Source organism: Lissotriton helveticus, chromosome 6 (assembly GCF_964261635.1).
Source record: "Lissotriton helveticus chromosome 6, aLisHel1.1, whole genome shotgun sequence".
Lineage (NCBI taxonomy): Eukaryota > Metazoa > Chordata > Amphibia > Caudata > Salamandridae > Lissotriton > Lissotriton helveticus.
Window position 1 is genome coordinate 1614916172 of NC_136067.1, and position 1153433 is coordinate 1616069604.

The 1153433-nt window shown below is 44.2% G+C and overlaps 1 protein-coding gene across 3 annotated transcripts; it reads left to right on the plus strand.

The window, feature by feature from the left end:
- Positions 1-437751: 437751 nt before the first annotated feature.
- On the plus strand, positions 437752-953800 carry SPRED2 (sprouty related EVH1 domain containing 2). 3 transcript variants are annotated; one of them, XM_078649408.1, is made up of 7 exons: positions 437752-438125; positions 563176-563350; positions 587503-587671; positions 638799-638863; positions 718791-718937; positions 741892-742050; positions 952607-953800. In XM_078649408.1, the coding sequence occupies exons 1-7, from the start codon at positions 438100-438102 to the stop codon at positions 952643-952645; spliced, it is 780 nt and encodes a 259-aa protein (XP_078505534.1). In that variant the 5' UTR covers positions 437752-438099; the 3' UTR covers positions 952646-953800. The 3 variants fall into 3 exon arrangements, with proteins under 3 accessions (XP_078505534.1, XP_078505533.1, XP_078505532.1); XM_078649407.1 differs by having other exon boundaries at positions 952611-953800; XM_078649406.1 differs by lacking the exon at positions 952607-953800 and having other exon boundaries at positions 741892-758259.
- Positions 953801-1153433: the final 199633 nt, after the last annotated feature.

A 1153433-nucleotide genomic window follows, 5' to 3' on the forward strand; every position in this document is an offset into this window, starting at 1 on the left:
ATCATATGGTGTGGGAGATATGATTCCGCCCCTCAGAAGCGAGCTTCGTGGGGTCCGTGGTGTTCCCGGCACCAGCCTCCTAGTCCTGGACAGCAAAAAATGGTTGCTGCCGACCAGAGACACATTTATGCCCTCCTGCTGCTGAGCCAAGCTTGAGCAGGGGAAGGCAGAACAATAGGCATCATGTCACAGGGAGGTGTGACCACCTCCCAGACAGGATTTAGTGTATTAGGCCTGGGTGGGTGCGCTTGCCAGCGACTGAAATTATGCATGAGGGGCAAATTTGGTGTCCCTGTGCATAGTCCAGTTCAAACCAGCCTTGGGAGCCATTGGCTTCCGCTCTGGCGTGAAACTGGGCAAAGGACATGGGGAGTAAACTCCCCACTGTCCAGACCCTCCCCTGGGAGGGTCCCCTGAATCTGTCCAACACTCTACCGTGGGTTCAAAAGGGCTTAACTGGCTGTAGGAACCGAGATTCGATGTGGACAAGATTCTGAACCAGAAACGACAGACCTTCGCTCGTCTGGACACTCTGGACTTCACGGGACTTAGTTTGGGCCCAACTTTGTCTCCCTCTCAGTCCAAAGCATCGTCTGTGCCCGTGCACCATACAGGCTCGGTGCAGGCCCTGTGGGGCATCAACGACAACTGAAGATATCTCCCTTGAGGTGAAGGAGTCACTCCCCTGCGGGGGCGGAGCTAGCCACGCTGGAAAATGGCCGCACTGTAGGCGAGCTCTTCCAACCGAGACAACATCCTGAAATAATCCTGTGTCACTGAACTACTAATATGCTGCTAAACTAAAAAAAACTGCATACAGGAGATATTCTGTTAACGTTTGCTGTATCGTTACCTGCCAAATAACCGTCTGGGAGGTTGCGGTGAGAAAGATCTGGTCTCGCTGTGAGGTGGAGCTGGCTGAATCGCACCGGACGTCGCGCTGCTGATCCCACGCAAGTCTGCGGTGTCATCGGCCCGTTGTAGGCCTGAGGGGGAAAGCGTTGCAGCAAGGATCAGTGAGTGACGGGAGAACGCGGGGGCTGGTCCGCGACCCGACGTCCTCCATCCGCGTTTGCTGTTGCCCCTGAGTTTCTCGTGGCTGAGAGCGGAGGCAGCGGAACGTGGGCCCCCGCGGCCACCCCCTCCGAGGAGCGACCAGCTGTGCGGGCAGGACCGGCACCGCGCCCGTGAGGTGGTGGGAGCTGCGACGGCGGTGATCAGACCCCGCTGTCAGCTCAGCAGCACACCGGCATAGAGGCCCTAATTAAAAGAGCAGACACCCGGGGCGCATACCGGGAGCGATGGTGGAACAGCGCGGCGGCCAGAACTGACCCACGTTATATGGTGCACAGTCAATCTATTGGCCCCTAAGCTGAGACTGTGCAAAGGCCATTGCTGGAACGTAAGTAAAGTGGCCTGAAGCGTGGCTTCCTGCATAATTGCTCCCTTCGGTCTTGGTGGTGCTCCACAGCCTGCATTGACAGTATAGCACAGAGGTGCAGCACATTTATGGCTGCCTAGCCCATACAGCAGAAGAAGCGGTGCTGTACCTCAGCTGCAATCTGGTGGCTGCATAATAGGACTGTAAATAAGAAGTGAGACTGCTGCCTCGCCACTCTCTACAGTCTTTCTGCGCATATTTCGACAACAGATTGCCTGCTGTGCTGGTTTTCCACTGCACCATCAGTGCGGAACGCCCAAAACTGCTCTGCTTTGCTCTGGATTGCTTCAACATCAAGCATCATTAACATATTAACGGAGGTGGTGAATATAAAGGAGCAGTGCTCGCTTCGCTGTGTGACATTGCTGGTGCCGTTTGACCTGCCCTCCACAAGTAATTGGGTAATGGGGAAGCCGGACAAGCACCAACCTAAACTGAACTTTGAACAGCAGCGGAAGGTTCCAGAAATGAACTCTGAAGCACCTGAATGCAGCCAAACAAACACTGCAGTCACGGCGGGATCGGATACGATGGTGGACTTCCAATCAATGTTTACGACCATACAATCAACCTTATCTAACATAGACGGGAAAATAGACTCCCTAACGTACCGTGTGGACCGAATGTCCGAACGTCTGGATAAACACACCGAACGTATGGACATGGCTGAGCGTCGTATATCGGACGAGGAAGACTCACATCAGCAATTGGATCGGAAACAGACTAAAGCAGACAAGACTCTACAGACTCTGGTAGGTAAAACAGAAGATTTAAAAGCAAGATCGCGACGTTGCAACATACGCATTATGGGAGTGGCGGAATCAACACATACAGGAAACATGGAACGATACATTGAGACACTATTAACCACACTACTGGGCAGAGACACCTTCTCCGAAGTATTCATAGTGGAACGGGCCCACAGGTCCCTGGCGCCGCCGCCTGCTCCCGGTGCGCGGCCTCGTCCCATAATCGCCAACATTTTGAACTATAGAGACAGGGATGCCGCACTTCGCAAGGCCCGGGAGCTGGGGAACCTAACTCACGAGGGAATGACAATATCTCTGTACCCGGACTTTACATCCCAAGTTCAAGAGGCATGAAAGAAGTTCAGGGATGTAAAAAAGAAATAGAGAGAGAACAATATTTCCTACGCCATGTTGTATCCCGCTCGTTTGAAAATAAATGAAGATGGAAAGAGCACCATATGCAATGATCCCAAAGAAGTAATCAAATTCCTACAATTGCACCATCTGCATGTTCTCCGCCGCAAATCTCCACGAGGACAGAACACCGAACAAGACCGCACCTCCGATGTCGAATAATGTCAATACTGATCAACAAGGTGCAAAAAGCAGCAGGAACTAAGACAGCACTAACTGGCAGGACTCCTACTACTTTCTATTTACGCCTACTAAATTGTCTAGGGCTGCTCAGAAACACATCAGATATGTAAGTAGCGTTAAATATATAACTGATGCAGATTGTTATGTTACAGATAATATCAGGATTTAGGGAACTTCAAAGTGCAGGTAATTGAAACGTTATGAGTAGGATGTGACACGTAACTGTTATACTTTTTAGAAGTATGTAATGTTGGATCGGTCCCCCAGCTATACCATTACTGGGGTTGTTAGCTGGCAGCTACCGTCTCCCTGTGTTTGTTAGTCACCGGGGAGGGGTTGGGGGGAGTTTCACACTTGTTAACAGTCAATAGGAATTGTCTTTGCCAAAGTTGGGTTGGCGAAGTGGGTGGGGGAAGGGAGACGCAGGGATTTTGTAAAATTCAAGAACACATGCTCGTTGCATACTGATATCTATACAATTGCGTGCGCACCATTGTTACGTAACGTCTACACAAGTGGCACAGAACAGTCCCAAGACTATGCTACATCAGACCGATTGTACATGACTGGGGATACAGGTCTCACATAGTGCGTCCGAACTTGCACCGGTACGATTTTTAACCTGGAATGTTAGAGGCTTAAACAGCCCCAAGAAGATCAGACAAGTATTGGCCTACCTTGATAGACACCATGTTGATATAGCCCTACTCCAAGAAACACACTTGTTACCACACAAGGCTGAAAGATTGAGCTTCAGATGGGCAGAACACACGGCGTCTGCAACTTACTCCTCCTATGAACGGGGTATGTCAACCCTAATTTGCAAGGGCATCCATTTTCTGTTAGATCAAAAACTCACTGACCCGCAGGGACGATTTGTCATTATTACAGGCACACTACGGGGCACCAAGGTTGGTATCATTAATGTATATAGTCCAAATACGGATGACCCTGACTTCTTTCAGAAACTGTTCACTGCCATGCGCACCTTGCCACCTCTGGAGATGATATGGGGGGGGCGACTTGAACCTTACATTAGACTCTGGGAAAGACAGATCTCCAAATACCACAGAGTACCACAAACGAGCAGTTTCTGTCCTAATGAATGGCATGACGGAGTTTTGCTTGTGCAATATATGGCGAATGCGACATCCCACTGCATTAGAGAGCACACACTCGTCAACAGTCCATAATAGTTGGTCCAGACTGGACTACTGGCTTCTCACTGAACATACCTCTACTTGGACTAAGGACGTGAGACATCTTCCAAAGACCCTCTCGGATCACAAACCGGTCCTCCTAGCCCTACTGATCCCGACATACACACCTCCACCATTTGTATGGCGCTTCAATGCAACAGCACTGTTAGATCCCATTTACAAAGAGACAATACATCGCGCAATAGAAGACTACTTTGTAGACAATACACACTCAGTAGATAGCGCATGGATGTTATGGGAGGCATTTAAGGCGACGCTGCGAGGCATCTGCATCAGCACAAACGCTGGTATATTAAAGGATATCAGAACCCAATTGAATAATTTCGAGGATAGAATAAAGACACTGGAGGCAGATTACGAGATCACCCACAATGCACTCACACTAGGTGACTTGCAGGATGAGATCAGCAGATACAATGGACTCGCAGACGATGAAATAAAATACATTAGCCGCCGTTATTTAGCGCGTAGGCTGGGTGAAGGTGGCAGACCTGGCCGAGTACTGGCACAAAAAATACGTACTGAACATAAACAGCACACTGTTGCACAGCTAGTGGACAGCAGTGGACAGATACATTATGACACCCAGGGTATACTGTCGACCTTTGCGGACACCTATAGTGATGTTTACAGCACACAACATAAGGTACCAGAGTCCGAAATATTACAATATGTTGAAGATATTGCGCTGGTATGGTTATCGGATTCACACCGTGAATACCTAGCCCAACCCATAACAGAGGAGGAAGTACAGTTAGTCGTAAAATCATTACCCAATGGAAGGTCACCTGACCCTGATGGCTTCACTGGAGAATTTTATAAAGCATATTCGGATCTTTTGATCCCGCACATGCTTGAGATGTACGATGAGGCCTATAACAATAAAATCCTTCCTCCGACGCTGCGCGAGGCGCTTATTGTAGCTCTGTTGAAGCCAGACAAAAATCCGAACAAAGTGGAATCCTACAGGCCCCTCTCACTAATAAATACAGACGTTAAGGTATTGGCAAAAATCATTGCTACAAGGTTGCAACCACTTATGTCCACTATAGTTCTGCCTGATCAATCAGGATTGCCCTCCTATATACCAGTCCTACTGCCCGTGTCAAGGTAAATCGACACATATCAGACATAATATCAATACAACGTGGCACCAGACAAGGCTGTCCACTGTTCCCCACTGCTTTTCTCTATAGCTTTGGAGCCATTAGCTTGCAAAATACGACAGAATTATGCACACACGGCACTCTGTTTCAATCTCAGGCCAATTAGCATATCATTATATGCAGATGATATGGTGTTATACTTAAGAGACCCGGAAGATAATCTGTCACCACTTCTGCGAGAATACTTAAAATTCGGGCAACACTCGGGATTGCAAATCAACTGGGATAAGTCAGCAATACTACCACTGACAGTAAATACAAAAGCACCGACTCTGGAATTCCCCCTTATATGGCAGGAAGATCCGATTAAATATCTCGGAATATGGGTGCACAGGGAGGCGGGCCCAGTACTTAGATCCAACTATGGTGTTGTAGTGGTTCGCATGGAGGTGCAAATAAAGAGGTGGATTACTCTCCCTCTTTCATTAGCAGATCGAATATCGTTAATAAAAATGGTACTATTACCCAAGCTTCTATATTTATTTAATAATATACCAATACCGCCGCCTGCACCAATCTTTAATAGAATACGAATGGCCTTCGTCATACTAATATGGGCTGCAAAGCAGGCACGAATCAGTCTGAAAACTATGACACTCCTATACACTGCAGGTGGCTTCGCAGTCCCGGATATTTACTTATATTATTTATGTGCCCAGGCACAATATGCTTACTATTGGTACCATCCAGTAAAATACCTACCACACCTTGCAGTGGAAGATTGTGATGCGGATCTGATACCGCTACCTAATATACTTCTACATGTGAGCATTCACCTATCAACACGAGAAATCAACACATAACGTACAACATCACAGGCATGGCAGCGCATCAGTCACTTAGCGAACAGGACTCCAATATACACTCCGAACCTACCGCTAGCAAACCACCCTGCTATATCCGTCACAAAAGAACAGAATAGTATGTTGGTGCTGGAACAGGTGGGTATAACGCAAATGGGCGATCTATATCCTAATGGAACCTTCATATCCCCTGATAATCTGTCGTATATTAGGAACCAATCGCTGCTATTTAGATTCACTTATCATAGGCTAAGAGCGGCTGTCAGGGAATTGTACCCCTCATTCCTCATGGAACCCCCTAGCCTTCTATCAGTACAGACACTGATAGCCGAAACCACGCACTCCCACATTGTTTCACGACAGTATAAAATGGTACAAATGGAAATAGGAGCTGATACCTACAAAGCACGCGACAGTTGGAACAGAGTATTAGATAATCCACTGACGGATGAAGGCTGGGTCTCTTGCTGTACACTTATCACGCTGCTCACGCCTAACGACAATCTTCGCATCATCCACTTTAAATATCTACATCAAACTTATCACACCCCAGCAAAACTATGTAAATATGGACTACGAGACAATGCACACTGTAATAGATGTGGTACTGACCAGGCAGACTTTATAAACCTTGCATGGAATTGTAGCAAAGTACAGAAATTCTGGGAGGATGTAATTTATCATTTGGGGATGATGGTGTCGGGTGCATTGTCATGCACGCCCCAGCTCTGCTTGTTGGGTCTTGGCATACCTGTGAGATCAATGAAAAAGAAGCTGATAGCCATACTGTTATTGCTTGCGAAACGCAGGATTGCGATGCACTGGGACAGCAAAATATCCCCTACTCTTACAAGTTGAATTTAAATGCTGTTTACTGTAGAGATAACTTTCTGCTCTATACAGAAGAACTACCAACTAACTCTAAGCCATCGGACATTTGGGAACCTTTGACAAGATATTTGCGTGAACGTCCAGACATACTTAAAATCTAATCACTAAGCCAAATGCTTAATTGTTCAGACCGACATTGATGTACTGAGTGCATTGTTCTACTATGTATTATTGGATACTGTGTTATATTGACTCCCTCACTGTAATGTAACCCAAGGGAACGACATTGTTGTGATCACCAATGTGTAGAATTGTCTGAACTTTCAATAAAAACTCTTAGTAAAAAAAAAAAAAAGGAGTCACTCCCCTGCATCTGCAGGCACCACATCTCTGCTGCTCCTGAGCTCCTATGGACTCTGAAGGTTCCAGCAACACAGAAGGTGGGTCGCTACATCCTGCAAGGTCTGAGTTGCCCTCTTACCAAGCTTGAGGCCAGAATCCCTCGTGGGGGATGCAATACCTATACTCCTGTGCCCCGCATTCATTTGCAAGTGCATATGCTTGTTGGCATTTCCCGAGCAAGTGCATTGGGCTCCGAGTAGTCCCAACCTCTGGTACTATTTCCTACCAAGAGCTCCAGCCTCCTCACACTGATTTTTCCATGGGCTGCTGTTTGGTGAAATTGTTTGAGGTCCTCTCACGACTCCTGTGCCTCTGGCCTGTGAGTCCACTTGAGGGTCAAGTTAACTTTTCTTGGGTCCCCCTGATTTCTCCAGGCCTGCCTTGGCTCCACTTTCTTTGGTGAGTCTCCTGGACCTTGCTTGTTCAAACTGTAACCTTCTTTGACCTTCTGCATGGGTTGCCGTTGCCAAGGCTTGTTGGTGCTCCTGACGGACACCGACCCCTCAGCACTCAACATCCTTTGTGGGACAACTCATATCTAGTTTCTGGTCATTCTCAACATCTCCTGGTCCCCGTGGCTGCAGAGTTGAGAACCCCCTCAACGCACCTGAAGCACCTGACACGGGTGGGCATTCGTCTACCGAGCCCTGGTCACTCCTGAGTGACCCAGATTCTGTCCCCTCTGCGTTCAGGTACCAGAATCGACCTTTGGATTCCAATGGACACTTTTTTCCTTCCAGCAGTGGCTGTTCTTGGAAGTCTTCCACTGAGTTCGACTGTGGTTTCCAACGCCACTTCAGACCTATACATCCGGCTCCCCTGGGATAGGTAACTCTGGTACTACAGTATTCATGGGTGGGATGGCTCTCAAAACTCCTAGGTTCCACAGGGTGTGTTCAAAGTCCACTGGGAAGGATCCTTAAACTTTAAAACTTCAACCGCAACTCTTCCATAAAATTGTATGGAGAACGTGGTCGTGTTCCCACACGGCACCCGTCCTCCGTGGGGTCCCTACTTATTCACCTTGGGTGGTTCCTTGGGGTTCCAGTGATTCTATGTCCTCTAGACACTGTATTGACTCAAGTCGTAGTTCTTATACCACTATTTTAGTATATGGTTTGGTCCCCTCCCAGGGGCCGACTGTGTATTTGTGCTCCTTACTATTGTTTCTGTGCTACAGTATTGTGTGCTTTGAGAGTATCTTTGTGTAGAAGATACTGTGTCATTCTAGAGAGTGTTATATTAATAAATACTAATTTTTATAACTACTGTGTGGTCCTGCTTTCATTTTACCAATACGATAAGGTTGCATTCTGGTAAAACAAGCTGCTTAACATTCCTTCAAGACTAAGCCTGAAGGCTGCTCTCCACAGCAACCACTTGGATAGCTTTCTAAAGTTATCTTTAACCACTTAAATCAACTTAAGGGTTGTTTGAAATGGTGCAAGGTGCCCACTTTAAATAGTGGACAGCAGATATCAGGCCAACTTCTCACACCTAGGAAGTGCAGGATTTGGCTGCTGTCCGGGGCACCTAGATCTAAGCCATCTAAGGCTTGCAGTGTCAGCCTCACCTTCACTCTCTTGCTCCTAATGAGCAACATGTAGGAGAGCTGTATGACTCTTATCTCACTTCTAAGAGCAGTTGAAGACTGGCCTTCTGACCCCCAGTCACTGGTGACTTTTTGTTTTCATGCCAGGAGCGTTTAACTGGAACGGCAGCATCTTGGAGGTGCGTGTGAGGTCAGGTGAGATATCCCAATTTCACCATGTGATGCAAATAGGAGGCCTAATGTAACTCGCTGTTGACAAAACCCCACATTATTTACTTTAGAAGCATATATTAAGGTTCTAAATGGTATCTTCAATGACCATCTCTCTTAGATGTTACTAGAATAACTGAACACAGAAATGTAAACTGTCCTCATGGCACCTGCAGTACCTTGTCAATTGCAGGCTGCTTAGCCATTAAACTTGGGGTGTCTGGGTTTGGTATTTCAATTTTGTTATATGGCTGTGTGAGAGGGACGGGCGGAAAAAGAAGCTAGGAGGTCTTATGCGTGGATCTATTTTGGCGCATTTATTTAAATCTTGGTGCACAAACAGCACAATAAACACAGGTGGGCCTTGCAGGTGTTGGTGTTAGGATGGTGCTAATCTTCCTCTGCCGGTTTTCCTCCTCTCCAAGTGGGTGGTGTTCACGTTCCTCCGGGTAGCGTGGAAAGAGAAGAGACAGAGGCGGTAAGTATATCTGTCACGGTTTGTAGATTTGGCAAAAGAGTACCATCACCAAGGTGGCATGGAACACCGGGTGCACTCAAGATAAGGGTAGTGCAGGGGTTGGGAAGAGATTGTGCTACAAATTAAGGGGGAATAGAAATGTGCAGGAGTCTTAGCTCGTTCCTTACTTCAGGACACGAGCACAAACACAGGACTGCAAGAGTTACGGTCGGTCTAGGAAGCAACAATAAGAATAGTCACCAGTCGGGACTATAACACGCAAAGTCAGGGCTAACACGCTTTAAGGTTGAACCCGCTTCTTTTCAAAGTAAACGAATTACAGAGGGACAGACAGTCAGGGCTACCAAACGTGACGATGCGCCTGCTCCCCTCCCCAAAATAGGTTTAGTATTACGTTTGTTTTATTGAGAAGAAAAATAAAAAGAAAAATATCGGGCATGGGAAAAACAACATTCAAATTCGCCTACAACCCCACGGGCCGGCGTAAAAGAAGCAATTGCACAGCAAGGCAAAAGTCCCAAGGGGTGTTAGAAATTAAACACAGCAAGCCGCCTACAACCCTCACAGGGCCGGCCGCATCTTTAAGCAAGGAGCAAGGCGGTAAGAGGTAGCCTTTAAACAGTCGTATCAAGAAGGCCATCATAGCCACCCATCTTAGCCAAATCCATGAGGCAACCCCTCAAACCGTCACGTGGAAGGACACCAGCATTGAATTCCTCCCACCGGCCCCGGGCGCGCATGCAAACTTGTCAATCATTACCAACAAGAAAAGGAGCCCCAAAAGAAAGAACCCATCCTTCCAAACAAGCCCAACCCATTACCCCTACCCACCCCCTGTCCCCCCCTTCCCCCCACCCCATGGTCCATGTCCACCGCCAACTGTTTATTATTTATTTATTTATTTATTTATTTATTATAGTGTTTTATATAGCGCGAACAAGACCCGTGGGTATCAGAGCGCTTAACATCAAGAATGGTTACACATTGGCAGTAAAATAACAATTATAGAATTATAGAACAAAACCTATAAGAAGTAGAAGAACTTATGGCTAAGGGGGGTGCATAAATATATATATTCCAAACGCGTGTGCAATTAACAGTAAACGGTGGCTAAGGCTTAGCTTATCCCTATCTATATAGATAAATAAGAAGAGGTAGAAGTTATATAGTTTCTGCTATCACATAGTTATCGGTACATCTAGTAGGAGATGGCAGTGAGGACAAAGTTCAGTTCAGGTATGTGGGTGGAGACATTCACTTATCGGTAATATCGTTCATGAAGATGGCCGCCCTTCATCTGACTAAAAATATTCGTCCCAGAGTTCCGTTGGCTTCCCTAATCAAGGTACATCCTCAACATATGGCTTTTCAATTCCCGTTTGAATTGAACAATATTTTGAATCTTCCTGATGCTTGGAGGGAGAGAGTTCCAGACTCTAGGGGCAGCCCCAGAGAATGATCGGTCATAAGACTTTTTCTTTCGGAAGATGGCTGGCCGCAACAATAACTCCTTGGCACTTCTAGTTGGTCTGTTTCCTCCCGATAGCTTGATTTTCTTGGCTAGATATCTTGGTGTATTATAGTGCACCGCTTTGTGGGTAATGCATGCTATCCTCATTTGAATTCTAGCCTCGTACGGTAGCCAATTTAGTGCTTTTAGGTGAGGAGAAATATGATCAAATTTCCTAGACCCCGTGATGAGTCTTGCCGCTGCGTTGAGACAGGCTTTTAGTGGTGCTGTAGATGTTTTTGGTAGGCCTGCTAATGTGGAGCAACCATATTCGATCCTTGATATAACTAGTGATTGAATAGCCAGTTTTAAATCTGCTTCCGAGATGAATGGTTTTAATTTTCTTAAGTAACTCAGGTGGAAGCGGGCACTTTTCGCCATTGAATTAATATGGGCTTTCATGTCGAGATTTTCATCTAACGTAATTCCTAGTGATTTAGCTGAGTTGACTAGCGTTGGGGTGCTGTTTAGTGCCGTCAGCCGTTTGGTCCATTCCTTTATTTCAGAGTTGCTCCTTGGTGGTGAAATTAGCAAGAATTCTGTTTTATGGGCATTTAGTTTCAGATGGTTAGAGGTTAACCATTCCAAAGCCATCTTTAGTGTCTCATTCATTAGGTCAATGTCCTCAAGATTGGCAATCTTCAAGTATATTTGCGTGTCGTCTGCATACATGTGGTAGGAAATCTTTGAGTTCCGTAGCATGTCTGTAAGAGGTTCGACATATAGGTTGAATAGATCTGGGGATAGCGTTGAGCCTTGCGGGACCCCAATTGTATTAGGACATGAGGGTGAGATTGCTTGGTTAACCAGGAATCGCTGTGTTCTGTTGCGTAGGAAAGAATTAAACCATTTCAGCACATTTCCGGACAATCCCATCCTGACCTGTAGTCTGGACAGTAATGCTTCATGATTTACCGTGTCAAATGCAGCTGATAGGTCTAAAAGAATCAGTAGGCAAGCTTGCTTTTGGTCTAGGGCTTGTAGCGCATCATCGACAATGTGCAGGATTGCTGTTTCCGTGCTATGCCCTGCTCTGAAGCCTGATTGGCATTCGTCTAGTAAGGAGAACTTGGTAATGTGTTGATTCAATTGGCTCTGCATGCATTTCTCAATAAGTTTGGCCAATAAAGGGATGTTCGTTACTGGACGATAGTTATTCGGATCTGTTGTGTCTGCAGTCGGTTTTTTGATTATTGGCACTACTTGTCCTGTTTTTAGGCAGTCTGGGGGGATCCCTTGTGCAAGAGACGCGTTTATTATTTTGGTCCAGATTGGGACCAGGATGTGGCTGATTTCTCTTACACACTTTGCCGGTAAAGGGTCATGATAATGGTTGTTCGGTCTAATTTCCGAGAGCATTTTAGCGATCTCGACCTGGTCATATAGTTCAAATGTGTCCCAATTCGCTTTATTTTTTGCCTTCCTCCTCTCTGTTGTCATAGGGGCCGCGTTTGTCGGCATATGTTGGGTCGGGAGGATAGCCGCGGCATTTGAGAGCTCTACCTCTAGCGATTTGGTCTTTTCTGTGAAAAATGAGGAGAATTCCTCGCCGCTTAATGGAGTCTTTGAATGTTCTTGTGCCGATTTGGCCAGTTTGTCTGATTGTTGTTTTAAGATCTCGAAGAGTTTTCGTGGTCTGTTTTTGGCATTGTTAAGTTCTGCTCTTATATATTCTTTCTTGGAATTGATTATCTTTTTGTTATAGTGCCTTCTGGTGGTCCTAAGGGCTTTTAGCTCAGGGGAGGAAGGGTGTCGTCTCCAGTTTCTTTCGGCCGTTCTCAATTTGCGCCTTTCCTCATTCAGTGCTCCATTGAACCAAGGATTTTTTGATTTTTCTGCGACTCTTTTCAGTTTTAGTGGCATGGTGTCATTGACAATATTTCCAATTGAGGTTAGGTAGTGATCAGTCAACTCGTTTACATTCTGCATGTCGTCAGGTGACTTTAAATCTTTCTCGCACCTTTCAACCAGTAACTCAATATTCGCCTCTTTGGTATCTCGTATCGCTTTTTTGGACCTGGGGGATTGTACAGTCCTACCCTTTTTCACTGAAGGAATCACGAATGTTATGGCGTAATGGTCCGACCAATCACAAGGATCAATAGCGAGTATAGATGTCTCTTTCTTATTTGCAATAATCCAGTCTAAGGTCGCTCCTTGCGCATGTGTGGGTTGGGTGCAAGATTGTGTAAGGTTTAGTTCTGCGAGGAACTCTTTAAGCAGGTTAACCGTTTTGTCATTTGCGTCGTCCCAGTGTAGATTAAAGTCTCCTAGGAAAATGTTGTTGGCATCAGAATCGTAGTTGGTCGTAATGATCTCTATTAGTTGCTCTGTAAACTTTGCGTTATCTCCTGGTGGATGGTAAAACGCATGCAGGTTGCATTACTGGTTGCTTGATGATCTTATATTCAGACCCAAGTATTCACAATATTCAAAGGGGTCGGCTCGGATTTGGTTGACTTCTATCTCTGATCGGTGAATGCAGGCTATACCTCCTCCTACTTTCCTTGGCCTATCTAATCTCACAATGTTATATTGCGGTGGTACTAAGAGATCAATGGCGGGCGATGATGATTCATTGAGCCATGTTTCCGTAAGTATTGCTAGGTCAATTTCCTTATTGAGGATGAGGGCTGCTATGTCTGAAGCATGTTTAGTTGCCGAACGACAATTGAGTAGAAGGCAACTCAGAGGTTTTTCAGAGTTACTGGGGTCCAAATTTTCGGATTCCGTTGCTGTTAATTGGATATGTTGTAGGTTGCGGTGGATTGCTTTCCTATCATTCTTTCTGGATGTTCTGTTAGCATCTATTGGTACTGTTTTGATTCTCTCAGCACTCCCCCGTCCCAGTTGTTCATATGTTCGGAGTAAGGCTAGGGTTTCTTCATTTGAAAGGGGATTTGTCCTGTCTGGTCTACTGAGCCTGTTTTTTTTAGACTGGGCCATCTCGTCATTCCATCTTTGTGTGGATAGTACCAAATTCTGAATATGCGAGACCTTTGAGTGCGTGCTTACTGTCATCTCCCACATTTTATCAATTACTTTTGATATTTCCAGCGAGCCTTGTGCCAGGTTGTCTACTATTTTCAGGAGCTCCTTAATTTCTTTCAGGTTTCGAGGTGATTTCTTAACGAGGATTGATCTGTTAGACCAAGTTTTGCATTTTGCTCTTCTCCGTAATTGATTTGTTCTCACTCCCACAATTCTTTCCTTTGTATCCTTCGTTTGATTTCCACTTTCGACATTATATGAGAGGTCACGAGTATTATCACTGTTGGGTGGTGTTATTAGTGGATTTGTGGGTGCGGATCTATAAGACTCCTGTTTTGTATTCGATTGAGGTGGCGGGTCAGCAAGTGACTCGTTAGGTGCTGAGGTACCCTCTTCCAGTACATTCACCCCGAGTAGTGGTGACATCAACTCTACTCTTTGTACCTGGTCCTGTTCTTCGTTTGCTGGATTGGTAGATCTCTCTGTCCCTTCTGTCTCTTTCTCTTGTGTTGCCATCACAGTTTCAGTGATACCTCCAGAGCAGGAATTTTGAGTGTAATGACCCCCCCGTTTGGTTGGCGTCTCTAATGGTAGTATCATTGTTGTCAGGAGAGGCATCAACTGGGGTCTTGGGTAGTTGGTGTCTTGGTCTATCTAGGGATTCTTTTAATATTAGGAAAGACTTTTCAAATTCCTCAAGGTCTCTATTGGCCGCTTGTATCAGCACTATTCCCGTTTTATATAAAGTGATGCATAGTTCTGCATTGCACCTTTTTGAAGGTGAGGTCAGTAGTTTTGTGCCATGCGGAATGTTTTTCATACCTTTTATGGGCAGCAATTCTGTGAGGGCATTACGCCATTTAGCAGTTTTATGCGTGTAGAAAATTAGGTCATTAATTATAGAGCCTTTCACTCTATCAAAATAAGGGTCTGCGAACAATATGTCCGGGTTTTTTCTCAGAGTGTTATGTTTGAACTTTTTGGCAGCATTTTTGGATAACATAGAAGGATATTTTATGCTCTGTGCATTGGAACCTGACATCCCTCTGTTAACCTGCCAACCACTCCCACTCCATCCCAATCATCACAACCCGTGCCCACCTACCCTGTGTCCGCAAGGCGCAGCAGCCGGAGATATCTGGGGCAAGTAACCTCCAAAAATTCAGAGGCCAGCAAAGACAGGAATGGTTGCCACAACTCCGCATATTTAGCACCATCCCCTGCTCTGGACAACAAGAGTTTCTCCATACCGAGCACAATCCAGAGGCGGTGGAGCCACCCATGGTATGTGGGGACTTGGGTCGAGCGCCAGAGTGCCAATATATTCTGCATCGCTGAGCCCAGGGCACTAGCTATCAATTGGCCCCTACGAGACCGTAGCGGGTAAGTCAAGGGATTGGGGAGGGTCAGAAGAACATACGAAGGGAAACGAGGAATTTCTGTGTCAAAGTGGTAATCTACATCATCCAGAATCTGTTTCCAGTATCCCGTGAGCAGTGTGTAGTCCCATAGCAAATGCACTAACGTGCCCACCTGACCGCAGCCACGCCAACACATGGCGTCCTTGGCAGGATCCGTCTCGTGAAGGCGCTCAGGGGTGTAGTACCAATAGGTCGCGACTTTGGTGAGGGTGTCAGTGAGCCCCATGTGGTACGCTGAATGCCGCGCTCTATAATATATCCCCTCCCACTCTTTGTGAGTAAATGTCCTCCCCAATTCCCGCTCCCATCGCACTCTGCCAGCGCTGTAGGTATAAGTGTGTTTGCTCAGGAGCATCTTGTAATGATCTGAAATCACTTGCTTATCCGTCTGGCGAGTAATCAACCACCGCTCATACGGCGTAAGGTGTCTATTTGCCGATGGGCGCACCTGACCACTGAGAGCCTAGTGCCGCACCTGCAGGTAACGGAGCCTCTCCGATTCCGGCAACCCGAACTCCTGGCAGAACTGCACAAATGGAATAACCCCCTCTTGGTTGTACATGTGATAGAGGACCCGGCAGCCAGAGGGCTTCCACCTAGCGAAGGCCACCTCGTCCAACCCCGGCTGGAAGTCCGGGTTCCCCACAATAGGGGTAAGGGGGGACGGGAGAGTCGTGAGTTTGTGGCTCACATTCGTACGATCCCAGATCTCTAGCGGGACTCTCGTAACCCAGGAGGCGTACAGAGTAGGAGTTCTGTGTCTTTTATGCAGGAAAGGGATCTCTTGTAGGGTTCTACCGGCAACGGCTTGATCTTGGAATAACCAATGCTTCCCCGACTCCCACCTGCTCCACTCCACCAGAAATCGTAGTTGCGCTGCCTGGATGTACTCCGCCAAATCGGGGTTTCCCGATCCCGCCCTGTTCAGGAGCCAGCATCGCCAGACGCAGCTTCAGACGGGGCTTCCTCCCATGCCAAATGAACTGCGACAGCTCAGATTGAACCTGTTTTATCCAGCCCAAACGGGGCCAGAGCGGGATTGTGTGGAAGAGATACAGGATCTGGGGAAGGACCGTCATTGACCGCCGCCACCCTGCCAAGCCAAGATAGCGGGTAGTGCCTCCATTGCCCCAATTCACGCATAATTTTCAGTCGCAATTGGGAGTAATTGATAGTCACGGATGCCGCCGGAGAGGGGGCCAGCTGTATCCCGAGGTAAGGTACCGCCTCCTCAGCCCACTGAATGGGGAACGACTCCTGCAAGAAGGCATGGGTGGATTTCGCAAGGGACAGGTCTAGGGCCACCGATTTAGTCATAGTGACCTTAAACCCCGATACACGACCAAAGTTCGTCAGATCCTCAAAACACGCCGGCAAGGACTCCCTCGGGTTAGAAAGCGAGATCAGAACATTGTCTGCGTACAAGCTGATGGTATGTACGTCGCCCCCAAATTTGATCCCCTGCACCCTCTGATCTAATCGAAGAAGTTGCGCAAGGGGTTCCATGTAGAGGGCAAATAGCAGGGGAGACAAAGGGCACCCCTGCCTAGTACCCCTTTCGATAGCAAATCGGGGAGATGTGACCCCCTTGACCCGGACCGTGGTTGTAGGGAACTTGTAGCAATTCTTCACCCGAGCACGGAATTTCGGACCAATACCTGCTTTCGCCAGGACCTTCTCGAGATAAGCCCAGTGGACCCGGTCAAACGCCTTCTCGGCATCTATGGCCAACAACATGTACTCCCCCTCCGTGTGTGCAGCCTTTTCTAGGAGATGAAAGGCCCGCTTAGTATTGTCGGAGGTCTGGTGCTCCGGGATGAACCCGGACTGGTCCGGATCCACCAGGCATCCCATGTATGGGCCCAGGCGGGCGGCCCGAATCCCGGTACAGAGCTTGAGGTCCACGGTAAGCAGGGAGATAGGTCGGTATGCCCTACATTTCGTGCGATCCTTCCCTGGCTTGGGTATCACAGCAACAGAGGCCTCCAATAGGTCCCCAGGGATCGCACCTTGCTCCGAAAAGGAGGTAGATAGGCGTGCAAGTATCGGGGCGACTTGGACACAGAAGGTCTTCTAAAAATTCACCGGGAAGCCGTCTGGGCCAGGGGCCTTCGCTACTTTAAGACGGGCAGTGGCCGAGATGACCTCTTCTGATCGTATATCCCTCTCGAGACACTCCACTTGATCTTGCACTAGGGCCGGGAGGGGGACAGAAGCCAGAAAGTCGATTTCCACCCCGTCAGCCAGGGGATCCGTGGAATAAAGGTCCACATAGAAGTAGCTAAAGGAGCTGGCGATCTCATAATCCTCCGTGACCCGCGTGCCATCCACTCTAATGATCTCCCGGACCGTCCGTTGCTGCGTCATCTCCCGCAACTTGTGTGCCAGCAGTCGCCCACATCTGTCTCCCCAAGTGTAATACGCATGACTAAGCCGCAGGGCCGCGAACTTCGCCCGATCTAAGTCTAGCGCCGCCAATTGCTGCAGTGCCGCCTTCAGCTGTCTCCATATTCTCTGGGCACCAGTTCTCCTGTGCATCTGTTCCAGTTCCCTGGTCTGTCGAGTGAGTTTGTCTCTCTTAGCCTGGCACTCTACGTTCTCTGCTACTGAAATGGCTCCCCCCTGAGAACCGCCTTAAGTGCAGCCCACTGCATGGCAAGCGTAGTGTCAGCATTATCGTTATGCAAAAGGAAGTCTGCAACTACGCGCTGCATCTTAGCAACCACCTTCTCCCTGTGTAGCAATGTTTCCCGCATTCTCCAAACCCTGCGTGATCGCTGTGGCGCCGGCAAGGAGAGGACCAATGTCCCTGGGGCGTGATCAGAAAGTGAGGCAGTTCCATTGTCTACCTTGGCTACAAGCGCCTGAATAGGTGTGGATGCAAGCAGATAATCTAAACGCGTGTAGGACTTATGTGCATTGGAGTAATAAGCGTAATCCCTCTCACCAGGGTGAAATCTGTGCCAAAGGTCTTGGAGGCCCAGCTCAGCCAAATGTTCTAACCCCTCCGAGGAAAGAGCCCCCACCTGGGAAGTGCGCTGACATGACCTGTCTAGGGCATTATCAAAAACAATGTTCAAGTCACCCCCTAGCACTATATACCTGTTGGCTGCTGTCGTAATCTCTGTGAGCGCCCTATGGAAGAACTTTTCCTGTCCCTCGTTGGGGCCTTATACCGTGCCAATTGTGAATGTGGAGTCCCCCGTGGAGAATCTGTAGGCTAACAGTCTCCCCTTAATCGCCGCAGTTTTATGTAACACCTTGCCCCCAAATTTCTGGCCCACTAAGATTGCAACCCCGGCCGTTTTGTTGGGGCTCGAAGAGAAGAATTGGGAGGGGAACTTACGAGAGCGAAGGCAATGACAATCTGTAGTGTAGTTCCTATCTTCCCAATAGGCTCTGCGCATTGGAATAATACCTACAGCAGTAAAGGCCTAGGCCAGACGTTAACTAGGTCTACTACTGTCGATACTAGACTTGCCAGCGTAGCTCAGAGTTCGCTAGAAACTTTCTCGAATGTTCAAGGAGGAATTAACTTCCCTGATTAGACAAGAAGGGATTTAGTTTCTGACAACCATAGAACATGACAACTTTGCTCTCCCCTAATCAAGAGTCAATCTCGAGAATCGTGTGAACAAAAGGCAATTTATTTTACTCAGTCAGTACGTGCATTCTTAGTCTCATCAGAATGTAGAGAAAAGGAAGAGACGGGCGTGTTCAATAAAAGATGGTATTTATTGATCAGTCTCTTTTCTCATACAAGAGAAATGGATCGATATTATTGCAATACTTATAGCTAAGTAAGTGCATACATTAAAAGCAATAGTATAAAATAATACTGTAAAAACATTGATATGGTTTCTAAGCCATATGATGTTTAAAATGAATAAAATATATTTACATACACACATACATTTGACTAAACGTACTCAACTGGTGTTTCTAGATACGCCTACCCCGTGTACCTGACCTAAGCCTAATACGTGGGCGGGAATAGAAAGTTACAGTTTAAGTTAAGTTTGTTTTTGTCAAGTGAATAACTAAAGAATTCTCTGTGAGGGGTTATTCAGTTCTGTACCTGGAATTTAGGATGAATGAGGAATGGTATCTCTCTCTCTGGTCTCGATATTCCAGGCTGCCTGCGAGGGCTACCCGGAAACGCCGGTGCTGGATTCTCGGCAGGAGAAAGCAGCGCGTCTCAGCGCGTCAGGAAGGCGGGGCTGCTGCCAGCGGGGTCTGCTCTGCTCTCGGCTTCGGCAAGTATGGCTGCTCCGTCTCGTCACCACGCGTGTGTTTGCATATGGCAAGATCTGTAATATTTATACCTTTAAGGTGCTGAGATTGACGTAAGGATGGACATAGATACGTCAATAAAGATGTCATACGACTTGCTCGTTAGCACATTCTTTTACTAAAGTTCTCGGTGAAATCAAAACAATGGCCGCAGGGTTTTGCCCAGGTTGTCATAGGTTTGATTTGTTATGAGAACTCCGTATGCCTTATCAGGGGCTGGAGGAATATCGCTTGTCTAATTAGATCGCAAGCGTTATGACCTAATCAGATAACACGTTCCTGTGCCGTAGTGTGACTGCGTCAGATAACGGTATCTGCATCATGGGGGTTTTCTGCCTCATGGGCTGACTGCTAGTTAACTTGTTGGTTTGTTTAACTAGAATAGGGTCAGGAATAGGGGGATCGATTCAGGACCTATAGGAATACATGACACCCACTCCACGCTAACTATGGACATATTTACTAATCTAGGCATAGTATAACATAGTACAACATACTATAGAGTAGTGTGTATACCTTACCACCCCAAAATACATAAATGCATTTTGAAATTTTCAAATATACTGAAAAATTGCAGACATATATATTGTATGCACTCAAGCTGTAGAAAAATGCCAAAGTAACTGCATTTGTATACATTATTGCTTATTTGGTATATGAGAATTACACATGAAATGGTTTCTGACAGAAAAAAGTTTCGAGACCATTCCATCACAGAATAAAATATCTTTATGAACATGCCAGCGGGCAGCTAATGTCTATAAGCTATCTAAAATTTTGAAACCTTAGTTCTCTAAGAATAGTTCTTACTTTAAGCAGAAGATAGTGTCCCGAAAAATATGCAAAAATATTTGGGGCTGCTGAAAAAACTGCTGTCCGTGAACTGGAGCGAAAATGTTCATGTGACATTATTTTTAAAGTTGAAGGCCGAATTCAGGGAACGCCGTGTGCGAGCTTGCTCAAAAGTCTCTATTTCTGTTCTGGTGAGAACATCATATCATTTAGGCTTTCGAAAAAACTGTCAACAGCTTCCTGGGAAAGTTCCACTAACTCGGAAATAGGTGTAATCATGCATTCTTGTGCATGATTGTCTCCATTGACATTCTGATTTGCATTACTGACAGAAGGTCGTACCTGTTCGATGCTGCTTTCATCTTGAACTTCACTACCCATCAATCGCAGTGGTGAAGCTTCCACGAATGCCGTCATCAGGATTGGTAGCCTTTGAGGGCAGCACAAAGCATGAACCTTAATCGGGCTCAACAATGTTTCTGCATCCATCGGCGCATCCGATTGTAGCGTCAGACAGGTGTCTAACACGCATTCTTCTCCGCATAGCAGACACCTCAATACAGGTAAAACACATCTTTGCCACATTGGTCGAAATGATAGAAACCAAGTCATGTTCAGGTCTCTAAGCCGGGAGAGTCCCAGGATTTTTGATATCCGGTCCCGGTATCCAATGGCTAGGATTGTTTCTTCCCTTGTCGCAAGAGTTTTGTCTGTGACATGGGTTGCCATAACGAAAAATAAGGACTAAGAATAGGATTCCTGCAATTAGTCCCAGGATCAGGGGAAGTCCGCCAAAAATCGAATGGACGAAATCTGGAAAAATACCCAGTATGGCTTTGAATGGTGTTAATGCCATCGAAAATACTGTCTTAAATACCCCTGAGATCCCATTGGTATCAGAAATATTTAAGATTTCACTTAGGATTTCCGCGAAATGTACGGGGGAATTAGTTGATAATAATGTATGTATCTCTGCAGTCGTCCTTGCGACTTGTAGATCATACGTTTCTTTTGATGACGAGAGCCTGGTAGGCGTCTGAAGAAGGACTGTTTTCATTCTGCTTAAAGTATCTATTCGAATAGAAGTAATTTTCAAATCGGGCCATGCCCTTGCCTCCCTGTCTGGAAAGGAGCTGGGGAACAATGTGCGTCCACAGCACTTGACCTTCGCAGTAGTAGTTACTAGATAAGGAGTCCCGGGCATAAGACTACAACATCTGCGGTCTACAATAAGAATGTAACTCCCATTATAGAGTCTTTGAAAGAATGGTTCTATTTCTGTTGCAGGTGCGCCTTGCTGGTGACATGAAAGGTTGTATGAATTCCCTTCACAGGCTCCATGCAAACTAATTCCGTTACACAGAAGCGTGCCGCTTAGTGACATCGCACAATTGTTGCCACTAAGAAACACTTTCTGTCCTTTATTACTGACACATGCATGTGAATAGGGCAGGTTCCATGTTGTTTTAAGGTACCCCTTTCCCAATTTCTCGTACATGCCAGCCTGTATATATTTTTGGCAGTATTGAAACCTGAAGGTTGAGATTGGAATATTTATGATTCCGTGTATTATCCATTCACTGACAGGTCGTTCTGACATTGTCATTGGTAATCTTTCTAGTTTTTCAATGCTCAAGATTGTATAATCAGCACCCTTTTGTGCCATACCGATTTGTCTATCAGTAAGGTTAAAGATTTGGAATAGTGACGTTGTGTTGATTAGACGCCAAGGCACATAGCCTGAACGCAGATTTTGTAACGTCCAGCCAAGCTGTACAATAGAACGCAATTGTGACTGACCATGTTGTAATAACAGTAAGTCTTGCGATAATATATCGATTGCTGACGACACAATGCTGTCCAATGAAAAAATTCTGGAGGACAGAGTCATTAACCCATTGTCCACTACAGAAAGTGATTTTTCCAAATTAATACGGTCAATTTCCCGTATTCTCTCTGCTGTTTCAATTTGATTAACCTTCCAGGCCTCATTGTATGCTGCATATACAGAGGCTGCTATGAAACGCTTTTGACGCTGTTTGCGTGGTCCCAAAGTGAAATCACGCAAGTCAGCACCATCAGTAAGTAAAGTCAGGTGTTGCTTAATTTCAGGCAGTGTGGAAGTTTGTAGCCATTGAAGGCATAATTTGCCCACACTGTAGGTGGTAATTATCCCTGGGTGATGTCTTTGGGGATATCTAGGGTCTGGCCTGGTCATTTTGAAACCCTGTGTTTTGTTCAGGAATCTGTCTTGACAGTTATTAGCATCTGTGGGCCAGATCAACCACTGTTTCCAATCAGGATATGTTCTGTTTTGGTTTAATATATGGTTTACGTCTATCTCTTCATCTGTATCAGAGTTATTGCTAAACATTATTGGCTTTGGAATAGACGGTTTATTTAAATCTTTGATTTTGGCTAAGCCAAGACAGGTGGTCTGTTGAACAGTGTCATTTAAAAATATCATTTGTTCTGGGATCATGCAGGCTCTAAACAAAGCTTCTATACCCTGTACTTGCCATTCTTTTGTACCCCAAACACTTTTCAATTCAACATTTTTGTCCCAATAATCAAATCCAAAAGTATTCATTTGTTCAAAAAATGAGTCTGAATATAACAATTTTGTGTTGGTTATCATGGTTTTGGTTCCTGTCTTGTTTGACAATTTAAAATAAAATGCTTCAGCATTACTTGTGTTAAAACCTGAAAAATATGAATATTTGTCGTAAACGGTTCTTGAGCTCCCTTTTGGAGGTGTTGCACAATGTTCCCATTGATTATAATTTAAAACATTTCTAGGTTGTGCAGATCTGTGTAAAAAATGGTTACCATAGTGGTTATAGCAATACATACTATCATAATTTGTAGAACCCTGCAAATAATCATGTTTGGTAAATTTAGCAGACATTACTAAGTCAGACATCATGTTGTTCATGCTTTCGAAGTCCCAATCATCAGCAAATGAGTTTGGTTTTGCAAAGTCACTCAATGAGATCTTAATTTGGTGTGGATATTTCAGGATCTCGACCGGACCATAAATTTCATAGTCAGTGTTGTCCCAGGCTACCCCACCAGGTATCGGATTGGCTGTGAAGTTGGCAGAAGAAAGTTCTCTTTTCTCGACGTGTGAAGATGTGTGTGGTTTGAGGATCAAGTTGATTTTCTGACTTGCTGTGTCCATTTTAGCATATTTTCCCTCAATGAAGCGTCCCAAAGTAAGTACCATGATGAGCCAAAGTATGAGGATAAATGCACCAAAACCCACCCAAAATTCAATCCATGGAGAAATCAGATATGTTTCTTTCAGTTGTCTCAAAAGTTCCTTAGCTTTGTCTTTAAAGGTTTTTGATGATGGCTGTGTCTTTGATTCACTGAAGCCTTCAGAGGAATCATCGAAGTTTATGAAGTAGCCGGATGCAGTTCTGTCAATTGTTCCAATTGGTTCAGGATTTATGTTTCTTGCATTGTCACTTGGTACTTCATTATAGATTGGTGTGTCTCTGCTAAATGTTTTTATTTGGGTTTTCAGAGGTCTGAGTTCTATTGCATTGTTGCATAGTCCTTGTTGTTCTTCTGTAGGCGTGTCGAATGTGATGAGCCTCTGTACTGGTAGCAAACCTTGGTGTTCTGCTACTTATTGGGAGTCCACTTGGCCTACTGTTTGTTATCGGCCACATGTTGTGGTTTTACCAGGTCGATTGATACAACTCGGTTCTCCTTTTTACCAGCAAGTGGCGGTAGTACAACTGATCTTGTCCCGTTGACAGACAAGACAGGAACTGCTTTTCTGTAAGAAGGCCCAAATTCCTTCTTTACCGCGATCTTCTCCCTGACTAGATCCCCGACTTTAGGAATCCAGACAGGTCTTGCTGGGACAGGTGGTGGTTCTTCAGTGGTTGTTGGCTGTTGTTTCAACTTAATGTTGCTCAGGTCTTTTCTTGTTTTGTTTAAGTCCTGCAAAATAGCCAAACGGTCTTTGATATCAAAGGTTTTTTCTTTCACCACTGAAGTCTGACTATCAATGTCAGAGATCATCATCCTAGTTCCAAATAATAATTCGTACGCACTGAATCCCTTCAGAGAATTTCTTGGCAAGTTATTGAGACTACGTTGGACACTTATTAGATGTTTGACCCACCCAGCTCCCGAACCTAATATCCTTTCTGTTATAGATTGCTTTATGCCTTGGTTTTTTCTTTACACCATCCCGTACCCTCAGGAAGGAAGTGAGAAGATTCCCGCTGGGCTGTGCTCATTTGATCATGTTTCCCCTCAGGCTTGAGGGCTAGAGTGGAGACAATGGTCAAACGTAGCATGCGCTTAGCGTATATGCCATTTAGACTCGCAAATCTTTATATAACAGTCCGGACGTCAGCCGAGTGCTGGTGATCTACATTATAAGTGGAACTAGCCTGTATATGTTAATCGCAACCCTTCCTTTTTACTCCTGATTTTTCCTGGAGTAGAACGACGAGGTATTAAACTGTTTCTCTCCCCACTGCGATCTCTGTTGCAGTTTGGGCAGTTTTTTACAAACATGGTATGACGCAGGCTCATGCCTGGCCACCAGTACCGTGATTGTAATTCTTCCAGAGAATCTTTTAGTTTAAGGTGTCTGAGACCCTCGCCCATGTGTGCGTCTGCGATTAACAAGTTTCTCCTGTCCATGTTTGGAATCACCCTATCCCCCACTCCAGGGATTCGAGCAAAAGGGACGGAGTTTGCATCGATTATGTATGTATAATTGAGTCAGTGAGTGTGTCACGTGAGTCTTTGGTAGTTCTTTTTGTAAAAGAGCTATTTGTTCCCAGAGCAGTTTCTGCTTTATTGGTGCATCTGTGTCATCTTTGTAACCGTTTTGAATCCATGTCTGCAAATCTTTGTTATATGATTTGACGCAGTAATATGAATCGGACACTATAAGTGTCGGGAATTCGCGATCCGCATTATCTAGCGCCATTTTTAATGCTATTATTTCAGTTTGTTGTTCTGAATTAGTTTCTACTGAGTGTGATTTTGTTAATAGAGGTTTTAGTTTACCTCCGCGCCACACTTCTTTTGTAATCTCACATGTGGGGTTGTATGCCTGTTCTCCCCAAACGGAGGGTTGAGCATGTCCGTCTGTATAGATTACACAGGCGTAATGTCGTAGAGGCAGAATGTCGATTGGCAGAGGATATGTTTCTTCATATTCTAGATTTTTTAATTCTTCTAGTTCTGGATCAAAGTAGTAGTACACTTTGTCCGTTGTGATTGAATTCACCCATTGTATCCATTCCGGATTCAATGCTGTTGTTGGTAAATTACACGGTGTTGTTAGTGCCTCAAAGGCCGATTTTGCTGTTCTGACTGTGATATGTCTACCGTCTGCTTGATCTCTTTCTCTAGCTATTGCGGTTTGAACTGCATGAACAATTTTTTCTTTGTTGCTGAATTTCTGTTCAGCCTCTGTGTACAAGTGTGATTTGAATGCAATCGGTACCTTTTCTCCCTCATTAGAGGTCAGGTATGTGAATCCGCATCTCCCTGGGATGACTCGAATCACAAGATTGCGTGTGTTATCACGTGTTTCTAATTTTGTTTTAATTAGCATGTCTGTTTGTAAGGATCTCAAAATTTCTGTGTGTATTTGAGTCCAATTGGATCTTTTATAATCTGGTTTAATTAGATCATAAAGGGGTTTGACCCTTTCTGCGTAATTTGCAATGTATGTTCTTCCGAAATTTAGGAAGCCTAGAATTGACTGTAAGTTTTTTAGTGTTCTAGGTGCTTGGAGTACGGCACATTTCTCTAGGAAATTGTCAGCCAGGCTTTTGCCTTCACTTGATAATTCATATCCTAAGAACAGGACTGTCAGATGGGCAATTCTGGACTTTTTAAAGTTGAATTTGTAACCCTCTGCAGCGAACCCAAGTATTATGGTGTTCACTCTTTTCAAGTGAGTATCCAAGTCATCATCTGTTAAGTAAATGTCATCGACATAAGATAATGCTTCATCATCATATAGTTCAAGTAATTCTGTTACTCTCGCTGAGAATACCCCCGGGCTGTTCTTGTACCCCTGGGCTAACCGACAGAATTGCTTTTGAGTGCCATTTACTGAGAATGCAGTTAAATATCTGCTCTCTGGTGCTATGTTTTGACAAAAGAATCCATTGGAGATGTCCAAGGTTGTTTTGTATTTTTTGCGCACTATGTTATTCATTAGTGCAGCACTGTGTGAGTTTTGCACTGCAAAAGTTTTGCAACATGTGTTAAGGTGTCGGTAATCCAAAACTAGACGATATGAATTGTCTGGTTTGGAGACCGGAAACAAGGGATTGTTCATTTGTGAGGTGCAAGTTTCAATCACCCCCTGGTATTCTAGCTGATCTAGTATTTCATTTACCTGTTTTTTTAGCTTCTTGCTTAATTGGGTACTGCCTTTGTGCAGTAGGTTGTGATTTTAACTGGATTTTGTGAGGAGGGGAGTCCTCATCCCATCCTACCTGATTTTTATATAAAGCAGGTGCTAGAGCCACTGCCCACTTTCTAGCAAGTGTGTATTTTTTATGAATTGGAATTTGATTTGAGAAGGCAGGCATAATTACTTCTTCGCCATGAGGGCACTCCCTGACAAACTCTGGTGGCCAGTCTTTTTCAGCTAGAAGGATATCATAGCCCTTGGAGAGATTATCCCAAAATAGTCCCCTTATTTTCCTAGTCTTATCTCCCTCTATACGTAATGTTATTTCGTATATTTTGTGAGGTTTGCTAACTCTGGTGTCTGCAGTTTCCACTTGAAGATATTCATTCGTGTCCACTGTCTCCAGATGATTCATAAGGACTTTGCGAGCTATGCTCACTTCTGCTGCGCTGTCTAGCATTGTCTGAGCCCACTCTCCGTTTTTCAGTTGTGTCCTCAGTATTCTCGGCATTGTTAACTACCTTGATACTGGCTACCTTCTTTTTTGGAAATTGTAATTTCTTTTTTAGTTGAGCAGGTTCCTTGTCTTTGGACTTGGCGTGCTCTTCTCTTTGTTCTGATCGTCCTCTTCTTTCCGATTTCTGCGAGGAAGTCTGAAAAGATTGAGAGGGACGCGTATCAATGTCTTGATATCTATCAGGCTTTTTTATATTATCCCTATTTCTAAGGTTATATCTTTTCCCTGAGGGGTCACTCTGGGGTGACCTGTGTCTCTGGTTCGGAGATTTCTCCCTTCGCCTAGGAGACCTTCCTCTGGACTGGAATTTCTTTTCTTTAGGATTGGATTTTTTGTTTCCATCCCAGTTCTTTTTTGGTGAATTATTATTAAAAAATATTTTTTCAGGACTTTCAGTCAGTTGCGGTTTTACTGGTATTCCACCTAAACTGTCCCTACCTAGTTCCTCATAGGATTTTTCTATGATTCTGGCAATTTCAGCTGGTTGGTCTGCTATATCTGTCTCCTTTAACCTCTGGCGGATCGCCACGTTTGCTGCTTCACCTTTTATGTTGGCTAATAATATAGCCGAGACCTGCTTGAAGTCTTTCAGTAATTTCATACCAAGAGTTAAAGCGGGCTCTGGACCGTATTCGTCTTGAATTTGTTTTAGCACATCTGGTATTACCGAAATGGATGGAACACCGTGCGTTTTTGTGTAGATGGAAGCAAAGACTGTACCCCAAGTGTCACAGTCCTCAATGTGTGGTGCGATTCCCATTGGAAGACAGATAGTCAGAATCCTGTGTTTTTCTAATGGGGTGGTGTCAGGAAACACCGCCTCTATTTGGGTAATTTTCTGTGCCAACCAGAATGGTATTTGTTCCCGTTTAGCCGGTACTTTACCTAGGCAGGACTGGATGTTCTGTGGTGTAATTTTATTTGTGTTCCCCTGGTGAGGGGGTCAGCTGTGGGAGTTTAATCGCTGGCTGAATTGTTGAAGTCCGCATCACATACTGAACTAATTGTCTATGAATTTTTATTAATTGTTTTAGCTGTGTTAACAGCTCTGCTGCAGACATCCCATTGATGTCTGGATGTGGTGTGTATCCGGCTAGGACCGGCCACGTTGCTCCTGGTCTACCTAAAGGACCGAGCCTGGTGATGTGATTATTATGTTTCAGGGCGCCATCAAATAAGAGCAAATGCTCTTGGAATTTGAGTGGTACTTCCACCTCCTCGAAAGGAGTGTACATTTCAGGAGGTTCCTCTATTTTGTAATAGTGGAAGTACTTTGTTACAGCATTTGCTGCTGGAAAATGTATCCATGAATAGTATACCTCTGTCTGCCGATATTCGTGTGCCTCAATTACGAATATGACTGTGCCACCTCTAGGTGTCAGTCCATTTTCTATAAGTTTTAAGGTTATAGATTTCCTTTTGATGACCGGGATGAGTATTATCTCCGGGTCAGCATTTTGTAGTGCAGTATCAGCTTCTGCTATGTCAGCTGCTAATCTAACTGCCTCTCTTTCTTCATCACTTTCTGACATTTTACTGTCAGGATGGTTATTTTGTTTGTTTGCAGATCAGGTTTCTTATGGAAAAAAAGATTAGATGCACAATATTTTGGAACTGTTTATCCTTCAACGTTGACTAAACCAAGTACCATACATAGGAGTTTCCTCCTGCGAGGTTTGGCGGATATTACCTTTCACCCACTCCAGACGTCTTTGGAGTATTGTGGAAAAAGGGGTCTGAGTGAGAAAGCCCGACTGAGTTACTCTAAATGTCTTACGTTAGTTTTATCGCCCTTTCCAAACGCGTTGGGCGCCATGTAGTGTAGTTCCTATCTTCCCAATAGGCTCTGCGCATTGGAATAATACCTACAGCAGTAAAGGCCTAGGCCAGACGTTAACTAGGTCTACTACTGTCGATACTAGACTTAAAGTTTTGGGTTTGCCAGCGTAGCTCAGAGTTCGCTAGAAACTTTCTCGAATGTTCAAGGAGGAATTAACTTCCCTGATTAGACAAGAAGGGATTTAGTTTCTGACAACCATAGAACATGACAACTTTGCTCTCCCCTAATCAAGAGTCAATCTCGAGAGTCGTGTGAACAAAAGGCAATTTATTTTACTCAGTCAGTACGTGCATTCTTAGTCTCATCAGAATGTAGAGAAAAGGAAGAGACGGGCGTGTTCAATAAAAGATGGTATTTATTGATCAGTCTCTTTTCTCATACAAGAGAAATGGATCGATATTATTGCAATACTTATAGCTAAGTAAAGTGCATACATTAAAAGCAATAGTATAAAATAATACTGTAAAAACATTGATATGGTTTCTAAGCCATATGATGTTTAAAATGAATAAAATATATTTACATACACATATACATTTGACTAAACGTACTCAACTGGTGTTTCTAGATACGCCTACCCCGTGTACCTGACCTAAGCCTAATACGTGGGCGGGAATAGAAAGTTACAGTTTAAGTTAAGTTTGTTTTTGCCAAGTGAATAACTAAAGAATTCTCTGTGAGGGGTTATTCAGTTCTGTACCTGGAATTTAGGATGAATGAGGAATGGTATCTCTCTCTCTGGTCTCGATATTCCAGGCTGCCTGCGAGGGCTACCCGGAAACGCCGGTGCTGGATTCTCGGCAGGAGAAAGCAGCGCGTCTCAGCGCGTCAGGAAGGCGGGGCTGCTGCCAGCGGGGTCTGCTCTGCTCTCGGCTTCGGCAAGTATGGCTGCTCCGTCTCGTCACCACGCGTGTGTTTGCATATGGCAAGATCGGTAATATTTATACCTTTAAGGTGCCGAGATTGACGTAAGGATGGACATAGATACGTCAATAAAGATGTCATACGACTTGCTCGTTAGCACATTCTTTTACTAAAGTTCTCGGTGAAATCAAAACAATGGCCGCAGGGTTTTGCCCAGGTTGTCATAGGTTTGATTTGTTATGAGAACTCCGTATGCCTTATCAGGGGCTGGAGGAATATCGCTTGTCTAATTAGATCGCAAGCGTTATGACCTAATCAGATAACACGTTCCTGTGCCGTAGTGTGACTGCGTCAGATAACGGTATCTGCATCATGGGGGTTTTCTGCCTCATGGGCTGACTGCTAGTTAACTTGTTGGTTTGTTTAACTAGAATAGGGTCAGGAATAGGGGGATCGATTCAGGACCTATAGGAATACATGACAAATCTTTGGGAAAGAGGTGTTTCTCCTGTAGGAGGCAAATGTCGGCCTGGGATTGCTCCAAACATAACAGGACTGCATTACGCTTGACTGGGTTGTTCAGCCCTCGAACATTAAGTGTAAGTATCGTAAGATCCCTGACAGGCATTTAACGAGTGGAACACCAAACCAGCCTTGTAGAAGCCATAGAAACATACGGTGTTGCATCATGTAAACACAATCCCACACAAGGGCCCCCAGAGTAGAGACAAAACATAGACCCAATCCCTCGGTGGACCATGAACCATTCCCCCCCCCCTCTCCCACCCCAACCCCCAGAACCCCCCAAACAACAGACGCACAATGAGTCCATCATCTACAGATGATAGGGAAAGTGTGAAATGGGGTAGTACACCAAACCTTCCATTGGCCTCCCTCCCGCCAACGGCCAGGCAGTCAAACCCGGGAGTCATGGCTCGACCAGGAGCTTGACATGTCAATCCTTGGGGGTCGAGCTACCATCTGCAGCCACCGCCTCCACCGCAGACCTTAGACCTTCTGCTATTTCGGTCGCTGGAGGTTTCTTCACTCTCCGTCGTCTCCGCTGTTGTCGCCATCTTGGCTTGGAGTCGTCCAGCTCCGGCCCGGTCTCATGTCTTTCATCCTCCTCGGCGGGCTGTTAGATACCCAACAAACGGCAGGCCTCCGCGACGGAGCGGAGCTGGTATTGCTTGTTATCCAGCCTGAAGATCAAGCGAAATGTGTGACCCCAACTGTAAGGTATCTTCTGCTGTTGCAAGTGGGCCGTGACCGGTTTGAAGAGATGACGCTTGTGCAACGCGAGGGCTGTCAAGTCCTGATACAGCAATGGCGAGTGACCTTGGAATGAGAGTGGATGCATCTGTCGCGCTTTCTGCAATACCTCGTCCTTCGTTCGATCGTCCTGGATGCAGACCTGGATGTCCGGCGGCGGAGTCGGCGACACCCTCGGAGGACCGGCACGATGTGCCCTGTCAAAGCGCAGTTCAGATTCCAATGGGTGCCCCAGGACGTGATTGAAGAGTTCCCGCGTGAACCGAAACAGGTCCTTGTTATTCTCCGACATTGCAACATTCCGAATGCGGATATTATACCTCCAAGAGCGGTTCTCCAGGTCTTCAATGTGCAGTTGGAGGTCAATTTGCTGATCATGGAGGTGTATAATCTCTTGTTGTAGGGCGGCAAGTTCAGTGTCCCTATTGTCACTCTTGCCCTCCAAGTCTGCCACCCGCTCACCGATCCCATCCACGTCCCTTCTCACCTCCCTGATCTCGCCAGCAAACTCCGTTTTCAAAGCGTGGATGTCTTCCCTTAGGGTCGTGAAGAGGGATTCCAGGAACGCTTTCGTGATGGGCTCCGAGCTAGCCTCCGCCTCCGGACCCATCTGGACCGCAGCCGGCGCCATTGCGCCTTGTTGGTGGGCTGTTTGGGCTTTCGCGAAGAGCTCCTTTACCGTTTTCTCCCTGCGGCCTCTGGCAGTAGACATTGCCCGTCGGTCACCTCGGTGCCCACCGCCGGCGCCACTTTCGTCACCCACTACTCCGTGCACGCAAGTATGGCCAGGTGCGGGCCGCAATGGGGTAGCCCTCAGCGCCACCTACTCCATCAATTTGTCCAATGCGGAATGCCTCCAGCAGCGCCTCTCCCATTCCGAACCGTGCCCTGAGTGACCCCACGACCGGCAATGCAGCTCCACCTCAGCACCAGACCCCTTCCAGGCCGCCGCCAGCCGCAGGCCCAGTATGCGCCGCTCCTCACCGCTTAGTCCTCCTGCAGGCTGCCACGCCTCACCGCATCAGTGCGCTTCCCAGGCCTCAGGCCTACTATCCAGCAAAACCACCGCTCTTCACAGGCCTGCCTCCAGTGACAGACTTCTGTGCCCTTGCCGCCACTGGTCTAAGCCATCACCTCAGCCAGGTGTCCGAGCTCACCTCAGCGTTCGGTTCGTCCTCTGCGATGTCGCGGAGAGACCAATTCCACCTGTCAGGCCCTCAACCGCACCTGCATTCCCTGCGGTACCGTAGCGTCCTGCGGCCTTCTTCAAGATGGTGCTGCGGCCCTCTCCGGCACGGCCCTGCCGCAGCGCTCAGGCAACCACCGCCAGCTCGCTGTCCGCGCCCCAACACGGGGGGCTCCTCCTCACTTGAGGGATGCCCTGCCCCTCGCACTCCCAGCAGCAAAGTGTGCGGTCGGAATATCTCACCGGGGTAGCGCCGGGGGGCCTCTCTCTCCCAGCCGGGCCCTCGCCCGTATGCGTTGATGCTGCAGCTCCACACCGCGCCTCTCAAGGCGGCGCCGCACCGGCCTCCTTTGCCGCTCCGCCGCTGCTCGGGTCTGGCCACTGCTCACTCGTATCTGCACTCCTCAAGTGCTCTGGCCGCCTATGGCGGCCCGGACCCACCAGCCGACTTCTCCCGGCCCACCGAAGTCTGCCGCTCGGCGTTTACACAACCAGGCCACGCCGGGCCTCCAGCCGCGGTCCCGTGGGGGAGGGGCACGTCTCTGGCTACGAGCGCTGCCCTGCTCGGCCCTCACGCTTCAATCCTCCCGACCGGCCCCTCTGGCCCGATCCGCTATGTCCACAGTCCGGTCCGTCCACTAGCCCGAGTCAGCGGGCCGGGAAACAACCAGAACCGGTGCTAGAAGACGGCCGTCGGTGGGAGCAGAGGATCCACACGTCTGCTCACGGCGCCATCTTGGCCACGCCCCCCTAAAAAAGTTTAAAGGCAAAATGTAAATCCCTGTGCCCGTTCTCCCGCTAATGTTATCTCCATCCCCCTACCCCCTTGCCCTGTTCACGTACCGCGAAATCCATAAATCTCCAGAGTTACGACGGCATACAGGCGTCCTCTGGGGGCGTTCACCAATCCTCCGACCAGGCCTCTGCTTCACCGGTGATGACGTTGTCCTCGTCTTCGGAAAAGGTGCTGATCTCGGGTCGGTCCTAGGTCGGTCCAGTCTTCTTTTGCTGCAAGCTTTCCTGGTCCCTCTTGTCCGGGTTTGGCGTGTCGTCCTCCTCGCTCCTGGCGTCTTCTGGGTTCTGGCCTTCTCCCGCCAGATCCACCTTTTCCGTTCTCCAGACCTCCTCCCATTGGTCGGCTGGGTGTTCCTGCACAAGAGGAGCTCGGGTTAGTTAACCCTTTCTTGGCTGGCGCTGCGGATGGCAATACGTCCGGAGAAGCCCGTCTGGGTTCTAACATGGGGGTAAAGGCTGGCTCCTCCTCACATCCCCCTTCCCTAACTTTCTTGCTAGCAAGAAAAGGCTTGAGCGGGTATCTGGATAGATAATCAGCATTTGTTTGTTCTTTTCCTTTTCGATGTTGAGTCTGGAACCGGTAGGGCTGGAGTGCCAAGAACCATCTTAGTATCCTATCGGTGTGTCCTTTTTTTTTCTTTTTAGCCAACCATTCTAGTGGGGCGTGATCTGCATATAGGGTGAACTCTCGGCCTTCTAAATAATACCTAAGAGTTTTCGATATCAGCGTATCTTTTTTCTCGTGGGAACAATTTTTTGCTTATATATAGTATAGGTCTCTCGTGCCCCTGGGTATCTATCTGAGACAATACCGCCCCCAGACCAGCGTCCCAGGCATCTGTTTGTAATACAAAAGGCTTAGAGTATTCAGGACTGAGTAGGACCGGTCGGGAAGTGAGGGCCTGTTTTAATTGCATGAAGGCTTTTTTAAGGGCGGGAGAGGGTTGCCTTAACTTTTGTTCGGTCTTTGTCTCTTTTCTTAAGAGATCGGTCATGGGTGAAGCCAGTTATGAAAAGTTGGGTATAAATCTTCTATAATACCCTAGAACCCCGAGAAAAGCTCTCAAGTCTTTCTTTGTCTGGGGAAATGGGATAGAAGTGAAGGCTGCCATCTATTCTACCTGTGGCTTTATATACCCCTCTCCAAGAAGGTACCCTAGATATCTCACTGAGCGAGCTGCTAGTTTGCTTTTAGCCGGAATTATAGTTAGTCCACTGTCTTTCAGTGCCTGTACAACTTTGGTGAGGTGAGACAGATGTTCCTCCCATGATGCACTATGGATGACTATATCAGCAATGTATGCTGCTGCGAAGTCTGCACAGGGCCTCAACACCTGATTCATTAACCTTTGAAAGGTGGCTGGGGCCACATGCAGACCGAAAGGCAATACTGTAAAATGGTACAACTCACTCGGTGTAGAGAACGCCGTTTTTTCTCGAACTTGTGGTTTCAGGGGCACCTGCCAATACCCCTTGCATAAATCTAAGGTGCTGATGTACCGTGCTGTGCCCAGCGGTTCCACCATTTCATCGACTCTCGGGCGGGGGTAGCAGTCAAATTGAGAGATTTTATTAATCTCCCTTAAGTTGATGCAGAATCTGATGGACCCGTCAGGCTTAGGCACTAGAACTATGGGTGAGTTCCACTCACTATTAGAGGGCTCAATAATGCCCACATGTAACATATTCTGAACCTCCTGTTCTATGGCTTACCTGCGTGACTCAGGGATACGGTACGGCCTTAGTTTCACTTTCTTGCCTGGGGTTGTGGTGATGGCATGTTCTATAAGGGGGGTTTTTCCCAGTACGAGGGAAAATACCTTCGAGAGAGGTTTTCATCTAATCTTTAATTCCTGTCTTTGTTTGACTGGCAAATCGCAGTCGATACTTTGTTGGAATAGACATGTTGGTTCTGGAGGAACCCCTAATAGAACAGGAATTGCTCCTTCCCATTTTTTTAGGAAATTGATATGGTATATCTGAGTATGTGTTTTCTTGTTGGGATCTAGTTCTAGCTGATAGGTCACTGGAGTAACCTTTTCTACAACTCGATAAGGACCCTGCCACTGTCCTAGCAATTTGTGATCAGAAGAGGGTATCATTAATAGAGCAAAATTGTTTACCTCTAAGTTACGCTCTTTAGCTTTTTTGTCATATTTAGCCGCTTGTGCGGCTTGGGCCTGTTCCATGTGGGAGGCAATAATATTGCGGATTTGTCCTAGATGGGTTTTTAGATTAAGGATATATTCTGGGATGGGTTTTACTCACTCAGGGTCTTCTTCCCATTCTTCCCATTCTTCTTTAATCATGTCCAGTAGGGTGCGAGGCTGGCATCCGTATAGCAATTCGAAGGGGGAGTACCCCGTGCTTCTCTGGGTTTTGCACCGAATGGCAAAAAGAGCCAAAGGGAGCATATCTTCCCACTTACGAGACTCAAGATCCAACAGCTTTTTTAAAGTGGTCTTTAACGTAGCGTTGTATCTTTCCACTAACCCATCAGTCTGGTAAGCTGCTGTTCTAATCTGTTTGATGTTTAACATAGACAGACTTGTTTCAAGAGTCGAGAAATGAAGGGAGTCCCTTGATCGGTAATAATTTCTTTGTGGAACCCTACCCTAGAGAATATGTTGATCATTGCTTTGGCAATTTGAACAGCATTGGGTTGACGCAAGGCTACTGCTTCAGGGAAACGTGTGGCGTAATCTACTAACACCAGAACAAACCTACATCCACTGCGGGAAGGAAGCAAGGGACCTATTATGTCCATTCCTACCCTCGAAAAAGGCTCTTGAATCAGTGGCAAAGGTTTTCAAGGAACTTTCGGGGGTTAAGCCCTGCTGTTTTTTTGGCATATGGGACATTCTTTACGGTACTGACATACCTGTTGATAAATACCTGGCCAGTAGAACTTCTCTAAGATAGTTTTTTCAGTTTTCTCCTCGCCAAAATGCCCACCCAATAGGTGACTATGTGCCAAGAATAACACCTTCTCTCTATATTGTTGGGGAACCAATAGCTGAGGTGGCATATTCCTCTGCCCTACCCGGTATAGTAGTCCCTTTTTGGAAATAAACTGAGGACCTACTTGATTTGGGTCTTCCTCCTCCGTGACTTTGTTCCAAGCCTCTCGTAAGGTGGGATCTTCTCTTTGGGCAGAAAAGAATCCTCGATCATATTGCCAAATGGGTGGTTCGGTCTTACGGGTTAGGGCTACTCTGGTCCAGTCTGTCTCTTTTTTCTCGTTTTTTCTGTTTTCCACTTTTCTTCTGCTTGCCCTCTGGAAACCCCTGTTCTGGCTCCTGTGCGAAAGGAGCAGTGCTGCTCCACTCCTCCCCTTCTGTCCAAGTCTCTCTCACTAGTTTTGATATATGGGGGTAATCATTCCGTAATACCAGGACTTCTGGCAGTTTGGGGACAAGACCTACCCGCAGGGGATGGATATCTATGGTCGGGTCATGCTGTATCTGAACTTCGGTGGCAGGATAGGTTTGAATATCCCCATGTACACATTGTATATTAACATGACCCACAGGTTGCGGGATGCCTCCGGGTATGGCTTGGGGTTGTACTACACTTTGTAAACAACCGGTATCTATCAGGGCCTGTCTTTTCTCACCATTAACTAGTACCTCTTTGTGATAGGGAAAACTAGAGCCGGATGGACTATAATAGTAGGTACGAGTGAGGCCAACCTCCATGGGCTCTTCCTTCTGTGGACATACTCTGGCTATGTGTCCAAAAGTTCCAGAGTTATAACACTGAGGTCCTGGTTGAGTCGTTGCCCTGACAGGGACTGGCATGGGACTGGGTAAAAGGGTGACAGTTTCTGGTTTAGTGAAGGGTGGTTTAGGCGGTCGGATAGGGGTGTTCCCAGGTCATTTCCAATGAGGTTCATCTCGTACTTTTTGTAGTTCTTGCACCCTATAAAAGGCACCGGCTATTTCAATGGCCCTTTCCAGAGTCAGGCCTGTATGTTGGCATACCCATTTCTGTATATGGGGTTATAAAGAACTCAAATACTGTTCCAAATATATTTTTTCCATGATGTCTTCTTTAGTGGCTGTTTGGGGTTTCAGCCATCTGCCTATCATATCCCTAATACGATAAGCCAGAGCCCTGGGGGTTTCTTGTGGCCCCTCCTTAATTTGTCTCAGTTCGATACGGTAGGTGTCCTCATCTATCCCCAGTCTTTCCAGTATAATCTTCTTCACATCTTCGTATGAGGTAAGTCCTTGGGGGTTAACTGCCTGGTAGGCTGCCTGCAAATCCCCTGAAAGCAGGGGACCCAGATACTGACCCCATTTATCTAGGGACCATCCAGCAGCTCTAGCCATTCCCTCCAAATTAGAAAAGAAAACATCAGGATCTTCTCCCTCGACCTACTTCTGCAAAACAACTGAGGGTAAGCCTGTATGTCCTCGAGGTTGACTAAGTGTATCAGCCAACTTCCCTATAACATTTTCCTGGGCTTGGTTCTGGGCTGAGAGGGTTTTGTGGAGTTTTTCCCAGTTTTCCTTGTCCTTCCGCCATTTTTTGAATCCCAGCCTTCATTTTACCAGATCCCACTTCTGACACCAGATGTGAGAGCGACGGATGGAAAAAGAAGCTAGGAGGTCTTTTGCGTGGATCTATTTTGGCGTATTTATTTAAATCTTGGTGCACAAACAGCAAAATAAACACAGGTGGGCCTTGCGGGTGTTGGTGTCAGGATGGTGCTGATCTTCCTCTGCCGGTTTTCCTCCTCTCCAGGTGGGTGGTGTTGACGTTCCCCCGGGTGGCGTAGATAGAGAAGAGACAGAGGCGGTAAGTATATCTGTCACGGTTTGTAGATTTGGCAAAAGAGTACTCCTAGATGGGTTCTACCTTTGCTCCTAGCCTAGCCTGTATTTTCATGGCCACTTTTGAAGACCAATGCATCCATTCAGCACACAATCCCTATGTTCAGAACATAACTCTCTGGCGCAGGTATATCGATGATATACTGGTCCTATGGCGAGGGGACCGGGAGAGCTGAGACGCCTTCTGTGCCTGGATTAATCATCAAAATCCTTTTCTAAAGTTTACAGGTACAGTCTCAGACTCGACAATACCATTCTTGGATTTAACTATTTGTCTGGACCAAGAAGGACTGAACACCTCCTTGTATCTCAAGGAGACAGATAGGAACAGTCTTCTCCTTTACAAAAGCCACCACCCCAGATCCCTGAGGGATAACCTGCCCTTCGGCCAGTTTCTCAGGATCCGCAGAATCTGTACTACTAACTCCGACTACAAAAAAGAGTCTGTTCTGCTCCAACACAAACTACAGGATAGAGGGTATCCGACTAGACTGATTCACAACTCACACAAAAGGGCCCTTAATAACCCTAGAGAGGTCCTTTTGGAGACACATCACAAAGAACCTGATAACCTGATCACTTGCGTGACTTGCTTCACTAAAAATTCAGCATTTATGAAAAAGACTGTGAACAGACACTGGGGGTTATTGAACACAGGGGGCTTAGACATCCCACGTCCCCGTTTTGCCTTCAAACGCACGTCCAACCTTAAAGATGCCCTGATTCACACACGCCCTAAAAAACAAACGACCTCTGGCCAAAGTACCCTGTGGAGGCTTCCACCAGTAGTTGGTCACTATCAGTGCGGGGGCTGTGTGGTATGTCCACAGACAGTACAATGCAAGGAAATCAAACTATCAGATACATTCACCTGGTACATGAACAAACACACAAATTGTAATAGCCCTAGATGTATCTACATGCTGATCTGTCCTTGCGGAAAAAATTACATCGGCATGACTATGGGCAGGTTAAGTTAAGGATAATGGAGCATAAGAGCAACATCCGGTGCTCGAGAACACATACAAGACTTTATGAACACTATGTCCAACATGGCCACCAGGCGGATAGCATCAAATGGTTAGTGCTCGAATCTCACCCATCAATTACACAACAAGCTCTGTTCAGGATTGAACAGCGATGGATACACCGCCTCCAATTAGATACACTGTGCCTAAATGACTCCGTCCCTTGGGCATCTCTGTCTAGGTGATCCTTAACTGCTTTACTAGGTTTTACTTCACTTCACTGCTAGACAACCATTAGTTTCCAAAATCTGTCCTCTATCCCTGGTGAGGGGTTTTAGGCTGATACAGTCTGCTTATCCGTGATCAGCACCCTGTTTGTGAGGTTTACACACTACACTATGATCTTCAGTGTGAAGACAACCTCCTCAATACCCATGTATTCGTCTTGCAGAGTCACTGGTGAAAAATAACTATAATGGCAGCATCATGTGACACAATGTCCTCGTACACGAGAGTAGAGAGATACTTGGGTCCTATTCACCACCCCCTGTTAAAATGGCCACCGCATTTACCCTTCTGACACTAGCAGCCTCCAACGACACGCACACACCGTTCCTACGCATGCGCAGACATGAGTGCCGGGAACCACGCCCACTGGCAGAGTCCTCTATGCGGAAGTACCGGCAGCTTATAACTCCGGTTGCATCGTGAAACCGGGACCGGCTGTTCCGCGCTACCTCTGGAGCGCGATGCGTGTGGGTAGGTTTTCGAGCCCTGGCTGCACTGACTAGAGGTAAGCAGTGTGTCTGTCTGTTTGTGAAGTGGGAGGTCGGTGTTGGTATGCAGGCTTCCTTGCATCTCATTGGTGGTGCTCAACCACGCTCTTCAAAGGTCTACTCGAGGAATCGACATGCCCTCGCAATACCCACTCCGAGATCGGCTGGCTGTCTGTGTAAGTGACTCCCCATGGGTGGGGTAGGACGAGACATAGGGGAGTGCGAGGGAGTTTTGTCAACATTTCCCACATCCCCTCGTCAACCTAATGGGGCGATAATGACATGGTCTTTGCCTTGTTCGATGTTGGGCGAGCCACCTTGCATTCCCCGGTTGTCCGCCTATTTGCACTTCATGAGTTGCACTAAGAGGCCATCCATTCAGGACATCCCTTCTGCTTTTTTGGGGGGTTTTGTTTTGTTTGGCTCGCAATGACCCTGGAAGTAGGGGTGAGCACTAATCATGAGTATGCCTTGACACCCAGTATCCAGACATCGTTGCACCAGCCACTATTTTAGTGGCTTCCTCAACGTAGTGTTTTCTTTCTCTGTCTCTCTCCCTGCCCCCCTTCCCAATTCTAAGCCGGCACACTGTGCGCGTGTGTCCCTCTCTTTTTCAGGCATCGTACCTTATTGTGCCGCCCCACAGGAACAGACTGCGGGGCCCATTAGGGACACTCCTTGGGTAAGGATTAGCCCTTGCATTTTATACTTTATGACATCTTCATTCTAGTTATGTGTGTTTGTATTCTGCTAAAATTGCATAGTTACGATCATGGGCACATACTTCAGAGATGCCCTGTGACTGTGTTTCCTATTTCTTTTGTGTGTATTTTGGAGAGCTGTGGTGATCAATTGTTGATGTGATTACGCCACTATCAATGTCCGGCTTACCTCTACACATCTCTTCTAGGTCATCCCGCTAGAGCAGGACCTTCTGGCCTGCCCCCATACTGACCCAGAGAGGTTGTATCTTTTATTTTATTTTCTTCCCTGTTCTTTTCACTGTGTAGTACTGAGCACCGTAGGTCCTGAAGAATTGCCAGTTGGGCAAGAAACATGTCGACCTTATTAGAGGGTTGAGGTAGTTCGCTGTGCCCCTTACAGTCCCTATCTCCCCTCCCACCTTTTTAATCAAGGGAGTCAGCCACGTGAATAAAGGTCTTTGTGAACTGACCCACCTTTTTTAATCACTATTCCCTCACGACTACACTTCCACTTGACCCCTCACACGCACTCAACCATTGGCTGGAACAAAAGAACTCCAACAAAGAGCGCCTATGTGGCGCCCGTCGGACATTGCAGTGCCAGTCTGACGAGGAGCAGGAGACCAATGATGAAGCATGACATCTAGCTTACTGGGTGTGTGAGGTCTTCTAGTTCCTACAAGGGAACACCCTGTTCCCTGCCCTTGCTCTCCCTCTCCGAATGCACACACTTTATAATCTTTCCCCTGGGGAACTTTGTACCTTTTGTGGTATAAAAGAGTACTATCACCAAGGTGGCAGGGAACACCGGGTGCACTCAAGATAAGGGTAGTGCAGGGGTTGGGAAGAGATTGTGCTACAAATTAAGGGGGAATAAAAATGTGCAGAAGTCCTAACTCGTTCCTTACTTCAGGACACGAGCACATACACAGGACTGCAACAGTTACGGTCGGTCTGGGATGCAACAATAAGAATAGTCACCAGTCGGGACTGTAACACGCAAAGTCAGGGCTAACACGCTTTAAGGTTGCACCCGCTTCTTTTCAAAGTAAAAGAATTACAGAGGGAAAGACAGTCAGGGCTACCAAACATGACGGTGCGCCCGCTCCTCTCCCCAAAATAAGTTTAAAGGCAAAACGTAAATCCCCGTGCCCGTACTCCCACAAATGTTATCTCCCTCCCCCAACCCCCTTGCCCTGTTCACGTACCGCGAAAGCCATAACTCTCCAGAGTTACGGTGGCATACAGGCGTCCACCGTGGGTGCCCACCAATCCTTCGACCAGGCCTCTGCTTCACTGGTGACGACGTCGTCCTCGTCTTCAGAAAAGGCGCTGATCTCGGGTCGGTCCTTGTTCGGTCCAGTCTTCTTTTGCTTCAAGCTTTCCTGGTCCCTCTTGTCCGGGTTCGGCGTGTCGTCCTCCTCCCTCCTGGCGTTTTTCGGGTTCTGGCCTTCTCACGCCAGGTCTGCCTTTTCCGTTCTCCAGACCTCCTCCCATTGGTCGGCTGGTTGTTCCTGCACGTAAGAGGAGCTCGGGTTAGTTAACCCTTTCTTGACTGGCGCTGCGGATAGCAATACGTCCGGAGAATCCCGTTGGGGTTCTAAAATGGGGGTGAAGGCGGGTTCCTCCTCACAGGCTCGTGGTGATAAAGAGCTCTTTACTGAGCCACGAAGGGACTCTCATTTTGCAAAGCAAGCCATTTAATGTTATGCCAGTGGGATGTTTCAGCAAATTTCTAATGTCATTTCTTGAATCTTGTGCTGTAATAGATAAAATTTGAACTCCCCTTTTTCAAAATGTTTCGCGTCACATTTTCTTTAAATATATGCGGTAACGTAATGCACTATTTGACCCTATTTGTTTTTTTAAACCTTGCCGGGGTGACACAACCCCTGGACACTCTTCTTTCACTTTGGCATGCTTGCTGTACTCACTTGCTCCTTCAACCTTGATGTCATCATTTCACCTACCACTTTTAGAATCCACCAACCACCACTGTTTTAGACTGAAGTAAATGACGGGCCTTTATTGTCCTTCATTGTCTGATGTGGACAGTATTACTCCAAGACCTACTGCTGAGGTGTCCATTTGTGATGAAAAGGGTGCAAGAAGTCTGGGCATGCCAAAACTACAGAAGTACAGATGAGATGCTTCAAAATGTGATGTGAAAAGCTTGTATGGTGGTACAATCGGAAGACGGTACATTAGTGGGGTGTTTTTTATGCAGAAAATCGGTTAGCATGGCAGCCACGGTGGAAAAACTCAAGATACTTTTCCAGTAGTTCTCTATCAACCTTAAAAAGAAATTCAAAACTTTTTTTAATGGGACTCAGAAAAGAGAAATGGCTTCTGTTATGATAACTTTTGGTTAATGAATTAACTACCTAAAGCGTCCCTAGGTACTATAACTGCCTCGACTCTAGTAAGCTTTTCTTGGTGTTAGCATGCAAGCCATCTTCGTGAAGGGTATCAAATAGTGCTTCAAGATGCCAGAGTAGGTGGTATAACTATGTCATCTATATATGCCACTGCTTAAGTGGTAATGATTGGTAGGTCTGTTCAGCCTTTCATGTCTCAGATTGGTTTATTAATCCTGATTTCTCAAAAGGACACACATACATACTGTTCATACTGTTCTTTTTTTAATTTTTTTTTATCATTTTTTTTTGTCCTTTTTTTTATTAACTTTATTTATGAAATTTTAAGATACAGTACAGTGTCAAAGAGTGCATTTACTTGTACACACGTCAATCCATAATCCACACTACGTGCATAAATTAGGCGACCAGAATCAGTTATGTAACATATTAGAGGACTCGCTGAGCCCGGCATCCCATGTTGCTATAGCGCGCAATTCAGTTTTCGATATTTTGCACCAATAAAGCATTGCCACAATAGGAGACAGTTTACTAGTGAGCAGGGTCGAGGTGAATAGTGCAATATAATCCATTTAAAGCAGACATATCAGCAGAACAGTCAAATCCGTGCGCGCCAGTATAGCTACACAGTACCAGACAGGACGGTGCCCCAGACCACCCGCCACAACTCCGGTTCCCATACTCTGCATCTAGGATATAATCATGCACTGGAGTACATTTGAATGAAGGCTGTCCATGTGTCTTCTAAGTGGCCACCTCTGCAGTGGCATCCTCATTCTCTTGTAGTAGGTAACATTGCAATGGGGCCCATATATCCCTGGGCCGTGACGCTAGTGGTAACAATTCGGAGTATGTATTTAATTGTTCCTGACAATAAGTAAGGTCACGGATCCAATCTTTGAATTTGGGGGCTCTGCCCCTACCCCACCTACATGCAACCCTTCGTTTGGCTATCAAATGGGCCAAAGCAACACATTTGCGGTGTGCCGCCTGTAGGGGTTCCACATATCCCAGAAGAGCCAAAGTAGGGGAGGGGTCCAACTCAATATTGACCATCCGGGATAATGCTGCAAATACCCGGTCCCAGTATCGCCGGACCTCTGCGCACCCCCAAGCTAGATGCAGAAAATCAGCCCCCGGGGCCTGGCATCTGTCACAGTTGTCGGTGAGTCGGAGTTTAAATCTAAACATCCGAACAGGAGTGTAGTACAGACGGTGTAAGAATTTGTAGTGTATTATTCTATATCTACTGCTAGCAGAGATGCGCTCCGTTTGCTGGAGACAGAAGTCCCATTGCCTGTCTGAAAGTGGTGTTTCTAATTCCTGGTCCCAGCGTAGTCTAGCTGCAAGTGGTAGGTAGTCAATTTGTGTGTGTACTGCTCTACATAATGTCGATACCAGTTTGCAAGGGGTGTCAGTTTGCAGCAAAAGTTGCAGCGGGGCGAAGGTCGGGGGCTCATGTGGAAAGTCAGGGGTAAGGGTCTTCAGCCCTTGGCGCAGTCTAAGATATAGGAAGACATCCAGAGGAGACGGCTGTATGCCTTCATAGAGGTGCTCCATAGTGCGAAACGTCCCATCCTGGTATAGGTCTCCCCATGTTACGACCCGTATATTGTGGATCAGCCTGCGAAATCCCGCTTCTTGTAATGATGGCATACTGAGGTGGTAAGCCAGAGGCAATAGAGGCGCATATAGCAGGCCCGCCCCTAACTTATTGGCCAGGCGGGACCATGCAGTAACTGTGCTCATCACTGTCGTGGGCGTCTTATCCCTGCCTGGTATCAAGGCGTAAAATGCACCCTCTATGGGGATCGGATGAGCGAGCCAGTGCTCTGCCGCTAGTTGAGGCATGTACCTGGGTTGATGCACCCAATAATATGCATAGTGAGCTTGGGCTGCTTGGTAATATAATTCAAAGTCTGGTATGCCAAACCCTCCCCTACTATAGGGCCTGGTCATGGTGTCCCATCGGAGTCGAGGCGTCTTCCCACCCCAGACAAGTCTAATGAGTTCCGTCCGAAGTTGCTGAAAGAAATATCTGCCAGGGTAAAAAGGGATATTTAAGAATAGGTATAACAGTTGGGGGAGGATAACCATTTTTATTAAGGACACCCTACCAGCCATAGAGAGTGGCAGTGTGATCCATCTCGTTATATTATCGGTAATGCGATTCATCGTGGTGCCATAGTTGGCCCTAAGCAATTCATCTCTGTCCCTCTCTATGTTGATACCTAAATATTTAAAATCCCCCTCGCACCAAGTGATGGGGTAATCCAGTGTGAACTTCGCAGTGGATGCAGTGAGTGGAAATATGCATGATTTACTCCAATTGATTTGTCCCCCGGGGAGCCTACCAAACCGTATAAACTCTCTAAGAATTGGGTTTAAATTCACGCTCGGGTCACGCACATATAATGTGATATCGTCTGCATACATTGATATTAATATTTGCCTCTGAAAGCAGCGCAGAGCACTGTCGTTGTTATGTTGCCGTAGTTTTGCAGCCAAGGGTTCAGTTGCTATAGCAAATAAAAGTGGTGATAGTGGGCACCCCTGCCTAGTTCCTCTGGAAAGAGGAAATTCTGAGGAAAGTTTGAAATTAATTAATACTCGAGCCACAGGACGGTCATATAGGAGCTGTATCCACGATATGAATATCGCCGGGAAGCCCATCCGCTCCAGGACCCGGAACACATAGTCCCATTCCAAGGAGTCAAAGGCTTTGGTGGCGTCAAGGAAGACGGCCGCCATTGGCTGATCATCGTGTACCGAGTTGAGGACAGAAAAAAAAATACGCAAATTGTGTGAAGTAGCTCTGCCCGGAACGAAACCTGACTGGTCGGGTAGTATCAGTGTAGGAAGCAAGAGGCTGATGCAAGTGGAAATCAATTTAGCCAGTATTTTAACATCGCAGTTCAACAGGGAAAAGGGCCGGTAAGAATCACATTTGTTTGCAGGTTTCCCTGGCTTAAGTAGCAAAGTAATCAGTGCCATTCGCATAGATGGTGGCAGGTGCCCCACTTCAAGGGCGTCCTCGTAGACTTCCCGCAGGACCAGGGCCATAAACTCTATGTATGTCTTATAAAATTCTATCGGGATCCCGTCGAGCCCTGTGGCTTTCCCCGACTGCATGCTCATGATTGCATCACGCACCTCGTCCAGCTCGAAAGGGGCACTGAGAAATGCTCTCTGCGCATCACTAAGCCAACCAAGGGAAACATCGGCCAGATAATCCTGTAATTGGAGGTCTCCCGCCCTAGTAGAAGTGTATAACAAACTGTAGTGTTGCACAAATGAATTGAGGATGCGTGTAGTGTCTATCAGCCGTGCCCCCTCCGGGCTTTCAAGTTCTAGAATGACATTAGAGGTCCTTGCCAGTTTAATTGTAGCGGCCAACGCCTTTCCCGGTCTCTCGCCCTCGCCATAACGGCGAGCAGCCCAGTATTTGCCCCGAAATTTCGTTTCCCTAGCGGCTTCGTCCGTGTATTCTGAGATTTTTTTCACTTATTGTCGAGAGGATAGCATCATCCGGCCCTGTGGCCAATGACGTTTCAAGGCGCTTAAGTTCGGCCTCAAGTGTTGACAATCGTGTCATGATGCTCTTCAAAACCCCGGAGCCCTTAGCAATGCAATATCCTCTCAAAGTCACCTTGAATGCGTCCCAGATCGTTTCTACATCATTAACCGAATCTTTATTTCTCTTAAAAAAGTCTAAACACTCAGTGCGTAGTTCTTCCTGAAAGGCCACGTCTAGTAGCATCGTAGCTTGCATACGCCAAGCAGTCGTAGGAGGGCCTAAGTCTTTCGAGAGTAGGGTGATTTTTACAGGAGAGTGATCAGAATATGTCCTGGGGAGGTGCTGTGAGCCAACAAGGGAGGTGTAAAGTTGAGGCGTTAGAAATATATAGTCGAGCCGTGCCCATGACCGTGCTTGTGCCGTGAAGTGTGTACCCTCCCGCACGTCAGCATGTAAAAGCCTCCAGGCGTCCACCATATTATGATCTGTTAGCGCCAACCGCAGTGCTGCCCCTGCCTTCGTGTAATGGTGAGGGGAAGGGTGCGATCGATCTATTATCGGGTTTAGGGTAGTGTTGAAGTCACCCCCCCAAATGATATGTTGCGGGCCTGTTCCCACTATTGCCGCCCACAGGTCCGTGAAGAAATGGGGATCGTCAATGTTGGGGCCGTAACAGCACACTAGTGTTACTGCAATGTGTCCTAGTCTACCCCACATTATGCAGTATCGCCCTTGGGGGTCTATTTTGGTGCCAACCAGAGCAAAGGGAGTACCCCTCTTTACCAGGATTGCTGCGCCTCTAGCATATGTTGAGTAGGATGCAAAGACCGTGTGAATCGCCCATTTCTTGGCGAATGTCTGGGAAGGCTGCACCTTAAAGTGGGTTTCTTGTAGAAAGGCTATGTGCACAGAGTGGCGGTCTAAATATGATAATATCTGACGTCGCTTCCTATGGTCACCCAAACCTCTCACATTCAATGTCAAAACGTTTAAATCAGTGTCCCCCATAAGCAATACAATGGTTTATCATAAAGCGTCTCATTCGGTGCTGGCCCAGGAGTCAACACTCTGGCCCTTAACCCAACATATATGCCAATGCAGCATCGTGGAGCATTATTCGTGTGTACGAAATGCGTCGCGAGAATACATTCCCACAGAGTATTTTTACGAAATCCCATCGGATCTAGGTGTAGCAACTCTCTGACAGTCCTAACAGCGAACCTCTTACCACAGTCCTTAAACAAACAGTCCCTCCCTCCCAGCCCTTTAAACAACCCCGATACAGTAAAGGCAGAAGGCCCAAGCACCTTATCAAATGATACTACATGGGATCCTACCCTACTCAGAACAGGGGATACATCAGTGTCATTAGGAGTAAACATGGCAAACGAAACCTGCGAATATTGTTTCCCACTGCCAACGATTAATAGGTTACAGTCATCTACTGAGGACCATTCATATTCACGCACACTTGTCAGCAATACCATAAAAACACTGCTGGGAGCACAAGGCCTCAGTTCTAGCATTACCAACATTTCCCCACCCACCTCCCACTGAAGCAACCCCAACGTGCCAGAGTCCCCAACCCACCCTCCACCCCAAACAATTAGCAACCACCCCAACAACTGCAGTGCAGTAAACATGTCCAAAGGGGTCTACCCTGTAGGGGTCAACCAGGGAGACACAAAGCCACCCCCCACACCTTGCCCTTCGTCCTATGCAACCTCAAGCGGGCACAATGAAGGGAAGGGGGTGGTGCCTGTAATACTTTACCACCAACAGTACAGTCTGTGTCCATAGTCCACTCGATCAGCAGCGGTGAGCATGCCAAATTAAAGTAATCTTATTGGCCCTTCGGCCAGTGCCAGCGAGCCATTCAAGCCTACCACCAATCAGACCTCTCGCCTAGCCATCTCCATTCATCGAGTGTGCCTCGCTCTGTTCTTCGTCATCGTTCCTTTTATTACCAGCTCGTGTATGTCGTAGAGTTTTCAAAAAATCCTGCACCTGCTGCGGATTGGTGAAGAAATGCTGCTTTGCCTGGTGGGTCACTCTGAGCTTGGCAGGATACAGTAATGCGTAGTCGATTTGCAGTGCCCTTAGTTTCTTCTTGACATCAAGGAACTTGCGTCGCTGTTCCTGCACGCTGGGCGTGAAATCCGGGTAAATAGAAAAGCGGACACCATAGCAAGATAGGTTTTGGTTTGTGCGTGCCGCTCTCAGGGCAGTATCCCGGTCTCTATAGTTTAAAAGCCGCGCAATAATTGGTCTTGGTGGGGCTCCAGGCTGGGGCTGAGGGCCAAGTGATCTGTGCGCTCGTTCAACTATGAATTGTTTGGAGAACGCGTCGGGACCAACCGCTGCAAGTAGTATCCGTTCCACATATTCCTCCATTCGCCCTGTGTTGGTGGATTCGGGCACACCTACGATGCGTATGTTGTTGCGGCGGCTGCGTGCTTCCAACTCCTCATTTTTGGCAGCTATGACTCTGAGGACATTGTCCATCCGTGACAGTTGTGCGGTGTGGGAGGCCGTGGTGTCGTCATTGTCAGATATTCTCCGTTCCGTTGCTGTGATGCGCTCTTCATGGACATCAATCTTCTGTGCAATGGCGTCCATTCTTGACGAGATCCGGTCTACCTTGTCTACTATTGTGGCAAACCCCTGTCTCATCTCTTGCATCAATTGCTGTATGTCCGCTGGAGGGGAGCTAGAGCTTGCCCCGGAGTTCACTGGGCTGTGGGCCCCTCCTGTGTCCGGCCCATTGCGCAATCCTTTTTTGGAGGCAGCTGAATCTAATGATAACTTCGATTGCCTATTATCAGGTTTACCCATTGTGGAATACGTAATATCTCGCGTTGGATAAATGAGGCGCACAGATCAGGGCTGCAGCCGAGAGAGGTCAGATGTAGGCGCACATGAGCCCAGTGCAGGAATATAGGGTGCATCCTCAACTGTCGCGTCACTCCTAGCAGACGATGCCCACTTCGGCGTGCAGGCGGGTTTGGAGCCACAACACTCTGTTTGCAGCAAAGGAAGATCAATGTCACATAATCCCAAGGGGTGCCAAGCAAGGAGGCCTCCAATGCGCTAGTTCTCAGCTCCAGGCGGTAATTGAAGCCCAGGTGTGGGGGTATATGTGCCAGTGGAGGGTTCAACGTTGCAGTGTAGCTGCGTTCACAGGAAGCGGGCACTTCAGCCAACAATGCCAGCTATGTTTGTGCACAGCAACGCGGTATTAGAGACGGGCCAGCGGGACACATAGCGCGCAATCTCCCGATGCATACAAGTCCGATCCCGCCTTGAAGCGCAATCCAATCAGTCCATTCAGTGTTGTGGGGCGTCACGTCCTTGCCCTTCAGTCAGGAGACCTGCCTGGGACAGTTCTCTTCTGTATGCAGCCCACAGCTTGAGGCTCAGAGTCGCATCTCACAGGCACACTTCAGTAGCACACATCATACTGTCCACGTTTGTACCAGATCACAGGTCTGCGCTGTGCCCAGCACCTCTTCACTCGAGGAAGCCTTGTTACCGCCCTCTGCCGTGTCCTCTCAATTGCTGCTAGCCCACTTCACTCTGGGCTCAAGTAGCGCCAGCGGACGAAGACAGCGTAATATGCCGCAGGGCCGGTCCCTTCCACTTCGGGCCGAGGCCAACCCTTCGTCTTGGTCCAACCTCGCACCCCGGTCACAGGTTGACACGGGCCGCGCAATGGAGGCGTCCGCTTCTCCCAGGGCAGTCGGGTGGATCAGGCGCAGTCCTCCCTCCTCGCAGTAGGTAACGGGAGGGGGGGGAAGCCAGGCCTCGCATCCAGTCAGCAAGCCTCCCAGCCCGGTGCGATCTCCCGCAGGCCCCGCATTTCACCGGGTCGCCGCTCAGCACCAATCCGGCACACACGTTTTTCAGGAGTGCAACGTCGGTTGTATATCCCGCAACGCCTGTGCCCTCTTCCAGCTACTCAGCGAATCGCGGGTGCATTGGCGCCTCATCCGCCGCGGCCTTCACGCCTCGTTGTCCGCCTCGGGCTAGCGTAGCTACAGGTCCCAGGCAGCGCGCACACACAAGCTCCAGCAGTGCTCTCGGTCTTCCACCTCTGCGGGCGTATCTTCACGGCGGAATGTCCGAACGCTCTCAGATTTTCACCGAGTCTGCAGACCGGTACAACACACAGCTGTGCAGCGTTTCAAGGAGTTTGGTGTCGGTGGTAAAGGATCATGAGCGGATCAATGAAACAGGCAGCAGGAGCCTCACTACAGTGCGGCCATTCTGCGTGTGCGCCCCCTAGCGCCTCCACTGTTCATACTGTTCTTGGTTGATTGTGCCACCAACTACCTGAACATTATATGACTTTTTCATTCATGTGTACATAAAGGAGACCCTTGACAAGTTAATATCTATTTTGTGATTATTGCCTTCGAGAAAAACAATGGTTGTTGCCGTAATATAGCAAAGTGGCAACATTTTCAGGTAGTTGGGGGCACAATCAACAGGATGCATGTATGTATGTCCTTCTGTGGATAGCACTAGGAGGCCTACCAAATCCATCCCCACTCTTTGGAAAGGAATGCCAGTGATAGAGAAATAATGTAGAGAGGTTTATTAGATCAGTAGAGGAATTTGTATTTCATTTACTAACCTTATTTTGGTTCAAAGAACCATAAAAGAGCATAATTGCAGCCAGCTCAGTCATAGATAAAATACATGGTCGCTAATAAATGTGAAGTTAATTTAAAAAAATATCAATATTAAATATAGTGCAAAATACAATAAAATACACAAATTATAAGGAAAAAGCTTCTAAATAAAACACAATTCCAAATAAAAGTACACATTACATTACAGCACATGAATAAAAAACTATTTTTAAACATACTGCATCTGTTAATTATTGAAACACAGATGAGTACCACTCTACTTAGATGAATTCCTATGGAGCAAAAACACAGAGACCCTAAAATTGCACTCTGTGGGGGGTCCGCCATGTCAGACATACTGGCACATGCATCAACATTGGAGTTTGCGATTCCTTAATTGCGAAAAATAAGGAAACGCAATTAAGGAATCGCAAACTGCAATGCATCAAGAAATGGCTAAATAAATGGCGATTTCTTAAAATTCCTTAATTGCGATTCTCAATTTAAGAATCGCAATTAAGGAATCCCTTCCCATTCATTCCTATGGGCCTAGAGGCCCATAGGAATGAATGGGAAGACATTCTCATTTTGCGAATCGCAATTAAGGGATCGCAAAATGAGAATGCAATTTCAAGGGTGCAGGGGGGGGTCCAAAGGACACCCTGTTGCACCCCTGAAATTTGCCATTAAGTACATTTTTCACACACACATTCCCCAAGGGCATGTGTGTGTGTAAAATGGCACTTTGAAAAATGCACTTTTGTGCATTTTTAAAAGTTTTCGCAAATTACCATGAAGGTCAACTTCATGGTAATTTGCACCCCTTATTTGCGAATTCGCTAATTTTAAAAGTATGATGCATTGCATTTAAGGAATCTCAATTTGAGATTCCTTAAATGCAATCGCAATTTAAGAAATCGCAATTTTGCGATTTCTTAAATTGCGAGAACAGCAAAATGCATACGGCATCCCAAAAATGGAAATTGCATTCGCAAACGGCCGAATTTTGCGATTCGCACTGTTTGCGAATGCAATTTCCTTTGATGCATGTGCCCGATAGTGTCTTAAAGTAGGCACTGGCTTGAAGCTGCTAAACCATTGTCTAGTGTAGATACGTGTAAAGTGCACAGTGCATAAAATCAGAGTACCTTGAAATCAATAAAACCTTGAAACATTTCAAGCATCTAATGCCACGCAAGGGATAGGAATTACATACAGCTTTTACTCTAAAGTGCCACAATATGCATGAGAAAAAACAATGGAACCTGTGCATGCGTTGATTCCCACACTATCGCTTTATGGTTTCTCAAGCTAATTATCAAGTGCCAGGCTCAAGGTCCTAGACATAGCCATGCATAGCACAAACAAACATAGGAATCTTTTTTACACGCACCATATTGTAAACAAGTATCTAGAGACAGCAAAAACAATAGGTTGGTGCGTGTCAGATTTCAAAATTCTACGTGCCACATGGCTATGTGATCTTCCTAAGTTTCTGCACAGTTGTACCGGCCAGTTGGACCTACGTTTTTTTATTGACTTGGCAAGAGAATAGGACATGGGCTTCTGTTTCCTTAGCTCTGCCACAGGATGGACATTTCTGTGACAGGTCATGGCCCTCACCTCTCCAATTATTGCTAAATGAGTGCAGAGGAAGTGATCCATGCCTGAACAGAGTGTACAGCTTCCTAGCTAGGGCAGGTTGAACTATGTCTAAAAAATCATCCAAGCTGATCAGGAGGAAAGTTAGCTTATACCTCTTATAGCATTTCACAAGTTCCTCTTTGGGCATCAACGAGCAGGCCACCGCATGATCATCCCAGAAGCTCGATTTGCCAATACTATTTAGAGTATCCTTGATGTAATGGAGCTATGGCAACCTTCTCACCCCAAATAGCCCTGTAATCTCCTTGCGGGCTAATCTATATGAAGTCAGCTCAGGAGTGGCCCAGATTCTCCTCCAAAAGAGAAGAGGTCTAAGTCCAATTCTATCCGAAATAGGTCTAATTCCTAGATCTAATCAGAGCAGAACTAATGGAGTACTAGGGGGAGACTCACTAACTACCTAATGAAGTTATTCTCAATCTGTACAATGTCTTTTACAGATTTGTGTCCCCAAAGCTCGGCCCATACATGGTAGCACCCAGGGCTTGTGATTTATAAACCTTGACGGTAGGGCTAATAGGCTTGTAAAAAGACCCCCTATGTACCCTGGCTAGCCCATCTGTTAGTTGTGCTAGTTTAAGTCTTTGCTTGCCAATGTGGAACAAGTCCATATTCTCGCTAAGGGTTAGCCCTTGATACTCAAAGTAGATACCCTCTCAAAGGGAAATCCATTCAAACTAGGCTTTGGATGTGTGGAATGAAATGGATTAAAGGCCATAAATTTAGTTTTAGTAATATTGATGTCTAATCCCCTTAGCTTGCAAAAGGCATTAAAATTGTCTAGTATCCTTTGGATGCCCACTGGAGGTTTTGAAAGGAGAAGAGTATCATCTGCAAACATCAATGCCGGTACATTGCTAGAGGCAATCCTAGGGACATCGTTGTTATTAACGTTGTTTAATGTATCCATAAGGCCATTAATATACAAACAAAATAATGTTGGGCCAACACGCATCTTTGCCGAAGTCTCCTTCTAACAGTAAAGGGTTCGGAAAGCTCCCCCAAATTAACACAGTGGACCTGTGCAAAATTATTCTCATGGAGTCTCTTAATTATGTGGCACGGATATGAAGGAACCCCCATGTCAACCAGTACTGACCAAAGCTTATCTCTCAGGACTAAGTCAATAGCTGACTTTAAACCTACATATATCAAATAGACTCTGCCGCCCTCCAGAATAACAGTTTTCCAATATAGAAGTTGTAGTCTAAAAACTTGATCTACAGTGGATGTGTGTTGTCTACATCCTGCTTGGAAGGGGCTAAGGACCTTATGCTCCTCCAGCCCCTCCTATAGTCTTTCCAATAAAACCCAGGAAAAATCTTTTTGCATCGTTTCTATCAAAATGATAGGTCTATAATTACCTGGTAACATTGGGAAACCTTTCTTCCTAACAGGTATCATTTTTGCCCCTGCCCACGAAGGATAGGCATTCCCTCCTCAATGGCATTGAAGATCACCCACAAATAAAATATGACCCAATCCTCAGGTCCAGAAAGATTGAGGACCCCAGTTATTTTGTCAATACATGGTGCCTTGTGGGGGTGATTTTGCTATTGGCTCTAAGCATTTCTGTCAAAGTTATCGCGGGATCACCCTTCTGCCCAGAGGAGGACAGCTGCCTACTAGAGGGGGCCATATCAATGCCCACGTGTACTTCCTTTCCCTCCTGGGCACCATGCAGTGACTGGTAATGCTCATTCCACAGGTCAGCATCGATATTATGCCGTATGTTGGCTCTACCCACGCAGTTCCTGTATGTGACTATGTTCCAAAATGTTTTAGGGTCCTTACCCTTAGTGGCCTGGGTATGACAATGCCACTTTGCTAGATCCCACTCTATTTTCGCAGAGCTAATGGCATTTCTATCGGCAACCCTCATAGTTCGAATCCTACAGCTACTCTTAGTCTTTAGTGCTTCTATTAAGGCTAGTTTAGCATCTCTACACTGCTTGTTAAACCATGAGGAGATATTCTTCCTGTGGCCTCTAGTCCGCACTTCTATAAAAAAAAAAATAGGTCCTTTAGTTTACCAGCTAGTGATGTATAAACCTCAACCACCTAGGCAGGGAAACAGACTTTACCATCAGGTGAAATAACTTTGCTTGTCTGTCAAGGATTTATCCACCGCCTTATACAGGGTATCACATATGGGGCCGGCTGCACTGCAGTTCAATGTATTCTATGGCTGGATAAAGACAATCGTAATCTACCATCCAACTGGTCACTACGTGTTTCTAATGCACTTCTAGCGGGTAAAACTAAGTCAAGGGACAGAGCGTTATCCTCGCTATTGTATCTGGGAAATATTTCCAGGTCTATAACCAGGGGCCACAGGCTTATGTCCACAAGGATGTAATCAAGCAGGGATGAGCACCCTATCCAGTTAAACCTATGGGACCCCTGGTTATCTGACTTAGTCCGCCCATTGCCGGCTCGTATGGAATGATTGAAAGATAAGAGCATTAATTTGAAGAGCCAGAGGGGACCCTTCTTTTACCAGGGGGTATATACAACACTGGAATAACCTACAACCTATCCTCATCACACTGGGTGCACCATAATTGACATCCAAAGGCTCGAAGTGGCAGTTGTAGTCACTCCCTACCACTTTAATAGATAATTGGTCCACAACAGGCGATTCATGACTGATGCCCACTTGTGTAGAGTAGACATTAACCAGATATTAAATTTTGGGAGCAAAAGTTAATAAGACACACAGAATATCATCAGAGGCAGTCTCCACCATCTTGACCATGCAACCCAGATGAGTGGCTAACCCCGTGGTCAGCCCTCCTGACAGTCTGCCCCTCCCCACTGCAACAGCAACCTTTGTAAAGCCTGCATAGCCTGGGTGCCGAGCTTCCTACCAGGTTTTTTGTAATAAACAAACATCCAAGAAGCAGGTGTTAAAAAATACTGCTCTTATATTGATCAAATCCTATCTGAAAAACAGGTGTCAATATGTTCAGATTGGTGACTCCTGCTCTGAGCAGTTTTCACTTCCTTGTGGAGTACCGCAGGGCTCAGCATTGAGCCCTACATTGTTCAATCTATATGTTGCCCCCCTAGCGGACATTATCAAGCAGTTTGGTTATTTTTTGGTCTCCTACACGGACGACACCCAAATAGTGGTGTCCATCACAAACAACTCAGAGGAAACCGCGGAATGTTTTAGTCAATGTATGACCCAAATTGACCAATGGATGACAGCAAACTGCCTAAAGCTCAATGGGAGCAAAACTGAAGTGCTCTTGTTAGGATCTGACACCTCCATCTGTACACAGAACTGGTGGCCTTCAATTCAAATATGGGATCACTCCCGACTCCAGTCTGTAAGGTGCGGAACCTGTGCTTCATTCTTGATGATAGACTTACGTTTCAACATCAGGTCAGCAAGGTTTCCACATCGGTCTTTTTCATACTGAAAGCAATTATCATTCCCTGTGAAGCAGTAAAAACCCTGGTAACAGCATTAGCACTGACCAGACTTGATTATTGCATTGCTCTGTACATTGGCCTTCAGAAGCAATATATGATCAAACTACAACGGGCACAAAATGCAGCTGCCAGAATGCTGCTGGACATTGCCAAATTCCAGCCTATTGCCCATGGCGTAAAGAAACTTCACTGGCTTCCCATGATAAAAAGGACAGAATTCAAATCCCTTTGTTTTGTTTACAAGGCTCTGCAGGGAACTGGACCAAGGTTTCTGAGACAATATTTTACTTGGTACCAGCCTGATAGAAACCTTTGTACATCTCAGAGTAAACTTCTTCAGACACCCAAATATAAGAAAGCACGTTGGGTAGGAAGAAGCTTCATTCTGGATACAGTGAAACAGTGGAATTTATTCCCAATAGAGATCAAGAACAGCCCAACATTTCTTACTTTCAGGAAATTACTGAAAACCTGGCTATTTGCTAGCTAAATTTCACTTTCCTAATCCAGATGTAGGTTGACTATCCGCTGAGTGCCTAGACGCCCCTGGGCAATTGTGCGCTATATAAATCCTAAAATAAAATAAATACAAATCAAATCATACTGGTCAAGGAATAACCCCCAGTCACTAGAATCCAATTTACTCTTCAATCCAGCAACATTCCAAGACACCACCTTAAAGGATTTTGGAGTTTCCTGAGTTCCTGATGTTATCACATAAGGCTCCTCCCCTTGTATAGGCATCTGGCTCAGTTCCCTGTTTCAAAAGAGATTGCGCTGCGCAAGAGTTCTCCAAAACCTTGGTCACACCCCTTCCTATTATTAGCCTTAGCTTCAAGATGATGTTCTACAGGAGGGAACTATTGACAAGGATAGTGAAGATCTAAAGGACCTCCTGCCAGCTTATAGGCCTGAACTTCATCCCACCATTCATCACCCAGCAAAGTAGACCTGAAAATATGGGGCTGATTCTGGTTTGGAAAGTTAAAGAAAATAGTGGATTTTCCATGTTCACGTAACACCCTGCACGGAAATCACCCTCAGATAGCCTAGGGGCCTTACCCACCCTGTACCTAGAATGTCAATCCACTACTCCAGCACGTCAAATCTATTGCCTACAGGTATCATGTAGGAGGAGGCACAGGGCACTTGGTGGACAGAACGTCCTGACTTGTGAGTTAAATTCAGAAGATTTGGGGCCTGCTGGCGAAGTTCACCTTGAGGTGATGGTCGATTGAAATACCCAAGTGGTAGGAGCGTTATGGCTGAGCCCAGTTCCTGCACAGATAATTCACCTGCCAAAAGATCGTAAGCCAACTTTGAATTCCTAAAGTTAATGATAACACTGTCTATGGGGCCCTTCCCAATCCAGTTCACCCTACGATTCAAGGGAATGCAGCCAGCCCTATCAGGGTGAAAGTGCGTATATCTGGTAAGCCAATGCAGACATTTATTTGTTAAATCCTCATGGGATTATCTCTGGCCCATTTTCTTTTTAAATTTCTTTATTGATTTTTGCAAATTAACAACCAAGATGTTGCACATCATTCAGATAAGAGAGGTATAAGAGGCATAGTTACATCACCAACAATTTGAGTGGTTAAATATTCCATAGTCAGCTGAACATCGCAGGTATACATGTATTGCCAGGTCACAGTAGTGGTAATCTGGGAACATGCAGGTACATTTCACATAGAACATTAGTCAAGCTAATGTGGTGATCAAGTAGGGGCTTCGCTCAGTAGTTTCTGGCTCTATAGACCATAGGTAGGCACAGAAAGGTGACCAAAACATACCTGGGGCGCAAGGCGAGAGGCTGGAGATGTGCATAATCGTCACATACTCTCTCACACCGGCTCATGCTCCCAAGCCAGTTGGAGACAGCAGGCAGGCGAGGACTTCACCAATGCAGTGCTATCTCCCATTTACCCGGCAACAGTGGCAGGGGAACCAGCCGGTGATTAGAACATGGGATATCGAGGGTGTAGCCCTGCAGTGCCACCAGGGGATCAGGCACGATTTCAATGATATGTGCAAACACTGCTACCCAATGGGCATGTAGAGTTGGGCAGTCCAAGTGAGGTGTGTGAAGTCAGTTCCCTCCCCTTGCACTTCATGCAGTTGTCGGATCTAGTGTGGTCAAATGTTGCAATAGCCGCTGGCGATAGGTAGTAGCAGTGCAAAAATGTAAAGTGTAAGAGTTTGTGTCTTTGACTAATTGATATGTGCTGTGTTTGCCAGAAACCGGTCCTAGGAAGCTTGAATCCAGTCCAGGGAAGGCATGGCTTGGCAATTCGGGCTTGACTGTTCCCATGAGGCACAGGGTCAGACTGATTTGCATATGGCCATGTCTGAACTGGGGTGGAAGAGTGGGCTAAAGAACGGGGATGGATCAAACCCAGATCTGTTGACTGGGTGTGAGTGTTTGATTGGTTCAGAGACTCCGTCCATCACCACCACCCCCTTTTGTAGTGCCGTGTTTGTGTGCAACAGCATGTCCAAATTTTGTCTGTTATCGTCACCCCTAGTTCTGCAGCCCATATCTCCCACACCTTTCCAGTAGTGTAAGTCTTCAGTGTGATATACGCTCAATATATTCTTGCGGTCATATGGGCTCTCCAGTACTTAAAATGGTCAGTGTTAAAGGAGAGAAGTCTTCAGGAGGTAATGGGTAGGTGGGTACCATCAATCACAAAGTGTCATGGAGGCGTCTAAGAATGAAACTGTACATGTATGATACGTCCTCTTCCCATGGGCCCTCCACCAAAGACACAACGTGCCCTTCCTTTGGGGGACAGGTCCCCCATAGTGAATAAGCCATGTCGATGTAGTGTACAGTGAACTAGTTACTCCTGGGTGAGCGGGAGCCAAGGATTGTCATTTATCAGAATAGCAGTATAGTATTGGGGGCCACCCCCCAACGCAAGCACCGTCATGTCCAGAACGTGTTGGATACTGTCTCTATGTCTTCAGTGTCTAGTAGTATGCCCTGGGGGAAAATCTGTGCAATAGTCCCTCCAGCATTGCCCGTTCTGGGTGCAGGTATGGTATCCGGGCATCTGGGTGGTACCAGCGATATGTGTAGTGGCACTAGGCTTCTAAGTAGTAAAGGTGTAAATCCAGAACCCCAAGACCTCCACGTTCCAGGGGGAGTGTGAGTGTATCCCACCAAATACGGGGGCGAGCTCCCCCCCAGATCAGTTGTATTAGAACAGAAGAAGGTTTATGGGAGCGGTACAGGGATGTTAGTAAAGAGGTACAGGAAACGGGGCAGGACAATACTTTTTATTATGGCCACTTATCCATTCATGGATGGATAGAGGTAGTCAGATCCAACAATTCACCTGCGAATTAAAATCAGCCATTGCCGGGCCAAAATTGCCCTGTAGAATTTGTCACTATGGTTATGTATGCCCAAGTATTTTGTACCATCCATGGCCCACCTAAATGGGAAGTCCGCCGATGGTGGGTGAGTATCCTCCATCAGTGAAAACAGTGGAAACTGTTCCGATTTAGCCCAGTTTATGCAAGAGAGTTCACCAAAGAGCGCTATTCCCTGCATGAGTGGGGGAAGGTTAAGGTGAGGGTCTTAGATAAATAACAGTTTGTCATCCGCATATAGTGACATCAGTAGGGCCCATGGATAAGCTGTAGTCAGTCCGAATGAGGTCGCACACTGCTCGTCCCATCAGCGTGTGACCCCGGAGCATGATGGTCGATGTGGTCGGTATCAGTGGGTGCGCTTCTACCCGAGTTTAGAGTCTTGAGGGTGTTCACTGGTGTGCTTGCCATCCCTGGGCACGTGTTTCACGTTCATTAACGCTCATCAGCAGGGATTAGGCGTGTGCACGGGGTTGCTGCGTAGGCTGCCGAAAATATTCATAGGTCCAGATACCTCTTAAGGCGCGCAGGTGCGTTGTCTCGAGGTCGTCACCTCCACCGGCTCAAGGGAGCCTGTATAAATAGTAAGTCCGAATGAGGTTGCACACTGCTCGTCCCATCAGCGTGTGACCCCGGAGCATGATGGTCGATGTGGTCGGTATCAGCGGGTGCGCTTCTACCCAAGTTTAGAGTCTTGAGGGTGTTCACTGGTGTGCCTGCCATCCCTGGACACGTGTTTCGCGTTCATTAGCGCTCATCAGCAGGGATAAGGCGTGTGCACGGGGTTGCTGCGTGGGCTGCCGAAAATATTCATAGGTCGAGATACCTCTTAAGGCGCGCTGGTGCGTTGTCTCAAGGTCGTCACCTCCACCGGCTCAAGGGAGCCTGTATAAATAGTAAGTCCGAATGAGGTCGCACACTGCTTGTCCCATCAGCGTGTGACCCCGGAGCATGATGGTCGATGTAGTCGGTATCAGTGGGTGCGCTTCTACCCGAGTTTAGAGTCTTGAGGGTGTTCACTGGTGTGCTTGCCATCCCTGGACACGTGTTTCGCGTTCATTAACACTCATCAGCAGGGATTAGGCGCGTGCACAGGGTTGCTGCGTGGGCTTCCGGAAATATTCATAGGTCCAGATACCTCTCAAGGCGCGCAGGTGCGTTGTCTCAAGGTCGTCACCTCCACCGGCTCAAGGGAGCCTGTATAAATAGTAAGTCCGAATGAGGTCGCACACTGCTCGTCCCATCAGCGTGTGACCCCGGAGCATGATGGTCGATGTAGTCGGTATCAGTGGGTGCGCTTCTACCCGAGTTTAGAGTCTTGAGGGTGTTCACTGGTGTGCTTGCCATCCCTGGACACGTGTTTCGCGTTCATTAACGCTCATCAGCAGGGATTAGGCGCGTGCACAGGGTTGCTGCGTGGGCTGCCGGAAATATTCATAGGTCCAGATACCTCTTAAGGCCCGCAGGTGCGTTGTCTCGAGGTCGTCACCTCCACCGGCTCAAGGGAGCCTGTATAAATAGTAAGTCCGAATGAGGTCGCACACTGCTCGTCCCATCAGCGTGTGACCCCGGAGCATGATGGTCGATGTGGTCGGTATCAGCGGGTGCACTTCTACCCGAGTTTAGAGTCTTGAGGGTGTTCACTGGTGTGCTTGCCATCCCTGGACACGTGTTTCGCGTTCATTAACGCTCATCAGCAGGGATTAGGCGTGTGCACGGGGTTGCTGCGTAGGCTGCCGAAAATATTCATAGGTCCAGATACCTCTTAAGACGCGCAGGTGCGTTGTCTCGAGGTCGTCACCTCCACCGGCTCAAGGGAGCCTGTATAAATAGTAAGTCCGAATGAGGTCGCACACTGCTCGTCCCATCAGCGTGTGACCCCGGAGCATGATGGTCGATGTGGTCGGTATCAGCGGGTGCACTTCTACCCGAGTTTAGAGTCTTGAGGGTGTTCACTGGTGTGCTTGCCATCCCTGGACACGTGTTTCGCGTTCATTAACGCTCATAAGCAGGGATAAGGCGTGTGCACGGGGTTGCTGCGTGGGCTGCCGAAAATATTCATAGGTCCAGATACCTCTTAAGGCGCGCAGGTGCGTTGTCTCGAGGTCGTCACCTCCACCGGCTCAAGGGAGCCTGTATAATTAGTATGTCCGAATGAGGTCGCACACTGCTCGTCCCATCAGCGTGTGACCCAGGAGCATAATGGTCGATGTAGTCGGTATCAGCGGGTGCGCTTCTACCCGAGCAGTGTGCGACCTCATTCAGACTTACTATTTATACAGGCTCCCTTGAGCCGGTGGAGGTGACGACCTCGAGACATGCATCAATCGCTTGTTTGGCTTCATCCAAAGTTAGTGGTACACACAGAAATTGCCTCTGGTCGTCTAGCAGCCATACCACCGCAATATCTGCGAGATAAGAAGCTATTGTATTGGGGTCAGAGAAGGCATGAGGTGCATACCGTTGCTGGTAATATGACCGAAATCTAGCCATGATGCGTTCCCCAGCTGTGACAGTCACTCCATCTGTAGTTCAGAGCTCCGCCACGTAGTTAAGTGATCTATTGGGGAGTAGTATGTGTGCAAGGGTGTGCCCAGGTCTCTACCCCTCCCCATAGCGACACGCCTGAGCTTGTTTACCCATGTATGCGATTTCTCTGTCTGCTAAGTCCCGATATTCGGCCAGTAGCTCCGCTTGTTTATGCAAACGGTGATCACTGTTGGTTTTTGGCGCAAGCTCCAGATCTTGTTTTTCCCCTTCAACTCTGCCAAGCTGTGTGCGGATGTCACTAAGGATTCCCACATACTTCGAGATACATACCCCCGAACATATGCCCTAAATGCCTCCCACAGGAAAGCTTGTGTAGACAGCCTTAATCTCGAAGTATTCAAGGAGGGAGTTTTTCAGTTCGCTACGGAACACCTGGTCCCGGAGCGTATCACCATAAAATCACCAGTTGTATTCAAGGCCACATCCACGTGGGATTCAGAGTTTCAAAAGGACTGGGTTTTGGTCTGAGAGTGTCTGTGTGAGCACAGTGATCTCAGACACCCGCATGTGGACCGCGGCCAACATGAACCAGTAATCTAACCACGACCAAACTGAGTGGAGCACCGAGTAGAATGTGAAGCCAGGGGTGGTGGGGTGATGGGTCCGCCATGTGTCATATAGTGCAATAGGTATCAATGATATGTCAAATATCTCCCTAGCCTGGGGTTTATCTGTTGGTTGTGTGCTAGTGGAGTCAGTTTGCAGGCAACGTGGCATGTTAAGGTCCCCGCCAATTATCAGATGGTCCACTACAAAACCATCCAGCCGGGTATAAAGGTCACTAAAGAAATCAGGGTCATCATTGTTTGGAGCATAGATGTTTGTGAACTGGATGCTTTTTTCCCCCGATTGTTCCGTGCAGTAACAGATATCTGCCTCCTGGGTCTGAGTAGTGGGAATGACAGAGGAAAGGTATTGCTCTGTGAATTAGAATACAGGTACCTCTGGAGTATGAGCTATAACAGGAAAAATAGTGGTGCATGCCCCAATTCTTGGCGAATGTGTGCTCGGAACTCAGGAGAAGGTGTGTCTCTTGAAGGAGGCAATTTTAATGGAGTGCCTATTAGGATAGAACAGTACTTGTTTCCCTTTTCGCTGGTTATTAATACCATGTATGTTCCATGAGATGACTGATAGGTCAATCGTTTTATCCATACTATGAAGCAGATTCATAGAGGTGTGTCTCAGGCCGGAAACCTGAGCAATATGTGGCAATGAGGACATTGTATATAAAAACGTGAGGTGCATCGTCAGTTAACTTATCAACCCCAATAGAGTAATTCTCCAACAGTTCCCCACCCTCCTCCCACACCAGATTTGAGAACATCCTGTGAATCCCATTTAACCAGTTAAGAAAAAGAAAATATAACCCCAAGTAATAGGAGTTGGTGAACACCATGAAAGTGTGGTGACAACACGGACATCGGCAGTCCTAAAAAGAACAGGTGTTTAAGCTAGTATAATGCGGTCGTCGCTGTAGGGTGTAATAACTTTAGTTGGGTGTAATATCATGAGAAACAGTGTCTGGCATACGTGTCCACATCTGCAACATCTCTCACCTCTCGACACAAAGTCAGGCATTTCATGTTGCATCGTCCTGAGAGGTCAATGGAGGGCTCTCACATCTCCTTGGTCCAGCACGTCAGCTGGTCACAGGGGTTCTAGTATGGATAGATTTACAGAAGGTCTCTGCAGTGCCGGGGTATCCAGGATCTTCACTCGCCCCTCGTATTCCACCCTCAAGCGTGCCAGGTAGATCATGGAATAGTGAACCCCTTGCTTATGAAGTACATTTTTCACATCGTTTTATATCCTCCTAGCTTTGTGTCCAGTTGGGGTGAAGTCTGGAAACATAGAAATGGTCGATCCCTGGTAGTGCAAGGGCCCCTTTTCCCGTGCCAGCTGAAGTGCGATATCTCTGTCTCTATATTTGAGGAGGTGGACTATAAGATATCATGGAGGTGCTCCTTCGGGGGGGGGGGGGTGCTGCCCTAGGGAGCGATGTGCCTGCTCCCCAGCAAAGGTCGTCGAGAAGCTGGATCTCTCGAAAAGGAGTCAATCAATGAAGTCCTCTGGTCGCCACATTTTGGTGGTTTGTGCTATACTAGAAATGCAGTTGTTGTTTCGTCTGGAGCGGGCCTCCAAATCTTCATTTTTGATTGCGACCTCTTTCAGTATCCACTCCATTTTATCTAGACATTTTTGTAGTGTTGTGGTGTTGTCCTCTATGCTAGAGATTCTTTCCTCTGCCTCATTAATTCGGGGCCCCTGCTTATCCATCCGCTTACCCAATGTGTCTGTGCTGCCTGCCAGTGTGCCAAACCATACCTCCATAGCACCGAAACCACCCTTAGTTCAGTTATTACTGCAGATATATCGCACATGGGTGCTACCATGGTATCGCAGCTATGAGCCTCTTCAGAACCAGACTGGGTACACCGAGTTCTGGTAGTACCAGCGTGGTCAATCCACATACCTGTTTCACTCGGGCCAGGTGAGTCGGCAGGGAGCAGGTCTTGGCTGGTGTTAGGTGGCTCGTCACTCCCGCACAGGGTCTGGCTGCTTCTGGCTGCTTCTCTCTGGCAGGCCTTGGTCTTTTCCCTCTTCTCAGACCACGGTCTAACAGGGCTGTGCCGGGGTCTTCAGGGAGGGGGGCCCGTTCCCGCAGCTCAGTGTAGTGACGGAGAGGGGTGGGTGCCAGCAACCGACGAGGCTGGGTGACCTCTGCCGCAGGCTCACCTGCGGCCCCTGGGACCGTGGGGCCTCCGAGGCTGTGTTGGCCATGCAAGCCTACTTTTCCCCTTTCCTTTAAATGAGGGCATATGAGTCCTGGCCAGGCACCGTTTTCACAGTCTTCAGGTCCTTAGCTTCCAAGCTACTTGTGCAAACCAAAATGTAAAGGCTTCAGCAACGGCATACTGCAAGTAGGGATCCGCCGAGCCAGATCCTCACAAGTGTGTGACCATCTTGGTGGCAGTCATGGCCATGCCCCTTCCAGCCCATTTTTAACTCTGGAACCCCATAGAGGATCACAACATAGGGGCATGAAGTGGGAAAGCGAATTGATAATTGAGGGTTTTACAACATCAACCTTGGTAGCCTTGGTGGGAGCTCCTTCTGGTCAACTTGTAGACCTGCCCCTGCCACTGACTACCAACTACGGGCCCCTCGGGCATGTAACATTTGATTCCATTGCACCACTGCGATTTCTAGCACGATTACCCCTCCCCTTTGCATTCATTTTATTGACCCATGGAGTATTGACGGGGAGACAAAGTCAGTTTGGCTGCATGTATCCTCTGTACCCTTTGACCCCCAGATTCTACACTGAGAACATCCCCACACAATTGTCCCAGCATGTCCAGGTGAGCTATTAGGGGAGTGTGTTTATCAAGAACGACGGATTTAACCTGTGCATAAATACCCCTTACTAGGCACGATACCCAGAGAGCCTGGGCGGCATCTCCACCATCTCTCCCAGCACATACGGGGCCTACATCAGCATTCATGGAACATGAGGCTGCAGAATCTTCACTAGTACTTTTGGTAGACTTGGGAGTGAGGCACGAATTGTACTTCCTCTTAACAGCCAGGTTAGACCTCGCACTCCTTCCCTCTGTCTGGGGACAGTCATTGTCCAGACCCCACCATGGGCCATCATCTCCATGTTGGTCAGGGGCCAAGGGAATCCCATTGGTAGACTGCTCAAGGCTAAGGGATAGAACAGACTGAGGTCCCGTTGTGGTACAATGCACCTGATAGAGCGCGGGTTCACCTGCCCGGAAATTTACCATACTCACCTGGGCCCATAAAAACATACACACTTTGAAACAGGTAAACCTACGCTTAATCAGTGATTAAATGTAACCTTTTTTAGGACCTATACCTTGACTTACCAATCCTAGTCACCGGTACCTAGAGTTCTAAGGGATCAAAGGAGTTAGGATAATAGGCAGTAAATAAACATTTGCACTCATAAAATAACCACAGACTCGAGAAAGATGTTAACGCTTTATCTAAATAATTTCTTTAACTGTCAATGACCATACTAGATTAATCAGAGCTTGGTCAATTAGAAAGAATAAAATCGAAGCAAGATGATGTGAAATTATCATGAAATGTTCTTTAAGCATTGAAACATAGGACGGGTAAGAAGAGGGAAACTGCTCAATGACATATCCCGCTCAGCTTTATATTTACCTAGAATGGTGTGAAGACCAACCCTGGCCAAGGGCTGGGATAAAGGACAGGACCCCCGATAGTGCAGGTGCCAACAGGATAGATAGAACAAGTGCAGACCAGAATCAGGATAAGTACGGACCAAATTTAATCAGGACAGGACCACCGCAGGTCAGGACCGGCACCCACAGCTAAAGTGCAATGCCAGCGTCACACCATACCAGTTATGAGGTCATGCTCTTCAATATTCAGAATTATGATCCCGCCCAATAATTTTATTTTCCCATGCACTTTTATTCCACCCGGCAGTGAATGTATCAATAAGAACTACAATGTAATATAACAATTCAGTTCAGCTTCCTCTCCAAGGGTCAAGCGGTAAGGTTCCCAAGTGGTTGTTGTGCAGTTTTGCGTACTTGCAGCTTTTGGGTAAGTGAAATATTTGTGTTGTATTTGCTCCAAATGAGTAATATTGTAATGTAGGAATTAATTTTTTTGTAAGTGGTCTCATAGTGGCAGCATGTTTAGTTAGTGTTTTGAGCAAGAACATCTTTGTGATGGGTTTTGCACTGTCTAATGTATTTTTTTCTCTTTTTTTAGTGGGTTATTGTTGATCCATACTGTGTCTGTGCAGAGTATGTGCTGTAACTGCTTCTTGCAAGTGAGTGGTATCGTTTTGCAGTGTATATGTATTTTTGAAACAGGTGAATTTTGTTCATTGCTTATTTTACATAGTGTTTGTTGTTGTTGACTTGTGTGACAAGTTACCTTTATTAGTAATCATTATGGCTAGCCGTAGAATGACTGCTCAGCAGGTGGTTGGAATGCTTCTTGAATCTACCTCTGAGCCGGATTATGACACTGACAGTGCGTCTGAGGGAGAGGAGGGAGGGGAAGATTCTGGTAGTGAGTTTGCTCTCCACATGGAATCATCGAATGATTAGGGTTCTCTCAGTGCAGATGAAGGGCCTGTTTTAGAGGAGGATACTGCTGTGCCGATGGTGCAAGAGGTATCTGGATTGCAGCCTGAGGCTTCTAGTCTTCCTACTGGAAGTGCTGGACTCTGAGTTGATCCTAACATGGTGCAGCCGGTGTTGCCTGCCTTAAGCGGTGATGCAGAGTGTATAGTGGATTGTGAATTTATTTTGCCTATACAGTATTTTCAGTTATTTATGGATGATGTGTTTTTGGGTGAGATTGTTGAGCAGACTAATTTGTATGCTGAACAGTTTTTGAGGGACAACAGTGACAAACTTAGGCCCCACTCTAGAGCTACCCGGTGGACTCCCACAAATCTGGAAGAGCTAAAGGAGTTTTGGGGTTTGACTTTATTGATGGGTTTGGTAAGGAAGCCGAATCTGGCTTCATATTGGTCTTCCAGTCCCTTGATGGCAACAGCCATATTTTCAGTTGTTATGACTCGTGATCGGTATTTACTTTTGCTACGCATGTTGCATTTTGTGGATAATTCTTTGGCGTTGCCACGTAGTCACCCTGACTGTGACCGTCTTTTTAAGATTCAGCCTGTTCTTGATCATTTTGTTGATCGTTTTTCAGAGATTTACATTCCAGGGAAAGAAATATCTATTGATGAGTCTTTGGTTTTGTTCAAGGGTCGTTTGGTTTTTAGGCAGTACACCCCTAGCAAGAGGGCACGCTATGGAATTAAACTGTATATGTTGTCTGAGAGTAAGACAGGATATGTTTTTAATTTTCGTGTGTACACTGGTAGAGATTCCACTATTGACCCCCCTGGTTGTCCGTCCACTTTTGGAGTGTCAGAGAAAATTGTGTGGGATCTTGCTAGAAGACTGTTCAACAGAGGCCACCATTTGTACCTTGATAACTTCTACACTGCTGTGCAATTGTTTAAGGAATTGTTTAAAGTGGACACTTTTGCATATGGCACAATCCGCTGTAACGGCAAAGGTTTTCCGAAGGAGATTGTTTGCAAGAAACTTCAGAGGGGTCAGTGCAGTTCCTTGCGTAGTGAAGAACTACTAGCTGTGAAATTTGTGGACAGGAGGGATGTGTACATGCTGACTACCATCCATGATGAGAGTACTTCACCTGTGCCTGTTTGGGGCAGGTTGCTGATGTGCACAAACCTGTGTGCATTCTGGACTACAATAAGCACATGGGTGGTGTTGACAGAGTAGATCAGAGGTTGGAACCTTACACTGCTATTCGGAAGGCTTATGTTTAGTATAAGAAGTTGGCCATCCATTTTTTCAACTTAGCAACTTTCAAAGCTTTTATTGTGTTCAAGGAGTGTTCTCCTGCGTCCAAGTTGCCATTTCTTCAGTTTCAGCACTCTGTGATATCTAGCCTTGTTGTTGTGGAACATGTAAGTGTTCCTAGATTTGGAGTGGTGGAGGATGTGGCTCGATTGAAAGATCGCCACTTTCCTGATTACATTTCTCCCACATCTACAAAAGACTTTCCCAACAGGAGATGGAGAGTCTGTTGGCGAAGAGGTATCCGGAAGGAGACTCGTCTTTTCTGCCCTGGGTGTCCTTCTAACCCTGGGCTGTGTGTGCCTGATTGTTATAGAGCTTACCACACAAAAAAGAAAGTTGGGGAGTATCCATGAGTGTTAAAATGAACTGCCAGGTCAGTGTTTTTTTTTAATTTGTATTCTGTTTTAAGGTTGGCATTTGTGCAATGTATTTAGTTACAGATTTTGTGCTACTAGATTTGTATCTATTTACAATTTGTTTGTGTTTGTTTTGTGTAAAAGAATTCAAAATGTGATTGCGGTGTGCGTAGGCTGGCGCTTGGCTGGCGGTGTGTGTGGAGTGGCAATTGGCTGGCGGTGTGCGTAGAGTGGTGCTTGGCTGGCGGTGTGCGTGGAGTGGCGCTTGGCTTGCGGTGTGCGTGGAGTGGCGCTTGGCTTGCGGTGTGCATGGAGTGGCGCTTTGCTGGCGGTGTGTGTGGAGAGGCGCTTGGCTGGCGGTGTGCGTGGAGTGGCGCTTGGCTGGCGGTGTGCGTGGAGTGGCGCTTGGCTTGCGGTGTGCGTGGAGTGGCGCTTGGCTTGTGGTGTGCATGGAGTGGCGCTTGGCTGGTGGTTTGCGTGGAGTGGCGCTTGGCTGGCGGTGTGCGTGGAGTGGTGCTTGGCTGGCGCTGTGCGTGGAGTGGCGCTTGGCTTGCGGTGTGCGTGGAGTGGCGCTTGGCTGGTGGTGTGCGTGGAGTGGCGCTTGGCTGGCGGTGTGCATGGCCTGGTGCTTGGATGGTGGTGTGGGTGAACTGGCGCTCGGCTGGCGGTGTGTGAGTAGTTACTTTCTGTTGGTCACTACAGACACTGCTAGCTGAGCGACACTCCACGCAGTCCATCATTTTGTGTAGTTGCTGTGTCAGGAATGTGGGCGTGTGAAAGTGATGGGCCTTGAATGGCGCTGTCTGCTGGTGTGAGTGTTGTAATGTGATGGGCCCGCGGCTGGCGGTGTGAATGTTTTGTATGTGTCACACGTATGAAAGGTGTATGAATGGCCTGTAAAGAGGTTGGTGCCTTGGTGTGACTTTACAGCTCACGAGCTGTGAGTCAATGGTTCAGTTTTTCATACTTTCAATTATTAGCAGTGCATTTCATTTTTGTGAAATAACTTGCTAATACAATTGTATATACTGAATCATCACTCACCCTCGTGCCAAATCCAACCAGTATGTGTGTGTGCTTGCGGATTAGATGGCTGTGCAGTACTATTTGTCTTTTTTGTCTTTCTGAAGCAGGGTGGACCTTGTCCCTTTTTGTGAATGTTGTAATGTGTTGCTTTTGCTCCCGGATGGTGTGAATGGTCTGGTGTGTATCAGGTATGAAAGGTGTGTGAATGGCCTGTAAAACAGTTGGTGCCTTGTCGTGACTTTACAGCTCACGAGTTGCGAGTCACTGGTTCGGTTTTTATGCATTTATTTATTGACAGAGCATTTTATTTCTGTGAAATATCTTGTTAATACATTTTATGTACTGAACCATCACTCGCCCTCGTGCCAAATCCAACCAGTATGTGTGTGTGTTTGAGGAATAGATAGCTGTGCTGGAATGTTTGACTCTTGAGTAACTCTGTTAAGATGTACATTACAGCTATAAATAACTGACTAAATGTAGATATTATTGTTAAACCATGGGACCATGGGAGTATATGATGATGTCTCTCTTGTGAATTCTAAGTTATTTTTTTATCCACAATGTCCTGCAAACTTGAAAATGTCTGTCACAATTTCCATGCAATATTGTCCCAAAAATCTCACGCTGTATAACTGAAAACATAATTAAGCCAAAACAATTTGGTTTTGCAAGAGAGGTCACCTGGGTTTTTGGTCCTGTGCTCGACAGCCATCTAGGGAAACCTATCAAACCCACACACTTCTGAAAACTAGAAACCTGGGGGCTTCCAAGGAGGTATGGCTTGCGTGGATTCCCCAACGTTCCCTTACCCAGAATCCCTTGCAAACCTCAATTTTCGCTGAAAAAATCAGTTTTTTCACACATTTTCGTGTGGGAAAGCGTGGCATCACTGGGCTCACACAAATTTCCTCCCACCCAGCGTTCCCCCAGGTCTCCCGATAAAAATGGGGCCTCACTTGTGTGGGAGGCCCAAGTACCCGTGACAGGCAAGGGCCCAAAACGTAGTGAGGCGACTTCAAAATTGCCTATGTCAAAACCACCTGCTTTTGCAAGTGGGGTCACCTGTGTTTTTGGCCCCGTGCTCGACGGCCATCTAGGGAAACCTAGCAAACTTTCACATTTCTGAATAGTAGACACCCGGGGGCTTCCAATAAGGTATGGCTTGAGTGGATCCCCCAACCTCCACTTACCCAGAATCCCTAGCAAACCTCGATTTTAGCTGAAAAAATCAGTTTTTTCATACATTTTTGTGTGTGAAAGTGTGGAATCACTGGGCTCACACACATTTCCTACCACCCAAGGTTCCCCCAGGTCTCCCAATAAAAATTATACCTCACTCGCGTGGGTGGGTCAAGTACCCACGACATGCAAGGGGCCAAACACTATTGAGGTAACATCAAAATGACCTATCACAAAACAACCTGGTGACCCCCCTTTTGCAAGGGGGGTCACCTGGGTTTTGTCCCCGGGCTCGGCGGCCATTTTGGGAAACTACCAAACCCAAGCATTTTTTTAAACTAGACACCGGGGAGAGTCCAGCGAGGTATGGCATGCGTGGGTCCCCCAACGTTTTCCTACCCAAAATTCCCTGCAAACCTCAAATTTAGGTAAAAAAACACTTTTTCCATACATTTTTACGTGGGATCTCCGTGCCGGCACAAATGTCCCCTTGTTCTCCCGAGTAAAATTATACCTCACTTGTGGGGGTGGGCCATAGGCCTGTGACTAGGAAGAGCCCAAAACATAGGGATTTAGAGTATAGCACCGAGAATTCGAAGCGCTACATTTTTTTAAAAATACGTTTTTAACCAGTTCTGCTTTGGACACCCACAAAAGTGAGGTATCATTTTACTCGGGACACTAAGGGGAACACTGTGGGGTTGGAAATTTGTGCCGACACGGTGACTCCACACATAAATATGTGGAAAATTTGTTTTTTTAGCTATATTTGAGGTTTGCATGTCATTCTACGTAGGAAAACGTTGGGGGATCCATGCAAGCCACACCTCATTGGACTCCCCCGAGTGTCTAGTTTTCAGAAATGTTTGGGTTTGGTACTTTCCCAAGATGGCCACCGAGCCCGGGCCAAAAACTCAGGTGCCCCCCCCAAAAAAAACAGGTAGTTTTGCTATAGGTAATTTTAAAGTCTCCACCATACGATTTGGGCATTTTCCTGTTGCAGCCACTATGCCTATCCACGCAAGTGAGGTACCATTTTCATCGGGAGACCAGGGAGAACGCTGGGTGGGAGGAAATTTGCGGATCCACGCAGATTCCACAACTTTACCACACAGAAATGTGTGAAAAAAGTGAATTGTTTAGCAAAATTTGAGATTTGCAGTGGATTCTGGGTGGGAGAATGATGAGGGCCCATGCAAGCCATACCTCGCTGGACTCCCCCGGGTGTCTAGTTTCCAGAAATGTGTGGGTTAGGTAAGTTTCCCTAGATGGCCGCCGAGCCCCAGGCCAAAAACTCATGGGAACCCCCTTGCAAAACCAGGTTGGTTTGTGATAGGTAATTTTGATGTCGCCTCATTAGGTTTTGGGCCCTTGCCTGTTGCGAGTCCTTGACCCACCCACGCAAGTGAGGTACCATTTTTATTGGGAGACCTGGGGGAATGCTGGGTGGGAAGAAATTTGTTGATCCACGCAGATTCCAGAACTTTCCACCCAAAAATGTCAGGAAAATGTATTTGTTTTGTCAATTTTTTAGGTCTGCAAGGGATTCTGGGTAACAGAACCTGGTGGGAGGCAGTCAAGTCACCCCATCCTGAATTCCCCTGGGTGTCTAGTTTTCAAAAATGTATAGGTTTGCTAGGTTTCCCTAGGTGCCAGCAGAGCTAGGGTTCAAACACTACAGCTAGGCACTTTGCCAAAAAAGGGTCATTTTTCACTGCGAAATTGAGGTGCGACCACGTTGCGTTTTGCGCCGTTTCCTGTCATAGGCACTAGGCCGACCCACACAAGTGAGGTACCATTTTTCTCAGAAGACTTTGGGGAACACGGGGTTGGTGGAAATGTGTTGATCCACGCAGATTCCAGAACTTTTCACCACAGAAATGTGAGGAAAATGCATTTTTTTTGTCAATTGTTTAGGTTTGCAAGGGATTCTGGGTAACAGAACCTGGTGGGAGGCAGTCACGTCACCCCATCCTGACTTTCCCTGGGTGTCTAGTTTTCAAAAATGTATAGGTTTGATAGGTTTCCCTAGGTGTCGGCAGAGCTAGGGTTAAAAAACTACAGCTAGGCACTTTGCCAAAAAAGGGTACGTTTTTCACTACGAAATTGAGGTGCGACCACGTTGTGTTTTGCACCATTTCCTGTCGCAGGCACTAGGCCGACCCACACAAGTGAGGTACCATTTTTCTCAGAAGACTTTCGTAAACGTGGGGTGGGTAGAAATTTGTTGATCCACGCAGATTCTAGAACTTTCCATCACAGAAATGTGAAGAAAAAGCGTTTGTTTGTCAATTTTATAGGTTTGCAAGGGATTCTGGGTAACAGAACCTGGTGGGAGGCAGTCAAGTCACCCCATCCTGAATTCCCCTGGGTGTCTAGTTTTCAAAAATGTATAGGTTTGCTAGGTTTTCCTAGGTGCCGGCAGAGCTAGGGGTCGAAAACTACACCTAGGCACTTTGCCAAAAAAGGGTCATTTTTCACTGCGAAATTGAGGTGCGACCACGTTGCGTTTTGCGCCGTTTCCTGTCATAGGCACTAGGCCGACCCACACAAGTGAGGTACCATTTTTCTCAGAAGACTTTGGGGAACACGGGGTTGGTGGAAATGTGTTGATCCACGCAGATTCCAGAACTTTTCACCACAGAAATGTGAGGAAAATGCATTTTTTTTGTCAACTGTTTAGGTTTGCAAGGGATTCTGGGTAACAGAACCTGGTGGGAGGCAGTCACGTCACCCCATCCTGACTTTCCCTGGGTGTCTAGTTTTCAAAAATGTATAGGTTTGATAGGTTTCCCTAGGTGTCGGCAGAGCTAGGGTTAAAAAACTACAGCTAGGCACTTTGCCAAAAAAGGGTACGTTTTTCACTACGAAATTGAGGTGCGACCACGTTGTGTTTTGCACCATTTCCTGTCGCAGGCACTAGGCCGACCCACACAAGTGAGGTACCATTTTTCTCAGAAGACTTTCGTAAACGTGGGGTGGGTAGAAATTTGTTGATCCACGCAGATTCTAGAACTTTCCATCACAGAAATGTGAAGAAAATGCGTTTGTTTGTCAATTTTATAGGTTTGCAAGGGATTCTGGGTAACAGAACCTGGTGGGAGGCAGTCAAGTCACCCCATCCTGAATTCCCCTGGGTGTCTAGTTTTCAAAAATGTATAGGTTTGCTAGGTTTTCCTAGGTGCCGGCAGAGCTAGGGGTCGAAAACTACACCTAGGCACTTTGCCAAAAAAGGGTCATTTTTCACTGAGAAAATTGAGGTGTGACCACGTTGTGTTTTGCGCCGTTTCCTGACGCAGGCACAAGGCCGACCCACACAAGTGAGGTACCATTTTTATTGGGAGACTTAGGGTAATTCAGATTTGTAAATCAACTGTTATTACCTGTTGATTTTTCATGTTTTTCTCCCTTGCAAATGAAAGACATTGTGTGAAAAAGCAGTCATTTTGAAAAATGACCTATAATTCTCATGCTAGTATGAGTATTCCCAATTTTGAAAATGTGCAAATATGTACTGTTTCTAAACTCTATAATTTGTACCTGTTTCAGAAATACATAGGTGTGTTTCATACCGATTTTGCCATGTATACATTTTCAAAGAATAATTGCTCTAAACCCGGTACATAACAAAATATCATTGCAAGTTGCTTTGCAGTTTTTGGCTCTGGGTTCGTCGTGTTCTTGGTAAACCTACAATTCCTATATATCCCTACAACAAGGAAGGTCCAGCAAATGTAACGCTATATTGCTTTCAAACAGCTGTCATAATTATAAGAAGTTGCAGGTGAAAAGGTTGACACAAAAGGCTGTTTTTTTCAACTATTTTTCAATTTTTCCAATATTTAACTGTTAGTTTCTATAAAGAAACCTTAATGTATTTAGACAAATGACCCCTTACTAAATTCAGAATTTTGTCTACTTTTCTAAAATGTATAGTTTTCCAGGATCCATTATTGCTTTCATACTCATTTTTACCATTAACTGGAAGGAGGTTGGAAGCATTAAAAATAGCAAAAATAGGCTATGTCCCAGAAAACTGCAAGTGCAAAATGTTGGTTCTCTGACAAAAGACTGTCATTCCCTGAAAGCTGGGAAAATGGTGATTTCAGCTCCACAAACCCTTTTTTGATAACATTTGCAGGGAAAACCCCAGAGGCTTTAATTTGCAGCCCGTTTTTCCCATTTTTGCGGAAAAAAACAAACATTTTACTGTATTTTGCTTAATTTCTGGGACCCCTCCAAGGGAATCCACAAACCCTGGGTACCGTTAGAATACCCATGATGTTGGAAGAAAAGGACGCAAAATTGGCGTGGATACCTTATGTGGTCAAAAAGTTACAGGGGCCTAAGCGCGCACCACCCCAAATAGCCAAAAAAAGGCTTAGCACAGGAGGGGAAAAGGCCTAGCAGCAAAGGGGTTACATTAATTCTATTTCTAGCTCCTCTAAAATATAAATCTCCCTCATCTGGTGCTTCTAAATCTACTCCAGGTTGCTTAAGATTAACTGCTTTCTCATGTGTATGTATATCTATTGGCTTAGGTGAATCTACTTGCTCACGTATAGTATTGTTATTCTGCATTTCTTTACTCATTAGGTAAGGTATAGCTAATGTCAATCCAAACCATACTATAACTACTATTACTATACTACATGTACATATTCTACAGCATGTCTTTAAACAATTTCTTTTCGGTCTTCCACTAACATTATAAGCAGCCATTTCTGACTAAGGAGATTGTATCCCCTCTTTGTAACTTTTCCACAGACTTTAACCTGTGTTTCTTTTCTCAAGTTGGTGTCACTTCTTCGTCAGTCTGATAAACAATCAGTTCGTCATCACTCAATTCTAGATTTTCAAAATCTTTAAGTATGACGTACGTCCACTCAGGTCCTCTGAACTTGTTATTTAGTCTTTTCAAAGTGGACTCCTCCTTCTGGGTTGCTCTGTGGATGGTCCAGCTTGGCTTGATATTTCATTTACTTGCTCTGGTTCTTAATTTATTGTTTTAAGGTGAAATTTCAGTCTTTTGACAAAACCAGGCCACTTATGTCCCTTTCTGAGTCTTTTAGCTGGCACTGTGCTTTGACTTTCTTCAAATGCTCTTTTATTTTCGTTCAATTATGGCACTACTTGTTCTCTGTCAATTTCTGAATTCCTCTCTATCTGACTTGGTTCAGGTCTTATTTTTGTTTCTTCTGCCTGGATACTAATCTGGCCTTGTTCAAGAGTATGCTGTATTTGACTTTGACTTTGTTCACCTTCTTCCTAAACACGTTTTTCTACCCCTATCTGGTCCTTCTCAGGTCTTTGGATTTCTTGATTGTCTTCTGCCTGAGCTTTCGCCCTAATACCTATCTTTCCCTCCTCAGACTCTGGAGTACTGGCTGGAGTTTCAAATATCTGAGTACACTGATCTTTCCTTATCTGGTCCTCCTCAGAATTACTTTTGTCTTGAATTTCTGTAATCTGAGTACATTCTGTCTATCTAGATATGTTTGACTTCTGGTTTTCACAAAGTCTGCAGGTATGTCGACTACTGAGACCCCTCAGCTGCGCAACCTTCAGCCTCTATTTCATCAGGTTCGGTCACCCTCTTGGTGTGACTCGCGTGAATTAAGTTTGGAATTCCCCTGCACTTTACAGCCGTGGTAGTAACTAATATCACTTGATGTGGCTCTCCCCACCTTGGTGCAAGGCAAAATTCTCGAGAATGTTCTTTTATCACTACCCAGTCACCTGGATTCAGGTCATGTGCAGGAGTTGATTGTCTGGCGACAGCGTCTTCCCCAACCTGATGAGAGATAGAACGCACTTGGTCAGCCAGTTCTTTGCAGTACTCGAGCACTAAATCATCAGATATATTCATCAGCTTGTGTCCTGGTACCCATGCCTGCCTCATTGCTCTTCCCATGAGTATTTCATGGGGACTCAAGCCTGTGTTTCAGTCTGGAATGCTTCTGAGTCCCATCAGAACAAGAGGTAAAGCATCAGGCCACTCCAATTGAGTAGATTCATACATCTTTCCCAATCGTGACTTGATTGTGCCATTCAGTTGTTCTACCACTCCAGAAGCCTCTGAATGGTATGCACAGTGCAGTTTTTGCTCAATTTGGAATGCTTCACAGATCAGACAAATTATTTCATTATTAAAATGAGACCCTCGGTCTGATTCAATCGTTACTGGAAAACCGAAACGTGGTATGAGTTCCCTCAGTAGTAACTTAGCTACAGTGATGCTATCATTCCTGCGGGTAGGATAGGCTTCCACCCATTTTGAAAACAGGCAGACAATCACTAGGACGTACTTCAGTCCTCGGCAAGGAGCTAATTGGATTAAATCAATCTGGAGTCGTATGAAGGGACCTTTCTGATCTTCCAATCTTTCCTGGCAACACTACAGTTCTCTTACCAGGATTCATTCTCTGGCATGTTATACACCTCTGGCAAAGACTCTCTGCTACATTCCTGAACCTCGCATTGAACCAACTCTGTCTGAACTGTCTAATCATCGCGTCTCTACCCATAAGTGAGCTTCCATGATACAACCTAGCCATAGGAGCAAGCATACAATCTGGTAACTCAGGTCTCCCATCAAGGTAAACAATAATACCATTCTCAGCCCTTCTCTGACATCCTATTTTCTCCCACTCTTCCTTTTCTTTCATTTCTGCCTCATTTAGCAAATCTCTCACTTATTCCCATGTTTTCACTCTTTCAAGCAACATAAGTTGGCAGCTGTTACCACGTGCATCGATTTTCTTATTTATTGACATCTTATGTTTGGCACAATGCTGGGCTAGTTGGTCAGCATATCGGTTACGTGCTGTCACTCTGTCATTTCCAGATTGGTGAGCAGCACACTTGTCCACAGCCACTTCTTTTGGTAATTGAATTGATTCCAGTAAGTTTTTTACATAATGCCCATTTTTAATAGGAGTACCTGAAGAAGTCAGAAACTCCCTTTGCATCCAAAGTTGGCCAAAGTTAGGCACAACCCCGTAACCATACTGACTGTCAGTGTATATGGTTACTTTCAAATTTTTCCCAAATTAGAAGGCTCTTGTCAATGCAACTAATTTGGCTACTTGTGCAGACTTGACTCCAGGTAAATAGGATGCTTCCACTGGACCCCACAAAGTACACACAGCATAAGCAGCACTTAATCCTCCTTCCTCATATCTCATGCATGAGCCATCCACAAACAGCTCATATTCAAAAGTCAACAATGGCTCTTCTTTTATGTCCGGTCGGGACTTTATACTGTATTTTGTGAGGTCGATGCAATTATTCTCGACTTCCCCTTTCACTTCTGCGAAGTGTGAATCAGGTAACAGTGTAGCTGGATTTAAAACAGTGCATCTGGCAATGGTCACATTCCCTGCACCTAGAAGAATTTGCTTATACTTAGTCAGCAGACTAGGAGTCAAATACTGAGTACGTGTTCTGGTTAACAGAATCACCACTGAGTGTGGAACATACACGGTTACAGGGTGTCCCTTAATGATGGATTCACTTTGCTCAAGGTAAGGTAAGGTAAATATTTATTTGTATATGATTAATTAAAATCTTAAAGTATAAAACACTTTGCTCAAGACTCATGCAAGTTGCAGCTACTGCTTTAAGACAACCTGGCAATACAGATGCCACTGGATCTAGTGTGGATGAAAAATATGCCACAGGACGTCTCATTAAACCATATGTTTGAGTCAGAACAGACAATGCACAATTGTCGCGTGCATCACAGAATAATGCAAACTCTTTTGAATAATCAGGCATCTCTAAGGCTGGAGCTGATCAGAGACAATCTTGCAGCTTCAAAAAGGCAGTCATGCTTTCGTCATCCCACTCTACTGGGTCTTTTGCTCTTTTCGTTGTCATCTGTATCAGAGGTTTAGCTAGGACTGCAAATCCCACAATTCACTGCCTGCAGTAACCTACAACGCTAAGAAACATTCTGATTTCTTTCTGTGTCTGAGGTAAATTCATGTTTCTGATTATTTTCATCCTTTCAGATGTAACTCTTCTGACACCTCTTTCTATCTGGTGCCCTAGATATTTTACTGATGTGGTGCAGAATTGCAATTTTTCAGGTGACACTTTATGCCCTCCTTCTGCCAAATGATTCAGCAATGCAATGGTATCAACAACACAATCTTTTCGAGTCTTAGACGCCACCAACAGGTCGTCTATATATTGCACCAGGACAGACTGGGCAAAATCAAAGATTCAAGACATTTAATATCTGATTGAAAATTGATGGACTCTCTGTGTACCCATGAGGGACACGGTTCCAAACGTAGACATCGTCGTCGAGCTTGAACGAGAAAAGATATTTGCTATCCGGATGTAATGGTATGGAGAAAAATGCATGGCACGAATCAATTACCGTGAACCATCCGGCCCCCCACGGTATCTGATACAGAATCACTGCAGGATTTGGCACAACTGGACAACATGGGACGACAATTTTATTAACTTTGAGGAGGTCTTGTACGACCCTATATTTCCCGCTCGGTTTCTTTATGCCAATTATGGGTGAATTACATGGACTGCTCATTATTTCTTGTAAAATGCCTTGTTCAAGCAAACGCTTTATTTCTGCTGCAACACCTGCTTTTATTTCTGGGCTCAATTTATATTGTCGAATGTTTGGGTAAACTGCACCTTCTTTCACTGTCACTTTTACTGGGTCAATATTTGCCATTGTAAATGTAAATGTAAAAGGCACCGTCAGTAACTATCTTCCTCAAAAAATGCGTCACTCAAAAGAAATTGTGATGTCACTGCGTCTCTCCTTCCACTTCCCTCCCAATTTGTGGTATCCACCTTGTAATTTGCTTGGTTCCCAGAATATGGCATAGGTGCAAGTGGTAACTGGTTCCGTATTACCTGTTGCTGTGGCTTCCTTGACACCCCATTTTGCGTCTATGGATTCAAATTATCGTTTTGTACAGGGTTACTCAATACAGCTTTACACTTGTTCCTCCAATGCCCCACTTTTCCGCACCCATGACAAGGAAATTTCTTATTGGCCTCCTCTCTTTTCATTCTACCTCTTGGTTTACCCCCATTTCCATCTCCTTGATTCTGATTATTTTCAATTGATTCAACTGAAGTTCCTGTTGCTCTGCTAATTTTACTTGTGCCCACGTTACCTTTTCTTTTAAATTCTTTTGTTTATTGTCAATTTCATCCCCATAATATTTTGCATACTTCAGTGTTTCATCTATCGGCTTGGCCTGCCAACAGATTTTATGATCTTTAATCATTTGCGAAATTTCTGGTTTTAACCCTGACACAAATCGATAAATAAAATGGGTCATGTCTTTCGTGTCAATGCTTTCCAAACCACTGTACTGCTTGAATACCTGTAAAAGGCGTTCATAATATGCATGTACTGATTCATCCTTATTTTGGGTAGTTCTTTCTATTCTTGTCCAGTCAGTTTCCTTTGGGGGTACCTGTCCTTTCAAGTACAGTATTACTTGATTATATTTTTTCATAACTTCATCTGACGGGGCTCCTGTCTTCGGGTCTCTAGGGTATTCATCATTAGGCCAGTCAACCGCTATCTTACATTCTGTCCATAGATCCACAGGAACCACAATGTCAAATAACCCATCTAAATCTTTTAGCAGCACTTTTGAGACTTTTACACATCTTTCAACCTGCCTGTACCACTCTATAGGTTTCTCTCTGAGTTTCGGAAAATCATTCGTAAATGACAAAATATCTTGTCGGGACCATGGAACATGCACATAACCTCCTCCGAGCACTTTTCTCATCGAGCACAACCTTTCCACTTTTTCTGGTTCTTTTAAAAAATATTCATTTGCAGTATTTTTCGCTTGGGCCTCCTCTTTTTTCTTTACCCATCTAGCTTTTCATTTGTCTAAATCACCCCACTTCTGCAAAAATTAGAGTAACTCCTTGATCTGCACTTTACGTCCTGACACATTCATGTTTCCTAAACGTTGTCAGAAAATTCAGCTCGGTAAGGTTTCTGTAAAACTTTAGATTTTCCGATATCAATTTCCATTTCAGAAGTCAAACTCATTAACTTTTCATGAAATGTTTTAGTATTGCGAGTGATACTTCGACATATAAATAACAATTCGTCCTCATTGAGAGTGTTTAACCTATCTAAACCCACATATCCAGCCATCATTTCTTCTAATTCAACGCTTAATTTAAAAATATCCAATACCTTTGGCTGTAATTTTGGTTTTTCTATTTCTCGGGACCATCTCTCTATTTCTTCTGGGGTTACTACAGTAGCACTTCTTGTACCTGAGGATGTTTCCACCCATACCTCTCTAGAAGTTCCAGGAGTGTTTTTCCTGACAGAATCATCCACCGGTTCCCTTATAGGTAAATCCATCAGGGAAATCACTGACTCGCATTCACTTGCTTGATCATCAACTATCAAATGTTCTTTTCTAGATTGCACTACAGGTGTAGTCAGAACAGGAGGTTTGGGACAGGACTGTTTTTCTCCATATAATGGAACAACGGGACCTATGGTTACCGGAATGGTTAAGGCTTCAGGACTCATATTTAACTGTGACATGTTCTGGATTAATTCACTTCTTTGTTTATTTATGGCTTCTCATTCCCTTTCCAGTAGCACTTTTTCTAACGAACCAAATGTGGTTTTAAGAACAGGGCGCTAGGGTTAACTCTACTTGCTTCTTCATGGTAAGGTGGCGGACTTTTCATTAACAAATCCTCCAAATAGTCATCTTCTGATTCACCACTAATCATTACATTTTTTGTTTTCTCTGTGCATTTGCTTCCTGACACTTCCTCTAAAGTCCGTACATGATATAATCCTTCTACTAACATAGGCTGTCTCCAATTCTTCATTTGTTTATCTCTTGTCTCTTTTGGAAATCTGGGATAAAAGTTACTCCAATTTCTGTCACTTCTGGGTCTATCTCGCTCGAAAGCCTCAGTTTCCCATTCCTCTATTGCTTCGTACTGAGTTAATCTAGGTCTGGGATCTAATTCATTCATGCGTGTTCTCAAATTGTACAAAACTCTACCATTAAAGGTACCATGTTCTGGAAATGCCAAAACACCATCATCTTTTGTGTACTCTGTCCAATTCGCTAACCACACACAGTTGTGGTAGCCCCTCTCTACCCTCATGTATGATGCAGGCGTATTTGGTGGAGGAATAATAATCCCTTCTCTAGTTTTAATCATTTTGTCCTTTTAAAGAAATTCTTAATTCTTTTAAATAGCTAAATTTTTCTCTCTCCTCTGTACATGATATAAGGTCTTCCCCTTATGTATTGCTTGTGCGCAAAACCGAAGTACCTCCTATCGGGTCTATTTCCTATAACTGTTGGATCTAAATGCCACATATACCTTGCACCAATAAATTTAATATGCAGCTGCACTCAATTGTTAACTAAATGCTTCACCAATACCAGCGCGTTTCTTATTTTCAAAAACCAATGAATGATTTGAATTCAAATAACTTTTGACCAATGATTGCGCTGCTTTTCTCGTGAGACAAGTTCTCACACTCCTGCACTCACCCCTCCTTTACAATTACCTCAGCTACACACCCGCTGTCTCAACCAATAACAGCGCAGCTCTGAGTGACATCAGCGCAGCTCCGCAACTGACTCCCTCTTTTGCAAGGTAATACGAGAACTTATTTATTTTCACTTTAAATGCAATACTTATTATTTAACAACATAAAAACATTCGCCACTGTGCCTAAATGACTAAATTCAAAGGAAAGATGATTTCTTTTACTGCGAGTAAATCCCTTCCGCTAACTCTTCATACACTGTGAGTAGATCCCTTCCGCCTACTCTTCACACAAGCATTAGAGAACCTGTTACTCCCTCTGGCTTACCCTTTCTAGGTGATATAAGGCCAAAGTTTCACCAACGATTTCCTTTGCTATCATTTATTCATACATTTATACAGAAAATACCTTATCACTGCTTCCAGTTTTACCTAACCATGCACTTACTTCCTTAGGCAAGTGACCTCATTGCAAAGTGGGTTCCATTTACCACCCGCTATTCTGCCCCCGGTTATTCCAAACAAACATAGAACAATACAAACGGGTTTTGGTTAATACATAAAATCAATGCAATTTCAAAATAATCAATACACGACTAACTACCTATCTTAACTAAACCCTAACCACTACTCTGCTACCAAAAGAAAATACTGATAGAGCGCGGGTTCACCTTTCCAGAAATTTACCATACTCACTTGGGCCCATAAAAACATACACACTTTGAAACAGGTAAACCTACGCCTAATCAGTGATTAAATGTAACCTTTTTTAGGACCTATACCTTGACTTACCAATCCTAGTCACCGGTACATAGAGTCCTAAGGGACCAAGGGAGTTAGCATAATAGGCAGTAAATAAACATTTGCACCCATAAAATAACCACAGACTCGAGAAAAATTTTAACACTTTATCTAAATTATTTCTTTAACTGTCAATGTCCATACTAGATTAATCAGAGCTTGATCAATTAGAAAGAATACAATCAAAGCAAGATTATGTGAAATTATCATGAAATGTTCTTTAAGCATTGAAACATCGGATGGGTAAGAAGAGGGAAACAGCTCAATGACATATCCTGCTCAGCTTTATATTTACCTAGAATGGTGTGAAGACCAACCCTGGCCACGGGCTGGGATACAGGACATGACGCCCGATAGTGCAAGTGCCAACAGGATAGAACAAGTGCAGACCAGAATTAGGATAAGTATGGACCAGGACAGGACCACCGCAGGTCAGGACCGGCACCCACAGCTAAAGTGCAACGGCAGCATCACACCCCTCTCTGCAGCTAACAGTCGGACCCCGATTGGGTTAGCGAATCTTCTCCCTCAGGAACCCCGATTGGGTTATCGATCTCCTTCCCAGACCCCTGAATGGGTTATCGAATCTTCTGACAGAGTGCTCCGCCAGCACCTCTGCTCTCGTTCGCCTATTGAGTGTGTTGGGTCAGTGACAGGTCAGCTATTCGGACAAGTCGGACAATCTAACTAGCTAATCCTACCTTAGTTATACCATTTTCCAGCCATGCTCTTCAATATTCAGAATTATGTTCCCACCCAATAATGATATTTTCCCATGCACTTTTATTCCGCTCGGCAGTGAATGTATCAATAAGAACTACAATGTAATATAACAATTCAGTTCAGCTTCCTCTCCAAGGGTCAAGAGGTAAGGTTCCCAAGAACATCTTCTAGCAAGTCAGAAGTTAGCCGGGTTTCAATGTCAGGGATTCAGGGATTTGAGCTTCTCTGCACAGGCGCAGTTCCTCCAAAGATGGAGTTCAGAAGTACAGGTCAGGCCCAAAGTACGATACATGCAAAGTAGAAGAGATTCAGTTTTAGAACAAGAAATAAATGAATGCACTGTATACCACTTATCTCTACTCTATTCCCTTTATTTTATTTTAACTATGGCATTAGTCATTAAGCAGAACGAACAACTTAGTAAAAGCAATAGTGCAAGCGTTAGCACGTTAACACACAAAGTAGCCATCTTAGTTCTAGTGCGCAGACGCAAGAATTTCCCACCAAGCAGAGAGCATACGTCATGTCACATGAGTATGACAGAGGCATGCGCAGAAAAGTTCCCGCGTTGCGGCGGCCATTTTGGGTTAATCGAGTTACAGTTAGTAAAAGCACATATGCAAGCTTCCCCAGCTTACTAGAAATGTCGTGTTTTGCATTGTTAATAAGACAAAACATGTTGGTTAATACATTACTTATTATTTTGAGAGGGTTGAGTCCAAGCAAGGCGCTTTACGTGCGAAACCTTGCTCCATCACACCTCAGTACTCCAGGAGAGCCGTCTCTACATTAGTTCAATCTCAGTAGCCCCCACCCCTTTTTGTAAAATCCTTTCGATTGAAGTGGGCTCTGGGGAGGGCACTGGCGACTGAGCCCTTCCTTGGCAATTATGCTTCCCCATGGTTAAACCAAAAGACATATTTACTTCATTCTAGTTTCAAGAAAGGTGGGCCCAAATCGGAGTGATCAATTATAGGGAGATACCTCAATCTTGCTCTGATAGAGCCCCCCCAGATCAGACAATGGGCTTAGTATGTGAAATTCAGGATGTTCAAGATATGTAACCACTCAAACCAGCAGTAGCTTTTACATGACTGGTCCAATGGAAAATAAAAGAGGCATGACCCAGTCCAACCTCCTCCGGCCACGAACGAAGTCCCACCCCAGATGGCCGCAAGTAAAGTCAAGGCCTCTACTGCTGTTAGCTGTTAGCACCCGCACTGCGGGAAGAGTTCAAGGCCCCCGCTGCTTCTCTCTCCACTCAGTCAAACATGGAGTCAGATAATAGTGTAAGTGGATCTGTAAGTCATTTCGGTAATTGGATTTTTTGAAAGCTCCAGGTGATGTTTACCTTTAGAATCTGGCAAATCAAATCGGAAGACGCATTCACAAAGTTGGACCAAGAAGGAAAGAGGTGAGAGAAGAGTGACAGGAACTTGCTTCTGTTAGTGACTTCCTACTGAGTTTTTCCTACATTTCGTATTTTGGCACTTTGGTGTATATTGACAGGATTCCTTTTCAAATGTTATTTCTTGTATTAGCATTATCCTTGTAAATTTTGTTAACCTTTGTACAGATTAATTTCTGCATCTTCTTATCGCACCTGTTGATTTCAGATATTGCTTTTCCTTTGTGTTAAGTAGATATTTTTATTAATTATTTTTCTTTTAATATATTTGTAAAATACTACAACGTCATTGATCATTTGGTTAGTGTGTGGAATGCTGTTTCCTAGGATACAGCAGTGCCTTGCTGTGTAAGGTTCTGTGAATGATGTACGAAGAAGTTCCAGTGAGAGTCACTTGGCTGCCGATTGGACAATGGCCTTGTTGCGGGTGGAAACCTACTGTTTCTGTGCAGTAATGTCATCTGAAACATAATCTGAAACAGAAATACTGCCAATATACTGTTCTACTTTCACAATGCTAACTTCGCTTGGTCATCTACCAATTTTGCTGATATGCGGTAGAAAAAATGCTGAAATTTTTTTTGTCAATTGCATCATATTGAGAGCAGAACATCCAATTCTCTGCTGTGAAAATATAGCAGAAACAACAGAAAAAAAGTCAACAAACACTCCTTTTAGTGCAAGGAAAACTTCACTTTAGCTCCATGGAAGGAAGAATGTGTGAACTCTCCGTGTATTTATCCATAGGGGTACATTTTCAATGACTGCACATTTTGGCTGAAATTCCACTGCAAACATAGCGACCGTTGATGCTGGAATTGGCTATTGACTGTAAACCATCTGGCTAATTTGAAATCCTGCTGGTGACATTTTGCTAATGCACTGCAATGCAGACAGATCTAAATGTGGTTTCTTTTTGCCCTTCTGGGATGGCTGAGATGCAAATCCACCAGCCAAGATCTAAGCTGGGCCATCTGTGTCAAACTGCATTTAGTGTGAAATCGACTGCTAAACTGTACTTAAGTCTTTATTTGAGTACATAAGTAGTAATATACTTTATTTAGACAATCAAGTCCATTAAAGTGCTCAGTATAAGAAACAAGGAGTTGTGTAAACATAAATAAGTTAAAATAACAATTGTGCAAATAAGCAGCGTCTCATGATGTACTACTATGTATAAAATTCGACTTCTGAGATAAAAGATAATGGCATTTCATTACAATTAATGCATCTGCATGATAAACAAATAAGTCAAGACCCTACGGCTGTAGCTAAAGTGCAATATTGTAAAGTGCTAGTACCTATAAATATAAAAGTACTTTGTGTCCTTTAGAGATGCAGTATAGACTATGTCATAAGTTGTCTCTGAGCAATATGTTCACCCATACAATAGTGTGCCCATATACTTAGCAGCCTGCTCTTTTTAATCCCCCGGTATTAGGCAGGCCTCTCGTAGGAGCCGTCCGGCTTCTGAAAGAACTTGCCAAACTGAGATAATTCCTTTGGTATCACTGTGGTGTATATTAGCTTTAGTGCCTCTTTGCATGTTCTTGTCCAATGCTGAAAGAGTATTGGCCTTTGGTACTTTCGCCTCTGTTGTAGCAGGCCTGCGCAGCAACATGCAATGCGAGCAGCTGATTCAGTGGGGTATTGCCATAGCCTACATTGCCTGTGCCTCTGTGTTAAGTTCATCCACTGCGCCCTGTATGCCCATACAGGCGTTGTTAAGAGCCTAAATGCCAGTATGTTTTTGAAGGCTTGTTTTCCAGTGGCTGATTTCAGGTCCGGTTGAGTATGTATGGCTTTTTGTGATGCAGAGAGCCCCTCTACTACTCTAATATTTCTGACTAGGTGTATATCATGTTCGCTTGAGGCCATCCTGTCATATTCCTTTAGCTTTTTATTTAATTGTGCTATAGTAATTGGGGGATGGTTCAAATTTTCTAGAAGCCATATTTAGGGGCTCATTAGGATGGCGGACGGAAGAGCCACCGCGGCCCTGGAGTAGGCGGAAAAAGCCTTTTCCGTGTCCGCCTGCCGCGGATACTCCGTCCGCCATATCAGGATAGGAAAACGTGTCAAATTTCCGTCCGTGACGGAAAAGCACGCACCGCCGTCGAACTACACAAGACCACGCGGCGACGGAACACATCCGGAGGCTCCGCCGTACGTACTGACGTCTAAGACCGTCCCCCAAATCAAGATGGCGGAAAATACACATAAAACCGCAGCGGAAATACAACCTGTCTGAACACGGCGGATTCCCCACAGTGAAGAAAAGAGACATAGCAGAGAGACCCACCACACGCTGCTCGCCACCATGGACCCAGCGCTACACGCTTTCCCGATGCTCTTCGCGAACCACCACGTCCTAGTCTTGGCCCACCATCGACGCAGGTAAGGCACAAACCATTGGCTGCATGGAGGGGAATACCTGCAAGGGTCGTGACGTAGGGAGGGGGAGTGTCATGTTACCCAAACCACTGATGAGAAGCAAATAGAAATACACATTTGTAGTACGCAAGCATGAATGACAACGACAAACCACGAGACTTGATAGACTACCTTTATTGCACATAATAGGGGTATAATCACAGTGTATGCGTGAGCATGGGCAAAGTGGGCACCAGAGCAGCTACATCAGAGGCAGCATGTGAGAGGGCAGAATGCAGTATCAGAACATCAACAGGGCATTGTGGAGTACAGAGCAGCTACATCAGAGGCAGCACATCAGAGGGCAGAATGCAGTATCAGAACATCAACAGGGTATTGTGGAGTACAGAGCAGGTCCATCAGAGGCAGCACGTGAGAGGGGACAAGTGCAACAACAGTCCATAGCACTGAACATGTCCATCAGAGGCAGCACGTGAGAGGGGCCAAGTGCATCAACTGTCCATAGCCCTGAACATGTCCATCAGAGGCAGCACATCAGAGGGCAGAATGCAGTATCAGAACATCAACAGGGCATTGTGGAGTACAGAGCAGGTACATCAGAGGCAGCATGTGAGAGGGCAGAATGCAGTATCAGAACATCAACAGGGCATTGTGGAGTACAGAGCAGCTACATCAGAGGCAGCACATCAGAGGGCAGAATGCAGTATCAGAACAGCAACAGGGCATTGTGGAGTACAGAGCAGCTACATCAGAGGCAGCACAAGTACGTGTCCCAACCAACCCGTCCCAGGGACCACAAGAGTGCAACGCAGTTCTCAATGGACACACCATGTGAAATAACATTTGAGTGAAGTGATCAGCACCTCACATCACAGAATATGGGGTACTGCGTGAACTACCTGCCTCGGACACACTGCCAGCACCAGCAACAGGAGTGTGAGACACAGCCACAGCCCGAGTGACACACACATGGGCCACGGACCCAGACACACTGCCAGCACCAGCAACAGGAGTGTGAGACACAGCCACAGCCCGAGTGACAGACACATGGGCCACGGACCCAGACACACTGCCAGCACCAGCAACAGGAGTGTGAGACACAGCCACAGCCCGAGTGACAGACACATGGGCCAAGGACCCAGACACACTGCCAGCACCAGCAACAGGAGTGTGAGACACAGCCACAGCCCGAGTGACAGACACATGGGCCACACACCCAGACACACTGCCAGCACCAGCAACAGGAATGTGAGACACAGCCACAGATGTAGTCACTGACACGTGACCCACTGACCCAGACAGACTGCCAGCACCAGAAACAGGAGTGTGCAACACAGCCACAGATCTACTCACTGACACGTGAGCCATAGACCCAGATACACTGCCAGGACCTGCAACAGGAGAGGGCACAACAGAGACTGTGCCACTACATGATGCATGACAGCCAACAACAGACACAGTGCCACTATCTGATACATGAGAGTCAACTGCACCTGCGCCACTGGGACCACTGAAATGATGAGCCACAGGGCTGTATGGGCCAGGAGGCAGGGTGGCCCTGGGAGCTTGGGATAGCTGACCTTGAGCGACATCGGGGTGGGCAGGTGTCAATGGTGTGTGTCTGCGTTTCTTAGGGATGTGTGAGTGCACCCTGGACAGGACAGGACTGCCAAGTGGTGGGGACTCTAAAGAATCATCACCCACCATAGGTGGAGCATCTGCAGCCGGGGATCGGGTTTCTGGGGATGTGCTGGAGCCTGCTTGTCGTTTGCTGTGTGCCTGCCGCCTGGACTCAGATTCATGTGTAATGGGGGATGCAACAACAGGGGACTCCCTCCTCTGCTTCTGACTGGGCTGGATGGGAGTGGAGGTATGGGGGGACTCCGCCGCGGAGACATCTGTTTGGCGTTCAGTTGAAAACATCAGCCTCAGTGCAGCCAGGGGTGAAGTATGCCTGTCCTTGATTGCGCCATTGTCCATGCTAGAAGCCTTGTCCGTAGGATGTGCCTTATCCTTAGGTGGAGTGTTGTCTCTGGATTTTGCCTGTGCCCTGGTCGCCGCCCTGTTCCTGCCAGCAGACTTGTCGTCTGTGGTGTACCTGTCTCCAGTAGACACCTGCTCTCTGTGTGTGTCCCTGGCCTTGGGAGATGGACCTTGCTCTGTTGTGTGCCTGTCCTTGGGAGTCTCCCTGCTCTTAGGAGGTGCCTTTGTCTTTTGACTGTCCTTGTCTTTGGGAGGGTCCCTTTCCTCTGTTGTGGGCCTGCCCTTGGGAGTCTCCCTGCTCTTAGGATGTGCCTTTGTCTTTTGACTGTCCTTGTCCTTGGGAGGGTCCCTTTCCTCTGTTGTGGGCCTGCCCTTGGGAGTCTCCCTGCTCTTAGGAGGTGCCTTTGTCTTTTGACTGTCCTTGTCCTTGGGAGGGTCCCTTTCCTCTGTTGTGGGCCTGCCCTTGGGAGTCTCCCTGCTCTTAGAAGGTGCCTTTGTCTTTTGACTGTCCTTGTCTTTGGGAGGGTCCCTTTCCTCTGTTGTGGGCCTGCCCTTGGGAGTCTCCCTGCTCTTAGGAGGTGCCTTTGTATTTTGACTGTCCTTGTCCTTGGGAGGGTCCCTTTCCTCTGTTGTGGGCCTGCCCTTGGGAGTCTCCCTGCTCTTAGGAGGTGCCTTTGTATTTTGACTGTCCTTGTCCTTGGGAGGGTCCCTTTCCTCTGTTGTGGGCCTGCCTTTGGGAGTCTCCCTGCTCTTAGGAGGGTCCTTTGTCTTCTGAGTGGCCTTGTCCAAGGGACTGTCCATGGACTTGTGAGTATCCCTTGCCTTGGGAGTACCTTTTGTGTTGAATGCCTGTGTAGCTCCTGAAGGCATGTCCCCCAACAACACTTGTGGATCGTGTGTGTGTACTCCAGTGTATCTGACGTTGTCTTCGTGAACAGATTTAGCTGATCTAGGGGATGGGGTCTGTGCCCTGCGTGCCCTGACGTGCTGCCTGACGCTGCTTCTAGTGCAATAACCTGTATTTGAGTCCTGCTCAGAATACTCACTACCCCCTGAGACATCCAGTGGTGTAGATGGGGAAACAGAAGTAGCACCCTGTCCATGCGACTGTACTATTGCGGATGACACACTGCTTGCCAATGACTGCACTGTCCTGTGTAGACCAGCAAGATCGCCATGCATCCCTTCCATGAATGCCACCACCTGCCCCAACTTCCTATCATGGTCTTGGAAAGCATTTGTCATATTGGTCTGCCCCACACACAGCTGTCGCAGCAGATCAACGGCCTCAGCACACAGTGCATTTTGGCTCACCGTGGCAGGGGCAGCGGTGCCTGCACCGAACGCCACTCTGCTCCCCCTACTCCTGCGGCCACGAACAGTACATGGTGCAGTTGGCGGAAGTGTGGGCCCTGTGTGCTGTCTTCCGACAGAAGGTGATGATTGCCCACTCCCAGTCTGTGACAACAGTGCAGGCTCACCAAGAGTTTCCGAAGATGAGGACGATGGTGTCTCCACATGCGAGTCCTCAGGGACGGTCCTGTCCCCCTCTCCGGCGCTGCCCTCCTCTGTGTCAGTCTGCGTGTGTGCGAAGTCTGACCCGGACTCATTTCCTCGACTAATCTCCTCCGTCTGTAGCTGAGTGTCCTCTGTCATAGCTGAAATGCACATAAAAGAGGTGTAAGTCATGGGCACACTCACGTACAGAAGGACAAGGATTGCCAAATTCCATAGCTGACAAAGTTATTGTAGCCCCCATCCTGCACACGGCCCACCTCTACCAGTCATCCTCACATTACATAAGCGTTGGTGGCCGTGACACATGTACAGCATGCGGACAGGGCAGGAGCACGTACATCTGCACACATTTCCTGCCATGGGGCCATGGACCACTAGGGGATGTGCTTCAACACTCAACTACTAAGCAAGTGGCGTGTCAACATGGCGAACCTGGATGTCAAATGACACCCACCCAATGGGACCAACATGGCATCACAGAGATACATACGCAACACGGAACTCAATACTGTGTCTGTGCACCAATACATGCATTGCACTCACAAGTTTCCTACACAGACAGTATGCTCACCGCTAGTTTGCTGTTGATCGACACTCAGATGTTCGGACAGTTCAGGATGCGTCACTGCAATGATACGGTGCATGAGAGGGGTCATGGAGCGTCGGGCCAGACGGGGCGTCCTTGGAATCATCCCCAGTGTCACTTCCGCTACATTCTTGCTCAGCCTGGAAATGTCGTCCCAGCATTTGTGGCAGTGTGTATGTCGTCTGTTGCACACCCCCAATGCCCGTACTTCCCGTGCAATGCTCCTCCACACGTCCTTGCGAAGGTGCAGCTTGACCTACCATGATGGGAGACAAAAGGGTGTAAGTCAGTGGACAGTTGGCCTGTCACACACATAGGGGCAACACGTATATGTCAGCAGCCATGCACAATCCGGAACATATGTCAAGCCCACACTACACAGCTAAGATTGGAGTAGGCATGATTATTTGGCCCCCTCATGCACACCAACATGTCCCACACTGCACTTACCACCCGTCCGGGTGCGCCGTAGAGGCGTCCATAGTTGTGGAGCACACCGTCCACGAGGACATCAAGCTCCGCGGCGCTGAAGGGACGAGACCGGATCTCTTTGCCTCTCGACATGGCAAGATCACGGAGTATGGCACTAGAGCAGCAGTCGGTGGTCAGCTCAGCAGCAGCAGCAGGTCGAGGTGATGGTCACAGGCAGCAGTCGGTGGTCAGCCCAGCAGCAGCAGCAGGTCGAGGTGATGGTCACAGGCAGCAGTCGGTGGTCAGCTCAGCAACAGCAGCAGGTCGAGGTGATGGTCACAGGCAGCAGTCGGTGGTCAGCTCAGCAGCAGCAGCAGGTCGAGGTGATGGTCACAGGCAGCAGTCGGTGGTCAGCTCAGCAGCAGCAGCAGGTCGAGGTGATGGTCACAGGCAGCAGTCGGTGGTCAGCTCAGCAGCAGCAGCAGGTCGAGGTGAACAGGCAGCACTGGTCCCCAGGGTAGGATGTGTGATTTTGGCCAACACACATATATAGGGCCCTCAGCACGTGTCAGTGGCATACGTCGCCAGCAATTGGTCAGCCCTGGAAGCGCGTTCGTGAAATGGGCCAATGACTGGCCCTGTTGTTGCGGTGCACTGCTTCCGCTACTTGCGATTGGGCATATGCGGACAGCGGCCCTCTTCCCATTGGCTGCATGTGCACGGACCGTCACGGGCACACATCGGCAACCGCACGTGCAAGCTTCAGGCACGGATGCTTCAGTTACAACAATGTTCTATCACTGGCGCCACCATGGCGGTGCACGTACTCAGGGGGGGAGGTGCAGGCCTATACACCCTTTAGATGTACTCAATGGACATGCCAGTTCATGTCCCCTCTTACAGTCACATTGCATCATCCACCGTACACAGGCCGGAGCGGCCGGGCCAAGGACGGCCGTGCCGGCCATGTACACAACCGCCTTGCCCGGCCATGTACACAACCGCCGTGCCTGGCCATGTACACAACCGCCGTGCCCGGCCATGTACACAACCGCCGTGCCAGGCCATGTACACAACCGCCGTGCCGGCCATGTACACAACCGCCGTCCTAGGCCCGGCCTGGCACGGCGGTTGTGTACATGGCCTGGCACGGCGGTTGTGTACATGGCCGGGCACGGCGGTTGTGTACATGGCCGGGCATGGCGGTTGTGTACATGGCCGGGCACGGCGGTTGTGTACATGGCCGGCACGGCGGTTGTGTACATGGCCGGGCATGGCGGTTGTGTACATGGCCGGGCACGGCGGTTGTGTACATGGCCGGGCACGGCGGTTGTGTACATGGCCGGGCACGGCGGTTGTGTACATGGCCGGCACGGCCGTCCTTGGCCCGGCCGGTGTACGGTGGATGATGCAATGTGACTGTAAGAGGGGACATGAACTGGCATGTCCATTTAGTACATCTAAAGGGTGTATAGGCCTGCACCTCCCCGCTGAGTACGTGCACCGCCATGGTGGCGCCAGTGATAGAACATTGTTCCAACTGAAGCATCCGTGCCTGAAGCTTGCACGTGCGGTTGCCGATGTGTGCCCGTGACGGTGTAGGGAAAGGTCATATGTCATACACTATTGCGTGTGTGTCCATACTATGCCCATCGGTGGGCACACAATGGGCAACAGATGTGCATTTGGACGTGTTGACGTCGGGTGTGACCCTACAGACGTTATTACATCTTCACAACTACACAGTACATCACGGCTGTATGGCCAAATTATGCATCTGTTGTCAGTGTGTGGTTCTGGCAAGGTGACTACAGTGGTGGTGGTACACATGCATTCAGTGTATGTGTTTTGGACGTTGTGTCACCATGCATGTAATTACCGTATGCACAACATTATTGGTGTTGGCATTGGTGCATGATGACATGGTGTGTGTGTATCATTATCGTTTGTGTGCATGCACTTGCATGTGTGTCTGTGATGTGGCTACTAAACATTAGGGTGAAGACACACGTATTGTCAGTAAGGTTCACATGTGACTACGTTGCGTTGACACACTTCCTGTTGCAAGTGCACTTTGTTAAAGGAGCACTCCGTATTGTATTGACTATCAAAGATGTCACACATATGACCATTCTCCCTAGAAAATGTGTTGTTGCTAATGTTGGCTCCCATGTGATGGAGTGGCACACTTATGCGTCGTTTGTAAGTTGACCCAAGTTACATTTCTCTCCCACACAGGAGGGCTCCAAATGTGCATCGGCCATACACTGTGCTGGAGGATATGGTTGACGAGGAGGTGATTAGGAAAATCCGGCTGGATCGACGTCGGTTGATGGAGCTTGTTGCCCAATTGTCTCCTCATCTGCAGCCACGTAGGACGTATCCTGGTTCGATTACACCCACTGCAAAGGTTATGGCGGCACTACATTTCTTTGCTACTGGCACCTTTCAGTACACAGTTGGATATGCCGGGGGGATGTCACAGTCCATGTTCAGCACGGTACTTCGGGATGTTTTAACAGCTATGATGCTGTACAAGAATGACTACATACATTTCCCACGGCCGGAAGAGTTGGCAGCAGTCAAAGCAGACTTCTATGCACTGGGCCACATACCACACGTTGTGGGTTCAATTGATGGCACACATATCGCTATCATTCCACCACGGGCACGTGAGAAGGTTTTTAGGAATCGCAAACACTTCCATTCGCTGAACGTGCAGGTGGTGTGCCTGGCAAACAACATCATCTCCCATGTGTGTGCAAGATTTTCTGGCTCCGCACATGACGCCCACATCATGCGGAGCAGCATTGTCCCCCAACTAATGGCAAATCTGCGACCCGGTCAAGCGTGGCTTGTTGGTGAGTGTGCAGTGGGGACTCTTGTGATCTCTGTGTGGCATGGGGTACCCACCATATCTTGTTGTGATGTTTGTGTCTGTCATCCCCCTACATAGGCGACTCGGCGTACCCAAACCGGCCCTGGCTCCTCAGTCCCATACGTAATCCTACTACAGCGGGTGAAATGCGCTACAATGATGCACATGGAAGGACACGGAGAGTGATCGAACGTACCTTTGGACTGCTAAAGTCTAGGTTTCGGTGCCTGGATAAGACCGGAGGGGCCCTGCCTTACTCACCAGGAAAAGTATGCAGGATCGTGATTGCCTGCTGCATGCTCCACAACCTGGCAGTACGTAATGACATTGAACTGCTCTTGGACCCTGAAGACGAAGAAGTTCCTCGGCCTCCCATCCCACCCATGTCGACTGATGAGGATAGTGGTGAGGAGGAAGGTGTGGACCAGAGGCGCCAGCTCATTGATCGCTACTTCCCTTGAATGTGAGTAACTACCTCTTGTGCCGGTTGACAATGCCTTATGTATGTTTGCTGGTGTTGTGTGGATGTGGGGTGCATCTGCTGTGTGTTCTTGTTTGTGATGGTTGCATATGTGTGTCTTCATTTCTTTGGACATACAAGTCTCCATGATGTGTGTCCTCTCATCCCATGCTTTAGTGATGAGTGTAGTTTGTGTAATGTTGCTGTGCAGTGTGTTGTGATGTGTGTGAATCTGTTTCCTGATGTGTGTTTGCTGTCTCTGATTTTCCCTAGGTCACTCCCGCAGCGCCATGATCATGTACGACTAGGATCCCTGAACCTGTTTACGTCTGTTTCTGAAGGCAATCATGTGAATAAACAAGGAGGCAAAACATCATTGAGTGTGTAAGTGAAATTTATTTACAGGTTGTGCTTTTGTGCTGGTGAATATTTACAAGTAAGTGGGGGGGGAGGGAGTTGGAGTTGAAGGTAATGGCAGATGAAATGTCCGTGCTGACACCACATTGGGGGGTGTCAGGCTAGTCCAGCAGACCAGTGGCAATGATTGTCTATGTGGGACAGGATACTTTGCAGGGTGAATGTCTGGCACAGGCAGTGACAAAGTCATTGGCGGCCCCTCTTGGAGCGTGTGGATGGCGCTCCAACACTGCTCTCACCCACTTCCAGCCTCAGGCGGCCCCTCCGTCTCTGAGGTGGAACAGAGTCAGCTGGGGGTGCAGGTTGTTCATGGGCCACATCCGTCGCCAGGGGCACAGGTGGTGGTGGCGGCGGTGGAGGCGGAGGTGACGGTGGCGGTGGAGGTGGAGGTGACGGTGGCGGTGGCGCTACGACAATTGGTGGAGGGGGGGGTTGTTCCGGGCAATCCATTCCCTCCACATTGTTGTCTGCTGGCCCATGATGTGCACTATCTGGCCAAGGTACCCGAGATTTCGCGCAACATGTTGGTGTTGTCCACTGAGTCCTGGTGTGCACGATCTGCATGTTCCTGGGAACGGTCGTATGATGCCTGGCACCTGGCAAGGGCTTGTAGGGACTCTGCCACAGGATGGGGTAGCTGTCCTTCCTCTGTACGGCGGAGTGTGGGTCGCCTGATTGCCTGATGTCCCGTCACCTCTCTCCTTTGTGGCCCACTCACCCTGCTTGGGTGTGAGGCCGATGGACCTGCGTCGTGCGCTGGGTTAGGCTGGGTAATTTACAACAAGGGGTGGTGAGGGACAGAGTCTCTGAATTAAGCAGAATACTCTCACCCAGTCAAGAGATCAGGGCTAGATCCAACACCGTTTTTTAGCTCATTGCACCATCCCAGTTTCAGAACCTGGCTGTATGCAAATTAGTCTGTTCCATTTTTTTCGGCTTGCTTGAATCCTGATGGTGCAATGAGCAAGGGACTCATGTCTGAGTATACCCTTCCACGCTTAGGGTGGACAAAATAATTTACAACAAGGGGTGGTGAGGGACAGAGTCTCTGAATTAAGCAGAATACTCTCACCCAGTCAAGAGATCAGGGCTAGATCCAACACCGTTTTTTAGCTCATTGCACCATCCCAGGTTAGGCTGGGTGGCACAGGCAGGAGTCGTGGTACTGGTGATACTGGTGGTACTGGTGGTACTGGTGGTACTGGTGGTACTGGTGGTGGTGGTGGTGGTGGTAGTGGGGACTCTGCAGATCACAGAGGCAGGTGTCGCTGGAGTCACACATGCGACGGTTGTCGGGCCCGGGAGTCCCTGTGAGCCAGATGGCCCTGGCTGTGTGCTTGGTCCCGCTCCATCCTCCGCACCGGAGCTGCCTGTGTCATCGTCACCAGAGAGTCCGGTATGTGTGGGAGGCGAGGCTTGCGGCCGGGTACTGGTTTCCCCAGTCAGTTCACGATCACCTGAGGGACAAGATAGAGCTGGTCAGTAATGTGGACATTACATGTTCATATAGATTTGTAGACATTTCTGTTTCCTGTCGCACACACCCCACACACCCCACCCTCCACCACCACCACCCTCCCCGTGAACATGGGGGCCTGTTGGGAGTTGTAGTTTGGACCTCTCACACACCCCACCCTCCACCACCACCACCCTCCCCGTGGACATGGGGGCCTGTTGGGAGTTGTAGTTTGGACCTCTCACACACCCCACCCTCCACCACCACCACCCTCCCCATGAACATGAGGGCCTGTTGGGAGTTGTAGTTTGGACCTCTCACACACCCCACCCTCCACCACCACCACCCTCCCCGTGAACATGGGGGCCTGTTGGGAGTTGTAGTTTGGACCTCTCACACACCCCACCCTCCACCACCAGCACCCTCCCCGTGAACATGGGGGCCTGTTGGGAGTTGTAGTTTGGACCTCTCACACACCCCACCCTCCACCACCACCACCCTCCCCGTGAACATGGGGGCCTGTTGGGAGTTGTAGTTTGGACCTCTCACACACCCCACCCACCCTCCCCGTGAACATGGGGGCCTGTTGGGAGTTGTAGTTTGGACCTCTCACACACCCCACCCTCCACCACCACCACCCTCCCCGTGAACATGGGGGCCTGTTGGGTGTTGTAGTTTGGACCTCTCACACACCCCACCCTCCACCACCACCACCCTCCCCGTGAACATGGGGGCCTGTTGGGAGTTGTAGTTTGGACCTCTCACACACCCCACCCTCCACCACCACCACCCTCCCCGTGGACGTGGGGGCCTGTTGGGAGTTGTAGTTTGGACCTCTCACACACCCCACCCTCCACCACCACCACCCTCCCCGTGAACATGGGGGCCTGTTGGGAGTTGTAGTTTGGACCTCTCACACACCCCACCCTCCACCACCACCACCCTCCCCGTGAACATGGGGGCCTGTTGGGAGTTGTAGTTTGGACCTCTCACACACCCCACCCTCCACCACCACCACCCTCCCCGTGAACATGGGGGCCTGTTGGGAGTTGTAGTTTGGACCTCTCACACACCCCACCCTCCACCACCACCACCCTCCCCGTGGACATGGGGGCCTGTTGGGAGTTGTAGTTTGGACCTCTCACACACCCCACGCTCCACCTCCTCCACCCTCCCCGTGAACATGGGGGCCTGTTGGTAGCCATGTACATGTTTGTGAGTAGGTGTCCGACGTGCATGGGTTGGGGCGTAGGTGATGTGTCTTCTCAGTTGTGTGAGCCTGACCATGTCGTACTGATCGTGGGGCTTGGTTTGTACTTACCAGCCTCTTCTCCTTCATCAAGTCCGTCTAGACTCTCTGGGTGAAGTATCACCAGCACCTTCTCCTCCCAATCGGTGAAGGGTATTGGCTCCGGGGGTGTTCCTCCGCCAGTATGATTGGCTCTTGCATAGTTTTTGGCGCGGATGCCTTTCACCCGGGTCTTCAGGTCATGCCACCGCCTCTGAATGTCATGCTTCGTCCTCGGCACGGTCCCTGACGCATTCACCCGAGTGACGATCCTGTCCCACATGTGGTTCTTTTGCGCCACGGACGTCTGCTGGACTTGGGCCCCGAAGATGTGGGGCTCAACACGGATGATTTCATCTACCATTACCTTCAACTCGGTCTCCGTGAATTTAGGTTTTTTTTTGGGTGCCATGGTGTGTGGTGCTCAGTGTGTGGGTTGAGTGAGTTGGGGGGTGCAGGTGTGTGGTGTGTGATGTGTAGGAATTGTGTGGTGGGTGTTTGTGTGGTGGGTGTGGTAGGGTGGTGGTTGTGTGTCTTCTATGTGAGTTAGCTGTATCTCGATTAGGGCCTCTTGCTAGCAGCAATGCTGTGATGCAAAGGATTGTGGTAGTGTGTGGGTGTCATTTTATAGTCGTGTCTCAATGGTTGTTGGCAGTCAGGTGGTAGGTGGGCGTGTTGACTAGTGTGCATTATTGGGTACTTGGGGCGTGTCATGGTGGCTTGTGCTTGGTGTTGGTGTATCGGGGGGCGTTGTCAATGTTCGTATGTTTGCTTTGGACTTGCGGTACACTTTCTGACATTTGTTTGACGTTAGGGATGTTGTGCGTGTTGGCCTTCCGCAGTGATGCACTGTTTATCGTTGCATTCTTTCCGCCGCGGACGTGGATGGCTGTGCGTTCCGTGGTACAGGCGGATTTATCCTAATTGTGGACACGGAATATTCACAGGTATGGCGGTACATGTGTTTTTTTCCGCAGTCATTTCCGTCCGCGGCGGTGGTTGTTCATTGGGCTCTGTTCGCCGCGGACGGAGTTAGATGTGTTCCGTCCACCGCGGACGGTGTTTGTTATGATCCGTCCGCCGCGGTCGGAGTTTCGTGACATGATTATCCTAATCCCAACCGCGGAATCTCCGCGGCGCAGCCGGGAGTAAAATTTCCCCAACCATGGCGGACAGTACCCATTTCCGTCCGCCATCCTAATCGACCCCTTAGTGTAGTTCTGTCCGAGCCAAGGTACTTCGTCCACTTGCTTTTTTTTGTCCACAAATATTGTATTTTGTGCTCTGTGCAGGGATTCTAGATCTACCCTGGTCACCAGGTGGTGGAACTAGTATATATATTTTGTACACTCAATGTCCATTCTCACCAGTACAGAATATTTTTCTGTATGTGGCTATATGGCTACACTTTAGTAGCTCGTTAAGCCTGCCAGGTGGCCATAATTTATTGCTGGTAGTAATTTTGCCCCTATTACTCTTCATTTCGCCTCTGCCAGGTGACTGTTTAGTTTATGGTATAGTTTAGATAGGTCATACGTGGCTTTGGCTGTTTTTCCTGCTAACGCAGTTGCCTCCAAGATGGGTTTTCCAGCATTTGCCAACCAGACTCCGAAGTATTTGTATTTGCTAGTGTGCCTATTTTCAGGGGGCTGAGCTGACGTTCAAGTTGGTAATTTTTGGTTCTGTGGCCGAAAATCAGGATTTTAGGTTTCTCGACGTTCATCTGCAGAACATTGTGTGCATTGTATGAGGGCAGTATGTCCAGGGCCCTCCTCATCCCAATGCAGGTTTGATCTAATAATACCAGATTGTCTTTATTTGCAAAAAAAGTAAACCAAATGCATGGGCATGAATATCACACTAAACAACAACAGCAGGATTAACATACTGTTCAAAATTAATTACTAGTCTATTAGGATAAAAGTAGGTCCTTAAAGCCTTGATTATTGGAAATATGTTTTTTTCCGGTTGTAGTTGTTTCTCAGTTTTATAGTATTTGGCACAAGGGCTGTATTACGTAAAGTGCTCTGGGGCTCTACTGGCATGTGCGCCTGCTTTCTACACCCTGGGGCACTTTGGCATTACAGAAGGGTCTGCAAACACTTGTGTGACCCCTTCTGTAGTACTGAGTGTACTAGTACAAATATAGTGCTGGCACAATCCTAAGGGGATGTTCCCTTGGAAACACTTAGTCTTTGCTCCTGTGTATATTCTGGACACGGGCGTAGATGCAAAGAGACTTTCAGGAGGCGCACTGACTGTGTGCCACAAAGAGGTGAAGCAAAATCAGTACACACACCCACCTGTTGCCCTCTAAAAAGGGGTCCTTTGGACCTCCCCTAGACATCCACATGGAGGCAGGTGTAGTCACTCAATTTACCCACCTGCAAGGTGATCTGTGTCTCTTTTGGTGAAGTAGACGGCATGCCACCTGCACAATGAAAGATAGAGGGGCTGCTTAAAACCCCTGCTCCGCGTTTCACTAATGCGCTGCCACCAGGGCAGCAGCAAGTGTGCATTACCTATAATAGAGCACACTGTCCCTGTTTGCATCTAGTGCCTCTAGTTAAATGTGTGCCTCAGCACAAACCTGGGCAGTGCACCCTACATGTAATGCAGCCCCCGGTACTTTCTATTTTAAAAGAAGAATGCTAAATGTGTACAATGGCTTTCATAGCACGAAGCAATTTAATGCAATGTTTGGTGGTTCTTTCAGAAGGCACCATGCAAAAAGACAGTTCTGAATATGAATGCAGAGTTAAGCAGCAAATGTGTATGCTGGGCATACATTAATAAACAAGCATTAGGAATGCATTAGGCCTCGGGTTTGTTTTAAGTTAGAGATAATGGCATTGTAAATGGCAATGTGTTTTAGGCACTCTGCACTACCACTTTGCACTCTGCACTACCAATCTGCACTCTGCACTCTCAATCTGCACTCTTCACTCTCAATCTACACTCTGCACTCTCAATCTGCACTCTGCACTACCAATCTGCACTCTGCACCACCAATATGCACTCTGCACTACCACTCTGTACTCTGCACTACCACTCTGCACTCTGCACTACCACTCTGCACTCTGCACTACCACTCTGCACTACCACTCTGCACTCTGCACTACCACTCTGCACTACCACTCTGCACTCTGCACTACCACTCTGCACTACCAATCTGCACTCTGCACTACCAATCTGCACTCTGCACTCTCAAACTGCACTCTGCACTACTACACTCACTCTCTATCTGCACTCTGCACTCTGCACTACCACTCTGCACTCTGCACTACCACTCTGCACTACCACTCTGCACTCTGCACTACCACTCTGCACTCTGCACTACCACTCTGCACTCTGCACTACCACTCTGCACTACCACTCTGCACTCTGCACTACCACTCTGCACTACCACTCTGCACTCTGCACTACCACTCTGCACTACCACTCTGCACTCTGCACTACCAATCTGCACTCTGCACTACCAATCTGCACTCTGCACTCTCAAACTGCACTCTGCACTACCACTCGCACTCTCAATCTGCACTCTGCACTCTGCACTACCACTCTGCACTCTGCACTACCACTCTGCGCTACCACTCTGCACTCTGCACTACCACTCTGCACTCTGCACTACCACTCTGCACTCTGCACTACCACTCTGCACTACCACTCTGCACTCTGCACTACCACTCTGCACTCTGCACTACCAATCTGCACTCTGCACTACCAATCTGCACTCTCAATCTGCACTCTGCACTACCACTCGCACTCTCAATCTGCACTCTGCACTCTGCACTCTCGCTCTGCACTACCACTCTGCACTACCACTCTGCACTCTGCACTACCACTCTGCACTCTGCACTACCACTCTGCACTCTGCACTACCAATCTGCACTCTGCACTACCAATCTGCACTCTGCACTACCAATCTGCACTCTGCACTCTCAATCTGCACTCTGCACTACCGCTCTGCACTACCACTCTGCACTCTGCACTACCACTCTGCACTCTGCACTACCACTCTGCACTACCACTCTGCACTCTGCACTACCACTCTGCACTACCAAACTGCACTCTGCACTACCAATCTGCACTCTGCACTCTCAATCTGCACTCTGCACTCTCAATCTGCACTCTGCACTACCACTCGCACTCTCAATCTGCACTCTGGACTCTGCACTCTGCACTACCACTCTGCACTACCACTCTGCACTCTGCACGAGCAGGGAGACTGTGTTCTCTCCTAGTGAGTGCCTGCAGCTGGCAAAAGCAAGGTGTGAAAAGCCCGGGTTTCATGGTTCGCTGGAAGGTGCACGTCTAGCAAGGTAAATTCACCATATTATTAAAGATGTGGTTGACGAAGACCCAGGTCATCAACATACATAATGTCCTGACTTTGAAGCGGATATCCATTTGAAAAAAAGAGAAGGTGTATTTATTTATCTCCCCTGTTATTCTTGTTTTTATGCTGCAGTTTGCAGCTAGGACATAATTCCCTGAGCTATTTCACCTGTAGTCTAAAACATGCGGGTTGTACAAGGCTCTAAGCAACAAACTCGCTATCCCACTAGTCTATGTTACACATAAATATGTGATCTACAAATATACGCTATATTCTGAAATAGGCATATTAATCATTTGAACTATTTTAACGTTCAAACCTACGGCCAGAGGTTACACACAGATCTCTCGAGCGCAATAACCACAGGTTGCATCTTGCCACTATTATACCCCAAGACTTCCAGGTCAGACAGTTGTTTGCAGCAGCTGGTTTATCCCCAAAGAACATTTAATGTAGTCTCTAACCATTACCGTAAGCCCCGGACAACTTTACATTTTGTCAGATTTTTTTTTTTTTTTTACAGCTGAGGGTATTACTGCAATACGTAGCGTGGCTGTCCTGAAGTCTTCTGCCCATGGTGCCGCCTTCTGACAATCGCCTTTACCCAATTGGTAGGTTCCTAGATCATATTTCCCCATTAACCGAAATAAAAAAGATGACTGAAAAACGAAGCATAAGAAGTCACGGTCACCTTCAAGGGGTGGAGCGTGTTAAGAACTTTCCTCAAACTTGTGTGGGGTGCAAACTGCTTCTAAAAAGCGTGCTAGCGGTCTTAAGCGAGATAATGATTTATTAAGCGGTGACGTTTTTGTTTAAGACAAGTTCTTGAACTACGAAGAAGAGGCAAGTCTCGTTGGTGGCCACAACTTTAGTATTTAAAAACCCTCCAGTCACACAGATGACGTTTCGTTGTCGGCAGGCCATTCCCTCAGATCTGCCCTCCTCTGAGCAGGTCATCCATCAACCGCAGCAGAAGAATAGCGCGCCGTCACCGACCAGCACTACGGAAACAAAGAGGCCACATCACGCCTCCCAGCTTTCACCGCCTGTTGCCAAGAGCCCTTTCATGCCTCCAACTGCACTCATTTAATAAACACAAACCGAAAAAAAAACACATCAATTGTACACTTCCCTTGCATGTCGCCTTTGTGATTTAAACACATGCATGCAAAACGGACCCTGTCAGAATTAAATTCAACTCGTAGAAAACTTTACTGCGAGAGACCATTTTGAATTCGGGACTATATAACAACTGAACTTGTATTCGAAACAGGCCGTGGTTGAAACATTAATCGAGCTGATGTAACCTACCTGAAATTACAAGTCATAAACTCATAACAGACGTGACAAAATGTTGTCTTTTCGCTATGACACTGATTCGCTATGCCTGTGTGCACGTGAGGAGGACACGCGCCCGACAAACGCACTGCTCTATGGTGAACGCGCTCACACCATCTGGAATGCATTACACGGCCACCCTGACAGCTCCTAATTAAGATTAATAAGTCTGCCGTGCACGTAACCACAGACAATATGCCATGAAACTGAAATAAATGACGGACGAAAAGTAAATATAGCCTATCACGTCAAGGCTACTAAATAGACAGCACAGCGAAGACGAATTACTAGGCAGATGCCATAAAAACGGCGGCGCGCACTAAGGAATGTGGCAGCCCAGACCCCTTTCAGAATTCTTTTTTTTCAAATACATAAGAGCTCGGAAGCTCCGCCCCCACTTCGTGGTGACGTAGGCCCGAGCCCTAAAAACTAGTTATGGTAATGCAGAACTATGAGAAATGATTACCCACCAGCAGCATTGCTGGCAGGATATTTAGACAGAATTTCAGACGTTGCAGAAATATTGGCATCAAAGGGTCTGTCATTATATGTGGACAATTTGATTATAGGAAATGGCTCAATGGAAAATAACCTAGGTCAAGACTGAGACCCTGGTGCTGATCAAGGAAGCAATCCTCTTTGAACAACCATTAGTCTCGGGAAAACCTCCAATCGCATCACAGAAGGCAAACAAAACAGGGAGTTCTATCAAGACCATACATGGTGTTGGTTGCCTATGTCGGCATAGTGATTTAGTGTGTCAAACAGCAGCCATCCATGCACAGGAAGACTTTCCCACTACACCCTACCCACTACTGGGTGGAATTAATGAGTCATCTAACAGACCACCTGTTTTTGTTCATCATAATTTATGCGTCTTTTCCCACAAATCTCAGCAACATCAAAAACTGCACAATCACTAAGATCAAATAAATGAAACCTCTGGAAATAAGCCATTATGAAACCTTCCTTGAAAGCTCTCCACTAGATTCCCTTGAAAGGAAGACGCAAGTCTGAAATCCTCTACACTATCCACAAGGCCTGCCGGGGCAAGCACGAGGCACATATGCAGAAGGTTGGAACCCATCACAACCATGAAAGAGTAGCAACTGATCAATACGAGCAATACGCTATAAGAGCAATAAGAGTAGCAACTGAGAAATACCAGATAGGCGATCCAACTCAGCATTCAGCTGGATTTTAGCTGCCCATTTAAATTTCTACCACAACATCACTTAGACATCTCAGCACTCTGAAGTAACCAGAAAGTCAAGCACAAATTTAAAGAAAACTCCTATATATATATAAAGGACAATGTATAGCAGCCAGGTAAATATGATGCCTTATTCTGCATAGGCTGTATCTGGACTGGGTCTGATAGGTTTATTCCTTGTGTGTCAGGTAATGTAAATAAAGTGGTGTAATCTTTGGTTTTAGAGCTATATCATGTGACCCTGTGTTGGAGCAGAGAAATGTCCCCAAAATGGCTCTGAAGAGCGTGCATCCTTGCCTCAAGTTCATAATACAAGTTCTGTTTTTTTTACCTCCACCTCTTCATACATGCCAATCACATGTGTGCAATGAAGGCACATGTTATGACTCGACTGATATGCAGAATGTGGCTCTGTGGTCTGGAGGGGTCCACCATGAGCACGTTCAGTAGTGAGTACGACGCCTGTCAGTTCGCCAGATTGTAGGGCTGTAGCAGACTGGCAGTGGTGGCAGTGATAAAGATTCCAATAGAAAGACAGACAAGGACATTCACCCAAACACTACTAGTTTGGTCAGGTGAGTATGAATGGGAGGAGGTTTACTCCCCTAAGGACACTGTGCCAACCATATCCTCCAAAACCTGCTATGGGAAAAAAAAAAATCTTACAAGTGAGTGAGATGCATCTCAGTGCAAGTGGACCCTAAAAGGGGGGATTCCTAACCATCCTCGGAAATCTGCATGTCAAAGGGGTGGCCAGAAGACATAAAGGAGGAGGAATTCATAGGGTCCTCTGAGTAGCAAAGCACTCTAAAGAGTTTTTTAAGATATAGAGCCCCCAATGGTCTGGATGTTATATAGTATGTGACGAGCAGGAGACCATGTAGAGGGGACCAAAGCATCTTAGAGATCCAGTAAATAAAAAGTGATTTCAGAAACATGGCACCCAATGTGGTATAAGATAGCAAATTTAAGGAGGAGCAATGCAATAAATGGCCCCATGGTGACCTTGTACATCTCTTAGTTCAAGAGACAGAGAACACAGAGCCCAGGATTTAAGAATCAGAAAGTGGGTACAGTAGTCTCAAAAAAACACACTTTGCCCTAGTAGTCCCTGGCACCGAACTGAACTACTTTGTGTGTAGACATTTTTCCTTACGAATGAGAAAAATGCCATTATGCACAGCCAATTTCGCCAATGACTGAAGTGGGCTGAGCCATTACTACCATGCTGTATCCAGCAGGGGGTGGATGAAAAATATGAATAACACAATTGTAGCCAAATGGATGAAGTAGACTTGCTGAAAGCCCCTGTAAGTAAGTATATTATACCTACAATCCAAAGGCTCTGTCTAACACCAGAGCTACACAAACATTGGCAAAGTACTTAAAGCTGGGCTTGACAAACGTGAAATTATTCTATTAATATTTTTACAAACATATAGAATATCTATACAAAAATATAGAAAATTGACAAACATGTAAAAATACAGGAGTGGCTCAGCAGCCCAGATACAGAAGCCCTATCACTACAGTGTCCTCCTTCTCAGGCAGTTGCGCAGATGTGATCAGGCAAGGTGTCATCACTACAGAAACACGCATTGGCAAAGTCAGTAGGTCTTGCCTATGCCAGAGCTATTGGCTTTACCAATGTATTTTATCCCTCTTGTACACCAGTGTGGCTCCTGCTCAGCATGGCTAAAAGACAGTGGCTTAGAGAAGAATGGCGAAGAGTGGAATAGAGTGGCAATGAGTGGAATAGAGTATTGAAGAGTAGAGGAAAGCAGCAAAGAGTGGAGTAGAGTGGCGCAGAGTAGCAAAGAGTACAGTAGAGGGGCGAAGAGTGAAATAGAGTGGTGAAGAGAGTCGTGAAGTGTTGTGGAGTGGAATAGAGTGGAGAGATGTAGAGTGGAGGAGAGTAGACTGGAATAAAGTGTAATAGAGTGGAGTGTTGTAGAGTGGAGTGTTGTAAAGTGTTGTGGAGTGGCATAGAGTGGAGTACTCGTAGAGTGGAATGGTGTAGAGTGGAGTAGAGTTGTAGATTGGAGTGGGGTGGCATAGAGTGGAGTAGAGTATAGTGGTAGCGAGTGGAGTGCCAAAGATTGAAGTAGAGTGGTGTGTCATGGAGTGTCAAGGACTGGGTTGTTGAGGAGAGGAGGAGAGTGGAGAGGCGTAGAGTGAAGGGGCGTAGAGCCAGCGAGGTAATAGCTTGATTCCAGGGATAGTGTGCACAGGAGCTACATCTGGGCATACACGTCCCACTTAGTGTGACACACACAATTGGACTAATGATGAAGCATGCCAACTAGGCTGGTGAATGGATGGTGTTTAGGCACACTAATAAAGGAACACGTTCTTTTTATTGAACTTTTATTTGAATATGTGAAAGAAAAAAAAGAGAGGCACGGATATGTTGTTGGTTAGTAAATATAGCCTTTTTAATAAGGTGCATAAAACTATTGAGGTATATCTTTTCATTAATATTTATAGCACACTGCCCATCTCCAACCAGTTATGTTAAACACAAGCCACAACTGAAATATTATCTTTTTGAATGGCCAGTCATGTTTAACAAATTTAACAGGAGCAAAGATAGGAAGCAGGAAGGGATAAAAACAGCATATGAGTCAGGCTTATGATTCATGGAAGATCGAGGCTTATCAATTGTGTGTCATCCGAACCTCGATTGAGAGAAAACCAAGAAGGAGATAATATGCAGCAAAAATTATACACAGCAGCTGCCAATTTATATGAGTCACAATAGGCCAATAAAACCAAAAAGTAAAGGAATGTTTGAGATGTTTCATGTAATCTAGGATTTCCCTCATCCTCAAAAAGTGGGATTGATTATAATCCTGTAAGGTATGTTAAAAGACTTAACTTTCAACCATAGATAATTTATTGGTCTTTACAAAAATAGATGCTAAAATAGGCTCGACCTGCAGTTTAAAGAATTCAAACGAGATACAGCCAACTTTAACTTTCAGTTCCTAGAGTTCAATACTCTAATTTATATTGTTAATTGTGTAACTATCACGTTGCAGAAAGAGTTTAGACAATTTTCTGCACCTACTAACACAGGCTGTAAATACAGAAGATATATTTTCTATAATCCACGATTTTCCGATGAGGGTGGAGAAGTTATTACACAGAGGGTGCCTTTGTTGCTTGAAATGCACAAAATAATTATTAACTGACTTATATGGTGTCTTTATTAACATATTACGGAATGAAGAAACGCCCGACTATTTCCAGTGTGAACTTTGGATTGCATCATGGTAATTCGGCCATTTTAGGTGATAACCTGAAACGAAGCTGTTACACTCCAAGCTGTTCATTTACACAGGAAGGATTTATGAGTCACTCTAGGTCTATAAGAACAAACAGGAAAGTAGTACAGATGTTTTATATAATCTATGTTTTGTTCATTATGACTAAATAAAAAAAATGTGGTTAACTGAACATACTCGTTTTAGACTGTGCTTTTTCATTGCTAGGTATGTAGGTCTCTTTAAAAGATGGTGGAAGAAGAGTGTACACAATTGTTTGAAAACAGGAGAATGTGCCCCATTGAATACAGGATGTAGGTGCAGATGATGACCTATCCTGAACTAATACGTCTCTAGAGAGTGGCCAATAAGAGGGCGGCTAGAGCCAGAGCTGCGGCCAATTGACTGGTGGTCGAAGCAGGTGGGCCATGACTGGTGTGCCGCTTTCCGACCTGTTCTCCTAGGTGTGCCAGACCCATTGTGCCCTGTTAAATGCTAAGATGATTGCTGGACCTAGTCAGCAGAAGAGTGGTGAAGGCTTCTCCGTATGAATTGCGGTGATGCATGGGGGTGTGGCACTGATCCATTCTGCACTCATGAGCAGCCCTGGGGATTGATTCTCTTGCTGGTTGATAGTTGTTGGCCTGGTAAAGGACTGGGTCCTGGTCCACCTGGCAGAGAGAGGGTTGTTTGAGGAAGCCTTGCCATGGAGTACAAAGTGGACTAAAAGGAACAGCCTGGCAAGAAATCATACTGGAAGTAGAGAAAGGGTGCTAAGGGCTGATTTGCACTGGGAACAGGATTGTAGCGTTTAATCAAAGCCACCCGCCCTTTTTTTCACTCCATAGCCCACCCGGATAGGGTTCACTGTGCCATCAGATTTGTAGAGATTTGTCCACAGACCCTTCCGTTGGGGCATGGTGTTCATGAAATATTGGCCAGGGCATAGCACTGAGAGGTTTAGCAGGAGCCTCCCTCCACTTCACTCTGGTTAACAGCAGATTTACTGATGTCGTTGGTGATCACCCGCCTGGTACACTGAAACAGATGGGGAGGCAGTCTTGCAGATTGTGAATGGGACTACTCCCCTTTCTCCTCTTTGCTGGTTGGGATGGTGAATAGATACCTCTAGGATGCTGGATGGTCTTGGTGCAGATCCCTTCCGCTTGCTGGAGGATCTTGGCAGGGGTCTAGGTGGAATCTCTGTGATTTATTGTTACACTTATTAGTCTTTCATGTTTTTCTGCTTTTTTGTCCAGTTCTCCCTTCTGGTGTATTCATGTTCTAAGGTTCCATGAAGGAAGGTGGAGCTATCTGTCTGCAGTGAATCAGTGTGGAGTAATCTAGAGAAGAGTGCCTAACTCAGGAAATTCAAGTTTTGAAGAGGGTAGAAAAGTGCTGCTCCACACCAGCAGTGTTGCCAGAAGTGATTTGGGGTTGGGGGATAGGGCGTGAGGGGGCGGGGGTTTGAGCAGCACACCAAGTTTATGTGGAGTTACCAGGGGCACACGTAAGGAAGGAGCTGCTTCCTTATTCTCAGGCTTCCACAAAGCAGCGTATTACCTCAAGAACCAGTACTACACTACGAAAGTCAGAAAGAAGGGTCCTTCCCATTGGTTTCAAAATATTAGTAGTAGGGAGGCGGCTGAGGTCATTCACCAAACATTTAAAAAATTGTGCCTACAAGAAGGACAACAGGGATCAAGGCTAAGTGGCACTGGTTCTGGGTCCTCATCACAGTCGATTTAAAATTATTTCCAATCTAAAGGAAAGGTGGTCACACACGCAAAGGAGGAAAATAAAGTTAGTCTTGTGAAGAGAAATAAAGGAGCAGTGACAACCACAGATGTACATTACCCTACTCTTTATCTTGCATCTAAGCCCAGAGATCGTCTGTGAAACAGTCCCAGCCCTAGGGGCTTCCCAACTATTTTGGCTGGCCAGCCTTTCATACCTGTAACTAACACCCAGGGCACATAGTGAAGAAACAGGCAATAATCTCTAAACGAGTAGAGTACTCCTGATCACTTCACCAAATTAGGACTTCTTCAAAAATACTTTTTAAGAATACAAGCTTCTGCTTCATGCTGGAAACGGCCTAGACAGTGACATACACATGTGGTTCCCTCAGTGTGTGTGTAGTGTGCGTGTGTGTTAGGAGCTTGACGTCAGGAGAAGAGAGCTGAATAGAGATGAGTGTGAGGGAGACATATGCTACATCTTTCAATTTAGTTGCATTTTAAAAATTCAAGAAAGTAGAATACAAGGGAATGCAGTTTGATGTGGCTTGCTTCATTATTATACTTTTTTTTAAATTAACATTAGGGAAACATTAGATTAAATATTTCTTAGAATTTCCAAGCACTTTTTGTGCATGGGAATATTAATAGAGGTGTGGATAGGGAAAAATATAGGTATAGGGATACAAATGGGGCTAATAACAGAGATAGAGACAGATATAGAGATAGAGACAGTTTGTGTGTAAGTGCAAGTGTTTACACCCACCGCACACCAGAAATTTCCAAGCAATTTTTATCCGTGGAATTATTAAAAAGCATATACAGATTTTCACCTATTTGGAATACATTGAGATTTCACAGTAGCCACAATAGGCAACTTTGTAGCATCTGCATCATGTTTGGCAGGTTATTGCAGGGTATCCACTGGGAGGGAAGAGAAAGAGAGAAATAAAAGGGGATAGAGGCAGAGACAGACATTGAGACAACGAAGGACACCGAGATAAATGATAAAGAGTCGGAGACAGTTTGTGTGTGAGTGTGTGTCTCTACTACCAACACAAACCAGAAAGCACTTTGATAGGCGTCAAGGCTGCTAGTGCTTCACGGCTGTCAATTCCAAATATCAAATGCTCTTTGGCATATATACTAAAGCTCTTAAAAGTAGCCTAAAACCTAAACAAGAAGGTTTGTGCCCTTATTCCCTCTTTGACAGAGCTCAAAACGCAAGTAACGCAAAATCCAGTTTCGCGAAAGGGCTTTCAGGAGCGCAATGTTTCCTTACATTGTTAATTAAGCTAGCTATTTCTCATCTAATGGATGCTTTGGGGGACTGAGGGCCTTTCTGACTGTTCCTCTAAATATATTATGTGCATTTTTATTGTTTCGCAGCCTAAGAGCCAGTTCCAAATGTTCCTTCTTTTCATTGGCAGAGACCGATGTTTTCCACGGCTTCCTCTCCTCTGGACATCGGCAGTGACATCCAGATGGTATCAGATGCAGAGCAGATGGAAAAACTCAAGGCAATGCATAAATACAATTCACTGTCCACCCAGTAAATACAGAACTAAAACACAAGAGGCCTGCACATTACTTTCATTAGGCACACATCACAAACAAAATGTTTCCAGCCTTGACAATTAATATGCACAGTCCCTGGAATTCAGCCATCTTCTTTTCTTTGTAGAAGCTTTTCCCCGAGGGGAAAGAAAACATGTGCTTCAGATTTGCAAATCCGGGGCCCAGCCTCCCCTATTTCACCTTTTTTGACTAGGTCTGACTGTTATCCTTTAAATATTTTAGAAGTCTGAATTTTACCCCGCACATTTCAGTCTGCAATGTATTATTTCTGAAAAAGCAAACAGAAGGAAGACATTGTAAGACATGTCAAATTCCAAGCCTTTGGAATGTTTGTGGGAGCTCAGGACCTTGTATAAAAAAGATATATCTACAGGGAACATCAGCTTTTACTTATTATGGGTGAGTCTGTCTTTCAGGTATTAAGATCTTTTTGCGGAACTCGTTTTTGAGTTTTCCCTAAGAGCTCAGAGGTGTTCAAGAGAGAAGTGATTGGTGGCTTGACTTTCATGGCCTGTGACTGGTGGAAAGGAAAGTTGACTAGTTACAAGTCTTCTCTAATGGATCAAGTTGTAGTATTTAGAGTTTAATGAGTTCAACAAAACACAACAAGGCAAATTCTATCTGATAAAGTAAAATGCCAACTAAAATCATTAGAACCTACCAGATAGCAATAACCAGTTCCAAAACCCAAAACCTGAAATCGATTGTTATTGTTTTCATAGCAGTTTACTCAATGTCTAAATTACCATATGCCTCCAACTAGAACCTCTAAAAAGTAGAAACGATAAGCAACTGGTCAAATGGAATTTCTATTGAGATTTTGATGGCAAATCGGAAGGATCCACCTTGCAGATGTTCCTTCTATTTATTTATTTTTGAAACATTTGTATTGTTTTCATCACATCAGCAAGTTGTATCAATCATATACACAGCAAATTTGGAACACATCTCAGGACATCAATATACAATTCTTCAATTAGTATACATAATCTATCCCTCTGATTGCCTATCAGTACCACTCTGTTCATTCCTACCTCCTCCCCTTCATTCCTCATCTCCATCCGATCCGTCACTGTCATTGTCCGCAGGTGGATCACAAATGTTCCCCCTGTAATCATTCAAAGCTCCCCAAATTTTGGACCACTTTCTGGGGCATCCTCTATTACTAAACACTGCCCGTTCAGTTATCATAGCCTCGTCCATGTTCATACTCCATGCTGAGAGATAAGGCACCTCCACCCCGCCCCATCTCTGTGCTATATTTCTTTTAGCTATCATTATTCCGAGCGTGACCCAAGTTTGTCCGTGGCGTGTAAGATCATTGGGTTCCCACACATGTAACAAACATCTGTGTGGGTCAGGTACAAGCGATACCCCCTGCACCTGTGACATAGTACGCATTACCTGGGCCCAGTATGTTGTTATTCTGGGACATTCCCATATTGTGTGGAAGAACGTACCTTCATCTCCACACCCACGGAGACAGAAGGGGTGGTCTATTCGTTGCATCTTGTGTAAAACTAGTCTGGTGTAATATGAACAGTGCAGAATTTTCAGTTGTGTTAGTCTAAGGCATGAGGGTATTCCCGCCTCCCTCAGGGATGCCAACGCTTCCTGCCACTCGGATTCATCCATCTCACCTAACTCCTGTATCCACTTAACTTTGAGTGGGCCTGTGGGTTCAGGTAGGTTGTTTATCAATTTCCGATATGTGAATGACGTAGCCTTCTTATGCATAAAATCTGTTAACAGTCTATCCTCCATAGGTGACGCCTCAGGAATATCCAAGCCAGGATGAATCACCGACATTAGGGCATGTCTAATTTGTATATATCTGTACCGTTCAGAGGGCGCCATATCGTATAACTGTTGGAGACGTTCAAACAACACCATTTCCCCACCCTGCCACAAGTCTCCCACTGTCGATATTCCTATGTCATCCCAGTGGGTGAAGCCCCTACTGTTTCGAAGCTTTCCCAGGTTTTTGTTGTCCCACAATGGAGGAAGTTGCGTCAGTACCCCCCTCCATCCCAATTTTGTCTGTGCTGCATGCCATATTACCAGCGTATGCCTTAGTGGGCCAAACATTGTCAGCGCCAATTTTTTGTCATAAAGGGGAGAGAGTATGGTGCTGGTGCCGAGTTGCGCCCTTATATGCTGGGTCAGAGTGTGGGACATGTAGCCAGTGATTGATTACTTTAAGCTGCGCTGCCCAGTAGTAGACCTTTACGTCAGGGAGCGCTATACCACCGTCATACCATCCCTTCACCAGCTTGACCTGGGCTATGCGCGGTGGCTTGTTACCCCATAGGAGGCTAGAGACCTGCGCTTTGATAGCTTTGAAGTAAGTAGGTTGTTTCGGATACGGTGTGTTTTCCAGAACATAGAGGAAGCGAGGCAGGGCCATTATCTTGAAAAGTGCCGGCTTTCCCAGCAGATTGAGTGGCAGCGTCTCCCAGTGGCGCACATCCCTCATAAGCCGGTTTCTTCTATTTTTGAACGACTTGGCATGGTTGTGGCATTCACTGTGTTTGAGATTTGCTCAGAAGCTGTAGCCTATCAGTTAGGTTAGCAGTTTTTTCCATAAGTAGCAATTTGGAGATAATGGTGAAATGTCCATAGTTTATGTGATGCTACCTGGTTGACTGATTATGTTTCTACTGCTTACTCTACCCTAGTTTGATTCTTCAGAAAGAATTGGAAGCTAAAGTAAATGATAACATGTTCAGGAGATGTGGTTGTAATTTCTGATACTGTCTGTCCTTCGATGATGGAGAATGGTAACCCTCTGGAATGCTCTCCTACACATTCGAAGAGCAATCGTGTACAAAAGGAGAGTACCTTGGACAAAATTGACCCTTTCACAGGTAGGAAACCCACTGCAATGGAGTGGAGGTGAAAAAATGGACAGGAAAAGTAGTCAATATTGTTATTGTATCTGGGTATTCCTAGGTAATCTTTAACCTTCTTATGTAACATTCCTGCTGTGTGCTTGAATTGATTCTTGCAGTCACTGATAATCTAATTTCCCCAGCAGCAACTTAATTGATGGTCTTGGTACACTACACTATATAACAGAGCTAAATAATGGGTGGTAAGAATCGCCCAATTGTCAGGGCTATACTCCTCAGAGTAAGAGTGTAGCAGGTTAGATTGACCTCCTGTTTTACTGAGTGCAGCATAAATACTTTACACATTGCTGCTAAGCCTGGCAGCTTTGTATAATCTTCCAGAGAGTTAATGCGGGTTTATTTAGTGACTTTAGTGATTTGCCCTAACAAGTATTATTTGAGGTGGGTTCTCATCCTTGTCAACTGATACTCCAATTTCTTACAAAGAAGTTCAAAAAAGTACATTTAAATATTTCACAAAACAGAACAAATTAGTATTTTTTCAATGACCCCAAACTCATCAGGAGAACCACCAATAGCAGTTTAATATTACATTTACATACTGAATCAACCTTGGTGACTCACTGATTTTAATACCTTTTCCTTAAAAATGGCTTTAAGTTAATGGTTTAGATATATAGCAGCAGTGGGTATAAAACAAAAACATATGCAGAGGAATCGGTGGGGGATCATTGTGTGGAAAGTGGAGAGGATTGGAAACAGCGTTTACAATGCTGTTTCCACAACGCATGGCTTTACAGCGCGATTGTTACAACGACAGCGAGTTACCACGCGTGCCCTTACGCCGCAAGTCATATCAACGACTTGCTGTAGGGGGCATGCAACACCAGGGAATGTGTTGGACTTTAAATCCAACACCTTCCCCGCTGTTGCACAAACTGGAGTAGGAATTGTAATTAATAATATTCCTAAGTCCAGTGCGCCCCCTACAGGAAGTCGTTGTTACGACTTGCGATGTAATGGCACGCATAGTAACAACGTGGTCGTTGTAATGATCGCGTTGTAAAGCCATGCGTAAAGAAGGTATGCGTGTGAATTGTCATACATTTGTAGAGGAACTTCTATTGTTAGTGCGATTGCACTCAATGGTTAACACTAATACCCCAAACTTGGTAGAGCTGTCACCACCCTCTAAGAGTAGATTTCCTATAGCACCGCTGGTTCTCCTTCAGTGGTATATTCGCTGTATGTCCCAAAAGGTCCAATTCAGCACTTTAACATATCTGGTAAGCATGAATCTGCATGTGTCCCAAGGTCATTCAGGTCAGGCATAACATCTGATTTCATACATACATACATACATATATGTGCGTGTGTGTATACATATATATACATAAATATATGCACATATATGTTATAACTTGTGCCCCGTACAAAACGTCCTATAACATACTCAATTCAGCACTTTAACATCTCTGGTAAGATCCATGAAAGATAAAACATACTAGAAAAAGAGCATCATTAAAGTTATAATTCATTAAAGGTAATATTGTGCATAGTCGCAAGGTCCAAGTGGATGTCAGTCGCATCTTGAGCTTCTTGATCTAAAAGAAGTACTCAGGAAATTCATGACAACAAAATGGGCATGGTCATTGGTCAAAAGCTGCAAATACATCAGTGCAACTCAGGCTTGATTATATTTCATAGCTTTTAAAAGGGGTCTAAGAAACAATCTCCTGGGGTGGCTAAAATATATACATAAGAGGATAAAGTGTAAGGTGTCCTGTGGAGATCCATCGTCGCAGCCACAGGGCCCTCTCATGTTTGCAGGTAAGAAGCCAGACGGGGATGCCAGGAGATGATGGAGCTGATTGAATCTAAATCAGGTTACTAAAAATCTATCAGAAGGGTTTTTAAGGGTAAATAGATAGTTCTCCATTCCCTGCACTGATTTTAACAAAACATGCTAGCTCATAGCGGGTTTCATAAGCTTAGTATTTTCGGTGGGAGCAACAGTGTGTTTAAGAAAAAGCTCCTTGACTATTCTCAGGTCCTGAGGCCTCACTGTGTCAAATGCCAGAAAAATATCTGCCCTACCAAGAGCCTTAAAGGACTCCTTTACATACGGTAGCTAGGGTATTTTAAGTGTATGATCTAGTAAAAAACAGTCTAAAATAATCAAGCGGTTAAATATGATCCCTAGACCATATCTTCACCCAACACAACAAGAGCTTCACTGCCAACAAATCCGCTATAGAACTACTAGTTCTTCATGTACGGTAAATGAGAGGATGCCCTGTGGGAGCTTCACAATTTGTCTCAAAAACTTATTTTGAGCGACTTGTAACTTGTTGGCTGCTGAATACCCCCAAACCTTGCTACTGTACAAAACCTTTGAGATACCTATAGACTGGTATAACTTTAAAATCATATTGGGGGACCAAGAACCCAATCTGTCGGCATAGTTGGCAATAGCTCCAGTAACTTTGTGCATGTCGCACAAATTTCCCTCCATCAGTTGTTTCCAATTGAGTTTTGCATCAAATAAAATAGTCAGGTAGGGGTAAGCAGGGACCTTTGCTAAGATGTGGACACCAGCTTTAAAAGTTTTTGTTGAGTCACCCGAGAGCCAACTTCCAAAACGTACAACTTTGTGAAATTGGCTGACATCTATGTACATTTATGTATTAATTGTAACTGTATAGATACTAGCAATATTATTCTGTGCTCAACACTAGAATATATAATGCCTTGTTTCAATTGCAATAGCATTGTTTTTAAAGAACTTTTATATTACAACTATAATAATAATAAACTGAAACATCATTACATATAATTGGGTTCAGAATTTTAGTTTTGCATGGTAGATGTGTGAATAGGGGAGTGGTTGGGTTGTAAGGAAATTTAATGTCAGGTGGGGGATACCACCCTGACTTTTTGTAACTGACCCTATCCCCTACATTTGCAAGGGTACTTCTCACATCTTGTGTGACATAAAAGAAACAAACCCATTGTTCAGAATTTGGAGGGCCATTGGTGTGCGGGCCATCAGCACCGCATAGTCAGCAAATAAAAGAACTGGCAATTTTTTCCTGCCCACTCGAGGGCATTCAGACTGTAATGAGGACAGGGTGGTTTCTAGCCCATTAATATAGATGGTAAATAAAAAAGGGGGAAAAAATGCAACCTTGGCAGACCCCCCTAGTGCAGTTAAAATACTCTGTGAAGGCCGCCCCCTGTGAATATCTGACTGTTGCTGAAGTGTGGGCATGAAGGTTAATTAGTAAAGTTATGGTAGCGGGCTCGACTCCCAAGGAACTAAGTAGATCCTACAATTTCTTGAGGTTCACCTCGTTAAAGGCAGGTGTAAAGTCCATGAAGCCTAAAAAAAGCACCAGGTTGAGCTTCTATGTATTTGGACACTATTAAATAGAGGTTAAGATATTGCTCAGTGGTTGATATTCCCGAAAAGAAACCAAACTGCCCCTCAGAGAGTTTTTGGTTCGTATCAGCCCAAGCAGAAAGCCTAGTTAGTAAAACCTGACCCAGAACCTTAACTGTGGAGCCAATGAGGGATTATGGGGGATAGCAGTAGGGTTTATCCTTATCCGCCTTCTTGAAAATCGGTATAAGGGTGGCACATGACCAAGAAGGCGGCATCCCTTTCCTTGATGCTGCATTTAACACCCTGTTAAAAACTGGGGCCCCACACGTCTATGTTGTCCTGGAAAAGATCAGGAGGGTCCAGGCGCCTTATTCTGGGATAATTCCTCCAAGGAGAACGTAACTGATGTATCACCCAGGCAAACTTCGTTCTCATCAAAGGGCCCTTCAATATGTCCGAAGTTGTATACCCTTTCAAAGTGATCAAACAATTGTTCCGGGGTAATGTGATGGCATAGTGCAGGCTTTGATGGCTCCACAATACAAGGCCTATTCATGACTTGTCAAAAGAGTGTACTATCCCGCAACTCACTCGCTTGGGCTAGTTTGTCCCATGCCTGTTTTTGTGGTAGATGCCTCCATTCTTTCAGTGCCCCCTGGTAATTATTACGGCAATTTGGGGGGACTGCTTCAGGGCTTTCTTCAGGAGGCGGAGGGCCTGTGAGCAGTCAGTGTCAAACCATTTCGAGTATTCAGGGGCAGGGGCAGCCATGGGCGCCATTAAGAAGTCAGCGACTGACTGGGCGATGAAAATAAATGAACTTCAAGTTTCTTCGCCAGAGGCTTAGGGGTCTAAGCAGGTTAGTATCTCCTGCTGTCGAAATTTTAAAAGGGTACGATTGAAAGCTATAGCATCTATCTGTGACCAACATAGAAGCCTCCCCTGGTCGGTTAAAGATAATGTGCCCAGTGAAATGCTAAGGTACTCCACCTGGTTCCTCATCCCTTCAAGCACTAAGGCCAAGAGGTTGTGATCGCTGAATGGGCTGTGTAGGATATTAAAAGAAATCGAAGGCCAAACCTAAGAGGCCGACACAAAATAGAATCAGTAATTGCTGCACTGCCCTTTCTTTTATAAATTGAAGTAATATAAGATTTAGGTTTATGTTATATTTAGCCTGTCTTCTTTCTACCTCTGGGGATTTCATGGTCACTCACATGATGTCACCACTAGAACCTTAGGTGACATCATGGAGTGTTTGGGGCTTAGCCTGGTGACAACTGGCAGTTGGAACCAGGCAGGCTGAGTGGCAAGCGAGACACTCCTGGTGGGTCTCTTTATATTAACATCTTGAAGACTTGACCTAAATGACCAACTTGAATAAAGTAACATAAATGAAAAAAAAAAAAAAAAAAAAGTTTCAGGGAAGAGTGTGTTCTCTTTTTGGTATGGTTGGTTACAAGTTAATGGCGTGTACAGTGAGTACCCGCGTAGTGTTGCGTTTGGACTGCTGTGAGCCACGTGGAGTATTTTCATGTGTCGTGAGTGGCGTGTGAGTGGCAAGTGTCGTATTATTGTGCACCTACAGGGTGGTGTGCATTTATGGCTTGTTGTTTTTGGGGTCAGGAGGGCCCTGTACAGTTTATTATAGGAGGAGTTGTTTTTCAAATTTGTATACATGGCTTGCATGTGTAATTGTGTGTTGGGAGTTATAAACTTCTTTACTCATATTTTTAAAGAAGTGTACCCTGTCTCTTTTATGGTTTTGGGATTATGAATGTATCCCAGTTATAGTTCACGGGGAGAGTTGTACCCCGTTACGGTATAGAGTCTGTTTTTAAAATTTAAGGGTGGTGAGTACCCCATTAGGAAATTGGGGGCGGAGCAATGGTTGCTCCAGGGTGCAGTTCATGGGGGAGTTGTACCCCATTGAGTGCCTCATTTAGGAAATTGGGGACGGAGCAATGGCTACTCCAAGGTGTAGTTCACGGGGAGGGTTGTACCCCATTACGGAGCAAAGTGGACTCCATTATTTTTCGTCTAATTAAGTTTGTGTTTGTGTTTCCCAAGGAAAGGGGATGGGACTTGGGACTAGTTGTGTTTGGGATGTGTTGTCGTTGACTTGTGTTTGTAACTGTTTGGGATGTGTTTGTTGTCCATCTGTGGAATGAATGCTATGTGTACTTTCATATGGATGTGTACACACAAGCTGATTTTATTTATTGTATTTCCATCTTGTTGATTTCCCTAAAGAAAGGAGATGTGTTATATTTAGCCTGTCTTCTTTCTACCTCTGGGGATTTCATGGTCACTCACATGATGTCACCACTAGAACCTTAGGTGACATCATGGAGTGTTTGGGGCTTAGCCTGGTGACAACTGGCAGTTGGAACCAGGCAGGCTGAGTGGCAAGCGAGTCACTCCTGGTGGGTCTTCTTTGTAACTTGACTTAACATCCTGAAGACTTGAATAAAGTAACCTACATGATACCAGGCTCCAGCATCTATTTACAACAGTTTATGTTTAGGGATTTATAGAGCGCATGGCTACCATTAGGCATCCCAGCGCTGTATGAGACACGACAGGGGAAATTCCAGCAGATAAGCTTAGGGAAACAGCCATGTTTTCAGTCTTTTTTAAAGGTAATTTTGTTCTCGATCATTCGCAACTCTGGGTCCATGCTGTTCCATAGCTTGGGTATCAGGTGTTTGAATGACCTCCCACCCCATCTCGATCTTTTAGTTCTGGTGGTGTTTTTCAGAAAATGTGATCCTGATCTGAGATATCGACAGGGTAAGTACTGTCAGTTCTCATACCAAAGAGGGGCCTTTCCCGTGCATAGCTCTGTGAGCCAGACAGAGGGACTTGAATTTGATCCTGGCTAGGACCGGAAGCCAGTGTAGCTCCCTGTTATGTCATGTTATGTTATTTGTACTTATAAAGCGCACTGCTACCCTGAGTTGTCCTGGCGCTGAGCACTGGTTACCTGGGAGACAATGAGCTGTTATTGAGAGAAGAACCAAGTTTTCAAGCCCTTGCGGAAGGAAATAAGATCTGGAGCATTTCTTAGTTGGAATGGGAACTTCTACCTCCCCAATTAGTTTTCTTAAACCTGGATCTTTGAACTAATTTAGAACCAGAAGACCGCAGGGTTCTGCTTGGATCGTACCATGTGAGTCTATGCTTAAGTAACTCCAGTCCAATCCCATTCACCGCTTTAAAGACCACACAGAGGGCCTTGAACCGTGATCTGAGTGGGACTGGGAGCCAATGTAATTTCCTCAGCTCTCCTCTGACCGAGGCAAATGTAGGCGTTTCCGACAGCAGTCTTACTGCCGCATTCTGGACCAGTTGCAACTTGTACATGTGTTGTTTCTGTACATTAAGATAGAGACCGTTGCAATAGTCCAGACAGGACAAAAGGGAGGCTCTAACTGACTGATGCCTTGGTATTTTCAGAAGCAGTCAGGCTGCTGCGTTCTGTACCACCTGTAGTCTGTCTGTGACATATTTGGGGAGCCCAAGTATAAGGAGTTGCAGTAGTCAAGCTTTGACACCACCAAGGCTTGAACCACTGTATTTCTTGAGTTTTCTGGAAGTAGGCTCAGAATTTTCCTGATCATTCGGAGCATCCCAAAGCAGGTGCTTGCCAATATTTTTGCTTGGATCTCCATTGTTAGGTTCTGGTCCAGCCACATCCCAATATTTTTTATGGAGTTTTTCGGGGGAGGCTGGGTACCCCATTTAGCTGGCCAGGGGATTTCCGAGCGAGGGCTGAAGTTGCTGCCTAGTATCATAAGCTCAGTTTTATCCCCATTCAGCTTGAGGCTGCGATCGGCCATCCAGGCTCCAATCTTTTCAAGGCAGGGGGTTAACTGTCTATGGTCTGAGTTGAGGGAGTCTGAGATTGAGACCACTAGTTGTGTGTCATCGGCGTATAACACAATGGAGAGACCGAACTCCTGTACTATGTGGGCAAGTGGGCTTAGGTATATATTAAAGAGGGTTGGACTCAGTGAAGATCCCTGAGGGACCCCCCATGGGGCTGAAAAGGAGTCTGAAAAGATTCTGGCTTCCATGCATTGGAAAGATCTACCATCCAGGAAAGAGGCCAGCCATTTGATGACTGTACCCCTGATCCCAATCCCCTTCAGTCTGTTGATCAGTACGGCGTGGTCTACCGTGTCAAAACCCGCGCTGAGATCCAGTAGCACAACTGCAGCAGATCTTCCCTGGTCTAAAATGCTTTTTAGTTTTTCGGTGACAACAAGCAAGGCTAACTCAGTACTGTGTTTTGGTCGAAATCCTATCTGTGTCTGATGTATGATACTAATGTCTTCTAGGAATTGCGAGATAGTGTGATTCACGTGTTTCTAAGCTATCTTGTCCAGGATGGGAAGTAAAGACATCAGACGGAAGTTTGCCAGAGAAGCAGGGTCAAGTTGGGGTTTTTTCAACAGAGGTTTTACCATGGCATGCTTCCACTCTTTAGGTACTGTCCCACTTTCCAAGGATAGGGAAATGAGGTGATAGAGTTGGGTCAGGACACTTTTCCCACCTTGAAAAAGAATATGAGGCGAAGCCAGATCTAGAGGGGACCCTGATTTGATGTTCTGTAGCAGGGACCCAACCTCTTCCTCACTCGGTTCGGGGAAAGTGAGCAGAGCAGGGGGGGAGTGAGTGGCTGGTGTTCTGTATTCCAGGGAGATACAGGGGAGATGTAGGGGGCTTCGGTGACTATTGGTGCAATACTGATGTTAGGGTGGAGTGAGTTATAAATGTTTTCTACCTTGCTCTTAAAAAAAGAGGCTAGCTCATCGCATCTCTCTTTTGAGCATTGGGAGACATTTGTGCTTGAGTCGATTATAGAGAGGGATTTTACCAATTTAACAGCTCCTTTGAAGAGCTGGAGGACTACTCGATTTTTCCTTTGAAAAAGGTAGCTTGCTCTTTCCTAATTTTCTCATGATATTTCTGGATAGCTAATTAGTAGGCTATTTTAAGCTCTGGGTCATACGATTTTCTCCAATTTTGTGCTAGCTTTTTACAGCTTTTCTTTTGAGCGACCAACTCACAGTTGAAACAGGATGATCTGTTGGAGTTTTTTGGATTTATTGGACCTGGTTTCTTGAAGTTCCGTTCTATGGATCTGCTTATCCAGGATACCCAGTTTTTATGGGCTTCTTTTAGATCTTTTGATTCTGGTGGGTAAGATGCCTCAAGGTCTGTTGTCCAGGCTTCGGGGGCCTGCCTTGGGCATTTATGTCCTAGTACAGGCAAAGTTTTTTTGGCTTTATAATGTGGGGTTTTAGAAACCGGATTGGGATGAAGAAGTGGTCTGCCCATGGCATGCATATGGGGGCTAGTGCTTCCAGTCTGGAGGCATTTGAAAAAATTTGGTCAAAAGTGTGGCCCTTTTCATGAGTGGGCCTGTTTACCAATTGTGTGAGTTGTAAGGCATCCAAGTCGGCTACACATCTCTTAGTCGAAGGATTAGAGTGGTAGTCCAGGTGGATGTTGAAGTCGCCTAGGACAGTGAAGGCACTTTTTACTATTATTAAGCTGGCCAAAATGTCTGGGGCAGCTTTTAAGAATGGTGTACATGACCCTGGTGGTCTGTATATGACACAGCCTGAGAAGGAGCAGGCTGGGGTGAGAGACAGTCTGAAGGCAAAGGCCTCACATTTGGCTATGTTGAGAGGGTTAATAACACAGGCTAGGTGAGATTTGCAAATAATAGCTACGCCCCCTCCTATTGCCCCGGTTCTATCATGCCGATAGATTTCAAAGCCCTGGGGAAGGGCTTTTACAAAGTCTGGGATAGAGCTTTCTCGGAGTCAGGTTTCCGTCAGAAAAAAAAACCTCCAGTTCTTCCTCTTCTATTAGAAGCCTGATTTCCATTGCGTGTTTAGGGAGGGATCTGCAATTCATTAGTCCCATCTTCCAATAATCAGTGTGGTCTGACTTTCCCCCTGTACCTTTTACCTGCAGCATCTTGGTCACAGCTGTGAATCCGCAGACCGAGCAGCTCAGGGGCGCAGAGGCGACCAGAGAGTGCTGGCAGGAGGGGCGTGCTCCTGTATTCAATGCCCAGAGCTCTTTGTTAGTATCTATTATAGGTTTTGGTGGAGACAGGGCGGTTTGGGCAGGGATCCTGGCACCTGGTCCAGTACTGGCATGGACGGGTGCAGACGGGCTTGCCTAAGGCGTGCCGGCGGTGCGCCCGCTGCGCGTCGGCGCCATCCTGGTCTTAAATGCAGACCCGGGGTGTGCCTTTGCGTGACAACTAGACTGCCAACTGTAAAAATGGCGTCCGCCTAGTAGCCTCCCGGAAATGAGTATTTCCAGCGTGTGCTTCTCCCTCCACTTAATCAGCGACAGGAGCTGCGGTGGACCAGGGAGAGTCTGGTGTAAGCGGTATGGAGGTATTTAGTGCAATGCTTTCATTTACAAATGAGTGATGTGCAGCATAAACAAATAAGTGCTACAAATTAAAACTTTTCAAAACGTGACAAGTTGACAAAGTGCAGCGTGCGCTAGCAGCAAAGTCAGAACAACAGGTGACAGCTTAGCTTAAAAACAATTTTAAAATGTCAGAGCAGCTAGTGTTAACCTTGTGGTTTTCAGAGTGCTTACATTCGGAAAATGCCTGTCTTGCTCAAAGACTTATATGAGTTAGTCAACTTATCTACGGTGAATTTGAGGTTATGAGTGTATACAAAACTGTTCAGTTCATCAGCTTCTAGGGAGTGCTCCATATGCATGCCTTCATTTGATCATGCAGGTTTGATAGCTATGCAAAGAGTGTGTTGTGTTTGGACATAAATGGCAATTAGCCCCTTCCATGCTCATGACGAGCTGAGCTCGTCATGCAGTACAGTGCTCCTGTGCTCATGACGAGCTGAGCTCGTCATGACCACACCCGTTTTTATTGCTGTCCAGCACAGCAGGAGAATCTCCCTGTCAGCGATGCGGTTAGAATACCCTACCAGGAAAATATTCTCATGGGTGAAGCCCTCTCGCCTCAATGAATCAATAGCACCACTTAAGACTGAGAAGTTTGAGGGCTGTTGCCTCCCCTTTTTGACAAAATAAAAATTAATTAATACCATGCAAAGAGATCTCCCAACTACCAGTTTAAGAACCTGAAACACTTTGGAGTCCCACTTTATTGTCTTCGCTGACCCGCACTGCTAAAGAGCTACAAAAATAATTAAGCCCCCACTCGCTCTTCCTGCTCTAAAACTCACTACCGGGCAGGAAAAGTTTTGAACCCCTCGAGAAAAAAGGTGTTCTCAACTTCCCACATTTCCTGCAGACAAATAATATTAAATGACTTAATAAACAAAATCCATCTTTCATCTAAAAACGTTGCCGATAGGATAGCCACATTCTATGAGACAAGGCTTAAATCTTTCCCAGTAGTGGAGTAGTGTGGCTCACTGGTTAGAGGCGGCAGGCCTGAGAGCAGAAGTCAGCCTGGGACCAGGGTTCAATTCCCGACGCGGCAGGGTCATGGACCTTGGTCAGCGGACTCGATAATTCTTGCTTCGGTGCTTACTCTAATCAGGGGTTCCACTCGGCAACTCTGGGCATTAGCTTGCCTAATCTCCACAACGGCCCCACCAATTCCGGGGATGCCTGGCTCCACCTTGGGGACTCCCAGCAAGGGACCATCCCACAGGGAAAGCCAGGACGGGTTCCCCAGAGTTATACAGCGCCGTGACGCCCCGTTGCTGGGGCAGCTGTGCGCTTTACAAGTATACTACATTTACATTTACATTTACATTTACCCTGGTTGTGGCTTGAAAAGGGGATTATAGAGCCTACTGGAGGCTCTGTGGTCCCTTGGGAAGGTGACCTACCGAATTGGTGATCTGAGGTTAAAAGGGGTGAAACCTGGGTATCTGGCACATCCTTTAAGGGCAGCCCTGGGAGAAGGCCCTGAGGTGTGCTTCTGTTGTCACTGTCTGGGAGTCAATCCAGATCACTGAGATCCGCTAGAGGAGGCATAACGGTTTAAAGGTGCCTGAAGCCCGCCCTGGGAACATTCTACCCCGCCACTGGCAAAAGGCTGAGCCCTATTTGAAATACTCTGAGAGGGTTTATAAAAGAAGCCCAGTTACAGTAGTTTAATTCCAGATTTGAGGAATTAAGTCTGAAAACGATCACACAATCTCCCTCAAAAAAATCCTGGGAAGGCCCTATCCAAGAAACCCTCCGGGCCATCGAAATGTACCTATGTTCTGCAGCATTATATCTAGTATGTTTGCATAACCAGTATGAGACCTTATTGATCAGTTGACGTGTGGTTTCCTGGTTGGGAGGAGCAAGCCCATGCACCCCTGTCAACACTAAAGTTTAAGGGCAACAAGCTGGGGGAAGGTTAATTATGGGTAAGAGGGACTGTTATTGACAAGTTGAGGAATTTGTGTAGCTACTTCGGGGGTGCATGTCGGGATATGCTGGCTAGGAAATGGTAAATCCTTATCAAAAGAATGAGAATCATTGGGCCAAGTGATTGCATTCTGACTCGTGGCTGCCGGTAGCATAGGTTTACAAATACAAGGCTGGCCACTGCTCGAGTGATCAGTGGAGGACAGTTCAATGGTCGTGGTTTGAATCTGCGGGAGTAAGGAAGGGGAAACTTTATTAATGGAGGGCAGAATTCTCTCAGATCTATCAAGCATATCTCTTGAGTCCACCACCAGTTTTGAAATTTTGTCCCAGAGTGGGGCCATTAGGCCAGTGAGTGTGTCTGTAATTTTTTGCATTAAGAGAGCCCAAAAGACCTCCATATCCTCAAGTGGTCTTCCTGCGTGTTCACCCCATGCCCCTTCTGAGTGTTTTGCGGGACATCACACTTTTTGGTTTTACGCTTCTGTTCAGGGGCAGGACGGATTACCTGGTCAGTGCTAGCGGGAGAGGCTAATGCGGCCATGCTGTTAGTGAGGCCAGAATGGGGAGCCTTGAGGACCCAATTAGGGGTGAGGGCATCTGGGCCTATCAGTGATACCTCTGACCCTGGCTCCTGAATATTTCGGAGAGCCAAGTGAGGGGTTTCCACGGATACTGGGGGAGTGAGCCTCCGGGACCCACAGAGACCCTCCTTTCTTTTAAGTTGTCCCCCACCGCTTTCGCTAAAAAGGAATCAATAGTTGAATAGTTTGACCCAAAGGGTGTCGGAGCAGGCATAACTTTCTTTTTCCCCATAGTGAATATGTCGCAGGGGACAGAGGCACCAAGCCGTAGCATTGTAAGACAGCTACTTACCATGGAAACATCTCTTGGGTCCTGCTACCCAATATGCTGATGTTGTTACCCCTACCCCACAAAGTTTGGATGATGGGGGCCTGCTAAAGAACCAAGAGAATAGGCCCAGTCTGGCCTCCTCTAGCAGCTGGAAGGCCACTTCCTGGAATGTCAAACATGCCACCAGGTGGAGGGAACGTCAGTAAGTGGCTCAAGCCGCAAGACGTTCTGGGGCTTGTGGTCTGCCCTCTCCACAATGTTTCTCTCAGCCCCCAAAGCAGAATTTCAAATGAGCGTCAAGGTGCAGGGAACATGAGTCAATGGCTCCAGCAGCAAGGAGTCCTTCAAGATATCTCAGTATGACCAACTCTCTGAGTTCTTTGTATGAAGCTGCTTTTCCTGCACTGCCTGGAGTAGTTGGAGTTGGCCGTGGATGTGAGGGCTCCCAAGACTCCTCACCAGGACTGATGAAAGACACGATTCCAGTGGAGTGGCTCGGCCACAAGCCACATTGGTGCCACCTTCTGTCCACAACCCACCGTCGCCCCAGGGAACGACTCTGAGACTGTCCACTGGAGGATTATCAGGGCTGTACCTGGCAAGCGACTGCGGGGTTAATGAGAGGGCATTAGCGCAACCAGCCGCTTCTGTGGCTTGACTTCCTCTCTGCTCTTCAGACTGCCGGGTTCTCCGAGGACCTGTGCGCAATGTTCTACATGCCTGTGAGGCAAGAACAGTTGGCACCTCACAGGGTCCTTTTACTCTGGCATCCTGCACACCTCTTGGTTCCTGTCTCCAGCACCCGAAGTCCGGCTTGGCTCGGCGGCTCTGTGGCTCCACAGTGTGATGACGTGCACAGTGTTTAAGGGCTCTACCATATCTATCTATCTTACAGGGACGTTATAGTTAGGCTCAGATTTCACACACACAAAACCATAGAAATTCAGCAGTTATATTAAGCTGAGCTAACTATAACTCGCACCCCTGCAATGCACTGCTTGTGGCCTCACATATTACACCACTTGTGACATGGTCTGTGGCATCAATCATGACATCGCTGATGACATCATCCATTGACTTTGAGTATTTTAAAAAAAGTTTATGAGTGTTAAATGTACATATCAAGGTGTATTGTTGAATCAGTGGGTGTATGATTGCCTGATTGGATGGTTCAGTGTGTGCGTGAGTAACTGTATAAGTGAATAATTAAGTGTCTCAGTGAATGTATGAGTGAGTGACTTGTTGTGTGAATGTCTGTATCTCTCTGTCAGTTGGTGTCTGAGTGGTTGTGTAGGTGTGTGAGTAGGTACGTGAGTTTCTGTATGGGTAAGTGATTGCTTATCTTAGAGTACGTGTACGGGTGTCTCAATGTCTGTGTGGGTAGATGAGGGGGTGTATAACTGCCTATATGGATGAGTGCTTGGGTGAGTCAGTGGCTTTATGGGTTAGTGAGTGTGTGTGTAAGTGGCTGTATGGGTGAGTGAGTATGTATATGGCTGTGTCAGTGAGTGAATGGATGTGTCAGTGGTATATGGGTGAGTAACTGTATATGTGAAAGGCAGTATAGGTGAGTGCTGGAGTATGAGTGACTGTATGTGTGACTGAGTAATTTCAAGAGTGGCCGAATCGGAGAGTGTGTGCTTGCGTCAGTGACTGTACAGGTGAGTGAGTATGTGTTATTATCTGTATGAATAAATGAGTGGGTGAGTGTATAACCAAATAGGTGAGTACATGTTGTGTGATTGACTCTATAGGTGAGTGAGTAGGTGTGTGAGTAGCTCTATGAGTGACTGACTGTGTGTGAGTGGCTGTATGGGTATAAGAGTGGATATATAAGTGGCTGTATTAGTGTTTGAGTTGGTATATGAGTGGCTGTTTGGGTAACTGAGTGGATGTGTGTGTAGACCTATGAATCAGTGAGTAGTTGTGTAAGTACTGGTATGGGTATGTCAATGATTTTGAGAATGTTAGTGTAGAAGTTGGAGTGGGTGTATTAAAGGTTATATTGGGGTGTGAGTGGGTGCATCAGAGATTCTGTAGATAATGTCATCAGTGATGTCACTGACCATGTGATGAGTGAGGTCATAAACAGTGCATTGAGAGGCGTGAGTTAGAGTTAGCTCAGCTAACTATAACTGCTGAATGTCTCTGGTTTTATGCATGTGAAATCTGAGCCTAACTATAACATCCCTGTAAGCTTTGTTTTTTCAGTGAATTTCTAAGGTTTTTTAAAATTATTTTTCCTAACTATAACAGCCCTGTAACCTTTGTTTTTTTCAGTGAATTTCTAAGGTTTTTTAACTCTAATTCCTAACTATAATGCCCCTGTAACCTTTGTTTTGTCTGTGAATTTTTATGGTTTATTAAGTAGCAATGGTGTTTGCAGAGTGGTGGAGATTCCCGCAGTGTAGGACTTACAGAAAGTACCAGGAGGGCTTCTTGGCCCCCAGGCTCCCTTAGCATCCAAGAGAACTTAATTCCCCAAACAGTAGTGTGCCAGGAGATGCGTTCGCAAAGTGGTGCAGAAAACTGGTGTGGCCTCTGAAGACCTCTGAGCAAACTCACTGTGTGGGACTATCTGGAGGTAACAGGAGGGGTAGTTGGCCCCCTATGACCCTGAGAAGCCAGGGGACTTCATCCCTCAACTAGCACTGTTCCTGGAGGCGCATTTGCAGAGTGGTGGAGTAAGGACGTCCTTGATGATTGCACATGTAGTACCTTTGTGATTCTAGGTGTGCCATTGCCATGGACACACAGCGCATAACGGGTGTTTTTGACAAAGCGTAAAATACACATTTGATATATTTTACATAAAGGTTCAGTGTAGCAATTTAGTAAGATACTAATTTAACTTTCCCCTTTTTATACATTTGTCGAAATAACTACATCAAAAATGCATTGTCCTTCTTCACTGCAACACCGAAGGTCACAATGATGACATCAGTAGTCACAAATACAAATGACAAAATGTAAAACAGATCTTTAAACATATTTTACACAAAGTTTGGGTCTAGCTGTTTGGTAACCAAATTGTTTAACTTTATTTTAACAAAACATTTAACAAAAACAACAATTTAAAAAAATATATTTCAACATCTGAATCACGAATGGAACAGAACTACAAAACACCCATAAAACTACCCAAACTCAACAGGAATCAAAAACTACTCCAAAAGTAGTACAATGCACACTCTGCGAAATAATCCACTCTAGAGGGACGAACAAAAAATATTCATGTGGGATGACGTCCATGGTCCATCATCTTAAAACCTAACATAGAAAACATCTCTAACTGTCAATCAAGTAGTGGGAAGCTGGAGGACCACCTACATCAGTGGCACCAGCAACAATTCCCACCCAGAAAGTACTTCAAGAGGTGCAGACTACTGCAATAGATATGGCTCCAGAGTTTTCAAGAATGGTCATGTACAAAATCAAAAACAAATATAAGCACACAAAAAACAGAAAATCATGTCACTGAGAAATAAAGAAATATCATTGGATATAACACTTTTCAACTAAAAAAATAAAAAGAACACACCCATTTATCTATCTTGAACTCATAGTGAGCAGATTTGCACAATGCACAATATGTCACAAGACTATGTCCATGCCTAACCATCTAAAACATACCAAAGCAATAGTGTAAAAGCAACAAGAAGGAAACACAAGGTAGAAAGACCTCGCCCTTTAATACCTGCCACAACAGCACTGGGGCAGAGAGTCCCTTGAGAGGTCCAATCTCATCTTCCTGATTTGACTCCACAGTTTTCCCGGATGGCATCATACTGCATGGATTGTGGAGTTGTAGTGAGCTCTGGAGAGCAGTCCATAAGAGCCCTTTGCAATGATGCAAAGATTCATAAATGTGAATTTTTTACTGTAAACTTTTGGCCCTTCATAGATTTTCTACATTTGCAGGCATTTTATTAGTTTACAAAATGGGTATCTAATAACTGTGTGTTGTTCATTTATTTTATTATCTTTTAATTTATTGTAACACTAGTTACATATAACTTGCTGTGTGGTTAGTCAAAGAGTTCCTCTACAAATAAATATACAGCTAACTTTTGAAAGTTATCATTATTTACTTTTTCACTTTTTAAATACAAGTCAACAATTGGTGTTTAAACCTTCCAGTGAATGCGTTGACAACATATACAAACACACTCTGGTTTTTTAGACCACACTGTGTAAAATTTTGTAATCTCTTCTTCAAAGCTATCAGATGTAATATCTTTGTCTTGTTCTACGACTCCTCATCTTAACAACTCTTCTTTTTCCCTAGAATCCTGCTGAAGACCAAAGAAACGAAACTGCACATCATCACAAACCTTTTCCACATCTGCCATAGTATCATACAAAAATGATCTATTCATTTCGCCTTAACATTAAGCAGGAGTTTTCATATTGTACAGCCTCCTAACTAAAGTACGCATTGTCGAGTGGTGTATAACTAACATCCCGAAATGATGAAAATTGCTTTGGCACACTTTGTTTGATAAACAAGCTAGGCAGTGTCCCTGCAAATTTGTATGCTTTCTAATCTTGCAAGGACCTAATCTTTGTAAAGTACTTATTTTCTATTTTAAACTTCGCCTTGGAAAGATATGTCGAGATTTCCTTAATATATCAATGAATTGCTGACAAACACTACTACAATTCCATTTTTATGCAGGCACCTGACGCCGCTTCCTTGTACCTGTTCTCCAATTACTTGTTCTACATTTGTAAGTACCATCACCTCCTTTGCTATAGGAGTGCAATTTTTCATTTCATAACATCAGCCTTGGTAATCAACAGCATAAACTAATCTATTATCCTGGAGATAGCTTTCTTCATTAAAAAAAGATTCTTTACAACAAGTATGTATGCATTCTCCACTACAAACTGTGCAAAAGTTACTATTCACTAATCTTTTTTCTGTTTTTGTCTCCTCAAGTACAATACCATTTTGTCAAGAATCTTCATTCTATTTATAATCAAAATAAAAACCTTCACCTTCAAAGCAAAGGACGTATTAACTACTCCCTCAACTCATTCTTTCTGTTTCACTGCATGTCTCCTTCTTTTATACTTCTTAATATTTCTCAGTAGATTTATATTTACTTAACATTCTAGTTCTGATTTCCTTAAACTGCTTCTGTCTGCTGGTTAAGGTGGAGTATACATCTTTGTTACATTCTTTCCTGTTCTTGTTATATAGATTTTGTCCATTGTTATTCTTTCACATTGTTTGAATTTTATTTTCATTATTTCATAATCCTATGAAATGTCCATTTATATTTTTTAAGAAATGAGTTTTCTCTCTTACCAATAGCTCTTTTTTCGTCCACCACTTTTTCTTCATTTTGCCCCTTTTGAGTATCAGTTCTGTACTCTACTTGCTTCTGTTCCATTTCCCTCCAAGCTTTTCTATGCAATCTGTCTGTAAATATGCAGATATTGTTTTGTAATTTCTTTTCTAGCCAATGTACCAGCTACTTTACTACTGGCTTACACATAATACAAAAATAGATTTTATGTTATATTGCAATTTTAAATCTACAAATCAACCTACCTACATAACTACAAGCACTTACTTCAATATACCAATCCCAAACCAAATTACAAAACTTAGGGGTCAATTAGGGGTCAATTAGGATGGCGGACGGACAGGGGCGGATGTCCCGTGCCTCAAATTAGGATGCACCCGCCAAAGTGGCGGGTGCATCCCGCATTTTTTACATTGCGGGGGCGGTGCTGAAAACACCGCCCGCTGCCATGCAAAAAATGTATGTTGTGCGTTTTAAAGCACAACATGACAGGCACCGCGCAGTGCCTGCCATGTTATATTCTGAAACGCGGGGGGTTCCATAGGTACCCCCCATGTGCACCCCCCCTTCACCCCGTGGGCCCGCAACGGGCCCCCAAAGCAAGGACCAAATGCCTTTTCGTGGCAGCATTGCCGCCACGGAAAGGCATTCCCCTTAGCCCATCCTAATATGGCTGGCAGTGTCTGATAGACACCACCACCATATTAGACCTTTTCCGCTGCGGTCGCCTTACGACCGAGGTGAAAAAGCGGCGGAGGGTCTTCCTGTCCGCCGCGGTCCCCCCGCCATTATAATATGGCGGGGGGGAAATAGGTGGCGGACGGGCAAGGATGGCGGATGGATCGCCACCGCCTGCATGGCGGTGGCGATCTGTCCGCCATCATAATTGACCCCTTAATGTACTACTTACCTTTTAATATTATAGTACCCTCTCCTACAACACAGATGCACCATATCTCAGTTCTCATTTATAAATGCTAAAAGACCACTTTATCCCTTATGTACTCAATTTAAAAATAAATATCAACCAAAGTGTAAAAGTACATATAGTGTTTCAATACTGTAAATCCAAAAACACAACATACGACCTATTTCTGTGTGTCTCTACCACTGTGTCACTAGTGGATTTAATGTTTCAATACTTTCAATACTTTTCTACTTAGATGTATTAGATTTAAATTTTGAGAAACATTCCATATAAAAATCTGCACATTAATGTGTATAACAGCATATAGCTCACTAATTCTGCTGAGTACATGCAACCATTGTGCGACAGGTTACATATATAATTCACAATATGAGTCTAAAAGAGTACATATTCCTCACTAAAACCTGTAAATGTATGTGTTTCTGGATTAGGACAACAATACTCACAGGATGAAAAAATTAGCGCATAGATGGTGCCTACATAATTCCCGCAGAATATAGGTAGTGCCTGCATGATTCCCAGAGTATAAATGAACTACATCAGTGGTTCCATATCTGCATAGTTCATGCCTGTGTATTGACGTAACTATATTGCTACTATCTGGGTGAGTGGATTAATGCTTGGTGTTGCCAGCGTAGTTCACTGAGTACATAATTAGTGTCTGTGTAATTGTAAGAGTGCATGTGTAGTACCTGGGTGATTGAATAAGCCTAAATATTACACTTGATATATAATTGCATACATGGCTCTCTAAAGGTATACATTGCTATGTTACTCAGCGTCCAAATGCATCAGTAAGTTTCTAAAACTGAAAACAATGCTCACCTTTTGAAAGCACAAAACCTTTTCCTAATGGCATACCTACATCATTTCACAAACATTTCTTGTTTTTTTAAAAGATATATTTAGAATTTCTCAAAGAAAAGTTACATGCCAAGTGAAGCTAGAGCACAAACTCTCAAAAGACATTCGGCACTATTAGCCCCTCCCCAATTTTAAACAGAGCATGTTGAAAGAAATGCACCACCCTCACTATATTCATGACATTTTCAACAGCCTTGAAGAACATAGATCACCATGTAAACATATATGTGATTTCTTAAAAGATATATACACCTTAAGACCATCTTCCCAAAAAGATAAAGTTCTCTGCATCTTTAAGTAAACTCAACAGCCTCATCGTATATATAACTATCTGCAACCAGAAAAAAATCTCACCTTCTAAACATATTTAAACCGATCATATCAGTTAAAAAACACATTGACAAATACTTCCTAATTCATACCTAAAAAGTATTACTACTTTACAATTTATAAACAGGCACAGCACATTTTCTTATGTTTTATTCATGACAACAGTACTCCTGTTTAATGATGTTACTAAAACTACCATGAATGCAAACTATATAGATGGATCTATTCTGCACATAATGCTTAGACATGTAAAACACTGTCATTGTTAAAGGCATTGCCATGGGGATTTTCAGCAGAACTAACATCTTAAACACATACCCTCTGTCAGATATAGTTTATCTGATATATTTTTTTCCACATCATTGTGATACTCTTTTTAATCAAACTCCTGTATACATCTTCATTTCTAATGTACATTTTTTATATAATTAAAAAGTTATATACATACCAATGAATTGATCTTATAGATTACAATATTCTTTTATCTCTTCTTGGATAGTTTTGACACTGTTAAGATTTGTAAAAACTAAGCACAAGAATGGAACACCACTCTCATAGAAAGCAACTATAAAATGGCAACCTCTTCAACGTTCCACTCTATCGTCATGAGAAAGGCAGCAAACGAAATCATGTCTTTCATTTTAGACTACTCAGCTCCACTTGTGAATTGTTAGCATCTGTTAACCCTTTCTCTCTCTTTCAAAACAAAGTTCCTGTTGGCGGGTTTTCACAATGTATTTACGATGATCGTGGCGAAATTGCAAAAACAAACAGGAGTTCAAAACTATATCTAGCTTCATTTTCTTTCAACTTAAATACTACACAACAGTTTAGTACATAGTCCTCTGTTGGAAAATAAAGCATGCCATTACTTAAATTCTGTTATCACTCCTCAACGTAAAAAAAAAAAAGTCTGTCTCTTTAACACCCTTCCCCAATACACTCTTAGGTCAGTGCTCCTAACAACCCAGTGGAACCAGTGGGTCACAAGTTCACAGTACATTCTAGCAGCAACATGCTACTTACAAATAAGATATAAGAGGCGTGGTTTACTCCACAGATTCAAAAGCATATCCATGACTGTACTACATTTATTTTTTAAACAACAGCCAATAATAAGACTACTTCCTAGGGCACGCAACACACTACCTAATTGTATTCAGTTTCATGCTGACAGCATCCAATGATATATATGGATGTATGACGTTACAACGCATACTTTTACAACGCATACCTTTACAACGCATTTTTTACAACACAACATCCATTACAACGCATTCCATTACAACGCAAGCCATTACAACGATTTTTTCAAAACTACCTTTACAACACATTCCATTACAACGCATACTACCTTTACAACGCATACCATTACAACGCATAACATTACATTGCATGTATGGTAAGTATTGGATAGTGTAGGGGTAGGGTTAAAAATTACTATTCTAACTCCAGGGGGGTGCAACAGAAGGGTAATTGTTGGATAGTGTAGGGGTAAAAATTACTATTCTAACTCCAGGGGGGTGCAACAGTAGGGTAAGTGTTGGATAGTGTAGGGGTAAAAATTACTATTCTAACTCCAGAGGGTGCAACAGTAGGGTAAGTGTTGGATAGTGTAAGGGTACTATGCGCTGTAATGTTATGCGTTGTAATGGTATGCGTTGTAATATGACATGTGTTGTAGTGGCATGCGTTGTAGTGTCATGCGGTGTAATGGTTGCGTTGTAATGGCACGCGATGTAATGGATGTTGCATTGTAAAAGTTTCGTTGTAATGGTAGTGCGTTGTAAAAGTTGCGTTGTAAAGGTTGTTTCCCGATATATACACATATATATATATATATATATATATATATATATCACCCGTGACCAAGGTGCGGCTGCACCAAAACGCGTCGGGTGGTTTTGACGATTTTGTTTGAATAAAACTTACCACGCACTATGGATCTGGGTTCAAGCTTGCTTCTTTGCAAAAATTAGCGCAAACAGTATTTGAGGATCGCCTCCTCGCCTGAGCCCGCCGTCGCAGTGAGGCTGGGAGACCGGCGAACTTTGTTGAAAAAAAATAAATATATATATATATATATATATATATAGGTATATATATATATATTACCTACTGGCGGTCGCCAGTAGGTATATATAGTTAGGATTTTTTCTCTATGGGATTTTTGAAAATTCTATGTCTAATAACTTTGGCGTTTGTGGACGGAATTGAATTTTCAGGAAAATGGCACATTTTGTTTCTGAGTAGCCCTTGAAAATTTGGGGGGGGTTCGTCAAGGGGGGGCCGAGAAAAAAGGGGGGTCCCAAAACGTGTTTTTAACATTGAGTTTTCCATAGGGCGGTTGGCCTCACTTTTAGCCCGAACGGCTGAATGGATTTGCACGAAACTTGGCAAAATTGTAGGGACTGGTAGCCCGATGTGCCTTTTGTAGGTCTCAATATATGTGCTACAGTGGATTTTGAGAAATTAACGTTTAAAAAAAGATATATATCTGTAACAGCGGACCGGGCAGCGCTCCGCTACGCGTACTTTTCGCGCAACGGAGCTTTGTGAAGCGAAGCTGATTGGTTCTCCGGCGTCTGTCAACATTCCAAACAGTCCGTAGCGGCCGCCATCTTGTCTCTCGGTAGGATCGAGAGACAAGAGGAGGCCAAAGCGAAGGGGCAAATGACCATAAGGGGGCATAGTACATTGTCGCTCACCCCCTAGGTTTGATGTGGAGGTTTTAAAAGGGCCCCGCGGGGCAAAAAAAAATAAAAATAATAATAATCGAACAGCTGAATGGATTTGCACGAAACTTGGCAAAATTGTAGGGACTGGTAGCCCGATGTGCCTTTGCTAGATCTCAATATATGTGCTCCAGTGGATTTTGAGAAATTAACGTTCAAAAAAAGGTATATATCTGTAACAGCGCACCGCTTCGCGTACTATTCGCGTTACGGAGCTTTGCGAAGCTGATTGGCTCTCCGGTGTCTGTAAACATTCCAAACAGTCCGTAGCGGCCGCCATCTTGTCTCTCGGTAGGATCGAACAGCTGAATGGATTTGCACGAAACTTGGCAAAATTGTAGGGACTGGTAGCCCGATGTGCCTTTGCTAGGTCTCAATATATGTGCTTCAGTGCATTTTGAGAAATTAACGTTCAGAAACAAGATATATATCTGTAACAGCGCTCCGCTTCGCGGAGATAAAATTATATGTGTATTACCTAGCTGTTGCTAACACCAGTTAGCGACGGCTAGTAGAAGATAGCGACCATCTTGGGCCCCACTTTGCATGTGAGTGATATTTATCACTAATGACATGCAAAGTGGGCATGCCAAGATGTTAGCGACTGGAAACAGTCGCTAACATCGCTATCTCCTATTATCAACTTTTGGAAATATTCGAGATAAGGGCGAATATCTCCAAAAGCTACCACCTGCCCTGAGCAGTTCTTAGCCATGTTATCCAATGGGAGGTGGATAACATGGCTAAGAGCATTAGCTCGGTAATGCATGAATATCGCTGAGTTTTCAGCGATATTAATGCATTGCGGTCGTTTTTTATCGTATTTCCGATAAACCTTGATAATAGCAAGGTTTATCTGCGATAATTTCTGACGGTAAAAAAATCGTTGCTAAGCATCGTTAGGGATAAATATCGCTTAACTTTGGTAATATGCCCCAACGTCTGTTAACGTTCGATTCGAAGGAAATCAGGAAGTGTTGAAAAACATTGTCTGCGCCATCTTGTCTTTTTTCAAATGCCACACTTTTGTCGTGCACGGCAGCCATTTTAGATGCCTTGACCAGACCCACTCTGTGCACGCTGTCGATCCTTAGCATGGCTCCCCACCCTCGCAAGCATCTCCCCCAGGCAGTGGTCACCCCCGCTCTCTGTCTTATGCATGGGTAATAAACCTCCCCCATCTGCGCTGCTGTTCCCTGAGAATCACACCCTGTGCCCGCCCGACACCTCCCTTTCGCCCTATTCACTACCGCACCCTCTGACACTCCTTTTCCTCTGTGTCCGATTGTCCAGGCTGGTCCTAGGGTATCAGCTAGCCCTGCAGATGTAGTTTATGGCCACAGCTGTAAAGAATCACCCCTCTTCAAAGGAGTTATAGTAGATCAAGGCCCACACTCGATGAGATCCGTCACAGCAGAAGCGTTGCTATTATCTGAAAACCATCCTGTATTGTGATTGGGGAGGGGACCGAGCCTGAAGCGGAAGATTCCAGGGATGACTCTTTGTACATCAAAGTTTTTACAATTATGTGTCACATTAAAAATATATAGCACTCCGACAAAGTAGTAAGATTATAAAACTTTAATAATATATAAATATATACAAGAAAACAAAAATAGTAATAACATATAAACATTTTTAGGGAAAAACAACGAAGTAGCGGTCGGCTGTGCGAATAGTCCCAACGCAGCACAACGTCCAGATTTCCGGCGTGGGGCGTCGCGGGGGGTGGGTCATCAGTAGCAAACTGTTGTGCGAATAGTTCCAAGGCAGCAGAACGCGCCGAAATCTAGATGACACGAAAGTGATGTCTAGTAAGTTGCCACCCAGCAAATAACGGCATGGGGCGTCGCGGGGGGTGGGTCATCAGTAGCAAACTGTTGCGCGAATAGTTCCAAGGCAGCAGAACGATGGCACCAAGGTGATGTCCAGTAAGTTGCCGCACTGGTTTTGGTATCCTACAATGCTGCTCCGAATAACGGCGTGGAGCGCCCCGGGGGAGGCGGCGTGAACGGGCCTCTCCAGGTGGAGTGTCATCTGTTGTAGTGGGGCGCCCCTTTACCGTTTCAGTTGCCATTCCGTCCGTTTTTGGTCCACTGTGTCAAAAGCCGCAATTCAGCTGAGTTGCGCCCACTCTTGCGGTGCAGCGATAGGCGGCTGTCACAGGACTCTCAAAATGGCGGCAGGCTGTTTCCTTTTTGGGCCTGGTCCACTGAAATGGCCCTGGGACACCTTGGAAATCGGACGCTTGTCTGCTAGGTCTTGGACCCCATTCTCGAAAGCGTCCCCTCCGCCTTGAGAATTCATCAAAAGTTTTGGGGGCTCCGACTCCTGCAGGCTTCTGGTGGGGAGCGGCTGCCATGATTGCTCGCGGAATGACCACGACTGAGCTACGAGATGGTGGTGCTTTCATGCTGACGCCAGCTTCAGTCTGAAACATCCAGAAACAAGGTGGGGCTTTCATCGTTTGGGAAAAAAAAAAAGTTTTCATCCTATGAAAAGTGTTGTTTTTAGGTCACATGATCAAGCCTTCCATCATTAGGAAACCAAAAGTAAAATGAACCAATGAAAAGTTTTATAAACAAGTCACATGACCTGTTATGCGGCATAGGGTGTAAAATGCGGAGAAAATACGTTGGCACGTGAGGCGGCGTCAGTAGCGGACCGATGTGCGAATAGGCCGAAGGCAACACAACGCGCCAAGATCCGGATGGCACCGAGGTGGTGTCCAGCAAGTTGCAGCACTGGTGTGGCCATCCTACAATGCTGAAAGTCGGCGTGGGGCGCCCCGTTGGCCTGTGAGTTTGCGTCAGTAGCGGACCGATGTGCGAATAGGCCGAAGGCAGCACAACGCGCCAAGATCCGGATGGCACCGAGGTGGTGTCTAGTAAGTTGCCGCACTGGTGTGGCTATCTAACAATGCTGAAAGTCGGCGTGGGGCGCCCCGTTGGCCTGTGAGTTTGCGTCAGTAGCGGACCGATGTGCGAATAGGCCGAAGGCAGCACAACGCGCCAAGATCCGGATGGCACCGAGGTGGTGTCTAGTAAGTTGCCACACTGGTGTGGCCATCCTACAATGCTGAAAGTCGGCGTGGGGCGCCCCGTTGGCCTGTGAGATGGCGTCAGTAGCGGACCGATGTGCGAATAGGCCGAAGGCAGCTCAACGCGCCAAGATCCGGATGGCACCGAGGTGGTGTCTAGTAAGTTGCCGCACTGGTGTGGCCATCCAACAATGCTGAAAGTCGGCGTGGGGCGCCCCGTTGGCCTGTGAGTTTGCGTCAGTAGCGGACCGATGTGCGAATAGGCCGAAGGCAGCACAACGCGCCAAGATCCGGATGGCACCGAGGTGGTGTCTAGTAAGTTGCCGCACTGGTGTGGCCATCCTACAATGCTGAAAGTCGGCGTGGGGCGCCCCGTTGGCCTGTGAGTTTGCGTCAGTAGCGGACCGATGTGCGAATAGGCCGAAGGCAGCACAACGCGCCAAGATCCGGATGTCACCGAGGTGGTGTCTAGTAAGTTGCCGCACTGGTGTGGCCATCCTACAATGCTGAAAGTCGGCGTGGGGCGCCCCGTTGGCCTGTGAGATGGCGTCAGTAGCGGACCGATGTGCGAATGGGGCCAAAGGCAGCGCAACAATATTTTCTGATTTGAAGACACCACAAGGCGCTGAGATGCCAAGATCCGGATGGCACCGAGGTGGTGTCTAGCAAGTTGTGGCACTGGTGTGGCCATCGTACAATGGTAAAAGTCGGCGTGGGGCGCCCTGTTGGCCTGTGAGATGGTGTCAGTAGCGGACTGATGTGTGAATGGGGCCAAAGGCAGCGCAACAATATTTTCTACTATATTTTCGGAGTAGAAGACACCACAAGGCGCTGAGATGCCAAGATCCGGATGGCACCGAGGTGATGTCTAAGTTGCGGACCGATGTGCGAATGGGGCCAAAGGTAGCGTAACAAGATTTTCTGTATGGAAGATACCACTAGGCGTTGAGATGCCAAGATTCGGATGGCACCGAGGTGATGTCTAGCAAGTTGTGCCACTGGTGTGGCCATCGTACAATGGTAAAAGTCGGCGTGGGGCGCCCTATTGGCCTGTGAGATGGTGTCAGTAGCGGACTGATGTGCGAATGGGGCCAAAGGCAGCGCAACAATATTTTCTGACTGACACCACAAGGCGCTGAGATGCCAAGATCCGGATGGCATCGAGGTGATGTCTAAGTTGCGGACTGATGTGCGAATGGGGCCAAAGGCAGCGTAACAATATTTTCTGTATGGAAGATACCACTAGGCGTTGAGATGCCAAGATTCGGATGGCACCGAGGTGATGTCTAGCAAGTTGGTGTGGTCATCCTACAATGCTGAAACTCGGCGTGGGTCACCCCATTAGCCTGTGAGATGGCGTCAGTAGCGGACCGATGTGCGAATAGGCCGAAGGCAGCACAACGCGCCAAGATCCGGATGTCACCGTGGTGGTTTCATAGTTGAGAGGTACTTCATCTGCAGTGGGGCGCCGAGATCCGGATGGCACCGAGGTGATGTCTAGCAAGTTGCTGTACTGGTGTGGTCATCCTACAATGCTGAAATGTAGTGGGGCGCCCATTTACCGTTTCAGTTGCCATTCAGCTGAGTTTCGGCTGCTCTTGATGCTACAGCGACAGGCGGCTGCAAGAGGACTCTCAAAATGGCGGCCTGTTCTTTGGATTTGGGCCTGGTCCACTAAAATTGTCCTGGGACACCTTAGAACTCGGACGCTCGATTTTTTTTTCCTTTCCTGTACATGCAAAAAAAGGTAAATGCCCGGTATGTTACACGCTTCATCTGCCACGATGAACTCTCCAGAGGAACCGAAAAAATATATAGTTGTGGTAACTATACCATGCATCGTCATATGGAGAGGTGGCACCAATTAATTATAGTGCTGCATAAAAGAGAGATTTGGAGGAGAACCCCTGACCTGCTAGTACATTCATCAAAGAAGTGGCACTGAGAGCTTCAGAGGCAAGGGAAACGGTCCCAAATATTTAGAAGAACTTTGGAAAGATTAAAATGACATGTTTAGATTGTGGTAAATTAATTTCATGTGGGCAGATGAGTGTTACTCTAATAAATACAGCATATGAACATCATTATAGTCGATGGTTGGTAGAGACATTTTGACTATATCCTGGACCTGCCCGTCCTCGCCCAAAATGGCGCCGGAATGAATGGGACTCGTAACTCCTTGTTGTGTACTGGTTGCAGAACCTTGAAATCACGAGATACGTATGCAGTTTTGAAGCACATGGCGGGCGGGGACGAGAATTGATTGAATATTTCGACATCCCTATTGATATTAAGTTCTGATGTGTTATTGATTACTGTACTGTTGAAAATTCGAATTAACGTCACCCATGGTACTTGCCCGCAAATGTATATCTAGATAATTTTATTGTAACTGGCCCTGTCGTATTTTAATTATAAAATGTACGTCCACCGATTCCGTAACTGTTAGACACCTTAGTTTTTGCAACCTAATGGCCCGCCCGTTACGTTCCTCTACAGTGTAAATGTCTATTCATCATATACGATTACAGTTTGCTCCGTGGCAGGCCCACGTGGTTATAGGCTCGTATTTGTATAATGAAATTTTCACAATAAAGGTTTTTAAAAGAAAACATGGTAGTAGTGTATACATTGGTAAAGTTTTTAATAATAGTCACTGTTTTAGAATCATTAAAAGGCAAGTGAAATAAAGCAGACCAATTACATGAAGGGTAAAAGGTATAATACGAAGGAACGCAGTAAAGATAAATGGTCAAGGGCTGTTGTGTTTTCTATTCCTGCAACATAAAGTGATCGATAAGAATCTCATATTCAGGCGTATCGGCGACTAAGACAGCAGGTCGACCCTCTTTTGCTCAACGGCTCCGTCATGGGACGAAGAAACGCTCTTTTTCTCGAAAAAAGAATATATTTTACTTGCAGGACAGTTGTAAAATTTCCGGGAAAGTACATTAGCCTGGAACATTATAACATCTATTTAAGAGAAAATAATGTTCGGAAGTAATTAAAAGCGTAATTTTTAGGTGATATGACCAAGGCTTTCATCATTAGAATAAGAAAAGTAAAATGAACCAATGAAAAGTTTTATTAACAAGTCACATGACTTGTTATGCTTACGTTACGCGCTGCGCGCCCCGGATGACTTCCGGATGCGCTAACGCGGCGCGTCATATGACGCATTACGCGACAACGCAGGTCCAGAATATAGTCAAAATGTCTCCACCAACCAGCGGTCGGAACACAACCCCTTTCAGCAGGCTAAATAGTTCTGTTAAATGACAACAGAAGGGACAGGCAACAAGAACCATCAGTCAAAGAGGGGAGGGCTAGTTCTTCTCTACCGGGTTACATTGGGGCGCTACCGGAACTGATCGAATTGGTAGTCTACAGTGTTTCTGGATGTTTCAGACCGAAGCTGGGGTTAGCATGAGAGCAGCACCATTTCGTAGCTCCGTTGTGGCCATTCCGCAACCAATCATGGCAGCCGCTCTTTATCGTTATTTTGGGCGGGGTGGGTGGCGGAGCCGAGCTGTTTTGCAGCCATCATTGTGTGGAGTTCAGTTCATCTCACTAGTTTTGTATTTGTCATGAGGGGTTGTTCCTAATGTTTCTATTTTAGCGAGGTCAAAAAGAGATCCCATTAGTGGCCTACTGATTTTGCTCGATTCTTTTTCTTTTTTTTTACACGATTTTTCGTTATCTGCAAAGACTAAACAGAGTATTGCGACTCTGTGTTTGTTTGTAAATAGAGAATGAACCAAAGAGAACTAATTCTAAAACAGTAAATACTTGGATAACAATCAATCAAATGGAGAGAGAAGCAGGCACGACGGATTACAACGGGGGCAAAGGCCTGCGTTAACTACCTTTCACTATCTGCAAAGAGAGAGTACTCCTAATAGAAATGAGGGGGGGGGGGGCACCATTCAAAGCAGATCAGTGTGCATAAACACGAAAATGTTTTCACTTACCACGTACTTGACATTCGACAGCTTATGATATTTGGTATTAAAAAACCATTGAAATTCACTGAAAAAACCATAGGTTATAGACCATATATAGTTAGGAATTAGCATTTACAAAACCTTGAAAATTCACTGAAAAAACCATAGGTTATAGACCATATATAGTTAGGAATTAGCATTTGAAAAACCTTATTTTACTCACACAAAACCATTGAAATTCCATATATAGTTAGTTGCATTAACTATATATCGCGCACCCGCAATCCACTGCTGATCATGTCACATATTACATCATTCATGACATGGTCAGTGACATCACTGATGACATCACTGATGACATCTCAAATGACATCACTGATGACATCACTGATGACATCTCAAATGACATCACTGATGACATCACTGATGACATCTCAAATGACATCACTGATGACATCACTGATGACATCTCATTTGACATTACTGATCACATCACTGATGACATCATTCATGTGATAATACGATGAACCTCTTCAGACTCTAATATAACCTTAGATACACTCAGTGTAAACAGACACTCATAGACTGTCACTCATCCATGGAGTTACTCAGACACTTAGTCAGTCATGCAAAGAATCAATCACACCTCCATTTCCTCAACTATACAGTTATACACACCTTACTTATTCAAACATATACTAAAACATATTTACTCACTTATACAATCCTGGATACAAGTTCACAATGATCCATACTGCCACTCACACATTCAGTGGCTCTTATGCACAGTTATTTATATATGTCAACTCTCACATGTACTGTGTTTTACATATGTACTTACTTTGACATGTAGCACTGAGATATCCATTCACTCACCAATACACTCATGCACACAGTCAACCGCCCATACAGCTGTTTCCACATGCACTTTTGAACCCATACATCTAGTCAATCAACTGCTCACACATCTATGCAGAGAGTCATACACCTCCCAGCCACCCACACACACACTCAGTCTCCCATACAAATGCTTGGGCAACCAATCAATAACCCATACAGTTAATCATATAGCTAATGATCAACACATGCAGCAGTTTACAGAACAACAGACATAATGATGCACAAATTAAGACAGTTTAGTCACTAACCCATGCACTCAGTGAGACACATTTAATCAGTCACTCATACAGTCAGCCATGCCCCTACTAAATCCTTCATCAAGACACTTATACATCCACTCATTCTTCAATATGTAAGACATATTTTAACTTTACAGAATTATACAGTCACTGGATGTAGTCATCAGTGATGTCATTTGAGATGTCATCAGTGATGTCATCAGTGATGTCATTTGAGATGTCATCAGTGATGTCACTGACCATGTCATGAATGATGTAATATGTGACATGATCAGCAGTGGATTGCGGGTGCGCGATATATAGTTAGTGCAACTAACTATATATGGAATTTCAATGGTTTTGTGTGAGTAAAATAAGGTTTTTCAAATGCTAATTCCTAACTATATATGGTCTATAACCTATGGTTTTTTCAGTGAATATATATATATATATATATATATATATATATATATATATATATATATATATATATATATATATATATATATATATATAGATAGATAGATAGATAGATAGATATACAGATATTACCTACTGGCGGTCGCCAGTAGGTATATATAGTTAGGATTTTTTCTCTATGGGATTTTTGAAAATTCTATGTCTAATAACTTTGGCGTTTGTGGACGGAATTGGCTGAAATTTTCAGGAAAATGGAACATTTTGTTTCTGAGCAGCCCCTGAAAATTTGGGGGGGTTTCGTCAAGGGGGGGCCGAGAAAAAAGGGGGGTCCCAAAACGTGTTTTTAACATTGAGTTTTCCATAGGGCGGTTGGCCTCACTTTTAGCCCGAACGGCTGAATGGATTTGCACGAAACTTGGCAAAATTGTAGGGACTGGTAGCCCCATGTGCCTTTGCTAGGTCTCAATATATGTGCTCCAGTGGAGTTTGAGAAATTAACGTTCAAAAAAAGATATATATCTGTAACAGCGGACCAGGCAGCGCTCCAGTTCGCGTACTTTTCGCGTTACGGAGCTTTGTGAAGCGAAGCTGATTGGTTCTCCGGCGTCTGTAAACATTCCAAACAGTCCGTAGCGGCCGCCATCTTGTCTCTCGGTAGGATCGAGAGACAAGAGGAGGCCAAAGCGAAGGGGCAAATGACCATAAGGGGGCATAGTAGATCCTCCCTGACCCCCTAGGTTTGATGTGGAGGTTTTAAAAGGGCCCCGCGGGGCAAAAAAAAAAAAAAATTATAATCGAACGGCTGAATGGATTTGCACGAAACTTGACAAAATTGTAGGGACTGGTAGCCCGATGTGCCTTTGCTAGGTCTCAATATATGTGCTCCAGTGGATTTTGAGAAATTAACATTCAAAAAAAGATATATATCTGTAACAGCGCTCCGCTTCGCGTACTTTTCGCGTTACGTAGCTTTGCGAAGCTGATTGGTTCTCCGGCGTCTGTAAACATTCCAAACAGTCCGTAGCGGCCGCCATCTTGTCTCTCGGTAGGATCGAGAGACAAGAGGAGGCCAAAGCGAAGGGGCAAATGACCATAAGGGGCATAGTAGATCCTCACTGACCTCTTAGGTTTGATGTACCATTTTGCCAAGTTTGGTGTAATTCCGTTCAGCCATTCAGGCTGTAGACGTATCTAAATGTCCTATGGAAAATTGCATGGGGAAAACACATTTGAAAGTGTTGAAATTTAGAACCAATTAAAATGTTACTTTGGTGTTGTATTTGTGTGTGATGAAAGTTAATTGGTTATGTATATATCAAAAATGAGAGGAAACCACAGCCATTTTGTGATACTACTGTCTGAGGTACATTTGTGAGGAATTTTTGGTGCTCAATTTCTGGTGTTTGATTTACACAGTACTAACACTTCTCCTACTTTCAAAAAGGTGAGTTGTTAATTTGTAAGGGGAACTATGTTGTACACTTTAAGATAATTTGAAAAATGTTTTCTGTTATTCATTTTCAGTCCTTCTGTTATACTAAATACTTGATAAAGTTAGTTTTATATTATGTATTACTAAAAACGATAAATGAAAGTGATTATTTTTTTCTGCAATTTACAGCAAGAAATTTCAAAATAAAATGGATCACAATGAAGAGACCGTGGCAATTTCTTTTGAATTATCCACTACATTTATTGAAATTGACAGCACCAATAATGAAATATTCTCACAAGGAGGAGATGACTTGAATGATTTTTTTGATCAATCTCTTGACGGCGAATTTATCGAATGTTTGGAGACCATAGAGTTACAAGAATCATCATTGCAGACTTTTCATGAGGAGATTTCTGATGAGATGATTGAAGAGGAAATTCCTGATGAGGACATGTTACTAGTTCTTTCAAATTATGAAAATTCAGAAGAATAAATTTATATTTAGAAATCAAAAATTGTTTGAGACATTATTCATTTTTATTTTTAATTTATGAGGTTGTAGCGAAGTGATTGTAGTATAAAAAAAGACTTATAGTATAGAGTGCAAAAATTGGTTCTTTTTGGAGGGGCAAAAAAAAATTATCGTTTTTTTGGTGGGGTGCGCCCGGTTAGCGTAACGGGAAGTGGACTGGGGAGCGTACTACAAGGAAAGAAGAATGATTGACTTTTAACTTATTGTATGTTTATAGACTTGTTTTTCTGCTGAGTGACGTGTCGGCCTATCTCCACGGGATGCAGTCCCTACCATCTCGGCGTTTAAGCCCAGGGGGACCGGTAGTGTGGGAGAGATAACGGGGCATATTATCAAGGGGGTTTATCTCCGCTTTTTTGGCTTTAAAAGCCAAGAAAGCGGAGATAAAATTATCTCCGTATTACGTAGCTGTCGCTAACACCAGTTAGCGACCGCTAGTAGGAGATAGCGACCATCTTGGGCTCCACTTTGCATGTCAGTGATATTTATCACTAATGACATGCAAAGTGGGCATGCCAAGATGTTAGCGACTGGAAACAGTCGCTAACATCGCTATCTCCTATTACCAACTTTTGGAGATATTCGCGCTAAGCGCGAATATCTCCAAAAAGTAACACCTGTCCTGAGCAGTTCTTAGCCATGTCATCCAATGGGAGGTGGATAACATGGCTAAGAGCATTAGCTCGGTAATGCATGAATATCGCTGACTTTTCAGCGATATTAATGCATTGCGGCCGTTTTTTATGGCATTTGCGATAAACCTTGATAATAGCAAGGTTTATCTGCGATAATTTCTGACGATGCTTAGCGGTAAAAAATTCGTTGCTAAGCATCGTTAGGGATAAATATCGCTTAACTTTGGTAATATGCCCCAACGTCTGTTAACGTTCGATTCGAAGGAAATGAGGAAGTGTTGAAAAACATTGTCTGCGCCATCTTGCCTTTTTTCAAATGCCACACTTTTGTCGTGCACGGCAGCCATTTTAGATGCCTTGACCAGACCCACTCTCTGCACGCTGTCGATCCGTAGCATGGCTCCCCACCCTCGCAAGCATCTTCCCCAGGCACTGGTCACCCCCGCTCTCTGTCTTATGCATGGGAAATAAACCTCCCCCCATCTGCGCTGCTCTTCCCTGAGAATCACACCCTGTGCCCGCCCGACACCTCCCTTTCGCCCTATTCACTACCGCACCCTCTGACACTCCTCTTCCTCTGTGTCCGATTGTCCAGGCCGGTCCCAGGCTATCAGCTAGCCCTGCAGATGTAGTTTATGGCCCCAGCTGTAAAGAATCACCCCTCTTCAAAGGAGTTATAGTAGATCAAGGCCCACACTCGATGAGATCTGTCACACCACACGCGTTCCTACTATCTGAAAACCATCCTGTATTGTGATTGGGGAGGGGACCGGGCCTGAAGCGGAAGATTCCAGGGATGACTCTTTGTACATCAAAGTTTTTACAATTATGTGTCACATTAAAAATATATAGCACTCCAACAAAGTAGTAGGAATATAAAACTTTAATAACTTATAAATATATACAACAAAACAAAAACAGTAAAAACATTTAAACAATGAAGAGACCGTGGTAATTTCTCTTGAATTATCCACTACATTTATTGAAATTGACAGCACCAATAATGAAATATTCTCACAAGGAGGAGATGACTTGAATGATTTTTTTGATCAATCTCTTGATGGCGAATTTATCGAATGTTTGGAGACCATAGAGTTACAAGAATCATCATTGCAGACTTTTCATGAGGAGATTCCTGATGAGATGATTGAAGAGGAAATTCCTGATGAGGACATGTTACTATTTCTTTCAAATTATGAAAATTCAGAAGATGTTGCCTGGGTGCCGCACTGATTTGGGTATCCGGCGTGGGGCATCCCGGGGGGTGGGTCGTCAGTAGCGGTCTGTTGTGCGAATAGTTCCAAGGCAGCAGAACGCGCTGAAATCTGGATGGCACCAAGGTGATGTCCAGTAAGTTGCCGCCCACCAAATAACGGCGTGGGGCGCCGCGGGGGGGGGGGAGGCAGTCCAAAGTTCCGTTAAAAGGGCAAAGGAAAGGATCGGTGGTTTGAACCATCAGTCAAAAAGGGGAGGGGGTGCAACAATTTTTCCTACCGGGTCACACTGTGCTTTCACCGGAACTGAGGTCTGCAGGATTCTAGTCATTCAAACTGAGGCTGGCGCCAGCATGGGAGCGCCGACGTCCCGCGGCTACAGTTTCGTCACTCCACGGGCGATCATGGCAGTCATTCCCCATCGGGGGTGTCTGCGGGGGTCGGGGACTCCCGCGGCTCCTCTAGAATCTTCAAGGTCGTGGAGGACTACGGTGGTGGAGTCAACCAGTGACCGGGCCATTTCTTTATGCTGGGCCCGCTCTTGCCAGGTCGACCGCCATTTTGAGAGTTCGGTAGCTACCGGCGATCGCGGGGTCAAATGAGCGGACGGGCTCCACCCTGCCGGGCGAGACGTTGCAGCATCGCCACAGTGGAAGAACCCTTTTCCGGGCGCCTGGAGCGCTGAGGGTGCAGCTGGGAAGGCCTGTTCGCACCGTCTCTCCCACCCAGTGCACCCCACGGCGTCTCGCTTGACATTTGTTATGGCCGGACCAGGCGATGAGGACGAGGGGGGGGGGTCGGAGGCATGTGCAAGACATCCCCCCCCAGTGTTGTCGCAGCCATTATAAAAGAAAGAAGAAATGTCCCGTCCGTCTTTGGGCCGGACCTCCGGTGGATGGCGGCCGGACGCCCTTTGCTCTGGCCCCATGAACGGGTTCCTTGGCTCATCCGGTGGGGCAGGCCTTGGCGTGTGGTGCCTCTCCTGGGCCTTTCGTGCAGTGGCCTCTCCACTCCCAGGCCCTCCATGGATGCTGGCCCAGACTGGGAGAGAGAGGGTCTAACCTGCAATTCTCCAGGGTTACCGCCACCGCGGCCAGATCCCGTCGGCCTCGGCCTCTGGTTGATGGTGGCCGGACTGGGAGAGAGAGGGGAGGGTCGAGGACACAGACATTCCCCCCCTTGCAACTCTCCAGGGTGGTCGTAGCAATCCCCCTGGACGGGTGCCATTGGCCTCGGCCTTTCCTCCAGCTACACCCTACATGATGATCTTCTGCCGACGGTTGGCAGCAGGACCCGCCTTATATGTGTTGCTTCCGGCTGGGCGTAGCCGGAAACCTGTTGCACTTTGGAAGTTTCCAGAATGGGGCGGATGTCTGCTGACTTGTATCTTTCCCAGTTTGCCGTTATTTGGCCGTGGCAGGCGGTGGGACAGACACGTTTTGGGGCAGTGAGGGGCGATGAAGCCTCGTTGCCTTGTGGCCGTTGCAATGTCACACTTGGTTTCTCTTACTGTTTTCAGGTTTCTTATTACGGGCTTACTTCTAACGTTTCTTGTTTATAGGACAATAATAGGTTTTATCATTACGTATTGTTATCGTTTCTTTGTTTGTTATTTAATAAAAAGTTCATCAGTGGCCTACTGATTTTCGTTTTCCTATTCCTTTCTTTCCAGGTTGTTTCATGCTAAAGTTTCTGTTAACAGGATACAGTGATCACTTCGTTATTATTGCATATGTCCTTTTCACTAGGGGTGCTCTCTGGTCGGGCCAGATGACCTATCTCTAGTAAATGGTCCGGGTGAAACAGGTGCATCAATCAGTGGGGAGTAGATAGGCATGACAGATTACAACGGGGGACAAAGGTCCGCATTACCTACCCTTTCACTACTTGCAAAGATTTTCCTACGTTTATTTGCAAACAGGGAATACCTCCAAAAAGAACCAATTCCCAAACAGTCAATGTTCGGGCAAACAATCAATCAATGAGGAACGAAATAGGCACGATGTGTTAAAGGTTTGCGTTACCTACCCTTCACTATCTGCAAAGGGAGAGAGAATATTCCTATTCTTCCCCGTTTGCAGGCAGAGAAGATCCTTAAGAGAACCAACTTCGAACAATTCAATGCTCGATTCAATCAATCAATCAATGGGGAGAAAAATAGGAATGACGGATTACAATGGGGACAAAAGTCTGCATTTACCTATCCTTCACTATCTGCAAAGACTAAACAGAGTATGGCGATTCTGTGCTTGTTTGCAAATGCTTGGATAACAATCAATCAAATGGAGAGAGAAGCAGGCACGACGGATTACAACGGGGGCAAAGGCCTGCGTTAACTAACCTTCACTATCTGGAAAGAGAGAGTACTCCTAATAGAAATGAGGGGGGGGGCAGCATTGAAAGCAGATCAGTGTGCATAAACACGAAAATGTTTTTTCTTACCACGTACTTGACAATCGACAGCTTATGATATTTGCTATTAAAAAACCATTGAAATTCACTGAAAAAACCATAGGTTATAGACCATATATAGTTAGGAATTAGCATTTACAAAACCTTGAAAATTCACTGAAAAAACCATAGGTTATAGACCATATATAGTTAGGAATTAGCATTTAAAAAACCTTATTTTACTCACACAAAACCATTGAAATTCCATATATAGTTAGTAGTACTAACTATATATCGCGCACCCGCAATCCACTGCTGATCATGTCACATATTACATCATTCATGACATGGTCAGTGACATCACTGATGACATCACTGATGACATCTCAAATGACATCACTGATGACATCACTGATGACATCTCAAATGACATCACTGATGACATCACTGATGACATCTCAAATGACATCACTGATGACAACATCCAGTGACTGTGTATTTCTGTAAAGTTAAAATATGTCTTACATATTGAAGAATGAGTGGATGTAGAAGTGTCTGGATGAAGGATTTAGTAGGTGCATGCCTGACTGTATGAGTGAGTGGTTAAATGTGTCTCACTGAGTGCATGGGTTAGTGACGAACTGTCTTAATTTGTGCATCATTATGTTTGTTGTTCTGTAAACTGCTGCATGTGTTGATCAGTAGCTATATGAGTAAGTATATGGGTTATTGATTGGTTGCTCAAGTATTTGTATGGGAGACTGAGTGTGTGTGTGGGTGGCTGGGAGGTGTATGACTCTGTGCATAGATGTGTGAGCAGTTGATTCACTAGATGTATGGGTTCAAAAGTGCATGTGGAAACAGCTGTATGGGTGGTTGACTGTGTGCATGAGTGCATTGGTGAGTGAATGGATATCTCAGTGCTACATGTCAAAGTAAGTACATATGTAAAACACAGTACATGTGAGAATTGGCATATATAAATAACTGTGCATAAGAGTCAGTGAATGTGTGAGTGGCTGTATGGATCATTGTGAACTTGTATCAGGGATTGTAAAAGAGAGTAAATATGTGTTAGTATATGTTTGAATAAGTAAGGTGTGTATAACTGTATAGTTGAGGAAATTGAGGTGTGATTGATTCTTTGCATGACTGACTAGGTGTGTAAGTAACTCCATGGATGAGTGACAGTCTGTGAGTGTCTGTTTACACTGAGTGTATCTAAGGTTATATTAGAGTCTGAAGAGGTTCATCGTATTATCACATGAATGATGTCATCAGTGATGTGATCAGTAATGTCAAATGAGATGTCATCAGTGATGTCATTTGAGATGTCATCAGTGATGTCATCAGTGATGTCATTTGAGATGTCATCAGTGATGTCATCAGTGATGTCATTTGAGATGTCATCAGTGATGTCATCAGTGATGTCATTTGAGATGTCATCAGTGATGTCATCAGTGATGTCACTGACCATGTCATGAATGATGTAATATGTGACATGATCAGCAGTGGATTGCGGGTGCGCGATATATAGTTAGTACTACTAACTATGTATGGAATTTCAATGGTTTTGTGTGAGTAAAATAAGGTTTTTTAAATGCTAATTCCTAACTATATATGGTCTATAACCTATGGTTTTTTCAGTGAATATATATATAGATATATATATGTATATATATATCTATATATATATATAGATAGATAGATATATATATATATATAGATAGATAGATAGATAGATAGATAGATAGATAGATAGATAGATAGATAGATAGATAGATAGATAGATAGATAGATAGATATAGATATATAGATATATATTTATATTTTAAAAAAACACAATTTTAACTGCTTTTCCTTTGGAAAACTAGCTCAATCAGTCCCAGCCTTCTCCTGACTGCTATTGCTCCTTCACTTCAAAATGCTTAGAGTATGTATTGTGTGCCACAGCTATCTCTATTGGACTAAAGAGGCTGCAAAAAGAGAGATATTGACAAAGACCTGGGTTTGTCAAAAGTGCAGATACTTGGTTTGGCCAGAGAGGGTTAAAGTTTCATCATTTGCTGGCTTTGGTTAAATCCATTGTGGATTCCCAAGCTCCTCAGATGGACTGTTTGCTCCTGCTGGTTAAGAATGTATTTTTTTCTTTTTTCATGCATCAAGTAAAATTGTGTATCTGCATATGCATGTTGTCATAATCTTACCAACCAATGTGATGTACCATGGACATGATAGGTCGGCAAAGTGGTTTGGATAAATGTAAGTATTACTGGCAACTGAAAATCAATAAAGTATGTGTTAAAAAAAAGTAATGTGGAGACGTATAAAGTGGAGTACAGTGCTGTAGAGTGGAGTGCCATAGAGTTAAGTGGCGTGTTATAGAGTGGCATAGAGTGGACTGGAGTTTTGTAAAGTAGAATGTAGTACCATGCATTGGAGTGTTGTGGAGGGGGTGTCGTCTCGTACAGTCTCAAATAGTCTCATACAGTGACATAGAGTGGAATAGAGTATTGTAGAGTGGAGTGGCAAAGAGCGGAGTACAGTGGACTAGACTGTCGTGGAGTGGAGTGTTGTACAGTACTGTGGAGGAGTGGAGAGTCACCAGCTGCTAAGAGGAGCCACACTGCAGGTGAAATAATACGATGTACCTTTTGATGAATTTGTGACTACAAAGGACATCATCCCCCTTTTTGAGCAGGAAACCAGAATCCCCTAAAGTCTATGGCTAATTGGCTATCATTCCATCTCAGGTAGGACTCATTCATGAATCTGGATCCTGTTTTTATCCAGTACGTTTTTATCTGAAAACTCCCTCCTGCGCCGAGTCCAACAGGAGGTGTAGAGCTGGGGAAGCAAGTGCGTGCAGTGTTGGTGTAGACGTTTGCAAAGCTACTTACCTGGAGTGCTGGGGGTCTCCTTGGCTGCCGAGACCACCGCCAAGAGTCAAGCTGAACGGACCGGGAGCGCTGAAGCGCTGACTGCCATACTATCGCCATTAGCGCCGCCGCCCCGGGACTGCGAATCCCGGCAGCCTCAGCGGCGGCAAGGTTTCACTGACGCCTGTGGAGCGCCAGGAGGCGCATAAAGATGCTCGAACCCCAGTGAGCGGGGGGAGCTTACCTGGAGTGCTGGGGTCTCGTTGGCTGCCGAGTCCACCGCCAAGAGTCACGCTGAACGGACTGGGAGCGCTGAAGCGCTGACTGCCATACTACCGCCATTAGCGCCGCCGCCGCGGGACTGCGAATCCCGGCAGCCTCAGCGGCGGCGCGGTTTCACTGACGCCTGTGGAGCGCCAGGAGGTGCATAAAGACGCTCGAACCCCCGCGTCGCGGGACGCCTGGCGAAGCCCGGGCAAAGGGCGGGCCCTCTTAGGCCCTCAGAGGCCAGAAGAGGCTGGGCTGGGCCGCCCCCCTAAGTCATCTATACCAGGTGAGGCTGACCTATTATTATTAACAATGGTGAAACGTAATATCAACAACGTGACACAAGTTCCTGATAGACCCTTAGTTCTCCAACCTTCTCTGGAAAGCATGTTGGAAAACGCTTTCAATATGGTAACTAACGAAATTGCGTACACCCAGAGGAGAATGTCAATGGGTCTCGCTGGTACACACCTTGAGTCACCTTTGGCAAATCCTAATATTGCCCAACCGCTCTCACCTGTGGTTATAGTTGTGAAACCATCCTTACCTGCTAATTTTTTCGAACTTTTGCCAGGGGGCAGTAGCCCCAATATTACTATTGACTCCTTACCAGATCCAGTTGTGCATACTGTAATTGCCCCCCTGACTTCAAGTAATAAGCCTAGAGGTGAGAAAAGGAAAAGAGGCGCCTCCAAACTAACAGTCAACAAGAGGAAGCAACCTCCTCGTAACAAGAGCCAGCCAACCCCACAGAGTATGTGGACCAAAGGGAATAAAGATTTAACGGGGGGGTGGCGCCGACATGAATGTGCCCACACTACACGACGAAGTGGCTCTCGCTGCATCCCCAACAAGTCATGCAAATGATGGCCACACCTCTGCCTGCACACAGACTGAGTCATTACTCAACAGCATCAGCCAACCAAAGACTAATGGGAATCTTATCGAGACTATTGTAGACACTATTTTTAAACAGATGGAAAGTCAAATGATCAAGCAATTTAATACTATTTTTAAAAGACAGGACAGGTTGGAAAATCTTGTAAAAAAGGAAGACGTAGAAAGGAAGGGGTTGATTAGTCTAGACCTATTGAGGGGAGATTGTTTATTTAAAGAAATAGAGTCTGCCTGTAAGGCCAACATGGGTGAAGGGCCGAAGACTCCCAGTTGTAGTATACCTACACCTATTGCTGCACCCAGGAGTAATACTGCAGGGAAAACCCCAACTGCCACGAAACCACAATACACCCCGGCCGTGGCAGCTGGGCCTTTCAGCACCACCAGCACGGTTAGTGCCAAGCGAAAGGGTGTCCCAACTCCAGCTATGCCCAAATCAGGGGCACTAACCACCACTGCCACTGCCCCTGACAAGGGGCCCGCTGTGACAATAAGGCCCATAAAATCTCAGGGACCTGCCCTGCATCTACCACCGGATGCTTGCCCATACGTCTTAGTCTTAGCAGGCGTCCCATCGCTTAAAGAAGGCCAAGGCGAGTCGTGTGTCCAGTTAAACAACAAATGTATAGATTGGCTATGCAAACACAAAGGGGTAGGCCATGACATTTCCAATGAAATCTTGTCAGCACGCCGAGTAAGTTGGGTTGGTCCTTTATTCAAGAATATTAACGGCGACTGCATTGTGATTAATTTCCGGCACCCTGGCACAGCCAAATACATTCTTAACAACAATAACCACCCTGGACCATCAACTGTTATAACCTCACTTCCATTGGCCTATTTTTATAGGCCCCCTCAGAGATCATTTAACCAAGCCCCACCACTTTTTCCCTTATTTAATAGATTTAGTGTTTTATCTGAGTTGAATAGTTTTGAATGACCGCTACCATCTACCCTCCTTGATACAACATCTAATGACCAGCCATATATAATTGATTCTATAGTTGAACCGCCAATTTGCCTCAATGCAATGGCGCCTAATGATTCAGGAGTATCCACATCACCAACTACAAGTCTAACATCTCCCCAGGGCATCAATATTTCTACATCCACTGATGACCTGACCATCCTGAGTTAGAACATTGCTGGTCTCAAAGCCAAAACACAAATTAAGGAGTGGACAGAGTGGGTTATCAATTTCGATGTCCTGATGTTCCAGGAGACCTGGTGTATTAGTCCACTACTTCAGGAAGGGTACAGCTGCTATAATCAGATTGTACCCACCCCGACCATGGGCCGCCCAAGTGGTGGACTATCTATTTGGACTAAGATTACGGCAGGAGTCAGAATTGAAACATTACCTGTTAATGATAAGAATTTTCAGGCATTGATATACATTAGTAGGATAAAGCTATGTCTAATCAACTTTTATAAAAAGATTTCACAACTCATCCCAACGCCAATTTTATAAGACTATTTGATTTTATTGACGAAATTGTTGATGGCCACAAATATGGTAATTTTTACGGCATTTGTATAGGGGGGGATTTTAATTCTCACATTTACCCAAGAACCCCTAGCTGCAAAAGAGGAGCAGAACTGCTTGACCACTTAGCTTTATGTGATTTAGTTAATGCCATGGAGATGGTAAATATCACTGGGACTGAAGAACCTGTGGCAACTTATGTAGAACGAGGATGTTCAACTACAATTGACTATGTATTCATATCCTCTTCCTTAGAAGAACTTTTACTAAAGGCTAAGGTTGTCAACGTCCCCTATAGTGATCACTATCCGATTTTAATTAGTCTTAAATCCATTAAAGGGCAGGGGAACAAGAAGGAAATTGGGGCCCAAAACTTAGTGGTATCCACAGATAAACTTAGGGTGGTCTGGCGGGGGGTGGATAACAAGGGAGTCTTAACTCGCACCATTCAAAAGCACCCCCAATTAGTGTCAGTTTGTCTATCCACCGACAGTCCCGAACATGTTATCATCGAGGCCTTTACGGGCCTCTGCAAGGCTATAAAAAAGGAGATCTCTAAACCAGCCCGAGTAACTAATCATACACAACCGAGGTGGTTCGATTCGTTATGTTCTAAAGCCTACAGGGAACTAAGGGCTGCTCTCACAGCGGTCCCACGAGATCAGTCTGCTGTGAGGAGACTGAGGGCTAGTTATAAGCATACTCTTAAAATAAGATCAGAGGAGTTAGTAAGAGATCATTGGGACTCTCTCGTGCGTTTTGCGTCTGAGGGATGTCACTGGGTTCTGGAGCGAAGTTAAGAGTCTAAGATCACTAGGAACAAATATCACCCCCATAAATTGCAATATTCCAGGGGATGTGTGGGTAGACCATTTCTCGAAAATCTATGAGGCCCCACCTGACCCCACGGACACTACCCCTCTATTAACTACATTGAATATTACTCTAATGGAGGTAGAAGATGCCATTTCAGAAAGCGCTGGGAGTCAAGTCAAGTCAAAAAAGTTTTATTTGTTTTGGTACTCAACTGAGGACCACAAATTTAAAAAACAGTTTTACATGAAGATAAAACGACAAAGATTAATATAATGTTAGAAAAGACTTTAGAAATTTCTAAAAATTATAACAAACCCATTCATTAGGTGGTTGTTTACACACTAGTAGCAGATTTTTTACTGTAGTAATTCTACATTTGCGGTATATCGGGGCAAGATATCTTAAGCGTGCTGTAACTATGTTTGGATGAGGACATACAAATAAAATATGCTCAATGTTCTGATCGCCTCCTTGACAGAGATTACATGTCGAAGATCCATCTAGTGACCATCTAGAGGAAAAGGTTAACACAGGTAAAATACCTAAGCGCAACATTGTTATTGCCCTTCTTGCACCATGCGTAAGGGAAAACCCTATATATGGCTGAACTTGCTTGTATTCCAATGTTTCAGCATAGAGTTTATATGACGATAACTTACTACAATGGGCAAAATCAAGATCGAAGCTCAACCTAGGTGTAAAGCATTTGAGATAGAGTTTCAATTGGGAAGCGGACCAGGTGAGTAAGATATCTTTAGCAAGATTAGCAATTTCAAATGCCTTTATCACATTCCTATGAAAGTTAAGCTTTGATGCGTCTGATTCAAATGTTTCAGTTTTTAGTAAAAAGCGCAGTGTTCCTTCCTTTGCATGTAAGATATTATAAGCCCATCTGATGATGTTGGCGACAGCTGTAGCATAAGAACTTGTTATTGAGAATTCTAGTCTTAGGGCTTGAACAGGTATTGATTTTGAAACCTTCAAGATTGTTTTCAAAATTTTCCCTTCATTTAGGTCCATGTAGGACCATTGCTTTATTGGAATATGCTCAGTAGCATAAGATAAAACCGGCGGAATTTTTACTTTGTACACTTTTAACAGTGAAGAGAAGTGCCTATTTCCTGTGGCAGAGTACAGTCTAGAAAGAGCCCCGGCATGTAATTCTGATTTTCTCTTTAAATTATTTATTTGTTTTATATTTTGTAAATTCTTTGAGAAAATCCTGCCGAGGTATATGTATTCGTCAACTTCTTCTACTTGCACCCCGCCAAGCTTCCAACAGTAATTAACACTTTGTTTCCTACCAGTAAACGCTACCACTTTGGTTTTTGTTAAGTTTGGAATTAGAGAGTGGACCTTTGAGTATTCGTTTAAAATGTCCAGGAGCTTTTGTAAACCAAAGGGCGTAAGGTCCAACATTACAATGTCGTCTGCGTAAAGCAGGGCGTGTACACTTTGTGAGGCAATCTTAGGAGGCAGACTAGAGCCTTGTTGCAGCTCGTATGGTAAATCGCTAAGGTATAGTGAAAATAATATCGGTGCTAAAAGGCACCCTTGTTTAAGCCCGTTAGCCGTTCTGATTATTTCAGTTAGTCCCTTGTCACCCCCCATTTGCACCTGTGACCAAGTATTGGTATGGAGATTAATTATGGTCTGCAGCAGATATTCCGGAATTCCCAATCTCCTTAACTTTTTCCACAGTGTAGGTCTATCTACGCGATCAAAAGCAGTAGAATAGTCAATGAACGCCGCGTACACTGGTTGCGAGTTTCGTATGATGTATTTGTCTAAAATAGTCTGAAGGATTGATATATTGTCAATAACAGAATGGTTTGACCGAAATCCTGCTTGGTACATAGGTATTATACACTGCGAGGATGCCCAGTCTTTTAATCTATCCAGTACCTCTGCTGCGAAGATTTTCCCTGTAGCGTCCATCAACGCTATTTGGCGGTAGTTGCCAGCTGTAGTTTTGCTCCCCTTTTTATAGATGGGAATTATAATGCTCCCCTGCCACGACTTTGGTATTCGCCCTGTTTTAAAAATATGATTAAAGAGAGATAGTAACATCTGACTCCACTCTTTAGGGGCAGTTTGCAAGACCTTGATCGGTATTTGGTCTGGACCTGACGCGGCGGTACTTCTAGCTTTTCTAATATGCATTTCTATGGAAAATGCTGTAGTATTTGCTATTGGAGTATTTTTCTTTTCCATAATGTTGTCAGTGACTTTTCTATCAGATTTAATTAAATTTACCTTATATAGGTCACTCAGATAGATTTGCCATTCCTGCGGAGGGACTGGTATGGCATGTGGTTTCTTTTTTGTGCCTGTCATTTTGGCAATTAAGGACCAATATTTTCGTTGATTGTATTTTTTAGCAGCAATTTGGATATCTACCCAGTTGTTGTCCTGCAACATTCTTTTGTGACTGTACTTCTCTCTTCTCAGTTGATTTTTTAGTTTGTTAATTTCTTGTTGGATTACAGGTGAAAATTTCAAGTATTGCCCACGAATGAGTTTGTTGCGCATTTTCGCAATCGTATTTATCCTGGTTATATTTTTATTATTCTTCTTGTTGTTTCTATTTGAGTCTTGTCTTATCCTATCTGAAAGAGCACTTTTAAGTTTATTAATGATACATTCAAAGTTTGTTATTAGATCGTCAGAATGATTGCTAGTTAAGAGTTGACTATTTGTGATCATTACGTTAATATTGTCCAATGTTGCTGAATTCCAAAAGATCCGCCTCTGAATGTTGTGAATTTCAATAGTGTCCTTGTGGGACAAAATTTGGCTTGTCGAGGCGGGATTGACCAACCAGCCGGTTTCTAAGTGTAAGAGGGCGTGGTCACTTTCGTCTGAGAAGTTGATACTCAAATGTGAAACGGTCTCCACTAACTCCCTGCCACAGATTATATAGTCGATAATTGATAGTGTTCCATTTCCTCGTCTTGTATAAGATGCCGGTATGTCTCCTTCCACGTTGCCATTCAGAATTGACCCATTTAAATTTGGCAAAAATGCTAATAACAGTTTTCCTCTCCTGTCCGAAGCTTTTCCTTTAGGAAATGTAGGGATGGACAATTCCAGTGTTTCTTCTTCATAGAGATTTGCCCATTTTAAGATCTCGACGTTTGAAATTTTTCCATTCAGATCACCCATGATTAAATATGACATATTTGGTCGGTCTTCGATTATCTGTGCAATTGCTTCCATGATGTCCACAAATATGGCATCTTGATTAGTGCCGGGGGGGGCGTACATGTTAAAGAGTAGAAAAGCCTTTTTTGGATCTAGATTATGTGTTTTCAGCGAAACCTTAATACACTGAAAATATTCGGAATTAGACTCAACAACTTCTTGGTCCCATAAGTATTCCTCGCTTAACAAAAGAGCCAGTCCACCCTTTGCGTGGTCCCGGTTTGAAGCTTTAGCAGGAATATCGTAGACGTAGTAACCCTTTTGATAGAAAGATTTTGTCGCCCAGGTTTCCTGCAAAGCCAGAATATCAGGTTGGTTTTTAGTAGATTCGATCATTTTATTTATTGTTTTTCCGGCCATGTTCCATGAAGTGATCTCCAAACCTTTGTTAAACAGTAGGATGTTGATGGTGAGATAATTTATTACTGTTTAATATTTCCGAGACCCAGGCCCAAGTCTGTATTGATTTTTTGTCCTCTATTACTTCTAGGTCTTGGCTCCAGACTTTTCTTTCACCTTTGTTCACGTGTATTTTCAAAGTATCCTTTCTTAAGAGAGTTGATCCTAGATCATCTAAAATAGGATTATTTTTATAACAATTATCATTGGTTGAATCCGAATTTTTGCCAAACGAGCGAGTGATCCTTGTGTTAAATTTAGATTTTGATTCCTTTGGTACTGATATTTCGGTAACATCGTAACCACATTTGTGCAATATTTCTTTTTCATTTAGAATAATCCCGGGGAGTACTGATGACCAGAATGATACCTTCGCTATTTTACAATTTTCTTTTGTGGGAAAGGTCACCAAATCAATTTCTTTGCTGGTTAGAGATTGTAAAGCGCTGGGAATAAAGCCCCTGGGCCCGATGGTCTATCCATTGATCAAATTAAATCGGAACCTGACTTTTGGGAGCCATTACTGTGTAATATTTTTAACAACTTATCCCACACTGCACCTCCAGTAACCTGGTCAAACAGCACTATCGTGCCTATTTTTAAAAAAGGCAGCAGATCGGACCCTGCCTGCTATCCTCCAATATCTTTAATAGACAACACCTTGAAGATTTTAGGCAGGGTTCTTTTTAACAGGATTAGAGTTTGGGCAGAAGATAATTCTATCCTACACCCATGCCAGCTAGGCTTAAGAAGCCACGTGGGTACTGTGGAGCAATGCCTAAACTTAAATCTATTAATGGCAAAGTACACTATTGCAAAAAAATCCCCCCTTTATTTAGGCTTTATGGATTTAAGTTCTGCTTTTGATTTTGTTAATCGTTCTCGTTTATGGTCAGTTTTGTTGAATTATGGTTTAGATGAATCTTTGGTTTATTTTTTGGCCCATCTGCATAGTGATTTCAGGGCCTGCGTTCGTTTGAATACCCTTGGTGAGGTCTCCAGTGACATTTTTATTGGCAGGGGGGTCAGACAGGGCTGTGTTCTGGCCCCCCTGCTTTTTATTTTGTATATAAACGAACTAAGCAGTTCTGTGTGTAAACTAACAACTGATATCCCGCTAATCAATGGTAAACCATTTCCCACCCTCCTCTACGCGGATGACGCGGTCCTTATGGCCCGCACACCGAATGCCCTGCGAATTTTAATTTCCGGCTTTGTTTCGTACATGGCAGACCTCGGTCTCTGCACAAATTTTAACAAATCATTTATAATGTGCTGTGGCCCAAAAAAACACAAGATTAATCAAATATTGATAGGGAATAATGTTTTAAAATGCACAAGCACTTTCCCATATCTAGGCCTGCTGTTCGCTGACTCTGGCTCATGGCAACCCCATATTGCTCTGGGCAAAGCCATAAACTCTGTAACCTCACTTCGCCAACCTCTACACGCTGAGGTCATTATATCACTGTTGCAAATTTATAAGACTCAATGCCTACCTACAGGAACCTATGGCGCCGAGGTGTGGGGCTACACGAACTGCACCAATATACAGACGATGGAGAATAAGTTCTGTAGAAAGATCTTGGGGGGGGGTATTTCTGCCCCAACTTTTGTGTGCCACCGAGAACTGAGCCTTAAGTATACAGAGGATTTTATAAAATCTAGACCCGCCCTGTTCTGGCTGAAAATATGGATGAATCCAGCTGCATTATTGACCCGTGACATCATTATGGATTGTCTAAAATGTGAGCGGGCCAGTCATATACCATGGCTCGGGGCGGTGGATATTTTGAGTTCCTGTGGCAGAACCCTTCCCCGAGTCGTGCGGAGGGAGAGCCCCAACGACTATCCAAGGATACCGACAGTGAGCCGCTAGAACCGGTAAGCCGTGGGGTAAACGACTAAGTCCAAAGACTTCCTGTCCCCGCTCGAGGGTGCGTGAGCCACGGAACGCTCACCCTCATTGTTGTTTAACCTCCGCTCGAGGTTGACGGAGAGAGAACTGCTCGTCCTTCCTTGTTTCCTTTTCACAGTCCCCGCTCGAGGGTTATCGAGCGGAAAGGAAGCCGAGAGCTTCTGAGAATTCTGTTGCAGTCCCAGCTCAAGGGTATTCGAGCAAGCGAGCCTCAGTCCCCGCTCGAGGGTTTATCGAGCGTGTGAGACGCTAAGGCTGCCAAACTTTGACGCTGTCCCCGCTCGAGGGTTTATCGAGCGTGTGAGACGCTAAGGCTGCCAAGACTTTGACGCTGTCCCCGCTCGAGGGTTTCGAGTGTGAGGACACGGTAGCATCAAGGAGCCCTCCTCCAACGCGTGCTTGCCCTCCGTTGGTGAGTGTCGGGACCGACACTCATGCGGAGGACGATCTGTGGAATTACATCACCAGATTCTAATCGAGTGGCATTGTCGGCCACTGCTTAGCACGGGGTCCTCTGTTGGGGAATGTCGGGACCGGCATTCGTGCAGAGGACGGTTGGAATATAGACCTTCCCAGGGCTGTTGCTACACCTTGATAGTTTGAGTGTTACTACGCGTGATTACCCACTTATTGCTTAATAAAGCTGATTACGACAACCTACCTCTCTGTCTTCTATTGTGGGCTAAGAAACGTGTGAAGCCGTAGCGCTGCCCCAATCCTGAGGAACCAGGGGATTACACGCAGGAATTATGTGGTAGTCCAAGTTGGAATATCTTCTATCCTGTCCCGAGGTGGCAATACAGCATCAGGTATTCCACCTGTAGCTGCTGCACCTATTTGTGTTAGCCAAGGAGAGGAGAGTGTCATACAGTGTAGTGTCATAGAGTGGAGTATTGTAGAGTGGCTTGTTGTACAGTGGCGTGTGGTACAGTGTGCAGATTGGAGTAGAGTGGCATAGTGGAAAGGGCTGTACAGTGGAGAAAGCTATTCTAGAGTAAAGTGGCTTGTCATATAGTACATTGCAGGGGCCCAGGCTACCTTAGGAAGAGACTTCGACCGTACCACCAAGAGCGGTTCTTAAGATCCAAGCTCCGACACTACCTTACTGTCCCATGCAGGGGGGTAGGTCTTTATCAGTGGGGCCTGCCAAACTGTGGAATGACTTGCCTCTCCACTTATGCATGCTGAACTTTGAGCAGGAGTTCAGAAAGACACTGAAAACCTGGCTCTTTAAGCAAAGGGATTAGGTGTCCAGTTCTTCTACCCTACTGTCTTCTACGCTTGTGCGGGCACACATCGCCCAAGGTAGCTGTGCACTTTATAAATGCCCTTTATTATTATTATTAGTTCCACACAGTGCCATGGAGTGTCTTAGAGGGGAGTAGAGCGGTGTACAGTGGAGGGTCATACAGTGGAGTAGAGTCTTCTAGAGTGGAGTGGCTAAGAGTGAAGTGGAGTGTCAAAGAGTATCGTGGAGTGTCGTAGAATGGAGTGGAGCATTGTAGAGTGTAGTGTTGTACAGTGGAGTGTCATGCAGTAGTATCGTTGAGTGGAGTGTCGTCGAGTGGAGTGTTGTTCAGTGTAGTGTCATGGAGTGGAGTGCCATTGAGTAGAGTGCCATTGAGTAGAGTGTTGTACAGTGGTATAGAGTGGAGTAAAGTGTTGTTGTAGAGTGGAGTGCCTTGTCATACAGTGGAGTAGTGTGTCGGACAGAGGAGTGAAGTAGCGTGTCATACAGTATAGTATAGTGCCATAGAGTAGAGGGCATTCAGTGAACTAGATTGTCATACAGTGATAAAAAAAGGGGAGTAGTAGAGTGTTGTAAAGCGGAGATGCATGGAGTGTCATAGAGTGGAGTGACGTTGAATGAAGTAAAGTGTCATGGAATGGAGTGGTGTTTCATAGAGCAGAGTGGCGTGGAGTACAGTAGAGTGTAGTGGCATAGCGTAGAGTTGAGTAAAATGTCATACACTGGAGTGGTTTGTCATACAGTGGAGTGGAGTGGCATGTTGTAGAGTGTCAGAAAGTGTCGTAGAGTATAGTAGAGTGTTATAGAGTGGAGTGGTAAAGAGTGGAGTAGAGTGGACCAATGTGTTGTACAGTGGAGTGTCATTGAATGGAGAGTCGCACAGTAGAGTGAAGAAGAGTGTCATACAGTGGCGTGTCATAGAGTCAAGTATCGTAGAGTAGTGAAGAATGGAGTACAGTGGCGTAGACTGGAGGGCCTTACAGTGAAGTACAGTGTTACATATTGTATTGTTGTAGAGTGGAGTGTCATGTTATAGAATACAGTGAAGTGGCACAGCGCAAAGTGGGTGTTGTAGAGTGGAGTATCGTAGAGTTCAGTGTCGTACAGTGGAGTGTAGTAGAGTGTCAGTAGCATAGAGTGGAGAGGAGTTTTGTAGTGGAGTGGCATAGAGTGGAGTAGAGTGCTGAAGAGTGGGTTATTGTTAAGAAGAGTAGAGTAGAGTGTGGTAGACTGGAGTGGTATAGAGTGTGGTAGAGGTGAGTGGTGTACAGTGGGGTTCACTGACACAACATCAATGTAATAAATATTGATGTAAAAAATACTGAGTAAAAAATATAGACAACAAAAATATCAACTCCTATACTTAAACAGATAAGTACAAAAATATCAACTAAAAAATATCGATGTAAAAAATATAGATATATAAAATATCCAATTTTATATAAATATAAAATAAAATAATATATATTAGATATTAAATTTAATTTTAACAAAAAAATAATTTAATATACATTATCATAAAATATAACAAATAAACTTAATAATAAAGATACACACAAACATAATTATTTATTCATATATATTTACTTTAAAACAATTAATAAACTAGTATTTTTAATAAATGTTAAAAGATCACATTTATATAAAAAATAAAAATCTATATCAATGATTTAAAATTAAAAAAACAAAAATATATCATAAATTAAAACATTAAACTATTAAAAAATATTTAAACTTACATTTCACAATGCAGTCAGTGCAACAGTAAGAATAGTGTTGGATAGCGGAGGGGTAAAAATAACTATTCCCACGTGGGGTGGAGTGGCATACAGGGAAATGAATAGAGTATTGTACAGTGGAGTAGTGTGTCGTACATTGGCATAAAGTGGAGTAGAGTTTCGTAGAGAGGTATAGACTGGAGTACAGAGCTGTACAGTGACGTGCCATAGAGTACAGTGTATTAGCATAGAGGGGCATGGAGTGGAGTAAAGTGGAGTAGAGTGAAATGGTATAGAGGAGAATGGAGTGTCGTACAGTGTTATGTTATAGAGTGGTGGAGTGGAATAGAGTCGAGTATGGTGTTGTACAGGGGAGTGGTATAGAGTAAAATGTGATAAGCAGAATGGCATAAACTGGCATTGACCATTGTAGACTGAAGTAGTGAAGTAGAGTGGAGTAGTGTGTCACAGAGTAAAGTAGAGTAAAGTGGAGTGAAGTCACATAGAGGGAGTTGGGTAGAGCATTGCAAAGTAGCATAAAGTTGAGTACAATGTCATACACTGGCATAGAATGGAGTAGAGTGCTATAGAGTACAGTGTAGGTGCACAGAGTGGAGTAGTGTTGTAGAGTGGAGCAGCATAGAGTGGAGTGTCTTACAGTGGATTAGAGTGGTATACACTACTGTAGTGTGCAGGGGGTACAAGTGTCATGGAGTGGCATGGAGTAGAGTGGAGTGGCCTAGAATAGAGTGGAGTAAACCGTCTTATAGTGCAGCTGTGTGTCATACAGTGGAGTGCAGTGGTGTGTTGTAGAGTATCAGAGCGTGTCATATAGTGGAGTAGCATAGAGTGGAGTAGAGCGTTGTGGAATTAAGTGGCATTTAGTAGAGCAGATCGTGGTAGAGTGTGGGAGACGGGAGTGGCATAGAGTGTGGCAGAGTTGAATGGCATAGACTGGGGTAGTGTGGAGTGGCGTAGAGTGGAAAAGTAACATAGAGTGAAGAATGTCTCATAGAGCAGAGTTGGGTAAAATGGAGTGGAGTGGCATACAGCAAAATGCATAGAGTGGTGTAGAGTGTCAAACAGTGGCATACACTGGAGTACAGTGTTGTACAGTGGAGTGCCATAAAGTGGAGTACAGTGTGAGAGAATGGAGGGGTGTAGAGTTCCGTAGAGTACAGTAGAGTGTAGTAGAGTGGAGTAGAATGAAGTGACGTAGAGTGGAGTGGCATGGAGTGGAGTGGCATGGAGGGGAGTGGCTTAGAGTGGAGTGTCATACAGTGTCATGTCATAGAGTGGAGTAGAGTGTTTTAAGTGGAGTGGCGTAAAGTAAAATATCGTAGAGTGTGGTAGAGTAGAGTGGCATAGTGCATCGTAGAGGTAATTGGCATGGAGTAGCGTACATTGGAGTGCCATACAGTAGAGTAGTGGAGTAGTGTGCCATAGAATAGAGTGGAGTAAAGTGGTGTGGACGGCAAAGAGAGAGTTGCGTAGAATTTCATAGTATGTCATAGACTGGCAGAGTGCAGTAGAGTATCGGACAGTAGCATAAAGTGGAGTCAATTGTCCTACAGTGGAGTGGTGTTCATATCATAGAGTGTTGTCGAGTGGCATACCATTGAATGGAGTAAAATGTCTTATAGTGGACCAGCGCGTCATACAGTGAAGTGGCATGTTGTAGAGTGTCGGAATGTGCAGGTGAGTGTTCTAGAATGAAGTGGTATAGAGTGATGTAGAGTGGAGTGACATATAGTGGAATAGAGCAGTAAAGCTGAATAGTGTGTCATGGAGTGGAGTAAAGTGGGGTGGCGTAGCATGCAGGGAGTTGCATAGAGTGGCAGAGAGTGGAGTAGAGTGTTGTACAGTGGAATAGACTGGAGTAAAGAGTGTGGTAGAGTGGAGAGACGTAGTGTGGAATAGAGTTTTGCAGAGTGGCGAGGCATATAGTGGAGAGTTGTCGAGTGAAATGTCATACAGTGTCATGTCATAGAGTGTCATATTGTTGAGTGTTGTGTCGTACAGTGTCATGGCGTAGACTGTCATGGTGTAGATTGGAGTGGAATAGCGTGAAGTGGAGTGGTGTACAATGGAGTGGCGTGTCTTGGAGTGGCATAGAGTGGAATAGCATATAGTAGAGTGCCGTAGAGTGGAGTGTTTATTCTAGAGTGCAGTGTTGCAGAGTGGCCTAGACATGAGTAGAGTGTCCTAGAGTGAAGGAGCATAGAGTGCAGTAGAGTGGCATGGAGTGGCGTGGTGTGTACAGTGGAGTGGCATGTTGTAGAGCGTAGTGGCATTTCATAAAGTTTCGTAGAGTGGAGTACGTTTCATACTGTGGAGGGTCATAGAGTGGAGCAGAGTGCTGTGACGTGGCATTGAGAATAGTGGCATGTCATACAGTAGAGTACAGTTGCATGTCATAGAATGACAAGCCATACAGTGTCTTAGAGAGAGGAGCAGAGATTGGAGTGGTGTAGAATGAAGTGGGATTTCGTAGAATGGAGTGGTGTAGAGTGGCATGTCATAGAGTGGTGAGAAAAATAACAAAGGTATCTGTAGAGTGCACGCCTCCTCCCGGAGGAGCATCTCAGCCTTATCAAGCAAGGACTGCCCAAAGAGCAGAGTAAGCAACTGAGCCACAGACTAGGCACTTAAAAGGTGGGTCTTTAAACCTTTTATGGAGAACCTTTCTGAGGCAGCAAGCCATAGACTGCACAGCAGTGAATTCCACAGTTTTGCCTCAAGAAAGTGAAGGATCTTCCTCCATGCCTAGCCCTATTGATCCTTGGAATGCAAAGGAGCCTCTGTGAGTTAGACCTGAGAGATCTATTCTGGTGGTAAGCCTTTAGTCTGCATCTCAGGTAAAGAAGCCCTCTGTCCTCAAAAGCTCTATAGGCGAATATTAGAACCCTGAAGCGGATGCGGCAGACCACAGGGAGCCACTGTAGCTGCCGAGGGTGATAAAACACCAATTGATGCATCGGAACCTTGAGAATGAGGTGCGCTGCAGCATTTTGGATTATCTGCAGTCGATGCAGAAGGTAATCTTAACAGTCCCAGTAAAGACTGTTGGCATAGTCCAATTTGGCAGTGAGAAGGGCATGGACAATCGACTTGCGGGAGACAACAGGCACCAAGTGTAGCATCCTTCTCAGAGATTCCAGCATGACAAAGCAGCTGACCGAGACCTCCTTTACCTGTGGTTCAAATGAGTCGAGTGGAGTTGTGAAGAGTGTCATACAGTGGCAGGAACTGTTGTAAAGTGGAGTGGCATGTTGTAGAGGGATCACTGAAATAATATCGACTGACAAAATATCGACTACCCAAAATATCGAGGAAAAAATATCTACAGACAAAATATCGAGTTTGTATGTACAAACAGGTAAGTACAAAAATATCGAGTACAAAATATTGTTTACAAAAATATAGTTGTAAAAAATATCGACTTTATTAAAAACAGTGTTAAATTAAATTAAAATTAAAAATTAATTACTAAAATATACTTAAAAATACTTAAATTAAATTATAATAATTAAATATTTAATGAAAGTTATAAAAAAATTTAACAATCATATTTGTTAAAACATATATATATATTAACATAATATAATTAAATAATATCCAATAATATTAACATACAATAACAAAATGTAAAAAATACTATTCCCAATCCAGTGGGTGCAACAGTGAGGAAAGCGTTGGATAGCGTAGGGGTAAAATATACTATTCCCACTCCAGTGGGTGCAACAGTAGGGAAAGCGTTGGATAGCGTAGGGGTAAAAATTACTATTCCCACTCCAGTGGGTGCAACAGTAGGGAAAGCGTTGGATAGTGTAGGGGTAAAAATTACTATTCCCACTCCAAAGAGTGCAACAGTAGGGAAAGCGTTGGTTAGCGTAGGGGTAAAAATTACTATTCCCACTCCAGTGGGTGCAACAGTAGGGAAAGCGTTGGATAGCGTAGGGGTAAAAATTACTATTTCCACTCCAGTAGGTGCAACAGTAGGGAAAGCGTTGGATAGCGTAGGGGTTAAAATTACTATTCCCACTCCAAAGAGTGCAACAGTAGGGAAAGCGTTGGATAGCGTAGGGGTAAAAATTACTATTCCCACTCCAGTGGGTGCAACAGCAGGGAAAGCGTTGGATAGTGTAGGGGTAAAAATGACTATTCCCACTTTATTTTATTTTATTTTATTTTATTTGCGGTTTTTATAGAGCGCAACACTCATCCCAAGGGATATCACGGCGCTTATACCAAATAGGGACGGCTGATGGCGGAAGCTGAGATGATAAAGATTGGGGAAGAGGTGGGTTTTCAACTTTTTCCGAAACTGGAGATAATTTGTAGTATGTCTCAGGTCAATGGGGAGCTCATTCCACCTTTTTGCTGCCAAGTAGGAAAAGGAGCGACCACCTGTTCTAACTTTGTAGATGCGTTTGGTCTTAGCCAAAGCTGATTGACAAGAGCGTAGGTTCCTAGTAGGGAGATAAAATTCGATCTTCCCTTGAAGAATTGTGGGGCCAGTCTTATGTAGAGCCCTATGGGCATGACTAAGCAATTTGAAGGCAGCCCCCTGACGCATCGGGAGCCAATGAAGTCTCTTTAAGCATTCCGATGCCGAGTCTAGTTTACCTTTGTTGCAAATGAGTTTGGCCGCCAGATTTTGCAAAACCTGTAAGCGAGAGAACAAATGTTCATTCATCCCTACAAATAGCGCATTGCCGTAGTCCAGGCGACTAACCAATAGGGCCTGTGTGACTGAGCGTCTGCAATCCAGGGGTATCCAAGGGAATATCCTGGCGAGAAGTTTTAAGATGGCAAAGCCCTTGCCACAAAGGGATCGAACATGATCCTTCATGGACAAGGCATCATACATGATGATTCCCAGGTTCCTGGCATGTTGTTTTGGAGTGGGGACCAGACCCAGTGAAGGTGGCCACCATGTGGCATCCCACACACGTTTGGCACCACCAAACAAGAGAATCTCAGATTTACCTGCATTCAACGTTAGGCAGTGAGCATGCATCCACTGGGCCATCTCGGAGAGGCAGTCATGTAACTTGGTTTTGGTTACATCAGGCCCCTCCTCCATGGCCACCATCAGCTGCGTGTCATACGCATAGGAGCAGATGCCAATGCCCCACTACCTTCCAATGTCGGCAAGAGATGACATATAGACATTGAAAAGAGTGGGGCTCAATGAGGCGCCCTCCAAAGAGTGCAACAGTAGGGAAAGCGTTGGATAACGTAGGGGTAAAAATTACTATTCCCACTCCAGTGGGTGCAACAGTAGGGAAAGCGTTGGATAGCGTAGGGGTAAAAATTACTATTCCCACTCCAGTGGGTGCAACAGTAGGGAAAGCGTTGGATAGCGTAGGGGTTAAAATTACTATTCCCACTCCAAAGAGTGCAACAGTAGGGAAAGCGTTGGATAGCGTAGGGGTAAAAATTACTATTCCCACTCCAGTGGGTGCAACAGTAGGGAAAGCGTTGGATAGCGTAGGGGTTTAAATTACTATTCCCACTCCAAAGAGTGCAACAGTAGGGAAAGCGTTGGATAGCGTAGGGGTTTAAATTACTATTCCCACTCCAAAGAGTACAGCAGTAGGGAAAGCATTGGATAGCGTAGAGGTAAAAATTACTATTCCCACTCCAGTGGGTGCAACAGTAGGGAAAGCGTTGGATAGCGTAGGGGTAAACATTACTATTCCCACTCCAGTGGGTGCAACAGTAGGGAAAGCGTTGGATAGCGTAGGGGTAAAAATTACTATTCCCACTCCAGCGGGTGCAACAGTAGGGAAAGCGTTGGATAGCGTAGGGGTAAAAATTACTATTCCCACTCCAGTGGGTGCATAGTAGGGAAAGCATTGGATAGCGTAGGGGTAAAAATTACTATTCCCACTCCAGTGGGTGCAACAGTAGGGAAAGCGTTGGATAGCGTAGGGGTTTAAATTACTATTCCCACTCCAAAGAGTGCAACAGTAGGGAAAGCGTTGGATAGCGTAGGGGTTTGAATTATTATTCCCACTCCAAAGAGTGCAACAGTAGGGAAAGCGTTGGATAGCGTAGGGGTTTAAATTACTATTCCCACTCCAGTGGGTGCAACAGTAGGGAAAATGTTGGATAGCGTAGGGGTTAGGATGTCGGTGCCCAGATACCGTTCCGGCAGATGTGCACTATACAAATGCACAGAGCATAACATATGGTCACCCTTGACATAGCCAACAGACCTTCCTGCTATAGTGATGGCATCAATGATATCATTTGAGACATCGTCAGTGATGTCATCAATGATGTCATTGCACGTCATGAGGGATGTAACATAGGCCGAAAATTTCAGTGTTTTTTAATTAACAATTGTATTTTTTAACTGATATTTTCACCTGTCACGTTATTTTAACTTTAGTTTTTTTCAGTGAATTTTTATGTTTTTTTAAAGTAAAGTAAGATAATAATAAAATAAGATCTAACTATAACATCACTTTAGCCTTTGTTTTTTGTAAAAACTAATATATATATTTTTTGCTTTTCATTATTTAGTGTTAATCCAGTCAGTCGTTTTCAAGAAATGTGGGTCGTGCTTGGGGTGTCATGAAGGGGTTTAAAAACAGGTATGTCTGGACGGATGGTACTACAGGAGTCGCACTGGAGTCCTGGCCAAAGGCTGCGCACAGCAGGGGTTGCCCACCCACAGCAGGAGATTTCCAGGCATGACCAGCTAGAGGAGGGGTGGGTTGGCTAAATGCTCAGGGAGTAGGTCATTTGCTGCAGGGTGTTAGGAGCAGGGTCAAAAGCCACGCACAGCAGGAGGTGGGATGCCTGCATAGGATTTGAGCACATGGCCTGGAAAGGAGCCAGAACTTGCTTCACACACCCCCAATATGCACAATCAAATGCAATGTGTAATGTGGTGTTAGTCACCCACAGCGAGCCTTTGGGCACATTGCCTGACCAGAGGTCTTTAGCCATGCACAGCTATCCAGAGTGGAGTCGAGAGCAGGCCTGCCCAAAGGCCAGGCCCTGTAGCAAGCTCTCCACTGGGCTTGCACAGCGGGGTTTAACCACCTACCTCTGTGAGCAAGGGGGTTAGCTGCCCACAGCAGGAGACTGAATAGAAGGCTTGTTTTGGCAAACCCCCTCCAGCGGGGAAGGCCACTGAGCCAGGCCCTTAGAACATTCTTTATGTGGCAGAGCATTCTATATACCCTTATAGAGTACTGTGGCAGACTAAAGTTCCATTCCCTTGTTACAGATCTTTGCCTTTAGCTTGGGCCTGTTGGACTAGATAGGTTCTTTAATGGCAAGTACAGTTGCTTGCCATTAAAGCCATTAAGGTCATATTAGCATTAAGAGAAAGACAACACAAACATTTGTGTTTTGTAAATCTTTTTCTGCAATAATATTTTTGGAGGAATTAAAAAGAAAAATAATGGCAACACAAATTGGATAATTTTCCTGATCAGTCACCATTACAGCACAATCCTTGCGTCCTTACATAGGAGTGGCTAATGTCCCTTTTTGCGCAGCAAGGACATCCACTGGAACAGTATCTCCAGCTTGGATAAGTGTGGCTCAGTGGTTAGAGGCGGCAGACCCGGAAGCTGAGATCAGCCGTGGACCAGGGTTCGATTCGGCGGGTCTCGGGCTCAAAAAATTCCACGGACTCGACAATTCTCGCTCCGGTGCCTACTTGACTCACGGGGTCAAACTCTGCGACTCTGGGCAATAGCTTGCTTAATCTCCACTACGGCCCCTCGCGGCGGGATGCCTGGCTTTCACCTTGTGAATACCCTGCCGGGGTATCTCTCACAGGGGAATACCAGGACGGGTTCCCTAAGCAAGCGCCTTGAGACCCCTGGGTGAATCGTGCGCTATATAAAAAATCGAAAAAAAAAAAAAAAAAAAAAAAATTGGATACAATGGAGAGACACAGAAGATTTGGAAGACCCATCTTCGTCATCACATCTCCCTGTTGCTACATTGAACTACAGGAGTGCCATGCTCTCTGGTGTTTCATCAACAGCAAATCCGGAAAGAAGCTTTTTTCCTCATTCCTGTGGTTACAGTCTCTTTGGTATAAACTGCAAGTTACAGTTTTGGCAGATAATATTTTCTCTCTTTTGGGGATAAAGAAGAACTCTCACAGTGTATATTGAGGAATGGTCATCTTGTCTACTTCTTCATTAGACCTTGATGTTTGCCTAGGACTCCTCCTGATGCCTTAATTTTCTTTCAATATGGTTAATCCCACCAAAAGTATGAGCAAAAGGAAGACGGGATGGACTAGATGTAAACTATTTCAAGTCCATTTCTGTAATGAAAGTCTTAAAGTGGGAACTACTTGCAGATTAATAAAGCCAGGGATATCAACCAACCAGAAAAAGCTTTCCGGAAAGTTGCAGGTTCCGCTGTACCGCTGCAAAGATTCTTTTTTTTAAACTGCAAAACAGCTTACTTATTTACACCGATGAGGAATCCTCTAAGCTCAAAATTGAAATAAAATTAACCCTTCAAAATTTTACAAAAAAAAAAATTTTACAAAAACATTAACCCTTCATCGCAAACACAACTTTTGAAAAGAGTTCCGGGTCACACAATACGCCCACAGAATCCAAAACAAGAAGTAAACCCCATGTGGGAATTCCATGGTACGTCCTCATTGGATCTATGCAGTCCCCAGCAGTACCACAGTCACATATGAGAAGTCAAAAATATATGAAATGAAAGTAGCCATTTGGTTGCCCGGGTCCAGAGACACTATTAAAAAAATAAGCCTACAACCTATAGAAAATTAATTTGAGGCTGTTTCTATTATCTGATTGGTGTTTAAGAGAAGCAATTTTGTGCAAATGTAATCCAAGTCCAACATGGCCTCAGAAAAATGGGGACATCAGGAAACACCAAGATTATCATTCACGAGGCTTATCACAGGTGCAACATCAGAAGATGGCTACATTATTGGCATTCTGTTTACTTCTGCACCACTCCAACAACCGAGACTTGAATGAATAATTGTATTGTATGATTACCTAAAATCATTTACAAAAGCGATGCATATTACGATCATGGTTAAAACAGTAGGTTGATTGAAGAAAAGCGTTTAAAAGCATTTAAAGTGCAGAGAGATTTAAAAGAGAGGGAAAAAAGAAAAAAAACCATATACATATACATCAGGTTGGACAGTCAGTGCCCTAGTGTCAGTTCATCTTAACTTATCGGGCTTGGTACCAAATCACCGATGGCCATAAGATGCTTTGTTTATTGTTTGCTCAATGAAAGTGGCAATGTTCATAACCATTGGAATTAGCAAAGTATCACTATTGATGCTATAGATGCTCATCGACGGACAGCATGTGGATTGTTATTATGCTGTTATTTTACTGTACTTTGCGTTTGACATAAGATCTTTCCAGCAGTAGCAAAGAACTTCCCGGCACGTGCCAGCTCCATTGGTACTGTTGTGGTATATATGTGTGTTAAGGCCTCCTTGCATGTTCTTACTTTATTTAGATTGAAAATTGCCCTTAGGTATTTGCACCTCGGACTTACCAACGCTGGACAACAACAGATGACATGCTCTGCTGATTCTGTGTGGTATTGACACAGTCGACACCCTCTATTTCTAGTTGGTATGGTTGACCAATGTGCCCTATAGTCCTTTATTGGTAGAGTCAGCAGCCTGGTCTTCAAGACATTTTGAAGAGAATATATCTACCCAGGCCGGCTTTCAGGTATGGTTGGCATCGAGTGGCTTCATGTGATTTTGCAAGGCCCTCTGTGCCACGGATAAATCTGATTGTATCTATGTACTGATGCCTTGAGATGGTCTTTCCCTATTTTTTTAACAGGTTTTTTTAGGCTAACTGTTGGCAGACTTAATATTTGATCAGCTGTCAGGCATAGGTGCCTAGCTCATCAACTGGTTTGATCCTTGAAAAGTATTTGGAGTGCTTCCCTTAGGGTACCAGGGCTAGCCTTGTTCACAAAGTGGTACAGCTTCACTATGTCTTTTTTACATTCTATGTCCATTGATGTTAAGTTAAACTCAAGTCTGATCAGTGTACGCCTTGTCGAGAATGGTAGCCTAAAAATGTTCCTGAAAGCCATGATATGTAGGTGATCCAATTTATCGGACAATAGGCCCGGGAAGGTCAGGTGGTCATAGCTGATTGTTGCAAATAGCTTGGCTCATATTACTCTTCAGATGCCCTCAGTTGAATGGCTCACAAGGTTCTGATGAATTTTGTATAGGGCATGTGTGACCTTAGCAGGTTTTGTCTCCAATGATTTGGCCTGAGATGTTGTTCTGCCGGTTTCTAAGAATTGTACACCCAAATAGGTATACTTATTTGCAGTTGCAATTCTTAGTGGGCCGATGTTCCAGCCCAGCAGGGATTTTTTTGGTTTATGTCCAAAGAACAATACCATGGTTTTATTTGCATTAGTTTGGAGATTATTTTCTGAGTTACATAAATGAAGAGTCTCCAATGCCCTTTTCATGCCTACTCTGGTTTGAACCAGGATAACAAGATCGTCCGTATATTGCATAATAGGTATTCTAAGGTGACCCAATTTAGGTGGAAAAATATTAGTTTTTGTGAGTGCATCTCCCAGGTCCGCGGTGTATAGGTTAAACAGTGTTGGCGAAATCACACAGCCCTGTTTTAACCCTTTATTCGTATAGATCTTGGCAGTTGCGTGTGACAGTGTGAGCTTCGTGCAGACCCATGTACCAGTATGGAGGGACTTAATGGCAGCCAGAAGTTTCCCTGGTATCCCCCACTTTGCAAGCTTTGCCCACAATATATTGCATCAAGGCCATCAAAGGCAGCACTGTAGTCAACGAAGATGGCTTATAGGCGTGGGTTTACCCCCTCTGTGGCTTTAGTTACCAGATATGATAATGCAATGGCGTTATCCATTGTTGATGAGTTCGCCCGGAATCCAGTCTGGTAGTATGGCATTATTTGATTGTCTATTATCCATTCCTCTAGCTCCTTCAGAAGGACTTTTGCATATGCCTTCCCATCCACGTCAAGTAGAGCAATTAGTCTGTAATTCTCAGGCTGTGAGATGTTGCCTTTCTTATAGATTGGTTGCAGAATGGAGCCTTTCCACGAGTCTGGTACTCCTGAGGCATTGAAGCAATAGTTGAATAAACAATGCATATGAGGTGCCCAAAAGGCCCGATCTTCAATAAAAACACTTCCCGGTAACCTGTTCGGTCCTGGGGCCCTGTCCTTCCTGAATGCATTGATGCAAGCTTCCATAATATTCAGGCTATTGTCTCCTCAGTGGCTGGCCGAGTTGCACAGGTCTCTCATGTTGAAGTCCCCGGTAATGATGCATTCATGTCCTGGGTTTTCATAGAGATATTCTCGAATTAGGCCGGTAACCATCCTTGAGCTCGCAGTTTCTGTGTTATTATTTGGGTTAATGTATAGGTTAATTAACGCAGTTGTAGTTGGAATTCCCTCTAGCCTTACCCCCTTTAGATAGACAATCTGGATGTCGGGTGAATTTGTGGGCCATTCCTCCATCTGAACTTGCAAATTCAAGTTTACATAGATTGATACCCCACCAATAGGTCTTCAAAATAAGTTTCTCTTACTTGCTAAGGTGTGAATTGCCTGGTAGCCTTTGATGGGTGTTGGTGATGTCATCCATGTTTCCTGTAAACATAGGATGTGCACCGAATTGAGAAGGCTTAAGGCCTCTTTATTTGCTAACGTTGATTTGAGGCCTGCGAAGTTCCAGTTTATAATTCTGAGCGTTGTTCTTGTTTTAACTGCTTCTGTGCTAGAGATTTGTCCTCCCTTTAGAGTGCAGAGCCATTGAGATCCAAGCCCAATCTTCTGCGGTAGTGCCCAGAGTCGCTCTTGTCTCCATGCATTGTCTGGTGGCTTCCCCCTTCAAAAGTTTGATTTTAACACTGTTATCCAAGTGTGAGCTCGGAATCGATCTTATGCCATTAGAATGCAATTGAGTGACGCTACTGCCGTTGATTTTTGCTGCCTCTGCAGTAGTATTTGAGGATACTTTTCAGTTGGAAGTGTATCTACGCGAATCCCCCAGCCACTGAGTACGTCTTTTTCTGCCATAATATTTTGAATGTCCTGCTTGTTGGTCCATTTAGTAAGTGTAGACTCCCTATGGCTTATGAACGGACAGTTTTTAAAATGCACCGCTTCAAGATGTTCTGATTTGAAGTAGGCCAATGAGGATAAGCCAGACAGAATATATAATATATTTGAGCGATTTAAGATGTCACCCTGGCCTCTTGTCTCGAATTCAGGTGTGAAAATCACTGTATGCTCTATTTCTGGCAGGTGTGCTTTTCCCGAGTTATTTCCATTTTGCACATTGCTTTCACTCTCATGTTCATTTGATTGGATATTAAGACCTATTTGGTTGTTGTTCCAGCAAGGTGTAGTTTGCGGCTTCCCATCGGAGGTGGCAAAGGAAAGTTCACAAGTCTGATGTTGATTGACCAACGGCATCTGCCATACCAGTGTCGGGTTCGAGGCTGCTTTGTTTTGTGTATTGTGTATTAGTTCCGTTACAAAAGGGCATTCTTTCATTGGGCTAGTTCCCTGCATAGATACGCTTATTTTCTTTTCTGCCTTTTCGCAAGGTTGTATTTCTGTGGTGTTGCGTCCTGATGATTGGCTTATCTTGTTTTCATTGTTCTTAAGTAATGCCTTTGCCTCCGAGCTTTCTGCTGTTTTGATGGCATTTATCATAACAGCTTTTGTAACCTCGGCGTACGATTGTGTTTGCGAATTGACGGCATTACAGGTTTTATGCTTTGTGGTGGTCACCTTGGCTGAACCCTCAATTGGGATTTCATTTAGAGGATTTGGTGCTGAGATTTCTGGACTAGTTCTTTACTGCAGAAGCCTCGAATGTGCTACTGTTTTTTTATTTAAAAATGGGATAGTACATCAGACCCTTGTCGGGGCTTATTGTGCCCTTATCACTCTGACCATTGTTTGTTCTGACTATATTCGGCTCTTACTTCATTTTTCGTAGGATTGCCATTGTACTTTTTCTTTTGTTAATTTTCAGAGATTTCTGAAGTTTTTTCTTTTGCCGTCTAGATAGTTGTCCTTCAATCGGTCTTTGATCTGATGTCCTGCCATCACCTCTGGCCTCTGCACTGGGTGTTGGGCTCCTGCACTTGTCCGCTAGTTTGTTATTGATTGTGCTTGATGTGCCCTCAATTGAGCTCCTGTATTTGTCCGCTGATTGTTTGTTGATTGTACTTGATGTGCCCTCTGTTCATTAAATGTTTTAACTTGCCTGGAGAGTAGGAGCCCTATTTCTGTCTTTATTTTACTTAGTGTTTCTCTTACTCGTGTTTGGCTACATTCTTTTAATAAGGTTTTTAATAGGTCAGGCAGTGAGGCTAATTTTTCCACTATTTCCTCATTGAGATTTTTTGTTGGGCTTGGGGTCCCCCCGTGGCCTGTTTCTCTAGTGAGCCACTGGTCTATTTTTGAGTTTATCGAGTCCACCTTTTTTGTTAATTGACAGGATACTTTGCGCAAGCATATGTATCAAGTCTACTAGTATCTCTCATTTATTCGATTGCCATGTGAGGGCCTTAACTGCTGCCAGAAGTGATGTATATATTGTATGTAGAATGGATTCTGAGCCATCTTTATTTATTGGGCTATGCGGGTCATACTGTATTCCGGATTGTTAGCCTGAGACAAATCCGATGAATTCCTCCATGATTTGCGAACTGGTTGAAAAGTTTAGGTCTAAGTTTGTTTTTAATGGCTCTGTTACATGTGTATCTGGGGTGCGGTGATCGACTAATTTTAGTTTTATATTTGAGCGTTGGCGTGGAGCAATTCTGTATTAGCCCCTGGCCACATGAGTTTACAGCACCTTCCAGAAACTCCCGGTGCTGCTCATTTGTATGGTGATTAAGAGCCTTTATTTCAGTCGTATTTTTGCTGCGGGTGTCTACCGGTGTTGATGGACCCTGTAGGTTGGTTGATAATTTGCTGTCGTTTAAGGCCGATGAAATCTCGATGATCTCAGTTTGCTCAACCCAATGTCCAGCTGTGATGAGATTTTTATTACATTCTTTATGTTGGTGGTTGGTATATGCGGAGTTGTTCCTGTCCATGGTCGATTCTACTAACTCTGCGAATCCTTCCATCTCGAGTACTATTGATTCACCCAGGGTGGTCTCGGCTGTTTGTTTTGAGACGAGTGGGGCTCTTCCCCCACAGTTGCCACTTCCTGACTGTGCCCTGGGCCGATGGTAATCTCCTCCTCCTCCTCCAGTTGCCTTTGGCAGTCGATTTTGGCTTCTGACTTTAGTCTTGTGAAATTTTTATGTAGAGGTGCACTCCCAATTGGGACATTGCCTGAGACTAGCGTATTCTTCACGCCTGTTATGGTACCCTGTTGCTGCCTTGCTTTTGTCTCCTTGTTGGCAGATCCAGTGCCCCTTATTTTTCTTGCGGGAATCTTGATGGTTGTCCTACGTGCCGTGAATGCCTTATGTGAGAGCTTCCAATTGATGTTAAATGCTGAGGCCTGTATCCTTACCCTACGTGCCCAATCTTTGGCCCGGTCACGTGATTTTTGTTGCCTTGTTTGGCTATAATCGTAACTGTGAAGGGTGCCCTTTTGGGCAGGCACTTGGGGAGGTGCTTAATGCTCCTGCTGTCCAGCCTGCCCAGATTGAAGGCTTAGAATCATTGGGTCCATTTTCGGCCTGCTTGGCTGGTTCGACTAGTTTTAGTGGTGAGTATGAGAGTATTGTAATTGTGATTGTTTATACTGTTGTTGGGCACCAGTGATAGTTGCGGTTTTATTCTTTTATTACAATTGTTGAACTTGACCTTGCTATCAGAGCTTTAGCTTGGCTTATGCTGACTTAACACCCCCAGCCGAGTGTTAGTACAGAAAAGCGACTTCCTTGTGACCTGCTTGCTTGTGTCCTCCTTCTTTATGTAATGGGCTCTGGCCACTATACCAGGAGGCAAGCAGGCGCGCCCGAGGCCCGAGCCCGAGGATGTTTCTCAGAGGATGCCGTGGCTCTCAGAGGGCCAGACGAGAGAGCCTCAGGCTAGTGGGCCCCCGCTGCAGTCTGTAGTCTACCATTTGAGGGACTGTTAGAAGGGCTTCCAACTGATGGAAAAGGGGTGGTTGAATGGTATAATGTTGAATGCTTGTGAAGGAAGTTGCTGCTCACAGCTTGCACGGACGCTTCTTCGCTGCTCTCACTATCTGCACCCCTGTCCCCCTGGGATACAAAGGATAGGCGGGTGGCCACAGTTGGGAATGGAGGGAGCGGGGAGCCACTCCTCACGCTGCTTTCATTCTCCGCAGCTCTCACCGATTGCCCACCAGTCAGCCAGGTGCCTCAGCTCTCACCACATTCACCATCTGCTGCCTGCCTGCAACCCCGCTGGCCCTCTGCGGGGCAAATACTCGGCGATGACAGGCAGCCGAGATAACAGCAGTCACAAGCAGGTATGGGGATGAACTAGGGTGTGAGGCCGGGGTCCGGGGCCAGGGAGCAAGCCGGGAGCAGCTGGGTGCCGCAAGGCGTGTGGCGTCTATCGCGCCTCGTTCAGCTGCCACAGGATGGCTCACTGTTGCTTCCCCCCGTGACAGTTGCCCGGTCACCTCTGTTAAGGGGGGCCAGGCTGAGGCCAAGCTGGGTGCCCGATTCTCTACCTGCGGGGGTCAGTCCAGTTACAGCTCACAGTTCACAGCCCACTGCGATGATCGTGTTGTTACCTTTAGTTCCGTCACTGCTCTCGTTTTCTTGCTCACTTGCTGCTGCTGCAGCATCCGCCAACTTCGCTCTGCGCCAGCACGCGGCAACACGGCAGCACGACAGCGCAGCTTCACAGCTTCAGTTTGAGCCTTTCTTCGATACCCGATTTCACGAAACGCCCGCGGTTCACGGGTCCGCGCTGCCGCTATTCTCTGCTGTGCACCGGCTATCCCGCTCCCACTTTCGCTGTGGGTTCTGCGCAAAATCTGGACTGGATTTAATCAGACCGAGACTTGGAAAAAAATTGTAATGTGGCAGTTTCTCAAACTTCCAGTTGGCCAATAAAAATAAGTGTGCATGAGGTTATCAGCACTTTGTGCAATCATGTGCTGCATAGAGGATAGGCTGGATATTATTCAATGGAAATCAGTGGATTTGGAAGCAATTGAGGGCTATACATTCCAACAACATAGCTCCTGCTGAGTTTAAGAGGAGTCAAGCAGCTGAAGGGCAACTGACTGCACTGCAGGAGCTGCGTCACAAAGGGAAAGAAAATGATGAGAAGAGGCAGCATATTGGAATATACTACAGGCACTGTAACAAAGTAGTGACCTGTGGAGGAAATAATAAAATAATATTTTCAATGGCAATGGAAAACCATCTCCACTTAAAACAAAAAGACAAAAAAAATGTTTTAAAAAAACTATAAACTTTAAAAAGCAATAGTTCTAAATTGTCAAGAAAAATTAAATTAAAAAAACGACCTAAATACAATGTGTGAGAAAAACACAGAAAAATAAAAAGCAGGTTGGTATAGATGGGGTCAGGTTGGATTAGAATGCTGTGCACAGCAAGAGGTTGGCAGGCTTTGGGCAGGTTGGGTGCTGGGCCTAGGCAGAGATCAGGCCCTGTGGTCAACACCTCAGCGCATGAGCAAAGGACGTGCTCAGCAGGGAGTAGAACGTCTGCTATGAGGTTGGTGCAGGGCCGGCCAGAGACCAGGATGTCCAGCCAACTCCCCGACTGCAGAGGGCTAAAGGATGAGCGGAGAGTATAATCAGAAATTCATGGGAAAACCCAAAGGTTAAAGTGTTGTTATAGTTAGATATGGTAATAAGATTTTACCTTAAGTTAAAATAAAAAAAAATCAGAAAAAAACAAGTTTAAGGGATTTTATACATTGGGGTTAAAATAAGGTAAAAACAAACGTTTAAAACAAACAAATGTTGAAATTCACCAGTTATAGTTTACCGAGCTAACTATAACTTGCACCCCACCATGCACTGTTTATGACCTTACGTATTACATCGGGTTGGCCAGCCACGGAGGGTTGAGCGCAGGGTCTGGCAACAGGTCATGCCTTGCAGCCAACCCCACGCCATGCAAGACCAAAGGCAGTGAAAGTCATACTTTACATTAAATAAACCTAGAAATTCGATTTAAAAACAAAGGTTAAAGTGATGTTACAATTAGTTATGTTAATAATATACTACATAACATGAATAAAACCTTAGAAATTCACCAGAAAAAGCAACGGTTAACATGACGTTAGAGTTAGATGAAAACGTAAGTTTAAACATTAAGATTTTAAACAAAGAAAAAAACTGAAATCCGCTAGTTATAGTTAACTGAAGTAACTACAGCCCATGACCTTGCCATTCACTATTATGACCTTCTGTATTAAATCACTCATGACATGTTGTATGACATCATTGAACACTTCACAGATGGCATATAAAATTACATCATTGATGACACCACTGTGCATGGCAGAGCGCAAGTAATAGTTACTTGAGTTAACTTTAATTAGTGAATTGCAGGGTTTTTTGTTTACAATGTGCTGCTTAAACTGACATTTTCACCTAAATATTTTATCATTTTAATCTTTGTTTTTTGAGTGAATATAAATATATATATGGAAACCAAGTCCTTCAATGAGCAAACCAGAGCCTACACGTCGCTTCACCATCAGGAACGGACCACCACAAAGGTAATTTATAAAGTGCAAATTTTATTTCATCTAAGTCACAACATGAAGCGTTTCGACCAGGTTGCCCCGGCCTTGATCACATGACATGTCAGGAAAAACCACGCCCTTAACAAGTGCAAAGTGCATTTAGCATATTCAACTCGCAATGAACAAAAAACATCGTAGTTTCACAATTAAACATTTCATTGTTGAAACCTCCTATATTAGGTAAGAAATCCGGGGCAAGTGCCCAAATTCTGCTTGTGAAGAGAGAATATGCAAACCATACTATAAGATATAGTGGGAAAGAGCAGCCTCATAATAAGTACACCCAGTGTAGTAATAATGAAGCGTAGCTAAATAAACAGCCTAACTTCTATTAAAACAATCTTAAAATCGGATGCGAATGTATTACAGCAATTTGAGCAAAGATAAAGAAGCAATATTTACGCCTGCTTATAAATATTACATATAATGAAGATTAAAGTTATAGAGTCAAATATAACAAAAATACCAAAATAAATATATGTATATATAAATAGAATAATCACAGTTTAGTTATTGTCAGGTACCTATTAATTTATAAAGTATATAAAATGGATTACAACCCCCTGCAAAAAAAAAATCCTTCAGTAAAACTAGAAAACTAGTAAAAACCAATTAAAAATTCCACAGTATAAAGCGGTTTCTCTAAAATCCATTACCTACAATAAATAAATAGGAAAGACCTAAAATCTAAATAATATATATACACACATAACTACAACTGATATTTAAATCCCGCACTTACAATCAATTCACATATCATATTTCATATTCAGAGCAGCATAAGAGAACAAAATAGACACAAAATTACAAAATTAATTTCATCTAATCATGTATAGCAGATTCAACTAAACCACATTTTATAAAAAGTGAACCAAATCTTCCCCTGAATTTAGCCCATTCGGTATTTTCGTGTCAAGCCGAACTATGTATTGACGCTCCAATTGGCGTACTCTTTTCTCCCTATTCCCACCACGGATGGATTTCGGGACGGAGTCAATAACATAGTATCTAAGATCCTCTAGTTTGTTCTGATGTACTAATTTAAAATGGCGGGCAACCGGATAGGTTGGGTCCGAGTTTACGATTGCCCGCAAGTGCTGGAGGATCCTATTAAAAACAGGGAGTTTTGTGCTGCCGACATAGGCAAGTTGACATGTGCACTCCAAAATATAAACCGCACACTCGGTTTTGCATGTGTAATAACCATTTATTTTGTTAGGCATGTTAGAAAAGGGATCCATAAAGAATTGTTTATTGACCCCAAACTTACATGCCCTGCATGAAGTACATTTTACAAAACCTTTCTTGTCAGTCAACCAATTTTTCTGATTGGTCACTTCAGGACTAGTTTTTACCAAAGCATCCCGCATTGAGGGTGCTCGTCTGAATGTGATTGTAGGTTGGTTTAAAAGCTCGGGGGATAATGTGTTATCAGTATGCAGGATGGGCCAATGTCTACTAACAATTTTCCTAATTGCCAGTTCCTGATTACTAAAAGTAGTAATCAATCTCACTGTAGGTTTTACACTTATCTGTTCAAGAGCCTCATCCGGCGTGACACTATCATTTAGTTTATCCAGGGCTGCTTGTAAATCCTTATGATTATACCCTCGGGCCATAAATCTCTTCTAGGATTCTTCTAAACAAATGTCTAAGTCCTCTTTCCTGCTACAAATCCTATGAATACGCAAAAATTCCCCATAGGGGATACTGTTTATGAGGTGTCTAGGGTGGGCACTGCTGGCATGGAGAATAGAATTCCCAGCTGTAGATTTACGATGTAACTTAGTAGATATGGTCTTATTCTCCACAAAAATTTCAATGTCCAAAAATTCCACCCTACTGTCACTAACCTGCGCTGTAAACTCCAAATTAAGAGAATTGATGTTTAGTTTGCTGACAAACTCAAGTGCCGACTCCTTTGAGCCCTTCCACACGACGAAGACGTCGTCGATGAATCTCCACCATCTGACGACATGTTCAGAAACGTCATCCGCGTGTGTCTGCAAGAGGACGTGCCTCTCCCACCAGCCAGCGTGCAAGCACGCATAGCTAGGAGAGAAACACGCCCCCATTGCGACACCCCGGAGTTGATGATAAAGTTCTTTATTAAAAATAAAAAAATTGTTAGCTAAAAATAATTCCGTCATGCGGAGCAACATTTTATTGTGTTCGTTGTAGCAAATGTTTCTGTCAGACAAAAAATGCTTAATAGCATTCAACCCATCCTGGTGGTTTATGCTAGTGTATAGGGAACAGATGTCCATCACTAACAAGTAATAGCCATCCTCCCATACCCCTTGTTTAAGTTACTCCAAAATATGGCCTGTGTCTCTAATAAATGAAGGCAGGTTAGAAACATAATCATGGAGGAAAAAATCAATATATTTGGACATTGACTCCAGCAGGCTACCTTGGGCGGAGATAATTGGACGTCCTGGCACTGGGGTAACTTGCTTGTGTACCTTAGGGAGTAGATACAGGGTTGGAGTAATTGGGTAATCGGTTCTTAAAAATTTTTACTCATCCTTATCTATTAGACATTCCCTTTTCCACTGTGACAATTCTTTGAATATTTGGTCTTTAACCTTTAATAAAATAGGGAAAGCTACCTGCTTGTAGCACTTATCATCATCAAGCTGTTTTCTTGCTTCCTCAAGGTATGCATCACGGGGCCAAAGAACAACATTCCCGCCTTTATCGGCCTTGTTAATTATGATATTCTTTTCTTTACCCAATTTATCCATCAGGCGGGAATATTGTTGCTTCCTATATTGGCCCTTCCTATTCATAGAAATACATTTTCTGTGGAGGGTTTTAAGGTCACTAATAACACAATCCCCAAAGATGTCTATGGCATCCCTTGCCATAACTGGCATAAATGTGGATGGTGGACGAAAAGGAGTAAGAGCAGCGCTAGAGGTTGAAATACCCATACCTATCAAAGTGTTAAGAACAACATCCTCATTCAAATCAGCTAAAACATTTGCTTTGCGAAGCGTAGTGACATCAGCTACCTGAAACAATGAACTTGGTTGGTTGGCTGCAGTAATAGATGTAGCTTTAGAGCTTGCTTTCTTTAGCTTATGGAACTTAACTCATTTCAACTTTCTGATAAATTTAAAAATGTCAATACGAGATTGGACATACTTTAAATTACTTTTTGGGCAGAAAGAAAGTCCCAAAGACAAAAGCTGAAGTTCTGCAGTATTTAATTCAAGTTCAGTCATATTAATAACAGTATTAGCAGTTGATGTAATCGCCGCATCTGACTGACTTTCCTGAATTATTAGTTTCTTTTGTTGAAGCCTCCGCGCCTTCCTCCTCTCTTTACGCTGTTGGTTGCGCCTACGACATTTTGGGGCTGTATTTGGGGTACTCTCGGTCTCAGGGTTTGACGGCGATCCTCTATCATAAACCCCAATTCCTCCGAGGGACTGAAGCTTTGGGGTTCTTGCATGTTTAAATGATGGTCAATCTCATTTGGAATATATTTATATACAAACACACAAACACATACACATACACATACATATATTATTTTTAAATATCAGTTTAAACTGACACCTAACTAAAATATATATATATATATATATATATATATATATATATATATATATAAATTACCTACTGGCGATCGCCAGTAGGTAGTTATAGTTAGGACCTAGTTTCCATAGGAAATCCACAACATTCTATTTGGAATTACTTTGGCGTCGGTGGACGAATCTTCGTGAATTTCTCCAAGAAAATGGCCTGCTCGGTTCCCCTCCTTCCCTGAAAGTTTGGGGGTGATTCGTCAAGTGGGGGCCGAGAAAAAGGGGGGTCCCAAAACGTTTTTTCCCATGCAATTTTCCATAGGAACCTTTAGCCAGGTTACAGCCTGCACGGCTGAAGGGAATTACACGAAATTTGGCAGAGAGGTAGAGTTCTGTTCGCAGATTATGCTTTTTGTTAAATGGTGTAAATCCGTTCAGTAGTTTCTGAGAAAATTGCAAGTAAAATCATAGCAATATCTAGAGACGGAGTTCAGCACGGGTACAGAAATCTGTTCAATTACGAGCGCGAGCTGCATGCTGATTGGCTGTGAACTGTCTGTCAACACTCGAAACCAGGAAGTGTTGGCGGCCATCTTGTGCCTCGCTAGAACCGAGTCACAAGAAAACAGTAAAACAAACGAGAAATAAGGGAAGGGGGTAGGCTATAAACATTCTGACCCTCTAGGCTTGCTTAGGGGGTCGTACATGGATGTACATGGATGTTTAGGCTCTATCTTTTATTTTTATTTTTTAAAGGAAAATCGCGGCGTACGCGTGTGGAAATACGTACAATTACGAGCAAGAGCTGCATGCTGATTGGCGGTCAATACTCCAAACCAGGAAGTGTTGGCAGCCATCTTGTTTGTCGGGAGAGCAGAGTCACAAGAAAACAGTAAAACAAAGTTGAGAAATAAGGAAAGAGGTCAGGGTAGAAACATTCTGACCCTACAGTCTTGGTCAGGGGGTGGTACATGGATCTTTATGCTCAATTTTTATTTTTTTTTAAATAAAAAATGGCGGGGTACTCGTGCAGTACTTGTACGCGGTGGAAAAGGTGGATAAAAAACTAGTAGTCCGTTTTATTCATTAGGTTCCAGGTTGGGCAAATTACGGGAGCAATTTTTTTGCATAATGGGGGCTTGTAAGGTGCCCCGAGCACTGGGGAAAGGCAATCCTCTGGTTTTATTTTTTAGTATGTGGGGGGGTCTTTTTAAAAAAAAATATGTTTTGAGCTCTCTCTCTCTCTCTCCCCGTACACGTCGCGGGGAACGCCACCTTTCTGGGGTAGTGATTTGTAAAATGACCTTACAGCTCCGGGTACCTACATTGTCTGGAGTTTTTTATTAATGTTGGGAGGGTGGGCTTGATAATACATCCTTGTTAATTCCCATAGAAGCCTATGTTCTGGTGTTAACATGGGCTTTTATGGGAAATAACAAGGCCATATTATCAAGCTCATTATTGCCGTTTTATCTGCAGTTTCCTGCCAACAAAACGGCGATAATTTTAACACCGGTCCTTGATTATATGCACCTAAGTTTACTGGTCAAAAAAACAGCAATGGGCCATATTATCAACAAAAGTCGATACATTATCGTCGCTTTTATTGGCAAGAAACTGCAGATAAAGCGGCGATAATGGGCTTGATAATATGCCCTTGTGAATAACCATAGCAGCCCAGGTTAACACCAAAACCTGGGCTGCTATGGGAATTTACAAGGGCCTATGGTTTTTTATTAATGTTGGGAGGGTGGGCTTGATAATACGTCCTCGTTAATCACCATAGAAGTCTATGTTCTGGTGTTAACATAGGCTTATATGGGAAATAACAAGGCCATATTATCAAGCTCATTATTGCCGTTTTATCGGCAGTTTTCTGCCAATAAAACTGCAATAATTTTAACACCGGTCCTTGAGAATATGCACCTAAGTTTACTGGTCAAAAAAAGAGCAATGGGCCATATTATCAACAAAAGTCGATACATTATCGTCGCTTTTATTGGCAAGAAACTGCAGATAAAGCGGTGATAATGGGCTTGATAATATGCCCTTGTGAATAACCATAGCAGCCCAGGTTAACACCAAAACCTGGGCTGCTATGGGAAGTTACAAGGGCCTATTATCAAGCACATTATCGGCGCTTTATCGGCAGTTTCCTGTCGATAAAAGCGGCGATAATGTATCGCCTTTTGTTGATAATATGCTCCTTCATTTTCATGATGTATGTAAAGCTTTCTTTTTTTTGTGTAGCAGTTGTACTCTCTTTCGAAGCCCACATTTTCTTTTTCTTCAAGTTCAACAAGCAAACCTTTCTTTATTTCAGGTAGTAAATCTGTCGCTTTCTATTCCCGGTTTGTGTGTGTCATCCGCTGCTGTACGTTTGTACAGTATTAATAATCATATTTTTTCTATATTTATTTGAAAGGTAGTGCCGAGGCGCCAAACGTTGATTACGTACTCCGTCCACTGCCATTTTAGTAGTTTTTCACCGTTGTTTTTATTATATCTGTTAGTTAGAACTCAGTAATTTTCAATCCTAGTCTTGAATATCTTACTATAGTATTTCAACATTATTTTTATTGTGGACTACTATGGGAATTTACAAGGGCATATTATCAAGCCAATTATCGCCGCTTTAGCGGTAGTTTCCTGCCGCTGAAACAGTGATAATTTATTCGCGGTTCTTAATAATATGCCCCTACAAGTTTTGGTAACTCTATGGTTTTACGTGTGCAGTGTGACTTGTACGTTCCAGTTCTGTTATAGTGCCGCGTTCAAGTGGTGTCTATATGGAAGTGCCTATTGCGTTACTGAGGCCCGTTATGCCGACTTATTTCTAATGCATTGCTATGAAGGCTTTGTAGAGCTAGGCCTCTGTGCTTACCTTGCGGCTAAACATTTCAGGCAGTTGGTGTCATAACTTGTTTTCAACAATTCTTATACACGTCCAAGCAGACAGCAGTGTCAAAGTTTAAGAGAGAAAGAGAAAAGATGTCACAGAGAGTGAGAGTGAGAAAGAGAAAGAAAACAACATTAAAACTGTGTCGCAGAGTCTGGAGTTGAGATTTTTTCTTGAACAGTCAGATGTAGATTTACTAGCTCCTTGCATCACTTTACCCATGTTAAAAGTGACTCAAAAGTGGCGTAATAAGGTTGTGGATCTGTTTGTCAGACTGTTGTAACCTATCTGTTGTCACTGCTTGGAGGTAATTATAGATTTTACAGAGAAGCTGCTGTACACTACGCACTCTGGGCCATAATATCAAGCCTGGGCGACTAAATTATCGCCACTTTATCGGAAGGAAAGTGTCGCTAAAGTGGCGATAATGGGTTTGATAATATGCTCTATGGAATTCCAATCGAAGCTCATGTTAGATGTCCTTCACATCTAACATGAGCTTCGATTGGAATTGCATAGAGCATATTATCAAACCCATTGTCGCCACTTTAGCTGTACTTTGCTGGCAATAATTTTGTCGCCAAGGCTTGATAATATGGCCCTCTCTCGTTTCACAAATAAAGCTAACACTACAGTTTTACGAGTGCAGTATACCTGGTACATTTCAGTTGTTATAGTGCCACGTTCAAGTGGTGTCTATATGGAAGTGTCTAATGCGTTACTGACACCCGTTATGCCGACTTATTTCTAATGCATTGCTAGGAAGGCTTTGTAGATCTAGGCTGCTGTGCTTACCTTGTATAAACAGTGCGGCCACCGGAGTTCACCACTCGACTTAAACTCTGCTTCTGTACGTCAAAGTATATTCAATACGTTGGAGACAATTCCATTGCTGTTGCTCAATAGGCCGTGGTTGCTTCTGAACGATGTTTGGTGAAGGAAACAAAAGGATATTTTGATTAGTCATCATAAACTGAGTTGCGTAACTACTATCAAAAGTGAATTTTAATGTGGGTTCTTAATATTCCGTAGTTAGACTGTTGCAGCTTCAGCAAACAAAGGAAGATCAATCACTTAATACAGGCCTGCGACGGCCTCGTGACGCAGAAAAAAAAATACTATCATGGACGCACAATTAATAATAATAGAGGCCTAAGCACGCGGCGTAGTACAGAAATACGACACAGAAATTTATGCACGCACAATTTTTAAAATTAGAGCTGTATAGGACCTTGTGACTTATAAAGAAATTTTTCAATTATGTAAGCACAATTTAAAACCATTGAAGGGTAGGAAAGCCATATGAAGGAGAAAAAAATAGCATTATGCATATACAATTTACAGTGGAGGCTGATGTTGTGACGTCTTCTCTTACCTTTGCTTCTGTCGTCTTTTGTCGTGTCTTCAAAGGCTGCGGTTTCGCTGAGTCTGGGGTGTTTTCGACAGTCTGTCCATCACCGCAGCACAGGCAGGCAAAAGAGAGCGTGCTCACGTCAGTGCCCGCATTACCAAACCAAGCCCAGGGCCGTCATTCGTAGCGTTTTCGCAGTCTGCAAGAATAACGGCCCTGGGGGACATCCCATTGGGTAATGCATTGGTTTCCAGGCTTAGTGATAGCAAGCATGCTAGGTGGTGGCATGTGGGTAGTGTGGGCGGGCGTGCACCGGGCATGTGCAAGTATGAGTGTGTGCACTAACAATTAACAACAGAGAGAGATGGGGGCCGTGTTATAATGTGCGCAGAGGCAGGCCCAGAATCGGGTCTGCAATGAGTGAACACTTCTAATCATTCTCCTTAGCGCGCCCTGAGCTCTGATTTGTCACTGAGAGGGTGATCGCACCATAGTTTGTGCTGCTTATCATACTCAGCGTGTACCCGCGCATACGGTACGAATATGCTTTGACGTTACAAGTCGCATTAAAGCTTCCGTGTGACGTCATGTACGGCGTTCTGTACGCGAAAGGGGGCAATGTTTCTACTTGGTTTAAAACATTTATTTATGTATTTAATGTTCATACTAAGGGCAGACATTTGGGATAATTATGAATTTTTTTGTAATACTTGTAATAATCATATATTACTTTTATAAAACAATTACACAAATCGCGATAGAACATCATGCGTTCTGGTATCGAAATAGCTGCGTAAGCACATCATAAGCATACGCAAAGGCATGTGACTTTAAAAGTAGAGATTTGATTGGTTCATAACTTTTCCTATTGCGACTGTTGAAAGTTCCGTCCCATTATAATTATTCGACTTTGAGTTTCTAAGAAGAAGCATTTCTTCTGAGAATCTTCTCAAATAGAAGGAAGATCACAATAATAAGAGCAATGGAGTCATCTTCCAGCAGTTCTTCAGAGAGAGATTTAATTCCTGAAGAACGTCCAAAGAAGAGGAAAGAAGCTCTAATTTGGAAGTTTTTTAATTTTCCAGAAGGACAAAAAAAGGTTAATGCTCCAAAAGTAACCTGTAAAATTTGCCAAACAACTCTTTCAAGGGGTGATCCATCTAAAAAATACTCCTTTGGCACAGCAAATATGGTGCGACACGTGAAGAACTTAAACGCCAAGAACTTTGCTCAAGCTGCAAGACGGAGGTTGCACGAGAATCCACCTGCTGCTACACCAAGCACATCAACTGCGGCAACAGCATTTTCAGCCAGCAGTCCACACCCACATATTGATTCTGACTTTGCTAAAGGTAAAATTCTATGCATTTATTGCGATAAACTTTTGTATTATGGGGAACAGTCTATAGACCTGATGAAACGCAGGATGCAGGATCATTGCTGTCCTCGACATTAGTTGTTTTTTTTTCATTCTTTTGTTCCGCTTGGAATTTGTTGAGAAAACCCAAAAAAAACTACAAAACTAAAAAAAACTAAAAAACAGTTCTTTTTAGAACTACCTTCACTGGTCAAAGAAAGAACTATATTTCTATGTTAGTGTGTAAAAGTTTGTCAGAATAAATGTGTAGTTTATAAATGAATGAATGAATATCTTACTAGTGTATGGAGAATGTGAAAGTGCAGAACTATAAGGAAGTGCTACAGCATAAATCTATAAGGTGTTTATCTATAGTATACTGTAGTATGTCTGAAGCACTTGAATGTAACATATGTACATAAATATGTTACAAGTCTATGCTTCAATTTGCGCTGCTGGTGAAACTGCCTGGGTGAATTTGTATGTGTTATGGGGCGGATTTACAATTCCCTTGTGCCTCTTTTACACAGCCGTTGCGTCACTTCTGTGACACAGCGGTGGTGCAAAAGATGTGCCATGGTGTGTGATACTAACAATGTGACGCATCTGGAGGGTGTATTACATTGTAAAGCGCTGCACCAGAAGAGGCTTTCTTGTGCAGAAGGGGGTGCAGCAACGAATCTGGAGGGTGTATTACATTGTAAAGCGCTGCACCAGAAGAGGCTTTCTTGTGCAGAAGGGGGTGCAGCAACGCCTCCTAAAAGTGACTGAGTGAAATGTATAACATTTCATTCAGTCACTTTTGAGCTTATGCTGCGTCAAAACCTTGCACATGCTTGAAGCAGGTGTAAGGATTGATACAGCATTGTGAGCATAGGGCCCCAAGAGCATTGGTGGAGCTGTGTTATACCTGCAACCGACGTCAAGCAATTATTAATCCAAAATTTCCTTTGCAATTTAGTTTTGTTATTATTTTATATTAAGAATATGAAATATAATCTAAAAAATAAAATAAATATAAATATTTATATTAAAAATATAAGAAATTAGTATAAAAAGAAAGACATAATAATTAATACATTTATCAATTATCATTTACAAAACCTTTGAAATTCACTGAAAAAAACATAGGTTTCACACACGTTATAGTTAGGAATTAGCATTTAAAAAACCTTGCAAATTCATTGAAAAAACCATAGGTTTCACACACGTTATAGTTAGGAATTAGCATTTAAAAAAGCTTAGACATTCATTGAAAAACACCATAGGTTTCACAGGTTATAGTTAGCTAAACATTTCTCTCATACAAAACCTTTGAAATTCCTCCGTTATAGTTAGCTCAGCTAACTATACCTTGCGCGCCTGCAATACACTGCTGATAACGTCACATATTACATCACTCATGACATGGTCAGTGACATCCCTCATGACATCACTGATGACATCTGAAATGACATCCCTGATGACATCACTGATGACATCATCCTTGTGGCAGACCTCCTCTCACTGTAATATAACCTTTGATTCACACGATCAAAAATAGAAAGTAAAATTTTCAAAAAAATGGAGATACCAATTGCAGTTAGAATAACCTATTCAGTAATTCCAAAATCTACATACACATCCACTCATTCACCAACAATTCTATATAGTCACTCATTCATGTACTCACTTATCATATGTACTCATACACCTATACATCCTGTTATACACCGACACTCATCTATAGAGTTACTCACACACATATTCACACATGCAAATAAACTAACAAATATCCATTTCCTTGCATATACAGCTATACACCCACCACTACACTAACTTCTACAGATTCGTACACATACTTACTCTCTTAAACAATCACTTATAGAAACTCATACTTATTTATACAGGAAGTCTTAGAATCTCTCGCTCTGACATATACTCACTTATATACATCAATACTCACATATACTAGTTTAAATCATATGTAGTTACTCATAAAGATACTATTGAGACAGTCATTCACTCACTAACACACCCATACACACACTCATCCACCCATACAGTCCTGCACACATGCTGTCTTCAAAGCACATACAAACAGTGAGTCAGTCATTCATGCATCCGTGCGCTAAGTAATACTCCCCACCGAACTATACAGACACTCATTTTTGTACTCAAAAAAGCAACTAATAACCCATATACACACTGATGTAGCTACTCACCAACCCATGCAGCCACTTATATACAAAGTGAGACACTGATACAGATATTTAAATATTTAAAGATTACTCGCTTATACACCTATTCACTTAAATATACTTATTAAGTCAGTTATACAATCAATTTTACACAAAAAAACATCCATTTAGATACTTATTTACCCATTTATTCTTCCATCGACGTTTAGATATACATATATAAAAAATATTTATTTTTCAGAAAGACACACATTCACTGGATGGTGTCATCAGTGATGTCATCAGGGATGTCATTTGAGATGTCATCAGTGATGTCATGAGTGATGTCACTGACCATGTCATGAGTAATGTAATATGTGACGTCATCAGCAGTGCATTGCGGGCACGCAAGTTATAGTTAGCTGAGCTAACTATAACGGAGGAATTTCAAAGGTTTTGTATGAGAGAAATGTTTAGCTAACTATAACGAGTGAAACCGATGGTTTTCTCTAGGAATTTCTAAGCTTTTATAAATGCTAATTCCTAACTATAACATGTGTGAAACCTATGGTTTTTTCAATGAATTTGCAAGATTTTTTAAATGCTAATTCCTAACTATAACGTGTGTGAAACCTATGGTTTTTTCAGTGAATATATATATATATATATATTCACTGAAAAAACCATAGGTTTCACACCAGTTATAGTTAACTGGAAGTTTTACTCGCATAAAACCATTGAAATTCCCACGTTATAGTTAGTTGGACTCACTAGAACTTGCGCGTGCAATGTACTGCTGATGACGTCACATATTACATCACTCATAACATGGTCAGTGACATCACTCATGACATCACTGATGACACCATCCAGTGAATGTGTGTCTTTCCGAGAAATAAATATGTGTTATATATGTATATGTAAAAGTTGATGGAAGAATAAATGTTTAAATAAGTGTTTAGATGTTTTTTTGTTTTTTTTAAATTGATTGGTTAACTGGCTTATTAAGTGTATCTTAGGCAATACATATATTAGTGAATAATGTTTAAATATTTAAATATAATGATTAGTGTTTCACTTTCTCTATAAGTGGCTGCATGGGTTGGTGAGTAGCTACATGTGTATGTATATGGGTTATTAGATGTTTGTTTTAGTATCAGTATGAGTGTTTGTATGGTTTGGTGGGGGTATTACTTAGCACATAGATGCATGAATAACTGACTCTCTGTATGTGTTTTGAAGACAGCATATGTGCAGGACTGTATGGGTGGATGAGTGTGTATATGTGTGTGTTAGTGAGTGAATGACTGTCTCACTAGTGTCTTTATCAGTAACTACATATCTTTTAATCTAGTATATGTGAATATTGATGTATGTAAGTGAGTATATGTGAGAGTATGAGATTGTAAGAGTTCCTGTTTAAATAAGTATGTGTTTCTATAAGTGATTGTTTAAGAGAGTAAGTATGTGTAAGTTTCCTTAGAAGTAAGGTGGTTGTGTGTGTATAGCTGTATATGCAAATAAATGGATGTTCAATAGTTTATTTGCATGTGTGAGTATGTGTGTGAGTAACTTTTGGATGACTGTCGGTGTGTAACAGGATGTATAGGTCTATCACTACATATGATGAGTGAGTATATGTATGAGTGACTATGTAGAACTGTTTGTGAATAAGTGGATGTGTATATAGATGGTGGAATTACTGAATTGGTTGTTGTAACTGATATGGGTATCTCCATTTTTTTGAAAATTTTAGTTTCTATTTTTGAATATGTGTTTCAAGGGTTACATTACAGTGAAAGGAGGTCTGTCACTGTGTCACAAGGATGGTGTCATCAGTGATGTCATGAGTGATGTCACTGACCATGTCAAGAGTGATGTAATATGTGACGTCATCAGCAGTGCATTGCACGCGCAAGTTATAGTGAGTCCAACTAACTATAACGTGGGAATTTCAATGGTTTTATGCGAGTAAAACTTCCAGCTAACTATAACTGGTGTGAAACCTATGTTTTTTTCAGTGAATTTAATAGGTTTTTAATGCTAATTCCTAACTATAACTGATGTGAAACCTATGGTTTTTTCAGTGAATTTCAATGGTTTTTTAATAGCAAATCTTTATAGGTATAAAAAATATTAAATTTTACAACGAATTTTATATTGTATAAGTATGTTAAAAAAAAAATTTGATTTTTTTTATTTTTAACCCTGGGGCGCTCCCGGGGCGCGTACCGGTGAACGCATGGGTAAGCGCTTCCCGGGAGCGCTATTCCCACGAACGAAAACAACATCGTGACGTATCGCGTAGACGCGTGATGCGTCATATGACGCACAGCGTAAGCGCACCCGGAAGCACACGAGCGCATACGATCGCGCAACGTCTTGATGCGCTTACGCTACGTGCCCGCGGGCACGCCCCGGAGCGCGACTATGGGCGCGCCCCGGGGCGCGTGGCGGAACCGCGTCGGGTCATGTGACCTGAAAATAACACTTTCTATTGGTGCAGAACAGTTTTGGTTTCCAAATGAGTAAAGCCCGGGTCATATGACCTGAAAATAACACTTCTCATTGGTTCAGGACAGTTTGTTTTTTCCAAATGATGAAAGACCCCACCTTTTTTTCTTATTCTGACTTTGTCCTTTGACTGAGGAAGACCTGTTTCAGCAATAGAGAGAATTATTTTGTACTTTCAAATGGCTACTGTAGCTGCAACAGCTGGAGCATCTGCACCACCACCACCTCCACCACCACCAAGAGGACCACCACAACAGTACATTGGTGGTCAGGAAGATGAGGAGGAGGAAGAGGAAGAGGAGGAGGGGAGAACATGGCTGCCTGAAGAAAATACCCCATACAAGCCAAGGCCACACATTGTATGGGAGTTTTGTTCATTCCCAGAGGGCAAGAAAAAAGTTAATGCGGCCAAGGTAACTTGTCGAATCTGTGGCATGGAACTCTCAAGGGGCAATCCAAACAAAAAATATTCCTTTGGTAATAATACCATGATTCGACATATGACCCGGAAGCATCCTAACAACTACTCTGCTGCAGAGATCAGGGAACTGGCCAGTAACCTCCCCCAGTATTCAAGGACCACCTCCAAAAGAAAGCAACCCAGTCCATCGGGACCAGAAACAACGGAGATGATGCCTTGTATTCAACCTCGATTTGCAAAATTTAGAATCACATGTATTGAATGTGGCAAGCTCATCTCCTATGGTGAAAAGAGCGTAAAGTTTGTTGTCCTTGCTGGTGACAATCACAATTGCCCCAAAGAAAAGTAATTTTTTCCATTTTTTGTTTTTTGCTCCAGTTGAGCCATTTTCAATTCCCTTTTTTTTGTTTCTCCCCATAAAAAATACAAAAAAAATATAAAACTGTTTTGAAAAGCCAAAAAAGTACAAAATGTTCAAAAAAAACATTACAAAAAATGTAAAACAACAAAAAGGAGAAAAAAACAGTTCTTTTTAGAACTACCTTTTATTTATAAAAATAAACCTATATTTTTAATGAATCTCTGTCAATCTCTGTCAATTTGTTTTTCTTAGGGTACGCGTACCGAGGCGCGCCCCCCAAAAAAATTGAAAAAAAAAAATTTAATGAAGGAGTTAGCATGAACACAAAGAGAGTAATGTTAAGAGAAAGAGAGCTACAGGATGAACACAGAGGGATTGTTTATTACATAGTAAAAAACAGAGAAGGTGTAATAGACTGAAAGTGAGAAAAGTAAAATGACTAAAGGAGCGAAAAAAGGGAAGATAGAGGAAGAAGACTAAAGTAGAGATAGTGGGAGAATGTGGAGAATGTGAGTGGGTGTTGAAAGAAATAGAAAGGACAGTAAAAAATTGAGAATGAAGGGTAGTGGCGTAACCGGGATAAATGAAGAACGGTGAAGGAGGGTAAGAAAAGACCAGTTAGTATAAGTAAAGAGGGGTGAAAGAGGGTGAAAAATTGAATTAGGATAATACATGGGGAGTGACAAAGAGAAAGGACAAAGAGAGTAAAGGAAACAGTACCTGAATGTGTTTGAGTGAAACAGCAAAGAAAGATAAGTAATGCAGTGTGTGTGACTTATAGGGAGTCAGTGGGTGTAGGTCGGGGTGTGGGTGTGTAAGGTGTGTCTGTGGTTGTGGCTGTGTGGGGTGTTTTGGTGTGGGTGGAGGTGAGGGTGTGTAAAGTATGTGTGAAGAGTGTATGGGTGTGGGGTGTATATGTGTGCGATGTATGTGTGTGTATGGAATGTGTGTGTGCATGTGAAGAGTGTGTGTGGGGGGATTTTTTGTGTGTATGAGGTGTGTGTGTGGTGTGTGTGTGGGGTGTATGTTAGAGGTTTGTGTATGTGTTGAGAGGGGGATGAGGTGTGTGTGTAGGAGTAAGGTAAATAATTAAGAAAAACAGAATGAGTGAAGAAGCAAAGGAAGGGAACAGAGGGTAAGTGAAGTAAAGAATAGGGATTGAAAGAAGTTGAATATGAGAGGGGAAATAGGGAAATTGGAGTAAACATGGAGAATAAGAATAAGTGAGGGAAGCAGAATAAAGACACAGGAATGAGGTTGGTTGAGAAAATATTAATGAGCTTAAAGCAAAGGGTGATGACAAAATACATTTTTATAGTCATACTTACCATATAATAAATGTAACTTTAATTAAATTTTTTTACTACACTTTGTATCTGTGAAAGAGAGAAGAAAAAATAAGTTATAATTAGTAAAATGTGTATTTTAAATTAAAAGATACAAATAAAGAGGTTAAAAATCATAACAGTGTATTTAGAAATAAAGTAAGAGTGAAGGACACAGAAAGGGAAATAAAGTAAGGTAGAAGGATCAAAAGAGAAAAAAAGAAATAGAATGAGAGCAAATTACTAAGAGTAAGGCATATAGATCCACTGACACAGAGGAAGGGAAGAACAGAGAAATAAACTGAAGGTAAGAAAGATACTAAAACAATGTGAGTTAGCAAAACTAAGTCAGAAAACAGTAGTAAGTAAAAAGATAATAACAGAGACGGAAAAGAGTCTAATTAAGGATGCATTTAGAAGATAACTGAGAGTAAGTGAAGAACAGTCAAAGTGAAGGGATGAAGGGAGAGAGGATAATATACAACGATTGAGGGAAATGGAGTGAGGAAGTTAGTAGACAGACACACTAAGAGAAAAACTGAGTGAGGTGGAGTACAATGAGTGACAAAAGGAAATGAGTAAGGGAGCAAAAAAAGGAGAGAGAGGAGAAGAGGACTAAAACAGTGGTACTGAGAGAAAATAATTTGGTGATGAAAGTAAAGAGAAGGACATTGAAAGAAAGGAAATGAGGGATAGTAATGAAACCAGAGTAAAAGAAATGGGATGAAGAACGATGAGAGAGGAGCAGTGAAGTTGTTGTAAAAGAAATGATAGAAGGTAGATAAACACAAGTGAACATAACACAAGGAGAGTGAGGCACTGAGGACATAGAGGTAGTGAACGAAAAATAGAGAGAAGAAGTCAAAAGAAAGGAGCAAACAAAGATAAGCGAGGGAGAGTGGGTGAGTTATAGTGATAGAGTGCGACAATACTGCTCAGTAAGTAAAGAGGAATTACTAAAAGAGCAAAAGAGGAAAAGACGGAAAAGGGAAGTAAAGCAGAGAGACTGAAAGCTGAAAAGTGGTGCAAGGGAGAGAGGGGATGCAGACAGTTGAAATGAGAATGAGGGGTTGTGAAAGAAGTGGAGTAAACGAATGGGTATGAAACAGAGTGAGAGAAAGGCAGTGTGAGTGAGTAAAGAGAGCTGAAAGAGAGAGGAAAATGGAAAGTGAGTGTCAGAGAATGGGAATACAATTTAATTTACACAATCCAAAGTATAGAATAACTTGTACAACATGTTACATAGTTTATTTTTGCTGTTCTCAGAATATATTGAATTTCACTTAAAACAGTGAGTTCAAATTACTCATCATATGACAGCGGGAAAAAAAAACCACAATCTAAAAGATTGTGTTTTAAAAAAAAACTTAGATACTGACAAATGACAAATGTACACTAATCTTTGATTGACTTACTTTTCCTTGAGGCCAAATAGTATATCATGGAGGTCCTTTTCTCGTTGCAAAGTACTCTGCTGTTCACTAAAAAATACATTTCATCGACTTTCTAGAAGAAAAGCTCCAAGAACATCTGAAATATTTTCATTATTTTCATATACTCCTTTTTTTCAGTCATGACTCTTTACTCATTCCTGTACCTTTCCTTTTGGCCAAATAGGGTCAGATGTATGAGTATATTTTCAAATTAATTCTAAGAAACTCTGAAATTACCTTTTTTCCGACGTTCTGAAAGAAAGGCTCATACAACATTTTCACAATATTTAAGTATTTGTAAAACCATCTCTGACTCACTCATGTTCATCATTTTGTATAATACTAATATCACTTACTATGAGATCCACTTACAGTACCTATATGACAAGTCAATTTTTTATATTACCTGGATCACTTTTACTCAGAATATATTTTTAAACAGCAAAATAACCTTTATTAACTGCTCCCGTCTTCAAAGGCCAATTACCTTTACTTAAATTTTGGTTGTAAAAACACTAGGTATGAATTTTTTAAGCCAAAAGGCAAATGTTGTTTGAAAGTCAAATGAGTGTCGTTACAGTGGGTCCAACCTTTACAACTTTTTAAATAGCATGTGTAATGCCCTGATGTTGTAGAAGGACCGTCATGAAAAATAATAGCTACAGTTGCAAAGGTTCTTCCTGATATTGATAACTGAGAACCAACGAAATTTTTAATAGAAGTTGTCAATTTAGTTCCATCAGGTCTACATCGTTGGAACATTAAAATGACATACTGACCATAATTTTGTAGAAATAATGTGGACAGCATTGTAGACTTACATTGGGTACACACCATATTGTGATCCGCTGCTTTAACTAGATTATTAAAAGGCACTGATTTGCAGTCTGGTAAAGTCAAATATATAAATCTTTCAGTGTCTATTCTAGTAGTACTTGATAAAGAACAGTTGTCGCAGTCATGCTGCCATTGATAAGAAAGGCTAAAAAGATTTTTTATATCTACACCTTCATCTTCCAATACATCAAACATATACATTAAAAATTCCTGACAATCCTGCTGAATATTCTGTGAAAATTGATTTTGACCAGAACATATGTCTAGAAGATTTCGAATTTCTGAAACACTTTCTATTTTTGCTCTATCACTGCTACATTTCTCAAACACGGAATTCAACAAACAACAGAATCTTTGATCCCGATTTTCAACAATCTGTTCTTGTATATTTTGAAGAAAAAAAACAACATTAACCACTACATTAGCATAGCAGTTGACACCAGAACTGTTTTCAAACTGAAATCCAACAACATCTTGAACAGAATCCTTTTTCTTTCTCCTTACAATTACAGTTTCATCTATTTTTTGTCTTTTTGCTACTACCTCACTGCAATTATTCTCATTTCTTCTTTTTCGGCCTACCACACGTTTTTCAAACAGAGGATATTGAGGCAAATGTGGAGCATACTCTCTTCTTAACCTATTGTATTCTTTAACACAATGTAGATCTGCACAAATCTTTGTTTCATCACACTCAATCAAGTACAATCCTGATAAAGTTCTGACTCGTGATAATGCCACATATGCCATACCCTCTTTAAACACAGAACTTCCAATGTTCACTAAAGCGCTATCTACACTTAAACCTTGAGATTTATGAATTGTCACCGCATATGCCAAACAAATAGGAAACTGTTTTCGGCGAACATATAAGTCTTTCACAAGCAAAAATCCAGCTGAACAACGACAAATTTGTTCTATTTCATCAATGCCATCAAATTTAATTTTTAAAATTTCAATTCCATCTCTATTTTTGTAATTCACAAAACCAACAACATGACCCATTGCTCCATTTACCAGACCTCTTTCAACATTTAAATTCCTTCTCAAAATGATACGACAATTTAAACACACATTCAGAGTCTTTTCAAAACCAGCAGTTTTAGATCTAGTTTTCTCTAATGAATCCAATTTTGATTTCAAATTTTCAGACAAAATAATTGTTGCTCCCATATGTTCAATTTTATCTATAGCTTCCAGTTTCACTATCTCTTCATTTTCTAACTTTAACATTTTGTTGTTGAACATGGAACATTCTTTCAGAGTTGGCATCAAACATATGCCAGATTTCTTCTAGTTAATTTTCTTAAAAATATACTCTGGAAGAATGTTTTCATTTGGGTACAAATTTGAAATTAATCGTCCATGTAAAGCTTCTTTCCCTTGCTGACTTACTTTTCCGATTCTTACATCTTGTAGAATACTTTTATAATCTTCATCCTTTGCCTGCCGCATATTTTGAAGCAGTTCTGCATATTTGAAGTTTAACCATATATTAACGTTTCCAATGCTTCCTAGGCACTTCCCAGTATCTTCATGCGTGAGCATTTTGAACACAGGTTGTCCTTTCACTGGAGTCAACTGCAGTAGATCTCCAAAAACAATAATATGTTTTCCTCCAAATAAGACATCATAGTCTGTTCTAAGAATTTCTTGCATTCTCAAATGCACAAAAGCAAGCATTATATTTGACACCATGCTTACTTCATCAATGATAAGAAGTTTCATTTTCTTCAGGACTCTCGAAACTTCGGAACACGCATCTCCAGATAGCTTGTGATATTGCAATTTGTTATCATGCTCCACTGGCAGCATCAGTAAACGATGTAAAGTAATCCCTTTAATGTTATGTGCTGCCAGCCCAGTTGGAGCAGTAGCAACACAAGATAGCGGTGATTCAGTCCTTTTCTGCAGATAAGTTGCAATTGCTTTAATCAGAAAACTTTTTCCAGTTCCCGCTTCTCCACTTACGTACAGTTGGACTGGTTTGAATGATGTACATGAGCACTCTTTTTTCTCATGAGTGAATCCATGTTCAATCTAATCTGTGACTTTGTCATATATCTGTTTCTGCTCAAGGTTTAGTTGTTTCACAACATCTTCTAAGTGAACTACATCATCGTGAGCTTGTTCCATAGCTCTTTCCACCTCATCCATGGCAGTGGCACCTTCATTTTGAATAATTGGTCCTCCAAGTGGATCCTGACTCAATGAAGCAGAACTCTGACTGTCATGAGAACTGTCTCTAGCAATCTCTGCAGCAATTCTGGCTTCTTGCTCTATTTCTTTGTTCAACATTTGCAGATAATTTGGAAAAACAGGACATTCTATGGTATCCTTGGTTGCATTAAAAGAATCTTCGTAACAGAGAAAATCTCCAAGTAGTTCCTCTTCTGTACGCCATGGCTTAAAAAGTTGCAAAAGAGCTAAATAGTAAAATTCCCTTTTCTCTGGATTTTCACAACTCAATTTTCGATGATTAATCAAATTGCCTTTTTTCTGTCTCACTAGACATCCTTCACACCCAATGATAGCATATATTCCATTGTTGATATCTTCTCTGATGGTTCTCTTATAAATATAGTTTTGCAGAACTTCATACAAACAACTGTTCTCAAGATGACTACTTCTATTTGGATAGTATGTATCCAACATGTTTGTCTTCAAAATATCTGTACTTTCTGGTTCTTTCTCCACCAAATACTCTATTTCTTGTACAGATTTCAAAACTCGATTTCGTGTTGCAGCAAGACCTAGACTCACCCAAATGATGGTTCTAGATTTGACATAGAGACTTGCTGATGACAATCGATCAGAACATTCATATGCTCCAATTTCTCGATGCGACAACATCTTCAGACTGTAACTGTATAATTTCTTGCTTAGACTCTTTTCATGTGAAATGTCCTCCCACATTTCCTTCAGTTCTGTCTTTTCTTTTTTTGTGATGTAAGACGTCACATATCGAGCCACAGCAATAGAGTTGTCAGCAACGAATTGAATATCCATGTTAGCATTCCACATGGACAAAATCACTGGGTTGTAGTCGTTGATGTACTTGGACTCTTTGTTTCTTTTTAAATTGTATGTATTTTTTGGTGACTTCCTCGTCACAGTATGTCGCAGAGAAGACATCAAATTATTTACTCTTCCTTTAGAAATCACTGGTCGTGGAAAGCTGAAACGACATTTTGTGTAGAACTTGTCCTTGTTTCTGAATTTTCGACAACAGTACTTTCTACAACGATGGGATTGAAAGCGTAAAACTTGTTGCCTTAAACTGTTTTCTTCGGTAGTTTTCGGAACAGCACATGTTGAATACTCTTCAATGAAGCTCATCACTGTCTCATCCGAATCTGTTCCAAATTTGGGTGCATCTTTAATCCACAACAACAAATGTATGTGAGGAGCACCTCTCGCTTGATACTCCTTTCTCCAAAAGAAATCCAAAACCTCTCCAAGGGGAGGATTTTTTTTGTTGGTAATAAAAGACATCATAGCTTCAAATCTATGATTGAAATATCTGCATACATTCACTGGATCCAAAGAACACAGTTCTCCAGGTGTTTTGAATTCTATATTTTGTATATTTGCATTTGCCTCTCGTAGAAATTGAAGTAAGTCGTCCCATGCATACTCGGCACAGCGAAGAGTGAGGAACCATGTAGGAGTTCCTAAGTTTCTTAGCATACATTTCAATTCCCCATGACGACGGTACCAATACTCGTTTGTACCACGCTGACATGCCATGAGATTGATTAAATGAGATTCCAAAATATTATCTTGCAGATTCACTTTCTCCATAAAGTCCCTCGCCGAAACATTTTGCAGATGAGCTCCACTTTTCAGTATATGGTTTACTGCATAAGAAAGCCCAGACAAGTCACTTTCATACAGTAAATGAAACAAATAGGGAATGCATTGACAAAACCTTGGATCTTCAGCATATAATCTTACAGTTCGATATTCAGATGCAGGAATTTGAAGTGGTCGATCGTCATATCGTCCACCTCGACCTGTTGGAAATAGCTGTGGAAAACAACGAGCTTCCAAACTTTCTTCCCATACACTAATGGGACTTCCTTTTGCTGATTTCATTTGAAACAATTCAATTGCATTCCCCATTACTTCTTTGGAATGCAAAGGATGAACAGTATAATGTTCATATATTTCTTCACTTCTAGACACATCAACTTTTTCAATTTGTCTGCCTGAACAATCACGGTCTTCATCTGCAGCTGTTTCCTCTGCTGCAACACATACATCTTTGTAATACTCATTGATTTTGACTAAATACAACGTTGCCTTTTTGACTTTCCTAACATCTACTAAATCTTGCCAGATTTTCTTACTCCTTGTCGGAACCCCATTAACTAGAATAACTAAAGGTTCCTCTTCTACTTTTTCTATACCAATTGTATCAATATTTTTTTTGAAATCTAGAGGCAAATAAACAACTCTTCCCTTTAATCCTCTCTGCAAATCTGTAGGAGGCAATTTCCCTATCTTAGGCTCCATGCAAACAATTGCATGAAAAGGATGGACACATTGAATCAAAATAGACTCATTTTTTTTGTTGAATATTTTTTTATTGTTACAAAATGCAGACATCAAGCCATTAGACAATGCTTGTACAGTGACTAGGCAACTCAACTGAGCATGTTTCATGTCCATTCTCTTGGATATGCATATTGTGAAAGAATCAACAGTCATATCTGACTTAATAACAGATCACAGCAGTCTACTTGGCAATAGTTACATATATAGTCCATATTACAACGGATAACAGAATCAACAGTGGTCGCTTGTCCACAGGAACTATCAACTGCTTCTACATATCTCTACTCCGGAGTGGCATCGTGAGAGCACTCATTACATCTTACAGGTAATAGCAGAGTTTCACGCATATATCCTTGGTATTATACATATTCAAATCTTACTCCTAGACTCAATAAAACAATGAGTGTCAACATATAACAAATCATAAAGACATAGAAACTGGAGACCATGTGCCCACAAATGAACAGAGTATACGTGTATATGCACCACTCTAAGGATAGGCGGTTTGGGGTGGTGGAAGCAAGTGTGTCCGGTATTATGCCATCGCAGGGGTTGATCGGAATTTCCTATAGGGAATGTGCCTGGGGGGGGCGGGGGCCAGCGCGGAGTAGAGGGGGGGAGGGGAAAGGGGGGGCAGAGCAAGAGCGAGGGCAGAGGGGAGGACAGCGGGGAGGGGGGGAGGGAGAAGGGGCTCTGGGGAGGAGTATGGTGGGGTTCGTGGGGAAGTCACTGGCGACAGAGTGATCAACGTCAGTTGGGCGCCTAAGTAATGCCCATTCGCTGTTGAATCAAAATAGACTCATATGTATTTAAATCCATCAATTCACGGGGAATGTCTACCAACTCCAGATTATTATGAACAGCTCTAGCAGGCATTCTGTTTTGATTTAATTTATCATAACAATATTTACAAATACGCTGATCAGAACTCAAATCAAAACAATTCTCCACCCACAAATAAGTTGCAAAATCCTTCCACTCATAATTATTCATCTTTTCACTTTTTACGTATAAATCAACTAATCTAGTTTGATGTTTATAATGACTTCGTCGACAACACACACAAGTAAAATTCGGACTTTCACTTGATTTCACCTTAAACCTGGTAATTTCCTGCTCAAACTTTTCTGTACTTGAAATCTGTACATTGTCTTCCACATTACCTTGAATTGCTGTGTCAATTTCTACACTGTCCTCTTTTTCACCAAAATAACAAATCTCAATTTCTTCACAAATCTTCTTCACATCTAATTCAGTTCCATGCAAAAGAGCACTGTTTAATTGTTTAAGCTTAAGTGCTGGACTTTTTGCATAATACAACATTCTCACTAATTTCCTCATTTTGGTATGATGCACTGCTAACATCCTAAAATGATGAAAAACACTCTGACAGACTTTTCTAGAAAGACAAGTCAGTGAATGCCCTTGCAAACCTGTGTTTTCTCTCACTCTGCAAGGATCTAAGTCTTGCAACAACTTCACTTTCTGCTTTAGACTTTTCTTACTATATGTACGTAAGAAATTACAAAACAAATCAATTGATTCCTGTCGCACACTACAAATACGACTACACTTCCAAGTGTACACTGGACCCTTAGTACGTCTCCCTAAAACTTCATCAGTTAACACCTCTTCTGGTTCTCTAGGCACAAGTTTCTCTTTTTCAATCGGACAACCGTCTTTCACTTCATACGCTCGACCACTGGTGTCAACTGCATGCACTAAATCATTCTCCTGGAAGTAACTCTCCTCATTAAAAAATGGCTCACAACTTGAACTGTGCATCCATTCTCCTGAAAAAACTTTACAAAAATTAGTCCGATTAATTACTCTTTTCCATCTACTGTTTGATTTGAAAACATCAATTGTCTTGTTAAGTGTCCTAATTCTATTGATTATTAAAATAAATAATTTTTTCTTAACTTCAAAAACCTGATCAACAATCTTCTCTACACTTTTCTTTTTCTTATAAAAAGCAGCTCTCTGTTTACCTTTCCTAATGTTTTTTAACAAATTTAAAACCACCCTATTGCGAAACATTCGTTTACGAATGTCTCTAAACTGATTCTGCCTTCTATTCCTATACATATCATTCTCTCCTGCTCCAGTTGTAGGATTCTTTGAGGTTCTCTCCTTCCTTTTCAAATTTACTCTCTCATTCTCTTTTTCTACATGCTGTCCAACATTTTTTTTTATCTACATATGTTCCGTAAGAAAGACTTAGTTGTCTTACCAGGAGCTTTGTTCCTGTTTTTTGAAGTATTTGTTGTGGAAGAGTGCTGTAATTCCGTTGCTGTTTTTGTTTTTTTGCGGTTATCATGTTTTCTTCTACTTTGCCTTGAGGGCATCTTTCCTTACTCTTGAAATCTTGATTTCAATCTGTGTTAAAGAAAAAAATAGCACATTATAGACCACTATTACCAAACAACAAAGCAATGACAAAAAGCAAACGCTCTATTCAGGGTTACAGATCAGGTGAGGATTCTCCAGGGGTGCAGAAGAGGTGAGGCCTGTATTGAAGAGTGTAGTGGAAGACAGCTTTGTCCACAGGTACAAAGAAGATGAGACCTGTGTCTAAGAGTGCAGTAGGGGATAGGCTTCATGAAGTCTAGTCCACTGCACTCTTATACACAGGCTTCACCACCTATGCTTCCCAGGAAAGGCCTCTCTCCCACTACAGTCTTGAACATAGGCCTCACCTCCTCTAACCCTGTGGACATGCCTCACCTCATCTGCACAATCTACTTCCTAATCTAAAGTAACACAGGTGACATTATTGTGAAAGGATGAAATATATGTATTTAATCATGCAGACATTATTTATTCCTTCTCAAAAATCTAAAACTCATTGATTTGCACCAAAATCGTTTTTTAAATAACATTTTAGACACTGCAGGGCCTATGTACAAGCATTCAGTGTCCATGAGTACAGGGGAGAGGACTGACCTCCTCTCACCCTTGGACAAGCCTTACCTCATCTGTGTCCTCTGGACAGGCCTCGATGTATTGAGTATAAATGATGGTAACTGGGTGCACATGAGGTGACGCATGTCCAAGGGTGTAAATAAGCTCAGGCCTGTCTAAGGATACAGATTAGTTGAAGTCTATTCAGGGTTGCAGATAAGGTAAGGATTGTCTAGGGGTGCAGGAGAGGTGAGGTCTGTATTGAAGAGTGTAGTGGAAGAGAGGTCTGTCCACGGGTACAAAGAAGGTGAGACCTGTGTTTAAGAGTGCAGTGGGGGATAGGCTTCATAAAGTCTAGTCCACTGCACTCTTAAACACAGGCCTCACCACCTATACTCCCCAGGAAAGGCCTCTCTCCCACTACAGTCTTGAACACAGACCTCACCTCCTCTGTCCCTCTTGACATGTTTCATTTCATCTGTACTATCTACTTTGTAATCTGAGGTAACACAGGTGACATGATTGTGAAAAGGTCAATTTTTTTATGTAATCATGCACACACTATTTATTCTTTCTCAAAAATGTAAAATACATTAATTTATCCCAAAAAAGTTTCAGTAGTGTAATGAAAAGCTTATACATATGACCTTTTCTCTGTTTTCAAATTTTATTCTAAAAAAGATTATGAGGCCTAAGCAGGAGTGCAGATGTGATGAAGCCTGTCCAGGGGAGCACAAAAGGTGAGGCCTCTGTCCAAGAGTGCAGTGGACAGGACTAAACTGGAGTAGTCTGCAAAAAAAGATGAGCCTCATTTATAAAGCCCTGCATCAGTTTTCCACTGCTGATGCGTCACTTTTTGTGACGCATCGGCGGCATAAAACATGTGCCTTGTTCCGCCATATTTAAAAAGTGACGCACGTAGGTAGATGCGTCACTTTTTAAACCTCTGCACCCATTATACCTCTGTCAGGTGTAATGTACACAGAGGGGTCATTTCTCCACAGAAAGCCTGGTAATAGTGACGCAGTGAAATCTATGAGATTTCACTGCATCACTTTTAGGACACTGTTACGTCAAAATCTTGCACCTGCCTCACAGCAGGCGTAAGACTGAGGCAAACGCTTTCACATGGGGCTTTCCCCATGTGAAAGGATGCATTGCTGGAGTTGCGTCATTTTTGTGACACACTCCAGCAATTCGTCACTTTTGCGCTTACAGATACATCAGAAATACTGACTTATCTGTAAGTCCTACAAACATGATGCGTCATACATTAAATATAATGCATCATTGGTGTCACAAGGAGTGCACAGTTAAAAGTGACGCATTGCTGTTTTCATAAATAAGGCTCTCAGTGTGCTTCCTAATCTGAGGTAACACAGGTGACATGATTGTGAAAGCTTCAAATTATTTTATTTAATCATGCACACCCTTTTTATTCTTTCTTAAAAATGTAAAAGCTATTAATTTGCCCCAAAATCAATTTTTCAATAACATTTTAGAAACACAGTGCAGGTCCTATGTACAATCATTCCATTTCAGTACTGAAAAGTCACTATTTTACAAAATACATTTCCTATCTCTTGCAAACATTCCTACCAAGCATTACCCAAAAAAATGAAACAAACCAACAACAAAGAAACTCAGTCTGCTTCCCAATCTGAGGTAAAACAGATAACATGTTTGTAAAAGATTCAAATATTTTTATATAATTATGCACACACTATTTATTCCTTCTTAAAAATGTTAAAGCCATGGATTTGCATTAAAATCGTTTTTCAATTACCATTTTAGGAACAGAACACAGGTCCTATGTACAAGCATTCATTTTCACTACTGAAAGCCATTAATTTGCCCTAAAATTGTTTTTTATTTAATATTTTATGAACAGAGCACAGATCCTATTTACAAGCATTCATTTTCACTACTAAAACCCATTGTTTTGCACTAAAATCGTTTTTCAATTAACATTTTAGAAACACAGCACAGATCCTATATACAAGCATTCATTTTCACTACTGAAACCCATTGATTTGCACTAAAATCGTTTTTCAATTCCCATTTTAGGAACAGAACACAGGTCCTATGTACAAGCATTCATTATTTTATGAACAGAGCACAGATCCTATTTACAAGCATTCATTTTCACTACTAAAACCCATTGTTTTGCACTAAAATCGTTTTTCAATTAACATTTTAGAAACACAGCACAGATCCTATATACAAGCATTCATTTTCACTACTGAAACCCATTGATTTGCACTAAAATCGTTTTTCAATTCCCATTTTAGGAACAGAACACAGGTCCTGTGTACAAGCATTCATTTTCACTACTGAAACCCATTGATTTACCCTAAAATTGATTTTTAAAATAACATTTTAGATACAGAGTGCAAGTCCTATGTACAACCATTCAACTTCACTACTGAAACGTCACTATTTCACAAAATACAAATCCTCTATTTTACAAATATAGAAACCATGCATTTTCAAAAAGCATCACACAAACCAACAGCAAAGAAAATCAATGTGCTTCTTAATCTGAACTCTCTATCTAAATGAATCATAACTCACCTTTACAAATGCTTTAGGAGATTCAGAACAGTGTCAGATACACACACCAATATTTCTTTAGCAGAGCAAAAGGTATGTTCTCCAGGCACTGCAACTATTAATGGCACAGAAAACCTCTAATTCTACACACATATTCCTCATGGTAACCAATCAATACTCTTCCCTCTCTATTTTCGAATCAACACCCTTCCCCCCCTCAGCCCTTTCTACCTGTTATCATAGCAACTCCCTCCTCACTGAGCTCCCAGGGTTAAAAGTTTATTCTACAATGTTGCAAATGAAATCAGCAAGCATGTTTGACCTCTCAATACACCAGCTTATCCACTGCAATCTTTCTTTAAATGACTTTTTCTTAACCATTCAAATTACTTCTTTCACATAACAGAACCACGCACCCTAACTTTCAGTTTTCAACTATCTGAATCCACCAATCATTGCTTGTGATTCAAGAGCACTGAAACTCTATATTTTTTTTGCAAACTCCTACTGTTCCAACTGCCATTTTATTCCTACACTTCATCTGACTGCACCAGAACCTCCTCTCACCATGTACTCTGTCTGGATTATTGGACATAGCTACATTCACTGGGCTCAGAGGTATGCAGCTACCAGAAATTTTCACAACCTTGATTTACCAAATGTGCACATAAAATGGATTGATCAGAAAAATGGTTAGGGGTTCTGCCCACTTAACCCTCCCGTACCTGAGCAGGAGACATCCAAAGATGAAGAAGTAACAAAAAAAGGTACTGAAGGGATCAATCCTTTTTTAATTTTCAAGCAAGAAACACCTAATTATCTTGCGATTCAAAAATAGAACATTGAAAACATATGTCGGTTAATTTATATACAAAAATATGAGCGGACATCTAGGGAGGCACAACAAACAACAGTCTATATACAAATTATCACATATACATCATATACAAATATACAAAACATGTACAAAGCAATCATTTATCTGTACCCTAAATTCAACATATATATACACCAATTTACATAGATGCCTCCTCTTAACTTGCAATGGAGTGCACAAAAAATGGTAGTCCCGAGAAAGAAGCACCAAGGGGTTAGAACATCAACCCAATCTCTAATTATATAGGTGCATAACAGACAGAAATCAAATCTTTTTATCAGTAATAACAGGGGACTCCATTCAAAAAAGGTGTCGACGCAGTCGCGGTCGCGTTTCAGCCAGATGATGTAGGCTTCATCAGGACATGGGTACTCTAATTTCGGGGGCCCTGGCAGAGCCTAAAGCCGGTGGAACCGGCTAGTCCAAAGGACCACCCACAAGGGTGGTGTGGGGGCCACTTCCTTTTCCCAGGTACTGCAACTAATATCTTTATGTCTCAAGTGTGTCCGCTCAGATAAGGGTGGGCTCCAGAAAACACGTAGCTAACAACACACGGTCTCACTAAATACAGCTGGCGACACGAACAAACAATGTTCACCACGGCGTCAGTCACTTCACCGGACAGGATTGGCCAAAGAGGATTGAGATGTCATCAATTGATACCATTGGTGAAAACCTTTTACCATCTGCCACACCCTGACCTCATACTTTTGCACTGTGGTGGAAATGACCTAGGCACTTTGACTGGGGTAGGTCTGGAGATGCTTTTAAAGGACACCTTTGGGCAATTGATGACAATTTTTCCACAAACTGCCATGGTATATTCCAATATATGCCAAAGACAGAAATGGAACTGGTCCAACCAATTTTGTCCACAATTTGAGAAAGCACGGAAACATGTGATTAAATCTGTTTCTGCTTACATGAGAGACTATGGAATGGGTTCAATATACAACAACAACTTGCGTTACAACATGCAAGATATCTACAGAGCAGATGGTGTGCACTTCTCAGATGAGGGGAATAGAATATTCCTCCTGAATTTAAGACTGTGCATTGGTACCTACTTGTAGGTACCTAAATCCGCCACAGAACCCAAAAGCTCTTTTCAGGGCTACCCTACCTCTGATCACTCCAAATGATTATCTTTTTCTAACTTTTTTCACTATTTTTCACCAAAGTACGCTCCCCGGTAAGCTTCCCGGTGCGCGTACCGGGCGATCCCCCCCGAAAAATTAAAACATTTTTTTTCCCGCCTATATGGGCCTCCTAAGACCCCCTCAGAAAACCTAGAGTGTCAGGGAGTGCCTACCATGACCCCTTATACCCATTCCCAACGTTGTTTCTCCTCCATTTTCTGTCTCAAATCTACAGAAACACACAATGGAGGACTCCCGTAGCGCTGCCGGTACGCGTACCGGGGCGCGCACCGGGAAGCGCTCCCGAAAATTTTTAAAAGTTCATTTACATAAAAACCACTGGAGACACTTTCACCAAATATAGAATAGGCCATACTACATACCAGTCTCTACCATTTTCCCAAATTTGGTGGAATTCAATTGAGCCATTTGGCCTGTAAACACATCTGAAGTGTTAGAATTTACATCCAATTAAAATGTTACTTTCATTTTCTACTATTATTTCATGACATTTGATTGGTTATGTACATGAATATATATATAAATAAAGAGAGGGAAACACAGCCATTTTGACTACTACTTCCTAAAGTACATTTCAAAAGGATTTTCACTGAGAACTTAAACTTCTTTTTCAAAGGTAAGATGTTATTTTGAAAACTGAAGTATGTTGTGCACTTTAAGTTAATTTGGAAAACATTTTCTGATAGTTATATACTATCCCTCTCTAATAGTTATAGATTGAGATAGGCTTCTCTGTTATAGTTATGGATGGAGTTAGGCTTGTCTCGTATAATTATGAATTTACTTAGGCTTTATGATATACACTATTTTATATTTCTACTTCCAGCCTGATACCATACACTGCCCAAAGATAACTTCACTGTTAAAAAATCAAAACTACCTGTCTGAACTTAAACCCAACAGTGCCCTATCTCTACTGATATATTTATTTTTTATGCAAATACAGCAAGAAAATGGAAGGAGAGCAGAATATTTCCTTCAAATTTGTTCTGGAAAACAACGCTGACATTTTTTTTTAAGATAATGAAGACTTAGATTTCATGGATGAATCACGGGACTATGAATTAGTTCAATGTGTAGAAGCAGTAGATTCGCTGATTGAAAATGAGGACATCTCCGATAATGTGTTGTTAGAAGTTCTGTTAAATTTGGAAAAAAATAAATGTATATTTAATAATCAAAAATTGTTCGAGACATTATTCATTTTTATATGTAATTCATAAACTAGTACCAAATTGATTATAATGTAAATTCAGAGTTATAGTATGCTGTGCAACTTTTTTATGTTACATAGTAATTTTGCTCATAGTTACTTCCTTTCTCCCACTATATTATCTCCAATGTGTATTTGACATCTCTTTTTCATCTCCTGCCTCCATGTTCTTTCTGCTTTCCTGACAGACTATGATATGGATTCCATATACCACAATAACTTCTGTAATAACATGCAAGATATCTACAGAGGAAACGGTGTACATTAAATTTAAGACTCAGCATTGGTACCTACATGTTGGTACTTAAATCACGAAACACAACACAACAACTCTATTCAGAGCTACCGTACCTCTAAGCACTTTAAATTATTATTTTAGTGTTTCACTGAGTTTTCCCCATGTGTTAGGGGGGGGATGTGTGGGGTATGTCTGTGAGGTGTGTGTGTGTGTGTGCGTGTGTGTGTGTGTGTCTGGGGGGATGAGGTGTATAGGTGTGTGTAGGTGTGTGGGGTATGTGGGTGTGGGTGTGTAAGGTGTGTGTGTGGGTGTGGGTGTGTGGGGTGTTTGGGTGTAGGTGGGGGTGTGGGTGTGTGAGATGTGTGTGGGGTGGGTGTGGGTATGTGAGATGTGTGTGGGGTGTGTGTGGGTGTGGGGGGTATGTGTGTAGGTGTGTGGGGTATGTGGGTGTGGGTGGGGATGTGGGTGTGTAAGGTGTGTGTGTGGGTGTGGGTGTGTGGGGTGTTTGGGTGTAGGTGGGGGTGTGGGTGTGTGAGATGTGTGTGGGGTGTGTGTGGGTGTGGGGGGTATGTGTGTAGGATATGTGTGTGTATGTGTGGGATGGGTGGGTGTGTCTGTGAGGTGTGTGTGTGTGGGGGTGTATGTATGGGATGTGTGGGGTGTGTCTGTGAGGTATCTGTGTGTGCGTATGTGTGTGTGTGTGTCGGGGGGGTGAGGTGTGTGTGTGAGTGTGGGTGTGTGGGATGTGTGGGTGTGGGTGTGGATGTGTAAGGTGTCGGTGTGGGGGTGTGGGGTGTTTGGGTGTGGGTGGAGATGTGCGTGTGTGAGGTGTGTGTGGGGAGTGTGTGGGTGTGGGGGTGTGGGGTTGTGTGCGTGTGGGTGTGTGTGGGACGTACTTGTAGGTACCTAAAACAGCCACAGAACCCAAAAGCTCTTTTCAGAGCTACCCTACCTGTAATCACTCAAAATGATTATTTTACACTATTATTTTCACTATTTTTCACCAAAGTACGCTCCCTGGCACTCCCCCCGCAAAAATCGAAAAAAAAGTAATTTTTTTTTCACCCGCGGGACCCTTTTATGGCCCCCACATCAAACCTATGGGGGCAGGGGGGGTCTACCCTGCCCCCTTTTGGTTATTTCCCCCTTTGTTTTTGCCACCTCTTGTGTCTCGATCCTACCGAGACACAAGATGGCGGCCGCTCCGGACTGTTTGGAATGTTTGCAGACACCCGAGAGCCAATCAGCTTTCCGTGCGCAAGTCGCGTGACGCGCCCGGAGCGCTCCCCGGTGCGCATACCGGGGCGCGGCTATAGATATATATATATTTTTTTTTTAACCTAAATTACTCAAAATCCTCTGCAGCACATATCTTGAGACATAGCAAAGGCACATCGGGCTACCAGTCCCTACAATTTTGCCAAGTTTGGTGAAAATCCATTCAGCCGTTCGAGCTAAAAGTGAGTCCGACCGCCCTATGGAAATTAACATGGGGAAAACACGTTTTGGGACCCCCCTTTTATCTCGGCCCCCGCTTGACGGATCCCCCCCAAACTTTTAGGGAAGGACCGGAGCGCCGCGAGGCAAAGTTGAGGAAAATGTCAGGCAGATTCCTCAACCGGCGCCAAAGTTATTGCCAATAGAATGTTGCGATTTCCCTATGGAAAACAATCCTAACTATAACTACCTACTGGCGACCGCCAGTAGGTAATATATATATATGTATATATATATACATATTTATATATACATATTTATATATATATATCTTCACACGCTGGTTCCAGGTTACCCGGCCATTGAGCGCTTCTTCGCTGTCACACGAAAAAAATGGGCGCACTCCCTCTGAATTCCACAGTTTGATTTATTATAATCTTTTTAGCATGAAAGCAAAACGATCTACGCATTTCGATGCTACAAGCATCTTGCTCACGATGTGTATTGATATGTCTAAGTAACACTTTTGAAACTACCAGACCCATAATGCATCTTTAAGTGCTAATAGGTGTTACTGGTATAAATTGTTGAAACCGAAGTAGGACAAATGTTTGTTACCGTGACCAAGACCTTGTTGGTCGAAACCCGTAGGTGAGGTGGAGCAGAGTGCTGTCAGAGGCATTGGCACATTGAAATAAACCTGCTGTTCATAATCTGGACGAGTGCAAGTACATTTCTTTAGTAGTGAATGTAAACTCGGGGGAAGTCCGTCCCCACAACTTGCACCGGCTGTGAGAAGCTGCGCCCTCCGTTATAGGACTAAGTTGGTGAGGAAATATATATATATATATATATATATATATATATATATCCACACCAATTACCTCCAAGATAACGAAGTAAGCCAGGACACACGGAGTTCGTTGCAAAATTTAATGGCAGAATGAAAAAGTGCGATGCGTTTCGCCGATAAGGCTACAAAAATGAGGAAAATGTCATGTGCCAAAGGTTCAGACAGAGAGGATATGGCAACAAAGTTATTGCCAAAGCAATTGAACGTAGCAATAACAAAACAAGAGAGGAACTATTAGTCCCTAAACCACCCCAAATGCAATCTGAAACCATTAGATTTATCACAACTTTCTCTGGCCAATCCAATGATGTGAGACAAGTATTTAAGAAACACTGGCATGTCTTAAATACGGATGACCACCTCAAAAAATATCTAGGTGATAATCCACAGATCACATTTAGGAAAGGCAGATCCTTACGTGACGAGCTTAGTTGCAATTATGTGACTGACAAGAAATCATCTGCTCAGGCCACATCTGTTGGATTTGTATGCTGTAAGAAATGCAAGGCATGCAAATTCAGCAGAGATTGCAAATCTCTCATCGTACCGGGCACAACTAGGGAATTTACCATCAAAAAGAAATTATCCTGCAATACCCCATACAGTGTATATGTGTTAATCTGCCCATGTAACAAGTGGTATGTGGGCAGTACTAAACATGAGGCTAAGAAGAGGGTGTTGGAACATCTGCGAGCGATACCGAATCACACCAAACAATACCCGGTCGCTAGACACTTCTTTGAGTGCCATATGCAGGACGAAACTAAATTACGTATGGTGGTAATTGATTGTGTGGATCTAGGGGTACGAGGTGGAAATCAGGAACTATCTATGAGGAAACTCGAGTCCAGATACATCATTGATTTTCAGTGCTTAGCCCCTGCGGGATTGAACATAAGTGAGGAACTGGCCGTCCATCTGTATGAAGAATAATATAAATATCTGAATTGAGTAAATTGAATATATGCTGTCTGTATTTTAATATTTTATGTCATTTTATTTCACCTATTTACACATAATCCTTCTTTTTCACAGATGTTATGAGGTATTGCTGGATACTATGAATTGATTGGAATCTGAATACATTCTCGTTGGGGACTTTCTCTTGAATTATGGTATACATGCCCACTTGGGCAAGGACTCCCTTTTGAACTGACATTGCAAGCCCACAGGGGCGATATTTGGGGCAATCGATACAACCCGTGTGCTCATCTGAGATCTGCCATTGGGGCGAATGTAATTGTACTTATATGCCCACTTGGGCTCAGTTCCGAGGGTTACACGTATTCAACGAGACTTATGTTGTTATCTTGTCTCCCAGCAACGGATATCCAATCATAGGGGGCCGTACATGCCTTTGCATTGAAGCGTCCAATGAGCGCTTAGATTACGGACTAGTGAAATACCACGTGATCGCTACTCGGTGCAATATATAAGAACAATGTTATACATGATTTAATATTGCAATTTATTTTCATATGCATTTAAATAATCGTGTTTGCAATTATATAAATGATCAAGTTGTTGTATATAACAAATTTGATGGGTAAAATCGCACTATGTAATCATTGCGCTCTAGTGGACAATCTATGAGTAATTATTACAATACTCGCATGCTTAGCCCCAGCACTATATTATGCTTTGTTTGTGTTATAAGAGATCCGGACACATGTTATTAACATAGTACAATATGGCGACCATGTAAAGGTTTCTGTGAACAATTGTTTTCACTGGGTGTGTTTTCAGCACTTTAAAAATGGCTGTCATTGTTTGGTTCGGCGAGCGTGAGCAAGCCTTATCGGCGAAACGCGTCGCACTTTTTCATTCTGCCATTAAATTTTGCAACGAACTCCGTGTGTCCTGGCTTACTTCGTTATCTTGGAGGTAATTGGTGTGGATTTGTAGGCATGTCGGTGGCCTAACCAGGACCGCGCCACGACAGCCCAAAGTGCACAGACCGGCATTGGAGGAGAGAGAATATATATATATATATATATATATATTACCTACTGGCGGTCGCCAGTAGGTAGTTATAGTTAGGACCTAGTTTCCATAGGAAATCCTCAACATTCTATTTGGATTAACTTTGGCCCTGGTGGATGAATCTTTGCGAATTTCTCAAAGAAGATGGCTCGGTCCGCTGCGCTCCTTCCCTGAAAGTTTGGGGGGGATTGGTGAAGTGGGGGCTGAGATAAAAGGGGGGTCCCAAAACGTGTTTTTTCCATGTTATTTTCCATAGGACGTTTAGACACGGCTACAGGTCGAACGGCTGAATGGATTTATAAGAAATTTGGCAAAACTGTAGAGTCCGGCTCGCAGATTACGCTTTTTTTGGAATGGTGTAAATCCGTTCAGTAGTTGCTGAGAAAATTAAAGTTAAAGTCAATTATATATCTATAAGCGCGGACGGGTGCGCGCACTCAAGCGGCTGCGCGCGAGCGGAATTTTTTTTTTGCTGCGTGACGTCTGTTAGTGTTCGATTCGAAGGAAATCAGGAAGTGTTGACCGCAATTTTGTCACTGCGAGTAAATATATTGTTCATTTCAAAGCGTTGGAACATGGAAAGGGGAGAAGGTAGAGATTGTTTTGCTGCGTAGGTTTTCTCAGGGTGTGCAGTAAGGTCCTTAAAGGCGAAAATATATATATATATTTTTTTAAAGTTGCGGGGTGCGCGCACTCGGGCGCGCACACCTATTTACAAGAGTGTGAAAATGGAGATAAATCAGAAGTTTGAGTGCTTTGATATAAGGTGGCTCTGAAAAGAGCCCTTGTGTTAATTGAGTTTTTTCTGCATTTATAAGTAAGTAGCGATGCAGAGCCGGATGTTGCAGAGGAAGATTCTGTTTCTGCCTTCCTTCTTACTTAGTTATGGTTTTTTCACTCCCACTCCAGGCTTTTAGTCTGTGGATGGAAATCCATGAACCTAGACTCACCTATGAAAATCATACTATTGATGCTTGACTGAGGCCAAGGAGATCAGAGTGCATGTGTGTGTAAGGTGATGTACCTCTGGGGAGATGATGTTACGTTTAAACGTAGCCCCTGAGTGCTTAGTTCGGTTCTGTTCTCTGTCACTGTTGTTGATTTAGAGCCCCAAATACAAAGGCTTGTTGTTGCTTGTGAATCCCCAAGTGTATATTTGCTCATACTGATCCATAACGCCCCGGCGTATCCATGTCGTAGGCCGCAAGAGTGGGCGAAACTCAGCTGGCCGAGCAAGACTTGGGGAGGGGGCAGGAGCCAAGAGGAAACAAGGAGGGGTTTTCATCATTTGGGACAAAAAATATTTCTAAACCAATGAAAAGTTTTATTAACAAGTCACATGACCTGTTATGCTTACGTTACGCGCTCCGCGCCGCACCCCGGATTGCTTCCGGGAAGCTGCGCTTCGCGCCTCGCGCACCGGAGCACTTCCGGGTGCGCTAACGCGGCGTGTCATATGACGCATTATGCAACAACGCGATACGTCGTTGGTGCTCCACCCGAACTGATCGAATTGGTAGTCTACAGTGTTTCTGGAAGTTTTATTTAATATTTTATGAACAGAGCACAGATCCTATTTACAAGCATTCATTTTCACTACTAAAACCCATTGTTTTGCACTAAAATCGTTTTTCAATTACCATTTTAGAAACACAGCACAGATCCTATATACAAGCATTCATTTTCACTACTGAAACCCATTGATTTGCACTAAAATCGTTTTTCAATTCCCATTTTAGGAACAGAACACAGGTCCTATGTACAAGCATTCATTATTTTATGAACAGAGCACAGATCCTATTTACAAGCATTCATTTTCACTACTAAAACCCATTGTTTTGCACTAAAATCGTTTTTCAATTAACATTTTAGAAACACAGCACAGATCCTATATACAAGCATTCATTTTCACTACTGAAACCCATTGATTTGCACTAAAATCGTTTTTCAATTCCCATTTTAGGAACAGAACACAGGTCCTGTGTACAAGCATTCATTTTCACTACAGAAACCCATTGATTTACCCTAAAATTGATTTTTAAAATAACATTTTAGATACAGAGTGCAAGTCCTATGTACAACCATTCAACTTCACTACTGAAACATCACTATTTCACAAAATACAAATCTTCTATTTTACAAATATAGAAACCATGCATTTTCAAAAAGCATCACACAAACCAACAGCAAAGAAAATCAATGTGCTTCTTAATCTGAACTCTCTATCTAAATGAATCATAACTCACCTTTACAAATGCTTTAGGAGATTCGGAACAGTGTCAGATACACACACCAATATTTCTTTAGCAGAGCAAAAGGTATGTTCTCCAGGCACTGCAACCATTAATGGCACAGAAAACCTCTGATTCTACACACATATTCCTCATGGTAACCAATCAAAACTCTTCCCTCTCTATTTTCGAATCAACACCCTTCCCTCCCTCCGCCCTTTCTACCTGTTATCATAGCAACTCCTTCCTCACTGAGCTCCCAGGGTTAAAAGTTTATTCTACAATGTTGCAAATGAAATCAGCAAGCATGTTTGACCTCTCAATACACCAGCTTATCCACTGCAATCTTTCTTTAAATGACTTTTTCTTAACCATTCAAATTACTTATTTCACATAACAGAACCACGCACCCTAACTTTCAGTTTTCAACTATCTGAATCCACCAATCATTGCTTGTGATTCAAGAGCACTGAAACTCTAAATTTTTTGCAAACTCCTACTGTTCCAACTGCCATTTTATTCCTACACTTCATCTGACTGCACCAGAACCTCCTCTCACCATGTACTCTGTCTGGATTATTGGACATAGCTACATTCACTGGGCTCAGAGGTATGCAGCTACCAGAAATTTTCACAACCTTGATTTACCAAATGTGCACATAAAATGGATTGATCAGAAAAATGGTTAGGGGTTCTGCCCACTTAACCCTCCCGTACCTGAGCAGGAGACATCCAAAGATGAAGAAGTAACAAAAAAAGGTACTGAAGGGATCAATCCTTTTTTAATTTTCAAGCAAGAAACACCTAATTATCTTGCGATTCAAAAATAGAACATTGAAAACATATGTCGGTTAATTTATATACACAAATATGAGCGGACATCTAGGGAGGCACAACAAACAACAGTCTATATACAAATTATCACATATACATCATATACAAATATACAAAACGTGTACAAAGCAATCATTTATCTGTACCCTAAATTCAACATATATATACACCAATTTACATAGATGCCTCCTCTTAACTTGCAATGGAGTGCACAAAAAATGGTAGTCCCGAGAGAGAAGCACCAAGGGGTTAGAACATCAACCCAATCTCTAATTATATAGGTGCATAACAGACAGAAATCAAATCTTTTTATCAGTAATAACAGGGGACTCCGTTCAAAAAAGGTGTCGACGCAGTCGCGGTCGCGTTTCAGCCAGATGATGTAGGCTTCATCAGGACATGGGTACTCTAATTTCGGGGGCCCTGGCCGAGCCTAAAGCCGGTGGAACCGGCTAGTCCAAAGGACCACCCACAAGGGTGGTGTGGGGGCCACTTCCTTTTCCCAGGTACTGCAACTAATATCTTTATGTCTCAAGTGTGTCCGCTCAGATAAGGGTGGGCTCCAGAAAACACGTAGCTAGCAACACACGGTCTCACTAAATACAGCTGGTGACACGAACAAACAATGTTCACCACGGCGTCAGTCACTTCACCGGAAAGGATTGGCCAAAGAGGATTGAGATGTCATCAATTGATACCATTGGTGAAAACCTTTTACCATCTGCCACACCCTGACCTCATAATTTTGCACTGTGGTGGAAATGACCTAGGCACTTTGACTGGGGTAGGTCTGGAGATGCTTTTAAAGGACACCTTTGGGCAATTGATGACAATTTTTCCACAAACTGCCATGGTATATTCCAATATATGCCAAAGACAGAAATGGAACTGGTCCAACCAATTTTGTCCACAATTTGAGAAAGCACGGAAACATGTGATTAAATCTGTTTCTGCTTACATGAGAGACTATGGAATGGGTTCAATATACAACAACAACTTGCGTTACAACATGCAAGATATCTACAGAGCAGATGGTGTGCACTTCTCAGATGAGGGGAATAGAATATTCCTCCTGAATTTAAGACTGTGCATTGGTACCTACTTGTAGGTACCTAAATCCGCCACAGAACCCAAAAGCTCTTTTCAGGGCTACCCTACCTCTGATCACTCCAAATGATTATCTGTTTCTAACTTTTTTCACTATTTTTCACCAAAGTACGCTCCCCGGTACGCTTCCCGGTGCGCGTACCGGGCGATCCCCCCCGAAAAATTAAAACATTTTTTTTCGCCTATATGGGCCTCCTAAGACCCCCTCAGAAAACCTAGAGTGTCAGGGAGTGCCTACCATGCCCCCTTATACCCATTCCCAACGTTGTTTCTCCTCCATTTTCTGTCTCAAATCTACAGAAACACACAATGGAGGACTCCCGTAGCGCTGCCGGTACGCGTACCGGGGCGCGCACCGGGAAGCGCTCCCAAAAAATTTTAAAAGTTAATTTACATAAAAACCACTGGAGACACTTTCACCAAATATAGAATAGGCCATACTACATACCAGTCTCTACCATTTTCCCAAATTTGGTGGAATTCCATTGAGCCATTTGGCCTGTAGCCCTCTCTAAATATCCTGAGGTGAATTACTTGACAAAAACACATCTGAAGTGTTAGAATTTACATCCAATTAAAATGTTACTTTCATTTTCTACTATTATTTCATGACATTTGATTGGTTATGTACATGAATATATATATAAATAAAGAGAGGGAAACACAGCCATTTTGACTACTACTTCCTAAAGTACATTTCAAAAGGATTTTCACTGAGAACTTAAACTTCTTTTTCAAAGGTAAGATGTTATTTTGAAAACTGAAGTATGTTGTGCACTTTAAGTTAATTTGGAAAACATTTTCTGATAGTTATATACTATCCCTCTGTAATAGTTATAGATTGAGATAGGCTTCTCTGTTATAGTTATGGATGGAGTTAGGCTTGTCTCGTATAATTATGAATTTACTTAGGCTTTATGATATACACTATTTTATATTTCTACTTCCAGCCTGATACCATACACTGCCCAAAGATAACTTCACTGTTAAAAAATCAAAACTACCTGTCTGAACTTAAACCCAACAGTGCCCTATCTCTACTGATATATTTATTTTTTATGCAAATACAGCAAGAAAATGGAAGGAGAGCAGAATATTTCCTTCAAATTTGTTCTGGAAAACAACGCTGACATTTTTTTTTAAGATAATGAAGACTTAGATTTCATGGATGAATCACGGGACTATGAATTAGTTCAATGTGTAGAAGCAGTAGATTCGCTGATTGAAAATGAGGACATCTCCGACAATGTGTTGTTAGAAGTTCTGTTAAATTTGGAAAAAAATAAATGTATATTTAATAATCAAAAATTGTTCGAGACATTATTCATTTTTATATGTAATTCATAAACTAGTACCAAATTGATTATAATGTAAATTCAGAGTTATAGTATGCTGTGCAACTTTTTTATGTTACATAGTAATTTTGCTCATAGTTACTTCCTTTCTCCCACTATATTATCTCCAATGTGTATTTGACATCTCTTTTTCATCTCCTGCCTCCATGTTCTTTCTGCTTTCCTGACAGACTATGATATGGATTCCATATACCACAATAACTTCTGTAATAACATGCAAGATATCTACAGAGGAAACGGTGTACATTAAATTTAAGACTCAGCATTGGTACCTACATGTTGGTACTTAAATCACGAAACACAACACAACAACTCTATTCAGAGCTACCCTACCTCTAAGCACTTTAAATTATTATTTTAGTGTTTCACTGAGTTTTCCCCATGTGTTAGGGGGGGATGTGTGGGGTGTGTCTGTGAGGTGTGTGTGTGTGTGCGCGTGTGTGTGTCTGGGGGGATGAGGTGTATAGGTGTGTGTAGGTGTGTGGGGTATGTGGGTGTGGGTGGGGATGTGGGTGTGTAAGGTGTGTGTGTGGGTGTGGGTGTGTGGGGTGTTTGGGTGTAGGTGGGGGTGTGGGTGTGTGAGATGTGTGTGGGGTGGGTGTGGGTGTGTGAGATGTGTGTGGGGTGTGTGTGGGTGTGGGGGGTATGTGTGTAGGTGTGTGGGGTATGTGGGTGTGGGTGGGGATGTGGGTGTGTAAGGTGTGTGTGTGGGTGTGGGTGTGTGGGGTGTTTGGGTGTAGGTGGGGGTGTGGGTGTGTGAGATGTGTGTGGGGTGTGTGTGGGTGTGGGGGGTATGTGTGTAGGATATGTGTGTGTATGTGTGGGATGGGTGGGTGTGTCTGTGAGGTGTGTGTGTGTGGGGGGGTGTATGTATGGGATGTGTGGGGTGTGTCTGTGAGGTATCTGTGTGTGCGTGTGTGTGTGTGTGTCGGGGGGGTGAGGTGTGTGTGTGAGTGTGGGTGTGTGGGATGTGTGGGTGTGGGTGTGGATGTGTAAGGTGTCGGTGTGGGGGTGTGGGGTGTTTGGGTGTGGGTGGAGGTGTGCGTGTGTGAGGTGTGTGTGGGGAGTGTGTGGGTGTGGGGGTGTGGGGTTGTGTGCGTGTGGGTGTGTGTGGGATGTACTTGTAGGTACCTAAAACAGCCACAGAACCCAAAAGCTCTTTTCAGAGCTACCCTACCTGTAATCACTCAAAATGATTATTTTACACTATTATTTTCACTATTTTTCACCAAAGTACGCTCCCTGGTACGCTCCCCGGTGCGCGTACCGGGCACTCCCCCCGCGAAAATCGAAAAAAAATAAAAAAAAATGTCACCCGCAGGACCCTTTTATGGCCCCCACATCAAACCTAGGGGGTCAGGGGGGGTCTACCCTGCCCCCTTTTGGTTATTTCCCCCTTTGTTTTTGCCCCCTCTTGTGTCTCGATCCTACCGAGACACAAGATGGCGGCCGCTCCGGACTGTTTGGAATGTTTGCAGACACCCGAGAGCCAATCAGCTTTCCGTGCGCAAGTCGCGTGACGCGCCCGGAGCGCTCCCCGGTGCGCGTACCGGGGCGCGGCTATAGATATATATATATTTTTTTGAACCTAAATTACTCAAAATCCTCTGCAGCACATATCTTGAGACATAGCAAAGGCACATCGGGCTACCAGTCCCTACAATTTTGCCAAGTTTGGTGAAAATCCATTCAGCCGTTCGAGCTAAAAGTGAGTCCGACCGCCCTATGGAAATTACCATGGGGAAAACACGTTTTAGGACCCCCCTTTTATCTCGGCCCCCGCTTGACAGATCCCCCCCAAACTTTTAGGGAAGGACCGGAGCGCCGCGAGGCAAAGTTGAGGAACATTTCAGGCAGATTCCTCAACCGGCGCCAAAGTTATTCCCAATAGAATGTTGCGATTTCCCTATGGAAAACAATCCTAATTATAACTACCTACTGGCGACCGCCAGTAGGTAATATATATATATATATTCACTGAAAAAACCATAGGTTATAGACCATATATAGTTAGGAATTAGCATTTAAAAAACCTTATTTTACTCACACAAAACCATTGAAATTCCATATATAGTTAGTTGCACTAACTATATATCGCGCACCCGCAATCCACTGCTGATCATGTCACATATTACATCATTCATGACATGGTCAGTGACATCACTGATGACATCACTGATGACATCTCAAATGACATCACTGATGACATCACTGATGACAACATCCAGTGACTGTATTTTTCTGTAAAGTTAAAATATGTCTTGAGTGGATGTATAAGTGTCTGGATGAAGGATTTAGTAGGTGCATGACTGACTGTATGAGTGAGTGATTAAATGTGTCTCACTGAATGCATGGGTTAGTGACTAAACTGTCTTAATTTGTGCATCATTATGTCTGTTGTTCTGTAAACTGCTGCATGTGTTGATCATTAGCTATACGAGAGGCTATATGTGTTATTAATTGGTTGCCCAAGTATTTCTATGGGAGATTGAGTTTGTGTGGGGGTGGCTGTAAGGTGTGTGACTCTATGCATAGATGTGTGAGCAGTTTATTCACTAGGTGTATGAGTTCAAGAGTGCATGTGGAAACAGCTACATGGGCAGTTGACTGTGTGCATGAGTGTATTGATGAGTGAATGGATATCTCAATGCTACATGTCATAGTAAGTACATATGTAAAACACAGTACATGTGAGAGTTGGCATATATAAATAACTGTGCATGAGAGCCACTGAATGAGTGAGTGGTTGTATCGATCATTGTGAACTTGTATCAGGGATTGTATAAGAGAGTAAATATGTGTTAGTATATGTTTCAATAAGTAAGGTGTGTTTAACTGTATAGTTGAAGAAATGGAGGTGAGATTGTTTCTTTGCATGACTGACTGGGTGTGTGAGTAACTCCATGGATGAGTGGCAGTGTGTGAGTGTCTGTTTACACTGAGTGTATCTAAGGTTATATTAGAGTCTGAAGAGGTTTATCGTATTAGCACAAGAATGATGTCAAATGAGATGTCATCAGTGATGTCATCAGTGATGTCATTTGAGATGTCATCAGTGATGTCATCAGTGATGTCACTGACCATGTCATGAATGATGTAATATGTGACATGATCAGCAGTGGATTGCGGGTGCGCGATATATAGTTAGTGCAACTAACTATATATGGAATTTCAATGGTTTTGTGTGAGTAAAATAAGGTTTTTTAAATGCTAATTCCTAACTATATATGGTCTATAACCTATGGTTTTTTCAGTGAATTTTCAAGGTTTTGTAAATGCTAATTCCTAACTATATATGGTCTATAACCTATGGTTTTTTCAGTGAATTTCAATGGTTTTTTAATAGCAAATATCATAAGCTGTCGAATGTCAAGTACGTGGTAAGTAAAAACATTTTCGTGTTTATGCACACTGATCTGCTTTGAATACTGCCCCCCACCCCTCATTTCTATTAGGAGTACTCTCTCTTTGCAGATAGTGAAGGGTAGTTAACGCAGCCCTTTGCCCCCTTTGTAATACGTCGTGCCTGCTTCTCTCTCCATTTGATTGATTGTTCTCTTTGGTTCATTCTCTATTTACAAACAAGCACAGAGTCGCAATACTCTGTTTAGTCTTTGCAGATAGCGAAAAATCGTGTAAAAAAACAAAAGGAATCGAGCAAAATCAGTAGGCCACTAATGGGATCTCTTTTTGACCTCGCTAAAATAGAAACATTAGGAACAACCTGTTGAAAATAGCAATGCGTATGTACATAAGCGGCGTTCATTTGTGTTCACAGTACCCCTTGTTGATTGTTTCAATCGAGCATTGAATTGTTCGAAGTTAATTCTCTTAAGGATCTTCTCTACCTGCAAACGAGGAAGAATAGGAATATTCTCTCTCCCTTTGCAGATAGTGAAGGGTAGGTAACGCAAGCCTTTAACACGTCGTACCTATTTCATTCCTCATTGATTGATTGATTGTCCGAACATTGACTGTTTGGGAATTAGTTCTTTTTGGAGGTATTCCCTGTTTGCATATAAACGTAGGAAAATCTTTGCAAGTAGTGAAAGGGTACGTAATGCGGACCTTTCTCCCCCGTTGTAATCTGTCATGCCTATCTACTCCCCACTGATTGATGCACCTTTTTCACCCGGACCATTTACTAGAGATACGTCATCTGGCCCGACCAGAGAGCACCCCTAGTGAAAAGGACATATGCAATAATAACAAAGTGATCACTGTATCCTGTTAACAGAAACTTTACCATGAAACAACCTGGAAAGAAAAAAATAGGAAAACGAAAATCAGTAGGCCACTGATGAACATGAACTTTTATTAAACAACAAACAAAGAAACGATAACATAACGTAATGATAAAACCTATTAATGTCCTAGAAACAAGAAAACGTTAAAGTATGCCAGTGGTGAGAGACCAGAAAAACAGTCCGAGAAACCAAATCACCCCTCGCTGTCCCAACTCATGCACTCTGAAAGTTCAAAGTTTTGAGGAGTGCTTGTAACATTGTCTGAAGCCTATTTGCAATTGCTTCATCTTCACTATTCTTAAAGTAAGTGGGGGCTGTTGTGATGCGGTGCCACCCTGAACCGCTTGACGGAGGCCCCCGAGGGACGGTGTCATGTCGCGGACTCGGAGGGGGCGCTTGGCTCCGGCCCCCTCCCCAAGTCGTGTTGCCCTGGTGTGGCCTGAGATCGCCCCCGACATAGGTGGCCGGCTCCCGGGGTCAAGCGGAACTTTTTTCCTTTTGGTGACTCTTCCATTCTTCACCTTGTCCCACAATCCGTTTCACCTAAAGACACGCTGTAGTGGGGCACCCCTTTTCCATTTCATTTGCCATTCAGCCCGCTTTTGCTACACTGTGCCTCTTCCGCTATTCAGCTGTTTACCGCCCGCTCTTTCGACTACAGCGTCTCGCTCACCATGTACTTGAGTTGCTCCCGCTCTTGCGGTGCAGCGATAGGCGGCTGCCACAGGACTCTCAAAATGGCGGCCATCTCTTCAGATTTGGGCGTGGTCCACTAAAATGGGCCTGCGACACCTTGGAACTCGGACGCTTGTCTGCTAGAGCTTGGGCTCCATTCTCGAAACCGTCCCCTCATCCTTGAAGATTCTACAAAAGTCTTGGGGGCCCCCGACTCCCGCAGGCTTCTGGTGGGGAGCGCCTAGCATGATTGCTCGTGGAATGGCCACGACGGAGCTACGAAATGGTGGTGCTCTCATGCTAACGCCAGCTTCAGTCTGAAACATCCAGAAACACTGTAGACTACCAATTCGATCAGTTCCGGTAGCGCTCCAACGTGACCCGGTAGAGAAGAACTTGCCCTCCCCTCTTTGACTGATGGTTCTTGTTGCCTGTCCCTTCTGTTGTCATTTAACAGAACTATTTAGCCTGCTGAAAGGGGTTGTGTGCCGTCCGCTGGTTGGTGGAGACATTTTCACTATATTCTGGACCTGCGTTGTCGCGTAATGCGTCATATGACGCGCCGCGTTAGAAAGTTTAATAAATTATTAAACACAATAAACAATCCTTAAAAAATAAAAAAAAATAAAAAATAATCAACAAAACCAACAATCAATTAACAACAGTATTTGAAAAGTCTATCATTCATTTTTCATTGCAGTACGCTGCCCAGAAAGCTTCCCGGTTCCCGGACCGGGCGCTACCCACGCAAAAAAACAAAAAAAAAATTTTTTTTTTTTGCCCCGCGGGGCCGTTTTAAAGCCTCCACATTAAACCTAGGGGGTCAGGGAGGATCTACTATGCCCCCTTATGGTTATTTGCCCCTTTGTTTTGGCCTCCTCTTGTCTCTCGATCCTACCGAGAGACAAGATGGCGGCAGCTACGGACTTTTTGGAATGTTGACAGACGCCAGAGAACCAATCAGCTTCGCTTCACAAAGCTCCGTTGCGCGAAAAGTACGCGTCCTGGAGCGCTGCCCGGTCCGCTGTTACAGATATATATCTTTTTTTAAACGTTAATTTCTCAAAATCCACTGGAGCACATATATTGAGACCTACAAAAGGCACATCGGGCTACCAGTCCCTACAATTTTGCCAAGTTTCGTGCAAATCCATTCAGCCGTTCGGGCTAAAAGTGAGGCCAACCGCCCTATGGAAATTAACATGGGAAAAACGCATTTTGGGACCCCCCTTTTTTCTCGGCCCCCCCTTGACGAACCCCCCCAAAATTTTCAGGGGCTGCTCAGAAACAAAATGTGCCATTTTCCTGAAAATTTCAGCCAATTCCGTCCACAAACGCCAAAGTTATTAGACATAGAATTTTCAAAAAACCCATAGGGAAAAAATCCTAACTATATATACCTACTGGCGACCGCCAGTAGGTAATATATATGTATATATATATATATATATATATATATATATATATATATATACATATTTATATATATATATCTTCACACGCTGGTTCCAGGTTACCCGGCCATTGAGTGCTCGTTGTGGGTGCGTAACCCTACGGCAGAACCACGCCGTTATATATTTCACGCTTCTTCGCTGTCACACGAAAAAATTGGGCGCACTCCCTCTGAATTCCACAGTTTGATTTATTATAATCTTTTTAGCATGAAAGCAAAAGGATCTACGCGTTTCGATGCTACAAGCATCTTGCTCACGATGTGTATTGATATGTCTAAGTAACACTTTTGAAACTACCAGACCCATAATGCATCTTTAAGTGCTAATAGGTGTTACTGGTATAAATTGTTGAAACCGAAGTAGGACAAATGTTTGTTACCGTGACCAAGACCTTGTTGTTCGAAACCCGTAGGTGAGGTGGAGCAGAGTGCTCTCAGAGGCATTGGCACATTGAAATAAACCTGCTATTCATAATCTGGACGAGTGCAAGTACATTTCTTTAGTGGTGAATGTAAACTCGGGGGAAGTCCGTCCCCACAACTTGCACCGGCTGTGAGAAGCTGCGCCCTCCGTTATAGGACTAAGTTGGTGAGGAAATATATATATATATATATTACCTACTGGCGGTCGCCAGTAGGTAGTTATAGTTAGGACCTAGTTTCCATAGGAAATCCTCAACATTCTATTTGGATTAACTTTGGCCCTGGTGGATGAATCTTTGCGAATTTCTCAAAGAAGATGGCTCGGTCCCCTGCGCTCCTTCCCTGAAAGGGGGGGATTGGTGAAGTGGGGGCTGAGATAAAAGGGGGGTCCCAAACGTGTTTTCTCCATGTTATTTTCCATAGGACGTTTAGACTCGGCTACAGGTCGAACGGCTGAATGGATTTATAAGAAATTTGGCAAAACTGTAGAGTCCGGCTCGCAGATTACGCTTTTTTTGGAATGGTGTAAATCCGTTCAGTAGTTGCTGAGAAAATTAAAGTTAAAGTCAATTATATATCTATAAGCGCGGACGGGTGCGCGCACTCAAGCGGCTGCACGCGAGCGGATTTTTTTTTTGCTGCGTGACGTCTGTTAACGTTCGATTCGAAGGAAATCAGGAAGTGTTGACCGCCATTTTGTCACTGCGAGTAAATATATTGTTCATTTCAAAGCGTTGGAACATGGAAAGGGGAGAAGGTAGAGATTGTTTTGCTGCGTAGGTTTTCTCAGGGTGTGCAGTAAGGTCCTTAAAGGCGAAAATATATATATATATTATTTTTAAGTTGCGGGGTGCGCGCACTCGGGCGCGCACACCTATTTACAAGAGTGTGAAAATGGAGATAAATCAGAAGTTTGAGTGCTTTGATATAAGGTGGCTCTGAAAAGAGCCCTTGTGTTAATTGAGTTTTTTCTGCATTTATAAGTAAGTAGCGATGCAGAGCCGGATGTTGCAGAGGAAGATTCTGTTTCTGCCTTCCTTCTTACTTAGTTATGGTTTTTTCACTCCCACTCCAGGCTTTTAGTCTGTGGATGGAAATCCATGAACCTAGACTCACCTATGAAAATCATACTATTGATGCTTGACTGAGGCCAAGCATTCTTCCGAAAGAAAAAAACTTATGACAGAGCGTTCTCAGGAGCGGCCCCCAGAATATGGAACTCACTCCCTCCAAACATCAGGAAGATCCAGAATCTGGTAACATTCAAACGGGAAGTGAAGAGCCTGCTGATGAACAGATACATTACTTAATGAAGATCACTGATCTTGGATCTGCTATAATACTGCCTTAGTACAGATCATGTACGCTATCAAAAGAGGAGGCTCAGACAATACTATAATGGAATATGTATCCTAGGATATGGGAATAACACAAAGTCAACAGGAATGGAGATTGGATTGAACAGAAGAACAATTATTTTTCATGAACCTATACAGTACTACCTCATACATGAACCTATACCATGCTACCTCATATTTGTTATATATACATGTCTTGTATTTTATTTAATCATAGCTCACTGACTTTTGCTAACGTCACATGTATTACGAATTTATATGTCATCTACCTCATATATATACATGCCTAGTACTTTATTTAATCATAGCTCACTCACTTTTGCTAACGTCACATGTGTTACGAATTTATATGTCATCTACCTCACTGCGATTGCTTGCTAACGACGTATACATATGTAACCGTGTTTCCTTTTACTACCTCATGTAAAGCGCTCTGATACCTACGGGTCTTGTTCGCGCTATACAAAACTTTATAATAAATAAATAAATAAATAAATAAATATGGAGATCAGAGTGCATGTGTGTGTAAGGTGATGTACCTCTGGGGAGATGATGTTACGTTTAAACGTAGCCCCTGAGTGCTTAGTTCGGTTCTGTTCTCTGTCACTGTTGTTGATTTAGAGCCCCAAATACAAAGGCTTGTTGTTGCTTGTGAATCCCCAAGTGTATATTTGCTCATACTGATCCATAACGCCCCGGCGTATCCATGTCGTAGGCCGCAAGAGTGGGCGAAACTCAGCTGGCCGAGCAAGACTTGGGGAGGGGGCAGGAGCCAAGAGGAAACAAGGAGGGGTTTTCATCATTTGGGACAAAAAATATTTCTAAACCAATGAAAAGTTTTATTAACAAGTCACATGACCTGTTATGCTTACGTTACGCGCTCCGCGCCGCACCCCGGATTGCTTCCGGGAAGCTGCGCTTCGCGCCTCGCGCACCGGAGCACTTCCGGGTGCGCTAACGTGGCGTGTCATATGACGCATTATGCAACAACGCGATACGTCGTTGGGGCTCCACCGGAACTGATCTAATTGGTAGTCTACAGTGTTTCTGGAAGTTTCAGACTGAAGCTGGCGTCAGCATGAGAGCACCCCGTGGCTACGTCGTGGCCATTCTGCGAGCAATCATGGCAGAAGCTCCCCACCGGAACTCTGCGGGAGTCGGGGGCCCCGGTGACTCTTATAGAATCTTCAAGGCTGATGGGACGCTTTTGGGAATGGGGCCAATGCCGTAGCAGTCAAGCGTCCGAGTTCCAGGGTTGTCCAGAGCCATCCTTGCAGGCCAGGCCCAAGTCTGTGGAGCCGACCGCCATTTCCTGAGCTCCGTGGCAGCTGCCTGTCGCTGTACCGCAAGAGTGGGTGCAATTCAGCCGGATGGCGGGTGAGACGCTGTAATAGCGAGAGCAGGCGTAATTCAGCTGGCCGAGCGAGGCAATGTGCCGCAGGAGCGGGCGCAACTCATCTTGTCGAGTGAAGCGCTGGGGTGCAGCTGAGAAACCTCCACCTGGGGAGGTGGGGGAGGCTCGTTCGCGCCCCCTCTCCCTTCCAGTGCACCCCACGCCGTCTCCTGGCGCAGGTATATGTGATGGTTGGACCAGGGCACCGCAGGACGTGTCTTTAGGTCAAACCCTCAACTATGGCACCCAACATCCAGGACTTATGCCATTTGTGGAAGGCAGTGACATCGAAGCATCTCAGGGACCAAGCATATCCAGAGTCCTTCCTACAGCCTCTTCGTTCCTTCTTACCTAGTTATGGTTTTTTCACTCCCACTCCAGGCTTTTAGTCTGTGGATGGCAAACTATGAACCTACACTCACCTATGAAAATCTTACTATTGATGCTTGACTGAGGACAAGGAGATCAGTGAAGCGCTGGGGTGTAGCTGAAAAACCTCCACCTGGGGAGGTGGGGGAGGCTCGTTCGCGCCGCCTCTCCCTTCCAGTGCACCCCACGCCGTCTCCTGGCGCAGGTATATGTGATGGTTGGACCAGGGCACCGCAGGACGTGTCTTTAGGGGTGTAGCTAAGAAACCTCCACCTGGGGAGGTGGGGGAGGCTCGTTCACGCCGCCTCTCCCTTCCAGTGCACCCCACGCCGTCTCCTGGTGGAGGTATATGTGATGGTTGGACCAGGGCACCGCAGGACGTGTCTTTAGGTCAAACCCTCAAGTATGGCACCGAACATCCAGGACTTATGCCATTTGTGGAAGGCAGTGACATCGAAGAATCTCAGGGACCAAGCATATCCAGAGTCCTCCCCGGGGTATTTGCACAACGGTCTTCCACCCCTAGGCCGCCAGCTATGCTACCTTGACAGGAACAGTGTCATGCATTTGAATCGATGTTGCAGCAGGCTGCCATGTAAATAGTTATTTAATGAAACGTTTTACCCTGTTACTTTGTTGGTGTGTTGTATATATTTATAATATTTGCATAGGGTTTGTCGTTATTTTGGGCGGGGTGGGCGGCGGAGCAAATTCACTGAAAAAACCATAGGTTATAGACCATATATAGTTAGGAATTAGCATTTACAAAACCTTGAAAATTCACTGAAAAAACCATAGGTTATAGACCATATATAGTTAAATATCTCAAGTCCATCTCTGCATTCGATGGAGATACAGGTCGTCGATCAGAAAATGTGCTGGCCACCTCTAATGGTAATAGCGTGGCCAGGGCTTTTGTCGATGCCTCTGCAAATTGCACAGGGTGCACTTGTTTGACATGCCGCACCATGGTATGTATGGAAAAGGAATATTTTTTTGTTGGATTTCCTCTTGAGAGAAACGAGTCACATATCGTGCAGGTTACTTTTGGTGCATTTACTTTCTTTTGACCTTCAGGATAAGTGAAAAATTGCCAGATGAAAGATTCTTTTTTTCTTCTTAAAGGTAGTCGATCATTTTGTTCAGATTCGGAAGATGAATGAGATACGGTAGCCATTTCACCAAAGTCTTCCGAAAAATGTAGGACGTTGTTCTCTCTTGAGAGTACAAAAGATAGTGAGGGAAGTGGGTGGAGTGCTGCGTGTAAATTCTAGAATAGAAACTAGTAAGAACCAATTGGAAGTGTTGTTTTCATGTTGCAGCAGGCTGCCATGTAAATAGTTATTTAATAAAACGTTTTACCCTGTTACTTTGCTGGTGTGTTGTATTTATTTATAATATTTGCATAGGGTTTGTCGTTATTTTGGGCGGGGTGGGCAGCGGAGCCGAGCTATCTTGCAGCCATCATGGCGTCGAGCTCGGTTTCTCTCACTAGTTTCATATTTCTCATGAGGGGTTGTTCCTAATGTTTCTATTTTAGCGAGGTCAAAAAGAGATCCTATCAGTGGCCTACTGATTTTGCTCGATTCCTTTTGTTTTTTCTAACGATTTTTAAGTTAAAGTTTGCTAGCACGATACAGCGGCTAGTCCGCATTTTATATATATGTCTTTTTTATTAGGGGTGTCCTCCGGTGGAGTCGGACGATCTACCTCTAATAAACGGTAAGTGTTCCTCTGAAGGAATGCGTCTTGAAAGTGGCTGACTGTAATGTATGATATTTCACTCAGTGACTTTCAGGCCCATGCTGTTTCAAAACTGTGCATGTGCTTGAAGCAGGCGTAGGTATTGACGCAGCATTGTGAATATAGTGCATTGGTGAGCCTTGCTGGAGCTGCATCACAGTTGCGATGCAACTCTAGCAATGTATTACTTTTTCAGCACAGATGTGTTACGCATGTATGGTGTTTTTGTACCATGGTGCGCCACATTTCAAATGTGGCACACCATGGGTAACGGAGCACTAGCATACTGTGGTGCACATTAACTGGTTCATATCTGAGTATGAAGTAGTTAACATAAATCTGCCCCATAGGTTACAAATCCGCGTTTAGTAGACTGTTTGGCCCTTGTAGTTTTATGTTTTTTCTGTTATTCTATGTAGGTATGTAATATTGCAATATTTTTGTCACGAAAAAGAAGCCATGAGTATTGGGTTTGTGAAAGATTGCAAGATTTTTTAAATTAAAAAGCAACAACCATGGCATTGTTTAATATAGTATTGTAAATACTTATCTTTAACAATGATGAGAGAGTAAAAAAAGGTTAACCTGATGTTTTAAGGTTATTCACAGGCTTCTTTAGAGGAAGTATTCTATATGATTGTAGTGTGGGTGTTTCACTTTTTTATAGGTAATAGAATGCATTCTGCAAGCATGTAGTACTCCTCCTGCTACAGCATAAATATTCTTCAGTGCTTATTTTCGTTTCGTAAGTGGTATTGAGACCGACACAGAACTTCAATGGATCGGAGGGGCTGTTCCTGTGCATCTGGAGGACTGCCAAGCCGTTGCAGCAGTGGGAGTGAGGCCTCTTACAGGGGCGAGGCGCAGCTCCTTTTGATGTTCAAATTGCAGATAACAGGGTAGAGATGTACGTGGAATTTATGGATGGTTGGTCACCCTAGAGTGTGCGCGGCGCCCCTAGCACCTCATTAAGGCACACAGGGGAGCCGCGTTGCACAGTTTGAGAATCAGAGACTTAGGAGATAAACCTTCATAATAGGAAGGCTTCTAAGTGATAAAAATCGCCGGTGCTCGGCGTTAAAAATATCACTGCTATCGGTGGAATTTTCCACGGTGTTAGTGCTTCAACAGAAATGGGAACACATATCTGATAGAAAAACCTGTAACAATCTCAGTATTTCACATTATCGCGTGAAAAGAAAGTCTTTCGAAAGATGTTGAACGTTGTTCTCTTTTGAGAGTAGAAAAGATAGTGAGAGAAGTGGGTGGAGTGCTCCGTGTAAATTGCAGAATAGAAACTACTAAGAACCAATTGGAAGTGTTGTTTTCAAGTCACATGACTTCACATGCGCGTCTCAGGACGTGTACGCGGTGATAGTATCTGGTCACGTACGCCATTTGGAAGTAGCGGTCTAATTCAGTGAAGTTTCAAAACGTGAAAAGGAGTAAATCGAAACACATCCGGATTTAATATATCTTCTGAGCTCGATTCAAGCATACAATTGTTAAAGTATAAAACCTTTTATATTTTTTTTTTAAAATACCAAGGTGTGTACATTCGGTCACGCACGAAAGTTTAAAAAGACATTCGGCTCCATTTAATGAAAATTTTCATAATAATAAAAAAGAAGCCTAGGTTTAGTTTCTTTGACGTAGTATAAGTTCTTTGATGGGTCTATGAAGAAATTTAATAAGTTGCAATTGCAAAGTTTTCACGAAATATATAGGCGGGTGCGCGCACACGGTCGCGCACGAACGAAAGCCAAAAAAGCGGAGATAAACCCCCTTTATAATATGCTCCTGGGGCTCTTTTTGGTAGAATGAGTTAGTTCTGAAAAGAACTTTTTTTTTTTTTTTTTTTAAAACAAGTGTTATGTTGTTTTTGATTTTTTTAACTTGCAACAACATTTTCATGTGTGACACAGGATCAAAATGAAATGAAGAAATTTATCTTTTCTTGGGGCATTTATGACTCTCAATTTTTAGTTTAGTAAGAATGAGGCTCTGCTCTCCGTACAGAAGAATTTCTCCACACTCGTTGCATTTCATGTGCACCTTTGCAAGATATGGTCTCAAGTCCATCACAGCACTCGATGGAGATACAGGTCGTCCACCAGAAGATGTGCTGGCCACCTCTGATGGTAATAGCGTGGCCAGGGCTCTTGTCGATGCCTGTGCAAATTCCACAGGGTGCACTTGTTTGACATGCTGCACCATGGTATGTATGGAAAAGGAATATTTTTTTCTTGGATTTCCTCTTGAGAGAACCGAATTGCATATCGTGCAGGTAACTTTTGGCGCATTTACTTTCTTTTGTTCTTCAGGATAAGTGAAAAATTGCCAAATAAAAGATTCCTTTTTTCTTTTTAAAGGTAGTCGCTCATTTCCTTCAGATTCGGAAGATGAATGCGGGGCGGCAGCCATTTCAGCAAAGTCTTCCGAAGGGTGTTGAACGTTGTTCTCTTTTGAGAGTAGAAAAGATAGTGAGAGAAGTGGGTGGAGTGCTCCGTGTAAATTGCAGAATAGAAACTACTAAGAACCAATTGGAAGTGTTGTTTTCAAGTCACATGACTTCACATGCGCGTCTCAGGACGTGTACGCGGTGATAGTATCTGGTCACGTACGCCATTTGGAAGTAGCGGTCTAATTCAGCGAAGTTTCAAAACGTGAAAAGGAGTAAATCCAAACATATCCGGATTTAATATATCTTCTGAGCTCGATTCAAGCATACAATTGTTAAAGTATAAAACCTTTTATTTATTTTTTTTAAATACCAAGGTGTGTACATTCGGTCACGCACGAAAGTTTAAAAAGACATTCGGCTCCATTTAATGAAAATTTTCATAATAATAAAAAAGAAGCCTAGGTTTAGTGTCTTTGACGTAGTATAAGTTCTTTGATGGGTCTATGAAGAAATTTAATAAGTTGCAATTGCAAAGTTTTCACGACATATATAGGCGGGTGCGCGCACACGGTCGCGCACGAATGAAAGCCAAAAAAGCGGAGATAAACCCCCTTTATAATATGCTCCTGGAGCTCTTTTTGGTAGAATGAGTTAGTTCTGAAAAGAACTTTTTTTTTTTTTTAAAACAAGTGTTATGTTGTTTTTGATTTTTTTTACTTGCAACAACATTTTCATGTGTGACACAGGATCAAAATGAAATGAAGAAATTTATCTTTTCTCGGGGCATTTATGACTCTCAATTTTTAGTTTAGTAAGAATGAGGCTCTGCTCTCCGTACAGAAGAATTTCTCCACACTCGTTGCATTTCATGTGCACCTTTGCAAGATATGGTCTCAAGTCCATCACAGCACTCGATGGAGATACAGGTCGTCCACCAGAAGATGTGCTGGCCACCTCTGATGGTAATAGCCTGGCCAGGGCTCTTGTCGATGCCTGTGCAAATTCCAGTGCTTAATTTGTGCCGGTGCTTGCCGGTGCTTAGCACCGGCACTTGTTTATCAGGGCCGGGTCTATACACGATATCAGCAGCTGCCTGCTCACAGAGTTCACTCCAGTCTCCCCAGTGGCAGCGAGAGATGATATCGCTCGTTACGGTGCTTAAAATATTTCAAATTGGGTCCCGCGGTCGTCCGCCCTATAATGAGACACACCTGCTGCCTCCGCTGACAATTAGGAAGTTAGTTAAAGCTTTCTGGCCGTCACTTTTACTCGCGCTTTAGCGAGCGTCAGTCAGGCAGCCAGGCTTTTATTTCACTGACACATGCGCACAGCGCATATGCCCTCAAATGAAACTTTGTTGGCTTACCTTGATCCAGGCTAGCCCTGGCCTGCCATTGTTCAGGGACTCCGTGCACCTCCCCAGAAGACTTAGGTCAGCCGTCAATTTAGATTGCAGCCACGGGCGCTTTAGCCTTCAACCCGATACTTGCAATCAATTGAAAAGTTCTCCTCCAATGTTATCGATGTAGGGGGCGTGCCAGTAAGCATGTGACCAGGCGTCATCAGCTCGGTGACTCTGTGAGGTCGAGTCACATACTCTGTACATGCTTTGGTGTGCGTGCACCGAGTCTGTTTGAATCCGCTCCCTCTTTCTCTTTCACTTTCCCTTTCTGACTCTCAGACAGTCGGAAGACAGAAGACACGATCCGGACATCGAGAGAGCTGGTCTGTCCTGCAGAGGGAGACTGCCTGAGCCTGTGTATTTTCCCTTCAAATCCAATCAAAAGCAAGTCGGGCTCCCAGTACCATCCATTGCCTCCTGCAGTCAGTCTCTCTCAGTTAGGTTTGCTAATTTTAACTTCAGTGAACAACGTGTACTTTGTTATTTCTTTATATTTTTGGATTACCAACACTCACAATGTGTCTGCTTGTGTGTGTTTATGTGATGGTGACACCGTGCTTGTGTGCCCTATCATAGATGTTACATATCCTGTTGCTTTCGTTTTCCTGCATGTCTAGAGTGACCCGCTCTTGCTCGTCCCTTCTCTATTTTCAGGTCACAGGCTCGGTAAAGGCACTGTTGCTGTTTCACGAACACGAGCTCTGCAGGAGAACCAGAGAGTGAATTACTGGGGGAATTTTGGCGGGTTAGCATTTAGCAGTAGCTTCTTTACTATATGTTTTAAAGACAGGGTAATATTCCCTATGGGCCTTTAAGGATCCTTAGAAGATGGGTGACTGATTTTAAAGTTGTTAGTAAAGTAACACAGTCTTTATGTCCATTTTATATTACTATTTACTAAGAGAATTATTAAAGGAGCACATTTTTATTAGATTTACAAAATGTTACATGCATTCCACAGCAGCTCCTGGTGCCTTAATTATGAAAACACAAAATTACCGCTTTAATTTCTTGTCAACTTACTGCATGTTAAAAAAAAAGCAAGTGAAATGCAGAACGGGGGAAACACGGTATCCGGTATGCACAGAGCTTTAAGTGGAAAGAAAGGGGGTTATCCAAGGAGCAAGGCACTGTGAATTAAGTATTACTAAGCTCAGTGTAATTGATAATGGTCTGCAGACTACCTGAATCGCTCCCTTCCACACCACTTTCCTCTGCACTCTCAATGTTGGATCTTCATATCTCTTCAGCACGGATTTCACTCTCCTTTTTCCCCTACGCACACAGCATACTCACTCTACTCACATGTGAACACAGCATTTTCTTTTCATTTGTTGCTGTACGTGTTTTTCATGTTGGGGGCTCACATCCTTCTGTTGTGGGCTGGGTCCCATGTAGGACAGAGAGGCCCGGGAATCTACACTAATTCTCTGCATGCTGACTCGATTGATTGATTGCTGGCAGTAAGGAGGACCCAGGAGGGCCAGTGTGGGTGGAGGCTGCTAGGGCATCTGTGTTTTAGTAGTTAAGCTAACTTGCTATATGGATACTGTTGATAAATAACATTGATGCTTCAATCAATCTGAGCTGCCTGCGCCCCCTGTCCTGTGGTGTACCAAGTCTGAAAACTTTGCACTCATGCAGCCTAAGGCTGCTCTGCATAGTTTTCAGCTGCCTGCCGTTAGTACACTCTGTAATTCAAGTTGACTTATAAGTTGTTGTTATAGATTTTCCATATTTTATATTATATTATATTGATTCGCATAGCGCACTAATCACCCAAGAGGGTATCCAGATGCTTGGGCAATGGGCAGGTGTGTAGGTGTGAGGTACTCAAGGTGTTTGTGTAAAGAGCCAGGTCTTCAGCTTCTTGCTGAACTCTAGAAGTGAGGAGGTGGCTCTGATGTGTCCTGCGCCCCCTGTCCTGTGGTGTACCAAGTCTGAAAACTTTGCACTCATGCAGCCTAAGGCTGCTCTGCATAGTTTTCAGCTGCCTGCCGTTAGTACACTTTAGTTCAGGCACTCTTAGTTTCTCATTGCTCAAATGGGTGTAATTTCTGATATTATTTGTATGTCTAAATTGCTTAATGCTCTCGTGAGAAAGTGTCACTCATAGTCGTTAAAATGTCACTCATAATTACACTGAACTTGTAAGAAATGTCACACTTAGCAATCTGAAACCTTGGCAGCTATGAACTTAAAGGCAGTCTCAGTAAAGTGTAGCCTGTGGTTCTGGTGTCTCGTCTCACTGCAGTCAGGCAGAAGCTATGAAGGTAAGATGTGTACAGGGGCAGTAACTATTTCTGCAACATGTAAGGAATAACCTTTTTTTTTTTTAAATAGTACTTAGTGCATTAGTAGTGGGACTTCATAGTACTTTTAAAAACTAACTCGGTGGTGCTCATTTTATTGACTTCAAAATTAAGTCATAGAATGAAAGAATCTCATGTTGTATTCACATCTTTGCTACTACGCACTAACTTACTGAGCTATATTACTGGCATTCTAGACTGAAATGTAATTCAGTGTAGAAGTGCAAGCGTCTTAATTGTTTCTTGTAGCAGCATTTTCCTGTTGTCGTTTTTATACTGGTAGTCAGCCTTGCGGTAGCTAGCATTGTCACAGGCACTATTATTATGTAAGAATCTGCTTGGAATGTAATTTATTTTCAAAATAGGGAGAGGAGAGGCCTGTGCTTGAAAAAGCATGTTTAATGAAAGAAATGATCCCTCTTGAAATGGGAGGAACAGGCTGGTGTTGTGGATGGAAGTTCATGGGCAGTCCAGAGAAATGGAGAGGCATTCCAGTCATGGGAATGTCACTGAAAGGCATATTATTAATGTAATATTACAACATACCTATTTCTTGTACAGGATCAGCAGGCTAGCAACACGTACGAGTATTCACGCTTTTAGCATGTCCCTGTGAGAGGCACCTGTTTAAGCAACACAGGCTCACTGGCCAGGGCGTGGGGGTGTAGAAAGCATAATATAAAGGTTGATAGTACAACTTGCCTCAAGCGGACCTGAGATCTTTTATTCAATCACTACACTTGGTGCATTTCTTCCTTCTCCCTCCTTTTTGTTCTTTAATTTCTTTTCCTGCTCCTTTCATACTTTCTTTAATTACTTTCTTTCTTGTCCTTAACACTTCCTTCTGCTTTTCTTCCATTTTCCTTTCTTCTTTCTAGTCATCCATCACACATCGTTTGCTTCCTTTTTCCCTCTATCCTTCATTTCTTCCACATTCTCTTTTTTTCCTCCTTTCATCCATTACTCATTTATTTCCTCAGACCAGTACTCCCCTTCCTGCATTTATTGTTGCCTTCCGTAATGTGTTTTTTCCTTCATCCCTTTCTTTCTTTCAAGCAGCACCGTACAAGTACATTCTCTTTAAGTTGGGAAGCTGCCTCACGTCCTTCTATTAACTTTCCTAAAGCTGCATTTTGACCTTTACTCACATTCTGTAATTCAAGTTGACTTATAAGTTGTTGTTATAGATTTTCCATATTTTATATTATATTATATTGATTCGCATAGCGCACTAATCACCCAAGAGGGTATCCAGATGCTTGGGCAATGGGCAGGTGTGTAGGTGTGAGGTACTCAAGGTGTTTGTGTAAAGAGCCAGGTCTTCAGCTTCTTGCTGAACTCTAGAAGTGAGGAGGTGGCTCTGATGTGTTGAGGCTTGTGGATGTGGATAGAGCAATAAAGGAAGTGGGTGGGGCCATTGGAGAAAGCGGGTGGAGCCATTGGAGAAAGTGGGCGGAGCCAGGGACGTGGGTGTGGCCTCCTAACAAATGGGAGCACCTGCACTTCATATTTTACAAATTAAGCACTGGCAAATTCCACAGGGTGCACTTGTTTGACATGCCGCACCATGGTATGTATGGAAAAGGAATATTTTTTTCTTGGATTTCCTCTTGAGAGAACCGAATTGCATATCGTGCAGGTAACTTTTGGCGCATTTACTTTCTTTTGTTCTTCAGGATAAGTGAAAAATTGCCAAATAAAAGATTCCTTTTTTCTTTTTAAAGGTAGTCGCTCATTTCCTTCAGATTCGGAAGATGAATGCGGGGCGGCAGCCATTTCAGCAAAGTCTTCCGAAGGGTGTTGAACGTTGTTCTCTTTTGAGAGTAGAAAAGATAGTGAGAGAAGTGGGTGGAGTGCTCCGTGTAAATTGCAGAATAGAAACTACTAAGAACCAATTGGAAGTGTTGTTTTCAAGTCACATGACTTCACATGCGCGTCTCAGGACGTGTACGCGGTGATAGTATCTGGTCACGTACGCCATTTGGAAGTAGCGGTCTAATTCAGCGAAGTTTCAAAACGTGAAAAGGAGTAAATCCAAACATATCCGGATTTAATATATCTTCTGAGCTCGATTCAAGCATACAATTGTTAAAGCATAAAACCTTTTATATTTTTTTTTAAAATACCAAGTGTGTACATTCGGTCACACACGAAAGTTTAAAAAGACATTCGGCTCCATTTAATGAAAATTTTCATAATATTAAAAAAGAAGCCTAGGTTTAGTCTCTTTGACGTATTATAAGTTCTTTGATGGGTCTATGAAGAAATTCAATAAGTTCAGATTGCAAAGTTTTCACGAAATATATAGGCGGGTGCGCGCAGTCGGTCGCGCACGAAAGCCTGGAAATGCGCTATCCATTTTATTGAGAACTGTTGCTGAGAGTGCGCACACCGGGTCGTGCACGAAAGTTTAGAAAGGTTATTTTTATTTACAGACAAATTTTAATGCGTTCAAAAAAGGCAAGGTACAGACTTTCTAATTCTGTATCGCTTTACAAGGAGTCTCTATGCAACTTGAACAGTGAAGAAAACGGCTTGTTTCCGAAAAAAATATTGCCAGAACTTTATTGACAAAAGTATAGGTTGCATACACGAGATATTTCTGAATTAGCATTTTAAAAACCAATGAAATTCACTGAAAAAACCATAGGTTTTACACACGTTATAGTTAGGAAGTAGCATTTACAAAACCTATGAAATTCACTAAAAAAACCATAGGTTTTACACACGTTATAGTTAGGAAGTTGCATTTACAAAACCTATGAAATTCACTGAAAAAACCATAGGTTTGACACCAGTTATAGTTAGCTGGAAATTTTACTGATATAAAACCAATGAAATTCCACGTTATAGTTAGTTGGACTCACTATAACTTGCGCGTGCAATGCACTGCTGATGACGTCACATATTACATCACTCATGACATGGTCAGTGACATCACTCATGACATAACTGATGACATCATCATTGTGACAGAGTGAGAGACCTCCTTTCACTGTAATGTAACCCTTGAAACACATATTCAAAAATAGAAGTTACAATTTTCAAAAAAATAAAGATACCCATACCAGTTACAACAACCAATTCAGTAATACCACCATCAATATACACATCCACTCATTCACCAACAGTTCTATACAGTCACTCATACATATACTTACTCATCATATGTAGTGATATATCTATACATCCTGTTACACACCGACAGTCATTCAAAAGTTATAGACACACATACTCACACATGCAAATAAACTATTGAACATCCATTTATTTGCATATACAGCTATACACATACTACCACTTTTCTTCTGAGGAAACTTACACATACTTACTCTCTTAAATAATCACTTATAGAAACACATACTAACTTAAACAGGAACTCTTACAATCCCTCACTCTCACATATACTCACTTATATACATCAATATTCACATATACTAGATTAAATTAAATTAAAACATATGTAGTTATTGACAAAGACACTAGTGAGACAGTCATTCACTCACTTACACACACATATACACACTCATCCACCCATACAGTCCTGCACATATGCTGTCTTCAAAACAGATACAAAGAGAGAGTTAGTCATTAATGCATTTTTGTGTTAAGTAATACCCCCACCAAACCATACAGACACTCATACTGATACTAAAAAAACATCTAATAACCCATATACATACACATGTAGCTACTCAACCAACCCATGCAGCCACTTATACTCAAAGTGAAACACTAATACATATATTTAAATATTTACTCACTAATATTTATTTATCAAAAAGACACACATTCACTGGATGGTGTCATCAGTGATGTCATGAGTGATGTCACTGACAATGTCATGAGTGATGTAATATGTGACGTCATCAGCAGTGCATTGCACGCGCAAGTTATAGTGAGTCCAACTAACTATAACGTGGAATTTCATTGGTTTTATATCAGTAAAATTTCCAGCTAACTATAACTGGTGTCAAAACTATGGTTTTTTCAGTGAATTTCATAGGTTTTGTAAATGCTACTTCCTAACTATAACGTGTGTAAAACCTATGTTTTTTTTTAGTGAATATATATATGTATATATATATATATATATATATATATATATATATATATATATATATATATATATATATATATATATATATATATATATATATATAAGGAAAACATTGATTTCTACATATATATGTGTGTGTATATATATATATATATATATGCACACATATATTTACATATATAAGTATTTTACTTTGCACGTTAGATGGTGTGTATTATTATTCACACTCACCCAATTATCTATCTATCTATCTACCTACCTATCTATCTATCTATCTATCTATATATATATATATATATTTCTCACAATATATATCATAATGTAGAATAACGCTCTGTTAAGGGAATCACACTGTAATTACTGTGTTACAAAATTCTTCATTGTAGTGGAACATGTGGTAAAGACTGACATTCCTCGATTTCAAAGATGGATGCCGTCGACCGACCACCAAAATACTGCTAATCTTGAAATGCTCACAAAGGCTGGGCCAGAAAATCAATACTTTTATGTATCCAGATATTATATCTCCTACTGACACCAAAAATATTTCCCCTTTAAGTGAAAAACGAAATTTCCAGGATAGGAGAATTAGCTATTGCTAACTTTCTTGTGCATTTGGTATTTACACAAATGAACAACTTTAATTTTATGCAATAATCCACGATTCACCAAAAGATTATCTTCAAATTATACCATCACAGACAGTCCAAGGTGGGATGGACTGGCAGGGCAGAGAGGTACTTGCAGCCAACGTAGAAGGCCCTAAACAAAGAGACATTTTCTGATTGGTTGAGGATAGACGATAAAAATCATTGAACAGGTTGCTATTTCAGTAATTCTTATAGACTGTTATCAACTCTTCAGAATGAGTGTCTCTTTTTGGACCCTTCTAACTGGCTGCTCGGAGCCCATTCAGAATTGTAATAGGCGGTTTGAATCACTTTGAACTGTTTGTAGTCTGGGAAGGGTCAAGACCTTGAGCATCTGCAATTTTCTTATGTGGACAAAAAGTTCACAATTTTTATAGTCTACCATTAAATCAGATTTTGCCATTTTACCTGTGCTTCACTCTATGGGTGAATTTAAAGAAATTGTGTATTCGGCAGTTCTTGCACTTTAGTACCAATGGTTGCCCAGCACTATTGCATGGCCCTGAATAAGGAGAGTAGCTCAATCCATAAAAGATTCAGTTCACCAATATGACAAGTAGTCATTTGTTTCTCTTTTGTATGAATGAGTGAGGTTTCTTATGTGTGACTGCTTCACTCAAGATTCACAAAGCTTTCCACAGTTTACTATTAAGATGTGATGTATTTAGAACCCACATCTTTGTACTTCTCATGTAGTTGGGGTGGGATTTAATGTTATTTTGATTCTCTTTCTCTCTAAAATATTCCTGTTGATAATCTATCACTTGTCTATTCATTTAATCTTGGGTTGGAAACCAGCTGAAACCAGCTGAGCAGGAGGGTTTGCTCTTCTAAAAACAGATAAGATACATTTTGCACTGTTTCTTACTTTTTGGGGTTGTGCAGAATATAACAAAAAAATGTTCTCCTGGCAACAGTCCATACACTTTTTGCAACAATGCCTTGTGTTTGTATAATAAGTGGAAGATTGAGACATCATTCACTTTCTTATAACAAATGCTGAACAAATAGTGCAAAACCTGTTTGACTAGTTTTTTGACAAATGTTATTCATGGATCAGTATTTTTGTTAAAAACGTAAATAAAATAAGTGTGTTATACATTTGTACATGAAATGTGTGGTTAGGCTTTTTCCTAGATCTGTGAAGTTCTATGGGTCACATAATAGTATCTAAAATCGGACTACCTTGGTCCTGCTAACCAGGATATGGGGTACAAGGTTGATGTAAAACGTATTTGACTCGCCAGAGTAGTTTGGAGATGTAAGCACGGCCTAGTTCATGGAGGGTGGCGTACAATCCTCATTGCAGTCACAATAAACCTGGAGTGTACAACCAGCATTTCAACTTTAAAACAGCAATAACAGTTTAATAACCCAGTACATTTTTCGAATAATTTAAATCAAAATAAATTATGATGGGCCAACATTTCTAACATATAACAGTATCAAGCTTCAACCTCTGATCTACTGTGCTCTTAGCGAGCGGTGTATTGTATCAATTGTATTCTATCTAGTTTCAGTTCAATAGATAGCTCTAGAGATGTCTTGAATGCAAAGATATTTTAATTTTAGGAGCCCATGAAAGTTTTTATGAAGTACCTTGTAGTAAATACACCAATTCAAGAAGTTTCCCAGGAGACAAAGACAACCGACCCTCAGACCGGAATGTATACTGCTTTATGGTAAGTTTTGTAGAACAACTGATATGCTAAAATGTTACAATCATAGTGATATTTAACTTGGATTAACATATTAAAGCTCACTGTGTCTTAGTGCCTGAAGTTGTTGGCAGAGTTGTAGTGGGCCCTTGGAGTACGCAGTATTTGTCAGTCATATTTGATCAATTCTAACTTCATTGGCATAACAAGGACTTTAGTTAGATCATTGTACAGATTCTCAGCTCAACACTTTAAAAAGCTATATCTCTTCAAATATTATGTCACAAACTCCTTTCCAAGGAATTAGCAGCACTCCAACAGTGAAAAGACTTTTTACTGTGCAAGAAAGCAGTAATGCATTTTGGCTTCCGAGAGCCTTTGTTAAGTTCTAAGTGTGCCCAAACACCTACAGAAAATATAAGCAAATTTGCATGAACATAAACAAAATAATTTAAAATAGAAAGGCAGAACATTGCATGCATATGAATCATTAGTCAAAGCCCCATTGTAACAAAAAAGCATGCCTTTCGTTATAATAATGATTAGTTAATCTCCAAACATGCAAATGTAATTCATAAAATTCATAAGATATAAGGGCAACATTATATTGTTTACTCTTCAGAAGTTGAATGAAGAACCATTGGAAGTAGAAGAAATACTAGGTGTATGAAACATCCTAATTACATACTTTCAAATAGAGCGTGCATAGTTTGTTTTTAGAAATATATTACATAAGTATATCAAAATCACGTAATATGATAATTAATTATAGTGGTAATCATAGACCGAGAGCCATAATTAATTTATAGATGCCAATCAAAGGACATTTATGATCAATCAATCAGTGCAATCTTCAGAATTCAAGTGTTACATACTTTGGTGAGTATCCCAAATGTGAAAACCAGAAACCCCATGACCACCATAATACCAAAGTGCAGTAGTGCAAAATCCTAGTTGTCAGGCAAATCATATACAACAATTAAAAACGCCTAATCAAATGGGAACATATGGGTTACCAAGGGCCAGTGCCCCATACAACATTAATAACTCTTCCTCTGTGGCTAAAGTAGTCACCTCATATATTTCAATGTGAATGCCCAACAAATCCATATTCTATCAACATAATACCCTTTGTAGGCAGAAAAACTGAAAAGGCGAATCAAGGATAGATAATCAAATACAGAAAACAGTCATAACCTAAAAGAGTCAAAAATAATAAAAACAGAAGTATAAGTGTGAAGGGTAAAGAAACATCATAGACAATGATATTCATTACAATGTCTTGCAACATGGTAAGCCCATCCACATTTCTAATGTCTCTCTGATGTTCAAGAATTCTTTACCGCAATCCTCCCTGCAGTAGACCTCTCCCACCTATTATGTAACCTGGGGCTGGTAGTCGCCAAAAGAGATATAACCAAACACTGGGGCACTCCCTACAATCACTCAGTGGAGGGCGAGAATGGACCTCGACATGGTCGCGGAAAAGGTGACATATAAGGCGAGAGGGTGCCATAAGAAATTCAATAAGATCTGGAGCCCCTGGCTGAGACACTACAGGTTTGAAATAAAGGGGGGGATCGACGAGGCCCAGGTATGAACTACATCATAGATGCCAGATGGGGTTGGGGGTTCTTCCTCTCCTTGGTCCGTATCTAGGGGCCGATTATGATGGCGGACGGACCTGAGTCCGTCCGCCACCATAGAGTAGGAGGGACCGTCCGCAGGGGCAGCGGCGGTCCCTCCGTGCAAATTAGGATGTGACCGCCAACCTGGCGGTCACATCCTGTATTTTTATCATTGCGGCGGGTGCTGCTTGAAGCAGCACCCGCCGCAATGATAAAAATGTAAGTTGTGCATTTGCATGCACAAAGCTGCAGGCACCGCGCGGTGCCTGCCGCTTTGCACAGGCAAATGCAGGGGGTACCATAGGTACCCCCCATGTGCACCCCCCACTCCCCTTCACCCCTGGGGGCCTGCAACGGGCCCCCAAACAAAAATCCGTATGCCTTTGCACGGCGGAAATGCCGCCGTGTAAAGGCATGTTCCTCCAGACATCCTAATACGACTGGCGGTGTCTGATAGACACTGCCAGCCATGTTAGTGCTTTTCCGCCGCGGACGGGAGGCGACCGCGGCGGAAAAGCTGAGGACTGAAAAACGATCCCCCAGCCATCCTAATCTGGCGGGGGGGTCTTTTTCAGTCCGCTGCGGTTTTCCCGCATCCTCCGGGCCGGCGGTGGCTTCCGCCGGCCCGGAGGATGCGGGAAAACCGCCATCGTAATCGGGCCCCAAGTGTGTGTACTTAATATGGAAAGCGGTTCTGTTTTGGCCAAGCTGGCTATAATCTGTACTTGTATCAACATTGTTTTGACTCACAGCATTGTGGTTACACGATGTTACATATCTCCTGTGTAAATCATGCATCTCGCTGTATTTTTCAAAATTAATACCAATAAAAACAGTTTAAAAAAAGAAAATAATTATTTTCTGCAATGGATATTTGGTCTGCCTATGTAAATTAATTTACATGGGCATTCCAAAACATACACCGAGTAATCAAGTAAGCAAGTACTATGATTAGGTATTTTCCTTTTTCTGTCTGTGGGTAAGATATACTCCCTCTGATTGATAGTATATTTACGGGTGGTTCGGTGTACACACATCTTGTCTGTGGGCACGCAGGGCTCGTGGATTTTACAGTCCTGGCTCTGCACTCTGCCAGTCTATGGGCACGTGGGCGGCGGGCACTGTCTACAGTCCTGGCTCTATGCACCTTGTCTGTGGGCACGCGGGGCTGGTGGAGACCGCAGTCCTGGCCGTGCACTCTGCCAGTCTATGGGCACACGAGGCGGCGGGCACTGTCTAATGGGTTCTGGCAGCTGTCACCATCTCAGATGTAATCGGTGTTGTTGCGGTTTTCCCACATCTGTGCCCGGGCTGCGGCTGGCAGGCACGCGCCTGCTGTTGCTGTCTGTAAGGTGTTCTAGTTATTGCTGTCAGAGAGGCGGAGTTGTGAGTAGTAGGTTTAAGGCGCTGCCACACTATGTGGTTATTTTGCAGTAACCAGTTGATCCACAGATCCCTACGAAACGCACTCAGTTGCCGCGTGAATTACGCTTCCTCTCGATGGGTGACGGGGCATGATGCTTCTCACCAAGACAGGACGTATTCCTTAAAACGCGTTGTTGGGTGCTGCTCACTACAGAGCATGCATGTTCCCTTTGCGTGTTCCTCAAGTTCAGAAAACTGTTTACTCTATTTCTTTAATAACAGTAGTCATTTGGTAAAAAAAAAGGCCCGCTAGAATCGCAGCTGATATGATGTCGGCTGTCTCCGCAGCCCTCTGATGTTCATGTACATTGCATGCGTAGTGCCGTCCGTGCAAGCGTAGCCTTGGATGGGAGGAGAAACCACTGGCAGTGTCGGTGGGCTTCACTCGGTGCACACCGGCACTCAGGGGTACATGGGCAGAGAAGGTGGAAAAAAGCCAGTGCTGGCTGCTTTGTGTGTATTTACAATGTGGGAAATATATTTACGCAATTGGCTGGTAAAAATCCATTGACTAAAAGTTCCCTTGTTGTAACAGTTGGAGGCCGGAGGGCATTAAGCTGTGGTTCTCACTAGGTGCTGCTTGCATCTGAATCCGGCTCCTTCACAACAAATGGAAGCTTCGGTTGGTTTGTTCGCCCTTCCTTGTCGTGCTTTTATTTGAGCTGGTTACCATGCCTTTATTCTCGTGTTCTCTTCTTACCACATGGGCAGATTGCGGGGCACACGCATTGCAGTAATGCCATACGTTGTTTTATGTTAATTATTCTGGTTTTCTTAGCTGTCGTGAGCGCGACTTTTATCACGCCCTGACTTTACAGCCATCACCACTTACTTTAAGAGAATTTGTAATTTCGTTTTTTCCATGACAGGTTCGGGCATACAAGTCCCAGCATGCTTCTTGTTGGCTGAATGACCTGGCGGTGGCTACGAGTCGTCTCCAGGAAGACTGGTAGTCATGGTACAGGTACTTGCACTGCCTTCCTTATACGACTGCCCAATCTTCATCCACCTTGTACCTGGGAGCTCTTAGTAAAGTGTAACAGCAAATTATAAGGCCCTTTTTCGCTTTTGCATTAGTGCATTTAGACACGAGGCGTCCTTTCTGCCGGACTAGAAACGACTCACACATTTTCCAAGTTCACGTTTACGCCCCTCTATCAATACCTGTATATTTATTAGTTTGAATTCTGACGTGCACCTGTTTTTTGTATTTAAAAGGACTACAAATACCAGAATGCCAATAAAAACCGTCCTTGGACCACATTCAATACTCAAGCACCGACCCGGCAAACCTGGGAGTGCTTGGAACGTAGTAATCACGCGGGGGAAGAGAGGCTGGGCTGCCAGACACTTGTATCCGCCATTCCGCCCATATATAACTGTAAAGATATCACATGAACAATTGGGACTTTGGAACCCGGACCTGTACTACGATTTCACTTTATTGATGGCAGACAACCTCCCCATTGTAGATTTATTTTATAAAGGATGCAAACCTTCACTAGCCATGCTTAATACACTGCGGACATGTACTGCCACATAGGTTGGTTGTTGAGAGTTCGCCTATTTTTAGGTCGAGGACCGAAGGCTGCGCTTGCGCAGTCTCCGGTGGGAGATTTAATGTTTTCACCAGTGTCAGTTCCCCTTCACCAGTGTCAGTTCCCCTTCACCAGTGTCTGTTCCCCTTTACAAGTGTTTGTTCCCCTTCACCAGTGTCTGTCGCTTAGTGTCCACCCCTCCCAAAAATCTGCCCTAACACCAGTTATCTTTCCCTCATACCAGTCTCTATCCCCATACATGTCCCTCCCTGTACATCTGTCGTCACCTACACAAGCGTCTGTTTGTGTCAGTTCCCCTTCACCAGTGTCTGCTGCTTAGTGTCTACCCCTCCCCCAATATCTGCCCTAACACCAGTATCTGTCCCTCATACCAGTACTATCCCCATACATGTCCCTCCCCAGACATCCGTCGCCACCTACACTTGTGTCTGGCTCCTGTCGCCAGTGTCTGTTCCACTTCACCAGTGTCTGTCGCTTAGTGTCCACCCCTCCCCAGTATCCGTCCCTCATACCAGTGTCTATCCCAATACATGTCCCTCCCATACATCCGTCGCCACCTACACTTGTGTATGTCTTGCACCACAAGTGCCCATCCTCACCACTGAGGTCTGCCCCAACACCATGTCCTTCCTTACACCAGTGAGAGTCTGCCTGTCTCCCTACGCTGGCACCAGTCCCTCAGCAAATGTTGCAGTTTCTGTCTCAGCAAGGAGGGAGCACATATTTGCAGACTGTAGACATGTGAATAGGTCAGCAGCTGTTAGGTGTCTGGGAACCACTAGGAATCCATTTCAGAAAGGGGCCAATGCCACCAGGAAGTCAACATTTTCCCTCTATATCCCTCCACCAGGCATGCCCTCCACAGACATTTAGGAGCAGTTAGAAGTGTGAGTGCATGGAAAGGAATGTGGGATCTGCCCCTTACGGACACCAACTGCTGTTGTCGGTATCAAATCTTCCCCGTTTTCCAAGAAGCAGACTCAGTTATAGGTGAGACTCTATGTGTGGGTGGCTCTGTGTGTGTGGGTGGCTCTGTGTGTGTGGGTGGCTCTGTGTGTGTGGGTGGCTCTGTGTGTGTGGGTGGCTCTGTGTGTGTGTGTGGCTCTGTGTGTGTGTGTGGCTCTGTGTGTGTGTGTGTGTAGCTCTATGTGTGTGTGGCTCTGTGTGGGTAGCTTTTTTTGTAGGTGGCTCTGTGTGGGTGGCTTTGTGTGGGTGTAAATGCAATAGGTCATGCATTTGCAAGCGATTAAGCTATTGGCATTGTAAATGACAATGCCATTTATTTAACGATTAAGCTATTGGCAATGTAAATGACAATGCAATTTATTTATGATTTAAAAAAAACAGTAATGAGCAAGGCCAATAGCTCTACCTCTAAAAATGCCGAGGCCATTGCATTGTAAATGCTTGTTAAGTGATACCCTGACTCTAGACCCTCTTTTGTTCTGGGTGAAGTGTTGGATGAACTTGGAGTTAACTCTAAACCATTTGGATTTTGCGGGAGTGCATGTCTCTTGACAAGGCAATGCGAATTCCCTGGTTAAGTTACATTAGAAGACGTCGGGAGGGGTTAGGGCAAGCAGTTTTATTTTTTAAACCTGAAACTATTGTTAAGAAAGATGTGGAATCAATTAGTTTAGCTTTTTTGACCCTTAGGAAAATGGAAAGGGATGTACAGGAGGTGCAGAAACCAAGTGTCCAGAAGTTTTTAATGCTTAAAACAACCCCACTTACGGATCCCTATCTTTTAGAGTCCTTATCTATACATGAGAGGTTTTTATTAACAAGGTTTCGGATGAATCTTTTTCACCTTCTGTTAGCAAGGCCCAAGTGCTTGCACCCTGTGGCTGCGACGGTCAGTCTCCACAGGATTTGCTGCACTTTATTTTCATATGTAGGTTTTATGAAAACCCCCAAGGCATTTCTTGGTTCCCATTTTAAAGAAATTGAATTTCATCCAGGCTCGCCCTGCTCTTTTTAGGTCTCGGGACCTATAAGCTGTGCAAAGCACAGCTTCCGGTCCGGAGAATTAATGTTTTTTAGTAGGCCTTCAGAACCCACCTCCCTGTACTGTCTGTCCTCCATTGGCTGGCTTCCTAAACAGAGGCCAGCCATTGGAGGAAAGAGCCGTCCGTCCAAATAAGCTCCGTCTTTTTCGGATTCGGGGGCGTGATTTTTTGCGTTCTTTAGCTGGTGACGTCGTCCGCCACTCAGGACAGCAAAACACGCCCCCGAATTCGAAAAATTCCCGAAGCTTGAGGCCGCCATTTTTTTCCCCGCATCAGCAGAGAAGGAGCGACTGTTTGCACCCCTGGGGAAGTAAGGGGAGCTCCGCGACATGCCTGCCGAACATAAGGTGTCTCCACAGCTGAGGAGAGGCAGGACGATTGCAGGTACGGAGCGGGAGCCAGGGCGCACAAGCAGCAGCCACACCACACCCGGTCCTGCAGCTCGCACAGCCTGCACTCCCCATGGCCACCAGCTCCGTGCTGAGCATGTCCTCCCGGCTGGGCCCGCAGCGTCTCTACCCGGGAATGCACCAGGAGGAGCCTCCCGTTTTCGCCCAGCTCTTTTCTTGTCTTGTTTTGCTCTGTGATGCAGTTCCTCCAGATTACAGGTAAGTGGGACAAGCTCTAGCGGGCTCAGTTACTGGTTCCCCACCTTCTGGCCCTCGCACTTGTGGTCTGCCCAGCGCTCCCACCCCCACCTTGTGACTTGATGCCCTGCTATAGCGGGCTCTGGGGTTTGTGCTATGCCATTTGGCGGCCCGTCTCTGTGTGCTCTGGCGGGGAGTGGTTCCATCCCTGCTCCCGGGGCGGCTGCCAGTTTTTCACTGTTGTACCTGAAAGCACGAGGATCCCCGGCCCCCTCTAATGTTGATATGTACAGTTGTGGCCTCGAGGCTCGGTTGGCTATCAACCGTGTTTGTTTGATATGAAAACACATATATTTGTGTTAGGTTGCCTGCCAGTCATTACATAGTGTGTTTAGGGGCGGACCGGTTCTGGCCTCTGGCCCGACTCGGCCTGCGGCTGCTTTTCCCGTTACGCAGGTTCCCGCCGCTCGTTGATTGCGTCTGTTTTTCCCTATGTCGGGGTGGGCACCTGTGATTTCCGCTCCTCCCCCCACGTCTAGTGGCATTTCTGCCCGGCTCTAGCGGGCTCTGGGGCATGGGGTTATCGTGACCACTCAGCCGTTCATCCTTCACAGGTAGATAAATAGATTGAGTTGGCTAACAATTAAACATCTGTTGTACTCGTGACCTTTTGAATTAGTAGCGGGACCGCTGGCGCTCACCTGGCGGAGTTGTTACTTGGTGGCAGGAGTGTAGGCAACGGTAATTTGTCTGCCTGCGGTTGCAATCTGTTTTTCACGAGTTGCGCTTACTACTGCTGTCCCACGGGAGCAGGGCTGCAATGCGTTTGGGAAGTTGCCTCGTTGTCGCTACTACGGTGTCTTTTGTGCCTCCCCATAACGCACATTACTCTCTTATTATTATCCAACGTTGGATGTTCACTGCCTCCAAGATTTGGGTTGTGTTTCAGCTGTTTCTACTATGATTACTGGTACTGTGTTGCGCCATGCTTCCGTACTTCTGTTTGTTGATGGCCCCTTGCTTCCTCGTATGCGCACCTCGTTGGTCTCCCGCAGCGCTGGTGGCTCAGTGGTCTGATGCATCCACTGTAGGGGCGGGCCTGTGTACAACCTCATAGTCACAGGTTCATATCCCAGCTTGTCTCGGCTGGGTCCTGGTGTCGCGCTGTCGCCTCCCCCCCCCCTCCCTCTGCCGCAGCTCTCCTCCGTCGCTCCACCGGGCCCCCACCCCTCCCTCCCTCTCCAGCGGTGTTGTGCTTATTCCCTCTGTCCTCGTGCTATTGAGGATTCCCTCTGTGTTGTTGAATGTTTAGTGTGCGTTCACCTGCCGATCTGACCCCCCCTCTTGTATTATTTTATTTATAGGTTTTTTCTGCGTGACCACTAGAACTACAGTCATTTGAATATGACCTCTCTGGAGCATGGTGGCTTCCGTAGATTGTTTCTGCGAAATCGCAGGAATTTTCCCTTTGTGCTAGTGGAGGGGTAGAGGATTCCAGACAAAGGAGTCTTGTGTTTTAGGATGCCTCCAATATCAGTTGCTATGAAGCCTGTTCACTCCTAGGCGCAGGCAGGCTGACCTCCGGTTTCTAGCGTGATTACATTGGCCCAAGGCTTTGGCAAGGTAAACTTACACCCTACCAGATCGTGGCATGGGTACTATGCAGTGTCTTGAAGTGGGATTTTTCGTTTGATCTGTAACTGATGCAAGGCAACCTGTATCAGGTTGATGTCCAACCAGCAAGGTCCAAAGATGATTTGCGCCGCATAGGCCCCAGCCCGTCACATTCAACGATGGTTTTAGCAGAGAGTCGGATTGTAATGGCATTGCGGTATCCAAGGTGCAATGTTGTGACTGTAATACACAGAGAAGTCTTGTTGTGGGTTGCGGTAAGGAATGTAGGATTCCTCCATTAGTTGTAGCAGGTGAAAGAAGACATTTTGGTGAGAACACTACTTTAAGATGAAATTTAGAGGTTTCACGCTTTTTGGATTGGTTCAGGAGTCCTTTTATTGATAGTGGGGAGCTGAACGGAAGGAACGTGAAGTTGATGGGCCTGGACCAGGATCTCCATTTGGACGCACTAAGGTGCAGTGTGTTTTGATGCTACTGTGTCTGACTGTGTGTTGGGCACACTCTGATTGGTTGCAGAACCCTTGATTTTTTGAGAAGTTTTAAGTATAACAGTGTTTATTTGGTGGTATTTTTTTTTAATCTTTGATTACTTTTTCGCCGAATGGTGCTTGTGCAACTTTAGCAAGGAGTTATGGAGTATCCAGGTTTGGTGCTTGCAAGCTTGATCTCATCTACTGGACTCAGGTTATGTACTAAACAGCAGCTCCTGCCAGGCACGTCCAAGGGTAATGGATGCATATTTTATCTTCCCAGTAGGAGGGCGCTGTAGCCTTAGAGTAACGAACAGTCAGAGAATGGCTGTAGATAATGAGGACTCTGCTCCCCAGCCTCCACTTGCACCGCCACCAGAGGTGCCAGTGCGTGATGTGGAAAGCAAGCGCTGGAAGTTCCTGGCTTGCTACCTCTGTTTCCATGGCTTCATGACGCAGCTGCAACCAGGAGAGAGCTTTATAACCCCGTATCTGCTGGGGACTGATTAAAATTTCACCAAAGAGGAGGTAAGAAAAGTTTGGAATTAGCCCACATTGTAGAACATTGAACCACTACAGCATTGCAGTTCACATAGACAATGCAATCCATTCTTTGTGTTGAGTCCAGAGGAAAGCGGAAACACAGATAAATGGATTTCTTTTAGAGAGATTACTATATAGTGACCGTCTGTTATAACTTACCTCACTTACAACCTGTGAGATCTTACACTGAGCTCTGTTGTAAGCGGCCCTCTGCCCTAAGATTTACTGAACACCTCATGAACAGTTGATTTGCACATTGTTTGCCATCTCAGTCTCATTGTTTACATCTTCAAATTTGTCGAAGGCTATTTTGTTGCATTAGTGAGAGTTTGCAGTAGGAGCTATGCATTTCCATGTGAGGAACGTCTGAATTGTTTTCTAGCTTCTCCTGCAAGCCAGTGAGATGTTATCACGCAGTTGCGTTCCAACATTCCATTTTGCTTCCAAATAATGTGGAAAATTGAGAATAATGCAAATGATTCACTAATAGCACAGGGTTTCATATTTTATAAGATTGTATACACAACTGTATAAATTGCCAGTATATAATATTCTTCAAGCAGTGGAAAAAAATAACTATTCCCCTACTGGTATTGCAACAGTGCATTGAATGTTGTAGTTGTTTTAGGATGAACCAGCCAATAGACCAACTTGTATGACCCTAGGCAGTGAGTCCCTTTTCCTGCAGCCAACGTTAGAAATAAAGAAAAAAATGCCCTTAAAGTGTTTGTGTATCTCGCTGCTAAACACCGAGCCAATTTTCCATCACGTTAAAGAGCAGAGGTCCGTTTACAATATGGGGATGTCCATTTCAAGCTGGGATGCACAATCTGCTTGAAACATTCTTTGTGTCTTGTTTGTGAAAGTGGGGGGAAAAACATGTACACTCTCTCACTCTCTCTCACTCTCTCTCACTCTCACACACTCTCTCTCTCTCTCACACTCTCTCTCAATCTCACTCTCTCTCTCTCAATCTCACTCTCTCTCTCTCACTCTCTCTCACACACTCTCACACACTCTCTTTCACACTCTCTTTCTCTCTCACACTCTCTTTCTCACACTCTCTCTCTCACACTCTCTCACACACACTCTCTCTCACACACTCTCTCACACACTCTCTCTCTCTCTCTCACACTCTCTCTCTCTCACACGCTCTCTCTCACACGCTCTCTCTCTCACACGCTCTCTCTCTCTCACATGCTCTCTCTCTCTCACACGCTCTGTCTCTCACACGCTCTGTCTCTCACACGCTCTCTCTCTCACACGCTCTCTCTCTCACACGCTCTCTCTCTCACACGCTCTCTCTCTCACACGCTCTGTCTCTCACACGCTCTCTCTCACACTCACACTCTCTCACATTCACTCTCTCTCACACACTCTCTCTCACACACACTCTCTCTCACACACTCTCTCTCTCTCTCTCACACTCTCTCTCTCTCACACGCTCTCTCTCACACGCTCTCTCTCTCACACGCTCTCTCTCTCACACGCTCTCTCTCTCTCACACGCTCTCTCTCTCACACGCTCTCTCTCTCTCACACGCTCTGTCTCTCACACGCTCTGTCTCTCACACGCTCTGTCTCTCACACGCTCTCTCTCACACTCACACTCTCTCACATTCACTCTCTCTCACACACTCTCTCTCACACACACTCTCTCTCACACACTCTCTCTCACACACACTCTACTACTCAACATTACTCACTCATAATTAGTCACTCTATATATACTACTCACTCTTTACTACTGAAACTAAAAATACACTTTGTATATGCAAGGGTGTGGCTGTGCATGTAAATGTGTGTGGCTCTAGAACTCTTTACTACTCACTCTCACTATTTAATACTCACTCTCACTTTTTACTACTCGCTCTCTAATACTCTCTTTACTAATAACTCTCCTACTCACTATCAACAACTCACTCTACTACTCTACTACTTACTCTGTGTGTGGGTGCTAATGCAGTAGGTCTCGCATATGCAAGCGATTAAGCTATTGCCAGTATAAATGACAATGCCATTTATTTATGATTAAAAAAAAAAAAGAAATGTCATGAGCAATGCCAATAGCTCTACCTTTAATAATGCCGAGACCATTGCATTGTAAATGCTTTTTTTATTTGCAGTTGTTGAAAGAGGATTGTCTATTTTTTATTGTGGGATATTTTAAATCAATTACAAAAACAGGGCCTGCTTGGATGCTTAGTTAGTGTCTGGATAACTAGGTTCTTGAGAAATTGTGAAGTTTTAGCTCACATTTCAAGGCCAAACATGTAAAGGGAGTATTGTCCCACACGGCAAATGTCTTTTATATATATATTGAATGCGGTCTTTTATCTTAACCTGTGTTTTTTATATACTGGGCTCTATACATCAAATAGTGGGGATCCCGCATATGGATTGCTATCTTATCATGTATTTTTTAATGTAACTGGGTTTTATGTCTTTGTGTGTTTTAACTTTCATAGTTTTATCGTATGAAACTGAATAAAGTTTATTTAAAGTGAAAGTCAAAGGGTCTGCTCTAAAGAATGGCCAGTTTTAATGCAGAATAATTTTAACTCTCTGGGACTGATTATCGAATGTCATTATAAACCTTACATTATGTTTTTTGTTACATGTGACATGGACTTATGACTCGTATGCATGCAAAATTAAACTTTTCTACTTTGAAGTACTTTGTTTGTGTTCATGACAATTTGCTTATATTTTCTGCAGTTATTTGGGCATAAGTACAACTTGACAAAGGCTCTTGTAAGCCGAAATGTGTATTTACTTTCTTGAACAATAAACGGTCTTTTCACTGTCCGAGGGATGATTGTTTCTTGGAAAGGAGTTTGTGGCATAATTGCATGAGGTGACCACGTACCATCACAGGCACTGGCACCCTTTGGTGGAGAAATTTGATGAAGTGTGGCACCATAGACGATCTCTTGAAATATGTAGGGAAAGACTCATTTTATGATATTTATAGACATTTGCAAAAGCCATAGATTAAAATATTCAATGTAAACATATATTTTAAATTGTCAAACTGAAATAAATATGTAGTATTGTATTTATTTAATATATTTATTTAAATATATTTAAAACATAATAAATATTTGATTTTAAAAAACGTTGTATCTTTTTTTTTAACTAAAATACCTCTGATCTTGTAATGTGAAATATTGAGACTTGCAGTAGTGACTTCTGATCTGCAGCCTCCTGACAAGAATGTCATCCCTCAATAATGACTCCAAGGTAAGGGTAATGCCTGGTAATTAACACAATGTAAATTAACTTTCCAGGCTCAAGTTACCTCTAACTTGTAGATCCAAATGTTGATGCTGGGACAACATGCAACCTACCAGTTTCCTTCCCTGTCAACAGTGCAAAACACATCTAAGACTGTACTCAATACTTATGGCAAGGATATGGGAAAGGGAGGTAGGGGTATGAAATAAAGCACACAGAAGACGAGTCACCGAATAGAAATAAACAATCACTTAGCTATTTGTAAAAAAAAAAAAAGCTTGGGGAAGGCCTATGTCACAGTAGTTACAGCAACTCTTAGAAGGCAAGGCAGAGTTCCACTACGTAAGTGCAAAGGGCAGTTCAATAACCCAATCGTAGTTTTACAATCCAAACAAGTAAATCTTACTCTCTCCAACTTACCAGTAGCCTGAGGCCTCTGAAAACAGTGCAGAAAGAGCCGCAATCAAAGCCCTTCCAACAGGCCAAAGTTCGTCTATGAGATTAAAGTAGAATAGGTAAACAAAACATGGTGCATGGACATGCCCTGCATGCTCTCATGGCCTGCCCTCTGGGCAGAATTCTTTCCAGTATACTAGGTGAAACAATCCTCCTCTAATGCGCCTGGAGCACAAAATGGCTTTCACTGTATATTCCACTTTACTATCTGCCTGTACTTGAGGAGCAGATGGTGGATGAGGTCTAGTGTTTTGTTATAGAAATTGAGCAATGAAACATGAAAAACGAGATGTACAGGGTGCACATCAGGCAGACTTTCTTAGCTGTCATTGGGTTGCTCATACGTTTGATGGCAAAACGACCTAAACAGTAGACTGTTATCTTTCTAGGTCCTTGCAACTGTAGGTTTTTGGTGGATAATCAAGCAAAATCTCCAGGTTGGTATTGAGATGCTGGTTGTAAGTGTTACTTTGACTGCTTTTGGTAAGCAATTTTGTTGGCTTGTTCCAAAATTACCTGGTAATGCTGATGGCGTTCTTTCCAAGAGGGTACCTGGTTCTCCCTCTGTACTGCAATTTAAATGGATTTCAGATGGTACCCAAAAAGCCAAAAGAGGGTTGAAATCCACGCAGCTGAATGAGTTGAAGCATTTTAAGCAAATTCAGCAAGACTAAAGGCCCAGTCAGTTTTTCAAGTGTCAAAAAACGTGTTCCATTTGTCCGTCTCACTACGGATGGCAGCCCAGTGGATGGTAGGCCAAGGACAAATGGATGTCAATGTCTAGAGATGTACATAATACATGCCAGAGCTTTGCCACAAACTGAGTCCAAATATTGGAGATTTTTGCAGCAGAAACCCTATGAAGTTATTCAGTGTGTTCTGACACTGCCTGTCACTCGGACAACATTCATCCCAGCAACTCTCCATTTAGTGAAGATTTCCGTCACCTTGGCTAAATGCTCACCTCCCCATTTTTGCCATATCTGCTTGCTCCTCAGTCACAATTTATCTGAATGTCCTGCCTCTAAGACAGAGAAACCATCAACAGTCAGTCTGTGATTTAGTTTCACTACTAAGGGCCCGATTCCGATCCTGTCCGGAAAGCCCTGTCTACGGCTCGGATCCGGAGCGCTTTCTGGATGAAACGTAATCCGGGCGTCTGAGCGAGTGAGTATGATGCGTCCTTAAACATACGTCTTGATTCGCTTGGACTCCCATTGAAGTCTATAGGAGCCTGCTTACAGACGCGTACACAGGCTCCCATTGCAGAAAATGGGTGGATGGGGAAAAGCGTACACCCTGTGGTGGGCTCCCCACTGAGTTCTCTGATTCAACTAGAAATATTGACCAAATCACTGCAATGGCCCCTATATACTGCAACAGTATGGCTATCTTGGATGAGTCTTTGGGGAATGCAGATGGTCAACACAAGAATTATTGAGTGAAATTGGTTAATGAGTATGATGAACTTCACATTATTACCATGGAAGCACTTGAGTGGGGCCTACAGGATAGAAGATAGAATTACCACTGTCAGAGCCAAAGCCTGGGTTATTGCACAATTTGAAATAGCAAAACAGGGCAGAGGGTTGGGTGTCAAGAGTTGACTTGATTGCAAGAGAGGTCTGGGAAGAGATCAGGGTGCAAACTTTCTTGGCAAAGATCAGCGATCTTCCCTGGGTTGGTACCATTCCAGTTCTGCCTTAAGGGACTAGTTCTATGGATGGAGGGTCTGTAAATCTGACTAAATACTAGCTAGAATGGCTATTGCAAGAAATGTCTTACTGTTGTGCACTAAGGCTGTACCCATGTTCTAAGCATTCAAAATGTGGTCAGTTAGTCCTGGATCCATGTCGTTTAGGCAGCAAAGTTCCATGGGCTTCACTTTCTGGCAATTTGAAGTTACAACCTGTTAGCTTAGGTTGAAAGCTTCTGGGACATCCCTAAGCTCCTATGTCTTTCGGGTCAGGTGGCACTTTGTGGTCTTCCGGCACTCACAAAGATCTGTAGTAATCATCACGTTTCGAGTACTTAAGAATTCATGGGACCCCCAGCCATTGCGAGCATATAAGTTCCCTGAAATCCGATCAGAAACAGTTCAGAAGTGGACCCCATTGTTTGTTAAAGTCCTTCCTTTACCCCCTAACCCCTTTAGACAGTTTTCCCTCCCCACCCACCACCACAAGCGTCCTATCCTTAGGTTTTCTTAAACATATGGTAATGTGTAATACCCAAAGCTAACCATAACCTCATTCTACCCTTTAAATGTGGCAAAATACTGAAAGATATTTTAAGTCCTAATGAAACAATACAATATGCACCAAGCATTGATGAGGAAACAAGGCTCCCTAGATGAGAAATAAGTTTTTTTTTAAATGTGACCAATGCAAATGATGTAATTATCCACTTGGAAAACAGTACATAGTTAAAGCCAAAAGAAGAACAAGGACATTTTAAACACTTGATCAGATCAATTGCAATTCTGTCTTTTGTGACTATATTATTACATGAGTATAGAGGAAAATGTATGTGGGATCTACTATTAAACCACTTAATGTAGTGGTTCGCCACTCACCTGAATAGCAGGTCTTCTACAGGGGCAATGGATGCTCCCCCGTCCTCCTGGGATACTTCTCTGCACTGTTGGATTGACACAGGAGCCCCGGCAGATGTCCCAAAAGGGTAGGAGAATAGGAAGAGAGAGCGAAAGAGAAGACACTGCCACTGACGCCTGGCCCAGCCGGGCACCTGATGCTTCGGGTGTTTAGATGGTCGCTGTCTGCATTGCCGATGGGAAGTCAGCTCTAAATGGGAGTAGAGAACAGGTATCAGTGATGCGTTGGCACTTATACAGTGACCAACATATAGCGGAAATTCAAGTGATAATCTACTTCACTCCACTGCTGTCTACACCACTCAACTGCAATCTATCCCACTCCACTATAATCTACCCCACTCCATTCCAATCTACCCCACTCCACTCTACCTCACTTCACCTCATTCTATCCCAATTCAGTATACCACACTCACGCACTCCAATCTACCCCACTCCAATCTACTACATTCCACTCCGATCTACCACACTCTATCCCAATCTACCCCACTGCAGTCTACCCAACCCCACTCCAATCTACCCCGTTGCAATCCAATCTACCCCACTTCATCCCAAGCTATCCCAATTCAAACTACTCCACTCCCCCACTCCAATCTACCCAACTCCAAACAACCTCAATCTAACCCCACTTCATTCTATTATACCCTACTATAATCCACCCAATCTGCACCCATTCGAAACGTTCCCACTCAACTCCAATCTACCCGATTCCACTCCAGTCTACCCCACTTCACTTCAGTCGACCCCAATCCACCATACTTCACCCAATCTATTTCAGTGCGCTCCAACCTGCCCAATATATCCCACTCCAGTATACCCAAACTACCCTACTCCAAACTACCCACACCAATCTACCCTAATCAACCCCCTCCAATCAAACCCAATCACCCCACTCCATTCTATCCCACTCTACCCCCACTCCACTCTATGCCAATCTACCCACTCCACTCTACCCAATCTACCCCAGTCCAATCTCCACTCCACGCCACTAACTTTGTAGCCATGCTGAACAGAAGCCACACTGGTGTGCATAATGGCTAAAACACTCTACCAAAGCCAATAGCTCTTGCATAGGCGAGACCTGTTGGCTTTGCCAATACTTGCTATGTTGTAATGTTGAGGGGGCAGGGAGAGAACTAGCCCCCTGCCAGCAACATTAAAAAAGAATTCAGTAAGTGTCCTGGGCCATTAAATTCATGATTCCAGGATAATTTATCATACTTTTTAAAAGCACTCAAAGCATGAGCTCTATAGTCCTCAGCTGGAGTGCAAGCTCCCATTCTGGTTGTTCTTGTGTTCAAACAAGTAATTGGTGCCAGAATATAAACCCCTCTTATGGAAGAAACCATTGCTTGACAATCCGTTTGATAGTGAGGTCAATCCGGGTCAGTACTCAATTCGTTCAACTTTGATGAATCTGCTTCTCCCGTGAACTTCCTAGTTTCCAGCATCGTGTTCCTGGGGCGTTTGATTAGCGTCCCTTGTTTGCTAAGATTCCAGTGGAGAGGCCGTTCCTGGGCGCATACTAGCTGCAGGTACCTTCGGTGGAGGCTGCCGGCTGCATATTCAGCTGTTGGTGTTTTTACCCCTTCACGCCAGAGCAGTGTCTTCTCACGGGACGCAGAGGTATGAGTCTTCCGTGCAACGCTTACGCTAGCCTTCCGATCTCGCTTCCTTCGCTTGTGTAGGAACAGGACAGAGGTGACTAGAACGAAAAGTGGGACTGTTGGCTGGTAGATAAGTATCCCACATAGCGTGTTTCTCACACTTTATGTTTCTTGTTTTGTTAAAACACTATTTGGAATGGTCCCTAATCAGTGATCTTTTCTTGTGATGTTTGGGGAATGATTGACCATACACTGCCATCCCCTTTCTTGCATACAGGGCTATATATACATAAGAACGGCAGTTCCCAGACACAGTGGATGTTTCCACTTCCTATGATGGATTTTCAGGGGCCTTCCAGAAATATTCAGCAACCTTTTTATTTAATCTATTCCCCTTTCTTTTCCCTGGAGCGTTTCCTTGCAAACAGTGGTTTACACGCACTCTTCTGAGTTAACACGACAGGGAGTGGTTGGACATACTTTACGCCATCACCCCCACTGGTGCATCCGGAAGGTCAGTGGAATCAGAGTCTGACAGACCTGACAGCTTCTATTGAGTCTGAGAAAGATTATGAGTATGTCTACAAATGTGTGTAAAAATCCTCTTTCATGTCCAGTCCACCTGGAATGTTGGTGTTTTATTCAATAATGCACCTGGACTCGAGTTGTCTTAAGGTTTTCTCTCTATCACCCCCTCTGATGTTAACAGGAGTAGCGTCCACTGCAACGTATGTTAAATCTTTCTTCTCACTCAAATGCTGTGCTTCGAAATACAGAGCTACTGAATATGTTCTATCCCTGTTTTTGATTGCTCGTAAGTGCTGGAGAATTCTCTTATGGACAGGGATCGTAGTACTGTCTACATACATTAATCTACAGGGACATTGTTGAATGTAGACTGCATGGTCTGTTTTGCAATGATCAGGGCCGGTCCTAGGCATGGGCGGTATGGGCAGCTGCCCAGGGCCTCGCGCTCAGGGGGCCCCGCCGCCGGCCCCGCAGAGTAGACCACAGAGCAGGTGGCCCGATATGAAATGCAGGAAAAGCGCTGCGCGCACTCGCACAGACAGTAAGGCACTTAGAGGGGCCTCACATCTTCCCTTTCGCCCGGGGCCTCAGAAGGCCTAGGACCGGCTCTGGCAATGATAATTCCCCATATGTGCGTCATAGTTTTTAAAAATGCTGATTTAAATTCCTATACATTTTTCCCATATTGGCATGCTTGCGTCTGCCACATTTCCTGAAACACAGACTATGGCTCAGCCAATTGGTTTTGACTGACTGGCTTGATGGTTTCAGGACTATTTTCTGCAACGGCTTCCCTCATTGATCTGGCTTTCCTAAAAGTAACATCTGGTTTATGTGGTGCGACTTTCCCTAATACAGAGTCATTTCTTATTAAATGCCAGTATTTCTGTATTATGGACCTCACATCACTTTCTTGCTTATTAAAAGCTGTGAATAGCCTAAAATGTGGGTCACATTTTTTTGCAGCTTTGCTGTTAAAGAGGAGTTGCTCTCTTAATTTAATCTTAGCTTTTTTGTAACCCATAGCTTGGAATCTCCACATGACATTTATTTGAACAACCAAGCACATCCATAAAATAACATACACATAGAACCTCTATTACTGCCTTCACTATGTTGACCGCCTTTGTTGGTTTGCCTCCTCTTTTCAGGAGGAATTATTTGGGGAGGAAAGTAAGTATTTACGGGCAAAAGATCAACATTGTTGGTATGTCCAGTGAGGCTATCATTGACATATACAGCTTCCCACCTGATGTTATCCTGGACATGGTTGCTGATTAGGAGCAGGAGCTGAATTCACCTACAGCCCACTCTTTGACTAGCCCTGCCTGTTTCAAAATACTGGCTGCACCCCAGTTCATGGCTAGTGGATATTTCCAGAAAGTCTCCTCTGACAACGTTGACATCTCACAGGCAACCATGGCGCTTGAATCAGGTACTTCGATGAATCAATAAAGAGTGCACCAATTTATTGCCATGCAACACTCACTGCAGGGGCGTAGCTAGAGCTTGTGGCGCCCGGGGCTATCCTTCAGCTTGCCGCCCCCATGACGTGGTGCTGGGGAAAAAGGACGGCAAGCACCTGAAAGAGGTTAGAGAGACACGTAGTATCGCTGCTAATAGTTACCTCAATCATGCAAATTACATGCACATACATGACACGGTCAAAGGCTAGACAGTCCCCGTCCCCAAAATAGTGCCGCCTGGGGCGGACCGCCCCCTCCTAGCTACACCGCTGAAGGAGAAACAGAAAAAAAAAAAAACTTACATCAGTTCTACCTACCTTGTTTGTGACATCTCACTCATAACATCACAGCTTGTTATGAGCCGCTAAAAGTAACCCTAGAGCTACCCCTAAGTTGATGCCCAAACACACCTCTCCACTTCCCACATTTCAAACCCTTGCATTCCAATACATTTACGTGACACCCATTCATAAATGAATTGTTGCCCAACAGGTAAGTCACCCCGGAACTTTACCTTCTAAATCAGCTTCCATAAACACCTCACGATTGAAATACAAGCCCCGACGTACTGCATGCTTTCCTAAACCTGTGCTTTTAACACCTGTGCTCACCTTCCTCCTTTTCGTAACCACCTCTGTTAACCTTCCTCTTCCATGCTGCGTTAGGCAGTAACATTTCCTTTCATGTACTTCATAATCATTAGTGATTTATTTAACGTTCTGACGTCTTTTCACAATAGTAACCTCCCCTTCATCTTACCCTGTTAACCTTGTAACAATCGAAGTGACCCGTCCTTCGTGATATTTGCCAAAATCTAAATCTACTACATATCCCAAAATACACTGCTTGTGCCCAGGTAAAATGCGTCGGTGCTTTATCTATCAAGCTGCATAATTTACACTTCCTCCCCCACTGCGCATCAAACCTAACTGCCCTGCCCAACCTAAGATGACATACAACATAGCTGCCCAAGGTTTCAGATTGCAAAGTGTGACATTTTCATAATTTCAGTGACATTTTGAGTGACATTTCAATGACTAGGAGTGACACTTTCTCACACACAAAATCAAGCAATGAAGACCAGGAAAACATAAATATCAAGAATTGCATCCAAAAAAGAACTATTTAAGAAACCATTTACGGAAACGGCAAGCATGTCTCAAAGCAAATTATACCGCATGTTTGTGTGCACACTGTTATGCAACAACAATTCTTTCACATTTCATCACCCTGTTTTGGAATCAAAATGTTTTATAGCTTTCGTGAACAAGAATTTTCAATTCAATAAGGCAAAGATTATTCATTCTCCTCTTTGCTTTATTCAAACAGCAGCCATGTAAACAAACACAGAATAACCATAGAGTTATGGTACAAAAAACTTCAAAACCCAGAGTTCCAACATGAATTACAACTTCCAGCATTAAGGCCCAATATCCAGACAGTGCCCTTGAGCCTCCATAAACAAGCCGATTTACGTAAGCACCTCCTCTCCTTGCTGCAAGTGATTATTCTGAAGTACTGACATTCTGAGATTTGTTAATCTATTTTACACATAGTTTGCCTTGTATCTAATACATTACCCAGATGCACACTTTCATTGACGCTTTCCTGCCGTTTGTGTTTGCTTCGCCCACTTATTTAATTCAATCCTGATTTTTATGCTCTCTTTGGAAACTGCCTGACTACAAAATACACGACTGCCTTTCTCTTCAACACCACAGACTAACTACCGCTTGCCCTGCCTTCGCGCCCAGAGACAGTTGTTAGGTGCATTCACGTGACCTCTCCATGTCACGTGAATGCCAATCCACTCAATCAATCAATCAATCAAATCATTTGTATAGCGCACTACTCACCCGGAGGGTCTCAAGGCGCTGGGGGGGGGGGGTCCGCTACTGCTCGAACAGCCAGGTCTTGAGCTGCTTCCTGAAGGCCAGGAGGTCTTGGGTCAGGCGGAGGTGGGTCGGGAGGGAGTTCCAAGTCTTGGTGGCCAGGTAGGAGAAGGACCTTCCTCCCGTGGTGACTCTTCGGATGCGGGGGACGGCGGCGAGGGTGTGGCTGGTCGATCGAAGCTGGCGTTTGGGAGCGTAGAAGTTGAGGCGGCTGTTGAGGTATCCTGGGCCTTGGTTGTGTAGGGCTTTGTGTGCGTGGGTGAGGAGCCGGAAGGTGATTCTCTTGTTGACCGGGAGCCAGTGCAGGTCTCTCAGGTGTCCGGAGATGTGGCTGCGGCAGGGGATGTCCAGGATGAGTCGTGCTGAGGTGTTCTGGATCCGCTGGAGTCTCTTCTGGAGTTTGGCGGTGGTTCCGGCGTAGAGGGAGTTGCCGTAGTCCAGACGGCTGGTGACGAGGGCTTGGGTGACCGTCTTCCTGGTCTCGATGGGGATCCATCGGAAGATCTTACGTAGCATGCGTAGGATGTTGAAGCACGACGAGGAGACGGCGTTGACTTGTCTGGTCATGGAGAGGGAGGAGTCCAGGATGAAGCCCAGGTTGCGTGCGTGGTCTGTGGGTTTGGGTGCGCTGCCCAGGGCGGGGGGCCACCAGGAGTCGTCCCAGGCGGAGGGTGATGATCCCAGGATGAGGACTTCCGTCTTGTCCGAGTTCAGTTTCAGGCGGCTGCTCGACATCCATTTGGCTACGTCTGTCATCCCTACGTGCAGGTTGGCTCTGGCGGTGGCGGGGTCGTTGGTGAGGGAGAGGATCAGCTGGGTGTTGTCGGCATAGGAGATGATGTTGAGGTTGTGCTGGCGTGCTATGGCTGCGAGGGGGCTCATGTAGACGTTGAAGAGTGTTGGGCTGAGCGAGGAGCCTTGAGGGACGCCGCAGATGACTTCGGTGGCCTCCGATCTGAACGGGGGGAGGCGGACTCTCTGTGTCCTTCCGGCGAGGAAGGAGCTGATCCACACCAGAGCCTTCTCCTGGATTCCGACGTTGCTGAGGCGCTGTACTAGGGTACGGTGGCAGACAGTGTCGAAGGCCGCGGAGAGGTCCAGGAGGATGAGGGCCGCTGTTTCTCCGTTGTCGAGCAGGGCTCGGATGTCATCGGTAGCTGCGATCAGGGTGGTCTCGGTGCTGTGGTTGGCCCAGAAGCCAGACTGCGAGAGGTCGAGGGAGCCGTTCGTCTCGAGGAAGGTGGCCAGTTGCTTGTTGACGGTCTTCTCGATGACTTTTGCCGGAAACGGGAGCAGCGAGATGGGGCGGTAGTTCTTGAGGTCGGTGGGGTCGGCTGATGGTTTCTTAAGTAGAGCGCTGAGTTCGGCGTGCTTCCAGCTCTCCGGGAAGGTGGCGGTGTCGAAGGAGGTGTTGATGATGTCCCGCAGGTGGTGTGCGATGACAGCGTCGGCCTTGTTAAAGACGTGGTGAGGGCAGGGGTCGGTCGGAGATCCGGAGTGGATGGAGTTAATCGTGCGGATGGTGTCTTCGGTGCTGATCTGGGTCCAGGCGCGGAGGGTGGGGGGCGCTGGTTCGGTCGTGGCGTGCGTCAGTTGGGTGCTGAAGCTGTTGTGTATGTCCGCGATCTTGTTGTGGAAGTAGGAGGCGAGGGAGTTGCAGAGGTCTTGCGAAGGGGTGATGTCGTTGTTTCCGGCGTTGGGGTTGGAGAGCTCTTTCACGATGTTGAAGAGTTCCTTGCTGTTGTGTGCGTTGATGTCCAGTCGTTCCTTGAATGCAGTTTTCTTGGTGGCGTGGATCAGTTGGTGGTGTTTTCGGGTGGCGAGCTTGAGGGCAGTCATGTTGTCCGATGTTGGGTCTCTGCGCCAGGTTTTCTCGAGTGCTCTGCAGTTCTTCTTGGAGCTCTTGAGTTCGTCGTTAAACCATGGGGCTCTCTTGCTGCCGGTTCTGCTCGGCGGGGTCTTCAGAGGGGCGAGGTCGCCTGCGCAGATGGTGATCCATTTCGTGAGGTTGGTGGCCGCTTGGCTCGGGTTTGTTGTGCTGGTGGGAGGGTTCTTGCTCAGGGAAGAGGCGAGCTGGTCTGCAGTGATCTTGTTCCAGCTTCTGCGGGGAACCTGTTGCTGGTGATGGTGGACCGTGGTCCTTCTGAAGCTGAAGTGGACTCAGCTGTGGTCCGTCCAGTGGAGTCCCGTGGCGTGGCTGAAGGCGATGTCCTTGCTGGAAGAGAAGACCGGGTCGAGTGTGTGTCCGGCGTAGTGGGTGGGTGTGGTCACCAGTTGCTTGAGTCCGAGGTTGGAGAGGTTGTCCAGCAGGGTGGTGGTGTTGCGGTCGTTGTTGTTCTCCAGGTGGAAGTTGAGGTCCCCGAGGAGGATGTAGTCGGCGGAGGGGAGGGCGTGTGGGCTGATGAAGTCGGCGATGTCTTCGCTGAATTGTGTGCGTGGTCCCGGGGGTCTGTAGATGAGGGTGCCTCTGAGGGTGGTCTTGGGGTTGACGTGGATCTGGAAGTGCAGGTGTTCGGCGGGTGCGAGTGTATCGTCGGTGTCGGTCATGATGCGGATGGTGTTCCTGTGGATGATGGCGATGCCTCCTCCTGTCTGGTTGACGCGGTCTCTCCGGATGATCTTGTAGCCCTCTGGGATGGCGATGGCGATGTCGGGCGCTGAGGAGGCGTTCATCCAGGTTTCCGTGAGGAAGGCGACGTCTGGGGCTGTGGTGTCGAGCAGGTTCCAGAGCTCGACGGCGTGTCTGTGAACGGAGCGGGTGTTGAGCAGGATGCACTTCAGGTGGGTGCTGCTGGAGTTTCGGCTTGGTGGGTGCTGGTGTGGCGTGGGTCCGGTTGCAGGTGAACTTGCAGGAGTGGCAGCTGAAGGGTCCGTGGGTGTGGCTCGGTAGCAGCCGGGGTTCGGCCAGTGTTGAGTGCGTTGAGTTCGTTGGCGTCGTAGGTCCGTCGGGTCGGCTTCCGACGGTGGGGGCCAGGGGTCCTGGCACTGGGCGCGGGCCAGGCGCGGACGGGCGCAGACGGGCTTATCTTTGGCGCACCTTCAGCGCTCATTCGGTGCTCCCGCTGCGCGCGTCCGCTGCGCGGTAGCTCTGGGGGCGTCATAAGTAAGGAGCCGGGTGGGCGGGTCAGCTGGGTGGCGGGAGCGGGGCGGCCAATGGGCTGGTGGTGGGCGGGGCCGCAGGGGGGCAGCGGCGGGAACCTCTGGCCGGCAGGCGGTGTCCCTGGGTCAAGCGTGGGAGGCGGGGGAGGTCCGGGCGGCCCACAGCGGCTGGGTCGCTCTGCAGCAATCAGGAGTCCGGCAGGAGGCAGGTAGCAGCAGCGGCAGGCGTGGGAAGCAGGGGGGTGACCCGGCCTCGTGAAAGGCGCAGTGGTCACTCCCTGGCTGACCCCGCGGACCCCTTAAGTAAGGAGCCGGGTGGGCGGGTCAGCTGGGTGGCAGGAGCGGGGCGGCCAATGGGCTGGTGGTGGGCGGGGCCGCAGGGGGCAGCGGCGGGAACCTCTGGCCGGCAGGCGGTGTCCCTGGGTCAAGCGTGGGAGGCGGGGGAGGTCCGGGCGGCCCAGCGGCGGCTGGGTCGCTCTGCAGCAATCAGGAGTCCGGCAGGAGGCAGGTAGCAGCAGCGGCAGGCGTGGGAAGCAGGGGGGTGACCCGGCCTCGTGAACGGCGCAGTGGTCACTCCCTGGCTGACCCCGTGGACCCCTTAAGTAAGGAGCCGGGTGGGCGGGTCAGCTGGGTGGCGGGAGCGGGGTGGCCAATGGGCTGGTGGTGGGCGGGGCCGCAGGGGGGCAGCGGCGGGAACCTCTGGCCGGCAGGCGGTGTCCCTGGGTCAAGCGTGGGAGGCGGGGGAGGTCCGGGCGGCCCACAGCGGCTGGGTCGCTCTGCAGCAATCAGGAGTCCGGCAGGAGGCAGGTAGCAGCAGCGGCAGGCGTGGGAAGCAGGGGGGTGACCCGGCCTCGTGAAAGGCGCAGTGGTCACTCCCTGGCTGACCCCGCGGACCCCTTAAGTAAGGAGCCGGGTGGGCGGGTCAGCTGGGTGGCGGGAGCGGGGCGGCCAATGGGCTGGTGGTGGGCGGGGCCGCAGGGGGCAGCGGCGGGAACCTCTGGCCGGCAGGCGGTGTCCCTGGGTCAAGCGTGGGAGGCGGGGGAGGTCCGGGCGGCCCAGCGGCGGCTGGGTCGCTCTGCAGCAATCAGGAGTCCGGCAGGAGGCAGGTAGCAGCAGCGGCAGGCGTGGGAAGCAGGGGGGTGACCCGGCCTCGTGAAAGGCGCAGTGCTTACACTTCAAACGGCGGCGCGACCGCCCTCAAAATAGTGCCGCCTGGGGCGGACCGCCCCCCTCGCCCCTCCCTAGCTACGCCAGTTGGAAGGTAGGGAATTTGATACCTTTGTCCACTTCCCTCGTGTGCTAGGTGCCATTGGCTGCACTCATGTGGCGCTTTAACGACCTTGCTGCAAAGTACACCTTTTCCACAACACACACCACTGGCATTTCATGAATGTGCAGGCTGACAGCAATGCCAGGGGATGTTTCAATGATGTGCATACTTCCTTTCCTGGAAACTCACATACAGTTTCATTTTCCAACAGTTGCCTAATGCATATCAATTGTTTGCTGGTGGTTTTGGTGTTATGTGGTTTATTTGTAATAACATCTCACAATGGGCCTACATTTGTATCTGAGAGTGACATATCAAACATAATCATCAATCACTATAACACAACCCCCAGACAGTAATCTGACAAGCATTGCATGTAAGTAGGCATGATGTAGTAGTATCCTCTCTCTCTTTTCCTATCTCCCCACACCCTCTAGACGTCCAACTACTTTATCCCAGCAGAGTTATAATAAGGCAGACATATGTACATACGTTATTATTAAATACAGTTTGGTGTTCCCATGTCACAATTTAAATGTCTTGACCATACCGGAGCTGGTGTACTCTCCAGACTTTGTGTTCAAGATTTTTGTAGACTGCTGTGTGTCGCACATCGTCATACAGCTGGGGTTTTATATACAGATGTAGACCCTGACTTAAGAGCCCCATCCGGAGACCAAGGGTGAGGCCCAGAATAGAGATCAGGTTATGCGGGTGCAGAATCGACTGGTAAACTAGTTTTGTTAATGAGCTACTCGTCTAATTACTGCATTTAAGTTGTTGGACAATACCTTGTCAATGATGAATGGTGTCCATTACCATAATGACCATAAATGCCATCCTTAGACAAATGTTTACTTTGCATTATATTTCCAACTAGCATGTTGTTTTTCTGTTTCCAAATATTTAAATAAGTATACTAACCAATAGTCAACCAAACTTCTCATGATACTAATGGTTTGGAGCACATATTATAAGTCCAAAAACAAGCTTACATATATTAGAGCCAGAAACCATCTGTGCTTACATTCTATTGTAATCTATTGTGCTTACATTCTATCTGTGTCCTTCCGGCGAGGAAGGAGCTGATCCACACCAGAGCCTTCTCCTGGATTCCGACGTTGCTGAGGCGCTGTACTAGGGTACGGTGGCAGACAGTGTCGAAGGCCGCGGAGAGGTCCAGGAGGATGAGGGCCGCTGTTTCTCCGTTGTCGAGCAGGGCTCGGATGTCATCGGTAGCTGCGATCAGGGTGGTCTCGGTGCTGTGGTTGGCCCAGAAGCCAGACTGCGAGAGGTCGAGGGAGCCGTTCGTCTCGAGGAAGGTGGCCAGTTGCTTGTTGACGGTCTTCTCGATGACTTTTGCCGGAAACGGGAGCAGCGAGATGGGGCGGTAGTTCTTGAGGTCGGTGGGGTCGGCTGATGGTTTCTTAAGTAGAGCGCTGAGTTCGGCGTGCTTCCAGCTCTCCGGGAAGGTGGCGGTGTCGAAGGAGGTGTTGATGATGTCCCGCAGGTGGTGTGCGATGACAGCGTCGGCCTTGTTGAAGACGTGGTGAGGGCAGGGGTCGGTCGGAGATCCGGAGTGGATGGAGTTAATCGTGCGGATGGTGTCTTCGGTGCTGATCTGGGTCCAGGCGCGGAGGGTGGTGGTGGGGGGCGCTGGTTCGGTCGTGGCGTGCGTCGGTTGGGTGCTGAAGCTGTTGTGTATGTCCGCGATCTTGTTGTGGAAGTAGGAGGCGAGGGAGTTGCAGAGGTCTTGCGAAGGGGTGATGTCGTTGTTTCCGGCGTTGGGGTTGGAGAGCTCTTTCACGATGTTGAAGAGTTCCTTGCTGTTGTGTGCGTTGATGTCCAGTCGTTCCTTGAATGCAGTTTTCTTGGTGGCGTGGATCAGTTGGTGGTGTTTTCGGGTGGCGAGCTTGAGGGCAGTCATGTTGTCCGATGTTGGGTCTCTGCGCCAGGTTTTCTCGAGTGCTCTGCAGTTCTTCTTGGAGCTCTTGAGTTCGTCGTTAAACCATGGGGCTCTCTTGCTGCCGGTTCTGCTCGGCGGGGTCTTCAGAGGGGCGAGGTCGCCTGCGCAGATGGTGATCCATTTCGTGAGGTTGGTGGCCGCTTGGCTCGGGTTTGTTGTGCTGGTGGGAGGGTTCTTGCTCAGGGAAGAGGCGAGCTGGTCTGCAGTGATCTTGTTCCAGCTTCTGCGGGGAACCTGTTGCTGGTGATGGTGGACCGTGGTCCTTCTGAAGCTGAAGTGGACTCAGCTGTGGTCCGTCCAGTGGAGTCCCGTGGCGTGGCTGAAGGCGATGTCCTTGCTGGAAGAGAAGACCGGGTCGAGTGTGTGTCCGGCGTAGTGGGTGGGTGTGGTCACCAGTTGCTTGAGTCCGAGGTTGGAGAGGTTGTCCAGCAGGGTGGTGGTGTTGCGGTCGTTGTTGTTCTCCAGGTGGAAGTTGAGGTCCCCGAGGAGGATGTAGTCGGCGGAGGGGAGGGCGTGTGGGCTGATGAAGTCGGCGATGTCTTCGCTGAATTGTGTGCGTGGTCCCGGGGGTCTGTAGATGAGGGTGCCTCTGAGGGTGGTCTTGGGGTTGACGTGGATCTGGAAGTGCAGGTGTTCGGCGGGTGCGAGTGTATCGTCGGTGTCGGTCATGATGCGGATGGTGTTCCTGTGGATGATGGCGATGCCTCCTCCTGTCTGGTTGACGCGGTCTCTCCGGATGATCTTGTAGCCCTCTGGGATGGCGATGGCGATGTCGGGCGCTGAGGAGGCGTTCATCCAGGTTTCCGTGAGGAAGGCGACGTCTGGGGCTGTGGTGTCGAGCAGGTTCCAGAGCTCGACGGCGTGTCTGTGAACGGAGCGGGTGTTGAGCAGGATGCACTTCAGGTGGGTGCTGCTGGAGTTTCGGCTTGGTGGGTGCTGGTGTGGCGTGGGTCCGGTTGCAGGTGAACTTGCAGGAGTGGCAGCTGAAGGGTCCGTGGGTGTGGCTCGGTAGCAGCCGGGGTTCGGCCAGTGTTGAGTGCGTTGAGTTCGTTGGCGTCGTAGGTCCGTCGGGTCGGCTTCTGACGGTGGGGGCCAGGGGTCCTGGCACTGGGCACGGGCCAGGCGCGGACGGGCGCAGACGGGCTTATCTTTGGCGCACCTTCAGCGCTCATTCGGTGCTCCCGCTGCGCGCGTCCGCTGCGCGGTAGCTCTGGGGGCGTCATAAGTAAGGAGCCGGGTGGGCGGGTCAGCTGGGTGGCGGGAGCGGGGCGGCCAATGGGCTGGTGGTGGGCGGGGCCGCAGGGGGGCAGCGGCGGGAACCTCTGGCCGGCAGGCGGTGTCCCTGGGTCAAGCGTGGGAGGCGGGGGAGGTCCGGGCGGCCCACAGCGGCTGGGTCGCTCTGCAGCAATCAGGAGTCCGGCAGGAGGCAGGTAGCAGCAGCGGCAGGCGTGGGAAGCAGGGGGGTGACCCGGCCTCGTGAAAGGCGCAGTGGTCACTCCCTGGCTGACCCCGCGGACCCCTTAAGTAAGGAGCCGGGTGGGCGGGTCAGCTGGGTGGCAGGAGCGGGGCGGCCAATGGGCTGGTGGTGGGCGGGGCCGCAGGGGGCAGCGGCGGGAACCTCTGGCTGGCAGGCGGTGTCCCTGGGTCAAGCGTGGGAGGCGGGGGAGGTCCGGGCGGCCCAGCGGCGGCTGGGTCGCTCTGCAGCAATCAGGAGTCCGGCAGGAGGCAGGTAGCAGCAGCGGCAGGCGTGGGAAGCAGGGGGGTGACCCGGCCTCGTGAACGGCGCAGTGGTCACTCCCTGGCTGACCCCGTGGACCCCTTAAGTAAGGAGCCGGGTGGGCGGGTCAGCTGGGTGGCGGGAGCGGGGTGGCCAATGGGCTGGTGGTGGGCGTGGCCGCAGGGGGGCAGCGGCGGGAACCTCTGGCCGGCAGGCGGTGTCCCTGGGTCAAGCGTGGGAGGCGGGGGAGGTCCGGGCGGCCCACAGCGGCTGGGTCGCTCTGCAGCAATCAGGAGTCCGGCAGGAGGCAGGTAGCAGCAGCGGCAGGCGTGGGAAGCAGGGGGGTGACCCGGCCTCGTGAAAGGCGCAGTGGTCACTCCCTGGCTGACCCCGCGGACCCCTTAAGTAAGGAGCCGGGTGGGCGGGTCAGCTGGGTGGCGGGAGCGGGGCGGCCAATGGGCTGGTGGTGGGCGGGGCCGCAGGGGGCAGCGGCGGGAACCTCTGGCCGGCAGGCGGTGTCCCTGGGTCAAGCGTGGGAGGCGGGGGAGGTCCGGGCGGCCCAGCGGCGGCTGGGTCGCTCTGCAGCAATCAGGAGTCCGGCAGGAGGCAGGTAGCAGCAGCGGCAGGCGTGGGAAGCAGGGGGGTGACCCGGCCTCGTGAAAGGCGCAGTGCTTACACTTCAAACGGCGGCGCGACCGCCCTCAAAATAGTGCCGCCTGGGGCGGACCGCCCCCCTCGCCCCTCCCTAGCTACGCCAGTTGGAAGGTAGGGAATTTGATACCTTTGTCCACTTCCCTCGTGTGCTAGGTGCCATTGGCTGCACTCATGTGGCGCTTTAACGACCTTGCTGCAAAGTACACCTTTTCCACAACACACACCACTGGCATTTCATGAATGTGCAGGCTGACAGCAATGCCAGGGGATGTTTCAATGATGTGCATACTTCCTTTCCTGGAAACTCACATACAGTTTCATTTTCCAACAGTTGCCTAATGCATATCAATTGTTTGCTGGTGGTTTTGGTGTTATGTGGTTTATTTGTAATAACATCTCACAATGGGCCTACATTTGTATCTGAGAGTGACATATCAAACATAATCATCAATCACTATAACACAACCCCCAGACAGTAATCTGACAAGCATTGCATGTAAGTAGGCATGATGTAGTAGTATCCTCTCTCTCTTTTCCTATCTCCCCACACCCTCTAGACGTCCAACTACTTTATCCCAGCAGAGTTATAATAAGGCAGACATATGTACATACGTTATTATTAAATACAGTTTGGTGTTCCCATGTCACAATTTAAATGTCTTGACCATACCGGAGCTGGTGTACTCTCCAGACTTTGTGTTCCAGATTTTTGTAGACTGCTGTGTGTCGCACATCGTCATACAGCTGGGGTTTTATATACAGATGTAGACCCTGACTTAAGAGCCCCATCCGGAGACCAAGGGTGAGGCCCAGAATAGAGATCAGGTTATGCGGGTGCAGAATCGACTGGTAAACTAGTTTTGTTAATGAGCTACTCGTCTAATTACTGCATTTAAGTTGTTGGACAATACCTTGTCAATGATGAATGGTGTCCATTACCATAATGACCATAAATGCCATCCTTAGACAAATGTTTACTTTGCATTATATTTCCAACTAGCATGTTGTTTTTCTGTTTCCAAATATTTAAATAAGTATACTAACCAATAGTCAACCAAACTTCTCATGATACTAATGGTTTGGAGCACATATTATAAGTCCAAAAACAAGCTTACATATATTAGAGCCAGAAACCATCTGTGCTTACATTCTATTACCCTTTCACATTTCTAGGTCTTGGACTACAGTACTGTGTCTCCATCCTACATGCTTAGTCTCTGCCCTGTGTGCAGAGGTTCTCTTCCACAAACAGAGCAGAGACTCCGCACTCGGGTGGAGACTCAGCACTCAGAGTGTAGATTTCCACCTAGTGCAAATAAACAAGAAATGACAAACAAGAATAGGAAGTCAGCCATGCTGTCCTAGGCACTCCTTCAAGAAGCATCCTACTCCATCATTTTGCTCCTTGCCACAATGTTGCCCCCAACAGGGCTGAGGGACTTCAAGAGAAGGTACTTGAAGAGAAGGTCTTTTTCATGGCATCACAGAGGAGGAGTCTTTGTCAAGTGCCCTCAGGTTTATGGGGTATCTAATACACAGCTGAGCAATGCAGCATGGGCCCACATCTAGCAGGACATCGCAACGTGATGCTGTGCAGATCGTGCAAGCTGTGCCTCAAGCGCTGGGAGAACATTTGTCACAGGGTCTGTATTAAAGCCTAGAGCCTTATGAGCTTGTCCTCCCAGCCACCTAAACAGCACACCGCATGATACCACTGTACTGGAAGGGCTTAAAACCTTCCTAGCCAACTCTCCATGCTCAGCTGAAAGAGTTTGATCAGCAGAAAGATGGTAAGTACATGTATGTTAGCATTTGGCACACAGGTGTCCGTGAGTTTTGAGAGTGCTGTTCTGTGATGAGTTCAGTGTCAGCTTTGTCATAACCTTACTTATTCAATTTAACATGTTTTGTAGTGGTGTGGCAGATTTGAAAGTTCATATTTAATAACATGCATGTTTATTCTTTGTTTTCCATGTCTTGACTATTAATCTCTTTTTGACATTATGGAAATGCTCCCATTGAAAAAAAAAACTACAAGTGGTGTTCAAAGAGCAGGTCCAAATATCATCTGGGTTTTCCCCTGTGCCTCCTTAACTCCTGAGTCTCCTGTTCCATCGGGCTTCCAACTACACCCGCGGCATCACTTCCTCCTCCCAGTGCTCACCCAGAAGAACTAGTCAAGCAACACTTCTACCCAGACACCCCACAACTGTTTTGTGCTGCCAATTGCTTCACCAGATTCGTCAAAGCCTACATTCAAGGAGGTCATGATGTCAATTGAAGAGCTTCAAGGGAAACCCAAGAAATCCATAGGGACCTGGGTAAATTGGCTATTTCTTATGAACAATAGTGCCTAAGAAGATAATTATTCATATATTTGTAGAGAAAAATTTGTTACAAAACAATGGATATATATACATAAAGTGACAGTGGGCTGCAAAACGTGCTCGGTGCTCAGGTGAAAGTGAGACGAATTGTGTGATGAGTGTATCGCAATCTATGACAATTGTGTGCAGCCTGTATATCTCAAATAATCATATTTGGTCAAGTCTGTGCACTTAAGTCAATGGCGTTTCGATCCTCAAAAAAGGTGAAATCATCACCAGGATTTGGGTAGAGTTAGCACGAGACAGTAAGAGATGAAATCCACATAAACTATGTACAATATCTAACTTTATTTTGATTGTATGACATTACAATGCATGCCTTTACTATACATCCTTTACCCGCAATGCCTTTACCACCCATATACCTTTATCATGCATCCTTTTACAATACAAGGTAATTATATATGAAGTGAAACCATACTTATTTGTACATATATATTTATACAAATATACTGAAAAAAACAAAGGTTACAGGGACGTTATAGTAAGGGTGACATTTTACCCACACAAAACCATAGAAATTCAGCAGTTATAGTTATACTTAGTTATACTTATGTTAAGAAACTATAACTTGTGGCCTAAAGTTACTTAGAGACACGAGTTATAGTATCTTCAGCTAAGTACAACTATAACTATAACTGCTGAACTTCTATGGTTTTGTGTGGGTAAAACGTCAACCCAACTATAACATCCCTGTAACCTTTGTTTTTTTCAGTGAACTTCTATGATTTTTTTAATGTAAAGTATTAGTCTGTAATGTTTTTTTTCTTCCAATTAGGCTTTGGATCCACATCCTTAGCTATGTATACATTTCTTTCTTCAATAGCTCCCAAACTAATGAACAGAATTACACACAAAGAAAAATCTAGACCAAGATCTACCTTTCTGCAAAATCTGGTGTAACTATGTTCCGCGCTTTGGGCTGTAAAAACTCCAAACTCCCCATATACATTGCATGGGGAAAATGCGTTTTGCCCCCCTTTTTCTCAGCCCCAGCTCAACTAACTTGGGTACTTGCCACACTCCACTCTACGTTATTATACTCTAAGCCACTCCATGTCACTTCCATATAAGCCACTTCAGTCTATACTATTACACTGTATGCCACTACACTGTACCTCACTCCACTCTACGCCAGTCCACTCCACGGTATTACACTCTACGACACTCAACTCCACCACGTCATTTTAATATATGCCACTCTACTCTAACCCACTGTATGCAACTCCCCACTACTCCACTCTACATCTCTACACTGTACAATATTTTGCTGTACACCACTCCACTCTACGACAATCCACTGCACACTATTACACTATACACCACTCCATTCTATGCCACTCCACATTACTGTGCTCTACACTACAACAGTCGACTATATTCCAGTATATGCCAGTCAACTATACATCACTACATTGTACGCCAGTAAGGTCAATGTAAATTCTACTCTACACCACTGCACTACATGCTACTCCACTGTATGCCACTTTAGTCTACGCCACTACATGTACTGTAATACACTCCACTTTACATCACTCCACTGTACCCTATTACACTTTACGCCACGCCACACTATGACCTTAGTTTCTACACTATTCTACCATATGCCACTCCACCGTACACCATTTCAGTGTACACCAGTGCATTGCACACTATTCTACTGTATGGCACTCCACTCTACGCCATGCCACCATACTCCACTACACCCCTCGACAATCAACTGTGCTAATACACTGTACACTACCCAATTCTATTACCACTACACTGTATGTTATTCCACTTTATGAAACTTCACTCTATGTCACTACACTGTAAGCTAGTAAACTCAACGGTATTCCACTCTATACCACTCCACTGTATGCCACTCTACTCTATGCCAATCCACAGTATGCTATTACACTGAATGCCACTACAGTCTACCCTACCCCATTACCCTTTATTCAGCGCCACTCTACAACACTTCACTCTACGGTATTCCAATCTACAACACTCCACTCTATGCTATGCCATTCCACTGTACTCCACTCCACTCTACACCCCTCTAGTCTACACTTTTCCACTGTACAGCACTATACTGGATCTCACTCCACTCTACACCACTCCATTATACTCTACCCTACTGTATACTACTTCCCTCTATGCTATTCCACTCTATGCCACTCCACTCTACCCCACTCCTGTGTACGCTATTCCTCTGTATGCCACTCTCCTGTACGTCACCCTACTGTATGCTTTTCCACTCTACGCCACTCCATTATGCACATTTCTACTGTATGCCACTCCACTCTACACCACTCCACTTTATGCTATTCCACTGTATACCACTACACTGTACCTCACTTGAATCTGCACCACTCCACTGTAAGCCACTCGTCTCTATGCTATTCCACTATACGCCACTTCACTCTACCCCACTCCAGTGTATGCTATACCACTGTATGCCACTCCACTGTATACCTCTCCACTCCACTCCAGTTTATGCTATTCCACTGTACCCTAGCCCACTCTACTACACTCCACTTTGCGCCAGTGCACTGTACACCACTGCACACTTTGCTATTTCACTGTGCGTTGCTCCATTTTAAGACACTCCACTGTACACCAGTTCACTCTCTGCTATTGCACTCTATGGCACTCCACTCTATGTCACTCTCTTATATGCTATTCCACTGTACACTACTGTACACTACTCTTCCTCACTTCCCCCTATGCCACTCCACTATACGCTATTCCACTATAAACCACTCCACTCAATGCCACTCCACACCACTCTACACCACTGCACAGTACACTATTACACAGTACACCACTCCACTCTATACCACTCTACCCTACACTACTACACTCTACACTATTCCACTATATGCCACTCCACTCTACGTCACTACACTGTATGCCAGTAAACTCACCATTATTCCACTGTACACCAATCCAGTTTACACTACCCTACTGTATGCCACTCCACTCTACGCGACTCTACTATATGCCACGCCACTCTAAGCCAATCTACAGTACACTATTACACTGTACACCACTACAGTCTACCCCACTTCTCTCTACTCCACTCCACTCTACAATATTCCAATCTACTAAACTCCAGTCTACACAACGCCACTGTACACCATTCCAGTCTGCACCATTTTAGACTACGCTACTCCACTGTGCACCAATATACTCTACCTCACTCCACTCTACGCCACTCCAATGTACTCTACTCCACTGAATGCCACTCCACTCTACGCTATTCCACTTTATGTCACTCCACTGTACCTCACTGGACTCCAAGCCATTCCACTGTCCACTACTCCACTGTATGCTGCTCCACTGTATGCTATTCCACTCTATGCCACTCCACTCAACACCACTCCAGTGTACACTATTCCACTGTATGACACTCCACTGTACGCCACTCCAATCCATGCGGCTCTACTGTATATTATTGCACAATATGCCACTTCAGGTCACTGTACTTTACACTGTTTCACTGCATTGTACATCACTCCACTGTATGATATTTCACTGTACACCACTTCACTGTATGCCACGCCAGTCTAAGCCACTCCACTATAAGTGTGTCTACTCTATGGCACTCCACTGTACGCCACTCTACTGTATGCTATTCCATTATACGCCCTCTACTCTACGCCACTCTACTCTACCCCGCTCCACTCTATGTCCCTCCACTGCATGCCACTCAAGTCTACGCTACTATACTGTACTCTACTCTACTCTAAGCTACTCCACTCTACGGTATTCCACTGTATGCAATTCTATTCTTGCGACTCCACTCTACGCTATTCCACTCTTCTTCACTCCACTATACACTATTCCAATCCACGCCATTTCACTCCACACTATTCCACTCTATGCCACTCCACTAAATGCTATTCTACTGTATGCCACTCAATTCAAGCGGACTACAACACTCCACTGTTTGCTATTCCACTCTACAACACTCCACTGTATGCCACTCCACTCTACAAAACTCTACTCCACTATATACTATTCCACTGTATGCAACTAGACTCTGTAACTCAACTCTATGCTATTCGACTCTATGCCACTCCATTCTATCCCACTCCTCTGTATGCTACTCCACTGTATGCTATTCCAATGTACATCACTCCACTTGAAGCCACTCCACTGTGCTAAATACCACTCTACGCTACTTCACTGTATGTTATTTGATTAAATGCTACTCTAATGTGCGCTATTCCATTTTATGCCACTTCACTGTACATCACTCCCCACGTCATGCCCCTATACACCACTCCACTGTACGCTATTCCACTGTATGACACTCCAGCCTGTACGCTATTCACTGTAGGCCACTCCACTCTACAGCACTTCACTATATGCCACTCCACTATACACCACTGCAGTCTACCTCACTCCACTCTACAACACTGATGTGTGTGCTATTCCACTAAAGATAACTCCATGCTACCCCACTCCACTGTATACTATTCCATTCTATGCCACTCCACTCTACTCTGCACCACTCAGCTGTATGCTTGTGCACTTCACTGTACACTACTCCATTCAATGTCACTCTTTTCTACGCCACTCTACTCCACATCACTCCACTGTACTCCGCTCAACAACACTATACTTCACTCAACAGCCTATGCCCCTCCATTATACCCCAGTACAATCTACAACAATGTACACCTGTCAGTGCCAGTGTACATCGCTCTACTTTACTCTATAGCTCTTTACAATACTCAACTCCTCTCGACATCATTCTTTTTTTTTTTTTTTTTATTGAACCAGATCCAGACAGACAATATAAACAGAATAAACAGAGACCTCTCGACATCATTCTATGCAACTCCTTCTTTGCCGCTCCAACCAGGTAATATACTCTATGAGACACTACACCACTGTACATCACTACTGCACTCTACGCCACTCTGTTGTATGCTACCCCATGCCACTCAGCAGGATGACAGTCTATTCCACTCTACCATACTGTACTGCACTCTACTCTACACCACCCCACTGTATAACACTGTAGTCCAATCTATGACCCTCTACTCCACCATACAACACACCAATCTAGTCCACTGGACCATGCACCACTCCACTCTAAAACTCTTTATTCAACTATAGACTATGCCACTCTACTCCATGCCACTGTACTCTAGAACATGTTACTCTACTCTATGCTACGCCACTTCACTGGACTCCACTGCACTCCATTGCACAATTCTTTACCTCACTCTATGGCACTGTACAACACGCCACTGTATACTTCCCCACTCAACTACACTCTGCAAATCTCTACTATACTCTGTGCCCCTATACTACACTGTATGCCACTCTGTGCCCCTACGCTAAACTGTACAACTCTCTACTTGATTTTCCAACACTCTACAACACACCACTCCTCTGTACTGTACAAAACGTCACCCAAATTTATAACACTTTACTCGACTTTACACTACGCCCACCCACTCTACTGCACTGCACACCACTGTACTATACAACAAGCCACAGCACTATATAATCATTTACTCCACTGTACGCTATGCATCTCCACTCTACTCTTCTCTATTCTACTCCACTGTACCCCACAACACTCCACTCTATGCTAGTCCACTACATGCCACTCTACTGTACCACACTCCACTCTACAACAAAGCAAGACAGTGCACTGTAAACACTCTCCTCCACTCCACTTTATCACACTCCACTTAAAGACACCTCGATGCAACAACAGTAAACTCTACAATTTAAAAACAGATATTTTTTTCTAAATGAAATTCAATCGTTAAAGTGTTGTTTTAGCTCGGAAAACGTTACTTATTCTTTCTGTACAAAACACAGTTAAAATGCACAAATATTGCAAATACTAAAGTTACATTTTTAAATTATTCATCACCATTACATTACTATAACTTTATTTATTCTTTAACTATAAACCAAAGTGAAACTACAGAAAAATGTTACTTTGTAAACTTATTCTTTAATTTATAATGTAGGCATCACCTTCAAATTAATATAACTTGAGCACCTCCATGCACACTGTATTCAACTAGATAGCCACACAACATAAACTATAACTCATGCCTACATGCACTGCTTATACCCTCATATATTATATCACTTATACCATTTAAAATAATAGTATTTACAATAATAGTTAGGACATCTCAAATAACATCTTTTGTGAGAATACAGTGCATGGTAGAGTGCCTAGTAAGGTAATGTGCATATGCCATGCTAATAGCGAGAGTCTTTGAGACTGTGCTCTTGTTCTGGGCGGTTCAAAATAAAAAAATGTTTATTAGAATCAATATTCTTTATTGCCGGATTTAACAAACTCCATAAAAGGCCATTTCAGAATAACACAATCAAAATAAATAAACATTTAAAAGTAACATTATAGTAAAATAGGACATAAACCACTCCTGACGTGTTGTGATGTAAGGCAGCCAAACTACATCAGGGTTCCTCAACATAAGGTAGGAGATAAAAGCAAGCACCTACATACTAAGGGGCAATCAGTCGATGAACAATCATCTAATTTTGACTGCATCTGAGAGAAAACTTGCCACGGAAAAACATAGAAAACTATCTGCCAGCAATTGTAAAAACATTAGGGCCAGGCCAACTTGGAAAGAACCATATGTTTTAAAAAGTGTAAGAATAAAAGCTCTGTGTGAGATCACATAAATCTCGCAAAACATTATAAATTATGGTGTGTCTAGAACAGAGATGGAATCACAGCCACAATGACTAAAGTTCGCCCCCCTATGGATGCCCCTTGGAGAGGCTAACAGCCAATGTAATTGGTTCAGTTTAAACCTTGTAAGCAGGAAACTGTGGTTCATTGTGCTGACCCTAATAAGATATGGTTCCATCCACTGGACTGTTTTTAGTGCGTAGTAGACTCCGACAGATGGTTTCAAAAGTTTCCAAGCCTCTCTATTCTGCTGGTGTGCTGCGGCAGACTCTTCTCACACCCAAGTCTGGTCCAATTTCACTATCAGATCTGGATGTTCAAATAGTTCTAGGTGGCCCAGGGATGAAAAAAAGGACTTAATGTACATAAACCAAGGGATTTTCAGGGCTTAGTCAAGGGATAAACAGTCCCTTACGATATTTAACTTCTTTTCAGGCTGCAGACAGACAGGGATCCATCGCAATAAGGGACGGAGAACTAGTGTGTCTTCTAAGTATTGGGCTCCTAGCTCTTGATGAACAACAAAGGTGGGTGTGCATTGAGGTATGCCCAGAAGCCATCTCAATTATTTATTGTCAGCTATCTGGAGTGCTGCAACATCTGTGTAGGCCCAAATGTCACTACCACAAGACAATACAGAAATGCATTTGGCCTGGTATATTTTGAGAAGAGTGAGCAGTGGTATCTTGCCCAATCATGTAGCATTCTTGGTGGCACCAGTCAGATCTAAGAACAGGTGTCGTCAAACTGGACTCGTAAATGGGAGATGGAATGGACCTTGGCCAACATATGGCCCTGGGCATAAAAGGTTTTGGCTCTTGACTGCTCAGCTCCTGTTACTATTATCAAGTACCTACTGTGATTAGTGTAAAAGTCCAGGAAGCTCATAAAGACGATGAAAGAATCAAATAACCATTGGAGGCCCACACCTGTTCTGGGTTTGAGCACAGAATCATCTAGATCCCTGCTTTATAATCCAGTAACAATGTATTTAAGAACTCCCATTTCTGGTCAACTCCACCCTGGTGGTATCATCCTATCAGGGTGTGGATTGGTGCCGGAGATGAAGCATGCCACTATCTAGTGTGTGAGGTGTCCACTCCAAAATCTTTGGATGTCCCCTGGAATTTACTCTTTCTATTTCAGCCTGGTTGCCATTTTGTGAAAAAAGGTTGTGCTAGGGAGGATGCAACTAGGTTCCCAACCCCCTCGCTCTCCCTTCATGATAGAATATACCCCACAGTGCTTATTAAAGGGATCAAAACAGGATTTGATGACAATGTTAGGATCAACTCCCATGGTTAACAGCATTGTTCATAGTTTATCATGATTACCTCTATCAAATGCTTGTGTTAAGTCCATGAAAAACATGTAGATGGTCCATGGTTTAGCAACTGTATACTTGGAGATCACTAGTTGCAAGTTCAGGCATTGATCGATGGTACTCAGGCCCTGATCTAAATACCACACTGCAAGTCTGTTAAAATGTGATTCACAACAGCCCAAATTAGGAGTCTGTTAAGGATTACCCTCGCAAGTATCTTCACAATGGAGCCTATTAACGAAATGTGTCAGCAAAATGTTGGGTCCGCCTTATTTCAGAAAAACGGCTCACCAATCTATGATTTGTATTATGAGAACAGAGCTGAGGTCTTTCTTGGGTGGTGAACAGTGGGCGATTGACCATGTTCCAAAATGAGCTACTGTCTGCCAGACAAGTGGTATTGTTCAACTGAACCTATGCCTCCTCTCTCCGAAAAGGTTTTTTGCGTTGATCTCATGTTTGTAATTTAAGTGACAGATCACTCACTGCTGTTTATCTCTAGGGGATGTCGTAAAAGCCTTAATTAGACTTACGTGAGCCCTGGCACAGGGGGGTGCCAAACAACCTATGGGCAGGTTTACTTAGACAGTCAAAGGGTGATGTACTCCACTCGTCAATCTATGAAAGGCTCTTAATTTGTCCATCCCTTCAACATCTGCCACTAGGCAAATGGTAATCTCACAGGTGCAGCTATTAAACAGCTTGGCTTGAAAGTATAGGGGGACTATATTTGCCCATTTCAATATATTTCTCTGAGCCACCACCAACACCTCCCCAAGAGCCTTACTTTGGGGACAGCCCCCCATCCAAGCACAACCCACTTCCACGCTGGTAGGTGTATGGTCACTAAAAATGATATCATGTACCTTTTGTTCACAAGCGGAGGTGAACAGGGGAGGAGATAAAGTCAATGAGGGTATTACACCTCTCCCTATAAAATGTAGGGGGAATAAGTGTGAATTCATGCTTAAAGAATATGTCTAGGGTAAAAGCCAGATCAAACTGATGGATACGTGAATCTAAAAGTTCTCCCTGGCAAGAATGTTCCATGTGCAGACCATGCCTATTCCAAGGACTGATGACAAGAGAGTGGTTGTTCAGGTGGTGGTGCAGGTGGTACAGTTGGTGCAGGTGGTATAGCTGTCTGTGTGTAATCTCCTGCATGCATTGGTCAGGAAGAATGACAATGGCATATTTAGCAAATTGTCTCTACCATCTTCATGGTCAAGGCATGGTGTCTTGCACTCTCTTCCTTAAGGGTTATTAGATGGTCATGCTGCATATTTGCCATGTCTTGGTAACATTTTGAAACATTTTCCAAGGCACAGATCTTGCCTGTCAATCAGTTCAGGGAGTTGCTTTAAGCCATATAGCAACTCCCTGAACTGATTGACAGGCAAGATCTGTGCCTTGGAAAATGTTTCAAAATGTTACCAAGGATATTTGTGCAATGGAGGCTACTCTGCATGAGATTGACCCTAAAGTTTAAGGTCAATCTCATGCAGAGTAGCCTCCATTGTACAAATATCCTGGTCCAAATCACTTTTTAGCTATTAGATTTGGCGTGGGGGATCTCTCGGAAAAATGCGCGAGTTGCTTGGCGTTTAGTAGCTCACAACGATTTTGATGGACCAGAAGTAGCTCTCACTACACAAAAGGTTGGAGACCCCTGCTTTAAGGTCAATCTCATGCAGAGTAGCCTCCATTGCACAAATATCCTGGTCCAAATCACTTTATTGCGAGTAAAACTGATCCTCCCTGTGGCTGACATTAGCTGATACAAACTCCCCTCCCCAAAGAAAAGTGTGGCCATCTCAAATTGCCATCAAGTTGACCAGCACAGAGAGGCTGGAACCTGGGAGTTTGTGGGGAGGAGAGTCATGAATGGAGGATACCCGCTCCTCACCAGGGATGTGTTAGCTCTCTCAGATGATTGAGAGAAGACCAGAGTTGCACCCTAATGGAAGGACTGTGTAAGAAATTGTTCTGAGAGAACTGTGATGTGAGAGCTGTGTGGACGTTAGTGCTGCATAAGCATACATAGCATATGTGGCTGCTTAGCTAATGTCTGTGGACTGGCAATCCTCAAAAGGGATTTAGAAGAAAAACTGCGGGCTGGCCTTGAAGTGGCCTTCTTTAAGATTTTATGTGAGGGCCAACAATGCCCTCCTCTTCCTCTAGGTCTTTGTCCTCCATGACTAGCTCCATTTCCTCTCCCTCCACTTCTTGGTGAAAAGTGCTGCTGCAGATATTGTTGCTTGGAGGAGGATCGGATTCTCACCTGGGATTGCCCACTGTCCTCCGCTTGTAGATGGTTCAACAACATCATCGGCTTAATGGCCCCACAACCTGGAAGATTTCAACAGATGAAATACATCATATCCCGTTTTGTTTCGAAATCACAACACACTACTCTCTTACATTGTTCGGCAAATAAAGTTAGTGCCAAGTGAGCTTATGTGAACACATGCTATTAAGGGTTGAGCCATGTATAAGCTTATGGTATATCAACAATGTAAACTCACCAGCTCCAGCCAGAGAGATTACTGTTTTAGAGATCCTCTGTGAGGTCAGCTGCCAGGATGTTCCCTGATGTACGAGTAAAAGATATTTTGAAGGTTGACACCAAGGGCTGTTGTATGACAGAAGCTCAATGTTAGAGAGGAAGCTACCCTTTTGACAGGAAAAGGATTGGGTCAACAATCTTATGAAAACAAAAAACTCTTTCTCCTGAGTTTGGCAAATGATTAGTAATGCTAAATTCCCATGGGGGCATTTACATCAGTGGGGGGGGGACTAAATTATTGCGTAGGTTACCAAATTTACACCTTAATATGTATCAGACCAAAAATTAGCATGAAAATATTGCAAACACAAAAATTAAAAGTTTCGTTCATTTATTTTAAAATAATTTAAAAATAATAACCACACATTATTACATCAAAGAAATGTTTTGCGCATTCAACTTTGCTGTTGGCCAGCTACATTAAAAACTCCAATTTTTTATAAAAAATGCTGTTAAGCACAGTTACACAAGTCTACATATACATCATATTTATTAAACATAAGGAACAAACTGTCGATGCGGCGTTTCGGTGCCTCGAATAATCTCGCACCTTCTTCAGGACTTGTTCATTTAAATCATATCTATAATAAACATGTCACAATACATTTCATTAGGTCCAACGTTTAATCTAACAAATGCACATTTATTCATTAACATTTTAACTGATATCCTAATATTTGGTAACCCCGCCACCTTGTGATCAGGATCTATTCCCTCAGTCCCCTGTATTACTAAGTTCCCACACCTTAGTGTTCCCGAGAGGGAGGACATAACTAGCGTGGTATATTTTTGTCGCTAGGATGAGGTGTCCTAAATTTACTTGTTGGACACTAATGATGTGGACTTTAAATAAATAAGGCAATCAGATCTCCGTCCCTTCTTTATTATAGAGTCCCACCCACAGGTACCTCTATGTTCTTACCCAGGTACATATTTCCTTCCTGGCACAATCTTCACGATTTTATGAGCAGGCTCTCTTCAGCTCTTGTGTTCTCCTAGGGAAGTTTTGTTTGCTTTCCTCTTTTTTATTCTAGAAGGAAACGCACCTTATTTTAGTTGCCCTGTTATTTGGACTATTTCCTCAATTTTGCCCTAGTATACTCCTATTTTTAACTTTTATTCTTTACCTTCTGTATCCGTTTTGCTGGAACTCCACCCGGGTTGATTAAAAATGGACCAACTTCAATCCTATGGAGACAAAAAAACATCTCTTTTTATAAGGGGTTGCCTTTCTATCACCTTTCTACGGTTTTTCGCAACTGTCTCTTAGCCTTCTCTCCTTATTTCTCTTAGAAGAAGGGGCTTACCGGTCCTATTTTCTTGGTGTCTTAAAAGGTTAGAAGGACGCCTGTGGGAGCTGCCCGTCGCTGTTTCTCTCACCACTTTGTCTAAAAGATAATTTTGCGTTTTAGACTATCTGGGCTTTAGTTTCCTTCTAATTGTCATTAACCTCTGTCCTAAAGGTCTTACCTTTTATTGGTGAAAAAGCCTGCTTTAAACTTGATTTCCTCCTTCTTTAGTGTGAAATCAAGGGTCACTCTGTTGGACTTTTATGGATTAGCTGCCAACTCTAGAAAGACCACAAACAGTATCAAAGATTACTGTTGGAGCAGTGTTCTATCCATGCTGCCTATATCCATTTAGGTAACAGACCCCTATCTTACTTACTTGTTTAGGGTAGCTGAACTGCGTGGCGTCCTCCTCCTTCCCGAGCTGTTTGGTAATGGTTTCCTCTCTCAGTACACCTGGTATAAGTACTCTCACTAATTAGCTAATTGCTCACACCTGGAAGCCCTGTTCAGCTCAAGGAGTGTGTACTTAGGAGTTTGATGTCCTCAGCGTGGTCGCCATCTTGTAATGGGTTAAATTCCCTTTCATTCTGTTACTAAGTCACCTGTAATTCATAATTGGGCTAACTTTCGTTCCTATCTCATTGGTCATTATTTGTCATGTTATTTATTCTCCATTCGGATCATAATGAGAAAAAGCGAAGATCTATATCATCAGTTCCTTGAATTCTCGCTATTGTTTATTTTGTACTAAGCACAAATGCATTCATTTGTATTGGCCTCGTGGTTGATTTATTGAGGACATTCAAATTCAATACCTTGTTTAATTCACCATTCTTATGCCTTTATTCCTGATGCTAAGAAGTCCCGATCGGCGTTTCCCGAACTTTTTAAACGGCCGCCATTTTGAATTGGGAAACTATCACACTGTATATCAAAATAGTTTTGCAGTGTTATCACGATCTATCTTCTTATTTGCTATTATTTGTATGACAGAAGCTGACAGTAGATAGAGACATACAAAGGGGAGTAAGTGTTCGTAAATCAAACAAGATGATTTTAGGTACATGTTTTCACTACTCATCTTGAGAGACAAACAAACTGTTTTTTTTTTTTTTTAAATAATTCAAACAAGGCCTACTCTTACATTGATTATTTTCAGGGACTATCAGGATGACATCAGAAATATGAAAACAAATATACTGACATACTGAGCACGTTGCCAACAGTGATGTACAAGAGAAAAGACATACAGCTACCCTATCAGTCATAAATAAAAATGTTAGCTTCCTATAACAAAGAGTAGAGACTGAATTTACCAATCTGTACCATCCGACTTTTGTGTGCTGCCAGTCCCAGAGTTCTAGCACTGCTAGGAAGAGAAGTTGATGTTGCAACAAGTGGTGCAGAGGACAACAATACAAGGATTTAAGATTAAAGGGAAAACTTTACTACATGTTAGTGCACCCATATACATAAGGATGCGTGATATGAATACAATTAAAAGACGTGGCAAAATACATATTGACATTTCTGATTTGGATATTGAAAACAAACGTGAATAATCCTCTATAGTTAATAAAAGAGATGACAAAATATACATTGCCATTTCTGTTTAATATACCAAGTGTAAGTGAGAACAATCCACTGTAGTATGTATAGAAGGCTGCCTTCCGGTTTCCCCTGAGGGATAAAGGAGGCAGACCATGACGTTGCTTGTCAGTTGTAGACACAAATCTAACTAGAAGGGCTGTCTTCTTCTCAGTGCATTTCCTTTTCCTCTTCAACACAGACTGAATTATGCAGTCTTCGAGATGCAGTGGTAGGTGTACGAGCTCAACGTTGAAGAGGAAAGAAGCAGATTCTATGGTGTGGGCAGTATTTATACATTCGATATGGAAGAGGTGTCCGTTGTGTTCGATCTCATTCAGGTGCATATCATTTTACTTTTACCTGCAGTGCAGACGTCTGCTATTCACTGTCAGGGAGGTCTCAGCATCGTAAGCGGTTATTCCTCCCTGAGTGTGGAGATGTCCCATTCAACACCATGCGAAGCCTCTCCCTCGTACGTGGAGCTTCTGTCATGAGTGTGGATTTTCCAGCAAAAGTATAAAATCAATTGTAAGTTATTGGTAGTAACTATACAGTTGTTAATTATGATTGTTTAGACTCCACGCCCTAAACTGAGGGGTGAAGAATGAAATGGTTCTTTTTTAATTTCAAAGATATTTTTATTAGAGTTTTGCACGAACAGGAAAGTACAGCTGAAGAAAAAACATATAGACAATGCAGGTGCAGGTCCTCTGCTATGGCGGAGGAGCGTTGCCCCACTGCTTTTAAGCAGGGTAAATAAGAGAAACATAAAATGATAATAACTTCAAGTTATTATCATTTTAAGCTTCCTGACATGTCCTGCTGCTTTGCGGCGGGCGGGTTTTTGGGGCTGCTCTGCTCCCCGAGCAGGGGAGGAGTGGTTTGCCCACTCCAAGGTGCGCAAGACCGTTTGGTCAGCCCTCTTGGGCCGCCCAAACCAGTCATGCGCACTCCACTGTTCTCCATGCAGGCTGCATTACAGCCTGCATGGAGAACATGCCCACCTCTACAGCCCCTGGCTTAGTGCCGTGTCACGGCGCTCAGACCAATCACAACACTGCCATTGCAGCGTTGTGATTGGCTTGGGGAGGGAGCCTGGCTGCCTGCTTCCTGTTCCTGTCGGAGGCAGGTGAATAGGAGCAGGAAAGACGCGGGACCCGTCGAAGAAAGTTTCATATTTAAAACAAAATATTTCGGCCCCCCAACGCAACACCACTTGCGACACCCCGTGCCCCCCACCACCTCATCACAAACCCCGCACCCCCGACCCACAAGCCATTCCAGCAGCTGCTGAGACAATCCAATCCATAGGATGGTACCAACATATTGTATAACATATGAGATGAGTGATGCTCATGTATCAATGGTGTGTATGTGTAAATGTATGAGTGTGGGGTAATGAAGTGGAATGGAACTGTTGTTTGTATGGGAGGGAGTGAAACTGTTTACTGAAGGAGGAGTGTGGGGTAGCCTGATTGGTAGCGAAACCGGTGGAGAGCGGGAGAGTCAAGGAAGAGAGAGACAAGATAGAGGAAGAGAAGAGATAGGGTAGACTAAAGTAGAGAAAGGTTGTGTAGAGGAGCAAATGGGAGGGTGGGGTGGATGGTGATGTGGGTGATGGGATTATTGGGGGAAGGGGTAAAGGAAGTGGCATCCACTACTACTACTTTAGAGATATGTTAGAAATAAAACTATGTATTTGAGCTGGATTTTATTTCCTTTCAATGCTGTTGTACCTTGGTATGTGTTTAGTGAGTTTATAGCCACTCTTTTGAACTGAAACCGTTCCCACCAGGTAGGGGAGCAGAGTTTGTATGCGTCCTTTCACTCGGAGACGATGACTTTGAGGCCAATTGAAACCAGGAAGTCCCATCAAAGGTGGTCCTCTTTGTTCAGGGCATATTTTAAATCTGGGGGAGGGTTCCTAATGTCTGTAAGATGGTATTACTAATGTCGAACCAGAATCGCTTACTGTAGGTACACTCTATTAACTTCTGCCTCAAGTCACCTGCTTCTTTCTCACAGCTCCAGCAGGTTTCTGAGGATCGAAGTTCAAGTGCACATAGTTTCGCCAGGGTTTAGTGGTCCATATAAACAATCCAGTATTGATATTGCATTAGTGATGGTGTGATTTTGTTAGAAGTAAGGCTCTTGAATACGGACTGCTAGTCTAGTGTCTCCTCCCGGGAGCAGTTTGAATCTGAGAGTAGAGATTCCCATTTATTTTGTATTGATTTGGTTGCAATGACGTTTGTAGGGGAGAGGAGAGACTACAGTTTGGATGCTAGGTGTCCACACTTGGTATGTGAATGTAGTGTGTTGGGTAGGTCGGGAGGATTTGGGGATTTGTGTTTGGTTATATTGTCTTAATCTTTAGAAAATGGAAGAAGTCTAGGTCGTTTAAGTCAAAATTCACTTTGAGTTGGGAGAAGGGTATAAGCATGGAGAGAGTACCAAGACCTCCTACCAAAAGTATACCTTTTTGTGCCCATTCCTCTTTAAACAGAGTTTTCCCTTCTAGTTTCAGATTTCGGTTGTGTCGTAGAGAGCCTGAGTGTGAGTACTTTATTTTATTTGCAAGTTTGTGGTCTATTTCACTCATGGCTTGTACTGTGCTTGTGTCAAGGTTTTATTCCAAACTCCCAGGATCGGCATGTTGCTCAAATGGGTCCACCTCTCAATCGATCCACTCTCTGATGCTATAATAGCACAGAGGGTTGGAATGATTAAGCGAGGGAAGGAAAGGATGGGGACAGCAGGGAGGGAGACCTACAACACAGAAAGCCACAATTAGAATATAGTACGAACTCCAATATCTTATCACCGTGATAAACAACCATATACTAAATGTGAAAACTACCTGTAAAGAAAAAGAACTTGGCATTGTACGAATATGCTTGTTTGTAATACCTTCTCAGCTGAAGGTTCTCTAAACATTAAAGGAAAACACCCTTCAATCAGTAGCTAAACATACCCTGAGTAAACTTCCACGCACACTCATGCTCACTCATTACCCACCACAATGTTGTAGGAACTTGCGTCACAGTGAGGGTTGAGTACGTGACACACACACACCACTATTCCCTGCTAGGAAAAGAAACAAAGAACCACATAAAGGTTTGACTGAGATAATCAAGACATTTCAATGTACATACTCCTATCGGCATTCAGCTCATGCCTATCACGTTTCTGACTGTTAAAGCACAGCCCGATATTTCTGTGGTCCTCCCACATAAAGTCACGTAACAAATACTTAATAGTTGTTGAAACAGATACAATTGCACATAGAATCTTATTAGAACTGTTGTAAGGCACTTTTGGGCACCCCCACCTGGGTGTAGCATTCAGGATACCCCCACAGGGTTCCTGGATATACTAGTACCGTGCAGAAAAGACTTTGACTCTCAAGAATGGTGACAGCGTCACCCTTACTGCCCATGGAGCATCGAACTCAAAACCAAGATTCCACCTCAAGATACCAAACTCCAACTCCGGCGTCCGTCTTCACTTGAATTCGAAGCACCAAACCAGCACCTCTGCCCTGCTTAAGTGGCTTCAGGGAATGCGCGTCATCAAAGCATCCGCCTGCCCCGAGCCAGGAAGGATCCTGGGTAATGTAGTTCCGAGACACGGCGATGTCATCATTCCGCATCGCCGTCTCTCGCATTGAGCCCCTAGGCACAGTGACTTAGGGAAGTGTGACAATACATCCCCCTCCCCGAAGAGGCTGGCGAAGACACGGTTTACCAGGAAACTTCCTATGGAACCTCTGAATCACCCTGAGCGCATATACACTCCTCGCTGGCTCCCATGAATTCTCCTCCAAGCTATACCTGTCAGGTTAGTAACCAATGTTCCACGGGAGCGAAGAAGAATCCCCACACCTCCAAGGCACAGAAGCAAGAATGCAAATAAAATACACACTCCTGTCTACTGTCCCCTAAAAGTATGAGGGAATTACCCTAGGAGTGTCCACCACTCTCCTCATACGAGGGGGTAAGCAGGGTATAGCAGGAGTAGTCGTAGGTGGTTGTCCAGGCTAGAAAACAAAATAGGCAGTACACATATATCATTCCTTCACTAACCTTCAAGCAGGAGTCATTGACATGCGTGATTATTCAGGTGTGCTTACCCCAATTGTAGATTAGGCAGGCTTTCTCGAGGAGTTCTAGTAATGGTAGCCAGGATAATGAGCCACGGGCTATGAGGAATAGAGCTCTCGAGGGACATACACACCAGACCAACACAAAAACAAAAATGGGGTATGTGAGGAGCACCGGCCGGCTGTTGTGGGCTGACACAGCGGAGCAGTACACACACACACGAGGAGAGACACCCGGCCCTCAAAGGATGTAAGGGCGGAGCGCTCACTCTCACAGGAAGGGTTTAAACAAACAAAGCACTCGCCATGTATTTCATTCATACAACAGAAGCGAGAAAAAGAATCCGAGCGAAATGACGCCCGCAAAATGCGTGAGAAAAGCAAGGGTAGTCGCGAGTAAACTCTCGCGTAGGAATTCAAGAAATGCCGAAGCTCGGCAAAGACGCTCTCACTCTCAAACAACCATCCAGCGGCAGCAGGGACAGGGGGATGAAGGCACGGAAGCGGGAAAGGGTTCAAGGAGACTTGCAGGTTTCCACAAGACACCACCGAACCTCGAGCCAGGAACCAGGAAGTGAAGAGGGGGCGTGGTACCGGAACAGTAAGCCAAGCAAAGGCTACGTTCTGCCGTGCCTCTTTTCACTGGTTAGGGAGCGTCTAAAAAGAACAGGCTGTTTGTTTGTAGGGACCTGGGTAAAAGACCACAGCTCAACAACCTCACATGTCAAGGCTATTGATTCCTAACAATACCCCTTCCATGATATTAGATACCACAAGGATGAGCCTCTCATTTTTTAATCCAGTATCTTAGATACCTCGTATTCGGGTTCACCTTCCACCCATAAGGGAGGAGGCCTTTTTTCACTGGGGTGTAGTAAGGTTTTAACAAGGAGACATGGAACACAGGGTGTATTCTCATGGTTTTGGGCAGTGCCAATCGTACAGAAGCAGGATTGATACATTTCATCACCTTGTAGGGTCCTAGATAGCGAGGATTGAAGATACTGTACTTGCAAAATTTAATATATCTTGTGGATAACCACACCACGTCGCCTGGTTTGTATGAAGGATTGTCCCTACGGTGTACATGGGCATGTTTCTTGTAGCGTGTTTTAGCCTTTTGTAGATTCAGCTGCGTCTATTTGATGGTGAGCTGTATTTCTTTCACCCTGTCACTTACTTCAGGCAGTTTATGATCCATCTTGGGATGAATCAAGGGCAGAAATCGAGGATGAAACCCATAATTACTATAAAATGGGGTATGTTTGGTGGATTGATAGATCGCACTGTTGTATGCAGTTTCGGCGACCCACAGGAGGTCCACCCATTCAAGCCATTTGAATGTACATACTCTGATCGGCATTCAGCTCATGCCTATCACGTTTCTGACTGTTAAAGCACAGCCCGATATTTCTGTTTTCCTACCACATAAAGTCACGTAACAAATACTTAATAGTTGTTGAAACAGATATAATTGCACATAGAATCGTTTTAGAACTGTTGTAAGGCACTTTTAGGCACCCCCACCTGGGTGTAGCATTCGGGATACCCCCACAGGATTTCTGAATATACTAGTACCGTGCAGAAACGACTTTGACTCTCAAGAATGGTGACAGCGTCACCCCTACCGGCCACGTAGCATCAAACTCAAAACCAAGATTCCACCTCAAGATGCCAAACTCCAACTCCGGCGTCGGACTTCACTTGAATACGAAGCACCAAACCAGCGCCTCCGCCCTGCTTAAGTGGCTTCAGGGAATGCGCATCATTAAAGCATGCGCCTGCCCCGAGCCAGGAAGGATCATGTGTAATGTAGTTCCGAGACACGGCGATGTCATTATACCGTATTGCCGTCTCTCGCATTGAGCCCCTACGCACAGCGACTTAGGGAAGTGTGACAATACATCCCCCTCCCCGAAGAGGCTGGCGAAGACACGGTTTACCAGGAAACTTCCTATGGAACCTCTGAATCACCCTGAGCGCATATACACTCCTCGCTGGCTCCCATGAATTCTCCTCCAAGCTATACCCCTTCCATGATATTAGATACCACAAGGATGAGCCTCTCATTTTTTAATCCAGTATCTTAGATACCTCGTATTTGGGTTCACCATCCACCCATAAGGGAGGAGGCCTTTTTTCACTGGGGTGTAGTAAGGTTTTAACAAGGAGACATGGAACACAGGGTGCATTCTCATGGTTTTGGGCAGTGCCAATCGTACAGAAGCAGGATTGATACATTTCATCACCTTGTAGGGTCCTAGATAGCGAGGATTGAAGATACTGTACTTGAGAAATTTAATATATCTTGTGGATAACCACACCACGTCGCCTGGTTTGTATGAAGGATTGTCCCTACGGTGTACATGGGCATGTTTCTTGTAGCGTGTTTTAGCCTTTTGTAGATTCAGCTGCGTCTTTTTGATGGTGAGCTGTATTTCTTTCACCCTGTCACTTACTTCAGGCAGTTTATGATCCATCTTGGGATGAATCAAGGGCAGAAATCGAGGATGAAACCCATAATTACTACAAAATGGGGTATGTTTGGTGGATTGATAGATTGCACTGTTGTATGCAGTTTCGGCGACCCACAGGAGGTCCACCCATTCAAGCCATTTGAATGTACATACTCTGATCGGCATTCAGCTCATGCCTATCACGTTTCTGACTGTTAAAGCACAGCCCGATATTTCTGTTTTCCTACCACATAAAGTCACGTAACAAATACTTAATAGTTGTTGAAACAGATATAATTGCACATAGAATCTTCTTAGAACTGTTGTAAGGCACTTTTGGGTACCCCCACCTGGGTGTAGCATTCGGGATACCCCCACAGGATTCCTGAATATACTAGTACCGTGCAGAAATGACTTTGACTCTCAAGAATGGTGACAGCGTCACCCCTACTGCCCACGTAGCATCGAACTCAAAACCAAGATTCCACCTCAAGATGCCAAACTCCAACTCCGGCGTCTGACTTCACTTGAATACGAAGCACCGAACCAACGCCTCCGCCCTGCTTAAGTGGCTTCAGGGAATGCGCGTCATTAAAGCATGCGCCTGCCCCGAGCTAGGAAGGATCATGTGTAATGTAGTTCCGAGACACGGCGATGTCTTTATACCGCATTGCCATCTCTCACATTGAGCCTCTACGCACTGCAACTTAGAGAAGTGTGACAGTTTGATAGGATGTTTGCAGAGTGGTTTGTTTTTATTTTCTTTACAGTTATAAGAGATACAAGGGAGAGTGGTTTAGCAAGTTCTTTTTCAAACGAGAGCCATGAAGGGGAGGAGCTAATAGAGGGTAGGAACTAGTGGCTGTTATGTTTCCCTAGGAAAGCGTGTCAATATCTCCTATAGTCTGGTAAGTTTATACCACCAGGTTTTTTGGGTAGCCTTTGTTTCGTCAGAGCAATTCTATGTTTTTTGGAGCACTGTAAGGTCTCCCTCCATGATAAACGTATATATTTTCACAAAGAAGGTGTCTGAAAGGTGCAATTATATCTGTTTATAGGGGACATTCTGACTAAAAAAATGTATAACGGGGGTGATCACCATTTTGATGGATTCTATGTTCTTCCGTATCATTTGATGAACGATGAACGAGGAAGACCACTTATCTAAACTTACATAGTTCTAATGATGAATGGGGTTAAGTACATCTTAAAGTTAGATTTTTTAGAAGTGCTCACCACCAAATTAAACTCCGTTAAGAGTCAAAAGCTCTAACAGCCTTTTCCAGAGGATGATGACACAACTCTTTGGGGCATCAAAAAATGTACACGTTTTACCAGGATGAGATACTTACTTTGCAATAACTATAGAAGAACACAACTTGGCATTGAAGAATGTGATAGAGTAACTGGGAAAAGCAGATATAACACTGAAGAAGAAGAAGTGCACATTTTTAGAGATGGCAGTGGAGTATCAGGAGTACACCATTAGGGCAGAACGCATAAAACCAAAGGTTGAATTGTTAAAGACTGTTAGCATTGCACCAGGCCCATATGACGAGGATCAAGTTAGATTGCACATGGGACTGGTGGACTATTAAGCAATGTTTATCTGTTCTTGGCCAAAAAGACAGCTTTTAAGAGAAATGCAGTGAAAAGACAAACATTTGGAATGGTCATTTAGGCAAGATATTGCTGTAAGTGATATTAAAAGAGATTTATGACAATAGCATTCTAACTAGCATGAAAGTGGATACCGGCGCACAGGTGTTGGGGCAGTGTTGTCACAATTTCATCCTGGTAGGCACAAAGTGGTAGCATTCACATCTCAATCTTTGATCACCACCAAGAGGAAATATTTTATCATGGTAAGGGAAACACTGGCTTCTACTTGTGCCTGTGAGCACTTCTGTCTGGGGCTTGAAGACAATGATACGTTCAGATCACAAACCTCTTATTAAGGTTTTGTCACTAGATGATGAATTGCTTTTCTCTGAGCACTTCGCTTGCCTCACTGCAAAGATGCTGGATTGTAATCTTGAGGTGGAATATATACCCGGTTGAAGTAACAAACAGATGGAATGTTTGTCTCATCTGCTTGTGGAGTGTTAGACCTGTCATCTTTAGGGCGGCCTTCCCCCGACTTTTTGCCTTTTGTCTCCCACTTTTTGTGTTATCTTTTTGATGACCTTAGGACTCTGAGCACTTTACTACTGCTATCTATCACTAAAGTGCATGTGCTTTTCCCCTAAAACATGGTGACATTGGTATATACCTGATTGGCATGTTTAGTTTACTTATAAGTCCTGTGTAAAGTGGTGTACTATACACCCAGGGCCTCTAAGCTAAATGCTACTAGTGGGCCTGCAGCAATGGTTGCAGCACCCACCCAAGTAGCCTTTCAAACCAGTCCTGCCATTGCAAGGTCTGTGGGTGCAATTTACTGCCAGTTCAACTTTGCATTTAAAACCGCTTGACAAGCCTTAAACTCCCCTTTTATTACACATAAGCAGGGGCACTGGAATTATGCAATTGTGAGGCAGCTGCGATTTTCGCATAGTTATAGATTTGCTGCCTTTGGCATATAATTCATCATCTTCCAATTAATTTGCAGATTTTAACAAAACATATATATATATATTACCTACTGGCGGTCGCCAGTAGGTATATATAGTTAGGATTTTTTCTCTATGGGATTTTTGAAAATTCTATGTCTAATAACTTTGGCGTTTGTGGACGGAATTGGCTGAAATTTTCAGGAAAATGGCACATTTTGTTTCTGAGCAGCCCTCGAAAATTTGGGGGGGTTCGTCAAGGGGGGGCCGAGAAAAAAGGGGGGTCCCAAAACGTGTTTTTAACATTGAGTTTTCCATAGGGCGGTTGGCCTCACTTTTAGACCGAACGGCTGAATGGATTTGCATGAAACTTGGCAAAATTGTAGGGACTGGTAGCCCGATGTGCCTTTTGTAGGTCTCAATATATGTGCTACAGTGGATTTTGAGAAATTAACGTTTAAAAAAAGATATATATCTGTAACAGCGGACCGGGCAGCGCTCCAGGACGCGTACTTTTCGCGCAACGGAGCTTTGTGAAGCGAAGCTGATTGGTTCTCCGGCGTCTGTCAACATTCCAAACAGTCCGTAGCGGCCGCCATCTTGTCTCTCGGTAGGATCGAGAGACAAGAGGAGGCGAAAGCGAAGGGGCAAATGACCATAAGGGGGAATAGTAGATCCTCGCTGACCCCCTAGGTTTGATGTGGAGGTTTTAAAAGGGCCCCGCGGGGCAAAAAAAAAAAATAATAATAATAATCGAACGGCTGAATGGATTTGCACGAAACTTGGTAAAATATTAGGGACTGGTAGCCCGATGTGCCTTTGCTAGGTCTCAATATATGTGCTCCAGTGGATTTTGAGAAATTAACGTTCAAAAAAAGATATATATCTGTAACAGCGCTCCGCTTCGCGTAACGGAGGTTTGCGACTCTGATTGGTCATTCTGTCACTGGGCTATAGTTGGGCTACATCTGGCTGATATTTGGGCTACATTTGTTTTTTTTCGTCTCTGGCGGCCATCTTTGGGCTACATTGGGCTACATTGGGCTTCATTGGGCTTCATTGGGCTACATTGGGCTACATTTGGGCTCCAACATATATATAGGCCAATGTAGCCCAATATATATTTTTCAAAGTTAATTTTCGTAAAAACCACTGGAGCATATATCTTGAGACATAGCAAAGGCACATCGGGCTACCAGTCCCTACAATTTTGCCAAGTTTCGTGGAAATCCATTCAGTCGTTCGAGCTAAAAGTGAGTCCAACCGCCCTATGGAAATGAAGGAAATGAATGGGTAATTTGTAATTAGCAAATAGCTCATCGCAAACTAGGAATGGTAAAGAATCGCTATTTATTCCTTAAAGTTCGCTATTTAGGAAATGCAAAAAACTTTGATGATACATATGGCGGTTCATCTCTAACAAGATAAGAAGCATAGGGATAGATTTATGATGACTGGCGCATCACCAGGGATGTGTTAGTCATTCTGTGCCGCTGTTCCGTCACCTATGGTGTGCTGCATTTACAATGCGGCGCATCATGGGGCAAAAACAGCACAGATGCGTGATGTATCTGTGCCGTAAAGGTGGCGCATTGCTGGAGTTGTATCGCAAGTGTGATGAAGCTCCAGCAAGGGTCGGGGGTGCCCCTGTCGCAGGGTTTCTGTTCTCACACAGAACTGTGGACAGAGGATTGGAACCTCGGCGAATTAGGGTGTCCCAAAACTCACCTTAGTAATCAAAAACCCCTTAGCAAGCTAGGTACAGTGTCACATTGGATATAACAAACTCTCAATGTTTAGACAATCCAGAATATGAACTTATAGTACCTCAGGATACGTGGAACTCATGAACACTCGGTCGTTATATATTTCTTAGAAACCAGAACATGGAGTTAAGAAGAACACATGTGTATTTGAAATGTTTATTTACTAATGCCGTCTTCTCAGGCGTAGTATCTTAGATAATACAAGTACACATATTATCAGTAGCAAAATTACCAGCATAGTTACTAGTACATAAAAAGCGAATGGTGACAGTATGTTAACATGCTGTAAATGAATAAGAGTTAGCAACACTTATAAGCAGCCGCGGGCCGTGGAGGGAGTTACGGTGGGGCAGGGAGGCGGGGAGGGGGAGGGGCAGGGTGGAGAGGGCTCCACCCTGCTTCTCCCCCTCCCCGCCTCCCTGCCTCACCGTAACTCCCTCCACGGCCCGCGGCTGCTTATATCTCACCCTCCCTAATACACATATTATATTATTTGCTAAGAAGGTCTCTTTGTGTTGGTTTAGGGCGTGCCCATACTTTAGTGTCTTAGATTTGAAGGAATCACATCAGCATACACCAGCTCTCTCTTCATGTGAACCGCATCAAGTGTTGTGTATGTGTGTTCGGCAAAGCAATATAAAACCCGCCTCATGCCCAGAATTGGCAGAAGTTGCACTTATGTTATGAGTATGAAGTCGTGGAGATCAGACCTCATAACAATTCTGTATTGTGTTGTTCTTGAAACTTTAGCACTCGCTGTACAGATATAGTTTAACAAGCAAAGCAGATAGTAGAGCAATAACATATTATTCTCATGTAAACCACGATGAACTACTAGGTTGAAAGCTAAAGCAACAACTAAGTGTCGTGTGCAGAAGTTGCAAAAAAGGAAAAATGGCGTTTAAACCGGTAATGAGCCCATGCTAACTTAACACGGTGTAAAGATATCCAGGACCTAGATGACACCTCCCCATGATCCGGAAACGAACTGAATAAGATAATAGAAGTGCCATCTCATGAGAGCAGATTGCAAGTTTATATGTGGACGGTCCGCAAGGTAAAGCATTAAAAACTAGGAAAATGTAATGCTAAAGAAAAATAAAACAGCCAAGTACTTTATCGAGTCTTAAGCCAATAGGCAAGGTAAATAATAAAAACTTGACAAATAAGTCAATGAATTGTCAATGAAATGCTAGTACTCAGCATATCAAACATGAAAAAGGTCTATGACATAACTGTGTATGCAAAATAAGCTGCAACAGCCTCCAATAGGAAGTCACCGTCTTCATCCGAAAACAGTTCAGCCATCCAATTTAAAAGCGGAAAAGAACATACGTGCTCTCCCAGCACCGGATCCTCTATCACCATCAGAGGACAGCTCGGTGGGTTTTCAAGAAAGCTCTGTTCCAAGAAAGACTGTGTTGCCGCCAGTAAATTCCAGGGACCAATTAGTCCATGCATCAATGCCACAGCCATAATCCTTTCGCCAGGACAAACCAACTCGTGAGTAATGATAGGAGTCATCAGCTGATTAAAGTCGACGTCAGGAGAAACCGGTCCGCAGAGACACAAATCAATGGCCCAATCGAAATCACAGGTCAGGCAGTGAAATACAGGCTGGACACAGGTGAAGTAGGAGAATCGAAAAGATAATCCATATGCCGTGCTTAATATCGCCAACGGCATTGTGCCATAATATTCTAGCATGCGATTGCGGAACAGTGTCAGCAGCTGCAGGGCGGGAGGTTGCATAGGAGGGACATCCATATTTAAAAATGTAAAAAAGCACAAGAGCGTCCGCTGGTAATGCAAGTAAAAATGGCAATCCACGAAGCAGAGTGGAAAAAATACAATGAAAGAAAGCAGGGATGACTCCAAAGATTTTCTCAAATGAAGTCACGAGACCACTGGTAACAACTTTAAAAAAGTGCGCCAGGGCCTTTGTGGAGGATGCGTTCGAGATAGTCCGAACCATCTTGCTGAAATGGAAAGGCAAATCTGAATTGAAAAGGGTCTGCACCTCTGTACGGGTGTTCGCTATGTGAAGCACGAAAGTTTCACGGGCCGAACTCAAGGCCACCTCTCTCTGAGACAAAAGAGCTCTTATTCTTGCCATGCCGTTGAAATCTGCTCCCAAGGTTGGTATTTGTGGCGAGATTGAAAACTCCCTATGTTCATGTGTGGGAGGAAATAGAACATTTCTGCAGCAAATAACCCGTTCACTTACTGTTACGATAAAAGGAATACTTTTAATTAACCCAGAACAATCTTCATTATTGAGCATCAAATAACTACCATTTTCCAACAACTTGAACGTGGGGATGATAGCAGGAACTGGCGTGCCTTGCAACACGCAAGCCATATTTGGTCGGTGTTTGTTGCATGAACCGTGTAACTGTATGTGCCTACACATTAGTGAATGATCTGGCGTCTCAGTGCATTCCTCTCCATTCAGATAAACTTCTTGATCATCTTTGAAACATCTGTATGTGTATGGAAGCGACCAGACCTCATGAAGAAAAGCACTACCTAAAGGTTCATAACGACCTATTGGTATATATTTCATACAATTTGAAAACTTATATAAAGCAAAAGGCAGCGTTATTAAACCGTGGATAAGGCACGTTGCCAAAAAACCCGCAATCCTCTGCTGATGATGTCACTGAGCATGTCATGAATGATGTAATATGTGACATCATCAGCAGTGGATTACGGGTAATAGTATCTCTAGTTTACTCCCCTATAGCTGTCTTTCTTTTAACATAAGTGTCTGTTTCCTTCCCTTATACTTACTGTTTTTGGTTCGCTTCCGGTTCGCGTACCGGCGAGCGAACTGGGAAGCGAACTAAGAGAAATAGAGGTTGGCACAGTTCCAAATATTGTACCAATTTTTTAATAACGGGGAGGTAGTTCTAAAAAGAACTTTTTTTTAATTGTTTTTGTTGTTTTATATTTTTTTTATTATTTTTCGGAATTTTTTTTTACTTTTTTTGAATTTTTCTGAACAGTTTTATATTTTTTTGGGTTTTTCTTGGAGGGGGCAATGAAAACGATTCATTGTAAAGGGCTCAACAGGAGCAACAAAACAAAAAAAAAGTATTTATTATTTTGGGCGTTTCGTACAAACTTGCATATGATAGTCAATAGCTCTGTTGATCAGAGTGATGCTTCTTTCTCCGTAGCAAATGAATCCATCGCAAAATACGCAGATGTGTTTTACTTCACCAAATTTCATTTGTATATTTGGCACCATCTCCCTGCCCTCTGGTCCCGTTACTTCCGGTACAACAGATCTTCTGGCCATAATAGGGAGATTATCTAGGTCGTTCCGAAACTGTGCAGCACTGTAGTTGTTAGGATGCCACCTAGTCATATGGCGATGCATTGTGTAGTTTCCGAAACTGTATTTTTTCTCGGTTCCTCTGGACAGTCTATCTTGACATATAAGGCAAGTTACGTATCTTGCATTTACTTTTTTCTGACCTTTGGGAATTTTAAAAAATTGCCAAATGAAGTTTTCTTTCCGGTGAGACGTCCTGGGCTGCTCAGGCAAAAACTGCCTCTCTTCGTGCTCGTCGTCCTGTTCCTCTTCTTCCTCTTCTTGTTGAATTATAACTTGAGCAGGTGGTCCACTCTTCCTTGGATGTGGTGGAGGTGGTGGGGAAGCACCAGCTGAAGCTACTAAAGAAGCCATTGCTCAGTGATCACAAAGGGTCTTTCTCTCACAATGATGAAAGTCAGAGTGAGGAAAGAAGGAGGGATTTTCATCATTTGGGAAAAACAAGAGTTCTCAACCAATGAAAAGTGTTCATTTTAGATTATATGACCTAGTCTTACATCATTAGGAAACCAAAAGTGAAATGAACCAATGAAAAGTGTTATTACCAAGTCACATGACCTGCTGTGTTTACGTTAAGCGCTTTGCAGGGCCTCCCGGTTTGCTTCCAGAAACCTGCGCTTTGCGACTCGCTTCGCGTACCAGTTCGCTAACGTAGCACGTCATATGACGTATCACGCGACAACGCGAAACGTCATGCGGACGGGAGGCGTCACGATGTTGTTTTCTAACGCGGCAGTTGCGGTAAAGAAACGTTTACCGGCTCGCGGTCTATTTCGCGGCATCAAGGTCAGCTAACGGGAAGCTTCCCGATTCGCGAAGCGGGAACGAAGAAAAAAAAATATTTTAAAAAAAAATTATTCATAAACATATAAAATATATTTTTGGATTTAAAGAAAAATACATTTTACAGCTACAGATATTAGCTGTTAAAAAACCAATGAAATTCACTGAAAAAACCATAGGTTATAGACCATATATAGTTAGGAATTAGCATTTACAAAACCTTGAAAATTCACTGAAAAAACCATAGGTTATAGACCATATATAGTTAGGAATTAGCATTTACAAAACCTTATTTTACTCACACAAAACCATTGAAATTCCATATATAGTTAGTTGCACTAACTATATATCGCGCACCCGCAATCCACTGCTGATGATGTCACATATTACATCATTCATGACATGGTCAGTGACATCACTGATGACATCACTGATGACATCTCAAATGACATCACTGATGACATCACTGATGACAACATCCAGTGACTGTATGTTTCTGTAAAGTTAAAATATGTCTTACATATTGAAGAATGAGTGGATGTATAAGTGTCTGGATGAAGGATTTAGTAGGTGCATGACTGACTGTATAAGTGAGTGATTAAATGTGTCTCACTGAGTGCATGGGTTAGTGACTAAACTGTTTTAAATTGTGCATCATTGTGTCTGTTGTTCTGTAATCTGATGCATGTGTTGATCATTAGCTATATGACTAACTATATGGGTTATTGATTGGTTGGCCAAGTATTTGTATGGGAGACTGAGTGTGTGTGTGGGTGTCTGGGAGGTGTAGGACTCTGTGCATAGATGTGTGAGCAGTTGATTCACTAGATGTATGGGTTCAAAAGTGCATGTGGAAACAGCTGTATGGGCGATTGACTGTGTGCATGAGTGTATTGGTGAGTGAATGGATATCTCAGTGCTACATGTCAAAGTAAGTACATATGTAAAACACAGTACATGTGATAGTTGACATATATAAATAACTGTGCATAAGAGCCAGTGAATGTGTGAGTGGCTGTATGGATTATTGTGAACTTGTATCAGGGATTGTATAACAGAGTAAATATGTGTTATTACATGTTTCAATAAGTAAGGTGTGTATAACTATATAGTTGAGGAAATGGAGGTGTGATTGATTCTTTGCAAGACTGACTAGGTGTGTGAGTAACTCCATGGATGAGTGACAGTCTGTGAGTGTCTGTTTACACTGAGTGTATCTAAGGTTATATTAGAGTCTGAAGAGGTTCATCGTATCATCACATGAATGATGTCATCAGTGATGTGATCAGTAATGTCAAATGAGATGTCATCAGTGATGTCATCAGTGATGTCATTTGAGATGTCATCAGTGATGTCATCAGTGATGTCACTGACCATGTCATGAATGATGTAATATGTGACATCATCAGCAGTGGATTGCGGGTGCGCGATATATAGTTAGTGCAACTAACTATATATGGAATTTCAATGGTTTTGTGTGAGTAAAATAAGGTTTTGTAAATGCTAATTCCTAACTATATATGGTCTATAACCTATGGTTTTTTCAGTGAATTTTCAAGGTTTTGTAAATGCTAATTCCTAACTATATATGGTCTATAACCTATGGTTTTTTCAGTGAATATATATATATATGCTTCTAGCACAAACGGTTCAAAAGTTGGTAAAACGGTGCACAGTCAAAATATCGATTCCAAATTATCGACCAACATTAATATCGAGTTAAAAATATCGAAGGTGAAGAATATCGAGGTCAAGAATATCGTTGGACAGAATATCGACCCTAAGGTAAGTAATATCGATTTTTTTAGATCGATGTAAGTAATATCGAAGTTAGTAATATCGATATCAATTATATCGATGTTATTAATTTCGATGTTACTAATATCGATATTTGTTTATGTATTTTATTATGTATTTTATATGTATGTGTTATATGTTTTTGTTACGTTTTTTATTTGTTTTGAATTATATGTGTACTATTTTTTATATATTAAAAATTTTATATTTAATTAAATTTTATGTTTTAGTACTGGAGCGGGTTGTGGGTTTATAGGGGAATAGGGTGGGAAGTAATTTAATTGTAATTAAGTAATTATTTATTTTTAATTGATATTGATAATTATTTTATTTATAATTACATATTAATTGGTAATTAATTATTTTAAATGCTAATTATTTTTTTATTGGCAATTAAATTAAATGTTTTAATTGCCAATTCATTTTTTATTGGTAATTAAGGTTTGTAATTGGTAATTACATTTTTTAATTGGTAATTACATTTTTTAATTGGTAATTAATTTTGTTAAATTGGTAATTGATATTTTTAATTGTTAATTACTTTTTATTAATTGGAAATTTATTTTATTAATTGATAAATAATTTTTCATTACATACAAAATGTTTGTTTACCATTTTTTAATAGTTAATACAATTTTAATTATTAATATGTGTTTTGTTTTGAAAAATATTTTAGTGTTCAATATTTATTATTTGTAATTTATATTTCTTAAATATTATTTATTGGTATTTATTGTTAATTTATTGTTAATTATTTATTTAATTGTAATTATGTTTTTAGTAACTATTAATGGGTATTTGCAAATGATGTAGAGTTATTTAAAATTTTAATTTTTAATTATTTTATTTACAATAATTATTTATAAGTATGTTATATTTAACATCTACGCTATCCAATGTTTTCCCTACTGTTGCACTCTCTGGAGTGGGTATAGTAATTTTTACCCCTTCGCTATCCAACGCTTTCCCTACTGTTGCACTCTCTGGAGTTGGAATAGTAATTTTTACCCCTATGCTATCCAACGTTTTCCCTACTGTTGCACTCTCTGGAGTTGGAATAGTAATTTTTACCTCTACGCTTATACAACGGTTTCTCTACTATTGTGCTCTCTAGAGCGGGAATGGTAATTTTAAGTTCTATGCTATCCAACATTTTTATTAATGTATTTTTTTTACTTATGGATTTCGAATAGTATTTTTATTCATTTTGTTATTTAATTTTTTTTGTATAAATTTAGATAATGTAGTATATAATTAATTTTAAAAATATTAAAGGTATATTTAATTTTATTAATTTATTAAGCATAATTCTTTACTTTTTTTATGTTTATGTTTTATGTTTGGAAATGTTTTTGTAATTTACAATATTTTGTTTTGTTTTGAAAAATATTTTAGTGTTCAATATTTATTAATTGTTAATTTATATTTCTTAAATAATATTTATTGGTATTTATTGTTAATTTATTGTTAATTATTTATTTAATTGTAATTATGTTTTTAGTAATTATTAATGGGTATTTTCAAATGATGTAGAGTTCTTTAAAAATTAGATTTTTAATTATTTTATTTATAAGTATGTTATATTTAACTTCTACGCTATCCAATGCTTTCCCTACTGTTGCACTCTCTGGAGTTGGAATAGTAATTTTTACCCCTACGCTATCCAACGCTTTCCCTACTGTTGCACTCTCTGGAGTTGGAATAGTAATTTTTACCCCTACGCTATCCAACGTTTTCCCTACTGTTGCACTGTTTGGAGTGGGAATAGTAATTTTTACCCCTACGCTATCCAACGCTTTCCCTACTGTTGCACTCTGGAGTTGGATTAGTAATTTTTACCCCTACGCTATCCAATGTTTTCCCTACTGTTGCACTCACTGGAGTGGGAATAGTAATTTTTACCCACCCGCTATCCAACACTTTCCCTACTGTTGTACTCTCTGGAGTTGGAATAGTAATTTTTACCCCCTACGCTATCCAATGTTTTCCCTACTGTTGCACTGTTTGGAGTTGGAATAGTAATTTTTAGCCCTATGCTATCCAACGTTTTCCCTACTGTTGCACTTTCTGGAGTTGGAATACTAATTTTTACCTCTACGCTTATACAACGGTTTCTCTACTATTGTGCTCTCTGGAGCGGGAATGATAATTTTAAGTTCTATGCTATCCAACATTTTTATTAATGTATTTTTTTTACTTATGGATTTTGAATAGTATTTTTATTTATTTAGTTATTTAATTTTTTTTGTATACATTTAGATAATGTAGTATATAATTAATTTAAAAAATATTAAAGGTATATTTAAGTTTTTTTAATTTATTAAACATAATTCTTTACTTTTTATTTATGTTTATGTTTTATGTTTGTAAATGTTTTTGTAATTTACAATATTTTGTATTAATGTATACACTATTAAAATAATTATTACAACGTATTGTGAAGTGCGTATATATTATATATTTTCTGTATATGTTTAATTAATGTATTATTATTATATATGTATTATTTATTCATTTTAAACATAATTAGATATTTGTAACTATGTTTATTTTATTTATTAGTGTTATTTACTTTATTTTACATTTATATTTTTACAGGAAAAAAACAATATTTTTAACATCGATATTTTTAACATCTATATATTTTTTTCGATATTTTTGTACTTACCATGTTGTAGATAGGATGTCGATATTCTTGCCTTTGATATTTCTGCATCGATATTCCTGTAGGTCGATGTTTTCAACGTCGATATTTTGTCAGTGATTCGGTAAAGCACAGTGATATGTTGCTATGCAGTGGAAGGCCCTGTGAAAAGGTTGACTGGCCACCTTTCTGTTGCTTATTGCTATATTTGGGTCAAAGTGGTACTACTGAGGTACAACTAATGCCCAGACAGTGTTAACAAGCTTAAAAATAACAAAATAATGTAGTTATGCTTTGACAAAATGTGCTGCATAATACCACATAATTTGCTTTTTCTTGCCGCAAAATTTACTCAACCCTGCAGGATAATTTGACCCTCACCTGCTGCAAAATTCCAGTGGCCCCGCACATAAGTCACCCCTAAAATATGCCCTAAGTGACTCTAAGGGCGGGGTGCTGTGTAACTAAAAGGCAGAACATGTACCTTTGAGTTTTATATGCCCTGGGAGTGACAAACAGCTAAATTCGTTTTTCACTTCTGTGAGGCCTAACTCTTCCATAGGCTAGCATTGGGAATTCCCTTCTATACTTTTAAGTAGAAATTACTAGGAAGAGAGGAGTAGCTTGATCATGTTTGGTATGGTCGGAATAGTAATGATGAATCCTCTTTAGTGGTAAAGTTGTATTTAACACTACTGTTTTAGAAATGGCACTTTTAGAAGGTGAATATAATTGGACTCACACACTCCAAATAGATTATAAATTGTGTACTAGTTCTCCTTCTCTTTGTGGTAAGTTGTTGGTGTGCAGGAAGGTATCGCCTTCTGACCATAGGCATGTCAGAATACTTGGAAGTTGCGATATCCTCATGAGGGAGCGCCCCTTACGTTCACTGCCAAAGTTCCCAAAGGAAGACAATATTCAACTTAGGTGCATTTATAGATACCAATTGTATTCAGGTATTCAATTTAGTAAATGTCCTTGGCTGGAGTTAATTATTCCAATGTAGCTTTGATGTATGTTCAATGCACAACATGTTCCTTGTAGATACATCATTTATGCTTTGTCTGTAACATGACTGATCATCATTAATTATTGGGTATATCCCCAATGCATTTTGGGCATACATCTGCCCTTTATCAGGGGGTAACTTCCTAAAAAAACAGATAATCTAAAATAAAAATGACTGCCTTGGTGTGGAGCTAGACCCCCACCAAATGTTTAGTGTATTACTATCTTATGTAGTTTCTTGTCATATATATCGGTAGCTGTAGTGTGCTCATGTAGGCTTTCATTCAATTGACATCTACATGTGATCACAGGGCAACCACGTGTATTTATATGTTACCATCAGTGGTGTAAGACGGAAAGGTGCATCATAGCATAATAGAACACATTACTGTAACAGGTTGTTGGACAGAGGACTATCCATGTAAACACTGTACTTGACTGTTCCAAGGAACTGCTGTTCTGCCTGATTTAGCCGCCCTGTTGCTTGCTCACCTGTGTCCTGCTACAAGGATCAGGAAAACACCCCCAAAGTGACCCCAAGAGCTTGTTGGTTTTCCCTGTTCTCCCGTGAGGTCTCAGGGATATTAAAGACCTCGCCCCCACAGGATCTACATATTTCCTTGAACTGCAGCACTACCCGAGTGTCGGGGGTTCAGTGTGCTGTCACTGTTTCAGTGGAGGCTTTGTGGTTCCATCATTGTCCTCTTGAACTGAGAACAAGCGCTTCATCTGTACGAGCGTGCCTGGGACCAGCCAACATCATTGAGGAGTAAGAGCAGTGTTTAATTGGAGCCCTAGTACCGTCTGACCAAGGGGAACCTTCCTTGGCGGTTCCATGATCACCTGTTGTAGGAAAGTAGGATTTGCTTCTTATGGTTACCCCCACTTTTTGCTAAATGTAATACTGTTTTTGACTAGTCTGACTAGGATCCTGCTAATCAGGACCCCAGTCTATCTGCTTTTTCCTTAAACTGTTATGCCATATACTTAGGTACACTCCAGATTGGATACTGGGGTACCCTTGTCAGTCCCTAGTATATGGTACACATGTACCCAGGGCATAGGTATCCCAGAGGTCTACCATGGGCTGAAGTATGTATTATGCCACCCATGAGAGGCCATTCAAAATGGAACTACAGGCCTCCCATTGCAGCCTGTGTATGTTGGTGCATGTACCACTTACGTGACATGTAGGTTTATTATATCTAAAAGTCACTGCACTTAAAACCTATAAGTCACCCCTATAGGAGGCCTTTACAATCCTGAAGACAGGGTACTTGATTCTAAGTGAGAGGGTCCACTGCATAAGCAGGACACCCCTGCAGCCTACAGAGCCCATTCTCCTGGGTTGTCAGTGAAGCAGCCATTTACGACATATAGAGGGGCATTAAGCGACTGCGTGATGACCAATTCTAAAATGGCTGAAACAAACCCTATTGTGTTTGGTGTCAAACATGTTGGAATCATACGTGTGGGAGGTATGATTCCACCTCTCAGAAGCGAGCTTCGTGGGGTCCCTGGTGTTCCTGGTACCAGTCTTCTAGTCCTGGACAGCACAAAATGGTTGCTGCTGACCAGAGACAAATTTCTGCCTTTCTGCTGTTGAGCCAAGCTCGAGCAGGGAAAGGCAGAACAATAGGCATCCTGTCACAGGGAGGTGTGACAACCTCCCAAACAAGATTTAGTGTATTAGGGCTGGGTGAGTGCGCTTGCCAGCGACTGAATGTCTGCATGTGGGGCACATTCGGTGTCCATGTGCATAGTCCAGTTCAATACAGTCCTGGGAGCCGTTGGCTCCCGCTCTGGGGCGAACCTGGACAAAGGACATGGGAGTAGCCTCCCCCTTGTCCAGACCCTCCCCCTGAATCTACCCAACCCTCTCCTGTGGGTACATAAGGGCTTACCTGGCTGTATATTCGACATGGACAAGTTTCTGCACAAGAAACCACTGAGCTTAGACCGTCTGGACACTCTGGACTTTGCCGGACTTCGTTTGGGCCAGACTTCATCTCCATCGCAGTCTGAAGCATCGTCTGTGCCCGTGCACCATACAGGATCTCGGTAGGACCTGTGGAGCATCAAGGACAACCAAAGATAATCTCCCTTGGAGTGAAGGAGTCACTCCCCTGCATTTGCAGGAACATCAACACTGCTGACCAAGCTCCTACGGACTCCGAAGGGTCCAGCAACACAGGAGGTGGGTTTCTATGTCCCGCAAGGCCTGACCTGCCCTCTTACCAAGTTTGAGGCCAGTGACCCTCGTGGGGGCTGCAATACCCGAACACCTGTGCACCGCGTGTATTTGCAAGTGCATGTTCTTGTTGGCAATTCCTGAACAAGTGCATTGGGCTCAAAGTAGCCCCAACCTCTGGCACCATTTCCTACCAAGATCTTCGACCTCCTCGCACTGAGTGCTCCGTGGGCTGTTTGGTGAAATCGCTCGAGATCCTCTCGCGACTCCTGTGCCTCTGGCCTGTGGGTCCAATTGAGGGTCAACTTTGCTTTTCTTGGGCTCTGCTGGTTGCTCCAAGCTCACCCTGACTCCCCTGTGTGTGGTGAGTCTCCTGGGCCTTGCTGGTCTGAATCATACACTGCCTTGAGCTTCTGCTTGTGTTGCCGTTGCCAAGGTTTGTTGATTCTCCAGCCAGACACAGACCCCTCAGGGCTCGACACCCTTCATGAGACAGCTTGCATCCAGCTCCTGGTCATCCTCGACATCTCCTGGTCCTCGAAGCTGCAGAGTCAAGGACTCCAACAACCAACCTGAAGCACCCAACATTGGCGGGCATTCGTCTACCGAGCCCCTGGTCACTCCCAAGTGACCCAGACCTGTGCCCTCTGCTTTCAGGTACTCCTCGACAAGAATCCACCTTTGTATTCCAGCTGATTGTTTTCCTACTTCCAGCAGCGGCTTTTCTTCGAAGTCCTCCATTGGGTTCAACTTCGGTTCCCAACGCCACTTCAGAACTTTGCTCCTGGCTTCCCTGGGAAAGGTAACTCGGGTACCTCAGTATCCACAGGTGGGGTGGCTCTCCAACCTTCTGTCTTCTACTGGGTTTCTTTGAAGTCCACTGGGAAGGGTCCTTAAACTCTAAAACTTCAACTGCAACTTTCCCATAGAGTTGAACAGAGCACGCGTTCGTGTACCCAGACTGCACCTGTCCTGCGTGTGGTCCCTATCTACTCACCTCTCCTTGGGGTCCCAGCAGCTCTACGTCCTCTCAACACTGTCTTGACTCGAGTTGTGGTTCTTATACCACTTATTTAGTATATGGTTTGGTCCCCCCATGGGCCCAGTGTGTATTAGTGCTATTTACTGGCATTTCTGTGCTTAAGTATTGAGTGCTTTGTGATTATATCCGGGTAAGAGATACTGTGTCGTACTAGATAGTGTTATATTAATAAATACATATTTTTATAACTACTGTGTGGTTCTCCTTTCATTTAACCAATACTATAAGATTACATTCTGGTAAAACCATCTGCTTAACATTCCTTCAAGACTAAGCCTGAAGGCTGCTCTCCAAAGCTACCACTTGAATAGCTTTCTAAGGTTATCGTTGACCAGACCAACTTCTCACATTGGTGTGCAGCAGTTGGGATTCAAGCCTGCATTGTTTTACCAGAGAGATCTTTGTATTGATTAACTTAAAAACCGCTAGTACTAGGTACATATAATATTAACTTAGAATAAGTAAGTACTACTGAACTTAGGGTTGAGCAAGCCATGGGTCTAGCACACCCTTTCTCCAACGTCAGAGAGTTTAAATCCCACTAGGTTAGGTATGTGCAACACTACACCACAATTAGTATGTCTGCTAAAGGTGATGCCAGTGGCTCTCTGCCTTCTAGATATAGTGAGCCTTCATTACAGGAACTGAAAGCCCTGTGTGCCTCTAGAAATTTGAAGACAGGGAGAAGTGCCAACACCCAAGGCCTGGTAGAGGTGTTACTTCTAGATGACTTAAGGATAACCCCTGTGTCAGATGAACAGGTGAGAGTGGGTGGGGCAGGGAATTAAGACAGGACAGGAGGTGACACATGTTATGACCTGGACTCTAACCCTGACAAGGGGGAACCTGATAGTTCCAACCTGGATAACTCAGATTTTCAAGAGGAGAATGGAGGAGGCAATGAGGGTCCCCTCTTTACTCCTCCTGGAAGAGGGCAATGTTTACCAAGGAGATCTATATCTCTCTCTGCAGAGTCTAATCACTAAGGACAGTCTGTAGAGACCTCTGTATCTAGCAAGAGGGACCACTCTTTTGATAGGGAGTACCAACTTTTTGAGCTTGAGAAAGCTAGGCTTAGGCTCAGGCAAGAGCAGTTGGCCCTTGACAAGGAGTCCCTGGAAGTCCAGAGAGCTAGAACAAAGTTGGGACTAGAGTCCCATGGTGGCAGCAACAGTGTCCCTAGAGTTAAGGAACATTCCTTTGATAATAGGAACCTGAGCAAGATTGTTCCTCTCTACCATATTGGGGATGACATCCATAAATAGACAACTGCTTTAGAGAGTGCCTGTAAAGTACAGAGGGTCCATCAAGATCAATGGGCAGCTCTCTTGTGGCTCCCGTTGCTGACAAAGGTAGAGATAAGCTCCTCACTGTTAGAGAAGAGGATGCTGACAATTACTCAGTTTTGAAGAGTGCTCTCATTGATGGGTTTGGCTTAACCACTGAACGGTACAGGATTAAGTTCAGAGAGACCCAGAAGGCACAGAATCAGGACTGGGTAGACTTTGTGGCTAGAGCTATTAAGGCTCTGGAAGGCTGGTTGCTTGGCAGCAAAGTATGTGATTTTGGTGGATTGTATAATTTGATTATGAGGGAGCAGATCCTTAATAATTGCCAAAATCAGGCATTGCATCAGTACCTGGTGGATTCTGATATGACTTCTCCCCAAGAACTGGGAAAGAAGACAGATAAGTGGGTCAGAACCAGCGTGAAGCAGCAAACCCGGAACTCTGGTGGTGACCAGAAAAAGATTCTAAAACTCCAGATAAGGACGGGGACAAGGGTAAAGATCAAAAACAGCCTTCATCAGGGCCTCAAAAACCTACATCTGGGTTGGAGTCACAATCCAACAAGGGAAAAGGCAAAAAGAAACCTTGGTGTTACTTTTGTAAGGTAAAGACCGACTGGACAAAATATGCTGATTGTCCAAAAGCCAAGGAAAATCCTCCTACCACCACGGCCCCTAAGGCATCTGCGCCCCCTAGCACAAGTACAAGTGGTGGTACCAGGAACAAGGGTAACCTTGGGCTCTGAGGTGGGTCCTGGCCTAGTCATAACTCCAGCTCAGGCTGTACTTTTCTGTGATGGTGGCGTGGATATTAACACCCTATTTGTCAGTCCCACTAATTTGGGCAAATACAGACAACAGCCTTTACTAAATAGTAATGAGGCCATGGCATACAGGGATACAGGTGCAAGTGTCATTATGGTAACAGCGGATCTTGAGGCCCCTGACCAAATCATACTTGGAGAAATGTACCAAGTGACCAATGCAAACAATATCAGGACTGACCATTCCTTGGCAGCTGTTAATTTCAGCTGGGGAGGGGTAACTGGCCCTAAGAAAGTTGTGGTTAGCTCAGACCTACCTGTAGAATGTTTGTTGGGCAATGATTTGGAAACTTCAGCTTGGGCTGAAGTGGTCTCATGCAGCAATGCTGGGCATCTCGTCAGATGTGTTTGCTGTGACCAGGTCACAGGCCAAACTGACAAACACTGAACAGGCCCTGGATCCTGGAACAATGGACCAGCGGCCTTCCAAGAGAAGGAGCAGGAGGGGTAAGGCTGAGTCTTCTCCCCAGACTCGAGTGAGGATCAGTCTCTTGAGGGAAATGATCTCAGTCACTGTGAAGGAACTCTCTCAGATGAACTTGAACCTGATCAGGTTGAGTTCTTGGGGACAGGGGGCTCGTCCAGGGCAGACTTGAGTTTGGAACAGCAAACCTGCCCCTTTCTTGAACCCCTCAGACAGCAAGCTGCTGCTGAGGCTGCTGGGAATGTCAGTGGATCCCACAGGATCTATTGGGATGAGGGACTCCCATACTCAGAGGGTAGAGACCCCAAGTCAGGTGCCACCTGGAGGTTGGTCATACCTCTGATGTTTAGGGGCTTCCTACTCACCTTGGCACAAGACATGCTCTCAGCAGGACACCTAGGCCTAAGTAAGACTTGGGACAGGCTTGTCCCTCGCTTTCAGTGGCCTCACATGTCTGAGGACACAAAGGAGTTTTGTCACTCCTATACCACCTTCCCAGCCAGTGGTAAGCCAGGTGGTTCCACAAAGGCCCTCTTATACCACTACCAGTGGTGGGGGTTCCCTTTGAGAGGGTTGGGATTGATATCATTGGTCCCATGAACCCTTCTACAGGATCTGGACACAGTTACATACTCGTGGTGGTGGACCATGTCAATAGGTATCCAGAAGCAATACCCCTTAGAACCACCACAGCCCCTATGGTGGCCAGGGCCCTCCTAGGAATCTTTTCCAGAGTGCTTTTCCCTAAGAAGGTCTTAACTGACAGAGGTACAAACTTTATGTCAAGTTATATAACTGCAATGTGGAAGGAGTGTGGAGTGAGCTATAAGTTCACCACACCCTATCACCCACAATGCAATGGGTTAGTTGAAAGGTTCAACAAAACCCTAAAGGGCATGATCAAGTTTGAGGCCAGTGCCCCTAGGGAAGGCTGCAATACCCGAACCCCTGTGCACCATGTGTATTTGCAAATGCAAGTGCTTGTTGGCAATTCCTGAACAAGTGCATTGGGCTCCGAGTAGCCTCCACCTCTGGCACCATTTTCTACCAAGATCGTCAACATCCTCGCACTGAGTGCTCCGTGGGCTGTTGTTTGGTGAAATCGCTTGAGGTCCTCTCACGATTCCTGTGCGCCGGGCCTGGTTGCTCCAGGCTTGCCCTGACTCCCCTGTGTGTGTCTCCTGGGCCTTGCTGGTCCGAATCGTATACTGCCTTGACCTTTTGCATGGGTTGCCCTTGCCAAGGCTTGTTGGTGCTCCAGCTGGACACTGACCCCTCAGCACTCAACATCCTTCGTGGGACAGCTCACAGCTGGCTCCTGGTTGTCCTCGACATCTCCTGGTCCCTGCAGTTGCAGAGTCAAAGACTCCATCAACCAACCTGAAGCACCCAACATCGGTGGGCATTCGTCTACCGAGCCCCTGTACACTCCCAAGTGACCCAGGCTCTGTTCTCTCTGCTGTCAGGTACTCTTCGACAAGAATCCACCTTTGGATTCCAGCTGACACTTTCCTCCCTGCCAGGTGCGGCCCTTCTTCGAAGTCCTCCATTGAGTTCGACTGCGGTTTCCGACTCCACTTCAGCCCTATGCACCCAGCTTCCCTGGGTTAGGTAACTTGGGTACCTCGGTATCCACGGGTGGGGTGGCTCTCCAACGTTCTGTCTTCCACGGTGTTTCTTCGAAGTCCACTGAAGAGGGTCCTTAAACTCTAAAACTTCAACCACAACTTTCCCATAGAGTTGTACAGAGCACGCTGTCGTGTTCCCACACTGGACCCGTGTTCCCTGGGGTCCTTATCTACTCACCTTGGGTGGTTTCTTGGGGGTCCCAGCAATTCTACGTCTCTTGAAACTGTCTTGTCTCTTGTCGTGGTTCTTATACCACTTATTAAGTATATGGTTTGGGCCCCCCCGGGGCTCACTGTGTATTAGTGCTATTTACTGTCAGTTCTGTGCTTAAGTATTGTGTGCTTTGTGATTATCTATGTGTAGGAGATACTGTATCGTACTAGATAGTGTTATATTAATAAATACATATTTTCATAACTACCGTGTGGTTCTCCTTTTGTTAAACCAATACTATAAGATTACATTCTGGTAAAACAAGCTGCTTTACATTCCTTCAAGACTACGCCAGAAGGCTGCTCTCCACAGCTACCACTTGGATAGCTTTCTAAGGTTATTGTAGACCTCTTAAATCACCATAAGGGTCTGGACTGGTGCAAGGTGCCCACTTTAGTTAGTGGACAGCATATACCAGAGTAACTTCTCACACCGGTGAAGTTTGAGCTCCTCTCTTCCCATGCTTGTCTATTTCAGTATCAGGACTGGTGGGGGCACAGAGGGCAGTCACGCTGTATGCCCGCGGCTAAGTACTCTTCCACTGCAGTATTCACACCAACCTGAGCAGTCCTAGAAATCACGCTGAGCTTCCCAAAGCTCAGTGCTTTAATTTCTGTCTGTAAACTGATTGGAGTGGTCTCAGAGGCCACGCTGCACCTCCCGCAGCTCAGTGGTTTCATTTCTGCCTTTAAACTGACCTGAGCGGTCGCACTGCAACTCTCACAGCTCACTGCTTTTACTTCTATGTTCAACTGACCCAAGCAGTCCTTGTCGTATCACGCTATTTCCCACACAGCAGAGCATACACCAGGTGTTAGGTTTACCTGGACTGGGCCCGTGCAGTCCCGGCGCATATATACTGCACTCCTAGCATTTTGAAAGAATCTCCTACTCACCTCCCGCCTTCTTTGAGATCACTGTGAAGCCGCCCCAGACTATGCCGTGAAGACAATCCTTGCAAGAACTTGCTGTTTTACCATAAAGGCTATTAAACGAGCCCAGCTGATTTTTAAAGCACTGCTTTCATGTACTTAAATTAAATACCTATTAATCTGTTGATTGGATATTTGTTATTTTTGTCTTATTTTTACCAAATAAATATCTGCTATTTGTCTAAACCTGTGTGGAATATTTTTGTAGTGTTTTCATTGTGTTGCTGTGGGTGTCTGTTACACAAATACTTTACACATTGCCTCTTGAGATAGGTCTGCCTGCTCTGCGCCAAGCTACCAGAGGGCAAGCACAGGTTATCTTTGGTGTGTATCTGACTTACCCTGACTCAAGTGGTGGGTTCTGCTTGACTTAGGTGCATACCCTAGTCAAGCAGAAGCCTGTTATGATGTAGTTACAATCTTGAATTTCCATATGTTGTGTTTGCATGGTTCAGTTTAGATTGTAAGGTGGATTGAATTCCATTAGGGTCAGTTTCTGCTGACACCATGGTGAGGACTGAAACCAGGTTGTGCCTGAAATAAAGCTTAAATGGAAATATCCTCTATTGGTGCATTGTGAGTGCTTTTCACCACAACATTTTGGCAACGAGGAAGATGCTGTGCAACATAAACTGCGGAGAGTACCTCTATCTGTGAGGGAAGGGGTCAAGGAGTTGCTCAGTGAAATGCTCAAGGAGGGTGTGATTGAACATGTGGAGTGTTTGAAGTGGATCTCTCCCGTGGTTATTACCCAAAAATCTGATGGTCATCTGAGGTTCTGTGTCGACTTGAGAGCCCTCACTCAAGAGAATGTTGTAGACACGTTTCCTCTTCCAAATATCAGTGAATGTTGGTATTGGTGAAGGGTGGTAATTTCCTCTCAAAATTGGATTTTAGGGGTGCTTACCATCAAATCAGATTGCAGGAGGAGTCCTAAAACTCACAATGTTTGTTACTACTGAAGAGACGTACCAATTCGCTCGTATGACGATCGGCCAAGCGTTAGCTGTGAGTGTGTTCCAGCGTGTGATGACAAAAGTGTTGGAGGGAGTGAGGGATGTAATTTACTGCCATGACAACATTTTGGTCATGGGTGAAACCATAGAACATCATAATGTCACTTTGATGAGGGTTCTAAAGAAACTGGAGGAATTTGGACTGACTTTGAATAAGGATAAATGTACATTTTTGACAGAGGAGATAGATTCTATATCCAGTGGTGGTGTTAGACCTAAACATTCTTTAGTGGATGCCATTATGAGGGCACCTGGTCCTACAGAGAAGGATCAATTACGACCTTTTCTTGGACTTATTGAATATTATGCAAAGTTTGTTTACAGGTTTGGGGATAAAACTAAGAGTTTGGGAAGACTGTTATGAAAAGGGGAGAGGTTTGTGTGGGGCAAGGATCAGAGGGTGTGTTTTGATGACATAAATATGGAAACTTGCAATCAATGCTGGAGTATTAGCTTTCTTTGATAACAGATTGAAGTCTATTCTAACTGAGGATGCAAGTGCCACCGGCATGGGAGTTGTTTTCCCAGATGCATAAAAAAAGAGAGACCTGTCGCTTTTGCTTCATGCACTCTGATGCCGGACGAAAGAAATTATTTGGTAAAGAATGGGAGGCATTAGCAGCTGCATGGGATGCAGAGTCAGGGGTGGGGAATTCCTATCTCCTGACGCCCGAGACATCTAGATTTCTTACAAGGGCAAGAGGTTTTAATTTCTATTTTGTCCAAAGGACAAGTAGACAGTGTTACGATAATTTGATACACAGCTGTTCAATCCTGTTGGTCACAGTCAGTTAATAAGTAGCTCTGCAAAGTTTATTGGCAGTGAAAGGGTCAATACAAAAGCTGGGGCCTGCACTTTAATTTCCCAAGAGCATAGGAACAACATGATGGAGCTGAGCTCAAAGTTGCAGCTCTGTATAAAACATCCAAAGCACTGTAGTCTTTTTGCTTTCTCCCCGAGGTTCATGTTTGGCTTCCAGGCTCTCCCCTGGTCCTTTCATTTTCTTCTAGCACAAAACGAACATGGAGCTTCTGCAGCTCCAGAACACTCACATCACTGGAATGTAATATTATCAGCCGGTTGGCTCCTGCTCTGACTTGAACCTTGTGACCTCCTGCTTTTTATTCTGTGCTTCACACTTAGGCCTCAATCTGCCCCAACTCCTCACCCTCAACTCCAAGGGCCTACGGTAAAGCACCATGCTTTCCCTTCTCATGCAGCTTTTGCACAACCCTCCTTTGCACTTTGCCTTTACTGTGCACCTTATGTTTCACCCGGTGCTAGAATTTGCTAATCCCCCTCGGCTGCCCTCTCTGACTGCCCTGACCCGCCCTCCTTGGCCTTGCATATCCTACATCATCCAGGGCTTACAATAACATTCAATAGTTTCCCCATGGGGAATTCATGCAGTCCTCGGGCACACTCTCATGTCTGTCCTTGCACTGGGCCTCTCGTCTCACTTCATGTGTGCACCAGGGGCATCTGAACACACTACTGTAGCAGCTACAGCAGCTGTAGAGTTCTTGATGGGCCTCTTCTTTCTGCAGGTCCAGACAAAGGTTCATAATTCACGTGAAAGGATATATACATGGATGAATGAGTGAAAGGATGGATGTAAGGATGAATGAGTGAAAGAATGGATTGATGAGTGCAAGGGTGAATGAATGGATGGGGTGAAAGTGGATGGACGAGTGATTGGATGAATGGTTGTATGAAAGGGTGGATTGATGGGTGAGAGAGAGTGGATGAATGGATGGTGGGTGGGTGGATGGACGGCTGGGTGAAAGGATGGATAGATTGATGGGTAGAAGGGTGGATAGTTGAGTGAAACAGTGAATGGAGGTATGAATGAAAGGGTGGATGGATATGAGTAAAAAGCAGGATGGAGGGGTGAAAGATGGAAGAGCAAAAGGATGAATGGAGGGACGAGTGAAAAGGTGAATGGATATGAGGGAAAAAAAGGATGGAGGGGTGAAAGATGGAAGAGCAAAAGGATGGATGGATGGAGGGATGAGTGAAAGGATGGGTATGAGTGAAAGGGTAGATCAATGTGACTGACCGCTGCTGCACAGACACGAGACGTGCCGGAACTCTGTGACCCTCGCCACCCCCCCCTCTCTCCCCCCCTACGCCCCCCCCCTGTCTGGCTGCCACCACACCCATGTCATTATTAGAACTTGGCTTCTCGCTCACCCGCTGTGGCCGAGAGCTCACCGCACTGTGCCCACGCCTACGCACTCACTCTCCCCCTGATTGCTCTCGACACCCGCCCCGTCGCCGCTGCCAGTTCGCTGCCCCCCCTCCCCTGAGCTTGCTGCCTACGGACCTCTCACCACGCACCACGCTGGCAACACTGCAGTTTTCTCATTCCCGCCCCGCTGTTACTCCACAGTTACACTTATGCCCATTGTTGTTTGATCATCGGTCATGTTCCCCGACCGAACCCTATATTGCTATAGACAGCGATATTCCACACACAGTGGCACGGCACCGGGACAACACATGCCTTAAGACATAAAGCACTCCCGACGAGATAGCTTCAGGTCCTCCCCTGTATATGCGCACTGCGCACCATGGCGAGGGCGTATCCCCCCCCTCCCTGACGCTGCAGGATTGACTATGGGCACAAACTTGCGCCACTGCTGTGTGCGCCCTCGTGACAACTGCTGAGAGACGCCATGGGCATTAGGCTGATGAACATTCCAACCCTGACTGTAATGACCATGCTCTGCCGTCGCCAGCGATGAGAGTTCATTTCCTTGCATTAGTGAGCTATACTACCATTCACACGCTCACTTCATAGCGACTCCCCGCATATGGAACTTTCAATCCCTCGGCAACCTATCCACACTATATTTAGTACTTGCCTCTGTCACTGCACACACTTAGTGGATATAGGTTGCTATCCGACTATTGCACACGTCACGGGCGCGCTGACGAGCCCACATGACTTATTGCAGAAAATGGGAAACTGTACGGACCTACTACTCCATTGTGCCAAATGCTACACTATGTCCGCATGTTCTCCTTACACTACGCCGCCGGACCCCCGCGTTGTCGGCTGAATGGCTGTGTCATCCTAAACAATACTCCCTGTTTAACAACCATTGCGGCCGGCCCTATGGGTTGTAGGCTAAAAGCTGTGTGAATACGTGATGGACTGTCTAGAACAATAAAGGTCTATAATAAAAATAAAAAAATGATGAGTGAAAGGGTGGATGGAGGGTTTGAAAGTGGATGGATGGATGAGCGAAAGGATGGATGGATTAGTGGAAGGAAGGAGGGATGGATGAGTTTGAATGATATATTTAGAGCTGGAAGGATAGGTTTGGCCAGGGGCATCGTGAACCCCTCTCTTTAGTGGAGAAGTGTGGCTCAATGGTTAGAGCGGCAGACCCTGATGCAGAGGTCTGGCCCGGGACCAGGGTTCAATTCCTGCCTTGGCTGGTCTCGGCAGATCTTGGGCTCATAATTCCTCGGACCTGATTTCTCGCCTCGGTGCCTACTCTAAGCATGGGTCCCACGCTGCAACTCTGGCCAATAGCTTGCTTAGTCTCCACAACGGCCCCTACAGCGCTAGGGATGCCTGGTTGCACCCTGGGGATGCCCAGGAGTGGACATTTCACGGGGAAAACCAGGAAGGGTTCCCTAGCGGTATGAGTATAGCGCCAGGACACTCAGGAGTATCAGTGCGCTTTACAAGTACGTCTACATTTACATTTACATTTACATATTTAGCAGCTACAGCGGGGGTGGAGCTCTTGATATGCCTCATCTGTCTGCAGCTCAGCAGTCAAAGGCCCATAATTAAAGTGTAATGGTGAGTGAGTGAAAGGATGGATGTGTGGGTGAAAGGGTGGATAGATGTGAGTGTAACCATGGCTTGCTATATGGATGAATGAGTGAAAGGATGGATGAGTGACGGGGATGGTGGATGGATGATGGATGTCTTGATGAAGGAAAGGGTGAAAAGATAAATGGGTTGCAGGGTGGATTGATTAATAAGCTAAAGGATATATGAGTGAAAGGGTAACATGATGGATGGAAAGGGTACATTGATGGATGAGTGGAAGGATGGGTGAGCGAAAGGATGGACCAATGGCTGAGATGGATGGATATGGTTGGGGATGGATGGGTAGGTTTGAATATGGATGGGCGGATGGGTGGATGGACAAACAGAATGGGGAAAGTCTGATGAAAGAGTGAATGGATGCCAATGTAAAGGTGAAATGCTAGATATCAGTGGGTGAATGAACAGATGAATGGGTAGATCTGCAAAAAAGAGGCAAAATAAAGAAATCACTAGTATTAGTAACCTTCTATATTATGAGCCTGACATAACCAGAGAGGCTATTATCCGAGCTCTTTTATGATGAGAGTGCTGCCATTATTTGACGGTGCACTACATGACACCAAAGGGACAGTGGATTTAGTTACAGGACAAGTAGATTTATGAAGCTACCTGTCCCATGGACAAGTAGATATTTTATTAAATTCCACACCCTTGAGAGTACTTTTGTATTTATTTATGGGGTTTTGTTTTGTGTTGCACATGGATCATGAGCTTCTGATGAAAATACTGTTGTCTGGTGGGTCAAGGAAAGGATCTGCTAGGCTAGCTAAATTAGCAGCTAGACTTCAAGAATATTTTTATACCTTGGAATTTGTACAGGGTTGGAAGAATGTACAAGCAGACTGTCTGTCTAGGCTGCTGTTCAATTGAGAAATTGTGGATGCCATGGCTGCCAAAAACTTTGAGTAGGAGGGTGCTGTGGTGCCCATACATAATGCAGTTCAGAGTGGTTTGGGAACTTTCACTATTGACCAGTGGGAGGAAGAAATGGAAATTGATGTTGTACTTAAGGAGGAGTGCAAGTTGATTCATTGTGGGGTGGCAAGGGAGAGCACATTGTCACAGGCTGTGCAGCTTACATTAAGACGAGTTATCTGAATCTTATCCTGAAGGGTGATCGCTGTGTTCCACCTGTGGGTTTGAGATGGAGGTTGTTTGACTTGAGGCATGAGGGTCATTTAGGCCAAGGTTTGACAAGTAAGAGACTCAAGGGGGAGTTTTGGTGGCCCGGCCTAGATGACCGGGGGAAATAGGTGGCCGGAGTGTCACTCCATCTGCAAGGAGAGTGAGAAGAGGTTGAAAGTGGGGTTTAAAGATGATGGAGGAGACTTTGGTGATCCAGGGAGGCCATGGCATACTTTATTGGTCCCATGATGGAGTTGTCTGTGGATCTAAGGTCTTCTGCCATTGTGGTTGATGTGCATTCTAAGTCAATTATTGTGAAGTTCATGAAAGATTTGACAATGGAAATCACCATCACCATCACTTTGGTGGAAGAAATCTTTAGGGAGGAAGGTGTTCCTGTGGTGTTGATAACCAACAAGGGTACCCAGCTAACTTCACATCAATGGTTAATTTCTTACAGAAGAATGGCATAAGACATGCCTGCAGCTCATTTTATAACCCCTAGGGTAATGGTTTAGCAGAAAGGGTCAACCAATTGGTGAAAGGCACAACTCAACTCGCTATTGCAAATCATTGTGATGAACGGTAGCCAGTATGTTGTGGCATATCGCACCACCATTCACAGTACCACACAGAAAGTCCCATCCAAGTTATGCTTGGCCATTTGCCAGGTACCAAGTTAGTTCCTGCTTGGTTGAAGGAATGGATTGAGAATGGCAAAAGTAGGAGAGGTAAATCTTGTGGTATGGGAAGCAGTAATGAAAGATTTAGCACTGGTGATTGGGTCAAGAAGAATTGAGAGAGGTCTTCCTAAATTTAAAGGTCCTTTCTGCATTGCTGCTGTAGGAAAATATGTTGTTACATTGGACAATGGTGAGAGGTGGAATTTTAGGAACATTGCATTGTACCAAAGGGGAGGATAATTTATAAGGGAGAGGGGATGATGGATGTTCAGCTGCAATGTTTAAGAAGGATGTGGAAATCAGAGGTGGTGGTTTGAATCATTGTGATGGTTCTTTCTTTGAAGAAAGTGGTGGTGGTTTTAGGTCCAAGAGCAGTTCCAGTGTTGATAGAACCCCTTTTTACCTTGAAGATTATATCAGATAAACAATTTTTCTTCCCCACTGGTCCCTTATATTTTATGTGGGGCATTTAGTGTATTTTATTAGTTAAGTTTCCTTTCTTTTCCCATTTCGTTTCTTCTTAGTAAAGGGAAGAAGATACGTTATGATGTAGTTACATGCTTGTATTTGCATATGTTCTGTTTGCATGGTTCAGCCTTAGAATGTAAGACGGAGTGAATTCCATTGGGGTCAGTTGCTGCTGACACCATGGTGAGGACCGACAATAAAGCCTACATGGAAATATCCTCTGTTAGTGCACCATGAGTGCTTTTCACCACAACGAAGCCCCATGCCTAACATGGAGAGGGATGCTTGAAGAGATTACATGAATTTCGAAGAGAATATGGCCCAAGTATGGGATGAGGTGGAGGATTTTGTGAGCCCAAACTCAGGAGAATAGTGGTTAGATCAGAGGCCAGAAACTGCACATTGGCCGGATCAAGAAAATCAGAAAAGGGGAGGACACAGGAGAGGTTGTTCCGAGCTAGTACTGAGACCATTCCTTGAAGTTCTGCAATAATTGTTTTTGCAAGGATGGATTCATTAGGCAGGGAGATAGATTTATTCCAGCCTCAACCCCTCCTCCTTTCATTTTCTTTACGTTTCTTACGTAGAGGGGAGGGATGTGTTGTAATTTCATATGTTGTACCGTTTATCTAGTTGACAGTTCCAGAAAAGAACACTATCTAGTGCAGAATTGCGATGTAGGCATTCCAGGTAAGTTGCTGTTAGCAGGCAGGGTGGCCACATATTTTCAAGGACATGTATAAAAAAGTGATTACATTTCCATCATGTCTTGAGCTATTGACTACAGTAGACATGAATCACTTCTTTATATGAGACTGTTCATGGCTGGTAAAAACTGACGGTGTGGGCGTATGATGCTTGATGTACTCGTATATATCGGTAGGTGTGCCATGTACTACGGGAGATGTGTGTGCGAGTATGTAGGATAATGTGAGTTTGGATGTATGATGTTAGTTAAATAGGCATATAATTACGGCTGTGTAGGTTTTCGAAAATGAGTTATCAGTTGGAGAGCATATCAGTCCTTCCCAAGTGATAAGTCTTAAAATCCTGTCAGGTTAAACCTTGGCTCAACTCCTGATATATATGGCACAGAACAGACATGCTTAACTTAAGAAATGTGTTAAGTACTTAGCAGTACCAAAACAATTAAAAAGTCAAAATACAACATAACCAAAATCCCACACCTAATTTTGAAAACCTCGAGTACACTTATTACGAAAAATGACACAGAAATAATTAAACTCTCATGAGGTTTTAAAACAAAAAGCACCAAGAAAAAGTAACGTGCCAATTAGAAGTCTCTGTTCGCGTTTGATGAGGACCTAGGCAAGATTGCAGGCTGACTGCTATGGAACAGTGATCGGATACTACAAGCGCATTATCCTGGTCAAAGTTTTTACCGTCTGCCCTGAATAGGGTGACTGATCTGATACCCTTACTCCCAGAGTCAGCACTTTGAAGTAAGCTTTTAGTGAACTGAGCAAACAGATTTACCACTGACAGAAAGCTGATAGTCTGCAAGACACAAAATAGGGTGGGCAGACAGAGGGTTTATCAACAGGGTACTCCGTCACATTTGTAAGGGAGTACCATGCCAACCAAAATCTAGGTCAGGTCCCTAGTCTCCTATTGGAGCTCAAAAGTCTCCAATGGGTCAAGCCTGGATGTTGAAATCCTCTCAACATTGAATACCTATTCCTCGAGGTTCAGCTGAAGCTCTGGAGGTCTTGGAAGATGAAAACATCTCTAAGTCCTACTTTTTCCAACTTTTTAGAGTAGCTCCTTTCGGTTTTTTCGAAGGCTCCCAGGATCTCTGGGACAGCACTAGGTCCAAGACTCACTTTAACAGAGGCTCACAGCAGAGGCCAATCAAAGTCCAGTTGTAACTGGCACTCCAAGGAAAAAAAGCCTCTTGCAGATATTGATGTCCCTGTAGTCCCATAGCGAGTCAGCCAACGGACCCTGGTGGTCTTGGGTATGTCAGCGCAAATCCCGTCCTTCAGGTCCCTACACAGGCCACAGACAGCATTTCTAGCCCTCTTCTGTTCTTCCACAGATGCTAGTGTGTTATGATGAATTACGTGTGAGATTCCACTTTTGTAGAAATCCCTAGTCAAAGGGTGGGGATGATTCCTGGACACTGTCATGAATGAATAAACGGATGCCAGTGTCGCCTCTCCCCCCTTTGTCACCACGTTTGCCTTATTGGAACCGTCCAACAGTAAACTATTCGCCTTCCGGCACTATATACTATAGCTCTATTAGAAGGTTAAATATGTCAATTGGGGATTAACCAATTTTACAATGTTTTTAGGGGTCAGAGTACACTGGGTACTCGTTAGCACTGCAGTGCTCCAGTGTGCAGAGTTAAAAAAAAAACAATCCCAGCAATCAAATATAAATTGGGGAGAATGACTCAGAAAGAGGCATTTTCGAACAGAGGGGATGTGATGGTGCGCCTGTCATCCCCTTTATTACCTGAGGACGCTGTAAATGTCATCTATTTGAGGGTATTATGGATTATGTTTATAATTGTGTAAACAATGTATAATTCTATGAATACTTTCTCTTGATAATTGTTAACTGTGCGGATGTGGCCAAATAATGATTGGTTTGTGGGTGTACTATGCTAGTTGCGAGTGTGTACTCTGGTGGCTGTTGGAATGTATGAAGGTATATATGTTGGCATATCATGGTGACCGTGGATGTAGGATGATGGGTGTGTGGGATTTTGAAGTTGGCTTCATGGTTGTTTGCTGGTAGGTGTTAGTGTGCGAACATGGTTGTGTGGTTGTGTGCTGGAGAGTGTTGGTGCATGCTGATCAGTATGCAGACATATAAAGGTATATATGCACCTATGAAGGTGGGACACAAAGGATATTGTGCCGGGGTTGTATTCATGATGTTGATTTTGTCAATGGTTATAGGTAGCCAGGGTTGTTGTATTTAATGATGTTTGATATTGTGTAACATTTTGATTGATTTGTGCCATTGCTGGAGTGACAGTTAAGGCTGACATAGGGGCCGATGAGGATGGTGGACGGATCGCCACCGCCATGCAGGCGGTGGCGATCCATCCGCCATCCGTGACTGACTGACACCTATTCCCCCCCCGCCATGTTACAATGGCGGGGGGAACCGGGGCGGACGGAAAAACCGTCACCGCCCGCCGCAATGTTAAAAATGCATGGCGGGACCACCACTCACATCACGGACGGTCCCGTTTCCACAGGGATGGCGGACGGGCAAAGTCCATCCGCCATCCTAATCGGCCCCTAAGTGTGGTGGAGTTGAGAAAATGAGATAAAGGTAGCACCTTAACTTGGGAAGTTCTTTGTTTATTTTTGTTGATGTAGTCACTATCAACTTATTTGTCAACCCTAACTCCATTTAACTTTATTTTTAAGGAATTTCCTTTATGTTTTTTAAAGTAAATCTGAAAAAGGTGCTTTACACATAATTGATCATGGGTCATATTTTATTGTTTTTCAAATTTTAGACTATTACTTACCTAACTTTGCTTTGACCACTTCTGTTGGGGAAACGTGATATTATCAAGTTGACATTTTGCAAGATCAATATGGCCGCATAGGTGATATTTGTGAAGGTTTGTATGTTGCCATATGCTGTTGGTGGTATGGAGGTATCACACTGTGTTTATAGGCCAATTATGTTGGTTGTGTGGATGTATAATTGTGTTTGTGTATGGATATGTTGATTTTGTTGGCTTATGATGAGGATTGTGTTTGAGAATGGTGGTGTGTACATTGGTGTGTGTGATGTTTAGTATGTTGGTATATGTGCTGGTGTATGATGGTCATTTTGAACCTGGGCATATGCAGCCCCTTTATGTGCCCATGCCTAAACTGCAAAGCCTCATTCTGCCACCTGTCACATGGCAGCCCTTGCGTGTCACTTTCCCCCTTTATCCTTTGCATGCTATCTGCATTTCCCATGCTGGCCCTCTGTCCCCCTGGCTCCCTGCAGCCTCTCTTTGTGCCCCCACCTATCCCTCTCTGTGTCCCTGTCCCATTTCTCTCTGTGCAGGTAACTATCTAGTGGTATACTTATTTTTTAAGGTTGTGTGAAAATATGCAAGTGGGTGTGTTGTCAAATGATGTGGTGCTGTGGAAAACAGTTACCACTTGGCATTCGGGTGCTAAAAGCCAAAAAATGCTTCAGGGGCAGGAAACAGGGCAGAGTACTTCTTCAATCGAAGAGTAAGAATGTCAATTGCTTTCTAAATTTAGGATGCTATTCTATCTGCTTAAAAGAGCATGGGAGGGCATTCCAAAGCTTGGCAGTAAATCAGCTTAAAGCTTATAAATCCCACCATGTTTTCTTAAAAGGGGCAAATGACAGATTATTGTCAGCCATGGAGAGTTTGGGAGTAGAATACAAATGGAATTGGCCTGGAGATGCCTTGGCCAAGTTTGTTTATGGCTTGATGAACAAGGCAGAGTGACTTGAAGTTGATCTGCTTGTTACTGGAAGCCAATAAGGTGTATCTCTTTAAAGGGTGGTGTGAGCCCTTCTTTGCAGTCCATAAATAAGTTGGACGGCCAAGTTATGGAGGAACAGCAACTTTTTAGCCTCCTTCTTAGGAGACCCCAGAAAGAGACTATTGCAATAGTCAAGACTTGAGAGAATGAGAGCTTGTTGAATTTTTTGGCATAGATTGTTAGTTGTGTGGACATATGATGGTGGTTCTTATCTTGGCATATGATGTCTAGTAGACTTATGATGATGAGTGTTTTGGGGGCATGATGGTGAGAGTGTTTGGGTATGATGGCTGGTCTATCTATTGGTATATGATGGTGGGTGTACCCCAGCCCACCTGCTGTTCCTCTATATGTCCCCTACCTCAGCTGTGCACGTTTTTGTGTTCCCTGACCCACAGCAGCACCACCATGCACCCGCTCCCCCTGCAGCCCATTTTGTCCACTGCATCACCCCTGCTGATTCTTGATGTGACACAGTCTGTGTAAAGAGGGTTGTTCTTTGCAGGTTATACACTTTACCAATACTGTTGGATGGGGTTAGTTTATATAAGCATGATGTGCTTACATAAGCATTGTATGTGTGAAAGTGTGTTAGTGTGTATATAGTAGGGATTATGCATTTATTTTACTGTTCAGAGTCTAACTGTATTGGCAAGTTTGTTGTTTTGTTCAATGGTTACATTATTGGTGATGCATATTCTAATGTGACTATAAAATGAAATAATAAAAGGCACATACATGCTGTTTAAATGTGTATGCTGGTTTTCTTTTCAAACAAACAAACTGCTAAAAATCTTTAATATCTCTTTCAAATAGTTTAGAACAGGCTGAATGGTTATGCAGTACATTCCGAAACAGTCAGCTAGACCACCTAAATGAAACAGAAACAAGAAGGAAGATCGATTAGAATTTTCTGCCTTTTACAGACTCCTCTTTACGTGAAATATACACAAGCATTTTAATTGGTTTCTGAGTTATTCTAACATTTTTATACTCACTTTTTAATATTGTTTAATATATTGTTACCAAATTATTACATTAGCCAAGATATGCTTTTTGTTTTAGTACTATTTGTGAAGGTTCTAACCACTCAAATTGTATTATTGAAATTTATGTTGATGACTTATGTTTTTGATTTTGAAAGCATTTACTAAAGGTGAGACAGTCCTTTTAAACGTATAATAAGTCACATTCTTGATTTTTATTGCCATGAATCTTTTTTTTGTTAAAGCGACCTGCTTTTTTTAATATTGTTTTTTATTTTTTGCAGACAACATCCAAATATTTTTTTTAATCATAGATGACATGTCAAATACTGTTTGCGAACACTTAAATGAGATCACACAACATATGATGAAAAGTAACCAATAGAGAAAAAATGTGTTTCAAAATAAGTTACATGATCTAAACTTTAATATGTTTAGATTGTGATATTATTACTTTAAACCTATTCTTGGCTAATGCATCTGCTTTTGTGGTTTAACCTCTTTACTGGGCATTTGTTTTAATGTATTCTTATTTATTACTGGAGTTCTGAAAAAGATGGCTTCCCATCATTGTTTTGAAGTGTAGAATCTAGGACATACCAAATTGTATTGGGCAGAGCAGTGTGCTCTAAGCAGAGTATCCCAAACTGTGGGTCGCGACCCACTGATGGGTGCAAGCTAATTTTTGGTGGGTCGTGAAAGTTTAAAAAAAAAATAAAGATTCCAATATATTCTGTATTTATCTTGTCACATTTGCTGCACTACAAAGGGAGAGGTCAAATGTCAAATTGCTGCTTATGCTTTTAATATGGGAATTGGTGTTTACAAACTCTTCTTACTTTGCAATCAGAGAGAGAAAAGTAAAGTAGAATATGTGACAATCATATTGGAGTAGAGAGAGTGTGAAAGTAAAGGCTGTAGGATGTCATGTTTTGTAACACACAACAAAATATAAATGCCTGTACATGAACTGTTCACAATTAGCAGTTAGGAAAGCAAAAATGAAGCACACATTTTTTTGTAATTCTGAAGTGTAAGGGAAACAAAGATGTTAATAGAATCAAAACAAATCAAGACACTTTACTTGGTGATGCACAAATTATAAATATCCAGTGAAACCTTATTCCTACACATTATCATTTGCACACAATATATTTTATAAGTGAAACTGTACATCTGTGCAAATTTAGTGTCCATTTCAATGGATGGAAAATGCACTGTCTGTAAATAACAGTGCACTACGACATGATGCTTTAGTTACATTTTATAACTGCATGCTTCATGTCCATTAATGCTAGGTGGGTCAGGATAGCCTGTTGTTCTAAAAAGTGGGTTGTGGTTTTAAAAAGTTAGGGAAGCAGTGATCTACAGCAAAACCTAGTGATGGATTTTTGGGTAGTGCAGGAGTTAAGGTGATGAAGTCTGGATTTCATTGAATGAGAAGGAAAGCATTGCTCCAACAGTATGGCTTGTGTCAGTGAGTAAAGTAGACATTTGTAAGTCCTTTCTTTGCAGTACACTTTCTACCCGATCCTCTAGTACCCCTGTATCAATTAGGACCACCAGTTCTGTTGAAAAATACAATATATCTTTGTATTATTGTACTGTTTACATTTTGTCTTTCAATGCTTGCCAACATTGCATTGTTTTAGCATGAAATTACCTTGGATACTTTTTATTAGTCCATTGGGTGTAGTGTATGTTTGTCTATTGTGAGCACCAAAAGTAAGGCAAGGTGGTTTGATACAAATTAAACTCCATCTGTTTCAGTGAGATGTTGTGTCAGAGAACATGAGAATATGATCCGACAAGCTGTGAGTTATACCTACAGAGTGCACAGATGTATGTTGTGTTTGTTTTTTGGTAGGAACTTTTGCACGAAAAACAAAAATGTGTTCAGCACAAAGTGAAACTCAATATGTCAAAGTGAAATGTTGTGTATATCAGGTAATTATGGTCTGTGAAGGCGTGGGCTTCAAGCACAGTGATATTGGAGGTCTGTGCTGTGTGTTCCTTGGGTGTGTTATACATTCATCATTAGTGAACATCACAAAAGTGTTTGATCCAAAGTACAACCGTATGTGCCTGTGTGAGGTATTCTGTGTGTCTGGCAACATATTATCATTGATTTTGCCCACACCAACCTCCTCATGTGTGTCTCCTGTATGTTTTGTTGGTCTGTTGTTCATGAATACCAAGAATGAAGCACACTGTTTGGTGCAAAATGACACTCCATCAGCCAGACTGATATGTTCGGTATGTCATGGGATGTATGATTATGGTTGACCAATGTGTCGGCTTTGCTGTGCTGATTACTGGATGTATGTTGCATGCCCCTTTTGTATATTGTTTGTCAATTGTTCATTAACAACAAAAATGGTGCAAAGTGTTTTAGTGCAAAGTAAACCTACATATGTCCATCTGTGCTGGGGGATGTTCTTGAGGGACTGGGCTTAGGTCTGACCTTTGGCCAAGCCCTGCAGTCAACCCTCATGGTGCGTGACCAAAGTCCATACGCTGTAGTGTAAGCATGCTTTCATATAAGGTGATGTTCATTAAAAAACAAGGCTGAAGTTAAGTTATGGTTAACTTTGGTTATAACACCGTAAGATAAGTAAAACAAAAAAATCTCAGATACTCACTTAAAAAGAAGATAGTTAAAAATACAATTACGTTTACAAATCAAAACCAAAAAAACACTGAAATTTGCAAGTTAGGGTTAGCTCCATAAACCATATCTTGTAAACCAGCTTTGCAAACCATAACTCGCACACTAAATGCAATTCTTATGATATCATAATATTTACGCCAATAAGTAACCACATCTAACAACACCTACAAGCACAAAGTAAGTAAATCGCAACACATACTAAAATCAATAAAGAATACTACATTCATGATCATCTCTTTCATAGTGTTAACTTAAGATGATATGCAATATTTTATGTAAGTATATTTATATTTGTAATTGCAACTGTCATATCTTTAGTATGGTCATAAGCATTGCATTTGGTGAGTGAGTTATTATTTGCATGGCAATGACTGTACATTAACTGTGGAAACGCCATATGATCGACGGGCAGTAGCCTCTAGGGGAGCTCCCAGAGCAGAAATCACTGTGTTCGTGAAGATCCCAGATATGCCCCATCCAAAAGCGGAGGTCCGGTAGGACTGGGAAGGATAGCAATAGATCTTAGAAGGAGCTGTGAATCACATTACGATGAGGACGATCGCCAAAGAAATGGATGACTAACGACAGGGTGAACGCAGACTGAGGGAAGCCATTTGCAGTGGGCATGGTATGTGCAACTGAGCAATCGAAGGGACTACTAGAGTTTGCATGGCACACTACCACTCCATTCAGCCCTGAAGTGTAGTGCTGCATACACTATACGTATGCGAACAAGGCAGTAACAATCTGCCGAAGGAAGAGCAGAATGAGCCCGCAGTAAATCTGGGGAACCTTCGGCACTCACCCCTCTGTCCCAGGAACATAGCGATACTGATGGAAGGTCTCCAAGTTGGAGTGAGATCTTCTAGGGAGCATAGTGGGTTTTTTGACTGAACTCTCCAATCGAGAGAAGACATCTAAAAGAGTGCCCTTTGACTTGCCCCTGAAATCAACTGAAAATAATGGTAATAGAAAGAGGACAAACAAACGAAAGAAAATTATGAAACAGAAAAGAAGACTAACATACATCATGGAGGCAGCCCCCTTAGAAAGGTAAGTTTGGCTGGCCACTGCAAGAAAAACTGAGAATGGGCGTGGTTATCTCATGCAATTTAAATTTTGTCTTACACATTTGCTGCCATCACTGTTACCCATATCTGCTTGCATCTTATTTTTTGGTTTACCTTTAATCCTTATATTTTGTGCTGACTATGGGGCATAGAGTCTTTATTTCCCTTTTGACTGGCTGACTTGAAGCTTTAAAGTTTCTATCCGAGGCTACCTAACCACTCTGCTGGGGTTAAAGACCCTCTTAATTACCGCTTGAGAGGAAGTTGAAACCTCTACCCAACCCCGGCAATGGTCTGGTCCCCTTGCATAACAGAAGGAATCCTACACAGTCTTCACTAACATAGAAATCTGTCGAACCACATCAATGCAGATATTTCTCCTTTGTCACCCTCAGGCATTATCTCAATCAAAATCAACTACCCACATTACTTATCCAAAAATAGAGGAAATACATTCACAACACTCTAAGGAGCTACACTGAAACTCTCATATCTGCCTCAAATTTCTGCCTCTCAAAAGGAGCCATTAGGACTGATCTAATATTCGAGAGGCGTGGCCTAGCAGAGGACCAGGATGGCCGCATTTAGCCCCGGAGCTACGCGGGTATTATTTTGGCCTTCATCACGCTTGACCAGCCTATTTCACAACGCTGCAGCATGAAGGGGCACACCTTATCACCCCTACCCGGAGAGCTGTTACTCGGCTTCATGAGCCTGTCCAACGAGGTTCAGCGGCTGGCAATGGTTGTGGCCTGACTCGGCCCTCAGAGGCCCCGTGACGATAAGGGTCATGGGCGTGCCTAAGGGCAGGGCTGCGACCGCGCCTGGCCACTCTGCTAAAATCGAAGTCCACTCGGCCTGTGTGGTTCCAACCTATGGCGCCTGGACCAGAGGACACGAATACATCAGAATAATCCTCCTACTTGCATACGCTGGACTGAACCTGCAATCGGCTGTGAGTTTTGTGGCGCACTCGCATCATGCTCCCAGATGGTTTCGAGGTCCACACAACTACTGCTGTGGAGCAGCGTCAGCCACAGGTGGCTCAATGAGTGCAGCACTATGTTTCCTTTATCTACCGAGCTCTCAACTGACATGTTGTACAGATCAGAACGGAACACCAACAGAAGTGATGTGCTACTGCATGGCCTCCTCTGCATGATTTCAAATACATTGCATCATAAAGCATTCTGACTGAACTTCTAGCGACCTGAACCAATTGACACAGTGATCTTACCTACCACTCCAAACTCCAACCCAGATTTATATGCCTTGTATACTGCTTCTAAGATGCCTCTTTGAGTGCTTTCAGTGCACAATTGTAAACTGATAACCAACTAACTTGCTAGCTGTTCCTGACTGAGTCAGACCCCAAGGAGCAAATAGATACTCCACTTATTGGCAGATCATCACTGCTATTAACGCCCACTCTCCAAGACCCCTCGATGTGGAGAAGATGAGGGCTCCCACGGAGGAACCTTGGACACTGCCGACCCAGACCCTCCAGCACCTGAGATCACAGCGACTATACTAGCTGAGCTGCGCACAGGGTTTAGATCAGTGGACACCCATTTGGACGCACTAGCTGCCCGTCTAGAGAGCATGCATGAAAGAGCTGAACAGCATGAAACAAGCATTTCTACCGCTGAACAACGCATATCGGACCTTGAAGACTCAGGCTCCTCTGCCACCAAATGTATTGATAAACTCGAGAGGATTATCAAACAAACTGCTGCAAAAGCTTGGTGGCGCCGAAACAATGTATGCATAGTGGGAATTGCACCAACCACCAACACCGGTCGTATGAGATCCTATGTAGAAAATCTCCTCACTGAACTTTTTGGCAGGGAAGATTTCTCATCCACATTCTCAATTGAAAGAGCCCATAGCCCCCTGATTGATAATAGCCAACCGTCTCAACTATCAAGATCGCAACACATTCTACGCCTTGCTCAGAAGAAAACTGCACTGCAGTATCAGGGTATGACAGTATCCTTGTTTCCTCATTTCACACCAATTGTGCAAGAAGTGTGCCGCAAGTTCACTGATGCTAAACTCCTTCTCCCGAAGGCTGACATAAAATACTCCATGCTATACCCGGCGTGACTAACTGCAATTAAAAGGTAAGGCTCATATATTTGATTCTCCTGTGGAAGCCATAGATTTCTGCAAGCAGATCCACATTGGACAGAACTCGTCAACCGACCATGGACTCGGCGACTCTCCTTTACACTCTCCAGTGATCCGATGAGGTAACGTTCATCCTGTCTCCAACTGCTTCCATGAACTGCTCATATACATGACCAAATACATGGCGCCGGGTCAATTACCGGAATAGGTTTGAGCATACCTGGTTGGCATTACACTGTCGCCAGTACAGACAGACACTGCCACAACTCCTCACAAGGCCTCCTTAATTACAATACTTTGTCCATGACAATAGCCGCTTCTCTTGAGTGTTGCCTTCCCCCACTTGACTGTTTGTTTGTTCTTATCATTGGTTGATTGTATCTTTGATGGGATTCACCGGTAGCGGGTTTTTAGCTATCCGATGAGGGTGGGGGAGTTGGGAGTTATTACGTTAAATCATTTTATTAATATTCTGAATTTTAAGCAAGGGAATGGATACACAAACAGTAGTTGCATTACCTGAAATACTTATGTCACCAACCTTATCCATACATTATATAGCCTTCTAAATGCCGGTGCCCAATGGTAATGTCGAGAATGTGACATTCAAATGCATAACTTGGAATGTACGGGGTTATCCAACCCACAGAAGAGGCGTTAAGTCTGGTCATACCTACCCAGACATGGCATACAGATACCTTATTTACAGGAAACTAACCTTGCCCCCCCCCCAGTTCCCTCAACCAGCACAACACCAATTGGGGTGAAAATCATTTACACTATAGCACGTACTCTAGAGTAGAATGCATTCTGATACACAGGGCAATCCCCTTTAGATTGTGGAGGATCCAGAGAGTCGCTACCTTTTGGCCTCTGGCACGGTGGCTAACACGACCCTCCTCTTGGCTAACATCTACACTCCCATTGTAGTGGCCCAGACTTCTTCACTGACATTTCCATGCATCTTAATTGAATGCAAACCCACACAATACTCATGGGGGATGATTTCAACCTCCCAATAGATCTTTCTGTAGATTCGACTGGCACAGGACTCATTACCAACCTTACTCCCTTCAGCCATTCTCTACATTCATTCAAGCTTCTCTCCTTGCAGATGCCTGACGCTCCAAACACTCATCCCGAGGAGTTACACTTTTCACTCTGCCCCCACGGATCCTGGTTGTGTCTAGACCACTGGTATCTCACCCCTAATTTGACACTAGCACCCACTGAAATCGAACACCTCCCCAGGACCCTATCGGACCATTCCATGGTGTTCCTCACTCTCCAGCTTCCCAAAGCCACACTGCCTCATGCAACTCCTCGCAAGCCCTACTTGATGTCGTTTTCCGGTCCGAAGTGAGAGATGCAATAATTAAAAATTTTCAACTCAACACAGGCTGTGTACAACACTACTCTACACTCTGGGATGTTTTTAAATCCTATATCAGAGGGGTGTGCAATGCCAAACATTCAGGGGTTTAACCATTCAGTGGTTGAACACTCTATTTGTGGAGAGCTGGTAACAGTCGAACAAGCATCGAAGGGTCTAGATATACAAATGCATACCAATAATTCCCCTTCACTGTTACACCAACGCTCTTCTTTGATGCAAGACTTTAATGTAATGTAGTGTATGTGTCTTGGTAAGCGCACTGCTGCCCTGAGGCGTCGTGGCGCTGTAGACCGCTGGGGAACCCGTCCTGGCTATCCCTGTGAGATGGTCCCTACTGGGTAGCTCCAAGGTGAAACCAGGCATTCCCGGCGAATGTGGGGGGCCGTTGTAGAGATGAGGCAAGCTAATGCCCAGAGTTTCCGAGTGTGATCCCTGGTTAGAGTAGGCACCGAGGCGAGAATTATTGAGTCCGCTGACCCTGGTCCACGACGCTGCCGCGTCGGGAATTGAACCCTGGTCCCGGGCCGTTCTCTGCTTCCGGGTCTGCCGCCTCTAACCTGTGAGCCACACCACTCCACTTTCATGATCTGGCAGCCTGGGAAGTCAACTATCTCAGTAAATATGCAAGGGCTCGTGCCTATGGTAAAGGGGCTAGACCGGGCTGAACATTGGCCGGACTCCTGCACCCCTCCTATCAGGCTTCATTAATCATGCGTTCAGCTTGACGATGGCTCCACTATCAACAGTAATGACTATGTAGTTGACACTTTTCTCAGCTATCATACTCAGCTGCACACATCGCGCTGCAATGCTGCTGCTGAAGCCGTTGCAAACTTCCTGGAGGACGTGGCCATGGTTTGGTTGGATACAGGACAGCAGCAATTTCTTGTTTCCCCTATTTCAAGCGATGAGATTATGCAGGTCATTGATGATCTGAGCTGCTTTACCAGAGCTTTCTATAAAGCCTACAAAACGATACTGGTCCCACACCTGCTTGAGGTCTACGCAGAATCAGTGATGCCTGGAAGCCTTCCCCCATCAATGCGCGAAGCCGTCATTACCTTGCTACTCAAACCAGGCAAACCCCCAGACACGTGCATCCCATACAGACCACTGTCATTTGAATCATGACAATAAAATATTAGCTAAGGTTCTTGCTACTCGCCTTTCTCTACTAATGGACAAAAAAATGTCCCCATTGCAATAGATGTTCATCTTGAATCGGTCCACAACAATAAACTTGTGGACTATATTCGCTAGCCTTGATCAAATCAACCCAGAGCTACCTGCTGTAGAAATTTTACTCGATGCCGAAAAAGCGTTACTCATTAGAATGGCCTTTCCTATTCACTGCATTGAGTAAACTTGTAGTCCCCAACAGTTTCCGAGAACTAGTCCACCTTCTCTATACTACCCCACGGGCTTGATTAAAAATCAATGGCAGCTTGACTGACCAATTCACATTGACCCATGGTACCAGGCAGCAATGCCTCGTGTCCCCCTTCTCTTCATAATAGCAATGGACCCCCTTGTATGATATTTCCAGGAGCGTCACTTGATGAGGGGCCTTCGATTCCATCATGGCCCCCTCTTAACCTCCCTCTATGCTGATGACATAATGCTATTTGTCACAGACCAAGAGACCAACCTACCACCCTTACTCTGCGAAATAGTCCGCTTCGGAGTACTCTCTGATCTCGCGATTAATTGGAATAAGTCCGAAATCTACCCCTTAGCAGATACCATAGCCACTTGTCCCTTTGAATTTCCCTTAAAATGGTGCCCCTACCCACACAATTATCTCAGCATCTACCGTCATCAACAAAGTTCTGAGGTTATACGCCTGAACTACGGCCCGCAACCGACAGGTTAACATCCCAAATGCAGCAATAGATTAAACTTTCATTATCCACTGCGGGTAGAGTAGCAATCATAAAAATGGTACTACCAGGTTTTCTAAACATATTCCTCAACATTCCGATAGTTTTGACTAACGCTTTTATTTGACATGCTATGTGGCGTGTTGACGCGCTTGGTATGGGCGGTAGGCAACCCAGTATCAATTGGCATACTTTGACTTTACCATATGAACACGGAGGGTTTGGCATCCCTGATTTTTATCTGTATTATTTAGTAGCACAAGAACTTTGCATACCACTGGTTTCATTATGATGCACGCCTGGAATTCCTGAAGCCAGAGTGGTCGCAGACTCACCCACTTCCCACAATCCTACCACAGGGTCTACCCAGAAAAGCTGATGAAATACAAACACTCCCAACCACTTACTGGGCCTGGGCCAAACTCCAACGATATCTGGGTTATGATCATTTATATTCCCCACAAATCCCTCTTGCTGACAATCCTTGGCTACCTATCACCACAGAAGCTCTTAGTAAGCGCACCTTATCCAGCTGTTGATTGCTAAGACTAGGTGACCTCTTTGCAAACACTGCCATGCATTCTGTCGCATCACTAGCAGAAAGGCACAATGTTTTATAGATTTATATTGCATCAATTACACAAAGCGCACCACAGTCCTGACTGCCCTGTCGGAGCCTTGCGATTTTCCATTGCTGTCACTAGTCATCACAACTACAGTTGGTTCTCATTTAGTCTTGCGGCTATACTGTGCAGCTCTCTCACTGAAACCTGTACCAGAGAGGGGGTGCGTGCAGCATGGGAAACTGATCTGGGTGGCCCCATACCTGACACGACATGGCACTTCTACCAGGAGCAAACCAGGTTTCAGACAATCACAGACATAAACTCCTGCACTTCTGATACCTCCATCGCGCCTACACCACCCCTTATTTGCTAGCTAAATTTTACCCCACTAACCCACAATGCTGCACCAGGTGTGCCATGGACCATGCAGACTTCACATCTGGCATGGAGCTGTGCGCCAATACTCACCTTCTGGAAGGAAGTGTTCTGCACGTTTATGCAGATGTTGAAACTAGAACTAGCCCAATCTCCACTTATAGGGCTGTTAGGTTACGTTAAACCACTTCTTGCAACACTATGAGTGACATTTATGGCAACGTTACAACCTCCCACTTCCAGGCCTAAAAGTATTTGGCAACCACTGCGTAGTTACTTATTGCTTCACTCACCTGACGATGAGATACCTGCCCGAGCATGAGATGCATTCTGACCCTTAAAATATTACATAAAATGGTCTCACAGAAGGTGTGACTGAATTGAGTCTCTCCTGTATAATCCCCCTCGCATAACCTCTACTTTCCAGACATTTGCCCTCTTTGTGTAGTTGTCAAGTTCTTCCCTTGTTGTTGCTTGATGTCCTGCCTCACATTCTCTCCTCAATGGCACTGTTCACCTCTGTACAAGTCCATCTTCGTTCCTTCTACTGTACTCTACAGGAATACACAATCAGATTGTAAATCATTACTCATAAAATACTCCTCCCTTGCTTTTACTTCACTTACGTAACGTTTCTTTTCGTGATGTTATAATTTTCTCAAAATAATAAAGAAATATTTAAAAATACATTTAAAAAAGACTGGTATAATATGCCACACGAAATGCACAGCAAAATAGAGGAATGCGTTTTACCCACTCAAGGCAATCATCACCCAATAGAGCATCCCCTACGGTCTTAAAATCCTAATACCACCCTCACCCTCACTCAAAGTGAAAGCCACCATCTTAATTTATAAAAATGACAACATCCTTATTCAAGCAACCTACAATGAACTGCAAGAATTTGACTCAATTTTTAGCGACCATAAAGACAAGTAGCAGCCTCAGATAAAACTACTAGTTACCCATCTAATATCCCGTCTCCTATCCATTACCCTAAAACGACCAACTCCGCGCTAAGAATCACAGCCAGTGACAGTCAGAGCCCTGCAGTCTACCATAGCCCCACAGTCACACCAGATTGACCCTACTACAATCATCCTTATCAGACCAAGGAGCAACTACTCAACAACAGGAAGTGGGTCAGTGCCCATAAAACATCCTCCTGACAAAGAGCAGGTGATAGAAGAAGAAATTCAGACAGATCCAGGAAATTTGCATACACTCACAAAGAACAATATTGGAATTTGTCCAAACCACCAAACCAGTAAACCAAATAAAACTCCACCACAGTAACTCTCAAAACAGTAACTAACCTGAAATGCATGCTGCACAATTGCAGATCAGCTTCTAAACACACAACTGATATTGCAGATGTGATCCTAGAGCATATTCTAAACATTTTCTTCCTAACTGAAACCTGGCTCAATCCAAAGGCAGCTCCAATACTAGACCTTCTCATTCCCCCAGATGTTGCCATCCGACATATAGACCGCACATTGAAGCGGAGAGGAGGTCTTGCTATAATTTACAGAAACACACTCACCGTAAATTCGCTACCTCTTGAAGACACATCATCGTTTGAACTCTTGGGAGCTGAAATCATGCTTGAAAAGAAACTTCTTGCAAAATCTCTCCTTCTATCTGCACTCAGTAGGGAAACAGCCGTTACATTGCAACTTTTACAACGCAATTCTATTACAACGCAACTTTTACAACGCTGGATCCATTACATCGCATGCCTTTACAACGCATGACATTACATAGCAGATGCTATTACAACGCATGCCATTACAACGTAAGAATAGGTAAGTATATAATTTTATTTTATATTTTATTTAACATTATTTAATTATTTTATTTAATATTAAAAATAAATAAATAAAATAATTTATGTTTTTTTATATAAGATTGGGTTTTGGGGTACAGGGGTATTTTTAGGTTTCAGCGTTGGGTTTGGGTTTTGGGGTACATGGGTATTTTTAGGTTTCAGGGTTGGGTTTGGGTTTTGGGGTACAGGGGTATTTTTAGGTTTCAGGGTTGGGTTTGGGTTTTGGGGTACAGGGGTATTTTTAGGTTTCAGGGTTGGGTTTGGGTTTTGGGGTACAGGGGTATTTTTAGGTTTCAGGGTTGGGTTTGGGTTTTGGGGTACAGGGGTATTTTTAGGTTTCAGGGTTGGGTTTGGGTTTTGGGGTACAAGGGTATTTTTAGGTTTCAGGGTTGGGTTTGGGTTTTGGGGTACAGGGGTATTTTTAGGTTTCAGGGTTGGGTTTAGGTTTTGGGGTACAGGGGTATTTTTAGGTTTCAGGGTTGGGTTTGGGTTTTGGGGTACAGGGGTATTTTTAGGTTTCAGGGTTGGGTTTGGGTTTTGGGGTACAGGGGTATTTTTAGGTTTCAGGGTTGGGTTTGGGTTTTGGGGTACAGGGGTATTTTTAGGTTTCAGGGCTGGGTTTGGGTTTTGGGGTACAGGGGTATTTTTAGGTTTCAGGGTTGGGTTTGGGTTTTGGGGTACAGGGGTATTTTTAGGTTTCAGGGTTGGGTTTGGGTTTTGGGGTGCAGGGCTATTTTTAGGTTTCAGGGCTGGGTTTGGGTTTTGGGGTACAGGGGTATTTTTAGGTTTCAGGGTTGGGTTTGGGTTTTGGGGAACAGGGGTATTTTTAGGTTTCAGGGTTGGGTTTGGGTTTTGGGGTACAGGGGTATTTTTAGGTTTCAGGGTTGGGTTTGGGTTTTGGGGTACAGGGGTATTTTTAGGTTTCAGGGCTGGGTTTGGGTTTTGGGGTACAGGGGTATTTTTAGGTTTCAGGGTTGGGTTTGGGTTTTGGGGTACAAGGGTATTTTTAGGGTTCAGGGCTGGGTTTGGGTTTTGGGATACAGGGGTATTTTTAGGGTTCAGGGCTGGGTTTGGGTTTTGGGGTACAGTTTTTTTTTAGGGTTTAGCTTTAAAATACAATCTTTTATTTTAATTTAAAAAATTAATTTTAATAATTTTATTATTTATTAAAAATAGTTCTTTATTATTAAAAGTTCTTTTAAAAATAAACTTAAAGTAATATATGTACTAAATAATTATTTAAAAACAATTTAATTTATTTAATTAATAAATTTAAATTACTTACATCTAAAAAAAAAAAATAATATACTTACCTATACTTACATTGTAATGGCATGCGTTGTAATAGCATCTGCTATGTAATGTTATGCGTTGTAAAGGCATGCGATGTAATGGATCCTGCGTTGTAAAAAATGCGTTATAACGGAGTGCGTTGTAATATATCGCGTTGTAACGTCATACATCCCACTCAGTAACCTGCTCCAGGGCTTGACATGATTCAAGCTTGTAATGGAGAAACCCACAACAAAGGTGAGGCACTTGACCTCATCATTGCTAAACCGGGATCAGTTAACTAGCTAAATATCACCCCAACTGACTGGTCTGACCACCATCAAATTATTTTCCAAATATCCACTAAAGAAACTAAAATCAAGGGTCAAGCAAGAAGTAAAGAAACATGGATAAGGAATTACAACCAGGCAAACAGAATAGAACTGATCAGCCTGTGCCAAACCTCCTTGGAACCTCGGACTGACCAAACATCGGTCTATGAACGTATGTATTTCTACAACAGCAGTATGGATAACATAGCCCAAAAGGCGGCTCCACTACGTCTAAAAAGGCAAAAGATAAAAACCATTCAGTACCTTGGTTCAATCAAAACACAAAGAAAGAAAGAAGACAATTAAGACATCTGGAACGACTTTGGAGAAAACCCCCAAATATCAACCATCTCGAACAGTTGAAAAGGCACTGAAATACATACAAAATGGCTATCTGGAATGTGAAAACAACAGCGAACAACTAAACAGAGTAAAGAACAGGCCCAGAAAACTCTTTGATATACTAAAAAAACAATCAGGAAACCTTGCAAAACCCACAAATGCAAAGAACTCGACCAACATATACAATGCCATCTCCACTTTCTTCAAAGACAAAATCGCAACCATAAGCAACTCTATCTCCAGCCAAGCTAGTACCCATCCTACAGAACTCACCAACCAAGCGTTCACAGAAACAGCAAGAATACTGAGCAGCACTCCCCCACGATGCCCCCCAAAACTGAGCCTTCTGGAAAGGTTTCAGATCTTTGTCTGAGGGGGAAATCCAAAAACACATCCAGTCAATTAAACCTACCACACATTTTGACAATCCCATTTCCTCCAACCTACTGAAAGTCTTCCACCAATACGTAACTCCCTTGTGGACGAAAATCATGAATTAATCTCTCCAACAAGGATTCCCTCCCAGAATGCTTGTAGATGGGTCAATTATCTCCCCTACTAAAACAATCAGGCACGGACAAAAAATCTTAAAACAACTTCCGACCAGTTTGGTTTTCCTGGGTAAATTGATAGAAAAATTAGCCCATCATCTGTTATTCGAATATATCAAGAATTTTGACCTATTAGATAAACACCAATCAGGCTTCAGGCCTTAACACAATACTAGGTCACCATTCCAAACACCCTAGATGATATACAAACATCTCTAGACCAAAACTTATCCTGTCTACTTATTCTTCTACATCTAGCAGCGCCAACACGGTCAGCTACAAATGCCTCAGAGAGACTCTTGAATTCAGAATGGGACTATCACCCTGTCTGATGTAGCAGATATTGACTGGGGCATTCCGTAAGATCTACAATCTCACCAACGCTTTTCAGTCAATGCATGGAACCACTCTCTGAAATCCTTAAACAATTAAAAACCTCATCCCACATGTATGCTTATGACACTCAGCTCTACATTAAACTCTCAACTCAAGAGGATATCCAGAGACTAGATGACACACAGAGGAAAACACTGGACTGGCTGTCACATAACCATCTAAAATTGAATCAGTTGAAACCCGAATTCATTCTTTTCTCCCCAACCCCTAGATCCCTACAACTGCAATCATTGTCTCTTCACCTCAACTCACTAACTGCATCCAAACCATCTGCAAATCCATTAAATCTCTAGGCATCACACTAGACTCAAAACTAAACATGCAAGCTCACACACAAGACACAACTAGAACCGCTAACCTACATCTGCATCTTCTAAGAAAACTAAAGACATTAATGCTGTCTGATGACCTTAAAACGGCGGTTCAATCACTGATGCTCTCAAGACTGGACAATGGCAATGCAACTCTCATAGATCTACATAAAGCCACCCTAGCCGCGATGCAAGCGACACTAAATGCAGCTACAAGACTTGTAACAGGCACACATCATTATGATCGCATATCACCATCACTCGGGACCCTCAACTGGCTCTGAATTGAAGCTAGAATCCAACTGAAGGTTGCATACATATCACACAAAGCGCTACACAATTCTGGGCCCAAATACATGGCAAAGAGGATCAAGCTATCAGAAGGCAGAAGGGATTCCAGAAGTGCTAAAGCACTCATATTGCAACCAGCCAAATAAAAAAAAAAAGTTCAATGCACAGCTGTACTTTCGCTGGATCTGCTCCAAAAATATGGAGCACCCTACAAACCTCAATGAAAGCAATTACCTCATCCTGGCTTTTCAAGAAGGAAATAAAGCCATACTTCTAGAAAAACTTGGGCCATTATAGATCTATTGAAAATGTAATTATCCTATTGCAATATACAACCTTGTGTCAAGTCAAGTCAATAAACTTTATTCGACTATATTTCATAGCCATAAAAGTACATAAAAATCACATTACAAAATAGACACATGTGAACCGATTATAAACATAGATAACAAAGATAAAAGAAGTGTATGCTTCATAAATATAAAACGTAAATGGAAATCATGTTAGCATAGTTCTACGCAAACATTACAAAATGTATGCACAATTACATTTCAAATCATATCAGAGTAAATGACCTTATAACAAAAAATAAAATCTTTAAGATCAAATCAAATCAATAGTATATCACATCAAAGTCTGGATATTGAGAACCCCTCACCCCGGAGCGATTTTGGCCCACCCAAAAGATAGTCTCTTCGATGATCTTGTATGGGGGTGAAGTGATTCTTTGGGATAAAAATCAGATAAGCCCCAGGTGTGTATGAGTCCATCTCCTAACTGTGGTTTCCAAGACTGGAGGTAAGGGACAACATTGCTGTTTATGAACTTTATCAGCACCAGATCACCGGATCTCTCTTTTCGAAGCGGACCCAACCATCCCACCCTTCTGACACATTGTATTCTACCGTCGATGTCAGGGGGTAGGGGTCTATTCTTTGTTAGCCAAAATAGTGCCTTATTTCTCAGCTCCTGTTCACTTTCAGTTTTTCCCTTTGTGAGTTCAGGTACCCCAGAAAGGACACCCACAAACGGGGAAGCCTCCGGTGGTAAATGGATGTGATTTGTTTTTCCTTGCGTGTTCCTTTTCTTGGGGAGTGGCCCTTTAGGAGGCGTGGTTACTTTGTTCAGCCCCGATTTAAAGGAACAGCTGTGTGTAGGTTTTATTTTGGTGGGAGCTTTCTCGCTGGATTGAGTTAGCATACCTGGTGTTGCCCGTCGGAGTTGAAGAACACTACTTTGTGGAGTTGGTAAAGGCTTTACAATGTCGCTTAAAGGTTGTGATTGATTAGGGTCTGCCATGTTTTTTAGGAGTAGCGAGTTTGTCATGGTCATTTCCTCTATTGCCGTGATCCTTTCCCCAAGATCATTCATTCTTTCTATTAAAGGGTGTAATGCGGCGTTAAACATAGATTGTATCTGAGCCAAGAGTGTTGGTGAAATTGGGGGTGCAAGCAATTTATTGTCCATAACTTGGGTGCCTGTATGTTTGTCCGCTGGTCGATTTCTTTCACCAGAAAGGTCCTGGGAGAATATTATGGGGCTCGTGTTACCTGTTTCAGGTGGGCAGAGGGGGGTACCCAAGAGCTTTCCATAGGGTGAGGATGATGAACTGAGGTGGGGGCTTGTGATGACTATAGGACAAAAGGAGGCATTGGTGTGCTCAGATGTCGACTTAACGGCCGCGTACTTGGATTTGCATAAACTATTAAGTTCCTCCAGGAATGATAGGTTTGGTGATGCGACGGCAGGCTGAGGGTGAGTGATGTCGCTATAGGAACAGTCAGTAGACAATCGATCTCGTGCTATTCTTACAGGATGTTGGACAGTAGACGGTGTTGTCTTGATTAAGTAATGGACCATCGTCCCCTTGGCCAGGTCCCTAGTCCCGGTACGAATTTTCGGGGCCCCCTTAGAAGACATGTTGTGAGTAGCAGCAGGTACCTACAGGGACTTGGAATGACTTAACACAAGGTGTCTTACCTATTTTAAATGCACGGCCAGGGGGGTGGCCCGTCCCTGTCCTCCTCGGTCCGATGAGGGCCGTAGAGGGCCCGCCCTTTGCCCAGCGACACCCGCGCGCGTCCCGCAACGCGGGAGAAGCCCTCTGCTCTTATGCGCCTCCGTGCGCTGTGGGCTGACGCTGCACCCGGCGTCCCCGGGAAGAAGCAGGGGACGCTGGGGAATGTAGTTTCCAGCCGCTCCTGCGGCGCTCAAATGCGGTAGTAATTACCGCGGGTCCCGTGCCTCTGGACCTCCACAGTGGACAACAGGAATCCCCGGCAGTGTGGTAAGACCCCCCGCTCCTCTGCAGTAGCCCCCTGCTCTTATGCGCCTCCGTGCGCTGTGGGCTGACGCTGCACCCGGCGTCCCCGGGAAGAAGCAGGGGACGCTGGGGAATGTAGTTTCCAGCCCCTCCTGCGGCGCTCAAATGCGGTAGTAATTACCGCGGGTCCCGTGCCTCTGGACCTCCACAGTGGACAACAGGAATCCCCGGCAGTGTGGTAAGACCCCCTTGTGTATACAATACAACCCCGTGATGGTAATGTTTGTGCTTTATAAAATATAATAAATAAATAAAATAAAAATTGCCCTTTTCAAAACCATACTTCACTTGGCGGGTAGACTAGTAATCTGAACAAAAAAATAGAACCACATTACCCCCATCTTTAAATACCTAAATTGACTCCCAATCCCAGCCAGAATCCAATTTAGGTTTTGCTTTATAGTAAACAAGACCTTGCATGAGAAAAATCTCAGACCAATCAAAGAGTCTGAGAGGTAAAGATTCACACCACATGGAAACCACCAAGCTGAAGACCACCTCAGCCAACAAACAATCTGTCTCTGGGGCTGGTACCTCAGCATGGAACTCTTTTACACCTGAACTGTAAAAGATAGAAAGATATCCTCTCACCATCTTTTCAATACTCAGTTTACAAACAATTCCTGGGATAACTCAGTGTTTTGAATCTTCCTTATATCATTCAGATCAACTTTTCTTTCTCTTTTTATGTTTCATGGTGGTTCTGTACTCTGTTTAAACTGTATGTAAAAGCAATTGCCATCTGTTTCCTTACCCGCATCTCTGCGGGCAGGGAAACAGACGACACCTCAGCTCTCAGCAAGCGGGAGCGCTTTACAGTTCCCGCTTGCTCTGACTTGGCAAAGCTTCTGCCAAATAAGAGCAAACTGTTAAGTCTAGGGGGTGGGCACCCCGGGACATAGCAGGAGCCGGCTCTGGGTGTTGGCGGTCCCCAGGGCCATTATTGGCTCCATGAGGGTGGCCCGCATGGCCCCCTCCTTTCTTCTATTTTCCCCGGGTATGTGGTGGTCCCCAGGGATCGGGGGTACCCGCAGCCTCCTATCATAATTATTAAAAAACACCCTGGGGAAGTTGTAGCCCCTGGGACTTGGGGGGATCCGCGCGCCCGGATCATAATTTAAAAGGCCCCAGGGAGGTTATGGTGCCCGGACTCCGGATTTGGCACACTCGGGAGTTTCCTTACCATGATGCGCATGAGCGCGTAATTTTTTTACCACTTTTGTGCAGCCCCCACCTCAAAATGTGTTTAAAAGCCCCGGGAGGTGAGGGGCCCCCTCATTAATTTGTCAGTTTTGCCTCAGGGAAGTGGTGGTCCCCGATGCTGTGGGGGAGCCCATACTTGCCCCTCCGCAATATTATGTAATTTTGTCACTAGGAGGTGGCAATACCCCGGGGCCGCATTGGCTCTCCACCTTTATTTAGTTTATTTACTATATTTAGCCCAAGGAGGTGGTAGACAACCCTAATATAATTAAAAGAAAGTGCCCCAGGGAGGTGGCGGTCCCCGGGGCTTTTATAAAGCCTCGGAGAGCAGCCCCTTCAGGCAACTTCAGTAAGTGCCATATACTGGGATTGCTGAGAGGAGTTTGGAGGCCCTGCCCCCATTCACCACAACTCTGAAAATGCACTTCCTGGCGCACTACTAGTTGGGGGATGAAGTCCCTTTGGCTCCTGCAGGTCCTTGGGGGCCAACAACCCCTCCTGTTACCTCCAGTTAGTTCCACACAGTGGAATTGCTGATAGGTCATCGGAGGCCCCACACCCTTTCTGCACGACTCTGCAAACACGCCTCCTGGTGCACTACTGGTTGGGGGATGAAGTCCCCTTGGATGCTGAGGTTCCCTAGTGACCAGGAGCCCCTCCTATTACCTCCAGTAAGTCCCATGCGGCGAGATTTGTGAGAGCTCTTCAGAGGCCTCAACCCCTTTCTCCACCACTCTGCAAACGTACCTGGGGCACTACTGGTTGGGGGATGAAGTCTCCTTGGATACTGAGGGTCCTTGGGGGCCAGGAACCTTTCATGTTACCTCCAGTAAGTCCCACACAGCAGGATTGTTGAGTGATCTTCAGAGGTCATGTCCCCTTTCTCCACAACTATGCAAACATGCCTCCCTGTGCACTACTAGTTGGGAGATGAAGTCCCCTTGGATACTGAGGGTCCTTGGGAGCCAAGAACCCCTCCTGTTACCTCCAGTAAGCGCCAGATTGAGGTATTGCTGAGAGCTAGTTGGAGGCCCGCCCCCTATCTCCACTGCTTTGCAAATGCGACTACAAGTTTTTTTTAAAACATAGAAATTCACTTAAAAAAAACCTAAAGCTTACGAGTGGGGTAATAGTTAGGAAATAGAATTAAAAAAATCTTAGAAATTCACTTAAAATCCAAAGGTTACAAGGACATTATAGATAAGGAAATAGAATTTAAAAAGATACAGAAATTCACTGAAAAAACAAAGGTTACAGGGGTGTTACCGTTATGCTCATATTTCACTCATACAAACTCTGTGAAATTCAGCAGTTATAGTTACGTGAGCTAACTATAACTTACGTCCCCACAATGCACTACTTATGACCTTGCATTTTACTTCACTCATGACGTGGTCCGTGATGTCACTGGTGACATCACTGATGACATCTCTGATGACATCATCCACAGAACCTCTCATATGCTCACTCACACACCCACACAACCACTGGCATACCAATTCACAGACCCATAACAGTACTCACACACCGAACCACTCCTCCATAGAACCACTCACACACCCACTCACTCAATCAGCCTTTCACAAAACGATTCACTCACCCATTCAGCCACTCATACAACCAATCACTTACAGCCACTCACACAGCAATACACGTACCCATATAGCCACTTATACACCCACTCACTCACCCATGCAGTCACTCATACAGCCACTCACTCACCCATACTGCCACTGACACACCCACTCACTCACCAACAGTTATTCACACACCCACTCACACAGCTACTCACATACCTACTTACACACCCATACACCCACTCACACACCCATATAGGCACTCACACACCCACAAAACAACTCACACGCTCACTCATACACCCGTACAACCACTCAGATACCCACTCACATACATACAACCACTGACACAACCACTCACTCACCTACAGACCTAGTCAGAAATCCCCTCACTAACCCATGCAGTCACCCATGCATGCACTCACACACCTATACAGTACCTCAAACACCGACTAACACACGGATACAAACAGTCACACACCCACTAATATCACACGTTAGAGATAGTATCACTCATCAGTAGTACAACTGGTATACTAATTTAACTTTTGTAGTAGTAAACATGTTTAATACCCATAAACTCTTAAAAACATTTGCACTCACTGGATGATGTCATCAGTAATGTCATCCACCATGCACTGAGTGAGAGAAATAGCAAGGGGCAGAGAGACCGAAAGGATACATGATGGGTAACTGTGTAATATGGCCTAATGCTGCCACTGAAGAGTTCAAGTGACAAAATAATCCATGAGGCCAGAAAATACATGGTTTCAAATGTTACCAGAACCCTGAGATGCAGATGTATGGCCATATTACACATTACTTATTACTTATTTTTATGAGATGAATATGAAATACTTGTAAATTTACTGGACAATGCTCTTTTGTTGTCTGCAGTAAAAGAAAGAAGAAAAACATTCCTAATTGTGCAGTTAAGCATGTACAATTTAGATGCAAGCACCCTATACAGTATTAATAAAAAACAACATTTGTGTACAGAAAGGAAAAGCTGTTCTCCTCAATGTACAGCTAACAATGGGCACTGATTACATTTAGAATGTTTAGGTTTTGTTTACATTTCAAGAATAACTTATGGATAAAACAATGGACAGTTGTCAGGGTCAGTGGAGGTATGTGGTCCTTATTATACAACTATGGATTTAATGCAGGTGCATCATAATTTGCAGTATAACACTTTAGGGGTGGGGGGGTAGGAGAGAGAGAGAGAGAGAGAGAGAGAGAGAGAGAGAGAGAACGTGTGTGTATGTGTGTAGACTATTTCTGTAAAGTTTGTTGGCTTTTGTACATTGTAGTCCAGATTTCGTAAGTAAAATATGTTAGTACAAGTCCTTCGCTTTATCTGATACAGCACTTAATCATTGAATGTGGACAGCCAAGGCTAGTACAGCCAGTTACCTCCATATCACTCACATTTCTTTATATATCTGGGATAGCTGACATATTATCTGCAAAATTTGTTTTCTACATTAATATTTTTAATGCATTACATTGCTATTCCCAACATTTCTAATTAGGTTATTAATTTTAAATTTGAATACCTTAATTTTTTTAACCAGTGTGTTTATTCAAGATGTCCATCTTTGTTCTTGGCTAAATATATGTGACCTGTCTAACATGTTGTGATATTATGGTTTATTTTCCTATATTTTGCCCTTTATCTGCACATCTGTGTTTCAGCAAAGGTAGAACCTGTGTTCACTTTTCACCAACGTGGTTACAGTTTGATGTCTGCCTGTTCTCCAGCTCAGACCTAAAATTGTAATCCTATATATTGTCTTATTCTCTACCTTCATCCTTTCCAGTCTCATATCTATGACTGCCTCACAGCAGTTCATTGTTGAATGGGTCTCTGCTCCTTCATGCTGAACTCATTAAAGATGGGCCCGCATCTACACTTACCACACCACCAATCTGTATGGTTCTGCCCACACATTCTGGCTCTGACAACATTGGCCTGAAACTTTGGTGTGCTTCTTAATGTCAGTTGCAGCTGGAATCATTTATAACTGACACAGTCATGGCACCCAGGGATAAAATTGTAAACAAAAGTGGGATATGATTAAATATGGTATTCCATACAACCAATGTAATATTCATCACACTAGTCCAAAGCACACTCGACTGACAAATTATTGGTTGGTTTCCTCCCTACTTCTTTCCCCTGAATAAAGTTTTAAATGTTGCCACGTGTAGCGTGTAATATCTACCTCCTCATACCTGTACCTCATCCTGTAGACACTAGGCTGGAAATGCATCAGATAAAGACAGGATTCAATCCACAATACTGCCCATATTCTTCAATGCTATCAATAGAACCTCCTCCAAGTCCTCATCGACTAAGTTCCTACTTGCAATCAACGTACATTCAGCCATACTCACCTAGTCACTCCTAAGCGTCCATAACACAAATTAAAGTTTAAATATATTAACTTACTAGAGCCCGTCCACTGGACCATGCTCATGCAGACTTTTGTGCAATCTACTCTTGATCATCTTTTTAAAGATTGTCTTAATAGAATGCCATAACGGCTCCACATCTCCCTGAGGTTGCCATCTAGAGACCTTCCTGCTCTATCCCAACACAATGGAATATAAATATGTATAATAAGTGCCAATTATCTCACCTGTGTCTTGCCATTGCCTTCACCCATCATCCACCAAGCCAACTACCTTCTTCATGTGTATTTCCGTCAATCTGGCACCACCCGGTGTTCCAGTGCTTTGCTGCTATGAACAACATTTCATGGATAAATGCTCCTGTTGCAATAAATACATGTTTCCTGCTACAAATGTACCACAGAATAATGAATCCTTTAAGTGCCAAGGTGTTCATATGCTCGAGGTTTACATTTATTTAGTCAAAATTCTCCATGACATCATATTTACCTCCTTCCAAGGCAACTGCACAAACTATCGTTTTTCAGTAAATCCATAACTTCATACTGATGCATCCACTAATATTAATATTAATTTAACTAAAAAGCTTTATTTTAAACAGACTTGCTTGATTCTCTTTCTGTTTCTCACATGGACAAACATAAATCTCAAACTACTAAACAGGGGCATGTTCTGGACGTCCTGTTTAGGGTAATAGCAAATATCAGTAGATTTTCAAAGAGGTTCAAATACTATTTATCGGGGACATCTAAAAATATGGATACCATAGGCATACATAGTGGTTCTGGCCTTCGTCTGCACTTATCTAGTGTATAACACTCAGGGCCTTACATTACTCACATTAAGGATATTTTATGGCACGACACGGAGGCCATATTGTGCAAATCTCCTTTATTACCACAGCTCAGTAGCAACAATTGAAGAATACAGAACTTCAATCAACATTCTGAATAAGTATAAAGTTCCTTAGAAACCATCTCTCATCCTTCTTTGTTGCTGCTGCTCAGAAAGATAAGTAGCTCTTCAATATACTCTGACTTACTTTGTTATTTACTTCCTATATGTTTATTTAATAGTATATTTACCTTCTATGGGAAATTACTAGTGGGAACCTCTCCCTGCAAAATCCCAGAGGGATGTAACTATCAATTTATTGTATGTCTTATATTAAGCTGACTTTGAGCCCCGTGGTATGCCTGTAATTTCTTAGCGCTTCCCTCTTTTTTTGGTGATCGGTTTCTTACACCCTTCACAAGAAAATGCCTCTCTCCGGTTCTTTCCCCTCTCAGACGCAATTGGATTATACTCTTTGTCACTCGCTTGCGTTGCGCTTCATCATGCCACGCGTCCCGCATTTACTTCTAATTTTCCGACCCCTCGATAACTTCACTCGGAAGGGGCCGGATTAGAGAAATTGACCTCAGCAACGGCCGACGCACGTGTTTTGCGTGCATAGCGGCCATTTTAGGTGATTGGGCACTCCGCATAGGATTTAGTTGAGCGGCCATTTTAGGATGTTGGGCTAAATTACTGTCTCGATCGAAGTGACAGTTTGCTGCTACACACTCTCGGACTTCAAGAAATAACAGCGTTTTTTCTGACGGAGATTATCAACAGAGTAAAATAACTCAACACCTTTGAGATTTAATCACAAAATGAATCTTTAACTCAATAAGTGGACATAATATTATTTTAAGTCCACAACTCAGAGTAAGACCTTAATATGTCAGACCCTATACCTAATATTGAGGGACAACTCGAAAAATGAGTTAATAAGGCCTTTGAGAAGGTCCTTGATTCCATTGATGAAAACATTAACAAGAGGCTTGAAGCCTTGACATCCCCGCGCCCTTCTACTAGCGGCAATCAGTCAGGAGCAGTTAAGGCTCCCAAAAAACGGGCAATTGGAGGAAAAGAACGCAAAGATTCTAAGAAACCTAAGACCACCTCCGCCCTTTCTCGCCCTCGGGCGGTGACAAGAATGGTGCCTCGGGCACCCCATTTGGGCAAGATGAAGGCCCAGAGCCCCCTATCAATATTGATACTGAAGACAGTTCAGACCCAGAGATAGATCTATCCTACTTGTCTGATTTTAACACGGACGAAGAAGAGGCGCAGACAAGGGGAACAGGGATCTCAGATGGGAGATCAAAGGTCCTAGACAAAAATATGGGCCTACTGGATCCTTTTGGAGATCTTATGTTCGACCCAATCTTAATTAAGCAGCCTTTGTCCCCCGAGTGGACTCCTTCCCAACATGTAGGAGACCATCTTTCCTTCTGGTTACGAAGGGAAATCCCACAAGAGGTCAGGGCTAGGCTTCGCTCAGAATGCCCCAGACCCTTCCTTCCTAATAAAATAGCCGCAACACCCGAGTTTGATCCTAAAGTGGTAGCCTTTATATCTAAGACTTCACGAGACCCTAGAAAGGGATTAGATAAAGGCCTCAGGTCTTGCCAAGACCGCCTACTGGACACGATTGGCCCCATAACAAAAATATTTGAAATGGCAGAATCAGCATATCTGGAGGACCGCCAAGTCGACCCAAAAGAACTGAGAGAGTGGGTTCAAAGGGCTATATGCCTTATTGGGAACGCCAATACGGCCTTATCCATAGAAAGAAGGAAAGGGGTCTTATTTAAGATCGACCCTAAACTAATCGAACTGGCAAAAAACGATGGGGGCCAGAATACTCAAGGCTTCCTTTTTGGCGATGAGTTTATTAAAGATATGGCCAGATACGTCGGAGCATTTAGCTCCATACAAAAATCACAAAAGGATATAAAGAGAGTGTTTCAAGATCGTGTTTTTACACGGGCCGGGAGAATGCGGGGTCGTTTCCCCGGCCGTGGAAACTCAAATTCAAGACCCTTCATGTCTCGTGGAGGCGGCAGGTTCAACAACAACAACTCCGGCAACTTTGGACAATTCTATCCCCAGAGGCAGAGAACTTGTGGAAGACCCTTCCGAGGCGAGAGAAGACAACGCTCTTTCTCCTCAGGTAAGAACCTTGTCAGACCCTTCAGATACCCCTCCAAAGGTGGGAGGGAGACTACTCCAGTTTGCTGGGAACTGGAAAAGTAAAAAAAAGTAAATTTTGCCATGTTCTGTGTCCCTACGCCTCATCCATCATATGTTATGTGTGCATGACCAATATGCATATGTTATTCCCCATGTCCGATTAATGACGCAATTACAGTTGTATCCACCTCTGATATGTCATTTTCCAGTCCTCGTGAATAATACGAATATCAGGCCTATGTAAAGTTATGTTGCCACGTTTCCCAGTGTGCACGTTATTTCATTATAAAGTCCCCGTTTCCAGGCCTCAAAAGGGCCCAGACCACAGATTCAGCTCCTGTCTCCTGAAAGCCTCGCTGAGGAGCGATACAGCCCCCACCTGTATCCTCGACCCTTCACTTACTTCCTGCCTCGCAGTGCCCGGTGCAGCTTGGCTCTGTCTCTGAGTCTGCCAAGAGTATGTTATGATTCCAGCTATCAGTTCAGTCCTCCTCTTCTGCATTCCTAAGCTACTGAACTGCATCAATAGTTTCCGTCATTGTCTAGCCTTCTCGTCTCCACGTTAGAGAAATACTGTATTAATGGTCATTTAATATTCTTCATCACGCACTACATGTAGAATAATGCATGGTCCAGTCTTAGAGTCAAGTCAGTTTTTCCCCTCATGACTCCTAGTTTATATCAACATGTTCCCTAAACATCAGATACCAGATAGGGTTTAGGTACATGTCGCTCCGACCCTCCAGACTTTAGTCTCTGCTCCTAGCACAGAGTTCGTAGCCCCCAGCTTCTCCTAGTAACACGTCATTGCCAGTTTTCGCGCACCATTAGGTTAGAGGTCCCGGCTCCTTAGGTAGCCCCCTCCAATGTTTCCGCCCCATTCATGACATATTCTGTTACGTTTGCATCACATGTCTAAGTATACTCCCAGTTACACCTCTTTTTACTGTTATCTTTCGCGACTGCTACGCGTCACGCCTTCTGCTCCACCCACTGTTACGCCTACTGCAATGTAATGCTATGTGTTTGCGCTATGTATATAAGTCAATGTATTGTTATTAAAAGTTAGCGCGCTCATCCCAGACCCGGCCCCAGCAGCTGCTGGGCCTCTTTTTCCCCTGCTGGGTCATCCTATGCAGGTTGTCCTGATCCTGTCCTTATGCTGTAATAAACCTGCAGATACTCCTACTACCTCGAATCTTGACTCTTATTTTATTGAGCTATCTGTTATTCATTCATTCATTTAAAAATAGATCCGGTATTATTTATTTATATACCACATAATGGCGCCCGAACAGGGACTTGCCCTTTCCCCACGCGTCGGTGAAGCCACGCCGACCCCCTGACCCTCTGCAGCCGTGACGGAACCATACCGGCCACGTGCAGATATTTCTGCTTCAAGTATCCCTCAGGCCCACGGAGGAGACGGAGGAGGCGGTCCAGCATCCGAACGAGACGGTGGAGGAACGCGGCGAGTCCCGACCAGAGCCCAAGCCGAGAGTCCAAGGTCCGAGGTATCCGGAGGCCCACCCGTAACTGAAGTCCGAAGTTCGTCGTCGTAGCAGTCCAGTCCCGTTCGAGGCCTTCCGTTCCGTGCTGCCCGGTGAGTACCATTGCTGGGGTAGTATCTAGACAGGACCAATCTAAATTGACTCCTGGTCCGTGGGTTGGTGGTGCCCAGACTCACAAACAAAGTGTTCACCTAGGTGGATACGGGTCTTGATGCGTCCCTTTTTGGGACCGGTATGTTCCGTACTGTTACAGCAGTGCATCCAGTAACTCTAGTCTGTTCCGTTCTCGAGAAAATCTGTTCTGTTTCTGTTTTCAGTATTTTCAGGTAATATTCTGTTCGAACTGTTATGTTATGATATTGTTTAATGTAATTCCAATGTCGTGGTATGCCTGAATTGTTTTTCCCACTTGTTATTGTTCTTCGTGTATTGTATTGTGTTCCGATTTAAGTTTACAATGCCGCTCTTTTCAAGATTACGTCAGTTAAAAACTAGAAAGGGTCTGTTAGAGGAAGCAGTTCCTGTCCCGCCTAGGGACAGTCCAGGTCATTTTATGTATCAGAAACATGGCATAAGCGCCATAATGTATCTGGATTTATGGGTAGAGTATACCAGACAGTTAGAAGAAAAGTATAGATGGCCCGTATCGGGTACATGGGATGCCGAATGTATCATGCGAGTAGAAGAAGCATTATGGAAAAAGAAAGCCAGACAGTCACAGAAAGATGCCATCGAGTTATGGCGTAAGGAAGCTCATAGAAGAACGGAAAAGGAAGTCAGAAAGTCAGAGTTAAGTAGAGAATCCCAAGAACGAGCCCAAGAAAGAGAATTAATCGAGATAGGTGAACAAGTCAAAACCGAACAGTCAGACAGACAGAGGCATGCCCTCATTAAGGGTATGTATCCTCTCCTTGCCGAAGGTTTGCCAAAAGCGACCCCAGAGGCATCCAGTAATTTCCCGCCGCCATTAGTTCCGACCAAGCTACGTCACAAACAGACCGCAGCTGATATTTTTATTTCGTCCTATTTGGACGACACAGTCCCAGAATATGCAAATCCTGTTCGCGCTCCGCCAGTCCCTGTAAATCAGGCACTTCCTGCTCCTCCAGACACCGGGGTGCCCTTAACAGCTCCCCCGGTCCAGTCCGCCATACAAGTCCAGCCCACGTTACAATTACCGACTCTGCCAGGACGAAGAATGTCAGTCGACGATTCCAGTTTAGGGGCCGCGGGAGGAGGTCTTCCTCAAACCCCGCCGCCACACAAGCGTTTATCAGCACTCGAATTACATGCTCAAGCATCACAGCGTACTCCTAAAAGTAATAAGTCTGTCACAGAAATCAGACAAGCCCTTGGCGAATGTGTCTATGATCCAGTCCCAGGCGAGTATAATATGGTTTTATATTCCGTACGTGTAAGGAGAGTGACCGAGTATCTAGTCACCTTACCGAATATGAAAGAAGATCTAGACAGAATATATCGTTTCATCCGTACAGGGGATGATCCAGAAAGTATTGGCGAGATTATGTCTCAAAGGAAAGCCGAGATTCAGCTCATGATATTAAAGTTCCTGATCAATTGTCTAATAAGAGAACAAGATTATCCGTCTAAAGATCCCGCCGAAATGAGAATCCTGACAAGGTGGAGTGATAATATAGCCGAGGGTAAGCACAAGACCGTCGGTGCCATGGAGAGTATGTACAAGAAAATTCGTAAAGAAATAATAAGGTTACACGAACAGCGTAAAGCAGCACAAGTAAGCGAGAAAGAAAGTATCTCTGATCCTGAAGAGGAAGACGAGAATTCCGCCAGAATAGCGTATGTAGGAAAATCTAGATTTCCAGATCGCCATTTACGTCTAGAACACAAGTCTATTTTTCATCATCCAGCACCAGAACAAGGTTCCCTAGAACAAGTATTTCAAGTTACCGATCACATTCTGAAATCACGAGTCGGTTACAGTGAGTTAAGTACCATGCATGAACAAGAACTAGTCCGATCAGCAGTCCGATGGATTACTGATTCTACCACTTTTCCAGACGAAATAGTGGCACAAATGTTTCTGAAACTGCCCCCAGCCGAGCAGCGACTGGTGGGTATGTATATGATTCAGCACCTCATTACTTTGTATGAGGGTCAACATTCTGACCCAGGTCCGTTGCATGATATCCTGAACGAGTTACTCCAGTATAGATGGAGAGGTCTAGGTACCGATTTAATTAGTGTCATTCTAGAACAGCGCCACAAATATAGAACGTTTCTGAACCCGCATTTCGTTCATGTCTCACCCCCAGAAAGTAAATCATTCTACATAGACAGACAGAATCCGTTACGAGAAGTCCACCCAGTCCAAGGGGCGGGTGGCGTAATGCAACGAGTGTTTGTATACACTCCGATATCAAAGATGGAACTTCTTGAAATGAAGAAATTAATTCCCTGTCATGACAAAGATCCAGCAGGGTTCCATAGAGAATTAAAAGACATGCTCCGTATGGGAGAATACACTTACCCAGATATCATTAAAATGTTAAAGGTCCTGTTACCCGCAGGGGTATATGAAAAGCTAAAGGAAAAAGAATGGGAGGTGGGAGAGAAAAAGATCGATTGGGCAGCTCTAGAAGCTGAAGACAAGGCACGAGTACCAGGTACCGGTCTTGGAGATAAATGTAAAGAATTACCAGAATTACTGATTCAAGTTTTACCCAGATTATTGACAACTAGAAAAGAAGACTGGGATGCAATCTCAGCCTGTAAACAGAAACAAGATGAAGATATTAGTGATTTTTATTCTAGATTTGAGAAATGTTTTAGTATTAACAGTGGTCTCAAGACAAGTAGTGAGTCATACCCTCACCTTTTCGTTACTAAATTAGTCGAGAATTCAAGTCCACAAATTAAAAATCGAGTTTTGAAAGTCGAAAGTACCTGGCAAGCAAATACCCCGTCCCAGATGCTCCAGATGCTCCAGTATCACCAGAATAGAATCAGGGAAGAGCAAGAACACGAGAGAAAACGTATGAAAGACACGAAAATGAAAGTGCTAGTTGCACAAACAGTTCCTCAAGACAGTCAGAAGAGGGGTCCGAATCAAGCCAGTCATCCTGCAGCTCCCGTTAAAGGGAACTGCAATTATTGTAAACAGCCAGGTCATTTTATAAACGAGTGTGCAGTTCTGAAACATAACATAGCTACTGGTAAGACTAAAGAAAGACCACGTCCGCCTAGACAAGAACAAGTTTCACAGATTCCTCAGTCACAGAATGCACAACAGACAGTTCCCGCACCGCAGCCTATTGCTGCAACACAGCATGTCACATCGCAGATGTACCAGTATGCGCAGTCTGAGTATCCAGAGTACCAGTCATATTCATGAAACAGCCTAGAGAGGGAGGTAGGCTTGCCTCTCATCGAGATACCTGTAGATCAAGAAGGTCCCTATGTTCACAGTCAAGTATTAGGGAAAGACAGAAAGTTTTTGATCGATACAGGGGCAAGTAGGACCACAATTAGTCACGCCGAAGTTCCAGGGGCTCCGCTCTCAGGCTCAAGAAATGTTTCCCTTGGATTTTCAGGAAAACCCATTATTAATGAGATATCAAAGCCAGTTACTCTAGAAGTAGGTCCATTGTCCCGTACTACTGATCTGTTACTTACTAAGTCATGTCCAGAAAATCTGTTAGGCATTAAGACACTGAAAGAGTTAGGTGCAGTTATTTGCTGTTCCCCAGAGGGAATACGTCTGTTCCTACGTGACTTTAAGGGTCACTATGTATTACGAGATTTTGATTCAAGATTGTCTAATGTTCCGCAGCATCTATGGGCGCAAGGTCCAACTGATGTAGGTTACATGCAAATCACACCCCATCGTGTGACTCTCAAACCAGGTGTAGTGTTACCCCGAATCAGACAGTACAGATTGCCACCTGAGGCTGTAGCAGCCTTATCCAAAATTATTGACGAGCTCATGGCTCAAGGAGTAGTTGTGGAAACTGACTCCAATGTATGTAATTCTCCGATCATTCCAGTCATGAAACGTACTGATCCGAATGCACCCCCAGTATATCGACTAGTGATTGATTTACGAGAGCTTAATAAATGTATTATTCCTCAGTACCCAGTTGTCCCAGATATTTCTTCCCTGTTAACTGCTATTGATTCCGAAGCCATGTTTTTCACTGTCATAGACCTCAAGAATGCATTTTTCAGTGTTCCAATTCATCCAGACAGCCAGTTTCTTTTCGGATTTTGTTTAAATGGAAGGAGCTATATGTTTACACGCGCTCCTCAAGGTTTCACAGAAAGTCCTAGTATTTACAGTCAAGCACTCAAGAGACAATTAGACAACATTCACATGCCAACTGACACTGCCCTGCTCCAGTATGTCGATGATCTACTGATCACAGCCCGTTCTGAACGTGACTGCGAGCGAGCATCCCTTACAGTTCTGTATTTTCTAGCCGAGATGGGGCACAAGGTGTCACCTTCGAAGCTTCAATTCTGTGTCCAGCAAGTGGTATACTTAGGACACTTGCTGTCCAAGAGGGGTAGGCAGTTGACACCAGACCGTATCCAGTTAATAGCGAGTCTTCCCCAGCCCAGAACCCAGAAGGAGGTACGTGCCTTTATCGGCCTTACTTCTTATTGTAGACAATGGATTCCCCAGTATGCATTTCTAGCCAAGCCACTGATACAGTTAACGACACAGGAGGCAGCCGTATCGACTGTCCTCCCTTGGACATCTGACCATACACTTAGTTTCAACGAGTTAAAGAAAGCTTTATGTCAAGCCCCAGTTCTAGCTACACCGAACTACAGTAAGCCTTTTACACTTTTCGTTACTGAACGCGAAGGTACAGCATTATCTGTTCTTACACAAGATCAAGCAGGACAATACAAGCCCTGTGCTTATTTTTCGAGCACATTAGATCCAGTCGCCCAGGCGTTGCCTGCGTGCCTCAAGTCAGTTGCAGCCACAGCACTAGCTATCAGACAAAGTGATTCCATAGTTTTAGGACATTCCCTGACAGTACAAGTTCCACATTCAGTAGAAGTTCTTTTAAACCGAACACAAACACAGCACTTGACAATTGCACGTTTAACAGGTTATGAATTGACACTGTTCCAGCCACACATAGAAATTAGACGCTGCAACGTTCTGAATCCTGCTACACTGTTACCATCAGTTAGTTCAAACCCAGACCCACATGATTGTGTGGAAGTAGTTAACATTACGACTAAGCCAAGACAAGACCTGACAGACATTCCGTTACCAGATTCCGACCTGACACTTTATGTGGATGGTTCATGTATGAGAACTGGTACAGGAGAACTAGTCGCCGCATATGCAGTGACTACTGACACTGAAGTTATTGAAACACACCGTATTGATACCCTGTCCGCTCAAGCAGCAGAGCTAGTCGCTCTGACACAAGCCTGTATACATGCCAAGAACCTGAAAGTTAATGTTTATACAGATTCACGTTACGCATTCGGAGTTGTACACGACTTCGGAGTGCTCTGGCAGGAGAGAGGTTTCATGACTTCTCATGGAACCAAGATTCAGCATGGTCTCCTTATTCAAGCCCTGTTAGATGCCATACATTTACCGACATCCATTGCTATCATGAAATGTAAAGCACATACGAAAGTTACTGACATTATTTCCCAAGGTAATGATCTAGCAGATCGCACAGCCAAGCTTACAGCACAGACTCCAGACATTCCAGGTAACATGACACATACTCCGGATTCGATTACATGTATGACAGTTAAGGACCCTACACAAGATGTCATAGATATCCAGTTACATGCTACTCCCGATGAAATCAAGAAATGGTCTGAACAAGGAGGGGTTCAGACAGATCAAGGATGGTTAACGAAGGGTAGAGCCACATGGTTTCTCCCCGATTCTATGGTTCAAGTCATTATCAATACCGCACATAGTCCAGCACATTTAGGAGAAAAAGCTATGTTAGATAGTATCCAGAACATTTGGTTCAATAAGCATTTACGAGCTGCAGCCAAGCAGAAAGTCCGCACCTGTATGATATGTTGTCAGTTTAATCCAGGTAAAAGTGTCCCGGTGGAACAAGGTGGTTTCCAGCCCCCTGACCACCCTTTTGAGGTCCTCCAGATGGATTATATTCAGATGGAGCGATGTCGAGGTTTCAAGTATGTCCTTGTAGTTGTATGCGCTTTGTCCAGGTGGACAGAAGCATATCCAGTCCCAGATTACACAGCCGCGACCACTGCCAAGCAGTTGGTTCGTGAATTCTTCCCTAGATATGGACTCCCTAGAGTCGTATATTCTGATAACGGCCAGCCATTCTCATCCGAACTCATGAAACACGTTTCCCTTTTGTTAGGGTACCAGTGGAAGTTCCATTGTGTACGCCATCCTGAAGCAGCCGGTCTCGTAGAGAGACATAATCAGACCCTGAAAATCCGTATTGCCAAAGTCTGTAAAGAAAAAGGTGTGGACTGGCTAGTAGCTCTGCCAGTTGCTCTGTTTTATATGCGCATGGTCGCACATTCCAGATCAGGTCTGTCCCCGTATGAGGTCGTATTCGGCCGCCCCCCTAACATGTGGGGTACTCCTAGACCCCGAAGTATTACCGATGTTTCATGTAATATGCTGACAGATTACCTAGCTTCCTTGATGTCTGCCCTCAACTCATGTCGTTCACAGGTTGCCGCCGCATTTCCAGACAATACCGAGGTGGCACCGCACGAGATCGTTCCAGGCTCCTTGGTGATGATCAGAAATTTTGACAGATCAAGTCCGCTGGAACCACGTTGGAAAGAGCCACGTCAGGTCCTCTTGACCACCCGTACTGCCGTCAAGTTGGAAGGCAGGAAGGGGTGGGTCCATCTTTCTCATGTAAAACTTTTCAATGGATTGAAACCAGTCTCCAAGAACATTTCCAAGGATTCCCAAGATTCTAAAGACTGCCAAAACATTGCTCTTAAGGACTGTCCCGCACAAGACATTATTACAACCCCTCCCTTGTTAGAGAAAACTCCGCAGCAGGAGTATAAGTTAAAGCTCAGGTCTAGTAAAATAAGTCAGTCAGTTTGATTGTATAAGTCCTCCCCTAGGTGAAACGGGTAGACTGTTTCTGACATGTATAAAATAGACCCCCATAGTGAGAGAGTCAGTCGAAGTTCAATCAGATGTATCGTTTTTCTGAGTTTCGTATTATTCATCAGCATTATGATTTCCTGCACCAGCTATGCGTTCTATCTGTATTGTCCAGTTCCTCATGTAAATATGTCTGCTAATACTACAGTAGAGCACACGTTTAGTGATCTGCCTCCTCACGAATATTCTTACCGCCTCGCTATGCGTAACAACACATTTATCCGTATGTTACATTACTCACACCAGACCAGCAATGCTACTAATTGTTGGGTGTGTGGTCGACTCCCCCCTTTCCAGACACCGAAGGGAGTTCTGCCACTGTTTCCTTATCCATTCTCACACAATGGTTCGTGTGGAGCATGGTCCACGTTAACGTCATCCTCAACAGATATGTCTTTTCTTAACAGTACATGTTTCCCAGACAAGCAAGGTTTCCCCCACAGAACAGGTTTAGATCTAGAAAATGAAGTATATAATTTAGGTAATTATTCGTCGAATTTCATGGTCCTGAATGTTCAGTCTGATACTACTCCAGACTTACCTGCTATTTCAGTACTACCAGTCAAAGGCGAATTATGTGTCCGTAATTATGGTTCTGTACATGTAGGTCATAGTGAATGTACTACTGTTATCCAGTATAGTGACAGTGGGAAATCTGTTTTCAAAGCTTCACGTCATTCTTATTTTATTTGTGGTCAGACCGCATATGTCCGTCTGCCCCTCGATTGGGAGGGAACCTGTTACATTGCTTTCCTACTGCCACCTGTTTTTCTAGCCCCATCTGATTATCACAGAAACACACATCTAGTACACATTAGACATAGAAGGGAGTCCCCAATTGTCGATTATACTGAAACTACTCTAGAACAGTATACAGATTTCAATAAAGGTTTCTTCTTCTTTGTAGGACCTGTCCAGAATAGTAAACTGATCCGTAGGTTAACAAGAACCCTTGAAGCTGTAGTAAATGAGACTGCCTCTGCTCTAGGTAACTTAACCGAAGAACAATCTGCTATGAGATTTGTCGTTTTGCAAAATCGTCTCGTCCTTGACGTCATACTGGCCGATAGGGGCGGGGCCTGTAGAGTCATCGGATCTAGTTGCTGCATTTTCATTCCAAATAACGCGCCGTCTGTTTATTCAGCTATAACCAGACTCCATAAAATTGCCCATCTGTTACATCAAGATCCAGGCACCTGGACATGGTCCGGTTGGTTCTGGAATATAATTTCCGCATGGGGATGGAAAGTCCTGTCCTTTCTAGGTATTGCAGTAGCGATTATATTTAGCTGCTGCCTCTGTATACAATGTGGCCCTGCGATTTGCAGCATGTGCGCTACCTCTTGTATTCCTAGTCCCAAGCCCCGTTCTAAATCCCGTTCCAGGATAATTCGAGACGAGCAAATGGTACTGTATGAAATGATAGATGGTATCATGAAAATTGATGTTTCCTGATGGAAACGTAGTGACAAGGAGGGAATGTGGAAAAGTAAATTTTGCCATGTTCTGTGTCCCTACGCCTCATCCATCATATGTTATGTGTGCATGACCAATATGCATATGTTATTCCCCATGTCCGATTAATGACGCAATTACAGTTGTATCCACCTCTGATATGTCATTTTCCAGTCCTCGTGAATAATACGAATATCAGGCCTATGTAAAGTTATGTTGCCACGTTTCCCAGTGTGCACGTTATTTCATTATAAAGTCCCCGTTTCCAGGCCTCAAAAGGGCCCAGACCACAGATTCAGCTCCTGTCTCCTGAAAGCCTCGCTGAGGAGCGATACAGCCCCCACCTGTATCCTCGACCCTTCACTTACTTCCTGCCTCGCAGTGCCCGGTGCAGCTTGGCTCTGTCTCTGAGTCTGCCAAGAGTATGTTATGATTCCAGCTATCAGTTCAGTCCTCCTCTTCTGCATTCCTAAGCTACTGAACTGCATCAATAGTTTCCGTCATTGTCTAGCCTTCTCGTCTCCACGTTAGAGAAATACTGTATTAATGGTCATTTAATATTCTTCATCACGCACTACATGTAGAATAATGCATGGTCCAGTCTTAGAGTCAAGTCAGTTTTTCCCCTCATGACTCCTAGTTTATATCAACATGTTCCCTAAACATCAGATACCAGATAGGGTTTAGGTACATGTCGCTCCGACCCTCCAGACTTTAGTCTCTGCTCCTAGCACAGAGTTCGTAGCCCCCAGCTTCTCCTAGTAACACGTCATTGCCAGTTTTCGCGCACCATTAGGTTAGAGGTCCCGGCTCCTTAGGTAGCCCCCTCCAATGTTTCCGCCCCATTCATGACATATTCTGTTACGTTTGCATCACATGTCTAAGTATACTCCCAGTTACACCTCTTTTTACTGTTATCTTTCGCGACTGCTACGCGTCACGCCTTCTGCTCCACCCACTGTTACGCCTACTGCAATGTAATGCTATGTGTTTGCGCTATGTATATAAGTCAATGTATTGTTATTAAAAGTTAGCGCGCTCATCCCAGACCCGGCCCCAGCAGCTGCTGGGCCTCTTTTTCCCCTGCTGGGTCATCCTATGCAGGTTGTCCTGATCCTGTCCTTATGCTGTAATAAACCTGCAGATACTCCTACTACCTCGAATCTTGACTCTTATTTTATTGAGCTATCTGTTATTCATTCATTCATTTAAAAATAGATCCGGTATTATTTATTTATATACCACACTTGGTAACCAAAGATCCTTGGGTCCTCAATACTGTGAGGGGTTACCAAATAGATTTTATAGACACTCCTCTTCAGATGAGAACACCCAGAGAAATCACCTTCTCTGGCAAGGACATGGCGTTAGTTTCTCAGGAGGTTCAAGAACTCTTAAAAAAGAGCTCTCATGTGAGTTTCCTCAGCAATATATTCCTTGTAGAAAAGAAAAACAAAGAACAAAGACCCGTGATACATCTGAAAGAACTCAATCAATGGGTGTTCTACCAACATTTCAAAATGGAGGGAATACACCTCCTATGAGACGTCCTGAGAAAAAGGGTCTGGTTGACAAGACTCGACCTGAAGGACGCATATCTGACGATACCAATCTGGAAACCCCATCAAAAATGTCTTCAATTTACATGGGAAGGCCGCTTGTACTAGTTTGCAGCCTCCCTTTCGGCCTTTCTTCCGCCCCCTGGTGTTTCACCAAAGTACTCCGACCCGTCGCAACTTGGCTGAGACAAAGGGGAGTGAGAATGATCATTTACCTCGACGATATCCTCATAATGGGTCAGTCGAGAAAGACTGTTTTACTTCACAAGGATCTCGCGATACGCATTTTACAACACTTGGGTTTTGTTATAAATATAAAGAAGTCATGTATAATTCCATCTCAGCAGACTCAATTTCTGGGTTTCTTGGTAGACACTGTCAAGACAGAACTTCGTCTTCCAAGTGACAAAGTGAGGAAAGTGAGGAAGGAACTCAGGAAAACTCTTCTTATGAAGGTTTTTTCCCTGAGATATTTGGCCAAAATCCTGGGTCTTCTTTCCTCCACGATTCAAGCGATTGTTCCGGGGCCACTACATTATCGGGCACTTCAGAGACTGAAAGCGAAACACTTGAGGTCCAACAGATCTTATTCCCAACTAATCTCATTAGACCAAGAGTCAAGAACCGAACTACTTTGGTGGCTGAAAAATGTAGAGGCATGGAATGGCAAGGCCATTTTTTGGGAATTACCAGACTTAATAATAGAATCAGATGTGAGTTTAGAAGGCAGGGGAGCGAGATGTGGGAACTCGTCAACAGGGGGTCGTTGGACCCAACAAGAAAAAGAACTGCATATCAACTGCTTAGAGTCACTAGCAGGTTCATTTGCGATTTGTTGTTTCACCCAAGATTCAATGAAATGCTGTGTAACTTTACGAATGGACAATGTGTCCGCAGTTCGTTATGTCAGCAAACCGGGGGATCCTCACTCCAAAGATCTGACAGACTTAGCGAAGGGCCTATGGAACTACTTTTTGAGCAAAGGTATTTCAGTTGTGGCGGAACATATTCCCGGACTGAACAACGAAGTAGCAGACTGGTACTCGAGAAATTTCAAGGACTCCAGCAACTGGAGACTGAACAGAGATGTATTTCTAACCATCCAATCGGGATGGGGTCCATTCAAAACAGACCTGTTTGCGGACCGTATAAACACCCAACTGAAAGAATTCTTCAGTTGGAGACCAGACCCTCAAGCTCTGAAGGTAGATGCCTTTTTGCAAGACTGGACAAACCTAGCACCTTATGCTTTCCCCCGTTCTCAATGCTCCCTCGCCTTCTCCTTCATGCTCGACGTTACAAACAGAGCATGGTCGTGATAACTCCTCTTTAGAGGTCTCAAGCTTGGTTTCCGATCATTTTGGAAATGAGCATAGATTTTCCCATTTTGATTCCTTCCTTCAATGACGGCATGGAATATTTCAGAAGACAATGGAGAGTCCCTGGGCTTTCGTCAAATGCTTTCAGACTCATTTCCGAATCATGGGCATCTGGCACAAGGAAAGCATATAGACTGCCATGGAACAAATGGTTTCGCTGGTGCATTCAACGATGTTACGATCCCATTTCAACTGATCTAGTCAATGTTATTAATTATCTTTCGGATCTCTTCACTTCAGTTCTGTCTTACAGAACTGTTAACGTTTATAGATTCGCGATCTCAGCCGGTCACTCCTTAATTAACGGAATATCAGTTGGACAGAACCTACTAACTAAAAAAATTATGAGAAGCATGAGGGTTTTGAACCCTCCTGGTCCCAAATATACCATCTTGTGGGATGTTACTCTTGTACTTAGAACTTTATCATCCTGGGGAGACAATTCTTCTCTTTCTCTTAAACGCATTTCTTTTAAAATTACTGTTTTATGGGGCGTGGCTACGGCGGCTGTCATGGCGGACGCGGCTTTGTAGAGCTCCGTCCCGCCGCATCACTTTCTTGCAATTTATCCTGCCTTCCCCTATGCCTGTGCCCACCCCGCGACATTGAAGGACGGCGGAAGGTGTCCGGCAGGTGTGAAGTGATTCCTGGCTGCGCCGGAGGTGCGGATAGGACGCGGCGGGCCCCGGGGCAGAGCGGCCTGTGCCGGCGGCTGCAGCCGGGACTTAAATTTTGGCGACGCCCGAGGAGTGAGCGGGGGGACAGCGGACGAGGAGGGGCGGCGGCGCTGCGGCCCGGCCCCACTTGGACCACAGACACTGCCGAGGGGCTGCTGGCGGAGCTCCAAGTCGGACCTAGTGGAGCCCCCTGGGGGACCGAAGAGCTGCCGAGAGGCTGCGGCCGTTGCGGAGCCATTCGCCTGACTGCTGGTGGCGGCGGGGACCCCGAGTGCGGCCTGGACCCAGAGACGCGACCCCGGTGGTGAGTGTACACTGGGGGCGCGAGGCGGCGAGTGTGCAGAGCGGAGGAGGGACCGTGGGGATTCTGGCGGTCGGGTCGGACCGCAGCTGACCTGGTCCCTGGGGTGTGGGTACGCCACCCTTGACCATAGGTGCTTGGTGGGTACCTGATCTGCTGCCATAGAGGCCCACGACTCGGCGGCCGACTCGAGCCGCGGCGTGCCCTCCCCCTTAGGAGCCCCCTTGCCGCGGAGCAGCGACTCGGGGCTTCGGAAACGTGGTGCGATACGCCACCCACGATACTGGCCTTCCTGACCACGCGGGGATATTCGGGGCGGCGCGGGGCCTAGTGATTGCGCTGCCGCGTCCTGACCATGGGCTTGTGGAGTTGTGTGGAGGCTCGAGGCGAGCTGCGGAGACATTTGGGGCCTGCACAACACGGTGAGGGAGGGCTGCCTGTCCCGGCACGCCAGACCGTGGAATACCTGACCGCGTGTGCCCGAAACTTCACGGGGGGTCTGACAGGTGGGCATGCCGGCGGGCGGCTGGCGGAGGGTCCCCCCGGGCCGCGGCGGTAAACCCTGGTGGATTGAGAGAGGCATTTTCCTACCGAGCAGACCCCCCCCGGCTGTGGACCATGACCAGAGGGGGAGGAGGCAGCGGATCCTCGAAACAAGGTACCCTCGATAAATTTACGGGGGCGGCTGGGGCCACCGGGAGCCCTCCGCCCCAGGGGCCGGACAATGCTGCGATATTAGCGGCAATCACTCAGTCTAGAGATGCCTTGGACGCCAAGATAGGGGCAGTCGGAGCTGATGTCACGCTGCTGCGCCAGGACCTACGAAACGCGGTGGAGCGCATCACCGAGGCCGGAACAAGGATCACCGGGGTGGAAGACGACGTGGCCATCTTGAAGAAGAAAGTCGCCGCCATGGAGGGGATCCAGAAAGGCCTGGCGCTTCGAGCGGAGGATGCCGAAGGACGGGCCCGGCACAACAACCTACGGTTCGTCGGTTTTCCGGAGGATTGTGAGAAAGGAAACATGGAGGCTTTCCTCACTCAATGGCTGGAGGGATGGTTGCCGCCGGAGTACCTCTCTCGCTGCTTTGTCGTTGAGCGGGCGCACAGGGCACTTGCTCCGAAGCCACCGGTTGGAGAGCGCCCACGACCGTTCATAGCCAAACTGCTTAACTATCATGATAGGGACACTATTTTAAAGCAAGCTCGGCTGAAGGAACCTCTCATGTGTGACAATCATCGGATTATGATATTCCCGGACTACACTAAGCTGGTACAGCGTCAACGGCAATCCTTCACAGAGGCCAAGGCTCGCTTGAGGGGACTCAAAATCCAGTATGCCCTCCTCTATCCGGCCCGCCTTAGAGTGATTTATCAATCTCGAACCATGTTCTTCAATTCTCCGGAAGAGGTGTTTACATGGACTGACGAGACGGTTCGGTTCGACCGCACACTCCACCGGCCCGGGACTCTGCTTCATCCTCCTCGACGGAGCCGCGGCAGACCCACAGACGCTCACGTAGTAGGAGCAACTGGCAATCCCGCTCCACTAAGGGGTCCCCGGCCAAGAAGACCGCAGCGGAGGAGACTGCTCCTGCGAACTCCCAGGAGACAGCTTCTTGAATGGAGAAGAGTCATGCGGTTCTTATTTGTGTTGGGTTGCGGAATGGACTCTGCAGGTGACTGGGAGTGGCCCGGCCTGAGATGTCGGATGATGGCCGAAGCACTGTTAACCTGCGTTACGGACTGGACAAATAGTTATGAGATGCGGGGTGGGACGGGGTTGGGGGGGATGGGGAGGCGGACTACTGCCCCAGGGTAACGGCAGTACAGTCGCCCACAGACGTTCCTTGCCCCCTAGTGGGGCTAGTTGGGGGTTGAGGGAGTGGTTAATGGGGATCCATTGGAGTGGGTGGCCGCTGACCTCCCGTTGGGGGTTAGGGCACTCCTGCACCGCGACAGATACTTCAAGGTTGTTGAGGTATAGGGGAGGGGGGAGGCCAGTTTTCCGGGAGTTGGGTTGGGGCTGGGTTCGGGGGTGGAGGGTGGGGGGATGCGTAATGTTTGGGTCCACAGGGGTAACTTGTTCACACCTGATGGTCCATCGGGTTTGATACATGTTCTATGGCTCAATGCACCCACATACACCCTGGCGATTGCTGCTCTATCTGGTTGATGGTGGCTAGAGGTTCTGCTTCGGAGCTCCCCAGAGCTGCGCTGCGCATTGTGAGTTGGAACGTGAGGGGCATGCTAGATAAAATTAAACGAGGCGCTGTGCTTCGACAGGGGAAAAAGGAGAAGGCTGATGTCCTACTGTTGCAGGAGACTCATCTCCTAGGTACCAAGACTCTGAGTTTGCAGCGATATGGGTATCATCAGGTGTTCCATGCTGGTTTTGTCCGGGGATCCCGGGGTGTGGCGGTCTTGGTTCACCGCAGGGTGTCCTATGTTCATTCTACGCATTGGATAGATGCCCAGGGCAGATATGTTTTTATCGAAGGAATGATTGATGGGGAACAGGTGGTCTTTGGTAGTGTGTACGCTCCCCCCACCCTGCAATGGTCTCTGGTGGAGAAGCTGTTCACTGTTTGGGCCGAGATTCCAGACGCGCTTGCGGTGATAGGAGGTGATTGGAATGACGTTATGGATGGAACCGTGGATCGCTACAGGCCGGACGGCAGACAGCTGGCGGCTGCTCCTACGAAACTGAATGATTTGGTGAGAGGCATGAGATGGATGGATGCCTGGCGCTATCAACACACACACAGTCGGGAATATACCTATGTTTCGGCGGTCCATCGGTCCTTCTCACGGTTAGACTACTTATTTGTCCCGTGCGCCATGATGGGAAGAGTGACATCGACGGCCATACTGCCACGTGGGCTCTCTGACCACTCCCCCGTTGTGATTGATATCCTCCTTGACAGGAGGCGGCAGCCGTTCCGATGGCGCCTCTCAACTTGGCACCTGGAGCAGGACGACTACCAGTCCCATATGCGGAAGGCCATCGCTCACTACTGGGGGACAACGAACGGTCGGATTCGGACGTGGTGACCCTCTGGGAGGCCATAAAGCCTACACTCAGGGGAGTGGATATAGCCTGGTGCGCGGGGGCCCGTAGGGCGCATGGGGAGGACCTGGAGCGGGCGGCGGGTCGCGTTCGCACTTTAGAGGCGCGATCCACGGAGACTGGGGCGGAGGAAGACATACGACGGCTACTGCAGGCGCAGAGCGATGCTGCTTCCCTACAACTTGAGGAGTCACGCCATATATGGCTTGCAACGCAGAGTAGAATATACCAATGGGGGGACAAGTCCAGCTCAATGTTGTATAGGCTGTGCCAGAGCGAGTTCCAAGCTCAGACGCTGCCGGCGCTGAGAGATGAGGTTGGGAATTCTATAACTGACCCAGGGGCCATTGCTGACAGTTTTGCGCGCTATTATGCAGCACAGTACGCCCCCAGAGACTCTCTCCCAGCGGAGGCTGTGGACAAATTTCTGGCGGACCTCCCACCACGGGGGATCTCCGATGAGGAGCGTGATAGTCCCGAGCTTCCTTTGTCCGCGGAGGAATTAGGTGAGGCACTCGGTGAGTTGAACGCCGGGAAGGCCCCAGGGCCGAACGGTTTCCCGTGCGAGTTTTTTCGGAAATACCATCTTCAGTTAGGGCCCCGTTTCAAGAGAGCATTGGATGCGGCTAGAGAGTTGGGTCAGCTGCCGCCGGATTGGAGGCACGCCGAGATCGTGGTGTTCTGCAAACCGGGAAGACCGCCGGAACGCCATGAATCGTACCGCCCTATCTCACTTCTGAATATCGAGGCAAGGATACTGGCGAAGGCACTCGCCAACTGTCTCCTCCCATTGATTACTGCCCTGGTCCACCCGGACCAGGCTGGCTTTATGCCACACAGGGCCACTAGACACAACATAAGACGGGCCCAGGTGGCCTTGGAGATGATGCGGGCCACAGGCTCCCAGGCGGCGCTTCTGTTGGCGGATATCGATAGAGCCTTTGATTCACTCAGCTGGGCCTATTTGGAGGCACTCCTACCCCGTCTAAATCTCGGCCCTCATTTCCTCTCGTATTTTCGGCTGCTATATACTGATTTGACTGCGTCTGTGCGGGTGGCCGGCGCAACTTCAGACGTCTTCCCCATCGGGCGGGGTACCCGACAGGGATGCCCGCTCTCACCGTACTTATTCGCGCTCGCGATGGAACCTCTTGCGGCATGGGTGCGAATAGACGAGCAGATGAAGGGATTCGAATGGGAGGCTGGGCCGTCAGACCGAATCGCGCTTTACGCGGACGACGTGCTGTTCTTTCTTACGGATCTCAACAGGTCAGGCCCAAGAGTTCTTGACATCATGAGGGTTTTTGGCGAGGTTTCAGGGCTTAATCTCAACGTAAAGAAATCCGTCTTGTGGACCCTAGGCAGCGGTGTGGCTCTGGGTACTTGGGCATCCACTTTACAGAGGGCGACAGGAGGCTTTAAATATCTTGGGGTCTTCCTGACAGATATCCCTGGAGTCTCGTGGGAGCGCAATATTGTTCCGGTCTGGGACAGGGTCCGGTCGGATATGAAAACATGGTCCCGTATGCCCTTGAACTTGTACGGCCGGTCGGCCATCTTTAAGATGGTTGCTCTCCCTCATCTGCTATATCAACTACAGAACCATCCCTATCCTGTCCCGCCACAATGGTTTCGCCAAGTTAACTCGGCGCTGGGCCGCTTCCTCTGGGCTGGGGGTGCAATTCGTGTGGCCCTCCGCACCTGTTTCCTCTCTACGTACTGCGGGGGCCTGGCGTCTTCGGACATCCTCTCCTACTATCAAGCGTCCCATTTATTGGTACTCAACGAATGGTGGTATGGGCATCGGAGTGATCCGGCGTATGCCCTGGAGAGGTACCTAATGGAACCAGATACTTTGCATACGTTGCTGTATTCGGCGGGGAAGAGGAAGAGGCTCCCGGTGGTCACACAGGTTGTCTTCCAGGTTTGGCGTCGAGCACTTAGTCGTATGGGATGGTGGAATAAGCTGACTAGGGAGACCCCGCTGTGGCAGAACGGCCGCCTGCCGGCCTTGTCGAATTTGCAGGGGTTTCGCGGCTGGGACTCGATCGGGATCTCGGCGCTGGCGCATGTCATGAGGGGCACGACCCTTAAATCCTTTCAGGAGCTGAGGGACGAATATGATATGCCACGTACCCAGTTCTTTAAATACCTGCAGTTCCGCCACGCTATCTCCCCAGCCTTGGAGGGGTTAGACTCCCTGCCGGAATTTAGTCCGCTTGAAGCTAAACTGTTTCTGGGAGACTTGACTGAAAAGAAAATATCCTGCATCTACCAATCCCTTGTTACTCATTGTTCGTCCTCCCTAGATGGCCTGCGGTCCAAGTGGGAGAGGGATGTTGGAGACATTGACGAGGAGGGGTTGTGGGAGGCCCTTGCGGCTCCAAGGGAGGCGGCCGTAGCCGTACGACTGCGCTTTATCCAATTTAAATACTTGCATTGGGCTTACTACATGAGAGAGAGGCTGTGGCGAGCCGGATTGATTGCCTCCCCTGATTGTCTGAGATGTGGCAGAGAGGTAGGTACGTTCCTTCATACCGTGTGGACCTGTGGGGCGCTGGGGAGATTTTGGAGGTGTATATGGGACTGTTTGGATGAGGTTCTGGGTTGGCAGCTCCCACGTACACCACAGCTAGGCCTCCTGCATGTTTTGGAGCAGGTGGGAGGCAACATCTATAAAAGGCACTTGTTACTCTTGGGCCTTACATTGGCCAAGAGGGATGTGGCCCGTGCCTGGAAAGACCCTAGGGCTCCCCCGATTGAGGTATGGAAACGGTTACTGTATGGGACTGGAACGCCCGGTGTTTGAGGCCCGTGGTTGCCCCAGAAAGCACTATAAAATTTGGAACAGGTGGGCGGATTACAGGGGACTGTGGCTGGAGCCGTCGCCGCATCAGGTGGCAACTGAAGACCAACTGTCCTGTGAACCGGGGTGAGGGTGTGAGTGCATTACCATTATTGTGTAGACTGATTTGCAAAGATCCAGGTAACCATTGTGAACAGGGCTAGGGTGGGACCCGGGAGGGGGTGGTTCTATGGGGTTGGGGCGGTTCGGGTAATTCAATGTTACTGTCTTATCCTGTTTGCAGTATTGATTGCTTTGCAGTACCTCTTGATTATATGCTCACAGCCCCTCCGGTGTTCGGAGTGCTGTGGATGTCTTGCAATCATATCTGAAATGTCAATAAAATCTAGTTCTGAAAAAAAAATTACTGTTTTATTATGTCTGGTATCTTTTCGAAGAACTTCAGACGTTAGAGCTTTAGATATTTCAAGCAGGGCTTTCCAACCCGAAGGAGTTTGTTTTTACCTCAAGAAAAGAACAAAGACTTTATCCTCTTCTATTTTTTACCCCTTTTCCCCTGGAAATGATAGACTTTGTGTGGTCAAATGTTTGAAAGAATATGAGAAAAGGACGAAACATTTAAGGATGAACGAATCCCAATTGTTAATTTCTTATAGATCTCCTCATAAAGGAGTGTCTTCCCCAACCTTAGCCAGATGGGTTAAGAATGTTATGCATGCAAGTGGGGTTGATGTATCTATTTTTGGTGCTCATTCCATCAGAGGTGCTTCATCCTCAAAGACCTTTTGTTTAGGAGGGGTATTACAAGATATCCTTAGGGCTGCAGATTGGTCTAATGATAGTATGTTTAGAGCTTGTTGATAATGTTCTTAGTGCACATTAAATGTGTTTCATGTTTGATCATTTTCTCTGTGCACTTTAAACTTGCATAATATGGCCTCCGTGTCGTGCCAAAAAATTTAGATTCTTCACAGCCAGCTGGACAGAAAATCTGGATTTTATTAAGGACACGGAGGCTAATATTATCCCTCCTCTTGTTTTTTAAACCCCTCCCTATTGTATGATTTTGCGTTGTTTACTTTTTTCTTTCAGAATAAAATCGATTCCTTTCTTCCGGACCTTTGTTTCGGAATTTGGATCTTCAACTTTTGATCCTCATGTTTATCCTCTTCACGTTGATCTTTCTTCGCTGTTGGACAAAGAAGGATGAGAGATGGTTTCTAAGGAACTTTATACTTATTCAGAATGTTGATTGAAGTTCTGTATTCTTCAATTGTTGCTACTGAGCTGTGGTAATAAAGGAGATTTGCATAATATTAGCCTCCGTGTCCTTAATAAAATCCAGATTTTCTGTCCAGCAGGCTGTGAAAAATCTAAATTCTCTTTCTGTTTCTCACATGGACAAACATAAATCTCAAACTACTAAACAGGGGCATGTTCTGGACGTCCTGTTTAGGGTAGTAGCAAATATCAGTAGATTTTCAAAGAGGTTCAAATACTATTTATTGGGGACATTTAAAAATATGGATACCATAGGCATACATAGTGGTTCTGGCCTTTGTCTCCACTTATCTAGTGTAAAACACTCAGGGCCTTACATTACTCACATTAAGGATATCCTGGTATTTTCAATGTTTTACCTCTAAAAGGGAGTTTATCACCCAGAATAGAATCCCCAATTAGGATACGAAATATTCCCACCACACCCAAGGCTTGTTAAGTGTGAACAGCCAAGACCTTTAACAAAATCATCTAAAACGTGTTGGATCGTTTGCAAACTTTTTTTATTACATGGGTTTTGTGTGCAGAACATCGATTCTAAAGGTTTTCACTGAGCAACTAAACTTTCCAAATTAGAGGACTTTTAACAATTAATCGAAAATGTTTTCACTGGAATCTACATCATATTTGATTTTAGTCACAAACTCACTTAATGCAGTATTAGCAATAAAAAAAAGCCATACATAGAATCTAAGTGAAATGATCAATTAGAAAAGCAACTGCAGACGTAGGTCCATGCAATATTTTGTACACTAATTAAATATTTTGGAACAATTATAGCAACATGTGAAGCACTCAGTTCTGTTAATGATCACACACAAGTGTACACGTGCAAAATGCTCAAACAACTATTTGAATGTACCAAAAGGAGTAAATCAGGACCAATCTGACAATAACAGCACATATAATATGTCCATATTCTATTTGTACAAGCCGGCGTTTCAACCAAGCGATAAATATTAGCGACGTTATCAAGACTGGCACTTCCGAGCAACTGTGCTGGAATTTCTCATATGATGATATAAAGGTCTGAGTTAAGCTTCGAGTTATTCTTGATTATTTGGGACTTTTTACTGGACGTGTGCTAACTAAATGATTAGAAGACACCTCCAGAAAATTCAGGTGCAGCAGATGTATGTGAGGAATCAAAGACTGGCATAAGCTCGAGAGAATCAGTAATGTTAAGAGATTCTTTTCAGGGCAGTAAAAACTGGCACTGTCTGCTTAATGTGGTTCCCATAACTGGGGTGGCTGGAGTGAAACTGGGAAGCCTTTCACCTATCACGTATGACATGAACATGTGCTAATTATACACATTAACTACCTTTTTATAGTAATCTTATGTTACGGGAGTATAAAATAATGCGCTACATATTTGTATGCATGTTCACTGAGAAAAGCCTTCTACACATAATTCTTGGCTGTTTTATTTTAGGTCTGTATTTACTTTGTACTGTAGGTTTCTTATTTTGGGTGTGCCTGTTTACTTGTGCTCCTATTCACTGGTACTGTTATAATTATTGCTACCTACTCCTGCCATTTGTTCCTACCTCACCGATTCCCGCTCACCGCACTCCAACCAACTTATGGAGGCCACTGTGCTGCCACGCCAAAAGCAAGCCCATGTGCGCCCATCATGGACCGCCCCCAGCGCCAAGAAACCTGACCCCCTGCATTCCCACATATATTCCACCACATATCTCCGTGACCTGGAGCCCGGACATGACAACAACTGCTGTCTGGCATCGCACCACAGAGGGACCTTTCCCTTGCACCTGCTGCCAGTTCACCATCACCCCAGCATTGCCCGCGACCACGGCAACCACAGACATGCCAGCCCCGTCGGCCGACTTCCCGTAACAACAGAGCTGCTTCCTGATTAATGCCAGATAGCTCTGCAAATATGCCACCGAAGTCTGGACACCATCTCTTCCAACATGACCTTCATTACAGTGACCTAGATCACTACCGAATATGCCTGTGGCATCACCACTGCAACACCCATTGGCTACAAGTTGAAACACCAGGACTGTGCCAACAAGCATGGAGGTGCATCAGCATCGTAAACAAGGATTCGATCATCTGCTCCATCACCAGCGACGAGACCACCACAATCATGGAACACATGAACTTCCAGCTCCGCACCAACGACAAAACCACCCTCAAAGGTACCCTTGCTTACAGACCGCTAGGATCACAAACTGACCTCAGCCACCCATTGCCAAATTCATCACCCTGCTCAGCATAGAATCCGAACACTACGTTTTCCTGGGAGACCTCAGCTTCCACCTGGGTGACCCCACTTTCACCAACTCTACTGTCCTACTGGTCCCCAACGCACAAAGCAGGACACACACTGGACGCCATCTTCACGTCTATCAACAGAATCAGATACAGCCACTACACGGAACTCCCCTTATCGGACCACTCCTTCGTACACTTCACCCTCACTGGACCCACTGGCACCACCCCCAACCATCACACCACCCCACTCCGGAGCTGGACCATGGTCACGCACCACTAGTGGATCACCGCACTCAGCATCACACAGACCAACACCACCACCAATTTGAACCAACCAAACATAAGAGAACTTCAACGCCTGGATCACCAGTGGTGCCGCCCGAGTCGCTCCCACTAGAACAGCCAAAATGCATGGATCCACCAAACATGCCAATTGTTACACCCCGGAACTCAGCATGTCGAAATGCAGATGCAAGCAACTGGAGAGAAAATGGTGCACCAGCAGAAACCATACTGACTGAGCCACCTTCAAGTCTGCCCTCAACAACTACCACCACCAATTTAAAGCCATGAAAAAGAAGCCCTGACCCGCTGGGTAGAGACCAGCACCAACCAAACCAGGAAATCTTCACCATTGTCAGAGAGTTCACCTGCCCATCAGCCACCAAAAACACATTTCCCTCCTCACAGCAACTCTGTGACACCCTCGCCGACCTCTTCCACAACAAGATAGCAACCTTCTACACAAACTTTGATCCCCAATCTACCGACATCCTCAAAATCCCAATGACCACTAACGCTGACCATACGATCACTGCATGGGAACAACTCAGCACACTGAACACTCTAATGAACTCCATCCACTCAAGTGCACCCACCGACCCATGCCCTAATCTCCGTAGAGACGAGATCAGCCAACAGCTCACCACTATCTTCAACACCTACATCACCTAGAAACACGCAGAGGTTTGACCTCTCCTCAAGAAACCCTTTGCAGACCCCCAGCGAGCTCCAGAAATACGGCCCATCTCACTGCTCCCATTTCCTGCCAGTGTCCTAGAGAAGGCCATCACCTTCAACTTAGCGAACACTTGGAAAGAAACAACCTGCTGGACCCCTCACAATCAGGATTCAGAGCTAAGCACAGAACTGAGACAGCCCTCATCACCACAAACATCTGCATCTTGCTGAACAGAGGTGAACCAGCCACACTGATCCTGCTCAACCTCGCCACAGCCTTTGACACCTTCTGCCACAACACACTAATCGATCGACGACGACAGATGGGAATCACGCACAACACAGTCAAACAGATGGCATCCTTTTCCATGGGTCACACCCACAGGACCTGTCTCCACCCCTTCACCTCACAACCCAAGCACGCCCACTGCGACATCCCTAAAGGTTCATCACTCTGCCTAGCCCTCTTCAACATCTACCTGACACCATTCGCCGACATTGTCAGATCCCATGACATCAACATCATCACTTACGCCGATGACACACAATTCGTCCTCTCGATGAAGACCAACTTTCACAACTGTACGAAGAACGTTGCAGCCTGGACGAAGAACAACTTCTTGAACATGGACAAAACTGAAAGTCCTGATCTTCGGCAGAATCACCGTACTCTGGAACGATTCCTGGTAGCCTTCAGAACTCAGACCGATCCCGTGCTAAAAGGCCACACCCTCAACCTCGCCATCATCCTGAACAGTGAATTATCCATGAAATATTAGGTCATCGCCGTCTCCTCGGCCTGATTCTCTGCATGCTCCACAAAGTCTACAAGTGGCTCCCCTTCAGCACCAGGAAAACGGTAACGCATGCCCTCATCTTCAGCCGGCTAGAGTACGGCAACACACTCTACGCAGTCACCACCACCAAAACATGAAAAGTCACCAGACTATCCAAAACGCAGCAGTCTGACTGATCCTCGACCTACCCAAGAGGACCCACGTAACCTAGCACTTGAAGGACCGCCACTGGCTTCCCATCCAGAAGAGATGCCAATTAAAGCTTCTGACCCACGCCTACAAAGACCTCCACTGGCTCGCCATCCAGAAGAGATGCCAATTCAAGCTTCTGACCCACGCCTACAAAGACCTACATGACCAAGGACCCACTTTCATGAACCATTGCCTCAATTTCCACCAACCTCCCAGGAACCTCCGCTCAGTTCATCTTGCCCTGGCACAGGCATCATGCAATCTGCTGCTGCCACTCCGGAGGACGCTCTTTCTCCCATCCGGCTGGAAAATCCTGGAATGCCCTCCCCTCCACCTCTGCACTTCACCCTTGCTGACTCATTTCAGGAAGGTACACAGGACCTGGCTCTTCAACTAAGACAACCTGTACAGCGCCTGGATACCCTTTTTAGTGATAAGCCACACTATGTAAATACCTGAATGATTAATTGACTGATTGAAGGTATAAAGCCCACCTCTTGGTTACCAATGATCATATGGAGGCTTTATGATATATGGAGCGGTACTTTTTGTTACTAAGGGCATTAAAGCTTATAGGTATCCCACCATAGACATTTGCAGAACAAATTGCGAAGGATGTAACCAACTATGATCAGGTATGTGGAGAGATTCGATATTTGTATTTAATCAGAGGGTATATACATTTACTATAGACTTAATTTTCATCCTATTACCATTCATCTGGGCTTATGCCAAAAAATCTTCATTGTAGCCTTACCTCATACAGTTGACAAGGAAATATGCTCAAAGGCAAAATCAGATATTCATTCTTGGACTATATGATCAAGAAGGCAGTAAATACATTCAATGTTATCTAAGTACCAACAAATGACTTCAAACATAGCCATTAGTAATATCTGAATTACCAGAAAGAATATGCTAGTGAGTGGCTACCGGCTCTCTAGCCAACTGGAGTGAGCTACTGATGTCAATGGACACATCGTTTTGAATTTCTGTTAGTAAGAGAAGTATGTACAACAGGCGCTTCAGGTGTTCGACTAGAACTTGACAAGTTTTAATCTTGGAAGAGCTGAGGTGATAAAAACAGGTAATGGGACTCATTTCAATGGTCATTAACTTTCAAGGCCGAAGATGTACTTTGCATGTTGCCACAAGCAGATAACACTGCTGTGGCCATAATAAAATAGCATGGTTTAAAGGTCTGTGGCTAGAATTTGAAAAAAAGAAAAACTAGCAAACGAGTACCATTTGCAAATCACTCAGGCTAGTACTCCAGAACTACCAAAATACCCCTCACTAATCCACATTTGCAGTCTGCCAGAACAGATGTTTGAGAAAGCCATATCCACTATACTTCCAGAAGCACCTTGGCCAACACCAAATTGTCATGCATGCAAAACAAATAATAACAGAAGAGCAAAAGCCAAGCTGACTGAACACTAACAGTAGAAAAGGCGTGCTTGTCCTTCTGGCATATATCTCAGAACAATCTAGTGATGGCGCGAGATTACCAGTTCAGGATAATTTCTAATACCATACTCACCTGGGCCCATAAACATACACACCTTAAACCGGTAATCTATTTTCCCTGCCTTTCAGAAATTTTATATTTTATACCTGAACACCATAACTTACAAATTCCTTGTCACTTTTACTTGTTTTTATCACTTAGGTGATTGGATCTGACTGTTAGAATAATAGGTAGCATAACAATTCACCTTATCATAAAATAACCGCAGACTGTTTTATGAGTCAAGTACCAATACAGAGCGGTTAAAGACTATCCAAGTAAGAAAATCACAATCAAAGAAACAATCTTTAGAGACTTAACAAAAATACTTTTAGGCATTGGTACCTGGGAAGGGTGAGAAAAGGAAACAGTGCAAGGACATACCACACAGATTTACATTTACCTAGAATGGTGCGAGGACCAACCCCTGACCAAGGGCTGGAAAGAAAGGGCTCCCGACCAAACAGGAGCCAACAGGTCAGGACAGATGCAGGACAGGCCAGGTAACCTCCGCTAAGTGCAACGCCAGCGTCACACCCCTCTCTGCAGCTACTCTCCTTCCCCTTCTCTTGGACAGAGTCTTCTCCTTCAGCAAACTCCCGATTCTTCTTTCAGAGTGCTCGACCAGCCCTCTGAGGTCTGCTGCATCCACAATTCTTCTTCAGCATACGTTGGGTCAGTGACAGGTCTGTGACAAGTCGGACAATCTAACTGACTAAACCTACCATAGTTATACCATTTCCCGGGTATGTACCACCCCCAATGTTGCAAATTTGTGTATTCCCTTTATTTGATTGGTCAGAAAGACAGGGAAAGGTCATCACACCATACCATTATGAAGTCATTTTACTTTATTTTAATTAAGCTAGATTCCCGCCCATAATTTTACTTTCCTTTGTTTTATTCCACCCAGCATTATTTCATTTTGTTTCATATACAATGTATAGCATTTTATTTTCTTCTCTTCCTTTCTCCGGGTCAGGAGGTGAGGTTCCCAGGCGCATCGCTGGTAAAATGGGACTTGGTAGGGTTTCAATGCCAATGAATTCAAGGCTTTCAAAGTTCCAGCGCGTATGCACCGCAAATCCAAGATGGAGAATAGAGACACCCTTCAGGCCAAAATACAAGCTATCAATAAAGTCAAAAAGAGACACGTTAGAATACAAAGATAAATTAATGTACTGTATACTACTTATGTCTACTCTAACCTCATTATTTTATTTTAACTATTGCATTGGAAATTAACAAGACACAAGAGGTTTAGTTTGAACGAAAGCATATGCATTAGCATGTGAAGTTTGAAGCAGCCATCTTAGATGCTACTGCACAGCTGCAAAGAATTCCCACCAAAAGCAAAGACGTCATACTACGTAGATACTGAAATGTTGTGTGGTGCAATTATTAGTACTTATAAATTATGTTCCAACTAATGCCACGATGAGGGTACTACAGTCATGTGCACAGTGAGAAATTACAATGAGTATCAACCATTAAAGAATCCAATCAACTGTTCTGGTGCTCAACTTCCAGTAGCCCACCGTCAAAGCCACTAAAACATAAATATTGAACACAAACAGAAGGATTAAGCATAAAATCATGCAGTTCAAAAAGACCAGTTCTTTTATTTTGTTATTTCATTCGATTTGATGAAGATATCCACCATGCAGATGTTCAAAATATTCAAAGCTTCCCCTAAATACTGAAATGTTGTGTGGTACAATTATTAGTACTTACAAAACATGTTGGTTAATAAGTTATATGTTATTTCGAGAGGGCTGAATTCAAGCAAGTTTCTTTTATGTATGAAGCCTTGCTCCATAAATCCCCGACTTGATGGCATTCTATGCTATCACTAATTTCTGGAACCAGATGCCAACTTTAGCAGTGTCCCAATTCAATTTCTTCTATTACTTTAGAGTTTCCTCTTTCTCTTTTCTTTTGGAAACCTTTCATTCTTTTGTAAATATCCCCTAACAGTTCTTCAAGTTGAATCTCATCATATTTTCTCTTCTTTCCCTTTTCATTCACTGCATACCACTTTCTATTTCTGCAGCATTTATACCAAATCATTATCATTAATACTAGTAGGGCTATTCCCATTATTGGCATCAGTATTCGACCTACAATACTTTTCCCAATTTTAGAAAACCAACTACCTACAGAGGAGAGACCATCAGTTAGTCTCTTCCATGCACCATTAACCTCCAGTGGTTTCAATTCTTCTTCCAAATTTGTGATATTTCTGACATATCTCCCAATTTCAATACTTTTGTCAGGTATGTAGGTGCAACAATATTGCGCCTTCAACATTTTACAGACTCCGCCCTCTTTTGCCAATAATATATCAAGAGCAAGTCGATTTTGTAAAACCATAGATCTTATTGCAACTAATTCTGTATTGATCAATAAAAATCCTCCAGCAGTGTCAGTCGATAAGCGATCAACAACTGTAGATAATTTACAAATTCATTGTGTATTCAGAATTACTCCCACTGAAGGTATCAATGCACTAAATATATCTCCTACGATTTCTGAAAAAATAGCTCTTTTCTGTCGTGTTAGTCCATTATTTTCTTCATTGCTTCCAGTGATTCTTTTCACTTGATATACCTTTGGGAATACTATTTCAAAATAGCAACTCCCATACCAATGATCAGGCAGCTTAAAATAGGCCTTGTTTCCACAAATATAATAGACTCCAGGAAGTACTAGATCAGTTCCCCTTTTTAGTCCCCAACCCCTAATTATCAAGAAATTGTTTTCACATTCACTGGAACCAATGAATACATTGTTATACTCTGTTTTTAACCTATGGAGACAGATTTTCCCCTTCTTTGCAAGATCCAGGGACATAGCAGCATGAGTCTTGCCAGTTGCAATAAAATCTTCCCTTTCAGCCCACTTAGGTATCTGAGGTTTCGGTTCAGTAGCCTTTCTATGGAAATCCATCCTCCTTTTCTCTACTAAATTCAAAAATATATTTTCTTCTTCATGTAAACTACATGTTAGATTATCTTTATGTCCTTCAGCTATATCTATTGTTTTTATTGTTAGAAAATATTTACCCATAAACTGTGAATCTCTACTGCTAAAGACAGGGTTCATGTTTCGTGTTCATGTTTCTGCGTAAAAAAAAGTCATAAAAAATCACATCTATGTTAGAATAATAATATTGTAACTTTCCAGTTCTATAAAACAAACTAGGTAAAATACTACATGAAATACCATATGTCAGTGGTAAATGATGATATGGCTACTGATGTCAGTAACTTCATACAAACATAACAATCACTAACTTCCATTGTTTCTACATAATGTACTAACAGATTAGCGAAAACATTTCGATCTGTCTCATTTCTAGTTATACTATGGTGTAAATCTGCCTCAACTGGTGCTTCTAATTCTACTCTACCCTTGCTTAAGGTTAGCTACCTTTCCATGTGTACTAGTATCATTCTGTTTATTTGCAGTCATTAAATAAGGTATCGCTGTTGTCAATCCTAGCCATGCTATGAGCACTATCAACATACTACATATGCATATTGTACAACATGTCTTTATGCAATTTCTTTTCGGGTTTCCAGTAGCTTCATTATCAGCCATTTCTGACTAAGGAGAATTAATCCCCTTTTTGAAAATGTTCACAATATATAGACTGTGAACTTAAATTTTCAAGTTGGTCTAACTTCTTCATCAATTTGATCAGCAATCAATTTTTCATCACTGTCTCCACTTATTTCCAGGTTCTCGAAATCTTCAAGAATTACATATGTCCATTCGGGACCTCTGAATTTATTATTCATTGTTTTGAAATGTGGACTTCTCCTTTTTGGTTTCTCTGTTGACGGTCCGGACTGACTTGTTATTTCATCTACTTGGTCTGGTTCTTCTTTTATTGTTTTACGGTGATATTTCAGTCTCTTGATAACACCAGGCCAAGTATCACCTTTTCTTTCTTTTAAGTGGCACTGTGCTTTTATTTTCTTCAAATGCTCTTTTGTTTTTGTTGTTCTGTGTCACACTTTGTTTATTTTCGTCTTCAGTTTTCCTCTCTATCTGACCTTGTCCAGGGCTTATTGCCTTTGCCGTTTCTGCCTGGATGGGCTCTTCTACACTAGTCTGGCCCTGTTCAGGAGTTTGCTTGCTATGACTTTGTTTTTCTTCTTCTTCCTGAACTTGTTTCTCTTTACCTGACTGGTCCTGCTCAGGTCTTATAATTTCTTGATTGTCTTCTGCCTGTGCGTTTTCTATAGTACCGATCTGTCTCTCCTCAGACTCAGTAGTGCTGTTTCTATTTTCTTCTGTCTGAGTGCATTTCTCTTTCCTTATCTGGTCCTCCTCAGAATCAAAGTTTGCTTTAGTTTCTGTAATCTGAGTGTGTTCTTCTATTCCTGTCTCTTTCTCACTATCTCTCTGACTGTCTAAATAAGTTTGGCTTCTTGTTCTCACTGTTATTTCAGGTATGTCTACTATAGGGATCCAGTCGTCCTGATGTGTGCTTGGTTGTTCATCATCAGCTACTTCAGGATCTAATTCTTGCGATCCTTCAGCTGTACAACATTCAGCCTCTGCTCCGTCAGGTTCAGTTCCTCTTTTGGTATGGCTAGCATGAATCTAATTAGGTATACCTGCACACTTTACAGCTGTGGTGGTAACCAATATTGCTTGATGTGGTTTTCCCCACCTTGGTGCTAGGCACGATTCTCAGGTATGATCTTTTATCACAACCCAATCACCTGCATTCAAATCATGTGCTTGAGTCGACTGTCTGGTCACAGCGTCTTCCCCAACCTGGTGAGAGTTAGAACACACTTGATCAGCCAACTCTTTGCAATACTCCAATACCAAATCATCAGATATATTTAACAGATTGTGTCCTGGCACACATGATTGCCTCATTGCCCTTCCCATGAGTATCTCATGGGGACTCAAGCCTGTATTTTTGTCTGGTATCAGGACAAGAGATAACGCATCAGGCCACTCCAATGGGGTGGATTCACACACCTTTCCCAGTCTTGATTTTTATTGTGCTATTCAGTTCTACCACTCCAGAAGCCTCTGGGTGGGTGCACAGTGCAGCTTTTGCTCCATTTTGAATGCTTCACAAATTAATAAAATTATTTATTTATTAATATAAGACCCTCGGCGTGATTCAATCGTTACTGGAAATCCGAATCTAGGAATGAGTACTCTCAACAGGAGTTTGGCCATAGTTAAACTGTCATTTCTCCGGGTTGGGTATTCCTCCACCCACTTGGAAAATAAACAAGCAATGACAAGTACATACTTTAATCTTCTACAAGCAGGCAACTGAATGAAATCAATCTGGAGTCTTACGAATGGACCCTCTGCTTTTCCAATCTTTCCAGGCCAAACTACAGTTTTCCTGCCTGGATTCATTTGTTGACAAATTAAGCATCACTGGCAAAGCCTCTCTGCAATGTTCCTAACTCTCGCGTTAAACCAATCCTGTCTAAACAGTCTTATCATTGCATCTCTGCCTATGTGTATGTCTCCGTGATACATTCTAGCCATGGGTGCACGCATACAGTCAGGTAAAACTGGTCTTCCATCTAGATAAACTATTACATCACCATCAGTTCTTCTCTGACACCCTATTTTCTCCCATTCTTCCTTCTCTTTGGGTTCTGCTTCATTTTGTAAACCTCTCACTTCCTCCCATGTTCCTATGCCACCTAGAAGCATAAGTTGGCAGCTGATTCCACATCCATCGATTTTCTTTTGTATTTAGCACAATGTTGAGCAACTTGGCCAGCATAATGATTACCAGCTGTCACTTATTGTTGTTTCCAGATTGGTGAGCAGCACACTTGACCACAGCCACTTCTTTTGGTAATTGAATTGCTTCAATTTCTTTTACAAAATGTCCATTTCAATAGGGATTCCTGAAGAAGTCATGAAATCCCTCTGCATCCAGAGTTGGCCAAAGTCATGCACAACCCCGAAACCATACTGACTGTCAGTGTAAATGGCTATTCTCCAATTTTGTACGCTTTGATTAAGGCTACCAATTCGGCTATTTGTGCAGACTTGACTCCTGGCAAATAGGATGCTTCGATTATTCCAGCCAAGGTACACACAACATAAGCAGCACTCAAACCTCCTTCCTCATGACGCATACATGGAGAAGTGTGGCTCACTGGTTAGAGGAGGCAGACCTGGAAGCAGAGGTCAGCCCGGGACCAGGGTTCAATTCCCGGCTCTGCAGGGTCTTGAGTCCTAAAATGTCCATGAACTCGACAATTCTCGCTCCGGTGCCTACTCGATTCACGGGTTCACACTCTGCGACTCTGGGCAATAGCTTGCTTAATCTCCACAATGGCCCCTCGTGGCGGGATGCCTGGCTTTCACCTTGCGGATACCCTGCCGGGGAATACCAGGACGGGTTCCCTAAGCAAGCGCTTAGAAACCGCTCGGTGATTTGCGCTATATAAATTCCTGTACATTTACATTTACAAACAGCTCATGTTCTGGATTCTTTAAAGGTTCTTCTTGTATATCTGGGCGTGGTTTAGTACTGTATTCAGTAAGGTCGAGACAATCATGTTCGACTTCATCCTTTACTTCTTCAAAGTGGGAATCAGGCAACAAGGTTGCAGGATTTAAAACAGTACATCTGACTATAGTCACATTTTCTGCACCTAGTATAACTCGCTCATACTTAGCCAGCCGACTAGGAGTAAGATAGTGTGTGGAAGTTTGTGTCAGCAAGATCACTACTGCATGTGGGACATACACTGTTACAGGGTGTCCCATTATAATGGACTCACGTTGTTCCGGACTCATGCAAGTTGCAGCTACAGACTTTAAGCACCCTGGTAATGCAGATGCCACTGGGTCCAAAGTGGCAGAGAAATACACGACAGGACGTCGTATTAGGCCAAGTCTCAGTGTCAAGACCAAGAGAGCACAATTGTCTCTTGCGTCAAAGAATAATGTGAATTCTTTAGAATAATTTGGCATACCTAACGCAGGGCTTCACCTAGACAGTCGCGTAATTACACAAAAGCTGTCATGCTTTCATCATACCATTCGACTGGATCCTTTGCTCTTCTTTTTCTTAATTGTATCAATGGTTTTGCTAGCACTGCAGATCCCACAATCCATTGTCTGCAATATCCTACAACTCAGAGAAACATCCTGAATTCTTTGTGAATTTGGGGTCATTTTATATTTTTGATTATTTTGATTCTTTCTAGTCACTCTTCTGACCCCTCTTTCTATTTGGTGTCCCAAATATTTGACCAAAGTGGTACAAAATTGTAGTTTCTCAGGTGACACTTTATGTCCACCTTCAGCCAAGTGATTCAGTAATGCAATGGAATCAACGATACAGTCATTTCGAGTTTTAGACGCGACTAATAAGTCGTCAATGTACTGCATCAAGACAGACTGTTTGGGCAGCACCAGAGATTCAAGACATTATTTCAAAATCTGATTCAAGATTGATGGACTTTCTGTGTACCCTTGAGGAACACGATTCCAAACATAAACATGCTCATCAAATTTAAATTTAAATAAAAACTGACTGTCTGGTTGCAATGGAATGGAGAAGAAGGCATGGAACAAATCGATTACAGTGAACCATCCTGCACTTCATGGTATCTGACATAAGATCACAGCTGGATTCGGTACTATTGGACAACATGATACAACAATTTTATTTATTTTGCGCAAATCTTGGACCACCCTATATTTGCCGTTTGGTTCCTTTATGCCAATTATAGGCGAATTACAAGGACTGCTCATTATTTCCTTTAATATTCCTTGTTCAACTAAACAGTTAATTTCTGCTGCAACACCTGCTTTTATTTCAGGGCTCATTTTGGATTGTCGAGTATTTGGATAAACTGCACTTTCCTTTACAGTCACCTTTACTGGGTCTACATTTGTCATTAGACCTACTTCTTTTCCGGTAAAATCCCATACTTCAGAATTTACAGTATTTTGGATTTCTTCTGGTAACTCATCTAGGGTCATCCTTTTAGTTGTGTAATTTACTGCAGTTCCTTGTCTGGCTAACATGATGTTGTACACTCCATCTTCATCAGGAGTCTGAATTGCAATGTAGTGTAGTTCCTATTATCCCAATAGGCTCTGCGCATTGGAATAATACCTTCAATAGTAAAGGCCTAGACCAGACGTTAACTAGGTCTACTACTGTCGATATTAGACTTAAAGTTTTGGGTTTGCCAGCTAGCTCAGAGTTCACTAGAAACTTTCTCGAATGTTCAGGAAGGAATTAACTTCCCTGATTAGACAAGAAGGGATTTAGTTTCTGACAACCATAGAACATGACAACTTTGCTCTCCCCTAATCAAGAGTGTATCTCGAGAGTCGTGTGAACAAAAGGCAATTTATTTTACTCAGTCAGTACGTGCATTCTTAGTCTCATCAGATTGTAGAGAAAAAGGAAGAGACGGGCGTGTTCAATAAAAAGGTGTTATTTATTGATCAGTCTCTTTTCTCATACAAGAGAAATGGATCGATATTATTACAATACTGATAGCTAAGTAAAGTGCATACATTAAAAGCAGAAGTATAAAATAATACTGTAAAAACATTGATATAGTTTCTAAGCCATAAGATGTTTTAAAATGAATAAAATATATTACATACACATATACATTTGACTAAACGTACTCAACTGGTGTTTCTAAATACGCCTACCCCGTGTACCTGACCTAAGCCTAATACGTGGGCGGGAATAGAAAGTTACAGTTTAAGTTAAGTTTGTTTTTGCCAAGTGACTGACTAAAGAATTCTCTGCGAGGGGTTATTCAGTTCTGTACCTGGAATTAAGGATGAATGAGGGATGGTATCTCTCTCTCTGGTCTCGATATTCCAGGCTGCCTGCGAGGGCTACCCGGAAGCGCCGGTGCTGGATTTCTCGGCAGGAGAAAGCAGCGCGTCTCGTTCTCAGCGCGTCAGGAAGGCGGGGCTGCGCCAGCGGGGTCTGCTCTGCTCTGGGCTTCGGCAAGTATGGCTGCTCCGTCTCGTCACCACCGCGTGTGTTTGCATAGGGCAATATCGGTAATATTTATACCTTTAAGGTGCCGAGATTGACGTAAGGATGGACATAGATACGTCAATAAGGATGTCATACGACTTGCTCGTTAGCACATTCTTTTGCTGAAGTTCTCGGTGAAATCAAAACAATGGCCGCAGGGTTTTGCCCAGGTTGTCATAGGTTTGATTTGTTATGAGAACTCCGTATGCCTTATCAGGGGCTGGAGGAATATCGCTTGTCTAATTAGATCGCAAGCGTTATGACCTAATCAGATAACACGTTCCTGTGCCGTAGTGTGACTGCGTCAGATAACGGTATCTGCATCATGGGGGTTTTCTGCCTCATGGGCTGACTGCTAGTTAACTTGTTGGTTTGTTTAACCAGAATAGGGTCAGGAATAGGGGGATCGATTCAGAACCTATAGGAATACATCACACCCACTCCACGCTAACTATGGACATATTTACTAATCTATGCATAGTAAAACATACTATAGAGTATAGTGTATACCTTACCACCCCAAAATACATAAATGCATCTTGAAATTTTTCTAATATACGGAAAAATTGCAATCATATGTATTGTATGCACTCAAGCTGTAGAATAATGCCAAAGTAATCACGCATTTGTATACATTATTGCTATTTGGTATATGAGAATTTACACATGAAATGGCTCTTAATACAGAAAAAAAGTTCGAGACCATTCCATCACACAATAAAATATTTATGAACGTACCAGCGGGCAGCTAATGTCTATAAGCTATCTAAAATTTAGAAACCTTAGTTCTCTAAGAATAGTTCTTACTTTAAGCAGAAGATAGTGTACCGAAAAATATGCAAAAATATTTTGGGGCTGCTGAAAAATTGCTGTCCGTGAACTGGATGTAAAATTGTTCATGTGACTTTATTTTTAAAGTTGAAGGCCGAATTCAGGGAACGCCGTGTGCGAGCTTGCTCAAAAGTCTCTATTTCTGCTCTGGTGAGAACATCATATCATTCAGGCTTTCGAAAAAACTGTCAACAGCTTCCTGGGAAAGTTCCACTAACTCGGAAAAAGGTGTAACCATGCATTCGTGCGCATGATTGTCTCCATTGACATTCTGATTTGGATTGCTGACAGAAGGTCGTACCTGATCGATGCTGCTTTCATCTTGAACTTCACTACCCCTTAATCGTAGTGGTGAAGCTTCCACGAATGCCGTCATCTGGATTGGTAGCCTTTGAGGGCAGCACAAAGCGTGAACCTTGATCGGGCTCAACAATGTTTCTGCATCCATTGGCGCATCCGATTGTAGCGTCAGACAGGTGTCTAACACGCATTCTTCTCCGCATAGCAGACACCTTAATACAGGTAAAACACATCTTTGCCACATTGGTCGAAATGATAGAAACCAAGTCATGTTCAGGTCTCTAAGCCGGGAGAGTCCCAGGATTTTTGATATCCGGTCCCGGTATCCAATGGCTAGGATTGTTTCTTCCCTTGTCGCAAGAGTTTTGTCTGTGACATGGGTTGCCATAACGAAAAATTAAGGACTAAGAATAGGATTCCTGCAATTAGTCCCAAGATCAGGGGAAGTCCGCCAAAAATCGAATGGACGAAATCTGGAAAAATACCCAGTATGGCTTTGAATGGTGTTAATGCCATCGAAAATACTGTCTTAAATACCTTTGAGACCCCATTGGTATCAGAAATATTTAAGATTTCATTCAGGATTTCTGCGAAATGTATGGGGGAATTAGTTGATAACAATGAATGTATCTCTGCAGTCGTCCTTGCGACTTGTAGATCATACGTTTCTTTTGATGACGTGAGCCTTGTAGGCGTCTGAAGAAGCACTGTTTTCATTCTGCTTAAAGTATCTATTCGAATAGAAGTAATTTTCAAATTGGGCCATGCCCTTGCCTCCCTGTCTGGAAAGGAGCTGGGGAACAATGAGCGTCCACAGCACTTGACCTTCGCAGTCGTAGTTACGAGATAAGGAGTCCCGGACATAAGACTACAACATCTGCGATCTACAATTAGAATGTAACTCCCATTATAGAGTCTTTGAAAGAATGGTTCTATCTCTGTTGCAGGTGCGCCTTGCTGGTGACATGAAAGGTTGTATGAATTCCCTTCACAGGCTCCATGCAAACTAATTCCGTTACACAGAAGCGTGCCGCTTAGTGACATCGCACAATTATTGCCACTAAGAAACACTTTCTGTCCTTTATTACTGACACATGCATGTGAATAGGGCAGGTTCCATGTTGTTTTAATGTACCCCTTTCCCAATTTCTCGTACATGCCAGCCTGTATATATTTTTGGCAGTATTGAAACCTGAAGGTTGAGATTGGAATATTTATTATCCCATGTATTATCCATTCACTGACAGGTCGTTCTGACATTGTCACTGGTAATCTTTCGAGTTTTTCAATGCTCAAGATTGTATAATCAGCACCCTTTTGTGCCATACTGATTTGTCTATCAGTAAGGTTAAAGATTTGGAATAGTGACGTTGTGTTGATTAAACGCCAAGGCACATAGCCTGAACGTAGATTTTGTAACGTCCAGCCAAGCTGTACAATAGAACGCAATTGAGACTGACCGTGTTGTAATAACAGTAAGTCTTGCGATAATATGTCGATTGCTGAAGACACAATGCTGTCCAAAGAAAAAATTCTGGAGGACAGAGTCATTAACCCATTGTCCACTACAGAAAGTGATTTTTCCAAATTAATACGGTCAATTTCCCGTATTCTCTCTGCTGTTTCAATTTGAGTAACCTTCCAGGCCTCATTGTATGCTGCATATACAGAGGCTGCTATGAAACTTTTTGACGCTGTTTGCGCGGTCCCATAATGAAATCACGCAAGTCAGCACCATCAGTAAGTAAAGTTAGGTGTTGCTTAATTTCTGTCAGTGTGGAAGTTTGTAGCCACTGAAGGCATAATTTGCCCACACTGTAGGTGGTTATTATCCCTGGGTGATGTCTTTGAGGATATCTAGGGTCTGGCCTGGTCATTTTGAACCCCTGTGTTTTGTTCAGGAATCTGTCTTGACAGTTATTAGTATCTGTGGGCCAGATCAACCACTGTTTCCAATCTGGATGTGTTCTGTTTTGGTTTAATACATAATTTACGTCTATCTCCTCATCTGTAGAGGTATTGCTGTACATTGTTGGCTTTGGAATAGACGGTTTATTTAAGTCTTTAATTTTGGCTAGGCCAAGACAGGTAGTTTGTTGAACAGTGTCATTTAAAAATATCATTTGTTCTGGGATCATGCAGGCTCTAAACAAAGATTCTATACCCTGCACTTGCCATTCTTTTGTAGCCCAAACACTTTTCAATTCAACATTTTTGTCCCAATAATCAAAACCAAAAGTATTCATTTTTGCAAAGAATGAGTCTGAATATATCAATTTTGTGTTTGTTATCATGGTCTTAGTTCCTGTCTTGTTTGACAATTTGAAATAAAATGCTTCAGCATTACTTGTGTTAAATCCTGAAAAGTATGAATATTTGTCATAGAAGGTTCTTGAGCTTCCTTTTGGAGGGGTTGCACAATGTTCCCATTGATTATAATTTAAAACATTTCTAGGTTGTGCAGATCTATGTAGAAAATGGTTACCATAGTGGTTATAACAGTACATACTATCATAATTTGCAGAACCCTGCAAATAATCATGTTTGGTAAATTTAGCAGACATTACTAAGTCAGACATCATATTATTAATGCTTTCGAAGTCCCAATCATCAGCAAATGAGCTTGGTTTTGCAAAGTCACTCAATGAGATCTTAATTTGGTGTGGATATTTCAGGATTTCGACCGGACCATAAATTTCATAGTCAGTGTTGTCCCAGGCTACCCCACCCGGTATCGGATTGGCTGTGAAGTTGACTGTAGAAAGTTCTCTTTTCTCGACGTGTGAAGATGTGTGTGGTTTGAGGATCAAGTTGATTTTCTGACTTGCTGTGTCCATTTTAGCATATTTTCCCTCAATGAAGCGTCCCAAAGTAAGTACCATGATGAGCCAGAGTATGAGGATAAATGCACCAAAACCCACCCAAAATTCGATCCATGGAGAAATCAGATATGTTTCTTTTAGTTGTTTCAAAAGTTCTTTAGCTTTATCTTTAAAAGTTTTTGATGATGGCTGTGTCTTTGATTCACTGAAGCCTTCAGAGGAATCATCGAAGTTTATGAAGTAGCCGGATGCAGTTCTGTCAATTGTTCCAATTGCTTCAGGATTACTGTTTCCTGCATTTTCGCTTGGTACTTCATTGTAGATTGGTGTGTCTCTGCTAAAAGTTTTTATTTGGGTTTTCAGAGGTCTAAGTTCTATTGCATTGTTGCATAGTCCTTGTTGTTCTTCTGTAGGCGTTTCGAATGTGATGAGCCTCTTCGTTAGGACCTCTGTACTGGTAGCAAACCTTGGTGTTCGGCTACTTATTGGGAGTCCACTTGGCCTACTGTTTGTTATCGGCCACATGATTGTGGTTTTACCAGGTCGATTGATACAACTCGGTTCTCCTTTTTACCAGCAAGTGGAGGTAGTACAACTGATCTTGTCCCGTTGATAGACAAGACAGGAACTGCTTTTCTGTAAGAAGGCCCAAATTCCTTCTTTACCGCGATCTTTTCCCTGACTAGATCCCCGACTTTTGGAATCCAGACAGGTCTTGCTGGGACAGGTGGTGGTTCTTCAGTGGTTGTTGGCTGTTGTTTCAACTTTATGTTGCTCAGGTCTTTTCTTGTTTTGTTTAAGTCCTGCAAAATAGCCAAACGGTCTTTGATATCAAAGCTTTTTTCTTTCACCACTGAAGTCTAACTATCAATGTCAGAGATCAACATCCTAGTTCCAAATAATAATTCGTACGCACTGAATCCCTTAAGAGAATTTCTTGGCAAGTTATTTAGACTACGTTGGACACTTATTAGATGTTTGACCCACCCAGCTCCCGAACCTAATATCCTTTCCGTTATAGATTGCTTTATGCCTTGGTTTTTTCTTTACACCATCCCGTATCCCTCAGGAAGGAAGTGAGAAGATTCCCGCTGTGCTATGCTCATTTGGCCACGTTTCCCATCAGGCTGGAGGGCTAGAGTGAAAACAATGGTCAAACGTAGCATGCTCTTAGCGTATATGCCATTTAGACTCGCAAATCTTTGTATAACAGTCCAGACGTCAGCCGAGTGCTGGTGATCTACATTATGAGTGGAAACTAGCCTGTATATGTTAATCGCAAGCCTTCCTTTTTACTCTTGATTTTTTCTGGAGTAAAACGACGAGGTATTAAACTGTTTCTCTCCCCACTGCGATCTCTGTTGCAGTTTGGGCAGTTTTTTACAAACATGGTGTGACGCAGGCTCATGCCTGGCCACCAGTACCGTGATTGTAATTCTTCCAGAGAATCTTTTAGTTTGAGGTGTCTGAGACCCTCGCCCATATGTGCGTCTGCGATTAACAAGTTTCTCCTGTCCATGTTTGGAATCACTCTATCCCCCACTCCAGGGATTCGAGCAAAAGGGACGGAGTTTGCATCGATTATGTATGTATAATTGAGTGGATAGTTGATCGGTAGCGCTGAGCAGTCGCCTTTTGATGACGTTTTCACCGCCAGCACTGTTTCACCGTCAATGTATTTTAATGTACGCTTTTTTCGAACTACGGGAGCCGATTTAGTGGCTGCCGCTGTGGCTGTCTCAGCCAATGAATTCCCTGCAACGTGAACGCCATCACGCTGATGACTCAGTGAGTGTGTCACGTGAGTCTTTGGTAGCTCTTTTTGTAAAAGAGCTATTTGTTCCCAGAGCAGTTTCTGCTTTATTGGTGCATCTGTGTCATCTTTGTAACCGTTCTGAATCCATGTCTGCAAATCCTTATTATATGATTTGACGCAGTAATATGAATCTGACACTATAAGTGTCGGGAATTCGCGATCCGCATTATCTAGCGCCATTTTCAATGCCAGTATTTCAGTTTGTTGTTCTGAATTAGTTTCTACTGAGTGTGTTTTTGTTAATAGAGGTTTTAGTTTACCTCCGCGCCACACTTCTTTTGTAATCCCACATGTGGGGTTGTATGCCTGTTCTCCCCAAACGGGGGGTTGAGCATGTCCGTCTGTATAAATTACACAGGCGTAATGTCGTAAAGGCAGAATGTCGATTGGCAGAGGGAATGTTCTTTCATATTCTAAATTTTCCATTTCTTCTAGTTCTGGATCAAAGTAATAGTATACTTTGTCCGTTGTGATTGAATTCACCCATTGTATCCATTCCGGATTCAATGTTGTTGTTGGTAAATTACACGGTGTTGTTAGTGCCTCAAAGGCTGATTCTGCTGTTCTGACTGTGATATGTCTACCGTCAGCTTGATCTTTTTCTCTAGCTATTGCGGTTTGAACTGCATGAACAATTTTTTCTTTGTTGCTGAATTTCTGTTCAGCTTCTGTGTACAAGTGTGATTTGAATGCAATTGGTACCTTTTCTCCCTCATTAGAGGTCAGGTATGTGAATCCGCATCTCCCTGGGATGACTCGAATCACAAGATTGCGTGTGTTATCACGTGTTTCTAATTTTGTTTTAATTAGCATGTCTGTTTGTTAGGATCTCAAAATTTCTGTGTGTATTTGAGTCCAATTGGATCTTTTAAAATCTGGTTTTATCAGATCATAAAGGGGTTTGACCCTTTCTGCGTAATTTGCAATGTATGTTCTTCCGAAATTTAGGAAGCCTAGAAACGACTGTAGGTTTTTTAGTGTTCTAGGTGCTTGGATTACGGCACATTTCTCTAGGAAATTGTCAGCCAGGCTTTTGCCTTCACTTGATAATTCATATCCTAAGAACAGGACTTTCAGATGGGCAATTCTGGATTTTTTAAAGTTGAATTTGTAACCCTCTGCTGCGAACCCAAGTATTATGGTGTTCACTCTCTTCAAGTGAGTCTCCAAGTCATCATCTGTTAAGTAAATGTCGTCGACATAAGATAATGCTTCATCATCATATATTTGTAGTAATTCTGTTACTCTCGCTGAGAATACTCCCGGGCTGTTCTTGTACCCCTGGGCTAACCGACAGAATTGTTTTTGAGTGCCATTTATTGAGAACGCAGACAAATATCTGCTCTCTGGTGCTATGTTTTGACAAAAGAATCCATTAGAGATGTCTAATGTTGTTTTGTATTTTTTGCGCACTATGTTATTCATTAGTGCAGCACTATGCGAATTTTGCACTGCAAAAGTTTTGCAACATGTGTTAAGGTGTCGGTAATCCAAAACTAGACGATATGAATTGTCTGGTTTGGAGACCGGAAACAAAGGGTTGTTCATTTGTGAGGTGCAAGTTTCAATCACCCCCTGGTATTCTAGCTGATCTAGTATTTCTTTTACCTGTTTTTTTGCTTCTTGCTTAATTGGGTACTGCCTTTGTGCAGTAGGTTGTGATTTTAACTGGATTTTGTGAGGAGGAGAGTCCTCATCCCATCCCACGTGATTTTTATATAAAGCAGGAGCTAGAGCCACTGCCCACTTTCTAGCAAGTGTGTATTTTTTATGAATTGGTATATGATTTGAGAAGGCAGGCATAATTACTTCTTCGCCATGAGGGCAATCCCTGACAAACTCTGGTGGCCAGTCTTTTTCAGCTAGAAGGATGTCATAGCCCTTGGAGAGATTATCCCAAAATAGTCCCCTTATTTTTCTAGTCTTATCTCCCTCTATACGTAATGTTATTTCGTATATTTTGTGAGGTTTGCTAACTCTGGTGTCCGCAGTTTCCACTTGAAGATATTCATTCGTGTCCACTGTCTCCAGATGATTCATAAGGACTTTGCGAGCTATGCTCACTTCTGCTGCGCTGTCTAGCATTGTCTGAGCCCATTCTCCGTTTTTCAGTTGTGTCCTCAGTATTCTCGGCATTGTTAACTACCTTGATACTGGCTACCTTCTTTTTTGGAAATTGTAATTTCTTTTTTAGCTGAGCAGGTTCCTTGTCTTTGGACTTGGCGTGCTCTTCTCTTTGTTCTGATCGTCCTCTTCTTTCCGATTTCTGCGAGGAAGTCTGAAAAGATTGAGAGGGACGTGTATCAATGTCTTGATATCTATCAGGCTTTTTTATATTATCCCTATTTCTAAGGTTATATCTTTTCCCAGAGGGGTCACTCTGGGGTGACCTGTGTCTTTGGTTCGGAGATTTCTCTCTTCGCCTAGGAGACCTTCCTCTGGACTGGAATTTCTTTTCTTTGGGATTGGATTGTTTGTTTCCATCCCAGCTCTTTTTCTGTGATGTTGAATTATTATTAAAAAATATTTTTTCAGGACTTTCAATCAGTTGTGGTTTTACTGGTATTCCACCTAAACTATCTCTACCTAGTTCCTCATAGGATTTTTCTATGATTCTGGCAATTTCAGCTGGTTGGTCTGCTATATCTGTCTCCTTTAACCTCTGGCGGATCGCCACATTTGCTGCTTCTCCCTTTATGTTGGCTAATAATATAGCTGAGACCTGCTTGAAGTCTTTTAGTAATTTCATACCAAGAGTTAAAGCGGGTTCTGGACCGTATTCGTCTTGAATTTGTTTTAGCACATCTGGTATTACCGAAATGGATGGAACACCGTGCGTTTTTGTGTAGATGGAAGCAAAGACTGTACCCCAAGTGTCACAGTCCTCAATGTGTGGTGCGATTCCCATTGGAAGACAGTCAGAATCCTGTGCTTTTCTAGCGGGGTGGTGTCTGGAAACACCGCCTCTATTTGGGTGATTTTCTGCGCTAGCCAGAATGGTATTTGTTCCCGTTTAGCCGGTACTTTACCTAGGCAGGACTGGATGTTCTGTGGTGTAATTTTATTTGTGTTCCCCTGGTGAGGGGTCAGCTGTGGGAGTTTAATCGCTGGCTGAATTGTTGAAGTCCGCATCACATACTGGACTAATTGTCTATGTATTTTTATTAATTGTTTTAGCTGTGTTAACAGGTTAGCTGCAGACATCCCGTCGATGTGGTGTGTATCCGGCTAGGACCGGCCACGTTGCTCCTGGTCTACCTAAGGGACCGAGCCTGGTGATGTGATTATTATGTTTTAGGGCGCCATCAAATAAGAGCAAATGCTCTTGAAATTTGAGTGGTACTTCCACCTCCTCGAAAGGAGTGTACGTTTCAGGAGGTTCCTCTATTTTGTAATAGTGGAAGTACTTTGTTACAGCATTTGCTGCTGGAAAATTTATCCATGAATAGTATACCTCTGTCTGCCGATATTCGTGTGCCTCAATTACGAATATGACTGTACCACCTCTAGGTGTCAGTCCATTTTCTATAAGTTTTAAGGTTATAGATTTTCTTTTAATGACCGGGATGAGTATTATATCCGGGTCAGCGTCTTGTAGTGCAGTATCAGCGGCTGCGAGTTCAGTTGCTAATCTAACTGTCTCTCTTTCATCATCACTGTCTACCATTTTACCGACAGGATGGTTATTTCTTTTGTTTGCAGATCAGGTTTCTTATGGAAACAAAGATTAGATGCACAATATTTTGGAACGGTTTATCCTTCAACGTTGACTATACCAAGAACCATACATAGGAGTTCCTCCTGCGAGGTTTGGCGGATATTTACCTTTCACCCACTCCAGACGTCTTTGGAGTATTATGGGGAAAAGGGGTCTGAGTGAGAAAGCACGACTGAGTTACTCTAAATGTCTTACGTTAGTTTTATCGCCCTTTCCAAACACGTTGGGCGCCATGTAGTGTAGTTCCTATTATCCCAATAGGCTCTGCGCATTGGAATAATACCTTCAATAGTAAAGGCCTAGACCAGACGTTAACTAGGTCTACTACTGTCGATATTAGACTTAAAGTTTTGGGTTTGCCAGCTAGCTCAGAGTTCAGTAGAAACTTTCTCGAATGTTCAGGAAGGAATTAACTTCCCTGATTAGACAAGAAGGGATTTAGTTTCTGACAACCATAGAACATGACAACTTTGCTCTCCCCTAATCAAGAGTGTATCTCGAGAGTCGTGTGAACAAAAGGCAATTTATTTTACTCAGTCAGTACGTGCATTCTTAGTCTCATCAGATTGTAGAGAAAAAGGAAGAGACGGGCGTGTTCAATAAAAAGGTGTTATTTATTGATCAGTCTCTTTTCTCATACAAGAGAAATGGATCGATATTATTGCAATACTTATAGCTAAGTAAAGTGCATACATTAAAAGCAGGAGTATAAAATAATACTGTAAAAACATTGATATGGTTTCTAAGCCATAAGATGTTTTAAAATGAATAAAATATATTACATACACATATACATTTGACTAAACGTACTCAACTGGTGTTTCTAAATATGCCTACCCCGTGTACCTGACCTAAGCCTAATACGTGGGCGGGAATAGAAAGTTACAGTTTAAGTTAAGTTTGTTTTTGCCAAGTGACTGACTAAAGAATTCTCTGCGAGGGGTTATTCAGTTCTGTACCTGGAATTAAGGATGAATGAGGGATGGTATCTCTCTCTCTGGTCTCGATATTCCAGGCTGCCTGCGAGGGCTACCCGGAAGCGCCGGTGCTGGATTTCTCTGCAGGAGAAAGCAGCGCGTCTCGTTCTCAGCGCGTCAGGAAGGCGGGGCTGCGCCAGCGGGGTCTGCTCTGCTCTGGGCTTCGGCAAGTATGGCTGCTCCGTCTCGTCACCACCGCGTGTGTTTGCATAGGGCAATATCGGTAATATTTATACCTTTAAGGTGCCGAGATTGACGTAAGGATGGACATAGATACGTCAATAAGGATGTCATACGACTTGCTCGTTAGCACATTCTTTTGCTGAAGTTCTCGGTGAAATCAAAACAATGGCCGCAGGGTTTTGCCCAGGTTGTCATAGGTTTGATTTGTTATGAGAACTCCGTATGCCTTATCAGGGGCTGGAGGAATATCGCTTGTCTAATTAGATCGCAAGCGTTATGACCTAATCAGATAACACGTTCCTGTGCCGTAGTGTGACTGCGTCAGATAACGGTATCTGCATCATGGGGGTTTTCTGCCTTATGGGCTGACTGCTAGTTAACTTGTTGGTTTGTTTAACCAGAATAGGGTCAGGAATAGGGGGATCGATTCAGAACCTATAGGAATACATCACAGCAACACCATACGTTGTGCAAAAAATTGTGCAATTCATTTTGCACAATAAATCTCTTCCTAGAAGGTTTACAGGGCTCGAGTCGCCAACGACAAACTTATGCATTTCTTTAAAGCTGCCAATACATACCTCCATTTGTTCGGTAATAGGGTTTCCTACTTTGTTTATTAGAAACGCTCACTACTTGGATTGCTTCTCCCGAGAGGGGTAGGTTTGGGACGTCTGCTGTTCTCACAGTAGAATGGGTAGCACCAGTGTCTAGCAAAAAGGTGATGTCATTTCCTTCAACCTTACCTTCAATGTAGGGACATGACTGATCTACCGGTAAGGATGCGCCAAGTACGCATTCCTTCCCCCTGCCCCTCTCAGGCACTGTCATAAATTGTCCTCATTAAAAAATGTATCCTGTAAAAGAAACTGCGGAGTTACCAAGTTTTTCTTACCCCTTCCCTCCCGGAATCCGGAATCCGGAATCCACACTGTACTTGGCTTGACTCACAAAAACTGGCATAGGTGCAGGTGGCAATTGATTCTGTATTACCTGTTGCGGCTGTCAAATACGAGGAGCCGATGCCTCATCCATGGATTATCATCTCTGGAATGAGCTATCAGGGAGAAACACGAGTGCCGCCGCGACTTATCTAAAGCACTCCATAGAAACTTTGGAGCTACAAGAAGCCTGGAAGAGCAATACCTCACACAATTTGTTCAAACAAATAGCAAATAAATCTGTAAGGACCATGTCTCTAATAGAGGACAAAGCCGCGTTAAGGAAAAGGGCACACGGTTGGACCGTCATCCAAAACTACACCAGCAGCTCATGCCAAAGCTACCTAGGAGTTGGTTTTACACGGTCTACAAAGGAGAAACTTATACAACTAAGGCTGGGCATCCTCCCATCTCAAATCCATCTTCCCCCGTGGAAACGGCCAAAAATGCCATCAAGTTGCCGATTATGTGGGAACACAAAAGAGGACATCCTTCACTTAATATGCATCTGCAAAGGTCTGGACAAGGAGCGCCGACAACATCTAAAGCCAACCCTAAAGAAACTGGGAATAAGGACATGCCGGCAGGCAGTCAAAGCATGCTTCGATGGAAAAAACATCTAACTAGCAAGTCATCTGGTGAAATTCCTGGAAAAAGCTGGTAAGAAGCAGAACGACAGAAGGGAGAGCCCGGAAGACACTAACCCACATAACACTTAACTCCGACTACTGCCCTAGCAAGCCTCTACCACAAACTCAAGCCACAATCACCATGGACAGATTACGAACTCCAAAGAATCTGTAAAGGCCGCAGGGAGCCTGAGAGCTTGCCTTTTATTCTTTCATTTTCTTCCTGTTCACATAATGATTAAGCATTTAGATAATCGAAAGCCTAATCGCCCTCTAACATATACTTTATTTATGTATTTTTTTTTTCTCTTTGCTCAAGTAAGTTCTTAAAACATTTTAAAGTTTATTTAACTGAAATGTCTGATAGTAACATTTTACTAAACAAAAGTTTTATTTTAAGTTCACCTACATGTAAATATGCTGATTGCAATGGTTTTAATTAACTGAGCAATAAAGAATTCTTCTTCTTCTGTTGCGGCTGTCTCATTCTGCGTCTGCGGATTTAAATTTTGAGTTTGGACATTATTATTCTGTATAAGTTTACTCGTTTTTCCTTTTTTTGTAAAAAAATTTTATTGAAGATTTTTTTTCCCCATTTTTCATTATATCATGAGCAGGGCACAGTAATTACAAAACAATGGAACAAAAAGATAAATACAATCAAAATCAAATATATATCTAAACAGGTTCTTAATATTTTAACAGTCGGTACCTAGCTTCCATCCAATAAAAGGACCCCATATTTGCATGCCCAGTTTCTTGCCCCTCCTTCCCTTCCTAGCATATATAGCTGTTTCCAGTTTTTGTATTGAGAATACTTTGCCTAACCATTGATTATATAATGGAGGATTGGGGTCAAGCCACGCGGAGGCTACTAACAATCTGTAGATCGCCATTGCTACAAATATAAAGTTTCTAAAGCTCGACTGCCCATCATTACTGATCCCTAGTAACATAGTAGCTGGTGTTAACTCTATTGTAATAGATAGTGCATTCTGTAAAAAATTCACGATATCCTGTTTCAACTTATTCAGATGTGGACATGTTGCAAAAATATGTAACTGATCAGCATCTGTACTGCCACATCTAAAACAAGTAGTGCCAGATAAACCACCCCACTGGGCAATCTTAGCAGGTGTATAATATAGGTGATAAAACATCTTATAATGTTGGGTCTGAAGAGACGAAGAACACAGCGTTTTGCTCCCCATTTCTAAAGACTCAGTGAAGATTTCCCTACCTATGTCTAAATCTATAGACCATTTTTCTGACCATTTCTCTAAATCATCTTTCTTTAAATTTGTCATTTCTAAATAAAACCTCTTGATAGTGCAGTCCCGTCCGCCCTCTATTAAATCCATCACCGTATTACTTTCAAAACCCAATGTACCCCCTTGTTTCTTTAATATACAGCTTCTTATTTGGAGATATTTAAAAAAATGTTTTGTATCCAACGCATATATAGTTTGCAATTCCTTGAATTGTAATATGCCTTGAAGTCCCATCATATCTCCAAATGTCTTTATCCCCCGCCTTTCCCATTCCTGAAAAACCACTCCGGAGAAAACCTCAATGGAAAGGGAAGGGTTGTCCTTTAGTCTAGTGTAAGCATTATATTTCCCAATTCCCAGCTTTTTAGCGAATCCTTTCCATATATTAAAAGCAGCCATTACTGTCTTAAATCGCGTTCTTTTGAAATAGCTTCCCTCTGTAAATCTCAAAAATACATTTTTAGCATTAGAGCCCAAAACCAAACCATAGATAGCAAGTGAACCAAGCTTAACCCACCCCTCCATTTCTGCGCCCCCAATCAAACCCGCCATACATTGCAATGCGGCCGCCCAATAATAGAGCTTTAAATCCGGTAGTGACCAACCACCTCTTTCCCGCGGAAGCGACATAAACCTCAGTGCCCTTCGCGTCTTACCTTTTGACCAGATAAAACGGTTAATCATTTGTTCACAGATTTTAAACCACTTATTGTCGACTAAAAGTGGGATTGCTCTAAAAACATACAGAAATTTTGGCAAAACCAACATTTTGATAATATTAACTCGTCCTACTAGTGAAAGGTGGAGATTCTCATATCGATCCAGGTCTTTCTTTACTTTGCCTATTATCGGGGCAATATTCTTTTCCACCAAGGAGTCAAGATCCGCTGATATATTAATACCTAGATAGATCCCGTCCTGAACCACTCGAGTATCATTACAGACAGTCAGAGAGTTTTTAATGATCTGTGTCTTTGAGGTGTTCAGGGCGTATCCTGAGACTCGCCCAAATCTATAAGCCTCAGCCTCTAGCAACTCAATAGCCTCCGTGGGGTTTGGTGTTATCACTGCCACATCATCAGCATAGGCAAGAATCTTACACGGTCCCAATAACGTATTTAATGGAGTAATATCTACACATGCCTCTATCCTGCGAATTAGTGGGTCCATGTACATGGCGAATAGTAACGGGGAGCAAGGGCACCCCTGGCGTGTACCTCTCTTGATTTGAAATTGACCCGTAACACCCCCATTTACTCTTAATGCCGCGACAGGATCCCTATACAAAGTCTGTAGAGCTTTAACAAAACCATCCCTAATCCCAGTTCTTGCTAAAGTGAGCCACAGATAGTCCCAGGAGACCCGATCGAACGCCTTCTCCGCGTCTAACAGCATTACGGCCATCGGGTCTCCTGTGACCTCGGCGGCATCAAACAGAGTTATTACTTTCCGGGTGTGGTGTGTCGTCCCTCTTCCGGGAATAAAACCGTGCTGATTACTACTAACTAGGGCGCCTATTATTCCTGCAAATCTTATTGCGAGGGCTTTTGAATATATTTTCGTATCATTGTTCATCAACGTGATTGGTCTATAAGACCCAGGCTCAGTCGCCAACTTCCCTTTTTTCAGTATTAGAACAATATCTGCTCCCCCCCAAGATTTTGGGATAGACTCCCCCATCTGGGCAGCATGTATCGTTCTAATTAGATTCAGCCCTAGACTCCCCCAAAATGTTTTATAAAACTCTAAGGGTAGTTGATCCGGGCCAGCAGCCTTTCCTGAGGGGAGATTGCCCATAGCTTCTTCAATTTCAGTGTAATCCAGAAGGTTCTCTAATCCTTCTGCTTCTTCGTTAGAAATCCTCTCGGCTGGTATATTCCGGAGATACTCACCTATCTCTTCAATATTGCTGGGGCTTAGATCATCATAGAGTGCTTGATAAAATTTCCTAAAGACTTCCCTAATTTCCTCTGAATCTGAGTGTAGCCTTCCATTTTCATCCCTAATCTCCCTCACTGTCCCATCTGCTGCTATCTGTCTAGTACGTGTGGCTAGAATATGTCCAACCTTTTCACTGAACTCATAACATCTCTCCCTTCTAATAGTATAATATTGGGCTGCCTTGTTTGCCACATCTTCCTCCGCTTCACTTTTTGCTTTCATCAGTTCTATAATTGGTTGTTCTGTCGGTTGACCTTTTATTACACATTCGTGGAGGGATTCCTCCGCCTCTAAAACAGCCCTCTCGATGTCATTATACCTAGTTCGTTCTAGTTTTCGTTTATAAACGCTGAAACTACATGTCTCGCCGCGAGCACCAGCCTTGAAGGCATCCCATATAACTCCCACTGGGGCGCTCCCACTATTGTTCTCAAAAAACTCACAGATCCATTTGGACATATGTTGTACATAATCGTTGTCCATAAGGAGCCGTCTTTCGAAGGTCCAAACCCTATTTACTCTAGTTTGGCTTACTAACTTCATTGTCAGCACTAAGGGGTTATGGTCGCTGAGGATACGTGGGAGCCTGTCAATTTCTACACTCGTCATTAAGTCATTAGATATCAGGAAATAGTCTAGACGGACACATATACGATGTGGTGCAGAATAATACGTAAAACCTGTTTGATCCGGTCTAATTCTTCCCCAGACATCTTGCAGGAAATTATTCTCTAAAAGTTCTATCAATGCCTTATGTACTCTTTTTTTCCTGCCTCTATAACTTCCAATCTGTCTTATCCCCAGCCCATCCGCCCCATTGATATTTAAATCGCCCCCTATAATAACCTGAGGGGGCCAACCTGCTAACTCAGCATCTAAGAACTGCAGGATTTCTGGATCATCTTGGGTTGAGCCATAGACTACAACCAAGGTGGTCCATACTCCCTCTATTAAAACTTCTACCATAGCCCATCTGCCCCATTGATCCTCTAATTTTTTACCAGTTACCACCTTTTTACTTCTTGAGAGAATGGCTACCCCTCTATTTTTCGTCCCTTGCTTAGACCTTGCCAATAAATGAAACCCTAATTGATTTAAACAAAACTCCTGGGAACTCATTATATGTGTTTCTTGCAAAAATATGTAGTCTACGTTCATTTGCCGCAATCAAACTGCTATCTTTTGTCTTTTTTGAGCCTCATTCATCCCACAAACATTCCATGTGAGGAATCTAATGGACATATCTGTATTTTAATAAGCTACCGATTGACTGCTCATTTATAATTACCAATCTGCCAGGCTTATTCTTGATTACTTCTATTTGGAGAACTCCTGTTTTGATGGTCTCGGTCCAATTCATTCCATACCCGACATCATACTTCCAATGTAATACTATTTCCTCATAAACCTGACCAGTTCCAAAGCCGGTGTGCCCTGCCCAGGCACCCCCCCTCCCCCACCCCAGACAGCCCTCCCACAGGAACCCACCCCCCCTACAGGCAAATAGGTCCAAGGGACCTATATCTGACCGTCGATGCCTACAGGATGTCGCGCCCTCACTCCCTCCGATTCTCATAAACCATAAATTCTCACCCGTGGTGCTCCCCCTGAATTATTGTTAAATCCCATATATTTCCAAAATCACCCAACACTATTGACTAGTGACCCCCCCAATACCCGCCTACCCCGTTCCCAACCCACATAAAGAGAAGTAAGTTATCTAAACACAACATCTACTTATTCAGCATTCCTTTTTTTTTTTTTTAAGGTTACCCGAACTGAATTAGTCACTTCCTTTTACTACTTCTTTCGAGTAACATCTCTAATAGCAACCACTTGGGAGTCATATTCTTCAGGGTCCTTGCGTTGTTCTTTCCGCTGACCTCTTGTCGCTCGCAAAAGACTAAGATACTCTTGTGCAACAATTTCAGAATAGAATATCTTAAAATTTCCATTTAAACCAACTTTCAATCGTGCCGGGAACATAAGATAAGCCTCACAGCCAACATTCTGAAATGGAGTAATCATCTGTCTCATCCGCCATCGTCTTTCCACCGTGGTATGGCAAAAGTCCGGGCGGGTAAAGAAAACAATGTCCTTATATGTGCGCTTTGCCTGAGGTTTTGCCTTGCTGATAATCTCCTCACGTAGTAAAAAATTTCCAATGTAAATCAGTATAGCACGAGGCTTATCATGTGAATCCTTCCGCCCCATCGGAAACCGGTGTGCCTGTTGTATCTCATGTTCCCAATCCCATGAAGCCATCTCTGGGAAAGCACCCTTCAGTAGTTCGACAACAAACCCCCGCACATCCCCCCCCTCTTTTCCTTCCTGCACCCCAAGTAGTCTAACGTTGTTGCGCCTTTGTCTATTTTCATATTCCTCCAGCTTCCAGAGCATATCCGCTGTTGTTTTATCCTGATCTCTCTTAGTTTCCTGTAATTTTGCAAAATCATCTTCTAATCTTCCCGTTCTGTCCTCCACATCTGATACTCTACCGACCACTTCTTCATACATTTTATTGATTTTATGAAGTGAAGACTGGATTTTTTTGTTCGCATGCTTTGCTCTTCTACTTGCTCTTTGGCTCTCAGCTCGAGCCTCGTCCTGGATCTGTTTTAAAGTAGAGAGCAGAACTTCAAAGTTAGAGGCACCACCCTCAGACCCTTGAAGACTAGCATCATGACTCCCAAAATTTGTGGTTACAGGACCACCCGTACATGTTACATGGCTTTCCAAAGTGTTATCCCAGTCGAGTTTCTTAGCGACTGATTTCACTGAGACACTGTGAGACACTCTGGCCAGGTTCCTTTTTCTCAAATTGCGTTTCGCTTTGCTCTTGTTTTTTGACATGGGATTTTTCAACTCTATGGCGGAGATCTTCTGTTTCAGTTTTGGGTTTTTCTGGACCGTCTCCTGCTCACCAGATCCCATGTCGCTATCCAAAGAGATTGAGGCGCTATCCGTGTCTGTCTCAATGTTGGTATCTGAGTCAGTACCCGCTTCAGAGCCTACTGATGTTTCCAGATCTGAACCCGAATCTGTACTGTTCTCGCTCTCCACCTCGTCCTCATCATCTGCTTCATCATTTCCAGTAAAGAACACATCCTCACTGGGGGAGGTCAGATTTGAGCCTGAGACAATTGGTGGTTTCTTGCCAGCTTTATAGACATTTTCCATATTTGTATTTGCGTTCACAGTTACCAATTGCCCCCCGGTTTTTCCAGAGTTAAGGGCTGACTCCTTATCTGCAGTTTCTTGTGTCAGCGCTACTATCTCGATGGTGTGCTCGCTCTTATCGCTGTTATTATGACCATCTACTTCAACACAAGCTTTGGCTGACTCGTGCACTGTCTCTTTAATTGGAGTCTCGAGATCGTCTACTCGCTCGGTCCCGCCCCCTGCCATGTCAAGAGAAAGCTCTGATGATCTCGAGGGATCTGTAACTTCATTCCGGCTGCCGGGCTCCACCGGACGGCTTGCACTCTCAATCACTCCCGCAAAGGAAACGGGCTGCCTCTCGCTGATTAATCTACACAGGGTCGCCAATGATGGAACTTCAACCATGTGACGCGAGGCTTGCTGAACACTCGGTAAGGGGGAGAAAGTCTCAATGATCGTAGTTTGCCGCAGCAGGGTTTCTCTCGCTACCGCCTCACCCAGGATAGCCTGCTCCTCACTACTTTTGCCCTTAAACAGAGCCGTCATCTTTTTCTTTTCAATTTCTTTTTCACGCATCTTCCGCAATTTGCTTTCTTTCGCGACCTCCCGTCTCTGTTGTGCTTTTGTTCTCACTTTGTCTCTTAAGTTTGAGGCGGAGACACCGAGATCATCAGTGGGTGCCTCTTCATCAACATTTCCACGCTTATTCAGAAGGTCACGATTCTTCTTAGGTGAACGTGGAAGTTTAGGGGCCATCTCTCTTAGTCTCTTCTTCCAATCAGACTGTACAGAGCTACCAGTCCGTGTATTAAAGAATGAGATAAGCTTAGATAAGGTCCTTTTCCTTAGCTGGGTCACATACTCTGTTCGTCCCGGCCAGAAAGAAAACACACCGAGCATTGCATCCAACAACCGATTAGTCTTGGTATTTCCCCCTTAGACCATCTGCAGGTTAGCCAGCCAGATAAAAACCAGGGATTTGAGCACTGAAAACTACCAGCATCGGGAGGAGAGTCAGGCACGACTTTCCTCTACAGCGTCTCAGCGGCCATCTTGCCCCACTGAGAAGTTTACTCGTTTTTCCAATGCCCCAATTTTCCGCACTCGTGACAGGGAAACTTTTTCTTAGCCTCTTCTTTGCTTATTCTCCCTCTGGGTTTGCCCCCACCACCTCTCACCTTGACCTTCCCCTCTTCCTTGATTATTTGCCTGTTGACTCAACTGAAGTTCCAGTTGTTCAGCTAATTTAACTTGAGCCCACATTACTTTTTCTTCTAATTTCTTTTGCCTGTTAACAATCTCATACCCACTGTATTTTGCATACTTGAGGATTTCATCTATAGGCTTTGCCTGCTAGCACAACTTATGCTCTTTAATCATTTGGGATATTTCTGGTTTTAGTCCAGACACAAAACGATATATAAAATGTGTCATGTCCTTATTATCAATGTTTTCTAGCCCACTATACTGTTTAAATACCTGCAAAAGGTGTTCATAATATGCATGTACAGATTCATCTTTGTCTTGGGTTGCTCTGTCTATTTTTGTCCAATCTGTTTCTTTTGGGGGAACCTTTCCCTTCAAAAAAGTTATTACCTGATGGTATTTTTTCATCACATCGTCTGATGGGGCTCCTGTCTTTGCATCTCTTGGGTACTCATCATTAGGCCCATCTACTCAAATTTTACATTCGGTCCATAAGTCAGCAGGAATAACTATGTCAAACAAGCCATCTAAATATTTTAGCAGTACTTTCGAAACTTTCACAAACCTTTCAACTTGCCTGAATCATTCTACTGGTTTCTCTCTAAGCTTTGGGAAGTCATTTGTGAATGATAACATATCCTGTTGGGACCATAGGACATGTACATAATCCCCTCCTGGAACTTCTCTCATTGGGCACAACCTTTCAACTTTTTCTGTTTCTTTCATTACATATTCAGAAGTTGTTCGATTCGCCTGTGCTTCTTCCTTTTTCTTTGTCCATCTGGCTTTCCATTTATCTAAGTCTCCCCATTTCTGTAATAATGACAATAATTCTTTGATCTGCAATTTTCTTCCTGACACATTCATGTTCTCTAAATCTTTGTTGGAAAATTCTGCCCTATATGGTTTTTGTAATACTTTTGATTTGCCTATGTCAATTCCCATTTCTGAGGCCAAATTCATTAATTTCTCATGGAATGTTTTTGTATTTTGGGTTATGCTTCTGCATATGAATAATAACTCTTCTTCACTAAAATAATTCAATCTCTCTAGCCCTACATTTCCAGCTACCATTTCTTCCAATTCTACCCTTAATTTAAAAATATCTAATACTTTTGGCTGTGATTTTGGTTTTTCTATGTCTCGTGTCCATCTTTCTATTTCTTCTGGGGTTACTACAGTGGCACTCTTTGTTCCTGTTGATGTTTCCATCTGTACATCTCTTGAGCTTCCAGGCGTAACTTTTCTAAATGAATCAGTTATTGGCTCTCTTGTGGGCAAATCCATTAGGGAAATTACTGACTCACACTCACTTGCCTGGTCATCAATTATTATGTTTTCTTTTCTGGGTTGCGTGATTGTAGTAGTCAGAACGGGAGTTTTAGGACTGGTGTGTTTATCTCCATATAAAGGAACAACTGGACCTATAGTCACTGGGATCGTTAGGGCTTCAGGACTCTTATGTAATTGGGTTCTTTTCTGAATTAATTCACTTCTATGTTTATTTATCGCTTCTCTTTCTTTTTCTTGCAACACTTTTTCTATAGTCGTCTCATGTACAATCTGTGGAACCAATGGTGTTTTTACAACTGGGGCGCTAGGGGTAATTCTAGTTGTTTCTTCCTGATAAGGTGGAGGTTTTTTCATTAATAGGTCTTCAAGATAATCCTCTTCTAAATCCCCATTACCAGTCATTAAATGCTTTGCTTTCTCTGTACATTTACTTCCTGTCGGTTCTTCTGTGGTAAATACAGGATATAATCCTTCCACTATCAGAGACGGTCTCCATTGTTTCATCTGCTTATCTCGAGTCTCTCTGGGAAATCTAGGATAAAATGTACTTACATTTCTGTCACATTGAGATCTGTCTCGCTCAAAAGCCTCAGTCTCCCACTCTTCTAAAGCTTCATACTGCGTTAATCCAGGTCTGGGTTCTAATTAGTTCATACGAGTTCGCAAATTGTGTAAAATTCTTCCATTAAAATGTTCCATATTCTGGAAATGTTAATATTCCATCAGCTTTTGTGTACTCTATCCAATTTTCTAACCACACACAAGTGTGGTAGCCTCTTTCTATCATCATGTATGATACGGGCGTTTTCAGAGTTGGAATAATATCACCTGCCCTTTTTTTTGAACGGGCTTATGCCTTTTAAAATAATTCTTAATTTTCTGCATAAATGACATTTTTCTCTTTTCTCCGTACATGATGTTCGGTCTTCTTCTAATGTACTGTTCGTGGGCAAAACCTATATATCTTCTATCTGGACGAGTCCCTATTATAGTTGGATAGGGGCTCCACATATAATCACCACTATCTATTAACACTGAAAATTCAATTTTTGCAGTTTAATGAATTGTTTACTTTTCAGAAATGCTTCTCCAATACCAGCACGTCTCTTATTTTAAAGACCAATCATTATTTAATTTACAGATACACTTTAACCAATGCTTGCGCAGCTTTTTCTGTGACGTGAGTTTCACTCTCTGTACTCACCCCTACTTTACAATATTACCTCAGCTACACACCCGCTGTCTCAACCAATACCAGCGCGGCTCTCAGTGACGTCAGTACAACCCCCGCGACTGACCCCCCCCCCCTTTGCAAGGTAATACGACAACACAATATCTTTCAATTTCAATTACGTATTTCATTAATTAACAACATAAAAACATTCGCTACTGTGCCTGATTGACTAAATTCAAAGAAAAGTCAAATTCTTTCGCAGCGAGTAAAACTTTCAGTTTACCCATCACACACTACGAGTAAATCTCTTCCGCTTACTCTTCACGCAAGCAAAAAGAACCTGCTACTCCTTCAGACTTACCCTTTCTAGGTGATATAAGACCAAAGTTTCACCAGCGAACTCCTTTGCTATGAATCACTCTCACTTTTATACGAGAAATAATCCCTAACTAGTGCTTCAAGTTTTACCTAACTATCTGCACTTACTTCATCAAGACCAGTAACCTCGCTGCAGTGTGGCTTCCATTTACCACCAGCTATTCAATATTCCCGGGGAATTCTGGACAACATGAAACAATACAAACGTGTTTTAGTTAATACATAAATCAATAAAAATACACAACTAAATGCCTATCTTAACTAAAACCTAACCATAGCTCTGCTACCAAAGAAATACTGATGGCGCGAGATTACCAGTTCAGGATATTTTCTAATACCATACTCACCTCGGCCCATAAACATACACACCTTAAACCGGTAATCTATTTTCCCTGCCTATCAGGAGTTTTATATTTTATACCTGAACACCATAACTTACCAATTCCTTGTCACTTTTACTTGTTTTAATCACTTAGGTGATTGGATCAGGCTCTTGGAAAAATAGGTAGCATAACAATTCACCTTATCATAAAATAACCACAGACTCGGGGGAAGTTTTAAACACTTTATCTATGGCCATGTCTGCACTGGGGTGGCGGAGTGCGCTAAAGAATGATGATGGATTAAACCCAGATCAGTTGACTGGGGGTGAGTGCTTGCAGTGTTCAACACTCCATCCATCATCCCCTTTGGTAATAATAGGTAGCATAACAATTCACCTTATCATAAAATAACCACAGCCTTGGGGAAGGTTTAAACACTTTATTTATGCAATATGTTGTGAGTCAAGTACCAATACAGAGCGGTTAGAGACTTTTCAAGTAGGAAAATAACGACCAAAGACAACATCTTTAGAGACTTAGCGAAAATACTTTTATACATTGGTACCTGGGAAGGGTGAGAAAAGGAAACAGTACAAGGACATACCACAGATTCATATTTACCTAGAATGGTGCGAGGACCAACCCCTGGCCAAGGGCTGGAAAGAAAGGGCTCCCGACTAAACGGGAGCCAACAGGTCAGGACTGATGCAGGACAGGACAGGTAGCCTCCGCTAAGTGCAACACCAGTGTCACACCCCTCTCTGCAGCTACTCTCGTTCCCCTTCTCTAGGACAGATTCTTCTCCTTCAGCAAACTCCTGATTCTTCTTTCAGAGTGCTCGACCAGTCCTCTGAGGTCTGCGGCAACCACGATTCTTCTTCAGCATACGTTGGGTCAGTGACAGGTCTGTGGCAAGTCGGACAATCTAACTGACTAAGCCTACCTTAGTTATACCCTTTCCAGGGTATGTACCACCCCCAATTTTGCAAATGTGTGTATTCCCTTTATTGGATTGGTCGAAAAGACGGGGAGAGGTCATCACACCATACCAGTATGAAGTAATTCTACTTTATTTTAATTAAGCTAGATTCCAGCCCATAATTTTACTTTCCCATGTTTTTATTCCACCCAGCATTATTTCATTTTGTTTTATATACAATGTATAACATTTTATTTTCTTCTCTTCCTTTCTCCGGGTCAGGAGGTGAGGTTCCCAGGCGCCTCACTGGTAAAATGGGACTTGGCAGGGTTTCAATTCCAAAGAATTCAAGGCTTTCAAAAGGTCCAGCGCGCATGCACCGCAAATCCAAGATGGAGAATAGAGACACCCTTCAGGCCCAAATACAAGCTATCAATAAAGTCAAAAAAGACACGTTAGAATACAAAAATAAATGAATGCACTTTATACTACTTATGTCTACTCTGACCCCATTATTTTATTTTAACTATTGCATTAGAAATTAGCAAGACACAAGAGGTTTAGTTTAAGCGAAAGCATATGCATTAGCATGTGAAGTTTGAAGCAGCCATCTTAGATGCTACTGCACAGCTGCAAAGAATTCCCACCAAAAGCAAAGTCGTCATACTACGTAGATGCATTAGACGCATGTGCAGAAGAGTTTCCGCGTTTTTGGCAGCCATTTTAAAACACTCGGGTTACTTGTTAGTAAAGCACATAGAAAAGCTTCGCCTAGATACTGAAATGTCATGTGGTGCAATTATTAGTACTTACAAAACATGTTGGTTAATAAGTTATATGTTATTTTGAGAGGGCTGAACCCAAGCAAGTTTCTTTTATGGATGAAATCTTGCTCAATCACTAGTACTTTCAAGGTGTAGAAATGAGAAATCTGAGACTGTTTTTACCCTATGTTGCTACAAGTAACAAAGAGTCATAGCAATCATGAACTTAGCATCTTCGAGCGATTGCAGTGTAATGAGAAAATTGCAACTACAGTAAATGTCACACTGAAATACTACATCTTGTGAACTCCATTTACAATGTTATTATGTTTGAATAAGGCATTTGCAAACTGCCAAGCTGAATACCCCCGCATCCAGTTTGGATGTCTATATTAAAATAACATCATTGACTTTTTTTGCCTCTTATATACCCGGCCTCGTTTCCATACCTGACACTGCAAAGCAAGGATTTTCAATTAAGCTATCCCAGCATCTGGTATCTCCACTGTTGTATGTTTTCGGAAGATCCCTTTCATTGTTCTCATGAGAACCCCAGGCACCTCTTGGTATTGTTATGTAAAGTTTCACTTTTTGTCATGTGTATGGTGCTTCAACTGTCTATGTGAAGAAAATGTATGGACATTTGGGGAAGAGCCATCATTAAATGCCAACTTATTGGTGAGGAGAGGCTCTGGCTCTCTGAGCTGTGAAATTGCTATATTGTTGTGTACTACACAGGATTTAAACTTCATGAGAGCTTGGAGGAATATTTTTCTTTCACAGAACCTGTTGTCTTTGGCCGGGAACTGTGTACTCAGCCTGAAATGAGAAGAGAGCATGACAGTGCTCCACATGACAGCTCAAGCTGCTGGTGCAACTGGTGTGGAGCAGGGCCCAGCACTCAACCCGCTGAGTAGTTTGGACAGCATTAGTTCAGTCTAAAAATGCTTATCTTCCCCCTACTTTGCTTTTTCATTTGGGTGTTTTAAAATACATTAATTTTTCATCTGGTAGCAAAGGAAGGGGCTAGACTGGGTGGGTTTAGAGAAGTCCTGCAAAGCAACAACTAGTGTATGTGCATGTAATGGTAAAGTGGAGAGGACTCTAGAACTAGTGTGGAAAGGTAATAATAGGCAAGAGTGGCAGACTCCTAGCACGGACTCTATACGGGGGAATGTGTGAGTGTGAAGGATGCTCACTGAACAGGCGTCCAAGCTGCTCTACCAGCCTCATAGTGTTAATTGGAGATTTTCCAAAAGTAAAAGGGTCAGTGTGCATGAGTAAAAGCAACTTTATCTCCTCCCTTTGAATGTATGAGATTACAATGACATACATTACCACACAGTAGGTTACAACGTGTTGTTACCACGCATGGCTTTACATCGCAAGTCGTTTCTACGACTTGCACTAGATGGCGCGCTGGATTTAGGAATAGTATAAATTACTATTCCTACTCCAGCTAGCGCAACAGTAGGGAATGTATTGGATTTAAAATCCAACACATTCCTTGGTGTTGCGCGCCATCTAGCGCAAGTCGTAGAAACGACTTGCGATGTAATGCCATGCGTGGTAACAACACGGACGATGTAACGTGCGCGTTGTTACCTACCCGCGTGGTATTGACAGCGTTTTAAACGCTGTTTCCCTCCTTCCATGGAATGAGTTGTCGCAGAAGGCTTGCAGACACCTTTAGTTTTCCTATGTGGAAATGAAGTAAAGAAATATAGGCTATGAAAGCTAAGCAAAAAGAGCCCATGGCTATGGGGACCCCTGCCCATGGTATGTACTACCAGTATTGAAAAAGCATGTGCAGATATCTGAAACAGTGAGGGGGAACTCACTAGGGATGACGGAAAGAGATCCTTTCCAGAATATGGTAACTTTGATCTATAATGCGTAAGCACTTTGAGACTATCTCAAAAATAAGGTCAATGTAAAACAATGGCTAACATTTTTGAATTGTTATGAAGAAGTTAAGAAGAGGTTGACGAAAACAAGGAGGATGGTGTTATGGATTTTCAAGTCTCCCAGCACTGGGGGCACCTGTAAGCATTGCTTGGAAACAGGGAGTCACAGCCAGTAAGAGGGGAACAAGGTAATAATGCGCAAGCATGTGCAGCAAGCAGGGCAAGACAATTAGTAGACCGCAAAGCACGGCATGTAAGACCTGAGGCCGACTGCACCACCCTGCATCCCTGCCCTGGACTTTGAGTCCATTCTTTTCTCACTAGGTGCAAGACAAAATGGGCCATTTGTCCAACCATTACCCAAGACAGCTTGAGGTGCAGTATAGGCCGTAGAGACTAAGAACTAGAAAGAAACATCATGATGATCAATGCTCTGCACCTAGTGATGTAGAGTAAGAGGAACCCCGCTCAGACTTCTCCTATGCCTCTTTACACAACATGCAGAATCAGATGTGCACCAGCAGTACTGCATGGTAAAATAAGAATTTAGCAGAGTTGGTTATAAAAAAAAAGTTGAATGAGTCTAAACTAATGTCTTTACAAATGCAATTGAGGGAGATTAGAGGGTAACGGGTGGTCAGGGAGAAGGGCGGGCAGGCAGGCCGAAATAATGTAAGGAGGAGAAGCGTTTTAACGTTGTCAGTTAGGACATTGGAAAAGGGATTGTCCCAACCTCGGGTATTCTTCCCCAAACCGAGTCTCCCAAGTTTACTCAGATCACACATAATTCATATCCAGATTACTAGGATAGCCCATGATGTGCTATGTATACCACACTCCTTGTCAATAAAAAGGGCCCATACATAAAATGTATGGTTACTGGCAAAACTACTTAATGGCTTATTGACATCGGCGTAAGTCTGTCTTGCATTACAACATCTGAACTTGGTTTGTGAAGGAGCAACCCATCTGCCAAAGTCTAAATCAGACCCTCAGTTGTTAAAAGATGGTGGGGGAGCTGACCCATAATTCTCCCTTCAAAATTTCCAGTTTCAACTGCTGCTCTACCACTGCAATTGAATGATGATATAGTTTTGCATCATTGAAGGCAATATTCATTGTTTATGCAGTTTCCATTCTCATTTCTGAGCTTCTTGCTCAGCTGCTCCACCGATGCCTGTCACCACCTGCAATTCAGACATTGGGTGTTTATGAAGGCACATCAAAGAAAATCTGCCCTGCAGGCACGGTAGAAGGGGTCCATTCAAGTACTGTTCACTAACAACACTGCTGTGAAGTGTCTTAACTCCCCAGCTGGGTGCACACCTCACACTGCAAGAGAGCACCTGCCCCTCCTGACACCGCTCCTGGCAAATGTTGTCTCCTACTGAGACAACTCATATTTGCATCTGCTGGAGAAGTACCGACAAGGCTTGAATCTTTCTTCATGTTGTATGTCCCCTCATCTGCCCACTAATGTTTGGAGGGCATGATTCCAGTGCCTCTTGACAAAGAAGCAACTTGCCTTCAGCTATACTTTCATGGGCATCGCATAAAGGAGCGTCATGTTTACCCAATGAAGACAACTATAAAACAGTGTTCTCCAATTTCTCTACAAAAGTATTATGACTGCTGCTATTCACCTTGCCAGTGCTGCCTGTGGCAGGACATGTGAGACAACTAACTGCAGCATCTTTGTGGGCTGTATTGAGTGTGACATTGTTCTCAACATTATTTTGATGTTTCCTCATTTAACACTTAAATTCCAGCAGGAGTCCTGTCATATTGTTGCTAGCTCAACAAAGAGTATGGAAAATACCTTATTTGAGGTAAATTGGCCAATGGCTCATTACCGAGAGACTGGTCCAGGACTTGCTACTCTAGCTATGTGGCTCAATTTATCGGTTACACTCTAGATTACTCCACCCATCGATAGAGACTGCCACATTCTATCTCTGAAACAATCTTCTTTTTCACCATACTCTTTCCCATGTATGGGGTGAAGCAAGCTATACATGAAGTCTGAATTACTGCTCATATACTGGAAGATGTGACAAATGTCACAACAATCTTTTTGGAACTATTTTATGATCAGTTACATCCTCAAAGGATTGTAATTTTACAAAACAGAATGTTTTTGGATTTTGACTCGGCTGCTAAGGCTGGTGTATGTATCATTGTGGGCTCTTAGTGTTGTACTTACATTCCCAGTACCTCACTCAGTAACAATAAAAAGATAGACTATATTAGAAATAGTGGCAAGGACCTAAACAAAGCCATGATGGGTTTGGTTTGGATAGAAGCAGCATTCAGCCCTAGTTTTTAGACCCAGCATCCTTGGCATGGTTTTCCTCCTATCTTTTTGCCTTCAGGTCTACTGTTTTGCTAGCCTTGGGACTCTGTGCATTTTGCCACTGCTAACAAGTGCTAAAGTGCTTATGCTCTCTTCTAGAAACATGATAGAATTGGCTTACACCCACTTGGCATATTTAATTTACTTGTAAGTCCCTAGTTTTGTGGCACTGAATGTGCCCAGTGCCTGTACATTAAATACTACTAGTGAGCCTTCAGCACTGACTGTGCTACCCACTTAAGTAGCACTTTAAAAATGTCTCACACCTGCCATTGCAGGGTATGTGCCATTTTAAACGGTTGTATGTCATTACAACGCGGGCTTTTACCCCGCATGCCATTACAACGCGAGGATTACAACGAAAGTCGTTACAACGACTTTCGCTGGAGGGCGCTGGATAGTGTAATCGTTTAATTTTCTATTCCAACTCCAGCCCACGTTGACAGTAGGGAAGGTGTTGGATAGAAAATTAAACTATTCCCTAACCAACAGCACCCTCCAGCGAAAGTTGTTGTAACAACTTTCGTTGTAATTCCCGCGTTGTAATGGCAGTGCGGGGTAATCCCCGCGTTGTCATGGCTGTTCTCCTTTTAAACTACCATTTCGACCAGGCAGAATAAACCTTTTGCTAGGCCCAACCCTTCCTTTTTAATACAAATACGTTAACCATAGGGTAGGCCCTGGACAGCCCGAGGGCAGGTTGCAGTGTATTTAAAAGGTTGGACATGTTCTTTTAAGTTTTACATGTCATGGCAGTGAAAAACTCTTACATTCGTTTTCCACTACTGCAAGACCTACCTCTCCCATAGGATAGCATTGGATTTACCTTATTCCATTTAATATGCTGTAATTTTCAAATGGGAAACAGTTCCTGTTTGGAGTATTTGGAATTGTAATGAAAAATCCTTACTTATGGCGAAGTCAGATTTTAAATTACAATTTTGAAAATGCCACTTTTAGAAAAGTTGGCATTTTCCTACCATAGCCATTTGGTACCTGCAGCTTGTCTTTGGGTAACATGACTGGGTGTAGTTGACAGTTGGACTTTGTGTATTCCTCATAGACAGCCAAACACAATAGAAAGTGTAAGTGTGCCTTGATGGGCCATCACTGGCATGATGGGAAGTAGGATCTGGTCCCAGCCCCACTTACACTTGAATAAGCTGTGTCCTGCCTCCACACAAAGGGTGGCATACCCCCTGTAGTTAGTCTGAGGGCAGGGTATATCGGGGATCAATTTGTATTTAACTGTCATTCAGAAAAAAATCAGGAACGATTACCAACTTGTAAAAATCCGAAACTTTGAGGTTATTGACATTTGTAAAATGTGTGAGGTCTCAGATTTCTCCAAATGTCTTAAAATTCACATGATAGTTCATCTTTAGTGAATATTGCCACTGATAAAAATGATATTTAGCCATTAGTGTACATAAATCTAAATATATTATAAAAAAGCCTATTATTCAATTCTACCGGAGTGCTTCTAGAAACCATTTCGGTATTTTTGTGTCTTGTGTTACAGTTAGGAAAAGGTGCAATGATTGCAAGAAAATTGGACTTTTCCAAGTGGTTTGTAAATCCAGTGATAGTAGAATGAAAATGAATACTGTCTCATTGGATGTGTGAAAAAGATTTAAAGAGTGTGATACTCTGACATTAAAGGCCCTTTATATATTGCTATAATTGATGGTGCATGGATTGGTGTGATGGCTGATTCTGGAACATGGATAACTATTGTGTCTATAAAATTCCTTGTGTGTGGTGGATCTGCACACCAGTATTCAATTGTGAGAATAGATTATGTGGATTTTTAAGAAATCTTAGCGTGCTTACTAGTGTGAGGGTTGTGTGCCTGACTCCCTCCTGAATAACAATCGTTTAAATATTAGCCCAGGGAGACCCTGAGCTACTAGAAGCACAGCTGCTAGGCATTAAGCCTCTGTAAATTCAATGGAGTTTTAACACGTGTATTTAGATTTCAGTATGTTCATTTATTTATCAAAGGTAGCATACTTTTCTCTTTAGCAGTAATCATCAAAATTATATTTGCACATGTTACAAAGGACGTTCATAATCAATGTCAAACAATAAGCACATGAAAATATTAACAAGACATATTTTCAATTCCTGTGAAATGGTGTTAACAGTTCATCAATAATTGATATTCAAAAAACAATAACCAGCATCCCAATGCATTTCGGGTTACGTAAAGAACCCTTCTTCAGGGGATTAATTATATACAATCGAAAAGTTCAATCTTCCTTGAGTGATTGGTCTCTCAAATTACAAATTCGACAGGATCTAAAAGACAACAACATACCAAACTACAATGAGTTTTTCATATGTACAAATGTTCATCACAAAAGAACATTCTGGAGTAAACATTCTGGAGTAAACACTGAGGAAAAAGAGCCACAAGTCCACGCCACCAGAAGTTAACACCCGTGACTTACAAAGCGGTCAATAAATATAAGCTACAAAAATGCAAACCGACTCATCAATGAAGAATAATGTGGTGATATTGTCACTAGCATGCTTTTGACGTCACGGTTTGTAGTCTTTTTCCCACCTCTGGGAGTGCAGCACGTCTAATCCACATTATTCTTCATTGATGAGTCGGTTTGCATTTTTGTAGCTTATATTTATTGACCGCTTTGTAAGTCACGGGTGTTAACTTCTGGTGGCGTGGACTTGTGGCTCTTTTTCCTCAGTGTTTACTCCAGAATGTTTACTCCAGAATGTTCTTTTGTGATGAACATTTGTACATATGAAAAACTCATTGTAGTTTGGTATGTTGTTGTCTTTTAGATCCTGTCGAATTTGTAATTTGAGAGACCAATCACTCAAGGAAGATTGAACTTTTCGATTGTATATAATTAATCCCCTGAAGAAGGGTTCTTTACGTAACCCGAAATGCATTGGGATGCTGGTTATTGTTTTTTGAATATCAATTATTGATGAACTGTTAACACCATTTCACAGGAATTGAAAATATGTCTTGTTAATATTTTCATGTGCTTATTGTTTGACATTGATTATGAACGTCCTTTGTAACATGTGCAAATATAATTTTGATGATTACTGCTAAAGAGAAAAGTATGCTACCTTTGATAAATAAATGAACATACTGAAATCTAAATACACGTGTTAAAACTCCATTGAATTTACAGAGGCTTAATGCCTAGCAGCTGTGCTTCTAGTAGCTCAGGGTCTCCCTGGGCTAATATTTAAACGATAACTATTGTGTCTGACATAACAATCTTTAAATATTGGCCAAAATACAACACTTTGTTGGACACTGGTGTTAATCCTAAAGCATTCAGTGGCCATGATAGTGACATGATTCGATTTTTTTGTTGGTGAGATTGAATGTTTAGGCAGAAAATCACAAGTTAAGATGTATGTTTAGAAGAAAGGACGTGATTTGCTGGGGTGGAACGATTTGGCACTTCTGAATTTAATGCTTATACCAGGTTCTGACACTCTTATTATACTTGGAGATTTGCCTATGTTGACTTGGAAGAAAATTTGGTTCAGAACATTAGCTCAAGATTGCCAAACTTTTAAGCAACAAAGTAAGAACTGTATAAGGATTTGATCATTAGATTAAGTTAAAAAAAATAACTGATGTTCAGCACATTGTTCACAAACTCAGGTTGTTACTTTTAAGTGTGTGAAATGATGTGAACACTTTACAGGATAATCTCTGCTCAGAAGGTATACCTACTGAATCATCTGAGTGGGTTCCACCTGTTGTTATGGCAAGAAAACAATATAAGAATTTTCGCCTGTGTGTAGACCTGCACAGAAGGAACAAAAATATTTTGGTAGACTGCCATCCTTTACATCAAATCCTGGAGATGTTAGCTAATTTAGGACTAAGAAGGTATTTTCTATCATAGATTTCCATTCATCTTACCACCAGATACAGTTGAACAAAGACAGGATTTTACAACATTCATAACACGATTTGGGGTACATGAATATCTCTGTTTACCTTTGGAATGGCATCAGCTGCCATTGTTTTTCAAAAACTGATGAGTCTTCTATTTGATAATTTTAAAAATGTACATGCATTCCAAGATGACATCCTGATTTTCACTGAAAATGCTGAGGAACATTTTGTTGTGCTTTAACAAGTTATACATATCCCTATGAAAATGTATGACGGTCAGACCCGAAAAGTTAAAGCTGTTTGTACAACAAGTTCATTATCATGGTCATTTGATTTCAGCCACAGAGTTACTGGCAGAACACTCAGCCCGGCTCAGTTCTGAATGAGACTACCTAGCCGTGTACTGTAAGTTATCAAATTAATCGTGGCATTAAACTGGACTTGATGCCAAAGTTGAATTTAATGTCACTATTAAAGAAAAGCAACTTTTAGAAATGTCTTCTCTGTGACCCAACCTGTCCAGTGGCCTCACATGGTTACTGTCCAACAGATAGCATTCTGCCCACCTTGGGAGTTGTGTGAACGACTCCCAGACTTAGGAACCTGCTACAGGGTGAGGTGTTACTTCCCATTCGCCGGAAGTCACTCAAGGTGTTAGCCCAAAAGGGGAGTTTCAAAGTCAACGCTGCCATTTGTGGGAAAATGGCGTTCACACTCCTGAGCTTTGTTCAGGCAGATGGGCCGGAGACAGGGACAGAGAGGGGAGACCAGTGCCCAAACCGGTTTTCCAATGGGCATGTAGCCTACAAATATCCATACCTATAGGGTGGGCTACCGAGCTCCTGACATCCTAGGAAGGGTCCCGACATCTTGAGACGGCACAGAATAGTGCATTCTGGGCTTGCTAGATGCCACACAGCCAGAAAGCCTTCACCAAGAGGGAGGAGACCTGATTGTCCATTGGCTATTGAACGCATCATCCCCCAAGGGAACTTCTGGGAATAAATATGGCACCCTGGCCCTCAGATCACATCGGAACTGGAACAACGACCGAAGAAGGACTGCCTTTTTGTCCCTGGACTGGACAAAGAGAGGCTGCACCGTCTGCTGGACTACACCTGCTGCACCTAGGGCTAGCAAATAGAAGACTGTGCCTGTGGCTCCTGGCTTGGGGAAAAGTCATGCCCAAGCCCTAGACCAAATGGAATGACTCAAGAGAACTGTGTACTTACCCCCTGAAACCGGTACCAGGGCCAGAACAACTGAAGTACACCATATTTGTATGTTGGTGGCCACTAAAGAAGATTCGCTATCAGCTGCAGATGGGCACCCCAAGAGACCACTCCATGACAGCCAAAATTTGCACCCGAGTCAGCGGGGCCCGGGTGGGACGTCTGAGTCCAGATTGTTCACCTACGAGGGACACCCGCCCCCATCAGAGGTTAACAATGGGACAGCTGTTGACTGAGACTGGTAGCTCAGCCACTGTTAGCCTTGCAATTTTGAGACCCCAAAATGTACTTCAATCAGTACGCCCACAAATCAATCAATCAGAGATAGTGTTAAACCTTAATTTCTTGAGCTAATGTGTCCCCAAATCAAGCCACCTTACCAGCACATACAAAAATCAAGGAATACATACAATTAATAGGGCCCAATCAATAAATCAGTTCTAGATTAGTTGAGAGTTTTATAACAAAATCAAAAAATAGGATGATACAGTCAATGCTATGAAAGCTCTCAATAAATTGAGGGTTTTCATACAGTATTTTTGTATATTAAATGAACAGAAAAACAGAATCGATGTGGTGTGATGGAAGTTTGCATTCTCAGCAAATTGGAGCACAGCTTAATTTAATGTCACATTGCCTTGGGGTGTGGCCTAAAAACATGCAAGCCAAAAATCTGTGCTTAGCATAGTGTGCCGCCTGACTGTTATTTTGCTAATTCTATCATTGTACCAAGATATATAATACTACAAGCAACATTGACATGCTCACTCTCTACAGTGCCCACCTGGCATCAACAAGCTCTGCCTCTTTTAAATGCCCAAAATAAAATATCTGTGTCTTTTAAATATCCAAAATAAATGAGTACCTTGCCATAGTGCATCAGGAGTCTGTAGTCAAAATACAGCTAGGAGATGCGCCATGAAAAGTTGCCTTGTGATTTAATATTATTTCTCTAACCACATATAAACTGGGATTTCAGTGAGCAAAAACGATTTCATAGAGCATTTTCTTTTTAGTTGAAATAACCATGTTGCGTCTTTGCAAAAGCGATAATTTTTTTGGCGTTGAAATGTGTACAATTATGCAAACGCTCTCAACGTTTATATTTATTCCCCAGTCATTTTATTATTTATGCAAATGTGTTCCCAGTTGTTGCAACTGAAATAAACCTCTCGTCATTATATCAACACTTTTTTTGGAGCGCTGCCGCTTCTCTATTTTCATGTTGATACCGGGAGGCAGCAGGCAGACTTTCAGATGGGCACTGTCAGCTTTTTTTATTAAGGACCTTGGAGGGGAGGGTAAAAATGGAGAGCCCAATAGGGACCCGTCTCAGCACCTGCTTTTTAGAACTGCCAGTGCTCACCGGCAGGACCCAACCCACTTAAAACCCTGGCCTAAGCTGTGTATCTAGGATTTCTTCAAAAGAAAAATGACCTATGTAAATAAGGACACAGCCTATTTTATATGAAATAGAATCCTGTGCCTGAGAAATACATTTAGTTTTACTGGACAAAAATAATTGAAATCAGTGGCAACAAGATATTTACATAGCACATTTAGCCAAGGCCATATGCAATAAAACACTTGACATGCAGGATGACATGTAAAAGGACAAAGGAAAGTAATGGCAAATGTAAAGGTGTACATGCAAAGCATACAAAAGGTAGGGTACGAGCCAATGTAGTTCGGGCATCTGGTGCTTCAAGGCCAGTTAATGATTTGTCATGGTGTGAGCAGTTACTCCTGTGTGGCGCCTTGAGTGGTCTTATATAGAATTTAAATAGAACATATTCCTCCCTCAGCAAATCAACAGTGAGAGACTGATAATGCAGAACCAGCAGGTCACCAAATGCCTTGCCACCTTAACCACCAGAAGACAAATTACCATGACTGGTTTGTGTGAAGGTGACATCACTCCTTTCACTGATGCACTTGCCATATCAGGGTATTATGCTCGTCAACCTTCAGCAAAGGTAAAGGAGCAGTCTACAAGCATAGCAGCTCAGAGCCTTGGCTTCAAAACCAGAAAAATGACAATTTGAACGTCAAGGTGCATAGCAAACGTTAAGCACTCAGTCGTTCACAAGTGCTGATGCATCTATATGCTCTTCCCATCTCTTTGGCATTGAAAGTAAGATCGGGCTGGACTCTGTGGCAATTAGGCAGGCCACGAAGGGCTGGTCTGCCATGTCAATGTATGGGCTCTTTTTGGTGGTTGTAAACCTAATTCATGATCTGCTGGGTCCGATTTTTCTGTTGATTTCCCCGATATTAAAACAAACAATGCGGGCAGCAAGTGCAAATCAATGCAGTCTTCCATACCGTGCACAAATACTCCTAAATCGTGTATTTACAAGGTCCAAAGTGAACCAAATTGCAAACATGGGCCAGATACTTATCTAAGTACTTTTATTTTGGTGCACGGGCCTATTCTCTGCCCACCCCGATTGAAAGAAAGAGAGAGCATTGTTTTTAAAACTGCCTCGCATTTGAATTATGGGTTTTAAAAAAAGGTGATAAAAGTGACGAAATATCAAAATGTTAGATAGAACTTGGGGCGTCTTCACCTCACACATGCAGCACTGGTATGTTGCCCCGGATCCCAAACTTGAAAAGTCTGCCGGGTGGCTATGAACCGCTTGAGTGGCTTGGAGACGGTGGGGTACGGCGGCGGCTGAATGCCTGTGCTGGAGTATGTCTATGCTATTGTAGTAGCTGTGCGTCCGCCGTTCGTCTAGTGACTGGTCTGGCAGCGCTGTGAGCTGTGGCAGGGGCGGGCGGCTGTCGGTGTCTGGTTTCTCCCCTCCCTCCAGTGCTGCAGCTTGGCAGCTGGTTGCTAGGATGACGTCATCGCTTCCGCCCCACTTCCTCTCCTCGGCGGTGAGAATCCAACATGGACTGAGGCTGCAGCCATGGGGCTCGGACGGGGCCACCGCCAGCCTCCCTCCCAGCTCCCCACTCGGCGCCTGTAAGCGGGAGCTCGCCGCAGAGGCGCTCTTACACGGCCGAGCTGCGCAGCTCTCTCTGGGACGGCCCTTCTTTTGCAGTTACACCTTGGTTTTCGTTTACTTTGGGACAACCCCCCCTCGACTTATCGCGGATAACTATTGAAACATAATAAAAAGTTGAGGAAGGTCCGAGAATGTGACCAAGAAGATGTGGAGCGCGGAGCCGCAGGGCGCTGCTGCGGGCCGCCGCTGAGGAGGAAAATGAACGAGGAGGAACAGCCGGAGGAGTGAGTTGGGGGCTCGGGCAGGGGTGGGTTGTGGGTGGGGGTAGGCGGTTGGTGCATGGGATTTCAGCCTGAGGGGCTCACGCGAGCTGCTGCACGCCCCCCTGCAGCCGTGTTTACTTCTGCAGGGCTCGCGCTGGCGGCTACACGTCAGTTGCTACCCAGGACTTAACGGGGTTGCCCCGGTCTCGGCAGGGACACCCTCCCCTGGCACGGACCATTTTAAGAGGGGGGGTGCTTTAGATTTTAGGTGTCAACAGCGTTCCCTTACACTTTGGAGTTTCTGAGCCTTCCCCGCCCCCCTGCATTGTCGAGCGTGCGGCGGCCGAGGCTCGGGACATCCCCCTCCCCCCCCCCCCGCGTCAAATGGAAGCGCAAGCGTCGGCCATTTTTTTTCCTAGAGTCGCCTTCATTTGCATACAGCGTTTTCCATTCATAAAAAAAAGAGCTGGCGTGCGCCGCTGTGAGGGAGGAGGGTGCGCTGCGTGGAGGAGTCCGCGGTCTGGCCCAGCCGTTGGGCAGAGAGGCCTGGCTAGGTGAGGGGGAGTTGCCAGCCGCCTATAGTATGAGCAGATGGCCTCTCTTCCTGCGCGCTCAGTCTCTTGGTAGGCAGGGTGAGGCCCAAGACTGCGCAGCCCCGAGCAGGCCTCCTAGTTGCAGCTGCGTGGGCCGCCTCGCTCTGAGCAGTCCTTGGAAATGTACTCGTTCACAATGCCCTTTAAAGCTCCTAGGACGAGAACGGACCACTCTTCTTCCACGCGAGCCCTCCAGCTTTCGCTGCGCCCCATGTTCCTTCTTAGTGAGATTTGGATAGTCATGAAATCCCAATATGGCAGTCTAAAGTGGGGCAGTAGGGTTTAACACCTATGTACTTTGCTTGAATAAGCACGTAGTTGTTTATTTCTAGATTCTTACCCTTTGTGAACCATGCTTTGTTGCTGGACTTTCTGTTAAAAATCACAACACTTTACATTGGTTTCTCCGAGTTTTAAACTGCTGCTCGGCCATGGGTCTGTTGCTCTTAAAGTGTCCGACGTGTTTCCCCTCTTCCAATATGGGAAAGAAGGCTGCAATATGCTTTTAATGCACATGTTAAGGAAAAAATGAAGTTCTTTTAAAAGCTATAAAAGTAGCAACATTAAAGTTTCTGTAGTTTTAGTACAAAGTAAGTGTGAAATGTGTATTGCTGAGACAACTTTTCATGTTGTCTATGCCCTTAATATTGTGCCATCCCCCTCATAGAACGTTAGAAAATGAATTTCAATCCCAAAGTGCATTGAGGAAACTGGATTTCTGAACTATTGGGAGAGCAAAGCAATAAGTAAACAGTCATGGATTCCAGTCTTCCTTGAGGAGGGGAGGGGGTCCTAATGGTAATATAACATAACGATCTATGTGGAACTATCAAATCCTCAGTAGCGTTATTAAAGCTACCATTTTCTGTAAATACTATGGAAGAACTCAACCAAAGGTTGTGTCGATACAGCAGCAATCTAGTAGGATATGATTTTTGTTTATTTTTAATAAACTTTTTTTGGTCCACACTGCCGTAAAGCATTTCCTGAAAACACAGATTAGATCTGTTTTGCCGCTTAAGCCTTTTTCCGGACGCCCTTGTTCTGTCGCTGTAATGTTAACCAACGCCAAGGATGGGCTATTGAGGTAATGACATGCAAATTCGCATGGCTATGTGATGCCCATCTTGAATGTAATGTCACTTTACAAGGTTGTTTTTTGTCTCTCCACCTTCGTGTGAACTCCTGGCGATTGCATAGTTAAGTTGTTACATTACTTGGTTATTCTTTTGTGCAGATGTGTTGACTTATTTCAATACCGAGGTTATGTTTATGAAATTAGTTGCAGTATAAGGAATCAAGTTTGGAGACGCATTTAATAATCGTTGAAAAATAAGCTGTCCTACATGGAATAGTTGGATCTATTTTTTATCAGACTTTACTTGAAAAGGTGGCGGTGTGTTATGGCCACGTCAAGAAGTAGTGATTAACTTGTTATGCCTGCTCTTTTGACATCCCATGGCATGTTTTCAAAAGTATGTAAAATAACTAACAGCAAAACCACAGGATACTCCAAGCGGGTTTTACTGACATAGTGGCGCCTTTTTAGGTTGAAGTACAGTACAGTGGTAAAACCTGGACCTCCCCAACAACACACATTTTTAAAGGCCCCTTCACATACAAGACTACTCGGAGCTTTTATAACACACAATAATCGTTTACTTCCTTTTTAGTGGCATTTTTGAAGACTAATGCCCACTGGCTCTATACCTTGGTCTGGAATCTTGTACAATTTTTTTTTTGTCTGAGTGATTTCGGGACGGATTTTAAATAATTGACTTTCTCCATTTTTGGGGGGGGGATGCAGCAGTGACTGTTTCCCCACTATTACCGCCCCTCTACCGCATTTGGGTTAGGTGGCTTATAGAGTTTCCTGGGTACTTTACAGGTTTTACCTGACATTGGTAGCATGATGGTTAAGGACCATTACTAATTGTAAATGTAAATTGCAAATTGATACTTGTATAGCGCACTACTCACCCGCAAGGGTCTCAAGGCGCATGTACGAATACCGCTGTGGAACTCATCCTGGCTTTCCCTGTGAGGTGTCCACTCCTGGGCGCCCCCAAGGTGGAGGCCAGGCATCCTTAGCGTTGTGGGGGCCGTTGTGGAGATTAAGCAAGCTATTGCCCAGAGTTGCAGAGTGGGACTCCATGATTGGAATAGGCACCGAGGCGAGAATTATCAGGTCCTTGGAATTTTGAGCCCAAGACCCGCCGAGGCGGGGAATTGAACCCTGGTCCCGGGCTAGACCTCTGCATCAGGGTCTGCCGCTCTAACCATTGAGCCACACTTCTCCAATTGGCAGCTGCCTCCACAGAAATGTTGGGTAGAAAGGGTATCAAATAAAAGTGAGGGGAAACAGGGTCTCAATCCCGGACAGCCTTTATCTTCTCAAGCTCCAATAGCTATATTTTCTATTGAGAGTATTGTTTCAAGCACCAGTGTCAATAAACATTTAACGGAGAACATTGACACACTCGCAGTTGGTGATTTGGAAATGTCCTCTCACATTGGAGCTTTCGTTCCCTCGGCCTTCTGTTAATAGCTGTACTGCTTGCTAGACAGGTAGAGCTCATTAATAGTGATGGGGCTCTGTAAACTCAAAGGCAGGCTGTGCTAACACAGGGCCCAAAGGCCAAGGGCCCATCTGCTGAAATGCCTGCTCAGTTAAAAATGCACACTGTCACAGCGATATTCTGGTTTAAATAACTAGTAGCCCGTAATGGAACATTTTAGGTCCTTAGATTGGTTATCTTTGCATGCTTGAATACTCTTTAAAACGGGGATCGAGCGGGTACCTTGGGAGACACTGGTAGCTGCTCACTTGTACCCTGGAAGTAACTCTCTGAAGCGTAACCCAGGAAAGTAGTTAGTTCAGAGGGTCTACTGTAGCCATATTTAAGAAGTTCACTTTGCAAGTAAAGGATGCTATTTTCTTTGAGTGTTACTCCAAATTGAAAATTGCATATTTGATTGAAAATAAATCATGTTTTTTGCTAAACTAACATGCTGATGTTTGAAATCAAACTGATTTGAAAATCCAAAACATATTTAATCTTCTCTTTGAATTATAGTTAATATCGAGTTATGGAGATTTATAGCCTTTAGTATTTCCTTTGTGTGGGTGAACACTTGCTTCTATTTCATTAGACATGTGGAGGCATTTAATTATGATAACATGTTTCCTGACAGTGCTGTTAGTAACCCTGTGGTTAGTGTTCTCATACAGTATTGAATTTTAAATATTTAGCAGCTAATACAGTGTATCCAGAGTATAGACTACCACAGTATCATGAAGTTGAGTATATAGAGGTAAGTGTGGTTTTGCTTTTTTAAGTCCACATCTGTTTATCCTGAAGATATACATATATTAAAGGTACACATATGTGGAGTCTAGAATACTTATCTATACATGTTCCTTCACAGCATTGTATTAGTCAATATCCTGATTATATTTTGGTATTGCTCAAATGTGGCATACATCTGGGTGTCCACTACTTTTAGTAATCTAACAAGGTATGACCATTTCTGTGACTGCCTCTTATGTAGTCTCCAATGCTACAATTTTCAAAGTCAGTAGATCAGTTCCATTTTAGCTCTCCTTAAAGAAAAGGTTCGAGACACTTACTTTAAAATGTTCTCTTCGAAATACACTTCTGGGCAACTACTATCATAAATATGTAGGGCATCTACGATTCGAAGCTCTAAAGTTTACAATTGAATTGTAAATATCATTAATAAGGTACTTTTTTATGTGGAAAGACACTTCCCTCGTTAAATAATTGTAGGTTACTCCCTGAAGCCCAGTTGGTAGTCACTACGTCATTAAGTCACAGGGAACCTTTGTTATTTAGCCTTTAAAGTGTTTATTTTGTAGGTTTGCTTTCCCTCTGTTTGAAAGCCACACATGAGTGACGGCCTCTAAGTTTTGATGCTTGAACAATAGTTTTGACCCCTGCATACCCTGGATGCATCCAAATGTTAGAACCTTTTTGAACCCTGAACTTTATCACTGTGATTTTCTGTATTCAGGCTGACTAGGCCTGAAGTCATCGCTGTTCCGGTTGTTCAAAACATTCTTGGCTTTTTGATGATCTTCACTTTTTAAGCAGTACGTGTATGTACACCTACAAAACCTTCTTTATTAGCATAGCTCTCCTGTTTCGTTTACTGTTACTGAGTGGTGTCCAGTATTCAATCCAAGAATGTGTGCTGACGCAAAAATATGCGGGGACTGGAGCGAGTTGGTCAAACCATAAGAACACATTATTCAAGAGCCATTAACAATAGAGGGAATTTTAAGGAAACGAAAATCATCTGAAATAAGTACATTTCAAAAATTCAAATGTATTTGCTTGCTGTTCATCTGGTTAAGAAACATTAGTCGTATAAAAATACAAAAAACGTCTTCTCTCCTGATTTGATACTATTACCATCCTTGTCGCTTTTGTTGGCATTATGCCAAAGTCATTTTGTGACCTTGTGCTCCTTTACAACAGGATCCTGGTGTACTCTGATACAGGATCCTTATGTGTGCTGATGTGGCGTCTTGCCAGCAGTATAACTGAGCGCTTACGGTTTGAGGCTGAGTGTTGGCATGTTATATTCTTGCAATTCATTAGGTTTTGTTCTCACCACTTCAATTTATGTACCCCTGAAATTCCCATTGAATGTTATTTTTTTTTGCAGAGCTTGTTCTTCGATTTCTTTGCCTAATTACTTACTTGGAAAACTGCACATGCATATTTTATTTTTGATGGGCATAGGGAATGTCCGGGCATTTTTGTAAACCTGTTATTGATTCTAGGTGGAAGAAAAAACGTAGTTTGGTACTGATTAATTGAATCTGGCCCAGAATACATGTAATGTATGCTTTTTGTTGTAGAATTATTTAATCAAGTATATGAGTATCTCTTGTCACATGTCATTAGTTAGGCATAGGATTTTTCATTTTTAAATGGCTTTAGTATTTTAGGTTCAGTGGGCATGAGTTTCCCTATTGTGATTGTGGTAATGTAAGAAACCTCTCACTTCGTTTTTTTGTCGAATGCTTATTGTCAGATGTTAAAATATTTTTTCACACTTAAGTTACATTTACGTGGTTGAAAATAAACTGCAGTACTATAGTCATGTTCATGATTCAGTTTAAAAATGGTGTAAATTTACCCTTATCAATGGAGCTTACTAATATAAAAATTCTACCTGAAGTTGAATTTCTGTAATCGCAAATTAATGATTACCGGAGAATATGTGACCGCTCGTGTGTGAACCACATGCAAAGGACTGTGATCACTTACAAAGTCTAACATATGTGAGTGTTTACCGCTAATTTGCTGGTGTCTTCTCATCCTTGTAACTCAAAAGTTTACTCCTGCCAAATGCAGGGGTAAATGCTATCCAGGTTTGAATGGTGCACAAGGGTATAAAATAAGCTATATTTCTGCTTGCAGAATTGTACAGCAGGTTCCACTTTTAAATGCAGATGCATTTTAGTATTCATAAAAATCTAGCTGTCACATACTAACTACCAAGACCTCTCCAGAATTGCAAAAGTAAGAATTTTGCCACAAATGCAGAACATACCTTACTTGCAGTACCAAATTGCTCATTTAAAAAAATGTGGGTTGAACTCTTAGATTTCAATTTCCTTTATCCTACTTATTGGTAACAGTACTACTGTAAATGGTTGACTACCTATTCTAAAGCTGTATTGATTAACTGTGACTAGTTGGATATCTCCATTTTGCCCCTTTTAATCTTCTATATGTTATGTTTACTGATGAGAGTAATACAGTGTTAACTCCTGTGGAATAAACAATATAAATAACGTGATTTTGAACCATGACTGTTTTCTGTTGGTATTGTAAAGTGTTTGACTTTTGGGTATATTCAATTGGATCCGTTGCATACTTCATGGTCTAATCTATTTTGAATTGGCTAAAGTGCATGTAGACTCTGCTTTATTGACAGCAAGAGTGACCGCAAAACTGAAAAAAGGTGTGTTTTTAGTTTCATCATATAGTCAATATAGTTACAGTAAATTAGAAATATGTAGTGGTAGTTACAGACTGAAGAAACGGTGTTCAGATAGGAGGAAAACATTTAATGTGCATCCAGTTTGAAGCCCACGTTTGCATCCAGTTTGAAGCCCAGTGGTTGGACATCGTTCCCCGGTGAAGGGTCCATTCAGAAGACTGAAGGATAGTCTTTTGACCTTCAGAGTTCAAATTCAAGTGGCGGCCTTTCATTTAATCCTGGGTAAGATACATGCCCAGAATTGATGAGAAGATTGATATCCAAGGAGGAAATTGGTGGCATCTGCGCACACTCACAGAAACACTGACAACAATCATGGGTAGTTGAACCTTAAATAAGACAGGTGAAAGGGAGGACTCTTGTGAAGCACCACAAAAGACAGTCTATGGACTAGAGGCATACATTGGTATGGGCACTGATCAAGTTATTTCTGACAATTAACATTTTATCAATGCCATCGTTAGGTTAGTGAGTCGCATCTCCATAACCTGTTTGAGGTAGTTAGCATGGTTGACATTTGTCAAATGCTGCTGTCCAGTCCAAAAAGGTTAGAGTGGCGATAATGCCACTGTCAGTGTTTCAGCCTGCGATGATTCAGCATTAATTTTAATTAGTTATTCAATGTGTCTGGAAGGGTGAAGTCGGCTTTTAAGCGATTCAGCCGCTTAAAAATATATTTTTTTCGCATAATTATCTTTACTCGTTTTCCCAATATTTTAAATTGGATGACCCAATAGCTCAGATGAACCCATGTGTACAATGTACTTTATTTTAAATGTAATTATGTGTAAAAAGCCGCAATGTCTCCATGTCTCCTTGATGCGTGGGAAAGAATAGTGCCCATAGTAAGCAAGTATTATAATCTTTGTATACCATCATTGAGTAGCAGCACAAAATGACTGATTTGCTCATCTAGTTATCTTATCTTTATTATTATTATAAGGGAAGGGTAGGGCAGTGGCTGCCCTGCACAAGTTAAGCATTCCGCTGTTAACACTATATGTCTCAAGGGAGGAAGAACCAAAGGGAACCTGTAAACTTCCTATCTCCTTAGAATGGGTGCAATTAATACATACGTTTACACATGAAACAAACCCGCTGGAGACACCCGCAGCTTCAGTCTCAGACCCCCACCGGTCCCTCCAGCTAGCTCTAACGCAGAAGTGCCACAAGAGAATCTGCCACTCCAGAGTCAATCCTGGGTAGTAGCCACGCAGAGAATTTCCCCCCTAGACAACACAGGAAATACCGCAGAGGCACACATCCCCGATTCTTCCTCCGCACACACACTACCATACCTTCACACCCTACTGAAGGAATAATGCCATCAACACGATCGATTCCAATAATTCTTGGATGGAAAGCTCCCTCCCCTCTCTTCTCCCTATAGTTTACCCCAGCAGTTGAAAAGTTTGCAAGTTTGTGTTGGATGACTCCGCCAACGATTTATTGGGAACTCATATAGGCACGACAACACCGGGAAGCCCACACAACAGCGAACAATTCACATACGACCAGAGGTGGCAAACTCCACCCGACCAGAACACAGAGTCGCTGCCGAGTTAAGAACAACGTGTAGCCCCCCCCGACAGTTTTTTACCATGGGCTATACCGTACTGACATTGTGAAACAGCAGAATGTACGTAGGCACGGACTAAACAGTTATAAAATCGTCAAACAGCAAAATGTACGCTGATGATCACGAGTACTTGCACTTCCTTGTAACTGTGTTTTAAAACATTGCACTAATGTACTGAGTCAAAATGTCATAACAAATGTTGAAACCCAATAAACAAATTTAAACAAAAAAAAAACACTTTAGGTCTCAATAGTGTTTAGCTCAAGAATACTTGAAAAATATATGATTGTTATGGGTCCTGCGAATTTTGGAAAGATCACTTGAAGTCCTATAGAAATTTTGATGTATATTGATCTTTATTTCCCGATTTGTTTCACTTCTTGTTTAATTAATTCATAACAATCATAGGCAATAATTCATTTGACTAAACAACGCATGTTTCATGAAATCAATGGCTTCATCAGGAATACATTTTTTTTTTACAATAAATACACATGACTTTGCAACCTGTAAGTTAACTATGCAGCAATTACCTGAAAAAATAAACAACTTGTTCACTCAAGCATACTGTGCAAATGATTCTCAATTGCGAAGACGCACGGCACTGTATAATTAAAAATGGCTCAAAGAGCTACAGTTGATTTAGTAGGCTCTATTATATACCCGAGTCAAGATAATTTAGTACTTAGTATACACATTCAAAGAGTAAGGGCCGACAGCCAAGTTGTAACCAAATGTTCAATGTCTTTTCTTCTCAAATTATTGTATTTTGGTTGTCTTAAATATCGAAGCATTTTTAGAACCTTGCAAAATAATTTACAACTTTTTAAAATGACACCAATCAGTGAAGTTGAAGAGGACATGTAAGTTTCATTTTTGAGAGAAATCTGAACGTTTCTGGCATCTTCAAATATGTTTCAGAGTATACATATTTCATAATATAATGACCTACTTATTTCACCTCTAGTGGCTATACTATCATCAGATGTTAGACACTGGTGATCTTTTGAAAAAATAGATTGCATATATTCAGGTGAATCTTATTAGATTGTGCACATTTCAGTCATCTTGCAATGGGATTTCCTTAATGGTAAACCCATTCCAAGAGCTCGCAGCATTCGCTGCTGGGAGCACTGGTATGGAGCCGATGCGCTGAACTCCCTTAACAGACGCTTCACCTGGTCTCCCCAGCTGCTTTTGCGGGAGGTGAGGCTCCTCCTTGTCTGCACGTCTTTCTGGGTATCACTTCTGGCAAAGCTCTTCAGATCCAGTGTTACCAGTGCGAGGAATTCCATCTGAACGACAGCCATCTCACTCCCTGAGTTCATTTTGAACTGTGCAGTGAATATCTAGGAGATGTGCCAGAAGAAAGTCTTCGAGAACAGCCAGGGCATGCCATGCATGTGATTTATTTTCCTGCTATTTTAGGCGGGGTGCACTACTTGTTGGTGGGGACTGCAATCCCCATATCTCATTGCCAGGCCCGGGAGGAGGGGCAACGCAAATTGTGCTTTTAACACCAAATGACTTCCGCAGGCCTCGCTACATCGTTGGTGGGGGCCTTCAGTCCCATATCTCATTGCCAGGCCTGGGAGTAGAGGCTGAGAAACATCGTCATGCTTTTTAGGGCCGAAAGACTCGCGCACGACATGCTACATAATTGGTGGGTACTGCACGCCCCATATCTCACTGCCAGGCCCGGTAGGAGGGGCTGAGCAACAGTATTGTGTTATTAAGCGCCAAAGGACTCCAGTGGGCGCCAGACACCCCAGGCCAAGAGCGGGCCCTTCTTCAGCCGGAAGAGGCTGGGCTGGGCCACCCCTCTTAGTTACTGGGCCTAACTTCATTATACAGTGAGCCAGTATTAGTGGAGGTTATATGGGGCACACCATTTTGGGAATCTTATCTTTTAAGTGGTGCCCTGATTATATTTCTTGGCATTAACTTTAAAACCAGCTGGGCTCTAAACCAGGAAGAACACGGGCAAACGTGAACTACCCGGGGCCAAAGATAATGCTAATGCCAGATCATCCAATGGTACCACGCTGGATTCCTTTTTGACTCGTGCATTTGGGGTGATTTCCAAAGCGATAGACCTCAGTAGAGATGCTTGTCTGTAGAAACCGGGAGGTCTTTAATTGCCCTTCGCCGAGCCAGTTAGGACATCAACCTTGCCAAGGGACTAGTGGCTCTTTCAGTCTACGTAGCCCACAGTGCAATGACTCTGAGCCCCAAGCTTATTTTCCACCTACTGAAGCGCTCAATGATTCAGTAATTTCTACTGTTGGTGACTGTGGGGCTTTTTCTAAAAGAATGTGCCAACTGGCAATTCCAGAGCCCGCGCACACAGAAATCCAGGCAAAAACACTATGGCCATCATCCAGCATCTTGGTCCGTCTCCACCATCTGCTAATTAAATTGGGACCATATTTTAGACTAGTTTAAATCAATGATCGCTATTTGTGTTACTCCACTGGTGGACTGGTTGCGAAGCCTGGAAAATGTTGTTCAGGAACTAATGAAGTTGCATGTTAACCAGAAGGCCTCTCTCGATTTCTTCCCATCTCTTAGCTTAATAGCAGCTTTGGGTCTGATTTCAGCTGTTAGCGCCCCTAGTTCGGCCACACATCTATCTCCAGTTGATGCGGTTTCTACAGATGTCCAGATCCCTAGCTCACAAGTTAGGGGGACTTTGGTGCCTCAGAGAAGGGAGGGGGGGCATCCACGAAGGGTTAAAGGGCCTGAATGTATCCCTTGATCAGAATATTAGATCCCATGCTCAACATGATATGAACCAGCCATGTTTAAATCTCCTCAAGAATGTTGTCCGTATGTTGCTGTCATAACGGGTTTACCAACCGTGACCTCCTCTATAGAGGAATCTACCTCCCAACTTAACAATAAGATGTGTCACTGACATCGCATTAAACATGCGGCTTTCCTCCGGGCGGCCCACCGCTATGCGGCGGACGCCCTCCTTCTCCAGGAGACCCACCTCCTAGGCACACAATGTGATTTCCTGGCCCGCTGTGGGTTCGCGATGGTCTGGCACTCTGGGTTTGCTCGCGGGTCCTGAGGGGTGGCAATTCTCCTCCGGAAAAGCTTGCCGTTCACCTTGACTCGGGCCACCACTGATTCCTAAGGTCGCTTTGTGGTGGTATCGGGTGTGTTAGAGGGGTGCCCCTTGAATATCCTGAGCCTGTATGTCCCGTCTGCTCTTCTCCTACCGACGCTCCGTTGCCTTACGGGCGTTCTTTCCACCCTTCCGAGAGGCTTGACTGTGGTGGGAGGGGACTTCAACGCCGTGCTGAACCCTCCTTGTGATACGTCCGGGACCCCCTCTGTCACTCGGATGGCCTCGGCCCTATCAGGACGGGCCTCTGCCCTGGGGCTGTGCGACACGTGGCGAGTTTGGAACCCCCGCAGGGTGCAATTCTCCCACACATCAGCCGCCCACCACACCCAGTCCCGTATCGACCTTCTTTCTCCCAGCTACTGACTGCCACTTGGTCTCCAGGGTAGCTATCTTACCCCGAGGGCTATCCGACCATTCCCCTGTCTCCCTCCGCCTTGGTTCGTCCCAAGCGGGTCCGCGAGCGGTGTGGCGCCTCAACGCCCGGTTTCTTCAAGACCCAGAGCTGGTGGACTCGCTGGAGCAGGAACTGACATTACTTTTCGGCTAACGTTCTGTCGCCTGGTACCCTGTGGGAGGCTGGCAAGGCCATAATCCACGGGGTGGCGAGGGGATTCGTGCATGCTAAGTGTGCGGACCGGCTGGCCCGTCTCGTTGAGCTGGAGTGCAGGGCGGAGCGGATGGAGGAGTAACGGGCACTCCTTGACCGCGGGGACCCCACCAAGCAACTCACGCTGATCCGCGAGGAAATCCGGCAGATCGGTGGACTCTGCCCAGATGTTGTGGCGCTCCTCAGTGGCGCGGGTTTACGGCTGGGGTGACAAAAATGGCAAGCTCCTCCACAATCTAGTCTCCTACCCCAGGGTCCACCGTATCATCCCAGAGATCCGGACGTCGGACAGCTCCCTGAAGACGACTTCGAAGGCCATAGCGGGTGTCTTCGCTCACTTCTACACGACCCTCTATGTACGGCAGCCGGCCGAGGCCTCCTTGGCCTCCCTGCTGGAGGAGACGGGTGCCCGGTTGCCCTCTCTGTCGCGGGAGTCCAGGGAGTCCCTAGATCGCCCCTTCACCTTAGAGGAGGTACTTAATGCCATTCCCCTCCTACATTCTGGCAAGACGCCTGGCCCTGACGGCTTCCCACAAGAATACTATGCCGCCTTCCGAGATACCCTTGCCCCCCACCTCTTGGCCCTCTTCCACCATGTGACAGACACTGGCTCCATTCCCTCCGAATCCGATCTGGCCACGATCGTGGTCATTCCCAAATCCCACCCGCCCCCGATGGCCTGTGCAGACTACCGCCCGATCTCTCTCATCAACTCGGAGATCAAACTTTACGCCACCATCTTAGCCCAGAGACTTAAACCTCTCTTGTCGGATCTGGTTCATCCAGACCACTGTGGCTTCATGCCCGCCAGGGGCACCCGTCACTGCATCAGGCGCCTCCATTTGGCCTTGGCTCACCGCGCTCGACTCCCCCCCCCCCCCCCCCCCCCCTCCTACCTGGCCCTCCTCTTCCTGGATTTTGAGAAGGCCTTTGACACGGTAGGCTGGGACTACTTACAGGATGTCCTGGCGGAAATGGGCTTCGGCCCTGTCTTCCGCTGTTTTGTTGGAGTTCTCTACGCCAGTCCCCGCGCCCGGGTGCTAGTGAATGGGGTGCTCTCCGAGGCCTTCCCGATTCGCAGAGGCACACGCCAGGGGTGTCCCCTCTCGCCCCTTTTGTTCGCGCTTGCGATGGAGCCCCTGGCCGTGATGATCCGCCATGATCCCCTTATCCGAGGATGGGCGTGGGATGAGAGCCACATCGATAAAATTGCCCTCTACGCTGATGACGTGGTTCTCTACCTGGCTGACCCAGCGACCTCGGGCCCCAAGAGCCTGCTATCCCTTGCGGCCTTCCATCGGGTCTCCGGCCTCCGACTTAACGCCCCCGAGTCTACGCTGGTCCTGCTGCACCCCTCCAGAGACTGCTTTGACTGGCAGTCAGACATTCCTCTACGGTGCCACTCAGTCAAATACCTTGGAATATGGGTAACTCTATTACCAGAGCTTGAGTGGGCATTGAATATCGCCCCCTTGGTTACCCGAATGAAGGCCGATCTCAAGCGGTGGCAGACGCTCCCACTTAACCCGCTAGGAAGAAGTGCGTTGTTTAAAATGATGGTCCCGCGCCTTCTCTATGTCCTACAGAACACTTCCATCCCCGTGCCTGGTTTCGTGAGATGGATGGGCACCTGACCCGCTTTCTATGGGGGAGAGGTCGGCAGCGCATGTCGTTGGCACGCACCCGTATCCCCCCTTACGATGGGGGGCTGGGGGTGACTCATCTCTTCCTCTACTACATTGCCTCTAAGCTCCTCGTTGTCCACGACTGGTATGCGGGCGGCTGGTCCGACCCAGCTTACCGGGTGGAGCTCGGAGAGATGGATTTCCCACAGATCCAGGCCCTCCTATATGGCAGCCCTGTGCCCCAATCCATGGCATCCGTCACTAGATCGGTCTTTACAGCGCGGCAAGCTGCTCTGGGCTACACGGATTGGGACTGTAAGCTCACCAGGCAAACACCCCTGTGGCATGGCACCTGGCTCCGGGAGGTGGCGGCATTGAACGGCTTTCGCAAATGGGATCTGGTGGGCGTCTCGGTCTTGGGAGACGTCTGGTTAGGGGATCACATCCGGGCCTTCGCGGACCTGCAGCGGAACCATGCCCTTTCCCATACCCAACCCTTTAAGTACCTGCAACTACGCCATGCGCTCCAGACCCCCCTCCCGGAATTCAGCCCGCTAGAGGCCCTGGTGATGATGGGGAATCTGGGGAGGGGTGTCCCGCATCTACCGCTCCCTAGTTAATAATGGCCCGCGTCCCTAGACACGCTGCGCACCTGCTGGGAGGGATGGGTGGGACCCTTAGAGGAGGTGGATTGGAGGTATGCCCTTATGGCGCCCAGAACCCTGACCACCTCAGCCCAACTCCGTTTGGTCCAGACTTATTACCTTCATGCGGCCTATCTCTCCCCTGACCGCCTCTTCCGAACCCGCCTGTGTCCTACTCCGGAATGCGCAAGGTGTAGTTTCGCACCCGTGGATTTTTACCATGTGGTGTGGCTCTGCCCTAGGCTGGCACAGTTTTGGAGGGGGGGGGGGGGGGGGGGTGGAACGGGAGCTCACGCGAGCCTTGGGGTGGGAGGTTCCTCACGAGCCGATAAGACTCCTCTTGGGGGTATTTGATGGTCTGGATGGCTATGGGGCGGACAGGCGCCTCCTTGGGACAGCGCTGGCAGTGGGGAAAAAGGGATATAGCAAGCCATTGGTCGCGACCTACGCCACCTACAGTGGGGAGGTGGAGGAGAGGGGTTGATTGGTGCGGGACCCAGGAGGAGGTCCTATTTGAGGCCAGGGGTGCAACGGACCTGTTCCACAAGATTTGGGGGGAATGGTTTAATCTAATACCACCATGATCGAAGCTATAATGTATGATCGCTGCCTTTCTCCTTGCCCCGAATATGGACTGGCATGTGAAGACCTGCTTTACACGATTTCTTTGTAATAATCTGTTGTGTGATCTGATTGAGCTACACCCAATGAACTCTGTCTGTTGTTTTAAGTTCCAAATAAAGTTGATTATCAAAAAAAAAGATTTCACTGACTGACCCATAATTCAAACTTAAACCGTAGTAAATATAATGGCATTCTGTTTGTGAGGGGAGTAGGGTGGGTTGGCCCCACTGTCAAGCATATTAGGGGGGATTGCATAGTGATGAATTGCAAACACCCAAATCTGGCCTGCCGCCTGATCTCAAGCAATGCTAGAAAGCATTCCTTGAACAAAGGCATTAATAGTCTCCTGTTAGTTTTTTTTATTTAAACATCTGCAACCCAGGATGCAGTCAGGGCGTCACAGACCCCCCACTAATGGCTTGTGAGCCTGCTAGACCAGTTGTTCCTATGTCTAATAGATTCCTCCTTCTGTCGGACCTGGATTGTAATGATTGACACCCAGAGGACCTAACTGTCCACAGATGTAGCTAAGATACCCATGCCCAGCCCTCCCATCAGAGTCTTGGTTCCATAGCAAGGGTCTATTTTAAGGCTTGTATGTTGGAACATCGCTGGTATTAGGGCCAACCATCTGGTCCAGAGCGGGTTGATTTTATTACTCACTTTGACATAGTTCTGCTACAAGAAACTTTGGCCCATGAGGATATTATTGGGATGGCTTTTGAGAGTTTCACTATTCCAGTCATTGCTTCATTGGGGCAGAGAGCCATTGTGTCATAATTCATGTCTCTAAGTTTGTTTCGATTTACCCATAACCGTAATAGGATCCAGATTTTGTGGACTATTTTACCCAATAAGTTTAATTTTTCTTATTAATTTTTATAACTCCGTCTATAATCTAGGCTTTCAGATAGAGGCACTTTTTCAAGTGCTGTCATTCTTGAAACTCATGCTTTTCAGTCATTTTAATTGTTTTAATGTTATATTAGGTGGAGGTTTTAATGCTAAACTGGGTTCTAATTCCACAGTGTCTGACACTGTTTTGCTAAGCGATATGCCAATCTTTACTAAATCACCTGATTTTAGTGGGTGGAGGCTGTATCAAGCCCTGTTCAACTCAGCCCCTCCAGTGTGGTGGAAATTGCCACTTGCTTTTGATGACTGGGGGCCTTAGTTCAACTATTGACTGTTTTTATATCTAAGAATGGAACGTTTTTCTCATTCAGTTGGTGGGGGGTTTGACCGAAAATTGTTATAGGGGCCATAACCCCATTGAGTTCATTGTCGGTCTACCTTACTGTTCCCCCTGGTATTACCGGCCTGTCCCAGAAAGACAAGGGCCTCAGGATAAAATGTAGAGTAATCCATATTCCGACCCTGATGCGTTCACTAATTGCTTCGAATGTAGGAATATTAGTTGATTGTCTTATAACTCTCAGCCTTATGCCCATTGATACCTTTGATGATCTTCAGACCTTAAACCATGGGTCCTCGCAAACATTCGCCCGGTGGCCGCAAAGTACTATCTATAGCATGCCAGAGGTCCGTATTGATGCCAACAGTGTGAGGGTCAGGGTGTTAAAAGGTGGGCATAGGGGTCGTGAAGCAGATACATGATGTGGACAGCAAACCAAGCCTTCATGTGACATCTGTCTGCCATCAACCCTCTTCTCAGGCACCAAGAGTGAAAGTCAAACCATTAACTTCTAATGTAAAACGTGAGAGGGAAAGTGATACTCAACTGATGGCTGAACTGCAAAATGTTAAACCAGAAAACCTGGTATCAGTCCTGGCTTCCCCACGTGTGATTCTAGGTAATTGGTTAAGTTCACTTTGCCTCTTGTTTCTTCATTACCACATATGTGAGCCCCTTAAAATACACAAGTTCAGGATGTGTGCTGGACAAAACCATCATTGGTGTGTTATTTAATAAACTATAATGTTGTTACAATTATGTAACAGTCAAGGCTACACCCAAGTTGCACCCTTATAAAAATGACGCCTTCTGGTTCACTAATGGCATTATTTTCAGAATGGAGCTGCATGAATGTTTCCAAGATCATGTAAAACTATTACAGCTAATAAATGCCTCTCAGTGCACCAATACAATCTGATCCACTAAGGTAAAACACTCATGCATGTTAAAAAATAACCTCTTTGCAAACTTAAATTCTTAATTCTTACCTTCTCCTTTTACTTTAATTTTTAGAGCATACTATAGCTGCTCAGACATTGCTGTTGGGCTGCTTGCTTTCTGCTCACTTCATCTGCAGTGTGCTTCATCCTGCATGAGCACTACCTCTAAACCAGTCAACCATAATGGAATAGAATTGCCCGAAGTGCATTCATGTTTTACCATTCCGTATTGTTGGTTCCAAATGTGGTGCCCATGCTGGAACCTTAAAACTGTGATATATTTTGTACAGTGCTGTTACAGGTGCAGCCTGCTGCTATGCCTAATTCTGTTCTTGCAAGCATGTTCCTGCTAAGCTTAAGCAGCTACATGTGTTCTTTTGTATAAGGTATCGCCTAAAACACCACAAGTGCTGTTCGGTGCAAAACATTTTTTCAACTTACATTAGGGTTTGATCCTGCCCATTGATTGGCAGTACGGTTTCCCCCCTTTGCTTGCTTCTCATTTGTTAGATTCTGTTGGCTTTATTTCTTCCTGTAATTGCCCCTCTCCTAAAGCATGGGTAAATTACTTGTATCTTCTCACTACTCGTTTTTTGGGAGTGTAAGCACCCTGAGAGTGCACATGTTTTCTAGTTTTCTCCCCGTATGCTTCTCTGCCCTGTCATTCTCTCTCACCCGTGTTCTTCTGTCCCCCCCACCTGTGGTCATGTTGCCCTCTGTTACTAATGTGCTTCTTTCCCCCTTCTCTCTTTTCCTTCTGTGCACCTACAATGTATGTAATACGTTAGTCTGAATATTTCTAGCCTCGTCTGGTACATTACAGTAAGGGGTTAATTTTCAAAAACAATTTCCTGCACTTGGGTTGGGACTGAGTGCCCAATAGCTTGAACGTTTCTGATACCTTTCTGGTTTCAGGACGAGTGTGCACCGGTCCTCTAGGTTGTTTGAAAGACTATGGTGTTGTTTTTATGGGATTGAAAAATGTTGGACCAGTACATAGACCAGGAGGTCGAAGTTAAAAAATGTTCTTCCCTAGATGAGGTTAGGGCTGTAGCCTCCTCTGTGTGTTGTGATCAGTTTTGAGAAAGCCAAGATTACCCATACCCATAAATAGGCTTTAGAGATATTAACCTATATGTTCGGGTCATTTTTAAGAATAGTCAGCACGTGCTGGCTGGAAGTCTGTGCCAAACGTAGTGGGGTCCTCTTAGGAGAGTGGTATACTGTCATGCTGGTGGAAACAGAGTATGGTTTGCTGGCACAATTCACAAATATGTAGTAACCGGCTGATATATAGTACGTCTTTTCATGAGTAAAGTGTATTTGTCTTCTGCTGTGCACGCTCTTTACAACTCTTCCTAAATTCAACCATTTTCTTGTATAATTATTTAACCATTCCCTGTCCTTAGACTTCTTGTGATTGATGTTAAGAAAATGTTTCTCCTTTTGTTTTCCCTTGATTGCAGATCGTATAATAATACACCAATATGATTTGCGTTGTATATCCCATTTTAGGGGGGAATTAAAGAACTCTGCTATTTCGAGTTCTCTATTCTTGTCTTGCTTCGAAGGTTCCTCCATCCCTAGATATCTTACAGTTTATGAGCCTCAACACGGCCATATCCCACTCATGCGTGCTTCTCGGATGTTTGAAGACAGAAATAAAAAAGTCACCCTGTGCTTTACAGTGGTTCATGCAGACATGTGTGGTATTGTAAATGATTCTTGGATGTACATTTTAGGTCTCCCCATCAACGGTAACGAGACTGCAATATTATATCACATAAAAACTATCTTCACAAAGTATTTGAGTCCAATCCTGAACCAGTTATTATGCATCCTGTCATTCTATTTTGGACATCATTTGTCCGATTTGACCACACCTCCACATCAACTTTTGCCCTGAAGCTGTACCAGCCATGCCGTGCAGTCACCAGAGCTCCTGCTCTGCATTCCACAGTCACACTCTGTACTTTCTTGTACTGCAGCGTCTCTCCCTGTGCCTTCCCTAGGTGAGTGATGCTACAATGCACAGGTTTCAAGTTTGCTACATACATAGCTGCGCTGTGCCTCCCCCCAATCATAGTATTTGGCACTTGGGTCGTAGAGGAGCACAATAGTGATGCACCTGCTGGATTCGAGATGTGGCCTGGACAGACATAACTGGTCTTGGGGAGACCCACAAAAGGAAGATTAAAATTCAGGGGAGCTGAACACTAGGTCACAAGCCAAAAATGTTACATTCTACTGTGCCGCTTACTACCTCTGGCTACGAGTAACCTGAACTACAGCTTTAGATGTTTGCAGCAAGTGGCCACACAGGATGTGATAGGTGTTTGGTCCTGAGGTGGCTTCAGCTCCTGTCAACTAACCAATTGCATATGCTGCGAGGCAAAGCAGTGAGCCTATCCTCCTATTACACGTGAGGATCCTGTGCCTTCAAAACCATAACGTGTTTCAAATCTGATGGAATAATTTTTCTCCCATTACTAGTAAAGTATAGAAATCTAGCAACTGTTGCTATTAAGTCTTGGGTCTTATATCCGAGTATTTGCTTTATGCAGCCATGTAAGATGCACAGGCACCCACTGTTAATTTCTGCAGTAGTTTTATCAAATTTTGTACCTAATGTGGGTGAGTCACTTTGTCCAGCTTTCCCACATTTTCTTTATTCCTTCTTAGTGACATCAGAGTCTGTGAGGTTAGAATGCACAGCAGCGGAACATACTCCTGTGAGCAATGACGATACAAAACTAATGATGTTTTCTGTGGCTTAGATTTTATATATGTAAGAGTTTGAGTGGGATAGGCAAACAAATATGACATGGCTTTCTGCCCAAACAATTTGTTCTGTCGATCCATAACTTGTGGTGTAGGATGTTAATACACGTATTCGTTTTTTTTAATCTTTTTAGTTGGTCAGGGGGTGAAGCAGCCTAAAGCATTGTAAAAAATATTTGAGAGCAGAAATTCTCCACGAAGTCCACTAAGTTTATTTTGAATAAAAAAAAATAAAGATGCCACTTTATGACATAGATTCTTGAGGCCTTTAGTTTTGAATACTTTGCAGCTGCCTCGTTTTGCCCAGTCCTGAGAGTATCTCTTCCCTGCTGTTTCATCACCTGACCCCAACAAAAAATATTTTGCCCACTGAAATCTTAATCCCTGTTGAAAGAAACTGGACGATGTCCCTGCCGTTCTGCCTTCTTCTAAATCTAGGAGATGAAGTTATTAACTTTTTACGCTGTTTTTTGCCGTTTCCGATCACTGCCAATAATGGATGTCCCTATAATCCAGAGCAATGGTAAATCCATTTACAGACCTCGAAAGAATGGAAGGTCGAGTGGGTCTTGATGGAATTCGACCTTCTTGTCACAGACTTCTCTGTCGCAAACATGTAAGTAAGGGTCAGGAAAGTGTTGGAATCGGCCACTGCCATGCTGTGTACTTTCTGATGGGTGGCAATTTTTTGTGATATATACAAAAAGTATTTCTCAGTGGGGCTCTCCGTATGTTCTTTGTCCAGTTTGATGGTATACAAGACCAGGCTAGCATTCTCATGCCAAACGAAAAACGTGCCAAACCAAGTACGTCCAGCACAGAGCATAGCACTAGTGACCTTGCAGGATTTTATAGGAGGGATAGAGACTATTCCCCCGCCCCTATACACACCATCCCACGTTCCTCTGTGCTGGTCCTGCAGAGAAAGCTTTGGAAATTGAAATCGCCGCTTCAGCCTGGACTGCACCAATAGCTGGTCTGACATTTCCCCGGTAAAAGCCACGTCCACTCCCGTTCTCCCTTACAGAGCAGTGAGTTTTGCAGATGCTTAAACGGGTTGGTTACTGTTGTGAATGTTACTGACACTGATCTGACAGACAGCGTGGCTTGTTATACAGCGGATCGGGATAGAATCATGAAGGGATCAAGAGGGAATTCTGACGGTGGCAGAAGGATTTTCTGTTCTCATGTTTTTACTGTATTGCAGTTATTTGAAACATTATGAAATGTATCGCAGGGCCGAAGGGCTCTATAAATATTCGTAATTTAACAGCAGTTTACGCATTCATAGTCGAACTTTTTTTAAAAATAGTTTTTATTAGCTCTCGTTGTTCATCGTGGTCTGCTGAATTGTGAAACTTGTGGCAAGATCAAACAGTAAATAAAGCAAGAGCGACCAATCGCGCAAACCACCATTGAGGCAAACAAATGTCGGTTTACAGATTTAGAAAGAGCCGCAGAGGAAGTCGGCCCAAGAGGTAAATAGTGGGGTGTAGCAAAGCTGACCTCCCACAGAGGCTGCCTTTGAGAGTGCCGTCCCCGCGCCCTCTCATCAAGCTTTGTTTCTCTCTGGGCGAGAGCTGTTCCAAACCACATGGACCCCTAATTACCAGGGTGCTCTGAAGTATGAACAGTAAGCCTTGTTTCACAAATGCACTGAGATGTCTAAACCTGCATTGGACAAAGAATAAGGGGGCAGGAGCAAGGCTTTCCAGGTTTCCTTAGTCCAAGTAAGAACAGCCACGAAAAAGCCACAAATTAGAGGTGCAAAACATGCTCTGCCAGGCTCGCGTTACTGCACGGAAGTTGTGCTAGTATGGAACAAACGGGCTGTCTGTGTTTAGGTAGATTAAAAACATACCGTAGAGGGACCGTCTCCTGTGTTTAGCCACGATTCTGGGGCAAAACCTGCTCTTTTATTTCGAATAAATGCATGCTTGAAGCCTCACACATAACAAGGGTAAGACAAGTACTTCAAATCTATTATGGGAGACTTCCTGCAAAGTTGTTTGGAATTACATGCTAAGAGTGTCAAAGCTGCATTACCAAGGTCTAGTAAATATCCTATAACTAGTAAAAGTTAATATGGACAAAGTAGTATAAAGATGACGGTACTGAGCAAGAGCGAGTGCAGGTGTTCTGTAAATCGAAAGTTATTTTGTTGTCAGTTCTCGTGCTGATCGTAAGGACAATCCAGCTACCGCATAAAACATCCCAATTCGTGCGAGCTCCATCGGAACTATGGTGGTGTATATGTGCCTTAAGGCCTCCTTGCATGCTCTTACGCCATGATGAATGAACATTGTTCTTTTATACAAACGCCTTGGGGACTGCAGAGCTGGACAACAAGAAATGACATGCTCCGCAGAATCTGTGGGGTATTGGTACAAACGGCATCTTGACCCCCTGCAAAGTTGTTGTTAAATCACTGTTCCACAACTTCTCACTTTACTGGTTGTTGTTTTTACTGCACATAACTGTGCAATTGTAAGGGTGAGGCACATATGGCACACAATTTTTGCCCATGTTCCTTTTGCGCCTCGATTATCGTGATAAATTTCAGCAAATTTAACACAGATTATAAAAAGTAGATACATTAATTAATTTGTAAGGTTTCAGACGTAAACATTGTTATTTAGAAGTGGTAAGATTACCTCTTGAAAGTCAGAGAAGATGCAGTTTAAAGCAATTGTTGGGTTAACACATGACTTCTACTAATGAGTGGACAGGGCAAAAGAGGGAGTGATTCAGGGATTGAGTAGTCCCAAGGGGAGGGTGGGCAGTAGTAAATTTTTAGGGGCAGAGCTGCATTCCGATAAAAAAGGTGAACAGTGCTGCTGAATATGGACGTCATGTACAGTTTTTTTTTTTGTGTTCTCAAACCAATCGGATTGTTTTTCATGAAATTGAGAGCGGGCAAGCTATCAAATGTGGACAGTGTCTTGTTGCAACATTGTCCTTGAAGTTGTACGCTCCTTCTGGCATTAGTAGCCATTTGCACCTCATGCAGCTTCACTCCCCGACCCCCCCTTAAAACCTTTTTTACTGAGGCCCCCCCTGACCCACTCAACTACCCCCCCACCCCACCCCCTAAAGCCCGGCCGACAATTCAGAATACATTTTTCATATTAGTGATAAAACGCAAGGGAAAAAAATCCATGTACATACAAATAACGAGATATTCCATTCAAAAGCTCAAATATAAACAGTAGGCAATTAATAAAATGGTGTGTAAATATTATGCCATAAAGTTACTCTAGTGCATATCGGCCTATAATCTGATAATACTATGTACGCAATGCACCAGCAAACCACCAAGACAACTATCATATTCCTGCTCTCATGTTGTTCCCCTGCTGTTACCCCTCTGACATAGAGGAAATCCAATCCATGAGAGGAGCCCACATCTGTAATCCTTTGTTCCTGGCTGATTTGCCTTTTCGTGCATACACTGCAATATCCATGTAATAAGTGGCTAAGAGGCGCACTAACCTTTGATGGAAAAAAGGAGAGCAATCCAGCCACGCAGATGCTAAACACAATCTCATTACTGTTGTTGCAAGAAACATGAATAACTGAACGAGACGTGGTACTAGATCGTTTTGTACCCCCAAGCAAAATGAGTTGGGGAATTATCACAGGTTTTAAACTCAATTTTGATTCAAAAAAATCACTAATTTCCTTTTGTAGGCCTACCAAGGAAGGATGCCATGCAAACATATGTATCACATCGGCACCAAACACTTGACATCGGGAGCAACGTGTACCTGTGAATCCACCCCACTTCACAATTTTTCCCAGGGTATAATATAGATTTAAACAGGTTTTAAAGTGCTGGAATTCCAAATTCACCAACATTTATATTGAGTGAGCAAAATCAAGAGAATCAATAAAAAACATTGTTCGCTGACTGCAGCGTCTCTTGGCCCCGACTAGCATGCGTATCAACGTCATCCTGCATCCGTCTATTCAAGACCTGATATAATAGCTCGATCAAGGTCTCCTTTCCAGTAATCATCTCTACAACCTCCTCCCTGGAAAACCCTGATGAACCTCCTCCTTTTTTCTTCTTCTTCAAAGGAAATCGTGGATCTGCAAGTATTTAATAAATTTGTATCCCTCAAAATTATGCTTAAGCCTAAGGTCCTCAAACGTGATTATACAGTTATCATAGAAAATATCTCCTAGTGAAAAAGGAACTTGTTTCTTCTATTGTGTGACGTGAGCATCCCCAAAAATATCCAGAAGAATGGGATTCCTTTGCAGCGGTGTATAAAAATTGAACTGACCAATACACACTTTTTCCGGACAACCGACCAGATTTTATATGCACAGCGAAGAGTCTTAAATCACACTCTTATAAAATAGCCAAATTCTATTTTCCGCAAAAGACACCCCCACGCCTCTTCCCCTATCAGTAGCTCATATGGGTAGGACAGTCTTTAGCTGCTGCCTCTGGATCTTCCTTGATGTGAAAAAAGATAGCTATCTGTTGGAGTGCAGCAGCCCAATAATATGATCTAAAGTTCGGAACATCCCATCCCCCTCGCTCTCTCAGAAGGGTCAAGTACTTCGGTGTAACTACTGCGAGGTCATCGGCATATCGATTTTAATTTCCCAACCATGAAAAACCTAATGACTGGATGAGTGGGTTAATCTCTATCGTCCTAATTATGGGGTCAATGTGGGGAGCAAATAATAATGGAGACCAAGGCCATCCCTGTCTAGTCCCCCGGTATATCATGACCGGTTCTGAATGCCACCATCAGTGAGATCTTAGCCCTTAGATTACAGTATAGCGCTTTAACTGACTTAATAAACACTGTCCCCACACCCATCTTTTCCATTACCGCCCAAAGATACTGCCAGGAGACCCTGTCAAGTGCTTTATCTGCCTCAAGAAGTATTAAAGCATTAGGGTCGCCTGCAGTTGTATCTGTATCGAAGAGGGTGATAACTCGATGAATATAAACCCTCGTATTCCTCCTGGGGATGAATCCATGCTGCATGGGGGATACTGTCTTGCTAATTACCTACGACAACCGCGTTACTAATATTTTAGGGTATATTTTGGCGTTGCTATTCATTAGTGTGATAGGCTGATAGGAACCTAATTCCTGTAAAGGTTTATTTTTCTTGGGAAAGACTAATATATTTGCCCAAGACTCGGTCAGGTCTGTGCCCTTCTGAATTTACAAGAAAACATCGAGCAAATATGATTCGATGCTAGCGGAAAAGCCTTATAAATCTTCCTGGGAATACGATCTGCTCCAACTGCTTTCCCTGAGGGTAGATTTGAGATAGCCATTAAGATTTCCTCCCACAGGAAGGGTTCATCTAGATACTCATAGTCCTCAACATCTAATTTTTTAAATAAGAAACCAAGTCAAGATACGACGACATATACCCAGTCACCATTCCTGCTCCTTCGGTATACAGCCGCTGATAAAACCTTTGAACGGCAACCTGTATTCCTTCTGGATCAGAGACCAACCCAGTATGAGGATCCAGAATTTCCCTGATCCGACTATGGTCTCTTCTGTTTAGTTCGAGTAGCTACTACATGCCTCACGCTTTCACTATATTCGTAAAAATTGTCTCCATACCATATATTTATCAGCAGCTTTTCTTGAAGAGATATCTATAATTGCTAATTTTGCAACCGCCACTTTAAGTTGCGCAGACTTGGTTTTGATTCCCGACATTAGTGCATCAATCAAGCTGGTCTCTGATAATGACCATAGTATTATATAATTCTAACAAGTGTGATTTTTCTTTCTTTTGTCGGGCCCAACTAAACCGAGATGTCTCGCCACGAATTCTGTCCTTAAGTATCCCAGATCACTCCAACAGGGGCACTGCCTAAATTGTTAGCCTTTATGACCTGGATCCATTCCCTCATATTATTGATGTATTCATCATTCGATAATACAGCCCGTTCAAAAGACCAGCTCAGAAATGGGTGAGATGGGAGATTCATTACTACCTCCGGACCCAGCAGATTTTGGTTACACATTAACCCAGGGAATTTTTTTATCCGACAGTCCCTCAACAACCTATGTGATATAAAAATGTATTCTAACCATACATGTATCTGGTGTGGTGAGGAATAAAATGTAAACTCTGTATCAGGGACACCTTTCTCAACCAAAACATCTATTAACCCATGGGCTAGATCCAAGTTTATCAAAGAGCTAAAGAATTTAGGTTCGCGGCCCTGGTAGTGTTATGACATTGGAATCAAACCTGCTTAAACCATCAAAATCAGGAGCCAGTACCCACTCAGATCATTGTCTTGAACCCCGCAAATTTGTTGCACTTCTGAATCCCAGTCCCAGTGGGAGAGGTCGGGAAAAGCCCCCTTCAGCAAGCCACGTATGAAGGATCTTAAGTCATTCCCCCCTCCACATTTTCTGTTAGACCTAATAAATGTAAGTTATTCCTGCACTGGCGGTTCTCAAAGACTTCTAGTTTCCACATCACGCCCACTGTTTGGGACTCATGCACATCATTATGATACTTCAAAGTTCCAACATCAGCCTCCAACACTACAGTCCGTTCCTCCACATAAGCAGTATTCTCAACTATTTCAGAACATGTTTAATTCACCTTACGGATTGCCCCCTGTAGTTTTTTGGGGAGCCAAATGGGCCCGCCGGTTCTCTGTCCGAGCTTCACCGTGCATCTATTTTAATGTAGTATGGATAATCTCAATGGAGAGTATATCTGAAATTTCTGAGCTGCCCACTGTCACTGTTTGAGCTGTGCTACCTGCACTAATTTTTATCCTCATCATGGATCTGTCTGGTGGCAGAGTAGTCCTACTTCAGTTTACAAGCAATGCTTGTGTCCCATTCTTGCCCTTTCCCACTGGCCCTGATTTTCTCTCTCCGCTTCTTGAGACCCCAAGTGTTTCATAGTGGTTGGTTTGCCCAGTCTGTTACTGACACTAACCACAGAAGCTCCTGAGACAGACTCCACATCAGTCAGTCCACCACTTGAACCTGAGAGATCAAAGTCATCCCTTGAGGAAAATAATTTATCCCTTAGCTCGGGGGACTCACAGTCCATCATAGAACGAAGCCTGCCCCTGGCCATGTCCGCTATTGTCAGATTTGAATCGGCACACAGAGGTGGGAGTTCACCGGTTGCATCCGCCATAACTTCCTCTAAAACTTCCAAATTTCTCCCTTCTGCCAGGCTACCCCGAGCCAGTGTGGCCACCAAGTTCATCCACTGCTCCCCAAGGGGTGCTGCATTCTCCAGCCCCTTCCAGTGGGCAACCTCCAACCTTCATGTTTATCTCCTCCCCAGAGCTTGCCCCTTTGGCACTAGTAAGGCAGTGCACTTACAGCTTCTATGAGGAGTATCTGTCTGCACTGCACTCGAAGATTCATTTGGCTCGGTGGGTGCAGGCATGGTCGCTAACTCTGATTCTTTCATGGGCTAGCCTCGAGCCCGTAGTAGCTACCGCAAAGATCTCCGGAGATGAAGGCTGCTTCTCTCTGGCCAGACCCGAGCAAGACTGCGATTCTTTCTGCGGCACATGCTTCTTATGATCAGCTCCTGGTCTGTGTTTTTCAGCTCGAGAACAGCCACATCCTTGTCTTTTTTTCCCTGCGGCAGCCCATCTGGGCTGAATCAATGTACACGCCGGCACCATGGCATCTGTTCTTTCCTACATTAGTTTATTCAACTTCGGCAGCATCCCCCAATGTAATGTAATGTAATGTAAAGGAGTTCTTATATAGTGCGACTGACAATTGTTATGGTGCTTGAGTCTGCGACTGATGATGCCAAGAAAACTGCTGGCCAGCCTTGTTACTGCTGCGGCAATCTCCTGGGATCCGCGGGACACTAATCGTCTTCAGGTACTTGCATCCTGCTTGCATTATCGTGTCAACCAGCCCCCACATGCCTTAGTTCCTTTAGCCAGTAGTCAAAACTGCTCTCTTCACCTTCATTCAGCTACTAGGCTGGAGCTGGAAGGAAGAGCTTATGCAGCGTACTAAACAAAAGCCATCTTGCTCCCCCAAAAATCGCCGCCCCCTTTTTAATTTTACTTTATATTTAAAAATAAAAAAAGTAAAAACAACCTTGTCTGATGACTTGCTCCAAATAAATTCTGACACCAAAATCACATTTTATATTTAAAAAAAAAAAGGGGTTAGATTAGAGTTGTAACCTTTTGATGATCATAATTTTAAAAAACCACACAAAAAACAGTTAACATCTCCATTGCTTTCCCCTCGGCTTTAAATGCTTGCCAAGCTGAGGGTCGTAGTAGTGATCAGTTGCTTGATCAGTGAGACTATCGCGCTTCAAAATAAGAAGAGCCACTCAAAAAGTATATAGGTGGTTTGAAAGCTGCTGTGTGCAAGAATTCTGTTGCTAAAGGCGCATCCACGTTTAGGCATCAAGAAGGCATAATGCATACTAAGGGAAAGTAAGAAAAACACTAGTTTTAGGGAATGAATTTAGCTCTTGCAGAACTGAAAATGTGTACTATTGATGTGTCAATTTCTAAATAAAATCTGAGTGCGTATATGAAGAACGAGCCTGAAGTAGAAACATGCAGATCATGCAGCATTTATGTAAAACGGAAGGCAGTGAAATAGACATAAAAAATAACATTAAAATATATTCCATTTTTTTACTATATTGCTCAGTACTTATAATAAAATTAAATGCTCTCAGCATTGACGTAATAATTACACTCACATAGCCTTTCCAGCACTCAATCAGTCAATCAATCAGGGGCTTGTAAAGCATGGCTACTCACTTGTGAGGATCTCAAGGCGCTTGGAAGCTGCTGGTCCCTCTGTGTGTAGGATCAGTCAAAGAGCCAGGTCTTGAGCTCCTTCTTGAATTGGGTAAGTGACGCGGATTGCCTGAGGTGGAGGGGTAGGGGGTTCCAGGTATTTGCGGCGAGGTAAAAGAATGAACTTCCTCCAGTTCTGGTCTTGTGAATCCTGGGGATGGAGGCTATAGCGAGTAGGGCGGAACGGAGTTGTCTGGCAGGTACATGGAATGCAAGGCAGTGGTTCAGCTATGCTGGTCCTTCCTCATGGAGAACTTTGTAGGCATGTGTGAGGAGCTAGAAGTTGATTCTCTTGTTGACTCTGAGCCAGTGGAGTTGTCGGAGGTGTTGCGTGATGTGGCTGCGGCAGGGAATGTCCAGGACCAGTCTGGCTGGGGCATTTTAGATATTCTGTAGTTTCTTGAGCTATTTCTGGATGACGCTGGTGTACACTTTGTTGCGGTAGTAAAGTCTGCTGGTGAAGAGTGCGCTGTTGACTATATATTTTGATTCTGTGGGGATCCACTTGAATGTCTTTCGCAGTAGGAGGAGTGTGTGGAAGCAGGCTATGGAAACTGAATTGATTTGGCTGTTCATTGTGAGCGATAAGTCCAGTATGATGCTGAGGTTGCGAGCGTGGTCTGTCTGGGTGGGATGGGGTTCTAGAGTGGCTGGCCACCAAGAGTTGTCCCAGGCTAAAGGGGAGGGTCCCAGGATAAGTACTTGGGTCTTGTCCGAATTGAGCTTGTTGCAGCTGTCTTTCATCCAGTTGTCAGTTCATTCTGCTGTGGCAGTTGGTTCTGGTGGTTGTGGGTTCATTGGTGAGGGAGAGGATAAGCTGGATGTCGCTGGTGTAGGAGACTATGTTGAGTCCATGGCTTCTGACAATTGCGGCGAGGGGGGCCATTTAGACGTTGAAGAGGGTGGGGCCCAGGGAGCACTCAACAACTGTTTCTTGGCTCTGCGGCAAATGGTCAAATAGCTTGTGTTTTAGTATAGAGCAGACTTCTCTACAGGGATGACTCACAGGAGGTGAGAACAGAAACTTGCTAAGGGTTTGTCGGGGTTCATATGTCATAGTGACCCTTCCTTGCCTTTGACCATTGTTAACTGTTTGTTCGTAACAAGTTGTCGAAGGCAACAGACAAGAATAATGTTGCAGGATGACATTGCCATTTCCATAGGGATTTATTTTCTTCCTTGCTTTGACGTAAATCTTGCTTTTTGATCCATTTAGCAATATTAAGTCATTTCTGCAATCGAGCCAGGTAAATTTAGTTTGAATTCGAAAGTTCAGTCACCAAAGAGTGTTGGAAAGCACCTGAAAGTTGATTTTGGATGCACAGGACATGGTGAAAAGGAGCAGATTGAATTGTTAAACCTACTTATGCTTTGCCTGGCTTTTCCATTTCATGGATTGTCTTGCAACCATGATTGCAAAAGACTTGGAGATTAAATAACAGTCTCATTTGTGTGTGTTCTCTTCGGGATCATCTATGGATGAATTGAGTCTTGCCTCTGAAAGCCTGCTGCTGAGCAGTACCACAAGGCAGAGCATGTCTCCTGGCAGTAGCATTGCCTCTGGAGTGACCTTGCAATTACATGTAAAACAGGACACCTGAAATGAGGAGGGTTTTTGAAAACAGCTCTTCCGCTTGTAAGCTCTTCAAGGCAAACTGTTTAGAGGTTAGACCAATGCAAATCTGTAATGTAACCGTTTCTCAGGTCTAATTTACAGGTATATAACTGCTCTGGTAAATGTACAGTTCTGTCCTACCACGTTATGTGGCTAACTTGAGCTACACACCCATATTAAGTCAGAAGGTCAAACACCATCCAGCTGTTAGAGGCTTGTTTATTTACTAGTAGTGCACTACATGCCTGCTGTTTTCAGGTTGCCTCAAAGAACGTTTTGAGGTACAGGCCAGTTGAACGGGGGAGCTTTCAGCTTCTTAAATGTTTTAAAGGCTTTTACATTTGTAGGTCCGTCTGCGCCCTGGGGTCAGGGACTATGCCGCTCTCACTAAAAACAAAGTATACTATAATGTGAGTCAACTCTATGCTCTTGTAGCTAGCTCCTGTCTCCACTCAGTTGACCCCAAATACCTGCTTGCAATGGCTGTAGTATTTGGTTTCAGTCTGATCCGAGTCAACCATCTCAGCATTCTGTTTTTATGGCTTGGCGTATGTTCCTGTTTCATTGTCATTCTCTAGTCGCTCTTCAACTATACATCTAATGTCAACGAATGGAATCAACACCTGATGTTCTCTTCCTTATCGAGACTTGGCTGCACGATAGCTCTGCTCTGCTCCCTACATTACTCAAGCATTACCTCTCTGTTACTTCATTAGCAGGCTCAACTGGACAGGGCACCTTTTACCCCCACAAGATCAAAGGCTGTCTTCATCTTGACACTCAGTCATACTTTCACCTTCTTCAGTACCCTAGTATACAGACCACCACGTCCGTATGCACATTTCTTGCAGGCCTTTCCCCGATGTGGTAGCAGGTTTAGCTGTGAACAGGGCCTATTTCACTGTACTTGGGGACTTTAATCTACATTTAGAGGATCCCAATAACGCTGCTTCTAAGACCCTGCTACATGATCTGGCATCCCTGCAAATGAGGCATCTGTTCAATGAGCCCATGCACGAGAAAGCAGTACCTTTGACTTAACATTTTGTAACGTCAGAAATCTTTATCATGAGTCCTATTCCTCTAAAATGGTCGGACCATCTCCTGCTCTCATTTTTTTGCCTATCCCAAAGTCCCACGCCCCAGTGCCTTCAGTTGGAACGGCACTGGTCGAAATCAAATGTGGAAGGCTGGTCAGTTGCATTACTGGCAGCGAGACCCCTTCTTACAGATATTTCCGTCCCTACCAGGGGTGTTACTGAATGGATTTTGAAGTCATTGCACATGGTCCTGCACGTAAGTTGGTGCAAGACAATTCAGTGGGAGAAGAAATCCCCATGGTTTAACGCCAACCTGCTCAACTGTAAACGGCTAGAAATAACTTGGAGAAAGTCTTACCACACCATCAGAATACCTAAGAATAGGAGTGCAATCAGATACTACGATGTGGAGATTAAAGCTGCTCAATCTGTCTATTTCACTACAAAAATTGAGCTAGCCGGCAACTCGCATAAGGAGATTTCTCGTATTCATAAGGACAACACAGAGCCCAGGTCTGCTGATCCGGTCTTAGAAGCTTCAACCTAACGCAGCAATGACCTGGCTCTTCTTTCTGAGGAATATATTAGATATCTGCTACGCCTTGCCTGATGACCCAGTCTCATTGAGGAGCGCTTAGGAAGTGAGCCCCATTTAAGGCAGCCGAAAGTAACCCTCTCGGCCTTTCCCAATCTTACCGATCGCTTTTTTCTGTGAACTCCTTAAGGGAGTTAAGTCAGGTTTCCCTTTGGACCCCGCTCCATACACATTTTGTGGATAGGCTCTGATAGCATTGCTCCCACCCAGGTGGATTTGCTTAATCTTTCTTACCAGAAGACAGGTCCCGCCCCAAAATTGAAGCATGCGGTGGTCAAGCCCGTTTTAATAGAGTCGGGGTCGGATCCTCTCGGCCTAGGTAACTATAGGCCAATCTCCCTGTTACCAGGTCTATCGAAGCTCCTGGAAAAGCATGTGAATCGCCACCCTTCTGCCTTCCTCGAGTCCCAGTTTTATCCTCCATGCTACTCAAATGGGGTTCAGGCCATATCTGCTGGCTGTGGTCGAGGAATTAAGATCTTTGTTGGACAAAGGAAGGCCAGCAGCCATCATTCTAATAGACCTCAGCACGGCCTTCAACACTGTAGACCATGCCACTCGTATCCATAGGAGATCAAAGGCAGGTTTTGTAGGCTGTGTCTTGAAATGGCTTTCCTCCTTTCATAAGGACAGAACTTTTCAAGTGCTTGACCACACTTGGTACTCTGACTTCCCCTGTTTTACATGTGCCCTTTACTGACATTGTTCTTTCCTTAGGGTTGTCATTGATCTCTTACACCAATGACACCTAATTGGTAATCTCTATTTCCCCCGATTGCACTTTGAATAGCCACAATCTGGCCCCTTGGCTTCAGGAGGTAGCCTGCTGGATGTCCAACTGTAAACTGAAGTTGAACAAAGATGAGCACTGAGGTTATGCTACTGGGCAATAACCTCCGCAAGAAAGTCTTCACTCTTGCCCCTGATTGTTTAGAGGGACTTCCCAGTCCTCAAGCGTGTTAAAAAGCATTGGAATGTGGTGAGACTCTAGTCTTACCATGAAGCACCAAGCAGAAAAACTTGCTGCCAAATGCTTTTGTGTTCTGAGATTACTCAGAAAAGTCTTAAATCTTCTTCCTTTCTTAGCCTAAAGCCTAATCTCTAAGGCCCTTATCTCGCGCTTCGACGATGGCAATGTCCTGTACCTTGGTTCATCAGATTATGTACATAAAAGGTTAGAGACCATCCAGAATGCAGCCGCAAGTCTTTTCATGAACCTCCCCAGACATCACTCTGTAACAAAAAAAAAATCCTGAAGATTCTGCACTGGCTCCCAGTGGAACAGAGGGTCCAGTTCAAGGTTTTATGCTTCTTGTATAGGTCACTTAACACGAAAAAGGTCCCGTTCTATTGAGTCCTTTTGCTATCCCTTATAACCGGGTAAGGTCGCTCAGAGCTTCTTCAGCTCACCTGCTACAGATTCTTGAGTTAAGCAGCTCTTGTTGTGTTAGTCGTTCTTTCTGACATCTGGCCCCCAAACTTTGGAATATTCTTCCCTTTGAACTGCGTCAACTTCCCAATTAACTTTTCCTTCCTTAAAGCTGTGAAGACCTGGCTTTTTTAGTGAGGTAGTTTAGGTGAACTGTTGATACCGTAGACTGTTCTGGTGCTAGGAGGCCTTTGGATAACCATTCACCTAACAAGTCATAAAGAATAGAATAGGTACATAAAATAACAATCATGAAATGAAGACAGAAGAACTACCTTTGATGTTTTAGGACTAGTCTTCGTCAAATGCATAGTTTGAAGGAATTGTTAAGTCATTATTGTGTTTACTTAGTCTTTTGAAGCATGGGTTGAGACTAGGTTTTCAGCAGATTACAATTCAAAACCATTTATTTGTTTTTTGTTTGACGTTTTCTATAGCTTCAAACGTGTCAATTGGGTTGCTTCACATTGTTGTGCCTTCTCATCATGCTTGATGTTGAATTCCTTTTTGAAGTTGAAAAGTATTACCATCCTGGGTTAGTTAGAGGAGGGTAATTTCTTTAATGATCTAGATTGATCTCTGGATTAGATCAGAAGTTTTCTTGTATTTGGATACTGTCCGCTACAAATGAGAGAATTGGCAGTGCTAAATCTGGTTGACTCCTTTTTTCCAGCTTCTCCTGTTGAAAGGTGTTGTAATTGGTCTATGGATCTGGAAGTCGGGCAACCAGCAGTGACTGCAAATGTATTTTTGGTAAAAAGAGATCGCACCTAGGTCTCGAGTGCTGCATGGGTGTGAGCCTCTTGTCAGCTTCGATAAGTCATTGTGGCCAAGGAAGTTGCAGGATCCTGTTTCTTTGTACCCTGAATATTCACAGCTCTGATCTACTGTTTTGTGTGCACAGAGCATCCCGTGGTCCAAATGGTTTTGAGGGACTTTGACAGATTTTTGAGGATTTTTTTGTGTGTACGCTGATTTTATCTTTTTGGGCAAAGCTTTGACAAGAAGGAAACAACTCAAATGGCTTTTTCGTAACGGAAAAAATGGTTGATATCCTGCTTGATCGGCTGCCCAACCCTAAAAGGGCCATGCTGAACTCTCCCGGCTTCTTCTCAGGGAGTTGCAGCGCAGGTATGACCTAGGAACAGGTCATGATTGTCATTCGAGGACTTTATTATTACGCTTGCATTCAGTTTATGGCGTGATTAGAAGTGTGAGCTAAGCAGGTTGTATGAAGATATAAAGGTCTTTCTTTTGTATGCAGGACTTGCATACAAACTTAAATGCCGTATTGAAACTGGTTGTCGTGAGGTAAGTCTAGTGTCAAACATTTGAATGAAAGGGTAGATGCGCTTAGGAGTACCCTATGAACAGGAAGAAATGGGATTTAGTGCTGATTGTTGACACCTACTTTGGGGAAGACAAAGAGTTGTTCTTAAATTGCATGGTCGCTGGAACCTGACTTAGCTCTGTGGATAGTACTAGTTGGATTATCAGCTGGTTGAGAGGGATGCGACCAGAAACTAGTCGGAGCAGCTGAGGCAGGTACTAGAAACCGGTTAACTATTGAGCTCTACTGGATGATATATTCAGTGACCACATGAGACTAGGATTGATGTGTCGCAGGCAAAGCTGTTGAGTATCTGTTGTCCTGAAATGTAATTAAGACATGACCTGTGACCTAGGAACTGTCCAATAAGAATTGAAAATCTTACCACTTTTAATAAAAAGAACCATAATTGGTAATAAGTTCAAAGTGGCAGGATTCTTACACAACTCTTTGGATAACTGCTGCACCCTAAAATGACACTTTTCCCTGTGGGAATTGGGTTCTGTCTCTTTGTAGCAACAGATCACACAGATTGACATTTGACAAGGCCCAATCGGAATACATAGGCTGCATGAATGACATTAACTGCAAGGCCAATCCGGGTTAAGTGATAGCAGATCCTCCATAGTATATGTTACTGTATGGCGCCCTAACAGAAGATGCATGGTTGGCTTTTGGAACACGATTGAGAAAATGGAGTGTACAAATGGGTTTTAAACTTGTGAAAACTCATTTCACTACTATGACCTCCCAAATAACACTTTCTAGACTCTTCCCTCGTATATCCCTCTATTATCCTATTCAATTCAACTCACCGATTTGCATGTCCACTGCTCAAATTAACTCCTATTTCCCTGTACAAAGCCACCACTAATCCGTAGTAAAAGTGCTTCAACGTCTTGTTAGGGGTATTAAGGGCTATATACATTTACAATTAAAAGTAGAGGGACAGCTGTCCCTTGTGTGTGCACATTACAAAGATGCTCCAGGCCATTTAGACATCTTCCCGGTGCACTCACTGTCACCGTTATCCTGCCATAATCCGGCTGCTCCTATAATTAAGTGAAATTACGACTAGTAAAAATTCAGAGTGCATGGTGGTGGGGGTGTTTTGGCATTTCCCAACTGCTCTCCCTAAACCATGCCACATTTGTACTGTTGTCGTACTATCCAGTACATCTGAGAGTCCCAAGGGATTCCCTTGCATATAAGTTCATGCATGTGCAGTGCCAGCTAGGCTATGTCCACATATGAGGCCCATTTATTTACACAAACGTTGAGGGGAATTTAGAACGTTTCATGACTCACTCTAGTTTATATTTTATTTCTAATAATTATATTAATATTGCTCTCAAATGACTACACACTGTTTTTTAACTATTTCAGGAGGTTGATCTGCCCTATTCTGGATTTCGACTTGTAAAATCTAATGACCGTGCAATTTAACATCAATCTGTTTCTTTAATATAGCAAAACTACATTATGTGAATACTTGTATCTTAAAAAAATGTCAATACTGTGGCTGTTAGCTTGCATTTAATAGTATTTCAACCAAATGCTGAAAACTGAATGCAATTTTGGTTGAAACTATTGAGTGCACTGAAAATAAGAAGATTAAACAGTGTGTTCTTATCTGTGCTTTTTTTCTTGCCATAAACTGTAATATTAGTCTAAGCACTGGTTACTCTCCATCAGGTTCCACCCTCCAACCCCTATCCTGCACCCATCAACACCGCTATGTTCCTGACTATTATTTCATTGTGTGAAAGGGGTACAAAATGTTCCAGAGACCAGTAATGTTCAGTAAGGTGAAGTTAACTGAACACCATCAAGTTTAGTTCCTTGTAACTTGCCGTGCTGTACATAAATCAGTGCTTGTGAGTCGAGTGCCTAAAATGTAATCAAAGGTATAACATTATGAAACATTTTTTGAACAATAGAATGAGGAAATAATAGGGCACAAGCCTGGCATAAAATCGAACCATTGTTTATACAAAGGAGGCTTTCTTTTTTTGGGTTGTTGCAATCTAAACTATGCAAGGTTTGTGAAATAACTTCAGACCTGATGTACGAAGCAATTTTGCTGCACAAGGGCTACCCATCACACAAAAAATTAGCAATCTTTATTACTATGTAATCAAAGACATAATGGGTCATGGTGGTGGTCAAATGTTGTTTTAAATGTTAAATACTATGAGTGTGCTCTGTCTATTTTATTTTCGAGAAGGCTTAAAAATGCAAAAAAAAATGCAATGAAAAACCTTTGTATAAAATACAGCCTTAATCCTGTAACCTCCAATAGAACCTACTTAACTGTTCCATATTGAACATGTGTGAAGGTGTTCAGGAATGACGTAGCCTATACAGCCGAGCATGTGAGGATTTGCTCAATGGAGGTCATCAGATACAGATGCTCTGAGTTCTATAAGACCATTGGCACACCTCACTACCGCGACACTGTCAAATTTTTGAAGGGGCCCTATCTATAGTTGACTGTTGCATCATTCCTTCTAAAGTTTAAACCACCGTAACTTATATGACAACTGCCCATCAACTGCTTTTTGCACTCGGATCTTTAGAAAAAGCAGGACAAACGGAATCTATGTAAACCTACAAATCGTCCGCTTCTTTATTTTTTACAGAAAGCATGTTTCGGTCAGGGTGCGTATGAGGCTTTGCTGCTTATTGGCTCTCTAATCTTACGGACTCTTCTGGGTTGCAAGATTGTAGGCCAAACATAGCACAGAGGCACTCGTATTTTTCACAGTGCATGACGTCCATGCCACTCAGGATAAGGGAGTACCTAAAGGCTGTCAATTTGTATGGTTGATCAGGAAATTCTGATCAGCTGCTTCTCCAAAGATGGGTTCACAGACCTTCTACCCTTCTCCTCCCACCCCAATCCGGGTTAGTTTTTATGCCTCCTTGATATATGGACCGAGGTGTATCCCTGTCACCTTTTCAAGCAGTTGAATTCCCAGTGTTGTGGGAGATTTTTGCTTTCCCCATTCTCTTTTATATATACACCCCAACTACAGTGAAAACCAATTGACTTATTTAGTTTTCAGACATTCTTGTATTTGACATTTAGCTCCTTCTACGGGTTTGCCATCAATCCTCTGAGTCCATCAATTAACTGAGGAAGTTGTCTAGCAGATGTCTCTGACTGAATGGTTGCCAACTTTCTTAACATGAATGCCAACAATTCAGATCTTTCATACGGGAGGAGAACCCCTCTTGTTAGGCTAAAAAGTGCTGGCAAAAATGTTTAGGAGGAAAAACGCCTCTAATCGCTAAAATAAAGACCTGTGTTCTTTGACAATGGTCCATCTTTTGAAGGCCAGTTTCAGAACGTTCTGTTTCTTGTAGCTGTGCCTGCAAGATAAAATTAATCCTATTCTCCCTAGCTTGATAACCATTGGTGCTTCTATTCTTATCCACGTTAACTACTGGAATGCCCTGTATATTGATACTCGATTGTCAGCCTCTGCAGGTTTGATCATGTCCTTGCAGATCTCCAGTCTCTACAATAGAAACACGTGAAGTCGCATATTCGGTTCAAGGTCTTGTTCTGTGTTCTCAGGACCGTCCTCATGACCACTATCTTGTTTTTCATGAAGTGGATGGTGGCATATGTGTAGATGTGGACTGTCTTATTGGGAGTCATGCACCTTTTCATTATTATCTCTGACTTTAAACTGCTCCTTGTGAGGGCAGAGTGTTCTGCATCATTGCACTACAACATTTTAATCGCCTCACCCCCCCCCCCGCCCCCCCACTGTACTTGTCTGCTTTTCTGATCACCTGCAATTCAACAAGACCTCTATTTTGCTAACTTGTCTGTGTTCATGGTTTCTGTTTTAATCCCTGCTAATGTTTCTTAGTACAAAGATACTCCTGGATGAAATTGTGCTCTTGAAATTATTTTGTGTGTAGAAACGTTTGATTCAGTAGACGTTGCTTCAAGAGCCAAACCACAAAGGAAGCCATACAAATAGTAGGTTGCACCTTCCCAGAAAAGTTTGTTACCTAATTTGCGAGTAAGTAAAGCTCTTCTATATATCATGCAGGAAAATACTGATGTGTGTGTGGTCCTGCAAGAGCGTTAACACTGGCAGAGTTTCTTTACAGGGGTATTTGTGTTTATTGCCTCTTTATTTTAGCTGGTTTAGTGACCATCTGCATGGAATTCTGAAGTAATGGGTATTTTAAGCAATAATCTCGTTTTTGTGAGAGGTCACATATGGTGCTTGTTTTAAAAGGGACAGGGAAGGTTCCTGATGCGCAGGGATGTTTTTTATTTTTTATTTGTGGATTCTTCTAGTTTTCCTTCCTGACCTATTTACTGGTCGAAGTTTATTTACAGCAATATATGGTCATTTTGTAGAATCGTAACATTAATTTTATTGCAAGACCGGAGACTCATATTCTGCTCTCTAAACTTGCTTTAATAAATAGCAGCAGCTAAGGCAGCCAGAAAACTACATGTCCCGTGAGGCCAAGGAACAAAAGGCAAATGGGAACAAAAAATAGAGTACCAATCAGGAATGAGTGACAACTATTGTACCTAACTCCAATGCAAGCAGTCTTCGTTCTTTTCTGCTCGCAGTGAAGATAAGCAGACTTTCATTTGCTATTATAAGTACTTAATTTTACAGTTTATGCGAATTGGCATTTGATTTTGAAACGCTTGCCTTAGCATTGTTCTGCTGCATTTTTCACCTGCTCTTCTTGCACTTTTGTACAGATCTCTACCACCCACCAGTCCTGTGGTCATGTCCACTATTTCCAGTGACACACCACAAATTGCCTTCAACTTTCTCCCCTTGATGCTCCGTTCAGCAGTTTTTCCTTAGATGGCAGGCTAGGGCTCTCCTTCGAACTCTTCTGGAGGACACACCTCTGGGTGCGACCTGGCCTTACTCCGCCTCTCATAGACCCCGTAACGGCGTGTCTCTTCAGTTTAGACTGGCATTGCTTGTTTTAGAACACACAAAATATTTATATATCACTTTCTTTCCTCCGTGTATTCAAACTATTCTTTCTCCTTTGAGGAAAATTATGAGAAGGATTTAAAGAATAATGTAACTGATTTTTTTACAATCATTTGTGGCATAGGCCGTTTTGGCTTACGTGACTAAAGTTACTAAAAGGTTTGAAAACACTGTTCTGATTTGGATGTTGCAATCCAGTTTAACCCTATTTGTGAGGGCAAGCAGAAAGTGCAAGGCCATGGTGACCCAAACATCTGCTCAGTCAGCAAAGAGCAATGCTAAAGATGTTTCTGTGCTATTGACTGGTGAGGAATCCTCACATGGGTTTGAGCACGATGTTCCTCCAAGGCCTTCTTGTAAGGAGCGGAATTCTTCTGCTACATGCGATAAGCACAAAAAGAAAGCAAAAATTATAGAGAACATCAATACCAATATTATTATTTCTAATATCCAAGATACAGATAATGACATGGGGGATAAGGATACTTACAAAGATCCTGATGCAGAGGATACAATGATCCTGATGCAGAGGATGATTCAGACTTCTGTTCTGGGACTCAAGCAAAGAATTCCAACGCGTTCTTAACTACTCATGATCCTTTTCACTCCAAACCAATTTTGGACACCGATGGTCACCCAGTGTTCAACACCAATCTCATCCATCACCTTAATTCGGCAGAGTGGCTTCCCTCAGATCATGTGAGGGAATATATTGCCGGCAAACTTAGTTTACCTTTGGATAAAGAAAACAAGGGCAAAACAAGGACCCAGACTTTCCCTTCCTTTTCATGTTGCCTCTACCTCTTCTATTGACTAAAACATTCTGACCCTTTTCTCCAAGTTTGGCAAGGACCATTGGAATGGCATGGACAAAGCCTAGTCCACTTGTTAAGATAAGTTGTTAGATATTATTGGTCCTATAGCACGCATTTACGTTATTGCTGAGACTGCCAAGTTGGATAAAGCGGACATTGACGCTGAAGAATTATCCATGTGCTTACATGGGGCTTTCTGTCTACTGGGAAATGCTAATTCCTCTACCTATGAACATTGCAAAGGTCTTTTTACTAAAACTTGACCCCAAACTCTCAAATTTTGCATCTGTGGATACGGGTCTCAAATCTGGTGGACTATTGTTTGGAGACTCTTTCATTAAGGAATGAGTAAATATGTTACTGCTTTCTCTTCTCTCGATAAAGCACAACAATACCTCAACGTTTTTTCCAACCAGGTTTTTGCCAGGGCCTATAGAAGCCAGAGCTGCTTTACCAGTCAATCTCACAGAAGCCAAGGATACAAAGGCTCCTACCCTTCATACTATCAAGACTTCTGACAACAGTTCTGACCTCAAGGGTCAAGAGGTTTCTGAGGTCTCAGCCAAAGAAACACCAGGTCTTCACACTCAGCAAGTAAGTCTTCCTACTGGTCCAGTTTCTCTAGGGGGTTGCTTAAAGTTTTTTCTAAGCAAATGACAGACTCTCACCTCCGATCATCCGGTATTCAACACTGTTCAAGGTTATGCCATAGAAATTTATGACACTCCTTTTCAATCTGCCCTTCCACTTCCTCTCAAGTTATCGGCCTGAATGTCCTCACTAATATCCCAAGAAATTACAAATCTCTTACCAAAGTGAGTAATTCAAATTAGTTATCCTTATCCATCAGTTTTTTAATGCTTGCTTTTCTTGGTCCAAAAGAAAAACAAAAGGATGAGACCGGGCATAACCCTCAGACAGTTCAGTCAGTTTGTCATTTTTCACCCTTTCCGAATGGAAACCATTCTGCAACTTTGAGATGCTCTTCAATTGGATTAGATGGCTCTTTTGGATCTTCAAGATGCCTATCTTACCATTCCTATTCATTACAACCACAGAAGGTTCCTCCATTTCCAATGGCAAGGAGAAACTTATCAGTTTTCTTCTTTCCCCTTTTGACTGTCTTCCGAACCATGGTGTTATACAAAACTCATGAAACCTGTTGTTTCCTTTCTCAGGTCACAGGTTATAAGAATAATCATGTACCTTGACGACATTCTCCTTTTGTATAAAAAACTGCAAACTCTCCACTCTCATATTCACATCACATGCTCTCCAGTCAAAGATGGGTTTTCCTATCAACAAAGACAAGCCAGTCCTAGTTCCCCCTCAACAAAAGGAGTTTCTATTTTTCCTCATAAATTCCATCGATTCAACACTTCCCTTTCCTCAAGCCAAAGTTCATGCAATAAAATCTGAACTTCTTCGCTCTCTGAGACTCTCCAGCAATTCCCTCAGATTTCTTGCAAGGATTGTCGGTCTGCTTTGCTCATTGTTTCAGGGCATTTTTCCGGGGCGCTTCATTATCGAGCTCTCCAGAGACAAAAAAATTAACAATTTCTTCAGAGGTCATGCCTATTCCGACTCCGTTCCCCAAGACCTGGCGTGCAGGCTAAAACTCCAATGATGGCTAGACCATTTAGAAGCCTGAAACTATCTTCACTTTGGCCCCAGATCTTGAATTGCAGTCTGCTGCAAGTCTGACAGGTTGTGGCGTCGGGTGTGGTCAAATATCGAAGGAAGGTACCTGGTGTCCACAGGGGTCCTCATTGCACATCAATTGTTTAGAGATGCTGGCCGGCTTCTTTGCAATAATACATTTTGCAAAAAAGCTGGAATTCAGTGCTCCTTTCTGCTCTGGATGGACAATCTTTCAGCAGTCCGTTACATAAATCACCTGGGCGGCACTAAGTCCAGACCTCCAGCGGAACCAACAAAAAGCTTCTGGGAATTTTGCCTACTTCACAAACTTTAAGGTCAGGCAGAATACTTATCTGGCCATCTCAATTCATTAGTAGATTGGCATTCTCCTCATCTTCACGACTACAGCGACTGAAGACTTCATCCTTCAGTCTTTGAAATGCTGTTTTGCAAATGGGGCTTTTTCTAAATTGATCTCTTTGCGTCCCGGCTGAATTCCCATCATCCCAAATTCTCAGTTGCATCCAGATCCCTTAGCATTAGCTAGACATGTTTTTCTCCAGGACTGGTCCCAAACCATCAATTATGCCTTTCTCACCTTCATCATGATCAACAGGCTCAAGTCTGTCGCCGGAAGGCTACACTGGTTGCGGTCGTTCCTGTCTGGCAGTCACAGTTATAATATCTTCCCCTCCTGGAATTGGCAACATAATTTCCCCTTCTCCTTCCCTCTTACCAGAACCACGTCCTGAACTTGAAAGGTCACAGCCACATCTGGTTCTGAATAATAGGCTCTTCCTAACAGTTTGGAAGTTCCACGGTGTTCCCAATCTTTTCCAGGCTTTTCGGCAGACGCTTCACCAGGGGTGTGGAATTTAATAAAATATCTACTTGTCCATGGGTCAGGTTGCTTCATAAATCTACTTGTCCCTTTGGGGTCAAGTAGTGCGGCGACAAATTATGGCAGCAATCTCATTATATAAGTGCTCTGATATAGCCTCTGTGATTATGCCAGGGCTCATACCATAGTAGTATTTGAATACTTGGAATCCTCTTATGTTGCCACGTTTCCGCAGATCTACATACTGGGGCTGAAGGTAGTGAGTGGTAAGCAATAGTTCCAGGGTTAGAATGTCCTTTCGAGTCTTTGCAAAGCTACTAACTTACATGTTTTAAGGGTTTTCAACAACTCTTCTGTAATCTTTTCCCACACTGGGAAATGTGGGAAATTTACTCCTGACAATGGCAGACCTACCCTTCTTCCAGAGTTGGTAAAAAAAAGTGGTTGGCGGGAAAGTGAACTTTGAAACACTCAGATTTTCGCATGAGCAAATCTACACATGCAAATTTGCTCATGCTAAAATGCATTTCACAAATATTTTCTAGGAGTACTATTTCTTGTCCTACTTCTATAAAATCTTGGTAATTCATGAAAGCCATATAGCTGCACTTAATGCAAGGACATATACCTTGGGTGCACTTATGAGACTTTCTTTAATAATTGGACCCCAAATTTGGTCTGGCATTAACCATGACCTTTTGCGTTTATTAAAATGATCCAGTATTGGGGTATCTTTCATTGATTCACATGCTTAGAATCATCCCCGCCGTCGAGGTGGGAGTATTGCGGTACAATAAAACATATACATAAGTCATAATAACATTATACCATAGGCTACAGTGTAAGGAAAAGTCACTACAATAGCCTATCTCAGTCTTTTTGTAAAAAGAACCAAACTTGGAAACCAGCCAATCAGGCAGCAGCATCCTCTAGAACCATCCCCACAGAGCGGCAAACTCTCAGATTTTCTACCGCACCTCATGTGTTAGGGAGTCTCCCTGAGCTCTGCTCAGTTTTTTCCTTTGGTCTGTATTTCTGAGAGAAGTATATGTCTGATTCTAAGAAGAGCTTATTTTTGGCCTGTTCTTCCTGTGGGAAGATACGACTTCACTTTGAGGACTCTCATAAAGAGTGTATTTATTGCTCTACCCAGCACACAAAGTCAAAGACTGCAGGATCTGCAGAACATTTCCTGCAAAGACTTTGAAGGATCGTGAAGGACACCTGCTGGTTTGGCTGGAGAAATTGAAATCATCTGAAAGGGTTTCTGAAGGTGAAGGAAGTCAAGTGTCCACCCCATCTCCAAGAAAAGAGATAGATCTGGAGATCCTCCTGAGAAAATGAGTAAGACCTTAAAAACTTAATCTTCTGAAGCAGGTCAGTCCTCCTCTCAAAAAGAGGAAAAGAAAGTCTCTTCTGAGGAGAAATCTAGAGATAAGGTGAAGGTTTCTCAGAAAACGACCTCAAAATCTCTTCAGGACCCTCCGTCGACAGCTAGAACATCGTCGTCGACGAGGAAATCACCTAAAAAGGTGAGTGGATCTTCAGCGTTGAAGAAAATTACACCGGCGCCGTAGACGAGAGTTTCTACGCTGTCGATAATTCACATCTCGTCGACGCCTGCTTCGTCGTCGAGGATCCCGGCGACTAAGATTCCACCGTCGTCGACGAGCATCCCGGCGGCGTCGAGCCCACCGTCGATGACGATGCCGTCGATTACCTCACCGTCTACTATCATTATTCCCTCGTCGGCGAGTCTACCGTCGACGACTACTTCAATCATGACGTCGACGATGTCTTTTCCGTCGACTACAACCATTATCACAACGTCGACGATGCCAACTGTTCAGCGGAATAGGAGTCACCTTCAACATATATTTCTGCTACTTTGAGGCATAAAAACCCCTCGCCTTTGCAGTTTAAGCCTATTCTGAGTTCTAAATTGTCGTCTAACAGGCAATTTTATCATGATGTGTCCCACATTTCACCTTTGCCTTCCAGCCATTATTTAGAGGAATCTGAAGATGTTGATGATCCTTATGGGCAGGCACGTGGCCCTTCACAGCTCAGGATAAAGTATCAGGAGGAGTATGAAGAGGAAGAGTACTTTGAACCATGTGAGTCGTTGAGAGAACCTCAAGAAGTTTTTCACCAAGCACCAATGGTTCAAATGCCAGCAGCTTTGCTACAGGACCTTACGGCAATGCTTAAGGACTATAATAGTCATTTTTCTCCGCCTCCAGCTCCGCAGCAAGTTTCTGCTCCTGTAGAGATGCAAACTGTTTCACCTGCAACACCAGTGTCTGAGCCCCAGGTAACAATACCTTCACAGCTGTTGCAAGACGATGACGATAACACGGTAGCAGAGGACGGAGAGATTCCTAATTCGCCCACTACCGTGGATGAATGGGACGAATATCTGATCCCAGATCCAGCTTCACCGATTCCACCGGCTGCAGACTATCCTCCTCAGGACATAGGAGGGTTTCATGCCATTATGGAGAGGGCACCTACAAGATTTCATCTAACTATGCCAGTGCAAAAGACGGAGTGTTTTTTGTATGATTTTAAAGACCTAAACAGAAAGACCACACGTTCTATTCCCATAATTGATCACATATGGGAAGAGGGAGTAAAGATCATGAAAACTCCATTCTCTATTCCTGCAATTCTGCCTCGGATTGACAAAAAGTACAAGGCGCCGGATGATGCTCCTTCCTGCCTTACAGGTCACCCACCCTAAAGCAGACTCTGTAATTTCCCAGGCAGCGCAAAGAAGATCTCGGAATCCTTCCAGTCCTATAACAGCTTCCCCTGACCGGGATGGGAGGCACCTGGATAACATAGGAAAGCATTTTATACCATGGCAGGCGTCTACGGTCCGTGCTACAAACTGTTTGGCCATTTTGAGTAGATGTGACCGACAATTGTGGTCAGATATGTCGCCATATATGGAATATTTGCCTGAGGACAAAAAGATAGAGGCAAGGAAGATCTTTATGGAAGGAGAAAGATCGGCTTATGAAATCATAGATATTTCTATGGATATAGCGCCTCTTGGTTTTCGTCAACTCGCCGGAGCAGCTACCTTAAGGCGTCAGGGCTGGCTTAAATCCATGAATTTTCGCCCTGAAATCCAAACTAAGATCCTCGATATGCCTTTTGATGGCGACCTCCTGTTTGGAAAACATATAGATGACGCTTTACAAGATATAAAATAGGACACAGATACTGCAAGATCGTTGGGTTCTTTACAGTATCGTAAAATGCTTTTTCGTGGAGCATGGGGCAGAGGATCCTACTCCTTTCGTGGGGGTTACCAAAAGTATCAGCAACAAGGTAACCAGGGTTGTTATGGATACAATTATCAACAGCAACAACAAAACTACAGAAATCCTCCGGCAGCTGCCTATAGGCAACAAGGCAAGAGACGTCAATCTCAGGGTAGAGATTCTGCCAGAAGGCAGTGACAATCCTGTTGCGCCTGCGCCAGATTCGCCACTACAGTTCAAAATTCCAAACATTTCACAGTATTTCGACAATTGGAAGAAAATAACCAAGGACAAATGGGTATTAGATATCATAAAATTTGGACACACCCTGGAGTTCACCACATGTCCCCCTCCCCATCCACCTCTAAAGAAAAATCCACCACATCTTGCTCTTCTCAGAAAAGAGGTGAAAGCTATGCTTTCAAAAGGGGCAATAGAGAGAGTTCCTCATTCTCAAATAGGAAAGGGATTCTATTCACGCTTTTTCCTGATAAAGAAAAAGTCCAGAGATTGGAGGCCAATCTTCGACTTCCGGATGCTGAACAAGTACCTTCAGAAGAAATCCTTTCACATGGTAACACTCCAGGAGATTCTTCAGCTTCTAGATCATGCAGATTTCATGACAACCCTGGACCTCCAGGATGCATACTTTCATATCCCAATTCATCCCAAGCATCGAAGATTTCTGAGATTCACGGTGGCAGGTGCACACTTCCAATTCAGAGTACTTCCCTTTGGCCTACGTTCGGCTCCACGAGTCTTTACCAAATTCTTAGCTCCGGTAGCAGCGCATATCAGGCTGCAAGGTGTTCAACTATTCCCATACCTGGACGACTGGCTAATAAAGGCTCCATCCTTTCGCAAGGCTTCTCTTGCAACAACAAAATGCCTGCAAGTGTTTCACTCGCTGGGTCTTTCTCTAAATGCCCAAAAGTCAAGCCTTTTTCCGTCTCAAGTAGTACAATTTCTGGGGGCAAAATTGGACACTCTTCAAGACAAGGCATTCTTGTCCGCAGACAGGATATCTCGCCTTCTATCTCTGGCATCAGAACTTCTCAAAAGAAAGCCTGCTTCAGTGAGAATGATCAAATCCTTCCTGGGGATGTTATCGTCAGCAATCCTGCTAGTACCTCAAGCACGGTTAAAAATGAGGCCACTTCAAGAGGAGCTGGACAGCTAGTGGCTCAAAATCTCGGGTTCGTTCGACGACATAGCGCAAGTGACTCCAGTTATGAAAGAAACGCTTTCTTGGTGAGGAGTTCCAAGAATGTCTCCGTAGGGCTCACTTTTCAACCTACAATTCCCGATTTATATCATCACTACAGATGCTTCCCTAGAAGGTTGGGGGGGCCCACCTTCAGGACCTCGGCATAAGAGGAAAGTGGTCTTCAGCAATGGCGAAAATGGACATCATTTTTCTGGAGCTTCGGGCAATTTCACTAGCCCTGCAATCTTTTCTTCCCCGACTGCAAGGATCTACAGTTCTCATCAGGACCGATAACACCACTTGTATGCATTATCTAAACAAGCAAGGTGGTACGAGGTCTCACATTCTGTCCCAAGAGGCTCAGAACATCTGGAAGTGGCTCCTCTTGCACAAAATAACAATGAAGGTGGAGCATCTACCAGAAGCACAGAACACCTGGGCAGATTCTCTCAGCAGAACAACAAAGTCTTCCCACGAGTGGGAACTGGATCAATCCGTGCTGGACAACATCTTTCAGAAGTGGGGCAAACTGAATCTGGATCTCTTTGCCACCAAGAGCAACCGGAAGTGCCTTTACTTCGCAAGCTGGGAACTGGAGAAGGGTTCTGGGGGAACGCATACATGATGAGGTGGACGGGAATCTTTGCATACACATTCCCTCCCTTTCCTCTAATCCCGAGACTTTTGCACAAAATGAAGAAGGAACCATGTTGCATGATTCTGATTGCACCGAAATGGCCGCGTCAACACTGGTTCACGGAACTTCTCCTTCTCTCCAAGTATAAGCCAGTCTGCCTTCCGATACAGCTGAATCTGCTATCAATGAGCGAAGGGCAGATTCTTCACCCTTGCTCAGCTCAACTGCAACTCCATGCTTGGTTCCTGGACTCACAGATTTCCAGGAAGTAGAACTTCCTCAGGAATGCAGGGACATTTTAGACAAAGCAAGAGCCCCTTCTACATTGCGGACCTATGCCCTAAAAAGGAAAAGATTCTGTCACTGGTGCTCTAATAATAATCTACATCCATTGGAATGTTCTCCTGATAAGGTGCTACCTTATTTGTTGTCACTCTCTAAGTCTGGTCTAAAATTTGCTTTGGTTAAATTGCATTTAGCCGCTATTTCTACATACAGAAGGTCTCCAGGGATGGCGTCACTTTGTTCTAATTGTCTCATTAAACAGTTCCTGAAGGGACTTTTCAGAACTTTCCCTCCTATTAAAGCTCCTCCTCCAGAATGGAGACTAAATGTAGTTCTACAGCAACTCATGAAACATCATTTTGAACCCATTCATAAGGCTGATATTAAATATCTCTCATGGAAGACAGCTTTACTGTTGGCACTCACCTCTTCCCGAAGAGTCAGTGAGTTGCAGGTGTTCACTATACGACAACCATATTTGAAATTCTCTAATGATTACGTCCTTTTGCGAACTAACCCCACATTCATACCTAAAGTTCCAACTTCATTTCATCTCAATGAGCCTGTAGTATTGCGGATTTTCTTCCCCAATCCGTCGTCTGCGGCAGAGAAGTCATTACATTCTTTGGATGTCAAAAGATGCCTAAAGTTCTACATATCTCGAACTGTGTCCTTCAGAAAATTGGATCAGTTATTTCTCTCGTATGGTGGCCCCAAAAAAGGATCAGCTAGCTCAAAGGCTACCATCTCAAAGTGGATTGCGTCTGCTATTCAGTTCTGCCGTTGCAAAGCAGGCCATCCATTGTCAAGCAAGCCAAAAGGTCATTCTACCAGAGCAGTGTCCTCTTCTACGGCATTGTTTACTGGTGTGCCCTTGGACAAGATTTGCCGAGCCGCAACCTGGAAAGGTGTACATACTTTCTCTCTGCATTATTGATTGGATCTGTCAACAGAAGCTGAGTCCGCAGTTGGACAAGCATTACTACGAAACCTTTTTAGATAAGTTAAGCCTGATGGCAAAAATGTGTTGTAACTAATGTTGTAAAAGTTCTCTATTTGATATGACCATTATTGTGTATGAGTGTGACTTGCTCTTTCTCACAATATAGAAATGTTTGTGAATGCTGCATTGGTTTGACATGGTATCTCTTGAACTTCTTATAATACCCACCATCCACTATGCATATAAGTGTTATTTACTGCTAGCTATTCTGATTCTAAGCATGTGAATCTATGAAAGATACCCCAATACTGGATAAGAAAACGAGTTACTTACCTGTATTTTCAGTTATCCAGTATTGGTATCTAAGCGTGTGAATCTATGAAAGATACCCCAATACTGGATAAGAAAACGAGTTACTTACCTGTATTTTCAGTTATCCAGTATTGGTATCTTTCATAGATTCACATGCGACCCACCCTCCTCCCCGGAGAGGCTTACCTTATCATAATGGTATACTACTATCACTAGTGCTACGAAAATCTGAGGGTTTGCCTCTCTGTGGGGATGGTTCTAGAGGGTGCTGCTGCCTGATTGGCTGGTTTCCAAGTTTGGTTCTTTTTACAAAAATACTGAGATAGGCTATTGTAGTGACTTTTCCGTACACTGTAGCCTATGGTATAATGTTATTATGACTATTATGTATATGTTTTATTGTACCGCGAGACTCCCACCTCGTCGGCGGGGATAATATAAGCATGTGGATCTATGAAAGATACTAATACTGGATAACTGAAGTTACAGGTAAGTAACTCCATTTTCTTCTGTCTGTCTCTCTCTATCGGCTGGCTTCACTGTGAGTGACCGCATTCTGCTCTTTCACAAGCAGCATATCGGAACACAAAGTAGTTTTGTTTAGTATCAGTAACTACTGTGGCAGTGTGTGCATTTTTGAGCCCAAAAACTATTTTTGCTTTTGCCAATGGTGTGGGCCCGGCAGCTCCCACATCAACAGGGTTTTACAAAAACCATGCCAAATCAATTCACACATTGACAAAACTAAAAAACTGACCACCAATTTAAGACCTACTGGTTTTGCAAATGCTTGTTTTTTTCCCATAATCTTATTGAAACTGGTTACACTGATTTTCCATTATGAAAATTTTTCGGAAATACTAGCATGCATAAACATAGGTTCCTAAATGATGCTGCAAAGAAATGGTACCTGCATTTTTACAGTAGTTTAGCTAAATGTTTTTTTCTGCTTTCATTTTTTGTGAACATTTTATTTTTAAAGCAAAGAATCATCAACCTTGCTTACAAGCTTCTGCAAATATGTGCATAAAATCAGAGAGCATTCTGAGAGCATTATACATAGCCTCATATTGCTAAGCGTTGAAAACGTGTGTACACATCTTTATACTGAACCACTGTCAGTAGTGCAGTAAGAGTTTATAACATTTACTTAGAGAGAGCGCACCCTGATAATAAAGGCTTTCAATTAATGAACCATAAATACAAGCTTGGACAGCATTAACATAAGGATAAAAGTTTTACCTTAACTGCAGACAGTGCCCTGCCCTTCCCTGATCCTTAATGTGAAACTGGCAGCCGAAGGTTCTGTGCCGCAGGGGGTTGGACCTACTTGTCCTCAGGACAAAATACACATGAAAACGTGTTGCCCTTGACCCCAAACAATATGTCGGGCTATAGGAATTCCACATCCCTGCTTCATGCTATATCAGCAAATCGTGGGCTCCAGGCACTACCATGGTTTACAAATCGGCCTGGTCTCTTTGGACTAGCTGGTGCATGGGAAAATCTGGTAATCCCTTTTTAACGGACATCTACTCTCATTACTAACTTCCTAGCATCCCAATTGGGTGCAGGTAAGACCTATCTTACTGTAAACCGTTATCGATCTGAAATTTACATGAATCATCCTTATATCAATGGAAAACCAGTTAAAGAACATCTACTCATCTTCCGATTATTAAAGCGAGTAACATTTTCTAATCTTCCTGTTCCAAAATATAGTGAATTATGGGATGTTAGCCTGGTTGTATGGTTGTTAATTTACTGGCCAGAGAATAATTGCCTTTCTCCATAAATGCTTTCAGCGAAAATGACAATGTTATTGTGTATAGTCTCCATCAAATGCTTATCTGATATTAAAGCTTCAGACATTTCTTCTTGCCTTTTTACTCCCACAGACATTCTCTTCAACATTAGCAAGCATACCAAAACAAATTTGAATATTGGGTTTTATCCTTATTTTCCCTATCAGCCAAACTATGGGGGCCTATTATGATTGCGGAATTTCCGCATCCTCCGGGCCGGCGGAAGCCACCGCCGGCCCGGAGGATGCGGAAAAACCGCAGCGGACCCACCAAAGACCCACCGCCGCATTAGGATGGCTGGTGGGTCCTGGTTTCTGTCCGCCGCTTTTCCGCCGCGGTTGGCTTACAACCGCGGCGGAAAAGCTCTAATATGGTGGCGGTGTCTCTCAGACACCGTCCGCCATATTAGGATTGCTGCCAAGATATGCTTTTCCGCGGCGGGTTTACCGCCGTTGAATAGCATACGGATCTTCACTGCAGGGGCCCGTTGCGGGCCCCCTAGGTGAAGGGGGGGCGGGGGGTGAACAGGGGGGTACCATATGGGGGGTACCTATGGTACCCCCCTGTATTTGTATGCAGAAAGCGGCAGGCACCGCGCGGTGCCTGCCACTTTCTACATACAAATGCAATGCATGCATTTTTAACATTGCTGCGGGTGCAGCTTGAAGCTGCACCCGCCGCAATGTTAAAAATAGAGGATGTGACCGCCAGGGTGGCGGTCACATCCTAATAGCACAGGAGGGAACGCCGCAGCCCATGCGGACGTTCCCTCATCCTCGGTGATCGCGGACGGACTCAAGTCCGTCCGCGATCATAATCGGCCCTTATGCGTGGGAAATTGTCAAAGCCTTTTGAACAAAAAACAGTACATAATAGAATGTCCTCTCAACCCAACTCCTCATTTCCTTCAGAACGCATCACAGATCCTATCACTTCTCCTACCCTTGCCTGTTGGGCTAAATGGATTATGTCCATAGACATTTTTGGAGCCCACTCCACTCAGGGGGTATGGCTTCCAAGGGTTTATGGGCTGGCTCTCGGTTAGAGAACATTCTAAGATCTGCTGACTGGTCTAATGATACAACCTTCCCAACCTTTTATTGTAAGCCTGTTATTACTGCATCTTGGTCAGTGATTGCTGTGCTATAAACAAGCATAATATGAGCCTCCTGTCTTGCCATAAAATTTAGATTTTCCTAGCAATTTATGATGGAAAGTCTAAATTTTACTAAAGAGACAGAGGCGAGTATTATCACACCACAGCAATGCAGGAACTCTGTGTTTTCCTGCCTTAACAGTTTCTTCAGCATCTGCAACATATAAAAAGTTCCTGCTTTCGAAGGCTGCCTCGTCTACACCTTTGTCGAAGATAACTGCTACCCACTCTGGTATTTTTATGTTCTCTGCTCACTATTGTTTTTCCTTTTGAATGGACTTTATTCAGGACAGTTTCACACTTATGTTAGTTGTTGCTACTGTATGTTCTATTTTTCCATTTTTTCTACTTATTCCTAACATCGTGCACAAGAAAAGAGGGCTGCTTGCAGTCAAGTTAGGTAGAATAGTCTGTCACTCATTCCTGATTGATACTTGTTACTTGGTACTCTGTTTTTCTTTGTTCCCATTGGCCTTTTGTTCCTTGGCCTCATGGGTAGTTTTGTAGTTGTCATGATTGCTGCTTATTATTAAAGCACGTTTAGAGACCACATAGTACTTGCCTCCGTGTCTTTAATAAAGTTAGACTTTCTGTCTTAAATTACTAGGACATTCTACTTTTTCCCTCTTTTATAGTAAAGACATTTCTTTATTTTAACGCTGATTTCTACCTTTGGCCAACTTCATAATTTGCAGAAGAGCATTGACTGGGGTCATAATGCTCTCAGAACACTGTTGACGATCCAAATACCCCCACTGCATTGCAGAACACTAAAAGTGCATGTGGTAGAATTATTCAGGTTCTACTTAAAATTCAGTTTAGTGCTCGTGCTCTCAGATATGATTGGCTAATGGAGTACTTAAGAAATTGACACCTTAACACTGTACAATGTGATATCAGAAATTGGATAGGTGCCTATGTGGCAAACCTCATATGAAAAGCGAGCATGCAGTGGTAACAGTGAAATTTACTGCCACTTATTCTGCATTTATGGTAAGGTAATGTTTATTTTTGCTTGATTAATTAAAATCTTTGCAAATGCAAAACAAAAAGATTCACATTGTACACAAATTATTAAGCTTAAAAACAATATTAAAAGGATTTCAGTAAAATATTCCCAGTTTGTGCAATTGGCTGTTCTGTAAAACCATACACATAAATTCCTATACTTCAAATAATGCAAGCTGGCAATAACTACCATTGATTTACAAGACTCAGCATAAACAAGTCCATTGTTCAGACTATCGGGCATTATTAATTTCAAATGCTAGTGCAACTATAGGCAGATATTAAGTTCGTTTAACATATAAAAAGCGTTTCCTAGCCTTTAGGAAATAAATAAAAGTGCTGGTACAACTGTAAAGTGTTATTGTTCATTTTTGATTTTTGGCAACTCCCTTTTGATGCCCATGTGCTCTTATTTTCTAGATACTTCAGATAACGACACTTTTTTGAGTCTCTTGGTTACCGTCTCGAAGAATTTTGTTAGCCGACAGTTAAGCTGAACGTCCACAGGGTTGAAGCAAAGCTTCACTGCCTGCCTGCAGGACCGGGTAGCATAATACCTGAAAAAGGGACGTAACAAGGTGCATCTTATTTCTTTTAAGTTGGGATAGTTACAGATTAATTGAATAATGTCCTACTTCCCGCTTCCTCTCCTTTCCCATGGTGGGAGGTGGGGATTGATCGCAATTACCCCCCAATCGCAGCTTTAGAAAATTTTCCTTCATTCTTATTTTGACTTCTGCACTCAAGTAGAATTGGGGTTTGAGCCTTGCGTAATCACTGAACACTATCCAGCCATGTGCCTTTTTTTAGTAAGAATTGCTTTATCTTCTAAAACAGATAGCAACGACGTTGTCTTTTTGACTGCTTTTTTTGAAGGAAAGATGATCTGTTGGTACGGCCTAGAGTTCAGACAGACCCAGTAGCTCAATGGAGTCAAACAGGTAATCCCTGGCTGAGCATTTTCCTTGGCGAAGTAAGGCATTCCAGGGGTGGGAGTTTAGGCATCCTGCCTCTGCACTAGGGATTTTATGCCAACCTTACACATAAGCACTCCTTCTTTCCACCGTTTGTCTTTGGACCCCAAATTCCAGCCGTATTTGAGCAGGGGAGACATATTTTGGTAGATGGAAAATTCCTGTTCGAGGCATATGGGCTGCAGATTACACACTGTGCATAGATCGCCACCTAGTGTTGGGCCAGGATGTTTGCAGTTTGTTTTTGTCCTGAAAAGTTCTTTGGAAGTCACGAGATAGGTGACTCCTCCTTTGGACAACATTGCGCATGGGCATCGGCTCCATCCTCAAATTTTTTTTTCCGCCATCGGGCTTGGGTGCGTTTCCTGCGCTCCGGTTTAGAACCGAATTTCCTTTGGCGCGCATTCCTCACCCAGTTCGACGGTATTGTTTTGATCGTGGGCCCCATCGTCGCGACTCTTCACGACTTCGAAGTCTTAGATACCGGTCGTCGACAAAGGCCTTCGGGCCTACCAAGGCCTTACTATCTGGCTCATGGAAAGGACGCCATTCAAGAAGTGTCCTCAATGTGGGTCGAAGTTTCCCCACACCGATCTTCATGAGGTGTGCAACCTTTGCCTCTCCCCGGAGCACGAGGCCAAAGACTGTTCTGCTTGCGACTCCTTCTGCTCCAAGAAGACGATTCGGGACCCACGAGCTCGAAGAGCCATGCCTCCCTCGTCAGCTTCGATCCCGGACGACATCTTTGAAGAGTATGAGTAATAAAGGGGTTGGCCCTTAAGTACTCGGGGACCTGGGTCCATGAAGCAGTACAGAGAAAATTGGATCCGAGTAATGATTTATTTAATGTCTAATAACATTCGAAACTTTGTTTTAAAGCACAATCACCATTAACTTTAATTCAATTGAAAATGAAGTTATATGCAAAATTTCTTTAAAAAAACTCTCATCGTATTTATTCATACAGAGTTATTAATTGGTCATTTTACGATTAGTTTGTCATCACGTGTAACCAAGTTACTTCAATGTAATAGTTGAGTCATTACATTTTAGAGTGCTCTCGTGAGGAAAGGAAAGGATGTGTATAGGGAGTGAGGGACAGGGTAAAGGTGCTGTGACATATTGAAAACATCATATTAAAAGAACGCCTTTACAAACAAAATTATGAGAAAAAGTTCCCGAATAACATCACACATAGGTTCAAATCAATTCCATAAGTTGGATCCTATGGTGTTTGGAATTGGCGTAGTTCTACTTTTCGACCCCCGTAAAAGTTAAAGGGTTAGTTCAAGCCTCATGCTGGGGTCTTCATCAGGAAGGTAACTGGGAGAGCATCAATAGACGATAGCTGTCTGTACCGTCTTCATAGAAAGGGCCGTGGTGGGCTCCTCGGGTTTTTGGGCGGTATTCATCTTGGCCAGTTATGGAGCATCTGCTTAAACGAATTTGACAGGTTCGCTGCTCGTGTCCCGTACTGTGAATTGAATCCTTCTCTGAGTCGGGATAAACCGTGGCCAGGAGTTCGCTAGGCTGTCTTCCAGCGTCTGTCTCGCCTCGCGGTGCAGCCGCTCACTGCTGATGAACAGAGAGGGCTCGTCATCTTTGAAGAGGGCGTCGACGTGCCAGAACAGCAGCGGGCCGAAGAAGGTGCCAGCTCCTCTGATGCCAAAGACTCAGACGTTGAGGACATCACTCCAGCTCAACAGGTCGTAAGTACACACGTCGGCCTCGAGACCCTCCAAAAAGGCTACGATCACAACCCTCACCTTCGGGCCCGGGTGCACACCGAGAGACTGCTTCCTACGGGCCCGGCAAAGAAGCCTACCAAGCCATCAGGTGGCTCCGGCTCAAGTCAGCCTATTCCCGGTGTCGATCCCATCCCAACACCGAAAAAGAAGCCATCTTCCTCATCCATGTAGACCGCTTCAACACCCAAGCACTAAGCGGCGAAGACTGGCACCGGCTCATCAACGTCAAAACCGCACTCTGAGCCGAGTAAAAAACTGCCTAAGGATCTCGACTCCCATGCTTCGGAGCCAAAAAAAAACCCGGAACCGAAAAAACACGTTCCGGTTAAGGACATTTCAAAAGGTCACAGTTCTAAGCCGAAAGACCCTAGACCAGCTACCTAGTCGGTGCCGAACCAACCTCCGGAACTGAGAACTTCGACACCAAAGGATCTACCCTCCACAGAAGAGCTTTTTACACCAGATCCTTCTCAAATGACTCTTGTAAAGGATCCTAAGACTGGCCAACTGACTCTTCGCTCCAAGAAGAGACCACTAGAGGCATCTGCACCACCTCCTCCTCCTCAAAAAGAAGAGAGATATTGCAACCTCTCCTTTAAGGGTCCCTTCTCCACCACCTCCACCACCTCCCCATACTCTTCCTCCTCCACCTCCTCCACCACATCATTCTCCTACACCATCCCCTAATGCAGATGATGATGTAGATACAGACTCTGATGACACAGGTGGGAGTGCACATGACCCAGTAGGGACCAATAGTCCCCCCTCTGTCACCTAATCCATGGGATGATTATACCACCCCTGATGTGCCTTACGTCCCTCAAGATGATGTATATCCCTTCAGGCCTTCCCCCCCAGAGGACACTATAGGTTTTAACCTACTAGTCCATAGGGCTGACCAATACCATGGGGTCGACTTGCACACAGACACTGTGGAGGAAGATTTCTTATTGGACACTTTTGACACTACACAAAGGTCCACTTCCATTTTGCCAATGCTTAAGGGGTCGTTAAGCATGCAACAGAGGTATTTAAAGATCCTGTCAGGGCTCGAGTCCTAAACTCCCGCATTGAGAAAAAATACACAGCTGCCCCTACAGATCCAGTTTACATTATAGGCCCGGCACCGCTAGATTCCTTAGTAGTTTCCAACACACGTAAACGTGCCAATTCACAAACATCAGGTGAGGCCTCACCATCAAACAAAGAATCTATACTCCTTGACGCCTCCGGCAATCGAACAGCGCCACAGGCGGCTAACATGTGGCGCATTGCCAATACTCGAGCGCTATTGGCAAGATATGACATGGCACATGTTGATGAACTGGAATCCATGATGCAGCATCTACCAGATAAATATAAAAATAGAGCCAATGAACTCTACAGGAAGGTAAAAATATCACCAATACTTCCATTCGTTGTGCCCTAGATGCCGCAGATACTGCCTCAAGGGCAATTAACACCATTGTCCTTTTGCGTAGGCATGCCTGGCTACGTATTTCAGGTTTTAAACCTGAAGTACAAAATTCCATCCTCAATCAGCCATTTGATGAGAAACACCTATTTGTTTCTAATGTCGATGTATCTTTATAGAAAATGAAAAAAGACACCGACACAGCTAAATCTATGGGAGCCTTGCAATTGCAAGCTCCCAGACGTTCTTTTCGTCGCTCATCATATAGAGGCAACACAAGAGGCTACTTCTCCAATAGCCCCTCCACTTCCTGTAAGACCCATAGCCAATCCACATTCACTAAGGGGTTCCAAAGAGGGGTGACAGGGGTAACAACAACAAAGGCAGAGGCAAAACCAACAACTCCTGCTCTGCCTCCACCCCTACCCAGTGACTTTCCTCCACTTCCCCCCCACCATTCCACTCCTGTGGGGAGAAGACTACAACAATTCTTTCCTGCCTGGACCAACATCACATCAGACAGGTGGGTGTGACAAATTATTCAATCAGGTTACTGTCTAGAACTGACATTTAACCCCCTCAAACATATACCGCCCAACCAGCGGCCAATGTCACAAGAGCATCTATCACTGCTAAAGCAAGAAGTAATATCTCTACTGGAAAAAGGTGCAATTAACAGACCTAGTGGTGGACGGTCGGACGTATCGCTCTCTGCGGTGGTGGAACACCAAAAACCTTTCCAAAGGACGACCGTTCCTAGAGCCAGTTCCTCAGATAGTCTTGACAGCGGACGCGTCTCTCTCCGGCTGGGGAGCCCACCTACTGCAACACACCATGCAAGGCAGGTGGACACCACAACAAAAGTTACTACATATCAATCTTCTGGAATTACTAGCCATATTCCTAGCATTGAAATCTTTCCAAAAGCAAGTATCAAACAGAGCTGTTTTAGTCCGCACGAACAACATGACAGCCATGTATTACATACAGAAACGGGGCGGAACACACTCCCTGCAACTCTCTCAGCTAGCGCAGAACATATGGCGGTGGGCTATACCTCAAAACCTATTCCTCTTAGCCCAGCATGTTCCAGGAATACAAAACCCCATAGCATATCTGTTAAGTCGTCGGACACAACAGATCCACGAGTGGGAACTTCATCCGCAAGTTCTTTAACCATTCTTTCAGATGTGAGGACAACCTCAGACAGACCTCTTTGCCACCCACGAAAACGCTAAATGCCCAAGCTTCGCCGCCAGATATCCACACCCACTGTCCAAAGGCAATGCGATATGGATGAACTGGTCAGGCAAAATTGCGTGCGCTTTTCCGCCTCTACCACTCATGCCACTAGTAGTACCCAAACTACAGCAGCATTCTCGAACCCTCATCCTAGTTGCTCCAACGTGGGCCAGACAGCCGTAGTACCCCACACTGCTACAACGGTCTGTAGTGCCACACCAAAAGCTATACCTATCTCCACGCCTTTTAACCCAGAACCGTGGAGAGATCAGACACCCGGACCTAGCTCAACTCAACCTTGCAACCTGGCTCCTGAAATCCTAGAATTCGGATATCTTAACCTTCCTCTTGACTGTATGAACGTCATAAAAGAAGCTAGACGTCCAACCACTAGAGCATGCTATGCAGCCAAGTGGAAACGCTTTATAATATATTCTCACAACAACAATATTAGTCCTATAGACGTGTCTATTCAACACATCCTAGCATACTTATTACATCTTCTAAAATGTAACTTAGCCTACACGTCTATTAGACTGCATCTTGCTGCCATAGCAGCATATCTACAGAACAGACAGCATCTATCTCTGTTCAAAATGCCTGCTATTAAAGCTTTCATGGAAGGCCTCAAGCGAATAATTCCTCCCAGGGTACCACCTTCACCAGTGTGGAGTTTAAACCATTAAACATTGTTCTCACACGGCTAATGGGACCTCCCTTCGAACCTTTACATAAATGTGAACTACAATTTTTAACATGGAAGGTTGCGTTCCTAGTAGCTATTACTTCACTACGGAGAGTTAGTGAACTACAAGCACTAACTATTCAAGAACCTTTCTTGCAAATGCATCACAATAAGGTTGTTCTCCGTACCATCCAAAATTCATTCCCAAAGTCATTTCTCCCTTCCACCTGAATCAATCTGTGGAACTGCCCGTTTTCTTCTCGCAGCCACAAACAGTAGCAGAAAGAGCTCTTCATACCCTAGATGTCAAAAGAGCATTGTTTTACTACATTGAGAGAACACAATCCTTTCGTAAGACCAAACAACTTTGTGTGTCTTTGTCACCACCACACAGGGGCAACCATATATCAAAATCTGGGTTAGCTAGGTGGATTGTTTGCATACAAATTTGCTATCACAAAGCTAAACGTACGTTATCTGTTCCTCCTAAAGCCCACTCTACAAGGATAATGGGGGCTTCAATGGCATATTTAGGGAACATTCCCTTAGATGACATCTGCAAAGGAGCAACATGGTCTACACCGCACACACTCACAAAACACTATTGTGTAGATGTGCAAACTGACCAACAAGCTAATGTGGGCCAGGCTGTTCTTAAAACACTATTTCAAACTACTGCAACGGATAGGGGTGGTCGCAGCTAAGAGTGGGTACTGCTATACAATCTATGCACAGTGTGTAATCTACGGCCCATATGCCTCGAATGGAAAATGCTACTTACCAGTTTGCATCTGTTCTTGGTATGTAGAGCTGCAGAGTTACACACGCCCACCCGCCTCCCCGGCTACCTTTATCTGTTACAGTCCTATCTTAATTAGATACAGCTTACATGGACATCCTTCCTTTTCTTGCAAAGCTCCATCATTTCCCTAATGGCGAAAAACAATTTGAGGATGGAGTCGATGCCCATGCGCAATGTGGTCCAAAGGAGGAGTCGCCTATCTCGTAACTTTCAAAGAACTTTTCAGAACAAACTGCAAACATCCGGGCCCAACACTAGGTGGCAATCTATGCACAGTGTGCAACTCTGCAGCTCTACATGCCAAGAACAGATGCATACTGGTATGTAGCATTTTCCTTATAAGAATTAACTATTACTACGTCTAGGACTGCTGCGTCTTTGCCTCTAAGAGCCTCACTCCCATATGTTATTGTCGGCAGCAGTTTAGCACGCAAAATCTGTAGGAAGGGATCAAGCGTAAGGTCGGGAAGCTGTCTCTTCAGTGACTTCAGTGCTAAATAAGTTGTAGTTCTGTAGTAGGGGATCTCTGTGTATAGTCATAATCTAGTGAATAGTCCCGCCCATGTGCGTGGCCCCGGAGCAATCAAAAATAATCTCTTACAGTGTCAAAAAATGCAGAAATGCATAGACACTTAAGAGAGAATTTAAAGACAGATAATGCAGCCTAAAAAGGCTACACTGTCCAGTACTTCAACTAGAAATTCCACCATAAAATCCACAAACCACAAAAGCCTGTACAGATTTCCATTGCTTTAACAGCAAACTCCCTCAGGAATGATAGAGAGAAGAACCTGGACAGACAAGCCCCATAGGTTGCCATTATGTGGCTCAGAACAGGATACTGTGCCTTTAAGAGAATCTTCCAGAACCTTCTCCCAGTATCCCAGAATGCATAGCAGGTCCAACTTACTTTCAGTTCTTTTTTCCGGCTCCTGCAAGCAGGACCCTGGAGCATTGAGCTCTCCCTTTTCAAGGGTTTTGTTGGTGTTTTTTCACTAAATTCGGTTTTGTGTACTTTTAAAGTACTCTGGTGACTTTCTTCTTGGTTTTCTGCACCCTTTTGTTGTCCATAATGCCTGCATTATTTGACAAATGCCCGGAGTGCTCCAGGAAGAAGGCCAAGTCAGATCCCCATGAGGTGTGTATCCTCTGCTTTCCCTCTTCCCACATCCCAGAGGAGTGTGAGATCTGTAAAGGCTTTTCTGGCAGGACCCTGAAGGACAGGAGGAAGATCAGACTTCAGGGCCTTGAAGAGAGAAGACTGAAGGCTCAAGGTGGGTCTGGAGGGGCTTCTACTGCCCATGCTGAGGCCTCTGGGGGGCTCCCCAGGGGCAGGAAGTCCAGCAAACGTCCACTGTCTCCGTCTGGGTCGGTTGCACTGACCACGACGTCGAGAGGAAGGTCCACGGCCAGTTCCCGGTCTCCCCAGGGCTCTGGGTCGAGAAAACGTCGCCCGTCGACGTCGAGGGACTTACACAGGCCGCCGTCGAACCCAGTGACTATTTCTTCGTCGTCGGCGTCGAGTGGACGGCATCGAAGGACCCGGCGTCGGCGCTCGCCGTCGAGGCGACACCGCCGTTCGCCGTCAAGGGCGAGGACATCGTCGTCGTCGAGGGGATCCTCGTCGTCGAGGCAGCCGTCGAAGCGGACCAGGTCGCCGTCGAGGCAGAAGAGGTCTCCGGCGCAGAAGAAGTCGACGTCGAGGCGATCGAGGCGATCGAAGAGGTCGCCGTCGAGGCGGTCGAGGTCGCCGTCGAGGCGTAAGCGCTCGCCGTCGAGGTATAGAGGATCGTCCATCTGGTCAGGATCGACGTCGAGGCATAGAAAACGGTCGACGCCGAAGGGGCGCTCGACGTCGAAGGGACCACGTTCGACGTCTGGACACCGGTCTTCGACGTCGGGGGGTCGTAAGGACAGGCCAAGGACTGTGGGTTGCTCCCCTCAGTCAGGAAAGGATGGTGGGTCGCCGGGAACGATGTACTCAGAGGTGTATACCCCGAAGAAGACTATTACACCTCCTCCTCCTCCTCCTTTGCCTAGAGGTCCTCCTCCGAGGGCTCCAACCCCTCCTCCATTGCCTCCTCTACCTGCTCTTCCGTCAGGACCACAGGCCCCTGTGCCTGGTGCTCCTCCTCCGGTTCCACCGAGATCGGTGTCGATGCCCAGACTTCCGACACCTCCGAAGAAAACTCCTAAGTCGAAGGTTCCTCCTAAGCCCAAGACGTCCGACCCGGGGAAGCCGGCGGAGCGTCCCAGACCCAGGAGATCGAGGTCGCGCTCAGGGAAGAGAGACAGATCTAGGAGTAGACACTGATCCTCCTCTAGATCCAGACATCGCCATAGGAGGCATAGGTCCAGGCCACGTTCGACCTCTAGGACCCGTTCATATTCACCTACATTGTCGAATTCACCGGAGACGAGGGTGTCTCCGATAGATGACATTGGCACGTTCCAGGAGGTTCTCCTGAGGGGGGCGGCGAAGTTGGGGATCAAGGTGACGGCCCCTACGCCGACGACTTCTGTGATCTTCGAGACTTTGCACAAGAAGCACCTGTCTCGCCCCCTACTGCCTTTGGTGCCGGGACTGGTTGAGCCTGCTGAACAGCTCTTCCTTACGCCGGCGGTGGTGAAAGCCGCTCCCTCCAGGCTTGTCAAGAAGTACAGGGCGCCAGAGTCGGACCCGGCCTTCTTACGGATGGACCCAGTGCCTGATTCGGTGATTGTGACGGCGGCTAGGAAACTACATGCTACCTCCCCGTCCTCCACTGTGCCTCCGGATAAGGAGAGCCGCTGGATTGACTCAGCTGGAAGGAAGGCGTGTGGGACGTCTTCCACGACGATGAAGGCCTCCAGCGACTCGGCGTTGCTGGGGCGGTACGACCGTGCGCTGTGGGTTTCCATGGAACAGTTTGCGGACCTTGTCCCGGGGGACAGGAAAGAGGACTTCATGGAGATCGTCCAGGAAGGGATGCTGGTTTCGAACCAAGCCATCAGCGCCGCGGCGGATATCTCCCTGTTGGCCGCACATGGATACTGCCACGGTATCAATCAGAGACGCCATGATTTGCTCCGGCTGACGTCGCTCAAGCCTGAAGCGCAACAGCGAGTGGCAAATCTGCCGTTTTCCGGCGACACCCTCTTCGGGAAACATGCAGATGATGAAATGGCCAGGATGAAGGCCGAGGCTGAAACCCTGACGGCCGTGGGCTTGGAGAAGCCCAAAGACAAGAAACCTACCACCAGTTCCAACGACGGTTCGGGTCGCAGGGTAGAGGAAGAGGACAGTCTTCTGGGCAACAGCAGCAGCAGCAACAACAGCAGCAATACAGAAGACCCTTCCAGAAACGTCAGAGGGGTAGAGGTGGACAGCAGTCCTCTACCGCGAACAAGGGCCCGGCTGGGTCTCGCCCCTGAGCGGTTACTTCCCCTTCGTCCGTTACCCGCTCCGGTGGGGGGAAGCGTTCAATTTTTTCTGGCAGAGTGGAGAAAAATTACTCAGGACAAGTGGGTGCTGAATATTGTTTGCAATGGATACAGTCTTCGGTTCATCAGCCCTCCTCCATCGATTCCTCCGGTCAGCTCGCAGTATCAACTGCGCGAGCTCCAGGCGGAGGCCGACATCCTTTTAAGGAAAAGGGCGATAGAAGATGTACCTCTGTCTCAAAGAGGAAGAGGTCTGTACTCCCGGTTCTTTCTGGTCCGCAAGAAGGACAAGAACGAGTTCAGGCCCATTCTGGACTTGCGACAGGCAAACAAATGGATTCGCAGAGAAAAGTTTCGCATGCTGTCGTTGCATCAGATTTATCCTCAGCTGCAGCGGGGAGACTGGCTTTGCGCCATAGACCTACAGGATGCGTACTTCCATGTGCCCATTGCACACAAACCCAGGAAGTTCCTGCGTTTTCAAGTAGGCACCAATCACTATCAGTACACGGTACTTCCGTTCGGGCTGAAGTCTGCGCCCCGGACGTTCTCGAAGTGCATGGCAGTGGTAGCGGCACACCTGAGGAAGAACAAGGTGTTTGTCTACCCATACCTGGACGATTGGTTGATCAAGGCCTCCTCCTTCTCGGAAGCTCAAGCACACTTCCAGAAGACGTGCGTTCTCTTGAACAAGCTGGGGTTGCACATCAACATGTCCAAGTCTGTCCCGACTCCGGTCCAGTGCATCCAGTACTTGGGAGCCTCCATCGATACGCTGTCGGCAAGCGTGTCTCCTACGGAAGAGCGACGTTTATCACTCCTTCGGAAGGCTCAGGCTCTCATGTCCACTCCATCCACGACAGTGAGGACGGTGTCTTCTCTGCTGGGATCGATGGGCTCTTGCATCTTCCTGACACCACATGCGCGGCTGCACATGAGACCGCTGCAGGAGTGCTTGGAAGATCAGTGGGACCAGAGGAGAGGCTCTTGGGACGACAAGATACGACTGTCTCTACATGCTCTTCAGTCTCTGAAGTGGTGGTGTTCAGCGGAGAATCTCCTCAGAGGGGTTCCCTTCCACAAGGACATTCCCACTCAGACTATCGTGGTGGATGCTTCTCTCCTGGGATGGGGAGCGCACTCCGGAGGCCTGCAGATTCAAGGGACGTGGTCCCCGTCGGAGTCCACGTACCACATCAATTTCCTGGAACTCGGGGCTGTTCACTGGGCGCTGAAGGCTTTTCAACCGTCCTTCCGGACCAACTCTCTGCTTGTACAGACGGACAATACGACTACGATGTATTACCTCAACAAGCAGACTTTGCCACTGGATTCAAGCAAGCCTGGCTGAAGACGGCTGCAATGCAGAAACCGGTCCTCGGAAGCTTGTTTCCGGTCCAGGGAAGGCGTGGCTTGGCAGTTCGGGCTGGACTGTTCCCATGAGGCACAGGGTCAGACTGATTTGCATATGGCCATGTCTGAACTGGGGTGGCAGAGTGGGCTAAAGAATGATGATGGATTTAACCCAGATCTGTTGACTGGGTGTGAGTGTTTGATTGGTTCCGATGCTCCGTCCATCACCACCCCCTTTTGTACCGCTTTGCTCCAGAAGTCAGCGTCTTGTTTGTACAACATCGGAGGGATGCCATTGGGGCCAGGGGCACCCATAGCACTACCCCTGGCTATCCGACATTTTATCTGTTTTTCTGTGGGTGCATACCATTCCTCTTTAATGGGGGCTAATGAACCTAAGTCGGCGGCCAAGAGGACCCCCTGTTGTGTATGGGTATTAGAACTATCGGCCGATTGATCTTTGATAGTGTGATTTTTGCATCACTTTTACCCTGTTGGGGGATCCACTATCCGTTGTTGCAATACCCGTTTCCTTGTTCGATTCCGCTTCCTTTTGCCTATTGTTGTTAAAGTGGGCGGGGAGAGAATCTACCTAAGCGGCCTCTGTTACATTGGAGCTTATTCCTGGATGGTTCGGTCGCTCTATCTTGTGGATCGTTTGCCAAAACTTAGCGCTGTTTTTTTGCTTGGCATCGTGCAGTAACTTGGCCCACAGTTCATTCTTCTTTACTCTTATTTTCCTCCACTACCTCCTTTTCAGTAATGCCTTCACATGCCAAAGGGTCGACTGCAGGTCCAAGTTCCCTGGTGTTTTGTGAAGTTGTTTCAGTGTTTGAATTATGGTGCATTTTAGACTCTTTGATTCCGGGCTGCATTTCACTTTTGTTAGATCATCTTCCTTATTCTGCATTTATGGGTTCTTGTGTTCTGAGATCTTGGTCTCAACACAAATCCATCTATTTTGCTGATGTTGTTGTCCATTCATATTCAAACACTTCTTACCATTTAAACCTCTTACGATTTAAACAAGGCTTCTCCAACAAGTAGCTTGTGAGCTACTAGTAACTCTCCATCTATCTGCAAGTAGTTCTCCTGTGTGCAGCTCAGCCTGCTATATTAGAAGTTCTTGTTTGGTTGGTTAACATGTATGCCAACACTGACAGTGTGGATTGGGGACAAGAATGTTTGTATTTTCAAAATTCATACGTTGATGTGTATAGAAAAATACTATTGTTAAAATATATTTAAAACTGATTTTGGAGTGATAAATATATATATGCAGCGCTCTATGTTTGTGATACACTCAGGAAACAATCTACTTATGTACATTCAATGCAGATTGCAAAACCGGGATCGGAGCCAAAACCCATTAGTAAAGTAAAATCCTTCTGGGGAAAGGTCTGCAAAAGGTACCGCTTAATACATTATACCCTCTCTGCTGACAGAACAACACTCGCTAGCCGTCCCTCCATTTGTTGTTGCCTATCCACAGGGTCAGTCTTCTCCCATGGGTTTAAGTCGGAACGTCTTGTATTGTTATTATTCACTTGGACATGATCTAAACTGGCACGTGATATTTGAGGAGGTGATCTTGGTTCTATTCTTTGGAGAAACTTATTTTGCAGTCGTAGTATGGAAGCTTTGGCATTGAAGGACATCGAGTAAAAGAAAACATTTGTGTAAAAAGTTCTCATGTTGCTCGTGGGTTGGTGTGAACTCTGCTGCCCCGCCCCCCTCAAAAACCAAAGTTTCGGTTTTCCATACTTTACAGTTTGCCAACTTTTCTGGTTTATCTTCGCTAGGCCTGTTCACTGCAAGATGAAAACATATTAAAAAAATGATAATCTCACTCTGATAGAACTCCGACAGGCTGGAAAATTCATGCAGAATGAATGTATTCTCTGCAAGTTTACTTTTGCTGAGATTTTCTATGGAAGCTGGTTTGACGCAAGAAAAGATTATAGTTTTCTGCAAACTGTTTTTTGCACAACCATTTTGTTGGCGTTAATTAAAGATGTATGCAACAAAGTTTTCTAAAAAAAATACACCCTTAATTAATGCAAATGTGGCACAAACAAAAACTTTGCCACCTTCAAAATTGGGAATGTGTCCGCAGATATTTATATGAATGTTGAAAAGTAAAACCTTTTGCACAGCCCTTGTCGAAAGCATGTGGGGGATACCCTATTTGGGTTGCAAAAGACCTGTTTTGAAGTTACACTGGGCTTACACAGTCTGTCCATTGCTTACTATTGATTGGTTTTTTTGTCACTTTTATTTACTTGCTACTTATTCAGTGGCTTGCCTTTGCCATGTTGTGTTTGACACCCCCTCAACCCCTCCTCACCAATCCCCCGCCCACTAGTGCTTGCTGGTACAGCTGAGGTAAAATTGAGATGTCTAGATTTGATATAGTAAGCACCATTTAAGGACAGTGAAGATAATTATGCAGCATTTAAGGTTATCAGATAACTGCATGTCACCAAGGACACAATTCTCCAGTTCTGAACTTGTCTTGTACAGAAAGGTGTTTTCAGGTGTGTTAATTCAGTTGAATCAACTTCATTGAACCAGGACCAAAATGCATTAGATGGTTAAACAAAAGGCAAGAACTGGAACACTCAATCTCCTTGGTTCCACAGAGCGATCAGTTAACCTTTGTAGCAGTACCTCCTCCCTCTTCTTTTTGCATAAGTTTACCCTGGATGTGTGAAATATCTCTTCTTCCTCTACCTGTTGTTGATCTCGGAGCAGCACAGCTCATTTCCAGGCTAGCCATTTTAACTTATTTTATATAATGTATTCGGTTTTTTATCAAGCGCACGTTCACCGGGGAGATTTTTTGGCACTAGCAACAGAAGACAGCACACAATATTATAACAGCTTAGTCATAGGCTTGTCTGAAGAGCCAGGTCCTCAGCAACTTTCAAAATCTCATGTAATGGGAGGTGAATCTGATCTCTGGGGACAAAGAGTTTCAAATGTGAGGGACTAGAACAGAAAATCTGCAGCCTACACTTTTTTTATTTGAAAGGCGGGATTGTGAGGAAATTAGAGTGGACCTTGGATCACAATTCGGGATATATTTTTTAAATTGAGAAGATAAGACAGGGCATTTGCTATAAAGGGATTTGAAGACAATACAGCCCGTATTGAAAATTGCTCGTTGTTTGACTGGTAACCAATGGAGCTTTCTCAACAGGGGGGGGGGGGTGGTAACATCTAAGCCGTCAAACATAAGCCTAGGGGCCTGATTTTGGACCAGATCAAGTCTTCAATTAAGACCTTTAGGGATGCCAAGATGAAGAAAGTTGGCATAGTCCATCCTGGAGATGACGGCCAAAATGACCTGCACCTGTCAATTTTCTTAATTTTGGCTTGCTGTACAAAACAGGAGTCTGTGACTGCTCCCAGTTGGGGGTTCAAAGTCAGATTCCCATCAATGATTACTCCAATACTCTTAACAGAATTCTTGGGCTGATGGAGGTGCCCATCGTAGAGGACCAGAAGGAGGGATTCACTGATCCAATATATCGTGAGTGGTGACAATCTCTGTTTCATCGGAGTTAAGTTTAAGCTGGTTGTTAGTCATCCACTCTCGGATGAACCGCACAGTGTTCTGAAAGATTTCCATAGATTCGGGGGAATGATTGATGGTGAATAGCAACTGCAGATCATCCGCTTAATTATAAACTCTGACTTGCCTCTGCTTTAGGGTGCACCAATGGAGAAATGTACAAATTAAAAAGATGGGGAGACCGAGAGACCATATCAAACATGACATAAATGCCCTGGTAGGTAAGGCAAGGTAATTACTTTGGCGTTGTAGATGTAGCTTTGGAGTCCTTGCCTCTGTGATTCCTATCGCAGTAGCCTGTGATTTACTTCTGAGGGGATACAGATTCAGTAATGTCCTTTATCTTGTGTCAGAAGACTAGGCACTTTTTCCCATATAACATGTCTTTGTCTAAATTAACGGTTTACATTTTTCACTTGACCACCTAGAAAATTATGCTGTCGTATATTACTTAGATTGAACTTTGATACCTTCCTGTGTGTCATTGTTCCTAGTTTGAAAGTGTCATTCTCGTCTTGTAGTTGACTTTACATTTTTACCGTTAAGCGTGCCCATGCAAAATATACCAAGTTTATTTTGTTTCTACTCGTTTCATTTTTACAGTTTCTACATCCTAAAATAAACAAAGGCCAATCTCCGTAGAACGTAGGGATATTTTTTTTAAACCCTGTCCTCTTACATGATTAATATTATATTAATTGTTTAACCACTAACCGGTTATCTTATTTATTTGTCATGTTTGTCATGCCTTAACCACCAACAGAAAACAGGCCGTTCTATGTGCAAGTATAGACTTAATTCAGATCCCACAACAGACAACAATCTGCTACCCATGAATGTTTGACATTACTACACATACCTTTTCCATGCAAGCCTTTCCCGCAAGCCTTTTCCACATTGCCTTTACTGCACTGTTGCCTTTACCACGCATACCTTTACTGTGCACGGAAAGTATATGTAAGGTAAGGTTTTTAATTTATCTTATCCTCCTTTTACCACTACTTGCCCATAAATCCTAAAATTGCCCATACCTTCCTTTACCTCTGCCCACCACAAAATCCTAAATGTACTCTTACCAACCTTTACCGCCACTTCCCCTAAATGTAACTCTTACCTCCCTTTATCTCTACTCATACCGGAACCCTAAAATTACCATTGCCTCCCTTTACCACTACCCAGTCCTAAAATTACATTCACTGGGGATCAGCACAATAAAAATGAATACAGTTGTTGGGCTTTCTATTTAGAAAATCATATTCCAAATCAGAATCTTGTGTGCACAGTTTAAAATTAAACTATATAGTGCTGTAATGCATAGAAACAGTTCAAAAACACAAAGTAGGATTAACATTCCTTCTGATATTATGGCCTGAGGCAAGGATTATCTTTGGATCGTAAGTCATTTAGCATTGGTTCAGTTATGTGAGTAGAGGCTACCAACGTATAGTGATGTCATGTTTTAGTAACAATTGTGGGCTTGCGATGCATGATAAACCCCTAAAAACCTAGAATTCGCAAGCAAAGGTTCAATGGAGTGCTAGCAAGAAATGTGTCACAATTGGAAATTAACATCTCCAAAGCTTAAAATATTTAGTTGAGGCATTTCCCACTTGGGCATTACAAGTAGCCCACTGAGTAATCAACTCCCAAATAGAATATTGGATTGTAATAGGGAACAGTTTCCAAGGATTTGTAACATGAGTTGCGCCTCTTTTGACTTTTGTTTCACGGGTCTTGGATTTGGAGCTAATTGCTATTTTTGATAAAGCTGCTGTTAGAATCTGGCAGTTTTCTAGATGACAGTAAAAAAAAATATTTTCAACTATCTAGCTTTTGTCTTTTTGAACAGATTTAACTGATTTCAACACAAGTTGCTTTGCCAGAGATTTCACCCACAAGACCTGAGATTGAGTGACCTTGTTTATAAACATTTTGTGATCATTCAAGAAAAAATGCTAAACGGCTACATATTCTCATTGACATGCTGAAGCCACTCGCGCAGAATGGTAGATCTTGAAATAAATAAAGACAGTTAATATTTCAAAAGCAGCACATTAACCATGCCTGAATTACTACCAACCCAATCAACAGAAATCAGACTACGGTCTGTGAGATAATCTGCAAGAGTAGGGCATGAAGTTATTAGAACTTTGACAGCTCTGAGAGTCCGTACTATTCGTATTAAAGCACTCTACAATTCTCTCTAAAAGAAGTATCTCTGGAAGGTATGAATTTTGATCACCTAAGTCATCATTAACTCAAGTTATTACACAGATTGTTTGGTGTATTGCACATCAATGGCAGAATAATCCATTGTTTAAACCGAGAAACACAAAGTAATTAAGGGGTTAAAACTAGGTTTGGGACAAAATGAAATGGTGGGCAGTATACATCCGTTCATTTTACATAGAAATTGTTTGTTATTTCAGAATTACTTTTGCAAATGATTAAGGTGAAATGAAAGACAATATTTATAACTGGTTAAGGTGCTAAATTACTTTACATTGTAATCTGTACTTGGTTCTTTCTAATAGATTTTAATGAAACTGCAAATGATCAATTAAATATTCATACTAGTACGTATTATAGCAGTTGCATGGCTAAATATCATTGTGGGGTGCAGGGTGTTTAGATTGTACTTTGGTGGTGTAACGCTAGACTCGAGTAATCTCTCCTTTGTTTGCTTGTCATCATCACTGCCCGTATGGGACATTACGCCACAGCAAATTGCTGTCTGACGGCTAAATGGCCAAATGAAATCTGCCCACAGGAGCTGGTTTCATGAATCCTCGCCAGTGGTCCTGCGTTTTTGGCAATATTTTAGATAATCCTCTTACATGTTTATAGTCTGTTTTTTAAAACAAATCCCAAATTCAAGTCGGACTTTTGCAGGGGATGCATGTATTGGAAGCCCAAACAGTTGCTTATATGACTTGGTGCTGATTTTTCCCACTATTATTGAATCTATGTCATGCAGAGCCTCACTGTCCTAAGGAATAGCAGAGGACAGTTTTGCTGTGGTGACTTTCAGCATACAACCTAAAGTGTGTACCCTTAATGGTTTGTAGAACGTAATAAATGTGTTGCCATTAAGGTGCATGCTTTGGATACAGTGAAATATGTCAGTCCTAGTATTCCCTAGCATAATCATAAAGGGGGAGAAATGCTGGATAGATTCCAGCATTGCACGTTCCCACATCAACTGCTATCTAGTGTGCTATGGTGCAAACGTGCAAGATGAAGTCAGGGCATGCTCCATCATAATGGCTTCCAATATAGTAGGCAGGTCAAGATCCAGTAAGTGTCAGCCTTTTGAGTTTTCATGATTCGATTGATGGTTGGAAAATGGATCACAGGCAACCAGTGATGTACATTTTAAGTCAGTATTGCTGCAACGTTGGCAGTGTAAGCAAAGAGTAACCTAAGTAGCACAAGTTAAATTACATTGATCATTCTACACCATGTTTAGTAGCAGCCATTTACACCCAAGCCTAGTTTTCTACAAAAGCCTACTGTTGAATGTAGGACCAAGATTTCAGGTTGACTGTCATCAGTCTTGAGACCCCTCACTATCTTCTGTCCAGAAGCTAGGATCCCCTATATTGTAACTTTTCAGAAATCATTATTCGGATTCTGTGAAAATTATTTCAAGTTCATTCGTAGTGCTTCAAGTAACAAGGCCATTCAAAGTACATAAGTAAGTTAAAGCTTATAAAGCGCGTGGGTGCCTAATGGCGTATTGGTGCGTACGTTCTCAGAAAAGCCATGAGCAAACCAACACATGACTTATTTAGTGAGGGAGAAAAAAAAGTTTGAATATTTTGGTTGTCAGATTAGATCGAGATGTTAAATGAAAGGGCAATGGATTCTAAAGTTTGCAGGGAGAGTACGAAAACATCCGACCTCCCCATCTCGCATGAGCTCTGCTACCTTTTTAAAAGCTTAGAGTAAAGCCTGTCGCTTTACAATGAGATAATTTGAAGCGCAGTCAGACGTTGACAGCGGGAGGAGAACCTATACAACAGTTTTAAAGGCACTTATTCCCCTTACTCCTCCGAGGCTGAAAGAGGACACATTTTGAACAGGGATTTGCATTGTATGGCTCTGTTATGTTCCTAAAGGTGGACTGATCGTGGCTAGAACTCTAAACAATAAAGCACCCTGCGCATGCAAAGAGGAGGTGTAAAGTATTTGGTAGGTTGCTGCCCTGGCCAAACAAGGCTGGTCTGGCATGCCCAATGTTATCCTCCTGTTTTCACCCCTCCTTGCACGTCCAATCCTTTCTTTTAGATCCAAGAATTCTTCACTGTTTCTGGGAAAATGAGATGCCGTGCTCCTGCCCTACTGCATTTCCTTCCCATGTTGTTAAATGTTAATCATTAGTAGAGAATTACATTTAAGGGTCAGAAAGATCCACCCAAGCTATAATGAGCAACATTGTTACCATATAGTATTTTATCATTCTTTACTCACCAGACACTCACAAACAACTATATCATTACTTCGTGAGAGGGTCTTCTATGTTTCTTCAATTCTACAGACTACTGTTAGCAAGGTGCTGAAACTGTTTGACTGGTTAATAGATTGGCTGGCAGGTAGTACTTTATAGACTCGCACCGATTCCTCGAGATTGGCCTTGGCGTGAAATGCTGTCAATTGTATTAACAAAAAAAGTTACTTCTGTGGCAAATTCTGTCTTGTGTTTTGGGGCAAGTCCCACAACTTTTGATTAATGTCGGGATCTGTCGATGCTACCTAGGATATATCGATGCTAGCCTGCATCCATTGCAAGAATGCCCAATTACCCACTCATTGCTTTCCCCCCAGGCAATTCACTTCTGGGGCATTATGATGTCCCACTTGAAAGAAATTAAGAGGCAAACATCTTGGCTTTCTAAAAGTGGGGGCAGTCGTATTATGGGTCAGTAAGGAGGGTAAGAAATATGCTGTTAATCGAGGAGTCGTCTCCTTTTTTTAAAGAATTATTGGTTGGTGCATAGTTTTGCTATATGTGAGGAAAGAAATTTCAGAGCTTGGATCCAAGTATCTTAGAGGGTCTGCTTTCTACGTGTATGTATGTATATATATATATATATATATATATATATATATGTGTATATATATGTATATATGTATGTGTATATATATATATATATATATATATATATATATATATACACACCCCCCCCCCCTCTTTTAGCACATACCCACAGTTCCCAGCGTGCCCAATTTCATTTGTTTGGCCTCCGGTGTGCCATTCTTAACCCCTTCGACGCTCATGACGAGCTGGGCTCGTCATGAGGTAGCCTCCTCGCACGCTCATGACGAGCCCAGCTCGTCATGTAACATGCACTTTACAGATTCCCAGCGTACGGGCAGAATTCCGCCCGCACGCATCAGGTTAATTAATTCAGTTCGCAAATGCATGCCGGAACTTGTAGTGTTTATTAAATGCACAATGTTACCTCCAGTGGTTGTGTGCCTTTATTCAACATTTCCTGGACTAACAGCCCTCCAGTGGGCCCCAGAGCTGAAAGCTTGCTTTGAATTTACAGCACCAGCTGCGCCGTCCATATCCTGACTCATTCAGGTTTGACGATTCCTTTGTCCTCTTCAAAGAAATATGCAGTTAAACGAGGAGTCCTCTCCTTTTTTAAAGAATTATTGGTTGGTGCACAGTTTTGCTATATGTGAGGAAAGAAATTTCAGACCTTGGATCCAAGTATCTTAGAGGGCCTGCTTTCTACGTGTGTCTCTCTCTCTCTCTCTCTCTCTCTCTCTCTCTCTCTCTCTCTCTCTCTCTCTCTCTCTCTCTCTCTCTCTCTCTCTCTCTCTCTCTCTCTCTCTCTCTCTCTCTCTCTCTCTCTCTCTCTCTCTCTCTCTCTCTCTCTCTCTCTCTCTCTCTCTCTCTCTCTCTCTCTCTCTCTCTCTCTCTCTCTCTCTCTCTCTCTCTCTCTCTCTCTCTCTCTCTCTCTCTCTCTCTCTCTCTCTCATGTATTTATATATATATATATAGAGAGAGAGAATTATGAAGTTATTTGAATGATTTTTGCATGTTCTCTGAGTATTGCAAGCAGACTGAGATTGATGGGAGGAAAGTATGAGAGCAGAGGAGTCGAAAAGCATGTAGACAATCTAAAATGGTGTTTACCATTTAAAGTTGGTCCTCCCAGTAACCTCTAAATAATTGTGTATGGGGGTGTAACTCTGCTCCAATCTTGCAATAGAGAGCAGCGTTTCTGCCAACGTGAGCACAGAGAGAATGGTGCCTAAAACTGAAATGTTCAACAAAACAGAGCCACCCAATAATCCCGTGAGGACTGGGTATGATCAATAACAAATTTCTATTGTCCCCATAGGAGTTATTTAAATATTCTTCATCAATTCTTAATCTTGTCACAACAGTGATCTATCATTCAACAAATGCAAGGAAAGTACAGTATTTTACTGTTGTTTATTTTGTTTATCATTTGTTTTCTTTATCAAAACAATGTAACATGGCAACATAGATACTACTACAGTTGTAGTTGTTGGCTTCCAGTAGTATGTAACACCTTTTGCTATTTACATGAAAAAACAAAATACCATGCAAAGAGAAAATTTTTCATTGCAATACATTCATTGTAACATCACAAAATGAATACAGATGCAAACAAAACGGTGTCAGGCGTCGACGTTTCGGTCCCTCTTCGGTTTACATAATCCATAGGACCATCATCAGGACAAGTTGCACATATATATCAATAACCACCAGCCGGTAGTTGTAAGGCCTGAGAGGACAAGGATGTCCAAAGATAGATTGCTTCAGTCAATCGGTCGGCGTTATTCGCAATCTTAATGTATCGGCCAAATCAAGCGGTAGCGTGTCAATCACTTTAAAATAGAAGGTGCAGCGTTCAACTTCCTCTCGACTCGTTAGTTCGGGAATGCCAACCGCGGCTTTCCAAGTACATAACCTCTGGCCTCTAAATAACTCCTAAGGGGACAATTTAGAAATGTGTTATTAAAACTGAAATGGTTTTCTACTGAAGCTGTGAGCGATGTATGTAAAACAAAGATTTTTTGGTCAACCTTGCACATGTATTGCGTTCTCAGATATTTCGATTTTAGGGGGTAGTACTTCCTCTTCTCTTGTAAAGGCCAGCCTCATAAATGGTTACGAGCTTGAGAAATAACACAGGTTACCTTTGTGGAATTAATCATCCGTTTAATGTCAGCACCATGGGCTTGGCTTGACCGCCTTCATTGAACAGGGTTTCTGAAGAACAGAAAGGATACCCTCTTTTCAGAACAAGTCCTACGTTATTTATGATCTTTGTGAAGATCTGAAATCTTTTTTTGCCAAGCTGTCTAATAATGTTTTTGTGGTTTTCCCTTTCCTCTCTCTGAATCTGAAAAAAGGCTTTCCACTAGTGTAACTTATAATAAAATGCTACATTGGGAACGGTAGGTCAGTTTTCTCTCATGCGTTCTCATTTTATGACTTGAAAGCGCCACTATTGCCCATCAATTATGTCTCCAATACTAAAAAGTGGTTCCAATTATCAATCATTCAATCAGTATTTGTTGAGTGCTGCTATTCACCTGCAAGAGTATCGAGGCGCCGAGTTGCTGGGCTCCGTCCAAACGCCAGTTTTTAGTCTTCCTGAATTCCGCCAGAGAGGATGCTGACCGGAGGTGGAGGTAAAGGTTGTTCCAGGATTGGCAGCGAGGTAGGAGAAGGAACCGCCTCCACTGACTCTTCAATGGATGCATGACGTTTGTGCAAGGGAGGCTTAGTGAAGGTTTCTGGAGGGTTGGTGAAAGTTCAGGCGGTGGTTGATGTATGCTGGCCCTTGGTCATGGAGGGTTTGGTAGGCGTGTCTCAGCATCTTGAATTGGCATCCTTTCTGGTGGAGCCATTGGACGTTCCTGAGGTGGGGGTGGGGGGGGCGATGAGGCTACGTCTGGGCAGGTTTAGCATGAGTCTGGCAGCTGAGTTCGTTATCGTCCGGAGTCTCTTCATGAGTTGAGAAGTTGTTCCTGCATACAGTGCATATCTGTAGTCCAGCCAGCTGGTGACTAGGGCTTGATTTGATTTGTTACTTGTAAAGCGCTCGAATGCCGTGGCGTCTTGGCGCTGATTGAGGTACATGGGAATGGAGAGCTACAAGTGAACCCATTAGATCGTGGAAAACAACCAGGTTTTCAGCTCTTTCCTAAACCTCAGAAGGTTAGGTTGGAGTTGTAAGGTGACCAGCATCTGAGTCTATAGCTTAGCCGCACAGAATGACAGTACAGCCCCCCCACCTTACCTTACGGATTTTCAGGGTGCAAATAGGACCTCTTGTTGTGGATCTAAGTGTTCTGACAGAGTACCTAGAGATCATTTACTGTATCTCCTCAGAGATTTCTCCATAGAGGGCCTTATGCACAAGACAGAGGGACTTGAATTCAGCTCGTTGCTGGACTGGGAGCCAGTGCAGAGTCCTGATGCCAGCCGAGGTGGGGAAACCCTTAGGGATGTTCATACGTAGTCTAGCTGCGGCATTTTGCAGGGATTGCAGCTTCCTCCTACTGCGCCTTATCAATTCCTACCCCGCTTGAGTGACGATTTTCCTTGTGCCGATGGGGAGCCATTTGAAGATCCTTCGAAATATGCGAAGAGTGTGGAAGCAGTGACGGAGACTGTGTTGATCTGTTGTTTTTCGATGAGTTTCCTGTCCAGGATGATGCCACTGTTGTGTGCAGAGCCTGTTGGTGTGGGAGTAGGTCCGAGTTCTGTGGTCCACCCGGTGTTTCATGAGGAGGCATTGTTCCCAAAGATCAGCACTTTGGTCTTGTCAGTGTGGAGCTTCACACAGTTGGTCTTCATCAAGTCGGCGATGTTTGTCATGCAGATGTGGAATTTGCTTCCCATGCTGGAGAGCTCTACTGAGAGTGAGAGGATGAGCTGGGGGTCATAGGCGTAGGATATGATTTTGAGGTTGTGGTTTAGACCATGTTGGCCATGTTGGGGTCTGTAGGCGAGGGTGCCCCTGATGGTCATTCTTTATAGCATTCTTTATAGCATGTGAGCCACATTGTTTCTAAGAGCTGCAGGTAGGAGCTATTTTCTGAACGCAATTGCCCAGTAAAATCAACATGTTCTGCATGAAATGCTTCCTTTAAGTGTTAACTGAATAATTATACTTGTAAGTGTTTTTCAGGTCAAAATGTTGCAAAAGCATGCTAATTCAAAAATGTAAAACAAATAATTTTATAAAGGGGTTTTACCCATTCTCTGCAGGTAAATGTGATGGTATATATTGGGAAAAATTCTTATGAAATAACCCATTTTGCCTATCAGTGGAAAAAATAAAACATAGCCAAAATATCAAATATGATTTAGATATATCCTGATTCTCCACAGGCAACTAGGCAACGAGTCTAACGCATGGGTTTTTGGACTTCGTCACATTACCAATTTGAGCAGGTGCTAGATTCAAATCAGCCTGCAATAGCAAGGAAGTTGTTTCTCCAATTTAGATATGGGACCCTTCCACTCTTTGCAACAACTAATAAGTGGTCGGGTGAAACCCATTACCTTTGTCCTGGATGCTTAGTGGAGGAGGAATCAGAAATTCATGTATTATTCTTCTGCCCGGCATACAAACAGGCTAGGTCTAAATGGGTTATACAATTGGGTAGAAATTTGGGAATTAGGGGTTACAGTGCATTTTATAGGATTTTAAAATCAGACACTGATCCAGTTTATGTTGTTGTAATTTCTAAGTTTCTCCTAGCTATGTGGTTTAAACGAAGACATTTGCTGAAAAGTGATAGTTAATTTGCTATAATTTGCCTGGCTTACTGACAATGGATCTTTTTAAGATTTTTAGGATGTGTTCAAAATGCTCTTAAAGTTTTTATCTTAATTTATATCTTTAATAACTTTCTATTTTAAAGAATTTCCCACCTGTTGAAATCAATGTGCTTTTTCATTCCTATAACATTTGGATACCAAGGTCTCTACGAGATTTGATTGTATACTGTGCTGAGATATGTATTATTATATTGTATATGTAAATGTGCATTTATGGCTGTAAGAGCCGCAATAAAGATACTAATGAGTGAATGAATGATTCTCCACAGTTTATAAAATAATTCTACAAGAACAAAATTATGCTTCGAAACCCAGCATTTTTAAACCAAAGCCCACAAAACTGAACATCCCTAAACAACAAAACTCAAGCAGAATATTGTTAGGCCAGTCTTTCTTGCTGCTACCTTGTATAACAAAGTTACATTGTATTGGCCCCTTCAGAAAGAAAGAAAAATGACTTTCACTCTCCTTTTCCTTTCTTTGAATGACATTTTTAGTTTGTGATTATGCAGGTGTTTTTTCAGTGCTTATGTTACACTGGTGAGGGCTATTTGTCTTTCTGTGGGGTTTAATCAGTTATTATAGGTTTAAAACTGAAACAGGATAGTCTAATTATGATGATCTCACTTTGAAGACTTAGTGGCTTTGTACGCTCCCCTTGGAGAGCACTCTGAAAGGGACTCTCCTGCACTCAGTAGATAATATGTGGTGTCTAATTCCTGTTACCCAACACTTATGGTTTGGGTTCAAGTATACCAAGTTGTTTTTATAATTTTGTCCATTGGACACGTTTGCCTAACCCTTTGCTGTACAAATTTAATGTCTACTACTTAACTGTACCATTGTATGGATCGGTGAAAGAGGATTGTTTGCAACTAAATCAAGATTCGTGTCCATAAGTCTACGTTTTTTTAACAAGTTTATATAAGGTTTAATGATACAAACCCTTTACTAATAGGTTGAGCACTGCAAGGAAAAGCAGTGAGGTGTGAGCTTGGCTTACATTACTTACTGACAGCGGTTCCAGTATAAAAATGTATACATTTTAATGTTCAAAATGTATACAAACATCTTGAAGAAATCATGTTGGTAAACTATTGTGCAACTTAAAATTTTCTCTCTAGCTTTGTGTAGTAAATTGTTTGCACGCCAATATTGTTTTAAACGAAAGTTAATAGTAAATAATCATTGCAAAACAATTGTGGATAATGGACAACAAGAAAATAAAATAAGTTGGGGGCCAATATCTCAAAGAAAGCCACAAAAGTGCACCCTGAGGTATATGTCCTTGCATTAGTGCACATTTGCCAATTTCCGAAATTCACAACAGTCTACAGAAATAGCATGGAAAAACCAATGCCATAGCAAACATTTGTTATGTACAGACTCACAGGGCATTTTAACCATTGAACTGATGCTTCTGTAGATTTATTTGAAAGGTTATAAAATTAGAGCCCTGTTAGAACCAGCCCTGGCATAGTCAAATATGCAATTACCAGAGCTCTAATATTAGAACGCTGCCATAATTTGTCATGTTAGTGCATGGCACCTAAAGGGATTAGTGGATTGTTTTGTAGGACAAGTTGATTTCTGAAGAATCCTTTCTCTTGGACAAGTAGATATTTTCATAAAATGGCACACCCCTGGAAAATCAAGTTTGCCTTTATTGGTGGATTCAGGATGTTGTTTGTTTTCTTAGAGGGTGGTTCCTTTAAAAACATGTGGTATGTCTACTTAGTGAAAATGTGAAGGTTCAATAAAAGGGATTTCTAATATAAACAGCGTTGTAGTCTACTGCACCATTAAATTGGGTTTTAATGTTCGCATAACAATGTCAGTTTGTCCTTTGCATAGTCCTTAATGTAAATCCCCCTATAAGTCTAGCTTGATGTGCCCATGGCTCTGGTTGTAATGTGCAGATCACATGATCACATTCTGTCACATTACAAAAGAAATTCCTCAGGCTCAATTTTCCCTGATATTATATGCATCATATACTTATAGAGGTTTTCAGCCAGTCCTCTTTATACTTTGATCTGGTTTGACATTCTCATTTTTCATCCGTCCATTGTAGCACACAGCATCAGGTAATGAGTCAGTCCACTTCAGTCATTGGCTAACTTCAAAGTGAGTGAGACTATTCTTCCCTTTCACAAGGAACATATCCTCGCACAAATGAGTTTCTTTCAGTGCCATGGACGGCTATAGGCTTTCTGGGATTTTCTTTTTGTTTTTAGCCCTTTTTTTTGTTATGTTGGCAAGCTGGGCAGCTCCCATAAAAATAAAGACTTACAAAACAATGACAAACCATTGCCAAAGTCCAACCTTGGCTTGCAGCCAACGACAGACCTTTTGGCTTTATCAGGGCTTGTTAACCTCTGTAATTCCAATGAACGGGAAGTTTGCTCTGCACTATCAACCCTAGGACTTCATAGATGTAAAGGTTGGTACTAAATGATATTCTCAAATACTGATTCTTTCACAGATTCGCATGCTTAAATCATTCTTTCTTGTTGAGCTGTGAGCCCTTCGGTATTCTTTAAACAGCAGTTTTCCTTTAACAAGAGCAAAGGCCCAAAGATTCAGCCTCTGTAAAGTACTCCAACATCAGCTAGTAGGAAGAAGCACTCTGCACCTCCACTTCCAACTAGGCCACAGTAGGACAGAATTCTCTTGACATGTGGAAGGCAGCCCTTCAGAGCTTTGCTCTAGTCCTATTGTCAAAATCTCCACTTCATTGGATTTTTTTATACCTTTTCTGGCACCTTCTCTTTGCATTCGTTGCCTTTAGACTGTTTCAGAGGAAAATGCTTTTTAGTCATGAAAATCTTCCTCAAAAAGGTCTTTTCAGAGCACGTAACTGTGGGAAGAAAACGCTTTATATTAAATTGTGTATATTGGCTTCATCCTAGTCATAAAGCAAACCACTGCAAAATCTGCAGATAATTCTCAGCAAAAATCTTAAATGATTGCAAATGGTGTCTTCAGAAAAAGGCTTCCTGTAAGGTTCCATCTTCAGCAGATGAGTCTACCCTCTCTGGCCCATTTAAGAAAATAAGAAATTTGAATAAGGGAAGGTCCCAAAAATGAAGCGGTCAGATGAGGAGTTGATGTACACTTTTACAGACATGAAGCTAGACAGGCCACCTAAGGCTAACCCTTTATTTGAAGTCTCTTGAATTGACATCTGCCATTCATGCACACTTTCACCCTCTTATCCTTTGCTTTCTCCTGAGCTGTTTACACAGTCTACGATGCTACCATTAACAAAAATAATCTTCATGGGAGCCTGTGCGAAAATGTTCTTGATCTCCGGGTTAAGGGTTCCTTCAGTTCTTCTGTCAAGTTCTATTCCAGTTTCTTCATAGACCGGAAAACTGTAAAATCACAACCCATCTTGGATATCCGACAACTAAAAATAATACCTGGGCTTGGTGCTATTGGTTCTACTTCTGAAGAGACCCCAGGAAGCTCATGGTGTTAGGTTTTTAAGGTGTGTTATTTCATATCTCAGTCCTAAACACTGCAGATTCCTGTGTCAAAGTGTCTTTTGGGGTTGAAGTTGGACTTCAAGATCTTTTTCAAGTGGAAAGTCAGCGTTATGACCTTTCTGTGACGGGTAACAAGTTTTTTTCCTAACTGGATGACCGCTAAGGAAGGCCTTACTCTGCAGCAGAAAAATGCTGCATCCTAATTATTACATCGTTTCTAAAGTATGATCAGTAAAAATTAATTTTTAAGTCTCAGAAGCAGCACCTGAGTACCTATGAAACGTACCAAAAATTGTTATGAATGCTAAACTGGGCAGAACGGATGTGAGATTGTTGAACTCTTTCAAAACCTTATTTATATGCGGAGTCTTACACAGAAACCTTGCGTAAAGGCCATATTTTGATATGTTACCTGCCATTAGAACGGCCTCCTGGTCAAATTCTTTAATAGGAATGCAGCCAATAGTATGAAAAACGAATGTTTTGTTATACATGAAGCATAACCAAACATTAGCTGCTGTTACACCACAGTAAGTTGACACGTACTCAGAGAATACGCAGTAAAGTCTCGCACATGCGCATGCCTCTCATTTCGTTGCATCTCTTATCCACAGTTGACTCCTTTTTGGATTCACCCACTCAACCATCCACACAGCCATGCACAGAAACTTCTAGTCGGCGAAGCAGCGGAGGCTTCTTGTACAGTTTCTAAAAGCTGTGTATTGAATCTTTGTTGGATGGTATGTTTAAACAGAGGTCCTGGCTTCCCCAGCCTCACCTTCCGCATAGCCGGCAGCATTTGCCAAACTGCATGTAGAGCTCTACAGGAACAAATAATCTGCTAAAAATAAACTTCCAGTTCTTCCTGTTTTCATAGCTCCTCAATGTCCTTCGGGCTAAAGTTCTGCTTCATGTGCTATAGTTTATTCATCAGATGGTCAATATTTTTGGTCCAGTATTTGCTGTGCACGTCTTTTTTTCCATCTTCCCCGTCCAACAACAAATACTTTACTAAATATTTTATTATTTTACTTAGCTATTAATATTTGGCAATAAAAATATTTTTTTTCACTTTTTCAAATGTATCTAAAAGATATGTATCAGCTCTTTTTTTCGAACCAGCCGAAACAATGTTGCACTCGATGCCAAAATTATTGAAGCTCCTGTTTTAACGTACCGGACTTACTCATTTAGTTGTGTACTTTTTGAGTCGGTTCCATAGCTGTTAGTTACGTATACGTCTGCTGAATATGAAGTAACTGTGAGGAAAGGGCTCCCCCCAGTAGATTACATTTGAAGAGTTAAAATTGTGCTTATTGGATGCTGCTGTTGGCTGCAGCTTTTGGGCATCTAATCAAAATTCCTATTGCTGTTTGTTTGGAACTGTTCCACGTCATTAATTGTTTTTTATTACCGTCTAATGGCTTCAGTTAGTATTTTTAATTAAACCAGTAGAATTTGTGCGTGATTTTTCCACTCGACATAGATTATCTTGTGTCTAAAAACTCATGTTCAGAGTGGATTCAGTAGAAACCATTTATAATTGATCTGATAATTTCCACAAGGGCCCTAATAATGCATTCTTTCGTGTTGCTTCTTAGGATATTAATATTGCATAGTTAACCTGCAATGCCTTTTTACTGGGGGTAAATAAAAAAAATTCCAAACATTCAGCAGTCTATTTTTACATCAGGCCTACCAAACGGCTTAAACCTGCTGCAAAAAAATAAATAAACTATTGTGGGCTTACCAAGAACTTAACTATTGGTTGGCTTTGTCACACTCATTTGGTTGATTCTTATTCCTTGGGTCTTCTGGTCCCTCCTTCTCATTCTTATGTTTGTCCCTCCTGGAGCCTAGGTTCTTTACCATCTCTCTTATTAGTTGGCTGCTTTCCTTCCACTTCTCACTTTTAGGTAACAACGTTTTCATTTAGCTTAAGCACGCCATGAGAATGCATGTGTTTCTCACTTTTAGGTACTGCATTTTGTTAGCTTAAGCACTCCATGAGAGTGCATGTTGCTTGCTTTTAAGCTTATTGCCCAGCGCACCAAGATGCTGATTCCCTCGTTTTGTATGCTCTCTTGTGTGTTTCTCCCACTTACCAAGCCGCCTCCACCACGCCCATTGTCGCTTTCTCGCTGGTTTGCTTCTGCCGGACTCCCTTGTTACTACTTCATGTGCTGCTTTTCCACTTACTCGCCCATCCCCGTTAGCCCCCCGAGGCTCCTCTTCCCCCCACCCTCCCCATCGGCAGAAAATTACTCCAGCAACTCCTTTAAAAAAAATATATATATGTTTTTAAATTTGCAAAAGCGGTTTTATCATTGCCTGCAATTTTCACATATGTGCCCACAAATTTAAGAAGTCAAAAAAGCAAACCCTTCTTTTTATCTGCCCTCTGTGCTCCTATCGGACTGAATAAAACGAGGTTGAGCATCAGGCAGGAGAGGTGAGCTTACTTTCTCTACTGCCATCTTCCCGTGATGCCCTGAAAGAACCTCTTCTAACCCACTTCCTGGAAGCCTTGAACATACTCCTTGCTCCCAGCCTCTCATCAGACACCTCCTCCTTCCAAGCTAGGATCCATCGAGGATGCTGTACAGCATGACTAAAAGGTTTTGTCAAAGCCAGCAGGTCACAAAGGCGAAGCCAATTTGCTTTGGCAGTGCTTATTTGATGTTCTGTCTGTTGATTAGGAGTAGGAATCAAATTGCGAACATATCCCATGCTAGGTTCTTTAAGGCAACTACTGTGAAAGGCACTCCCTGTCCCAAATGAAGACATTCGGGGGCCTGGTTAAGTCGGTTGGCACGACACCATAGGTGATCTGTTTATTGCAATGGCATAGGTTAGCCAGTATTTACTAAATTTGAATACACTTGACATTTACCACAGGTGCAAAACACTTAAGGAGCACATCTTGGCAATCCTATTATGTGCAAGATCTTGTTTGTGACTTGGTACCTGTGTGTAGGAAACATTAAATTCACACATTTGCGATTAAAAAGCTGCTTGTTGCAAACCTGGATTTCATTTTTTGTGGCACAGATATATTTTTTTCTTTTCATTGCCATCTTTAATTTCTTTTCAATTTCTAAAACAATTGGAGTCAAAGCACGCCAAATGATTTGAATATTCTAAAGTTTGTGGACCCTTTTTTAACCATCATTTGCTTTGGTTTAAAACTATTAGAACTTATTAACTACTAATTTTAAATAAACCGTTCTAATGATTCTTTTAATCCATTTCTAGATAAACCATTTATCAGAAACCAGTTTCTTTTTTACCTAATCTAACTTTAAAAAAACAAACGTTTTTTAGAACTTTTTCATTTATCAAATGTTGTTTTAATCCTGGTTGGTAAGTGTGTTCTAAAAATGCACTAAACGTATTTAAAATGTTGTTAACCATCAAGGTAAGCAATTCTAACTAACACCAAATAAAAAAGTAAACCAATTTGTCTTCTAATTCTCCAAACTGCTTAACAGTAACTTAAAGATAAAAGTGTTTTTCTACCAACTGGAGAAATCCATCCAAACAAAATGGAGTTTGCTGCAAGTTAATGTGATGCTGCACTTCAATCAGAATCACTAGTTTATTCTGCTACGTTTTCTTCCTTGTCATTGTCGCCTGTCGTGGAAAAAGGTGACCAGTTCCTTGTTTAGGAATATTTGGCCATGAAGACGCTGTACTTTTTTATTTTGGGTGATAATTAGCCTTGGATATGCAGAAAAGATAGTTCCTGGACCAATCACGGAAAAATCAGGGGAAAGTACAGGGTTGTCGCTCAATCATGAGGCCAAAGGATAACCAGTGGCAAATATATTTCTCTTGCAAAGAACCAAGTACCTATATGGAAGACTAAAATAGGCTAAAACTTCCCAGCGCTGGGTTGCTGCTAAGGAGCATTTAGCTGTGGTCCAATAAATGTGTTGAATTCCACAGCAAACGTGCCAAGCTGCTATTTTTGGCCAGAACCGTCATAAGCAAAAAAGAAAGTTAGAACCGTATAGTTGTTAATAGAATGAATTTAAAAGAGCATAAATGATGATTACATGTGTATAAACTTATTTTTTAAATTTTATATTACGTTATTATTGAGTTGCTTACCATGCATAAAAAACCTTTTGTAGAAAATGTATATTTTTGACTTAAGCATAGTGTTTTTTCACATTATCGTATAGCTCAGCTGGACCCTCCATTCCTGGTACCTGCAGAGGGGAGGAGGGTATTGAGGTACTGCTGAAGGTAAGTGTTTCTGATAGAGACTTCTGGCTTCAGATTCCTTACCTTAGAATATTCCCCAGGCATCCGACTGGATCTGGAAGGTTAGCATTCCGGTGTGGCGCCATTAGGCTTGGTGTGGTTCACAACGGAAATAATATGCACAGGGCCTATATAGCCGCCACCCCAGCATGCTGACGTCAGTTATTTTCCTTCCACACCAGCCAGTGCTGATCCAGAGGGAGCTACTCCTGGTCAATATTTTTACTGACCTTTTTCGACCCTTAATTGAATATTTTTACAGACTGTGTCTCCTGGCATGTGGATGTCCACCAAACAGGCAGGTTTCAATTCGAAGCTGTGCTGGTCACCGTCAGATGTCAGCGATGGACCCGCACTTGGTTTGCCTTTGGTGTCTGGAGCTCGATCACAACACCAAGATATGTGAGCATTGCTGCACTATGCACCCAAAGGAGCTGAGGGTGCGTTCTCTTAAGCGCCTCACTTCTTGATGCTGATCGACCCCAAAGATCGTTCACTGAGCTGCTTCCGTCGATCGTCGTCCCACACACTGTCATTGAGGAAATTCTGCCGAGGTCCACAAGAAGAAGATGATGTAATCAAAGAGGTCTTCGACTTTGCTGCGTAAGTCTCCGGACAAGACTTTGGCACTCGAGGCCTATATCTGTGGTGATGCCCGAGTTTCCGGTAGCCGGAGCAACCAACGCCCACTAAATGAATTTTATGAGGCCATCTTTGGGATGCCTAACCCCTCTGGATCGCCCTCGACTCCCACAGGTTCAGAGGGGTTCCTACTGGTATTCTGCCAGTGGACTTGCCCTTGGCACCAGCCGGGCTCCTTTTATCCAGTGATGGATCTGGTGCAGCACCTGTTGAGCGACATCAGCCACCACCCGCTCCAGGGCAGACTCCCATCGGTGGCGCTGCCCCATCATCATTCTTGAGTCCGACATGGCGCCGGACTGGTGTCGTCCTATCTGGGAGCAGGCCCCCCCCTCATGTCCGAGCCAGTGTTTTTTTCTTATAACAGGCCTAGATTGGGTGATGAAAGGGAGGGAGCTGAGGACCCTTATGCTTATCAGCCCTTAGAAGACTCATAAGACACTTAGGGCCAGATGTAGGAAGCGTAATTCCGGTCGGTAACGGCCGAAATTATCGAATTTCGGCCATTACCGACCGGAATTAGGCTACTGTGATGTAGGTGCCCAAATTGCTAATTCGGTAATTTACCGATTCAGTATTTTAAGGAATCTGTAAATTACCGATTTCTTAAAATACCGAATCAGTAAATTATCGAATTAGCAATGTAGGGAGCACTCAAATGAGTGCTTTCCCCTTTTTGGGATTCGTTATTTACCACCAACTACAAGTTGGTGGTAAATAAAGAAACCCCCCCAGAAAGCAATTTTATGCAAATTGCTTCAGTGCCATGTTGCAGTATGTCTTCAACATTTACACCCATACACAATTGAGGGGTGCAACAGGGTGTCAAAGTGACACCCTGCCAACCTTCAATGTTTCCCCCAATTACCGAATCGGTATTTACCGATTCGGTAATTGACATTCATTCCTATGGGCCTCCAGGCCCATAGGAATCAATGGCAATTACCAAATCGGTAAATACCGATTTGGTAATTACCAAAACTTACCGATTCGGTAATTCTTTCGGTAAAATTACCTACATCCCATTTGCCTGTTCTTAAATACCGAATCTGTATGATTCAGTATTTAAGATCGGTAATCTGGGATTACCTACATCTGGCCCTAAATATGAGGATCTGATGAAGGAGAGTTGCCTGGAGACCTCACCAGACACTGGCCTGGTCTCTCCCCCTACTGTGGCTATGGAGGGGGGTGCCTCGTTTGCCATCGTGGTGGGGACGGAAACTGACGTCTTGGCCCTTCAATTGTCCTTATTGCCAATCAAGACAAATGTTTTGACGAAGGTGCTTCAACCAGGAGTAACCTCAACTGAGCCATTTATCGCTGTCAATGAAGCCCCCACCAGCATCCTGCTTGGGGCCTGGTCCAAGCCCTGCACAGGGGCACCTGTGCCCAGGACATTACCCGGTGCCATCGACCGCCCCAGGGGACTCCCGTTTCCTCACACAGCACTAAAGCTTCGTGCTCCAAGCTTCCACCACGCGTTCCCATCCACTCCACCAGCTAAGGGAAGAGGATGTTCTCTTCTGCCAGCCTAGCTCTGCAGTCGATGAACATCGCAAGCTTTTTGGGCTGTAACTACTCCCATACTATCTGGGACCTGAGCCATACTCTGTCAAGCAATTGCTGAAGAGTGAGATGTAGCCAAGTTTACCATTCAATGTGGGCTGGACATGCTGTGAAGAGCTATTTTATATTCGCTAGCCCTTAGATGCCATGCCTACTTGAGAAACACGGGCTTTTTAGTGAATGTTCAGGTCTTGCTTATGGACATGCCCTCTGATGGCTTCCATTTATTAGGGGAGAAGGTGAGCTATGGCCGCATCCTTGGGCCTTTCCATTGCCCCTTGCCAACCCCGGTCCGCCATCCACCCCTTTTGTGGCGACGGAAGGGGCTTTCAACAGTGTCTGTACCCTCCTACGACCATAGCCAGCAGGTTTGCCAATGTTGTTGTGACCGAGGACACTTTTCCCATTGACCACGTGGGACAAGTAGCCATAGGTTGGGCCACTCGAACACACACCCCAATCCAGCAACTACAGTGGATAATTTAGACCTGAGCCCAATCAATGTTTTCCTCAAGAAGGAGAAATTCAAAATGCTCACACTTGCTCAAGTTCTGTCAGTCTTTAACCCAGGAGACTGGATGGTAGCGTTTGATTTGCAGGACGCATATTTTCACATCCCTGTCCTGCCTTCCCACAGACATTACCTGCAGTTCACGATGGACCAAGAGCACTTTAAATTTACTGTGCACCCCTTTGATAATACCGGCGCCCGCGGGTGTTCATCAAGTTGATTGAGGTTGTTTGTGACGCATGGCCATTGGCATATGTAGGCTCTGCAGTGGGGCCTGAAGTTTCCTATGGCGCAGTATCAGCAGGATCTCTGTCATGGTCCAGATCTTGAACAGAACGGCAAATAACCTGCAGTGGTGGGTAACAAACTGTAATTTGGGTCTGTGGCAGACCCCGCTCCCTTCCTCAATGAGAGCTGACTGAAGCTTCACTCATGGGATGGGGGGCCATCTAGGAGAGGTGGAGATCAGAGGACTCTGATCTCCGGCAGAATCCAGGCTCAACATCAACCTGTTGGAGCTTTGGGCGATCCATTTGGCATTGAAAGCCTTTCCTCCTTCAGGTGTTTACAGACGTCACTACCGCTATGTGATACTGCAACAGATATGGAGTGGCGGGGTCGTGGGCCTTTGTCAAGAGGCTTTACGCCTCTGGATGTGGCTGGAACACCAGGGCATATTCCTAGTGGAAGGCTCGCTGAACATCTGAGAAGGCTAACTCAGCCTTCAATGCCTAGTGGATCATTAATGACCTCTCCATCCAGAGGAGGCACATAGTCACTTTTAAGAGTGGAGAGAGACTTGGTTAGATCTGTTCGCCACCACTGACAACACGCAATGTCAGCAGTCTTGCAAGCAAGAATGTCCAAGGCAGCTCTCTCTAGGAGCGTCATGTATGCCTTTCCTTAAATACCACTCCTGCCCAAAGTTTTCTAGATCAGGAACGACCAGGCCAAAGTAATTCTTGTGCTCTGGATTGAGCACAGAGAGTCTGTTATCCTGAGCTGTTGAGCATGAGCATCAGTCCTTCGATCAGGCTGCCTCTATGGGAAGATCTTCTGTCAATGCAGCAAGGCAGGGAACCTGAAAATGCTTTGCCTTCATGCATGGAGATTGAGTGGTGACAGTTGACCGCTTTCAACCTTGTGCCTGAAGTCTTCAATGTTATTTTGCAGCCAGGCATCCCTCCACCAAGACAGTGTATGCCTGCCTTTGGAGCAAGTTCCTGGCATGGTGTACAGATGAACACGTTGATCCTCTGCCTGCACCCTTTCCCAGGTTTTTCTTTTTTATTCTTTTTTTGGCCTAGCACAGCTCTGCTTTGGGCACATCAAAAGGTTATCTTCATGCCATTTCAGCATTTCTGTTGTTTCCAGACCAGCCATCCCTTTTCAAGTCCCCTGATGTAAATAGGTTCCTGAAAGGTCTCAGAATGTGTTCGAACCAGCGGCTTTTATTATGCTCCAGTGGAACCTAAATCTGGTTGTTAGATTCCTGGTGTGCGCTCCCATGAGCTGCTCCACATCTGCCCTCTCGGGCTTCCCACCATTAAAACAGCCTTTCTTGTGGTGAGAATACTAACAGGAGGGTCACAGAGTTACAGGCATGTTAGCAAATCCTCCATAACTTACATAGCACCCAGACAAGATGGTTCTTAAGACACAAGCATCCTTTATACCACAGCTGGTAAGCCCTTTCCACATAGGCCAGTCCTTCACTCTGCCTAACTTTTAAGCTTTGCCTCAACCATTGAAAGAAGGGGAGAGACTCAATGACTGGACCCAAAAAGAGCATTCTCGTTCTACCTTGATCATACGTATGAGTTCCAGGTGGACGATCCACTTGTCATGAGGTATTTCGGGGCCATGAAAGGGAAGGCAGTGCAGAAATGGACCATCATGTGATGGATAGTGCTCTACATTGCAATCTACTATGCACTAGCCGAAAAGCAACCCCCACGGAAGGTTTGTGTTGTCACTCTATTAGAGCCAAGGCTGCGACCACGGCATTAGCTTGCGGTATACCTGTCCTGAATATCTGTCAGGCAGCAGTGTTGGCCTCCCACATGTTTACAAAACACTCCTACCTGCACAGTCGGGTCCACAATGAGGGTCACTTTGCCTGTTCGCTCCTACAGGATTTTTTTGTCTAATCAGTGTCACTACCTCACCTCTGGGGAGGTATTGCGGGGTATCTAGTCTAGGGTAAGAAATCTACGGCTAGAAGTCGCTATCGGAGAAAAAAGTTACTCTCCTTCGGTAACTCCTTATCTGATAGAAACTCTATCTAGCTGCAGATTCCTTAGCGACCCATCCTCCCGTCTCTGCAAACGGATTTTAGTGTAGAGTGTTAATCCTTATAAGGGCTCTAGCTTCGCACACCAGTGGTCAGTGTTCCTCGTGGCTCTGTGCTTCTCGCGTGGAAAGTCACGCAAAGAAACTGACGTCGGATTGCTGGTGTAGTGTTTATATAGGCAACCGGCAGGTAACTTCCGGTACAGACAATGCCAGCGACGGAAAGCTGATTGGAACAATGCCACCTACTGGCACACAGGGGTGTACTGCTTGTCAAAGGTTTCCGGTTCGGTCTGACGCCTGTGGAATGTTCTAAAGCAAGGAATCTGAAACTAGATGGTCTCTACCAGACACGGCGTTACCAGAGTGAAATAACCTGTTCTTTAAAATCAGTGTCACACACTGAATGGGTAAATAATATGTATCAAACATCTAAAACATAAAGAGGTAGGACTAAAAGTAGACAATGAGGCCAGGTGTGTGGCGGTGCACTATCACATCAGTGCCAGTGTGGGAGACATGCCCAGTCTCCCAATAGTTTCTTCCAACAAAAATTCCACTGCACTCAGAAAACCTGTATCGACAATAATGTATTGAGTTTTGCAACAATAAAACCGACGTATTATGACCAAAAGGTATTTTTCACGATTAGCAAGTCCTTTTTTCCTGTCAGTTTTTATTTTTCTGCCCATCCTGCACATTATGATGCACTTTGCTATGTGTACATGCATTGTAGTAAAAAGAAAACACAATTATTTACAATTAAAACTGAACATATTACTGCTCATGTTATGCCAAGTTCTATGTAAATTCACTTTTCGGTGATTATTGTAGCAGTCAATTACTTCAGCACATGATAGTACTAATATTTCATCATTCTAAATATGTGCAAGGGAGTGCCGTTGCTAATATACTATATGCATAATCACAGCGTCATTTCATTGGTTTATCATAATCCCATATCAGGCTTAGTGGCTTATCATTGTGAATGCATATTTAATTTTTGTGGTTACAGTCATATAGGTTAAATCCTCACCTTAGTGGCCAATGGTATATTAAAGGTTCTAAGTTTTGGTCAATAGAATAGTATTTGCACAGGTCTACATTGTTAAAAGTGGAAGAATTTTTTTGTTCTCAGTCTGATGTTTTATTTGGATTCCAATTGACGGAGTTTACGTGTTATATCACTGGCTCTTTCACTTTTCATAGTCCATCCCATAATATTTCATGGGTTTCCAGTTTTCCAATAGCAAAGCTAGTTTCTTTTCTGTACGGCTATAATGTGTTCCAGAATTCTCTCTTTCAAGGTGCAGGCTGTCCTCTCCACCTATTTCATGCCATATTCGCTCTCTATGATGTATACCGCTTACTGCAATTTGCACCTAGTTCTTCGCCTGATAGTTATATTTCGATTATTATGATCAGTGATACTTTAAATGCTTTGATTTTAAATGCCTTTTATTTGAAACCTTTAACAAATCCGTTAATTCCGTTCTTCATCCATGTATTCAGTGATTTTTCACAAAAATAGCTCATTTTACTAGCTTGTCTAGAAGCCACTTTTCTGAATGTAATCGGAGGTTTATTTACCAGACTTTCTCCAATATGAGAATCTTGGTTGATTATACTCCAGCGTTTTAAAATATTCTTCTAATTTCATGGGTGTCCTATGTCAGTATTCGCCTTATTTTATCTTTACTTCCTCTTTGGCATATGTCTGTAAGGTGTTTGTTTACCTTTTTCTATTTCTTTCATTGGTATCCAGTCTCTGTGTTACCTCACTGAATTGATTAGCCAGATCATGGTAATTTGAGCAAGTCCATCTCGTATGTAAGCATTTTCCATACCCTATATTTGCACAGTAAGTAAGGACGGAGTGTATTATCTTGATGTGCTGGTAAAGATAATATGAGTGAGACAACTCTTTTAAGAACTGCAAAAACAGTATATTGCATGGTACAAGTTTCCATCCCAAGTCTCTTATCAAAGGTATACCGTATGGCGGTTACTTTAAGATGGTGGGGAAAGTATCAGGATGTTGCATGTTCAAGACTAGTAATGCGTTTTTCAGGCTTGGAGCTGCACAAACTAAAAACAAGTAGACGATCTCCAAGAGCTCTCCCTACGAGACAGCATGGAGCACCCCAAGCTTGCAGTTGTAGTGAAGTGGGATATAAAGCAGACTCTTAGCTGCTTTGTTCAAACTGATTCTTCAAGCAAAAGAAACTGATGAATGAATATAGGCCAGAAAACATAATCGACCTTTGGTAGGTGACAGCAATGGCCCTTATCAGAGCAGTAATACAATCTCTGCTGCAAGCTCTGGGCAAATCCTTTATACACAGTTTCTAAACATATATATACACACTGTAAGGAGCAAGTTGGGAGCACCCTTGCCTTAATATTGGATATACACAATCCATAGTATTACAGGAACTATAGTTTCTAGTGTATGATTCTAGCATCCGAATAGTCGAACTGTTAAGTTTGGTAGTTGTCCATTGCAGTGTGCTTAAGATCTGTATATTCTGTCTGAAATGGTTGCAGCATATTGATGGTTGTACATGTTCAAGCCTTCCAGCTGACCAGAGCAGTGCATTCATGCAAACGTATGTAGTGGATGCTTTATATCCAGTATCACAGCATTTTTTACGGATTCATGTTTCCCGATTTGCACTGGCACAGTATTTCATGTGCACTCTGGTGTTGGGGCCTACTCCTTTAGTAAGTAGTGTTTTAGCACATCTTGCAGAGTTCCTGTGACCAACCATTAGAAATAGCACATGGATTGTGATTCCTGGAAATTGCATGTCAGTGTGAAGGTATTTATATGTTAAGCTTTTTTGCTGGGTTGTATGCAGTTATTTTACAGCTTAACGTTTCACAGTTTTTCGCTCTATTTATTTTCTTATCCAAGCATATCGCTGGATTGATAATTTATAATGCATATAGTATTTAAAGATTTTAATTGAAATGCAATTCAGGATGCCTCCAGTTTGTCCTCTGTGAAGCAGGATGTTGAATGTAAGTAATGGCAAGACGGGCCTATAAAACGCAGAATTAGCCTCGGATGACTCATCCTGTACAATGCAGTATATTTGTCAAGGAGACTGAATCATACATGGGGAACCACTTTTCAGGCAGCCAGCTGCTTCTCAGGTCAGCGAAAGACGATCCATGTTTCATCAGAAGCGCCACAGTAGCGATAATGGTAACGCAGGCGACTGTAATGGGTCTGAATTATAGGGAGGATGACGTCTCTGAGCAGGTAGGTGTTTGGCTCGAGTGTTTTTCTATCCCTGCCCTTATAATATGCAAATCAGCGCGAGGCATTTTTAGATGTCGGGTCGCATGCGTTTTTGAAGTTTAAACCCTCGTTTTCGGTGAAATCATCGGAATGATACTTTTTGTGCTTGTGAATTTGACGTGACATCTTCAAGTGGGAAGCTGCAGAGCCCCCCAATGATCTCTTATTGATGCACATTGGACATAAAAGGCTGACTTAATCGCCGATATTCCAGTGGCGTATGCTTTGCATGCAAATGAGCTTGCATTTTAAACAATTATCAGTAGTTACATTTTTCTTGATCAAACCTTTAAGCAAGATTTAAGATATTTCGGGGGAAACTGAATTTTTGCATGTGTTGCTGTTGCGATTAATAGTATAATGCGTTAAAAATTGACACTTTCACATTTTGCCAGTCCATACAGCAATGATTATTGGCCTCTTAAGCCTGCATATTTAAGCCGCAATCGATTGTGTGTGCCTGTGTGTGTGTGTATATATATATATATATATATATATATATATATATATATATATATATATATATATATATATATATATTCTGCGTTTAAATAGGTCTGACACGCACTGTTAATACATGTCAACATTGTCCACGCTCGTGTGAGTCACCGCGGTTTTTAGAAACGTTTTCCTTACTCTTCTGGGATTTTGCTTTTACAGACAAAGGCAACCCTAAAAGACGTGTAGTGATTGAGGTTGCCGTGCTGATGCTTGCAATACAATCCATTCACAGGGTGCACAGCAGCAGCAGAGACCAGGCAGTCTTAAGGATATTTGGAGGGAGTTCTGCCGTTGTGGAGAGAGATCTTCGTACTCGTTAATCAGCCAGTCCCCTTCCCTTATTCCCCCAACACATTTCACAGTCCCACCTGGATCCCAAGACAAATATTTCGAGTCTCCGTAGATGCCACAGGGTGTCTGACACGATCTCTACAGAAGCAGCTCCTTGTCATTGACTGGTATTTATTATGTATACACTAAACTTAACAGGTTATGACATCAATTATCAGTTAGTCCTTTCCATTGCCTGGTTTCTCAGATGTCTTCGCGTATTATGGCAGACGGCTTTCTCCATCATAACCGTGTGCTTTATGTAGTGGGTTTGTATTGTGTATCTGAGAGAAATATGGTACCTGGATTCCAGAGGTTTCTTGAATATTAAGAACTATAGAGCCTGATGATGCACACTTTTCCAATCCGTGTTAACCGTATGTGTGACCCAGGGACACCCTAAGAATTTTAGGGGCCCTAAGCCAAGTGAATTTTGCGGCCCCGTTATCCGAACAGTTTTTTCAGAGCAGCTTTAAATTTGTGGTCCAAATGTCAGCCTTTCATGTCCTCTTTGGCCATATCGCCGACACTGCACATGCACACTCTTCCAAATTCTAAATGTGTTTGCATCTAATACTCGGGGACAGTGATGTGTGTTAACAATATTGTAATGTAGCATCAGCTCACAAATATTAGTGCAAATAATCACAACGATCCACTCTCATTTCTCATATGTGAAGTCCTGTTTTGCTCTAAAATGAACTTTTTTATGTATGTTCCATGGTGCTGACAAACTTAAACACATTTTTCTGCAAAATGTCTGTAATGGACTCCCATACATCACCTGTATTAAAAATAAATTAAAGGGAAACCGTCATTAAAACAATTTGTTTAGGCATCATTAAAGGTCATCCAGTCAGGCCTGTGTAGAAAAGAGTGGATCAATCAGGGGGCCCTCTAAAAGGCTGGGGCGGTGGGCCAGAGACCACGTTGCCCATGCCATAAACTGTCTGTGCGGTGTCCCGGTGTCCCCATGAAAACCCATGTCATTACTCAAAATAGTGTATTGTGACTTTTCTTAAAAATGACAGTGCTAGAAGAGTTTGCGCCAGAACTTGAATTTTGTAGTTATAATTGTAAAATTCAGGTTTTCGTACAGAAGGTTTTTTCCTGCAACATCAGCGTTTCCTAGCGATTTCAACACCCATCCTGTTTGGAATTTTGTATGTATTTTTTGCATTGTTTTTGCAATTGCATCTGCAGAGACCTCGTCACCATGATGAGGCACCAACACAGTTTTTATGGATGTATAGCGCTTCTCTGTACATTTTGGATTGTGAGTGCTCACTGGATGAGTATAAAGAATGATCCTCAGCCCCAGTAGTACAAAAAACACAGCTGCCTGGTCCTCGTTGCCCAGTGACCAGGTGTAAAATACAATAAAGCAGGGCTGTTTATTTTGCTGCAACAGAACCTTCTTTAGCAAAGCTTGGTATGGTGTGGTAGGTTGAACACAGAGAAGCTTGGACTGATGACATTGTGAGTCTTTTTTTTTTTTTTTAAATATTTTTATTGAAAAGGTTCCCCCCCCCCCCCCCCCCCCCCCTTGGTGACATGTGCAGGGCACATTGATACAAAATCATAGAACACAGGTTCCGACATACTTAATACAAGACAATAAGACTTAGGGATACATGCATATTCATAAATTCCGGTATTCAAAATACAGATTCTTCATATTTCATCACTCAGTTCCTAACTTCCACTGAATGAGGGGGCCCCAAATTTGCATACCCAGTTTTTTACTCTTTTTCCCCTTCCTGGCATAGATAGCGGTTTCTAATTTTTGTGCTGATAATACTTTACCTAGCCATTGATGGTAAGCAGGAGGATTTGGGTCGAGCCAAGCTGAGGCCACTAACAGTCTAAAAATCGCCATTGCTACAAACACGAAGTATTTACAATTTGATTGCCCATTGGGGTTTACCCCCAATAGCATAACAGATGGGGTTAGCTCTATTGTTGTTGCTAAAGCATTCTGGAAAAAGTTTCCAATGTCCTGTTTCAACTTATCTAGGTGCGGACAGACCGAGAAGTTATGTATCAAATTCGCCTCCATGCTGCCACACCTAAAACAGCTAATTCCAGATATACCCCCCCATTGAGCAATTTTCTTCGGCGTATAATATAAATGGTACAAAGTCTTATAGTGTTGGGCCTGAAGAGACGATGAACACAACATTTTACTTCCCATTTCTAGTGATTCAGTAAAGATATCCCTATCTATATCTAGATCTAGTGACCATTTACCTATCCATTTCTCCAGGTCATCTTTCTTTAATTTTGCCATCTCTAAATAAAATCTCTTTATAGTACAGTCATAGCCATTTTCTATAAGATCCATCATTATAGTTTTTCCGAAGCCCAATGATCCCCCTTTTTTATTCATTATACAACTTCGAATTTGTAGATATTTAAAGAAGTGTTTTGTATTCAAAGTATACTTATTTTGCAGTTCAGTGAATTGCAAAATACCTTGGCCGCCCAACATATCTCCAATCTTGCCTATCCCCCGCCTCTCCCAATCTTGATATACAACTCCTGAGAAAACGACGCTGGGTAAGGAAGGGTTATTTTTGAATCTGGTGTATGCATTGTATTTCCCTATTCCAACCTTTTTGGAAAATCCTTTCCATATATTATAAGCAGCCATTACTGTCTTGAATCGTGTTCTTTTAAAATAACTTTCCTCCGTAAATCTCAAAAATATATTTTCAGCATTTGTGCCCAAAACCAAACCGTAAATAGCGAGCGAGCCTATCTTGTCCCATCCATCCATCTCTGCCCCTCCAATCAAACCCACCATACCTTGCAGTGCTGCAGCCCAATAGTATAATTTTAAATCCGGTAATGACCACCCCCCTCTCTCCCGTGGAAGTGACATATACCTCAATGCCCGACGTGTCTTACCTTTAGCCCAAATAAAACGGTTAATCATCTGTTCACAAATTTTAAACCATTTGTTATCGACTAAGAGTGGTATTGCCCTGAAAAGATATAAAAATGTTGGCAAAATCAACATTTTAATAATATTAACTCGTCCTACTAACGACAGATGTAGGTTCTCGTATCGATCCAAGTCTTTCTTCGCTTTATCAACTACCGAAGCAATATTTTTTTCCACCAGGTTGTTTAAATCTGCTGAGATATTGATTCCTAAATACCTCCCTGCTGGTACCACTCGGTTATCATCACAAGGAGTCATTAAGTTTTTAATAATTTGGGTTTTTGAAACATTCAGGGAGTAGCCCGAGACTTGCCCAAATCTTTGAGCCTCCGCCTCTACCAGCTCGATCGCTTCCGTGGGGCATGGTGTTATCACCGCCACATCATCAGCGTAGGCGAGTATCTTACATGGTCCCAAAGCTGTATATAATGGGGTGATTTCTGGAGATGATTCTATCTTACATATTAGTGGATCCATGTACATGGCGAATAGCAGCGGAGAGCATGGACACCCCTGCCGTGTACCTCTCTTAATCTTAAATTGTCCTGTAATGCCCCCATTTATTCTTAAGGCTGCGACTGGTTCCTTGTACAGAGTCTGAAGAGCTTTCACATACCCACCCTTGATCCCGGCTCTAACTAGAGTATGCCACAGATAGTCCCAGGAGACCCGATCGAATGCTTTTTCCGCATCCAACAACATTACTGCCATCGGGTCTCCTGTTACCTCGACAGCATCGAACAGAGTAATGACTTTCCTAATATGGTGAGTCGTCCCTCTTCCCGGAATAAAACCATGTTGGTTACTACTGACTAGGGCGCTTATTATGCTAGCGAATCTGTGGCCAGGGCTTTTGAGTATATTTTAGTGTCGTTATTCATCAACGTAATCGGTCGATAAGACCCTGGCTCAGTCGGTGGTTTCCCTTTCTTTAGGATTAACACTATGTCTGCGCCCCCCCAGGATTTTGGGACAGACTCCCCCGTCTGGGCAGCTTGGATCGTTTTAGTCAAGTCTTGCCCTAGACATCCCCAGAAAGTTTTATAAAACTCTAAAGGTAACTGATCTGGACCAGCAGCCTTTCCTGAGGGGAGATTAGACATAGCCTCTTTGATTTCGATATTGTCCAACATAACCTCTAACTCGTCTGCCTCTTCGAAAGAAATGGTCTTAACTGGGATATTCTGTAGGTATTCATTTATCTCTTCGCTACTGCTGGGATTTAGGTCGTCATACAATGACTGATAAAATTTCCTAAACACTTCCCTGATTTCCTCTGGGTCTGAATGTAATATTCCCTTTTCGTCCCTAATCTCCTTAACCGTCCCTTCCGCCGCTATCTGCCTGGTACGCATAGCAAGGACACGTCCAACTTTTTCGCTAAACTCATAGCATCTCTCCCTCCTAGTTGTGTATTGTTTTGCTGCTCTATTTGCAAATTCCTCTTCTGCTTCGCTTTTCACTTTTATTAAATCTATAATAGACTGTTCAGTTGGTTCACCCCTTATTACGCAGTTATTTAGCTGTTCCTCTGCTACTAGTACAGCTTTCTCTATATCGCTATATCGTAACCGTTCTGATTTCCGTTTGTAGGCACTGTAACTGCATGTCTGTCCACGAGCTCCTGCCTTGAAAGCATCCCATATTACTCCCACCGAAGCGCTCCCTCTATTGTGTTCAAAAAACTCACTGATCCATTTAGACATATGTGTTTTATATACTGATTATCTAAGAGAAGACCTCTTTCAAATGTCCATACCCTTTTTAACTTTATTCCCCCTCCTTGCTTTATCGTTAAAATCAAGGGGTTATGATCGCTAAGAATTCGAGGAAGTCTGTCAATATTTGCTCTAGTCATTAAATCATTGGATATTAAAAAATAATCTAATCTAACACAAATATGATGTGGTGCAGAATAATATGTGTAGCCTGTCTGCTCTGTTCTTATTGTGCCCCAGACATCTCGTACGGTGTTATTCCCTAGAAGATCGATAAGGGCCTTATGTACTCTTTGCTTCCTGCCGTTATACTTTCTTATCGTACCTACTCCCAGGCCCTCTGCCCCGTTAATATTCAGATCACCTCCTATGATGATCTGAGGAGGCCTAGCTGCCAGCTCTGAATCTAATAGCTTTAATATTTCCGGATCATCCTGGGTTGAGCCATAAACCGTGACTAGTGTTGTCCATACTCCCTCTATTAAAATCTCAACGATAGCCCACCTTCCCCATTGATCTTCTAATTTTCTCCTAGTTACCACATTTTTACTCCTTGATAGGATAGCTACCCCTCTTTTTTTTATCCCTTGTTTGGAGCTTACTATTAAATGAAACCCCAACTGATTAAGGCAGAACTCCTCCGCTTTCATTATGTGTGTCTCCTGCAAAAATACAAAATCAACATTCATTTGTCGTAGTCGTAATCCTATCTTTTGCCTCTTTTGAGCATCATTTAGGCCACACACATTCCACGTCACAAATCTAAGAGACATGGCTATTTTCTAAGGAACTATCAGCTACGTGCTCGCTTTTTTTTATCGAACTATCAAATTCATTCTTTGCTAATTCTACTACACAAAATACACAGATTTCCATTTTTATGTTCATAATATCTTCAGTGCAGTAACCATGCTCATGCATATGTTTCAATTTGTGTTCTTCACCCTCCCACCAATTCCCTGCACCCTTGTGCCCTGCCCTTCCTCCCACCCTCCCCGCCCTCCCCCACCCCTCCCTCAGAAACCCACCCCCCCTACAGGCAAATAGGTCCGAAGGACCTATGTCTGGCCGACGTTGCCCGCAGGATGTCACGCCCGCCCTCCCTCCCCTGGCTTTCTTAAATCATATTGATGTGCTCTCCCCACTTAATGTTAACCTCAGACACCATTCTAGCAATACTAATACCCACCTCTATACCAAGACAAGCCTACGTATCCCCAGTGTCCAGGGAGAAAAAGATCATAAATGTAGACCTATAACGTCCTTGTCTCATGCTTTAAACATACACTTACATCCTATTTCCCCCCCCCTCCATCTGTTATTAGTCTCTGTCTTTTATTTTTTACTTCTTGCGAGAAATGTCTCTAATAGCAACCGTTCGAGCATCATGTTCTACGTGTTCCTCATGGCGTGTCTTTTGATGACCCCTGGTTTCACGCAGAGAGCTGAGGTATTCTTGTGCCATGATTTCAGAGTAAAAGATTTTAAAGTTCCCATTTGAGCCAACCTTCAGACGTGCTGGAAACATGAGGTAAACCTCACAGCCTATGTTCTGAAAAGGGGTAATGAGCTGCCTCATTCGCCACCGTCTTTCCACGGTGGTGTGGCAGAAATCAGGACGAGCGAAGAATTCGACATCCTTGTAGGTGCGTTTGGATTGGGGTTTTGCCTTGCTGATAATCTCTTCACGCAATAGAAAGTTCCCAACATAAAGTAATATTGCGCGGGGCTTACCCTGTGTCTCCTTCCGTGTCATCGGGAATCGATGCGCTCTTTGTATCTCATGGTCCATATCCCATGAGGACAGCTCTGGGAAGGCACCTTTCAACAACTCCACGACAAAACCCCGGGCATCTCTCCCCTCTTTCCCCTCCTGAATCCCAAGTAGTCGAACGTTGTTGCGCCTTTGCCTATTTTCAAAATCCTCTAGTTTCCATAACATATCCGCAGTCGTCTTAGCCTGATCCTCCCTAGCATCCTGGATGTTGGTGAGGTCGTCCTCCAGTTTTCCCGTTCTGATCTCCACTTCAGATACTCTTCCAACCATTTCTTCATACATTTTATTAATTTTGTGGAGAGAGGATTGTATTTTTTTATTTGCATGCCTAGCCCTCCTTCTTGCCCTTTGGCTCTCAATGCGAGCCTCGCCTTGCATTTGTTTTAAGGTTGTGAATAGAACTTCAAAGTTAGAGGCACCTCCCTCTGATCCCTGAGAGGTAACCTCATAGGAACATGTGGCTGCATTTTCAAGCTCCTCCATGGGCGGTACACCGTTCTCCAATGTGTTGTCCCATACAAGTTTTTTTACAACCGACTTTGTCGGGGCTCTGCGCAATACCTTAGACAACTTCTTTTGTCTAGAATTGTTATTAGGTTTACTCTTAAGTTTGGTATTTGCCACGGTCTTGTTGTTTTCTGTGGCAGCTGTTTTAAGTCTTATTTGAGTAGTTTTTTGGGCTGTTTCTTGCGTCGAATCGATTGATTCTGTATCGCTATCTGTAGAAATTGAGGCACTCTCTGATTCAGTCACTTTATTCTCCGTGTCAGTGCTCACAATAGAGCCTGCTGATGTTTCCAATTCTGAATCTGACACAATTTCCAAGCTGCACTTCTCGCTCTCATCCTCGTCATCTGCCTCATCATTGCCAGTAAAAAAAACATCCTCACTAGGAGAGGCCAGTATAGATCCTTGTACATCTAGTACATCTGGTATATCTGGCATATTCATATCGTTTTTCTTGGTTATGTTTGCATTAATCTTTCCCACCAGTTCTGTATTTGTGCCTGTTAAGCTCTTAGCCCCTATTTCTGTCATGTTTGTTATTCCATCGTTGGTTATCTCCTCTTGAGGCCGCCCCACTGTCTCATTTAGATTAGCTTCCCCATTGGGATCGCATACTTCAAAATCGGTATTATTAACAGAATTAGGGAGTGTATTTGTCTCTTTAACTCCGGGTGTAATGTTAAATACGTCTTTCCTCTTTAAGAATTTAGCTCCGCCTCCTCCCTCCACTGTATGAGAGCTTTGCAATCCCTCAAGTTCTGTAATCTCGGTCTGTGGTTGAACCTCTAGCCTGCTGTTCACACTCCCGGTGGCTCCAATCTGCCCGGCCATTACTTTAGTTACAGCAAGCTGTTTCTCTCTGCACAAGGATGCCAATGTCTGGACCGTGGTCGCACGCAGAGAAACTGAGACTGAAACTGATTGGATGCGGGTGCAGGCGCAGGTGAGAACGTCTCTATAATTGTTGTCTGCCGGAGTGCTACATCCTTCCCAGTTACCTCGCCGGCAATGGTTTTTACATCAACATTTCTCCTTGTCGAGGCTGGGGCTGTCGTCTTCCCCTTCTCTGCAGCTTTTTCACGGGTTTTCCGTATTTTATTCTCTGCATCTTGTTCGCGGATCTTCCGTATTTTATTCTCCTTCGCCGCCTCTCGCCTCTGCTGTGCCTTTGACCTTGCTTTTCCTCTCAGGTTTGAGGCTGGGGCACCAGAGTTATCTGTGCATGCTTCCTCCTCCATGTCCCCCCAGCCGTCTCGGTCATGGGCTTTCCTCGGGGATCGCAAAAGTTTGGGAGCCATAGCTTTCAGCACGTATTTCCAGCGAACAAACCCAAAGTGGAAGGATCGAGTTATCAGGGACGCAATATATCTGAGCAAAGCTCTTTCCTTTATCTGGGACAAGTCCTTATTTTGTAGAAACCAGGCGGTGAGTTCCCCAAGCATTACACTTTTATCACTTTTATCGCAGCATCGGCGTCGGCGTTTATCACCCCCTCTGATACAGCTCTCTGTGCGCTCTACACATTTCCTGATATTTCTTCTCAAAAAAAGACTTGTCAAAATCTTGCTGGAGCCTGATTATTTATTAGTCCTTCAAAATCACTGGGCTGTGTGGCGCTAGATTCTGGAACATAAAGCATCAGGAGGCAGGCAGGTAGGTAGAAATCAAACTCGCAGGCCGAGGGGTGAGCATAAATACAAATAAATCAATCTGCCATCAGGAGAGGGTCTGGAATTCAGCACAAATCGGTTGAGAGAAGTTTCAACTATATGATAATAAAAGTGGTAAAATCCTGTTTTTCTTTAAAGTAGTAATGATACATACAGTTTGAAAGGTTTGGATGTGCTTCCTGCGAACATGTTGTCACAACAAAGTCTTCCATGCAGTGGGGAAGTTAATTGTGCTACATATTGAATAAGAAAAGTTGAAGCTGGCATCTGATGTAAATAGTAAACAATTTGTTTCAGCTGTTTTGATAAATTAAAATGCCTTCATCGGAACGGAGTGAACATACACAATGTTGTAAAACTCAGTTGCTGAAAGAAAAACCAATGCAACCAGGAACAATGTGTACAGTTACTTGCAACTAGAAGTTAAAGTTTATATCTCAAGAGTGGACTAGTGATGATGTCCATTTCAATACTATTCATGTAGAAATGAACTTATGCCTTTAAAATAAATCACTTCTCAAGGTTGAATCGACCTGAAATGAAATGAAACACAACTTATAACGCGCAACTTTGCCCAACGGGCGTCAAGGCGCCTAACCAAAGATAGTCCAGAGTCGGAGAGCATGCTACTGATAGGCCTCGATGAAGAGCCGCGTTTTTAATGCTTTCTTAAAAAGTGCCATAGAGGATTGTGCTTTTAACTCAGAAGGGAGCTCATTCCATAGTTTGGGGGCCATAGAAGAAAAGGCCCTTCCACCCCATCTGACTCTGTTTATTCGAGGGACAGATAGGAGATTCTTGGAGGCAGAACGAAGGCTTCTGCTAGGAATGTAAGGGACAAGAAGGGATCCAATGGCTTCTGAGCCTCCACCTGATAAAGCACTGAAAGCCAGACATAGAAATTTGAAAGTGATCCTAAGGTGGATCGGGAGCCAGTGCAGACTCTTCCTGGCGAGAGTGGGGGAGGAGGTGTTAGGGACGCCCAGGACAAATTTAGCAGCCGTGTTCTGAACGGACTGAAGGCGTAAAATAAGGCTCTTATTTATTTCCGCATACAGTGCGTTACAGTAATCCAGCCGTGATGCCACCAGGGCGACCACGGTCTGTTTACGGGCTTGGGGGGAGAGATATTGGGCTATTTACCTAAGAATCTTAATGACTCCCCAACAGGTAGACACAGTTCGGTTAACCTGCTGCGTCATGGCCAGTGACGTATCAATAATCACGCCCAGGTTGCAGGCTGATTTTACAGGCACAGGACATACTCCCAAGGAAGGGGGCCACCAGTCACTGGACCATATGTCTTGATCTCTCCGTTCAGCTTCAGTGAATTTAGAATCAACCATTCGGAGACTGCCTGCATGCAGTTCCTGAAGCTGAGCGCGGAGGTACTCACCGAGTGGGAGAGGGACACCATAATCTGCGTGTCATCGGCGTATGACACCACCTCCATCCCGTGTGATCTTACTAACCTGGCAAGTGGGGCCACATAGATATTAAAAAGGGTCAGGCTCAAGGCCGACCCCTGTGGAACCCCACACTGCACAGGCTTAGAAGGGGAGACTAGCTTGACCCTCTGCTCTCTTTGGCTGAGGAAAGAGGACAGGAGGCTCAGTGCTGGGCCATCCACCCCTATCTCCTTTAGCCGAGCTGTTAAAGTCAAAGGAGATAGGGTGTCAAAAGCTGCAGTCAGGTCGAGTAGGACCAGCAAAATAGTCTGGCCTCTGTCAACCTTAGATCGAATATTGTCGACCACTACCGTGAGAGCCGACTCGGTGCTATGGAACTTTCGGAAGCCGTGCTGAGATTGGTCCAAAAACCCCAGAGACCTCAAGAAAGGAGGTCAGATGCTGATTGAGATGGAATTCAAGCATTTTAGCTGGGGCAGGCAGCAGCGATATTGGTCGAAGGTTTTTGAGGATTTCAGGATCCAGAGTCTGCTTTTTAAGCAGCGGCTTGACTATGGCCTTTTTCCAAACAGCTGGGAAAATGCCCTGAGTCATGGCACAATTCATTATCTCCAAAATAGGGGGCAGCAGGGTTTCCCTGCATTCTTTCAGGATCTTCAAAGGGCAGGGATCCAATGGCGAGCCTGACTTGGTTCTGTTTAGGAGAGAATCTAGTTGCTCAAGGGTAAGGGGTGGGAAGTCGGACAAGATCTTCGAGGGAACTTTTCCCAACATTCTAAGGAAGGTTGAGTCGGGAGAGGAAGAGGGCTCATTTGGGCTCTCTGCGCTTCAAGAGTAAAGTAAATGTCTGCAATTTTGGTATGGAAGAACTGCGCGATCCTGTCGCACAGCTCTTGAGAACCTGTAATGGGATCAGGAGTTTGTAGGGAGCACAGAGAGTCAACGATTTTAAATAAATCCCTAGAGGAGGTGAGGGACGTTGTAAGCTTAGAAAAGTAAGCCTGGTTTTCTTTGATGACCCTTATCTTGTAGTCTGCCAGCAAAAGCTTATGTTTTTCTCGATCCTTGGGGTTCCAGTTGTCCGCCATAACCTCTCCTGCCTCCTACAGCTCTGCCTTAGGAGCCTAAGAGGCTCAGTAAACCAGGGGCTGATGGTTTCCGCCTCTCTGAATAGCGATAGGAGGCAGGGGCCAGAAGATCTACTGCTCTGGAGATAGTTTGAAAACTCCAGCGCAGCATCGCTGGCATCCTTTGCAGCTAACGTGGTGGTCTGCACTACAAGGGGGGTGAGAGAGTCGTTTGTGATACCCCTATAGTTCCGTTTGAGTTCCTTATTCGTGAATCCATGGCACAGGGAAGGGGAGGGGGGGGGGAGTGCAAGTTCCAAAGGTACCGCAAATGGTCAGACCATACCAGGGGGATGTGAGGGCCCGTAGAGAGTCTGGGGTCGTTGGAGAACACCCCGTCTAGAATGTGGCCGGCCAGGTGGGTAGAGCTATTTACCAGCTGGTATAGGCCGCAGGCGGTCATGAGGTCCACTAAAGAGAGGGTAACTTTCGAGCAGAGATCATCTAAATGAAAATTTAGGTCCCCCATAACCGTAAGGTGTGATTTGCCAAAATAAGGTTCTAAAATTTTAAGGAGTTTGTGGCTAAAACTGGATCTAGGGCCGGGGGGTCTATAGATGAGGAGACCAGAAAAAGATGCAGAGGGAGAGGAGGATATAGAGAAATAAGTGGCCTGAAAAAGATCTGATGGAGAGGAGAGAGTAGTAGTGCGACAGACAGCAGAGGCTTTGTAAAGAATCGCCAACCCTCCACCCCTGCGACCTACTCTATCCAGTCTGTTTAACGCGTAGCCCTCAGGGATGGCGTGCAGAAGGTCCGGACCAGAGGATTCAGATGCCCATGTTTCGGTGATAAAAACCCATGAGGGGTTCCTGGCAGTGACAAAATCGTGGAACGCAATATTGTTTTTAATCAATGACCTAGCATTGATAAGAAAACCTCTTTCAATATGAGCAGTAGGCGTAGGAGGTGTTTTGACCATAGTGCGTCTATTGAGGCGGTGAGAGAGAGAGGGCTCAGTGTAGCTAGAGTAGCAGCAACATGGGGGTGAGCGAAGGAGAACTTCCGGGGTGAGACTATGGTGGCAGGGTAGGAAAGGGGGTTTAAGAGTGACTATATCCCTATAAGCATAGGACCACGTTACCTGGCTGCCCAGCGATGTCGTGGTTTCCTCCCTGTGCAGCCCGTCCTCAGCGCAGACGGCTTAACTTTGGTGCAACTTCGGCGCGTGCAGGCTGATCGCGTCTGCTGATCGCGGAGAGAGACATCCAGGGTTAAATAGGGGCCGAGCTACAAGGCAAAGCCCTCGTGACCCTAGCAGCCAATGAGGAATGAGCACAGCTATTGGCCGGCGCCCTCCACAACAAACGGGAGATCCCGCGGTGGAACGGGGCGCTGGCAGGGAGGCGGAAGGTAAGAATGAAGCTTCTGATCCACAGTGCAAATCACAAATAGCACATTCTAAAATGTCTACACTTAAAAACAATTTCAATGTTTTCCCTGCCACATCGTAGTCATGCAGCGTAGGAGAATGTGAACATCAAAACATTAAAATGTGAACATCAAAGCATTAAAACATTAAGGCTTTTCGCAACAGGCATCCGAAAATAGCCCTGGCACCATCGACTAAACCTCCCCCCCCCATTTAAATTGAGCCCACCCAGCAAGGTGCAAAGAAATGTTGGGCAAAGTATTCGAGAACTACAACTGCCTAATCTTTAAAATGTCACTTACTTCCCCAAAAGGATGTCCACATCAAGTATATTGCCTGCTTAGTTTGCTACCTACTACTGTTGGTACTAACTATTATTATTGACAATAAGGATACCTCTGTCTGGGAAAATCATTTCTATAAGAGCTTGTGAAAAGACTAAATCCAACCCATTGCAAAACAGCTCGGTGCATTTAAATACATTCAATGGCTGTAATTTCATCCTCCCCTTTTTCAGAGGGTGGACTTGGTGGTACTGCTCAGCAAGTGGTCAAACAAAGTCTCCTCGTCTAATTCTTCCAATGCCCCAGGGCAAAGCCTTGCAAAGGCTATCCCAGACACTACACTGGTGCATTATCAAGGAGTGTCCCAGTTGAGGGAGAGGAAATCCTTCCTCCCAAAGGAGAATTCACATTACCAAATATGGATATTGATAAGATAAACTGAGAACGGCATCACTCTTCTGTAACCCTTGCAACCCTCACATGTAATGCCCAAAAATTCATGTTGAAGTGCTTTAGTAGCACTCCTAGCAAAACATTATCCGCGGTAATGGAAACATTGGCTTTCACAGACCTAGCATCCTTCTTAATTCCTTATGTAATTTGCCATGAAGCTATGTTCTATACTCTGAATCAATTAAATGACTGGAAATGATCCTGTCGTCCATTCTCATAATGCTGAAAACGTTAGTATACAACTTGGCAATATGCAAGATTTTCTTGGCAATTCGCAACTCATTAGTAGACAAAAAAGGAGAGAAGAATACAAAAAACACAGTTGTGCACTTTGATATTGAAAAGAGGGGTCTAGATAGCCTCCGTGACAGGAGCATGTTCCTCCAATAAAAACATGCAGGCCAAGCACTTGCTTAGAATATTGGCATGCGAGAGGGTAAACCTCAATTGAAGAATTTCAGTGACAGCAAGAAGTACAAATTACCCTTTTAAAAAAGAAAGTGGTCAGATACATAATCTGAAAAATCTATTTGAACCTCCACCTTTGAATACCTTAGATTCAGCCATACACAGTGGCTTCCAGTTAAAAAAAAATGTATTTCCAATTTTTAAGGGTAAAGAGACTCCCGTAGGGTGTTCATCTAATTCTAAAACTAGCTCGCAATTTAAAAAGATACAAAAAAATGATAATCAGCAGAAAAAGAAAAAACATCAAAGAATCTAAAAACACCCCTTAAATTCGTTTTGGGACCATAAAGGTGTTAGCCTTAGCAACAAACAAAGAGGATAATAATAACAAAGAGGATAATAATGGTTTGAAGATTCCGAAAAAAAAACGCTGGATGTTTTGAAAGGCCTATGTGAAATCTCCCCAGGCGATGTTGCTACATGAGCATATTCCGCATTATGGTCATCATTCTCTTAATATGTCCTCGGTCTTATTACTAAAAATTAATTTCTCCCATTCAATTAATGTAACCGCACTAGGTTTTTTGTTGTTGCTATATTTGATCATAATATTTTGGATATATATTTATGATTTTTTTTTATGTCTAATGAAGAAATTAAGGTGGGGCAAAGCAGTGACATCTCTCTAGTGAATATTATGCATTATCGTCTGGTTAATAAATCAAGAGTGACATTTCAGTCTGGGGTGTTGTCAAATTAGATTTTTTGCAAAATAGCAATTGTTTTCGCTGTATGGATATTGATGTTATTTCAGTACCCCTCGAGATTAGTATGGAGGAGAAAGAGTTCTATGGGAAACATTTTAAACATTTATTAGTATCCCGAATTTAAAAATATCTAACCAGTTAATTAGCCTATTTACTGTTTTGGAGAAAGGAGAGGCTTTAAATATTGCCCCAGCTTGTTTGTCTGCAAATATGAAAACCGATAAGAGTACACCCTGATTTACTCAGAAAATTGACTTTGACTCCCTTCTATATTTTACTCACAAGACTTCTACTAGGTGTTTTAGAAGTGACGATCTTATAGCCTCTTATTCAGTCTTCTGGTCAATCTTGGAAATTAATATTATTGACTACCTCCTTAATGACCATAAAACAGCATCATTTTGGATAGACCTCTGCTCTTTGGCGGTTGGTCCATAGAAGCTTAAGAGGAACACAACAAGTTTTGAGAAATCATAAGGTAGAATCCATTGAAGACCAGTTTTGATCAAAAGTTTAAAATGGCTGTTGGAAGAGATTATTAGTAGGGAATCTTAGAAAGTTGCTGTACTTTTTCAATACATTTGGGCCATGAAACAGTTGGTAAGTCGGGATGATCAAAGATAGAAGTCCGCCCATTTCAAAGCCATGCAGCAGCCAATTTTAGCCTTAAATAAATAGGTTCATTAGAATTCAATTTACCTCATTCTCGGCAGAGAGGAGTTAATAACTAACCTAAAGAAAAGACGATGATAAAAGTAGAGGTTGACAAAAGGTGAGTACAATTGTAAACAGAAGGAACTCAGAGAGGCAGCCTTCCGAAAGAGCATGAGAAAATATTGGGAATTTATTTTAAATTACTGTTGTAATGTTGTTTCCTGTCTAATAATTTCACAATGACATGTGTTCTTCTACATAATGCTTTTCACAAGCATATTTCCTTTGTGGAGAACTGCCACTCACTTAAAAACCTTCTACAGAAGCCTTTAGGATCTCTTCCTGGTAACTTCTTGGGTTTCAGTCTGTTAGTTTACCAGACATGACTTGTTACATGTTGAAGACTGGTTTTATTTAGATAGTGTGCAACTTTTATTTGGCATTAGCAACTTTTTCTTCTTACTTATAAAGAAACCCATCCTTACGAGAATTGTTGATCTGTTTTTCAGTAGCTATGAAATACTTTGCAATAAGAAGTATCCATTAGAAGACTAAGTTACTTCGCTTATGTCATCCGTTCAGATGGATATTCTATCTTATACCATATTTACTATCTTCCACCTATTGCTGGATTTGGTAACTGTTTTTTCAAATCTGATTCTATTTCTAGTTATGTTTTTTTCTTTCCGGCCTCTTCAGAGTACGGTAATACGGTGTAACCGGCATCAGTAGCATTGGTTAGTACCTCTCCGGACCCATGTTATCATGTCCAGTAATACCTTTAGTTCCTAATCACACGTGTTTAAAATCTTGCAGAGATGGAACTATTTGAATAGACTGTAGAAGTTAAAAAAGCATAGGTTGGCAGATGCAACGGAAAGGAGCATTAGTCCAATAATGAAAGCATTTTAATATTGACTTGGGTGGGGATCTCTGTAGGTTTGGTGGGATGCTGAGGTCATCTTGTAACTTGTAACTTGAAAAGCTGTCTTTGTAGTTGTATCTGAGATCAGCTGCAAGGTGTGGTGTTAAGTATGTGTGTTTTTGTTGTGCGCTTTTTGAAATATTGGTTTTTATTTTAAAGTTTGCTGCTTCCTAGAAATGCTTCCGTTTTTTTTTTTTGCAATATCTGTGGGTATTGTAGAAGAGAGCTCCTTTTTTTTCGAAATATTTATTAGTTAGCCCAAATGGGGGCATTAGTAGGTTTGCACAGACCATAAAGGGAATTCCGACCCTGGAACTATTGCTTACCACTACCTTCAGCCTCAGTATGTAGACCTGCAGAAACATAGCAGCATAAGGGAATTGCTAGTATTCAAACACTACTATGGTATGAACCCTGGCATAATCAGAGAGGCTATATCAGAACTCTTATATAATGAGATTGCTGCGTAATTTGTTGCCGCATTACATGGACCAAAAGGGACAAGTGGATTTTGATACAGGACAAGTAGATTTATTAAGCAGCCTGCCCCATGGACAAGTAGATATTTTATTAAATTCCACACCCCTGTGGAGCCAATTGGTCAATTCATTATTGTAGTTACCCTAGTAATATTCTGGTGTGTATCTGTTTAAGAAAAAACAATAGGGCAACTTTGGAATGTAGGATTAAGGTAGAGTGGTTACCCAGTAATTGGTGCTTTTGGTCTCTTCTTTCTGTGCATTGATGACAACAACCACAGCTGTGCTTCAGATGCTGGTTTGCAGACTAGTCTGGTAAACAAATATAGAAGTGGTAAGAGGGAGGTGCAAAAAGTCAGTATGGAACAAATAATTTTTGGGAACAATCCGTAATACTAGGTGCATACGAATATCCATACAAAAATATAATCGGGTCATTTTAGAAAGCCCAAACTGGGCTTTGTCGCCTCTTATCCTCAGTAAACTAAATCAACTTTAAAAAAAAAGCAAGTGACTATCTAAAAAGAAAGACAACCCTGTACGTGACACAAAAGATCAAATACCCCTTAGAATGCTAATATCAACTACACAACACTTGATACAAACGCGGCAATATACAAAAATCCCATTGGAGTCAAAACATAAAGTTGCTAACCGTTAGCTTATCTGTTTGCCTCACCCACCAAAGACTCAGACAGCTCTTCTACAACTAAAGAAATAATTTCTCCATCTGCTTTGTTACGATATTCAATTAATCGATCAGGGTTTTGCAAAGTCCACTACTCACCCGTGAAGGCCTAAAGGCGCTGAAAGAGGGGGGGTGGTGGGTGTGTGCAACTCCTTTGGAGTCGTCCGAAGAGCCAGGACGTGTGGTCCTTTCTGAATAGGTGTAGTGTCAGGCTTTGTTGGAGGTGAAGGCAGAGTTAGTTGTAGGTCTTGGATGTGAGGTAGGAGAAGGATCTTCCACCTGCTCTGGTCCTGTAAAAACTAGGGACGGTGGAGAAGGCGAGCTCTGCTGAGCAGAGGCTTCTCTTGGGGGGGGTGGAAGGAGATCCGGTCATTGAGTTATTAGGGTCTGGTGTTTTGGAGGGCTTTGCAGGCATGTGTGAGCAGTTCAAAGGTTATTCATGTTGTGGGATGTTGAGGATAAGTCTAGCTGCGGCGTTTTGGAGTTTGTGGAGGAATTTTTTGTTGACTGGCGCAGAGAGTGTTTCCGTAGTCCAGTGTGCTGGTGATGAGTGTGTGGGTGATGGTTTTCCTGGAGTCGGGGGGGGAGGGGTTGAGCAGTATGCAGAGTATTGAAGCATGTGGAGGATACAGCGTTGATCTGGTGAATCATGGTGAGTGAAAACCCGAGTATGTTGCCGAGGTTGCGTGCGTGGTCCTTTGGAGTGGGCGGGGTCCATCAGGTGTTATCCCATGCAGAGGGGGTGGAGCCGAGGATGAGGACTTCTGTTTTCTCTGTGTTGAACTTCATGCAGCTGTTGCTCATCCAGGTCGCGACAGCTTTCCCTTCTTGGAAATTACCCCTGGGGATGTTGGGTTCTTTGGTAAGGACGAGGACGAGCTGGGTGTCATCGGCGTTGGAGACTGTTGAGCCCCTAGTTTCCGATGATGGTAGTGAGGGGGGCCATGTAGACGTTGAAGAATGTGGAGATGAGGGAGGAGCCTTGTGTACTCCGCATCTGATCTCTGTCTGTTCTGAGAGGAAGATGATATCCCCCACAGTTGAAATGTCATTCCTATCCCAATCTTTGTAACCCTTCAATTTTCCATGTTCTGGGTAACGCATGCCTTCACACAGTGGGGTCTGCCTTGTAATTTTCCTGTCCTATCCCATTGACCTCTCTACTGCCTCCCACCCCTCCAGTGCCCTCTGGGTGGCCGGCAGCAGACTTCTGACTCCCCTCCCTCCATATATATATAATGTAAATGGGAGCGTGCCTCAAATTGTCCCTGCTCCTGTGCCTATGTCGGATGTGTTCTCGGTAGGTGTCCCCACTCATTAATGACTATAATGTGTGTGGCACGATAGTACGCTCTAATATCCGGGACTATGTCCCCGGTGTATGGATTGCGCTGCAAAGTACTAAGTGCGATGCATGATTGTCCTCCATCCCACAGGAGTGTGCGGATCCCATTATCTATGACTCTGAATATGACCTCCGTAATTTTGTAATGCATATTCTGTGGGATATATAAAAGCTTGGGGAGCATGACCATCTTGAACATTGCCACTCTGCCCAGCAATGTTAGGAGTAACCGTCTCCATCTTTCTACATCTGCACAGAAATCTGCCACCACTCTACGAATATTGCGTGTGAGATATTGCATGACATCTGTGGATATATACATCCCTAAATACTTAAAGCCTTCCGTAGACATTTGCAATTCCCTGGGGAAGTCATATGTCTCATGTGGCCCGCCCACCTGATATAGGACTGATTTGTTCCAGTTGGTTTTATAGCCTGCATGTTCTCCATATTTCTCCAGTGTCCGGAAAAGGGTGGCTATCGTAGATGAGGGTGTCAGCGATGTATAGAAGAACATCATCTGCATATAGTGATATACGTTCTTCAATCCCATGCGCTGTGAATCTCTGTATCGCCTGGTTTGATCTTATGAGGCTTGCCAGGGGTTCCAAAGTCAATGCAAAAAGCATCAGTGATAATGGGCATCCTTGTCTACACCTCCTTTCTATTTTAAACTCTGCAGACATCATCCCATTAACCAGCACTCTAGCCATCGGTGCCCTATAAAGTAACTTGACCCATGAAATGAAGTTAGGGCTGAACGACATCTTCTGCAATGTCTGCCACTTGAAAGGCCAGTAGACCTCATCAAATGCTTTCTCTGCTTCCTGTGACAGCAGTAAGTTGGCCTCTGGCCTGTCTAGGACCTCACTTATCCAATTTGCTAACCTGCGTAAGTTAAACCTCGTCGCCCTACCTGGCATGAATCCGAATTGATCTTCGTGCATGAGGGAGGTAGTCACTGCGGCCAACCTAGTTGCCAGAATGGATGCCAAAATCTTTACCTCCACATTTAGGCGAGAGATTGGTCGGTAAGCACCACAGTCTGTAGCCGGTCTCCCAGGTTTGTCTTGCCAGTTTTTAGTTGGTGATGTGACCTTCCAGTGTACCAAAGCCTCTGATGTGTTTCATCCGGAACCCGCTGCAGAGTTAAAAGTGCATTTTATTTGATTTCTTTTGGCTTGCACAACATTTATTTATTCATTTATTTATTTTTGCTTGCACAAATGCAATGCAGCATTTTGTTCAAGGAATAGTGGTGTTGTGTGGCAGATCAATGTAAATGGCAGTATTGATGTGGACGAACCAATCCCATGTAGTTGCTCACCACTTTACTTACGCCCTTGCAGTTGTATACATTTCTCAGTAGTGGCACCTCATATTCTGTCTTTCCTTATTCTTCACAAGGAAAGTTTCATTAGAGTCACACACCTGGTGTAAGATTTGTGGAAGTGTCTGATCTATATCTTTAAGGTGTCCGACTTTTTTTGGGGGGGGTCTGTTTGATAGAATCCCATATACCCACCATAGCATCCGTTTCTCAGTTTTTCAATAAGCCGAATTTCTTGGATTTTCTTCCCATGAAGGTGTTGTACAAAGCTTTTGATGCACATGCCACTGTTGTGTGCATTTTAATGCTCCCAATTTTACAATTTTCTCTATTTTGCATTTGAATACACACTGAAACCTATCTGTTGCCTGCCTGTATGTATTGGTAAATGTGGAAGAAACGGAAAATAGGCCACCTTGGAATCGATTTCTTTGAGGAGAAATCATTACAAGATTTCTATTGTGTAACTTTTTACATCGAGATGCACCAGTCGCCATTTTTAATGTACTGTTCCATCATATTCGATGAACATTTAGGAGCAGGCATAGCGAGTGGAAGTACCAAAAAAGTAGAACCCTGTATCTCTTTGAAGCAGATAGGCACACAGAAATAATAATTTAAACAAGCATTTACAATGCAACGGTTTTGCCTTTGCCAAAGTTAGAGCTATTAGCATTGTAAATGACAAATTGTTTATTTATGTGTTGGTTTTGAAAACAGATAAATAAATGGCATTGTCATTTACAATGTCAATAGCTTAATCTAATAGTCCCTCATACAGAAGATGAAACAAAAATACTCCTGTGGCTGATCCAAGATGTGACTGACAATATTTCAAGCCAATGTCTGAAGGTTCTTGAACCAAAGAAGCCACAAGCAGAAGGAGGCTGAACCAAAGCCATAGGGAGTATGTATAGAATATATGTTCAGCATGAATGATAGAAGTGCCACTACACGTCATGCCCAATTAAAGTGTATTCTGTATGTCAGTAGAACTTAATGGCCATGTACACCCCACTTGCTTTAGAGGAATCCGGACTACCTTTTCTACTGAAGTTACCACACCCATACATCCGCCTTCCTCTTTCACCCATTGGGCTCCCACTGGCAACTACCAGCTACTGATTCAAATCAGGGGGTTTTAAGCACACACAAGAAATCTCGCGTCGACCCAGAGACCTGCACCATCACCTCTGCAGCTCGGCTTGTTCTCACAGAACCTGTGAGCCACAGTCACATACATGAAGCAGGTATCTGCTTGACAGCCAAGGGACACCTTCGGGACACCCCTGGCATGTGCTACGCTCAAGGGAAAACCACCATCGACCAGAGCCGAGCAGGCCTACCAGACACTATTTACTACCGGGCAATGACACGAAGAAAGGCTCAGAAGATGTCCATCTCTACCCCATCTCCACCTAGACCCCTCATGTCATCAACTCCTAGAAGCAATCAGTTACTAGGCGTGACACTCACATGAGTCACTCATTGGGCGTGCTTCTCACGCTTGAGAGCAGTGCTAATCACTAGGGATGGCCCTCACATGAGTGCACCATTACTCTTTTCACACTTGAGCACTGCTCATCACTGGGCAGGATTTGAAACCCTCAAACCTCCCTCACTTTTGTCTGGAGAACTTTGTTCTAGTTTACACCCCCTCACCTCTGGAATCTTCCATGTACATAAACTCGCAGAAGCCACGCGCTCCTTCTTATGAGGAAAAACAAAGCGTATCACTTTCTCTCCCTCAACCATGTAAAATGTACATTATTTACGAAGAGGACTTGCACTTTTTGAGGCCCTGGAGAGCGTAGTCTCGGCTTCCCCAGTTGAGCAAGTTGTGTGATTTGGACCAAACAGATTTACGGCTCTGCACACCAGTTGTCCTGGTAAAACGGGGTGCACTTGGAAACGAGCTACAGCAGTCACATTTATGCATGCTAAAATACTGTCAACATCAGTTGTTTTATTCCGTTCTTTGGTCCATAACATGACTACACTGAGCTGGGCTCCGGTAGATTAACAACTGTCATTTACAGCGGCTCGAAGCAGGAATGCTACACTAAGTTACCATTGCCCTGGGTGCCTGCCTATGTTGCCCAAGTGTACACTCTCTTGTTCCTTACCACTTTCCTCCTCACCCTCCACCTTAGCCAGCCACATTTCACTGACTGGCCTGAGTCACGAAGGAAAAAACACGAACCAAGCACTTTCAAGCCCGGAGAAAATAAAGCCCACCTCGCCCTCTAAACAAAACATGCAAGAGAGAGCGAAGGAAGACCCCCGCAGCCCCCAGCTGCAGACAGTGCTCAAGGGAGAGCACCACGAACGGGGGCCGGTGTCCCCTGCGACCACCAGCTGGGATCCGAGGCCCTGGAGGGTTTCTGCTGCAAGCATGGCTCTCCTCCTGTCACCCACCCGCAGGCAGGCTTTGGGGGCTGTTCTCGGAGGTGAGCAGTTAGCAGTCACGTCTCCTGTGAGACACACAACGTCCACTGCAGACAGACGTCGCTGGGATCCCTGGCACGTCTCCTGTGAGACACACAACACTCTCTTCCTCTGTAGACAGAGGCCCCTGGGATCCCTGGCACGTCTCCTGTGAGACACACAACACTCTCTTCCTCTGTAGACAGAGGCCCCTGGGATCCCTGGCACGTCTCCTGTGAGACACACAACACTCTCTTCCTCTGTAGACAGAGGCCCCTGGGATCCCTGGCACGTCTCCTGTGAGACACACAACACTCCCGCTGGGATCCCTGGCACGTCTCCTGTGAGACACACAACACTCTCTTCCACTGCAGACAGAGGCCGCTGGATCCCACCGCCGGGGGGGCGAGGGATTATCCCAAGGGGCCCTGTCCTCGGTTTGACTTCCCTTCATCCGCGCCGTGTTTGTGTTTCCTTCCCGTGGCCCGGCTGGCCTTCTTTCTCTCTACACTCGGAGCAGACGGTGGGGGTGGCAGCGACGGGCCCCCGGGGCTGACTTTACCACCTATCCTCCGAGGCTCGGGTGTGAGGTCAAATGAGGTGTGTTGTATTCTTACATTTGCATTCCCCACCCGAACAGTGACATCAACCTCGGCAAACTCGCTCATCTCAGCCAACTCCGTGTGTGCACAGAGGGGGGTCTGCCCCGGCCGTCTCTGTGCACCCACTTCCGTTTTGGCCCCGGACCCATGCCGCGCCCCCTCCCACAAAGTGCAAGCTCAAGCCGGGCACCCCTTTTTGCTGCCACACAAGAGGCCCCCTGCCCCTGCTGCCCACTGTGATGCGACGCCGCCTGGCGAGCCTTCTCCACACCGCCAGTGGTCCCCACACCCGGCTCCGCTCCCGGCGTCCTTATTGGCTCTTTAAATCCCTAACATCCATTTTACTCCCGCAGAGGCCAGCCCTGCACCTCCCATTCACTCACACCATCTTCTATCGCAGGACCAAGCCCCGGGCTGTCACCCACGGCTGACCCTGCGCCCCTCACGTCCTCGACTCTTTTATTTAAAGGAGCGCCTCTTTTAATGCAAGGAGATGGGACACTCTCTCCCCCTCGCTTCCCTTCAAGGATGCAGAGCTCCGGATCCCTTGAAAGACAACTTCCAGCACCTTGAAGACGCGGGTCACTCTCGCCACACTGGCACCCCCCACCTCTCAGCGGGTACCCCCGGCACCCTCTTACCTTGGAGATCTGCTTCAGGGCATAGGCAGCGTGGCAGTAGCCGGGTCTCCTCTGCAGGTCCGGGTTGACAGTCGGCAACTGCACATGCACTTCCGAGTGGGAGGGGGGAAGCGGGAGGGGGGCGGGAATGGACCCGAGCCGAGCTCCAGAAACTAATCACTTTCACACGGGGAGGGGGGCGGAACGGACACACGGGGAGGGAACGGCACAGACGACATGAGACGCGGGAGGTGGGCGGGGGGGGGCTCACGGACAGCGGGAGGGGGGAGGGAACGGCAGCACTCACCTCGACTTCCTCCAGCGGCGGTCGGCCGCGTAATGGGAAAAACAAACAAATTAAAAAAAAAATGTAACTCCGCCCACCGCCGCGATGACGACATCGCAGAGGCGGAGAGGGAAAAAATCTCGGGAACGCCCCCGAATCTGGTCCGGGATTGACGGACAGATCCGGCTCCCAATGGCTATCCTCCATTTATGGAGCTAGCCAATGGGAGGAGGGGGCGAGGAGGGGGCGGATACCCGACCCCACAGAGCAAAACATAAGATTTTGCTAGCGCATGCGTACTTCGTACGCATTGCCGAGGCAAAACCTAAAAAAACAGGGAGTGGGATTGGGGTATAATAGGGTGGGCTGCCAGAGCAACAGGAAGAAAAGATGAGCAGGGCAAGTGGAATACGGTGCTAGTCTCACTGAAAAAAAGTCTTGTTAAAAGCAAATTTTAAAAGTGGGCTGAGGGAAGAAGTGGATAAGTGGGGTTGAAAATAGAGAATTAAGAGTGGAGGGCAAGGGTGTGAGGGAGAACTAGTAGATCGGGGGGAGTTCGATTGACATGCATTCCCATGAAGTGCTGAGAAAAAAACCAACAATAAAATAGTTGACCCCACTGGCTGTGCAATATCCGCAAAACCTCCCCAGAAAAGTTCAGTGATGCTACCCGCAACTCCTTACTGTATGTGCACAGGAGTGCTGATGTACGTGCAGGTTTACGTCACCTCTGGAAAGACCTGGGTAGCATTTTCTTTTTCTACTTACCAGTCTAAGATGTAGGACAACACTTGCATCAGTAAATACATTTGTTTTTTTAACTAATTGCGTGAAATGCGCTTTTTGCACATCCACTAATGGCAGCTACTGGGCACTCACAAAACTGTAAAATAAACTACTGCACTACATAAGGGAGTGGGTGGAAAGAAATCAGTAGGGGTTGTGGGGGGCGACGAGGCAGCAAAAACCCCAAATATGCTTTGTCGAGTGCAGGTTGGCCCGGCAATAGTTGGCACCTGCTAGGCCCTTTCAGAGAATATCAACTACTGAAAACTGTAAAGGAACAGTGGACGAGCAAGTTGGAGGGGCTGGTGATGAGGAAACAAAGGGCAGAGTTGAGATATGTGGCGTAGCAGTACAACACGAGAGGGAGCAAGGAAACCAATGCAGTCTCACAGCGTACTTGATGAAGGGGAAAGTACTTCCCAAAAGGTGAGCAGTGGAAGGATGCCAGTCAAACGATCAGAATGATGGTAAAGAGAACGCTCTAAGGAAGTGGCAAACACAACGAAGAGCAAGGCAAGTCAACGAATAAAAAGCAAGCTAAGGAGAGTGCCAAAAAGCCAACCAATGTCGTCCGTGGATGGGCTTTAACCCCAGTAAGTACGATCTTAAAAGAGCCCACTCAGCAAATCAGTGGAATGACGCGACTCATCCAATCAAAAGCATTGTGAAGCAGTGATGCTGCAGGACAGGACAGGACAGGACAAACCCAAAAATAGGGAGGAAAGTCATTGAATAAGTCATAGAGATTTGACAGACACAAAGTTCCCCAAACATGAGCAAGGGACTTGCCCAGAGCCCGCACTTTTTATTTCATTGTACAAATAGGTCTTCTACAGCAAGCAGCTAAAGAAGCCTCTAGTCTACAGCAAGCCACCCGGGCTCTTTTTCCTTTCTTAAGGTTGTTGCATAATCTTTTAGCTTTATGCTCCAGGCCACTCTGAAATGCATTTAAATGTTCCTTGGCCCACAAGCATAAAGCAGCTCTTAGACTTTTGTGCATAACCTCTGGCCATCAAGTTCATTCTCGTTTTCTTTCTGGGTGGGGTTGACAGATAGTAAGAACTTTGATACCTGTTGAGAAATGTGGCTGGCATCGTGCCAGGATGGTTGACTAATTCAGAAGCACTTTTTTATTTTCAAGATTTCGACACCTTTGAGAACACGCTTTTCAAAAGCGAAGCAGCCTCTGTGAAGATGTTAGATAACAGTTGTTAAAATAAAGTAGTTTGGCGCCGGATATGTTGTTGGTAATAGTGAATTTTAAGCTCGACAATCAATGAATCAAAATGGTGTACTCAGGCATTCAAGTTTGCAGGTGTTTAAATTCTTTTGACTGCTATGTATGAACCAAGTGTTTGTCTTTTCAAACTGAACCATCGACCAAGAACATGTGAAATCACAATTAAAAAAAAATATACGTACGCCTGATTAAGAAAGCAGCTTTTTTAATCCGTACCTTTTCGAATGCCATTGTTTTGGCAGAGATTCACTTCGTGGCAGGGAGTGCATACGTATTGACAATGAATGCAACATACCTCATTTAAATAAGTATTCTGTATTCACACGTTGACGTCAGTTGCTCTCATCGGTTCACGTGCTTTGCAGTGCAAACAAGTACTGGCTTGAAAACAGGAAGCAAGCTTGTAAATCAGTTCTGCCTACAAAGTATAGGTTTGCTACTTATAAGGTATAACTTAAAGTTAACATATTTCTACATTGAAAAGCAACAGGCACCTGAAAATCTGAGAAAAAGTGGAGGGCTTTCGCAGTGGCGAATCTCAAGGACGGTGGCTGTGTGAGGGTTATTCTCTTCACTGCCTGTAATTGATGCTGTGGACTGGCTGGATGGATGGGCCAGAGGGGGGGGGGGGTGTTCAGGGTTATTCTAAGCTTTGTAATAGACACAATATTTAAAGAAGGGACTAGAGAAATGAGAGATTATGGAAATCTGAAGGTTAGAAAGATTGCGGTTTAGATTTGGTGCAGAACAGTTTAGAGTAGAGAATTGAGGATTAGTGCAAGGTTGAGGAAAGGGTATTCAAGGCCACGGAAAGAGGCATCTTGATGTTCTATTCAATATTCGTGAATCCAGGCAGTCTAAATAGGACAGTAGGGAAAACTAGGGTTGTTTTGAGCTATACGAGGGAACAGTTTGACCTGGCCAAATGAACCTTACACCAAAGCTTGTCAAGAAAAAGGACATTGATGGCAGTGTTGAAGGGGCTTTCTTTTGGCATATTCATATACGAGCATATTTATAATTCATAAAACAATTTGAGGCCATTTCAGTCTGCTATGGAAAGGTGGTTTCATCTTGTCACAAGGCAGACACTTAAATGTGTCCACTTCTGAGAGCGCCTGGGATCGTCTCATTCCCCAGTAAAGCTGGTGGCCGGCAGAGGGGTCCCAATAGATAACTTTTTAAAAGTAATTGAATCCAAATGCAAGGCCCAGGTTGCTTCCAATTTCCTACCGAAACATTTCTGCTGTATGGGAAACAATACATTTTTAATCTGTTGTTGTGGAAAACAAAGAAGTATGGTTGGATAAGGTTTTTCTCCACCAATACACATAGTACGAAAGCCTTCAATAACACTCCTATGGTGTATACCGTAGTTAAACTCTCAAGATGTGATATTATCAAGTGACCTATTTTCTATTAGAGGACACAATTAGAATAAACAAAGAGCAAGGAAAAAACATCCCTGCCCAACCTGATACCAAAAATATAGGATTATGGATATAACATAACACATATCTTATTTAGCCATTTGTCTCTGCATATAAAACATGGTTTTCTCTTACTTGTGCTGTCAGATCTGACCTTGTTTCACCACCAATGTTACAGTAGATTTCCATCTTTTAATATTTTCTTCCCAACTATTGGTGCACACATGAGCAATTTATTTTCCTTAAACGGAGTACGAAGGCCAATTACATTTTTTTTTCTTGGGGGTCTTGCCTGGTAGGAGCTTTAGTTATGTTCAGGACAGAGAGACGGGCAGACACTCACATACTGTGAGTGACAGACTGGTTCATGCATATGTACATTAAGTTAAAGAGTAGTCCACTTCAAAACCTGGGGTTGTAAGCCAATTACTGCTTTGAACTATGCCTTCTTTTCATATAGATTTTTTTCATTTATTTTTGTGGGTGTTCATTTGTTACTAACGTATGCACACCATTTTTAGACCGTGATAATTTTGCTTTGTTACTTTTACATTTTTAATGTCTATTTTAGATGTTTACCCATTTCACAAAGGCCACCGAGTTTGAATAGGTTTCACAATTTATTATTGTTTTCTCTTTGTCTGTCTAGTCACACTTTGACACACAAATAAAGTTTGACAGGATGTCCTCACACACCTGCCATGTGGCATGCTTCCTCATTGGACAACACCACGCTCTCCTAAACCATGGTTTGATGGAGAGCGGGCCTATACCCTGGAGTCAGGGAAGCACTATGGCCTCTTGGGACAAACATGTCAACAATTTTGTGGGGTTGGGGGTACTTATTCCCCTATAGTCAATGCCCAGTGTTTAATACCAAGTAGTACCCTGCGAAATAAAAGCTATAATGGCTAACCACATTGGTTTTTGATTTGTATTATGTATCCTCGATTAGAAAAAAGCCTCTCTGACTCCAGGGTGTAGGCCCGCTCCCCATCAAACCATGGTTTTGGAGAGCTTGGGGTTGTCCGGTGATGGAGCATGACACTTAACAGGTGTGTGGGGACAGTCCTTCAAACTTTATTTGTGTGTCAAAGAGTGCCCAGATGGATAAGAGATAACAGTAAAAACAATTGTGAAACCTAGTTAAACTCAGCTGGCCGTTTTTGTGAAGTAGAAGTAGGGTTGCATTGGAGGTTGGCTCACCCTTGAGGCCCTAAGCCTCTAGTTGCGTACCTTGGAGAGTGTCCATTGGTTTTGTGGTTTAGTATTTTAGATGTTTGCCAAAAAAGCAAAATAAATCTGCAGGTTGGCTAAAGCCGGACTTATAGGCTTTGCCAATGTTTGAAATATGAAGCTGTGTTTGATGAGGAATTTTCCCACATTCTTTGACAGTGTCAACTGAAAAGCTTCACTCCAGAAATTGGTTACCCTCTATGATTTCAATAACAAATGACACAAGTGTAGTAGCTTTGCTTAATTCATGAGACTAGCAGCAGTCATCTTAAGTTAGCCACAAGTTAACCGTCTTAAAAGGTGTTAGATGAAGCCTGTAAACTACTTTCTGTTGCATGATTTCTTCATCTGTGATTGAGTAAATAGAACTCCGTGTGCAAAGGGCAGTGTAGAAAAAAGTGGCAGGCTGGAACAGAGGGTAATCTTACTTAATGGGGGCCATTCTAGCTTGTGAGAGACCAGACCTGGTCATTTGGTAAGCAGGGATCAGTTGCACCTTTGGCATAGTGGCTACTGAGTGTGTAGAGGACCACCTCATTCAAAGAATAGCATTACTGGCCTTTGTGTGTAGAACAAACACTGTTCTGCCCCACTGCCTAGCAGCAGTATACCATAATCATCCACAGCCTGTTATCTGTGGACAGCCTTTGCCATCCCATACCTTCGCTAGACCCCAGATTCAACTGTCTGGAACCCAGGAGCTCTTAGCCTCAAATATGAAACAAAAATACAAAATGTAAAAAGTAGTCTAAAGATGGGTGTAAGAACTGGGTTTGGTTTAAAAAATACTTTTCTTACCGGCAGAAATTAAAACCTATTGATAATCAAAAGTACATTTTTTTGTCTTGATTTGTTGTGTGATGGTAGTTGGGAGGTGCGTTTCAATTCTTGCTCAGCAAGTTTGCATATAATTCCAAACAAAAAGTTGTTATCTCTGTCCCTTAGTTACTGTAAATAGAGAGCATTTAGAAAGTGCCTTCGGGCGACGTGTGGCTCAATTCAAGAAATGATAATACCATCGTTTGTTGAGTTTAAAAGTCTAGTGTTAACTCTTTATAGACAAAGGTGTGTAACATGACATTGTTTTTGTTTTGTTTTAGTGACAGCTATATTGTGCGTGTCAAAGCCGTGGTTATGACCCGAGATGACTCCAGTGGGGGATGGTTGCCACAGGAAGGAGGCGGCCTTAGTCGAGTTGGTGTCAAAGTCATGTTCACGGAGGGCTGCGGAAGAAGTGCCTTTGTCATCTATGGTGTACGACTAAAGGACAAACTGGTAATGCAGAATGCATCTGTTCACATGTTAATAAGATTGACAAAACCCTTCACAACCTATATATATATATTTGTATATAGTGAACTTCTGGGTTTTTCTTTTTGCTTACATGGCAGTTGAATGGGCAACAAGCGATTTGCTTACTATTATGCCTCTTCTGGGTTCCAAATATTACATTTTGATATTTGTGTTTCAAAGGGGGTATTTTATTTTGCTTTGCTAATTTATTTTGTACACGCATAGTGTTATTTGATTTTGGATGGGAAATATGCATGGTCTGAAGCGCTAGGGTCTGGAAAACACCTAAAGAAAACATCATTAACATGAATTAGGACTGTATTTGAATATTTTGCAGTTCTCAACTTTTATTGCCATTAATTTGTGTTCTTACATTGTTTTTGAGGATCAAACTTACTATTTTAAGGTGTTTTAAGTTGAACTTCTTTCATTATACATTACATTTTCTTTGTTTAGTGGCACTAAATGTTGCTTCTTGTTCCCTACTTGTGTCTTTGCCCAGTGTATATCCCTATACATTTTAGACACATTTCCATACATCGTTTACATAAGTATAACAGATCTGTCTAGTAGTTATCTACATCCGGTGTTCAATCATCTACTGGTGTTCTCGGCACTTCTCTTTTTTGTAACAATTTAAACGTGAAATCCTTAACACTTGGAAAATATTTTTCGTGTATCACCTCTAGATTTAATCACTTTTTTGATCGTACCTGTGTTGTCTTGTGCATTCCACAATTTATTTTATGTATTTGCTATTGTTTTTACCGGTAAGGGGACTTTGTGCCGTGTTTATTTTTAAGACGGACATTTCAGTGTCTAATTAAGCAGAGCTGCAGTTGGAGGTAGCGCAATGATCGTGGACATTTTGGGGCGTGAACCTGGGACCCACCCCCATTAAAAAAAGAACATGAAAAAGATCATCACCGGGCAAACACCTCAATTGATAGTGTGTTGGTGTTTGCCCTTTGGCGAAATATTCGCAAGTCATCTTCACTTCTTGTTTGGTGTCAGTAGTTGTTTAATGGTTATTTTGCTGTGATTGAGAATTGTATCTGATGTCACCAGATTTGGTGGTATCTAATGGAATGTGTAGAGCATAAATCTGGTTTGGAAAACTTATTTTCAGTGCTAAAGAAATTGAAAATGCATAAGGTCCAAGTGACTATTTAAGGATATGAAATACATTCTCTGGACTTCTTCATATTGAATGTTTCCAGTACTTGCAACAGTAAAAAAAAAAAACTTTATTTTTTTATCAATCTTCAAAATTAAAAAGTAAACTACAATTTCAGATAATAATTGTCAAGCTAGAAGGACGTTTTGTATTGATTACCTTGTTCATGAGAGGTTTCACTTATTTGTTGGGGAAGATGTGTAGTTCAAATGATTTTAAAGAAAATTTACTCTGTTAAAAATGTAATTACTTGGAGTTTTGTGAATGTTGCATTTAGTCGTTTTGAGAACATAGTGCCGCTAGAGTGACAGTTTTTATTGGGTTGGGTTATGATGGGTAGTATAGATGGAGAGATGTCTGTTGGGTAGATTGACAATAGAAATTACTTTGCTGAGTTAATATTGTGAAATGTAAAACTTTGCATAGCAGAGGTCCTCTGTAGTTTCAGTGCTGTTCCCAAAGATGCAGATGAACACAACTGGCCACAGACCTCTGACGGCAGCGAGTGATATCTAAATAGACAGTATATTCCGAAGGGGTGAGTGTGGTAGGAAAATTAAATCAGCACATAATGGTGCTATGTTTCTAGCACTGGAACCAATGTTAGGCCAGTCTTGTACTTTCAGTTACAAAAAACAATATAAATGTACAAATGTTTAGAAGAAACATGGCAAAAAATGCAATATATGTGGAATCCGGCAAGTGTTACAGCCTGATTTTTGTGACTGATTGATTCTTTCCGATACTCAGCAAATTTAATTGGTTAGTCAACAATGACTGTTTACTGATTCCCAGCTGTGGCAACCAGTATCTTAAGTACAGTTTGCTTCCAAGTGGTAAATAGTTGCATTGCAACATTTATATAGCGCTTGTATTATATGGCCGTGTGTTGGGCGCAGAAGCACTTGCCTACATGGGCAGTAAGCTGCACTTGATGAAAAACAGCGAGACTCCCAAGACTTTCGATGCTGCTTGGTGCAAACCACCTCTAATTCACCCTAAGATTAGCGATCAAAATAACGAGGCAGGCGCTGGAAATTGGAAGGCGAAGAACAGCTTTATTTCTCCAGAGGAGAACACATCACATCAGACACCGGGGCTATCGTCAGGAGGTGCTCTAACTGCATCTCTGTGGCATGGCCTTTTATATGCTTTTTCGTCCGTTTATTACATGGTCAAACATTCCTGGCATCAGTTTATTGCATAGTCAAACATCCTTGGAATCCCCGCCTCAAGCTAGTTCCCACACAAACCCAGCAGCAATCTTCCCTCCACCCAGATCTAACCGATGATCGCTATCTCGCAGCTGGACATTCCGACAGGATCTAAAACATGTGGCATCGGTCAAATCTAAGGGGTCGTGTCACTGATTAAATTCCGGCCCCTTTGTTGGTGAAGCAAGTTCTGTCGTATGTGGGTAATAAACTATGTCCACAGGGGTCGGTTAGTGCCTGGGACCGGATTGAGTGGCCAGGTGCAGGGAGGAGGTTATCAAAGGGGGCTTGCCCCTGCATGGAGGATGAAAGGATGAGCGGGTTGGGTGCGGGAAGTGACTCCGGGGCATTGTCATGTTGACAAGGTTTTACGACCCTGGTACATGTGTTCAGGCTTAGTCAGAGCGCAGGGGATGATAGCGAGGTCGGGGTGACTCACAGGTGACCAGCAGAGCATGAAATGGCCGCGATGCCTAAAATGGTTGCCGCTTACGCGCTCGCAGATGCCTTCGCTAAGCAAGATGGCGCCGGCAATGTTCATATTTGTCATTTTATTTTCTACACACTGATTTGGGTATGTGGTTGGGAGGATGTTATTTTTGTTTTGACCCTATAGGGGGACTGCTTCTATGTCATGCGCAACGACAACTTAGGTGCGGTAATCGTGTTACGGGGCACAGTTCTTAACTGTGTGATGAGTGAAGAAATATGAGAGATAGGTCCAGACTTCATGGGTTTAAGTAAGCTGACAGCTTTGGGCAGCTCTGCAGGTCCTTTATGGGTATTTCTTAGCTTCATAGTCCACTTATCTGGTTACTGCACTAGGTTGTCCATTCTGAGAGATCTTATTTAATGTTTATGGTCCTGAGTAGGCACGGGTTGGATAGAGACAGGGATCAAATAACTGATAGAATGGGGCTTGTTACTATCATCCCATATCTCATTGCCACTGTGAGATGTCAAAAGTGGTCATCGCATGTCTAGCTGGGACCCGCAATGGTAGACCGAATGAAAGTCCTCCATTGGCCAGCAGCTTGTGGCAGGTCTCTTCAGTTATTTCCTGCTATTGCAGATGGTGATGGGTGGTTTAATGCCGTGGACTGGTACAGTAATGTCACTTCGGCTAGTGTGCCTTCTCTACTGGGTAATGGACATGACCCATAGTAGTTTTTGTCTTATGCGAGTGTGTCAAGCTGTATAAGAAAAATATGCAGTCTGTATGAACTAAAATCCACTGCCCAACCACTGAGTGTTATGGAAGTTTGAGGCAGGAGGGTTAGATATTGCATTGTAACTGCATTTATATAGTGCTTATTACCCCATTAGAGGTATTATAGCACTCTACTGTGGGCAGCACGCTGCTCCAGAACCTAGGATTAGTATTCTTTGGTTATTGGGATTATTCTTGTGCTCTTAAGCAAACCAAGCCATGCATTTACTTCAGTTTATATATGGTAGATTAAGTTAATAGCAGTTAGAGGTGATTGTTAGTGGAAGAAGAGGAATTAATGCATTTGAATGAGGTATTAATAGATGAGCTACAGTAGATTGGGTATTAGGTTACAGGGGTATGACATTTAAAGGAGAAGTTGTGATCATTGAAATTGAGGCGTAGGCACTTTGCAGGGATGCAATAATGGGAATTAGGTAAAAATATGCATGTGATTTTAGAGTAGGCTGTGCTCAGAAAGAAGAGGCATGCAGATGATAGAAATGAATGAGAGAGCCATGCAAAAGAAAAAGGAGATTTAAGAATTGTTAAGTTTTAATCATTCAGTTTTCATGCAGAGGCTTTTAGGAATATTGTGGGTGCAAACACATAGGAAGAAATGACATTATTTGCTAGTGTCGCAATTTCGTTGTAGGCCATGAGAACACCAGTGCACACATGTGACCATCACCCATGGGTAAATAGAAGTATAGTTTCCTGTTCCCATAATATTAGACGGGAAAAAGAACACAAAAAAGCAATGTTGTACTTACATTTTTTGCACTGGAAATGTGCCTCCCAATTTCTTTCTGATGATCTAGGGTGGGATGAAGAACACCTTAAGGTGGCAGATGTAACACTTGACTGCTAGCAGACTAAAATATATTTTGAACATCTAGCTGAAGAAATATAACCTTTCCTCAAATTCTTGTTTGTCCTTGCTGTCCAAAGGGAATTCCTTAAGACTTCCTGGTTAATGACAGGGTTACTCCTAGTCTGGGAATAGGAACAATGATCAATATAGAAGCTTAAAGCAGCGGAAATGCGTGAGTCGTATTCCATGAAAAAATGATTTACTTAATATAAATAAAATGAGTCTAGTCATTAATGCTCCCTGAATCAAACAGTATAGTTACAGGATAACTGCAAAAACGTTTAGGGAATTGGGAAGCAGGACAGAGAAGTGTATTGTGAACAGGATCAAGCAAATGTATAACTCTAGAGCAAATGTTGGTATCTATGACCATATGAGGAAGTGATAGTGTTGAGTAAGGTGTAACTGGGATCATTGTTGAGTGCCAAAAGGTACTATAATTGGAGAATATGTTTCAAATGTGTCACTTGAGTTCAGTATGAGAAATATTTGGTTGATCAGCAAATGATCTTAAAAACAGCTGGGACCTTATGGGAAGTGCCTTGGAGACACAGCTGCCCGGAGGTCAGCACATTAATTGTAATAGAGTGCGCTGTCCACCTTATTACCCAGTTAAAGGTGCACCACATGCAGACCCGGATGCTTATACGATTCTGTACTTTAAGCAAGAAAGCCTTCTTTAGGTTTCGCCCTGGCCGTAGCACTGCGAAGCAGTGCTCCGCCCAGGGCGAAATCTAATGTTATCTCAGTAGTGGGGACTTGAAACCGCCCCTTCTTCCATTGGCTAGCTCCATAAACGGAGGCTAGCCATTGGAAGACATGGTTGTCCATCACTCTTTCCCCGTCAGAACGCGAATCGTGGGCGTTTCTGACTCTTTTTTTAAGTCCCGCCCCTTGTTGCCGTGTGTCCCGGGCCGCGCTGTGATTGGCTGCCGGCCCAGGACACCCCCGTGACGTCATTCCCCGGGCCGCGCTGTGATTGGCTGCCGGCCCGGGACACCCCCATGACGTCATTTCCCGGGCCGCGCTGTGATTGGCTGTCGGTCCGGGACCTGACTTTTTTTAATCATAAGGCCACTCGCCTTCTTTCCATAGCACATGCAGCACTTGCAAAATACACCCAACACATAAAGGAATTTAAAAGGTTTGCAGGAAAATATGGACTCCTCCGTTTTCACAATGGTCAAAGGATGAGTTGGTTTTTCAATAGTACATTGACAAAAGGCCTGAACGTCTTAAACACTGACCACACGTGGTGTGCTGTAATGTGTGTTGAGACATCCGGGGCACGCATCCTTAAACAAACAGTGAAAAACTCCTAAATGGGGAAAAGATGTAGCCTCACGGCTAGAGCTGCCGACTTTTGGATCTCGGGAACCGGGATCGAACCCTGGCATCGGCACAGCATCCTGTGATTTTGTGCAGATCACTTAATCTTCCCCTCGAAGCGGCACGTGCAAGACACTTGCATTAATAACCTCCAGGAACCGTGTAGATTTGAAAAATGTTGCAGTAGCCTTAATCCTGTGCCTGAGAATCTTTTAAGCTTGCAGTAAATGTTTGTATGTGACTTCCGGATTTCTCGTGTGGCTGACTTTGGCAGTGTAAAATTGTTGTGTGCATTGTGAGAATAACTGGACCTCTGCTGACACTGAGCACATGTGCATTGAATTGGGAGTCCACTGTAGCGCTTGGCACCAGCTCCTACAACAACATTGTTATTACATCTGCCTTTGCATGGCTGAAAGAAATAATGACAGCCTGCAGCCAGTGACATTTCACTTTGGTGCACAGCCACCCTGGTGCCGGTACAGGTAGGGACTTTTATTTTTATTGCGCAGGTGGATGAGGTACGAACTTCCACTGAGCACTGAGGTCACCGTTGGTCAGAGTTAACGCCTGAGGCGGTATGAGGTACGGGTTGGCTGCAGTCGTCGTCAAAATGTGTATTCAATGTTATGTGCTGCTTTATGTAGGCATTCCTTTCTCACATGGTTGTACCCAACCCCCTTTAGTTCTGATTTTGTCACATTCATTTCTTGTCACGCATACCAGCTTGTTTTGGCTTCCAACACCCTAACAAAACTATAGCCTTATTCTGCTGACTTCCACCTTGCACTATTGAGTTCCTCACGCTGTACACCGGCTGACTGTGCCTGCTAACTGTCGGTGCTGGTAACATAAAGCCCTCACTGACCCATCAACTCTAGCTCACTCCACTACCCCCGAAAATTACCTACGTAAAACCGATGTGTATATACTAGGGGGCTTATTTACAAGAGTCTTACGCAGCAGGTAGGTCACTTTAACATGGAAAAAAGTGTCGTACATTCGGCGCAGGGGGCTTTTAAACAAGCCCCTGGGTGTTTAATATTACATTTTATGTTAATCCACTTGTATGTTTATGCATGACAGTGTCTTCATTTATGCCTGTGGGGAATACATAAACTGCATGTCCCAGTGTATAGTAATTGTATAGCTATTCAATCCCTGGTGGCACAACACCCAGGAAAATATATTGCATTGTTAAACACTTTTAAGGTCCCAATGGCAACGCACTGCACAACAATTAGGTAAAAGACTGTCATTTACACCGCTAATAGCTCCAACTCTTGCAAATGCGAAACCTATTGCATTGCAAATGCTTGTTTAAACTCTTCCTCTTCAAGTAAAACGGAAAGCTTAAAACGCTAACTTATGAGGTTTTACTGAACATTTCAATACTTCATGTCCCTTAAGATAAATCTTGCTCATATAGTGTTCTGAGTACATATCCTAAATAGTTTTGTGGAATCACCGTAGATAAGGCATAACTTGTCAACCTTTTACTTTTCACCCTGGCCCTCCATTTAACTAAACTGACCATGATATTTGCGTCATTAAAATTCACAGTTAAATTTAAGGTGCACAGTCAGTTAACACAAAAATGATGGTATTTCTTTGAGTGAAATCTGACAGTGCCAATTAGTTCCCTATAAATGTTAAAATGTAAAGTGTGGCATTTGGTTTTACTCAGTTTAATTAACAAGACAAATGTTAATCCTAATGCAGCAGTCCAGCTAAACCACTTCCTTCCAACCCTAAGATCTAAAGTGGTGCACAACTTCATAGTGCTAAAGCCATTCCCAAACTAGACCCTCTGTGTCTTCTGGCAGGCTTACAGAAGGAAAATCGATTCTTTTGGCAGGCTCACAGAAGGAAACTTTATTGGAGCACACAAGTGAAGATTGTTGGGAGTGGCATGTGTTTAATAATGGCTGCAATGAATTTACACCATGTTGACAATTAAAGTAGCACAAGATATTTGAAGTTGTCTTTAATGAGCGCTTCCACGTGGGTTCTGCATTTCCATTGGCTATTTAATTAAATTTCTGGTACTTACATGGGCCTAGCCTTTTTTTATGGTTGGCAGTCAGTCAACCCGTGGCTAGGCAACATATACTGGCTCCTGATATTCGGATTCCCTGAACAAGCTTCCCATACTGAAGAGCCTGAGTAAATACACCTATATATAATGCAATATAGCAGTAACATTCTTTTGGTTATCCTAGAAGACTCCAGGGTCTCGTTATCCTAAATAATATTGACGTCATGATGCAGCTTAGTATGGGCTCCAAACTGGAGACGAATTTGCGTCAGCCGATATGTTGACACGCAGGCATCTATAATGCCCCAAGTTATCTCTGCTTTTCAGAAAAAAAGGCTGCTTCCGTGCTTGACCAATTCAAGGACAGTTGCACCAAGCATTGATCTCTGGAGCTGGTCAACCTTACCTCGACCCCTTAGGTAATCTTGAAAGTGATGGTGGTGGTTGCATCCCGTCTTAGTGTCGAGAGTATAGGTTTTCCTGTACCTCAGTGACTGGCTGCTGAAGGTGGGCTTGCCGCAGTTAGCTGTGGCCTCCCCCCCCGCTGGCTCTGCAGTGAACCTTCATATCTCACTGGGCCTAGCTTCAGGGCTGCCTCCCAACTCCATTCAGACCTCAAAGAAGACCTTGGAGGATCTGCAGCTTGTCACTCCTAAGTCCACACCCAGAGTTCACAGTGGTGGCAAACATCACTGCTCAATTGGGGGGTGGGGAGGGGGTGGCATCTTAGAGAGGTATCTGGTCTCCAGTGGAGAATGGCTCCATATCAATTTTCTGGAGTTTTGAGCAATCCATCTGGTCATAAATGCTTTCCTACCATCTATCAGTACATCATAGGAGGTTGGTACAGGTCCTCACAGACAACATGATTGCCATATGGCATTGCAGCACGCCAGGCGGAGTGAGGTCCCGGATTTTGTGTCAGGTGCCACTGCACCTCTGTGTGGGTGGCCGAGCAGAATATATTCCTGGCTGCCATTCACCTGGCGGTGTCCCTAAATGCTACAGTGGCAAACTGGGCAGGTATTGGGTTATGACTGGTGTCTTCATCCCTACTTTTTAGGTTTGCACATGGCATTTTAAATCTTTAGGTACACCCTGGCAAGATCCCTTTGCCACCACAGAGGAAACCGTTTCAGCAGTTCTGCATGTTGGTTTTCTCCTAGGAACTCATCAGGAAAAACATTCCATCTGGAATTCCTCCAGTGCCTCTTCTGCCTGGTTCTGCATTTGAGCCTCAACAAAAGCACCTCCATGTGAACATATTGAGCAGCTGTATGTGTTGGAGTTGCTGACTGAAGTGGTTGATGTCTTCTTTGCGGCAGGATTCTCCTCCATGAACTCAGCTTATGTTTGGACAAATTTGTAGCTTGGTTTGGTGCTCGTAATACTGACCCCCTTACAAGCTAAACTTTTGTGATTTGCTCTTTTCTTAGCATAGCAAGGCCATTAAGTGGGCATGGTGACAGTTTTTTTTGTCCTTTCTGTGTTTACCTGACCGACCATCTTTAAGTCACCTGCTGTGATACATTTTTTTAAAAGGTATGACTCGTGTGTTTCCCTTCAAATATTTGCTTTGCCTCAGTGGGACCTGAACTTGGTTGTGACATTTCTCATGAACACACCCTTTGAGCCTATGCACGGCTATTCCTTCTGGTTTTTGACACTATAAACAATCTTCCTCAATGCCATTAAATCTGCTTGTGGGTGAGTGAACTACAGGTGCTTTCGATGCACTCGCCTCCCACATAATTCTTTTTGGGCAACTTGGGTCCTGAGGTCCCAAGCAGCCTTCCTGACAAAAGTTGTGATAATCTTCCAGGTTGTCCAGTTGATCACTGCCAGCATCTTTTGCCTTGCCTCAGCTATTGAAGCGTAATCGAAATTCCATCATCTTGACCTGAAGAGGGTGCTGAGCTTTTACATTGACCTCACAAAGTTCCAATTGCGTAGACATCCAGCTCTTTGTGTAATTTTCAGAAGAAAGGTAAAGTGGTACAAAAGCAGACCTTGTCATGGTACATGCTAGCTAAAAAGGAACCCCCAGAAGACCGGCATGTGCATTGCACCAGGGTTGCGTCCAGTGTGCCTATTCTGATCATCAGTCAGGCTTTAAATGTGGGCAGCAGTTCATATGGTCATGAAACACTACTGCCTTGAAATCCAGTTCACAACAAGGGGTGGTGATGGACAGAGTCTCTGAATTAAGCAGAGTACTCTCACCCAGTCAAGAGATCAGGGCTAGATCCAACACCGTTTTTTAGCTCATTGCACCATCCCAGCTCAGAACCTGGCTGTATGCAAATTAGTCTATCCCTGGCCCAGTGCATCATGGGAACAGGGCAGACCAGACTACAAAAGCCAATTCTTACACTGGGAAGGAAACAAGCTTCCGGGGACCGGTTTCTGGCATTACAGCCGTCTTCGGCCCGGCTTGCTTGAATCCTGATGGTGCAATGAGCAAGGGACTCACATCTGAGTATACCCTTCCACGCTTAGGGTGGACAAAATTATTTACAACAAGGGGTGGTGATGGACAGAGTCTCTGAATTAAGCAGAGTACTCTCACCCAGTCAAGAGATCAGGGCTAGATCCAACACCGTTTTTTAGCTCATTGCACCATCCCAGCTCAGAACCTGGCTGTATGCAAATTAGTCTGTCCCTGGCCCAGTGCATCATGGGAACAGGGCAGACCAGACTACAAAAGCCAATTCTTACACTGGGAAGGAAACAAGCTTCCGGGGACCGGTTTCTGGCATTACAGCCGTCTTCGGCCCGGCTTGCTTGAATCCTGATGGTGCAATGAGCAAGGAACTCACATCTGAGTATACCCTTCCACGCTTAGGGTGGACAAAATTATTTACAACAAGGGGTGGTGATGGACAGAGTCTCTGAATTAAGCAGAGTACTCTCACCCAGTCAAGAGATCACGGCTAGATCCAACACTGTTTTTTAGCTCATTGCACCATCCCAGCTCAGAACCTGGCTGTATGCAAATTAGTCTGTCCCTGGCCCAGTGCATCATGGGAACAGGGCAGACCAGACTACAAAAGCCAATTCTTACACTGGGAAGGAAACAAGCTTCCGGGGACCGGTTTCTGGCATTACAGCCGTCTTCGGCCCGGCTTGCTTGAACCCTGATGGTGCAATGAGCAAGGGACTCACATCTGAGTATACCCTTCCACGCTTAGGGTGGACAAAATTATTTACAACAAGGGGTGGTGATGGACAGAGTCTCTGAATTAAGCAGAGTACTCTCACCCAGTCAAGAGATCAGGGCTAGATCCAACACCGTTTTTTAGCTCATTGCACCATCCCAGCTCAGAACCTGGCTGTATGCAAATTAGTCTGTCCCTGGCCCAGTGCATCATGGGAACAGGGCAGACCAGACTACAAAAGCCAATTCTTACACTGGGAAGGAAACAAGCTTCCGGGGACCGGTTTCTGGCATTACAGCCGTCTTCGGCCCGGCTTGCTTGAATCCTGATGGTGCAATGAGCAAGGGAAATGCCAGAAACCGGTCCCCGGTAGCTTGTATCCTTTCTGGTGAAGAATTGGCTTGGTAGTTTGGTCTGCCCTGTTCCATGATGCACTGGGCCAGGGACAGACTAATTTGCATATAGCCAGGTTCTGAGCTGGGATGGGGCAGTGAGCTAAATAACGGTGATGGATCAAGCCCTGATCTTTGGACTGGGTAAGAGTGGTCTGCTTAATTCAGACACTCTGTTCATCACCACCCCCTTTTCTGAATCGTTTTTGGCCACTATAGGTGTGGCAGGGTATACTCAGACATGAGTCCCTTGCTCACTGCTCCATCAGGATTCAAGCAAGCCGGGCCGATGAGGCTGAAATGCCAGAAACCGGTCCCCGGTAGCTTGTATCCTTTCTGGTGAAGAATTGGCTTGGTAGTTTGGTCTGCCCTGTTCCCATGATGCACTGGGCCAGGGACAGACTAATTTGCATATAGCCAGGTTCTGAGCTGGGATGGGGCAGTGAGCTAAATAACGGTGATGGATCAAGCCCTGATCTTTGGACTGGGTAAGAGTGGTCTGCTTAATTCAGACACTCTGTTCATCACCACCCCCTTTTCTGAATCGTTTTTGGCCACTATAGGTGTGGCAGGGTATACTCAGACATGAGTCCCTTGCTCACTGCTCCATCAGGATTCAAGCAAGCCGGGCCGATGAGGCTGAAATGCCAGAAACCGGTCCCCGGTAGCTTGTATCCTTTCTGGTGAAGAATTGGCTTGGTAGTTTGGTCTGCCCTGTTCCCATGATGCACTGGGCCAGGGACAGACTAATTTGCATATAGCCAGGTTCTGAGCTGGGATGGGGCAGTGAGCTAAATAACGGTGATGGATCAAGCCCTGATCTTTAGACTGGGTAAGAGTGGTCTGCTTAATTCAGACACTCTGTTCATCACCACCCTCTTTTCTGAATCGTTTTTGGCCACTATAGGTGTGGCAGGGTATACTCAGACATGAGTCCCTTGCTCACTGCTCCATCAGGATTCAAGCAAGCCGGGCCGATGAGGCTGAAATGCCAGAAACCGGTCCCCGGTAGCTTGTATCCTTTCTGGTGAAGAATTGGCTTGGTAGTTTGGTCTGCCCTGTTCCCATGATGCACTGGGCCAGGGACAGACTAATTTGCATATAGCCAGGTTCTGAGCTGGGATGGGGCAGTGAGCTAAATAACGGTGATGGATCAAGCCCTGATCTTTGGACTGGGTAAGAGTGGTCTGCTTAATTCAGACACTCTGTTCATCACCACCCCCTTTTCTGAATCGTTGAAATCCAGTTCAGCAGACGTTCACCTCGCTACTTGGTTTTGCTTGACTTTGGTCAGCGTTCACTCTTAAGACACTCCACCTTAGAAGGTACTGCTATGGTGTGTATTCTAAAATTGCAGAATTTGCGGTTAGAAGTATCGATCAGAAGAACAAATTACCAGTGGGTACTCCATCTATCTACTGATTCCCTCTAAGTGCCACTCTTATTGCCCTCCAAACTAGCTCCTACTTCTGTCCCTGCCTCACCAGTACAGCATGGTGTTGCAGCCTGAGTGTATCTATATTGATCTTGAAAGAAGGCAGTGGTACCTTTGTACCAGAAAACTGCATTTGGTCTTGTCCACACAAAGAGAACGAGTGGCACATGAACAAAAGGCACATCGGATGCTGTGTCCCCGATCTCCTTGACAGTAAGGGCTCAAAAAGCTTTCTTAAGGGGGAAGGCACAGTGTTGAAATGCTAACTAAAGGTATCATGTCTGAAGACAGAGACGAGAAAGCTAAGACTGAAGCAGCTGCACAGCTTGGACATGAGTATAGTGCAGTGAGATGATGTGTTAACATGTGCAACTGTGTGAACAGTTTACTGATTAATCAGAAGCTAACGTGGCAGATTTTTCAATTAGAGTGGAGTATGTTATGATTAAATCATTGCATATAATCGTTCTGGAAAGCAAGGCACAATGGTGGGATAGTGAAATGCCTTTGAGCAAGCGTTTGCCGGAATGGGAAAGCGTCAATATTATTTAGTGTCCTTGTACCCTTTCAGTCCTTGTAACAGAAGTGTTAAGGTTGTGATGGATAAAGTGATACAACTGCCCTACAGACTTGGATTGTTAATGTCCACCATCTGGAATTCCCTAATGCCCAAAACCTAGGATACCTTTTATAATGGATGCGCTGTTAGACATGGGGTGATGCACCATCCGCTTCTCTCGTGAAGAAACAAGGCAGCAGTTTCATTGGTTTTAGAGGCGACGTGGTGCTGCCAGTAAAATGTACACTCCTCAGAACCTGGAACTGGTATGCAAGAACTGAAAGAGTGGCATATGATTGTAAGTTTACACATGCCAGCCCCCGGAAATGTCAATGCTGCGTGGGACAAAATCTGATTGCAATTGCACGAGAAAGGGCGGGATAAAGGCAACTCGTTTCGAAGTACAATTGAGTCACAGTTATTTTGCGAATGTATCTTTTCTGTTCCTTGGAGATTTAAGTATGATGGTTGCCAGGGCACATCGCACTTGGAAAGGCAAGACAACCCTTTCAACTAACAATGAATACTTTATGGAGCGAGCTATTTAAAGTCTGCACTGTTTGAGAAAGGATAAATTTGCTAGCTAGTTCAATTTACACCCCATTCTTTGCTTGGCTGGAGAAAAAACTTGCTTTATATCCACAGTAATCTGGCAGCACACAAAAAAATTTAAATTGTGGATGACAACAAATGTATTTTCACTGTTGTAGGATTATTCGTTGATGAAAATTTATTTAAGATATTTCGGACTGGTGGATCCCAGAATAGCCAAAATGTCATGTGTTTCAGTGTCCTGATGTTCCTCCGGGAAATAAAACGTTGCAGAAGTCTGGCGTCGCCCATCCCGGATACCATCTTTTATTTCTGATGCAGGAAATGCAGATAGGGGCAGGAAGTCCTGTACTCCCACTGTTTTCACTGAAGATGTTTTAGACTGATCTGTATTCTGCAAGAAAGAACCATTGCCTCTCACTATAACCTCGGTTAAAACAAGCTTCAGAGTGGTCATTAGGTCCTCTAAAGCAGGTCACATGTCAGTCAGGAGCATTTAAAGTATACATGTTTTAATTCATAATTTAAAAACGAGTTTGAAGTGCTGAATTATCCTCCACCTTCCTAACTATTGTAAGCAGCCCTCCTTCTCTCCGTTTCCTTTTCCTTCTTTTCCTATCCCTTCTTTAGGGGAGACCCTCTGAGCATTCCCTCCCTCCCCCCCAATCATCTGTTTCTCGTGAGTTCAAACTTTGTCCTCCTTCATTCTTACTCCTGACTTATTTTTGTTTGGGGGTTCTCACCTAAACTTGCCCACCGATGGTTTTCTTTGTCATTTATTCCTCTATTTTCTGTCTTTTTTTTAATGCGGTAATTTTTTTTCCTTCTAAGTAGACTCTTATTTTCTTGCAGTTAGATTGCATTTTTCCACCTTGCTATCCTCTCTTTTCCCTTAACTATTTTCCATTCGCCTCCATCGTGCTCTTTGTCTGTTCGAGGTCACTGTACAAACAGAAAATGTATAACTGTGGCCCAAAAGTGTTTATTTTTAAAACCTAATTCATTTGTAAGCATTTTTCTTAAACCCAGCATCCCAATCCCCCGAGTTTTATGAACTGTTGGAAGTTTGTGGGGAAGTGTTTTAAAACATTTTTTGTTTTTCTTCTGGACATGGGATTAGATACCAAATCTGTGAGGTGTTTCACATTTATTTCTTTTTACCATTGTGGTAATTCAGTATTTCAGTGTTTTTTACACTAACCGATTTGGTATTCATGAAATTAGTTTTGTACTAAACCACATATTAGAGTCACCCTCTTCGCCATATTTTGGAGTGTATGATTGGAAGGGTAAACTTGAAATGTGTGTTAGTTCCTTCGTGTTGTCAGTCACTTAGAGGTATGTAGTTGAATGGGGATAAAAGAAGAGGCAGGTATATTATCAGCAAATACTGCGATGCATTGATGAGACATTAATCTGAGGGATTTTTACAGATCTATAAAAATTAGGCATGTGCTCAGGTCAGACTTGGATGTAATGTTCATCACTTCCACAGCCCATTAGACCCCCGTGCTGGTGTAAAGAAGGCAATCTGCACACACAGATGGGTTTTGATGGATTTATCGTCTGCTACTTTGGGGATGCCAAAAAGAGCAATCAGGCAGAGTTGAGCCATGGTTCTGCCAGAGAGGAGAGTAGGCGAGATCCCAGCAGAGCCCAGACAGATTTTAGTTAACCGCTTAGTTTCATACTGTAGGCATAAATGTATTTGGTGAACTCTTCAGTGTTTATAGCAAAAGTAAAATTGAAATACTGGACATAAATGTATACAGGCTGATGTTGTTCAGTGCATGAGGTTAGAGTTTCTCATTGAACTTACCTGGTTCTGCACTAGCGTTTCTCGTTGAACTTACCTGGTTCTGCATTGGTGATTGTAACTAAGCTCTGATGAAGCCTTGCTGAAGTTCTAGCTGTATCTGAAGATACACAGATAATACTAAATATTTCTGTTTTGTTAGTGGTACCATGACATGTGTTAGTGGTACCATGACATGATGTTTCAGACACCAACGCAAGCTAGCGAATTTGCTTGAGGGGAATGGACATCAACATAACATCTGAAATGTAAATGCACTATTAATATTACAAATTCAACCACCCCTGAAGGTTACTATTTAATATTATAATTCATGAATGGTGTGCAGTATTATTATGGACGCAAGTCAAAACGGGGAGTAGAGAATAGATCACAGAGAAAAAGAGTAAGATGGAAAATATTTTTAGCAGATCCGATCCAAGTATGTATGTGACAGCCATATATACCTGCCTTTCTAGATTTGACCTAGAGACAGCTATAGCTCTGTAGCCAGCTTCATGGCTTCAGAAGACCTCATAAATAAAAATACATACACATATAAGTAAATGGTGTCTGGCTCAGTCTTCTTTATGTAATTGGACTATTCCAGTCATTCACATTTTGCTTTCACCTACCAGAACATACAGCGAGTGCATCATCCCACTTCAGCCATTGGCACTAATGCACTGAGACTGACAATCCACACAACCACCTAAAAAGTAGTTCTCTCCAGTAAACAGCTGGTCCAAGCACTCTTTTTGCTTTTCTTTGATGTATTAATTATTTTGCTATGGCCCATGGGCCTGTAATAAAAAAATGCAGACTTGCCAAGGCCAGACTTATTGACTTTGAGAATGTATTTTCTTTGCCTTTGAGTATTTTTTAGGTCGAACTAGAAAGCGCATGCGCTGTCTCTTCGAGACCTGCTTTGTTCGGTCTGTGTTCTTCAAGTCCATCCAATTTCTTACCAGTGCTTTTCATTTGTCTATGTCAGTGTCCTTTAAGATTTCTTGCTTGCTAGAGCTCACTCATGCCTCCCTGTCCCTCCTTTCTGTCTTCTGTTTCTCCCACAGAGCAAGGACATAGTACTATCTCATTTCGCAATGGTTCTTTATCTGTTCTTTGGGTGACTATTTTTTTCTTGGTTTCCTGCTCTTACTGTTTGTCTGTTTAGCTTCAGCACCCTAACTCTTTTCATTCAAATCTAGCGATTTCCTCCCATCTCCTCCTAATGTCACAGTTGTGTTACTGCTGCCTCCCCCACCATGGCTCCCGTCAGTTGCTTGTATTTTTTTAATTAGTCTTTTTGCACTTTTTGATTTCCACCAGTCAGTTGGGCTTTTTCTAGTAGGATATTTGCTTGATTTGTGGCTCATCTTAAGGGGGATGTGCCTTTTCTTAGGTTGGCCTGCAAAGAGTTTAGGTCCCGCCTACTCTCTTTACTGGCTTTTCATTGGTTCCTGTGCGGTCCACTTACTTTAGCTCCAGTTTTATTGGCTGTAGCATAATTTTTTTCATTGGTCAATGCTTGTTTACAGTGGCTTATAACGTATTGGAGCGCTTTCCATGTGGCCACTGAAACTATTTGTTTACATTTGCTGGCACCGCTTAAACTATTTTTTTACATTTTGCATGGCAAATCGAGTGATTCTCCCAGAATTGGAGGTTGAGTCGACTGGAGACCGGAACCCCGCTCCTCAGCTCCAAAGTCAGCAGCTCTAGCTGTTACGCCATATGGTGTTCCGTTCTCCGTGATGCTGCTTTTAGCAGATGTAGGCATTTTAGGTTTGGGATCGAATGATGGCCCAGCTCCAGAGTCAGCAGCTCTGGTTGTGACGTCACTGGACTGATGCCTGCACTATAAAGATTTTTACAATGGCGGTAATTAAACTACTGTTTCAGGCAGTGGAACAAGTGTTTCAGGCACACGCAGCGCTAATTATCCAGGTTGACCTGAGACCTCTACTGGCATGTGAAGAGTCCGGGGGAACACTATAAGATAAATCTTCTATTCTTCGCAGGGATATGTATGCCTGCGAGTTAAGCACGTTCAAGGAAAAGTCAGTTCTGCTGTGGCATAGTCAGACTTACTTATGTGTCAACCTCGCACAGAGAAAGGTACAACAATTCCACTCCACAGCCATGTACGAGTGCAGAAATACTGAATTGCCGCACTCTGGGTAAAGTATGCAATCCTTTCTCACAGACATGATGTATTTGGAGTGCACAATGGCGTCCTGTGCCCTGAGCTTTAAAGCACAACTGTCTCCCAATCAGTCTACTAAAATATTCTGCAACACAGTGGTGCACTCACATATACAACACGTCACTTATATGGCCATAACTTACTAAATGTTGAGAAGACAACAATAGTATATTAAGCCCAGTATTCAGGGGCCACAAGCAAAGTAGGAGATAAAACAAAGCTGTGTCAGGGGTAGTAACCAAAGCATTAATGTACTCGACACTGATAGCTTCAGCACTACCGTGACTGTCACACAGGAGTGGAAGACCATTTAAGAACGCACATTGGGGTTCAAGGTTACTATATGAAATATATTCCAAGGAGTAGCACAGCAAACGTGCAAACACACGCTCTCGCCCTGTATTATGGCACTGTAACGACGCGGTCAAGGATACTGGATGCTGCTGTACATCACAACAGACTTCGTCTGTTCTATTTGCTGTCGAACAGCCTCCACCCCCACCCCAAGTCTCACTCCCGGAATTGTTAGATGCTTGTTAATGCTCATACCGGTTCCAAAGATAATGACATCTTAGTATGAGGGAAGACTCTCCGCCATCGTAGTACAGTGGGATGGAATTGTAATTAATGACGGCGGTGACAGCGAGTTTCTGGATGTGGGACACAGTGTGCCAAGGGAGTTTTCGTTTTTGCGACAAGCCAAACTTTCAGTGCTGTTGGCACAGCTCCATTTGGTATGAGAATTGCACACTGATATCTGTTAGGTGCGGATAGTATAATCGATATAAGTCGGTGCTTGACAGCTTGGCGCTCAGTGGTATGATGTTCTACATGTCCCGTGATTCAACTCGCATTTGACTATGTCAATGATGCAAATTTTATGAAATGTGAAAAATGTAACATTATTATTATATATATATTTTTTGCAGTTTTATATAGCGCGAACATGACCCGAATGTATCGAAGTGCCTTACATGAGCACCAGTTGCATTACAGAGGGACACATTAATTTTTAGGCACAGGGAGTTTGTGATTTGCACAGAATCACAGGATGTTTGAGCCAACACCAGACTCGAACCTGGTTCCCCAGCTTAAAATATGGTTTTATCTGAAACATGTCTCCCTGGAGCTTGTCTCCTGTGCTTGTGTCTCCATTACACACAACACATTTACATATCATACCACAACTAACAATTACAATACAACCCACATAATTCAACTCCACATGTGCGTCCACTACACTCCAAACCAAAAACACATAGGCAAAACACATTGTCATTTACAACGTCAATAGCTGTAACTCTTGGAAATGCGAGACCTATTGCATTGTAAATGCTTGTTCTTCATTGACAACATCTTGTCTTCTTTGTATAGATCTAAGAGGAATTTAACAAACCTGAGACTTTAAAACAAATAAAAAATTGTTTCGAAATTCCTCAAAATAGTTCACAGTGTAATAATGAGTGCTCTCGAGCTCGAGAACTCCCATCCTCAATCCTTTCAGCCTTCTGCAGTGGCTTGACAGACCAGGCTCACTATCTTGATGGTAGACTCACATTTGTTTTATTTCTAACCAGAGTATGAGATTATTTTATCGTCCATTCATGTGCATGTATCCCCTTGTTTTAACCCCCTGGATAAACATTGATTAGAGTGCAGCGGCATATTCAACAAACAGTATATATTTTTTTATATTTCTATACACATGGGTACTTTAACGCTGCACTCTTCTTTCTGTGAAACCTTCTGTCATTGTGTTGAAAGGATAGGTCAGTGAGTTGAACTTTCAACTCTCTGACAAGGTGGTGATTGACGGATAACAAGTGCGAGTACTGACAGGCCCAATCAGCCTCCATCCTCCCAAAGGTTGGTAAATTTGTTAGCCTAAATTAGGGACTAGTAATATCTGTTGTTTACAGTGCATGAAGTGCTATATTAAAAATGAGCTTTGGCAATGCCAATAGGTCTGGGTTTAAAGGAATGTTCTGTGGTGATGTGAAGCACTACAGGTAGAATAGATATGTATTTGTGTGGAAGCAAAGGATTGTAGGGCAATATTGTTGTAGGTAAAAAGGTCAGGTGACAGTTTCACTGTCAAACCAGACCTGAAAATCCATGTAGGTATAGGGCTGCCCTCCTATTATCTGTGCTGCTGCCACAGAAACAAATGTTGCGCGTGCCCCTGAAAGTTCGAATTTAGGCAGATGGATAAATAAACTAATCACAGCTGGTGGAGGTCAGGCACTTTTTTGTGGTATCGTGTGGGTGGAGTCAAAGCCCCTCTCTAGTGATGAACATATAATTGTTTGGCGACAGCTGCGCTGTCAAGCCAGACCATTACAAGTTATTATTGTGTGTATTCCGAACTCTGGCAAGGGGAGTGAAGAAGGGAGGCTGAAGTGATGAGTGGTTGTGAGATCCCCCCCGAGTGGTTGTTGACTGCCAGAGAGCTGTGATCCTTGCAGAGATGTCGAATAGGTCTGCTTCTTTTTCGTAAATGCTGAAAACTGCATGTTTTAAGTTTACGGAGGCTGAGATCTTTCACTCTGCTAAAACCTGCTCTCTTTTTTTACCTGTTGCATCTCTGTTCTTTTTAGGTCTCGGCTAGCGTAGGCTGCGCTTGCGCAGTCTCGCTGGCGAGATTTTATGTTTCTAGTAGTGGGGCTTAAACCCGCCCCCCTTCTCCATTGGCTGGCTTCCTAAACGGCGGCCAGCCATTGGAGAAGAGGTTTGTCTTTCAATTTAAGCCCCGTCTTTTTCGGATTGAGGGGTGTGTTTTTCCGCTTCTTTCTCTCCTCATCCCATTGGCTGGAATGTAATCAACAACAAGTCAAAACACACCCGTTGTTTACATTCCAGCCAATGGGAAGAGGAGAGAAAGAAAAACACGCCCCCCCCCCCCCAGTCTGAAAATGACGGGCCTTTCTCTGATCCATTTCTGCTTGACCTCGGAGAAACATGGTGGTGTTCATGGCGTGGTCCGAGGTTCAGCTGAATATGATCGGTGCGGGTGCCACTCGCGAGCTGAGGTTTCTTTCGGTGCCTCACTATGTGCTAACCCTACCACAAAGGAAACTACCTTTCGGTCCAGTTTGACCCTGGGGCAGGCCTGACCCCGTCATCAGAGGCTTGTAATCCGCTGTAAATCTCTGCTCTCCCCCGATAGCTGACGCCTCCGTGCCTAAAATCCTGGGCTCCGGGCCTAAAATCCTGGGCTCCAGGCCCCTTTTCCCCAGTCCACTCTCGCGCGTTGAGGCCTGGAGCGGCGACCCGCGGGCGGGAGGGGGCTCCTGCGGGGAGCGGGCACTGTGGCGTCACATTGGGGCTCTGGGGGGCGCGGGGAGTGCATTCTGGAACGGGCTGAAGTAACACAGGGCTCCGCCTGCGAGCGTGGGGGGTGGAAACAATGGCAGGGGGGCCCTCACCGCGCGCCTGCACCCTCGGCTGCGGCACCCACGGCTCGGGGGCAGCCGGGGGACTTTTACAAGCAGCGGGGCACGGTCCGGGCTCAAGCCTCGCAGGCATCACAAGGGGGCTGCGCGCTGATAGCTTCACATGCAGGCAGAGGGCATTCACTGCCAAGCGCCGAGCTGGAGGAGACGGGCGCAGACTAAACATAATAACTACACAGTGAAGGCAGGCGGTCGAGTTAGGCCCGCATGTTTAAAGGCACCCAAAGTGAGAGCAGAGGGTGTGAATGAATGCATCTGAAATGGTGACCCCAGTACCTGCATGGAGGCACTCTGCTGAGCTGATTTTTACAGCTGAAGTTAGGTTTTCATCGCCGATGACATCTGTAGAGGTAGCACAGCCCAAACACTAGTAGCCGGTCGGGCCTTGGCGCGCTGCTCCAGTGGCGTAGTCAGAGCACCCCTCAGACAGGACCCACTGCAGCAGGACAGCCGGGGGACCCGCAGATATCCCAGCTCCTCCACACTTTACTGCAGCCTCGGGACCCGCAGAGCCTGTCCCCGGTTGCCTGCGCGCGAGCTGGGGTTTGTTTTGTTGCCTCACTATGTGCTGACCCTGCCACAAAGGAAACTGCCTTTCAGTCCAGTTTGACCCTGGGCAGGCCTGAGAGGTAGCACAGCCAAAACGCCAGCAGCCGTCCGGCCCTCGGCGCGCTGCTTCAGTGGCGTAGTCGGAGCACCACTCAGACAGGACCCACTGCAGCGGGAAAGCTGGGGGACCCGCAGATATCCCAGCTCCTCCACACTTTACTACAGCCTCGGGACCCGCAGAGGCCTCGGTAGAGTCTGGGGGTACCACCATCAGCAGGCCAGCCTCAGCACCTGATGGGCCCCTGCCCGTAGCACATCCAGAGTATGAAAGAAAGGTGCAGCCCCCAGGCCCCCGCCGTTGTGAGGTGTAAGCTGGTCCTCGTGGGAGGGGTGCATTGTGGGAAGACTGCCATGCTACAGTTGCTGGCCAAGGACTGCTATCCAGAGGTATGTGTGCAGGGGCGCGTTTGCATTGAGAACATTATACCCATACATCTACCCTCCACCCCCTCTGACCCATCACCATAATCAGATCCTCGTTCAGCCCGTCTGTAACAACATATTTTTAACCAGGGCGCCTTAGCCGCGTAGACGCAGACCTCCTTAATCAGCCTCCTATTTAACCTGTCTGTAACCACACCGCTATACCCCCTTTTACTCCCTATGAACAGGCTACCTTACACAGACCCCCCTTTAGCCCCTCTGCAACCAGATCACTTCAGCCGGACCTGCAATGTGACCACCTTGATCAGACCCCTTTAAAACCAGGCTCCTTTATCCAGACCACCTCACTCTTCCTCTTGTACCACCGAATCGGACAACCTTTAGGTTTTAACCCGTCTGTAACAACCGATTGACCCAGGCCTCTGTGCCCCTTAAGATCAGACCACCTTGACCCCCTCTTTACTCCAGACAACTCCGGCATCTATGTCTCCTTAACCCCCTCTCTAATAAGTCTCCTTAACCCATTGAGTGCTTATGACGAGCTGAGCTCGTCATGAGGCACTGTTGAGCTGCACTCATGACGAGCTGAGCTCGTCACGGCCATTGGAACGTTCGCACACGGGGATAATTTCCCCGCTGTGCTGAACGTTCCAAAACGGGTGTGGCTGTGACGAGCTCAACTCGTCATGAGTGCAGCTCCACTGTGCCTCATGACCAGCTGAGCTCGTCACAAGCACAGCGGCGCCGCGCGCGGCCCCCCTCCACCCGCCAAGCGGGGTGAAAACACCCCGCAGTGAAGGGGTTAAATCTCTTCACACCAGACCACATTTTCCACCCCTGAAACTGGGCCAGATCTCTTTAAGCACATCTCAATAGCGCCCTACAGCCGGACTGCATACAATTCAGTGTTTCAAAAGTTACTAAAAGTGGAGCAGCACGTGTTGCTGCTCCGTTGAAGGCCCCTACCAGAGCTTGACTGGTCTCCTTTCGTTGCTTATTGCTATATTCCATGGTTAAACATGAAAAAATGAGGTTCAACCAATGCCCAGGTAGTTTTAGCAAGTGTAAAAATGACAAAATAATGGCATAATACTAGCATAAAGTGTGCTGCATTACGCCACATAATTTGGCTTTGCCTGCCGCATAATTTACTCATCCCTGCCGCAGCTGTGTGTGTGTCTGTGTGTGTAGCTCTGTGTGTGTGTGTGTGTGGCTCTGTGTGTGTGGCTGTGTATGTGGGTGCGTGTGGCTCTGTGTGTGTGGGTGCAAATGCAATAGGTCTCGCATTTGCGAGAGATTAAGCTATTGGCATTGTAAACGACTGCCATTTATTTATACGTTTTAAAAACAAAAATAATGTCATGAGCAATGCCAATAGCTCTAACTTTAACAAAGACGAGACCATTGCATTGTAAATGCTTGTTCTCTCTTCCCATATTACAATCTCGCGTCTTGTACTTTCTTCCTTGGAAACTATTTTTTGTTTGTTAAGCATGAAGGAGTGCTAATTTGCCTCTGTAAGCTTTTGTTCAACAGGTTTGTAGGTTGTGCTATGGTTCATGTTCTTTGAAGACTAATTATCTCCAATGATGTTTGCAATATCGCGCGCATTAATGCGTAACGTTTGTGTATGTATATATGTGTGTAAATATATTCATGTTATGATCAGTGCCTTCAGGTCACCGACCTGATCAGGTTTACTGGAAGTCCAGGACGCACTTCTCCTTACATTTTTGTTTCTATATTCCAGGTGGTATTGGAATGCTATTTAAAGAAGGACCTCACCTACACAAAAGCAACTCCAACTTTTCATCACTGGAAGGTCGACAACAGGAAGTTTGGGCTCACGTTTCAAAGTCCTGCCGATGCACGAGCGTTTGACAGGGGAGTAAGAAAAGCCATCGAAGACCTTACAGAAGGTAGCGCCATTTAAGCTCCGCATCCCGCCCGCTCTTTCTGGGGGGGATGCTGAGCATCCTTTGCGGTCCTGCTTGACTGTGTGTTGCTTTGCTGGATACGAGATGCCCCTTATTAGCCTATCAGTTGAACTTAAGCGAAGGCTGTGCTTGTTCTGAATGAAATTCACATTTGGCAGTGGGCCAGCCCTGCTTGCTTGAAGGTTGTTCTACTGGATTTTTTTTTAATGTAGAGCCAAACTCATTTGACTCCATTATCTTGGATTATGGGTCTAACTTTAAAGCTTAGGAGTGCACTGAGAAACTGCATGTCTTCTAGGACTGCATCTTATAATAATAATAATCCACATTTGTAAAGCGCACAATCACCCGTAAGGGTCTCTAGGCGCTGGGGGCCGTCGGGAAGATTAAGCGAGCTATTGCCCAGAGTCACATGGTGCTGAGCTAACCTGCCGCCGGAGCCGGGGATCGAACCCTGATCCCCAGATTCCAGCGTCAGTCGCCCTGGCCGCGGCGCCATCTTAAAAATAGCATTTCAATGGTGATAGTTTCTGCGGGATTGTTCGGCTACTTCGTTCATGATTTCACAGTGTTTGCTCTTGATTACTTTTCTGCATTGGATAGCCAAAAGCCACGTGTATTTAAACCACCGAAGAGAGAACAGGCTGTTTTCAATATTTAAATGTGTTGTATATTCTTATATTCTATCTCTTAGGCCTGAAGCATACTTTAGAGTCTGAATAGGGATGGGCTAGCATACCTTAGAGATTTTTATTTTATGGTTAGGTTTTACCTTACTGGATGTGGAAGGTAATCATTGAAAATCAACTCTTATGCCTAAATATGTGCTTGAGACTACATGGCATTAGCAACTAAGTGGAGGTGGTTAATCACAAAAGTTGGTCTGATTAAAAAGGCTTTTCATACATCAAGACTATCCTTAAACCTTTTGTTCAGTGTATACAATACATTGTAGGATTGAGAGACCCTAGGGAATAGGCGTATTCCTCATCAGCTAAATTAAGATAACTTCACACACGTGTTAAGTTGGGAGAATTTGCAGCCCCCCCTCCTTTTTTCTTTAAAGCTCCCACATAAATGGCCCTCATGTTTTTTAGCACAAAATACAGCCACACCTTTTTAGGTCGAGCATTCAAGACCTCTTGTGTATATATATACTTCTCCAGTATTAGGGTGTCTTTCATAGATTCATATGCTTGAATATTCCCCGTCGTCGAAGTGGGAGTCCCACGGTAAATAAAATAGCAATAACATACTAATAACATATGTATGTAAATACATGACACATAAAATATGCACTAGAAAAAATAGTAAATACCCAAACACCATTCCTACATAGGAATACATGGTAGAGAGAGAAAACACTTGTAACATATTCGTGTCATTATGTTAGTCCAAACTTCAGCCAATCAGGCGCCAGCACCCCTCCAGAACCTTCCCCTCAGAGCTCAGTCCCTCAGATTTTCTACCGCACGTCGTGTGAAGGGAGTCTCCCTGAGCTCTGCTCAGTTTTCTCAACTTCTTCCTGTGAATTCCAGCATGTCTTCAAGTAAGAAGTCTTTATTTAGACCCTGTTCTTCTTGTGTGAAGCTACGTCTTTACTCTGAGGACCCCCACAAGAAGTGCATTTATTGTCTTTATCCTGACCATGAGGTTGGTAAATGCAAATTTTGCAGAACCTTCTCTACAAAGACTCTTAAGGACAGAGAAGGCCGTCTCCTCCTATGGCTTCAAAGACTCCAGGATAAGGATTCGGCACATTCAGATGCAGAAAGCCTGGTGTCTGGACCTTCAAAAGCAGCCTCTAAACGAGGCAGTGTGCAGGATTTGCCCTCTCCATTCCTCAAAAAGAAGAAACTTTCCTTATCTGTGGCTCCTGCGGTGTCCCCACCACCTCCTGCTGCGTCTACGCCCACGAGACCTAGCTCTCAGGCGTCTTCTGCTGCTTCCCATCATGTTTCTGCTCTGAAACATGTGTCTTCGTCGACGGGAGCGCCGACGATCGTCCCGACGACAAGGTCTGCCGTCTCCGGATCGTTGACGGCGACAGTGACGACGACATCAGCCTCAGGATCGTCGACGACGGGAACATTGACGTCAGCCATGTCGACGAAGGTATCACTCAGCTTTAAGACTGTTCCGTCGACAATACCTATTACTTCATCGTCGACGAAGAAATCTTTCGTCGTCAGCAAAATCATCGTCAGCGAAAGTTCTGAAGAAATCTTTGTCGGCGGTCCCGCCGACGACTACTCCGTCGACGGCGGCTCCATCAACGACGACGACTTCGTCGACGGCCATACCGTCGACGATGGTCCCGTCGACTGCGGCCCCGTCGACGGCGGATCCTTCTGCAGCGACTCAGTCAATGCCAATGCCATCGTAGTCGTCTGCAAGTCGGCGACATCGTCAAAGACGGTTCCATCTTCTTTGCCTTTGGTGCCGTTTTCTTTCACCGGGTCTGGCTCTTCCACCGTCGACCCCTTGCACCAACGTCGCAAGCGGCCAGTTGACCAGCTGTCCATCCCAAGTGATCCACAGCCTCCCTCGCCTTTGTTTGCCACGGGTTCTGAGCAGGACTCTGATTCTGACAATGATGTGGATGATTCCTTCAGAGTGGCATGCAGTCCTTCGGATTTAATTATAAAATGCCAGGACTATGGTGAAGATGATGACGACCAATATTCTCAGGCAGAGGAACCTTCTGTGCAGGTGCCAACTGCGGCACTGCCTCTGTTGCTTATCTCCAATCTCCAGCATATGTTGGATGACTACAACCGGCGTTTCCCGCCCTCTCAACAGGGTTCGCCTATTCCGCACGCGCCTGCAGCTGTTGCGGCTCCACTACCTCAGCCCCCAATGGCTTCTCCTCCGGTTCAGACGTCAGTTAAGATACACACTACGGTGTACGCTGATGACGATGACTATGTCCTTCCAGAACGTGAAGAGGGAGAAGTTCACGACGCCGATGATGACGACGCCACTCACATGGCTGAGTGGGACGACTATCGAATTCAGACGCCTTCCCCTCCTCCGGTGACGCCTGGGGATTCTCCTCCGGTGGACATTGCAAGTTTCCATCATCTGATGGATAGAGCGGCTCAGCACTTTAAACTGTCCAGAGGGAGGAGGACTGTTTCCTCGACGATTTTAAAAATCAACTGTTCAAGCAAGTCCATACCATAACCATCATAGATTTCATTTGGAGTGAAGGTGTGAAATTAATGCAAACTCCAAATTCATTACCGTTGCAACTGCCTCACCTTGAGAAAACATATAAGGCGCCCTTTGGATCTCCAGCGTGCCTTGTTGCACAACCAAAGCCTGAATCAGTGGTCACCCAGGCTGCACAACGTCGTTCACGAAATCCGGCTTCTCCGATTACAGCTCCTCCAGATCGGGAGGGTCGTCGCCTGGACGCTATTAGACGCAAGTTTTCCACAATGGCCTCCACTACGGTGAGGGCGGCTAATGCTTTAGCCATTTTAGGCCGCTACAACCGCCAGATGTGGTCGGACATGTCTGCCCTGGTGGCCCTCATCCCGGACGCTTCCAAGGCGGAAGCCTTAAAGATTCTTCAGGACGGAGAGAGAACGTCGGAGGAAATTATTGACTGCGCAGTTGGCATTGCTTGTTCGTCAGCTTGCTGGGGCAGCGGTCTTGCGGAGGCAGGGTTGGTTACGGTCCACCTCTTTCCGCCAGGAAGTGCAGGCAAAAATCCTTCATATGCCGTATGACGGCGAGTCGCTTTTTGGGGCACATGTTGATGAGGCATTACAGTCCATCAAGAAGGACACTGATACTGCTCGCTCATTGGGGACTTCACAGTTTCGAAAGCAACCTTTTCGTGGTGCACGCGGCCGCGGCACCTCTTCGACTGTTCGCGGAGGAAGCACTCCATATCGCTCCTACCACCAGGGTAATCAACGTTACTACTCCAACCAACAGCAGTCCACCCGGCAGCAGTCTTCGAAATCTTACAGGGGAAGGTCTTCATATAGAGGATCCACTCCCAAACGACAATGACTTGTTTCTCCCCCCACGTGTTGGAGGTCCAATCTCCTTGTTCTCTTCTTAGTGGTCTTCCATCACCTCGGACCGCTGGGTTCTGGACATTGTAGCGAAGGGCCACGCTCTAGAGTTCGTCAAGATTCCTCCTCCCACTCCACCATTTGGCCCTCCTCCTCCCCACCTCTAGGAGCTTTTCCATCAAGTTTGTTTTCTAATCCAAAAAGGTGCCGTCGAAGTGGTTCCCAAGTCTCAAAGGGGTAAGGGATTCTATTCCCGTTTTTTCCTAATACTCAAGAAGACAGGAGACTGGCGACCGATCCTGGATTTGCGAGCACTCAACAGGTATCTCAAGAGCCAATCCTTCCACATGCTTACAATCGTAGAGATCTTGCGTCTTCTCTCCATGGGCGACTTCATGACCACCATCGACCTCTAGGATGCTTACTTCCATGTTCCAATTCTTCCACGGCATCGGAAGTACTTGCGCTTCCGGGTGGGACGGAGAGATTTCCAGTTCAAGGTTTGCCTTTCGGCCTCCGCTCCGCCCCTTGGGTCTTCACGAAAGTCTTGGCTCCAGTAGTGGCTTACCTGCGTCTCCAGGGCGTCCAAATATTTCCCTACCTGGACGACTGCATCCTCAAATCAGTCTCGCAACCAACTGCTTCAAGACACTCGCCTTTGTCAGGACTTTTTTCGCTCCCTCGGCCTCTCAATCAATGCCGCCAAGTCCCAGGTCGACCCAGCTCCCTGCAGGAACTTTCTGGGAGCCACTTTAGACACGATGCTTGCCAAGGCATTTGTGTCACAAGAGCGTCAACAAAAGATCCTCCGCTTGGTGTCTCTGATTCTGGCAAAATGGTCCGTTTCAGTCCGGATCGTAAAGTCATTTCTGGGGATGGCATCGTCTTGCATTGCGCTGATCCCGAATTGCAAGCTGCGGACTCGCCCCATTCAAGAGGAATTGGATGTACAGTAGCGTCAGGTCACCGGTTCTTTCAACGACCTTGTCAGTGTCACCGCTTGCATGAGAGCAGCTCTCCAGTGGTGGGCGCAGCCTTCCAACCTTGCAACAGGGACTACTTTCCTCACCACCACTCTGGAACTCACTCTAACAACGGACGCCTCCTTAGAAGGCTGGGGTGCTCACCTTCAAGGCCTCTCCATCGAAGGCAAATGGACTCTGCGTCAACGTTCTTGGCACATCAACAGGCTGGAGTTGATGGCCATTTTTCTGGCACTCAAGTCGTTCCATCCTGTGATTCAAGGGGAGTCGGTGCTCATTCAGACGGACAATACCACCAGTATGCACTATGTCACCAAGCAGGGCGGAACCAGGTCTCCACTCTTGTCTCGGCTGGCTCAGTCGATCTGGGATTGGGCAATCAGTCACCAAGTTACTCTGACTGCAGTACATCTACCAGGCATCTCCATCATCCTAGCAGATTCCCTCAGCAGATCCACGTCGTCGACCCACGAGTGGGAGTCACATCAGCCAATTCTCGACCTCGTTTTTCAACGGTGGGGTCGTCCGTCTCTGGATCTCTTTGCTACCCCGGAGAACCGGAAATGCCCATCTTACGAGAGTTGGCATCCGCACCACGGGTCGTGCGGGAATGCCCTTTTGATGAACTGGTGCGATCTATTCGCCTACGCTTTTCCTCCGATTCCGCGAGTGCCTCGTGTGCTGTGGAAGATGCGGAGACAGCCGTGCCACATTCTCCTGATCGCCCCCAGATGACCCCGACAGGCGTGGTTCTCGGAGCTGCTTCTTCTGTCCCAGTGCAAGCTCATCCTACTCCATCCTTGAGCGGATCTCCTCACGATGGACCAGGGACAGATTTGCCATCCGAACCCCTCCTCTCTGCAAGTGTCGGCCTGGAACCTGAGCACCTTGAATTTGCCCATTTGAATATTTCGCCGGAATGCAGAGACATTCTCGCTCAAGCCAGAGCTCTGTCTACTATTAAGACCTACAAGCTCAAATGGAAGAGGTTCTGTCATTTGTGCGCGGCTGCTAATATCTGTCCTCTTCATTCCACTCCAGGTCAGCTGCTTCAGTTCTTTTTGCAACTGGCTCAATCAGGGCTATCCCATTCTACTTTGAGAGTTTTCTTGGCGGCAATCTCTCGTTTCCGGCAGGATGGCTCCTCCTCACTCTGCTCTTCCAGAGTTATTCGTCAGTTTTTCAAAGGACTGTTTTGGAAGTTCCCACCTATTCGGCATCCTCCTCCTACTTGGCACCTCAATGTCGTCTTGGCCCAACTGAAGGCGCCATTCGAGCCTATCCACAAGGCAGAGTTAAAGTTTCTGACCTGGAAGGTAGCCCTTCTCCTTGCTCTGACAGCATCACATCGTGTGAGTGATCTGCACACTTTCACTATTAAACCTCCTTTTCTCCATTTCAAATCTGACTGTGTAGTGCTTCGCACCAACCCAACCTTTTTACCTAAGGTGCCTACGGATTTCCATCTTAATGAACCTGTTGTCTTAAAAACCTTCTTTGCCGAACCTCAGTCTCCGGCAGAGCAACAATTGCACTCTTTGGATCTTAAAAGATACCTTAAATTTTACATCAACAGGACAGCCCCCTTTCGCAGGTCCAATCAACTGTTCATTGCCTATGGATGCATGCGTAAGGGGCATCCTGTTACCAAGCCAACTATTGCACGTTGGATTTCTTCAGCCATTGTCTTCTGCCATCGAAAAGCCGCCAAGCCTCTACAATCTTCGGTGAGGGCTCATTCCACCAGGGCAATATCATCCTCTACTGCCCTGTTTGCTGGTGTGCCACTTCATCAGATCTGCAGAGCAACCACGTGGTCCAACAGGCACACGTTCACGAAACACTACTGCCTGGATGCCATCAACGAGGCGGATACCGCAGTGGGACAGGCAGTGCTTCGCCATCTTTTTAACTAAGGCGAGCCTCTGTCTTCCCTCCTCCATTTTGGTTTTATATGATTGCTATCAGTACTTGCATGACTGCATTATTGTCTCATTGATTGTCTTCCATGCTGTTGCATGGCGCTTCGAGCCTCTTCGGCTATTACTGCTCTCTATTCTATTCAAGCATGTGAATCTATGAAAGACACCCTAATACTGGAGAAGAACAATTGTTACTTACCTGTAAGCAGGTGGTTCTCCAGTATTGGTGTCTCATAGATTCACATGCGACCCACCCACCTCCCCCCAGAGGCTCACCTCTCCTCATAGACTCTTTTGTCACTCTTGTGCTACGAAAATCTGAGGGACTGAGCTCTGAGGAGAAGGTTCTGGAGGGGTGCTGGCGCCTGATTTGCTGTAGTTTGGACTAACATAATGACAGGAATATGTTACTAGTGTTTTCTCTCTCTACCATGTATTCCTATGTAGGAATGGTGTTTGGGTATTTACTATTTTTTCTAGTATATATTTTTTGTGTTATGTATTTACATACATATGTTATTAGTATGTTATTGCTATTTTATTTACAGTGGGACTCCCACTTCGACGACGGGGAATATTCAAGCATGTGAACCTATGAAAGACACCAACACTGGAGAACCACCTGTTTACAGGTAAGTAACAATTCTTATATATTAGTATATACTTGTGTGTAAGTACTTTGTGGGCTCTGGAGATCAGCCCTAGGACTTGTCTGCTTCCGCTTAGGGGCTTTTTCTGTTCAACTGCCTCTATTTAACTGTCTAAATAGAAAAGGACCAGCAGATGTCAGTAAAATACCAGAATTGTTTTCTGCTGAGGGACTTTCTTTTTTTAACTTTTCTGGCAACTGCCTCTATTTTTCTTTCTTGATAGAAAACGACCAGCAGAGGTCAGTAAAATACCAGAATCACTTAAGTTTTCTCTAGATTCCTGTCCATAGAAATTGTCTTTCACGAGCACCCGTAGATAATATTTTTTCAAATCTTGTATTTTGAGTGATATGACCACCGTAGGCCCTGACTTTATATTAAAAACAGAGCTTTGGACTGTACCATTTCCAGCTGAAAGCCAATATTTCTCTCCATGTGTTCCCATACCTGGTGTGTCACGCAGTTTGGTGCTCACTTTTCCTTCATGTTAAAGAACAATAGTTGTTTCAGCACCCAGGCTAATGTGCTGCATAGCTAAATACACATAAGGTCCCAAAGCCAAGACCGATTGCCTTGCAAATGCTTGTTTATGACATTAACGTTGTGTTAAATGTTTTGTTGTGGCTTTTTTTGTGTAGCACAGCATTTTGCTTCTCCTTAAACCCTTGGTGCTTGAGGTTCTTTTGGGAAAGTTATTGTCTGCAGTGTTTGCCCCCAAAGTGTGTCTTCCTGGTGGAATGGCCACCTTCAACCTTTTCTTGGCCAGAATGAACGCTGCTATGATATGTGGGGTTAACATGTTCCCTCTAGTGGTGGTTTGTAGGAGGCTGGAGAAGGGAAACTGATATTGCAAATCTTAAGTGTAACCCATGCTAGTGAGATTTATGCCAGGAGTTTATCCCTACACAGCTCTCTACAGAGAGAACCCGGTCTTCCAGTTCTCTACCTAACTTCTGTTATCAATGGCATTGTTGTCACATAGGGGATATGGATCTTATTACACAAACATCTTAACTGGTTCCATGTTCAAGTATGTTACTAGTGCAGTGTTTGTGACTTATTTCTGGTCTATGGTATGCTGTTTATGATCTAGGTTCTGTTGGCCTGGTTGCTGTTTCTTTGTCATGAGAAAAGATATTTCCTTTTTACCATGCTTTTTTGTTCTTGGAATACATTACCATGTGTCCAGTGTTCCACAAATCACTTTCACCATATGAAAGTTCGTCCTTCCCCCGCATTCATGTCTACCGGTCCCTTTGTTTTTTGTGTCAGAACAGAGTTGCCCTAGTTGAGCTTCACTAGATTCTTGTACCTCAAAATTAAGCTCCCTGCATCAGAGTTATTGGGGGCGAATGTATGCAGACAACCATACAAACATAGTGGCCACGCAGCTTGCTTCCCATATAGGTAAGCGCTTCACTGCCCCCCCATATGGGTAGTAAGCATGCTGCAGTACAGTACACCTGCACACTTCTCTGTGACAAACAGAGGTGGGTATACTGCCTGCACTCTGTGAACAATCATTCAGCTAAACAAAGAGTTCGAGGCATGTGGGCTGCTAAATTCATATCTTAGCATTAGATCGCCGCCTAGTGTTGGGTCCGGATGATCGCACATTGTTGTCCTGGAAGAGTCTTCGAAGTATCCTGAGATAGGTGGCTCCTCCCCTGGACTACAGTGCGCATGGGCATCGGCTCCATCCCCAGATTGTTTTTTTCCGCCATTGGGTTCGGATGTGGTCTCGACGTCTTTCTGTCGAAACCGAGAAAATCTAACTTTTAGCGGCCAAAAGGCCTCGCTTTTTTTTGCGTCGGTATTGTCTGCGTACGGTCTCGAGTCTTCCGTCTCTTGGAGCCGGAATAAGCGGAGTTTTCTTTCGCTCTTCGGACTTTGAGGCCTTCTCATCGCGACACGACTGCAAAACTTTTCTGACCATGGAGCGGAGCCCGTTTAAGTACTGCCCGCTCTGTGGGTCCAAGTACCCACACATCGATCTACACCCCGTCTGTAACAAATGCCTTTCGCCTGACCACGACGACGGCAAGTGCAAAGCCTGTGCACAGTTCCGGTCTAAGAAGACTCTCAAGCTTCGGCGCATGGAAGCTAGACAAGCGGCCCCGGATCCGGAAAACATCTTCGGCGACCAGGAAGAAGAGGACCAGGGTCATCATCTTCAAATCTCCCCACCCGAGACGGAGGTCGAGGCGGATCCGATAGACGACGACGGAGTCGTGGGTCAAGGCCTTGAATACGTCGACGAGGTAGGAGACGACGAAGAGATTTATGGGGCCGCGGCGGATAGCTCAGGGGACGAGCTCTGCCCCGAAGGTTACGAGGATACCGACCGGGTCACGGGATCGCCTGTAGGCCTTACCCAAGACCCAGTGCCGCAAGCCGCAGCCCCGCCTTCTGGCCCGGCCACGGACTTACTTGCTGAGCAGCCTGTATCGAAACCGAAACCGAAAGCATCGGGATCGACTACATCTAAGATGGCCGACCCGAAAACGAAAACGAAACTTAAGGACTCGAGTGTCCCTAAGATGGCTGCCGTGCCGGCGAAAACGACTGTACCCGCTACTCCATCGACTCCGTCGACCTCCGGGCCGCAGAAGTCGAAGAAGTCCGTCGATTCCGCTGCTGCACAATCAAAATCGACGCCAGAGGAGGGGTCCTCTAAGAAAGATGGTCGGCACGGGTCAACAGCGGCGCCGCCGTCCAAGCACGCCAAAGCTGGCTCCACGGAGGCTACGCAGGCGCACGGATCGAAGACTGGCACGTCTGCGCACCGGTCCCAGAACTCGGGGTCGGTGACAGCGGGATCCGCGTCGAAAGCGCACAAGGCCCACAAGGACGTCGGATCCGAGGGAAAGGTCAAGACATCCTCGTCGGCGCCAAAACACACTGTGAGTGAGACGTCCCTCATCGCCGAATCACTACAGAGAATCAGGGATAAGGCCTCTGCTCCGTCGGCTCCGATATCATCGCCGCAGGCGCAAACGGACAATCCAGCAAAGCCTTCTCTTTATTTTGCCGCCGAAGGAGGCGCCGAAAGCCTTTTCCACCAAATCGGCACCAAAGAAGACGGTTTCTTCAACGGCTGGCCCACTTCCACGTCGGGTACTCGAATCAGAGGATGATTCAGAGCATTTCATCGACGCTGACACAGGCAAATTGACCCTCTATAAGAGAAAAATCACTTCAGAGTCAGTGGACTCATATGTCATCCCACTGAAAAAGAAAAGGGTGCCCCTTGACGCTTCAGGCCTCATGGAACCAATCCAGCCTCCTCCGGGACGGAGCCCTACTCCCTCACCAGAACACTCTGCGGGTGAGGGGTATGATGAGGACGAGCAATACAATTTCCCTATCAATGAACCAGATGCACAACCGGATTCATATGATGACACTGGTGACCAGGGCACCCAAAGTGTGGGGCAGGACCCGCAGCTTTTTAATGCACGTGCATCCCCAACTGAGGATTCAGCAGGTTTTCATGCACTAATTGAGAGGGCGGCAGCCAATCATGATGTGGACATGCATGCTGACCCGATAGAGGAAGACTTCCTTTTCGACACATTTTCAGTCTCTGAAAGGACAGTAAAGACGCTGCCTATGCTTAAAGGAGTCCTCAAGCATGCTGGGGACATATTTAAGGAGCCTACCAGAGCACGAGTGGTCAATCCACGTATTGAAAAGAAGTACAGACCTGCACCTGCAGACCCCGCATACATTCGGGGACAGTTGCCACTGGACTCTCTTGTGGTCGCCAATGCCAGGAAACGTGCCAACTCCCAGACGACGGGTGAAGCTCCTCCCCCGGATAAGGAGTCCAAAGTGCTGGAGGCGGGGGGCAAAAGAGTAGCTGCACAGGCCGCAAACTTTTGGCGCATTGCCAATACACAAGCACTCTTAGCACGTTACGATAGGGCGCATTACGACACCCTAGAACAGGTTATACAACACCTGCCTCCAAAGTTCCAAGAAGGCACCAAACTGCTTATTGAGGAAGGGAAGCTAATCTCAAACGCAGCCATCAAGTGTGCACTTGACGCCGCAGACACAGCTGCTAGAGCTATCAACACTAGCGTTATGCTAAGACGACAGGCGTGGCTCCGCATCTCGGGGTTTATACCAGATATTCAGACAACCATTCTTAATCAGCCAGTCAATCCTGATAGTCTGTTTGGTCCAGATGTTGACACCACCCTAGAAAAAATAAAAAAAGACACAGAAACTGCGAAGTCCATGGGGGCCCTACAGTCACAACAGTTTCGTGGCAGCAATTTTCGTCGCTCAGGTGCACGTGGAGTCACCAGAGGACAAATGGGTCAACAATCTCAGTTCTCAAGAGGTGGCGCACAATCCTCGTTCACGAAACAGAACCAGCGAGGTTACAGAAATAACAGCAACAGAGGTCGCGGCAGAGGAAACAACAGCTCCCGCTCCTCTACCCCAAGCAAACAGTGACTCTCTGTCGCTGCCCCCCGACCACTTAACACCTGTCGGGGGGAGACTGCAGCAATTCCTGCCCGTCTGGAGAAACATCACCACAGACAGGTGGGTGCGACAACTAGTCCAGTATGGTTATTGCCTAGAGTTGAAATCCACTCCACCCAACATCCCGCCAAGGCAAAGGCCTATGTCCGCAGAGCACTTGCACTTATTGCAGCAGGAAGTAGTGGTGATGCTGCAAAAAGGCGCAATCGAGCTCGTGCCGGTGGGAGAGGAAGGCACAGGGGTATATTCCCTGTACTTCCTTATTCCAAAGAAGGACGGATCTCTCAGACCCATTCTAGATCTACGTCCCCTCAACCTGTACATACTATCAGAACACTTCCATATGCTTACACTGCAACAAATTCTTCCCTTGTTAAACCAAGGGGACTTCTTAGCAACCTTAGATCTCAAGGATGCTTATTTCCACATTCCACTACACCCGTCCCACAGGAAATACCTCAGATTCACTATCCAAGGCAAGCATTATCAGTTCAAAGTCCTACCCTTCGGAGTGACCACAGCCCCAAGAGTGTTTACCAAGTGTCTGGCGACGGTAGCGGCGCACCTCAGGAGGCAGAACATTCATGTCTACCCCTACCTAGACGACTGGCTCGTTCAGGCCAAGTCGGAACAACAGTGCGCCGCGGACATGTCAACTACCATTCACCTCCTTCACGATCTGGGCTTCTCGTTGAACTACCCAAAGTCGCATCTTCAGCCGGCACATGTCCGGCAGTTTCTAGGTGCGACGATCAATACCCTGACGGCCATGGCTCAGCCAAACCAAGTCAGGATAGACAGCATGCAGTCTCTGATCCAAAAGTTCAGACCACAACACTCACTTCCAGCGAGAGTGTTCATGCAGTTGATTGGCATGATGGCCTCCTGCATCTTCATAGTCCCTCACGCACGGTTGCATATGCGTCCGCTCCAGGAATGCTTAGCAAATCAGTGGACACAGGCTCAGGGACAATTGACAGACCTAGTGTTGGTTACCAGTCGGGCATACAACTCTCTGCATTGGTGGACTCCACACAACCTTTGCAAGGGCCGACTGTTCCAGGAGCCAGTGCCACAAATTATCCTGACAACGGACGCATCTCTCCAGGGATGGGGAGCTCATCTGCTCACTTACACAGTGCAGGGACTATGGACGACGCAGCAACAGAAGATGCACATCAACTATCTGGAACTGATGGCAATCTTCATGGCGCTCAAGTCCTTCATTGTACATCTGTGCAACAAGGTAGTGTTAGTACGGACGGACCACATGACCGCGATGTACTACATTCAAAAACAGGGGGGCACCCACTCGCCACAGCTGTCTCATCTGGCTCAGGGCATGTGGAAGTGGGCCATTCAGAGGAACATTTTCCTCATGGCGGAACACCTCCCAGGCAAGGACAATCAGATGGCGGATCTGCTCAGCAGATACAGCCATCAAATGCACGAGTGGGAGTTACACCCATCTGTACTCCACCCGTACTTCCAGCAGTGGGGTCATCCGGAGATAGACCTGTTTGCCACAAAAGAAAACGCAAAATGCCAACACTTTGCCGCCAGGTTCCCTCACCCACAGTCGCAGGGCAATGCGATATGGATGAACTGGTCAGGCAAATTTGCGTACGCTTTTCCGCCAGCCCCTCTGATACCGCTGGTGGCAAGAAAGCTAAGGCAGCACGCGATGACTCCCATCCTAGTTGCTCCAACGTGGGCGCGCCAAGCATGGTACACCACGTTCCTCGAACTCTCAGTGGTGCCGCATCAAAGACTGCGCCTCACGCCCAGTCTTTTGACGCAGAACCATGGAGAAATTCAGCATCCAGATCCGCAACAGCTCAACCTGGCAATCTGGCTCCTGAAGTCCTAGAGTTTGGATACCTTAACCTACCTCCGGAATGCATGGACATCATCAAGGAGGCTAGGAAGCCAACTACCAGAGCATGCTATGCTGCGAAATGGAAGCGTTTTGTCATTTACTGTACAGCCAATGACATCAACCCGCTAGATGCATCTATCCCTGACATCATTTGCTATCTGTTACATCTGTACAAGTGCAATCTAGCCTATACTTCCATTCGGATACATCTATCCGCCATAGCGGCTTATCTTCAGAACAGGCAGCATGTCTCTGTCTTCAGAGTGCCTTCCATTAAAGCTTTCCTTGAAGGTCTGAAACGAGTCATTCCCCCAAGAACACCACCAGCTCCGGTGTGGAACCTCAATGTGGTCCTCACCAGACTAATGGGACCACCTTTTGAGCCACTGCACTCGTGTGAACTCCAGTTTCTAACGTGGAAAGTAGCTTTCCTAATCGCTATCACGTCGCTACGGCGTGTTAGTGAGCTGCAAGCGCTCACAATCCAAGAGCCATTCATTCAGATTCATCCAAATAGGGTAGTGCTACGTACTAACCCCAAATTCCTTCCGAAGGTGGTGTCACAGTTTCATCTCAACCAAACTATTGACTTACCGGCATTCTTCCAAAACCCACAAACGGTGGCGGAAAGAATGCTCCATACGTTAGACGTACGGAGGGCATTGATGTACTACATAGACAGGACACAACCCTTTAGAAAGACAAAACAACTTTTTGTTGCCTTCGCACCACAACACAAAGGCAACCCTATTTCCAAAGCAGGAATAGCCAGGTGGATTGTTAAGTGCATCCAAATATGTTATTAAAAGGCCAAGCGCACCTTAACGATACCCCCAAGGACGCACTCCACACGCAAACTGGGGGCATCCATGGCTTTCCTAGGGAACATTCCTTTAGAGGATATTTGCAGAGCAGCCACGTGGGTTACACCACATACCTTTACAAAACACTACTGTGTTGACGTACATTCCAAGCAGCAAGCTGCTGTAGGACAGGCTGTTCTCAAAACACTTTTTCAGGTTTCTGCAGCTGGCACAGGCAACCGCCGCTGATGGAGGGACTGCTATGTATTCTATGCTAAGATATGAATTTAGCAGCCCACATGCCTCGAACTGAATATGCTACTTACCAGTATGCATCTGTTCTTGGCATGTAGGGCTGCTAACATTCATATCGCCCACCCTCCTCCCCGGTGCCTGTCGCAGCTGCAGATATACTATTGTATTCACTTATTAGCATGGACATCCTTTACACTTTTCACTCCATCTCCTGCCACAATGGCGAAAAACAATCTGGGGATGGAGCCGATGCCCATGCGCACTGTAGTCCAGGGGAGGAGCCACCTATCTCAGGATACTTCGAAGACTCTTCCAGGACAACAATGTGCGATCATCCGGACCCAACACTAGGCGGCGATCTAATGCTAAGATATGAATGTTAGCAGCCCTACATGCCAAGAACAGATGCATACTGGTAAGTAGCATATTCATTATCTCTGCCGTCTGTGATAATTGTAGGATTTGTCAGCATTGTGTCACAAATAAGGGATAGTTCTGCTGCTTGTGATAAGAGGGTATTCTTGATGTCTCTGACCAAGTTAAAGTCCCTTCTCTATCCCAGTGCTGGTGGGTTCCTAAAATTCTGCTCAGATTGCCTCCAGGGACATATCCTCTTTCCTGCACCAATAAAACGGGCATTGGCAATGCCAATAGGTCTTGCATGTGCGAGAGTTAGAGCTTTTGGCGTTGTAAATGATTGTCTTTTACCCATCTGATTTGTTTTGGAGTGGGTGTATGTTGTTTGGAGTCGAATTGTGGTTAGATTGGAATTGTTAGTTGTGATGTGGAGTGGATTTGTGTTGTGGAATTATGTGACATGGTGCTGCACAGATTAGATAGACAGGAAGACAGAGACGGCTAGATACTTTGTGCACAAAGTGCTGGATGAACTCCAGACAGTGGAGCAGAAAGAGTGTGAGATGAGAGCAATAGAATATAAAGAATGATACCCAAAGGAAGGACAAAGGTTGACATAAAAAGAGAAACAAGAGAGAAATAAAGAGCAAGACGTTGTTTGTGCTTGAGAGAGAGATAGAGGAAGCCCGAGAGAGAATGATTGAAAATGAGAGAGCAGGAATAGATAGTACGTGTTAGAATGAGAGTGACAACAGCAGATATTAAAAGAAATAGCGAATGAGTGTTTGGAAGAATGTTACAGAAACGGCAAAAGAGTCCGAAAGAAAAAAAGAGCAGCAAAGAGGAAAAGAAAACTAGGAGGGGGCAATGGCAGAGGAAGAGTGGAAAGAGATAGAACATAGAAAGAGGAAGAAGAGAAAGGACGACAGAGGAATTGCAAAAGGGAGAGAAATTAAAATTGAGGAAAATACATGGAAACCAGAGTGAAAAAGCAAAGGAGTGAAGGGAAGAAAGTAAAAACTGACTGAGAAACAAAATGTCAACAGATGTTTATTAAGGTGAAAAAGGGAACGTGTGAGAACTAAAAGGTTAGGTAAGGCTAGAAATTTAAAGTAGAAAGACAAGAAAAGGAAGACTGAACATATGACGGGGGACTTTAAGTGGGGCACATAGATATTATCTAAATTAGAACAATTTATAGAAAGAGTGAGAAGACAGAGGGCAAAAAAGAGAGAGGGACAGATAAACAAGAGAGGGAGAAGGAGAGAGAGAGATGAAGGAATAAGAGGGCAGAGGAAGAAGCCTGGAAAAAGAGAAAAAGATATGTGTAACATAGAAGCCAGCTGACTACCCAGTAATCCTAAAGGTGCGCAAACGAAATGCAGAAGACCCATGCAGCATCTCAAGTACACCATTTGGTGAAAGCGAAACAAAGGATTCAATTTGGAAAGGAGCTGGTGCAGAGATTATTAACAGACTGCACTCCAAATGAAGAGAGTTATACTATCTGACTCCCAACCAGCAAGTTATGGTGTTAATGGTCACACAAATTAAACAAGCAACAACTTGACAGCGCTCCGCAGCTTAAATAAAATAAAATCCAAAAATATAAACTTATAAAAAATTACTATGACTCACCCGGTGCTGGCCATATCAGAACACTTTTTGTGTTATGGCAGATGGGGCAGGGCCACACGGACATTGGTAGGAGAATTTGAGGGGACGAAGAACACAAGATACTTTGAAATCCCCAGGATGTTGGCAAAAAAGGACGGGAATTTGACGTGAATAATTTTGAGGGAGGTGTGGGGGGTGTTAGGAAAGGTTTAACACAAGCTACCCCTGAACATCCCAAAAAGTACTTAACACCAGGGAGCAGCTGTAACAGTCAACAGATTACCTGGGCCTCCACAAATCCCTCATTTCCTCTAATTGGAACACCATTCTGGCCAACCTCCAGGTCTCCCTACTGGGTGATGTGGAGAAGCAAGAAACAGCCACCCACTGCTTACACCTGTAGAGGAACACCCGCTAACCCATGATGCTGCGATCAGTAATGTAATTTTATGTACTGCTAGTTGAATACTGGGTTGGTTGCCATTTTTGGACTGATTGTGGGTTACTGGAGTCGGGTCAGGACTGTTTGTGGTTGCATCACATTCCTTCCCTTTTCTATACCCTATTGCAAAAGTTGATATGCACTGATGTCATTACAATACGGTATTCTGGTCTGGATTACAGTGCATTACACGAGCAAATTGGATGTATCGTTGCCATTTAACCACAGTAAAGCCTGTTTGGAATTGCTCTTGCATGGAAACACTCGGCCCTTGACGGACTTTACTGTCTCATTGTATCACGGCAAAGCCCAGCTCCGTTCAAAAACTGGATTATACTTATACTGTGATTCACTGTGTCCTGATATTCTAATGTTTCTATACATATGAAAGTCAAATAAACAGATCAACCAAAAAAAACAGTTCAAGAGGTTAAGCATGCTTGTAGGTAAAAGGTTATTTAGTGGAACTGCGAATCGGGAGCGGCATCATTTCTGCTCAGCCCACTCTTTCGAACTACCAACCGAGCCTTTTAGTGGCGGCCCAATGTTCTATTATCTCATAAGTTAGGCTAAGCACAGCAGTGAAGCCATTACAAAAACAACAACTTAAAACATATTGCATTCCCGTACAAAATAGTAACACAAACAGAACAAACAAACAAAAAAAACATTCACCAATGGGAAATAGAATTTGTTTTTTTAAGCCATGCCCTGTCATGTGTGGCACATTGCTGCCGGTCCTCGCCTGCCTGAGTCACCACCAGTTGTGTTGGTTACAGATTTTTAGACATGGTGGCTTAGTAAACTCCTCTTTGACAGCAGACAGTTTATTGCCCTGTGGACATGAGGGGAGGAGTGAGGCCAGAAGTGGGGTCTTCCAGTGAGTCCGCAAACTGGGCTGGGCCTCTTGGTGCTCCGCGTATACCCCATCCTGGTCCATGGGGTGCAGATTTTGTTGCACTCTGAGCTGGGAGAAAGCTCCTTATAGCCCGCCTGGTTCATGTAGTGATTGATGACTGTGTTCGTGAGGGTTTCACCAGTCCTGCTCCTGGCTGCCTGCTAACTGAGATAGACAGGCAGAGGGCGGAGTATCAGGTCTCGGAGATAATCGCCACAAACCTGCTGTGGTGTCCGGCGGGGATGATGGAAAGCTGCAAGTCCTTCTATTCCCCTAAACATTGCCACAAAGAGTAGTATAAGTAATCAACCTCTTTATGCGGGAGCGCCATGGGGAAAAGGGAAATAGGCTAAAACAACAAAAGCTGCAAAGGGTAGAGCAGCTCGTGTCTGGAAACTCTCAGGGACAGGTTGATTCACAAGGGTGCATCTGGGAACTTCAGTAACACAGGGATCTGTGTGTAAGAAAAAGACAAGAGGTGTAATGCCATTCACACTCTAACTCATCTCCCATCCTCCTATCTTCGCTCTATATGAGGGCTTCAAAACATAACAACAACGACATCACAACGTCACAAGAACTCTGCAACTCCCTTGCCACGTTCTTCCACCGAAAGATCGCAAATATACACGACAGCTTCGGACCCCAGACTCCGCCTCCACTCACCGAACCAGCAACCCCCACCACCACCCTCAGCGCCTGGACCCCCATCAGCACTGAAGACACCACCAACGTCATGAACTCCATCCACTCCGGCTCCCCCTCGGACCCTTGCCCCCATCATATCTTCAACAAAGCCAACACCATCATCGCACCCCATCTCTGGAACGTCATAAACAGCTCATTCGCGTCAGCCGCCTTCCCCGAGAGCTGGAAGCACGCAGAAATCAACGCCCTGCTGAAAAAACCCACAGCGGACCCCAAAGACCTCAAGAACTTCCGCCCCATCTCTCTTCTCCCCTTCCCGGCCAAAGTCATCGAGAAGACCTTCAATAAACAGCTGACTGCCTTCCTCGAGACAAACAACTCGTTCGACCCATCCCAGTCCGGATTTCGAGCCAACCACAGCACCGAGACTGCCCTCATCGCGGCCACCGACGACATCAGGAACCTGATGGACAACGGAGAAACAACCGCCCTCATCCTCCTGGACCTCTCGGCAGCCTTTGATACGGTTTGCCATCGCACCCTAATAACCCGCCTCTTCAACACTGGGATCCAAGGAAAGGCCCTGGACTGGATCACCTCGTTCCTCTCCGACAGAACCCAGAGAGTCCGTCTCCCTCCCTTCCGTTCAGAAGCCACCGAGATCATCTGCGGCGTACCCCAAGGCTCCTCGCTCAGCCCAACCCACTTCAATATCTAGATGAGCCCCCTCGCCGCCATCGCACGCAAACACAACATCAACATCATATCCTACGCCGACGACACCCAACTGATACTCTCCCTCACCAAAGACCCAGCCACCGCCAAAACCAACCTACAGGAAGGAATGAAAGACGTCGCAGAATGGATGAAGCTCAGCCGCCTGAAGCTGAACTCAGAGAAGACTGAGGTCCTCATCCTCGGACAATCCCCATCCTTCTGGGACAACTTCTGGTGGCCCTCAGCACTGGGCTCCGCACCGACACCATCGGACCACGCACGCAACCTGGGATTCATCTTGGACTCCTCCCTCACGATGACCAAACAAGTCAACGCCGTCTCGTCATCATGCTTCAACACCCTGCGCATGCTCCGAAAGATCTTCCGGTGGATCCCCACCGAAACCAGAAAGACGGTCACTCAGGCCCTCATCACCAGCCGACTGGACTACGGAAACGCCCTATACGCAGGGACCACTGCCAAACTTCAGAAACGACTACAACGCATACAAAACGCCTCCGCACGACTAATCCTCGACATCCCACGCCACAGCCACATGTCCGCCCACCTGAGAAACCTGCACTGGCTCCCCGTCAACAAGCGGATCACATTCAGGCTCCTCACCCACGCACACAAAGCACTCCACGACATGGGCCCCGAATACCTCAACAACCGCCTCTCGTTCTACACTCCCACCCGCCAGCTCCGATCCGCCAGCCTCGCCCTCGCCACCATCCCACGGATTCGCAGAACCACCGGCGGAGGAAGATCGTTCTCCTACCTGGCAGCCAAAACATGGAACTCCCTCCCCGCACACCTACGAATGACCCGGGACCACCTCACCTTCAGGAAACACCTCAAGACCTGGCTTTTCGAGCAGTAGCAGCACCCCCCCTCCAGCACCATGAGACCCTCACGGGTGAGTAGCGCTCTCTATAAATGTTTTGATTGATTGATTGGGCTTATTACCGAGTCCCAGAGGCGGAAGACTTGTCCAGTACAGGTGTAAAAACACTAGTGGAATTGGCACTAGATCCAGAAATCTCTATTCTCCTCCTGGAGAATTATTGTGCTAAATCCAGGAAACAGGAAATCATGAACTCCTAACAAGTCGAAAGACATTTTTGCCATCATTATTGAACTTTCGAACCCTTATCGAGTCAGTGAAACCTACACCATCCCAAGTGCTGTGTAATTCTCAACACTTTTTTTTATAGATAATCAAGGACAGTATTTTAAAGAACACTATGTCTAGGGCACCATCAACGATACTGGAAACACCCCACTTCTTAGAGCAGTTTCCAGTGATCAACAGGCTGGACTTCCCACACCTCCTGTCCAAAGTAAAATCAGGATCCCCAATGGACAGCTGCCCACCCTATGTTCTAAAAGAGGTTTTCTCTCTACTTCCTACGCCTGCACTCTCTCTTCTAAATGAGCCATTGACTCAGGGCATTGTCCCGAGTGCCTTTAAAGAGACTTTTATTGTCCCCCTCTTGAAGCACATTGGGGCTGACCCTGAGATCCTAATTACCAGCCAATTTTTGCTGCTTCCGTATCTGACTAAGATACTTGAATCTCATGTAGCTAGATGTCTATGTGCCTTCATCGAACAGTCAGAATATCTCAATCCCCGCCAAGCAGGTTTCGCCCAGCTCATTCCAACGAGACAGTCATACTGACCGTCCTGACACTCTTCGGAACGAAATAGACAACGAGTCTCCTCAGGCTCTGGTACTGCTGTACGTGTCTGCGGCATTTGACACGGTCAATCACAACATCCTAATCAACCGTGTCAGTGCCACTGGTCTTCAGGCATCAGCCCTCTGATGGATACAGTCTTTTCTGGAGGGCCGCTCGCTATCAGTCCGTCTGTTCGACTTCATTGCACCGAAAAAGAGTGTTACCTGTGGAGTACCCAAGGACTCTTCACTATCCCCCCACCCATTCAATCTTTACCTCCTTACATTGATTCAGTCCCTAAAAAACAGGAAGGTGTGCACTTTTAACTATGCGGACGACTTACAGCTTATATTTACCATCAATAATACCCCTGACTGCATCAGAATTTCAAGCTAACATGCTACATATCCGGGATTGGATGAATAGCAACCAGCTGAAACTCAACCCAGATTAAAACATAACTATTCCTGTTAGGAGTCCTCGGTTTTGGCCAAACGAGCTGGACACTCCCCCCTCCCCCCACCCATTCCATCTTCCTCAACAAAAAGTCTTGGGGTGATAAATTGTATTTGTAATTGAATTTATAAGGCGCAACAGCTAACCACCATGGGGTCTCCCGGCGCCAGGAAAATCAAGCGAATACAAAACTACTACTGGGGGAAAAGCCAAGTCTTGAGATCTTTGCGGAACTTCACAAAGGAAGATTCCAATTTCAATGGAACAGGAAGAGAGTTCTAAAGTATGGGGGCAAGGTGAGAAAATGAACAACCTCCCATCTTAACAAGACGGAATCTTGAAATCGAATAGTTACCCTGCGAAGAAGATCTAAGTGAATGGGGAGGAACGTAGGGGTGGACCAGAGACTGGAGATAGGCAGGCGCGATGCCCTGCTTAATCTGGAACATGAAGCAGAGGGCCTTGAATTTTATACGACAGTCCACACGAAGCCAGTGCAAATCCCGAAGATGAGGCGATATGGACGATCTCTTGGGAACATTGCAGAGGAGGCGTGATCCAGCGGGCTATAGAAAATATATCATAAACTACGCTACCCAACTTCATAACCTATAAACAAAATTCTATACTAAACATGGACCCATTTATGAACCTGATATATTTTGGGCCTACTGAATCAGGTGGTCAGAATAAATCTATATACACATTATCTACACACTATATACATATTTATACATTTGCAGAAAGAATATTGTCATTAGAATAAAACCCAACCATTTAAACGACCACCATAGGCGACGTGATCTAACTAAAGGTAACCTATACTTCTAAATAACCAAGACCAGCTTGTTTGTCAAAAGTAAGATTTTATTTTCTAAATTATGGTATATAAGTTGTAAGTTTTATAAATGAAATTTATTTGCAATAAAGCAAGCATGATGGTAAGAAATATGGAAAAACACAATTTAAGCAATTGAATTAAATTTAAAGAAATTATATAAAGTTTAGCATTTCTAAAACCTATTTCCCTAACTGAGCTAAATAGACAGAAATTAAAGTAAAGATTTTAGAGGATTCTTACGTGCTCCACGCAAAGTCCAGCAGCACATCACCCTCATCGGAAAGTCAGAAAGCAGCAGCCAGCCCAACCCTAAGGGCATGACTTTTTATACCTTTCTACGCTAACTAAACTAGCAAAGGAAAGTTTTCAGAAATACTCGACGTCCCATTGGTTGAGAGTGACAAGTGACATGTCACCCGATTCTTAAAAAGTTCCACAAAATCATGTCTTACAAAGACCATTGTCTCTTCCACGTGAAGCCAGAGGCTTCCTTCGGTTGCAACTTTGTATTAAGTCATCCTCGCAGCTTCCATAGTCTTTTAGCGCGACTTCCGCGGATGCCAAGTTAAGGACTGACAAAAAGTTCACTTTCGACCTTGGCCATGTCCGACAGAATGATGTCAGCTCATCAGTTTTTGCTTTTCGAATGCAGCTTCAATAAACGTTTTAATTCAGAATGGGCGTCTCGTGACTTTCTGCAGAATTACAGATCAGCTTTTATTTTGCGGCTCAAATAGCTAGGCCTCAAAAGCAGGCAACTTATGATTTCTAGTATAAAACAAACACAAGAAAAGTATTAATGTAAGAAATAAAGTATTTTCTGTATCCACCCCATGGTTTACTAATTAATTAACCCACCCTATTAATCAAAATGTTACCTAGCCATTGCAAACAAATAAAGCAGCGTTTATATTTACCAGTCTCCGTTTATCAATGAGACCCATATGCACCTAGAATAGTAGAAATGACATCACACTGACAAGGAAAAGCAAAACAAGCACATGCTTATTTTAAGTTTGCAGCAGTTAGTAATGACAAAAACGAAAACAATAAATTATTTTATTATTTTGCACGAACAAAAAGATGCAACATTTATGCACGTATATGAGCACACATGTTAGTCCCCCCACGTGTAAAGTTTAATCTAGGTTGTATTAGCACGACATATCACAAATCATTAATAATTTTATTTATGTTATGGAAATATGACTTTGCGAGTTTAAACAAAATTTTGTTTTCTATCTCGCTCCATCAACTCCCTCATCTGGTGATTAACAAATCACCACACCAGCACTCAAAATTTTGGTAAATTAAATTTTTAAGAAATCGATTCAAATTCATTTGTATTAGTAAACCTAAAAGTCTGTTTCAGCATAATCTTTGCAATTAACATGACGCTCTCTATGTAACTCCTGTAACTCGATCTCCCTTTCCTCTTCTTTTCTGAGTTTATAGATTCTTTTCTTTTCCTTCAAATGTTTCTTTCTTTTATGCAACAAACAACCTACTTTAGTCAAAATAAAAATGAATACTATTATAATCAAAGGTGCCAGAATCTTGCCAAGAATTGAACTTCCGATATTATGAAACCAGTTTTTAATTGCTTGAAACCTGTCTGAAAGTTTCCCAGTAAAATCTTCTTCTTCTAAAGGAATTATCTCTGAATGCATTTGTGTAATATTCTTAATATACATTTCAATATTCTTACTTTCATCCGGTATATATGTACAGCAATGTTGGACATGTAAAATGCCACAGACTCCTCCCTCTTTTGCTAGGAGTATGTCTAAAGCAAGACGATCTTGAATTACCATGGATCTAATTGCAATAACTTCAACATTCACTAATTGAAATCCATCAGCAGTGTCAGTTGATAATCTATCAACTATAGTGGACAATTTTCTTATTCTCCCTGCATTTAGGGTTATACCAACAAAAGGTATTACAGCTTGGAAAATATCTCCCAGAACTTCAGTAAAAGTTTCTCTTTTAGCTCTATTTACATAATTATGAATTTTAAACAATCCTTCTGAATCTCTGTCAACGTGAAACACTTTAGGAAAAACAATTCCCACATAACAAGTTCCATACCAATGGTCTGGAAGGTTGTAGTAGGCTTTGTCACCACAAACAAAATAAATTCCAGGAAAGATAGGATCTTTTCCACCTTTAAATCCCCAACCTCCCATAATCTGATAAGTATCTTCACAGTTACTTGCACCTACAAAATAATTATCAAAAAGTGTGTTATCTCTTCTAATGCAAAGCTTTCCACTAACAGGTTTGTCTATGTGAATTGCAATATTTTCAAGCATTTTGCCATTTAATTTCTCATCCTCTTTTTGCCAGAAGGATGACTTAGTCTGTTTGACTAATTCATTTCTCTTATAAATTGCTCTTCTCTCCTCAACCATATTCAAAAATTTCTTTCCTTCAGCACTTAATTTACATGTTAGATTATTCTTATAAGCATACTCATAAGTGAGTTCGTTAGTAACAAGGAAATATTCTCTCATTTGTTTTGCTTTCTTATGCTTATTTAAAGCATTATCAATTTTAACATTAGCAAAAATCTCATCATAATTTGAATAGTAATATTCTAAACGACCAGTTTGATAAAATAAACTAGTTAATACACTACATGTAACAGCATAAGTGAGAGGAAGCATATTATATGTTACTCCCTCAGAAACAGAAGCGGGTAATTTAACGCATACATAACAATCTTTTGCATCCATTACCTTTACATATTCACTCAAAAGCTTTGTGAATGTATTGCTTGAAAAATCACCTATTGATTTATCTTGATGAATGTTAGGCTGATGATCAATTACTTTTGCAGATGTACTATGTTTAGTTTGGCTAACCAGAGCTTTGCTTGTTATGTTAACTTTGTGTAATTCTCTATTCATTTCTAAAGGTATAATCACAGCTAGCACCAACCAGAGCAGAACTAAAATGAGCAGACACACCAGAGTCATCTTACAGCATCTTTTAAAAACAGAACATCTTGAAGTGCTCTCCTTAACGTAAGGCATTTTTAGGTTAGTTTTAGCCTCAAAAATAAAAATAAATTTTAAAATTTATATACACCCCCCTTTTTAAAATATATTTTTCTTTTATAACCCTAAACAAGATTTCTTCGACCTTATGTCATACATAAATTTTCTTCTACTAAACAGTTTTTCTTCGACCTTGTGTCAACTAACAGGATTTCTTCAGCCTTCTGCCAATTTAATAATTTTGTACTTTAATCATTGTCACTAATTTCTTGGATTTCGTTTTCTTCTTCACTACTATCATATATGTCAATAACAGGTGGAATTACCAAGTAAGTCCACTCAGGAGACTTGTATTTCTGGTTTGGTTTAATTATTCTCTTCCCTTTTCTCGATATCACTTCTATTTTTCTTCCAACTCCAACTTCTTTTCCTGGACTCTTTTGACTACTTATTTCTTCAACTTGTTCTATTGGCTTTTTAATCAATCTGACTCTCAATCTTCCACCAGGCCAGTAGTCTGCTTTTCTCACGTACTTCTTCTTTGGTTCAGAATTATTTGATTCTGATTTCCAAGTCCTTTTCTTTCCGTTTTCACTTCCACCTTCCACATCACTTTCTTCAGTTTCGTAGTCTGAAATTTCAATTGACTCAGGAACTTCTCTATTCGGCAATTTCACTCCTTCAGGAACTTCACTCTGTCTTCCATCACTGGTACTCGGTAATTCGTTCTCCTCCTCTTCTTCAATTACCTCTAGCTTCCCAGATTTCGGATTTTTGTTCCTTACTTCAGAGCTTGTTCTCTGCCTTTCGATACTCTCCTGGTCTGAAACTTCCTTTGGTTCAGCTTCTTTATCTTCAATATAGACAACCGAATCCTCAGTTATCTTTCCTTTTAACAGATTCTCTTCACCTTCAGAATCTATTTCAATTATTTCTAAGTCTTTTCTTGTCAGATTTCCATTCACTGGCACAGTTTCCAGATGTCGACTTTCTTGTCGATCTTCAGAATCTGGAATTACTTCACCTTCTGTTCTGTCTTCTGCTTCAGAATCAGAATCATCTGTGGTATCACTTTCAACATCAGAATTCTCAGGAGTTGGTATTGGAATAGTATGACTTGGATGAATCCAGCGCTTCAATCCTCTGCACTTTACAGCATTAGTAGTGATCAAGATTACCTGCCTAGGTTTCTGCCATCTAGGAGATAGACAATTCCTCCTCCGATGTACTTTCGTTCTGACCCAGTCTCCAGGTCTCAGATCATGTGTCAAAACTTTGTCATTTGATTGAGCTTCAGTTCCCACCTGATTAGACACAGAAGTTACCATATCAGATAACCTTTTACAGTAATCCAAAATTGCACTGTCATTTATGCTCAACAGTTTACCTACAGGTACAAAAGCTTGCCTCATAACTCTTCCCATTAAAATTTCATGAGGACTCAGACCTGTCTTTTTATCTGGTGTACTTCTTAATGACATCAAAACAAGTGGAAGAGCATCAGTCCACTTAACTCCTGTCTCTAGACACATTTTTCCAATTCTGTTTTTGATAGTTCCATTTATTTGTTCAACTACACCTGATGCCTCTGGTCTGTATGCACAGTGTATTTTCTGCTCAATGCTCATAGCTTCACAAATTAACTTCAACAGTTTGTTATCAAAATGGCTTCCTCCATCACTCTCAATAGTAACTGGAAAACCGTACCTTGGGATGATTTCTCTGAGCATTAGTTTTGCCACTGTAATTGAATCACAATGTCGTGTAGGGAAAGCCTCTACCCACCTTGAGAATAAGCATACAATTACAAGTACATATTTCAAACAGTTGTGTAAGGGCATTTCAATGAAATCTATTTGTAACCTGGTAAAGGGACCACCCTCTCGACCAATTATTCCTGTCCCCACCACTGATTTTCTGTTTGGATTCATTTGTTGGCATGACAAACACCTTTGACAAAAAGATTCTGCAATGGTTCTAAATTTGGTATTGAACCATGTTTCTCTAAAAAGTCTGACCATGGAATCTCTTCCTAAATGTGCAGGACCATGATATAATCTGGCCATGTCAGAAATCATGCAATTTGGTAAAACTACTCTGCCATCTTTGTAAACCCACACTCCATCTTCATCACGTGGTCTACAATCTGATCTTAACCATAGGTCTTTTTCTTCATCATCTGCTTCGTTTTGTAAATCTCTAATCTCATTCCATGTTTCTACAACAGTTGTTAGCATTAATGAATTTGAATCAGTTTCTGTACTTCTATTCCGATTGTAAGAATAATTTTTCCTTGCGCAGTACTTTGCTGTCTCGTCTGCGAAGGCATTTCCTTTGGAAATATAATCAGTTCCTCTAGTGTGCGCTGCACACTTCACTATGGCAATTTCTTTTGGCAATTGTATAGCTTCAATTAATCTCCTAATGAAAACTGCATTTTTAATTGGTGATCCTGTTGATGTCATGTATCCTCTCTGTGACCAGAGTTGTCCATAATCATGCACAACTCCGTATCCATACTGACTATCAGTAATGATGGTAACTCTTATATCTTTTGATATTTCACATGCACGAATTAAAGCAATCAGTTCAGCCACTTGTGCTGAACGTACTCCTTCAAGACATGATGCTTCTTCAACATCTTCGACTGTACAAACTGAGTATGAAGCTTTCAAGACACCACCTTCGGATCTTAAGCATGAGCCATCTACAAAGTAGACAAAATCCGATTCAGGCAAAGGTCTGTCTTTGATGTCTTTTCTTGGTTTTGTGCAGAATTCCATGACATCTAAACATTCATGTTCTGTCTCAATGTCATCAACAATTTCAGAATCAGGCAGTAATGTAGAAGGATTCAGATTCAGACATCTTGAAATCGAAACATTATCTGCTCCCAGTATGATTTTCTCATACTTTGTCAATCTGCTACTTGTTAAATGTTGAGTTTTACCTCTTGTCAGTAATATTTCAACTGAATGAGGCACAAAAACTTTCACAGGAAATCCCATAATGATTCCTTCACTTTGTTCAAGGCTGATACTTGTAGCTGCGACTGCTTTCAAACAACCTGGTAATGCTTTTGCAATTGGATCAAGTACTGCAGAGAAGTATGCAATAGGTTTCTTTAGATTTCCATGTCTCTGAATTAACACAGATAATGCACATCCTTCTCTCTCACTGCAATACAGTTCAAAATCTTTCTCATAATTTGGCATACCCAAAGCAGGAGCTTGGCATAAATTCTTTTTCAGGTTTTCAAAAGATTCCATCTCAGCATCATTGAGAATAATTGGATCTTTTACATCTGATTTGGTCAGTCTTTGTAGTGGTTTCGCAATTACTGAAAATCCACTTATCCATTGTCGACAGTAACCTACCATTCCCAAGAACATTCTGACCTGTCTTTGTGTTTTTGGCGGTAACATTGCTTGAATCATTTTTATTCTCTCTATAGTTACTTGTCTTTTTCCTTTTGCAATTCTGTGACCAAGATATTTTACTTCTTGTTTGCAAAACTGTAGTTTTGCTGGGGACACTTTATGTCCTTCTTCTGCAAGGCGATTTAACAGAATTATTGTGTCTGTTACACAATTTTCTCTTGTCTTTGCTGCTATTAACAAATCATCAATATACTGCACCAGTGTAGACCTACCTGGTAAGTCTAAATCTTCTAGTGATCTTTTTAACAGTTCGTTAAAGATTGAAGGACTTTCTGTATAGCCCTGAGGGATTCTTGTCCATCCAAGGGTCTTACCTTGGAATCTGAAAGCAAAGATTTCATAACTGTCTGGGTGTAAAGGAACAGTAAAGAATGCATTGCAAAGGTCAATGACTGAGTACCATTCAGCATCATATGGAATCTGAAATAGAATTACTGCTGGATTTGGAACCACAGGACAACATGGAATGACAATTTGATTAACCTTTCTCAAATCTTGTACAATCCGAAATGTTCCGTTAGCCTTTTTAACTCCCATAATTGGTGAATTACAAGAGCTACTCTTCATTTCTTTTAATACACCTTGCTTGATTAACTTTTCAATTATAGGTGTAATACCCTCAATTGTCTCTGTCTTCATTTTATACTGCGGAGTGTTTGGAAATTCTATTCCCTGTTTCAATGCAATTTTTACAGGATCTACATTTTTCATTAGACCCATCTCATTTCCAGTAAAATCCCATATTTCAGATTTCACTGTTTCCTTTAGCTCTTCAGGTAAATCCTTTTCTTCAAATGCAGGAAACAATTTTGTTTCTTCTGCTTCTATCATCATCATTGTCATTCTGTACAAACCATCTTCCTCCATTGTTTGTAATTCAACTCCTTCAGGAGAACAATATATTCTGCAATTCATTTTACATAGGATGTCTCTGCCTAATAGATTTACTGGACTACTATTACAAACCACAAATCTGTGTTTGTCTCTGTAATTTCCAATTTCAACTGGTACTGGATCAGTTAAGTCTGTTTTAATTTGCTGATTACTTACTCCCACGACTTGGATGGTATCCCCAGAGAGAGGTAGGTTTTCAATTTCCACTGATCTAACAGTAGAACGGGTAGCACCAGTGTCCACTAGAAAAGTGATGTCTACATCATTAACTTTCCCGTTTACATAAGGACCTGACTGGTCAACCTCAAGAATGGCTCCAACAACACACTCTTCCTCCTCTCTCGGGCACCGTCAGCAATAATCATCAGAATCACTGTCTTGGCTTTCTGTTAATAAAAATTGTTGTGAAGCATTTTGCATTTGAACCTTTTGCTTTTGCTGTTTTTGTGGTTTTATTACCTGTTCACATCCCTGAAATCCCACGTTTGGATTATATTTTTGAACTCCCCCACAATTCGGAAAAGGTGGTTGTGGCAATTGGTCTTGACGATTATTCACCTGTTGTTGTTGCTGTTGTTGTAACTGTCGCTGAATATTAAATTCATTTAACCCCTGTTGCATCTGTAGCTGTTGCTGCACGTTAACACCATTCTGCATCTGTGGATTCAATAAGGGATTCTTTAAGTTTCTAGGAGGATGAGGACACTCGTCCCTCCAATGTCCAATTTCGCCACAATTAAAACAAGGTAATCTTTGTTTCAGTTCTTCTATCTTTGGGCTAAATTTCTTTGGGAAATTATTATTACCTTTAAACTTTCCTTGTATCTGGTTTGTATTTCCAGTTTGAACAAAATTAGTGTTCTTGTTTCCCATGCTGGCAATCTGTTGCTCAGCTACCTTTACCTGAGCCCACATGGCTTTCTCCTTCAGCTTCTTCTGTTTTACTTCTAATTCATCGCTACAATATTTTGCTTTTCTCAGAATATCATCTATAGATAGTGCTTGCCATCCAACAATACTAGTTCTGATCATTTCTCCAATTTCAGGTTTTAGTCCATAAACAAATCTATAGATAAAATGACTCATGTCTTTTTCATCTAATTTTTCATAACCACTGTATTGTTTAAAAATTAACAATAGTCTTTCATAAAAAGAATGAACTGATTCTTTTGTTTCCTGTTCTGTTCTTTCTATTTTAACCCAATCAACTTCTTTGGGTGGAATTTTGTTTTTCATCCAGACAATTACTTTCTCGTAAAAATCCATTACAAGTGGATTTGGGGCACCTGTTTCTTTAATTCGTTCAGGTTCTGCTTTTGGCCAACTAATAGATATTTTACATTCTGTCCAAAGATCAGATGGAACTACAATGTCAAAAAATCCATCTAAATCAATCCACAGAACTTTTGACACTTTGATAAATCTATCGACTTGCCTGTACCACTCAACAGGTTTCTCTCTTAATTTTGGAAAGTCATTTGTGAATAACAGAATGTCTTGTCTCGACCATGGGACATGAACATATCCTCCACCTGCAACTTCTCTCATTGGAAATTGTTTTGACAATTTTTCTAATCTTTCGTCTTCCTTTCTTTTGGTCCATTTCACTCTCCATTTGTTCAGTTCTCCTAGCTTTTTGATATAGACAATCAAATCTTTAATGTGAACTATTCTTCCCATTGAGTTCAAACTCTCAATGTCACTTTCTGAAAAATCTAATCTGTAATGCTTAGCAAAATTCTTTTGTTTACTTACATCGATTTCGAGTTCTGCAGCTAAATCCTCTAATTGATCATATTTATTTTTCGTTTTCCACTGAATACTTTTGCAAATGAATAGTAGTTCATCATCTCGATAGTAATTTAAACTATCTGGGCCAATTGTTCCAATTATTAATTCTTCTATATTCGCTTTTAATTTGGCCACATCAAGTTTTGGTGTGGTTACCCTGACTTCAGGACTTCCTACATCTGACATAGCACCCATAGGTGTTTTTGGAGATAAATCCTCATTAAAGGTTAAATCAGGCATTCTCGATCTAGAAGTGTTTAATTCAGTCAAGTCTGAATAAAATTTTTCAGCAGGCTTTTGAATTTCTGTATTTAAAGGAATAGTTAATCCATTTTTGTTTGTATCTCTTTGATCAAATACAGGCTGAACAGGACCTATTGTTACTGGAACTGTGACAGCTTCCATGCCTTTTGTCATTCTCTTAATTAATTCTTCTTTAGACCTTAAATATTCATTATAATCGACATCATCAACATTTCTTGTCTCTCTTACATAATCTTTTGGAGGTTCCCTTGTTCTTGGAGTCATTGAAAAATGTCTGCCCTCATTTCGAGCATTCTCGAATTCTGGTCTTCTAGGAGTTTCAGTGATTTCACAATTATTTGGATAAAGTTTAGGAGCTTCACAAATTGGAGGTGCACTCGGTGAAGTTTCAGTAGAAACCACCGGAGTAGACCATGATCTAGGAGGTCTCAAAGGCTGATTAGGCTGTTTATTTCTAGCAGTTGTATATATTTCTTCCATAATTGCATCCTCAGATTCACTTTCCATAGATTTTCCTGTAGGAGAACCCATTACCATTTCATGAATTAAATACAATCCTTCACTCATGTTTCCCTGTCTCCACATTCGCAATCTATCTTCATGAGTTTCTCTTTTCCATGATGGATTTTTAGAAGGTCTTTTAATTCCACTAGCTTCTCTTTGTAACTGATACATCTCATCTTCCCACTCAACTAAAGCTTCAAATTGAGTTGGTCTCGGTTTTGGAACAAGAGCATTCATTTTCTCTCGTAAATTTCTTAAAACCCTTACATTAAATGAACCATCATCAGGCCAAGCCAAAACACCATCGTTTTTAGTATAACGTTTCCAACTGTCGAACCATAAGACCGTATGATATCCGTATTCACCTTCCATGTACGCTGCAGGTGTTTTATACTTATGAAGTAGTTTACCACCTCGCGTTTCGATTTTCTTGTCAGGTGAAAATAAATTCTTAATTTTCTGAAATAATGTTGTCTTTTTCTCAGCATATTTAAAATGATAACTCATTTTCAAAAGTAAAATTTAATTCACAAAATTGTTCGTAAAATATTTCCGGGATGTTCCGCAAAACAACCAATCCGTGCGCGAAACACACCAACAGGCCAATGGTAGTTGAGCTGCGTCACTTTTCAGCTCGACCAATAAATTTGGAGATTTTCCGAAAGACCAATCAGCTCACAGGCCGTCAGAGACTCAGGAGCCAATCAGAATACAGTTTGTGACGTAGGTCACCCAATCCCAGCGCGGCTCTGTGACGTACACAGCAGCTGCGGTTTCTCGCTTCTCACTCCTGGCGCTTACCCCTCCTTCACCAAATCCTTTCACAGCGCCATTTTAAGAACACTTTTCAGTGTAAATTAATTCTTACAATGACTATAAAGACAACATCTGTTCGTTTCACTAGTTAGGATAGTTTTACACACATTCAAGTATCCACACTTCGGAATAGACGGTGCTATTCACACTAAGGATAATATTCAATTGTCAGTAGAGTAACCTTACCCCACCCTTCTAACACGTATAATTATGAACTCGCTTTGCTCTGAACCCACCGCGAAGTGAAAGTTCTAAGAGTTCCACTTGAACATAAAATACAATTCAAACTCGCACTTTTACACGGAAAATTCCCTAAATTCAAACACACATGAAATCCGTACAGGACTCTCACCTGTTTATAGAATTCATGCACCGTTAGCAAAATAACGACGTTATCCGTACAGGGCTCTCACCTGTTTATAGATATGAAACATGTACCCGTACAGGACTCTAACCTGTTTATAGATAATCATGCACCGACGTTAAATTTTACCCTTCACTCAAGCTCGGATATAACTAATACTCTCATCACAGTGAGTTTTATGGAAGGCGCTTTGTCCCTATTCTCATGCTGCTTTGATTTCTTAGAAAATCCTCACTATACAAGATTCAGACCTAGCCCTAAAACTGTGCTGCTCGGCGACAACACTATGGTACACGGCGATACCTCTTGTGATACTCGGCGATATCACTACAAACTGAACAGATGGCTTGCGTGACTAATTTCTCGCCACACAATCTATACCGGTATAGCTTACAGATAGGCACGAAAAACGAACTTAACAAGTGTTAAAACATCGATCCTATTTCCATACCATGACGTAACCCTTAGCAACCAACATATTACCTTGGTTACCTCTTAGCAACCATCCTCTGCTACCAGATAATTGATCCAGCGGGCTATAGAAAATATATCATAAACTACGCTACCCAACTTCATAACCTATAAACAAAATTCTATACTAAACATGGACCCATTTATGAACCTGATATATTTTGGGCCTACTGAATCAGGTGGTCAGAATAAATCTATATACACATTATCTACACACTATATACATATTTATACATTTGCAGAAAGAATATTGTCATTAGAATAAAACCCAACCATTTAAACGACCACCATAGGCGACGTGATCTAACTAAAGGTAACCTATACTTCTAAATAACCAAGACCAGCTTGTTTGTCAAAAGTAAGATTTTATTTTCTAAATTATGGTATATAAGTTGTAAGTTTTATAAATGAAATTTATTTGCAATAAAGCAAGCATGATGGTAAGAAATATGGAAAAACACAATTTAAGCAATTGAATTAAATTTAAAGAAATTATATAAAGTTTAGCATTTCTAAAACCTATTTCCCTAACTGAGCTAAATAGACAGAAATTAAAGTAAAGATTTTAGAGGATTCTTACGTGCTCCACGCAAAGTCCAGCAGCACATCACCCTCATCGGAAAGTCAGAAAGCAGCAGCCAGCCCAACCCTAAGGGCATGACTTTTTATACCTTTCTACGCTAACTAAACTAGCAAAGGAAAGTTTTCAGAAATACTCGACGTCCCATTGGTTGAGAGTGACAAGTGACATGTCACCCGATTCTTAAAAAGTTCCACAAAATCATGTCTTACAAAGACCATTGTCTCTTCCACGTGAAGCCAGAGGCTTCCTTCGGTTGCAACTTTGTATTAAGTCATCCTCGCAGCTTCCATAGTCTTTTAGCGCGACTTCCGCGGATGCCAAGTTAAGGACTGACAAAAAGTTCACTTTCGACCTTGGCCATGTCCGACAGAATGATGTCAGCTCATCAGTTTTTGCTTTTCGAATGCAGCTTCAATAAACGTTTTAATTCAGAATGGGCGTCTCGTGACTTTCTGCAGAATTACAGATCAGCTTTTATTTTGCGGCTCAAATAGCTAGGCCTCAAAAGCAGGCAACTTATGATTTCTAGTATAAAACAAACACAAGAAAAGTATTAATGTAAGAAATAAAGTATTTTCTGTATCCACCCCATGGTTTACTAATTAATTAACCCACCCTATTAATCAAAATGTTACCTAGCCATTGCAAACAAATAAAGCAGCGTTTATATTTACCAGTCTCCGTTTATCAATGAGACCCATATGCACCTAGAATAGTAGAAATGACATCACACTGACAAGGAAAAGCAAAACAAGCACATGCTTATTTTAAGTTTGCAGCAGTTAGTAATGACAAAAACGAAAACAATAAATTATTTTATTATTTTGCACGAACAAAAAGATGCAACATTTATGCACGTATATGAGCACACATGTTAGTCCCCCCACGTGTAAAGTTTAATCTAGGTTGTATTAGCACGACATATCACAAATCATTAATAATTTTATTTATGTTATGGAAATATGACTTTGCGAGTTTAAACAAAATTTTGTTTTCTATCTCGCTCCATCAGGCGGGCAGCCGAATTCTGGACAAGCTGAAGCTTCCTATAAATCTCCTGATTTCCACCCAGGTAAAGCACGTTGCCATAGTCCAGGCGAGAGGTGACAAGCGCCTGGACCACCGTGCGTCTGGCCGGGGCGTGAAGCATCCAGAGAATCTTTCTGAGCCACCTCAAGATAGTAAAACAGGTGGCCGTCACTCTAACCGCTTGTTGCCGCATAGAGAGTGAATCATCCAAAATAAAACCAAGATTGCGCACCTGCGTGACTGGTTTAGGTAAGGGGCCCATTTCAGGGGGCCATTGTTGGGGGCCCCAGAGATGTTTCAACTTGCCCAATATAATCACCTCGGTTTTTTCACCGTTAAGCTTCAGGAAATTCGTCCGCATCCTCTCTGCAACGCGACTTGAGACCCAGCTGAAGGAGAGAGGAAGGATGTTCCTTAGCCAAGGATAAAGAAAAAATGATTTGAGTATCATGTGCGTATGAGTAGAGTGAAAGACCAACATTCTCCACAATAGTGGCCAGGGGTCTCACGTAGATATTAAAGAGCAGGGGAATCAGCGTGGACCCCTGGGGAACCCCATACGCAGATGTACGAATAGAAGAAGAACAGTTAGGAGAAAAGACCTGGAAGGAGCGAGAGCTCAAGAAAGAAGAAAACCAAGCCAAGGCTGATCCCATCACTCTTGCTGCTTTAAAGGCACTCAAAAGAACAGGGTGCGACACCGTGTCGAACGCGGCACTCAAATCGAGAAGAATGAGTGCCGTTGTTTCACCCTGGTCTAGACAAGAGCGCAGATTCTCTGTCACTCCCAAAAGAGTAGTCTCCGTGGAGTAGTTGGAGCGAAAACCCGATTGGGAGTGGTGAAGATACCCTGACGCCTCCACATGAGATGTCAAATGTGTATTCACATGTTTCTCCAAAATCTTGGAGAACGTGGGGAGCAGCGAGATAGGGAGGAGGTTAGAAAGGATCATAGGGTCCGCTCCCGATTTTTTCCGAAGTGGGACCACCATAGCTCTCTTCCACTCCTCAGGAACAGTAGACTCTTGGAGTGAGGCATTAAGGAGTGCCACGATGACCAGGAGAGAGTCATGGGAGAGTTGGCGGAGGATATTAGGAGGAATAGGGTCTTGAGGAGAGCCAGATTTAACTTTGGCTAGACAATTTAAAAAAGAAGTAAGGTCTAGCAAAGGCCACTCAGAAATTGTTGACACAGAGGAGGGGGACTCCAGATCTGCCAGGGGAGACAGCGGAGGGGAATGCAGGTCAGGAGAAGCGTAGAAAGATTTATGGATGGAATCAATTTTAGAGGAGAAAAAGTCAGCAATCTCATTACAGCGAGATAAGCTGTAAGAGAGGGAGAGGTCTTGGAACCTGCTAATTTTTTCACTATGGAGAAAAGAGTTTTAGGGCGATTAGAAGCATTCAAGATAGAATTCTTGGTGAAGACAGCTTTTGCCTTTCTACAGGCCAGATGGTACTGTCTGAGCGCCGTTCTGTATGTTAATTTGCTACTGGAGGAATACATTTTCCTCCAGCACCTTTCTAGGTGTTTACAGTGGGATTTTAACGTTTTTAGATCCTCAGTGAACCAGGGGGCCGGAGGGTGATGCACCGAAGGCCTTCTAGGGTGCAACGGTAAGAGATGATTAATGGATGAAGTCAGCCAATGAGACACTTCAGAATTAAGAGAAGAAAGAGGAAGATTCATATCAGGACGACTGTCTAAAAGTAACTGGTTAAAGGAGGATATATTCAACCTCGCCCATGCTCTATAACTGTCAGCAATATTCAGAGGTGCCAACGTCTTGGTCAGCTCAATTTCCAGACTAAAAATAAACAACGACCTATCGATGAAAACCCAAATCACATCAGTAACCTCGACCTGCCATCACCAACTTAGGAAAATTAGGAGAATCAGCAGACTGCTCATGAGAAAAGCCCTAATACAGGCTGTTCTAGCCATGGTGATCTCCCACTTGGACTATGCCAATTCACTTTATTTTGGCATACCACTGTATCTCATTAAAAGACTGCAGTTGGTTCAAAATCAGGAAGCTAGGCTGGTCTTTCAGCAACCCAGGTGGGAACACATCTCCCCCTCCTTATGAGAAAGTTGCATTGGCTACCCATTCTACAACGGTCTGCTTTCAAAGTGGGCTGCTTGATTTTTAAGTCCCTACATGGCCCAAGCCCAAAATTCATCTCCAACCTCATTCAAACACATGTACCCATGCGCAACCTGCGCTCGTCTCACATGAACCTGCTAACCATATCCGCCTATCAGCTGAAGCGACAAGGTTGCTGTAGATTTGCAGTGTTGGCGCCTGGCTTCTGGAATTCCCTGCCACCCAATATCAGAGCATGCACGGAACTCATGAAATTCAGGACGCTTCTTAAGACCTGGCTATTTGCTCAAGCCTATGATTAATTCAAGTGCAGGACAGATTAACACGGCCTCAGCTTAGCCTAGACCAAGCGCCAAGAAACCAGTCGGTGAACGCGCGCTCTATAAATAATTAACATAACGGGGCAAAGCAAAATGACTCTTAACCAAAAGAACAACATGCAAGTAAACCACACTCTGTTCCTTCACAGGAGCTTCTATTGCAGGAGCAAAGAAAGAGCAGTCCTTAGTTTAAAAAATGTAAATTAAATCCAATACCACTCCCGTCACCCAAGCAAGCGGGGAACAAGAAGCGTGACTGAGGGCGAGAGCCAGATACCAAGCCCCCACAAGGAATGAAGGAAGCGGCGTAATAATGCCGGAGACGAAAGGAAAGGTACGCGGCTCAGCCAGCCGCGGCAGGTGGAAAGTGAAATTGACGAGGATCGTGGAACACACGCCCCGTGTGTGTGCGCAACTGTAGTTTCAAGCAAGGCAGGTCGCTTGCAGGAAAAGTTCTCCGAACGGGCCAGTAACTCGAAACGGCCTGATTGTTATGCACTAGGTCAAGGACAAGCTAAAATCCTGCTCTCCGTCAGCAGTCTCTCACGGGATTCATTTCCTGTGTTAGGCCCTGAGACTGCTGGGAGATGTGGTTCGACATACATACCCGTCTATCAGTCATACGTTAATAAGTGTATGGGAGGAAGTATACACCTATGTATTCCCATTACTTGCATGACCCAACCACCTGACACCACCGTGACAGGGAGGAAGCATCTCCGCTCTGAAGACATGAAACCTGGCCACTTACAGCAGTTGTGACATGCAACAGCTTCACCACTCTTGTAACTCCACAGGCAAAGAACAGCCTACAAAACTTTCCCATCCAAGATCACTGCGGTTTGCCAATATTAAAGAATGTGTTCCTCCCACCGACTGGTTTTGAGCACCTGGGTCCAAAACAACCTCACTCTGCTTGCCGAAGCATGGGAACAAAATCCACTCATAACGGAGTTATATCAACTAAATGTATGGCTCAACACCTTGCAACAGTTTTAGAAGTTTGTTAACAATTACCAAATTCAGCAAAACAAAAATATTTAGCATTTTTTATTTTTTATTTTCATTTCAAAATGAATATTTAGCATTTTGATACAAACAGTATGACTGTTTATAACGAGTAAAAACCTTTGACTGTCTGATGCTTTGCTCGCTATAGTGTTCATTATTTCTTATACGAGTGCGAATGAATGCTGATGCAATGTTGAAGAAAAGACACTTTTTCATGCTGGCTACATACTTGAGAGTAATAAAGCAACCAAGCACAGTAAGGCAAAATCATTTTGAATTGAAGAATATCCTTGTACTATATATGCACTCAAAAATGATGCTGTGTGATGTACTCTTTGAATGTAGAGACAAAATGAAGGCATCCTTCCTTAACACTACATTTTGCCATAGTGATGCTAAGGTGAAACTATGCCAGAGCCTTAAAAATGCAGACCATGACAAGCTAAGAGTATCAATGACAAAGGCCACGCGCTTTTATTTATAAAGGAGAGGAAAGCAGGAATGCTGTGCTAAGGGCTAAAATAATCCAAACTTAAGGTATCCCTCCACGAATTTGAAATCAGTTGCTTTAGATACACAAGGTGCTGTAAGCAATGCTTATATTGAGCCGGTGGAGGGGAAGCGGGGGAGGGGGGATGTACCAGCACTCAATTTTGGGGAACAGCCCTTAATTTTCCTGATCGGAAATTCTTCCGAGAGGGAAAAACACAGAAAGAAGGAGGAAGAGAAAGACGGAAAAACCTCTACCCAGGGGATAGGGGAAAGGGTGTTGGGTATTGGATTAAAGATACCTAAGGTAGATTGAAGATTATGCAGGCTTGATTTTTGATGCCCTAACATTTAATTGCTCCGGTATCTGACTTCCTAGCATATAAAGTAGTGAGGAAGGACAATGGAGTTATTTTGTGGTGGTAACTGGGGAACTGCCGAGCAAATATTGCAGAATCAAAGGAGGAAAATCGACTGAAAGGAGACAGGAATTCTGGATTATATCAATTTCTAGATGATTTTAATGGACACTATACTTTATATAAATGATTGTGTCCAGCATTATAGAACACGTTTAAACTTCAAGTGATTTTATAACCAGAGTTTGCAAAATAAATGCTTCATAATGCATAGATGATTCCTCATGTACGATAACGCTGGAACAGAGTTTGGGCGGATTATAATAGGGAATGATTGCTGAATGAAAACCAATAACAATTAAATAACAATTAAAAAAAAAAGAAATACTAGGAGCCTCTCCCTAACAGCAGTAAACTATTGGACAACCTTTTGGTTGGTGTGATTGGAAGTTTAACACTAAGTAGTTTGCTTCAAGCTTGACCTTGCTAATGACGTGGGCATTGAGGTCGACGTGACTGTAGGTCTTCATTCAGTTTACTCTTGCAAGTGAGTTGAGGACCTCCATTGCTCTAACAGGGATGGCCAGAGTGAGGACTTTGGCGCACATCAACCATGTCAACAGATCAGGGCTTATGGATCGAGAATGTCAGGAGCTTCCAGCACACCACCAACAGTTTGAGGTGCCCGGTTCACACAGACAGTCTGAAAAGATTGGGGTGTACGTACAGTTTGTTTAACAATGTTATTGCACAAGATCAGACAGTGTGACATGGGCATGAGAACACTTGACAGACATGATGCTCGTCTTGGAGCATATTCAGTGTCTGCAACTGGGGAAATAAGTAAAGATGATATGGGAAGCTTCTTACAGTTGAACTGACTGTGTGAAGAGGAGGATTCACATGGACTGGACTAAAAGTGGCAGAGACTTGGTCCACATAGGTAGAGGCTGGAAGCAGGGGATTATGGGATTATGGGAAAAGAGTGTAAGGAACTTGAAGAGCAAAGATGGTGTGAGGAGCACAAGCCACACTCTAAGACCATGTGAATACCACTGGAGCTGGCAGGGTATATAAACTGTGGAGAAGCTTGGGTACACCGATAGTGTGGAGAATACAGGGTAAATGACCGACTGTGTGAAGACGTTTGGCCATATATGTGCCAGTAGGCTGGAGCACATGGGCAGTTTGAGGAGGTTTGAATTAAAGGACAGTGTGAGGAGTATGGGGTCTATGGAAGAACAACAGATAGGATGAAGTGAAGGGGGCTCGGTGACACATAGCACAATTGTTCCGGCAGCCATTAGACAGTGTCAGCAACTTGGAATGGTAAGGAAATTGAGAGGATCTTTGGAGCAGGTGGACTGAGTGTGAGGGTCATAGTCATGCTTCCCCCCTGCCTCCCAAATTGCAAAGTATGGGGAAAAGTGTGAATATCATGAGAAACATGGACAATGGTAGCAGCATGAGTGACCTATACAGGCAGTGTAAAGGTCTGTGGCATCTAGGAAGACAGCATCATGTCTTAGGGCACATGATCAGTGTTAAGTATCTTGCACGCCGAGGAGTTCCTTAGCCTCTATCATCCTCAGTCCAACCACCTCCACGAGGGCTAAGCTCCGCAGGATGATTCACAGTGTGTGCTACACATAATGTATATTCTGTTTCTTGTTGTATAAATAAACAGATTTTCTCTGTAGTGCTGTGAAACGACTCGCTGAGAGAAGTAACTCATGAGTACATTGATCATGCATTCCAATAACATACTTTGCTGAGTCTGTTATCCTTTTCTACCATTCAACTCTAGTTTGACATTACTTTCCATATTCCTGTCTATTTACATTCCGTGTCCTAAAGATGATGGATTCTGACCGATCCTAGATTGGGAAATTAGTTCTGTATAAGTCACTCCACTTTAGAATTCTTTTTAGATTTACTGGCTTGTGTTTCAGATAAAATCAGACATAGCCTGCAAAACTGCAGCCTCTTCCTGTGTGCCTTTATCTACTTACCTCTCCAGCCAGCAGATGTCAAGATCAGAAATTCTGTGGCGAAGAAAGATTTCAACGCCCTGGTGCGGAGGAATGCGCTGCTCGTTATGCTGCTGTCCGTGCTTTAACAGAACATATAAGAGTTGTGGGGGACTTTGAAGCACCTTTTCAGAATACCATCAAGATGAGCTTGACACTCTACCAATGCAGCATACATTGCAGTACTTACACTATCTACATCATGGAATTAGGCACTTCCAAAAAGTTATGCATACGTTTTGTTTGCATCACGTGAGAAAGGAATCTGCAAACCGGGATGCTTGTTCGAACAATTACCCTCAAAATTCTTACTATGACTGTTCTGAAATATGGCACCTTAGCCAGCTTGTGGCATGGAAATCATCTTCTAGATTCAGTTATTATAAGTCAGGCGCATTACGAAAAGTACATCGAAGTGGCACAAGGAGAGCATGCTATTTCCTCTTGTACGTCTTTATCCTCTCAGTACATTGTTTCTCAGATAAACGTGCGCTTGTTAATGAATATACTCAGCACATGATTGCCTTACAGATCTACATTTGATGAAGGGACTAAAAAAAATACAGGTGCTCAGCAATTTCTTTCTGTCTTGGAAATGTGCTGGCCTGAAAATATCTCTTTTTAAAGTCTCATCCACACCTGTCAAAAGATTCCTGATCAAACGACATCAAACCTATCTAAGCAAGGAACAGCAGCAGCAATCACCATGGGAAGGTTTGGTGGTCACTGGTCGTAGGGGTCTGAAGATATTGTAGAGTGAACCATGTGCATATTATATTCTATGTAATGAGTGGCCTTACCACTAACCATAGTGCTGTCTTTTATATCCGTTTGATTCAGTGGTTGGAATACTAAAGGTGGTGAGGTCAAGAGGATGGAGAAAGAAGACACATACACCTTCTCCAAAAGCACCCCAACACAATTTTTACCCTCTTGATCTCCTTTTCATCTCAAACAACTGCCCTTTAAAGAATCCAGTTTCAGTGAGCAATCCTCTTCTGTCTTCAAAGCACGCTCTCGGTGTTCAACTTACCCCACAGCCCCTTACTTGTGCACACTAGAGCAGGCATCCATGTTCAGGCCCCACGTAAACAACAAGACCAAAACTTAGCTTGAAACATGTTCCAGCCCACATAACATCAGTTTATTACTGAACGTGAACAGCTATGGCGGAAACCGGGTTAAAGTCTTGGTATCAGTTCTCCCTGTGACTACCAAAAAACCCAATTCAAATACATGTCGAACCTTAACAAATAAAACGATGGCAAAACAGAAATGAAAAGCTCAACAAGTAATTAGCAGTACCAAGCGAACTCCCGTCGGGTGATCGGGTAGAAACCAAATAAACGTGTCTCAGCATGGGTTCTCCACATGCCAACCCCCCAAAAAAGCTATTTAAATTCATGTTATTCATGTTGATCCTTAACTAAGAAATAAATACAGTCCGATTTCCTGAGGAGGTATTTAGAAAGAAAACCTGCAGTTTTTGGAAAGAGAATGTGGTGTAACATCCAGTGCTGCTGTTTTGGAAACTGGGGAACAGGGTTCGAGTCTCTTCATCGGTTCTCCCAGTGCCTACCCAAAAAAAAACTATTTAAATACATGTTGATCCATATTTAAATACATGTCGATCTGTTAACAAATAACACAATGACAAAACAGAAACAAAATGCAGAGTGCCGTACAAGTAATTAGGGGTACCAAACAAACTCCCATCGAGTGAACGGACCGAAACCAAATAAAAACAAGAAGCGACCTGGGAGGGGTGGTGGAGGCGTGCAAGTTATGTTGTGTGAGGGGAGTGGGGACAGCACGGGGAGATTAATTGACGGGTGAAGCTGAAACACCAAAGACAGGCAAATATCACAGCAAATGAAGCGGCTGCGAACGTTTCATGCTGCCGGTGCACAAAGTAAACAAAACAGCGTACTTAACACAAGACTAGGCAGGCCAACAAAAAAAGAGTGCTCTCATAGTATCGGAAATAACCTGAAGAGTAAGAGCACGTGTAGTCTGGGCTGTCCTCATGGGAGGATGTAGAAGTCTAAAAGGAGGGACTACTATTCACCAAACAAAAGCCGCTATTTACGAAGGATAGTAAGAGGAACCAATGAAAAAGATGGGCTTGAAGCCCATATTGTAGATACAGCATGTCTCAAAGATACAGCACGCATGTGCTGCCTTGACGAGATCTAAAGAAGTACAAAATAATTTCACTCCAAATTACTTGTTAATTTTCCCCTGATGTGGTGGCCTTTGCAGTCATTCCTTGCTGTTGTATCATATATCTCACTGGTCAGAGAGCAGAAACGTTCTCTTCACATTCGTTTTCTGCCTTGTGGCTAAATTGAGGAATGTACTTGTCCGCTCTAGTTTATTTAAATATATGGGGTTCCTTTGACAAAAAAAAAAAACAACAAAAAAAACTTTGACAAAAATATATATGGGGTTCCTCTGCACAATATTCAAACACAGCCTGAGAAAACATGAGTGAAGAGAAATACCTGGAACAGAGGTAACCACGTGCAGTGTGGATAATAACTCTTCCTTCTCCTTAGAAGCAACAGTTTCCTAATTGGAGATTAGCTAGAACAGTGTGTGTGCTTGCTGCTTCTGAGCTGAAAGCTAGACCAAAGAAGCAGAGATGAAATTTAGTATTTATGATGTGTGCAAGCCATTGGTAATTTGTCCAAGACAACAGGAGTGAAAAGCATATTTTAGGCCAACACAGAATGAGGATAACTTCAAAGTGATGCTGCAGTACATTAGAGAAGCAGAGTTTCACAAATTGTGATTGGGGCAAAGGGAGCCAATGCAAGAGGAAGACTGACCAAGCTTTTTTTTTTTTTGAGTGGGCATTGATGTACTTTTGAATTGGTTAAGTATTAAAACATGGCACCTCTTTATTCAGGCAGAAAGAAATAGCCTTCAAATTCATGAATTAACGAATGTGGTAGGTGGTCAGGGAAAGTAATTGTGAACAGGTGTGGTTGTAATGTTCCTGGCCCCTATTTAATGCATTTAAGAAATTAAAAAGTCCTGGGTTTCCTAAACTATTCCTAAATATGTCCTCTTTGGCACGCACGGTCTCTTTAGACCCGTAGCCCTATGAGCAGGCGATCCACTAAGACAAATGGAGAACAGTGTAAAGTACAGGTCTCTTATCCTATGTTGTTTTTTGGTATCACTTTGTGGTTTTCCTGGAACAGAAAAAGGTAACTGAAGCACTGAGAGAAGCCAAGAACGGGTGGCGTAGGTAAAACCAAACCACTGTGAGTGAAGATTGTGTGCTTACAGGAGGCCATATTCCTGCCATTTGTACTGAGAATTCAAAGACTGTGGTGAACTCTATTCTGAGATTCGCCCTGGTGCCATGTGGCTGAACCACCTCTAGAACCTTGCCACTAGTGTGTTGCTTAGGGGGTCTTCTATGGCATCAGGGTGATATATGGAGATGGCTAAATCACTGTCCTCTGTCCCAGCAACCTAAAAGCCTGTGAGTTACTCTCCAGCCAAAGAGCCAAATGGAAAAATATTCCCTCCAGCCTCTGCTTTGAAATGTCCCTATTGGTGTCACGATGTTACTCTATTAATTGCACATTATGTAGAATAATTTAGTAATACACGTTGCATTGATGTCATCATGGTAACATTGTATGTCACTGTGTATCGCTTCTTTTCGAAGTCATCAGGAGTTTGAAATGAGTTTCATTTTTACTAACTGAATTTGAATTATGTTAATCTAATGGGGAAATTAAGTTTTCAACACCGAATATTATCTCTCTTTCACATAGCAATATGAATGTTCCCCCCTCCATTGAGTATATCTCATAACAAAGGGAAGGAAGAGAAAGGTGTACAGCCTAATAATCACATGACTTGTGTAGTATAGCAGTAATAATTATGGCAGAACTCATGGAAGTTCATGGCTTGGCTGAGTCTCATACAGTTAGGTTTGAACGATGATGTTAGAAAATTCCAGAGCCATGAACCTTAGTAGTGAAGGGATTTATCATGAATACACTTAGTTTGATTGGGGTGTCAAGCAGGTGCGAGTCTCACAAAATACTTCCTTTTGCTTGATAGAACAGTAGCTGTGTGGTAACAGTAGCCAGAGCCCTGGCCTTTAATATCTTATTTGGGTGTGAGACAAAGGGTCTTTTTTATTAATGTCATTTGTTGATGTAAACTTTTCAAAGATAGGGAGATGTAACCTGGTGCCTATAAGGGGTAGGCAGCATCGTTTTGGGAATACTGCAGGCTGAAAAATGTCCACTGCAAGGTCCTATGCAATAAATGCGGGCGGGGGAGGCAATTTATGTGAAAATTCAACTCTGCCAGCAGCAAATTTAGTGAGATGTTGAGAGAAGGAATGGATCCAGAGATACAGTCTGAATGTGGGGCAGAGAATACTATTCTGTAGGGTGACATAAAGCAAAATACCCTCAGCGGCCATCACCTCACCTGAAATCTGCTATTTTGTTGTGTGTGACCCCTCTAAGTGAAATTTTTACAAGAACCAAGTCTTACAAAATTAGTTTATTTACCAGCCATCAGCTACATAAACATCTACATAAACGGAGCTAAGGATTTATTTAACCCTGTCGTTGTGCCAGGTGTATGCTGTCCTGAGCCAAAAGAGGATAGGCCCCTTTCCCTGTTATAGTATGGTATCTTGGGCCTGAAACGATATGCGTTTCATAAATGCACCGAGGTTAATTTTGCTATTTTGGAAGGTGTTACCTTTTCGTTTTTTCATTGTCAGCATGTGGATGGAACATTGGGATACAGCGTTATTGCTGTCAAAATCGTTGCCTTTTGAACACTCCTGTACCTTTGTGTGGGGCTATATGCACACCCTTTTCTGCTAGCCGGTCAAATGTGTGTACCATATTTTCAGCATTGGTTGACCCAACCAACTATTGTACTGTTGTTTTGGAGGTAGAGCAATACTTTTTGGGCCTTGCCTACCAGGCAGCGCAAGCTGTCTGGTTGCAAAAGACCTATTGTTGGCTTACCAAGAACCTACTATGGGTTGACAGTCCACCCATTTTTTCCACAGGTTTGCTCTGTTTCTCTCATTTGCTTGCTTATTCAGTCCTTCCACTGTTCGCTTTTAGGGAAATACTTTTGTTATTTGGCTAAGCGCTCCATGGGAGTGCAGTTGTTTTTCAGTGTTATCCATCGTGTGCTTCTCTGCCTGCCAAATACCCCGCCCCACCCACCCAGTGCTGCATATTGCTCTCTCCCTCAAGTGTTGCACAGCATAGACCAAAATAAGTGTTGCATCTTCAATCAACGTTGTCAAAGCCATTGGGTCAAAAAAGGGTGGAACCTCTTGGCCTTGCCTATGCTTGTTTGGTCTGTTTTGATATATTTGGGCCACATAGAAAACGTTTTCTAAGCCATTACATCGTTTTGAGTTAATATAGACAGCTTACCACTTATGTCATTATTGAATTACCTGGTGTACAACTTGTTCAGTACACTTATGGTAATGTTGCTGTACTACCCATGATTTCAAATGGGTGCCTTTAGCTTACGTTTTCATAATCTGACCCCTTCCCCAGACGTGTGCAGTTTCTTCTAATGGCCCCTTGTGTCGTGATTACAAATCTATGCTTGCATTGCATTTGTGCTTCTGGAGGTATATCTCTTTACATCAGAGTAACTTTAATTCTAGTTCTCCCAATTGTGTATAACTTTACTTGTACTAAATGTTAACTTGATAGTTTTATGCCCTGAGGGAACCTAAACTAATGAGTTTGACTACTACCAAAAACACTACAGAAAATGTGGTCAAAAGAAGAAACTGTCTAGCGCCTTAGAAAGCCATAGCACGGTCTCCATCCACTCTTACACGCCTGCGCCTACTCTTATGTGACTAATCCAGTGCTTCCCAAAGGCCCAGTTTTTAGAACAACAAACTTTTGTTACTCGCCTAGATTTAATGGACATGCAGCTACATTTTTTTTTTTATATAACGAAAGCATCGTGTGATTGCGCACTGTTGTTTACAGACTGCATATGTTCCATTTAAATGGCTTCTAATGCACGTACATACAGTTTTACTGATCAAACTACATTTCGCACTAAAGAGAATGTGTGGAAATCGGGTTTCAGTGAATATGTATTATTTGTGTATGACCAAGTAAAGTGTCTTGATTTGTTTTTAGCATATTAAAATCTTTGTTTCCATAAAACTTACGAATTTTTAAAAAGTGCTTAATTTTTGCTTTCCTAACTGCTGAATGTATACAATTCATTTGCAGGTCTTTACATTTGTTGTGTTACAAAAAAATGCCATCCTACAGCATTTCCTTTCATACTCCTTGTAACCCAATAAGTGTCATATAATTCGCTTTACTTTTCTTTCACTGACTGCAAAGTAAGAAAAGGTTACAAACCTCAATCCCCATGTTAAGAAAATAAGTAACAATTTGTAGGAAGTCATAGCCTGATATATGACTTCTGTCTTTGAAGGACAGTAAATGTGACTGTATAAATACAGATTTTAAAGGCATCTTTATTTATTACTTAGACTTTCGCAACCCACCAAAAATCAGTACACACCCACCAGTGGGTCGTGACACAGTTTGGGAGCGCTGGATTAACACATTTAAATCTTATTACTGTAGAGAGATATGAGTCTGAAAGTGGGACTTGATCTCACTTTAAATATAGGCCTTTTACAAGGACTTTTTAATTATCACATGACTATTATGAGCTAACGAATGGTTTGTTAACTTTTTTGTTCATTTATTCCTCAGAGGAGTAGTGTAGCATACTACAATACATATGCAAAAGATATTAATCAATCCTTTTTGCGGCCTATAGTTTGAGTAGGTTGAACGATAATAACTGGCATGACACTATTTTGTGAAACATCTTGTGAGCTTTAACTCCCAATGTGGCTAATTCGTCCCTAAAATAGTTCCCTTAGTCAGATGTTTAGTCTGAAGTTTCTATATATTGCATTAAAGTTTCTGCCCAAGACTGAAATATGGGTGTAGGTCGGTTAAAGCTGCTGAGAGCAGATCTGCAGATGGAGCTGGCTCTGAGCTTGGGGGAGCGAAGTGGGTGGTCAAATTATATTTTTACAGTTCACGGGTTATAGTTTATCCATATTTTGCTTAGTTTTCACCAGACGTGGATGTAATAGTAAGCTGATATGCTGCAGAGAAGGTGGAGCAAACTTTGGATTTCAGCAGTGAGAAAGATTTGATTTTTGATTCACCAGACCTCACTTGTCTGCTCTTATGTCCTGGAACTTGTCTTGCTAAGGATTTTTACTGTGATAGGTAATATACAGGAAATGCCAAATGTTACACCAGTTCACATTCTAGAGTGGTAAAGAATCTTAAGAATACCAAAAGACGGTCTGTGCTTTACCACTAACAATATAGAAGTATAAATGTGTGTTCACACAGACGCATATATGTGTGCCTACTCATATAAATATATATAAAACATATACTCAAATACTCGATTATGTTGTTAAAATTAGGAGACTTTACACTTTAAAAAAAAAAAAGTAGTTACCTGCAATGTAAAATCCTGTTTTGTAAAGGTCCTAAACCTTACCTGTGATGGAATGACTCCTGATGTAAAGCCTGCAAAGTAACAGTAAAATACCAAGGCTCCTTGCTAATGTCATCTTTATCGGGTATTTTGTAGCTGATCAGAATGTACTCCTTGGTGTTTGTCAGGTGAAGCACGGAACAAATTGATCATCTATGAGAGCGTCTAGGCTCTATTCCAGTCCAAAGTTTTTGCTATGTACCTTGTATTCACCCAGTCATTGTTTAATTTAGCAAATACAATATATATGCATTTTATAGTAAAAATGGCTTTTATGTGAAGGTTTTAGACCAGGTGTCTCCACAGAGTAGCTCGTGAGCGACCAGTAGCCCTCCAGGTACCTGTGAGTAACTCTCCTGTGTGCAGCCCAGTCTACAGAAATCAAAGCTTTTGCTTGTTTTAATTATTATGTGTACACCAAAATTAAAAAGCATGTATTCAAGACAAACGTGTATTTTCACAAATGAAAAGCTGATGTTTGCAGAAAAATAGTTGCATTTTCAAAATGTGCTTAAAGCTATTGAGTTGGAGAGCTTGATTACTCAAATTTATACCTTGGTGCCAGGGGATTGCAGCTATGGTTTGTATATACTACCCTTGTAATATTTTAGTTCAATTTGTCAGTCTTAATTACATTACTGCTGGAAACCCTGACTATTGCACCCATGTGATCACTGCTAGAATACTGTACGGAATCAAGTCACGCAAATAGATATTTTTGTGCCCTTTTTTTTGCAGATTTGCACAAGCAAACATTTCATAGAGATAGCTGGATTTTATGCGTGATCTTTTTTTCATTGCACTTTTCATATGATTTATATTAAAATATTTTGACCTACTTGAAATTAATGTTTGTGGAGATTACAAAATGTGACGCTTTGTGAGCTTCACTGGAACAAGAACTGCATACTAGCATAGATTCTGCAGCTTCAGTCCGCTGCAGCTAATGCTTTGAATTACCGGGCCGTCCAACAGACATTTAAGTTTAGAGAGCTACATTTGTGGTACCTCATTGCTATTAAAATTCCAGTGTTGGGTTCCTATATTAAAAGCTTGCATGGTCTGCTAGTGATATTGATGACGTGATACATGGAACCCGATGCACAAAAATATTGAGCATCAAACTAGGAGACATCCAAACGTAGATGTTGCTGAGCCCTCTCGGAACCTACAGTCAATCTTGACCCAGTATACTTGAGAGCACAAAAACATTGTTAGACCCAAGAAAAGCTAAGCTAAGAACAGTACCTTGTATGAAGATTGGTATGGTTGCTGGTGGAGTCCCTTGTTGCCTGGATCATCAGTCCACTTGCTTAATGTTCACATGCTGTTGTCTGATTATCAATTAACTCGTTTCTTTCTTTGTTTCAATAGGATCTACAACATCGTCTTCCACACTCCATAATGAAACAGACCTTGGAGATGATGATGTGTTTACAGTAAGTGGCATTGTGTTACTGTTACTTAAACTCTTTACGTGTATTTATTCACCTCTTTATTCTGAAGGAAAATACTTTTGAAGCACTAAACTTGTTACCATTTTGGGCCTTTTGCTGTAAGTGGCATTGTGTTACTGTTACTTAAACTCTTTACGTGTATTTATTCACCTCTTTATTCTGAAGGAAAATACTTTTGAAGCACTAAACTTGTTACCATTTTGGGCCTTTTGCTTTCCTTGCATGTATTTGAATTATTTAATTCATCTGAGTGAAGTAGAAGGCTTGTACAGTTGCTGGTCGACTTATCATCCTTGGCAAAGAATCAAAGAAGTTGGATGAATAAGGTGATGTCAGTGAGACAGGAAAGGTGGTTATACTTTATGGGCAGCTAGCCTACACAAGACAAGACATGAGATGGATCCCAAGCGGCACAAAACATTGGCTAAAGGCTTGATAGTCCCAAAAGGTTTAGATGTATTTTTACTTGAAACTGGTCAAATTGGGCGCTTGTTGCACACAATTGGTTGCATGGTAGAGGGAACTTAAAAATTGTTGCTGATATGCATTGATAGGCAAAGACATTCTCTTTAAGTCTGGTCTACTGTGCTTTTTTCAAAATACGTTTGTCTGGCAAAGCCACAAGGAATCTGGTGCTACGGCTTGCTCTATTACAATTACTTGCATTGACATCATAAAAGGGGAGGTAAATAAATGTGGACCAGGGGCAAAGGAATAATGAGTATAATTGTGTCCAAATGTTTTGAAGTGGCTGTTCCCTACTTTTTAATATCGTAGTAAATAAGGATATAGACATCAGGCGTTTGCTTTACTGAGACAGTTACCTCTTATTCTTGTCTGATGTACTACTCTGAGAAGAACATCAAGATTCTAATCTCTTATAGAAGTGGAAGCTGCAGTGGTAGCTTAGGTGTACTTCATGCAGCCTCCTTCACGATGGTGTGATATTCGGAACAGCCTTGCTTCAGACGTGTATCAGTTCTTGGCACTAAATATTGTAAACACAGCTTATGGAATGCATGAAGCTAGATCTGAGCTGAAGGTAGACGTTTTCCTATAACCTATGCTGCATTTCCAGTGCTGTGTGATATTAGTTTGAGATTGGTTTCAGCAGCACCAATGTAGGTGTTTGCGCAAACAGTGATTGCGTGGGGAGAAATGACCAACATTCCCCGTTGTCATTGGCATATATTGCCTTAATATACATTACCAAGCTTAATATGGTGCCTAGAAGAACTAATGATAAGCATGCTCTTTGAATGAATGAATAAAATATTTAATAAAGCGCGCGATGGCCAAGCGGCTTCCTGGCGCTGGGGACCTGATCAGAAACTCGGCAGAGGGGACCCAGGAAAGATTTAAGAGGGAAATGCCTGAAGGAAGAGGAAGGTTTTAAGGGCTTTGCGAAAGTGGGAGTAGATGGGAATGGAGCGAATAGAGAGAGGAAGGCTATTCCAAAACTGGGGGGCAAGGACTGAGAATCGGGTTCCCCCGGTTCTGGATTTGCGGAAACGAGGGGTGTGAAGAAGAGAGAGAGAGGAAGAACGGAGGGTGCGGACAGGGGCATGGGAAGAGACAAGAGAGTTGATGAACAGGGGTGCGGAGCGAGAGTGAGCCAAGAATGCTAGACAGGCCAGTTTGAAAAAGGATCTGAGACGAACAGGGAGCCAGTGAAGTGATTTAAGAGCCGGGGTGATATGAGAGGATTTGGGGAGGGAGAGAATGAGACGAGCGGCTTGGTTTTGAATGGCCTGTAGGCGGCGAGATTCGTAAGCAGGTATGCCCACATACAAGCCATTCCCGTAGTCAAGGCGAGAGATGACGAGGGCCATGACTATGGATTTGAGAGCATCAGAGGAGAAGAAGCGGGAGATTTTCCGGATTAAACGGAGAGAAAGAAAGCAGGAGGACACAACCGAGCTGATCTGACTGTGCATGGATAAGTCATGACTGACTTTAATGCCAAGAGTGCGGACAGAAGGAGAGGGAACAGGGGGGGGACCAAAAGAAAGGGGCCAATGTGCGGGAGTCCAGGGGTTAGAAGAGCCACCGGTGAGAACAAGTTCGGTTTTATCTGGATTGAGCTTCAGTTGGTTAGCGCACATCCAGTCAGAAATGAAAACTAAAGTGGAACAGAACTTGGGAAGAGAGTCAGGGGAGGAAGAAAGATCGAAGACGAGCTGAAGGTCATCTGCGTAGTTATACACAGAGACCCCCAGCTCAAGAAGAGAAGTGATGAGGGGGTGAATATAGAGATTGAAGAGGAGAGGGGAGAGAGAAGAGCCTTGGGGAACTCCACAAGTGACAGGACGGGGAGGAGCGGAAAAACCGGAGAGATGAACTAATGATAAGCATGCTCTTTGAGCGGGCAATCTCTAAATTGGATTTTATACTGTTTTGGTGCCTAGTGTAGTGGCGATTTTGTGTTTGGCCTATGTTGGCGCTTGACTGTTTTTCTCTCTTTGAATAAAGATGTCAATGTTGGAAGGGATATTCAACAACTCTGTGTAGGGCTTGTTAACACAGAGTCTTGGAGAAAGTCTTCTCTCTTGCTTCTTGCAATCGCTGCCAAATAATTGTTAAGATGCCCAATCCTAAAGGTGCAGGCTTATTCTGTTGAAGCAAACCCAGTATGCATGGAGACGCAGAGCTGTAATGAATGGGAATTATGCCTAAGCACTTAACTCTCGTAGAGGAAGCATTCTGTTGGTGTCTATCTAAACATAGTAGTTACTCTTTGTAATGTGAATAGCATGACTTAGTAGTTCTTTTTGTGAAATCTCAACTCCCACCATCCATTCAGCCTCTAGGCTTGCCTTTCTGTAAAACCTGGAAAGCGTGGAACCAAGGTTTGACCCATTCGCTGGTATTGCTTGAAGAGCCCATGCACTAAAGCGTTCTCTTTATGAACTTAACTGAATGCCATTTAAAGTTTAGTTCTTGTGTTCCTGGTGTAGAATCTCAATGCAAAAATGATGCTTTAGAAATGAGGCAGCAAGCACAAGGTACCTACAGTGGTCAGAGAAATGATATTGATATAATGTAATCAATACACCTGCGTGACTGATAAGTCATCCATTTGAGCCCCACTGCTTGCATGGTAGCATACTGCATTTGGGATCTGCAGCTTATCCTGTCAACACCACATATGGAAGTAAAACATTAAGAATTCATTAGTAAGCAGGACAATTGAAGTTGGATTTAATTGTATTTATTGTATTCATAACATTTTATGTGTTGGGTGAACACACACTTTTTAGTACTGGGACATTATCAATGCTGTCTGGTTTTAACAATGAATGTAAAGAAATTTTTTTGCATTTTTTAGGATATTTGTAACAATTTTAATTAATCATACAATAAATGTTTGACTTGACTTGACACATATGAATGATGGCAGACGTGTTTCCTTTAGACCGAAGAGCCCAGTGATCTCCCACTGGGAGATCTAGCTGATACCTTAAATACACCACCGACTGTTACTGGCTACAGCAGTGAACCCCATCTGTATAGTAGTAACAGTAACGTCACAAAGGGAGACGTTTGGTGTACATGAGATGTATTGCAATAAAAAAAATGTTGAATGCAGTGTCCTAAAAAGATGGAGTTATAGTTGCAAAGTCTGTGGTCTTGGTGCAGCTTGCCCCGTAAATTTCTATTCTACTTTGGAAAAGTTGCCATTTGCTCTTATTTTGTGTATGCAGCTGTTGATCTCCATGAGAAAGTGATATACATACTGAAGAGTGAATTTCATACTTAAAAGATGAGTGAGACCTTATATATAGTGTTTGTCAACAACGGTTGTCTCCTTCACTATGACAATTTAATTAAAGGTGTTGTAGATTTGCATATTAGGTCCCTGGTTACTAGTTCTCAGGAGGGAGGGTGCTATTTATCGTGATAAAATCTGTTCTGTAGTAGGGGATCTCTGTGTATAGTCATAATCTTGTGAATAGTCCAGCCCATATGCGTGGACCCCAGAGCAATCGAAATAGTCTCTTAAGTTGTCTTCTTCTGCAGTCCTGCATAGACACTTACGAGAAAATCAAAGACAAATAATGCAGCCTAAAACTACAGGGCTACATTGGCCAACACTTCATCTCGAAGTGAAAAAGATAGCCAAATAATATTAAATTCAACACACTTTGTTAAGTTCCACACTCAGAGAAACTCCCCTTCACAAAAATCCTTTGTAATGATAGAGAGGAAGGGTTGGACAGACAAGCCCTATAGGCTGCCATTATGTGTCTGGAAAAGGGATACCGTGCCTTTAAGGAACTCTCCAGAGACCTTCGATATCCTAGGATGCACAGCCAAAGGCCTTTTACTTTCAGTTCTTTTTTCCGGCTCCTGCTAGCAGGACCCTGGAGCATTGAGCTCTACCCTTTTGGGTATTACCTCGATTTTTGACATTTTTCCAGAGTTTTGAGTGTTTAACTCGACGTCTAGGGTCTTCCTCTTCCAGTTGCTGTGTTGTTTAACCAGTTTTGGCACCTCTTTCTTGTCGAAATGCCAGCTTTATTCGACCAGTGACCTGAGTGTGGTAGGAAGAAGGCTAAGTCTGACCCCCACAGAGTATGTATACTCTGCCTCCCTTCCACCCACGTCCCTGACTCCTGTGATATCTGTCACTCTTTCTCCAGGAGGACCCTGCGTGACAGGGCGAAAATTTGTCTCCAAGGCCTGGAACAGAGGAGACATCAAGAGACAGGTGGGACTTCTGGGCATGGAGGGACTCTGTCATCGTCCTCTGCCCCTGCATCGGCCTCTGGGGGGCTCCCCAGTCAAGAAAAGGCACAGAAAAGGTCCCGGTCGAAGTCGATGGCTTCGGCGTCGAGAGGGATGACCACAATATGTTCCCCGTCGACCCAGGGCTCTGGGTCGAAGCGACGTCGACGTTCAACATCAAGGGGTAGGACGTCGAGACCTCGAACGAGGTCGACGTCGAGGACTTCACCGGCATCGACACACCATCGACGTCGTGATGTGTCCCGAAGGCGCTCGCCGTCAAGGCGACACCGCCGTTCGTCGATGTCTAGAAGATCGACGTCGAGGGATGAGAAGTCTAAGAGGTCGAGGAAGGAAAAATAGACGTCAAAGAGGAAGTCGAGGCCCAGGAAGGTGTCTAGTGCCTCTGTGGTTAGTGTTTCATCTTCTTCTGCGAGTCCCCGGTCGCGGCGACACCGGCACTCGTCTGCAGAAATGTCTGCCTCCAGAGCATCCTCTCCAAGGCCTGCTCGTAAGAAGAGGAGAGTGCGTGAGTCGCCGGAATCTGATTATTCACGGACCTATTCGCCCTCAAGGCCCAGGACACCTATGCCTCCTACGCTTTTTCCTCGGAAACCAACTCCTCGTCTTCCTCCTCCTTCACCGCCTCCGCCTCCTCCTCCACCGCCTCACCGGCCTCCACAGCCACAACCTGGGGTTCCGGCTCAGCCTCCTCCGCTTCCGCAGCCTCAGGGGCCGGCAGTTCCTGCGAGGCCCAAAAAGCCACGGTCAAGATCCAGAGGGAGGCATCGCTCTTGCAGTGAGCGTAGATCCTCGATGAGGTCACAACATCGTCGTCGGAGGGAAGGGTCACGGTTCCGATACACGGACTCATCCAGTGACAGGAGGTATTCTCCCACTTTATCTGACTCTCCTCCTACGAGAGTGTCGCCTGTGGATGACATTGTGACATTCCAGGATGTGCTGCTGAGGGGGGCAGCGAAGTTAGGGATCACATTGACGGTGCCCACTCCTTCCAACTCTGTGATCTTCGAAACATTACAACGCAGACATCTCTCTCGTCCTTTGCTGCCTTTGGTGCCAGGACTGGAGGAACTGGCCATGGAGCTGTTTCTGACGCCGGCTTTGGTGAAGTCGGCGCCATCTCGACTTCAAAAGAAGTACAGGCCCCCGGAAACTGATCTGGCGTTCTTGAGGTCAGATCCTGTCCCGGATTCTGTAATTGTAACTGCGGCTAAGAAGCAGCATTCGGCTTCCCCTTCGTCTACGGTCCCTCCGGACAAGGAGAGCCGTCAAATGGATGGGTTTGCAGGGAGAAATTTTGCATGCTGTCTTTGCACTGATTTATCCTCAGCTGCAAAGAGGAGACAGGCTTTGCTCAATAGATCTGCAGGATGCGTACTTCCATGTGCCCATTGCACGGAAACATCGGAAGTACCTGCGCTTTCTAGCCGGCACCAATCACTATCAGTACACCGTACTACCGTTTGGACTGAAGCCTGCACCCAGGACTTTTTCAAAGTGCATGGCAGTGGTGGCAGCTCACCTGACAAAGAACAAGGTGTTTGTCTACCCGTAGCGCAATTGCACTTCAACAGGACGGCCGTTCTGTTGAACCAGTTGGGTTTGCACATTAACATGTCCAAGTCCATTCCGACTCCTGTCCAGTGCCTGCAGTACTTGGGAACCTCCATCAATACTCTCTCAGCAAGCGTGTCTCCTTCGGAGGAGCGACGCTTATCGATCCTTCGGAAGGCTCAGGCTCTCATGTCCGTTCCATCTACGACAGTGAGGACGGTGTCTTCTCTTCTGGGGTCGATGGCCTTTTGCATCTTCCTCACACCACATGCCCGCCTCCACATGCGGCCGCTGCAGGAATGTCTGGAGGATCAGTGGGACCAGAAACGAGGGAGCTGGGACGACAGGATTAGACTGTCTCTACACGCTCAACAGTCCCTGAGATGGTGGTGCTCAGCAGAGAATCTCCTCAAGGGGGTTCCATTCCACAAGGGCATTCCTGTTCGAACTATCATGACGGATGCTTCTCTCCACGGCTGGGGAGCGCATTCGGACCATCTACAGATCCAAGGAACGTGGTCCCAGGCGGAATCCACGTATCGCATCAATTTTCTGGAACTCAGAGCTGTTCACTTGGCGCTGAAGGCCTTTCATCCGTCCTTTCGGACCAACTCCTTGCTTGTACAGACGGACAATACGACCACGATGTATTACCTCAACAAGCAAGGGGGCTCTAGATCGCGCAGACTGTCACAAGAAGCGCAGGCGATCTGGCACTGGCTGCTTGCCAGAGGACTGACGATAACAGCTACCCATCTGCTGGGTGTGCAGAATGCTCAGGCGGACGCACTCAGCAGGCTGGTCCAAGAAAACCACGAGTGGGTTCTAAACGACGAGGTGCTAGGAAACATCTTCAATAGGTGGGGCACTCCAGAAATAGATCTGTTCGCCACCGCCGAATACAGAAAATGCCGAGACTTCGCCTCCAGTTTTGACCAACCAGGGACTCTGGGGAATGCTCTATGGATCAGCAGGTCGAACAGCTTTCTTTACGCTTTTCCACCCATTCCCCTGATTCCGGAAGTACTCATCAAATTGTCTCAGTCCAGAGCACGAATGATCCTCATTGCTCCGGAGTGGCCTCGGCAGTGGTGGTTCACGGACCGGCTCTACCGGTCTCTCCAACCCCACCTGCGGCTGCCGTGTCGGTCGGACCATCTCACGAAGTTCGGAAGGCAGATGGTGCACCCCAACCTTTCATCGTTGAGTTTGGCGGCAGGGCTCCTGAGATAGTGCAATATGGACACCTGAATTTGCCTGACAATTGCATGGAAATACTCAAGGAGGCTAAGAGGCCTTCCACAAGGACTTCCTATGCCTACAAGTGGAAGAGTTTCTTCATCTGGTGCACGTCCAAGGACTATGATCCTACCACCTGCAAGGAAGATGTCATCCTTCCATACCTCTTGCATTTGGCTCAATCTGGCCTAATTTCCATTCTATTAAGGTTCACCTCGCAGCATTAACTACGTATAGGAAATGCCCTTCACAAACATCCTTCTTCCAGATTCCTGTAATTAAAGATTTTTTGAAGTGTTTCCCTCTGTTAGGCGTCCTTCGCCTTCCTGGGAGCTGAATGTGGTGCTTTCTCGCTTGATGAAGGAACCTTTTGAACCTATTCATAAGGCTTCTCTACAGCATTTCCCCTGGAAGGCGGCCTTCATTGTGGCTATTACATTGGCCCGCAGGGTGAGTGAAATCCAGGCCTTGTGTTGCCAAGAACCTTACACTGTATTTCATGCTTCTAAGGTAGTGATGCGAACTCTCCCTAAGTTCCTCCCTAAAGTGATTTTTGATTTTCATGTTAATCAGACGATAACTTTACCTACGTTTTTTCAACATCTTTCCACTCCAGCGGCTAGGTCTCTTCATTCCCTGGATGTCAGAAGAGTGTTGAAATTCTACATGGATAAGACCAAAGACATACGTAGGTCAGACCAATTGTTTGTCAATTATGTATCGGTCAGGAATGGTCTTGCCACCTCAAAACAGTCCATCTCTAGGTGGATCGTGTCCTGTATCCAGTTATGTTACCAAAAGGCTAACAAAACCTTCGGGGGTAAGCCTAAGGCTCATTCCACCAGAGGCAAAGCGGCTACAACGGCTTTGCTGCGTAATGTTCCCATTGCAGATATCTGTAGGGCTGCCACTTGGAGTCAGTCCATACCTTTGCTAAGCACTACTGTTTGGACTCTGATGCCAGAGCAAACACTCAGGTTGGGCAGGCTTTGTTGAGAAATCTGTTTGCACAGTAGTGGTTTTTGTCTGTTTCCTCCACCGCTGGTTTGGTTTGTTGGGATGGGCTTGCCATTCTATTCACAAGATTATGACTATACACAGAGATCCCCTACTACAGAAGGAGTAGTTTCTTACCTGCAACTCCAGTTCTGTAGTAGGGGTATCTCTGTTATAGTCATAAGGGCCCGCCCTCCTCCCCGGTGGATGAAGAGATAATGTACTGTATGATACAGGCCTGGCTTTATACACCTTCAAAAAGAACTGAAAGTAAATGGCCTTTGGCTGGGCATCCTGGGATACCGAGGGTCTTAGGAGAGTTCCTTAAAGGCACGGTATCCCTTTTCCAGACACATAATGGCAGCCTATGGGGTTTGTCTGTCCAACCCTTCCTCTCTGTCATTACAAAGGATTTTTGTGAAAGGGAGTTTCTCTGAGTGTGGAACTTAACAAAGTGTGTTAAATGTAATATTATTTGGCTATCTTTTTCACTTCGAGATGAAGTGTTGGCCAATGTAGCCCTGTAGTTTTAGGCTGCATTATTTGTCTTTGATTTTCTCGTAAGTGTCTATGCAGGACTGCAGAAGAAGACAACTTAAGAGACTATTTTGAATGCTCCAGTGTCCACGCACATGGGCGGGACTATTCACAAGATTATGACTATAACAGAGATACCCCTACTAGAAACTACTCCTTTTCACCTGTTGACATTTAACAAAGGACCAGATTTTTTGGCACTTTATAATTTCTGGGGGCAGTAAAATCTGCATTACTTGGAATGCTGACCCTTCTACAGGTGTCAGAAAACTCTTACCTACCCATAATTAGCCCACAGACAGATAGCCAGACTAGTTCTAAGGTAACTTAGTGTCCCCACTAACAGTGATCTCTGCACCTCTCACTGCATAGAAAACATATAAATTATTACTAGTAGAGTGGAGTGCAAAGCAGGTAAGGAGACTTCACACGCGAAAAGGGAGTCTTATCCAGGGTGGTAATACACACCTTCTCGCATTACCTGAAATGATGCTTCTCCTAATTTCCCTTATCACCTTTTACATTTAAGGTTGAGCCTACTAGACCGCATAGTGATGAGAAAATACCTCTTGTGGCCTTACCAGGAATGTACAGTGGCTTACTGCCCACTCATTCTTTGCCATTGGCTGGCTTTATTGTCGCTCATTTCCTTGCTTCTTATTCAGTGTTTTCCCTTGTCCCTGTTTGTCCATCTTGTGTTTGTCCCTTCCTGGGAGCTTAACATCTTTACTATCTCTCTGACTAGCTTGCTTCTATCCATACACTGTATGCTGCTTTTGGGGAGCTTCTTTTCTTTTTTTCTTGCTTATTTATGTTTGTGCTTCTTCCCCCTACCAAACTCCCTGCCTCCCCTACGCTCTGTGTGGCTTTCTCACTTGGATGTTTCTCCCCCCACTCCTTTATTGCCATCCATTGTGTGCTATTTCCCCCCATCCACTCCGTCTTGCTTCGCTCACCATTTACTCTGTCCCCTCTTCACCCACCTTTTTTTTTTAATTCACCAATCCATCGTAGATTATTACATTTTAAAAATGGCAAATGCGTCATTTGGTAGATGGCATGCATATAGTGCACTACACATGGTGCAGGCATTGCAGCATTAACCCCATCAGTGCTGCCATTGGCCGCTGAACGTTCAGAGCACTACCTGGCTGGTGCTGCGAACGTTCAACGGCTGACGCGGCCCCGCCCACTCTATAGAAAGCCCGCACTGCGCCGAAATAACGGCCACAGTAAACGGGTTAAACCGATGATCTGTAGGACATGCAGGTTCCCTTTCAAAAGCAGCTGTTTGTTCCAGTGGTTCAAGCACATTTTTTATCAGAAGCGAATCAGTCAATGGCACTCATTATTGTAAACCAAGTTAATGAGAATCCATGAGCCGGCCTGTGCCAAGGGTGGAGATTTTCCATCAAAACTAATTTGTTTAACCAGAGCTGTACAATTAAAACTAGCAGGCCCTTGCTTATGGACCTGTATTTGACATTCCCAAAACCTATCTGTGTTGTCAGGTGAGAAAAAGCTGAATTTTTCAACTGTCCGTTGATTGTCACTGTCCTGCTTTTAATAACTTTCTTAACTGCATATGGAGCTTGGGTGGCGCATCAGATTCAGAAGTAACCGCCCTTAAACATAGGAAGGATTGACAGGAAATTATTCCTTTTCTATTATTACTAGCTTACCCGTCGAGCGTTGCTGCGATCTCAGAAGAAAGGAAACTCAAGGAAACTTGTTATGATAACATTCAATTTACATTGTGTCATTTTTATTGAAACTTATTCATTTTAATATGGAAAACATTTCAAAGTGTCGTTTTAATTCTATTTATTTATTCAAGTGCTTGTGGATACACAATATTTTTTGTTTTTCTGTCTGGTGCGTACACGAATAAATCAGAAGGTTTTCTGACGCGTGAACTGGCCACATACAGTTGTCCATGTGAGAAGCACGGATTCTCCAAATTGAGTCCACACACTTGCAGCGATTGTCCTTGTGCTTTGTTGATGGTCATTTCAAAAGCGAGTCGCACCGGAAAATGTAAACGTTTGAATTCAAATGGCATATCTGTTGGGATCACTGGAATACGTGGCAACAGTACATCTTCCCCCTTGAATTTCCCATTCAAAATTGTAGCTTCGATGACATTGTTAATCATCTTTTTCACCAAAAGTCTTGTACCGTTGCAAGCCGTGGTGGATTGATGTTTCGGAGAAGAATTATAGGCATGCCAATTTTCAATGTCAAAATGTGCGGTGGCATACCAGTCAAATCCAGTGAATTCAAGAATTCCGTTGGGTAATTGACAACTTCGTCTTGATTCATCACAGTATCGATGGACTTATACATTGTCGCTTCGCCTGGTATTCCGTTGAAATTGATTACATTTACATCGTTGTTCGTAGCTGCTAATATAGCACGTGCACTGAGCCACTGATGATTTTTGCAATTCCGCGCGATATTCAAAAGATTGAGGGCCCTGGGGGGCCGATATTTAAAAAAATGTTATGCCAGAAACCTTTCGCGGACAAACAGACAGACAGACATACATTTGTTTTTATATATATAGATAAATTAAACGTGGTGCTCGTTAACAATTGCAGCTCCGTTTTTTGTTTAAAAGGTTAATTACCTTTCAAACCACTCCATTACATGTTCACGTGCAATCTTACACCATTCCATTCGTGGTATTTTTCACCTTTTTATTCTAACACCCTAGTCTGTCATGCACCCGTATATCAACATCAAACTTGTTTATTTTTTTGCTGGCTAATTTTTCAGATGCTTTGAATCGTCATTGTATGTGCACATTCATTTCATTTTTTCTTCGCATGTACACATCCATCTAATTCCTCGTTTTTGATTTTGTATCCTTTTTCCTCATTCATAAATTAAGTACAAAATAAAATCACAATGCATATTGAAAGAAATGTTTCTAGGCTAGGTTTCCCGACAGAACAGGTGAAATAAGTCTGGCTCCTCTGGGAGGCGTGCATGTGCTTCAGGTATCCACACTCACAAATGTTTTGATTTACTTTGTTTTACAAGGTTGAGTGCCAGTGCTACATCGGGACTTTATCACTATACTTGGGCAAGTAGAGGTCACAAGTTCTAAAAGATGTCCCTGTCTTATTACATATGTTCATCTTCGTCTGCCATGGATTAGTGAATTGTTGGAGACACTTGCGAAATACACCATGGTGGCTGTAGATGATGTGTGTATTTTGAGAACCATACACCAAGAAATTATTTCCTTTCCTCTTTGTGTTATGCTTCTGTCTTTTCCTACGGGCACCCACCAAAATCTTTTGGGCCTTTAGAGTAAATAGGTGTATGTAATGCATGACTGTATGCAAGTTCCTCCATTTATTGTGAATGGCACTGATTGTAAAATTAGCGTACACATTCAAATAAACAAGCACTGGCGTTGCCAATAGGTCTCGCAGTAGGAAAGTTAGAGCTATTGGTTTTGTAAATGACAAAGCCCTTTATGTTTTTAAAATGAAAAGAAAAATGAAAGGCATTGTTATTTGCAATTGTAATAGCTCCAACTTTCCTACTGCGAGACCTATTGGCAACGCCAGTGCTATTTAAATGACAGAGAAATGCATTTATTTACCCGTTTAACTATTTGCTGCGAACTTGTGAGACGTGGATGACGGACCAGTTGGAGTATTAAACACTAGTTGAAGGGGAAAGCTATTCGCATTTAAATAAACATTTGAAAAACAAGCCCTGGAAGCATGCACAGTATTTGTAAACGTAAAGTTAGCCCCGTCTACCATGCTGAAACAAAGCACTGCGGCCGTTTTGGTGGCGCTATGTGATCAAAGAAAAGGGCGCAGCCTCCCGATCAAAATTAAAGTTGAAATCAACATTCTAACAAGGGGAGCCCAACTGTGTAAAGTTCACACATGACCTACGTCATGACGTCATGCTGGTTAATGGCACACAACTCGCTTGTCACCATTAAACACCTACACTTTATAATTACAGTAGTCATTATTTATGTTGCCGGACAATAAAAGCCCTTATTTAAAATAAAAAAATGCAGATAGAATGCATTGACATTCCACGTGTACACAAAGGAATAACTAGCCACCAGGTATCCTGGGGAGGATGTGGCGTTACTGCCAGAGATGCCAACTTTATAACTGTGGAGCTAAGTCGGAGTCCCGGCATCGACTCGATAGCCTGTGATTCTGACAAAACACCTTATCTTCCGATGGGCTAAAACTAAACAAGGAAAAGACAAGTGTGTATGCTGAATTCAGCGTATATTCATAAGTATAGGTGGTGTGAACGGAGGGGAACAAGCAGTATTACTCAGGTATTGAAGGATGTGGGGGAAAGAAAGTTAATTCTCGGCTCCTTAAGAATGGTGTCTACACCGTGGCTGACAGGCGGGTGAGGTTAGTTGTGTACGTTTGATACTGCAAACTCGCCGGAATGCAAATAATGGGCACAAGTAATGCTACTTGCGGGGGTGGCAGGTAATCACTGTAAAGATACGCTCAATGGTAGGGGGTATGGAAGGGGAACATGGATATCATGGAACGCTGCGTGCCGAGAAGGAGAGGCGGGGGTAGCGGGTACATGCGGGTGTAGCTGGTAATCATTGCAAAAATGCGCCCGTTAGGTTAAAAGATTTCGGAAAGGGAGTTTCGCCCGGCGCTGCGTGCTGATGAAGCAGACAGACGCTGCGTTATTGCCTCATGAAAAGGGCAGGTAAGCTAAATGTCTGCTGGCATTTAGGAAGCAAGTCCAGTCAGTCAACTGAGGTGTGATCTTACCTTATTGATGAAGTAAAGCGGTCTCTGCGGTCCAAGGAACAAGAAGAGTTCCGGAACGGGCCGCGGAATGATATATGGTGATTCCTAGTCTAACGTCAGAGTCTCTTGCTGTCATAACAAGCTGCTAACTCATGGAGGCAATGGAAGAGTTACTAAACAGAATGTCATGAATAAAACATAGTCATGTCGGTCTTAAAATTCAACAAGCACAGCAGCCTCTAATAGACAACAAGCAGAAACACGAGAGACGGCCTGCGGCCGTCAAAGTGAAGTGGACACGGCGGGAGGGGGCGGAGCGGGGAGAGCGGCATGAGGGTGTGAAGCAGCAGGGGCCTGAGACGAGGCCGCCTTGCCTTTGATGTGGTAATGCGAGGCAAGCGGCTGGTGGCATTGTGCACGCGCTTTCACGTGCACTGGAAGAAATCGCCTGGGAATCGCCTGATCTCGGTAAGCTCTGTTTAAGCCACAATATATCGAGCTCCCGCTCAATGCGCATGCGCATTGAGATAGGTCGCTCGACCTAAAAATAGTTTTTGAGTGATAAGCAAAGAGATAAAGTGGGGATCTGTTAAATTACAGTCCTTCAGAAAACCACGAGACCCTGTGGGGGCTGAGATGGCTGAACCATGTGGACCATGATTTGGTTGATGCTAGGTAGGGGTGTGGTAGCTAATAACATATCTACTTGTCCATGGGACAGGTAGCTTCATAAATCTATTTGTCCTGTAACAAAATCCTATTGTCCCTTTGGTGCCGTGTAGTGCAATGTCAAATAACAGCAGTAATCTCATAATGGAAGAGCTCTGACTATAGCCTCTCTGCCAGGCCCATAGTATAGAAGGAGTTGAATGTTAGCAGTGCCCTTATTTTCCTCCTTTCTTCAGATCTGCTTACTGAGGTTGGAGGTAGAACTAAGCAGTAGTTCCAGGGTTAGAATACCCTTTTGCGTCTGTCTAAACCTACTAACTTGCATGTTTTGGGGGGGGGTTTCACCAGCTCTTCCCAAATCTTTTGTCAAAGGTAGTAAACTAACTCCTGAAAACGGCAAAAGTAAAATTTCTTCCAGGGCTCGGAAAAATGTGTTTGGAGGAAAGTGAACTTGGTACATACTCAACATATTTTCGCTGGGGTAAAACGACAAATTCATATTTGCTCATGCTGAAATGCTGGTCACAAATATTTACTAGAAGTGTGATTTCATGGCCTACTTACAGACATTTATGTGAATTCATGACAGACGTAAATCTTAATTAACGCAGGTACATATAGCATTGGTGCACTGTTGTGACTTTCTTTAACAATTAGGTCTGGCGTTAACCAAGACATTTTGTTTTCATTAAAATGCCATCTCTCTGTCTATCTAATGGCTGGCTTCACTGTGTGTGACAGCATTCTATTTTTTACAAGGAGCATATCGGCACACAGAGTAGTTGTATTCAGTGCCAGGAACACAACTACTTTGTCTGTAGACCTGCAGGCAGAAGAGGCCTATCAAGAACTCCTCAGCTGCTGTTGCTGCTACAGCTCACGACACGACTCCCCTGGTGCAGGCACAAAGTAAAACAAGAGGCCCAATGCAAGGACAGAAATGGGGGTAAGCCTGAGGCTTGCGTGAAAGCCCCATGGGGAAAATAAGTAGATTTAATGTAAACCCCGGATGATGTAAGATACGATAGGCTAAGGGGAGTGGGTCAGGGCTGTTCAGGGAGGGCGACGGAGGGTGGGGCGGGGTTGGGGCTTAGCAGGTACAGGCACCGGCTGAAACAGAAGGTGTACAGGAAAGGCTAAGGGGGTGTGTGCATGAGCTGCATGAGCAGGGAAAGCAGGAAGTGAGGATGAAGAGGGATATTGGGGCTATATGAGGCCCAAGGGTGGAGCACAGTATAAAAGGCTGGGATCACAAGGTTCAAGTCCGAGGAGGAGCCAAGAGACAGGTCAGGCAGCCTCTTACATGCCAGTGCTGTGAGCGTTCTAGCTGCAGAAGCTAGATGTTCCTCTCGTGCTCAAAGTAAATGAAAAGACCAGGGTAGGGCCTGGAAGCCACACAAGAGCGTCTGGGACAAAGGAAGTGCTGTGGATGTTCCATAGAGAGCTGCAACTTTGAGCTCTACTCCATAATGATGTTGTTCTGCTCTGGGGAAATGAAAGTGCAGGCCCCAGCTTTTGCATTCATACTTTCACTGCCAATAAACTGCTCAGAGCTACTTATTAACTGGCTGTGACCAACAGGGTTGAACAGCTGTGCATCGGATTACCGCAATACTCTACTTGTCCTTCTGAACTCCTGCTAGTGGCGCCTTAAATTGCCCCATTAGGCTTACCCTAGTACCAGTTGTTAATTGAAGAAGCCCTCTTTCGGTTGTTTGAGATAATTTTAATTAACTCCCTTAGAAGTGCTCCCTCCTTCTAGAGGTTGAGCGGACCACCTGGGTACAGTAGGTGCTCCGGGTGCAGACTCGATGATGAAGCATGACACAAGAGGAAACTCTAGTTGGTGAGAGCCCTTTTAAACAAGCATTGGAAATGCAATAGGTCTCGCAGCATTAGAGTTAGTGCTTTTAGAATTGTTTATGGTTTTTTTTGTAAATCTTTAGCATTTTTGTTTCCTGTAGCCAATGCTAAAGAATTAAAAAAAAAAAAAGCCATAAACATTTCTAAAAGCTCTAACTCAAATGCTCCGAGACCTATTGCACTGTGTGAGGGTGAGGGGTTGAGGGTGAGTGAGGGTGGGTGAGGGTGGGTGAGGGTGGGTGAGGGTGAGTGAGGTTGAGTGAGGGGTTGAGGGTGAGTGAGAGTGAGGGTGAGTGAGGGTGAGTGAGGGTGAGGGTGAGTGAGGGTGAGAGTGGGTGAGGGTGAGAGTGGGTGAGGGTGAGAGTGGGTGAGGGTGAGTGAGGGTGAGGGTGAGGGTGAGTGAGGGTGAGTGAGGGTGAGGGTGAGTGAGGGTGAGGGTGAGTGAGGGTGAGTGAGGGTGAGTGAGTGAGTGAGGGTGAGGGTGAGTGAGGATGAGGGTGAGTGAGGGTGAGGGTGAGTGAGGGTGAGTGAGGGTGAGTGAGGGTGAGGGGTTGATGTTGAGGGGTTGAGGGTGAGTGAGGGTGAGTGAGGGGTTGAGGGTGAGTGAGAGTGAGGGTGAGTGAGGGTGAGTGAGAGTGAGGGTGAGTGAGGGTGAGTGTGGGTGAGGGTGGGTGAGGGTGAGTGAGGGTGAGGGTGAGTGAGGGTGAGGGTGAGTGAGGGTGAGGGTGAGTGAGGGTGAGTGAGGGTGAGGGTGAGGGTGAGTGAGGGTGAGTGAGGGTGAGGGTGAGTGGTTGATGTTGAGGGGTTGAGGGTGAGTGAGGGTGAGTGAGGGGTTGAGGGTGAGTGAGGGTGAGTTAGGGTGAGGGGTTGAGGGTGAGTGAGGGTGAGGGTGGGGGGTTGAGGGTGAGTGAGGATGAGTGAGAGTGAGGGTGAGTGAGGGGGTGAGGGGGTGAGTGAGGGTGAGTGAGTGAGGGTGAGTGAGGGTGAGTGAGAGTGAGGGTGAGGGGTTGAGGGTGAGTGAGGGTGAGGGGTTGAGGGTGAGGGTGAGGGGTTGAGGGTGAGGGTGAGTGAGGGTGAGGGGTTGAGGGTGAGGGTGAGGGGTTGAGGGTGAGTGAGAGTGAGGGTGAGGGGTTGAGGGTGAGGGGTTGAGGGTGAGGGGTTGAGGGTGAGGGGTTGAGGGTGAGGGGTTGAGGGTGAGGGGTTGAGGGTGAGTGAGGGTGAGGGGTTGAGGGTGAGGGGTTGAGGGTGAGTGAGGGTGAGGGGTTGAGGGTGAGGGGTTGAGGGTGAGTGAGGGTGAGGGGTTGAGGGTGAGTGAGTGTGAGGGTGAGTGAGGGGGAGGGAGTGAGGGTGAGTGAGGGGTTGAGGGTGAGTGAGGGGTTGAGGGTGAGTGAGGGTGAGTGAGGGTGAGGGTTAGTGAGGGTGAGTGAGGGTGAGTGAGGGTGAGTGAGGGTGGGTGAGGGTGGGTGAGGGTGAGTGAGGGTGAGTGAGGGTGAGTGAGGGTTCAAATCGGTATTTGGGGGGTAGCATGGGCTGCCACGGTATACAAAAAGAGAATGATAGTAGGAGACTCGTAAGTCTCCTACTATCATTCTCTTTTTGTATACCGTGGCAGCCCATATCCTGCACTGGGAGCTGCTGGCTTCCCGGTGCTTCTCTCGTTCCCTCCCTGACATGGTAGCTGGGGCAATAATCCCGTAAGCTCCCAAAGCGTCAGTGATAGAGTGTCTGATTTGGGACTAAGAGCAGTGTTTAATTTATTTTAAAAACAAAGGCATATACGCGCACAGACAATTATATAAAATCGGTGCACCAATGGTGCCAAAGTAGGAGATTGCGAGGGCGTTAAAGTTTGTGGTCATGAAGAGAGCACTTCCTCCTCCCCACGGGGTCTGTAGAAAAGAGCAGAGGAGGGAGAGAGGCTTGAATGGAGCGAGGGGAACCTGCATAGATAATGAGGCCCATTCACAAACCAGGTCTTCAATATTCCTTTACAACAATATTTAAATGCCATGATCAACATGACTGCGGACGAATCGTTTTAAAAAAAATATTATCAAGGCGCCGTGTTTAATAGACACTGGCTTTCCGTAATTTGAAGCACTGTTAGCCATGGCCACTGGGTGTCGCATGTCCTGCAATGATAGAGAAATGCATGAAAGTGACAGCAACTCACCTATGATGATCCACGCTACAAGACCCGCTGAGAAAATTTCTACAAAAACGTTTTGTCCAATAGGCCTTTATTTATGAGTTGCTTTTATGGTGAGCTATGTTTATTTTGAGTTGGAATGACGCTATTCTAAAGTTATTTCCGCGAAAAAATCAAGCGGGGAAAAAAATAAAAGACGACACTTGCAGCCAAACTCACTGATGCCTATGCCTATCAGGTGAGAGGCTGTTGCATAACCTCCAGAGCTGCTGACTATGGGACTGGGGAACCGGACTCAAGTCTCCGTCTCGGTAAAAATGTGCCTTAAAAAAAATGAAACGGGGACGTGGAGGGGCCATAAAAGAAGGAGGAGAGGATGGAGCATTGGTTGAATGTGGTTAAGGGCCATTGAGGCTGACCTTGACGCTGGGCAACCAGGTTTCAGTCTCCACCGCCTGAAAATTGAATGTGTCCATCTGTAATGCAACTGGTGTTAATGTAAAGCGCCCTGATACCTTCAGGGTTGAGTTCACGCTATATAATACTGCCAAAAAATTAAAAAAACTGTTGTGAGGTGGGAGTGGCTGGGGGATTAAGTAGCAGCAAACCTGAAGCACACAGCATGGCACTGAAGGGCAAACCCCCTTGCAGGAAGTAAACAGAACACTTAAAAGCAGAGGCAGGCCAACAAAAGTAGCGCAAAATGTAAATAACACTGTAATTTACATTTTAGATATTTTAATCAGTTCACTTGTCGACATATTTTGCTTTGCCAATTATTAATTCGAGACCCATTGCATTGTACAATACTTTTTTTTTGTTGCAGTGGTGTGATAACATGAGACAATCGGAAGAGCATATATGGGTGACTTACCTGAATATTGTATGCATGTGGAAATTGAGAGCAATATGTGTATAAATAAAAAAAGGAGTAGTACTCACCCCCAGAGTATGGACCCATGCTCGGGACACACAATTACACGTTATGTAGGGAACGCGTGTAAACCACTCAGGATCGGGTGAACAAACGTGGAGCATTAAAAATACAAATGCATCTTAAAGCCGAAGCGGGAGAGGGAAGTGCACTGAACAGATGCCCTTGTACCGCTTTGATGAAAGTAAACAAACAAATGCTGGTGGAAAGCCGTAGCGGAAGGGGGAATTGCACGGGAGACGCAAGGCTAATAAAAATTATGCAATGGAGGGTGAGGCGCGTATTTTGTAAATAAAGGCAAGCGTTATTCACAGAGCTTATAAATGCATAGTGTGAAAAAAAAGGAATATTAATCATCCCCGGAGTACGGATCTATTATCGTGATGCACAATTACACACGATGTAGGGAATGCCTTTAAACCATCCAGGATCGGGTGATCACGTTGTGGAGCATTTAAAACAAAGGAGTGCAAATGTTGCTCAAATGGGAGGGGAAAGAGCAGGGAACAGGCACCCGTATACCGCTCTGATGAAAGTAAGCAAAGACATGCAAATGCTGGTGGAAAGCCAAAGCGGGAGGGAGAAGTTCACTGAAGAGGAAAGCCGCCATCAAGCTCTCGGCATTGCGTGGCGGGAGGGGGCGGGGGGAACGTCGAGGGCAGGCAGGATGACGGTGATCACGTTGTGGAGCATTTAAAACAAAGGAGTGCAAATGTTGCTCAAATGGGAGGGGAAAGAGCAGGGAACAGGCACCCGTATACCGCTCTGATGAAAGTAAGCAAAGACATGCAAATGCTGGTGGAAAGCCAAAGCGGGAGGGAGAAGTTCACTGAAGAGCAAAGCCGCCATCAAGCTCTCGGCATTGCGTGGCGGGAGGGGGCGGGGGGAACGTCGAGGGCAGGCAGGATGACTCAGGGGAGGGGGCGGAGCGGGGCAGAGCGGCATGTAGGTGTGAAGAAGCCGGGCCTTTGAAGTGAAGCTAAGCTTCACTTCAAAGGTGTCGGAGGAATGCGGGCGGCTGTGCACGCGCTTTTAAGCTCAATGCACATGCGCATTGAGCTTAAAAGTCACGGGCACTGCAAGGAATCGCCACGATTCCTTGCAAGTTAGATAAAGAGTCGATGAGCCCCTATAGTCTCGCTTGCTCGATGCGCATGCGCATCGACAGGCGAGACCTAAAAATGTTAAGACTTTCCAGGGTAGAAAAGGCATCCTAGTGGCACCAGTACCCTTTGATTTGCTTCTGTCTTTATGTACAGTCAATTGGATTGGAAAGTCTGATTCCTTTTAACAACATTGAAATGAATGTACTATGTTCTTAACTGACCGTTAATAAAATTAATAACAAAAAATAATTATTTCTTTCTGCTGTCTTGCACCTGTGAAAAGAATTAAAAGGATCTTTAGGAAGACCAAATGATGTTGTAAATAGAAATCACATGTAACTGTGGAGTGCAGGGGTATATTTCTTATAAATAGCTCGACACAAAGGCTCTTTACTTTGTGCAATCACATCTTAGGTGGTAGGGTGTGGCATTACCCTGAGTGACACCATTACTGAGTTACTCTTTGTATACTTTGTGTTCTTTTTATACTACATGGCCACTAAATAGCTTATCTTTACAAAGTGCACCACTTTGTTCCACCTCCACCATTTGTTTCTTGTACAGTCACACAATGATATACAATTGAACTGTTACCTTCTTCAGGTTTTCCCCTTTCAGTTTTGTTGTATGTTTTGTCCTCGTAGAATTTTTGAATGGTTAACCTTGAGGGTTGGGCATCCATGCTGTTGGAATGATATGGTGTGTGACGACATTTAGCACAGCCAAAGCCGTAGCTTTATGAGAATCGGACTGCAAGTGATTACTGTAGAGGTGATGACAATGCTAGCAATTTACAATTCTGTTGCTCTGATTTGTAGTTATTTGTTTGTTTTTTGTTATGGTAGTGTCTCATAATGTGTAGGTTTTTATATGACTCAAGATTACCAAAACCAAATGTGTTTTCATCACTAAGATTTAGGTAGTTGGTATCAACTTTTCTTACAGCTTTACAGTGATTGTGATATGTGCAGGACAATTATTTATACTGCAGAATATATTTAATCTATTCCTCCTAGTTAGTTCATTTCATTACTTCCAAATATAGTCTCTTTTAATTCAAACTGCATGGCTCTGCACCACCATCGGAAATATTTTTTTCTCAACATTCATGGTATATATTCTTTTGTATGCCTTCTAGTTGATACCTGGCCCATACTTCATTTATATCTTTTCTTACACAAAAATACTATACATTCCCAGAAATGCGAAGTCATTTTTTGTTGTGAAATAAATGGTGACATTGACTGAATATTATTTTGTCCAATGCCCAACACAGGAAAGACTGTTGTCTTCCATATAATTATGCGGAGATGTTTCCATGATGTGGAGAAACTTAACTTGATTATTACAAATCTTTATGTTGCAGATGCCAGAACTGCCAAACCAGAATGCTAATTCCCAAACCATGTGTGGGTTTCTTTATTAAACTGTTAGCCTCTATAAAGCGTGATGATGATATCCAAGGACTGAGAATGAGAAAGGGCCTCTGCAGGGGTTATGGGATCCCCATAATGAGGGAATACGAGGCGAGAGGGGAAGGAGAGGTGTACAAAGAAAAAAGGGGAAAGGTATACTAGAGCACAAATATTAAGAAAGGCAGAGAAGGGGAGGACATAAAAATAAAGGAATCAATTGCGCGTGAGCGGGCCGTGGACGTTATGACGAGCCCAGCTCGTCATGAGCAGAGCTCCACTGTGACTCATGACGAGCTGGGCCCGTCATGAGCATGGATGGGGTGATACAGAAAAGGTTTCATAAAATATTTTTTTCCTTCTGGGGTGTTAGTTTCCAATGGCATGGGAAAAGTTACATCAGTCCCGATCATTTCTGCTTTTTTATTTATTGTTTCATAGGCTTGCCTTTAGCTGTCTGTTGTCAAAAAGCCTCTTGTGTGCAGTAGCAATATCAATATTTGCGGTGGGCTTTAGGTGAGCCCATTATTTTTATTAATTGGTCCATTTTTGGCAGTTGCCTTTGCTTGCTTCTTATATAATTGTCTTTCTTCTTCTTCTTGTGTTTGCTCCTCTCCTGCATAGCTTCTTTGCCATTGTTTTGACTGGATGACGTGTATCCTTCCACTACTTAGATAAAGTGATCAGCTTTTGTTTTCTTTTGCTTTCAGCCGTCCATAGTGAGTGTATGTATTGCCATACTGTTTCTTCCAGCTCGTCCATTGCTCCACAGCCCCCCTGCACCCCCCTGCCTTTTTTTGTTCTTTCCATCCTCCATTGCTCCCCTGTCATTTCTAATTTTTTGGAGAGTGCTTGACCAATCAATTTGATACCGGGCAGCTCCTTTCTTGATAATGTGTGCACACTATTTCTTTTTTAATTTAACTGTCCAAAACGGGCATCCTCCTTCTTGAACAGTGAATTAAAAGTAAAAAGTCACATAGTTATAACTCGTACATGTATGTGCACATGTGGTGACCATACCCACAAATACATCATCGGTCTGGGGCCAAAAATGCAGCAAAAATCCACCACAGTGTCACAATGCGTGCTGTCGAGCATTTACAACAAACTTTTTTTCATTTTCTTTTTAACAATGCTGAACGGCATTGGCAGTGTTCACTAACAAAAAGGTTGTCTAACTCCTTTCAAAGGTGAGACGTATTGGGTTTGCCAGTGCTTGTTAGTACTTTGTTAAAATTATTCGCTTAGTGCATTGGCTGTTGCCTTTCATTTTTCCATGACCCATCACTTACTGCATAATAGCTGTAACATGAACCCTGACATTGTATCCCAGAAGTCCCAAAAGTAGTTTTGTGGTACACGGGTGCCAGGATAGGATTCTGTTATTGAATAAGAATGTAGATCATGCGTCGGGCAAACTGGTACAGTTGAAGAGAATGTTGATGGTACATTATCCTTTTCTCAAGTGAATCGGTTTTGTCTGTATAGTTGCTGCCCAATGACGTAACTCCTGTTGCAAGCACTGTCCATGATATTGATTTCATCAACACTTAAAGCAGTGAAAGATTGACATTCTTACGAAGGTCTCAGAAAGAAAAAATGCATGATATACAATCCAAATAGTTGTGTCTGATATGCTAATGGAGACTTATTCTTTCCAGAATATTGGTCATCTCCTATGACTTGACATCTATAATAAACAATCTTCCTGGTATACATCATTATGTATAGCAGCAAACCTACCCAGTGTCTCATCAATACTATAGCCTTATAGCCCGCTGCCTTGGGCTATACTGGTTGTTAAAGGCTCTGAACTGGAGTTTTAGGGGCGAGGGCCTTTTAATGAGGAGAAGGTCTTTTAACAACCGTTCTTCGACATTCCACCCACTGAGGGTAGGGTGCTTTAAATTAACAAGCACTTGCACTGCAACAGGTCTCGCATTTACACGAGTTTGAGCTTTCGACATTGCAAATGACAATGCCTTTTTGTTTGCCTTAAAAACATAAATAAAAGGCATTGTTATTTACAATGCCAATAGCTTAAACTCATGTAAATGTGAGACCTATTGCATTGCAAATGCTTGTTTTTTTCTTCTGCCGGGTGGGCAGAGGGGAGAAGAAACAAGCCGGGACGGGTGGAAAGGAGAGAAGAAATGGGGCTGGGCAGAAGAAGCAGACAGGTCAGGAGGTAGGATAAGTAGCAACATAGATGGCGGGTGGAAGAGTAAGAAGCAATACAGACATAAGTAGTAACAATAATGGGGGGTGTGGAAGGGGAAGAAGAAACAGACGGAGGTCAGGGGGTGATAAAGCAACACAGACAGGCAAAGAATTAACACTCAACTTGGATGGGAGCGATAGAAGCAAGAAACAAAAATAAATACTACCTGAATCACAGTGCCAGCAGCTGAAGGAACTTAATACACCTGAAGCAATCAGTACTTGTTCCGTGGAGCTCCTGTCGAAGGAAGTGAAGACAGTGCGCCTACCCAATTAGGAGGCAGCCAGTGAGAGTGACAAAGAACCTCACCAATAGTAAGCAACGGGCAGGACCCAAGTCCCTTACTCAAAACAATATCTCTACCAACCAAGAGTGAATGTGCTAGCGCACATGCGTTCACGCTGGCCAGACCGTAAATATTTCCGACTCTGACCCTGCCCATCTGGCCTGCTTGGAATGTCTTCAAATGTGTTTCAATACCGCATCCAACCTCCCCGAGAAGTGACAGGGTACAGCTGGCAAGGTACCACATTCATTAAATCGGTAATGTTAACTCTATTGTTGTAGGGCTTAGAACCAGCAGGGGTGTGCGATGAATCTGTATATAAAACAACGCAAGGCTATTGCTTCTATCATTATAATGTAATTGTTATTAATATTAATAATATAAGCAAAACCAACGCCAAATACAGGTTGAGGCAGAAGCGTGGTGGGGGCGTTGTTTGGAGGTGCTCCTACCCTTACCTCCTCCCTCTCCAGAGAATGAATACGACAATGAACCGTGCTTTGAGCTGGAAAGAACAGGGGTACGGGCAGCCGGAAAGAATTGCAGGGACGTGCATTGTCAGAAAGGCTCATCAAGGTGGACGGGGCTGCTGGCACTGCTGGGTGAGGGCCTGTTTTGTGCTCAGGTGCGGCCTTGAGGTGCAGCTGGTGGATGAAAAACCTGGACATTACGGGGTCCACTCGATGCTCACCATTTAAGAGGCAAGTTTAAGAATGCCAGCTGAGGGCCAAAGACCAGGGGAGGAGTGCGCAAGGAATGCCAAGAAGCCTTCAGCGCAGGTACAAGATACACAACCCCTGCACGAGGGCAGGCCTGTGGGCAGCGACTCCTTCAAGGCATCTCGGTGGGCTGAGCGCCTGCTGAGGAGATGAGGTGGGTGCAGCAGGTGCACTGACAACGGGGCCCATCGGCGGCTGATTTTCACGTTATCTCAGTGGTCTGAGCCCATGCTGTAGATATAAGCAGGGCTCTGTCGTAGGCAGTTCAGTCTGAGTTTTAAGAGTCATCATTTCATTTGTGTGCATGTTGTGGTCAATAATAGTATTATATTACTCATACACACGCCGTTGCCAGACATACCAGACCACTATCTTAAGATGGCGTATGAGAAGGTGGGGTTGGGGGAGGGTCGTACCTTTCACCATACAGGTATGTAGACCAGCCTGACAAAAGTAACTTAATTAAAAGTTCCAATTTGACTAAAATTGTATTAACAGACAGTGTGACAATACAGTGATTCGTGCCTCACTTCGGGTGTTTATAAGCGCTGTAAATATAGGGTGGTAGCATTATCCAGTTTCATGATTCTCAATTTACCGGCCTCTGAAAGATTTAAGGATAAAAGAGCTTCACAAGGATTCAGGTCCATGAACTGAAGGTCACTGAAGTACCATTGAGAACTTTATTTTATAAGTAGATTTAATAACACTTTGCTATAAAAAGTTGATGCTTTTGTATTATTTTTTAATCTGGACTATTCCTTTGTTGTTGTTTTTTCCATGGAATACATATTCATTCATTCATAGTATTCCACAGTCGGCTGTATGTTCTTTTCGTATAAAAGGAAAAAAGAAAACCAAAATATCTTACAAGACTTGGAAATATAATAAACAGTAGATTTTAATCTGCCTTTCTGAACGTTTAACATTTAGGCCTTGGTTTCGATTAAATCGTTATTTTGCAAGCTCCGCGCAAACCCAGGTTTGTAGTCATTGCAATTACAAGAAATCTGCAACTCGGAGTTTGCCCTCCGTTATATTTCAGCAAATAAGATGTGCACCCCTGAGGAATAATGAACAAGGTCTGACCCTTAAGGTATACTTTTTTTTTTTTACTCACTGGAAACAAACTGGCAACAAGTTTGTGACCCGGGCGCTGCAGAGGCAGTGTCAGAGGCACAGACCAACGCCAAACCCGGCACCCGAGAACCTCTGTTTGTTTAGCTCTGCTGAGACTGTGAATGCGGGTAACGAGGCAAACATAGGAGCAACCGATTTGAATGCTGCTTTTTGACAATAACACGCACCACTTTCCTGTCCTTCCATTTTCACCCACCATATGGAAACATAACGCAGCAATTACCGATACGGGCATTTCACCGGAATCTGCCTAAAATTAGAACCAGGGGGAGACCGGAAGTCCCGGCTTCGATGTCCAGTGGTGGGGGGCTGAAAAGAGGAGTAGGCTGGGAGAGGCGATGTCAGCAACCTCTGGGTGTGCGCAGCCTGTCTTTTCCAGCGGTGGTGGCTCTGCGGGTGAAGATAGGTGCCCAGGTACTGCGGGGGCGTTCTAGGCAGCTGGGCGACGTCAGAAGCCTCTGGGGCTCGAGGAGCACAAAGAGAGGGGGGGGCGGGCGGGCGGGCAGCACTACCTTCCTCCAGCGGCGGTCGGGGGAAATGGCAAAACAAAAAGCGCCTGCAAAAAAAAAGTAAACGCCCACCTCCGAATGACGATGAAAAAGGGGCGGGACTTAAAAAAAGAGGCAGAAACGCCCACGGATCGCATCAAGGCGGGGAAAATAGTAATTGACACACCTCTCTTCCAATGGCTAGCCTCCATTTACGAAGCTAGCCAATGGAAGAGAGAGGTGGTATAAAGTCCCACACTGTTGAAATCATTAAATCTTCGCCCCCCCCACTGCCTCGACCTAAAAAAGGAGAACTCCAAAGTCAAGCTTTAGAATGTTGGAGGAGAGAGGCATATACCAGCCTTTATAAGCTCGGAGCCACTTCATTGTTTTCAATGGAGCTCTCAGCATTCCAGTGTTCTAATATTTCAAAACAAATTTCCCTCAGTAGCTTGTCGGTCGTATGCGAGGTGGGGATGCAGTTACTAGGTAGCACTAATGTGTGCTTAACCACACCAGTAGAGTGCAAATTTGTGAAACAAAGTAAAGGGCACACACAGTATCACGTTATTTCGCCAGGTCTAGTTTTAAAGGCGTTTCAGCACCAACAGAAGACGAACTGACATGCCCCAGAAACAACAGTCTAAAGAGCGTCCCATAACCGGTAACTAAGCCTGGATTCTTACTCTTTGATCAAGGTGAAGGCGGAGGTTAAGTAGGGACCTTTGAGCCATTTAGAATGATGTAATGTCCGGGCTCCAACTTCACCGTTAGGCTGGGTAGTGTGGCCCAGTGAAGGAATGCTTCCACTGCAGGGATTAACCAGTTTTTTTAATTCCGCGGTTAGAGGTTCGAATCCTGGCGGTTGAACTGGATACAAGTCCAAATTCGTTTTTTGCAGATTTATATAGCGCGAACTCGACCCGAAGGTATTGGAGTGCTTTAGATGAGCACCAGTTACTTTACACAAGGGCACATTCATTTTTTTGGTAGGCATGGTGGAAATTACGTGATTTGCCCAGAATTACAAGATGTGGGGTCAACCCTAAGGCTTGAACCTTGGTTTCCCAGCTCCAATGTCGGCAGTCTAGCCGCGAGGCCACATCCTGTCCTCAGTTGAGTAATAAACATTATTTTTGTGTCAAAAATATTGCCAAGGATAGGGCGAGCGCGCACTTTACAGATACACGTCTTATAGTATGTACTTCGAACCTCACAACATTATTTTTGTGTCAAAAATATTGCCAAGGATAGGGCGAGCGCGCACTTTACAGATACACGTCTTATAGTATGTACTTCGAACCTCACAGAGGCTTGCAAAGTGCTACTTTAAAAGTTACATTTATAAAGTGCGCACTGCCTGTTTTGGGAGAAGTGGGTGTTTCACTCGTGGCCCTCGCACCGTTTCACAATTACACCCAGTCTCCGCGAAGATGTTGCATTCATTCCTCCCGCGAGTGGATCCCGCTCCTTAGGGAATCTGTGAATGCCAACTCACCCGCTTGTGCAAAAGAAGTTAGGGTATTTATGGCCAGACAAAAACTAGGAATGTTCTAAATTGTATTTCATTAGGTTGTCTGGAAAGTATGAGGAGAGCGCTGTCGGAGCTGCCGACTTCGGAGCTGGTGAACCTGGTTCGCGTCTCCACGTTGGCGCAACATCCTGTGATTCCGTGCCAAAAAAAAGGGACATTGTAATGTAACTGGTGCTAATGTAAAGCGCTCCAATGTCCGAGGGCCGAGTTTGCGCTGTATGATACTCTAAAAATGGTGATGACCGTGTCTAATATTTCCCCTGGATGTCCGCTTCGCCTGTGAAGCTTTGTGGAAAGACCGGCACTCGAGTTTGTCATTCGACAGTGTGTGTCGCAGCCTCTCCGCTTTTCCAGGTTTCTTGCAGCTCTGTGGGCAGACCCACAGTTGGCATCTTGTTCACATCTGTTCTTTTGTCACCAGTCTCAGACAAACAACAGCAGGCGGGGTCAAAGGGTGACTTCCTGTACTCCGGAGCAAAACTATCATTAGCAGCTGCTTCCCAGCTACCTGCCAGAGTGATTTATGGTTTCTGGAGGAGGAGGAAGGGACGCAGGGAATCCTTGGAGCCCGAATACTTCTCTGCTACAGCTGCGTTTAACGAGGAATCGCATGGGGCCGACGGTACTTCGTGCGCGCGTGCATTAAAGTCACAAACTCTATTCATTGTGCGACTTTGCATACCAAAGCTTGATTGGAACACATGTTTAAGAAAGAAATGTGTTAATTTATTTTAGGTGCGGCACTATTGCATTGCTGACCACAAATATATCTCTATTCATAGCAGTTGATTTGCTTGTGCAATATTGTGTGCGCCTATATGTTTTAACATCAGGCCCGAAGAGTTCTGCATATTTTCACCACTCTCAGGGTTAGTAGGATTAAGCTGGTACAGAGAACCAAATCATGTGGCAGATTTATCTAATTTGTGTTAAGTAAAAGCAAATCATGCATCTGAGATTACGCTGACATTCAAAGTGGAGCCATGTTACTCCAGTACTTATCTAACTATATTGATTTAGACTGTAGGCTCGTATTAACTTAAAGGCGCAGACAGTTTACATTTTATGGTCAGGTCCTGAAATACCAGCAAATGATTGCTCAACTCCTATTAACTGCTCAGTTATGGGCAAACATGTTTGCCCTCTAGCGAGCCACTAAAGTTGGCACATAATGTACTTTGCCCTCTTTTTACGTGTGTAAGGTGTGGGATATGCTGCATTCTGCTCTAAGATGCACCAGCAATACATTACTACTGTAGGAAATCTTTGAAAACACGTCAGTTATAACTGATCAAGTCCTTTGTCGAGTTCGGATTCTCAAAGGTTGGTTGGGTGGTTACTGCTGTATATGGAATAAGGCATGCACTTTTTTATTCAGAATAAATCTAGGCATTTGACTAATCAAACCACAGGCCTTGCCATGTGCTTTAGTTGTCACTTGTAGGCACAGCCACTGGAATTGGGTGGCAGGGACGGACCAAATTATGCATCAAGAACATGCACATGATGCAGTGTAATTAGTCTAATTTTGTCATGGCTTACTTAATTCAGTCATTTTTGCACGTGCTAACACTGTTTGAGAAAAACAGTGCGTTATTAGTATCAGTTTCACACTAAAATACAGCAAAATTGACAAAGTTGATTAGTAAATATTTGAAAAGGCCCTTCCTCTGCACACAAACACGTCACCGTAGTTAAGTAACTTTTTATCTGTTTGATCTAAAAACATATTTGTCTGTTAAAATGTGCATATCATGTAGCGATGTATTATGTGGCAAATATGGTAAATCCATACTTATATGGAAAATGCCCCAGCTACAGAGTCTCATGGGTCCAGTGGCTCGGTCAACGGTTTTAAATGTTCCGTTGTGGAATAGGTTGTCATTGAGTTCTATAGGTTGGATTTCAAGTATTGCTGTACAGGTTCATTTAGTTTGTGATGCTGCGCAGCACATTCAACAAGCATTTGCAATACAATAGGTCTCACATTTGCAAGAGTGTAAGCTATTGGCATTGTAAATGACAGTGCCTTTTATTTATCTGTTTTGATAATTAATACATAAATAAACGGCATTGTCATTTACGATGCCATTGCTGACCCTCTTATAAATGCAAGACCTTTTTAACTTCAGCGAAGAGGCCGCCATTGTCCCGGTCTGCTTGTAATATGAAAGCGCGCATGGCACGCTGATGTTAATGTTAATTTCTCTACTGTCATATCGTATATTATATAAGACCTGATGTTAATGTTAATTTCTCTACTGTCATATCGTATATTATATAAGACGTGTCTCTATTTCATGTTGTGTTAAGCGCTCTGATACCCAAGGGTCTTGTTCGCGCTATAGAAAACTTTCAATAAATAATAAATAAATAATGTTGCAGGAGAGCAAGTCGTGCCTGCAGTAGAAGAAACCCATTAAAGAAAATAGTTCTTACAGACTAAATAAGACATACAGTATTACAGAAGTAAAAGAGCCAGGCTTCAAGGGAGGTAACAAATGAAGACAAGGCGGTACGAAGGAGGAGGTAACAAGCCTATTAACGAATCAGAAGCCAGCATTACGAAGGACAATGACAGAAGCCAATGAAAAATTGTCGGAGAGTGGGCGTAACTTCAAGTCTATTCTCGAATACAGCATGCCTCCCAGAGCAGAGCGTGCGCTGCCCAGGCGTGACCTAAAAATCAGTGTGTTATATCTGTGGAGAACTATACTTCTGACAATTCCGGTACGCGGGTATATGTGAGCACAGTAAAGTCTTTTCTTTAGATGTTAGGATACAACTAATATGAAAGCTTGCAGTAATGTGGTATTTAATTGATGTTTCTGGTTAGGTCTCTGGGACTGGATAGCTTCGAGCTCTTTCTGGAAATGTGAGAGTACAGGAAAAAGTTTCACATATAGGGGTTTCAAATTCTGCCCTTGTAAGTTAATAAATACTGTAGTATATGCTCTCCACATTTTTTTATTTTCTGCCCATGGTAGAGGCCATCAAGGTTGTAGCGATACAGTACTGAAAGGATATATGTATGTTTGTTTGTCTGGACCTAAACAAGGACGTTGCCTTTTGCAGCTCTCTTAGAAGGAGCTTTTTGAGGTCTGTGAGCCAGGCTCCGCACAAAATGCCAGAGGGTTGATGCACCACAACCGTACTACCCTGCTGGCTCGACTTGACCAAGTGAAAGTGTTGATTTTACTCCATTGCTAAATTTTGTGACAGTTGGGCTCAACAAAAAAATTCTTATTGCTTATTTTTTATTTATAAAGTTTTATATAGTGCTAGCTCAACCCGTGGGTATCCGAGCGCTTTACATACACTAAGGAAAAAAGAAATTGTCTTACATCGCAGGACATGAAGATGCACAAAGATATAAGCAAAAAAATAATACAAAGGCATACAGTGAAGATGAGAAAAACACAGGTGGTTGAAACAGTCCGAAAACTACCCATCCTTGAAGGTCAAGTGAAAGGGGAGTCCACAAGGTTATTGAAGGCTAGATTAGTTGGCTTGGTCGGTAAAGTATTTGTTGAGGAGAAGGAGTTTCAGGTCCCTTTTGAAGCAGGAGAAGGAGGGGTTGCATCTGAGGTCTATAGGGAGTGCATTCCACATCCTGGGTACGTTACCAGAAAAGGTTCGGCACTGCGTTGTTTTCCTTTTCAATTTCGGAGGGATGAGAAGAAGTGAGTTGGTGCTTGTCAGAGTTCTGGATTTTCCTGCTTTTACCAGTTTGCTGTTTAGGTAGTTTGGGAAATATTTGTGAAGGGCCTTGTGTGTGATGCAGACCAGTTTGTAAATACATCTCCCATACATTTCCCTTTCATGGGAAACCAGTTGAGGGCTTTGAGGGTTGCTGTGATGTGTTCACACTTTTTATACTAGTTATGAGTCGAGCTGCCATTTTTAGGACTGACCTTAGTGGGGCTAGGTGAGGTTTTGGTGTCCCTGTTAGGATGGCATTCCCATAGTCCAGTTTGGAAAGGTCTAGGGATTGTACTATTGTCTTGCAATCATCCTGGGGAATGAAAGTTTTATTTTTCTTGAGGTGGTTTAGAGAATAAAGTGCACCTTCTGCAGAATTCTTTATGTGACCTTTCATTGACAAGTTCTTATCTAGGGTAATGTCTAGTGATTTAACCGAGCCGGATAGGACAAGGGGGCAGTTTAGAGCATCGAGATTCTTGTGCCAGCCTTGACTTGGTCGGTGATTACTTTTCGGAGAGAACAGTATTAATTCTGTTTTGTCCAGGTTCATCTTTAAGTGGTTTGCGTTAAACCAAGATTGGATCTTGGTTAGCGTGTCATTAAGGTGTCAGACGTCACTGGGTGATTTGATTTTGCAATAGATTTGTGTGTCATATGCATAGAGGCGGTATTGAACCCCTGCTTGTTTCAGAATAGTTGTAAGGGATACCATGAAGAGATTGAAAAGGGATGGTGAGAGGATCGATCCTTGTGGGACCCCAAGAATGACTCGTGTTGGTATAGAGAGGCAGGAGTTGATTTTAATTTGTTACGAACTGTGCTGAAGGAAGGAAGTGAACCATTTTAGTACTGTGCCATTAATGCCAGAGCACCTCTCAAGTAAAGCTAGATGATTTGTTGTGTCAAATGCCGCTGATAAGTCAATAAGGATGAAGAGACCGGTTTCATCTTCATCTAAGGTTCTGTGGATATCGTCTGAAATATTGAGCATTGCTGTTTCGGTGCTACAACCTTTCCTGAATCCCGATTGAAAGGTGTAGAGGAGGTTGAAGTCATCAATATGATTAAGTTGTTGGAGAATGCACTTCTCCAATGTTGTAGCTACTTTTTGCTTACTTTCTAGAAGGTCTCCACCCATATTTTTGTTATCTCAGACCTGCGTAAAGCTCCAATTTAATACATTTCTCTTAATATGGGCGCCTGTGCACATAAAAATTAAAGACTGAAGTTCGTGATTGGTACTGCACTAATTAAATGTTAATGATTTCTCCAGAATTCAGACCTCTAAGTAGGTAAAACAGTGTCCTTATTGGATTCATTAATTTCACTTAGAAATTCTCTCCACTCAAATAAGAGCCACAAGACGTTGTTCAGAGGGCAGGCGAAGTAGAGAGCATTTTTGGGACTTTATTTGCAACTTTTCTTGTACTATGCAGAATCCCACCGATGGCATTTGAACACTCAGATGTAACCTCAACCACAGCATAGCTCCCCCTAAAATAAACCATGGTCATAAGACTACTTATTTATTTTGTTCCTCCCCATATCGTCTCCTTCCCTTTCATGTGGAGTATGTTGGACTGCATTCCTTCGTGTTTGTTTTCCGCTCTTTGCAGTTTCTTTGTGCAAAATACGATAGAAAACTGCGTATAGGTGTAAATGAAATTGGTAGGGTGTTTTCTGGACCTTTTAGGACACGGCACAGGTCCCCAGAGCTTGAGTGAGTCTCCCTGATGAACAGTTAGCTCACCTCTTCATATAGGGTCATCGGTCCTTGGAGAAAAGCATTCCATACACCACACACACTTTTACATTTTAAAAAAAGTCAATAATACAAAGGGCGAAAAGCCTGCATTTATGCATATTGTCTGACATAAATGTGTTCCAAATGGCATTCAGATAAAATACTGCCCCATTGGAGTTAATAATAAAAAATCTACTCCCAACAGGTCAAGATATTTATTTGTAAAGAAGGTTCAGAACTCGATATTTGTCTGTGGGTATTTTCCTGTAAACAATACTCTGTCTTGCAAAGTATCCATCCCCATTAAAATCTGCCATAAGAGCATACAAGAATATGCAAAAGCGTAAGTTGAAGCAGTCTGTATATGGGATAGAATTCTACTTTGGGTTTGTCCTAGATCATTTTGAATTGGAGCAGCAGTCAATATCAGAGAAATGCAATGTTTCTAGACAGTACAGCACCTTTTTCGGCTTAAGCCTGCGCGTGCATGCGGAAGCGCATGTGACTCGCTTGCGAGACAATGTTGTATACAGAATGGGCTTGGAGCCTGCCCTTGCTGTACAATTTGTTGACTTCACGTCACTCTTCTTTACAATCCCCTTATTTAATTGGCCAATGATGGGCGAAACTTCACTTCCGATCATTGGCGTGGAGCAGGGACCAAGCACAGATTGATTCAAGCAAATCTGTGCAAGTCCGCTGCTCCAGACATGATTGAGGTACTTCAGCACTTGTACAAAAAGCTGCCCGCTGCAAAAAAAACAAAAGCAGGACAAGAGAACTTGAGCCCCCTGGGGATGACTGCCATTTTACGATGGGATAGTTTCACTTCTGTAAAACAGTGAAGGCTTTTCCTATATATTTCATACCTGCCAAATTAAAGACCTTTCACCGTGTGAGGAGGGGGCGGCCCCTTGAAGAGGGTGAGGCCTTGTGCACTTCTGAACCCCACTCTGTCCCCAATCCCCCTACTCGCAAAAAAAACAAGCATTGGCATAGCCAATATTACTCGCCTTTGGGACCTTATAAGTTTTTAGCCATGCAACAGTTGATGTTGTTGCACCAAGGATATTGTACTGCATAACTAAATATTTATAACGTTCCAAAGGCAAGACCTTTTGTCTATGCCAATACTTGTTTCTTGTTATATGTGATGTTGGCCTCTCTGCTCACTCAGGTGGCTGGTTGTTCACTAACTAGCGAGCAGGTTAAATGCGTGAACTGTCACTGAAAAGATTTTAAACTCTCTAAACAGACGTTTATTTGAGTCTTGTGAGTGCAGACACTTAACAGTAAATGCCACAGGGTAACTAATTAATAAGGGAAAAAACAAACATACCTGAAACGAAAGAAAAACTTTCTTCGTGTTTTTTTTGCAGCTGTGCCAGAGGCTGCTGCTTTTCTCATCACGTGAACAGCTGCTCCTCTTCCTGCAGTGGAATATATATATATATATATATATATATATATATATATATATATATATATATATATATTTTGAAGCTCTTTGGGGAGTGTCCAAACTAGTAAGAAGCACTCGAACACCACAATGCTTTTCCCCAGCAAGCTTTACTCAGGTTCAAACACTTGCTTTTGCCAGTAGATGTGGGCTGTTTCATCCGGACGCGTTTCGGGCTTCTCCCTTCCTCGGCGGCATTCAGTCCATGAGACACCATGTTGTCCCGCCTCCATTTAAGCCAATATCGCATGCCAGGGATTGGCTGATCACCATGATCGTATGCGTTGCTTTATGGGAGGCGTAGTCCATATGATTGTGGTGCTCATATATTGATAATTAAAAGCTACAGTGAGCCCCAGCAAAAGCGGCGTGTTAACATCCTTATTGCGATGTCCCACAGCAGAAGCCCCTGTATGCGGCTCCGTGGCCTCCTTCTCTTGAGTGGTGCCTCTCAGCGGTAAGACGGCCGCTAAATATTGAAGCTCTTTGGGGAGTGTCCAAACTAGTAAGAAGCACTCGAACACCACAATGCTTTTCCCCAGCAAGCTTTACTCAGGTTCAAACACTTGCTTTTGCCAGTAGATGTGGGCTGTTTCATCCGGACGCGTTTCGGGCTTCTCCCTTCCTCGGCGGCATTCAGTCCATGAGACACCATGTTGTCCCGCCTCCATTTAAGCCAATATCGCATGCCAGGGATTGGCTGATCACCATGATCGTATGCGTTGCTTTATGGGAGGCGTAGTCCATATGATTGTGGTGCTCATATATTGATAATTAAAAGCTACAGTGAGCCCCAGCAAAAGCGGCGTGTTAACATCCTTATTGCGATGTCCCACAGCAGAAGCCCCTGTATGCGGCTCCGTGGCCTCTCTTCTCTTATATATATATATATTTTTTTTTTTGAGAACCTTTATTGTTACTTCAAGTAAATACAAGCATGGGCCTACAACCACCCCGGCCGGCCGCTAGTCAAGTCGTAAGTACAGCAAATCAATGCAGAAAAATACAGCAGCCCGAAAATCGGGGTCTAATAAGTGTTCAGGATATAACTTGTATTCAAGCGTACTGTGCAAGATTCAGGATTCGAGAAGGTTCATTTTACAATAAAGAAAAACTCAGAATCAATGCCATACGGTCATACATGGTCCCACAATAGCAAGCATGAAGCAGGAAATCCGCAAACAGTGCAAATACGTTTGAAGTATTGGGGGTAAGGCATTCGAGCAGGATAAATTTAAAAACAAGCACGTTGCGTAGCAAAGCTGCACCCCACCCCTCAAAACGAAACATACTGTAGGAAACATGAAAAACGACGACACCAAAAAGGAAGAAAAACAAAGGGCCATGGAAACAAAGAAAGGACAAAGTAACAAACCCCATCCCCCTACCCCCCCACCCTGCATCCCTGCAGAAGGCTATGGCCTATCCCCCCCCCAGCAGCGTGCCTGTCGCCCTAAATGAGAGACCCGAAATATAGAAAAAGAGAAAGAAGAATAAGAGGAAAAATGTGGGGAAGGGCCATCGATCTGGCCACCCGCCCCCCCACCACCACCGCGCGCAGTAAACATCCTAAAAGCAAGATCAGAATAGCCATGGAAAACATTAATCACCGATAGCACAATCAATAACATCCCCGCCGAGTGTCCCCAACAATAAGTTCCACCATGTCCTAGACGGTCTCACCCCTGGCCTTTTCTATCAGCAGTACCAACATACGTCCACAAATCAATCGGCATACAGAGCAGCGTGGAGGGTCCAAGTGGTCCGGGTGGACCGGGCAGAGCTGTTACTCCATGGGACTGCAGCCACCAAAACCCAGCCGAATATGTATGGCGGAAATCCGTCTGTGTCAGCATCGACCCCGAAAACATCGTCCAGTCCGAACACAGTCTCACCAGCCAGAAGAGAGTCACACCATCCGGTAAGCGCTGAAACGCCGCCGAGGCATCCCAAACCATAGATCGACGTTGTTTCCCCAGCCACCGATTAGATATGTGCCCGACGAGTCACTCACATGTAAAACAGATCTGTCCAAAGCGATCTCATGAACCGGGTCTTCCAGCGTCTCCACGAACATAGGCGTAGCTGGAGCACTCCTTACTGACGCAGAGGCGGGCACATCGGCGCTTCCTTGAGATCGAACTATGCCCGTGTGGAACGGTGGGACAACAATGGCGGCCATCCTTCTTCCCAGATCCCGGGCGTCCCGGATCAGGGTCGTATGCAGGGTTGTTAGCGCAGCCAGTATATCTCTGGACGTGGGCTCTGTCTCGTGTCGCCAGACCCCAGGACTCTCCCGTACAGCAGCTTCTCTGCCTGGATGTGGTCTGCGTAAGAGGGTGCCATCCGCCATCTTAGCTGATCCGGCCTCGTCCTTCTCCACCTCACCTCGGGACCGGGCCCCACACCAGGGCGCAACAAGATTCACCACGAGGACCCCGAAAGTCAAGGCAGGCTTCCCAGCGAAGGGTCACCAAAAGGCTAAACAAAATCTCCGCCGCTCCCTGGGAGCCGCCCGCCGATTCCGGGAGAAGTCATTAGTCATGCCCTGACACAACACTGGAAAGGGGGCCAAGTATCGTGCACTCCCCTCGACCCTGCTTTACCGCACATCCCACAAGGCACTCCGCTAGATGGACTGGGTCGGCACTGTCGCCATCAGCCCAACAGATCTCCGGTGCCCTCCGGCCGACTCCTCACCTCCACCAGAGGCCGCTGTTGTCGCAGTCGCGGCCGGCTACTCTCCACAGTCGGGGACATTTCCTCGGGTCTGCCACACGTAAAAGCCTCAGGAGCAAACGGTCAGTGAAAGTTGTCCTTCGCCTACTTAAATATGCCGTGACGGCTCAGGATAGTTGCCAGGATGTATGCGCGGGGTGAGAAGGCTCACGGAGCCGAGCGTCTATGCAGCCATCTCGGTCGCCAGTCTGGCTCCTCCCCCCCCCCGAATATATATTTTTAAATGTAACCATGCGATTTTCTGTACTGATCCGAGTGTGCGCGGGACATTAACAAAACAGCATCACTTTTGGAGTAGGAGGACTGCATAACGTAATGACTGTGGGGGCATCATGGTTCCAGTCTGGTTGTTTACCAAATCATCTATTCTGAGAGTTGTAGTTTTTCTCGGATTTAATTAGTGATATATTTTCAATCCTTTTTCTGCTGTATATGAGCGCGATCTGAACACCCCTCGTGGACCCGGCAGTGTCATTGTAGGGATGCCTGAGCCGGACAGCCATGGTGATGGATATGAAACTTGGTTGTCTATTACAATAGTGTTTCATCTAGTCTGTTTTTGTCTTTTGCATTCTTGTAACATGGCTGGCGAGCGCCTGTGTCTTCTACAGCCCCGGAAGGGAAACAGATCTCGCGGAAGGGAAACAGATCTCGCTGCTAAGTGCTCATTGTCTGTGACCTCTTCACCCAGTACTAGTACTTTAAGCAGTGGGATTTTTCATTCTGAGACTTGTAGTTTCATCTGTTCAGGCAGGTGTCTTTTAATTTAGTTTGTTTGTACTACACTTTTCCTTTAAATTACATAAAGCATCTATATTTATTTGGCTAGGGAAGAATGTTTCAGTCCCCATATCAGGGGCCCAAGAGTCTCAGCACCCTTCTGGCACAGCCAATATTAGCTTCAGGTGTTACATGTGTGATTTGAGACCACATAGCAAAAAAGTCTAACCCCTATACCTTGTAGGTCAGTCTGCCTCTTGACTCTGCCAGTAAATGAGGGAGTGAGAGGAAAGACACGAGGAGAGTGATGTGAGAAAATGTGGAAATAACAAATTAGTATGTAATAAGAGCAGGGCTACTGGAATTATTTGATTTTGCAGCTGCTGTGTTTTCTGCATATTTATGGATTTCCCAGATGTTTTTTTGTTGTTATTGCTGGCGGTAGAGTGGGTGTGAGTTATCTACACCCTCCATGTTGCACACCCTCCCTCCAACCAGCAATAACAATTAAAAATGCTATGACGCTGCCAACTCTTTTTAAAAAGCCTTCAGCTGTGCTGCTTTGCAGCATGGCTAAAAAAAACATCGACACTGCCAGTAGTTCACATAGGCGTAACCTATTGGCTTTGCCAATGCTTGTTGTAGCTTGCCTACTAACCGGTTTTAGCTGTCTGTTGTAGAAGACCTATTTGGTTACAGTACCAACACTTAGAGTGGGCATTTGATCAGCCAATTGCTTACCATTGGTTGACTCCCATCTCCGTTATTTGCTGCTTATTTAGTGTCTTTCCTTCTTCTTGTGTTTGTCCCCCTCAGGGGCATGGCTACTTTACTGTGCTAGTGCATGTATTTTCTTACTCTCTCCCAATGTGCTACCCTCTCTCACATTCCAGCCCCCATTGCTATCCATCCTCTACACCCCCTGACCCTCAATCTTGTCAGTTGCTCCCCCTGCCCTTCCCCAATGCTTGTTTTTTGGGGGGAGGGAGGGCTTTCTTTTTCGGTCGGGCCTTGGCAGCGCATGCGCTGCTCTGCGACTCGTGCTGTAATCTAGATTGTGGCTTGAAGTACCTCCCATCTTTTCCATTCTTTCTTGTTCGTGCCCTTCATAAGGCATGCTATATTGGTCTCGCCTTTTTGTGTTTCAAACCCTCCCAGGAGACTGCCCCTGTTACACATGGTCTTCATGTTTCGGTCTGCATTTGCATTGCTGGTTTAAATATTATTTTACTTCGGAGGCCATTCGCCTTTTAACAATGTGCCTACTTTCATTTTCACCATGGCATCTTGTTTCCTGCTCATGGCAGCCTGATCGCCCTATGTCTTCTCTCCCTTCACCCCGCACAACGCCCCTCCGAGATCACTGCTTGTATTTTAAGTAGTTTTTAAAATCACACGATGTTGAGGCAAACCTGAGTCGGCAGCTCTGAATGTACACTCTTCACAGCATGTTTGGTGCTGTTTAATTGCTGTTTTTTAAATGTTTCCAGATGGAGTAATTTATAAACTCCAGTGCTGTTCAAGTCGCACTGCGTGCCATCTCTCCCCCACCCCTTACTGCTTTCATTTTCACCATTGCATCTTGTTTTGTGCTTGACCTGTGCTGTCTCTCCCTACCCCCCACCACCGCTCCAAGATTGCTGCTTATAATTCAGAAGATTTTCCCAAAATCACAGGACTCTTGTTGCTCATAAGCGACTCAGCACCCTGAAAGCTCCGGGGCCACACAATACACTGCATTACTAAATCCTTATAAGGTCCCAAAGGCGAGCCCTATTGCATTGCAAATGCTTCTTTCATTTAAACTACCCTACCTGGCTCCTCTATTGGTTCCCTGCCCTTCGTTACCCTCCTTTGCACCTGCTGCTTGACAGTGTTTGCTTGCTCCTCTCTCATTCTGTGCCCTGCTCCACAGTGGCTCGCCTGACCCTCCCTGTCATATTGTTGTTTTTGTATTTTTTTTATTTTTCTTGGACCCAGCAGCTGTAATTTGTTTCTAGTAAGCTCCTTTCCAAATAATGTGCTTTTGTGTACCTTTTTGGTATCCACCATCCAGAAACCGCAAATGAAAAACCAAAAAATTATAATCAGGATGCATATGTTTGCACGTGTGCTGACTGACCTATTGGCTTTTTCAGTGCTTGTATTCACAGTATAATGACTCTTCCTCTGCATCCACCACTTTCCTAGTTTCCTTCAGTTGAAGGCAGCATAGGTCCAGCTGCATATTAGAAATCTGTGTAGTTGGTATGTTACTATGCTATTGATGATTGTTGTGCTAGATTAAACTGAGCTAAGGATTGTGTCCCTTTTACTTTGCATTGAGCAAGCGATAGCTGAGCATGTTTACTGTATTTTATTTTGTTGCATTTGGAAAATCACTGCAGAATCACTGGTCAAGCATTGCAGATCCTGTATTCTCATTATGTTACTGGAAGAAACAAAGCCCCCTTTCATTTTACAAATAGGATTGGTTAAAAAAAACCCTGTTAAAATCTATGCTAAAATAATGTGACTTGTTTTGATGTGCATTTCTAAACATGTTCTAGAACCGAATGTTCTCGCATTGTATCACTGTTCCATCCCACCCTATTAATCAATTTTCTAGCTAGCCTTGTTTCCCCCCTCTCCCAGTGGATTCGACATATGAAGTGCCACTACGGGTTATTTGTTATCTGTCTCACCAACAGTTAACACGACTCTGCTTGGCAGACCGTTCCCAACAGTGTGACCCTACTAATGGTGTCCGCTAACCCAACACCAGGCTGTGGTAAACTGATGGTTAATGGGATGCTGTGACAGTAACGAGTTGCTGGGACCTTTTTATCTGGTCGCCTTGTGAACGCCTATGTTGAGCATCTATTTTCCCCCTATAACTAGAATAATTTCTCTCCACTTTGTGAATGTAGTGAGTTTAGCTCTGTGTGATGCATGTTGTGTTTGTGTGATGCACGTTGTGTTTGTGTGATGCACGTTGTGTTTGTGTGATGCACGTTGTGTTTGTGTGATGCACGTTGTGTTTGTGTGATGCACGTTGTGTTTGTGTGATGCACGTTGTGTTTGTGTGATGCACGTTGTGTTTGTGTGATGCACGTTGTGTTTGTGTGATGCACGTTGTGTTTGTGTGATGCACGTTGTGTTTGTGTGGTGCACGTTGTGTTTGTGTGGTGCATGTTGTGTTTGTGTGGTGCATGTTGTGTTTGTGTGGTGCACGTTGTGTTTGTGTGGTGCACGTTGTGTTTGTGTGGTGCACGTTGTGTTTGTGTGGTGCACGTTGTGTTTGTGTGGTGCACGCTGTGTTTGTTTGGTGCACGCTGTGTTTGTGTGATACTTGGCTGTATGTGCATGTGCTGTGTGGATGGGTCTTGCCCTAGTGCTCAATTGATGCATGGTACCTGACAGTTCCCCTAACAAGTTCACAGGCTAGAAGAGATACCTGACCAGGGCACTCCTTTTGCTGTTTCATCCCTCACACACATTTTCACCAAGGCTTGCCCTATAGAGAAGCGGAACTGTTTGGACAGCTCAAAGAACTGAGCCTGTTACAAGTCTGCACAAAGGTTTGAGGTTCATGAGCATGTACGGACCATCAAAGTACTGTGCCTATTGATGAGCCTGCGTTGATCCTGGACTCATCCGACTTCATTGGAGTCTGTATCATCCTGTTTTCTGCCCAGCAGAAACCCAAGGCTTTCCCGTTTAACTGTAGGCCATAGAATAATGTTCCGTTAGCTAAAGTTAATATTCTTGATATTTTTGGAGCTCCTTGTGCCTTATAGTTGTAGAGACGTCTGGGCTTTAAGGTGCTATACAACTATGCCTAAATCCTAGTTTTCCACTTACTGGGAGAACGTGTGATGCGTCCAGTGGATGTCACCTGCAACTAGCTATTCAAGATCTACGAACCTCTGAAATGTTGTACTTTTGTGTAGTCGGCTGTGGTGCTTAGTCTATTCCAGAGGCTATAGCGCCCCAGTTTTGACACATTCCTCGGGGTCCCTCTGGACTGGTGTCCGTCACCCACGTCTATGCGCCACCCTGTTGGCTCCTTTTTTGAACACTGTAACTTTTGACTTTGAAACCAGTTATCTGCAACCCTACAAGTGGCATCTTTTGAGGGTTGGAATCCAGGTTCACCTGGGGGTTTGTGGGTTTCCTGGTGTTACGGCGTTTCAAAGCTTTGTAAAGGTTCTCAGCCACTTGAAGTTATTGAGCTGTCCTTCCTTTCTCCTACGACAGCTGAAAAACTAGGGTAAAGGGCAGCAGCATCATGGCACAGAATTGGAATGTAATAATATCCGAGGCATTCAGACATCTATTGTAAGCAACAGTACTGACCACGGATACTAGACCTCTGGTTGGACCAGAACACAAGAGAAGGGCCTCGCACATGTTTTTAGAAATCCTGTCACCGGACATAAACATGCTTGTCAATGTTTTTGGTTAACTTGTTTCCTGACATGAAAAGTTTTCTCCTCCTTTGGTCATCTCGACTTATCGCGGTTTAGGTTTGAAGTCAAACTTAAAAGCACATGAATTAAATGCCTCCCACTTTACGACTGTGGAAAAAGTGGTTACCATTTCCTGAGGGATGAAGTACTATAAACGTCTCGGGGGCATGCACCCAGTCAAATAATCTTATTGCTCAAACGTCTCCTTTGTCGTAACAAGAAAAGGATGTGTGCAGCAGCAAGAGATTTGTAACTTGTTTATACTGCATTAAAACTGGAACAGAGGCCCGCAGTGTAAATCAACTTCTACAAAATGCATGTTTTTAATTTGTAAAATATACTGAACGGCATGCATTTGAAACTGGTAAAACGTTCACAAAGATTTCAGAATGACTGACCTAAAAAAAATAAGCTGCTAACCCAGTAATGGCATCCCCTGTACACAGGGTCGGATTGGTAAGGCGGGCACTCGGGCAATGGCGGAGGCTCCGGTGTCGAAGTTTCAGCTGTGGGCTGCTTTTTCGCAGCATGGGGGTCGATTTAGGCTGTGTCTTGTGTGTTCATATGTAGCCAGCGGACCGGTGGGTGCCCGAGTGGCCTTTCTGGAAGCAGATGGCCATCCATTACCTCCCTTTTCTCAACAGGCGGAGGTGTCACTCCCTTTCTCTCGCTGGCCCGGCCAGTTATGTTGGAGATACTTGTGTAACGTGTGTTTTTTTCCATTAGTACATCTGCAGCCCAATTGCAGTTAGAATATCTCCACTTCAGGGAATTAATTAATTTTGTTTACTACATTTTACAAGCATTATCCACACGTCGCGCAATTGCCCACTGGCACCCCGCAGATGTTTTTACCTGGAAGAACATTCACCTAACCCTACAGCTTGGGGTAGTCGCAAATGCACTGGGTGGAAATATTGTTAGTAGGAGACCCCTCCCCCAGTAAATAATTGCAGAAATTAGGGCATAATTAAAAAGGCAAAGGGGAGAGGGCTACAAGAGTATATGTGGTTCGTTGATTTATTTTAAGAAAAGTACATAAAATTAAGCTCAGATTTCCTGAAAATAATACATGAAGCTGAAACTTGGATTTGACCTCGGATCCAATGCTATTGCCTTTACCATTGTGCCACACATTTATTGAAAACGCCTTCAACTTAGAACTCATTACCACTTCAAAACTAGCCATTTTTTTCTGACTAAATATTTCACTTTACCTCCAGTAGATCTTAGCCGTTGGTCATTATGCTTGTAAGTCGTTAAAAAGGAAAGTTAAATAGAGGGTATTAGCTGTTCCAAGAAATCGAGAAGATTGTGCCATAATGCATAATAATTGTAATTATTGTCTCCACTTTGGTCGGGTACCCTCATTTCAATTCATGAGGTTATTCTTTATTATGTTATTGCGGTTTATTTACCTCATTTTCAGCTGCTGATCTGACCTTTTAGCTGTATATGGTTCCAAGATTACATTCGCGGACCGGAGTCTAATTCAGCTTTTGAAGATGTATGACGGGTTCTTTATTTTGTCGGTTAGGAGATTCAGTCTTATTCATTGAGCTGTAGGTGTATGAATTTGGTATTTAAACACATCTTAAGTTATACAGTGTGCCCATCAGATAGAGTTGTGTTCCTTGATGGTGATTTTGGTTGAGTGACAGCCTACAACATGGTGTACGTGGGCTGCTCTTGATTCACGGTAATGTTCTACACATCTGTGATCTGCTGGATGTTATTGTGTGCCCTATCATAATGTAAATGGTACAAAAGGGGGTGGTGATGGACGGAGCATCTGAATCAATCAAACACTCACACCCAGTCAAAAGATCTGGGTTTAATCCATCACCGTTCTTTAGCCCACTCTGCCACCCCAGTTCAGACATGGCTATATGCAAATCAGTCTGACCCTGTGCCTCATGGGAACAGTCCAGACCGAACTGCCAAGCCATGTCTTCCCTGGAACGGAAACAAGCTTCCGAGGACCGGTTTCTGGCATTCCAGCCGTCTTCAGCCCAGCTTGCTTGAATCCAGTGGCAAAGTGAGCAAGGGACTCACGTCTGAGCATACCCTGCCACACTTATGGCAGCCAAAAGCGGTACAAAAGGGGGTGGTGATGGATGGAGCATCTGAATCAATCAAACACTCACACCCAGTCAAAAGATCTGGGTTTAATCCATCACCGTTCTTTAGCCCACTCTGCCACCCCAGTTAAGACATGGCTATATGCACAGGGTCAGAGCTGATTTGCATATAGCCAGTGTCTAACCCAGGGTGGTGTGGAGTGCAAAAAAACGATGGATTTAGGCCCAGATCCTTGTACTGGGGTGAATGTATGACATTGTTCTACATTCTGTCCATCAACTGTGTTTTTTTGCTATCATAATGTAAAGGCTATTAGCAGAGTGACCCTGCTCTATTGTATGACTGTGTTGGATGTTCTGTCCAAAGTGTTCTGTTAAGAATTTGTGTGAATTGTTAGTGAGTGCTGGTGTGTGTGTGTGTGTGTGTGTGTGTGTGTGTGTATGTATATATATATATATATATATATAGATATAGATATAGATATAGATATAGATATAGATATATAGGTATATTACCTACTGGCGGTCGCCAGTAGGTATATATAGTTAGGATTTTTTCTCTATGGGATTTTTGAAAATTCTATGTCTAATAACTTTGGCGTTTGTGGACGGAATTGGCTGAAATTTTCAGGAAAATGGCACATTTTGTTTCTGAGCAGCCCCTGAAAATTGGGGGGGGGGTTCGTCCAGGGGGGGTCGAGAAAAAAGGGGGGTCCCAAAACATGTTTTTAACATTGAGTTTTCCATAGGGCGGTTGGCCTCACTTTTAGCCCGAACGGCTGAATGGATTTGCACGAAACTTGGCAAAATTGTAGGGACTGGTAGCCCAATGTGCCTTTTGTAGGTCTCAATATATGTGCTCCAGTGGATTTTGAGAAATTAACGTTTAAAAAAAGATATATATCTGTAACAGCGGACCGGGCAGCGCTCCAGTTCGCGTACTTTTCGCGCAACGGAGCTTTGTGAAGCGAAGCTGATTGGTTCTCCGGCGTCTCTCAACATTCCAAACAGTCCGTAGCGGCCGCCATCTTGTCTCTCGGTAGGATCGAGAGACAAGAGGAGGCGAAAGCGAAGGGGCAAATGACCATAAGGGGGCATAGTAGATCCTCCCTGACCTCTTAGGTTTGATGTACCATTTTGCCAAGTTTGGTGTAATTCCGTTCAGCCATTCAGGTTGTAGACGTATCTAAATGTCAATAATCGAACGGCTGAATGGATTTGCACGAAACTTGGCAAAATATTAGGGACTGGTAGCCCGATGTGCCTTTGCTAGGTCTCAATATATGTGCTCCAGTGGATTTTGAGAAATTAACGTTCAAAAAAAGATATATATCTGTAACAGCGCTCCGCTTCGCGTACTTTTCGCGTTACGGAGCTTTGCGAAGCTAATTGGTTGTCCGGCGTCTGTCAACATTCCAAACAGTCCGTAGCGGCCGCCATCTTGTCTCTCGGTAGGATCGAGAGACAAGAGGAGGCCAAAGCGAAGGGGCAAATGACCATAAGGGGGCATAGTAGATCCTTCCTGACCTCTTAGGTTTGATGTACCATTTTGCCAAGTTTGGTGTAATTCCGTTCAGCCATTCAGGCTGTAGACGTATGTAAATGTCCTATGGAAAATTGCATGGGGAAAACACATTTGAAAGTGTTGAAATTTAGAACCAATTAAAATGTTACTTTGGTTTTGTATTTGTGTGTGATGAAAGTTAATTGGTTATGTATATATGTCAAATGAGAGGAAACCACAGCCATTTTGTGATACTACTGTCTGAGGTACATTTGTGAGGAATTTTTGGTGGTGAATTTCTGGTGTTTGATTTACACAGTACTAACACTTCTCCTACTTTTAAAAAGGTGAGTTGTTAATTTGTAAGGGGAACTATGTTGTACACTTAAGGATAATTTGAAAAATGTTTTCTGTTATTTATTTGCAGTCCTTCTGTTATACTAAATACTTGATAAAGTTAGTTTTATATTATGTATTACTAAAAACGATAAATGAAAGTGATTATTTTTTTCTGCAATTTACAGCAAGCAATTTCAAAATAAAATGGCTCACAATGAAGAGACCGTGGCAATTTCTTTTGAATTGTCCACTACATTGATTGAAATTGAGAGCACCAATAATGAAATATTGTCACAAGGAGGAGATGACGTGTATGATTTCATTAGATTGATTGAAATTGAGAGCACCAATAATGAAATATTGTCACAAGGAGGAGATGACTTGAATGATTCCACTACATTGATTGAAATTGAGAGCACCAATAATGAAATATTGTCACGAGGAGATGACTTGAATGATTCCACTACATTGATTGAAATTGACAGCACCAATAATGAAATATTGTCACAAGGAGGAGATGACTTGAATGATTCCACTACATTGATTGAAATTGACAGCACCAATAATGAAATATTGTCACAAGGAGGAGATGACTTGAATGATTTTTTTGATCAATCTGTTGATGGCGAATTTATCGAATGTTTGGAGACCATAGAGTTACAAGAATCATCATTGCAGACTTTTCATGAGGAAATTGCTGATGAGGACATGTTACTAGTTCTTTCAAATTTAGAAAATTCTGAAGAATAAATTTATATTTAGAAATCAAAAATTGTTTGAGACATTATTCATTTTTATTTTTAATTTATGAGGTTGTAGCGAAGTGATTGTAGTATAAAATGAGACTTATAGTATAGAGTGCAACATTTTTATGTTACATGGTAAGTTTACTTATATTTACTTCCCTTCTGCCACTATATTATCTCCAATGTCTATTTGACATCTCTTATTCATCTCCGGCCTCCTTTCTCTCACTGTGTGTCTCCGATGCATCTTATCGCTGCTATTTTGTGTAATTACAGAAGAGAGTAAAATAAAATAGTTCGGAACGTGAAAAGGGGGCAAAGTAGAGTACCCCTTACCCCCTAGGCCTTTTCAGGCGGTCCCAAAAGGATCAGTTTCTGCTTTCCTGAGAGATTATGGTATGAGTTCCATATACCACAATAATTTGCATTACAACATGCAAGATATCTATCTCCTATTACCAACTTTTGGAGATATTCGCGCTAAGCGCGAATATCTCCAAAAAGTAACACCTGCCCTGAGCAGTTCTTAGCCATGTTATCCAATGGGAGGTGGATAACATGGCTAAGAGCATTAGCTCGGTAATGCAGGAATATCGCTGACTTTTTAGCGATATTCATGCATTGCGGCCGTTTTTTATCGCATTTGTGATAAACCTTGATAATAGCAAGGTTTATCTTCGATGATTTCTGACGATGCTTAGCGGTAAAAAATGTGTTGGTAAGCATCGTTAGCGATAAATATCGCTTAACTTTGGTAATATGCACCAACGTCTGTTAACGTTCGATTCGAAGGAAATGAGGAAGTGTTGAAAAACATTGTTTGCGCCATCTTGCCTTTTTTGAAATGCCACACTTTTGTCGTGCACGGCAGCCATTTTAGATGCCTTGACCAGACCCACTCTCTGCACGCTGTCGATTCGTAGCATGGCTCCCCACCCTCGCAAGCATCTTCCCCAGGCACTGGTCACCCCCGCTCTCTGTCTTATGCATGGGCAATAAACCTCCCCCCATCTGCGCTGCTCTTCCCTGAGAATCACACTCTGTGCCCGCCCGACACCTCCCTTTCGCCCTATTCACTACCGCACCCTCTGACACTCCTCTTCCTCTGTGTCCGATTGTCCAGGCTATCAGCTAGCCCTGCAGATGTAGTTTATGGCTCCAGCTGTAAAGAATCACCCCTCTTCAAAGGAGTTATAGTAGATCAAGGCCCCCACCCGATGAGATCCGTCACACCACACGTGTTCCTACTATCTGAAAACCATCCTGTATTGTGATTGGGGAGGGGACCGAGCCTGAAGCGGAAGATTCCAGGAATGACTCTTTGTACATCAAAGTTTTTACAATTATGTGTCACATTAAAAATATATAGCACTCCAACAAAGTAGTAGGAATATAAAACTTTAATAACATATAAATATATACAACAAAACAAAAACAGTAAAAACATTTAAACAACGAAGAGACCGTGGCAATTTCTTTTGAATTCCTGATGAGGACATGTTACTAGTTCTTTCAAATTATGAAAATTCAGAAGATGTTGCCTGGGGGTGGGTCGTCAGTAGCAGTCTGTTGTGCGAATAGTTCCAAGGCAGCAGAACGCGCTGAAATCTAGATGGCACGAAAGTGATGTCTAGTAAGTTGCCGCCCAGCAAATAACGGCGTGGGGCGCCGCGGGGGTGAGTGAGTCCAGTAGGCACCACAGCTATTCTTACCGGCATTGCAGAATTACTGCTGGGGACAATGCCTGTGCTGTAGCAGGGTCACAGCAGAAACAAAAAGGATTCTGTTGAAGATGTTGTTGGTTTTCAATTTGAAAACAGTTCTGGTGTCAACTGCTATGCTAATGTAGTGGTTAATGTTTTGTTTTCTCTAGAAAATGTAAAAGAGGGGGAGGCAGTCCAAAGTTCCGTTAAAAGGGCAAAGGAAAGGATCGGTGGTTTGAACTATCAGTCAAAAAGGGGAGGGGGTGCAACAATTTTTCCTACCGGGTCACACTGTGCTTTCACCGGAACTGAGGTCTGCAGGATTCTAGTAATTCAAAGTGAGGCTGGCGCCAGCATGGGAGCGCCGACGTCCCGCGGATACAGTTTCGTCACTCCACGGGCGATCATGGCAGTCATTCCCCATCGGGGGTCGGAGACTCCCGCGGCTCCTGTAGAATCTTCAAGGTCGTGGAGGACTACGGTGGTGGAGTCAACCAGTGACCGGGCCATTTCTTCATGCTGGGCCCGCTCTTGCCAGGTCGACCGCCATTTTGAGAGTTCGGTAGCTACTGGCGATCGCGGGGTCAAATGAGCGGACGGGCTCCACCCTGCCGGGCGAGACGTTGCAGCATCGCCACAGTGGAAGAACCCTTTTCCGGGCGCTTGGAGCGCTGAGGGTGCAGCTGGGAAGCCTCCACCTGGGGAGGCGGGAGAGGCCTGTTCGCATCGTCTCTCCCTCCCAGTGCACCCCACGGCGTCTCACTTGAGATTTGTTATGGCCGGACCAGGCGATGAGGACGAGGGGGGCGGAGGCATGTGCAAGACATCCCCCCCCAGTGTTGTCGCAGCCATTATTCAAGAAAGAAGAAGTGTCCCGTCCGTCTTCGGGCCGGGCTTCCGGTGGATGTCGGCCGGACGCCCCTGGCTCTGGCCCCATGAACGGGTTCCTTGGTTTATCGGCTGCAGCCGGATCCCGTCGGCCTCGGCCCCCCGACCGTTGGTGGCCGGACCGGAAGAGCATGTGGCGGGACTACCTGAAACTCTCAAGGGCCACCGCGGCCGGACTGGGAGAGAGAGGGGAGGGTCGAGGAGACATTCCCCCCCCCTGCAACTCTTCAGCGTTGTAAAGGCAATCCCCTGGCCGGGTCCCGCTGGCCTCGGCCTCTCCTCCGGCTACACCCTACGTTAGGATCTCCTGGCCGAGGCGTGGCAGCAGGACCCGCCTTATATGGGCTGCTCCCGGCTGGGCGTAGCCGCAACCCTGCCCCACCTTGGAAGTTTCCAGAGTGGGGGCGGATGTTCTACTGACTTGCATTTTCCCTAGTCTATCGATTTTTTGGGCGTGGCAGGTGGTGGGACAGCGAGGGGTGATTTGGTTTCTCTTACTGTTTTTCTGGTCTCTCACCACTGGCATATTTCTAACGTTTTCTTGTTTCTAGGACATTAATAGGTTTTATCATTACGTTATGTTATCGTTTCTTTGTTCGTTGTTTAATAAAAGTTCATGTTCATCAGTGGCCTACTGATTTTCGTTTTCCTATTCTTTTCTTTCCAGGTTGTTTCATGCTAAAGTTTCTGTTAACAGGATACAGTGATCACTTCGTTATTATTGCATATGTCCTTTTCACTAAGGGTGCTCTCTGGTAGGGCCAGATGACGTATCTCTAGTAAATGGTCCGGGTGAAACAGGTGCATCAATCAGTGGGGAGTAGATAGGCATGACAGATTACAACGGGGGAGAAAGGTCCGCATTACGTACCCTTTCACTATTTGCAAAGATTTTCCTACGTATATTTGCAAACAGGGAATACCTACAAAAAGAACCAATTCCCAAACAGTCAATGTTTGGGGAAACAATCAATCAATGAGAAACGAAATAGGCACGACGTGTTAAAGGTTTGCGTTACCTACCCTTCACTATCTGCAAAGGGAGAGAGAATATTCCTATTCTTCCTCGTTTGCAGGCAGAGAAGATTCTTAAGAGAACCAACTTCGAACAATTCAATGCTCGATTCAAACAATCAAGAAGGGGTACTGTGAACACAAATGAACGCCGCTTATGTACATACACATTGGTATTATCAACAGGTTGTTCCTAATGTTTCTATTTTAGGGAGGTCAAAAAGAGATCTCATTAGTGGCCTACTGATTTTGCTCGATTCCTTTTGTTTTTTTACACGATTTTTCGCTATCTGCAAAGACTAAACAGAGTATTGCGACTCTGTGCTTGTTTGTAAATAGAGAATGAACCAAAGAGAACAATCAATCAAATGGAGAGAGAAGCAGGCACGACGGATTACAACGGGGCAAAGGCCTGCGTTAACTACCCTTCACTATCTGCAAAGAGAGAGTACTCCTAATAGAAATGAGGGGTGGGGGGCAGCATTCAAAGCAGATCAGTGTGCATAAACACGAAAATGTTTTTACTTACCACGTACTTGACATTCGACAGCTTATGATATTTGCTATTAAAAAACCATTGAAATTCACTGAAAAAACCATAGGTTATAGACCATATATAGTTAGGAATTAGCATTTAAAAAATCTTATTTTACTCACACAAAACCATTGAAATTCCATATATAGTTAGTTGCACTAACTATATATCGCGCACCCGCAATCCACTGCTGATCATGTCACATATTACATCATTCATGACATGGTCAGTGACATCACTGATGACATCACTGATGACATCTCAAATGACATCACTGATGACAACATCCAGTGACTCTATGTTTCTGTAAAGTTAAAATATGTCTTACATATTGAAGAATGAGTGGATGTATAAGTGTCTGGATGAAGGATTTAGTAGGTGCGTGACTGACTGTATGAGTGAGTGATTAAATGTGTCTCACTGAATGCATGGGTTAGTGACTAAACTGTCTTAATTTGTGCATCATTATGTCTGTTGTGATGTAAACTGCTGCATGTGTTGATCATTAGCTATACGGGAGGCTATATGTGTTATTAATTGGTTGCCCAAGTATTTCAATGGGAGATTGAGTTTGTGTGGGGGTGGCTGGAAGGTGTGTGACTCTGTGCATAGATGTGTGAGCAGTTTATTCACTAGGTGTATGAGTTCAAGAGTGCATGTGGAAACAGCTACATGGGCAGTTGACTGTGTGCATGAGTGTATTGATGAGTGAATGGATATCTCAATGCTACATGTCATAGTAAGTACATATGTAAAACACAGTACATGTGAGAGTTGGCATATATAAATAACTGTGCATGAGAGCCACTGAATGAGTGAGTGGTTGTATCGATCATTGTGAACTTGTATCAGGGATTGTATAAGAGAGTAAATATGTGTTAGTATATGTTTCAATAAGTAAGGTGTGTTTAACTGTATAGTTGAAGAAATGGAGGTGAGATTGTTTCTTTGCATGACTGACTGGGTGTGTGAGTAACTCCATGGATGAGTGGCAGTGTGTGAGTGTCTGTATACACTGAGTGTATCTAAGGTTATATTAGAGTCTGAAGAGGTTTATTGTATTAGCACAAGAATGATGTCAAATGAGATGTCATCAGTGATGTCATCAGTGATGTCATTTGAGATGTCATCAGTGATGTCATCAGTGATGTCACTGACCATGTCATGAATGATGTAATATGTGACATGATCAGCAGTGGATTGCGGGTGCGTGATATATAGTTAGTGCAACTAACTATATATGGAATTTCAATGGTTTTGTGTGAGTAAAATAAGGTTTTTTAAATGCTAATTCCTAACTATATATGGTCTATAACCTATGGTTTTTTCAGTGAATATATATATATATATATATATATAATATATCCAAAGTTCAAAGAAATGAAAATGCGCACTCAGAAGGGAGATTTCGAATCACCAAGGTTTATTCCTTGATACCGTCTGTATCAAGGAATAAACCTTGGTGATTTGAAATCTCCCTTCTGAGTGCGCATTTTCATTTCTTTGAACTTTGGATACTTCATACCGGCTTGGGCCTCCTGCCAGCGATGCGCCACCTGACTATGGGATTGACCCCGGAAGGACCCAAACTGTGTGTGTGTGTGTATGTATATATATATATATATATATATATATATATATATATATATATATATATATATATATATATATATATATATATATATAGCTTTGGGTCTGCACACCATTACAAAATGGCACTCGCTTTTAACATATAAATGTGTGTCCCTTTTTTGTTTCCATGTACACAAAATACTGCTTTATAAACATGCTCCCTCTAGTGTGTCAACACTGAGGAAGGCTCACGCTGAAAGGTTTGTGTCCTTTGCGGTTTAAATAAAGCTTTGCAGAAGTCCCCCTGGAGTGCGGCAATTTCTTCCTGGGACCGGGAGATTTGGAGCGAAAAAATTAGCGGTTATCCACTACCGCTGCCAGCACCCGTTTATGAGTGCTCTGTTCGTAGAGTGGTGAAAAGGAGCGCTTGTATTTTGCGAAGCACCGCTGCGAACTGTCGATCAGGAAAAGCAGCGGAAGAAGAACTGTGCATCGGAGCACGCAGAACCCGCCTTGATGGGAGAGCGAGCTTAGCAATGACGCAGGTAAGCCTGGTTTCTTTCGATCTTGGAGGCGGCAGAAAGTAAGCAGCAGAACGTAACAGGGGGATATACAAAGCGCGTTTAAGTATACAAGCATATGATGAAATGATAAGCAAGTGGTTGGAAGATCTATGCTGGGGACAGAGGTGCACCTTTTTCTTCGTAGTAATAACACGGTAGTCCCCACCTTCTATCATATCCCCAAATTGCACAAAGATAATGTAAATCCGCCGGGGAGAACAATCGTTTCTTCAGTTAGTAGCTTAACTAAACATCTGTCTATGTCTATAGACCATTGTTTGTTTCCCTTTGTGACACAGTTGGAGTCTTATATCAAAGACACCAAAGATTTTTTAAGCAAGACAGCTACAATATCGTGGGATCCCAGCTCCCTATTAATGGTTTTAGATATAACAAGCTTGTATACGTGCATAGATCATCAGCAGGGTTTAAGAGCTGTCCAAGCTTATTTGGAGAAACGGCAGTTGCGCTATGCCATGCACAACCAGATGCTACTCGAATGCGTGGAGTTCTGACTAAAAAATAAAAAAATTTTGTTCGAGGACCAGTTTTTTAGACAACTATCTGGTACGGCGATGGGCACCTGCTTTGCCCCCAGCTATGCAAACTTGTTCGTTGGCTGGTGGGAGGAGCAGGTGCCCAGAACTGTTGAGGGCAAGAATACAGGCAGAGTAGTGCAGTGGCACCGGTATATAGATGATTTATTCATCATATGGGAAGGCACCGTAGAATCAGCGTATGATTACATTGAGGTCCTGAATAGGAATGATTTGAATCTGCACTTCTCAGGCACAGTGAGTCCAGTGGCAGTGGACTACCTGGAGCTGAGGGTGTTTGTAGAGAACCAGACCATCCACACTGCACTTTTCCGAAAGTCTACGGCAGGGAATTCAGTACTGTTTGCAAGTAGCAATCACCCCCGCCCCCCCCCACCCCCCCCCCCCAACTCATACAAAGCATTCCTTATGGGGAGCTCCTCAGGATTAAAAGGAATAGCACAAGAAATCAGGACTTCGAGGCGGCTGCCTCGGAGTGTATAGCGAGATTTGTTGTGAGGGGATACGACTCTATGTCCCTTATTAAGACAATGCAAAAGGGATAGGGATCAGGAATATGGCCAGAGTACGTTTCGGATGATTACACCTTACTCAGCAGAGGCTAATTACCTGAAAAAAATGCTTAAAAGAACTGGCATATTCTCAAAACAGACAGTATCATCCTTGATGATATCCCTAACCAACCCCTGGTAACATTTAAAAAATCAAGATCACTTAGAGATATGTTAGTTTGGAGTCTTCTAGAAAAACCGCAACAGCAGGTCAAGACCCTAAAAGAAATGAAAGGTTTCTTTCCTTGCGGTAGGTGCAAGGCCTATGCCTACAGCAAGAGAGTGTTAACATACACAATACCGAGAACAGAGAGAACTAGGGAAATCAAGAAATTTCTCACGTGCTGTACTCCCTATGCAGTGTACTGCCTAGTGTGCCCTTGTGGGCTGCGTTATATGGGCAGTACTATTCACCAACTCAAAATCAGAATACTGGAACATTTGAGAGCCATAGATAAAAAAGATCCATCTTATCCGGTGGCTCGCCATTTCGCAGAATTCCATCAAAGTGACAGCAATAAACTCGAGTATTATGGTTTAGATTATGTTCCTGTAAATTCCAAGAGGAGGAGACAGGTTACGTAAACTTAGACGTCTTGAGTCAAGATATATTGTAGATCTTTTAACCAAATTTCCGAGAGGGGTGAATAGCGGGGAAGAGCTAGCTGTCCATTTGGGGCCTTGACTCATTCAGAATAGGATTTTGTTCCGGTTTGTTTTGTATTGTACCATCGCATGTAGGAATGAACTGTAGCAGAAATAATTTGAGAGATATTTGAATGATTGTACTGAATTTTAATTCGACTTTAAGTCTGTTGATTGATCGATCTCTTATGTTTAGTCCTTCTGACGGGTCATGATAATTATGGCTGTAACGATAATGAGATGAAATGAACCAACTAGGGTATTTAGAAATGTATATATTAAGCGTATTTAAGTAACTTTATTTGAAGAATAAGAACAATGTGTAAAGGAAACATGATGAAGGGACATTAGCCGATCCACGGCTTTTTGTCAGTTTATGATATTAGAAAGTTTACTGCGTGATAGGTGAAGTACTGAGGAAAATATTGATTGATGGTAATTGTAATTAATTATATACTATTTCAGTTGTAATATATTGTGAAAAACGCTTCAGGAAAACGTATGTGCAGTTATAGCAGACTAGTAGCTTTGGGTCTGCACACCATTACAAAATGGCACTCGCTTTTAACATATAAACGTGTGTACCTTTTTTGTTTCCATGTACACAAAATACTGCTTTATAAACATGCTCCCTCTAGTGTGTCATTAACACTGAGGAAGGCTCACGCCGAAACGTTTGTTTCCTTTGCGGTTTAAATAAAGCTTTGCAGAAGTCCCCCTGGAGTGCGGTAATTTCTTCCCGGGAACGGGAGATTTGGAGCGAAAAAAGTAGCGGTTATCCACTACCGCTGCCAGCACCCGTCCATGAGTGCTCCGTTCGAAGAGTGGTGAAAAGCAGCGTTATATATATATATATATATATATATATATATATATCCGCTCAATAACACACCAGCTTTTTATTGACTGCTTCTCAAAATGGCAACGTCTCCTGATCAGTTTTATCTATCCAAATGCAGTCTTGTTCACAGGTGAGCTGGATGAAGAATGCAGGCGTCACACATTCTAAGTACAAATTACCACTTGACCTAGGGGTGGAGGAAGTGCGTGGTGTGCATAAAAAACATTGAGAGTTGTGTGTGTGTGTGTGTGTTTTTTCTTTCTTGGCTTTGTTTGAAATAGCCTTTCAGTTTGACTTTACTGCGGTGAATCCGGTAGTAAAAAGGATCTTACAGTGATGTAAGTTTCCTTAGCGATCGCTTGCCAAAAGCACTCAAGTTTGTAGTAGCTCGTTATATCCTGTTTGCTACGATGAACGTTTGCGCTATTGTGGGAATGTTTGAGAGCCACGCCTCACCGAGCAACCATACACTCTTTAAAAGTAAGAGTAGAAGCTCTCTGTCTGAGCCTGTGCATGTCTGCCATAGGTGAGGCAGGGCTTGTTCTACGAACTCACCCAGCTGCTTTTGTTGTGCTCTAGGGCAATAGTAGTCCTCCACTGCTGTATGGCAGATTCTAAATTCCTAGCCAGGACAACACCTGGAATTCCTTGTTTCTACACCTGTGGCACGTGTTACTTCGTTGGTACTGGCAGTCCCCTCTGCCTCATTTGCCGGTTTTATTCAAGTTGCACACATAGACAGGCATTAATCTACTTGAGCCTGGAGGGGGTGGGTGTGACTCTTGGAGAAATCTGAAGGATGAGGAAGGGCTGATGCATAGGTTTTTTCACGAGTTGTTGAACTTGCTTCCTAGAACACTTTGTTCAGTCCCCAATTGGAGTCTACAGTTGTGTTAGAGGCCTTGACTGGTCCTCCATTTGAGCCTCTTGAGCGGGTCGATTTGAAACTCTTGACGTTTAAGACTTGTCTTCTGGTGGCCATCACTTGTGCTAGGCGCTTGGGGAGTTGAGGGCTTTATCTTGTAAATATCCTTTTTGTAAGGTGTTTCCAGATATGATTGTTCTGGTTCCGTCCCATCAATTGTACCCAAAGTCAATTCTGCGTTTAATGTCAGGACATGATTTTGCCAGAATTTAGTCCAGATCTGCCCTCAGATGAGGAGTGCAGACTGCATTGTTTAGAAAGAAAGGGGAGAAGCTATCTACAGCCACTTTAAGTAGATGGATACAGTCTCTGATCCTGTTGGCGTGTGGAGTGAAGTGTTTAGTTCCTCCTCTAGGGTCGCAGGGGTGTTCTACACACATTATTGCAGCAGCAATGGCTTGATTGCAGCGGACCTCACTGTTGAAGGCCTGCGACTTGGGCTACCCAATCCACTTTTGTTTGTCACTATAGGATTGAGGAGTTGGAATGTGTTGGGTCACAGAGTTGTGTCCTCTATGAAGGAATAGAGGTATTTCTGTATATGATCTGGGTATCCTATTATAGTTATGTGTTTGTGACTCAGTTGTCCGTTTCTATTTACTTGCTATGTCTCATTGGTTAAGAAGGAATGGGATGGACGGGAGGTAATGCTTACAATACTTTCTGATATTGGCATTACTCCTAGTCCCACTCCCTCGCCTTGCTTCAAGGAACCACCCCCCTCCCATTATGGAACAACTGAGTGTGTGGTTGGGCTTGTTTACCCACAGAATGAGGAGGAATTGGGGAGAGGGGTTATTTTAAGAGTGAGGGGTTTATTGGCGGCAGGGGAGCCTCTTTGGTTAAGAAGGAAGGAGTTGGACTAGGAGTAATGCCATTATCAGAAAGTAATGGACGCAATACTTTTCTCTTGGAGTGGAAAGATGCTGACCAGCGCCAGCAAAAAGCATTGGCATAGCCAAAAGGTGGGACCTATTTTTTGGCTTTACCAATGCTTCTTTTATCTTGCGTGGGGAGCGTTGTTTCGCAGCATAATATGCTGTGACTTTCCGAAGGCTTTATGTAAACTTTTTTAAAATTATTTTCGAGAAGCTGTGCAAATAAATTCAAATACACATGTATGAGAAATCCGAGCTATCTTGTTATAACGTTTGCGCCCGTAAAGTGAACCAACGGATGCAAATTTAAGAGCTCAGGTATGCTTTTTTTACCCTAACGTCAGATGTGCCGAACACAAAGTACACAGGATGTCATTTTAGATTTCATACGTTTCTCAAGGAGCCCTGGGGCGGATTCTACTTTCTGCTTTTCAACGGGATGTCTCTCTGAGCAGCTGAATGTGTAAACAGTACAAAAAAGAGACGGTGCTGGCATCTGACATGCTAGTTAGCACATTGGAGCAGCTTGAATTGGGAAATGTCTTCAGAAGGAGCAAAGAGGCGCTATACGCGTAATCAGCTCACCAGTACCAACATCAAGGGAGTTCACACACAAGAAGGGGGTAGAATCTCATGGGGAAATGTTAGCCTCTAATGCCGATTTGCATATTTTATGCTTACCTGCATACTTCATTTTGTTGGGTATTAACATTTACATTGGCAGTGGTGGTGTGGCCTGAAGAGATTGGCGGAGAGCAGTGTGGCATGGAGTAAGGGATCCCTGCTTTCCTGTGTCGACATGAACCATCTGTCTTCCCAATCAGCGTTAGAGGGCTGATGCGAAACCGCCGGGCAAATGACTGCTTAACCACTGCCGTGAAGGAGACAGGCTAGAATTGCCACGGGGTATTTAAGCCCAGACGACCGTCTGCTCGGATTCCCATTTTCTGCCTTTAATTTGTCTCAATTGGGGCACGAGCAGAGCATAAATAGCACGGTAGCTTGCTAAAAAGTAGAACATTTGTTTCCCATAATGCTAACTCTCTTATGGTCTCTGTTTGAAGTGTGTCTGTACATCAAACCATAGAATAATAAAAAGAACACCGCCGTGCTATACTTTAAGGCCAGAGTACGATGGTGACTATCGGGTTTGGTAATGGTAGTTTAACTATGTTTTGCTTGGGAATTGAGAAAAGCAGTGTTGTATAACCGTGCGTATGCCTAGTAGAGCCCCCCACTCTTTTGCTTAATGAGAATACTTAAGATGTATGGGACATTTTTGGAAGTATAGGTTACTCTTAGGAGCTCCAGCTTTCTGTTGAAGTGGCCGTATTTTTAGGTGTAAGATTAAGGAGTTAGCCCAGAGTGGTAGGAAATTACAATTGCGTAACAACTGTGCTGTATAAGGATCTGCCTCCATCGGCTTGTTTCCCTCCAGTTCCCGCCTCTTCCGTGTTCCTCTTCTCACATACAGCAGGGCTCCTAAGTGGGCCTCGATTTTATCCCTCAGGCTCTCTTGATCAGTGCGCTGTTCTGTAGACATCTGAAACAGCAGACTGGTCTTGGGACATCTGATGACGCTGATGCAAAAAGGTGCTGCAATTTATGTTACGTCTGACTCAGCAGTTGAAGTACGTACAAAAGTTATAGTAACTGTGATTGCAATGGGAGCAGAAGAAGTGCTTTCAAAATATATATTTTTTTGCAATACGCAATTACACCGTACCTAATGCAAACCTTAAGTTTCCATTAGAAGAACGCACTCCAGAACTCAGCATGTTGCCTCTCAAAAAGAATAAATCTTTGTCACCATGAAGCCTCAAATGACTCAATCAGTTAAAAGTAGACACTGGCTCCCAAGCAGCATTTAGATTTGATGATTAACAGTTTCACACATTTATATTTCTTTCAGGTAGTAGGCACCCTAGCTAGAAGGCTTGTTTCTTCTTTAGCGCCTGTCCCTCCCTTGGCTTCAAAGTGTAGGATACCCCTTCACTTTCAGACAGCAGTGTCTCAAGGTCGGCATTAACCATCATAGGAGCCTCACTTCACTGCCTCTGCTCTCCCCTACACACCTGTCCTTCAGTTTCTAGGTCTCCCATACCTCAGTGGGTCATCTGCACACTTAGACCTGCGACATTGACACATGGCAGACATAATCTCAACTGGGGAACTTTTCTAAAGTGGCACACTCGGTCATTTAAGGACCTGGCGAAACAGAGTGCTGTATGCAGCAGGCCGTTTTGTCATATCAGGCATTGACCCATGTGCTGTGCACAAGCTGGAACTTCGCTGCAGCAGAATCTGCCACAAGCAATGAGGCAATACCTCCGCACAATGGGAAATGGCCACACACTCAACGGGCTCACAAAGGCCACAGGTGAAAACTCTCTGCCTCCCCACCTCACCCCAGCCCTTACTGCAGTGCGATCTAGGTGGGAGGAAGAACTAGCTGTACCAGTTGCAGAAAGGGACTGGGAACGGATAGTGTCCTACTCGGCTAAGGTGTCTAGAAATGCATGATTTAAGTAAATCCAGTTCGTTGTCCTTCTTGCATATCTCTCCCAAGCCACATTCAAAGAGCAGTTGCCCTGTACCCTCGTTGTCAGACACAGTGCTAACTTCCTACACATGCTGGGGTCTGCCCATCCTTGTCACAGAACTGGTTGACCGTTACTACACAGCTGTACCGGTATGGACGCCATGCACTGCTGGGAGCCTGCTCACTTGGGGTGTTGTAAGGCCAAGGAGAGGGTAGGAGCATGCTACCTCGATTTTGGCTTACATGCTAAGTGCTTGATTACCCAAAGGTGGGGGGTACCTGCCCTCCATTGGTGGGGGGCATGGTGCTTGTCGCTCGCTGTTTAGGCCAAGGCTGAAAGCGCTGCCCTGACGGCTGAGGAAGTGCGGGGTCTGCGCAAGTATCCCTTCTCGCAGAGCTGGGACGAGCTGTTGATCGCCTTCCAGTCAGTGGTTGCAGGTGTGTCGGACACTCCCTCTCCTGGGTGCTCCCATAGCGCTGCGCCTGGTCCTGCTGATTTCTCTTATCCATCAAGCAGACACGCGAAGGGACTCTTGAGAGCAGGTGCCCCTTCTAGATAGGAACCACTAACAGATTCCAGCCCTCCTCACCCTTTACAGCTCTGCTGACCCAGGCCTTTTTCACACACCTGCAAAACCTGACCTGGAGGTCAACACCAACAGGTGCTTCACACATCCCATGCCAGGGCCAATGGACAGCTCCCCCCCCCACACCCAGTAACATACTATCTCTAATGAGCATTGACTGCCAGATAGTAATGATTTTCAACAGTTTTTTTGCCTCCTTGTTGTACCTTACCCGACCCCATCTCACTCCTTTCTCCTTATATAATTGTACCTCTCTAAGTTGCTGTTATGCAAGTGACAGTTATTGATTTGGCCAGCAATGTCGAGAGTGACACGTAGCGGTGGAGGCTGACCAGACCTCCCCGATACCTCAATCCATTGCACCTTATCAAACATACAAGCCTAGACGTGCTGGGCCCGACACTGTGGACTGTGTTAGATAGGCGTGGGACGGACCGCAACTGCGCATGAACTTAAAGTGCATCTACGCCCCCTCCTTCCCCATAGCGCAGAACCCTATGATACTAGTATTACTAGACATCAGTGCGCGATTGCTAGCACACAGTCAAAATCTGTTTACATTCACTGACCTTAACCCCTATGGCCAGTCATCCTACCACCTACACTAACAGACAACCCCAGCCCACTGTGATGGGCATATTATTATACCATCAGATTCGCGCTACATGCTAAGCACGACATGCCACATTCCCTGAGCCTCCACCTATGCTACATGCACTGGAGCACATACTGACTAATATCTCACACCACAAGCACATCACTCAGCTTTACACAGTTATACAAGTTAGGGCGCCTATTTGCACCCCCAAAGCACATGCCAAATGGGCGCTGGGCACCTATATCCACTGAGCAATGGACATACTGCTGTGAATAAACCACAGCCCTTTCACCCAACTACAGACTGCACCTCATACACTCCTAGTTCCTACACCAGTTATACCGTACACCCATACAACTCCAACATACGGGTTTGAGGGAGGAGGTGCGATGTGAGAGATGTTCAGCAGCTCTGGCCTCGTGCTTACATCTAGCTTGAGAATGTCCTCGGATTGCGGAGTATGGGCGTGATGTCCATTTTATTCTCCAACAGATCACCAGTCCCCCTATACCACAAACGCCGACGGTTAGCCTCTTAAGCTATGTTAAGGACTTACCACAGACACACCGTGGCCTATTGGCTATGCTCTTACTACTGGCCAAGCACCAACTTGCTAAACACTGAGGGAAGAAAGCTGCTCTAAAGACCACACCATGGTTGCACAACATACTGCCAGGAACAACTGGCCAACTACTGGGAACTGATGCGCCCATCGACCCGACCAAAATACATTTGGGCGACATTTGTAACATATTTGCGGTCGCAAAAAACTCTCCCCACCCTAAACACAAGCTGACTAACATCCACAATCAATTGTTTACTCTATGTATATCTAATGAGGAAGTATTCTATATCGGGAGACGAAATTGCGCTGCTAGTCCTAACCTATGCCCCTGTAGTACTATCCCGAGTGACATGTCTATATTCTGAAACACCTTCTCATGTCGCTACACCCATAGATCAAGATTGAACTCTGACGAAGCAATGCCAGTGTATAGTCCACATTATGTAATCTGGTGTGATGCTATTGTGCTGTCCGCAAAAGCTGACTATGTCTTTAACCTCAGCTCGCAACCTCTAACTCCTATAGATGCATTCTTCTTTTTTCAATTACTCTCATACTTTTAGTACAGTTACATTTAAAAAAAAAAAAAAAAAAAACAGAATTACTACATCCTTCCTATGTTTTTACACCAGGTGAGCACAATGAAAGCAAACTTTTAGTAAATGCACTCAGTCAGAAAATAAAGACCCTCTTGTATTAATGTTTTTTTGGAGAAAAAAATAAATTTCTCTGAACCTTTTTATTACTATTAAAATATACCTAGAAACGGAGCTCTACCACATGCATCCTTCTCAATTGCCAGTGGGATGGCTTTGATTCCATTCTCTTCTCTCTTTGCAGGTCTTGCGGTATGAGTCATGCCAGCTGCTCCATTTTCAAATGTACTTTAATTGCACTCAAGTAGTGCCTCATTGTAATTCTTTTCAATTTTAGGTTTTATTTTGTATGGTATTTCCATGATTTTGAATCGGATGATTGAATTGTGAACTATTTTTAGCAAAGACCAGTTCATCATTAAACCACTGCTTTTGAGATTCCAACTTCCTTCTCTTTGTCTGAAATAGACGAATAGCTGCACAATAAAAACAGAGCATTATCAAGTGCCTGCCCATTTATGTGTTCAGAAATTATCATATTTCAAAGCTTATGTTGTCCCTGCGCAGTTGAGTTGTAGTGGAATATATTGACTAATGCTGCTTCACCGGGTCCGCCGTTCATGTAGGTAACAGCTTTTGTTGTAAGATGGAACAGGGCTGGCTCCAAGGCTTTAGGAGTTTATGCTAAAACGGACAAAGCGTCACGTCACTCATTGACCACTTTAGGTTGTTTCAAAGTATAGTAGGAAAAGCAAGTTCTGGTGGGTTAACATAGGGATATACTCTAAAAGTATTTCTTTTCCGAGATCATGTAGCAGCTTTCCATTAAAACAGAATTGTTATGTTTGATTTTAGGATAGTGCAATATCTTTGGAGCATCAAAGTGCTTACCTTTATAATTTTCTGATAATGAAACCGATATCTTTTTGAGAAAGAAGAGGAACAGAAAGTGACTGAAGGAATTTAAAGCAAACGGAATGCATAGGTGTCACGTTTCGTAGCTCCATGTATGAATAGTTTGTCAAGTTCAGTTTTTTTCTTTGAATTATGGGATTTGAAGCCTTGGTTATCACATTATAAGAGAAGAACTAAAATACCCTGAATGGAAACAATCTGGCCTCGATATGCTGGCCTGGACCTGGGAAACTTCAGAGTTCGAACTATGTTGGTTAAAAGGCTTTAAGTGCTTCCTGACGGAGAGCAGAATATGACACCACCTGAGTTACATAGTGAGAGCAAGCCAATGCATAGGAGAGTTGCACTACAAGGCACCAATTCCAATGTTGGCTGTCCTGACCTAATGCTTGGCAAACAAGAGATCATCATTGTTGGAAAGATTATTCCTGGTTGAAAGCAAGTCCATGGTCTCCTTTAAAAGGTAAGCTGGTAAGTTAATAAGTCCGCTACATGGATAATAGAATGACTGTTAATGCGGAAAACAATCATGCAAGTGATTTTTATTTTAGTGTTGGCACAAGTGGATCATTGGGAAGAGGTGTCGTGTATTTCTATAGGTTCTGAATCGATCCCCCTATTCCTGACCCTATTCTGGTTAAACTACCTAGCTAGTTAACTAACAGTCAGCCCATGAGGCAAGAAATTCCCCATGATGCAGATACCGTTATCTGACGCAGTCACACTACGGCACAGGAACGTGTTATCTGATTAGGTCATAACGCTTGAGATCTAATTAGACAAGCGATATTCCTCCAGCCCCTGATAAGGCATACGACGTTCTCATAACAAATCAAACCTATGACAACCTGGATAATCCGTGCGGCCATTGTTTTGATTTCACAGAGAACTTTAGTAAAGAATGTGCTAACGAGCAAGTCGTATGACATCTTTATTGACGTATCTATGTCCATCCTTACGTCAATCTCGGCACCTTTAAGGTATAAATATTGCCGATCTTGCCCTATGCAAAACACACGCGTGGTGACAAGACGGAGCAGCCACACTTGCCGAAGCCGAGAGCAGGAGCAGACCCCGCTGGCAGCAGCCCCGCCTTCCTGACGCGCTGAGAGACGCGCTGCTATCTCAAGCCGAGAGACCCAGCACCGGCGCTTCCGGGTAGCCCTCGCAGGCAGCCTGGAATATCGAGAGCAGAGAAAGAGATACCATTCCTCATTCATCCTAAATTCCAGGTACAGAACTGAATAACCCCTCCTAGAGAATTCTTTAGTTATTCACTTGGCAAAAACAAACTTAACTTAAACTGTAACTTTCTATTCCCGCCCACGCATTAGACTTAGGTCAGGTACACGGGGTAGGCGTATTTAGAAACACCAGTTGAGTACGTTTAGTCAAATGTATATGTGTATGTAAATATATTTTAATCATTTTAAACATCATATGGCTCAGAAACCATATCAATGTTTTTACAGTATTATTTTATACTATTGCTTCTAATGTATGCACTTTACTTAACTATAAGTATCGCAATAATATCGATCCATTTCTCTTGTACGAGAAAAGAGACTGATCAATAAATAACATCTTTTATTGAACACGCCCGTCTCTTCCTTTTCTCTACATTCTGATGAGACTAAGAATGCACGTACTGACTGAGTAAAATAATTGCCTTGTGCTCACACGACTCTTGAGATTGACTCTTGATTAGGGGAGAGCAAAGTTGTCATGTTCTATGGTTGTCAGAAACTAAATCCCTTCTTGTCTAATCAGGGGAGTTAATCCTTCCTTGAACATTCGAGAAAGTTTCTAGCGAACTCTGAGCTTAGCTGGCAAACCCAAAAATTAAGTCTAGCATCGACAGTAGTAGACCTAGTTAACGTCTGGCCTAGGCCTTTACTGCTGTAGGTACTATTCCAATGCGCAGAGCCTATTGGGAAAATAGGAACTACACTACATGGCGCCCAACGCGTTTGGAAAGGGCGATAAAACTAACGTAAGACATTTAGAGTAACTCAGTCGTGCTTTCTCACTCAGACCCCTTTTCCCAAATACTCCAAAGACGTCTGGAGTGGGTGAAAGGTTATAATATCCTCCAAAACCTCGCAGGAGGGAACTCCTATGTATGGTTCTTGGTATAGTCAACGTTGAAGGATAAAACAGTTCCAAAATATTGTGCACCTAATCTCTGTTTCCATAAAGAAACCTGATCTGCAAATAAACATAATACCATCCTGTCTGTAAAATGGGAGACAGTGATGGAGAAAGAGAAGCAGTTAGATTAGCGGCTGAAATAGCAGCAGCTGATAATGCTGCACTAGATGCAGACGCGGATATAATACTCATTCCGGTCGCCAAAAGGAGATCTATAACCTTAAAACTTATAGAAAATGGACTGACACCTAGAGGTGGCACAGTCATATTCGTAATCGAGGCACACGAATATCGGCAGACAGAGGTATACTATACATGGATACATTTTCCAGCAGCAAATGCTGTAACAAAGTACTTCCACTATTACAAAATAGAGGTTCCTCCAGAAACGTACACTCCTTTCGAGGAGGTGGAAGTACCACTCAAATTCCAAGAGCATTTGCTCTTATTTGATGGCGCCCTAAAACATAATAATCACATTACAAGGCTCGGTCCTTTAGGAAGACCAGGAGCAACGTGGCCGGTCTTAGCCGGATACACACCACATCCAGACATCGACGAGATGCCTGCACCAGAGCTATTAATACAGCTAAAACAACTACTAAAAATTCACAGACAATTAGTTCAGTATGTAATGCGGACTTCTACAATTCAGCCAGCGATTAAACTACCACAGCTGACCTCTCACCAGGGGAACACAAATAAAATTACACCACAGAACATCCAATCCTGCCTAGGTAAGGTTCCAGCTAAACGGGAACAGATACCATTCTGGTTGGCACAGAAAATCACCCAAATAGAGGCGGTGTTTCCTGACACCACCCCGCTAGAAAAACACAGGATTCTGACTATATGTCTCCCAATGGGAATCGCACCACACATTGAGGACTGTGACACTTGGGGTACAGTCTTTGCTTCCATCTATACAAAAACGCACGGTGTCCCATCCATTTCGGTGATACCAGATGTGCTAAAACAAATTCAAGATGAATACGGTCCAGAACCTGCTTTAACTCTTGGTATGAAATTACTGAAAGACTTCAAGCAGGTCTCGGCTATATTACTAGCCAACATAAAAGGTGAAGCAGCAAACGTGGCGATCCGCCAGAGGTTAAAAGAGACAGATATAGCAGACCAACCAGCTGAAATTGCCAGAATCATAGAAAAATCCTATGAAGAACTAGGCAGAGAATAGTCTAGGTGGAATACCGGTAAAACCGCAACTGACTACAAGTCCAGAAAAAATATTTTTTAATAATAATAATTCACCAAAAAAGAACTGGGATGGAAACAAACAATCCAATCCAAAAGAAAAGAAATTCCAGTCCAGAGGAAGGTCTCCTAGGCGAAGAGAGAAATCTCCAAACCCGAGACAAAGGTCACCTCAGAGTGAACCCTCTGGGAATAGATATAACCTTAGAAATAGGGATAATATTAAAAAACCTGATAGATATCAAGACATTGATACACGTCCCTCTCAATCTTTTCAGAATTCCTCGCAGATATCGGAAAGAAGAGGACGATCAGAAGAGCACGCCAAGTCCAAAGACAAGGAACCTGCTCAACTGAAAAAGAAATCACAATTTCCAAAAAAGAAGGTAGCCAGTATCAAGGTAGTTAACAATGCCGAGAATACTGAGGACACAACTGAAAAACGGAGAGTGGGCTCAGACAATGCTAGACAGCGCAGCAGAGGTGAGCATAGCTCGCAAAGTCCTTATGAATCATCTGGAGACAGTGGACACGAATGAATACCTTCAAGTGGAAACTGCAGATACCAGAGTTAGCAAGCCCCACAAAATATACGAGATAACATTACGTATAGAGGGAGATAAGACTAGGAAAATAAGGGGACTATTTTGGGATAACCTATCCAAAGGCTATGACATCCTTCTAGCTGAAAAAGACTGGCCACCGGAGTTTGTCAGGGAGTGCCCTCATGGCGAAGAAGTAATTATGCCTGCCTTCTCGAATCAAATACCGATTCATAAAAAATACACACTTGCTAGAAAGTGGGCAGTGGCCTTAGCACCTGCTTTATATAAAAATCATGTAGGATGGGATGAGGATTCTCCTCCTCACAAAATCCAGTTAAAATCACAACCAACTGCACAAAGGCAGTACCCAATTAAGCAAGAAGCTAAAAAACAAGTAAATGAAATACTAGATCAGCTAGAATACCAAGGGGTGATTGAAACTTGCACCTCACAAATGAACAATCCTTTGTTTCCGGTCTCCAAACCAGACAATTCGTACCGTCTAGTTTTGGATTACCGACACCTTAACACATGTTGCAAAACTTTTGCAGTGCAAAACTCACACAGTGCTGCACTAATGAATAACATAGTGCGCAAAAAATACAAAACAACCTTGGACATCTCCAACGGATTCTTTTGTCAAAACATAGCACCAGAGAGCAGATATTTAACTGCATTCTCAGTAAATGGCACTCAAAAACAATTCTGTCGGTTAGCCCAGGGGTACAAGAATAGCCCGGGGGTATTCTCAGCAAGAGTAACAGAATTACTACAACAATATGATGATGAAGCATTATCTTATGTCGATGACATTTACTTAACAGATGACGACTTGGAAACTCACTTGAAAAGAGTGAACACCATAATACTTGGTTTCGCTGCAGAGGGTTACAAATTCAACTTCAAAAAGTCCAGAATTGCCCATCTGAAAATTCAGTACGGAGGATATGAATTATCAAGTATTGCCTGGTTGACAGTCTTTTAAGAACTAGAAGAATTAAAAAATCTAAAATATGAAAAAACGTATCCTCTGCCAATCGACATTCTGCCTCTAAGACATTACGCCTGTGTAATCTATACAGACGGACATGCTCAACCCTCCGTTTGGGGAGAACATGCATACAATCCCACATGTGAGATTACAAAAGAAGTGTGGCACGGAGGTAAACTAAGACCTCTATTAACAAAATCACACTCAGTAGAAACTAATTCAGAACTACAAACTGAAATATTAGCTTTGAAAATGGCGCTAGATAATGCGGATCGCGAATTCCCGACACTTATAGTGTCAGATTCATATTTCTGCGTCAAAGCATATAACAAGGATTTGCAGACATGGATTCAGAACGGTTACAAAGATGACACAGGTGCACCAATAAAGCAGAGACTTCTCTGGGAACAAGTAGCTCTTTTGAAGAAAGAACTACCAAAGACTCACGTGACTCACTCACTGAGTCATCAACGTGATGGCGTTCACGTTGTGGGGAATTCATTGGCTGAGACAGCCGCAGCGGCAGCCACTAAATCGGCTCCCGTAGATCGAAAAAAGCGTACATTAAAATACATTGACGGCGAAACATTGCTGGCGGTGAAAACGTCATCAAAAGGCGACTGCTCAGCGTTACCGATCAACTATCCACTCAATTATACATACATAATCGATGCAAACTCCGTCCCTTTTGCTCGAATCCCTGGAGTGGGGGATAGAGTGATTCCAAACATGGACAGGAGAAACTTGTTAATCGCAGACGCACACATGGGCGAGGGTCACATACACCTTAAATTAAAAGATTCTCTGGAAGAATTACAATCACGGTACTGGTGGCCAGGCATGAGCCTGCACTACACCATGTTTGTAAAAAACTGCCCAAACTGTAACAGAGATCGCAGTGGGGAGAGAAGCAGTTTAATACCCCGTCGTATCAAGGCAGATAATATTACCAGCAAAAAGAATGGCTTGCGATTAACATACACAGGCTAGTTCCACTTATAATGTAGATCCACAGCACTCGGCTGACGTCCGGACTGTTATACAAGATTTGCGAGTCTAAATGGCATATACGCTAAGAGCATGCTACGTTCGACCAATTTTTCTTTTTCTCAGGCAATCCAGCCTGGGGGGGGGAAGGAATGGCCAAATGAGCACAGCCCAGCGGGAATCTTCTCACTTCCTTCCTGAGGGTATGGGATGGTGTAAAGAAAAAACCAAGACAGAAAGCAATCTATAATAGAAAGGATATTAGGTTCGGGAGCTGGGTGGGTCAAACATCTAATAAGTGTCCAACGTAGTCTAAATAACTTGCCAAGAAATTCTCTGAAGGGATTCAGTCCGTACGAATTATTATTCGGAACTAGGATGTTGATCTCTGACCTTGATAGTCAGACTTCAGTGGTAACAGAAAAAACCTTTGATGTCAAAGACCGTTTGGCTATTTTGCAGGACTTAAACAAAACAAGAAAAGACCTGAGCAACATACAGTTGAAACAACAGCCAACAACCACTGAAGATTCACCACCTGTCCCAGCAAGACCTGTCTGGATTCCAAAAGTCGGGGATCTAGTCAGGGAAAAGATCGCGGTAAAGAAGGAATTTGGGCCTTCTTACAGAAAAGCAGTTCCTGTCTTGTCTGTCAACGGGACAAGATCAGTTGTACTACCGCCACTTGCTGGAAAAAAGGAGAACCGAGTTGTATCCATCGACCTGGTAAAACCACAACATGTGGCCGATAACAAACAGTAGGCCAAGTGGACTCCCAATAAGTAGCAGAACACCAAGGTTTGCTACCAGTACAGAGGTCCTAACAAAGAGGCTCATCACATTCGAAACGCCTACAGAAGAACAACAAGGACTATGCAACAATGCAATAGAACTTAGACCTCTGAAAACCCAAATAAAGACATTTAGTAGAGACACACCAATCTATACAGAAGTACCAAGTGAAAATGCAAGAAACAAAAATCCTGAACCAATTGGAACAATTGACAGAACTGCATCCGGTTACTTCATCAACTTCGATGATTCCTCTGAAGGCTTCAGCGAACAAAAGACACAGCCATCATCAAAATCCTTTAAAGACAAAGCAAAGGAGCTTTTGAAACAACTAAAAGAAACATATCTGATTTCTCCATGGATTGAATTTTGGGTGGGTTTTGGTGCATTTATCCTCATACTTTGGCTCATCATGGTATTTACCTTGGGACGCTTCATTGAGGGAAAATATGCTAAAATGGACACAGCAAGTCAGAACATCAACTTGGTCCTCAAACCACACACATCTTCACACGTCGAGAAACGAGAACTTTCTTCAGAACTTTCTTCAGCCAACTTCACAGCAATTCCAATACCTGGTGGGGTAGCCTGGGACAACACTGACTATGAAATCTATGGTCCGGTCGAGATCCTGAAATATCCACACCAAATCAAGATCTCTTTGAGTGACTTTGCAAAACCAAACTCATTTGCTGATGATTGGGACTTTGAAAGTATTAACAATATGATGTCTGACTTAGTAATGTCTGCTAAATTTACAAAACATGATTATTTGCAAGGTTCTACAAATTATGATAGTATGTATTGCTATAACCATTATGGTAACCATTTCTTGCATAAATCTGCACAACCTAGAAATGTTTTAAATTATAATCAATGGGAACATTGTGCTACACCTCCAAAAGGGAGCTCTAGAACCGTTTATGACAAATATTCATATTTTTCAGGTTTTAACATAACTAATGCTGAAACATTTTATTACAAATTGTCAAACAAGACAGGGATGAAAACCATGATAACCAACACAAAATTGATATATTCAGATTCTTTCTTTGAAAAAATGAATACTTTTGGATTTGATTATTGGGACAAACATGTTGATTTGAAAAGTGTTTGGGGTACAAAAGAATGGCAAGTACAGGGTTTAGAAGCTTTGTTTAGAGCCTGCATGATCCCAGAACAAATGATATTCTTAAATGACACCGTCCAACAAACCACCTGTCTTGGCCTAGCAAAAATCAAAGATTTAAATAACCTGTCTATTCCAAAGCCAACAATGTTTAGCAATAACTCTGATACAGATGAAGAAATAGACATAAACCATATACTTAACCAAAACAGAACACATCCTGATTGGAAACAATGGTTGATCTGGCCCACAGATACAAATAACTGTCAAGATAGATTCCTGAATAAAACACAGGGTTTCAAAATGAACAGGCCAGACCCTAGATATCCTCAAAGACATCACCCAGGGATAATAACAACCTACAGTGTGGGCAAATTATGCCTTCAATGGCTACAAACTTCCACACTGCCTGAAATTAAGCAACACCTAACTTTACTTACTGATGGTGCTGACTTGCGTGATTTCATACTGGGACCACGCAAACAGCGTCATAAGCGTTTCATAGCAGCCTCTGTATATGCAGCATACAATGAGGCCTGGAAGGTTACTCAAATTGAGACAGCAGAAAGAATACGGGAAATTGACTGTATTAATTTGGAAAAATCACTTTCTGTAGTGGACAATGGGTTAATGACTCTGTCCTCCAGAATTTTTTCATTGGACAGCATTGTGTCTTCAGCAATCGATATATTATCGCAAGACTTACTGTTATTACAACATGGTCAGTCACAATTGCGTTCTATCGTACAGCTTGGCTGGACGTTACAAAATCTGCGTTCAGGCTATGTGCCTTGGCGTTTAATCAACACAACGTCACTATTCCAAATCTTTAACCTTACTGATAGACAAATCGGTATGGCGCAGAAGGGTGCTGATTATACAATCTTGAGCATTGAAAAACTAGAAAGATTACCAATGACAATGTCAGAACGACCTGTCAGTGAATGGATAATACACGGAATCATAAATATTCCAATCTCAACCTTCAGGTTTCAATACTGCCAAAAATATATACAGGCTGGCATGTACGAGAAATTGGGAAAAGGGTACCTTAAAACAACTTGGAACCTGCCCTATTCACATGCATGTGTCAGTAACAAAGGACAGAAAGTGTTTCTTAGTGGCAACAATTGTGCTGTGTCACTGAGCGGCACGCTTCTGTGTAACGGTATTAGTTTGCACGGAGCCTGTGAAGGGAATTCATACAACCTTTCATGTCACCAGCAAGGCGCACCTGCAACTGAAATAGAACCATTCTTTCAAAGACTCTATAATGGGAGTTACATTCTTATTGTAGACCGCAGATGCTGTAGTCTTATGCCCGGGACTCCTTATCTCGTCACTACGACGGCGAAGGTCAAGTGCTGTGGACGTTCTTTGTTCCCCAGCTCCTTTCCAGACAGGGAGGCAAGGGCATGGCCCGGTCTGAAAATTACTTCTATTCGAATAGACACTTTAAGCAGAATGAAAACAGTGCTTCTACAGACGCCTACAAGGCTCACGTCATCTAAAGAAACGTATGATCTACAAGTCGCAAGGACGACTGCAGAGATACATACATTATTATCAACTAATTCCCCCGTACATTTCGCGGAAATCCTGAGCGAAATCTTAAATATTTCTGATACCACTGGGGTCTCAAAGGTATTTAAGACAGTATTTTCGATGGCATTAACACCATTCAAAGCCATACTGGGTATTTTTCCAGACTTCGTCCATTCGATTTTTGGCGGACTTCCCCTGATCCTAGGACTAATTGCAGGAATCCTATTCCTAGTCCTTATTTTTCGTTATGGCAACCCATGTCACAGAACAAAATCTCACGACAATGGACGATACGATCCTAGCCATTGGATACCGGGACCGGATATCAAAAATCCTGGGACTCTCCCGGCTTAGAGACCTAAACATGACTTGGTTTCTATCATTTCGACCAATGTGGCAAAGGTGTGTTTTACCTGTACTAAGGTGTCTGCTATGCGGAGAAGAATGCGTGTTAGACACCTGTCTGACGCTACAATCGGATGCGCCAGTGGATGCAGATACACTGTTGGTTCCTACCAAGGTTCACGCACTGTGCTGCCCTCAAAGGCTGCCAATTCTGATGACGGCATTCCTGGAATCTTCACCACTGCGATTGAAGAGTAGTGAAGTTCAAGATGAAAGCAGCATCGAACAGGTACGACCTTCTGTCAGCAATGCAAATCAGAATGTCAATGGAGACGATCATGCGCACGAATGCATGGTTACCCCTATTTCCGACTTAGTGGAACTTTCCCATGAAGCTGTTGACAGTTTTTTCGAAAGCCTGAATGATATGATGTTCTCTCCGGAACAGAAATAGAGACTTTTGAGTAAACTCGCACGCGGCGTTCCCTGAATTCGGCCTTCAACTTTAATAATAAAGTCACATGAACAATTACAATCCAGTTCACGGACAGCAACTTTTTTCAGCAAGCCCTTAAAATATTTTTCTATATATTTTTCCCCGGGACACTGACCTTCTGCTTAAAGTAAGAAACTATTCCTAGAGAACTAAGATTTCTATTTTTTTAGATTCTTTATAGACTTTATATAGACTTTAGCTGCCCACTGGTATGTTCACAATATATTTTATGTGATGAAATGGTTTCGACTTTTTTTCTGTATAGCCATATTAAGAGCCATTTCATGTGTATTTCTCATATACCAACAAACAATAATGCATAACAATGCGTGTTTACTTTTGCATTTAATTCATAGCTTAAGTGCATACAATATATATGACTGCAATTTTTCAGTATATTTGAAAATTTCAAAATGCATTTATGTATTTTGGGGTGGTAAGGTATACACTATACTCTATACTATGTTATACTATGCATAGATTAGTAGATATGACCATAGTTAGCGTGGAGTGGGTGTCGTGTATTTCTATAGGTTCTGAATCGATCCCCCTATTCCTGACCCTATTCTGGTTAAACTTTCTAGCTAGTTAACTAACAGTCAGCCCATGAGGCAAGAAATTCCCCATGATGCAGATACCGTTATCTGACGCAGTCACACTACGGCACAGGAACGTGTTATCTGATTAGGTCATAACGCTTGAGATCTAATTAGACAAGCGATATTCCTCCAGCCCCTGATAAGGCATACGACGTTCTCATAACAAATCAAACCTATGACAACCTGGATAATCCGTGCGGCCATTGTTTTGATTTCACAGAGAACTTTAGTAAAGAATGTGCTAACGAGCAAGTCGTATGACATCTTTATTGACGTACCTATGTCCATCCTTACGTCAATCCCGGCACCTTTAAGGTATAAATATTGCCGATCTTGCCCTATGCAAAACACACGCGTGGTGACAAGACGGAGCAGCCACACTTGCCGAAGCCGAGAGCAGGAGCAGACCCCGCTGGCAGCAGCCCCGCCTTCCTGACGCGCTGAGAGACGCGCTGCTATCTCAAGCCGAGAGACCCAGCACCGGCGCTTCCGGGTAGCCCTCGCAGGCAGCCTGGAATATCGAGAGCAGAGAAAGAGATACCATTCCTCATTCATCCTAAATTCCAGGTACAGAACTGAAAAACCCCTCCTAGAGAATTCTTTAGTTATTCACTTGGCAAAAACAAACTTAACTTAAACTGTAACTTTCTATTCCCGCCCACGCATTAGACTTAGGTCAGGTACACGGGGTAGGCGTATTTAGAAACACCAGTTGAGTACGTTTAGTCAAATGTATATGTGTATGTAAATATATTTTAATCATTTTAAACATCATATGGCTCAGAAACCATATCAATGTTTTTACAGTATTATTTTATACTATTGCTTCTAATGTATGCACTTTACTTAACTATAAGTATCGCAATAATATCGATCCATTTCTCTTGTACGAGAAAAGAGACTGATCAATAAATAACATCTTTTATTGAACACGCCCGTCTCTTCCTTTTCTCTACATTCTGATGAGACTAAGAATGCACGTACTGACTGAGTAAAATAATTGCCTTGTGCTCACACGACTCTTGAGATTGACTCTTGATTAGGGGAGAGCAAAGTTGTCATGTTCTATGGTTGTCAGAAACTAAATCCCTTCTTGTCTAATCAGGGGAGTTAATCCTTCCTTGAACATTCGAGAAAGTTTCTAGCGAACTCTGAGCTTAGCTGGCAAACCCAAAAATTAAGTCTAGCATCGACAGTAGTAGACCTAGTTAACGTCTGGCCTAGGCCTTTACTGCTGTAGGTACTATTCCAATGCGCAGAGCCTATTGGGAAAATAGGAACTACACTACAGAGGCTTAGCATACCGCTGCAGAACATTTTTACATCCCATAGATTTAACTGAGTACATGTTATAGCAGTTGCTGTTGGGTCAAGGTAGTGCATATAGGATACTTACTGGCTGATACACAGTAGAACTGTTAAGGATATGGCTTTCTGGAATCAGGAATAGGTGAGAGAATATTAATGAAGTAGATACCTTTTAGGGATTTTTTCCCTCTTAACTTCAAGAGCGTGGCTGCTGGGGACCAGAAAGTTTAGAATACAAAAACGGTGGGTCAAAACTGTAGAATGCTTGTAGTTGTGTATCTGTTTATCTTCTTTTTGTGCAATATGTGGCTTTTATGGCTTCAATTTGGGCAGCTTTTAGTCGATTTGCTAAGTGCATTAATGAAGTGGGTGTTTGGAACTTTAAATGAGGCAGCTGGGTTTGACGGTGGTAAAAGGTTAAAGTGTTGATGGTGGTAAAAGGTTAAAGTGTTGACCGTATGAGGGATATGATGGTGAGGTTAATTTTGTCAGAATTTCTCTTAACAGTACAAAGTGTGCTGTGGTATGTAAAACATAGATGAGAAAAGGGGCTGCCTTACATCAGTTAGCACACTGGGCATTGCCACAGTTGATATAAGAGATGGCAAGTACTTTCATTGCTGCTTTCAAGGCAGGATATCGGACACCAATTATGGGAATTATTCTAAAGCCCTCTTTGCATGTAGCATGTCATCTTGAACTCAATCAATTGGGCACCAAGTAACTAATAAATGCCTTGGGACCAAAGGTGACCTGTTTATATATGAGAATTAGACCTGTCCCTAGGGATTCGAAATATAGGACCTCTGGAGTATAACCTTCCTTCATACTAGGGAGTAGTCCCTCTAGACATTACACTCTGTTTACAACAAATGTAGATCCAGTCGTTCTACTCTGAATTTACATTTTGATAATCTGTTACTGATTACCCTACATGTACGTACTACAGATTGTCTGGAAATTGCTGTTTGTACTGTTCAACATTGTGCTATGCGAAGCCTTTACACAAAAGGCAATAATTGCTATTATAAAAAAAAAATGGGGGGCGCCAGTTACATGGTTAATTTAGGGCACAGTTTTGGGCCGCCTTTTCTCACCACAGGACATACGTGAACACAACTTCTCAGTCCTTTTACTGGCATAATTTACCTCATTATTTGATTTTGTGTCCACTGCAGTTTACTAAGGGAGCCTTTGTTTAGAGGTCATGTAAATTGTTGGCGACCCGGTAGGACTGAATCTACTGATGCCATATTAACTTGTAGCCCCTTTTAACCAAAGCCAATCACCAGTGATCTCAATTAGATGGGACTAGCCACAGACCACTTGATTTTTGTAGGGCTCAGACCATGTTTGAAGTTGATGTACTGTAATAAAAACGTATCTGGCCCTTTAATCACATGGATGAAAGTGAGCAGTATATTTGGACTTTTCTTTGCAATAGCATAACCAATTGTTTGTTTTTTTACTGAGTTTTATATAGCATATACTTGACCTTAAGGTATCGGGTATCCGAGCGCTTTTACATTCACCAGGTGCATTACAGATGAACACAGTCATGTTTTTTTTCTTAGGCACAGGGAGATTAAGTGATTTGCCCAGAATCACAGGATGTTGAGCGTCATTGCCGAGACTCGAACCAGGTACCTGATTCAAGGTCGACCGTCCCAGCCTTTAGGCCACATTCTCTCCCCGATTAATAAAAAGTTACTTATAAAATACTATTCAACAACTATATTCCCATCTCCTTTGTATTTAAGAGAGCCTAAACCAGACAATGCTATAATATTGAAAACATTCTTAAACTAATAAAAGCCTAATAATTAACTGTCTGATTCAAGAAATGGCCCATACATTACCAAGTCGTTCAATTTCTTTAAGGTTTTAGGTGTAACAAAAGATGGGAAACCTGCCTTGATAATGTGCTAGTTAACATTGTAGCGACGCACAACTATCTCCGTAATTAATAATAACCACTTCCTTCTAGGGTTAATATTATGAGGAGATAGATGAATAATAAAAGGAGGTGGAAGAGAGGAGAATTAATAGTAGTCAAGTTGTCATATAAATATTGTACTAGTGAAGCTTATTAAAAAGTGGGGCATATGGATAATTTCGTTTTTTTTTGTACATTGTTGATATTAACCTAAGAGACGTTCGATCCCCTTACTTTGGAAAACATGTGTACGTTACACTGGTTGCATGAAAAACAAAATGCATTTTCTGCATTTCAAAAAGATGGGTAAAATGTAACCAATAATTATGTAAGTATTTCAATTTGTGTATACAAATTGGAATACTTTCATTGTTGAGTGGCTACCTCCCATTGCACACCGTCAAGAAAAGGGAAAGGATTTTTCCAGAGTAGTATTGTCATTGTACCAATATAAGCATACTTTTTGGTTAGGCAGGAAGAGTTTGTTTCCTGTGGATGGAACAGAAGGTAACCTTGTCCTGGGTATCTAGATGTGCCGACCTCGAGAGCAGGGAGATTGGAAAGGTTGTCATTCAATGTGTGGCACCTGTGTAAATAGAAAAAAGTGCGAGGAAACAAATGATCAGGAAACAAATGATCAGGGGGTCGGGATTGTGAGATGGAGGTTCAATATGTGTGAAGCTGGTTCAGTGGATCTTAGAGACTGGATTGAGCACCTACATACTGTAACCCTTCCGTATGCATTATTCACCACATCCATTGTGGATAGACCTGGTGAGTGAGCTTTTCAGTAGATAGTACAAGTGGGACTTTGGAGAAATAAGGTATGTAGCTCTCCACTCAATCAACCTAGATTGGCTTATGGTTAAGCAATAAAGGCTACTCGTAATATAGTAACAAACTACTTTTGGTTTTCGACATCACTGATGTAACATGCGAAGTCATAATTAGTACTGGAAAAAAAACAACGTTTGAAGTGACTTTATAGTTGAGTGTGGAAATAAGACAAGAACTAATATTTTAAAACAGGCCAAAAACCACTGAAATACACCCGTTATAGTTTGCCACTATGGAAGTCAAAACTGATGTAATTACACAAGTTTTGCAAGCCGGACAAACTTCTTCAGAACCAATACTTCCATTTCATGAAGCCCTGACAGACACCTTTGGAATCTTTGGAACTGGGGCTTCTGTGTTCAAATCAAGCCTCAGCACTTAACTGAAAATTGTGTGATCCTAGGCAAGTCACTTAATCTTCCTGAAACTAAAATATGATTGTGTATAACGCAATTGTAAATTTGTGTAACATAATTGTGTAACTCAAAAGATGTAAATGCCCACTTAACACACACAATCTTGTATCATCTCCCAAAATACTCCATAACATGCTCAATTGCTGCCCAGGTAGGTTAGTGTTAATACCTACATAAATGCTCCATGAATGCTTCTTATTTTAGTACTGCAATTTTAGTAAAAACAATATGTTGAACCTCATAAGTAAAACTACATTACTATTTTTTTTATTTATTTCCATGTTAGAGTGCAACAGATAGCTCTTCAAATTCTTCGTCAAAGAGGGAACCACCCATGCAGATAATATCCTCTCCAGCGTCTGATATTGATAGATACTGTGCTCTCGGTCATATCCATGACCAGTATATCTCGGACCACTACCATCTGAACCAAGTGAGTGTTCTTTAATTTCTTTTTAATTCACTTTGAAACTATATTGTTTCTTCGATCAGGCTGTCATTTAGGGTGTTTGATATGGTTCACTTGCCGCTGTGATGCAAAATATATGAGCCATGTATTGCTTAAAATTGTGTTGCTCCTTAAGCCCATAGGGCACATTAAATGTACTGCCAAGTATAAAAATCTATATTTTTTAGTTTTGGTACAGACATAATTGACATTTATATTTCATTGTAAGGTAAGCGGGCACAGTACTAGTAACTGTGGCAAAGAGGCATTGTTTCTGTTTGGGAAGTGGTTAAATGTCTTGTATTAGGCAATAGACTACAATACTTCAGATTGACAAACCTGCTTTAACTTTCCAGATCTTTGGTTGCCATGCTCTTAATTGACCCTAGGTAAATATCCATTGCCTTACATTGCAACAGAATAATAGCTTTTCAGATTCACCTAAATTTTCAGTGTCACTGAGCTCCACAGGTAAAATTATTTGCAGTGTTTAGAGCTCTTCAAATGTCCTGCCATCATCAATGAAAAGCTCTACTGGCACCTGCACGTTTTTTGCGGTGGGCACATTTAATATAGTCATTCTTTTCTTTGCTAGACGATCAATGTTTTCTCTAGATATGCGTGCTTCTACCGTTGCTCTTCTATTTATATAGCCCTACTAACCACACCATCTCTAGCTCAGCTTCTAGAATATATCTTGTGTAAAAAATAAAAAAATAAAACAGCTGATGAGACCTATGCATCGCCTCTGTTTTTGGCACTTTAAGGTCTGCTTTTTAGGGAACACCTGCTTTAGACTCCTATTCTCTCCTACTTTATAAGTAGCTTGAACTAATTTTTCATAGCTTCAACAACACAGAAACATTTTCAGATCTTAACAATGTATGTCTCAAAGAATAACACAGTCAACCACACCAACAATACACTACATACTGTCAAATGATGGATCATCCTTTCTGAATGATCGCCTTCACAGATCCTCCCAAATATGGGCCTAGGTAGAAAATGTGGTTCAAGGACATAATGGTGGTTGGCACGACACAAAAGCTAATAGCATAATAGAATATGACGCCTCCAATTGTTTTTTCTCCTAATGTCTGTTTTCGCATCCAACCACGGAGCTCCATGTGCTATAGAGTTTATAGAACAACAGGGTAAGATTCTAGGGATTCAAGGGATCTTAAGAACTAACTGCAGTTTGTTATTAAGAGAGATATAGTTGGGCCACCAGTACAGCTTCCTTTTCATCAAAGATCCCTATGTTTTGGCAGGTTTTTCTTTCTCCTTGTACTTGTTCTTTGGTGTTTTTCTTCATAGGCAAAAGTGAAGTTGCATAACCTCATCGGGAGATGTCATGAGATTTCTTACTTATTGAACCACGGAGTTAAAGCTTGCTCCTTGCCTGTTTGGCATTTAGTGAGCATGCACCTCAAAAGACATCCTCTTTCATTTAGACTGTATCAATCGAAATTAGATGTGCTCTTTTTGTAGTATTTATGACTATTCTCGTACCCTAACAGGCATATCTCTGATCGGTTGATGAATGTACTTTCTCCTCAAAATATTCAAGAGAAATGGAAGCTCTTGAGTTGAAAGATATGGTCTCAATGGAGGCTACAAAAGCGCATAGGGATTTTTAGTGGTGAAAAGTGAAAAGACTCTTTGTGTAGAAGTTCTTGCTCAGGCCTAATAAAAGCAGTAAAAGAGAGGGGTGTGGCCATGGTGACTAAGTTGGCGGACGTAGGAAATTTACTTGCTTGGCACTCCTGTTGCTAGCCGCCTATGGGTCCGTCTGCCGCCATCAACTAGGCTACAAGCCATGGTAGATGACGGAGAGCCCCAGAAGAGTGCAGAGCACACCAGTGGTACGGAGCGACCTGCTGATCGAGTAGCCCACACCTGAGCCTAGTGGGCCTTGTGGCCTGGAACTCACCGCTGGTCCATGTGTTTCTGAAGTGACAGGCCGCAGTTCTGGTGGACCGCCAGGCCTACAATGGCTTGACACTGGACTGTGATGGACCTCCTCATTGACCTAGCTTCATAACCCCCTGATAGCAGTAGTCGGCCAATGACCTAATGCAGTGGCTCCTACTTCCTTCCATATAGCCATGAGACTCTATGCACTCAGGGAGGGAAGCGTATTCCTACCTGCCTGACCCTCGGAGCACCGGATGAACGTGCCTGCTGATGCGCGTCAGAACGATGGTGAGGTGAGAAATGTGGCTAAGGATTGTGGTGTCCAATCCCCATGTGCTGTGGGAATAAAACCGAAATCTCCCCTCCTTCACCATTCCCTGCAATTTTGCCTTGCCATTGCTCAGGTACTCTGTCATTAAGCCTCAGCAGGGGCCACTATACCTTTAAATGAAACCCATCGCCTAGGCAGGGTGCACAAGTGTGGGGCTAGCTTTATCATGATCATGAGTGGTGTCCCAACCGACTGTTATATAAGAAAAAGAGACTATCATTGTTACTGCAAGCCCAGCCACCCACTGCTGGGGTACAGTTGGCACTGGAGAAAAGCAAAGACTTCGGGACAGTCCTTGTGGTGCTTCATTCGAGGGACACACTGCCACCTTGATCCAAATGTTGAGGCCAAGTTCTCTTAGTTCGCTTTGGTGTTTGTAGAGTCACATGGCTCATGCAGTGATCATGGGTGATCATAGGCTGCTCTCTTACTGGAGGAAGGCTGTGGCAGCAAGGACACCTGAAAGTAGCTGCACATAATCAGTTCCCACATCTGGATGCCCTCACATACGAGGGCAGACTTTTTTGTTTTTTTGCACTCAGTTGGATGCATTGGGCGTTAACCAGTTTTCGTTGCATAATTTCAGCACCATGGCTGGGCTTAAGTAGGCTCATCTACGTTATCAACCTTTGGTGAGTGTCAGCAACAGCATGAAGCGAACTTCATTCCAGCAGGGTGAGATACATTAGACAATATCCTGGAGGCAATTGAGACAGCCAAGGTTTCCCTGGAGGTGGATATAGTTGCTGTTGCCATTGATTATGGTCTGTTGCTAGAGAACCAGAAATAGCTGAAAAGATTACTCAGTCAGAATATGTGCTCCAAGATCTGCAACCCCAGACACCTGATTTACAGCAACAGCTCAAGGATCTAATGGACCGAGTGGCTTTCTGGAGGGCTTGATGAAGGGTCGCCAGTGGCACGGTATCATTGGGTGATTAAAAATACGCAAGGTATTGGAAAGCCACATCATTATCAAGTTCCTGGAGAACTGATTTAAGATCTTTGCGGTATTTCACACCCTGCTTATTTCCTCTGTGATGTATTCCTATAGGTTCTGTATCGATTCCCCTATTCCCGGCCCTGTTCTGGTTAATACTTAACTAGCAGCCGACCCACGGTGCAAAAAAACGTTATCTGATTAAGCCACACCACGGCACAGAAACGTGTTATCTGATTAGGTAATAACGCATGCCATCTAATTAGACAAGCACTATTCCTCCCGCCCCTGATAAGGCATACGGAGTTCTCGAAACAAATCAAACCTATGAGAACCTGGGAAAATCCCTGCGGCCATTGTTTTGATTTCACCGAGAACTTCAGCAAAAGAATGTGCGAACAAGCCCGTTCGTATGACATCCTTATTGACGTATCCATGTCCATCCTTACGTCAATCTCGACACCTTACAGGTATAAATATTACCGACATTGCCTTAAGCAAACACACGCGGTGGTGACGAGATCGGAGCAGCGAGACGCGCTGAGGAGCCCAGCAGAGAGCGAAGCCCACACGCGCTGCCCCGCCTTCCTGACGCGCTGAGAACGAGAAGCTGTTTTTCTCCTGCCGAGAAATCCAGCTCCGGCGCTTCCAAGCAGCCCTCGCAGGCAGCTGGAATATCAAGACCAGAGACGAGAGATACCAGCCCTCAACCATTCTAGATCTCAGGTACAGAACTGAACAACCCCTTGCAGAGAATTCTTGAGTCAGTCACTTGGCAAAACAAACTTAACTTAAACTGCTACTTATCTACTCCCGCCCAGGTATTCGGCTTAGGTCAGGTACACTGGGGTAGGCGTGGTTAGAAGCACCAGTTGAGTACGGTTAGTCAAATGTATATATGTATGTATCTATTTTATCAATTTTAACTATCATATGGCTTAGAAACCATATCAATGCTTCTGCAGTATTATTTTATACTTCTGCTTTTATTGTATGCACTTTACTTAACCATAAGTATCGCAATAATATCGATTCATTTCTCTTGTACGAGAAAAGAGACTGATCAATAAATAACATCTTTTATTGAACACGCCCGTCTCTTCCTTTTCTCTACAAACTGGTGAAACTAAGAATGCACGTACTGACTGAGTAAAATAAGTTGTCTTTTGTTTTCACACGACTCTAGAGATACACTCTTGATTGGGGGAGAGCAAAGTTGTCATGTTCTATGGTTGTCAGAAACTAAATCCCTTCTTGTCTATCCAGGGAAGTTAAACTCCTCCTTGTCTATTCGAGAAAGTTTCTAGTGAACTCTGAGCTAGCTGGCAAAACCAAAAACTTTAAGTCTAATATCGTCAGTAGAAGACCTAGTTAACCTCTGCCCTAGGTCTATACTATTGAAGATATTATTCCAATGCGCAGAGCCTATTGGGATAATAGGAACTACACTACATGGCGCCCAAACGTTTGGATAGGCGATAAAACTAACGCAAGACATTAGAGTAACTCAGTCGTGCTTTTTCACACAGAACCCCTTTTTCCCATAATACTCCAAAGACGTCTGGAGTGGGTAAAAGGTCATATCCGCCAAACCTCGCAGGAGGAGACTCCTATGTATGGTTCTTGGTTTATTCAACGTTGAAGGATACACTTCCAAAATATTGTGCATCTAATCTTTGTTTCCATAGAAACCTGATCTGCAAACAAACAGAATAACCTTCCTGTCGGTAAAATGATAGACAGTGATGAAGAAAGGGAGACCGCTAGAATAGCAGCTGAACTCCTAGTAGCAGACAATACTCTGCTGGAAAATGACCCGGATGCAAAACTCATCCCGGTCAACATAAGAAAATCTATAACTTTAAAACTTATAGAAAATGGACTGACATCGAGAGGTGGTACAGTCATATTCGTAATTGAGGCACACGAATATCGGCAGACAGAGGTATTCTATTCATGGATAAACTTTCCAGCAGCAAACGCTGTAACAAAAGAGTTCCACTATCATAAAATAGAGGAACCACCGGATACCTACACTCCTTTCGAGGAGGTGGAAGTACCACTCAAATTCCAAGAGCACCTGCTCTTGTTTAATGGCGCCCTAAAACATAATAATCACATCACCAGGCTCGGTCCACTAGGTAGACCAGGAGCAACGTGGCCGGTCCTAGCCGGATATACACCACATCCAGACATTGAAGAAATGTCTGCACCAGATCTTTTAGCACAGCTAAAACAACTAATCAAAATACATAGACAATTAGTCCAATATGTAATGCGGACTTCAACAATCCAACCAGCAAATAAAATTCCACAGCTGACCCCTCATCAGCGTAACACAAATAAAATTACACCACAGAACATACAGTCCTGTCTAGGTAAAGTACCCGCAAAACGGGAACAAATTCCTTTCTGGCTAGCACAAAAAATCACTCAAATAGAGGCGGTGTTTCCAGACACCACCCCTGTAGATAAACACAGGATTCTGACTATCTGTCTTCCAATGGGAATCGCACCACATGTGGAGGACTGTGACACTTGGGGTACAGTCTTTGCTTCCATATACACAAAAACACATGTTGTACCATCCATGTCAGTAATACCAGATGTGCTAAAACAAATTCAAAATGAATATGGTCCAGAACCCGCTTTAACTCTCGGTATGAAATTACTGAAGGACTTCAAGCAGGTCTCGGCTATATTATTAGCCAACATAAAGGGAGAAGCAGCAAACGTGGCGATCCGCCAAAGGTTAAAAGAGACAGATATAGCAGACCAACCAACTGAAATTGCCAGAATCATAGAGAAATCCTATGAAGAACTAGGAAGAGATAGTCTGGGTGGAATACCGGTAAAACCTCAACTGATTGAAAGTCCTGAAAAGATATTTATTAAAAATAATTTAAACACTCAAAAAAAGAGCTGGGATGGAAATAAACAATCCAATCCTAAAGAAAAAAGATTCCAGTCCAGAGGAAGGTCTCCTCGGCGGAGAGAAAGATCTCCGAACCAAGGACGCAGGTCTCCCCAAAGTGAGCCCTCTGGGAAAAAATACAACCTTAGAAATAGGGATAATATAAAGAAACCTGATAGATATCAAGATAATGATACACGTCCCTCTCAATCTTTTCAGACTTCCTCGCAGAAATCGGAAAGAAGAGGACGATCAGAACACAGGGAAGAGCACGTCAAGTCCAAAGACAAGGAACCTGCTCATCCGAATAAAAAGTTACAATTTCCAAAAAAGAAGGTAGCCAGTATTAAAGTAATCAAAGATGCCGAGAATACTGAGGACACAGCTGAAAAACGGAGAATGGGCTCAAACAATGCTAGACAGCGCAGCAGAAGTGAGCATAGCTCGCAAAGTCCTTATGAATCATCTGGAGACAGTGGACACGAATGAATATATTCAAGTGGAAACTGCCGACACCAGAGTTAGCAAACCTCACAAAATATATGAAATTACATTGCGTATAGAGGGGGATAAGACTAGAAAAATAAGGGGACTATTTTGGGATAATCTCTCCCAGGGCTATGACATCCTTCTAGCTGAAAAAGACTGGCCACCCGAGTTCGTCAGAGAGTGCCCTCATGGCGAAGAAATAATTATGCCTGCCTTCTCAAATCACATTCCAATTCATAAAAAATATTCACTTGCTAGAAAGTGGGCAGTAGCTCAAGCTCCTGCTTTATATAAAAATCATGTAGGATGGGATGAGGACTCTCCTCCTCACAAAATCCAGTTAAAATCACAACCTACTGCACAGAGGCAGTACCCAATTAAGCAAGAAGCTAAAAAACAGGTAAAAGAGATCCTAGATCAACTTGAATACCAGGGGGTGATTGAAACTTGCACCTCACAAATGAACAATCCTTTGTTTCCTGTCTCCAAACCAGACAACTCATATCGTCTAGTTTTGGATTACAGACACCTTAACTCATGTTGCAAAACTTTTGCAGTGCAAAACTCACATAGTGCTGCACTAATGAATAACATAGTACGCAAAAAATACAAAACAACATTAGACATCTCTAATGGATTCTTTTGTCAAAATATAGCACCAGAGAGCAGATATTTGACTGCGTTCTCGGTAAATGGCTCGCAAAAAAGTTTCTGCCGTTTACCCCAGGGGCACAAGAATAGCCCAGGATTATTCTCAAAGAGAGTAACAGAATTACTACAAACATACGATGACGAGGCATTATCATATGTCGACGACATTTACCTAACAGATGATGACTTGGATACTCGCTTGAAGAGAGTGAGCACCATAATACTTGGGTTCGCAGCAGAGGGTTACAAATTCAACTTTAAAAAATCAAGAATTGCCCATCTAACGGTCCTGTTTTTAGGATATGAATTATCAAGTGAAGGCAAAAGCCTGGCTGACAATTTCCTAGAGAAATGTGCTGTACTCCAAGCTCCTAGAACACTAAAAAACTTACAATCAATTCTAGGCTTCCTAAACTTCGGAAGAACATACATTGCAAATTAAGCAGAAAGGGTTAAACCCCTTAATGATCTAATAAAACCAGATTTTAAAAGAATCAATTGGACTCAAAAACACACAGAAATTTTTAGATCTTTACAAACAGACATGTTAATTAAAACAAAATTAGAAACACGTGACAACACACGCAATCTTGTGATTCGAGTCATCCCAGGAAGATGCGGATTCACATACCTGACCTCTAATGAGGGAGAAAAGGTACCAATTGCATACAAATCACACTTGTACACAAAGGCTGAAATGAAATTTAGTCCAACGGAAAAAAATTCTGACAGCGGTACAGACTGCTGTAGCAAAGGAAAGGGCCCTAGCACAAGGTAAACGAATAATCATCGTGACACCAATACCAGCCCTGGAGGCGGTAACAAAAGCAAGCATTCCGAATGCTAAAGCACTCCATCCAAGGTGGATACAGTGGGCTAATTCTCTTGCTGCAACAGACGTTGTATACAAATTTGATCCCAACTTAAAAACACAAGAATTTCTCCAATACGAATTTGAATGTCCTCCGCCAATCGAAATTCTGCCTCTAGAACACTACGGCTGTATAATATATACAGACGGGTCAGCACAACCCGCAGTAGGGGGTAAACAAGCATACAGTGCTGCGTGCGCGATCGTTAAAGGTCGCTGGCACGAAGGAAAATTTAAACCAGCGGTCACTAAAACACAATCTCTAGGAGATTGTACAGCTCAAAGAGCAGAACTACTAGCATTCAAGATGGCGCTTGAAAATACCGATCGAGAATTCCCCACACTCATAGTGTGCGATTCGTATTATTGCGTTCAGTCTTACAATGAATACTTGCAGATCTGGCTTCAGAATGGTTTTAAGGATGCAAAAGGAGGCACAATCAAGCATAAAATGCTTTGGGAACAAGTAGTTCATTTGCAAAAAGAACTACCAAAGACTCACGTGATACATACACTGAGTCATCAACGTGATGGCGTTCACGTTGCAGGGAATTCATTGGCTGAGAAAGCCACAACGGCAGCAACTGAATCGGCTTCCGTAGTCAAGAAAAAGCGTGCAGTAAAACACATTGACGGTGAAACTATGCTGGCGGTGAAAACGTCATCAAAAGGCGACTGCTCAGCACTACCGATCAACTATCCACTCAATTATACATACATAATCGATGCAAACTCCGTTCCTTTTGCTCGAATCCCTGGAGTGGGGGACAGAGTGATTCCAAACATGGACAGGAGAGGTTTGTTAATAGCAGACGCACATATGGGTGAGGGTCTCAGACACCTTAAACAAAAAGATTCTCTGGAAGAATTACAATCAATGTACTGGTGGCCAGGTATGAGCCTGCATCATCACATCTTTGTAAAGAACTGCCCAGACTGCAATAGAGATCGCAGTGGCGAAAGAAACGGTATATTAGCATGGCGTTTCACTCCAGAATTGATCAACAATAAAAACTAATGCGTCCAATTAACATATAAAGACTAGTTTCCACTTGTGATGTAGACCCCAGCACTCGGCTGACGTCTGGACTGTTAGAAAAAGATTTGCGAGTCTATAATGGCATATACGCTAGAAGCATGCTACGTTTGGCTGAATGTTTTTTCTTCTTGCCCTAAAGCGTATGAAAAACATGGCCAAATGAGCATAGCATAGCGGGACTCTTCTCACTTCCTACCTGAGGGAACGGGATGGTGTAAAGAAAAAACCAAAGGCATAAAGCAATCTATAACAGCGAAGGTATTAGGTTCGGGAGCTGGGTGGGTCAAACATCTAATAAGTGTCCAACGTAGTCTAAATAACCTGCCAAGAAATTCTCTGAGGGGATTCAGTCCGTACGAACTATTGTTTGGAACTAGAAATATGGTCTTAGATCTTGACAGTCAGACTTCAGTGGTTAAAGATAAAAGCTTTGATATCAAAGATCGTTTGGCTATTTTACAGGACTTAAAGGAAAGACCTGAGCAACATAAAGTTGAAACAACAGCCAACGACCACTGAAGAAATACCACCTGTCCCAGCAAGACCTGTCTGGATTCCAAAAGTCGGGGATCTAGTCAGAGAAAAGATCGCGGTAAAGAAGGAATTTGGGCCTTCTTACAGAAAAGCAGTTCCTGTCTTGTCTATCAACGGGACAAGATCAGTAGTACTACCGCCCCTTGCTGGTAAAAAGGAGAACCGAGTTGTATCCATCGACCTGGTTAAACCACAATCATGTGGCCGATAACAAACAGTAGGCCAAGTGGACTCCCGATAAGTAGTAGAACACCAAGGTTTGCTACAAACACAGAGGTTCAATCTAAGAGGCTACTCACGTTTGAAATGCCAAAAGAACAACAACAAGGTCTATGCAACAATGCTATGGAACTTAAACCTCTAAAAACCCAAATAAAAACATTTAGCAGAGACACACCAATCTACAATGAAGTAATGAATGACTATGCTGCTGCAACAAAACACACGGATAAAGCAAATATCAATCCTGAAGCTATTGGAACAATAGACAGAACGGCATCCGGTTACTTCATCAACTTCAGCGATTCATCTGAAAACCTGAGTGAATCAAAGGAACAAACATCAACAAAAACTTTTAAAGACAAAGCTAAGGAACTTTTTCAACAACTGAAAGAAACCTATCCGATTTCTCCATGGATTGAATTCTGGGTGGCCTTAGGTGCACTTATCCTCATACTTTGGCTCATCATGGTACTATGTTTGGGATACTTCATTGAGGGAAAATATGCTAAAATGGACACAGCAAGCCAGAAAATCAACTTGGTCCTCAAACCACACACGTCTTCACACATCGAGAAAAGGGAACTTTCTTCAGTCAACTTCACAGCCAATCCTATACCCGGTGGGGTAGCATGGGACAATACTGATTATGAAATCTATGGTCCGGTTGAAATCCTGAAATATCCACACCAAATCAAGATCTCATTGAGTGACTTTGTAAAACCAAGCTCAGTTGCTGATGATTGGGACGTGGAAAGCATTAATAATATGATGTCTGACCTAGTGATGTCTGCTAAATTTACAAAACATGATTATTTGCAGGGTTCGTCTAATTATGATAAAATGTTCTCCTATAATCACTATAGTAATCATTATCTGCATAAATCTGCACAACCTAGAAATGTTTTAAATTATAATCAATGGGAACACTGTGCAACCCCTCCAAAAGGTAGCTCAAGAACTTTTTATGACAAATATTCATATTTTTCAGGGTTCAACACAAGTAATGCAGAAACATTTTATTTCAAATTATCAAACAAGACAGGTACAAAGACCATGCTTACAAACACTAAATTGATATATTCAGACTCGTTTTTTTAACAAATGAGTACGTTTGGTTTTGAATACTGGGACAAAAATGTTGAAGTAAAAAGTGTTTGGGGTACAAAGGAATGGCAAGTACAAGGTATAGAATCATTGTTTAGAGCCTGCATGATCCCAGAACAAATGATATTTTTGAATGACACTATTCAACAAACTACCTGTCTTGGCCTAGCCAAAATCAAAGACTTAAATAAACCGTCTATTCCAAAGCCATCAATGAACAGTAATAGCTCGACAGATGAGGAGATAGACGTAAACCATATATTAAGCCAAAACAGAACACATCCAGATTGGAAAAAGTGGTTAATCTGGCCCACAGATACTAATAACTGTCAAGACAGATTCCTGAACAAAATCCAGGGGTTCAAATTGACCAGGCCAGACCCTAGATATTCCCAAAGACAACACCCAGGGATAATTACCACGTACAGTGTGGGCAAGCTCTGCCTTCAATGGCTACAAACATCCACACTGGCAGAAATTAAGCAACACCTAACTTTACTTACTGATGGTGCTGACTTGCGTGATTTCATTATGGGACCACGCAAACAGCGTCAAAAACGCTTCATAGCAGCCTCTGTATATGCAGCTTATAACGAAGCCTAGAAAATAACTCAAATTGAAACATCAGAGAGAATACGGGAAATTGACATAATTTGGAAAAATCACTTTCTGTAGTGGACAATGGGTTAATGACTCTGTCCTCCAGAATATACTCTTTGGACAGCATTGTGTCTTCAGCAATCGACATAATATCGCAAGACTTACTGTTGTTACAACACGGTCAATCCCAATTGCGTTCTATTGTACAACTTGGCTGGACGTTACAAAATCTGCGTTCAGGCTATGTGCCTTGGCGTTTAATCAACACAACATCACTGTTCAATATCTTTAACCTTACTGATAAACAAATCAGTATGGCACAGAAGGGTGCTGATTATACAATCCTGAATAATTTCAAAAAGGGGGTGGTGATGGACAGAGTATCTGAGTTAATCAGAACACTCCTACCCAGTCAACAGATCAGGGCTTGATCCATCACCGTTTTTTAGCTCACTGCACCATCCCAGTTCAGAACCTGGCTATATGCAAATTAGTCTGTCCCTGGCCCAGTGCATCATGGGAGTAGGGCAGACCAAACTACCATGCCAATTCTTCACTGGAAAGGAAACAAGCTTCCGGGGACCGGTTTCTGGCATTACAGCCGTCTTCGGCCCGGCTTGCTTGTATCCTGAGCATTGATAAACTCGAGAGATTACCATTGACAATGTCAGAACGACCTGTCAGTGAGTGGATAATACATGGAATAATTAATATTCCAATATCTACTTTCAGGTTTCAATACTGCCAAAAATATATACAGGCTGGCATGTACGAAAAATTGAGTAAAGGGTACATTAAGTCAACATGGAACTTGCCCTATTCACATGCTTGTGTCAGTAATAAAGGCCGGAAAGTGTTTCTTAGTGGCAATAATTGTGCCATGTCACTAAGCGGTAGACTTCTGTGTAATGGTATTAGTTTACACGGAGCCTGTGAAGGGTCCTCAAATAACCTTTCATGTCACCAGCTAGGCACACCTGCGACACAAATAGAACCATTCTTTAGGAGACTATCGAACGGGAGTTACATTATAATCGTAGACCGCAGATGTTGTAGCTTGGTGCCCGGAGTAGCTTATCTCATAAGTACGACTGCGAAGGTCATGTGCTGTGAACGAGTATTGTTCCCCAGCGCAATGCCAGACAGGGAGGCAAGGTTATGGCCGAATTTGAAAATTTCTTCCATTAGAGTTGATACTTTAAGCAGAATGAAAACAGTGCTCCTTCAGACGCCAACCAGGCTCACGTCATCAAAAGAAACGTATGATCTCCAAGTTGCAAGGACAACGGCAGAGATTCATTCATTGTTATCAACTAATTCCCCCATACATTTCGCAGAAATCCTGAACGAAATCTTAAATATTTCTGATACCAGTAGAGTCTCAAATGTATTTAAGACAGTGTTTTCGGGGGCTTTAACACCATTTAAAGCCATTCTGGGTATTTTTCCAGACTTTGTCCATTCCGTCTTTGGTGGACTTCCTCTCCTTTTGGGACTAGTGGCAGGAATCCTATTTTTGATCCTGCTATTTCGCTATGGCAAACCGTGTCACAGACAAGACACCTGCGACAAGGGAAGAAACAATCCTAGCCATTGGATACCGGGACCAGATATCTAGAATCCTTGGACTGTCCCGGCTTAGAGACCTGAACATGACTTGGTTTCTTTCGTTTAGACCTATGTGGCAAAGCTGTGTTTTACCTGTATTAAGGTGCTTGCTATGCGGAGAAGAATGCGTGTTAGACACCTGTCTGACGCTACAATCGGATGCGCCAATGGATGCAGAAACTTTGTTGTGTCCGGTCACGGCTCATGCATTGTGCTGTCCCCAGCGGCTACCAATCCTGATGACGGCATTCGTGGAGACTTCACCACTACGATTAAGGGGTAGTGAGGTTCAAGATGAAAGCAGCATCGATCAGGTACGACCTTCTGTCAGCTATGCTGATCCAAACATCAATGAAGGCAATCATGCTCACGAATGCATGGTAACATCTTTTTCCGAGTTAATGGAACTTTCACAGGAAGCTGTTGACAGCTTTTTCCAGAGTCTAAATGATATGATGTTCTCACCAGAGCAGAAATAATGACTTTTGAACATCTAGCACAAGGCGTTCCCAACACCAAGAATTTGGCCTTCAACTTTGATAATAAAGTATCATAAACAATTTTCTCCAGTTTACGGACAGCGGAACATTATTTTTCAGCTGCCCCAAAAATACTTTACAATTTTTCGGGACACTTATCTTCTGCTTAAAGTAGAAACTATTCTTAGAGAACTATATTTCTATTTTAGGAACTTTAGAATCATTAGCTGCCCTCTAGCCTGTTCATAAATATTTTATTTTGTGATGAAATGGTCTCGCATTTTTTTCTTCTGTATTAAGAGCCATTTCATGTGTAATTTTCATATTTTATTAATAATGATGTATGAATATGCGTGATATTTAGCATTAATATACTGCTTGAGTGCATATAATGTATATATATATATCTTTTCGTATATTTCATGTTTCAAAATGCATATGGATGTATTTTGGGGTGGTACGGTATACACATGCTCTACTAGTGTATTTGCTATGCCTAGGTCTTGTAAATATGGACATAGTCAGCGTGGAGTGGGTGTGATGTATTCCTATAGGTTCTGTATCGATTCCCCTATTCCCGGCCCTGTTCTGGTTAATACTTAACTAGCAGCCGACCCACGGTGCAAAAAAACTTTGTCTGATTAAGCCACACCACGGCACAGAAACGTGTTATCTGATTAGGTAATAACGCATGCCATCTAATTAGACAAGCACTATTCCTCCAGCCCCTGATAAGGCATACGGAGTTCTCAAAACAAATCAAACCTATGACAACCTGGGGAAATCCCTGCGGCCATTGTTTTGATTTCACCGAGAACTTCAGCAAAAGAATGTGAGAACAAGCCCGTTCGTATGACATCCTTATTGACGTATCCATGTCCATCCTTACGTCAATCTCGACACCTTACAGGTATAAATATTACCGACATTGCCTTAAGCAAACACACGCGGCGGTGACGAGATCGGAGCAGCGAGACGCGCTGAGGAGCCCAGCAGAGAGCGAAGCCCACACGCGCTGCCCCGCCTTCCTGACGCGCTGAGAACGAGAAGCTGTTTTTCTCCTGCCGAGAAATCCAGCTCCGGCGCTTCCAAGCAGCCCTCGCAGGCAGCTGGAATATCAAGACCAGAGACGAGAGATACCAGCCCTCAACCATTCTAGATCGCAGGTACAGAACTGAACAACCCCTTGCAGAGAATTCTTGAGTCAGTCACTTGGCAAAACAAACTTAACTTAAACTGCTACTTATCTACTCCCGCCCACGTATTAGGCTTAGGTCAGGTACACTGGGGTAGGCGTGGTTAGAAGCACCAGTTGAGTACGGTTAGTCAAATGTATATATGTATGTATCTATTTTATCAATTTTAACTATCATATGGCTTAGAAACCATATCAATGCTTCTGCAGTATTATTTTATACTTCTGCTTTTATTGTATGCACTTTACTTAACCATAAGTATCGCAATAATATCGATTCATTTCTCTTGTACGAGAAAAGAGACTGATCAATAAATAACATCTTTTATTGAACACGCCCGTCTCTTCCTTTTCTCTACAAACTGGTGAAACTAAGAATGCACGTACTGACTGAGTAAAATAAGTTGTCTTTTGTTTTCACACGACTCTAGAGATACACTCTTGATTGGGGGAGAGCAAAGTTGTCATGTTCTATGGTTGTCAGAAACTAAATCCCTTCTTGTCTATCCAGGGAAGTTAAACTCCTCCTTGTCTATTCGAGAAAGTTTCTAGTGAACTCTGAGCTAGCTGGCAAAACCAAAAACTTTAAGTCTAATATCGTCAGTAGAAGACCTAGTTAACCTCTGCCCTAGGTCTATACTATTGAAGATATTATTCCAATGCGCATAGCCTATTGGGATAATAGGAACTACCCTACACCTCCATTGAAACAGCCCATCTTGCTCCTGCTTACAGGCTGCCTCCTGATGCACGTAGGGCGATCGTTGCCAAACTGTTGCATTTTAAAAACAGAGACAAAATATTGTGAGCTGCTAGGCAAGCTGAATGGCTTAAATGGATAGTCACCAACTCCTTGCTTTTCCATATTATATACTGGCCATCCAACACCAATCGGTCTCCTTTCAAGGCATAAAAAGAAATCTTAGAGAGATGAGACTGAAATATTTGCCTCTTTTTCCTGCCAAGCTCAAGATTTTAGTAGGTTAAAGTGTCTTCTACTTCACCGAATTGAGCACAGTTTGGAATTGGGCAGAACAGCAGGGCACCTCATCAGAGGCAGACGCTTTAAGTGGGAGCACCAGACTGCTAGACATGGGCTCGGGAGAGCCATGTTGAAGCTCGATGAGGCCTTGGGCTCTGTTGCCACTCGTCTCCATGAGCGAGTTCAGGACAGCTCAGCACCTGTTGCAGTGCTCTCCTTCAGAGACCCACCAAGGGCTTCTGTTTCCCTCTCAGCCAGCGCCTCCTCCCCAAAGATAGATCGTCCCATCTGTCATCCCTTTGCAACTCAGGATCCCATCCAGTGGTGACCCTCCACCCTCGGAATGCTGATGACTTTCTGTGAATGGGGTTTCTATTGGATCATCTAGAATGGGCCTAGACTTCGGCTTGTGCTAACCTGATTAAAACACTTCAGTTTCATATGACACTATGCTCTCATTTGCGTTATCGGATCGCTTTCTATATTCATTGTTGATGATGCATGCATGACTGTGTCAGAGTAGCCTTTCTGTAATTTAGGAGTAACAAATGTGCACAGTTTGGCAGCCCAGCAATATCTTCCACTGATAAGGATACTACCTTTTCAACTATGAATTATTTCCTTGATGGGTGGTTGAGCCTGGGTGGGACGCAGCTAGTCACTGGCTGCACATCACACCACAGATGCAATTACCTAGGTCTTCTAGTATTCTTGGAAAGTTGGCCATATACTGTGTCCATTGTAATATGTCTATTGTTCTGGTCATCCGTGTCAGGGACTGATTGAGATCATATACCCCATCTGTGTTCACTACAGAGGCACTAACACTACTTTGCTGATGGTCTTGGAGGGCAGGCCAGGAATTGCTCTTTAGCACTAGCGCACACATCTACCATCACCATCATGGAGGGGCCGTAAGTCGTTACATGTTCACTTGGAACATTAGGGGTATACACATGGCAAACAAACACTTCTGAATCTACTCACTCCTCAAGGGTAGGGAATTACATGTGGCCCTGCTCCAAGAATCCCACATAACATTAGCAGAAGGAGCCAAACCTCAGAAGCGCTTGACAGGGCCAAGTTTTCTCTACTAATTTCCCAGTCTACGCTGGTGGGGACCTTAATCTGGGTGAGGGCAGGTGCTCCTTCTGAACCAGGTGCAGTGTAGGCAGGTAGGGAGGATAGAGTGGTCCTTGTGGAAGGTAGGTTGGATGGGGTCCCATCCATCTAGGAAGCATTCCAGTATTCCTTCACTGGCTATCAGCTGGCTAAGTGGGTGCACCTTGCATACATCCTACCGGTACTGCAGGCTCAGACCACAACGAGGGAACATCATCCTCTGCAACAATTGTGAGGGAGTCCATGAGAGTAGTTTCTCAAGGTCATAACATCCATGTCAGAACCTTGAGTGAATTCAAGACTCCAATGTCCAAAGCGAACGTAAGGTGGCAGGAGAGATGCTGCTCTTGGCGATTCTCACTAGGCAGCCTGTGAGGAGCAGGCAGCCATAGCTGAGCAGATCCGCTTTTAGGTTATACGGTTTATACTGCTTTGGGCTTATACTGAAGAGGACAGGTGGGCAGACTATTGGCTTGACATCTTAGAAAATGTACAAGCACCTATCTCATCACTTCAGATCATGCTCAGAACTGTCTTGTACACACAGCAAGAACTTCATGCACTTTTTATGAATGCTGTTGTGTGCTCTAAGATGGTGAGACTATGGGAGTGGAAGCAACAGTTGAAGCATTTCTAGGGGGAGCTGCTTTTGCCTAGAGGTCACCTGAACTAAGGGAACATTTCAGTCCCATTTCTGTCCAAAATATCAGGGAGGCCATCTCTGAGCTAACCACTGGCAAGATCCCAGGGACTGACGGGTCCTGTTGAAATTCTTTCAGACCTATTCCGTGGCACCAACATTGGCGCTTCTGTATGAGGCAATAGTTCTCGAGGGTGTGCTACCACCGTCTCTCAGGTGAGACCCTGGTAGTACCGATAGCTATCCTGAATTCTGACTATAAACCTCTTAGCTCTTAGGTTTTGGAAAGCTGCATACTGTGGACGCTTACCACCCTGATCCACCTTGACAGACCAAAATGGCTTTATGCCCAGGAGGAGCATGTCCCATAACAGTAGGAGATTGTACAGGATTATGAAAGCAGCTCCTTCCGTGTGGTTTCTATCTGCCTGCCTAGTCCTTGACTTCAAAAAGGCATTTGATACTCTGGATTGGGAGTACCTGATTTCACGTTGGAGAATGTACAGCGTATTTCTGTAAGAGTCATACTGCCAGAGTCTGTACAGGCAAGTTATTCTTCACTTACTTTGGAATTCAGAGGAAAACCATGTAGGGGAGGAGCCTTGTCTCCTTTGCTTTATGCTTGCCACAGGATGTGAGATTGAGGTAGGAGGGGAGCCCCTAGGGCTTCTGCTTAGCTAACTAGAGCTAGGGGGAAATCACTGTATGCTGAGGACATGGTGTAACTCTTGAGACATTTATGGTGATCACTGTGCGTAGCTCGAACCAGGCAGTTATTTGCCTTGGCTTTTGGGCTGCAAGTTAATTGGTCTAAATCCTGGCTTTTTCCCGCTGCACCGTGATGGTGCTCTGACTGATCAGCAGTCCGATAATCTGGGATTAGGATCGATAACACTGACCGGGACTTTGTAGTTGGAAATCTCATTAGGATAGTAGCAGTCATTCGAGCTCAAATACCTTTCTGGAGGACAGTCCCTCTTTCAGTTATGGGACTTATCCCCTTACCCAAAATGATGGTGATGTTGCCCCCCTTCTGTACTACTTTTCCTATCGCCCTATTCTTCTGAGAACTAGATGCCCAGCTTGAGGATCTAATATGGCACAGTGGCCAGTATAATGTCGCTTTGGCCAAGCTGCATCTTCCTTTGAAGTTGGGCGAGCTGAGATCACTGAATCTCAAGCAATATTGCAACTTAGTGTATAAGGCACTGGTGTTCGGGGCACTCACTGGACGCAACATGCTGTTACTGGCCCCCTGCATCTTCAAAAATTGCCTTGGCTCCTGGACACTAAGCTTGGATGCAGATTACCATGATTATTACACATGACACGGAGCAGCCTCACCCGGAGCTTGCAGGTCACTGAACATGCTACACCCCGTGCCCCTGTCATCCCCTTGCTTGGCATGCCTAAGCTCATGGCTGGCAATCTGACGCACTACGACAACACGGCCATCACATTGCAGGATTGTCTGTTTCAGGATGACCAGCTCCTCTCCTACAATGCACTTAGTAACAGTTTGACTTGCAAAAAGGACAGTTCCTGATCTACTGACTTTTAGTTAAGGCCCTCGAAGTCAAGTGGCACATTATGAACACAGAACCCATGAAACTTTCTCTGATTCACACCTTATTCCTGAAGGGAAACTGGAGGAAGCAAGGCAGCTGGATTTATAGGGCTATTCAACTACTATCATAGCAGTCTCATCATGACATATGTGAGGCTGAATTAAGTAGAGCACTTCTTGACAAGCAATGGGAGAGTCTATTACAATACCCACATACCATCTTGTGCAATGTCAAGTTCGAATATATATAGTTTAGCATTGTACACAAAGCCTGTCTATATCCCGGTAAAGTAAATGCAATTTTCCCTGTTGTCATCTTATCCTGATCTTACTGTGCAACACCTTCAGCAAATTTACAATATAGTTATGGGACTGCCCATCTTTGGCGGCCTACTGGTCTGAGGTCGCAGGCAGGCTGACTACTATAAATATGTTAGCCAACTGGCACAGCTTGGAGGTTTCTTCTCTGGTGCTCTATAAACTTCCTAGAAAGAATAAAGTCGCTGCCCGTTTCCTCGAGCTTGCTTTACTCCTTACTAATCAGGCAACCACCATGAAATGGAGGACTGCAATGCCTTCCATGTCCAAACACATGGCGAAGGCCACTCTAATGGGCTGAGAGTAAATCTCTACATAGGGATGAAAATGGAGGCCTGTGCAAGTACCTGGTTGCCATCAACGGGAGCAACCTTTTGTGAAATATTTTTTATGTGGCTCCATAAGAAATTTCTAGGCTCTTTATACCCTCTGGCCTAGTCAAGGGACTGGGTCTTACATTCTTCCAAGTATTTTGCCACATGAGTCAGATACCCTTTTCTCAGTCTGGTTCCACGTTCGCCCATGCTGCTGCTCCTAATTTTCGCCTTTTTGCTTCTCCATTTGGCCTTCCAACCCACTGGTCAGGGCTGGACTTCGTTACTTTTTTGTTTTTTTTTGGTCAGGGCTGGACTTCGTTACTTCCTTTGCTTGTGCCATTTATGACGGTGAATTATTTGCTCATAATATTGTCTGCCTCCCTATGTCTGGGATTGATGTTTTTTGTTCACTTTTCTTCATTCCACTACTTACTGACCATGTGACTCACTTTATCTTGCGAGGAAAAGCTGTCTATTTCCTGTATTCAGTGCAAATAGTGGTAATCGTCTGGGTAGATGGTGTAGTACACCAATTGTTCTTATTTGTTTAACGTCTGTAGATGCCCACTATGTCACTACTTAAAGCTATAGGCAACTGCCTAAACAATTTCTACAATTTGAATTTCAAAACAGTATACAAAAATACAGAAACAAGCATACATCAAACAAACCCAAATTATGGAATATTTAAGTAAATATACAAAAAATAAAATAAGAGAATATCAGAATTTTTATCAGAAGGTTGAACCTTCTCAAAATGTGTTGTTTTATTTCTGAGACGAAGCAATATGCTGACCTGTGCGTATTGTCAGTGCATTCTAGGGCTGCTTCAGTTGGGGCCACCAGTCGTCCATACTATATTCATTTTCCTGTACTCCCACAAATCAAGAGAACTATAACAACATTTTTGTTTCCAATTTCAAATTCTTTATCATTTTCAAAGTGTTGGTTAACTTTCAATTTTACATTTTTATTTATATATATTTAATTAATCTGTTAATTGTGTTTAATTTTCGAAACAGTTGCAGACACTGTAAGTGTTGCGGACCATAGGTTAGGAATCACTGGTATATGCTGTAATGTTGCATAAAGATATTTTCTTTTTTGCAGTGGGAAGCAGAAGCTGACCATTTTCTGATCTATTTTTCCACCCCTTCCTTATTTTCTGCACACAAATCTTGATTTATTTTGCCACCGCCCCCGCAATTGTTTTTGTACAATTACAGTCCATTCCATGTACGACCATTCTGGTTAAAATCCCCAAAATACTACAAGTAAAGGCATGTGCTTCCTGCAAAGATTTCTTCAGGTAGTTATTCTTCCAGTGAATGAAGAAATCTTTGAGTCCTATCTGGTAGAGTGAAACGTTTTAAAGCAGGCCTGCTTATAATCTAAAGGTTAGAGGCTCTAGAGATTGCTGAGTTCTAAAATGTTCTCATCGTCCGACTGCTTTAACAGAAGTTCTTCACCAGCGGTGGCAGAACCTCTACTGTGGTTTCCCATTTGCCCCTCAAATATCACATGCCTGTATGCAATTTGCATACTAGAAGGGTTAGACTTGTAACAGGCGATCCCCTATCTTCGACACTCTTCCCCCACCTGACCTGACTCTGGATGGAGTCAAGTGGATGAAAGAGCTTTGTTCCTGAGCGGGGTAGACTTATACATGGAGCAAGCTAGTCTCCAACTTAATTTAGACTAAGGTGAGTTTTCACTATATATGACGTCCACTGGCTCTCCAGAAAGGAAAGTGACACCCTGGCAAATGAGAAAACTCCTTCACTTGTGCATGTGAGCTGTATTTGCTGAGGCACACTGTGTAACACTTATGACTTAAGGTAGGGAGCAATACACCTGGGGCCTCTTTTTGGGAGAGGACATGTAGGGCCCAAGGACTTCAAGTAGCAGACTTTAGCCATCTCTCAAGGTGAGAAGGCGCTCTTAAAGAGACTGACAGTGTAGCAGGAGCTGCATCATCGTTATTTCTGCAGGCTCACTTTGTGCACCTGTCTTTGGGAGGAGCTAAGATCGCCTCTACAGAGCTGGGTACAAAGTGTGACAGCATCGGGCTTCATGCGGCCATATTGACAACCATTATGAAAATGTAATATTAGTGTTAGAACAATACTTATTATTATAAGTACATTTAATTTCATATTATTCATTAACTTTTACAGCTGCGGCTATGAGGACTATTAAAATAATTGAATAACGTTAAATTAAAAATAAGAAGGTTTAATAAAGTTTAGGGTCAACAATAGGTTTAGAAGAAGACCTATAATAATTTGAATTTAATATATGTTTAAGATAAGAATTCAATACAATTTAATTTGATTTTAAAATATTTAAATTTAATTATAAGATGAGGATTAAAAATAGTATTACTATGCAGTTATGACATAAATTTACTTAGATTAAAAAATACGGATAAAGTTTTTTTGTAATAGCAAATTTAAATGTAATTTAGGGTTGTGATTGTAGTAGAATACACTAATTTATTATTTTAATTTCTGAAAATCCTAAATTTACCTCTAGCGTGAGTGTTGCCATTAATACAATTTTATGTAATTAAGTTAAAAATAAAATAAGGGATCAGTTAGCTACATGGCAAAGTTTAGGATTAGTAATGCAATAAAGGTAACATAAAATAAAATTAATTTGTGTTGTGGATTGAAGTGAGTAATAAAGGTAAAAGAAGTAAAAAAGACAAAAAGGTATGGGGATGTAAAGAGGGAAAATGTGTTCCCAGCTATAAATATCCAGTAGTTTATTTTAGATTCAATATCGCGCTCTAAAGAAACGATTAGGCAAAGGTTCCACCTTCACCTTTGTCTCTTCTCTTCGGTGAGGGGTTGCTTCTTTCAACTTTAGTGATGTAATTGAGCTCACATTTCTACATATCGAACTATTTTTTCTAGTTTGTCAAATAATTTACCTTCGTAGTTTTTTTTTTTGTTCGTTTAAAAAAAAAAAAAAACATATTTCATGTCGAAAAAATACTCTGGGAGTTTTGGGTGTTTCGCCATGTTTGATATTATCTAGAAATTGCTACAGCCATGATTTTCACAAAATGTCTGAAGTATTTTCTTTCTTCTACAGTCTCTACCTAGATCTCCTAGACACGTCAGTTTTCCTGATGACGATGAAGAAATTGTACGTATTAATCCACGAGACAAGTGCTGGATGAAAGGTTATGAGGATTACCGGCATGCCCCAATCCATCCGAAGTACATCGGCACCGAGGACATGGATTCATATGTACGTTTTGCCAAAAGTGAAGCCTCAAAGCATGACTACAATTACCCATACATCGAAAGTTTGGATTTAAACCGTGGCGATAATTCAAAGGGTAGTGTGATAAATGCTCAGCCAGCAATATACAAAAAGAGGCACCCGAAAGAATATGGGGAGAGGTCAAGATGTGTGTATTGTAGAGACATGTTCAATCATGAAGAAAATGCACGAGGTAAATGCCAGGATGCACCAGACCCCATCAAAAAATGCATCCGCCGTGTCAGTTGTATGTGGTGTGCGGACAGTATGCTCTATCACTGTATGTCTGACCCTGAAGGAGACTATACTGACCCTTGCTCATGTGACACGAGTGATGAAAAGTTTTGCCTCCGATGGATGGCTCTTATTGCCTTGTCCTTCATCGCCCCCTGTATGTGTTGTTACTTGCCTTTGCGAGGTTGCTACCACTGTGGCATTATGTGTCGGTGCTGTGGTGGCAAACACAAAGCAGCTGGGTGACTACAAATAATCACTAACATTTCGTTTCTGTTCATGTATAAATCAAGGCCCACGCTGGCCTGGAATATTCAAGGATCCATTTGTTTTTTAATGAAGCTAGCTTCCCCTCATCCAACTAAGAGCTAAACTTCAAGGATTGATCTCAAGACCACTGTGTGCTGATTTTGCATCTGAGATTCTCTACGATATGCTATTAATCTGCAAAAGAAGAGGATGTCTTAAACTTGTTTATACATTTTTTGACAGTTGAAAAGTTTGACACCTGAGCTGGGAAGTGTGTTAAGTTTCAGTGGTGGATGTTCAACAACTGTAGCCGTATGGAGTGTGTTGAACCCAGCCACGGCCAGCACACACCGTCCCATACATAAGTGGCGTGGAAACGTGCAAAATCCCAACTGGAGTGATGCAGCCTAGCAGTATTTTTCAACTGTACAGCAATATATTATATATAACTGCAAAATAAGGTTGTATTTTTTCAAGACTGCACTATAACATAGCGTCGCAGTAATTTTCAAATTCACAAATCGCCAGTACGCAGTTCTCCATGTTAAAGTCCAACATCATTTCTTATAGCAAACATTTTTTTATTTACTTGTAACTTAAAAGGGTTCAGTGCGTTTTTTTAAATGGGAAACACGCCTTAATTAATTCTAATAGTTATTTAAGCATATTTTCATTGCTAAGAATTGTTGAAAGGGAAATTAAGATGTTCGTTGTTTTTCTAAATAATACAAATAACAGTATAATTTTTACATTTTATGGAGCATATGATGATGTTCTCAGTTTATGGCTAAACACTAATAACACGATCAGATAGTGTCTGTGGATTTGTTAAGAAAGCAATCTATCAAGCTTGCCGCTGCAACCACACATCTGTATAAAGAGGTATAGTAAAATGCAGAATTGTCAGACACAATATGAAATCATATACAGTTCGCAATGGATTATAACATGCTGTTCATAAATAATGTTTTCCAAGCTAGAAATGTCCGGCAGTTTAGTTTAAATGCAATATCACGCTCCAAAGAAACAATACACACATATATAGCTTGCAGTATAAAATATTTCTTGGTGAGTAAAAAAAAAAGTGGTACATTCACATATACAAGGTGGTACTTCATCTTTTCTTCGTTCACAAGGTGAGCTCTGACTTCTTATGAATCAGGTGATAGTACGGCTCATGTTAGCGCCTTGCCTTTGGAACTGAAGTAACTTAAAATGTTTTTTATGTGAGATCTGCCCCAGTGTTCAGAATAGGCACTTTGCATCCCGTTGTTTTTAACAGTTATAAACTGCTACACTAAAGAGTCTCGCCAACTTAGTTTGCAAGACCTACCATATTATCTGAGTTACAACCAGTGAACAGCCCTTATTATTTTTCAGTAGACTTGGAGGATCTTATTCAGGCGACTACCTAACTTCATGTGTACCATGGCTTGATTTTACCATTTCAGTATCCCATTTACTTTTGAATCTGTGTTTTGCTGCCTGTTAATCTGTGATGTATGGAAAGCCATAATTATACCCTACCTCTATACTCGGACCCCTGTCTTAACTGACTGCCAGTGTGCCTTGATCTGTGTTAAAAGGGGTTGGGCAGAACATTCCATCCCCATGGAGAAGAGATGGCATCCCATAGGTGCCTACCTTCTCCGCTTCTCCTAGACATGGATTTTGTGACCGTTCTATCCTTTTATCTCCCGCCATTGAACAGGCACAGAATTATTTGCTTAATCTAATTCCAAGCATGGAAACAGTGCGCCAGTGGGACAATCGGATTGGACAAAGTGTTCCACAAATGGCTCAGGTAACATATCTAACACTTGAAACACTCCAAGGTGCGGCTTTTTGGGCTATGCTGTACCTGGTGTAATGCCACCAAAGTGGCAGAACGCCCCCTTAGTGCTACTACTTTGTTCTGTGGGAGGAAGTGTCCCTATTTAGGAACTACGACTTTGAACAAAACCGCTTTTGAGCACAGTTGTATAGAAGTTCCAGTCGTAATTCTCCAAAGATCAAAATGCTAAATGATTTTATTAACCTGAAAGTGCTTTTGAAATTTTTATGGGCAACATTACCATAAAATAGCTCACCAAAATATTGTTAAACATATGGGTCCGTAACTCAGCAATAGTTGTCCATCCCTAAGGTACAGTGCAATTTTAAATAAAAAGTAAAAAACTTTAAAATGATATGACAAACATTTTGTATTTCAAATAGCTGCCATTCTGATTCTCATAACCAGTACGTTTAAGTCTGTAACGTTACCCTCATTTTATAGTTTTAGCTATGTTGCAACACATTCAGTACTACTGATGTGGGTTAGTCTTTAGCTTTACCAGTTTAAGGAGCAATTGCCATTTTTGTATAGGTGTGTGTCCTCTTGAAAGTTGGAAGAGTGGGGCTCAGTCAGAATTTTCAACCGACTTTAGATTTCCATAAACCCTGTCGGCAGAGAACTGTGATCACCCATGTGTGATAGAGATTCTGCATTATGGATGGGACGTTTAGTTATACTTGAAGGCCATCCTTACCTTCTTCGCCTCCCTCACCGTCTCTCCCACATACACACATAACTGGAAACCCGTTTTATAGCCACCTTAAAAATTACCTGTATTTTTAAAAAGGTCATTACTTTTGAAGGTTTCTACGCACCAGTTTGTCTTTATACGAAATTGATGCCTACTTTATGGTTGCAGCTGGTTACAGAATTAGGCGTTAAGTTGTTCAAGTGATTAACACTTACATTTTGTCAGCTTACCCATATTCCAGTCCTGTGCAAGGCTTGTAATTAGTGTGAAAAGAGTATCTTTCTAATATATTGCGAGAAATAGCCAAGTATTTTTTTTATTAAGAGGAAAAATGTATAGAAGTCTACTAACAGCATAGTACAATCAGATACTTTGAGGCAGTTAGGGATTGCGTTGTCAAAATAAGCACCTCTGTTCTAGCCATAATTATAATTTGCAGTAAATTGCCAGTAAGTGTATGCTTATACCTTCTGTCTTGTCACACACAAACATCTATCTAAAGGAAAATAAAAGGTGTTTTTTTTGCCAACTGTGTACTCTAGGTTTGAAGCTTGCGATTGAAAGCTCCAATTTTTCAAAATATAATTGGAAGTTACTAAACACGCGCACATGAGTTTATTTAGTTGTATTTACTTAAAATATACATGTTTATATTAATAGATATGTACAAATAAGGACGTGTCAGAAGAAATAGTATGCTCCGGTGTACCAGTGGACACTGTAGGGACACATTTGTCACTTATAGACGCGGCAAAGGCAGTCGTTAATTAAAGGCTTAGTTTGGAGCAATTGTGAGGCTCACCTCACTGTTGAGGATAAATGTGACATAACATGTGTTATGTGTCTGATGGGCCCAAATTGTAATGTAAAGTGTATGTTCTTGCTACAACAGTAGTACCCTGAAGCTGCTTTTATGGCATGCTGGTTGGTACCTTACAAATCGCTATAAAGTAACATTGTCACTGTAATAATTTCGGGATAAGTTTACCTTCATCAACCTGGCTTACATGTATTGCTTCCAAACTGGTTAAATTAAATGTAGCATTTGAATATAATAACATAATATGATAAATGTTACGCTACCTTATATATTCTAGGTTAAAAGTTGGTGCCGGCTCTATCATAAAATTAATAGGTTAAAATCAGCACAGTAAAAATATATCTTTGCAAAGATTTGTCCTGGCAAAAATTGGTCTGCTGTATTATTTTCAGGGAGCTAGGCTATCCAGGTGGTTTCTCCTTCCAGACTCTGTTTAGCAGTACGGGAATTTATTTTATGGGCTGGTGCATTTTGCTGGACAGTACTCAACAAGAGTTGAACGAGACCATACTGAGATCAGACCCTTCGCTTTACAACAAGTAGGACTGCCTTTCAAATTTTGTCTCCAAGAGTTGGACCTCTTTGCCAGTTAACATACTGTTAACCACATCTTTGTTCCTTAGGGGGTTGTGTATAATTCTCCCAAGGGCTTCTGCCCTTCTGTTGAGTTTTTCATTATACATTTGACCCCATCTCTCACTTCTGCTTCTCGGGTCTAGTATGATGTGTTTCTCTTTGGGGAATGAACAGGAGCATTATTAGCACAGTACAACAAAACCCCATGTTGCGTGGATGGCCCTTCTGAAACCTAGTCTGCACATAATGTTCCTCTAGTTCGATTTTTGGAGTCTTGTTTTCCTTCCAGGCAAAACACATTCTTTGCAAAGCATTAGCACACTCTTCTTACACAGCTTATGTTTCTGTATTTACCATTGAGCTAGAAGGTTTCTTCCCTGCAGTGGCTTCCTTGATTTGTTTCCAGGCATCCTCTGTGTCACATGTAGCTGAACCTGAATAATACCTATGCTGATCCTCTGAGTTTTTGGAACCCGACTCCAGCTTGCCGTACCTTCGCCGTCCGGGCCCTCATAGTCCTAGATAGCCACATGTAAATTATTCATGATTTTTTTCAGCATCACCTGGAAAAAATCTGTTGCATTGGTGGTCAGACATCTGTGAAGGTCACTGCCTTCTAAAGTTGCAGAACTCCATAGCTTTTTAAGCTATAGGTTTGTAAAATTCAGTTCAGTGACTTACTCTTAATGGACATGCCCACATTGTGACTGAAGGACTATAGCACTTAAAGGGTCGCAGGTGCACATACTGTGCAGCAGACAGAGTTGTCAGTTTGGACTAACATCCTAAATGTTCCTGAGGTGTCCTTGTAGGATAGCACCAGGGCTTAGTTCAATGCCTGCTTTGTGACTAAAACTCATTGTTACTGGTACTGCAGAGCAATCGTTAATGCATCCACATTCCCTCATTTAAATACAAGTGATGTACAGCCTCTCGAACGCGTATGAGCTATGAAAATATGTTGACGAAGAAAAGCAAAGAAAGTACTTTGCATAGGTATTGTTCTCCAAGGAGTAGTGTACAGAATTATGTGACAGAGCATTGTGTCCAGTCTTGGATCAATTAGTCCTGTCATCTGTTGGACTCTAATGATTAATGTGAAACCCATTCACCTTCCAGTCTATGGGGAACAAATTCTTTTTTTAATGCTGTGATTTCCAGGACCACATGTACATTTTCTCGAGAGAAAATTATTTCGATATGCCTACTACTGTATCACAAGACTGTCACATCATAAGAACATAATGTTCGAGGCATATGGGCTGCAGACCACACACCATTGCATAGATCACCATCTGATTACACTATGTTTTTGTTTTGGAAGAGTCTTTATCAGTTGGTTGACTCCTCCTGTAGATCGTAGTGCGCATGGGCATCGACTCCATCTTCAGATTGTTTTTTTTGCGCCATTGTGCTCGGATGTGTTTACCGTTCGGTCCTGTTACCGATCTCCTTTCGACTTCCAGAACTTCATCATACCATCGGTGTTGTCCTCGACAGCAATTCTGGTTACCCGTGTCGAGGAAAGGCTTGCGCTTCTCAATTCTAGCGTTCGTCGGGGCCGTCGGGCCCAACTACGTCATTGGGCCTTTGGCTCATGGAAAGAACACCCTTTAGGAAGTGCCCTCAGTGTGGACACAAATTCCCTCACACTGATCTTCATGAGGTTTGTATTCTGTGCTGGTCTCCAGAGCACGAGAGTCGGGACTGTGAGGCCTTCGCTTCGTTCCGGTCCAAGAAGACCATCAGGGACCGTCAAGCTCAAAGAGTCATGGCGCAGTCATCTTCATCTACACCAGACCTAATCAAAGACGAGGCTCCGATCGAAGGAGAGTCCAAAGAACAGCACCAGGACGACATTGTTTCCGAAGCAGAGTATTTAGCTTCCGAAGCAGAGGACCGATCGGAAGACGACTATCTTCCTCCAGCTGGTCAACAGGTCGTGAATAAGAGCGTCGACCCTGTTCACCTCCCCATACCGGGACAGGCTTCGCTTCCACCGAACAGGGGCACACCGAACAAAACCTTCCGATGCCCCGCCTTCTGGCTCGGCAACGAAGAATCCAAAAAAGCCTCCAGGTGACACGGGATAGAGTCAGTCTGTCGGTCCTGACAACCAAAAGGTCCTCAAACCAAAATTAACCCCGGCACCGAAACCATCGGCTCTGAAACCGGTCGAGCAAAAAACAAGCTCTGCACCGAAAGATGTTCCCAAGTCTGCCGAACCGAAGACCACTCGGGTTCTGATAAATGTCGTCCCGAAACCTACTTCGGCATCGAAACCTACTTCGCTCCAAAGATCGAGCATTCTAAACTTACTTCGGGAGCAAAGATTTCGGATCCAAAGAGCACAGATCAGACAAAGACCAAGTCTTCGGAACCGAAACAAAAATCCACTCCAAAGACAATATACATTGTAAAACCTAAAAATTTCGGTCCCAAACGAGATAAATCGGCACCGAAAAAGACTTTTTCACCAGAAGAGCTTTTCCAACCAGACCCAAAGACTGGATATGTTATTACAGTGCCTGTAAAGAGGAAAATGGACTGTCCTAAACTACCTCCAGTTCCTCTCAAAAAGCATGCTCAAACTTCCCCCATAAGAATTCCTTAACCATTAATAGAAATACCAGCAGATATTTCTCCAGTACACTCACCATCCAGCACACATAGCATTATACCATAGGATGATGATGACAATTATTCACAGGAGGTAGAAAGTGAGCATCATGTAGTCGACTCAGATGACCCAGACAATATTCCTGAGCCATCAGATGATCCCTGGGGAGATTATAATGCACCAGATCTGCCACAAGATGACGTATACCCTTCTAGACCATCTCCCCCAGATGATACTATTTAGTTTACACAGCTCATTCATAGAGCAGCCACATTTCATGGGGTAGACTTACCACAGATCCAGTGGAAGAGGATTTCCTCATGGATACACTACTATCGTCACATAAAACCACGACCACATTACCAATACTTAGTGGAGTGGTGAGAAATGCACCAGAGGTTTTCAAAGACCCCGTCAGAGCCAGGGTAATTAACCCCAGACTGGAAAAGAAATATAAAGCGGCTCCAACTGACCCAGCATACATTAAAGGTCAGCTGCCATTAGACTCATTGGTAGTATCAAATGCGAGAAAGAGACCTAACTCGCAGACAACAGGGGATGCTCCACCCTCTGATAAAGAGTCTAAGCTTTTAGATGCTTCAGGGAAATCTCACAAGCAGCCAATGTCTGGAGGATTGCTAACACACAAGCCTTGTTAGCGAGATATGAAAGAGCTCATTATGATGAGTTAGAATCACTCATGCAACATTTACCAGAGCAATACAAAACCAGAGCTTCTGATCTAATACAAGAAGGCAAGGTTATTGCAAATACCTCAATCCGCTGTGCATTAGACACTGCAGACACAGCCTCTAGAGCAATAAATACAGCAGTACTATTGCGTAGACATGCATACCAATGTGTACAGCACACACATCAGTCTATGTCTGTTGCACAAGCTGGAGTTCACAGTAAATCAGAAGTCACACCTCCAACCATCCCTATCTCAACAGTATCTAGGTGCCACAATAGATACTTCCAAAGCAACTGCATACCCCAATTTCACAAGGATACAAAGTATACAAGCTCTTATACAAAAATTCCAGCCACAACATGCACTACCAGCTCGAGTGTTCATGCAATTAATAGGGATGATGGCATCTTGCATTTTCATAGTACCATACGCAAGACTACAAATGCGCCCCATACAAGAGTGTTTGGCAAGTCCGTGGAATCCGGCTCAACAACAAATAACAGATCTCGTGGTGGTAGACGACCGGACATATCGCTCTCTGCAATGGTGGAACACCAAAAACCTTTCCAAGGGCCGGCCGTTCATAGAGCCTGTTCCGCAGGTGGTTCTAACCACAGACGCATCTCATACAGGGTCTGTACTAGTCCATACAGACAATATGACGGCCATGTATTACATCCAAAAACAAGTAGGAACACACTTAATACAGCTCTCCCGGCTGGCGCAGAGCATATGGATGTGGGACATTCCTCAAAATATCTTTGTTAGCAGAACATCTACCAGGAGTTCACAATCAAGTTGCAGATCTGTTAAGTCGTCAAAGACAACAGATACACAAGTGGGAACTTCATCCGCAGGTTCTTCAACCATTCTTTCACAAGTGGGGACAGCCTGAGATAGATCTGTTTGCCACACACTGCAACTCCAAATGCCCAAGCTTCGCCGCCACATACCCACACCCATTGTCCAAAGGCAATGCAGTATGGATGAGCTGGTCAAACAAATTTGCGTACGCTTTTCCACCTCTGCCGCTAATTCCATTAGTGGTACGCAAGCTACAGCAACATTCCCTCACTTTGATTCTCATAGCACCAACGTGGGCAAGACAACCGTGGTACACCACACTACTAGAGCTATCAGTAGTACCACATCAAAAATTGAAACTCTCTCCACATCTACTAACCCAGAACCATGGAGAGATCATGCATCCAGACCCAATGCAGCTCAATCTAGCGATTTGGCTCCTGAGGTCTTAGAATTCGGATATCTCAATCTTCCGCCTGATTGTATGAATGTCATAAAAGAAGCTTAGCGCCCCACCACTAGAGCATGCTACGCAGCCAAGCGGAAAAGGTTTGTTGTGTATTGCACAAATAACATTAACCCATTAGATGTTTCTATACAAAACATCATTTGCTACCTACTCCATCTACAAAGATGTAATTTGGCGTACTCCTCAATCAGATTACATCTTCCTGCTATAGCAGCTTATCTTCAAAATAGACAACATTTGTTATTGTTTAGAGTACCTGCCATCAAAGCGTTTATGGAAGGATTAAAAAGAATGATTCCTCCCAAAATACCACCCTCTCCGGTATGGAATTTAAATATTGTTCTCACTAGACTTATGGGTCCTCCATTTGAACCATTACATAAGTGTGAGTTACAGTTCCTTACATGGAAAGTTGCAATTCTAGTTGCTATTACCTCATTCAGAAGAGTAAGTGAGATTCAGGCATTAACAATTCAAAAATCATTTATACAACTACATCACAACAAAGTGATTCCACAAACCCGACATTTCTGCCAAAAGTCATTTCACCATTTCACCTCAACCAATCTATTGAGTTGCCAGTATTCTTTTCCCAACCACAGACAGTTGCAGAAAGAGCTCTACACACATTAGATGTAAAAAGAGCACTCCTCTACTACATTGATAGGACAAAACAACTGTTTGTGTCCTTTTCTCCTCCACACAAAGACAATCCTATCTCAAAATCAGGCAATGCAAGGTGGATTGTTAAGTGTATTCAAATCTGTTACCAGAAATCAAAACGCACTCTATCCATTCCCCCTAGGGCTCATTCTACCCGTAAATTAGGGACATCTATGGCAGTCCTAGGAAATATACCATTAGATGATATATGTAAAGCAGCTACATGGTCTACACCGCACACATTTACGAAAACACTATTGTGTAGATGTGCAGGCAAAACAACAAGCTACTGTGGGCCAAGCTGTACTCAAAACATTATTTCAAACTACTGCAACAGATAAGGGTGGTCGCTGCTAAGGGAGAAAACTGCTGTGCAATCGATGCAATAGTGTGTGGTCTGCAGCCCATATACCTCGATCGGAAAATGCTACTTACCAGTATGCATCTGTTCTTGGCATGTAGGGCTGCAGAACCACACACACCCACCCGCCTCCCCGGCTTCCTATATCTGTTCCAGTAATTTCTTAATTAGATACACAATACATGGACATCCTTATCTATACTGATGCCCATGCGCACTACGATCTACAGGAGTCATCATCCAACATACAAAGACTCTTCCAAGACAAAAACAAAGTGTAATCATCCGGGCCCACCACCAGATGGTGATCTATGCAATAGTGTGTGGTTCTGCTGCCCTACATGCTAAGTACAGATGCATACTGGTAAGTAGCATTTTCCTTACCATTTGTGACGGCCAGTCTTCCATCCTTAACAGTTAGGCTAGGATGCAACATTTGTCCCCATGAGACTTTATAATTACTTTTGTGGAACCGTTTTCTTTACGAGGCAGACTTTCTATTTACTCCAGGAAGTGATTTCCAAGCCAGACTCCAAAAGATGATCTGGGGGTGCAGACGACCTTACGGAAGTCTCTCTTTATGGCTGAGATCTTCTTGTTGCTTATCTCCCACATGAGATTACTGACTCCTACTCCTCCGTCTTTGCTTAGCCTCCTATGTCTCAATCTCAGCCCACCAATGACTTCATTTGGGGTTTTCATGGGCATATACTAGTGGCAATCCAGTCATTGTCAATTGTTCCATTCCAGGGCATAGACACAGACCGGCTTTGATTACGTTAAGGAACAGTCTGTCAATGTTGTTCATCTTTTTTATGACTTGCTATAAGATGCCCTGATGTGCATGTATCTCAGGGACACAGAACTATCTTGTGTCAAGATGGGAATTCTGGCCCCAAATTTTACCTATTTACGCCAGCAAACGTGGTCCATTCTCCTAAAAGAAAACATCTTAAATGTGGTAGCAACACAGTTCAACTCCTATTACAAAAGTTTGGAAATAAAATCAGTCTTTTTCAAATAGTAGAACAAAATATTGGTCAGCACCTGTATTTAGCAAAGAAAATACTTTTAAACCTCTTCACCCTTTTCAAACACCTAGGAGGCCAAATATATTGATTAGCTATAGAATTTGTTTATCGGAATTCTGCACTTTGATCTAAACAAGGTAAAGTTGTTGCTATCCTTAGTGTTGGTAATTATCATCTAGGGAGGAAGATATTCCAATTTCCACCAGGTAGAGATAGACTGATCGCAAATGAGCACACACTTTCATACATGCACAGTTGTGCCTTCAATCATGTGGGTACTACTTGCTGATGCATGTCCATGGTGGCCACAGTACACACAGTAGCCCATCTTACATCTTCCTGCTTTACTACAAAGAAAACGAAAAAATGTTGTTTGCCATTTAATAGCAGGTTTCTGTTAACCGATAATGCCTTGACAAATTGTAAGAATGAGTAAGTAAAGTGACACTACATTATCTTGACCCTGCAACACAATGAGTTGACATATATTTCCGCACTTCACTGTAGGCCTGTCTGTACCAGATTCTCTCATAAATTTCATGTTTTCACCAAACACTATGCAAGATGAGAAAGATACCACATTAGTTCTTTAGCCTTGTCTTCTGTCTTACAGAACAAGAATCAAAGCTAAATCGCCTGCTTCCTTCAGGGATCACCCTTTCTGATGGGAGTTGGTGAGAAATGTGGATAGAACAGCTTTGTCTGCTCTATGTTGTATGTAAAAGCTATAGTTTTCCACAAACCTCTTCTGAAGGTAAAACTAGTTTTTGTGTCAGGAGAGCTATGGATGAATTTCCACTAATAAAGATTACCCAAATAATCTAGTCCTGCTATTGCCTCAAATTCCGCCCCCCCTCGAGTTAGGTGAGCGGGGGTAAGTTGATGTTCTGACATGAAATTGATGGATGCTTACTTTTGACATGAGAATTGCATAAGAAATTAATTTGATTCCTGCTGTGTGACATGGGAGGACATTTCAGTGCAAGGCGTGCAACGTTTTCACAGGCTTTTTGTGCAGCTTACAGGAGAAGTGAGCTTAAGTACATGTAGCCCTGTGTCAATAACCATACATTGAGAACTTGCTACACTTGTCAATACTGGTCTCACAGTACCAACTGATCTCTGCTGTATGACTTCAGTTTTTTTTCAGTGAGCTCTAGCCAGCTCTGGTCCCTTTCCGAATAGACACTGATCATTGTTTTTTCAGTTGGAATTTGTTTTATTAAGCTATATGTTCTGGCCTGTACATTTTACATTATGAGTGCCTCAATAAGTAAATTTAAAATCATGCAACAAAAACACACTGGTACGTAACCTCCAAGGCAAACTCAAATTGGCCAGTTATTGTTTCTATTTATGTTGTCAAATATAAACTCACACTATATTTGAATAGTGCTAACCAATACCACAGCACCCAGCTGATCAAAAGTTAGGGTATATTAGATGAACATAGAGAATAACATTTTTATTTTTATTAAACCACCATTATGACCGAGCTCACGCCCTCGCAGTATCAACGGTGCTAGAGCCTCACATGATGTTCCTTCTGAGCATTGGTCCTACTTCCACTTGCTACATAGGAAGCTAACCAGAGCACATACACAAAGTGTAATAAGTACACATGAAAGTCACATTTGGATACACTCCATGAGTAGCATCAAGTCTCTGGTGTAATGGGTCACCATAAAAAAAAACATAATATGCAGAACATTGTACCTCCAAGATGAACATGTACAACAATCACAACTAAGGACAGTTCCCTGCTCAGGGTGGCTTTTCATCAATCTTAGCCTCCAGTTTCATAACATATGTGCCCCAAATACTGCAGTTTGGTCACCTGCCACCCAGAAGTTGTATCTTGGTGATGGTATCCACCTCTGCTTTAGCCCATTTCAAGAGTTCATGGAGCTAGCGCCTGATGTCGGGCACTGTACTGGCCTTCCAAGACATCGCTATTTGTCTCTTAAAAAACACCAAGGCTAGATCAATGTACCTCCGGGTGTGCTCATCACCTTTAATTTTGGGTCTTCTACCTAGAGACAGTATTCGGGGGTAAGGCTTATCATGCAATCTACTCTTGGTGAAGTATTTGTCAGTCCCTCACCATGTGGTAAAATCAGCTATCTGATGATGATATCTCGGGCACTCCGATGGGGCTACCGGGAGTATCCGGTGAATGCGATTCGCTGTCAGGCATGTATGATGTAGGTAGCTGAATTGTGTGTAACAGAATTGTGGATTCCTGGATGCGTCTTTCATGTGTATTTTAGCGCTCACCCATTGCAGATTGGACACAGCGGTGCCAAGGACTGCTTCCCACTTGGCTGTAGTGTTTTGTATGTAGGGAACTGTATATCGCAGTGACAGTCTTCCTGGCGTCTCCATGTGTTTTGACACTGATCATTGTAGATACGCTGTAAATTACCTTCGTCTAGGATCACATAGGTATAAGTGGCTTCTCTAAACTCTGCTATTTCTTTTGGCAATGATCCTTATGGGTTTTCATATTAATCAGGAAATCTACCTTTCTGAGCTTCACTTCTAATTCTGAGAGGTAACTCCTAAATATCAGTGATACAGTAGCACACAGCTCCTAATTAAGGTGGACAGATCCCCAGATCAGTACTATAAATTATACCGGTCTACAGGGCAAGGCAGTGATTGTGCAATAGTTGTCTCCAATTACCATGGGCCCACAGGTGTTGTGTCTACAAGGCATTGCCTTTCAGTTGTTTTGTTTCCATTAGATTATTCACCTGATCCCTCTCATTTTTAAGCACTTGGTAGTCAGTTCTGTCGTCAACTCAAGGTTGCATTATTTTAACAGTTGGTATAGCCAAAAGCAAAGCCTTCACATTGCCCAAAAATGTTGGTCTTAATCTAACTGCTGGTTTAAAGTGTGAGATTATCTATTGATACTGAATGGAATCTATACTTACTCAGTTGATGGCAATTTCGCCCTACCCATCTGTAGAATAAGCTGATTTACAATCAGAACATCATAATCTTGACATTCAAAGGTAAGTACTTTCCTTTTTCCGTAGCCTGTTGGAGGTCATCACTAGGGTAACTCCTTTCCATCATCTTGGCCTCGAAAGATTACAATACCCTACTTTTACCGCTGTACATTGAAGCTTTACACCAAAACAAAAATTGCCATTGCTGCTGAAAAACTAAGTAATAAACACACTGGCCCTTTCTGCAGGCAACGTGTCCAGCTCTTAAAGTTGTTGAGGCTAGAGGTGCTACATCTCAGCAGGGGATGGCACATCGCTGTAGATAAACTTTTGATGCTAATAGTGTATGTTCATAAATCTGTAATAACTGACCACTAACCTTTAGTACCTGTTGCGAAATGTGGTTCAGCTCTGTATGCTTAACAAGTTGGTATAATCTCCCATGGATTCACACAAACGCGTGAAGAAATGAATTTATTGCTCAGACACAGTTGAACCCCTCTGGGATCGATTGGCTCACATCCTTAATCATAGTGAATGTATATATCACATACACAAGTTTTTGGGGACATAAAATAACGGGAAGTGGTAATGCGTAGATCCAAGCGTGGTATGCATTGAGTGGAAAAGGTGCATGTGCCTGGTGAATTATGTGACTAATTTGTCAGACAGCAGTGACCTGTTTAGAATTAGTCCAGATCAAATTAGGGTGGAAAAAGACAAGTTCACTCTTGACTGCTCTCACACTAAAGAAAATGCCTCGTAAAGGTACCTAAATGAAATTACAATCTTGTAAGTGCTGTGTGATGAGTCATCAGCCTCCAAACACAGGAGCCGATTCACAAATCTTTTTTAATGAATGTATACGTTACACATAATTTATAAAATGTAAGAGCCGTGCTGTATGTGTACATGATGTACATGTGTCATTTGTACATTTATTAACCAGTAAACTAACTGGGATTGGAAAAGTGGGCATGCTTCTATAAGTGTTGCAAGAATGATCAGGGAAATGCAGTCCAGACTTGTTTACCACCCACAAAGTACTAACTTTTTGGCTATTCACCAACATATAAAAATGTACTTCTTACATTAATTTGAGCACCTAATTTACACACAAATGAATAAAAGTGTGGAAGAAACAGTCCAGTCAAGTGGTTTTGAATGCGTGTAATGGGCTCTATATGTTAATATTTTTGTTAGGGAAGAAAAATACTCTTACTTTCTTAAGTCAGTACATGATTAATGTAAGCAGTACATTCATTATGCACATACAGGTTTAGAAAAATGGTGCAATCTACAATTGTACGTGAATACTGTACGTATATGCCCGTACATTAAGACATTCATACTTCATGCATGACTTGTAAGGGAATTTACTAAAGTAAAAGTTGTAAACTATGAACGTACGTGTGCATAACTTGTAAGTTGCGTACTTTACACATCTATATACACTAGTATATAACTCACATTGCAGTCTACAATTCTGCAAGTGGCTTCCTACCAATAGGTGCCTGTGAGACCCACACAAAGCACAACACTAAAATTGGGATCTTACTCACTAATAATTGCCCCTATTTATTTTAAACGAAACGGGTCCACTGAACAAACTAATATTTAAGTTTATACCTTTTTCGTTAGAAACACCCCCTTCCTCTCCCCAGACCACCTGTTTCCTTTGCTTTACAACCTCAATTTTGGTATGCTTGATACAGATATGCTTTTTGTGAGGCTGTGGTATAAGGGCACAAAAGTATAACTGAGGCTTTGTTTCTTTCTGTAAATATGTTTAGTGTTTCGCCACACTGCAGCTGAAGGGTGTGTAGTGCATTTTCTTTTTGTCAACTTTGCAATACTGACATAAATCGCTGAGGGAAATCAAATTTTATTTTTGTAACAACGTTAACCAAATGTTTGTGTTTTTCATTTGTGAACAATGCTGAGTTAATGCTCACATTAACTATTAAAAGTGCCTGAAGCCTACATCCATTATGTATATGTATACTAAAAGTAAATCCCTGTTGTATTGATTTTTTTTATAATCATTTTTACTTCTGTGTAAAAATATATATACAAGTGTATGATGTACATTTTAGTTCTTAACTTTTTTATTGTTTCTAATATGTATGATCAATGCAGCTATTGCTTTGAAAAAGTTCCATGTAAATATAAACACATCTTATCATAATAGTTTTTCCTGGTTCATGTTACATATTTTTAGTATGTGTATGTTACCATGTGCTGTGTAGTGTACTCAGTGGGTGGCCTTTTTGCAGGCCTTCGGAAACTGAAGAAGAAATGTGTTTTCAGTTAACAGCAAAGTTTTGGTTGAGTATTGGGATTATCCGACCTTTGTCCTCATTTTTAGGTTTCACCTGCACAGCACTTGCAAAATCTCTAGTATTAAAAAAAATCTTAAAAGGGGATTAGAACCCGCCCAAAACTTACCATTGGTTGTTTCCAATGTAGCTCTAATGTGCATGCTTAAGATTGTTTGGCACATCGACTTTGCAGATCTTCACATCTTCCTCCTCTGCTTTGCCTGTCTGTACCATTGAGGTTGGACCAAAGTACAGCTTCCGGTGTCCTTCCACTGGCTACCACTCTGAAGATACCTTTTTTTCCATTCACTAGTGAGCACTCCATGTGAATGCATATACAAGCGGTCTTCTCTTCTCCCAGCTTGTTGTCGCTGCTCCTTCACCCCCTCCCTCCGTTTTTGTTCCTTCCCTGCACGCCGGCATGCTGTTTATTTACACACAGCTTCTCAGAGAAACCTCCGATTAAAAAGACAGCCCACTTCAAAGGAGCCCTTACTTCGCTATTCTTCTAAAAAAACAAATTGTCTGTGTTCGCTTGTGCTGTGCTACTATTCAATAGATCCATCAGATTCCTGCAGTATCAAAGTCTCTTTCCTTTTTCAAGTGTGAAATAATCTTCAGAGCTTGCACTTAATGCCACGTGAGTGCATCTGCTGCTCTGTTTTTTTTTCTGTGTGTGATACCAGCTTTATGGCCTCCGTAGTAAGTTTTGATCATGTCAGTAGTGTGGATGTCTTTTTTTTTTTGCATGTTTATTACGCAGACTCGCCCTGAAGGTATTGGAGCGTTTAACTTGACCCTCGTTTTCAACACAAGGACCTTTTTTTAGGTCTCTGCCTGCGAAAGACTGCGCACATGCGCAGTAGAGCTTGCGAGATTTAATGACATTGAGGGATTTTCACTAGCGAGGTTAAGCCCCGCCCCTCTTTTCCCTTGGCTGGCGTCACCGTTCATGCAAAACGGTGGCCAGCCATTGGAGAAGAGGTCCTAGTGACGTTCTTCTTTCTCTTTAAGCCCCATCCTTTTCAGACTGGGCTCCTTGGCTTACTGCTGGCATAGAAGGTTTCTTATCTTCTTTATGGGTCCAGATGGCCCCGTAAAGAAGATAAGGAACCTTTTACCACAGCAGGAAGTCAGGGCACCCAGTGTGAAAGGGACGGGCTGAAAGAGAAATTTCTTTCAGCCACTGGGATTACATTAGTAGCAGCACCCAGCCCCTCGTTGAATCCTTCCTCATCTGTCAGTAGGTGCAATTATTGTATGGGCCCCCACCCCTGCTGCAGCAATTGGTATTAGTCCAAGTGTTTGGCTCCCTCGCGTCCAGGCCAGCTCTCTCACCCCCGACCCGGAGGACCAGCGCGCGCAGGCCAGGTCAGTCCAGCCCGGCTCTTCACTCCTAGCCGAGGCAGGCTGGACCGTTCAACGGTATGTCTGCAGCCTGGGCTCAGTCTCCCCACTCCGGTCATCTGAGCAGGTCCAGGGCAGCCTTGGATACAAGGCAACAGCAGCGACATTCGACCTCACTGAACTCCCGGGACAGCGGCCAAAGGTGCTGTAGCCGCCCGATGCACGACCAGTGTTTTCCCTATGTTCGCTTGAGTCAAGATCTGCCATTTTGGTGCCGATTCAGTGCCGGTCCCGTAAGCAGTTATTGAGGTGAAGCGTCTCCAAGAAAGATTTGCAATCCTCAGGGTCCAGCAGCTGTTCATGCGAGCTTGTGCCAGCCGATGCCGCGTATTATTGATTGATGCAGCGTGGGTGCCGGGCCACGGGACAGAAGCTCTGCAACAATGCAACCGCCAAATAAAAGGTAGCATTGTGACAACTACAATTACTAAACCAGGCATTAGCATTCTCGCACATTTAAATAGGTTTAGCAAATGGGGGCGAGTCTCATGTGTTCCCGTGCAGAGCCCGTACTCGGTCATCCCACCCAGCTGTTTAGCATTATAACATCCTCATAAGAATGACACGCTGAACTGGCCCTGCCGGGATTGCAGAAAGTTTTCCACCATCTAATCTCGCACATTTAAATAGGTTTAGTAAATGGGGGCGGGTCTCATGTGTTCCCATGCAGAGCCAGTACTCTGTCATCCCACCCAGCTGTTTAGCATTATAACATCCTCACAAAAATGACACGCTGAACTGGCCCTGCCGGGATTACAGAAGGATTTCCACTATCTATTCTCGCACATTTAAATAGGTTTAGTAAATGGGGGCGGGTCTCATGTGTTCCCGTGCAGAGCCAGTACTCTGTCATCCCACCCAGCTGTTTAGCATTATAACATCGAAAAACCAAAGGAAATTATGGACGGAGCGTTGACAATACAAGCACTCACCCCCAGTCAACTGATCTGGGTTTAATCCATCACCGTTCTTTAGCCCACTCTGCCACCCCAGGTCAGACATGGCCATATGCAAATCAGTCTGACCCTGTGCCTCATGGGAACAGTCCAGCCCGAACTGCCAAGCCATGCCTTCACTGGATTGGAAACAGGCTACCGAGGACCGGTTTCTGGCATTTCAGCCTTCTTCAGCCCGGCTTGCTTGAATCCAGTGGCAAAGTGAGCAAGGGACTCACGTCTGAGCATACCCTGCCACACTTATGGCGGCCAAAAGCGGTACAAAAGGGGGTGGTGATGGACGGAGCATCTGAATCAATCAAACACTCACACCCAGTCAAAAGATCTGGGTTTAATCCATCACCGTTCTTTAGCCCACTCTGCCACCCCAGTTCAGACATGGCTATATGGTTTTTCTTAGCATTATAACATCCTCACAAGAATGACACGCTGAACTGGCCCTGCCGGGATTGCAGAAAGCAAGATTTAAGCCGACCGAATTTGGCATACTGCACAGGCACTAGTTGACACCACAACAATTGTGTAATAGCGATCACAAATGGCAAAAAGTATGAATGCACATTGTTCAATGAAATAAAATATATATTTTTTCAACATGTCTTTAGAAACCACTTATGTGGCTATGGACACTGCAAAACATTCTCAAGCTGCAAAGGATTTAGAGTTAACACGTCACTTTCTACAAACTCAACAATGCTGTAAAGGCGGCAGACCCCTCTGGGCTCTCGGCTGGCGCGGGCTGCGTCTCTTCCACCCTCTGTGTCTCGGGCACAGGGAAATGTAGGAGCGGGTGTGTGGCCGTAGGAAATATATGGAGCCCGCGGACCTTGCTCTGTTTACCCTCATCTGCTTGTCTTAAAGGGGCGGCGTAACAGAGCGAGCTCGAGGGGGGGCTGCTGGCGTGAATGCTTTTCCCTCCAGGTGGAGAGCAGTAGCTGAAGGCAGAGGGGCTGGGAGAATAGCAAGGAAGGCGGCATGGGCAGGCGCCCCCTACCTTGTCCTTTGTTATTGTTTTCTTAAAGGGCGTCGGGCTGTTCCGGGGACCGAGAGTTCAATGGCTGTAGTAGGCGGAGGGAGTAGGATACTCCAAGTAGCGCTGCGGACTCTAACGTGCACCAGGTGAGTGTGGCTCTGTGTGTGGCTCGCTCTGTGTGTGTGTGTGTGTGTGTGTGTGTGTGTGTGTGTGTGGCTCTCTGTGTATGTGGGTGCAAATGAAATAGGTCTCGCATTTGCGAGAGATTAAGCTAATTGCATTGTACATGACAATGCCATTCATTTATCTGTTTTCAACAAAACCAACACATAAATACAAATTTTGTCATTTACAATGCCAATAGCTCTAACGTTTGCAAAGGCGAGACCTTTGCATTGTAAATGCTTGTTTTGCTGTTGACCCAAGGAGTTCCTGTTATTTGGCCAGAATCACAGGATGTTGAGATGACGCAGAGACTCAAACCTAGTTCCCCATTCCAAAAGGTGGCAGTTCTGGGTACATTACATGCTGCCCCTTCACTCACATTTGCCTCCCTTTTCGCCTGTGAACCATTCACCAGCCTGCCCAAAAATTGCTTTTCGCCTGTGAACCATTCACCAGCCTGCCCAAAAATTGCTTTGTGGGCCATGTACCCTTTTCGGCCACTACTGCTTACTCCCACCGATAGATGCAACATTTGATCCCTCAACTTTTGCCTTTCTCCTACCCCTACCCCTATCTCCTGTTATCCCCTTCAGTGTTAACATTTCAGAAAACATTTCTCCACTGTTCCCACACACGTTCCTCCCCACATTTCTGCCATATTCTTGCTTGTAATCCTGCTGCTTTGTTTAAGCTTCTCCTTGTTCTCTAATGCACTTAACATATCTGTTCTCCGTGTCTCCGATTATTCTACATCTATTAGATAAATTTCCTTCTTAGTCGACCCCCACCTCCCAAATCGTACTAACTTCCTCTGTGCCCAGTTTTGCTGTGATCCTTTTTCCTCTGCATTACTGAACTGCAAGCTGCTTCCTTCCCTCCCCACCCCTAAGGCTTCCCGACTTCCTTTAATTATATGCTTCATTGCAATTCTGTTTATTCTCATGCTGACAGTTTATTATTCCACTGGTGTCCTTCATACCCATTTCTCTCCACCTCCTGTTTGCCTTGCGTCTTCTGTATCGGCCTTTATTTTGCATTCTATTCTGTTCTTAAAGGGGAAAAAAGCGCTATGACACCTTAAAAAAAAAGTATTTTATTTTATACTTTAAGCCATGTTGCACAGCAGCTCATGATGCTGCACAACAGGTAAAAAAACAAGCATTGAAAATGCAATAGGTCTCGCAATAGAAGAGTTTGACCTTTTTCGTTTTGCAATGGATGAGTGGCGTTGCGTGGATGAGTGGTGTGTGTGAGGGGCGTTGCGTGTGTGAGTGCCGTTGCGTGTGTGAGTGGCGTTGCGTGTGTGAGTGGCGTTGCGTGTGTGAGTGGCGTTGCGTGGATGAGTGGCGTTGCGTGTGTGAGTTGCGTGTGTGAGTGGCGTTGCGTGTGTGAGTGGCGTTGCGTGTGTGAGTGGGGTTGCGTGGATGAGTTGCGTGTGTGAGTGGCCTTGCGTGTGTGAGTGGCGTTGCGTGTGTGACTGTGCTGCCTGTGGCGAGTGCAAACTACAATCAATTGGCACAGATTAAAATAATATTTTTAAAACATGAGTTTATTATGCCAGTTTCAAAACAACTAGTAGTTTCACTTAACCTGCATTAACAGTAGCACTTGGAATATAGGTATTTAAACTCTTTGATGTCGCACATACGGCATTGAGTTGGGAGATCAACAGCTGAGCTGTACATTTTCAGTTTTGCGTGTAATTGTGTTATATCTAGGGAGACGGACGTGAAAGTGATCGGGGGAGGAGGGTGGTGGGGAGCACGTGAGTGGTGTATGTATGTGCCTAAGCGAGGTGCTTGGGAGAGCGAGGCTGTCCAGGAGGGAAGGGGAAAAGGGAGGGGTTATGGCAAGCAGGGGGCCTGATTATGGCCACAGCTTGAAGTCTTTGAAGTCTCCGCATGCTGGCAAATGGTGATGAGGCAGAGAGTCTTTGATTCAGAGTTGTACTTCTGGATTGCTTTACTTAGGGAGGAGCCAGACAAGCATGAGGGCCTTTGAAAGTCGGTAGTATAGACGGTATATGAATGGCGACTTTGGGTGATGTTATCATACATGGTTCATGGCCCTGCACTGCAGAGCCGGCATAGCGGAAACGCTTTATTATTTACTGTCAACGAGAACTGAAGGCGAGGGTGCTAGGCAAAATGCAAATCTGGCGGGCGAGACAGTGCAGTGGCCCGAAGATGGGGGGTTGGGTAGTGTGGGGTAAACAAGAGCCACCCAGCAGCACGTGAGCGGGAGGCACCACTTGTAGGGGGTGGATGTGAAGAGGACTCGTCCCTGTGCACGCGAAAGTGAAAGCAGCGGCCGCATCAAAAGTGTGCAAATTTAAAATACAAACTGCAACGAAGTAGAGCATCAAAAAGAACCCGCTGTAGACTTACTGCAATTTGAGAGATGCTGTCGCGTGAAGGGACAAACTGAGTGTGTTACTGCAGTAGAAAGTGAAGAAAGGCAAACCAAGATCAAAAAAAAGTTAAAACAAGAATAAGACCAAAAGAGACAAGACGGAGGGAAGGCAGAGAAGGGGAGGGGGGAGGAGAAATGCGACACGTCGGGCAGGGGAGGGGGCGGAGCGGGGAGAGGGTGTGAAAGCAGCAGGGGCCTGGAGTGCGGCTGAGGGAACTGAAGAAATGCGACACGGCAGGCAGGGGAGGGGGCGGAGCGGGGGTGTGGGAGGAGTGCGCCTGAGGGAAAATACATGCAAGGCAGGCGGCTGGGGGCATGTGCACGCGCTTTTAAGCTCAATGCGCATGCGCATTGAGCTTGAATTTCACGGGCACTGCAAGGAATCGCCACGATTCCTTGCAAGTTGGTTAAAGACTGTTTAAGCCCCCATAGTCTCGCAAGCTCGATGCGCATGCGCATCGACAGGCGAGACCTAAAAATGGGCAAAGCCAATACATTTTGCATAGGTGAAACCTATTGGCTTTACCAATGCTTGTGTACTAGAGTGTCTCATTTAGGGAAATTTGAGCAAGAATTCCATCAAGGGGCATCCTCCTGTGACACCAACAGTCTAGGCTGTTTCAAATTCAGTGGAGATTTCAAAATCACGTGTAATCCCGTTTCCAAGCAATACTTTTGGTGTTAGTCTCGCTAGTACCATTGTCTTGTCAATGCTATTAGAGCCCTTCCATGCAGTCCTAGAAGCCTGATGTAGCTGGCCAAAATGATGTTTGTGTGACTAGGTTAGTGGCAATTCCTCAGATGAATTGGTGCGACATTTCCTAATCGCCACCCTGCATCTACCACTTTTTGAGAAAGGGCATTGCTTTTCTCTTCGTTCTGTGATTATTGTTTCAGTATGAACAATTTTTAGTTTACATTAGAACTGGTATGTTCTGTTTGTGTACCGTGCTGTTTTGTGCAGTGCGTTTTTCTCATATATTGCTTTTACATGGTATTCATTATATTATCTCTGTATGGATGATTAGTCTTGAATCTGATAAGACATTGGTAGTAAAGCATAACATTATATTGCAAGTCACAGTTGCTTTGGAACTAGTGAACTAATTGGTGGGGTGGTGATCAGTGTAAACTGGCTGTTGATGGCGTGAGAATGGAGTTCTTTAGAGTAGCAAAACTGAGCAGCTTGCAGCTGTCTCTTGTGGAGAACAGTGGGAAAACATATTTCACTAGCACATTGTAAGGTAAGAGTCAATCCAAGCCATTTTTAGGTCTCGCAGACCTAGCGCTGGAGTGCGCATGCGGTCCTCGCTCTACGGGGCTTATTGTGATTGATACACTTTTAGAAAGGGACTTGAAGCCCCGCCCATGATTCCTATTAGCTTGCGTCACAGTGCATGGTAAACGGTGGCTTCTCACTGTAAAGGAGGCTTCTTAGTCCCTCCTGGTTACCGGCCTGTCTCCTTTTGGCCCCGCCCACCCGGACTGGATCTTTTACTTGCAGCGTTATACCCACGATCTCCATAAGTCAGTAAGCTCTCTTTATTTGTGTGATTTGCAGTGCGGTCCTCTTTTGTTACTGCCAAGTGCCCAGCTGAATGAAGTCATCGGTGTTAAAGGAACACGTGAACGTCTGTGAAGTGCTGCTGATCCTGGTGACATTCAAACACAAGTACTCCTGAGGGGGTCTCACTCCACACATTACTAAACAAGAGCTGAGGGTGAGCGAACGGAGGTCGCTTCATCTGAGGATGGCTCTGCAATGCAGCGGCAGTGAGAGCTCAGCGAGCCTGCCCATGCCCTGTCAGAGGATGAATGTGCTCCGTTGTCCGACCAGCTCCCCTGGTGATCACCCGTAACCGGGAGGCAGACGCATCAAGAGGCTGACATGCTAACACTTACAGCCGGGTATCCCTTCATCAGTGCAGGGCGTAAACGTACGTCAAGGGGCTCAGCCTGCCTGCTGTAGGGTGCTATGAGGAGGCTCACAGGACCACGGTGCTACTCATTTAAACCAAAAGCTCAGGGAACCAATGCAAATTCCTATTATTGATGTTGACAACAAACTCGCTTCTCCTCGCATGTATCCGACAGCTGCGGTAACAGAGGTTGATATTACATCTTCTCAGTTGTACTTACTTTTTCGGCATCAGAAGGATGATAAACTGAGTCGGCGCCAAAGGCTTCTGAACTAGTGACCTACATTCTACTCGCTGTTATCTGTGGCAGGTGCATGAGCCCACGTACTATACGACTAGCAGTACGCATTTAAACAAAGCTGCGGCCCGAGAAGAAGCAGGGCCGCCGGTTCCCAGTGCACTCCGCCGTTAAAACAGGCGGCAGCAGGGTCTGCTTTCGAGAAGCAACAACGCGGTGACACATGCAATAAATATCAGCTTCCAATCGGGGTTATTGCTTTATAGATAATGCTTTCGAGAAGCAACAACGCGGTCACACACACAATAAGTATCAGCTTCCAATCAGGGTTATTGCTTTATAGAGAAACAACACTTGAAAAATCGCTTTACAATCATAGCGTGGTAAAAAGAATTAGGAGTGGTGTAATATTCAAATCCTAAGCCTTATCTGTCCCAAAGAAATAAAACAAAGTGCTTTATGACTTGGTTCGGTTTGGATTCTTTCAGTGTTTCCTATTGTGGCAGATATAGCTCTCGTGTTATGATTGGCAATCCAAGTTATCCAATGAAACCTCAGCACCACCACAGCTGTAAAACTCATCTGATCATCTTTAACCTGGGCGCCACTTGTAGTGCCGGGAAGTTAAATAAGGAGGGTAAAGTCGTCCAAAGGGGCATGGTGACACAATGTGAAGTATTTTGGGTATCTTTTAGGCTACTTTTTGAGTTATTTCCTAATACAAGCCAACAACAAAGCCTTGGTAATAAATGGAAAGAAAAGGTGATTCGTTGCAGTTCCCGCTTGTCGTTTACAATGCCAATACCTCTAACATAAGCAAATGCGAGACCTATTGCATTTCCAATGCTTGTTAACATATATAGCATGATTAATTTTTAAGATCATTAAATAGTGACCTTAGTTTGGGTTATAAGGTCAAGTTGGTCAATTTTAATACATACTTGTTTTGCAGTGGTGGCTCGTAGGAGACTGTGGCAGGGGAAGGTGGCGGGTAGAAATTAAATAATACAACTTACATGCCGGTCGTCGTTGCCAACTCCGCCTGAGCCACCGCCATTCTCAGGAACCATGAACCGGAAGCACCCAGGTTTCCAGACTCCTCTGACCCATAACGACGGTATGGATAGCCGCGTTGTGATTTGTCTGAGCTCTGTGGTTCAGCACTCGGAGAGGGAGTGGAAGCCTGAGCATGTTCTCCACCCAGGCTGTAATTTAGCATGGGTGGAGAACATGCAAAATGCGCATTACTGTTTGGCCCGTCCAAACAGTTATGCTCACTTTAGAGTGGAGCAACCATTCCTCCTTCCTGTGATGCAGGGAGCTCAGTCCCGCCTCACCCTTACCTGGTGGGAACTACAATACAGAAAATAAAATGATAGTAATGCCCCGTTCCTAACATTTTTTTTTTTCCGTTGCACTGCTTTGAAGCAGTGAGGCGACACTCCTCTGCCTTCGTGGAGGAGCCACCGCTGCTGTTTTGTCCTTAAATGTTTCCCCCTCCCCCTAAAGAACTTTATGGCCGAAGCAGAACACCTGCCGCTTGTTTGGTCTGGGTTAGCAGGTACCGTAGTTTAGTGTATGCAATGATGGTTCAATCAGTTTGGGTCCTAATGAACGCGTTTATACCCCTTAAAATTTCTTTGTAGAAACTGTTAAAAGTCCTGCTGCTTCTCCTCCTACTGCCTACTGTGTTCATGGCCCCTTCTGCCTTCCTGTTGCCTTCAGGGGTCTGAGTCTGGTGGTAAGGTGAAGTTGTGCGTTCATGCAAGCCAGTTGTGTTTGTAATATTTTCCCTTCTGGTTTTGCATGGTTAAGAGGAGCTTTATGGCTTGGGAATCGCTAAAAGTGCCATTCATCTATTCCACCTACCGACAACTCTTTTCTGCACTGAGACGTTGCAATTTACGAATCTGTTTCTTATAGGACAGTCACCTTTTTCTCTGGTAACCTTTCCTTCTTTGTCCTTGCCCAAACAATGGTTTTGGCTGACTCTGCAGGCTGACAGGGTATTGCGAACACTCAAATTCGCAACACCCCCCTTGTCTATCTGAATTGGGATTGGTCATAAGTGCATTTATGATCGAAATACATGAAAAGGGTAGGACTTTTTTCCCCTGAACTTGATGCATCCCATCGCTCTAACGGTCAGTAGTCCATGTGTAACTTCCTCTGTATGAACCAAAAAGGCCTTCAAGCCAGATGCTGCACCTGCAGTGACTTATTGCTCCCTTTCTTCCAGAAAGCCAGACAGACATTGGTTTTTAAAAACCTTTATAAGAGAACTTGCATTAGCCAGCTCGTATGTGTGTGGTGGTAACACTGCGGCATAAAAGAAGCTTAAGTAAGTTAAAAATCTGAAAAACAAAGTCTGTAAAAGTTTGTGTTGGATATTCAACCATCAGAAGGGGGAAACTGATGCAGCAAATTTCTTCACATTATAAATAAAACTGCAATTTGTTAGTAATGTATAAGTGTTATATTTGTATGTTATCGGCAATCTGTTGTCTAAAATGTAGCCATTTGATTGTAACCACCCAGTACGATGTACCTTTTTTATAGCTTTGATAACATCCCACTGCGAGCTGAGTAATTCTAGTCACTTCTGATGAAGCATTTCTCAAAGGACTGCCTAAACTTCCTTGTGAATTACCAGGGTCAACTCCTCCGGTAAAAATAAAGTGATAATAATGTTATCATTTTGTTTTTCATTATTGGCTATGTAAAGGTGCTGGCGGGGCTGTGCTTCCCGCAGAGCAGGAGTGATGGGTACTCTCTTAAGTGTCCATGACAGTTTGGCTAGCCGGCCAAACCAAAATGCACACTTTGCATGTTCTCCATCGGCTGTATTGTACAGCCTGGGTGGAGAACATGCACAGCGTCCCTGTCCCCCCCTAAGTGTGGAACCACAGATTTCAGACCAATCACAAGGCTTCTGTGAGGCAGTGTCGTGATTAGTCAGGACAGTTTGGGTGCTTCCTGGTCCGTCAACCGAAGGGATGAGAGGCGGCCACTGGTAATGTAAGTGTTTTTTTTTTTTTCTTTACCCCTTTTCCTTAAATCTCACCCGTCCTACCACTACTGCCCGGTAGCAGCTGCTTCTGTGATTCACGGCTGGGTTGATTACACAAATATTTTTCACAAGAACAGAGTAATTTGCCTCCATCCAGTATAATCACAGCTGAGTGAATCTCATACATGCTGTTCTTAGAAACGGAGAAGTTCTCTACTGTCTTGGTTAATGGCGTCTGGAAATAACTTTTGAGTAATTGTTCATGTACACCACAATGTGGTGTACAGCATTCCTGCTTCAAGTAGGAATCCCCTAGCCTATCTATGTTCATGGTCAATTGCTTCAATAAGGGCCGTTTCATCTTCTCCTAGGAATCTAGGCCATTTCTCCCCTATTCCTTTTAAGCCATATCTTGGTATGTTTTACAGTCACTTACCTATGATCTCAGTAACCTTCTGATCCGTGGTAGCACGTGTGGGCAGAGCCTACACTATTATCCTAGATGCTATGTCATTCTTTTGCTTGTATATCATTGGTGAGGGAAACCAATTTAATGAAGGGGTGGGCCTACAAATGTCTCTATACAACTGAGTTTGTCTATCTTCCTAACTTGCATCATTCAGGGCTTACTCTAACAACATGAGCTTTTAAATAAAGGATCTGGCTGAAGAGGCAAACTGGAATGCCAGTGATTAACCCTGCCCACAATCAGTTCAGTGAATAGTACTGTGCAATGCGTACACCTTTAATATGCTTTTCCATGAGATGCCTAGTGAAAATATACTATCTTTCCTAAGAAAACAAATCTGCAAACCATCCAAAAGCAAGGCCTTTTTTAACTGCAATATGCTACGTAAAATAAACTACTATTCCTTAAAAGACTATTATTTTTAAAATGAATTCAGCAACAGATAATCTCCCTCTTGAATTTGCTGCGGTTGTGCCTAACAGCAGATGCTCAGAGCTTATCTAAATGAGCTAACTGCCTAAAGAGCTTCTACTGAACTGCTTAGCTTCCAGCAGAAAATACCAGACTGAACACCACACACCCTTAGGGTGAAAACAGATATTCTGTGAAGATTGGGATCGCCGTTCCCACAGTACCACTAAGATGACACTAGCAGAAAACACTCGAACGGCCAACACAGCACATTAGAGCGAAACCTTGCTGACGTCTAGCACAGCACAGATAGGTCATTTGGATTATTATCACTATGCTCACATCAGTGTAACCACTAAGAGACCACTTCTAAGCGACAATCTTGGAACAGCGCACATACATTGAATAAAGCACATATATGCTATTTAGTTGTGTTTCACCATGCTTGGCAGTTTGGGCTGGACTGTTCTCATGAGGCACAGGGTCAGACTGATTTGCATATAGCCATATCTGAAATGAGGTGGCTGAGTGGGCTAAAGAATGGTGATGGATTAAACCTAGATCAGTTGACTGGGATGAGTGTTTGATTTGCTCAAACGCTCCGTCCTTCATCCCCTTTTGTATCGCTTTGTTCGCCCTAGGTGTGGCAGGGTATGCTCAGACGTGAGTCCCTTGCTCACTTGGCCACTGGATTCAAGATAGCCTGGCTGATGAGGATTATGAATCCGAAACCGGTCCCAGGATGCTTGTTTCCGGTCCATGGAAGACATGGCTTGGCAGTTTGGGCTGGACTGTTCCCATGAGGCACAGGGTCAGACTGATTTGCATATAGCCATGTCTGAAATGGGGTGCTGAGTGGGCTAAAGAATGGTGATGGATTAAACCCAGATCAGTTGACTGGGGGTGAGTGTTTGATTTGCTCAAACGCTCCGTCCATCATCCCCTTTTGTATCGCTTTGTTCACCATGCTAACACCACTCCCCTCGACACGCCATACTCAAACCTACAAGAGTTATCTTGCCACAAAGGACCACGAATCTCAAACATTCTTTGTCCTTTACAATGCTTGTAACATGCTTAAACACCATTGATCTTCACACTGCCAGTCTGCTGTCGTATGCAAATATTTTTAATATTTGGAATTCAAGGATGAACAAAAACAAGGACTTCTAGTATTGAATTCACTGGAAGTGTAGTATCAAGGACTTCCTCTCTTCTAGTAGTACAAATGTGCAATGGTTAATAATCTGCCTTCATAGTCAAGCCTATGTTAGCAGCCTGATAAGTCCCTCTCGCAAAGAGTTATAAGCACTACAGAAATATCCACAAAAATGAGTGACATCTGAACATGGTGGATGAGCCTTAGGTGAGTTCCTATTGCCCTACCATAAATCTGATGTATATCCTGCTGCATTGGCCCCTGGAACGGTTCGACTTCCCCACAGAGAAGCCCTGTCTTGGCTGGCACAAGCAGAGAAGAGAGAGAGACTGTACCGGAGCTGCTGAGAGCCGGGACGACGGTTGCTGCGTGCTGGAGACCGGGGATCTGAACCGTGCCCTGAGGGGCCATCCTAGGAGTTGATTAGCCAGATTAGTGTGGATTGTGTCTAAGAGTAGGATATATCAATGGGGGGGGGATATATCTAGTAAAGTACTACACCGCCTATGCCAATAAGCGCTCCATCCTGTGTACCTCCCAGGTATATACGGTTCGGATTGCGGGGTGCTCAATTAGCCATCACGGATCGATGCCAGCTTTGTGGCATACTATATGGAGTTATCGATCATTCCAAACTTGGCACCCGCTGTTTGGAGGTTGTTAATGAAGCCATGGAAGTGAGTCAACTCCCCCGAGACTGGAGACATGCTGAGGTGGTGGTATTTCTCAAACACGGTAAACCTGAACATCACGCCTCATACTGCCCCTTACCTTTGTTAAATATTGAAGCTAAAATATTTGCGAAAGCTCTCGCCAACCTCATAATGCAGTATATAACAGAGCTTGTACACACAAATCAAGCAGTATTCCTGCACCACAATATCCACGTGCCCATAGTGGCGATAGAGTGCTACAATGGTTCTGCCGCACTGCTACTGGCAGATATAGACAAAGTGTTTGATTCACTTAGTTGGCGATATCTCTTTGTGCTTCTGCAACACCTCAACACTGGCCTTCGTTTCCTCTCATACATACATCTCCTGTACAGAGATCTCACAGCATCAGTGCGTGTGGCGGGTGATCTCTCACACTTTCTCCATAGGCAGAAGCACCCAGCAGAGTTGTCCCCTATCCCCATACTTATTTGCCCTGGCAATAGAACCGCTGGCAGCGCGAGTCTGAATAGTTGCCCAGGTGTGTGAATTTGAATGGTCAAGAGAGGTCTGTGATTGTATAGCATTATAAGCAGACAATGTCCTATTTTTTCCTCACTGACCCTAATAGGACAGGGCCAAGATTAATCTTTATCATGCAGATCTTCGGCGAGACTTCTGGCCTCTTTATGAATGCCCGCAAATCAACCCTATGGCCGCTGAAAGGGACGAGTGCATTGGGCGCATGGTCCAAAGAGGTAAAGATCACCACAGAGGGTCTATCATATAAGGATGTCTATTTGTAGCTTCCCAGCATACATCGTGGGAGAAAAATATTGTACAGTGTGGTCACAAGTCAAAGATCGTGGTTGTATCTGCCGCTGTCCATATTTGGAAGATCTGCCATTTTCAAGATAATATCTCTTCCACGTCTCTTATACCAGCTGCAGAATTACCCATACCCAATTTCAACTGCGTGGTTCTCGCATGTAAATGCAACCTTGGGGCAGTTTCTCTGTGGGGGGTATATCCACCGGAAGGCCTTGCAAGCCTGCTTTCAATCTATATACTGTGGGGAGGATGGCCACCGTGGACGTTCAATCATACTTTGCTGCCCTCCCACCTGCTAGTGCTAAATGAGTGGTGGTTCAGGCATTGGCAAGACCTGGCATATGCTGTAGAGCAGTGGATGATGGGAGACACAATCCTCCTTAAATATCTATATACGGGACCGGTGGTTCAGACACTACTGCCGGCAACAAAAGTAGTGTTTGGAACTTGGAAACAATCACTACTTAAGATAGGGTGGTGGAGCAAATTAACCGGGGAAACTTAAAACCTCACAGTCATCCGGCAGAACTAGAAGAATATCAGCACGTTCCTCTAAGATTAGACATGTTAACATATAAACAAAAAAGGGGGGGGAGAAAGTAGGCTGGGGCTGCCCTCCAATAAGATTTATATGTAGAAACAGAAGATCCAGTCTTATTTCTAGCAAGAAAGGTGGATGTACCTTGTGTTGGGAAAAACCTTTAGGTTTTTGTAAAACCCTCACCCACTGTAGGCCGCTTGCTAAAGTGGCTCTGCTGGCCGGGTACATAATCCTCCATCTATCTGTGTAAATACCACCCAATCCACGCATTTCGTAGGTGGGAACGGATGGCTGACCTGGAGAGGAGCAGTTTGATGTCATTGATGTGTCCGGGGGCCGCTGTGTGCCGCGCGACATAGCCTCGTGGTCCTGAGACCTGGGCCAGGCGTCAGCCACGCGGCTGGGCGGACCCATCGTATTGTTGCCGGAGGCCGGTCGCTATTGGGGTCTGCTGTTGGAGCCCGCGTTTAGTGAGGGAAGAGAATCGCCAACAAGCCCTCTGAGTCGGGCTGGGCAGAGATCGCTGACCAGGATTGATCGGGCCCCAGACGGAGACGTCAGAAGACGGCGGTGGCTAGAATACCCAACGGTATTGGTGAGGTGCTACGGGGCCGGTGTGGGGCCTGGGCGGAGTGGCACATGGACCAATGATCCCACTGCTGAACCCCTGCGGGGGCCCACACGGGGGTGGAGACCTTCGCTGCAGCAGGCCAACAGGAGACACAAGTGCAGGCCTGAAGGCCTACCAGACAAAGTAGGGGGCCTGCTCCCCTCAGAGTTCTGCCACTTGCGCGCAGGCCCCCCCGATTGGCTGCGAAAATCGTACACACACAGCGCAGCCTAAACCCTTAAAACAAAGAAAGCACTCCTCACCTCACACCAGGTGGCACAGTGGCCCATGGGATAACTCTGCTAGTACACCGGGCTCCTTTTACAGATCGAGGCGGCCCATTCAGTGCATTGCGGAAGTGACACAGTCCCATGGAGAGAGGGCAGCGGGACCCAGCAGGCCGCACGCTGACACCAGACTGAGGAATTTTGAAGAGGGGCTGCGGTGGGAGCACCCAATAGCTTGGAAATTCCCTGTTACAAATAGGGCAGCGGATGTTGAATACAGGGAGATAATAACGGAGACAATTAAGGACAGGCTGTGTGGTCTTCGCACCGGGGGAGCTCCGCTGCTGTGGGACACATCAAGCAAACACCCCAAGACACACCTGCTGCCCATACAATATATCCCCCCAACAAACGGAGAGCTTGTTGCGCAATAGCTCAAGCGGGAAAAGCAGCAACGTTGACAAAGTATCCGGATAGGGGCTCTTCACCTCGCGCGGCTTACGCACCGGCCTCAGGTCCTGGTCCCGGCGCGCAAGCATCTCCTAAGACGCCACCATGGGCAAACCCGACAACAAACAGGCCAAGATCACATTTGATATTTGCGCTACAAGGCTACAAGACATGGGGTCAACACTGTTAACAGTGGTGTTGGAGATTCAACTTGAACCCGACCAGGAGGATGACATAAAAACTATCCTGCGGGAGGTCAAGGTCAGTCTACGGGACATAGACTCTAAGCTAGACTCCCTGGCACTACGCATGGATCACGTCTGCCAAAGAATGGATAAGCACGAATCTTGCATTGACACCCTGGAGACCAGAGTTTCAGACTCGGGCGACCTTCAGGTGGAGACGTACGAACAGCTCCTCCGTATGGACAAGGTGCTAGAAGTAATCAAAACTCGTAACAAAGACCTTGAAGCGAGGTCGAAAAGAAATAACGTACGCATCATGGGCATCCCGGAATCCACGAACATTGCCAACATGGAATAATATTTCGAACAATTACTGAGAGAACTGTTTGGTTCAGGACTGTCCGAAATGTTTCTCAAGGAAAGAGCACATTGCACTCTGGGACCTAGGCCCCGTCCCCGAGCACAGCCGAGACTGATATTGGCCCGCCTACTAAATTACAGAGACAGGGACGCTGTGCTGCAGTTGGCCCGTGAAAAAGGGCAAATTCAACACCAAGGAAACAACATCGCCTTTTACCTGGATTTCACACAGGCTGTTCAGGCTGCACGCCGTGAATTCATTCCCGCTAAAAAGCTATTAAAAAAATCAGGCACAAAATATGCTATGCTGTACCCAGCAAAACCGAGGGTACAGACGGCGGGCAAACCTATGTTCTTTACAGAGGTCAGTGCCGCCCTGAAATTCCCAAAACAAGCGGCAAGGAAACAACAGCTAAGGGACTCGGCGGTAGCGGCTTCCTCGAACAGTCAGCTAAGTGACAATGACTAATATATTTGCCTGTTGGGGTAACGCTCAGGGTTGCTAGTCGGAGTCCACATTGGGCCGCATTTTAAGGCGATATAAATGTCCTGTGTTAACGGTCTTTTTAGGGTGGTACGTAACTCACTCGGCCACCCTGTTGTCACTGTGACAGAGCAGTACGCTGGCAAACTCTCGCCCCCTTGGGATGATTCCCAACAGCCCTAAGGGATTAGAGCTTTTGTTTGCTTTGGGATGCAAAGGGTATACACAACCTGATTGGGGGGTGGGCGGGGGCGTTGTTGTTTCAGTTGTTGTATGTTTACTGCAGTGCATATGTGCTTCATATTTCATATCTTGCAAATTGCTTTTTAGACATGTCACCCACTACCCCGGGGCCATTATCCCGTATTGGAAGGGACTATTCAGCACACAACCGAGGGCACGCCACGCAGCGAAAACGTTAATCATAAGGGACAGATATTTTTACAAGTCTCATCTAACATGCCTCACATGGAACATATGTGGTCTAAAGGACCACAGAAAGATGCGCCTAATACACTCCCACCTCTCGAGACACTCGGCGGCTATATGCCTCCTTCAAGAGACCCACCTTAGGCATGCAGCTTGTGACAGGCTGAAGTCCAACAGATGGAGCGAAGTGTTTACATCATGCAACTCCAACTACTCCCGCAGAGTTTCCACGTTAATTAAAAAAGGTACCCCCTGGCAAACCCTGAAAGTAATTAGCAATACAAAGGGGAGTTCTGAGAGTGTTGTTTCACCAGAAGGTACTAATCGCTAATGTTTACGGACTGAACGTAGACGACCCCTCTTTCTTCCAGCATGTGTGGCACACTATGCAATCCATGGGGGATGCCGCATTAATATTGGGGTAGTTTAATACAGTTATGTCCCTGAAGGATGACAGGTTGGGAACCTCACACACGCACCACCCACAAGCAGCCGCAGTTTTAAAACACCTAGTAGAAGACCACAGTCTCTTGGACACCTGGCAAAACCTCCACCCTAATGCCCTCGAGGGTACTTGCATCACGCAGCAACATAATGCATGGTAACGCCTGGACTTTTGGCTCACTTCCCCTGATTTACACACATGGGTATCAGACGTGTCCCATCACGTCTGCACGCTTTCTGATCACTCTCCAGTTAGTCTAACCCTCCAGATACCCAGGCCCTATAGACAGCCCTATAAATGGCACCTGCCCCCAAAAGCTTTGTTAGATTCCGCTTTCAAGAAGGAACTGCACACACACATTACAGAATACTTTGATAAGAACACAGGATCTGTGGACTCGGCCGGGACTCTCTGGGAGGCCATCAAGGTGGTCATTCGAGGACATTGTATAGCTGGGGCAAACAGGGTGCTCAGGGATATACGAGGCTGTCTAGACCGCCTAGAAACTGAGTTACACACACTCGAGCGAGAATAATATGTAACTCCGTCTGCGGAAACACTGGGGCAAATTCGTAGCAAACTGACTGCACACCAGGAGGAGGCAGACAGGGAGGTAAAATTTCCCCATAAGTATGTAACTACGAGGAAATATGACGAGGGCGATCAGCCCAGGAAGATACTTGCGAACCTACTGAGGCAGCCAAGGGGAGCCACATATATCACTGCACTCACCACCACAACTAACGAACTAGTACACTCCCCCCCTTGATATTTTAAATACCATGCGAGATTTCTACTCACAACTATACACATTGCACGTATCACCCGCGGACCCGGTGCTAGAGGAGTGCTTTGACTCCATAGCGCTATTATGGTGCAACAACACACACCGCGAGTATATGGATATACCATTACTGTTGAATATGTGCGTCGGGTAATTGGCAGTATGAGGGCGGACAAGGCGACGGGGCGGAAGGTCTCACTGTGAAATTTTATAAAGCATACGCTGAGGAGCTTGCTCCTCACCTCCTCGCTGAATATCAGTAGGCATTGCAGGACGGAATTCTCCCTGCATCGATGAGAGAGGCGATTATCATCACACTTCTTAAACCAGACAAGGACCACCAGCAGAGCGAGTCTTATCGTCCACTCTCATTGATCAACCTGGACGCCACGATTTTTGGAAAACGTTACTTTTGGCTACCAGACTACAACCGCTGCTTCCATTGATAGTCCTACCGGACCAATCAGGCTTCGTACCGGGTAGAGCAACTTAGCACAATACCAGAACCCTATTTGGACTATTACACTACTTAGCGCCAAACCTAGCCACATCGCTTTTAGATGCCTCAAAGGCGTTCCATTCGTTAGAGTGGGGATTTCTCTTTCCCCTGCTTAAAAGGATAGGTCTAAGCCCGATCTTTATAAAGCAAGTCCAACTCCTTTATACAAAACCAACTGCGCGTCTAAGGGTGAACGGGCTGCTATCGGACCCGATACCCATAACTCGAGGCACCAGACAGGGGTGCCCTCTGTCACCACTACGGTTTGCAATTGCCACGGAACCCCTGGCTGCGCGCCTGCGCCAATACCACGCCAACAGGGGGATCGGTTTCACTACCAGGGCACTTACCATGTCTATGTATGTGGATGATATCATGCTTTATATGGTGCATCCCCAAGATAACCTGGGCCCCATGACGAGAGGTAGTTCGGTTTGGTGGGCTCTCCGGAGTAAACATAAACTGGAGGAGCAAATCTGTGAGTCTCCCACTCACGCCATGCACACAGGAATTCACCACTGAATACCCGGTGGCATGGGCTTCGGAGCCCGTTCGATATATCGGGGTTTGGCTCACCAGCGATATGCAGGAACTATGAACCGCCAACTATGGGAAAGTGGTGGCCTGGATTGAGGACAGGGTCAAAAGATGGAAGACGCTTCCTCTTTCGTTGGCCGGTCGCATAGCCGTAGCCAAAATAATAATCTTGCCCAAACTACTTTACCTCTTTGTAAATGTGCCGCTCCCACTCCCAATGCACTTTTTTAGGTGATTAAGATCTCTCATGAGCCTGGGAAATATTGACACTACCACAGGAACAGGGAGAGCTGGCAGCCCAGGATTTTATTCTGTATGCATACAGTGCACGGGCACAATTTTTACACTTCTGGGCCCACCCTACACCAAACCAACCACACGTGGCCATAGACATAGACTGCGCCGCTCCCCAACCGCTATTTCAGCCTTATAAGCGTCCTCGCGAGGAAATAGATACCGTACAAGTCATAAGATGGGCATGGGAAGGTATTCGTAAAAAAGCACGCCTGGAGATACTATATGCACCATACATGCCACTTTTTAATAACCCCATGATACCCCCTTCATGGAACGGAAGGCGCAAGAATGCGTGAGCGCACACAAAAGTGAGCTGCGATCTCTATCCTAATGACACTTTCCTAACACTTCAACACATGTGCTCCCCAGCAGAGCCGTCAGCACTAGACATGCTACTATACTATCAGCTCCGCGCGTCCTGTAGAAGCAGATTCTCCACATTTCCAGCGCCACTGCCTTTCTTGCCGGCTCTTGAGAACCTGTTGGCGGTGGAGTCAGGACAGAAACTTATATCACACATTTACAGACACACTCAAAAGACCTCTCCGATAATAATCCCCCCCTCGTGGGTGGCCTGGGGAGAAGAGTTGGGTACACCTCTTACAGAAGACCAATGGAAGCTGAGCTGTCAACAGTTGGAGCACCTGTCGCCCAACTACCGCCTCCGGCTTATACACTTCAAGTACCTTCATCGCCTCTACTGGACTCCCATACGTTTACACAAAATGGGGCTCCGTGAGGATGATTGTTGCTGGAAATGCGGTGCCCCACATGCAACCTTCATACATTTAGCTTGGAGTTGTAGACCAATAGCAAATTTCTGGCTTGAAATCTACAAACATATTAAAGACATCACTGGGTTGGACCCCCCTGCACACCCATCACGTCCATGCTTGGGGTGCTGGAGACGGTGCCCCCTAAATCACGTAAACTACCAGCAATGTTATTGATGGCCAAACGGCAGATAGCCTTACAATGGGGGGGGGCTACCATACCTCAGTTGACTAAATACTGGGTCACACAGGTAACTTATTGCAGGGCACAGCTGTGTGCCTATTGGGAACTCCAACCAACCATATCCCGACCTAAGGACATTTGGGAACCATTTGTAATTTGGTTGAATTATAGAATGGATGATGTTTAATGTATTAATTACTTAGATTATACTGTATAAAATTACCTTGGGAGTGCAATGCCGTGATGTCCTATTGTAAGTTTGCAGTCATAGGCATTTCATATTGTAGGAAATGTTTTGCAGGCCCCACCACGGGCTGGACTACGTGGGAGTTGGTTATGTCTGATCAAATTATTACAGTACAACACTGCAATGTATGTTCTTGTTTTTGCTGCTTTGTTACGAAAATGCAAATAAAAAGCAATTTTAAAACCCTTACCCACCAGGGTTATCCCTTGGTGGCATGCTTCATCATAGGGTCCTTCCCGTTCCGCTACGGAACAGGGCGTGCTGTGACCAGACGACTATGCAGAAGCACTGATTATATAGACTATGAGAGGCAGATGTTGTGCTGTGGAGGTGTGAAGTTAAGGGGAGTGTACTTAAAATTACCTGGCTAGCGGGAAAAGTGCTTTATTATGACCCCTTGTCGGCAAGGTTAATAAACGGGGAAAAAGGATAGGGTGATAAGGGAATTTAGTGTTCACACACCCTATTGGTCGACATGTTTCTAGCCTATCCCTATCGGCTATTCTTCAGGATCTAGTTATTGAAAGTAATTTCTCCAGGACTAGTTCCACTCCTTAAGTTGTATACCTATACACAACTATATGTATTGAAAACTTGCAACATTCGCACAGTCACGCACCGGTGTGTAATGATTCATATCACCTGATCGTTTGTAACGTTATAATCGGTAAGGAGAAAACAACAGGATAAGAAATATATCTGTCTCCATCTTAAATACATCGATGAAGGTAAACACCCTAAGATGGCCACTAGAAAACTACACAAACCAGATGGTTTTAGGGTTTTCACCCAGAGTACTGGTTTGGAATGCTAAGCGCGCGCTGCCTAAAATCAGCACACTTCACTGAGGAAATTATTCAGGTTAGTCATGTAATTGAGTTGTTTGCGAATGTTAGTCAAGGTAGTGGCTTCGTTTAAAATCCTCAAGGTTCTTAGTTTTTTATGTGTAATTATTAGTTTTAATTCTTTGGCATTTCTTAAAAGACGACATGTTTTGTACGTCCGTGTTACTCCGGGCTCTGTCACCACATGAATAAATCCTGAATTCAAAGGTTTAACCTGAATCTGAACGGTTTCAGTTGATTGAAATAAATGTTGCAATTTCTCCCCGTGAACAACTTCGAGGAAACCAAATTCAGTCACCCGTGACCGGGAGTTGAACTCTTATCTCAGCTGTGAGTTTTCTCGCTACTTTGTTTAACTTGAGCTCAGTAAATGATTTAACAGCAACATGTTAAAAAAGAATTTCTCCCTTCCTTCTAAACTATTAATTTTAAATATCAATAGAGGAGAGATTAACCCTTAAATAACCCCAACTGACCAACTTTTGAAAAGGGAAAAGTCAAGGTGATTATTGTAGAATTCAAACCCGCAGTATATCAGAAAATAGGTAGAATAGAAAGTCTCGAAACATTGGCACTTACCTGAAGAAGACGCAGATCCCCATCTTCCTGATTTAGAAGATAAGACACGCAAGTACCCTATAAGGAAATAGACATTTAAAAGTATTAATGGTTTGACTACATAAACTATGAACTAATTAACATAATTGAAAATATAAGAGAAATTCCAAAAGAGAAAAAGGATAAAGAATAAAAACAAGAAATAGAAGAGGGGCAAAAGCCATTTCCAGAAAGGGTAAATTAGATTGATTTAGCAGGTTTGTAGGAAGAGCAGAACTAAAATGTGATAAGTTGTTTCCTTCTTGCCTAATATTCTTCCAGATGCAGGTTCACCACTGAACAGAGAAGAACGCAGCATATCAGAAGGTGGCATACAGAGGCGTAGATAGGAGTGAAACCCTAGTGACTTGGCAGTCTTTTCTCTCTCTCTCCCATTCCCCTCTGGGGATCAGTCAGACAGTCGTAAGAAATTGGCTGTTGGGAAGGTTCGGGGAGGGGCGTTTGGACTTACGGCATACTGCTCCTCTGTTAGTTTGTGAGAGCGCTCTGACAGAGTGAAGTGCTGACTGATTTCTTGCACCTGAGCAGGGTTTTGAGCTAAAGAGATTGGGGGAGGTTTTGGAGGTCATTCAAATGAAAATAAAAAATTAAAACGATAGTGACTTCTAGAAGAGAAACTACTGATCTGGCTAATAAGATGAGTAATACAGAAGCCAGTGCAGGTCTACGTTTCTCATTAATAGGCGAAGCTGGTTCCCAATCCGCTTCAAATTCTTCACCCAAGGTCACAACACAAGTTATACACTCCTTGTCCCTAGTAATTCCTTTAGCCCCCTGAGCGGTTTAATGGTGATCCACAAAGAACACCAATCTTTCTGACCCAGTGTACCCTACATTTTATGTGTCGCCCGGCGATTTTCCCTGATGCACAGTCTCTAGTGGCCTTCATATTGTCCTACCTAAGTGGTGATGCTGCCTCTTGGTCTATGCCTCTAGTAACAAGGAATGGCCCGGTCTTATATGACCTCGACAAATTCAAGAAGGATTTTCTTAGAATATTTGACCGTCGAAAGACCTCTCAGGCAACTGACAATTATTGGAGCTGAAACAGGTTAAATCATGATTTGGAGGCGTATTTTGCTCAGATTAACAAGCTAGTCGTGGATACCGAATTGCCCGAGAGTAAGAGAGCAGCGGTTTTCTACAGAGGTCAGAATTGAAGGACGCCTTAGCTCAAGTGGCCAGTAGGCCAACGGAAGTTTCAGCATTGATTTGATATGGTGTTGGAAATCGATTTTCATCCAAACAAGAGAAAAAAGGAGAAAAAAGACAAGATTTTCGGCCAAATGCACCAACGTATGATCGAGTCAAAACAGAATACTAAATCCTCGGATGGAAGCCATCTGGGAGTCAAGCCTGTGCAGATAGCTTCTGTGAGGGGGCATTGTTCAAAGGAGAAGACAAAATAAGCGATGTCTCTATTGTGGTGCGAGTAGACTTTTTTGAGAAACTGTCCAAAGAAGCCAAAACTACAGGTGAAGGAAAACTTGCAGCACCAACAGTCGGTGGAGTTGGACTGATGGATGCTAACGCGAATACAACTCCTAAATACCACCAATTGGCTAATACATTGCAGTCTTCCTCCCCACATTTAACTTCATTCATGACATTAAGTTTCAGAGAAAACAAGTTGAAGAATGTCGCTGTGAGGATTGACTCTGAGGCAACAGGACATTTTTGTGACTCAAAATTCGCTGAGAAAATTAGATTGAGAGCAATTCGGAAGGAAAAAAGTGAACCGGTTTGAGCAGTAGACGGAACAAATCTATTGTCAGGTCCCATAACGAGTCATACGGAACCAATTGACCTAGTGACTTCAGAAAGACATCAGGAGACCATACAATTTAACCTAATTGTCGCTGCCCAATTTCAATTGATATTTGGCCTGCCACGGCAATAGATTGGAGTACTAGATCTATAGCTATGACTTCGGAGTATTGTAAGGAGCATTGTTTTTGAAAAAAGGAAATGAATCATGAAACGGCCCCAGCTACCCAATTATGTGAAGACGAAAAAGCTGTATGTAATTCAAACCTCTGAAATCCCTTCAGATTATGCTGACTACCAGGATGTTTTCAATGAAATAGAAGTGGAAAAGTTACCACCTCACAGAAGCTTTGATTGCAATATTGAATTGGAGCCTGGCGCAAATTTACCTTGTAGCAGAATTTACGCTCTAACAGAAAAAGAAGATCAACATTTGAAGGAATATATCCAGAAGAACTTACAAAACAGATTTATATACCCCTCCCATCCCCTGTGCCTTTGCCTTTGCTTTTTGTCCCTAAGAAGGAAGGCAATCTTAGTATGTGTAATGACTACAGAGCAATCAACCGAATCACAATACAAAATCGATATCCACTCTTGTTAATCTCTGTTCTTTTGGATCAAGTGAAAGGAGTGCAAGTGTACACGAAGCTCGATCTGAGAGGAGCATATCACGTAATTAGAATAAAAGAGGGTAATAAGTGGAAAACGGCCTTTCGGACAAAGTATGGACTTTTTGAGTATCAGGTGATGCCCTATGACCTATGTAATGCACCAGCGGCCTTCCAACATTTCATAAATCGCGTTATGAAAGAGTTCATTGATCAATGGAACATGTCCGAGGAGTTCTACAGAGACTGAGTGAGAACTGCCTCTTCGTAAAACTGAAAAAGTTGCTTTCAGCGTGAAATCTGTGGAATTTGTGAGATTTGTCCTATCCCCCAGAAGGTGTTAATATGTATCAAAAGAAAATTGCTGCAGGCACTGAATGAAAGTCCCCTAAAAACATAAAAGATGTCCAAAGTTTCATTGGTTTTGCCAACTTCTATCGGAGGTTATTCAGAATTATTCCCCAAAATTAATTTCTCTCACCCGACTTTTGAAGAAAGGAACTAAATTCGAGTGGTCGGAGGAAGCAGAAAAGGCCTTCTCTTCCTTTAAAAAAGGATTTTACCTCAGCTCCAATTTTGTTCCACGCAGATCCCACTGAACCCTTCTTTGTGGAAACAGAAGCTTCTGACTTGGCCTTGGGCGGAGTTCTGTCTCAGCGACACGGTCACAGGACAACTGCATCCTGTGGCCTATCGATCCCAAAACCTAATACCACCGGAAGTTAACTATACGATTACTGAAAAGGAATTACTGACCATTAAAGACGCCTTAAAAGAATGGAGGCATTATCTTATGGGTGCAAGACATACGGTAACTGTGTACACTGACTATCGTAATCTTAAATTCTTGAAATCAGGAAGAACGTTAACCCTATGACAGCTTCGATGGTCCTTGTACTTTGCCGATTTTGACTTTGTAATAACTTAGCGGACAGGCACGAGAAATAGGAAAGCAGATGCATTATCTAGAATGAGCACAGACAATTTGCCAAGAATGGTTGAGAACCGTAACCTCCTTCCAGATAAAAGTTTCATTGGAGCAATCTTGCAATGTACAATAGAGGAGGAAGTTCATGACATTATGACAAAAGACCAGATGAAAGAATGGTCTAGTCAAGATCCAATGACAGAGGTCAAAGAAAATTTACGGAGCTCTATACTTGCCCACAGAAGAACTGCAAGGAAGGGCTCTCTGAGTGTCGCAACAATCCATTGTCAGGACATAAAGGAGTGCAAAAGACTACTGAATTAGTGAAAAGAAACTATTGGTGGCTGAACTTGACAAAGGACGTACATCAGTATGTTGACACTTGTGAGATCTGCATTCTGGGGAAATCGGAGCGGGATCACCTAAGGGTCTTTTGCAACCTTTACCCAACCCGCCTTATCCCTGGCACACCATAACTCTAGATTTAATAGTAGACTTGCTCTCAAGTCAGGGATACACCACAATTTTGGTGTGTGTGGACACTTTTACTAAACTGGCCCACTTTATTCCCTTAGAAGGAATTCCTACTGCAAAAGAGTGAGCTTTAGTTTTCAGTCAAAACATAGTGAAGGCATGTGGTATTCCTAAGGGATTGGTCTCTGATCGTGACCCACAATCTCTGTCACATTTTTGGAAGTCTTTTACAAAAGAACTGAATATTGACACTAAGTTTTCTACTAGCTATCATACCGAGACCTGGCATTAGGAGCACATGGCTGCGGCTTCCTCCCCCATTGGGATACTCAAGCCATCGCGCCTTCCCGTCAATGGATGGGTCTCACTAATACCGCACCATTACCTTTGACGCTCTAAGGGTCCAGTTCCCCTACATCTCTGATTGTATTTTTCTTGGTCTGGCTGGCCACCATTCATTCCCTCCGTAATATATTTGTTACTATCCATGCGGGAGATGCCAACATTTATTATAGGCAATTGCACACAGGCATGCTTATTCTAAATGTCCTGATGATGATCCAGCTATTGTATATATGGATTGAAACGCCGTTGACACCCGATACACCTTATACACTGCGCTAAATTGTCATTTCATGTGTTAAGGTGTTCTCATGCAATTTGTTTGTTAAATTGCAAATTGTGCGGCATATTCTCAAGAATGTGTGAAAACCATTATAAAAGTAACTTAACACAACTCTCAACATCGCAGTTTATCGCGGCGGTACCTTGCGATAGTCTCCAGATAGCGCGTCAAATGACCGCATTGAAATGAACACCACACTGCAAAAATTACACGAACGCAAAAAAGGGTGCGAAGAGGCCAATCGCGATACAAAAAGCAGCGAAAACCAGCAGCAGGCCTGCAAATCCCACGCGTCTGGCGGGAAAATGCACTATAAAAGCTACAAAAGCAACACACCAGAAACAATTCAAAGTGCGTAGCAACATGGATGCACGCGGACCCAGTGCAGAGGCCAACGCCAACCCCAAAAGCCCCACAGATCACCAGCAAGGAGAAGAGGAAGACTGGGGGCAGTCCTCAGCAAAACCAGGTCAGCGTCACAGAGGTAACAGTACACTACCATCAACTGACCCACAATGAGACTAACGTGAATGCAGTCGGAGTGTCGAGGAGGGCAAGAGGCGCTGACATGATGTGAAAAGCCACACCAAGCACAAACCCTCTGCCAACTGGAAGGCAGCAACAGGAGGTGGGAGTCCTGCGCCACAGGAGGACCTGGAGGAAATAGAGGCCGCAGTCATCAGTGTGGAGACGGTGCAAGGATGTAGGAGTCCGGACACAGCTCGAGAGGACCGGACACAACATCAACAGGGTGAGTAGGGGCTGGGGGAGATGGGCACAATGACACACATGCACAGCGATGTATAGCACACTGCAAACCCACAATGACCCAGGATCATGTCCCTGATCCCTGTGGCACACTGCAGCACACACACACAGCAATAACAGCACATCCCACGGCAATGCTGTACAAAGTGCAACACCGACACTGCAGAACAGGGGACAAAACTGGGTTCGCTCATGCACAGAAACAGGCCAAAACATCGAACAGAGCAGGAAACCGTTCGATTCATACATACGCGTACAACCTCACATCCGTCACGTATACAAAAGTCCACTGTCCCGCATCAAATTGGCAACACCGCCCAAACAGTCTCATCAATGTACATTGTAATACAGTCTGCATGTCAACAAGAACAATGCGCAAACATACATGTCAACACAATGTCAACATGCAACCCCCTTCACATTGTAGAGGGACAAACAACACCTTCAGCAGACCAAACAACCCATCAGTGATGCTGGAGAGGACCTCCACACCTTCGACACCGATGCCCTACAACAGCTCATGGACATCCCAGTCAACCCACCACCAGGGCAGCCAAGCTACAAAGAGAAGAACCCAGCCCCTGCACAGACCACACAGCAGGAGGCACCCACAAGCACGGCTTGCACCCAACATGCCACCGAGGCACACATCGAATGCCAGGTGTCGGGATGCCGAAAGGAGTTGGCTGCACAGGTGCTCGTGGGGTCAGGGCTCATGGAAGCCGAATAACATTACATACGGGGTCTCCAAATCCCCCTCAGGGCAAACCTGCACCCCACAAAGGAGACCCACACTGCGACAGAGACACATGCATTTGCACATTTCCTGTACTGAACCTCTCCCAGAGCCCTGGAATTACCATTGACACACCCACGCTGGACCCCCGTACGACGGCCCAGTAAACTCCCCTTACATACTGAGTGACTGATGTCTTACCCATCATCGTCCCAGGTCTACCACACTGTCTGAGGAGACATTGCTGCGTGAACTCGCCACCGCACATAACCAAAACAGTAATGGACGATGACTCGTGGTGCACTGAGTTAGTGGCACCTGGAGTGCTGAGCAGGGTATCAGGCAGATGATGGCATCAACGACACGTGTGAGCAACTCAGTTAGTTTGCCAGTACCACTGTTTCGACTCTGGCAGATGGCGTTTGGAGGTGGTCCTGGCGGTGGTGACGTGTGCCTCCTGTGGTAATGCGACGTCCGTGCTGGTCTGGGCTCAATTTGATGTGTGAGCCCTGGTGGGCTGCGGTTGAGGCCGGAAGCAGCGGACAGTGCAGGGCCACATACACATGGCGTCAATGACCCCAAGGCCATCGTCTCAGAGGCCATCCAATGTGTCAGAAGAAAACGTCCCTGACTTCACCAGCACCGATTTAGTGGCCCCGGATGCATAGTGGCCGGCACAGGCACCCCACCATGGGACGGTGCCTTGTGGTGCATTGAGGCATGGCCACGTGGACTGAGCGGGTCCTCATCGATGTCTGGGGTGATTGTGGTGGAGGGTTGTGGGGGCCAGTGGAAGGTGTCCCCCAGGGGATGATGCAGAGGGAATAAGCTGTCCGGAAGCAGCAAATGGAGGTAGCGGTTAGCAGTGTCCCACAGACTCGTGTTGTTGGAATCCTATGCACAGACTTGGCGGCACCACATGGAATGGAGTATATAGTTACTTCAAGTCAGCCATAAACATTGTCCTCTGCCATAGTGTAATCAAGACTCTGTTCCAAATGTGTGACCTACTAGTCCACTGTGTCAGCCGGTAGAGGATGTAAACAAGAAAGGAATACTGCGGGCCTTGCTCATGGAGGCCGTGATGGTCGTAGCAGCTTGCCAGGTTTGCAGGCCTCTGCTTGGAGCGTGCACCAGCACGTGGTGGGCCCTCTTCGACACATGCCGGTGCATGCAGGTCGGCATTGAGGCCTGGGTGCGCAAGGGCGGGCAAGACTGGTTCGAGGACCAGCGTCCCAGGGTGCAGCAGGTGCACATGATCGCAGGCAACCGCGCTAACGGCGACGGTGTCAGCCTCGGGGTGGGGTGAGCGGTACCGCCCTGGCAGACACGGGCATTCCGGAAGAGGACCACACCAGAGTCACGTGCCTTTTATTCACACCCCTACGCTGGCCTGTTGTACGCCAGGCCAGCCCACTCCGCTCACGCCTACAGGGGGGGAACGTAACAGGCTACAGTTCCGCTATCTTCCCCCCTGGCTGGCGTTACATGGTGCACTTCAAATACCAGCGGTGTATGTCAACATGGATATGTCTGTGGTCTGCATACTGCAGTCTGGCCATCACATCCACGCCACCCTTGGCATTGTGTACATTCTTATTCATAGGTCACTTGCCTCCTTTGCACATGCCTGGTTCCCTCCTCTTCCCACAATCTGCTGTTGTGTGACTGAGGTGCCATGCCTTTGATGGCTTCTGTGCATGGCTGGCCCAAGTTCCCACAGTGAGTTGTGCTGTCGTGTCTGGTGGGTGGGCATGTTGTTTGGCATGTTGTATGTGAGTTGGTTACATGTGCAGTCCCAGTGGTGTGAGTTGCATGATTGTTGAGTCAAGGTGTGTGGTGTGTTCATTTTGTACTTGCCAACGAGCAGTGCATTTCCTTAGGTGCCATCCTGGTAGCGCTGGTTGATGATGGACTGTCGGAAGATGTGGGAATCATGCACACTGCCTGGGTGGTTGGCTTCGACGTTGGTGGAGATTTCCGGGTAGTCTACTATTGCCTGCACATTGATGGAATGCGTGTGCTTTCTGTTGCGGTTACAGTGTGCAGTGTTGCCAGGGGGCACAAGTAGGACATGTATGCCGTTAATTGCCCTGTCACACGTGCGGGAAGCCAGCTGTGGCGCAGACGCCTTGCTTGGTCTTCAGCTGTTCCTGCGCAGTGGGTGGGGCAGTATAGATAGTGGGGTACCAGGCTGATGATGTCACCCACTACCGTTGTGTGGAACTTGTATTGGGCTGGCTGTGAGACTCCTCTGGCCGTTGTTGGTTGGAGGGTACTAGGGGCCGACATGTGCAGGACATCCAGCAGCTTTGTCTGAGGTGGGATGTTGGTTGTCTGCTGTGTTGGTATCGTCAGCCATCTGACAATGGTGGTCAGGATGCGGAGGATGGTTGTCCGTTTGGGCCTGTAATGGGCAATGGCATTCTCTGGTGTTGGGTCGGTGAGGTTGGTGCGTTTTCTGAGGGTCGCTGTCTTTGTCTGCACTGCCTGGGTTTTGTTGCGGGGGGGAGGGTTGTGGGTAGGGTGACCAGAATTTTAAAGCCAAAAACCGGGACATTTCACAAACATAGAAGAACTACAATTTTACTTCAAGCGATGAGAGCGCTCCTCAGCAGAGAATTACAGAACAGGCAGTAAGAACATACATAAAATGCAATTTTTAAACCCAGTAGGTAGCCTGTTAATTAAATTGCTTTCTTGAAACAATTGCTAACTATCCCTGCTTTGTAAAACATAAAAAACACCTCCCACCGATTTCAGTCGACCCTCTTTAAAAACCGGGACATGAGCTACATTTCTTGAAATTTGCTGGGACAGCTGGTTAAAAACTAGGACCATCCTGGCAAAACTGGGACGCCTGGTCACCCTAGTTGTGGGCCTCTTGGGGCTCCCATCTGCATGGTCAGTGGCTCCATGGCATCTGTTGCCCTTCATATGTGGCTCTGGGCTGGGCTCCCTTTCCTGGTGCAGGCTGCCGTCCGACTTTACACCAGGTCAGAGCAGGTGTTAATTTCCTGCTGCTAACGCACCTTATCGCCTGTTTTGGGTTCTCATCTCCAATCTGGCTGGTCGCTGAGAATGTTGCGGAGTGGTGTTGTCCCGGGTTCTGGCACGGGAACGCCTACTCTGCATCTCATTAGCGATAGTTGCAGGGGTAATCTGTGGCGATGTTTTTTGCGACTGCTATCGCAGGTAAACTGGTGAAATGGGCTGTTAACACCAGCTTGTGAATGGGGCGATAAATTTATCGCCACGTCGGCTGCGATAAAGTGCTGTTAACTCTGCGATAAGTCCTTGAGAATATGCCCCTGTGTGTTTAACAAACCTACTGCTTTACCTGAGCCTTTTTGTGTTCTTCATTGTTTGTCCCTCTTGGTTTAGTTGGATGCATGCTTGTGTCCCACTTACACATTGTTTTGTCCGTATTGTTCCTATTTGAATCTAAAAAATTAAATATCTGACCTCTGTCCGGCTGGACAAGTTATACAAATATAATACTGACTGGGTCTATATTCTTTCCCCCCCTTTTTAGGTCTCGCAACCTATCGATGCGCGCATGCGCATCGAGCGGAGCGAGAATTCAAGCGGCGAAAACATCATGAAACCACCAGCTTTTTGCTGGCGTTTTCATGGCGTTTTCATGCAGTTCATGTGAACCACGTGTTCAAACATGAACGCGCATCAGCCTCCCACCATTTGCTGCACAGCACATCAAAGGGCTTCGCCCAGCGTGCGCTCTGCGGCTTCTCCTCCCCTAATTAGTCATTTTCGCCGCTCCCCTGCCCGCCGTCTCACATTTCTCCTCCCCCTCCCCTTCTCTGCCTTCCTTTCCCGGCGCATGCATTTTTTTTTTACCAAGAGCACACTTTTAGCTCATTGGCAACATTTTTCCCTCAGTTTAACTACCCGATTTGGCCCTCGCACACATATATATATACTACCTTTTACATTTGTTTTTCACATTCTGACGCATTGTTATTTATTTTCTTTCATTGTCGTTTTCTTAAGTACTTTTATAGTTATCTCACGCTTTCTCTTTCTCCTGCACGCGCTCTTTTCTCTTCCTATTTATTTCCCTCGCGTTCTCTCTTACTTTCTCCTTCGCTTTCTCTCACCTACCACTACCCGTCTCTCTTTTTTTCGCATTTCACCTGTCTTCATCTTTGCACGGGTTCTTTCTAATCGAAATAAAATAATCTCCGCTAGCATCGGTTAGAACATACGTATAAATCTGATATTTGTGTTTGATACTGAGAATCTGTTTAGTAGGCTTCTGCAAAACCCATAAAGCCGCCTCCCATCAGCGTACTTTCGTCTTGCCAGGAACATATACTTGTTTAGCTCCACTTTAAGAGCTGATTTTAATCGGCAGGTGGTATTTACAGGCGAATGCTGCTTTAAATCCCAAGGTCATATTTTTTGACATCACTTAACTGCTCCTTATTTTTATAGATGCGCAAATGTTTATGTGGCGATAGTTTTGGGCCCAAGATCACACGTTTCGGTCAGTCGTGGAAGCCGTATTCAGGATGTCTGACTCAGCACTGTGGCAGTTTCTGTCCGTGATAGCCTCTCTCGGGCGCTTCCCTCTCCACGGCTTCGTTGATGAGCCACCGTGGGAGTGAGTATACGCCGTGCCCGTGGTTGGGAGTGCCCGCCTCGTGACAAAGTGTCTGCATATAACACGCGCGGGTCCTCTCTGCCCCGCACAGCAGCTTCAATAGGTAGGAATTAGGAGCAGGGAGAGCTCCGTTCTCCCGATTTACAAACCTACGTCAGACTTCAGTTCTTTCATTTCTTTGCTGCTGGAGCCTGCGATGCATTTCATTGGGCAGATTGAAGTATGCATTGCTGTGATCGTGCTTGTCTTATAATACCCGAACAGGACGAGACGTAGTTGTTACGTTTGTGAGCTAAGACTTTACGGGTATCACAGATGAAACCGTGGTCGTTAGGCGTCACTGTATGTGAGCATTTGAACTGTGGGGTGTATGCTAAGGTTTCAAGAGCGGCACGTCGCCTTACCCACGCCTAGTATAGCCCCTCCTCATGCCCCACTCCCGCAGCGACCGAAGCAGGAAATAGCATGTTTTTAATACCCAATTTAATGGTGCCCAATTTATCGACCTCAGAATACTAAAAGACTGGCCCGACATCGTACGGGACCCAACTCGGAACATTTAGACAATTTCTCAGCGATGGAGGTTAACTCGCCGAGCGGCATGACGTAAATGCCCTTGGGGTGGACTAAAGGGAGTGTGAGGAACAAACGACGATTCCGTGTGAAATGAATAAATCCTAGTTTCCCTTAATAGCACAACGACCTTGCTCTTCAGAGCGCCCCAGAAGAAAAGGTCGTCGTAAGTGTGAGCAGCCCTTCTTTCTTTCACAAGTAGTTTGAAAACTTGTGCCGACGTTTTCCGTGCTTTGCTTTCTTATAACGTTCCTGGTGAAAACATTATTCTTCAAAACCAAATTAAACCTCGCATTCATACATTTAAATAAATGCCATTTCACCTAGCTGATGCCCAGCTGACACGTGTTTTGCTCTGCCATTTATGCGTGTAGCCTGTTTTGAGGCAATGCCCTTTAATTGTTGGCAGTGCAATCACTTGATCATGGCCTGGTGGATACCTGTAGTAACAGCGCCTTTTTCGTTCAGTTGTGTACAGTAGCGGCTACTCTGAATATAGCGGCCCGTGCAACCAGAGAGTGGGGAAGTTCATTCGCACAGAGTGCAGCTGGGTCCGCTCTACGCAAATCTTTGTGAATACCCCGAGTAGTGTCACACTACTAGTGTGGTCAACCCCAAGTGACATTGCCCAGCGCCTGAATAAAACATTAAAGAAGAGAAATACAGAGCGCTTCTGGCACTCGGACAACAGAAACGCATCCTCTTCCTACTGGAGTCATCTAGAGGAAAATCAATATGTGGATTAATGCAAAAGTACCTTCGCCGTCCTCCTCCTCCAAAAAGAAACAAGCATTGGCATAGCCAATAGGTCTCGCTTGTAGGACCTTATAAGTATTTAGTTACAAGGATATTGTGCTGCAAAACAAAATACTTATAAGGTCCCACAAGCGAGACCTATTGGCTATGCCAATGCTTGTTACTGTTGTTTCTCTAGGGACCACTGTTCTTAAGAATATCAGAAGGTGGTATACAGAGTCGAATAGAGGAGTGAAACCCTAGTGACGTGGCAGTCTCTTCTTTCTCTCTCTCCCATTCCCCTTTCCTCCCTGGGGATCAGTCAGACCGTTGTAAGAAGTTGGCTGTTGGGCAGGTTCTGAGAGGGGTGTTGGGACCTGTGGCGTACTGCTCCCATGTTAGTTTGTGAAAGCGCTCTGACAGAGACTCCCTTGTGGCGCAATGGCCCCATGTCCCAACTGTTGGCGTTAGCAGGCTTTCAGGGGACAATATAGGCATCTCCACGCTCTGGCCGTTATGCGAGGATGGGTTTTAAAGTCATTCCAAGTGTTTCAAAAGGAATATGGTATGCCCCGTACCTAGTTATACAAATATGTCCAATTACAACATGCTCTGAGTCCTTATATCACACAACTAGAAGCCCTACCCGAATTTAACCCAATAGAAGCAAACAGTGTTATGAGGGACCTTGTGCACCACAAAATCACTAAGATATACCAATCCCTTATATGTTATGTTATTTTTTGTCTTTTATAGCGCACGGCTACTCCATAGAGTGTCCCGGCGCTTTTATTAAAACCAGTCACAGAGTAACACAACACATTGGAGCAAAGTGAAACAGGAAACAGAAACGGGCTACTGGGCAAAAAGCCAGGTTTTAAGGCCCTTCCTAAAAATCAGCAAGTTAGAGGTGCTGCGAAGTGCCAAAGGCAACGTATTCCACATCTGTGATGCCAGCAGCCCAAAAGAGCGGCCCCCAATGCGGGCCCTTTTTACTCGAGGGACCACCGCAAGGAACAGAGATTCGGACCTCAGGGATCGGGTCGGATGGTAAAAGGCAAGCCTCCTTTGGAGATATTTTGCCCCCGAAGCATGGAGAGCCTTATGGGCCAGGGTCAAGGACTTAAACACTATCCGTTTCCAGACAGGCAGCCAATGGAGCGACTGCAGGAGTCCCGAAACTCTGGCACGCCTATATAGGCCAAAAATGGCCCGCGCGGCCGCGTTCTGGACCACCTGGAGCCGTTGCAGAAGATAGTCCGGCAGGCCAAGATACAGGACGTTGGAATAGTCCAATCTTGAGCCAATTAAGGCCTGCACCGTCAGCTTCCTGTGATCTACTGATAACAAAGGAAGAAACTTGCGCAGCATCCTAAGCAGGCCAAAACAAGCTCCCGTAAGACCAAGGATTTGAGATCTAAACGCCAGGCCATTATCCATCTTAATTCCCAGATTCTTAGCTAACTGGGACGAGTGTGCTGGAGGAAACATATTAACCGGCCACCATTCCTGCCAGTCTGGATCGTGAGGGCAGCCGAAGAAGAGTACCTCAGATTTATCTGAGTTGCATTTGAGGCTGCATTTGAGGCTGTTCAGCTGGAACCATTTCAAAACAGCCCCAAGGCACTCACGGATACTCTCTCCATCAAACTCTTCTCCTTTCCTGCACGTAAAGAGGAGCTGGGTATCGTCGGCAAAGGATACGATCTGGGCCCCATAGGACTCCACCAATGCCGCGAGAGGGGTCATAAAGATATTGAAGAGCGTTGGGCTCAACACAGCACCCTGCGGAACTCCGACTCCCAAAGGTGGCATCACGGCGGAGCTGGGTGGGGCCCAGACCGTTTGTCGGCGGCCGGCCAGAAATGATCTAAACCAGCTAAGCACCGTCCCCTCAGACCGATCTCATGGAGTCTGATGAGGAGACCCTCAAAGGCCGCAGACAAGTCCAGCATGACGAGCATGGCTTTGCCACCCGAATCCCGCGCCTCTTTAATGGCCTCAGACACCTCCAAAAGCGCCGTCTCGGTGCTTAAATTGGGGCGGAAGCCAGATTGGGTAGAGTGCAGCAAATTATGAGATTCCAGGAAATTGGAGAGTACGATATGAACATGCTTCTCCAGGATCTTAGCCAGCGCCGGGAGGAGAGAAATTGGCCTATAATTGGCCAAGACCTCCGGGTCAAGACCAGGCTTCTTAAGAAGGGGAATGACCATCGCCTGTTTCCAAGCCTGCGGGACCACCCCCCGACTCAAGGAGAGATTTAAGAGCGGATTCGCCAGCGGGTTTATAGCATCGGCCACTTTCGCAAGGAATTTGGCCGGACATGGGTCAAGAGGCGACCCAGACTTAAGATTAGCCATAAGTGCCAGCGACGAAGGAATTGAGATAGGTGGAAAATCCGCCAAGACTGAGCCCGTAAGGGGCCACGGACCTGACCCGTCTTCGAGGCTCCGAGGAACTTCAATTACCCTCAGAGGGAAAGAGTCCTGAATCAGTTTGATCTTGGTGGTAAAAAAATTAGCGAGAGCCGAGACCCATGAGTCAGATGGAGCAGCCTGAGTTGAATTAATTCGCACGGCTGTGAATTCCCTGACAATTGTAAAGATCTCCTTGCAGGAATTAGAGGCCGCCTCTATCCTTCTTGCAAACTGTTCTTATAACGAACAGTCCCACGACACTAGGCACACACAGCTAAACATGGCACTCAGATTTGGGTCCGCTTGAAGGAAGGCGATTAGATGGAGGTGCTGGAATCCCTGCGAGGTGCCGCCATCGCCTCACGACTGAGACGGATTCAGTTTAAATACTTACACCATATGTATTATACTAGACACAGGCTGTGGATGGTGGGACTCGTAACCTCCCTGAATGACAAAATGGCAATTGTGTCTGTTCCTCAATGAACCTCCCTGCAATAAAACCCTTCTGGTCAATATTGATCAGACTAGGAACCAATTTAGTCATTCTCCCTGCCAGAATGCCCATAAAGATCTTATAATCGGCATTCAGCAGGGAGATTGGACGATAGGAATCAGCCTTTAGTGGGTCTTTTCCTGGCTTCAATATCAAAACTATGGTAGCTTCCTTCCAGGATCTACGGACCACACCTGTTGGACTATAGACTGAGTTAAATAAAGTACATAGTACCGAGGTCAATTTGTCCTAATGAAGTTTATAAACTTCTGTTGGACGAAGAGCATCCAGTCCCGAAGTTTTATTGTTTTTAGACCTCTTTATTTGATTCCTAATCTCTTCTACGGTGATAGGGGTGTCGAGAAACGCCCGACTAGCTTCAGTTAAAATGGGCAGGGATTTGCCCCTTATTCAAGAATGTATTTTGATTGGGAATATCGCTTTGGCTGTGGCGAGAGCGGATTCCTTGGCAGTGGTGGCCTTGGACGCGGCCAAGGCCTTCGACAGGGTTTGCTCGAGGTATCTCTGGGAGGCCCTCGAGGGACTGGGCATGGGCCCTGTCTTTGTCCAGACCTTGAGGAAATGCTACCAGGGAGCCTCCGCAAAAATCCTGCTGAATGGCACTCTGCCCCCTAGCTTTGACATCCAGAGGAGAACCTGACAGGGGTGCCCCTTATCCCCTCTTCTATTTAACATTTATATCGAGCCTTTGGCGCAAGCTATTAGATTAGCCGATTTAATCTGTCCTTTTAAATCACAAACGTATCATTGCAAGTTAGCACTGTATGCTGATAATATTATTATATATACTAGTGATCCGGAGGCAGCTATTCCACGACTCAAAGCCCTGTTGGAGGAATTTGGCTCTATCTCTGGCTATCTAGCCAATTCCTCCAAAACGGAAGTGATGTGTTGGAACATTGACTATAGGGGAGGCCCCATTAGTAAGGAGTTTATGTATTTGGGTATTAAAATTGTCAAAGATCTGAATAAAATCCCCTTGATCAACTTGGGGAAAACCATAAAGGAAATCGACCATCTCTTCGCCAGATGGAGAAATCTTCCCTTGACAATCTATGGGAAGGTCAACTTGGTGAAGATGATTATTCTCCCTAAGTTGACCTACTTGTTTAATGCAGTTCCTTTGATCTTCCCCAGTAAGAGTATCAGTAAGATCCAGGGTAAAATTGTGAGTTTTATCTGGGGGGACAAAAGCGCAAGGATGTCGTGGAAAAAGCTGAGGAGGAGGCTCATTAAATGTGGGTTGGCCCTCCCCGACATCAGATGGTCTTAATTTGCCTTTCATTTTAAGGGTATTAGGATTCTGCTTTCAAACCCGGATGAGACAACATGGGGCAGGCTCCTGGGTGAGATGGCCATGGTCTAGGGGGGAAGTGGAGGAGAAGGTTTTCTATATAAGTTTGGGCCCCAAGATACTTTCAACGTGTGGTTCTTAAGGTCCTTAAGGCCGCCCTCGAAACATGTTATAAAGTGAGACACAGATGGGGTATTGGATATTTCTCTGATTTTGCTCCCATGCTCCCATCTGGGAATCCCCCGGGACCCCACTCTGCCTTGGAGATACTCTGGCCATACCAATTACGAGAGCGGGTGTGGCAAAGTAGTCTGACCTGATGGATAAAGATGGAATTCTTCCATGGGAGGTTTTAAGAGCTACGATAGGCCCTGCTCTCTCTAAGTTTAAGTATTTTCAACTTAAATCATGGTACGAGGCAGAAGTTGGCAAAGTAAGAGGTGACTGGAAACTTGAGCGGCTATTGCAAAACGTCCAGCCAAAAAAGAAAGAGATATCCATGTGGTATACGAGGCTTCTTGATGCAGATGACACAGACCTTCCACCCCAATCAATCTGGAACCAATCTCCCCTTGAGCCTAACATTTAAGATCTTTTTGAGCCATCCTTAAAATTACTCTATAAATACGTCAAACCAGCCAGCTTAAAAAAGAATCACTTTTGGGGGCATGGCCTGATCAGCAATGGAGTAAGACGTACAACCTGGGAGCTCCAGCCCGCCATCAGCCTTTTAAGCGTTATTTGAGCAGCCTGAGGGAAGGTGCAGGGGCGCTGACCGGGTCCCCTGAGCAGAGGAAGGCTCTGAGGTCCAGCAGCAGACCGCAGTGTTCCCGGACTGGTGAAGTGGCGCATATCTCCCTGGTCGAGCGGGCGACCTCTGTGTGGTCTGGTGGGCATATTGCGGACCGGGGCCAGGGTGAGGCGACACCCTGTGGTTCTGAAATTCTGGACCCTACCGTTGTCCCGGTATCGAGGTCCAATACCCGTGTCCCGAAACATCAACGTACCATGACGAATTTTGTGTCGACGAACCGATAATGATTAGGACATCATTCCTATGCATTTTCGTCATGATCGAGGTATGCTAACACCCCTGAATCGTAGTTTCCGTCCCGACCCCTCGGACTCCATTTTGTAAACGGTATCCATCTTGTGTCTTGCCCTCATGATAAGTCAATTAAAGGTCGAGCTTGATCTAAAAGGACACGTCCACCTTCCCTGACCCCCCCCTGACCTGTCCCAACTTACTCCCTTGCCTCCAGCCAAACCTGTTTGGGCAGCTCCTCGCCCAGTGGCCAAACACGATAGCATCAATGCACAACATACCACAAACCATTCACCGCGTACAGATCATGTTTTCTACACACATACACACCTGTCCACGCTCCCTGTTTATGGCCAGTTTTATGACTAGGAGGTGCCTTCTTTTATTGGGGTTTCACCGATATCTGATGGGAGTTCCGGGCCTGGCTAGGTAATCTATCACGAATTGGACATCTAAAATACGGACTTGCCTTCATGACTTCGCTCTTTTGTATTATTGTAGAAATATGTGTATAGCCATATCATAAACTCAAGAATTCTTGCTTGCAGCTATTATTTCTGTATATAAGGAGAAGGCTGGTTCTGTAAAAACGAACAGTCTCCTGAGAACACATGACCCGTGTTTGTCGTGCTTCTAGGACACCTGTTACTTGGTAGCTGCCAATAAAACTTGATCTCTGACTGCGACTAGAAGACTCCGTGTTTCTGTGGTCCGGAACAGGGAGAACTCAGAGGTCTTCGGGTGTTATCCCCTGGCACCAAACGGGTTCCTAAAAACCCGTTACCTCAGTTGGCGCCCAACTCGGGGCGGTATCAAGCGGCGACGGTCCAAGCCAGATGTTCGTGAGGAGCTTCGTGTGAAAATTCCAGAGGACGGCCAGCCACTTCAGCGACCCCTGTATGTCGACGTGGTTCCGAAGGTCTTTGCTGCGAGGTTCCCCGCGTCCCGACGGCTACGAAGGACTGCTGCCCTGACTATCGCCTTGTTTTGGACCCAGTGATCCTTGGTAGAGCGAAACGATAGACGAGTCTTCTAGCGACGTCACCGATCTTCAAATACTTCATTTAAGTATAAGTGGAGCGTCTCCCAGTCCTTAGTTTGTCCTTAGTTTTTGGTATCCTTGAGATACGCTTTGATTTGGTACTTGCAAGCCCCAAAGCCGAAGGATTTGTGTATTCACGAGAAATATCGTAACAGATAATCCTTTGAAGTTTGAAGCTAGACTAGTGAGCAAAGATGCCTGGTTTTAGCAGACTTGGAAACTTGTTTTGTCTTGGTTATAGTAAGGACTCCCGATTAGAGGATTCCTGTCCGGTTCCTCCGATTGGAACTCCAACATATGAGCTCTATGTAAAGCACGGCGTAGGTCCTATCACATATAATGAAGTGTGGATAAAATACACCCGCAAGGATGGTGTTTTAAAATGGCCCCAATATGGTAGTTTCGACTCAGAAATATTAGATAACCTAGAGGTCCAATTATTTAAGAGAAAAGCCCGGCCGGCGATGTTTGACTCTTTCCGCTTATGGCGCAAAGAAGCCAAACAGAAAGAAATAAAATTAGCAAAAAGGAATAAAAGAGGTATGTCAATGGTGCAAGCTGCCGTTGCATACAGGGATAACGAGGAAGAGCAAGAAAGCGAACAAATACTTAGGAGCAAGAAACTAGCAGTAGATAAATGCTACCCGATGTTACCAAATAAGGGACAAGGTCAAGAGGAGAGATCCGAGAAAGATCCATTAATGTCCCACTTATTAAGCTCACCTCCACCGTATGCGTTAGACACTACTACAACGCCAAAGCATTTTACTATACCGCGCCCCGGCGCACGTAACCCAGCTCTTGCACGAACGCCAGCTCCTCTTCAGCTGGTTTCAAGGGCCGCCATCTTTGCTACCTACTCCATCTACTCCTACGACTTTGCCTACAGCTCCAGCTATTGTCTATGATACTACGTCTGCTACTACTTCAACTTCCTCTGCTATTGCCTCTACTTCTTCTTTGCCTCAGCCTGTTTTTTCCGATGCACTTGCTCCTCCGCAAGGTTCTCCTTCTATTAGACAAAGAGTGACAGGTACCGTCACTGGTCTGCTTTCACCTTTCTTCGGGTCGCCTAAAACGACCCCTAAAACAGAAGATAGACAGTTACGTAGTCAACTGCCTGATTACGAGGAACGAAAAGTGCTGAATGAACTAGCCCGTAAATGGATTACGGATACTGTTAGATATGATGTTCAGTCTGTTATGGAAGTTTTCCGTCAATGGAATGCACCCACTCAGAGATACGTATTCGAAGAAATGTGTGTATATCTGGGCAAAGATGTGAAGACAAATGATCCCAAATACACAATGAACGAACTATGGCGTACACGCTTTAAGTTCTATGAAGGTATGATTATAGGTGCAGATGTTGAGAAAGCGATAGAGTTATTGCTCTCTTATAGGAGTAAGGGAAACGTCTCTAGATCATGTCACGAAGACGATGCACCAGGCGGGAAAAGAGCGAGACAGTACCCCATGAGAGAGGTTCCTCCGGTTTGGAGGGAAGGTGATGCGAATGCGAATCTACCAATTCCGCCTCATTTCCAGCGTGTATGGGTACATGTCCCCTGGAAAAGATCCGATGTCTTAGCACTCAAGCAGACACTGCCTGATCCTCGTAAAAACCCGACTGGGTATTATAAGGAGTTATCACAAACTGCAAGCTCATGTATAATGAATTTAGCGGATATCGACATGTTGTTTGGGAACGTTGTTCCACATCCTCTATGGAGCAAAATACGTCATACGAACCATGACCACGAACTAGGTGACTCATGGGCGAACATTGCCGCTATAGATGCTAGACAAATTGGTGGTTCTAAACCTGAGCCGTCAATAGCTGAACTTCCCGGTAGAATTATCGCGTACATGAAAACGATAATGCCTGAAGTACGCGTAAACTGGGACAAGCTATCTGCGTGCAAGCAGAAGAAAGATGAGAATGTGTCTGACTTTTTCACAAGATTTGAGGAGACTTTCACCGATCATAGTGGTCAGGATATGGCTACCGAGGGTGGTCAAAGATTGTTTGTAGACAAATTCGTACATAATTTAATCCCTGAACTGTGTAATAAACTGAAAGATTCAGAGAGTGCTTGGGCTGTCTCTACGTCAGCGCAAATTTTAGCTACAGCCCAGTACTATGAAAATAGGCGCAAAGACGAGCTAGATAAAGTCGACAAAAAGACAAAAGATTTAAAAACTAAAGTTCTTCTCCAGCAAGCCTATCCGCCTCGTACGACTAGTCAGCCCAATTACCAACAACAACAGCAGTATTCGAGAAACGCGCAAGGAAACGAGTTTTCCCATCAGCGTATTGCTTATGGCCCGAATCAATGTGCGTATTGCAAAGAAGAGGGTCACTTTAAAGGTAATTGTCCGGCTCTTGCGCGACGTTCGAGCGGTGCTTCAGGTGTAAGGGGAAGAGGTGTTCAACATGCCCCTAGAGGTAGGGGCCGTGGAAATTTCACCCAGAATACAACTTCCTTTCCGCCTCAGAATTCGATGAACAGCTTTGACCAACAGAATAATGCGTCGTCCAGGTCAGCTCAGTACTATGCTGACGACTATTACACCGAACACGAAAATGAGGGTAACGATTGCTAGGACAGCCATGGACAAAGAGAGGGAGTTGTTTCAGTTCCAGTAGATCAGAATGGACCTTATGTCAAGGTAATTACCTCAGGAGTGTCAGAGCCATTTCTGCTGGATACTGGTGCTACAAAAAGTTCTATCATGCACTCGAAACTTCCTGGCGCACCTTTGTCTGGCGAAATGAATGTTTCAGTAGGTTTCTCTGGCGCCCCTGTTAGAAACCCGATCTCCATTCCTATATCTCTTTCTATTGGCCCGTGCGAATTAGAAGCACCCCTCATTCTTACGACAGGTTGCGGTGAAAATTTGTTAGGTTTGGATTTTCTAAAAAGGTTATATGCGACTTTGTACTGTTCCCCCTTGGGAGTACAACTTACTTTAGGTAAGAAAGTCATTTCTCCAATGTATTTGTCAAAGGACAATATTCCGACTGAATTGTCATCACTTCCTGATATACTTTGGGCTAATGGCTCTAATGATGTAGGTCGTTTGGAGATAGCACCGTATGTCATAACATTGAAAGCCAACGTTAGGTTGCCACGTATTCCCCAATACAAAATATCTAGCGAATGCGAAAATGCATTATTGACGATTGTTTATGACCTGATTGATAAAGACGTCATCGAAGAAACAACAGGAAATGTTTGTAACAGTCCAGTTCTGCCCGTCTTAAAGCGTACTGATCCTTTACAACCGCCTGTGTACAGGTTCGTGATCGACCTCAGAGAAGTGAACAAGATAGTTATCCCACAGTTTCCAGTTGTCCCCGACATTACTGCTTTATTGACGATGGTTCCAGCTTCAGCAAATTGGTTCTCGGTGATCGACCTGAAGAACGCTTTCTTCAGCATCCCGATTGCCGAGGAGAGTAGAGATATTTTTGGATTCAATTTAGGAGGACGAAGCTTCCGCTTCAAGTGCGCTCCTCAAGGCTACTGCGAAAGCCCATCAATATTCAGTCAGGCCCTGAAAGCACAACTAGACACGATTATTCTACCGAATGGTTCAACTCTGATTCAGTACGTAGACGATCTGCTGATCGCTGCAGACACTGAAGAGATTTGCAAGAAAGCTACGTTATCATTATTACGTAACTTATGTGACATGAAGCACAAAGTCTCTCTTTCCAAACTACAATTTTGCCGACAAGAAGTAACCTACTTAGGTCACATCTTGTCGAAGGAGGGAAGGAGACTGACACCAGAAAGAATACAGGCAATTGCAGAACTGAGTGCCCCAAGGACACAGAGAGAGGTTCGAGCCTTCTTGGGCATTACATCGTACTGTAGACAATGGATACCGAATTTCTCACTACTAGCTAAACCCTTGCTGGCACTACTCTGCAAAGACACGCCAAATCCTATGCCTTGGTCTGAAGATTGCCAGACGAGTTTCCACAAGTTGCGTGATGCATTATGTTCGGCTCCTGTGTTGGGAAACCCCAACTACAGTAAGCCTTTTACATTATATGTCCATGAGAAGGAAGGTTGTGCATTATCAGTTTTAACACAACATTTTGGGGACAGACAGCGCCCATGCGCGTATTTTTCGGCAACTCTAGACCCTGTGGCTAAAGCCCTACCAAGTTGTCTGAGGGCTACCGCCGCAGCAGCTGTCTGCATCCGACAATCCGCTGGATTAGTCATGAACAATACTCTGATCGTTATGGTTCCGCATGCAGTAGACATTTTACTAAACAGGACGAAGACACAACACCTTACTAGCGCTCGACTATCCAGTTACGAACTTACACTGCTAGCAAGTCACATCCACATAAAGAGGTGCGATGCACTGAATCCCGCAACGTTATTACCCATTCCGACAGAAACAGACAAGATTGATAACCATGACTGCTGTTTTAGGACAGAAGAAGAGACAAAAGGGAGAGTAGACTTACAGGACACTCCCCTTCCTGAATGCAACGATACTTTATGGGTTGATGGTTCATGTTTCAAGCTGCCGAATGGTGATACGACTGCAGCATATGCCGTAACGACATTACACACCTTTATAGAGACCGTGCGCATTTCCCATAATTCTGCACAAGCTGCAGAGCTAATTGCGCTTACCAGAGCATGTGTGTTAGCGAAAGGAAAGCGAGTGAATGTGTACACTGACAGCCAATACGCCTTTGGTGTAGCTCACAGTTTTGGGAGATTGTGGCGTGAACGTGGGTTTCTTACATCACATGGTGCAAAGATACAACATGGTCAGTTAGTTAATGAACTCCTCGAGTCACTGACCTTGCCACTACAAGTTGCAATTGTAAAATGCAGTGCACACAAAAAGATTCAGGATGATGTTGGCCGCGGGAATGCATTTGCAGACGAGGTTGCGAAAGAGACTGCAAGGAACACGAGTCGGATGTATGTTGTAGGTCCCGCTAGATGGATTACTGATGTGGGAATGTGTGAGGACACCATCGAAAGCGTGAAATCTATACAAGCCGAGGCAACTGAGAAAGAGGTGAATGAATGGAGAGAAAGTAAGGGTAGGTTAGATGCGAATGGTTGTTGGGTCGAATTGTCAGAACACCAGCGATGGCTATTACCTAACGCCTATGTACTTGCAGTAGTAACAATGGCTCATGGATTTGCGCACATCAGTTCGAAAGGAATCTGTAAAGTATTGGCCCCAGTATGGCAAAATAGCAATATCCCGAAATATGCAGAGAATGTGATCAGAAACTGTATGGTGTGTTTGAAGTACAATCCCGGCAGGGGAACCCCAACTCCAGCTGGTCATTTTGCGCCTCCAACGTATCCGTTCGAGGTTTTGCAGCTCGATTTCATTCACATGGAGAGATGCAACAATCTGAAGTATGTGCTCGTTGTTGTTTGCGCTTTCTCCAGGTGGGTGGAAGCATACCCCCTTAAGGACAATTACTGCCTTGTCAACTGCCAAAGCCCTTGTCAAAGAGTTCTTCCCGAGATTCGGCATGCCTAGAATCGTCTGGAGTGATAATGGAAGTGAATTCGTAGGACGCGTGATGAAGAGAGTGTGTGAGTGTTTAGGCATACAACAAAAGTTTCACTCTGCGAATCACCCCCAATCAGCTGGATTAGTAGAATGCTACAATGGCACTTTAAAGCTCAAATTAGCCCAGATCCAAGCCTGTACAGGTCTTAAATGGCCTGACGCCTTGCCCCTAGCACTCTTGTCAACCAGAATGACCGTCCATTCCAGGTTAGGACTTAGCCCCCATGAGATAGTGTTTGGCCGCCCAGCCAACGTCTGGGGCGTGCCAAGGCCAAAGAAACTCAGCGAAATAGAGCACCCCGTACTGCTTGACTATTTGTGCGAATTAACAACTAAATTGCGTGTTTTACACCAACAGGTTCACAGTTCCTCTCCGCCAGCCTCTGACGATCCAGGTCACTCCATCGCACCCGGCACATGGGTCTTGGTGCGGAATTTCCAGCGCACAAACAACGGACAGCCGAGGTGGACCGTACCTGGTACTTCTTTCCACGAGATCAGCTGTTCGGGTGGAAGGCCAATAGAACTGGGTGCACGGGACCCATTGTAAACGGGTCCCTCTGCCCCTTCCATACGACCGGTGGGTCAACGAAGGAATTGCCGACTCCGAGACAGAATCCATACCTCGCTTCATCCCTTTCAGCGATGCACGTTTAAAAGAAACTGGTACCGAAAAGGAGAGTGATCATATTTTACAAGGACTTGTGCCACCGTCAATGCAGTTGGACACTTCAGAACCTAAGACATTGTTTGAAGACCACGCCGTACCTGGGAAACAACAATATAATCTAAGGTCAAGACAAAGAGACTAATAAAAAGCAAACCAATGTGATTTCCCTTCCCCCAAGAACTATTTTTGATTTTTCAGCTCTCTCACTCTCAGGAAACTTGCTCATTTTTGATTTTCGAACCGCCATCCGGTTCTGCTGCTAGGGTCGCAGTTGAAGTCTGGGGAGTGCAACTGGGGACGTCTAGGTCAACGGTTCTGGTTGGTCCAAGGGAGTTACCCCGGACTGAACAGAGCGCACTCCCTGGCAGAACCAACCTACCACCGCGGGTAGCAACTAGAGGATGGAGTTTCCTAGGGTAAAGAGACCTACCAGACTCACGAACTTTGAAAGACAATTATGCACTGTACTGGCCAAAAGAAGGTTTTTGATAACGTGTATTTTAATGTTGTGTAGCATAACGATGTTTTTGACTGGTTATACTCTATTCGTATTCCAAGTTACTTTTCCAAATGACACCCGGCCACCGCCTCTTCCTACTATCTCTCCACACTACTTTCACCCTCTACCTGAACACGAGTCTGCCAGAAGACTCGAATTTGTAAATAACTCATTCATTCAACTTCTACACCAACACCAGTCCATAATGAACACATCGAACTGTTGGATATGTGGACTCATGCCACACACAATGGATAAGGGTATCCCATACTTCATCCTGCCATTCAGTTATTATGGTTCTCTGTGGGCTTTCCAGACCATGTTCCTATTCGCCCTAGAACCATACCCGACCCGTTCTACTGAGAGTGATTCCAGTAACAAGGCACTAGTAGCAGGGATAAGAAATATGAGTAGAGAGTTCGACACCTATCTTACGATTCCCAAAGATGAACTCACTCCGTACACTCGTTGGAACGTAACTAAATATGGGGTTTACCTGAGTAAGAGCCAGACAGCAAAGGAATCCCGCCCAGTTTGGATAGTACCCAACCGAGGTCACTTATGTTTGCAAGGTATCGGCAGGGATCCCAAAGCACAATTAGGAAAGAGTATATGCACGGAAACCTATGTGTTCGCTTCCCGAACTTCCCCTATACTATTAGCAGCCAAAGGCACGTATTTCGTCTGCCATGACCAAGCCTACACCTGGTTGCCCCCTGACTTCTCAGGTACATGTTTTATCTCATTTCTGCTGCCTCCCACCTACACGGCCAGAGCAGATTACCATCGGACAAGGACAGCTAGAGGGGTCGTGAGTAAAGACGACACCGCGGGTCAGGAATTCGCTGACTTCGCAAAGGGTTTTCTGCCATTTTGGGGGCCTATGGTGAACAGCAGGAATATTCGCCAGTTATCGAGGATAGTTGAATCCGCCGTGATTACAACGGCCGGAGCCCTTGGCAATTTGACGACCGAACTTCAGTCGGATCGACTTATGACCCTTCAGAACCGAGTTGCCCTAGATATCATACTCGCCGATCGTGATGGTGTGTGTAGAGTGATCCAATCCAGTTGTTGCATTTTCATCCCTGATAACGCACCGACAGTGTACCAGGCCATCTCTAAGCTACACGAGATATCTGGTTCCCTTCACGTAGAAAAAGGGGACTGGTCCTTACTAGGGTGGTTCTGGAAACTGATCGCTACCTGGGGATGGAAAACACTGATCTTCATTGGGATGATCTTAGCACTTCTGTTTATGTTCTGCCTGTGTGTACAGTGCGCTCCTGCACTATGTGGCCTCTGTGCTACCTCATGTGTACGGAAGCCTGTGTCAAGGGACGAACTGAGCAACAGAATGATGCTACAGCAGCATCTCCACGAATTCCTTCATACAGATTTAGACTCGGATTAACATGAATTATTGCCTTATATGAGGGCAAAAGGAGGGTCTGTGGTTCTGAAATTCTGGACCCTACCGTTGTCCCGGTATCGAGGTCCAATACCCGTGTCACGAAACATCAACGTACCACGACGAATTTTGTGTCGACGAACCGATAATGATTAGGACATCATTCCTATGCATTTTCGTCATGATCGAGGTATGCTAACACCCCTGAATCGTAGTTTCCGTCCCGACCCCTCAGACTCCATTTTGTAAACGGTATCCATCTTGTGTCTTGCCCTCATGATAAGTCAATTAAAGGTCGAGCTTGATCTAAAAGGACACGTCCACCTTCCCTGACTCCCCCCTGACCTGTCCCAACTGACTCCCTTGCCTCCAGCCAAACCTGTTTGGGCAGCTCCTCGCCCAGTGGCCAAACACGATAGCATCAATGCACAACATACCACAAACCATTCACCGCGTACAGATCATGTTTTCTACACACATACACACCTGTCCACGCTCCCTGTTTATGGCCAGTTTTATGACTAGGAGGTGCCTTCTTTTATTGGGGTTTCACCGATATCTGATGGGAGTTCCGGGCCTGGCTAGGTAATCTATCACGAATTGGACATCTAAAATACGGGCTTGCCTACATGACTTCGCTCTTTTGTATTATTGTACAAATATGTGTATAGCCATATCATAAACTCAAGAATTCTTGCTTGCAGCTATTATTTCTGTATATAAGGAGAAGGCTGGTTCTGTAAAAACGAACAGTCTCCTGAGAACACATGACCCGTGTTTGTCGTGCTTCTAGGACACCTGTTACTTGGTAGCTGCCAATAAAACTTGATCTCTGACTGCGACTAGAAAACTCTGTGTTTCTGTGGTCCGGAACAGGGAGAACTCAGAGGTCTTCGGGTGTTATCCCCTGGCACCAAACGGGTTCCTAAAAACCCGTTACCTCAACCCCCGCGACCCTGTTGAAGCGCCTGGTGACTGGGCAGAGCAGCGGAGGAGCCGCTGATGTGGTGCAGGTCCTGGGCGGCTCTGACACTGTTGGTGAGGGGGCTGTGACACCTCTGAGCCTGTGACTGCTGTCCCCCGGGGCCTCCGTGACTGGCCGCTGGTGCTGCTTGGGGTGAGCGGGAACCAAGGCCGGCCTAGACGTTGGGGTGCCCGGCCGCCGCTGCAGACAGCCTGTTTGTTGACCGGTGCCGGAGGCCGGCCCACCGGAGAACGAGAGAAGTGCAGGGGGAGGCGGAGGTGCCCTGTTTGCCCTGGGCACCTCCGCACGGGCTGGGGGGACTTAATTGCTGAAAGGCGTGCCCGCCATTTTGCCCCTGATCGGAGGCGGCTGGCCGTCATTTGAGTGCCAGGCGTTGCGGGGGACTCCGGCCTGTGGAGGCTCAGGCTGTGGTGACCGGAGGACATCCCCTGCAGTACGAGGGGGGTGAGGAGCTGGGGGCCCCCTATGACTGGTGAATCGCCTAGAGAGGAGCTGTCTGCGCCGCTTTGATTCCCATCCCCCACCCGGGCCTGCATCGACTCCCTCTTGGATATTGCCTTAGTGGGGAAGCTGGAGCTGGAAGCGGGGTCGGAGCCCGCATGTCCCCAAGACACGGAGTTCGCTGCGGTGTGGAGTCTGCTGCACTGCTGTAGCTGGGGCCGTTGCCCCCTGTGGCCTGTTTGCAAGGTGATCGGTGCTGCTGAGGGTGCCCGGCCGCTCCTGAAAGCAGCACGCTTGTGGGCTCCTCTTGGCAGCCAGCCTGTTTGAGGCCGAGAGGAGAGACGTGCGCGGCAGGGGGCCCATGGTCAGCCTGCGGGCACCGAGTGAGCTGGAGTGCCTTGGCTGGCTACTTGTGGGCGCACCCGCCATCTTGGTGGCCTGTGCTGAGGCTGCTGCACAGTGGAGATCCCTCCCTGTGGCTGCACCAGCGACGCTGAAGGACATCCACTGGTTTGTGTGGTAGGTGGAGAATTGGACCCCCCCAGATAACTGTTGCTGTGCCTGAGGGGGGCTGCCCGCGCTACTGGCTGTCCGCCCGCCGTCTGAGGCCTAAGCAGCCTCTCCCTGGCCTGTGCATTGGCTGGGACGCCGCGAGAGCAGTATCCTCGCCCTTGGAGCCCCCCCGGATAGAGGTGCACTGCGGGGCCCCGGGTGGACTCGCACTTTGATTCTGGTTGGGGACATCTCCTGTTGTTGTGGTTCCATGAAGAGGCTCTCTGGGAATGTGGGGGCCAATGGAGGGAGGTGAGGGCTCCTAGAGCGGTTGCTAGCACCTCTCCATAGCAGGGGGCCGATTGCCTGGTGGTGTTCCCTAGCCGCGCCTGAGTAGCGGTTGCAGCCTGTGACTGGGTTCAGGTTTGATCAGCTGGGGGGCCCGGAGGTTGATAGCGCAGGCCCTTTCGTGTGACACCTGATCTAGTGAGCGTTGCAGTGGTCCTCTGCTGTTCTGAACGGTTGTTCTGCTGAGGGGTCTATCCCGCACAATGATGACACGCTCTAAAGGGAACAAGGATGCCCCGGGGGCAATTCCCAAGGATACCTCCGTAGTGGCAATGTGGAGCAAGACGAATGCACCCGCCCCGCTTTAGGCGGGCCCTCTGCCCGGGGGGGACTCGTCACCGGTCACGCAAGCATTCATGTCCTCCTTCATGGCGCACGGAGGTGCACTCTTGCGTCAATGAGCTGCGAAAAGAAGTGACAGATCTGGGGGACCGAGTTGATAGCCTAGAAAGGACTGTGGACACCCGCACGGAAGACCAAGAGCAGATATGGCAGCGCCTGGCCGCCTTAGAGGAGCTATTTCAAAAACGGGGTGGTGATGGACAGAGTATCTGAGTTAATCAGAACACTCCTACCCAGTCAACAGATCAGGGCTTGATCCATCACCGTTTTTTAGCTCACTGCACCATCCCAGTTCAGAACCTGGCTATATGCAAATTAGTCTGTCCCTGGCCCAGTGCGTCATGGGAACAGGGCAGACCAAACTACCAAGCCAATTCTTCACTGGAAAGGAAACAAGCTTCCGGGGACCGGTTTCTGGCATTACAGCCGTCTTCGGCCCGGCTTGCTTGAATCCTGATGGTGCAGTGAGCAAGGGACTCACATCTGAGCATACCCTTCCACACTTGTGGTGGCCAAAATATTTCAAAAAGGGGGTGGTGATGGACAGAGTATCTGAGTTAATCAGAACACTCCTACCCAGTCAACAGATCAGGGCTTGATCCATCACCGTTTTTTAGCTCACTGCACCATCCCAGTTCAGAACCTGGCTATATGCAAATTAGTCTGTCCCTGGCCCAGTGCATCATGGGAACAGGGCAGACCAAACTACCAAGCCAATTCTTCACTGGAAAGGAAACAAGCTTCCGGGGACCGGTTTCTGGCATTACAGCCGTCTTCGGCCCGGCTTGCTTGAATCCTGATGGTGCAGTGAGCCAGGGACTCACATCTGAGCATACCCTTCCACACTTGTGGTGGCCAAAATATTTCAAAAAGGGGGTGGTGATGGACAGAGTATCTGAGTTAATCAGAACACTCCTACCCAGTCAACAGATCAGGGCTTCATCCATCACCGTTTTTTAGCTCACTGCACCATCCCAGTTCAGAACCTGGCTATATGCAAATTAGTCTGTCCCTGGCCCAGTGCATCATGGGAACAGGGCAGACCAAACTACCAAGCCAATTCTTCACTGGAAAGGAAACAAGCTTCCGGGGACCGGTTTCTGGCATTACAGCCGTCTTCGGCCCGGCTTGCTTGAATCCTGATGGTGCAGTGAGCAAGGGACTCACATCTGAGCATACCCTTCCACACTTGTGGTGGCCAAAATATTTCAAAAAGGGGGTGGTGATGGACAGAGTATCTGAGTTAATCAGAACACTCCTACCCAGTCAACAGATCAGGGCTTGATCCATCACCGTTTTTTAGCTCACTGCACCATCCCAGTTCAGAACCTGGCTATATGCAAATTAGTCTGTCCCTGGCCCAGTGCATCATGGGAACAGGGCAGACCAAACTACCAAGCCAATTCTTCACTGGAAAGGAAACAAGCTTCCGGGGACCGGTTTCTGGCATTACAGCCGTCTTCGGCCCGGCTTGCTTGAATCCTGATGGTGCAGTGAGCAAGGGACTCACATCTGAGCATACCCTTCCACACTTGTGGTGGCCAAAATATTTCAAAAAGGGGGTGGTGATGGACAGAGTATCTGAGTTAATCAGAACACTCCTACCCAGTCAACAGATCAGGGCTTGATCCATCACCGTTTTTTAGCTCACTGCACCATCCCAGTTCAGAACCTGGCTATTTGCAAATTAGTCTGTCCCTGGCCCAGTGCATCATGGGAACAGGGCAGACCAAACTACCAAGCCAATTCTTCACTGGAAAGGAAACAAGCTTCCGGGGACCGGTTTCTGGCATTACAGCCGTCTTCGGCCCAGCTTGCTTGAATCCTGATGGTGCAGTGAGCAAGGGACTCACATCTGAGCATACCCTTCCACACTTGTGGTGGCCAAAATATTTCAAAAAGGGGGTGGTGATGGACAGAGTATCTGAGTTAATCAGAACACTCCTACCCAGTCAACAGATCAGGGCTTGATCCATCACCGTTTTTTAGCTCACTGCACCATCCCAGTTCAGAACCTGGCTATATGCAAATTAGTCTGTCCCTGGCCCAGTGCATCATGGGAACAGGGCAGACCAAACTACCAAGCCAATTCTTCACTGGAAAGGAAACAAGCTTCCGGGGACCGGTTTCTGGCATTACAGCCGTCTTCGGCCCAGCTTGCTTGAATCCTGATGGTGCAGTGAGCAAGGGACTCACATCTGAGCATACCCTTCCACACTTGTGGTGGCCAAAATATTTCAAAAAGGGGGTGGTGATGGACAGAGTATCTGAGTTAATCAGAACACTCCTACCCAGTCAACAGATCAGGGCTTGATCCATCACCGTTTTTTAGCTCACTGCACCATCCCAGTTCAGAACCTGGCTATATGCAAATTAGTCTGTCCCTGGCCCAGTGCATCATGGGAACAGGGCAGACCAAACTACCAAGCCAATTCTTCACTGGAAAGGAAACAAGCTTCCGGGGACCGGTTTCTGGCATTACAGCCGTCTTCGGCCCGGCTTGCTTGAATCCTGATGGTGCAGTGAGCAAGGCACTCACATCTGAGCATACCCTTCCTCACTTGTGGTGGCCAAAATATTTCAAAAAGGGGGTGGTGATGGACAGAGTATCTGAGTTAATCAGAACACTCCTACCCAGTCAACAGATCAGGGCTTGATCCATCACCGTTTTTTAGCTCACTGCACCATCCCAGTTCAGAACCTGGCTATATGCAAATTAGTCTGTCCCTGGCCCAGTGCATCATGGGAACAGGGCAGACCAAACTACCAAGCCAATTCTTCACTGGAAAGGAAACAAGCTTCCGGGGACCGGTTTCTGGCATTACAGCCGTCTTCGGCCCGGCTTGCTTGAATCCTGATGGTGCAGTGAGCAAGGGACTCACATCTGAGCATACCCTTCCACACTTGTGGTGGCCAAAATATTTCAAAAAGGGGGTGGTGATGGACAGAGTATCTGAGTTAATCAGAACACTCCTACCCAGTCAACAGATCAGGGCTTGATCCATCACCGTTTTTTAGCTCACTGCACCATCCCAGTTCAGAACCTGGCTATATGCAAATTAGTCTGTCCCTGGCCCAGTGCATCATGGGAACAGGGCAGACCAAACTACCAAGCCAATTCTTCACTGGAAAGGAAACAAGCTTCCGGGGACCGGTTTCTGGCATTACAGCCGTCTTCGGCCCGGCTTGCTTGAATCCTGATGGTGCAGTGAGCAAGGGACTCACATCTGAGCATACCCTTCCACACTTGTGGTGGCCAAAATATTTCAAAAAGGGGGTGGTGATGGACAGAGTATCTGAGTTAATCAGAACACTCCTACCCAGTCAACAGATCAGGGCTTGATCCATCACCGTTTTTTAGCTCACTGCACCATCCCAGTTCAGAACCTGGCTATATGCAAATTAGTCTGTCCCTGGCCCAGTGCATCATGGGAACAGGGCAGACCAAACTACCAAGCCAATTCTTCACTGGAAAGGAAACAAGCTTCCGGGGACCGGTTTCTGGCATTACAGCCGTCTTCGGCCCGGCTTGCTTGAATCCTGATGGTGCAGTGAGCAAGGGACTCACATCTGAGCATACCCTTCCACACTTGTGGTGGCCAAAATATTTCAAAAAGGGGGTGGTGATGGACAGAGTATCTGAGTTAATGAGAACACTCCTACCCAGTCAACAGATCAGGGCTTGATCCATCACCGTTTTTTAGCTCACTGCACCATCCCAGTTCAGAACCTGGCTATATGCAAATTAGTCTGTCCCTGGCCCAGTGCATCATGGGAACAGGGCAGACCAAACTACCAAGCCAATTCTTCACTGGAAAGGAAACAAGCTTCCGGGGACCGGTTTCTGGCATTACAGCCGTCTTCGGCCCGGCTTGCTTGAATCCTGATGGTGCAGTGAGCAAGGGACTCACATCTGAGCATACCCTTCCACACTTGTGGTGGCCAAAATATTTCAAAAAGGGGGTGGTGATGGACAGAGTATCTGAGTTAATCAGAACACTCCTACCCAGTCAACAGATCAGGGCTTGATCCATCACCGTTTTTTAGCTCACTGCACCATCCCAGTTCAGAACCTGGCTATATGCAAATTAGTCTGTCCCTGGCCCAGTGCATCATGGGAACAGGGCAGACCAAACTACCAAGCCAATTCTTCACTGGAAAGGAAACAAGCTTCCGGGGACCGGTTTCTGGCATTACAGCCGTCTTCGGCCCGGCTTGCTTGAATCCTGATGGTGCAGTGAGCAAGGGACTCACATCTGAGCATACCCTTCCACACTTGTGGTGGCCAAAATATTTCAAAAAGGGGGTGGTGATGGACAGAGTATCTGAGTTAATCAGAACACTCCTACCCAGTCAACAGATCAGGGCTTGATCCATCACCGTTTTTTAGCTCACTGCACCATCCCAGTTCAGAACCTGGCTATATGCAAATTAGTCTGTCCCTGGCCCAGTGCATCATGGGAACAGGGCAGACCAAACTACCAAGCCAATTCTTCACTGGAAAGGAAACAAGCTTCCGGGGACCGGTTTCTGGCATTACAGCCGTCTTCGGCCCGGCTTGCTTGAATCCTGATGGTGCAGTGAGCAAGGGACTCACATCTGAGCATACCCTTCCACACTTGTGGTGGCCAAAATATTTCAAAAAGGGGGTGGTGATGGACAGAGTATCTGAGTTAATCAGAACACTCCTACCCAGTCAACAGATCAGGGCTTGATCCATCACCGTTTTTTAGCTCACTGCACCATCCCAGTTCAGAACCTGGCTATATGCAAATTAGTCTGTCCCTGGCCCAGTGCATCATGGGAACAGGGCAGACCAAACTACCAAGCCAATTCTTCACTGGAAAGGAAACAAGCTTCCGGGGACCGGTTTCTGGCATTACAGCCGTCTTCGGCCCGGCTTGCTTGAATCCTGATGGTGCAGTGAGCAAGGGACTCACATCTGAGCATACCCTTCCACACTTGTGGTGGCCAAAATATTTCAAAAAGGGGGTGGTGATGGACAGAGTATCTGAGTTAATCAGAACACTCCTACCCAGTCAACAGATCAGGGCTTGATCCATCACCGTTTTTTAGCTCACTGCACCATCCCAGTTCAGAACCTGGCTATATGCAAATTAGTCTGTCCCTGGCCCAGTGCATCATGGGAACAGGGCAGACCAAACTACCAAGCCAATTCTTCACTGGAAAGGAAACAAGCTTCCGGGGACCGGTTTCTGGCATTACAGCCGCCTTCGGCCCGGCTTGCTTGAATCCTGATGGTGCAGTGAGCAAGGGACTCACATCTGAGCATACCCTTCCACACTTGTGGTGGCCAAAATATTTCAAAAAGGGGGTGGTGATGGACAGAGTATCTGAGTTAATCAGAACACTCCTACCCAGTCAACAGATCAGGGCTTGATCCATCACCGTTTTTTAGCTCACTGCACCATCCCAGTTCAGAACCTGGCTATATGCAAATTAGTCTGTCCCTGGCCCAGTGCATCATGGGAACAGGGCAGACCAAACTACCAAGCCAATTCTTCACTGGAAAGGAAACAAGCTTCCGGGGACCGGTTTCTGGCATTACAGCCGTCTTCGGCCCGGCTTGCTTGAATCCTGATGGTGCAGTGAGCAAGGGACTCACATCTGAGCATACCCTTCCACACTTGTGGTGGCCAAAATATTTCAAAAAGGGGGTGGTGATGGACAGAGTATCTGAGTTAATCAGAACACTCCTACCCAGTCAACAGATCAGGGCTTGATCCATCACCGTTTTTTAGCTCACTGCACCATCCCAGTTCAGAACCTGGCTATATGCAAATTAGTCTGTCCCTGGCCCAGTGCATCATGGGAACAGGGCAGACCAAACTACCAAGCCAATTCTTCACTGGAAAGGAAACAAGCTTCCGGGGACCGGTTTCTGGCATTACAGCCGTCTTCGGCCCGGCTTGCTTGAATCCTGATGGTGCAGTGAGCAAGGGACTCACATCTGAGCATACCCTTCCACACTTGTGGTGGCCAAAATATTTCAAAAAGGGGGTGGTGATGGACAGAGTATCTGAGTTAATCAGAACACTCCTACCCAGTCAACAGATCAGGGCTTGATCCATCACCGTTTTTTAGCTCACTGCACCATCCCAGTTCAGAACCTGGCTATATGCAAATTAGTCTGTCCCTGGAGGACAAATTAGTCTGTCCCTTAGAGGAGCAGCATATCGAACTGCAGTTAAAGCAGGAGGACTTGGAGAACCGGAGTCGTCGGAACAACCTCCGCATCCGGGGGGTTCCTCTCGGGGCGGAGGGGAAGGACGCCCTGACATACGTGGCTCAGCTTCTGCATGCGGTCTGGGGTGATGAAGACGCCTCGCCGCCGACCCTGGACCGGCCTCATCGGGTGCCGGGGCCGGCTGGGAGACCGGGAGTTCTGCCGGACATTCTTACCAGAGTTCACTTCTTTGTGGAGAAGGAAGCCATTCTCAAGGCGGTATGCGCCAAAAAGGACCTCACATATGATGGCCACAAGAATCAGATCTTTCAGGATTTGGTGCCCAACACTCTGCGGCGACGGCGAGCCTTTAAACCAGTCCCCGACAAGTTACGAAGCCTCAATATTCCTTATCAATGGGGGCACACGTTTGCTCTCATCTTTGCGTGGGAGTCCAAGCGCAGGGTGGTGCGATCCTACAGGGAGGCAGCCCAATTACTCCGTCTCCCTTCCTCATCGCCGACCAGCCCGTCGCGACCCCCCTGTGGCGACGAGGCTTCCTGCCCAGCCAGATTGATCCACTGTGCGCTGGCGCCGCAGATCCCCGCCTATTGATGAGCAAACAGCGTCACAGGACATTATTGCACATATTAGGTCTTTAGAAGGTGACTTGATTGGGCCTGCACAGAAACCGGGACCCCTTGATTGAATCTCATTAGCTGTACTCTGTTCACTGTAAACATCGGGGACGGGCTCTTCCCCTTGTTGGGGGGGGTCCCCTGAGATACCGGTCCAGTGAGTGTGTTGGCTGCCTGATTGCACTGATGGGGGGGCTGGGGCTCCCGTTCGGGATGTGCTGGTTCAGGGGTACTACCCTCCTTTGCCTGCTCCTGTGAGAGTGACATCTCGGAGACTATCTAACCCTTGGGTGTAGGATGTCCCGACCCTGGAACAGGACTGTAAGGCCCTGTTGGTCACTCTTGAATGTTTTCCCTTTCACTGCTGTGTGGCCAGGTTGGCCGCCTTTGGGTTTCTTGATATTTTCTCCTTCCTTCTGCTTCTTACTGTTTCCCTTCTCCTTCTCCTTTCCCTTTCCTTTTTCTGTGCGCGTTGGGTGGGGGTCCTGCGGCTGCGGCGCTTTGGGTGGGGTGGGGTGGATGGAATCCCCCGTGTCTATGTATTTCTGATGGGGCAGAGTGGAGGGGCGTGGGCGGGGCCCGTTTAGACCTTAACATGACTGCGACCTTGTCTAGCCCCTTAAAGGTCTTAACGCTTAACGTTAAGGGACTAAACTCCCCCAATAAGCGGAGGCAAACGTGGCGTTATCTCCTCCAGCAGAGCCCCAATATCATATTTTTACAGGAAACCCATCTTTTGCAAGCTGATGTGAGGCGCATGGCACACCCTAAATACCCTCTTCAATTTTGGGCAGCAGCAGACACCAAAACGGCGGGAGTGGCGGTACTGTGCAGGAATGGCATCAGGCTGGGGGAAGCCAAACCCTTTAGGAGCAGGGATGGGCGCTTTCTTAGAGTAAATGTGGGGATTGGCAGATGCCTTTTCACTCTGTGTAATGTATATGCACCCAACCAGATGCACGACAGATATCTCCGGACACTCCTAAGAGAGCATGTCCCGCAAGGCGACCTTTCGCTGATATTGGGGTGGGGATTTTAATTTAGTTTGGGACCAGGAAGCGGATCGCAGTGATGCCTCGTTCAGCGGATCAGGGGCCATGTCCTCAGCATTACGTACGCAGATTACAGAATTAGGGCTGCTGGATACATGGCGCTATCACTCCCCGGGGCTGAGGGATTTCTCGTTCTATTTCCACGTCCACCGCTCGTACTCCCTTATCGTTTATTTATTTATCTTGCACGCTCTGATACGGGACATGTTGGGCACCTCCATGTCTAACATTTCGCTGTCTGATCATGCTCATGTCTAGCTGCTCCTGCAGGACCCGGCCGCTTGCTCTGCCCGAGAGGTGAGGTGGCACCTGCCACCGAGTATTCTCCGGGAAGCAGCTGACGTAGAGAGCATCCGGACTGCTATCGACTCTTACTTTGCTAGTAATGATTTACCGGAGATGCCTTTCCCCGTGGTGTGGGATGCCTTCAATGCCACGATCCGGGGTCATATTACCACTCTCTCGATTACGCGGGCGCGCGAGGCTCGGACTCTGGAGGATAGCCTGGCAAAGGACATATAGCGAGCTGAGCAGAGGGATAAGGAACACACTTCACTGGTGTCTAGGCGGCGGCTCGCCAATCTTAGGGGGCAGCTTCGGCTCCTGCGTACCAACAGGGCAGAGAAATCTTTGCTGGCATTGAAACAGCGGTACTTTGAGGGAGGGGACAAGGTGGGTAGGCTGCTGGCGAGGCGGTTAAGGACGCAGGCGGTCAAGGCTTATATCGCCAATGTTCAGCTGTTGGATGGGACGAAGGCTACCTCAGAGAGGGATAAGTGCGAGGCGTTTCGGGCTTACTACACTGCATTGTATCAGGTGGAGACACCATCCCCGGAGGTGGTGGCGGACGCCCTGAGTAGATATACGGGGACGCTTTTACACCCACATCATGCGAAGACCCTGGAAGGCCCTATCACCCAAGATGAGGTAACAGCAGCCGTGAGGGACCTTCCCCTTGGGAAGACACCGGGGCCGGATGGCCTACCCCTGTCCTTCTATCGCATGTTCCAGTCCCAGCTGCGCCCCCACCTTCTGAGACTGTACAACTCTTTCTCTGATACAGAAGGACCGTCAGCCGACATGGGGATGGCGGAGATAGCACTGATCCCGAAGCCTGGGAAGGATCCCACGCTCTGTGCGTCCTATCGACCCATAGCCTTGTTAAATACTGACCTTAAAATATATACCAAACTGCTAGCAAAATGCCTAGATCCCTACATGCCGGGTGTTGTGGACCCGGATCAGGTCGGCTTCATCCGTAACAGGCAGGGGGCGGATAACATGCGTAAAATTGCGCACCTAGTGGGGAAAGCGCACCATTGGGGGATCCGGCCCTGCCTTCTGTCTCTAGATGCGGAGAAGGCGTTCGATCGGATAGATTGGACCTATCTCCGGGCGGTTCTGCAAAAAATTGGGCCTGGTCAGAATATGATCACTAGGGTCATGGCACCATATCTTACCCCACAGGCCAGGATTCGGGTTAATGGGCAACTCACGGCGCCGTTCTCCATCCATAGGGGTACTAGGCAGGGGTGCCCCTCGCCCCTTTGTTATTTGCCCTTGTAGTAGAGCCCTTAGCGGAGATAATCCGGCAGGCACCTGATATCCACGGTATCCCTCTTGGGGGACGTGAGAATAAGGTGGCGCTGTTTGCGGACGATCTTATCCTAACTCTAACGCTCCCCGGGTGTCCCTCCCGGCACTGCACTCAGCGCTGTGCCTTTTTGAGCGGGCCTCAGGCCTTAACATCAACCATGATAAATCCTGGGCCCTTAATCTCACCGTCCCGAAGGAGGAGATCCCCCACCTAGAGAAACTAGTGCCGTACCAATGGGCCTCCCAACATATTCGCTACCTCGCCCTCCAGTTGACCCCCTCTTTGGACACATGGACACAAGTGAATTGGCAGGAATGTCGGAGGGCGGTTCTTGAAGACTTACGGAGGTGGAGACCCCTGGTATTATCGTGGTTGGGCAGAATCAATGCCGTTAAGATGTCGATCCTCCCTAAAATTCTATATTTATTTCAATTCCTCCCCACACCCATCCCGCTACACTGTATACGAGGCCTCCAGCGCGACCTAACAAACTTTATCTGGGGCGGGAAGCGACCTCGGTTCTCTCAAAAGCTCCTTATGGTGCCACATGACAGGGGGGGGCTGGCTTGTCCCAACCTCATGGATTAATACTTGGCATCGCGCCTACGATTTGTGGTGGAATGGGGAGTGACGGAGAGTGAGAAGGGATGTCTGCATATGGATCGGACAGTGACCGGGCTAACCATTTGGGACCTCGTATGGCTTCATCGGGCGGCACGCTCTAGGAGTCCTTACATAGCGGTACCCACACAAACGGTCTTGGAGATATGGGATAAAATAGCTGTGCGCAGAGGCCTCATGACATTTTCCTCACCGCACACCCCCATAGAGGGGAACCCGTTTTACCCACCGGCTTATCGCACCCGTGCCTTTGCCAAATGGACGCAAGGGAATTGCAGGGTGGTTTGCGATCTATATGAGGGGGGCAAACTCAAGACCTTTGCCCAAAGTAGGGAGGAGTTCCGCATCCCACCGGAAACGAGATTGCAATATGCTCAGCTGCGGCATTGGGTGTCCGAGGAGGAGATGTATCAGGCGGCTACACGCGTCTTCACCCCCTTCGAGCGGCTGGTCCGCTCTTATGTTGGATCAAGGGGGCTAATATCTCAGATCTATCAGATCCTGCAGCACCCACAGGCACTACCCTCTCATCCATACCAGTGCCAATTGCAGTCGGCGTCTGTCACAGACATTATGCCCTCACAGTGGTGTCGATTATGGCTGGATATTCTCAAAATGTATCGTAGCATTTCACAGCGGGAAAATGCCTACAAACTCATGACCCAATGGTATTACACGCCCCAGCGTCTCCACAAGATGTTCCCTACATCCTCTCCTCTGTACTGGAGGTGCCAGTCTGCATCTGGGGACTTTATACATGTTTGGTGGGCCTGCCCATCGTTAACCCTATTCTGGAAAGAGGTCCTTAGCCATATCAAGGAGGTATTGGGGTTCCCTTTGCCTGAAGCCACGAGCACAATCTTACTAGGTGTCAAACCTGCTAGCCTGAAGGTACTCACCCGGAGCGATTGGATTCTGACGCTCTAAATGCTAGGAGCGGCCAACCAGCTTATAGCCCTACACTGGGAAAAAACAGAAGCCCCTCCAATTGCAGCCTGGTTTGTGCGTCTCTGGCATGTTGTCACGATGGAGCTCTTCACAGCGCGATAGCAAGGGTGAGACACGCGTTTTAAGGCTGTTTGGCAACCTCTGGTTACGTTTCTATGTGCTATTGAACATGCGCTCCACATGCCTACCAAGCTTAGGACGCTGTGCCTGTTCGACAATGCTATTGTTCCACCTGACCCTGATAGATTACTCCCATAGTGGCTCCGGTGCATTAAGGCCCCGTCAGTGTGGGTGTTGGACCGAGCCTTCTTCCCTTCCCTCCCCCCCTCTGGCACATCACTCCTAGTCTTGCTGTATTATTTTCCCCCTTCTACATCCTTCCTCACTTTTCATCTTCTTTTCTCTTACTTCTGTCCGCCATTTCACAGGTTATTGGGCCTTGTTGGGCTGACTGTTGTTTGAGGGCTGGTTGCCTGTTTGCTAGAGAAGTAGACTTCATGGGCCTTGCTTTACTGCGGGTCCAGATGGCATTACACTATACACCATGTGACGCGGCCGGCTCTTCAGGGGTTGTAGGCGACAATGCTGTGTACAAACTTACCCTGTGCATTGATCTCTAATGACGCCAGTGAAATGTCCAGCCACACGGCCGGCCCTGTATAGGGTTGTAGCTTAACGCTGTGTATCAAATTGACCTGTGTTATGTGTATTTGTCTGGAAAATAAAACAGATTTGAAACAAAAAAAAAAAGAATCACTTTTTTCGTCATTAACAGACTATATTACACCCCAACCAGGATAGCCAAGTTTGCTCCAATCCCCCCAGTCCCCCCCCCACCAATGTCCTAGGTTTAAATCACCTTATGCGGACGACATCCATATCTTTTGTGAGTGTCCGGAGTTAAGATCTTACTGGAAAGATGTGGGAGATTCCCTGTCAGGTATTTTCGATTTAAATATCGAGATGAACCTCCTGTTGGTGTTTTTCGGGTGTAATGGCTCAACTAACTTGGCTCTATCACAGACTCATAGGAGGTTGTCGCTAAACCTGATATTGTTTGCTCTGAGGGAGCTATGTATAAAGTGGAAAGATCCTATACCCCCGAATAGAGAAGACTGGCTTAAAGCCTCTTTTGCCATGGCACGCTTAGAGCAAGAGGGGAGTAGGGAGACATCGATTAACATCTGGCAACCTCTATTAAGCTGGGGCTGGGATTTGCGATCAGTTTTTCTTCGACAAGAGTAAAAAGTGTTGGTCTTCCCCTCCGGGTCCCATGATTACACCAAGCCCTCACTACCCGGGGCTGGTCGGGCTGACCTAGGCAAATGCAGTAAGCCGTGGGGCGCCCAGTTGGAAGATATGACGGCTTGTTATATCTGCGGAAGCCTATTGGTGAGATGAGGACAAAAAACATTTTTTTAAATAAAAATAAAAAAAGACAAAATGGCTGTCGACATAAATGCAATACATTGTGTGGCTGGTTCTACTGACACAATAGGACGAACCAGATGATATGTGGCTGTTGACACAAAATTGTTCTGTTAGAATGTTTTCGACAGCACCATGAACTACTTAAAAAAAGTCACATTTCTTGCCATGTAAAAGGTTGATTGGTAATCACTTAGATTCAACATAACTATGGCTGTGACAATAGGAGTGCTTTGGTACTAAGATTAATACAAAAAGAACAATTGATGGACAGAATGCAGAAAAATGCCATACATTATACTCCAGTACAGAGATCTGGACCTAAATCCATTGTCTTTTTTGCTCACCAGGCCATTACAGTTTGGACCAAGCCATATGCAAATCAGTCTTGACCCTGTGCCCAATGGGAACAGTCATGCCTGAACTGCCAGGCCAGGTCCTCCCTGGACTGGAAACAAGCATCCTAGTACGGTTTCACCCCTCATCAGCCAGGATAGCTTGACTCCAGTGGCTTCCGAGAGCACAGGTCCAACATCTGGGCATACCCGATCCACTCGGGGTGACAAATGCAAAAAGAACAATTGATGGACAGAATGCAGAAAAATGTCATACATTCACCCCAGTACAGAGATCTGGGCCTAAATCCATAGTTTTTGCTCACCATGCTATTCCAGTTTGGACCCAGCCATATGCAAATCAGTCTTGACCCTGTGCCCAATGGGAACAGTCAAGCCCAAACTGCCAGGCCAGGTCCTCCCTGGACTGGAAACAAGCATCATTCAACCGGTTTCGGGGGTTCACTAAGATTAGACACTGTCCCTAAGAGACTCATCTGGAATTTCGATATGCACTATGGGGCCATATTACAGAAAGTGCCCTAGCAGCACAACAGGTGTGTGCTCCTGCTTTGTGTGCCCCTGGGTCTTTTTGTATTACAGACGGTGCTGTAGAGGCTTGTGCATCCCAAGCTATCTTTTTTAGGTTGAACACAGAGTCCTTTCCTATGACCAAGTCTATAAGAAGCATGAATTCCTGGACTGAAAACGTTTTGTATTGAGAATTTCACATACCTTCTAGAAGCTAAGTTTGTCCTGTGAGAGCAAGAGAAGACGACAGTCATCACTCTGCCTGATTACATAAAAGTCCTGTCTCCATCAGGCAAACAGGGATTTGGATGCTTCAAAACAAATCTTGAAGTGAGGCCTGAAATCTGTAGAAAACGCTGGCTCGCTCCATGGCCACAGATGTTACCTTAGGTCGCCACCCATGTCATGCTTGCTGGGCCTGGCCTCTCTAGTGACGCAATTCTACCAGCATAACAGAAAATGTTTGGGCTAGAGGTCACTTCACAGCTGGTCTAAATCCCCCAACAAATGTATTCCTTCATTCATAGTAGGGCAAATGTAAAAGACTCCAGCAACAGCAGCTGCTTCAGTTTACACCATCTTCTATCGGCTATGCTGCATCAAAACTTGACTCCTCACCTACATCACCACCTTCTGGGCGGGTGGAGGGTCTCCGTGTTTTGCTGTTTATGAAGAATCTACAATAAATAAGGAATTTTATACCTTACTGCAACTCTCCTACTTCTTCACAGTCTCCTATTTTTCCACCATTTGGGCAACTATCCTGATAAATCATAGTGTTCTATAGCTAATCCACAATGCCGACACACTACCTTTCCTCTCTTCCTTTCCAGATTGCCATTCTTGCAGCAGAACATGCTCTCTAGGCATATGCCTCGATCTTCGAGGGGGGTGTTCTTGTCCTGCTGTATAAAGGGACAATTGAGGTTTTGCACTTAGACAAGATAGACATTTCTTCTGTTTAATTTTCAAGTAAAACTGAAATTGAACAGTAATAAAAGGGTCCTATACCTTAAATGTACCCATCGTTCAGGAAATTGTAAGTTGTGTGAAACCAAGGGGTTGACCTCTACATCCTAAGAAGCCAATAGACTATGGTGGCACACTTTCCGGTTGAAATGAAGATAATGTCACAAAAATAATAGAAAATATCAACCTGATGAGGTACTTGAGAAATAGATCAGCATATTAAACCTTAATCAATAACTACTGTATTACCAGTTCTGAGGGTTACAGTGTTTCTAAAAAGCAGCATACATTAACATCAACTTCATACTTCTTGTTTAGGTTAATCAATAGTGGCCACTAGTTAAAAAAAAATCATACAGACCATATATCCAAATGTTTTAAGCTTCTATGAAGACAAATCCTTAGAGAATTTATTTTAGAATATATCCCCTTTGCTGTGGTATGTTGAAAAACATCGATTGTTCTCTACATAACAAGTTCTAGCCAGGAACGTACAGGACAATGGAACACCAGCCAACACATGTTTCTTTCCTAAAGAAACTGCTTCAAGGCTGGAAAAGGTGACCTGTTGGTTGGAATTGATGGAATCATAAATCTTGCATAAAAAAAAGTGTATATTTAGTGTCTCTCATGCTGTGCAAAAAAAGTAGAAGGAAACAAAACCAAGTGACTGTGTCTTCCCTATTTGTAATTTTGCAAATGAAAAAAAACATGCAAGTCTTTGTTTCAGATCTCAAGTGAAAGGATATTAGAATAGCAACCTATTTTAGTCCCTGTACCATGAGCCACTCACTTCATGCAATATTATATAGTCAGAGAACCTAGAGGTTGATGAGTAATAAGTATGGTGAATACATTGACATTAGGAAAACAAGTGTTGTCCAAAATTGGATTGGAGAAAGAAATTAAATAGTAAAAGTAGAGCTTAGAAGCAGGTATCGGGATACCGTCACAGCCTTTTGGAAAGAAATATAACTAACAAACCCAAGTGGATCATGGAAGGAAGTGTGAATTGTTGGAAAAATAAGTTTGCATGAGAAACATATACCAAAATGTTAGATCGTCTTCCCCCATTGATGATGTGATTTATTTAGTAAACGAGTAGGCCAGTCAATTAGGAACCATTTTGTAATTTGGAAAGTCATAAGTCACAGCCGCACAGAAGAAGAAATAGAAAGAAGAAGGGCAGTCATCAGTTCCTTCTGCACCTTACTAGGTTAAAAGATTTAACGTAACCCTTCTTCAGATCGGTTTTCATTCCCACAGGAAAATGTAACAAAATTGAAGTTTCTGGGCATCTAATCTAAGAGTACATGTTGAGCCACTAATCTGACACAGTTTGTGGATGTGTAATGTCAGAAACTGGTTATGTAGAGTAATACCATTAGATGGAGTGGAGTATTCTGTATAAACGTCCTGTAGGATAAAAAGGTAGAAAACTATGCGATGTGATGGGGAACATACTGACATATATTGTGTAAAGTATGGCTATGCATTGTTCATTTGACAAAATAAAAAGATGTTAAAAAAAGAAGGTAGGAAACTACTTTTGAGAAAGCAAAGATTTTGCATATAGTATAGTCCTCAACCTTTGCAGTGGTATGTCTGCTTTGTTATTAGTGTCTGTTATCATACTATACATGTAGGATCCTTAAGTATGGTTACCCCCACTTTGTTCCTGGTGCTATGCTGGTTTTTGACTAGTTTGACTGGGATCCTACTAATTGGGACTCTAGCCTATCTGCTTTCTCCCTAAATTGTTATGTTCAGTACTTAGGTACATCCTAGACTGGATACTGGGGTACCCTTAGAAGTCCCTAGTATTTGATACTAAGGTACCAAAGACATAGGTAACCCAGAGGTCTACCATAGGCTGAAACATGTATTTTGCCACCCATGAGAGACCATTCAAAATGGATCTACTGGCCTGCTATTGCAGCCTGTGTAAGCTGGTGCTAGCACCACTTACTAAAGATATAGGTTTCCTATATCTAGGGTCACTTCACTTAGAACCAAGCACCCTGCCTTCAGCAATGCAAAGGCCTGCTATAGCGGTGACTTATATGTTTTCTGCATGAGCTATGAGTTATCCTGCATGAGCAGGATACCCCTGCAGCCTACGGAGTCCATTCTCCCGGGTTGTCAGTGAAGCAGCCATATACTATATAGAGGGGTACCATGTAATTACTTGATGACCATCTCGAAAGCAGCTGCAATGAATCCTATAATTTTTGGTATCAAACATGTTGGAATCATACACCCACATCGTAAACGGTGTGGGAGGTATGATTCCAAGCACTGGAAGAGCCCTCCGTTAGGCTCTCAGTGTTCCCGGAACCAGCCTTCTTGACCCGGACAGAACAAAATAGTTGCTGCTGACCAGAGACATAATTCTGCCCTCCTGCTGCTGAGCCAAGCTCGAGCAAAGGAAGGAAGAACAATAGGCATCTTGTCACAGGGAGGTGTGACCACCTTCCAGACAGGATTTAGTGTATTGGGGTGGGTGCACTTGCCAGCACCACTCAGTCTGCATGAGCGGCATATTATCCCTGTGCATAGTCCAGTTCAAACCAGTCCTGGGAGCTGTTGGCTTCCGCTCTGGCATGAAACTGGACAAAGGACATGGGAATAACCTCCCCCCCTGTCCAGACTCTCCCCTGGGAGGGTCCCCTGAATCTTCCCAACCCTTTCCCTTGGGTACTTAAGGGCTTACCTTGGTGTAGATCCCTAGATTTGTCATTGGATAAGATTCAGATCAGACACCACTGCTCTTCAACCGTCTGGGCACTTTGGATTTCGTTTGGGCCTGACTTCGTCTCCCTTCCAGTCTGCTGCATGGTCTGGGCCTGTGCATCACACAGGAACCTTCCAAGGCCTGTGAAGCATCAACGACACTTGAAGAAATCTCCCTTGAACTGAAGGAGTCACTCCCCTGCATTCGCAGGCACCACAACTAAGTTGAGCAGTCTGCTGATCCTGAGCTCCACCGAACTCCAAAGGCTCTGCAACACAGGTAGTGGTTTTCCACAGCTCCTGGGGCCTGCCCTGCCCTCTCACCAAGGTTGAGGTCAGTATTCCTCGTGGGAGTTACAATAACCGAACACCTGTGCACCGTGTCAACTTGCAGTTGCAAAAGCTTGTTGGCTCCAAGTAGCCCCAACCTCGAGCACCTCCAAAAATTTCCCTAAACGAGGATAACGACACCGAAACCGGTGGAGCTGCGGCTGATCCAGCCAATGCAGTTTTAAACTATAAAAGGTTTCCAAGAAACCAATGAGAATGCTATAATCATTCCTCCTAATTTAAGGAAAGCCATCACTATAAAACTTATAAAACATGGCCTAACATCGAGAGGTGGTAGGGCAGTTTTTGTGATAGAGGCACATGAATATCACCAGACAGAGGTATTCTATTCATGGATGGTCTTCCCAGAAGCAAATCCTGTAACACATTTGTTTCACTTCTACAAAGAAGATGGACGACTGGATGAGTATATTCCTTTTGAGGATATTGAAATTCCACTCACATACCAGGAGCATGAGCTCTGGTTTAAAGGCGCCCTAAAACATTTAAATCACACTACCAGGCTCGGTCCACTAGGTAGACCAGGAGCTACATGGCCGATTTTAGCCGGATGTACACCTCATCCTGACATTGAAGAAATGTCAGACATAGACTTACTAGCTCAACTCAAAGAGTTAATTAAAATCTATAGACAATTGGTTCAATATGTCAAGCGGACTCTTACAGTCCAACCTACAGTAGTTATTCCACAACAAACCTCTCACCAGTGGAAAACACAAAAAATTACACCACAGACTTTACACTCAGTCATAAGTAAATTACCTACAAAACGGGAACAAATTCCGTTCTGGATAGCTAAAAAAATTACTCAAATCGAAGCAGTATTTCCTAATACTAGCCCTCATGAGAAAAACAGAATTTTAACAATCTCTTTTCCAGAGGAGATCACACCACATCTGGAGTATTGCACGACGTGGAGTACAGTCTTTGCTGCAATCTACACTAAAACACATGGGGCCTTATTTATGAAGGCCTTGCGCCGCCGGTGCGTCACTTTTAAAATGGGAAAAAGTGACGCACCGGTAGCGCAAGCCCTTCATAAATAAGGCCCATGGTGTTCGGTCCATGGCGGTAATACCTGACATCCTGAAACAGATTCAAAATAAATACGGGGCAGAGTCTGCTTTAAATTTGGGTATGAAACTACTGAAAGATTTCAAACGGGTCTCAGCAATAATATTAGCTAATATTAAAGGAGAAGCAGCATCAGTGGCGATCCGCCAGAAATTAAGGGAATTTGATGTAATAGAACAACCACAAGAACTAGCGAGAATAATTGAAAAATCCTATGAAAAATTAGGCAGAGACAGTTTGGGTGGGAAACCAGTGAAACCACAACTGTCTGAAGGTCCTGAAAAGGTCTTTACTAAAAACACTCCTACATCTTCTAAAAAGAAGTGAGAAAATAGCAAACAAACTTCTAAAGAGAAGCACTTTAATTCCGGGGGTAGGTCTCCTCAAAAGGAGCCCTCTGAAAGGAGGTATAAACTCAGGAATAGGGATAATTTGAGAAAACCTGATAGATATCAAAATACTGATACTCGTTCCTCTCGTACCTTTCAGACTTCGTCACAGAAATCCGAAAGAAGAGGATGATCAGAAAACAAAGAACGCGTGAAGTCCAAAGACGATCAACACGTTCAGAACAACAAGAAACCTCAATTCATCAAAAAGAAGGTAGCAGGTCTAAAAATCAGACATGCGGAGGATTTTGAGGACACAACTCAAGAACGGAGAATGGGATCAGACAATGTTGGACAGAGCAGCAGTAGTCACAATAGCTCGCCAGAACCTGAAGGGTCTTCTCGAGATGCGTCGGTTCCGTGACCTGGGAAACTTACATAAGAAAGTGGAGTGGGTGTTGTGTTCGATTTTAGATTCCGAATGAATTTCCAGATTCATGCCCTTATATGGGTACAATTCACATTGCCCTTATATAGGCATAGAAATCCAGTCCTTATTTAGGCATAGCCCATGCTACCCAAATACAGGCATGGCTACTTCCATCCGTTCATCTACGTCACCACGATTTCTTGGAAAACCAGACTCTTAAGCTGAAGAGACTTCCCCTTGCCTGGATATTGATTTCTCCAAGAACTCATTTATTATGCATGAACATCTATTCCTTAGGGCCCTCATAATCTTTCAAATACTGATGTACGCACAAGACGGAAAAACAAAAAATCGTGTATCCACAAGCACTCGAATAAATAAATAGAATTAAAACACCATTCATCCGATCGCCATGATACTTTGGGAAGTTGTTGAGTACACTGCGGCGAAGGTTTCTGGCATAAACATTTTTTAAATATCGGTCACCCAGGGCCCTCATAATCTTTCGAATACTGATGTACGCAAAAGACGGAAAAACAAAAAATCGTGTATCCACAAGCACTCGAATAAATATATAGAATTAAAACACCATTCATCCAATCACCATGAAACTTTGGGAAGTTGTTGAGTACGCTCCCGCGAAGGTTTCTGGCATAAATTATTTTTAAATATCGGTCCCCCAGGGCCCTCATTATCTTTCGAATACTGATGTACGCACAAGACGGAAAACAAAAAATCGTGTATCCACAAGCACTCGAATAAATAAATAGAATTAAAACAGCATTCATCCCATCACCAGGAAACTTTGGGAAGTTGTTGAGTACACTCCCACGAAGGTTTCTGGCATAAATTGTTTTTAAATATCGGCCCCCCAGGGCCCTCATAATCTTGCGAATACTGATGTACGCACCAGACGGAAAAACAAAAAATCGTGTATCCACAAGCATAAATAGAATTAAAACGACACTTTGAAATGTTTTCTATATTAAAATGAATATGTTTCAATAAAAATGACACAATGTAAATTGAATGTTATAACGAGTTTCCTTGAATTTCCGTTCTTCGGAGATCGCAGCAACACGCGACGGGTAAGCTAGTATTTATATAAATACTTGGGAGTCTATTGCGATGTGGGGCGGTCAAAGTCCGCCCGCCACCGCAACAGCGAAAGGGACCGCCGCCTTAGGTGCGGCGGTGCCGCCATACACATTAGGATGCGCCCGCTACACTGGCAGGCGCAGCCCACATTTTTTACATTGTGGTGGGCGTTGCTGTAAGCAGCACCCCTCCGCAATGTAAAAAATGCATGTTGTCCATTTGCATGCATAATGTGACAGGCACCGCATGGTGCCTGCCACCTTGTGCATGCAAATGCAGGGTGGTACCATGGGTACCCCCCCATGGGCAGCCCCCTCCCAACACCTTGGGGGCCCGCAACGGACCCCTAAAAGCAAAGACCGCATGCCTTTCCATGGCTGGCATGCCACAATGGAAAGGCTGGTCTCCGCCATCAACATAATATGGATGGCGGTGTCTTGCAGACACCGCCACGATGTTATGCCTCTTTTCCTGCCGGGTCGACCGGCGGACGTTCTTTCCGTCCGCCGCTGACCCCCCAGCCATACTAATATGGCGGGGGTCAATCAGGCATAGATGGCAGGTGGATCGCACCCGTCGGGCCAGCGGTGGCTACCGCCAGCCCAGCGGGGACGATCTGCCCGCCATCATTATAGACCACTTAATCTATAAGATTGCATTCTGGTATAATAAACTGCTTTGCACTCCTTGTGGACTAAGTCTGAAGGCTGCGCTCCCCAGCTACCACTTAGAGAGCTTTCTAAGGTTGTCTAACACCTCTTGTCTGGACTGGTACAACGTGCCCACTTTAATTAGTGGAATTCATATACCAGGCCAGCTTCTCATAATAATACATTATAATACATGGGATTCTGTAATCACTCCATAAAGGGCAGCCTGATTTCTTTAAAATCTGTGACTTGTGACACACCCAGTCGCTGATTACAAAGAAAAGATGTCAGAACTCGACTATTATATTATAGTTGAGTTCTTTTTTTTTTTCTTTTTTTAAATTGCAATAGGTGAAAACCTTATACAAAAGGACGGTGCACCAGAGAAGGGAGTCCACAGCACGCAATTCGTTATAAATGATTCTTTTATTGAATTTCCAAGTAAAAAACAAACTCCTCAGCCAACGCGTTTCGTTCTCAAGGAACTTCGTCAGGGCTATAATATATAATTTATTTATATATTATAGCCCTGACGAAGTTCCTTGAGAACGAAACGCGTTGGCTGAGGAGTTTGTTTTTTACTTGGAAATTCAATAAAAGAATCATTTATAACGAATTGGATGCTGTGGACTTCCTTCTCTGGTGCACCGTCCTTTTGTATATGACTTTTGGATCTGCCTTGCAGTGGAGTGTTAGTACGGCACACTCTGGATGTTTTGTGCACAGAACATTGACACAGATATCATACCTCATAGGCACTTGTGCATAACCTTGGTCAGCCGTTCTTCCTTTTTCTGAATAGGTGAAAACCTTTATTTGTCAGACGGAAAGAGTGCAGCGATGGGACATCCCTTGTGCACTGTACAGTTTTTATAGGCGATTTGTTTGTAAAATGAAACGGACAACATATGCCATTTCTTCCAAGACTGGAAATTAACCAACACAGTGATATTCTTTCTACAAAAGAGAGTACTGGTGCCTAAATGTAGAGGTCAAGGAAAAGTGAAAATCTGAAGGGTTAAATTGCAGCTCTTTAATTAATCAAATCACATTTTAATGCCCTTGAGGGGAATTTAATGTTTGGCAGCTATAAAGGATTTCTAGTACATCCATTTGTTAGCATATGTGTTGTAGAATGCATACATTGCAATCTAGAACATTGTTGGTGGTTATGATTGCTTATTTTGCCTTTTAAGCAGTTTTTTCGTATCAGGTAGGTTTTTTTTTTTTTAAGATTTTTTAATTGGTATTTACATGTTACAGAAATAAACAATAAACACCGAACAATGACATACTACAGTTACATGTTTGTAGGCGTTAACATCTGTTGCTGTGGGTTTGCTTATATCTGCCCCACGTTTTCTGCACGTTTTTGAGTTTTCGTTGTTGCGTTTGATTGCTTCATCGTTGGAACATACAACTAACATAAAAACATAGAACATATACTTGGCGGGTGGGTCTTGTTGTCAGGTCGAACGGTCAGGTTGAGTTCTTTTTTGGCTGGGCTGGGTCTTACTTTGGTTTTCATGGTGGCTTGTATGCATATAGGTATGCGTCCAGTTTCTCCCACATTTTCCTGTTTGGGTTTTTCCATGGTGTGTGTCTGAGTGCAGTGTTGTCTGCTCCCCTGAGGAATGTTACCCAATTAAGCCATCCTTAAATGTGACTTTGGAGGTGTTTTTCCATTTGGTTAAGATCATTTTAACTGCTGTAGTCAAGAGGGAGTCTAGGAGGAGTCTGTCGTGTTGGGTGGCAACGTCAGTTGTTATGTGGGCAGTAGTAGTTGTGGCAAACTTTCGGTCAAGAGTGCAGCCTATTGTTTGGCTAATGAAATCGGTTACCTTTCCCCAAAATTTGTCAATTTTGCTGCAGTGATATACGAGGTGTGCAAGGTCACCCTTCTCTGTGTCGCAGTTCCAGCATCTATCACTCTCTTTGAGCCCCATTGATGCTAGGCGCGCTGGTGTCCAGTACGCTTGGTGTAGTAGCCAGAATTTTGTCTGTGCTAGCACCGGCGATACTATGTTTTTTGATGGGGCTGCCCAGAAAGTTTATAGTTCTTTCCCTATGAGTTTGGTACCTACTTGTTGTTCCCAGTATTTGGTGTTTTTAGCGTTGAGTTTGGTAGAGGTGGGGCGAAGAAGTTTGTACAGGTGTGCCACCTGGTGACCACTTGCATTTATTGTGTCCATGTAGAGGAAAATCGAGGGTCTGTGTTTGGCTAAGTTCGATTTTGTTATTGCTGTTTTGATGGCTAGGAAATTGTATAGTTCACTTTCGGGGAGTGTGTATTGGGCTTTCAGGTTGTTGAAGGTATGTGGGGTACCTTCTACCTCCAGTTGCGCTGGGTACAAGAAGCCTAGCTGTTGCCAAAACTCTATTTCTAGGGGTTTCCCTTTGTATTTAATATTGCGGTTCGCCCATAGTGCTTCCCATTTTGACTTTTTAATGCTGTGTTCTAGTTTTTGGTCTACTTTAAGCAATGCTTGCCTTTGAATCTTAAAGATAGGGTTGGCTAGTTGTGTGTGTTTGTTGGCGGTAAGGAGAGTTAGGGCTCCGTGTTGTTTAGTATGGCTCTTTCAATCGAGAGCCATGTTGGTTTGTACTGTTGGCTAGGGAGGACCCAGTGCATTCCCTGTCTGGCTATGAAGGCTGTTTGGAAAGTTCTTAGGTCCGCCACGTTGAGCCCTCCCAGCTTCTTCTCTAGTCTAAGCTTCTTTAGGGCTAGTCTGGGTTTCTTGTCTCTCCATATGAATTTGTTTAGCATTTGGTTAATTTTCCTATGGAAATCGTCGGTGAGCGCGATGGGTAGCATTCCTGCCATGTACTACGCAACGGGCGTAATCATCATTTTGACTGTGTCTACCCTTCCCCACCAGGTAACTTGGGTGACCAGCACTCAAGTAAACTTTTGATCTTATCTAGTGTGGCTTTTTCGTTCAGTTCTAGTGTTGTTCTCTGGTTTTTCCCAAAGTGGATGCCTAGGTACTTTACTGATTTTGGTTGCCAGGCTAGCCCAGAGTTCCCTATTATTTCTTTGGTTGTGTGCACGTTGACGGGCAAACACTCCGATTTGTCTCTGTTAAGTTTGTAACCTGAGTATGTTGCGTAGGCTTCAATTGTGTGCATTAGTGCTGGGATGGATTGAGCAGGTTTTTCAGTTACGATGAGCAGGTGGTCTGCGTATGCTGCAAGCTTAGCTGTGATGCTTTGATAGTTATTCCTTCTATATTTCTGTTTGCTAGAATGTCTTTGATCAGGGGTTCAAGTGCTAGCAGGAAGAGAAGCGGGGATAGCGGGCATCCCTGTCTTGTACCCCTTTCAAGCTTAAATTGGGGGGTTGTATTTCCATTAATAGCTATTTGTGCTCTTGATTTTTGTACAGCGCCATGACCTTCCTTGTGTAGCTGTCTCCTAGGTTGAATGCTTGCATGCTTCTTTCAAGGAATCGCCAAGACACTCTGTTGAATGCCTTTTCTGCATCTAGGGTGATTGCCACTGCTGGTTTGTGTGATTTGGTGGAGTGCTCTATTATCTGGCAGAGAAGTCTGGTATTGTCATGGGACATGCGTGTTTTGAGGTAGCCCACTTGGGTGTTGCCGATCAGGTGGGGGAGGACTTTGTTTAGTCTTGTCGCCAATACTTTGGCGTATAGTTTGCAGTCCAAGTTTATTAGTGAAATGGGTCGATAGTTTCTGGGTAGCTGTGGATCTTTGCCCTCCTTAGGTATTACCACTTTGTTGGCTAGAGACATGGAATCAGTTACTTCTCCATCTGTGGCGCAATGGTTAAAGACTTTTGTCAAGACCGGCAGTAGCTGGTCCTCAAATTCTTTGTAGAAGGTTGCAGTATATCCGTCTGGGCCTGGGGCTTTGTTGTCCTTAAGTGCTTTAATGGCTGTGCTGATTTCGCTCTCTTTTATGTCTTGCCCTAGTGTTTTGGCTTCTTGTGTCGTTATCATGGGTAGGTTGATGCTTTCTAGGTAGGTCGAGCAGCCTTCTTCATCTAAGTTGTCATCTTTTTTGTATAGTTCTTTGTAGAATTCCATGAATGTTTGTAGGATGTCTTTGTGCTTCGTGTGTGTTTTGTTTTGGGCGTCTGTGATTGCGGTGATGCAGTGTTATCTTTGTTTGTGTTTCAGGTAGGAAGCTAAGATTTTCCTCGCCTTGTTTGCTTCGCAGAGGTTAATTTGTTTATATTTCTTTATCCATAGGCCTGCTCCTTCACTTAGGATTCGGTTAAATTCGTATTTTATTCTTGTGAGTTCAGCCAGAGTAGCTGTGTTAGTGGTGTCTCTAATGTGATCTGCTTCTAGTTGCTTTATGTCTTTTTTGAGTTCGTCCAACCTTGCTTTGGCTTCTTTGTCTCTTCTGGCCTTTATTTCTTTGAGTGTACCTCTGATGGTTGCCTTAAGGGCCTCCCATAAACTTTTCGGGTTTATGCCTGGTGTGTCATTTTCTCTGATGTAGTCTTCGATCGCTTTCTCTATTTTGCTTCTATCTTCCTGTTTCGCTATGGTAATGTTGTCGAGGCGCCATCTGCGAGTCATGTGTTCGTTGTGTTGGTCCGTCAGTTGTAGGCTGATACAAGAGTGCTCTGAGATTGTTCGTGCAGCGATGTCTGTGTGTTGTATAAGGTGTGAGTGGGAGCCTGAGATGAGGATGTAATCTATTCTACTGTAGGAGTTGTGTGGGTTGGAGTAGAATGTGTAATCTTCGGTGTCTGGGTGTTGGAGGCGCCATGGGTCCTTCAGATCGAATCTGGTGCATATGTTCTTTAGTGTGTTGTGGGTAGTCAGGTTTCGGGTCTGGGCTCCTGTTTGTCTGTCTAAGGCATGGTCCATGACTTGGTTAAAGTCCCCCGCAACAACTAGCATTTGGTCCGATTGGTCTGATTCTAGTTTTCGTGTGACCTCTTCCCAGAATTTTGTGTCCCCTGTGTTTGGTGCGTATATGTTTGCTACTAGGATTGTATCTGCGCCCCTCTTTAGTCATGTGGGTAGTAGTCTGCCTTCACTGTCGTGTTGCACTCTATCTATTGTTATGTTTGAGTTACTATTTATTAGGGTTATGACCCCTCTTTTCTTACCTACCGCTGGTGAGCAGGCTGTCTGGCCTATCCATCTCGCTTTTAGTTTTTTCGCGTCGTCTTCAGACAGTTTCGTTCCTTGCAGTAGGATACTATCACTTTTCGTCTTAGCTAGATAGTCTAGCACTTTCCTTCTCTTGATGGGGTGGTTTAGGCCTTTGACATTAAGGGATACTATTTTTAGGTTGGACTGTACTGGTCTTTTTTTATTCAGGAGTTTCGCTGTGTGATCACGAACCATATGGCCTGTCTACCTGGGGCTTTTGACCTGCATTCCTTCATGGAAACTAGCTGGATTTTGGGATGCTGTTTTTGATCTGAGCGACCTTTCTGATGATGGAGACGGATGATGACGTAGACACACATGTACGCGTGACATGCAGACAGGACAAGACGAACGTAACGGACATACATGGCGGGACCCTCCCTCCTTGCTTTCTCCCCCCCTCCCTCCCCTCCCTCCCACCCCCTATATCTGCTTTGTGCTGTAGACGTGTGACAACAAGGTCCCTCCCACTCCCCTACCCCCCCCCCCGGGATAATACTGTCATTCGTAAATGTCTGATATTTGAACAGTCTAGCATTTATGTTAGTGTTAAAGGATATATCAAAGTCTGTGTCGCTGGGCTGCTCTTCGGGTATACTTTTTTCTTGAGGTAGATACGTTGTTTTTACCGCTGGCGTTTTCCCAGGTAGCTTGAGGTAGGTCGTGTTTGCATTCAATAAGTCTGTGGATGTTTTCTCTTTGAGGTCTTTGACTATTCTTCTCATTCACTTGTGGGGTCTGGTGAGATGCTTCTCTTACTTGAGAAGCTACTAGTCTCCATTTGTTGCGTGTCGGGACCAGCTAGGTAGCGAGCTAGTTCGGTTGGGTCTTCAAAAGTTATTGGAATTCCTTTGTTGGTAATCTTGAATCTGGCTGGTCCGGTGAAGGAAAATTGGATGTTTTGTTTCCTTAAATTGTCTCTTTGGGTAAGAAAGCCTTTCCTGATGTCTACCGTGGCTTCGAGTAGTCTTGTGTGAGTATTATCTTGTGGCCTTCCCATTGTAGGTTCGGCGTTTTCCTTGCAAACCCGAAGATGGCTTCTGTGTGGTGGTAGCGTATACCAATAATCTGCAAGATTGCAGATTATTGGTCTTGGGTTCGTTCTGTTTGTTTGCTTGAATGCCGGTACTCTGTAGGCCTTGCCTATTTCGAAGGGGTTTTCAAACTTGATGTTGGTCAGCTTGGGTATGAGCTCTTGTAGCAGGACTACGCAGGAGCCAGCTCGGTCTTCTTTTCCTTCCGGAATTCCTAGGATTCTGATGTTGCCCTTTCTTTGCCGATCCTCAAGGTCCGCTGCCTGTTTTCTCAGATCTGTTGTTGCTTTGGCTATAGTGCCCATTGCCCTGCTTGTTGTGAGCTGGGATTTATCTTCTATATCGCTGACTCTTTGTTCTACCATGTCCAGTCTGTTGTTTGTTGAGTGTATATCTGCACTGATAGCTGTCAGCTCTAGTTCAATGGCATCCGTGTTTTTTTGTGTGGATTTGGCTAAGTCATGGACTTCCGCTAGCTTTTTCAGTATGCTGTCGAGATAATTACCAGTGTCCGTTTTTTGTTTAAAAGGTGATTCTAGTTGGCTTTCTGGTTTTGTGTTCTTCTGTTGTTGTGTTGGTTTGCCTTCACTTCCTGCCATTGTGGTTGTTTTAAGCCCTCTTTTCTTTTGCAGGAGCTCATACCTCTTGTTGGTGCTTTTTGGTGTTAGGTGTGGCGAACACCCTTGTTCGTTACAGCTGCTCTCACTTGTCTTTGGGCGTGGGGCTGGTGAATCGTCGTTTCGGCCGGCTGTTTGGTCTTTTTCGTGAATGGTTTTCGGTTTGTGGCTAGGTTTGTCTGCCACTTTTGTGATCCTTGTGATGGCAGGGTCTGTGTGGCTTCTTGGCTTGCTCCTTGCCTCGCCCCGCCCCCCTGTTTTTGTCGGCTTCGATTTCGGTTTAACACCTTCAATGCTACAGGATATTTTCCTCCTGTGCTGCAAATCGATATTTTCCATTGTTCATGGCAAGGTCAGCTCGTCATTAGCACAGCTCCAGTGTACTGCATGACGAGCTGACCTTGTCATGAGCATGGAAGGGGATAAGCTGAGCTTAATGTCTGGTTCATTGTCTTTCTGGGCGCTCTTCTCCTTCGATTGATATTGGCTTGATCCCTTGCTCTGTTTCGCTTGCACTCAGTCTCTTCTTTTTTTCCCCGTTGTGTTTGTACGTTTAGCCCCGCCTCTTTGATCCTGGTCTCTGCGCTGTTGGTCAGCGGCAGTCTAGATAGGTGCTTGGCTGTCTTTGGACTTTTTTTTCCACCCCTGGTGCTAAGCTTACAGTCTCTGATTAGTATTTCTCGTTTTTCTTGCTCTGTTTTTCCAGAGTTTTACCCCCGCCTTTTACGCAAGATGTCTGCCTCCATGTATCCTAGTGGTTTCAGTTTCGTTAGCTGGCTCAAAGTCGGAGGGGTTGCGCTGGATTTGCTATTTTTAGTTTCATTTGACGGTTTATTCAGTGCTTTGCAGTTTCCGATTGATATCTAACCAGTCGTTGTTAGGGTCGCTGCACTGTTCGCCTAATCGTGAAGGCGGGTCGATTCTTTCTCGTTCTACTTTTTTTTTATTTTAGTTTTTCCGTTTCCTAGCGGTTTGCTCGATGCCGTGCAGTTTCCGATTGGTATTTGTTGATATTTGTTGATTTGTTGGTCGTATTGCTAGCCTCTCTGGTTTCACTGGCTCATTATCTTAAGCTCGGTATTCTATTTGTTGGTGGTACAAGGCTTGCCATGCCCCACTGTGCAAGATGGCTGCCCCCGTGCTGGTAGTTTCTCTTTCGTTTGTTGTCGCTGTGTTTTGGGGGTTCTTATTTGCGCGTTATTTAGTGCTTTGCAGCTTCCGATTGATGTCTTTGCACTATTTGCTATTCGCTTTACTTGCCTCGGTTTATGGTTGAATGTGCGGTCTGCCCCGTCCCTAGATGGTTGCCCTCATTCTGTCGGCGCTAGCCATTTAATCTTTCTGTAGTGCCTCGCTCAACGCCATCCAGTTTCCAATTGATATTTGCTGGTGTTGTTGTTGGCGGTACTGGGTTCCTGGCTCGATAGCTCGTTCACTTAAGCTTAATATTGATATTCCGTTCTGATATGTTGTATGGCTAGCCCCGCCCTACTGTGCAAGATGGTTATCCCCCATGGTAGCTTCTGACTCTCTCTGATGGCGATAGCCATTCTTGATCATTCTCTGGCGGCTTATTCAATGCCGTGCAGTTTCCGATTGGTATTAGTTGGTTGTGTTGCTAGCTGTCCTGGTTTCACAGGCCCGTTCACTTAAGCTCGATATTCCATTCCGTTAGGTTGCATGGCTTGCCCCGCTCTTCTATGCAAGATGGCTGCGCCCGTGTTGGTAGTTTCTCTTTCGATTGGCGCTATGTTTTGGGGGTTGTTATTGCGTTAACCTTGCTGTGCTCCCAGGGAGATCTCGCTTGGGGGGGAGGGAGTTTCGCCACTGACCTTTCAGTGCGGGTCTTCACTCCTCTTGGCAGCTGCTCTCGGGTTGTTTTTCTACGATTCAGTGTAACTGCTCGTCGCCGCCATCTTGCCTGCCAGGGTCGGACTTTCTCTCGCAAACTTGTTATTTCGTATTTCTTGTCGTTCGTTGTCGTTTCTGTAGGGTTCACTTTATGCAGTGCAGTTTCCGATTGATATTTCTGTAGCTGTTTACTGGTATCTCCTGCTCTGCTCGCTATAATGTTCGTTTTTCATCCCGAGCATAAGTGAAGTAGCTGTTTAATGCAACAAAAACGTAACATTGCTTTTGTTCTGCTCTGTTTTACAAGCAGTGAGAAGGTTTATTTTTTTGCACTCCTTAGCTAGGACTAAGTTAGACTCTTTCTGCATGTTTCTACACATTCCAAGCTACTGCCGTTTTTTTAAATTAGTTTACCAAGGTTTTAAGTGGTTTGTGAAAAAGGTGATGTTGTGACCATGTATTATATGGGATAAAGTACCCCCTGGCGTTCATGATAAGGAAATTGCAATATACCCCTGAGTTTCATAACCTTATAATGAAACTCAGCCTTAGCCATCATTCCTCTATACGGTTATGGATCTCCCTGGTGATTTGCAATATCCTTATAATGTATGTTAGGGGGCAATTTATCCCTAGTATAATATGACATTCTTTTTCTCCACTGGCCTTCCATCTTGCCAGGTACCTCGATTCACAAGTCTAACTTCTTGTTTCATAGGGCTCACTTTTCTAAATTAACTATAGCTGAATTACCTCTTACTACGAAAGGGCAAATAGTAATTTTCCGTTAAACTGAGGGCCCACTCATTAAAGGGAAAACAGCAAAAGTTGCTGTGATAGCGAATGGAACCTCACCTGAATTTTGTAAGACTTACCTATTATATTTTGGACTTCAACTCTAGGACACATACTTCATACCATGTAGGTTCCAAGGGGCTCATTATGATGGCGGGCGGACTTGGTCCTCCCGCCACCATAGCGGTGTTTGGGACCGCCCACCAGACTTGCGGCGGTCCTACCACTGCTATTAGGATGTGCCCGCCACACTGGAGGGCACATCCTGGGCCTTTATCATTGTGGGCGGAATGATAAAGATGCATGCATCACCTTTCCCTGCACCACGTGGCAGGCACAGCACGGTGCCTGCTACTTGGTGAATGGAAATGCAAGGGGGGTACTCAGTGCAGCGACACCCCCCCCAAAGCCAATACCCACCAGACTTTCCATTTCGTCATCGCCACCATGGAAAGACCTCCTACAACCCACATTCTAATATAGCATACAGTGCCTGCTAGGCACCGCCACCATATTAGTGGCCCTGCTCCGTCCGTCAGGCGATCGGTGCGATTGCTACCGGCGGAAAAGCGGCGGATGAACTTTACGTCCACCGCCATCCTAATTTGGCGGTGGGTAAATCACCTTGTGATTGGGGAGGGACCAAGTATCTTTTTTTTTTTTTTTTTTTTTTTAAATACTTTATTCGACAACACTGTCATAAAAGCATGTATCCCTAAGCTAAACACAATAAATACTACACTAAACTTTTAAGAACAAGATAAAATACAGATTAAATACCATTCATGATATACAGTGTTGGCGAATATTTCAATTTAAAAAAAATCATGCGTTATAAAATCCAAGTCACAGCACTGGGCCTTACGAAGTTAAATTACATTTCCCATAATTATTTACAGTTTTAGAGTGCGCGTGCGTATTATCCAGGCCCACCCCATAAATTTGGCTACAGCAATTGCAAGATTGGGGGCACAGTTAGATCTTAGTATCCTTAGTGCCTCTGAATAATTCCTTGTCCCCAGATTCCTGCAAGCCGGTTTTAGCCATCTACTTCTTGGGGCAGCATATAATGGGCAAACAAACAAAAAATGTGGGATGTCCTCTACATGTGCTTTACAATAGGAGCAAGTTTTTACGTTGCCAGGGGACCATTTGACTGTGAAGGCATTTAGGGGTAGGGAGCCAATTCTAAACTGAAAATACAGCTTTCTATCTAGGGGTTTAGAAATCAAATCCCAGTACTGTTCACATTTAGGCATGATTTTAAAATCCAAGAACTGGGTTGTCAACATGGATGGTTGGTTGGAAATCAGTACCATATTAAATATCATATCCCAATACATTTTTTTCAATGATGCCTTAGATGGAAAGACATATGGGTCTACTGCTGTCCACAGATGGTCTAGGTGCAATTTTTGGAGCAAGTTCCTAACTTCTTTAAGCCATGATATTTTATGAAAACGATCTGAGCAAACAACATCCATAAGGGCAGCTGCATAATGACTCAGTTCAGGAGTAGTTTTTACACGCCTCCAATATAGGAGGGGACGCAGTCTCGCCATGTCCTCTATCTTTTTCCTCCCGAGGTCATATTGAAGCGGGATCGAAGGAGTGCTCTGGGGTACACCAATAATTCGTCGAAGAAATTTCCTTTCTGCGACGACTAAGGTACTCAAATTCGTGAAACCCCATAGCTCTGATCCGTATAGGCAAGCTCCCAACACTTTCATACTATAAATCTCCATTATTGGCTGAATGGGTTTTGTGAATGAAGATTTATGTTTTTGTGCTATTGCCCCTGCCAATTGATTGAACTTTAGCACCACAGAGTCCATATGGGATTTCCAGTTCATGTTGGACTGTAACGAAATGCCTAGATAGGTAAAAGCATTTACTTCCTCCAGTATAGATCCATTAAAATAAATTTTCCCCTTGAATTTCTTGACAGGATTCAGATTCATAAACTTAGTCTTTGTTGTGTTTAATTCCAATCCCCGAATCCGACAGAAGTCACCAAAGGCGTTAATTGTCTTTTGTAGTCCACTGGGGGTCCGCGAGACCAGCAAAGTGTCATCAGCAAACATTAATACTGGGACCCGCTCCCCATCTAATATTGGGGCATCTGTGGTAAATTGTTTTAGAAAGTCAACTATACCATTGATGTATAGGGAAAATAAGGTGGGGGCCAGGACACAGCCCTGCCTTACCCCCTGATCCACAGGGAAGGATTCGGTGACATCTCCCTGGACACCCCACCTAATACGGGCATAGTTGTTTTCGTGCAGCCTCATGAGCAGAGTCAACAATTCGGGGCTTATTCTGAGATCCCGCAGGACAATCCAAAGTTTTTGTCGGGGTACTAGGTCAAACGCTGATTTCAAATCCACGAAGACAGCATATAATGGACCATTTGTCAGAGTTACGTTTTTCCAGAACATAGTTAAAAAATGGAATACCTGGTCAACAGAGCTAGTTAGGGGGCGGAAGCCAGCTTGGTACGGGGAGAGGATATCCTTATCATCTATCCAGGCTTGAATTTTATTTTGTATCATCCTGCCCATCAGTTTTTGTGCAGCGTCGATAAGGCTGATGGGCCTATAATTACTTGGTAGAGCCTTGTCCCCTTTTTTAAAAACTGGTATTATCTCCGCACCCTTCCATGTTACTGGGATCGTGGCTCCTTGTGCGATAGCGTTACCAAGCCATACAAAATATTTACACCAGTTGGCCCTGTCAGTTAAAAACACATCCGCCGGTATTCCATCAATTCCTGGCGCCCTTCCTCTGGTTACTCCATCCATTGCCTCATGTACATCTTTCAATGAGAATATTCCTTGGGTATAAAATACCCTTTCTGGAGGGGTTTCAATTGGAGGAGGCAAATTGTCTGCATATTGTGGTTTAAAAAAGTCCACCCAATCCTCCTTTGCTACATGGTTTTTCGGGCAGTCTGCTATTCCCCCGTTGCCCCACTTTAATATGGTCCAAAACTCTTTCTGTTGCTTGGCTACACATGCTTTCTTCAGATCTAACCATGTATTCTCATCCCACAGTCTTTTTGCCTTACTTTGTGCTTTCCTATAATCATTCCTTGCCTTCAATACTCCTATTTTAGTTCTCAGCGCTATACTGAGTTTCTGACGCGCTTCTCTGCAGGAGTGGTCGTACCACGCTCTTTTTATTGGTGGTCTGGCACCCTTCCTCTGCCGTTTTTTTTTTTAAAATAACTTCTGTAGGTTAGCAAAAAACTTTGGCTGTGACTCTTCAATCAATTGGTTAAAATTTATTTCGCTAGTAAGAGTTTGTAATCTGGTGACCTCTACACTAACTATTTCATCTAAGGCCTGCATATCCCCGAGATTATCTATCAATGTTGCCCATCTAATATGACGGAGATTATTGGATGAAACAACATCTAGTGTCGTAGCACCCTTTTTCTGATTAGTTAAGTTTTCACCTTGTTCCAGATTAATGAGCAGACACAATGGATTGTGGTCGCTCTCCAATCTCGGTATCACTTGCATGTCTACCACTTTATACCAGTCTCTAACATCTAAGAGAATATAATCTATCCTGCTACTTGACCTCAAGTTGTCAAAGGTGTGTTTACCCTGTGGGTCAGAAAGGGTACGACCATTTGCTGCCCTCAGTCCCCTGGACAGGCATAAGCTCTTGACCTGTATTGCTACTTCTGTCCACTTCTTTACCAGTGGCAGATCCAATTGGGGAATACCCCATTTGGTGTCTTCCTCTTGGGCCAGTTCATTATCCTCACAACCTAGCGGTTCAAATGTCGTGTTCAGATCTCCCCCTACTAGGATAGTGTAGTGTGTGGGTAGGATCTCTAAATCATTGTCTAGTGCACCTATCACGTCAGAGGCTATGCCCCCTTGTGTTCCCCTAGCATAGATATTATATAGAACCTGGTTATGACCATCGGCCCAGGTGAGCACTAATGGGAGTAGGTCACAATTGTTAATGGGTCTCTGTTTGATGGTGCATTGTAAAGATTGTCGTACCCAAATAATTAGACCCCCTGAGGGCCGCCCTTTAGTATTCTTTTTCGCAGGTACATAGAAATTTAAAAAGCCCTGCCGAAAAATTGGTGCCACTGCCCAAGTTTCCTGCAGCATGATAACATCATGGCTGTCAATAAACTCACACCATTCCGGGGTCTCTAATTTGTGGTGGGTTCCCGCTATATTCCAAGAAATAAGTTTAGTGCTACCTATTATCTGGGTAGTGCTCTTTTGTAAAAGAGTACACTGGTTAAGGGAAGACAAAAGAGATGAAGGACTACTTTCCTCATCGCTTACAATAGTGTGGGTATTTAATGGGGTTCGCTCTACTATACTAATAGTGTATTCCCTGGAGTTGGATATCCTACCCTCACTACAATTTGTTTCTGAGTTATTTTGAATACCGAAGTTTCCATTATGAGATTCTATAGCCTTAACATTTCCTAAGCTCGCCCATTCTTTCAGTCAATCACATTCACTTAGTCCAGAAAGGGCCGAGAACCTATTTTCCATCGGAATTCCCCAGTTATTTCTATTATCAAGGATTTTGGCTTTTCTTAGTACAGGGTTCCACTTAGTTTTCAACATTGTTGGGTTTAGAATATTACTTTTCTTTGTGTAGAAAAAGTCCAACGTTAATGGCACAATTTCAGTTGTTCTACGCTGGGGGGGGTATATATTAGCTAGTATATTTGGTAGAACTTCTGGATCGGTGAAATGTAGCACCACACAATCCCCCTTAAATTTTTTGGTACCACCCCCGATACATTCAACTCTCCTAGCTTTAATTACTTCTTGTGCCAACTGATCCCTTCCTCCCGAGGTAAAAGCCATATTCCTTGATAACCAATGAAGTGATTTGTTTATCAAAGAGGGAATGTTCTCTACTTGCCCTGACTACAGCTGGGGGACATTTGCTAGGACCAATATTAGTGGAGAAGCCTCAACAACTAATTCTACAGGCCCCCTATCTAACTTGGCATCTTCTTTACTACCTCTGTGGCACGGCCCTGCAATGTCCCCTATGTTAATATCTGGAACTAAGTCTCTCAACCCCCCCCCCTCCCTCGATCTGTGCTCTCCAAAATGGTCAAGGGAGTATCTGCTAATTAATCTAACCTGGAGGCAGTTTGGGTAAGTTTTGATTCGACTCTAAGTGTTTTTGGTAATGGGATTTTCATGTTTTCCTCTAATGATTTTTGCAGGAGAACCCCCAGTCTGTTCACCTCTTCTGTAAGCTGATCAATTTTGCTTAGGAGTGGTTTGGTTATTATTTTAATCTTATTTTCTACAGCGTCTAGTAACTTCTTGAATTGCTCATCGTCCATATGTGCCTTCCCTTCTGTAGAGTCCCTTATGTCATCTGCACTATTTTTCTGGGGAGACACGTTGGGGCGTTTTTTGCTTGATCGGAGACCACCCCGTTTAGATGTAATCTTCTCCTCCCCCTTTGTTGCTCTTGGTGCTGGGACCGGTGCAAGGGCCTCTTCTTCTATAGAGATTATTTCTTTTTCCTGTGTACTCTCAGGAACTGGTTCGTCAATGACTACTAGGAGTTGGGTCAGTGGATTATCATCCGGGGTCTGAAACACCTCATTGCTGATATCAAGAGCAGAGGTGGGTAGTGACGTATTATCAATGTGCAAATCAGGTGAATAGCTCAACCCTGTTGGAAACCGGCTATTTCTGGTAGGCTAAGGCTTATGCCAAAGCCAGGCAGAAACCACCATTCCAGTCAGGGCAAGGAAGTCACACGCCAAGATAACCCCTGCTCGCCCTCTAGGTAGCATGGCGCGGACAGTCTAGGCTAAACTCGGAGGCGATGTGTAAAGCATTTGCGTCAGCGCACGACAGTAACAACATACTAGGCACACCACAAAAGAGACTCCACACAAGGTTATATTAAAATAACTTTTGTATTGTCAAAACATATCAGATAGAAATCACACATGTACATTGTGCCAACTGGCATGGCAATATTCACAAGGGATTATGTACACAGGACAGGGCCACATAGGCCACTGTCATAATCAGCACTTCTAGAAATAGAAATAATACTTATAGAAATTTGAATAAAAGTATATAAACTTCACTGTAACACAAAGTAACAGTTATAGATCACATCCAGTAACTACTGGGAACAGGTAAGTACCACCTACGCAACCCTAAACTCCTTGGGAGACTGTCACGCAGGGGACCAGGACCTTACTAGGACTACCTGTACTAAGAAAGAAGAACCACCTAAGTATCACACAGCATTTAGGGGTCTAAGAAAGAATACATTACTCATGATGCAATAAACCTACATTCAGAGGAGTAGAAAAGACAACCACCTAAGAATAAACACATTTAGGGGTATAAACCAGAACACCTTACCCATGATGCATGAACACATTCAGAGGAGTAATAAAGAGAGACACATGAGGCCTAAAGCATTCAGAGGTGTTAAGAATAAAGCACATGATGCAATAAAATACATTCAGGGGTGCAGCGCAAGAAGACACATGATGACTAAACATTCAGAGGTGCAGCGCAGGAAAAGTAAGACACATGATGCATAAACCTACACATTCAGAGGGGTCAAGAGTAAAGCGATAGCGCAAGAATCACATGATGTCTAAAAACATTCAGAGGTGTAAGATCAAGGTGCGTAATCATACTAAATGCATTACATTTCCTAGCACCACATCACAATGCGCAAAACTCACATTAGGCAAATACTATCACATGAGCCACTACCTGTGGCAGTCCCTAGGCCAACGGCCTTGTTGGGGCTCAGACGCCCTGAGTCCAAAGTCAGGGTGCCAGTCTCAAAGTACGAAAAGCCTAAACGTGGCAGGTGCCCACAAAGTGCTGGGCACCTGGAGAACAACAAACTTGCGCCCGGGCCCTCACTGGCCCTTAGGCGCCAACTGCGCCACTGATGGAGCCACACAGGCTCTGGGCATATCACACATGCCCCAGACGTTGGAGCCACAAAGGCTCTAAAAGCACCATGCCAACCGTTGGAGCCACACAGGCTCTTAAAACACTGATGCCCCCAGGAGCCTCACCGGACTCTAGCCCTCACACTCGGGGCAGGAGGGGACGAGCACCGACAATATGCCCCGAAGCCCCCCCCTCTCGAATATGGCCCTCTCTGGAGCCAAACGGGCTCTACACCCCGTTGGGGCGGCCCGCTGCCATCTGGGGCCGCCCTGAAGCAGTGCCTCTAACCCGGCACCAACACGAAGCAATGCGGGCCCTCAAGAGCCCCTCGCGGGCTCTTTGCTCACGGTGGGGCGACCCACTGCCATTCGGGGCCGCCCTTCCTTGGTGCCTCTACCGGCACCACGAGAACCCATCTGCTCCCTCACGGAGCCGCAGCATCACGGAGCCCCCGTCTCACCCGGTCCACACGGAGCCCCCCAGCCCTTCAACTCACCGGGCCTCAGGGGCGGCTCCTCCGGGCGGCGGCTCTCTTCGTCTGGCCAGCGCGGGGCTCCTCTTCCACCACGGAGCCCCGCCGGGCCGCTCAGCCGCTCGCGGCCGCTCTCCTCTCGCTGCAGGGCTCCCTCAGCACACGGGAGCCCTGTTAACGGGCCGCCACCTTTCTCGCCTTCCCCTTTCTTCCACCACGGACTCAGGGGCGGCCCAGCCAATCGCGTCGCGGCTCCTGCGACGAGCCTCTCATGACGCGAGGCCGCCAACCAATGGCAGCGCGGCCTCGCCGATGACGCGACTATCCACCGGCCAATCCGGTCGCGGCCCCTTCGTGGTTTGTTTTCACCGCGGCAGATCGAGGTGGGCACTCGTAATTAATTAAGTAACTACGGCCAGGAATCCTCAGCGCCTCCAGCGCTATAAGCGAGCACCAAAAGCGCTCCTAAGCACTAGAAAGTCCAGCGACAGCGCTCTCATGCGCTTGGGGGAAATGAAGCGCTCCAAAGCGCTAGACAGCAGGCAGAGCGCTCCCAGGCGCTCAAGGCGAAGCCCAGCGCCTCTAGGCGCTAGAAACCAACTCCAGCGCTCTCCACAGGAAAAGGGCAGCTTCTCCATGCTGCCATGGTCCCAGAACTTCCCCAGGGGCAAAGCCAAGTCCCCCCTTCAGCCCAGGCAGGCAGAAGGGTCCCCCAGGAGTCCAGGAATCCAGGTGTCCAGGGGCTGGGCAGCGCCCAACCCTGGTAGATCCCAGTCAGCCACAAGAGCAAAGACAAGAACATTTTGGAAGGGGCAGAGCCCCTTCTTATACACAGAAAAAGCTTTGAAGCCTTTGAAGCTTTCGTGCAAGGCGAGCCCTAAGCTCTGGGAGTATCTGGTTTCCCTCTCCTGTTAGCCTCAGGTCAGAGGTGACAGGGGGCCATCGGGAGGGAGAGTCATCCAGGGTGGGCCGACAGACACAGCCTGGCACCACCAGAGCTCTTTCCACTCCTCCCTAACAGCAGATGGGGGGCCTTTCATCTACGGCTTGACTCAGACCCCCTCCTCCAGACAGTCCATCTACCAACAGGCCCAGGCATGCCTGGGCCAGGCCCATCAGCCAATCACGTGCTAGCAGACTCACTACACAATTATGCCAACTTCTAAAAGTAGCGCTTCTAGACTAACACAGCCATGCCGCATACACCATTCTGCAGCATTCATTCTCACGAGTTCATACATATCAAACTCGCCCCTGCACTCCCCATGCATCAGGAATCTACCATGGGCATACATATTCCCCATTCATTCCTATGGGAGGGCAGGTCACTCACCATCCATACACAGAAAGCACACGCACTTTACACTGTACCACAGTGAAAAAGTGCGCAGAGGCCTACAATCACCAATCCAGGTTCCAAAAACAGGCTAGGAAAAAGCAAAAAAAGTCACGGGGTAAACCTGCCCAAAGGACCGGGTCCAACAAACCCCAAAGAGGATCTCCTGTCATGATTAATTTGGGCAACTTTCTGAACCATATAATTGTCTATGGTATTGATGGGGCTGTCGCTTTTGCTTTTGACATTTTATAGGACAGCTTTTCCAGTTAGCGACTACGCAAATCCGTGATGTGATAGACAGAAGAGGTGTCGAGGCTCTTATAGTTATGTTAGGAGAAATATAACTTACATTAGCGAATTATACAGCGATCAGGGCCCTGTCCCTGCCTCTTCCTGCCGATGAGGGCCGTAGAGGGCCCGCCCTTTGCCCGGGCTTAGCCCCGGGCGTCCCGCGAGGCGATCCTTGGCGAGTGTTATAGGTGTAGAGGGCGTCGGTGGGCGGGGCACGCAGGGGGCGCTGACCGGATGTCAGTGGTCACGCAGGGACTCCTGGGAAAGTGAGTCCCTGCAGCGCGCCTCCACTGCAGCCTCATAGCACCCTCACTGGCCAGCAAACAGTACGAGGAAACAAGCAGCGTTGGTGGGTGTCCTCCCACGCAGCGGCTCCCGCGAAGCGGGAGCGGCCAGAAGTCACGTCGGTGGAGGTCGGCAAAGGTAAGGTGTAACAGCAGGGCAAAGTCACCTCGTTGTGCCCCTGGAATTCTTTCGTGCGTCACCAAGTATCAAAAAGAAAGAGTTTGCAGTTCCCCTCGATAAAAACCTATTCAGACAGTTGAGACCAAAGTGAGTGAAGGCACACAGGAGGGGGATCCTCCCTTTCGGAACTAGCGTCCTCACACACCCAGCAAGCTAGGTGTCATGCTTCATCATATGGGCTCGCCCCTCGTCGGGTCGGTGGTGCAATACCCGACGGGCACCCATAAAGGAGCTCTTTAGCGGGGATCTTTTGTTCCTGCCATATGGTGCTGTGGGTGTGAGGGCCCTAGGGAAAGAAAAAGTGGATGGTGTAGATGTGTGCAGGTGGTTAAAAGAGGTTGGGTAGTCCACAACAAACTTTTAATAAAGTGGTAACCCACCTCGCTAAAAACAAGGAGAGTAGTTGCTTTTCGGCTTAAGGGTCCAGGAAAGCAGAAACCTACTCTATATAATGAGGGTCCTGCAGTGGCAGTCCTTCTGCCATCATAATGAGCCCCTAAATTCTAATCTGGTATTTAAGGCTGGGTTAACAAGAAAACATGCCCAAGTAGAGCAGCATCATCTTTTTTCAAAACATTCTCCAGGTAATTGAGTAGCTACAGTCGTGGTTTAGAATACAAATTTAATGACTATATGACGTTACAGCGCAAGCCATTACAACACATGCTTTTACAACGCAGTTTTTACAATGCATACCATTACAACGCAAAATGATGTTAATGCTTCAAATGAAACATTACAACGCATACTAGTACAATGCATACAATTACATCACATTTTTTTTAATTGTATAATATACCCCATGGACAGGATGCAGGGAAACTAGAGGTTTTGGGTGGGGTAGTGTACAAAACACGGTTTGTTAAAATTAATATTAAGTATAGAAATTAATACTCGAGTACTAAAATGAACGCTCATGTTTTATTATTATATAAAAAATCTTATGCTAAGAAATGGGCCGTGATGCACAGAAAAAAAGGAGTTTTGGGTGGGTTACTATATTAATACACTGTATAAAAAAAAGTACTGAACATTAAAATTAATACTTGAGTACTAAAATTAATACTCATTTTTTTTGTTTTTATCGTGAACAATAAAAACATCTATTTAAATATACTTTTATTTTATATAATAAAAATATTTTTTCCACACATTAAAAAAAGTATAAAAAGAAAAACAATATAATTTTTTATCGAATATTTAAATTAAATACACACCCTATAAAATTTTCCAAAGTATTTTCAAAAGGACGACGACCCCGAAAAACGAACATTAACACACTTTATTTTACGAAAATGTCTACTATTAATTATCTAAAATATTAAACATAATAAAACGCCAATAACACAAAACTATCATATATATAAAAAACTGAACATTTATAAATCTAAAAACATAATTCGTTTTACACAGCATTAAAAAGACGACAAAAAAATACACAAACAATATTTTGTTTTCAATTAACGTACACCACAAAAGAAACGTATAAAAGCAGCATTCCATCATTTTAAAACCAGTGGTTAACTGCGTGCCAGACACCACACGCATTTTGCCTGCCAGAAAATTTTAGACATCGAACAGTGCCATCTACAAATCCAAGTAAGTGTCACTTATATTAAATGTAAAATATTAGCAAATTAATCCAAGCAGAAATTTCATCACATATACCATTTTAAATATCTTACAGCTTTTGTCAAAAAATTGTCAGCATTGCATAAAGCACAATAGAAAACACAGTCACAGAAAAAATATATAATGTGAGTAAACATAACTTTACATATTTAAATATTTATCGTTTTTATGTAAAACACAAATTTATTAACATTAAAAAAGAGTACAATATTGTAAAATTTTAAACTAATAATACTACTGTAACAAGTGCTTGCCTCAGAGAAATTAATATATAGTTGTGGGTGCAAAACTACTATTCCAACTCCGACGGGCTCTTAACTTTGGAAAAATAATCGGTAGTGGTGAGAGCAAAATTACTATTCTTTCTCCAAAGGGACATTACCTCAGGGAAAATGCTGGATAGTGGTGGGGACAAAATTAATATTTCTACTCCGACGGGTGCTTAACTCAGGGAAATTAATGGATAGCGTAGGGGGCAAAATTACTATGCATACTCCAACGGGTTTGCAATAAGGAAACTGCTGGATAGTGGTGAGATTAAAATTACTTTTCCTACTCCAAAGGGTGCTTAACACAGGGAAAATGCTGGATAGTCGGGGGTGCAAAATTACTATTCCTAGTCTGAAGGGTGCTTGCCTCAGGGAAAGTGCTGGATAGTGGAGGGATTTAATTTACTATTCCTACTCCAAAGGGTGCTTACCTCAGGGAAAGTGCTGGATAGTGGTGCGGATAAAATAAATATTCCTACTCCAAAGGGTGCTTGCCTCAGAGAAAATGCTGGATAGCGTTGGGGGCAAAATTACCTTTCTTACTCCAACCTGTCTTTACCTCAGCGAAAGTGTTGGATAGTGATTGGGTTAAAATTACTATTCCAACTCCGAAGAGTGCTTGCCTCAGGGAAAGTAATGGATAGTGGTGGGGTTAAAATTACTTTTCCTAATCCAAAGGGTGCTTGCCTCAGAAAAAGTGCAGGATAGAAGTGGGGATAAAATTACTATTCCTACTCCAAAGGGTGCATACCTCAGGGAAAGTGCTGGATAGTAATGAAGGCAAAATTACTATTCCTACTCCAAAGGGTGCTTACCTCGGGAAAAGTGCTGGATAGTGGTGGGGTTCAAATTACTATTCCTACTTCGAAGGGTGCTTGCCTCAGGGAAAGTGCTGGATAGTGGTGAGGTTAAAATTACTATTCCTACTCCAAGGGGTGCTTTACTCAAGGAAAATGCTGGATAGTGGTGAGTGCAAAATTGCTAATCCTACTCCAACATGTGATTGCCTCTGGGAAAGTGCTGGATGTTTTTTTTTAGGTTATTAATATTTAAAAAATATATAAATATGTAATATACATTTTAATATATGAACAGATAACTACAGCATCCGTCAATAGCTGTAAAAAAGAACAATCTATTTTCTTGAAAAAATAATCAACAGAAGACCTTCTAAAACTTATATAAAAAAGGTAATTTTTGAAAAATATTTACACGAAAAAGGACTAAAGCAATGATATTGTACGAAAAAACAAGTTTGCAAAATAGAATTACATCCAAATTACATTTTTAAAACAGTGTAAAGATATTTTTTCTTCCAGATTTTACAACTTTTAAACATCAAAACATTTCTAAAAGTCAAGCATTAAAACAAGAAACATCACAAGGTAATTTTTACATAAAAAAGTCAAAGTTTTTGAACAGTACATTTAAAAAATATATATATTTTAATTCAACAAAATGCTGTTCTCCAAAAGAAAAATACCTTTTGAAGGTAAATAAATGTTAACCTGCACATAATTAATATTGCAAAATAAACACAAATGTATATGTTCAGTAATAAGACAAAAAATATTGTTAAAAGCCAAAACATTAACCTGTTCTTCCATAACCAAAAATGTAATTCTATTTCAGGTAAACATTTTAAAATGTTCACAAACTCCTAAGAATTATTTTTTTCTACTATTTCTGACAATAAAATTCAACCCGGTCAAAAAACTGAAAACCACAACCAAAACCTTGCAAAAAAGGTAAGATTACAAAAACAATAAACAATAATTACTTAACCATGTTTCTCTCCCTAGTAAACTTTATTCAAATGACATAAGACTGATAAAACGCTTAGGGGCCTATTAGGATGTCGTTGCTGGGACCGGCCCCCAGTGGTGCGGCGGTTCTGCACCGGCAATCAGGATGCCACTGCCATGGTGGCAGTGGCATACCCCATCCACAACTTTGTGGCGGGCGGTGCTCACAGCACCGCCCGCCACAATGCCATGGATGCACCTTGTGCATTTGCATGCACAACGTGGCAGGCACCGCGCGGTGCTTGCCACGTTGTGCATGCAAATGCAGGGAGGTACTATAGGTAACCCCCATGTGCAGCCCCCACCCTCCCAACACCCTGGGGGCCTGCAACGGCCCTTACATTCCGGCCCCGCATGCATTTACATGGCGGCAACACCGCAATGGAAAGGCACATCACCGCCTGCATCTTACTATGGGTGGCTGTGTCTTGCAGACACCACCACCATCTCAAGCCCCTTTTCCGCCCGGTCGACTCATTGATTGGCGGAACACCGGCGGCCGGTCTTTCCGTCCGCCGGGGTCCCCGCCGCCATCATAATATACCGGGGGAAATGAGATGCGGGCGGATCACCCCCGACATGCAGGCAGGGGCGATCCGCCCGAAATCCTAATAGACCCCATAAAATCTTTTTCCTCTCAGAATTAACTAATAAACAAAACCGTCAACCAAAGTAAAAGCATCCAGCACCATCTGGTCAAAAGGTAAGAAACTAGAAATATTTATCAATAAAACAACCGTTTTCTCTCCCAATAAAGCTTTTTTTTAAATAACATTTTATCAAGTTTAGAAATGCAACATGTTGAAAACATTTAATATAACATCAAAAAGCATTAACTTTAAACTAACTGTTCAATAAATTGCATAGATTGTACTGTATATTTTTTTCCTCAGAACAGGTAAACACAAGAAATTAAAAATAAACTGACATTTTTTTTCTTCTTTTTTTCTTTTTCAATCCATAACAGAAAATGACGTCAAATCAAGCCAAATATATAACATCAAGCCGGGGAAACCGTTTACTCAATCATAGTGCTTATGTTTATTGTAAGGAGAGACTACCTGAGCCCAGGTGTCATTGGAGGGGTGTGCAATACTACTCAACCCATTGCACAGGCAGAGCGGTTACTCTGGGAGCATCTGTTTTAAGAACCACCAAACATAATCACTCTGCCTCTGCAATGGAGATTGAGGTAAGAGAAACAATAAATGAAATTAAAGATATTGCATCCATCTCCAATGAACTCTGTGGTGTCCTTTTCCACCACATTTTGCAAGTAGTATGCCCACAATTCCTAATCTTAGAAGAATTGTACAACGTAAAAACCAGGCAACTAACCCACAAACAGTAAAACCCCAAACCTATTGTGACCTAATCATTCCACCTGAACTCTCTGTAACTGTTACTAATGAACCATTCCTTTTGCATGACAACAAAAACCCTCAAAAGAGAATTCTAATCTTCAGCACACCCCATAATCTTGTACGGTTGGAGAACAGTATTATTTGAATGATGGATGGAACGTTTAAAATCACGCCCCATCCATTTACCCAAATATACACTATTCACGCATTTATTAATAACATAGTAGTTCCCTTAGTTTATAATTTACTCCCTGATAAACAATCCTCAACATACACTGAATTATTGTCAGTGATAAAAGCTAAAACATCAAACAAAAGTCCTAGAAAAGTACTAATTGACTTTGAATTACCTATGATTAATACTATTACCAAATTGTACACAGGCATATTGGCAAAAAATTCAAAAAACATCCTCAATTGAGGGTTATATATCAGATAGCAAACTACAGTTTGAACAAAAAAAACTGCCCTTTGCTTTGGGCCTCCTGACAGTGTAGACGAGTACTACACTTCAATTACAGAATCGGAATACTTTACCTCAAACGAAGATAAATTCGCACCAATTCTAAATTATTTTGAAGACCCATGGATTAACCATCCAAGCAGGTCGGGTCGCAGGAGGATGCCATGTTTCCATGTGGAGTGGTGGAACGGCTACACGACATGCTTAGAGGGAGGAGCAAAAACAAACAATGCCATAGAGGGATGGCACAACTCCTTCAATAAATCAATTGGCTAACCTCATCCTAATTTCTATCATTTCTTGGAAATTTTGAGGAAGGAGCAAAGTTTCCAAGGAATGAGAATGTTGCAATCATTAACAGGTAGTCTGAACCCATGTATTTCTAAAAAAACAAAGGAAATGTCTGAAAGGCTATTGGGTGCAATTTAACAGTTTACGTTGATGGTGGTTTCAGACCACCTTGATAATCTTACACACATCCTCAATTTCTAACCTACACTATCTTCTTACTTGCCTGTGTTGCCCTAAAAAGTAAAACTAATTCATTTGGCATTTTTTTAACATTTTCAAATTACTAATAAATGTCGGGTCTACTTACCTTTAGATGTCTTCTTTTTTCAACTCTCTGACTTACGTTCCATCAATTTTTTCACCAAAAGTCCTTTTTCTTTTTTAAATCCATTACCAATAATCCACATTCCTTTTGGTAAATCCATAACCCGATTTTGACTTTTTTAATGTGCACATTTTTTACAAAAAAAATCTGTGCATACCTAAAAAAAAGCACCCCCCAAAAATCCAGAAAAATTGTTTTTCTGCAAAATACGCTACAAAATCCAACGATGCAATCCAATCTATTTAGAAAACAATTCTTTTCAATTCTATGTTCCATAATCCATCACCGAAAATCCATCTAGAAAAAATGTAATTTGCACATCCAAATTCCAAAAACCAGAAAAGAAGTGGATGTAAAAATATCCAATCTTCTATTTTCCAAAATGGAAATCTTTTTTTAATAAATAATATCAAAAATACATGTATCCGCAACAACATTAAATCCGTCTTTTTTTTTAAAAACCCGAACAAAAAATATATACCTTTCGAAACACTTTTGTTTATTAAAGTTTTTAATGTATATATTGTTATTCACTTTATTAAACAAAAATTGTTTCGAAAAAACAAGACACGACGTGGGCCTACTACTGCAACCTGTAATGGAGTGAAATAGTTGGTTAACACACAACAAACGTACCTAAAACACATTTACTACATCTATCTACCTCCCTCCTCTCTCCTTACAATAAAAATTACCACTACACTATTAGGATGGTGGGTGGACTTCAGTCTGCCCGCCACCCAAGCGGTGTAGGGACCAGCCGCTAGCGGTGCGGCAGTCCCGCACCACCAATTAGGAAGCGACCGCCACCCTGGCGGTCACATCCCGTATTGTCAACATTGCGGCGGGTGCTGCTGTGCGCATCTTAATATGCCGCCAGGCATCTTAATATGGATGGTGGTGTCTTCCAGACACCGTCACCATATAATGCCAGAGTTCCGCCCGGTCGGCAATTGTGACGATTGTCGTCCGGCGGAAATGCGGTGGACGGACTTTCCGTCCACTGCGGTAACCCCGCCATGGTAATATGGCGGGGGTAAATGGCGGTCGGACGGGGAGTTATGCCAGTCGGGCGGTGGTGAGCCACATGCCTTCATAATGACCCCCTAGGTATTTTAATAATTTAACTTTGTCTTACCTTGACGGAGCTCTCCCTTGCATCTGATCCGTAGCACAACGATCCCCGTAATGACGAAAGTTCCGTTTATGCGGCAACATCATGTCTTTCTGCATTAATGAAAAAAGAACATTTTCTACCATTGACGTCAATGAAAAAGCGTGGGATTTAAAAAAAAATGTGTTTAAAAATGTAAATGTAAATAATAAACTGCCAATTTATTTGTTAATTATTTAAGTATTTAAACTATTTTCTGAATATTTTTTTATAATTTATTTGTATAATATAAAAATGTTAATAAAAAAGTTATTAATGAATTACATGTCTCGTATTTCTTTCTTCATTTTATATTAAATTAGTATAAACAGTACAAAATATGTTTTTCTAATTTACACAATAATGTCTCTTTTTTATATTTTTTTAACTTCATAGTGTCTTTAATTCTAAAATACCTTTTTAAATAATAAATTCCTAATTTTATTATAACTTTTAATATTAATTCCTTACCAATTTATAATCACTGGTCCGGCACTTGAGTGGTTTGCCTCTTTCCTTCACGAGAGGTCGTTTGTGGTAACAGTCCCCCCATATGCCTCAGGCGAACACCCCATCAAACAAGAGGTGCTGAGGGATCCTCCCTCAGCCCCTGCTATTCAATCTTTACGTCCAACCCCTGGACTCCAGTAGCTAAGAGCAGAGGACTAACCATGGATTCCTACGCCGACAATACACAGTTGGTGGTGGCGCTTTCAAATAATACAGAGCGGGATGCCCATAAGATTCAGGGCGACCTAGCGGCAGTCGCCGAGTGGATGACCACCAACTGTCTCCAGCTAAATGCCAGCTAGTCGGAGGTACTGCTGGTTGGCGAGGACCATTGTCAGTGGAGTGAACGCTGGGGGCCCGCAAACCTTGGTAGGCCCCCACCGAAGTAGGCTTTGAAAAATCTAGGGGTGTGGCTAGACTCATCTCTAAACTTCCGAGTCCAAACCAAAAAAATGGCAGGGACCTGCTTCGGACTACTTCGGGGGCTTCGACCCCTATTGGGTTTCTTCGATGCACCCACACGACAGATCATCATTCAGGCGTCAATGTCAAGACTGGACTATGCCTGCTCTCTGTATCTAGGGTCCAATAAGGCTGAAATTCTGAGGCCACAAAGGGCACAGAACGCAGCAGCAAAAACCCTGCTAGGTTTGCGCAGGTCCTGCCCGGTATCTAACGCCATTCGGCGTCTTCACTGATTACCTGTAGCTAGGCGAATTGAATTCAAGGCTTTATGCATCGCCTTCAAAGCCTTGAAACTCTCCACCCCTAACATCTTGGCCAACCTCCTCTTCCTTTATGTTCCTTCACGCCATCTTCGCTCATAGAGTCATCCCCTGGTAGTGGTTCCCCGAACACAGATAGTCCGTGCTGGAGGCCGCTCATTTCGCAGTAGAGCGGGCCTCCTCTGGAATGCCCTTCCAGTTCACATCCATGGCCTTAGCAACTACCTAGAATTCAGGAAGACCATTAAAACCCACCTTTTCCTTGCACCATATTCCTACTCTCAGGTCCACCCTTATATGTCAGTTGCTCTGCTGTCAGCTCCGGGACGCCCCTTCGCTGGGGCAGCTGTTGCACTATACAAGTTGTGGTAACATAACATAACGTAAAAGAGATATACAAAATAATATACATAAAAATAACAGATTATTATTTAAAAGTGAATCAACTACAAAATGAATACTTAGGGGCCCATTAGGATCACGGGCGGATCGCCACCGCCCGCATGGCGGTGGCGATCCGCCCGTGATCCTACCCCGCTCACCACCCAATTCCCCCCGCCATATTACTATGGCGGGGGGGACCGCAGTGGACGGAAAGACCGTCCGCTGCTAAGGGTTTAATATGGTGGCGGTGTCTGTTAGACACCGCCATCCATATGACATTGCAGGCGGGGACATACGTTTCCGTGGCGGCGTTGGCATGTGTTGTTTGACATTGGGGGTCCGTTGCGGGCCCCCAGGGACTCCGGGGGGTTGGTGGGTGCACATGGGGGTTACCTATGATACCCCCCAGCAGTTCCATGCACAACATGGCAGGCACCGCGCGGTGCCTGCCATGTTGTGCATGGAAGTGCACAACATGCCTTCCTGGCATTGTGGCGGGCAGTGCTGAGTGCACCGCCCGCCACAATGACAGGAATGCAGTGTTTCCCGATAGCCGCCATCCTAATGACCCCCTTACTATCCTATTCCTACAAATGCATTGTAATAGCATGCGTTGTAATAGTATACATTGTAATGGCTTGTGTTGTAATGGTATATGCGTTGTAATGGCATGCGATGTAATGGTGTCTGCGTTGTAATGGTTGCATTGTAAAGGAATTGCATTGTAATGGATGTCACCCAATTTAATAGACCCAAAGACCACTACTCTTCCGTTTGCCCTGGTGTGGAACCATCAACCATCTTTAACAGTATTTTTGTATATTGTGCCCAGAAATGTATTCTCAATTGAGTTTATAGAAAAGTAGTGAGAACTGCTCGCCTCAGGAAGCATCATGCCCAGATTGCATCTTCAAATACCAAAGTTAAAAAACAATTCCTTGTTACATTTATGTATTATTGTTTACCAGAAAAACACTACACCACCAAAGACAGAATTGTCCAAATGTGTTTACTTACATGAAAAATTACACCATAGTGGCGTAATTTAAGTATAGGCATGTCTCATGAGTCGGTTATCGGCATTTCAAGACATGTACATTCAAAGCAAACTCTAAAGCAAGTTTGTGGGTTTGCACAAACATTTTGAAGACTATTTTGCATCCTGAAATAATTGAATGAATGAATAAGGCACTTTTAGAGCTCGTAATCGAGCATCCTCACGCTAAGCTTAGATCCCACATAGACCCATAAGTGATGGTCCTCTAAGAGAAAGTAGGAGCTCAGATGGAGGAGCCAGATTAAGAAGTAACAAAGTGAGTCGGCCCAGGAAGAGCCATGTCTTCAAACTCTTTTTGAATATGGCATCAGTGTCCATGAAGAGAAGAGGGCTTGGAAGTTGGTTTCAAGCCTTAGTGCTTAGTACGGTGATTTACTTTCCCCCTCGGGTTTGCAGTCTAAAGGGTGGGAGCTTCAAAAGATTAGCATTGGATGATCTCAGCACCCTCTGAGTCTTATAGTAGCTGAAGCGGGCAATGAGGTATTTGGGTCCAGTGGACTTGAAAGCTCTGAAAACCTGTAGGAGGATCTTTAAAAGGATCCTCTTATGGATTGGTAGCCAGTGTAGTTTTTCAAGGGCTGCGGACAATGTGCTCAGTTTGGGAAGTTTCAGCACCAGAGGCGTGTTGTACCATTTGGAGCTTATGGAATTGCTGCTTGGAGGATCCTGCGTGAAGACTATAACAATAGTCAACTTGAGGTGATTAGAGCGAAAGGGATTTAATTAGCTTAAAGGACATTCCTGCTACTCCCAGAGCTTGTGGGTGAAAAAAGAGGGTGGTATAGAATTTGACCACTAGATTTGTGTGCTACTTCGCCTGTGACAGGTGCTGGGGCATGGAATTGGGCCACCATTACATCGGGGAGAACCGGTTTGATTTCCAGAATAGCAGGATTTCGGTTTTATCTGTGTTGCATTTAAAGTGATTATTTTGCATCCACAGGATGACATTGCTCAATTAGTTTTGGTAATTTTTGTTCGGCACCGAAAGAGCCTTTGTCTATGGATAGAATCAACTCTGTATCGTCAGCATAGGATGTGGTCGCTATTCCAAATGAGGCTATCAGTGAAACTGTAGTGTAGTTCCTATATTCCCAATAGGCTCTGCGCATTGGAATAACATAAACGATAGTTTAGACGTAGGACTGAGGTCGACTAGGTCTCTATTGAATATGTTAGACTTAATTATGAATGCCAGCTAGCTCAGAGGTCACTAGAAACTTTCTCGAGTAAACAGGAAGGTGTTAACTTTCCTGAATAGACAAGAAGGGATTAGTTTCTGACAACCTCATAAACATGACAACTTTGCTCCCTCCAGAATAAGGAGTATATCTCCAGAGTCGTGGAAACAATAGACAGCTATTTCACTCAGTCAATCGTGCATGCTTAGTTTCACCAGGAGTGCAGAGAAATAGAGAGACGGGCGTTTTCAATAAAAGTGGTTATTTATTGAGCAGTCTTCTTTCTCATGTAAGAGAAGTGATTTGCCACAATTGCAATACTTGTCATAAAGTAAAGTGCGTACAGTAAAAAGAGTATTATGAAATAATACTGTAAAAGCATTGATATGGTTTCTGAGCCATAAGATACTTAAAACGGATAAAATACATACAATGATAAAGGTTGACTAAACGTACTCAACTGGTGTTTCTAAAACACGCCTACCCGGGTGTACCTAACCTAAGCCTAGTACGTGGGAAGGAGTAAGTGAGATATAGTTTGAGTTAAGGTAGTTTTTGCCAAGAATCTGAATCAAGAATTCTCTAAGGATCTAATCAGCTCCATACCTTAGTTATAGAATGAAGGAGGTCTTGTATCTCTTTCTCAGGACTCGATCTCCCAGCAACCCACAAGGGTGACTGGAAAAACTGGAGCTGGATTTCTCGGCAGGAGAAAAGACAGCGTCTCTCTCAGTGCGTCAATGGGAGGGTCGGCTTCCTTCGGCACTCGTTTTCCAGCAGGGCGTCGGGTAAGTAGATAGCCGATCTGCTCCAAACCACCGTGTGTTTGCTAGGGCAGCTGTTGGTATAGTTATACCTGGAAGGTGCCGAGTTTGACGTAAGGTTGGACATAAGACGTCACTAAGAACTCGCAGTTCTTTCAGGACTCCAGGAGTTCTTGGACAAATCAAAACAGAAGCAGGGGGAATTCCCGGGCTGCTGGAGGCTTGGTTTGTTTTAAGAACGCGTTGTACTTTCTAGGAGTCTATGGGAGTAGTCTTACCGTATTTGAACTGCATTGGCTATTACTAAATATGGATATGATTGTTATGCCTTTATAAGGATATGATTTGTTATAACCACATAAGGGCATAAATCGGGAATATTTAAATAGGGTCCTAGATACGTTCACAACACCCACTCCACCTATAATGTCCATCATTACTAAATACTAAGCAATACTAAACATATAACGATGCATGTGTTTTCCCAACCCACCCTAAAATACAAAAAATGCATTTGAAATGGTATATGGTATGTACACGAAAAATGAGTATTATACTGTACGTTTTTCAAGCAGAGGTAACATTCAGTTCATGCATATATGGTATGTTGGCTGAATGATTTTGCGAAAATTACATTTATGAAATGGCTCTTCATACAGAAAAGAAGGTCGAGACCTTTTCATCACATATTTACACAAGACTGTACATGTGCTAGAGGCTAAGTCATAATATTGTCTCTAGAGTTTCTTCAACAATTAGAAATCTTGTTCTTTAAGAATAGTTCTACTTGAAGCAGAGTATCATGTGCCAAAAAGGTAAATATTTTGGGAACTGGAAAAATAATTTCGCTTTCAGGGGAAGAGAGACAAAAATTAGTTCCAATGTTTTCAGAAGTGTTGTTTATCAAAAATTGAAGGCCGAATTCAGAGTTCAGGGAACGCTGTGTGCTCATGTTTTGTTCTAAAAGTTATTCTCGTTGGTAGGGGAGAACATAAGTTCAGATAGGCTGGCAAATAATTTGTCTACAACAGTAGGTGAAAGTTGGACCAAGTCCGAAAAATTAGAAATAGTGCAAATGTGAGAGGCATTGCCGTCATCGATGTCTAGATCAGCAATGTTCACAGAAGGTTGTACCTGTGTGCCGCTTTCATCTCGTACCTCACCGCCACCTAAACGTAATGGTGAGGTCTCAACGAATGCCGTCATCAGAATGGGTAGCCGCTGGGGACAAAACTTTGCATGAGCCGTTACTGAACCAAGCAAAGTACCGATATCCATAGGTACTGCTGATGGTAGTGTAAGACAGACGTCCAACACGCATTCTTCTCCGCATAGCAGGCATCGTAGAACAGGTAAGATGCAATCTTGCCAGATTGGTCTGAATGAAAGAAACCAGGTGGTATTCAGATCTCTTAGCCGAGCCAAGCCGAGGACCTTAGTAATCCGCTCTCGGTATCTCATTGCTAGGATCGTTTCTTCCATTGTTGCCTGGGTTTTGTCTGTGACTTGACTTGCCATATCGGAGCAGAAGGAACAAAAATAAAATTCCTGCTACGAGTCCCAAGAGGAGAGGCAGGCCGCCGAACACAGAGTGCACGATATTCGGGAAGATGCTCAGGACTGCTTCAAAGGGTGCTAAGAGTCCTGAAAAGATTGTCTTAAATACATGTGCGATGCCACTGGTATCTGACATGTTTAAGATTTGGCTTAGCATTTCTACGAAATGCACGGGGCAATTTGTCGATAATAGTGTATGTATCTCTGCCGCTGTCCTTGCAACTTGCAGATCATACGTCTCTTTGGACGAGGTTAAAGGCACAGTTGTCTGTAAAAGAATAGACTTCATTCTGCTTAAAGTATCAATTTGAATAGAAGAGATATTCAGAGAAGGCCATATTGCTGCCTCCTTGTCTGGTTTTCTGTTTGGATACAATACTTGCATACAACAAATGACCCTGGAAGTAAAGCTCACTAGATAGGCTTTTCCTGGCACCATGCCACAACAGCTGTGGTCACTTATTATAACGTAGCTGCCATTGGAAAGTTGTCTGAAAAAAGGCTCTATCTGTGTTTCAGGGGTGCCGTGCAGGTGACATGACAGGTTATTTGATGAACCTTCGCAGGCTCCATGCAAGTTAATACCTTGACACAGAAGTGTACCGCTTAGTGAATTCTTACAGTTGTTACCACTAAGAAATACCTCTTTTTTCCCTTCACTATAACATCTATGTGTATAAGGTAAATTCCAGGTTGACTTGATGTATCCTTTACCCAACCCTTCATACAGGCCTGCTGGTATATACTTTTGGTAATATTGAAACTGAAAAGTTGTTATCGGGATTGTAATTGTACCATGTATTATCCATTCAATGACAGGTCGTTCTGACATTGTCAATGGTAATTTTTCTAGTTTTTCAACGCTCAGCACCGTATAGTCTACTCCTTTTTGTGCCAAAGAGATTTATTTATCTGTAAGGTTAAAGATAGAAAATAATGACGTTGTGTTGATTAGACGCCATGGCACGTAGCCTGAACGGATGTTTTGTAACGTCCAGCCTAACTGTACAATAGAACGTAAGTTGGGACTGGCCATGTTGTAACATTAGCATATCCTGTTCTATTATATCAATAGCAGATGATACAATGCTGTCCAGTGAATAAATTCCGGAGGACAGAGTCGTTAACCCATTGTCCACTACAGGCAGTGATTTTTCCAAATTAATACGATCAATTTCTCGTATTTTTTCAGCAGTTTCAATTTGCATTACTTTCCAAGCTTCATTGTAAGCAGCGTATATACCGGCGTACATGAAACGTTTTTGACGCTGTTTGCGAGGTCCCAGTATGAAATCTCGCAAGTCAGCACCTTCTTTAAGTAAAGTCAAGTGTTGCTTAATTTCAGGCAGTGTGTGTTTCTGTAGCCATTCGAGACATAGCTTTCCTACACTGTATGTTGTAACTATCCCTGGATGTTGTCTCTGGAAATATCTTGGGTCTGGCCTGGTCTGTTTGAACCCCTGTGTTTTGTTCAGGAATCTATCTTGACAGTTATTTGTGTCTGTGGGCCAGATCAACCATTTTTTCCAATCAGGATTAGTTCTGTTTTGGTGTAAAATATGGGATACGTCTATCTCCACATCTGTAGTGCTTTTACTATCAGGTATGGGCTTTGGAATAGACGGTTTGTTTAAGTCTTTTATCTTGGCTAGGCCGAGACAGGTTGTTTGTTGAATGGTGTCATTCAGGAATATTATCTATTCTGGGATCATGCAGGCTCTGAATAGTGATTCTAAACCTTGTACCTGCCAGTCTTTTGAACCCCAGATGGTTTTTGTCTCAATGTTGTTTTTCCAAAATTCAAAACCAAATGTAGACATTTTTTCATAACATTTTTCAGAATATATCAATTTAGTATTGGTCAACATGTTTTGCATTCCTGTCTTATTTAACATTTTGAAATAAAACGTTTCTGGATCAGTGTTGTTAAACCCTGAGAAGTATGGGAATTTCTCATAAAATGTTTTCGAACTGCCTTTTGGCGGTGTTGGACAATGTTCCCATTGGTTATAAGTAAAAACATTTCTAGGATTAGCAGATTTATGCAAATAGTGATGCCCATAATGATTAAAGCAATACATTTCTTCATAGTTTGACGAACCCTGAAAATAATCATAGTCTGTAAATTTTGCTGACATTTCTAAATATGACATCATATTATTTATATTTTCAAAGTCCCAATCATCAGAGAAAGTACTAGGTGATACAAAGTCACTTAAGGAAACCTTAAACTGGTTTGGATATTTCAAGAGTTCAATCGGGCCATAGATTTCGTAATCAGTTGTGTCCCATGCTACACCACCAGGTATAGGAATGGCTGTGATGTTCACTGATGACAGTTCTCTTTTTTCAATGTGAGAAGATCTGTGAGGCTTTAGGACCAAGTTGATGTTCTGACTTGCTGTGTCCATTGTACTAATGTTTCCATCAATAAATCTACCCAAACCTAAAACCAATATGAGCCAAAGTAGGAGGAAAAGTACACCTAACATAATCCATAATTCAATCCATGGTGAAATCAGATATGTTTTTTTGAGTTGATGAAAGAGTTCAGTCATTTTTTCTTTGAAAGTTTTAGTTGCTGGCGTTTCTTCATGTTCACTTGAATCATCAGAAAAGTCATCGAAATTGATGAAGTAGCCAGATGCAGTTCTGTCAATTGTTGGAATTGCTTCCGGATTTTCATTAATCTTTGGATATGTATGTTCAGAGGCTACATCATTGTAGACAGGTGTTTTTTGACGAACTGTTGCAATTTGGGTTTCAAGAGGCACAAGTTCCATGGCTTTGTTGCATAGTCCTTTTTTATTTACTGCAGGTTTATCAAAAGTGATTAGTCTTTCAGTTTGAACTTCTTGGATTGTAGCAAGGTTTGGTCTTCTGCTACTTCTTGGGAGTCCACTGGGCCTACTACTTATTATTGGCCACATGATTGTGGTTTTATCAGGTCGATTGATACAACTCTGTTCTCCTTTTTACCAGCAAGGGGCGGTAGTACTACTGATCTTGTTCCGCTGACAGCTAAGACAGGTACTGCTTATCTGTAGGAAGGCCCAAATTCCTTCTTCACTGCGATCTTTTCTCTGACTAGATCCCCAATCTTTGGAATCCAGACAGGTCTTGCTGGGACAGGTGGTTTTTCTTCAGTGGCTGTTGGCTTTAGCTTTGTGTTACTTAGACTTCTTCTTGTTTCATTTAAGTCCTGTAAAACAGCCAAACGATCTTTGATATCAAAGGTTTTTTGTTTCACCACTGAAGTCTGACAATCGAGATCATGAATGATCATTCTAGTACCAAACAAAAGTTCGTACGGAGTGATACCTCCTAAAGAATTTCTTGGCAGATTATTAAGACTACGTTAGACACTTATTAGATGTTTGACCCACCCGTCACCCGAACCTAATACCCTCGCTGTTATAGATTGCTTTATGTCCCGTTTTTTTCTCTTCACTACTGCATTTCCCTCGGGATGGAATGTACTAGAGTACCGCAATGCAATGCCCATGCTGGCCATGGCCTCCTTGTAAGCTCGAGAGCTAAACGCAGGACCCTGGTCAGAGTGTAGCATGCCAATTGCGTATGTGCCGATAAAGACTCGCAAATCTTTTATAACAGTTTTGGCGTCAGCCGAGCGCTGGGGCCACATCCAAATGAATCTCGTCTTAATAATTATGGGATCGCCTTTTTCCGTCTGGATGTCTGCGTATAGATAACCTAATGCTGTCTAATAGAGGTGTCCGGGCAGGTGTCTAGTCCGGTTCCCAACTGCGATCTCTATTGCAGTTTTGACCATTCATTGCAAAGTTATAAATTTGCACGCTCATCCCCGGCCACCAGTATTGTGATTGTAATTCTATTAGAGATTTCAAGATCTCTTGTTGCCACAGACCCATTCCCATGTGTGCTTCTTGAATCAAGTAAGCTCTCCGGTTCGTGTTTGGAATTACTCTATCCCCCACTCCAGGGATCTGAGCAAAAGGAACGGAGTTCGCATCAATTATGTATGTATTTCCGAGTGGATAATTTAGAGGTAACACCGCATAGTTGCCTTCCATTGAGGCTTTTACTGCTAGTAGCGTTTCACCGTCTATTTGTTTTTTAGAACGCTTTTTTGTGGCTACGGAAGCTGGTTTGACTGCTGCCGCTGTGGCTCTGTTAGCCAAAGAATTCCCTGCAACGTGAACGCCATCATGTTGATGACTCAGTGTATGTATCACGTGAGTCTTTTGTAGTTCTTTCTGTAAAAGAACTACTTGTTACCAAAGCATTTTCTGCTTTATTGTGGCACCTGTCTCATCTTTGTAACCGTTTTTAATCCAGGTCTGCATGGACTTATTGTAAGACTGGACGCAGTAATGCGAATCGCACACTATTAGTGTGGGGAATTCGCGATCAGCATTTTCGAGCGCCATCTTTACAGATCTTATTTCAGCTCGCTGAGCTGTACAGTTTCTGAGTGATTCAGTTTTAGTGACCATCTGTCTGAATTTACCTAAGCGCCAGCGACCTTTAACAATCGCGCACGCTGCATTGTAAGATTTTTTATTCACAACGTAGTGTTGTGCAAATCTATCTGTGTAGATTACACAGGAGTACTGTTCGAGAGGCAGAATTTCGATTGGCAGAGGATATTCATGTTCGTATTCTAGATCTTCTAGCTTTTTCATTTTGAGATCAAATGCGTGTTTTACGTCTGTTGCAGCAAGAGAATTTTCCCATTGTATCCATTTTGGATCAAATGCCACAGCATTTGGAATGCTCGGTCTTGTTACTGCCTCAAGAGCTGATACTGATGTTAAAACAGATATGCGTTTCCCTTGGGCTAGGGCTCTTTCCTTTGCTACAGCAGTTTGAACCACCGTCAGAATTCTTTCAGTAGAACTGAATTTCATTTCAGCTTGTGTGTACAAGTGTGATTTATAAGCTATTGGTACTGTTTCTCCCTCATTAGAGGTCAGGTACGTGAATCTGCATCTTCCTGGGATGACTTGGATTACAAAGTTGCGTTCGTTTGTGCGTGTTTGCAGTTTTGTTATATTTAACATGTCTGTTTGTAATGATCGTAAAATTTCTGTGTGTTTCTGAGTCCAATTAATTGGTTTGAAATCAGGTTTTATTAATTCGTAGAGAGGTTTAACCCTTTCTGCATAATTTAGAATGTGAGTTCTTCCAAAATTCAGGAAACCTAGATATGATTGTAAGTTCTTCAGCGTTTTTGGAGCTTGGAGTACTGCACACTTCTCTAAGAAGTTGTCTGCTAGGCTTTTGCCTTCACTTGATAATTCATATCCTAAAAATAGGACAGTGAGGTGGGCAATTCGTGACTTTTTAAAGTTGAATTTATACCCTTCAGATGCGAAACCAAGTATGATGGTGTTCACTCTTTTCAAGTGTGTCTCCAGGTCATCGTCTGTAAGATAGATGTCATCGACATAAGATAATGCCTCATCATCGTACTTTTGTAGTAACTCTGTTACCCTGGCTGAGAATAATCCTGGGCTATTCTTGAATCCCTGTGGGAGACGACAAAATTGCTATTGTGTCCCCATACAGGAGAAAGCGGTCAAATACCTGCTTTCTGGTGCAATGTTTTGACAGAAGAAGCCATTCGAAATATCTAATGTCGCACGATGTTATTCATTAGTGCTGCACTGTGTGAATTTTGTACTGCAAATGTTTTGCAACAAGAGTTTAAGTGTCTGTAGTCCAAAACTAGACGATATGAATCGTCTGGCTTGGAGACAGGAAACAAAGGATTGTTCATTTGTGATTTGCATCTTTCAATCACCCCCTCATATTCAAGTTGATCTAAGATCTCCCTGACTTGTTTTTTAGCTTCTTGCTTAACAGGATACTGCCTCTGTGCAGTAGGTTGATTTTTTAACTGAATTTTATGGTGAGGAGAATCCTCATCCCATCCTACATGATTTTTATATAATGCAGGTGCTTGGGCCACTGCCCATTTTCTATCATATGTGTATTTTTTATGAATTGGAATGTGGTTTGAGAAGGCAGGCATAATTATTTTTTCGCCATGTGGGCACTCCCTGCCAAACTCTGGTGGCCAGTCTTTCTCTGCTAGCAGGATATCATAGCCTTTAGATAGGTTATCCCAAAAGAGACCTCTTATTTTCCTAGTTTTGTCCCCCTCTATATGCAATGTTTTTTCATATAATTTATGGGGTATGCTAACTCTGGTGTCTGCAGTTTTCACCTGAATGTATTCATTCGTGTCCACTGTCTCCAGAAGATTCATCAGGATCTTGCGAGCTATGGTCACTTCTGCTGCGCTGTCTAGCATTGTCTGGGCCCATTCTCCGTTTTTCAGTTGTGTCCTCAAAATCCTCTGCATGTTTTATTTTAATACTAGCTACCTTCTTTTTTGGAAATTGTAATTTTTTACTTTGATGAGCAGGTTCCTTGTCTTTGGACTTGACGTGCTCTTCTTTGTGTTCTGACCGTCCTTTTCTTTCCGATTTCTGTAAGGAATTCTGAAAAGATCGAGAGGGACGTGTATCAATATCTTGATATCTGTCAGGTTTTCTCAAATTGTCCCTATTTCTAAGGATGTATCTTTTTTCAGAGGGCTCCCTGTGGGGAGACTTGCCTCCTCGTTCTTGAGATCTATCGCTCCGTTGAGGAGACCTTCCTCTGGACTGAAACTGTTCTCTTCTGGGAGTGGTTTGTTTATTACTCTCCCACCTCTTTTTTGTAGTATTGAGATTATTCTTAATAAAGGTTTTTTCAGGATTTTCAGTTTGTTGTGGTTTTAGTGGTTTCCCACCCTAACTATCTCTACCTAATTCTTCATAGGATTTTTCAATTATTCTGGCAAGTTCAAAAGGTTGTTCTGCTATATCTGTTTCTTTCAATTTCTGGCGGATCGCCACAGATGCTGCTTCTACTTTTATATTGGCTAGTAATATAGCCGAGACCTGCTTAAAGTCTTTCAGTAATTTCATACCTAGAGTTAAAGCAGTTTCTGGACCGTATTCATTTTGAATCTGTCTTAGTACGTCTGGTATAACCGCCATAGACGGAACACCATGTGTTTTTGTGTATATTGAAGCAAAAACTGTGCCCCAAGTGTCACAGTCCTCCACATGTGGTGCGATCCCCATTGGAAGACAGATAGTCAGAATTCTGTGTTTGTCATGAGGTGTAGTATCAGGAAATACTGCCTCTATTTGAGTGATTTTTTGAGCTAACCAGAATGGAATTTGTTCCCGTTTTGCAGGTAATTTGCCAATGACTGATTGTATAGTCTGTTGTGTAATTTTATTTGTGTTCCCCTGTTTAGGGGTGTGCTGTGGAATTCTAACTGCTGGTTGGACTGTTGAAGTCCGCATGACATATTGGACCAATCGTCTATGTATTTCAATGAGTTGTTTTAGCTGAACTAAAAGTTCCTGGTCTGACATTTTTTCAATGTCGGGATGTGGTGTATAGCTGGCTATACACCACATGTGGCCATGTGGTTCCTGGTCTACTTAGTGGACCTAGCCTGGTAATGTGATTTTGATGTTTTAGGGCGCGTTTAAACCAGAGCTGGTGCTCTTGGAATGTTAGTGGAATATCAACGTCCTCGAACGGGGCAGATTCCTCTGGAGATTCTTCTATTTTGTAGTAGTGAAACTCGCGTGTCACAGCATGTGCTGCTGGAAAGTGTATCCAGGAATAGAATACCTCTGTCTGCCGATATTCATGGGCCTCTACCACAAATATGACTGTACCACCTCTTGATGATACTCCATTTCTTATAAGTTTCATAGTTATAGTTTTTCTTATATTGACCGGGATAAATATAGCTTTCTGGTCATCATTTTGGAGACTTGTGTCTTCCGCTAAAAGTTGAGCTGCTAATTTAGCTCTCTCCCTTTCGTCTTCACTATCCGGCATTTTTCTGACAGTACGTTTTTTTTTTGTTGCAGAGCACGTTTCAAGGAAACAAAGATTAGGTGCACAATATTTTTGGAACACTGTATCCTTCAACGTTGACTAAACCCAAAACTAATACATAGGATTCTCATCCTACTAAGTTCTGGCGGATATTAACCTTTTACCCACTCTAGACGTCTATTGGAGTTTTTACGGGAAAAAGGGGTCTGTGTGAAAAGCACGACTGAGTTACTCTAGTATCTAGCGTGAAATTATCGCCTTACCAAACGTTGGGCGCCATGTATTGTAGTTCCTATATTCCCAATAGGCTCTGCGCATTGAAATAACATAAACAATAGTTTAGACGTAGGACTGAGGTCGACTAGGTCTCTGTTGAATATGTTAGACTTAATTATGAATGCCAGCTAGCTCAGAGGTCACTAGAAACGTTCTCGAGTAAACAGGAAGGTGTTAACTTTCCTGAATAGACAAGAAGGGATTAGTTTCTGACAACCGCATAAACATGACAACTTTGCTCCCTCCAGAATAAGGAGTATATCTCCAGAGTTGCGGAAACAATAGAAAGCTATTTCACTCAGTCAATCGTGCATACTTAGTTTCACCAGGAGTGCAGAGAAATAGAGAGACGGGCGTTTTCAATAAAAGTGGTTATTTATTGAGCAGTCTTCTTTCTCATGCAAGACAAGTGAATTGCCACAATTGCAATACTTGTCATAAAGTAAAGTGCGTACAGTAAAAGGAGTATTATGAAATAATACTGTAAAAGCATTGATATGGTTTCTGAGCCATAAGATACTTAAAACGGATAAAATACATACAATGATAAAAGTTGACTAAACGTACTCAACTGGTGTTTCTAAAATACGCCTACCCCGGTGTACCTAACCTAAGCTTAGTACGTGGGAAGGAGTAAGTGAGATATAGTTTGAGTTAAGGTCGTTTTTGCCAAGAATCTGAATCAAGAATTCTCTAAGGATCTAATCAGCTCTGTACCTTGGTTATAGAATGAAGGAGATCTTGTATCTCTTTCTCAGGACTCGATCTCCCAGCAACCCGCAAGGGTGACTGGAAACACTGGTGCTGGATTTCTCGGAAGGAGAAAAGACAGCGTCTCTCTCAGTGTGTCAATGGGAGGGTCGGCTTCCTTCGGCACTCGTTTTCCAGCAGGGCGTCGGGTAAGTAGATAGCCAATCTGCTCCAAACCACTGTGTGTTTGCTAGGGCAGCTGTTGGTGTATTTATACCTGGAAGGTGCCGAGTTTGACGTAAGGTTGGACATTAGACGTCACTAAGAACCCGCAGTTCTTTCAGGACTCCAGGAGTTCTTGGACAAATCAAAACAGAAGCAGGGGGAATTCCCGGGCTGCTGGAGGCTTGGTTTGTTTTAAAAATGCGTTGTACTTTCTAGGAGTCTATGGGAGTAGCCTTGCCGTATTTGGACTGCATTGGCTATTCCTAAATATGGATATGATTGTTTTGCCTTTATAAGGATATGATTTGTTATAACCACATAAGGGCATACATCGGGAATATTTAAATACGGTCCTAGATACATTCGCAACAAAACAAGGACAGTTATATAGATATTGAATAGTGCAGGGCCAAGGGATAAGCCCTGTGGGACTCCCAGTGTCACTGGGCTTTTTACTGAAGAAAATTGTCCTAGGGCTACCAATTGTCTCCTGCCATACACTAAAGATTTGGTCTAGGACAGAGCCTTTTGGCAGATGCCGGTTTCTTGGATCTGTTAGAGGAGTATGGAATGGGATATAGTATCAAATGCTATGGAAAGATCAAGCAGTATTAGCACAGCATTGTTACCTGTGTCCAGGGAAACCTCTTGTAGGGCTGACTCCGTTGAGTGCTTGGGTGTGAAACCAAATTGTCGGGGATGTAATGAATTGGAGTTTTCTAAAAACAAAATTAGTTGACCATTTACAATTCTTTCCAGCATTTTAGGCAGTGCAGGGAGTAGAGAGATGGTCCGGAAGTTTGACAGGATGGTGGGGACTACAAGGGGATTTTTCTTTCAACAGAGGTTTAACAACAATTGGCAGTTTCCAAGCTGTAGGGACTTCAGTTCTTGATAAATAAGTGTTAGGAATTTTATTGATTAAGGGGTTGACTGGATCAGTGGCCATTTGGAGGATGGCTGTTGGGCATGTATCATTGGGAGAGCCAGACCTCTAGGAAAGAATGGCTTGTGAGTTTGTGGAAGCAAAATCTCCTGAAAGGCATCCATCCTTGCAATTGTGGCATTGGAGGGGCTTTTCTGAAAGGTGGTCAGTTATGTGGATGGAGGTTAAAAACTCTGCTGTATGGTCTCTATCTACTTCTCAACAAAGGCTGAGGTCTTATCACAGAGGGCTTGAGAAGGGGAAATTCCCTGGAGAGGGCTTTGGGTTGGAAATATTTTGAGTTTTTTAATATCGTTTTTGGGTTGTAGGGAGCCTTCTCAATTTGGACAGTTAAGTAGGATTTCCTGGTTGCCTTCATCAGATTATGGTAACATTTCTGAGAAGTCTCGAAGCGGGACAGGTATGTAGGCCTGATGCCATTTGCATTCACGCTGTTTGCAGTGCAGCTTCTGTTCTGCTGCAGTGGGGGAGAACCATTGTGCAGAGGGAGTTGGCCTGCATTTAGAGGGTCAAACTGGGGGCGCTAGTTCGTTGGCTGTGTTCATAATCCAATTGCTAAATGAGTTAAAGTCATTAGATGGTCTTCCTGTAGGGGCCTGGAAGGTGGTAGACAGCCAGGTGTTGAGATTATGGTTTGTCACCATCTTGCCCCATTTGGGCAGGGTGGTGCCAAAGGCAGAGGTAAAAATGTTTTGTGGTAGAGAAAAAAAAATTCAAGACCTCTAAATTTGGTGTGGGTATAGGGGAAGGAAGCTATCCATGGGTAAACAAATATATATTTTTTGACTTTTTTTATGTTTGAAAAGCTTTATTAAGAATAATAATGGTAACAATTGACACCAGCAAAGAAGAACATAAAGCAAACAAGTCAAACGAAAGTCCCAACATTGCTAATGTCAAACTAGGTAACTAAAAGCAATTTATGGGATTTTAAGGGGAGAGGGAAGGGGGGAAGGGAATGAGAGAAAATATGCTATAACAAAACAATGCTATAGAAGGTAACGGCAAAGGAAGAAAGAGCACAAGCAATAATCAAAAATTGTAAAATATATGTAAAACATTGCAATAAAGAAAAGCTGTAAAACAGTAATGAAATACACAAGACGGAGAGAGTAAAACCTTCAAGGGGGTTTAAAATTTTCGGAGTTGATAAAAACCGGTTTCTTTTGAGCTAAATGATCTAGGTATGTGGTAAGGGGTAACCAATACAGGTCTACATTACGAGGTGGTTACAGGAAGAAGCGAAGGAGACATCAAGTCTATGAAAATGACATAAAGAGTTCCACCAATGTTGTATGGAAACATTTGTAAGGGATTTCCAGTTAGAAGATATATGTTGAAATGCGATTGCAAGCATAAGATCAAGGAGACCCTGTGAGTGTGGGGGAAGAGTTAGAGAATCTGAGAGACTACCGAGAAAAATAAGAGAGATTGAGTATGAGATGGAAAATGAGAAAACGTGGGAAATGTAAGACCAAACTTGTTTCCAAAAAGTAGAAACCATGGGACAGAAAAAGAACATATGTAGAAGATCAGCATTAGGTGTGTTACAAGTCCAACGAAAAAATAGAGATTGAGTGAGAGATGCAGATCGGGAAATTTTCTAAATTTTGGACCAGAGTTTTTCCCAAAGGGTAATAGGCCAAGTGCATCCAAGGTCTGTTTCCCAGGAAAGTTCCAATTTGGACTTGGCATGGTCCGGATTAGGGGAAGAAAAGAATCTATAGATAAAAGACACTTTAGGAAGAGTAGAGAGTAGTACAAGAAGATGAGGAGGATTAGTAAGGGAGGCTGAGGAAGGAAGAGAATAATAACGATCAAGAATGATTTCCATAAGAAGAGTATATTTCTGTAGAAAAGAGCAGGGACAATGAAATTTAAGTTCAAAATGGGAGAAGGAGGAAGAGGATACACCATCGAAAAGCTGACGGATCCATATGATACCAAGAGGTCCAACAAATAGGCCTATTGTGTAAAAGAATAAGCGAGTTATACCAGATGGGTAAATGTAGAAAGGATTCGCGCGAAATAAGCGACGAAGAGAATAAAGGTTTAAGGAGAGAGGAAGTGTGCTTAAACAAGGGAAGTAAATCATAAGGGGACTTAAAGGAGAAACGTACTATCTCCTGAAAAGAAAAGGGCGATAAAAAGGATTGCTCAATACAGAGCCAAAGAGGAGAGAAGGGAGAAGAATCCGATGATAGCCAACGTGAAGCTTGACGGAAAGAAAAGGATTTGTGATAGAGGCGAAGTCTGGAAAATCAACACCACCATTCGATTTAGGTCTGCGAAGAGAAAGAAGAAAAATTCTAGATTTGTTATTTTTCCAGAGAAATTTTGAGATAGAGAAATCAATACGTTTGAAATACAGGGCAGGAATATGCACAGGTAACATAGAAAGAACGTAGATAAGAATAGGAGTGATCATCATCTTGATGTAGTCAAGTCGATCCCACCAAGAAAGAAAAAGAGGGTTCCAAGAAGAAAATAACTGATGAATTCGAGAGAGAACAGCGGACATATTTAATTTAATAGAAGAGGAAATAGAATTGGAAAACCAAATACCAAGATATTTAATTTTAGTGGCAAAACCAGTGGAAGAGAAGAGGTGAGGGAGACAAAACTTAGTCAGGGGGAGAATTTCAGTTTTATCCGAGTTGATCTTATAACCAGAAACGAGGGAGAATGCTCCGAATTCAGATAACAAAGGAGAGATAGATGACTCTGGGTCTGAAATAAACAAGAGGATGTCATTGGCATATGCAGAAAATTTTAATTGATGGTCCCAATAGGGGAAACCAGAAATGGAAGTATTTTGCCGAACGGAGGACAAAAAAGGTTTAAGGGCTAAAACAAAAAGTAGTGGAGAGAGCGGGCAACCTTGACGGACTCCTCTTTGAAGGGAGAAAGAAGAAGAGAGTTGGCCATTCACGAGGACAGAAGATTTGGGTGAAGAGTATAATAAAGAAATAAGAGAAATACATTTGGAACCGAAGCAATGCCACTTAAGTGAGGCAAATAAAAAAGACCAATCCACTCTGTCAAAAGCTTTTTCAGCATCGACAGAAGTAACAGACAAAGGAATGGAAAGAGAGGGGGCTTTATTTAAAACGTTTAAAAAGAGACGAGAATTGTCAGGAGTGAGCCTCCCTTTAATAAAACTGCACTGTTCTTTTCCAATAAGATGGGGCATGAAAGAATCCAAACGTAAGGCAAGTAATTTAGCGAAAAGCTTATAATCAACATTGACTAGCAAAATGGGGTGATAATTTTTACAAAATTTGGGTTCATGACCTTCTTTCGGAATGAGACAGATGGTGGCATCTTGAAAAGTACCTGCAGCCTTACCAGAGAAATAAAAGGATTGAAAAAGCAATAAATGTTTGGGTAATAAAAGGTCAGAAAAATGCAAATAAAACTCCACCGGGAAGCCATCAGGACCAGGAGTTTTCCCCCTAGTGAGGGAAGATAAAGCCATAGAAAGTTCATGTAGGGAAAGATCAAGGTCAAGGGATGAAAAATTAAGGTGGGATGTAGAAGGTTTAGGTAATTTTTCAAAGTAAGAATGAACCATAGAAGAAGTAGGAGGGGATTCTGGAGTGTATAACTGTTGATAGAAAAGTTGGAATTGATCAAGAATATCTTTATCTGTATGGAGAAGAACATTGTCAGAAGAAAAGATGGATTCAATGGAAGTATGCTCCTTACGAGATTAAAGGTAATTAGCTAAGAATTTCCCAGATTTGTTACGACCTCCATAATAACGCGCAGTACTACGAAGAAGAATAGAAGAAGCATTATCCGTGGTAAACTTGTTGAGAGAGATTTTTGCACGTAAAAGTTCTGGGGACGTACAGGTATCGGAAGAGGTATAGAATTGATGTTCTAGTTTTTTAATATAAGCAAGAGAAGAGTTACGGTTTTGAAGAAATTGTTTCTTTTTTCTAGAGACAAAATCAATAATAAACCCTCTCGCAGTAGCCTTAAAGGAATCCCAGAGGATATAAGGAGGAGTGTTGGGATTAGAGTTAATTTGAAAGAAATCATTAGTAAAAGTTCGAAATGAGGAAGAGAAAATAGGGTCAGTAAGAAGTGCAGAATTAAAGCGCCAGCGAGAAGGCTTAGGAAGAGGTGGAAGTAAATCAATATCCGTTATAATAGGGGCGTGATCTGAAATAACAATAGGCTCAATAGAAGTGGATAATAGATTTTGAGTGAGAGACTGAGAGAGAAAGATATAGTCCAATCTAGAGGAAGAAGCATGAGGGTGTGAGAAAAAGAATAATCCAAAGTGTCTGGATGCGTGAGTCTCCAAGAGTCGGAGAGATGTGTTTGAAGTATAGTGTTCAAGAATTGTTTGCGAGGTTTGTGAGGGATGAAGCGAACAGTAGATTTGCGATCAAGGAACGGATCTATAAACTGATTACAATCTCCTCCTAAAAGAAAAAGATCATCTTTGTGTTGCATACATTTGCTAGTAATTAAAGGCCAAAACGAACAGTCAGGTTGAGTAGGACCATAAATATTGAAAAAAGTTAGAGAAATTGAGTTAATCAGTAATTTAGCCAAAATACATCTCCCTTCTGAATCTTTTTCCTCTAATAATACCTTACATTTCAATTTTTTATGAATTAAAATAGCAACAACATTTTTTTTATTGGAAGAGGGAGAAAATAAAACTGTACCAACCCAGTTCCTTTTTAACTTAAGGGGTTCAAGATCATTAAGGTGAGTCTCCTGTAAAAGAGCAATATCAGGGGCATAGGAGGATAAATGAGAAAGTACTCTCTGCCGTTTAATGGGGTTATTAAAACCCTTTACATTCCACGAGATAACTCTAAATTTGCAAACAAGATAAACATAATAACATTAAGATTTACGAAAAAGTATGAAAACATCATAAAGCCGAAAAGAAGAAACAGCAAGAAGCCAGAAAAAAGAAGACATGATCGATGAAAAAAGAGGAGGGGATAGGAAAGGAAAGAAAAAAGGAAAAAAAGAAAGCAGAAGAAGAGACAGTACATATCCAAAGGATGACTGAAAACAACATACCTGAAAAAGATAAACACGGGGAGGTGGGGAAGTGGGGACACTCTACAAGACGGACCTTGCAAAGGGAGGAAATCCAACCGCACCAGGACAAAAACAAATTAGAAAATCGACAAGTTGACCAACGCAGGTTCAAGGAAATACACCAGGGACCTGTGTTGCAGGGAAGGAGCCACGTGGGACAAAGGGAAGTGCTTCATGAATCTACAAAGGATATAAAATGGTAAATGACAATAAGAAAATGACAATAGAGACGTACACTATAAAATACTCAGTGGACAAACATGAGAATAGAAGACAAAATAACAATGGGAAGGAGTTCAATATAGTACACGAATTAACCGGAGGGTAAATCTAAAAGTACGATAACAATAGAAGTGCTATAAAATGCAAAACAAGCATGCGTAAATATTCATGGGATTACTAATAATATGAAAATGCATCCAAAACATTTAAAGAGAAAAACTGAACATAGAACAACAACAGAAATTTTACAAGAAGAAAATCCAACATAAACAAGTATAGAGGATGAGATGATCAGCCACACGAAGAGGTGGACGTATCCATGGCACCACCAGATTGGAGATGGATAAAGTTTTTAAGTTCTCCAGGGTCCTGAAAGGTCCAAGTTCTATTTTGGTGGGTGACCTTGAAAATACAAGGATGAAACAAGCCATGTCTAGCACCCAGAGATCGTAGAGGCGCACGAAGATTCAGAAACTCTTTACTCCTGGACGCTGTGGCGTTAGAGACATCTTGGGAAAGGAACACTCTCTGACCCATCCAAGAGATTTGACATTTGGACCTGGCTGCAGAAAAAACTGAGAGGAGATCCGTAAATTTCAAAAAAAGAATAATGACACCTCGTGGCTTCGGTGAGTCAGATGTACTTGGACCAAACCTATGAGCTCTATGGATACTGAGAGAAGTGGTAGGAGGCATGTCCAACAGTTTGGGAATGAAGGAAGTGAAAAATGTTACAGGGTCATCTCCTTCCAAAGACTCTGGAAGACCATAAATACGAAGATTATTCCTATTTTCCAAATCCTCAGTATGTTGGTGGAGGGCACGGACCGATTTCTCCAAAGAAGAAATGCATTGACAGTTGGATTGAACCTCTAAAACTTGTTGCTCTACAGATGAGATTCTAGCATCCATAGATGCTCATTTTTCTTTCAGAAGTTGCATGTCTCTGCTGGTATCCTCAACAAAAGGGCGCAAAACGCAAATCTCCTCTAGAAGTAACTCCATAGAGATTGGAGAGGAAGGCTTGTCTGGTGATGGAGGATCCTGCTTCAAATGTTTAGAAGAAGCATTGGGAGGAGAAGATTTATTTGATGACGGCTGCTTTGAAGAGAAACGATTGTGTGAGAGGAAAACGTTTGTGCTGTGAGGAGAGGATACACTACAAAATGGCGGGTGCAACCAGCTTCGTAGTTCACAGTCGGCAAAAGCTGGTATCGCGGTGAGAAGAAGCACTCAGGAATAGCGCAGTAAAAGCAACTTACACGACGTTTGAAGAGCACAACTACAGCATGTCAGAGGGCGCCGTGGAGTCGCAGGAGAGAGCCGAGTGTAGTTCTGGCGCTGTAGAATAAAATAAAATGGCGGGTGCATCGAACTTCGGAGCACACAGGCAGCAATAATCTTTATTGCGTCGATAAAAAGTGTTCAGAAATAGCGCGTAAGACGCGGCTTACATTCCGGTTGAGGAATATGGCAACCTTCTTGCTGAAGACATCGTGGAAACGCCGGAGAGAGTTGAATGAAGGTCTGGTGCGGCGGAGAGACCTCACTCCGCGGCCATCTTGCGTGGTGCCATAACCACGCCCCCATATATTTTTACTTTAATGTGTGACTCTACACTTCAAATAGGTAAATACAATCTTCAGTCTATTATGACAAAATACTGCATCAACATCTTATTAATTGAATTGAGAATTTACTCCCTTCAATGTAAACTGCTTGCCTTACCTTTAGCATGCCTAAAGCAATTAACCACTACCTCCAAACTGGGAGCTGAAGTGAGTTACCATTTTTGAAGCTATTACGCTGATTGCTACATTCTTGATTGGTCGTGGATAGCTGAGTGACCAATGCAACTAGACTTTAAATGCGTATTTTTAAACAACCGTATTTCCAACAAAAAATTTTAAATCTACAAAAACGCATGTGATCTGAAGAAACCAACCCTGACATGAATTTCACAACACTGCCACCATGCTCTATTTACTTGCCCAGTTTGCTCATGTTTCAGTTTCGTGCACAAAACATTTGAATCACCACCTTAAATTTAAAAAGAAAGTAGAATCCAAATAAAATTTACAATCAGCCCGTAAATAGAAGTTCATTGCTACATCATTCACAGAGCAACACACATTCCTTTGTTCTGGTTAAGATAATCTTCACCACTTTGTCCTTAATGGAATTGGAATGTTTTGTTATAAAAACAAGGACATTTCATATTCTACGTTGCAACTGGAGGTATGGATTATACTCCTTTAAAGCTAACTTGCCATGCTGTCGGAATAACCTCCACAGGCTTGAAGCATGAGCACAAAAAAAACCCTGGTGTTCACGTTACTGACTTCAGGATATCTTCGGTCCTACTACCAAGGCCTCGATTCTGATGCAGGTTGTAAAGCTTCCCAATTGAATCGGTTTGGAAATGGTTTCCGACCCACTTGGATCGAGAGAGTCCGACCGACGGAGTACGATGCATCCAAATGCTTCCAGATATGATTTGGTTGGACTCCTATTGACTTCAATGGGAGCATATGTTCCTAACCGCATCGCAATTGGGCCCTCGGTTGGGAAGACACGTTCCGATCCGATTTGGAAGGAGCAAATGCTATTAGAAGGTCTTCCTAACGGCATCAGTATCAGGCCCTAGGTAGGAATGCTTTCCTAACCGCACCAGAATCAGGCCCCAAGTGTAAAAGATTGTGACTACTTAGCCTCTCTCAATGAATGTGCTGTCAATTTCCCTACCTATAAATCCGCCTGCTGCAAAAGTCATTGCAAGTACTACATTGTGTGAAGACACTGCAGCAAACAGTGTCCTTCACTCTTTGTGGTTGAACCTCCCTTGTTTTGTCTTCATGCACCCTTGAGCATCTTCAGGTTATCTGGGTATGCGGTGTATTTGCTCTCTTGGAGATGGTAAAGTTTTTTGTTTTAAAAAATATATATTTTATTGAATATCATCCGACCAGGATAATAATACAGCTATGACATCTTAAGGTGCAAACTTAGAGTTACAAATAGCGTACAGGGAGAAGATACAGTACATCTACATTCCCAAAGGATAGATTCATATTGACAATTCAACGTAAGTTCACCTCATAGATGAGGCAGATGTACCAATTGCTCTTCTATTCTTTAACCCAACAACTTCAACTTGTCCTTCCCCACCCTCCTCTCAAATCCTTTGCCCAGTTACCTACCGTACGTGGTTGGGAGCTCAACCAGCTGATTGCAATCCGTCGTTTTGCCAGGACTAACCCCAGCTGGATGAATCTGTGGGTGAGCTTCTTACCCTTGGGATTGGGAAGAAGTCCCAGAAGTATTTCCCTGAAGGAGTGTGATAACTACCACCCTGAGACCTGCACCAGGCGTTCCAGGATCGACCCCAGAACAATCTCAGTTCTGAACATTCCCATATCATATGCAGGAACTGAGCATCTAAATGACCGCACCTGGGGCAACAAACTGGGCGATCCGGGAACATTTTATGCAGCACATGTGGAGTGAGGTATGTTTGATGAACAATATTAAATTGGGTAAGTTTAAAGCGCACATTGGAATTAATTTGTTTAACCTCCTTGTGCACTCTCTTCCATTCTAAATCGGTCAAAGGACCCTCCAATAGCCCGTCCCATCTGGCCTGAACCAGGAGTGGATCCGAGACAAAGTCGTCTTGTAGCGCCCTATATATGTGTGACACTAATCTACGTCTCCACGCCAGTGACACAAGGGCTTGCAGAGTGGCAGCACTGGGCGGTTCTTCTGGAAACATCGGCCACAGCTCTCGCGCCACCGCCAAGATCTTTGCATACTGGATGTACTGCCCCCTGCCCAAGCCGAACATCGACTCAACCTCCTCCCTCGTGAGGCACCGTTGTTCCCTATACAGATCACCCATCATACAACAACCCCCCTCTGTCCATCAATCGAGTGCCATGTTTTGGCTAATTCTGAACGGAACCACTGCCCATAGCGGGGCTTCTTGGACATATGGCACATGCTTCACCACTGTTTTAAGTGCAGATTCTCAAACTTCAGCCACATGCCTGATAATATAGGGGAATCTCTGTGGTACCCTAGCTCCCGTCATAAACAGGTCAGATAATGAGAACCCCGGATATGTACCATCCAAAAGCCGTTTCTCCCAATTGTCGCCCTGGTCCAACCTCTGTCCTGCATGTTGAAGCTGCGTGGCTATATAGTAAAAACTCAGACGAGGGACCTCCAACCCTCCCCGCTCCCACGTCCTCTCTAATGTGTCCAATTTCACCCTTTTCCTTTTTGATCCCCAAAACAGACGGTCCAATTTGCGGAAGTACAAGGGTGGAATGCGATAGAGGGAATTCTGTAGAGCATATAAGCATCTTGGAAGGATTACCATTTTTATGAGGGCTACCCGTCCCATTACAGATAGAGGGAGCTCCCGACAAAACTCAATGGACTTAGTAACACCGTCCACACATCTCCCGATATTGTGTTCTAGATAGGCCTCCCGTGTGTGCACCAGCCGGTCTCCCAGATATATAACCATCGCCTTGACCCAGCTCATCCCCACTCCATGTAGCTCACTCACTAGCACACCCCTCATGCTGCCCATTGGGAACAGTTTTGATTTCCCTGGGTTGAGGCAAAGGTGATATTTAGCTCCCGAAGGGGCTTCGGGACTGCCGACCTGGGGCGCTGAAGATAGACCATCATGTCGTCGGCATAGATGGATACCACATGTATCATTGTCCCTATCTGGATACCACAACCCTCCATCCGGTTTCGAAGAGTGATCGCAAGCGGCTCCATCGTAAGGGCAAAAAGTAATGGCGACAGAGGGCATCCCTGTACCCGGTTAGAGCTCTAGACTTTCGATACTTGATTTTGGAGGCCGATGCGAGCCGTTGGTTTACAATAGAGCAGTTTCAACCATTTTATATAATCGTCACCCAACCCCATCTGAGCTAGAACCGTCCACATGTATTCCCACTCGACAGAGTCAAAGGCCTACCTTATGTCTAAAAGACAAAGAGCTCACTCCGATTCCTCAAGATCCGATGCATGTCACACATGTGCTAGTCTGCAAAGATTGTGCGTAGTATTTCACCCTGGGATAAACCCAGACTGGTCTACATGGACCAGTTGAGCCATGTATGTCAATAAACGTGACCCACGATACTACTGAGTATTTTCTTGTCAATATTCAGGAGAGAGATAGGCCTAGAGGAACTCAGGGAAAGGGGATCTCTATCCGGCTTGATAATCATGGAGTCTAACGCCTCCATCATAGTATTAGGAAGCTTCCCTTTGGCTAAAGCCTCCGTGTATACCTCAAGAAGGTAATCCACTAACTGGGGGGAAAATGTCTTATAGGGAGGCCATCGCTCCCGGGGCATTTCCCGTACTTCAGCTGTTTAATGGAGGTTAATATTTCCTCCCTAGTGAGCGGCGCCTGAGGACTCCCGCATACTCCTCCCCAGGGTGGGAAATGTTATCCCCTCAAAGAATTCTTGAACTGTACTTGGACCAGCCAGAGCAGTTGCCGAATAAGTCGGGCGCAACGGCGACTCAAATTCCTGAATAATCGCATCCTGGGTGTGTATCAGATTCCCCTGACCATCCCGAAGCTGTAGCACTGGTATGTGCTCAGCCTCCGTCCTAATAAGTCGAGCCAACAATGCCCCTGACCTGTCGCCTTCCATATGAAGCGTCTGTGTGTAAGTGGTGTACTTGTGCTTCTCCAATCGTGACCAGGCCTCAAGCAACTCACCCTGCACCTGTGTCCACGCAGCACTCTCAGTAGGGTTCCTGTATAGTGCGGTCTCTAGGCTCTGCAAACGTTGTTCCAGGGAATCAAAATCAGCACTAAGCTGATGCCAGACCCCATAGGTGGTCCTCATTCAAACCCCTTGAATAACCACCTTCATGGCTTCCAAATCTGTGGACCTAGTCACGGTGGACCCCCAGTTCTCTCCAAAATAATGGTAGAGAGCCTCCGTAATGGCCTGTACATATGGATGGTCCATGAGAGCCTCGGCCCGAAGCTGCCACAGCGGGATGGATGGCCATCCCGGGCCAGAGGACAGCATCAACAACAAAGGTGCATGGTCTGATAGGTATCGCAGCAAATAAGCAACTGCCCTAGTCATAGTAGAGAGACCTGCAGTAATGCAACAATGATCAATCCGTGAAAAGGTGCTGGCTGCCAGAGTGAAACAGGAGAACTCCCTCTTAGTCGGATTTCGTGCTCTCCACTCATCCCGCAACTGCATATCCTGCAGAATTTCACAGCCAAACTGGCAAATCATTACACGGACAAAGCAGACACATTGGAATCGTACTTAAAACAGAAACAAAGCACCAGCACTAACCGTTGTACAAAACAACAATCCAAGAATGCTCTAATCAAGCCTCTCCGTTCCTTCCAACACATCTCACACGATGAATTTATGGACCTGGTCAAAACAAGCAGGCCTGCCGGCAGCCTCTCTCACCCCTGTCCGCCACAAACTTTAAAGACAATTCTTTTAACAACCTCTGCTGCCACTCCAGTAAGAAGAATCATCAACGATTCCTTAACTACCGGAATATTTCCAGAAGAACTCAAAAAGTGATACATACACCCTTTACTGAAGAAAACAAACTTGGACCCGCTGAACGCTGACAACTACAGACCCATTACAAATGGACCGTTCCTGGGCAAACTGATAGAAAGAGCAGCATTCGCCCAGATGTCACAATTCATTGAAGAGAATGACATACTTTCAGACTTCTAAACAGGATTCCGTCCGGGAAGAGGCACTGAATCTGTCCTCCTTGCCATCTGGGATGACCTAAAGAATACAGTTGACCGCAACGGGGTTGCTGTGCCACTCCTCTTGGACCTCTCAGCTGCCTTTGACACGGATGACCATGACACTCTGAAGCAAAGACTCTATGAAGCCGGTATAGAGGGAACTGCTTTAGACTGGATAGCGCCCTACCTTCTAAACAGAACTAATGTCATCCATACCCCACCTTTCTCGTCCAAACCATACTCCACAAAAGCAGGGGTCCCTCAAGGTTCTATCATCTCGCCCATGCTTTTCAACATCTACATGAAGTCATTACCAGTACTGATCAATAAATTTCACCTCACGTGCTATAACTATGCAGATGACACGCAAATACTCCTTCAACTGGAATGCCCCAAAGACATTGGAAAATCACCAATTTTCAGCTGTCTCAAAGCCGTGGATCAGTGGATGACCTGGAGCCATCTCAAATTGAATGCTTCAAAAACTGAAATACTCACTTGTGGAGATTGGAAACATTACAATCCGCTTGCCGCATGGCCTGATGAACTGGGATCTCTGCCTAAAGTATCGAAGGAAGTAAGAAACCTCTGAATGACCATGGACTCCAAGCTGTCAATGAATGCCCAAGTGGATAAACTAGCAAGATCAAGCGTTGCTACTATAAAAACGCTGCAACAAATTTTCCCTCATTTGGGATTTCCACAGAAGGTCCAAGCTACCATCTCCCATGTTCTGTCCAAACTCGATTACGCCAATAACCTCTACCACGGATCACCTTTAACGACCATGAAAAGACTACAATGGATTCAGAACTTGGCTGCCAGACTACTCTTGCAAATCAAACCGCGAGACCACATCTCCCCTGCCTTGAAAGCCCTGCATTGGTTACCGGTTGCCAGAAGATCAACGTTCAAGCTGCTTTGTATCACCCACAAAGCAATACATGGAATGGGACCGCTCTTCATCAGGAATAAAATCACCAAACACATTCAACAAAGGAACCTCCGCTTTAAAGGAGCATCTCGCCTCAAAATCCCACCATACAAGAAAAAAACCATGGGTGGCACATCCTTCTCTGTTCAAGTAGCCAAACTATGGAACTCTTTACCCCCAACATAAGGTCCACCGACAACCACCTTATCTTCAGAAAACTACTTAAGATTTGGCTCTTCCCCACATAAGCACCATACACAAACAGAAATTCACAGCATATCCCTCTGTATACAAGCTTTTTTCACTATAGATATGTACCTATCTTTCTGTATTACTTTGTATAAACATGTAAAATAATTATGTTGTTGAGAGAAAAAATAATAATAATAAATAAATAAAAATCATCTTTGGTCTACATGTACATACTTCAATTTGTGCATCTATGTACCTTCCATGTACTTGGATCTGTGTGTCTGTTACTTTTCTCCTGAAAAAGCATATCCAATGCACTATCCTATTTCTCATCCTGTGCCTCTAACAATATCTTTAATCTCCATATACTTACCTCCTTTATGTATCTATATACTTTCAATGTTGTTGTGGATCTATATATTTATCACTTTCTTCTAATTTAGCATTTCCAATGCACTACCCTATTTCTCAGCATACTTTGCTCAATATATCTTCTGGCCCAACCTTCTGACTCATCTCAAACTTCTTCTACTACTCCTTCCAATGCACTACCCTATCTCTCATCCTATACATCTATCAATATATCCTCTACATCCACTCTCTCATTTATCCCAAACACTATACCACTACTATGATTGCCAAAATAACCCTTTCTAGACTCTCTCCTACTCTACCCCTCCTTGGATGTATGACGTTACAACGCATACTTTTACTCCGCATACCATTACAACGCGGTATTTACAACGAATACCGTTACAACGCATAGCGCTTTGGGGTGCTGGATAGTGGTAAGTATAATTTACTATTCTAACTCCAGTCCCCGTGGACCCTAGGGAAGGTGTTGGATAGTAAATTAAACTTACCTCTTATCCTAGAGCGCCCCCCAGCGCAATGCGTTGTAATGTCATGCGTTGTAATGCCCGCGTTGTAATGGTAGTGCGGAGTAAAAGTTGCGTCGTAACGGGTGTATACCACCCTCCTTGCATCATCATACACCTCTTTTACTATATCGATCCCCTGAAACAAACCTTTCTAAACTCTTTCCTCTGAGCCCTCCCCTCCAAAACTCCTTTTTACTCATCCATAAACCTCCTCCTATTGCTAAGACCAATAAAAAAAAAAAAATCTTTCACTCTTTTATCCCTCCACTATCCTTTTCAACCAAAATTAACAGACTAACATGTTTACTTCTCAAATTCCATATTAAACTATACTAATGTACTGCCCAAATAAATGAATAACATATCCTCTACTCAATTCAATTCAATTATAAACTTTATTCGGTTATCAGATAAAAACAACCATAAAAGTACAAATAAATCATTACATTTCAAATTATCCATAAAAACACAATAGGGTAAAACAGATAAAATATGCTCGTCTTATTTCATTGGGTGATCGTTTTTCGAAATCTAAAAACAGATTTAAAATATACAGACAAGGATGCAACAGTTAATATATTGTCTAATCTTTGTATTGCTAAGAAAGCAGGGCAACACTGATTACATTCCATAATCTTCAATAAAGGGACAATCCATCTTCCCCTACGGTTTGTATAAAATCTACAAAAAAAAGAATGTGAATGTCTGACTGCTCAGACAAGTCATCACAAGGGCACTTAATAAGTCGTTTACACCAAGTATTCATGACGGGGAAACTAAGGGATCTAAATAATAAATTTAACCTAAAACGCGTCAATAAAAACCTTTCAAAATCACTCATTCTTAGTCTAATGTAAGGTTGCATATGATCTGAGGTCATTATTAATTGATGTGCGACCACAGTCTTTTTTGACATTTCTGTGTTAGTTCTGGGGCTGCCCAAATACCTCATACATATACCTTTGAGGATTTTTCTAGGAACATTTCACATACTTATGGGGTCATCATAATATTCCCGGTGGCCTATGTTTGAGAGAAACATCATTACATAGCTTAGCCACCCGACCTTGCCACCATTCTCTAGTCTCATTACGCCCCTTAAAATAGAGCGATTAAAGGCACCTCAGTGGTCCAGACCCTGTGCCACAGAAGAACCGGAGCAACCTTAATATTATCTTCTAAAAGAGGCTCCCCTAGCTCAGCGTGGCAAACATATGTTGAAACACTGTCTAGGACACCTAAGATAAATTTCACAAATGTGTTTTCCACCACCTGCAATGATTTCGCGTTTATGTATCCCCATATTCCCGCGCCATATGTGGCAACTGCCACACAGGTAGCTCTATACACAGTTAGACGCTCCCCAATTGGTTTTTTGCCCATCCTTCTGCTAAAAGTTTTGACGGCCATTATAGATTTACAAAACAATAGTCTCCTAGTCTGTATTGCACCATTCCATAAACCAAATTGGTCAAATAAGACGCCGAGGTATGGGAAGGTTGGAGTATGGTCAAGTGGTCTTGAACCAATATATATTATTTTTTCCTTCTTATGTTGCCCACGACCATAAGTCATACTAAAGGTTTTGGTACAGTTGACTTTCAGGTCCAGGTTAGTCATAAAATCTGTGAAAGTGTTAACCATATTTTGCTTGGCCAGTGGAGTCCTGGCCATCAAGACCGCCTCATCAGCGTATAAGAGCGCTGGGACAGACCTTTTGCCGACAAGCAGCATGTCCCTACACTCTTGTAATAATATTCTTTCAATATCGTTAATATAAATTATAAAAAGAAAAGGAGCGAGGACGCAGCCTTGCCTTACTCCTCTTGCGATGGTAAAAGAATCAGTACACTCTCCATTTTTCCCGTACCTGACTCGAGCAGTAGCCCCCGAATAAAGTTCCCTGAGAAAATTAATTATATGTTTCTCTACCCCTAGATTCGGAAGAATCAGCCATAATTTAGTGTGTGTGACGCAGTCAAAAGCTGACGTTAAGTCAACAAAGGTTAAAAACATGCGACCGCCCTTGGCTTTAGCGTATTTTTCTAGAAGTATGGTCAAATTAAGACATTGATCAATGGTGCAAAGGCCTTTCCTAAAGCCGTGTTGAAGTTCGCTGATTATTGAATGTTCCTCAGCCCAGGATTGTAATCTGTTTAAAATTACTCGGCCGAAAATCTTGATGGTGGAGTCCAATAATGATATAGGGCGATAGCATTGACAGCTTGATCTGTCACCCTTTTTGAATATTGGCACAATTATTGACTCACACCATGAGGTTAGCAGGTCTCTACTCAAATTACTTCATATTTTTTTTTACTATACTAATTTTCAACAGGAATCCTTTATGGGTTCCAGAGTGGCGTGCTACTCGCCAAAAAAGCGATTCAACACCCATCAGGGGTAACAAGTGCTATATGAATGCAAATCTTTCTTCCCCTTTTATCCCTCCGCTATCCTTCTCACTCCAAGTAACTGACTAATATCCACCACTGGAATTACTTCATATTTCACCATATTAATTCACCACTAATCCTTTGTAGGCTTCCTGAATAGCGTGCGTCAACAAGCGCTATACAACTACAAACCTTTGTCCTTCTCTATCCTTCTACTATCATTCCAAATCCAAATAACTGACTAACCTATCCACCACTTAAAATTTACTTGCATGTTTCACTATACTAATTCAACACTAATCCTCTATGGGTCCCGGATTAGCGTGCTACTCGCCGAAAAAGCGCTTTGACGCCTCGTATGGGGTAGTAAGCGCTATATAAATGCAATTACAATACAATTACAATACAATGTAGGTGCTGAAACGGGACCCCAGGGGCCACCCATGTCAATGCACCCCTCACAAAGCCAGAGTAGGATGTAGCATAGATTTTCCCCCTCCATCTTTTACAAAGGCATTTTATAGTAGTCCCCCAAACGTGTGTCTTCTGTAGCCCTGCTATTGCTATGCTATATCTCTACAGGAATGCATGTATCCAACGACGTTTGTCCTGACCAGCAATCCCCTGGAGGAGATGGAAAAGGTTAATCCCATTGAGGTAAAAATCATACCCTAAATTTTCTAATATTCTGTGATCCCAAATCCTTCTAGATGAAATCAGGCGCAGTAGCATCACAAGTCTGACCAACATCTGTTGCCTAGAAAGGTCTTCATAAGCGTCATAAATCTGAAAAAATCTCAGGACTGCAATCCTATCTGCCATCCTATCCTTAGGCTGCCTATACTTAGGTTCTAGAGGTTTAGTCAATGTATTAATTTGAACAGCTTATAGACCATAGGGCGTTCTCCTAACTGAGAACACATGACATGGGAGTGAGCTGTTGAAATAGCTGATCTCATAAGTGTTGTCTTTCCGCAGGGTAAACCTTCCTCAAGTCCAATGTGAAATTCAGAATGTTAATCACATTTGTCGCCTCAAGATTAAAACCCTTCTCCATACTCCAACTGGAACATCTACTCACTGTTAAATTTCTCTTGTTGCAGTTAGCTGCCCGTGCTTACGTGATAGAGAACGAAGCTTGTTAGAAGAGGCCCTGGGCTTCTGCCTCATTCCCCTATATAGTCATGGAACTCCTCGGTGATTTGCAATATGCATATAATGCACAGCAGATGTACTTTATCCCATATATTAATTTTTTAGAGAAAAATATATATTTGAATAGGAGATTTGAAGGGGCAATAACTCACCCTGGAGTACTGACCTAGGTTGTACAACATTTGTCAGCTCAGACTTTTTACTTCCATGTCCTTCCCAGTTCATAATTGTAATTAGCTAAGACCTACAGGATATCAATGAAAGAATACAGGGACATCTTCAGTGTGTAGTGATATTCAGGTAGAATTATCGCCCGGTGGGTAACTAAACTGGCTAATCTATCATTTAAAATCTGTGAGATTCCTCTGAAGAAAACAGCCTCTCTTGAACCTGTCATCCTGCAAAATTAAACAATTGCAATGCTTTTTTGGGTATTCAAAATATTTGAAACAGTATATTAGTGGCACTATATATGTAAATGTGTGTGTGTGTGTATATATATATATATATATATATATATATATATATATATATATGTGTGTGTGTGTGTATACATGCATACATACGCATACTACCTACTGGCAGTAGCCAATAGGTAGTTGTAGTTAGGGCCAACTTTTCCCATAGACAAATCTTTTTTTGTTATGCTAATAACTTTGGCATGGTTTGATGAATCTTCGCAAACTTCTCAAAACTAGTACAAAGGTTATTTTGGCTGCTGTCTGTAAAGTTTCAGGATGATTTGTGTAGTGGGGGCCAAGAAAAAGGGGTTCCCAAAACACTTTTCCCCCTGCAATATCTATGTGGAGTTTGCAGTTTTTAGACACGGCTACAGCCCAAACCACTGAACGGAATTACCCCAAATCAGGCAGAAAGCTAGATCTTGGTCCAGAAAGAGAGCTTTTTTTATATGATGTAAATCTGTTCAATAGTTTTGGAGTTATTAAAGGTAAAAACATTTGTGTATATAGGGACACAAATCCTTCATTGACCCACTCACGGGGGGATCAGCATATCCGGGCATAAAGCGAGGACCTTATTGGCTGGCTGCAAACTGAAAGGAAAGTTGCGGCCACCATTTGTTTGTCGCTTAGCCTTGGAGAGTGAAAAACAAAATGTGAAAATACATATGGGGTCAGGATATAGGTATCCTGACCCTATTGGACACTTGGAGGGGACGCCTTATGGGCAAAAGAAAATGTGGGACCAATTTGCAGATCCACTGGGGCCCTTAGTGTAACTTTGTGATGGATCCGCGGATCTGAAGCACAGTGATAAAATAAATTGCACCTACTAACACACCACACCCATGCTGCGCACGACCAAAGTCCGCACGCAACGTGGAGTTGGGTGCATGCAGTGAGGTGGGGGGATATGGCTGCAGGACCTGGCCCCAGGCCATGCTATGTCATGCCATGCAGGTTAGTGGTTATATTAGCATATGGTATTTGTATATTACTTAACATTTTTAAAAAACTTACAAATTCACATAAATAACCGAAGGTTACAGGGACGTTATACTTAGCTTGACGCTTTACCCACACAAAACCATAGAAATTCACCAGTTTTAGTTATAGTTATACTTATCTGAAGAAACTATAATTCGTGCCGTTAAGTAAGTTTAGGCCATGAGTTAGAGTTTCTTAAAATAAGTTTAACTATATGTATAACTGTAACTGCTGAATTTCTATGGTTTAGTGTGGGTAAAATGTGAACCTAACCATAACATCCCTGTAACCTTTTTATTTTACCAGTCAAAAGCTGTGGTAGAAGGCTTTTGTCATATTACAGCTAGCGTGGATGGCACTGTGCCAATCTTATGCTTAAAGACTTTGCTGTAGAAATGGCAAAAAAGACTTTGCCCCTTTCTATTTTGACATGGATGGCATTATGCTTAAACATTTTTGTTAGAAAATCAGACATTTGAGGTGAGCAAATCTTGAGTGTTGTTGGGTGCTCTATACGGTAGCTGCTCCCCACCTAAACTTGGGAGCTACCCGGAGTTATCTTCTTCTTTTTTGCATTATTTATGCACCACTCTGTGCCTGAAAGGGTATTGTTTTGGAATTTTGGAATTAAGTAAAAGACACACGATAATAGACGGAATGCAGAGCAAATCAAACACTCACTCTAGGTAAAGAGATCTGAGTTAAATTCATCGTTTTTATGCTCACCATGCCACCCCAGTTTAGACCCAGCCATATGCAAATCAGTCTTGACACTGTTCCTCATGGGAACAGTCCAGCCCGAACTGCCAAGCCAGGTCCTCCCTGGACCAAAAACAAGCATTCTGTGACCGGTTTCTGGGCATCACCCATCATCTGCCAGGCTAGCTTGAATCCAGTGACATAGTGAGCCCGGGACCTACGCCTGGGCATACCCGGCGCACTTGGGGCGAGAAAACAAAAGACACCGGTCCCAGGATGCTTGTTTCCGGTGCAGGGAAGACCTGGCTTGGTAGTTCGGGGTGATTTGCACATGTCTGGGTCTGAACTGGGGTGGCGATGTGAGCTAAAGCATAATGATGGATTCAACCCAGATCTAATAGTGACTGGGGGTTAGTGTCCGAAAAGTTTCAGTGCTCCGTCCATCATCTCCATGTGTTGGCACTGCAATTAAGTGGCAGGGTAGGGCTGAGTTATGTGGTAGCGTTAAGTAAATTATGCAGCAAAAAAAGACAAATTATACGGCACATTTTGTGATAAGATTACTTCATTATTTTGTCATTTGTAAACTTGTTAATGCTGTCTGGGCATTAGTTACACTTCATTAGTATCAGTTTAACCCTTTCAGTGTGGCGGACAGCCAGGGTGGACGTGTACGGAGGACGGCCACCCTTTATTTTACCCAGACCATGGCGAAATTTGCGCCGCGGTCAACGGGTTAATACCTATATGTAGCGATAGGCTCCAGAAAGGTGACCAGTCAACCTTTGCAAAGGGCCTTCCAGTGCCCAGCAACATGTGTCACTGCGTTTACAGTACCTTTTGAATCGTTTGAGCAAACCTGGCATAGGAACCATTGAATTCTGCATGTGTATTTTACTGGTAACTGGTTTGCTACAGAACTCGCAACCAAACGTGGCCTTGTGGGAGGAGGTTACAGTTTGAATCAACATGGGAAAATTCTGCAGGGGTAGATGCATGCTGTGACTTCTTATGTTTTTCACATTTGCTATATCTGTTTATGAAGTTGGTCCGTGACCCATTTAGCCCTTTATCATAAAAGATTGAAACATAATTTTTCTCTTTTTAACTGTTATGTTTCAGGCATTTCGCTCAGATGTTCAGGTAAGAAAGGCATAATTTGCAGGTTCCGCAGTCAGATGAGGCGGCTGTCCTATTTCCGAGTCTGATGCCAGGTTATGGAACACTCTGCCTGCCCACATCGCTAGGCTCGACTATTTTGTCTGGTTTTAAAAGTACTTGAAAGCCTGGCTTTTCTCATCCTAAGGTAATTGGGGACTGTAGTCCTTTATGAGCTCTGTTGTTTGGCTAAGCGCGTAGATACCCTCTAGTTTAATGCACTTTACAAATGCACATTTCATTTCATTTATTTTCTGAATGGCATTTAGTTCAAAGAACGTTTAATGTTGAGCCGGATGTGCAGATGGGTTCACCCACATTGCAGGAAATAATACCGGATTACGTTTGATATATCCTCTCAGTGAATAAACATCCTGCAAAAGACACGATTCCAACATTAAAACGATAGTGATTGAAATGAGACCATCTGCTTTTTCCGTTTGCCTAGTCGTATGATCATTACAAAGACACTTGTATCAAAGAAGAGGCAAATGCACCAGAAATATGGATAGAGTATAGGCCTCTCCAAGCTAAGAAAACGACCAATATTCTAGTTGGAAGGTGTATGTATAGGGGCGCTCTGTAGGAAGTGAGAGAGAACATAGGAGGCAAAAAGAGAAGAATACAAAGTGCAATACTGACATGGTTAGGCAAGTCATCAGCATTACTAATACACATTTCAATCACACAGGAGCCCATTACGATGCTGAACGAAACACCATCCGTGCTGGTGGCAGTGGCGGAAAACGTGTATTTTCCCGCCCCAGGTGCTGTCATTGCAACCATCAATTTTCAATGGTCCCACAGATGCCATTTAAGGTCTGGCGCGGCCTGTCAGGCTCCGCACATTTTTTGCGTACGCAAGGTTGGTGGACAAAGCCAATAGAGCAGGCCCAGCGCGCGGAAACACATTCCGTCCGCCAAACAGATTACGATGTTGCAGACAGCTCTTCGCACCGCCGCGTAAAAACCACCACGTTGCGGATGGCAGAAAAACAAAAACGAAGAGGAAGAGCCGTACAGTACCCTCCCAAACCCCCGGAGCCGCGATGGTTCCTGCGAGACAGGCCTCCACCTGCTGTACCTGCTGCACCTTCGGCAGACAAGATGTCGCCACGCTCAACAGCAGAGGTACGTACCAAACATCTCCACGCATGCAACCCCATAACAATTACAAATAACAATTACAACTCCCTGCAAGCGTGGCGGCACCTCAATGAATGTGCCCACCTGCCAAATGCAAAGTGCGAGGCTCCCCCAATCCCCATGAGTGACCCTTGGTGCCCCTGAAGGCAATTGGGGCCAATGCCGAACCCCGCAGTTTGAGAGCGCGCACACCGCAATTTCAAAATATATACGCCTCAGAAGGCTCACATTGACTGATGGGGCTCATTCACGCAGTGTGTGTCACACCCCAGCGGTATGGTAGCTGCGACTGCAATCCTGTAACATTCAATTGGGGCCAATGCATGTCATCGCTGTGGATGCCAGCGACCGTGCATGCAAACACATACTGCATCTGCATTGTCACCATCCGATTTTCATCACACATCACAACTCATTCGCCTAAAGTGAGTGGTGCTACCCATGTGTAATGTAATGGGCTACGAGGCCCCCATGCATATCAAGTGACCACACACACAGACACAGTAGTTGTATGGGAGAATTGGCCCTGGGCACGTGCGTCCAGCCCCGTTTGTTGGCAGGGTCACAGGTCAAGTGACGCCTGTTCTGGGTGGCTGTGGGGTGGGGGGGTAAGCCAGCCCTCTGGGAGTGGCTAGTACATCAGAACAGCTAGAACAGTGACCAGCTGTTCACTACACTGTGAAGGTATGAGGGACCTTTGAGTCAAGTCATCACACACATGGTATGTCCAAGAAAGTCGAGAGAAATCACATACATTGTCATACTTCGTGGCCAGCATGTACTGTAATGGGTGAAGGAGTCCAAAAGGACAAAGGTCTCTTGCACTGTACCAATGTTATGCAATAAAACATCCAAATTGTGAACATTGCTTGTATATCTCTTGATATCTGACTGGCATCTCTTGGCCAGGGGTCGTCTTGTGAAGGGCCAGTGATGTAGGCATACAATAAGAGGTGTCCATTGTCTGCAAATCAGACATACTTGTAATCCCTAGCACTTCCAACACATGTACTGCTGTGGCGTGCAGTCGGCCCAGCTGCCATTGCCTGTAAATGTCCTCACACACGTCATAGGAGTGCACATGTGGAACAAACAAACGTAGCTCTGACCCACATCATCGGACATTGGCAGCCATGTGAGCATGTATACACAATCAATGTGCATTTGTGCCTCATTCAGGTGAACATTGCAATGTCTGTGATGCTAAATCCTCACACACTCATGCAGGACTGACCCCATGCTGTCCACATGTGTCTGTTCCCCCTGCTGTGCATCCATGTTGCATTGTTCAGATGACCCTGCCCTCATTCTGCGATGTTGTGAATAGGGGGACTAAAGTTTGCGGCCGTGCAATGACATCATCTACATGCAACTCAGCACTGGTACTGGGAAACACAAGTGCTTTGCCATCTAAACCACATGGCAGCTCATCCTTGATGTAGCAGTATGCCATACATATTGAGTTCTTGGGACATTGTAGTGTCAGTATGGTGAGTGATAGAAGAAAAACGTCTGAATGCAGGTCACTTGTGCATTTCACGTGACCATGAGTCCCCTCAATGTTGTGGTCGTGTGAGTCTCTGGGTAACCTGTTCACCACATCTCATCTATGACTTAGCTAATGCTCGTGTACCCTGACATACGTAGTAGACCACCCATCCTTCGACCTGGCCCTGACCTGGCGACGATGGAGAACATCGACATCAACCGGAAATTCCGTTTGGATCCCCGCACACTACGGAACCTATGTGCCCAGTTGAAGCCCCAGGTAAACCCCAAAAAACACATCCGGCTGCATTGTCTGCTAAAGTGAAGGTTATGGCAGCACTGCATTTCTCTGCTACTGTGTCTTTCCAGTACACTGTGGCCAACGCCAGTGGGATGTCACAGCTCATGTTCAGCATGGTGGTGCATAACGTCCTGTCAGCATTTATGCTTTACAAGGACAGACATGTCCACTTCCCCAGGAGGGATGAATTGGCAGATGTGAAGGGGGAGTATATGACGTGAGAGCACGCCCGGTCTCAGCGGGTAGGCCAGGCCCCCCCCATAAATGATCCGTGGCCCTGGCAGTGATGGCACGAAGGCCAGTAGTTCATGACCACATTCATGTGAAACGTTCCTCCGAATATTGATTATCTTATTGTTCTTGGAGTTGCGGATTTGGGCCATAGCCCTCTCCCACTGGCATCCCCAATCACACATCTCCTTTCAGAAAGGTGGGCTGTGTCCCCGCCTACTCATGCAGCTAAACTATGGCCATGCCAAAGGGGACAAATCTTCTCTTCTACACCAGGTAACCTGAACCGTTCTGCTGTGTGGATATCTCCTTCTCAATTCCACAGGGAGAAGAAACGTTTATTCTTCCGGATTCACCTTACCTGGCCACTGCAGCTGCTTATCAGATCGGGCAGTGTGTAGGAACCGAGCAGGTGAGAGAATGTCTGGCTATTTTATCTTCCTAAAATCAACAAGGGAGGCCCAGCAAGACACATTCTTCCAGTATACTTCATTTAAACAATATGTATCTTAATCAAGGCTCTGCCACGGATGTAAGCCAAAAATAAAAAGGTCCAGATAACTGGTGATGAATGATCCTACCAATCCTTTGTCTGTTGGTAGTTTTGAAATGCAGGTAAACTGCATTTGATGGGGATAGCTCAGTTGGTCACTGCCTTTGTCACAGAGATACTTGTGTAAGTAGCAGTACAGAAGGTACACACCTATCATAGGACAGTGACCTAAGAACTGTCATCAAAGAGCTGCATGATAGCCTGAATTAATAGTCAGAACTTAGATTCATATCTGGGTTGAAATATAGTCATAACTTCCCCAGTCTTTCATCATTCTAATGTTCATAAAGAGTTTTTATTGGGCAGTTATACACCTTTATCAGTATGGATGACATGTGATTCCCACACCTTGTAATCCTCATTGGCTTACATGACATTCCCTGTAGACTGATTTACTTACATACTTGCATGATTGAAAGTCTCCGTAAACTGTGTGCGCGATGTAAAGTACTGTCACACCCAACACTGATATCACTAGCGCAACACAACAAATGAAATGCACATGAGAGAGTGGCTATGGAGAGATGAGGGGCGCTGGAGGAGGGTGGCAGTGGGGGAATCCGAGGAGGAGGGCATGAGTGAGAGTCTGAGAAGTGTCACTTGCCAGATACTCCCACCTCAGCAAACCTCCCCCTCCCATCAGGAGACCAGCATATGGATGAACACTTTTTGAGAGTGATAACATCTAGAAAGAGATTTTGGAAGAAAATAATGTGTTTCACTGGCCCTTGTAAAACTGAGGAGAAATAAAAAAGGGCCCAGAAGCAGGCCTGGCAAGATCGTTATAAGTGACAAATTGGCCCTGCAGTGGCCCACCCGAATGCATCTTTGTCCCCCCCCCCCAAATAAAAATTCCAGGAGCCGGGCCTGCCTGGGAGGCATCCCAAATGTTGTGGAGACATTGATGGTACACACATTGCTCTCGTTCCACCACCACAGGAAAGTGAACCACATCTATAGGAACCACAAACACTACCACTCCATCAATGTGCAAGTGGTATGCCAGGTGGATCAGATCATCTTACAAGTGTGTGCAAAGTATCCGGGTCGGCACATGATTGCTACATCTGGCCGAACAACACCATTCCCCCATTTAAAACCCACACATGCCCAGTCACAATGACAGTGGTGAGGAAGAAGGCCTTGACCAGCGTCAACAGTACATCGCCAACTACTTCCGTAGAGTGTAAGTTAACAATGAGCGACCATGACTGTGTCTGTGTGCCTTGCTGTTGTCTCACGAACTTTGAGAATTGCCCCAGAGATGTTGTACACATACTGGACTATGTGCAGGATTACAGAACTAGGATGGAGGACTGAGCACCCCTGAACACAGGACACAATTGCTATACTGCCTCACTAGATCCCCTACTCACTCAGAGGCATTTAAGCAAGTAGACAAGTTGAAGACAATAAACTGTTTTAAATCTTAACTTTTTACTACAGTGTCAAAGCATGCAACGTACATGCCACAATAAGTTGAGAATGCATGAGTACCAAACCAGTTACCACAGTGACATATCCATTTAACATGAAGCAAGATGTCTCATCAATAATCCTCTGGATGTAGACCCATGAGCATATCCCCTCTTGCAGGAAGGAGCTGTATGGGATATCCCTGGTCTATGGGCTTTGTCAGCAGACCCCATTTCTCATCATATATATGGTGACATTTACATCACATTTGCTGTGTTGCTCCCATCACTGGATGGATCACTCTCCAAGTGTGGTGCATCTAGACCGCCTTCCCATGACATCTAAAGCGGGTCCGCTTCCTCTTGCAGCTGTGAGACTTTGTTGAGTCGGGGGGCTAGGGCCAGAGCCAGACCAGACCAGAATGACAAGGGACAATATCTCCCCATATAAAAGGGCTCCACTGGCTACCTGTGGTAACAAGAATTGAGTTATAGGCCCTAACCTTAGCTTTCAGGTCCTTCCATGGGAAGTATCCAAAGTATCTGCGATACTGGGTAGGTATTTACAAATAAAATCGTATCTTGAGGTCTCATTCGAAAAATCAAGGCGGCCCCCAGTCAGCATATACAAACAAAAGGAGGCCGGAAGGTCCCTTTACTTCAGCCCATCTGGAGGAGAAAAATGGCTCTCTCGCTGCCTGCACGTTGCTGCTGGGAATGGAAAGCAGTCAACATGCAGGTGCTGCTGAACGTGTCCCGGTGTCTGGAAAGTATACTGGGACAAGTTCTGCATATTTCTGTGTGGACCAACTTATTGGCAGGGGGGACAGCATCCACCCCGTGAAAAAGGGGGGGGGGGTGACGCCGTGTACCTGCGTGTACCCCCGACTCGAGCCCTGGGTACTTGCAAACCAACTACGCCATGTAATATTCGTGTGCTACAGTTGCATAATGGAAGCCGGGCTCATGCCAGACGACAATGTCCACGACGATGAGATGACAGCTTCCACTTGCTCAGGTCTGTGGTAACAAGCGAAACAGACTGCAGAGCTCAGCATAGTCACATCCAATGCAGACAAGGCTAAAGTCAGAGAGCTGGATGACAATTCTTGTGAGGAGCCATGAAGAAAGTAAAACGAAAATTGAATTAGTCACCAACAGGTCCTGGTCCTGTTAAGTAGTTACGAATCCAAGAAGGTACAGGCAGCTTCGAAGGCAATCAGTTCCAAAAGACGATCCAAATCATCTTCAGCGAAAAGGACCGCCATCCAATCCAGCAGTATGAATGAACAGATGTGCTCCTTGCACCACAAGGTTGAAAGGAGCATCCCATTGCAAACTGGGAGAGGTTCGATGTAGGCATGGCACAGGAGCCATTGCGCAAACGCACAGGCGCAGCTGTCAGCCTGTCTGACATATTGAAAGGCATCCCATAATTGTGTCTCACCGAAGCAGGCCTGCTTGTGGACCAACAATGGACTCACCCACAGCTCATGATCTAGGGCAGCAAGGTATGTGTTTGAAAGGCAGACATCCATGGCCCACCTAAACAAACATCTTCTGCAGTAAAAGACAGGTTTCATACAGGTGAAATACACATAGTGAAACATTAGCCTGTAACTGATGCGCAGCACAGCCAATGGGACACATCCATAGAGAAGCTGCATGAGGTCATGGTACAGTTGCAACTGACCGGGCTCGGCCTGGCCCACAGGACGGTCAGACATGGCGTAAGAGCACTCTGAAAACCAGTGCTCATCTGTATAGACGAAGTAATGATCTGAAAACGCTAAATGGAGTATGGAATTTGGAGGAATGACACCCGGTGGCACTCCTGAAAAAGCATGAAACTAAGGGACAAGGCCGAATCCCACATGTTTAAAAAAAGTCTGCAACAGCCTTCAGTATCAGACGCTATCAATAATTTGTGTCAGTTCACTGAGTAAAAAGTGGTAGTGCCGTGTTCAGCAGTGACTGAATCGCGCGGAATGGTCCAGACACCTGGTATTCGAAGGTCACCGGGCTGGTGTGGTAGCGTCTTCTTGTCTAAACAGAGGTCTATTGTGCACTTCTTGAAGTATGCTTTAGCTGTGGGAATGTGAGGCCACAAATGGCTATCCACAATCGCATATGGGGGAGTTAGGATAACATTTCCACAAAAAGAACACGTTGTGCAACAGTTCCGATATATGTGATGCTTGGATTGTGCCCACAGCAGTTGTGCAAATGCAGGTGAAGTTAAGTACGCTTAGTGCCGCTCGCCGAGGAGTGAAGTGTAAAAGGACGTTTTGCCGCTTGGAAGCTCCCTTGTGCGGATTGGTGTCAATACAACGCGGTTTTTTACAACGCATTCCGTTACATCGGAATTTTTACAACGCAGGATCCATTACATCGGATGCCATTACAACGCATGGCATTACATAGCAGATGCTATTACAACGCATGGCATTACATCGTAAGTATAGGTAAGTATACCTTTTTAAAAAAAATGTAATTAAGTTAATTTAATTAATTTAATTTAATTAATTTAATTAAAATACATTTTAAAATAGTAATTAATTTAATTTAATAGATTTAAATCTATTTATTTAATTTAATTTTAATAAAAATTGTAATTATTTTTTATTAATTAATATAATGAAATTAATTTAATTTAAATATTTTTAAAATTGTAATTAAATTAACTTAATTAAAATAATTTATTTAATTTAATTAAAAAATGTAATTAATATAATATAATTAATTTAATTTAATAAATATATTTTAATTAATTTATAAATGGTAAATATAATTTAATTAGCCCTAAGCACAAACCCAACCCTGAACCCTAAAACACCCCTGTACCCCAAAACCCAAACCCAACCCTAAAACCTAAAAATACCCCTGTACCCCAAAACCCAAACCCTACCCTGAAACCTAAAAACACCCCTGTACCCCAAAACCCAAACCCTACCCTGAAACCTAAAAACACCCCTGTACCCCAAAACCCAAACCCTACCCTGAAACCTAAAAACACCCCTGTACCCCAAAACCCAAACCCTACCCTGAAACCTAAAAACACCCCTGTACCCCAAAACCCAAACCCTACCCTGAAACCAAAACCCAAACCCTACCCTGAAACCTAAAAACACCCCTGTACCCCAAAACCCAAACCCTACCCTGAAACCTAAAAACACCCCTGTATCCCAAAACCCAAACCCTACCCTGAAACCTAAAAACACCCCTGTACCCCAAAACCCAAACCCTACCCTGAAACCTAAAAACACCCCTGTACACCTGTACTTATTTAAAAAATTACTTTAATTAATATAATAAATAATAAATTAATAATATTAAAAAACATAAATAAATATATGTAATTATAATTAATATTAATAAAATAAAAAAAAATTAAATACTTACCTATACTTACGATGTAATGTCATGCGTTGTAATAGCATCTGCTATGTAATGCCATGCGTTGTAATGGCATCCGATGTAATGGATCCTGCGTTGTAAAAGTTCCGTTGTAAAAGACTCCCGTTGTAAAAGTTGCGATGTAACGGTGCATCACCCCCTTGTGCCCGTGAGTCCAGCCTACGGACTGTAGTATTGGAGAAGCTGTGACAAGGGATTTGCGGACTGCGGGACTGCGAGGCCCACCAGGCTGTGCGAGCAACACCGAGCACACCTGCCGCCTCTTCCCGTGACCCCTCCCCTCTGGGTCCTCCTTCAAAACTCCTCGCGGCCCCCGCTCCGCGGGTGCCGCTCGCCGAGGAGTGAAGTGTAAAAGGACGTTTTGCCGCTTGGAAGCTCCCTTGTGCCCGTGAGTCCAGCCTACGGACTGTAGTATTGGAGAAGCTGTGACAAGGGATTTGCGGACTGCGGGACTGCGAGGCCCACCAGGCTGTGCGAGCAACACCGAGCACACCTGCCGCCTCTTCCCGTGACCCCTCCCCTCTGGGTCCTCCTTCAAAACTCCTCGCGGCCCCCGCTCCGCGGGCGCCGCTCGCCGAGGAGTGAAGTGTAAAAGGACGTTTTGCCGCTTGGAAGCTCCCTTGTGCCCGTGAGTCCAGCCTACGGACTGTAGTATTGGAGAAGCTGTGACAAGGGATTTGCAGACTGCGGGACTGCGAGGCCCACCAGGCTGTGCGAGCAACACCGAGCACACCTGCCGCCTCTTCCCGTGACCCCTCCCCTTTGGCTAACTTCCTGTATAACAAGTGGGGCTACAGCGCGTTAGCGGGACGCGTGTGCGGGACACAGCCCGGGACAAAGCCCGGACTAAGGGCGGACCCTCTGAGACCCTCCGAGAACCGAGGAGGCCGGGCCGGGCATAACCATTTGTTTACAGGTACTGACTGTTTATGCGAATTCTGTATTATTTTCGCCAATTTGCTTTACCAACTGCTCCCTGTTACTCATAGATGGCTACCAATAACGCTGAGCAGTCTGTGCAGGACAAACAGGGTCTGTTGCTCAATGGGACCTTGGATAATTATTTTTCTAAATCATCGCCTGATATCGCGAGGGAGATTGTCCTGGCGGCCGTTCCGTGGAAAGCATAAAGAATGGGTCTGCCTCACTACCCTTATCTCCCGTGATTGGACCTTTTGACACTGTTACTGGGATAATAGCCAATGAGATGATTCCGATACTGGATAGTATACTCCCGGAAGTTAATATGGCTGTACTTTCACCGGACACTGTATCTAGATCGGATACGATTGACCTGTCTGTAACATCTATTGAAAGTAGCTTAACGACATTAAAGGGAGATGCTTTGTTACAATTGCATGCAGCCCGTAATAAGGCCAAAAAATTACCACCTACGGGGAAAATTTATGGTCCGCCGCCGAACAAAAAACGGCGGAAAAGGAGGGATCCATTGCAACCCAAATTGAGCTGCTCTGACTTTGGCAAAAAATTGATTACGGTTGCCAAGAACCCCTGTGTCGTACAATCAGATTCAGAGGGGATCTATACCATATCTACATCCCCAGTCCTACCGAATACATCTGCAGATAAGGAGGACAGTATGGACACCAGTGTGATTGATGATGTTCATATTGAGAATAAGGATCCTGTGTCCCTTCTTGATATTGGGAATCTGATTAGATCGTACTCTGCATCTATTTTGGAGAGGTTAATGGAGGTGGAGTGTAGACTGTCAAAAATTGAGGATGCATTGGCCAATAAAGATCTTGTAGGCCATAAAGGTGTTATCAATGTAGACAGTCAGGCATCTAATTACGCACCACAAATTCTGTCATCTACTGTCCAACCTCCTCCATCTACTTCCCCTTATATTGCTCCTATCCCTTCCTCAACTATATCTGCCCCCAAATCTTTGGGGAATATAGTATCAGCTATTGTTCATCACCATGCATCCCCTAGACCACCTCAAGCAAAAACTGGTGATCAACTGCTAGGTACTGTTGATAACAAAACTAGTGATAATACATCCAAAAGCATTGGTAATACATCTAATCTAGTTTTGACAGATTCAACAAGGGAGGTGAGGGAATCTAGACGCACCTGGGGGAAACCAAAAAGGGTTCCATTGCCCGAACTTCCACCAGAGGCATTACCCTATGTGGTAGTCCTAACAGGTGTGCCGGCCCTGGATCAAAATAAGAGGGAGGGTTTTTTCCAATTAAAAAATAAGATAACGCATTGGCTGAGACTGCATAGGCCTATTGCAAATAACATCAATGGGGAAATAGTTAATGTTCGTCGCCTTGATTGGTTGGGGGGCAGAACCAAAGACATCGAAGGTGACGTAGTGGTTGTGAACTTTAGGGACCCAAATGCGGTCCATTTTATATTGAATTGGCAGATGGGCAGCTCTAATAACACTATAATTCCAAGATCCCTAACGTATTTTTATCCAAGGTCAGTGGTGTTCCCATCTCAGTTTCCCCCTTCACACTGTATAACCCAAACTCAGCCACCTAATTATCCAATTGTACCGAATGTTGGGAGTTATCCCCAGTATCCTCCGAATCAACAGAGCATGAGGAATACGTATTACGCCCCTCGCTCTATGACAGCTCCAGATCCCTTGGGATGGAATCATGTTCCAGTTAGAAATCAAAACTTTCAAGACAGAAGGATGGATCATCTAAAACCCTTCACACCACTTGAAACATCAAATCGATTTGATGTTTTCAGTAGTCTTGATAATTGCGATTGAAGTTTCCCGAGTGGGGGGGATGAGGGAAGAGACACAAGTAATCCCACTGTTCTGGGAGTGGCAATTGAGTGTAATTCATTGCCAACCAATGTATCCCGATCTCTGGTTAAAAATGTAACATGTTATGATAATATTCCTGAAGAACAGGTAGAACCAACACGTACTTTAAGTTACTTACCTTCTGAGGGAATATTTTCGGCAACCCAACAGGTGACACATACTGGCGATGAAACGCCAAGGGTTAATATTGCTATGTCTTCTGCACTAGGGGCGCCGGTTAGGCTGGTTAGCTGGAATGTAGCCGGGGTTGCCAGCAATCTGAGGGATCCTGAGTGGGCTAATTTTATAGAATCCTTCGATTTTTGCTTACTTCAGGAAACATGGGCAGTCGACACTCCCCATAGGGTGGGCTACAAGACCTATGGTATTGGAGCAACCCCCTCTAGAAGTGGTAGGCCGTCTGGGGGTCTCTTGATCTGGGCAAAAATCAATCTAAAGGTTAATATTGAGGTGATAGACACAAATTCTGTAGATATCCTAGCATTAAAAATAACAACCTCCAATGGGAATAAATTATTTCTAATAAATATCTATAATAGGCCAACCTCCTCTTCAAAGGAATCTTCAACCATTTTTAAGCTAGATTGTTTCCTGAGTGGGTTGGATCCTAGGGAGGATTTTGTCATCTTGGCTGGGGATCTGAATTGTAACTACGAACCTGTTTCGGGCCTAAGTGAGATTTTTGAGGAAGAAGATCAGGCAAATAAAATCCCCTTCCTCGGGAACATCAAATCGGTTAAATGTTCCACACTGGCTCTACAACTGATCAAATTATGCACAGAGCACCACCTTAGGGCTTGTAACGGTCGGTTACCATCTGACATCTTAAAAAAACCAACCTTTAGTAGGAACACCTATAAGAGTAATTTGGATTTTGTAATAGTTTCCATCCCCCTCTGGTCGTATCTTATTGATCTCGAAATAATGGAGAGGGCCGAAAGTGATCATTTTCCATTAAATTTGACACTAGACGCTGTACTATTTAGTGATCCTTTTTTACCACTCTCATCTGAGGAAGGTGTTGGTGATGGTAATGAGATTCACATTAGTAACAACAGGAGATCGCTAAAATGGCCATTTATTTTGGATCGTAACGATATTCTCAGCGAAATATACTCACTTTTTGCTGGGACCTTTGCTACATACTTAAGTTTAACCCCTGAAGAGGAAGTTAAAACTCCCTTTTTGACTATACACCAGGAGTTTTTTCGTAAATTAAAATTACTGGTAACAAAAATGCCTAAAAAAACCCAGCAGAAGACTCAGAATTTGTCTCATAGCAAGCCTTGGTATGACAGATCCTGTAGAGTTTGCAAGAGGGAATTGCTAATTGCGATTAAATCTAAATCGCAATTGGATATACAAAAAGCTAGAAGCAACTACAAAACCGTCCAAAGGACATCAAAAATTGCGTGGGAGGAAGAGAAATGGGCGGAATTGTTGTCAGCTGCAAGATCACATGACACTGTAGCTTTTTGGAGGTTGATAGCAAATGGGAATAACGTAGGAAGGGTGGTTAAGGACACTTTTTTAGATGAGCAAACCTGGGTAACCCATTTTACCAATTTGTACAGAAAATATGACGATCCTCACATAGCATCCAACGCAGCAAGTTATGAAACTCCAGCAGATCCACTTGTCTTTACCCTGGGGGAAACAGAGTTGGCTATAAGCCAAGTAAAAACTGGGAAAGCCCCAGGTTTGGACAAAATCCCCGGGGATCTTTACAAGCACGACTCGAAAATATGGGCACCATATATCAATTATCTGTGCAATAAACTATCATACAGCTTAGAATTTCCCGAAAGCTGGAAGGGAGCTGAAATTATTTTAATATATAAAAAAGGAGACAGGAAGGATCCCTGTAATTATCGGCCAATAAGCTTAATGGACATCCTTCAGAAAATTTACTCACGCCATGTCTTAGTACGAGTGAGTAATTGGTTGGATAAAAATTCATTTTTGACTAAATTCCAAGCCGGGTTTAGAACAAAAGTCAGCACTATTGATCAGTGCTTTAGATTTTGCTGCCTTTACTGGAAGTACGTAAAGATAAAAAAGGCCCACTTATATGTTGCCTTTGTTGATTTAAGGGCAGCATTTGATCTGGTGCCACGTGATCTTCTGTGGAAAACGCTGAGTACAGCGGGTATGCCAAACAATATAGTAGCTCAGATTATAAAATTACATGAAGGGAACTTCGCGAGAATCAGATGGGGTCAAAATGGCGAATTATCACGGAAAATTCCAATTGAACGTGGAGTTCGCCAAGGATGTGTTTTGGCCCCCACGCTTTTTTCGATTTTTGTGAATGATATTCCCTCATACTTAGAAAGATGTAAAAATGACGCACCTAAATTGAATGGCGAAAGGGTAGCATCTCTATTATTTGCTGACGATACTATTCTGATATCCCAAACAAAAAATGGCTTGCAGACTTTATTGAATACTTTTAATGATTATTGTAGTCAAAAGGGGCTAGAGATTAATGTAAAGAAAACGAAATACATGGCCCTAAACCCAACCAAACCGGACAAGGGTTGCCTAACCTTAAAAGGAATAAAGTTGGAGTCAGTGCCTCACTTTTCATATTTAGGGGTGACACTAGATTCCAACTTTACTTGGAAAGCACAATTGGAAAAAAGCAAATTGCTATTTGCTCAGAATGTCAAACCAATACTTAGAGAGCAAAGCTTAAGCACTAGTAAAGCGGTGCTTCCAGTAATGGAACTTTTTAGATTTAAAGTTCAATCATCAGTGCTTTACGGTGCCGAATTGTGGGGGCCAGGGTCCAAGGAGACCTTTAGTATCCAAGATAATAATTTCATGCGAAGCTTGGTAAGGGTTCCGAGAGGAACTCCATTAGTTCCTCTGCAATTGGACCTTAATTTTAAAAGAACAGATCACCACGTTCTTATTAGGCCGCTTATGCTCTGGGTAAGACTGTGGCATGTCCCCGAACTTCAAGCATATAGAGAAGGGCTGATAGAGATCATGGCGCTGGACAGCCAGAAAAAAATCCCATGGCTTAGGCATGTTAGCACTTGGTTTAACAATATAGGCCTGAAACATTTCTGGGAGTACCCTGAGATGTTACCATCTAATCCCAAATTAGTCCTGAAAAAAGCTTTTTGGTCCTACGTAGCAAATGTGACTGTAAATACCATAACTAGTGGCTCATTAGTTTCAAAATTTCTAAATTTTAAGGATGAATCTTTATATGAGGCCTTTATGGATGAAATAGAGCCCCCACTTGCCAAAACACTATTTTTAAAGTTTAGATATGGCAATCTTTTAATAAAATCAACTTTGGCACGTTGGGCAAGGAACCGTGATCCATATTCCGAGGTATTGGACGAAGTTTGCTCACTTTGTGAAAATAACCAAAAAGAGAATGAGCAGCATATTCTTTTCTTCTGCCCTATCTACGGTCAAGAAAGGAAAAGATGGATTAAACCAATATGCCTATTATTAGGCTTGAGGTCCTGCCCTCAGGCTCTGAGAATTTTAACTACAAACACTTCGCAACAGATAATATTTAGTGTTAGTAGATTTTTACTTTCTATTTGCTACCGTAGGAAAAAAATGGGCTATCAGCTGTGAACCAAGTCTCCTCAATCTATGGTCCTGAACTATGGACTTGAATCTGTTTGCAATAGCATTCTTTAACTGAAACTGCTTTTAGAATTATTGTGGTGTCCTCCTGTCTCATATGATTTTATTGTTACGCTCCAAGTGTTTCTAACATATGTTGCACAGTTATATAGAATGTGTTTTACATTTCAACTGAATGTTATTAATTTTTACTGAATTGTAATGTTTAATTTGTTCTTTTATGGCGTAATGCCGAAATAAAGATTTGAAATGAAAAATGAATGAAGTACGCTTAGAAAATAGATTTAGCATGGGTATATTGTCAGAGACTGGTGTTCATGTGGGTAAACATGCATAGATCGCACATGTCACATGAAAAGCACTGTGCAACAGTACTTAAGTGCATGAATGCAACAAAGTCACCATCGTCCACATGACAGGATGTGGTGTGATGCTGGCTCTTGTGGGCACACTGTGAAGGATTTCATTTTTCTGCGCTATGTGATCTATGACACGGGTGCCCACAGTTCAGACTTCGACCTGTATTGGGGGAAGCATTGATACCATTTTGGGTGAGGGCATATACTTCTGAGTCATGTTTCAGATCCTTTAGATTGATTGTACATGAGCCTTACCTGCCTTTTTTCATTCATGCATTTCAGTATTTCTAAGACGCCATTTTCCTGCTTTGGATGTTGAAATCTTGTCTGGCATTCGGTACCAGTTTTTTTAGCATTCTGGTGATCAGCACTACAAGGTATTCCCCACTGTCACACCATTACGGTTTTGTTTTCCTCTGAGTCTTCATTTTCCCTCTTTGCAGGACATTATATATAAAGGTGCACCTTGCTACCATTATTTGTTTCACACTTTTAGCACCATTGGTCTTCCTCTTGGGATTAGGTGGTTTCCATTGTTTCCTTTTTTTGTTTGCACTTTTTATTCACAATTTTGAATTCAAGGTTTCAAGTTTTTTTAAATAAACTGTACAATTAATTAAAATCTTTACAGTAAAAAGAGAAAGTACAGAGAACAGTAATTCTAAAAAAAAACTTCTTTGCTTGTTTAAAAAAAGGTGTACGCCTGTGCTAATTAAAAAAATGGTATAAAAAAAACAGAATGAGAAAGAAGGATACAGCTCCCACAGTCTTAGTCCCATTGATTGGCCTTTCCCAGCCATTGTATGCGTTGGGACAAATCCTTACTGTCTTCCATATGGGGGCGTGCAAGTGGCACTGTCAATGAAGCTACATGACGAGTGCACTTCAACTCTGATCAGTTGCTTTTGAGGTGAGCCTCCTGAGTGATGAAATACTCTCATTATGGGTTTTTAGTGCTAAACTAATTTGGTGAACGAATTTCGCTGATCTCGCTAGGAACATAGGCCCACATGCATCAATCTCGGCTTTTGCGATTTCTAAATTGCGAAAAATAACGATTCGCAATTTAGAAATCGCAAAAGCCTATGCATGAATATTTTCGGTTTTTTTTTGCAATTCGGTAAAAATCGCAATTTTTACCGAATCGCATAAATTACCGAAATACAATTTACGAATTCGCTATTCCCATAGGTTCCTATGGGCCAAAAGGCCCATAGGATGCAATGGGAAGGCATTAGCAAATTGCGATTTTCACAATCGCAATTTGTTAATGCATTTCATGGGTGCAGGGGGGGGTCCAAAGGACCCCCCCATGCACCACTGAAATGTATTTTTCGCATCATGTTTCACACACACATGTCCTAAGGACATGTGTGTCCGTAACATGAATGTTGAAAAAAATGCATTTTCAGCGTTTTAAACACTTTTTGCAAATTTACCGAGTGGTTCAACCACTCGGTAAATTTGACCCCCTAATTGCGATTTAGCAATTTTAAAAGTAATTATGCATTGCTTTTAAGAATTTAAAAACAAACGCAATTTTAGAAATAGCAAAAAAGTTACGATTTCTAAAATATCATGATGCATCCCAAAAAGCACTTTTGGAAACGCAAACGGCCGATTTTAAGGAATCGCACCGTTTGCGACTCCAAAAATGCTTGATGCATGTGGGCCATAGTGTTGGTGGTTGACAAACACAGGGCTGATGCTTCCGAGCATGTTGTTAAGCTCCGATTGAGGCAGATCGGGCGCAGCAGTCGCCGGCGTTCATTCTTGAAATGAGGTCAGCAACAGAGAAGGTGCAGCCAGGATTCCCTTTTGTACGTACATAGCCTGCAGGATATGGAGTCCCCTCTTTGGGCCCAAGCGGGGTTGAAATCTGCTATCCCGAGCGTGATCAGCCTCATGGATAGAATTTTGCTTCGGGCCTGTGTTGTGATGGCCTCGCTTAGATATGATTGTGCTTTGCCCACAGTGTATGTGTGGTTTAGGGGTTCCAAATTGGGGCTACGTCGAAGGGATTTATAATCAAGTTCAAAGGAGATTTTGTTCACTTGTTTGTTAATGGCTCTCTTCCAAACGTTCAGCGGGATGTCCTGCCGCACAAGATTTTCTTCCACTATCTTAAGAGCTTTAGTTGCAATTCCCAGCCTAGTGTGCCATGTCGATGCTGGGTCTTCAAAGATGTATCTCAAGTGGTGTTTTAGGGAGTTAGCCGGGGCCTTTAATATCCTTAGGTACAACTTGATAAGGTCCCCCTGGCCGATCACATCAGGCCTTGCTAGGCCAAGCTCCAGCCTCAGCCTGGTTCTTCTTGCAGACCTAGGTATATGTAACACCGACTTGTAAGCCTTAACTTGGGCAGAGTTGAGAAGTGTGTTCAGCTTCCCAGGGAATGTCAGATGTCCATATGAGATTGCAGGAAGAAGCTTTGCTCTTAAGGCTATCAGAATTGGGCTAGCGGAAGGGCTGATCAGGTTCTGGCTTAGTTGTCTTAGCAAATGTATTACCTTGTTGGCTTTCGAAGTCAGCTGATTAAGGTGGACATTTGCTTTGGCCCATTCCGAGAACCAGACCCCCAGGTAGTTGTAGGAGGCCACAGAGTGTATTTGAGCATTTCCCAGCTGCCACTGTGCTTGCCGTTTCTGGTGGTAGGATCCGAAAATGATGACCTTAGTTTTCCCTTGGTTGACTGTCAGGCTATTGGCGATGTTGAAGCTATTTAGGGCCGTTAGAGCTCTTTGTAGGCCTATCCTCGTGTGATCCATTATGGCTGTGTCATCAGCGTACTGTAAAACTGGTAGCCTCACTCTTCCTAGTCTGGGGGCTACTAGACTGGCACCTTTTAGGGCCTCACCCAAATCCACGATGTAAAGGTTAAATAGGATGGGGGCCAGCACGCACCCTTGCTTCAGCCCGTTTGCTGTGGCTATTTTGCGAGTGACAGTGCGAGTGCTTGTTTTAACCCGCACCCAGGTGGCCTCATATAGTGACCTAATAGCCTTCAAAGGTTTCGGTGGTATCCCCCATTTTTCTAATTTCCACCATAGGCGTTTTCTGTCCACTTTGTCAAATGCTGTGCTGTAGTCCACAAAGCAGCAGAATAGTGGGGGATGGTTCTTCAAGGTTGCCTTGGCTGAAAGATGTGCTAGCGCCAGGATGTTGTCCATTGTAGATGCCTTGGCCCTAAAACCAGTCTGATACGTTGGTATTATATTTTCTTCTTCAGCCCATTTTTCTAGGTCGCTGAGTAGTAGGTGTGCATATGCCTTGGCCTCCAAGTCGAGCAGGGCGATGAGCCTGTAGTTCGATGGCTCTGAGCAGTCACCTTTTTTAAAGATGGGAAACAGTATAGAGCCCCTCCAAGAGTCGGGGATTGTAGCAGTCAGGTAGGTGTGGTTAAAAAGCGGAGTTAAGAGTGATGCCCAGAACTCTGATGCCTGTTTAAAGACCGGCGCTGGAATCCCATTGGGCCCCGGCGCACTGTCATTCCTCATCCGCTTGATGGTAATGATGACCTGTCTGGTGTTTGTCCTGGTTGGTGTGGTAACATCAACGTCGGCCGGGGAGCTACTACCTCTTGTGTTGTTGCCTGGGCTTGAGATGGCTGCTTCTGGCTGGAGGTGGGACTGTTGGACATCTTCAGTTAGCTCTGCCTTGTCTGCTGTCGAAGGTTCATGACTGGGGGCTGTTTCGTAAAGCTGTTTCACGTGTTGGATCCAATCTTTTTCAGCTACCCCGTTTTCTCTCGTTGGCCCTCGGTTGCTCAGCTGATTGATGAATCTCCAGAGTCGTGCCAGGTTCTTTTGTTTGAGAAGGAAGAAAACTTTTAGCCATTCGCTTTCCATGTCTGTTTTTTTAAGTTCCCATAGCTTCTTCCTTAGGGAGGCCCTCAGTTCAGATGTTGAAGGCCCTACTGTTTGGCAGCCCCCTCTTTTCTTTGTTGCGCGAGCCTTGCGCAGGAGTCGTTTAAGTTCCCGTATTTTCTGAGGCAGGTGTTCCGGTTCTTGAGGGGGGCTTTTATCATTGAGTTTTGTGGTTTGGGATTTCCGAGTTTGTTTTGTAAATCCGCAATGATTTGTACCCATCCTATTGTGGGGGGATCAAATGCAAGCAGGCTCCCTTGCTGTGTCTGACCCAGCCATGATTGAAGTTTCCCCTCTGTCTTGTCTGTGCACTTGATTCTCCGCAGGACGGTGTGTGTCTCCTCCCCACTTGACTCCCCAATGGGTTGGTAGAGGGTAGCGGCCGGTATGACCAGCTGGAATGATGCTCTTAATGGCCTGTGGTCGCTATCCTGCCGGTTCACAACTTTAAAATCAGTCATTCTATCCGCCAGTACTCCATTTATCAAGATGTAGTCGATTCTGGACACGTTCCGAAAAGTGGGCTGCCAGGCACTTGAGCAAGATCTTTTCTGTGCATGAGTTGATGTCAGTTTGTAGCTGAGAAAAAGGTCGCGCAGGGGAGCCGCCCTTCCTGATCATCGGGGAGGGGTTTCCAAATTGTTTAGATTTTTTAGGTTGAAGTCCCCTGCTAAGATGACCTGGTGTATTTTATATTTATTTAGCAAGTCCTCCAGTTTTAATGCCAGTGCCTCCAGATGGTCTTTCATTAGAGTCTGTGCGGGGTTAATGTAGCAGTTTAGTACTAGCAGATGGATTGTATGTTTGGTGAGACTCGGACCCCTTATCTGTAGCGCTTGTAGACCGAGCATGTTCGCGTTGATGGAAGTAGCTTCGAGGGTACACTCATGTTTTATGAAAATTGATAGTCCGCCTGCTGGACGACCGAAGATGTTTCTTTTCGTTGCTGGTACTTGGAATTCGTAATACCCGGCCAGAGGGGTGTGGGTCAAGGCCCAGGATTCTTGGAGACAAATTAGGTCTCCACATTCCAGGAACTGCTTCAGGTTTTCGTTGTTGCGGATTTTGCTAATCCCTGCTATATTCCAGGAGATTACTGTTAGATGAGACTTCGCAGTGGTACCGAGCCTGACGTCTCCGTAGGGGGGCAGACTTTTGTTGCGCCTAGGAGTACTGTGTCCTCCTGCTTCCGAGTCCCTTTTGCTCAGGGGTGGGACAAATGTTGTGTATGACTCGTTGGTCATTTTCGCATAGGATTCTGATTCCTGTGGGTGCCCTATGGCCCGTCTAGCTTCTGTTTGGGGGACCCAAACTGGTTGTCCCTTTTAGGACAGATCGGGTGGCCTTTCTCCCGCTGTCTGGGACCAGAACGAGTGGATATTTTGGGGGCGATAATATCTGAACTTCGATGCCCCACTCCGCAAGTAGGGCGGAGTTTTGCTTGATGGCTTGCTGTATTTCTTTAATCTTCAAACCCACCATGGTGGAGTCTCCATGTGTGTCCCCTTTCAAACTCACGAATTTCACCCATTCTATATCCCCTGATTGTGCCTTGTCCAGGGTGTCCAGATGTTTGAAAAGACGTAGGAGGTTGCTCCGGTTCAGGATGTCATGGCGTCCTGTGCTGGAAAATCTTGGAGTAAGAACCACCTCATAGACGGCTGCGTGTGCATTCAAATTTTGGGCCCCACCTCCCTTTTTTGTGTCTGGTTCTACTGGAGTGGGCACTGACCTGTGACTACCTTGGAGGGTTGAGGGCGGGCCTCCTTGCGACCTCTTGTTTTGGTCCTCGTTGATCCTTGTTGAGAGCTGGGGGCTTGTTTGAGGTTGATGCAGAATCGCTCCTTGTGGCATGGATATTGACGGAGCTGGCTGCAAGGGCCATGTTGGCGCTGGTAGGCTTGTTCTGGCCATTGGCTGATTTACCGTGGGGGTAGTTTGCATTGCTGGTGCCTTTTCATCCTTTGAGCTGGAGGGACCTGATGGTGTGGTTTGTTTGTGTTGCTCTCCCTTTGGTGGGGAGACCTGGAGAGTCCTTTTGCCCCGGTTTTTATCTGTAAATATTGGATACAGCTGAGTTGCTTTTGCTTTTGTCCCCTCCTTCGAAGGTGGGTACGTGAGCTTCAATAGCTGTGGTTGTCTCACTTTTAGGTTTAATTTTTTCTGTTGCTTTTTTAGCTTCTTTTTTGCTCTCCTTGACAGTGGGGGATTCTGCGTGTCTGTTATACCTGCCGAATCTTCCGGCCTAGCTGTTCCGGTGTCTTCACTGTCCCTGAGGTTTGGGCTTTGGGCGGTTATGGATTCTGGTGAGCTGCTGACTGACTTTATGTTCGTCTGCTCTACACTTTTGCCGTTGCCAGCTGTGTCATTCTTCCCCGCTGGGGCCCATGGAGTCTGTGTCTCCTTTGGGGTGTGTCTGTTGTGCTTTGCCCACTCTTCTTTGTCGTTCGACGTTGGTGCCGCAATTCTTTGTTTCGCTATTTCCATTATTTCAGCTAGTACCTCAGGCAGAGAAGCCCACTTCTCGATGAGGTCTGAGCAGCGGCAAGAGCAGGCCCCCCAGTTGAAGAGCTCGTGCTGGGAGATCCTGTTAGCCAGGTGTGGTATATAAATAAATAATACCGGATCTAGGTTTTACTGGACATAGTAATAACAGATAGCTCAATAAATAAGAGTCAAGATTCGAGGTAGTAGGAGTTTGCAGGTTTAATACAGCATAAAGGACAGGAACAGGACAACCTGCACAGGAATAGGATGGCAGAGCCCGGCAGCTGCCGGGGCTGGATCTGGGATGAGCGCGCTAACTTTAATAACAGTACACAAGCATATATACTAAAACAGTTGCATTACAATACATACGATAGGCGGAGCAGTGGGTGTGGTCAATAGCAGTCGCGAAAGATAAGGGTGAAAGTAGGTGTAACAGGAGGCGTATACATAGACATGTGATGTAAACGTAACAGAATATGTCATAAATGGGGCGGAAACATGGAGGGGGCTACCTAAGGAGCCGGGACCTCTAACCTAATGGTGCGCGCAAACGGACAATGACGTGTTACTAGGAGAAGCTGGGGGCTATGAACTCTGTGCTAGGAGCAGAGACTGAAGTCTGGAGAGTCAGGGCGACATGTACCTAAACCCTATCTAGTATCTAATGTTTAGAGAACATGTTGATAGAATCCAAAAGTTATCGGGGTAAAGGCTAACAGACTCTAAGACTGGTGCATGCATTATTCTACATGTAGTGTGTGTTGAAGAATATAAAATGACCATTAATACAGTATTTCTCTTACATGGAGACGTAAAGGCTAGACAATGACGGAAACTATTGATGCGATTCAGTAGCTTAGGAATGCAGAGAAGGAGGGCTGGACTGATAATTAAAATCATAACATACTCTTGGCAGACTAGCAGGCAGAGCCAGGCCGAGCCGGGCACTGTGAGGCAGGAAGTAAGTGAAGGGTCAGGAACACAGGTGGGGGCTGTATCGCTCCTCAGCGAGGATTCAGGAGACAGGAGCTGAATCTGGTGTCCAGGCCCTTTTGAGGCCTAGAAACGGGGACTTTACAATGAAATAACGTGCACACTGGGAAACGTGGCAACGTAACTTTACATAGGCTTAATACTCGTAGCTTTCACGAGAACTGGAAACTGGCATACTAGGGATGGACACAACTGTAATTGCGTCTTTAATCGATCATGGGGAATACATATGCATATTAATCATGCACACATAACATAAGATGGGGGACACGTAGGGACACAGAACATGGCAAAATTTACTTTTCCACATTCCCTCCTTGTCACTACGTTTCCATCAGGAAACATCAATATTCATGATACCATCTATCATTTCATACAGTATCATTTGTTCGTCTCGAATTTTCTTGGAACGGGATTTAGAACGGGACTTGGGACTAGGAATACAAGAAGTAGCACAAATGCCACAAATCGCAGGGCCACATTGTATACAGAGGCAGCAACTGAATATGATCGCTACTGCAATACCCAGAAATGACAATACTTTCCATCCCCAGGCGGAAATTATATTCCAGAACCAACCGGACCATGTCCAGGTGCCTGGATCTTGGTGTAACATATGGGCAATTTTATGGAGTCTGGTTATAGCTGAATAAACAGACGGCGCGTTATTTGGAATGAAAATGCAGCAACTAGATCCGATGACTCTACATGCCCCGCCCCTATCGGCCAGTATGACGTCAAGGACGAGACGATTCTGGAGCACGACAATTCTCATAAAGGATTGCTCTTCGGTTAAGTTACCTAGAGCAGAAGTAGTCTCAATCACTACTGCTTCAAGGGTTCTGGTTAATCTACGTATCAGTTTACTATTCACGACAGTACCTAAATAGGGGAAGACACCTTTATTGATATCTATATATTGTTCTAGAGCAGTTTCAGTATAATCGACAATCGGGAGGTCTCTTTTGTGTCTAGTATGTACTAGGTGGGAATTCCTATGATAGTCAGGTGGGGCTAGAAAAACTGGTGGCAGTAGGAAGGCAATGTAACAGGTTCCCTCCCAATCGAGGGGCAGACGAACATATGCGGTCTGACCACAAACAAAATAAGAATGACATGAAGCTTTGAAAATAGATTTCCCACTGTCACTATACTTGACAATAGTAGCACAATCACTATGGCCTACATGTACGGAACCATTCTTTCGGACACATAATTCACCTTTGACTGGTAATACTGACATAGCAGGTAAGTCTGGAGTAGTATCAGACTGAACATTCAGGACCATGAAATTCGAAGAATAATTACCCAAATTGTAAACTTCATTTTCTAGATCTAACCCTGTTCTGTGGGGAAGACCTTGCTTGTCTGGAAAACATGTACTGTTAAGAAAAGACATATCTGTTGAGGATGACGTTAACGTGGACCATGCTCCACACGAACCATTATGTGAAAATGGATAAGGAAAGAGTGGCAGAACTCCCTTCAGTGTCTGGAAAGGGGGGAGTCGACCACACACCCAACAATTAGTGGCATTGCTGGTCTGGTGTGAATAATGTAACATGCGGATAAAGGAATTATTACGCATAGCAAGACGATATGAGAGTTCATGAGAAGGCAGATCACTAAACGTGTGTTCTACTGTAGCAATAGAAGACTTATTTACATGAGAAACTGGAAAACACAAATAAAATGCATAACCTGTGCAGGTAAACATGAGGCTGAAAAACAATATAAAACTTAGAAAAACGATACATCGGATTGAGTTTTGACTAACTCTCTCACTATGGGGGTCTATTTTATACATGTCAGAAACCGGTCTAACCGTTTCACCTAGGGGAGGACTTAGACAATCAAACTGGCTGACTTATTTTACTAGACCTTAATTTTTTCTTATACTCCTGTTGCGGAGTTTTCTCTAACAGGGAGGGATTTGTATCATAGTCTTTTGCGGGACAGTCCTTAAGAATAGTACTTTGGCAGTCCTTCAAATCCTCGGAAATGTTCTTTGAAACAGGCTTCAATCCATAAAACTTCTTCACATGTGACAGGTGGACCCAGCCCTTCCTGCCTTCCAGCTTGACGGCAGTACGGGTGGCCAGGAGGACCTGTCGGGGTTCCTTCCAGCGAGGCTCCAGCGGACTTGAACGATCAAAGTTCCTGACAAGAACCAAACATCCAGGAACGATGTCATGCGGTGCCACCTCGGTATTGTCTGGAAATGCGGCGGCAACCTGTGAACGACAAGAGTGTAGGGCAGACATCAAGGAAGCTAGGTAATCTGTCAGCATATTACTTGAAACATCGGTAATACTTCGAGGTCTAGGTGTACCCCACATATTAGGGGGGCGGCCGAATACGACCTCATACGGGGACAGACCTGATCTGGAATGTGCGACCATGCGCATATAAAACAAAGCGACTGGCAGAGCTACTAGCCAGTCCACACCTTTCTCTTTACATATTTTAGCAATGCGGATTTTCAGGGTCTGGTTATGTCTCTCTACGAGACCGGCTGCTTCAGGATGGCGTACACAATGGAACTTCCACTGGTACCCTAACAAAAGGGAAACATGTTTCATGAGCTCAGATGAGAATGGCTGGCCGTTATCAGAATATACGACTCTAGGGAGTCCATAACGGGGGAAGAACTCACGAACCAACTGCTTGGCAGTGGTCGCGGCTGTGTAATCTGGGACTGGATATGCCTCTGTCCATCTGGACAAAGCGCATACAACTACAAGGACATACTTGAAACCTCGACATCGCTCCATCTGAATATAATCCATCTGGAGGACTTCAAAAGGGTGGTCAGGGGGCTGGAATCCACCTTGTTCCACCGGGACACTTTTACCTGGATTAAACTGGCAACATATCATACAAGTACGGACTTTCTGCTTGGCTGCAGCTCGTAAATGCTTGTTGAACCAAATGTTCTGGATACTGTCTAACATAGCTTTTTCTCCTAAATGTGCTGGACTATGTGCGGTATTGATAATGACTTGAACCATAGAGTCGGGGAGAAACCATGTGGCTCTTCCCTTCGTTACCCATCCCTGATCTGTCTGGACCCCTCCTTGTTCGGACCATTTCTTGATTTCATCGGGAGTAGCATATAACTGGATATCTATGACATCTTGAGTAGGGTCCTTAACTGTCATACAGGTAGTCGGATCTGGAGTATGTGTCTGTGTCGGATTAACTGAAATGTCTGGAGTCTGTGCTGTAAGCTTGGCTGTGCGATCTGCTAGATCGTTACCTTGAGAAATAATGCCAGTAACTTTCGTATGTGCTTTGCATTTCATGATAGCAATAGATGTCGGTAAATGTATGGCATCTAACAGAGCTTGAATAAGGAGACCATGCTGAATCTTGGTTCCATGAGAGGTCATGAAACCTCTCTCCTGCCAGAGTACTCCAAAATCGTGTACGACTCCGAATGCGTAGCGTGAATCTGTATAAACATTAACTTTCAGGTTCTTAGCGTGTATGCAGGCTTGTGTCAGAGCAACTAGCTCTGCTGCTTGGGCAGACAGGGTGTCAATACGGTGTGTTTCTATAACTTCAGTGTCAGTAGTCACTGCATACGCGGCTACTAGTTCTCCTGTACTTGTTCTCATACATGAACCGTCCACATAAAGTGTCAGGTCGGGATCTGGAAATGGAATATCTGTCAGATCTTGTCTTGGCTTAGTCATAATATTAACTACTTCCACACAGTCGTGTGTGGCAGGATTCGAATTAACTGACGGTAACAGTGTAGCAGGATTTAAAACGTTGCAGCGTCTGATTTCTATGTGTGGCTGGAACAGTGTCAGTTCATAACCTGTTAAACGTGCAATTGTCAAGTGCTGAGTTTGTGTTCGGTTTAATAGAACTTCCACGGAGTGTGGAACTTGTACTGTCAAGGAATGTCCTAATACTATGGAATCACTTTGTCTGATAGCTAGTGCTGTGGCTGCAACTGACTTGAGGCACGCAGGCAAAGCCTGGGCTACAGGATCTAGTGTGCTCGAAAAATAAGCACAGGGCTTGTATTGTCCTGCTTGATCTTGTGTGAGAACAGATAATGCTGTACCATCACGTTCTGTGACAAAAAGTGTAAAAGGCTTACTGTAGTTCGGTGTAGCTAGAACTGGAGCTTGGCATAAAGCTTTCTTTAGCTCATTGAAACTAAGTGTATGTTCAGATGTCCAAGGGAGGACAGTCGATACGGCTGCCTCCTGTGTCGTTAACTGTATCAGTGGCTTAGCTAGAAATGCATACTGAGGAATCCATTGTCTACAATAAGAAGTAAGGCCGATAAAAGCACGTACCTCCTTCTGTGTCTTGGGCTGAGGAAGACTCACTATTAACTGAATACGGTCTGGTGTCAACTGCCTACCCCACTTGGACAGTAAGTGGCCTAAATAGATCACTTGCTGGACACAGAATTGAAGCTTCGAAGGGGACACCTTGTGCCCCATCTCTGCTAAGAAGTACAAGACTGTAAGAGATGCTCGCTCGCAAGCACGTTCAGAACGGGCTGTGATCAGTAGATCATCGACATACTGGAGCAGGGCAGTGTCAGTTGGCATGTGAATGTTGTCTAGTTGTCTCTTAAGTGCTTGACTGTAAATACTAGGACTTTCTGTGAAACCTTGAGGAGCTCGTGTGAACATATAGCTCCTTCCATTTAAACAAAATCCGAAAAGAAACTGGCTGTCTGGATGAATGGGGACACTGAAAAACGCGTTCTTGAGGTCTATGACTGAAAAAAATGAGGCTTCGGAATCAATGGCTGTCAATAGGGAAGAAATATCTGGGACAACTGGGTACTGGGGAATAATACATTTATTGAGTTCTCGTAGGTCAATCACTAATCGATATACTGGGGGTGCATTTGGATCAGTACGTTTCATGACTGGAATGATCGGAGAATTACATACATTGGAGTCAGTTTCTACAACTACTCCTTGAGCGATGAGCTCGTCAATAATTTTGGATAAGGCTGTTACAGCCTCAGGTGGCAATCTGTACTGTCTGATTCGTGGTAACACTACACCTGGCTTGAGAGTCACACGATGGGGTGTGATTTGCATATAACCTACATCAGTTGGACCTTGCGCCCATAAATGCTGTGGAACATTGGACAATCTCGGATCAAAATCTCGTAATACATAGTGACCCTTGAAGTCACGTAGAAACAGTCGTATTCCCTCTGGGGAACAACATATGACTGCACCTAATTCTTTCAGTGTTTTAATACCTAACAAATTTTCTGGACATGACTTAGTAAGTAATAGATCAGTAGTGCGGGACAATGGACCTACTTCTAGAGTAACTGGCTTAGATATCTCGTTTACAATAGGCTTTCCTGAAAATCCAAGGGAAACATTTCTAGAGCCTGAGAGCGGAGCCCCTGGAACTTCGGCGTGACTGATGGTGGTCCTACTTGCCCCTGTATCAATCAAAAACTTTCTGTCTTTCCCTAGTACTTGACTATGAACATAGGGACCTTCTTGATCTACAGGAATCTCGATGAGAGGCAAGCCTACCTCCCTCTCTAGGCTGTTTCATGAATATGGCTGATACTCTGGATACTCGGACTGTGCATACTGGTACATCTGCTGTGTAACATGCTGTGTTGCAGCAATAGGCTGCGGTGCTGGAACTGTCTGTTGTGCATTCTGTGGCTGAGAAATCTGTGAAACTTGTTCTTGTCTAGGCGGACGTGGTCTTTCTTTAGTCTTACCAGTGGCTATATTGTGTTTCAGAACTGCACACTCGTTTATAAAATGACCTGGCTGTTTACAATAATTGCATGTCCCTTTAACGGGAGCTGCAGGATGACTGGCTTGATTCGTACCCCTCTTCTGACTGTCTTGAGGAACAGATTGTGCAACTAGTACTTTCATTTTCGTGTCTTTCATACGTTTTCTTTCATGATCTTGCTCTTCTCTGATTCTATTCTGGTGATACTGAAGCATCTGTAACATTTGGGACGGGGTATTAGCTTGCCAGGTACTTTCGACTTTCAAAACTCGATTCTTAACTTGTGGACTTGAATTCTCGACTAATTTAGTAACAAAAAGATGAGGGTATGACTCGCTACTTGTCTTGAGGCCACTGTTTATAATAAAACATTTTTCAAATCTAGAATAAAAATCACTAGTGTCTTCGTCTTGTTTCTGTTTACAGGCTGAGATTGCATCCCAGTCTTCCTTTTTAGTGGCTAATAATCTGGGCAAAACTTGTATTAACAGTTCAGGTAATTCTTTACATTTCTCTCCAAGACCGGTACCTGGTACTCGTATCTTATCTTCAGCTTCTAGAACTGCCCAATCGATCTTTTTCTCTCCCACCTCCCATTCATTTTCCTTGAGTGTTTCGTATACCCCTGCGGGCAACAGGACCTTTAGCATTTTAATAATATCTGGATACGTGTATTCTCCCATACGGAGCATATCTTTTAACTCTCGGTGGAACCCTGCTGGATCTTTGTCGTGACAAGGAACTAATTTCTTCATTTCTAAGAGTTCCATCTTTGTAATCGGGGTGTAAACAAATACTCGTTGCATTTCACCATCTGTTGTCCTGACTGGGTGTACTTCTCGTAACGGGTTCTGTCTATCTATGTAAAACGGTTTACTTTCTGGAGGTGAGACATGAACAAAATGCGGGTTCAGAAACGTTCTATATTTGTGACGCTGTTCTAGAATGACACTAATTAAATCGGTACCTAAACCTTTCCATCTATACTGGAGTAACTCGTTCAGGACATCATGTAACGGACCTGGATCAGAGTGTTGACCCTCATACAATGTAATGAGGTGCTGGATCATATACATACCCACCAGTCGCTGCTCGGCTGGGGGCAATTTCAGAAACATTTGTGCCACTATTTCGTCTGGAGAAGTGGTAGAATCAGTAATCCATCGGACTGCTGATCGGGCTAGTTCTTGTTCATGCATAGTACTTAATTCACTATAACCGATTCGTGACTTTAGAATATGATCGGTAGCTTGAAATACTTGTTCCAGAGAACCTTGTTCTGGTGCTGGATGATGAAAAACTGACTTGTGTTCTAGGCGTAAATGGCGGTCTGGAAATCTAGACTTACCTACATACGCTATTCTGGCGGGATTCTCGTCCTCTACCTCTTCCGTAGAAGAGTCATTTTCTTTCTCGCTTACTTGTGCTGCTTTACGTTGTTCATGTAACTTTATTATTTCTTTACGGATTCTCTTGTACATACTCTCTATACTACTGATAGTTCTGTGCTTACCCTCGGCTATATTATCACTCCACCTTGTCAGGATTCTCATTTCGCTCGGATCTTTGGACGGATAATCTTGTTCTCTTATTAAACAATTAATCAGAAACTTTAATAGCATGAGCTGGATCTCAGCTTTCCTTTGGGACATGGCTTCGCCAATACTTTCTGGATCATCCCCTGTACGGATGAAACGATATATTCTGTCTAGATCTTCTTTCATATTCGGTAGGGTGTCCAAATACCCGGTCACCCGTCTTACACGGATGGAATATATAACTGTACTATCATCACCTGCGACTGGATCATAGCGGCATTCAGTAAGAGCTCGTCGGATATCTGCAACAGACTTATATTTGGGCGTACGCTGTAACGCACATTCATGTAACTCGACTAACGTTAAACGTTGGTGTGGTGGCGGGGTACCAGGAGGACCTCCTCCTGCGGCCCCTAAACTGGAATCATCGACTGATACTCTTCGTGCTGGCAGAGTGGGAAATTGTAATGTAGGCTGGACCGGGGGTACCGTAACAGGTACTCCGGTGTCTGGAGGAGCAGGAATGGCATGATTTACAGGGACTGGCGGAACAGGATTTGTATATTCCGGGACTGTGTCGTCCAAATAGGACGAAATGAAAATATCAGCTGCGGTCGGTTTGTGACGTAGCTTGGTCGGAACTAAGGGTGGCGGAAAATTACTGGATGCCTCCGGGGTCGCTTTTGGCAAGCCCTCGGCAAGAAGAGGATACATACCCTTAATGAGGGCATTTCTCTGTCTGTCTGACTGTTCGGTTTTAACTCGTTCACCTATCTCGATTAGTTCCCTTTCTTGGGCTCGTTCTAAGGATTCTCTACTTAATTCTGACTTTCTGATTTCTTTTTCGGTTCTTTTATGAGATTCTTTGCGCCATAACTCGATGGCATCTTTCTGTGACTGTCTGGCTTTCTTTTTCCATAATGCTTCTTCTACTCGCATAATGCACTCGGCATCCCATGTACCCGATACGGGCCATCTATACTTTTCTTCTAACTGTTTGGTATACTCTACCCATAAATCTAGATATAATATGGCACTTATGCCATGCTTCTGATACATAAAATGACCTGGACTGTCCCTAGGCGGGACAGGAACTGCTTCTTCTAACAGACCTTTTCTAGTTCTTAACTGACGTAGTCTGGAAAATAACGGCATGACTGAACTGTAATCTGGACACAATACAATACACAATAAACACGATAATTACACCGCTCTCATACCACAACATTAAAATACATGAAGAACATTTAAAATAACAGTTCGGACAGAATACTACCTGGAATACGGAAAACAGAATACATGAATCTTCTTGAGAACTGAACTGACTAGAGCAGAGACTAGATGCACTGCTGAAACAGTACGAAACTTACCGGTCTCATAAAGAGACACGTCAGGACCCGCATCCACCGGAGTGGACACTTCGTTTTGGGATCTGTGTACCACCAAACCCCACGGACCAGAGACAATTAGATTGACCCTGTCTAGATACTCCCCAGCAACGGTACTCACCGGGCAGCAAGAACGGAAGGCCTCGGACTGGACTGGACTGCTTCGACGCCGGACGGACACACTTCGGACTTCTGTTACGGGTGGGCCTCCGGATACCTCGGACCTTGGACTCTCGGCTTGGGCTCTGGTCGGGACTCGCCGCGTTCCTCCACCGCCTCGTCTGGATGCTGGACCGCAACCTCCGTCTCCTCCGTGGGCCTGAGGGATACTTGAAGCAGAAATATCTGCACGTGGCCGGTATGGTTCCGTCACGGCTGCAGAGGGTCAGGGGGCATACGTGGCTTCACCGGCGCGTGGGGAAAGGGCAAGTCCCTGTTCGGGCGCCATTATGTGGTATATAAATAAATAATACCGGATCTAGGTTTTACTGGACATAGTAATAACAGATAGCTCAATAAATAAGAGTCAAGATTCGAGGTAGTAGGAGTTTGCAGGTTTAATACAGCATAAAGGACAGGAACAGGACAACCTGCACAGGAATAGGATGGCAGAGCCCGGCAGCTGCCGGGGCTGGATCTGGGATGAGCGCGCTAACTTTAATAACAGTACACAAGCATATATACTAAAACAGTTGCATTACAATACATACGATAGGCGGAGCAGTGGGTGTGGTCAATAGCAGTCGCGAAAGATAAGGGTGAAAGTAGGTGTAACAGGAGGCGTATACATAGACATGTGATGTAAACGTAACAGAATATGTCATAAATGGGGCGGAAACATGGAGGGGGCTACCTAAGGAGCCGGGACCTCTAACCTAATGGTGCGCGCAAACGGACAATGACGTGTTACTAGGAGAAGCTGGGGGCTATGAACTCTGTGCTAGGAGCAGAGACTGAAGTCTGGAGAGTCAGGGCGACATGTACCTAAACCCTATCTAGTATCTAATGTTTAGAGAACATGTTGATAGAATCCAAAAGTTATCGGGGTAAAGGCTAACAGACTCTAAGACTGGTGCATGCATTATTCTACATGTAGTGTGTGTTGAAGAATATAAAATGACCATTAATACAGTATTTCTCTTACATGGAGACGTAAAGGCTAGACAATGACGGAAACTATTGATGCGATTCAGTAGCTTAGGAATGCAGAGAAGGAGGGCTGGACTGATAATTAGAATCATAACATACTCTTGGCAGACTAGCAGGCAGAGCCAGGCCGAGCCGGGCACTGTGAGGCAGGAAGTAAGTGAAGGGTCATGAACACAGGTGGGGGCTGTATCGCTCCTCAGCGAGGATTCAGGAGACAGGAGCTGAATCTGGTGTCCAGGCCCTTTTGAGGCCTAGAAACGGGGACTTTACAATGAAATAACGTGCACACTGGGAAACGTGGCAACGTAACTTTACATAGGCTTAATACTCGTAGCTTTCACGAGAACTGGAAACTGGCATACTAGGGATGGACACAACTGTAATTGCGTCTTTAATCGATCATGGGGAATACATATGCATATTAATCATGCACACATAACATAAGATGGGGGACACGTAGGGACACAGAACATGGCAAAATTTACTTTTCCACACAGGGCCTCCACCTTAAAGCTTATATCTGCTAATCGCCCCGCTATTGCCTGTAGGAGGTCTATCTGTAGTTCCATCTTAGTGGATTGCCACAGGTGAGCTTTGTTGGTGACACTGTTTGTCTCCAGCTGAGATGGGTTGTCTGTACTCGTGTCTGTACTGCTATTGCGAGCTAGATTCTCAGCTTTCGTTTTATCGGCCCAAGGAGATTCTTGGGGCCACGGTGGAATAGGGGTAAGATTGAGGGTTCTTTCGATCTTTTGTTCAAGGTTATAAAGAAAGGAGTCCGTGAGCTCCCCGGCAGCTGGCAGCACTGGAACAGGGGAATCCAGTTGGAGGAACGTTAAATTAAGATTCTTAAACTCGTGTTCATGATCGTGCTGGGAGATGCTTGAACCCGGATTCTGAGAAGATGGGCCAGAGGCTTTTACCTGGTGGATTTGCACTTTTGTAGTTGCGGTAGGGCCACTTTCGGTCGAGACTGTGGCTATGATCTTGTCGGTCGTAATGTCCTGTGTCTCATCTGTGGACTGGGGGGGAGAACTGGCCCAAAGTTGCCTTGGGTGTGGTTGACCTTGGGCTATACCGGCCTGTGCACTGGCCTGTTCCTGGGCGGCCCTGGGTTCCTCGCAGAGGGGCGTCGCAATTTTAGGAGTGCAGTTAAAGTTGGACAATCGCCCACTGTGAGTGAGTGTGCTGTAGTCTTGAACCGGGTTTTGGGTGCCAGAGGTAGTAGTCTCGCTGCAGCCGTGGTTGCTATTTGGGGGATCCCTTTTCTTGAAAAAGTTTGTAATCGTCCCTCTTTGGTCTGCCTCTTGTGGCCTTTCATTTGGGCTGACAGTTAGTGATTTACTCCTTGTCATCCGCGTTGTCTTACTGGTCGGTGAATGAGTCGTGGGGCTTTTTTCTGGGGATGTCGCCTGGTGGCCCTTCCTTTTGGCCCCCATGACCAAGTATCCTCCCAGTATTACCCTTGCCGCTGGTCAACAGTGTTACTCCGGGTCTTTGCCTTCGCTGCGGTATGGCCTTGCCTCGCCTTGCCACGATGGAAGAACAGATGAGGCGGCGTGTGGGCTTAGAGGTAGGGGTGACCGCTACTGTTACTGCTTGGCAGCCGAGGGTGGTCTCTCCTGCGCCGTGCTCATTCACTCCTTCACTTCTTTTGCACCTTCTTTGCGCCTTGAGCAGGGGGGGGTGGCCGCTTAGCTGCAGCCTGCTGCCCCCCTCGATGCCTCGTGAGACGGTCCGCAGGGTAGACTGAGGTGGGGGCTGAGGTGGATACAATGCGGGCAGGAGTGCGATGGCCTTCTAGACTTCTAGCCTCCGGAGTCTGCCAGGCCGTTGCTGCGGCACCCGCTGTGGCTCCCGCTGCGGCAGCTCTCACCTCCTGCGGCAGCTCTCACCTCCTGCTCCAGCTCTCACCTCCTGCTCCAGCTCTCACCTCCTGCGAGTCTAGCAGCTCTCACGCCACTCTATGCTGCCGCTCTTCTGGGGGGAGACGAGGTGAGGTGAGGTGAGGTGAGGTAAGGTGAGGTAGGGAGACTGAGGGGGATCATTCCGCTCCGACGAGACTCAGCTCCGCTCCGACGAGACTCAGCTCCGCTCCGTTCACCGTCTCTCTGGCCCCCTCAGATGCTCTGTTCTGCTCCAGCGGCTCCGGCTGTGGTCAGTCGGCGGGTCGGCAGGCGGGCAGGGCTCCCCCAGTCCTAGGGGCCCGCTATACACCGCGCGCCTCCGGCGCAGCTTCAGCTTCAGCTCCAATTTTGAATTGAACAGTCTCATCTTTCGGGACCACAATAAGCTTTGTCACTTTCTATGCCACTCCCTTTGAGGGAGTCTGCTGTATTCTCATAGTTCCTTTAGTTATACATGCATTATTTTCTCTCAACAGACTGGCCCCTGAAGAAGGGACATTTCTGTCTCGAAATGCTTTGGGCCGTTACAAGAACTTTTGTTAACATGTGACTGTATATTCATGTACTATTGCAAAATGTTATGATATGATATCACGTGAATTTTCAATGTACCTGCAACCAAGTTGGTTATGCAATTAAAGCAATTGTGTTATGTATGTTAAAATTACCTGTAAAGATATACATTTACAAGTACAACTGAGTTCATGCTGTTTATTTTTGTATTTTTGATACACTACGTTAAATTTGTTAAGATTTCACGAGTGTCCATTGGGGACCAAACTGCACAGTGCACAGTGTTGCTACCGTGTTCGTTAGCATTAATATAACTTTGACATTTTACCCTTGGTTGACAGCAAGGGTTTCACTGGGGCACCTTTGTATTTGAATTGTCTCATTGCTAGATAATTGTTCACTTTGATCACGGTGTGCGCTTCCCAACATATAACTGCATAGGCCACGCCCTTAATTACATTGGCGAAGCCTCTTTGAGAGACCCCTCAGTTGTTTCATCCCCCTTAAAGGCCTGGGTACCTACATTGCTCATTAGCGATGTGACATGGCTGAAGGGCCAATTTCATAGGGACAGATATTGTATTCCGAGGACGTGTCCTCTGGTGCTAACTTGTTGATTTCCAATTCAGTTTATGCTTGGACATTTGGGATTTTTCTATGTGTATCTGACTACTATGCCGCGACTTCATGATTTGAGTTGTGCTTTTAGTGCTTAGCTCCTCTGGTTTGTGAGGGTGGACAGAATTTCCATGCATGTGTGGTGTTGAGCCAAGTATTTCTGCTTTGAGGCACTGGGACTTGCACATTGATTTTGTGTGGTTGCGTTGTTGTGTTCTGATTTGCAGTTCAATGTGACTTCATCAATGACACTGTGACTCATGTGGCCTCTCGATGGTATTAGCTGTATGTGCACTGCCTAAAACTTATGGTGGTTTCCAGAGTTGCCTACGAAGTGCGGGATGTGGGGGTCATTTGCCTCCATGCTGTTTGTGAGGGCAGACAGAGGGCCGGTTGGGAGTTGTGGTCTTGCGGTCAGGTCTCAACAACCCCTTCTCAGTAAGATGGCTAGCTACCTGTTAGGAGGCACTCTCGATGGTGTTAGCTGCCAAATGGCTGTGGGGTGGGGAGGGTGAGCCCTGCTGTTTGGGAGGGAGGCCAGGGTGCATGAGCTGACCACCTACCTGTGTGGTGAAGCTGAGTAAGGAAATGCTGTCCTTGTGATCCATTAATATTGCAAGCGTGCATTCCACATGGTTTTGATGTGGGTAGGCAATTGGAGCTCCCTTGCTGTGCACAACAGTACATTTCAGTGTGATGTGCTCATTTTGTTAGTACTTACCAGCCTCCTGGCCCCCCTCGATTCATGTGAGACTCTGGATGCGTTATGGCAAGCACCTTCTCCTCCTATTCAGTAAAGGTGAGTAGTGGAATGGGAGGGCCGCCTCCAGTTTTCGGAGCCGCCGCGTGGTTCCTCTGGGCCCGAAGCTTGAGCCGGCCCTTGAGGTTGAGCCACCGCCCCCTGATGTCACGCACAGTGCCTAGGGTGGTCCCTACGGCATTGACTTTGCTGTGGATTCTTGCCCACATCTGATTGTTGGCGCAAGTGGGGTGTGTTTGACCAGGTTCCCAGCAAATGTGGGTCGTCCATGATTGTTTCACCTACCATCACTTTCCAATCTGAGTCACTGGATTTGGGCATTTTCTTGGGGGGAATGGTGCAAATGGGTGCGGGGTGCAGGGTGCAAGGTGGTGGTGGAGATATGTGAGGTGTGTGGGTGAGAATGGTGTTGTGGGACCATAGGTGGGTGTGATGTTGTGCTGTGTGAGTCAATGGTGTCCTGTCTCTCCGTCTCAGCTTGTGGTGTGCAAAGGATGTTGGTCCCAGTATGGGTTCGTTTTGTAAAGCGGTATGTGGGTATGTCCACATGTTTGGTGGCCTCAAGATGTCTCTTCCGTGCTACGCATGTCTTTCCTTACCAGGAGCAAGTTGAGGTGTATCACTGTGGCTGGTGTGTTGTGATTGAGGGCAGCAGGGAGTACAGGCACACTTTGGGCATTGTTGTGGGGTTGGTTGTGTCCGCCATTGATTTGGCCTACGTGTGAACGCGGCGGTCAGATGCAGTGCTCGGTCTGCTGGCTCCGCATTCTCATCGTAATTTGCCTTGCAGTCATACCGCGGCAGGACCATCCTTTCCAGGCCGCTGTGCAGCTTATCTGACCGTGGTGGATGGTATTTTGTGGTATCTGGTGGTCTGATTTGGCGTACATTACATCGTAATTTGACCGACGGAAATGCCGCTGGTCATGTGGGAGGATTTTTTCCGACACCATGGTGGACGGACAGCTTTTCCGTCCGGCACCGTAATCGGGCCCACAGTGCGCAAGGAGTCAAGGACCGCCCAAGATAACCTACATTACCACACATCGGACGAGTCACTAAAATGATGCAGTGTCATGGACGCTGGAGTGTAGTAAGGGGATTCACCAGACGTTTCTACATTTTCATGTCACTAGCTTTTCCTTTTTTTTTAAATGTTTAGGTCAACAGCACTTGCCATCAAAGGGGTCTGTTTGGCCAGTACAGGTACATAAAGTAATGCATACACAAAGTTCTCCTACCGAGAAAAACACAGGACTCGTTCAAGGTGTCACACATGACATGGGTAGACTCATCAGGTCATTGATATTGAGTAATATTACATAACCACAGAACAAAGTGGAGGATGAGGTTTCTGCTGCATTACCCATTGCTCCATGACTGTGTTCTGCATGCTCTCCTGTGCTGGCACTCACAGCACATATGACCTCATGCACATGGGTCCTCACAATTATTGTTATCTAAGAGAGCGCATACCTCTTGTGTGTGTGGATGCATGTATGTTTGTTCTCATGCTCCCCTGCACACAACAGCTTAGGCATCTCTTTCATAATGTGACTCTATAATTTAACCCACATGTCTGCATTGTAAGCAAAACAAAAAATATCATAAAAATCATAAAAGACACCTACCTGGCCATGGCCTGATTCCCCAATTCTCTTTTTAGGAAGGGTTGAAAAGTAGTATTTTTTAATGCCATAATGAGCTGCGGTAAGGGAACAATGCAGGGCAAAAAACTAGGTACACCCCATGACATATGTTTGTAAGCAATTCTCAACACATTCCAGTGCACATTAGAAAAGCTAAAAGTTCGATCTCAAACACTGTGAGACATATTTATGAGAGCTTTGCGTCATGCTTGCTCCAGGTAATGTGGTGCATGCATGACGCAAACCTCCAAGTCATATTTATGAAGCCACGCAAAGCCACTTTGTATGGCTATGAATGGCCAGTTGCATTCCTCTGTGCAAGGGAGGTGTTCCATGGGTGTTGCAGTGGGTGCTCCCGCGCAGATCAAATGGTTTTTTAAGAATTCCCGGATTTACCAAGCCTGGTAAACCTGGGAATATGCCAAAAAAGATACACATCCCCTGGTGAGGTGTAATTGAGAGAAATATCTTTATTTCTCCTTGTTTTCTCCTCTTTCCATGTGTGCTGCGTTCTGCAGCACACATAGAAAGACGAAACGCCTGTATTGATTATTTTTGTGACGGAAGGTGCCCCTTCCTGCACAAAAACAATCCTGCCTGTGTTGTCAATAAGCTGCCGAAACAGCACCCGCGCAGGGGGAAGGACAGGAATGCACTGTATTGGATAAATACGACGCATCCTGCGCTTTCCCTCTGGCTCAAGGCCTGTGCTGCCCTGCGCCACAATTCTGGTAAATATGCCCCTTTATGTATATGTTGTTGTCATTGTTATCTGATAGAGACTTCTAGCCGCGGATTCATTACCTTAGACTTATCCCCAGGTGTCAGACAGAATCTGGAAATTTATCTTGAGCAGTACCCCTGTGCGCCGGTAGGTGACTTTGTTAGTCTCCACGTTGTTTTGTATGCGCTGGAAGTGATGTGCACAGTTCCTATATGGACGCCACCCCAGCGCGCTGACGTCAGTTTTTTCTTTCCGCTCCAGTTCGCTCACATTCGGGTAGGGCTATCCTTATTCAATTTTTCCCTACCCTTTTTGACATTTGTTGAAGTGTTTTGAGGTTTTTCCTCCTTATGTGGCATGTTATGTCATCCAAGAAGGTCTGCTTAAAGCCCTGTGGTGCCTGACACCACTCGATGTCGGTGATGGACCCGCACCTTGTGTGCCTCTGGCGCCTCAAACAAGACCACAACCCGAAGGCCTGCTCTGATTGCCACGCCATGCACCAAAAGCCCTTGAGAGATCAATCCCTCAAGATCCTGGTGACTCGACATGCGTCGCTGAGTTGACCAAGATTCCAGTCGAGAGGAAGGGAGCGGTCTCCGAGTCCGAGGAGTTCATCGCACTCAAAGTCGTCGAGTCATACGGGTAAGTCCTGCCACAAGAAGAAATTGTCCTCGAAGTGTGCTTTGACTTCTCCTAGTCTGTTAGCTGATGAGACAAGGGAGCATTCCTCGAGGTCTGGATCCACGGTTGAGCCAATGCCTGGGCCAGCTATGTGCACTCTGAATTTCCGGGAGCTGGAGCAACCCGCCCAGTTGAGAGAGTTTTATGAGTCTATACACCTCACATTTGGTTGGCTCGTTCCCTTCAGTGCGCCTTCAGGCCTGCGGGTTCTGGATCCATGCCGGCTGCTTCGGCCACAATCGGGCCCTAGGGATCCACAGATGGTTACGGATTGACACCAGTTGAGCCTTGCTGACCTTTCCCAGCACTGGTCCCAAGTTTGATGGGCCAGGCGGTGTCATCCTCATTTAGATCCCGATTCTGATACAGAGCCGGAGGGGCATTGCCCGATGCCAACTAGAGCCATGCCTTTCAGGCTGAAGTCAGAGGCCTATTCCTATGGGCTAGGCCTCAGGAAAGAATGGGAGGGGTCGCTGAACCCTGAAGAATGCCAGCCTTTGGATGCTTGGACTGGTGTGAGGATATAGGTGAAGCCAGTGGACTGGACACCTTTAGATACTTGCATGCTTTCTCCCCATACAGTGGTTATGGAGGAGAGAGTTCATTCACTATGGTAGGCTGAGGGCACCTCAGGTCCTGGACCTTAGTTTTCTCTCTGTGGCAGTCAAGGCTAATGGCTTGACGAAAGTGCTTCTACCGGATGTGTCCCCTTCCGAGCCGCTTCTCCCATTCAACAAAGCTTTCACTGAAGTCCTGCTAGGGACGTGGTCCAGCCCCACCACAGGGGCTCCTGTGAACAGGACAGTTGCCCACCACCACTGCCCAGAGGACCCGAAATTACTCACGGAACACTCGGCCCCAGAAAGCTTGGTGGTCCAAGCCTCTACTTCATATGTAAATCCTGGCACATTCCCAACCGTACGCCCGGTTTGAGAATCTAAAAGGCTGGACAATTGAGGCAAGGAAATGTTTTCTTCCACAAGCCTGGCATTGCGGTCGATGAACACTGCATGCTTTTTGGGCCGCTATTCCCACGCCCTGTGGGATACCATTGCCCAGGTACTTTTAACGGTCCCAGTGGAGGCACTGGCCATGATCTCCCAAGCTGTTCCTGACAGGAGGGATGCAGCTAAGTTCACCATTAGTTGTGGACTAGACACCACCAACTCACTAGGCAGAGTTGTTTTGTCAACAGTGGCCCTGAAATGCCACACCTGGTTCAGGTCATCTGGCTTTCCTGGGGATGTCCAGGCATCACTTATGAACAATAAGCCTGGGCGGTAAACTCCGCTCCGTTCGTGGAGTTTGCTGAGTTTTCCACACTCCAAGGTGCACGTGAAGCCATAAAAAATGTGCAGAGCAGAGTTTTTTCCTTGCTGGCACTCCCCTGATGTCAAGTTTACTCACTCCCCACCTCTCCCTTTCATCAGAACTGTTTTAGTCACGGTGCATTTTCAGGCCTATCCTGCCAAATGGCGAGTCCAGGATATTTAGGCTATGACACTGATGTTTCAGCTTCTATTCTGGTTTTCGGTGAGACTGACTGAGGCTGCTGGGCCTCATGGCCTTCTACATCTTGCTGGTGACATATGCCTGTTGGCATATGCAGGCTCTGCAGTGAGACCTGAAGTTCCAGTGTGCGCAGCATCAGGGGTATCTCTAAGACATAGCCGGATCTCAAAGGTAACTGCAAAAGATCTGCAGTGATTATTACTGAACCACGATTAGGTCATTAGCAGACCCCTCTCCCTTCCCAAACCAGATCTGACAGTAGTGACAGATGCATCACTCCTTGTAGTGTAGTTCCTATATTTCCAATAGGCTCTGCGCATTGGAATAATATATCCTATAGATTTGACGTAGGACTTAGGTCGACTGGGTCTCTATCGAATATATTAGACTTAATTGTGAGTGCTAGCTAGCTCAGAGGTCACTAGAAACTTTCTCGAATACACAAGAAGGGATTAGTTTCTGACAACCGCATAAACATGACAACTTTGTTTCCCCAAGATAAAACGTATCTTCAGAGTCGTGGAAACAATAGATAGATATTTTACTCAGTCAATTGTGCATGCTTCGTTTCATCAGAGGTGCAGAGAAATAGAGAGACGGGCGTTTTCAATAAAAGGGTTTATTGAACAGTCGTCTTTCTCATGCAAAAGAAACTAACTGCTATAATCGTAATACTGGCCGTAAAGTATAATGCGTATAGCAAGAAGAGTAGTATAAAATAATACTGTAAAAGCATGGTATGGTTTCTAAGCCATAAAATACATACATAAATAGCAAAGACTAAAAGTACTCAACTGGTGCTTCTAAAATACGCCTACCCCAATGTACCTAACCTAAGTCTAGTACGAGGGAAGAAGTAAGTATGATGTAGCATAGGTTTAGTTTCTTTGCCAAGAATCTATCCAAGATTTCTCTTAGGGTCTAATCAGCTCTGTACCTTGGTTTAGAATGAAGGAGGTCTGGTATCTCTGTCTCGGACTCGATTTCCCAACACCCCGCAAGGGGAGCTTGGAAACACTAGAGCTGGATTCTCAGCGAGAGAAAGGCAGCCTCTCTGTCAGTGCGTCAGCTGGAGGGTCGGCTTCCTTCGGCACTTGCTGTAGCGAGCTGCGTAGGGCCAGTAGATAGTCGAACTGCTCCAAACCACTGTGTGTTTGCTAGGGCAAGTGAAGGCATATTTATACCTTGAAGGTGCCTAGTTTGACGTAAAGTCGGATATAATAACGTCATCAAAGAACCCCGATGAATGGTAGTTCTTTGAAAACTCCATGATTTTTAGGACAAATCAATATTCAAGCAAGGGGATGTCCCTGACTGCTGAAGCTGAGTTTTCCAAGAAATCGTTGTGGCTTTTTGGAACTGGTGGAAGTATCCATGCCTGTATTTGGACTGCATGGGCTATGTCGAAATATGGTTATGATTTCTATGCCTATATAAGGGCAATGTGAATTATACCTATATAAGGGCATGAATCGGGAAAATTTCACTTGGATTCTAAAACGCTACACAACATCCTAGTATGGGGCGACCATCTCGGTCAAGTGATTAATCCAGTGGAATTTGGACTCCACATCAATCTGTTCGAGCTCCGAGTGATCTGATTGCCATTGAAAGCCTTGCTACCCTCCATTCAGGGAAGGTTAGTGCAGGTGTTCACAGACAGCGGCACCGCCATGTGGTACTACCACAAACAGGGAAGGGTGGGTTTTTGGACCCTTTGTCAAGAGGCACTGTGTTTCTGTACATGGCTGGAACAGCAAAGCATATCTCTGGTGGTTCAACATCAGGCAGGCTCTCTGAATGCCAGAGTGGATGAACTTACCCGCAAATGCCTCGTAGATCATGAATGGCATCTCCATTCAGAAGTGGTGCAAGGTCTCTTTCAGCAGTGTGGAAAGCCTTGGTTAGATTTGTTCGCCACTGATGAGAACATGCAATGTCAGCCTCTGGAGTTTCCAAGGCGGCTATCCCTGAGAGATGCTTTTTGGCTTGAGTGGAGTCCAGGCCTCCTGTAGGCCTTTCCACCCATACTGCTCCTGCCCAGAGTTCTCAAGAAGATCAGGAACGACCAGGCTCAAGTCATCCTTGTGGCTCCTGATTGGGAACGGAGAGTCTTGTATCCCGACCTGGTGAGCGTGGCCATCGGTCCCTCATCAGGCTGCCCATTCAGGATGATCTTCTGTCTCAGCAGATGTGGAGGGTTCTCCACCTCAACCTGTCAACGCTCTGCCTTCTTGTTTGGAGATTGAGTGGTGACAGTGGACAGCTTTTGACCTTCCGCCCGAACACTGCAATGTTATTCTGGCAGCCAGGCATCCCTCTAACATGACAGAATATGCTTAACTTTGGGGCAGGTTTGTGGCATGGTGTGCAGCAAAACAAGTTGGCCCTCGTTTGGCTCCCCTTTCTCAGGTTCTCCCGTTAGTTCTTTTGCTTGCACAGCAGAACTCTGCTCTGCGCACTGTAAGGGATATCATTCTGCAATATCTGCTTTTCTGCAGTTGACCAACCAACCTTCCCTTTTCTAATCCCCTATTGTACATAGGTTTTTGAAAGGTGTGTAACATATGTTTCCTCCTTCTCCCTTCATTATGCCTCAGTGGGACGTTAATCTGGTCCTGACATTCCTGATGTGCGCTCCGTTTGAGCCCTTACACAACTATCCTCTCAGGCTTCTTACAATCAAGACGGCCTTCCTTGTGGTAATAACGTCTGCCTGAAGGGTCAGTGAGCTTCAAGTCTTGTCATCCATGCCTCCTTACCTGAACATCTACCCAGACAAACTTGTGCTTTGTATGAGGGCTTCCTTTTTTCCAACAGTGGTCACTCCATTTCACGTAGGTCAAACTCTGCCTACTTTTTACGCACCACCTCATCCCTTCAAGGAAGAGGAGCGACCTCACCAGCTAGACCCCAAAAAAGTGTTGTCATTCTACCTTGAGCAAACACAAGGACGGCCTGTGCAGTCAGTCGGAGCGAAGAAAGGACAGGCTGTGCAGAAGCGGACCATCTCCCAATGGAGCATGCTCTGTATAAAGACCTGCTATGCATTGGCTAAAAAGCAACCTCCAGAGGGTTTACATGCTCATTCTACATGAACTAAAGCTGCCTCCACTGTTTTAGTATGTGGAGTTTCGGTCCTGGACATCTGCCAGGTGGCAACGTGGGCTTCCTTTCACACGTTTACCAACCATTACTGCCTGGACAGTCAGGTTTGTACTTAAGGATGGACATTTTGCTGGTTGGTCCTGCAGGACTTCCTCGTGTGCAATTGGTCCGCAGTCCCACTCCGGGGAGATATTGCTTGTGTGTCTATTCTAAGGTAAGCAATCTGCAGATAGAACTCTCTATCAGATGAATAAGTTACGTTCCTTCGGAAGTTACCACTCCTTATCTGGTAGAGACTCCTATCTAGCCACAGATTCTTTACCGATACACTCATCCTTCCCACTCTGCGAACGGATTTGTAGGGACAGGGTTTTTCCTGTTAAGGGCCCTAGTATTCGATACCAGTGGTGTGAGAAGCTGGCCTGGTATATGATGTCCACTTATGTAGGTGAGTACCTTGCACCAGTCCAGACAACCCTTATGGTGATTTAAGAGGTCTCAGACAACCTTAGCGAGCTATCCAAGTGCTAGCTGTGGAGAGCAGCCTTCAGGCTTAGTCTTGAAGGAGTGTAAAGCAGCTTGTTTTACCAGAATGCAATCTTATAGTTTAGATTAAATGAAAAGAGAACCACACAGTAGTTATAAAAAATATGTATTTATTTTAAAACACTGCCTAGTACGTTACAGTATCACCCACACGGAGATAGACACACAGCACACAATACTTTAGCAAAGAAATCACAGTAAATAGCACTAATACACATTGGGCCCCAGGGGGGACCACACCATATACTAAGAAAGAGGTATAAGTACCACGACTCGAGTCAGGACAATGTCGGGAGGACGTAGATTTGCTGGGACCATAAGGAACCACCCAAGATTAGTAGATAGGGATCCCACGGAGAGGGTGTGCAGTGTGTGAACACAAGTACAAGTCTATGTGCAAGTGGCGGTTGGAATTTTAAAGATTAGGGACCCTTCGCAGTAAACCCTGGAGAAACCCCTTGGAAGACAGAAGGTTGGAGAGCCACCCCATCCGTGGATACCGTGATACCCAAGTTACCTATCCCAGGGAAGCCGGGTGCATAGGGGTAAAGTGGTGCCAGAAATCGCCGCCGAACCCAATGGAGGACTTCAGGAAAGTGCCGCTGCTGGAAGAGGAGAAAGTGTCCGTGGGAATACAAATATGGATTGGTGAAGAGGAGTACCTAAAAGCAGAGAGGACAGAGTTTATTTTACACGGGAGTGACCAGAAGACTTGGAAGACGAATGCCCTCCGATGTAGGTGCTTCAGGATAGATGACGGTGACCTTGACTATGCAGCGGCAGAGACCATGCGATGCAGAGGATGACCAGGAGCTGGATACGAGCTGTCCCATGAAGGATGTCGAGTGCTGAGCGGTAGGTGTCTGGTGGGAGCAACAACAAGCCTTGGCAACTGCAACCCACGCAGGAAGTCAAGAAAGTGTACCGTTCGGACCAGCAAGGTCCAGGAGACTCACCACAAGCAGGGGAGTCAGGGCAGGTCCCAAGCAATCATGGGAGCCCAAGGAAAATAAAGATGACCCTCAAATGGATCCACAGGCCGGAGGCACAGGAGTCGCAAGAGGACTTCGAGCAGCTTTACAAAACAACAGGCCACAGAGCACACGGTGCCATGTGGATGAAGATCCTTGCAGGAGAAGTTGCCAGTGGTTAGGTCTACTTGGAGCCCAATGCACTCACTACAGAATTGCCAACAAGCATTTGCACTTGCAAAAGTATGTGGTGCACAGGGGTTCGGGTATTGAAGCCCCCACAAGGGATTCTAGCACTTAAACTGTATGAGAGAGCCGCTTAAGCCTCAAGGGACATAGAAACCCACCTCTTGTGTTGTTTCACCCTTCGGAGTTCATAGGAGCTCAGGACCAGCAGATCGGTCAGCAGTGTTGCGGTGCCTGCGAATGCAGGGGAGTGACTCCTTCACTCCAAGGGAGATTACCTTCAGGTGTCTTGGATGCTCCACAGGTCCTGCACGGATCCTTCATGTGGCACATGCACAGACGAGGAAGTCAGGACCAAACAAAGTCCAGCAAAGTTCAGAGTGCCCAGACAGTAGAAGTGCAGTGGTTTCAGTTCTGAATTGTGTCCACGGCGGATCACTGACATAATATCGACTGACAGAATATCGACTAGCAAAAATATCGAGGAAAAAATATCTACAGACAAAATATCGAGTTTGTATCTACAAACAGGTAAGTACAAAAATATCGAGTACAAAATATCGTTTACAAAAATATAGTTTTAAAAAATATCGACTTTATTAAAAACAGTGTTAAATTAAATTAAAATTAAAAATTAATTACTAAAATATACTTAAAAATACTTAAATTAACTTATAATAATTAAATAATTAATGAAAGTTATAAAAAAATGTTTACAATCATATTTGTTAAAACATATATATATATATATTAACATAATATAATTAAATAATATCCAATATTATTACCGTACGATAGCATAAGTGTAAAAAATACTATTCCCACTCCACAGAGTGCAACTGTAGGGAAAGCGTTGGATAGCGTAGGGGTAAAAATTACTATTCCCACTCCAGTGGGTGCAACAGTGAGGAAAGCGTTGGATAGCGTAGGGGTAAAAATTACTATTCCCACTCCAGTGGGTGCAACAGTAGGGATAGCGTTGGATAGCTTAGGGGTTTAAATTACTATTCCCACTCCAAAGAGTGCAACAGTAGAGAAAGCGTTGGATAGCGTAGAGGTAAAAATTACTATTCCCACTCCAGTGGGTGCAACAGTAGGGAAAGCGTTGGATAGCGTAGGGGTTAAAATTACTATTCCCACTCCAAAGAGTGCAACAGTAGGGAAAGCGTTGGATAGCGTAGGGGTAAAAATTACTATTCCCACTCCAGTGAGTGCAACAGTAGGGAAAGCGTTGGATAGCGTAGGGGTAAAAATTACTATTCCCACTCCAAATAGTGCAACAGTAGGGAAAGCGTTGGATAGCGTAGGGGTTAAAATTACTATTCGCACTCCAAAGAGTGCAACAGTAGGGAAAGCGTTGGATAGCGTAGGGGTAAAAATTACTATTCCGACTCCAAAGAGTGCAACAGTAGGGAAAGCGTTGGATAGCGTGGGGGTTTAAATTACTATTCCCACTCCAGAGAGTGCAACAGTAGGGAAAGCGTTGGATAGCGTAGAGGTAAAAATTACTATTCCCACTCCAGTGGGTGCAACAGTAGGGAAAGCGTTGGATAGCGTAGGGGTTAAAATTACTATTCCCACTCCAAAGAGTGCAACAGTAGGGAAAGCGTTGGATAGCGTAGGGGTAAAAATTACTATTCCCACTCCAGTGAGTGCAACAGTAGGGAAAGCGTTGGATAGCGTAGGGGTAAAAATTACTATTCCCACTCCAGTAGGTACAACAGTAGGGAAAGCGTTGGATAGCGTAGGGGTAAAAATTACCATTCAAACTCCAAAGAGTGCAACAGTAGGGAAAGCGTTGGATAGCGTAGCAGTAAAAATTACTATTCCCACTCCAGTGGGTGCAACAGTGAGGAAAGCGTTGGATAGCGTAGGGGTAAAAATTACTATCCCCACTCCAGTGAGTGCAACAGTAGGGAAAGCGCTGGATAGCGTAGAGATAATAATTACTATTCCCTCTCCAGAGAGTGCAACAGTAGGGAAATTAAATACTTCATATATTATTTCAATAAATATAAATTAATATCTATCAAAAATTAATTAAAAGTAATTACGAATTTAATATAATATAATAATTAATCAATTAAAATTACAAATTAAATTTAATTATTACAATTATTTAACTATTAATACAAATTAATTACAAATTAACAATTAATAATTTAACATTTAAAATTAATTTACAATAAATTCAAATTAAATACAATTAAAAAAATTGTTTTATTTAATTAATTATAAATAAATTACTTCCCATCGTATTCCCGTATAAACCCACAACCCACTACAGAAAATAAATTATTAAATTAACATAATTAGCAATTAATCAATTAAATAAAATTAATTAGCAATTCTAATTTAATTAATTAGCCATAAAAAATTAATTAACAATTAATTCTAAAACAATACCAATAAATATGTTAGCATATTTAATTAATTATAAATAAATTACTTGCCACCCAATTCCCCTATTTAATTAATTATAAATAAATTACTTGCCACCCAATTCCCCTATAAACCCACAACCCGCTACAGAAAATAAATTAGAAAAATTAACATACTTAGCAATTAATCAATTAATTAAAATTAATTGCCAATTAAAAGTTAATTATTACCAAATATAAATTAATTAACAATTTATTAAAAATGAATAACATTGTTTTTTAATTTGTGGTCCTCAGCTGAGTACCAAAACAAATAAAAATCTTTTTGAACTTTTTTTTTTGGAATAACAATAAATAAATTTACATATTTAATTAATTATAATTAAATTACTTCCCACCCTATTCCCCTATAAACCCACAACCCGCTACTGAATTAAATTACGCAGAAATAAAAAATAAAAATTTCATTAATTAAAATTATTTATAACATAAATACACACTTTTAACACATATAATAACATAAAAAACACTATAAAAAATTCAATATTATCAAAAATTCGATAATTTTATTAACCTATATTATATACTTCGATATTTTAAATGTCTATATTTTTAACATTCGATATTACATTACTTACCTTAAAAACGATATTTTTGATGTCTATATTCTGTCCAGTCGATATTTTGTCCATTTGATATTTAAAACTCGATATTGTGTCCAGTCGATATTTTGTAGTCGATATTTTGACTGTTCACCGTCCACGGCGATTCTAGGGACCTACACCCATGTAAGCCCTTAGGTACCCTAAGAAAAGAGTTGGGAAGATTCAGGGGAACCTCCCAGGGGAGGGTCTGGACAAGGGGGAGGTAACTCTCATGTCCTTTGTCCAGTTTCATGCCAGGTTTGAACTGGACTATGCACAGGTACACCAAATGTGTCCCTCATGTATACTTTCGGGCTCTAGCCAGCGCACCCACCAAGTCCTAATACTAGAACTAAATCCTGTCTGGGAGGTGGTCACACCACCCTGTGACAGGATGCCTATTGTTCTGCCTTCCCATGCTTGAGTTTGTCTCAGCAGCAGGAGGGCAGAAATGTGTCTCTGGTCGGCAGCAATCATTTTGTGCTGTCCGGGGCTAGAAGGCTGGTACCGGGAACACCCGGTGGGTGGTATCATACCTCCCACAGCGGTAACGGTGTGAGGGTATGATTCCAACATGTTTGACACCAAACACGATATGGTTCGTTGCTGCGATTTCGAGATGGTCATCGCACGGTGACTTAATGCCCCTCTATAGTAGTATATGGCTGCTTCACTTGCAACCAGGGAGAATGGACTCCATAGGCTGGAGCAGTGCACCGGGCATGCAGGGGCACCCTCTCACTTAGAATCAAGCACCCTGCCTTTAGGACTGTAGAGGCCTGCTATAGGGGTGACGTATAGGTTTTGAGTGCAGTGACCCTTAGATACAGTAAACCTTTATATTTAGTAAGTGTTGCACGCACCAACTTACACAGCCTGCAATGGCAGGCCTGTAGTTCCATTTTGCATGGCCTCTCATGGGTGGCATAATACATGCTTCAGCCCTTAGGAGGCCTCTGGGGTACCTCTGCCTGGGGTACCTGGGTACAATATACTAGAGGCTGTACCCCAGTATCCAATCTGGAGTGTACCTAAGTGCATAATATATCACTTTAGGGAGAAAGCAGATAGACTGGGGTCCTGATTAGCAGGATCCCAGTCGGACTAGTCAAAACACAGCTTAGTAAGAGGCAAAAAGTGGGATTAGCCATGCAGAAAGATCCCACCTTCCTCCAAGTGTTTAGTGTGCTACATGGCTCCATGCTTCTGGCGTGGAAAGTTGCTAAACGTATCTGAGATCAGTGCGCTGAGGTGGCACCTAAATAGGCACTGTGCACGTCACTTCCAGCACAGGTGCCACGTGAAGCCAAACGATGCCACCCACCGGCGCGGAGGGCTAGTGGTTAAGAAAACTTTCTGGATCCAGTCTGATGCCTGGGGATAATTCTAAGGTAAGGAATCTGCGGCTAGTCTTAGGCATTCCCTAAGGTAAATAATTTGTTATTCTGTGCCTGTATCTTTTTGTCCCACTGTCCTTGACCTCCTGTTCAGTATCGGTGTGTCTTCATATTCCTATATCTGTTTCTTCCTGTTACTGTGTCCTGGTTTGCCTCCCCACCAAGTGTTTCGGTGCCATTGTCTACCTATTACAATTTCTGTTTCCATGTCCAATGGTCTATCTCCTGTTTGTGTCTTTCCCAGTGTCCTTTCATTCTTGTCCTGTTGAACGCATCTTCCTGTGTCAGCATTTGTTTATTCTTATCCATTTAAATTTTTTAGGTCTCAGCCACAGATGGCTTTTGCTGTCTCTTTGTCAGACCTATTTTTTGCAATTTGCACAGACCATGGTTTGAGTCTGCACCCTTGTCTTGCTCATGATTGGAAGGCTTAACTATCTATCTCACTCTTTTAACAGGAACCCATTACAAGATTGCTGAACATATGTGTCTTGACGCATGTGTTAGCATGATGTTATAAACAAGCATATGCAAAGCCAATAGCTAGGCCTCTTAAAGATGTGTTCTATTGGCTTTTTCAATGGTTGTCTTGTCGTGTTGTGGAATCTGTGCTCATGGGAAAATCATGACAGTATCAATGCTAGTTATATAGCTACTGTGCATGCCAGTGTGTGTTTTGATGCTTGAACTGATATAGGTGGCCATGCAGGTTAAAGTGTGTGTAGGTGCCAGTGAGAGCCAGAGCAAACGCTGTTGTTAATTCAGTTGTTTGTAGATGCTGTTGTGGGATCATAGTAAGGGGTCTTGTAAGTGCAGGTACTAATGCATGCCAGTGAAGGTGCCAGTTCAAAAATCAATGGCAGTGTTGGTAATGCAGCCTGTGCAGGCACCGATGCAGGTACAAGATAGGAGCCAGTGAATGAGCCAGTCTAGTTGCTTGTGCAAGTTTCAGTGTGGGGGTCTATACAAGTTTTTTTTTAGCAGTACATTTATAAATTGTGAGTATTCTTTTTCCAGAGCTTATGATCTCATACTAAAATCACTCAAGACAGTTTCCCACCCCACTATAGTAGTTCCTACGACCTATTAATCATCGTGATGTGATGCATTAATCATCATGATGTACAGTCCATGATGTACTAAAGAAGGAGGGAGGGTTGGGGCACAAAAGAAACAATGTTACGAAAAGGAGATTCGCCCTGCTTCTAAAACTTCAACTAGATCACAGCATGGCAGAGATATGGTAGGGCTGTTTTTTTTTTTACATCGAAGCCTACCAGACAGCACAGCTGTCTGGTTTGCTTACAACTTCTTGTGGGCATTCTGTAAGTTTCCCTGGGAATGCATTTCACCCATTGCTTACTATCGGCTTTGCGGTTTGTTACTCATGTTTGCTTGGTTTCTATTTGCTGACTTTATTCACTTTACGCTGTCCAGCTTGAGTTCGCCCCACTCCACTGTACTGAAACTACCCCACTCCACTCTACCCCAATCTATCCTACTCCACTCTACTCTAATCTGTCCCACTTATCTACAATCTACCCCACTCTTCTCCAGACTACCCCACTAAACTCAATCTAACCCATTCAACTCCATTCCAATATACCCCACCCCCACTCCACCCCAATCTACTGTACCCCACTAAAGTCTACCCAACTCGAATCTACCCTAATCTATCCCACTTGAATCGACTCTAATCCAACCCACTCTACCACAATCTACCCCACTCCACCTTACCCCTCTCCAATCTACCCAATACCACTCCAATCTACCCCACTCCACCCCAATCTACTCCACTCCAATTTACCCCACTCCAATCTCCACTCCAATCTATCCCACTCCACTAAATTCTATTCCACTTTATCCCTTTCTAATCTACCACAGTCTACCCCACTCCAATTCATTCTACCCCATTCCGTTTCAATCTACACCACTCCATTGCAATCTGCCCTACACTATTCCGCCCTATTCACACCCTCAACCCTGCTCTACCCCACTCCACTCCAATATAACCCACTCCAATCTACCCCAATACACCCCAATCTACCCCACTCCAATCCAATCTACCCCATGCCACCCCATTCAAACCCAGCCCATCCCAATTCAATGTTCTACACCAGTCTACCCCACCCAACTCCACTCCAGTTTGCCCCACTCTACTACAACCTACCCCACTCTACTCTACTACATTCTACCACAATCTACCCCATCCAGTCTACCTTACTCTACCCCACTCCACTCTACTGCTCTCCGCTCTACTCCAATCCACCCCACTCCACTCTGCTCTACTCCAATCTAGCCAATTTTTCTACCACAATCTGCACCACTCCAATCATCTCCACCCCACGCCACTTTTAGCCAAGCTGAACAGCAGCCTCACTGGTGTACAACATGGTTAAAACACATTCCCAAAGCCAATAGCTTTGCCAAAGCTTGTTTTCCCCTCTTAGTCTTGCTTTTCTCTGATATGTGAGCCTTTCAAAAGCACAGCTTTGTCCGACCCTTCCCCAACACTCTCCAATTAACGCTGCTCTCACCTCTAGCAAAAGGCCTTTCATTCAGATAATAGCCAAACCCTGGAATTGTGTTACCTGTTCTAGACAAGGCCTTAATCAGCCTCTCTGATAAAACGCTCCAGCCAGCAAAGTGTGTTGATTGACTCTGCTGGCACTGCAGCTGACATCTGCACTAGAAGAGGGGAGATATGGCCCATAACACTGGCCTTGTGCCTCAGTGGGAAACGTTTAGGATATTTTCAGCAGCGATGTTTCTGATTGCTTAAATGAATGTGTGGTAGGTATTTGTTCAGTTTGTTTTGCAAGGATTGTTTGTTTTGGATATTGTTTTAAAGGACATTAGTTTAACAATTAACCCATGGGGTGGGGGGGGGGGATTGTAAATCTGGGACGATATCTTTTGATTTGAAGTTGGGAGTAGTACAGGGGCGGCTCCTCCACATGGACAGAGGAGCCTCAACCCACTGCTTTCTCACAGTGCAAGAAGCAGAAACATAAAATGGTATGAATACCATTTTATGTTTCTGCTTCTCACACTGCATGAAAGTAGAATGCAGGGATTAGTTATGGGCGGGTGGGTGGGCTGTCCTGCTCCAGGCAGGGGAAGTGTGGCTTGCCCACTGTTGTGAGCACTGACTGTTTGGTCGGCCCCAGGGCCGACCAAACCAGTCATGCACACTCTACTGTGTTCTCGATGTAGACTGCTTGCAGCCTCCATGGAGAAAACGACCTCCCCCTAGACGCCTGTTCGGTCGGCGTCCCAGCCAATCACAATGCTGCCATTGCAGCGTTTTGATTGGCTTAGGGGAGGGGAGAGAGGCTGCCTGCTTCCTGTCTGGAGCAGAGAGAGGAGACGCGACTCGGGACCCGAGGCAAAGGTATGTTTTAATTTATTTTTAAATTAACCCCACCCCTCCACCTGCGACCCCACCATCCACAAGTCATTGTGAAAAGCAGCGAGTCTCCTAAGACCCCCAATGCTGCCCGGCGCAGGATCACCTTTAATTCACCTTGGATTCGCTATCAAACTAATGAAGCAGGCGCTGGAAACTGGAAAACAAGAAAAAGGTTTATTTCTCATGAGAGCAAGTCAACTGCAGACACCGGGATGTCTGAGGGAGGTGTTCTGCCGGCAACACCTTTGGCTCTTCCTTTTTATACAGGTTTAACACAATGCATTTGTTTTCATCAACATGGTTACACAAGCTTGAGTCCCCGCCCCGGGCAGGTTGTCACACAAGCCCAACATTGTTTCATCAACATGGTTACACAAGCTTGAGTCCCCGCCCCCGGGCAGGTTGTCACACAAGCCCAACATTGTTTCATCATCCCACCCAGGCCAAACAGACAATTTTATCTTGCAGCTTGACCTTGCTTCAGGGTCGAAAACATGTGAGACCGGCCAGATCTAAGAGTCTGTTCTGTTGATAAAAACAGTTCCCATTGTTGGCAAAAACAAGTCTTGCTGTTTGCAGTGCAATAAACCATGTTTGCAAGAGTCTGTTTGGTATTTGGAATCTGTTTGTGTAAGAATGTCCAAGGGTTTGCCTGTAAACAGAGATGAGAGGAAAAACGAGTTTGTGGCAGCAAGTGGTGTTGATGTTTGTCGTGGCAATAGAGTTTATAGCCCCCAGCTCACATACCAGGTTGGTCAGAAGGATGCTAGTAAGGGCAGGGTGAAACAAAGGTGACCAACAGAATACAAAATGGCTGTGATGGATAAAATGGCTGCAGCTTATGTGCACATAGAAATTCCCACTGAACAAGATGGCACAGGAAATGTTCACTTTTAACAATATGGCTGTGGTGAACATAAATGAACGCTGCTTATGTACACCTAAAGTTTATCGATTTTAACACCATGCCGGCTGTGACTGGGGTAGTACGATGAGGTTTGAGGCGTAGTAATAGTGTCGTAGCAGCATTTGGGACATGTTGAAGATAGGTAAGATGGAATAGCATTAGATAAGTTGGAGCACATTGTGGGAGAGGTGTGACGCAGGAGCCAGACTGGCTGATTCCAGAAGCACGGGGGTCACGGTTCGATCCTCGGCTCTGGCTGCAGCTCAGATAAGCATCATGTGACTCTGGGTGATAGCTCACTTAATCTCCCCGACGGCCCCCAGCGCCTTGAAACCCTTAAGGGGGTGATATGTTTGCAGTTTACAAATAGGAATTATTATTAGTATACGTAGTGAAGATGTCACAGTTCTTTTTAGCAAAACATTTGTATTACTAGGTGAAAGAAGTATGCTGGGGGCGGAGCTTGCGCCTAGAGTAATGGCGGCTCTTGTGTGATGCTCGTGGAAGGAAATGGGGTCGTTTACCATCGGAAAATCTGCATCTTATTGTCTTTCAGTGAGCAATATGCTGATCGGAGTGCTAATGACGCTCATGGAATGTTTAATTTTTGTCAGAAACCTTTTAATAAAGATATATTGACTGTTCTCCTATGGGTGCGGTGCAGCATGAAGACAAAGTACACTCCCCAGAGAGGATCGCCGGTTATGTGCTTGTTGAGGAACGGTACTGGAGTTTTTCAATACATTGCAAAGTGAGGAACAATCTTTAAGGTCCTGTGGACTTGCCCGCACACATGTGCTTTTATTAGCGGAATGAACTTATTGGAGTTTCGCTCCATTGTTTTTAGTTGCTCGGGAACCAGTACTCTTCTCTGTTTCCCTTAGACACACGATGCACGTGCGAGGGAGCGCGTCTGTTTATTGGTCCTCCTTTTACGATCTCTGACATCCTCTGGGGGCTTTCTCTTTATTTGTGCTCAAGATAAAAGAATTTGGATCCCTTTTCGTACTTTCAGTGAGCTAAGGGAGGGAGAGGAAGGCACTACAAGCCATAAAAGTTTTGATCATTGGATTTTTACTTACATATGACTCAATGCAGAATAAAATTATTTCCCTGCATAGATGAAGGAGTGGTGGAATAATCGTTAGAGTGAGAGGAGTTTATCTGGAAATCACATTACTTCTCAGTTTAATATGTTGATGAAGATACTTTTCCAACTGGTCTCTTTAAAATGCAGTTGATTCTCTTGCATGATTTTGCTGTTATCTGAACTATTTAAGCTGAATGGAACTATTTGCTGCGATGTCATGGAGGAATGGTGGTACAATGCTTTGAGAGAAGAGAATCTTGTCTGGAAATCATCCTTTATCTCTACTCATTGAGTTAGTGAAGATACTTACTGCTCCATTGGTATTATTTATTGCATTATATGGACTCCATCTCTCCAACAGGACATCTTCTAGCATGGGTCCAGTGTGAGTGAGTCAACTCTGTGTTTTACCTGAGGCCGATTAGATTTCTATGCCGAAATGTAAGCGTATCCGACATCTGTCATATAGTGAGGCTCTAACGACAGCTACATCAAATGCGGCTCCTCCTCCCACTATGGCAACCTCTCCAGATGTCCCTGCGATAGCAATGGATACTTTACTTAAAGAACGTATGGACATTAAAATTTCAATATCTTCAGTGAACAATGCAGTATTAGCAAATACTCTGGAAGTACAATCTCTTTCCGGCGAGGTTGCTCAATTCCATTCACGTAGGCAACTAGTAGAAGGACCCATAATTGAGGTTCAATCACACTTTGATAAATTGTCTGAACACGGTCATGACATATGGTACCTCTAGCAGAAGTCGATTGACATGATATGATGCAATTCCTCATTAATCTGATCCCTAGCCTGATGAACCTTACTTTCACTCCACAACTCGAATTTCAACGAGCGTATCATGTGTGCTCAAAGAACTCTGCTTGCACTTCTCAACCGTGTCATATTCTGGCTTGTGTTCTACATCATCAGTCATAATGGCTGCAAGGAAACAGGATTCATATAATCATGGTGGTGCACAGATACTTATCACTACTAACTTTTCTACTAACAGTTTTAAGAAAAAGCCATTCTTGCCTTTATATCCTAGGTTAAAGAGAAGGGACATCAAATATGGTCTGTTGGAACCCAGCACTATGCTCGTAACATTTCAAGGACAGGCATAGGAATATTTTGATTCTCATTATTTGGAGTCTTTTTTGAATAATCTAGATGAAGATGATTTAGGAATGGAACATAAGTTTACACCTTCTGAATAAACTCAAGATTCGAGCAGAGGTCTCGCTCCAGACCAGCATAATCCTGGTGATGTTGTGGAAATTGTTTTATTTGTAGGGGTGCATTATAATTAAGGCTCCCGGTTTTCAGTTTTTATGGATTTTTACAGATAAATACAGACAGAAAACAATGTGTTTTCTATCTGCATTTATTTTTAAAAGTGGATAAATACCGAAAATTGGGCTTTTTTAAGTCACTATGTGCTGCTTTTTATGAATATATGCCAACAGCTGAACCGATGGACAGCACAGGAAATTCAAATAAAAGATGCAATTTCATTAAATAATGCCATGTGTCAACATACATTTGTGGTCTAATACTAATATTTACAAGTGGATGTTTTGTTATATAAGATGCGGCAGCTGAAATAGCTAAAACAGACTGACATCAAAGTATGTGTGCGAGTCTATCAGTTAAATAAATATGGAAATGGACAGTTTTAGCACTTCATTTATCCTCAAAATAAATATTGATAAATACAGATAAAGTGGGCAAAAAATAAATATGGATAAATACAAAAGGAAATGCAAAATAAATAAATGCCATAAAACCGGGAGCCCTAATTATTATCACACATGTAGAGCACACCTGCATATAATCCTTTGTTGTGTTAACATGACATGTTAGAATTGTGAAATGTATTAACTTGAAACGTGATGTGTTTAGACCATTGAAAAGTAACATAGAGAAAATTAATGTGGAAAGTTAATGTAGGAAACAGAATACATTAATGTGAAGAATTCATGTTGTAGAGGGACACTTATTCATGTACTAAATGTATTTATCGTGTCATTTTAAATGTAGGCAAATGCATTAATTGAAGGTGCCTAATTTCCTATGCAAATTCGTAAAGCTTATGTGATGCTTTTTATGTTAGCTAAACTTTTAGGCCTGAAATGCAATTCCTTGAAACTCTCGTTTTAGAAGTAATGGTCTGAATTTCATGTGTGCTGTGCAATTTGTTCTTTCTCATGTGTGTGTTGCAGGTGAAAGAAGCGTTCTTGTTAACTACAATATTGTCTTTGTTTTACTAGTCAGGCAAGAAAAGAAGAAGTTACAATCGTGTCACTTGAGTCACTTATGGAAGGTTGTTGTGGCTCACACAGGAGAAGGCCTGGGAACCAAGGACAAATTGTTGTGAAAGAAGAACACCGATGTCCCATGGAAAACCACCTTTAGGATCGTACCCAAAGTGGATGGCGTGACCCATAATGAATCTTGGGAAAGTTACCTGTAATATTGTAATGATGGGAGTGTAGAAAGTGCCCCCGTCTACTTCTGCCTTCAGAGAGAGAACCTCTGAGAACAAACTCTGTCTTGGTAGCTTTATGCTACATGACCCATTAACTGTGGGGAGACTTCTTATGAAGACTCCACAGGCTGACACCTTTTACCTTCCTTCCTGAAGATGCTTAAGAAGGGATGTCATTTTAGTGTTAGAGTAGGGGTAGATTAATGCTTTTTACTCACCAACCCTCGATGCAGGGAAACTTGGACTCATGCTTTCTGATCCTCTGCATCCTGCTTCTTTAATTAATTGTTTTCTTTATGCTACATCGTCTTAATTGGATACGCAGATTTGGCTTTATGCTGATTCCGATGTATTTCCACACTCTCTTCTTGAGGTGTCTCTATGTTCAGTTATTTTTTGCTTTGCAATAAATCAAACTAACTTTACGTAGTTGTCTGTGGTTACTATCTGTCTAAAAGGATTCTTGGTTAATTGATTGGCTTAATAATGATTGTGTCCCCTCTACGCTTTCATGCTGCTAAAAAGAACCATTAGATTGTGTACCTAGAACAGATCCAGAATCTATGGGCCCGGCCCTTTCAGTGGTGGATGGGAAACTGTGCCTCATAAATGTTTTTCTGGTGGTAAATTTAAAACTAGAAAGGGGTTGCAACAAAGAGGCAAATCGAGATCACCATTGAAGAAATGACTGGGTGTGTTCTTACTTGATATCCTTTTTTCTTTTCACATAACATTGCTGCTCTTGACTAGTCTTGTTCTGGCGCACATTTTATTTCCTCCATGTTTTATTAATATTTCATTTGACATATACAATATTGTTATTTTATTAATGTCTTGTGTATAAGATTTAAATATACTTTGGTGGCTTTACACTCCTAATTTGAGTGTAAGTTTATTATATTCGTTTACATGCTGATGTTGTTTATTTAAAGGGTTTACGATCTTGTACTCCTTCCTCCCCCAACACCTTACACATTCTACCCCAATTAAAAGTTTTAACAATTTTAAAAGTTTGTGCCTTGTACTACTTAATCCGAACACTAGTTGATGGACTTACTTTTGATCATTATTTTTTATATTGCTATTTCTGTCATAGGCTAAGCTCTACACAGTATCTATTTTTTAATCACTTCAATATGGATTTTTGTTGTTCCAAACTTATTTTACTTTTATATCAATATTGTAATAAGAGTACACCCATTTATACCTTTTCATTATATATTCTTTACTATTCACTATTTTTTTCCGTCCAACCTCATCAATCAAAACCATTGAAGGTCCTTTCCCTATATGTACATGGCTTAACACATTTTATTAAACGAAAAAAGATATTGATTTATCTTGGCCATAATATTCAAGATATAGCTTCATTACAAGAAACACATCTCACATCTCTAGAAAGTGAAAAATGTAAACGTGATTTGGTAGGTCAAGTACTTCATGCAAGTATTACTCCTAAAATCTCTGATGACCCACACACACCGTCTAGAAAATGTGCAGTTGTTATTCTTTTTAGTAAACATCTACAATTAAACATGGGAAGAAAATGATACTTGTTATATTTTTGTCAAACACCAAATTCGTAACACTTTTTTAAAAGTGTGATCAATATATGCCCCTACAGACTCTAAACTTATCTTCATATCCCAACTCAGCAGATTATTAGCAGTATTTGGAAATACATGTGTGTTGCTTGGAGGAGATTGGAATGCCACTATTTATCTTGGTACTAGTCAAGGTTGTCCTCTTTCTCCATTATTGTTTTTATTGGCCCTGGAACCTTTAGCTATTGTCATAAGATCTAATGCGGATATCAAGGATATCAATACTACCACTAGAGAAATTAAAGCTTTTTATTTCGCAGATGATATGCTCTTGTCCCTCTCACACCCAAAGACATCTGCAAATGCTCTAATTTCTCAAACGTATTTTCAAAATTCTCTAATTATAAAATTAATTGGCCTCCCATTTAAATGTCTACATTAAAAATTCAAATACGTAGGGATTTTCCTTAATAGTGGCCTCAAAGATATGATTGCGGATAATTTAAACCCTATAATTGACCAAACTAAAAGAGATTTTCAATGTTGGATGCTATTAAACTTATCCTTATGGAATAGGATACAGATTATAAAAATGAATATGACTCCAAATGTAATTATGTTTTTGGAATGATTCCACTGTCCATTCTGAGATCTATCTTTAAATCACTAACATCCAGTATTTCCATTTATGTATGGGGCGGTGACAGACCTCGTTCATTTTATTTCAAATTACATTCATCATCAGAGAAAGGGGGCTAGCGTCTTCCTCATTTGGAATTGTATTAGTTTACACAAAGATTGGCTCACTCTAGTTGTATGATACCCACTCACAGGAATACACCATTATGGGTTACAACAGAACGATCCATCTTAAAATCTAACTTGGATTCAGAAATTTATCATACCAAAAGAACTCCACTATCCTATTATTCATTCTTCCCAACTAGCCTGGCAGAAAGCACATAAGCTTATGAACACTCATATACATATCCCTTATGAAGTTCCATTGTAGGATAATGCTGACATTCTTTACAAGGGATCTGAATCCTCCGGATTAAATATAAAGTGCATAGCATATTGGATGTGTTTCTACTGTCTCTTTCTATCAAGTCATTTTCCAGTTTACAGCAGGAATCTTGATTTGCCTTCAACATACTTTAACAGTTATCTGCAACTTACCTCAGTCCTTGCTTAAAGTACAACAAAGAGTCCTGACATAACATTTCACTCTCCAATTGCACGCTTTATTCATACTTGGAAGCATTTTAAGGGTACAGTCTCCGGTGTATATATGCCATGTTAATTGATTATTCATTCTCTACTGAAACCTCCAATAATTTAAAATCGTGGTAGTCCACACGTTTTAATATAAACTTTGAAGATGACGAGTGGGATACTGTCCTAGACGAATATATGATGTTACAACGCAAACAATTACAACACATGCTTTTAAAATGCTGTTTTTACATTGCAACTACCATTACATCAAATGATTTACTACCATTACAACGCTTTCCTTTACAATGCCTAATACTTTAGGGCAATATTAGGGTAAGTGTTGGATAGTGTGGGGATAAAAATTACTATTCCCACTCCAGTGAGTGCAACATTAGGGAAAGTGTAGGATCGTGTAGGGGTACAAATTACTATTCCCATCTACCCCAAAACCCATACAGGGCCGGACTGGCAATGACGGGCACGTGGCAATCCCCCGGTAGGCTGCCAGGGGTGGGGGCCGGTTTTTGGGCCAGGGTTGGTTTTGTTGCTGGGCAGGGCGGGGGCGATTTTTTGTACTGCACTCAGTACAGTAGTCACTAGTCACTTACTCACTAGTGAGCTGTACTGCGACATCTGCTCCTTCTCACTGTCTCCTCGCTCCGTGGGGAAAAAAATCTCTGCTGGATAAATGATGCAGCAGCAGTCTCAGGGCCATTTTAGGAGGTGGGTCGGGTCGGGTCGCGCGGCGCACAGATGTCTCCATAACCGCGTCTGCTACAGTTAGTTAAGTTCACCCACCTTAGGGGGGTGGGGGTGGGCGGGCGCGGTTGTTGTTGGTGGTGACACATGCGCATTAAAAGTGGGGGTGAGACTGCCCCGCTCCAGGGTTCAACGTCAGTCCACTTCTAGAGCCGATCGCCCCACCCCCTGCTCCAGCCTTGGGGAAAGGGAAGCAGCCAGGCTGCCGCCGGGCCCCATGGCTAGTCTGCACAGGGCTCAGTTATCACGCCAGTCTCCAGAGTCCTCACCCGGACCCCGCTGCTCAAGTAGTGACCCAAATGCAGCCAGCTCACTCCGTCAGGGGAGGCCTGGGCATGGCCACGTCTCAAGGCCTAGCCAAACCGCGGCTGCCTGTCTCCTCGCCCAGAAGGGCACTGCCACATTTCAGGATCCCAGCCAGGCAGCACGTTCAGTTGGCCCTCCGTTCTGGTGCAGATGAGTAGCTGCAATGTAATCCAAACAGGTTCAGGATTGTGAAGGATATTAGAATGCCTAACCTGGAGCAGTTATATAAGAAACAACATCTTGTTGGCCATCTCGATGGGCACATCCCCTGCACATGGATGCTTAGACATTCCAGGTAGATGATTAGCTGTTATCACAAAATGTGATGGCATGGAAGATGGTGGGCAGAGCACTATACTGGTTAGTTAAAAAGAAGGGAGGACATAACTCATTTGTGAAATATAAAATGCACATGCCGTATTGCATAGCGATGTCAAATCCATTAATAACGCGTTTGATGAATATTAAAGTGCCTTCTAGACATATGAGGGTGCAATTGAAATGGAGTGCTCTCTGTGGGTGTTTGGCAGGACAAAATAATGATTCAGCCGAAGCAAATTAGAGACCTAAATTGATTTGGCTCCTGTTGTCCACTCGGCGTGACCCCCTGATTCCAGAATCCAGAGTGAAAACGTGACAACGAGAGGCCCTCTCTCGCAGTCGCCACCCTGCCCATAATTTAATTATTTGTAGCCTAGTTCCCCAACACCCGTGCCCCCCCCCCCCCACCCCACCCGGCCCTGCCCTGCCTGTCCCAGTGTGAGTGTCCACAGTCCCTGGCTTCTGCCGACGGTTTGCCAGTGCCGCCCACCGCCAGGTGAGTCAAGTGTTGTTTGCATTTTTTCATTTGCATTTTGCAATCAGATAAACTCGTATCTGCGCACTGTGCATTATCTCAGATAAATAATTCACAGTGCGCAGATACAAGATGTGAGATGTTATATAGATAAGAGGAGCAACTTACTGGGAAGCGCAGCGCACGTAAATGCTTCACAAGAAATGGAAACTGGCCATTACTTGTTGGCAGCCATCTCCGCCCTTTCTCTGACTCCAGGGGCGATAATCGTCCTCGAGCGCCAGCTGGAACTGCTTTTCAATTAGGTGTGGTGTCTGTTATGTAGTGGTAGGTGATCATGTCGCCGTCAGTAAGGGCCTGTGCTTTTCGTAATGCTTTTATTTATCAGTGTGTCTGTCTGAATTCCGCAGGGTGTCAGAAGGGGCCAGCGGGCATTGGGAGGTCGCCCCTGCTCTAGGTGATTTGTAGCTTAGGTGGTTACGGCATTTTTAGGTTTCGCCTGGCCGTAGCACTGCGCAGCAGTGCTCGCGCAGGCGAAATCTTATGATCCTACAGTGTGGGGCTTTGTCCCGCCTTCTCTTCCATTGGCTAGCTCCATAAATGGAGGCTAGCCATTGGAAGAGATGGTTGTCAATCACTCTTTCCCCCGTCACAACGCGATTCGGGGGCGTTTCTGTGTCTTTTTTTAAGTTCCGCCCTCTCCTCTTCCCATTGGCTGGAATTTTACCTTCCAGCCAATGGGAAGGGGAGAGCATGAAAAACATGCGCCCGAATCCCTACAGGGCGCGCTGTGCTTTCAGTCGACAACTCACGTTAAGCTCTGCCTGGAACTTAGATATTTATTATTAATTATTGAATGTTGCCTAACAGGCAGAAGGGATTATGTCAAATGTGAAGTCAGTACTTATTATACATGGATCAATACGTACAACATGGCAGCTACCGAGATGCTGATTCGAACTGCGTTGCCGCAGCATCGGTATCCGTTGCAGCAAAAGAGCTTCCTATCAAAAGAGGTCCCAACCGACGTAGTGTCAGCAACTGCCGTACATCCGGACGCCATTTTGAACAAGACTATTTTAGAGTGAGAAGCAGAATACCATACACACATGTTAACACACCTATGAACTTTCTGGTGAATTAGATGCATGAAATAGAATTAGAATAATTGCAAGGGCGATTCTTTTTAAACTGTTTTCTAATAATTGTGCAATATTAGAGATATAATTATTTTAGGAACGTTCACAAAACCTTACATACGCTGATTCATCTGATCATTTATTAGGTATGACAACTTAATTTTTGTTTTAAAGCTATCCAGAACAGTACTGGATCTTGCTATGGCTCATCGCATGCTGCCCGTGTAGTCCTTCTTCTATGTTGGTAGATGGGTCGTGGCCGTGTGGTGAGAGGTGGCGGACCTGAAGCTGCTGCTGCTTTACCGCACGCTGTTCTCTTTGCCTACTGCCTTTTCAAGCTGGCAGATCGACCCGTTCTCCTTAGTGGCGGTGCACGATCTTGACATGGAGTAAAGGAGAAGGTAAGATGCGGCTGGGGAGACAGGGCTGGCAGCAGTCGGTGACAAGCACGTGAAGCCGGGCAGTCTGCTTTGAGAAGACTGTCTGTGCAGGCAGCGCACCTTGGGACTCATAAAACCTTCTGGTTGAAGAGCCTACTCACCCTTGAACAAGAGAGTGCTGTCTTTTTATCTTTCCAGATGCATTGTGTTGTCAGGTACCATGAATTCCAGTCCAGTGCTTTTCGTAAAGTGCTAGATGTATTGGGAGTTGTAGTCTTGGTTTATTTTATTTTGAAAAAATGGCTAAACATTCCTGAAACCAATGATTTGTAAAAGTAAAATCCAAGGTAAAGCGCATGGTTCTTGGGTTTATGGGGTACCTGGAACAGGGTTTGACAAGACAATGGGTTATTTTCGGCTGCTCTACATTGGAGGGCATCAGAATGATCATGGGGAAGGCAACCCTACTTTTCAGGATTGAGAGGTCAGGCACATCAAAGCACTAAGAGATGACTGACTTTCAAGGAGTCAGGTAGTGCCCATATTCCATATAGTCTGACAAAGTCTGTGACTTTATTTCTAGGACCAACCGTTTGATCCTTTGTATGTGATAAGGGCAGGTATGGGGAATACTGTGTCAATATTATCTGTCGCTTCTGTCTTCAGATTGGGCAGGTGGTATCGTACTACGGAAAATGTCAAGTTTTGTGATTTGGGAATATTTAAGGTGTTCTGAAGAAAGGATTTTGGAGTAAGAACTCAGATAAAATGCAATAACCGTCAATGTCCGCCAAGTTCCAGCCTACATCTAAATATGAAATAAAAGCATTGAAGTTCCCCATGGCACAAAACGAAACTAACTTTGTGATCGACCGAACTCCGGGGGCAAAACGCAGGTTATTGCGGTCGGGAAATAGGATAAAATAGGCGTCTGTACACTTAGGGGCCGATTAGGATCGCGGACGGACTTGAGTCCGTCCGCGACCCCTGAGGAGGAGGGAACGTCCGCATGGGCTGCGGCGTTCCCTCCGAGCAGATTAGGATGTGACCGCCAGGGTGGCAGTCACATCCTCTATCTTTAACATTGCGGCGGATGCAGCGTCAAGCTGCACCCGCCGCAATGTTAAAAATGCATGCATCGCATTTGCATGCACAAAGCAGCAGACACTGCGCAGTGCCTGCCACTTTGTGCATGCAAATGCAGGGGGGGGTACCATAGGTACCCCCCATGTGCACCCCCCACCCCCCTTTCACCCAGGGGGCCCGCAACGGGCCCCCGAAGTGAAAGTCCGTATGCTTTTCCACGGCGGAAAAGCCGCCGCGGAAAAGCATATATTCACCACCATCCTAATATGGCTGTCGGTGTCTGATAGACACCGCCAGCCATGTTAGAGCTTTTCCGCCGCGGTCGGAAGGCGACCGCGGCGGAAAAGCTGCGGACGAAATTCCAGACCCACCAGCCATCCTAATTTGGCGGTGGGTCTTTGGAGGCTCCGCAGCGGTTTGTCCGCATTCTCCGGGCCGGCGGTGGCTTCATAATCATAATCATAATCGGTGCCTTAGTCTTTTAAAAGTACCTGCCAGTGGTCACTAGCGAGACACAGTTTACTTCCTCGTTCCCTGTTTAGCCCTTGTTCTGAATTAGCGGGGTAAGGGAGAGCGGGAAAAAGAGGCATATTCCTGCTTTACTATTGTTTACTGGTCTTCATGAGCAGCCACCAGCAAAGGAAATCATTGCAACCTAAGCCCATTGTTAATGGGTGCGTGAAGGTTGGCATGAGCGTTCAAGCCACTTTCCCGGCATGGCTATGGAGCTTAAATTCTTCATTGACTCATGTCTTAAAACTGGTCAAATACAGCAGGGCGATCAAAGGATCCCCTGACTGCAAGGGACACCCTCCAGAGTATGGGTTTCTCAAATAATGAGCTGCTGCAATCATCATCTCTCACCACCCCTTTTAGCTGAGGTGAAGTTAAGATCCGGTTTACCACATAGTTGTGGTTAACGTGTACGTTTATTAAAATGACTTCGATGTATCATATTTTTTACTTAGGCAGTACCACTCTCACTTAGGGCACAAGAAACATGAACTTGCAGTTGCTGCTTTAGGTCACAATTATTACTGAAACAGAAGAGATGACAGTCTTGCTAAAAGCACATACTAACCAATACTACCTGAGACAAAAGGTGCTTCATTCGGTTTATTTGCTCTGCAAACCCCAGACTTAAGAAGAAAAACATCTTACAACACTCTGATGTACTAGGAACAAGGCAGCACCAGGAATCTAGCATTTACATTTTTGGCCTTGATAATATATAGCTATTAGTGATTTCTTTTGGCTGGTCTGCTCCTTTAAATTGAAAGGGGAACCGAAGAATAGCTGCCATGGCAGTAGCATTTATCTTTATCCCCCCCTCCCGCTGTCCGTGTGCCAGTTCCCGCCCCCCCTCCCGCTGTCCGTGTCTCCTGGATGTGCAGTGGATTGCATGCACACACATGCCCTTGACGACCCTGAGCGAGCATGCACCAACTCCTTTTCCTCCCATGCGTCACGTCCCCTTACACCCACGTGACCCCACCCTCCCCTTGCATGTTTCCATTTAACATGGAACCGTTGATTAGTAAGAGTGTGACGCTTTACTAGTCTCGCTACCGGACACATCCCGGACCCTTGAAACACTACCTTGCAGGGCCTGATCGGATTTCTTCCCCGTCCTGCAGACATCGGCATCCCTGCTGCCGATTAGAACCTTCTCCTAGGTAAGCTTACGATGCCCCAGCCAGTACTTTCCCGTGTGCTTCTGCCATATGCGCTGGTAGTTACCCCGGGCCGTTTGTCATCCCTACTCCCAGATTGCAGTCCCACTTCGCATCAGCTGCCTCCTTTGATGTGGACTGGATCGAATCATTCGCCGCTCAGCCACCTCGGATTTACTCGCTACAGGTAACCTCTTGGCTGAGATTTAACTACCTTTTCACGCCGTGTTCCTCTGCCCTACCCCTATTCCTTTCACTGCAGGTCCAGACTCATGGTTTCCTGCTCCCGCCCTCCCCGCACAGACTTCTCTGCCCCAGTGTCAGCTGGTACCCAATTGCTGTTTAATTCCTGGTTTAATTTGTTTTTCCTTCTTGGCTCTATCTCTATTCATTATCCCTCCCCGACTCCTCCTGATTCTATAGAGCACTTTTCAAGAATTTTTGTAACCATCGTCCATTTGCGAGAGATTAAGCTATTGGCATTGTAAATGACAATGCCATTAATTTATCTGTTTTCAAAACCAACACATAAATAAAAATGTTGTCATTTACAATGCCAATAGCTCTAACTTTGGCAAAGGCGAGACCGTTGCATTGTAAATGCTTGTTTCTTTTTGGAGCAAGCTGTTGTTTCGGAAATTCCAGCAATATTGAGTCAGACTTGTATTATTCCTAGAGTTCTTAGAATATCACTTCTTAACATGGGGTGTTTTTGCATTCTTTAGGCATCGTGGTGTGAGCCTGAAACTAGGGTTTTTTGCAGCTCATCATCTTTAGGCCTTATCTTGTTGTAGGCAAGTGACCTTTTGTCTCGGCTGGTCATTTGAAAACCCAGGTGTTGAGAAAGGCCAATTTTCTGTGGAGATTTGTCACTCATGTAGTTTAGTTTCATTTGTCATTGTAGTAGGTGAGTGCGGATGTTTTCATTTGTCGACAAATAAATGACTCATATTGCGGAAGTAGTGTAAAATTACAGAAGTTTCAGGAAAGCAGAGATAGCAAGTTCAGCAAGTCTAAGAATTAGTCATAGTACAGGGCCATATTTCCCTCTGCATTCTGGGACTTGTAGATCCGATGTCAGACTAGGATAAATGCTAATACAAGTACCAGCATGCACAGGAATACCTTGGACCCGGAAGGGGCCTCACACACCTATGCTCCTAAGTGGCCTTTGAAGAGGATTCTCATTACACATCGGTTTTTAGTAATAACATCTTTTAGGCATCTGCTTACTGGCCAGTGCCTAAATAGTTGTCTTGCATAGGTTCATAATGAAACATTTCAGTTTAGAATTGGGTGGAGGGGGTCAGCGGGAGGGACTGTAGGTGATACTGTGGAATTGGAGTGGGTCAGCGGGAGGTGGAATTGTGCAGGGCTGGGACTGTTGGTGGTTCTGTGGAATTGGAGTGGGTCAGTGGGAGGTGGTATTTTGCAGGGCTGGGACTGTAGGTGGTGTGTGGAATTGGGGTGGGTCAGCGGGAGGTGGTATTGTGCAGGGCTGGGACAGTAGGTGGTGTGTGAAATTGGAGTCGGTCAGCGGGAGGTGGTATTGTGCAGGGCTGGGACAGTAGGTGGTGTGTGGATTTGTAGTCGGTCAGCTGGAGGTGGTATTGTGCCGGCTGGATCAGTAGGTGGTGTGTGAAATTGGGGTGGTTCAGTGGGAGGTGGTATTGTGCAGGGCTGGGACACTAGGTGGTGTGTGGAATTGGAGTCAGTCAGTGGGAAGTGGTATTGTGCTGGCTGGATCAGTAGGTGGTGTGTGAAATTAGGGTGGGTCAACGGAGGTGGTATTGTGCAGGGCTGGGACAGTAGGTGGTGTGTGGAATTGGAGTCAGTGAGCGGAAGGTTGTATTGAGCAGGGCTTGGACAGTAGGTGGTGTGTGGAATTAGTGTTGGTCAGCGGGAGGTGGTATTGTGCAGGGCTGAGACAGTAGGTGATGTGTGGAATTGGAGTCGGTCGGCGGGAGGTGGTATTGTGCAGGGCTGGGACAGTAGGGGGTGCTGTGGAATCGTATGTTTTCTCTGCACCCCAAAGATGGCTGTATTTTTCTAACCACTTGGTGGCAGCTGCTGGCTGGGGCCATTCCTTGCTTTCGAGCCCGTGAGGCCATTGCTACGCCGCTGCTTGTGGTACATCAACGACTCGGACATTCAATTTTTAGCAGACTTTTTTGCCTAAACACTTAGGTGGGCTGCGAAAAGACCGGATTAGTGACGTGTGTTAACATCCCCCTTCCCCCACAGGAGTTGTATATGACATTCGGAAAATATTCTTTTTTATCAGCCAATAGTTCTGTATTCAAGGAATTTCAATAGATATTGGGCTGAAAAACATTTGCTCACCCTCAACAAGTTATATACAATAGAAAAACGCCAATGCTGCCATTAACACTTCACCACAAATTTCTACAACTCACAATTGACTGAAACATAAAGTGAGGGGGTCTGATTCTCTTGAATGAATCACCCTCAACAAGTTGGCACCTGGATTTATGACAGAAAGGAAAATTATGCTGCCCCACCATAGGCTAACAAAATGTCAAAAGGAAGCCCCGTGAGCAGACTCAACAACAGGCTCCATTTTAAAAAACGTGATACTAGCACTGGAGCGCTGAGACACATTGTGCAAACCAATATTATATGACTGGCCTCGGAGCGAGCACACATCTATTGACATTTTGAACTTAGACAATACCAATAGTATAATAGTACTCACATCAGGCAGAGCAGCAGGAGGGAAATAAGGGATATAAACACATGGGTAGACATTTTAAGTTTTGTCCCTGTGCAACTGAGAGGATTCATTGACGCTTGATATATTTTGGCCTAATAAAATATAGACAGAGGCTTTATGATATAGTCTCTGTCTACATTTTATTAGGCCAAAAATATGATGAGAAGAAAAATATTTCAGCCTTAATAAAAAAGACTGGCCGTTTGATATTTATTTTTTTATTCTTCAAACATCTGCTACCAGGCCCATCTTGGACACCAAAACAAATTCGCCTGCCAGGTGAATTTGTTTTCAACACGTTTCAATAACATGCTAGCTCCTGTGCCATGGTTATAAGAGGAAACAATACTGAATGGCTGGACCTCACCAATTAAAAGTTATTCAATTTACATGGAAAATTACTCAGTGCCATATATAAATATATAGTTTCTAAGAATGGCACCTGTCCTTCACTTGTCATAAAAGAAAGCTAAAGAAATCAGCTCTGTTCTCTGTCCCGTTGCTGTAGCGCTGCAGGCAGCTCGAGGCAAAGTTGGAACTGTCGCGTGCTTTCTGATTCAGGACGCCGATGGGAAATCATTTTCTAACCAGGCTGTTTATGCAGTTGAGAAAACATATCAGCAAGATTCATTGGAACTTAAATGCATTTCATATGGTGAAATCCTGAGAAACAGAAGGCTGGAGATGTAGAATTAGATTTTCTGGATGTTCCCCTGGTGAAAAGTTTAACAATTCTAAGAAGCAACCTTATTTGGACTACTTTTCTAGCCGCCCTTATGTCTATCGGGCCCTTATGCTTTCCAAGGCAAGATAGATTATACATTCAGCATCAAGCATTATCTATGTCATAGGCTTTCAAAGGATGTTTAGAGCTTACTTCCTTCACAAAAACAATAGGTGACAATGTTTACCTTTGCTCTTTCTTTTTCAGTTCAGTTCAGTTCAGTTCATACGTCTTTATTTCAAATATCTCATCATAAAAGACACACAAGTAAAATAGCATCATCAAGTATTACACAGCCAATAATTTTAAAAAACCGAATTAAATAGCACAAATATATACACATGATACAATTTATAAGCCAATAAAATAAGGATGTTGCTACCATGAACCAATACTTCATTAAGATAGTATAAAAAGATGAGTCTATAAAATCAAGTAAAATAAAAACAACACACCTAATACTATACCCAGTCAACCTCTAGCCAAAAGAGTGGTTCTAATAGTCCACATCCAACCCAGGAATTTTGCTACTGCTGTTACAATGCATTCCCTAGTGTCAGTCCTAAGAATCCTTAGGGCTTGTAGCCCCACCCGCGTGCCGATGTTTTGGCAAATAGGTTTAAGCCATTTTTTACGGGGGGCAACATAGGCAGGACATGCAAAAAATATGTGACCAATAGACTCCCTCTGGTCCGTGCACAGGAAACAAAATTCATCCACCTGGCCTACCCAATTTTTTGTAAACATTCTTATGGGCAGGGAGCCAACCCTAAACTGGTAATATAGCTTTCTATCACTCGTCTTAGTGATGATATCCCAGTAATCTTCTAGGGACGGTTCAAACTTGTGTTCTAAGAACATTCCTGACAGGGATGAAGCATTTATCTGTGCGAGATCTTTTTGACGGACTGAAAGCCAGTATAATTCTTTAAAGGCCTTTTTCGGAGGAAAGCAATTATTTACTGGATCAGACCACAAATTGGTCAATCCCATATCAATCAATCAATCAATCATGCCATTTGTATAGCGCACTACTCACCCGGGAGGGTGTCAAGGCGCTTGGGGGGAGGGGTATGCTACTGCTCGAACAGCCAGGTCTTGAGTTGTTTCCTGAAGGCGAGATGGTCCTGGGTCAGCCGAAGGTGGATGGGGAGGGAGTTCCAAGTCTTGGCAGCCAGGTAAGAGAAGGATCTTCCTCCGGATCTTCCTCCCTATCTATTAATAGCAATCTTACTTTTTTAAACCATGGTAGGTTGCCCGAACCCGCAACTGATCTGACATCCATAATTTCATTAGCAAAAAGTGCCATTCTGGGGTGGTCCAGATCCTCCTCCAGAGAGCCACCGGTTTGAACCGTGCCACATCATCAATTGAGTGACAACCTAGGTCCAATAAAAGCGGTTTTAATGGGCTAGAGCTGGGGAGGCCTATTAGATTTCTTAAAAATTTATTTTGAATTTTAACAATTTGGTTTAGGTCCGCAAAACCCCAGAGGTCCGCTCCGTACAGGATTGCTGAACTAATCCTGGAATTATATATCTTCAAAGCTGGACCTATCCTTTTTGTTAATGAGGACCTCTGCACTTTGACTAGACACCCCGATAGCTGAGCAAACTTAAGTGAAAGAGTATCTATCTGTGGCTTCCAACTAAGCTTATTCTCAAGGACAATGCCTAGATAAGTCATAACATTGGTCTATTCAAGTGGGATACCATTCATAGTGACGTGGCCCACCACGTAATTATTATTTGTGAGTATCATGAATTTAGTTTTAGCTACATTCACCTGTAGATCATTTATTTGACAAAATTCCTCAAATTTATTTAAGGCCGCCTGTAGTCCCTGCTGGGTTTTTGATATTATAAGGGTGTCGTCCGCAAATTTTTTTTTTTTTTTTAAACATTCCAACAACTTAGGCTATCGGCAGTGCTACAAATAATGACAAATTGAAGCATATTGTAAGGAGTAAAGGCATGGTATAAAAGACTAGGTCAACACAGGTCGGGTGGTCGATTCGGTGACAGATACTCTAGGCATAGTCTTGGGGACTCTGTTAGATGCCAGGGGGCATCTCATATAGCCACAGGACAAAGATAGTGATGCAACCATGAGCATTGTAATTGACAGGAAAGATATAAGGTCAAGCAACACAGCAGAGGAAACAGACTTGTCAAAATGTCTAGACCATCACCACATCTCACGGCAACAAGGCTAAACTACACCGTGCTAGTGGGTTCAGGAGTTAGCAGGGCGTCTCTGTCTCGCACCCACTGGAGGAATGGCTCCCATATGTCCCGAGGGCGAGATGCAGTTGTCATGGACTCCCAGTAGACCCCAAGTTGGGTGTGACCATAAGTCACGTCTGACAACCAATCTGTAAATTTGGGAATGGTTTTACGCCCCCAGCGAATTGCCACTTGACGCTTAGCATATAATAGCAAAAGAGCATGCAGTTTGCGACACTTGGGCTCCGTGCCTGCTACCCACCCTGGTAGGCCTAGCAACGGAGATGGCGTATCCGTCCTCTTAAGGATCTGGTTTATGGCATCAAAAATTGCTGTCCAGTATTTATGAAGGGATGGGCAGCTCCATGCTGTATGGAGGAAGGAGGCATCTCCCGCACCACATTTCCAACAATTAGCATCTTCCCTGAGGCCCATGCGATGTAGAGCAACAGGGGTGCGATAAAATGTATGTAAAAATTTGAAGTGAATGAGCCGAAGCTTATAGTTTGGGGAAAGTTCCAGCAATTGCTTGCAGCAAAAGGACCATTGGTCTTCGGTCAGTTGTGGGTCAAGCTCAGCATTCCACATGTGCATAGAGTTCGGAATAACATGGGGAGACTGCTCCTGCATTGCATTATATAACCGCGATATCAACTTTTTCGGAGATGCTCTGGCTAGAATGTTTTGGAGGGCTTGCAGTTGTGGAGGCTCCTCCGGAAATCGGTCGCCAAATGCTTTACAAGTGGATTTCAATTTATGGTACATGAACCTGTCTGTAAAGGAGGGGGCCGGTTCTTCCTCCGTCTCTTGCATATCTCGGAACAAGCCATTGGGATAAAGATCTGCGAATGTGTGTAATGTCACTCCTGCCAATGAAATGTCTCCTCTGCTGTCCTCCAGGCACGGCAACATTGGGTTACGCCCTAGGGGAATTGCCGGCGCGTATAAGAGAGAAAGACCTGCACGCCTTCGTAGCTCTTGCCACGCCCAGCGCAGCATATGTTCGGTGTCAATGTCTAGTGATGGTCTCGGAGTCTTGTAATAGAGTGCTACACTGAGTGGAAGCGGAGACACGGAGTCCATCTCCACCGCCACATGTGGTTGATAGGGAGTGGGGTAAGCCCAAAAGTGTGCAAACTGGGCCTGTGCGCATAGGGCATATAAATGCATGTCAGGCGCACCCATGCCACCCTGCCGCAACTGTAGTGTCAGGAGCGCCCAAGACAGTCTAGCTTGCCCACCCGCCCACACCAATGTCAATAGATGAGAGCGTAAACAGGTGAAAAAATGTTTTGTTAAAGGAATCGGGATATTCACAAATAGGTACAGGAATTTCAGCAGAACCATCATTTTCGCATGGGCAATTCTGCCGGCAATAGAGAGTGGCAGTTTTGTCCATATGGCAACCTTCCCTTCGAGCCAAGTCACCGCTCTGCCAAAATTAAGGGTCCAGATGTCCTGGAGTTTGCGGCTGATCCACACTCCTAGGTATTTGACTTCATCTGCCTCCCACCGTAGAGGGAATTCGGACTGGACCTCCGATGTGTTGTCAGTCAGTGGAAAAATGACCGATTTGGCCCAATTAATTGAAATGCCTGACAACCCAGCGAATTTGACAAATTCACGGAGCTGCGGGTCTAGGTTCTCGGCTGGTTTCGAGACATATAGGGTCACATCGTCAGCATATAATGAAATCAATAGGCTTCTAGTGCTGAAACTTATCCCCCGTGCAGTGTGGTGCTGTCTAATCCTGGCCGCCAGTGGTTCCATCGTAATGGCAAACAAGAGTGGGGACAAAGGGCAGCCCTGTCTCGTGCCTCGGGAAATAGAAAAAGGTGCAGATATTAGGCCATTAACTCTCACCCTCGCATTAGGTGCCGTGTAGAGCGGACGGATTAGCGCTATAAACATTGGACTGAACCCCATTCGTTCCAGTATTTGGAAGAGATAGGGCCATTCAAGAGAATCGAAGGCCTTCGTGGCGTCTAGAAATACCGCTGCGGCCTGAACATCAGGATGGAGATAATGTACTGAAAAAATGGTCCGAAGGTTATGTGAGGTTGCACGGCCCGGTATAAACCCCGACTGGTCGGGGAGGGCTACCATGGGGAGCAGCGGCAATAAACGGTCCGCTATGATATAAGCGATAGAGGCCTATGGGAATCCAGAGATTCGTTATCTTTGTCTGGCTTTAGAAGCGTGACAATAAGGGCCTCCCTCATAGATTCCAGCAATATCCCTTCCACCAGAGTTTCGGTAAAAACAGCATGCAACCTTGGCGCCAATTCATCTACATATGCTTTATAGAAAGCTGTGGTGAGCCCATCGGGGCCTGGGGCTTTGTTCAAGGGCAGACCCTTAATGAGCTTAGCAATGTCCTGGACAGTAATCGGGAGATCCATATATTTGCGCTGGGCATCGTTAAACCAGACTAGGGCGACGGAATTTAAGTAGTCCTCGAGTAGTTCCTGCGTCTGCGTATGCTGGGATGTGTATAGTGTGGAGTAGAAAGTGGCAAAAGTCGACAGGATTTCCTCCTGGCCTATAACCACTTTCCCATCTGGGTCAATTATGGTATGCACGTGGGCCGGTGTCGCAGTAGCAGCAATGAGCTTGGCCAATGTCTTACTGGGCCTGTCCCCCTCACCATATCTACGCGCCTCCGTTTGTTTGCCCAGGAATTTAAGCTCGTGCTGTGCTTCCTCAGTGTAGTCTAATAGCTTGGCTTTAAGCTGCGTCGCAAGTTCAGGGGTGGGGCTATCACAAAATTGTTTCTCAAGGCCTTTGAGGTCGTTTTCCAGCGTGCTGAGCGTTCCCCTAATAGCCTTGAGAACACCCGCTTGAGGCGCTATGCACTGTCCTCTAATCACCACTTTGAATGCATCCCACAATACTGATTCCGTAGTGACTGAACCAACATTATCGTCAAAGTAATCAATGATATCTGCCCTTATTGCCTCGGTGAAGGCATCATCCAGCAAGGCGTGCGGCGGCAGACGCCAGGTGAAGGCACGAGTGGGGGCATCGGGGATCTTCAGCTCCAGAAGGCAAGGGGCGTGATCAGACAGTGAGCGGGCCAAACCTTCCACTCCGACCGTCCAAGCGGCCACATCTGAAGACACTAGCCAAAAGTCTAACCTGGACCAGGCCCCATGGTGACTAGAAATGCATGTGCCTTCTCTACCACTAGGATGTCTCACCCTCCAAATATCTATCAGTGAGCCTTCCTTAAGGATGTCATTCAGGGCAGTGCTTGCATGTGGGTGTAAAGGTCTGGGGGCACCCCTCCGATCTAGGGAATCATTGAGCACCACATTGAAGTCTCCACCCCAAATAATCGTCGGGCAGTGCATCAGCGTAATCTGGGCCAACACCTTCCTAAAAAACTCTGGATCATCGACATTAGGGCCGTAGACAGCCGCCAACACCATCGGTTTACCCAGGAGAGTTCCGTGCAGTACCACGTACCTCCCATCTGTGTGATAGGAAACTGAATGCTCTCTCCAATCAAGACCTTTCCTCACCAGTATTGCCACCCCTCGGGCATAATTCGAAAATATAGCAGAGTATACAGGGCCCCACGTAGCATGTCTAAGTCTGGGTGACGGCGTAGTGTTTAGGTGTGTTTACTGCAAGAAGCATACATCAATGCTGTGCCGCTGTAGGTAGCCATGCAGTAGCCTAGCCTTCCTGCTGACCTGCAGACCACGGATTTTCCAAGTTAATACCTTAGTCACCCACATCCACCCTTATCCGATCTGTAGCGTTCACAATTCAGCCCAACCACATTGTGTTCATGCCAACCGGCAGTATTCGATTTAGTAGCAAAGCTCCGACCTGTAGCCAAACACCCAATTACCCAAATCCTCCCCCCTCCCACACCAACCCCCCAATCAGGTTGTGATGAAATCCCCCCCCAAACGCACAAGGCGTGGAAACATCTAAACAAGTGAACAATGGGAGACACCCCTTGGGGGCTAGGTATCTCGAGCGTACAACCCCGTTTGCACAGGGTGACTGCGCTAATTTGGTCAGATCAAGGCACATCATTGCAAAAAACATAAAGATATTCAATTGCACAGTGTGAGAGCCACACGGCACAGGCATAATACAGGAGGAGACCATAACAAATAAGTGAAATATAACAGTGATACATAGCAAGGCTGAGCAGGACTTGCAAATAAACAGTGTGACCCAGCAATATACCAGGCCTGCCAGAAGAGACTTAGCAGTCAGGAGTCTTCATCGTCAGTCGTTATCACTTAGTCTTGCCTCCGCTGCCCCATCCGGTGCGGATGGTTTCTTCGACCTAGAACCACAGACGTGTTTCGCAAACCTAAGGGCGGAGCGGGCATCCATAAAGTAATTAGCAGATCCCTCATGAATGACTCTCAGTTTTGCGGGGTAGAGGAGGGAATATTGAAGCCCTGCCTGCAGAAGTAGACGTTTCGCAGGTACGAATTCTTTCCTAGCCGCCTGTACCATTGGCGTGAAATCGGGATAGAAGGAGAGATTGTTTCCTTTATGCGTTATTTTCCCCTTCTCTCTCGCCAGTCTGAGTACAACATCTCTGTCTTGATAGTTCAGCAGTTTTACAAGGATGGGCCTAGGTGTCTCTCCAACCGATGGTTTCTTTCCCAGTGTTCGATGAGCACGCTCCACACTGAACACAGATGACAAATTTTAATCAAATAGTTCATGCAGCAGGTCGGTGATAAAGACCTCCATTTTCCCAATCGCCGTGGTTTCCGGAATCCCAGTGATTCGTCAATCTGTTTCTCCATGTTAGTGAATCGCACATTTGCGTCATGTTGGAATTCACAGCATTCAGTGTTGCGATTTTCTAAGCAATCTAACCTTGTCTCGTGTGTGCCAACCTGTTCTCTCACTGAGTGTAGCTGGGCAGACATTGAATACAATTTCGTATCTATGCTGCGCAGGCGAGAGCGCACCTCCAGCATTAAAGTCTTAACATCAATGTCCTGGTAGTCGTCTTGTGCCTCCGACTCCAGTGCCCCAGAGTCTTGAGCTGGCTGCTTATTTTGGCGCTTCTGTTCGAATGTGAGGCGCGGCTGCCGGGGGTCTCCCTTACCCATCCTACCAGTCTGGACAGAGCACACACCACACATCTGCAATAGTCTGCGTGCAAGGATTGGTGTGCACTACAAGATCGAGATTAGAGCGTGCTGGGCACAGGACCACAGGTTACAGCATACTAGCAGGATGTGTAGGAGTTAGATGGGCACTCATACATAAGAACTTGGCCGCGCCAACTGTCGAGTCTGCAATCCGCACCAGCCACAACGTATGAAGGATAAATGGCGGCTCAGCAGGGGCCGGGCGCCATCCAAGGCCCCAGCAGGCAGTCCTCGCATGCACAGGATGCACACAGGCCCCGCAGCCGAACGTCGATATAGGCCCGCGGGCTGAAGGAGAGGGGCGCAGCGTATTGCGCGGAACGCCGGGCACTAGATCCAACACCAAGCCTGCCAGTCAACACCCGGCAGCTCCTCAGCAGGCGTCCGCCATTTCGTGGCGTAGCATCTCAGGCCGACCCCAGCGCACAGCGATATCCGCCTTGAACCCCAGGAAATGCACGCCGATCAAAAGCCGTACCTGCAGGTAGTTATAGTGTCCCGGGGCAAGCGCACAGGCTCACGGCGCAGCAGGGTATCTTACAGCGAGGGAGCCGGGATCGCAGCCATGTAGTGCAGCCCAATCCAAGATGGCGGCTGTTAGAAACGTTCGATCTCGCTTCTTTAAAATCGTATTTCCAAAGCTGTACACACCTCAGAATGTCGCTGCAGCCAGCCAGCCAAGTGTTAATAATGTCTCCGCCTGTCTCGCTGGATTCCGCAGGCCACACCGAGGTAAGGAATGACACTACCAGCGCGGCATGCTCATCCACGGGCTCAAGTGGATTCAGGTGCCCCGAGGAGACAGCGTCGACCGCAGCCACCACCACCGCTCAGTCCCGGCGTCAGCAGTCAGGGCTCGTGACCTCAAATCCTCCCACTTTGCGGTCTTCGACTGGTGTCCACGGGTGCCGCTCACCGTCAGCAATCACCCTGTGCAAGGGTTATCGAAGTGCCATGCGATCTGAAAGGATTATTACAGGATTTATTGCGCAGTCGGCGGAGCTCGCTTAGTAAGCGGCCATCTCGCTGCTCGGTCAGCCACGCCCCCGTCGTCCGCAAATATTAATAACGGAAACTTAGTACCACCCAAAGTAGGAGCATCAGTTGGAAACCCCGGGAAGTACTGCATAACCCTGTTGATGAACAACAGGAATAGGGTTGGTGCTAGTACGCACTACTGGTGCACACCCCGAGACACAGGGAATCTCTTTGTGACCTGGTCCTGCTTACCCCAGCGCACCTGAGCAAAGTTATCATTATGCAGCTTAATCACTAAGTCCAAGAGTTCCGGTGGCATCCCCATACTACTGAGTGCCTCCCATAGCTTTGCCCTAGGAACCAAATCAAATGCGGATTTAAGACCCACGAAGGCTGCATATATAGTCCCACCTCCCAGGCTAACAGTTCGCCAAGAGATCATAATAAAACGGAATACCTGTTCGATGGTACTTATGCAGGACCTAAACCCCACCTGCAGAAGAGACAGAATATCCTCAAGCTCTATCCAACTCTGTATTTTTGCTAGCACCATTCTTGCAACAATTTTCTGTACAGAGTCTATCAGACTTATGGGACGATAATTCTCCGGAGCTGAACGATCCCGCTTTTTGTAAATTGGCAAGATATCCGCTCCGCCCCACGAGTCCGGAATACCTGCGCCTTTTGCTATTGCAATGCCAAGAAAGGCAATGTATTGGACCCAATTTTCCAGGTCATATTTAAAAAGATCTGCCGGGATGCAATCCATTCCCGGAGCTTTGCCATTAGGGATCATTTTCAGTGCGTTCTCCACATCTTTACATTCAAATTTTAAAACTTGGCAGTTAGGCAAGGAACTTGAATCGGGAGGACGGTGCTCACCAATCATTTCGAGCCCCCTAAACTGGGACTCAAGAAACCCAACCCAATCATCAGGAGACACATGGTTGTCTGGCTCTTGGGATTGAGGGGTGTTTCCCCACTTGACTATGTGCCAAAACTTCGTCTGATTTTTCAACCTACTGGCATAAAGGAGCTCCTCCCAGTGGTGGTCGTCCCACTCTTTTTTAGCAAGTCTTTGGACTTTACAATAAGTTGTCCTCGCCATCCTAATGGCTGGCACAATGCCTGACCTTATAGCTATCACCAGCTGGCCGTAGGACTTACGACAAATTCTATTGTACCAAACTTTTCCGAGGGCTTGAAATTCAGATCTTAAGGGCTTACAGGGTTTAGAAAAATACAATTTGAACTCCTGGAAAAGTGCTTCATGAATTTCCAAAGTCTTGTCAATGATATCTTCCTGTGTCGGAAGGGATTGCAAAGTACACAAGGTCCTAGAGACCACCTTGTTAATCCTAGCTAAAACACCAGGATCTTCGATGATCCTTGACCAACTAACCCTTCGCGTATCGTATGTCAATAAAACATCAGCAGTCGTGGTCTCTCTTTGGTTTGAACACCTTATGTCACCATTCATAATTAAGCTCAACAGAAGAGGATTCTGATCACTCTCTGGGCGGTCAAGAATCGTCATGTCATCGAGAATTGACCAGTGTTCGATTTTGAGAAGAATATAATCGATACGGCTAGTGGTTTTTCCATTATCAAATGTTGCCCTACCGATTTTGTCGGAGATAGAGCGACCATTTGCTGCCCTAAAACCGCGCTCCAGGCAAAAACCCATCCACTGCAGGGCTGCCTCTGTCCATTTCTTGATTGGCTTCACATCAAGAGAAGGGATATTCCATTGAGCACCTTCCTCAGCCCATAGGGTTTCGCCATCAGTAGTGAGAGGTTCAAACGAACAGTTTAGGTCCCCAGCTACAAGCATATAGCAATTTAGCCTGGTTGAATCAAAAAAGGTGTCAATATCCATAAAGGTTGGGAAACATCTCCCACCTAGCTGTCCCCTAACGTACACATTAACAATAAGGATATCTAACTGGTCTGGCCGTTTCAATTCGACAACAAGAATGTCCGGGCTATCTACAATTATTTCCACCGTACTATAATTAATAGATTGCCTTACCCAGATAGCTAGACCTCCGGATGGTCTTCCTTTTTTCACTTTCACAGCTGCTTTATAAAAATGTAAGAATCCTGAACGGTGTATGGGGGCCACAGCCCAAGCCTCCTGGAAAATTAAAATATCATAGCCCTCCACAAATTCGGACCACTCAGCTATGGACACTTTACTCAATAAACCCGCAATATTCCAAGAAACAATTTGCAACTTATGCGTTGGGGTTGTTAGCAAGGGTGAATTGGGGTCCAAATCTAGTTGGGAAATCGTAAAAGACTCCCCGCAATTACCAGGACTCCGATACTCTGTGGGCCCTGAGAATATCATTTTAAAATTACAACTTTCCTGAAGTGGGCCACCCACACTGTTCTCAGCACGGGATTCCCCATTTACCGTTGGCTGGTGCATATTACTGAAACCAGCTCCATCTTCAGTCTGGGAGCAATCTCTATAAAAAAAAAAAAACCTAGGGCAGTTTCCACCTCCGGGTATGAATTACTATTAGCAATGTGCTTACACAGGGTAGATTTATACATTTCCAATCCCTGGTCCATTTGGGTTCCTATAATGTTTTGGCCCAGTCAGTCCACACCCTCCAAACCAGAAAGCAGGTCAAAGCGATTAGAGAGAAGAGGGCAGAACACCTGCCAGCAATCACGATTAGGTCCACTAAATTGTTTTCCTTGCCATAATTGTGAGTTAATAGTCTGGCGCGGGGGTATACGAACATAAAAATAGTTCAAGTTAAAAGGTTGTATTACACCCTCCCCTCCCTGCCCTGTGCCGTTACAAATAAATCTTACCACCCTGGGGTCCCTGAAATTCACTATTATGCAGTCCCCCTCTATGTCCTTCGGTCTGCAACCCAACCAGCTAACCCTTCTAACATAGATAATCTCCGCATTCATGTATGCTGGCAGTGATCTACCAAAAAATGACCTTATTCTTCAGCTCTCTATGGGTTTCCGGCATGTCATCTCGCAAACCAGGAACTCCTGTCAGTACTACCGTAAGGGGGACTGACTCGGGAGGAAGGTCAATACAGGGGAGCTTCTTAATCCTTCTTGTTTTGCCTAGAACATTATCCCCTTTAGGTAGTAACCCCTGGCCACAGCCGAGATCCCAGGCGTTTCCCCCTTATCCCTGCTAATCGTGTTTGAGCCCTCTTTACTAATAGGGTTGGTTATTTTTGGATCAGGGCAACTTACAATGCTGGATTGGGATTGGCAGTTTACTACACTACCAACTGAGACATGGGGGATGTCGATAGTGATGGGACTCACAGGACCTGGGGCCGCCATATGAACACTTTGGGGGCCTCGGCCCTGCATGCTATCCATGGCTTTTTCTAGCATGCATGAAGTCGACGTTACCACTTTTTCTAAGTTCCCCAGGTGTTCGCTTATTAATTTAATTCTTTCTAATAGTGGCAACATCAAAGATTTCACTAGCTTCCCAATCTGGCCTAACAGACCCTCGTTGGTTCCTATAACATCACATTGGCTAGATGGTTGCTTAGGGTTCCAACTTCTATCTTCAACAGCAGGGGTAACAGATTCCACAATGGTTGGTGAGGTAGGTAACAGCCTAGCTGATTTATTCTATTCTATTCTGGGTTTGGTAAAGCGCAACAGCTGCCCCAGCAATGGGGCGTCCCGGCGCTGAGAGAAGTCACACACCCTACCAGGAGGAGAACGGGGGAGGGGGGGGGGAAGGGAGCTGCACTAGTCGGAAGGAAATAGAAGGGTCTTGATTGCCTTACGGAAGGCAGAGAGGCAGTCTATGGAACAAATATGAAGAGGGAGAGCGTTCCACAACTTGGGTCCCAGGACCTTGAAGGAGCGACCTCCAATGCGACAGAGCTTTATTCGGGGTACTTTCAGAAGGAGTTGGTTGGAGGAGCGCAGCTCGCGGCTAGGAGCATAGGGGCAGGTGAGGTTTTGTAGCAGAGAGGGGTTTCCCTGTTTGAAGATTTTAAAGATCGTAATGAGCGCTTTGAATTTTACTCTGTTTTCGACGGGCAGCCAGTGAAGTTTGCGGATGGTGGCTCTGGCTGAGCATCTGCGGGGAAGACCGACCAGCGTTCTTGCCGCCGCGTTTTGGACTCGTTGAAACCTCGCAGTTTCTGCTTTGTTTGCACCTAGGAGGAGGACGTTCACGTAGTCCAGGCGTGATAAGATGGTTGCCTGGACAATCAGCTGGCGAACCTTCGAATCGAAAAAGCCGAGTATGGGCCTAAGATTTCTCAGAAGACCCATACAGGTGGCTGCCACCTTTTTGGTGTGTGTCTGGAAGCTGAGAGTGGCATCCATCCAGACTCCCAGGTTTTTGACGCTAGATTTAGGGAGAGGGGTGGTACCAAGGGATGACGGGCACCAGTGCTCGCTCCAATGGCTGGTGTTTCTGCCAAGAAGGAGCACCTCGGTTTTCCCGGCATTCAGTTGGAGATAGTTGTCCGTCATCCATTGTGCCACTGCTGCCAGGCCATTTCTGAACCTGGATGCCGTGATGGAAGGGCTTTCACTGAGGGTGACGACCAACTGGGTGTCGTCGGCGTAAGATACCAGCGTGAGCCCCCACTCTTTGGCCACTTCCGCAAGAGGCTGAACATATAAGTTGAAAAGGGAGGGGCTCAGCGCTGAGCCCTGGGGAACTCCCTGTGCTATTGGATAAGGTTTTGAGAGGAAAGGGGGAGCTGATACCCGAAAGGATCTGTCCTTAAGAAAGGAGCGGAACCAGGTTAGAGCAAGGCCAGACACACCGGCCATCTCCAGACGCTTCAGAAGAATGTCGTGTGATACAGTGTCAAAGGCTGCGCTGAGATCGAGAAGAATCAGCGCAGCACTTTGACCGGAGTCTAAAATTGTCCGGAGATATTCGGTGGTGGCCAATAGGGCAGATTCCGTGCTGTGACCCGGTCTGAAGCCATTTTGGGATGGGTCCAGGATGCCATTTAGGTCCACATGTTTGGAGAGAATGCCGTTGACGTGGGCTTCTGCTATCTTAGACATCCAAGGGAGAAGGGATATAGGTCGGAAGTTTTCTGGCTTCGAAGGATCCAGGGTGGGTTTTTTGATAATGGGTGATACCCAAGCCTGTTTCCAGGCTGTAGGTACAGTGGCGGAAGTGAAGGAGAGATTGAGAATTTCGATCATGGGGGGTAGGAAGACGTCAAGCGAGTCCAGAAAATGAGAGGGGCTCATAGGATCCCCTGGGGAGCCAGATTTCACTTTTTTGCAGAGTTTGATCAGGTCGGTAGCAGTGATTGCAGAAATTTGGGTGAGAGGGGTGATAATCGAGTTTAGGTTGTTGGGTTCACCAGGGTGAAGAGGGTTCTGCGGAAAAGTTTTGTAGATGTTCTGGACTTTCTCTATGAAGTATGTGGCAAGCTGTTCGCATTGTTCATTGGATGTAATTTTGGGAGAGGGTGACCTGGGAGTCTGAAGTTCTTTGACAAGTTTGAAAATCATTTTAGTAGGGTTTGGGTTAGAACTGATTTTGTCGGCATAGAAAGCTGCGCGGGCAGTACGGATGGCTTTATGATATATTTTAAGTTTGGATAGATAGTTAGCTTTGTCCTGACAGTCAAAGTCTTTTCTCCATTGATGCTCAGCTCTTTTGCAGTCCTTGCGCATGGCTTTAAGGGTGTCATCATACCAAGGGTTTGAAGGTGTGGATCGTCCTTTGGTTAGTTTGGCTGGAATGAGAGTGTCGCGTCCACCTATGATCCAGTTATTGAAGGAGGTATAGGTCGTTTCAATGTCTTGATTGGCTTCCCGATGAAATACTCCTAGGGTTTCATGGAAGATGGGGGTGGAAAGTTTGTGCCATGGTCTTTTAAGGCGACGGTTGCATTCAGTTTTGTGCTGACGTCCTGGAACTGGGACGGTTAGTTTGATGAGGTAATGGTCCGTCCATCCCATAGGTGTGGGGACTTCTGTGACTGCCTCATGGATGTTGGTAAAGACTGGGTCCAGAGTATGGCCGGCTAGATGGGTGGGAGCCTGAATGAGGGAGTTAAGCTGCAATGCCGAGAGATCGGTGAGAAGATTGGTAATAGTGTGATCGTTGGATAGGTCAAAATGCAGGTTGAGGTCGCCCAGAATATTAAAGTTGGCAGATTTGGTTATAAGTGCGGTAGACACCTCGAGGAGGGCGTCAATGAACCTAGAGGCAGGTCCAGGTGGGCGGTAGATATATAGACCCGACATTGTAAATTGTGGGCTAGTGGTAATTTTAAATTGGGCGCATTCGCAATCAGGGAGAGTTTCTTTAATGAATGAGCAGGTGAAATGCTTCTTATAAATAACCGCGATGCCACCGCCTCGTGTATCGCGATTTAAAGTGGCCAAATGATACTCATCTGGGAGCGTGAGGTTGGGGATGGCATATGCGCCATCTCGTAACCATGTTTCGCAAAGGAAGAGGATGTCTGGGTTTTCGTCCAAAATGAGCGAGTTGACCTCTAGATGGTGTCTGGTGAGTGACCTGACGTTAAGTTGAAGTATCGTAAGGGGCGAGGTGGTAGTGGTTGTGCCTTGGTATCCCCGAACGCGAGTTGGACTATCGGTGGTAAAATGGCAGGAGTTGCACTGGAGTTGCGAGTGGCCGAGGACACCTGCAGCAACAACACATCTTTGACTGTGATTCACGGCAAGGAGTTCTTCACGGTCGTATCTTAGGGGCATGTGGGGCACGGTTAGACCAGGGGGACTGGCGAATGGCGATGTCGTGGCGATGACGGGCGCTGATCTAATAACTTTAGCACTCCTACCTTTTTGGGCACTGCCCCCAGCTTTCTTTTACCAGTGGGCTGTTTCACTTTAGTACCGTTTCTTTGTTTCGACTCGGTAATAGCCTTAGTACATTCTACAGTTGTTGGGGAAGGCAAGTTTGAATCTTCCTTCCTGTTTTCAAGCAATGAAATACTGTTATTAGAAGTGTTCAATGTTGTTCAATGTGGTACAGGGAGACAGATCAATGTACCTTACAGCTGCTGGGCTATTACTCAAGTTTGGCTGCTCAGGAGTAACAGCTAACCTAATTTTTCCAAGCGAGGAACGTTTTCCATTTAAAAGATCCAGAGATAGTCTTTTTTCGGTTAATACTATCTCATGTTCCAATACTCTAGCAGCCCTAGTAATAAATTGGTCGAGTGTACCACTCACTGACCCCCCAATTGTGCTAGTCGGAACATTTCTACCTTTCCCTGAACGAAGTGCCATATTGGCTAGGGGCACTAAAACCACAATTGAATAAATAACATATGTGAGTAAACAAGTGTGGGTATATATGTAAGGGGGGGAGGCCCAGCCCAGCCTCAATCAGCCTCGGACGGCCTCAGGCGGTCCCGCCCTTGTCCCGGGCTTCTCCCGGCGCGCGACCGCGCGCTTACCGCGCAGCGGGGGTCCAAGATAGTTTATATACAATCAGATAGGGGGCAGGAAGAGGCCGACAGCTGAACGGTGTTACGGGGCTGCTGGTCCTCGCAGTCCTGTCCCGTCAAGCCGCTCACCACAGCAGGAATCCAAAGCCCGGGGCTTAGTAGTACGCAAGAATTGCAGGTCCCAAAAAGTATTCAAAGCGCCAGAGTCAAAGAGAAAAGAGCAACCTCTGCGAGGTTGTATACAGTCAAATCAATTTATATCCAGTCCGTTTTGAAAAGGTGATTGAAATTCCATCTTTATTGCTTTTTTTTCCTTTTTAAATGAGCCACAGCCAACGCGTTCTCGTTCTGCTAACAGAACTTCTTCAGGGCTCTCTGCTGGCCGCCGTTACCCAGTCTGGCTGGTAAACGCCCTTCCTTTTCATAATTGTCACACAGGAAGTTTATTCGCTCGAAGTCGAAGGTTCGCCGTTTGCCCCATGTGCCTGTTTCCATAATGCGTGCGTGTCCACCTGTGAGTGTGGGACTCTCAATGCTGGAGACAGGAGTTGGCTGAGTGGAGCAGAGTGGTGCTCCAGATGTGTTTGGCGTCTCTGGTCGTTTCACTGGTTGAGAGACCTAGGGCCGAGCTGGCCCCTGGCTCTCTCACAATCTAGTTGGGCCTTTATGCACCATTATTGGGTGTGCTGCGTGCAGGTGCATGTCAGGTCAAGCTGCTCTGGGCTGCCCTCTAGTCTTTCATGCCAGTTGGAGCATTGCCCCGCATACCGCAACTGCCCCCGGTTCAGACTCAGAGCACAGACGTGTGGATATCCCTGCAACTCACACGCACTACTTTGTTTGGGCCTGGGCCCGAACTGACCCTTGTGGCCCGGTCTCGTGCCTCTGCAGGAAATCGTAGGCCTTGTCTAGCCCCGGCGTCCCATTCTGGGACCAAAAATTGCCTTCAAAATCATGGCACCCTCTCCATCAGAACACGCTACGATTAACTTGAGATCTCACCTGAGACTACTGCCCGGCCCTGCACACAAGCAGATTCACTCTGCTTATTGCACGGTATGACTTAATCCTCCCAGCGCCTCACATGTGATCCACAGACTGTGGTAACAGCTATTAACAAGGGAATTTCTGTGTACCACCCCACTATTTAGGACCCCCTCGTTTTCAGGGAGATCCATGAAAGTTGTTCCTGAGGGTTGAAACGCATAAATAAATAAATAAATAAATAAATAAATAAATAAATGCAATCCACTGTCCCACACCGAGGAAGATCCCTACAAACAGTCACAAGGAAACACTGGGAACAGAAAATGGATATTGGACAATAAATTAGCCAACTTTGCTACACCTGTCTCCTAGGGATCGACTGACCAGACTTACTATATCATACACCAAGTACTGAAAGGACCACGGTGCAGTCTGGAAGTCTGAGCTTGTGTATGGCCATTACGAGCCCATGGGACTAGCGTCTGTATCCCGTGTCCCTCTGCTCTTTCAACAATCTCGTTCTAAAGGGGGTGTTGGCCTTATAGTCCAGTTTTGTGTCACTGATGTCGATGCGGTTAATCATACAGAAGTAATGAGAAGAGTTGTTGGCGCCTGGACCTAAAGCGTTCCGTCGGCAGATGGCATGGTGGTGGAAAGTCACGCCCCTCGGCCGATGGTGCGCTTTTGCCCTACAGTTAGCCCAGTCCAAGCTGTGCTCTGCTGTTGTATGCGGGTGCTGCGTTGCAGAACCACCATGAGCAAGCTCTCCACCATCAGACCGCCGGCTTGAACCCCCACAGGACCAATGAGTTGCTGTTTCTAAGGGGAACAACCCCACAACATGTGGCTTCCCTGTGAATGTGCTAGTAAGTTTGCGTAACATGACGTAGGTAACGCTATACTTGCTGGTTTGAAGAGGGACGTAGCTCTGCAGAGGGCAGGTGTTAGATATCGTGGATAAGAAATGAGGAAGGATCATTGGGTAAGGAGTGTCCTAAACTGCACAGAGACAAGGAGGGATACGCTGTTGCAAGTGAGTGGTTATCGCCCGTCTATAGTAACCGAGGTCCCTTCCATGCATCATGTGGTGAAAAGTTTGTTCAGTGAATCAGTGTACAAGCAAACCCACACCCTTAGTGTAATGAGGTGAGGTTGGTTGAAGGGAAGGCCTTAAAATATTGCAACATCCAAAATAGCTTGCACCAAAGGGAGAGTTTTTACTAGTGCTCAAAATGGAAATACAGAATCGTAGGTACTCCTTGTCTCAGACTGCCTGTTTGCTGCCGAGATGTGCTGGTACTCTCCCATTAAATGAATTGAGGGCAGTGCTAAGAAGTGCCTGTACTATTCCTTCCTAATTAAAGTGCAGGCAGCGAGTACCTTATAGTCAAAGTACCCTTGCTTAGGTCTAGCTACAGAAAAAGTCCCAGCGCCATTAGCACATGTAAAATGTTTTTTAGATACATATTGTTCATACTGACTGCTGAGACAAGGTTAGATAAGTCCATGTTGGCCTCAGATTCCTCCAAATTAAAATCCGGTTTCATCTGCTTTATTACATCAAAAAAGACCATTTTTGTTGGCTCTTAGGGCTCAGTGCACTTTACCACCACTAACCAGTGCTAAAGTGCCTGCGCTCTTTCCTTTCAAACATGGTAAAATTGGCTTACACCGAATTGGCAATTTTAATTTACTTGTAAGTCCCTAGAAATATGGTTGTACATGTACCCGGGGACTGTACATTAAATGCTGGTAGTGGGCCTGCAACACTTATTGTGCCACCCACTTAAATAGGCTATTTAAAGATGTGTCATGTCAAGGCCAGGGCATTTGTGTTAATTTTTCATGCTTTCTGGCCAGGGTGCCATTTGAGACATTTCCATGCCTTCTGGCAGCCTGGGTGCTTATGTGTGACGTTTCCATGCTTTCTGGCCTGGGTGCTTAATTAAGTGTGCTATTTCCATAGTTTCTGGCCTCAGTGATCTGGAGCTGGAGGCTCATGTGTGACATTTTCATGCTTACTGGCCTGGGTGCTTATGTGTGACGTTTGCATGCTTACTGGCCTGGTGGTGTGACCAGGCCTGGGTCAGTGCCTAGGTGTTTATGTGTGACATTTCCAAAATATTCTGGCCTCAGTCAGTGGCCTGTGTGCTCATGTGTGACTACTAATCACAAAAAAGGGGAAGAGGGTCAATCCTACTCCACTACCCCAAATTCCCTAGTAGAACATGCGAACACCAGAAGGGGTGGAGAGGAAAGTGATAAAGCAAAAATGATAGACAGATATAGGCATAAATGATGTATTTAGAAAACTGCCCTCACTCACACACAAATGTGTGTGACATGCTTCATCATCGGGTCTGCTTACAATACACCCTGGTGTAGCCACACACAGGATGGAGCATAGGGAGGGGGGAAGATAAAACAACATAAAACACAAAGAGTGTGTCAGGGTATCAATCCCCTGGTGACTGGGTGCTGTGATAGAAAAAGTGCAGCCAAGGAAGTTCTTAAAACTGACTCTTGGGTGCCCTATTCCACTCTTTTATTCATGAACCCCAAGGTCAGGATTAAAAGTGATAAAGGATGGGTGTGCTTGTAGAGAAAATTAGGTTCTCCCAAACGCCCCTCCTGAAACTGCTTCAGGAGGGGTGTTTGGGGGAACCTAATATTCTCTACAAGCACACCCATGTTTCAGGCAGAGATTATGAATTTGACCTTTGATTTTTGTCCTTTGGTGTCCTTTCTTTATTTTATCTATTTTCTTTATCTTTTATTGTTCTTCTCTTATGCCTTTCTTATTCTTGTTGCTGATCTTATTCATGAAAACGTTTTATTCTGTTTCTGGACTGAAATATGAAAGTTACTCAATGTTTACCTACTTTTGGAAAAAAGAAATAAAGAATTGTGAAACAAAAAGAAAGATGTATGCTCCCACTACTCAGTTAGTTTGTAGTATTAGAGCCTGGTCTGAGTGCTTGCACATTCAAAAGTTCTTGCCTGTTTTTGCCAGTAAAGGGATTGGGTGGCAGACGTACATTTCAGGTGGAGTTCTGAAACTACATTTGTGCTGTGACATGACATAACAAGTATTGGCAAAGCCAATAGGTCTCCCCTATGCAAGAGCTATTGGCTGTGCCAATATGTTTTTGCCATATTGTACACCAGTGTGTCTTCTGTTTAGCATGGCTAAAAGTTAGTGCTGTGGAGTGTCCCAGAGTGGAGTGCGCGGAGTAGAGTGGTGTAGACTGGATTTGTTGGAGTAGAGTGTCTTAGAGTTGAGTACAGAGGAATAGAGTTCAGTGGCAGAGAGTGTCATAGACTGCAGTGTCATAGAGTGGAGTGACATAGAATGGAGTTCCATAGAGTTGAGTTCCATAGAGTGGAGTGCGGTGGAATAAGGTGGAGTGGGATGAAGTGGATTGGGGTAGTGGGGTGGATTGGACTGGAGTAGATTGGGGTAGAGTGGATTGGGGTAGAGAGGGTTGGATTGTGTGTGGTGGAATGGAGTGGGTGGACTGGAGTGGGGTGGATCGAAATGGGGTGAGGTGGATTGAATTGGGGTGGAACGAATTGGATTGGAGTGGGGTGGATGGGATTACAATAGGGTTGCTTGGAGTGGGATGAATTAGAGTGGAGTGGAATTGAGGGTGTGGATTGGACTGGACTGGTGGAGGGTGGACTGGAGTGGGGTGGACAAAACTAGTGTGGGGTGGATTGAATTGGGGTGGTTTCGATTGGAGTGGGGTGGGGTGGATTGAACTGGAGTGGGGTGGGGTGGATTGGATTGGTGTGGGGTGGATTGGAGCAGGTGGGTTGGCTTGGATTGAGTGGGGTGGATTTGATTTGGGGTGGATTGGCCTGGGGTGGGGTGAACTGGGTTGCGGTGGGGTTATGTTATGTTATGTTACGTGGATTTGTACTGCGCACAGCTGCCCCAGCTAAGGGGCGTCCTGGCGCATGGCAAGGTAACACGCAACAGCCACAAGAAACACAACAGCTAAAAAGAAGGAACCAGGTTAAAATAAGAGAGTTTTAATAGCCTTACGGAAAGAAAAAAGATCCTCCAACAACCGAATCCCCACCGGAAGGGAATTCCACAGTTCGGCTGCTTTAACCCGGAAGGAACGACCACCAACACGGCACAGCTTGTATCTGGGAGTGATAGTGAGAGCTTGGCCCAGAGATCTCAGATGCCGAGTGGGGACATACCAAGACAGGAGGTCCATAAGAATTTGAGGAGCCGTACCATTTAGGATCTTGAAGGCTAACCACAGTACCTTGAATTGGATTCTAGCCCTGACTGGCAACCAGTGCAACGCTTTCAAAGTACTGGAAACAGGGCAGGATCTAGGAAGACCAACAATTGCTCTAGCGGCGGCATTCTGCACCCGCTGGAGGCGGGTGACTTCGGCCAGGTTAGCGCCCACCAGGAGAGAGCTGGCATAATCCAGGCGCGATATAACAGTCGCCTGTATTACCAGCTGCCGGGTGCGGGGGTCGAAGAACTTCAGGACTGGACGCAGAGCCCGGAGGATTCCAAAGCAGCAGGCAGCCGTTTTCTTCGTATGCCCCACAAAACTGAGAGTGGGATCCATCCACACTCCCAAGTTTCTCAATTCCGTCACCGGAAGAGGGGCCGACCCAAGCTCAGAAGGCCACCACCTATCCCCCCAGAGATCCGCCCTTCTACCGATGATCATGATCTCGGTTTTCTTCGCGTTGAGCTGGAGACAGTTGGCCTTCATCCAGCTTGCCACCGCCCTAAGTCCACTCTGAAACCTGGGTGCATCCTGGTCCGCATCCCCGCTGATCGTAACCGCTAGCTGGGTGTCATCGGCATATGACACCATGGTCATACCCCACTGCCTGACACCCTCAGCCAGCGGTCTCACGTATAGATTAAACAACGTGGGGCTCAGCGAGGATCCCTGCGGCACTCCCTGTTTCAGAGGATGGAACTTGGACTGGAACGGTGGCACCGCAACGCTGAAGAAGCGACCATCGAGGAAGGACCGGAACCACTGGAGGGCGGATCCCCCCACTCCTATCTCCTCCAGGCGATGCAACAGGATAGGATGAGAGACAGTATCAAAGGCGGCGCTTAGATCTAATAGTACAAGCGCCGCCGTCTGTCCTGCATCCATCACTGTGCGAAGATGTTCAGCCATGGTGAGAAGGGCGGTCTCCGTGCTGTGTCCAGCACGGAACCCGTTCTGGGTGGGGTGTAAGATGTTAGCTCGAGTGAGGTGGTCGGAGAGAACCTTGTTAACATGGGCCTCCACGACTTTGGTCGGCCAGGGGAGCAGGGAAATAGGCCGATAGCTTTCCGGCTTTTCCGGGTCCAAGGAGGGTTTCTTTAAAATAGGAGAAACCACAGCCCGCTTCCAACTTGCTGGAACCGTACCCGAGGCCAGCGAGATGTTAATCAGGGAGAGTACCGAAGTACGACCCATAAACAGCTGGTCTCTAAAAAGGGCTGGCTTAAGCGGATCGGCGGGCGACCCTGATTTCACCTGCTGAGTCAAGATGTCAAATCCCTCAGTTGTCAACGGGGGCAACACATGCAGCAGAGAATCTCCAGAGATGTTACATAGAGTACCTGCCGGTGGCCTAGTATCAGGGAATGTCAAGTAGATGTTCTGAACTTTTTCTAAAAAGAACAGGGCAAGGGCCTCACAATGCGCCGTGGAACTCATTATAGTTGCCGAGGCCCGCTTTGCCACAAGGTCCTTTACCACTTTGAAGATGGTTTTTGATGGGTTAGGGCTATTTCCGAACTCCGCAGCATAGAAAGCTGCCCGGGCCCGGCATATAGCACGATGGTAAATTTTAACGGCAGCGAGGTAGATGACCTTGTCGTACACCTTCCGCCATTCCCTCTCTGCTCGCCTACAACTACCCTTGAGTGCACGTAATGCACTATCATACCAAGGGCTTGACTCCCGGGAACTAATTTTCCTAGTCGAGATGGGAATCAGGGAGTCAAGTGCCTTAGTGATCCACGAGCAGAACCGATCGTAGCCTGCATCTACATCCTCCAGAGGTCCCAACGGCACTGCAGCGAGGGCTCTATGAAGGTCCTCAAGTCTCAATTTACTCCAATGTCGTGTGGAGACCATCCTTGCGGGAGCGGAAGGAGAAATTCCTGGCACGGGGACATCGATGGCCACTAAAGAGTGGTCCATCCAGCCGAGCGGAGTTACGGCCGTAACTGTGGCCTCTGTCAAGTTCGTAAAGAACGGATCTAACGTATGGCCGCCTACATGTGTGGGATGCCGCACTATTTGATGGAGTTGAAGAGCCTCCAGATCGGCTAGAATACAGCACACCGTAGGGATATTCTGATTCTCAAAATGCAGATTAAGGTCCCCCAAGATAGAGAAATTGGCACACCCCACCGCCAGCGAACTAACAGCATCAGGGAAGGCAGCCCTAAATGCCACCTCACTTCCCGGTGGGCGATAAACTACCATCCCTGAAAGGGAAAACTGAGGGTTAACCAAAATTTTAAAGACAGCACTCTCGCAGCTTGCGATGTTAAGGGCAGACCAACAACAAGAGAGACTAGATCTCACTGCGAGAGCGATGCCCCCTCCCCTAGTCGATCGATTCAGGGTGAAAACCGAAAAATCAGAGGGAAATGCCAGATTAATAATGGCCGTATCATCATCCTTCAGCCACGTTTCCGTGATAGCCACGATGTCAGGGGCCTCATCTCGCATCAAGTCCCTAACGGCTTGGTGGTGTAGAACTAGAGACCTCGCATTAAAGCTCCGGATACGCAGAGCATGAACCTGACGGTTGCTGCGCGAAGCGACCGGTAGAGCCTCCTGGCATATCTTAACCGGAGAGTCCACTGCCCACTGGCCACAGGCGCACTGATAAGGGCCACAGAGCGGGTGTAAAGGTGCATGTATACATCTCGGGACAGAACGTCCTAAGAACCGCAGTTTGGCGGCAGTATATACAATCATAGCGCAATCCCGTGTAGCTGAACCTGAGACTAAAAATACCTAAGATCTGCCGCGCCCTGCGCGTCCTTGGCGCGGACGGGCGCAGACGGGCGCAGACGGGCGCAGACGGGCGCAGACGGGCAGGACTCAGGCACGACTCCGGCTAAGCGACGGCGTCCCACTGCGCGATCCCGCTGCGCGGGAGAGGACGACTTTAAGTAGGCGAGGCGATCAGCACACCGAGCGTAAAGACGCTCCAAGATGGCGCTCGTGAAAGATCTAAATAGCCCAAGGCAAGATGGCGCCCACCGAACCAACCCCGGGACCCAGACCCGCCAAACGGCGGTGCGTTAACTCATTTAGATGCAGGTGAGAGGGCTGGAAGATGCTCCCAGGCAAATCGCCTAAAAACAGGGGAAAACGAAATTAAAATACACAAATACAAAACGGGCAGTTTAAAATAAGCAGCGCAGCAGCAGCGCGACCTGCAGCAAAGCCAGTACCTTGAACGTGGTGAACTGTGGTGGGGTGAATTGGATTCAGGTGGATTGTATTGGATTGGGGTGGGGTGGATTTGGATTTGGATTTGGCTGAATTGTATTGGAGTGAGGTGGATTGGATTGAGGGGGCAGCATGTTTTGGAATAGAGTGGGTGGGTTTTTGTGGATTGGAGTGGGACAGATGGTTTTGGATTGGAGCGGGCAGATTGATTTGGATTAGAGTGGGGTGGATTGTATTGGAATGGGGTATATTGGGGAATGTAGTGGATTGGGTGGGGTGGATTGGAGTGGGGTGAAATAGGATGAAGTGAGTGGATTGGGATGAGGTGGGTGGATTGGGGTGGGGTGGATTGAATTGGTTGTGGGGCGAGCTGGAAGGGGGCAGATTGTTTTGGATTAGAGTGGAGCAGATTGTTTCTTACTGTTGTGTAGTTCCTATCAACCTATCAGGATCTGTGCGTTTAGACAACATACACTGTTGGATTGGTGTCAGACTGATTCTTTACCCCCCTACTGAGTGTGTTAGCCTGTATACCAGCTAGCTCACAGTGCCTCTAGAAACCCTCTTACTAAGAAGAGATTAGTTCTTGGCAACTGTCGAACATGACAACCCTGATCCCTCAGAGTCGTGGAAACAGTGCTACTTGTCGCTCAGTCACTCGTGCTCACTTTGGCTCAGAGAGATACACAGAATATATGGTACGGAGAATATAGGTGAAAGGTTAGGTGACTACCTGAGCCTATATTGCGTACTTATATGGAACATAACAGTACTGGATGGATTGAAGTGGGGCTGATTGTTTTGGATTGGAGTGGGGCAGATTGGAGTGGGAAGGATTACAGTGGGGCAGACTACTTTGGATTGGAGTGGGGTGAAGTAGAGTGAGGCGGAATAGAGTGGGGCAGACTGTTTTAGATTGGATTGAGGCAGATTGTTTTGGTTTGGAGTGGGGCAGATAGGAGTGGGGCGGATTGAAGTGGGCAGATTGTTTTGGTTTTCAGTGGGGCAGATTGGAGTGGGGTGGATTGAAGTGGGCAGATTGTTTTGGATTTGGATTTGGAGTGAGGGGGATTGGAGAGGGGCAGACTGTTTTTGATTGGAGTTGGGCAGATTGTTTTGGATTGGAGTGGGGCAAAATTGAATGGCCGGATTGGAGTGGGACAGACTGTTTTGTATTGGAGTGGGGCAGATTGTTTTGGGTTAGGGTGGAGCAGATTGTTTAGGATTGGAGTGGGACAGATTGCATTGGATTGGAGTGGGACAGATTTTTTGGATTGGAGTGGAACAGAGTGTTTTGGATTGGTGTGGGCCAGAATGTTTTGGATTAGTGTGGGGCAGATTGTTTTGGACTGGTGTGGGGCAGATTGTTTTGGACTGGTGTTGGGCAGATTGTTTTGGATTGCTGTAGGGCAGATTGTGTTGGATTGGATTGGAATGGGGTATATTAGGAAGGGTGTGAAGTGGATTGGGAAGGGATAGATTGGATTGGTGTGGGGTGGCGTGGTGTGGACTGGAATGGGTGAATTAGAGTGGGGTGAATTGGGATATGGTGGATTGGATTGGTTGGGGGTAAAGTGAGGTGGGGCAGATTGTTTTGGATTGGAGTGGCACAGATTGTTTTGGATTGGAGTGGGGCTTCAGAGACGTAGGGGGCCTAACCTCACACGAACTGTGGGATTCTTGTAGAGCAGGCCGACCATGTGGAGATACCCCACGTCCAACCCATATCGTAACAGCACCGCCGACAGATAACCCCGTTCTGAGCAATCAAACGCCTTCTCCAGATCTAGGATAAGACATCCCGCCCTGGGCCACTTATGCGTGGCCTCAGCTGCCACCCTGAAAAACCTCCGAAGAATCAACGACGTGGGCTGCCCAGGGACCAACCCGTTCTGATCTGCATGTACTAAGTGGGGGACCACTGGTGCCAACCGCTCCGCCAGTACTTATGCGAGGATTTTATAATCCACTTTAAGCATCGCCAGGGGCCTATAGGATCCCAAAGTCATAGGGCCTCTGGCCGACGTGGGCAGGGAGACCAGGAACACCTCCAGCATTGAAGGGGGCAACGATCCCACCTCCACCCCTTTGTTATAGAGCGCATGAAGTAACGGCGCCAGGGACTCACGATAGGCTTTATAATACTCAGCGGGCAAACCGTTCGGCCCTGGCGTTTTCCTGGATGCCATTGACTGGATCGCCTCCCCAATTTCCTCTAAGGAGAAAGGTGCATTAAGTTCTTCCTTATGCTCCTCAGAGGGTGTGGGCAGCTGGACAGAGTCCAAACACCTCTCTAGAAGGTGCCTGGGGCCAACTCCTTTAGCCTTATACAACTCTTATAGTGGTCAGTGAAGGTGGATTTCACGCTTCGTGTACACCAGCGTCTCGTCCACCCCCGAACTGCCCCTATTGGGGCACGGCGTTCTTCCTGCCGTATCAACCAAGCCAATAGGCAGCCTGCTCTATCCGCCCTAGCATGTGTTCTGGCCGTGTGGGCCGCATAGTTGTGACAACGGAGCTTCTCCAGGAGCTCCGCATGTTGGGCGCAGAGAGCTTGCAATCTGTGTGAGTGTCTACCCCCTCCTTATCCCTCCCACTCATATTGCAGTAGCTCATCTTCCAAGCGCGCCAGGGAGTCGGAAAGCGTCCTACGTATATTCCATGTGGCCCCCAAACAGTGGCCCCGGACAGTCACTTTGTGTGCATCCCACTCCACTAATGCGTTGCTCGCCGTACCTTCATTAATGTCAAAGTACGCTAATATGGCCGTACGCAGGGAAGAGCAAAACTAGGGGTCCTCTAGTGCACTAGGTTGAAGTCTCCACGTGGGTACCGGCGAGCGATCTGCCTCCCAGCCTATCTGAAACCACAAGGGATTATGATCGGAGTGTGTCTGTCCCAGGTATTCTGACTGTGCAATAAGCGGGAGCAATGATTAGGAACCCACCATCCTATCTAACCGGACATGCAAATCATGTACTGCTGAGTACTAGGAGTAGATCTTATCTGTCGGGTGGAGGATGTGCCACAAGTCTTGCAGCGCCCAGTGTTTGAGCCAGTCCCAGAACGCCTGCGCGTTGGACTCCGTCGCTGCGGCACGGAAGGGGGGAAAGGATCTGTACAGCTGAACATCCAGCACCATGTTTAAGTTCCCTCCTAGCAACCAAGGGAGCCCAGCGTAGGGATGCAGGAGCTGCGTCAGCAGCGCTAGAAAGGACGGCTGGTCCACATTAGGTGCATATAACGATCCCAGCAGCATATCTTGGCCATTTAGTTTCCCCCGCACTAGCGTGTACCTGCCCTCCCGATCAACCTCCACCTTTTTACAATTGAAGGTAATGCCCGCCTGCACCCAGATCAGTATGCCCTGCGCGTGCGCCGAAAAGATGGTGCCGTATATTGGCCCCCTCCAACGCCTGCAAAGTCTATCAAGTTCCGTCTGGGTCATGTGTGTTTCCTGTAGGAGGGCTATTCCTACGGAGTGTCGCTGTAGGTAGGTAGAAGATGGAATAATGCTTTAGATTAGAGAGGAGTAGATTTGTAGAGTTTTACTATATTAGAATGTGGAATGCGGTTGCAGAATATTCTAATGAGGTGGGGGACTTGAGGTCTGGCTCTGTGAAGGAGAGTCAACAGTGTATTGCTGGGACCCTGGAAATAAAAGAAGAAAGAAGAAACAGCAGTTGTTTTCTTCTTTTTCATCAAATCTGCTTTTATTGTTTTAAGCTTACACACAATAGTAGCAGGCATTTCATACAGAAGTTTGTTATCATGTATAACTTGTTAATCAATACAAGGGCACGTGGCCACATTATTATAACATGTGTTCAAACTTCACTGCGATTAAAACAAGGAACGCTCACCGAGGAGCTAGCTGCAGTGCTTTCTGCCAGTCTGGGGTGTCACCACAGGCAAATTCAAGTCTTCGGAGAGTAACTGCGCCGAGCGTCCAACCAGCCGCGCGGATGGGTCTCACCAACTTTCAAGGGCGCCTCCTATACATGGCACAGTTCAACAGAATGAGCGCGAGCATATGAAAGACAGAACAGTTCTTGGCATATACATGTTTGTAGGCCATGTATAGATGCAACACAGCGCCGCGGTATCGCATAAGCTGGTCAGCAGTCTGGGGCGTCACCACAGGCAAATCCGAGTCTTCAGAGATCATGGTGGATGGAGATGACGAGCCACTGGTTCCCGGTTCGCTGCGTGTGTAGGTCTCCATGCGGCCTTTGTTGTGCACTGTCCCAAGGGTTGCCACCGCTTCAAGAGCTTCCTGGCAATCCATCCTGATTTTCTCTGGGCTGGGCGCACCCGGACCCGGTCTCGCAGTTTGGTGTGTCCCCCGCCGTCTACGTCGTCTTGATCTCCTCTCCGGCCGGCCGCCGTCGTCCGAACCTGGAGGTCTTGTTCCTGTCCACAGTCCCGACCCCTCCAGCCTTTCCCACACTTCCGACGAGGAGTCGAAGAAACGAGTTCCCTCCTTCGTGGCCACTCGCAAGCCGGACGGGAAAAACAGGGAGTAAGGCAGCTCCAGCTCGCTGAGTTGGCGCTTCACTGCCATGTAGGGCTTTTCCATCTCTGCACCGTTGCTGTGTAATCCGGGAAGAACATTACCCAACTGTTTCCCACATTCAGGTCGCCTGATTTCCTGGTTTCACGTAGCACCATGTCTCTTTCCCGATAGTTGAGAAGTTTAAAGAGGAACGGGCGGGGTCTGGCCCCTGGCTTGGGCTTCTGTGCTGGCACTCGGTGCGCCCTTTCCACGACAAACTGCTGTGACAGTGCCCCCTGGGGCAGGAGATCACGTAACCAGCGCTCGACGTACTGCTCCGGATTTCTGCCCTCCTCGCCTTCTGGAAGGCCCACCACGCGAGCATTCTTGCGCCGGGAGCGCCCTTCCGCATCTTCTATTCGGTCTTCGAGTGCTTGGACCCGGTCAATCATGTCTTGTAGCCCTATAGTATGGTTTTGGACAACAGCTGAATCTCCTGAAGCGTTTGGTTATGTTTTGCAACCCTCTCGTCTAGCCTACGGTGGTCTGCGTGTAGAAGGGTGAAATCCGACGTTACTTTGTCAATCCGTGTCTCAAAGGACTCCGTGGTTTGCTCCAGGGTGGTGGCGTTCCTTTTCACCGCTGCGAGCACAGTGTCCATTTTGGCTGCGAGGGCCGCCACCTGCGGCTCCATGCTTCCACTCTGGCGCCCTTGCGAGGGTCTAGACTTTCTGCCCTCGACTGCCCATGCTGCAACTTGTCCCGCAGCCGGCCCATCACTAGTTGTTGTGCCGTTGGCATCCGCAGATGGGCCACAACCCGGGCGGGCGCAGTCAGTTACAGGCCACCCAAAACCTGAGACTCTTCCTGCTGTCGAGGGAAAAGTCTGTCGTGCCAGTCCGTGAACAGAACTTTCGTCAGGGAGAGCCCCCCAGAGTGTGCGTCAACCCGAAGCTTGCAGTCCGAGCTGCAGTAGTCCGACTTCCTGTCCTTATTGCCGGGGAGGCTAGCCACCCTGCGCCAGCTACCGGCACTGGGGAGGGTTTATCCTGTAGTCTGTCTTTCCTTTACAACGCAGGGATTCCCGGGCTTCTCCCTGCTTACCCAGGGCGCCACACCGCTGCCCGCACCACTCCGGTTGACTTGGCTCAGCTCCACCAGGTGCACCCGGCGGGCGCTCACCTTAAGTTTGCAGGAACCTTGGGCACAGTCTCCCTGTGGCATTTCCTATCGTACAGGCCTCTCCTACGGCAGGCGTGACTCTCGTGCCCGGGGCGCACCACTCTTGTCGCAGTCCCACACAAAATGGCGCTGCCCCCAAAATGGTGCTTGTGCCTTAATTCACCAGCTCGCAGCATCTCAGGCCCTGGCGGCCGACATTCCCGGCCATTTCCATTGCAGCTTCCCACGCCTCTAAGCACTCCAGGCGCAACTACTCTTGGTTTCCCTGACACTGGGTGGCTACATCTGAGCTGTCGTGCCAGGCGCAATGAGTCTCCCCACTTACTTGCTGGCGGGGGGCTACTGTCCGCTCCACTCTTAGTGTCCCACTCCTGGCATACGCAGGTCCGCTCTTCACAGGAGCTACCTGTAGGGGCCCGCTGTTCTCAACAATGTCCACAGCAGGTGTTTCCCCGTGGCACAGGTCAGGTACTCCACTGCTGTCTCAGGCCTGTGGGGTGTTCAGGCCCCACTCCGCACCACACTGCCCACTGGCTGCATCAACCCCCGCAGGCCTCCAGATCGTCTCAGGCCTTGGGGGTCTGCCGCTTGCACAGGAACTCCGGAGTCCCCGTGTAGTGCAGGGCTGACTCAAGGCCCGAGCCCCAGCTCGCCTCCAGCAGCCTTACTCCGCAGCTTCAGGCCGTGAGGCCAGCCGTTACCTTCAGGGGCCCAGGGTGCACTGTCCCTTCCCAGGCCTCACTGCACACCCCGGACGCCGCATCTCTCTGATGCGTGTCTGCCAGCAGATCCCCAGGTGACAGATGCCCGCCACTCAAGGGAGCGTCCTCAGCAGGCCTCTCAGGGCGCGGAATAGGTCTCTTCACTTGCGCCCGCTGCCATCACAAGCCCGCCTCCACTTCTCACAGTGGAACCCACTGGCAGCGGTAGGCAGCAGTGGTCTTCGGGCACACGGCAGGTCCCAGCGGCTCACCTCCGGTGCAGTCTCGTCAGGGCGCTGTGCTTCACAGGGCGATACAAGGCCAGCCCTTCAGCGCGCCCCTGGCAGTCTCGCAGCTCCGTCTTGGGCCCCGGCGGCGGCCGTTACCTCCTGGAGCAGTTCGCACGCTTTCACCCCCTGGGCCCCACTGCACGTCGGGCCGCAGCTCTCCGTTCAACTCCTCATGATCGATGGACTACCGGACTGCATTGGCTCACCCCATGTCCCCGCACCGGCCCCACTCGATGCGGGCACTGATCACACCTCCAAACGAGGTAAACAGGGGTGAACGGTCGGAGCATCAACAACTCGCGTCCGCCATAATGGCTGGCTGGCCGCGCCCCCCGCAGTTGTTTTCTTCTTTACATGGCAATGAGCGTTGGGCTGGCAGAGGACAGACAATAGGTATTCTCACGCCTAAGCACACGAAGGATATTTAAAGTCGGAATCCAGTTGAAGTTAAAGACGGAATGAAATTCAAAGTGCAAAAAGGACAGGGTGAATCGCAACAGCGTTTGGAACGACAATAGTGAGAAGGTGTGGTTGGAATCCTCACTTCAGGCTCATTTTAGGTACAATTTTGTGGCAGTTACAGGTGCCACAGCGTGAGCCAAGCGCAAGGAGCCCAGTATGAAGCCTGGCGCGAGTAAGACATAGTGCACGTGTGATGCGGCGCTTGAGAGCAGAGCGTTCATGCGAAGAATCTGATGAGGGCGAGGGGTGGCTTACGGAGCACGAAAAATAAGAATCACACAAGCGCAAGGCAGTGAACGAGGCACAATAGAGTAATAAGCACAACAAAGCACTCTTCATCGCTTTGTGTGTAATACATTAATTACGTGGAAACCACGACAAGGCATGTCTTCCTCAATCCTCATGAACTTTTTTGTTGCCTTCTGGGAATCAGAAATTAGAGGAAGGACCTTGTCAGCATTAGAGGAATGGAAATTAGCAACAGTATATCTTATTGTATTGCTGGGAACAAATTTGAATGTCAAGAATTTTCAAGGAATTATTATGTCACATTATTAGTTTAGTTAATTTCTTAACATTTTAATATTAGTTAATTTCTTAAAATTATTATTTTAGATATTTTTGCAGGTATGGCAGATCAAGCGATGGCATCACCACCACCATTTTTGTCTACCCCAGGAGATCCTCCTGTGCCAAGGACACAATGGAAAAAAACCTATTTTTAACATATATTTTAGCTAGTGGTGGAGATAAGTATGGGCCATTGCACAGGCAAGCAATCCTGTTACATTATTTAGGTGTGGAAGGCAGGAGGCTATATGAGGAACTTCCCGAGTTGTCCTTGGGGATGAGGGATGGTCAGCGATGTAATGTTCTAAAAATGTCTTCACAAATGTTGGACTTGCAATTTACGCCAAAAACCAATGTGGTTCTTGAATGTCATAAGTTCTTTACCAGGATACAACAAGTGGACGAGGATATTACAGCGTATATAGCTGCATTGAGGGGATTGGCAGTGTCTTGTAAATTTGAACAGTGAGCAGATTCATAGATCTGGGACCAAATAGTCAGGTGTACAAAAAGTAAAAATGTGAAGGAAAAACTTTTGATGAACAAGAATAGCCTAGAAGAATCAATACAAATTGCAAAAAGTATGGAGCACACAGCACAATGGATAAGAGAGATGAAGGATGGTGATCAGCGTAAAGTGGTTGCTGAAGTCTTGAGCGAGAACAGTCGAAGGCTCAAGGAAGTGTCCCAAACAAAAAAGTGGATATTCAGAAGAAACCGTGGAGTAGTTTTGATAAAACTACCAAACGTTATGAGAGGAGTTCGAGAGAAATTAAGTGTTTCCGGTGTGGGGCTCCAGGGCACATATTTATCTAGTTTAAGATGTAGAGCAAGAAATGTGATATGTAGAAATTGTGGAATAAGGGGACATTTTGCCAAGGTACGTAGAATGAATGTGCATAGTAAAAAGATACAGGAAATTGGACAAGATATTGATGATATATGTGAAGCTGACCATTATATTCTCCTTTCTACTGATGGGGAAGAGAATATCAATATAAAAGGAGAAGAAAAAGAAACAAAAGAAAGGGATCAGGAGATAAAGTTGGAGAGTGTTGATAAACTAGAGAAGCCACACTGTGTGATTTTGATTGATGGCAAAATGCTGAAGGTGTTGGCAGACTCTGGAAGCTTGTACACGTAAATTTCTAAAAGAATCCCTAGGGAGGAGTGGATTTGATGAAAATATGCTATTAGATGAAGCTTATATAAAAGCAGTGGGTTATGCTGGCACAATGATTGAAATATTGGGGATGAAGTAGATGACTCTCAAATTTAAATCTGAAGGTGTATATGGACGAGTTTATGTGACTAATTTTGGGTCAGACTTATTGGACTAGCATCATCAAAGAGATTTGAACATTATAATAAACCCCAATGATAAATAACCAGTGATGGTGGAACCTACAAGAAGTGTGGAAGCCATAAATGTTGAAGAAGGTCTCATAATGTCAAGGTATCCTAAGGTGTTTAGGGATGAGTTGGGATTATTGAAACGATTTTCCCACAAGATATTACTAAAGACGGGTGTTAGAGCTGTTGTGCACAAGGTGAGAAATGTGCCAAATATGATGAGGGAGCCCTTGAGTAAGGAATTGGATAAATATTGGAACAGGACATAATTGAACCAAAAGAAGCATCAGAATGTTTGGCTCCTGTGGTGGTGGCGCTGAAGGAAGGGGGGAAATTTGGATATGTGTGGACTTGCGAGACCTGAAAAAGAGCATATGGGTGGATAGGATACCTCTTCCTACCATATCTGAGACCATTGCCGTTATGGGGAGTGGATCTGTCTTCAGTGTCTTAGACATGTTGTCTGCGTACCATCAGGTGAACTTACATGATGGGTCTGATCATTTTACATCTTTTTTAACACCTTTGGGAGCGTTCCGCTAACAGAGGATGCCATTTGGATTGGCGTCGGCCTCTGCTGTCTTTCAGAGGGTGATAAAAAACATATTTGGAGACATCACTGAAGTTATGTGCTTCCAGGACAACATACTCATATTGGGAAGGATGAACGAGATTATGATGTGGTGTTTGATGAAGTGAGGAGAAGGTTGGGAGATCATGGTTTGACAATAAAAAGAGATAAATGTCAGTTGAGGAAGAGGGAAGTCACATATTTGGGTCATGTTTTGAATGAAAAAGGAGTAAAGCCCAAGGAGAGTATTGTAAGGGCTATTGAAAACACACCGGAACCAACAAACAAGGATGAGTTGAGATCTTTTCTAGGGCTCGCTGAATATTGTTCCACGTATGTTAAGGATTTCAAGGAAATTGTGGAACCGTTAAGAGTGATCATGGCAAAAAATGGGGTGTTTGAGTGGAATGAGGATAGTAAGGGGTCCTGTGGAAAGATAAAAGAGTGTATAAGCAGAGACACCTACATTGGAGCATTTTGAAGTACTGGGAAAGACATACATTGCAACAGATGCGAGTGGGAGCGGTTTTGAAACAGAGCGTGAATTGTGAGGAACAAATAATAGGTGTTGTATCGTGGAGGTTGAGAGGTGCAGAAGTTTCTTATTTGGCGATTGAGAGGGAAGCTCTAGCTTGTTGTTGGGGTATCAAGCACTTTAAGTTCTATGTGTGGGGTATTCCTTTTAAGATAAAAACTGACCATAAACCACTAACAAAGTTTCAAAGGAGGTTGAGGATTAGAAGGGAATGTTACCCGAAGGATATCAAGGTGGATATTATCCGTCCTTGACTACGATTTTGAGGTAGAGTATGTCAAAGGTTATAGAAACATTATTGCGGATTGTTTGTCTAGGTTGCCTGTGGTCGATGGGGAACATAAGGAGAGAGAGATGCTGGTAAAGGAATCTGGAGGAAGTGAGGTTGATTGCAGATTGTGAGGATAGTGGAATGGCCCTAGATTGTGATGAATTGCGGTTAGCCATGAATGAGGACTTGATGTTGATAGAAGTGAGGAGTAGAATAGTTCAAGGTTGGCTCAAGGAAGATATCTTGAGCTGAGATTTGAAGGAATATTTCAAATTGAGGGATGAGTTAAGTTTGGTCGAAAGTAAGGCGATGAGAAGGAATCAAATTGTTCTTCCTGTTGGTGTTCGGAGTCGGATTGTTGCTCTAATTTATGAGGGACATCCTGGAAGGAACATGACTAAAAGGAGGGTGCTTCAATCTTATTGGTGGCCTGGGATGGATTGTGACGTTGAAGAAGTGGTAAAAACATGCATGGCGTGTGCAAATAGTGACAAGACCAAAGTGGTCAGGTAGCCACCCTTGGAATGTTCAGATTTTCCCGTGTGACCATGGGAAAGACTAGCCATTGATTTTATTGGTCCTGTAGCCAGACTTGGTCTGAGAAATAGATATATTTAGATAATAGTAGATTATCATACAAAATGTTTTTTCATGGAAACTTTTGAACAGATCACGACTGCTAACGTGATTGAGTTTTTAGAGAGTCTTCATGGAGGAAGACTCTAAGACCTTGGTATCAGATAACGGGGTCCAATTTATTTCGCGAGAAATGACCGATGGGAATTATTCATGAAAAGTTGGCTTTGTTTAGGCCGCAGGCTAATGGATTGGTGGAAAGGGTTAACAGAATGGTTATGGAAAATATCCAATTTTCATTAGTTAACCAGCTTAAAATGGAAATAAAAATTGAGGAAGATGGTGTGGGCACATAGGACAACACCCCATTCAGCGACTGGGGTATCGCCTTTTGTTCCCCTGAAGGGAAGAGAGCCGGGGAGAAAAGAGTGTCCTGTGTGGTTGAGTGGTGCAAGTGATATATGGATTGATCGTAAAATTATCAAGGAGAGAGTTTCATGTCTTCAAGAGAAAACTAAGAGATACTACGATTTTACACAGAAAGTGAAGAGACAATGGTTAAGGGAAGGAGATAAGGAAGGGTGGATTTGTGTGTAATGGAGAGAGCAGATTTACTGAACCACAGAGAGTAAGAGAAGTGAAACGCAATGTAGTGGTTCTGTGTGATGGGACTACTTGGAGTTTCGGAAATGTATGTAAGGTAAATCAACCTTCGTGTGTGGTCAGTGGTGAGTGACTTTTGCCATATTAAGAATTTAGCGAGGATGTTGTTTTATCATTTTGTCCCTTTCTCATTCAAGTTCTATGCATACTTTATACATTATGAGTATATTGTAGTTACATACTGTAGTGTAGTTCCTATGGGCCCGATTCACAGAACTAACTTAAGACAAAATCCTAAACTTGCTATTTTTGGTATTCACAGAAGTTAGGATTTTGTCTTAAGACAGACTTAAGACAGACTTAAGTTAGGATTCTGTCTTAAGTCTGTCTTAAGACAAACTTAAGACAAAATCCTAACTTCTGTGAATACCAAAAGTAGTAAGGTTAGGATTTTGTCTTAAGTTAGTTCTGTGAATCTGGCCCTATATTCCCAATAGGCTCTGTGCATTGGAATAATATATCCTATAGATTTGACGTATGACTTAGGTCAGTAGGTCTCTATTGAATATACTAAACTTAATTGTGAGTGCCAGCTAGCTCAGAGGTCACTAGAAACTTTCTGGATTTCACAAGAAGGGATTAGTTTCTGACAACCGCATAAACATGACAACTTTGTTTCCCTAGGACTGGAAAATATCTTCAGAGTCGTAGAAACAATAGATAAGTATTTCACTCAGGCAATCGTGCATGCTTCGTTTCTACAGAGTTGCAGAGAAATAGCGTTTTCAATAAAAGGTGTATTGAACAGTGTTCTTTCTCATGCAAGAGAGGTGAACTGCTACAATTGTTTGACAGAATGCAAAGTATAATGTGTACAGCGAGAATAGTATTATGAAATAGCATTGTATGGTTTCTAAGCCATATAAGAATACATACATAAATAACACAGGATAAAATACTCAACTGGTGCTTCTAAAATACGCCTACCCCAATGTACGAGGGAAGAAGTAAGTATGGTCTTTAGCATAGGTTTAGTTTTTGCCAAGAATCTACCAAAGGTTTCTCTAGGTTCTAATCAGCTCCATACCTTAGAATGAAAGAGGTCTGGTATATCTGTCTCGGGACTCGATTTCCCAACACTCTGCAAGGGGAGTCCGAAACACTGGAGCTAGATTTCTAAGCAGAGGAGGGCAGCTTCCTGATTAGTGCGTCAGCTGGCGAGTCGGCTTCCTTCGGCACTTGCTGTAGCGAGCTGCGTCGGGCAAGTAGGTCGTCGAACTGCTCTGAATCACCGTGCTTTGCCATAGCAAGTGAAGGTATATTTATACCTTGAAGGTGTTTAGGAACGCCATGTTGGACCTAAAGTCGGGCATATGAACGTTATCAATGAACTCCTAAAGAATAGATGTTCAATGTAAAACTAACTGAGTTATTGGAGAAATCAATATTCAAGCAAGGGGAAGTCCCTAACGGCTTAAGCTGATTTTCCAAGAAATCGCTGTGACGTTTGGTGAACGGATGGAAGTAGCCATGCCTGTATTTGGGTTGCATGGGCTATGCCTAAATAAGGGCTTGATTTCTATGCCTATATAAATGCAACGTGAATTGTACCTATATAAGGGCATGAATCGGGGAAATCCATTCAGAATCTAAAATGCCATACAACAATACTGTGCATTAGATATGTTTTGCACTCTTATGTTCTTTTTGAATTGTTGCAAACAAGCGTTAGTTATGCATTAGTCTAATAATGTATTATCTGTTGAAACAGCGTTGCAAAAGGAGATGTGTAGAGTTTTACTATATTAAAATGTGGAATGTGGTTGCGGAATATTCTAATGAGGTGGGGGACTTGAGGGCTGGCTCTGTGAAGGAGAGTCAACAGTGTATTGCTAGGGACCTGGAAATAAAAGAAGAAAGAAGAAACTGCAGTTGCATTCTTCTTTGTTGGATTGGATTGGAGCAGGCAGATTGTGTTAGATTGGGTCAGAGTGGTGTGGATTAGAGTGGGGCAGAGTGTTTTTGATTGGATTTGGGTGGATTGGAGTGGGGCAGATAGTTTTGGATTGGAGTGGGGCAGATTGTTTTGGGCCAGATTGGAGTGGGGCAGACTTTTTTGCATTGCAATGGGGCAGATTGTTTTAGCTTGGGGTGGGGCAGGTTATTTGGGTTGGAGTGGGGTGAGGTGAGGTGGGGTGGATTGGCATGGATTTGAGTAGCGGATCCACCTGGGGTGGATTGGGGTGTACTGCACAATTCTGTCCTGAATCATAATTTCAGAAATTAAACATAAGAAAGAAACAATGTCCCTTTGCAATAACATAATCCTCATCTTTTGAGAACATCGCCCACAAGCAAAAACAAAAGAAAGCATGAGTACAACGTGAGAAAGGAAGACATGGCAAAATAAAATAAAGTTAACTATATAAAATACATCTTTGCAAATGTGTTTGTCCTGCTGGGCACGTTTTTTTGCCAGTCACACGTTTTCTGTTTGCAGGGCACTAAAAGTTAAAAAGAACGAAATAGTACCTCAATCACGAAGGAAGCAGTGGGCAGGCACTGATTAAGTTGAATCAATCAGTGCTTGGTCCTTGCTCCACAGAGAGGAACGTAAGTTATTTTAGGCCTGCCTTGACAAATTACGAGGCTGTAAAGAAGAGTACCACGCAAGCCATCAAATGGTAAGTAAAGGGCGGGCTTCAAATCCATTTTTTAACAACAGTTTCTTGCAAGCGAGACGTGCGCGCTAGTGGATGCTTTCGCAAGCTTGACCCTAAAAAAGTAGTGGGCTTTCATTTTGAACATGAACAGCTTTTCATGCGATGTTGTTTTATGTTTTCAGAATTTTTTTACATTTTATTTATTGCACAATGTAGCTTGAAGAGAAGCACTGAAGGTGTTGCTTGTCTTTTGGGAGTTGTAAGGCAACATTTAAATGTGATACTTCTAAACCCTTTTATAATCATGTGCAATTGAGTCTCTTTCTCGTGATCATTGTGATACAGATTCTTATTTTAATGCACTGACCAACCACGGCATCTCCTCTGTCCACTGAAAGACAGACTTTTATTGGGTCACTATTTGAGATCCTGTAATTGAGAAAATTAGCATTCCAGTGGAAAATTCAACAATTCCCTATTGGCAATGAAGGATAAATACGTAGCAAGCATGACTTCTAGTGGTGGCCAACCATCTTTTGCATCAAGAACTTCCGGTTTCAAATGAGAATTTAGAGTAAAACTGAAAGTTCTGCGGTAAATTTGGCACTTACAATGTGTCATCTTCCCGGTTGCTCACCACCTCCGAAAGATATATTCTCAAATTGTAGCCATTTGTGGAAGAGTGCATTTTTCTTTATTGTCTCTGTTGGAGTTAGAATTGATTGACGTCACGTTCTCCCATAGCTGGGAAGGCGAAGGTTTATTTATTTCATAATTGTAAGGCTGTATCTAGTCTCCGAGATGCAGCAGTGCAACTGTGAGGCTAATGTGCTGCTCCGCTGTGATCATCTGGGGGTGTGCACTAAGTGGGAGCTGCTGAATCACAGAGCTAAGAATAAAATGTACCTGCGGATTGTCAGAAGCGAAAGGACCCTCTTAATGTGTACCGTTTAAAGTCAAGAAAACTGTTACTTTTCTGATATTTTACAGCACCACCCGATGCTCCTATCATCTTGTCGGCACTGCTATGCAGGAGTTTGTGAGTGTCAGTGGCATGTTGGCAGAAGTGGTAGCTGATCTACCATGTCAGGGGGTGTTGTTGCCTACTGCTGGGGTGTTCTGCCATAATTCAAGTTGATTTACCTCTGATAGGACCCGAAGCTTTATTCTCCTTGGTGTTTAGGAAGAGTCATGTGTCTAAAAGCCTCGTGGCCAAGTTGGTATGCTTCAAACTTCCAATTATAAAGGTTGTAAGTGGTAACCAAAGGTGACAAATGCTTCCAGATGGTTTGAAGTCTCTTCGTATGAGAAACAAATATGTGCTGTGATCTATTAATGGGAGGGGCTTGTTTTATGTTGTGAATTCGATATTGATTTACTACACGTAATAACATGTCCGGTATCTCACTGGCTGGCCAGAGAGCTGTAGGTGTCAGGTCCAAAGCATGGTGGAACTCTCAGGGGCTTCGATCCTAACAGGGCTCACAATACGAGTACCATTGCTGGGATTTTAATAGCACTTATTATTTAAGTAATTCTAGAGTTTTCTGGTGTGTGCTATTTAAACAGTCATTAAGGTACAACAGTTTGATTGATGTAAGTGATTGATAGTTTTCACCACTTGAGAAACTCATTGTCTACTTCTGTCCAGTAACGAAAAGTAGGTAAACCAGCAGAACAAGGGCATTTTTGCAACAACGATAAAGGGGTTCTGTTAGTGGGACACACCTATAACTATGGACGATGCTGGTCCTTCTGCGTGGAACTAAGATCTCCACAGGCAGTACAGTGCTCCACAGGCAGAGGACCTGCTGTTTTCAATAACTTCCAACCTATCAACTTACCAGGCCTGGCAAGGTCCATTAAGTTCCCTTACGAACAGGGGCAATCAGTATGCAGTTGAATCCTTGCAGTAAAGTGCCTAAGTTGCCTAATTTTGATAATGATACGTTTAATATGTAGTGGTAAGTGGTCACTACTCTCACGTACTCCAGACCTCTTTTCTCAAGATTCTATAGAATTCCCTTTAGGAAACTGCCTTCAGGAAAGGAAGATCCTACATACCTCCCTGTTTACAAACAAGTGTAATAGATAACATCTACAACACAGTATCCACTAACAGAGAAAGGTAAAATAACAGTAGGGAAACACTACTGATATGAATAAAAAGCCCCCAAGGAAAAATGTATAACGATGGTTAACAAAAGCTGATGGATGAAAAACAAAAATGATCACCCATCTCTCTGGGAATACACAAAGGAAGAGGCTACCCTCAAGTTACTCTGAAACATGTTCATCCATTTATTTGGAGACTCTTCTCATTCTAGGACTTTCCTTCCATCTAACCACCCATTTCTGCTCCTGCGTCCCCTTTCAAACTCTCTTGTCACCACCACCCTCCGCGAATTCCACATTCCAGCATTATCTGCGTTTAGAGATTGACACTATTTTTCAATTAACTAGCTGGGGCAGGATATTCATTTTCACCCTTGGCGATTCCTTCAGTCTGTCCAATGCATATCGAATCCTCCACCTTTGATGACATGTTTTCGGCAGCTTTTCGTTTATCCACTCTCACACTAACCTGCTTATGAAATTTCATCATCCTGACTCTGGCTTCCTCCTGAGCCACCATCACCCTTCCTGCATTGCCCATCGAACCTGGACTTAACCTAGTGTTTGATCTCCTCCCTCTTAGGCTACTGAAAAGTGTGACTGCTGTTGTGTTGTGATGGATCCACCTGTATGAATTCATCCTTGCTATCAATTCTTTTGTTCAATGTCTACCTGCCCTCATATTCAGCACAATCCCCTCTGTAATGTACAATTCGATCTCTCCATTATACCATTCTCCTCAAGGTGATAAAAAGCATCCTTTCTATGTCCAATGGCATTGATTTTTAAATAGTCTTCCATTCCTCTGGACACCATCTGTTGGCGAGAATGTTACCGGGATAATCTTCCAGTCTAAAGAATTCATCCAGAAATGATCTCACACTGCTCGTTAAATTATCACAGTTGCTCATTATTTTTCTGTCCTCTTTACATCCTTGTCAGCTGCAAGCCACTAGAAATCACCCTGAATACGCTGTTTTATCGTAGTTATTACTAAAGTGTAGAAAATCTATAAGATATAGAATACATATATAAGTACTGGTATTTTCAAAACGAAAAGGTCTCCTCAATTAAAAAGAAGATTGGGATACAGGAATCAGTGGTCCGGGTCCCTGGCTCCTCCTTAGAGATGAGACGATAAAACCCTAAAGACTGTGCCAGAATACCCCTAAAAGCTGGGGGCATTAACCAGGTGCTTGGCGAGCAAACCCCAGACCACTGGTTATAACTGCTTATTCTTTACTCATTTGTTTTATGTAGTCAATCAGCAGAGAAGGCTGTACGGACCTGATGAATGCCCCTACACCTCAACTGAGGAGCCACGGGGTAGAAACATGTTTAAACTCTCTGTGTGGGTTGAACTAAACCCACTTGTTATTCCTACCACCGGGAACCTAATACAATTTTCACTTCCCACCACTAGATAGTTTTAACATGTACCCATTTCCCTCTGAAACGTGGTCTTTTTGTACTATACCCACAGGCTCTCATCAGATAGCACCCGTCCTACTACCTACTTCATAAAACACCTCATAAGCTCCCTACAGTCCAAGAGATGCTTGTACCTGGATCATTTGTACTTCTGCCAGAAGGAGCCCAATGATGAAGTATGCCAGTCAAATAGTGGGTGAGGGTTGCTCGTCCTGAAAATAACAGCATTTATGTACTCATTTGATAGCTTATAGAGTTTCTACACTTTAGCAAGTATTACTTTTCGAAGTTTAATTAAAAGAAGGGCGTCTGTCCTGGCTTTTTTCTCATCCATTCCCTTGATTGTGATATGATTATCTTAGTTACACCCAGATATACCTCATGGGTTTCTTCGATTATTTTTCTTCTCAAACCGCTCTGTTAATGTTAATGTTAATGTTAATTGCATTTGTAGAGCGCAACTGTTACCCGAAGGTGTCCTGGCGCTAGGTGAAGACCTACTGGGGGATTAAGCGTTTGGGGAATAGGGGAACCTAATTTGTGAAAAGCCAAGTTTTTAATGCTTTCCTGAAGGCCATTAGATTGGTCATGCACCTCAGATGTATTGGGAGGGTATTCCAAGCCTTATCTGCATTGGCAATGAAACTTCTGTCCCCCATTTGGCTTTTTTTTACCAAAGGCATTAGCACCGTTTTAGCTTCTGATGACCGAAGTGCTCTTTTTGGTGAGTACCAGCAAAAGTGTTGTTTTAAAAAATCTGGCCCAGTTCCCTGAAGAGCTTTGAAGACCAAACATAGAGCCTTGAACTGGGTGTGCTTCCTGACCGACAGCCAGTGAAGTTTTTTGAGCATGGCTGTGACGATACAAATTTTGGGGTGCCCGTAAGGAGTCGGGCCACTGAATTTTGCAGAATTTGTAGTTTATTCATAGATCCTTCATGTAACTTGAGATAAAGACTGTTACCATAGTTCAGTCTGGACATTATTAACGCAGTGACCACTGTTTGTTGTGCGTCTTTTGGTAGTAGTAGCATCATTTCTTTACACTATCTGAGGATGTACGAAGTTGTTGGTGCCACAGTGGTTACCTGGTCCTTGAAACTCAATGTATCACCAATCCAAATTCCCAAGTTCTTCACCTTCCTAGTCGGGGAAGGCAGTGGTCCTAAGGAGTTGGGCCAACAGTCTGGGGTCCAGAAGATAGGATTGTTGCCGAAAACCACAACCTCCGTTTTGCTGGAGTTTAGTTTTAAACAATTCTGTGCCATCCAAGCTGCCGCCGAGAAGTACAGCATAATCAGAGTGGGCCTACCTCCTTGATCGAGAATGGTCCTAATCTTTTCTGTGGACTTAATGAGCGCCGTTTCCGTGCTGTGACCCTCTCTAAATCCATATTGCGTAGGGTTCAGAGCCTGAGATAATTTTAGAAACTGGTTGAGTTGGGCGTTCATATTTCTTTCTGTGATTTTTGCTGTTAGAGGCATGGTGTAATAATCCAATTCACAAGAAGATTTAAGAAGGTTTATTCAACAGCACAGCATGTAATCCTGACATGGCAACAGCAGCAATGTAACTGACATGCAATGTAGAATGAATCATGAGCAAAGCTCTGTTAGAACATAGAACCAATACAGAAACATAATATGCCGCATGCTCTTAAAGGAACAAACTAAATACAAGTAAATAATAAAAATACATGAAGATATAGAACATATAACACATGGGTCTAAAATTATTCGGATCTTTGGCATCTAGACTGGGTTTCTTCAGTAGTGGCAAAATGGAAGCCTGTTTCCAGTCTCTCGGGAAGTATCCTTCTAGGTACATTAAGTTGAAGATAGATGTTAATTTACCTGCCACTGTCTTCGCTGCTAATTTTACTGTCTCTATCGGGCAAGGGTCATGTGGAGAGCCTGACTTCACTTTAACTAGGAGATTGTGTAGTGCAGTTCCTATTATCCCAATAGGCTCTGCGCATTGGAATAATATCTTCAATAGTATAGACCTAGGGCAGAGGTTAACTAGGTCTTCTACTGACGATATTAGACTTAAAGTTTTTGGTTTTGCCAGCTAGCTCAGAGTTCACTAGAAACTTTCTCGAATAGGCAAGGAGGAGTTTAACCTCCCTGGATAGACAAGAAGGGATTTAGTTTCTGACAACCATAGAACATGACAACTTTGCTCTCCCCTAATCAAGAGTGTATCTCTAGAGTCGTGTGAAAACAAAAGACAACTTATTTTACTCAGTCAGTACGTGCATTCTTAGTTTCACCAGATTGTAGAGAAAAGGAAGAGACGGGCGTGTTCAATAAAAGATGGTATTTATTGATCAGTCTCTTTTCTCGTACAAGAGAAATGAATCAATATTATTGCGATACTTATGGTTAAGTAAAGTGCATACAATAAAAGCAGGAGTATAAAATAATACTGCATAAGCATTGATATGGTTTCTAAGCCATATGATATTTAAAACTGATAAAATAGATACATACATATATACATTTGACTAATCGTACTCAACTGGTGCTTCTAACCACGCCTACCCCAGTCTACCTGACCTAAGCCTAATACGTGGGCGGGAGTAGATAAGTAGCAGTTTAAGTTAAGTTTGTTTTGCCAAGGGACTGACTCAAGAATTCTCTGCAAGGGGTTGTTCAGTTCTGTACCTGAGGTCTAGAATGATTGAGGGCTGGTATCTCTCGTCTCTGGTCTTGATATTCCAGCTGCCTGCGAGGGCTGCTTGGAAGCGCCGGAGCTGGATTTCTCGGCAGGAGAAAAGCAGCGTCTCGTTCTCAGCGTGTCAGGAAGGCGGGGCAGCGCGTGTGGGCTTCGCTCTCTGCTGGGCTCCTCAGCGCGTCTCGCTGCTCCGATCTCGTCACCACCGCCTGTGTTTGCTTAAAGCAATGTCGGTAATATTTATACCTGTAAGGTGCCGAGATTGACGTAAGGATGGACATGGATACGTCAATAAGGATGTCATACGAACGGGCTTGTTCGCACATTCTTTTGCTGAAGTTCTCGGTGAAATCAAAACAATGGCCGCAGGGATTTTCCCAGGTTGTCATAGGTTTGATTTGTTTTGAGAACTGCGTATGCCTTATCAGGGGCTGGAGGAATAGTGCTTGTCTAATTAGATGGCATGCGTTATGACCTAATCAGATAACACGTTTCTGTGCCGTGGTGTGGCTTAATCAGATAACGGTTTTTGCACCGTGGGTTGGCTGCTAGTTAATTATTAACCAGAACAGGGTCAGGAATAGGGGGATCGATACAGAACCTATAGGAATACATCACACCCACTCCACGCAGACTATGTCCATATTTACAGGATCTAGGCATAGTAAATATACTAGTAGAGCATGTGTATACCGTACCACCCCAAAATACATCCATATGCATTTTGAAAACATGAAATATACGAAAAGATATATATATATATGCATTATATGCACTCAAGCAGTATAATAATGCTAAATAAATCACGCATATTCATACATCATTATTAATAAAATATGAAAATTACACATGAAATGGCTCTTAAGACAGAAGAAAAAAAAATGCGAGACCATTTCATCACAAAATAAAATATATTTGAACATGCCAGAGGGCAGCTAATGTCTCTAAAGTTCCTAAAATAGAAATTTAGTTCCCTAAGAATAGTTTCTACTTTAAGCAGAAGATAAGTGTCCCGAAAAACTGCAAAATATTTTTGGGGCCGCTGAAAAAATTATATGTTCCGCTGTCCGTAAACTGGAAAAAATTGTTCATGATACTTTATTATCAAAGTTGAAGGCCAAATTCAGGGTGTTGGGAACGCCGTGTGCTAGCCTGCTCAAAAGTTATTATTTCTGCTCTGGTGAGAACATCATATCATTTAGACTCTCGAAAAAACTGTCAACAGCTTCCTGCGAAAGTTCCATTAACTCGGAAAAAGATGTTACCATGCATTCATGAGCATGATTGCCTTCATTGATGTTTTGATCAGCATAGCTGACAGAAGGTTGTACCTGATCGATGCTGCTTTCATCTTGAACCTCACTACCCCTCAATCGTAGTGGTGAAGTCTCCACGAATGCCGTCATCAGGATTGGTAGCCGCAGGGGACAGCACAATGCATGAGCCGTGACCGGACCCAACAAAGTTTCTGCATCCATTGGCGCATCCGATTGTAGCGTCAGACAGGTGTCCAACACGCATTCTTCTCCGAATAGCAAGCACCTTAATACAGGTAAAACACAGCTTTGCCACATTGGTCGAAATTAAAGAAACCAAGTCATGTTTAGGTCTCTAAGCCGGGACATTCCTAGGATTTTAGATATCCGGTCCCGGTATCCAATGGCTAGGATTGTTTCTTCCCTTGTCGCAGGTGTTTTGTCTGTGACATGGTTTGCCATAGCGAAATAACAGAATCAAAAATAGGATTCCTGCCACTAGTCCCAAAAGGAGAGGAAGTCCACCAAAGATGGAATGGACAAAGTCCGGAAAAATACCCAGAATGGCTTTAAATGGTGTTAAAGCCCCCGAAAACACTGTCTTAAATACATTTGAGACTCCACTAGTATCAGAAATATTTAAGATTTCGTTCAGGATTTCTGCGAAATGTATGGGGGAATTAGTTGATAACAATGAATGAATCTCTGCCGTTGTCCTTGCAACTTGGAGATCATACGTTTCTTTTGATGACGTGAGCCTGGTCGGCGTCTGAAGGAGCACTGTTTTCATTCTGCTTAAAGATTCAACTCGAATGGAAGCAATTTTCAAATTCGGCCATAACCTTGCCTCCCTGTCTGGCATTGCGCTGGGGAACAATACTCGTTCACAGCACATAACCTTCGCAGTCGTAGTTATGAGATAAGCTATTCCGGGCACCAAGCTACAACATCTGCGGTCTACGATTATAATGTAACTCCCGTTCGATAGTCTCCTAAAGAATGGTTCTATTTGTGTCGCAGGTGTGCCTAGCTGGTGACATGAAAGGTTATTTGAGGACCCTTCACAGGCTCCGTGTAAACTAATACCATTACACAGAAGTGTACCGCTTAGTGACATGGCACAATTATCGCCACTAAGAAACACTTTCCGGCCTTTATTACTGACACAAGCATGTGAATAGGGCAAGTTCCATGTTGACTTAATGTACCCTTTACCCAATTTTTCGTACATGCCAGCCTGTATATATTTTTGGCAATATTGAAACCTGAAAGTAGATATTGGAATATTAATTATTCCATGTATTATCCATTCACTGACAGGTCGTTCTGACATTGTCAATGGTAATCTCTCGAGTTTCTCAATGCTCAGGATTGTATAATCGGCACCCTTCTGTGCCATACTGATTTGTTTATCAGTAAGGTTAAAGATATTGAACAGTGACGTTGTGTTGATTAAACGCCAAGGCACATAGCCTGAACGCAGATTTTGTAACGTCCAGCCAAGTTGTACGATAGAACGCAATTGAGACTGACCGTGTTGTAACAACAGTAAGTCTTGCGATATTATGTCGATTGCTGAAGACACAATGCTGTCCAAAGAGTATATTCTGGAGGACAGAGTCATTAACCCATTGTCCACTACAGAAAGTGATTTTTCCAAATTAATACGGTCAATTTCCCGTATTCTCTCTGATGTTTCAATTTGAGTTATTTTCCAGGCTTCGTTATAAGCTGCATATACAGAGGCTGCTATGAAGCGTTTTTGACGCTGTTTGCGCGGTCCCATAATGAAGTCACGCAAGTCGGCACCATCAGTAAGTAAAGTCAGGTGTTGCTTAATTTCTGCCAGTGTGGATGTTTGTAGCCATTGAAGGCAGAGCTTGCCCACACTGTATGTGGTAATTATCCCTGGGTGTTGTCTTTGGGAATATCTAGGGTCTGGCCTGGTCAATGTGAACCCTTGGATTTTGTTCAGGAATCTGTCTTGACAGTTATTAGTATCTGTGGGCCAGATCAACCACTTTTTCCAATCAGGATGTGTTCTGTTTTGGCTTAATATATGGTTTACGTCTGTCTCAACATCTATGGAGCTATTACTGTTCATTGATGGCTTTGGAATAGACGGTTTGTTTAAGTCTTTGATTTTGGCTAGGCCAAGACAGGTAGTTTGTTGAACAGTGTCATTCAAAAATATAATTTGTTCTGGGATCATGCAGGCTCTAAACAATGATTCTATACCTTGTACTTGCCATTCCTTTGTACCCCAAACACTTTTTACTTCAACATTTTTGTCCCAGTATTCAAAACCAAATGTACTCATTTGCTCAAAAAATGAGTCTGAATATATCAATTTAGTGTTTGTAAGCATGGTCTTTGTACCTGTCTTATTTGATAATTTGAAATAAAATGTTTCTGCATTGCTTGTATTGAACCCTGAAAAATATGAATATTTGTCATAAAAGGTTCTTGAGCTACCTTTTGGAGGGGTTGCACAGTGTTCCCATTGATTATAATTCAAAACATTTCTAGGTTGTGCAGATTTATGCAGATAATGATTACTATAGTGATTATAGCAGAACATTTTATCATAATTAGAAGAACCCTGCAAATAATCATGTTTTGTAAATTTAGCAGACATCACTAGGTCAGACATCATATTATTAATGCTTTCAACGTCCCAATCATCAGCAACTGAGCTTGGTTTTACAAAGTCACTCAATGAGATCTTGATTTGATGTGAATATTTCAGGATTTCAACCGGACCATAGATTTCATAATCAGTATTGTCCCATGCTACCCCACCAGGTATAGGATTGGCTGTGAAGTTGACTGAAGAAAGTTCTCTTTTTCGACGTGTGAAGACGTGTGTGGTTTGAGGACCAGGTTGATTTTCTGGCTTGCTGTGTCCATTTTAGCATATTTTCCCTCAATGAAGTGTCCCAAACATAGTACCATGATGAGCCAAAGTATGAGGATAAGTGCACCTAAGGCCACCCAGAATTCTATCCACGGAGAAATCAGATAGGTTTCTTTCAGATGTTGAAAAAGTTCCTTAGCTTTATCTTTAAAGGTTTTTGTTGATGTTTGTTCCTTTGATTCACTCAGGTCTTCAGATGAATCACTGAAGTTGATGAAGTAACCGGATGCCGTTCTGTCTATTGTTCCTATTGTTTCAGGATTGCTGTTTGCTTTATTAGTGTGTTTTGTTGCAGCAGCATAGTCATTTGTTACTTCATTGTAGATTGGTGTGTCTCTGCTAAATGTTTTTATTTGGGTTTTTAGAGGTTTAAGTTCCATAGCATTGTTGCATAGTCCTTGTTGTTGTTCTGTTGGCATTTCAAATGTGAGTAGCCTCTTCGATTGAACCTCTGTGTTTGTAGCAAACCTTGGTGTTCTGCTACTTATCGGGAGTCCACTTGGCCTACTGTTTGTTATCGGCCACATGACTGTGGTTTTATCAGGTCGATTGATACAACCCTGTTCTCCTTTTTACCAGCAAGGGGCGGTAGTACTACTGATCTTGTCCCGTTGATAGACAAGACAGGAACTGCTTTTCTGTAAGAAGGCCCAAATTCCTTCTTTACCGCGATCTTTTCTCTGACTAGATCCCCGACTTTTGGAATCCAGACAGGTCTTGCTGGGACAGGTGGTTTTTCTTCAGTGGTCGTTGGCTGTTGTTTCAACTTTATGTTGCTCAGGTCTTTCCTTGTTTCGTTTAAGTCCTGTAAAATAGCCAAACGATCTTTGATATCAAAGCTTTTTTCTTTAACCACTGAAGTCTGACTGTCAAGATCTAAGACCATCATTCTAGTTCCAAACAATAATTCGTACGGACTGAATCCCCTCAGAGAATTTCTTGGCAGGTTATTTAGACTACGTTGGACACTTATTAGATGTTTGACCCACCCAGCTCCCGAACCTAATACCTTCGCTGTTATAGATTGCTTTATGCCTTTGGTTTTTTCTTTACACCATCCCGTTCCCTCAGGTAGGAAGTGAGAAGAGTCCCGCTATGCTATGCTCATTTGGCCATGTTTTTTCATACGCTTTAGGGCAAGAAGAAAAAACATTCAGCCAGACGTAGTATGCCTCTAGCGTATATGCCATTATAGACTCGCAAATCTTTTTATAACAGTCCAGACGTCAGCCGAGTGCTGGAGTCTTACTTCATAAGTGGAAATTAGTCTTTTTATGTTAATATAACGCTTTTTTCGTGATAGGTATATAATTATTGTTGTTGTTTTTCTGGAGCGATGTGCCATGGTAATAGTCCTCCTCGCTCGCCACTGCGATCTCTATTGCAGTCTGGGCAGTTTTTTACAAAAATCTGATGATGCAGGCTCATGCCTGGCCACCAGTACACTGATTGTAATTCTTCCAGAGAATCTTTTTGTTTAAGGTGTCTGAGACCTTCACCCATATGTGCGTCTGCTATTAACAAGCCTCTCCTGTCCGTGTTTGGAATCACTCTATCCCCCACTCCAGGGATTCGAGCAAAAGGGACTGAGTTTGCATCGATTATGTATGTATAATTGAGTGGATAGTTGATCGGTAGTGCTGAGCAGTCGCTTTTTGATGACGTTTTCACCGCCAGCATAGTTTCACCGTCAATGTGTTTTACTGCACGCTTTTCCTTGACTACGGAAGCCGATTCAGTTGCTGCCGTTGTGGCTTTCTCAGCCAATGAATTCCCTGCAACGTGAACGCCATCACGTTGATGACTCAGTGTATGTATCACGTGAGTCTTTGGTAGTTCTTTTTGCAAATGAACTACTTGTTCCCAAAGCACTTTTTGCTTTATTGTTGCACCTGTGTCATCTTTGTAACCGTTTTGAATCCATTTCTGTAAATCGTTATTGTATGATTTGACGCAGTAATACGAATCGCACACAATAAGTGTCGGGAATTCGCGATCGGCATTATCTAGCGCCATTTTTAACACTATTATTTCAGTTTGTTGTTCTGAATTATTTTCTACAGAGTGTGTTTTTGGAAGTAGAGGTCTTAATTTACCTCAGCGCCACACTTCTTTTATGATTTCGCATGTGGCCTTGTAAGCCAGCTCTCCCCAAACTGAGGGTTGAGCATGCCCGTCTGTATGTATTACACAGGCGTACTGTCGTAAAGGCAGAATGTCGATTGGCAGAGGGTATGTCATTTCATATTCTAGATATCTTAATTCCTTTAATTCTGGATCAAAGTAGTATTTTACTCTGTCCGTTGTAATTGAATTCACCCATTGTATCCATTCTGGATTCAACGCTGTTGTTGGTAAATTACATGGGGTTGTTAATGCCTCAAAGGCTGACTCCGCTGTTCTGACTGTGATACGTCTACCGTCAGCGTTGTCTTTTTCTTTTGCTATAACCGTTTGAACTGCATGAACAATGTTGTCTTTAATACTGAACTTCTTTTCAGCTTCTGTGTACAAGTGTGATTTGTATGCAATTGGTACCTTTTCTCCCTCATTAGAGGTCAGGTATGTGAATCCGCATCTTCCTGGGATGATTTGAATCACAAGATTGCGTGTGTTGTCACGTGTTTCTAATTTTGTTTTAATTAACATGTCTGTTTGTAAAGATCTCAAAATTTCTGTGTGTTTTTGAGTCCAATTGATTCTTTTAAAATCTGGTTTTATTAGATCATAAAGGGGTTTAACCCTTTCTGCGTAATTTGCAATGTATGTTCTTCCGAAGTTTAGGAAGCCTAGAATTGATTGTAAGTTCTTTAGTGTTCAAGGAGCTTGGAGTACAGCACATTTCTCTAGGAAATTGTCAGCCAGGCTTTTGCCTTCACTTGATAGTTCATATCCTAAAAACAGGACTGTTAGATGGGCAATTCTTGATTTTTTAAAGTTGAATTTGTAACCCTCTGCTGCGAACCCAAGTATTATGGTGTTCACTCTCTTCAAGTGAGTATCCAAGTCATCATCTGTTAGGTAAATGTCGTCGACATATGATAATGCCTCGTCATCGTATGTTTGTAGTAATTCTGTTACTCTTTTTGAGAATAATCCTGGGCTGTTCTTGTGCCCCTGTGGTAAACGGCAGAAACTTTTTTGCGAGCCATTTACAGAGAACGCAGTCAAATATCTGCTCTCTGGTGCTATATTTTGACAAAAGAATCCATTAGAGATGTCTAATGTTGTTTTGTATTTTTTGCGCACTATGTTATTCATTAGTGCAGCACTATGCGAGTTTGGTACTGCAAAGGTTTTGCAACATGAGTTAAGGTGTCTGTAATCCAAAACTAGACGATATGAGTTGTCTGGTTTGGAGACAGGAAACAAAGGATTGTTCATTTGTGAGGTGCAAGTTTCAATCACCCCCTGGTATTCAAGTTGATCTAGGATCTCTTTTACCTGTTTTTTAGCTTCTTGCTTAATTGGGTACTGCCTCTGTGCAGTAGGTTGTGATTTTAACTGGATTTTGTGAGGAGGAGAGTCCTCATCCCATCCCACATGATTTTTATATAAAGCAGGAGCTTGAGCTACTGCCCACTTTCTAGCAAGTGTATATTTTTTATGAATTGGAATATGATTTGAGAAGGCAGGCATAATTATTTCTTCGCCATGAGGACACTCCCTGACAAACTCTGGTGGCCAGTCTTTCTCAGCTAGAAGGATGTCATAGCCCTGGGAGAGATTATCCCAAAATAGTCCCCTTATTTTTCTAGTCTTATCCCCCTCTATACGCAATGTAATTTCATATATTTTATGAGGTTTGCTAACTCTGGTATCTGCAGTTTCCACCTGAATGTATTCATTCGTGTCCACTGTCTCCAGATGATTCATCAGGACTTTGCGAGCTATGCTCACTTCTGCTGCGCTGTCTAGCATTGTCTGAGCCCATTCTCCGTTTTTCAGCTGTGTTCTCAGTATTCTCGGCATCTTTGATTACTTTAATACTGGCTACCTTCTTTTTTGGAAATTTTAACTTTTTATTTGGATGAGCAGGTTCCTTGTCTTTGGACTTGACGTGCTCTTCCCTGTATTCTGATCGTCCTCTTCTTTCCGATTTCTGCGAGGAAGTCTGAAAAGATTGAGAGGGACGTGTATCATTATCTTGATATCTATCAGGTTTCTTCAGATTATCCCTATTTCTAAGGTTGTATTTTTTCCCAGAGGGCTCACTTTGGGGAGACCTGCGTCCTTGGTTCGGAGATCTTTCTCTCCGCCGAGGAGACCTTCCTCTGGACTGGAATCTTTTTTCTTTAGGATTGGATTGTTTGTTTCCATCCCAGCTCTTTTTTTGAGTGTTTAAATTATTTTTAATAAATGCCTTTTCAGGACTTTCAATTAGTTGAGGTTTTACCGGTATTCCACCCAGACTATGCCTTCCTAGTTCTTCATAGGATTTCTCTATGATTCTGGCAATTTCAGTTTGTTGGTCTGCTATGTCTGTCTCTTTTAACCTTTGGCGGATCGCCACGTTTGCTGCTTCTCCCTTTATGTTGGCTAATAATATAGCCGAGACCTGCTTGAAGTCTTTCAGTAATTTCATACCAAGAGTTAAAGCGGGTTCTGGACCATATTCATCTGGAATCTGTTTTAGCACATCTGGTATTACTGACATGGATGGTACACCATGTGTTTTTGTGTATATGGAAGCAAAGACTGTACCCCAAGTGTCACAGTCCTCCACGTGTGGTGCGATTCCCATTGGAAGACAGATAGTCAGAATCCTGTGTTTTTCTACCGGGGTGGTGTCTGGAAACACCGCCTCTATTTGAGTGATTTTTTTGTGCTAGCCAGAAAGGTATTTGTTCCCGTTTTGCGGGTACTTTACCCAGACAGGACTGTATGTTCTGTGGTGTAATTTTATTTGTGTTACCCTGATGAGGGTTCAGCTGTGGAATTGTACTTGCTGGTTGGACTGTTGAAGTCCGCATTACATATTGGACTAATTGTCTATGTATTTTTATTAGTTGTTTTAGCTGTATTAAAAGCTCTGCTGCAGACATTTCTTCAATGTCTGGATGTGGTGTATATCCGGCTAGGACCGGCCACGTTGCTCCTGGTCTACCTAGTGGACCGAGCCCGGTGATGTGATTATTATGTTTTAGGGCGCCATTAAACAAGGAGTGTAGGTATCCGGTGGTTCCTCTATTTTATAATAGTGGAACTCTTTTGTTACAGCGTTTGCTGCTGGAAAGTTTATCCATGAATAGAATACCTCTGTCTGCCGATATTCGTGTGCCTCAATTACGAATATGACTGTACCACCTCTCGATGTCAGTCCATTTTCTATAAGTTTTAAGGTTATAGATTTCCTTATGTTGACCGGGATGAGTATTGCATTTGGGTCATTTTCCAGCAGAGTATTGTCTGCTACTAGGAGTTCAGCTGCTATTCTAGCTGTCTCCCTTTCTTCATCACTGTCTATCATTTTACCGACAGGAAGGTTATTCTGTTTGTTTACAGATCAGGTTTCTATGGAAACAAAGATTAGATGCACAATATTTTGGAACAGTGTATCCTTCAACGTTGACTAAACCAAGAACCATACATAGGAGTCTCCTCCTGCGAGGTTTGGCGGATATGACCTTTCACCCACTCCAGACGTCTTTGGAGTATTATGGGAAGAAAAGGGGTTCTGTGTGAAAAAGCACGACTGAGTTACTCTAATGTCTTGCGTTAGTTTTATCGCCTATCCAAACGTTTGGGCGCCATGTAGTGTAGTTCCTATTATCCCAATAGGCTCTGCGCATTGGAATAATATCTTCAATAGTATAGACCTAGGGCAGAGGTTAACTAGGTCTTCTACTGACGATATTAGACTTAAAGTTTTTGGTTTTGCCAGCTAGCTCAGAGTTCACTAGAAACTTTCTCGAATAGGCAAGGAGGAGTTTAACCTCCCTGGATAGACAAGAAGGGATTTAGTTTCTGACAACCATAGAACATGACAACTTTGCTCTCCCCTAATCAAGAGTGTATCTCTAGAGTCGTGTGAAAACAAAAGACAACTTATTTTACTCAGTCAGTACGTGCATTCTTAGTTTCACCAGACTGTAGAGAAAAGGAAGAGACGGGCGTGTTCAATAAAAGATGGTATTTATTGATCAGTCTCTTTTCTCGTACAAGAAAAATGAATCGATATTATTGCGATACTTATGGTTAAGTAAAGTGCATACAATAAAAGCAGGAGTATAAAATAATACTGCATAAGCATTGATATGGTTTCTTAGCCATATGATATTTAAAACTGATAAAATAGATACATACATATATACATTTGACTAATCGTACTCAACTGGTGCTTCTAACCACGCCTACCCCAGTGTACCTGACCTAAGCCTAATACGTGGGCGGGAGTAGATAAGTAGCAGTTTAAGTTAAGTTTGTTTTGCCAAGGGACTGACTCAAGAATTCTCTGCAAGGGGTTGTTCAGTTCTGTACCTGAGGTCTAGAATGATTGAGGGCTGGTATCTCTCGTCTCTGGTCTTGATATTCCAGCTGCCTGCGAGGGCTGCTTGGAAGCGCCGGAGCTGGATTTCTCGGCAGGAAAAAAGCAGCATCTCGTTCTCAGCGCGTCAGGAAGGCGGGCTCCTCAGCGCGTCTCGCTGCTCCGGTCTCGTCACCACCGCCTGTGTTTGCTTAAAGCAATGTCGGTAATATTTATACCTGTAAGGTGCCAAGATTGACGTAAGGATGGACATGGATACGTCAATAAGGATGTCATACGAACGTGCTTGTTCGCACATTCTTTTGCTGAAGTTCTCGGTGAAATCAAAACAATGGCCGCAGGGATTTTCCCAGGTTGTCATAGGTTTGATTTGTTTTGAGAACTCCGTATGCCTTATCAGGGGCTGGAGGAATAGTGCTTGTCTAATTAGATGGCATGCGTTATGACCTAATCAGATAACACGTTTCTGTGCCGTGGTGTGGCTTAATCAGATAACGGTTTTTGCACCGTGGGTTGGCTGCTAGTTAATTATTAACCAGAACAGGGTCAGGAATAGGGGGATCGATACAGAACCTATAGGAATACATCACAATTGTAGGTATCTAATTCTGTGAGAGGGCTGAAGCAATCCAGTTCAGTATTAACTTTTAATTCTCTCTATGACCAGGTGGTTATGTTGAGTGACTTTTTATTAGAGGAGTCCGAGAAGGTTAGGAAAATGGCATTAAACTTATCAAAAAAGAATTTGGCTATTTTGTTACATAGCTCTGTGGAACCTATTTGCCTCCTCTTCAGACTCTCCTTTTCCTACCCGAAATATATTACTTTTCTCCCATGGCCAATCTTCTTCCACCCACTTCTTCACATTCTTTAGTTCCTCATCTTTATCTAGTTCTTCTTCCGAATGCTCCTGTTTAATCACCCCAATCTTTCACCAAACAATCCTTGCTATCTTCCTTCTCCACATCTTCACTATCTACTTCTTTTTCCACCACCAATAATCTTGTCAGAGCGTTCTCAACTGTGTTACTTTTCATTGGAATGTAGCTCACCTTGAAGTAGTATTCTTGTACTTAAAAGACCCATCTGCAAATCCTAAGTGAACCATTACCACAGCTTTTCCCTCCAAGAATTCCCGTAAAGGCTTATGGTCAGTCTAGATAGTGATTCCACTCCCCCAAATAAATACTTTAAATTTACATATGCTTCAATACAGCATCCAGAGCTTCGCTTTCAATGGCTCTCTATCTCAACTAAGGGACAGTCCTCATTCTCTATGCAAAAAGCCTTAACCACTGTTATCCTGGTCTCTCCTTTCTTGAGTCAAGGAGAGTATTGTAAGAGCTATTGAAAACACACCTGAACCATCAAACAAGATCTTTTCTTGGGCTCGCTGAATATTGTTCCACTTATGTTAAGGATTTCAAGGAAATTGTGGAACCGTTAATAGTGATCATGGCAAAAAATGGGGTGTTTGAGTGGAATGAGGATAGTAGGGGGTCCTGGGAAAGATAAAAGAGTGTATAAGCAGCGGGACCTACATTGGGGCATTTTGAAGTACTGGGAAAGACATACATTGCAACAGATGCGAGTGGGAACGGTTTTGATGCAGAACATGAATTGTGAGGAACAAATAATAGGTGTGGTATCGTGGAGGTTGAGAGGTGCAGAAGTTTCTTATTTGGTGATTGAGAGGGAAGCTCTAGCTTGTTGTTGGGGTATCAAGCATTTTAAGTTCTATGTGTGGGGTATTCCTTTTAAGATAAAAACTGACCATAAACCACTTACATAAAGTTTCAAAGGATGTTGAGGATTAGAAGGGAATGTTACCAGAAGGATATCAAGGTGGATATTACCTGTCCTTGACTACGATTTTGAGGTAGAGTATGGCAAAGGTTATAGAAACATTATTGCAGATTGTTTGTCTAGGTTGCCTGTGGTCGATGGGGAACATAAGGAGAGAGAAATGCTGGTAAAGGAATCTGGAGGAAGTGAGGTTGATTGCAGATTGTGAGGATAATGGAATGGCCCTAGATTGTGATGAATGGAGGTTAGACATGAATGAGGACTTGATGTTGATAGAAGTGAGGAGTAGAATAGTTCAAGGTTGGCTTGAGGAAGATATCTTGAGCAGAGATTTGAAGGAATATTTCAAATTGAGGGATGAGTTAAGTTTGGTCAAAAGTATGGCGATGAGAAGGAATCAAATTGTTCTTCCTGTTGGTGTTCGGAGTCGGATTGTTGCTCTAATTTATGAGGGACATCCTGAAAGGAACATGACTAAAAGGAGGGTGTTTCAATCTTATTGGTGGCCTGGGATGGATTGTGACGTTGAAGAAGTGGTAAAAACATGCATGGCATGTGCAAATAGTGACAAGACCAAAGTGGTCAGGTAGCCACCCTTGGAATGTTCAGATTTTCCCGTGTGACCATGGGAAAGACTAGCCATTGATTTTATTGGTCCTGTGGCCAGACTTGGTCTGAGAAATAGATATATTTTGATAATAGTAGATTATCATACCAAGTGTTTTGTCATGGAAACGTTTGAACAGATCACGACTGCTAACGTGATTGAGTTTTTAGAGAGTCTTTATGGAGGAAGCAATTCCTAAGACCGTGGTATCAGATAACGGGGTCCAATTTATTTCGCGAGAAATGACAGATGGGCATTATTCATGAAAAGTTGGATTTGTTTAGGCCGCAGGCTAATGGATTGGTAGAAAGGGTTAACAGAATGGTTATGGAAAATATCCAATTTTCATTAGTTAACCAGCTTAAAATGGAAATAAAAATTGAGGAAGATGGTGTGGGCACATAGGAAAACACCCCATTCAGTGACTGGGGTATCGCCTTTTGTTCCCCTGAAGGGAAGAGAGCCGGGGAGAAAAGAGTGTCCTGTGTGGTTGAGTGGTGCTAGTGATATATGGATTGATCGTAAAATTATCAAGGAGAGAGTTTCAGGTCTTCAAGATAAAACTAAGAGATACTACGATTTTACACAGAAAGTGAAGAGACAATGGTTAAGGGAAGGAGATTAGGTGGTAATAAGGAAGGATGGATTTGTGTGTAAAGGAGAGAGCAGATTTACTGAACCACAGAGAATAAGAGAAGTGAAACGCAATGTAGTGGTTCTATGTGATGGGACTACTTGGAGTTTCGGAAATGTATGTAAGGTAAATCAATCTTCGGGTGTGGTCAGTGGTGAGTGACTTTTGCCATATTAAGTATTTAGCGAGGATGTTGTTTTGTCCCTTTCTCATTCAAGTTCTATGCATACTTTATACATTATGAGTATATTGTAGTTACATACTGTAGTGTAGTTCCTATATTCCCAATAGGCTCTGCGTATTGGATAAATATATCCTATAGATTTGATGTAGGACTTAGGTCAGTAGGTCTCTATTGAATATACTAAACTTAATTGTGAGTACCAGCTAGCTTAGAGGTTACTAGAAACTTTCTCGAATTCACAAGAAGGGATTAGTTTCTGACAATCGCATAACCATGACAACTTTATTTCCCTAGGACTGGGAAATATCTTCAGAGTCGTAGAAATAATAGATAAGTATTTCACTCAGTCAATCGTGCATGCTTCGTTTCTACAGAGTTACAGAGAAATAGCGTTTTCAATAAAAGGTTTTATTGAACAATAGTCTTTCTTATGAAAGAGAGGTGAACTGCTAGAATTGTTAGACAGAATGCAAGGTATAATGTGTACAGTGAGAATAGTATTATGAAATAATACTGTAATAGCATTCTATGGTTTCTAAGCCATATAAGAATACATACATAAATAACACAGGCTAAAATACTCAACTGGTGCTTCTAAAATACGCCTACCCCAATGTACGAGGGAAGAAGTAAGTATGGTCTTTAGCATAGGTTTAGTTTTTGCCAAGTCTCTACCAAAGGTTTCTCTAGGTTCTAATCAGCTCCATACCTTAGAATGAAAGAGGTCTGGTATCTCTGTCTCGGGACTCGATTTCCCAACACTCCGCAAGGGGAGTCCAAAACACTGGAGCTGAATTTCTCAGCTGAGGAGGGCAGCTTCCTGATCAGTGCGTCAGCTGGAGAGTCGGCTTCCTTCGGCACTTGCTGTAGCGAGCTGCGTCGGGCAAGTAGGTCGTCAAACTGCTCTGAGCCACTGTGCTTTGCCATAGCAAGTGAAGGTATATTTATACCTTGAAGGTGTTTAGGAATGCCATGTTGGACCTAAAGTCGGGCATATGAATGTTATGAATGAACTCCTAAGGAATAGATGTTCATTGTAAAACTAACTGAGTTATTGGAGAAATCTATATTCAAGCAAGGGGAAGTCCCTACGGCTTAAGCTGGTTTTCCAAGAAATCGCTGTGACGTTTGGTGAACGGATGGAAGTAGCCATGCCTGTATTTGGGTTGCATGGGCTATGCCTAAATAAGGGCTTGATTTCTATGCCTATATAAGGGCAACGTGAATTGTACCTATATAAGGGCATGAATCGGGGAAATCCATTCGGAATCTAAAACGCCATACAACAATACTGTGCATTAGATATGTTATGCACTCTTATGTTCTTTTTGAATTATTGCAAACAAGCCTTAGTTATGCATTAGTCTATTAATGTATTATCTGTTAAAACTGCGTTGCAAAAGGAGATGTGTAGAGTATTACTATATTAGAATGTGGAATGTGGTTGCGGAATATTCTAATGAGGTGGGGGACTTGAGGGCTGGCTCTGTGAAGGAGAGTCAACAGTGTATTGCTAGGGACCTGGAAATAAAAGAAGAAAGAAGAAACTGCAGTTGTATTCTTCTTTGTTGGATTGGATTGGAGCAGGCATATTGTGTTAGATTGGGGAAGAGTGGTGTGGAATAGAGTGGGGCAGAGTGTTTTTGATTGGATTTGGGTGGATTGGAGTGGGGCAGATAGTTTTGGATTGGAGTGGGGCAAATTGTTTTGTGCCAGATTGGAGTGGGGCAGACTGTTTTGCTTTGGAATGGGGCAGATTGTTTTAGCTTGGGGTGGGGCAGGTTATTTGGGTTGGAGTGGGCAGATTATTTTAGGTTGGAGTGGGGCATTTTGTCTTTATGGATTGGAGTGGGACAGATTTGAGGGGGCAGACTGTTTTTGTTTGGAGTGGGCAGATTGTTTTAGATTGGAGTCAGGTAAAATGGAGTGTTGCAGATAGGAGTGGGGTGAGTTGGGAGAATTGAAATGTGGTGGGTGTGGTGTGGTGGTTTGGATTGAGGTTTGTGATTTGGATTTCATTGGTCTGAGGTGGATGGATTGAGTGGGGCGGATTGGTGTGGGTGAGGTGAGGTGAGGTGGGGTGGATTGGCATGGATTTGAGTAGCGGATCCACGTGGGGTGGATTGGGGTGTACTGCACGATTCTGTGCTGAATCATAATTTCAGAAATTACACATAAGAAAGAAACAATGTCCCTTTGCAGTAACATAATCCTCATCTTTTGAGAACATCGCCCACAAGCAAAAACAAAAGAAAGCATGAGTACAACGTGAGAAAGGAAGACATGGCAAAATAAAATAAAGGTAACTATATAAAATATATCTTTGCAAATGTGTTTGTCCTGCTGGGCACGTTTTTTTGCCAGTCACACGTTTTCTGTTTGCAGGGCACTAAAAGTTAAAAAGAACAAAATAGTACCTCAATCATGTGGGGAGCAGTGGGCAGGCACTGATTAAGTTGAATCAATCAGTGCTTGGTCCCTGCTCCACAGAGAGGAACGTAAGTTATTTTAGGCCTGCCTTGACAAATTACGAGGCTGTAAAGAAGAGTACCACGCAAGCCATCAAATGGTAAGTAAAGGGCGGGCTTCAAAACCATTTTTTAACAACAGTTTCTTGCAAGCGAGACGTGCGCGCTAGTGGATGCTTTCCCAAGCTTGACCCTAAAAAAGTAGTGGACTTTCATTTTGAACATGAACAGCTTTTCATGCGATGTTGTTTTATGTTTTCAGATTTTTTTTACATTTTATTTATTCCACAATGTAGCTTGAAGAGAAGCACTGTAGGTGTTGCTTGTCTTTTGGGAGTTTTATGGCAACATTTAAATGTGATACTTCTAAACCCTTTTATAATCATGTGCAATTGAGTCTCTTTCCCGTGATCATTGTGATACAGATTCTTATTTTAATGCACTGACCAACCACCGCATCTCCTCTGTCCACAAAAGACAGATTTTTATTGGGTCACTATTTGAGATCCTGTAATTGAGAAAATTAGCATTCCAGTGGAAAATTCAACAATTCCCTATTGGCAATGAAGGATAAATACGTAGCAAGCATGACTTCTAGTGGTGGCCAACCATCTTTTGCATCAAGAACTTCCGGTTTCAAATGAGAATTTAGAGTAAAACTGAAAGTACTGCGGTAAATTTGGCACTTACAATGTGTCATCTTCCCGGTTGCTCACCACCTCCGAAAGATATATTCTCAAATTGTAGTCATTTGTGGAAGAGTGCATTTTTCTTTATTGTCTCTGTTTGAGTTAGAATTGATTGACGTCACGTTCTCCCATAGCTGGGAAGGCGAAGGTTTATTTATTTCATAATTGTAAGGCTGTATCTAGTCTCCGAGATGCAGCAGTGCAACTGTGAGGCTAATGTGCTGCTCCGCTGTGATCATCTGGGGGTGTGCACTAAGTGGGAGCTGCTGAATCACAGAGCTAAGAATAAAATGTACCTGCGGATTGTCAGAAGCGAAAGGACCCTCTTAATGTGTACCGTTTAAAGTCAAGAAAACTGTTACTTTTCTGATATTTTGCAGCACCACCCGATGCTCCTATCATCTTGTCGGCACTGCTATGCAGGAGTTTGTGAGTGTCAGTGGCATGTTGGCAGAAGTGGTAGCTGATCTACCATGTCAGGGGGTGTTGTTGCCTACTGCTGGGGTGTTCTGCCATCATTCAAGTTGATTTACCTCTGATAGGACCCGAAGCTTTATTCTCCTTGGTGTTTAGGAAGAGTCATGTGTCTAAAAGCCTCGTGGCCAAGTTGGTATGCTTCAAACTTCCAATTATACAGGTTGTAAGTGGTAACCAAAGGTGACAAATGCTTCCAAATGGTTTGAAGTCTCTTCGTAGGAGAAACAAATATGTGCTGTGATCTATTAATGGGAGAGGCTTGTTTTATGTTGTGAATTCGATATTGATTTACTACACGTTACAACATGTCCGGTATCTCACTGGCTGGCCAGAGAGCTGTAGGTGTCAGGTCCAAAGCATGGTGGAACTCTCAGGGGCTTCGATCCTAACAGGGCTCATAATACGAGTACCATTGCTGGGATTTTAATAGCACTTATTATTTAAGCAGTTATAGAGTTTTCTGGTGTGTGCTATTTAAACAGTCATTTAGGTACAACAGTTTGATTGATGTAAGTGATTGATGGTTTTCACCACTTGAGAAACTCTTTGTCTACTACTTCTGTCCAGTAACGAAAAGTAGGTAAACCAGCAGAACAAGGGCATTTTTGCAACAACGATAAAGGGGTTCTGTTAGTGGGACAGACCTATAACTATGGACGATGCTGGTCCTTCTGCGTGGAACTAAGATCTCCACAGGCAGTACAGTGCTCCACAGGCAGAGGACCTGCTGTTTTCAATAACTGCCAATCTATCAATTTTCCAGGCTTGGCAAGCTCCATTAAGTTCCCTTACAAACAGGGGCAATCAGTATGCAGTTGAATCCTTGCAGTAAAGTGCCTAAGTTGCCTAATTTTGATAGTGATACGTTTAATATGTAGTGGTAAGTGGTCACTACTCTCACGTACTCCAGATCTTTTCTCAAGATTCTATAGAATTCCCTTTAGGAAACTGCCTCCAGGAAAGGAAGATCCTACATACCTCCCTGTTTACAAACAAGTGTAATAGACAACATCTACAGCACAGTATACACTAACAGAGAAAGGTAAAATAACAGTAGGGAAACACTACTGATGAATAAAGCCCCCAAGGAAAAAATGTATAACGATGGTTAACAAAAGCTGATGGATGAAAAACAAAAATGATCACCCATCTCTCTGGGAATACACAAAGGAAGAGGCTACCCTGAAGTTACTCTGAAACATGTTCATCCATTTATTTGGAGACTCTTCTCATTCTAGGCCTTTCCTTCCTTCTAACCACCCATTTCTGCTCCTGCGTCCCCTTTCAAACTCTCTTCTCACCACCACCCTCTGCGAATTCCACATTCCACCATTATCTGCGTTTAGAGATTGACACTATTTTTCAATTCACTAGCTGGGGCAGAATATTCATTTTCACCCTTGGCGATTCCTTCAGTCTGTCCAATGCATATCGAATCCTCCACCTTTGATGACATGTCTTCGGCAGCTTTTCGTTTATCCACTCTCACACTAACCAGCTTATGAAATTTCATCACCCTGACTCTGGCTTCCTCCTGAGCCACCATCACCCTTCCTGCTTTGCCCATCGAACCTGGACTTAACCTAGTGTTTGATCTCCGCCCCCTTAGGCTACTGAAAAGTGTGACTGCTGTTGTGTTGTGATGGATCCACCTGTAAGAATTCATCCTTGCTATCAATTCTTTTGTTCAATGTCTACCTGCCCTCATATTCAGCACAATCCCCTCTGTAATGTACAATTCGAACTCTCCATTATAACATTCTCCTCAAGGTGATAAAAAGCATCCTTTCTATGTCCAATGGCATTGATTTTTAAATAGTCTTCCATTCCTCTGGACACCATCTGTTGGCGAGAATGTTACCGGGATAATCTTCCACCCTAAAGAATTCATCCAGAAATGATCTCACACTGCTCGTTAAATTATCACAGTGGCTCATTTTCTTTCTGTCCTCTTTACATCTTTTTCAGCTGCAAGCCACTAGAAATCACCCTGAATACGCTGTTTTATCGTAGTTATTACTAAAGTGTAGAAAATCTATAAGATATAGAATACATATATAAGTACTGGTATTTTCAAAACGAAAAGGTCTCCTCAATTAAAAAGAAGCATGGGATACAGGAATCAGTGGTCTGGGTCCCTGGCTCCTCCTTAGAGATGAGACGATAAAACCCTAAAGACTGTGCCAGAATACCCCTAAAAGCTGGGGGCATTAACCAGGTGCTTGGCGAGCAAACCCCAGACCACTGGTTATAACTGCTTATTCTTTACTCATTTGTTTTATGTAGTCAATCAGTGGAGAAGGCTGTACGGACCTGATGAATGCCCAGACACCTCAACTGAGGAGTCACGGGGAAGAACCATGTTTTAATCTCTCTGTGTGGGTTGAACTAAACCCACTTGTTATTCCTACCACCGGGAACCTAATACAATTCTCACTTCCCACCAGTAGATAGTTTTAACATGTACCCATTTCCCTCTGAAACTTGGTCTTTTTGTACTATACCCACAGGCTCTCATCAGATAGCACCCGTCCTACTACCTACTTCATAAAACACCTCATAAGCTCCCTACAGTCCAAGAGATGCTTGTACCTGGATCATTTGTACTTCTATAAATCATCAACAGAGACCACCTGAAACAAGTATTCAGTATATATTCCGATGGTGTTGGAATACACTCAGTGTGTTAAAATACCCCTCACACACCAAAAGGGCCCTTGGTGTCATGCTTCATCATCGGGGTCTTCCCGCCCCCGCTGCGGGACGGGGCAGTGCTGCGACAAGCGGCTACGCCGGAGCACCTTTTAGTGAGTACTATGTGAGTGATGATGGAGTGAGTGTACGTGGGGTCAGGAGTGATAATAGTGAAGTTAAAAGATACCTGGCCTGGTGTTTAGAAAAAATTATTTAATAGGCACTGGCTGGTATCGTTAAAAGGGGTGAGGCGGAGGGCAAGAGCGGGTTACTAGTCTTGCTCTCCTGTGTGGGTCAACATGTTTCGGGGCGACATGCCCCTTCGTCAGGACCGGGTATAGAGATCCCCCTGTCACTCACTAATGTGCTCCCACAGATAGAGAGTAGTGGTGTTGGATCAATGTGTATGAATTAACTTAATAGATACACGTGTAAAAAGCTCGCTCAGTACTACTGATGATATAAGCTTTTAGAATGAGGGAATAATGCCCCATGAGCCAAGCTGGGCGAAGGGTACAGAGGGTCCAGTCAACCCCCACACCTCAGTGCTTCCTCCTTCGTCAGTGGCTTCCGTGATAATGGTAAGCCGGGGCGGGGCGGGTCTTTTATAGTATGGTAGAGGCTTGTTAGTTGCGCCTTAATTGATTAACTCGATATGGCTGAGAGCCTTAGGTCGAGTGGTTAGGGCTAGAGATCAGGGCGGCCATTGTTCAATGTCCGTGATCCGTGATCTGCTGGGTGGAGGTCACCATTGAACAATGGCCGCCCTGATCTCTAGCCCTAATCATACACATTGATCCAACACCACTACTCTCTATCTGTGGGAGCACATTAGTGAGTGACAGGGGGATCTCTATACCCGGTCCTGACGAAGGGGCATGTCGCCCCGAAACATGTTGACCCACACAGGAGAGCAAGACTAGTAACCCGCTCTTGCCCTCCGCCTCACCCCTTTTAACGATACCAGCCAGTGCCTATTAAATAATTTTTTCTAAACACCAGGCCAGGTATCTTTTAACTTCACTATTATCACTCCTGACCCCACGTACACTCACTCCATCATCACTCACATAGTACTCACTAAAAGGTGCTCCGGCGTAGCCGCTTGTCGCAGCACTGCCCCGTCCCGCAGCGGGGGCGGGAAGACCCCGATGATGAAGCATGACACCAAGGGCCCTTTTGGTGTGTGAGGGGTATTTTAACACACTGAGTGTATTCCAACACCATCGGAATATATACTGAATACTTGTTTCAGGTGGTCTCTGTTGATGATTTATGCTTTCACAAGAGGAGGATTAGCCCACCGCGGTGCCGTGTCGCACCACCTCTTCACTCCCTTTTTTGATATTCCTTAGTTTTCATTTGTACTTCTGCCAGAAGGAGCCCAATGATGAAGTATGCCAGTCAAATAGTGGGTGAGGGTTGCTCGTCCTGAAAATAACAGCATTTATGTACTTATTTGATAGCTTATAGAGTTTCTACACTTTAGCAAGTATTACTTTTCGTATTTAAATTAAAAGAAGGGCATCTGTCCTTGCTTTTTTCTCATCCATTCCCTTGATTGTGATATGATTATCTTAGTTACACCCAGATATACCTTATGGGTTTCTTCGATTATTTTTCTTCTCAAACCGCTCTGTTAATGTTAATGTTAATTGCATTTGTAGAGCGCAACTGTTACCCGAAGGTGTCCTGGCGCTGGGTGAAGACTTACTGGGGGATTAAGCGTTTGGGGAATAAGGGAACCTAATTTGTGAAAAGCAAAGTTTTTAATGCTTTCCTGAAGGCCATTAGATTGGTCATGCACCTCAGATGTATTGGGAGGGTATTCCAAGCCTTATCTGCATTGGCAATGAAACTTGTGCCCCCTTTGGCTTTTTTTTTACCAAATGCATTAGCACCATTTTAGCTTCTATTGACCGAAGTGCTCTTTTTGGTTAGTACCAGCAAAAGTGTTGTTTTAAAAAATCTGGCCCAGTTTCCTGAATAGCTTTGAAGACCAAACATAGAGCCTTGAACTGGGTGTGCTTCCTGACCGACAGCCAGTGAAGTTTTTTGAGCACGGCTGTGAAGATACAAATCTTGGGGTGCCCGTAAGGAGTTTGGCCACTGCGTTTTGCAGAATTTGTAGTTTATTCATAGATCCTTCATGTAACTTGAGGTAAAGACTGTTACAATAGTTTAGTCTGGACATTAATAACGCAGTGACCACTGTTTGTTGTGCGTCTTTTGGTAGTAGTAGCATCATTTTTTTACACTATCTGAGGATGTACGAAGTTGTTGGTGCCACAGTGGTCACCTGGTCCTTGAAACTGAATGTATCACCAATCCAAACTCCCAAGTTCTTCACCTTCCTAGTCGGGGAAGGCAGTGGTCCTAAGGAGTTGGGCCAACAGTCCGGGGTCCAGAAGATAGGATTGTTGCCGAAAACCACAACCTCCGTTTTGCTGGAGTTTAGTTTTAAACAATTCTGTGCCATCCAAGCTGCCGCCGAGAGGTGCAGCATAATCAGAGCGGCCCTACCTCCTTGATCGAGAATGGTACTAATCTTTTCTGTGCACTTAATGAGCGCCATTTTCGTGCTGTGACCCTCTCTAAATCCATATTGCGTAGGGTTCAAAACCTGAGATAGTTATAGAAACTGGTTGAGTTGGCCGTTCATATTTCTTTCTGTGATTTTTGCTGTTAGAGGCATGGGTCTAAAATTATTCGGATCTTTGGCATCTAGACTGGCTTTCTTTAGTAGTGGCAAAATGGAAGCCTGTTTCCAGTCTCTTGGGAAGTATCCTTCTAGGTACATTAAGTTGAAGATAGATGTTAATTTAAGTGCCACTGTCTTCACTGCTAATTTTACTGTCTCTATCGGGCAAGGGTCATGCGGAGAGCCTGACTTCACTTTAACTAGGAGATTGTAGGTATCTAATTCTGTGAGAGGGCTAAAGCAATCCAGTTCAGTATTATCTTTTAATTCTCTCTTTGGCCAGGTGGTTATGTTGAGTGACTTTTTATTAGAGGAGTCCGAGAAGGTTAGGAAAATGGCATTAACCTTATCAAAAAAGAATTTGGCTATTTTGTTACATAGCTCTGTGGAACCTATTTGCCTCCTCTTCATACTCTCCTTTTCCTACCCGAAATATATTACTTTTCTCCCATGGCCAATCTTCTTCCACCCACTTCTTCACATTCTTTAGTTCCTCATCTTTATCTAGTTCTTCTTCCTAATGCTCCTGTTTAATCACCCCAATCTTTCACCAAACAATCCTTGCTATCTTCCTTCTCCACATCTTCACTATCTACTTCTTTTTCCACCACCAATAATCTTGTCAGAGCGTTCTCAACTGTGTTACTTTTCATTGGAATGTAGCTCACCTTGAAGTAGTATTCTTGTAATTTAAAGACCCATCTGCAAATCCTAAGTGAACCATTACCACAGCTTTTCCCTCCAAGAATTCCGGTAAAGGCTTATGGTCAGTCTGGATAGTGATTCCACTCCCCCAAATAAATACTTTAAATTTACATATGCTTCAATACAGCATCCAGAGCTTCTCTTTCAATGGCTCTCTATCTCAACTCAGGGACAGTCCTCATTCTCTATGCAAAAAACCTTAACCACTGTTATCCTGGTCTCTCCTTTCTTGAGTCAAGGAGAGTATTGTAAGAGCTATTAAAAACACACCGGAACCAACAAACAAGATCTTTTCTTGGGCTCGCTGAATATTGTTCCACGTATGTTAAGGATTTCAAGGAAATTGTGGAACCATTTAGAGTGATCATGGCAAAAACTGGGGTGTTTGAGTGGAATGAGGATAGTAAGGGGTCCAGTGGAAAGATAAAAGTGTATAAGCAGCGGCACCTACATTGGAGCATTTCGAAGTACTGGGAAAGACATCCATTGCAAAAGATGCGAGTGGGAGCGGTTTCGTTGCAGAGCGTGAATTGTGAGGAACAAATAATAGGTGTTGTATCGTGGAGGTTGAGAGGTGCAGAAGTTTCTTATTTGGTGATTGAGAGGGAAGCTCTGGCTTGTTGTTGGGGTATCAAGCATTTTAAGTTCTATGTGTGGGGTATTCCTTTTAAGATAAAAACTGAGCATAAACCACTTACATAAAGTTTCAAAGGATGTTGAGGCTTAGAAAGGAATGTTACCCAAAGGATATCAAGGTGGACATTATCCGTCCTTGACTACGATTTTGAGGTAGAGTGTGTCAAAGGTTATAGAAACATTATTGCGGATTGTTTGTCTAGGTTGCCTGTGGTCGATGGGGAACATAAGGAGAGAGAGATGCTCGTAAAGGAATCTGGAGGAAGTGAGGTTGATTGCAGATTGTGAGGATAATGGAATGGCCCTAGATTGTGATGAATGGAGGTTATCCATGAATGAGGACTTGATGTTGATAGAAGTGAGGAGTAGAATAGTTCAAGGTTGGCTTGAGGAAGATATCTTGAGCAGAGATTTTAAGGAATATTTCGAATTGAGGGATGAGTTCAGTTTGGTCGAAAGTAAGGCGATGAGAAGGAATCAAATTGTTCTTCCTGTTGGTGTTCGGAGTCGGATTGTTGCTCTAATTCATGAGGGACATCCTGGAAGGAACATGACTAAAAGGAGGGTGCTTCAATCTTATTGGTGGCCTGGGATGGATTGTGACATTGAAGAAGTGGTAAAAACATGCATGGCGTGTGCAAATAGTGACAAGACCAAAGTGGTCAGGTAGCCACCCTTGGAAAGTTCAGATTTTCCTGTGTGACCATGGGAAAGACTAGCCATTGATTTTATTGGTCCTGTAGCCAGACGTGGTCTGAGAAATAGATATATTTTGATAATAGTTGATTATCATACCAAGTGTTTTGTCATGGAAACTTTTGAACAGATCACGACTGCTAACGTGATTGAGTTTTTAGAGAGTCTTTATGGAGGAAGGAATTCCTAAGACCTTGGTATCAGATAACGGGGTCCAATTTATTTCGCGAGAAATTACTGATGGGCATTATTCATGAAAAGTTGGCTTTGTTTAGGCCGCAGGCTAATGGATTGGTGAAAGGGTTAACAGAATGGTTATGGAAAATATCCAATTTTCATTAGTTAACCAGCTTAAAATAGAAATAAAAATTGAGGAAGATGGTGTGGGCACATAGGACAACACCCCATTCAGTGACTGGGGTATTGCCTTTTGTTCCCCTGAAGGAAAGAGAGCCGGGGAGAAAAGAGTGTCCTGTGTGGTTGAGTGGTGCAAGTGATATATGGATTGATCGTATAATTATCAAGGAGAGAGTTTCAGGTCTTCAAGATAAAATAAGAGATACTACGATTTTACATGGAAAATGAAGAGACAATGGTTAAGGGAAGGAGATTAGGTGGTAAGAAGGAAGGGTGGATTTGTGTGTAATGGAGAGAGCAGATTTACTGAACCACAGAGAGTAAGAGAAGTGAAACGCAATGTAGTGGTTCTATTCAATGGGACTACTTGGAGTTTCGGAAATGTATGTAAGGTAAATAAACCTTCGGGTGTGGTCAGTGGTGAGTGACTTTTGCCATATTAAGTATTTAGCGAGGATGTTGTTTTATCATTTTGTCCCTTTCTCATTCAAGTTCTATGCATACTTTATACATTATGGGTATATTGTAGTTACATACTGTAGTGTAGTTCCTATATTCCCAATAAGCTCTGCGCATTGGAATAATATATCCTATAGATTTTATGTAGGACTTAGGTCAGTAGGTCTCTATTGAATATACTAAACAAAATTGTGAGTGCCAGCTAGCTTAGAGGTCACTAGAAACTTTCTCGAATTCACAAGAAGGGATTAGTTTCTGACAATTGCATAAACATGACAACTTTGTTTCCCTAGGACTGGGAAATATCTTCAGAGTCGTAGAAACAATAGATAAGTATTTCACTCGGTCAATCGTGCATGCTTCGTTTCTACAGAGTTGCAGAGAAATAGCGTTTTCAATAAAAGGTGTATTGAACAGTGTTCTTTCTCATGCAAGAGAGGTGAACTGCTACAATTGTTAGAGAGAATGCAAAGTATAATGTGTACAGTGAGAATAGTATTATGAAATAATACTGTAATAGCATTGTATGGTTTCTAAGCCATATGAGAATACATACATAAATAACACAAGCTAAAATATTCAACTGGTGCTTCCAAAATACGCCTACCCCAATGTACGAGGGAAGTAGTAAGTATGGTCTTTAGCATAGGTTTAGTTTTTGCCAAGAATCTACCAAAGGTTTCTTTAGGTTCTAATCAGCTCCATACCTTAGAATGAAAGAGGTCTGGTATCTCTGTCTCGGGACTCGATTTGCCAACACTCCGCAAGGGGAGTCCGAAACACTGGAGCTGGATTTCTCAGCAGAGGAGGGCAGCTTCCTGATCAGTGCGTCAGCTGGAGAGTCGGCTTCCTTCGGCACTTGCTGTAGCGAGCTGCGTCGGGCAAGTAGGTCGTCAAACTTCTCTGAACCACCGTGCTTTGCCATAGCAAGTGAAGGTATATTTATACCTTGAAGGTGTTTAGGAATGCCATGTTGGATCTAAAGTCGGGCATATGAACGTTATGAATGAACTCCTGAGGAATAGATGTTCATTGTAAAACTGACTGAGTTATTGGAGAAATCAATATTCAAGCAAGGGTAAGTCCCAAACGGCTCAAGCTGGTTTTCCAAGAAATCGCTGTGACGTTTGGTGAACGGATGGAAGTAGCCATGCCTGTATTTGGGTTGCATGGGCTATGCCTAAATAAGGGCTTGATTTCTATGCCTATATAAGGACAACGTGAATTGTACCTATATAAGGGCATGAATCGTGGAAATCCATTCGGAATCTAAAACGCCATACAACAATACTGTGCATTAGATATGTTATGCACTCTTATGTTCTTTTTGAATTGTTGCAAACAAGCCTTAGTTATGCATTAGTCTATTAATGTATTATCTGTTAAAACTGCGTTGCAAAAGGAGATGTGTAGAGTTTTACTATATTAGAATGTGGAATGTGGTTGCGAAATATTCTAATAAGGTGGGGGACTTGAGGGCTGGCTCTGTGAAGGAGAGTCAACAGTGTATTGCTAAGGACCTGGAAATAAAAGAAGAAAGAAGAAACTGCAGTTGTATTCTTCTTTGTTGCATTGGATTGGAGCAGGCAGATTGTGTTAGATTGGGGAAGAGTGGTGTGGATTAGAGTGGGGCAGAGTGTTTTTGATTGGATTTGGGTTGTTTGGAGTGGGGCAGATAGTTTCGGATTGGAGTGGGGCAGATTGTTTTGGGCCAGATTGGAGTGGGGCAGACTGTTTTGCTTTGGAATGGGGCAGATTGTTTTAGCTTGGGGTGGGGCAGGTTATTTGGGTTGGAGTGGGCAGATTTATTTAGGTTGGAGTGGGGCATTTTGTGTTTTTGGATTGGGATGGGACAGATTTGAGGGGGCAGACTGTTTTTGTTTGGAGTGGGCAGATTATATTAGATTGGAGTCAGGTAAAATGGAGTGGGGCAGATAGGAGTGGGGTGAGTTGGGAGAATTGAAATGTGGTGGGGTGTGGTGTGGTGGTTTGGATTGAGGTGAGTGGTTTGGATTTCATTGGTGTGAGGTGGATGGATTGAGTGGGGCGGATTGGTGTGGGTGAGGAGAGGTGAGGTGGGCTGGATTGGCATGGATTTGAGTAGCGGATCCACGTGGGGTGGATTGGGGTGTACTGCACAATTCTGTGCTGAATCATAATTTCAGAAATTACACATGAGAAAGAAACAATGTCCCTTTGCAATAACATAATCCTCATCTTTTGAGAACATCGCCCACAAGCAAAAACAAAAGAAAGCATGAGTACAACGTGAGAAAGGAAGACGTGGCAAAATAAAATCAAGTTAACTATATAAAATAGATCTTTGCAAATGTGTTTGTCCTGCTGGGCAAGTTTTTTTGCCAGTCACACGTTTTCTGTTTGCAGGGCACTAAAAGTTAAAAAGAACAAAATAGTACCTCAATCACGTCGGGAGCAGTGGGCAGGCACTGATTAAGTTGAATGAATCAGTGCTTGGTCCCTGCTCCACAGAGAGGAACGTAAATTATTTTAGGCCTGCCTTAACAAATTATGAGGCTGTAAAGAAGAGTACCATGCAAGCCATCAAATGGTAAGTAAAGGGCGGGTTTCAAATCCATGTTTTAACAACAGTTTCTTGCAAGCGAGACGTGTGCGCTGGTGGATGCTTTCGCAAGCTTGACCCTAAAAAAGTAGTGGTCTTTCAATTTGAACATGAACAGCATTTCATGCGATGTTGTTTTATGTTTTCAGAATTTTTTTACTTTTTATTTATTGCACAATGTAGCTTGAAGAGAAGCACTGAAGGTGTTGCTTGTCTTTTGGGAGTTTTAAGGCAACATTTAAATGTGATACTTCTAAACCCTTTTATAATCCAGTGCAATTGAGTCTCTTTCCCGTGATCATTGTGATACAGATTCTTATTTTAATGCACTGACCAACCACCGCATCTCCTCTGTCCACTGAAAGACAGACTTGATTCACGGGCTACTTTTATTGGGTCACTATTTGAGATCCTGTAATTGAGAAAATTAGCATTCCAGTGGAAAATTCAACAATTCCCTATTGGCAATGAAGGATAAATACGTAGCAAGCATGACTTCTAGTGGTGGTCAACCATCTTTTGCATCAAGAACTTCCGGTTTCAAATGAGAATTTAGAGTAAAACTGAAAGTACTGCGGTAAATTTGGCACTTACAGTCTGACATCTTCTCGGTTGCTCACCACCTCCGAAAGATATATTCTCAAATTATAGCCATTTGTGGAAGAGTGCATTTTTCTTTACTGTCTCTGTTTGAGTTAGAATTGATTGATGTCACATTCTCCCATAGCTGGGAAGGCGAAGGTTTATTTATTTCATAATTGTAAGGCTGTATCTAGTCTCCGAGAAGCAGCAGTGCAACTGTGAGTCTAATGTGCTGCTCCGCTGTGATCATCTGGGGGTGTGCACTAAGTGGGAGCTGCTGAATCACAGAGCTAAGAATAAAATGTACTTGCGGATTGTCAAAAGCGAAAGGACCCTCCTAATGTGTACCGTTTAAAGTCAAGAAAACTGTTACTTTTCTTTGATATTTTGCAGCACCACCCGATGCTCCTATCATCTTGTCTCCACTGCTATGCAGGAGTTTGTGAGTGTCAGTGGCATGCTGGCAGAAGTGGTAGCTGATCTACCATGTCAGGGGGTGTTGTTGCCTACTGCCGGGATGTTCTGCCATCATTCAAGTTTTGTTACCTTTGATGGGACCCGAAGCTTTATTCTCCTTGGTGTTTAGGAAGAGTCATGTGTCTGAAAGCCACGTGGCCACGTTGGTATGCTTCAAACTTCCAATTATAAAGGTTGTAAGTGGTAACCAAAGGTGACAAATGCTTCCAAATGGTTTGAAGTCTCTTCGTAGGAGAAACAAATATGTGCCGTGATCTATTAATGAGAGGGGCTTGTTTTATGTTGTGAATTTGATATTGATTTACTACACGTTATAACATGTCCGGTATATCACTGGCTGGCCAGAGAGCTGTAGGTTTCAGGTCCAAAGCATGGTGGAACTCTCAGGGGCTTCGATCCTGACAGGGCTCATATTAAGAGTACCATTGCTGAGATTTTAATAGCACTTATTATTTAAGCAATTCTAGAGTTTTCTGGTGTGTGCTATTTAAACAGTGCTTTAGGTACAACAGTTTGATTGATGTAAGTGATTGATGGTTTTCACCACTTGAGAAACTCTTTGTCTACTTCTGTCCAGTAACGAAAAGAAGGTAAACCAGCAGAACAAGGGCATTTTTGCAACAACGATAAAGGGGTTCTGTTAGTGGGACAGACCTATAACTATGGACGATGCTGGTCCTTCTGCGTGGAACTAAGATCTCCACAGGCAGTACAGTGCTCCACAGGAAGTAGACCTGCTGTTTTCAATAACTGTCAACCTATCAACTTTCCAGGCTTGACAAGCTCCATTAAGTTCCCTTACAAACAGGGGCAATCAGTATGCAGTGAATCCTTGCAGTAAAGTGCTTAAGTTGCCTAATTTTGATAGTGATAAGTTTAATATGTAGTGGTAAGTGGTCACTACTCTCACGTTCTCCAGACCTCTTTTTTCAAGATTCTATAGAGTTCCCTTTAGGAAACTGCCACCAGGAAAGGAAGATCCTACATACCTCCCTGTTTACAAACAAGTGTAATAGACAACATCTACAACACATTATACACTAACAGAGAAAGGTAAAATAACAGTAGGGAAACACTACTGATGAATAAAGCCCCCAAGGAAAAATGTATAACGATGGTTAACAAAAGCTGATGGATGAAAAACAAAAATGATCACCCATCTCTCTGGGAATACACAAAGGAAGAGGCTACCCTGAAGTTACTCTGAAACATGTTCATCCATTTATTTGGAGACTCTTCTCATTCTAGGACTTTCCTTCCTTCTAACCACCCATTTCTGCTCCTGCGTCCCCTTTCAAACTCTCTTCTCACCACCACCTTCTGCGAATTCCACATTCCATCATCCTCGGCGTTTAGAGATTGAAACAATTTTTCAATTCACTAGCTGGGGCAGAATATTCATTTTCACCCTTGGCGATTCCTTCAGTCTGTCCAATGCATATCGAATTCTCCACCTTTGATGACATGTCTTCGGCAGCTTTTCGTTTATCCACTCTCACACTAACCCGCTTATGAAATTTCATCATCCTGACTCTGGCTTCCTCCTGAGCCACCATCACCCTTCCTGCCTTGCCCATCGAACCTGGACTTAAGCTAGTGTTTGATCTCCTCCCCCTTAGGCTACTGAAAAGTGTGACTGCTGTTGTGCTGTGATGGATCCACCTGTATGAATTCATCCTTGCTATCAATTCTTTTGTTCAATGTCTACCTGCCCTCATATTCAGCACAATCCCCTCTGTAATGTACAATTCGATCTCTCCATTATACCATTCTCCTCAAGGTGATAAAAAGCATCCTTTCTATGTCCAATGGCATTGATTTTTAAATAGTCTTCCATTCCTCTGGACACCATCTGTTGGCGAGAATGTTACCGGGATAATCTTCCAGTCTAAAGAATTCACCCAGAAATGATCTCATACTGCTCGTTAAATTATCACAGTGGCTCATTTTCTTTCTGTCCTCTTTACATCCTTGTCAGCTGCAAGCCACTAGAAATCACCCTGAATACGCAGTTTTATCATAGTTATTACTAAAGTGTAGAAAATCTATAAGATATAGAATATATATATAAGTACTGGTATTTTCAAAACGAAAAGGTCTCCTCAATTAAAAAGAAGCATGGGATACAGGAATCAGTGGTACGGGTCCCTGGCTCCTACTTAGAGATGAGATGATAAAACCCTAAAGACTGTGCCAGAATACCCCTAAAAGCTGGGGGCATTAACCAGTTGCTTGGCGAGCAAACCCTAGACCACTGGTTATAACTGCTTATTCTTTACTCTTTTGTTTTATGTAGTCAATCAGCAGAGAAGGCTGTACGGACCTGATGAATGCCCATACACCTCAACTGAGGAGCCACGGGGCAGAAACATGTTTTAATCTCTCTGTGTGGGTTGAACTAAACCCACTTGTTATTCCTACCACCGGGAACCTAATACAATTTTCACTTCCCACCAGTAGATAGTTTTAACATGTAATCATTTCCCTCTGAAACTTGGTCTTTTTGTACTATACCCACAGGCTCTCATCAGATAGCACCCGTCCTACTACCGACTTCATAAAACACCTCATAAGCTCCCTACAGTCCAATAGTTGCTTGTAACTGGATCATTTGTACTTCTGCCAGAAGGAGCTCAATGATCAAGTATGCCAGTCAAATAGTGGGTGAGGGTTCCTCGTCCTGAAAATAACAGCATTTATGTACTTATTTGATAGCTTATAGAGTTTCTACACTTTAGCAAGTATTACTTTTCGTAGTTTAATTAAAAGGAGGGCGTCTGTCCTTGCTTTTTTCTAATCCATTCCCTTGATTGTGATATGATTATCTTAGTTACACCCAGATATACCTTATGGGTTTCTTCGATTATTTTTCTTCTCAAACCGCTCTGTTAATGTTAATATTAATTGCATTTGTAGAGCGCAACTGTTACCCGAAGGTGTCCTGGCGCTGGATGAAGACTTACTGGGGGATTAAGCGTTTGGGGAATAGGGGAACCTAATTTGTGAAAAGCCAAGTTTTTAATGCTTTCCTGAAGGCCACTAGATTGGTCATGCACCTCAGTTGTATTGGGAGGGTATTCCAAGCCTTATCTTCATTGGCAATGAAACTTCTGTCCCCCATTTGGCTTTTTTTTACCAAAGGCATTAGCACCATTTTAGCTTCTGATGACCGAAGTGCTCTTTTTGGTGAGTATCAGCAAAAGTGTTGTTTTAAAAAATCTGGCCCAGTTCCCTGAAGAGCTTTGAAGACCAAACATAGAGCCTTGAACTGGGTGTGCTTCCTGACCGAAAGCCAGTGAAGTTTTTTGAGCACGGCTGTGACGATACAAATTTTGGGGTGCCCGTAAGGAGTCTGGCCACTGCGTTTTGCAGAATTTGTAGTTTATTCATAGATCCTTCATGTAACTTGAGGTAAGGACTGCTACAATAGTTCAGTCTGGACATTATTAACGCAGTGACCACTGTTTGTTGTGCATCTTTTGGTAGTAGTAGCATCATTTTTTTACACTATCTGAGGATGTACGAAGTTGTTGGTGCCACAGTGGTCACCTGGTCCTTGAAACTGAATGTATCACCAATCCAAACTCCCAAGTTCTTCACCTTCCTAGTCGGGGAAGGCAGTGCTCCTAAGGAGTTGGGCCAACAGTCCGGGGTCCAGAAGATAGGAATGTTGCCGAAAACCACAACCTCCGTTTTGCTGGAGTTTAGTTTTAAACAATTCTGTGCCATTCAAGCTGCTGCCGAGAGGTACAGCATAATCAGAGCGGCCCTACCTCCTTGATCGAGAATGGTCCTACTCTTTTCTGTGGACTTAATGAGCGCCGTTTTCGTGCTGTGACCCTCTCTAAATCCATATTGCGTAGGGTTCAGAGCCTGAGATAGTTTTAGAAACTGGTTGAGTTGGGCGTTCATATTTCTTTCTGTGATTTTTACTGTTAGAGGCATGGGTCTAAAATTATTCGGATCTTTGGCATCTAGACTGGGTTTCTTCAGTAGTGGCAAAATGGAAGCCTGTTTCCAGTCTCTCGGGAAGTATCCTTCTAGGTACATTAAGTTGAAGATAGATGTTAATTTACCTGCCACTGTCTTCGCTGCTAATTTTACTGTCTCTATCGGGCAAGGGTCATGCGGAGAGCCTGACTTCACTTTAACTAGGAGACTGTAGGTATCTAATTCTGTGAGAAGGCTGAAGCAATCCAGTTCAGTATTATCTTTTAATTCTCTCTTTTACCAGGAGGTTATGTTGAGTGACTTTTTATTAGAGGAGTCCGAGAAGGTTAGGAAAATGGCATTAACCTTATCAAAAAAGAATTTGGCTATTTTGTTACATAGCTCTGTGGAACCTATTTGCCTCCTCTTCATACTCTCCTTTTCCTACCCGAAATATATTACTTTTCTCCCATGGCCAATCTTCTTCCACCCACTTCTTCACATTCTTTAGTTCCTCATCTTTATCTAGTTCTTCTTCCTAAGGCTCCTGTTTAATCACCCCCAATCTTTCACTAAACAATCCTTGCTATCTTCCTTCTCCACATCTTCACTATCTACTTCTTTTTCCACCACCAATAATCTTGTCAGAGCGTTCTCAACTGTGTTACTTTTCATTGGAATGTAGCTCACCTTGAAGTAGTATTCTTGTAATTTAAAGACCCATCTGCAAATCCTAAGTGAACCTTTACCACAGCTTTTCCCACCAAGAATTCCCGTGAAGGCTTATGGTCAGTCTGGATAGTGATTTCACTCCCCCAAATAAATACTTTAAATTTACATATGCTTCAATACAGCATCCAGAGCATCTCTTTCAATGGCTCTCTATCTCAACTCAGGGACAGTCCTCATTCTCTATGCAAAAAACCTTAACCACTGTTATCCTGGTCTCTCCTTTCTTGAGTCAAGGAGAGTATTATAAGAGCTATTGAAAACACACCGGAACCAACAAACAAGATCTTTTCTTGGGCTCGCTGAATATTGTTCCACGTATGTTAAGGATTTCAAGGAAATTGTGGAACCGTTAAGAGTGATCATGGCAAAAAATGGGGTGTTTGAGTGGAATGAGGATAGTAAGGTGTCCTGTGGAAAGATAAAAGAGTGTATAAGCAGCGGCACCTACATTGGAGCATTTTGAAGTACTGGGAAAGACATACCTTGCAACAGATGCGAGTGGGAGCGGTTTTGATGCAGAGCGTGAATTGTGAGGAACAAATAATAGGTGTTGAATCGTGGAGGTTGAGAGGTGCAGAAGTTTCTTATTTGGTGATTGAGAGGGAAGCTCTAGCTTGTTGTTGGGGTATCAAGCATCTTAAGTTATATGTGTGGGGTATTCCTTTTAAGATAAAAACTGACCATAAACCACTTACATAAAGTTTCAAAGGATGTTGAGTATTAGAAGGGAATGTTACCTGAAGGATATCAAGGTGGATATTATCCGCCCTTGACTACGATTTTGAGGTAGAGTATGTCAAAGGATATAGAAACATTATTGCGGATTGTTTGTCTAGGTTGCCTGTGGTCAATGGGGAACATAAGGAGAGAGAGATGCTGGTAAAGGAATCTGGAGGAAGTGAGGTTGATTGCAGATTGTGAGGATAATGGAATGGCCCTAGATTGTGATGAATGGAGGTTAGCCATGAATGAGGACTTGATGTTGATAGAAGTGAGGAGTAGAATAGTTCAAGGTTGGCTTGAGGAAGATATCTTGAGCAGAGATTTGAAGGAATATTTCAAATTGAGGGATGAGTTAAGTTTGGTCGAAAGTAAGGCGATGAGAAGGAATCAAATTGTTCTTCCTGTTGGTGTTCGGAGTCGGATTGTTGCTCTAATTTATGAGGGACATTCTAGAAGGAACATGACTAAAAGGAGGGTGCTTCAATCTTATTGGTGGCCTGGGATGGATTGTGACGTTGAAGAAGTGGTAAAAACATGCAGGAAGTGTGCAAATAGTGACAAGACCAAAGTGGTCAGGTAGCCACCCTTGGAATGTTCAGATTTTCCCATGTGACCATGGGAAAGACTAGCCATTGATTTTATTGGTCCTGTAGCCAGACTTCGTCTGAGAAATAGATATATTTTGATAATAGTAGATTATCATACCAAGTGTTTTGTCATGGAAACATTTGAACAGATCACGACTGCTAACGTGATTGAGTTTTTAGAGAGTCTTTATGGAGGAAGGAATTCCTAAGACTTTGGTATCAGATAACGGGGTCCAATTTATTTGGCGAGAAATGACCGGTGGGCATTATTCATGAAAAGTTGGCTTTGTTTAGGCCGCAGGCTAATGGATTGGTGGAAAGGGTTAACAGAATGGTTATGGAAAATATCCAATTTTCATTAGTTAACCAGCTTAAAATGGAAATAAAAATTGAGGAAGATGGTGTGGGCACATAGGACAACACGATGAAAAATGGTGTCGGCAATGCACTGCTTGTTTTTAAGAGCAAAGTTTTAGTGTAATTTTTTTAGCAATTTGTTGTTTTTAGAGGTGCTCCAACTGGTGGCGTAACCATCCGTTTGCGCCAAAAATATAAATCTCAATGATTTGTGTACACAACCTGTGTGCACATCCCAGTATTTGGGCACTCCCTCTGGTTCATCAAATGTGAATAGACTCCGTTGAATTTCAAAATTTCTTTATTTTTACTATATACGATGTTTAGCCTTTCATAGATGTAGATTCATTTCATCAACTTCAACAGGCTTTATCATAGATTAGATCAAATCATAATCGCTCCGATGCATTTCGGGCCAGGTGCCCTTTCTCAAGGAGCTCTGAAAACAAGAACGACTTTCATTTGCATCAGAAATGCATCATAATGTAACAATTATGTACAATACACAAGCAACAAGTTCCCAGTGATGGTGGTGAATGCTAGAACAAACATGTGAAAACATGTAAAAACAAATAGTGCACGTGTGTTGTGCAAGGTTGATACAAAATAAATGAACACAGGTTGGTAAGGTGCAGGTGTATTACGAGGGCGCACCCCGAGAGGAAAAAAAGCGGGTCATGACATGCCAAAAGACGAGGTGTAAGAAGGTATGGACAAAAGGTGAAAAGAAAACGTTATAAGAAAAAGTCATAAGAAAAAACGCTCACGTGTTGGTACAGCGGTCATTAAAGCTGAAAGGAACAGAGGTGAGAAAAACGTTAGCGTTTTGGATTAAAGTGGGTTCAGGTAATGTTTACTCAGAGTTAGTCAAATGACGAGGGTTTAAGGCTTACCGAGGAAGTTTCTAGTACGGGACTACCGTGGTCTCCGTGTGTGCTATCAGCTGGACGCGGCTTGCGAAGCCGGTATGTTTGTGTTTCGCGGAAGAGCGCAAAATAAACATAAACAAAGGATCCAAGTTTAGGGTGTCGGGATGGAAATCAATAAAGGACTAGCTTAGGCTGAAACAAGTCAGCCATCTTGGAGCAGGCAAAATAAAAGCGGATGAGGTGTAATAGATATTAAAAAGGGGAATAACGTGATATAAAATAATGTAAAATGAAAGATGTAAGGAAAAAGATGAAAGAAACGTGAAATGGATAATTGAGATATGGAGAATGTGGAGTATATGAATACAGAAATGGTTAATAGTGTGAAAAACATGATGGTGTCATGAAAATAAATACAGATGCATAAACTGGGAACATGAACAACATAGTTATGGGAGCGCACAAGAAGTATGTGTCCTTAAATACCTCATCAGGTATTTATAAAAAGCAGCTCAGTTCAATACGGTCATTGAGACCAAATGGTTTGCAAGATTGCAAACGATAAATCCATGCGGTTTCTCTTTGTAGAAGGAACTTATTATTGTCCCTTCCTTCTTTTTTCTCGATGATTTCAAGAACCATGAATTTTAGCTGTGCCACGGAATGGTTGTGTTCCATGAAGTGTGTGGCCACACTGGATTTTGTCTGTTTAGTCCTGATATTGGATTTGTGTTCGTTCAACCGGACTTTTATTTTTCTCTCTGTTTTTCCTACGTAGATTTTCCCACAGGGACACTTAAGTAGGTATATGAGGTTGGACGAATCGCAGGTTGCATTAACTTTCACATTGATTTCTGTGCCTCTCATCGGATGGTTGAGTTTGTTGCCTGTAATGATGTTGTTGCAATTATTGCAGTTAAAGCATGGTCTCGTGCCTCTGTGTGTAGTTTGACTTGGAGTTTCTCTGGAAAGGATCTCTTTTAGGTTATTAGCTCTCGTGTATGCGAATATCGGAGGATTCTTAAACATGTCTTTGAAATCTGGTTCGGATGCTAGGATTCTCCAGTGTCCAAGTATGATTTTTTTGTATCTCCCACTCAGTGTGGAGTACTTAGATACAACTACCATCCTGTTTTCCTCGCTCTTTGTTGTCTTTTTTAAGGCCCTTTCACGTTGGATTGTAGAGACTTTTCTCATAGCTTCGTTTGTTGTTTCAGGCGGGTATCCTCTCTCGATGAATCTCAAGTTCATTTCGTCCAATCTTTGTGTGCAGACTTCTGGGTTAGATACTATGCGTTTAACTCGCAACATCTGACTGAAAGGGAGATGGCGTTTAAGTGAATGCTGATGAAAACTTGCGAAATGCAGCGTATTATTGCGGTCAGTGGGTTTCCTGTAGAGGTCCGTTTCTAGGCCAGTTTTTGACCTAGTGATAGATACATCCAGGAAGTTGATTGGAGATTCATTCAAATTCCATGTGATTTGGATTCGGTGATCTTTGGTGTTCAGGATGTTCAGCTCTTTTTCCAGTACATTTTTTGGACCTTTCCAGAGGAAAAATAGGTAGTCGATGTACCTGACGTACATCAACAAGTTATTAATCCATTCAGGGTTGCTGTAGATGTGGACTTGTTCGAAGTCAGCCATATATATGTTAGCGTACGCCGGTGCGGCGCAATTGCCCATGGACATACCAGACAACTGTTGAAACCATTTGTCGTTGTGGTTGAAATAACTGTGATAGAGAGTAAAGATCATAAGCTCCATGAGGAGAATTTGCATAGGTTCAGAAATGTCACTGTGTAGCAAGGTTTTTTCGATGGCTTCAATTCCTCCACCATGTGGGATTGATGTGTATAAGCTGTTCACATCCGCTGTACAAAATATAAGGTTTTCATTTTCATTGATTTTGATTTCAGATAGCTTGAGCAAAAATTCAGTTGTGTCCTTTACATAGCTGTTGAGTTGTTTCACAAACGGCTGTAAATAGCGATCAAGAAATTTTCCTACGGGTTCATGGAGTGAACCCTTGGTAGACACGATCGGCCGCATCGGGGGATCCGTTAAGTTTTTGTGTATCTTCGGGAGTAAGGTTATAGTGGGACTTCTTGGAAATTCAACCAATAGAAATTTCTTGGTGCGTTCATCGATTGTTCCGGAATCATATGCTTTATTGATGATCAATGCGAGTGTCTCTTTGTATTGATTGGTTGGATTAGATTCAAGTAATGTGTAGGTTTCAGATTCCCAAATATGTTCAAGCATTTTTGCTTCATACATCCTGGAGTTCATAACGACGAGGGCCCCGCCTTTGTCAGCTTTTATACATTTAATTGATTTGTTATCGGCGATCTTCCTTAGTGTGTCATTGTCTTTCTGTGTCAGGTTCTTTGTTTTTGTTTTTTTCTTAAAGTTGATTTTTCCCACGTCCTGTTTTACTAATGTCTCGAAGGTATCAATGCTTTTGTGACTGACCGGTGGTAAATATGAGCTTGGTGGACGTAGCCCACAGAGTTGATCCGGTTTTTTGTCTGTAGTAGGTGGAAGCACATTTTCAAAAAAATGACGTAGCCTTAATTTCCTTGTCAGCTTGAATGTACTGGTCTCCAATTCAAGTTGGTTGGTGAAGGTGGTTGGGATAAACGATGTACCTTTTTGTAAAAGGTTGGTCTCATGTTCAGATAATTCAATGTCAGAGATATTAATGACTAACGATTTGTTTTCTTTTTGTCCTTCTTCGAACCTCTCGTGTTTGGTGCTTCTGCTTCTTTTTCTCTTACTCCGCCTGAGTCGTCGGCTTCTTGTGGGCCTTTCTCTAAAAAAGGACCAGATGTGGTGGCACTCTCATCCGATTGTGTTCTAGCCTGCTCTTGATTCCTATTCACTTCGGAAGTCGTCTTTCTTGGTGGCCGGTTGGATGCATCACTTCCAGAGGACGAAGTATCTGTGTATTGGCTGGTTGGTTTGTTCCGTCGGCGTTGGGCATAAATATCAGCCCAGGTGTAAACCTCATCCAATTGGTAATCCAATGTATCGCGTCTGAATTTTCTAATTTTCCTATCGTTGAGTGCCCAAATACTGGGATGTGCACACAGGTTGTGTACACACATCATTGAGATTTATATTTTTGGCGCAAACGGACGGTTACGCCACCATTTGGAGCACCTCTAAAAACAACAAATTGCTAAAAAAATTACACTAAAACTTTGCTCTTAAAAACAAGCAGTGCATTGCCGACACCATTTTTCATCTAATTTTTTCCGCCCTCAAGGCAATAGCACGCATTCAAAATGCAATATGAAACAATTTCAAAATCAACGGATGCTAGAGCAGACCTCCTGGCATATGGAGACGACGAAAAAGAACGCATCTATGCTTTAATTCAAGACGACGTATCACAAGAATCCAGCAGTCGCACAAGAGAACAATGTGTCAAACATCTCCTATACCTGTCAAAACGCCGTATCAACCAACAACTACACGCCAAAACACTAGTGAAATATCATCAAGCCCTTCGCATTCCCCGTGGACTCAGAATTGCTCTCAAACCGTCCCTCTGTAAGAATTCCAAAAACTTTCAAGCTAAATGGAACGCCATCCTAAACAAATGCAGCCTAGATCTAATTCTACTTATCATTGAGGAATTGTCCACCATCCTAATTGAATTGACCAACGAAATCAAAGAGGTTGAAAAAGAACTTGAAGTATTTAAATCATCTGAAGAATTATCACAAATGTTAGAGGATGTTAAAATACAATTAGAAAAGCATACTAAGGACATCAACGATAGGAAAATTAGAAAATTCAGACGCGATACATTGGATTACCAATTGGATGAGGTTTACACCTGGGCTGATATTTATGCCCAACGCCGACGGAACAAACCAACCAGCCAATACACAGATACTTCGTCCTCTGGAAGTGACGCATCCAACCGGCCACCAAGAAAGACGACTTCCGAAGTGAATAGGAATCAAGAGCAGGCTAGAACACAATCGGATGAGAGTGCCACCACATCTGGTCCTTTTTTAGAGAAAGGCCCACAAGAAGCCGACGACTCAGGCGGAGTAAGAGAAAAAGAAGCAGAAGCACCAAACACGAGAGGTTCGAAGAAGGACAAAAAGAAAACAAATCGTTAGTCATTAATATCTCTGACATTGAATTATCTGAACATGAGACCAACCTTTTACAAAAAGGTACATCGTTTATCCCAACCACCTTCACCAACCAACTTGAATTGGAGACCAGTACATTCAAGCTGACAAGGAAATTAAGGCTACGTCATTTTTTTGAAAATGTGCTTCCACCTACTACAGACAAAAAACCGGATCAACTCTGTGGGCTACGTCCACCAAGCTCATATTTACCACCGGTCAGTCACAAAAGCATTGATACCTTCGAGACATTAGTAAAACAGGACGTGGGAAAAATCAACTTTAAGAAAAAAAAAAAAACAAAGAACCTGACACAGAAAGACAATGACACACTAAGGAAGATCGCCGATAACAAATCAATTAAATGTATAAAAGCTGACAAAGGCGGGGCCCTCGTCGTTATGAACTCCAGCATGTATGAAGCAAAAATGCTTGAACATATTTGGGAATCTGAAACCTACACATTACTTGAATCTAATCCAACCAATCAATACAAAGAGACACTCGCATTGATCATCAATAAAGCATATGATTCCGGAACAATCGATGAACGCACCAAGAAATTTCTATTGGTTGAATTTCCAAGAAGTCCCACTATAACCTTACTCCCGAAGATACACAAAAACTTAACGGATCCCCCGATGCGGCCGATCGTGTCTACCAAGGGTTCACTCCATGAACCCGTAGGAAAATTTCTTGATCGCTATTTACAGCCGTTTGTGAAACAACTCAACAGCTATGTAAAGGACACGACTGAATTTTTGCTCAAGCTATCTGAAATCAAAATCAATGAAAATGAAAACCTTATATTTTGTACAGCGGATGTGAACAGCTTATACACATCAATCCCACATGGTGGAGGAATTGAAGCCATCGAAAAAACCTTGCTACACAGTGACATTTCTGAACCTATGCAAATTCTCCTCATGGAGCTTATGATCTTTACTCTCTATCACAGTTATTTCAACCACAACGACAAATGGTTTCAACAGTTGTCTGGTATGTCCATGGGCAATTGCGCCGCACCGGCGTACGCTAACATATATATGGCTGACTTCGAACAAGTCCACATCTACAGCAACCCTGAATGGATTAATAACTTGTTGATGTACGTCAGGTACATCGACGACCTATTTTTCCTCTGGAAAGGTCCAAAAAATGTACTGGAAAAAGAGCTGAACATCCTGAACACCAAAGATCACCGAATCCAAATCACATGGAATTTGAATGAATCTCAAATCAACTTCCTGGATGTATCTATCACTAGGTCAAAAACTGGCCTAGAAACGGACCTCTACAGGAAACCCACTGACCGCAATAATACGCTGCATTTCGCAAGTTTTCATCAGCATTCACTTAAACGCCATCTCCCTTTCAGTCAGATGTTGCGAGTTAAACGCATAGTATCTAACCCAGAAGTCTGCACACAAAGATTGGACGAAATGAACTTGAGATTCATCGAGAGAGGATACCCGCCTGAAACAACAAACGAAGCTATGAGAAAAGTCTCTACAATCCAACGTGAAAGGGCCTTAAAAAAGACAACAAAGAGCGAGGAAAACAGGATGGTAGTTGTATCTAAGTACTCCACACTGAGTGGGAGATACAAAAAAATCATACTTGGACACTGGAGAATCCTAGCATCCGAACCAGATTTCAAAGACATGTTTAAGAATCCTCCGATATTCGCATACACGAGAGCTAATAACCTAAAAGAGATCCTTTCCAGAGAAACTCCAAGTCAAACTACACACAGAGGCACGAGACCATGCTTTAACTGCAATAATTGCAACAACATCATTACAGGCAACAAACTCAACCATCCGATGAGAGGCACAGAAATCAATGTGAAAGTTAATGCAACCTGCGATTCGTCCAACCTCATATACCTACTTAAGTGTCCCTGTGGGAAAATCTACGTAGGAAAAACAGAGAGAAAAATAAAAGTCCGGTTGAACGAACACAAATCCAATATCAGGACTAAACAGACAAAATCCAGTGTGGCCACACACTTCATGGAACACAACCATTCCGTGGCACAGCTAAAATTCATGGTTCTTGAAATCATCGAGAAAAAAGAAGGAAGGGACAATAATAAGTTCCTTCTACAAAGAGAAACCGCATGGATTTATCGTTTGCAATCTTGCAAACCATTTGGTCTCAATGACCGTATTGAACTGAGCTGCTTTTTATAAATACCTGATGAGGTATTTAAGGACACATACTTCTTGTGCGCTCCCATAACTATGTTGTTCATGTTCCCAGTTTATGCATCTGTATTTATTTTCATGACACTATCATGTTTTTCACACTATTAACCATTCCTGTATTCATATACTCCACATTCTCCATATCTCAATTATCCATTTCACGTTTCTTTCATCTTTTTTTCTTACATCTTTCATTTTTACATTATTTTATATCACGTTATTCCCCTTTTTAATATCTATTACACCTCATCCGCTTTTATTTTGCCTGCTCCAAGATGGCCGACTTGTTTCAGCCTAAGCTAGTCCTTTATTGATTTCCATCCCGACACCCTAAACTTGGATCCCTTGTTTATGTTTATTTTGCGCTCTTCCGCGAAACACAAACATACCGGTTTCGCAAGCCGCGTCCAGCTGATAGCACACACGGAGACCACGGTAGTCCCGTACTAGAAACTTCCTCGGTAAGCCTTAAACCCTCGTCATTTGACTAACTCTGAGTAAACATTACCTGAACCCACTTTAATCCAAAACGCTAACGTTTTTCTCACCTCTGTTCCTTTCAGCTTTAATGACCGCTGTAAGAACACGTGAGCGTTTTTTCTTATGACTTTTTCTTATAACGTTTTCTTTTCACCTTTTGTCCATACCTTCTTACACCTCGTCTTTTGGCATGTCATGACCCGCTTTTTTTCCTCTCGGGGTGCGCCCTCGTAATACACCTGCACCTTACCAACCTGTGTTCATTTATTTTGTATCCACCTTGCACAACACACGTGCACTATTTGTTTTTACATGTTTTCACATGTTTGTTCTAGCATTCACCACCATCACTGGGAACTTGTTGCTTGGATCTATGTATTGTACATAATTGTTACATTATGATGCATTTCTGATGCAAATGAAAGTTGTTCTTGTTTTCAGAGCTCCTTGAGAAAGGGCACCTGGCCCGAAATGCATCGGAGCGATTATGATTTGATCTAATCTATGATAAAGCCTGTTGAAGTTGATGAAATGAATCTACATCTATGAAAGGCTAAACATCGTATATAGTAAAAATAAAGAAATTTTGAAATTCAACGGAGTCTATTCACATTTGATGAACCAGAGGGAGTGCCCAAATACTGGGATGTGCACACAGGTTGTGTACACACATCATTGAGACACATAGGACAACACCCCATTCAGTGACTGGGGTATCGCCTTTTGTTCCCCTGAAGGGAAGAGAAAAGGGGAGAAAAAAGTGTCCTGTGTGGTTGAGTGGTGCAAGTGATATATGGATTGATCGTAAAATTATCAAGGACAGAGTTTCAGGTCTTCAAGATAATGGATGGATTTGTGTGTAAAGGAGAGAGCAGATTTACTGAACCACAGAGAGTAAGAGAAGTGAAAAGCAATGTAGTGGTTCTGTGTGATGGGACTACTTGGAGTTTTGGAAATGTATGTAACGTAAATCAACCTTCGGGTGTGGTCAGTGGTGAGCGAATTTTGCCATATTAAGTATTTAGCGAGGATGTTGTTTTATCATTTTGTCCCTTTCTCATTCAAGTTCTATGAATACTTTATACATTATGAGTATATTGTAGTTACATACTGTAGTGTAGTTCCAATATTCCCAATAGGCTCTGCGCATTGGAATAATATATCCCATAGATTTGATGTAGGACTTAGGTCAGTAGGTCTCTATTGAATATACTAAACTTAATTGTGAGTGCCAGCTAGCTTAGAGGTCACTAGAAACTTTCTCGAATTCAAAAGAAGGGTTTAGTTTCTGACAATCGCATAAACATGACAACTTTGTTTCCCTAGGAACGGGAAATATCTTCAGAGTCGTAGAAACAATAGATAAGTATTTCACTCAGTCAATCGTGCATGCTTCGTTTTTACAGAGTTGCAGAGAAATAGCGTTTTCAATAAAAGGTGTATTGAACAGTGTTCTTTCTCATGCAAGAGAGGTGAACTGCTACAATTGTTAGACAGAATTCAAAGTATAATGTGTACAGCGAGAATAGTATTATGAAATAATACTGTAATAGTATTGTATGGTTTCTAAGCCATATAAGAATACATACATAACTAACACAGGCTAAAATACTCAACTGGTGCTTCTAAAATAAGCCTACCCCAATGTACGAGGGAAGAAGTAAGTATGGTCTTTAGCATAGGTTTAGTTTTTGGCAAGAATCTACCAAGGGTTTCTCTAGGTTCTAATCAGCTCCATACCTTAGAATGAAAGAGGTCTGGTATCTCTGTCTCTGGACTCGATTTCCCAACACTCCGCAAGGGGAGTCCGAAACACTGGAGCTGGGTTTCTCAGCAGAAGAGGGCAGCTTTCTGATTAGTGCGTCAGCTGGAGAGTCGGCTTCCTTCGGCACTTGCTGTAGCGAGCTGCGTCGGGCAAGTAGGTCGTCAAACTGCTCTGAACCACCGTGCTTTGCCATAGCAAGTGAAGGTATATTTATACCTTGACGGTGTTTAGGAATGCCATGTTGGACCTAAAATCGGGCATATGAACGTTATGAATGAACTTCTAAGGAATAGATGTTCATTGTAAAACTAACTGAGTTATTGGAGAAATCAATATTCAAGCAAGGGGAAGTCCCTAACGGCTTAAGCTGGTTTCCAAGAAATCGCTGTGACGTTTGGTGAATGGATGGAAGTAGCCATGCCTGTATTTGGGTTGCATGCACTATGCCTAAATAAGGGCTTGATTTCTATGCCTATATAAGGGCAACATGAATTGTACCTATATAAGGGCATGAATCGGGGAAATCTATTCGGAATCTAAATTGCCATACAACAATACTGTGCATTAGATATGTTATGCACTCTTATGTTCTTTTTGAATTGTTGCAAACAAGCCTTAGTTATGCATTAGTCTATTAATGTATTATCTGTTAAAACTGCGTTGCAAAAGGAGATGTGTAGAGTTTTACTATGTTAGAATGTGGAATGTGGTTGCGGAATATTCTAATGAGGTGGGGGACTTGATGGCTGGTTCTGTGAAGGAGAGTCAACAGTGTATTGCTAGGGACCTGGAAATAAAAGAAGAAAGAAGAAACTGCAGTTGTATTCTTCTTTGTTGGATTGGATTGGAGCAGGCAGATTGTGTTAGATTGGGGCAGAGTGGTGTGCATTAGAGTGGGGCAGAGTGTTTTTGATTGGATTTGGGTGGATTGGAGTGGGGCAGATAGTTTTGGATTGGAGTGGGGCAGATTGTTTTGGGCCAGATTGGAGTGGGGCAGACTGGTTTCTTTGGAATGGGGCAGATTGTTTTAGCTTGGTTGGGGTGGGGCAGATTATTTGGGTTGGAGTGGGCAGATTTTTTTAGGTTGGAGTGGGGCATTTTGTTTTTTTGGATTGGAGTGGGACAGATTTGAGGGGGCAGACTGTTTTTGTTTTGAGTGGGCAGATTGTATTAGATTGGAGTCAGGTAAAATGGAGTGTGGCAGATAGGAGTGGGGTGAGTTGGGAGAATTGAAATGTGGTGGGGTGTGGTGGTTTGGATTGAGGTGAGGGGTTTGGATTTCATTGGTCTGAGGTGGTCGGATTGAGTGGCGCGGATTGGTGTGGGTGAGGTGAGGTGAGGTTTGTTATTTTTGTTATTTGTTATTGCGTGTTTATATCGCGCCAAATCACCTACAGGTCTTAGGGCGCTTTTACCTCATGACATAATAACCAAAGTACTGAGAGGGGTAGAGGAAGGAACAGGATTACACTAGGTTGTGTGCTGTTCTAAAAAGGTTAGTTTTCAGGACTTTCCTGAAACGGAGTAAGTTGCCCTCCTTTCGGAGTGCCTCAGGCAGGGCGTTCCACAGGTTCGGTAGCACAACCGAAAAGGATCTCCCTCCCATTGTAGCCAGTTTGAAGCGTGGGCAAACAAGGAGTTGGGCATCTGAAGACCTAAGACTTCTTTCCGGTCTATATAACTCAATCCGTTCCTTGATGTAGGCCGGGGCCTGCCCATAGATGGCTTTATGGGCTATACAGAGGCTTTTAAAGATGGACCTCTGCCCGATTGGCAGCCAGTGTAGACTCTTTAACAGTGGGGAGGCATGCGCTCTCCTCGGGAGATTAAAAATGAGCCTGGCGGCATCGTTTAGGACTACTTGGAGTCTGTTAATTAGCGTCTTTGGCAGACCCAAGTAGAGCGCATTTCCATAGTCGAGTCTTGACACTATGGTGGCAGAAACCACTGTGCGAAGCATCGACTCGGAGAGGAGAGGAACTAGTTTGCGCAGCTGTCTTAAAAGACCAGTGCAGGTACCGACTACAGTGGAAACCTGGTTGGTCATTGAAAGAGCACTGTCCAACTTAATGCCAAGACTTTTGACTGTGGTGGCTGGCTGTGGAGTTGGGCCCAACTCCTGGGGCCAGAACATGTCACTCCAGGACGAGCACTTGGATGGTACTATCAGCACCTCTGTTTTTTCCGGGTTAATTTTTAGCTGGTTAGTAGCCATCCAGTGAACTGTGTATCTAAGTATGTCCTGGGCGTGTGACTGGGCTTGTACGGTGTCATCTATGCCCAACAGTAGCTGTGTGTCGTCGGCATAGTTGAACACCCGACAGCCCATCTCCGCTAGTGTGTTAATCAGAGGCTGCAGGTATAGGTTAAACAGGAGTGGGGATAGCGCTGAGCCCTGGGGGACACCACAGGTCAGACCTCCCACTCCTGATAAGCTATCTCCCATCTGGATTCTCTGGGTTCTCCCAGATAAGAAGGATTCCAGCCACCTAAGAGCTGAGCCCTGAATCCCAACCCCAGCCAGCCTGTCCAGTAGAAGCGTATGGCTGACAGTATCGAACGCCGCTGATAGGTCTAACAAAATCAGGGCGCTCGGTCTTTTACTGTCAGCCATCCTTCTGAGCTCGTCCAGCACCGAGAGCATGACAAGCTCGGTGCTGTGATGTGCGCGAAAGCCTGCCTGCCTCTCATGGAGTAGATGGTTAAACTCCAGGAAGCTAGACAGAGATTTAAGCACATGTTGCTCAAGGACTTTGGACAGGAAAGGCAGCTGGGATATGGGCCTATAATTTTTTAAGGCGTTGGGATCTGCCCCCACTTTCTTTAGCAACGGTCTTACACGAGCTTCTTTGAAGCTAGTGGGGAGCCTGCCGGTGCTCAAGGATTTGTTCAGTGTGGCCAGGATATGGTCCTCTAACATAGGTCGTGCCAAGCAGAAAATGCTAGGAGGACAGGGGTCTGCTGGGGAACCTGATTTTGTCTTCCTCATCAGCGATTCGAGGGTTAGTGAGTCCATAAGGGGAAATGATGCTAGGCAACTGGCAGCAGGGTATGAGATAGCCTGTTGCTCGACCGTGCCATGCCCCATATTTTTTATTTCGAGCATAATGGCGTCTACTTTATCCAGAAAATATTTCTGGAAAGTATCACAATTTATGCTGCTGTTTATATCCTGAGCTTTTTTAGTTAATTCCTTCAGGATTTTAAACGTTTCCTTTTGAATAGTGGTCGCCCTATTTATACGAATCTCATAGAATGAGGCTTTAGTTTCCTGGGTGGATTTTTTATAGCTGCGAAGCGCCTTCTTATATTGTTCATAGGAGTCTATATCCTTATTTTTCCTCCAGTTTCTCTCCATATTACGCAGGTGGGGTGGATTGGCATGGATTTGAGTAGCGGATCCACGTGGGGTGGATTGGGGTGTACTGCACGATTCTGTGCTGAATCATAATTTCAGAAATTACACATAAGAAAGAAACAATGTCCCTTTTCAATAACATAATCCTCATCTTTTGAGAACATCACCCACAAGCAAAAACAAAAGAAAGTATGGGTACAACGTGAGAAAGGAAGACATGGCAAAATAAAATAAAGTTAACTATATAAAATACATCTTTGCAAATGTGTTTGTCCTGCTGGCCATGTTTTTTTGCCAGTCACACGTTTTCTCTTTGCAGGGCACTAAAAGTTCAAAAGAACGAAATAGTACCTCAATCACGACGGGAGCAGTGGGCAGGCACTGATTAAGTTGAATCAATCAGTGCTTGGTCCCTGCTCCACAGAGAGGAACGTACATTATTTTAGGCCTGTCTTGACAAATTACGAGGCTGTAAAGAAGAGTACCACGCAAGCCATCAAATGGTAAGTAAAGGGCGGTCTTCAAATCTATTTTTTAACAACAGTTTCTTGCAAGCGTGCGCTAGTGGATGCTTTCGCAAACTTGACGCTAAAAAAGTAGCGGGCTTTCATTTTGAACATGAACAGCTTTTCATGCGAATTTGTTTTATGTTTTCAGAATTTGTTTACATTTTATTTATTGCACAATGTAGCTTGAAGAGGAGCACTTAAGGCGTTGCTTGTCTTTTGGGAGTTTTAAGGCAACATTTAAATGTGATATTGCTAAACCCTTTTATAATCATGTGCAATTGAGTCTCTTTCTCGTGATCATTGTGATACAGATTCTTATTTTAATGCACTGACCAACCACGGCATCTCCTCTGTCCACTGAAAGACAGACTTGATTCACGGGCTACTTTTATTGGGTCACTATTTGAGATCCTGTAATTGAGACAATTAGCATTCCAGTGGAAAATTCAACAATTCCCTATTGGCAATGAAGGATAAATACGTAGCAAGCATGACTTCTAGTGGTGGTCAACAATCTTTTGCATCTAGAACTTCCGGTTTCAAATGAGAATTTAGAGTAAAACTGAAAGTACTGCGGTAAATTTGGCACTTAAAATGTGACATCTTCCCGGTTGCTCACCACCTCCGAATGATATATTCTCAAATTATAGCCATTTGTGGAAGAGTGCATTTTTCTTTATTGTCTCTGTTTGAGTTAGAATTGATTGACGTCACGTTCTCCCATAGCTGGGAAGGCGAACGTTTATTTATTTCATAATTGTAAGGCTGTATCTAGTCTCCGAGATGCAGCAGTGCAACTGTGAGTCTAATGTGCTGCTCCGCTGTGATCATCTGGGGGTGTGCACTAAGTGGGAGCTGCTGAATCACAGAGCTAAGAATAAAATGTACTTGCGGATTGTCAGAAGCGAAAGGACCCTCTTAATGTGTACCGTTTAAAGTCAAGAAAACTGTTACTTTTCTTTGATATTTTGCAGCACTACCCGATGCTCCTATCATCCTGTCACCACTGCTATGCAGGAGTTTGCGAGTGTCAGTGGCATGCTGGCAGAAGTGGTAGCTGATCTACCATGTCAGGGGGTGTTGTTGCCTACTGCTGGGGTGTTCTGCCATCATTCAAGCTGTATTACCTCTGATAGGACCCGAAGCTTTATTCTCCTTGGTGTTTAGGAAGAGTCATGTGTCTGAAAGCCTCGTGGCAACGTTGGTATGCTTCAAACTTCCAATTATAAAGGTTGTAAGTGGTAACCAAAGGTGACAAATGCTTCCAGATGGTTTGAAGTCTCATCGTATGAGAAACAAATATGTGCTGTGATCTATTAATGGGAGGGGCTTGTTTTATGTTGTGAATTTGATATTGATTTACTACACGTTATAACATGTCCGGTATCTCACTGGCTGGCCAGAGAGCTGTAGGTTTCAGGTCCAAAGCATGGTGGAACTCTCAGGGGCTTCGATCCTAACGGGGCTCACAATACGAGTACCATTGCTGGGATTTTAATAGCACTTATTATTTTAGTAATTATAGAGTTTTCTGGTGTGTGCTATTTAAACGGTCATTTAGGAACAGCAGTTTGATTGATGTAAGTGATTGATGGTTTTCACCACTTGAGAAACTCTTTGTCTACTTCTGTCCAGTAACGAAAAATAGGTAAACCAGCAGAACAAGGGCATTTTTGCAACAACGATAAAGGGGTTCTGTTAGTGGGACAGACAAATAACTATGGACGATGCTGGTCCTTCTGCGTGGAACTAAGATCTCCACAGGCAGTACAGTGCTCCACAGGAAGTAGACCTGCTGTTTTCAATAACTGTCAACCTATCAACTTTCCAGGCTTGGCAAGCTCTATTAAGTTATTAAGTTCCCTTACAAACAGGGGCAATCAGTATGCAGTTGAATCCTTGCAGTAAAGTGCTTAAGTTGCCTACTTTTGATAGTGATAAGTTTAATATGTAGTGGTAAGTGGTCACTACTCTCACGTTCTCCAGACCTCTTTTCTCAAGATTCTATAGAATTCCCTTTAGGAAACTGCCTTCAGGAAAGGAAGATCCTACATACCTCCCTGTTTACAAACAAGTGTAATAGACAACATCTACAACACAGTATACACTAACAGGGAAAGGTAAAATAACAGTAGGGAAACACTACTGATATGAATAAAAAGCCCCCAAGATGGATGAAAAACAAAAATGAACACCCATCTCTCTGGGAATACACAAAGGAAGAGGCTACCCTGAAGTTACTCTGAAACATGTTCATCCATTTATTTGGAGACTCTTTTCATTCTAGGACTTTCCTTCTTTCTAACCACCCATTTCTGCTCCTGTGTCCCCTTTCAAACTCTCTTCTCACCACCACCCTCTGCGAATTCCACATTCCATCATCCTCTGCGTTTAGAGATTGAAACAATTTTTCAATTCACTAGCTGGGGCAGAATATTCATTTTCATCCTTGGTGATTCCTTCAGTCTGTCCAATGCATATCGAATCCTCCACCTTTGATGACATGTCTTCGGCAGCTTTTCTTTTATCCACTCTCACACTAACCCGCTTATGAAATTTCATCACCCTGACTCTGGCTTCCTCCTGAGCCACCATCACCCTTCCTGCTTTGCCCATCGAACCTGAACTTAACCTAGTGTTTGATCTCCTCCCCCTTAGGCATTTGAAAAGTGTGACTGCTGTTGTGCTGAGATGGATCCACCTGTATGAATTCATCCTTGCTATCAATTCTTTTGTTCAATGTCTACCTGCCCTCATATTCAGCACAATCCCCTCTGTAATGTACAATTCGATCTCTCCATTATACCATTCTCCTCAAGGTGATAAAAAGCATCCTTTCTATGTCCAATGGCATTGATTTTTAAATAGTCTTCCATTCCTCTAGACACCATCTGTTGTCGAGAATATTACCGGGATAATCTTCCAGTCTAAAGAATTCATCCAGAAATGATCTCACACTGCTCGTTAAATTATCACAGTGGCTCATTTTCTTTCTGTCCTCTTTACATCCTTGTCAGCTGCAAGCCACTAGAAATCACCCTGAATACGCTGTTTTATCGTAGTTATTACTAAAGTGTAGAAAATCTATAAGATATAGAATACATATATAAGTACTGGTATTTTCAAAACGAAAAGGTCTCCTCAATTAAAAAGAAACATGGGATACAGGAATCAGTGGTCCGGGTCCCTGGCTCGTCCTTAGAGATGAGACGATAAAACCCTAAAGACTGTGCCAGAATACCCCTAAAAGCTGGGGGCATTAACCAGGTGCTTGGCGAGCAAACCCCAGACCACTGGTTATAACTGCTTATAAGGTAGCACCTGAAAAAGTATTCAAAGTGCGACAAAAAAGGGTGTCTTCACCATGGTACTCACCAGATTTAAAAACTGCTAAAATCAACTGCAGACAGAAAGAGCTTTCTTGGAGAGCACACTATGATGTAGCACATAAGAAAACTTATTGTGCTGCTCTTGAGAATTATAAGAATCTAATCATTCATGCTAAATCCACTTACTACTCCAGTAAGATTCAGGACGCTGCCCATTCTGGCAGAGAACTTTTCTCTACCGTCAACACCCTATTGAGTTGTCCATGTGATGCTAATTTTCTGCCACATAAAGCATTCACGGACAAGCTGGCATCTTACTTTTATAACAAAGTACAATCTGTTTACAATGATTTGTCTAACGCAGCAAACAGCTTACAAATCAAGCAAGACAGGCATGATGACATTAGCAGCACCCAGGGTGGCCTGTCACTGTTCTCTCCACTTGATGAGAACACTTTGACAGACCTGTTGTTAAAAACGAAGTCTGGCTCACCTATGGACCCTTGTCCATCTTATGTACTCCACCTGGCCCCAACAGAGACTAGTTCACTACTACTGCCGGTCTCTAATCAGGTTCTGAGGTCGGGAGTTTTCCCGCTACTATGGAAAATTGGCCTGCATTCGGCCGCTGCTAAAAAAGCCAAAGTTAGACCCCACTGATGAAAAAAACTACCGTCCGATCTCCTGTCTGCCTCTGCCAGCCAAATTAGTGGAGAAAGCCATGAACCTGGAGCTATCAGCTTATCTCGAGACAAACAACATTTTCGATAATACCCAACATGGCTTCCGCGCAAAACACTCAATGGAAACAGCCCTAATCATGGCGGCTGAGGCGATACGAAAGGGCATGGACGAGGGAGGCAGAGTTACCTTGGTCCTGTTGGACCTAACAGCGGCCTTTGATACCGTAAATCATGAGGTACTCATCCAAAGGCTCTACGACGCTGGGGTCAAGGGCTTAGCTCTGGATCTCCTCACCTCCTTTTTATCTGATAGAGAACAAGTCATTTTTTGGAACGGCCATCAGTCAGACACATTCCTCCTTCCGGGAGGAGTCTCCCAGGGTTCTGCTTTGTTGCCCACCTCGTTCAACATCTATTTTACCCCCCTGGCGAAACTAATCAAAACTCAAGGCTTTAAGCTAGTGTCATATGCTGACGACACTCAGCTGATTGTCTCAGTTTCCCAGTCTGTGGATTCCAAGGCAGCTGATTTTTCCCGCTGTATGTCGGAAGTAATGCAGGTGATGAATCTGAATTTCCTGAAATTGAACACAGGAAAAACGGAAGTCGTCGAGTTCGGCCAAACATCATCGATCTGGAACCAGATGTGGTGGCCCACATCTGCGGGAGCCTGTCCGGTTCCAGTGGCCAAAGCGAGGAACCTTGGCATAATGTTTGACAAAGACCTGTCCTGGAGGCCTCAGGTCAACCAAGTGGTCTCCGCTTGCTTTTTTACACTTAAAGGGCTGAGAAAGATACTGCCATTTATTCCTTTCTGTCTTAGGAAAACAGTCATAATTGCTACCATCCTTTCAAGAATAAACTACGGCAATGCCCTTTACCTAGGAGCTGGCTGTGCTCAAATGGCCAAGCTACAATCAATACAAAATGCTGCAGCTAGATTACTTCTTAATCTGCCTAAGTACCATTCCACTTCTTGCTCCATCAGGCAGTTACACTGACTTCCAGTGCAAAGGCGGGTGGATTTCAAAGCACTCTGCCTGGTTCATAAGGCACTGTCGGGTGAGGGGTCTCTGACCTCCAACAACTATTCACGAGGTATCAGCCAACCCGCCCCTTGAGGTCTGCCACGCAGGGTCTGGTCACTGTCTCCAAGATCAAAAGACAACGATGGGGAGGCAAGGGTTTCTCCTATCTGGCTTCAAGGCTATGGAACTCTTTACCACTTCAGCTAAGACAGATGTTTAGGAAGGAAATTAAGACATGGCTCTTCACCCAATAAGCTAATCAAATGGATGGGGGAGAAGGAAAACGCTGATCCCTCAGTTTCCTTAGGTAGTTACAAATAATCAGAAGGGGAGGGATCATTTGTCCTGCGTGAACCAGGGTATGCAGGAGATCGTACAACGGTGTCTCCAAATAAAAACCCTCATGCACGTGTTGGGTAGTGTGGTAAGCGGTATATCTTGGTTCTCCGCTCTTCAAACACGTGTGTGCATAATCATCGGGTTAGTTTCGGTATGCAGCCTCCACCAGGAGGATCTTACCCTCGGTAAAAACAGTAGTGACCCAGTGATGTGAAGGGAGTGTAGAACAATTAAAAATCCCCCGGAGACCCAGTGGTAGGAATTTTATTAGGTCTGGGTTCGGGTGGATCCCATTAGGGGAATGCTCAAGTGGCGTGCGCTCTATTGAAAAGGTTAGGTTCTCTGGACGCACTAGCATTCAAAATGATTTAAAATGGCCGACATGTTTCAGCCCTCTATGCCGGGAATCGGACTTTAGGGCTTTCTTCAGGACCCGTGGTGAAAGGTGACAGTGATACTAGTTTACTAAATTATAGCAAGCAAGTGTATAGAAAAGGGAAATTTTCAACCTGTTTCTTTTTTCTCAAGGTCACGATGTACCTGAAATACACATCAGTTACACCTCCTTCAGGTGTGACAAGGGCTGCGAGGGGGCTAACGCTCCTCTCCTCGCGCCTCGCGTTGCGCTGCAGCTGCCTCTTGGGACCCGGAAATACATCGGTCAGCTCATGTTCAGCTATCTTACTTAGCACCAAGACGCCTCGGCATTAGTGCGCTTTAGAAATACCATCAGTCAGTCAGTCAGTCTTATTCTTTACTCATTTGTTTTATGTAGTCAATCAGCAGAGAAGGCTGTACGGACCTGATGAATGCCCATACACCTCAACTGGGGAGCCACAGGGCAGAAACATGTTTTAATCTCTCTGTGTGGGTTGAACTAAACCCACTTGTTATTCCTACCACCGGGAACCTAATACAATTTTCACTTCCCACCAGTAGATAGTTTTAACATGTACCCATTTCCCTCTGAAACTTGGTCTTTTTGTACTATACCCACAGGCTCTCATCAGATAGCACCCGTCCTACTACCTACTTCATAAAACACCTCATAAGCTCCCTACAGTCCAATAGTTGCTTGTACCTGGATCATTTGTACTTCTGCCAGGAGGAGCCCAATGATGAAGTATGCCAGTCAAATAGTGGGTGAGGGTTGCGCGTCCTGAAAATAACAGCATTTATGTACTTATTTGATAGCTTATAGAGTTTCTGCACTTTAGAAAGTATTACTTTTCGAAGTTTAATTAAAAGAAGGGCGTCTGTCCTTGCTTTTTTCTCATCCATTCCCTTGATTGTGATATGATTATCTTAGTTACACCCAGATATACCTTATGGGTTTCTTCGATTATTTTTCTTCTCAAACCGCTCTGTTAATTGCATTTGTAGAGAGCAACTGTTACCCGAAGGTGTCCTGGCGCTGGGTGAAGACCTACTGGGGGATTAAGCGTTTGGGGAATAAGGCAACCTAATTTGTGAAAAGCCAAGTTTTTAATGCTTTCCTGAAGGCCATTAGATTGGTCATGCACTTCAGATGTATTGGGAGGGTATTCCAAGCCTTAGCTGCATTGGCAATGAAACTTCTGTCCCCCAATTGGCTTTTTTTACCAAAGGCATTAGCACCATTTTAGCTTCTGATGACCGAAGTGCTCTTTTTGGTGAGTACCAGCAAAAGTGGTGTTTTAAAAAATCTGGCCCAGTTCCCTGAAGAGCTTTGAAGACCAAACATAGAGCCTTGAACTGGGCGTGCTTCCTGACTGACAGCCAGTGAAGTTTTTTGAGCACGGCTGTGACGATACAAATTTTGGGGTGCCCGTAAGGAGTTTGGCCACTGCGTTTTGCAGAATTTGTAGTTTATTCATAGATCCTTCATGTAACTTGAGGTAAAGACTGTTACAATAGTCCAGTCTGGACATTATTAACGCAGTGACCACCGTTTGTTGTGCGTCTTTTGGTAGTAGTAGCATCATTTTTTACACTATCTGAGGATGTACAAAGTTGTTGGTGCCACAGTGGTGACCTGGTCCTTGAAACTGAATGTATCACCAATCCAAACTCCCAAGTTCTTCACCTTCCTAGTCGGGGAAGGCAGTGGCCTCAGGAGTTGGGCCAACAGTACAGGGTCCAGAAGATAGGATTCTTGCCGAAAATCCCAACCTCCATTTTGCTGGAGTTTAGTTTTAAACAATTCTGTGCCATCCAAGCTCCCACCGCTTTCATACAGTCCTGCAGTCTGGATGTGGTGTCCTATACAGCTCAGGTCGAATTGCCACCACGATTTGGGTGTCATCCGCGTAGGATGTCAAACTAAAGCCAAATTATTCAATAAGGGGGGCCAGAGAGGACACATAAATGTTAAAAAGTGTCGGACTTAATGAAGATCCCTGCGGAACTTCACTGGGTAAGGAGAATGCTTTTGCCTCAAATTTGTCCAGGTTGACCGTTTGAGTTCTTTCTGATAGAAAGGATTCAAGAAGTTTTCAGGCCTTGCCCTTAACTCCTATCTCTTCTAATCGGTCCACCAGCAGGGTGTGATGGACCGTGTCAAATGCCGCCGAGAGGTCCAGCATAATCAGAGCAGCCCTACCTCCTTGATCGAGAATGGTCCTAATCTTTTCTGTGGCCTTAATGAGCGCCGTTTTCGTGCTGTGACCCTCTTTAAATCCATATTGACTAGGGTTCAGCGCCTGAGATAGTTTTAGAAACTGGTTGAGTTGGGCGTTCATATTTCTTCGTGTGATTTTTGCTGGTAGAGGCATGGGTCTAAATTATTCAGATCTTTGGCATCTAGACTGGGTTTCTTCAGAAGTGGCAAAATGGAATCCTGTTTCCAGTCTCTCGGGAAGTATCCTTCTAGGTACATTAAGTTGAAGATAGATGTTAATTTACCTGCCACTGTCTTCGCTGCTAATTTTACTGTCTCTATTGGGCAAGGGGCATGCGGAGAGCCTGACTTCACTTTAACTAGGAGATTGTAGGTATCTAATTCTGTGAGAGGGCTGAAGCAATCCAGTTCAGTATTATCTTTTAATTCTCTCTTAGACCAGGTGGTTATGTTGAGTGACTTTTTATTAGAGGAGTCCGAGAAGGTTAGGACCATGGCATTAACCTTATCAAAACAGAATTTGGCTATTTTGTTACATAGCTCTGTGGAACCTATTTGCCTCCTCTTCATACTCTCCTTTTCCTACCCGAAATATATTACTTTTCTCCCATGGCCAATCTTCTTCCACCCACTTCTTCACATTCTTTAGTTTCTCATCTTTATCTCGTTCTTCTTCCTAATGCTCCTGTTTAATCACCCCAATCTTTCACCAAACATACCTTGCTATCTTCCTTCTCCACATCTTCACTATCTACTTCTTTTTCCATCACCAATAATCTTGTCAGAGCGTTCTCAACTGTGTTACTTTTCATTGGAATGTAGCTCACCTTGAAGTAGTATTCTTGTAATTTAAAGACCCTCTGCAAATCCTAAGTGAACCATTACCACAGCGTTTCCCTCCAAGAATTCCGGTAAAGGCGTATGGCCAGTCTGGATAGTGATTCCACTCCCCCAAATAAATACGTTAAATTTACATAAGCTTCAATACAGCATCCAGAGCTTTCAATGGCTCTCTATCTCAACTCAGGGACAGTCCTCATTCTCTATGCAAAAAACCTTAACCACTGTTATCCTGGTCTCTACTTTCTTGAGTCATCACTGTTCCAACTCCAAACTGATGGGCATCTGTCGTGATCAGTCATTTTTTTCTGATCAGAACTGCCATGAACATAAGCCTCACACAATTCCTTTTTCAATTTCTCACATTCCTTACTTACCACATCCATCATCCCAAATAAACAACCCTTTTTTGTTAATATTGTTTCATGCACTCCTATGAGATATGTTTTTGACAAATTTAGAATAAAATTCATTAAGACCAAGAAAAGCAATCACATGTTTTTTTAAGGGCAAATTGTGTCGAACACTATCTCAACTAAACTCTTAATTGGTGACACTCCCTGAAATGCCATGCCCAAATGTAGTTACTTTTCTCCACCCTAAACTTATTTTTGAATCGCCTTTTTGCTATTGTGATCCTCAATTTCTTTGCTAGCCTTAGGTACATAATCCCGAAAGAATAAAAATTCTTCAGCTCCGGCAACTGATGCATTGGTTTTTAAAACACTTTGCAGAATGACACTCTACAGTACATAATAATTCCTTATGCCTTGATCAATGTTGTAAAATATTTAGAATCTAGATGCAATATGATCTGATGGTAAGCCTGAGCAATGATCAATGTGTTCAAAGTGTCAGTCTCTCCCAACATAGCGATCAACTTCTCTATGCCGATAAGAGGATGTCTATCCTCAATCACATAGTCATTTAGCTTCTTGAGATCGAGGCACAGTCTTCTTGTGCTCTTGACGCCTCCTCATCAACCACCACAAGACTTACCCACTCACTGGCTTCCACCAGTTCTATGATGTTCTTGTCACATAAACAGCCTTTACTACTTCCCTTAAATATATTGGCACATTCCTGCCACTGCCAATGAGCCCGTCCTTAATCAAATTCAGTGCATGAAGCCTTTCAAACAACCTAAACCAGTTCCAAACACACTGTTAAATTCCTCTAATTCCCAACCATGCTTCACACCCAAAAAAAACGCACTGCAAAATGTAAAATGCTATTATGATCCACCTGTATTTCAAGCCTCCTTCTGGTGTTGCTATGCCAATAAATAATCACTTTTCTTTTTTATACAATTGTGCCTTAGCATTTTTCTCAGCTTGAAAACTACCGTAGCTTCAAATTAACTCGTAATACCAACTGGATGTCCACCATACCCACCAGCTTTGTTCTAGCATTCTTCACCACCCCTTTTATAGTATTTTCAAAACATTTCTGTGACATAATGTTGAGTTTGTATCTTGAGTTCATTACGACTTCTACCTGTAACCACTAATTTCTACTAAACCTTGCAGGCTCCCATCTAAACGGGTCTGAACAGTTAGCACAACTACTTCAATATCCTTGCAGAACTCTTCCCCATGCTAGATACAAACTTGTTGTTATTACTATAATTTTTGCAACATTTTGCCTAGTGGCGTTCTCTCCCTTCATTTTTTTATTGTTTGTTTGATCTGTTTATTACATTTTCATAATACAGTTACAAATCAGATGTACGCATAGTAAAAATACAAGGGTATCACTATTTCGCTGCATATCAGGACCTAGGGCATGTAAAAGAATACTATACCCAGTCTAGTACAAGCATATCTACAGTTCCAAAAAGTATTGTAGTTCGCAAAAGAACTCAGGGGCTAGAGATGTCTCCCTCGGTAAGGAGACAATATGCAGTAGCATTTTCCCTAAAATCCCATGGCAATGACATCAAACATATTTAAAGCACTGAACTGGGAGCAACCAGTAAGCTCCAAATGAACAAAAAGGAACATCACGTGTAGTGGGGGTGGGGTGATTAATGTGGGGAAAGGGGAAAACAGGTAGGGTTCGCCGTCTCTCAATGCAGCTTCTACCATACCTTTGGGCAACAACATTCCACCATACTTTTAAAAAAAATATTGGATAACCTGTTAATAGACCTACTATGGGGTAACAAACGTAGGAGGGTGAGCCTGACCACTTCACAATTAACGTGGCAGACCGGGGGATTGGAGGTACCGTGTTTCGAATTTTACTATCTGGCCTTCCATCTGCAGCATGCGGTTCACTGGCTGGATGACGCCGAGAACTGGGAGAGGAGACTGTTGGCCGGCACCTTCCCTGGGGGCTGTAGAGAGCCACCCGGACTCTCAACAACAATGCTGCGATGCACCCACACATCCACGCACCCCTCAGGGCGGCTCGTCCCGAGGGTATAAATAAATGGGCTAAAGACTACTCAGGGTATTCCGGCTGAGAGCACAAGTATTGCCTCCTGTGTGTTTCTTTACAGTGCTGCTGTGGCCCACATGACCTGGGCCCGCCGTGCTACACTGGCAACGAGGGCAGTCGCACCCCATGCGTGCCTGCTGTCCTCGAGTGCTCCATTCGAGGCACATGCAGTGCCCACCCGCGGTGGCCCTCGCACGCTGTGGCCGTGTGGTGCTCTAGGAGGAGGCTGACTGGGGAGCCCACCCGCATCGCTCTGGGAGCGCGGTGTCCACCCGCGTTGCACCTCACGCCATGGCCATACCTGCTGCCGGAAGGTGACTGACTGCGGAGCCCACCCGCATGGCCACGAGCGGCGGAGTGTCTACCACTGCGGTGTGCCCGCCGCCGACGGTGATGCTGGCTCGAACCCGCCAACGTACCTCCCGTGCTACTGGGGAGCGTGTTCAGCTGGCAGGAGCTCGCCGGCGCTGTACCGAAGGATAAGGGGGGGTAAGTGCTTCCTGCCCCGCCCGCTTGTGTCTCCTCACCTGCGGTAGCCCCTGTGGCCGGTTATCTGCAGTGCTGGCTCCTCGCAGGGCCTGCTGGCCCAGACTCTGTTCCATCAGCCTGCCCCGAGCAGCGAGGCCCTGGCTCAGGGCTGCCCCTTCCGCTGCCTGCTTTGACGGCTGCGTCGGAGGCTCTGGGATTGTTCTCCCACTTGAACCCTTGAAGGAGAGCCCCGTGTGACACCTCGGGAGAAGGAATTTTTTGATTGTGCCCCAGGGACTTCTCCTACTAAACAAGCATTGGCAAATACAAAAAAAGACAAAGAAAGTGAAACACAAAGTGAAAGACACTTTTGGCCAGGGAAGCTAAAACCATCCACTGAACGTCAACCCTGAGGGTGCCAAGTCTGATCATACTCCAGGGGCACACACTGAGGTGCGCTGATCGACACATCGCGCCGCCTGCAGGGCAAGGGGACACCACAGCGCCCGGGCGTCAAGGACACGTGTTGAGAGTCGCACACCGGAACCGCACGTCAGCACCCAAGTCGCACCCCTGTGCCCACACACTCGTGCCCAGCCGCAATGAGCAACACCACGCCGGTGGCAGGGACTGCCGCCCAGCCAGATGGAGCACGTAATCCAGTGGTCGCTGCCAATCACCCGCCACCAGTGCACACCCACTCGGCAGTCGCACCACTACCCCCCTTCAGTGAGGCCGCGGACCCTGCAACGGCGGCACCAAGATGGAAGGCCTGGGTCGGGCGGCTCAACTACTACTTCAAGGGGACCCGTGAAACCAATGGGACTGTCAAGCGATCACTCCTCATTTACTATGGCCGGGCGGAGATATATGATCTGTTCGAGACGCTCCCCAATACCGGAACCAACGATGACTACGAGGCAGCGGTCGCCGCGCTCAACAAACACTTCGACCCACAGCTCAATCACGACTTTGAGAAATTCAAGTTCAAGAGGGCGTGGCAAACCGAGACTGAATCCAGAACGTGCCCCTTCACAGACCCGAGGGATGAGATCCAGGACCAGATCATCCTAGGATGCCGCTCAAAACTCCTGCGGAAGCTCATCCTCCTGCAACCAGGAATCTCGCTGGACGAGATTCTAATCCTAGCTCACTCCCACGAACTGTCGGACGCCAGGGCTGAGGAGATGGAAGCAGCCTTGCACACCCCAGTCGCCGCATCACCGCGACGCCCAGGCACCCGCCAATCAAGGAGGAAAAGGTGGACACCATCCATAGAAGGCCCCCCCTCACCTCGCCAAGCGCCAAGACCGCCACCAGGAGGACCATGTGGGTACTGCCAGGGAAGATCACCCCACAACGGCCGTCTGTGGGGCGAAAGGAAAAACATGCTCCCGCTGCGGAAGGCTAAACCATTACGCCAAAGTATGCCGCAGAGGGAAGTTCCGATCGGTGATGTCAAGTCCCAGAAGTGTGTCACAGCGCGTTCGACAAATCTCCCTGGATGACCCACCGCCGGTACCAGATGACCAGCCCCAGGAGTGACGCCCCATGTATGAGGATGAGGACGACGACGAAGTGTTCATGGTGTCATACGTCACCTAGATGGGGACCCGTCGAAGGCCACCTCCCATGTGCTCCGTCTCCATCGAAGGCACTGACGTACAAGCTCTCATCGACACTGGGGCCTCCGTCAATGTGATGGACTCCGACCAATATGATCGTCTATCACCGCAACCTCCCCTCGCACCATCCACTGCCAGGATTTACACGTATGGAGGGACAGACCCGCTCCCTCTCCCAGGCGTCATTCAGACCACGGTCGTGAGTGGAAGCTACTCCACCAAAGCGAAATTCCACGTCAAGGAGGGGAAGAAGGGGACTTTGCTCAGATGTCACACAGCCGAAGACCTCGGGCTTGTCTTCTTTGCTAATCAAGCTCACGAGTCCCATGCGGAGGCGATGTTGAAGGAATTTCCGGCGGTCTTCGAAGCCTAGGAAAACTAAAAGGCAAGAGGTTCAAGCTCCACATTGACCCTTCCGTGCGACCAGTGGCCCTCCGGCACCGTCAGGTGCCCTTCAACTTACGCCCACAAGTGGAGGAGGAGCTAAGGAAGCTTGAAGAGTTAAGGGGTCATTGAGAAGGTGTCCGGGTCTACGCCATCTGTGTTCCCGCTGGTCGTGGCACCCAAGCACAAGCAACAAGGAGCCATTCGACTCTGTGTCGATATGAGACGACGAACCGGAAGGCAAGCAAGGCCCGAAGAGCTCAGGAACCGCAGCTCAGAGTGGGAGAACGGGTGGTGATCAAAGGCCGACACCCCGGGTGGAAGTTCCGGACCGCCTATGAGCCGGAGGAGTGGATAGTCGTGCGTGTCCAAGGGACCATGGTAACCATGTTTAAACTCAACAAAGATATTTGAACCATAAAAGGGGACAACAATCTGTCACCAGGAATGGGTCCAGTTTCAAGAAAACAACGGAGGCGGAAGTAAACCCTGAAGTCTCTGAAGATCAGGACTCTTTGCCGAACCCATCTCCCCCTGGATCGCCGACTGTGAGGAATGCCTTGCCGGGGTCACCGAGACAAGCTAACCAAGGAAGTGATCGTGGTGCCCGTTTGACCGGCCAAAACGCTGCTGGCGAGTTGGCTGAAGGAACCCCGGCTGGTGTTACCACATCTCCCTGTGTCCGGAGCCAGAAGTATGGTCTCCGGCCGAATCCAGGGCCGAGCCAACGGCTAAGAGACTTTATATGTGCCTCACCCTGAACTAAGAAAAGTTAATGATCTATAACCAAAAGAAAGGAGGGATGTAGAGAGCCACCCGGACTCTCGACAACGATGTTGCAAAGCACCCAGGCATCCACACACCCCGCGAGACAGGCTCGTCCCGAGGGTATAAACAAATGGGCTGAAGACCGTTCGGGGTCTTCCGGCTGAGAGCACAAGTATTGCCTCCTGTGTGTTTCTTTAAAGCGCTGCTGAGGCCCATGTAACCTGTGCCCCACCACGCTACAGGGGCTCACTTCCTGATCTTTTGATGCTGCGGAGAGGGGTCCCACCTGACTGCCCCTGCATAATAATACAGCATGCCGCAGAGCTCTGGGAACATATAGTTAGGAAGGTCATGGGTCATGCACCATATGCCCCGGGAATGTCGCTTTGGGTGATTCAGCCTTTCCCTAAAATTGCAGCCTCCATGTCCGTCCGCAGGTGGAAGGAGGGTGGATGCCTAACAACGGGGTATCTATTTGAAAATTTTGGAAACGTTTCTTGCTCCCACACCTAAAACATTCTTTAGCACTAATGGCTCACTATCTCTTTTGTAATTTTTCTGTAGTTTCAATTTTAAGCTTTCATTTTTCACTTCATTATGCACCTCACTAGTGCAATATTCTTCTTCTTTCTCAATTTCTTTCACACATTCCTAAGAATTCTCATTCCTCTGGGTTATTTCTATAACTTTCTCCAAATCCGGATTCCTTGATAACCATAGTTCTTCTAAGGATGTAGTACAATTCACCGTAAATTGGCCCCAGCTTTTCTCTTCCAAAGTGTTGTCAAATTCACAGGACTGCCAAGTTTGTAAGAGCTTTAATGTAATTTTCTACTGTGCCTCCCCAAAATAAAGCCTCTCTAAAATTGCTTTTATTTTAGGTATGAAGGCCTAATCACGAGTTGCACCATAGTGGGGGGATTTTACTGTGTGGTAAATCCAAAAGCAAATTTACCATAAACATGCATTTCCAGGGAATGGGTATTTACTGTGTTGGGCTGATTTTTCCAGGTGTAAAGACACCCATAATCCACGTTTCTGTGGCATTTTTCTGCATACATTTAACAACTGTTCTGAGCAGGTGGTAAAGTGTATTCGAGGGGCCACTGCATCTGGTATGGGGGAGGGAGGAAAAGAGAAGTGTTTTTCTAAAAGTGGGATGAAATGTATGCTTTCCCCTGTTGGATAAACATTGGCAAAGCCAATAGGTCTCAGCAATGCCCGAGCTATTGTCAATGTGAATGTATTTCAGCCATATTGTCTAGCAGCACATCTGTTCAGCATGGCTGAAAGTCACTGAAAGCCCAGAATCACAGGATGTTTAGCCTCTGCTGAGTCTCTTCGCCCCCTCACATGTTGAGTTTATTGTCTAGCCCCTCCTAACACAAAAAAGATGTATGACGTGGCCTGTGCTGACTAATTCATAGCACTTTTTTCAGTCATGCTGAACAGCAGATGTGCTGCTAGACAATATGGCTAAAAGTTATTCAAATTGACAAGACCAATAGCTTGAGCATTGCAGAGATCTATTGGATTTGCCAATGCTTGTTCAGTAATGACGCGGTCTTGCTGAACAAATGTGTAAGTGATAGTGAGAAACTGCTGGGGAGCTTTGAAGTGAAGGGATGGTGTGGTGTAATGGCCAAAGCTGCCAACAGGGGAACTGGGGAAACAGGTTTGAATCTCGGGATCAGCTGATTAGTTTGTGATTCTGGGCAAATCACTTACGCTTCCCCCTGCGTACAATGAATGCATCATTGTGTAATGTAACTGGTGAGCACTTATAGTTCTCCAATACCATTGGCTGGTGTTAGCACTATGGCAAGATGGAGATTAGAACAAGCGCTCCAAAACCATCAGATCGTGCAAAAAAAATATATGAATAAAAGCAGCAGTGACAAGGGAGGTAGTGTGGGGAGGGGTCAAGCAGGGAAGCAGGAGGGCATGGGGAGACGGACAAGCAACGACGGGAAAGGGTGGAAGGAAGCAACAATGAAGGGGGTAAAATGCTTTAATTGAAGCAGGATTAGCGACACAAAAATGATGTGTCATTGTGGAACGTAGCAGGTGAGCACTTAAAGCGCTTCAATACCATTGTCTCATGTTCGCGTAATAGCAAGACAGAGGACGGAGCAAGCTCTTCAATACCATTGGATTGTGCAAAAAAATAAACAAGTGCTGTTCATGTTCTAACATCTTTTTAAGGAATGTATTTGTTTATGTACACACACACATGCATTTAGTGGTATGTGTGTATGTGTGCAAGTCAGACTATGGCAAGACAGAGGATAGAACATGTGCTCCAATACCATCAGATTGTGCAAAAGAATAATACAATAAACAAGTGCTGTTTGTGTTTTAACAACTTTTAAAGAAATGCATTTGTTTATGTAGACACACATGCATTTTAGTGGCATGTGTACAGGGGAGACGGCCTGAACACAAAAGTAAACCTATGGAGTGCTTGAAAACAAAGAAAAATATAGCTCCACAAACCGGGATCAGTGTAAGGAGACATGTACATGGTCCATGCGCTGTGCAAGGACCAAATACAAGAAAAGGGCATGACGCCCGCACGCCATGACGAACGGCATCAAAGAAAATGGGAGAGACACAGAAGTTTACCAATGGTAGGAGATGGGCGGCCTGGAAGCCCACAGAGGGAACACAACACATCTCTTCAAGACAGCACAAGCACTGTCTAGCCGAGACCTAAAAAAAAAAAATAGATTTCACACAGGCAAAACCTTCTGGCTGTGCCAATGCTTGTTGTGTTTAGAAATCGTGAGTTTAAGTGAGTTATCCGTAATCACAAAATGAGGAACTGGGGCTGAGGCTAGGGAGATAATATGGCGTCCTTTAAGGAATGGAAATAGCATAAGGTCTAGAGCTGTCAGCTATGGAGCTGGGAACCGGGTTTGAATTTCGGCGTTTGGGTAAAATACTTAATTTCACCGTGCCTACAAAAATGAATGTGTCCTTGTGTAAAGTAACTGGTGCTAATGTAAAGCACTCCTATACTTTGGGTGGTGTTGACGCTATATAACACTGCACAAAAAAACTGAAATAATCACAGGGTTAGGCTGGTCTACAGTAGTGAACATGAGGAAATACATCGGCAACCACATTAAAAAGCCTACTTTTGCCATGGATACTGAGGGGCAGGCCGACAGACCATGATAACATCAAGACTCAGTCTGGCTCCTTTGAATATAATTCAAATTAAGCATCAAAGGCACTTGGAAACACTTCTCTGGTGAATGCGGGAAATGTAAGAAAGTATCCAGACGGGAGAAATCTGAAGAAATAAAGTCCCACCCTATGAAATAAGAATCAACAAGGTGAGACACAAACAATTCAATCATTTTGCACAGGAGAAACATGCCTGTGCAGTTACAGCAAAAGACACAGGAACTTTAGAAGCTCTGACATGCCCTGTGATAACGCATACCTGATTCACTTGAGGTCTGATTTTCCAGCTGTAAACACCATTGTCGAACAACCACATGTGGTGTAAAAACGCACACACACCTAGTACCCACAAGCATAAAATAAACAGAGATTGCATGTGTGCTGAGTAATAGCAGCCGTGCACACATGCTCAAATCAGCATGCCTCCTATACATTAACAGTACATCAAAAGGCAGAACACTACAGCCCACTAGAACGAAACAGACTACAAGGGGGGGTGTAAAGCAGTGACGAGGTCGGGGGTGGCGGTGATCTGTGGACTGAGCAAGCACCGGGAGGTGCAAGGGAGCAAGCAGAGATGGCAGGGAGGAGGGGGGAAACAGAAAGCAGCAACGAAGGGAAGAGCAGTGATGAGGAAGGGGGAGGGGATGATATGTGGACGGGGTAAGCACCGGGAGGTGTGAGGGAGCAAGTAGCGACGGAACTGAGGAGGTGGGGAAACAAAAGCAGCAACAATGGGAAAAGTTGTGACGGGGAGGGGGTTATCTGTGGTTGGGACTTGAGGGTGTGTGGGAGGAGACAGAGCTAGTAAAAGCACAAGCAATGTGCAGAGTGCTGAATAAAAGAAAAAAGTGGGCACTAAAATGGTTGGAAAAACAGGAACAGTGGATGTTGAAAATCTATAAGATATAGAATACATATATAAGTACTGGTATTTTCAAAACGAAAAGGTCTCCTCAATTAAAAAGAAACATGGGATACAGGAATCAGTGGTCCGGGTCCCTGGCTCGTCCATAGAGATGAGGCGATAAAACCCTAAAGACTGTGCCAGAATACCCCTAAAAGCTGGGGGCATTAACCAGGTGCTTGGCGAGCAAACCCCAGACCACTGGTTATAACTGCTTATAAGGTAGCACCTGAAAAAGTATTCAAAGTGCGACAAAAAGGGTGTCTTCACCATGGTACTCACCAGATTTAAAAACTGCTAAAATCAACTGCAGACAGAAAGAGCTTTCTTGGAGAGCACACTATGATGTAGCACATAAGAAAACTTATTGTGCTGCTCTTGAGAATTATAAGAATCTAATCATTCATGCTAAATCCACTTACTACTCCAGGAAGATTCAGGACGCTGCCCATTCTGGCAGAGAACTTTTCTCTACCGTCAACACCCTATTGAGTTGTCCACGTGATGCTAATTTTCTGCCAGATAAAGCATTCACGGACTAGCTGGCATCTTACTTTTATAACAAAGTACAATCTGTTTACAATGATTTGTCTAACGCAGCAAACATCTTACAAATTAAGCAAGACAGGCATGATGACATTAGCAGCACCCAGGGTGGCCTGTCACTGTTCTCTCCACTTGATGAGAAACACTTTGACCGACCTGTTGTTAAAAACTAAGTCTGGCTCACCTATGGACCCTTGTCCATCTTATGTACTCCACCTGGCCCTAACAGAGACTAGTTCACTACTACTGCCGGTCTTTAATCAGGTTCTGAGGTCGGGAGTTTTCCCGCTACTATGGAAAATTGGCCTGCATTCGGCCGCTGCTAAAAAAGCCAAAGTTAGACCCCACTGATGAAAAAAACTACCGTCCGATCTCCTGTCTGCCTCTGCCAGCCAAATTAGTGGAGAAAGCCATGAACCTGGAGCTATCAGCTTATCTCGAGACAAACAACATTTTCGATAATACCCAACATGGCTTCCACACAAAACACTCAATGGAAACAGCCCAAATCATGGCGGCTGAGGCGATACGAAAGGGCATGGACTAGGGAGGCAGAGTTACCTTGGTCCTGTTGGACCTAACAGCGGCCTTTGAAACCGTAAATCATGAGGTACTCATCCAAAGGCTCTACGACGCTGGGGTCAAGGGCTTAGCTCTGGATCTCCTCACCTCCTTTTTATCTGAAAGAGAACAAGTCATTTTTTGGAACGGCCATCAGTCAGACACATTCCTCCTTCCGGGAGGAGTCTCCCAGGGTTCTGCTTTGTTGCCCACCTTGTTCAACATCTATGTTACCCCCCTGGCGAAACTAATCAAAACTCAATGCTTTAAGCTAGTGTCATATGCTGACGACACTCAGCTGATTGTCTCAGTTTCCTGGTCTGTAGATTCCAAGACATCTGATTTTTCCCGCTGTATGTCGGAAGTCATGCAGTGGATGAATCTGAATTTCCTGAAATTGAACACAGGAAAAACAGAAGTCCTCGAGTTTGGCCAAAAATCATCGATCTGGAACCAGATGTGGTGGCCCACATCTGCGGGAGCCTGTCCGGTTCCAGTGGCCAAAGCGAGGAACCTTGGCATAATGTTTGACAAAGACCTGTCCTGGAGGCCTCAGGTCAACCAAGTGGTCTCCGCTTGCTTTTTTACACTTAAAGGGCTGAGAAAGATACTGCCGTTTATTCCTTTCTGTCTTAGGAAAACAGTCATAATTGCTACCATCCTTTCAAGAATAAACTACGGCAATGCCCTTTACCTAGGAGCTGGCTGTGCTCAAATGGCCAAGCTACAATCAATACAAAATGCTGCAGCTAGATTACTTCTTAATCTGCCTAAGTACCATTCCACTTCTCGCTCCATCAGGCAGTTACACTGACTTCCAGTGCAAAGGCGGGTGGATTTCAAAGCACTCTGCCTGGTTCATAAGGCACTGTCGGGTGAGGGGGCCTCTGACCTCCAACAACTATTCACGAGGTATCAGCCAACCCGCCCCTTGAGGTCTGCCAAGCAGGGTCTGGTCACTGTCTCCAAGATCAAAAGACAACGATGGGGAGGCAAGGGTTTCTCCTATCTGGCTTCAAGGCTATGGAACTCTTTACCACTTCAGCTAAGACAGATGCTTAGGAAGGAAATTAAGACATGGCTCTTCACCCAATAATACATCGGTCAGCTCATGTTCAGCTATCTTACTTAGCGCCAAGACGCCTCGGCATTAGTGCGCTTTAGAAATACCATCAGTCAGTCAGTCAGTCTTATTCTTTACTCATTTGTTTTATGTAGTCAATCAGCAGAGAAGGCTGTACGGACCTGATGAATGCCCATACACCTCAACTGAGGACCCACGGGGCAGAAACATGTTTTAATCTCTCTGTGTGGGTTGAACTAAACCCACTTGTTATTCCTACCACCGGGAACCTAATACAATTTTCACTTCCCACCAGTAGATAGTTTTAACATGTACCCATTTCCCTCTGAAACGTGGTCTTTTTGTACTATACCCACAGGCTCTCATCAGATAGCACCCGTCCTACTACCTACTTCATAAAACACCTCATAAGCTCCCTACAGTCCAATAGTTGCTTGTACCTGGATCATTTGTACTTCTGCACTGTAAATAGTCCTGCAGCACACCCTTTTCTTTTGCCTAATCCGGTTTAAGGTTTCTGTCGATATTTTCTCCATTTTAGCGTGCAGCACTCCATTTGTACTTCTGCCAGGAGGAGCCCAATGATGAAGTATGCCAGTCAAATAGTGGGTGAGGGTTGCGCGTCCTGAAAATAACAGCATTTATGTACTTATTTGATAGCTTATAGAGTTTCTGCACTTTAGAAAGTATTACTTTTCGAAGTTTAATTAAAAGAAGGCCGTCTGTCCTTGCTTTTTTCTCATCCATTCCCTTGATTGTGATATGATTATCTTAGTTACACCCAGATATACCTTATGGGTTTCTTCGATTATTTTTCTTCTCAAACCGCTCTGTTAATGTTAATTGCATTTGTAGAGAGCAACTGTTACCCGAAGGTGTCCTGGCGCTGGGTGAAGACCTACTGGGGGATTAAGCGTTTGGGGAATAAGGCAACCTAATTTGTGAAAAGCCAAGTTTTTAATGCTTTCCTGAAGGCCATTAGATTGGTCATGCACCTCAGATGTATTGGGAGGGTATTCCAAGCCTTAGCTGCATTGGCAATGAAACTTCTGTCCCCCAATTGGCTTTTTTTACCAATGGCATTAGCACCATTTTAGCTTCTGATGACCGAAGTGCTCTTTTTGGTGAGTACCAGCAAAAGTGGTGTTTTAAAAAATCTGGTCCAGTGCCCTGAAGAGCTTTGAAGACCAAACATAGAGCCTTGAACTGGGTGTGCTTCCTGACTGACAGCCAGTGAAGTTTTTTGAGCACGGCTGTGACGATACAAATTTTGGGGTGCCCGTAAGGAGTTTGGCCACTGCGTTTTGCAGAATTTGTAGTTTATTCATAGATCCTTCATGTAACTTGAGGTAAAGACTGTTACAATAGTCCAGTCTGGACATTATTAACGCAGTGAACACCGTTTGTTGTGCGTCTTTTGGTAGTAGTAGCATCATTTTTTACACTATCTGAGGATGTACAAAGTTGTTGGTGCCACAGTGGTGACCTGGTCCTTGAAACTGAATGTATCACCAATCCAAACTCCCAAGTTCTTCACCTTCCTAGTCGGGGAAGGCAGTGGTCCTCAGGAGTTGGGCCAACAGTACAGGGTCCAGAAGATAGGATTCTTGCCGAAAATCACAACCTCCGTTTTGCTGGAGTTTAGTTTTAAACAATTCTGTGCCATCCAAGCTCCCACCGCGTTCATACAGTCCTGCAGTCTGGATGTGGTGTCCTATACAGCTCAGGTCGAATTGCCACCACGATTTGGGTGTCATCCGCGTAGGATGTCAAACTAAAGCCAAATTATTCAATAAGGGGGGCCAGAGAGGACACATAAATGTTAAAAAGTGTCGGACTTAATGAAGATCCCTGCGGAACTCCACTGGGTAAGGAGAATGCTTTTGCCTCAAATTTGTCCAGGTTGACCGTTTGAGTTCTTTCTGATAGAAAGGATTCAAGAAGTTTTCAGGCCTTGCCCTTAACTCCTATCTCTTCTAATCGGTCCACCAGCAGGGAGTGATGGACCGTGTCAAATGCCGCCGAGAGGTCCAGCATAATCAGAGCGGCCCTACCTCCTTGATCGAGAATGGTCCTAATCTTTTCTGTGGCCTTAATGAGCGCCGTTTTCGTGCTGTGACCCTCTTTAAATCCATATTGACTAGGGTTCAGCGCCTGAGATAGTTTTAGAAACTGGTTGAGTTGGGCGTTCATATTTCTTCGTGTGATTTTTGCTGGTAGAGGCATGGGTCTAAATTATTCAGATCTTTGGCATCTAAACTGGGTTTCTTCAGAAGTGGCAAAAAGGAATCCTGTTTCCAGTCTCTCGGGAAGTATCCTTCTAGGTACATTAAGTTGAAGATAGATGTTAATTTACCTGCCACTGTCTTTGCTGCTAATTTTACTGTCTCTATTGGGCAAGGGTCATGCGGAGAGCCTGACTTCACTTTAACTAGGAGATTGTAGGTATCTAATTCTGTGAGAGGGCTGAAGCAATCCAGTTCAGTATTATCTTTTAATTCTCTCTTAGACCAGGTGGTTATGTTGAGTGACTTTTTATTAGAGGAGTCCGAGAAGGTTAGGAAAATGGCATTAACCTTATCAAAACAGAATTTGGCTATTTTGTTACATAGCTCTGTGGAACCTATTTGCCTCCTCTTCATACTCTCCTTTTCCTACCCGAAATATATTACTTTTCTCCCATGGCCAATCTTCTTCCACCCACTTCTTCACATTCTTTAGTTCCTCATCTTTATCTAGTTCTTCTTCCTAATGCTCCTGTTTAATCACCCCAATCTTTCACCAAACATACCTTGCTATCTTCCTTCTCCACATCTTCACTATCTACTTCTTTTTCCATCACCAATAATCTTGTCAGAGCGTTCTCAACTGTGTTACTTTTCATTGGAATGTAGCTCACCTTGAAGTAGTATTCTTGTAATTTAAAGACCCCTCTGCAAATCCTAAGTGAACCATTACCACAGCGTTTCCCTCCAAGAATTCCAGTAAAGGCGTATGGCCAGTCTGGATAGTGATTCCACTCCCCCAAATAAATACGTTAAATTTACATAAGCTTCAATACAGCATCCAGAGCTTTCAATGGCTCTCTATCTCAACTCAGGGACAGTCCTCATTCTCTATGCAAAAAACCTTAACCACTGTTATCCTGGTCTCTCCTTTCTTGAAACTGCTATGTAAGAGTCTAGCCTGCACTCCTTGTCTCCACCAGATATATTCAATCTTTTGGTTCAATAAGTGGTCTGTGTTGGGAGCTACCCAGTGGTCAGTTGGGCCCACAACTGAATGTAAACTGCAATGTAGAGGCCTAGTGTAAACCAGGTCTGGAACCGGGAGCTCTCCGTATGTCCCTAAGGTTTCCAATATGTAAACACGTGTTATAAAACTTATTCAAGTATTGTACAAAATTTTTTTTCTTCAATCACTTTGATTTATGCTATTTATAGCTTATTTCATCACCATAGTTACAAAACATTTCAGCAAAAATTACTTGCAAACATCAACCCAAAATCATATCAATTTTTCAATCAAATTGTTGTCCACATCCATGGTAATCATATAAACGAAAATTCTAACATATCCCAATGCATTTCGAGTCAGAACGACTCTTCTTCAGGGGAATTTCTTAATTAGATGTGAATCTGTACTTTGATAATCAATATTGCGCACTTCAGTCCGAAGTCAGGCACTGTAAAATTAATGGAAGACAATTGTATTTCTACATCACACAGCATCATGTACATTTTTGGCATTTAGAATTGACATTCATACCCAGAAGAGTGCAGTTTAAAACAATGTGAGCGAGTGATAGAAATATGCCACGAAAAACCGGTATATGATGTGTGCACAAAGTAAAAAACAATGAAACAGTGCTACCAAGGCCTCATAACACCCGGGAGCCTAAAGAAAAATGCAATAAATGACTCTGAATATATAAACTACAATGAATGTACCTAACGCGGTTCTATGCAGATAAAGATAATAAGTAAAGCACCAAACTTTAGATGACAACCCGTATACATGAGACGGGCAATAAACGTGAACCTTACTCAGAGAGGTTAAATATAAATGAACTCTCTTAACGACAATTCATACTGCCAGTCGTTAAATTAAGGAGTCGGTAGGAGTTTTAAGTTGAGTATCAGGTGTTTTCGAGTTCAACCACTGAAGACACTAAAAAACGAACAAGGGACGTTACCGAGGTACCGCTGTAGCGGGAAAGGTATATGACCTAAGGGGTCGCTAGTGAATTGTCTTACCGGTATAGCGCGCTACCACCAGTATCCGCCGTTCCCTCACTCGGTTCTGGTTGAGCCTGAGTACAGGCGACCTAGTTCAAAAGAAACGAAAATGGGAGAATAAAACCTCCCCGCTTTGCCTTAAGATATGCATGATGTCAACCAAACGCCATTAATGCGCGAGCGCCTACCTTCCTCACTCTCAGATGACGACCTTAGACCTCTCAATAACTTCCGGTGTCAACATCCGGTACGGGGCTCAGCTCCTTAAATACTCATGCTAGGCGGTAATATTAATGTTTCGCTATTACTGATAGTGTGTGTATACCGTTATGAGTGTGAAATAGAACTCCAGGTTCAAGATGAAAATGAAGAGTAGAAATGAATAAAAAATGAATAAAATGCGACGTGCATGAAACTAAAGAGTGGAAAAGTGCAAAAATAATCAATAGGTCGTATTTGAACGTGAATTAGCATGTTAAAGTTAATATGGGGACAATAAAGGGTTACAATGTCAATCCTGTACAATTTGTGAATAAACAACAATGTAAGTGGAAAACACAAGTCAGATCAAAAAAGTTAACGTGGTAGCCACATATTTAAATATGTTACTCCTACTCTAATGTATGTTTTATGGTAAGGTCACATTATAAAAAACATGCCATCTCATACTGGTCATTAAGCCCACCCGGTGTCAGTGTGCCCAACTTCTTAATCCAGAATGTCTCTCTCCGTGCTAAGGCTACATTGTGATCTACGCCCTTATGTTTCTCTACTACCTCTAAGATGGTGAATCTGAGTTGAGGTATTGAGTGACTGGACGCAGTCCAGTGTGTTGCTAAACTGGAAGTTGTTGATCTGTTACGTATAGTACTTTTATGTTCGATAATTCTGGTTTTCACTTTACGTGAAGTCCTTCCCACATAAGTGAGTCCACATGGGCATATAATGGCGTAAATGACGCCTGTGGTATTACAGTCTCCACTGTGTTTCAAACTGATGGCTTTACCAGTGTGTGGATGCATGAATTCCTTGCTTGCTATTGCGTTGTTGCATTGCCCGCAGTTATAACATTTCCTCATCCCTTTGTAGGCAGCTTTGGGACTGTGTTGAGGTTTCTTCAGAATTTCCCTGATGTTTTTTGCTCTTGTATGTGCTATAATTGGAAAAGTCTTAAACAAGTGGGCAAAGTCAGGCTCATTAGCTATCATCTCCCATCGCTTTTTAAGGATCTGTTTTATCCTTTGTGATTGTGTTGAGTGTTTCATCACGAATACTATTCGATCATTGGTGGATTTTTCAGTTTTCCTCAATAGGGTGTTTCTGTCCAACATGGCAACCTTCTGCACTGATGTTTCCAGTATTTCCGTTGGATACCCTCGAGCAATGTATTTTTCCACCTGTTCATCAATCATGTTTTTGCAATTAGTTGGTTCTGAGGATATGCGCTTGATCCTTATTAATTGTGAAGTGGGTAAATGATCTTTCAGATTTTTAGGGTGGGCACTTGTATAATGTAGAGCATTATTTACATCCGTTGGTTTACGGTAAATCGTAGTCGAAATGCCTTCATTTGATTTGCTAATTTCAATATCCAGAAATTGTATTTTTTGTTCTTGAATATTATGAGTGAATTGTATTCTAGGGTTACAATCATTCAATTCTCTGATCAATTCTTCCAACTCACTCTTTGTGCCACGCCAAATTATCAAGATGTCATCAATGAATCGTAAAAATAAAATTAAATTTGTAGTCCACCTGTGGTTGGATAAGATGTGTTGTTGTTCAAAATAAGCCATAAAGGTATTGGCGTATGCAGGCGCCCCCGAAAATCCCATTGATGTACCTGTCCTTTGCAAAAAGAATCTCGTTTTCCAGGAAAAGTAACTGTGATACAAGGAAAAGTGTAAAAGTTCTAACAAAAAAATTCCCAATGGCTGGTCCACATTTGCTTGTAACAATCTCCATTCGATGGCTTCTAATCCCTCTGTGTGTACTATAGAAGTATAAAGTGCTACCACGTCAATGGTGCACAGTAGTGTGGTTTCTTCGATGAGATGGTTAACTGCTTTCAGTTTCAACAGACAGTCTGTTGTATCTTTTAAGTACGTAACCCAAGACTGAACCAATGGTTGTAAATGGTGGTCGATTTCTTGAGTCATCACTGTTCCAACTCCAAACTGATGGGCATCTGTCGTGATCAGTCATTTTTTTCTGATCAGAACTGCCATGAACATAAGGCTCACACAATTCCTTTTTCAATTTCTCACATTCCTTACTTACCACATCCATCATCCCAAATAAACAACCCTTTTTTGTTAATATTGTTTCATGCACTCCTATGAGATATGTTTTTGACAAATGTAGAATAAAATTCATTAAGACCAAGAAAAGCAATCACATGTGTTTTTTAAGGGCAAATTGTGTCGAACACTATCTCAACTAAACTCTTAATTGGTGACACTCCCTAAAATGCCATGCCCAAATGTAGTTACTTTTCTCCACCCTAAACTTATTTTTGAATCGCCTTTTTGCTATTGTGATCCTCAATTTCTTTGCTAGCCTTAGGTACATAATCCCGAAAGAATAAAAATTCTTCAGCTCCGGCAACTGATGCATTGGTTTTTAAAACACTTTGCAGAATGACACTCTACAGTACATAATAATTTCTTATGCCTTGATCAATGTTGTAAAATATTTAGAATCTAGATGCAATATGATCTGATGGTAAGCCTGAGCAATGATCAATGTGTTCAAAGTGTCAGTCTCTCCCAACATAGCGATCAACTTCTCTATGCCGATAAGAGGATGTCTATCCTCAATCACATAGTCATTTAGCTTCTTGAGATCGAGGCACAGTCTTCTTGTGCTCTTGACGCCTCCTCATCAACCACCACAAGACTTACCCACTCACTGGCTTCCACCAGTTCTATGATGTTCTTCTCACATAAACAGCCTTTACTACTTCCCTTAAATATATTGGCACATTCCTGCCACTGCCAATGAGCCCGTCCTTAATCAAATTCAGTGCATGAAGCCTTTCAAACAACCTAAACCAGTTCCAAACACACTGTTAAATTCCTCTAATTCCCAACCATGCTTCACACCCAAAAAAAACACACTGCAAAATGTAAAATTCTATTATGATCCAGCTTTATTTCAAGCCTCCTTCTGGTGTTGCTATGCCAATAAATAATCACTTTTCTTTTTTATACAATTGTGCCTTAGCATTTTTCTCAGCTTGAAAACTACAGTAGCTTCAAATTAACTCGTAATACCAACTGGATGTCCACCATACCCACCAGCTTTGTTCTAGCATTCTTCACCACCCCTTTTATAGTATTTTCAAAACATTTCTGTGACATAATGTTGAGTTTGTATCTTGAGTTCATTACGACTTCTACCTGTAACCACTAATTTCTACTAAACCTTGCAGGCTCCCATCTAAACGGGTCTGAACAGTTAGCACAACTACTTCAATATCCTTGCAGAACTCTTCCCCATGCTAGATACAAACTTGTTGTTATTACTATAATTTTTGCAACATTTTGCCAAGTGGCGTTCTCTCCCTTCATTTTTTTATTGTTTGTTTGATCCTTTTATTACATTTTCATAATACAGTTACAAATCAGATGTACGCATAGTAAAAATACAAGGGTATCACTATTTCGCTGCATATCAGGACATAGAGGCATGTAAAAGAATACTATACCCAGTCTAGTACAAGCATATCTACAGTTCCAAAAAGTATTGTAGTGCACAAAAGAACTCAGGAGCTAGAGATGTCTCCCTCGGTAAGGAGACAATATGCAGTAGCATTTTCCCTAAAATCCCATGGCAATGACATCAAACATATTTAAAGTACTGAACTGGGAGCAACCAGTAAGCTCCAAAGGAACAAAAAGGAACATCACATGTAGTGGGGGTGTGGTGATTAATGTGGGGAAAGGGGAAAACAGGTAGGGTTCGCACATCCACGCACCCCTCAGGGCGGGCTCGTTCCGAGGGTATAAATAAATGGGCTAAAGACTGCTCAGGGTATTCCGGCTGAGAGCACAAGTATTGCCTCCTGTGTGTTTCTTTACAGTGCTGCTGTGGCCCATATGACCTGGGCCCGCCGTACTACACTGGCAACGAGGACAGTCGCACCCCACGCGTGCCTGCTGTCCTCGAGTGCTCCATTCGAGGCACATGCGGTGCCCACCCGCGGTGGCCCTCGCACGCTGTGGCCGTGTGGTGCTCTAGGAGGAGGCCGAGTGGGGAGCCCACCCGCGTTGCCCCTCACACCGTGGCCATACCTGCTGCCGGAAGGTGACTGACTGCGGAGCCCACCCGCATCGCCACGAGCGGCGGAGTGTCTACCACTGCGGTGTGCCCGCCGCCGACGGTGATGCTGGCTCGAAACCGCCAACGCACCTCCCGTGCTACTGGGGAGCGTGTTCAGCTGGCAGGAGCTCGCCGGCGCTGTACCGAAGGATAAGGGGGGTAAGTGCTTCCTGCCCCGCCCGCTTGTGTCTCCTCACCTGCGGTGGCCCCTGTGGCCGGTTATCTGCAGTGCTGGCTCCTCGCAGGGCCTGCTTGCCCAGACTCTGTTCCATCAGCCTGCCCCGAGCAGCGAGGCCCTGGCTCAGGGCTGCCCCTTCCGCTGCCTGCTTTGACGGCTGCGTAGGAGGCTCTGGGAGTGCTCTCTCACTTGAACCCTTGAAGGAGAGCCCCGTGTGACACCTCGGGAGAAGGAATTTTTTGATTGTGCCCCAGGGACTTCTCCTACTAAACAAGCATTGGCAAATACAAAAAAAGACAAAGAAAGTGAAACACAAAGTGAAAGACACTTTTGGCCAGGGAAGCTAAAACCATCCACTGAACGTCAACCCTGAGGGTGCCAAGTCTGATCATACTCCAGGGGCACACACTGAGGTGCGCTGATCGACACATCGCGCCGCCTGCAGGGCAAGGGGACACCACAGCGCCCGGGCGTCAAGGACACGTGTTGAGAGTCGCACACCGGAACCGCACGTCATCACCCAAGTCGCGCCCCTGTGCCCACACACTCGTGCCCAGCTGCAATGAGCAACACCACGCCGGTGGCAGGGACTGCCGCCCAGCCAGATGGAGCACGTAATCCAGTGGTCGCTGCCAATCACCCGCCACCAGTGCACACCCACACGGCAGTCGCACCACTACCCCCCTTCAGTGAGGCCGCGGACCCTGCAACGGCGGCACCAAGATGGAAGGCCTGGGTCGGGCGGCTCAACTACTACTTCAAGGGGACCCGTGAAAACAATGGGACTCTCAAGCGATCACTCCTCATTTACTATGGCCGGGCGGAGATATATGATCTGCTCGAGACGCTCCCCAATACCGGAACCAACGATGACTACGAGGCAGCGGTCGCCGCGCTCAACAAACACTTCGACCCACAGCTCAATCACGACTTTGAGAAATTCAAGTTCAAGAGGGCGTGGCAAACCGAGACTGAATCCAGAACGTGCCCCTTCACAGACCCGAGGGATGAGATCCGGGACCAGATCATCCTAGGATGCCGCTCAAAACTCCTGCGGAAGCTCATCCTCCTGCAACCAGGAATCTCGCTGGACGAGATTCTAATCCTAGCTCACTCCCACGAACTGTCGGACGCCAGGGCTGAGGAGATGGAAGCAGCCTTGCACACCCCAGTCGCCGCATCACCGCGACGCCCAGGCACCCGCCAATCAAGGAGGAAAAGGTGGACATCATCCAGAGAAGGCCCCCCCTCACCTCGCCAAGCGCCAAGACCGCCACCAGAGGACCATGTGGGTACTGCCAGGGAAGATCACCCCACAACGGCCGTCTGTGGGGCAAAAGGAAAAACATGCTCCCGCTGCAGAAGGCTAAACCATTACGCCAAAGTATGCCGTAGAGGGAAGTTCCGATCGGTGATGTCAAGTCCCAGAAGTGTGTCACAGCGCCTACGACAAATCTCCCTGGATGACCCACCGCCGGTACCAGATGACCAGCCCCAGGAGTGATGCCCCATGTATGAGGATGAGGACTACGATGAAGTGTTCGTGGTGTCATACGTCAGCTAGATGGGGACCCGTCGAACGCCACCTCCCATGTGCTCCGTCTCCATCGAAGGCACTGACGTACAAGCTCTCATCGACACTGGGGCCTCCGTCAATGTGATGGACTCCGACCAATATGATCGCCTATCACTGCAACCTCCCCTCGCACCATCCACTGCCAGGATTTACACGTATGGAGGGACAGACCCGCTCCCTCTCCCAGGCGTCATTCAGACCACGGTCGTGAGTGGAAGCTACTCCACCAAAGCGAAATTCCACGTCACGGAGGGGAAGAAGGGGACTTTGCTCAGATGTCACACAGCCGAAGACCTCGGGCTTGTCTTCTTTGCTAATCAAGCTCACGAGTCCCATGCGGAGGCGATGTTGAAGGAATTTCCGGCGGTCTTCGAAGCCTAGGAAAACTAAAAGGCAAGAGGTTCAAGCTCCACATTGACATTCCGTGCGACCAGTGGCCCTCCGGCACCGTCAGGTGCCCTTCAACTTACGCCCATAAGTGGAGGAGGAGCTAAGGAAGCTTGAAGAGTTAAGGGGTCATTGAGAGGGTGTCCGGGTCTACGCCATCTGTGTTCCCGCTGGTCGTGGCACCCAAGCACAAGCAACAAGGAGCCATTCGACTCTGTGTCGATATGAGACGACGAACCGGAAGGCAAGCAAGGCCCGAAGAGCTCAGGAACCGCAGCTCAGAGTGGGAGAACGGGTGGTGATCAAAGACCGACACCCCGGGTGGAAGTTCCGGACCGCCTATGAGCCGGAGGAGTGGATAGTCGTGCGTGTCCAAGGGACCATGGTAACGGTGTTTAAACTCAACAAAGATATTTGAACCATAAAAGGGGGCAACAATCTGTCACCAGGAATGTGTCCAGTTTCAAGAAAACAACGGAGGCGGAAGTAAACCCTGAAGTCTCTGAAGATCAGGACTCTTTGCCGAACCCATCTCCCCCTGGATCGCCGACTGTGAGGAATGCCTTGCCGGGGTCACCGAGACAAGCTAACCAAGGAAGGGATCGTGGTGCCCGTTTGACCGGCCAAAACGCTGCTGGCGAGTTGGCTGAAGGAACCCCGGCTGGTGTTACCACATCTCCCTGTGTCCGGAGCCAGAAGTATGGTCTCCAGCCGAATCCAGGGCCGAGCCAACGGCTAAGAGACTTTATATGTGCCTCACCCTGAACTAAGAAAAGTTAATGATCTATAACCAAAAGAAAGGAGGGATGTAGAGAGCCACCCAGACTCTCGACAACGATGTTGCGAAGCACCCAGGCATCCACACACCCCGCGAGACAGGCTCGTCCCGAGGGTATAAATAAATGGGCTGAAGACCGTTCGGGGTCTTCCGGCTGAGAGCACAAGTATTGCCTCCTGTGTGTTTCTTTAAAGCGCTGCTGAGGCCCATGTAACCTGTGCCCCACCACGCTACAGGGGCTCACTTCCTGATCTTTTGATGCTGCGGAGAGGGGTCCCACCTGACTGCCCCTGCATAATACAGCATGCCGCAGAGCTCTGGGAACATATAGTTAGGAAGGTCATGGGTCATGCACCATATGCCCCGGGAATGTCGCTTTGGGTGATTCAGCCTTTCCCTAAAATTGCTGCCTCCATGTCCGTCCGCAGGTGGAAGGAGGGTGGATGCCTAACAATGGGGTATCTATTTGAAAATTTTGGAAACGTTTCTTGCTCCCACACCTAAAACATTCTTTAGCACTAATGGCTCACTATCTCTTTTGTAATTTTTCTGTAGTTCCAATTTTAAGCTTTCATTTTTCACTTCATTATGCACCTCACTAGTGCAATATTCTTCTTCTTTCTCAATTTCTTTCACACATTCCTAAGAATTCTCATTCCTCTGGGTTATTTCTATAACTTTCTCCAAATCCGGATTCCTTGATAACCATAGTTCTTCAAAGGATGTAGTACAATTCACTGTAAATTGGCCCCAGCTTTTCTCTTCCAAAGTGTTGTCAAATTCACAGGACTGCCAAGTTTGTAAGAGCTTTAATGTAATTTTCTACTGTGCCTCCCCAAAATAAAGCCTCTCTAAAATTGCTTTTATTTTAGGTATGAAGGCCTAATCACGAGTTGCACCGTAGTGGGGGGATTTTACTGTCTGGTAAATCCAAAAGCAAATTTACCATAAACATGCATTTCCAGGGAATGGGTATTTACTGTGTAGGGCTGATTTTTCCAGGTGTACAGACACCCATAATCCACGTTTCAGTGGCATTTTTCTGCATACATTTAACAACTGTTCTGAGCAGGTGGTAAAGTGTATTCGAGGGGCCACTGCATCTGGTATGGGGGAGGGAGGAAAAGAGACGTGTTTTTCTAAAAGTGGGATGAAATGTATGCTTCCCCTTGTTGGATAAACATTGGCAAAGCCAATAGGTCTCAGCAATGCCCGAGCTATTGTCAATGTGAATGTATTTCAGCCATATTGTCTAGCAGCACATCTGTTCAGCATGGCTGAAAGTCACTGAAAGCCCAGAATCACAGGATGTTCAGCCTCTGCTGAGTCTCTTCGCCCCCTCACATGTTGAGTTTATTGTCTAGCCCCTCCTAACACAAAAAAGATGTATGACGTGGCCTGTGCTGACTAATTCATAGCACTTTTTTCAGTCATGCTGAACAGCAGATGTGCTGCTAGACAATATGGCTAAAACATATTCAAATTGACAAGACCAATAGCTTGAGCATTGCAGAGATCTATTGGATTTGCCAATGCTTGTTCAGTAATGACGCGGTCTTGCTGAACAAATGTGTAAGTGATAGTGAGAAACTGCTGGGGAGCTTTGAAGTGAAGGGATGGTGTGGTGTAATGGCCAAAGCTGCCAACAGGGGAACTGGGGAATCAGGTTTGAATCTCGGGATCAGCTGAATAGTTTGTGATTCTGGGCAAATCACTTACGCTTCCCCCTGCGTACAATGAATGCATCATTGTATAATGTAACTGGTGAGCACTTATAGTTCTCCAATACCATTGGCTGGTGTTAGCACTATGGCAAGATGGAGATTAAAACAAGCGCTCCAATACCATCAGATCGTGCAAAAAAAATATATGAATTAAAGCAGCAGTGACAAGGGAGGTAGTGGGGGGAGGGGTCAAGCAGGGAAGCAGGAGGGCATGGGGAGACGGACAAGCAACGACGGGAAAGGGTGGAAGGAAGCAACAATGAAGGGGGGTAAAATGCTTTAATTGAAGCAGGATTAGCGACACAAAAATGATGTGTCATTGTGGAACGTAGCAGGTGAGCACTTAAAGCGCTTCAATACCATTGTCTCATGTTCGCGTAATAGCAAGACAGAGGACGGAGCAAGCTCTTCAATACCATTGGATTGTGCAAAAAAATAAACAAGTGCTGTTCATGTTCTAACATCTTTTTAAGGAATGTATTTGTTTATGTACACACACACACATGCATTTAGTGGTATGTGTGTATGTGTGCAAGTCAGACTATGGCAAGACAGAGGATAGAACATGTGCTCCAATACCATCAGATTGTGCAAAAAAATAATACAATAAACAAGTGCTGTTTGTGTTTTAACAACTTTTAAAGAAATGCATTTGTTTATGTACACACACATGCATTTTAGTGGCATGTGTACAGGGGAGACGGCCTGAACACAAAAGTAAACCTATGGAGTGCTTGAAAACAAAGAAAAATATAGCTCCACAAACCGGGATCAGTGTAAGGAGACATGTACATGGTCCATGCGCTGTGCAAGGACCAAATACAAGAAAAGGGCATGACGCCCGCACGCCATGACGAACGGCATCAAAGAAAATGGGAGAGACACAGAAGTTTACCAATGGTAGGAGATGGGCGGCCTGGAAGCCCACAGAGGGAACACAACACATCTCTTCAAGACAGCACAAGCACTGTCTAGCCGAGACCTAAAAAAAAAAATAGATTTCACACAGGCAAAACCTTCTGGCTGTGCCAATGCTTGTTGTGTTTAGAAATCGTGAGTTTAAGTGAGTTATCCGTAATCACAAAATGAGGAACTGGGGCTGAGGCTAGGGAGATAATATGGCGTCCTTTAAGGAATGGAAATAGCATAAGGTCTAGAGCTGTCAGCTATGGAGCTGGGAACCGGGTTTGAATTTCGGCGTTTGGGTAAAATACTTAATTTCACCGCGCCTACAAAAATGAATGCGTCCTTGTGTAAAGTAACTGGTGCTAATGTAAAGCACTCCTATACTTTGGGTGGTGTTGACGCTATATAACACTGCACAAAAAAACTGAAATAATCACAGGGTTAGGCTGGTCTACAGTAGTGAACATGAGGAAATACATCGGCAACCACATTAAAAAGCCTACTTTTGCCATGGATACTGAGGGGCAGGCCGACAGACCATGATAACATCAAGACTCAGTCTGGCTCCTTTGAATATAATTCAAATTAAGCATCAAAGGCACTTGGAAACACTTCTCTGGTGAATGCGGGAAATGTAAGAAAGTATCCAGACGGGAGAAATCTGAAGAAATAAAGTCCCACCCTATGAAATAAGAATCAACAAGGTGAGACACAAACAATTCAATCATTTTGCACAGGAGAAACATGCCTGTGCAGTTACAGCAAAAGACACAGGAACTTTAGAAGCTCTGACATGCCCTGTGATAACGCATACCTGATTCACTTGAGGTCTGATTTTCCAGCTGTAAACACCATTGTCGAACGACCACATGTGGTGTAAAAACGCACACACACCTAGTACCCACAAGCATAAAATAAACAGAGATTGCATGTGTGCTGAGTAATAGCAGCCGTGCACACATGCTCCAATCAGCATGCCTCCTATACATTAACAGTACATCAAAAGGCAGAACACTACAGCCCACTAGAACGAAACAGACTACAAGGGGGGTGTAAAGCAGTGACGAGGTCGGGGGTGGCGGTGATCTGTGGACTGAGCAAGCACCGGGAGGTGCAAGGGAGCAAGCAGAGATGGGAGGGAGGAGGGGGGAAGCAGAAAGCAGCAACGAAGGGAAGAGCAGTGATGAGGAAGAGGGAGGGGATGATATGTGGACGGGGTAAGCACCGGGAGGTGTGAGGGAGCAAGTAGCGACGGAACTGAGGAGGTGGGGAAACAAAAGCAGCAACAATGGGAAAAGTTGTGACGGGGAGGGGGTTATCTGTGGTTGGGACTTGAGGGTGTGTGGGAGGAGACAGAGCTAGTAAAAGCACAAGCACTGTGCAGAGTGCTGAAAAAAATAAAAAAGTGGGCACTAAAATGGTTGGAAAAACAGGAACAGTGGATGTTGACAAGTACTTGGTCCATGCTCTGGGGGGGGGGGGGCTAAACAGAAGGAGCGGCATGACCATGCATGCCCAGGACAAATGGGGACAAAGAATATGAGAAAGACAATGGAAAGAGCAAATGGGAAGCCTGGGGCAGGCTGAAGCCCACAGATTAAACACAACACGTCTCTTCAAGACAGTGTATGCACTGTTTAGTCGAGACTTAATATAACAACAGTGAAAGAGACTTGGGTGCTACTACAGCCAAAGTCTCATGCGAGTTCTCCTTCAATTTTTTTATGGCCACAAAAATAATGTTTGTTTCTCCCACAGCCAGGTAAAACTGAGTGAGGTCAAACCAAACTACTTATAATCAGGTGGTGCAAAATGAATATATAAAAATCATGCCTAAGTTGTAATCAGGGCTATACTGTTCACCAATTTCTTCATGCATATTTCATACATTTATTCCTTGTCCATACAGCTAGGCAAATACTGAGACACATCTTGATATTCAGTCCTAAATAGTGCATGATTGAGATACTCTTGTCCGTACTAGATTGAGTCAGGCTAAATATTTGTAAATAGCAAAGAAAAATGTTTTCCACTTCTGTCACTGCTTCCGTGGTTTCCCTTGATTTATTAAAAAAATAATTTTGTGGTGCCTGTACGTTTTGCATCTTGCCCTTCAATGTTAGACAACTGAACCACTTGATAAAAAAATCACAAACATGTGTCTTAATAGAATTGCCTGCTATGTATATGCTGAAAAAATAAAACACTTTTGGACCAACATTAAAAACAAAATTGACAAACGTGTTATGATTCCTCACATAAGTTACTCGAAATGGTAATGGAGACATTTTTGTTTGTATACCCAACACAACACTGGTTTAACTCGACACCCAAGTGCCCAAATAATGATGAGTAGTCCTTTCAACTAGCCCTTTGACAATATTGATTATAGAAGAATATTGAAATGCAAAGTTATTAATTCAAATAGTCGAAACTACCCCCACCCCACTAAACAGCGCCTTCAGAATTCATAAGAAAGTAATTACAATGTTATAAGCAACTCCGACATGACTTAGCTCCTAGTAGAACACCTCGACTTAGGTGCGGTAGAACACCTCTATCTTAAGCAGGCAGAATATCAGTGGCAGCTGGCAGGGAACAGGGGTGGCAGGGGAATGAGGGAACTAATTTATATTAAATAAAAACTTACCTCCTCATGGCCGCCACCATCTCTCCTTTGTCGTTGCCTTGCTGATGAGTCCCGGACGTACACAGGCTCCCCTAAGCCAGTCACAATGCTGCAATGCAACATTGTGATTGGTCTGAGCGTCGTGGTTCAGCGCTCAGATGGGGACAAAGAGCCTGTGCATGTTCCCCAGCAGGTTGTCCACAACATGCAAAGTGCGCATGACTGCTTGGCCGTCCCAAGTCGGCTGGCCAAACAGTCATGCCCACTACGGTGCATGACCTACTCCTCCCCTTGTGGCACGAGCCCCGCCAAGGCCCTAACCCAGCCCCATAGCTCTGAGAAAATAAAATGATAATAATTAGGTTATAATCATTTTATTTAAATTTTTTCCTGTTCTGAGAGCAGTGGGGTGACTCTCCTCTGCCTTAAAAGAGGAGCTGACCCTGCAGAGTATGTGGAAAAACACTTTGTTATGCATGCGCAGTAAAACGCTCCACTCACGCATTTGAGTATGTCCAGAATTGCACTCCATTCACAGTACACAGAGAGCAACACTCTCCTCCTCCAGACTGTGTGATGTATGATTTGTCCTTGAAGAGTAGAAATTATCAAAACACGAGGAAGACTCTGGCACATGGATGGTTTAAAAATCAAGGAACATAAATCAGTTACTTGTCAACCGGTAAAGCGTGCATCCTCAGACAAAATGACCACAACATTACCAATTACAAGCTTGGGCTGATGATACATTTTCAGGATGAACCACAACCTCAAAACAGAGAGAGGCAGCGCAGTCACTCGGGTGCACACACACCATAGCAAGCTCACTAGCTTTACTATTGGTTGATTCGTAAGTTGCACAGGGTTCGCCCATTCATTTGGTACCTGACGGTTGGGACACACGCCTCAGGAGACAACGATCTCCAAGCCACGTTGGTTGGCGCGTGTACCTACGGCTAAATTAGCCCCGAACAGAAGAGGTAACAATTTGACCCGGGTTTGGTTCCATCGGTGAGTTCTACTGGACACAACCAACCCGGTTCAGTACAAGATACTGAGGCACCTTCACATATATTCTTTTGTTGTGCACCTTCACATGAGTGTGCAGTAGCTGTACACTGACTAATCCTGATGAAAGCCTGATGGCTGAAACATGTTGATCTAGCACATGTGAATGTCTCTAATGGTGGTCAGCCGCATATTCCAGCTCATTGCTTTTTAATCCTGTCACTAGGTAGCTTAATAACATTTACTGATAGCTAGCCTTGCATGCAGTTTTAAACCCACTATCACTTTACTTTAGCACTGCACTTCTATTCAACATTTGTTCACACACCTAGCTCACATAGAGTTTTAGTTCAACCCAGCTGCCATTTGAAAACATCCCTGAGCTTCTCCCTCATAGAGAGGGGGTTGTAGCCCGCGTGAGAACTAGGTTCTGACGCAAGGAGCACCCCTATGATGAAGCATGACACCAATGGTGTGTCAGGGGAACCATCCTGATAAGGGATACCCCCGATGTAAAGCTTGGTTTTCTTAAATCCACCTTCTACTCAGCCACTCAGTCTGGACCCGTGGGCTCGTTGTGTTTAGAGATTCTCCCATTCATCATAAATGTAATAAAGCATGAAAAGCAAAGAGAGGAAGAAGACACATGAGGATGGAGAAGGCAGGATGATGCATGGAAGGAAAAGGCAGAAAGAAAAAAGGATAGGTGGATGAAGGGAAAAAGCACATATTATAATGGAAAGAAAGAAAGAAACCAAGATTTTAAAAGACAAAAAAAATCAAGAAAAAGGGCAAAAGACTGAATGAAGGGTAGCAGGAAGGAAGGTAATTTAGGAATTACAGAATTACTCTCTGGAGGAGAAATTTCCCAAACGACTTCCAGATTCTCGTTTCATCCACTAGCAAATTGGGACATGGTTCAAAGGTGGGGCATTTTATGTTTCTGGCTACACCATTGGCTGTGAGAAAACTTCCTGGGTGTCATGGCCATTTGTTGTTTGCTTTATTTGGTATTTTGCTTGGGTATAAACAAAAAGGTTTGCTGTGCGGCCTGATCAGTTCCATGATACATGGTGGCTCCTCAGCAAACTTACAGTGCCTTCAGAGGGGCTGCCATGGTGCAGCTACTCAAAAGGGATGAGATCAAAACCAGGTAGGCAGCAATCTCTAAATATGATACGCTGCAGTCTAGGAGGGCAGCAGGATACATGCCTCTGCTGCCCTGGAAAAATGGAGTACTGCTCGCCAAACCCTAAATGACCTGTTGTCTGGAGAGAGATTTTAATGAGATTCTTCTTACAATGGGAAGTGATGGTTGGACCTCAAGGGAATGGCTGTTAGGCCACACCAGCTCAAATGTAACACTTGTCTAGCTCTACCATTGTAGTTTACTGATTAGGTGCCTCGGTAACCCAATATAGAAATCATTAGCATAGTTGATCATGAGGTTGCAACCTTGCGTTTGAGAGAAGATCCGGTGAACAACGCATTTTCGAAATTTGGTTAACTTGTGGTTGGAGTTAGATGTTGGAGTCCTGGTAACTCGCATGTTCTTTACTTCTGTGCCAATGTTTGGTGAAGGTCCATTTTCTTTAGACGAAACCATCACCGGGTCATATTTTCCATGCTCCACAAGTTAGCGATCTCAAGAACTTAGTTTCAAGTAGTTCTGTGTTATCCAAATACCATTGCCTATAGAAATTGGCTGAATCATTGCAGTGCAGGTCCAGTTTTAGGATGATCTGAGTGCCATCTGCATGCAAGCAAGTAAGCTTGAAGGACTTAATGAGCTAGGGGAGTAGGGACAGGTATACATCAGCAATTGGGAGTGATTGTTCAGTCTTGAAGCACATCTTTCTAGTTAGTGTATAGTGTCAAATAGAAAGGAGGCAGCATGATGATTTGGGCTCTATCTGTCAGACAGGTCTTAATTGAACGAAATAAAGGAGGTTCCTTGAATTCCAGTGTCACTTATTCTGTGGAGTGGGAGTTGATGGCTGATGGTATCAAAGGCTGATAACAGGTCAATTAGAAGGGGAGCAGAGCCTCTGTGTTTACATTTTGCTCTGTGCTATTTATTCCAGATTGCACTTAGCGTAGATACAATACTGCACCCAGGACTGAAACCAGTTGTTTTGTCAGAAGCAAGATTCTTTTGTTTGAGAAAGTCAAAGATTTTAATGAAAGATGCTTTTCCTGTGATCATTGACAGAAATAGTCTATTTTATATTGCATGTAATTTGCAGAGCCGGTCATCTCTTCGCTCCTTTTGTATTGGCATAGCATAGTCAACTGTTTTGTGTTTGGTGAGTTTGTTAGGGAACTCTCTAGGTAAGAGGAATGAGTCATTGCTGGGGTCATTAAAGCAGCAGACCATCCTAGGAGGATGTATTTGAATATATGTGGAGGCACCAGTCAGTTTTGATCCAACAATAATGGAGACATCCTTGATTAGTTCAGGTTCAGTTTCTTTTTAAGGAAAGAACACTGAATGAGCTGAGGTTTAGCTGCATAGTTTTGAATATAGAGTAAACTTGAATGGCAAGGGGGTGTCACTGTTTGCTTTTAATTGAAAGGGAGTTTCCATGTTGTTAGCGTATTTGGTGAAGTGATCCGCCAGCAAGACGTAGAGCTCCTGAGAGTCGTTCACACAGTTTGCATGTCAGTCTGTGTTATGCAATTCAGAAATTATTTTGAAGAGTTGTTTAATTGGTATGATGAATCCAAAAAGCATTGAGAGTAGGTAGACCCCTTTCGTTTCTCGATAGTTGCTTTGTAGGTTCTGTACTATCATTGGAGCTTGATTTTAATGTTCTGGTTGTGCGTTTCCTAGTTTTGTTGTTTATAACTTTAATTTGTGTTGCGCCTAGCTGTCTTCAAGTGATAGTATTCATTTTATGAGGCTTTGAGGGGAACTACTATCTATAAATATTTTGAGAGCCTTAGTTAGAATTTGTTGACCACCTTCAATGGGCCCAATGGCTGCACAGCAGGTAGCTCTCGCCAGAGGGAGGCAATATTGAGGTTACTCCATGACTTGGTTGGTGTTAACATGTAGGTGGAGGGGGTGTGGTGGGCAGACTGACCTGGATGTGGATGGTGTAATTATCCATCCAAGTATTGTTTTTTTCCCTGTAACTGAGATCAGTCCTTTTGAAGCTATGATTGCATCATGAATACAACCAGCATGTCCTACCAGACAGTGCGCGTACATGTCAATGAGTCAAAGTAGGAGGCAGAAAAAGCGGTTTATGAGGGAAGAGGAAGTTCCAACACATTCGTGATGATATGGGAGACCTGGAAAAATTACTATGAACTGAATGGTCCAAAGTAGGGGGAGGGTCTCTTAATTAGACAATGAAATGTAGACCTTCAAATGCAGTTAATGTTTAGACATTTGAAAAAGCTCCCAAATAGAATGTACTCTCTAAAATGAAGACTGTAGTATTAAGAAACTATACAGGCACTCCCAAAGAATATGATTGTGCTCACCAGTTAGTTGACAGAGTTCCAGAATGTTGTGGTGGTTGAGGTAAAATGTTTAGAAACAATCAAAATAATTAACAAAAGAAAAAGAGTGTGACCTTCAAAGTGAGTACACCAGTAACTGGTTGGTGGAGTTTGATGATTTATAGGGTATATTGGTGTTCAGGATTCTCAAACCAGGTGTTACAATAACCCAAATTCATGAAGTCGGGTAGTTGTGTGATGTCTGGAACTAGTTCCAGGAGATCATGTGGGAAAAAGTGTTAGGAGCAGGTGGTTATTGGATGAGCATGAAGGAGGCAGAGAGGTCAGGTTATGGGAGTAACTAACAGGTAAAGACTAATTCCAATGTTGTGTCATTGCAGCTTCTGAACATGCTTGTTGCCCTCTAATATGACTTCATGCAGAATGGGTGATGCATTGTCTCTCAGTCAAATATCTGTGCGAAAGGGGATGTCCTGTATGCAGTCAGATAGTAGATGAGGTTTGTGTTTTTTCTTTTTGCGTAGGGATCTTTGGTTGATCAGGATGGAGGGATGGTGGTGTAGTGTTGGCTGGGAAATCAGGAATTTCCTGATGAACTGGGTGTGTTTAGTACTATTTGGAGTTTGATCAAAGCTGTCTTCCAGTAGCATAGGCAGTAAAGTAATACAAAGGCGGGGGGTTTTAGAGGTGTAATCAGCTCTGTACATGACTGTCTAAATTGACTACACTAGTTCATTGGAAGCCAGTGTAGAGTCATTCTAGCCTTGCTCACCAAGTCAAGATGTCCTATCTTGCAAAGTAATAGAATGGCACATTTTTTAAATACTTTGCAGTTTTTTAATCAAGCAGTCTGGCTACCCCAAATTAAAGATATTTCGCATGTTAGCTATTGACATAATGCAAGCAATGGCCACTTGAGTACGAAGCTCCTGCTGTGGACAAGGAAATACCTTTTTTAAATAGCTTCATATAATAAAAGCAATTAGAAATGTCATGGTTGATTAGTGTAAGAAAAATGAGATCGGAATCCAAGTAAATGTGTCCAAATTCTGGAATTTAAAAAAAACAAGACAATTCTTTACAGACGTTTTGTGAGGATGTCTGTGTTGACAAGATATTGGGGGACTAGTTAAGAAGTTAATATTTTGAATAACTTTCTGGTAGATTTAGAAGCCTCTGAGATTTGCTTCTGGTTATAGTCATATTCAGGTATGAATTTCTTTTCTAGTACAATATCAGTTCTAATTCAAAGGCTGATACATCGACCTTGGAATAAGTTGCTCTCTAGGTGCATTCTAACTGTCCTACTTTCGAAAAATTGAATTTTAGTGTTTAAGAGAACCATTTATTCTGAGTTGAACTTGTTCCTGATGTAAAGGTTTTAACAGGAGTCAGCTATCAAATCAAGTACATGTGATGAGTCACCAGTAAAAAGGTTAAGTGCTCCTGCAGCTGAATAAATTCAGGCTATTGGTTAGACAATCAAATGAAACCTCAGTGCACTTGCCTAGGTTGACTTTTTTTTCTATGACCAACCTACAGTTTTAGAGGATGTGGATTGTACATTCTTTTTACTCTCTTTTGAAATTTCATAATATATTAAACATTGACCAGTCAAGATCAAAGCTATAGGACTGGAGACTTCTAACAGTTTCCCTGAGGTCCTGATCTGATCAAAAGTATGTCTCAACCTGTGAGTTGCTGCATGGAAATTTGAGAAATTCCAAATGGGCTCATGGATTAAAAAATGGCTATAAGTGCTGGGTCTTTCGGATTATCAATCTGCACATTGAAGTCACATAAATTGATCAGATTTGGAATTAGCAAAAGTGCAGGGGAAGATTTACGTTTCCTGGCACATCCCTCCAAATAAGCAAGGATGCACCAGGAAAGATGCGTCACGCAAGTTTGCCCTTGGGCCACCACAGATGCGCTGCATTTGCAATGCGTCGCATCACGGCGCAAGGATAAACAGATGTGTGTCGCACCTGCTGGTGTAAGGTTGGCACAGTGCTGGAGTTGCGTCGCGGGCGCGACGCAACTCCAGCACCGTTCCAACCCTGCCTATGTCCAACATGGTGCATCAAGCCTTACGCCTACTTCAAGCAGGCGCAAGGTTTTGACACAGCGGGGTCGGAAAAGTGACTGAGTGAAATCTTGTAGATTTCACTCAGCCACTTTTGCGAGGCATCCCTGCTCCAGAACACCCACATGAAACCTGACGCAGGTTTCATGTGGCGCAGGACATTGCAACGTGATGCGTCACATTGTTGTTTTGAATGTGGCTTCTCACCATTAAGCCACACCCAAACCCTACACTCCCATCTGGGAGGCAAATATACCACTGCACCTTTGAATAATATACACTTTTTTTTATTTATTTTTTATTTCCACAGTTCAGCAACATCAATTATGAAAGACAGATCCAGATAGTGAGTCACAAATATGCAGATTACAAACAAAAACTGATACTGTTAATACAAAGAATAAATAAAAGAAAAGGGTTAACCTCAAATAGCTAATCGCCAGTCAGAGATCATAATCATAAATCAGATATAAATATCATGCCTTCGTAAAATCATGTATTCATATGAGCGACAAACAGTTCCCAGATATTTAATCCTAATTTACGTTTCGTCACCCCCTTTACTGAATATAAGCTAAATTCTAGGTTGGCTAAACGATACATTTTCGCCCTCCAGACTTCGAACCTAGTTGGTTCAGGGCATAACCAGTCCCCGGCTATACACAAACATGCTACCGTCATGGCAACAAACAAAAACAATCGGTATTTATACAAAACCCCCCCTCTTGTGACTAGTCACCCCATCCCCAGGAGCATTAAGGCTGGAGTGATATTAAACGTAATCCCTAGAATACTGGATAAAAAAATTTCCATACCCTGTATAAACATATTCAATTTAACACAGCTAAAAAAAAAATGTTCCATGTCAGCGTTTTCTCCCCCACAACGAAAACATTTACCGTCATAGCAGTCACCCCACTTTTGCATACGTGCTGGGGTATAATACAATCTAAATACAGTTTTAAAAGATTGCACTTTTAAATTTGCTGACAGAAGAGCTTCCTTAGATATTGCGAGTGCCTCTTGAGTTGAAATGTCAAGTTCACTTTCACCCAGTGTCAAAGACCATTGTAGGTTGTGCTTCTCCAAGTCATCCTTTTTACATGAGGTCAAGATTTTATACAACACTCCAATTTTATTCTGGGATTTAATAACCTCAATCAAGGGATCAGAGATCAGTTTTAATTTCCTTTTTAAAAAGAAATCCCGTATTTGGAGAAACTTAAAAAACTGTAACTGTGGTAAATTATATACCTTTACCAGATCTCCATACTGTTTAATAAGTCCCCCCTCCTCATTAAGGTCTCCTAACTGACATTTTCCTTTATCTTGCCAACCCCTCGCGGTTCTATCACTAAAGATAATTGCTGGGAGCAATTTCATCGCATTCATGGGAGTATAATAGGAAAGAGTTCCTAGGTCAACTATTTTACATATTTTCCTCCATGTCTTTATCGCTGCATCCACAATCTTAAACTTTGTTCTCTTATAATAGCTCCCTTCAATTTCTCGGAATAAACTGCGATTAGCTTCTATTCCTAAGACTAAGTAAAAAATTGAGCTAGTTGTTATTATGTCGGTCTCATCTGCTCCACATAATAATACAGCCATTTTTTGTAAAAAACAAACATAATAATATAAAACAAAATCAGGTACTGCTAACCCACCCATTGAAATTGGGAGTGACATAAATCTCATGGCTCTATGAGGTTTCCCCGGGGCCATACAAATTTGGTACAAAGTGACTGAAGCTTCTGCAATTGAGATGGCGTAATTTCTAAAGGTATTGCTCTGAATAAATATAATACCCGAGGTAATATATTAATTTTTAAAATATTCACACACCCAATCAACGTGAAATGCAGCCTCCCCCATCTCTCCAAGGAATCTGCAATATTGCTGCATATAGGTCCCCAATTAGCTTCGACCAGTGTATTCATTGAAGCCCTAATCTTCACACCCAGATAAGTAGCTTCAGTCACAACTCTTGGGTCATTAAATGCTGCAGTGTCAGTGCAAACAAGTTGCGTCTTGGTAACATTCAACTAGTACCCCGACATCTGCCCGAATTTCCCAGCCTGTCGTTCGATCTCCTATAATGCAGTTGCCGGGTCTTCAGATGTAATCGCAATATCATCCGCATACGCGAATACTGTATAGGGAATATTGCGTACCACAAAAGGTTTAATTAAGGGACATCTGGAAAGCATTTCTATAAAAGGGTTAATATATAAAGCGAAAAGTAAAGGGGAACAGGGGCACCCCTGTCTCGCACCTCGGGTAATCCGCACTATTTCTGACTTAAATCCCATTGTCACTATTCTCGCTACAGGTGAGGTATATAGAACTTGCAGTGCAGTCATAAAATTTTTCCGAAATCCCACACTTTCCATTAGTGTCCATAAATACTGCCATTCTACGCGATCAAACGCTTTTTCTGCGTCTAGCAGAATCAGCCCTAATTTTTGCCTCTCTACCTGCGCTATATCAAACAAGGTAATTGCTTTATTGATGTGTGATACCGTCCCCCGACCTGGTATAAAGCCATGATGATCTTGAGATACCAGGGAAGATATTACTTTGGAAAGACGATTAGCTAAAAATTTTGAATATATTTTCCCATCACAATTTAGAAGTGAGATAGGACGGTATGATCCCGGTAATACTGCATCCTTGCCCTTTTTACTAAAAACTACAATGGTCACTTCATCCCATGACTTTGTTGCCGAGCCATTTTGCGCCGCCTTAAACGTAGCCAACATCATATCCTTCACGTCATCAAAAAATAGTTTATATATCTCTACAGGTAGCAGGTCTGGACCCGCTGCCTTCCCCACCACCATCATCTTCACTGCAATTGCTAACTCTTCCATCGTTATCGGGGCTTCAAACATATCTGCCGCCTCTGAGTCTAATTTAAACATCTCTCCTAGCACAGTTGGTATAGCTTTCACCGACCCCCCTTGTTGGGTAGTATAGAGATTAGTATAAAATTGTTGAATAATATACACTTTTGAGCATGTCTTACCACCCCTGGCACAGCAAGACTTCAACACAAAACAAACAGCCCCTTTTGAAAAGGGGTTTTATTTAACAAAATGCAAAGACCCTATCAATTTTAGAATAAGGCTTGGGGTGTATTACATAATACTCTCTACACAAAGGCTGTCTCAGATACCAAATGCATAAGATTCAAATATATGTAGCAAACTTATAATCTAAAGGCATGAATCAATAACTGAGCAAACTATAATACTGATTAGTAAACAAGCAATAACTGATGTAAGATAAGGTACACTGGACGTCCTGCAAGAGATCAGAAAGATATATATACACAGTGTAGAGGATCACTCTGAATGTGCACCTCCCACACCACAAAGAAAGCACCTCAAATGATCACAGCCACTGGCTCACATCACAATGGCAATAACCACAAAACTCAATACATCACCTGATGCATACACTGCCCACTTCTGGCCGGGGGAAGTCTTCACACAGCGAGGGATCTGAGCTCAGCAATCAAGGTTCAATCCGAGATAGACATGTCCGCCCTCGCTCAGAATCCAAACTCCCAAACTTCCACCAGACGAGTGGAGGCTCCCCCTTTTAATACAAATTGAAACATAACGAAGCTTCTAGCAAGCCTCGCCCTCTCGTTCTCATGAGAGCCCGTACCAGTCTGCTCCAAGGCCACGGCATCGGTTGATCAGGCCTTTGCTATGGCTTCGAGACGGACCATGTACATTCCTCTGATAAGAACCGGTTTTCTCTAGTAAGAAAAGTGTGAAAAACAGGAGGGACAGCAGGAGATGCCCTCCCCACTTGCAGCTACGTGCAAGCACAGATAATAGCTTCAGTCATGAAAATGGAGTTAGTTAGGCCATGCACACAGAAAAGCCCAAAGCAAGATGACATGAAAGCAAGTCAAAGCTAATAGTAAGGACTCATAATTCTCACCAATGCACAATACAATACACATTCCTGTACAACTGCACACCTTCAAATGCACATCCCACACTCTCTGCTCTTGGCAAGACTGTTCCACTCCGTAACAGCTCCCACTGAAAGACAGCAAGATTACAGGACAGAAGAGAAGCAGGCATATGCAGGACCGTCCTACATTAAGGAACACACTAAAGTCAATTAAAATGGTGGTGGTTGAGGGTCATCATAGGGTGCCAAAATCACAAGAGTGGCTCAATTATTACAATTGTAAATACCCCACAGCATGTCGCTGGCTTTATGCTGCCATTGCTTCACAGAAGTGACGCAACGGCGGCGCAAAAGTGGCGTACGGGGCTTGTAAATCTGCCCGCAGTGTTTATGGGTTCATAAGCTTGTGAGAGAAATTTAACAACTGAACCAGGTTTACTGTAGACCACTAGGAATGATTGGAAGCAGTCAAATACATAGAAGGGCCTCCATGTGGTCACAGGTGAGGGACACATTAGGTGCACAATATAAATTTTTTATGACCCACTGCCACACTCCCTTATCTTTGGAGAGTACAATTTGAAAGCAAAATGCTGGAATTCTCATGGGTTTTATTATCTATCATGGAATTAGAGTGATAAGTTAGCCATGTTTCAGTTATAAAGAATACATTCCAAGCTAGGAATCATCCCTAGAAATTACGAATTATATATTCCATGTTTGTTTACAAGAGTCATCCATGGGAATATTAACTCTATAGCACTGTTTACTTCAAAAGGAAAAAGTCATATGAATTATGAACTTTACTTAACTCTAATTGAAGTCTATTACCATGAAAGTATTGTTGAATGGTATGCTGATATCAAAGATAGTGAAAACATATATGACATGGGTTAGAAGATACACGTGCAATTCTGGTATCTTGTTACAAGTAGCTACTTTTCATCTTGAACACAAACCTACCACGAAAAGTTGTTTCCTACATTTGAAAGTAGATCTTGTTCAGAAACATGCTGTTTTAATCCAGATGGTTGTTCTGTTTATTCAGCTTCTATATCAAACCTTAACTTTATCTCCTCTCAGAATAAAAATAGAAAGTGGAAATACAAAAAGTGTCAGAAGGTAAAGCAAATTAAAATCTTAATGTTTTGTCTTTAGTTAGATTAAAGTTTCCCTTTGCTTTTTAGATATCATTGATCCAGCACTGTAGATTAGGTCCAGCCCGGCAACCAGCTATGTAATGAGATTGAGTGTCTCTGTTTCCTTCACTTGCCCAGTTCCCCTTTCCACAGGCCTACTGATTAACGCTACAATATTATTGTGGGGTTGGCTATGAATTTGGCAGTGTGAACATTATCCTTGCTCCTATTGAATCCAGATTTCCAAGTTAGTGCATTCTGACAAGCACCTTTTCTAAAGAAAAATACAGTAGTGCTAGCTCAACAGAGGGGGACATTAGTGTACTACATTTCAGATGACGTGTGCCCCATTCTGGACTTAAAGGGGTTAATCATTAACTGGTACATAAGAACTTCAAAATGGTGCATCTACAGAAAGTCATATATGTTTGGTAAATGTAGGTGATTTCCTGTCCACATTGGATCTACTGGACACCTATTTTCATATTCCAGCGCATCTTTTATTACAGAAATACCTTCAATTTTCACTAGAGAAATGTCATTTTCAGCACACCGTCCTGACTTTTGAATTGTCTACTGCGCTTCAAGTCCTAGGTACCAAGGTATAGACAACTGTATTGGCTTTTCTGCAGATTTACTGGATACAATTGTTTCCTTCCGTCCTTGTCAATCCATGTTTGTCATGTTTAGGGCTAGTGGGAAGAGCTGGAAACCTTCCACTATTTGTCGATGGGTCAGTTTGAGTTAATTTAAAGGAATCTGTCTGCCTGAGTCATTATTGTGTAACAGATAATACAAATTGTTAAAATAGTGAGCAACTTATGTCCATTAAGAATTTAAAGAAGGGAAGAATAAAGGAAAAAAAAGATAAGGGAAATTACACATACAAAAAATAAATAATACATCATAAACAAAACTAATCTATACATTTCAAAGAACTGGATTCTCCAGCTCTACAACAGAGGCAGTCTGACAACTGAACAAGATTGTAATCACGCACAGAAACTTTTCACGTGCTTTTCTCATACACAATCTTCCTAAGAAGAACAGCATATGACATACAGTTCCAAGGAATTTGTTGCACTGCATATGGTTTGGAGTTTAACAACTATGCTTTGGAAAACAATAATAAGAAAGATAACAGTCTGTTCATCTTGTATTTGATTGAATGGCTGGAGAATGCGTGACAACAGGAACTTTAATAAGCTTCTACTTCTGGTAGATGTACTCTTCCATAACAGATACTAATACAAGAATGTGTGCACTATTCTGGGATGTCTACACGCCGTAAGGTCTTCAGTTCCTGCCACCATACTGTCTATGCCAAACTTATCACTTATGATTTTAATCAAAAGGAGACTAGCTCGTGATTTAATAAAAAAGGTTTTAATAAAAAGGATGACTCAAGTATGTTTCGTCACGGAATGGGAACACCTGGTGAGTGTGTTCAGAAAGCCCTCACCCACCAACCTAGTTGGTGGCATGCTTCATCATCGGGCCCACCCAGTGACACCTAGCGTGTCCCGGGTGTGCTTCGACGCCTGATTACAGCGGAGCAGGTATGTGGCTGAGTGTGCAGTGAAGAATGTTATGAAAGTGAGATTTAAAACGGCTAGGCGGGGGTCCCAGTACCCGAAGGTAAATTAGACTTTAATACCTGGGCCTCCGTCAGCGGTTAAAAATAAGGCTGTTGGACGTTAGAGGCGGGTTACGACCTCCATCATCTGGTGGGTCAACATGTTTCAGCCAGTGCCTTATAAATATGCTGGCTTTCTTCAGGACCTAAGTAAAAAGGTGAGTGCAGCTAAACTAGTGGAGTGTAGTTCAGACTATGTGTCTACACGCCCTAAGGTGTTTATCTATGTGTGAGAGGGGGATTCCCATCTCAAGAACACCTGTACATGAAACATATATGGACAGAGACAAAACATACATGGAAAAAGAGAGTCATTCGGTTGTATTTTATTAGACATAACTGTTTGCCGTCACTATAGCGGTTGGGGTGTAGGCTATTGGAGGCTAGGGTGTAATGGTATTGGTGGTACCATTAGGTGAAAATCGCACATATAATACGGGAGTGAGGTGGCTAAAACACGAGTATCACACATGCAGTGCATATGTGTATATCGGCGCAAGAGAGCATTCTTACACTAGTTTTAGCTAAATGGGACCTCAAGGTTGAGAGGTGGCAGGGGCTTGGCCCTATGGAAAATAAGAAGTTTGGACCACAGTGATTAGGAAGACCTGTAGGGAGGAAAAGCGCTTACCTATGGTAGTGGTGGTAGTCTCTGATACTCACAGTACTGCTGGGCAGAGCCTGCTCTGGACCTGTAGTGCCTCCTTCGCATACCGGTAAGTAATGGCCATCTGAGCTTGGTCTTAAGTACTGTGCTTAATTGAATAACCGGATGCACCTGCAGGCTGGAGGTAATGGTAGAAAGACTCGGAGAGCCGAGTCATGGTGCAGGAGAGAGCTCTCGCGCGCCATCAACGCAAGCGCAGTGCTCGCGTGTGTCAGTGCGCATGCGCGTGTAGTGTCTCTCTCGCGCATGCGCAACGGTTCCTTGACCGCTATGCAGCAGGGTGTCATGCGCGATCGGGTAGTGTTCCAATCGCGCGTGTGTGACACTGTAGTCAGCAAACCGGGCTTGTTGGTCAAGGGTTTAACAATTAATGTGCGTGCTATCAATTCAGATATACGCGGACCGAGGGGGTGACTTAGTCAAATGGTGCCAATAATGGGAGGTGACTAAGGCGCAAAGTGTTTTTACTGTGCAGGGTGAGACTATTAAGAGGGTGTATTACAGTGGGGGCTGTAAATACAGCATATCTAAGACATAGCTGTGTAACTGAGGCGTACATAGCGTGACCATGTTGCAAAGTCAGGGGTTCATCCATACCTCAAAGAACCTCAGTGCTAGGGGCTCCACTTCAGGGGGGCTGTGGAGCAGGGGATAGGTAATGGGCCAAAAGATTCGGGGTGGCCGGGGTATGCTGTGATTGGTTATTGGTATGCCAAGGAGTTCCAGGGGATGGCATCATTAAGGCCCTGGCTCGCTGTCGAAAGGCGATATATCCAACGTTGTTCTTTATTCAATAACTTTTTGTCATTGTCCATAGAGCTTTCAGGGATTTGTTCAATGACCGTCCAGGTTAGGTCATTGGGAGTGTGACACTGTGTGATAAAGTGATTGGTCAGTTTACTGATATTTTTCTTGCATCTTATTGTGCTGCGGTGTTCTGTTATTCTGGTTTTGATCTTTCGTGTCGTCTTTCCGACATAGCGTAGGCCACATGTGCAAGTTATTAGGTATATCAGGTTACTGGAGTTACAGTTGTTGTGGCTTCTTTGGGTCCACACCCTGTTAGGTTCCAAATCCAGGGTTTTGGTTGGCATGGTGAGGTGGCAAACACTGCAGTCGTTGCAGGGATAGTGCCCAGTGACCTTTGGAAGGCCCCATGCGTTCAAAACTGTGTTGATAGGGCGTTCCGGGAGTGGTCTTGGGCGGGTGTTGACCAGGCGGTCTTTTAAGTTGTTACATCTTTTGTATGCGAATCTCGGAGTGTCCCAGTTCCTCTGTCCAGAATTGATTATTCTCCAGTGTCTTCTGATAATCTTTGTCACCTCGTTGGACGCCGTGTTATAAGTGGTGACACAGGTGATTGGTTGATTTTCTTGGTTTTTGACCACAGTTTCCAATAGGGCGTCACGGTTCTGGTTTCTTGCTCTCTTTTGTGTTTTCTTAATGATGGCTTTGGGATAGCCTCGATGTTCCAGTTTGGTAGCCAAGTCGGTGGATTGTCTTTTGTAGTCCGCAATGTTGGTGCAGTTTCTTCGTATACGTAAAAACTGTCCATAGGGCAGGTTTTCTCGAAGTGCACGTGGGTGAAAGCTTGTGAATTCAAGCAGTGAGTTCCTTGCGGTTGGTTTGTAGTAGGTTGTTGTGGCCAGGGTTCCATCCTTGGCCGTAATGTCCAGGTCTAAGAAGGGTAGTTGGTTGTTGCTGGCCGCGCAGGTAAATTTTAGGTATGGGTCCCTTTGGTTAAGCCAGGTCATGAATCTGTCCAAGTCGGTTTGTGTGCCTTGCCAGATCACCAGGATATCATCTATATACCTGCGCCAGGTCAGGATATGGTGGATGAAGGGGTTGGTCTCTGTTGCAATGTGGTGCTCCTCAAAATGGTGGACATATAGTCCCGCTATGCTTGGGGCGAAAACACTGCCCATAGACGTCCCATTAGTTTGTAGGTACAGTTTGCCCTCATATTCGAAATAATTTTCTTTGAGAGCTAGAGTTGCACATGCCATTACGAAGTCTCTTGGAGTATGGTATGGCCAGGGGGCTGCCTCGAGGATGTCATGAAGTACAGATAGAGTGGCGTCCTGTGGGAGGCTGGTGTACAGACTCTCCACGTCCAATCCCACTAGTAACTGTGTTTGTGGGTTGAACTCCTTGTTGTTTATAACCTGTAAGAGGTGCTTAGTGTCTTTTATATACGTGGGTGTAGCTTGCACCAGTGGGTTCAGGAAGAAATCACAGTAGCGTGACAGAGGTTCTAGTAACGAGTTGATACCCGATACGATGGGTCTGCCAGGGGGGGGGGGTTAATTCCCTTGTGTACTTTCGGTACTGTGTAGAAGTATGGGGTCTTAGTTTGTTGTGGACACAAGTAATCCGCTTCTTGTTTGGATATGTGTTCCGCATCTGCTGCCCTTCTGACTAGTCCATGAATTGTGGTCCGTAACTCTTCAGCTGGATCATGTGTCAGTCTGCGATAATTCCTGGTGTCGCTCAGTAGTCTGCGACATTCCGTGTCATAGTCTTGTTTGTCCTGTAAAACAATACCGCCCCCTTTGTCCGCCGGTTTGATAACAATCAAGGGGTTGAGTTGTAGGCGTTCTATTGTTTTCCTGTCTTCCCAGGATAGATTATTGAAATTGTTGGATGGGCTGAGTCTTTCTACGTCATTATATACAGCCTGTTCAAATGTAGTGATTTCAGGTGGGATGGTAGAGGGAGGTGGTATGAATGTAGATTTGGGTCGGAGACCAGTGACATTGAGGTTATCATTGGTTTGTTCCATTTCATAAGTCGGTTTCTCAAAGAAGGATTTGAGTTTGAGTTTCCTAAAGAATTGGGCCAGTTCTACGTGCAGCTTGAATTTGTCAAGTCTGGTGGTGGGGACAAATGATAAGCCCTTTTCTAGCACTGACTGTTCTTTGAGTGTCAGAGGAATACTAGATAGGTTGAATACCAGTGAGGGTGGGTCATTGGGCCTCATTATTTGCTGGGACCTGGGGTTGCCTCTTTCGTCTTCTGGCGTGTGTTCGCGCTGACTGGGTTCTCCTCTCCGCCCCAGTGGACTTGTGGTTGTTGCGGGTTCATTCTTCGTCTGCCCCGAGCCCTCCGGCCCTGTCCTAAAAAAGGAATGTGTGGTCCTTGGTTGCCTGGAAATAGTGGCATTGGTCCAGGGGGGTACATGGGTGGGAAACCGTAATAGGGGTTCTGTATATGACCGAAGTTTGGTGGGAAACCGTGGAAATGTCCTTGCTGTCCCCCCTGCCAGTTATTCGGCCAACGTTGTCCTCGTCTCCCTCTTCCTCCCCGTTTACTTGAGCCAGCGCTGGAGTCACTTGAGACGGAGCTGCCATCCCCTGAGGTGTTAGACATGCTGGTGTTCTTTGTCTGGGGGGTATAATCATCTTCGGAGTATGGATATACTTTAGCATAGCTGAATCTCTTGAGGTCTTTATCAATATTTTTAATTTTTGCCTGGGTCAGGTATTCCTTGTATTCATTTATGTCTTTATTCTGATCATCTAATTTCTTTTTGTAGGCAGTTATAGTAGCCTTGAATTGGCTTTCAGTGGCTTGTATTTCAATTAGAAACGTCTCCGATAGTCGCTTGGCCGTCTTTATGATAAGGATCATCCAGTCCCTGGTGCAATGCCAGGCGATCTGGGCCCAGTCCTTCCTAAAGGTGGGGTCATTAAGGAAGATCCTGGGTGCGTTAGTTACTATAAGTCCCCTAGGAGCCGTGTTAGTTCTGAGGTATTGGGTCAGGATGGTTCCATGGAGGATAGTGCGTATCCTGTTGCGCTTTTTCTCGGTAAGGCTCTCCCAATCGGTGGTCTGTGCGATAGTGCTTGCGATGTTGAAGTCTGCTTGGAACGATGGGTCAGAAAGGATGTCTGCCACATCGTTTTCATCAAAGGTTAGACCATGGTTTTCTGCCATGGTGCTAGGGTTGCTCTCACAGCTGCGCGCTGCCTATTAGAATGTGTAATCAAGAGAGAGAGAGAGGACCAGAAAGCTAGTCCTTATCCCCTGGGTTATATATGATTTTAATCAAAAGGAGACTAGCTCGTGATTTAATAAAAAGGTTTTAATAAAAAGGATGACTCAAGTATGTTTCGTCACGGAATGGGAACACCTGGTGAGTGTGTTCAGAAAGCCCTCACCCACCAACCTAGTTGGTGGCATGCTTCATCATCGGGCCCACCCAGTGACACCTAGCGTGTCCCGGGTGTGCTTCGACGCCTGATTACAGCGGAGCAGGTATGTGGCTGAGTGTGCAGTGAAGAATGTTATGAAAGTGAGATTTAAAACGGCTAGGCGGGGGTCCCAGTACCCGAAGGTAAATTAGACTTTAATACCTGGGCCTCCGTCAGCGGTTAAAAATAAGGCTGTTGGACGTTAGAGGCGGGTTACGACCTCCATCATCCGGTGGGTCAACATGTTTCAGACAGTGCCTTATAAATATGCTGGCTTTCTTCAGGACCTAAGTAAAAAGGTGAGTGCAGTTAAACTAGTGGAGTGTAGTTCAGACTATGTGTCTACACGCCCTAAGGTGTTTATCTATGTGTGAGAGGGGGATTCCCATCTCAAGAACACCTGTACATGAAACATATATGGACAGAGACAAAACATACATGGAAAAAGAGAGTCATTCGGTTGTATTTTATTAGACATAACCGTTTGCCGTCACTATAGCGGTTGGGGTGTAGGCTATTGGAGGCTAGGGTGTAATGGTATTGGTGGTACCATTAGGTGAAAATCGCACATATAATACGGGAGTGAGGTGGCTAAAACACGAGTATCACACATGCAGTGCATATGTGTATATCGGCGCAAGAGAGCATTCTTACACTAGTTTTAGCTAAATGGGACCTCAAGGTTGAGAGGTGGCAGGGGCTTGGCCCTATGGAAAATAAGAAGTTTGGACCACAGTGATTAGGAAGACCTGTAGGGAGGAAAAGCGCTTACCTATGGTAGTGGTGGTAGTCTCTGATACTCATAGTACTGCTGGGCAGAGCCTGCTCTGGACCTGTAGTGCCTCCTTCGCATACCGGTAAGTAATGGCCATCTGAGCTTGGTCTTAAGTACTGTGCTTAATTGAATAACCGGATGCACCTGCAGGCTGGAGGTAATGGTAGAAAGACTCGGAGAGCCGAGTCATGGTGCAGGAGAGAGCTCTCGCGCGCCATCAACGCAAGCGCAGTGCTCGCGTGTGTCAGAGCGCATGCGCGTGTAGTGTCTCTCTCGCGCATGCGCAACGGTTCCTTGACCGCTATGCAGCAGGATGTCATGCGCGATCGGGTAGTGTTCCAATCGCGCGTGTGTGACACTGTAGTCAGCAAACCGGGCTTGTTGGTCAAGGGTTTAACAATTAATGTGCATGCTATCAATTCAGATATACGCGGACCGAGGGGGTGACTTAGTCAAATGGTGCCAATAATGGGAGGTGACTAAGGCGCAAAGTGTTTTTACTGTGCAGGGTGAGACTATTAAGAGGGTGTATTACAGTGGGGGCTGTAAATACAGCATATCTAAGACATAGCTGTGTAACTGAGGCGTACATAGCGTGACCATGTTGCAAAGTCAGGGGTTCATCCATACCTCAAAGAACCTCAGTGCTAGGGGCTCCACTTCAGGGGGGCTGTGGAGCAGGGGATAGGTAATGGGCCAAAAGATTCGGGGTGGCCGGGGTATGCCGTGATTGGTTATTGGTATGCCAAGGAGTTCCAGGGGATGGCATCATTAAGGCCCTGGCTCGCTGTCGAAAGGCGATATATCCAACGTTGTTCTTTATTCAATAACTTTTTGTCATTGTCCATAGAGCTTTCAGGGATTTGTTCAATGACCGTCCAGGTTAGGTCATTGGGAGTGTGACACTGTGTGATAAAGTGATTGGTCAGTTTACTGATATTTTTCTTGCATCTTATTGTGCTGCGGTGTTCTGTTATTCTGGTTTTGATCTTTCGTGTCGTCATTCCGACATAGCGTAGGCCACATGTGCAAGTTATTAGGTATATCAGGTTACTGGAGTTACAGTTGGTGTGGCTTCTTTGGGTCCACACCCTGTTAGGTTCCAAATCCAGGGTTTTGGTTGGCATGGTGAGGTGGCAAACACTGCAGTCGTTGCAGGGATAGTGCCCAGTGACCTTTGGAAGGCCCCATGCGTTCAAAACTGTGTTGATAGGGCGTTCCGGGAGTGGTCTTGGGCGGGTGTTGACCAGGCGGTCTTTTAAGTTGTTACATCTTTTGTATGCGAATCTCGGAGTGTCCCAGTTCCTCTGTCTAGAATTGATTATTCTCCAGTGTCTTCTGATAATCTTTGTCACCTCGTTGGACGCCGTGTTATAAGTGGTGACACAGGTGATTGGTTGATTTTCTTGGTTTTTGACCACAGTTTCCAATAGGGCGTCACGGTTCTGGTTTCTTGCTCTCTTTTGTGTTTTCTTAATGATGGCTTTGGGATAGCCTCGATGTTCCAGTTTGGTAGCCAAGTCGGTGGATTGTCTTTTGTAGTCCGCAATGTTGGTGCAGTTTCTTCGTATACGTAAAAAGCTATGTACGCCTCAGTTACACAGCTATGTCTTAGATATGCTGTATTTACAGCCCCCACTGTAATACACCCTCTTAATAGTCTCACCCTGCACAGTAAAAACACTTTGCGCCTTAGTCACCTCCCATTATTGGCACCATTTGACTAAGTCACCCCCTCGGTCCGCGTATATCTGAATTGATAGCACGCACATTAATTGTTAAACCCTTGACCAACAAGCCCGGTTTGCTGACTACAGTGTCACACACGCGCGATTGGAACACTACCCGATCGCGCATGACACCCTGCTGCATAGCGGTCAAGGAACCGTTGCGCATGCGCGAGAGAGACACTACACGTGCATGCGCTCTGACACACGCGAGCACTGCGCTTGCGTTGATGGCGCGCAAGAGCTCTCTCCTGCACCATGACTCGGCTCTCCGAGTCTTTCTACCATTACCTCCAGCCTGCAGGTGCATCCGGTTATTCAATTAAGCACAGTACTTAAGACCAAGCTCAGATGGCCATTACTTACCGGTATGCGAAGGAGGCACTACAGGTCCAGAGCAGGCTCTGCCCAGCAGTACTGTGAGTATCAGAGACTACCACCACTACCATAGGTAAGCGCTTTTCCTCCCTACAGGTCTTCCTTATCACTGTGGTCCAAACTTCTTATTTTCCATAGGGCTAAGCCCCTGCCACCTCTCAACCTTGAGGTCCCATTTAGCTAAAACTAGTGTAAGAATGCTATCTTGCGCCGATATACACATATGCACTGCATGTGTGATACTCGTGTTTTAGCCACCTCACTCCCGTATTATATGTGTGATTTTCACCTAATGGTACCACCAATACCATTACACCCTAGCCTCCAATAGGCTACACCCCAACCGCTATAGTGACTGCAAACGGTTATGTCTAATAAAATACAACCGAATGACTCTCTTTTTCCATGTATGTTTTGTCTCTGTCCATATATGTTTCATGTACAGGTGTTCTTGAGATGGGAATCCCCCTCTCACACATAGATAAACACCTTAGGGCGTGTAGACACATAGTCTGAACTACACTCCACTAGTTTAACTGCACTCACCTTTTTACTTAGGTCCTGAAGAAAGCCAGCATATTTATAAGGCACTGGCTGAAACATGTTGACCCACCGGATGATGGAGGTCGTAACCCGCCTCTAACGTCCAACAGCCTTATTTTTAACCGCTGACGGAGGCCCAGGTATTAAAGTCTAATTTACCTTCGGGTACTGGGACCCCCGCCTAGCCGTTTTAAATCTCACTTTCATAACATTCTTCACTGCACACTCAGCCACATACCTGCTCCGCTGTAATCAGGCGTCGAAGCACACCCGGGACACGCTAGGTGTCACTGGGTGGGCCCGATGATGAAGCATGCCACCAACTAGGTTGGTGGGTGAGGGCTTTCTGAACACACTCACCAGGTGTTCCCATTCCGTGACGAAACATACTTGAGTCATCCTTTTTATTAAAACCTTTTTATTAAATCACGAGCTAGTCTCCTTTTGATTAAAATCATATATAACCCAGGGGATAAGGACTAGCTTTCTGGTCCTCTCTCTCTCTCTTGATTACACAAACTTATCACTTAGCCATACAAGAAGCTTGTTCCAAAGAGCCTTCTAGAGTTCATTGCTTGACGTTTTGGAGACAATAGAAATTACAATATTATGTTGATCATTGATTACAGCACTAGGATTTTAATCAACTAAGATAGGCATATTCTTTTTCTTTTTGCATGACAATTTCAGTCATTACCTTACTTAGGACAGACTGGTAAGGCAGACACATTGAAAACCTTCTTACTCACATTTGAGCATTCAGTGCTCAATGAAAATGGCACTGACATCAAGATCTGGTGAGTCACTGTTTGTGCAGAACTTGCAGAATAATTTTCAGCGTTGATGATTGGGTTGATAGTGTCTGTAATGTCCGATTTGCCCATTCTGACCTGTCTATTGTTAATCTTAATTTCCGCTTTCTCTCTCTCTTGCTCTTCTTCCTTTCCCATGCTAACTCTGCACAAGGTCTTGATATTTCCTTCTTTTGATTTTCTACCAGGCTTACCAGATCCTCATATGCCTGTACACCTATATTGGGAAAATAGGTAAATTGAGATGGAAGAATCAGATTTTTTGTTTTAGTAAGCAAAGGGCCAATAGCTTTACCTTGCGTACCTACTCTCTGAAGAGTGTTCACCACTGAGGCTGTCTGTGGCTCTAACTTACTGGCAGACAGAGAAGAGCTTAGATTTAGGAGCTGTGGTTTGGACTGCCATGTTCATTCCTGGCGGGAATTAAAAGTATCTAACACCTGTTGTGGCACCACATTTACCAAGCTGTGACACCTCCTCACCAACTATATCAGACTAAGCCTTAACTATGGCATTCGGAGTTAACCTTGACCGCCCAACCCCACCTCATTTGCTTTTTCCCTTTTCTGTTCCTTTTCTGTGGGACATTTGATGGAGTAGACCCTCTAATCAACTCAGAATGTTCTCTATTTTCTACATTTGTAAGGGACATTAACATTAGATTTACTTGTTGTAAGGCTGGTGCAAGGGTTCTCGTAATGAAGTGCAGTGATTCCAAAAACACATTATGTATTTGAATTTGTTTTCATCCCTCGTGTGACCAGGCCATGCTAAGCAGGTTTAAAGCCTGACTTTTCCATTGATGTTCACTTGTAGTATTGATAGTGCAGTTGATATGCATGATATGACAGTTTTTACTTCACCCTTTCCCATTCATAACAAACCTGGGCATCCTCTTGACCGTAACACTATATTTGCCCCAAAACCATAGAAAACATTGCTCATGAGTGAGTGTAATGTTTGCTTCACAAACTGGAATATTTAGGCAATTTGGTGCTGGGTAGGGCATATTCTTATTTTGTGCTATCACAAACCACAAAAAAGGAGGCTGTGTGACCATGGCCAAAGTGCTTGCAAGAGAGGTATTCAACAGATATGCAGTCATATGCATCTATCCTTGTACACCAGTTATCCTTGTATGCTCCATACATGGAGCCGCTTCTCTCTTCACTAAGCTGTAAGGTAACAGGTTGGGCTTCCGCTAAGACTTACCCAATAAACCACAGTGAAAAACATAGCAGCAAGAGCTCCATCAAAGCCTGGCCTTCTGAGCCCACTGCTTCAGATAAGTCTCACAGTTTGTGGCCTAATCCCCAAAGAACTAACCAGTCAGCCTCAGTCTACCTAGCTGAGCAGCATTGACCCCTCAGCCCCATAATACCTTCATGTGTCTAAAGCTGGAACTGGGTAAGCTTCCTTAATCACAAGCTTTTGTTGGTTCCCAATTGTTCCAGAAACTGCTCTGTGGCCTACTAAAACAACCTGGACAGAAATGTTAGAGAAAAAAAAGCTTGCAGCGTTGCACAACCATTGGACAGGTAAACAAGTGGATCAAAGAGTATCCAGCATCAGAGATCACCAAGAGCCACCCCCAACGGCAGGCTGCACTAGCAGCTAAGCTGAGCATCTGCATTAAACATGAGCATTCTCGCACATCAAACACCTAGCATACTGACGTGCTCCCATGAGCCCCCTTCCTCTAGTCGATGGATGAGATTATGTACTTTAATTGCCAAAACTTTGGATCGGCATGTTCCTTTGAGGATCATTAGTCAATCAACAAGAGGTATGGCCACTTCTCAGGCAGAATCAAAAGGAGTTCCATTTGCAAAGATTTGCAAAGAAGCCACTAGGGCAAATCCCCACATTTTTGTAAAACACTAAAAGCCTCATTACTAGTTTGGCGGTCTGACTGCCGAAGGACTGCGTCCACAACCTCTTTTCATGCAGCACATAGTCTGAAAAGGGCATGCCATGGGTGTTGCAGTGGGAGTTCCGCCACAACACCCATTGCTAAATGACGCTGTCTCATATTTACAAGGTATGGGGCAGCAACAAAAATATCGCAAGGGAATACCCGGTCTTAAAAAGGCAATACGAGTAGAAATGTTTCATTTCTCCTCACATTTGGATCTTTCCATATATGCTGCATTCTAAAACACATATAGAATCAGCAAATCACCTGTAAAGTTTGTTTATGTGCAGGAAGGTGTCCCTTCCTGCACATAAACCATCACCCCTGCAGTGCAGGCAGCCTTGCAACATGGCGCAATAGTGCCTGCACTGGCGCTAAACAGCTTCTTTAGCGCCAGCGTTAGAGGAAACACAGAGGTGCACTGCATTCTTGCGTTTTGAAACTGATGGAGCGCGGTGTTATCAATTTTGGAATTACCCAGGACTCCGCCAGTTTCTAGTAAATATGCTGCTATGTTTCTTTTCACATTCCGATGCCACTTTGTACTCTGCATTTTAATTTTTTTATGGATAATTCTCTAGATCTGCTATGGGAATTGATTCTCAAAGGAACAAAAGAGAGTATAGTATGCCTTTTTATCTGTTGTCTTTCGATACATAGCTCATCTGATTTTTTGGGGAACAAGTATTGTTTGTTTTGTACCACTCCTTGTGATAAATTTGCTATTGTACTGCTATTTTACCACCCAATAAAAAACAATAAATAAAAATCTCTATGGTTGAGTCCTTTCCCACTCCCTTCAAAGTAGAACCTTCCTCTTTAACGTTGAATGGAACAACCCTCTTGCAGCGCATGATCTGAAGAGCTGGAAGGGAGCTAGCTATATGTTTGTTGAGCATGTTCTAAATCAAAGAGAAGAACTATACAGTTTTGGGAGAGGATGTTTTCCTGGAATTTTGGTGTAGGCAAATTATGTTATCGCTTATAGTGCTACCGGTGGATGCTCCCAGGCTGCAAAAATTCACAACAGCATCTCTAGGTCAAAGGTGCAGGGCTGGAAGATACAGTAGATATTGAAAGATTCAAATGAGCTGAAGTTATTGTACTTCCAGTTCAGTAGATTATTCTAGCATTCCTAGACTGAGGGACGAGGTCTATGCCTATCTTTTTATATATATATGCAAACCATTGGAGTCTCTACCCTTGAGACCACTAACAGTGCAACCATCCATTATTGGGAATGTTCCTAGCTTTAAAGTAGAAGAAACCTAAGAAGGGGCTTGCACTTGTTATTATTTCTTGAAAGCTTCAGTAATTTGATCTTGTACTAGTGCAATTTAGGAAATTGTGGTCTACCGTTGAGCTCTTTCCTCAAAGCCTTCCATGGTTGTTTGGACATCAGGACTAGGTCACCTGCAATGAAATAAATGGTTTTTGAGCTTAGCATAAACAGTATTTTAAGAACTGCTTGTAGGTAAATGGAAATATAATTTGATTTTAACCTACATTATGTCATGTCTTCCAATTTTTCTTTGTAGGTGATTTTGCTGATGACACAATTTGGTATGATTTCATTGTAATCTGCTCAGAAGTATACTAAACAAAATAGTTACTAGAGACAATGGAATGGATGTTTACATGCTATGTCCATTTTAGGCTAGAAAATTTAAATGTATTTGCCCTGATGGTGGTTCACAGAATTACATCCACTGGAACTGAAAAGTCAGTACCCTCAGACTGGAATTATTTTGCACAAGACAAATTATTTTTCAGCCTCTGGCATCTTGTATTTAGCTATGAAACAATAGCTTTACCAGACAACTACTCAATCCTGTGGCTTCATGTACATGGATTTGTGTTTTGAGTTTACCACATGCATTTTTGCCTCTCCTGCACCATTCCTTAGCTTGTTTTTGTGCTTAATTGTGACATTAGGTGGAACATAATGTATTTTTGTACTTTGGGCTAAAATGTTTGTATTTATATTTTGTAGTTTTGCTTTACAGCGAACCATGACCCAATCTCTTAAAATCAAGGTTGCCCTGTAATAATCAATGTATTCACATTAGTTTGGAGAGCTTTATCCAGTTGCATTGAATTACTTATGAATCCTAAATTCATCTAAGCGATAAGGGACAACAACTGATATTATAGACTGGCACCAGGGCCAGTAGCACCATTAGTTCCGGAAGGTGCAACTCTGTCAAGACCCCTTTTCCATTGTCCTTCAAAAGTGAGTGCCTCTATGAGTAGGTACAGATTGCATTATGACAACTCTGATTGGCTGACCCACTCTCAACACTTCAATGCATGAGATAATGAATATCTCTCACATTTCCACTGGCAGTACTTATGTGGGAGCATACATCTTCTTCATTCGCTCCGCTAACAGTTTTGAGAACCCATATAAACTCTAGTTCTCTTTTAGTTATACTTTCTCTACCACAGACAGATAAATCGTGATTTTCAGAGCACTTGCAAGGGCATTTCACAAGACATCATTCACGTGCTGGACAGACTGGTAATGCTAATGTTCAAGCATTCCTAACAAACCATTGGTGAATGGCTCTGTATCCAACATTTCAATCAGATGCAACAGGGGATAGAATTATATTGTAAAGAAGATACACTCCTACCATCAAACAGTTGTTTTTACAGTCTATTAAGCACAGCAACAGGAGTATAGTCATTCCAAGCCAGCCAGCAACAAGTTGACCAACCTAGAACACTGCACTTCCAAAGCAACCCAGAACATAGTAAATATTCTAATGCTTAAAGAGAAATAAACCTAGATACACTCTACAACATATCCTCTTCCATTAACAATACATAGAATACACAAGGATGATGAAATGTGGAAAACAATAAGGATGAACATAAAATGAAGCAAAAGTAATTATGAGTTTTTACATATGATACTTGCATAATGCAAAGCTAATTCGCATAATCATGCATGAACACTGGTGGTCTGCAATTCCTGCCACTTCTTACCCTCATACAATTTGACTTTTCTCCCAAGATGCTTCTTGGATCTTTCCATCCCAAGAAAAGTGCCTCAACAGCCCCATTGGATGGAGAACACAATTCACTTTCAGACATCAACATGAAACCACTACACTCCTTCTTCTCCTCTTGACAATCACCACTCTTTAGATACTCTACAACTCTTCTAATACTCCAGCTCTCACCATCCTCAAGAACAAAATACTTATGTACATATCTAACTTTGAAAGGCCCCCTAAACTTAGTGAGACCACACCCAATTCTGCCATGTTTCACTTTGACCCAATCACCCTTCCTAACATGCCCCAAATTGCTCCACATTCACTTTTCCTTCCTCCCACCATGCAACACCCACTCCTTCATCCATGCTGGAATCAACTTAGTGCCTGGAACTCCATGCATCATCTCAAATGGAAATTTATGAGCGGTAGTATCATGCTCACTGGTTCGATACGCTCATACTATAACCATCACCATCTTCTCAACATCTTGACTATTAGCCACAGCCAACTGAATTGTGCCTTTGACCAATCTATTAACTCTCTCCACCATACAATTGGCTTATGGGTTTCTAAAAAGAGGTACAATGGTGTTGAATGCCAGAAGACTTTAAAAAAACTTGCATCTCATAAGATGTCAACTGAGTACCGTTTTCTGTTATAATTATCGAGGGAACACCTTCCTCGATAAACATTTTTTAACAAATCAAAAGACAATCTAGTGGAGACTTCTCGCATAAACTTCACCACTAACCACTTGGTATTGATGTCCACAATCACCAAAGCAAACCTCAAATCACTCCTGAGTCCATTCATAGGTTCAATAAAATCTAAACTTTGAGTATGAGTCTATCCCAAATGCCCCTTATGGGCCAATGTAAACAACCTGGGACCTAACCCCTTGGATGGAACAAATATTTCACCCCTCATCACCAGCATCTCAACACTCGCAGTCTATTTACCCAAAATCTTAATTAACAGTCTCTCAGAGGGTGAGACTGCCCTCTCCCGTCTCCCCCAACAGGATGAGGCATTTAATTTCCTGTAGCGTGGTATCTTCATTCATTTCCTTTTCCCACTCCTCAATAGTGATTGCACCATCAGCCCAAGACACAGCATCCCTCACAGATGCCACTGCACCCTCACTCTCCTTTGCGAGCACAGCAGGACCAGCCACTAAACGCAAATCAACAGAAAGATGAGACAAACAATCTGCTTGGCCTATTTTTCCATCCTTGTATGTGTTTAAGAATATAACAAATTCTTGCAATCTTGCAGCTAACCTCGCTAATCTAGCTGACCCCTGTCCAGCACCACCCAGGAGTAAAACGTTTACCAGGGGCTTATGATCTGTTTGTGGTATAAATTTGGTGCCCCACAGATACGTTCTGAAATACTTTGCAACCCAAGCAGATGCCATTGTCTTGCGTTCGATAACAGAAGAATTTTGTTCAGAATTGATTAATGTTCTTGAAGCAAATGCAACTGCTTTTCCTTACGCCCATATAGTTGTGAAAGAACCACAACAATCCCTATGGCACTGGCATCAACAGTAAGTATGGGCTTTAACTGTGTGTCAAAGAGTGTCAAAATACCAGCTCCACAAATTTCATTTTTGATATTCTGAAAACACTTACTTTGTATATCACGCTACTTAAAACTACACATTTACCTTAACAATGTATTATAATTTCAGTGAATCTCATGAAGGACCGCAGTTGGTCTTTGTCGGTGAGGGGCTCTGCTTTCCTTATTGCTATTGACAGATTCTGTTTGGGTTTAACACCCTCTCCAGATATGGAATATCTTTAATATTCAACTTGCTCAAGCAAGAACTTGCACTTGTCTTGTCTAAGAGTTAGTCCTGCATCTTTCAATCTATGCAAACCTTGAGTAAGTACAAAGTTATGTTATTCAACAGTCTCCTGAAACACCAAGATATCATCTTGGAAATACAACATGTTATTCATACGTTTAAATACTTCAGACATATTACGTTGGAAAACAGTCGCTGCAGAGCACAGGCCAAACCTCATGCGAGTTAGAGGTTTAGGCTCCACATGAAATTTGATCTGGTGATAAGCATTTTTCAACTCAAGTTTGGAAAAATACTTGCCACCTGCCAATAGCTGTATCAGTTCATTTATGTTAAGTAGAGGATACATATCCACCACAACATTCTGATTCAATGACCTGTGGTCCACACAAAACCTGGAACAACCATTCGCCTTTTCCTTGATAACCACTGGTGAGATCCAACTCAACATTTCTATTGGTTCAATAACTCCATTGGAGATCATGTAATCAATCATGTCTTTGACTGCAGTGTGACGGTAAAACATCACAATCAACGTTGCATTTTACCTTGTTTTGCAGCTTTTATGAAGATATTCGGAAATCAATTTTAAAGCCCCTGTTTTTATTTTCAAATAGGCTTTATACCTATAAACAAGCATTTAACCTCATTTGTGGCCTGGGAAACCTGAAAATTATCAATTCGGTGACCCGTTATGTGCAACTTGCCATTAGGAAAAGAAGGGATTATATACATCTGGATACATTATTATATGAAGAGATGGATGAAAACTGTTAAATTCCCCCTTTTAGCTTTTTTAACCTGCACTTGCACTTTATATAAAAAACTACGCAATTATAATCATTTATGCCCATTAGAGAACGTATGAAGAAATGCGCAATACCATGCATTTTATGTACCCTTATGCACAAAGTAAGCACTTGCACTTTTAAACAGTATCTTTTACTTGTATTGATTGTACGCGTAAAAATTTGAACTGTTGACAATCTTTAAATGGATGTCCTTAAATAGCTCCAAGTTTCCTTTATATGCTGTTTTTTACTAGATTAAGCAACGTTAAATCTAACTTGTACAGATATTACTTGTTATTATCATGATTTTAACTACTTCGCAATGTAGGAATGTTCCTTTTTTATAACATGCTTTTACGGTGTTTTTTATTTGCACCGAATAAAACTGAATTTGAACTTGACTGCAGAACGAGCACTTAATAGAAATCTTCCTTACCTTATATTAGACAGGAAGGGCATTGGGTTTCAACAGTGTTGTATGGGCATACCCCTTTAACAGTCCCAAATTCTCTCTGAACACTTCATGTGCCTCCTTGATGATAACAAAATGTCTTCTACAGCCATCACCTGATTGGGTCCCTATGGATTAATAACAATGTTGAGATCATATTGATGCATCCAAACCAAGATGGGTGGACCACTCCTTGCAGTGCATACCTTCCTTTTTATTTCTCTACTCTCAAATTTCATTGCAGAAGGCATGAAGCCAGCCAGGTTAATGGTCCCCCCTTGTTATCCCCCCCCCCCCACCCCCGGATTGATATTCTTGGGTAATAAACTATTATCAGGCCAGTGATCCTGGGTAAACCATGAGCTCTACTTCCTCACCAATCACCACAAACTTTGCCTTAGGTCTACATTCACTTCCCTCCTCACATTGATCACAACCCACCCTTAGAATCCTATCAGAATGTAAACATTCCAAATTTTCCTCACTTTCAGCTGCCATTCTCCCTTTACTCCTTTCTTTACAAACATTGGCAAAATGGCCTCTGTGGCCACACTTCTGGCAATCTCTATTGATTAGCACACACACTTCATACTCAGAATTATGGATGTTACTACCACATCGATTACACTGTCTGCTACCTTGTATGTTCTTGATATCATATTGCTAGATTTGACCACCACCCCCACATCAACATTCATCGTTTTTATCACAAAAACATCATAATTATTTCTGTCCCAGTTTTCCATTTCTCTCATCCACGACTCTCATTTTTCCACTACTCTAGCTACATCAAAAGCATTTTTAAGTGAGGGATTTTTTGTTGCCCTAAGACGTTCCTGCATTTTCTTGCTCCTGTATTGTACTATTAATCGATCTTGCACAAACAAATGAGTCATAACTCTAAATTGGCATTTCATAGGTAATTCTCTAACAGCTAGATTCATGAAACAAAAATCGTCTCGCAAAGGGCCAGATTCTCAGAATCTGGCCCTTTGCGAGCGCAATTTTTGCATTTGGGATTCATCATCCCAAATGCAAAAATCGGTAATAGCGAAATCGCATATTTGCGAGGAATTGCATTTAAGGAATCTCTATTTGAGATTCCTTAAATGCAATTCATTAACCAAATTTTAAATTGCGAATTCGCAATATTTGGTCGCTATTTACCACGAAGTCAGACTTCGTGGTAAATAGCGAAAAAAAAGAAAAAAGCACTTTAGTGCATTTTTCTCAGTTGCATGTTACACACACACATGTCCTTTGGACATGTGTGTGCGCAACACCTGTGTATATTTGCATTTCAGGGGTGCTACAGGGTGTCCTTTGGACACCCCTGGCACCCTTGAAATCACATCCTTATTTGCGATTAGCAAATTGCTAATCGCAAATAAGGAATAACTCCCCATTCATTCCTATGGGCCTGTAGGCCCATAGGAATGAATGGGAAGTTATTCCTTATTTGCGATTAGCAATTTGCTAATCGCAAATAAGGAATGTGTAGGAATCGCAATTTATTTAGCGATTCCTACATGAATCCCGTTTTGCAAGTCCTTAATAGCGATTCCTTATGAATCGCTATTAAAGACTCGCAAAACGAGTCTTTGATGAATCTACCTGTAAGTCTTGAAATAAACTCATTCATATTTTCATTCTCATTTTGTGGCTGGGTGTAAAATTTGTATCTGGCCATTACTAAATTGACCTCTTTGGCAAATCTAATTTCTAGTCTTCTCTTCGCTTCCTAATATTCATCCAATATAGGTTGGCCATTTGGATCAAGAGCCACTGGTAGACATTTGAATATGTGCTGACATTCTTTCCCCAACCTATTTAGCAATTTAAGCTTTCTTACTAGAACAACGAACATTTTGTTCCTCTAGTGCCTCAATGTAATTCTCAAGCATTCCTATCCAATCCTCCCATTGTGGTTCAGGTTACAGTAGGAATAAAGGGAGAGTAATGATAGGAGCATTAGGCCCCATCTCAACAATTTATACCAGTACTGTATGCAACCACAACCTCAGAACACAATTCACATAAGAGAATAAGGGCCATATGTATGAACACATTTTCCCATAGACGGAGAATGGGTAAAACCCTTTGATACATATGGCCCTAAAAAACAAGAAATCATAAATAGAAGGAAGAAAAAGTACTTTGGTGCGCACATCACTGGTAGATGAAGATCCAGAAAACATTGATTACAGGTGTGCATATTCTTAAAGTGTGCGCTTCACTGTGTAGCTGAGCTACTTAGCGTAACACACAGCTCTATACTGTATAAAACGTACAAGGCGTCACCAGCGCAAAAGACACCCACTTATGAAATCATTCAGAAGTAATCACCGTGAAGTTTAATAATTAGATCGTACATTGTGCACTTCCGTCTTTGGGTCAATCACAAATCGCGCACCTGTTGTGAATGTTCCCAAACCAAAATGGCTCTTACGCCACATCACCATGCAGTGTGTCCGTGTCAGGGCCATACTGTCTGTATGTCATAAGAATATGCCTACTTCGCCTCCGAAGAGATGAAGAGGTAGAACTGTCACATGCTAGTTCAGTTGGTTGCTAGCTCCTTTTAAATTAACGATTGAGCTGCACAGTATAAATGCAGCCTCACAACCTTTCCCCCAAGCTGCCACTGCATTTAGGGCCTCATTTATGAAAAGTGTAGCATTGCTGTGTGAAAGCAGCATTGCAACACTTTTCAATGCACCGTCCTTGCAATGCAATAGATGCGCCATATTTATTGTACGGTGCACCATGTAGCAAGGAATAAAAATACGTCAGGAATCCTGACGTATCTGTTGCCGCAAAACTCAAATACTGCTGGAGTTGTGTCATAAGCATGACACAACTTCAGTAATGTATGGGGGAGGCCTATTCCCATTGCACTGCATCACCCTTACGCCTGCTGTGAGGCAGGTGAAAGGTTGTGATGCAGTAGCATCCTAGAAGAGGCGCAGTGAAATCTGGTAGATTTTAGTGCGCCACTTCTACAAGGCTTTTTCACGTGGGAATGCCCACCCTGCATACATTATACCTGACCTAGGTATAATGTAGCACAGACATTTACAAAGTGACACATCTGCTTAGATGCGTCACTTTGTAAATATGGTGCAACATTGTGCATTATTTACGCTGCCGCTGTGTCACAAAAAGTGACGCAACGGCAGCTTAAAAGTGTTGCAAGCCTTCAAACATAAGGACCTTAATTCTAATACTTTCCTCAGGCTCTCCACTCCAACGGCATACCGTAAACACAGCGAATACCACATAATGGGTTTTGTGATTACCTGATAACTCCTGTTATGGATCTTCGCCAACTGGCTAAGTTGTCACCAACAATCGTTGTGAAGAGGATACACTGCCACCATATAGTTGTTGTTATTGCAGTTTAATAAGCACGTCAAAAGGAGTGTAGTCATCCCAAGCCAGCCACCGACAAACTGCCCACCCTAAAACACTGCACTTCCTAGGCAACCTAGAACACAGTGAACATTCTAATGCTTAAAAAGAAATCCCCCAAGATACATCATACAACAGATTACATGGCATTGACCTGGGTTAGGATGCCTAAAGGAAATTCACTAGACTCTGGCGAACAGGTGACAATTCATTCCCCCGCTGCCCACCCAATCTAAAGAAACATGGAACAATCTAGATTAAATTCATTTTACTTTCACACTAACTCACACAAACATTTTGAAACAAAACATTTTACAGACTATCTACTAACTACACACACAACCAAACACCAAAACAAATAACAGACACTATCAAATGACATTTCTCCCAGTCCAGGTGTTCAGAACCGCATAAAAGTGCACTCAGATGCAGAAAGCACTGCAATGTCCGACCACAATCGTTAATGCTATTCAAATGTGAATTAAGGAAAACAGCAAAACTCAGTCATCGATCTCTAAGTACCATTCCCCATAAACAGGGGATCATTGTGTCATACTTGACAAGAAGCTGCGTCCTTCTCAACAAGAACGGAAGGAGATGAAGGATGTGAATAAAGTCGGAAATTATTAAAATAGAAATTGTTTCATGACACGAGCAGTAGCCATAAACCTGACTGGGTGGATCTGGACAGGATGCATGTGGAAGGGAAAGGATGCAAGAGAGGGAGAAACAAACAGTGAGTAAACAGGGAATATACAAATATCAACATTAAACAATGCTTTAACAGGAACCATTCTATAAAGTTTTTCTTGCTATTAATAGCATCAATGGCGGATTGTTGGAGACACAGTTAATGTTGTTGTGATACAACTCCAAATAGACTCTATGGAAACAATAGTATTAAATGCACAGCTTCCTACACTCACCGAGGTTAATGACTGGAGGGTCAAACTTCCATTTTCTTAATTCAGGACAGCTGCATAATTAATTTAGAGCGTCATTCACAAACTGCACTTTATAGATAGTTGTGTAGTACTTTTGTACTACAAAACTTACTGCAAACAGCTAGTCACAAATTGCACTTTTGCAGTAACTTACACTTTTTTATTAAGTATACTACTTTTCGGTATTCACAAACTGCACTCTTGTAGTAACATATTTTTGTAGTAACTTACACCTTTTGTAGTAAGTTCACAATTCCATTATTTTCTATGGGAGGGTTCAGCAGTCCCATGGTTAGCCATGTGTAGTACTGGAGTTACTACAAAAGTGTAAGTGTTAGACTTGGCATCTTTTGAAGTGTTTCTCCTGTCTTTTTGCTATCTGATCTCCCAGTTTTGACTCTGTTTTTTCTGGTTTAGTGTCTCTGCGCACTTTCTCACTGCTGGTCAATGTTAAAGTGCAAGTGCTCCTGTTGTAAATTGTTGTTATGGATTGGTGGTTCCATGATTGCTTATTTGTTTTACTAGTCAGTCCCTAGTACTGTGCACTATGTGTGCCCAGGGCCTGTAAATCAAATGCTGCTAGTGGGCTTGCAGTACTAGTTGTGCCGCCCACACAAGCAGCCCTTCAAAGGTAACTCAGACCTGCCATTGCAGTGTCTATGTGCGGAATAGTGCCATATCAACTTGGCAAGTGAACCCACTTGCGAGCCCTAACCTTCCCTTTTCTTACATGTGAGTCACCCTTAAGGTTTGCCCAAGGTACCCCTGTGTGCAGGGTGCAGTGTATGTGAATGGTAAGACATGCCCTGATGTGTGTGGCATGTTCTAATAGTGAAAAACAAAATTGGAAGTATTTCACTATTGAGAGGCTATCTGACCCATCGGAAAGCTTGGGATTTAATTTAAAACATCTTATAAATATAACTGCCCATTGGTACCAGATGGGAAAACAAAGTTTAGTATGCCTGAACTCAGAATCTAAAGATGCATCTTTTAGTAAAGGTGATTTTTACATTCTGTGTTTGAAAATACCACTTTTAGAAAGTAGGTATTTTCTTGCTTAGCCATCCTGTGGGCCTTTGCGAGAATATGTCTTGACCCCTGGCTTTGGAGTGATGGGCTGGGGATGTGCAGTGGCTCCAAATAGTCTCACTCGTCAAGGCTTGGCTAAATAGACCTGGGCTGCATTTAGAGTAGTGGGATGAGATTTCCTTGCAACTGAATGGGCCTGGTCTGCCTTCCACAATGCTTTCGCCACCTCCTGCCAGGAAGCTGGGCCAGAGTGGACAGAACAGGTTTGGACTAAGCACAGACACTCTGTGCCTGAGAGGACAAAGGAATTTGGGGTATAAATATTTGGGCCCAGACCCCAGAACTTGAGAACTCTTTTGAAACCAAGAAGAAGAGCTGGAGAAGCTGTGAGGAGGGACTACCACTTTGCTGTGTGCTTTGCCGTGTTGGCATGCAGTGGCTGCGTCTGTCGTGGACAGTGAAAGGACTGGACAGAACTTTCTGCAATTTATTTTTGTGAGTTTCTCCAAGGGCTTGATGTAGAGCTTAACCCCTGTTCAAGAACTCTCAGGAACAGCAAAGACTTCAAGTTTTTCTGCCATCAGCACTGGGGACTGAGTGTTTTGTGCTGCACCCAAAGAAGAAGTAACCTGACGCCGTCTACGACGCTGCTGCCAACTCCATGTCCTGAAGGCACCGCAGAAGGCAATGCCACATGCTGCACTGCAACCTTGGTCTCAACAACCACGCCACCCGATGCTTCCACCGAACCTCTGCTTGCACCGTAACCTGATGGCACCGCACCACCTTGCTTTACACCATCGCCTTGGTATCCCGACGATGACGCTCCATGCCGACATCGATGATGCTGCTTTCACATGGTTCGAGGGCACTGCTCGTGAACTAAACGACGCACAGTCCTCATCCCGTACCACATCCTTGACCTACCGATGCCGGCGCCATTGACTCCAGTTCGTCAGCCGATGACAGCGCTTCAGCAACGACGACGCCACTGCTTGCACCGTAACCTGCCAGCACCGCAACGAGTACGGCATCACTTCACACCGCAGCCCTGGTCTCACCAACACCACTGGACGACCGTCACAAAGCCGCTGCATGCACCGAGACCTGAGGGCACTGCACGTTGCACCGCCGCATTTCGCCGCCGCTGGCCCTCCAGACTTCAACCGCGAGGAATTCGATCCGCAACGCGTGTGACTTCAAGGGCCCAACGACTCCTGCACTAACCTCCAGAACCGGCGCCTGTGGATGCCGGCCCTTCAGGGCTCATCAAGAGGTCGTTGACGCCCTACATTTCTAAAGGTACTGTTTTGCGGGTCTTCCCGACACCATAGCTGGCCCGTGATTTGTTGTTCACGATGCCATGATAGCCCCAGACTGAGCTATCGGCTTCAAGGAACTATATTTCAAGTCTATTTTGATTATTGAAGATTTCTGAGAAATGTATGGTGGATTTTTTGTTCCTGGAGCATTAGCCTGACTGTTGTCAATTACCTTATCTCTCCCTGTGATGTAAAAACACTGTTTCGTGTAGTCCTATCTCAATTACATACTCCCACCCCTCAGCACATCCTGTTTTTGTGATATAGTCTCAGCCCCATAAGCCTATCATTGCTCTGTGTTTACTCCTCATCATGTTTTAGATGATCCATCTGCTTTAATGTGAATATTCTTTGTAAAATGTGCCATTGCTTTTTGGACCCAGATTCACACTTGGTAATACTGACAAACGATTAAAAGAAATAAAATGAATATATTTCCGTTCCCTTGAAAACCATTTAATTGCACAACTAAAATCCCATATCAGATATGAAAAGTTCTCAGCACATATTTCCCATGGTGTAGTCCGTGTGGCAGACATGACACACTCAAGGTACTTGGAAACAACAAATCCTGCTTGCGCAACCTGACCTATTCTGTACTTTCGACACTCCCTACTCAGTACACTAATGTCTCAAATGATGATCAGTGGAGACGTTCCAAACTCATCTTATGAACCTGTACTCACCCTCATTTTTATGTCCCAGTTTTCTATCCTTTTCAGTAAACTGTAATCTATATATAGAACCCCTAGCCTCCCTGCTGAATGCAATGAGTTTCTCACTACACTGCCAACTTTATCTCGGTGTGTTTTTTTCCACATCCCGTAAAAGGGCATCCCTTTGAAAATGAATGCCTTTACAGTAGCTGACACACACCCTTCAAAACTGTATTTCTCTTACCAAATACAAAACCAATTATTTGATTGTAATCCTTGCTTTTTCAGTTATCAGCAAATAGAGAGGATACAAACATTTCAACCAAATTACCTCCATTCTGGTCATGCAAGATTTTGTTTGACTAGAGGCACACTTTTTAGTTAAAGTAGCCTGCAGCTGCTACAAAGCATCCACCAAGACCAATCTGTCTACCTAACTACAAGACGGCGATCTCTGGAGGCCACTTGGTTAACAGTAAAATGTACCGTTCTGTTAGATTTGGCACAGGTAGGTACTTGTGACAAATAGGGACCGTCTCCTCTAGTCAGGACAAGGGGATTACACTCCTAAAATAACCCCTGCTCACGCTCTAGGAGGCGTGGTGCGAGAAGTCAAGGCTTATTTCAGAGGCGTTGTAAGTTAAGCAGTTGTGACCACATACAGTAAGCCAGTGACAACACTACAAATGGACACTACACAGGTTTTATATAAAAAATAAGTAGACTTTATATAGAGTTACGACAAGACCATAAACGACAAAAATACACACTATAATTACTTTAAGATGGTAGATTTAGCTTAGTTCAGTTTAGTTCTTAGATGCGACACTCTGCGTCAATGTACCTTAAGTTGCGATGCGCTTCACCGACAAGCAATGTCGCAGCGATGGGAAATGCGGCAAAGTCAGGTGCAAAGAAATAAAGACGTGAAGATCTTCCAGATGCGGCACGCTTCTCGGGGATGCGAGAAACTCTCGGTTCGATGCGTGGACTGCAGCGGCGACACCTTTACGATGCGCGGCAACAGCTCCAGCGGCGACGCTCTTCTCCACGATGTGTGAAGCTTCCGCTCGATGCGACAAGTACAGCGGTGACATCCAAGATGCGACGGCAGCAGCTCCGATGGCGGTGCGCTTCTCGGGGATGCGAGGTGCTCTTGTTCGATGCGGTGCAGTGCGACAACTACAACGATGACACCCTCCTTCGGAGTTGCGATGGCAGCAGCAGCGACGGCGACACGCGTCCTCTTCGTTGCAGCATGCTTCTCTCCGATGCGGTGCAGTGCGACAGTTCCAGCAGCGACACCTTCCTTCGGAATTGCGACGGCAGGCACAGCGACGGTGACACGCTTCTTCTCGTTGAGTCGCGCTTCCAGCTCCTTGCAACACGCAGTTCCTTCGAAGGCCCAAAACAGCAGCAGGCACTTCCAAAGGAACTCTGTGGAGGTGGGGGGTGAAGTCTGTTGTCCCTGAGACTTCAGCAGGAGGCAAGCTCTTTTCCAAGCCCTTGGAGATCCTTCACAAGTTGAAAGCAAAGTACACAAATTTCCTTTCTCCTTCCTTTGGCAGTAAGGCAACCACTGCAAGCCAATCCCCCAAGCAGCACTTCAGCTTGGGAATAGTCTCTCCTCAGTTTCTTCATGTTCCTCTCCTCAGTAAAGGTTTCTTCTTGTAGTCCAAAAGTGATCTAATTTCATGGGATCAGGGTCCCAATATTTACACCCAGAAATCCTTTGTTCTCTGAGGGGAGAGGGGCATTTGCCCAGTTCAAACCAGTTCTGAAGCACTCTGTTTACCAGACTTCTCCTTTCCTTTCACAGTGCAGGGCATGCACATCAGATGCCCCCCAGGAGGTGGAGCCAGCATTGTGGAAGGCAAGTACAGTCCTGGAGCACTTTGTTTACAGGACTCCTTCTCTTCTTTCACTGTGCAGGTCAGAGACAACAGCAGCTCCCCAGGGGGTGGAGATTGCATTGTGGAAGGCAGGCACAGCCCTATTCAAGGTTCAGGTGCACTCCTCCCTCCCATCCAGATGCAGATCTCTCAATTCACCACTGGGTGACTCAGCCTGTCTCCTGGAATTCCCCAGCCCTGTCACTCACAAAACCAGACATAGGAATACACAAACTAGCAAAGGCAGGTTTGAATGGTTAGACAAGCAAATACCTACTTTCTAAAAGTGGCATTTGCAAACAAAGAATATTATAATAAACATTACTAAAAGATGTATTTTATTATTCTGAGTTCAGGCATACTAAACTCGAATTTCTACCATGTTCTCTGAGCCTGTTAGGATTATAAAATGTAATAACTCTAACAGCCCATTCTGGCCTAGGGAGAACAGGTAGCCTGGCAATAGTGAAAAACAAAAATGGCTGTAATTCACTATTAGGACATGCCACACACACCAGGGCTTGTCCTACCTTATACTTACAATGCACCCTGCCCTTGGGCCTACCATAGGGGTGACTGATATGAAGAAAAGGGAAGGTTTAGGGACTGGGAAGTGGGTGCACTTGCCCAGTCAGCATGACAGTACCAGACTGCACGCAGGCTCTGCAATGGCAGACCTTAGGCACATTTTACAAGGCTGCTTCTGTGAGTGGCGCAACCAGTGCTGCAGGCCCACCAGCAGCAATTGGATTACACGCCCTGACACACTCAGTGCACTAGACTAGGGTCTGACAAGTAAACCAAATAGCCAAACATGGAACCACTGATTAGTACATCAATTTACAGTAGGGAGCACTTGCACTGTGGCACTGAATAGCAGTGGCACAGTGCCCAAAGCATCTAACACCAGCAAAAATACATGAGGCAACAGCAAAAATGGAAGGGACACCCGCGCCAATGGTGCCAGGTCTAACACCTACACACCTAGAATCAAGAGCTCCACTTATCAAGAAATGCACGCCTCATTGGTTCCTCTTTCCAACAAATGCATGAACTCTGCTGGACTACCTGATCTTGCACTTCAACCTAAAGACCATCCATTGCTATTTGACTTTGCATTGCTTCTTAAACACATGTGCCCTAAGATCCACTGCTAGGAAGCCATACAACAGGAGCCTTTTGGGGTCATTTACAGGACATCTGTAGTGGTTCTGGCTGCTTGGCATAGTGATAAAATAAGTCTGTAGAAGGAGCCCTACTTCACTGATCAGAAAAAAAGTCAGCTTCACTTTTTCTATTCTACTTATTTATTTGCTGTTTCGTGTAGTACATACAATACGCATGGATGCCAGAGAATATAGCAATAGGAAAGTTACAATAATAACAGTAAAATATAAGTATATAAGCTGCTAATATACTGTAGGTTTACAGGAGCCTGGAGGTGAATAAAACATAGTCAGTTTGCAAAGAGGAGCTGGAGTTGCTAATTAGGTAAGTATTTATGAATGAGTAACAGTATTAAGCTCTTCTTAAAAGTCGGAAGCCAGGGGGTTGTGATATCTCTGGAAGGATCATTGTTTGTCGTCTTGCCATGATAATGCAGATAGTTAGAACAGAAGTATCTCTGATATAGAAACTATTTAAACTCTTATTGAAGGCATCAAAAGAGGGGTTAAGGCGTATCTCTTGTTGCTTTGCATCTTTATATACAAGTATATTTTGTGTTTTTTGCAAAGGTATCAAGCTCTGTTTGAACATTAGTGACTTTTGATTGGTACACTACCTCGGCTCTTAGTGTCCCAGGTGAGCCAACCAAAGGAGATTGCAAACATCCTGCACAGTCTAAGAGGTGGAGCATGATGGGTTTAAAAGGACTCCATATAAGAATGAAGAAGGCCTAATCTCAATTCATTCACAAACTATGCAGAATTGAGGCCTGCCCAACGTGTATGGAAATGTCTGAAATGAATTATACTTTCTATGTAATCTAGCTCTACCTTTAGCTAAACAAATTGAAAACATACAAAAACATTGTGTAAATATATAATGTATCTTAATACATCCATGTTATATGAACATTTTGCAGTACTTAGACACCCCTTGTTACTGGTTTATGCTAATAGAAATTCTGATTTGTTTTAAGTATTTTCTATGTTTCTATTGCAGAAATCACAGAACTGAATGTTAGGGGTTAGTTAAAAAATGAATACAGGAGCCCAAATATTTTCTTAGGAGTTTAACACTTGCACTGTCAACACTGACAACAAATACCAAAGCTATCTAGACATGATTGCATCTTTTGCCTCTTGTTTCCACTACCCTACAATTTTTGCCTTTGTTTGTTTTTTCTTATATTTCTCTTTTTTCTCCCTTGCCTGCCCTTTTCTCTCTTGCTCTGGGTCAATTTCTGATGATGAAAAGTGCTAGTCCCTAAAAACGACCGCCGGCACCTACCACCTGCAACCCCGGCACAAAATAAGTAGTGGAATTGCACAATAAGTGTATTTTTTTGGTTTTCCTCTCTTTCAGTGCTTCTTCTAGCAATGTGAGGAAACAGCTCCAGTATGAGAATTCAGACATTTCAAGTGGCTGAAGAGACTTAAGTTGCCAATCAATGACTCTTTAAAGAGAAACAATTGGCTTACAATTCAGTAACCAACATATAGCCCGTAGCTCTTCAGGTACGTCGCCGAACCTGCAGCTTAAGTAAAAGAAAGCACTCACTCTTCAAATGCAGTAACAGATAATGCTACGCAACCTTCACATTTTTGCACTGTATCCGATTCATTCAGTGTTAGCGTTTTGATTGCGCCACTTTGGAGGTGAAACCCCAACAAAAGATCCATTTTGGAATTTACTAAACCATGCAAATCAAGATTTGCATAGCTCTGCGTGGGATATTATTCCAACTCATAGCGCTGCTGTGCATTGGGGGCATTACATGGATGGAGCATGGATATTCCCATGCATTCCCTCATGTATTCAGACGTAAACCAACCCATATTTACTAAAGTCAGTAAAGATTGGTTTGCACCAAAATGGTACAATGCTGCCACAACGACAAATATCTTTGTTTCTCTTCATTATTTTCTATTTGCATGCCAGCTGCAATATGCACCACACATGCAACGAGGAATAGGCCTCTAAAAATTGTATTTGTGTATGAAAGTATCCTTTCCTGCATAAAAACTACTCTAACCACAATGCAGACATTCTTGCTGTCGATGCTTTGTAGCCAGAAGTGCGCCAACGCTAGGGGAGAGCACAACTTCGCTATATTTTAGTAGATAAGATGACACATTTCTGCTCTTTCCCTTTGACGCAACACAGCGCAGAAACTTCCCTTACTGCATTGCGTTGCATAAAAGTTGAGTAAATGTGGGCCATTGTTCTTAGTTACTAGCATGTTAACTATCTGGCAGGAATGAAAACGTGGCATGTTAACCTATACATCAATAGTTCTCCAGGGAGTCCTATCACCGTGGTGCACAAGAAATCCTGGAGTATGATTGCTTTTCTCTATAATTTTTACTTTATACTACATTTGCTCCAACGTCTCCTTAGAACTTGCGCCTGCTCCAGCTGTCCAGTCTTAGCTTGTCAGTGCAGTGTCCCTTTCTCCAATCCTCCATCACTTTCTGGCCTCTTCCCTCCATGGTCCTCGAAGAAATGATCAGCGGCAGGCTGAGCGTCCCCCCTCCCTGGCCGCTTGATGTTAATCGCTTCAGGACATCACATCTGCTTCTTACTCAGCGGGTAGGTGGGACGCGTTTGTGCAATGAATCCTTGAGGTTGGTTGTCTGATGGTTTCCTCTGGCTTTACAAATGCACCACAAACTTCTGGTACCACTTGAGATGATTCAGGGCCTACATGACTGTAGTCCGCATCATCCTTATTTATAGTTTTTGGTGATGTTGCATTTGGCACGTGGTACTTTCTAAATTGAGATATTCACATAAAACGCAGTTGCGAACTGGACCACAACAAAGTCATGGTTTGTCATATAAATGTGCCATTAGACATCTGTTGGGTAGTAATCAACATGGCTACGATTTTTTTCTGCTTTTAAAATCAAAAATGTGTTTATGAAAAAGTGCTCACGACTCATCTCTTTCTAAGCAGCAGACGTGACTTTTACCTAGATTAGAAACTGTTTTCTTTCCTCAGAATGAAGGACGACTTCAGGGTCACTCAGATTTTACATTGTAACGCCCAACGCGGATTTTGCTAACTACGTCCTGTATATTTTTAGTCCAGTATTTTTCCGTTATTCGCCAGGGCTCCTCCGGAGCATTGGGAATTACCGTCCTCACCCATCTGCTTGCTGTGCTTTCCTGAGGCCCTCTCTGTTTATCCTATTTAAAGTATTTCCTTCCTTCCTTCCTGCAGGTTCAATCCTCTCCGCTCCCCAGGGCCTTCTGTGATGTCTAATCTCAGACTCCCGCCTCAGAGGCCGCGCCCCCGCCTGCGTCACGCGGAGGAGGATGGCGCGGTAATGGCGAACACTGCTGTTCATTGTGTGCGGAAATCTGGGAAACATCCTTGAAATCAGATAGCTGCATTAACAGCTTATTAAGGAACCCCCAGCTGCCACGATTCAAGTCCACGCTGCCGTTCACCAGCACGACTCTCTTCGGCAGACACCACAGACAACAACAGACGATGCTAACCTGTGAGAATTGCCACGGAGTTCATATCTGTGAATGAAGGGTGTCCGTCTGAAATCCACAACTGAGCAATCCCAACTAAAGGCCAGATGTACTAAGTATCGATTCGGAAAAAGCACTTGCTAAACGCACACCTGCCTTTTGCGACTGGACTTGGATTTCACAAACCCACCTCAATACTATTAGGGCGGTTCACAAAATAAGAAATCGTATTGAGTCGAAAACTTCAAACTAATGCACTTTTATTCGGTGGGTTGCAATTTGTGACTCCCTACAATTGGCCACAATCACTGGGATGGTGGACGTTAAGGGTCAGCGGACCACTATCCCTGCAACTACTTTTTAAACAAGGAGTGGCAAAGTCAATAGGCCTCGCTTTTTTTTTTTAACTTATTGGCTTTGCCAGTGGTTTTCAGTGGTGCTGTACACGTGGATGCCCGCAGAAAATTTTCGGGATGAGGGGGCGGCATAATTAAGAAAATGTCAAGGTTGCCTTGCCGGTATTATAGCAGCAGCACACATTTGAAACTTTTTTAAAAGGCAAGTGAAAAATCCAAGGGGGCAAGCACCCCTATTTGCCTCCCCTCTCCCCCCGCCCTGCGGGGTTCTATGGCTGTACAGCATCACCAATGTTGTGCAGCATGGCTAAGAAGAGTAAAAACTTCTAGGATGCAGCCAGCTGAGTAATTTTGCAGACGCGCACTAACAAAATTACATTGGCGCTTTTTTCTTTATATTTACCATCATCATCAAATTGGCTTTATTTCGATATAATACATATCTTAAAAAGCAGTGGATACACTTAAAAGCGATAAAAGGAGCCAGTACATAGAAAAATAATCATACATTTCATACTACTAGTGGCGCCAATAAATTAGATAAGAACAGTTTAAAAATGCAAATTAAACAAGATACAAAAGCCTATTTGATCTAATACGCCAGGCCCAGCCTAGAAACTTTGCTAAGCCACATGCAAACAGGGGCCGTGGATCGATTTTCAAAATTCGCAAGGCCTCCTTATAATGTCTGGTCCCAAGTTCTCTACACAGTGGCTTTAACCATCTGCAGTGGGGAGCTACATAGGCCGCACATTCAAACAACAAATGAGGGATTGACTCTATCCTATTCTCACAGAATGGACAGGAAGAAGTTGACTGTGCCGGGACCTTCCACCTAGAGGTCAATTCACCAACGGGAAGTAGACCTATCCTAAATTTAAAATATAGAGCCCTTTCCGTTTGATTTGAGATGACATCCAAATATGGCTCACAGAAAAACACATCCTTTACCAAGAGGAAGTCCATGGTAGTCCTGCACAAATTGGCATTACTGTTTCTGCCATCAGCTACCCAGTTCCAGTATAACTTCTTCAGGACTGACTTTGGGGGGGCAGTTCTGGTAATCCAAGCGTCGCCAAGGCCAAGATTAACAAGAAGACGCTTGACTTCTCTCAACCAACAGATCTTAGTCCAACCAGGCAACCCCAACACCTCTCTTAGGCCATCCGCATAGCTAGACATTTCTGGAACTCTCCAGATTCGCGCCCACAAGAGAAGGGGACGGAGCCTAGCCTGGTCACTAATTGGCCTAGTACCCATATCTAAGAGCAGTGGGAGAGTTGGGGTACTGTAGGGGAGCCCCATTAGGTCCTTATGAAATTTGCTTTCTGAGCGGGATAGCTGGTCCACATTTTGTACCCCCCAGAGTTCAGCCCCATAGAGCGCTGCACTAACACACCTTGCCCTGTAGATGTCTAATACAGGTGCAACAGGTTTGAGGGATGAGGCACGTTGTTCCTTAAGAAGGGCCCCCGCCACCCTCTTATGGGTCAGCAGCATCTTTTGATTGTGACATTTCCAACTCATGGAGTCACAGAGGCGAATACCGAGGTAATCGAACTCCGTAACCCTCTCGAGGGAGACTGAGTCTAAGATTGGGGGTTTAACTGTCTTCTTCGGGGGGTTTAGGACCAGGTACTTCGTCTTCTCTGTATTAATAACTAAGCCCCTCGCATCACAGAAGGACTTAAAACTATTTAGAAGACTCTGCAGGCCAACCGGGGTTTTCGAGATCAGGAGGGTGTCATCTGCAAATAGGAGGGTAGGTATTCTTCTGCCAGCCAGGGATGGTGCATCTGTAGGATGTTGTACCAGGTGCTCCACCACTCCGTTGTCATACAATGAAAACAGAGTGGAGGCTAAAACACATCCCTGGCGGACACCTCTATCTACAGGTATGCGTGATGTTTTTTGCCCCTGGTTACCCCACCTGATCTGCGCAAAATTATCGGCATGCAATTTAATCAGAATAGTTAATAGATACGGCGGGATTCCGAGCTCATCGAGCACACTCCAAAGTTGGCTGCGTGGGACCAGGTCAAAGGCAGTCCGTAGATCTATAAATTCCAAATACAGACTGCCTTTGCCCAGTACAACCACTTTCCAATAGAGCATCATGAGCCGAAAAGATTGCTCTATTGTCCCCATTCCTGATCTAAAATCGGCCTGAAAATCAGAAAGAATACCCTTTTCCTCAACCCACTGCAAGACCCTTTCTAAGACGACTTTTCCTGCCACCTTCTGCGAGGAATCTAGGAGGCTTATGGGGCGATAGTTGGCTGGGTCGTCCCGACTCCCTTTCTTAAAGATAGGGACGACCTCCGCTCCCTTCCATGAGTCCGGGATGGCTGCCCCCACAAAACTAGCATTCAGCAAGGAAGCAATTAGTTTTCCCCACTCCTCCGGGTTAATACGTAGCAGGTCCCCTGGGAGGCCATCCAGGCCCGCTGCCTTATTGGGGACAAGACACTTAATCGCCCCCACAACTTCCTTGGTTGTAAACAAGAGCTCATCATTAAGCTCGATACAATCCAAGGGATTCCATTCAGGCGGGATAGCCCCATTGCCCGGGACCAGTGTATAGAGCTGGGAAAAATGGTCAAACCACGCAACCTCCGGTATATTACATATTATCATGGAATCCACCGGTTTATCCCTGACTCTTATTAGGTCCCAGAAACCCTTTGCGTCCTTCCTTAGGCTTGCCACCTTCAGGTCACACCAAAACTGGTTCTCCCACTCAGCCTTTGCCTTAGTTATCGCCTTCCTGTAATTGCCCCTTGCAATACTAATCAAGCTTCCATCCTTGGCTTTCACTGCCTTTATTAGTTCCCTTTTGGCATCTCGACATGCTGGTGAGAACCAGCCAACATTGCCCTTAATGCCACCTCTCATGTTACCCCTTTTTCCTGCACTGCGAACTAGAAACAATTCACCCAGGGCATTCGTAGTTTGGGCAAACAATGCGGATACTTCATGCGCACTGATAGAAGGGGAGTCTAAGTGGGGCATAATATTAGCCATTATAGTTTTTACTTCCAGGATCTTCTTACCCTCATTGCCAATAATGTTCTTCCATTTCAGTCGCCTACCACAATTTGAGGGGCATACTTCGTGTGTTGCTTTCCACACGTGAGGGATTGAGGATTGGGAACTTCCCATCCACAAGGTGGACAAAGACAGGGACAAAGGATTGTGGTCGCTGTCGGTGGACGGCAGGACCACCATGTCTATCAGGTAGGCCCACAATTGATAGTTCAGCAGAATATAATCAATCCGCGAGGAATGACCTACTCTATTGAACGTATGGGCCCCCAATTGGTCTGAGTTTGATCTGCCATTTGTTGCTCTAAGGCCATATTCCAAGCAGAGGGCATTAAGATCAATAACACTTTGGGTCCAACTTCTAATTGGGGTGATTGATAGGGGAGGGATACCTCTCCTTGCATCATCATCACATGTGCCTAGCGCATCCTCCACAGCGAGGGGTTCAAATGTGCAATTGAAATCCCCAGCTAGCATGACAAAGGAATCAGCGCTGACAGTTCTGATTTCATCATCAATGCCAGTAGCAGATAGTGTGGACGTACCGCCCCTTGTGCCCCTGACATAGATGTTAAAAATTTCGCGCGCTCTCCCTCCAGATGGCCCTCTCACAGTTAGCCTCTGGAGGTCAGGTGACTTGGTGACTGTACATTTAATAGAGCACCCCAGGGAAATGGATGCCCAGATTATTAGACCGCCTGAAGGGCGTCCCTTCCCTCCAGGAGATTGTACAGCAGGGACAAAGTAGGTGGAGTAACCCACCTTGTGGCGTGGTTCCAGACACCAGGTTTCCTGGAACAAGCAGATCCCGAATGATTCAATAAATGAATTCCAATCTGGTATGCCTATGTTCCGTGCGAGTCCCGCTATGTTCCAACTCACCACCTTCAGGGGCACACCGCCGGTCCCTCCCCACCCCACCGCTACTTCACTTATAAGGGAGGCATACACAGTAGCAAGAGCCACCTCTGTGATGGGCAGCGCCACAGAGACCGATGGTGGAATCTCCCCCTCAAGTGCCTCCATAGTGGTCAGAGCTGACGCAAGGTCTTCAGAGCAGGCTGCGGGTGTGTGCCCCCTAGAGATGGTTGGTAAGGAAAAGGTGCTAGTAGGTGGTCTCACCTGCTCCTCTCTCAGTGTTAAACTGCTACTTAGCATGTCCCCATGTGCCTCTTCGTGCTTCTCCCGTATTGGGCAGATAGCATGTCAATAGCCATGCCAAAACCGACCATGCGGCTGGCATGGGGTATTGCAGAGTAAGCTAAATTGAGAGAGACTTCCGCGAGTTTGCCTGCCACCCCGGTCCTCCCACACAGGGGTTCCAACTGAACTCACTGGTAAATTTGGGGGATTAAAATAGCTAAGATCACAAATGCCAATTGTTCCCCCACTACCTGGTAGACTGTGTTCCCTAGCAGGGAAACAACACACATAACTAGCAACTCTTGGGTCCTCGAAGTTTACTATGATACAATCCCCGCTTATATTTTTTTGCCTAGTGCCTATCCAGCCAACTCTCCTTACATGAATGACCCGTCCCTCCCAGGAATTCGGCAAGGGTCTGTTTTCTTTAAGCCAGAATAGGGTCTTGTTATACAATTCAACAAATGTCTCGTGCTTACCTGGACTAAGGACGGGCACCCCAGTCAATACTGCCACAAAAGGCTGGCAGTCAGGGGGTAGATTAGCATTAGGGGTCCTTCTGGCCTTGTGACCCTCACCTGACTGCACTGCATGGGCCTTTGCGGGTTTATCTATTTTTGGGGTTACATTCTCAGGTGCAATAGAGGGTGCTGGAGTGGCGGCTGAAGTATTATGGTTTGCACGACCGAGAGTGCCAGCAGCTCTAGGTCGTGCCGTCTTTTTGTCTACAATATTATTGTTAGCCTTAGGAGTCTTTTGTTTCTCTGCGGCCTTGGCTAGTGATGTCCCAGGTTTCCTGACTACCCCTGTAAGAGTAACAGCAGGGTGCAATGTAAGATCATTCACCACAGGCACAGCTGGTGTAGGGATTATTAAGGTAGTTAAGCCTTGTGGGACTATAGGGATCTCCCTACTTTCTGATCCCCCCCCAGCCCATCCTCCCTAGTTCTCAACTGTAGTTTAATGAATGATTTTAGGGAGAAAAAATTACCTAAAGTTGTCTGTTCCAATTTATCCACCCGGTCTGTTAACCCTTGAATTCTATCTAGCACCGGGAGCAGCAAAGATTTCAACATTTTCTCCATGTTCACAATTAAGAGAGAGTCCGGGGGTTGAGGCCCTGCAGGATCACCAGTCTGTTCTCTACAGATGTTATCCACTGGCCTACCAGGTGGGCCCTCCCCCTGCTCTCCCTGTAACGAGCTAGTATCCCGCCCCCCTGCCTTGTGCAGGCCACCCGTCCTAGTGCCAAGCCTCCGGGGGACCTTATGTGCTTTAGCTAATCTGCCTTTCCGTGGGCTCGGTAATCTTTTCCTTTTGGTGGGAACTGGGTGAATTTCCGCTTGCACCGCAAGGACCGATGGAGGGGTCAACACCGGGTGAAAGACAGAATTAGCCAGGGGTAAAATAGGGGTGGCTATCTCGCTAACCATTGAGTCTGGGGCAGCGTTTTTTTCAACATGGGGTACAGTGGTCGTCAAAATTTCCAACCCATCTATGCTAGCTCTCAGAGCACCCACCCGGGGGTGGTCCAAGGGCGAATGGTCGGGGGCCAGTGGATCAGGCAGTCGCACTGGGGAGGGCACCAAAGCTATCGAGCCCAGCGATGACCGCCTGTCACCAAAGTGGTCTTGAGAGAGGCTCCGCTCCGCCATAGCAAATTCCTTGTCAATAACAGTGGCCACACGGGTGATGAACCGGTCCATGGTGCCAACCATGCCCCCCTCTTCTCTCCTCAGGCTTTTGCCTGAGCGAGTTGCCATTGCTATAACAGGACCAACCCAGATGAAGATACAATACCCTTGGCGATAACCTTAAACCTACGACAGAGAGTCACTTGAGGTACCTGGCAACAGGAGTCAATAATCAGGGGGGTGGCCCTGCCCGGCCTCCTCCTGCCTCGGACGGCCCACCCTCTGCCCGCACGCGTCCCGCGACGCGGGAGGAGCAGCTGTTCCTTATGCGCCTCCTGGCGCTCGGTATTGACGCAGCAAGCGTCGTCCACGGGCCCTCGCTGGGGAAGCTGGGCAATGTAGGCAGGCTGTGGTGACCACGCTGTTCGCTCCCCCCACTCTGCGGCCGCTATGCCAGGTGCGGCAGCGGGGGAGAGCAAGGCAAGGCAAGGGACGTGGCTGCTGGCGGCCCTCTCGGGTAAGTGCGGCGTCTTGTCTTTACTCCCAGTCAGCTCGCGGCCCCCACTCCCCTGCAGGAGCAGCTGTTCCTTATGTGCCTCCTGGCGCTCGGTAGTGACGCAGCAAGCGTCGTCCACGGGCCCTCGCTGGGGAAGCTGGGCAATGTAGGCAGGCTGTGGTGACCACGCTGTTCGCTCCCCCCACTCTGCGGCCGCTATGCCAGGTGCGGCGGCGGGGGAGAGCAAGGCAAGGCAAGGGACGTGGCTGCTGGCGGCCCTCTCGGGTAAGTGCGGCGTCTTGTCTTTACTCCCGGTCAGCTCGCGGCCCCCGCTCCCCTGCAGGAGCAGCTGTTCCTTATGCGCCTCCTGGCGCTCGGTAGTGACGCAGCAAGCGTCGTCCACGGGTCCTCGCAGGGGGAGCTGGGCAATGTAGGCAGGCTGTGGTGACCACGCTGTTTGCTCCCCCCACTCTGCGGCCGCTATGCCAGGTGCGGCGGTGGGGGAGAGCAAGGCAAGGCAAGGGACGTGGCTGCTGGCGGCCCTCTCGGGTAAGTGCGGCGTCTTGTCTTTACTCCCGGTCAGCTCGCGGCCCCCGCTCCCCTGCAGGAGCAGCTGTTCCTTATGCGCCTCCTGGCGCTCGGTAGTGACGCAGCAAGCGTCGTCCACGGGCCCTCGCGGGGGGAGCTGGGCAATGTAGGCAGGCTGTGGTGACCACGCTGTTCGCTCCCCCCACTCTGCGGCCGCTATGCCAGGTGCGGCGGCGGGGGAGAGCAAGGCAAGGCAAGGGACGTGGCTGCTGGCGGCCCTCTCGGGTAAGTGCGGCATCTTGTCTTTACTCCCGGTCAGCTCGCGACCCCCGCTCCCCTGCAGGAGCAGCTGTTCCTTATGCGCCTCCTGGCGCTCGGTAGTGACGCAGCAAGCGTCGTTCACGGGCCCTCGCTGGGGAAGCTGGGCAATGAAGGCAGGCTGTGGTGACCACGCTGTTCGCTCCCCCCACTCTGCGGCCGCTATGCCAGGTGCGGCGGCGGGGAAGAGCAAGGCAAGGCAAGGGATGTGGCTGCTGGCGGCCCTCTCGGGTAAGTGCGGCGTCTTGTCTTTACTCCCGGTCAGCTCGCGCCAATCCCAGATCTCTTGACTGGGGGCGTGAATGTATGATTTATTCAGCATTCCATCCATCATTTGTTTGGGTAGCACTTTTCACTTTAAGTGGGATGGGTATGCCCAGACGTGGGTCCCTCGCTCACTGTGCCCCTGGATTCAAGCTAGCCTGGCTGATGAAGGGTAATACCCAGAAACTGTTCCCAGGAGGGAGGAACTGGCTTGGCAGTTCGGTCTGGAATGTTCCCATGAGGCACAGGGTCAGGACTGATTTGCATATGGCTAGGTCTAAACTGGGGTGGCATGGTGAGCAAAAGAATGATGGATTTAACCCAGATCTCTTGACTGGGGGTGAATGTATGATTTATTCAGCATTAAATCCTTCATTTGTTTGCGTAGAACTTTTTACCCTAAGTGGGAACTTTTCACCCAAAGTGGGATGGGAATGCTCAGACGTGGAGCCTTGGTCACTGTGCCACTGGATTCGCTAGCTTGGCTGATGAAAGGAAATACCCAGAAGCCGGTACCAGGAAGCTTGTTTCCATTCCTGGGATGACCTAGCTTGGCAGTTCGGTCTGGACTGTTCCCATGAGGTACAGGGTCAAGACTGATTTGCATATGGCTGGGTCTAAACTGGGGTGGCATGGTGAGCAAAAGAACATTGGGGCAGATTTATGTTGGGAATGCGCCATGTTTGCGTCACGCAACTGCGGCGCAAACATGGCGCATCCCTACGACCCATTTACAACGTGACGCATCTAGGCAGATGCGTCACGTTGTAAAGCCCTGCGCCACTTGTGGGCGTTCCGGCGCAGGGTGGGCGTTCCGGGGCAGGTGCGCCTCGCAAAAGTGGCTGAGTGAAATCTATAAGATTTCACTCAGTCACTTTCAGGCCAATGCTGCGTCAAAACCCTGCGCCTGCTTGAAGCAGGCGTAGGTCTTGACGCAGCGTTGTAAAGATGGGGCACCCCCGAGCCTTGCTGGAGCTGCGTCGCGCTTGCGACGCAACTCCATCAATGCGCCACCTTTACGGCACAGATGCGTCACGCATCTGTACCGTTTTTGCCCCATGGTGCGCCGCATTGTAAATGCGGCGCACCATGGGTGGGGGAGCAGCGGCGTAAAATAACTGGCGCATCCCTGGGGATGCGCCAGTTATCATAAATCTGCCCCAATGTATTTAACCCAGATCTCTTGACTGGGGCTGAATGTATGATTTATTCAGTATTCCATCCATCATTTGTTTGCGTAGCACTTTTCACTCTAAGTGTGATGAGTATGCCCAGACGTGGGTCCCTTGCTCACTGCGCCACTGGATTCAAGCTAGCCTGGCTTATGAGGGGTAATACCCAGAAACCGGTCCCAGGATGCTTGTTTCTGGTCCAGGGAGGACCTGGCTTGGCAGTTCAGTCTGGACTGTTCCCATGAGGCATTTGGTCAAGACTGATTTGCATATGGCTAGGTCTTAACTAGGGTGGCATGATGTGCAAAAGAATGATGGATTTAACCCAGATCTCTTGACTGGGGGTGAATGTATGATTTATTCAGCATTACATCCTTTTTTTTTTTATATATATATTTTTATTTTAACAGTAAGACAAGAGCAGGCAATACAGATATCAGGTGTTTCGCAGTAAAATACAGAACAGGGCCAGGCGGGGGAAATATACAAACAATAACCACTGTAAGAAGTAAAAGGCCCATCACGGGTACACATAACGGAAATAGGAAATAAGCAATCTATTAAGCAATCAAAGCAATCCCACCCGCGTGACCTCGTCCACAGTGTTGTGGTTCTGAAAATCTGGATTCGTGTAATTATTCCAGACTCGAGAATTAAAACTTCGTCGAAACATGACGAATTTGGTATCAAAAGACCGAGAATGATGAGTACATCATGTACATATATTTTCAGCATATTCGAGTGACGATTTCACCTCAAAATCGTCATTTCCATTTATGTGTTGCCCTTTACATAGGCCTTAATCCAGTTGAATTCAACTCCACAAGGACACATACTCCTTAATCGACTTTTCCATGACCTGTACAAGTTGGAACCATTGCCCCAGGCCGAACTCGTTAGGTCAGTTCCCTCCCAGTGGCCGAGCAAGATAGCATCTAGGTTCAACAAACCATAAAACCATTTCAGCGCGCACACCTGCCATATCTCGCTCACATCTATCTCCACTCTTTTGCTTCACTTACTTTATGGTGGGGAGGTGCCCGTTTTTATTAGGGGTCCAGTGATATCTGATGAAATGTTGGGCCTTGCCAAATGATTTGTTGTAGGCAGCACGAAGTGAAATATGGACATGTCATCATGACTCTGCTTTTTCTTTGTACTAAAAATATGTTAACGATTTACTTTACAACCAAGAATGTTTTGCCTGAAGCCTGAAATTGTGTATAAGAAGAGAAGCCTGACTTTGTAAAGGTGTGCAGTCTCCTGAGAATATACCTGTATTGTACTTCTAGGACACTTGTTACCTTGGTTGCAGCCAATAAACTAATCTTTAACTTCACCTAGAAGACTCTGAGTTTCTGTGGTCTGGATCAGGAAGAACCCGAGGTCTCTGGGTGTGTATTCCCTGGCACCGCTGGGTTACCGGTGTCTGTGCCGGTTCTTAAAAACCCAGTACCTCAGCTGGCGCCCAACGTTTGGGGCGATTCCAGTGGTACCAGTCAGCCAGAAGATCGTGAGGAGCTTCGTGTGAAAATTCCGGAGGACGGCCAACCACATCATCGACCCCTGCATGTTGACGTGGTCCGAAGGTCTTTGCTGCGAGGTTCCCCGCTTCCCGACGGCTACAAGGACTGCTGCCCTGGCTATCGCCCTGATTTGGACCCTTGAAGTTTGGTAGAGCGAAACACTAAGACGAGTCTTCTGGTGACGTCATCGATATTTCAGTTAAGTATAAGTGGAGCGTCTCCCAGTCCTTAGTTGGACTTAGTTTTGGTATCTTTGGGATACAAAGTTTTGTGTTGGTACTTGCAAGCACCAAAACCGAAGGACTTGTGTATTCACGAGAAATATCGTAATCGATAATCCTTTGAAGTTTGGAACTAGACTAGAGAGCGAAGATGCCTAGTCTTAGACTTGGGAATTTGTTTTGTCTTGGTGGTAATAATAGGGACTCCCGATTGGAGGACTCATGTCCGGTTCCTCCAGTTGGAACTCCGACTTACGAACTACATGTGAAACATGGGGTAGGCCCCATCACCTACAACGAAGTATGGATTAAATACACCAGGAAAGATGGTGTTCTAAAATGGCCCCAATATGGTAGCTTTGATTCTGAAATCTTAGACAACCTTGAAGTTAAACTCTTTAAAAAGAAAGCCCGGCCGGCGATGTTTGACTCTTTCCGATTATGGCGTAAAGAAGCCAAACAAAAAGAAATTAAATTAGCTAAGAAAAATAAGAGAGAAGGGGGACTTTCAGTAATGCAAGCTGCTGTGCAGTTTAAAGATAATGAAGAAGAGCAGATGAATGAGCAGTTGCACAGGCAACGTAAAATGGCAATAGATAAGTGTTATCCAGTTTTGCCGTCTCTTCAGAAAGAGGCAGCAAAAGAGCATGAAAAAGACCCATTAATGTCGCATTTACTAAATTCACCACCCCCTATGCGCAGAATGCCACAGCACCCCCGCAACCTTTAGTTGCGCAAACTACGCCTCCTGCTCCTCCACAGCACCCACCAGCTATTCTTCAGCTGGCTCCTACTTCTTCGGTGCAGCCTCCTTCAGGCCCACCGACCACCTCTGTTTCACCTGTGTTGTCTACGATTTTGCCTACTGTACTTTTCACGTCTCCTAATGCCCCCTCTACGATTTTGCCTAGTGCCCCCTCTATTTCCCCTGATACCTCTTCTGCTATCTCTACCCCTGCCTTATCTCACCCCGTTTTCCCATCTGTTTGTCCTTCAGTTTCACCTTCCATTCGGCAGAAAATGGCCAGCACTGTTACTAACCTTCTTCTACCTCTTTTTGGGTCACCTACCACGACCCCTAACATGGGAAGAAGACAGTTGCGAAGTCAACTACCTGATTATCAAGAGAGAGATTCACTGAATAGATTAGGCCGGAAATGGGTCATGGACACCGTAAAATATGATGTACAGTCTGTCATGGAAGTCTTCCATCAATGGGAAGCAGCGACACAGAGATATGTTTTCGAACAGATGTGTGTTTTCCTTTGCGAGGATTTAGAAGACAATGATCAGGAATGCATCCCCCGAGAGATGTGTCGTGTACGGTTTAAGTTCGGAGAGGGTATGATTGTAGGTCCAGATGTGGAGAAAGCAGTTGAAATGTTGTTATCATATCGGAGTAAGGGAAAAGTTCTGGGTCACCATCTGAATCTAATACATCCAGTAGGAAAAAGGCGCGACAATACCCTATGAGAGAAGTTCCCCCACAATGGAGAGAGGGTGACACGACTGCTGTCCCACCTATTCTGCCACACATTCAGCGTGTATGGGTACATGTCCCATGGAAGCGAGCTGAAGTTTTAGCACTCAAACAAACATTACCAGATCCGCGTAAAAATCCTGCAGGGTACTATAAAGAGTTGTCGCAAACTGCTGGGTCATGTATAATGAATTTAGCAGATATCGATATGTTATTTGGAAATGTTGTTCCACAGCCTCTATGGGGTAAAATTCGTCATATAGATCATGACTAGGAATTAGGTGACACATGGGCTAATATTACTGCTGCAGATGCCCGACAAGTTGGTGGTGCCAAGCCTGAGCCTTTGATAGCAGAACTCCCTGGTAAAATAGTAGATTACATGAAAACGATAATGCCTGCAATACGCGTAAATTGGGATAAGTTGTCTGCATGCAAGCAGAAGAAAGAAGAAACAGTCTCAGACTTCTTCACCAGATTTGAAGAAACATTCGTTGACCACAGCG

Coding starts and splice junctions, on each gene's coding strand:
- SPRED2 (XM_078649406.1), top strand. CDS start 438,100: ATGAACGAGGAGGAACAGCCGGAGGA. Junction 438,126..563,175: donor GAGGAGGAACAGCCGGAGGA/GTGAGTTGGGGG, acceptor GTTTTGTTTTAG/TGACAGCTATATTGTGCGTG. Junction 638,864..718,790: donor GAGATGATGATGTGTTTACA/GTAAGTGGCATT, acceptor TTTCCATGTTAG/AGTGCAACAGATAGCTCTTC.